At 47.7% G+C, this 1,153,433-nt stretch overlaps 3 protein-coding genes and 2 pseudogenes across 3 annotated transcripts in view; 4 read left to right on the top strand and 1 right to left on the bottom strand.

Annotated features, from left to right (window-relative positions):
* LOC138468444 (NXPE family member 1-like) overlaps window positions 1-85,686 on the top strand; it is a 515,510-nt gene extending 429,824 nt beyond the window's left edge. Inside the window, exons 6-7 of the mRNA XM_069608996.1 lie at window positions 37,734-37,952; window positions 79,244-85,686. Of these exons, the coding sequence (XP_069465097.1) occupies window positions 37,734-37,952; window positions 79,244-79,779 (755 nt within the window). The 3' untranslated portion in view covers window positions 79,780-85,686. The remainder of the gene's footprint in view (window positions 1-37,733; window positions 37,953-79,243) is intronic.
* Window positions 85,687-216,246: 130,560 nt separating this feature from the next.
* On the top strand, window positions 216,247-284,962 carry LOC138468441 (zinc finger protein 271-like). The gene is made up of 2 exons (XM_069608995.1): window positions 216,247-216,454; window positions 276,781-284,962. The coding sequence occupies exon 2, from the start codon at window positions 276,916-276,918 to the stop codon at window positions 278,356-278,358; it is 1,443 nt and encodes a 480-aa protein (XP_069465096.1). The 5' UTR covers window positions 216,247-216,454; window positions 276,781-276,915; the 3' UTR covers window positions 278,359-284,962.
* Window positions 284,963-296,869: 11,907 nt separating this feature from the next.
* LOC138467410 (zinc finger protein 79-like) lies at window positions 296,870-330,665 on the top strand (annotated as a pseudogene).
* A 14,575-nt stretch (window positions 330,666-345,240) lies between these two features.
* Window positions 345,241-974,256, bottom strand: LOC138468443 (zinc finger protein 271-like; annotated as a pseudogene).
* LOC138468440 (zinc finger protein 271-like) lies at window positions 509,001-623,202 on the top strand. Its single transcript, XM_069608994.1, has 3 exons — window positions 509,001-509,162; window positions 593,279-593,418; window positions 612,363-623,202. Exon 3 carries the CDS (start codon window positions 612,398-612,400, stop codon window positions 613,964-613,966), a length of 1,569 nt encoding a protein of 522 aa, XP_069465095.1. The 5' UTR covers window positions 509,001-509,162; window positions 593,279-593,418; window positions 612,363-612,397; the 3' UTR covers window positions 613,967-623,202.
* Window positions 974,257-1,153,433: the final 179,177 nt, after the last annotated feature.

The following is a 1,153,433-nucleotide window of genomic DNA, read 5'->3' as shown; positions in this document are numbered from 1 at the left end:
GGTCCATCCATGTCTGCACGGTTTACATAGCTCCCATGAGTACCAGTGACCTACCCATGGTTACATAGCTCCTATGAGTACCAGTGACCCACCCATGGTTACATAGCTCCCATGAGCACCAGTGACCCACCCATGGTTACATAGCTCCCATGAGTACCAGTGACCCACCCATGGTTACATAGCTCCCATGAGTACCAGTGACCCACCCATGGTTACATAGCTCCTATGAGTACCAGTGACCCACCCATGGTTACATAGCTCCTATGAGTACCAGTGGCCCATCCATGTCTGCACGGGTTACATAGTTCCCATGAGTACCAGTGGTCCATCCATGTCTTTACGGGTAACAGAGACTCTGTGAGTGCCTAGGATTTTCCCACTGCACGGAAGGCATGGTATTGAACACTAAGACCAAGTGACCACAGTTCAAGGGTTGATTGATTGTCGATTGATTGTTTTTTTGTATAGCGCCTAAACACAATGGGCCTCATTACGACCCAGGCGTTGGACCATGGTGCTAAGAGCACCATGGTTCATGCCGGTAACTTACCGACTCCGCCATGGCGGAATGGGGAATTACCGCCCCATTCCAAGGTTGGCGGGGCGGTAATTCCCCATGCCGCCATGGCCCTTCCCCATTCCCATTTTTGCCCCATAGGGCTCAATGGGAATGGGGAAGGCCCTAATTACGGCACCGTAAATTACGGTGCCATAATTAGCTCCTAGGTCCCTTTGCGGGTTGGTTTTTTAACGCCTGCTAAAAGCAGGCGTTACAGTGCAACCCGCAAAGGGACCTCGTAATCAGGCGTTAAGGGTTTAACGGCGCCGACACCTTTTATGGCGCCGTTAACCCCTTAACGCCTGGGTTGTAATGAGGCCCAATGTGTTTCAAAGCACTTCAAGGAGGGACAGAAAATGGGAGAACATGGGAGAATACAGTTACATTCTTGCAGGTCCTTGAAACAAATCAGAATGTGAGAATAACTATCAATCATAACAGATAGTACAAGTGCATGGAACAGTAAGGGAGAGGAGGGGAAGCAGAAAAAGGAGACAATACTAGCAGTAACATTACTATGCCTGACGGCAATTGTTGCAGTGCAAGAGTAAAAAGAGGAGGGGGAGGAGGGGAGTTGAGGGGAGAAGGGAAGAGGAGAGGAACAAAACAAGTGACTATCTTAAAGGTGTTTGTTGCACTTCGATGAAGTTTGAAAAAACGCCAGTCTAATTCTAAATCTAAAGATGGGAGCAAGCTACAACCATCAAATAATAATAACGCAGTCCTAGTCGAGTCTGTCAAAATAAAAGGGCCTATACTAATAAACCTTTGCCAATCCTTACTTCTAAATACAAATAGTGTTGGAAACAATGTTATGCAAAAAGAAAAGAGCTCAAGAAATGAAAGGTTAGGATGTTCAAGCAATTGACCTCCCTTCCCCACGTTTTCAGCACGGGACAAGGCGGCTCACTCGAGCTTAGCCCAGTCTCTGGCTTATCTAGCATATCTATCTAGGATGCAGTTCAGATCACAGTATCAGAGCCTTCATTGTCAAAGGGCCTCATTACACGGATAGCGGTAAGGGTTTACCAGTACCGGTATTTTACCGGTACCGGTAAATCCTTACCGCCTTACTACGAGGTCCCTTTGCGGGTTGGGGAATTTAACGCCTGCCTTTTGCAGGCGTTAAAAATCCAACCCGCAAAGGGACCAGGGAGCTAATTACGGTACCGCAATTTGCAGTACCGTAATTAGCGCCTTCCCCATTCCCATAGAGCCCTATGGGGCAAAAATGGGAATGGGGAAGGGCAATGGTGGAAGGGGGAATTACCGCCCCGCCAACCTTGGAATAGGGCGGTAATTCCCCTTTCCACCAAGGCGATGCTAGAATTTTACCGGCATGAACCATGGCGCTAATAGCGCCATGGTTCACCGCCATCCGTGTAATGAGGCCCAAAGTCTCTTTGCCATTCAAAGCCTCTTACTTCAGAGGGCCTGATGCAACAAACAAACATTCAAAAGGTCCTTTCTCCTCTGGATTCTCATGTACAGCCTCTTGGGTGATTCTCAACTCACGCCAGACCCACCTCCGCCGGGCTCCTACCCACTTTAACATAAAGCTTTTACTTGATCTCCCTCTGTTGGGCTCAAACCAAATCCATGTATTTTTGAAAACATTTATCTACTTCATTGAAATCGAAGACTTTTGACTGTGAGCAGGATTTGACTAGACCTGTCGCAGGATCACTTCGATTCACATCTATTCGTTCTCTCTCAATTGATCTTCCTCTGCCGGCTCAGACCAACTTTATCTACTTTTCTCACTTTTTAGCTGGCTACCTTACAGAGACCTTCAATTGAGCACCCACATGGTGCTGGACCTCTCTGCCAAAGGTATTGTACTTTGCTTTAAAGTTCAATCACTCATCAGCAGTTTAACTTCATTTGTGTCTCTTACCACATGCATTTTAACAATGTCCGTTCCAGTGCTCGCCATACAATGTTGCTGCTTGCAACTTTGGCTTCAACCAAGACCAGTCTTGTATCGGTGTACCCAACTCACCGTACCACAGTGACTGGAGATTCTCCCCATCTTCATTACTGATGTGGGAGGGCCCCAGGTACCTCGACACACAATGCAGGATTCTTCAGCCTGGTCTTACGTTTTCTCTCGGGGTCTCATAAAAATAATGGTTCCTTGTCGAAAAGGTCAAAGGAACTTTCCTCCTTGTGACCCCCTCCTGTTTCGCCGTATTTCTCCTCTTGTTAAACTGCCATCTTGGAACTGCTGTTTTCTCATGTGCTTTGCCTCACTCAGAGTGTGTTCTCATGCGGCGCCCTTTATCCATGTGGGGAAGTGTAATGGAAGTCAGGCGTCTGTGATGATCAGTAATTGACTGACCACGCCTGACCATTGTATTGGGACAAGTCAGGTACACGGCTCGGTTGTTAGTCTGTTTCCCTTAGAGCAGGCTGTCAGTGAGAAAGTGTTTGTGCTGTAAAAGGGCGGGGGGCAGAGTTCCCAAATCTCCTACCAGGTAGGATGGGGCAAAGGTGCCACAAGGAAGGGGACACACTCCCACTCCTCGAAGACCCAGGTGATCCTCCCGCCCTTGTCTACCCCAGGATCCGGATCCAAAAGGGATGGCCATGTCCTGGTCACCTGGATGACAGATCTCCAGGGACTAGCGGGTGAGACACCTTCTGGTTTCTCACATGCCCTTCCCCTATGCGATGTAGCTGCATCTGTTTCACAGGGAAACCGAGAAAGGAAATCGATGTTCCTCTGGTCTTTACCTTTTCGGTGCTCCACAGTGAAACAGTAGGGTTGCAGGTCTAGGAACCATCGCATGACTCGAGGGTTGGAATCTTTTCATTGGCTTAGCCATACTAATGGAGAATGATGCGTGATGTGTGTGAACTTCCCTCCTAGGAGATAGTATCTCAGATGGGTGATGGCCCATTTGATGGCAAGGGCCTCTAATTCCAACATGGAGTAGTTTTTTCACATGGGTAGAGTTTTTGATTAGTAAATAGGATAGGGTGTTCTAATCCATCAATTACTTGTGACAAAACTCCTCCTAACCCTGTAAGATAGGTGTCAGTTTGTAACACAAACTCTTTTGAAAAATGTACTTCCTTTAGGATTCGGTTCTGGCACAGGATATGTTTTAAGCTGTTCTAATATACATTGTCTTCGTCAGTCCAATGAATCTTCTGGTGTTCGACGTTCTTTAATTTGTCTGTCAGCCGAACTGTTCTGTCTGAGGAATTAGGGATAAACCTACGGTAATATTCGATTAACCCTAACAATGCTCTGAGGTCTCTCTTGGTTATAGGAGTGGGGGTATCCAGGACAGCTTTCACTTTTTCTTCTTGGGGCTGGACACTGCCATTCCCTACAAAGAAGTTGAAGTATTTCATGGCTGATTGAGCCAGCTTACATTTGGATGGATTGGCAGTTAAGTCGGCCTCTCTGAGGGCTCTCATGATAGTAAAGAGATGGAAAAGATGGTCTTCTCAAGTTTTATTATGAATGACTAGGTTGTCAAGATAAGCCCCACAGAAATCGGAGTAGGGCTGTAATATCCTGTCCATAAGCCGTTGGAAAGTAGTGGGGCACTGTGTAAACCAAAAGGTAAGACTTGGAACTGGAATAGTCCTAGGGGCATCATCAAGTCCAGTCCTTGTATTTTGACCTGCCAGCACCCCTTGGTTAAGTCTAGGGTTGATAGAAAGGTGGCATTTCTGAGTTTATCAATAAATTCATCAATGCGTGGCATGGGATCGACATCAAAGTTGGAGCTGGCATTGACCTGTCAGAAGTCGATGCAAAACCCACCAGGAGCGATCAGGTTTTGTGACCAATACAATATGGGAGGACCATGGGCTTGAAGAGGGTTCAATAATATTGCCCATAGCATTTTCTTCACTTCCTCAACCACTGTCTGTCTACGGACTTTAAATGGACCACTTTTCCTTTGGGGATATTATATAATGATAAGTACCTTGCACGCACCCTTGCACTCCCTTGCATTCTCCCTGGTTTCCAACAGAATACATCAGGGAATATTGTAACTAAATCTTTTAAGTCTTGTTTTTGTTGACTAGATAGCTCTTGGGGAATTAATTCAAAGTTATATGTTTCTTCTGGTACCAAACAAGATAGTATTGTGGCAGCACAAGGATTTTCCTTCCACTCTTTTAAGAGATTTAGGTGGTAGAGATGGTTCTTTTGTTTCCTGTTAGGTTGGACTATTTTATAGGTACAGGTTCCTGTTCGCGCTAATACTTCATATGGCCCACGCCACTTTGAAATGAGTTTACTTTCAGAGGTAGGCAAGAGGACTAATACCTTTTGTCCTATTGAAAAATATCTTAAGTTTACCCTTTTGTCATACGGAGGACTTTTGTTGTGCTTGGACTTTTTCCATGTGAGTATAGACTACATTTCAAACAAGTTTCAAAGGCTCTCGCAATCGGGTAGCTGTTTGTGAGAGGGGAATAGGTGCCACTTCTTTATCTTCCCAGGTCTCCCGGAGCATGTCTAGGAAAACTCTTGGCTATCTATCATAAAGTAGTTCGAAAGAATGAATCCAGTGGACGCTCCAGGTGTCTTTCTTACTGAAAACAGGACCATGCGAATCATGCAGTACCAGTGCTTCCCGTTCTTGGCTACCCACTTTCTTAGGATCATCTTAAGTGTTTTGTTAAATCTTTCTACCAAACCGTCCGTTTAGGGTGGTAAACTGAGTTTCTTAAGGTGGTAATATGGAGCAATTCCTTGACTTCACCCATGAGTCTGCTCATAAAATTGGATCCCTGATCCATTAGAATTTCCTTAGGAAAACCAACCCTTGAAAAATATGGCAATAGATGTTTTAAAATCTGGCGGGTTGTGTTGTTCGGTGTCCGGTCAAATGGTCGACAGACAAATCGTCGACAGGACAATTGGTCGACACAATTTGGTCGACAGGTCAAATGGTCGAATTTTTTTTTTATTTATATATATATATTTTTTAGGTTTTCGTTTAGGGAAAGAAAGGGGTTTTAGGCAAAAAAAGGGGGTTGGGGGCGGACCCCCCAAAAAAAACTGAACTGTCAACCTTTTGGTGTCGACCAATTGTCCTGTTGACCATTTATTTTCGACCAAATGACCTAGAACTGTGTTGTTCCGCATTGGGAAATGCCTCTGGGTATCGGGTAGCATAATCAATGATTACAAGGACATATTTGTTACCCAGTTTAGAAGTTTCCAACGGTCCAATGATATCCATCCCAATCCGTGAGAAAGGGACTTATATTATTGCCAAAGGGAGTCTGCAGTGAGTTTGGTCTGCTGTGGAGGCGAGTCGCTGTGATGCCAGGAGTCTATCTTCACTTTTTACTGAACTTGATCCGGTCCCACCCCCTTAAAACCACTACTCCCACGCTAAGGTCCAACTACGAGGGCGGCTGAATAATCCTGGTGAGCCTCTGATTCTGCTGTGCAAAGAACATGGAGATGGGCTCCCGCCTCCATACAAGGGGTAAGCTCCATCTGCTAAGCGACTCGCCGCTCCCAAAGAGACCGGGGCCAGCACCAGCAAGAGCCGGTGAAAAAAGGAACATGGAGGTAAGGGGTGCGGAACCTAATCACTTCTTGGAAACAGTGACTGTGTGCTTCCAGTCGGTTGCAGAATGCAGGGCTGAGCGGGAGTAGGGTTCCACAGAGGGAGTGGATGAGGAAAAGGCTATGGAGCAAGTGTAAGGAAGTCTGGAGGAAACCTGTGTTACGGCGGTATGTGAGGATGTGCTGCAACAGCCCAAGGCTAAGAGGTGGACTCAGAAAACAGAGAAGTGCACTGATGAACCCTTGCAAGGGCTTAATCTGAGTACAGACAGCACCAGGGGTTCGAGCGATGTCACCGGTCCACTAATTGACTCACGGGAAAAACATGTCTTGACCTTGGAATTTTGCAAAACCACTGAAGGGGGAGGTCCCTCTGAAGTGGATGCCAGAGCTGTAAGGGACAGGTCGGAAGAACCTTCAAAAGGCGTCAAGTGTACAAGTGAGAGGCTGCGGCCATATTGCCAAACGTCCCAGCTGAAGAGAAAGCGGCCAGCTCTCTCGGAGGGTGATAATGATCTATTGAGAATTTTTTTTTTCTTTTACCAAAAACCTTTAGGAAGCATGGAGGAGTCTGACTGCTACAAAATAACTGACTGTGTTCTTTTGGAGTCAACAGTGTTTGTGGAACGTGAAGTCCAGCAGTGTCCGGTGAAAGGCTGGGGTCTGGGAAAAAAACGGTACAAAATAAAGAGTACGCGCTGCCTTCTAACTTTGATTTTAGTAGCATTCCCACTGTCTAGGATGACCAAAGACATGGAGCATCTCAACCCGTTGCAACATGAAAGGAGACACAGGGAGGTAATTAAGGACAGAACGCTAGTTATGAGGAAGAGTCTTCCTTCTGTGTTCTCAAGAGAGAGGGGGGGGTGTGAAGGTGAAAAGGGTAAGACTGATGCCCCTAAAACAAGGGACGGGAATGCACAGGAACAGCTGTTCTCCTGACCAATTTCCAGCGCACCTGAAGCAGCAACTGTAACTACGGAGGGCAGTTGGCCCAGTGAGATCTGGTCCACAGGGAGGGTTCTTGCCAAGGTGGGGGGAAGTAGAACTGAGGAGTGCCCCCAAACTCAGGGACCACCGGAGAGCCCAATTGAGCCTACTACAGTGGGGCAAGCACTCCTACTGTGGCTGGCTGCAACAGCAAAAAGGGAGGAGGAATTTCATCCAACCCAAACCCAACCAAAGGGGAGGAGAGGGAGATGGAGGCCTTGATGTGGGCACAATGTCAGCATTAATTATGACTCTGGATCCATTCCTAAACATATATGAGGTTCTTAATGATAACTTAAAAGACCATTCAACTATGCTGGCATGATGCACTCAAAGCTGATCTTCCTAGAAGTGTTTCTGACCGCTGATCAAGGCTCTTACGAGAGAAGTTTGGAAGCAAGTGCCAATTCTTTGAAGACTATTTTGGAATCTCTTATCCAGGACTGCCATAAAATAAAACCCCTAAGGTTGGAGGTAGAAGAAGTGAGAAGGGCTACCCCGCATCCAGTGGATTTGGGTGTTGAGAAGGGTGTAGGGATGGCTGAAGTCTTGGTGGGGGATGATACAAGTGTTGTGGAGGGTCCCAATGGAGTGGCAGAATCACTGGGCAGAAGTAATCAGAAATTGATTAAGGGGCACTAGTGGGGTTACAGCAGCAATGTAGACCGATGGAAGCTCTAAATTTGAACTGTGATGAGCCCAGTCCGGAAACAGCTGGAAGGGTACCCCCAGTTGGGGGTGCAGTGGAAGGAGAGGCAATAAATACACCTGAGGGGGAAAAGGACGATGTGCCACCTTGAGATGATCCAATATTTGAAAGGAAAAAGATGAAAAAGCAGATGACGAGGCGTCATCAGTTCCCAACTGCTAAGAAATCAAAAAATGAACCCCCTTGGAAAAAAACAAGATCTAACGCCTTGAGGAAATTGTTGTGGAACTGATCCCTGTCAACCTTCCCATAGAAAAGTTTTAGTGGGTCGACCTTTAGTGGGGAGGTCGTGTCTAAGGGCGGCTCAAAGGGAGGGAAATGTAGAGAGTTGGTGCTTATTGAACAGGGGGGGGGGGAAATCTCTGAAGCAGAAGATTCCACGACGACCTCTGTTAAGCTGCTAATGAGTATTTTGCATACTTCTTGGAAGGAACAAGTCCCAGGCGAAGATTCACCCGACCTAGGAGAGTCAAGCCTGAGCGGAAGGATCGGGGCTCAGCTAACTTAAGGGTGGGTGCAGGTTTGGAGGGGGGCATTTCGGTGTAGGCAATGAGCTGTCCAAGCCCAGGAACTCAGCCGTCCAAGGCATTCCCAAACAGGGCCACCAAGAGAGGCTGAGGCCCCATGGTGGAGTGTCTCTGGTGAGTGCCAAGTGCCCTGCTTGCCGTTGGGGGGAATTGAGCGCTTCATGACATTGGAGCAAAAATGTAATGCCCTTATAAAGATTACAGTTAGAGCGCAAAATCGGAACCAAAAAGAAGCTGGATACAAAGATCCAGATGTCCACCAACGTGTAACAGCGGACACACGTGGAGTGGTGGAAGGGTGCTCAATCCGGGTCTCCCACAATACATATGAAAACAAGTCTCACTTTGACCTTCGATGCGTACATGAACACAAACCCACCTTTGATCAAGCACAGGGGCTGAATAATGGCAGAGATGGGGTGAAGCCCTTGTCTGACAGACTGAGTGGTGACAATAGAGGTATGTTTAAGGATACGAAGGATCTCAAACACAGCATCCATTTGCAAAGGCTGTTTAGCTAGGCGGACGGCCTCTTTCTGAACAGATACAACATACAGCGACTCTTTCATTGTATACCGAGACTGAGGTGTAGGTAAAGTGCACATATGCTTATCATCTAGTCATGTGACGGGAATGATGAGGCTGAAGGGCTCCTCTCAGTGGGGTTCCATCTAACAAACATGGACACACCGAGGAACGTAAATGTTAAAGAGGGAGTGGAGGGACAAGGGTTCCTGGAGAAGGCTTGGGGTGGGTCTGCATAAAGACACAATTGGTCAGTGCAGGGGGCCAGGACAGAGGGGGGGGCTGAGGGTAAAGATAAGATCAACATGGAAGGGAGATTTGGCGTGATTAGCCACCCAACGTCTCAGACAGTGAGCAAGGTTCTGTTGCAGCCCCTCACTATAACATTGGGAGGACGACAGCATAAGCAGAGGAAAGTGACCTGTGGAGTTGAAACACATTTGGGTTCTGATTAAAAGAACTTGTGGGAATGGTTATCCGAGGCATTGATGTTTAAAAAAAGGGAGGACTAGCATAAAAGGCAATCAGGGAGGGGCAGGCCACCTTAATCTCATGGAACAACCATGGTTTCAAACACCTCTTTGGTCTAGGAGTTCCCCAGTCAAGCCCCCCAAATGTGATCTACTTGCAGGAAACCTGGTTATGTGATCCTCCAATAATGGACGGATAGTCAGTCATACTTAATCTGGCCATAAAGGTGATAAAGGGGAGGCCATCCTCTGGTCCTTTGACGCCGGTGTAGATGGGCAGCAACATGGAGGTTGTGGGGATTGAATACCCTGATACATATATACAGATGGTGTTGAATGAAGCTGCTTGTGATCATGTAAGGGAACAGTACACACTATGTAATGTTTATTGGAATCCAGGAGATAAGGGGCATATGCTCTTTTTAGATACCTTTGTTGACACTCTCAACAACTCCTTGGAAGCTTGCCCTGCTCGGCCATTATAGTGTGGGGGGTAACTTCCATCTTTCTGATTTCCAATGCGGATTGAACATGAGGAAAGATGTTTGGAAGGGACGTGGTTGAGGGTTCAAGGAGATGGATGTGGGCTCAAGAAATGTGGGAGAGAATCTGCACAAACTAAATGTCCAGGTTGAGGGGAGCATCCTGGGACAACCCACATGGAAAGGGGGCAAAAAGTGGAGCACCATTGATTATGTGTTTGTAAGTGGGAAGTTGTTGGAGAACGTTAAAAGGTTCGAAGTTAGAGAGACATCAAGAAGCGACCAAAACATATTATATATGTGCTGGTCACTTACTTAGCTCCTCCCAAAAAAATATTTTTTCCCAGAAATGGAAGTAGCACAGGGAAGCAACAGACTGCAAATGTCATTCAGGGAGATTAAGCTCTTACACGAGAGATTGTGGGGTCAAGGTAGCGGCCTGTAAGGAGTGATCTCTTTGGAAGACATTAACTACCCTAGACTTCTGCAGGACTTCTCATGTGCGGTGGGATGTTCCAGAAAGATGGTATTCACCCTGAAACATGTATAGAACTTGGACGTCACAAGGGAAACAAGGCTCCTTAGAGCCAACATAAGACACATTCAGCTAGATCAGGGCTCTTTGATGGGGAGAGGTTGATAAAATGCCAACAGAAGTACCATAACTGGTTCAGAGCTTATAAATGGAGGTTGGAACGATCTGATGCAGAATCCATGTTACTACAGGTTTGAAATAAGAATATAGCAGAGGTCTGGAAACTGATAAATTCAGTGGGGTCGGATTCCAGAGCGATCCAAGTAAATGCAGTATCTGAGCAAGGATGGGTGAAACTTTACACTAATCTCTTTGACAATCCTGTGGAGTGGAGTGAGGTCATGATTCCATCTAAAGGAAGACCAGAGGCCTTGGAGTGTAAGAAGGATGATATCTATGCTTTGATAATCAGTGTGAGTAACTCTAGAGCACCGGGGCCGGACGGCCTAACTAACGTTATGCTGAAAGCTGAGCCTAGGGCATGGGCTGATTTTCTATGGATCCTCTTCACCAAGATCGAGAAGTTGGGAAAGGTCTGGATTCCGGGAAAACATCAATAATAGTCCCGATTTTCAAAAAGGGAATCCGGGACAACCCGGGCAATTACTGGCCTATTTCTCTGTTACATGTTATTGGGTAAATCTACACACTCCTGTTGCTAAAGAGACTGAGGAAGTGGATCTCCGACTCAGCAAGTTTTGACTTACACCAGTCAGGCTTTGGGAAGCAGGCGTGGACTACTTTAAATGAATTTTTCCTCAACATCCTGAAGACGAGATTGCTCAAGACCAAAACAAATATATACTTGCCGTTCGTGGTCCTTGAACAGGCCTTTGACTTGGTTGATAGACAGCTGCTGTGTGATAAATCTGAGGTGGGAGTTTGCACAGGGGCTGTTACAAGCAAATCAGTTTCTTTACTCTGAGACAAGCTTGAGAGTAAAGGTGGATGTGAGGGGGAGTTTATCGGAGTCTATAGAAACAACACATGATATGATATGATATGATATGATATGGCATTTGTAACGCGCCTATACACAGGTGTTTCAAGGCGCGACGAGGCAGGGAGGGGAGGAACAAGGGGAGACAGACAACGATCCTACTAGGCCAGGTGTCATTCAGATCGCGCAAGTGCAGGGGTGGGGGAGGGGGAAAAGTGCAAGGGGAAGGGGAGGGGGGGAAATGCAGTACAAGAGAGGTGGCGTAAAGTAATAAATAAATAGGGCCAGCTGGTGGCAAGTGCAAGGTAAGTGCAGAGCAAGTGCTGGAAAAGGGGGGGGGCTGTAGGGATACAGAGACAGTCCCGCAGTGCAGAGGGGTTCCAGGGCATCAGTGCAAGTGGAGAGTGGCTGGGCCCAGGACCGAGGCCGTTAAGAGTGGTCCAGTTGCAGAATCAGTGCAGTTTCAGTGAAGAATATTAGCTGTTCAGCAGGGGAGAGGGAGAGAGAAAGCAGAAGCAAAGAGGAAGGTTTTGAGGTGCTTCCGGAACCGGAGATGGTTCTCCTCAAGTTTCAGGGAGGCCGGAAGGCTGTTCCAGAGGGAGGCCCCTGCCGCGGAGAGAGATCTACCCCCAGCTCGTTGCTTAGAGAAGCGGCTGACCTTGAGGGAGTTGGAGCCGGATGAGCGAAGGGCTCGGGAAGGAAGATATTTGGGAAGAGAGAGTTGAAGGTATTTAGGACCCAGGCCCCATGGCCTTAAGCAGGGGTGCACTTTGGCGCTGGAACTCTTTAACCTCTTTATCTGTGATCTAGGAGAAGCCCTGAAGAAGGTCAGATCATTTCAGCCAAAGCTCAATGGGTGGTCTGTGGGACACTTGCTTTATGCAGATGTCTTGGTCTTAATTGACCAAACACCCATTGGACTTCAGCGACTTAAACGTGCTGCAGGAGTATGTAAAGAAGAATAGGTTCAGGATCACTGCCCTGGAACTTGCAGTAGGAAGAAGGGGTCCCAGACCCATTTGGATATTAAATGAGGGACGAATAATGGTGCCAGCCACCTTCGTGTATTTGGGCATGTTGGTGAACACTAGTTTTAATGATAGCCCCCGGATAGACCAACTAAAGGCGATGGTCATACACCTGGCTTCACAAGCGTGGATCCTATTAAAGAGATTTGGGTGGTTTTCAATGATCCCAGTGAGCAAGTCCTATAAGGCCAAGGTGATGGCCATAGTAACTTAGTGAGCAGAGGTCTTTCTTGCAACAGATTGCGTACGGTGGGTTGTATTAGAGGGTTTGTACTGGAGGAGTGCTTCGTACATCCCTAGGAGTATGCCGATGCCTTCAATAAGGTATGAGTTGGGTCTCACGTCTTTACATCCAGTGACGGTGTGGAAGCCTCTGTCCTTGTACAGGAAATGCATGTGGAGCCCCCAGTAAGAGGGATCAGAGTTCTGAAAGAGGCCGTAGACGCTAAAAGTGAACGTACTGGGAATGTCTGCAAGTCTGCACGTATTCAAATGTTGATGGAATTGGGTATGACAGAATGTGAATTGGTAAGCAACCCAGAGGCAATCAAGAGTATAAGACATACAGCAACTTCAAAGTGGAATGTTGGCACAGGAACACTATTCTGAGATATGTGTGATTGTTCCTGTGCAGCTTTATCCGAGCGAAGTTCTTGAGGTTTAGATTAAACTTATACCCTACATAGGAAATCCTGAGGATCAGGAAACAATGGCAGGGACCAGACATGAATTGTAGATTCTGCAACAGGCTTGAAGTCGAGGAGTCATTATACCATTTAACCCTGAGTTATCAGGGGCTCACGGAGAAGAGAACCTTGCACCTGGGCGAAAGTTTTAACAGAATGAGTACGCCTTCGCTAGACCAATGGTGGAATAGGCTCATTGGAGGAGAGAGTGTGAGTCTTACCATTGCACTGAATAATTTCTTGGAAGACATCTTCCAAGGATTGGATAACGAGGCTGAGAAACCTTCCAAAAAACTTTAGGTTGAGAGAGAAATAAGATCTTACTCCTCGTAGAAAGGAACCAACTTAAATGACGGGATTTTAACAAGTGTGACGTGTGGGTATTGTGGAATTTGATAGCTGAGGAGTGCAATTCTTTTTATTAGGGTGGGAAATAGGATTATTATGTGCTTTTGCAATCGTTAGGAGGGGAGTGGTTTTTATCATATGAGGGATATGTGATTGTATACATTTGTGTTTTTGTAATTGGTTGTCATGCCTGCTGGACATATCTCTGGACCAGGAACGACCTCTCCATACAAAATGAGTTACGCCCATAGAACCACTAGACCATTCTACTCAAAATGGAGGTTGTTCGATGCATTGCCCGGAAAACGACATCTGCATTTTTCACGTCATTAAAATTCACGTGACTTGGTTCCGTCACGTGTATCACGGCAGTGCGTACATAAGCAGCGTAGAAACTCGGATCGCTGCTTCTGATTAAGTCAATTTTGGCGTTTTTTAGCTGAACTCCGGACCTGCGTTCTCGCACTCCCTTCAGCAACTTCTTTGGCCTTTTTGAGCGTGTTTTCCTCCACACACTAATTCCTGAGCTGCGTGTATCCTGTTCGCATGCCAGATATCCATGCGGACGCTGTCTGCAAGCACGGCTGTCCTGAGCTGCGTGTATCCTGTTCGCGTGCCAAATATCCACGCGGACGCTGTCTGCAAGCGCGGCTGTCCTGAGCTGTGGGTATCCTGTTCGCGTGCCAAATCTCCACGCGGACGCTGTCTGCAAGCGCAGCTGTCCTGAGCTGCGTGAATCCTGTTTGCGTGCCAAATCTCCACGCGGACGCTGTTTGCAAGCGCGGCTGTTCTGAGCTGCGTGTATCCTGTTCGTGTGCTAAATCTCTACACGCGGACGCTGTTTTCAAGCGCGGCTATCCTGGGCTGCGTGTATCCAGTTTGCGTGCTAAATCTCCATGCGGAAACGCTGTCTCCAAGCACGGCTGGCCTGGCTGCGTGTATGCTATCGCATGCAATCCTGCACGTGGTTTTCTGAACTACTTTGAACCTTGGGTACCTGTGACAGTTAACAGGTGAAATTCTAATTTTTGTTCTTCGTGGGAAAGGAAGTATTTCATGAACTATTGGAAGGTGATTGTGCACAGTAATTTGGACGCTATCCTGTGGTGCACCAACCCGGTATCTAGCGAGAGCCTCGTTCCGTTCGGGATAAGTCTCCCTTACTAATCTACCCTTCCTTTGTCGTTTGTTCAGTTCCTGGTTTTCTTCAAGAAACTTTTGTGGATTACTTCAGTTTTGCCATAAGGTCAGTGTTTTGAATTAATGCTAATACTGTGCTATCATAGTGAGTTGCGTTTGGGACAGTTTCTTATGAAACTTTATCTATCCTAGGCTGACTTCCAATACAATACCCACGCCCTTTCCAGTGATCCATCTCTCTGCCTGTTTCTTTCAGTCAGAGAGTTGTATCATTTGGAAGGTCTAAATTGACCTACCTGCAATCAAGTCATGTGAAAATAGGATCCGGAAGTGTCCTACCAGAGTCCTACCAAATTGTATCCTTTTTTGGTTACCGTATCCTTTTCAATTGATACATTGGCGATTTATGACAGAATCAGAAGCCATGGAGGGTACGGATCCTTTAACTGTTTTGACTCAGTTAATCACTGACTTGAGAAATGAAATGATTACGGCGCAGGACATGCTACGGCATCGAATGGATGCTATGCAAGATGCCATGCATGCCACTCCTCAGGGAGCACGGGTTCCAGTAGCCACTGCATCTGGATCTGGGACTACGACACCATCATTATCACAGGAAACTCTTAAAGTGGTTATGCCCACACAGTTTCCCTTGGCTCCCCCGGAAAGGTTCACAGGTGATCCTAAAACCTATAGAACTTTTGTTAATCAGTGCCAACTTCATTTCCTTTGCCGGTCTAATTCATTTCCCGATCTAACTACTAAAGCAGCATTCATGCTTTCCCATTTGGGGGGTACAGCTGCTGCTTGGGCAAATCCTTTATTGGAATCAAATAGCCCCTTGTTGTACGATTGCAATGATCTTCTGGCTGCTATGAACAAAGTCTTTGATATGCGCTACGCTACTTAAGCCACAGATCTGGAATTGCTGAATCTACAACAAGGCACTCAACCTCTGTTGGCTTACATCGCACGATTCAACCAATTAACAGCCGGAACCCAATGGCCGGAAGACAAGAAGACGGCTGTTTTCTACAAGGGTCTTTCAGAAGAACTCAAAGATGCCTTGTCCACGGTCCCAGTGGTTCCTACAGGTTTTTCAGAATTTCTTGATTTAATTTTACAAATTGATCCCCGAAGAAATGCCCGCAAAGGAGAGAGAAAACCTTTCCTTCATGCACCGGTTCGTTCTGATACACCGGCAGCTTCTTCGAATGATCCTGAACCAATGCAAATTGGTGCGGTGAGAGGCCGGTTGTCTAGAGCAGAAAGAGAGAACCGAAGAAAAAATAACTTATGTATGTATTGCGGTTCATCTGAGCATTTACTGGCGGCATGTCCTAAAAAACCAAATAAGCCTTCGGGAAACGCCAAAACTCGACAGTAGCAGGAGTCCCTGTGTCGAGTGTTACATCGGACTCCATTACATTTCCAGCGCATGCACCGATAGCTGTTGAGATGACTTTACGTTTCGATGATCAAAACTTGGTTTCCAAGGCTATGGTTGACTCTGGAGCCACTAATAATTACATCGATATCACATATGCCAAGAAATGTTCTATACCCCTTATAGACAAGAACAAACCTGAAACTGTTAATACTGTGGATGGATCGGTCTTGATTTCCGGTATGGTAACTCAGGAGACTGTACCTATTCAGATGACTTTATCAAATGGTCATTCGGAGGAAATAGTCTTCGATGTCATTGCGGCTCCTCAATACAAAATATTACTTGGACTTACTTGGTTGACTCTTCATAATCCTGCCATTGACTGGGTTACGGGATTGATCCAATATCCTTCCGTTTTTTGCAATGAACATTGCTTTACCAGTCAGGTGGTGTCAAATAAATCACATATGTTGGCCTCTATGGAGGGAATTTCCACTATTAGTGTGGTACATCAGAGCGGTACACTTATACCAAGTGAATATGCAGATTTTGCTGATGTGTTTGACAAAGGTCAGGCAGAACAGCTGCCTCCACATAGGCAATATGATTGTCCAATTGAACTAATTCCTGGAGCTAAAATCCCTACTGGTCGAGTTTATTCTTTAACTCCCAAAGAAGATGTTGTCTTGAAAGAATACATCGATAAAGCTCTTGATATGGGATTTATACGGCCATCTCAATCGCCGGCTGCCTCTCCTTTATTCTTTGTTCCAAAGAAGGAAGGAGATCTAAGGCCTTGCATTGATTACAGGGCTATTAACGACATCACCAAAAAGAATCAGTACCCTTTACCACTGATTAATGTTCTGTTAGATCAATTAGGAACTTCCAAGTATTTCTCTAAATTGGACTTGCGCGGTGCTTACAATCTGGTTCGCATTCGCGAAGGAGACGAATGGAAGACCGCTTTTAAGATGCGGTACGGCCTTTATGAATATTTAGTGATGCCGTTTAGTCTTTGTAACGCTCCCGCCACATTTCAGTTCTTCATGAACGATATCTTCAGAGATATGATGGACCAATTTGTGGTGATTTACTTGGATGACATTTTGATATATTCATCGTCTTTTCCAGAACATGTTAAACATGTGTTAGCTGTCTTACAAAGACTGAGAGAGAACAAACTTTTTGTTAAAGCTGAGAAATGTGTCTTTCATACACAAGAAGTGGAATTTCTGGGTTACGACATTACCAATCAAGGTGTTCGAATGAGTCGTTCCAAAGTGCAGGCCATATTGAATTGGCCTGTTCCACACAATATCAAGTAATTACAGTCATTCCTAGGCTTTGCAAATTTTTATCGCAGATTTATTTGTTCTTTCTCCAAAACAGTGGCCCCATTGACAGCTTTAACTAGTTCCAAAGTTCCATTCTGTTGGAACCAGAATGCCCAAGCTTCTTTTGAGAGGTTAATCGAAGCATTTACCACTGCACCTGTACTTCAACATCCTGATCCAGATTGTCAGTTTATCGTTGAAGCAGACGCTTCCAGTGTCGCTACAGCAGCTGTACTTTCGCAAGTTTGTGCAGAAACCAAGGAGGAGCATCCAGTTGCTTTCTTCTCACGTAAACTTACCCCATATGAACAAAACTATACTGTCACTGAGCGTGAATTACTTGCAATCAAGGATGCTTTCCAAGAATGGCGACATCATCTTCTTGGGGCCAAACATCAGGTGCTGGTGTATTCGGATCATAGAAATCATCAGGCATTCAAAACTATGAAATGTCTTACAGCTAGACAGGCCAGATGGCATGTCTTTTTTGCTCAATACGATTTTCGAATTACCTATCGCCCTGCCAGACAACATGTCAAGTCGGATGCTTTGTCTCGCATCGGTGAAGAGGTGAAAGAAGAACCATCGGTGCAAAATAAGTTGTTGGCAGATCACGTGATATGTAGTTGTTCTGCACAACCTTCCCTAAAAAACGAGTTACAGGAGTGGGTGAAACTAAATCCACAATTGATTCAGGAAATGAATATTGATATATACAATGGTTTGCCTTTCAAACAAGGAGTACTCTATCTACCAACTGGTACCACTCAGAACAAGGCCCTCAGTTGGGGTCATGATTCCTTGATTGCCGCCCATCCTGGACAGAAGAAGACTCTAGAGTTGCTGAAAAGATGGTGTTGGTGGCCGTCTATAACGCAAGATGTTATAAATTATGTTTCAACATGTTCTGTATGCATTCAATGCAAGAACACTCCTGGCAAACCAGTGGGTTTACTCCAGTCCCTACCTGTTCCTAAAAAAACCATGGGACATGATATCAATGGATTTTGTGGTAGAACTTCCAAGAAATAAAGGCTACGATACCATATGGGTGGTGGTGGACTACTTTACAAAATTGACGCTTTTTATCCCCTGTATTGGTTTACCAACAGCTGCTGGTCTGGCTGATCTATTCATCCGGCATATATTCCGGTTTTTTGGTCTACCTTCAGTGATCATCACTGACAGGGGCTCACAATTTGCGTCACGTTTTTAGAAAGCACTAAATTCGACATTACTGATCGATGACAGGTTGTCTAGTGCTTATCACCCTCAAACGGATGGACAGACTGAGAGAGTCAATAGCACTATGGAACAATATCTGCGATGTTTGTGCCTGCAGTTTCAGTCAGATTGGCTCAATGTTCTGCCGGCAGCGGGGTTCGCCTATAAAAATTCCTACCATAGTGCCATAGGTACTTTGCCTTTCTGTGCTTTGTATGGGCAACACCCACGATCCATTCCTTTGGATTCCAGTTTGTCTTTGGATACTCCTGCAGCAGGACGTAATATTAGAGATCTAAAGAGTCTACAGACGAAAGTTAAGCAGCAATTGGAGCAAGCTAAAAAACGAGATAAGACCTATGCCGATGCTCATAGAATTCCTGCACATGTCTACAAAGCAGGTATGAAGGTATGGCTGTCCACAAAAAACTTGAGGATACCCGGTAAAAAGAAATTGTTGCCTAAATACATCGGGCCATATGAAGTGCTCCACGTTATAAATCCGGCTGCTGTCCGTTTGGCATTGCCACAACGGTGGCGAGTGCATCCTGTATTCCACGTGTCACTCATCAAACCATGCTCGGATGCTACTAGATTGCCTATACGGCCTGTTGCTATTTCTGTGAAAGGGTCAGACGAATATGAAGTACAAGACATACTGGACATGAGGCTACGGTCTGGGAAACCGTATTATCTAGTGGATTGGAAAGGTTATGGTCCAGAGGATAGATCCTGGGAACCTCTGTCTAACATTCATGCTCCTGCTTTATTAAGACGATTCCACTCGAAAAGGGGAGAGGCTGCTCCTTTGGGGGGTGGCACTGTCATGCCTGCTGGACATATCTCTGGACCAGGAACGACCTCTCCATACAAAATGAGTTACGCCCATACAACCACTAGACCATTCTACTCAAAATGGAGGTTGTTCGATGCATTGCCCGGAAAAAGACATCTGCATTTTTCACGTCGTTAAAATTCACGTGACTTAGTTCCGTCACATGTATCACGGCAGTGCGTACATAAGCAGAGTAGAAACTCCGATCGCTGCTTCTGATTAAGTCAATTTTGGCGTTTTGTAGCTGAACTCCGGACCTGCGTTCTCGCATTCCCTTCAGCAACTTCTTTGGCCTTTTTGAGCGTGTTTTCCTCCACATGCTAATTCCTGAGCTGCGTGTATCCTCTTCGCGTGCCAAATATCCACGCGGACGCTGTCTGCAAGCGCGGCTGTCCTGAGCTGCGTGTATCCTGTTTGCGTGCCAAATCTCCACGCGGACGCTGTCTTCAAGCGCGGCTGTCCTGAGCTGCGTGAATCCTGTTCGCGTGCCAAATATCCACGTGGACGCTGTCTGCAAGCGCGGCTGTCCTGAGCTGCGTGAATCCTGTTCGTGTGCCAAATCTCTACACGCGGACGCTGTCTGCAAGCGCGGCTGTCCTGAGCTGCGTGTATCCTGTTCGTGTGCCAAATCTCCACGCGGATGCTGTCTGCAAGCGCGGCTGTCCTGAGCTGCGTGAATCCTGTTTGCGTGCCAAATCTCCACGCGGACGCTGTCTGCAAGCGCGGCTGTCCTGAGCTGCGTGTATCCTGTTCGTGTGCTAAATCTCTACATGCGGATGCTGTTTTCAAGCACAGCTATCCTGGGCTGCGTGTATCCAGTTCGCGTGCTAAATCTCCACGCGGAAACGCTGTCTCCAAGCGCGGCTGGCCTGGCTGCGTGTATGCTATCGCGTGCAATCCTGCACGTGGTTTTCTGAACTACTTTGAACCCTGGGTACCTATGACAGTTAACAGGTGAAATTCTAATTTTTGTTCTTCGTGGGAAATTAAGTACTCATGAACTATTGGAAGGTGATTGTGCACAGTACTTTGGACGCTATCCTGTGGTGCACCACCCCGGTATCTAGCGAGAGCCTCGTGCTGTTCGGGATAAGTCTCCCTTACTAATCTACCCTTCCTTTGTCGTTTGTTCAACTCCTGGTTTTCTTCAAGAAACTTTTGTGGATTACTTCAGTTTTGCCATAAGGTCAGTGTCTGAATTAATACTAAAACTGTGTTATCTTAGTAATTCGATTGGGACAGTTTCTTATGATACTTTATCTATCCTAGGCATACTTCCTACACAAGTCCCACGCCTTTCCAGTGATCCATCTCTCAGCCTGTTTTATCAGTCAGAGAGTTGTATCATTTGGAAGGTCTAAATTGACCTGCCTACAATCAAGTCGTGTGAAAAAGGATCCGGAAGAGTCCTACCAAATTGTATCCTTTTTTGGTTACCGTATCCTTTTCAATTGATACATTGGTGATTTATGACAGTGGTGAAAGGTTTATATGTAAGCCAACACACTACTAAAATAAAACTATGGCTGTTAAAAAAAAACATAATTCTTAAAGGGTTCAGAGGGGCAGGCAAGGGAATACGCATGCTGATTTTCTGACATATTTCACACGTCTGGATGAAGTTCTTTATAGCAGCAGCGATACCTGGCCAAAAAAACTTCCCGCTGATGTGCGCCTGGGTCTTAGACTGTCCTAAGTGTCCTCCTGTCAAATGAGAATGTGCACTCTCTAGCACGATCTTCCAGTGAGTTTTGGGGATTACTGACTGAGTATTACTTAGGCCTTCTCTGGAGGATTCCTTTATTTACTGTAACCCTTGCATTAGGAAGAAAAAAATGACCTCCCTTTTCTAATCCTTCCCCTTCAGGAATTACCTGCAAGAAAGCCTCTGCTCCCCCCTGGTCGGGAAGAATGATAGGTTCTTCTTCCCCTTTTGCCTCAGTGGGAGATGGTTCATCAGCTTCCCCAAAGCCTAGGCCACCTCTATCAGTCTCATATGGTTCACTCTCTTTATGTCTCCACGGAAGTCACAATCTATGACACCCACTAGGACATCCAGACCGAACTTACATACACATGCCATAAGGGTATCCCATGGGTCTGTTCACCAAACCAAAATAGAGAGCTGCACCACCAGGAGTCCCACATGAACTCCTGCACGAAAAACACGACAGAACACACGATAAAAAGCAGTAAAGGACAAGGATATGGAGACCCTGTCCCTCCGATGCATTTCCAGCATCACAGTCAGTTACTGCCAATTTTACCACTTACTGCCTAACTGGTAATGAGGCTGTTTGTCTTAGCTGACTTCCCGATGATTCTCGAACAAATATTTTTCTACTCCATGTTAAATCAAACAGTATTTATGAGCTTTTATTGAGGTGGGGGCTCTTTGATTACGGGGTATGACTTATATAAATGGTTTCTCGCTGTCAAACAGAAATGACAGGAGGTAAAAGGGGGCCGTTCAGTAAAGGTTGGAAATCGAGCGGGAAAGGTCTGAATATAGAAATGTATATTTGAAGGAGGTTGAAGGGGAATCAGACTCTAGGAGTGAGGATTTGCTCTGGTTACCGGGATGTTTAGCCCAGGATCAAACAACCTAAACAACTTAAAAAATTCTTCACAATGCCTTATCCTAGAAGATTTCAACCTCAAATATAGTGACCCACTAGACCCTAATGCCGCACAAATTAATAACTAACTTGAGGAACTAGGATTTACCCAAAAGATCACAGAACCCACGCATATTAAAGGAAGGACCATCGATTGGATCGCTGAACACAACTGCCCAACCTCCACTACTTCCATAATGCCTCAGCCTTGGTCCGACCACTTCCTGATCTCCTTCATCATAGAAGCCACACCCCCCATGATTACTAGCAATATAGCTCCTGCCGCGCCTACTAGAAACAAATGAAATATTACTCCTGAAAACCTTATCCCCCTCATCCTCCCTACACTAAACTCTATCTCAGACCAGACCGACCCAGCCACCATGGTAGAAATGTACAACGAAGTGATGCTCGCATCTCTAGACGTTATTGCCCCATTAAAGGTCAGAAAGAGTAAACCCTGCCAACACTTAAACACCTGGTTTACGCCTCATTTGAAAGCCATCAGACAAGAGAAACGTCTAAGCGAAAAAATCTGGAGATCAGACCCCTCAGACATCAACAAAAACAATCTGAATATACTAGCCACCCTATACAAAAAAGAAATTATTTTAGCTAAACAAACCTCCTACAATTCCCGAATCTCACAAACCAAATCCAATACCAAAGAATTATTTGCCATCCTTAAAGAGGTAGAATCTCCCATCCAAGCTCCTGACTCCTGTCTGAAGGATAAAAATTGGTACACAAGTATACAAAATGCCTTGGCCATCAAGATAACAACAATCCAGGTAAAGATTAACAATAAAAAAGACACCATTACTGCCGCTAAGACTGACATCAATGGTACTTCCTCTAAGACTGCCACGAACCTCTTACCACCACCGCAATCCACTTTAACTCCACCCACACCAACTACCCCCAGCTTCCACTTTTGCAAAGTTTCTACTAAAGAAGTTGAGAAAGTTATCCTCACCATCAAACCGTCCAACTGTCATGGCGACTCATGTCCAGCCCAAATTATAAAAGACACTGCCCGTGAACTCTCCCCCTTCATCACTAAACGTGTAAACGCTTCATTCACATCAGGCACCATTCCTAGTAACCTGAAACATTCCTGGGTCCTCCCTCTCCTTAAAAAACAAACCCTCGACCCCTCCATCCCTACCAATTACTGCCCCATAACCACAGTGCCATTCCTAGTTAAAATCCTGGATAAAGTAGCATACCTACAAATTCAGCACCATCTGGAGCAAAATCACCTCCTAGGAGTTCGCCAATCTGGCTTCAGACCTCAGCATGGTACTGTGGCTGCACTCTTGGACCCCAAGGCACAAATAGACACATTGAGAGACAAAGGCAAGACGGCACTCCTGCTACTCCTTGACCTCTCAACCGCGTTCGATTTGGTAGACCACTCTATACTTTGCAACCACCTGGTCTCCGCGGCCTGCCTCTCCCAGGAGGCAGTCGCCTGGATCCCGTCCTTCCTTGATAACAGGACAATGCGAGTCTTCTCGCCCCTAGCAGCTGCGGACCCTGCACCTATATCATGTGATGAACCCCAAGGCTCCTGCGTTTCGCCCACTCTGTACAACATCTTCACAAAGCCCCTTTTCGATGATCTAGACGGCCTGGCTATCACCATCACAAATTACGCCGATGATACACAGATCCTCATCCCGTTAAAGGGATATTATGACAAGGATTTGGCCTTTGTGAACAGAGTTTACCTCATCATCCAGGCATGGATGGCCTCTCACGGTCTATGCCTGAATGATGACAAAACAGAACTCCTCATTCTAGGCACCCCATCCAACATTAAAAAACTAGGTCCTAAGTACGCCTCCCCCTTAATTGACAACAACAACATTACTGTGGCCAAGGTAGTTAAAACACTTGGCTTCTACTTAGACTCTACGCTCACCTTTAGTAAACAAGGAAATGCTATGGCCTCAGCCACATCATATACTTGCAAGCTAATCAGAGCAGCCAAGCCCTTCCTTTCACCTAATAACTGCATCACTTTAGCGCGAGCCTTAATCTTATCCAAACTGGATGACTGTAACGCTTTATATATAGCTAGTAACAAATACATCACATCCAAAATTCAGACCCTGCAAAACAATGCCCTGAGAGCCGCCTTAAGAATCCCTAAAAATGCCCATATATCTGACCTTAGGAGATCTGTCAACTGGCTTTCCACAAAAGATAAAATCCTCCGTAAAACTGCATCCTTGACACATAAATGCCTTAACCACGCAGCCCCACAATACCTCACAGACTAATTTACTAGACAAACAGCTTCTCGCCCGCTAAGAAAAGCCAACTCAAACCTCCTACTAGTACCTAGATTCAAGCTCACTAAGTCCGGTAGGAGTAGTTTCCCTGTTAAAGCAGCACAATATTGGAACTCCCTCCCCCCTGCCTTAAGGGAAGATCTCCCCTTCCCACAATTCAGATCTAGGCTCATTCACTGGCTAAAGGAACATGACGTCTGACCCTACCTCACCTGCTTCCTTCTTAGTACCTATTGTACATTTGAGACCTCATTGCTTTTGCTATATTTATGTGCTTCACATTTATTCATGCTACTTACTGTATATATCTATTCGCCCTGCCTGTTGTTTCATGCATACAGCATTGTAACCCTAGCTGTAAGTATTTGTGTCCATTGTGTAACCTAAGCTTAACAACCCTCTTTATGCTTTCGCGCCCGAATACCTCTGGGTCTGGTGCACAATATAAATAATAAAACAAAAAAACAAACAAACAAGAAATGGTTTCAGATTCCAGTGATAGGATTTGCTGGTGAAGATTATGACTTGGAATACCGGGTGCCATCAACATCTTTTTAGTCTCGGGCCCGATTTATTTGTTTTGAGGGAATTCCACGTCATCATTATTCAAGAGTTATGGGTTAAAAAAAAAAACATTACTCAGTGGTTATAAAATTCATTTCAAGGCATCTGAACAAGGTTCTTCGGGAAGGCCTTCTGGGGAATTACTACCTGCAATCAGAAATGACCTAGGTTGGGTCAGTTCTTTGATGTAGCCACCCTGGTGACCTGGCTGTGTTTCTGTCTCAAGGTTCCTCTTCCCTGGAGAGTGGGATGGAATTATTAATAATAAATATCTATTGGAATCACCTCTCTAGTCAGGGTAAGAACTCAGTAGGAGTAGTCAAAGAACTTTTACAGGAATGGCTGAGTAGAAGGAAAGGGTCACATGTAATTCTGCGGGAGATTAAAATTGTTATTGTGGGGATGGCTATGCTAAAAGGTATAGAAGTAGTAAACATTATACGGGTTTGGTGGTTGGTAGTGACCGTGATTGGATGTCTTTGTTTGACGAATGGGACTTTCACTGTCTCAACGTGTTATTTGCTGAAGGATCTCCATTAAAGAAAACATGGCATTCTAGTAGTGTAACATGGGTTCTGGATTATATCCTCCTCTCTAGTTCCTTGTTAAGTGTATGGTGGTGCTTTAAGATTCATGAGACAGTTGAACCCATAGACCTGGGTCCTTTAAGACGAGGTAGCAATACTTAGAGATGGATGGCAATGCAGAATTTACTCATACATCAATAATCAAACGCACTCGAGAAGTTGGCAAAACTTAGTGCTGTTTTATTCGCAATTATCTAAAACAGGGAGTTACAACAGACATCAATGGAGCACGTTCTCGATGAATTCCATTACAAAAAAACTTTTATAGTGAAAATGTGTAATCTTTGACATCACACTAAGTGGCAAACTACAAAAACCTACTTTGGGATATGATAGGCTTACCGGGAACATCTAAGAATACGTTCAATACTGATGGGGGTTGTGATTGGGTCTCTAACATCAGGTGGACAACTCAGCCCTCCTCTAGTGCAAGTCATCTTCATTATCACAAAATACACAACTATTCATTGGTTACACAAACTATAGGGCTCTCTGTTACGTGGCCCTCTGCAATTGGTTGGCACGCTTGTACTCTTCTGGAATATTCCACACGCCAGCAGCACGCAGGCTGCTACCTCAGGTTCTGGGAGGGTCAGCCTGGTCATGCCTCTGCACCCAATTAGCCCAACATGTATCATCACTCTTGCAGTCTGCCATTCAATTAAGTCTTTGAACGTGGCCTTGCAGAGGCTCTCTGTGCCTGAGAATAAAAGGGAGTGTGGCATGGTCTTATCTTCTGGTTACGGTGTAGCTCGACCCAAAGTCTATTTTCATCTGACCATGTGACTTGAGACCACATTTTCAAGCTCTTGGCTGCATATAATACTATTAAATGATGAAGTCTTGACTCCTTCCGTGTTCTTTCATGCCACCTCAAACAGAAGTTTGTTTCTTTCTCACGTTCATTTAACTACTTGACAGACAACCCAGCTCACGGTGGCCTTGACACTTGGTGCTGGGCCAGCCAGCCTTTCTTGAATTCTCCTTCACCATTAGCTATTTTACAACTGCGCCCTTTCCATTTACGGGGTTCAAGCCTTGCTAAAGTGCATCGTGGAACATCCAGGTTCTATACATTCATATGTATATACATTGGCACATCGCCGCAATCTATTCACTATGTAGCCAGCCTCAAGATCACTTTGTCTACTTGCGTTGCAACATCTGTACAAGTATAGAATGACTTTGCATTTTCTTCAGCGTTTCTTTGCACAAGCATCTTCATCTCGAGGCCGAAATGTTGCTTATCCTTAACACCTGGGCCTCATTAGGACCCTGGCGGTATGGGTTTAACGGCGCCATTAAAGGTGCCGGTGCCATTAAACCTGTACTGCCCTATTGTGAGGTTCCCTCGTGGGACCCGCTCTGGACATCTGGTCTTTGCGAGTCCCGCAGGGGGCCCGGGAGGTAAAAACGGGCCTGTTATTAAGGGGCCCGTTGTTAGCACCCTCCCCATTCCCATTGGGCCCTATGGGGGCTCGAATGGGAATGGGGATGGTCCGAATCCGGGTTCCCTGATGGAGACATACCGGGCCCTCCAAGGTCGGAATGGCCCGGTATTTCCCCATTCAGGGAACCCGGACCCGAATTTGGAGGCAGCCATGCCCTTTTTAAGGGCATGGCTGCCTCCAAACTCCTAATGAGGCCCCTGCTCTTTACTTTACTTTATTGATGTATATTGTGCACCACCGACCCGGAGGCTGAAGGGCGCCGGACACACACATATAACAGAAGGAGGAAAACGTCCGCCAGGCCCGAGGAGGCCACACAAAGCCGATATCAGCATATATAGACCAATGCATAGATGGAAATGTACATTCTAACTGAACAGGAATGTCTTTAGTTTCTTTCTAAAGACGTGTAGAAATGTCCTCTCTGAGAGTCAAGGGAATTGTGTTCAATGCAGCCGAAACTGCAGCGGAAAAAGCTCCCTTCGTGACCTGCGACATTCTACAGGCAGGAGTTTTTAGTTGTACGGAGTTGTTTGATCTCAAGTTATGTATATTGGCTTTTAATGCCAATACTTCCTTCAAGTAAACTGGGGCTGTGCTTCTCAAACACTTGTGAGTAATCAGTATAAGGCGAAAGGAGAGTCTTTCTTTTATGGGTAACCATTGAAGACTTCTCCTGGCCTCTGAGATATGGCCCCTTTATTGAGATCCATGATAACTCTCACTGTTTTGTTTTGCACCCCCTGAAGCAGGCTAATCTCCGCTTTCGGTAGACCAACTAGTAGGCTACTACAATAATCTATCCTGGAGCCCATCATGGTCCTGCCTAGTGTTTCACGGTTCTCTCTGGATATGAATGGGCGTGCATGTGCCATTAGCTAAATGTAATATGAGGCTGAAGAAACCAGGCTACTCACCTGTGCCTTCATATTCAGATTGTGGTCAACATAAACCACAAGCATCCTGATTTTATCATTATTTTGATCATACATCCATCAATTTGAATCTGGGAATATTCCAGCTCCATCTGGCGAGTTTTTGCTTCTGAGCCCACCAGCATCAACTCAGTTTTGCTGGTGTTCAGCGCGAGACCATTGTTACACTTCCAGCTTTGGATCAGGCTGTATAACCTATTTCTGTTAATCTCATCCTTCATAAGGGTGCCAGACATGGGAACGACACATTGTGTGTCAGCATAGTTTGTGAATTCAATGTTATTGCTTTCCAAGAAATCAAGAAAGGAACCAGTAAATATGTTATAAGAAATCGGAGACAAATAGGCCAAGCGAAAGCTCAGTTGATTGTGCATCTGCCATATCGCTGCTTACCCTGCATTGTTGTTCACTGAGGAAAGATCTGACCCAGCCTGCTGCTGACACTGAACACCCTGCCACCTCCTCCAACCTGGTGATCAATAGAGCATTGTCCACCAGGTCGAAGGCGGCGCACAGGTCGAGCAGCATGAGCATAACCATCTGTCCATTGTCCATATGTCAGAGCATCCTGGACTTAAGGTCTAACAGCGCTGTCTCTGTTCCATGGCTCTCCCCGGACCCAGACTGCCATCTGTTCAAAATGTCATAGGATCTGAGATGTACCAAAACTTGTGAGGAAGCCACTCGATCCAGGACCTTGAGTAAAAATGGAGAGTTGGAAATAGGGCCGTAATTCAATGGATCCAGCGGACAGAGACCGTTTATTTGCAACAGGGGGTAATCCAGGTGTTCTTGATACCTTTTGGGACACAACCATCCCTATAGGAGGCGTTGACAAATTTACATAGTGGGCCTCATTATGAGGTCGGTGGTAAGGGGTTAACGGCGCCAGTAAGGATATATCTAGAATATCTTTATAGATAACAGCAACCCCAGCAATCTTCAGATCTTATAGAATTTCTATGTTCTTTCGTCTTGTATATCTTTTCAGGGTGTGTCAGTGCTGCTTCGCATGGCATCACCAGTCTTCTTTCTTGCTCATCTCATTTTCACACTTTTTCCGGAACTCTGCCAAGAAGACCATAATTTCTTTGTGAATGCATATAGGGTTTTCTCAATGGACACCTTGTTTCAAGAATTATTTGTGGTACAGGCATCATCACTGGTACTGCACGTGTCCCAATTTCCAGTTCCCAACATATAGGCAACATGGAGGCAGAGCTTCTGGTAGGGGCTTTTGGCTCTTCCTCTACACTCCCCCCTCTGGGTGATTCATCGACCACTCTCTAATCAATCTTCACATCAAGACATCCTCGTCTGAAGAAATGCTTACTTGGAGTCCTTTCGGGTCATTACGACCTTGGAGGGGCATGGTTACCCCCTTACCGGGTACCGGGTCCGGGTTCCTTGAATGAGGGATTACCGGGCCATTCCAACCTTGGAGGACCCGGTAATTCCTCATTCAAGGAACCCGGACCCGGTACATCCCCATTCCCATTCGAGCTCAATGGGAATAGGGAGGGAGCTAAAAACGGGCCCGTTAAAAACGGGCCCGTTTTTAGCTCCCCGGTCTGCTGGTGGGACTCGCTAAGGGCACCTGGTTTTACCAGGCACCCTTTTTGGGTCTCGCGAACAGACTCGTAATGGGGCGCTAGGCGTTTGACGGCTCCGGCACCATTACTGGCGCCTTTAACCGCTTACCACCAAGGTCATAATGAGTCCCCATATCTTTATGACTCCTTTCAGGCATCCAGCTGATTTCACATGCTCATCAACACTCTTGGTCATAAGACTACATTGTCCATTGGGGAGGCACTAAATCCATCTTCCCACATACTTCTTGTGATTCTTCGGATACAGGAACTTTGTTCCCACAGGTGCATGGATGCTGGCCTTTATGCAGTCTCTGATTTCTTTGTCTGTCAGCTCTTTGGGTTCAAATTCTGATTCGACATCCATCACAATCTTCATTCCCACTGCTTTCTTCGCAGTCTTCTTGCACTGTGTGATTATTATCCTAATCAAACAGAACCCAAACACGAACTTCACCAACTGTTACGCTCACCTGGTTCCCACAGGGGCGTCGATCGGACCCGGACAGCTGCGGTCTACACCAACGTGATGGGTAGTAAAGAGATGACAGTCTGGACTGGCCCGCCTAATCTTGTCTGCTGGATTCGTAGAAGTATTCTCCTGCAAGTGGAGAAAGGGATTTAGCCACCCGTGGACTTTAGTGATGGCCCCCCAACAGTTCTCTTTCTCCCCACTAATCACCTCCGATATTCCCTTTTGGTAACCTCACCTTATGTTTTTAAATGATGAGCTCTCCATCCTGCATGGGATGCAGGGGTGCGTAGATACCAGTTACTTCACTGGGTTGAAGGTACTGGAGGAGGTCCAGAGGAATATTGACTCCAGTGTCTATAAAGTTAAAAGAGTTCAATATGTCCGATGTTCACTCTTGTTCCATTCCCTCGTTAGGTTGCAGCTGGGTCCAAAAGAATATTGCCTGGAGGCAGCTGATGGCATTCAGGTAAGAGTCTGTATTACCAAACACTCTCCGGTAAAAGTTGCATGAGTTTAACTTGCTGTTTTCTCTCCCTTTATAGGTAGGGCATAGGAAGATGCGGAGAATTAAAGGATAATACCTCCGGTGGTAAAGCAGGTAAGCCTATGATGGCAAAGAGATTGTCCTTGTTGGTTTTCTTGGCTCACCTTGTTGTTCCTTTTTTTTTCCCCCCAGGTGCTGGGTTTCGACGAAGAAAATGATGGAGGCAGCGCCGAGTTGAAAGATGCCGTGGACTGGTGAGTATAACGCGGCGCTGCTGCTGGCGAAGCGACACGTGCTGAAATAATGTCCTTCCTGGCTCGGAGATGTGCTGGGTCCGGAATCAGGTAAGGAATCAAATAATGTCTGTGATCTAATCTCTTCTCCTTTCTTTGCCTTTTGCCTAGGAGCTCTGGATTCGAGGCGGGAGTGGTAGAAGACTGGATGCTGACTTACAGAAACGGTGAGCGTCACGCTGCTGGATGCAGAATAACGCAAAGCATGGGCTGCTGTTCGGGTGTGGTTTAAATAGCCTGCAAAGTAGTCCCAGGTAAGAAGTTCCCCAGAACCACACCCGATTGAAAAATAGTCCCTGTAATAAAATAGTCCCATCCAGGCCTCACGTTGGCTTGGACTCATTTGCAGCATGGTCTGCATAAGATAAGTAAAGTCTATGAGCCTGGCGCCTATGGCGCTAGGACTGATTTCTATGATGAGCCTGGCGCCTAAGGCGCCAGGACTGAATCCAAACAGCCCCCAGCCGGGGCTGTTGGGGTTTTAATGAGTATCTGGATGCCTTCTCCCGGGGCTGATGGACTCAATCCCGATGCCCGGGGGTAGACATCATGACACCAACAGGGCTCCAAGGAACTTGAAAATGTTTGTCATCCATTGTGGAAGCCATGAGAAGATTGATGTGAACCAGCTGTCATCAGTAATGTCCTCCACTTCGTCTTCCATCTTGACATGTAGGTTTGTCAGCATCGATATGGCCTCAGTCAAGATCCCATTCTCGTCATCGTAAGAAGGTATGAATGTGCAACATGATTCTCCAATTTTGGCACAAACACCGCCATCCATAGTTGTAATCATATCCAAGACATATTTGTTCTGTAGAGTCATCAGTCCTATGGCTCTCAGCTCCTCCTTCATAGCATAAAATGCCTTCATGGTGGTGTTGATCGTCTGCAGAAGCTTCCATCTGGTTATCTGTAACCATTTGGTATTCACCATTGTCTGGATCCCAGGCATAAAGATAATAATAAACAGTGAAGAAGTCTTGCTGAACAATCTGTGTTCATATGGAATAGCATCAAAGACTTCTATCGATTTGGCTGAGAAATTATTTTCTCTCTTCATTCGATTTAGGAGTTCAGCAGGAGTTCTCTTTTTCCTCAGGTGAACATCTGCTTTAGGAAACTCGCCAATGTTTAGATCACTCTTTGGAATCACCAATGCTGGAACATGAACAATCACGATGGAACATAGTCCTCCCTGGTCTCCGGACAGCTTCATGAATGCTCTGGATCCACAGACACAGAAGTGATCCATTATTACCACTGTCCCGTCTTTCATTATTGGTACTTCAAAGATTCGTCCGCACTGCTGATTCTCTGTGACTTTCCTTGTGCTATTATTTCTGAAACATAGTGCTGTACTAGCCAGAGGCACTATCTGTAGTGGACCTCCTTTGTCTTCGACCCACTTTAGAAGCTTTGCAAGCCTCGGCCAGCAAGGTTTGCATCCTTTTTCCACTTGTTCAATAACTGGCTTGTGATGTCCAGTTACTGCCATAGCTCTTCATACGACTATGCCTTCTTCCCAGCCGTCCGGAGAAATTACTGTTCCCCAAATTCACATCTGGCCAGTTTCCTTGCAACTTCGAACTTCTTCATCAGTCTTCCCTTGACAGGTGAGCTTCCTGTTTATTTCCCATCTGATTCCACTTGCGCGTTCTCAATGTCACTGGGCCTAGTAAGATCGCTGTTTTGTTCTCCCCTGTTCCCCTCCCTTGCCTTGTCGCGCTCTGAAACACTTGTGTACGAGCGCGATAGAAATAAAATATCAATATCAATCAATCAATTCCAGCTCCCGTCATGCCACGGTGTTCATTTCTTATAACCTGATCTCTAGTGTGCGCTCTTTTTCTTGTCTTCAAATCTTGGACCTAATCATCTTCTTCTGGGGCTGACCATTCTGTTACCCATACCAAGGATGCTGTTCGTCCCTGGAACTGACCTCATGTATGGCAGAGTGCAAGGTGAGTCGGGCAATGAGCTGTGTGAACATCTATTTAAATAACTATGAATATCTTAGACTTTCCCACACATAAGGCAGGAGTGCGCACACATAGCAATCCTCCTTAGAAGTACCTTTTCCCACTTCTTTCATGTGCTGATACCACATGTTGTTCCCCAAATGTGCTGTACTGTCTAAATAATCATTTAATTCATAATCCTCCTCCCTTGCACTTTCTTAGGGCTCTTTCTTGACAGATGATCTCGTATAAGAAACTCATGAAATACATCAGTATACATTCTCCCTACTGGGGGAATCACAGGGTCATTTGTCAAAGAAATCGGTGCCTTGATATGAGCTACTGGAGTAGGAACAATTACATAAGGCCTTGTCCTTCTTATAGTGTCCAGTGCTGCAAAAGTAACTGGAGTGTGAAGGATTAACGCAACTCCTTCCCTTTGGGACCATTAAACAGTGTGGATCAATAGAAACAGAAAACCGATAATGGATTATGAACAGGCATAGATTATGCACCGATACATTAGGCTCCACCATCGATGTCGCTCCACACGTTGTTGACTCGGCTCACTTTCTGCAACTGCAATGTGCTCAATATACCACATGATTGCCTGTAATTACATTTAAGAAAGGTGTGTGGTAGGTTTGGGATGTATCTGTGGTAGAGTGATGGTGAAGGGGATTGCATGTCTGGAATGTGTTTGATCTGTCTGGATGGGGGTTGTTTGGTAGGTTGGTGATTTATCTGTGGTAGAGTGAATGTGAAGGGGGTTGCATGTCTGGAATGTGTTTGATTTGTCTGGATGGGGGGTTGTATGGTAGGTTTGGGATTTATCTGTGGTAGAGTGAGTATGAAGGGGATTGCATGTCTGGATTGTGTTTGATTTGTCTGGATGGGGGGTTGTGTGGTAGTGGTAGGTTGAGGGATTGTGTGTGGTAGAGTGAGTGTGAAGGAGATTGCATGTCTAGAATGTGTTTGATTTGTCTGGATGGGGGTTGTGTGGTAGGTTGGGGATGTCTGTGGTAGAGTGAGTGTGAAGGGGATTGCATGTCTGGAATGTGTTTGATTTGTCTGGAAGGGGGTTGTGTGGTAGGTTGGGGATTTATCTGTGGTAGGGTGAGTGTGAAGGGGATTGCATATCTGGAATGCGTGATTTGCCTGGATGGGGGGGTTATGTGGTAGGTTGGGGATTTACCTGTGGTAGAGTGAGTGTGAAGGGGTTGCATGTCTGAAATGTTTGATTTGTCTGGATGGGGGTGGTGTGGTAGGTTGGGGGATATGTCTGTGGTAGAGTGAGTGTGAAGGGGATTGCATGTCTGGAATGTTTGATTTGTCTGGATGGGGGGTTGTCTGGTAGGTTGGGGGATATGTCTGTGGTAGAGTGAGTGTGAAGGGGATTGCATGTCTGGAATGTGTTTCATTTGTCTGGATGGGGGTAGTGTGGTAGGTTGGGGATTTGTCTGTGGTAGGGTGAGTGTGAAGGGGATTGCATGTCTGGAATGTGTTTGATATTTCAGGATGGGGGTTGTGCGGTAGGTTGGGGGATGTGTCTGTGGTAGAGTGAGTGTGAAGGTGATTGCATGTCTGGAATGTGTTTGGTTTCTCTGGATGGGGGTTGTGTGGTAGGTTGGGGGATTTGTCTGTAGTAGAGTGAGTGTGAAGGGGAGTGCATGTCTAGAATGTGTTTGATTTGTCTGGATGGGGGTTGTGTAGTACGTTGGGGATTTGTCTGTGATAGAGCGAGTGTCAAGGGGATTGCATATCTGGAATGTGTGTGATTTGTCTGCATGTGAGTTGTGTGGTAGTTTGAGGGAGTGTGTGTGGTAGAGTGAGTGTGTAAGGGGATGCATGTCTGTAATGTGTTTGATGTGTCTGGATGGGGGTTATCTGGTAGGTTGGAGATTTGTTTGTGGTAGAGTGAGTGTGAAGGGGATTGCATGTCTGGAATGTGTTTGATTTGTCTGGATGGGGCTTGTCTGGTAGGTTGGGTATTTGTCTGTGGTAGAGTGTGAAGGGGGATGCATGTCTGGAATGTGTTTGATTTGTCTGGATGGGGCTTGTATGGTAGGTTGGGGATTTGTCTGTGGTAGAGTGAGTGTGAAGGGGATTGCATGTCTGGAATGTGTTTGATTTGTCTATGTTAGGGATAATTCTCAAAATGTGCTAAATTATCTTACCTTTTGATACCCCCAGCAACTTTGCTGGGTTTCTAGGATTTGATTTTTCTACCTGGGAAGAGTGTGAGCCTTTTTTTTCCCCACTCTTCCATGTATTTTGATGTGTGTTTTACTTGTGTGTTCTTTGGCTATGGAGTTTTAAAACAACTCCAGTGGCATCATCCTTTTCTGTGTGTCACACAGCACCTTCAGTGCAGTGGCACAGGGATGTCTTACAGACTTCCCAAGGTTTAAATACCTTCTCTGGGGCTGACTACTGTCTCTCAGAGCATGTAGAGTTAAATTGACTTTACTAGTCTCTATAAATGTATTGACCCGGCACACACTATCTTACTATACAGTGCTGGAGTGGTTGCCTAGCTTCCCCTGAATCAAAACACTCATGTAACAGTCAAATGTTACCCTTTCCTACTTTAAATGGCTGGTGGCAGTGGTTTAGATCAACTATCGTATTTTTTCCCGATCGCTAACAACAGTAGCTAAAAATCGAGCCAGCCATGTTTTCCAATATGGCACCCAAGACCTATCTGTAAAAACAGACTCTGGTCGACTTTTTTTGCCATTTCTTTTAGGAAAAGTCCTTCTTGTGTTTGTCTCTGCATGCCAAACCAGGTTTGGTCCCTTTGTTCGTTGGCCTTTGGCGGGCTTCAGCACTGAAGCCCTCCTCTGGCGCCTGAGTGTCTGGGGTGGACAGGATGTGAGGGAGGTGCCCGAAACTCCCTGTGCTTAGTCTCCTAGAAGACCTGAATGCACTGTGGCGTGATTGGTCGGCTGGCTGTCCGACAAGGACAGCCACCATGCTGTGTGAGTGACAGCCAAGCTGGAATGAATGGGGGAAAACTGTTTAAAAGCAGGTCTCTGGGACTTGGAAAGCAGAGTCGACCACTGGAACAAAAGAACCGAAGACGAGCTGAAGGAAGAGGACTCCTGGATGACTGGTGAAGCCCTGCTGCAGGTCTGAATTGCCTGAAACTCGACAGAAGCCCTTCAACGTTAACTTCTTCCCTTGAGTTTGGTGGGAACAACCAACTCGTAAGCCACCTGAACACCATCACCATCTGGTCGAATTTTCCTCAGAGTGCTGTTGAAAACCGGATAGACAGAGGGAAGGAAACCAGCTTGTGAACTTTAAGGCACTCACACCTTAAACCGATGTTTAGCCAAGCTTGTGGCCTCTTCCCTGGGCAGTGCAGGAACCTCCCAACGTCGTCCTTCTTGTCCCCACGACTGAAGCTCATGAACAGCGAGATCTACGCGAACTGCCAGGAACAACTTCCTCAGCTACAGCTTTCTTCATTTTAAAGGTACTGTGCAAATGCGGTCCGGAAATCTTTTCGGCCATTGAGAAAGTGCGTGAAACGTTGCTCAGCAGCAAAGGCTTGTCCTTCCCTAAACATTCGTCAAACCTTTCGTCTAGCCAAATTCTTTTAAACTCTGTGGCAAAGACTTAACCGTTATCTACCAGAACTGTGCTATCCAATGCAAAGACTCTGAACCATTGACTTTGTCTCAAGCCTATGAGAAGAATTGCTGGTTGTAGTTACCCTTTGCCCTGCCTGTGAATGTATTTGGGCTCTCTATTCTTATAACCTTATCTTTTTACCCCTTTAATAAGTATCTGAAGTGCCATTTTGCTCCCACTTCAGGGGAACTGAACTTGTTCATTTACTTACCGGTTGTGTTTTTGTGGTTTATTAGTGTGTGATAATTGAACTGCTTATGCTAGTGTAATGTTTTCTAACTGAATGATTAAATAAATGTACATTCTTTTACCAAGAAACCTTGAGTACGTGTTTATTTGAATCACTGTATTAGTTGGTCCTTTGTGTAACTTGTTCTACTGCTCACTTAAACTCTTGAGATAAGTCTGGCTGCTCAGCCATCGCTACCACTTTACTGTGTAGTACAGGCTTGTACCAAAGGTATAATTGTGCTTCTTGTAGTCCTAATTGCGTGTAGTGTTTCCAAAGGGTACTGCATGTGATTCTGCCTAACAGTCTGGATGGAGGATTATCTGGTAGGTTGGGGATTGTCTGTGGTAGAGTGAGTGTGTAAGGGGATTGCATGTCTGGAATGTGTTTGATTTGTCTGGATGGGGGTAGTGTGGTAGGTTGGGGGATTGTGTGTGGTAGAGTGAGTGTGAAGGGGATTGCATGTCTGGAATGTTTTTGATTTGTCTGGATGGGGGTTGTGTGGTAGGTTGGGGGATTTGTCTGTAGTAGAGCGAGTGTGAAGGGGATTGCATGTCTGGAATGTGTTTAATTTGTCTGGATGGGGGTGTGTGGTAGGTTGGGGATTTGTCTATGGTAGGGTGAGTGTGAAGGGGATTGCATGTCTGGAATGTGTTTGATTTGTCTGGATGGGGGTAGTGTGGTAGGTTGGGGGATTGTGTGTGGTAGAGTGAGTGTGAAGGGGATTGCATGTCTGGAATGTTTTTGATTTGTCTGGATGGGGGTTGTGTGGTAGGTTGGGGGATTTGTCTGTAGTAGAGCGAGTGTGAAGGGGATTGCATGTCTGGAATGTGTTTTATTTGTCTGGATGGGGTTGTGTGGTAGGTTGGGGGATTGTGTGTGGTAGAGTGAGTGTGAAGGGGAATGCATGTCTGGAATGTGTTTATTTGTCTGGATTGGGGGTTGTGTGGTAGGTTGTGGGATTGTGTGTGGTAGAGTGAGTGTAAAGGGGATTGCATGTCTGGAATGTGTTTATTTGTCTGGATTGGGGGTTGTGTGGTAGGTTGTGGGATTGTGTGTGGTAGAGTGAGTGTAAAGGGGATTGCATGTCTGGAATGTGTTTATTTGTCTGTATTGGGGGTTGTGTGGTAGGTTGTGGGATTGTGTATGGTAGAGCGAGTGTAAAGGGGATTGCATGTCTGGAATGTGTTTATTTGTCTGGATTGGGGGTTGTGTGGTAGGTTGTGGGATTGTGTGTGGTAGAGTGTAAAGGGGATAGCAGTGTGGTTTAATCAAGACACTCAGATTTGATTCTTCATAACTTTTCCTTTACGCTTGACTTTGCAGATGAGACTGCCCCTGTGAAGGAGAAGTGTAAGACAGGAATGGAGGTTCAATTTCCTGGAGGTTACTTTCTGCAGAACGTCTGGCACCCCATCTCCTGCAGCATGACCAGATACACCGCAGAGGCTGAGATCAATGGCTGCCTTAAGGGGAAGTCCCTGAACCTCATGGGAGACTCCACCCTTCTCCAGTGGATGAGATACTTCACCAGCACCCTCCCAAGTAGGTCAGCCGTATGTCACATGCTCATGTGTGCTGGAGCGGTGGGTGGCCCACCCTCACGCACAATGCTAGTAGCACAGGCCATCCAGTTAATGTGGATATGTAGCTCCCACGTCTGCCATTTCCATGACTTTGCCAATGCCAAAGGTATTTTCTGTAGCGCACCGCTGTCATTGGTACGACTTTGCAGCATATGTGCAGCTCCTGCAAAGCTCTGGTGTCAGTCTAACAGCAGTGGGTGTCGGAGTCAATCGTGCCTTTGTGTTGTGACTAAGTCAAGGATGTGTCAGAGGGGTACTCCGAACTCACAATGCAAATTTGTCACTGTAGCTAGTGTGTGTGGCTCAATGTTGTTAGTCATACAACTGTAATTTCAAAATAAGTGACTTTGGAAGATAGAAATATTACATAAGATATTTATTGGGAGTTATGCCTTTTTTGCCCAATGTGGCTAAATGTTGCTAAGGTAGGCTGTAAAGTGAGTAGTGCATGCAGTGCAATGTGGCTAGATGTTGCTAAGGTAGGCTGTAAGGTGAGTAGCGTGTGCAGTCCAATGTGGCTAGAAGTTGCTAAGGTAGGGTGTACAGTCAGTAGTGCGTGCAGTCCAACGTGGCTAGATGTTTCTAAACTAGGCTGTAAAGCGAGTAGTGTGTGCAGTCCAATGTGGCTAAATGTTGCTAAGGTAGGCTGTAAAGTGGGTAGTATATGCAGTCCAATGTAGCTAGATGTTGCTAAGGTAGGCTGTAAAGTGAGTAGTGCGTGCAGTGAAATGTGGCTAAATGTTGCTAACGTAGGCTGTAAAGTGGGTCGTACATGCAGTCCAATGTGGCTAGATGTTGCTAAGGTAGGCTGTAAAGTGAGTAGTGCGTGCAGTTCAATGTGGCTTGATGTTGCTAAGGTAGGCTGTAAAGTGAATAGTGCATGCAATCCAATGTGGTTAGATGTTGCTAAGGTAGGGTGTACAGTCAGTGGGGCGTGCAGTCCAACGTGGCTAGATGTTGCTAAGGTAGGCTGTAAAGCGAGTAATGTGTGCAGTCCAATGTGGCTATATGTTGCTAAAATAGGCTGTAAAGTGAGTAGTGCCTGCAGTGCAATGTGGCTAGATGTTGCTAAGGTAGGCTGTAAGGTGAGTAGCGCGTGCAGTGCAATGTGGCTAGATGTTGCTATGGTAGGCTGTAAAGCGATTAATGCGTGCAGTCCAATGTGGCTAAATGTTGCTAATGTAGCCTGTAAAGTGGGTAGTACATGCAGTCCAATGTAGCTAGATGTTGCTAAGGTAGGCTGTAAAGTGAGTAGTACGTGCAGTGGCAATGTGGCTAGATGTTGCTAAGGTAGGCTGTAAAGTGAGTAGTACGTGCAGTGGCAATGTGGCTAGATGTTGCTAAGGTAGGTTGAAAAGCGAGTAGTGCATGCAGTCCAATGTGGCTAGATGTTGCTAAGGTAGGCTGTAAAGCGATTAACGCGTGCAGTCCAATGTGGTTAAATGTTGCTAAGGTAGGCTGTAAAGCGATTAGTGCGTGCAGTCCAATGTGGCTAGCTGTTGCTAAGGTAGGCTGTAAAGTGAGTAGTACGTGCAGTGGCAATGTGGCTAGATGTTGCTAAGGTAGGTTGAAAAGCGAGTAGTGCATGCAGTCCAATGTGGCTAGATGTTGCTAAGGTAGGCTGTAAAGCGATTAACGCGTGCAGTCCAATGTGGTTAAATGTTGCTAAGGTAGGCTGTAAAGCGATTAGTGCGTGCAGTCCAATGTGGCTAGCTGTTGCTAAGGTAGGCTGTAAAGCGAGTTTTGCGTACAGTCCAATGTGGCTAGATGTTGCTAAGGTAGGCTGTAAAGCGAGTTTTTCGTACAGTCCAATGTGGCTAAATGTTGCTAAGGTAGGCTGTAAAGCGATTAGTGCGTGCAGTCCAATGTGGCTAGATGTTGCTAAGGTAGGCTGTAAAGCGAGTAGTGCGTGCAGTCCAATGTGGCTAGATGTTGCTAAGGTAGGCTGTAAAGCGAGTAGTGCGTGCAGTCCAATGTGGCTAGATGTTGCTAAGGTAGGCTGTAAAGCGATTAACGCGTGCAGTCCAATGTGGCTAGATGTTGCTAAGGTAGGCTGTAAAGCGATTAACGCGTGCAGTCCAATGTGGCTATATGTTGCTAAGGTAGGCTGTAAAGCGATTAATGCGTGGAGTCCAATGTGGCTAGATGTTGCTAAGGTAGGCTGTAAAGCGATTAACGCGTGCAGTCCAATGTGGCTATATGTTGCTAAGGTAGGCTGCAAAGCGAGTAGTGCGTGCAGTCCAATGTGGCTATATGTTGCTAAGGTAGGCTGTAAAGCGATTAATGCGTGGAGTCCAATGTGGCTAGATGTTGCTAAGGTAGGCTGTTAAGCGAGTAGTGAGTGCAGTCCAATGTGGCTAGCTGTTGCTAAGGTAGGCTGTAAAGCGAGTAGCGCTTGCAGTGGCTTGCACAGTGCAGGACTGGATTCTGGCATTAGGTTTTTCATGGGTGATACCATTCCATAAGAGTCCAGCCTGAGTGCTAGGATTCAGATTTGGGTTTTCCTCACTTTAGGTTTATCTGCAGGTTGTGGAGGGACGAGTGATACTAGGGTGATGCTAGAGATGTCCCATCACTTGACACTTCCGACTGCTTTTTGGTTGAGGCCTGCCTGTTGTCCAATGTGGCCCCTGCACTGAGTTAATTAGCAATGACCTAATCTAACATACTGGACAGCTTTAAGAGATTGCTGTAAACGAGTCCAGCGAGGGGTGCATCACAGACCAGCGCAAGTAATCCTGCAAATCTCTGAGATGATTCAGAGGTGTTTATTTGAATGATCAGAGCCTGAGAGGCCATCCCTCTCCTTCTCTTCTAAAGAGCGCCGATCCTGCCTCTCCCATGGGTCCCTACACCCAGGATTGGTCTATACAACAGGTTCAAACCCTACTGTCTAAGTCCACACTTGTACTAGATGTGAAGACCTGAATGCCTAACCTTATCTAAATGCGCCTTATCTGTCTAAGCTCCCTCAGAGGCTTCGTCAGAGACTTCCTCAGAGACTTTCTCAGAGACTTTCTCAGAGACTTCCTCAGAGACTTTCTCAGAGACTTTCTCAGAGACTTCCTCAGAGACTTTCTCAGAGACTTCCTCAGAGACTTCCCCAGAGACTTCCTCAGAGACTTTCTCAGAGACTTCCTCAGAGACTTCCTCAGAGACTTTCTCGACAAACCCACCTTTCACTCACACAAACACTTGCATTAATTCTCTGTACTTTCTCTCCTAAACACGCCTGCTGCTCTTTCATGCGCACTCACAGCGCAGTATCACCTACACTTACTAACTAATGCTTCAGCTGCTGTCAACATCACCTCCACATTCCACTCCATCGTTGGTCCTTCTGCTGGTCCCTTGGTCTTCCACCTCCACCTTCTCTGACTTCACCTGAACAACCATCAACTTCCTGTATTGTAGGTTCTCTTTTGACCCCTCCCTGTGCTCTGATTGGTCCTCTGACCCTGGCCAATATGGCTGTGTCATCCCCGCCCATGAGGGAGCAGAATTACAAAATGCTTTAAAATGTGATTTAAGTCCCACCATTTTCTCTGCTTGGGGCTCCTGTGCTGCGGGAATAGTGGCCTGCGCTGCACAGCGTAATGTCCATGTTAGGGAACCAAGGACTGATGCTCTGTGAGGTAAGTACGGTCTATGTGAGCGGCTGACGCTCTGTTCTAAGTCCCTTGAGGTCCAGGAGCCCCCCTCTGAACACCTCCTCAGGAGTCCTGGGGCAGCATGTGGAGCGCAGTTTCGGAGACTGCCACGTAGGTGCTCCAGCTCCTGTCTCTGTTCTTCCCCTTCCTGCCCCACTGATGGCACAGTGCTTGGGTACATTGGCTTCTGTGTAAAATGGGTCTCTCTCTCTGGAGGGTTTATTTCCCCGCAGGAGCATTCACAAGTCTCTATGTTGGGTGCTGATGGTTCTCCTCCACATACGTGTTCACCCTCCTGATGTGTTAGGTTTCTGAAGGGAGAAGTGAAAACTCTGCCAGTATTTGGGTCATAGCCCTGCAGTGATGCAATTTGATACTGCACTTTGTCACAGATGGCTCAAGAAAAGCAGTCTGAGAGAGTTCAAGGTCTTTAATTGACAGTCCAATGGGCCCTACGTCCATCCCTCTCTCGCTCATCTAGAACGCACCAATCCTCCACAACCTCCATGCCTAGTTAAAGTAAATAAGGACTGGTGCACCACCATCCAGGTTGCCCTAACATCTAAGATAAACACACTCCAAAATAAAATAGAATCACACAGAAAACTCCTAGCACCCACCACTGAACCAGTCGCACGACCATTGGCACACAACGCACCCAACCTTCCTGAATTTCAGTTTAAACCATTGAACACTGAATCTATACTCAAAACAATAGCCGCTCTCAAACCCTCAAATTGTAAAGGAGACAGCCTACCGGCCAAACTAGTCAAGGACTGTGCCCCCATACTAGCACCCATCATGACCAATTTCGTCAACGCCTCCTTCAAAATAAACACCGTCCCATCCAATATCAAAGAAGCCTGGGTCACCCCACTTCTCAAAAAACCATCATTAGACCCGACCATCCCCACCAACTACAGACCCATAACCACAGTACCCTTCCTCCTCAAAATAATAGACACAATCCCATACACACAAGTCCAATCCCACCTTGAAAATAACCAGCTACTAGGAGAAAAACAATCAGGCTTCTGCCCCAGACATAGCACAGAGACCGCACTACTGGACCTAAAAAACCAGATGGATAATATTAGGGACTCAGGGAAATTATGTATCTTACTCCTTCTAGACCTATATGCGGCTTTCGATCTAGTAGACCATAACAAACTCTGTTTTACGCTTGCAAACAATTTCCACTTTTCAAAAGAGGCCATCGCCTGGATAGGATACAGTCATGCCTTGCGGACCGCAAATCGAGAATAGCAGATCCCATCCCAGTCCCACTAGGAGTCCCCCAAGGCTCGTGTCTTTCCCCAACACTTTACAACACACACACAAAACTACTTTGCGCAGCACTTGATGCCATGGGAGTAATATATATCAGCTTCGCGGATGACTCGCAGAAACTTATCCCAATCTCAGGCAAGCTCGAACAAGACATCATCACCATCAATAAAATCTACTCCATCATCCAGAACTGGATGGCAACCAACAGCCTCTGACACAATGGAGAAAAGACTGAGGCCCTCGTAGTAGGCTCTCCAGACCGTCTAAGCAAACTACACCCGCGATACTTAGCCATAGTCATCGACGGCACACCAATCAATAATCCCAAACAAGTTAAAACATTAGGCGTCTATCTTGACTCTAGCCTCACCATGAGCAAACACGTAAGTGCTCTCTCATCATCTACAGCATACACAGCTAAGTTCATAGCCCTAAGCAGACCATTCCTCACACCCCAAAATTGCATTACCTTGGCCAGAGCACTAATTCTGGCTAAAATCGACTATTGCAATATACGCCTATTAGGAACCTAAAAAAAAACCTGAACAAAATACAACTAATTCAGAACAAAGCCCTCCGAGCAGCACTAGGCATAAAAAAGAGAGACCACATCACTCATCATCGAAGAGAAGCACATTGGCTACCCATACAAGCCAGGATCCTACAGAAAACCCTTACCACAGTACAGAAATGCTTAGCAGGCACAGCTCCAAGCTACCTTAACCAATGCTTAACCCAAAAAATCCCTCTGAGAACACTCAGAACGAACACAGACACACTCCTATGCTTCCCCCGCTTCAAAAATGCAAGAACAGGTAAATCCAACTTCCCAGTAGCAGCCCCCAGAATCTGGAACTCACTCCCCTCCGCCATCACCAACGAGCGATACCTCCAAAGATTTAAGAAAATTCTCAAAACCTGGCTATTTAATCAATTCTAACTAGCCCCACAACTTCCAGCACACACACCAACCCTTGAAAGTATATACAAACAGTAAGAGGTACTTTGTGGAAATGTAATTCCCTGTATGCTTGTGTAACTCAAGTACTGTAACATTGCTGTATGCTCAAAAAAACTCTATGATGTAACAATTAAGCATTAAGCATAGTTTGTAACTTACGCTGTGATACCCAAGGGTTTGGGCGTACAACCAAATGCTACAAATAAAATTAATATAATAAATAAAATAAATAAATAACCAAGGCACCCCCCACTGTGATGCTGGAAATGCGTCAGAGGGACAGGGCCTCCGTATCCTTGTCCTTTATTGCTTTTTATCATGTGTTCTGTCGTGTTTTCCACGCAGGAGTTCCTGTGGGACTCCTGCCGGTGCAGCTCTCTCTCTTTTGGTTTGGTGAACAGACCCATGGGATACCCTTATGGCACCCATGAGTAGGGGTGCAACCCTGTGCCCCTAGTGTATGTTTTTGGGCACCTGTGTGTGACCCACAGAGCAGGGTACGGGCTGGTGGCATCTCCGTGCTGAATTGATGGGTGTCCTGAGCGTCCTCCATATTGGGATGCCCAGGCCCTGTCAGTGGAATCGGTAGGTTCCTGATGGAGACAAGATGGCCCCCATGGCTTCTTGTCTTCCATCTCCTGTTACCTTGATCTTCCCGAAGTCCCGGGGGGCCCTGACTCTGTCCCTTTCCCCTGACTGGCTGTTGGGAGGAAGTTCCGTATATGGTAGTGTGGGAAAGTGCTGACCAGACTGGCTGGAGCCTTCTCAACGGCCGTATGTTGTGGGTACACCCGTGGGTGGGACCTGGGTGAATGGAGTGTGTGACGAATCCGCATTCTGTGTTGTGACTGTCTAGTATCTGGTGCTTGACACAATGGTTGAGAAAGCCCTGCTCGAAACCGGTATGAATGCAGTTTGAAGTGTTGAATGGCTCGGTACTTGTCCCAATACACATAACTTGTTGTGAGTGTCTGGAGAGAAGTGAATGGCCTGAATGCACCGTGTACCTGATTGGCTGCCTGCCTGCCTGAATGCCCGTAGTCGTGATTGGATGCTTGAGTGTGACCCGGCGGAATGAATGGGAGATCAACAGTATATCTGGGGACCTCTCACTGCTAGGAATTGTGTTCAGAAGCTGAAGTCCACTACGACGAGTAACTGGAGTAACTGAAGCTTGACCCAGAAGACCTGCTGGATGAATAGAATTACTGTTGCTCTCCTTTGCAATCTGAAAGCTGCTGTGCCTTCAAGGACTGACCCAGAGAGGACCTGGTAAGGCGCCCTCTTCCCGAGCTACAAGGGACCATCGTGCACAGCTGATCTTTGCCTAAGCTCCCTGGTAGACAGACCTTCGAAAGGCTGCTGACCCGATACGGGGATCGCTGCGGAATTCCAAGGAGAAGCGTCCGGACTGTTGTCCACCACCGTCGCCGACCGCCATCGCCGACTGGAGCCGCCGTGCTCCCGTTGCCTAAGAACTTCGTTGATCCAATCACGCTCTCGTCCGCATCGTCGCTGCTGTATCCTACTGGAGAAGGCCTGACCGTAGACGCGCCGAGGAGCATCCACCGGTGGGTTTCCCGCCACCCAAAGACCACAGAGATGCTGACGACTCGACGCCCTTGCTGGGCCACAGTTCTTCAATTCTTTGAGGTCCAGAACTATCGACATCGAGGTGCCCCGCATGCCTCTTCCTTGCAGGACGTTTGCGCTTCCCGCCAATGAGCACCGCTAGGAACGGCGCGGCCACTTCACCGTCGTAGCTCGACCTGTTCTCCGTCGGACGTTCGATGACCCGTGACTCCTGCCTTAAAGGGAGGGCACTCAAGAAGGGTTGTTGATTCTCCCGACAAAGAACGCTACAATACCAGGTACTTTGGGGTTGCAGAACTATTGGAAAGTCTAGGATAAACAATATATGGACTGGGCTTGTATCTTTATTCTACAGGTTGCCCAGGTGGGGGGATCTCCACACAGAACTGTGTTTAACGGTAGCGACCAGTATTCTGCCAATTGCTCAACCTCTTGCTTTCCTTCCTCTTTCTATTGTTGGTTTCCTGTATTTTGATCTGTGTGTCATTCTGACTGTATGCACTTTAACGAGATCTAATAACGTGTGTGGTACCACTTTAGAACTGTATATATTTATCATTGCCGATTTTCCGAGTACAAAGTGAGTTATCGTGATACTGTGCATAACTTTGAATATTGATTATATAAAGACTGTGTTTTAACCGATCCAGTGTGCGAACATTCCTTTGTGGGTGCGTGGGGACTACACTGTACTTAAGAACCAGCCTGCATCACCTCCCGGGAAGCTAGGCCTTGATTGCTCGATCACGATACCAATAATAGAGAATCTAGGCAGGGGTCCTCTGTCCCTCTCCTCTACCATATAAAGAGCGGAAGTACAGACCACTCCCCTTGCTCGCTGCGCCACAGGGAACCAGGCTGCACCTCACTGAGGAGGTCCAACAAGGCCGAAACATGTCTGGGGTTGCTTGGTTTTCTGTGCAGAGGGGTCCTGGCCTAGCAGTTCGGGCTGGGCTGCTACCTTCGGTGGCAGCAGCTGCTGACTGATTTGCACATGGCTGGTCCCCTTTTGCAATGGCGCAGACGGGCTAAAAAACAGTGGTGTGGAAGGTTGCCCAGAACAATTGCCAGTGGTTTAGATTCATTCGAAACCTTCCACCCATCACTTTTGTGGTCAGTTTGTTTCTCCTTGTGAGAGAGGGTATGCCCAGACCTGGGTCCCTTGCTCGCTGCGCCACAGGGAACCAGGCTGCACCTCACTGAGGAGGTCCAACAAGGCCGAAACATGTCTGGGGTTGCTTGGTTTTCTGTGCAGAGGGGACCTGGCCTAGCAGTTCGGGCTGGGCTGCTACCTTCGGTGGCAGCAGCTGCTGACTGATTTGCACATGGCTGGTTCCCTTTTGCAATGGCGCAGACGGGCTAAAAAACGGTGGTGTGGAAGGTTGCCCAGAGCAATTGCCAGTGGTTTAGATTCATTCGAAACCTTCCACCCATCACTTTTGTGGTCACCCCCCTCTAGCCGTCTTTACACCTACTCCCTGGATTAGTGTGTACTGCACATTTAACCCTACTCTCTAAATCCCTATTAATTCTAAGTGTGATGACCTAAAGGCCGAACACCTTCTCTATCTCGATGTCCTCAGGGACTTCTTCATATCTATCCCTGCTCCATCCAAGGGTTAGTCAGCTGATACGGGTCTTGCATTTAGCCTTACAGGCACTCTGTCTGATGATGCCGTCTCCTTTCTATCGTGCCCTTGCACTCCTCCCCCTCTCACGGCTGAGCTTCATTGGCTCCCCGTGAGAAGCCGTATTCAATGTAAGGTTCATTGTATTGATCATCGGGCCACCTTTCTTTCTGGCCCCACCTTTCAGCAAGCTAAGCTAAGGCGTTATGCCCCTCACAGGTCCTGCAATCTGCTTCTCAAAACATGTGGAAGTCCCGCACTTTCGCAAAGCATGGGCTGGAGGGCGATCTTTTTCTGTTTTGGCCCTATCTCTGTTGGAACTCTCTTCCTGGTCATTTGGGAGGGATTTCTGACCATCTTCAGGTCTGAAACGTTTTTAAAATGTTTCCGTTCTGTCTGTTCCACAATTGTAGTGATTGTAGTGATAGTAGGGATTGCAGGGATTGTAGGGATTGTAGGGATTGCAGGGATTGTAGGGTTTGTAGGGATAGTAGGGATTGTAGGGATTGTAGGGATTGCAGGGAGTGTAGGGATTGTAGGGATTGTTGGGATTGTAGGGATTTGCTTGTTGGCGTTCAGCATTCAGTTGCCTTGGGGCCTTGGTTTGCATTTAACAAATAAAGTCACATAGATACGCACTACTTGACTTCCTCCTCCCAATACTCTCCTCCTGCTGACCCCGTCCTCTTTCACTCCTTCTATCTTCTCTGTCCCTCTGATGGTCCTAGTTCCTTCTAAGCCTTGCCTTCGCCCTTTGAAAACACTGGTTCCTCCCGATACTACTGCACCCTTCCTCCTCTGCACCTCTACTACTCCTTTCTGGTCTCTACTGTTCCCTCCTCCACACACTTACTATCACTCCACCCACCTCTCTACTCAACCACACACTTCACATACACTCCCTCCTCGCCACATGTGTTATCTTCTCATGCACAAGCACAAGGCGGTACTACTTTGTAGAGGAGCAGCTGCAAGCCTCTGCAGGAAATCTACCCCCCTACCTCCTATATGTTGGAATTCTGAGCCTGTGCCATGTTTGATACCAGTAGTTGTGCCAATACAGCAGCGTAGATTCGAAAGAAGATACCCATTGAGACAACCTTATCGAATGTATCCCGGAGGAGATGACAATCTGAGGGTGGAACTCCCTGAAGGAATATGAAAAAGAGCATAAAGAGAAGCTAGTGATGTCACAAGAGATATGTGTGACGTCCCGACATGGTGGCTATAGAGAATGCATGGATCCTGCAGAAAGTAATGACGAAGATAAGAACCGAGCAAACTTTCATATGCGAGAAAAGGATTGTAGGTGTGCGAAGGGCTGCAAGAGAATCAAAACTCATTTTCCGGCATCCACATACATCACGTAGTTCAGAACCCAAACATCTTGTCAGCATCGTGGGTAATAATATTGTGTGTCTATGGGCACTGTAAAGCAAACAAACCATTTCCTCCTGTGCTGTACCACTCACAGCCATCTTCCTAGGGCAGCGTGTGCGTATGATTGTCTAGCATGCCATTAACTACTCAGACTTAGCGTGCTACCATCCATGGCCATTTTACATTTCTGTAGCTACCATTCCGATAAGCAATCATATTCACATTCTTGTGCTGAACAGGTTTTGGCACTGGCGCACGGCCCAGCCATCTCGTTGCCTTTCACTATCACCAAATCTACTGTACAGCCAAAGGCCCATTTGATAAGTGAGATATTTGATGAGATTATGCAATCACACTGCGCCAACCATTGTGGTTTTCATGCACAATTGTGCATCTTTTGGCAAGATTGTGAAGGCATGCGTCCCCAACCAGCACGATCCTCCCTACAATGAGAGACAATAAAGGACTCTCCCAAATCGGGAATAAAGCCAGGACAGAGTGCGGGTGAGCTTAAATGGGATTTTATCAAGTAGAATAGGGCATGCAAAGAACTCTGCAAAACTCCGAGAGCGCTCTGTCTGACAATAGCAAAGACAGGCGTATATATTTACAAAAAACGTCATAAGAACCTACACACTATAGGGGGCACAAATTCAATGGGATTGGGTGGCGACGACTAACTATAGGTGCTGCTGCGATGTGGTTGGCTTTGGCTGGAAGATGTCACTGGTCAGCCTCGCGGGTTGGGCTGGGCCTGGCAGGTTGGCTGGGTTCATCCGGGCGGTGTTGTTGTGCCATCGTGGCCGATGTCAGAGATGAATGTCCTTTCCTGACTTATTTGCCCTGGGCCATGCACACCGCAGTCATTCAGTCATTACAATGTTATCTTCTTTAGTAAATCTTCCAATAGGTTATTCTACAGGTTAATGCAACACAGGAGGAATGTACCTTGTGAGGGGTCTGGAGGTAATACGTCAGGACATGGTTACCAGTGTCCTGTTGACCGGGGCTATAGGTCGAGGGGCTAAGCTTCAGGGCCTGGGACGGGCGGTACAGGTCTTTCTGCCTTGTTAGAAGTTGTTATGGATGTTCCGCTGTGTGTTGTCAAAGTGTTGGGTGTCCTGATTGCACATGGCCATAAGTCTAAGATGGTCCGGTGGGCTATGGGGTTTACGAGGGGGCGCCGTTAGAAGTGTGTGTTCAGGCAGAGGTTTACTGCTGTGCTGTAAATAGTGCAGGTGGCGGCCCGTGGCCTTGGGTGCTGCAGAGGGGGCTACAAATCTTTGAAGCGGCTCCAGTCTGGTTGGGGGAGGTGGAGCAGCGCAGCGCAGGCCTCTGCTCTCATGTCTTGGCAGCCTTCGCAGGGTGGGAGGGGGAACGGCCTTGCATGCAGTTCACAAAGGTATCTCCCTCGTGTGTTGCCGATTTTAGGTAAAAACATCACAAACATTTGAACACTCTATAATACTTATTCAAATCATTTTGAAACATGCATTTAAACTTTGCTAGATGTGTTTCGATTATACCCAGTCTGAGCACCTTATTCATACACTATGTCCTACAACTACAGTAATTAGTTATATGCATATACATTTGCAGTGAGTGAGGTAGTTCTAGGGTTGGTGGAGTACATAGAAAGTATCCCGCCACTGTACGTGGCGGAGATGGCACATGAGGAGCCTAGACATATACGTGTGACGAGTGCATTCTCGCACACTCTTCACATGTGTCATGGGTATGGTTACATTCGTTTTCTTGTGTACTCTAGCAGCATCAGTTTAGTTGTGGTGTGGGACCGCGTGGCGGGGGGACTTTCAGTGGTACTTATGAAGAATAATCCCCCGTAAATGCTTTCAACATTTGTACACCCCTGCAGGGGTGTGGGTCCTTCAAGGCTGGTGTCATGTACGATAATTACACAATTTCACAGATTTCTTTAGTAAGAGTGGTTGTATGGAGAGGATACATGTGTTAAAAGTGGTTTCGTACATTCATATGTGGGTACCTGTCTGCTTTCAGCAGATGACCATTCTACAGATTTTCCCATCGCCCAGGCCTTGCTGACCGGGTCATCGTGGAGGCAGCGGTACACTGCGGAAGGTGGACTGTTACAATGTTAATGTATTACGCTAGATCATGCCCGTCTTGTTCGTGGGAACGTGCTTGCAGCGGATCTACCATGGTGCTGCGGAGACAGGGGGGACTGAAACTATCTGAAGGTGGGGGCCGTGCTGCAGCGCGCTGAGCTCACACCATCTTTAGCAGACAGAAAATGGTTTTCTGAGGCCTAGCTAAATTTAATACGTGCGGGCAATGTCTTCAGCAGGTGAGCCATCCACCACCTGGGCCCTGGTGGTAGGAGGGAACGCCCGATGAGCCATGGCCCTCACCCGGGGTGGAGATGTAGGCAAGGGGGGGGGTCTTTTGGACCACTCCTCCCCTACATTTCCCCCCTTTCGTTACTTAAGTAACGAATACTTTAACTCCTCCAACCTTCTACACTCCGCTTCGTCCATCACTGCCTCGTCCCATGCAGGTGTGCCTTTTATGGGCATCCATGCTCTGCACACCCCCCGTAAGCTTTCCCCTCTTCTAGCATATTCATCTGGGGTACAAGTCAGGTAGATACATCCGCCATCTCCCGCCAAGTCTACCCACACCTCCTGGTACCATTCTAATACACGGGGCTCTCTAATGGTGGTGTGCCATGCTTTATCTATGATATCTTTGTCGTGATAGATAGGCACTAGCTGATATCTTGGTGTGTCATCTGTTCCTGTTTGAACCTGTACCTCCTGCATGTTTTGTATTGTCCCACGGGTGTTGCCCATTGTCACCATCATCATTGCACCATTTGGTACTGCGTTAGCACAAACTCGAAGACCCACCTGGCACAGGCAAAAAATTAAAAGGAGGAACACCACAGCTGGCATCAAAAACTTCACAGTTGTTCCAAGCCATGAGGGGACCCAGGAGAAGATGTTATCGAACCATGTACTGTCTTCTGCTCCACCTTCCATTCTCATTTTTTCTCCTAGGTTGTGGACTGCCTCGATCACATGGGACAGGGAGCCATTTTCTGCGTCTTCGGAAGGTACGAAAGTGCAGCAGGCACTTCCGATTTTTCGGCAAACACCTCCATCCATTGCTGTCAACAGGTCCAGGACATACCTGTTTTGCATAGTCATCAGTCGTAAAGCCCTTAGTTCCACTTTGATTACGTTAAACCCTTCTTCAGTGTCGTTCGCCAGCTGAATCAGTTCCCAGCGTGTTATCTGGAGCCATTTTGCATTTGCTCTTGCTTGGACACTTGAGACCAGTGAGGCAAAGAATGTTTCTGCTGAGCTGTATAATCGATATTTATCTGGGATCTGGGCCAATAGTTCTGTTGATTCCTTTGATATGTAGTTTGATGCACGTCTGTTACGGGTGAGCACTTCTCCCTTGTTTCCGGAAGATAGGACGTACATTTGTGACTCCGCAGTTGGCTGGGCTGCACTCTGTTGCCGGCGTTCTGGTATCTTGTTGTTCCCGTCAATGTGGCTTTCTGGTATTACCATTAGGGCTGAGTGTAGAGTGGCCATTGAGCAGCTGCCACTCCACGACGGGGGGAGGTGTAGGTATGCCTGGTTGCCGCATACCCAGTACGTGTCCATAAGGGCCGCTGTCCCTTTTCTCAGATCTGGGATGGTGAGGGTCTTGTTACAGTTCTTGTTCGTTCCCATGGAGGTCTTCCCCTCCCCTTTAAAACACAGTTCATAGTCTATTTCGCTCTGTAGTTTGAAAGGTTTTTCAATGGCGGTTACCCAGGTTAGTTTTGAAATGTGTTCTTTCCATACTGGTGTGCATGTTTCTTCTATCCATCGCAATTTCTCTGGTGCCACACCTCTCAGTGCTTCCGCTTTGCACATTACTTCTTCATCCTTCCACTTGTTATCAGAAAAAAGTGTCCCTTGTATTACGAAAAATGGTTCTTTCAAGCATACTACCCCTGCCGTTTTTGGGTAGCATGTTTTCTCGTTCTGCAGCATTTGAAAAGTAACTTCGTGTGCCTGGAAGGTGTTCTTAATCCTGCATAACGTGAGATGAAGGAGACATTGGGCATCTATAATTGGCAACTCTTTGGGTAACAATACTTTGGGAATACCTGAAGCGTGAGGGATGAGGGAGCAGACATAACAGCTCTCGTTTGTTGTTTGTTTAGCTGTGGCACTCATATCTGCATACCACTTATTTGTTTGGTGGGGGTGTCGTGGGTCTTCCATCTTATCTAGACCTAACCCATAGTACTCATCATACTTCCTCCTCCCTGTTTCCCTCTTTCGTCTGTTGTTATTGTTCCTCATGTACTTTCCAACTTCCTGGGCGAAGGATAAAATAGACCCCCCTTTCTCATTCCCGCCCCCCGTGGCCCATTCATCGTATAAAATCTTGTGTACTGCTATCATTTTTTCCTTTTCGTCCCTGAGTTTATCTTGCAGGTTGTTTTTTAAGACGGGGGCAGGTTGACTGGTGGGGGTATCATACAACCACGATATTGCAGACGGATTTCGGTCATTTAAGCTGCGAGCATTATACCTATACATCACTGGTGGAGACACTGTGTTGTTTTGCATTCCACCCTGTGGCTCTTTCTTTTCTGATATGACAGCATTGGATGGTGTGGTGTGATAACCCCATACAAGTTTAGTTCCATCCCATACCAAAAAATCACCTTCTCTCGTATTGACACTTGTAGTTACATTGGTCCCAGTGGTGCTGTTGACCCCAGTGCTGTTAATCCCTCCCCCCTCGTTCATCTCGATATTTAATAATTCTCTCATTCTGCTAGTTCTATCGGTTGCAGGCTGCCTGTTAGATGCCATGGTAGTTCCTTTTGAGATACAAAAGTGCATTAAGTGCATGCATGTAAACATTTGTTGGCACCATTAGGGCCGTTATATGTTGACGGGAAATGGAAGTGGGTAGGGTTGTAGGGAGGGGAATTCACAGACAAGGGTGTTAATACGTTATAACTTGATCATTTCATCAATCACATAATATGATAAAACACAACAAAAAAAAACAATATAAACAAGAGAATGCAACAATACTTCATCAGTCACTTTCCCATTCGTGTTCATTGCTGAAGCACACACACAAGTCGATGTTCAGACATTTTGTTCAGTTAAATTGGTTGCTGTTGTCTGTGCCTCCTCATCTGCCTCCTCTTGCACATTATTATAAGCTCTTCGCACATCTGTCAAGTGTATCCAGTACCGCAAGCCCTTCACTTTTACAGCTGTGGGCGTGCAGAACACTACCTCGTATGGGCCGTGGAACCGTGGTGCATTCCATCGACGCACAAAACTCCTGACATATATTAGTTCGCCTGGCATTAGCTGTAGCTGCTGCTCAGGTTCTGTGACAGACCCTGTTATGTTTCCCTCCTCTCTAGTGAAGGGTGGGGAGAGCTGCCGTGATATTACGCGCGCTGCCCTTGTTAGTTTTTTCAAATAGTCCGTGAATTCCTCTCCTAATATCGCAGCGCTTCTGTGTGCATCTGAGTGTTCGCGCAGCGGGGAGTGTGCTGTGTGCATTCGTCTCCCAGTCACGATTTCGTGCGGGGACAAATGGTGATCTTTACTTGGCTGATTTCTCAATTCAAATAGCGCAAGGGGCAGACAGTAGATCCAGTTCTTTTTCAATGAAAAGCAGAGTTTTGATAGCCTGCCTTTTAGTAGTCCGTTCATCTTTTCCACTACGCCATTACTTTGAGGATGATAAATTGAACACAATTTGTGTTTTATTCCCAATAATGCAGTTACTTCCTTGAAAAGTTCATTTACAAAATGAGTGCCATTGTCTGAGCGAATCACGTCACAAATTCCCCAGCGCGGGAATATTTCCCTCACTAGGAACTTGGCGGCGCTTTTGGCATCAGGCCGTGCACATGGTCCAGCTTCCACCCACCTTGAGAATGGGCACACAACCACGATCATGTACCGTGCGCCATTACACCTTTCCCCCATGTCTGCGTAGTCTATATGCAGTTCTCTGAATGGGCCAGTGGGTTTAGGAATTGTTCCCCGGAGTGTACGTAGTGTCATTCCTGAATTGTAGATCTGAAATGTTGTGCATACCATTGCTAATCGAGATACATGCTCCTGGAGACAGGGCACGAACCAATCTTCCTGTATTTCTGCTGCAATGTGCTGTTTGGTATTATGTGCGGGGAAGTGTAGTTGTTGAAACGCAATTTATAGTAACTGGATGGGCATCACCACTTTCCCTGAGTTATTTTGCCGCCACAGCAAGTCTGTTCCCGACCTGCTGCACCCTCGTTTAGTCCACATCAATTTTTCGTCTGCGCTAGCTCCTTCCTGCAATTCTAGTATTTGTGATATGGGCATCATGTTGTACCCTTCTGGGGGCTCTTCGTTTATCTTATGCTGAAGCATGTACTCACCTGCGTCATATTTCTGAAAATAGGAAGCCTCCTTGGCGGCAGCGTCCGCTGCCGCGTTCCCCAGAGACACAACGTCCGTGTTGGATGTATGTGCTTGGCATTTTACTATTGCTACTGCAGTAGGGTTTTGTAGGGCCTCAATTAACTCTTTCAACAATTCCGCATGCTGTACTGGTGTTCCGTCTGCCCGTCGAAATCCCCTACGCCCACATCTTGCTAGACCTCCATGTACTGTTGTCGTCATGTACGCTGAGTCTGTGTATATTGTCACTGCACAACCCTTTGCTGCATGTAGTGCTTCTATGAGCGCAATCAGTTCTGCTGCTTGTGCAGAGTAATGTGATGGGAGGCGGTATTGTACTAGTGTTTCATACTCACCGTCTTCTAACCTCACTACTGCCATGCCAACGTGTTTTTCTCCCGTGTCCACGTCAATTGATGCAGACCCGTCCACGAAGTACACTTCCCCCTCGCTCAGAGCGTTCTCACACACCACTGTGTCCTCCCCTCTTTCTCCTGTGTAGGTTGCGCAATCGTGGTCCTGCATGTCCTCCAGTGTGCACGCTTCTGTAATGAATGTGGCGGGGTTCACTGTCTTACATCTCACTACATGGATATTGGCGCTAGACAATATAATCTCGTAGGCTGTCGCCCGCTGTGTTGTCAGTGTTCTCTTTGACCTCTCAAGTATTGCAAATAATGAATGTTCCACAAACAATGTCACAGGGCAACCCATTACTATTGTGGCACTTTTCTCAATCGCGAACGCGGCTGCAGCGAGTGATTGCTCGCACGCGAAATGTCCTTGCATCACGGCATCCAAAGTACCACTATAGTAAGCCAATGGCTTGTGTCCTAGGGACGTCTTTTGTGTCAGTACAGCTGTCATGAGTGTTCCTTTGCAGTGTGAAAATAGGTAAAATTCGCGTCCATAATCAGGGTTTGCTAGCACTGGAGCGCTTGAAATTAGCTCTTTTAATGATTTGAATGATGTGCTCATTTCTTCTGACCATTCTATTTTCTTATTCTCCTGTTGTGCTTCCTTCAGTGCTTGTAGGAGGGGCCTCGTGTATGCTGCGTAATCTAATATCCATGCTCGGCAATAGTTGCACATCCCCAAGAATTTCTGCATGTCTTTCACTGTTGCGGGTTCTCCTACTGATCTTATTGCTTCTACTCTATCGGGAATTATTCTTTTTCCATCTTTTGATATGAGCTGTCCCAGGTATAAGACCTCTGTCAGGCAGTACTGTAACTTCTCCTTGTCTACCTTGTACCCCTTGTTGGCCAGTAGAGTTAGGAGCGTTGTTGAATCCTTTCTGCATGTTACCTCGTCTTGTGCACACACTAATAAATCGTCTACGTACTGAATAATCGTACTCTCAACTGATAGGTTTCCCAAGTCTTCATGCAATATGTGGTTGAATATGCTCGGGCTCTCACAGTATCCCTGTGGTAGTCTGCAGTGTTCGTATCTTTTACCCCCCAGTGTGAATGCTATGAGGTATCTACTCTCTTCAGCCAGGGGTATTGAAAAAAATGCGTTTTTCAAGTCTACTACTGTGAAATGTGATGCCACTTTCGGGATGCTGCATAGTATTGATACAGGGTTCGGGACTAGAGGGAACTCCTTCTGAACTACATTATTGAGGGGGCGTAAGTCCTGTATCATCCTCCAAGACCCTCCTTTTGCTTTTTTGATTGGATAAATACATGTGTTACATGGGGAGTTTGAAGGCACTATTATCCCTTGTGCTAGTAGTGCATTTATTGTTTCTTTTATCCCTTCTTCAGCTTCACGGGACAATGGGTACTGTTTAACTCAGGGTAAGATTGCTCCTTGCTTTAGTTTTATTACCACAGGTTGTACTCCGTGCAACAGCCCTACATCATGGGGGCCTGTTGTCCATAAATTGTTTGGTACGAGCCTCATGTCGTCATCAAAAAATGACGGCGGTGCTCCTACCACTGCCATCAATTGGACGGGGGTTTCCCTGGCTTGAATCAAAATGTCACAGGGCATTGCTATTTCCATTACTATCTCACCATCCCCTTCTGTGTCTGAAAAGAGATCCTCATCTGTTAACTCTCGTAGGGCGATGTTGGCGTTTGTACACAGCACTGTGCGCCACTCACATCCTTCCCTGTCCACTCCAATCACAGCGATCCTTTTCGCTGATACCTGTACAGCGTGCAAGTCCAATGAGTCCAATGATACCACTGATCCTAGTGCTGCGTTGGGACACACTATGGGGTGGAAGAGGAATTCCGCTGGGATCCTCCAGTCCATTCTTCTTAGCTCTGGGATTATGAGGGCCAAAGTCTTTAGCCCTTCAATAAACATTTCCTCATTTTGTGGCAGCCCTCGTATTTCCTGTGTGGTTGTGTAGGCTTGCACTACCAACATCGCACGCAAGGGGCATATCCCGGGTGTAGAGCACACTATTCCCCTCTCGGTAAATGATATAGTCATGTTAAGTTTACTCAGGAGATCCCTCCCTAACAAATTTATTGGGGAATGTTCGTAATACAGTAAGGGTGCCTTCACAGTTTTACCCCCCACTGTTACATCCAAAGCTTCGGTGTAAGGAACTTCAATTACAGCCCCAGAGAACCCATGTGTCTCTAACTTCCGGTTAGATAACGGGAACCGGCCCTCTCTGATACATGATTTCTCCGCTCCCGAATCAACCATGAATATGAACTGCTTGTCTCCTATCTGCGCCCCTACCAATGGTTCCTCTGCTGCATTGTAGGTGGTAGATAGAACTGGACATGCAAGTGTTCTCTGTGGGCTGTCCTATGCGGGGTGTCTCATCGCCCCCCCCTCATTAAAGACACTTCCTGACACCACTGACATGCCGTTGTAAGGTGCTGGTGCAGGGGCCCCGTTTGCTGTTGTCGCGAAAGGGTTACCTGGCGTGTATTGCATACTGTCATTGTTTTGTGGGTGGTTCTGTGTTCTATACTGGGGTCCCTGTTGCTGGCCGGCATTACCTTGGCTTGGGTTTCTTAGTTGCTGTTGTCCCATTGGGAGACCATATGGGCTTCCCGGATGGGGATGGCCATATTGTTCTACCTCTTGGAACCCGTTGTTGGGTCTGCTCCTGCACTCTCTAGAGTAATGCCCCCATCTCCCGCAGTTCCAGCAACTTCCTTGCGCTCCTCTAGGACCTTGCCATCCATTTCCTCCCATTCCCCCGTACCCTGATCCACCTCCTCTTCGGCCCCTGTACCCACCTCGTCCCCCTCGAGGGGTCCACTCTTGCCACTGCGGACCTCCGCCTTGCTCCTGCTCGTTCCACTGCCGCTGTCCTATTCCCGCCCAATTAGTTGCCACCCTTCCTTGTAGTGCTATCAGCCCCTCCTCCTCATCATCTCCCTCCCTGTTGTGTGGGAGCGCGGCTACTGCCGCTGCAACCTTCACCAACTTTGTCTGTACCAACTTCGCCTCGTCTGCCAATCTTTTCTGCGCCACCTCCTTCTCCCTCTCCTTGATTCGTTTACAATGGTGTACTATTATGCTCTGAATCTCTGGCCATCCCTTTGCTTCAATACCTGCTATCTTGTCGAGCGCCTTCTGCACTTCCTTTGGGAGCCCTCTTTTTATAATGAAGTAAAATAAAGATGTCGATTGATACCAGGGCGTGCCCGTTTCAGCTCTCCACATCTCTTGGACCCGAAAAATGTAATCCATAGCCTCCTCCCCGTCATTCATTGTACACTGCATCACTGACTGTAAGTCCGGTGTATCTGGGAATGTTTCGCGTAAAGCATCCCACACCCTGGCACGCACTGTGTTAAAGGAGGCCCCATCATGGCGGTCACAGTCTAGTGTTACTCCCGGGAAACCGGCCTTAACCCATACTCTTTCAGCCTGATCGCCCACTGCTGATATGAGCAAACTCTTCACATCCCCTATAGCTAGTGGTACCCCAGCAGTATGTTTCTCAAAGGCGTATATCCACTTACTTGCCCCTCCTGATAACGGGGGCAATAGCTTTAATAAATTGGCTTTATCCATCTGTGCCCATGGGATATAGTTAGGCCTCCCTCCTCCCCTGTGTATCAACGGGAGCTGTAGCCTTCCTTTTGCCGTTGCATCCGGACCCGTTTTGGCTGCTGAGGTTCCCAGTGATGCCATTTTCCCCACTCTGTTCCTTAATCGCCCCGTCCACTCATCATCCAGTGTTCTCATTGAACACGTACCATCCCCCCCTTCGCTTCCCCCTCCCATTGCCATGCTCAACCTGTCGCTTTCTTCTAACTCGTCCCTTATGTCACATAGCAATTCCTCTCTGTCCCCCATAGGCCTTTCTTCATTGTCAGTATCTCCCTCTCGTGTCCCTATTTCAATTATTCGTGTCGGTTCTTCTTCAATTCTGAAGAGTATCTCGCCTTTTTTCCACCCCTCTTCAGGCTTTCTAATCTCACCTGGCGCTCTAGACGTGCGCCCTGATCTAGCCGTATTAAGTGCTGTTTGTCCACACATTTCTTTTATCCTCGAGAGCTCATCTTTTGCTATTGAGAGTCTTGACTGTAAATCATCTGTGAGTTTCTCTATGTCCACCCTTTGTGTACTCGTCTGGCCTCGCTCTCTCGTACTTTCATATGGTGGGGGTGCCGTGGGCCGGTGGGGTGTAGTAGTTGTCGGGGGAGGCACATATGTGGGGTCACTGTATCCTTCTGCGGGCACAGGCTTGTTTAATATCGGGTACAAACTTATTACCTCTACTGGTGGCGCTACACTTGACAATTCTTTGACATCTTTCTGTATCATTAGTGGATTGTCTGTGGTGGACGGGAGATCAGGATTTAATGCTGGTGTTTTAGGCGGCGGTATCTCTTCAAATAACCTCCAGAGATCCAATATTTCCCTCCTATTTTGCAAATGCTTCCCCTTGTATTTTAAACAAATGCATATGGCCACCATATCCAGAACACTTTTATCAAATGACCCTCCCTCGGGCCATATCTGGGGTAACCCCTCTCCCTTCAACTCGGTTATCCATTGGTCGTGATATTTCTTAATCCGCTCCGCGTACCCTGGGAGATTCTTACAAATATGTGATAGGGGTGTTTCGGCCCCCATCTCTGTGCCCTCCTAGTGCTTGTGTGTCCCTGTGTGTCTGCAACTACAATGTAAATGTATTATCAGTATTATTTTTCGTTTTCTACTTCACATTCAATATTGGGCTCCTTTGGGCTCTCCTCCCCTGCCTGCACAATACAAAGCTGGCTGTACACAGTTTCTACTCTATTCTCTTTGGGGGGCACATACAAGAGCAACCCATCATTTATTTTGACAATATCAACTCGGAAATCAAAAAGGTACCCACTCACTTCACTGTATCAACGTTGTCTTCAAAAAGGTTTTATCCGGTCACACTTACCATGACCATTTAACTACTATACATGTATAACCGTTTTACACATTCACAACATCAAATTGTCTTTTGACACATACGAGGTGCACACACCTCTTGGTACCACTCAATTCACCATTCAAGCTGCCCTCCCTTTCCTCCCTAGCCGGCTGTCCCTGTCCGTCTTATTTGAATATATGGATGCGCATATATATATATATGTTAGCCTGCTCTCCCCCCTTCTAGTAGGACTCTTTTTCTCTTACTTTCCCCCTAAGTTTGTGCTAATCTCACTTTTTATTCTCCCCCTACCCCTAAAGAAAAGAAAAAAAGAAGTAATAGCGGTCACTAATATATTCTCAGTGCCCCCTTTTGCTGAACACTTTTATCTTATATTCCACTTCCTCATATATTCCCAGTACTAGTCAATATAGCACTATGCGGCGCCGCCTTCCACCCCCTTTCGGAGCTAGGTTCCCGTCACTTTTATCTCTTATTCACCTCTTAATCCTAATGGCCATATGCAAAGAAAAAGCAAGGAAATTTTAAGATGATCCTTAGTAGATCTACGTACCCCCTCTTCGTTACCTGTCCTACACTTCTTCCCCCACTCCCTTTACAATCGCTCGCACTCAATACTCACGTGCCCGTCTTGAACCGATAGTCTCCGAAACTGGGTCCGTCCAGGCAGTGTCGCCGTCAGCTCAACAGTCAGCCCCGGCTCCGGCGAGCGGTACTCAAAGGGGATTTTTCAACCGGGATCCCGTACCCTTTCTCTATTGAGTGCGCACTTCTTAGTGTACCGGTCGCCGTTGGCGGGCAGCCTCCCGGAGCCGGCTCACCGTGCGTATCCCTTTTCGACCGGAGATTCTCGTGCCAAAAGGGGACGGTAATGTTAGGTCGGGAAAGAATAATAATAATAATCACGCTTTCGGGGTCACCACTGAAGGCATGCGTCCCCAACCAGCACGATCCTCCCCACAATGAGAGACAATAAAGGACTCTCCCAAATCGGGAATAAAGCCAGGACAGAGCGCGGGTGAGCTTAAATGGGAGTTTATCAAGTAGAATAGGGCATGCAAAGAACTCTGCAAAACTCCGAGAGCACTCTGTCTGACAATAGCAAAGACAGGCGTATATATTTACAAAAAACGTCATAAGAACCAACACACTATAGGGGGCACAAATTCAATGGGATTGGGTGGCGACGACTAACTATAGGTGCTGCTGCGATGTGGTTGGCTTTGGCTGGAAGACGTTACTGGTCAGCCTCGTGGGTTGGGCTGGGCCTGGCAGGTTGGCTGGGTTCATCCGGGCGGTGTTGTTGTGCCATCGTGGCCGGTGTCAGAGATGAATGTCCTTTCCTGACTTATTTGCCCTGGGCCATGCACACTGCAGTCATTCAGTCATTACAATGTTATCTTCTTTAGTAAATCTTCCAATAGGTTATTCTACAGGTTAATGCAACACAGGAGGAATGCACCTTGTGAGGGGTCTGGAGGTAATACGTCAGGACATGGTTACCAGGGTCCTGTTGACCGGGGCCATAGGTCGAGGTGCTAAGCTTCAGGGCCTGGGACGGGCAGTACAGGTCTTTCTGTCTTGTTAGAAGTTGTTATGGATGTTCCGCTGTGTGTTGTCAAAGTGTTGGGTGTCCTGATTGCACAGGGCCATAAGTCTGAGATGGTCCGGTGGGTTGCGAGGTTTACGAGGGGGCGCGTGTGTTCAGGCAGAGGTTTACTGCTGTGCTGTAAATAATGCAGGTGGCGGGTGGCGGCCTTTGGTGCTGCAGAGGGGGCTACAAATCTTTGAAGCGGCTCCAGTCTGGTTGGGGGAGGTGGAGTAGCGCAGCGCGGGCCTCTGCTCTCATGTCTTGGCAGCCTTCGCAGGGTGGGAGGGGGAGCGGCCTTGCATGCATTTCACAAAGGTATCTCCCTCGTGTGTTGCCGATTTAGGTAAAGACATCACAAACATTTGAACACTCTATAATACTTATTCAAATCATTTTGAAACATGCATTTAAACTTTGCTAGATGTGTTTCGATTATACCCAGTCTGAGCACCTTATTCATACACTATGTCTTACAACTACAGTAATTAGTTATATGCATACACATTTGCAGTGAGTGAGGTAGTTCTAGGGTTGGTGGAGTACATAGAAAGTATCCCGCCACTGTACGTGGCGGAGATGGCACATGAGGAGCCTAGACATATACGTGTGACGAGTGCATTCTCGCACACTCTTCACATGTGTCATGGGTATGGTTACATTCATTTTCTTGTGTACTCTAGCAGCATCAGTTTAGTTGTGGTGCGGGACCGCGTGGCGGGGGGACTTTCAGTGGTACTTATGAAGAATAATCCCCCGTAAATGCTTTCAACATTTGTACACCCCTGCAGGGGTGTGGGTCCTTCAAGGCTGGTGTCATGTACGATAATTACACAATTTCACAGATTTCTTTAGTAAGAGTGGTTGTATGGAGAGGATACATGTGTTAAAAGTGGTTTCGTACATTCATATGTGGGTACCTGTCTGCTTTCAGCAGATGACCATTCTACAGATTTTCCCATCGCCCAGGCCTTGCTGACCGGGTCATCGTGGAGGCAGCGGTACACTGCGGAAGGTGGACTGTTACAATGTTAATGTATTACGCTAGATCATGCCCGTCTTGTTCGTGGGAACGTGCTTGCAGCGGATCTACCATGGTGCTGCGGAGACAGGGGGGACTGAAACTATCTGAAGGTGGGGGCCGTGCTGCAGCGCGCTGAGCTCACACCATCTTTAGCAGACAGAAAATGGTTTTCTGAGGCCTAGCTAAATTTAATACGTGCGGGCAATGTCTTCAGCAGGTGAGCCATCCACCACCTGGGCCCTGGTGGTAGGAGGGAACGCCCGATGAGCCATGGCCCTCACCCGGGGTGGAGATGTAGGCAAGGGGGGGGTCTTTTGGACCACTCCTCCCCTACATTTCCCCCCTTTCGTTACTTAAGTAACGAATACTTTAACTCCTCCAACCTTCTACACTCCGCTTCGTCCATCACTGCCTCGTCCCATGCAGGTGTGCCTTTTATGGGCATCCATGCTCTGCACACCCCCCATAAGCTTTCCCCTCTTCTGGCATATTCATCTGGGGTACAAGTCAGGTAGATACATCCGCCATCTCCCGCCAAGTCTACCCACACCTCCTGGTACCATTCTAATACACGGGGCTCTCTAATGGTGGTGTGCCATGCTTTATCTATGATATCTTTGTCGTGATAGATAGGCACTAGCTGATATCTTGGTGTGTCATCTGTTCCTGTTTGAACCTGTACCTCCTGCATGTTTTGTATTGTCCCACGGGTGTTGCCCATTGTCACCATCATCATTGCACCATTTGGTACTGCGTTAGCACAAACTCGAAGACCCACCTGGCACAGGCAAAAAATTAAAAGGAGGAACACCACAGCTGGCATCAAAAACTTCACAGTTGTTCCAAGCCATGAGGGGACCCAGGAGAAGATGTTATCGAACCATGTACTGTCTTCTGCTCCACCTTCCATTCTCATTTTTTCTCCTAGGTTGTGGACTGCCTCGATCACATGGGACAGGGAGCCATTTTCTGCGTCTTCGGAAGGTACGAAAGTGCAGCAGGCACTTCCGATTTTTCGGCAAACACCTCCATCCATTGCTGTCAACAGGTCCAGGACATACCTGTTTTGCATAGTCATCAGTCGTAAAGCCCTTAGTTCCACTTTGATTACGTTAAACCCTTCTTCAGTGTCGTTCGCCAGCTGAATCAGTTCCCAGCGTGTTATCTGGAGCCATTTTGCATTTGCTCTTGCTTGGACACTTGAGACCAGTGAGGCAAAGAATGTTTCTGCTGAGCTGTATAATCGATATTTATCTGGGATCTGGGCCAATAGTTCTGTTGATTCCTTTGATATGTAGTTTGATGCACGTCTGTTACGGGTGAGCACTTCTCCCTTGTTTCCGGAAGATAGGACGTACATTTGTGACTCCGCAGTTGGCTGGGCTGCACTCTGTTGCCGGCGTTCTGGTATCTTGTTGTTCCCGTCAATGTGGCTTTCTGGTATTACCATTAGGGCTGAGTGTAGAGTGGCCATTGAGCAGCTGCCACTCCACGACGGGGGGAGGTGTAGGTATGCCTGGTTTCCGCATACCCAGTACGTGTCCATAAGGGCCGCTGTCCCTTTTCTCAGATCTGGGATGGTGAGGGTCTTGTTACAGTTCTTGTTCATTCCCATGGAGGTCTTCCCCTCCCCTTTAAAACACAGTTCATAGTCTATTTCGCACTGTAGTTTGAAAGGTTTTTCAATGGCGGTTACCCAGGTTAGTTTTGAAATGTGTTCTTTCCATACTGGTGTGCATGTTTCTTCTATCCATCGCAATTTCTCTGGTGCCACACCTCTCAGTGCTTCCGCTTTGCACATTACTTCTTCATCCTTCCACTTGTTATCAGAAAAAAGTGTCCCTTGTATTACGAAAAATGGTTCTTTCAAGCATACTACCCCTGCCGTTTTTGGGTAGCATGTTTTCTCGTTCTGCAGCATTTGAAAAGTAACTTCGTGTGCCTGGAAGGTGTTCTTAATCCTGCATAACGTGAGATGAAGGAGACATTGGGCATCTATAATTGGCAACTCTTTGGGTAACAATACTTTGGGTGTACCTGAAGCGTGAGGGATGAGGGAGCAGACATAACAGCTCTCGTTTGTTGTTTGTTTAGCTGTGGCACTCATATCTGCATACCACTTATTTGTTTGGTGGGGGTGTCGTGGGTCTTCCATCTTATCTAGACCTAACCCATAGTACTCATCATACTTCCTCCTCCCTGTTTCCCTCTTTCGTCTGTTGTTATTGTTCCTCATGTACTTTCCAACTTCCTGGGCGAAGGATAAAATAGACCCCCCTTTCTCATTCCCGCCCCCCGTGGCCCATTCATCGTATAAAATCTTGTGTACTGCTATCATTTTTTCCTTTTCGTCCCTGAGTTTATCTTGCAGGTTGTTTTTTAAGACGGGGGCAGGTTGACTGGTGGGGGTATCATACAACCACGATATTGCAGACGGATTTCGGTCATTTAAGCTGCGAGCATTATACCTATACATCACTGGTGGAGACACTGTGTTGTTTTGCATTCCACCCTGTGGCTCTTTCTTTTCTGATATGACAGCATTGGATGGTGTGGTGTGATAACCCCATACAAGTTTAGTTCCATCCCATACCAAAAAATCACCTTCTCTCGTATTGACACTTGTAGTTACATTGGTCCCAGTGGTGCTGTTGACCCGAGTGCTGTTAATCCCTCCCCCCTCGTTCATCTCGATAGAGATGAACGCGACAAACCAATATGTAACCAGGCCAAACATTAGCATAAAAAACATCGTAATGCACACAGATAATCCGCACTCATACGAATATCTACATCTCTCATTTAATAATTCTCTCATTCTGCTAATTCTATCCGTTGCAGGCTGCCTGTTAGATGCCATGGTAGTTCCTTTTGAGATACAAAAGTGCATTAAGTGCATGCATGTAAACATTTTGTTGGCACCATTAGGGCCGTTATATGTTGACGGGAAATGGAAGTGTGTAGGGTTGTAGAGAGGGGAATTCACAGACAAGGGTGTTAATACGTTATAACTTGATCATTTCATCAATCACATAATATGATAAAACACAACAAAAAAAAACAATATAAACAAGAGAATGCAACAATACATCATCAGTCACTTTCCCATTCGTGTTCATTGCTGAAGCACACACACAAGTCGATGTTCAGACATTTTGTTCAGTTAAATTGGTTGCTGTTGTCTGTGCCTCCTCATCTGCCTCCTCTTGCACATTATTATAAGCTCTTCGCACATCTGTCAAGTGTATCCAGTACCGCAAGCCCTTCACTTTTACAGCTGTGGGCGTGCAGAACACTACCTCGTATGGGCCGTGGAACCGTGGTGCATTCCATCGACGCACAAAACTCCTGACATATATTAGTTCGCCTGGCATTAGCTGTAGCTGCTGCTCAGGTTCTGTGACAGACCCTGTTATGTTTCCCTCCTCTCTAGTGAAGGGTGGGGAGAGCTGCCGTGATATTACGCGCGCTGCCCTTGTTAGTTTTTTCAAATAGTCCGTGAATTCCTCTCCTAATATCGCAGCGCTTCTGTGTGCATCTGAGTGTTCGCGCAGCGGGGAGTGTGCTGTGTGCATTCGTCTCCCAGTCACGATTTCGTGCGGGGACAAATGGTGATCTTTACTTGGCTGATTTCTCAATTCAAATAGCGCAAGGGGCAGACAGTAGATCCAGTTCTTTTTCAATGAAAAGCAGAGTTTTGATAGCCTGCCTTTTAGTAGTCCGTTCATCTTTTCCACTACGCCATTACTTTGAGGATGATAAATCGAACACAATTTGTGTTTTATTCCCAATAATGCAGTTATTCCTTGAAAAGTTCATTTACAAAATGAGTGCCATTGTCTGAGCGAATCACGTCACAAATTCCCCAGCGCGGGAATATTTCCCTCACTAGGAACTTGGCGGCGCTTTTGGCATCAGGCCGTGCACATGGTCCAGCTTCCACCCACCTTGAGAATGGGCACACAACCACGATCATGTACCGTGCGCCATTACACCTTTCCCCCATGTCTGCGTAGTCTATATGCAGTTCTCTGAATGGGCCAGTGGGTTTAGGAATTGTTCCCCGGAGTGTACGTAGTGTCATTCCTGAATTGTAGATCTGAAATGTTGTGCATACCATTGCTAATCGAGATACATGCTCCTGGAGACAGGGCACGAACCAATCTTCCTGTATTTCTGCTGCAATGTGCTGTTTGGTATTATGTGCGGGGAAGTGTAGTTGTTGAAACGCAATTTATAGTAACTGGATGGGCATCACCACTTTCCCTGAGTTATTTTGCCGCCACAGCAAGTCTGTTCCCGACCTGCTGCACCCTCGTTTAGTCCACATCAATTTTTCGTCTGCGCTAGCTCCTTCCTGCAATTCTAGTATTTGTGATATGGGCATCATGTTGTACCCTTCTGGGGGCTCTTCGTTTATCTTATGCTGAAGCATGTACTCACCTGCGTCATATTTCTGAAAATAGGAAGCCTCCTTGGCGGCAGCGTCCGCTGCCGCGTTCCCCAGAGACACAACGTCCGTGTTGGATGTATGTGCTTGGCATTTTACTATTGCTACTGCAGTAGGGTTTTGTAGGGCCTCAATTAACTCTTTCAACAATTCCGCATGCTGTACTGGTGTTCCGTCTGCCCGTCGAAATCCCCTACGCCCACATCTTGCTAGACCTCCATGTACTGTTGTCGTCATGTACGCTGAGTCTGTGTATATTGTCACTGCACAACCCTTTGCTGCATGTAGTGCTTCTATGAGCGCAATCAGTTCTGCTGCTTGTGCAGAGTAATGTGATGGGAGGCGGTATTGTACTAGTGTTTCATACTCACCGTCTTCTAACCTCACTACTGCCATGCCAACGTGTTTTTCTCCCGTGTCCACGTCAATTGATGCAGACCCGTCCACGAAGTACACTTCCCCCTCGCTCAGAGCGTTCTCACACACCACTGTGTCCTCCCCTCTTTCTCCTGTGTAGGTTGCGCAATCGTGGTCCTGCATGTCCTCCAGTGTGCACGCTTCTGTAATGAATGTGGCGGGGTTCACTGTCTTACATCTCACTACATGGATATTGGCGCTAGACAATATAATCTCGTAGGCTGTCGCCCGCTGTGTTGTCAGTGTTCTCTTTGACCTCTCAAGTATTGCAAATAATGAATGTTCCACAAACAATGTCACAGGGCAACCCATTACTATTGTGGCACTTTTCTCAATCGCGAACGCGGCTGCAGCGAGTGATTGCTCGCACGCGAAATGTCCTTGCATCACGGCATCCAAAGTACCACTATAGTAAGCCAATGGCTTGTGTCCTAGGGACGTCTTTTGTGTCAGTACAGCTGTCATGAGTGTTCCTTTGCAGTGTGAAAATAGGTAAAATTCGCGTCCATAATCAGGGTTTGCTAGCACTGGAGCGCTTGAAATTAGCTCTTTTAATGATTTGAATGATGTGCTCATTTCTTCTGACCATTCTATTTTCTTATTCTCCTGTTGTGCTTCCTTCAGTGCTTGTAGGAGGGGCCTCGTGTATGCTGCGTAATCTAATATCCATGCTCGGCAATAGTTGCACATCCCCAAGAATTTCTGCATGTCTTTCACTGTTGCGGGTTCTCCTACTGATCTTATTGCTTCTACTCTATCGGGAATTATTCTTTTTCCATCTTTTGATATGAGCTGTCCCAGGTATAAGACCTCTGTCAGGCAGTACTGTAACTTCTCCTTGTCTACCTTGTACCCCTTGTTGGCCAGTAGAGTTAGGAGCGTTGTTGAATCCTTTCTGCATGTTACCTCGTCTTGTGCACACACTAATAAATCGTCTACGTACTGAATAATCGTACTCTCAACTGATAGGTTTCCCAAGTCTTCATGCAATATGTGGTTGAATATGCTCGGGCTCTCACAGTATCCCTGTGGTAGTCTGCAGTGTTCGTATCTTTTACCCCCCAGTGTGAATGCTGTGAGGTATCTACTCTCTTCAGCCAGGGGTATTGAAAAAAATGCGTTTTTCAAGTCTACTACTGTGAAATGTGATGCCACTTTCGGGATGCTGCATAGTATTGATACAGGGTTCGGGACTAGAGGGAACTCCTTCTGAACTACATTATTGAGGGGGCGTAAGTCCTGTATCATCCTCCAAGACCCTCCTTTTGCTTTTTTGATTGGATTAATACATGTGTTACATGGGGAGTTTGAAGGCACTATTATCCCTTGTGCTAGTAGTGCATTTATTGTTTCTTTTATCCCTTCTTCAGCTTCACGGGACAATGGGTACTGTTTAACTCAGGGTAAGATTGCTCCTTGCTTTAGTTTTATTACCACAGGTTGTACTCCGTGCAACAGCCCTACATCATGGGGGCCTGTTGTCCATAAATTGTTTGGTACGAGCCTCATGTCGTCATCAAAAAATGACGGCGGTGCTCCTACCACTGCCATCAATTGGACGGGGGTTTCCCTGGCTTGAATCAAAATGTCACAGGGCATTGCTATTTCCATTACTATCTCACCATCCCCTTCTGTGTCTGAAAAGAGATCCTCATCTGTTAACTCTCGTAGGGCGATGTTGGCGTTTGTACACAGCACTGTGCGCCACTCACATCCTTCCCTGTCCACTCCAATCACAGCGATCCTTTTCGCTGATACCTGTACAGCGTGCAAGTCCAATGAGTCCAATGATACCACTGATCCTAGTGCTGCGTTGGGACACACTATGGGGCGGAAGAGGAATTCCGCTGGGATCCTCCAGTCCATTCTTCTTAGCTCTGGGATTATGAGGGCCAAAGTCTTTAGCCCTTCAATAAACATTTCCTCATTTTGTGGCAGCCCTCGTATTTCCTGTGTGGTTGTGTAGGCTTGCACTACCAACATCGCACGCAAGGGGCATATCCCGGGTGTAGAGCACACTATTCCCCTCTCGGTAAATGATATAGTCATGTTAAGTTTACTCAGGAGATCCCTCCCTAACAAATTTATTGGGGAATGTTCGTAATACAGTAAGGGTGCCTTCACAGTTTTACCCCCCACTGTTACATCCAAAGCTTCGGTGTAAGGAACTTCAATTACAGCCCCAGAGAACCCATGTGTCTCTAACTTCCGGTTAGATAACGGGAACCGGCCCTCTCTGATACATGATTTCTCCGCTCCCGAATCAACCATGAATATGAACTGCTTGTCTCCTATCTGCGCCCCTACCAATGGTTCCTCTGCTGCATTGTAGGTGGTAGATAGAACTGGACATGCAAGTGTTCTCTGTGGGCTGTCCTATGCGGGGTGTCTCATCGCCCCCCCCTCATTAAAGACACTTCCTGACACCACTGACATGCCGTTGTAAGGTGCTGGTGCAGGGGCCCCGTTTGCTGTTGTCGCGAAAGGGTTACCTGGCGTGTATTGCATACTGTCATTGTTTTGTGGGTGGTTCTGTGTTCTATACTGGGGTCCCTGTTGCTGGCCGGCATTACCTTGGCTTGGGTTTCTTAGTTGCTGTTGTCCCATTGGGAGACCATATGGGCTTCCCGGATGGGGATGGCCATATTGTTCTACCTCTTGGAACCCGTTGTTGGGTCTGCTCCTGCACTCTCTAGAGTAATGCCCCCATCTCCCGCAGTTCCAGCAACTTCCTTGCGCTCCTCTAGGACCTTGCCATCCATTTCCTCCCATTCCCCCGTACCCTGATCCACCTCCTCTTCGGCCCCTGTACCCACCTCGTCCCCCTCGAGGGGTCCACTCTTGCCACTGCGGACCTCCGCCTTGCTCCTGCTCGTTCCACTGCCGCTGTCCTATTCCCGCCCAATTAGTTGCCACCCTTCCTTGTAGTGCTATCAGCCCCTCCTCCTCATCATCTCCCTCCCTGTTGTGTGGGAGCGCGGCTACTGCCGCTGCAACCTTCACCAACTTTGTCTGTACCAACTTCGCCTCGTCTGCCAATCTTTTCTGCGCCACCTCCTTCTCCCTCTCCTTGATTCGTTTACAATGGTGTACTATTATGCTCTGAATCTCTGGCCATCCCTTTGCTTCAATACCTGCTATCTTGTCGAGCGCCTTCTGCACTTCCTTTGGGAGCCCTCTTTTTATAATGAAGTAAAATAAAGATGTCGATTGATACCAGGGCGTGCCCGTTTCAGCTCTCCACATCTCTTGGACCCGAAAAATGTAATCCATAGCCTCCTCCCCGTCATTCATTGTACACTGCATCACTGACTGTAAGTCCGGTGTATCTGGGAATGTTTCGCGTAAAGCATCCCACACCCTGGCACGCACTGTGTTAAAGGAGGCCCCATCATGGCGGTCACAGTCTAGTGTTACTCCCGGGAAACCGGCCTTAACCCATACTCTTTCAGCCTGATCGCCCACTGCTGATATGAGCAAACTCTTCACATCCCCTATAGCTAGTGGTACCCCAGCAGTATGTTTCTCAAAGGCGTATATCCACTTACTTGCCCCTCCTGATAACGGGGGCAATAGCTTTAATAAATTGGCTTTATCCATCTGTGCCCATGGGATATAGTTAGGCCTCCCTCCTCCCCTGTGTATCAACGGGAGCTGTAGCCTTCCTTTTGCCGTTGCATCCGGACCCGTTTTGGCTGCTGAGGTTCCCAGTGATGCCATTTTCCCCACTCTGTTCCTTAATCGCCCCGTCCACTCATCATCCAGTGTTCTCATTGAACACGTACCATCCCCCCCTTCGCTTCCCCCTCCCATTGCCATGCTCAACCTGTCGCTTTCTTCTAACTCGTCCCTTATGTCACATAGCAATTCCTCTCTGTCCCCCATAGGCCTTTCTTCATTGTCAGTATCTCCCTCTCGTGTCCCTATTTCAATTATTCGTGTCGGTTCTTCTTCAATTCTGAAGAGTATCTCGCCTTTTTTCCACCCCTCTTCAGGCTTTCTAATCTCACCTGGCGCTCTAGACGTGCGCCCTGATCTAGCCGTATTAAGTGCTGTTTGTCCACACATTTCTTTTATCCTCGAGAGCTCATCTTTTGCTATTGAGAGTCTTGACTGCAAATCATCTGTGAGTTTCTCTATGTCCACCCTTTGTGTACTCGTCTGGCCTCGCTCTCTCGTACCTTCATATGGTGGGGGTGCCGTGGGCCGGTGGGGTGTAGTAGTTGTCGGGGGAGGCACATATGTGGGGTCACTGTATCCTTCTGCGGGCACAGGCTTGTTTAATATCGGGTACAAACTTATTACCTCTACTGGTGGCGCTACACTTGACAATTCTTTGACATCTTTCTGTATCATTAGTGGATTGTCTGTGGTGGACGGGAGATCAGGATTTAATGCTGGTGTTTTAGGCGGCGGTATCTCTTCAAATAACCTCCAGAGATCCAATGTTTCCCTCCTATTTTGCAAATGCTTCCCCTTGTATTTTAAACAAATGCATATGGCCACCATATCCAGAACACTTTTATCAAATGACCCTCCCTCGGGCCATATCTGGGGTAACCCCTCTCCCTTCAGCTCTGTTATCCATTGGTCGTGATATTTCTTAATCCGCTCCGCGTACCCTGGGAGATTCTTACAAATATGTGATAGGGGTGTTTCAGCCCCCATCTCTGCGCCCTCCTAGTGCTTGTGTGTCTCTGTGTGTCTGCAACTACAATGTAAATGTATTATCAATATTATTTTTCGTTTTCTACTTCACATTCAATATTGGGCTCCTTTGGGCTCTCCCCCCCTGCCTGCACAATACAAAGCTGGCTGTACACAGTTTCTACACTATTCTCTTTGGGGGGCACATACAAGAGCAACCCATCATTTATTTTGACAATATCAACTCGGAAATCAAAAAGGTACCCACTCACTTCACTGTATCAACGTTGTCTTCAAAAAGTTCTATCCGGTCACACTTACCATGACCATTTAACTACTATACATGTATAACCGTTTTACACATTCACAACATCAAATTGTCTTTTGACACATACGAGGTGCACACACCTCTTGGTACCACTTAATTCACCATTCAAGCTGCCCTCCCTTTCCTCCCTAGCCGGCTGTCCCTGTCCGTCTTATTTGAATATATGGATGCGCATATATATATATTAGCCTGCTCTCCCCCCTTCTAGTAGGACTCTTTTTCTCTTACTTTCCCCCTAAGTTTGTGCTAATCTCACTTTTTATTCTCCCCCTACCCCTAAAGAAAAGAAAAAAAGAAGTAATAGCGGTCACTAATATATTCTCAGTGCCCCCTTTTGTTGAACACTTTTATCTTATATTCCACTTCCTCATATATTCCCAGTACTAGTCAATATAGGACTATGCGGCGCCGCCTTCCACCCCCTTTCGGAGCTAGGTTCCCGTCACTTTTATCTCTTATTCACCTCTTAATCCTAATGGCCATATGCAAAGAAAAAGCAAGGAAATTTTAAGATGATCCTTAGTAGATCTACGTACCCCCTCTTCGTTACCTGTCCTACACTTCTTCCCCCACTCCCTTTACAATCGCTCGCACTCAATACTCACGTGCCCGTCTTGAACCGATAGTCTCCGAAACTGGGTCCGTCCAGGCAGTGTCGCCGTCAGCTCAACAGTCAGCCCCGGCTCCGGCGAGCGGTACTCAAAGGGGATTTTTCAACCGGGATCCCGTACCCTTTCTCTATTGAGTGCGCACTTCTTAGTGTACCGGTCGCCGTTGGCGGGCAGCCTCCCGGAGCCGGCTCACCGTGCGTATCCCTTTTCGACCGGAGATTCTCGTGCCAAAAGGGGACAGTAATGTTAGGTCGGGAAAGAATAATAATAATAATCACGCTTTCGGGGTCACCACTGAAGGCATGCGTCCCCAACCAGCACGATCCTCCCCACAATGAGAGACAATAAAGGACTCTCCCAAATCGGGAATAAAGCCAGGACAGAGTGCGGGTGAGCTTAAATGGGAGTTTATCAAGTAGAATAGGGCATGCAAAGAACTCTGCAAAACTCCGAGAGCGCTCTGTCTGACAATAGCAAAGACAGGCGTATATATTTACAAAAAACGTCATAAGAACCAACACACTATAGGGGGCACAAATTCAATGGGATTGGGTGGCGACGACTAACTATAGGTGCTGCTGCGATGTGGTTGGCTTTGGCTGGAAGACGTCACTGGTCAGCCTCGTGGGTTGGGCTGGGCCTGGCAGGTTGGCTGGGTTCATCCGGGCGGTGTTGTTGTGCCATCGTGGCCGGTGTCAGAGATGAATGTCCTTTCCTGACTTATTTGCCCTGGGCCATGCACACCGCAGTCATTCAGTCATTACAATGTTATCTTCTTTAGTAAATCTTCCAATAGGTTATTCTACAGGTTAATGCAACACAGGAGGAATGCACCTTGTGAGGGGTCTGGAGGTAATACGTCAGGACATGGTTACCAGGGTCCTGTTGACCGGGGCCATAGGTCGAGGTGCTAAGCTTCAGGGCCTGGGACGGGCGGTACAGGTCTTTCTGTCTTGTTAGAAGTTGTTATGGATGTTCCGCTGTGTGTTGTCAAAGTGTTGGGTGTCCTGATTGCACAGGGCCATAAGTCTGAGATGGTCCGGTGGGTTGCGAGGTTTACGAGGGGGTGCGTGTGTTCAGGCAGAGGTTTACTGCTGTGCTGTAAATAATGCAGGTGGCGGGTGGCGGCCTTTGGTGCTGCAGAGGGGGCTACAAATCTTTGAAGCGGCTCCAGTCTGGTTGCGGGAGGTGGAGTAGCGCAGCGCGGGCCTCTGCTCTCATGTCTTGGCAGCCTTCGCAGGGTGGGAGGGGGAGCGGCCTTGCATGCATTTCACAAAGGTATCTCCCTCGTGTGTTGCCGATTTAGGTAAAGACATCACAAACATTTGAACACTCTATAATACTTATTCAAATCATTTTGAAACATGCATTTAAACTTTGCTAGATGTGTTTCGATTATACCCAGTCTGAGCACCTTATTCATACACTATGTCTTACAACTACAGTAATTAGTTATATGCATACACATTTGCAGTGAGTGAGGTAGTTCTAGGGTTGGTGGAGTACATAGAAAGTATCCCGCCACTGTACGTGGCGGAGATGGCACATGAGGAGCCTAGACATATACGTGTGACGAGTGCATTCTCGCACACTCTTCACATGTGTCATGGGTATGGTTACATTCATTTTCTTGTGTACTCTAGCAGCATCAGTTTAGTTGTGGTGCGGGACCGCGTGGCGGGGGGACTTTCAGTGGTACTTATGAAGAATAATCCCCCGTAAATGCTTTCAACATTTGTACACCCCTGCAGGGGTGTGGGTCCTTCAAGGCTGGTGTCATGTACGATAATTACACAATTTCACAGATTTCTTTAGTAAGAGTGGTTGTATGGAGAGGATACATGTGTTAAAAGTGGTTTCGTACATTCATATGTGGGTACCTGTCTGCTTTCAGCAGATGACCATTCTACAGATTTTCCCATCGCCCAGGCCTTGCTGACCGGGTCATCGTGGAGGCAGCGGTACACTGCGGAAGGTGGACTGTTACAATGTTAATGTATTACGCTAGATCATGCCCGTCTTGTTCGTGGGAACGTGCTTGCAGCGGATCTACCATGGTGCTGCGGAGACAGGGGGGACTGAAACTATCTGAAGGTGGGGGCCGTGCTGCAGCGCGCTGAGCTCACACCATCTTTAGCAGACAGAAAATGGTTTTCTGAGGCCTAGCTAAATTTAATAGGTGCGGGCAATGTCTTCAGCAGGTGAGCCATCCACCACCTGGGCCCTGGTGGTAGGAGGGAACGCCCGATGAGCCATGGCCCTCACCCGGGGTGGAGATGTAGGCAGGGGGGGGGTCTTTTGGACCACTCCTCCCCTACATTTGTTACGCTCATCTCAAATATCTTACTTGAACTGTGCCTTGTAAGGCAATACACCCACACTATACAATCACCTGCGGCCTACAACAAACCTATATTACACTTGTGCAAGCGCTGGGGATCCCTGTCTTCTTTGCCCCCTCTCTTCCCATTTGATAAGTATATATTTTTGCAAGGTTGCTGTATCTATTGCTAGCTGCACACACAGAAAAATCAACATTAACTTCACCAGCAGGCGCATCCTATTCCAGCCCAAAGGTAGATGCCCAGTGTTATATCTTCTGCCCTGTTATTTGTACCCCCTCTGAGTACTCCCCATGACTAACCGACTACTCTAAAATCTCCACCTTGCACCACACTCATACACCCCGCGGGTGTCCACCAGCGGCCTAGACAACACCAAATAAACACTACTGAGCTCTTTGAGTTTATAAGAGTTGAGCCCACAAAGATGTTAGTGTTGTGCCATAGCACACATATCACCACCTGGAATAACAGCGCACTAAATGTGTTTCCAATGTTTTGTTTTTACCACAATCTTGTACAAATCAAATGACTTGTGGTCAATGTGGCTTAATAATACACATTTACTAGTAGTCCCTTAGTAAATTTGGTTTAAAAAAAATAGCATCAACTTTGTGTTTTAACACACAGTACATTTTGTACATGGTTGAACCTATTGACGCTCCAGCCTGTAGTGGTGATAAGCCTATCACAGGTCACATTTATTCCTTAGAGTTTTTTCACTAAATTGGCTCTCCAATTAAATATTTACACACTTTAAATATTCTACAGTAATTATATGTTTATGCTCATCAACCAGGGTTGTCGGCTCCTTGGCCCTGCTCAAAGCCTGGAAAGCCAAAAACTCTCCACACCACAACTCATGGTTCACCGCTGATCTCTGGGCCACCGGAGCAAACAAAAGGGCAACCAAAGCTGCTTGGCACAAAGACCCCACCACAGCAAATAAAGCCCACTTTGACAACATCTGCCAATTCTACAATCGATTCATGTCACCGAAGCTGCCTCCTACAACAAAAGAATCACCAACATGTCCTCTAGCTCACGCAAACTGTTCACTATCCTCTGAGAGTTAGAGACCCCCATCGCCCCCTTCCACAGTCCAGAAAGACATCTTCTGGGTCAGTGATATCCAAGATACCGTTACAGGTAAAATTACACAACTGCAAGCCAAAATAAAAGCTAATCAATCTTGCACATGAGTCGCCTGCCTCCCGTCCTCCAGCTCAGAGCACCAAAGGACATCCCCCTCTTCCACTTGCAACCCATCGGTACATCTGACCCCTCCACCATAATCAAGTGTCTCAAACCATCACGCTATAAAGACGAAATCTGTCTAGCATCCATTGTAAAGGAATGCGTAGAACCCTTGCTCCCACTCATCTCCGACTCTGTCCCATCTTCCCTCAAAGAATCTTGGATCTCCCAATTAATCAAAAAGCCCACCCTTGACTCAGCAATCCCGACCAACCAATGGCCCATTACCACTGTCCCTTTCCTTTTGAGAATTATTGACAGAGTTGCCTACCTCCAAATCCAGGACTTCCTCAAATACCATTATATTCTGAGCCCTCGGCAATTGGGATTCCATCTAAAACACGGGACAGAATCAACTGGATGATGCCAATGACCTTGGACACCTGCCCCTCCTCTTGCTTCTTGATCTCTTGGCGGCCATCGACCTCGTGAACCATCAGACACTCTGCCATCACCTCGCATCGCCAGCCCACTTGTTTCATAGACACTGCCATATGGATTGCATCCTTCCTGTCCAATAGAACTTTGCAAGTCTTTCCTGGAGATGCTGTTGCCAATCCTATGACTATTTCCTGTGGAGTACCCCAAGGCTCTTGTGTCTCAACTACCCTATACAATGTTTACACCAAAACCTCTGTTCGACCATTTTGACTTGTTAGGCATCTCATATACTAACTAAACCAACAACACTCAAATGCTCATCCCCCTCTCCAGCGATCACCAAAGGGATACTCGCGTTTTGAACACCATCTACAAAGCTACCCAATCCTGGATGGCCTCACACTGCCTCTGTCTCAATGTCAAGAAAACTCATCATTGGCGCCCCATCCCGCCTGGCCAAATTGGACCATGCATACAATGGCCTCATCATTGACAGTCGCGAACTCCCTTCCGCCACATCAGTAAAAACACTGGGTGTTTATCTGGACTCATCACTGAACATGGCACAACAGATAAACCATATTGTCTCCTCATCAGGCAACATCACGAAGCTCATCAATACTAGTAAATCATTTCTTTTTTCCAAGAACCGGCTTGCACAAGCCCTCATCGGCTCCAAATTAGACTATTGTAATGCACTACTTTGCAGAACTTCAGAAAAAAAACTTGAATAAGCTACAAATAAAACAGAATAACGCCTGGTGGGCTGCACTGGACACAAGCAAGATGATTACATCTCGTACGCCAGAAAGTCTGCCCACTGGCTCCCGGTCAAAGACAGAATTATTCTCAAGATCCTTTCCATCGCCCACCGCTGCCTTCCGAATGATGCCCTCTCATACCTTTCCCAAAATCTTAAGAGACACAACTCAGCGAGGGCCCAAAAGATCGGCCTACAGGCAGTGTTTCATCACACCTAGATTCAAATATTAAAAAACAAGCGGATGTAGCTTCCCAGTGTGCGCTGCAACCCTCTGAAACAACTCCGACCCCCATAAACGGCCCTACCACCTGTTTAGGAAGAAACCTGAAACCTATCTCTTCAACTAACCATGTCAATTGGTCACTGCTCCGTCAACCCACTTTACTTTGTCTCGGAAGGATAGCTCAGCGGCAACGTCTTCACCTTGGAAGCAAGACGACACGGAGCAACACAGGTGCAATCCCCGGGTCCGTGCTTAGAAATCTCTGGGTATTAAGCACATTATAAATAACCTATTGTATTATATCATATCATACAACCATACTGTAGCACTACATCTAGCCCCTAGATGCCCATGGTATGGGTATAAGCGCTTGTATAAATGATTAAATAAATAAATACTTAGCTGTTCACAGAGATATGCTACTCTTCAACCTGGGACCTGCAGAGTGCATAAAACCTCCCTTTTACCACCTCAAACTATCGTGAATCCCTCCAAGTTCCCAGAAATTCCCTTAATGTTTGAGATCTGCATGGTGATACATAGAGGCTTGGGGGAGGGGGTTGAAGGCTTCTACGCCAATTGATTGTGTTTCACAGCTGTTTGTGTGGTCTGTGAAGTTCTTTTTGGAATGTTCAAGCATGCATGATCATGGCAAGATAGGGCCAGTGATGCACTACCTGGCCATAATGTGGCATCAGCTGGCAAATGATGTCACTACCAGGGCATATGATGGGAGTGCAGGTAAATGCCTTTCAACGCTGTTAGAAACCTATAACTGTTGGCTTTGCCAGTGCTTGTTAAGTTTAAAGCCAGTATCTCATCAGGTGGATTTTGGTGCCATGAACTCTACGTCTCTAATCTTGTCTCTATTTCTCTTTCCAGCTTTGAAGGATCTAGACCTTTATACCTCGGGATGGTACAAGTCACAACTGAAGGTGGACGTAGACAGGAATATCCAAATCCGGTTCCAGAGACATGGGGATCCATTTGTTAGCGCTGACTTCCACTCAATCCTGGAGAATCCAACCATCCCGGAACAGATTGACCGTATTGGGGGCCATCAGAACATGGTGATCATCTTCACCGCCGGCACACACTTCAAAGGTTTCCCTCTGCACATCTATATCCGCCGCGTGATCAATATCCGCAAAGCTATACAACGCCTGCTCTTGAGGAGCCCAGCGACTAAAGTCATTCTAAAAACTGAAAACACTGTCTGGCAGGAGGGTATAGTTGAGACGATCAGTGACTTGCACGGCTACTTTCAGTATTTGGTCATGAACTCACTAATGAAGGGCCTGAACATTGGCACCATCGATGCCTGGGACATGACCACCGCCGCTGCTACAAACAATGCGCACCCACCGCCAGTCATCATCGAAAATGAGATTAGTCTCATGCTAACCTACCTCTGTTGAAACTCTGATGCATTTATTCTTAGTCTAGTTATCAGGTTTTGTCAATTCTGCCAGAACAAATGTATTGCCTGCCAGCACACCACATTCAGAGGGATCGATACATTGCTTTCATGGGATAGGGAGGTTTTTCCAAAGCACAATTGGTTGAGGGAGAATTTGGTGAATATATGTATGTGGGAGGGTGGGTTTGGGTAATAATAAAGGTGCGGGTTGGGAAGGTGGTACAGGGGGGTTTACCACTTCTACATTTGTGTTGAAATGTGGCAGCCAAAAAATGAAGTTGGGCTCAATCTCCCTCGACCAATTGTTTTTGAGAAAATTACATGGAACCATATTCATGATATAGTGCTTTGTTTCCTGTTCACTGTGACATGTTTTTTAGTGACACTTCACCTTGCCATGTACACCTGCATGATGGATCAACAACTTCTGGGTCCCCCTGTCCTCCTAATTGACAAATCCTTCGATATTTGTACTCTCGCTACAGCAATGGCCATGTTACGCAAGAAATTGAAGTCTGTGAGTATGCATGACACCACGTGTGCAAAGTCCCATCCTGTGTATGGAAGCACATATTGGCTTCCATTTACTCGTCCCTTCTAGCTTATAAGGAGGTCATACATTTCCTGCAGAATGTGTATTTCTTCAGACGCCATGTTCTTCCAAATATTTCTGGGGCTCTTCATTGGGAGAATTCTTTGCCCATAAGTCTATCGATTCTATTGCAGGTCTATTTTTAGATGTTTGTCTCAATAGCCATTCTTTAAAATATGCCAATAGTGGCCAGTTAATTTCCTGATGCAGACTCCACAATCTGCGTCCCCTTTGTTATGACCCCAGCATCAATAGCCTTTTGGAACTCCCATTTAGTTTGACCGCTTAAAGTACAGTCTTCACCATTATGTGGAGGTCTTCAACGACAATGGTCCATTAGTCTTCAAGTTAAGTGATGCAGAAAGTGCGTAGCATTCTTTAGTCAAACCCACCAAGACCCTGTGGCCTGTTTTACCAGGATACGCTGCAACATCTGGCCTTGTTCCTGTGTTATCTCTCGCTCCTGTGTGTCTCAAGCATTATCTAGAACAAGATAAGATACCCAGGGGTCTTAGAATCCTAATTTTGCCTGATTTTGAAAACCCATTGGATAGTGACTTAGCTACCCAATGGTAAGAAAATCTTGCAGCAAGTTCAAATACCATGATTATGTTACTAGTTGAACATGCAGAAGGTGAACACGAAGGCATCATTGTTCAAATTGATGCTTTGAAACAAGAGATTGATGTGTTAGACTCCCCTCATGCAATGAAGGTTAAGAACTACAAAACTATGTATTCAAATCTTCGCCAGCATCAGCATGAGTTTAAATTGAGTAAATATTGCAAAAATCCTAGGAGATGACCGTGATTATAAAGATGACAGGGTGTATACCTTCCAATCTAAATATGATGACGTATCTAGATCCCGAGCTAGCAGTGTGGTATCATCGCCGGCCAGTTCAGATATTGAGAGTGAGCCAGATATCCAATCAACTAGTACCGGTTAACCCAGCTCACTTGTGTTAAGTGGAACTGAAAACGAGATTGTGACTTCGGACCATACACCTTCTTTTTTTTAGAACAAATACATCATTACAAGAAAGGCAATCGAAGAACATCTACAAAACAAGTAAGGTTCCAAGACCCCGTAGTCAGCAGTTTTATAACACCAATCACAAATGTAGGGGCTTTATAGGTGGGAAAGCAAGGAGTAGGAAAAGGTCTTCTAATGGCCCATCCAGTTACACGGGCATCACAGTTGAAACAGCTGAACCAGAGCAGACCACCAATTTAGTTCATAATCTATCCACTTACCAGCTTTCACCACAATAAATTATGGTACTCAATAAAGGTCTTTCATTTGCACCTTCATAATTTAATAATTTGTCATGGATTTCCCCCTTTCTCACCTGAGTTCGATCCTTGCAGGAATTCTTGGAAGGAGCCTTCTTGCGTATGGATCGGGTTTTGTACAAGCCTGCGCGAGCCTCTTCTGGTTCCAGCGTGCATTCAGCGTTCAACATCTAGGGGTACTCGGAGTCTCCGGGAAGTCCAGGAAACCAGGGAGTTGTACTTGGAGGTGGTACACGATATCCGGGAATCAAGGCAGAGTAAGGAGGGAGGAAGGGAAGAGGGGGAAATTGAGAGCTGGGAACCAGGAAACAAGAGATTAGTTACAGCGAACTACGGAGCACACGTGTAGCCACTGCAAGAGGTAGCGTTGAGACGCGTGGGGCCGCGGGGGCGTGGTCTCTTTGTAGAATGAGCTACATCTGACATGGAGGCTGGTGGAGAGCGTACCACGTTAGACGGCCATGTTGGAAGTACCAAGGAGTGCAAGTCCCGTTGTGACAGAGACCAGGAAGTCCAAAAGGGACGCGTTCTATGGATCATGACATAATTATGTGGACATTCAAATTGACCTGTTCATATTTGTCCGCAAATTAAAATTGAAAAAGTACTTTTCCTCTCAATGTGAAACAGTTTGTACCATTGCATACACAGTGTCCCCCTTCCAGTATATCTTTGCAAACAGCGCTATGCACCTAGGTTCTAGCGTCATTGGAAGATAGAGCAGGCCTCCCGAATGTACTGTTCCCGAAGTGCTAAATAAACTTAACATTGACCAATAAAATATGGTTATTAAAGAACTTATGAACAAATCTAAGTTTACTCCAATGTTCTCGGGTGAGAATGTACTTGACACATTACATCCATGCACTTGCCGACAAAAGAATGTCTAAAATCTCTTATAATTTATCACTGTCGGAATCCAAGGCTCTGAACAATCTGTCAGAAAACGACTCCCTTGTTATTAAGGAGGCTGACAAGGGTGGGGATGTTGTGATCCTTGACAAGTCTGATTATATACGTATGGCAATGAATCACCTTAATACGCTGGGCTGTTACAGTGTTTTATCATCTTCCCTATAAGTAATATTGTATTATCAGCCAGCCAATTGATTCTGAAGTGACATCATAAGGGACTATTATCAGATGCAGTTGCAGAGAGAAAATTTCCTGTGGTCCCATGCCCGACTGTTCCAACTATTTACTTCCTGCCTAAAATTCATAATGATTATGACTGAATTCCAGAGGGCAGGCCCATAACGACTGGCAAAGGTTGGGTCACTGAACCTCTATCATTATATATCAATTAATGTTTGATTGCAGAAGTTGAATCACTGCCTATATATATATACGGGACACAATGCATGTTCTCAAAATGTTCAATGAATTACAGATACCTGATAATTATTGTATTGTTAAACTTGAAATCAAGGTCCTATATACTTCCATACACCATTATCTGGCAGTAGAAAGTGTGAACTATATATTAAGAGACAAGTTGGCATCCTTTTATCAACATCTTGAGATGGTGAAGGAATTTCTTGTATTCTCGCGAGCCAATAATGTGTACTTATTTAATGGATCTTATTATCTTCAAAAAGTTGGTATTGCCATGGGAGAAAGCTATGCACCGGCACTGGCTAATATATTTATGCACACATTTGAGTAGGAATTTGCATTGATTAATCCTATTTTTCCCCCTCATATCCGCCTATGGAGGCGCTATATTGATGATGTTAGCTAAGGACAGAAACAGAGTTGGTTCAATTTGTTACGTATCTAAATTATGTATCTAAATTCCAACAATTGGGGTATCGTCTTCACTCACACGATAAGTACATCTAGTATGAACTTTTTAGATCTCCGAATTACAATTACCCCTACAGGTTTAATGACACAAACTTTCCGGAAACCCACTTCGGTGAATTCATTACTGCATTTTACCAGTTGTCATAAAAAACAGTGATCAAGAACATACCCAAAGGCGAGTTGAAAAGAGCACAATGTAATTGCAGTAGGGAATGTGACTTTCCGGCTGAATGCAGCAACATCAGGCATAGATTTCAGGCCAGTGGCTATCCAGTCGCACATTAGATAAAGCACAACGAGAAGTTCATCTACTTGAGAGCAATGTTTGTCTTACCCCCAAATCTAAAGTGCTAGTAATTGGTCCCAGATCAATCAGGTCCATTACCAGGTCTAATGCAGATTGTCTGTTTATATTTCACAAACCACTGGCATCTTCTCCGATTGGTCAAGGATTTATCAGATCACCTCGATACTACACCTCACATCACATACAGCAAAGCACCTACATTGAGGAATCTCGTGTGCCCGTCATTTATGAGAGAGACACTGCAGACTGCAACCTGGTTACCGCATTTGTGTAAGGGGGGCTTCCACCAATGTGGAGGCTGCACCAGGTGCCCACATGCTTCAGATCATAAATAGAGACGTTTATCAATTGTAATTCCAAACGTGTTCTCTGCTGCATTGTTTGCATGTGTGGTTCCCACTGCATGGGCAGCCCAACACGTGCTTTATTAGTTAGAATTCGGGAGCATATGAGCACGATTTCTAGCCAAGAGCCAAATACCCCCTGGCCACCCATTGGCAAAGATATCACCAGAGGGATGACATTAAAGAATTGTGGTTTGTTGGAATGGCACAAGCACCCGTACCACCTCAGGTTGGCAACCGTGAACTCAGGTCGAGTCAATTAGAGTCTCGACTTATCTGTAAATGCAGAACAGTATGTTCTGGTCTTAACACAGACCACGAGTTTTCCGTGTTCTTATGAACAACAATCATATATACAAATATATCTAAATAAGAGTAACTAAGAATTGCAATTGCTTGTCTATACTATGGGTTTATTTTCAATGGTATACCCTATTGAACAACTATTCAAGTTGTATATGTTACCTCATTATATTGAAGTGTGACTATTCTGAACACTGATGTTACTTATATATGTGCTTTGTACATATACAAAGGACACATCCGAGCCAAGGTGATGTTAATTGTAGCATTTTAGCATTGTCATAATTGGGAAATATAGGGCTGCATATACAAATATGTACACCTTGTTTGGATTTCAAAAGGTAACAAATTGCTGTTTTGGAATTAGCCCTATGCAAGATGGCGGCCGCAGCCTGACAGGTCAAATGCTCTGCATTTACGTTCGGGTGATTCTAGGAGTTTATGATCGACAGTACACCAGTGCGTTTTCCCCGAATAATGCATACACGGCAAGGCAGGTAGGTCTTTAGCTGGAGACTTTTATACAAGTCAAACCTCATAGAATCAGTAAAATGCAGGACACTCACATTATTTGCTTTTACCTTAGTAATTTGCCTTACTTTATACAAGCAGGGGCAGCACGGAAGTCAGCCCAGGTAGGTGGACATGAGCATTGTTCATGACGCGCCTGCATCAGATATTCCTAGAATAGCTTTGGACTTACACTATTTGGAATCGATTAATCACTTTAATACTTACAGACCATACACTGCATGAACAAGCATGCTGTTTTAAGCACTCTTCTCTGGTTTCACTTCCATGGTGTCTATTAATAGGGTAAAATGTCCTAGATAATTGTTTTCTCTGCTCAAGGATTTAGGGTCATTCACACCATTTAGCTCCGCCCAGCGACGTAAACTTCAATGTCGAATGGAATTTAGGGTTTGTAGTAATTCATGTATTTTTATTTATGTGGCAGTTGTTGCTTTTTCCTTTGTTCTTTTCCCTATGATGACATTTTGGTGAGTCTGGTGATCCTTTTGGTATCAACTGATGACTGGTAACATTGTTTCATTTTGTCCTAACAATGTTTTAATTTGATCATTGTATTCTCTACTCTCTGCCCCGATCTTGTGTTTGTTAATGAATTTATCCACAATCATTGTGTACATTAATTTGTTTGTGATAATGTATCATAATTACAATAGCCCAGAAGAAGGCTGTTTGGTCAAAACATGTGTTGGCTATAACCGCATTAAACATGGAACATGCAAATTGAGATTGAATTCAGTATATGTGCAGTGTGGTTGTGAAAACAGTGTTTTCATTTATCCTGTGTAGAGTGCCATCTATAAGTGGGATTTTAAGTCCCTTTAGCATTTTAGTGTTTGTAGATCAGTCCAGGGAGGACTGTATGGGTTTTAGGCAGAATCCTGGGCAGTGCCCTTAGGGACCACTACACAATGCCCTATTTGCCAAATTTCGCATCTAGGTTGCAGCATATTTGTGCCTTGCAAATTGCCCAATATCAGTAAGCTCAGGCTAAGTTGCCCACTATCTTAACAGAATGCAGGCACTGCTAACTTTAACTATGTTCCCATTCTGCATTATACCATCTGCCACCCCCTGCACTAAAGGTCACTACATTAAGCTTGGCGAAGGGTTAGGTAGACTGAAATGTCCTCGCCACCACCCTATCCCCCGCCCTACACCATTCCTTCCCACACTACCCCCTTTCCCATCATGACTGAACTACATCCAGCCTCCACTATGTGCACTACACACGATAAGTTGCCCCCCGTGCCTATAGCCTCAACCGCCTCCCCTCCCGACATCTCTAAGCACAACGAGACTAACCAGCAGACTGCCGTCCAGCAGGCATACAGCAGTAGAATATACCCATAAACTCATACATTTAGTTCACACCAGTTGCACTGATAATAATCGTAGGCGCATTAAGAAAAGGTGTACAGCCCCACGGAACAACCTAGGGGACATTAGCCCCAGTCCACCAACAAAGGACCCACAAATACAGCCCACTAAGGGAGCATTACTGAATGTCAGGTCACTGGTAGCACACGCAACTGAGATTGCCGACACTATTGTGAACAACAATCTTGACTTCCTTGTAATAACAGAAACTTGGCTGCATGAGGCAGCAGGCCCTTCTATTGCCCTAGCTGTCCCAGATAACTATTCCATTCTCCGTGCAGACAGACCCATGGCTCGCGGAGGAGGAATAGCCATAATATTTAAAGCCACTCTCAATATAAGACTAGCCACCTCTACGCCACTGGCGTCATGTGAACTCCTCTCAGTGAAGTTCCAAACCTCACCCAACAGCACTATCACACTACACATCATTTACAGGCCTCCAGGACCCCCTGGGTCCTTTGAAGAAGATATCACAGCCCTAGCAGCCGACACCACCAAACCCACGGCGCAAAATATTATTTTAGGAGATTTCAACCTCGGTTATAAGGACGCCAGCGAGTCACACGCCATCTCTCTAGCCTCTGCACTACTAAAACAAGGCTATACTCAAATTAGCACCAAACCCACCCACGAAAAAGGAAGGATACTTGATTGGGTTGCGGTTTTCAACTGCACCATCACCCTACTTGATCCAACACCACTAGTATGGTCTGACCACCACCTTATCAGCTTTGAATTGCTTATCAACAACTTGGAAAAGAAAAAGCCCATTATTGCTCCCCCCTGCCTCACAAGGAATACATGTAACATCACAGCAGATGCTCTAGTTCCTTTGGTAGCCCCTATGCTCAATGCCATACCAGACTCCAACGATCCTAACACTCTAATCAACATTTACAACGAGACCAGGACTAAAGCCATTGATGCTATGGCCCAGCTAAAACTACGAAAAAGCAAACCTAAAGCCCATCTTAACTCGTGGTTCACTCCAGAGCTAAAAACACTCCGTACTGAAAAAAGAAAATGGGAATCTCGCTGGAAATCATCCCCTAAACCTGAAAACAAAACTAACCTTGCCATTATCACTGCCACCTACAAAAATAAGATAATCCAGGCCAAAAAAGAAACCTATAATGACAGAATAGCCCAAGCCAGCTCCAGTACCAAAGAATTATTCAACATTCTAAGAGAACTAGAGAACCCCAACCCACCGCCAGATACATGCACCAAGGACAAAGCCTGGTGTACCAGCATTCAAAATGCCCTCTCCAATAAAATCAAAGGACTGCAGACCAAAATAGCTGACAAAAGATCCCAACTAACAGTCATTACACCAGCTCCTACCCCTACCCCTCACATTAACTCAGGTTTCAACTTAAAAAAAGTCACCATTCCTGAAGTCCACAAAATCATGGCGTCTCTTAAACCATCTAACTGCAAGGGTGACAGTTGCCCAGCCCAGATTATAAAAGATGCTGCCAGAGACCTTGCCCCATTCATCACTAAACTTGTAAACTCCCCCTTCTCTAACAACTCTGTCCCTAGTAACCTCAAACAGTCTTGGGTTCTACCACTATTAAAAAAAACAGAACCTTGACCCGGCTATACCCACTAACTACAGACCAATTACGACAGTCCCCTTTCTACTGAAAATTCTGGACAGAATAGCCTACTTGCAAATACAAGACTATCTTGAAGCTCACAAATTACTCGGTACCCGGCAATCTGGCTTCAGACCCCAGCATGGAACTGAAACCGCACTTGTCGACCTCAAAAGCCAGATCAATGAATTAAAAGACAAAGTAAAGATGGCCATCCTACTTCTACTCGACCTCTCTGCGGCCTTTGATCTGGTGGATCACTCCATACTTTGTAACCACCTATCCTCAGCGGCCCATTTTTCCAGTTCTGCAGTTGCCTGGATCCAATCTTTCCTCGCTAACAGAACTATGCCGTGTTCTCACCCTCAGCAGCTGCTGACCCCATCCCTATCACCTGCGGAGTCCCTCAAGGATACTGCGTCTCGCCCACTTTGTACAACATTTTTACAAAGCCACTTTTCGACAAACTGGACCGTCTGGGTGTCACCTACACAAATTATGTGGACGACACCCAGATACTCCTACCCCTTTCAGGAACCTATGATATAGACGTTGCGCGGATTAACGAAGTCTACATCATCATTCAGGCATGGATGGCCACACATAGCCTCTGCCTGAATGATGATAAGACAGAATTACTCCTAGTCGGATCATCTAATAACCTTCTCAAACTAAGTCCTCACTACACAAATATCCTCATCGATGGAAACATTATACCCATTGCCAAACATGTAAAAACCTTAGGTTTCTACCTCGATGCCCAGTCTAACCTAATTAAGCAGATTAACATGACCTCGTCGGCCACAGCCTACACAGGCAAGTTGATCAGAGCCTTTAGACCTTTACTATCCCCCACCAGTTGCCTTACTCTGGCGAGAGCGCTCATACAATCTAAATTGGATTATTGCAACAGCCTTTATCTAGGAGCAAACAAAACCATCTTAAATAAACTCTAGATCATGCAAAATAACGTGCTCAGAGCAGCGTTGAACATTCCCAAAAGAGAGCACATCTCAGAAACCAGAAAGCACTACAGGTGGCTCTCTATACATGACAAAATTGACCTAAAAACTATCTGCCCCACTCACAAAGCGCTTAACTACCAAGCCCCCCCCCCCCCATCTAACAGATATATTTTCATGGAAGGTATCCAACAGACTCACTAGATCATCCAACATCCCATGTCTGGCGGTGCCCAGATACAATCTAAAAGGAGCCGGAGGCTCCAGCTTCCCGGTATTAGCCGCCCAGCTCTGGAACACTCTCCCTCAGAATATTCAGACTATACAAACCTTCAACAAATTCAGAAGCCATGTCATCACATGGATACTCAACAAAACATAAAATGACAGCGCTTGATACCACCGACCGTTAAGAGGTCGGTATAACTAGTATGTGCTCTCCATCCTGTATTACTGCTATGTCCTATGCATAATATGTATAATGTTTAATATGTATATATGTACCATTGTAATTTTCCTGAATGCGCAAACTGTACTCTTATACATGACTGTATATGCTATGTCTTGTAACCATTACTATCCTCTAGCGCCCACTTACCTCCGGGTCAGGTGGGCAATATAAATAAAATAAACGAACAAACAAACAAGATCAAGACCACAAGTGGTAGTCCAATTGGTACAAGCCCGTACTACACAGTTAGAGTGGTAGCAGTAGCGGAGCAGCCAGACTTATCTCAAGAGCAAATGAGCAGTAGCAGAGATTACACAAAGGACAGCAATTACTGTGACTCAAGCAAACACTGACTCAAGGTATCTGGTTAAAAAATATAAGTACATTTATTTTTAAACCATCTGTTCACAAAACACTTCACTTCTATTAAATTGAAATCACACTTCAAATACACTACACACAACCAATTCCCCTTGTGCAGTTCAATTCAAGGTAAGTACATTGGATTTGACGGACCGGTGTTGTGAAACAAAGACGTTACCGTGGGTTAATACGCGATCACTTTTTGACAGTAATGACAGTTCGGTCTTACGAAAGAAAAGCGTACCCGCGGGAAGAAATGTTACCGAAGTCAAACACACTTAGCACATGAATTAACACAAGAAAATAGGGGATAAAAATCATAGGCAATACTTTTGTCAAGGCCGATAGAATCAGAGGATACTTTCTAAAACGTAGATAACAGTCAATAGGCCTGCGCCAGTGTCAAATGGGACAGGGGTCCTGTTGTCGAGGATATGATATGATCTGATCGTTTATTTATATAGCGCCTATGCACAATGTGTTTCAAAGCGCTTCAAGGCAAGGGAGGGAACAAGGGAAAATACAACCACACTCTTACAGGCCATGAACAGTAAGGATGTGAAATTAACTATCGTACTCGGCCTGACAACATTTCAGATAGTGCAAGAGCTAAGACATAGATAAGGAAGGGAGGATCACAAGGTTAGAACAGTTCACGATTCGAGATTGCCAGGAGAACTTAGATTTTGTCGAAAGGGAGGCAAAAGTTATAAGAGGGAAGGAAGATAAGGAGAAGCCTTTGGTGAGGAGAAAAGGGTTCACCCCAATTCCTCGAAGTCAGACATTGTACCTTATTAGTTTGAAGAAAAGCTGGTGCCACGGCAGTTGTTCCTGGTAGTTCCTGCAGACTCACGGTTACTGAAGCTTCAGTTGTGGGGACATGAAGGAGGACATCTGGAGCGATCTGCACTACCCAGGGATGAGGCCAGCAGCAGCAAAGCAACCGTGTATAAAAGGTACGCTCCTTTAAAACAGGAGAGGCTCTTTAGATGGCTATCCGGACCACTACAGCTGTGTGCAGCGATTTCGACCAAGAAGTGGATCCTCTTGCTGTAGAAGGTTAGCTGGTTGATCCCACCAGGCTCAAGGGAAGAAGACTCTGGAATGGATCTTCTCTTGTTTTTGAAGGGTAGATAACTCAGGACTGCAGCAGGGCTTCACCGGGACTCGGGAGTTGCAGCAGCCGTCTTTTTCGCCGCTTCTCTTCGGTTCCTTGCAGTTCCAGGCCAGCCCGGACAACCACCTCAGCCAATCAATACAAAGTGCTACTGGGGTCTCCAAGGATACCCTGTGCAGGGGGTGACTAAACCCCTCCCTCACATTTAGCCCACCTAGACACCCAGACGCCAAAGGAGGGCTTCTGGACAGAAGCCTGCCAAAGGTCGGCGAACAAAGAAGGCAAACCTGGTTTGCCACGCAAAGTAAAACACAAGAAGGATTTTAACAAAAAGAAATGGTGATAAAACCAGACCGGAGCCAAATTAAAAAGTATTTGGTCAAGCGGGTTTAAGTTCGAGGCTAATACAATAGCCTAAAACAGTACCACGTTTATATACTATAATCGCGGTAGAAAAGATAGGGTAGGTACCACTGCCACCAGCCTAGTCTTAGTGTTAAGGGAGCGAAACAAAGCTCCAAGAGGGGCAGACAGAAAGACTCCACACTCCATGTAAGATGGGGTGTACTGGGTCTGCAGTTTAAATGACTACATAAAGTAAATGGCAACTTTACCTGTTTCTGGGGGACAGTAGTCAGCCCCAGAAAAGTGGAGTCAGTGGGAAGTCTTAAAGACAACCCTGTGTCACTGCATTGAAGGTGCTGTGTAACACACAAAAGAAGTGGGGCTCATGGAGTGGTGTGGCTCCAGAGACCAAGATCACACAAAAAGTTGAAATACACATGGCAAAACACATGTAAGAGTGGAAAAAAGGTTCACACTCTTGCCAGGTGGCAGAAAATAAACCCCAGAAATCCAGCAAAGCTGCTGAAGGACTCACTGGGTAAGGGAAATTAGCCATAAATGAGAATTCTCCCTAACAACTGGCTTCAGTTGCCAACCGTCGTCTGTTGATGTATGGAAGGGTGCTACACTTGCAAGGTCTCAAGCTCTAACTGTGCGTCCCTCCCGAGGCCCACCAGGGTCCTTCCTCACTTCCTGCACCTGCAGGTGTGGATGCAGCCAATAGACCTAAGGTTACAGATCCGAGGACGGAAGGATATGTTTCATCAGCGCTAGATGTTGAAGTGAATGCAGGAGGGCCAAGCCTAGGAAGAAACCAGTCAGGTTCTTCTGAGGCGTGGTCTCCTCCTAGGTGAAAGGCTCATTCCTAAATATAGGACCATGTGAAAGGATCTCCCAAGAGGACAAGGCAAGCCTCAGCCAGGTTTTCCAAGTCACCAAGCACAATGACTTCCATTCTGGCTCCTTTGAAAGGAAGGCTCACTGAGGGTTTTGAGGAGAGGGCCCCTGGCTTGCTCAGGCCAATTATGTGGAGGAAAACTTTGGCAGTGCTACAGATCTGTAGACCCTAAACAGTTCCAGAGCAGACACGCCTTGCTCAAGACATGATCGATGATGGTCCAGTGGCAGTGCCCACTCCACTCTGGTGTCTTTGCTGAATCCAGTGGCAGTGCCCACTCCACTCTGGGGTCTTTGCTGAATCCAGTGGCGGTGCCCAGTCCTCTCTGGGGTCTTTGCTGAATCCAGTGGCAGTGCCCACTCCTCTCTGGGGTCTTTGCTGAATCCAGTGGCAGTGCCCACTCCTCTCTGGGGTCTTTGCTAAATCCAGTGGCAGTGCCCACTCCACTCCGGGGTCTTTGCTGAATTCAGTGGCAGTGCCCACTCCTCTATGGGGTCTTTGCTGGAAACATGCTTGTCTGCCTACTGGCATGGGTGGTACCCCCTATCATGGGAGTTAGAGGCCTTATCAGAGCCTACATGGCTTCCGTTACACCATCATAGAAAGAAACTCCAGTTTGTTAATTGGCCACTCCAGGGAGTTCCTCCTTCCTTCTGGCCCCTGGGGGCTCCAACGTACAGCTGGCACATATGGGTGCTCAAACCCTTTGGCCCCTGGGCTTAATGGGCTATCCCTCCAGAGAACATTTGAAGGGACCTTGGTGAGGAGCACTAATCATATGAACTACTTGCTGTCCTTGATTATTGAAGGGAGGTTGACGTCTCGAGAATTCATGAGGTCAATCTTTTCTGCTATGGATCCTTCTGCTTCCCTAACTCATTCCGAGGAGCTTCAGATGCTGCTGTCTCTATGGCAACATGAGACACGGACAGGACACAGATCCAGATACCTGCTAAGAGGAGTAGGATGGGGCAGTCCTATCCATGTATAAGGAATTCACTCCATCACGGACAGCAAGATGGTAAGGATGGGCCTGAAGCTGGAGGACTCAGTGGTCTCCAAGGCAGTGGGCCCCTTGTTTTATGCTCTAAGGCTGAGCCAACTACCATCCCTACTCACTTGCACCTAGGGTTGCTGCTGAGATGTGAGAAAGGCAACCTCTTGAACAGACACAATCAGCTCATGGTCTCGTCACATGAGATCCAGAGTGTCACATTCCAACTATAGTCTTTTGTGATAGCTGAGAACCTCCAGATGGAGAAGAACCTGGTGGTCCCACTACTGTGCCTTTAGGAAAGGACATTAAGCATAGCTACGCCATCTGTAAAGTGATGGACCTGACCTCCTGGCTCTACTAATGGCAGCAGCTGCATGTGGCTTTACATGTGCCTTTCCGCGGAGCAGCAGAAGGCTACAGCTCATGTTAATGAGGAGAAAGGGATCTCTGACCCCTAACCTGAGCAAGAGGCAGAAATCCATGCCTGAATCCTTTGCCACTCCCAGGCATGCCCTCCTTCCTCCACTCCCATCATTGAGCGGGTAACGCCAGAGCTGCTGCACAAGACCCACGATTCGCAAGATTTTAGCGGTGCCCCCTGCATTGAAGAGGGGTCAGGACACTTACTTCTTAGTCTTTCCGGTTAAGAAGAAAACAAGAGGGCGACTCACCATCTTCAACCTCCCGCATTTTAACCAGTGTAGCCCAGACAAGCTCTTCCAACAGGAACATTGCAGCAGATCTTCAGATCCCTTTAGCAGAATCGCAGGATGTGCACGGTAGATACCCCTGGATATCACTGTATGGCCCGGAACCTTCACTGGATGTGCACAGTAGATACCCCTGGATATCCCTGTGTGGCCCGGGCACCATCACTCGATGTGCACAGTAGATATGCCTGGATATCCCTGTGTGGCCCGGGCACCATCACTGGATGTGCACGGTAGATACCCCTGGATATCCCTGTGTGGCCCAGGCACCATCACTGGATGTGCACGGTAGATATCCCTGGATATCCCTGTGTGGCCCGGGCACCATCACTGGATGTGCACGGTAGATACCCCTGGAGATCCCTGTGTGGCCCGGGCACCATCACTGGATGTGCACAGTAGATATCCCTGGCGATCCCTGTGTGGCCCGGGCACCATCACTGGATGTGCTCGGTAGATACCCCTGGATATCCCTGTGTGGTCCAGGCACGATCACTGGATGTACACGGTAGATACCCCTGGATATCCCTGTGTGGCCCAGTCACCATCACTGGATGTGCATGGTAGATATCCCTGGATATCCCTGTGTGGCCCGGGCACCATCACTGAATGTGCATGGTAGATATCCCTGGACATCCCTGTGTGGCCCGGACACCATCACTGGGTGTGCACGGTAGATATCCCTGGATATCCCTGTGTGGCCCGGGCACCATCATTGGATGTGCGCGGTAGATATCCCTGGATATCCCTGAGTGGCCCAGGCACCATCACTGGATGTGCAGAGTAGATATCCCTGGATATCCCTGTGTAGCCCAGGCACCGTCACTGGATGTGCTCGGTAGATACCCCTGGATATCCCTGTGTGGCCCAGGCACCATCACTGGATGTGCACGGTAGATATCCCTGGATATCCCTGTGTGACCCAGGCAACATCACTGGATGTGCACGGTAGATATCCCTGGTGATCCCAGTCTGGCCCGGGTACCATCACTGGATGTGCACGGTAGATATCCCTGGACATCCCTGTGTGGCCCGGGCACCATCACTGAATGTGCCTGGTAGATATCCCTGGACATCCCTGTGTGGCCCAGACACCATCACTGGATGTGCACGGTAGATATCACTGGATATCCCTGTGTGGCCCAGGCACCATCGCTGGATGTGCACGGTAGATATGCCTGGATATCTCTGTGTGGCCCATGCACCATCACTGGATGTGCACGGTAGATATCCCTGGACATCCCTGTGTGGCCCAGACACCATCACTGGATGTGCACGGTATATATCCCTGGATATCCCTTTGTGGCCCAGGCACCATCACTGGATGTGCACGGTAGATATCCCTGGTTATCCCTGTGTGGCCCATGCACCATCACTGGATGTGCAGGGTAGATATGCCTGGATATCCCTGTGTGGCCCAGGCACCATCACTGGATGTGCACGGTAGATATCCCTGGATATCCCTGTGTGGCCCAGGCACCATCACTGGATGTGCAGAGTAGATATCCCGGGATATCCCTGTGTGGCCCAGGCACCATCACTGGATGTGCACAGTAGATATCCCTAGATATCCCTGGATATCCCTGTGTGGCCCATGCACCATCACTGGATGTGCACAGTAGATATGCCTGGATATCCCTGTGTTGCCCGGGCACCATCACTGGATGTGCACGGTAGATATCCCTGGATATCCCTGTGTGGCCCAGGTACCATCACTGGATGTGCACAGCAGATATCCCTAGATATCCCTGGATATCCCTGTGTGGCCCAGGCACCATCACTGGATGTGCACGGTAGATATCCCTGGATATTCCAGTGTGGCCCAGGCACCATCACTGAATGTGCACGGTAGATATCCCTGGTTATCCCAGTGTGGCCCGGGTACCATCATTGGATGTGCATGGTAGATATCCCTGGATATCCCTGTGTGGCCCAGGCACCATCCCTGTGTGGCTCAGGCACCATCACGGATGTGCACGGTAGATATCCCTGGATATCCCAGTGTGGCCCGGGTACCATCATTGGATGTGCATGGTAGGTATCCCTGGATATCCCTGTGTGGCCCAGGCACCATCCCTGTGTGGCTCAGGCACCATCACGGATGTGCACGGTAGATATCCCTGGATATCCCAGTGTGGCCCAGGCACCATCACTGGATGTGCACAGTAGATATCCCTATGTGGCCCAGGCACCATCACTGTATGTGCTCGGTAGATATCCATGGATATCCCTGTGTGGCCCAGGCACCATCACTGAATGTGCTCGGTAGATATCCCTGGATATTCCTGTGCGGACCAGGCACCATCACTGGATGTGCACTGTAGATAACCCTGAATATTCCTGTGTGGACCAGGCACCATTACTGGATGTACACAGTAGAAATCACTGGATATCCCTGTGTGGCCCAGGCACCATCACTGGATGTGTACAGTATATATCCCTGTGTGGCCCAGGCACCATCACTGGATGTGCTCGGTAGATATCCCTGAATATCCCAGTGTGGCCCAGGCACCATCACTGGATGTGCACGGTAGATATCCCTGGATATCCCTGTGTGGCCCAGGCACCATCACTGGATGCGCACGGTAGATATCCCTGGATATCCCTATGTGGCCCAGGCACCATCACTGGATGTGCACGGTAGATATCCCTGGATATCACTGTGTGGCCCAGGCACCATCACTGGATGTGCACGGTAGATATCCCTGGATATTCCTGTGTGGTCCAGGCACCATCACTGGATGTGCACGGTAGATATCCCTGGTTATCCCAGTGTGGCCCGGGTACCGTTACTGGATGTGCATGGTAGATATCCCTGGATATCCCTGTGTGGCCCAGGCACCATCCCTGTGTGGTTCAGGCACCATCGCGGATGTGCACGGTAGATATCCCTGGATATCCCAGTGTGGCCCACGCACCATCACTGGATGTGCACAGTAGATATCCCTATGTGGCCCAGGCACCATCACTGTATGTGCTCAGTAGATATCCATGGATATACCTGTGTGGACCAGGCACCATCACTGGATGTGCACAGTAGATATCACTGGATATCCCTGTGTGGCCCAGGCACCATCACTGGATGTGTACAGTAGATATCCCTGTGTGGCCCAGGCTTCATCACTGGATGTGCTCGGTAGATATCCCTGGATATCCCTGTGTGGCCCAGGCACCGTCACTGGATGTGCACAGTAGATAGCCCCGGATATCCCCGTGTGGCCCAGGCACCGTCACTGGATGTGCACGGCAGATATCCCTGGATATCCCTGTGTGGCCCAGGCACCATCACTGGATGTGCACGGTAGATATCCTGGATATCCCTGTGTGGCTCAGGCACCATCACTGGATGTGCACGGTAGATATCCCTGGATATCCCCGTGTGGCCCAGGCACCATCACTGGATGTGCTCGCTAGATATCCCTGGATATCCTGTGTGGCCCAGGCACCATCACTGGATGTGCTCGCTAGAAATCCCTGGATATCCCTGTGTGGCCCAGGCACCATCACTGGATGTGCTTGGTAGATATCCCTGGATATCCCTGTGTGGCCCACGCACCATCACTGGATATGTACGGTAGATATCTTGGATATCCCTGTGTGGCCCAGGCACCATCACTGGATGTGCGCGGTACACATCCGTGGATATCCCTGTGTGGCCCAGGCACCATCACTGGATGTGCTCGGTAGATATCTTGGATATCCCTGTGTGGCCCAGGCACCATCACTGGATGTGCTCGCTAGATATCCCTGGATATCCCTGTGTGGCCCAGGCACCATCACTGGATGTGCTCGGTAGATATCCCTGGATATCCCTGTGTGGCCCACGCACCATCACTGGATATGTATGGTAGATATCTTGGATATCCCTGTGTGGCCCAGGCACCATCACTGGATGTGCGCGGTACACATCCGTGGATATCCCTGTGTGGCCCAGGCACCATCACTGGATGTGCGTGGTAAACATCCGTGGATATCCCTGTGTGGCCCAGGCACCATCACTGGATGTGCACATTAGATATCCCTGGATATCTCTGTGTGGACCAGGCACCATCACTGTATGTGCTTGGTAGATATCCCGGATATCCCTGTGAGGCCCAGGCGCCATCACTGGATGTGCACGGTAGATATCCCTGGATATCCCTGAGTGGCCCGGGCACCATCACTGGATGTGCACGGTAGATATCCCTGGATATCCCCGTGTGGCCCAGGCACCATCACTGGATGTGCATGGTAGATATCCCTGGATATTCCTGTTTGGCCTGGGCACCATCACTGGATGTGCACGGTAGATATCCCTGGATATCCCTGTGTGGCCCATGCACCATTACTGGATGTGCTCGGTAGATATCCCTGGATATCCCTGTGTGGCCCAGGCACCATCACCGGATGTGCACTTTAGATATCCCTGGATATCCCTGTGTGGCCCAGTAGCCATCACCGGATGTGCACGGTAGATATCCCTGGATATCCCTGTGAGGCCCAGGCACCATCACTGGATGTGCACAGTAGATATCCCTGGATATCTCTGGGTGGCCCAGGCACCATCACTGGATGTGTACGGTTGATATCCCTGGATATCCCTGTGTGGCCCAGGCACCATCACTGGATGTGCACGGTAGATATCCCTGGATATCCCTGTGTGGCCCAGGCACCATCACTGGATGTGCACGGTAGATATCCCTGGATATCCCTGTGAGGCCCAGGCACCATCACTGGATGTGCTCGGTAGATATCCCTGGATATCCCTGTGAGGCCCAGGCACCATCACTGGATGTGCTCGGTAGATATCCCTGGATATCCCTGTGTGGCCCAGGCACCATCACTGGATGTGCACGGTAGATATCCCTGGATATCCCTGTGTGGCCCAAGCACCTGTGAGGCCCAGGCACCATCACTGGATGTGCTCGGTAGATATCCCTGGATAGCCCTGTGTGGCTCAGGCACCATCACTGTATGTGCACGGTAGATATCCCTGGATATCCCTGTGTGGCTCAAGCACCAATCCTTCCTACGGTTGCTGGAGGGTAATGACACATAGCCCCCAGGTTCTCACCACAATAATCTGTATGCAGAGAATATGCTCCATCGGTGTGGCTGAACATGCTGAAGGCCAGAGCCTTTCCCCTGGAGGGACACCTCATGGCTCTCAGGAAGACTTTCCCCCACTTTGTGGGGAGGATATAACTGTAGCCCTATGGCCATTAATGGGTATGGGTCTGAGGATCCTCAGTCACAACAGGTCTCTTTAATTAATCATGTGCTACAGAGGATCTGGTGGGGCACAGTGGAATCCCACCTGATGGTTGGGGTTCTATGTCCCACATCTGAGCCTAAGACCTCTAGCTGCACACATGTTTCTGGGTTCACTTGGAGGGTGCCACTGGCCCTTTCACATCTCTGTGCACCAGATCAAGGTGCTCTTTGTGGCGTTATAGGCGTTCCCTCCATCCTTCTCGGGCAAGAGTGTGTTGGTCTAAACAGACAGCATGACGGTGAATTGCATGTGATCGAGCAGTGTGAACTAGTTCTCTTCTAATGTGTCCTGCCTCTGGAGTGCTGGCTTTGGACTGTGCCTTGCCACTAATCGCTCTGTGACACTCATCTACTGGGGCTGGACAATTTCAGGTCACACTTGCGGAGGTGAGTTGCACTATCACCACACGAATAGGAGTTGCATGTAAACGTGGCAAATTACATCTTTTCAATATGCAGTCAACCTCCAATCAACATCTTATAATCGTGGATAGCTCTAAACACAGTCAATCAGTGTTCTAAATGGCCCAGAGCCATCTTTCATTGGGAGATGCCTTTCTGTTTATTTGGTTGGGGATATTTGCCTGTGTGTCTCCTCCCACTTTCATTCGCAGTGACCTGTTTTCACCTCAGTCTTCAACTATTGAGACTGCCATTGTGTCCACCTCGGTCTTCAACAATTGAGATGCCATTGTGTCCACCTCGGTCCTCAACCATTGAGACTGCCATTTTGTCCACCTCTGTCCTCAACCATTGAGACTGCCATTGTGTCCACTTCGGTCCTCAGCCATTGAGACTGCCATTGTGTCCACCTCGGTCCTAAACCATTGAAACTGCCATTGTGTCCACCTCTGTCCTCAACCATTGAGACTGCCCTGTGTCCACCTTGGTCCTCAACCATTGTGGCCACGAGTGTGTCCACCTCAGTCCTCAACCATTGAGAATTCCATTGTATCCACCTCTGTATCCACAACAATTGAGACTGTCATTGTATCAACCACGGTCCTCACCAATTGAGACTGCCATTGTGTCCACCTCAGTCCTCAACCATTGAGACTGCCATTGTGTCCACCTCGGTCCTCAATCATTGAGGCTGCCGTTGTGTCCATCTTGGTCGTCAACTATTGAGACTGCCATTGTGTCCACCTTGGTCGTCAACCATTGAGACTGCCATTGTGTCCATAACGGTCCTCACCCATTGAGACTGGCATTGTGTCCATCCCGGTCTTCAACCATTGAGACTGCCATTGTGTCCACCTCAGTCCTCAACCATTGAGACTGCCATTGTGTACACCTCAGTCCTCAATCATTGAGGCTGCCGTCATTTCTACCTCGGTCCTCAACCATTGAGACTGTCATTGTGTCCACCTCGGTCCTCAACCGTTGAGACTGCCATTGTGGTGCCTGAAATAGTATTTTGGTATATGGTTCTGTAATGAGATAGACAGACCTCTGAAAGTCAACCATAAAGAAGACCTGGGATTCCGCCCCAGTCTCTGGAGAAACAGTGGAGTCAGAACAATGATTGGTCTTCACATCTGATCTGGCAGATACAGGCTTGTTGAGTCCCGTGGGTCCAACTTCACAGATGTTGGTGCTCAGAGAAACTTTGAGAGGTTATGTCTTTGCAAAGTCTGATCATCAAGCAACACTTTGAGGGTTGCTGAGGGTGCACACTATGGTGAGGAGCCCTCATCCATCCAGGACTCAGGCTTTCTAGTATGTGGCCAAACGTGACCTGAAGCTAATCACCTGAAGTGTTTATTGTTGCCATGGTGGCGGTGAGTCATGTGAAACAGCTCTAAGTCTTGTTGCCAAGGGAGGTTTACACAGTGCCACACAAGGACAATGGGCCTCATTACAAGTAGGGTGGTCCGGATATAAGGGTGGCGGTAGCAACGTATTGGCACCCATTCCGGACCGCCATACTACAACAATGCCGATAGGGGCACGGAACACCCATGAGGCCTCACCTGCTAGGTTTTCAGGCCCTTACTGGCATGGTTGTCACTGAAGCACCGGCGCTGTTAGCAATGGAGCCGGTGCTTCAGTGACTCCATTCCTGTGGAGTCCTATTGTACTCCACAGGAATGGGGATTTACTGTTCCGCCAACGCTTATGATATCACGGTAGCACCAGTATAAAAGGTGGCAGAAACAGTGTGACAGAGTTGCCGCCACCTCGTAATGAGGCCCAATGTCTTTCTGTGTACCCATCCTTCCTTTTGGGTGGCACATCTCACTGGCTTGTTTGTTAAAATGCCACTTTATTTAAACCAGGTTTGTTTCTTTACACATCTTTCTCCCTTTGTTCTAAACCTGGTCTCAGAGATGCCCAAATGATGCCTTGACCTCCACTTCCCCTCCTCCCTTTCCTTCACATTTCACTTTCATGTCCTCTTTCTCTTGCTTGTTAACCTGCATGTTGTCTCCTTTTGTTCCCCACTGCCATTTTTCTTTCTTTTTGAAAGGGGTCCTTTCTGCATCCTTTCTCTCTGTCCCCTTCTTGTCTTGTGGCCCAGTCTAGAGGCAGGTACACCATCCCCTAACCCTATGTTTTAACAGCACTATATAACCTTTAGAGCATAACTTGTTATCTTACCACTGTAATTCCTCAGCACTCAGACAAACCCTCCCCAGATGGTGTACCCCAGCCCCCCAACTCCTCACACTTTACAGGGGTCTTTTCCAACCCCTCCATCTCATCCATAATCTTCAATAGGAACATTTCTGCTACAAGGAAAAAGAGATGAACACATTCTGCCTAAAATACCCCCGCCCCCAGAAAAATATCACCAGTTTAACCACACTGACATTCAGCCTTTTACATAATCTAGAGCCCACTCTGTTCAGCTTCTTCTTTGCTCTGAGTACCCCCCCGGCATCTTTGCCCCTTGCAGACTCTAGTAGGCAATGAATGTGTGCGTCTCCTTCCTCGCCCTCTACTTCCTACTCGAGGCCCGGAGGTCCCTTTAATCCTGTGTCCGCCATCCATATTTACCCCCCTTTGCTAAAAACCCTAAACAACAGCTGTCTCAATCCCGTAGACCAAAAACCCCCCCGCAACTCTTCCATGTCAGAGATGAAGCACCCTAACTGTCTCCCATAGACCCTCTTTTCCACCTGGTTCCTCGACCACTCAGCATTTGATTGGCTGCAAATACAACCCTCATTCCTTTCCTTCCTTCCAGAAGCACCACTGAAATAAATAAACAAATGCCAAATTCAACACCGTAAACAGCCTTGCTTGTTATACGAATGAGGGGCTGTATCCCTGGCACCGCTCCGACTTCCCAGCCTCAGAAGTAGAGCTGTCTCATGACTGCCAACATGTGGCTACTGTGCACGTTGGCATTCGCCCCATGACACCTTCTGAGACATGTGCCCACGGAAACCCTCATGGCCTCCACTGGGCAAATATCCCCTTACCCTGTGTTCCTATTATTGACCTACTGTTGCTCCCTCTTTGGTCTGTCTTTTCACTCTAAGGGACACCAAACCTCCTCCGATCTCACATCTCACCACTTAACCCCTGCAGTGCTTTTGTGACCACTGTGATGCTGGAAATGCATTGGAGGGACAGGGCCTCCGTATCCTAGTCCTTTACTGCTTTTTATCATGTGTTCTGTCGTGTTTTCCACACAGGAGTTCATGTGGGACTCCTGACGGTGCAGCTCTCTCTCTTTTGGTTTGGTGAACAGACCCGTGGGATACCCTTATGGCACCCATGGGTAGGGGTACAACCCTGTGCCCCTAGTGTATGTTTTTGGGTACCTGTGTGTGACCCACAGAGCAGGGTATGGGCTGGTGGCAGATCCGTGCTGAAATGACTGGTGCTCTGAGCGTCGTCCATTTTGGGATGCCCAGGCCCTATCATTGGAATTGGTAGATACCTGATGGAGACAAAATGCCCCCCATGGCCTCTTGCCTTCCATCGCCTGTTACCTTGATCTTCCCGAAGTCCCGGGAAGCCCTGCCTCTGTCCCTTCCCTCTGACTGGCTGTTGGGTGGAAGTTCTGTATATGGTAGTGTGGGGAAGTGCCGACCAGACTGGCTGGAGCCTTTTCAACGACCGTATGTTGTGGGTACGCCTGTAGGTGGGACCTGGGTGAATGGAGTGTGTGACGAATATACATTCTATGTTGTGAGTGTCTAGTATCTGGTGTTTGACACAATGGTTGAGAGAGCCCTGCCCGAATCAGGTATGAATGCAACTTGGAGTGTTGAATGGCTTGGTACTTGTCCCAATACACATAACTTGTTGTGAGTGTCTGGAGAGAAATGAATGGCCTGAATTCACCATGTGCCTGATTGGCTGCCTGCGTGCATGAATGCATTAGTCATGATTGGATGCTTGAGTGTGACCCGGCGGAATGAATGGGAGATCAACAGTATATCTGGGGACCTCTCACTGCTAGGAATCGTGTTCGGAAGCTGAAGTCCACTACGACGAGTAACTGGAGTAACTGAAGCTTAACCTTGAGCCCTGCTGGACGAGAATAATTGCTGTTGCTATCCTTTGCAATCTGAAAGCTGCTGTGCCTCAAGATTTGACCCAGAGAGGACCTGGTAAGGCGCCCTCTTCCCGAGCTATGAGGGACCATCGTGCACAGCTGATCTTTGCCTACGCTCCCTGGTAGACAGACCTTCGACAGGCTGCCAACCCGATACGGGGATTGCTGTGGAACTCCAAGGAGAAGCGCCCGGACTGTTGTCCATCACTGTCGCCGACCGCCGTCGCCGCTGTATCCTGCCGGAGAAGGCCTGACTGTCGACACACCGAGAACCATCCACCGGTGGGTTTCCCGCCACCCAAAGACCACAGAGACGCTGATGACTCGACGCCCTTGCTGGGCCACAGTTCTTCAACTCTTTGCGGTCCAGAACTATTGACATCGAGGTGCCCCGCACGCCTCTTCCTTGCAGGATGTTTACGCTTCCCCGTCAACGAGCACCGCTAGGAACGACGTAGCCACTTCACCATCGTAGCTCGACCTGTTCTCTGTCGGACGTTCAACGACCCATGACTCCTGCCTTAAAGGGAGTACATTCAAGAAGGGTTGTCGATTCCCCCAACGAGGAATGCTACAAACCCAGGTGTTTGGGGTTGCGGAACTATTGGAAAAGCTAGTGGGAACAATATATGGACTGGGCTTGTATCTTTCTTCTACAGGTTGCCCAGGTGCGGGGACCTCCACACAGAACTGTGTTTAACGGTAATTACCAGTATTCTGCCAATTGTTCAACCATCTTGCTTTCCTTCCTCTCTACTGCTGGTTTCCCCTTTATTTTGATCTGTGTGTCATTCTGACCGTATGCACTTTTATAAGATCTAATAACGTTAGTGGTACCACTTTAGAATTGTACATATTTACCATTATTGATTTTCGGAGTACAAAGTGAGTTATCGTGATCGTGTATATGACTTTGAATATTAATTATATAAAGACTATGTTTTAACCGATACAGTGTGTGGACATTCCTTCGTAGGTGCTCGGGGACTACACTATGCTTAAGAACCAGCTCGCATCACCTCCTGAGAAGCTAGGCCTTGATTGCTCGATCACATCTACCAATACTAGAGAATCTTGGCAGGGGTCTCTGTGTCTCTCCTCTACCATATAGAGAGCGGAAGAACAGACCCCCCCTTTGGTCTTTACACCGCCGTGCTCCCGTTGCCTAAGAACTTAATTGATCCAAGGACGCTCTCATCCGCATCGTCGCTGAAGTATCCTGCCGGAGAAGGCCAGACCGGCGACGCGCTGAGGAGCATCCACCGGTGGGTTTCGCGCCACCCAAAGACCACAGGGACGCCGACGACTCGACGCCCTTGCTGGGCCACAGTTCTTCAACTCTTTGTGGTCCAGAACTATCGACACCGAGGTGCCCCGCACGCCTCTTCCTAGCAGGACATTTACGCTTCCCTGTCAACGAGCACCACTAGGAACGAAGCTGCCACTTCACCGTCGTAGCTCGACCTGTTCTCCGTCGGACGTTCGACGACCCGTGACTCCTGCCTGAAAGGGAGGACACTCAAGAAGGGCTGTCGATTCCCCGACGCGCAACGCTACAACGCCAAGGTACTTTGGGGTTGCAGAACTATTGGAAAGTCTAGGGTGAACAATATATGGACTGGGCTTGTATCTATTTCCACAGGTTTCCCAGGTGGGGGGATCTCCACACAGAGCTGTGTTTAACGGTAGTTACCAGTATTCTGCCTATTGCTCAACCATCTTGCTTTCCTTCCTCTCTCTACTGCTGGTTTCCTCTTTATTTTGATCTGTGTGTCATTCTAACCGTATGCACTTTAATGAGATCTAATAACGTTAGTGGTACCACTTTAGAATTGTATATATTTACCATTGTTGATTTCTGCGTACAAAGTGGGTTAACGTGATAGTGTACACCACTTTGAATATTAATTATATAAGGACTGTGTTTGGATCGATACAGTGTGTGGACATTCCTTTGTGGGTGCTTGGGAACTACACTGTACTTAAGAACCAGCTCGCCTCACCTCTTGAAGAGAAGCTATGCCTTGATTGCTCAAGTACATCTACCAATACTAGAGAATCTTGGCAGAGGCCTCTGTGTCTCTCCTCTATCATATAGAGAGTGGAAGTACAGACCCCCCCCTGCGGTCTTTACAACCACCAAATTTGAAAAACAGAAATACTCCAAAAATACATCCAAATATTGGCCATCCTTTCATTCTTGCCCTCAACTATTCTCTTCAGCATTTCCCCAGCTGAGGGCTTGCAACCCCAATGCCACTCTCCATAGAACACCTTGTATTTGTCTCTATCCTTTCAGTGATTTTGGGACGTTACAAAACTGTTGAAATATCTTCAGAATTTGGGATGCAGTAGACCTATATAATACCACATTAAATTCCCCAGTTCCCTGGCTATCATGGTTCTCCTGATCTCCCACTTCACAAACATCCTTGTTCAAAAACATCTCTAACAGTACACACAGAGGATGAAGGGATACGGCAGGGAAAGGGATTGCAGCTTTTAACATCCTTGCTCTCCAGGTCTTTGAGGATTCCCCTGAATATGAGTTTGTTTCTGCAGGACCTGTTTTCCCCATCTTCCAGTTCATCATCCAGGGAACATTGCTGCTCCTGCAGGCCTTGCACTTCTCCATTCACTTCTTCCTAATGACTTGCATATCTAGCAATAGCTGTCGTCCCCACTTTCATCTCTTTCAGAGCTATTGACAGATCACTTTATCCACTGAAGGCAGGCTAAGTTCACTTCCAGATCACTTCTGTCAAAGAGGGTGGGCTGAGTTCCCTTCTAGATCACTTTAGCCACTGAAGGCGGGCCAAGTTCTCTTCCAGATCACTTTAGCCACTGAAGGCAGGCTGAGTTCACTTCCAGATCACTTTAGTCACAGAGGGTGGGCTGAGTTCCCTTCCAGATCACTTTAACCAGTGGAGGCTGGCTGAGTTCCCTTCCAGATCACTTTAGCGACTGAATGCGGGCCAAGTTCACTTCTAGATCACTTTATCCTCTGAAGGCAGGCTTAGTTCCCTTCCAGATCACATTAGCCACTGAAGGCAGGCTCAGTTCACTTCCAGATCACTTTAGTCACAGAGGGTGGGCTGAGTTCACTTCCAGATCACTTTAGTCACTGAAGGCAGGATGAGTTCACTTCCAGATCGCTTTAGTCACAGAGGGTGTGCTGAGTTCCCTTCCAGATCACTTTAGCCACTGAAGGCGGGCCAAGTTCACTTCCAGATCACTTTAGCCACTGAAGGCAGGCTGAGTTCACTTCCAGATCACTTTAGTCACAGAGGGTGCACTGAGTTCAATTCCAGATCACTTTAGCCACTGGAGGAGGGCTGAGTTCCCTTCTAGATCCTTTTAGCCGCTGAAGGCAGGCTGAGTTCACTTCCAGATCACTCATGTTGGCAGGCTGAGTTCACCTCCAGATCACTTTAGTCAGAGAGGGTTGCCTGAGTTCCCTTACAGATCACTTTAGCCACTGAAGGCGGGCTGAGTTCCCTTGTAGATCACTTCAGCCACTGAAGGTGGGCTGAGTTCCCTTCCAGATCATTTTTGCCACGGGAGACGGGTTGAGTTCACTTCCATTTCACTTTATCCACTGAAGGAGGACAGAGTTCAACTCCAGATCATTTTAGCCACATAGGGTGGGCTGAGTTCCCTTCCAGATCACTTTAGCCACTGGAGGCGGGCTGAGTTCCCTTCCAGATCACTTTAGCCACTGGAGGAGGGCTGAGTTCCCTTCTAGATCCTTTTAGCCACTGAAGGCGCGCTGAGTTCCCTTCCAGATCATTTTATCCACTGAAGGCAGGCTGAGTTCACTTCCAGATCACTTTAGTCAGAGAGGGTGGGCTGAGTTCCCTTACAGATCACTTTAGCCACTGAAGGCGGGCTGAGTTCCCTTGTAGATCACTTTAGCCACTGAAGGTGGGCTGAGTTCCCTTCCAGATCATTTTTGCCACGGAAGACGGGTTGAGTTCACTTCCATTTCACTTTATCCACTGAAGGAGGACTGAGTTCACCTCCAGATCATTTTAGCCACTTAGGGTGGGCTGAGTTCCCTTCCAGATCATTTTAGCCACTGAGGGCAGGCTGGGTTCACTTCCAGGTCACTTTCCCCACTGAAAGCAGGCTGAGTTCACTTCCAGATCACTTTCACCATGGAAGGCATGCAGAGTTCCGTTCCAGGTCACTTTAGCCACTGAAGGCAGGTTTAGTTCCCTTCCAGATCTCTTTAGCCATTGAAGGCGGGCTGAGTTCATGTCCAGATCAATTTAGCCACTGAAAGCAGGCTGGGTTCACTTCCAGATCACTTTCCCCACTGAAAGCAGGCTGAGTTCACTTCCAGATCACTTTATCCTATGAAGGCATGCTGAGTTCCCTTCCAGATCACTTTAGCCACTGAAGGTGGGCTGAGTTCACTTCCAGATCACTTAAGCCACTGAGGGCAGGCTGGGTTCACTTCCAGATCACTTTATCCACTGAAGGCAGGCTGAGTTCACTTCCAGATCACTTTATCCTATGAAGGCATGCTGAGTTCCCTTCCAGATCACTTTAGCCACTGAAGGCGGGCTGAGTTCACTTCCAGATCACTTAAGCCACTGAGGGCAGGCTGCGTTCACTTCCAGATCACTTTCTCCACTGAAAGCAGGCTGAGTGCACTTCCAGATCACTTTCACCACTGCAGGCATGCAGAGTTCCCTTTCAGGTCACTTTAGCACTGACGGGAGGCTGAGTTCACTTCTAGGTCACTTTAGCCACTGTTGGCAGACTGCGTTCCCTTCAAGACCACTTTAGTCACTGAAGGCAGGCTGAGTTAACTTCCAGATCACTTTAGCCACTGAAGGCAGGCTGAGTTCAATTCCAGATCACTTTTGCCACTGAAGGCGGTTAAGTTCACTTCCAGATCACTTTATCCACTGAAGGCAGGCTGAGTTCCCTTCTAGATCACTTTAGCCACTGAAGGCAGGTTTAGTTCCCTTCCAGATCTCTTTAGCCACTGAAGGCAGGCTGAGTTCACTTCCAGATCACTTTAGCCACTGGGGGCAGGCGGAGTTCACTTCTAGATCACATTAGCCACTGAAGGTAGGCTGAGTTCCCTTCCTGATCACTTTATCCTCTGAAGGCAGGCTGAGTTCCCTTCCGGATCACTTTAGCCATTGAAGGCGGACTGAGTTCATGTCCAGATTAATTTAGTCACTGAAAGCAGGCTGAGTTCACTTCCAGATCAATTAAGCCACTGAGGGAAGGCTGGGTTCACTTCCAGATCACTTTTACCACTGAAAGCAGGCTGAGTTCACTTCCAGATCACTTTCACCATGGAAGGCATGCAGAGTTCCGTTCCAGGTCACTTTAGCCACTGAAGGCAGGTTGAGTTCCCTTCCAGATCACTTCAGCCACTGAAGGCAGGTTTAGTTCCCTTCCAGATCTCTTTAGCCATTGAAGGCGGGCTGAGTTCATGTCCAGATCAATTTAGCCACTGAAAGCAGGCTGAGTTCACTTCCAGATCAATTAATCCACTGAGGGCAGGCTGGGTTCACTTCCAGATCACTTTCCCCACTGAAAGCAGGCTGAGTTCACTTCCAGATCACTTTAACCACTGAAGGTGGGCTGAGTTCACTTCCAGATCACTTTAGCCACTGAAGGCAGGCTGAGTTCCCTTCTAGATCTCTTTAGCCACTGAAGGCAGGCTGAGTTCACTTCCAGATCACTTTAGCCACTGGGGGCAGGCTGAGTTCCCTTCTAGATCACTTTAGCCACTGAAGGCAGGTTTAGTTCCCTTCCAGATCTCTTTAGCCACTGAAGGCAGGCTGAGTTCACTTCCAGATCACTTTAGCCACTGGGGGCAGGCGGAGTTCACTTCTAGATCACATTAGCCACTGAAGGCAGGCTGAGTTCCCTTCCTGATCACTTTATCCTCTGAAGGCAGGCTGAGTTCCCTTCCGGATCACTTTAGCCATTGAAGGTGGACTGAGTTCATGTCCAGATTAATTTAGTCACTGAAAGCAGGCTGAGTTCACTTCCAGATCAATTAAGCCACTGAGGGCAGGCTGGGTACACTTCCAGGTCACTTTCCCCACTGAAAGCAGGCTGAGTTCATTTCCAGATCACTTTCACCATGGAAGGCATGCAGAGTTCGGTTCCAGATCACTTTAGCCACTGAAGGCAGGCTGAGTTTCCTTCCAGATCACTTCAGCCACTGAAGGCAGGTTTAGTTCCCTTCCAGATCTCTTTAGCCATTGAAGGCGGGCTGAGTTCATGTCCAGATCAATTTAGCCACTGAAAGCAGGCTGAATTCACTTCCAGATCAATGAATCCACTGAGGGCAGGCTGGGTTCACTTCCAGATCACTTTCCCCACTGAAAGCAGGCTGAGTTCACTTCCAGATCACATTATCCACTGAAGGTGGGCTGAGTTCACTTCCAGATCACTTTAGCCACTGAAGGCAGGCTGAGTTCCCTTCTAGATCTCTTTAGCCACTGAAGGCAGGATGAGTTCACTTCCAGATCACTTTAGCCACTGGGGGCAGGCTGAGTTCACTTCTAGATCACTTTAGCCACTGAAGGCAGGCTGAGTTCAATTCTAGATCACTTTTGCCACTGAAGGCGGGTTGAGTTCACTTCCAGATCACTTTATCCACTGAAGGCAGGCTGAGTTCACTTCCAGATCACTTTAGCCACTGGGGGCAGGCTGAGTTCACTTCTAGATCACATTAGCCACTGAAGGCAGGCTGAGTTCCCTTCCTGATCACTTTATCCACTGAAGGCAGGTTGAGTTCACTTCCAGATCACTTAATCCTCTGAAGGCAGGCTGAGTTCCCTTCCGGATCACTTTAGCCATTGAAGGCGGACTGAGTTCATGTCCAGATTAATTTAGTCACTGAAAGCAGGCTGAGTTCACTTCCAGATCAATTAAGCCACTGAGGGCAGGCTGGGTTCACTTCCAGATCACTTTCCCCACTGAAAGCAGGCTGAGTTCACTTCCAGATCACTTTCACCATGGAAGGCATGCAGAGTTCCGTTCCAGGTCACTTTAGCCACTGAAGGCAGGTTGAGTTCCCTTCCAGATCACTTCAGCCACTGAAGGCAGGTTTAGTTCCCTTCCAGATCTCTTTAGCCATTGAAGGCGGGCTGAGTTCATGTCCAGATCAATTTAGCCACTGAAAGCAGGCTGAGTTCACTTCCAGATCAATTAATCCACTGAGGGCAGGCTGGGTTCACTTCCAGATCACTTTCCCCACTGAAAGCAGGCTGAGTTCACTTCCAGATCACTTTAACCACTGAAGGTGGGCTGAGTTCACTTCCAGATCACTTTAGCCACTGAAGGCAGGCTGAGTTCCCTTCTAGATCTCTTTAGCCACTGAAGGCAGGCTGAGTTCACTTCCAGATCACTTTAGCCACTGGGGGCAGGCTGAGTTCCCTTCTAGATCACTTTAGCCACTGAAGGCAGGTTTAGTTCCCTTCCAGATCTCTTTAGCCACTGAAGGCAGGCTGAGTTCACTTCCAGATCACTTTAGCCACTGGGGGCAGGCGGAGTTCACTTCTAGATCACATTAGCCACTGAAGGCAGGCTGAGTTCCCTACTTGATCACTTTATCCTCTGAAGGCAGGCTGAGTTCCCTTCCAGATCACTTTAGCCATTGAAGGCGGACTGAGTTCATGTCCAGATTAATTTAGTCACTGAAAGCAGGCTGAGTTCACTTCCAGATCAATTAAGCCACTGAGGGCAGGCTGGGTTCACTTCCAGATCACTTTCCCCACTGAAAGCAGGCTGAGTTCACTTCCAGATCACTTTAACCACTGAAGGTGGGCTGAGTTCACTTCCAGATCACTTTAGCCACTGAAGGCAGGCTGAGTTCCCTTCTAGATCTCTTTAGCCACTGAAGGCAGGCTGAGTTCACTTCCAGATCACTTTAGCCACTGGGGGCAGGCTGAGTTCACTTCTAGATCACTTTAGCCACTGAAGGCAGGTTTAGTTCCCTTCCAGATCTCTTTAGCCACTGAAGGCAGGCTGAGTTCACTTCCAGATCACTTTAGCCACTGGGGGCAGGCGGAGTTCACTTCTAGATCACATTAGCCACTGAAGGCAGGCTGAGTTCCCTTCCTGATCACTTTATCCTCTGAAGGCAGGCTGAGTTCCCTTCCGGATCACTTTAGCCATTGAAGGTAGACTGAGTTCATGTCCAGATTAATTTAGTCACTGAAAGCAGGCTGAGTTCACTTCCAGATCAATTAAGCCACTGAGGGCAGGCTGGGTTCACTTCCAGATCACTTTCCCCACTGAAAGCAGGCTGAGTTCACTTCCAGATCACTTTCACCATGGAAGGCATGCAGAGTTCCGTTCCAGGTCACTTTAGCCACTGAAGGCAGGCTGAGTTCCCTTCCAGATCACTTCAGCCACTGAAGGCAGGTTTAGTTCCCTTCCAGATCTCTTTAGCCATTGAAGGCGGACTGAGTTCACTTCCAGATCAATTAATCCACTGAGGGCAGGCTGGGTTCACTTCCAGATCACTTTCCCCACTGAAAGCAGGCTGAGTTCACTTCCAGATCACTTTAACCACTGAAGGTGGGCTGAGTTCACTTCCAGATCACTTTAGCCACTGAAGGCAGGCTGAGTTCCCTTCTAGATCTCTTTAGCCACTGAAGGCAGGCTGAGTTCACTTCCAGATCACTTTAGCCACTGGGGGCAGGCTGAGTTCACTTCTAGATCACATTAGCCACTGAAGGCAGGCTGAGTTCCCTTCCTGATCACTTTATCCACTGAAGGCAGGCTGAGTTCACTTCCAGATCACTTTCTCCTCTGAAGACAGGCTGAGTTCCCTTCCAGATCACTTTAGCCATTGAAGGCAGGCTGAGTTCATGTCCAGATCAATTTAGCCACTGAAGGCAGGCTGAGGTCACTTCCAGATCACGTAACCCACTGAAAGCAGGCTGAGTTCACTTCCAGATCACTTTCACCATGGAAGGCATGCAGAGTTGCGTTTCAGGTCACTTTAGCCACTGAAGGCAGGCTGAGTTCCTTTCCAGATCACTTCGGCCACTGAAGGCAGGCTGCGTTCCTTTCCAGATCACTTTAGCCACTGAAGACAGGCAGAGTTCCAGGCTGAGTTCCCTTCCAGACTGAAGGCAGCCTGAGTTCGCTTCCAGATCACTTTAGCCACTGAAGGCGGGCAGTGTTCACTTGCAGATCACTTTATGCAGAGAAGGCCGACTGAGTTCACTTCCAGATCACTTTAGCCAGTGAGGGCAGACTGAGTTCCCTTCCAGATCACATTAGCCACTGATGGCAGGCTGAGCCCCTTTCCAGATCACCGTAGCCACTGAAGGCAGGCTGAGTTCACTTCCAGATCACTTTATCCACTGAAGGCAGGCTGAGTTCCCTTCCAGATCACTTTAGCCACTGAAGGCAGGCTGAGTTAACTTGCAGATCAATTTATACTCTGAAGGCAGGCTGAGTTTCCTTTAGGATCACATTAGCCACTGAAGCCAGGCTCAGCTCCCTTCCAGATCACTTTAGCCACTGAAGTCGGGCTGAGTTCACTTCCAGATCCAGTTAGCCACTGAGGGCAGGCTGAGTTCACTTCCAGATCAATTTATCCTCTGAAGGCAGGCTGAGTTCCCTTCCAGATCACTTTAGCCAGTGAGGGCAGACTGAGTTCCCTTCCAGACCACATTAGCCACTGATGGCAGGCTGAGTCCCTTTCCAGATCACAGTAGCCACTGAAGGTGGGCTGAGTTCACTTCCAGATCACTTTATCCACTGAAGGCAGGCTGAGTTCCCTTCCAGATCACTTTAGCCACTGAAGGCAGGCTGAGTTCACTTCCAGATCAATTAATCCTCTGAAGGCAGGCTGAGTTCCCTTCCAGATCACATTAGCCACTGATGCAAGGCTCAGCTCCCTTCCAGATCACTTTAGCCACTGAAGGCGGGCTGAGTTCACTTCCAGATCCAGTTAGCCACTGAGGGCAGGCTGAGTTCACTTCCAGATCAATTTATCCTCTGAAGGCAGGCTGAGTTCCATTCCAGATCACATTAGCCACTGAAGCCAGGCTCAGCTCCCTTCCAGATCAATTTATCTTCTGAAGGCAGGCTGAGTTCCCATCCAGATCACATTAGCCACTGAAGCCAGGCTCAGCTCCCTTCCAGATCACTTAAGCCACAGAAGACGGGCTGAGTTCACTTCCAGATCATTTAATCCACTGAAGGCAGGCTGGGTTCACTTACAGATCACTTTCTCCACTGAAAGCAGGCTGAGTTCACATCCAGATCACTTTCACCACTGAAGGCATGCAGAGTTCCCTTTCAGGTCACTTTAGCCACTGAAGGGAGGCTGAGTTCACTTCTAGGTCTCTTTAGCCACTGTTGGAAGACTGCGTTCCCTTAAAGATCACTTTAGCCACTGAAGGCAGGCTGAGCTCACTTCCAGATCACTTTAGCCACTGAAGGCAAGATGTGTTCACTTCCAAATCTCTTTAGCCACTGAAGGCAGGCTGAGTTCAATTCCAGATCACTTTTGCCACTGAAGGCAGGTTGAGTTCACTTCCAGATCACTTTATCCACAGAAGGAAGGCTGAGTTCCCTTCTAGATCACTTTAGCCACTGAAGGCAGGTTTAGTTCCCTTCCAGATCTCTTTAGCCACTGAAGGCAGGCTAGGTTCACTTCCAGATCATCTTAGCCACTGGGGGCAGGCTGAGTTCACTTCTAGATCACATTAGCCACTGAAGGCAGGCTGAGTTCACTTCCAGATCACTTTATCCTCTGAAGGCAGGCTGAGTTCCCTTCCAGATCACCTTAGCCACTGAAGGCGGGCTGAGTTCACTTCCAGATCACTTAAGCCACTGAGGGCAGGCTGGGTTAACTTACAGATCACTTTCTCCACTGAAAGCAGGCTGAGTTCACTTCCAGATCACTTTCACCACTGAAGGCATGCAGAGTTCCCTTTCAGGTCACTTTAGCCACTGAAGGGAGGCTGAGTTCACTTCTAGGTCACTTTAGCCACTGTTGGCAGACTGCATTCCCTTCAAGATCACTGTAGCTACTGAAGGCAGGCTGAGTTCACTTCCAGATCACTTTAGCCACTGAAGGCAAGATGTGTTCACTTCCAAATCACTTTAGCCACTGAAGGCAGGCTGAGTTCAATTCCAGATCACTTTAGCCACTGAAGGCAGGCTGAGTTCACTTCCAGATCACTTTAGCCACTGGGGGCATGCTGAGATCACTTCTAGATCACATTAGCCACTGAAGGCAGTCTGAGTTCCCTTCCATATCACTTTATCCACTGAAGGCAGGCTGAGTTCACTTCCAGATCACTTTCACCACTGCAGGCATGCAGAGTTCCCTTTCAGGTCACTTTAGCACTGACGGGAGGCTGAGTTCACTTCTAGGTCACTTTAGCCACTGTTGGCAGACTGCGTTCCCTTCAAGACCACTTTAGTCACTGAAGGCAGGCTGAGTTAACTTCCAGATCACTTTAGCCACTGAAGGCAGGCTGAGTTCAATTCCAGATCACTTTTGCCACTGAAGGCGGTTAAGTTCACTTCCAGATCACTTTATCCACTGAAGGCAGGCTGAGTTCCCTTCTAGATCACTTTAGCCACTGAAGGCAGGTTTAGTTCCCTTCCAGATCTCTTTAGCCACTGAAGGCAGGCTGAGTTCACTTCCAGATCACTTTAGCCACTGGGGGCAGGCGGAGTTCACTTCTAGATCACATTAGCCACTGAAGGTAGGCTGAGTTCCCTTCCTGATCACTTTATCCTCTGAAGGCAGGCTGAGTTCCCTTCCGGATCACTTTAGCCATTGAAGGCGGACTGAGTTCATGTCCAGATTAATTTAGTCACTGAAAGCAGGCTGAGTTCACTTCCAGATCAATTAAGCCACTGAGGGAAGGCTGGGTTCACTTCCAGATCACTTTTACCACTGAAAGCAGGCTGAGTTCACTTCCAGATCACTTTCACCATGGAAGGCATGCAGAGTTCCGTTCCAGGTCACTTTAGCCACTGAAGGCAGGTTGAGTTCCCTTCCAGATCACTTCAGCCACTGAAGGCAGGTTTAGTTCCCTTCCAGATCTCTTTAGCCATTGAAGGCGGGCTGAGTTCATGTCCAGATCAATTTAGCCACTGAAAGCAGGCTGAGTTCACTTCCAGATCAATTAATCCACTGAGGGCAGGCTGGGTTCACTTCCAGATCACTTTCCCCACTGAAAGCAGGCTGAGTTCACTTCCAGATCACTTTAACCACTGAAGGTGGGCTGAGTTCACTTCCAGATCACTTTAGCCACTGAAGGCAGGCTGAGTTCCCTTCTAGATCTCTTTAGCCACTGAAGGCAGGCTGAGTTCACTTCCAGATCACTTTAGCCACTGGGGGCAGGCTGAGTTCCCTTCTAGATCACTTTAGCCACTGAAGGCAGGTTTAGTTCCCTTCCAGATCTCTTTAGCCACTGAAGGCAGGCTGAGTTCACTTCCAGATCACTTTAGCCACTGGGGGCAGGCGGAGTTCACGTCTAGATCACATTAGCCACTGAAGGCAGGCTGAGTTCCCTTCCTGATCACTTTATCCTCTGAAGGCAGGCTGAGTTCCCTTCCGGATCACTTTAGCCATTGAAGGTGGACTGAGTTCATGTCCAGATTAATTTAGTCACTGAAAGCAGGCTGAGTTCACTTCCAGATCAATTAAGCCACTGAGGGCAGGCTGGGTACACTTCCAGGTCACTTTCCCCACTGAAAGCAGGCTGAGTTCATTTCCAGATCACTTTCACCATGGAAGGCATGCAGAGTTCGGTTCCAGATCACTTTAGCCACTGAAGGCAGGCTGAGTTTCCTTCCAGATCACTTCAGCCACTGAAGGCAGGTTTAGTTCCCTTCCAGATCTCTTTAGCCATTGAAGGCGGGCTGAGTTCATGTCCAGATCAATTTAGCCACTGAAAGCAGGCTGAATTCACTTCCAGATCACTTTAGCCACTGGGGGCAGGCTGAGTTCCCTTCTAGATCACTTTAGCCACTGAAGGCAGGTTTAGTTCCCTTCCAGATCTCTTTAGCCACTGAAGGCAGGCTGAGTTCACTTCCAGATCACTTTAGCCACTGGGGGCAGGCGGAGTTCACTTCTAGATCACATTAGCCACTGAAGGCAGGCTGAGTTCCCTACTTGATCACTTTATCCTCTGAAGGCAGGCTGAGTTCCCTTCCAGATTACTTTAGCCATTGAAGGCGGACTGAGTTCATGTCCAGATTAATTTAGTCACTGAAAGCAGGCTGAGTTCACTTCCAGATCAATTAAGCCACTGAGGGCAGGCTGGGTTCACTTCCAGATCACTTTCCCCACTGAAAGCAGGCTGAGTTCACTTCCAGATCACTTTAACCACTGAAGGTGGGCTGAGTTCACTTCCAGATCACTTTAGCCACTGAAGGCAGGCTGAGTTCCCTTCTAGATCTCTTTAGCCACTGAAGGCAGGCTGAGTTCACTTCCAGATCACTTTAGCCACTGGGGGCAGGCTGAGTTCACTTCTAGATCACTTTAGCCACTGAAGGCAGGTTTAGTTCCCTTCCAGATCTCTTTAGCCACTGAAGGCAGGCTGAGTTCACTTCCAGATCACTTTAGCCACTGGGGGCAGGCGGAGTTCACTTCTAGATCACATTAGCCACTGAAGGCAGGCTGAGTTCCCTTCCTGATCACTTTATCCTCTGAAGGCAGGCTGAGTTCCCTTCCGGATCACTTTAGCCATTGAAGGTAGACTGAGTTCATGTCCAGATTAATTTAGTCACTGAAAGCAGGCTGAGTTCACTTCCAGATCAATTAAGCCACTGAGGGCAGGCTGGGTTCACTTCCAGATCACTTTCCCCACTGAAAGCAGGCTGAGTTCACTTCCAGATCACTTTCACCATGGAAGGCATGCAGAGTTCCGTTCCAGGTCACTTTAGCCACTGAAGGCAGGCTGAGTTCCCTTCCAGATCACTTCAGCCACTGAAGGCAGGTTTAGTTCCCTTCCAGATCTCTTTAGCCATTGAAGGCGGACTGAGTTCACTTCCAGATCAATTAATCCACTGAGGGCAGGCTGGGTTCACTTCCAGATCACTTTCCCCACTGAAAGCAGGCTGAGTTCACTTCCAGATCACTTTAACCACTGAAGGTGGGCTGAGTTCACTTCCAGATCACTTTAGCCACTGAAGGCAGGCTGAGTTCCCTTCTAGATCTCTTTAGCCACTGAAGGCAGGCTGAGTTCACTTCCAGATCACTTTAGCCACTGGGGGCAGGCTGAGTTCACTTCTAGATCACATTAGCCACTGAAGGCAGGCTGAGTTCCCTTCCTGATCACTTTATCCACTGAAGGCAGGCTGAGTTCACTTCCAGATCACTTTCTCCTCTGAAGACAGGCTGAGTTCCCTTCCAGATCACTTTAGCCATTGAAGGCAGGCTGAGTTCATGTCCAGATCAATTTAGCCACTGAAGGCAGGCTGAGGTCACTTCCAGATCACGTAACCCACTGAAAGCAGGCTGAGTTCACTTCCAGATCACTTTCACCATGGAAGGCATGCAGAGTTGCGTTTCAGGTCACTTTAGCCACTGAAGGCAGGCTGAGTTCCTTTCCAGATCACTTCGGCCACTGAAGGCAGGCTGCGTTCCTTTCCAGATCACTTTAGCCACTGAAGACAGGCAGAGTTCCAGGCTGAGTTCCCTTCCAGACTGAAGGCAGCCTGAGTTCGCTTCCAGATCACTTTAGCCACTGAAGGCGGGCAGTGTTCACTTGCAGATCACTTTATGCAGAGAAGGCCGACTGAGTTCACTTCCAGATCACTTTAGCCAGTGAGGGCAGACTGAGTTCCCTTCCAGATCACATTAGCCACTGATGGCAGGCTGAGCCCCTTTCCAGATCACCGTAGCCACTGAAGGCAGGCTGAGTTCACTTCCAGATCACTTTATCCACTGAAGGCAGGCTGAGTTCCCTTCCAGATCACTTTAGCCACTGAAGGCAGGCTGAGTTAACTTGCAGATCAATTTATACTCTGAAGGCAGGCTGAGTTTCCTTTAGGATCACATTAGCCACTGAAGCCAGGCTCAGCTCCCTTCCAGATCACTTTAGCCACTGAAGTCGGGCTGAGTTCACTTCCAGATCCAGTTAGCCACTGAGGGCAGGCTGAGTTCACTTCCAGATCAATTTATCCTCTGAAGGCAGGCTGAGTTCCCTTCCAGATCACTTTAGCCAGTGAGGGCAGACTGAGTTCCCTTCCAGACCACATTAGCCACTGATGGCAGGCTGAGTCCCTTTCCAGATCACAGTAGCCACTGAAGGTGGGCTGAGTTCACTTCCAGATCACTTTATCCACTGAAGGCAGGCTGAGTTCCCTTCCAGATCACTTTAGCCACTGAAGGCAGGCTGAGTTCACTTCCAGATCAATTTATCCTCTGAAGGCAGGCTGAGTTCCCTTCCAGATCACATTAGCCACTGATGCAAGGCTCAGCTCCCTTCCAGATCACTTTAGCCACTGAAGGCGGGCTGAGTTCACTTCCAGATCCAGTTAGCCACTGAGGGCAGGCTGAGTTCACTTCCAGATCAATTTATCCTCTGAAGGCAGGCTGAGTTCCATTCCAGATCACATTAGCCACTGAAGCCAGGCTCAGCTCCCTTCCAGATCAATTTATCTTCTGAAGGCAGGCTGAGTTCCCATCCAGATCACATTAGCCACTGAAGCCAGGCTCAGCTCCCTTCCAGATCACTTAAGCCACAGAAGACGGGCTGAGTTCACTTCCAGATCATTTAATCCACTGAAGGCAGGCTGGGTTCACTTACAGATCACTTTCTCCACTGAAAGCAGGCTGAGTTCACATCCAGATCACTTTCACCACTGAAGGCATGCAGAGTTCCCTTTCAGGTCACTTTAGCCACTGAAGGGAGGCTGAGTTCACTTCTAGGTCTCTTTAGCCACTGTTGGAAGACTGCGTTCCCTTAAAGATCACTTTAGCCACTGAAGGCAGGCTGAGCTCACTTCCAGATCACTTTAGCCACTGAAGGCAAGATGTGTTCACTTCCAAATCTCTTTAGCCACTGAAGGCAGGCTGAGTTCAATTCCAGATCACTTTTGCCACTGAAGGCAGGTTGAGTTCACTTCCAGATCACTTTATCCACAGAAGGAAGGCTGAGTTCCCTTCTAGATCACTTTAGCCACTGAAGGCAGGTTTAGTTCCCTTCCAGATCTCTTTAGCCACTGAAGGCAGGCTAGGTTCACTTCCAGATCATCTTAGCCACTGGGGGCAGGCTGAGTTCACTTCTAGATCACATTAGCCACTGAAGGCAGGCTGAGTTCACTTCCAGATCACTTTATCCTCTGAAGGCAGGCTGAGTTCCCTTCCAGATCACCTTAGCCACTGAAGGCGGGCTGAGTTCACTTCCAGATCACTTAAGCCACTGAGGGCAGGCTGGGTTAACTTACAGATCACTTTCTCCACTGAAAGCAGGCTGAGTTCACTTCCAGATCACTTTCACCACTGAAGGCATGCAGAGTTCCCTTTCAGGTCACTTTAGCCACTGAAGGGAGGCTGAGTTCACTTCTAGGTCACTTTAGCCACTGTTGGCAGACTGCATTCCCTTCAAGATCACTGTAGCTACTGAAGGCAGGCTGAGTTCACTTCCAGATCACTTTAGCCACTGAAGGCAAGATGTGTTCACTTCCAAATCACTTTAGCCACTGAAGGCAGGCTGAGTTCAATTCCAGATCACTTTAGCCACTGAAGGCAGGCTGAGTTCACTTCCAGATCACTTTAGCCACTGGGGGCATGCTGAGATCACTTCTAGATCACATTAGCCACTGAAGGCAGTCTGAGTTCCCTTCCATATCACTTTATCCACTGAAGGCAGGCTGAGTTCACTTCCAGATCACTTTCACCACTGCAGGCATGCAGAGTTCCCTTTCAGGTCACTTTAGCACTGACGGGAGGCTGAGTTCACTTCTAGGTCACTTTAGCCACTGTTGGCAGACTGCGTTCCCTTCAAGACCACTTTAGTCACTGAAGGCAGGCTGAGTTAACTTCCAGATCACTTTAGCCACTGAAGGCAGGCTGAGTTCAATTCCAGATCACTTTTGCCACTGAAGGCGGTTAAGTTCACTTCCAGATCACTTTATCCACTGAAGGCAGGCTGAGTTCCCTTCTAGATCACTTTAGCCACTGAAGGCAGGTTTAGTTCCCTTCCAGATCTCTTTAGCCACTGAAGGCAGGCTGAGTTCACTTCCAGATCACTTTAGCCACTGGGGGCAGGCGGAGTTCACTTCTAGATCACATTAGCCACTGAAGGTAGGCTGAGTTCCCTTCCTGATCACTTTATCCTCTGAAGGCAGGCTGAGTTCCCTTCCGGATCACTTTAGCCATTGAAGGCGGACTGAGTTCATGTCCAGATTAATTTAGTCACTGAAAGCAGGCTGAGTTCACTTCCAGATCAATTAAGCCACTGAGGGAAGGCTGGGTTCACTTCCAGATCACTTTTACCACTGAAAGCAGGCTGAGTTCACTTCCAGATCACTTTCACCATGGAAGGCATGCAGAGTTCCGTTCCAGGTCACTTTAGCCACTGAAGGCAGGTTGAGTTCCCTTCCAGATCACTTCAGCCACTGAAGGCAGGTTTAGTTCCCTTCCAGATCTCTTTAGCCATTGAAGGCGGGCTGAGTTCATGTCCAGATCAATTTAGCCACTGAAAGCAGGCTGAGTTCACTTCCAGATCAATTAATCCACTGAGGGCAGGCTGGGTTCACTTCCAGATCACTTTCCCCACTGAAAGCAGGCTGAGTTCACTTCCAGATCACTTTAACCACTGAAGGTGGGCTGAGTTCACTTCCAGATCACTTTAGCCACTGAAGGCAGGCTGAGTTCCCTTCTAGATCTCTTTAGCCACTGAAGGCAGGCTGAGTTCACTTCCAGATCACTTTAGCCACTGGGGGCAGGCTGAGTTCCCTTCTAGATCACTTTAGCCACTGAAGGCAGGTTTAGTTCCCTTCCAGATCTCTTTAGCCACTGAAGGCAGGCTGAGTTCACTTCCAGATCACTTTAGCCACTGGGGGCAGGCGGAGTTCACGTCTAGATCACATTAGCCACTGAAGGCAGGCTGAGTTCCCTTCCTGATCACTTTATCCTCTGAAGGCAGGCTGAGTTCCCTTCCGGATCACTTTAGCCATTGAAGGTGGACTGAGTTCATGTCCAGATTAATTTAGTCACTGAAAGCAGGCTGAGTTCACTTCCAGATCAATTAAGCCACTGAGGGCAGGCTGGGTACACTTCCAGGTCACTTTCCCCACTGAAAGCAGGCTGAGTTCATTTCCAGATCACTTTCACCATGGAAGGCATGCAGAGTTCGGTTCCAGATCACTTTAGCCACTGAAGGCAGGCTGAGTTTCCTTCCAGATCACTTCAGCCACTGAAGGCAGGTTTAGTTCCCTTCCAGATCTCTTTAGCCATTGAAGGCGGGCTGAGTTCATGTCCAGATCAATTTAGCCACTGAAAGCAGGCTGAATTCACTTCCAGATCAATGAATCAACTGAGGGCAGGCTGGGTTCACTTCCAGATCACTTTCCCCACTGAAAGCAGGCTGAGTTCACTTCCAGATCACTTTAACCACTGAAGGTGGGCTGAGTTCACTTCCAGATCACTTTAGCCACTGAAGGCAGGCTGAGTTCCCTTCTAGATCTCTTTAGCCACTGAAGGCAGGATGAGTTCACTTCCAGATCACTTTAGCCACTGGGGGCAGGCTGAGTTCACTTCTAGATCACTTTAGCCACTGAAGGCAGGCTGAGTTCAATTCTAGATCACTTTTGCCACTGAAGGCGGGTTGAGTTCACTTCCAGATCACTTTATCCACTGAAGGCAGGCTGAGTTCACTTCCAGATCACTTTAGCCACTGGGGGCAGGCTGAGTTCACTTCTAGATCACATTAGCCACTGAAGGCAGGCTGAGTTCCCTTCCTGATCACTTTATCCACTGAAGGCAGGTTGAGTTCACTTCCAGATCACTTAATCCTCTGAAGGCAGGCTGAGTTCCCTTCCGGATCACTTTAGCCATTGAAGGCGGACTGAGTTCATGTCCAGATTAATTTAGTCACTGAAAGCAGGCTGAGTTCACTTCCAGATCAATTAAGCCACTGAGGGCAGGCTGGGTTCACTTCCAGATCACTTTCCCCACTGAAAGCAGGCTGAGTTCACTTCCAGATCACTTTCACCATGGAAGGCATGCAGAGTTCCGTTCCAGGTCACTTTAGCCACTGAAGGCAGGTTGAGTTCCCTTCCAGATCACTTCAGCCACTGAAGGCAGGTTTAGTTCCCTTCCAGATCTCTTTAGCCATTGAAGGCGGGCTGAGTTCATGTCCAGATCAATTTAGCCACTGAAAGCAGGCTGAGTTCACTTCCAGATCAATTAATCCACTGAGGGCAGGCTGGGTTCACTTCCAGATCACTTTCCCCACTGAAAGCAGGCTGAGTTCACTTCCAGATCACTTTAACCACTGAAGGTGGGCTGAGTTCACTTCCAGATCACTTTAGCCACTGAAGGCAGGCTGAGTTCCCTTCTAGATCTCTTTAGCCACTGAAGGCAGGCTGAGTTCACTTCCAGATCACTTTAGTCACTGGGGGCAGGCTGAGTTCCCTTCTAGATCACTTTAGCCACTGAAGGCAGGTTTAGTTCCCTTCCAGATCTCTTTAGCCACTGAAGGCAGGCTGAGTTCACTTCCAGATCACTTTAGCCACTGGGGGCAGGCGGAGTTCACTTCTAGATCACATTAGCCACTGAAGGCAGGCTGAGTTCCCTACTTGATCACTTTATCCTCTGAAGGCAGGCTGAGTTCCCTTCCAGATCACTTTAGCCATTGAAGGCGGACTGAGTTCATGTCCAGATTAATTTAGTCACTGAAAGCAGGCTGAGTTCACTTCCAGATCAATTAAGCCACTGAGGGCAGGCTGGGTTCACTTCCAGATCACTTTCCCCACTGAAAGCAGGCTGAGTTCACTTCCAGATCACTTTAACCACTGAAGGTGGGCTGAGTTCACTTCCAGATCACTTTAGCCACTGAAGGCAGGCTGAGTTCCCTTCTAGATCTCTTTAGCCACTGAAGGCAGGCTGAGTTCACTTCCAGATCACTTTAGCCACTGGGGGCAGGCTGAGTTCACTTCTAGATCACTTTAGCCACTGAAGGCAGGTTTAGTTCCCTTCCAGATCTCTTTAGCCACTGAAGGCAGGCTGAGTTCACTTCCAGATCACTTTAGCCACTGGGGGCAGGCGGAGTTCACTTCTAGATCACATTAGCCACTGAAGGCAGGCTGAGTTCCCTTCCTGATCACTTTATCCTCTGAAGGCAGGCTGAGTTCCCTTCCGGATCACTTTAGCCATTGAAGGTAGACTGAGTTCATGTCCAGATTAATTTAGTCACTGAAAGCAGGCTGAGTTCACTTCCAGATCAATTAAGCCACTGAGGGCAGGCTGGGTTCACTTCCAGATCACTTTCCCCACTGAAAGCAGGCTGAGTTCACTTCCAGATCACTTTCACCATGGAAGGCATGCAGAGTTCCGTTCCAGGTCACTTTAGCCACTGAAGGCAGGCTGAGTTCCCTTCCAGATCACTTCAGCCACTGAAGGCAGGTTTAGTTCCCTTCCAGATCTCTTTAGCCATTGAAGGCGGACTGAGTTCACTTCCAGATCAATTAATCCACTGAGGGCAGGCTGGGTTCACTTCCAGATCACTTTCCCCACTGAAAGCAGGCTGAGTTCACTTCCAGATCACTTTAACCACTGAAGGTGGGCTGAGTTCACTTCCAGATCACTTTAGCCACTGAAGGCAGGCTGAGTTCCCTTCTAGATCTCTTTAGCCACTGAAGGCAGGCTGAGTTCACTTCCAGATCACTTTAGCCACTGGGGGCAGGCTGAGTTCACTTCTAGATCACATTAGCCAATGAAGGCAGGCTGAGTTCCCTTCCTGATCACTTTATCCACTGAAGGCAGGCTGAGTTCACTTCCAGATCACTTTCTCCTCTGAAGACAGGCTGAGTTCCCTTCCAGATCACTTTAGCCATTGAAGGCAGGCTGAGGTCACTTCCAGATCACGTAACCCACTGAAAGCAGGCTGAGTTCACTTCCAGATCACTTTCACCATGGAAGGCATGCAGAGTTGCGTTTCAGGTCACTTTAGCCACTGAAGGCAGGCTGAGTTCCTTTCCAGATCACTTCGGCCACTGAAGGCAGGCTGCGTTCCTTTCCAGATCACTTTAGCCACTGAAGACAGGCAGAGTTCCAGGCTGAGTTCCCTTCCAGACTGAAGGCAGCCTGAGTTCGCTTCCAGATCACTTTAGCCACTGAAGGCGGGCAGTGTTCACTTGCAGATCACTTTATGCAGAGAAGGCCGACTGAGTTCACTTCCAGATCACTTTAGCCAGTGAGGGCAGACTGAGTTCCCTTCCAGATCACATTAGCCACTGATGGCAGGCTGAGCCCCTTTCCAGATCACCGTAGCCACTGAAGGCAGGCTGAGTTCACTTCCAGATCACTTTATCCACTGAAGGCAGGCTGAGTTCCCTTCCAGATCACTTTAGCCACTGAAGGCAGGCTGAGTTAACTTGCAGATCAATTTATACTCTGAAGGCAGGCTGAGTTTCCTTTAGGATCACATTAGCCACTGAAGCCAGGCTCAGCTCCCTTCCAGATCACTTTAGCCACTGAAGTCGGGCTGAGTTCACTTCCAGATCCAGTTAGCCACTGAGGGCAGGCTGAGTTCACTTCCAGATCAATTTATCCTCTGAAGGCAGGCTGAGTTCCCTTCCAGATCACTTTAGCCAGTGAGGGCAGACTGAGTTCCCTTCCAGACCACATTAGCCACTGATGGCAGGCTGAGTCCCTTTCCAGATCACAGTAGCCACTGAAGGTGGGCTGAGTTCACTTCCAGATCACTTTATCCACTGAAGGCAGGCTGAGTTCCCTTCCAGATCACTTTAGCCACTGAAGGCAGGCTGAGTTCACTTCCAGATCAATTTATCCTCTGAAGGCAGGCTGAGTTCCCTTCCAGATCACATTAGCCACTGAAGCAAGGCTCAGCTCCCTTCCAGATCACTTTAGCCACTGAAGGCGGGCTGAGTTCACTTCCAGATCCAGTTAGCCACTGAGGGCAGGCTGAGTTCACTTCCAGATCAATTTATCCTCTGAAGGCAGGCTGAGTTCCATTCCAGATCACATTAGCCACTGAAGCCAGGCTCAGCTCCCTTCCAGATCAATTTATCTTCTGAAGGCAGGCTGAGTTCCCATCCAGATCACATTAGCCACTGAAGCCAGGCTCAGCTCCCTTCCAGATCACTTAAGCCACAGAAGACGGGCTGAGTTCACTTCCAGATCATTTAATCCACTGAAGGCAGGCTGGGTTCACTTACAGATCACTTTCTCCACTGAAAGCAGGCTGAGTTCACATCCAGATCACTTTCACCACTGAAGGCATGCAGAGTTCCCTTTCAGGTCACTTTAGCCACTGAAGGGAGGCTGAGTTCACTTCTAGGTCTCTTTAGCCACTGTTGGAAGACTGCGTTCCCTTAAAGATCACTTTAGCCACTGAAGGCAGGCTGAGCTCACTTCCAGATCACTTTAGCCACTGAAGGCAAGATGTGTTCACTTCCAAATCTCTTTAGCCACTGAAGGCAGGCTGAGTTCAATTCCAGATCACTTTTGCCACTGAAGGCAGGTTGAGTTCACTTCCAGATCACTTTATCCACAGAAGGAAGGCTGAGTTCCCTTCTAGATCACTTTAGCCACTGAAGGCAGGTTTAGTTCCCTTCCAGATCTCTTTAGCCACTGAAGGCAGGCTAGGTTCACTTCCAGATCATCTTAGCCACTGGGGGCAGGCTGAGTTCACTTCTAGATCACATTAGCCACTGAAGGCAGGCTGAGTTCACTTCCAGATCACTTTATCCTCTGAAGGCAGGCTGAGTTCCCTTCCAGATCACCTTAGCCACTGAAGGCGGGCTGAGTTCACTTCCAGATCACTTAAGCCACTGAGGGCAGGCTGGGTTAACTTACAGATCACTTTCTCCACTGAAAGCAGGCTGAGTTCACTTCCAGATCACTTTCACCACTGAAGGCATGCAGAGTTCCCTTTCAGGTCACTTTAGCCACTGAAGGGAGGCTGAGTTCACTTCTAGGTCACTTTAGCCACTGTTGGCAGACTGCATTCCCTTCAAGATCACTGTAGCTACTGAAGGCAGGCTGAGTTCACTTCCAGATCACTTTAGCCACTGAAGGCAAGATGTGTTCACTTCCAAATCACTTTAGCCACTGAAGGCAGGCTGAGTTCAATTCCAGATCACTTTAGCCACTGAAGGCAGGCTGAGTTCACTTCCAGATCACTTTAGCCACTGGGGGCATGCTGAGATCACTTCTAGATCACATTAGCCACTGAAGGCAGTCTGAGTTCCCTTCCATATCACTTTATCCACTGAAGGCAGGCTGAGTTCACTTCCAGATCACTTTCACCACTGCAGGCATGCAGAGTTCCCTTTGAGGTCACTTTAGCCACTGAAGGGAGGCTGAGTTCACTTCTAGGTCACTTTAGCCACTGTTGGCAGACTGTGTTCCCTTCAAGATCACTGTAGCCACTGAAGGCAGGCTGAGTTCACTTCCAGATCACTTTAGCCACTGGGGGCAGGCTGAGTTCCCTTCTAGATCACTTTAGCCACTGAAGGCAGGTTTAGTTCCCTTCCAGATCTCTTTAGCCACTGAAGGCAGGCTGAGTTCACTTCCAGATCACTTTAGCCACTGGGGGCATGAGGAGATCACTTCTAGATCACATTAGCCACTGAAGGCAGTCTGAGTTCCCTTCCATATCACTTTCTCCACTGAAGGCAGGCTAAGATCACTTCCAGATCACTTTATCCTATGAAGGCAGGCTGAGTTCCTTTTCAGATAACTTTAGCCACTGAGGGCAGGCTGGGTGCACTTCCAGATCACTTTCTCCACTGAAAGCAGGCTGAGTTCACTTCCAGATCACTTTCACCACTGCAGGCATGCAGAGTTCCCTTTGAGGTCACTTTAGCCACTGAAGGGAGGCTGAGTTCACTTCTAGGTCACTTTAGCCACTGTTGGCAGACTGCGTTCCCTTCAAGACCACTTTAGCCACTGAAGGCAGGCTGAGTTAACTTCCAGATCACTTTAGCCACTGAAGGCAAGATGTGTTCACTTTCAAATCACTTTAGCCACTGAAGGCAGGCTGAGTTCAATTCTAGATCACTTTTGCCACTGAAGGCGGGTTGAGTTCACTTCCAGATCACTTTATCCACTGAAGGCAGGCTGAGTTCACTTCCAGATCACTTTAGCCACTGGGGGCAGGCTGAGTTCACTTCTAGATCACATTAGCCACTGAAGGCAGGCTGAGTTCCCTTCCTGATCACTTTATCCACTGAAGGCAGGCTGAGTTCACTTCCAGATCACTTTATCCTCTGAAGGCAGGCTGAGTTCCCTTCCAGATCACTTTAGCCATTGAAGGCGGGCTGAGTTCATGTCCAGATCAATTTAGCCACTGAAAGTAGGCTGAGTTCACTTCCAGATCAATTAAGCCACTGAGGGCAGGCTGGGTTCACTTCCAGATCACTTTCCCCACTGAAAGCAGGCTGGGTTCACTTCCAGATCACTTTCACCATGGAAGGCATGCAGAGTTCTGTTCCAGGTCACTTTAGCCACTGAAGGCAGGCTGAGTTCCCTTCCAGATCACTTCAGCCACTGAAGGCAGGCTGAGTTCCTTTCCAGCTCACTTTAGCCACTGAAGGCAGGATGAGTTCACTTCCAGATTGCTTAAGCCACTGAAGGCGGGTTGAGTTCCCTTCCAGATCACATTAGCCATTGAAGCCAGGCTGAGTTCCCTTCCAGATCACTTTATCCTCTGAAGGCAGGCTGAGTTCCATTCCAGATCACATTAGCCACTGAAGCCGGGCTCAGCTCCCTTCCAGATCACTTTAGCCACTGAAGGCGGGCTGAGTTCACTTCCAGATCACTTAATCCACTGAGGGCAGGCTGGGTTCATTTACAGATCACTTTCTCCACTGAAAGCAGGCTGAGTTCACATCCAGATCACTTTCACCACTGAAGGCATGCAGAGTTCCCTTTCAGGTCACTTTAGCCACTGAAGGGAGGCTGAGTTCACTTCTAGGTCACTTTAGCCACTGTTGGCAGACTGCGTTCCCTTAAAGATCACTTTAGGCACTGAAGGCAGGCTGAGTTCACTTCCAGATCACTTTAGCCACTGAAGGCAAGATATGTTCACTTCCAAATCAGTTTAGCCATTGAAGGCAGGCTGAGTTCAATTCCAGATCACTTTTGCCACTGAAGGCAGGTTGAGTTCACTTCCAGATCTCTTTAGCCACTAAAGGCAGGTTTAGTTCCCTTCCAGATCTCTTTAGCCACTGAAGTCAGGCTAAGTTCCCTTCCAGATCACCTTAGCCACTGAAGGCGGGCTGAGTTCACTTCCAGATCACTTTAGCCACTGAGGGCAGGCTGAGTTCACTTCCAGATCACTTTGACTGACCGGCAAGACCTCATGATGCGAACTGCTTCTGCATCAAACGCAAGCTTTTTTCATTCCCAGCCAATGACTTATTCTTATTTCTAAGGGGCGCTCCATCACATAGCCCAGACAGGCAGGCGTTGGTGGTATAGTGGTGAGCATAGCTGCTTTCCAAGCAGTTGACCCGGGTTCGATTACAGATCAAATCTTTAAATTGTTCAAAATGCATTTTTTGGAAATCAGACTCATGCTGAAAGCAAAGCTGACACACTTTTCGCGAAAATCAAAACCCCATCCAGGAAAGGTTCTTGCATCCTAGTTTCTGCAACTGTCTATCAGTGAGGGGATTGAAGCGAGCAGGGTTCCTGGCCCCTGCCCGACAAAGCCAAGCCCTGATGAAGGCCTGACAAATGCCTATTCGCCTTGCCCTGACGGGCAAAGTGTCATGATCTCTGCTTCCAAAAGGTCAGGGTTTTCCCAACTCCCTTGGAAGCAGATCCATAACCCAGGTTCCCAGTGCCAACCAGTCCCAATTGGGACCTTTTGGACCCAGTCCTGGCATCAGTGGCACCAGGCTCATAAATATGCCCAGTCCCAGCGCTGAAAGCGCCAGGCTCATAATGCTTGGGTGGACTTACCTGCAGCAGACCATGCTGCTTACTTGCCTGCCAGTTGAGCCTCTGATCCTCTTCGGTTTGGAACTACTTTTCCTGTTGGGTGGGGCAGGAGCCACTCCCTAGGTTCAGAACACTGGAACTCTTCTGGAAAGCAGGAACTCTTTTCTTACCTAGGCATGGCTGTGGAAGGAGACACCTAAGCACTACAGGAGGCTATTTAAACCACACCCGATGGATGAATCTTGCTTTGTGTTATTCTGCATTCTCTGCAGCAGAACGCTCATCGTGTCTTCTGCATCTGATCCTGGGCCTAAGGGAAAAGGCTTACCATCCTGAATCCAGTCTTCAGCAACACCTATAAAGACAAGAAAGAACAGGTTAGCATTACGGTCTTCAGTGACAGCTCTTCACTTACCTGGTCCATCGGCTGTCACCAACGCCTCGCGCTGCATTCCGACATCTGAAAGACAAAGGCTTACCTACTTTTCGTGCGCTCCGGAGGTCTTCACACTGCATTCCGGCATCTGAAAGACAAAGGCTTACCAACTCTTCACACGCTCCGGAGGCCTTCGGCGCTGCATCCCGCATCTGAAAGACTAAACAAGGTGCGTTTAAAGACATTGGGGAACGTTAATACTCACGTGCCATTACTCCTTTCCACATCTAACCCAGTGGGTATTCCCGCACTTTGCAGCCGCTCCGAACTTGTACCTGCAAAATAAAACGACAGTTAGAGCGCATCGTGAAGCAGGCAACAAGCGCTTACTTACGTGCTTCCAGGCGCTTCTATTCATCACACGGGCTCCATCTTCAACTCACTTCAGCCCGTCATCCACCATCGCCGGAACCCTGCAAAATAAGAGACATCATTACTAAAGACTTTAAAGACATTAGAATTACTCCAAACTTACCGTTCGTGCAGTAAACGACGGACAGCAGTCCTCTGAAGTCAAGAGGCCTGCTCCCCTTATCCAGTGAAGAAACTGGTTACAGCACCCTGCCCCGAGGCAGATGGAGAGCACGGCGTTCACTTACCTAAGGTGAGAGCGTTAACCTTTGGGGTTCTACAGGAGAAGAGAAAGGGAAGAAGAGAGAGACATTCAATAACCCAGTTCATTAATCCCATATTTTCTATCTGCAGACATCTTACCCTTCGAGTCAGACATACAGTGCACAGAGGTCCAGCCCAAAGAGCCAGCCGTGTGTTACACATCACCTTTGAAGATACGGTATACGCCCAGTCAAGACCGGCGCCTCTACGGGAATCAGGTGAGCGTTACAGAACACAAAGCCTACCACAAAAGTCCCGTCCAGGCGCTATGGAAACCTCGGATACCGACCAACTAGCCCAGTTACTTGGGGAACTAAGGGCAGAAGTGCATGCAGCCCGTCAGGAAACGAACGCTCTAAGAAGGGAACTGATTATTTCCAAGGAGCGAACAGATGATCTCGCTAGACAATTGCTACAGTCACAAGCCGGACAGACCCCGTTACCCGCATCTGGGGGAAATCTTCCTTCTACATCCTCTATGAATCCAGTGCAGATCAACCTACCTGGGAATGTACCTCTGGCTCCGCCCGAACGATTTTATGGTGACCCAAAGAGGTTTTCAGTATTTATCAATCAGTGCCGGTTGCATTTCTTATGCCGGCCAGCAGCCTTTCCAACTGATCAAGCTAAAGTAGCTTTCATGCTCTCGTACCTTAGTGGCAATGCGGCAGACTGGTCGATCCCTCTAGTAAATCAAGATGATCCGGTCCTCCATGATTTTCAAGCTTTTCAGCTCAGTATGGAAAAACTGTTCGCAAGACATTCCCAGGGGCAGGCCTTGGACAATGAGCTTCTTTCGTTGCGACAAGGTAATCAAGACCTTTTGGCTTATATTGCGTCTTTCAACAGACTGATAGTGGAAACTCAATGGCCTGAGGACAAAAGGATTACGCTGTTTTATAGAGGTCTACGTGGAGAGCTCAAAGATGTGTTAGCCCAAGTAGTGAATCCCCCACAAGATTGTTCGGACTATATAGACTTAGTCGTTCAAATAGATCGCAGACTGCAGAACAGGAAGGCCGATCGTTCCAAGTTTGAGGCTCGAGTATTTTCCAAACCGCCAACTCCTTCCAAAGGAGTAGACTCCGGGGAACCCATGCAAATAGGGGGTCTGAAAGGTCCTCTAACACAAAAGGAGCGGGAAAGGAGAAAACAGTTGCAATTATGCCTCTATTGCGGAAACTCAGGGCACTTTCTTCGAGACTGTCCGGTGAAACCTGCCAAGAAGGCAGTCGGAGCTGCAGTTACCAAAGTTACAAACTCTGAGCAGGGAAACGACCTCGCCCGACAAGAATAGAGGTCCTCTTGCCGAGCGTGAAAACCAGTTCTGTGACCTCGCATTTCGTGCTACCTATGGTCCTCATTAGCCCTGATAATCCGGATCGATTACATGCAATTGAAGCTTATGTCGACAGCGGTGCCATCGGCAATTATGTGGATCATGAAATGGTTTTGAGGATGAATCTAACTCTTTGTCCCAAGGCTGTAAAGGACGTCATTACTACGGTGGATGGTACGGAGATAGCCTCCGGGCCAGTAACGCATACCACTCAAGAAGTGACGCTAGTAAGTCAAGATGGACACCATGAGAAGATCGTGTTCGATGTGATCAAGGCCCCTCAGTTTCAGATTATTCTAGGAATACCTTGGTTAGAGAAACACAATCCTCTGATCGATTGGCGAGCAAGAACGGTCCAGTTTCCAGAATGTGTCTCTACTTGTCACCCTCCACCTGGTGTTGCACTGGCAGCAATTTCTTCAGAGACTCCCCAGTTACCTCCCGAATACCTAGAATACCAAGATGTTTTCCGGAAGGATCAGGCTAACTCTCTACCTCCTCATAGGTCTTATGACTGCCAGATAGACCTGATACCTGAATCTACTCCTCCTTGTAGTAGAATTTATGCCCTCACCGAGCCTGAGAACCTTCACCTTCGACAATACCTGGATCAATACCTGGCAAATGGGTTTATTCGTCCTTCCAAGTCCCCTGCTTCTTCAGCTTTGTTCTTCGTTCCAAAAAAGGAAGGAGACCTTAGAACTTGTATAGATTATCGCTCCCTGAACCAGATCACCGTTAAGAATAGATATCCGTTACCTTTGATCCCTGAACTCCTGGACCAAGTCAGAAAAGCATGCATATATACAAAGCTGGATCTTAGAGGAGCTTACCACTTGGTACGAGTAAAAAAGGGCGATGAATGGAAGACGGCCTTCCGCACCAAGTATGGGCTATTTGAATATCAGGTCATGCCCTTCGGACTTTGCAATGCCCCGGCCGCCTTTCAATATTTTATGAACAATGTCCTCAGAGAGCTCATAGATGTGTGTGTTGTTGTTTACATTGACGACATCCTCATTTATTCTTCATCGGAATCTGAACATCGGAAACACGTGAAAATGGTCCTCGAAAGATTGCGTCAACACAAACTTTTCGCTAAGTTGGAAAAATGTGTTTTCAACGTGACTGAAGTTGAATTCTTGGGATTCATATTATCACCTGGCGGAGTGCGTATGGATTCAAAGAAAGTCTATGCAGTTCTCAAATGGCCATCACCATCCTCCGTAAAAGGTGTGCAAAGCATGTTAGGCTTCGCTAACTTTTACCGCAGGTTTATCCCCGAATTCTCTCGAATGGTCCAGCCCATCACTGCCTTGTTAAAGAAAAACAAACGTTTTGAATGGTCTACCGAGGCGGAACAAGCTTTCCAGGATTTGAAGACTAAATTTATCTCTGCACCAATCTTAAAACACCCTCGCCCCGAACTCCCCTACATCGTGGAAACTGATGCTTCAAGCCTTGCCATGGGGGCAGTTCTATCACAAAAGGACCCGGTAACCAATCAGTTGCATCCCGTGGCATTTTGGTCCCGCAAATTCTCGCCTCCTGAAATCAATTACACGATTACTGACAAGGAACTTCTGGCTATCAAGTCTGCCTTTAAGGCTTGGCGGCATTATCTGCTGGGGGCCCGACACACCGTTACTGTGATTACGGATCACCGAAACCTGCAATATTTGAAAACCGCAAAAGCCCAATCCTCTAGACAACTCCGTTGGGCATTATTCTTTGCCGAGTTTGACTTCATAATTACCTATAGACCTGGTACAAAAAAGGTAAAGCTGATGCCCTTTCTCGGATGGGAGTGGAAGAACACTTGATCAACCCTAAACCTGTACCAATCATTCCCGAACAAAGAATTCTGGGTGTAATCGCCACACAATCCATAGAGGAAGTTAAGGATAAAGCCAGGCAACTTGTAACTCCAGCAGACATACAGAATTGGCATCTGCAGGGAAAGGACTTTGCAGTAAAGGACAACTTATTGTATTTCCAAGAACGATTATACCTACCCAGCACAGATTTACAGAAAAAAGTAATCTCTTGTTATCACGATTCTTTAATGGAAGGACATCCCGGTATAGCCAAGACCTCAGAAAAGATCAAGCGCTACTTCTGGTGGCCGTCTTGGAAAAAAGATATCAGAGACTTTATAATGTCCTGTGGAGTATGCGCCCAAAACAAGAGTCAAAAGGAAAGACCAGCAGGCCTCTTACGCCCTATTGACATCCCACCTCGCCCTTGGCATATGCTTTCTATGGACTTCATCACCGATCTACCTCCATGCTCCGGATACAATACGATTCTAGTAATCGTGGACTTATTCTCCAAGATGGCGCATTTCATTCCGCTCAAAGGCTTGCCAACAGCAGCAACTCTGGCCCGAGAATTTCTCGAAAACATCGTCCGACTGCACGGTTTTCCTTCGGTTCTAATTTCGGATCGAGGTAGTCAATTTATTTCTCATTTTTGGCAAAGTTGCTGTCGGTCGGCTCAAATTGATGTGAGACTATCGACCAGTCACCACCCTCAAACCGACGGACAAACCGAGAGGACCAATCAAACTCTGGAACAGTATTTACGCTGCATGCTTCAACAAACCGAAAAAACTTGGAAAGACATCCTTTGGATAGCCGAATATGCCTACATTAACTCTGTCCATTCGGGAACTGGGAAAACCCCGTTTTTTCTTTTGTACGGCAGTCACCCTCGAACCTCGGAGTTGGATCCCCTCCAAGATCTTGAAACACCAGCAGTAGACTACCTGCATTCTACAATCACCCAAGCCTTTAAGGAAGCTGTTTCTCACCTTCAAAGGGCTAAAGAACAATACAAGAAAGGAGCAGATCAACATCGGAAGGAAGCCCCTCAATATCAAGTAGGGGATCAAGTCTGGTTATCCACCAAATATCTACCTCTAAAAGGGCCACGCACATTCAACCCAAGATACCTTGGTCCCTATTCCATCACTACCATAGTAAACCCAGTAGCGGTCAAGTTGGACTTGCCCCCGCACATGAAGATACATCCGGTCTTCCACGTCTCTCTATTAAAACCCGTGCAACCTCAAACCCGACTAACTAAATCTCCAAAATCTATCCTAGTTGATGGAGAACTCGAGTTTGAAGTCAAAAGCATTCTGGACTCCAAGATCTCCAAATCTAAACTATTTTACCTAATTGACTGGAAAGGCTACGGCCCCCAAGAGAGATCCTGGGAACCTGCTGAATATGTCCATGCTCCTCGCCTAATCAAAAGATTTCACCGAACATTTCCTGACAAGCCAAAACCCCCGGAGAAGCCCGGTTTGGGAGGGGCCTTGAGGGGGGGTACTGTCATGATCTCTGCTTCCAAAAGGTCAGGGTTTTCCAAACTCCCTTGGAAGCAGATCCATAACCCAGGTTCCGAGTGCCAACCAGTCCCAATTGGGACCTTTTGGACCGAGTCCTGGCGCCAGTGGCACCAGGCTCATAAATATACCCAGTCCCAGCGCTGGAAGCGCCGGGCTCATAATGCTTGGGTGGACTTACCTGCAGCAGACCATGCTGCTTACTTGCCTGCCAGTTGAGCCTCTGATCCTCTTCTGTTTGGAACTACTTTTCCTGTTGGGTGGGGCAGGAGCCACTCCCTAGGTTCAGAACACTGGAACTCTTCTGGAAAGCAGGAACTCTTTTCTTACCTAGGCGTGGCTGTGGAAGGAGACACCTAAGCACTACAGGAGGCTATTTAAACCACACCCGATGGATGAATCTTGCTTTGTGTTATTCTGCATCCTCTGCAGCAGAACGCTCATCGTGTCTTCTGCATCTGATCCTGGGCATAAGGGAAAAGGCTTACCATCCTGAATCCAGTCTTCAGCAACACCTATAAAGACAAGAAAGAACAGGTTAGCATTACGGTCTTCAGTGACAGCTCTTCACTTACCTGGTCCATCGGCTGTCACCAACGCCTCGCGCTGCATTCCGACATCTGAAAGACAAAGGCTTACCTACTCTTCGTGCGCTCCGGAGGTCTTCACACTGCATTCCGGCATCTGAAAGACAAAGGCTTACCTACTCTTCGTGCGCTCCGGAGGTCTTCACACTGCATTCCGGCATCTGAAAGACAAAGGCTTACCAACTCTTCGCACGCTCCGGAGGCCTTCGGCGCTGCATCCCGCATATGAAAGACTAACCAAGGTGCGTTTAAAGACATTGGGGAACTTTAATACTCACGTGCCATTACTCCTTTCCACATCTAACCCAGTGGGTATTCCGGCACTCTGCAGCCGCTCTGAACTTGTACCTGCAAAATAAAACGACAGTTAGAGCGCATCGTGAAGCAGGCAACAAGCGCTTACTTACGTGCTTCCAGGCGCTTCTATTCATCACACGGGCTCCATATTCAACTCACTTCAGCCCGTCATCCACCATCGCCGGAACCCTGCAAAATAAGAGACATCATTACTAAAGACTTTAAAGACATTAGAATTACTCAAAACTTACCGTTCGTGCAGTAAACGACGGACAGCAGTCCTCTGAAGTCAAGAGGCCTGCTCCCCTTATCCAGTGAAGAAACTGGTTACAGCACCCTGCCCCGAGGCAGATGGAGAGCACGGCGTTCACTTACCTAAGGTGAGAGCGTTAACCTTTGGGGTTCTACAGGAGAAGAGAAAGGGAAGAAGAGAGAGACATTCAATAACCCAGTTCATTAATCCCATATTTTCTATCTGCAGACATCTTACCCTTCGAGTCAGACATACAGTGCACAGAGGTCCAGCCCAAAGAGCCAGCCGTGTGTTACACATCACCTTTGAAAATACGGTATACGCCCAGTCAAGACCGGCGCCTCTACGGGAATCAGGTGAGCGTTACACAAAGGTCCCAGCAGGCCACCGAGCACAGCACCTCAGCCTATTAGAGTGAGGTTTCAGGATCTCTCTCATCCTGTAAACCAACATACTGAGGAAGGTGAAACGTGCGGCTGCGCTCCTCACATGCTGAAGCAGCAGCAGCCCTTTCTCTGAAGCAAAGTTCCTTCATTCCTCGCTCCCATAACCCTTAGCAGGGGATTTATGCTAATTGAGTTGAGTTTCCAAACTGGCCCTTCTTTTGTATGGGCTGGAGTCGGCCTCCAGCTTTCACAAACGCATGCAGCCACACGCACCCATGCATGCAAGGACGACACGCCGGAGACGTGTGATGGCTCCGGTCTCCGGCGCGAACTACCGGGCACCGCCTTTATTCAACTAATGCGCATGCGCGAGCTCCGTGGCTGCTCGCACATGCGTACTCCGTGTACGCAGTACACAACATCCCTCCTTTTCCCCCGAAACAAACAATTAACACTTCCCTGCAGAAACAATAACAATTAACAACGGACTGCAGAAGTACAACCTGGTTCATTCTTCGGATTTGCAAACGACTCATTTCCCCACCTATGGTGCAGGGTCCATGATGAAGTCTCTGAACCTCTGGGGAAGTCGTCGTCCGGCCCTGCTCGGGTACCGGGGTGCCCCGTCACTATGGGCCTCCGATGTCTCGTGATCTGCAGTTGGGGTGGCTTCTTCCACCCTTGTCACTTCCCCCCGTTCCGGGACTTGTTCTGCTGTTGCCTCGTCGCTCGCGGCCTTGATACGCTTGAAGAACGGCACGTTTCTGGTGACAGTTCCTCTGGCATTGGCTGCGGTGACCATTGTACCTTTCACATGTGTTACTCCCAGTGGTTGGGTCTCATACGTTGTCGACACCTTTCCTTCTGTTCTTCTATTTCGTACCAACACGGTATCCCCAACCGCGATCGGTTTTTCTGGCAGCCTCCTCCGCGCTGTTTCATTCTCGTTTCTCCATGACCTTTCTAGTTGTACTTGGTCATTGTCGATCACTCCTGGTTGTCTCCCCTCTGACTCCGGTATGAGTCCCCTTGGGATCCTCTTGAAAAGTGCCTCCGCAGGAGCTATTCCAGTTGATCGATGCGGTGTTGTGCGATACTCCCGGAGAAATTCAACCAAATTTCGTCGGAGGTCTTCCCCATCATTTTCAGATATGCGAAACACCTTGTTTAGTGTCCGCATGAAGCGCTCTACTTCTCCATTGGCTCTGGGCCAAAGTGGGGTGACCTTTCGGTGTTTTATGCCCCTCTCTTGGCAGTATCGAGCAAACGACTGTCCTTGGAAAGGTGACCCATTGTCCGAACAAAACTCGAGGGGAAACCCATGGGTAGCAAATATCTTGTCCAAGGCCAGGGTGGTGTGGTCGGTGGCCTGGGACTCGACCAGTTCCACCTCTGGATATCGGGACCATTGGTCAGTCACTGCTAGGAAGTGTAGTCCTCTTCCGGTCGAGCCAAAATCGGCATGTACTGTCCCCCAGGGTGAATCGCTCATTGCCATGGACTGAATCGGGGGTCCCTTCTCCGCCGGGCTCGTTGCTTGGCACGGGATGCAGGCCCTTACATACTCTTCCACTCTCTTTTCCAAATCGTGGAACCACACTTTGAGTCTGCGACGTGCCTTCATTCTGGTCATACCTTGGTGTCCGTAGTGTGCCAACTGAAGGACCTTTGGCACGAGTGACCTGGGGATCACAATCCGGTGCCCTCTCAGCAGGAGACCATCGGCAGTCACTGACAGTTCCTGTCGTGCACCCCAGAGCAATTGCAGGTCCCTTTGCGTTTCTGCGTTTCTTCGGGCATTATTCAGGAGGAGTTCCCGCCATGCTCCTGTGGCTACCGCATCCTTCACTCTCAGAAACGCCTCATCCGAGTTCGATTCGTTTGCAATTTCCTGTCTTGTCAGGGCAATGGGAAGCGCCGACTCGACAACCATGTGAATGGTGTCCACACACTTTGCAACCTCCTTAGTGTCTCCGGGTCTTCCTGCACCGGGGTGGCGAGATAAATAGTCTGCAGGGTTGTGCGTTCCTGGGCGGTACACCAGTTTCACCCCGTACTCCATGAGGGATAGCATCCACCTCTCTATCCGAGGTGGCGGTTTGGACAAAGCGCCAGCCAGAATGGGCAGTAGGGGCTTGTGGTCCGTCACCACAACAACTGGTTTCCCCAGAATATATAATCTAAAATGTTTACAGCCCCATAGTATTGCGAGGGCCTCGCGTTCAATTTGGGAATATCTTCTCTCTGTGTCTGTAAGAGCCTTGCTGGCGTATGCAACGGGTCGCATGGATCCCTGTTGATCCGCCTGCACGAGAACCGCCCCAAGTCCCACTGGACTGGCATCCACTATGATTTCGGACTCCCGGGCTGGGTTGAAATACGCCATGGTGTCTTGTTCGGACAGGGCATCCTTGATGGCCGTGAACGCTCTCTGTTCTTTGCCAGTCCACGTCCATGCCACTTCGTTCCTCATGAGTGCTCTTAGGGGTTCGGAGAGAGATGCTAAGTCTCGAATAAACCGCCCACAGTAGTTCACCATCCCTAAGAAACTGCGGACTTCTGCCGGGGACGTGGGAGGTGACGCTTCTCGAATGTCTCTCATCTTCTCAGGGTCAGGGGATATGCCTCCCGCATGGAAGACAAATCCAAAAAATTTCAGGCTGTCCTTCAGGAATTCACACTTTTCTTGGTGCAGCGTCAGGCCAAGGTTGTGGAGCCTTTGAAAAGTGTTTTCCAGACGCTTGATGTGCTCAGCCTCAGATTTGGCAAAGACTAGGATATCGTCTGACATGTTTATTACTCCTTTTAGTCCGGACAGAGCCCCCCTGATGGCATTTTGGAAGACTTCTGCCGCCGAGGAAATTCCAAAACTGAGCCTTTTATATTGGTACAGTCCTTCGTGAGTAGTAAAGGTCGTAATATATCTAGACTCTGGGTGGAGCTCCAACTGGTGGTAACCCGCTCTCAGGTCTAGTTTCGAAAAGAATTTCGCACCCTGAAGTTCACCAATGATGTCTTCCAGAGTGGGAGTGAGATGACGTTCTCTTTTTATGGCCAGATTTGGAAGTCTCATGTCTAAGCAAATGCGTACAGCCCCAGGCTGTTTGGGCTTTGGGGCCACTACAATAGGAGAGACCCAGGGGGTGGGCCCTTCCACCTTTTCCATGATATCTCGTTCCACTAGGTCTTGCAGCTCCTTTTCCACCTGAGCCCTCAGATGAAACGGTATACGACGATGTTTCAGCGCCGTTGGTCTGACTGACTCGTCAATGTGGAGCCTTATTGGCTCAGCCTTCAATTTCCCTATGCCCCTGAAGAGCTTCTCAAAGCGTGTCAGCAGGCTGTCCAGATCTGTGTGATACACAGCAAAAGTGAAATGAACCAGGTCGAGTGCTTCAGATGCCGCGCAGCTCAAAAGAGAGTGCGGACTGACATTGGTTACAAAAAACCTCGCTTTGATGCTGTTTTGGCCATGGGTCACTGGGGCTACAAATACCCCTTGGATGGGTAGCGGGGTATCTTCACCAAAAGCGTATATCTGGGCTTTGGAGGGCGACGGGGTTGGTGGGCCTGCCAGTGCGTTGTAATGTCTGTCCGCCAGTACACAGACTGAAGCTTCCGTGTCAATGAGGACTGGGGTGGGAATCTCACCAATGTCCACAGTACATATGGGCCTTCGTCTGGTGCCGGGGCCATTTGCGATGCTGGAAATGAAGAAAACTTCTTCCTCCTCTTCTTCAGCAATGTTTAGGTCGTGCATGTCCTGTTCAAGGGAGGATATGCCCCTTGCCGTGCGAGCACCACCTCTACCGGCCCTCTCCGGTCCTCTGTTTGCTGCTAAGGGCATGGCGGCCCTATACATCCTTGCGTAATGGCCCGGTATCCCACACCTGCCGCATGTTCGTGATTTTGCTGAGCATTCGCCCCTGTGTGGGAGGTCATATCCACAGTAGGAGCACGACTGAGGGGTACCTGAAGTCGTGGGTCCTTCTCCCTTTTTCGGTGTCCATCTGGCCTTCCCAGGTGTGAACCGTCCGACTGCTAGGGCCTCCTCCTCATTCTTGGAATGAGTGGCCGCGTCCATTTTCGATCCTCTTGCCTCCGCCAGCTCATACGCTCTTCCCATGTCCAGGATTTGCCGGAGGGTCAGCCCTGGTTCCCTCAGGACTTGCCTCCTCAGTTTTCCTGAGCAACAACCTTGCTGACCATTTCCTCTTCGTTGACCCACCTGCAGGAGCTCGCTAGGTGTCTCAACCGGGCACAAAACTGGTCCAGTGACTCTTCGCTTTGTTGTCTTTCTGCCCCCATGACAAACCTGTCGAAGTCAACATTGGCTAATGGTAGGAAGTGATCCCGAAGTGCTTGCTTGACCGCGTCATACGTTGCCACTGGAATGTCAAGGGAGTCATATATTTTCTGGACTTCAGTGCCTGCAGAGTACATCATGATGGCGATCTTTGCTTCGTCTTCAGTCTCTCCCTAGGCTCTGAACATCATTTCCAGTCTTTTGACCCATGTGAGCCATTTCGGGCCAAGCTTTGATGGGGTCCCCGTAGTATCAAATTCGGGCATGGGAGCCAAAGTGGTGCACACTCTGCGTGGTATTGGGGCAACGGCGCCCTCATCATCGGTTTCTTCACCCATCACGATAGGTACTCACTGTATTGTCTTGGCGGGTTGACGGATGATCCGACTCCCAACTGTGGCAGACTTTACCTGGTGGCTCTTCTGCCACCTTTGTGTCACAGCCCTGAATCAGCTGGGCTGTGAAGTGTCCAAAAATTTCTGCAGATGGCGCACGAGCACCCGGAACGGGCCGCAACCACTGCGTGTGTCGTCGTGAGTGAGCACTCAAAATGGCCGCCGGCTGTTCGAGCGGGTCCGCGACTGCGGAGTTGTGCTTCGTTTCGCCGGTGTCGTCGGAAACGGGAAGAACAGCTCCGATCCCGCCTCGTCGCCAATTTTGTATGGGCTGGAGTCGGCCTCCAGCTTTCACACACGCATGCAGCCACATGCACCCATGCATGCAAGGACGACACGCCGGAGACATGTGATGGCTCCGGTCTCCGGCGCGAACTGCCGGGCACCGCCTTTATTCAACTAATGCGCATGCGCGAGCTCCGTGGCTGCTCGCGCATGCGTACTCCGTGTACGCAGTACACAACACCTTCCTTCCTTCCTTCCTTCCTTCCTTCCTTCCTTCCTTCCTTCCTTCCTTCCTTCCTTCCTTCCTTCCTTCCTTCCTTCCTTCCTTCCTTCCTTCCTTCCTTCCTTCCTTCCTTCCTTCCTTCCTTCCTTCCTTCCTTCCTTCCTTCCTTCCTTCCTTCCTTCCTTCCTTCCTTCCTTCCTTCCTTCCTTCCTTCCTTCCTTCCTTCCTTCCTTCCTTCCTTCCTTCCTTCCTTCCTTCCTTCCCATATCTGCCAGCTCGAGAAGGCTTGTTTTGTTGCACCTGGGAAGTAAAGTATCTATTTGCGAGAGAGAGAGAGAATGAGAGAGAGAGACAGAGAGAGAAGGGGAAGGGGTATTGGGAGTTGGGGTGTGAGCTAGAGAAATGAGACCTGTCTGCAAAAGGCCATGGGATGGGAGTGCGTGGTTGCAGGTTGTTTGGCTTTGTAAGGCCTACTGCCCGCTTCACTTGAAACTGGGACTAGGGTTGTCGGTTTGTAGGCTGTAAAAGCCCAGAAAAGCTCTTGTTCTCCAACGAGCAGAGTGGCGCAGCGGAAGCGTGCTGGGCCCATAACCCAGAGGTCGATGGATCGAAACCATCTTATGCTAAGTTTTTTCAAATTATGTTTTTGTGTCATGGCATTAGGGCACAAAGAGCTGCAAGTGCCTGGATGCAATGTCATTCCTTGAACTTGCTGCCTCGTTCCACTCTTGCGCTAAATAGGAGAGGGTCCCAGCCAGCCAACAAAATGTACTGTTCAATCAAACCAAACTTAAAACCAAGCTCCTTTTTTAAGGGGTCCCGCGGAAATGTTGAGCTGACCGGCAAGACCTCATGATGCGAACTGCTTCTGCGTCAAACACAAGCTTTTTTCATTCCCAGCCAATGACTTATTCTTATTTCTAAGGGGCGCTCCATCACATAGCCCAAACAGGCAGGCGTTGGTGATATAGTGGTGAGTATAGCTGCCTTCCAAGCAGTTGACCCGGGTTCGGTTCCTGGCCAACGCTGATCCAATCTTTAAATTGTTCAAAATGCATTTTTTGGAAATCAGAGGGTAGGCCTGTGTCAGGGCTAGGTCGGGGGAGGGGCGAGGGGCCCTGCTCGCTTCAATCTTCATTCCCCCACCCCTCATAGGGATGCAGGAACCTTTCCTGGATGGGGTTTAGAGTTTAGCGAAAATGTGTCAACTTTGCTTTCAGCATGAGTCTGATTTCCAAAATATGCGTTTTGAACAATATCCAGCTTGAAACTGGGAGCAGAAATGTTAAAGGTTCGCTCTGCGGAAGGCAGCTATGCTCACCACTATACCACCAACGCCTGCCTGTGCAATGGAGTGCCCCTTAGAAATAAGAATATGTAGTTGGCAGGGAATTAAAAAAGCTTCCATGCAATGCAGAAGCGGTTTGCATCATAATGTCTTGCCCGTCAGCCCAACATTTCCCCGGGGCCCCTAAAAAAAAGGGGGCCCGGTTTTTCTTTTGATTTGATCCAACAGTACATTTTGTTGGCTGGGCTGGGTCCGACTGCTATTTGGCACAAGAGTGGGAGGAGGCAGCAAGTTCAAGGAATGACATTGCATCCAGGAACTTGCCGCTCTTTGTGCCCTAGCGCCAAGAAACAAAAACATGATTGCAAAAATCTTAGCAGAGGATGGTTTCCATCCATCGACCTCTGGGTTATGGGCCCAGCATGATGGTCCAAATGTGCAACATGATTCTCCGATTTTTGCACAAACACCTCCATCCACTGCAGTGATCATTTCAAGCACATATCTATTTTGAAGGGTCATCAGTCTGATTGCTCTCAGCTCTTCTTTGATCGCGTTGAATCCTTTTATAGTGGTATTGATGGTCTGCAATAACTCCTATCTGGTTATCTGCAACCATTTGGCATTCACTTCAACTTGGATGTGGGGCAAGAGTAGTGTTGTGAATACTGCGGAGGTGAGGCTGAACAGCCTGTGTTCGTACAAGATTGCATGGAATGCCTCTTCTGATTTGGGAGTTTACCAGTTCCACAGATCTCCTTCTTCTTAGATGAGCATCTGCTTTCGGGAAACTGTCCAACTTCAGGTCATTCTTAGGGATCACTAGTGCGGCAATGTGGATGTTCACTAGTGTGCATATGCCTCACCACTTTTTCGGCAGCCTTATGTATGCCTTGGATCCACACGCCCAGTAATGGTCCATGATAACTGCGGTTCCTTGTGTCATTCCTGGAGCTTCAAAGATTCAACCGCAGTTTTGATTCTCTCCCATCTTCCTTGTGCCATTGTTTCTGAAACATATTTTCGGGCTCTCCAGTGGCACTATCTGCAGGGGTCCCCCTCTATCTTCAACCCATGTTAGTAGCTTTACTAGCTTTGGCCACAGAGGTTTGCATAACCTCTGCAAATTCTCTATTTCTTCTTCGCAGGCTCCAAGGACCATCCATGCTCGGCAGATTACTACTCCATCCTCCCATCCATCTGGGGAGACCACTGACCCCCAAATCTGCATTTGGCCTCTGTTCTTCCATATTTGAGCCTCTTCTGCAGTCTTCCCTTGAACTTTCAGTCTCAGGTTAACTTCCCATCGTATCGCTGATCCTTTGATGCCAGGGTTCTCATACCTGATCACATGATTTCTGGTGTGCGCTCGGTTTCTTGTTTTAATGTCCTGGACGTAGCCATCTTCATCTGGGTAATCCTTTTCGTTGGCCCATATCAACGAGGCGTCCTTTCCCATAAATTGTCCTCTGGTGTTACACATTGCTACATGTGACATACAGTGTGCTGTAGGGACATCAATTTCTACAGCCACGAAGATCTTGGATTTTCCCATGCTGTATGGTAGGAGAGCACAGACAAAGCATTCTCCTTCCGACTGCCTTCGTCCTACTTCCTTCATGTGCTGGTACCATATGTCGTTTCCGAGATGGGCTGTGCTGTCCAGGTAATCATTGAGTTAATTGTTATCTTTGTGAGGGCTTCTCTTGATTCTCAGCGTTCTTCTGTAGTTTGCTAAGACTATGTCTCCAAATGCGTCTGTGCTGCTTTTCCTCTCTGGGTGTCTCGGTGGAGCAGGCTGCCTCGACTGCATCGCTGTGGTAGGAGAAGGTTTTGTGTTTCTCTTCCTCTCCTCTTGTTGTTTTTCATTGCGGTTCTCTGGCCGCCATTGGCTCACCATCTCCTCAACGTGAGGCTGAGTCATAGATCTGGTGTTTGTTTGCAATGCTCAAGCTGGCATGTTTGCCGTTATAGTCTATGCAGTTCTATGTTCCAGCTCTCCGTGCAGTTTCTTTTCTCTGACTATGAAAGGGAACAAATAGTCTATCAGCATTTGTGTTTTCTCTGTGAATTCCTTTGTGGCTACTTCTGTCCTTTTGAGGGAGTTTGTTATGCCATCTCTCTCTAGTGTTTCACTTGGCTCCTCTTGGGTAATTCCACTGTTTTCTGGAACTGATTGTTCGGCAGGCAGTCTCCTCTTCTCTGCTGCCTTTGTTGGAGGCCCTGTAGCCATTGACTCTTGCCCTTGTCTGTGTGCATCCTGTGTGTGGGTGCATGCAGTGGTCAGTGCAGCATTTTCATTCATTCCGTGCTGACCCTGTCTCCAGTTTTTCTCTTCATTTGTTACCTCAAATGTGTCTAAATTATTGCTTATTCCATTTAAATTTAGTTTGTTATTTTTATCATAAGGTTTTCTTGGGACTGGAATGACTATATAGGGGCTGGGTGCTTTCGTAGGCCCCAGATGTTCAATATCTGGTGGGTGCACTGAGATTGCGACACTTCGTGCACCAATAAAGAAAGCAGTTCTGATTGTTAATGACAGAAAAAACAATAATAATAACTATACATATACACATAATCGTTCGGAATGACAATTTGCAGCATTTTCTTCCAGGGAAGTGGGGGTGCCCTTCTGTTGGGGGTAAAACCAAGTTACTGTTCTGGGCCCCCATTTCGAATGAGTTCATAGTCAGTTATTTATTCCTTCTGTTGCTCTGGTCTCGTAGTTCGAGAGTTCCTTACTATTAAAGTGACAAGTGCTTCTCCAAATGTCCCCCGTCATGTGCGTGATGACGGTAGTCTCTGGGAACTCAGTAAAGTTCCTGTGCTAGACTATGGAAAAGGGTTAGGCTAGCAACTCTGGTACATCACATTCATTATGCATCTCTATAATAGGTGAGGTCTCAGTGCACGCCTCGAATTTGTCTTGGTCCTGAGGACATGCTGGAACTTGCTCAATGCGAAAGAATCAAAAGATGGAACTGCTAAAAATGTTGTAAAAATAAAAACAAAAATAAAAATAAAAGTGAACATATGAAAAAATAGGGAAAAATGAAGAAAAAGGAAAATAAGATGGCGAAGTTCTTGTGTCCGCTCCTTTCGCTCGGTCTCTCGGCGACAAGTTGAAGAACAGTGTCTCTCTCCTCGATCGGCTCCACGGCAAACATTTTATTGGGATCCCCTCTTCACAAGGCTCTCCTCAGTAGTTGATGAACATTATTACTTCTCAGTTGTGCTATGATGGCTCTCAGGAGCTTGTTTAATTGTGTGTTCTTTACTGGGTCTCTGAGAAATGCGGGTACATCAACATTGTTTGGTCTACCCACTAGTTCTGGAAAGTTCTCGATGAGGTGAAAGAAGACATGGTATGCATATCTGCTGTCTTCTGGTGACAACGACATTCGCTCTGATTTTCTGGTCTCTAGATCACAGGCCTTTCTTGTGACGTGAACAGTCTTTACACTTTCCTGCTGCGTGGATTGCAACCACGTAATTCAGTTTGTACCACACTCAGTTTAGGAATTCGTTGTTTCTTGGATCTCTGATAAAGGATAAGGTATCTGTGGTTCTCCCGACGAGTCCTGGGCATTCCTCTATGATGCGAAAGAAAAGCGTGTATGTCAGCTCATCAATGATCACTTGTGGTGGAAGCATCTGTACCCTTATCACCATACTCGGGCAGTGCAATGAAGGCTTCCGTGATGACAGTCAGTAGTTGCCATATTATTTTCTTGTTGGCCGGATCTTGAATAAAGTCTGTGATACTGGTAACTCTCGCCACAAGTGATGGCTATGTCTCTAATACTAGCCGGAAACAGGAAAGCACATCCTCTGTGATGTTTCTACTGGAGGATACCATAACTTCTGTGAACAAAGTCTCAAGACTGATTGCTTCAGGATACTGTGTTACACTCTCAGGCAATGGTTTGGATTTGCTTCTCTTTACCCTGCAACTGGGATGTACAGAGTGTCCGCTATGTCCTTATTTCCCTTTGTTTGGGGAACCTGTCCAGTTTTATGCCACACCTTGCATCCGGGTTCTTTGTCTTGGTTTTCTGCTCATGCGTCCTTCTGCCTCGCCATGGATCTTGTCTGCACATGCTGAGGTTCTTCCCCATTATCGGTGGTTTCTTTGCAGTTGGATGCAGCAAGAGGGCTCTCTCCTATATATGGTTTAATGTCATTTAGGAAGATCCATGCCCTTCTGCCCTGGAGCTTGACGGCAGAGTGGGTGCAGTCCTCCACGATGAAAGGGCCATTAAATCTTGGCTCGTCCCACCTTTTCCTGGTAAAGTTCTTCACAAGCATGCTGTCACCAGGGAAGACGAGGGGCGCAAGTACACCTTGCTCAGTGTCTGCTTCAGCACTTCCTGCTGTGTTTTGTGCTGCACTGTCCCCTTTTCGCCATCGCTGCAGCTGGCCTGTAATGATAGAGGCGCTGGATGTCATACAGTTAAGGTACTTTTGCATCTCTGTTCACAGAACCTCTCTAGTCAGCTGGGCATCACAACTAGCTCTATCTCTCGGGGTAAGAGGGGTCCTCATCCTTCTGCCTGTATCTATCTCGTACTGCTTGCGATGATGGTCGGAGCCAGGTTGGTTCCGAAGTGCATACAATGCCAATGGTAGATAGTGCAGCCATCCCTTCTTTAATGTGAGCTTCAACTTGACTATTCTCTCCTTAAGCCAGCCGTTGATCCGTTCACATATCCCATTCTCCTCAGGATGATACGCCGACGAGACCTTGTGCTTTATACCAAGCAACAAGATAATCTGTTCGAAAACTTTATTTACAAAGTGGGCCCCATTATCTGATCTCATTACCTCGCACACCCCCCATCTAGGGAACACTTCCCTCACCAGGAACTTCGCAGCACAGGTAGCATCGGGGTGTGTACAGGGTCCTGCTTCTATCCATCTAGAGAATGGACACACCACCACAATTAAATACCTGTACCCGTTGCACACTCGAATCATGTCGACGTAGTCGATATGCAAGTGCTGGAATGGTCCATTCGGTCTGGGAATGATTCCTCTCACTACTTTTAATGTGCGCCCAGAGGTGAACTGTTGGCAGATAATGCAGTTCACCATGAAAAATGCAACATGCTCTGCTAAATTCGGTGTGAACCAGTCTTCTGCGAGCCTTGCAGCAAGATTTTCTTTTGTCATATGGATGGGGTAGTGTAGTTGTTCTAATGCGACCTTTAGAATGGCGACAGGCATTACTGGTTTACCAGTGCTGTCTTGCCTCCAGAACCCGTCAGAGGGGTTTAAAGAACAACCTCGATGCTTCCACAGATTTTTCTCCTCCTGAGGTGCCTCCCCCTGGAGCTCCATTAGCTGAGTCTGCCCCATATTGCTATAGGCTTCTGGTGTGGCTCGTGCTACCATCATCCTCTCATGGGTAGGTGCCACCTCCACATCCATGATTGTTTCAGTTTTGGATGCCATGCGCTTGGCTTCCATTTCTGCTTCATGATTACCACGTGACACGAAATCCGTCCCCTTGGTATGTGCGGCGCATTTCACGACCGCTATGCCCACCGGGACTGTAGTGCTTTTATCAGCCTGTCCAATAAGGCTGCATGTTGCACTGGCGTGCCGTCTGCTCGGAGGTAGCCCCTCCTTTTCCAAAGCGCTAGACCTGCATGTACTGTGGACGTCACATAGGCTGAGTCACTGTACACAGTTACTTCGTGGTCTGCATGATTCTCAATAACGAGTATCAGTGCCAGCAGTTCTGCAGTTTGCGCAGAATAGTGAGAGGGTATTCACGCACTGATGAGTACTCAAACTCTCCATTCGCTAGGTGTTTTACCACGGGCACGCCTGTATACCTTTGTCCATCTTCCTTGTCGATTCTCGATGAACCATCAATAAAGACGATCTCTCCCCTTGCCAGGGTGTTTTCCTTTAACCTGGGGATCTTGTTAGGGAGAATTCTCATTCTATGGCTAATTTCCCTTACCTATAGAGTCCCCAGCAGCTTTGCTGGATTTGAAGGCTTTGTTTCTTTTTACAAGCTAAGAGTGAGACTCTTTTTCCCACTCTTAGGCATTTCTTCTATGTGTGTTCTAGGCTATTTTTGTGGCCGCAAATATTTACCAATGGGATTTTCCCATTGTTCGAGGCTACCACTTTTTCTGACACCCTCTAACATACTGCCGGTGCATTTTAATATTAACTTGGCTCTGATAGGTTTTATTTGCCAGAACTTTAATATAACTTCTTTCTCGTGTCTTTCTCTACGATCCTACCCCAGGTCGGGGATCCTTTGTTCGTCCGTTGTCGGGTTTCTGCCCAGAAGCCCTCCTTCCGTCGCCACTGAGTCTGGGTTGGGTCCATTGTGTGGGAGGGGGAGTAGGACCCCTGGACAGAGTTGCCGCAGCAACTCAGGTCGCACTCTAACCTGATAGGCTGGAGGGTCTCCCGCCAAGAAGACCTCTCCACTGTGTGAGTGGCAGCTAGGCTGCATGAATGGGTCTCTTTCTGCATAAAAGCAGGGTCCTGAGGACTGGAAGAGCAAGACGTCACCACTGGAACTACGGAACCGAAGGGGAGAGAAGCCACAGACATCTTCAGCATCTATACCACCGGTGAAGCTCTGCCGGATCGTCTCACCACTTTTCTTCCACACAACGAGAGGAGATCTTTATCGAAAGAGCCTTCTTCCCTTGAGCTGGTGGGAACAACCAGTTCACCCATCGCTTCCCCAGACCTGCCTTGGTCGAATCGACAGTGCCCAGCACTCGGAGACCGGATAGCCAGGCAGCTATCGACATGGGCCGCTATTAAAAGGAGTGTACCTTTTAAACTTCGTTTGGCAGCACCGTGGCTGGTTTCATCCCTGGGTAGTGCAGTGACTCGAATCTTCCTCCACGACGAGAGCCTCTCTTCCTCTGCTGGACCCCTCGAACTGCAGGAACTACCAGGAACAACCGCCACCGCAGGAGCCACTTCTTCACTTTTAAGGTACATTGTTCCGCCAGGCCTCCCTTTCACTGTGGTAGCCCTAAAGGTGTTTTAAATTCATTATCTACTTGTTGGATTGGCCGCCCTCTCTCTTAACATTATCTTTCACCTCGCATCTACCTTTTCAATATTCGTTTACCAAAGACTTGACTGCAGCTACAAGAGCATTTTTGCTCCTAAGCTCTTGGTCCTGTACCACTGACTCTGGCTCAGGCCTATTGACTCTGGCTGATTTGTTAGATCTGCTCTCACTAGATTGATTTTCAATAAGAAATGTGATGATGCACCTGAATCTTCTAAACCCCTCTTCCTGCCTACTGTTTTCACTTGTGGAGTGCCATTTTGCTCAGTTTTCATTCACTTATCTTTCTGCTAAAGTGTCACTGTGCATTACTTGTCCAAAACTTCAGGGAAGTGTTGCTAGTGGGTGTCTGAAGATATTTCGGTTTAACTTGTGCTTTCCCTCCCTTTCGTTAAATTGATAGAGTGCCATTTGTAGTTGGTTTTCACTGTGCCGTTTTGCTCAGTTTTCACTCTACCGCAAACTTGTCTACAATTAAATAGGGAGATGTAATTTTCCTTGACTGAACTGAACTTACTTTATCAACTGTGATTAATGTGTTGAACTAGATGTGTAGAAAATAAATATATTCTCTTTTTGATACAAAGCTTTGGTCAGTGTTTCCTTGTTCCATAGTACTGTGATACCTATTGTGTAAACCCTGAATACTGCTCATCTCCCTCTTGAGATAAGTCTGACTGCTCAGCCACAGCTACCAACTAAATCTTTGTGGTGCAGACTGATACCAAAGGGGATTTATTGCTCTCACCTGTAGTCCTAATCTGGTGTAGTGCTCCCTAAAGTAACTGCACTGGATTCTGCCTAACAGATCTCATCATAGAATTCCTCATAGTTTGCACAGTCGTGTATAGGTTCTCCCCCTGTGACTGGCTCAGCATTGAATGTAGCAGGGTTCACAGTTTTACATCAAACTAGTTTGATCAATGGAATAGAGATAATCACCTCATAGGCGGGTGCTCTCTGAGACGTCAGTGTGCCCTTTGGCTTCTCTAATATGGCGAACAGCGAATGTTTAACATACAATGTCATGGAGCACCCCATCACGATGGATGACGCCTTTCTGATAGCAAATGCGGCAGCAGGTAGATTTTGTTCGCATGGGAAGTGGCCCTTCATAACCGGGTCCAGACTCCCACTGTAATATGCTAGGGCTTGTACCCCAGCGAGGTTCGCTGCGCGAGAACTGCCGTCAATAAAATTACCATCAGAGTGTGAGAACAGGTAGAATTCCTCTGCATAATTAGGAATCCCGAGAACTGGGGCCTTACAAATTGCCCCCTTAAGTTCTGCAAACCCTTTCTCCATTGCCTCTGTCCATTCAATTTCTCCTTTTGTTGCCTGGGCTTTCTTCAAAGCCTGAAGCAAGGGCTTGGTATACAAGCTGTAGTCAAAGGCCCATGCTCTGACATAATTGCACAGGCCTAAGAAGCTCTGCATTTGTTTTATCGTGCACGGCTTGGCCGTGTTCATGATGGGTTCAGCACTTTCTGGGGTTACCTTTTTCCCCTCATGAGAGATTAGTTGCCCTATGTAAAACAACTCCGGTTGACAGTACTGCAATTTTTCCTTGTCAACTTTGTATCCCTTCTCAGCCAGTGTAGTCAATAGCGGGACAGAGTCGCACCTGCATTGCTTTTCAGTGGTGCTGCAGATCAGATGTGATCTACATACTGCAAATCAACACTGTCCACCGCAATATTGCTTAGGTCCATTTGCAGGACTCTGTTGAAAATAGACAGGAATTTGCAATACCCCTGTGGCAACCTCGTACTTTTCAGGCGCATTTGTCTGAAAGTGAATGACGTCAGGTCTTGAGAGTCATGGTGCAACGGGATAGAGAAAAACACGTTTTTCAAATCGATCACCGTGAAATATTTTGCCTCAGTGGGTATGTGACACAGTATTGTGGATGGATTAGGGACTAGAGGGAACTCGGCTTCAACTATATCATTTAATGCTCGTAAATCTTGGATTAAACGCCAAGACCCTCCCTTTGATTTTTTGACAGGGTAAATCACTGTGTTGCAGGGTGATTCTGACGTTACTACAATGCCCTGCTTCATCATGGCGGAAATTGTCTTTGCGATCCCTTCATCCGCTTCTCTGGACATGGGATATTGTCGTGCTCGTGGCAAAATTGCTCCTGGTTTCAGTTTAATTTTCACTTCACCTGCCCCCTTCAGGAGACCTACATCATAGGGCCCTGTAGTCCATACTGTGGCAGGCACTTGGGCCATGTCGTCATCAAAGTATTCTGGACGTACCAGCGCCAACATTATTCTCTGTGGCACCTCCCGTGTGATCATTTTGACCCAAAATGTGAGACTTACTTCCACTCTTGTCTCCTCTAGGTCAGCGTGCTCTTCGAACAGAACGTCATCGGTAACGTCAGTCACTCGATACCCTTCTTCGTTGGCAATAATCGCACACCATTGTCTGCCTTCGTCATCATATCCTTTGACCAATACCACTTTCCCTCGCACTGCGGCAGATTGTATCACTAAAGGAAATACTTGTCCCTCCTCTTCGTGCATGGGTGTTCTTGGTCTGAACAGAAACTCATCAGGGGTTCTCATAGTTTTGTCTGCGAGGCCTGGCAGTCCTGCCATAAGCACCCACACGCCATACGCAAAGACTTCTTAATGGCTATACGTCCTGAGTATGCTCTGATCATTTCACACATGTTAGAATAATGCATTCCTGGAGTGGAGCACGCTATACCATTCTCGGTAAACGAGATGGTCATGTTCAATTTAGTCATCAGGTCTCGACCCAGAATATTTACTGGGGTCTGACGTGAATATAATACGGGTACATTCATTTTGCGTTCTCCCACTGAGTCTGGGAGTGCGTGTGTAAAGGGAACTCTACTATGAGCTCCAGTGAAACTCTTAGTTTCTATAGTCTTGCCGGACAAGGAACATTTTCCCTCTCGTATGCACGAGCGCGTTGCACCCGTGTTAACTAAGAAGGAATATTCTTAACCCCCTATGGTGACATTCACCCTTGGTTCCCTGTTAGGGTCTGGTGTCACTGATAGGATAGAGCACATCAGAATCCCCCGTGAGCTGTCCTATTTCATATATAAGTTTGGCCCACTGTATACTTGTTGATTTCCCTCAGCCCCAGGATTGACTCCCCCTCCGGAGCTAGCGCCCTGTGACAATTGCGGTGGTGCCTGCTGGGATTGTCCCTGTGGCAAGTTCCCCATGTTCGGTGGTTGAACCACTTGCTGTGCACCTTGCTGCACGCCTGACGCCTGCGGCTGCACTGTGTAATTTTGTGCACCGTCCTGTTGTGGGACGGCAGGCTGATTCACCATGTCTGCCCCCATCCTTTGACTGTTTTGCCACATGCCTTGGCTTTTGCACATACGCACCACGTGTCCTGTCATTACACACAGCCAGCATACTGGCGGTGGTCGGGCCATCTGTCCATTTGGCATAGCTGGACTGCCCATCTGAGCATTCTGAAAGTCATTTTGACTATTGTGAAAGCCTCCCTGATTACCTCGAAAGCCTCCTTGATTATTCTGCCATCCTCTCCCTCCAAAACCCCTTCCTCTTGGGTAAAATCCTGCGTTACCCTGATTATTCTGCGATGGGTTGGTCGCTTGTTGTGCGCTTGGTTCGGCTGGGCTGGTGAGCATGGCTCCCTCGAGAGCATACTTCGAGAGCTTCTTTTGCACCAGCTTTGCCTCCTCGCCCTTACGAGTTGCCTCCTTTTTCCGATTCTTTTCTTGCAACAATCTACAGTAATGTGGAATTGTCAACTGTATTTCGGCCCATGGTTTTGCTTCTACTCCTACCAATTTTTCGAGCTGCTTCTGCACCGGTTCAGGAAACCCCTGGCATAATATGTGGTAGAATACAGGGATAGATTTCGTCCAAAAATCATGCGTTTTGAGCACCCACGTGTCTTGAAAATTCTGGATATAAATCAACAGATCCTCTGACTCTTTCATTTTTCGAGTCATTATAGCTCCCATATCAGAAGTGTCTGGATGTAGCGTTCGCAGCGCTTTCCACACTGCTGCTCTACAGTAATTAAATGGTGCTCCGTCGTGGGAGGTGTTAGTTAGGGTTACCCTAGGATAGCCTGCCCGTTTCCATACATCATCTGCTCTTTCACCAAGTATGGCAATTAGGAGGCCCTTTATGTCCCCTATAGCTAAGGTGACACCCTCCATAATTTTCTCTAACTCTAACGGTCTACCTGGCAATGCCCTTAATCTGTCTGCATAGGCAGGTGCTGACGCCCCCTCCTGACCGTGGGGTGTTTCTTCATGTCGGCTGGACTGTCCAGCGGATATCGGTGCCCTACTTGTGGTCCCGCTAGCGTCTGACCATTGTACCTCTCGGTCCCCTGGGAGCCGTTTTTCGCACCGTCTCCCTTCTTCATGTGCCACATCCTCGGTTTCCCCACCGGAGTCAGATCCTGAATACTCACAGTTTACACAACTTCTTGCATCTTCTTCTTTCTGCCCAATCTCCAGCCTGTCTAGGGACAGTCCCCTGCTCCCACTACTTCGAGTGACATCCTCAGTGTCATATAGCTTAGTGCTCTCTAAGCGCTCATCTTCTCTTCCCCCATCGGATGTCTTCTCTAGCCCCATCTCATCGTATATTTTATCGATTGTTTCCCCGATGCTTCTGGTGTCGAAGTCATCTTTAATATTTGTCCTGCTTGTACCTCGTACCGCATCGCTTGCAGGAAAGAATTCTTCTATGTCTTCCCATTCTACTGTAGGATTGGGTTTAATCACTTCCCTCTCCAAATATTCAAGATCCTGTGCCCTCTGTCTGTGCTTACGTTCTACTTCTTCGTCTCTTTCCTTTCGCTTCTTCGCTTCTTCTCTAGCCTTATCTACTTCCCTCATCCGTTCATTTCTATGTTCTTTTGCCCTTCTACTTTCCTCGTCTTCCCGCTTTTTTACTTTCCTTTCGTGCACTCACCTTTCTTCCTCTAACTTTAGCATTTTCTGCCTGTACTTTTTATAGGCTGCGTATTGTGTGCGACTGAGCTGTATTCCTTGCTCTTCGCGATATAGTTGTTCTCGCCTTAGCCTATCTTTCTTTCTTGTCCTTTCATCCCTTTCTTCCATCCCTTCCTCTCTCTCTCTCCTTTGTGTCTCATCAGACCTCTCCCTTGGCCTCACACCATCACTTCCTTTTCCATCCAACTTCAGTAATATTTGACCTCCCATCCATTTGTCTTTCGTGAATGCTATCTCATCACCTCTACCTTCATTTCCTTTACGTTTATTTCCCTCTTTCTCCTTATCTGGAGGTGCACACCTCCGTGCCCAATCTTTCCCTTTATCTTCGCATCTCTCTTTGTCCGTTGAGACCGCGGAGGCGATATTGTTTTCCTGTTCTTTTCCCTTATTATCGTCACTACTGTACTGTACGTAGGTGACTCATATTGCTATACCCCGTGGCTGCCTTAAGTTCTCTTAGTGGGTAAAGACCCTCTGACTTGCTTCAATGACTGGCTCAGGCAGGGCTCTCACCCCCCTCCGTACATACATTTAGTATCCAGTCTGTGGGTGGTTCTTCCACCTTTGTTTCTTCAAACATTTTCCATAATTCTAGAACAGCAAGACGTTTCTCTAACTTCTTGCCCGTATATGTGGCATGTAAGAAGGTAGTCATATGCTGTAAAACAGCCTTAGAGAGTGACTCATTCTGGGGCCATGGCATAAACATCTTGTTGGCGGTACCCTTAACCCATTCCATGCTGTATTTCTTTAGTTTTGGTGCATGCTTGGGTACCTGCTTGCACAAATGCGCAAGCGGGTAACTTCCTCCATTTTTAATTTCGTCACTAACAGTATTTATACAGTTCTTTAACCTTTCAATGGTATGAGCGAGCACCACATACGCAAGCTCCAATCCAACCTTTTCCCGCCAAAATGTATACCAACAATTTACTCAAAACCCATCAATTCAATGGCGATTCCCTCTTAGTTACAGAATCGCGTAAAGCCAAAATGCATTTCAACCAATCATTAATACAATTATTTTACATTTGACATACAACAAAACACGTATGACAGACACTTGACAGACTAGACGAACACCAGCTGGACACACGTATACCTGCCTTCTAATCAATACCCCGTCATGGGGTGTAAACAAACCCCTTTGATGCCGTCTTTAATCGTCACTGTATCCTAATCGTCCCCCCACTGTGGGCTATGGGTTCACTTTTCTTCTGACCACTTTTTAAAGCGCAGGAATAAGGTGAATCCTTACGTTTTGTCTCAGGTGCCCCCCTGGTAATCCTTATGTTTTGTCTCAGGTGCCCCCCTGGTAATCCTTACGTTTTGTCTCAGATGCCCCCCTGGTAATCCTTACATTTTTATCTCGGGTGTCCCCCGATATCCACTCTTTATTTCTTATGCTCAAGTCATTAACTCCCTATATATATATACAGCCTTCTCTACTTCTAACTACTTTATTTTTTCTCCGCCGCCCCTCGTTACCTTTCCCCTACTTGCTTTAATGCCTACAAGACATTTGCCAAAGTAATGAGTTTATTGTTTCACTCACCGATTACATCATTTCCTCTCTGGAACTTCGGGATCACCACCCCTTCCTCTTCCTGCTTTTAAGGTTTTTATCCGATCCACTGCCCGTGGGAATGAGAAGGGTTATGCTTGGAAAGGCGGGTTCCTTCAGACCCACTGCAGATAATTTGGAATTTGACTCTATCATTGTCCACAGGGAGCTTCTCAGTCTACTCAGCCGGAATGGCGGAAGGACTCGTGATCTTGCCGAAGGCCTAGAGTTACTACGTGCCGTCGGTCTAAAGGTGTCTTAGTATTAATAATCAATAATTAATGGCCGAAACCATCCTCTGCTACCAAGTGTTTCGGAGGAGAGGAATTCACTTATGGGCCCATAGGTCAGCGCTCATCCTCTAGAACTTGTAAGACAAGATAGCTGCACCATGTGAGGATAGGGGGTACAGGATTCACTTATTCCGACACGATTCAATAATGAGGACTCAGTAAGTTGGCAAAGGGAAGTCAGTTTAATGCCAAGTACATCAAACAGAGAAACCAATGGAAATCAGCGGCATTGCGATCACCTGTCTTGCTCTGACTTCCTCGAACTTCAGTGGAACAGTCATTGTTATAGGCTAAACTCGTCATCACTGAGGTCTAATTCTATGAAAAATCATCATGCAATATAATTGGTTAGGAAAAGTAACTTAAGTATAGGTGTTGTATCTGTTTATGATAATAGGGCATGCAGATCGGATAACTCTTATCGGGTGGGCGTCTACGCCCATCCATCTACATCACACGTGATAGACGTCACTACAACTACGACGTCATATTGGTTACAGTATCTATAGGACTCCAGATAACTTGGTCCATTGTGATTGGGCAGGTTACACCCCTAGACATACATTTCCACTTTTAATTAGCAGCATGCAGAATGGGCATCCCTGTGGCTGGTGTCCAAAGTTTCACCCTGCCTACCTTCCATCAATCAGTGTTTTAGGGCGATGCGTCAATTAGTTGGCTAAGGATGGCCTCGAAACTGTAGTCTCTTATCGGGAAAGTTATGGCATCCTCGGGTCCTGGATGACATCAGGCGATGGTACTTCTTCGCGCCTGGCTGGTCACGTGTTAGTTCACCATGAATCTGCTTCAGTTTCCAGCTTTTAGTAGATTTAATTCTGTTTCAGCCTTGCCACCTGCATGGGCCCCCCTTATCTTGACCTTCATGAGGCAGGCTGGTATGCTCTGAAGTTTGAGTCTTGTTAGCTGATGCTCTCCTCCCCTTCTCTGGTTGACCTCGATTTCCTAGGCATGAGCCTCTCATTGTTGAGTTTCGATTCCGCTCCTTCTCTTGCCTTTGGCTGTGTTTCGAAACTTGGCTTGTCAGGCCTCTGGCTGCTTGGGTACATTTCTGCTTTTACAAAATGGAGTCGCACATGTATAATGTTCCTTATTGAGGTAGATATATGGTTGGCACTTGCCACTCTATCTTCTACTAAGCATTGTAAGCAGTATCGATTTCTTAGCATCTTGCGTTTCAAGCCTATTTACACAAGTTTAACAGGTCGGTTGCTTCCGTCTTGTCTCGCAGCACTGTTTCCTTACGTTATACATTGTCTCTTCTCTGTGTCCATCACATTTATTTTCGTAGTTGCTCGCACTGGCGTGCTTGTCTTCGATAGTCGCTTTTGTTCATTCACGAGTCGGTTCAGGCCCTTGTGTCATTTCCACAGGCCTTCCATTAAGGCTTTTGGGGTCTCTTCGTTGACTGTGTGTAGGTACTCCTCATTTCGTATCAGTGGCTGGTATGGCTGTCTGATAGGGTACAGTGCTGCCCAGGGTTGTCTGGTTATGGGTGCTTCAACCGGTATGGATCATTTGATGTAAACTGGACAGAGTCCCAATGCAGCTCTTTGTAGGTTAATTTGCTCTTCATACGTGACATACCTTGGCGAGTATGCTCCTGATACCTCGAAATGAGGGGAAGAGGTGCAGGCCTTGCCTGGGACCTCCCCTACAACAGCAAAGGCTCAATCATCCCGTCAACTGCAGTGGGCTATTTTCTTCGCTGAATATGACTATGTGATCACCCACCGGCCAGGAGTCCGAAGCGGAAAGGCTGACGCCTTGTCCCGCATGGGTGTTGATGAAAAGGTATACATATCTCCAGATCCAGTAGCCATTATTCCAGAAGACAAACTCCTGGGTCTTACAACAACATGGACACAGGGTGAACTCCAAAACAAGATCCAACTCATAATGGATCCCACCTACTCACAAGAATTGTGTACTGAAGTAGAACATTACACCATTAAAGACCAGTTACCATATTTCAGGAACCGTCTATACTTGCCAAGTAAAGATTTACAAGAGCAGGTTATTTCGGGTTATCACGACTCCCTGATTGAAGGTCATCCTGGAATTGCCAAAACTCTAGCTAAAATAAAACAAAACTATTGGTGGCCCACATGGCGTAAAGACATCATACAATTTATCCAATCTTGCGGTGTGTGTGCACAAAACAAGTCCCAAAAGCAGGAACCAGCTGGTCTTCTGCAACCATTGGAAATGCCTCCGCACCATGGCACACACTGTCCCTTGATTTCATTACAGATCTACCTCCCAGTCAAGGATTCAACACCATCTGTGATAAATGCGATCCATATGATGGCGCAATGCGGGGAACCAGCAGCGCAGTGTCAGGTTCCTTCCCACAACATGGAGGATTTTCGTATTGCAGGCGGCGGGCTAGTGTTCCAGGGAGTCGCTGATGTGCCCGTGGCCCCGCCTTCCGATGCCTGCAACGCATATCGGGATACGCGGACTGCAGTCCAGTGCATTGCTACTCTCTATCGAGACCAGCCATGCTTCATGAGTTTGTTTTCCTATTTACTAATCCCTATAGTACCCTTTCTTTCCTAGGTTAGGGAATCTCTTTTTCTCAACATCAATCTTTTGTCTTAATCCGTTTATTAGTGCTATGGTGGGAAATCGCCGCGCCGATTTACTTACACTTTCACAGCGTCGCAGAGACATCTCCCTTAACAACAAACGCACGGCTATTGGGTACGTCCCTTTTGTATTCCTGTGACCCTGCTCTCACAAGTCGGGGCGGTAGGAAGATTGGGGTTTCCATTCTGATCATTATTCCCTCTACACTTTCATGCCAAAGCTCCAATACGACCTCAAGGGATTTCGCCCGCTTTGCTTCTTGTTCCCACGAACGTCCAGAACAGATCTCTTCACCCCTTCCTTCTCAAAGGGTAAAGGTTTCTCAAATCAGTTTCTTTGGGATCTTCGCTCAAGATACCTTGTACCATTTGCCTCTTAAAACTCTCTGCTCCTCATTACAGTCCTTTGGCAGCCTTTTTCTAGCACCCTTCTTCTGAGATTGGGGTCCACAGCCTCCGTCGTTTGGAGAGTTTTGATTGATACATCGGGATAGGCCACACCTCCCAGTTCAACCTCCCTCTTTGTTCATTCCCTGTTATGTTAGTGCCTTTTTCAGGTTATCCTAATTTATCTCTGATATTGCCCTTAAATCCAAATTAGTACATACTGACCGGGTGAACTACCTTTGCGACCTTGAGAGAAGAAACATTCAGCCCAGATCAGGGGAGCTGTTGACAGGACACCTCAAACTCTAGCAGCTCTTCTCAGCACAGGTTTTTTCCCCCTATGGGGGGTTTTCCCTAGAGATCCCACCGCTGGCTGAATCTTTCAGTTCCGGTCTGTGGAGAGATTTCAAGGTATTTCCCCACTCTCGTCCTATTCTGAGGAGAGTTAATCAAGAGAAGAATCCAGGTAGGTGTATCCTATTTATTGCTTGAGCCATGTCAAGACGATTGTATTACTGGTCATTACAACATCTTAGTAGTTGTAGACTTGTTCTCTAAAATGGCACACTTTATTCCTTTTAAGAGCCTTCCAAATGCATCCAATTTAGCAAAAGTATTCCTGGAGAAAATCGTATGGCTATATGGCTTTCCATCGGTCTTGATCTCAGATCGAGGTAGTCAGTTTGTATCCAACTTCTGGAGGAAATGCTGTTCAATGGCCCAAATTGACATTCGACTATCCACAAGTCACCATCCTCAAACAGATGGCCAAACAGAAAAAAAAACCAAACCCTTGAGCAATACTTAAGTTGCATACTACATCAAGTGGAAAGAAATTGGAAGGACTTGCTATGGATAACTGAATATGCCTTTAATAATTCATTACACACCAGCACTGGACAAACCCCTTTCTACAATATATATGGTAGACATCCACGTACTTCAGAATTGGATCTCCCACCCCCTTTGGAAATGCCAGCGGTTAAATCCCTACAAACGACTATTTCCCAGGCCTTCAAAGAAGCAGCAGAACATTTACTCCAAGCCAAGAACAAACAAAAGAAATTTGCTGACCAATATCGTAGTAAAGCCCCCGACTATCAAATTGGAGACAAGGTCTGGTTAGCATCAAAATATGTGCCCATAAAAGGGACTCAGACCTTTCTTTCCCTATGTCTGGGACCTTATTCTATTGAATCCATAATAAATCCAGTGGTAGTTAAATTAGCACTACCACCCACTAGGCAGATTCATCCTGTGTTTCACGTATCATTCCTGAAACCGGTACAACCCGGTACTCGGGTTACAACACCACCAAAACCAGTATTAGTTGACGGAGAACCAGAGTTTGAGGTAAAGGATTTCCTAACCCAAAATACACCAGATCCAAACTATACTACTTAGTTGATTGGAAGGGATACGGGCCTCAAGGCAGATCATGGGAACCTAGTGAATACATCCATGCACCTCGCTTAATTAAAAAGTTCCATCAGAATTATCCAGCCAAACCAGGACGAGGCAGAAAAGCCACCGTGAGAGGGGTCTTGGGGGGAAGTGCTGTCATCACCCTTGCCCCTGGCCCTCACTGGCAAGTAAGCCTTCCAGTTAGGGCCAGGTCAAAGGCATTAAAACCTCATCCAAGACTCTCTTGGAGTCAGTCCTGGCGTCTTTGGCACCAGGCTCATAACCATCTTGAAGACCAACATTAGAATGGGACTATTTACTTGGGACTATTTAACTTGGGGAGGTTCAGCCAACATGGAGGCACGCACATAGCTCAGTTACAAGGAACTGAGCGATGCGGTCTAGTCTTTTGGGTGTGGCAGGCCTGGGACTACTTTACCTGGACTACTTTGGGTGTGGCAGGCCTGGGACTCTTTTACCTGGACTACTTTACCTGAGACTATTTAAACCACACCCAAACAGCAGAACATGCTTTGCGTTATTCTGCTCTGGGCAGCCTAACGCTCACTGTGTCCAGTTCTTTGATGCCAGCTTACCTGAAACCAAGGACCTGCAGAGAGAGAAAGAACACTACGAAACTTACCTGGAACAGTATCCTGTCTTCAATCCATCGCCGACTTCATTTCCATTCACCTGAAGGTACGAACTCCATCATCCGGCACTGCCTGCATCCTGGAATACAATAACCTGGAAAGAGGAGAAAGAAAGACAGCATTAGTAAGCGTTTACTCAAGTTTCCCCCCGAATGAAGAATGCCACACAATTCTTACCTGGATAGTCATCTCCTGGTCAGTATCATTGCTGTAATATTATGGCGCTCGGTGAGGAACATTGCAACCTACAAGGAGAGAAAAGACACAGGTTAGCAATATAAAAGGCGAAACAGCGCCGCACATCGCGCATTACTCATCGGAAAGCATTGCGCACACCACGCTTTTGCCTACCGGCCCATGCTCATTTTCAAACTGCATGACAACACCAAAATACCTTTACATACCTCAAAGGAAAGATGCAAAACAGTATTATTAGAAATAGGAGGAACATAAGAACTGCATATAAAGACTGTAAAGCAGCAAACCTACAGAGTTGCAGCAGGCCTGGATTCCCACAGGGAGCTTTCACCAGTGAAGTAACTTGGTCGCTGCTCGCCCCCCACATGTACGCCCCCTGCCACGAGGAACAGGATGGAGAATCCACCTTTTACAATATTAAGGTGAGGAGAGGGCCCAAGGAGGAGGAAGGAGTTGAGGCCAAGGGAGGTGGGAAAACATAGACAATCTGGTATTGAATCCAGCTCTCCTATATCACAGACCCATCTTTAACCAGAGGCCTTACCAAGGGACCGGGAGAGGGTTCGAGGGTGCAAATCATCCAACCAGGGCTGGGTGGCGTCGCCGTGGATACCAGGTGAGCGTAACACAGTCCCTTTGATCTTCTTTATGGCCATCCAGTCAGAGGCCCCTTGGCCCTGATTAAGTAGGGGTTGGAGAGTGCTCCGTCCCCAAGCCAGTCAGAGTGACTGACTATGTGATAGGTCTCCGGAAGAGAATGTCACACATGATGGCAGAAGCTAGTGATAACTTAAAAGCAGGTCAGGCTCTGGTCAAACATTGGCATGACCAGAAGGCCAGCATGGTTGAGTTTACTCAAGATCAGCTTGTATTAGTTATGGTGCCAACAAGCCAGAGGGCCGTGCAAGACAAATGGATAGGACCCTTCAAGGTTGTCGGCAAACTTGGAGAGGTGAAGTATTTGGTGGACTTAGGTAGACCTAAGGAGGCTCCCAGAGTCTTTCACACCAACCGTTTGAAGGCTTATGTCTCTAGACCAGAAGTGGGAGCTTTTCTTCTAGCTTCAACTCAAGAGGAGGAGGAGAGTGAACCTCTACCTGACCTCCTCAGAAGCCAACCTTTGGATGAGAAATAGAAGGAGTCAATCTCTCTTCTCAACTGACATCTGAACAACAGGAGGGGTGCAAAGTTCTATTAAATGATATGATATGATATGATATGGTATTTGTAACGCGCCTATACACAGGTGTTTCAAGGCGCGACGAGGCAGGGAGGGGAGGAACAAGGGGAGACAGACAACGATCCTACTAGGCCAGGTGTCATTCAGATCGCGCAAGTGCAGGGGTGGGGGAGGGGGAAAAAGTGCAAGGGGAAGGGGAGGGGGGGAAGTGCAGTACAAGGTAAGTGGCGTAAAGTAATAAATAAATAGGGCCAGCTGGTGGCAAGTGCAAGGTAAGTGCAGAACAAGTGCTGGGGAAGGGGGGGGCTGTAGGGATACAGAGACAGTCCCGCAGTGCAGAGGGGTTCCAGGGCATCAGTGCAAGTGGAGAGTGGCTGGGCCCAGGGCCGAGGCCGTTTAGAGAGGTCCAGTTGCAGGATCAGTGCAGTTCCAGTGAAGAATATTAGCTGTTCAGCAGGGGAGAGGGAGAGAGAAAGCAGAAGCAAAGAGGAAGGTTTTGAGGTGCTTCCGGAACCGGAGATGGTTCTCCTCGAGTTTCAGGGAGGCAGGAAGGCTGTTCCAGAGGGAGGCCCCTGCCGCGGAGAGAGATCTACCCCCAGCTCGTTGCTTCGAGAAGCGGCTGACCCTGAGGGAGTTGGAGGCGGATGAGCGAAGGGCTCGGGAAGGAAGATATTTGGGAAGAGAGAGTTGAAGGTATTTAGGACCCAGGCCCCAGAAGGCCTTGTGGACAATGCAGAGGGTTTTGAACTTTATCCTCGCAGCCACTGGGAGCCAGTGTAGAGATTTCAGTCCTGGAGAGATACGATCCCTGGGCTTGAGGCCACGGACAAGTCTCGCAGTTCTGTTCTGGATGAGTTGCAGAGGGCGGAGAGTGGAGGCAGGCAGATTAAGATAGAGGCTGTTACAGTAATCCAGCTTCGAGAGAAGCAGGGCTCGGGAGACAGTGAGCTTCTAGGGGAAGGAAAGGAAGGGAAGAATACCTCTGAGGAGGTGCAGCTGGTAGTGTGACCTCTTGGCGACATCAGAAATATGAGGAGAGAAGGAGAGTGTGGAGTCGAAGATGACCCCAAGGTTTTTTGCCTTGCAGGTAGGAGCAGGGAGGGGGCCAAGGGAGGCAGGCCAGAGAGCTGCAGGGAAGGAGGGAGTGGGAGTACCGATGAGTAGAATCTCAGTCTTACTGGCATTAAGGAAGAGGTCATTGGCGGTACACCATTGTTGGATAGCAGACAGACAGTCAGAGATGAGGGAAGGAGAGGGGGAGGCTGAGGGTAGCCTGAAAATGAGCTGGGTATCGTCCGCATAGCACTGGAAATTAGGGCAGAGAGCGGCGATGCGGTGGGCAAGGGGTGCCAGATACTGGTTGAACAGCCAGGGAGAGAGATTAGATCCCTGGGGGACACCACAGGTGGAGAAAAAGATGTCGGAGAGGAAGGACCCCAGTTGGACCTGGGAGGGTCGATTTGAAAGGAAAGAGGTCAGCCACGCCAGAGCCTGACCAGTGATACCCAGGTTTTCCCGGAGACGGTTGAGCAGGATGGCATGGTTGACAGTGTCAAAGGCAGAGGAGAGATCGAGCAGAATGAGAACACACGGAGTGTTGGAGTCGAGGTTCAAGAGCAGGTCTTCACGGATGTTCAGGAGAGCAGTTTCCGTGCTTCTGGCAGCTCTGAAGCCAGATTGATGGTCATGAAGACTACCAACAGATTCAGCATGGAGGTTAAGCTGGGAGATGGCCAGTTTCTCCAGGAGCTTGCCCAGGAATGGAGTGATGGAGATAGGGCGATAGTTAGCCGGGCAGGAGGGGTCGGAAGAGGGTTTCTTGAGAAGAGGGTGCACAAGGGAGTGCTTGAGGGGGGAAGGGAAGACTCCAGAGGCGAAGGAGTGGTTGCAAAAGTCAGTCAGGGCAGAAGCCAGGGAGTCGATGTGGTCCTTGATAGTTTTGGAGGAACAGGGGTGAACCTGTTTAGACGAGACTTTCATTGATCGGACTAGTCTGGAAACCTTGTCAGCAGAGAAAGGTGGAAAGGCAGAGAAAGAGGGAGGCGGGGTGACTGCAGAAGGGCCAGAGGAAGAGCCGGGAAGGGAGGGAGGGAGGTGAAAGGAGGAGAGCGAGGACAGGATGTCCTGAGTTTTTGAGATGAAGTGAGAGGCCAGTGTAGTGCAGAGGGCCTGGGAGGGGACAGGAGAGGTAGAGACTGCAACAGGGTTGGCCAGCTCCTTGCAGATTTTAAAGAGTTCGGCGGAGTTGTTTGATGCCGCAGAGATGCGGGCTTGGATAAGGGCTCTCTTCTTGGTGAGAACGGAGAGCCGGTACTGCCTTTGGAGCAGGCGGCAGGCCAGTTTGTCAGAGGATGAACATGATGCACGCCATTTCCTCTCGGCAACCCTGCACTTGCGTTTTAGGGTGACGAGATCCGTTTGCCTCCCTGTTTTCACTTTCACCAGGCCTGACCCCTTGGGGCCAGCATGATATTCCCACTGGTGACTGTCTACCTGTCAAAAGCAGAGGTTACAGAATGTCGGAACATGTGAAATCCCACATCAAAGGAGAGGTCAACAAGATGCTTGATCTCGGGGTTATAGAGCCCTCTACAAGTCCATGGTCTAGTCCAGTTGTTCTAGTACCAAAGGCAGGATCCAAGGAACTGAGATTCTGTGTGGACTACAGAGCTCTAAATGCAGTCACAAAGACTGATGTCCATCCTTTGCCTAGGAGAGATGAACTGGTGGATAGACTTGGTTCAGCCAAGTACCTCAGTACATTTGCCCTGACGTCAGGATATTGGCAAATAGCCCTGACAGACCATGCCAAGGAGAAAACTGCATTCTCCACCCCAGCAGGACTCTACCAGTTTAAGGTTATGCCTTTTGGACTAAAGAATGCACCTGCTACATTCCAAAGGATGGTCAATCAAGTTCTGAATGGGATGGAGGACATCTGCATGGCATACTTGGATGACATTGCAGTGTTCAGGCCAACATGGAAAGAATATATTGATTACTTGGGATATGTTTTGCAGGGTCTTGTTTAGCCCGATCTGACCATAAAGGCGAGCAAATGTCAAATTGGTCAGAGCAAAGTTGTCTACCTTGGTCATGAGGTAGGAGGAGGTGAAATAAGGCCATTGCCTAGCAAAGTACATGCTGTACAAAACTGGGCCGCCCCTAAACTCAAACCCAAGTGAGAGCTTTCCTAGTCTCACTGGGTACTACAGGAATTTCCTAGAGAACTATCGGACCATAGCTTCTCCCTTGAATGTGATCTCCTCTCCAAAATTCCCTAAAAAGGTTAGATGGAATGAGGAGTGCACTCAAGACTTTGAAAACCTGAAGAAAGCCCTTTGTCGAGCTCCAGTCCTAAGAGCTCCTGATTATCACCAACCCTTCATTGCGCAGACAGATGCCTCCAATACAGGTATAGGTTCAGTCCTTAGTCAACTGGATGAGAAAGGTAGGGAGCACCCCATTTGCTTCATCGGTAGGAAACTGAAGGAACCAGAAATAAGGTGGGCAACCATAGAGCATGAATGCTTTGCCATTGTGTGGCCTTTGAAGAAGTTTAGACCATACTTGTATGGATCTACTTTTGTGATTCAAACTGACAACCAACCCTTGAGCTGGTTAATGCAAATGAAAGGGGAGAACCCAGAACTTCTGAGTTGGTCAATCTGCCTGCAAGGGTTTGATTTCACCATTGAGCAGAGAGCAGGATGTCACCACCAAAATGCTGATGGTCTCTTTAGGATGTTTTTAACCGACTAGAGGTAGAGATTCATCCAGGAGTGGATTAAATCCTGCTGTCCCTTAGTCTGGGGGGAGTGGTGAGTGTTAGGGAGAATTCTCCATAATGGCTAATTTCCCATACCCAATGAGTAGCTCAGCAGCTTTGCTGGATTTCTGGGATTTATTTTCTTCACTTGGTAAGAGTGTGAGTCTTTTTCCCACTCTTACATGTGTTTTGCTGTGTATGTTTAACATTCTTTGTGTTCATAGACTGTGGAGCCTCACCTACTCCATAGGCATCATCTTTTTACTGTGTGTTACACAGCACCTTCAGTGCAGAGACACGGGGTTGTCTTTTTGGCTTCCCAACTCCGACTCCATTTTCTGAGACGGACTGCTGTCTCCCAGAACATGTATAGTTGCCATTGACTTTATTAGTCTTTTTAAAACTCACAGAGCCAGTACAAACTACCTTAAATAGAGTTCTGGAAAGGGTTAATACTTATCCCTTTTTGTCTATTTCTCTTGGAGCATTGTTTCGCTCCCTTTTCATTAAGACTTGGCTGGGGGCAGTGGTAATGACCCTATTTATCCCACTGCGGTTATCTTAAATAACCCTATATTGTTTTAGGCTATCCTGGTAGCCTCAAACTAAAACCCACTGGATCATATACGTTTTTACATGGTTCCGTTTGGGTTTATTGGCCATTTCATTTTGTAAAAGTCTTTCTCGTGTTTTTCTCTGCGCGCCAAACAAAGTTTGGTTCCTTTGTTCACCGTCCTTTTGCAGGCTTCTACAAAGAAGCCCTCATGAGGCACTTGTATGTCTGGGGGTACAGGATGTGAGGGAGGGGTTTAAGACTCCCTGCACAGGGGGCCTCATTACGACTCAGGCGGTAAGGGGTTTACGGCGGCATAAACAGCGCCGACCCTTACCGCCTGATTCCGAGGTCCCTTAGCGCCATGGAGGTTTTAACACCAGGTGTTAAAATCCATGGCGCTAAGGGACCTTGATGTTAATTACGCCACCGTAATTTACGGTGGCGTAATTAACGCCTTCCCCACTCCCATTATGCCCTATGGTGCAAAAATGGGAATGGGGAAGGGTAAATGGGGATTGGGGACTTACCGCCCCACCAACCTCGGAATGGGGCGGTAAGTCCGCCAACCACCATGGCGTAAACATAGTTTACGCCATGGTGGTAAAGGTACGACCCAGGCGGTAACTTACCGCCTGGGTCGTAATGAGGCCCAGGGTCTCCTTAGAGACCCATGTCACACTCTGATATAATTGGCTGTGGTGACTGTCCAGGCGGGACAGCCACCCTGCTGTGTAATTGACAGCCAGGCTGTGTGAATGGGGGAAAACTGCATAAAAAGCAGGTCTCTGGGTCTGGAAAGGCAGAGTCACCACTGGAACGAAAGAACCGAAGAGGAGCTGGCAGATAAGGACCCCTACAAAGACTGAACCACCCGGTGAAGCACTGCTGCAGGTCCGAATCTTCATACTGCAACGACAGGGAAGATCCTCCAGGAATATTCTCCCCTTGAGCTGGTGGGAACAACCAGTTCACCAAACTGCTCGTCAGGTCTCCCATCTCTGGTTGAATTTACTGTACAGAGCTACAGTGAACCGGAGGAACAGACCGTGCTTGCGTTTTAAGGAGCACACCTTTTATTCGTTGCTTTGCTCTGCTGCTGGTTTCTTCCCTGGGCAGTGCTGGACCCTCCAGTCTTCCTACTTCGTGTCAGTCAGACAGTCACTTCAGGAACCATGAGAACTGCAGGACCTGCCAGGAACGTGCTCCTCAGCTACAGCCTTCTTCTCCATTTAAGGTACTGTTCAAATCTGGTTGCCCGTTTCGTTCAACTGCGGTGAAAGTGCGTGAAACCTTTTGCCAATCTGAGGGCTTGTCCTTTACCATTCTTTAAACCAACTTTTCTGTCAACCAACTTCGTCTTGAACTCTTGGCAAAGACTTAACCGCAAACTACCCTGAACTGTCTGATCCTGAGCTAAAGACACTGACCCCTTGACTTTGGGCCAGGCCCTGTTTGAATCTGATTTCCTCACTGTAGTTCCTTTTTCTAGATTACCCTGCTTACTTACTTGTTGGTGTTATTCAATTCTTGCCTAACTTTGTCTGTCCCTCACTTTTAAATTGCTGGAGTGACATTTTGCTCGCACTTCATTTTGAGCCTAACTTGTCCAGAATCTATTGGGAGTGCTGTGGTGTATTAGGAATGTGATTTTTCAACTGCTTTACTTTAGTGAAATGTTTTAAAAATGATTGTGTAAATAAATGTATATTCTTTTACTCATAAACCTTGAGTCAGTGTTTGTTTGAATCATAGTAATTACTGTCCTTTGTGTAACTATTGATTCTGCTCACTTACTCTTGAGATAAGTCTGGCTGCTCCGCTACTGCTACCACTATGACTGTGTAGTACAGGCTTGTACCAAAGGTTAATTTGTACTGTCACTTGTAGTCTTAATTGTGTGATGTGTTCCCAAAGGGTACTGCATATAATTCTGCCTAACAATTATTTATGAGTACCTAGTAGAACCTGCTATGCAGTGACTCCTGCGCTGGAGAGGTAAGGGTACAGAGACATGTAGGGGGTTATTTATGAGTCGCCAGTGGGACCTGCTGTGGCTCCTGTGCTGGAGAGGTAAGGGTACAGAGACATGTAGGGGGTTATTTATGAGTCCTCAGTGGGACCTGCTATGCTGTGGCTCCTGTGCTGGAAAGGTAAGGGTACAGCTACTGGTAAGGGGTTATTTATGAGTACCCAGTGGGGCCTGGCATGTAGTGGCTCCTGTGCTGGAGAGGTAAGGTACAGAGACTTGTAGTGGCTTATTTATGAGTCCCCAGTGGGACCTGCTATGCAGTGGCTCCTGTGCTGGAGAGGTAAGGGTACAGAGACGTGTAGGGGGTTATTTATGGGTACCCAGTGGGACCTGCTATGCAGTGGCTCCTGTGCTGGAGAGGTAAGGGTACAGAGACTTGTAGGGGGTTATTTATGTTTCCCCAGTGGCACCTGCTATGCAGTGGTTCATCGGTTGGAGATGTAAGGGTCAGACACGTGTAGGGGGTTATTTATGAGTCCCCAGTGGGACCTGCTATGGCTCCTCTGCTGGAGACGTAAGGGTATAGAGACTTCTAGGGGGTTATTTATGAGTCCCGAGTGGGACCTGCTATGCAGTGGCTCCTTTGCTGGAGAGGTAAGGGTACAGAGACTTCTAGGGGGTTATTTATGAGTCCCCAGTGGGACCTCCTATGCAGTGGCTCCTGTGCTGGAGAGGTAAGGGAACAGAGACTTGTGGGTGGGGGCTATTTATGAGTCACCAGTGGGACTTGCTGGCAGTGGGTCCTGTGCTGGAGAGGTAAGGGAACAGAGACTTGTAGGGGGTTATTTATGAGTCCCCAGTGGGATGTGCTATGCAGTGGCTCCTGTGCTGGAGAGCTAAGGGTACAGAGACTTGTAGGGGGTTATTTATGAGTCCCCAGTGGCACCTGCTATGGCTCCTGTGCTGGAGAGGTAAGGGAACAGAGACTTGTAGGGGGTTATTTATGAGTCCTCAGTGGGATGTGCTATGCAGTGGCTCCTGTGCTGGAGAGGTAAGGGTACAGAGACTTGTAGGGGGTTATTTATGAGTCCCCAGTGGCACCTGCTATGGCTCCTGTGCTGGAGAGGTAAGGGAACAGAGACTTGTAGGGGGTTGCTTATGAGTCCCCAGTGGGACATGCTATGCTGTGGCTCCAGTGCTGGAGAGGTAAGGGAACAGAGACGTGTAGGGGGTTGCTTATGAGTCCCCAGTGGGACATGCTATGCTGTGGCTCCAGTGCTGGAGAGGTAAGGGAACAGAGACTTGTAGGGGGTTATTTATGAGTCCCCAGTGGGACCTGCTATGCAGTGTTACCTGTGCTGGAGGGGTAAGGGAACTTGTAGGGGGTTATTTATGAGTCCCCAGTGGGACCTGCTATGCAGTATCATGATCCCAGTCAGTGAGCATAGTCCTCCTTCAGGCATTCAGGCTAGGCAGGGAACATTGAATCAATCAGCAGTCAAAGGTAGGTGTTAGCCTGGCACATATGGCATTTACACCATTCAAAGCATCCACTTCCATAGACACCCGTGATGTTCAACAGTAATTTCATACACTTAACATGGCCACCGCAAAACCCATTTACAAGTAGCAGCACTGTTCTATTCATATTTGTAGAGGGAGCTACTTAAGCCCCGCCTCTGCTGGAACACGTGCTTCGCGTCTGCTCCGCTGAGAGCGGGTAATGCTCCCAGCGATTCCCCTCACAGAACCTGTCAAAGAAAGGAGATATTAGAGACATTAGTTTTGCGAATAGTTACAGAGGACCATAGTTCACAGAAAAGACTTCCCTGACAGAAGTTATCTCTGATGCTGTTATCTTCAGTTTAGAACATTTATTCGCTCGCAGTCGCAGCATCTTCCGTCAGCAGTTTTTCACTCGCAGCCACAGCATCCTCAGTCAGAAGTTTCTTCCGCAGCCACCACATCTTCCGAAGGTTTTTTCCACAGCTTTCCGAAGACCTGCAGGCAACACAAGATGTATTTAAGTTAAAAAACAAACTTAACAGCTTAACAGAGAAGACGTTTTATAAGCCTTTACGTACCTGAAGGTTCTTCAAGTTTTCACCTCACAGTTGTTACCGCGCTTCACCTTGAAGGCTGCAGTTACTCCGTATTGACGAACCTACGTTTGTTTAAACGTTTTCTCATCCTGAGTAACTCCGCAGCCATCGGCAGCCCTAATTCATTCCCAAATTCCTAGAACCTGCGAAAAAGGGAAAGAAGACAAAAGTAATTAGTAAGAGAGATCACTCCAACATAGGAATCAATTCAAGCTCTTAAAGATTAGAATATCTTCACCTGTTTACTTACCCAAAGACTCATTCTCCAAAGAATAGACATTTCAAGGCAAAGAAGCTATAGAGTTCATCAGCAACCCGAGTTACCATTGTTTCTCCATCTCAATGCGCCCCTGTAGAAAAGCAGGATGGAGAGCTCTATAATAAAAAAAACACAGGTGAGAAGGGAATACCGCCCTAGAGTTAGAAGGGGGTGATTTAAGGCAATGCACACCTCATGCAGTATTATCTCAGTAAATAGATGTTATAGCATTTCTATTGTTGTCATTTGTTTGTGCAAAGGGAAAAAGAATCCTAAAGGCTCCAAGGTATCAGGTCCACAGGCTGGGAAGGTATTATGCTCCCGAGGAGTCCAGGTAAGCGTTACAGAATGGGAAGCCGTACTTAAAATTCTTCACCTGAGTGTAATGGAAAACACAGAAATAGACAATTCATCCCAGATTTTGGGAGAGTTAAGTGCAGAAGTCCATGCAGCTAAGTCAGAAACCAATTCTCTCAGGAGAAAGTTGGTGGTTAACAGAGAACGTACTGATGAATTGGGTCACCAATTATTACAGTCCCAAGCAGGACAAGCACCACTTCCAGGTGTTGTCCCAAAGGTTCAAGTTTCTGTTCCCATTCCTCCTCTACGGGTGTTTTTTACCATGGAACACTAGCCCCCCCAGAAAGGTTTATGGGGGATCCAAAGCATTTTGCAGTCTTCATGAGCCAATGTAATTTACACTTCCTGTGTAGACCCAGGGTCTTTCCTTCAGATCAGGCTAAGGTGGAGTTTGTGTTATCATATTTGGGTGGACATGCTGCTGACTGGTCCATTCCCTTAGTCGATCCATTATTAAGCAACTTCCCTGGTTTTCGGCAGGAGTTAGAGAAACTCTTTGCCCATCATGCTCAGGGACAGACCTTAGATAATGAGCTGCTCTCTTTATTCCAAGGTAACCAAGAATTGTTAGCTTACATAGCTTCCTTTAATCGACTAGTAGCAGAGACTAATTGGCCTGAGGAGAAGAGAACAACACTCTTTTATCGAGGATTAAGAGAAGAACTCAAGGACATATTAGTTTAGTTTAGTTTATTTGGTTGTATTGCGCTCCTGGCCCAAAGGCATATGGGTGCATTTCTTCAGTGTACATGGTTACAGAAAACAAACAGTGCCATGTGGCAAAGCCTTCATATGTACAGGATGATGTTTACAGCCATACAGGAAAAACTGACATACAATACAACCTTGGTGATGACAAGGTTACACGAGAATACTAGAATAAATTCAAAACGTAGGCGTGCAGACAATGCACAAATGTACCATAGTATACAGATGTTATGCAGTGAATTTACAAGGTGATACATGTTAGGCGCATGTACAAGCACGGTCCTGTGCAAAGAGCTAGATTTTGGCTTTACTATTGAATGAATGATAAGACGGTTCAGCTCTGAGTGGGTTGGGAAGTGTGTTGCATAATTTAGCCGCGAGGACTGGGAAGCTAGACCCACCTGCTTTTTGCAGCTTAAATCTGGGCGAGGATAAGGTGTGGGCCTGGGCTGATCTCAGAGGGCGGGATGAGGAGTAGGGGATGAAGCGGTTAGCAAGGTAAGCAGAGTCCAGATTGGACTGGCACTTATGGGTGAGCACAAGGGTTTTGAGGGATATTCTGTGAGCAACAGGGAGCCATGGTGAGCTGCGCCAGGTGTCAGAGATGTGAAGTGTCCTGGGAATGTTAAGAGCAGCGCTGATGGAATTGTTCTGCGTTACCTGTAGCTTGTTAATGTTCCTTTGGCTAGTCCCAAGATAGAGGGCATTACAGTAGTCGATTTTAGCCATAATGTTCTGGCCAAGATGATGCAGTTGGCAGCAGTGAGGAAGGGTCTGCATCCAGTGATGAGTTTACATGTATAGACTGACACTGAGACTACAGCGTTAGTTTTGTCTTGTGAGGGATAAGGTAGAATCTAGATAGATACCTAAAGTTTTTGTATCATTGGATACCTTGATTATTTGGCCATCAATGACAAATGATTTGAAGGCGGGGTCCAATTTATTGAGTCTGTGGTGGAGCCTTGGATGAGTAACTCTGTTTTTTCATCATTTAAGCAGAGCCCGTGATGCGCCATCCACGCCTGGATAACTAAGTAAACATCATTAAGCGCTTTCGAGTCGGTTGCGTAGTCACCAGTGATAGGTATGAGTATCTGGGTGTCATCAGTGTAATTCGTATAATTGACACCCAGACAGTCAAGAATATCAAAGAGTGGCTTTGTGAAGACATTATACAGTGTGGGCGAGACACAGGACCCTGCGGGACCCCACACAGGACTGGAGAGGCTTCGTCAGATGCAGATGGGGAAAAGACCTGAATAGTTCTGTTTGCCAGAAATGATCTCATCCAAGAGGTGGCTTCATCAGAAAAGTGGGCAGCAGTTTTAAGGTGGTATCAGAGAATTTGGTGGTTGACCAAATCAAATGCTACCGATAGGTCTAGCAAAAGTAGAAGGGCCATCTTACCCTTGTCATCTAGGTCTTCGATTTGTGATTTTAAGTCAATGAGGGCAGTTTCTGTTCCGTGCCTCAGTCGGAATCCAGATTGTCGGAGGACAAGGAGTTTATTGGATTCCTAATATTCCTGAATTTGTAAATATGCAGCGCGGTCCAGGATTTTCAGTAAGAATGGTGCAGTGGTAATAGGTCTGTAATTGGATGGATTGCTTGGATCTAAAGTATGTTTTTTTTTACCCACGCATCCTTGAGGTTATCAGGGACTGTGCCGGATTTGAAAGCGGTATTAATAAAGGCGGTGATGAAGGTGGCAAGGTTATGGGCAGCTTCCTTGATGATGGGGGCAGGGCAGGAATCACCTTGACAAATCGACAGTTTAAGTTTTGCAAGTAGTGAACCCTCCTACAGGTTGTGCCAAATTCATTGACCTAACTATACAACTGGATCACCGGTGGCAGGACCGAAGCACTGATCGGGCCAGGTCAGAGACAAGATCACTCTATGTTGATTCAAAAGATAGTGGAACTCGTCAAGTGACAGAAAGTCACTCTGAGCCAATGCAGTTAGGAAGTGTTCGGGGTCCAATTTCTAAAGAAGAAAGAGACAAAAGAAGACAGCAAATGTATGCCTCTATTGTGTCTCAGCCGGTCATTGCCTTTGCAATTGTCTAGTGAAACTTCTGTGGAAACCAGTGGGAGCCATAGGCAATATAATAAAACATGAACTGACAGAAAACTCCAACGCCCGACAAGTGTAGAGGTTGACTTCTCGAGCCAGAAGAAGGAAATTCAGATCTCTCATTTTGTTGTTCCTGCTATCTTAAGTAGTGACCTTCAACCTTCCAAAATATATGCTCTGGAAGCATATGTGGACAGTGGTGTGATTGGAAACTACATGGATTACGAACTATGCCAAGATATCCAAGAAGAAGTGCCTTCCCTGAAAAAGCCCAAATTGCCCCCAGCTAAAAGGTGCCCTAATCAATGCTAGATCGCTGGTGGCTCACGCCACAGACATAGAAGATATCATCCCTACAGGTGACTTAGACTTCCTAGCTGTATCAGAGACCTGGGTACATGAAGCAGCAGGACCCATCCTCGCGCTGTCTGTACCTGCCAACTTCACCATTGTGAGAGCTGAGAGTCTCTTTGAAGGGAGGTGGCACCTCCATTATCGCCAAAGCCAGTCTAGGGCTCAGAGCAACTACCTCGCCCACCTTCAAGTCTTGTGAATTACTCACAGTGAAGCTCACCACTTCCAAAACTAGCATACTCACCAGCCACCTTATATACAGACCCCAAGGCCATAGTGGCACATCCAAAGAAGACATCACGACACTACTGTCAGACAACACCAAGCCCTCGTCCCAAATCCTGTTGCTACGGGACTTCAATCTGGGTTTTCACGACCCCCTTGATACTCAAGCCTTTGCACTATCCAACATCCTAACCAAAGTGGGCCTGACCCAAAGAGGCAACCAACCAACCCACGTGAAAGGTCGCACTCACGACAGGGTAGCAGACCTCAATTCAGAGACCGTCGTATCATCTATCCTACCATTAACTTGGACAGATCACTTTCTCATTTCCTTCACCACCCAAACCAAACGTGCAGAAAATAAAACCACTCAGATAGCTCCGCCCCTTCCCACGAGAAGTAAACAAATATAACCACTGACAATCTCTTGCCTCTCTTACTACCCTACTACTTTTAACACTGCTTCTGAAGCAGCGGACCCAACCAAACTAGTTGAACTGTACAACGCATCTATGACCTCGACGTTAGACACCATTGCACACCTCAAACTTCGCAAAAGTAAATCTAAAGCCCATCTCAACACTTGGTTCACCCCCAACTAAAAACCATGCATGCAGAAAAAAGAAAACTCGAAATCTTTTGGAGGAATCTTCCTTCTAAAGAAAATAAACTCCTCAACTTAACTGAATCAGCTATTAAAAAAAAGGCTGAAATCCTCAGAACCAAAAGAGTAAACTTACAACGACCGAATAAGCAAAGCCAGTTCTAGCACCAGGGAACTTTTCACGATCTTAAGGGAACTAGAATCACCCATAACCCCTCAAGACCCCTGCACCAAGTATAAAATCTGGTGCACAGACATTCAAAATGCTCTGTCCAACAAAATAGACACCCTCCAAAAAACGATTGCAGCTAAAAGGCTCAATGTGCCCAAACTGGACTCAATCCCAGAACCGGTCAAACCCCAACTGAAATGCATTCCGGAATTCAAATGTACACAAGTTACCACCGTAGAGGTGGAAGAAGTCATCACAGCTCTCAAGCCCTCCAGATGCCAAGGCAAAATCTGCAAATAATTAAAGACGCTGCCAGAGACCTTGCCCCATTCATAACTAAATTAATAAATGCGTCATTTCGCACCTGCAATGTCCCAACTAACCTGAAGGGCACTTGGGTCCTACCCCTGTTAAAGAAAGCCTTGCTAGACCCAACCATCCACACCAACTGCAGGCCTATCACCACACACCCGTTCCTCCTCAAAACTCCAGACAAAGCAGCCTACTTACAGATCCAGCACTACCTGGAATCTAATAAGCTCCTAGGACTTAGACAATCGGGTTTCAGACCACTCCATGGTACTGAAACTGCTCTCATAGACCTCAAGATGCAAATTGAGTTACTCAAGGACAAAAGACAATGCGCCTTACTTCTCCTACGTGACTTGTCGGCCGCCTTCGACTTGGTGGACCACACCATCATTTGCAAGCACCTATCCTCTGCGGCCAACTTCTCACACAAAGCCACTGTCTGGATCCAATAATTTCTTAACAACAGGTCGATGAGGGTCTACTCTCAGTCAGCTGCCGCCAACCCCACACCAATCACATGTGGAGTCCCGCAAGGATCCTTTGTGACCCCCATCATGTACGATATATTCACTAAACCGCTTTTCGACAAACTGAACCGTCTGGGGATCATCTACACCAACAATGCTGATGATACCCAGATACTTCTCCCCCTATCAAGCGACTACGACCGAGATCTAGCCCTCCTAAACAACACCTACCAAGTCATTCAAGCATGGATGGCAGTCCACGGTCTATGCCTAAATGTCGAAAAGACAGACATCCTTATCCTAGGTGCCCCAGCCCAACTCAATAAACTTGACACACAATACTTCACATTCTCTATTGACGGCATCACCATCAAAGTGGCCAAAGAAACCAAAACTTTAGGTTTCTACTTGGACTCAACACTGAACATGAGAAAACAAGTCAATGCCACCTCATCCACCACCATGTATACTTGCAAGCTCACACATGCCTGCAAACCCTACTTATCATCCAAGAGTAGGACCACCCTCGCAAGAGCCCTTATCATGTCAAAACTTGACTATTGCAATGCCCTCCACGCAGGAACCAGCAAACAAATCACTAACAAGTTACAAATCCTCCAAACAACACATTGAGATTCGCTCTAAGCATCCCTAAGAGAGAACACATCTCTGAGGCCAGAAGAGAAACCAAATGGCATCCCATCAAAGACAGGATTCCCCTCGAACTAGTGTCAATCACCCGAAAATGTCTTAACAATGCTGCCCCACTGTACCTCCAGGAAAGAATCAGTAAAGAATCCTCATCTCGCCCTACCAGATCGGCCCAATCTCACTGCATAACGATGCCCCAATTTAACCTGAAAAGAGCAGGAGTGAACAGCTTCTCAGTCCAAGCTCAGTCCAAGCTGCCATCTACTGGAATGCACTACCCCTACACCTGCGAAAAGACCAAACCTTCCCTAGTTTTAGGAGAAACACAAAATCCTGGCTAGTCTCTAATGACATCTGATTGCTCTCTGCATGCTTTGTATGTACAATCCATAGATTTCTTGATACCTTGTACTACTCGTATTATCTATATATTGTATTTACTATGTGTACCTTCATTGCAACTCACTGGGCCTCATTATGACCCTGGCGCTCTCGTAATGAAGGGTGCCGGTACGGGACCGGCACCCTTCATTACGGGAGCGCCTATTACGAGGTTCCCTTTGCAGGACCTGCAACAGACGTCTGGTAAAACCAGATGCCCTTTCCAGGTCCCGCGAGGGAAGAGGGAGCTAATAACGGGCCATTTGTAATGTGCCCGTTATTACCTCCCTCCCCATTCCCATTGAGCCCTATGGGGGCTCAAATGGGAATGCTGAATGGTTCCTTCAAGGAGGAATTAGCGGGTCCTCCAATTGTTGGAATGACCCGGTAATTCCACATTAAAGGAACCCGGTATTGGAGCCCAGTATGGAGGCAGCCATGGCGTTAATAGCACCATGGCTACCCCCATACTCGTAATGAGGCCCACTATGTAACTAAAGAAACTGTATGTTCTTGTTGCGCCCAGATACCCTTGGGTAAGGTGCACATTACAAATAAAATAAACAAACAAACAAACTAGCAGGCAAGATGGGGATTGGCATACACCCAAAGGCTGTGGTGGTACTCAACTGATTTCGGCACCAGTGATGAAGTATACTGAAGTTTGCAAATTGCTTTGCCAGGAGGGACATCGAGAAAAGTTCTTGTTTGACCTAATCAGTGCTCCACAGTTTAAAGTAATCTTGAGTATTCCATGGCTAGAGAAACATAATCCACAGATTGATTGGTGGGCCAGAACCTTAGTATTTACTGAGGAATGCAAACACTCCTGCTATGTTCAAGGCAGAACCTTTGGAAAAGTTTCAGCGATTTCAAGAGAAGAACACACCTTAGGATTAATAGGAAGTCCTCCACCAGAGTATCAAGATTTTCAGGAAGTTTTTGAAGAAGAACAGGCCAACGTGTTGCATCCACACCGGCCGTATGATTGTCAAATTGATTTAACCCCTCGTTCCAAAACCCTATGTAGTAAAATTTATGCTATAACCGAACAAGAAAATATTCATTTGAAGACATATTTGGATAATTACCTAGCCAATGGTTTTATTCGCCCTTCTAAGTCCCCTATGGCGTCTCCTCTGTTCTTCGTGCCCAAGAAGGAAGGGGACCTTCGTACTTTCGTAGACTATCGTGCCTTAAACCAGATCACAGTTAAGAACAGGTACCCCCTTCCACTCATTTCAGTGTTAATGGACCAAGTTATGGATGCCAAAGTTTTTTACCAAACTGGACCTTCGAGGAGCTTACCACTTAGTGAGAATCAAAGAAGGGGATTAATGGAAAACTGCCTTCCGTACAAAATACAGCTTATACAAGTATCAAGTTATGCCTTTCGGCTTATACAATGCTCCATTAGCTTTTCAGAACTTTATGAATGATGTTTTACGTGAATTGCTAGATGTCTGTTCTGTAGTGTACCTCAATGACATTCTAATTTATTCAAGCTCGCCCCAAGAGCATATAACTCATGTTAGGGCAGTACTTTTGAAACTACGGCAACACAAGTTATATGTCAAGCTGTATAAATGCTCATTTCATGCGACCTCAGTGGACATTTTGGGATTCATCATGTCACCAATGGGAATTCAAATGGACAATCGAAAAGTTGAAGCAGTTTTGAATTGACCTTCCCCTACGTCAGTGAAAGGAGTCCAAAGTTTTCTAGGATTCGCCAATTTTTATAGATGGTTTGTTGAAGGATTTTCCCAACTAGTCCATCCAATAACTTTGTTATTGAGAAAGCACACAGCATTCTCCTGGACCAAGGAACCGGAAGAGGCTTTCCAGACCAGAGCTACCGTTTGTAGTAGAAACTGATGCGTCCAGTGCTGAAATGGAAGCTGCGTTATCTCAAAAAGATACAGAAAGCGGACAACTGGTCAAAGAAGTTTTCAACAGCAGAATAAAATTACAGTATCACAGATAAGGAATTACTAGCAATAAAGCAACTCAATGTGATGCAAAGGCTCAATTATCCCGACAACTCAGCCCACCATTATTTTTTGTGGAATACGATTTTGTTATAACTTACCGCCCAGGAGTATGTAATGGTAAAGCGGATGCCTTATCACGTACTGGAGAAAGAGAAGAGGTCCAAAATACTTCGGATCCAGTAAGCATAATTCCAGAAGAGAAGGTGCTGGGCGTAACTGGATCTTCAGAAGAAGACCTAAAGTCACAGTGTCTACTGAGCATGACCACTTCAGAGTTAGAGGCCTGGAAGTCAAAAGGACCAAAGTGTTAAATTCTAGAAGGTTTACCTTATTTCCAGGGTCGTCTTTACCTACCAAATCAGGTTCTACAACGGAAGGTCATGGCAGATTACCATGGAACAACACTAGACGGCCACCCTGGAATTCCTAAGACAACAGTCAAGATCAAAAGACATTTTTGGTGGCCAACATGGTGCAAGGATATTATAGATTTCATCCAAACTTGTGGTATTTGTCCTCAAAACAAAAGCTCAAAGCAGAGACCAGCAGGACTTCTTCAACCGTTACCTGTTCCACCAGCACCATGGCATACCATTTCTATGGACTTTATTACTGAGTTATACCCTTGTTCATGTTATAATACAATCCTTGTAGTAGTGGACTTGTTTTCCAAAATGGCTCATTCCATTGCATTCAAAGGACTTCCCTCGTCATCTTTTTTTAGCAAAGGTGTTCTTAGAACAAATTGTACGTCTTCATGGATTTCCATCAACAGTGATCTCTGATAGAGGGAGTCAATTTGTCTCCCAATTCTGGAGGAAATGTTGTGAGTTGGCTAAAGTTGAAGTATGCTTATCTGCTAGGCACCACCCACAAACTGACGTTCAAACTGATAGAACCAATCAAACCCTAGAACAATACCTTCAATGTCTTCTCCACCTAATAGATTGTTCTTGGGTGGATGTCCTCTCGGTATCAGAGTATGCTTACAATATCTCTGAACACACCTCCACAGGTTATACCCTTTTTTGTATCCTTAACGGTTCACAAGGGCGCTAGAGAGCCGACCAAGATGGCCGCTCTTATGTGAGCGGCGCAAGAGCACCCAAAGTTAATCCTGGATAATTGCATCTCCCAGTGTGTAATCAACCCTGAAACAACAAGTGTAACATACTGAAACCACGAAGCAAACAACATCTTCATGAGGAGGCACCAAGCACTTTTGAATTGGCGGCAGCCACTCCGGAGACAGAGGAGTCATCCCACCTTCACGGCCCCACGTCACTCTGCTGCTCGAAAGGTGCAAAAGGACACCAGAAGGCGACCGACCCACGCAGAGAACATGGCAAACCTGGCGTGGGTCGTCTTGAGCCCACACCATCCGACTACAAGCGACATCAGCACCAAAACCTGATCCCACTGAAGGCCTGGGGGACTGTCATGGGCGCAGAAACAACCGAGACTCACCACACAATCAGATGAACCGGCAAGGTCCCTAGGCAGATCACCAGGGAATGAATGTCTATCAGACCCCCAATGGCATCGGTGCTACGCACAGTCGGGGCTCGACAGCAGAGAGGCGGTGAACTCCTGAAGAAGGACCCTGTGGCGGCGACACAGCGAGAGCGGCAGTGAGGCTCCGGCCACCACTGCAGAAGAGGGAGAGGGCGTGTAGCCAACCTGCGGCACCTACATCCAATAACAGGTGAGAGTGCTGGCTGCCTAGTCCCTGTGTCATCTCTCTCCCCTCTTCCCGGACGGTGGCACAAAGATCTCCTAGGCCATCAAGATCACCAGCAGAAGTCCCCCGTAGACACTCGCTGCGCCTACAAGCCCCAGCACTTAGCAGACTGCTGGAACCGAGAAGCAGCAGCCCCCCCCCAGGTCTACTCTCCTCGGGCCCTCGCAAGACATTGCCCCGCCGGGACATGCCTGAACACAACCAGCACGTGGTCTCCCCCGGCTGAGTAAAATCAACAGCCCTGCCATGACACCGGAACAAAAATTCACTATCCCAACCAACCCTGCGTAAATCTGACGGGTCCACTGATCCTGCGCAAGCTGATGGGCCAGAACACTCTGAGGCCCCAGGTACAAAAGCAGCGTGGCTAACCACCTCACTGTTCCAAGATATTTGCCGCATACTGGACATTAGAGTAGACACCAGAGAGGTTCTACTTTAAACTAACGTTTCCAGTAAGGACTTGGAAAGCGCTCAGCTCCCCCCTCGATGTGACGGCCTGGCAAAAACCAATACTCCCTTACAATCATTGCTGCTGCAGAAACCGCACTCATAACATCCAAATTCGGAGGAAACCCAGACTCGTAAGCCCTCAGGCCCAGTCCCGAGCGCACCCCACATACGCGCAGCACTAAAACTCACAAATAACCCTGCTACACGCCCACCAGACTACCCACAGACCGGAGAGCAACAAAACTAAACAGCCGCAGATCCTGGCTTCAAACACCATCACTGAGCAACTCTACCTGCCGCCAACCATCCGTCTTGCAAAGTAAAGGTTGCTCCATAACTGCAATATAGAAAGAACGCAAGCCTCCCCCCCCATCGCTGACTCACCCGATCACAGCAGTATCACTCACTCGGAGGAGACCAGCACTCAGCTCCTCCTTCAACATCACTGAAACCCCCAGCGGATGCCCAAGGGCTCGCCCGAGGCGCAACCTCCAGTCCTCAACAGAGAGCCACCTAAAAGAAGCCTGCAAACCACCCTGCCACCATGGGCTACCCTGGAACATCTAAGCACTATTAGCGGAGGAAGGTGCCCCCCACTTGACCCCAATGAGAAACAGATCGCCAGAACCTGGGCTCACTCATACACCAGCCCCTCACTGCCCTAAAATACTTGCTATAAGTAACTCAGAGTCACAGCAAAATCATTCCGCAAAACAGATCCTGGACGCTAACCGACCATAGTGGAAGCAGCCCATCAGCTGACCCTGCCACAGTTCACCACAGATAACAGAGAGATCCTGCCGAAACACGACTGGCCTACAACCTCCCCGAAATGCTGCGCAGAACAGGTAACACGATATAAACTCCACGACACTCGAACATTCATCTCCAGCGAGCTCCCCCCTTGCCAATCTCTGCGCTCGATCCTTCTGGAAGGAAACCCCCACAAACCCTTCCTTACACTTGGGGGCCCCGACACACCGCTGGCACAGAAAACACACTAATCAACCCCTGCAACGGACCACGGCCATCTTCAAGTAGAGACACAGGCTTCAGACAAAGGCCAGTCAATCACCCTGCCACTCGCCTTTGTCTAGGACTGTAAACCCCTCCCAGCCAGCCCTAGCCTCTCCCTGACGCAATCCAAGTTTGCTTACAACCACAGCACAACGGGGAAAACTGACAAGTCCCAAAGGAAACTGAACTTCGAACCCGGCATAGCGAGCAGTACCCCAAAACCAAACGACCAAATGGAGTCCCAGAACACAGAATAAGAGCAAGATGACAAAAAACCCACATCTATAGACATCCGAGAGATCCTACTCGACCTAAAGGCCGGAATAGGAAACTTAGACAGCAAACTGGACACGCTATTGTCCAAAGTTGACCTTCTACAACATCGCCTCGACAAACATGGGGACAAACATGGGGACAGGCTCGACACAATCGAACAAAGGGTCTCTGACCTTGACGACAGCTCAACAACACTGCCAGAGTAACAGCATTGGAAAACCAAATGAAGGTCGAGACAGCCAAAAATGAAAATCTGGAAGGACGTTCACGCCGCAACAACCTCAGGCTGGTCGGAGTAAGAGAAAGACAGATTCCAGAGAAAATGTAAGAATTCATTGAGAAGGTATGAAAGGACCTATTTAGACCCACAGCCCTATCACAGACTGCCAACCGGCCGACCTATCCCAGGTGCGCCCCCACGTCCGTTCATCGCGAAACTCCTCAACTTCAAAGATAGGAATACAATCCTACGATTGGCAAGAGAAATGGGAAACCTCCAATTCGATGATGACAGCATTCAACTTTTCCCTGACTTCTCCCCCGCAGTACAAACACTAAGGAGATCCTTCACAGGAGCCAAACGCCGGCTGCAGGACAATCAAATGCCATGCTCCATGCTCAACCCAGCAAAATTGCAGATCCAACATGATGAGAAAACTCAATTTTTTAACTCATCCAAAGAGGCAAACTCCTTCCTGGATGGGATAGGCTGCAGACAAGCCGAAAACATCCAAAGGCCACCAAGTGGACAAAGTGGCAGGAGAAACGGCCCTGAGGCGAAGAGCTGTACACACAACACCGACCTACTGATAACGAGATTTCACACCGGAACCCAGAGATGTAACTCAAACCAAAAGGGAGCCGACACTCTTGGACGGGCACTTGCACCCCTAGCACAGCTTCCAAAATGACTTTGTTTAAGGGGGAGGGATCGGTCACAGGCAAGTTGGGGGTTTCCCGTGCGAAGAGGGGAAGTTATACTCAGTTCTTGGAATGCACAGGCTGTAGATCCACCACCTGTCGCCCGACTCCATTATCACCCAACCAGCTCGAGCCACACCAATTCAACCACCTATCACTACACGGCAGATGGCAGAGAATGACCACAAGAATAACCGCACCCACCAAAGACACTGGTCTTAGCTAGCTATGTGGAACATCAGGGGGAGCAACCGACCGTCTAAAACATGCAGAATATCTCAATACCTCCGAAGACATAAGATAGACGTAGCCCTAATTCAGGAAACACACCTCCTCCCCAGCTCTGTAAACAGCTGGGCTCGAGACTGGGGCTGTCAGAGGTACTTCCCTTCATACTCCTCGTTTGCTAGAGAGGTCGCCATACTGATAAACAAAAGAACGAGATTCATGCTAATATCCTCGGAAAAAGACTCGGAAGGCAGAGCGCTGCTCGTACGAGGAATCATAGAAGGAAAAGAGGACGTCCTAGTAAACTCCTACGGGGCGAACACCGATAGTGGCAACAACTTTGATTGGGTGATGACACACCTAGAAAACGCGGGGTCAGCCACGATCATCTGGGGAGGCGACCTAAACACCCCATTGATCCCTCATAAAGATAAATCCCAGGGTATAACGACCCCGCCCTCCAAAGCAAGCCTTCAAATCCAAGAAATCTGCAATTCCTATAATCTTATCGACGTCTGGAGATACAGACACTGGGAGGCACGTGAATACTCCTTCCATTCATGGGTCCACAACACGGACTCGCGTCTAGACTACCTGATGGTATCCGCACGGAGCCAGCTCCAAAGGGGACAATGTCAAATTCTACCAAGGACCCTCTCAGACCACTCCACTGTCACCCTCGAATGCATCCTATCAGACAGCAAGAAGGACAGACCACAATGGAGATTCAAACCTGGATCCCTCCAGGAACAATTTTTCACAGATGAGCTGCGCAAAAATATAACCTCCTTTCTTGCGCTAAACCAATCATCAGTTATATCAGCTGTAACCCACTGGGAGACGCTGAAATGCTACTTCAGGGGAGTATGCCTGGCAAAAGAAAATGGAATACTAAAGCTAATCAGAAGAGAACAAGCCTACAGTGAAACCAAGCTGAAAGAGTGGGAGGTAGAATACACCCAGTCGAAAGACCAAAGATCCCTTGCTGCCCTCGAAGTAGAACTCGATAACTTCAGTTCAATAGCGGAAAGAGAACTAAAGTGTCTATCGCGAGGCCACAAAATCCATCAATACGGTGAAAGCCAGAAGTCTGGAGCCCTCCTGGCACAATTAATAACAGCAGAGAAGAAACCCACAATACTGGAAAGAATTCAAAATAGACAAGGAGACCTAGTACATACAGAGGAAGAAATTGTCAAAACATTCTGTATCTTCTATCAAGAACTCTACAGCACCAAATTTACTGCAGACCCAGCCGATCTACACCAATATCTCGAGAACATTGAACTATACTGGACCAGCGCAGAGCTCAGAGAACCACTGAATGTCCCTATTACCCTCGAAGAAATCTTCACATCGATCAAAAATCTCCCCTACACCAAAGCTCCTGGGCCCGATGGTCTGACAGGCGAATTCTATAAAGCTCATGCCCATCTTCTAGCCCCGCTCTGTTGCAGGTGTATGAAGAAGCGTTACAAACCGGAACACTACCACCAACCCTTCGTCAGACAAACATAATCCTGCTGCATAAGCCAGGTAAACCACAGGAAGACTGTGCCTCCTACAGGCCAATATCCTTAACAAATCTAGACAACAAAATACTCGCCAGAATCCTCACCACCAGACTACTCCCCTTGATGCCTGGGCTAGCACTGGCCAATCAGGTGGGGTTTATACCTGGTTGCAACACTTCATTCGGCATTAGAAGCATGTTTGGAGCCATTGAAGCGCTCAATCCCGACATTTAGACAATAGCAGCCCCACTAGACGCTGAAAATGCATTCGATTCGGTGGATTGGCCCTTTCTCTTCGAAATACTGCGGCGCATGGGACTAGGCAACTACTTTCTCAAACTAATTGCCCTTCTATATCAAGACCCAAACTCCATCATCGTCCTGGGAAACACCAGATTCTTAGAAATAAAACTACTGAGAGGGACCAGACAAGGTTGCTCGCTGTCAGCAGTGCTGTTTGCGCTAGTGATGGAACCCCTAGCATCGGACCTTAGAGCACGACACCTAAACAGAGGTCTTGCCATCGGACCCCACAAGATGATAATCTCCCTCTATGCAGACTACACAACCCTGCAGAGAACCTAAACACAAGCATGCGAGAGGTCATTCAATTTAGCAACTTCTCTGGACTAAAGATCAGCCACTCCAAATCGATCATATTTCCCCTAACCACAATGACAACAGAATTTGCAGACGACTTTGGATTTAGTTGGCAACAGTCGAAAGTCAGGTACCTCAGTATCTTCCTATGTAGATCTCATCAAGACATTATGCGAGATAACTACAGGACAACAGTGGAAGCACTACAAGGTAAAATAAACAGATGGAAACTCCTCCCATTCAACCTCTGGGGCCGTGTCTCTCTGGTCAAGATGCTCATTCTCCCAAAATTACTATACATTTTTGAAAACATACCCATACTACTATCACAACAGTTTCTCTGCCGAATCCTAAGTCTGATACTTGACTTACTATGGCTAGGTAAGGTAGCGAGAGTGGCATGCTCCACACTCATCCAGCCCGTGACAAAAGGCGGCCTGGCACTCCCAGATCTGGAACGCTACTACTGGGCTGCCCAAGCCCAGTTCCTTGGGCACTGGTACGCCACAGACTTCATCAGACCCCATGTCCAAATCGAGCGAGCATTGGCAACCCCATACCTCCTTCGGAAGAAAATTCTAGGAAAACTCAGTATTTGCCCACACCTCACTAAACGTAGTCCATAACATATACATAGTCTGGAAACAAATTGCACAAAAAAGTGGCATCCAGACCAGGTTCTTACCTCTAATCCCAGCAAGATTCATAACCGGAATTCCCTTAACTACAGAGAGAACATATCTAAGATGGGCAGACAAGTTGCAAATAAAAACACTAGGAGACCTCTTCACCGACGAGACATTACTCACTCCACAGCAAGCCAGAGATAAAGGCGGTGACAACGCCCTGGACCTGTTCATATACTTCCGACAACGCCACGCACTTCAAACCAACTTCACCATATTCCCTCAACAGCCACCCAAGTGGCAGCTTCTTCGCGGAGTGATACAATCACAAGGCAGTGGTAGACTAGTCTCAGAGATATACAAATTGCTCCTGAACGACACAGCACCTACATCATCAGCAGCCAAAAGAAGTTGGGAGAAAGCCCTGAAAACCACAATAGCAGACGAGGACTACATCCTGCACCAAACACAAAAGGTATCACTCAACACACGCTTTAAACAAATACACTTCAATTACGTACATAAAGTGTACTATACACCGGCAAAACACCACGTGCAACGAGTGACGAAACCAGCAACATGTGAACGCTGCAGAGCCTCAGATGCCGACTTTCTACACCTAGCGTGGGCATGTCCAAGCATAGCTCAATTCTGGAACTCAGTACTGGAAATAATTGCAGCAATAATGAGAACTCAACTAGACTACGACCCCACCCTGGCACTTCTGGGGTTAACCCGACACTTACTGTCCTTTGGGTGCAGACTGGCAGGGTTACTGCTGGTCCTAGCGGGAAGGAGGGTGTCAATGACATGGGGACATAGTGCCCCCCTAATCTGCAATGCTGGCTAAAAGACGTGACCTACAGTCAAGATATTGAAACATGCTTCATAAAAGTGCTACCAGTCCACGCCCGGCCCCCTGACATTGGGGGCCCCTACATCGCATACTTGATGTCCATCGCGGACCCAACTTCATTGCAGAACTCATCCCCTGGTCCAGTCTCCTGAGGACACAGACATTATGCTAACGCCATCTTCTAAACATAAACTGAATGCACTACTTATGGACTTGGTTATTGTCGGGTTTTGGGGGAGGGAGCCTAGTTGGTAAGGCGGGATGGATCTTTAGTTGCAGCCTGTGCAACGTTGTTGTGTTAGTGTTATGCAAAAAAATTAAAGTTTAAAAAAAAAAAAGAAATACTTAACGGTTCACATCATCGGACCTCTACTTTCGATCCAACAGAATCCTTAGAGATGCCAGCAGTACAGAATCATCATGAGAACACTACCCAGGTACAGGAAGAGGTCCTTAGACATTTAACTATAGCAAAGGAAAGTCAAAGGAAATTTGCAGATAAACTTCGAAGAAAATCTCCAGATTATAAAGTGGGAGACAAGGTATGGTTGTCTTCTAAACACATTGCACCTAAGGGCCCACGTAAATTCCAGCCTAGGTTTCTGGGCCCATTCTCTGTGGAGCCTATTGTCAACCTTGTAGCAGTAAGGATAAACCTACCATTTCACACGCGAATTCATCCTGTATTCCATGTTTCCGTGTTAAAACCAATGAACCCGGGGACCAGACTACAACCATCCCCCAAACCCATGATTATAGAAGGTGAACCAGAATTCTCAGTGAAAGAAATCTTAGATTCCAAGATTGTCAAAAGGAAATTGTTCTACTTAGTGGATTGGAAAGGGTTTGGTCCACAGGACAGAACTTGGGAACCTAGTTCCAATATTCATGCCCCCTAAAATTGCTGCAGAGGTTTAATCAGAATCACCCCACTAAGACAGGGCTGTAGCGTCCATCCTTGGGAGGGGTTTTGGGGGGGAAAACTGTCATGATCCGAGTCAGTGAGCATAGTCCTCCTTCAGGCATTCAGGCTAGGCAGGGAACATTGAATCAATCAGCAGTCAAAGGTGGGTGTTAGCCTGGCACACATGGCATTTAAACCATTCACAGCATCCACTTCCATAGACTCCCGTGATGTTCAACAGTAATTTCATACACTTAACATGGCCGCCGCAAAACCCATTTACAAGTAGCAGCACTGTTCTATTCATATTTGCAGAGGGAGCTACTTAAACCCCGCCTCCGCTGGAACGCGTGCTTCGTGTCTGCTCCGCTGACAGCGGGTAATGCTACCGGCGTTTCCCCTCACAGAACCTGGCAAAGAAAGGAGATAATAGAGACATTAGTTTTATGAAAAGTTACAGAGGACCATAGTTTACAGAAAAGACTTACCTGACAGAAGTTATCTCTGATGCTGTTATTTTCAGTTTAGAAAATGTATTTGCTTGCAGTCGCAGCATCTTCTGTCAGCAGTTTTTCGCTCACAGCCACAGCATCTTCAGTCAGAAGTTTCTTCCGCAGCCACTGCATCTTCCGAAGGTTTTTTCCTCAGCTTTCCGAAGACCTGCAGACGACACAAGAGGTATTTAAGATAAAAAATTAACTTAACAGTTTAACAGAGAAGATGTTTTATAAGCCTTTCCGTACCTGAGGGTTCTTTGAGTTTTCACCTCACAGTTGTTACCGCGCTTCACCTTGAGGGCTGCAGTTACTCCGAATTGGCAAACCTACGTTTGTTTAAATGTTTTCTCATCCTGAGTAACTCTGCAGCCATCCGCAGCCCTAATTCTTTCTTGAATTCCTAGAACCTGCGAAAAGGAGAAAGAAGACAAAAGTAATTAGTAAGAGAGATCGCTCCAACGTAGGAATCAATTCAGGACCTTATGGATCACAGTATTTTACCTGTTTACTTACCCAAAGACTCATTCTACAAAGAATAGAAATTTCAAGGCAAAGAAGCTGTAGAGTTCATCAGCAACCCGAGTTACCATTGTTTCTCCATCTCAACGCGCCCCTGTAGAAAAGCGGGATGGAGAGCTCCATAATAATAAAACACAGGTGAGAAGGGAATTCAGCATTGGAGTTAGAATGGAGTGATGTAAGGGAATACACATCTCATGTAGTATTATCTCAGTGAATAGATGTTATAGCATTTCTATTGTTGTCATTTGTTTGTTCAAACAGAAAAAGAATCCTAAAGGCTTCAAGGTATCAAGTCCACAGGCTGGGAAGGTGTTACGCTCCTGAGGAGTCCAGGTAAGTGTTACATGCAGTGGTTCATGCGTTGGAGAGGTAAGGGTCAGACACGTGTAGGGTGTTATTTATGAGTCCCCAGTGGGACCTGCAATGCAGTGGCTCCTGTGCTGGAGAGGTAAGGGTACAGAACTTTGTAGGGGGTTAATTATGAGTCCCCAGTGGGGCCTGGCATGCAGTGACCCCTGTGCTGGAGAGGTAAGGGTACAGAGACTTTTGGGGGGTTTTTTATGAGTCCCCAGTGGGAGCTGCTTTGCTGTGGCTTCTGTGCTGGAGGGGTATGGGTACAGACACATGTAGGGGGTTATTTATGAGTCCCCAGTGTGACCTGCTATGTAGTGGCTCCTGTGCTGGAGAGGTAAGGGTACAGAGACTTGTAGGGGGTTATTTATGATTCCCGAGTGGGGCCTGGCATGCAGTGGTTGCTGTGTTGGAGAGGTAAAGGTACAGAGACTTGTAGGGGGTTATTTATGGGTGCCCAGGGAGACCTGCTATTATGTGGCTTCTGTGCTAGAGAGGTAAGGGTACAGTGACTTGTAGGGGGTTATTTATGGGTGCCCAGAGGGACCTGCTATTATGTTTCTTCTGTGCTGGAGAGGCAGGGGCGGATTGGCCAGTCGGCTGATTGGCCCGTGGCCGAAACACTTTGGCCTGGGAATGGCTGGGCCAGTTTCATATGCCACCTCTGGGGCCGGTTTTATTTTATTAGTGATGTTGCCTGCCATGCTCACCGTCGCCGCACAGTGGCACACAGATGTATTCATGTGTGCACACTGCACATTCATCAAAGAAAGTAAACACTTAGTTACTAAGTGTTTACTTTGCTTTTATGAATGAATGCAACATAATTGAGGCCATTCTGGAATTGTCACCTGCGTGGCGCCAGCCAGGAGGCATACAGTCCTGGCCTGCCCCTGCTCCGGCCCCCTCAAGAACAAGAACAAATGGTGGGGTGGGGGTGGGTAAGTTGTGTGAGCTGAGGCTGAGCTTGTGAGCCTCGAGTCCTGTCCATTTTTGCTTTTGCAGGTCTGCAAGCTGCCAAGGGTGGGGGGAGGGGCTGGCCCAGCAGGGGCTGCATGTTAGGCAGAATTATATGCAGTGCCCTTTGGGAACACTACACACAATTAGGACTACAAGTGACAGTACAAATTCCCCTTTGGTACAAGCCTGTACTACACAGTAAAGTGGTAGCGATGGCTGAGCAGCCAGACTTATCTCAAGAGTAAGTGAGCAGTACCAAATAGTTACACAAAGGACAGAAATTACTATGATTCAAACAGACACTGACTCAAGGTTTCTAAGTAAAAGAATATACATTTATTTACTTTTCAGTTGTATAACATTTCACTAAAGTAAAGCAGTTAAAACAATCACACTCTTAATACACCACTCCCAATAGTTGACAGACAAGTTAAGCTCACAAAATGAAGTGGGAGCAAAATGGCACTCTGTTAATTAAAAAGGGAGGGAAAGACAAAGTTAGACAGAAAGATGGAGTACCAACAGGTAAGTAATCAGGGCAATCTAGAAAGAGGAACTACAGTGATGGGATCAAGTAAAATAGGCTTAGGGCCAAAGTCAATAGGACAAATGTCTGTTGCTCAAGATCACACAGTTCAGGGTAGTTCGCGGTTAGGTCTTTGCCAAGAGTTCAGAACGAAGTTGATAGGCAGAAAAGGTAGCTTAAAGAGAAGAGAAGGACAATCCATCGGTTTGGCGAACGGTTTCACATCCTTCCACCGCGGCTGGACGAAACGAACAACCGGATGTTGAACAGTACCTTAAATGGAGAAGAAGCTGTAGCTGCAGCAGACGTTCCTGGTAGTTCCAGCAGGCTCACAGTTCCTGAAGCGACTGTCGAAATGACACAAAGTAGGAAGACTGGAGGGTCCTGCACTGCCCAGGGAAGAAACCAGCAGTGGAGCAAAGCAACGAATAAAAGGTGCGCTCCTTAAAACCCAATCAGGGTCCAACCTTCCTGGTTATGCGGCCCACTGTAGCTCTGTACAGTGAATTCGACCAGAAGAGGGGGTCCTGGCTTGGAGTTTGGGTGCACTGGTTGGTCCCACCAGCTCAAGGGAAGAATATTCTTGGAAGATCCTCTCTGTCGTTGGAGTCTGAAGATTCAGACCTGCAGCCGGGCTTCACCGGATGGTTCAGTCGTTGTAGGGGTCCTCTTCTGTCAGCTCCTCTTCGGTTCTCTTGTTCCAGTGGCGACTCTGCTCTTCCAGACCCAGAGACCTGCTTTTTATGCAGTTTTCCCCCATTTACACAGCCTGGCTGTCAATCACACAGCAGGGTTGCTGTCCTGGCGGGGACAGTCACCCAGCCAATCAAACAGGAGTGCAACTTGGCTTACCAAGGGAACCCATGGCAAGGATCCTAAAACCCCTCCCTCACGTCCTGCCTACCCAGACTTTCAGACACCTAAAGGAGGGCTTCTGTGCAGAAGCCGGCAAAAAGACGGTGTACAAAGGAACCAAACCTGGTTTGGTGCACAGAGAAAACATGAGAAAGACTTTACCAAAAAGAAATGGCGACTAAACCCAGCCCGAGCAATATTAAAATCAACATGGTCAAGCAGGTTTAAGTTCGAGGCTACCAAGATAGCCTAAAACAATACCATGGTTATTTAAGACAACTGCAGTAGAAAGAATATGGTAGTTACCACTGCCACTGTCTTAATGGACAGGGAGCAAAACAATGCTCCAAGAGAAACAGACAAAAAGGGATAAGTATTAACCCTTTCCAGTACTCCATGTAAGATGGTTTGTACTGGGTCTGTGGTTTTTAAAAGGGACTAGTAAAGTTAATGGCAACTTTACATGTTCTGGGGAACAGTAGTCACCCCCAGAAATTGGGGTCTGAGTTGGGAAGTCTAAAAGACAACCCTGTGTCACTGCACTGAGGGTGCTGTGTAACACACAGTAAAAAGATGATGCCTGTGGAGTAAGTGAGGCTCCACAGTCTATGAACACAAGAAAATGTACAACACATACAGCAAAACACATGTAAGAGTGAGAAATAAAAGCTCACTCTTACCAGGTGAAAAAAATAAATCCTAGAAATCCAGAAAAGCTGCTGAGTGACTCACTAGGTAAGGGAAATTAGCCATTCTGGAGAATTCTCCCTAACACTGCATGCTTCCTGACTCATGACTTGAGCTCTGTCGGCTCGGGGCAGGTCCAGGGAGGCTGTGTAGCTGTGTTGCTATGTAGCAACAGGCTGAGGCAGCCAATCATGTGCGCAATGTGGATGTCCCATGAGCATAATGGGCTGGGTCACGGTGCGGCCACTATACCCCAGAAGATGCTGACTGAGAGCAGATTTGGACTCCAAGGAAGGAAGTGGTGACTACGATGGAGGGACTGCCGGAACACTGTGAGCAGGTTTCAGCTCAGCGCTAGGCAATATCAGTAAGGTTGGGTACTAAAAATGTAATATGAGGTACACCAAGCCTGTCTTTTGTTGGTGCACCTGCTGGCTTGCTAAACTCCATTAAATCGTGCCTTGAAACACTTGTGCATAAGTGCGTTATAAATGCCATATCATAAATGCTGGCCTTTCTTTATGTGCGGCCGTGGTTAGCTAACGGTGTAATTGGCAGGGCTTCTGTTAATGTACGGATTCAGGACGGTTCATTGAGTGTGAGATCATGCCTCAGTGCATCGCCATGGTAGGGTTTGCTGAGGGACCAGGTGGGCAGTGCTGGAAAAAGATAGCTCAGCGGGTTGAGCGCTTGCGGTTTCAAAATGTAACTCACTCCTACCTTTCTTTTATGGCATCCCAAAGGTACCGAAGCCCAACTTCTGGTAATGCATGCACTCATGTGTAGAGCCAAGAGGCGGCTGCGACACTAGACATTTACATTAGCTGCCGCTGCAACAGTGCATTGGATGATACAATTGCCCGGGCATTTCCTCTTGTTCCAACATGAATTGCAAGGGTCAAACCTCATGGCAGCGGCCCCTAAGTGAGATGAATATCCCTTACGCCTGGGTGGCTGCAGCAATGGACTGCCATAGTCCAGTGCTTGCAAATACACAAAGTGGAAGTAATGGGGCCTTCAACGTTCGTTTTGCACAATAAATTACTGTTTCGCTAGTGGTTAAGCACGGACCGGTTGGAGCACCTTGTGCTCTTTCCATAGAGGGTGCGTGATGTTCTGAATTTGCCCTTGGGTGCGGCCGATGGAGTGGCTACAGTTCCTCTTGCTGACCGGTACACACACTGCAGTGTGTGTAAGAGGGCTTTTGTGCCCTTGTTGGCTGGATAAAGCAGGTAGAGGTTGCGAGGAATGTATCCTTTGTTCTGTTTGCACGAGGACATCTCATCCAAAGATGACCGGATAAGACAATGGGGGTAATTTACGAGTTTGGTGGTAAGAGGTTAACCGCGAAGGTAAAGGTGCCGGAGCCGCCAACCCCTTAACGCCCCATTATGAGTCTGCTCGCGGGAACTCGCTAAGGACGCCTGGTTTTACCCGTCGCCCTTAGCAGGTCCTGCGAGCAGACCAGGGTGCTAACAACGGGTCCGTTATTAACGGCCTGTTGTTAGCACCCTCCCCAATCCCATTGAGCCCTATGGGGGCTCAAATTGTAATGGGGATGGGTTCCTTGAATGAGGAATTACCGGGCCCTCCAAGGTTGGAATGCCCGGTAATTCCTTATTCAAGGAACCCGGACCTGGTACCCAGTAAGGGGGTAGCCGGCATGGTTACCTCCATACTCGGAATGATCCCCAATGTTATTGCAAATGTGTGTTCTCTTTTGAGGGACCACAACGCAATCTGAAAATATGTTTCTGAGAGGAAAACGTGTTTCTTGATTATGTATCGAGGAAAGGGAAAGTAAATATACGGGATACATGCAAAAGCATGCACTCTTGTCCTTATCCTAGGTCGGTTCCTATTGTTATTATGTTACTGGCTATGAGGGGCGTTTATATTGGACAATGTTACAGCCTATATACATTTGTCAGCGGAGAGGGGGCTCCATACGTGGGCGGCCCTCATTTTGTTGGGTTTCTTGTGGTGCTGACTACCCTTCTTAGCCGTACGCACACTTCGGCGCCGCTGTCTTTTTCCATTGTCACAGCCTTGTTGGTGCTTGCTCTGTCAGATTCCGGTAGTGCTTTTCTTTACTGCTTGCTGTGTCGTGGTCTGTGGATGGCGTAGCGCTCCCACGCACGTTGTAGGTATAGTTGCACTCGAGAGAGTGCGCGAAGGGTAAATTATCTGGACATACAGACTTTCTGGGGTACTGGGTGCTTAGGCATAGCTGGGCATTATAACACGCATTAGACTGTCTGTCAGGGCATGTTTGCGCTATTTGTGCTAAAATTGGTTTAGTAACGAACAGGTGTAGTAACAGATCACAATTTTAATTTGTGGCGCTTTGGTGCAAGGAAAATGGTGGCGAGTGACATAACCTCTATGGCTTTTTCAGCTGTCAAAGAAGCAGGTCCCGCAGTTGTTTATAAACATAGCGAGTGTGGATTAATTTTGCATGAGGAGAAGCGTATTTTACTTTTGGCAGGGCCTTAAGTGCCAGGCTATTATGCAAGTCTATGCAAAAAGGAGGAGCATACTCGTCCTTGGCACTTTGATAGGAGCAAGAATTACTGACGTGCCAATTGGAGACCATGCTGTTGGGTGCAATTCAGAAGGGGCATGGGAGTTATGAAAGGGCATTATTTTATGAGTTTCTGGGGAGTGGGGGAGTATGTTTTGAATGGGGCGCGCAAAGGATTGGATTTGCTGTTTGTGTGGACAGTTTATGTTTTAGAAATGAGAGAAGCAGTAGATGCTGGGAAGCATACAGGTTTCACGGTTGTGGGTTATAACGAAAGAGTGCAGCCGGGCAATAAACACGTTTATGGCACAGTGGGTTTGGTTAGTTAGTCATCAAAGGTTCATTGTAAAGTTGGCAAAGGGGTCAGGGATCTGCAGGTTCGAATCCCAGCAAGGCCATCTCAGCCTTTCATCCTTCTTAGGTTGATAAATTAGTACCACACAGGTTGGGTGATATTGTGTGCATGTTTGTTCTATAAAAAAGAGCTTAAGCGTAAGTGCTATAGAGTAACATTATCATTTGGCCTTGGACGTCTGCTTGCATTCACATTAATTTGAGAATATGGAATAATGATACATATGGTGATCCATTTTTGTTTGAAATGTATATCACATGAGTGAAATCATAACCATATTTTTTGTAGTGTACTGAGAAACAATGCTATTTTATGCCAATTCCTGTCTTCTCAAGGGGTGAAAGGTCATGTTTCATCGCTACCGGGGATGTTACTTTCGGGTGGGGTCGAATGACATCACTTCCAGTGATGTCATCAGAGGTCAAGGGTCATGAGGCGAGGGGTGGGCCACTTTTTTGAGGCGAGGGGTGGACCACTTTTCTTTGGGTGTCCGTGCCTATTTCTTGTCCCAATCCGACCCTGTGGAGAGGTAATGGTACAGAGACATGTAGGGGGTTATCTATGAGTACCCAGTGGTACCTGCTATGCAGTGGCTCCTGTGCTGGAGAGGTAAGGGTACATAGACTTGTAGGGGGTTATTTATGAGTCCCCAGTGGGATGTGCTATGCAGTGGCTCCTGTGCTGGAGAGCTAATGGTACAGAGACATGTAGGGGGTTATCTATGAGTACCCAGTGGGACCTGTTAGGGAGAATTCTCTCTTTAGGCTGAATTTCCTAACCTAGTGAGTCCCCCAGCAGCTTTTCTGGATTTCTGGAGTTTGTTTTTTTCCTCCTGCCAAGAGTGAGACTCTTTTTCTCCCACTCTTGGACATGATTTATGGTATTCCTTTGACTGCTAATCTGTTTTATGGGCTATGGGGTCCTTTACTCCATAGGGTCTCATGTGTTTTTCCTATGTGTGTTACACAGTAACTTCTGTGCAGTAACACAGGGGTGTCATAGTAACACCCCACCATAGACTCCATACCCTGGGACTGACTACTGTCTCCAAAGGCATGTAAAGTCACCATTGGCTTTACTAGTCCCAAATTATTAACAGAAACCAGTAAAAACCATCATATTGTGGACATACTGGTCGGGGCAATTCGATTGCACCGGGGTCTGTTAGTCGAGGGGGCACGTCTCCGTCCCCCCTGATCGAGTTTTGGCTGGTGGCAGTGGAAACTACTTTTTATATTCGGCCGCAAATATTTTCCTATGGGATTTTCCCATTGTTCGAGGCTACCAACTTTAATTATTTAATTCTCATAGCCTCGAACATACCGCCGGTTTATTTAATTAATATTAATTCTCCGGTTGGTATTTTTTGCCAAGACTCGATTCTAAAATGGCGTTTGTGTTCTCTTCTGTGACTCCAACCCAAGTCGAGCACTTTGTTCCACTTTTTGGCAGGCTTCTCCACAGAAGCCTCCAAAAGTGGTGCCACTCTGTCTGGGTACCACAGGTGGTGTGGGAGGGGGTTTAGGCACCCTGGACTGAGTTACCTTGGTAACTCAAGTCGCACTCTTGTGTGATTGGCCCAAGTGGTTTGCCGGCCGGCTCACCACTTAGCATGTTTGATTGACAGCTAGGCTGAGTGAATGGGGGTATGCTGCATAAAAGCAGGGCTTTGGGGACTGGAACTTCAGAAGTCGCCACAGGACCTGAGAATCCAATGAGGGAGAAGCTGAGTCGACCTACCACAATGACACCACCAGTGGAGCCCTGCAGAACCGACTCACCACTTCCTGACGACAGAGAAGATCTCCCGGCTGGAGAGGCTTCTTCCCCTGACTGGCGGGCACAACCAGTTTTCCTTTCTTTCTTCGCACCCCAGCCCGGTTTGTGGTCGAACTGCCCGTGCCAAGCACCCCGGCAGCCAGATAGCCACTCACCACTGAACCGCGAATCACCGGACCGCTCCTTGTACCTGAGAAACTCTGCGGCTGGTTTCTTCCCTGGCAGTGCAACAGACTCCTGTCTTCCTCCACGACGAGATCCTCTCTTCCCCCGGACAAAGCACCAACTTGCATCCGCTGCCAGGAACAACTGCCCCCGCTGGAGCCTTCTCACCACTTTAAGGTACCGTGTCCGCCAGGCCTCCCTTTCTAAAGATTGCAACAAGGTAATAATAACTCCTTAACCTTCTGGACTGGGCTGGCCGCCTTGACCATCTAACTGGTCCCTTTCTTTGGTCCAACTCCTTTTTGAACCTTTACAAGACTTGTGCACTGCAACCGTGTGACCTTGGACACATTTCGTTTGGATCCTCTGAAAGTGGAGCCGACCTGTTGAACTCTAACTTCACGGTTTTAATCTGCCTTTATGATGGTTTCTAATGTGCATTTCGCCTTCTGACCTATTTCCAACATGGCCGCCACTTCTGCACCAGGAAATCGTCCACACCACAGTCTAGTTGAAACTGATTCCAAGATGGCCGCCGCAGCAGTTACCATCGCTAGCGTACAGTTCAGGCTAGTTGTTAATTCCCAGGAAGCCTCTCAACCTTCCACCATCACTTCCTGTTCACTCTCTTATAATCCAGCGACAACAGAAGGAAGATGTGTTGCTACTCTCTCAGGAGCCGGCACACGCTTCGTAAATTCGCCTCGCTAGGATTACGAAGACTTTTTCGCTCAACCATTCTTGTCTACTTTACTCACCTTCTTGGTCTACATTCCTCCCTTTTATTTCAGAAAGCATTACGGAACCTTTCATTTTCATTTCCGGGATCGATTCTACTTCTAAGCACGCTTAGACCCGGAACCTCCTCCATACCTCCCTCTAGTGAGTTTCTAGGTACTAATCTATTTTCCATCTCACCTCTTCGATCGCCCCCAGCGATCGGACTTCTGTTTCTAACTCCTCATCCTTCCTTTGTAGCAATACCTTGTTGGGAACCTCCAGATTCTCCTCATCCACTCAGGCTGGCTCAAAAAGACTTGGAAGTGAAAGGGTAGGCTTTTCTCCTAGTTCATCCTACTCTTATAGGACTAGATACATCCACCCTAATTCTTACGGGTCTTTTCTTTCCCTCATCATAGTGCCATCTTACTTTTGCAATACAACGGAGATTCCTTACCTCTCCGCACTATTCATGTTTAACACATGGTAAGCTCTTAGAACCTTCTATAGAAACCTCTCCTTTCCTTACTTTCAGGAATAACTGTGTTCATTTTACCCACTATATTTATCTCAGTTTCAAAGGCCACTCGTCTTAACAGCCAGAAGAATATCCAGACCAGCTTTCTCACCGGGTCTCCGCAGGAAGACAACGCCCACCAGCAGCTCTTCCAGGGTTTTATTCCCCACGAGGGTTTCCCTCAGAGTTTTACGAAGGACAAGCTCTTGCAGGTCCTTTGAGGAGTTCTCAGGGGGATTTCTCTTACTCTTCGAAGGTTCACGCCGAATTTGAAGAAACACCAGGGTTTCTTCAGACACCGGTTCATCCTATATAAACCCAGGTAGGTGGTCTTTTGTTTCTTCTCAGTGTATTTCGGAACAAATTTGTTGTATATACAAAACAGTTAACAGTTAGCAACGCCCGAGTGTTATATTTTGTTCCTAGTACTCTGGGTAGAAACATAGGAATCACAAGTCATGGATCAGCAACAGCAACACAAATTCAACAGCTGATTGCTGCTGTTCAATCCATAACTACTGAAGTACAGCAGTTAAAGCATGAGAATGCCTCCTTAACACAGCTCCAACAGCAAACGGCCCAACAGGCTACAGCCCCTCATATCCCACACTGCTCAGACGTTCCTCCAGGACCCTTACCAGGAGGACAGTTTGATGGTTAACCGCATAAGGTTAAGGAGTTCTTGGACTCCTGCTCTGTGCAATTTGCCTTTAAAGCAGCTTATTTTCATACCGATAGAGATCGTGTGGAATATATGGTCTCATAAATGACTGGACCAGCAAGGGCTTGGGCCACACCATTAATCACAAACAATAACCATATTTTAGACTCTCATACAGCATTTTGCAATAGCATCCGTACCATGTTTGACCGCCAAGAAATTTGTGTGGCTTCACAAGAACACCTCCTAGATCTAAAACAAGGAAGTTTAGACATTTTGGCTTACATAACCAAATTCAAACAGATGGCAAGCGAAACCACTTGGTCAGATGACGCTCAGGTCACACTCTTCAGAAGAGGTTTATCTGAAGACCTCAAAGACGAGGTGTCTCGGGTCCCACGCCCCTCTACACTAACTGAATTCATCGCTTTGGTAATGCAAATAGATTACCGTATGAAGGAAAGAGTAATAGAGAGAAAAAAGTGAAGGAATACACGAACTACGTTCTCTCCTTCTTCTTCTCGTCCACAGTCCAATGATGAACCGATGCAATTGGGTACAACAGCTTGAGGCCCCTTGACTCCCGAAGAGAGAAACCGGAGGAGGACCTTGGGTCTTTGTATGTACTGTGGTTCAAATAACCACACGGTACAAGATTGCCCAATTACACCACCTCGGCGTTCGGGAAACGCCAGCTCCCAGCCGTAAGGGGAACCATGGTACGGGAACCAACACCTAAACAGGGTTCCTCACAAACCTCATACTCCTCCTTCTGTACTAGTCAGACCAATTCTTATATGGTGGTACTCATGGTCTCTTTCTCCTTCGGAGATCGTCTGCTACAGAACATACCGGCACTAGTGGACAGTGGAGCGGCCGGAAATTTCATTGATGATCAATGGGCCATTTCACACGGTATTCCCAGGTCCACTAAGGTAGAACCTATTCCAGTGGAAAGTGTGGATGGTAGCCCTTTGATTTCCGGACCCATCAAGGATCAAACTAATCCAATCTTGATGAACATCTCTGGCCATCAAGAGATTCTCACGTTGGATATCATTCGGGCAGCCCATCACCCAGTAATTCTAGGATTACCGTGGTTAAGGAAACACAACCCGTTCATTAACTGGACAGCTGGATCTTTCTTTCTGAGGTCTAAATACTGCATCACCCATTGTGTCAAAGATCAGCAAAAGGTGATGGGTGACTCTGCTCCAGTCCCCTTGAATCACCAGTGGGTAACCTCCCTTAACCATATATCTGGGCTTCCAGAACTTTATCATAAATTCCAGGAAGTTTTCTCTGTCTTGGAATACACTCAACTTCCCCCTTACCGTAGGGATGACTGCTCTATAGAGCTGGTTCCTGACCAGCCATTACCATTTGGGCAAATGTATATCTTGTCTGATAACGAAAAGGAGGTCCTACGTGAGTATCTTAGAACCCATCTTAAGAATGGACTGATCACCGAATCCACTTCACCTGCAGCTGCCTCTTTGTGTTTTTGTTTCTAAGAGAAACTCTACGGAACTCCGCCCGTGCATAGATTTCTGGGGGCTGAACAAAATCACAGTTCCAGACAAATACCCTATGCCATTAATACCTGACATCCTTGAAGCGGTCAAAGGGGCCAACATTTATACCAAATTGGATCTCAAGGGAGCTTATCATCTTATTCCAATAAAACCGGGTGACGAATGGAAGACAGCATTTAGAACTCCGTTTGGACATTTTCAATACAGAGTGATGCTTTTTGGATTGTCCAACGCCCCGGCTATTTTCCAGAGGTTTATGGATCACATCTTTGCAGATCTGCTACTTCATAATATGGTAGTCTATTTAGATGATATCTTGATATTCTCTTTCAATATCCAAGAACATCAGAAACATGTTGAAGAGGTGTTACGGCGGCTCCAACAAAACCATTTGTATTGTAAGATAGAGAAATGCTCCTTCCATCAAACTCAGGTTACCTACCTAGGATATGTTCTTTCGGCCGAAGGAATAGCAATGGACCCTGGAAAGGTGTCCGCAGTCCAAAACTGGTCCACTCCCTCTTCCGGCAAGGACATTCAACGCTTTGTTGGATTCGCTAATTTCTATCGAAGGTTTATTCCCGAATTCTCAAGACTTACCCAACCTTTGACGAATCTACTTAAAAAGGGAAAAATGTTTTTATGGTCCCCGACCACAGACCAAGCACTCAACAAACTCAAGGAGTTGTTTACCTGAGCTCCTATCCTGTTAAGACCGGATCAATCCTGCAGGTTTATTGTTGAAACCGATGTCTCACAGTACGCCCTAGGAGCAGTCCTAATTCAACTAGACAATTCTAATCAAGAACGCCCTGTAGCGTATTTATCAAAGACACTTGCTCCTGCCGAACTAAACTATACTGTTCTAGAAAAAGAACTCTTAGCCATCAAGCAAGCCTTTGAGGAGTGGCGTCATTTACTCTTAGGGGCCAAACATCCTGTTGAAGTCAGGACAGATCATCACAACCTCCGGATTCTGCAGTACGCACAAACCTGTAATAGCCGCCAGGCTTGCTGGGCTCATTTCTTCTCTCCATACAGGATCGCTTTCTCATTTATTCCCGGAAAGGATCATTTGAAAGCGGATGCTCTTTCACGGAAGGAACACCTTCCCAACAAACTTTTCAGGACAGAACCCATCTTTCCCCTGATGGCTTCAGGTTTACAAACCACATCGGATTTTCTGTCACGACTTAAGGTCCAATCAAGGTACATTACCAAGGACCAACTGTCACTTACCGATAAAATGGCTTTAATCAAGGAAGACAATTGTTATTTTCATGGAAATAAGGTATTAATTCCCACTCGACCACTCCAGAAAGAAGTCTTGGACATGTGTCACTCTTCACAGATAGCTGGACACCGTGGATTCCTGTCAACTCTGGAATTGATCTCACGTTTTTTCTGGTGGCCTACAGTCCGGAAGGATGCCAAGGAATATGTTAGATCCTGCCCTGTCTGCCTACAAACCAAGGTTCCTCGAAAAGCACCTCTTGGGGAATTGGTAAAGATGCCATTACCCTCTCGCCCTTGGCAGATAATATCAACGGATTTTATCGTTGATCTTCCACCTTCAGGGGGTTGTTCCACCATAATGGTAACTATCGATACCCTTACCAAGATGGCTCACTTCACTCCACTGGTAGGAGTACCATCGGCAGCACGAATGGCCCGCATCTTTATCAGTAACATCTTCACCTTACATGGTTTACCCGAGACTATCATCTCTGACAGGGGTTCACAGTATACCTCACGATATTGGAAGCTTGTCTGTTCACACCTCGGTATTTCTCGGGCTCTCAGTTCAGGCTATCACCCTCAATCTAATGGCCAGACTGAGAGACTCAATCAAACATTTGAAGGATATCTCCGGAGCTATGTTTCTGCAGCCCAAGATAACTGGAAGGAACTCCTGCCCATGGCTAAATTCACATACAATAACTCATACCATTCTGCCATTAACACAACTCCCTTTCATTGTACATATGGATTCAATCCCACTTCTTTCCCGATAATGAAGAAATCCGAAACCAGATTTCCAGATGTGGACTCTCTAATTCTCCAGATACTTCACGGACATAGTTCAGCCTTGACCGCATTACAAAATTCACAAGTCAAAAGAAAATATTTTGCAGATCGACACAGAACCCCAGCACCAGTGATCAAGAAAGGGGACTGGGTATGGCTATCTTCTAGATTTCTCCCTCGCCATTTAGTACCATCTAAGCTTTCTCCTCGATTCTTTGGACCTTTTCAGGTTATTTCGACGATTGGTACCGCAGCTTTTAAACTCCGACTCCCGACCTCCTGGTCCCGGATTCATCCTGTTTTTCACATATCACAATTGAAACCAGACAATCGAAGTATTTTTCACCCTGTGGTCTTGGTTCGTCCTCCCCCAGAGATGTGTGAAACCGGAAAAGAATACGAAGTCAAAGAAATTTGTGACTCTCGATACCATCGGGGTCGGTTACAGTATATTGTGGACTGGAATGGGTATTCTCCTGCCGACCGCACATGGGAACCTGAAACTGAGATTCATGATCCTCGTCTTGTTAAGAAATTTCACCTCAAACACCTGTCTAAACTGGGAGGAAGCAGGTCTAAAAAGGGGCATACTGTGATGGTTTCTAATGTGCATTTCGCCTTCTGATCTATTTCCAACATGGCGCAAATTTCTGCACCAGGAAATCGTCCACACCACAGTCTAGTTGAAACTGATTCCAAGATGGCCACCGCAGCGGTTACCATCGCTAGCGTACAGTTCAGGCTAGTTGTTAATTCCCAGGAAGCCTCTCAACCTTCCACCATCACTTCCTGTTCACTCTCTTATAATCCAGCGACAACAGAAGGAAGATGCGTTGCTACTCTCTCAGGAGCCGGCACACGCTTCGTAAGTTCGCCTCGCTAGGATTATGAAGACTTTTTCTCTCAACCATTCTTGTCTACTTTACTCACCTTCTTGTTCTCCATTCCTCCCTTTTATTTCAGAAGGCATTACGGAACCTTTCATTTTCATTTCCGGGATCGATTCTACTTCTAAGCACGCTTAGACCGGGAACCTCCTCCATACCTCCCTCTAGCGAGTCTCTAGGTACTAATCTATTTTCCATCTCACCTCTTCGATCGCCCCCGTCGATCGGACTTCTGTTTCTAACTCCTCATCCTTCCTTTGTAGCAATACCTTGTTGGGAACCTCCAGATTCTCCTCATCCACTCAGGCTGGCTCAAAAAAACTTGGAAGTGAAAGGGTAGGCTTTTCTCCTAGTTCATCCTACTCCTATAGGACTAGATACATCCACCCTAAATCTTACGGGTCTTTTCTTTCCCTCATCATAGTGCCATCTTACTTTTGCAATACGACCGAGATTCCTTACCTCTCCACACTCTTCATGTTTAACACATGGTAAGCTCTTAGAACCTTCTATAGAAACCTCTCCTTTCCTTACTTTCAGGAATAACTGTGTTCATTTTACCCACTATATTTAGCTCAGTTTCAAAGGCCACTCGTCTTAACAGCGAGAAGAATATCCAGACCAGCTTTCTCACCGGGCATCCGCAGGAAGACAACGCCCACCAGCAGCTCTTCCAGGGTTTTATTCCCCACAAGGGTTTCCCTCAGAGTTTCAAGAAGGGGGATTTCTCTTACTCTTCGAAGGTTCACGCCGAATTCAAAGAAACACCAGGGTTTCTTCAGACACCGGTTCATCCTATATAACCCCAGGTAGGTGGTCTTTTGTTTCTTCCCAGTGTATTTCGGAACACATTTGTTGTCTATACAAAACAGTTAACAGCCTTCCTCTCTTGTTATGTTCTGGAAAAGGTGTTGGGTTCTGTTTCAATTTGTTCTCTACTCTTCTCTCCCTTTTTAAAACGAATTATTAGAGTGCCATCTACGTTAAGCGCTCACCGCTGTCTGGAAATAAGTGGGGTTTACTTAAGACTTGTCTAATATTCTTTTAAGGGAGTGTATATCTTTTAGTGACCGTGTTTCTGAATTGCTTACTATTAGTGCCTGTGTGTTTTCCTAGATGTGGTTTTAAATAAATAATTATATCTCTTTTACGCCAGGCCCTGGTCAGTGTTTACTTGTTCTATTGTGTGCTCTTGACCTATTGTGAATACTCTGTATACTGCCTAACTCTTCTTGAGGGAAGTCTGACTGCTCAGCCACAGCTACCAAGTGAATCTGTGTGGTACAGACTGCTACCAAGTGGGTTTACTGCCAAACACCTGCAGTCCTAAATCTTTTGCAGTGGTCCCAGGGGGAACTGCACAGGTTTCTGCCTAACACTGGTGTACAGCCGTGGGATTTGTATTGAGTATACATTTTAGAGTGCTTGTTGAAAACTTTAGGACAACTAACCACAGAGCTTAGCACTAAAAAAAGTTGATTTTCTAACTATGTCTGCTATGGAGAGTTATACCCTAGAATCATTGTCAGCCAAAACTGCTGATTGCTTAAAAGTATTGTGTAGACATAAGAATCTCTCTGAGAAGGGCAAGAAAATGGAACTTATAGAAAGATTGTTAGAAAACCAAAGTCTGGCTGGTACAAAGAAATCTACCCCCCTCCCCGCCAGCAAATGTAGAAAACAGTGATGGTATTGATCTGAATCAAAGTATTGAGAATGAGTCAGAAGAGGAAAGTGAACCTAATGAAGTTAGCCACTCTGAGCCTCTGTCTGCCTTACCTACTGTACCTACAGGGCCCATATCAGATCCTACATGTAACCCTGCTTATTTTGAACTTGAAAAAATGAAGCTTGAATTAGAGTACAAACGTTTTTTAGCTCAATCTGAAAGAAACCAAGAGCTAGAGTTCAGAAGAATGAATGCCCAATGCCCAGGCTGAGCAGAAGCAAGCTGAGTTGAGACTCAGAGAAATAGAGCTTAATCATGAACTAGAAATGAGAAAGTTGTCTGTGGAAAATGCTTCTCTCTCCTCTGGTTCCTCTATGAGTTCCAGTCCCAAAAGAGCCCGGATGCCAAAGGAATTAGTGGGTATGTATGAACCTAAGTTGGATGTGTTGGATTGGTTAAAAATGTTCGAGTATAATCATGGGCTCCAGGACATCACAGGGAATGAGTTACGTCCAGGGTTGTTCTCTAGGCTTCCCCCTGTTGCAACTGATGTGGTAATGGAGTTGGGGGAGGTGGCTAAGAAGGATTATGAATGTGTGAAGCTAGCTTTGATAGCTAGATTTGGGAAGACCCCTTCCCAGTACCTTAAAAGGCTTAGGACCCTCAAAAAGCATGATGGTACCCCTTGGGCTACCTGGGTGAGTGAACGTTTGAAAAACTTAGAGGGATGGATTAAGGGTTACAGAGTTAACACTTATGAAGGAATGAAGAATCTTGTAATGTTGGAGTCAATTTATGATGCCTGCTCTCCTGAGCTCAGACAGCACTTGGCTGATTCAAAGGAATTAGATTCCAGGAAGTTAGCTAAGGCTACTGACTTGTGGGTTGCCAACAGGGCCACTCACAAGGATTCTGGGGCTACTCAGAAAAAGGATGAGGGGAAACAGCCTTAAAAGGACTCCAAAGAGAATTCTAATAATTCCAATTCCAAAGAGGGCCCCAAACAGAACCAAAAGGGTAAGCCACCAGGGAAACCAAATCAGGCTAGTGTACCTCCTGGTGCCAAACCAGAAGGAGGCCAGAACAAGCCACCATTCCAGAAAGCATTTGGTAAATGCTTTGTTTGTGGCTCTACTGACCATGTGAAAGGAGATCCCAGATGTAAGGGTAAACCTTCAGGGGTCCAACTTGTCTCCTTAGCCTTCGCTCCAGAGGAGGAAGTCCAAATGGCAAGTGGAAACTTTCTATTACTGGCTGATGAACCCATTGGAGTCTCAGCTAGTGTTTCTTTAGTGTCTCTGGGTCTGTGGGAACAACAGAACTTAGATGTCTATAATTCTATCCCAGATAATACTAAAGAGTATTATAAGGACAGTGTCCAGGTGAATGGTCAGCTGACTCCTGCCATTAGGGACACTGGGGCCAGCATAACTGTGGTGGACAAATCGTTTTTTCAGGCTGAGGATGTTGCTAAGGCACCCAAACACCTCGCCAAGTTAGCTGGAGGGCCTGTGCAGATGCTTCCCCAATTACCAGTTCTCATCCAGTGTAATGACATGACTGTACAGATACCTGTCAGCATACAAAGTGAGGTGCCAGGAAGGGTTCTGCTGGGTAATGACTTGAAAACTCTTGGAGTAGTGTTACATAGCCCCAGACCTCCTAGTAAAAGGTTACAGCTCACCAGACCTGCAAGGGAGAGAACCATGAGAGGTACTCCCAAGGAGAGGATGAAGAAAGAGATCACTCCTGCTCCACTAGAGATGTCAGCTGCTGTCTCTAAGAAACCAGAAGCAAAGGGGAAACCAAGGACTTCCCCTAAGTTGTCCAAAGTTACACCGTAAACTCCCCCTCCAGCTGAGGCTGAGAGGGAGGTACAACCCTGTGTGGTTGAACTAGACTCTGAAGAAGAGCTAGTGGAAGGCCAGTAACTCATTGGAGATCTGGATCCTGTTGACCATCCTGAGCTGCAGTCTTTACTGGCAGAAGGTGGACCCAACAGGGCAGACTTCAGTAAGGGACATAGAGAATGTCCAACTCTGGAAGGTCTTCGCCACCAGGCAGAGGCTCAGGCTGAAGGGCAAGAGCCTGGGAAATATAGGTTACACTGGGAAGATGGCCTCTTCTACAGTGAACCAACCGAGTCTGCACCTGGGGACAACAAACGACTTGTAGTACCCCAAGAGAACAGACCACAGTTCTTGCAGTTAGCCCATGAAATTCCTTTGGCTGGTCACTTGAGTTTCAAGAAGACTAAGGAAAGGCTCTCACTCTACTTCTATTGGCCAAAAATTGCGGCCAAAGTAGATAAATACTGCAGGAGCTGCCATACCTGCCAGACTTCTGGTAAGGTTGGCTCCAAGAATGTGGCACCTTTAGTGCCCCTCCCAGTTGCGGGAGTCCCATTTGAGAGAGTAGGGATTGGCATTGTTGGTCCCCTTGATCCTCCAATTTCCTCAGGCAACAGGTTTATACTTGTTGTAGTAGACCTTGCTACTGGGTACCCTGAGGCAATTCCTATGAGGACTGTTACAGCTCTGGTTGTGGCTAAGGCCCTCCTTGGTATTTTTACCAGGGTTGGGTTTCCTAAGGAAGTAATCTCTGACAGGGGGTCAAACATTATGTCCCACTACATGAAAGCCATGTGGACAACCTGCGGAGTTACTTACAAGTTCTCAACCGCATACCACCCTCAAACAAATGGACTGGTTGAAAGGTTCAACAGAACCATGAAGAGCATGATAGGTGCTTTAGAAGATCCCCTTAAAAGAAAGTGGGGCCTTCTACTGCCATGCCTTTTCTTTGCTTATAGAGATGTCCCTCAGGAGGGAGTAGGTTATTCTCCCTTTGAATTTCTTCATGGTCATCCAGTCAGAGGTCTATTGGCCCTGATCAAGGAGGGGTTGGAGAGTGCTCCTTCCCCAAGCCAGTCAGAGTGACTGACTATGTGATAGGTCTCCGACAGAGAATGTCACAAATGATGACAGAAGCAAGTGATAACTTGAAAGCTGGACAAGCATTGGTCAAGCACTGGCATGACCAAAAGGCTAACATGGTTGAGTTATTCAAGATCAGCTAGTTCTCGTTATGATTCCCACAAGGCAGAGGGCCTTGCAAGATAAATGGATGGGACCCTTCAAAGTTGTGGGTAAACCTGGAGAGGTCAACTATCTGGTGGACTTGGGCAACCCCAAGGAGGCTCCAACAGTCTTCCACACCAACAGACTAAAAGCGTATGTCTCCTGACCTGATGTAGGAGCTTTGCTTCTAGCATCATCAGAGGAAGAAGAAGAGAGTGAAGCTCTTCCTGATCTCCTCAGAGGCTTACCTTTAGACGAAAAGATTGAAGGAGTAAATCTCTCTTCGAATCTGACACCTGAGCAACAGGAAGAGTGCAAATCTATGTTGAATCAGTGTGCCTCCCTGTTCTCACTTTCACCAGGCTTGACCCCTTGGGGACAGCATGACATACTCACTGGTGACTGTCTGCCAGTCAAAAGCAGAGGATATCGAATGTCAGAAAATGTAAGAGCCCACATCAAAGGTGAGGTCAACAAGATGCTTGATCTCGGGGTAATATAGCCCTCCACTAGTCCATGGTCTAGCCCAGTTGTGTTAGTACCAAAGGCAGGATCTAAAGAACTTAGATTCTGTGTGGATTACAGAGCTCTTAATGCAGTCACTAAGACTGATGCCCACCCTTTGCCAAGGACAGATGAGTTGGTGGATAGACTTGGTGCAGCCAAGTTCCTCAGCACATTTGACTTGACGTCAGGCTATTGGCAAATAGCCCTGATAGACCATGCCAAGGAGAAAACTGCATTTTCTACCCCAGTTGGCTTATACCGGTTTAAGGTTATGCCTTTTGGATTGAAAAAGGCATCTGCTACGTTTCAAAGGATGGTAAACCAGGTTCTGAATGGGATGGAGGACTTCTGCATGGCATACTTGGATGACATAGCAGTGTTCAGCAATTCCTGGGAGGAACATGTGGACCACCTGAGATATGTTTTGCAGGCTCTTGGAAAAGCCAATCTGACAATCAAGGCAAGTAAATGCCAGATTGGACAGAGTAAAGTGGTCTACCTTGGACATGAGGTAGGAGGTGGAGAAATAAGGCCTTTGCGCAGTAAGATTGAAGCTGTGCAAAATTGGACAACACCTACTACTCAGACCCAGGTGAGAGCCTTCTTAGGTCTCACTGGGTATTACAGGAATTTCATTGAGAACTATGGGTCCACAGCCTCTCCACTGAATGTCATCTCCTCTCCAAAATTCCCTAAAAAGGTTAGGTGGAATGAGGAATGCAATCAGGCCTTTGAAACCCTGAAAAAGCCTCTTTGCCAAGCCCCAGTACTCAGAGCTCCTGACTATCACCAAACTTTCATTGTGCAAACAGATGCTTCAAATGTAGGAATAGGTGCAGTCCTCAATCAACTGGATGGGAAAGGTAGGGAGCACCCCATTTGCTTCATCAGCAGAAAGCTGAAGGATCCTGAGACAAGGTGGGCAACAATCGAAAGAGAATGTTTTGCTATTGTGTGGGCACTGAGGAAGTTTATACCATACTTGTATGGATCTACTTTTGTCATTCAGACTGACCACCAACCCTTGAGATGGTTAATGCAAATGAAAGGGGAAAATCCAAAACTATAGAGATGGTCAATCTGCCTTCAAGGGTGTGATTTCACCATTGAGCACAGGTCAGGGCGTCACCATCAAAATGCTGATGGACTCTCTAGGATGTATGTCATCGACTAGAGGTATGATATGATATGATATGGTATTTGTAACGCGCCTATACACAAGTGTTTCAAGGCGCGACGAGGCAGGGAGGGGGGTACAAGGGGAGACAGAAAACGATCCTACTAGGCCAGGTGTCATTCAGATCGCGCAAGTGCAGGGGTAGGGGAGGGGAAAAGTGCAAGGGGAAGGGGAGGGGGGAAGTGCAGTACAAGGTAAGAGGCGTACGTAATAAATAAATAAATAGGGCCAGCTGGTGGCAAGTGTGAGGTAAGTGCAGAACAAGTGCTGGGGGAGGGGGGGCTGTAGGGATACAGAGACAGACCCGCAGTGCAAAGGGGTTCCAGGGCATCAGTGCAAGTGGAGAGTGGCAGGGCCCAGGACCGAGGCCGTTTAGAGTGGTCCAATTGCAGGATCAGTGCAGCTTCAGTGAAAATTAATTAGCCGCTCAGCAGGGGAGAGGGAGAGGGAAAGCAGAAGCAAAGAGGAAGGTTTTGAGGTGCTTCCGGAACCGGAGATGGTTCTCCTCACGTTTCAGGGAGGCAGGAAGGCTGTTCCAGAGGGAGGCCCCTGCCGCGGAGAGAGATCTACCCCCAGCTCGTTGCTTCGAGAAGCGGCTGACCCTGAGGGAGTTGGAGACGGATGAGCGAAGGGCTCGGGGAGGAACATATTTGGGAAGAGAGAGTTGAAGGTATTTAGGACCAAGGCCCCAGAAGGCCTTGTGGACAATGCAGAGGGTTTTGAACTTTATCCTCGCAGCCACTGGGAGCCAGTGTAGAGATTTCAGTCCTGGAGAGATACGGTCCCTGGGCTTGAGGCCAAGGACAAGTCTCGCAGTTCTGTTCTGGATGAGTTGCAGAGGGCGGAGAGTGGAGGCAGGCAGATTAAGATAGAGGCTGTTACAGTAGTCCAGCTTCGAGAGAACCAGGGCTCGGGAGACAGTGAGCTTCTGGGGGAAGGAGAGGAAGGGAAGAATACCTCTGAGGAGGTGCAGCTGGTAGTGTGACCTCTTGGCGACGTCAGAAATATGAGGAGAGAAGGAGAGTGTGGAGTCGAAGATGACCCCAAGGTTTTTTGCCTTGCAGGTAGGAGCAGGGAGGGGGCCAAGGGAGGCAGGCCAGAGAGCTACAGGGAAGGAGGGAGTGGGAGTACCGATGAGTAGAATCTCAGTCTTACTGGCATTAAGGCAGAGGTCATTGGCGGCACACCATTCTTGGATAGCAGACAGACAGTCAGAGATGAGGGAAGGAGAGGGGGAGGCTGAGGGTAGCCTGAGGTATGAGGTTCATCCAGGAGTGGATTAAATCCTCCTGTCCCTTAGTCTGGGGGGGCGGAGTGTTAGGGACAATTCTATCTTTAGGCTGAATTTCCTAACCTAGTGAGTCCCCCAGCAGCTTTGCTGGATTTCTGGAGTTGTTTTTTTCCTCCTGCCAAGAGTGAGACTCTTTTTCTCCCACTCTTGGACATGATTCATGGTGTACCTTTGATTGGTAACGTGTTTTATGGGCTATGGGGTCCTTTACTCCATAGGGTCTCATGTGTTTTTCCTATGCATGTTACACAGCACCCTCCGTGCAGTATCACAGGGGTGTCATAGTGACACCCCACCATAGACTCCATACCCTGGGACTGACTACTGTCTCCCAAGGCATGTAAAGTCACCATTGGCTTTACTAGTCCCAAATTATTAACAGAAACCAGTACAAACCATCATATTGTGAACGTACTGGTTGGGGCAATTCGATTGCCCCGGGGTCTGTTAGTCGAGGGGGCACGTCTCCGTCCCCCCTGATCGAGTTTTGGCTGGAGGCAGTGGAAACTACTTTTTATATTCGACCGCAAATATTTTCCTATGGGATTTTCCCATTGTTCGAGGCTGCCAACTTTAATTATTTAATTCTCATAGCCTCGAACATACCGCTGGTTTATTTAATTAATATTAATTCTCTGGTTGGTATTTTTTGCCAAGACTCGATTCTAAAATGGCGTTTGTGTTCTCATCTGTGACTCCAACCCAAGTCGAGCCCTTTGTTCCACTTTTTGGCGGGCTTCTCCACAGAAGCCTCCAAAAGTGGTGCCACTCTGTCTGGGTACCACAGGGGGTGTGGGAGGGGGTTTAGGCACCCTGGACTGAGTTATGTTGGTAACTCAAGTCGCACTCTTGTGTGATTGGCCCAAGTGGTGAGCCGGCCGGCTCACCACTTAGCATGTTTGATTGACAGCTAGGCTGAGTGAATGGGGGTATGCTGCATAAAAGCAGGGCTTTGGGGACTGGAACTTCAGAAGTCGCCACAGGACCTGAGAATCCGATGAGGGAGAAGCTGAGCCGACCTACCACGACGACACCACCGATGGAGCCCTGCAGAACCGACTCACCACTTCCCGACGACAGAGAAGATCTCCCGGCTGGAGAGGCTTCTTCCCCTGACTGGTGGGCACAACCAGTTTTCCTTTCTTTCTTTGCACCCCAGCCCGGTTTGTGGTCGAACTGCCCGTGCCAAGCACCCCGGCAGCCGGATAGCCACTCACCACTGAACCACGATTCACCGGTCCGCTCCTTGTACCTGAGAAACTCTGCGGCTGGTTTCTTCCCTGGCAGTGCAACAGACTCCTGTCTTCCTCCACGACGAGATCCTCTCTTCCCCCGGACGAAGCACCAACTTGCATCCGCTGCCAGGAACAACTGCCCCCGCTGGAGCGTTCTCACCACTTTAAGGTACCGTGTCCGCCAGGCCTCCCTTTCTAAAGATTGTAACAAGGTAATAATAACTCCTTAACCTTCTGGACTGGGCTGGCCGCCTTGACCCTCTAACTGGTCCCTTTCTTTGGTCCAACGCCTTTTTGAACCTTTACAAGACTTGTGCACTGCAACCGTGTGACTTTGGACACATTTCGTTTGGATCCTCTGAAAGTGGATCCGACCTCTTGAACTCTCACTTCACAGTTTTACTCTGCCATCCTCTTTTGTTATGTTCTGGAAAAAGTGTTGGGATCTGTTTCAATGTGTTCCCTACTCTTCTCTCCCTTTTTAAAATGGATTATTAGAGTGCCATCTACATTAAGCGCTCACCGCTGTCTGAAAATAAGTGGGGCTTTACTTAAGACTTGTCTAATATTCTTCTAAGGGAGTGTATATCTTTTAGTGACCGTGTTTTTGAATTGCTTACTATTAGTGTCTGTGTGTTTTCCTAGATGTGGTTTTAAATAAATAATTATAACTCTTTTACACCAAGCCCTGGTCAGTGTTTACTTGTTCTATTGTGTGCTCTTGACCTATTGTGTATACTCTGTATACTGCCTAACTCTTCTTGAGGGAAGGCTGACTGCTCAGCCACAGCTACCAAGTGAATCTGTGTGGTACAGACTGCTACCAAGTGGGTTTACTGCCAAACACCTGTAGTCCTAAATCTTTTGCAGTGGTCCCAGAGGGAACTACACAGGTTTCTGCCTAACAGGACCTGCTATACAGTGGCTCCTGTGCTGGAGAGGTAAGGGTACAGAGACTTGTAGGGGGTTGTTTATGAGTCCCCAGTGGGGCCTGCTATGCAGTGGCTCCTGTGCTGGAGAGGTAAGGGTACAGAGACTTGTAGGGGGTTATTTATGAGGCTTCAGTGGGATGTGCTATGCAGTGGCTCCTGTGCTGGAGAGGTAAGGGTACAGAGACTTGTAGGGGGTTATTTATGGGTCCCCAGTGGGGCCTGCTATGCTGTGGCTCCTGTGCTGGAGAGGTAAGGGTACAGAGACTTGTATGGGGTTTGGGGTTGGGGGGTGACAGTGCTGCCCCCCTGGACAGGATGAAGCATGATCGTGATGCCTGAAATGAGGGCAATAGAACCGGTATTATGTGGCAAGCAAGAGGCTGGAGGACACCTCTATTTAGAGAGCGGTGGACTAGGAAACTAGAGTTCTATTCCCACCCTGGGTCACCTCAGCCCTTCATCCTTCCGAACCCGATAAAATGAGTACCAGTGTCCCTGGGTAGTACTAATTGTGCCTACATGAGTGCTTAGAAGTCTACACCAAGACATGAAGCGCTCTATAAATTGAAGGCCATACTTGGTAGGCATGTTGCCATACCACTCAACCTTTTAATTCCCCGGGGAGGGTGAAAAGGGAGAATCTTGGTTTGGACGTGTGACAGCCCAGTGACATGAGCGGCAGGTAAGTGGCTCAGTGGGTGAATTCATTCACTCCAGGGTGGGTGACAGCTGGGAGGGGCTCCCTGGGCGAGTGCAGCCTCTCAGCCCTGAGTGGGAACTGGGAATAAGTCCATAGTCAGAAGGCGAGCACAGCTTTGGGTTCGGAAGAGTTAATGGGAGGCGGGCACTGCCGCCCTCGTGGGTAAGGAGGGACATGATGTGGATGGGGGCTGGGGCTGGGGGGCAATTTAAAGGTCTCTGAATTGTGAAGGTGATTCCCCATTTCCCCATCAAGGCTGAGATGCTGCCGGGAGATGGGAGCCCCGCTCAGAGGTTATCCTCCATTCCTACTCTCCGAATTCCTTTGGGGCTCTCGGTTACTCCCCATTTCCGCCCCTCCTCAGCTGCCTCTCCTTCTCGGAGCCCCTTCCTTTGTGCTTTCAGGAGAGGCCATGGCAGGAACTATTCCGCATTCCTGGGGTGTCTGTCTCCTTTACAGTCTCGGCTGATCAGGACCCCGTTCAGGTAGGACCCCCCCCCCCCCTCGAAATCAGAGCGCCCCAGCCAATGAGATCAGAGGGACTGTAGGTGAACTTAACGCCCAGGGACGTGTATGTTGCAGTCGGTGCAGGAAGTTGATAAACACTAGTGCTGCTGTGGCTGCATCTAAAAGGGGGGAGGGTCCAGGGCTGGGGTGTGGAAGGGGGGCATGACGGGGGTTTGCGATCCTTAGGTGCTTGTGTTGCATGAAAGCTTCACTAGACAATGCCTGAATAACACAAAATGCCACTCCTTTCATCTATCTTTGGCGGCCCAACTATGCATGCAAATCAAATAACGTCTCTTTACAGGACACCTAGGAGCTTGTTGTGCTCCGGGGGTAATGTTAATGACCGGTGTAAGAGCCCTGCACTCCGGGGGTAATGTTAATGACCGGTGTAAGAGCTCTGCACTCCGGGGGTAATGTTAATGACCGGTGTAAGAGCTCTGCACTCCGGGGGTAATGTTAATGACCGGTGTAAAAGCCCTGCTTAAGGCTTTCACACCTTCTCTGGTGGGGGGGTAACATTTATGACCGGTGTAAAAGCACTGCATATGGCTTTCACACCTTCTCTGGGGGTAACGTTAATGACTGATGTAAAAGCCCTGCACTCCGGGGGTAACGTTAATGACCGGTGTAAAAGCCCTGTGTAAGGCTTTCACACCTTCTCTGGGGGTAACGTTAATGACTGATGTAAAAGCCCTGCACTCCGGGGGTAACGTTAATGACCGGTGTAAAAGCCCTGTGTAAGGCTTTCACACCTTCTCTGGGGGTAACGTTAATGACTGGGGTAAAAGCCCTGCACTCCGGGGGTAACGTTAATGACCGGTGTAAAAGCCCTGCACTCCGGGGGTAATGTTAATGACTGGTGTAAAATCCCTGCACTCCGGGGGTAATGTTAATGACCGGTGTAAAAGCCCTGCACTCCAGGGGTAATGTTAATGACCGGTGTAAAAGCCCTGCACTCTGTGGGTAATGTTAATGACTGGTGTTAAAGCCCTGCACTCCGGTGGTAATGTTAATGACCGGTGTAAACGCCCTGTGCTCCGGGGGTAATGTTAATGACCGGTGTAAAAGCCCTGTACTCTGGGGGTAACGTTAATGACAGGTGTAAAAGCCCTGTGTACGGCTTTTATACCTTCTCTGGGGGTAACGTTAATGACTGGTGTAAAAGCCCTGCATAAGGATTTTGCTCCATTTCTGGGGGTAACGTAAATGACCGGTGTAAAAGTCCTGCGTAAGTCTTTTGCACCTTCTCCAGGGGTAACGTTAATGTCTGGTGTGAAAGCCCTACGTAAGGATTTTGCTCCTTCTCTGGGGGTAACATTAATGACCGGTGTAAAAGCCCTGTGTAAGGCTTTTATACCTTCTCTGTGGGTGACGTTAATGACCGGTGTAAAAGCCCTGTGTAAGGCTTTTGCACCTTTTCTGGGGGTAACGTTAATGACCAGTGTAAAAGCCGTGCGTAAGGCTTATGCTCCTTCCCCGTGGTAACGTTAATGACCGGTGTAAAAGCCCTGCGTAAGGCTTTCACACCTTCTCTGGGGGTGACGTTAATGATGAGTGTAAAAGCCCTGCGTAAGGCTTTTGCTCCTTCTCTGGGGGTAACTTTAATGACCAGTGTGAAAGCTCTGCGTAAGGCTTCCACACCTTCTCTGGGGGTGATGTTAATGACCAGTGTAAAAGCCCTGCGTAAGGCTTTTGCTCCTTCTCTGGGGGTAATGTTAATGACCGGTGTAAAAGCCCTGCTTAAGGCTTTCACACCTTCTCTGGTGGGGGGGTAACGTTTATGACCGGTGTAAAAGCACTGCGTATGGCTTTCACACCTTCTCTGGGGGTAACGTTAATGACTGATGTAAAAGCCCTGCACTCCGGGGGTAACGTTAATGACCGGTGTAAAAGCCCTGTGTAAGGCTTTCACACCTTCTCTGGGGGTAACGTTAATGACTGGGGTAAAAGCCCTGCACTCCGGGGGTAACGTTAATGACCGGTGTAAAAGCCCTGCACTCCGGGGGTAATGTTAATGACTGGTGTAAAATCCCTGCACTCCGGGGGTAATGTTAATGACCGGTGTAAAAGCCCTGCACTCCAGGGGTAATGTTAATGACCGGTGTAAAAGCCCTGCACTCTGTGGGTAATGTTAATGACTGGTGTTAAAGCCCTGCACTCCGGTGGTAATGTTAATGACCGGTGTAAACGCCCTGTGCTCCGGGGGTAATGTTAATGACCGGTGTAAAAGCCCTGTACTCTGGGGGTAACGTTAATGACAGGTGTAAAAGCCCTGTGTACGGCTTTTATACCTTCTCTGGGGGTAACGTTAATGACTGGTGTAAAAGCCCTGCATAAGGATTTTGCTCCATTTCTGGGGGTAACGTAAATGACCGGTGTAAAAGTCCTGCGTAAGTCTTTTGCACCTTCTCCAGGGGTAACGTTAATGTCTGGTGTGAAAGCCCTACGTAAGGATTTTGCTCCTTCTCTGGGGGTAACATTAATGACCGGTGTAAAAGCCCTGTGTAAGGCTTTTATACCTTCTCTGTGGGTGACGTTAATGACCGGTGTAAAAGCCCTGTGTAAGGCTTTTGCACCTTTTCTGGGGGTAACGTTAATGACCAGTGTAAAAGCCGTGCGTAAGGCTTATGCTCCTTCCCCGTGGTAACGTTAATGACCGGTGTAAAAGCCCTGCGTAAGGCTTTCACACCTTCTCTGGGGGTGACGTTAATGATGAGTGTAAAAGCCCTGCGTAAGGCTTTTGCTCCTTCTCTGGGGGTAACTTTAATGACCAGTGTGAAAGCTCTGCGTAAGGCTTTCACACCTTCTCTGGGGGTGATGTTAATGACCAGTGTAAAAGCCCTGCGTAAGGCTTTTGCTCCTTCTCTGGGGGTAATGTTAATGACCGGTGTAAAAGCCCTGCTTAAGGCTTTCACACCTTCTCTGGTGGGGGGGTAACGTTTATGACCGGTGTAAAAGCACTGCGTATGGCTTTCACACCTTCTCTGGGGGTAACGTTAATGACTGATGTAAAAGCCCTGCACTCCGGGGGTAACGTTAATGACCGGTGTAAAAGCCCTGTGTAAGGCTTTCACACCTTCTCTGGGGGTAACGTTAATGACTGGGGTAAAAGCCCTGCACTCCGGGGGTAACGTTAATGACCGGTGTAAAAGCCCTGCACTCCGGGGGTAATGTTAATGACTGGTGTAAAATCCCTGCACTCCGGGGGTAATGTTAATGACCGGTGTAAAAGCCCTGCACTCCAGGGGTAATGTTAATGACCGGTGTAAAAGCCCTGCACTCTGTGGGTAATGTTAATGACTGGTGTTAAAGCCCTGCACTCCGGTGGTAATGTTAATGACCGGTATAAACGCCCTGTGCTCCGGGGGTAATGTTAATGACCGGTGTAAAAGCCCTGTACTCTGGGGGTAACGTTAATGACAGGTGTAAAAGCCCTGCACTCCGGGTGTAACGTTAATGACCGTTGTAAAAGCCCTGCGTAAGGCTTTCACACCTTCTCTGGGGGTGACGTTAATGACGAGTGTAAAAGCCCTGCGTAAGGCTTTTGCTCCTTCTCTGGGGGTAACTTTAATGACCGGTGTGAAAGTCCTGCGTAAGTCTTTTGCACCTTCTCCAGGGGTAACGTTAATGTCTGGTGTGAAAGCCCTACGTAAGGATTTTGCTCCTTCTCTGGGGGTAACATTAATGACCGGTGTAAAAGCCCTGTGTAAGGCTTTTATACCTTCTCTGGGGGTGACGTTAATGACCGGTGTAAAAGCCCTGTGTAAGGCTTTTGCACCTTTTCTGGGGGTAATGGTAATGACCAGTGTAAAAGCCCTGCGTAAGGCTTATGCTCCTTCCCCGTGGTAACGTTAATGACCGGTGTAAAAGCCCTGCGTAAGGCTTTCACACCTTCTCTGGGGGTGACGTTAATGACCAGTGTAAAAGCCCTGCGTAAGGCTTTTGCTCCTTCTCTGGGGGTAACTTTAATGACCGGTGTAAAAGCTCTGCGTAAGGCTTTCACACCTTCTCTGGGGGTGATGTTAATGACCGGTGTAAAAGCCCTGCGTAAGGCTTTCACACCTTCTCTGGGGGTGATGTTAATGACCGGTGTAAAAGCCCTGCGTAAGGCTTTCACACCTTCTCTGGGGGTGACATTAATGATCGGTTTAAAAACCACATATAGGTTAAATAGAAAGGCAGCCAACATGCATCCTTATCTCAGTCCTAGGCAGGTGGACCTCTATATCAGCCAAATACAGGTGAAATAGACAGGGGGGCAACACACATCCTTGCCTCAGTCCTAGATGGGTGGACCCCTATATCAGCCACATACAGGTTAGATAGAAAGGGGGCCAACACATCCTTGCCTCAGTCCTAGGCGGGTGGACCCCTATATCAGCCACATACAGGTGAAATAGACAGGGGGCCAACACACATCCTTGCCCCAGTCCTAGATGGGTGGACCCCTATATCAGCCACATACAGGTTAAATAGAAAGGGGGCCAACACATCCTTGCCTCAGTCCTAGGCGGGTGGACCCCTATATCAGCCACATACAGGTGAAATAGACAGGGGGCCAGCACACATCCTTGCCTCAGTCCTAGGCGGCTGGACTCCTATATCAGCCACATACGGGTTACATAGACAGGAGGCCAGCACACATCCTTGCCTCAGTCCTAGGCGGGTGGACCCCTATATCAGCCACATACAGGTTAAATAGACAGGGGGCCAGCACACATCCTTGCCTCAGTCCTAGGCAGTTGGAGCCATATATCAGCCACATACAGGTGAAATAGACAGGGGGCCAACACACATCCTTGCCTGAGTCCTAGGCGGGTGGACCCCTATATCAGCCACATACAGGTGAAATAGACAGGGGGCCAACACACATCCTTTCCTCAGTCCTAAGCGGGTGGACCCCTATATCAGACACATACAGGTTAAATAGAGAGGGGGCCAGCACACATCCTTGCCTCAGTCCTAAGCAGGTGGATCCCAATATCAGCCACATACAGGTTAAATAGACAGGGGGCCAACATACATCCATGCCTAAGCCCTAGGCAGGTGGACCCTTAAATCAGTTACATAGACAGGGGGCCCGCACACATCCTTTCCTCAGTCCTAGGCCGGGTGGACCCCGATATCAGCCACATACAGGTGAAATAGACAGGGGGCCAGCACACATCCTTGCCTGAGTCCTAGGCTGGTGGACCCCTATTTCAGCCACATACAGGTTAAATAGACAGGGGGCCAACACACATCCTTGCCTCAGTCCTAGGTGGGTGGACCCCTATATCAGCCACATACATGTTAAATGGACAGGGGCCAGCACACATCCTTGCCTCAGTCCTAAGCGGGCGGACCTCTATATCAGCCACATACATGTTAAATGGACAGGGGCCAGCACACATCCTTGCCTCAGTCCTAAGCGGGTGGACCCCTATATCAGCCACATACAGGTTAAATAGACAGGGGGACAACACATATCCTTGCCTCAGTCCTAGGCAGATGGACCCTGATATCAGCCACATGCATGTTAAATAGACAGGGGGCCAGCACACATCCTTGCCTCAGTCCTAGGCAGGTGGACCCCTATATCAGCCACATACAGGTTAAATAGACAGGGGGCCAACACACATCCTTGCCTGAGTCCTAGCAGGTGGACCCCTATATCAGCCACATACAGGTTAAATAGACAGGGGGCCAGCACACATCCTTGCCTCAGTCCTAGGCAGGTGGAGCCATATATCAGCCACATACTGGTTAAATAGACAGGGGACCAGCACACATCCTTGCCTGAGTCCTCGGCAGGTGGACTCCTATGTCAGCCACATACAGGTGAAATAGACAGGGGCCCAGCACACATCCTTGCCTCAGACCTAGGCGGATGGACCCCTATATCAACCGCATACAGGTGAAATAGACAGGAGGACAACACTCATCCTTGCCTCAGTCCTAGGCAGGTGGACCCCTATATCAGCCACATACAGGTTAAATAGACAGGGGGCCAGCACTCATCCTTGCCTCAGTCCTGGGCAGGTTACCCCTATATCAGCCACATACAGGTTAAATAGACAGGGGGCCAGCACACATCCTTGCCTCAGTCCTAGGCAGGTGGGCCCCTATATCAGCTACATACAGGTTAAATAGACAGGGGGCCAGCACACATCCTTGCCTCAGTCCTAGGCAGGTGGACCCTTATATCAGCCAAATACATGTTAAATAGATAGGGGCCCAGCACACATCCTTGCCTCAGTCCTAGGCAGGTGGACCCCTATATCAGCCGCATACAGGTTAAATAGACAGGGGGCCAGCACACATCCTTGCCTCAGTCCTAGGCAGGTGGACCCCTATATCAGCCACATACAGGTTAAATAGACAGAGGGCCAGCACACATCCTTGCCTGAGTCCTAGGCAGGTGGACCCCTATATCAGCCACATACAGGTGAAATAGACAGGGGGCCAGCACACATCCTTGCCAGAGTCCTAGGGGGGTGGACCCCTATATCAGCCACATACAGGTTAAATAGAGAGGGGGCCAACACACATCCTTGCCTCAGTCATAGGCGGGTGGACCCCTATATCAGCCACATACAGGTTAAATAGGAAGGGGGACAGCACGCATCCTTGCCTCGGTCCTAGGCAGGTGGACTCCTATATCAGCCACATACAGGAAAAAAAGCATGGGGCCACCACACATCCTTGCCTGACTCCTAGGCTGGTGGACCCCTATATCAGCCACATACAGGTTAAATAGACAGGGGCCCAGCACACATCCTTGCCTGAGTCCTAGGCAGGTGAACCCCTATGTCAGCCACATACAGGTGAAATAGATCGGGGCCCAGCACACATCCTTGCCTCAGACCTAGGTGGATGGACCCCTATATTAGCCACATACAGGTTAAATAGACAGGGGGCCAGCACACATCCTTGCCTGAGTCCTAGGCAGGTGGACCCCTATATCAGCCCCATACAGGTTAAATAGACAAGGGGCCAACACACATCCTTGCCTGAGTCCTAGGAAGGTGGACCCCTATATCAGCCACATACAGGTTAAATAGACAGGGGGCCAACACACATCCTTGCCTGAGTCCTAGCAGGTGGACTCCTATATCAGCCACATACAGGTTAAATAGACAGGGGGCCAGCACACATCCTTGCCTGAGTCCTAGGCAGGTGGACCCCTAAATCAGCCACATACAGGTGAAATAGACAGAGGGCCAGCACACATCCTTGCCCGAGTCCTAGGGGGGTGGACCCCCATATCAGCCACATACAGGTTAAATAGAGAGGGGGCCAACACACATCCTTGCCTCAGTCCTAGGCAGGTGGACCCCTATATCAGCCACATACAGGTGAAATAGAAAGGGAGCTAACACACATCCTTGCCTCGGTCCTAGGCAGGTGGACTCCTATATCAGCCACATAGAGGTGAAAAAGACAGGTGGCCAACACACATCCTTGCCTGAGTCCTAGGCTGGTGGACCCCTATATCAGCCACACACAGGTGAAATAGACAGGGGCCCAGCACACATCCTTGCCTCAGACCTAGGTGGATGGACCCCTATATCAATCGCATACAGGTGAAATAGACAGAGGGCCAACACACATCCTTGCCCGAGTCCTAGGCAGATGGACCCCTATATCAGCCACATACAGGTTAAATAGACAGGGGCCAGCACACATCCTTGCCTCAGCCCTAGACAGGTGGACCCCTATATCAGCTACATATGGGTGAAATAGACAGGGGGCCAACACACATCCTTGCCTCAGTCCTAGGCAGGTGGACCCTTATATCAGCCACATACAGGTTAAATAGAGAGGGAGCCAACACTCATCCTTGCCTCAGCCCTAGACAGGTGGACCCCTATGTCAGCCACATACAGGTGAAATAAACAGGGGGCCAACACACATCCTTGCCTCAGTCCTAGGCGGGTGGACCCCTATATCAGCCACACACAGGTTAAATAGACAGGGGGCCAACACACATCCTTGCCTCAGTCCTAGGCGGGTGGACCCCTATATCAGCCACATACAGGTTAAATAGACAGTGGGCCAGCACACATCCTTGCCTGAGTCCTAGGCTGGTGGACCCCTATATCAGCCACATACAGGTTAAATAGACAGGGGGCCAGCACACATCCTTGCCTGAGTCCTAGGCTGGTGGACCCCTATATCAGCCCATACAGGTTAAATAGACAGGGGGCCAGCACTCATCCTTGCCTCAGTCCTAGGCAGATGGAATCTTATATCAGCCACAAACAGGTTAAATAGACAGGGGTCAACACACATCCTTGCCTGAGTCCTAGGCTGGTGGACCCCTATATCAGCCACATACAGGTTAAATAGACAGGGGGCCAGCACACATCCTTGCCTGAGTCCTAGGCGGGTGGAACCGTATATCAGCCACACACAGGTTAAATAGAGAGAGGGCCAACACACATCCTTGCCTCAGTCCTAAACGGATGGACCCATATATTAGCCACATACAGGTGAAATAGACAGGGTGCCAGCACTCATCCTTGCCTCAGTCCTAGGCTGGTGGACCCCTATATCAGCCACATACAGTTTAAGTAGACAGGGCGCCAGCACACATCCTTGCCTCGGTCCTAGGCAGGTGGACCCCTATATCAGCCAGATACGGGTTATATAGACAGGGGGCTAGCACACATTCCTGCCTCGGTCCTAGGCAGGTGGACTCCTATATCAGCCGCATACAGGTGAAATAGACAGGGGGCCAACACACATCCTTGCCTCGTTCCTAGGCGGGTGGACCCCTATATCAGCCACATACAGGTGAAATAGACAGGGGGCCAGCACACTTCCTTGCCTGAGTCCTAGGCTGGTGGACCCCTATATCAGCCACATACCGGTTAAATAGACAGGGGGCCAGCACACATCCTTGCCTGAGTCCTAGGCTGGTGGACCCCTATATCAGCCACATACAGGTTAAATAGACAGGGGGCCAACACACATCCTTGCCTCAGTCCTAGGCAGGTGGACCCCTATATCAGCCACATACAGGTGAAATAGATGGGTGGCCAGCACACATCCTTGCCTGAGTCCTAGGCTGATGGACCCCTATATCAGCCACATACAGGTTAAATAGAGAGTGGGCCAACACACATCCTTGCCTGAGTGCTAGGCTGGTGGACCCCTATATCAGCCACATACAGGTTAAATAGACAGTGGGCCAACACACATCCTTGCCTGAGACCTAGGCAGGTGGACCCCTATATCAGCCACATACAGGTTAAATAGACAGGGGGCCAGCACACATCCTTGCCTCAGCCCTAGACAGGTGGACCCCTATATCAGCCACATATGGGTGAAATAGACAGGGGGCCAACACACATCCTTGCCTCAGCCCTAGACAGGTGGACCCCTATGTCAGCCACATACAGGTGAAATAGACAGGGGGCCAACACACATCCTTGCCTCAGTCCTAGGTGCGTGGACCCTTATATCAGCCACATACAGGTTAAATAGACAGGGAGCCAACACTCATCCTTGCCTCAGCCCTAGACAGGTGGACTCCTATGTCAGCCACATACAGGTGAAATAGACAGAGGGCCAACACACATCCTTGCCCGAGTCCTAGGCAGATGGACCCCTATATCAGCCACATACAGGTTAAATAGACAGGGGCCAGCACACATCCTTGCCTCAGCCCTAGACAGGTGGACCCCTATATCAGCTACATATGGGTGAAATAGACAGGGGGCCAACACACATCCTTGCCTCAGTCCTAGGCAGGTGGACCCTTATATCAGCCACATACAGGTTAAATAGAGAGGGAGCCAACACTCATCCTTGCCTCAGCCCTAGACAGGTGGACCCCTATGTCAGCCACATACAGGTGAAATAAACAGGGGGCCAACACACATCCTTGCCTCAGTCCTAGGCGGGTGGACCCCTATATCAGCCACATACAGGTTAAATAGACAGGGGGCCAACACACATCCTTGCCTCAGTCCTAGGCGGGTGGACCCCTATATCAGCCACATACAGGTTAAATAGACAGTGGGCCAGCACACATCCTTGCCTGAGTCCTAGGCTGGTGGACCCCTATATCAGCCACATACAGGTTAAATAGACAGGGGGCCAGCACACATCCTTGCCTGAGTCCTAGGCTGGTGGACCCCTATATCAGCCACATACAGGTTAAATAGACAGGGGGCCAGCACTCATCCTTGCCTCAGTCCTAGGCAGATGGACCCCTATATCAGCCACAAACAGGTTAAATAGACAGGGGTCAACACACATCCTTGCCTGAGTCCTAGGCGGGTGGAACCGTATATCAGCCACACACGGGTTAAATAGAGAGAGGGCCAACACACATCCTTGCCTCAGTCCTAAACGGATGGACCCCTATATTAGCCACATACAGGTGAAATAGACAGGGTGCCAGCACTCATCCTTGCCTCAGTCCTAGGCTGGTGGACCCCTATATCAGCCACATACAGTTTAAGTAGACAGGGCGCCAGCACACATCCTTGCCTCGGTCCTAGGCAGGTGGACCCCTATATCAGCCAGATACGGGTTATATAGACAGGGAGCTAGCACACATCCTTGCCTCGGTCCTAGGCAGGTGGACTCCTATATCAGCCGCATACAGGTGAAATAGACAGGGGGCCAACACACATCCTTGCCTCGTTCCTAGGCGGGTGGACCCCTATATCAGCCACATACAGGTGAAATAGACAGGGGGCCAGCACACTTCCTTGCCTGAGTCCTAGGCTGGTGGACCCCTATATCAGCCACATACCGGTTAAATAGACAGGGGGCCAGCACACATCCTTGCCTGAGTCCTAGGCTGGTGGACCCCTATATCAGCCACATACAGGTTAAATAGACAGGGGGCCAACACACATCCTTGCCTCAGTCCTAGGCAGGTGGACCCCTATATCAGCCACATACAGGTGAAATAGATGGGTGGCCAGCACACATCCTTGCCTGAGTCCTAGGCTGATGGACCCCTATATCAGCCACATACAGGTTAAATAGAGAGTGGGCCAACACACATCCTTGCCTGAGTGCTAGGCTGGTGGACCCCTATATCAGCCACATACAGGTTAAATAGACAGTGGGCCAACACACATCCTTGCCTGAGACCTAGGCAGGTGGACCCCTATATCAGCCACATACAGGTTAAATAGACAGGGGGCCAGCACACATCCTTGCCTCAGCCCTAGACAGGTGGACCCCTATATCAGCCACATATGGGTGAAATAGACAGGGGGCCAACACACATCCTTGCCTCAGCCCTAGACAGGTGGACCCCTATGTCAGCCACATACAGGTGAAATAGACAGGGGGCCAACACACATCCTTGCCTCAGTCCTAGGTGCGTGGACCCTTATATCAGCCACATACAGGTTAAATAGACAGGGAGCCAACACTCATCCTTACCTCAGCCCTAGACAGGTGGACTCCTATGTCAGCCACATACAGGTGAAATAGACAGAGGGCCAACACACATCCTTGCCCGAGTCCTAGGCAGATGGACCCCTATATCAGCCACATACAGGTTAAATAGACAGGGGCCAGCACACATCCTTGCCTCAGCCCTAGACAGGTGGACCCCTATATCAGCTACATATGGGTGAAATAGACAGGGGGCCAACACACATCCTTGCCTCAGTCCTAGGCAGGTGGACCCTTATATCAGCCACATACAGGTTAAATAGAGAGGGAGCCAACACTCATCCTTGCCTCAGCCCTAGACAGGTGGACCCCTATGTCAGCCACATACAGGTGAAATAAACAGGGGGCCAACACACATCCTTGCCTCAGTCAAAGGCGGGTGGACCCCTATATCAGCCACATACAGGTTAAATAGACAGGGGGCCAACACACATCCTTGCCTCAGTCCTAGGCGGGTGGACCCCTATATCAGCCACATACAGGTTAAATAGACAGTGGGCCAGCACACATCCTTGCCTGAGTCCTAGGCTGGTGGACCCCTATATCAGCCACATACAGGTTAAATAGACAGGGGGCCAGCACACATCCTTGCCTGAGTCCTAGGCTGGTGGACCCCTATATCAGCCACATACAGGTTAAATAGACAGGGGGCCAGCACTCATCCTTGCCTCAGTCCTAGGCAGATGGACCCCTATATCAGCCACAAACAGGTTAAATAGACAGGGGTCAACACACATCCTTGCCTGAGTCCTAGGCGGGTGGAACCGTATATCAGCCACACACGGGTTAAATAGAGAGAGGGCCAACACACATCCTTGCCTCAGTCCTAAACGGATGGACCCCTATATTAGCCACATACAGGTGAAATAGACAGGGTGCCAGCACTCATCCTTGCCTCAGTCCTAGGCTGGTGGACCCCTATATCAGCCACATACAGTTTAAGTAGACAGGGCGCCAGCACACATCCTTGCCTCGGTCCTAGGCAGGTGGACCCCTATATCAGCCAGATACGGGTTATATAGACAGGGAGCTAGCACACATCCTTGCCTCGGTCCTAGGCAGGTGGACTCCTATATCAGCCGCATACAGGTGAAATAGACAGGGGGCCAACACACATCCTTGCCTCGTTCCTAGGCGGGTGGACCCCTATATCAGCCACATACAGGTGAAATAGACAGGGGGCCAGCACACTTCCTTGCCTGAGTCCTAGGCTGGTGGACCCCTATATCAGCCACATACCGGTTAAATAGACAGGGGGCCAGCACACATCCTTGCCTGAGTCCTAGGCTGGTGGACCCCTATATCAGCCACATACAGGTTAAATAGACAGGGGGCCAACACACATCCTTGCCTCAGTCCTAGGCAGGTGGACCCCTATATCAGCCACATACAGGTGAAATAGATGGGTGGCCAGCACACATCCTTGCCTGAGTCCTAGGCTGATGGACCCCTATATCAGCCACATACAGGTTAAATAGAGAGTGGGCCAACACACATCCTTGCCCGAGTCCTAGGCAGGTGGACCCCTATATCAGCCACATACAGGTGAAATAGATGGGTGGCCAGCACACATCCTTGCCTGAGTGCTAGGCTGGTGGACCCCTATATCAGCCACATACAGGTTAAATAGACAGTGGGCCAACACACATCCTTGCCTGAGACCTAGGCAGGTGGACCCCTATATCAGCCACATACAGGTTAAATAGACAGGGGGCCAGCACACATCCTTGCCTCAGCCCTAGACAGGTGGACCCCTATATCAGCCACATATGGGTGAAATAGACAGGGGGCCAACACACATCCTTGCCTCAGCCCTAGACAGGTGGACCCCTATGTCAGCCACATACAGGTGAAATAGACAGGGGGCCAACACACATCCTTGCCTCAGTCCTAGGTGCGTGGACCCTTATATCAGCCACATACAGGTTAAATAGACAGGGAGCCAACACTCATCCTTGCCTCAGCATTAGGCAGGTGGACTCCTATGTCAGCCACATACAGGTGAAATAGACAGGGGGCCAACACACATCCTTGCCTCAGTCCTAGGCGGGTGGACCCCTATATCAGACACATACAGGGTAAATAGACAGGGGGCCAGCACACATCCTTGCCTGAGTCCTAGGCTGGTGGACCCCTATATCAGCCACATACAGGTTAAATAGACAGGGGGCCAGCACACATCCTTGCCTGAGTCCTAGGCTGGTGGACCCCTATATCAGCCACATACAGGTTAAATAGACAGGGGGCCAGCACTCATCCTTGCCTCAGTCATAGGCAGATGGACCCCTATATCAGCCACAAACAGGTTAAATAGACAGGGTTCAACACACATCCTTGCCTGAGTCCTAGGCTGGTGGACCCCTATATCAGCCACATACAGGTAAAATAGACAGGGGGCCAGCACACATCCTTGCCTGAGTCCTAGGCGGGTGGAACCCTATATCAGCCACACACAGGTTAAATAGAGAGAGGGCCAGCACTCATCCTTGCCTCAGTCCTAGGCTGGTGGACCCCTATATCAGCCACATACAGGTTAAATAGACAGGGCGCCAGCACACATCCTTGCCTCGGTCCTAGGCAGGTGGACCCCTATATCAGCCACATACGGGTTATATAGACAGGGGGCCAGCACACATCCTTGCCTCGGTCCTAGGCAGGTGGACTCCTATATCAGCCGCATACAGGTGAAATAGACAGGGGGCCAACACAAATCCTTGCCTCGTTCCTAGGCGGGTGGACCCCTATATCAGCCACATACAGGTGAAATAGACAGGGGGCCAGCACACTTCCTTGCCTGAGTCCGAGGCTGGTGGACCCCTATATCAGCCACATACCGGTTAAATAGACAGGGGGCCAGCACACATCCTTGCCTGAGTCCTAGGCTGGTGGACCCCTATATCAGCCACATACGGGTTATATAGACAGGGGGCCAGCACACATCCTTGCCTCGGTCCTAGGCAGGTGGACTCCTATATCAGCCGCATACAGGTGAAATAGACAGGGGGCCAACACACATCCTTGCCTCGTTCCTAGGCGGGTGGACCCCTATATCAGCCACATACAGGTGAAATAGACAGGGGGCCAGCACACTTCCTTGCCTGAGTCCTAGGCTGGTGGACCCCTATATCAGCCACATACCGGTTAAATAGACAGGGGGCCAGCACACATCCTTGCCTGAGTCCTAGGCTGGTGGACCCCTATATCAGCCACATACAGGTGAAATAGACAGGGGCCCAGCACACATCCTTGCCTCAGTCCTAGGCGGATGGACCCCTATATCAGCCACATACAGGTTAAATATACAGGGGGCCAACACACATCCTTGCCTCAGTCCTAGGCAGGTGGACCCCTATATCAGCCACATACAGGTGAAATAGATGGGTGGCCAGCACACATCCTTGCCTGAGTCCTAGGCTGGTGGACCCCTATATCAGCCACATACAGGTTAAATAGAGAGTGGGCCAACACACATCCTTGCCCGAGTCCTAGGCAGGTGGACCCCTATATCAGCCACATACAGGTTAAATAGACAGGGGCCAGCACACATCCTTGCCTCAGCCCTAGACAGGTGGACTCCTATATCAGCTGCATACAGGTGAAATAGACAGGGGGCCAACACACATCCTTGCCTCGTTCCTAGGTGGGTGGACCCCTATATCAGCCACATACAGGTTAAATAGACAGGGGGCCAGCACACTTCCTTGCCTGAGTCCTTGGCAGATGGACCCCTATATCAGCCAAATACAGGTTAAATAGACAGGGGGCCAACACACGTCCTTGCCTCAGTCCTAGGCAGGTGGACCCCTATATCAGCCACATACAGGTGAAATAGATGGGTGGCCAGCACACATCCTTGCCTGAGTCCTAGGCTGGTGGACCCCTATATCAGCCACATACAGGTTAAATAGACAGTGGGCCAACACACATCCTTGCCTGAGACCTAGGCAGGTGGACCCCTATATCAGCCACATACAGGTTAAATAGACAGGGGTCAACACACATCCTTGCCTGAGTCCTAGGCTGGTGGACCCCTATATCAGCCACATACAGGTTAAATAGACAGGGGGCCAGCACACATCCTTGCCTGAGTCCTAGGCGGGTGGAACCGTATGTCAGCCACATACAGGTGAAATAGACAGGGGGCCAACACACATCCTTGCCTCAGTCCTAGGCGGGTGGACCCTTATATCAGCCACATACAGGTTAAATAGAGAGGGAGCCAACACTCATCCTTGCCTCAGCCCTAGACAGGTGGACTCCTATGTCAGCCACATACAGGTGAAATAGACAGGGGGCCAACACACATCCTTGCCTCATTCCTAGGCGGGTGGACCCCTATATCAGCCACATACAGGTTAAATAGACAGGGGGCCAGCACACATCCTTGCCTGAGTCCTAGGCTGGAGGACCCCTATATCAGCCACATACAGGTTAAATAGACAGGGGGCCAGCACTCATCCTTGCCTCAGTCCTAGGCAGATGGACCCCTATATCAGCCACAAACAGGTTAAATAGACAGGGGTCAACACACATCCTTGCCTGAGTCCTAGGCTGGTGGACCCCTATATCAGCCACATACAGGTGAAATAGATGGGTGACCAGCACACATCCTTGCCTGAGTCCTAGGCTGGTGGACCCCTATATCAGCCACATACAGGTTAAATAGAGAGTGGGCCAACACACATCCTTGCCCGAGTCCTAGGCAGGTGGACCCCTATATCAGCCACATACAGGTTAAATAGACAGGGGCCAGCACACTTCCTTGCCTCAGCCCTAGACAGGTGGACTCCTATATCAGCTGCATACAGGTGAAATAGACAGGGGGCCAACACACATCCTTGCCTCGTTCCTAGGTGGGTGGACCCCTATATCAGCCACATACAGGTTAAATAGACAGGGGGCCACCACACTTCCTTGCCTGAGTCCTAGGCAGATGGACCCCTATATCAGCCAAATACAGGTTAAATAGATAGGGGGCCAACACACGTCCTTGCCTCAGTCCTAGGCAGGTGGACCCCTATATCAGCCACATACAGGTGAAATAGATGGGTGGCCAGCACACATCCTTGCCTGAGTCCTAGGCTGGTGGACCCCTATATCAGCCACATACAGGTTAAATAGACAGTGGGCCAACACACATCCTTGCCTCAGCCCTAGACAGGTGGACCCCTATATCAGCCACATATGGGTGAAATAGACAGGGGGCCAACACACATCCTTGCCTCAGCCCTAGACAGGTGGACCCCTATATCAGCCACATACAGGTGAAATAGACAGGGGGCCAACACACATCCTTGCCTCAGTCCTAGGGGGGTGGACCCCTATATCAGCCACATACAGGTTAAATAGACAGGGGGCCAGCACACATCCTTGCCTCAGCCCTAGACAGGTGGACCCCTATGTCAGCCACATACAGGTGAAATAGACAGGGGGCCAACACCCATCCATGCCTCAGTCCTAGGCGGGTGGACCCCTATATCAGCCACATACAGGATAAATAGACAGGGGGCCAGCACACATCCTTGCCTGAGTCCTAGGCTGGTGGACCCCTATATCAGCCACATACGGGTTATATAGACAGGGGGCCAGCACACATCCTTGCCTCGGTCCTAGGCAGGTGGACTCCTATATCAGCCGCATACAGGTGAAATAGACAGGGGGCCAACACACATCCTTGCCTCGTTCCTAGGCGGGTGGACCCCTATATCAGCCACATACAGGTGAAATAGACAGGGGGCCAGCACACTTCCTTGCCTGAGTCCTAGGCTGGTGGACCCCTATATCAGCCACATACCGGTTAAATAGACAGGGGGCCAGCACACATCCTTGCCTGAGTCCTAGGCTGGTGGACCCCTATATCAGCCACATACAGGTGAAATAGACAGGGGCCCAGCACACATCCTTGCCTCAGTCCTAGGCGGATGGACCCCTATATCAGCCACATACAGGTTAAATATACAGGGGGCCAACACACATCCTTGCCTCAGTCCTAGGCAGGTGGACCCCTATATCAGCCACATACAGGTGAAATAGATGGGTGGCCAGCACACATCCTTGCCTGAGTCCTAGGCTGGTGGACCCCTATATCAGCCACATACAGGTTAAATAGAGAGTGGGCCAACACACATCCTTGCCCGAGTCCTAGGCAGGTGGACCCCTATATCAGCCACATACAGGTTAAATAGACAGGGGCCAGCACACATCCTTGCCTCAGCCCTAGACAGGTGGACTCCTATATCAGCTGCATACAGGTGAAATAGACAGGGGGCCAACACACATCCTTGCCTCGTTCCTAGGTGGGTGGACCCCTATATCAGCCACATACAGGTTAAATAGACAGGGGGCCAGCACACTTCCTTGCCTGAGTCCTTGGCAGATGGACCCCTATATCAGCCAAATACAGGTTAAATAGACAGGGGGCCAACACACGTCCTTGCCTCAGTCCTAGGCAGGTGGACCCCTATATCAGCCACATACAGGTGAAATAGATGGGTGGCCAGCACACATCCTTGCCTGAGTCCTAGGCTGGTGGACCCCTATATCAGCCACATACAGGTTAAATAGACAGTGGGCCAACACACATCATTGCCTGAGACCTAGGCAGGTGGACCCCTATATCAGCCACATACAGGTTAAATAGACAGGGGTCAACACACATCCTTGCCTGAGTCCTAGGCTGGTGGACCCCTATATCAGCCACATACAGGTTAAATAGACAGGGGGCCAGCACACATCCTTGCCTGAGTCCTAGGCGGGTGGAACCGTATGTCAGCCACATACAGGTGAAATAGACAGGGGGCCAACACACATCCTTGCCTGAGACCTAGGCAGGTGGACCCCTATATCAGCCACATACAGGTTAAATAGACAGTGGGCCAACACACATCCTTGCCTGAGACCTAGGCAGGTGGACCCCTATATCAGCCACATAGAGGTTAAATAGACAGGGGTCAACACACATCCTTGCCTGAGTCCTAGGCTGGTGGACCCCTATATCAGCCACATACAGGTTAAATAGACAGGGGGCCAGCACACATCCTTGCCTGAGTCCTAGGCGGGTGGAACCGTATGTCAGCCACATACAGGTGAAATAGACAGGGGGCCAACACACATCCTTGCCTCAGTCCTAGGCGGGTGGACCCTTATATCAGCCACATACAGGTTAAATAGAGAGGGAGCCAACACTCATCCTTGCCTCAGCCCTAGACAGGTGGACTCCTATGTCAGCCACATACAGGTGAAATAGACAGGGGGCCAACACACATCCTTGCCTCATTCCTAGGCGGGTGGACCCCTATATCAGCCACATACAGGTTAAATAGACAGGGGGCCAGCACACATCCTTGCCTGAGTCCTAGGCTGGAGGACCCCTATATCAGCCACATACAGGTTAAATAGACAGGGGGCCAGCACTCATCCTTGCCTCAGTCCTAGGCAGATGGACCCCTATATCAGCCACAAACAGGTTAAATAGACAGGGGTCAACACACATCCTTGCCTGAGTCCTAGGCTGGTGGACCCCTATATCAGCCACATACAGGTTAAATAGACAGGGGGCCAGCACACATCCTTGCCTGAGTCCTAGGCGGGTGGAACCCTATATCAGCCACATACAGGTGAAATAGATGGGTGACCAGCACACATCCTTGCCTGAGTCCTAGGCTGGTGGACCCCTATATCAGCCACATACAGGTTAAATAGAGAGTGGGCCAACACACATCCTTGCCCGAGTCCTAGGCAGGTGGACCCCTATATCAGCCACATACAGGTTAAATAGACAGGGGCCAGCACACTTCCTTGCCTCAGCCCTAGACAGGTGGACTCCTATATCAGCTGCATACAGGTGAAATAGACAGGGGGCCAACACACATCCTTGCCTCGTTCCTAGGTGGGTGGACCCCTATATCAGCCACATACAGGTTAAATAGACAGGGGGCCAGCACACTTCCTTGCCTGAGTCCTAGGCAGATGGACCCCTATATAAGCCAAATACAGGTTAAATAGACAGGGGGCCAACACACGTCCTTGCCTCAGTCCTAGGCAGGTGGACCCCTATATCAGCCACATACAGGTGAAATAGATGGGTGGCCAGCACACATCCTTGCCTGAGTCCTAGGCTGGTGGACCCCTATATCAGCCACATACAGGTTAAATAGACAGTGGGCCAACACACATCCTTGCCTGAGACCTAGGCAGGTGGACCCCTATATCAGCCACATACAGGTTAAATAGACAGGGGTCAGCACACATCCTTGCCTCAGCCCTAGACAGGTGGACTCCGATATCAGCTGCATACAGGTGAAATAGACAGGGGGCCAACACACATCCTTGCCTCGTTCCTAGGCGGGTGGACCCCTATATCAGCCACATACAGGTTAAATAGACAGGGGGCCAGCACACTTCCTTGCCTGAGTCCTAGGCAGATGGACCCCTATATCAGCCAAATACAGGTTAAATAGATAGGGGGCCAACACACGTCCTTGCCTCAGTCCTAGGCAGGTGGACCCCTATATCAGCCACATACAGGTGAAATAGATGGGTGGCCAGCACACATCCTTGCCTGAGTCCTAGGCTGGTGGACCCCTATATCAGCCACATACAGGTTAAATAGACAGTGGGCCAACACACATACTTGCCTGAGACCTAGGCAGGTGGACCCCTATATCAGCCACATACAGGTTAAATAGACAGGGGGCCAGCACACATCCTTGCCTCAGCCCTAGACAGGTGGACCCCTATATCAGCCACATATGGGTGAAATAGACAGGGGGCCAACACACATCCTTGCCTCAGCCCTAGACAGGTGGACCCCTATATCAGCCACATACAGGTGAAATAGACAGGGGGCCAACACACATCCTTGCCTCAGTCCTAGGGGGGTGGACCCCTATATCAGCCACATACAGGTTAAATAGACAGGGGGCCAGCACACATCCTTGCCTCAGCCCTAGGCAGGTGGACCCCTATGTCAGCCACATACAGGTGAAATAGACAGGGGGCCAACACCCATCCATGCCTCAGTCCTAGGCGGGTGGACCCCTATATCAGCCACATACAGGATAAATAGACAGGGGGCCAGCACACATCCTTGCCTGAGTCCTAGGCTGGTGGACCCCTATATCAGCCACATACGGGTTATATAGACAGGGGGCCAGCACACATCCTTGCCTCGGTCCTAGGCAGGTGGACTCCTATATCAGCCGCATACAGGTGAAATAGACATGGGGCCAACACACATCCTTGCCTCGTTCCTAGGCGGGTGGACCCCTATATCAGCCACATACAGGTGAAATAGACAGGGGGCCAGCACACTTCCTTGCCTGAGTCCTAGGCTGGTGGACCCCTATATCAGCCACATACCGGTTAAATAGACAGGGGGCCAGCACACATCCTTGCCTGAGTCCTAGGCTGGTGGACCCCTATATCAGCCACATACAGGTGAAATAGACAGGGGCCCAGCACACATCCTTGCCTCAGTCCTAGGCGGATGGACCCCTATATCAGCCACATACAGGTTAAATATACAGGGGGCCAACACACATCCTTGCCTCAGTCCTAGGCAGGTGGACCCCTATATCAGCCACATACAGGTGAAATAGATGGGTGGCCAGCACACATCCTTGCCTGAGTCCTAGGCTGGTGGACCCCTATATCAGCCACATACAGGTTAAATAGAGAGTGGGCCAACACACATCCTTGCCCGAGTCCTAGGCAGGTGGACCCCTATATCAGCCACATACAGGTTAAATAGACAGGGGCCAGCACACATCCTTGCCTCAGCCCTAGACAGGTGGACTCCTATATCAGCTGCATACAGGTGAAATAGACAGGGGGCCAACACACATCCTTGCCTCGTTCCTAGGTGGGTGGACCCCTATATCAGCCACATACAGGTTAAATAGACAGGGGGCCAGCACACTTCCTTGCCTGAGTCCTTGGCAGATGGACCCCTATATCAGCCAAATACAGGTTAAATAGACAGGGGGCCAACACACGTCCTTGCCTCAGTCCTAGGCAGGTGGACCCCTATATCAGCCACATACAGGTGAAATAGATGGGTGGCCAGCACACATCCTTGCCTGAGTCCTAGGCTGGTGGACCCCTATATCAGCCACATACAGGTTAAATAGACAGTGGGCCAACACACATCCTTGCCTGAGACCTAGGCAGGTGGACCCCTATATCAGCCACATACAGGTTAAATAGACAGGGGTCAACACACATCCTTGCCTGAGTCCTAGGCTGGTGTACCCCTATATCAGCCACATACAGGTTAAATAGACAGGGGGCCAGCACACATCCTTGCCTGAGTCCTAGGCGGGTGGAACCGTATGTCAGCCACATACAGGTGAAATAGACAGGGGGCCAACACACATCCTTGCCTCAGTCCTAGGCGGGTGGACCCTTATATCAGCCACATACAGGTTAAATAGAGAGGGAGCCAACACTCATCCTTGCCTCAGCCCTAGACAGGTGGACTCCTATGTCAGCCACATACAGGTGAAATAGACAGGGGGCCAACACACATCCTTGCCTCATTCCTAGGCGGGTGGACCCCTATATCAGCCACATACAGGTTAAATAGACAGGGGGCCAGCACACATCCTTGCCTGAGTCCTAGGCTGGAGGACCCCTATATCAGCCACATACAGGTTAAATAGACAGGGGGCCAGCACTCATCCTTGCCTCAGTCCTAGGCAGATGGACCCCTATATCAGCCACAAACAGGTTAAATAGACAGGGGTCAACACACATCCTTGCCTGAGTCCTAGGCTGGTGGACCCCTATATCAGCCACATACAGGTTAAATAGACAGGGGGCCAGCACACATCCTTGCCTGAGTCCTAGGCGGGTGGAACCCTATATCAGCCACATACAGGTGAAATAGATGGGTGACCAGCACACATCCTTGCCTGAGTCCTAGGCTGGTGGACCCCTATATCAGCCACATACAGGTTAAATAGAGAGTGGGCCAACACACATCCTTGCCCGAGTCCTAGGCAGGTGGACCCCTATATCAGCCACATACAGGTTAAATAGACAGGGGCCAGCACACATCCTTGCCTCAGCCCTAGACAGGTGGACTCCTATATCAGCTGCATACAGGTGAAATAGACAGGGGGCCAACACACATCCTTGCCTCGTTCCTAGGTGGGTGGACCCCTATATCAGCCACATACAGGTTAAATAGACAGGGGGCCAGCACACTTCCTTGCCTGAGTCCTAGGCAGATGGACCCCTATATCAGCCAAATACAGGTTAAATAGACAGGGGGCCAACACACGTCCTTGCCTCAGTCCTAGGCAGGTGGACCCCTATATCAGCCACATACAGGTGAAATAGATGGGTGGCCAGCACACATCCTTGCCTGAGTCCTAGGCTGGTGGACCCCTATATCAGCCACATACAGGTTAAATAGACAGTGGGCCAACACACATCCTTGCCTGAGACCTAGGCAGGTGGACCCCTATATCAGCCACATACAGGTTAAATAGACAGGGGCCAGCACACATCCTTGCCTCAGCCCTAGACAGGTGGACTCCGATATCAGCTGCATACAGGTGAAATAGACAGGGGGCCAACACACATCCTTGCCTCGTTCCTAGGCGGGTGGACCCCTATATCAGCCACATACAGGTTAAATAGACAGGGGGCCAGCACACTTCCTTGCCTGAGTCCTAGGCAGATGGACCCCTATATCAGCCAAATACAGGTTAAATAGATAGGGGGCCAACACACGTCCTTGCCTCAGTCCTAGGCAGGTGGACCCCTATATCAGCCACATACAGGTGAAATAGATGGGTGGCCAGCACACATCCTTGCCTGAGTCCTAGGCTGGTGGACCCCTATATCAGCCACATACAGGTTAAATAGACAGTGGGCCAACACACATCCTTGCCTGAGACCTAGGCAGGTGGACCCCTATATCAGCCACATACAGGTTAAATAGACAGGGGGCCAGCACACATCCTTGCCTCAGCCCTAGACAGGTGGACCCCTATATCAGCCACATATGGGTGAAATAGACAGGGGGCCAACACACATCCTTGCCTCAGCCCTAGACAGGTGGACCCCTATATCAGCCACATACAGGTGAAATAGACAGGGGGCCAACACACATCCTTGCCTCAGTCCTAGGGGGGTGGACCCCTATATCAGCCACATACAGGTTAAATAGACAGGGGGCCAGCACACATCCTTGCCTCAGCCCTAGACAGGTGGACCCCTATGTCAGCCACATACAGGTGAAATAGACAGGGGGCCAACACCCATCCATGCCTCAGTCCTAGGCGGGTGGACCCCTATATCAGCCACATACAGGTTAAATAGACAGGGGGCCAGCACACATCCTTGCCTCAGCCCTAGACAGGTGGACTCCTATATCAGCCGCATACAGGTGAAATAGACAGGGGGCCAACACATATCCTTGCCTCGTTCCTAGGTGGGTGGACCCCTATATCAGCCACATACAGGTTAAATAGACAGGGGCCAGCACACATCCTTGCCTCAGCCCTAGACAGGTGGACTCCTATATCAGCTGCATACAGGTGAAATAGACAGGGGGCCAACACACATCCTTGCCTCGTTCCTAGGTGGGTGGACCCCTATATCAGCCACATACAGGTTAAATAGACAGGGGGCCAGCACACTTCCTTGCCTGAGTCCTAGGCAGATGGACCCCTATATCAGCCAAATACAGGTTAAATAGACAGGGGGCCAACACACGTCCTTGCCTCAGTCCTAGGCAGGTGGACCCCTATATCAGCCACATACAGGTGAAATAGATGGGTGGCCAGCACACATCCTTGCCTGAGTCCTAGGCTGGTGGACCCCTATATCAGCCACATACAGGTTAAATAGACAGTGGGCCAACACACATCCTTGCCTGAGACCTAGGCAGGTGGACCCCTATATCAGCCACATACAGGTTAAATAGACAGGGGCCAGCACACATCCTTGCCTCAGCCCTAGACAGGTGGACTCCGATATCAGCTGCATACAGGTGAAATAGACAGGGGGCCAACACACATCCTTGCCTCGTTCCTAGGCGGGTGGACCCCTATATCAGCCACATACAGGTTAAATAGATAGGGGGCCAGCACACTTCCTTGCCTGAGTCCTAGGCAGATGGACCCCTATATCAGCCAAATACAGGTTAAATAGATAGGGGGCCAACACACGTCCTTGCCTCAGTCCTAGGCAGGTGGACCCCTATATCAGCCACATACAGGTGAAATAGATGGGTGGCCAGCACAAATCCTTGCCTGAGTCCTAGGCTGGTGGACCCCTATATCAGCCACATACAGGTTAAATAGACAGTGGGCCAACACACATCCTTGCCTGAGACCTAGGCAGGTGGACCCCTATATCAGCCACATACAGGTTAAATAGACAGGGGGCCAGCACACATCCTTGCCTCAGCCCTAGACAGGTGGACCCCTATATCAGCCACATATGGGTGAAATAGACAGGGGGCCAACACACATCCTTGCCTCAGCCCTAGACAGGTGGACCCCTATATCAGCCACATACAGGTGAAATAGACAGGGGGCCAACACACATCCTTGCCTCAGTCCTAGGGGGGTGGACCCCTATATCAGCCACATACAGGTTAAATAGACAGGGGGCCAGCACACATCCTTGCCTCAGCCCTAGACAGGTGGACCCCTATGTCAGCCACATACAGGTGAAATAGACAGGGGGCCAACACCCATCCATGCCTCAGTCCTAGGCGGGTGGACCCCTATATCAGCCACATACAGGTTAAATAGACAGGGGGCCAGCACACATCCTTGCCTCAGCCCTAGACAGGTGGACTCCTATATCAGCCGCATACAGGTGAAATAGACAGGGGGCCAACACATATCCTTGCCTCGTTCCTAGGTGGGTGGACCCCTATATCAGCCACATACAGGTTAAATAGACAGGGGGCCAGCACACTTCCTTGCCTGAGTCCTAGGTGGATGGACCCCTATATCTGCCACATACAGGTTAAATAGACAGGGGGCCAACACACATCCTTGCCTCAGTCTTAGGCAGGTGGACCCCTATATCCGCCACATACAGGTGAAATAGATGGGTGGCCAGCACACATCTTTGCCTGAGTCCTAGGCTGGTGGACCCCTATATCAGCCAAATAAAGGTTAAATAGACAGTGGGCCAACACACATCCTTGCCCGATTCCTAGGCAGGTGGACCCCTATATCAGCCACATACAGGTTAAATAGACAGGGGGCCAGCACACATCCTTGCCTCAGCCCTAGACAGGTGGACCCCTATATCAGCCACATACGGGTGAAATAGACAGGGGGCCAACACACATCCTTGCCTCAGTCCTAGTCGGGTGGACCCCTATATCAGCCACATACAGGTTAAATAGACAGGGGGCCAGCACGCATCCTTGCCTCAGCCCTAGACAGGTGGACTCCTATACCAGCCACATACAGGTGAAATAGACAGGGGGCCAACACACATCCTTGCCTCATTCCTAGGTGGGTGGACCCCTATATCAGCCACATACAGGTTAAATAGAGAAGGGTCCAACACACATCCTTGCCTCAGTCCTAGGCGGGTGGACCCCTATAACAGCCACATACAGTTTAAATAGACAGGGGGACAGCACAGATCCTAGCCTGAATCCTAGGCAGGTGGACCCCTATATCAGCCACATACAGGTTAAATAGACAGGGGGCCAGCACACATCCTTGCCTCAGTCCTAGACGGGTGGACCCCTATATCAGCCACATACAGGTGAAATAGACAGGGGGCCAGCCCACATCCTTGCCTGAGTCCTAGCGGGAGGACTCCTATATCAGCCACATATAGGTGAAATAGACAGGTTAATTCAGGAAGCCAGCACACATCCTTGCGTGAGTCCTAGGCAGGTGGACCCCTATATCAGCCACATACAGGTGAAATAGACAGGGGGTCAACACACATCCTTGCCTCAGTCCTGGGCAGGTTTCGATGTTATCAGATAAGTCCCTCGCGGTCTAATCTAACTTGTATACTGGAGTTCTGATCGATAAGCCCTGTTCAGTTCCCCGTAGATCTAGCAGGCTTCTATCTGCCATGTCATAGGCCATCGATAGATCTGCAACGTAGCATGTAGGAGTTGTGATATGATGAGTCATTTATAACGCGCCTGTACACAAGTGTTTCTAGGCACGATTGCATTCTTTTGCCAGGCAGATCTTTGTATGAATGACAATATCAGCCCGTTGCGATCAGTCGCGATTCCACTTCTGAAGCCTGTGGGATTTATTTTTAGGAGGTACTTTTGGTTAATCCAGGCTTCCAGATCTTTTAGAATTAGCATAGCGAAAACCTTGCTCTCGGCTTTCAAAAGCTCTATCAGGCAGTAACGAAACTGCTCTATCCGACTGCCTTCCTTATGGATTGGGATGATCCAGGCATTTACCCCTTAGGACAGAGAACAGTAAAACCATCGCTGGGTCCCTTTTGAACAGTTTATTGTCAAACTGATTCAATCCCCCAGCTCTCTGATCGCTCGTCTTCCTAATAGCTCTTTCTATACCATCCACCATGGACTGTCCTGGATTAGTACCACCAACGTCATATTACTTTCCGCATAGCCCCACAGTTGAGCGAAATCATTCGCCAGGCCTCCCCCAGTATTGGCACAGCTTGCATATTTTCTTGATTCAGCTGTAAGCTATTATCCATTGCCCAAAAATGTTGGTTCCTTAGTTTTGCATGAACATAGATAACATTATTTCTCGATCTTGTTGAAATAGCTGGTGTCGGTGGTTAATCAAAAAACAGAAAGGATATGTCCAGAGAAAGGTATGTTTAGAAATAATGTATCAACATTTATTTAAGGTGAAAACTGGTGAGCAAATGACAAATAATTAATTATCGACTGATCACTTTAATATAGCAAAACAGCAGCAACAATATGCCAAAATTCAGCTAAAACATCATCACTCATACTAGCCATTCATGGTGCATTCATTCACACGCAACTCATCATACCGTGACATACAACCAAAATGCTAAAAGATACAAGAAACAGGCTAAAAACCTATGTGGAAAAGTAATTCATAGCTAGTCCCCATAATAACACACATATAGAAGTAATTCACAGACAATCTTTTGTCTGGGTGGATCAGAGGAACAAGTGCAAAGATTGCATCCCTGTCGAGTTTTTGTCAGTGGTTAATCAGCCAATTGTTATATCTGTCTTGCATTCCTGGCCAGTTCTGCTCAGGCCTCTTTAATTTTACTTATTTTTTAAATATGCTGAGTCAGCCACTGACCGATCCAGTCTATGACTATGGGCCTCATTACAAGTCCGGCGGTAACCCTGCTTGTGCTTTCAGCGGGTTGCTGCCAGACTCGTAACATTTTACTGCCGCCTGACTTCCCAGTTTACCGGGACATTAAAAGGCAGGCGGCCGGGGAAGTCAGGTGCCGGTAAAATGTTAGTCCCCATGGGAGTGGGGACTCGGAAGCACCAGCACTGTTACTAACGTGACAACTCTTTTGAAGACAAAAGAGGTTTGAAGAAGATTTGAAGACAGTCACGCCAACTCCCAAAACTCACTGATCGAACAACTCAATATCATGAAATTATGACAACTAGTCAAAGGGGCAACACACTCAGCAGGACACACCTTGACGCAATTTTCGCCAAAAATAAACTCATCACCATGGCACCGCCGATACAAATACTGTGGAGTGACCATCTCATTATCCCATTCATGACCACTCTGCCTACTCAAGTCCACTGTCAAGACAATCAGACTTTTTTACTGGATTGACCACGGTATCTGCTATGTCCTCCTTACTGCTAGAATTACTGCGCCACCCCCAGAGTCCCTTCGTCCTCCTCACCTGATGAGGGAGAGTAGTTCAGCTTCTTTCTTTGCGGGTGTCGCGCTGGAGACTTCTTCTTTGTGAGCAGATATGATCTGCCTCGAAAGGAAGCCACTGTGACTCAATATAGAGACATTGACAATGATTCCTCTCTGCGACAGCCAGATATGTTTCAGGGGAAAAAGCCACTAGGGCATGAAAAAAAACCATGATGCACCGAAGAGGACTGTCGATAGGCTGATCCGATGAGAGGTAACTTGCCGTTACTGAAGCAGAAATCTCCGGAGGAGCACTCCAAAGACGGGAGTGAGGATGCAAAACACAACTGCCATGAACGAGCAGAATGTAGAAGAAGGAGGAGAGGCAGGGAACCAGGAAGAAAGAGGCAAGGTAAAACCGGGGTGGACTGGTAGCAAGGAAGGAATTTAGGATGCAGGGAAAAGGGAAATGAATGCTGACTGAGACCGCAGAAGGATTCACAGAAAGGAGCGCGTGCAACACGGGAAAGCACAGTTGCAACGCGCTGAGCCGCCGAGTAACGAATGGTGAAATACTCGACGGGCGCCATGTTGGAAAAAGACTAGACTGCGGGATAGCGTTTCGAGGAAAAGTGGTAGAACAGTCTAATGGCGTCGAAGTTTCTACCTGCGCCAGACTCGCCAGCTGCCAGCAGTTGTGACAGTATGCCCCCTTCGAAGACCCCTTCCTCCCGGTTTACGTGGATGAAGTCTGTGAAACTGGAGTAGAAGTCGGGGGGCATGGACCTGAGTCTCTGGTTCCCAAGTATCATCTGAGGAGGGATAGCCTTTCCAGTGTATGAGATACTCAAGGCGCCCTCAATGGTATCGAGAGTCACGGATTTGTGAGACTTCGTATTCATCCAAGGCAGAAGTGGGCTGGATCATTAACTTGGGTGAAATTTGCTTCCTAGTATCATGTACAAAAGAGCGTAAGAGAGAGGAATGAAATACCGGATGGATCCGTCTGAGGGTCTTTGGCAACTTTAATCGGTAGGCAACTGGATTGACTCTGGACTCTATTTCGAATGGTTCGATGTACCTAGGAGATAGTTTGGAAGGGCGAACCCAACGGCGCAAAAACCTTGTGGACAGCATAACCTTTGTGCCTGTTCCCCAAGTAGGCACTTGACTCCGATGTTTATCGGATTGCTTCTTATACCGTCTGCTGGCCTCCTGTAGGCTTTGTTTAGCCGTGTCATGAGCTTCCTTAAGCTGTTTGAGTGTAGTCTCCAAAGACGGGATGTTGGTCTCTTTCCAGATGGTAGGTATGATGGATCGAGGATGGAAACCATATGTACAATAAAAGGGGCTGAGACCCGTAGCGGAATATACCACATTATTGTACGCAAACTCAGCGGTAGGAAGCAGTGCTACCCAGTTGTCTTGTTGTTGATTGACAAAGCATCTCAGATACTGTTCCAATGTTCCCTTGAGCCTTTCGGTATGGCCGTTTGTTTGGGGATGAAATACTGATGAAAGGGCTCTCTCCATGCCCAAAAGTTTACACAAGGCCTCCCAGAATCGGGAGGTGTATTGGGTACCTCGATCTAACACAATCTTATGGGGCAAGCCGTGTAGCCTAAAAATATCTTTGAGAAAGACTTCCTCCATGATGGAGGCTGCCGGTAACTTGGACAGCGGAGAGAAATTAGCCAGTTTGGAATAAGAGTCCATAGTGACCGTAATGCATGTACAACCCTGGGAACTAGGCAGTTCAACGATGAAGTCGGTAGAGATGGACTTCCAGGGACCCAAAGGGATTGGATCTTGGTGTAATAATCCCAATGGTCTTTGGGTGGAATGCTTGTTCTGCTGACACACTAAACACGATTGTACGTAGGTCTGTGTATCAGTCTTCATGTTTGGCCAATCGAAAGAACATTTAAGCAATTCCAGCGTTCCTCAAATCCATCGATGTCCGGCGGTTTTAGAGTCATGACACCATCGAAGAACCTGTTGGTGGAGTCTTTGTGTGGCAAGAAGAGTCTTCCTTGGACAAAGCATAGACCATCTTTACAGCTGACTGGTAGTCTACTATTATCCAGTGTTGACCCATTCAGAGAGGCTTCTCTCACTTCCTGCATAAATGAGGACACCAAGGTGATAATTCGGGTGTGTGGGAACATCATCTCCTTCCTGTAGGTCGAGTTAGTGTCATCTCGGCGGGCAATGCATCCACAATCTGGTTCTGGGTACCAGGTATGTAGGTTATGGAAAAATTGAATTGAGCAAAGAAGTGAGCCCATCTGGCTTGTCTGGTGTTGTAACATTCTTGTTGTTTGAGGATTTGTAGATTCTTATGGTCTGTACGTATTTGGAAGGGATGAAGACTCCCTTGGAGTAGATGTCTCCACTCAAGGCAAGCCCGTTTCATGGCAAGGAGTTCCCGTTCAATGACAGAATAGTTCCGTTGACTTGGGGTCAAAGTCTTTGAATAGTAAGCCACAGGATGTTCCCGGCCTTGGTCAGATTGAAGGAGAACGGCACCTACAGCCGCTGCTGAAGCATCGGTCTCCAGGATAAAGGGTCTTAGTTGATTTGGCTGCTTAAGAATGGGTGGTGAACAGAAACTCTGTTTCAAGCTGAGAAAGCTGTTCTCAGCTTCTATTGACCAAATAAAGGGCCTGGAAGATTTCTTTAAAAAGGAAGTAATGGGAAGAGTAAGTTAAGAGAACTCTGGAATAAACTTCCTATAGACATTGGCAAGTCCCAAAAAATCTTGGATTTCTTTGATTGACGTGGGTGACGGCCAGTCTAGTATTGCTTCGACCTTTTTGGGATCCATGGTGATTCCTTGCTCAGATAGAATAAATCCCAGATAGGACACAGAGGACTGGGCAAAGGTACATTTCTCTGGCTTTACCAAAAGGTGGTGTTGTTGTAATCTGTGTAAAACCTCTTTAACTTGGCGGATATGGTCTTCCTGAGTGCGGGAATACACTAGGATATCAGCCAAGTAGATCACTGTGTTTTGTCCCAATAGATCCGAAAACAAACGGTCTATGAACCTTTGGAAGATTGAGGGTGCATTAACCAGGCCAAACAGCATCACCTGATAATCATACAGGCCTTATAGTGTGCGGAAAGCTGTCTTCCATTTGTCCCCCACTCTGATCCGAAGTAGATGGTAGGCATTCCGTAAATCGAGCTTGGTGAATACTACTGAGCCTTGGGCAGCTTCCAAAATTTCGGAGATGATGGGTATTGGGTAGCGGTCCTTGATGGTCACTTTGTTAAGTCCCCTGTAGTCGATGCACGCCCTCAACTTCTTGCTGTCTCGCTTGGGGATAAAAAACAACGAGGCTCCTGCAGGTGATTTAGAAGAGCGGATCAGTCCATTGGCTAGATTGTCATTGAGGTAACACCTGAGTACAGCCTTTTCTGACAAAGAGAGGGGATACATCCGTCCGAAAGAAACCAAGGCCTGAGGGACCAGGTCAATACTACAGTCCTCAGGTCTATGCGGAGGAAGTGCAATGGGTAACTATTCCTGAAATACTTCCAAGTATTCAGAAAAACAACGAATGGAACTCTTCTCCGTAGCGCTTACCGTCTTAACAGTTTCATGTAATGATTCCGGTAAACACTCCCTTTGACAGTACTTGGAGTGAAAGCTCATTAGGTTGTTAGACCAATCCACCGTGGGATTGTGCTTCCGAAGCCAACCGATTCCCAAGATGACAGGGAAATGATCAGCACGGATTATGTCAAACAGTATCTGCTCCTTGTGTTGCTGTATAGAGACTTGTACCATCCCCGTGGTGTGGGTTATGAGTCCAGAACATAAGGGAGTACCGTCCACCCCTTCAACTTTCTGATCTTCTTTCTTGGCAATTCTGAGTAGACCCACCTTATCTGCCCACAGGGTGTCCAGAAAGCTACCTGCGGCTCTGCAATCCAATAACGCCTGAGAGTCGACCTCCTTATCTCTGAAACAAAGTTTGATTCCTATCAGTCGCAGATCTTCGGATGTTTTTGCAGAGGTTACCGAGAGTGTGGTGTAGGAACAAGGGAGAGTCCCTCGGTAGTCTGTCCCACCAACTACCGAGGGTATTTGTTTCCCGACCTTCTGGGAGGCACATCTGGGCAATCCCTCAATAGATGATTTGCCGAACCGCAATACAAACAGAGATTCTCATCTTGTCTCCTTTTCTTCTCTTCTGGGGTCAAAGGAGGTCTGGTGGTACCGATTTGCATGGGTTCATCTCGGGCATTCCGGGTAACAGGTGAGGAGGCAGGAGTGTGAGTGTCCGGGAATGAGGTAGAGCTACGACTCTTCTTCCTTTCGTTCTTCCATTTGGTTAAACGGAAATCAATCTGTAGAACCGCCGTTAAAAGATCCGAGAAGGAGTCAGGACGAGAAATCCTGGCAAGTTCGTCTTTAAGCTCTTCGAGCAATCCTCTGCGGAAAATCGTGTATTGGGCTTGTTCTTGCCAACCAGCCTCAGTAGCCAATTTCTTGAAGGTGGATATGTAGGAGAGTAGGTCGGAGTTCCCTTGGCGAACATCCAGTAAGTCCTCACTGGCGATGTGGGCACTATTCGTCCGAAGAAAGGTCTGTTTCAGGAGGTCTTTAAGAGCAACGTAATCTTGTAGGACTGGATCGGACTGGGATACTAAAGGGATTGCCCATGCCAAGGCGTTCCCGGTTAAATGCGTTATCATAAAACCCACCTTAGCATGGTCCGTGGAAAAGGCATTTTGTCTGAATGTGAAATGTATATTGCAGGCTTCTAGAAATTCCTTTACCTTCCTTTCGGATCCATCAAACTTCCCTGACACCAGGGGTAAAGGAGGTAGATCCATAGACTGTTGTTCTCTAGTGGATACTCTCTGCTGGAGAGCCGCGTTATCGGTCTTGAGTGTCTGGACCTCAACCTGGAGGTTCTGGACCGCTGCCACCAGCTCTTGTAATTGCTGTGGCGTGGCCATGTCTTCACTCTGGCGTTGCAATCTGTCAAGACTATCAGACTTTTTTACTGGATTTACCACGGAATCTGCTATGTCCTCCTCACTGCTAGAATTACTGCGCACCCCAAGAGTCCTTTCTTCCTTCTCACCTGATGAGGTAGAATAGTTCAGCTTCTTTCTTCGGGGGTGTCGTGCTGGAGTCTTCTTCTTTGTGAGCAGATACGGTCTGCCTCGAAAGGAAGCCACTGTGACTCTATATAGAGAAATTCACAATGACTCCTCTCCACGACAGCCAGATATGTTTCAGGGGAAAAAGCCACTAGGGCATAAAAAAAACCCACGATGCACCGAAGAGGACTGTCGATGGGCTGATCCGATGAGAGGTAACTTGCCGTTACTGAAGCAGAAATCTCCGGAGGAGCACTCCAAAGACAGGAGTGAGGATGCAAAACACAACTGCCACAAACAAGCAGAACGTAGAAGAAGGAGGAGAGGCAGGGAACCAGGAAGAAAGAGGCAAGGTAAAATGGGTAGGCTGGTAACAAGGAAGGAATTTAGGATGCGGCGGAAAGGGAAATGAAGGCGGACTAAGACCGCAGAAGGATTCACAGAAAGGAGCGCACGCAACATGGGAAAGCACAGTTGCAACCCGCTGAGCCGCCGAGTAACGAATGGTGAAATACTCGACGGGCGGCCATGTTGGAAAAAGACTAGACCGCGGGATAGCGTTTCGAGGAAACGTGGCGGAACAGTCTAATGGCGTCGGAGTTTCCACCTCCGCCAGACTCGCCAGCTGCCAACAGTTGTGACATTCACATCAAACCTCCCAAACTCACAACCACCACAAAAAGAAACTGGAAACACGTCAAAGAAAGCAACCTATTTGAACAACTGGAGTTAACCAAACCCTCAACTACAGAGCTAGAGCTGGCGAACCTAGACGAGAAAGCGGAACTGCTACACAAATCGAGAAGATCGCCCCAGAAAAACAATTCACACCATCAAAAAAAAGAGCAATGGCAAAATGGTTCACTCCACTATTAAGCACCATGAAAAAGGAAAACAAAAAGATGCAACTGGAATGGAGGAAAGAATACAACCTAGAAAAAAAACCAATGTACCAGAGACAAATCCACGCATACAAGAAGGAAATTCAAAAGGAAAAGAGAAGGCATTATGATGACAGAATCACCAATGCCACCATTACTCAAAAAGAAATGTTTAACATAATCAAAGACATGAGAAACCCACCAGGCTGTGACAACACCTCAAGCCCCTCAGAGAAACTATGTAACGACCTGGCAGGCCACTTAAAAACTAAAAACAAAAAAAACAATGACATTCAGCAAACCATACAGAACATACCTATCGACCACAACACACCACCGAGCGATCTTATCTTAGAACTTCAACGCAAACTCAAAAACTTTCCGGAAATATCAGCAGAAGAATTCGTAATGCTGATAAAACACAGCAAGAAAGCTGGATCACCCATGGATCCCTGTCCCCGGACATCTACATCTCAATCCTTGCTCAAGGAACGCCAGCAGAATACTATAGAAACCTTTTGAACCAATCACTAGCAACAGGAAATGTACCGAGGATCTTCAAATCAGCTTATATCAAACCTCTTCTGAAAAACACAAGTGGCAACTAAGAAGACTGCTCCAAATACAGGCCGATCTCCAACATACCCTATCAAGGCAAAACTCCTGGAAATGTTTGTGTATAAATTAACACAAGAACACGTAGTGCTCCAAATACAGGCCGATCTCCAACATACCCTATCAAGGCAAAACTCCTGGAAATGTTTGTGTATAAATTAACACAAGAACACGTAGAAAAACATCACCTGCTAGACCAAGCTCAAGTCGGTTTCACACCAGCAAGAGGAACGGAAACAGCACTACTATCCATCTGGGATGACCTAAAAACTAACGCAAACTCAAACATAACCTCATCCCTTATCCTACTCGACCTCTCCGCAGCCTTCGACACAGTTAGTCATGACACCCTAACCAAAAGACTAGAAGACATAGGCATAACTGACACAGCATTACTCTGGACTAAATCATTCCTAGCGGATAGAACAGAAACCATTTGGATCAGATCCTTCAAATCCACTCCAAGAGTTAACGACTGCGGAGTGCCGCAAGGATCCTCACTATCACCACTGTACTTCAACATCTACCAGACACCGGTTATCAGCATCTTCAAAAAATACAACATCACCTACTACAACTACGCAGACGATACTCAAATCATCTACAAAATCACAAATTGCTCACTATCGTTGCCCTCATCATGTCAAAAGTGGACTATGCGAACAGCATCTACCTCGGAATACCAGAATACCTCCTGAAGTAACTACAACGCATCCAAGATACAGCTGCAAGACTGCTCCTCAAACTATCAAGAAGAGAACACATCACTCCTGCCCTAAAAACTCTACACTGGCTCCCAATAAAACATTGCATCACCTTCAAAACAATGTGCATAACGCACAGGGCAATCAGCGGACAAGGAGCAGAATTCCTACAAAAGAAAATGACAATCTACAAGCCTACTAGATCCCTCAGGTCATGCAACAAAATCCGTCTGGAACCAAAACCATACCTCAAGAAAACATTTGGAGGCTCTTCCTTCTACCATCTAGCAGCAAAAACCTGGAACAACATCCCAAAAGAAATAAGAAATACCAAAGATCACCTAAAATTTAGGAAACTACTAAAAACTTGGCTATTCAACAACACAGACTCAAACTGCAAACGGAAACAGAAAAAAAACAAAAAAACAAAAAAAAGGGTGACTAGACTAAACCAGACACGGACAGCTCCCAGAACCCACTGGGAAGCTCCCACGGCACCCGGATGACTCTCACCAGCTAGAGTGTAACACAGGCGACACCCACGGAGACGAAATCAACAAACCCTTAGTTCCCACCATGATGTCAGGATATGTAGTTATAGGCAGGTGCAAAGGCTGTATGAGTGGGAAGGGAAGATAGGTAGCGCTGCGAGGCAGGCGGGAGGCAGGCGGGAGGAGGAGGGGGCTAGATGTAAAAGGGACCTTGAAGGATGGATGGACTCATATCATGACAGATGCATAGAGGTGCTACCGAAACCCATCTGGGGAGAAAACAGAAACCCACCGCCTCAAGTCGGGACAGAAATGCCAACTAATAAACTGCACTAACAATTTCCCCCTCTGCATACATCTCTCAAACTCCAAACCAAACACAACCACAAACCTACAGCACAGCAAAACGCACAAACTTCACTACATGGCAACAACAAAACAAAAACACACATAGGGCCTCATTACGACCTTGGCGGTATGGGGTAAACAGCGCCGTAAAAGGTGCCGGCGCCGTTTACCTCGTACCACCTCATTACGAGGTCCCCTCGCGGGACCCAGGAAGCAACGCCTGCTCAAACCAGGCATGCTTACCGGGTCCCGCGAGGGGGAGAGGGAGAAAACAACGGGCCAACTCGTAATGGCCCGTTGTTTGCTCCCTCTCCCATTCCAATTCAGCCCTAGGGGGGCTGAAATGGGAATGGGGAAAGACTGGGTCCGGGTCCTTGGTGGGAGGAATTACCGGACCTTCCGAACTCGGAATGGCCCGGTAATTCCTCATTCTGAGGACCCGGACCTGGACGCGATTTCGGCGGCAGCCATGCCGCCAATAGCGGCATGGCTACCGCCGAGGTCGTAATGAGGCCCATAGAATTGCACCACAGTACATGACGACTACCGGCCGCAAAACACCCTAGGCCCAGCCAACGGACCCACCGGGCTGAGGCTGCCAACAGCACATCACTGCTCTCTTGCACTTTTCCAGCTCCTTCACACTAACCAACCCTCCCTTACAATGTCCTTTAACATTAACACTAACATTAATATTAACTCTGCCAGCCGGTTCAGACCTGTCGGGTGCAGCTGCCCCGGCAGGCATACTTGTAGTTTGCCAATTCTGAAACCCGGGTGCTGGTGAGTTTACTGGCACCCTTGTTTCTGGACCGGCAAACTCGCAATGAGGCCCAATGTTTCCTAAATGGTTCAGAGAAGCGACATTGTGGCCATTTCCCACAGAGCATATCTAGCAAGGAAACCACATTCCCACCTTTTGCTCCATGTTGGTATGGATCATTACTCGCCTAAATTCATTATTAATCAGTCCAATATTATGGTTATCCCATTTGACCCTATTACCAGCTATTCAACGCCTGTTGGTACATTGCTTTTTTTGGTTTTGGGATTCTAGCAAGCAACATATTGTGATTGCTTAGATCCATTGCCTCAATTTCAAAAGAGATGCATTTGTCTATAAACTGCGTGACACACAAATAAAGTCAATGGTTGAGCTGCATTGGCCATCTGCGCCATATTGGGGTGCTTACATATTCATCCTGGAAGTATTCATTCAACACATAAAGACCTCAATCCTCTGAAAATTGTTGCCAGAATTCCCCCCTGAGCGCTCTCTCATCATAATATTGACTCGCTGCACACACACATAATTGGTATCCACGGCTACCATGTCCAGCAATCCTGGAAATCCTGAAAGCCACCCCTCCAGGATTTCTGCAAGACTGAACAGGAGGGTGAAGAGACCACAATGCGCCATCTGCCAATACATGTTGATGATCACGATACTTTCTGCCACGACCCCTGTTCTTCGTTGGCCAATTGCCAAGATGCCCCTATTAGAGTCCAATTGTTCTATGAAGGCAAACCCTGCGTCATTTCTAGCAGCAGTGATAAGGCCCTCTGGTTAACCCTTGACGGCTGGCTGCAGCCAGATCTGCACCCCGTTCATGACTGGAGTTGAAGTCAGCCAAACCTCCTGTAGGAGAGCAATGGAGCACTTGAATATGCTCTGCAGAGGAGATCATTACTCCTTGGGTGCTTGGGAGCACTTGGATATGCTCTGCAGAGGAGATCATTTCTCCTTGGGTGCTTGGGAGCACTTGAATAGGCTCTGCAGAGGATATCATTACTCCTTGGGCACTTGTGGCCTCTTGAATGCTAGGATAAGCAGCTGAGTGAGAGCAATGGAGCGCTTGAATATGCTCTGCAGAGGAGAACATTACTGCTTGGGCACTTGGGAGCGCTTGAATAGGCCCTGAGAGGAGATCATCACTCCTTGGGCGCTTGGGAGTGTTTGAATAGGCCCTGCAGAGATCATTACTCCTTGGGCACTTGGGAGCGCTTGAATAGGCTCTGCAGAGGAGATCATTACTCCTTGGGCACTTGGGAGGGCTTGTATAGGCTCTGCAGAGGAGATCATTACTCCTTGGACACTTGGGAGCGCTTGAATATGCTCTGCAGAAGAGATCATTACTGCTTGGGCACTTGGGAGCGCTTGAATAGGCCCTGCAGAGGAGATCATCACTCCTTGGGCGCTTGGGAGCGCTTCTATAGGCTCTGCAGAAGAGATCATTACTCCTTGGGCACTTGTGGCCTCTTGAATGCTAGGATAAGCAGCTGAGTGAGAGCAATGGAGCGCTTGAATATGCTCTGCAGAGGAGATCATTACTGCTCTGGCACTTGGGAGCGCTTGAATAGGCCCTGCAGAGGAGATCATCACTCCTTTTGCGCTTGGGAGCGCTTGAATAGGCCCTGCAGAGGATATCATTACTCCTTGGGTGCTTGGGAGCACTTGAATATGCTCTGCAGAGGAGATCATTACTCCTTGGGCGCTTGTGGCCTCTTGAATTCCAAGATGAGCAACTGAGAGATCCCATGGGTCTAAAGGGGCTGCCTTAAGTCTCTCAGTTGTGTCATTGATTGTTACAACGAGGGCGCAGACCACCGTCACTCATTGCCCCTATCAGGTTGGCATCACTCATAGTTTCTTTCAGCCTTTTATTGCTCTCCTTAATGCTGCTGCTTAACCAGCAGCCTTCCTTGACCCCTTGGGTGATTGCTCTCTGACCCCCCTCACCTGCCTTGCCCCTCACTTTATAGGGAGCAAGGTCATAAACCAATTGCCTGAGACTGCCTGTTCCATCCAATAAAGCATTATATACCAGGCATGATGGGATGGTCAATACCACTCCGGCAACACGATTACTATCTATACAATCGCCCTGGTCAAAGCCTTTAGATGAGATAAGGCGCAGGATAGGTATCTCGTTTAGTAGCTCTAAAACCTTGGCTCTGTTCAACACACCTGGGCCACCGACTTCAAACAGATATTCTAACATCATCCTGGTACCACGTTGATCTCTGGATGAACCTTCATTAGGCCACGCGTTTTCCATCGCACACATTCCCCCCATGCAGCCCTTGTTATTTCTATAAGAACTTTCTATGTGGGCCATTCCCTGATCTTGCCCATCAGTGGAAAAGATTTCCTGTTGCTAGTCTTCAAGAGTATATCTGTCCCTTGCTGCATGTGCCATCGCCACTAAACATTGCATTCCTTTCCCTTTGCCCCTGTAGCTTTTTATGAGACAGCTGGAGAGCGACAAGCGTTGCCTGAGGCATGCAGCAGAGGAGGGTGGCCCTGCCCGATAGGAAGCAATATAGCGAAGAACGATGCTAACATTATGGGTGGAGAGTCCAGGAAACCTGTGGATTGCTGGCCCTAGCTGCACGGCACGTGGAAATCCCAGAGGCCTCGGGACTGCAAAAGTGAGAGATAGCAAAGCCAAGCCAGGAACAGCAGGGACACATTGAGCAAAAGCGACATCTGGATGCAGCCCAACCCGCAGCAGAGACTCCTCCAAGAGGGTCAGAAACCAGCCGACTGACACCAGGTATGGGGCACAGAGTCACATTGGCCGGAGAGACCCAGCCTCTGTAGGGACACCGCCACTGGAAGAGAGGTACGCAAGCTCATGTCAAAAGTGAGCAGAGGGTGGTGAGGCCAGGGCATTGCCATCCAGGGCTATGAGAAGACACGTCCATCCTCTTGGTTGCTGAAAGGATCACATTCAAATCCCTCTGCATCATCCTGAAGGCTGTCTGGGGCCAGGGACCACACTATCTACAACTTGCTCTCACGAAATACTCTCCCTCCAGATCTTGTCGAACTTCCAGCTCCAACTCTCTGCTTGTCAAGTGCCTCTCTAAGCAGCGAGCAGGCAGCCAATATGTTTCCTCAGCTGGCTCACTCCTCTGGAACAGCTTCGCCTTCCTTTCCGTCTTGAGCCGGATCTCCTCAAATTGCACAAGCTCCTGGAGACTTTCCTCTTCTCCTACTCTAACCCCTCCCCCTCCCATGCTAACCTCCAGTCGGTACAATTGGTGGCCTGGACCCTCATGTGTCCTTCTGGGCCCTGACCTTTTGTCCAATCGCCAGTAGCCTACACCCTTGCCCTGTACTTGCTTTGGGCACCCACTGGCCTGTGTTGTCTCACAGGCCTGTACTATATTGTACTGGCAGGTGACCACTCTCCGACCAAGTGGTCACTGTCTGGCACTTACCAGCTCGTGCACGTTCCAAATGTTCACAAGGCCTAGTAGGAACTTACCCCCCTCCCCTGTCCCGTCCCTCTAACTGCACGTGCACGTTCTGAATGTTCACAAGGCCAAGTAGAAACGTACCCCCCTCCACTGTCCCGTCCCTCTATCTGCACGTGCACGTTCTGAATGTTCACAAGGCCAAGTAGGAACTTACCCCCCTCCACTGTCCCATCCCTCTATCTGCACGTGCATGTTCTGAATCTTCATAAGGCCTAGTAGGAACTTACCCCCTCCACTGTCCCGTCCCTCTCTCTGCACGTGCACGTTCCAAATGTTCACAAGGCCAAGTAGGACCGGCCCGGCCTTTTACTCATCATTGGTGTTTTATTCCATTGTCTTGTTTTGTTCCATTGTTCCCTCCCCTCAATGTATTGATGTATAATCGCCTTACAAATGCACAATAAATAAATAAATAAATGAAGGGGTGAAGAAACTGAAAATACTAAAACTGTACAAGCCAAAAGCCCATGCCAGGCTGCAAAACCACATATACATGAAGCAGTGGAGAAAGCAAGAATAGAAAAGCTGGTCACACCGCAAGGCCATGCTGGGCTATGAGACCAAATACCCAACTAAGAGGTGAGGAAGCAGAAAGGAAGAAGGCAGAGGTATCTATAAACCCACGCTGCGCTGAGTATCTAAATACTCCAGAAAGAGGTGTGAGAAACTATATCCATGCAGGGTATAACCAGACTGCATTCCATGGCAGGATGGAAGTAAGAGTACCCCAGAAAGGGCTGAGCGAAGAAACTACCACAACAGGGCTGGACTGGCCCGTAGGCCACCCAGGGATGAGAAACTGGTTACCCTGTAAGGGGGCCAGGGAAAGGACACAGCAAGCAAGGCTTGCCAAGCCGGTAACCTCCATGTGGTGAGAGATTCAGAAAGAATAGCCCCTGAACCTCCCTGCCACTGTGAGTAGCAGCCCATCCAGGCCGGGAGGAGATTGCCGAGCAGAAGGAACAAAGAAAAGAATATTGGAACTATTTGCATCCGACAAGGACCACCACATGAATTAGGTGGGAAATTCTGAGGTAAATCCTCCCAAAAAAAGCTATGAGAATTACTGTTACCGCCATTAGGTCCGGCAAAATTTCCCGCCTGATTACAACTGGTGGGGGCATTGTAATTCCCCATTTATTTTGGGTCCATTGGACTCAAATGGACCCATTGGGGCTTTTTTTGTGGAATTACCGCCACAGTAATTCCACCAATTGTGCCGATTGTTTGGTGTTGAGTGCCCAAATTTACCACCAGGATTTTGCTGGAGGTAAATCCTCCACTCAAAACTCATAATTTGGCCTAGTGGTAAAATTGGCAGTAACTCAGTTACTGCCAATTTGACCACTTACCGCCTAACTCATAATGAGGCTGATTTTGTTGTTTTTGTGAACTTTGATGTTTAATTAAGAATTGAAAGATATCCGAAGCACTCGTAGCGTGAGGCCAGAAAACCAACCACCACGAAATAGCAGAAAAGGGAAGTTACCCAACCCTAAACTGAAGCTCAGGATTTCCTTTTCCTTCTTTCTTTGTATAGTGATTTGGGAAATGTTAAGTTAGAATAGATTAGGATCGAGGACAGTATTTATTTGTGAGATGTCCTAACAAGCACCCGTTTGTTATTTTCTAGCATAGGGACCCTTTTGTAGGAAGAGGGTTAGAGAAGGTTTTTGTTGATTTACTTTCTTAAATGCACTCAATTGGTGAACCATGTCTTGGGGTCTGACTTGCCACCTATCCCAATCATGAAGGTAAACAGGCCGTAAAGAGATTAGTACCCGGCGAGAGTCAAGCAGAATGCAACACGCATTCTGATTGGCTCTAGCGGGTCGATACCCGGCTGAGAATCGTTCGATTCCCACCCGGGATTCCTGCCGCCTTGTCCTTGGCAGGGGCCATGGCAGCCCCTCAGCCAGTGAGGAGGCTCGAAGCGGAGCCATCCCCTCTCCGAGCCTCCCCACGGCTGAGAGGCTGCCTTTGCCCCCCGCTGGGGACTCGGGTAAGGCTTTTTTTAATAGGTTATTTCCCTTTCCTCCCTCCACCATCCGCCCTGCCCTCCCCACCCCACTTACCTGCTTGCTCCTTCATCCCCAGTGGGGGACAATGGCAGCCTCCAGCCATGTGGAGACTCGGAGCGGTGCCATCCCCGCTCCGTGCCTCCAAATGGTGGAGGCTTCCATCGTCCCCCGCCGAGGACGCAGGTACGTTTAAAAAAAAAAATGTTTCCCTCCCACCCTCCCAACCCCACTTACCTTCTGCTCCTTTTTTTTCAGGAACGGACGCGCTACAAACACTTCTTTTCCCAGCCCGTCCGCTCTCGATGGCTGCCATGGAAAGGGAAAACGGACTCTGTTTTCCCTTTCCCGGCAGCCATTTTCTTGGTCGTTTCTTTTTTGTTTTTTCTCCCGAAACGCCACAATGTTTCGGCCCAGAAAATAATGCTTTTAGTGCCCCTGTCACGCAGATATTGCGGGCTGGTTACTAATAGCTATATGCCCCTCGTGGCGGGGGCATTACCGACTCAGGTAATGCCCCGTGGCCTTCGTTAACTATAGGCCCCGGGGCATTACCTGAGTCGGTAATGCCCCCGCCGCTCGGGGCATATTGCTTAAATACATCCTTTGCCGTTTTTGTAAATGTGGGTACAGGAAGGCTGTACTTTCAAGAGGGGTGGGAATGTAACTCAGTAGCAACCCAAAGAGCAAAGTATCACAGCTCAAAATAAAAGGACTGTCCAATCTAGGTTCTACATACAAGTATTATGCGGTAGTGGCCGTCTAGTCATGGTTAAGTTGCTAAGAGCCATTTCCCAGGTTCTTGCCGTGGATAGGACTCTGGTTGGCCAAGAGGGCCACGTGATGTCCGCAGACATACAACGTGATCGCTGATTGGCTGGTCGGAAGCGTGATGTGTGTCATATTTTCTGAAACACCCGCCATGTTGTATCCTCGGTGGCGAACAGGACTGGAAAACTTGTTTTGGGTATCTGGTGTTGGGATCAGGGGCTGGAAAGGTGCAGGAGTGAAAAATGGTTCATATGATGTATTTGTTCAGATGGAAGAAAACTGTTGTGGTGGCCGCGGACACCGCAGACACCACGGACACCTCAGCAGTTTGCGGGTAGGTCCTGAGGCGAGTAGGTTATGTGGTGACTGCGGTACGGTAGGGGAGTGGAATGTAGATGAAATAAGGATGTTTGTATAGGCTGTGTTATGCTTTGGTGGTTGTGGCAAGCTGCTGGACTGTTGGGTGCATGGCCAGAGGCCAATTACCCAAAAGTCTGGCTACTGTCGTGAAGTAGTGTAACAGTATATGTACAGGAGTGGACAGGGCTTCAGGCGACTGGCTTATGTGTGTGGGTTGTGGCCATTGTACAGATTGTTGGGTGCATGGCTGTATTATGGTGTTGTGATTGTGGCCAGCTACTAGACCCTTCGATTCATGGCCAGAGGCCAGTGTGTAGAGAGCACGTAGCCTGTTGTATTCTATGGTGCAAGGATTGTCAGCTTTGACTTTGCTTGCATCAAAATTGAGTAGAAATAGTCCTGTGAGTGTACGTGGGCATGACAGTGCTACGTAACTCATGCCTTCTTTAAAGACTGTGCTGCCAATGTCAATCAATGCTTGAGCTAGGGTTAGACCTTGCGATTTATGAATAGTGAGGGCGTATGCTAGAGACAGAGAAAACTGTTCTTTGCGTACAAACATTGAAAAGAAGGGATTGTGCTGTTGAGCGTCCTATCCTTTTAACTTCTGAAAGTTTGTCAAAGTGGATGTTGACAAACTGAATGTTGTTGTCACGTGGGTATGTCTGGAAGCTAACAACTGCACCAAATGCGATTTTCTAACCCTTGCTCCACGTCAAGGTTACGCTTGAGCATTACTCTACAGTTTTGAACACAATGCTAAGATTTTCTCCAAACCAGCTGTATTGGAGATAGAATTTTCTAAGCTTTTGTATCGTGCTGTGGCTTGTTGACACAATGGCACTGTCATACGGTGCACGTCCAGTTTGTCTGTGGAGTAAATTTGCACTATTGGTTGCATTTCTTTTTTCAACATTGTTTCATTGACTTGTGCACAGCTTGCTAGGGTTGACATTAATGACATACATTTTAAATGTTTGTGTGCTAATTGCTCCATGACATCAGTAGCCGATGTGTTATGCCCGTATAGTTCATGGATGCGTCTGCTACTTAAGATAGACTGTGCTTCTTTAGATAGTACACCAATCCGAATACTTTTTCAAAATGTTAGCATAGGTGTGGTCTGCAGACTGACGCATGTTTCGTGTACTTCTCTGCATTTGGAAATGTTGCCAGAGGTTTACATTTCGTATGCTGCCGTGTGTTATGGCACAGGTTGTTTCCTAAGTTTTTAAAAAAAGGTTCACCTTTCACTGGTGTTAATTGAAGAAGATCTCCAAAAACAATAACGTGTTTTCCTCTGAAGAGTTCTTCGTAGTCCGTTTTAAAGACCTCTTGCAATCTGAGGTGAATCTAAGCCAACATTAGGTTGGAGACCATGCTCAACTCATCTATTAGGAGCATTTTCATTTGTTTCAAAACTCTGTGTAGCTCCATAGCAGCTTCTGCAGAAGGTGTGTAGTAGTCCAATTTATTTTGGTTTTCTACTGGAAGGAGTAGTAATCGGTGTAAAATGACACCACCTATATTGTAGCCAGCTAAACCTGGGGGTGGGGGCAGATACAACAGCTGAAAGCCTTGTTGTTTGTCAATTGTTGTAAAAACTTGATGATGATTTTTATTAAGAATATTTTGCCTGAACCAACCTGACCACTTACATGCAGGAGTACAGGTTTATAGTTTTGACAGGTACAAGTTTTAGTTTTGCGCATACCCCATGTTTACTTTAGGAAAATGTTATGCTGCTCATTATTGAGTTGTGATTGGAGTACAGCAAAGTTTTCTTCAGGTTGCTCATACTGACACATAGGGCCTCATCACAAGTTGGGCGGTACCCCCGGCGCTATTAGCGCTGGGGCTATTAGCGCTACCGCCAAACCCCCCTCCGGCACTTATAGAGCGGGATCACAGGTTTGGTGGAACGGTTGGTTCCCATTCCCCATTGGCCCATTCGGGAATTCCTCATTCCCCATTGGGCCCAATGGGGAATTTTCACGCTATTACCGCCAGCGGGTTTCCAGCCGGTGGTAATAGCGCCAAAAATCAGCAAATTTGCAGCAAATTTGCCCCAGCTCAGAGCTGGGGGGAAATCAGCCAAGGCCATGATCTGGCAGACCATTAAATGCGGCGGTAATAGCACTACCGCTACCTTTAAGGGTTACCACCAAACTCGTGATGAGGCCCATAGTGTTTTCTACTTCAGTCATGGCTAATTCTGCCTCATTTACTATGAGTGGGTCTCCAAGTGGAGATTCACTGCTCTCGCTCTCAGAAGTGTCTACATTTAGTTGTGCTTGAAGTTCTTCTTCTTGTTGGCGTTTATTGTCCAACATGTTTTTGTACTGTGTAGAGTTTATATGTGTTATAGTGCTTTCTCTTGCTGTGAAAGCATCTTCGTAGGAGGCATGCATGTCCAATAAATCTTCTTCTTTTCTCCATGGTTTATAAAGTTGCAGTAGAGCCATGTAGTTCAGTTCTTTGTGTTGAGGAGTTTTTAATGATTGCGTCATATGATTAATGAGGCTGTGTTTGGTAAGTGTAACCAGGCTGCACTCACAATTTTTTCGACTATGTATTTACCTTTTTTTCATCTGGTTTTATATTATTTCTGTATGAGAAGTTTTCGGCTATGTGGTATAGACACATAGCTTCCAAAGTAGTACTTCTGTTTGGGTAGTATGCATCCAATACATTGGGCCTCATTACGAGCATGGCGGGAGCCGTGCCTGTATTGCAGGCACGGCTACTGCTATGCTCGCTACCGACACCGCCTCCCGTCATCAGGCAATGCCCGGCCCATTACGAGATGAATGGGCCGGTAATTGCCCATTCGCGGGTGGCAGTATTGCCGGGCTCCTGATACCGTTGATAACGGTGCCGGCGCAATTACGAGTTCTGCTCACGGGTGCCACACAGCCCGCCAGGTAAGACCTGGCGGCTGTCAGGAACCTGCGAGCAGAACTCGTAATGCGGCGGGACGGTATAAACGGTGCCGGTGCCTTACTGGCACCGTTCATACCGTTACCGCCAGGGTCCTAATGAGGCCTATTGTTTTTCAAAATGTCCTGGCTGTTGGGATCATTTTTGGCTATTGTTTCTATGTCTTGGTACGATTTGAGAACTCATTCTGGATGCAGCAGGGCCAATGCTTAGCCAGACTTTGTTTTCAGATTTCCCATACAAGGCTGTGCCAGTTAAACGGTGTGCGGCTTCGTAGCTGCCACATTCTCTATGAGAGAGCATTTTTGTGCCAAAGCTGTATCATTTTTGTGACAGTGTTTTCTCAGAGGATATGTCATCCCATAGGTCTTTGAGCTCTGTTTTCTCAGCTTTGGTTAAGTATGCTGTGACATATCGTGCAACTGTAGTGGAATTGTCTGCAATGTACTGCACATCTATGTTTGCATTCCACAGGAGGGCAATGATTGCATTGTAATCATTCTTTTAATGCAGTATGTGTTCTTAGGCGATTTGCCTTTCACACTGTGTCTAACAGAAGACATGAAGTTGTTCACTTGTCCTTTTGCTGAAACTGGTCTGGGGAAACCAAAGCGGCATTTCGTGTAGTATTTTCCTTTGTTTTTATATTTGCGCTAACAGTACTTGCCACTCTTGTGTCTTGGAAACTGCAAAATGTGTGCATGTAGCTCACTGTGTACTTTCTGAAGGGATTTCGCAAGTGACTTATTTGTGAATGAACTGCAAAACAGTGGTATCAGTGTCTGGACCAAATTTAGGAGCATCTTTAATCCACAAAAGCATGTGGTTGTGTCGTGCTCCACAGGATTAATATTCCTTTCTCCAAAAGTAGTGTTCCGCTTCCCCAAGGGGAGGAATAGTTTTATTACAGAAGACGTGCAGCATGGCAATAAAGCGATGATGGAAGTACCTTGGCACATTTACAGGGTCAAGAGAGCAGAGTTCCCCATGGTGTTTTCATGTCTATCCCTGCTTTGTTTTCGTTTGCTAGGCGTAGGAAATCGTGCAAGTCTTCCCACGCATACCCTGCACAACTTAAAGTGACAAAACATGTGGGTGGGCCAAGATTGCGCAGCGTAAACCGTACTTCTGCGCGAATTCGGAACCAGTATTCTTTGGTACCACTCATGTTTGCCAAGAGATTTGTGATACTTGACTGTAAAACCTCATCTTTCTCTTGCACCTTTTGAAGTAGCTGTGTAGCAGACATGTTTTGAAAATGGGAACATGTTTTCAATGGCTACGCAACTCCATAACAAAGCATTGCTTGTTCACATTCAAAGAAGAGGTGGAATATGTATTCAACGTTTTGTCTGAATCTGGGGTCTTAGAATACATTTGTAAAGAGCGATATTCTGATGCTGTTATCTGTGTGGGTCTATCATCGTACCTTCCTCCTTTCCCAGTAGGAGAGAGTAGAGGAAAGGCTTGTGCTTCTACACTTTTTTCCCATATGCTGATTGGAGGTCCTCTGGCTTGCCACATTTGATATATTTCTAGTGCATCGTGTGTAGGGAGTCTTTGGAGTACAGTGGGTGAATTGTATAGTGATCTAAAATATTGGAGGCTGCAGTAGGATCAAGAAGTTGAAATTGGCCAGTTGATGAGGAACCATGAATCATTTCTGCGGTTTCTGTCAGGTTTTCTTCAATGTTTATCTCTTTGTAGTATTCATTGTTCTCTTTAAGATAATGCAGAGCTTCCCTAACTTTGTTTAAGTCTACTAGTTCTTGCCACCTTTCATTGGTACATCATTCACTGGGATAATCAAAGATTGATCCATTGGCCGTTGCACTCCTAGAGTGTTTACATTTTCTTTGAGATCTAATGGCAAATAAACTACTTTGCCACAAATGCCTCTCAGTAATTCAGAAGGAGGCAGCTTGGCTGTTTTCAGTTGAAGGCGTATTATTGCTTGAAACGGGTGCACTGTTTGGATTATAATCCTCTCATACAAATATAGCTGTTGGAGTTGTTTTGGAAGTAGGAATAGTTCCAGGTTATTACTGATAGACGGTGAAGGCATTTGGTTATTGTCAAGTTTTCCAGTGGATCATATGCACAGTATCGAGGGGATAGTAATGTTGTATTTGCTTTCTGCTATAAGGTAGTGAGCTAATTGGAACCATTGGGATTTCTCATTGTCTACTATTTTGAACATTATATCTATAGCTTTGGTGCTCTTTGTATAAAAATTTCTGCAACAACAGACACATACTTGGTTTGGTATTTCAACAGATGTGCGTTTAAACTTGGCTAGTTATTTTTTGTATGTGTGTAACAGAAGGTTGGTATCTGCAAGGTTGTCGCTACTCTCTTCTACAGTAACTGGATTTTGTAAGTTCTGTTCTCTTCCAAAATATTTGATTTGCATGGGGTCTATTTCTTTCAGAAGTTCTTTGGCTGTACCGTGTAGGAGAATGTCATTTAAATGCTTCATTGCTCAAGCAGGACTTTTTGCATTGTACAGTTTATGAACGAGATTTCGTACAGTAGAATGGTGTGTGGCTAACATTTTGATGTGGTGGAAGGGGCTTTTGCAAGCAGGTCTGCAAACGCAGGCTAATGAATGTCCTCGTAGTCCTGTTTATGTGCGCTCTGGACAGGAGTCCATGGTTTGTAATATTTTAATTTTTAATTTGTCTTTGGCTTTTAAATATTGATTGAGGAACTGCCACAAAGATTTGTATTATTATTTTCGTACGTTACACATTGAGGTGCACAGCCATTTGTAGATGGGATGGATTGGTTCAGTGGAAGGGAGAGTTGATTTTAAGTTTGTTGGGGATATTCTTGCAAGCAGTGTTTCTTCTTCCATAATAGTATTGTCTACTTTTCATACCCTCGGCCACTGCTATGTGCGGCCATTGGGTTTGTTTGCTCTTGTTTGTATGCCTCTTCGTTGAAATATGGCTCTTCTCTTCCTCCCACTCTCCACTTTCTCGCCCTTTCCCTGCTTCTCTCTGTCCCTCTGATGTTCTTCCATCTACTGCTACTCTTTCTCATTCTTTACTGATCTCCACTCTACTCTCCCCTGTCCTCTCTTGTACTCTCCAGCCTGCTACTCTTCCCTCTCCACTCTACTATCCCCACTACTCCATCCTCTTCATGCTCTTGACTCCAATGCACACTAAACGTCACCCCTCCTTCCACAGTGACCCTCCTTCCACTATCTCAATGACCTTTCTCACTCTGCCTCACTTACTGGCTTACACTCCTACTTAGTTCAACTCATTCACTCCCCCGCCATACACAGACTCTCCCACACAATAGCCCCTTTCTCTCACCAGCCAATACCTCATCTTGTACACACCTCTCCATTATCTTCCCTCATGCTCCGTTGCATGATCCTTCCTACGCCTGATCTCTTGGTTCACCTTCTCGTCTCTTGACCTCACTTGAACAAACCACACTGCCCCGTTTCCTTTGGCCCTCGCTATTCTCCTCCTCCCAATGGTCCTGGCACACACATGGCACCCCAGGCCAATCGCTACATTAATTCCACATGGTGCCTCTTGAGCTCTGTCCTTTTCTCCAGCACCTGTCTTATTGTACTTATTTATTTTTATTTATTTATTTATTCTTGTTTTTAATCATTTATGATTTTTACAAGATTGTTTATACAAAAGCATTTTACACATTGATTCAGGATACACTATTTTACACAGAATTAGATAAAAAAAAGATTTTTTCAATTTCTTCATGTTAACGAATAAATTCATCAAGTGCCCATTCATGGTATTTAGTTAATCGTCTGCTATCATAGGTAAGCAAAGATGATTCACAAAATTTGCAGAGGCAATGAGTAAACTCATATTAGTTGAGTTTAGTAAACAAGACCATCTGAAACTAGGATGGAGATTAGCAACAGTAGATACATGTTACTTCTTATTGAACTTAGTGCAGAACATTCAACAATTAAATGTTCTAAGGTTTCATTTTGTAACATATTGTTACAAAATCTGCAAAAGTTATCTGAAACAACAATTTGCCTTCGTTGTGCTAAGATATCTCGTGTAGGCCACAAATTAAAGCGCAATCTCATAATCGCTGTACGGATATGTGGTGAGGGCGATTTAATCAAATAATTCGCAACTGTTCCCATTTTTTTGTCTGGGAATATATGGCTGTTAAAGTTTTTATAACCTAAACAAAGATCGCGATTTAGTAGCCAGTCTTGAAGAAAGATCTTTTTCTTAGCTCGTTCAGGATTTTGAATTAAAGTCTCAACATCTACATCTGCTTTAGCCAGAATTCGATAAACATAGGTGGTCCATTTTACAACAAAACAGTGATTAGATGAGAACAGATAGTCAGACAAGATGGCTTACACAGTATCAGCAGCTATATTTACCAAGCATTTTCTAAATAGAGCACAAAGTTGCCATTGGTATCTGGCATTGAGTGACGTGAGACCCAATTCATATCTAATGCATGAGATCGGGGTTGATTGAGGTAAATGCAATAGGCTTTTCCAGTGTTTAGCTTCCAGTCTGTCTAGATGTTTCACATCAGTGATATCTCGAGCTTCAAGTCCGTAGAGAAGGGTTGGAGTTACTTTTTGTAACTAATAATATAATGGAGGTCTTGATGGAGAATTTAGCGTATTTAGGAAGAATTACTTTTGATTGGGAAATTGCAACCATCAGTTTGTTTTGCTGTGACTGCAGATGTTCTATAGTCATTAGATTTGATTCAAACTGAGTTCCCAAATATTTATAGTTGGTTACAATATCTAAAGCAATGTCTTTGACCATCCATACAAACTTTGATCTTAATGAGCGCTTTGGGGTATCAACTAATATCTGAGATTTTTTGATGTTCATAGAAAGCTCATTCTCTTCAAAATAATTTGAGAGGGCAGATATTAATTTCTGGAGGCCTATAGGTGTTTTGGATATTAGGACTAAATCGTCTGCGTACCACAGCGCTTGTATCATTGTGCCATTCATTTTGGGTGAGTCTGTTAAGATGGAGGAAAAAACTTCTTGGACATCATAAATAAAGAAATTAAATAGTGCCGAAGCCAAAATACAGCCCTGTTTCAGTCCTCTAGATGTTTCTATTATTGTCAATAACAGACCGATAGTAGATAGTGGTACCCAGATGGACGTGCCTGAGTGTAAGGCACATATTATGTCCAATATATCATGTGGACAATTAGCTCTGGTTAGTTTTTGGAACAATTTCACGCGGGAGACAGAATCGAATGCAGCATTTAGATCGACCAAGGCGAAAAATAGGGAGGTTTTGGAGTGCTGTGCTTGGGCTTTTAAAGAATTGAGGATCATGAGATTGATTGATGTCCCCAGCCCACGAACAAATCCAGTTTGATTAAGGTCCCGGCATTTGGTTTCTTGTGTCCAGTTGTTAAATGCTGATAAGACCAATCGAGTGAAAATGTTTCCCGGAGCGTCCAATAACGCTATCGGACGATAATTCGATGATATACTTCGGTCTCCTTTTTTAAATATCGGGACTTGATGGAAGTACGCCATGAGTTTGGGATTCTCCGGGTTTGCAATATCTGATGGAATATATTATTCAAAATGTTTGCCCAGTGCCATGGATGCTCTTGAGGATGATGGTTTAGTAATAAGTGTCTCAATGATAACCTCCGAGCAATCTAAATTCCAGGACGATGAGCCCTGACCTTTGTGTACATATGCTTGAAAGGATTTATCCATATATAGGTTGGAGAAATGCAATACCCATTGATTCTCTACGTTACTCCATTTAATTGTGCTGTTTGGTTATTTAAATTCCATGTTGTATTAAGTAAATACCAGATTTGAGCAGAGTTCTTGTTCATTATGGCAGCCAGGAAGGTTTCCCCATCTTTTTGAAACAGCTGTTCTTTATAAGAGCGCACCCAGTTTTTGTAGCAAGATTTTAACGTTTTGCAGGCAGCAATCATTTTGGACCAAGGAAGTCGTCTTGCAGATCTTAATTCTCTACGATAAGGTTTATTTTTTGAGACAGTAAATGATCATACGTATGGGCCAGAACACGACCAGAAGGGATAAAAAAGGTTCTGTAGGCAGACAACAGATCTACGTATGATATTGCAGTCTGTGAATCATTCTGTTGTAGCAAATTGTTATTTAGATCTAGTAGTTTTGATGGGTACCACTTGAAGCGTGATTTGGCATTATTAACTATCAGCTTTTGCGAAATCCATTGAGAATTGGTATCTGCTTCTGCTTTATCTCTCGACCAAGTTAGTAGAAGCATATGATGGTCACTGCTAATTTGTTTCACTATCTTGAATTCTTTTGATGACATGAATTTCTTATTTGACAGATATAGGTAATCATTGGTACTTACTGAGGAACCTCTTTGCCACGTAGTTTGCGGAGGGATATCTCCGGGAGAGATCCGTTGCCCATTCGCATGCCAAATTGCTTCATGAAGTTACTCCATTTATTGAATTCTTGTTTTTTCTTCACAGCGTCACGTTTAAAAGCATCTAGATTAAGATCTCCAGTTAATACTACATCTGTTATTTCTTTCGTTTTAGCACTGAGTTCAAACATCTTAGATAGGGCTTTATAGAAACAATCATCTGTAATTGCCACTGGATTTCTGTAGACGTTTAATAATGCTAGCGTTTCTTGGTCATACGATATTATTACCATTTGTATAAACTTGTTTGGATTATCCAAAGCGTGAAGTGTCATTTTGGATCCCAGTTTGACGGCAACCATAAATCCTGCCATCGGCGGTCCCTTTTGGGCTGTTATGGCTGGATTAATCACAATATCATGATTGTCCCATACTGGGATCGTGGATAACCAGGTTTCTTGTAACAGTATAATATCCGTATCATCTAATATTGGATTGGGATTTGTGAGTAAATGGAATAACCTCTCGAATTCCAGCTTATTAATTTTATAGGCTTTAATTTTCTCTCCATATCCTCTTGGAGCAGTGATGGTTATAAATGAGAGGAAGGAGGATATTCAAACCCACAGACAGGCAAGTTACAATTAGAACACTGGCAAACAGCGTTTAAGGGATGAGAAGTTACTGTCTTTTCATTGTTGGTATCTACATTTTTTCTTTCCGGATCTTGTGCTAGCAAAAATCCCATCGAGAAAAGTTTTAGTCGGACTTGCCACAGTGAGTTCATGACGAGCCCTGATTTCATCCATAATCGAACAATTCCTAAGTTTGCGTCACAAATAAATTCGACTTGGTCGATGTCAAATGACGCTAAGTCGCCTAGCTCCGGCACATCACTGAAGATGTTAAGTACGCTGGCGCGTGACAAATCATATTGTGGGTGTGGGGCAGCACGACATTTTAGAATTAAAGTATGATAACTCTCAAATTTCTTTTTACGTTGTTGCTCCATTTTTTGTGACTTCATTACAGGGTCTACAAAGTTAGATGAGTTCTTGTGACTCAAATCACTTGTCACTCTTTTTGTTTTTTGGGATTGATTGTTATTGTTCTGTAATTCCAGTTGCTCAGCGAAGGTGACTCTCGGCTGATTTTTCTGTCGAGATATTTAGAGTTTTTACTGACGGCTCCATGCGAGTTGCCAAATATGTTTCAATTATCAGTTTGATCTTATCATCTTGTGCATCGCAAGGGCCGGCTGCATTAGAGGTTGTTATTAGATCCAGCGTTTCTGATGTCTTTGCAGGTGTTTGTACTCTACTTTCAGGTCGATTCAAGCAATGGATTCCTGCATCATATACATTTTGGTGTTCTTGATGTAAAATAGGTTGTGCATTTAAATTCTGCGTGCATGATTTGAGTGCCAGATCTTTTATCTCAGATGTCCGATGAAGGATGTAAGAATCAACTGCAAATTTTAATTGATCAACTTGAGATGTATCAATTGTTGACTGACTTGGTAGTCGTTTTGCTGCAGTCTGCAGAATTGTTTTAGATCTTAAATAATCATCATGAGCGGGTGGGCCCTTCCTTTGACCCTGTGCAGATAAGGAAACATTGTCCAGAGATGATACCAGTTGACTCAATAGAGGCTGATGTATTGATGGAATATGATGATTTGGGACTAAGGCTCTGCTCATAACCACTTGACCTGTGATTTGGTGATCCATAGGTTTCAGAGGCACAGTTAGATCAACCATTTGTGATCGTTCAGTACGATTAGTTGGTTTATTATTCTGTTTCGATGATTGGAACGGTTTGGTCATGAGATGTCTAGCTCGTCCTTTGTTTCTTGAGTTATTATTAAACAGATCAGATTGACTTTTATTACTTTGTTGCGTTATGGTTTTCGCGGATTCATCAACACTTATCCATGAGGAATTTTGCTGAATTTTTTCTTGGTCCGCCTCCTAAATGGGACAGATTACATGCTCAAATGCTGGAAGACTTGTATGTAGTGAAGCTGGTATAGTCAAGATTTCCACACTTTGTGATAAATCATTTGTGATTTCTTCATGTTGACAACCTTTCTCTATATTGGTCGAGTAAGATTGCCTCCATGCCGATATTTGATCTATTTTAATTGATTGTGAATTGGTTTTGGATTGAAGAGATTCATATAGTTTGAATAAACTTTGAATCGTTTGGTTTACTGCTGCAAGAGTGACTTCCAAAAGTCCGGCCTTGGTACTGGCCCTTTCTTTTTCTCTGGATGATTCTCGCTGTCGAGGTGTTGGTAATATATATGAGACAGCTTCAGAAATCGTTGAATCCATAGAGCAACGTCGGTGGTAGTCAATCAGCGACCTACTAGATGGTAAATTCTCTTTTCTAGCCGTTATTTGAGTCTACAAGAAAAACCTCTTCATTGTTATCCTGATTGTCATGTTCTTGGATTTCTAGGATTTGATCTAATTGTACTTTTGAAGTCTTATTTTATTGATTGGGTCATGGTATTATCAGATATTAGTAATTTATGTGAATTTTCTGGCTCAGAGTTTACAGGATCATTTTGATTTATTGTCGATGTAACATTCAGAGTTGACAGACTTGTGCCAATATGTTTTTCTCTGCATCGCGCTGAAGGACTTTCTGGAGACTCTGGTTCTGCAAGTTGAGTCAATGATTCGTCCTGCACAAGTTGCGCTGATTGGACAGGCAGTTCAATAAAGGGACCATTATTTACATTATTGACGTCTATTTGTTGAGATGAGGGTGCATTCAATAATGGGAAAGTATTTTTCACAACAGGGCAGAAATCTCTAATATCTTTACTAGCAAGCTGAGTTTTAGCTCGCGTTTTAACACACGGTGTTAATGTAATTGATGTTGAAGATGAGGATTACATTTTTTTTGAGATTGCTTTTTAGTCTTGATGAGATGCCATCTGATGGAGTATTGGCATTCAGCACTGCTGAAGGCAAATTGGTTTTACACGTTTGAGGAATTGAGCTCATGCTTAATTTGCAATAATAGTTACTGATAACCCCAGATTATGTTAAAATGGGCATCTAGACGTGTTTGGTTGAAATGAAAGTGTGGGAATATTGTGAAGGAGTTTAAGACTTACATTAAAAAAGGTATAGCTGATTACCTGTTCGTGTACAGTAATGGATCAGTCCTACATGTGGTGCGCAGGTTGGGCGGGTATCCAAGAGGGATCAAAGAGGAGATTTCCTCCGCAGTCTCCCCCAGCGCCAAACAGCTGCGAAACAGTCGGCGCCCTTCACCCCTATCGGGCTTAACGCCGCAAGGGTGGCTCGAGCGTGATGATATGCTCTGGTGAAGTCACGTGATTGGTCACGTGCAGCCAATCAGTCCCGCCTCCTCCAGGAAGCAGGGCGGTGAAAATGAAATATGCTTTTCCAGCAAGAGCAGCGTTCGCAGTGCTGTGCAAAAGCTAAAAGCGTCCAAAGGCTAAAACACTCCTTCACTTTGTACCCAAACACACCGCTCAGGCGGCTCGAGCATGATGATATGCTCTGGTGAAGTCACGTGCTTGGTCACGTGCAGCCAATCAGTCCCGCTTCCTCCAGGAAGCAGGGCGGTGAAAACGAAATATGCTTTTCCAGCAAGAGCAGCGCTCGCAGTGCTGTGCAAAAGCTAAAAGCAGGTAAGCGTCCAAAGGCTAAAACACTCCTTCACTTTGTATCCAAACACACCGCTCGGGCGGCTCGAGCGTGATGATATGCTCTGGTGAAGTCACGTGATTGGTCACGTGCAGCCAATCAGTCCCGCCTCCTCCACGAAGCAGGGCAGTGAAAACGAAATATGCTTTTCCCAGCAAGAGCAGCGCTCACAGTGCTGTGCAAAAGCTAAAAGCAGGTAAGCGTCCAAACACCTGTCTACGTGAGTTCCGGAATGGTGCCCCTCATCAAATGGTCAATATCACATTTGATCTGCGCATGTTCTGGAGCATCGTGGTTGCCGGCCTGAAGCGATCACTGCTCCACAGCCCTCCTGTTCACCAGCAGCATGGACTTCTGGCCTCTGTAGTCCTGGAAAGAGGAAACTCCATCACCCGGCTTCTGAAGAACTGGGTCTGGCAAACACTCTGGTAGTAATCCTGCCCCAGGCTGAGAGGTAGTCCACATCCCGCTGTGACAGGGTCTGCTCCATGGCCCTGTCATTGTGTGTGTGTGTGTGTGTGTGTCTGTGTTTGTGTATTTGTTCCCTGCGTGCAACATGCTAAACTATATAGTAAGTAGTTTAGATATTTTAGTCATGCAGCTTCTCTCAGCTGATAGGGTGTACACATCCTGTTTACTTAAAATATGTAACAATCCCGATGGCTAAGGAAAGGGAGGAGGGCACCACTAGATAGTAAGAAATGTCTATACCTCTTATTAGAAGAGAATCTATAAAAATACTTTAGCCTGGAGCAGCCAGTCCATAAAGGATCCCTTAGCACCGGGATCTATTCAAACCAATATTCTCCAAAAAACAAAGTGGATCCACTTCGTTAGGAAAGGCGCTTCTCAGTTAGCCCCAATAAATGGTTGCTGTTTGTTGGATAAATGCTCATAGTAACAAAAACTTCTTAATTAAATGAATGTAAGACAGAAAATGTTTAATGCACATTTCTGAATTGTTGGATGAAAATCTTCTTAACAGATAACACATAGAGCATCCATCGAAAATTGTCCATAATACTGTGGTGTTAGTGCCAATGCATTTCGGTGAAAACCTTCATCAGGGCAGTATTACAGCTCAACATGATATATTGTATATTTATTCTATTAACAACAAATTTAACAATGTTATCGACAAAGGTTGCAAAATTCATTCAAATGTAACGAATGAAAAACACGTACCCATTCGTGAAAGCACATCCGTGTGGAAAATTGGAAACAAAAGGAAAGGCAATTCAATTAGTATTCTACGGTACTAAAGGGTGTGTAAGTAATTCAACAAGCTTACAGATACTCCATACCTTAATTGAGTCTCTGAACGCCTGGTTAACCTCGTCGCTTGTTAGCAAAACGTGGAAATCTGGAATGAATTATAGTTTTAGAACCAGGGGTAATCCCCTCATTAATTTAGACTAAGCTATAAATCCTAGAAATCCTAGGGAGTGTCAAAACTTACCTGACGGTTTGTAAGACGATTCAACCGCAAGTGCAGCGTCCAGCGCGCTTGCGGTGTGAATAATTGTGTATTTAAGGGTAACCATGGAGACGTAGCGAGGCGTCGTGGTCACGAGGAAGCAATCCCGATGGCTGCCATCCCCTTCCGTATCTGAGGTTCATGGTTGTGTGACACTACTACACATGTCAAACAGTCGCTCACAGTACCTGGACTTTATTTCATGCTCCAGAACACTTATGCTTTGGTTGCTGCGGTCTTTCTGCGTTGGCTCAGATTCTGTTGGGCCATCGCTGTTGTTTATGTTTGATTACAGATTTTATGTTTTCCTCTCTGTGTTTTTAATTATATTCTAATGATAATTTATGAATCCTTTGTACACTGTGTTAATCAATTGAACATTGTCAATTAGTGTAAAAGGTACTAAATGTATCCAAATGCACTTAATACAAAATACATTAAAAAAAAAGTTGTTATGAATGTGTAGTTGTTTAATTGTGTTGTGACTGATTAACTTGACTTTCTTGACTGTACTGAGTTCGTCACTAATGGGGCTAGGAAGAATGGGCAGGCCCCCCCTGCCAACACAAATGTACTTACCCTACCAGGACTCCACACAAGGAGTAAAAAGAAGAAAAGACAGTGGAAAAGGGACAGTTGGAAAAGAAAGGGAAAAGAAGAGACGGGTTGGGGGAGAGAAATTAAGAAGCACAAAGAGTGGTGTGTGTCACCTGGGGCCTCAAGGGGCCTTTAGAAGGCATCTGGGAATATGCTGGCCAAGCTGGCGAGCAGCACAACCTGGCATGCAGCAGGCCATGAAGGAAGCAAGTCCAGGGTTGTGTGGTGTGTGGCGCCATGGGTGATGAGTGATGGTGGCCTGTGGAACAGTCCACCTATACCATGGCCCGCCGGGGCAGGCGGTGAGGATTAATGTCCTCAGCGGGCATGAGAATGCAGAGGGAGCTGCTCGCACCACGGACGTTAGTGCGGTGAGAGACTTATCTGGAACCCAGCCGCGCGTCCGATATGTTCTGCTGCTCAGCACTGCAGTGTGCAGTTCGTTATAGGCTGCACCCAGGCTTGTGACATTGGGCGGATCAAAATGGAGAGCTTGTCATGCTCGGGAATACACTGCCATGGAGGAAACAAGGATTCTCATGACACTGAAACATGTATATAGCACCGCCATGGAGAAAGGTTGGGCTTCCTTAACCCTGAGTATCAAACACAGCACCGCCACATAGGAAATGTCGGCTTTCATAGCCCTAATTCTCAACACCAGCACTGACAGGAGGAAAGTAGGGCTGGTGCTTTCAGTTATGCCCTGCTACGGAGGCAGTTTGGTTTACCCGTGGTAGGCACCAGTAGAAGATCGGGGGGTTTGCAAAAAAGGAGTTAAAGAAGGACCAGACTGTGCACTAGTGGAGGACAGCCAATAAGGTACTGTAATTTGACTTTTCTAAATAGATGTTGACAGAGGTAGGCAGCTATATACTAATGATTAAGAGCAGACTGCAGCTGCCATTATTAAAGAAATACAAAGAACAGCAGAGAGGTTGTGGAAAAAGATGAAAGGTATGCCATGGAGGGGGAATCTCGGTGATGGTGACGTTGAGAACCTGTGCAAGGCTCATGTGGGGTCAGGTTTGGTTTTGATGGGTATCTCTTATCCTCAGGAAGAAAGAAGATGAACAATGAGGGCAAACCATGACAGGAAGTGTGTGAGTATAAACGACCGCAAGGGTTAAACCTCTGCTGTACTGTACCTTATTTCATAGCAGGAACCCCGGTTTGTGAACCATCGCTTTTGTTAATATCTTCAGTTGCAGAACTAGTCAGCGCTTCACTTCACCAGCTGGCCAGGATGGTGGGATGATTGCTGTATCTTGAGGGGCTAAATGCATAAAGTGTTATCCAGTATTTTACTGGGCAAGGCAGTCACATATTCACACAGCTCTACTCTGATTCCATTATTGTATAATCTGTACAGTAGCAGAAAATAATATCTGAAACCTTTGCTTTCTTCAACAGAGGGCAGAGCCAGCACTGAAAGCAGGAGTCTGGAAATGAGCATGAGAAGATGAGAAAGACACGGGCAGCGGCATTCCACTGAACCTACCCAGCAATCTACTTCCTACACCCTGCAATCCTTTAAGGACCCATGCAATGGAGGAAACATTTCCCTGCAGAGTTTGTGGAACGGGCTTCACTAACAGGCCCAAACTATGTGCACGCTTAAGTTCCCACACAGGTGAGAGACCATACAAGTGTACAGAGTGTGAGAAAAGTTTCAGGGTTTCCTCAACTTTAATAAACCACCAGAGAGTCCATACTGGGGTGAAGCCCTACAAGTGCAGAGAGTGCAAGAAAACCTACAGTCAGTCTTCAAATCTGATAAGCAATGAGAGTACCCACACCGGGGTGAAGCCCTTCAAATGCACAGAGTGCAAGAAAAGCTTCAGTCGATTTTCATCTCTGAGACGGCATCTCAGTATTCATACTGGGGAGAAGCCCTATAGATGTACAGAGTGCAAGAAAAGTTTCAGTCTCTCCTCTGCTCTGACAATCCATCAAAGGACCCATACTGGGGAGAAGCCCCATAAGTGCACAGAGTGCGAGAAAAGTTTCATTTGCTCTTCACATCTGATAAGTCATCAGAGGACACATACTGGGGTGAAGCCCTACAAGTGCAGAGAGTGCAATAAAACCTTCAGTCATTCCTCAAATCTAATAAGTCATGAGAGGGTCCACACTGCGGAGAAGCCCTTCAAATGCACAGAGTGCAAGAAAAGCTTCAGTCAACGTTCATCTTTGAGAAAGCATTTCAGCATTCATACTGGGGTAAAGCCCTATAACTGCACAGAGTGCAAGAAAACCTTCAGTCTCTCCTCGGCTCTGACAGTCCATCAAAGGACCCACACTGGGGAGAAGCCCTATAAGTGCACAGACTGCAAAAAAGGTTTCACTTGCTCCTCACATCTGATAAGTCATCAGAGGATCCATACTGGAGAGAAGCCTTTTGAGTGCACAGAGTGCAAGGCACACTTCAGCCATTCCTCAGATCTGGTAAGGCATCAAAGGATCCATACTGGAGAGAAGCCCTACAAGTGCACAGAATGTAAGAAAAGCTACAAGCAATTCTCACATTTGGTAACCCATCAGAGGATCCATACTGGGGTGAAGCCCTTCAAGTGCAGAGAGTGCGAGAAAACCTTCAGTCAGTCTACAAATCTGATAAGTCATGAGAGGGTGCACACTGGGGCGAAGCCCTTCAAATGCACAGAGTGCAAGAAAAGCTTCTGTCAATTTTCATCTCTGACATGGCATCTCAGAATTCATACTGGGGAGAAGCCCTACAAGTGCACAGAGTGCAGGAAAAGCTTTAGTCAATCCTCAACTCTGACAATCCATGAAAGGATCCATACTGGGGAGAAACCCTATAAGTGCACAGAGTGCAAGAAAGGTTTCATTTGCTCCTCAAATCTAATAAGCCATCAAAGAATCCATACAGGAGGGAAGCCTTTTGAGTGTACAGTGTGCAAAACAAACTTCAGTCGTTTCTCAGACCTGTTAAAGCATCAGAGGGTCCATACTGGCGAGAAGCCCTAAAAGTGCACAGAGTGAAAGAAAAGCTTCAGTGACCCCTCAAATCTGAAGGCACATCAGAATATTAATTTATCTAACAACTCAGGAGGACATCATAGTATGTAGGGGTTTGGTTTGGTTTGTTTTTTGTAAGGTGCCTAACCCAGAGGCATCTGGGCACTATGCATAGAAGTTGAGCGGGAGGGTGTTCCATTTTTTTGCAGCAAAAACGGGGAAACTAACCCCGCCTGCTCTTTGTTGCTTGAAGCGTGGGATGGTAGCGCAGTGCATCTGTGCTGTTCTAGAGGGCCGTGTTGTGGTGTGGCGGGTAATATTGATGGACAAGTAGATTGGCGCCTGGTTAGAAAAGCACTTGTTTTAAGGGAGATCTTTGTTTGATGTTGAGCTCATTTATTGAATGTCTGATGTCTGAGATGTGTTGTCTCGTAGGGATGTTCAAGGCTGCTCTAATGGCGTTGTTCTGCAGGACTGGCATTTTATTAAGGTTTTTTTGAGATGTGCCAAGATAAAGCGCATTACAATAGTCGAGCTTAGAGAGGACTACTACTCTTGCTATTGTGATGCAATTGGTTGTAGTCAGGTAAGGACGACAAGCAGCTATAAGCTTGCATGTGTAAGCTGAGGATGAAGCCATGGCGTTAGTTTGTCTCGTTAAAGTTAGTGCAGAATCGATGTAGATTCCCAGCGTTTTAACGACATTGGAGACTTTGATTATATTGCCGTCAATATTAAAGGAGGTGAATAACCCGTCCAGTTTCTTCAGATTGGCTGGAGAACCTAGGATGAGCAGCTCTGTTTTATCGTCATAAAGACAGAGCCCATGTTTCACCATCCGGGCTTGGATAGTGAGGTAAACGTCATTGTGAGTCCTACTATCCACAGTGTAGTCATCAGGGATGGGCATGAGTATCTGGGTGTCATCCGCATAATTAGTATAGGTGACACCCAGATAATCGAGTCCATCAAAGAGTGGCTTGGTGAAGACATTGTAGAGAGTAGGAGACACATAAGACCCCTGGGGGACCCCACAAATGACTGGAGTAGGTGTAGCAGAGGCTGAGGGCGCAAAGACCCTCATGAATCTGTTATTAAGGAATGACTCAATCTCGGCGTTTGCATGGTCTGAAAAGTTTGCAGCAGATGAGAGGTGTATGCATAGAATTTTATGGTTTTCCAAATCAAGTGCTGCTGATAAGTCAAGTAAGAGAAGCAAGGCAAGTTTCCCCTTGCCTTTCAGTGTCTGGATTTGTGTCTTACGGTCGATCAATGCTGTTTCAGTCCCATGTCTGTGTCTGATATGATATGATATGATATGGTATTTGTAACGCGCCTATACACAGGTGTTTCTGAAACCCGATTGTCTAAGGCCTAGCAAGTTATTATATTCAAGTTAATGTTTTATCTGCAAATAAGCTACTCGGTCCAGTATTTGTAGCAGAAAAGGTACCGTTGTAATAGGTCTATAGTTAGATGGATTGTTAGGGTCTAAGGATGTTTTTTTTAGAAGCGGGAGTCCCCATGCATCTTTCAAATTGTTGGGTACTATGCTGGATTTGAATGATGCATTAATGACAGATGTGATGAAGGGGGCCAGTTCCTTCACGGCCTCCTTGATGAGAGGAGCGGGACACGTGTCTCCTTGGCAATTAGATGGTTTAAGTTTCAGGATGACAGTCTCCACCTCTTTCCTGCTAGGAGGAGATGAGTGCTGAGTGGACTCAATATTAGTGATAAGAGGTTTTTTTGTTTCGATTTTATCTTGGAGTGCATTCTGTATATCCGTGCACCACAGCGTATCTTTGGTACAGGTGTCAGGAGGTGGTGCAGGTAATTCTAACTCTTTCAGAATATTAAAAGGTTCCTTAGGGCTAGACTTGGCTTTGGTTATGCAGTCATTGTAGTTATATTTTTTTGTTTGTAGTTAACGGAAGCTGCAGTGGGATTGTCTTTGTTTGCTGGGAATGGGATGCACTCCCATAATGCCTCAGATATTGTTTTCCGTTTCATGAGTGCTTTAAGCTGTGGTGCGTACCAGGTGCTGATGTGTGCGGAAGGTCTAGATTTGCGACGTTTAAGTGGCACTATTGTGTTGATAGCTTTGGTGATAGTACTATTGTACAGGTGAACTAAAGCTGTGAGATCTGAGAGAGTTCTGGTGGGGTTAATAATTGATTGGAGTAATGCTATTAGTTTCTCAATGGTCAGATTACGTATATTTCTAGTTGGTATGGCTGGTGCATGGTCTTGTGGCTTAGGTGGCGAAGAGTCTTTGATAGTGAACAGGATAAGATGGTGGTCGGTCCAGGCACAGATATCGATGTTGTAGTTTGTCGGCTAACCTATCTAAGGTTCTACCTTTATTGTGAGTTGGTTCAGTTATGTGGTGAAACCAAGTTCAGTGATTGTGTCCTTGAGGGCACAGGCTTTCATGTCTTTGGTGTCTTGAAGCCTAAATTGAAGTCTCCCAAGATGATGACTTGTGAGTTATTTTTGGTGTTATTGGATAGCAGGTGTGATATATCGTTTTCGAAGGAGGTGATTATTCCTGGTGGCCGGTATGTGAGGTGAATTGTGACAGTGGATGTAGTTGATATGGGTAATTTGATAGATAATAGTTCTGCTGACGGCATAGGTGGATTGTGGATATTTCTTAGACCTAGTGATGTTTTATAAATCAAGGCACTGCCTCCTCCTTTAGAGGGGTTTTCTGCTATGTCATCTCTGTCAGTTCGGATGATGGAATAGTTGTCTGGGATTGCAAGGGAAAGGGCTGGTCCAGAGGCTTTGTGAAGCCATGTCTCAGTGATGGCAACAAAATCGAGGTTGTGTAGTATTATAAAGTCGGCGCTATCTAGTGCGTGTGCCGGAAGGGATCTCGCATTGATGAGACCAGCTTTTATTGGAGGTACCATTTTGTCTTGTTTACTCTTGAGTAACCTTTGGCTGTGCTCAAATGCAGGTGGTGTAGTGGCTAGTTTGGCATGGGTGTGGGTTGCTCTAGTGTTGTCTTTTGTGATGGGGCAATGTGCCGTGGTGGGAGTCGGGGAGCTAAGTCTGTGATGTGTGGACCACGGTAAGGTGGGCGATGGTGTAGGTAAGGCTAGTTGAGGTGGCAGTGGTGTAGGTGTGGCTCGTTGAGTTGGCAGTGGTGTAGGTGTGGCTCATTGAGGTGGGCGATGGTGTAGGTAAGGCTAGTTGAGGTGGCAGTGGTGTAGGTGTGGCTTGTTGAGGTGGCAGTGGTGTAGGTGTGGCTCGTTGAGGTGGGCGATGGTGTAGGTAAGGCTAGTTGAGGTGGCAGTGGTGTAGGTGTGGCTCGTTGAGTTGGCAGTGGTGTAGGTGTGGCTCATTGAGGTGGGCGATGGTGTAGGTAAGGCTAGTTGAGGTGGCAGTGGTGTAGGTGTGGCTTGTTGAGGTGGCAGTGGTGTAGGTGTGGCTCGTTGAGGTGGGCGATGGTGTAGGTAAGGCTAGTTGAGGTGGCAGTGGTGTAGGTGTGGCTCATTGAGGTGGCAGTGGTGTAGGTGTGGGTCGTTGAGACTGCTGATCATTAGAATTTCTGAAAGCAGTGATGGCGTAAGGTGGTAAAGAAATGTTGTTGGCCAATACTTTAGCCATATGTTGGGCTTTCGGTTCGGTATGTAAACTTTGATGTACTGACCTATATGGGGGGATAGGTGCAATGTGTAGACATGATGGAAGAAATCTTGTTGGCTGTATAATGGCAGATGGTGGGAGGCTGGATGCTATAGATAGGCAGATGTGGGATCCTCTGAGGTTGGCATGGGGGTCCATCATATGTGACAGCTGAAAGAAAGCTGTAGTAAGTGCCAGTATAGGCAAATTCAAACCGATTGTGCAAATAGAGAAGAACGGTATGACTTGGAGAAATAGATGCATGTCTTGGACGATACCAACTACAAAAACTTGGATCCCACTGAATTGGTCGATCTCTATAATACAACCCTGAAGTACGCCATGGACACTATCGCCCCTGTTAAACTAAAAAAAGCCAAAGCTGCCGCCTGCCTCAATAATAGGTTGACTCCAGAACTTAAAATATTGAGAAACCTAAAAAGAGCAGCAGAATCCAACTGGCGTAAAGCTCCTTCCACACACAACAAGGCTTTGTTCTCCACTGCAGCAGCGACCTACAAATCTGCCATCCACACCACCAAAAAGGAAAAATCTATAACACCAGAATACTCAACGCCAAATCCAGGACTACAGAGCTATTCAGCATCCTAAGGGAAATGGAATCCCCAGCTCTGCCCTCATCGGACTGTACAAAAGATGCCGCCTGGTGCTCCAAAATTCAACAAGCCCTAGCGGACAAAATAGCCTCTCTCCAAACTAAAATAGAAGCCAAAAGAAATAGCCTTGCAAACAGCTCACCAGATAAAGCCCCTCCCAAGCCTCAACTCCCTCAGTGACCGCCATGTTCATTCTCCACCGTCACACCCGGGGAAGTGGAAGACATCATGAAAGGCCTTAAGGTGACACATGTCTGGCTCCTTTTATCAAGGATTGTGCCAAGGAATTATCTCCTTTCATTGCCACAATCATAATCGCCTCTTTTAAGACCAATCTCGTTCCCAAAAATGGGACATGCCTCTTCTAAAAAAGGCCAATCTAGACCCGAACACACCAACAAACTATAGGCTAATCACTACTGTCCCCTTCCTCTTAAAAATTCTGGATAGAGTTGCCTACCTACAAATCCAGAAACACCTGTAGGACAACAACCTATTTGGATGACGACAATCAGGTTTTCAGCGTAAGCATGCCACTGTGACCGCCCTCTGAAAATACAGATGGATGAGACGAGAGATAAAGGAAAATTGGCCATGCTCCTCTTGCTAGACCTCAACGCTGCATTTGACCTGGTTCTCCACCAGATCCTCACTGAACACTTAACCTCTGCAGCAGCCCTTTCCACTAACACTTCCTCTTGAATTAAATCATCCTTATCTAAACGCAAAACTAGAGTCTTCTTGCCCTCTGCATCTGCAAATCCAATCCCCGTCCTCTGCGGGATACCCTAAGGATCTTGTACAAATTCTTTACAAAGCTCCTATTCGACCGCCTTGACAACATGGGAGTCATCTACACAAATTACGCAGATGTCACCCAGGTTCTCATTGCGTTGTCAGGACACTACGCCAATGATACCAAACTAATTAACAACATCTATCTGGAAATACAGGCATGGATGGCGACACATAGCCTCTGCCTTAACGATGAGAAAAGCTCCTGATCGTAGGCATCCAAGCCTGTCGCAACAAACTTGACCCACAGTACACGTCTTTCATCATTGATGGAAATATAATGAAAGTGGCAAAAGAAATAAAAACGCTAGACGTCTACCTCGACTCCACCTTATCACTAAAAAACAAGTGAGTGCCATCACCTCAACAGCCAACACTAGCAAGCTCATCAATGCCTGTAAGTCTTATTTATCCCCGCCAACTGCACAACATTAGCTAGAGCCCTAGCTCTCTCCAAACTAGATTACTGCAACACGCTCTTCTCAGGAACTTCCAAACTGAATCTCAACAGACTACAAGTTTTACAAAATAACGCCTTAAGATCCACACTAAACATCCCCAGATCCAGCCACATCTCCAGCCACAGACAAAAAATCTAACTGGCCCCCAGTGCATGACAGAATCTCACTCTGCACCCTGGCAATCACCCACAAATGTATCTCCAATGCCGCAACGTTCTTCCTTACACCAAGCCACCGACCCACCAGATCATCCCAGACTCACCTCCTCACAGTTCCTAGATTCACGCTCAAAACTGCAGGCAGAGCCAGCTTCCCTGTACAAGCTGCTAACCTCTGGAACTCCCGACCACCCACCATTAGACTAGAACCATCCTTCAATGCCTTCAAAACCAGCGTCAAACTCTGGCTTACTGACAAGCCCATTAACTGATGAGTCCGCGCGATCCTGATCCTGCATCCCAGCCCCACTGTTTGGTTAGAATTCCGCTGTTTCTCATCATATTTGTACATATGTTGAAGACCAGACCAATATGTAACCCAGTTCCACCCATTTGCCATTGCTATGTATATCCTATTATGTAATTATGACTTTTGTCTGTAACATGTTACGTTTTCCAGCGCCCAGTTACCTCAGTGTTAGGTGCGCCATACAAATAATAAACAAATACAAAAATATGCGATATGATGACAGCAGTGACTAATATTGTTACTTGTGTGCATTGGTTTTCTGATGTTGCTCAAGTGGGGACATGATGTGGATGGGTTCTTTAAATCCAATGGGTGGGGGGGTTCAAGATTTCAATGTACTCCTTACCTTGAGCATAACATTATATCACAATAAAACGCAAAACAGGTGCAGAACTTGAGCGTCCATTTCATAACTAGGACACCTTTCTTCAAGCTGAAATGTTTCTTTGGTCTGTTCTGTGTGAGTGTAAATAAAGGTGAAATATACAAAGAATCTCAACATATCCTCTGTTGTGAGAGCCCTGCACTCTGGTCGAGTTTCCTCCTCTTCTCTTTTGCTTATTTCTCGGAATATTCTTCAGTAGGGGTATAGGAACACATGTAATACACTGGGCCTCATTACCACCCTGGCCGTACGGAGTGAACGGCACCGTAAAAGGAGCCGGCGCCGTTCACTCCGTACCGCTGCATTACGAGTTCCCCTTGCGGGACACGGTAAGCACGCCTGGGAAAACCAGGCGTGCTTACCGGGTCCCGCGAGGGGCAGAGGGAGCAAACAACGGGCCATCTCGTAATGGCCCGTTGTTTGCTCCCTCTCCCATTCCCATTCAGCCCTATGGGGGCTGAAATGGGAATGGGGCAGGACCGTGCCCGGATCCTTGGAGCGAGGAATTACCGGGCCTTCCAAACTTGGAATGGCCCGGTAAGTCCTCATTCTGAGGACCCGGACCCCGACTTGATTTCGGCGGCAGCCATGCCGCCAATAGCGGCATGGTTACCACCGAACTCGTAATGAGGGCCATTGTTTCCTTCTTAGTACATATACACATTTAATCAACAATTCATCCAATTCACATCACAAAGAAAACATCTATGAGCGATGTGATGTGGGCAATAATTTGTGCATCTGTACGAACACAAGCGACACAACAATATGTATTAAGAAGTGATGGGAATTCATTCTTTGTGAAGTGAACTGGACACATTTTCTAACAAATGTGTTAATGTCCTATGCAGGAAACATTTTTTTTTTCTTTATACATATCTTTCTTAATGCAAGGAGAAGTCATAAAGGAAGAGAATAATACACCATAGGAAAGCAGGGGGTACAGCAACAATGGGTCTGTTGCGATTGTTTGTAGATTTCATGTTGTGAGTGTTTCAGCAACAAAACCTGAATTCCTTCTGGCACAGAGCAGTCTCCATTTTGATTTAGTGCATCTCAAGGTGGACCCGGTGGGAAGGGAGAGAAGTGTGTTTAGACTCTTGTGTTTTCCTGCATTTCTGGAAAGGTGACACACAGCTGTTCTCCAGGGAGAGGCCTGAGTACCATTGGAGGGAACCCAGAGTTAGTTCCTGTCCTTTCTTCTCTAGCACCCACTTGTGGATTGGTGATACGTCCTCTTTTATTGGAACCTTTGCGACTAGTTTTTGGCAGTGATTGGCCAAGAGCGTCTGGTCGCCAGTCACGTGCATTCTACCAGAGGCTAATACCATGGCTACCATTCTGGGGAGCGTGGACAAGTACTGTACCCTGAGAGCCACGCAAGACATAGAATGAGGAACAACCAGACCTAGACAGCAGAGGTGGGGGTGGAGGGTGCAGCTACACTCAATAGTAGGAATTTAAATGGAACAAATATCCAAGCTCCAATACTGCCCTGCAAACAACATTATAATAGGGCATGTGACACCAAGGCTGAAAACCTCAAAGAGCAGCAAACATTGCAATCTCTCCCCATGGCAACACAGACTAGAATGATCACGTGGGGTATCAAAGCATAGCTGCAAGGAATGACCGCAAGACTCTGGATATAAAACAAGGAAACTTCCATTAATTTACAAAGACTTGACATCCATTGCATGCAACAAAAAAACATGAAAACCTTTCAAGATGCTGAACCCAAAATACATACAGAAAAACAACAAAGGGCAGTGGAACTATGTTGGGAAGCATTCATCAAGCCTTATAGGAAATGTAATTGCTGGATTAAATGGAATAAGATACTTCCTAAACAAATGAAAAAGTAAAGGAACAGCAACAAATAACGAAAGCAATTATAGACTAGATGGCAATGGCTATGGAGCAGAAACCTCACTGCGATTCTGTGCTGAGCTGTGCTTACACTCTTAGTTTTGCTGCATGAGGAACAACCTTGAACATCAACAGCAAGTTGGCTACGAACAGGAGGAACCTACTGCTCCTGCCCACTGTCCTGCACCCTGGGGCAGGAGTGGGCAGGAGATTCTGTGCTCTTCACCTGAACACGCATGTTAACCGCTCACATGCTCGCGAAGAAATGAGTGGGTTCATACCCAATGCATAGTATTGCAACCAGCCCTGGCTCGTGGGCACATCAAGCACACTGTAGGACCGTCTCTGAGCCCCTGCCAGTTTCTGAGGCTCTGTAAATGGATTTCCATTTTAAAACTCTGCCAGTTTCTGATGTCTGCTTATTAAGTTCTCAATTTAAAACCGTGCTAGTTTTTAAACCTATGCATTTTAGTTAAATGCTTTGATACTTATTTGGCGATTGAGAAAGATTGCAACCCGCACCTTTATTCCGAATAAAGATGTTTTTAGAAAAAATTGTAAAAGAGAACAATAGAATGTCAGAAACAACATTTGAAAGATTGTTTTAATAGCAAACAGTGTTTAAATGTTTTACTTCATACAAAGTAGTGTAGCACAAGCATTTTTATATGCCAGGATTAAGGATTGACAAACTATGCTATAATGTGTTATTCTTGCTAGTCTTCAATTCGGTTCTGTAGGCCAACTGAAAACATATCTAGTTTACAGAACACTGTAACATAAGCCTGTCAAGTGTCACAGGGAGTAGAGCGCTCACTTTGACATCCATGCAGAGCCTGCTGACACAGGTTGGAATCCCGACAGGGCCAAACTCAGCCTTTCATCCTTCCGAGGTCGATAAATGAGCACCACACATTGTGGGTAATAAAAAGCAGCGCTTAGATACCTGAGGGTTCGTAGTGCTATATAAATGTGAAATTATTATTATTATTACTCCTCACAATAAAGTAGCTCTACTGGGGAAGCTTGTACTTGAACTAAATACAGTGTTCTCCAGGTGGAGTGGGGAAGCCAAGTACTTAGTTTACAATAGTTGTCAAACAACTGTACGGGCTTTCTTGAAAAAGTGCAATAGACAGATGTAAAACTACCCACACACTAGGGATGTAAAGGTATAACGGTATACCGTTAAAGATATCGTGGACAACTTAATTGAACAATAATAAGCGGCACGTTGTTTATACCGTTAAGTGTGCTTTTCAATCTGATTTGGAAAGGCTGCAGTAAGCAATTGCTGCACAGTCTTGGTCTTGCACTGTTGGATGTGCCGTCTGCCAAGGGGGCCTTGTTTGCCAGACAAGAGCATAGGGAAATTGAGGCCACATTAGTAAATGCAGCTTTGCTGCTGTGACCGCTCTTTCTCTGTGATCAGTAGAGTCGGGTAAAAGATCAGCCGACTTTTGTGCAAATTGTGTTGAAAGCTGCCCAGTGTCTGAACCTTTGTGTTCCCCATGCAAAGCTGATAACGATGAGCTGACCGACTGGCTCTAAAAGCATACCAGAGACTCCTGTTCATAGACTCGCTAGACCTGGATTTAATGGGCAAACTAGAACAAAGTTATTTTGTTTTAGGCATTATTTATTTGAAAGGCAGCATACAGATTTTAAAAGTGTTCACATAGTCATGCTGCTCCGTGCTACAGGTCAGATCTTTTATGGTGGTTGTTCCAATTCTCAATTAGCAAGACCACAGGGACATCACAAGGGTGAGCTGAGGGCCTGAACTGAAAGTGAGAATTTTATTTTTTCCTTTTGTTCGTATGTAAACAAATGTAATAAAACATTCAGTGACTTGCAAAACAGTGAAGCCGGGAGCTGCAGGGAGGAGGCAGTCCTTGCAATGCTAGTAAAGTAGTGGAGTGAAGCTGAGTGTTACCAGTGTTCCTTGGATTGTGGATTGTGCCTCCTATCCACCTCTTTGTGCCCGGAAGGTCCATTTACCCATTAAATACTCAGCCCCGGAGTGGAGCGACGCGGAGTCAAGCTGAGTGTTACCAGTGTTTCCAGCGTAGCCAGTGTGGCTGTGGGGGCACACGACCCTCCCTTTATAAGAACTACGTCCTTAATGGATAGGTTGGAGCCCGGACCCTCAGGACTCCTAATGACTGATGTCGTTGTGCACTCTCACACCAGTGGTGAAGACGGAGAAGCGCATCCGCTCACTCGACGGCAGCAACGTTTCCTGGCCGCTGGAGGAATCGAGCCTGTTGAGCTTATTACAACATCCCTGGTAAGTGGCTGCAGGTCTCGTAAAAAAACTTGTACTTCAATTTCATCCTTCAGTTCTGAAAACTTTTTTGATTGCCAGGAAATTAATTCACCTACATTTGATGTCACTTTGACACCGGTAACAGGACTTGCACCCTGTTTCCCTTATGGTACGATTCTAGAAGAAGTGAATGTAAAGAACAGAAGTCACGCTGTGTCCGAGGTGCATCTGGAGGTTCATCCGGCGGCATCCTCGGAAATTGATTCATCTGTCATTGTGTGTGGTACAAACCCAAACAGCCATCAAATGGCTGCCACGGCAGACTCCCACCAGTATGGAGCTGTAGAGCTGCTGTCGACTGGATCCTTATTAGCCTCAGCGGGCTGCATGTTGGAACAGGACAATGGCCTTCATTCTGACTCAGACGTTAAGGGGTTTATGGCGCCGTAAACGGCGCCGACCCTTAACGCCTGATTACAAGTTTCCCTTTGCGGGATGGCTTTTAACGGCTGCTTTTTTGCTGCCGTTAAAATCAATGCCGCAAAGGGACCTTGGCGATAATTACGGCACCGTAATTTACGGTGCCGTAATTATCGCCTTTCACCATTCCCATTATGCCCTATGGGGCGAAAATGGGAATGGGGAAGGGTAAAATGGGAAATGGGGATTTACCGCCCCAACCACCATGGCGTAAACGTAATTGTTCCATTGTCAGCGTCGTTGGCAGAGTTAAATGTGCAGCATGGTTGTCCAATTTTTGCGCAAACTCCTCCTTCCATTGCCGTGAGGAGGTTTAAGACATATCTGTTCTGAGGTGCTACCATTCTTCCCGCCCTCAGTTCTTCTTTGATGGCGTTGAACCCTCTTACTGTCGAGTTAATAGTCATCATTAGCTCCCATCTGGTTATTTGGAGCCATTTTGCATTTGCGTATGCCTACAGTCCTGAGTGTATTATTGATGAGAAAAACATTGCCGCTCTGCTAAATAGTCTGTGTTCTGGTGGGATTGAAGTGAGGGCTGTTTCCGATCTTCCCCATAGGTAGTTACCTGTCAGTGGCTCTCCCTGTCTCTTCGCTCTTGACAAGATGTTCCCAGTGTTTTTCTCTGTATCTTCTTCAAACTTCAGAGATCTCTTCTTCCTCTTGTTCCCTTCGTCCATCTTGGGGAAGTTGCCTATGTTGATATGTTTCTGAGGTACAACTAATGACGGCACATTAACGTGTACCATAGTGCATATGCCATTTCATGACGGAAATAGCATGTGATATGCTTTATTGCCGCAGGCCCAATGGTGATCCATTAGTACAGCCGTTCCCACACCCCCCTCAGAAAGCAGCACAATACTTTTACAGTTCTTATTATCTCCGAAATTAACATCACCTACTTGTTGGTAGCACAGTGCAGGAGCCATTAACGGTAGTATAGTTATTGGGTCTTCGTCCTTCTCCAGCCATGTTAACATTGGAACATATTTCACCCACATCAACCAACATTTGTGGTTTGTTTCATTTATCGAATTTATATTCTCTTTCATCACTACGTTACTTCGTACTGCTCCTTCTGTCCAACCTTCATTTGTGTATATTCTCTCATATATTATAATTAGAGCTCTTTCCCAGCATCCTAGTTCACCAAACAACTTCGCTTGCATACCAATCACACGGTAGGTAATTCAACGTTACCTTCTTCGTTTCTCCTTTGTCTGGCCCTTCCGTTATGTATCTGTACGCTTGAGTGTGTTGGCGATAACTGTTGTACATGGTAAGTGTTTTGATGAAGTTGTTTTCATATGGATATGTGTCTCTTGTTTTCCATTGTAATGATACCACAGTCCCTTTATATCGTCCCTTTGTTTGGAACAGGGCAATATATATATCAGGCCTTCTACTTCCTTTGCTGGTACTTCAGTAGCTACAAACGTTCTTGATGTACTCATGGTGTACGGGATCAACGAGCACACACTAGCAGTTGTCCTTAGTTGTCTGCTTACCAATTTTGGTCATGTGCTGATACCACATATTATTTGTGACGTGTGCTGAATCTGTGATGTATGTGTCAATTCCCTCATTATCCCCATATGTACTACATTTTACTCTATTGTCATTACTTCTTTTAGCACTTGTACCACCTGATACCATCCCTGTTGCAGCAGTGGGAGGGAGTTTGTTAGATTTGGGTGCAGCCATAATCCAAAAAGCATAGCGTGCTTGCCAGACAGAGGTAGCAATTACACCAGTGATTACCAATAGTCCTACCAACATTAATACAATACCTAAAATCACTGGCATTTCCCCCTTACCTGTGCTGCGGTCCTGCAGCTTTATTCTTTGTGATGTTAAAGATGCTCGCCTGAAAATCACTAGAAAAATGCGTTACGTTGTTAGTTATGAAGCACTCCCTAGTATGTTGTTGTTCAATGCCCAGGCGAAAGCTGTCCCCGCGTCAAACTTTACTTGTGGAGTTGGGGAAATTATTCAAATGAACGTGTTGTTATACACACATATCCTTCTTCTTTTCTGATACTATGGTACAGGGCTTCAGGGGTATTATTATCTGTGGGTGGTACTTTCCCTTGGGCAGAACACGACATTAGTAGTGTCTTTTCTATACAATACAATACAGACGCAGTACCTGCATGTGTGAGAAAAAGAAAAAGAACATGCATGTGTTTATACATGTGTGTGCATTATTCAATTTTGTTAAACAATGTCCATCATTGGGTAATGGCTTGGAGGGGGCTGGGCTGGGCGGGGCGGGATGGGGTTTGTTGTTTGTTCTGAGATCTTGTAACCATGGGGTGAGTTGAGGGGGATTGTCCAAAGTCTATGGCTGTACCTGTGGCTGGGGAGGGGCCATGGGTAGTGGCATAATTGTCTTTTGTTATTGTTGTTGTGTCTTCGTCTGGCGTTTATGCTGTTGGTGCTGTATTTGCGTTGGCCCTGTCGACAACGCAAGGGTGGGTCTGAACTTTGTAGGACTTGATGTCATGTAGTTGGTTCCAAACGCTCTTGCCGTGTAATTTGACGGCTCTGGGAGCTACCGCTTCAACTAAGTGGGGCCCCGTGAATCTGGGGCTGTTCAATTTCCTGTTGAAATTGCGGAGGAGAACTTGGTCTCCTTCCGCAACAGTCCACTGTTTATGGCGCTCTTCTTCTTCTCTTGTTTCCTCTGGTTGGGTGATCTTCGACCCGCCCTGCGTGCGCTCGAGCTGTTGAGATATAAAAGCAACACTAGTAATCAAGGAAGACACATATTCATACATTTCATTACCAAAAACGTTTGCAGTGCTATCGTTGTCAATAACTGCCCTTGATGCTGGTGTTAGTGGAAGGCGCATTTGACATCCAGTCACCAACTTGTGGGGAGTGAGGTGGTGATCCGACCCTGGCCTATTCCTCGGCTCAAATAGAGCCAGGGGGAGACAGTACAACGAGTTGTCTGTTGTATTTTAGCTATTTCTGCCTTTAGGAGGCCATTCAGGCGTTCACACATGCCATTAGCCTGTGGATGGTACGCACATGCAAACTTGTGCTTTATGCCAAGTAGCGTGGTAATGTGCTCAAACATCTCATTCGCGAAGTGTGGGCCATTGTCTGACCGCAAAACTTCACAAACTCCCCACCTGGGGAAAACCGCTCTCACTAAAGATTTAGCTGCTCTGAAAGCATCTGCATGAGAGCAGGGCCCAGCCTCAATCCACTTTGAGAATGGGCATACCACTACAATCATGTATCTGTTCCCTTGCCATACATTGATCATGTCAACGTAGTCTATGTGAAGGTGCAGGAATGGTCATTCTGGTCAGGGTATAGCACCTTTTATCACTTGCAGCATGTGACCGGCCATAAATTGTTGTTCCCAAACTGGGGAACTCCCGTCCCCTGCACACTATCTATGATCTGTATGTACAGAAAAATAGTTTAGCATGTGGTGTACTCTAATAAGGCAGTGTATGAATGACACTGTCATATAGAGTCACCAGATGATTTTCATACGTTTAAATACATTTATATAATCTTAGTATGATGTGAGTCGATTAGACCAACAAATCATAAAATAATATAAATGAATCACAGTAACAAGGTTTTTAACACACAGACTTGACTTTAATCCATAGTGTGATGACCCAACGTGTTTTGAGATTTCTCTCTTCATCAGGGGTGCATAAAATGAAAATGTTCATAGTTTCTATAAAACAAAATAATTAGAGAAAACATATTTAGAAAAATGTAATAAGTGCATATTAATTAGTGCATATTAAGAAAACATATTTGCATACATATTTACATATTGTTAATTAATATGCACTTATTACATCTTTCTAAATATGTTTTCTCTAATTATTTTGTTTTATAGAAACTATGAAAATGTTCATAACTCTCCCTTTTACCATCCTTCCCACTTTTCGCCGAACAGTCTTCCTCCTCGCGACAAAATTCATCAAGGAGATTTCCTACCCACCGTGCTCTACCCTTTTGTCCCTGCACTCACCATCCTCCTTTCCCATTACTTTGCCGCCTATTTACGCTCTTTTCCTTTTTAGTTCTTCTATTACTTCACTACTTACCTTCGCTAATATCTTCCCATCTTCTTCCTTCCTTTCCCGTTTTTCCCTTTCTCTCTTTAGTAAACTTTATATTACTTTACCTTCTTCATATTTCCTGGCACTTTCAGATAGTATTTTCCTTTTCCACAGTTCCATTTCATTTTTCTTCTCTTCCTCTCTTCTCTTCATATCTCTTTGCGTGGCGCGGGATACCCTCTTAGTTATTGCCTTTATCCTCTCTGCTTCCCTTCTCTTCTCTTCCATATGCTCCTTCATCCTCGCTTGCTCATCCCTATTTTCCTTTCTCTCCTTCCTTCTTCCTCGTGTCTCTTGCTCGAACTGTCTGATCAATGAACTTCGTGCATCCCTAAACTCAGCCAACCTTTCCTCCAACATTTCTTCCTCTTCCCGTGACAGCTGATCTCCCTCCGTGTTCCTCACCTCGTCCTCTGTTTGTGTGTTACCCATGTCTTCCTTAGTCATCCTTCTTACTACATGTTCCTCCTCTTCTGTTAATGTCCCTGGCAGCTTTAAGAGCACCTGTGCTGCTACCCATTCCTCTGGTCTTATGTTTGTTATTTGGTCCTCCCCTTTCTTACCTCCATCCGAACCTGCCCGTGCGGAGGTTGAGCATACCGTGCTCGTCACTTCCTCCCCCCTCTTGTAGCTTCCTGTAGCGGCATACGATGGAGGGATGTACGTGGGGTTTGAGTACACTTCAGCGGCTGTCAGTTGCTGTCTTGCTATTTCTCTTAATTTTGTTACTGGGTACAACCCACCCTCTTCCTTCCACACTACCTTAGCTAGAGGCATATCTTCCGTTACTTCCTTCTTCACCTCTACTTCAGATGCTGTATTTGATCCCTCTTCCTCCGTCTTGCTCTCTTCTACACATGGTGTAGTGCTGTTTGCCGTGCCCCTTCCCCTTTCTTCCTCTTCCTTCTCCTTTCTCTCTTTTATTTCTTTGCTCCCTTTCTCTTCTGCTGGTCCCTCCATTGTGAACATCCCCGCTGCTCCCGGTCTTGTCCCCTGGATCATTCTCCATAAATTGAACATCTCTATGTGACGAGCTAATTTCTTCCCCTTGTACTTGTTGTGTATGTGCGTCAACAGTGAGTGTTGGGTGTATGGATCGAAACTGCCGTTAGACGGCCATGGTGTCGTTATTTTATTATCTGTTCCTTGTGTCCACTCTACACTGTATTTGATAACGTTCTCCTTATATGGCGAGAGTGTTATACACATATGTTGGAGGGGTATAGTTAAAGCATTTCCCCACACCCCGGACCCCGATCCATACGATGTTGCCATATTGTACTTTACTTTTCACCAATATTAACCTTCTTTACATGGCCCCGTAAACTGGGGACTTCCGATCGTCCGCTGAAAAGTAATACAATTGCAAATTCACACTTCTTTTCCTCTATTAGTTTTCACCCCTTATTTTACGTCTATGGGCCCCTATGGCCGTGGTGCATGAAGCACCCTGCGGCTGCGTGCCCTGTGTGACGTACTTGTACAGCCACCCCACTTCCTTTCTCTTCAAATCTCTCCCTCCCCTTTCCGTCCACCTTGCTCAGCATGACCGGCGTTCTCCGTGCGTGGTCACCTCCCCCCTCCCTTATCGAGTGTTGTCGGCGCTTCCCAGGCTCTTTCTCTCCACTTCGTCTATGCTGCCCCTCTCCCGCTACTATCCCTCGGCCACCCCTTGATGAACACTAGGCGGTCGTGGTGTCCTATAAAAGCCCTACGGGTGACGTTACCAACTCTTCTTACTATTAGCGGTAAGAACCTCTAATGACATAAAAGAGAATGCTATATATTCTAACTCTTTGTCCCCACAACCCCACAGCTGTCCTCTCACTACGACCGGAGCAAGGAATACCACAATAAACTCTTATAATGGGACTGTGCATGCTGTGTCACCTCGCGTGTGATACGCCCCTTGCCAGGGGAGCTTAACCAGCCAATTATCTTCCACACTCGGTAACAATCTAGCTACCTCCTATGGGGAAACTTCATCTACCTAACGAGCGTCAATACTCAATTGGTAAGGATCCTCTTCCACTCATTGATCTAAAATGCCAATTCGTAGGAAAACCACACCTCTCCCCTACAGGTGCCTGCGATCTGAATAACTCAATGCCTTCTGGCCATCACACGTGGTGCCTTTCGGCTCCACCCAATTCTCTCCGTGACGCGGTGAAAGACGGTTCACGTACCTGTCCAGCCACCGCTCACTTATCTGTCGTCACTGAGTTATCAAATCTTTTCCAACACACTGTAAACACCTCCCGCCACCCTATTCACAATTCCAACCCCCTGCACAACATTGCATTGCCGGTTGGGTGTGTCATGCTCACCAAGTTCTCCCGCTGTGTGGGGCTGCTTGACTGCGTGCACCCATCTAAAGCGGCTCGCCACCTGCCCTCGTCTGGACCACGTCTGGACACTTGCCAAACGCGGACGGGATACTTCTCAAACCGGCTCCCGAGGGCCAATATCCGGATTGCGCTATCCGGTCTTCTCACAGTTCTGCGATGGTCCTGTAGTCCTCAAAAGGGGGCAACGGCAGAGGGGGCCGCGCTGCCAGGCCGCCTCGCAGCAAGAGGCCCTGGAATAATGCTTTCGGGGAAGCAGACCTCAAACAGATCTCAGCAGTGCCTCCAACTTGTTGGGGTGGTTATCCAAGGGGCCGGAAGAGCCGTCTGCGGACCTCCGGGCTGGGAGGCCCAACTCCTCCCGTGTTCCCAGAGAGAGAGTATGACACACGCACACAAGGAGCAAGGCACTTCAGCTGTTTATTAGAGTAACGGCAGGGATACGCTTAGTCTGTATGCATCCGGGCAAGCTCTCGTCTCCCGTGGGGCTCGCAGGACCTTTTTACAGCAGTATGACACACTACACGCGTCACCTGGGAAAAGCATCACAAAACCTATTGCCATCTCGGATTGGTTCCCCGAGTGGTAGGGTTAGTATAGTTATGATATAGGGAAGAATGTTAGTGGAAGGGAACAGGTCAGGTGGCATACTTGGGCTGTCCCTAACAGTTGCTACATTGGAATTGTTACAAGGGGACCCTTTGTGATTGGCTAAGTGTAATGCATCAGCAATGAGCCCCCCTTTGCTCTGATTGGTCCTTCCGTGAGCCTCCAAGCCTGGGACCACCGCTGTTCCCAGCTCGCGGTGTACCTGACATTAGCAACAATGCGCAACTATGTGTTAGTGCGAACAATGGACAGGTCTGCTTATGGCTGGTGAGCAGGTCTTTCCCATCCGCTGCTGGCATCCATCTTGCTGCTCTGTTGTTGCAACCTGTGTCCCAGACGTGGGACCTTGGCGGTTCTCTGTCTCGTGGGCTTGGTCACGTGTGTGCAGACCGTGGCTGGAGCAGAATTATGAGCATTAGATTTCATATTCCGTGTCTGGGGGCCTGGCATCTGCACGTGTAACCTAGGCATTGGCCTTGCAGCATGAAGATGTTTTGGATGAGAAGGTTGGAGGTAGAGCGGCGCCAGGACCCAGAAAGCCTTGTGGACAATGCAAAGTGTCCTGAAGTTGATCCTTGCAGCGACGGGGAGCCAGTGAAGAGATTTCAGAGCTAGAAAGATAAGATCCCTGGGCTTGAGGCCAAGCACAAGTCTTGCAGTCCTGTTCTGGTTAAGTTGTAAAGGTCGAAGTGTAGAGGCAGGAAGATTTAGAAAGAGGCTGTTGCAATAGTCCATCCTACAGAGGACCAGAGCTCTGGATACAGTGAGTTTGTGGGGGAAAGTGAAGGTACAGCTGATAGTTTGACTTCTTAGAGACGTCAGAGATGTGAGAGAAGGAGAGGGTGGAGTCGAAGATGACATCAATGTTCTTAACCTCACAGGAAAGAGCAGAGGAGGATCTCAGTCTTACTGGCATTGAGGCAGAGATCATTGGTGGCACACCATTCCTGAATTGCGACCAGACAGTTTGGTATGAAAGAAGAGGCACAGGTGGCTGAGGGGAGTCTGAAAGAGAGCTGAGTGTCATCCACATTGCATTGGAAATTGGACCAAAAGTAGCGATGCGGTGGGCAAGAGGTGCCAGGTAGTTGTTGAAGACCCAGGGAAAGAGGTTAGACCCCTGGGGAACACCGCAAGTAGAGAGAGAGATAGAAGAGAGGAAAGACCCCAGTTGGACCTGAGAGTGCCGGTCGGTGAGAAAGGAGGTCAACCAGGCCAGGGCCTGATCAGCAATAGCAAGGTTGCCCTGGAGACGATTGAGCAGGATGGCATGTTTGACTGTGTCACAAGCAGAGGATAGATCAAGGAGAATGAGACAGAAGGGAGATTAGAGTCAAGAGTGGAAAGAAAGTCTTCACGGTTGTCCAGATGAGCAGTTTCCGTGCTTCTGGCAGCTCTGAAGCCAGACTGGTGGTCATGGAGGCAACCAACAGATTCAGTATGTAGATTGATTGATTGATATTTTATTTCTATCCCGCTCGTACACAAGCGTTCAGAGCGTGACAAGGCAATGGAGGGGAACAGGGGAGAACAAAACAGCGATCTTACTAGGCCCAGTGACATTGAGAACGCGCAAGTGCATGGGAGACAGGGGAGGGGAAAGGTGCATGGAAGGGGGGAGAAGTGGAAAGTGCGAAGCAGAGGAGAAACAGATAAATAAAAATAAATAAATTATAAAGGCAACAAACAGTGGCAATGCAGCCAGCAATTTGCAAGTGCTAGGTTTAAGGAAGCAGACAGGGTAGGTCTGATAAGTGCAGGAAGAAAAAAAGAAAAAAAGTGAGGGGTGGCTGTATGGGTACAGATACAGACCCCAGTGAAAGGGGTGGCCCGGAGGCAGTGCGGGAGGGTGGCAGGATGAGCAGGTACCTGGGCCCAAAGGAGAGAGGGTGGCCAGGTGCACAGAGCCAAGAGAGAACAGATCAGCAGGGGAGAGGGGGAGCGAATGCAGAAGAAAAGAGGAAGGTCTTGAGGTGCTTCCGGAACCGGAGATGGTTCTCCTCAAGTTTTAGTGTGGCAGGGAGGCTGTTCCAGAGGGAGGCCCCAGCCGAAGACAGAGATCTACCCCCAGATCATTTCTTAGAAAAACGACTGACCCTGAGGGAGTTGGAGGTAGAGGAGAGAAGAGCTCGAGAAGGGGAGGTATTTGCAGAGGGATAGCTGAAGGTATTTTGGACCCAGGCCCCAGAAAGCCTATAGAGTATGTAGAGTATGTGTTGGCATCAGTGGAGACTTGGAGTAATTGTGCGCACTAACCGGCTGCAGCGGTCTAGTGTACACCTAAGTGTACACCTAAGATGGCCACCGCATGTTTATAGGTGATTACTTCCGGATATGCTTTGTGCTGTATCCGTCTAAGGATCCTCGCTGCTTGTGTGCCTCATTCGTACTAGCGTTTTTTGTGCTCTCCCATTTTTTCCTTGCCTACTATTTTGTCCGCTTCTCTTCCAGTTTGCTTTATTTCTTTATTCCTTTTCAGCCTTACTTTCTGTCCTTATAGCTATTCTTTCCTTTATTTCGGTGTGCCTTTCAGCCTTCATTTCCCTGTGAAGTAACGACTCTTCGTTACTTCTGGGTTTAATCGCTAACCGTTTCTGTCCATTCTATGGACATCCTCTGGGCATTCTAGTTCTGGTAGCAGTTCCTTTCTATATCCTTTGATTATCACATTTATCTAGGTGTTTTCACCATTTATATCTTCTCCGTTAAATATTTTTACCTGGGTATTTTCTTGCTCTGATCTCTTCGGTTTCGGCATCCTCTTCCGGAAACCACACTGCTCGCACCTTTCGCTTGTTGGTTCTGATTTTCTGATCTTCATTTTTTTCTTGTAGCATCTTTTCATACTTACTTTCCTTTCCTAGTCTACATATATTCTTTCTGCTTTTACTTTCTGTGTTATTTTGGACGCCGTCCTGTTGCTGCAAGAACAATTGGAAGTTACCTGGACGACTGTGTTCAATCCTGAAAAAATACCGGAGACCATGTTCTTGCCACTGGGTGTCAAGGGTGATCCTTGAAAGATCTACACAGCAGGGAAAGAGAGACTTTCCTTTTCTCCTGGTTCCTGAAAATTTCAACTACCAAGGACATCACCTCGACGGTCCACACTGAACTGTCACCTCATCAGGGTTTTTTCTGCCACATCAGCTTTTTCCCTGGACATTTTTTGGGAGCTTGCTCCTTGAGGTTCCCCCTGATCCTGTATATTTATAGGTCAGGGTGGCCTACGAGGGAGCTCGCCCTTATTTGCACGAGAAAAAGGAGAAAAAGAAGAAGGAAAATAAAGGAACCCAAAAGAAAAAGGTACTGGACATCATAAAGGAAGACTCAGGTGAGGAGGTGGAATGGGGTGGTATCACGGATTCTGACAGTATGCTGGGAGATGGCTAATGTTTCCAAGAGTTTCCCCAGGAAAGGAATGATGGAGATTGGGCAATAGTTAGCCAGAGAGAAAGGATCGGCCGAGGGCTTCTTTAGAAGGGGATGCACAAGATAGTGCTTAAGGGGGAGGGGAAAGTTGCAGTAGCAACGGAGTGATTGCAGGAATTAGCCAAGGCTGGAGCAAGGGTGTCGATGTGGTCCTTGATAGTTTTGGATGATCAGGGGAGAACCTGCTTTGATGAGACTTTCATAGATCAGACCTGTCTAGAAACATCAGGGGTGAAAAAGGGAAAGGAGGAGAAGGACGAGGAGAGACGGCCTCAGACAGGCCAGGAGTAGTAGAGGAGGAGGAAGAGCAGGTAGAGGAAGAGAGGGTGGACAGGATGTCCTGAGTTTTAGTAGTAAAATGAGAGGCCAAGGACGTGCAGAGGGTCTGGGAGGGAACAGGAGAGGTAGAGAATGCAGCAGGATTGACCAGCTCCTTGCAGATTTTGAAAAGTTCAGCTGAGTTGTTAGATGCGCAGAGATGCAGGCTTGTATGTAGGCTTTCTTCTTAGAGAGGACATAGAGTCTGTACTGCTTTTGAAGCAGGCGGCAGGCCAGTTTGTCAGGGGGTGCCCCGAGGCCCTTCACTTCCTCTCCATCACCCTACACTTGCGTTTAAGTGCGGCAGGGTCGGAATCATACCAACAGTTGCACTTGGATCGGGTTTCAAGTTGATCTTCATGACAGGGGCAAAGACATCCAGAGTGTTCGATTTAGAGAGATGAAGGTTAGAGAGGGCAGTGTCAGGGTGTGAGTCAGCCAAAGGTGCAGGAGGAGGAGAGCAAGTAGCAACGAAAGCCTCAACTGACACACGCCTCATGGGTCGGATGACTGAGAATGTTGGTGGCAGTGCTGGTTATGACCAAGACGTGGGAGAACCTAGGGGTAAACAGAAATTCCACATTGCTTACTGCCGAGCCTCGAGAGGGGGAGTTGAGAGATACAATGAAACAATTGTGGGCATCTTGAAGAGGGTATCTGCTGAATGGTGTCATACAGGTTGGAGGCATATGCACATTTGAATCTGCGGAACGCTTTTTTGTGTGACACCTTGATTGGGGGAGGGGAGACTCCCCGAGTTGAGAGTGACTGTCCAATAAAATGTGACAAAACACAATAAAAATATTTTAAATCTACTTTGTGGTAATTTACTTCATGGAAATGACTTCTAGTTTTACTTCAATTTTTATTTATGGGGGGGTCCCCCCTCAGCCCGACTTCTACCTTTAATACCACCCTTAACCCAAACCCCTCCCCACCACCTTTCATCCCTTAACCCCCAAATATATAAATAACTAGCAAACGTACCCATTCTCCAGATGGGTTGTGTAGACAGACATGATAACAAACGTGTTCATTGTTGAAAAGGAATGATCCTGTCGGTGGCGGTTCCACCTTACCCTGGTGTGGGGCAGTTTGTTGTGTTGCATTGCGGTGCAAATATCTCTGAAATCGTGCATCATAGGACCTTGAAATGTGGTTGTCGAGGTTGTTCCTCTTGTCGGGACCAACATTTTCTCTTCCCTTCCCAGTGAGCATGGTTTACGGCTTTGTTGGCAGACACCATCTCGCAAAAGTCCTCTGTAAAAGTAATTTCCCCTAATGCAGCAAACATTTTGAAACTGCTAAAATGCTACCTGCCTTCACCTTCACCTCCCAGGTCCATTCGCTTCTCATGCATTTTGTGTTTCCCGTCCCGGTGCACATGGTTTACGGCTTCGTCAGTAGGCCAGAAACCTAAAAACAAATTTGTCATTTTGCTGAAATCCAGTGGTCCAAATGTCATTTAGCCAGTAATGTCTGGATGGTCCGAACAGGTATCTATGCAAAATGTGGTGCAAATCGGTGAAACAGTGTGGAATTGCCTAATGAACAGTACTTCACTAAAGCACAAACCCACAAACAAATATTGGCTTTGGCTGAAACCCTGGGAAAAGGGTGGGGTGTTAAATGCCATGTAGTCGGTAATGTCCAGAGGGTCCTAATAGTTATCTATGTAGAATTTGGTGCAGATTGGTGAAACAGCGTGGAATTGTATAAGGAACAACGCTTCGTGCCACAAACCCACACACAACTTTTGACTTTTATATATATATATAGATTTTGAAGTAATTTGAAGATATTTCCGTGAAGTAAATGATGAGCGTTATGCTATGCAGGTTAGAAATAAGGTGCTAAATCCCACCCACTTTTTTCACATGGGTGCACCGTGGACTACAACAATGGCACCGAGGGTGTTTGCATGTTCCAGTTTGTGTTTGGGGGTGTATTTCTAAATGCCCCAAAAGTAAGTCCTTGATTTATGGGGGGTTAATTTTCCTAATAACAGTCCCTGGCGTTCTAGGGCTTTTATCTGCAACGCGGGTTAGCCGCTGTGAATGGTAGTTTGGGCGCGATGTTGCTGCCATGCACGTAGTGGTGGAAACTGAGACTTCTCTCTCTCCGCTCCTCTGCTGGAAGTACATTTTTGTGGAGGGGGAGATAGCTCAAGGGCAACACATGTGTCTTGGAAGCAAGACGACGCAGTGCAACACAGGTTTGAATCCCACTCTCATGCTTAGAAGCCCTCGCTGGTATTAAGCGTGTTATAAATTAACAAAAAAATGAACAATACAAAAATCAAGTAGTGGTCTGTACTGAAACATGCTGGCACCAAATGGTGGGACAAGAACATGGGCCCCCTCAACTTGCCACCGCCCCTATCAGAGAAAGGGGTGGCTCTGGATCTGTCCCTGTTAGGACGTGAGAGGGGTGCCTCTCCGATCTTGGCAAGGCTAGGGTACTGGCCTTGCTATACCGGCCATGTCCCAAGTTCATTTTTATTTTAAAGTGCACACTTACAGTTCACATGCATGTTCGTTCTCCTGATGAGCAAGCACAGCCCATGCACTAATTCAATGCCAGGCTGAGGCACATCCAGTGCGCAGCCACCATCTTCATGACCTCGCAAAAGAGATTGTGTTATGAACAGAGCATTTATCTGTGAAAGGATTTTCCTAACTGAAAGACCCTAAACTGCACCAGTTACCCAGTAAATCTCTGTCCACTTCACATCATTACAGAATAAAACTTCCTTTTAAAGATGTGTTTACATACATGATGTTCAATACCTTGACATGCAGAAAAGGTGTATGTTCTGTTGCTTATGATATGGCATTTATAATGCGCCTAGACACAAGTGTTTCAAGGGGCGACGAGGCAAGGGAGAGGGAACAGAGGGAAGACAGAGACAACAATCCTACTAGGCCAGGTGACATTGAGATTGCACAAGTGAAGGTGAGGGGGAAAAGTGCAGGGGTGGTCGGGAGGGGGCAGTGCAGGACATAGGGTAACAGTAAAAATATATAATAAAAACAAATATATAATAAAGACAATGAATAATAAATAAAAGTGTGGCCAGCTGGTGGCAAGTGCAGGGGGTAAGTGCAGACATCAGATGTCCAGTGCTAGTAGGGGTGGTAGGGATACATAAATAGTTCCTAAGTGCATGGGTTGCCAGGGGGTAGTGCAGGTGTACAACTGGTGCAGAGGAGACCTGGGCCCGAGACCAGAGGGTAGCCAGGTGACCAGTGCAGTTTCAGTCAGGAGTTCTGCGGGAGGGAGAGGAGGAGAGAAAGCAGTGGCCCTCTTCCTGCTCCTACCTGCAAGGCAAAAAACCTTGGGGTCATCTTCGACTCCACACTCTCCTTCTCTCCTCACATATCCGACGTCTCTAAGAAGCCACACTACCAGCTACACCTCCTCAGGGGTATCCTTCCTTTCCTCTCCTTCCCCCAGAAGCTCACTGTCTCCAGAGCCCTGGTTCTCTCGAAGCTGGACTACTGTAACAGCCTCTATCTAAATCTGCCGCCTCTACTCTCCGCCCTTTGCAACTCATCCAGAACAGGACTGCGAGACTTGTCCTTGGCCTCAAGCCCAGGGACCGTATCTCTCCAGGACTGAAATCACTGCACTGGCTCCCAGTGACTGCGAGGATCAAGTTCAAAACCCTCTGCATTTTCCATAAGGCCGTCTGGGGCCTTGGGCCTAAATACCTTCAACTCTCTCTTCCTAAAAATCTTCCTTCTCGCTCATCCGCCTCCAACTCCCTCAGGGTCAGCTGCTTCTCCAAACAACGAGTTGGGGGAAGATCTCTCTCCGCTGCAGGGGCCTCCCTCTGGAACAGCCTTCCTGCCTCCCTGAAACTTGAGGAGAACCATCTCCGGTCCGGAAGCACCTCAAAACCTTCCTCTTTGCCTCCGCTTTCTCTCCCCCTCTCCCCTGCTAATACTACTGAAACTGCACTGAATCTGCAACTGGGCCACTCACCGTTCTCGGTCCTTGGCCCAGCCACTCTCCCCTGCACTGCCTCCATGGCAACCCCTGCACTGCGGGACTGTGTCTGTATCCCTACAGCCCCCCTTCCCAGCACTTGTCTGCACTTACATCGCACTTGCCACCAGCTGGCCCTTGTTATTTATCCTGTTTGCTGTATGCTAATAACATTGTACTGCACTTTCCCCTCTCACTTTCCCCCTTGCACTTTTCCCTTTCCCTCTCCCCTTTGCACTTGCGCGATCTGAATGACACCTGGCCTAGTAGGATCGTTGTCTGTCTCCCCTTGTCCCCCCCTGCCTCGTCGCGCCTTGAAACACTTGTGTATCGGCGCGTTACAAATGCCATATCATATCATATCATATAATGTCAAAGAGGAAGGTCTTGAGGTGCTTCCGGCCCCAGAGATGGTTCTCCTCAAGTTCCAGGTAGCAGGGAGGCTGTTCCAGAGGGAGGCCCCAGCAGAAGAGAGAGATCTACCATCAACTTGTTGCTTGGAGTAGTGACTGACCCTGAGGGAGTTGAAGGCGGATGAGCAAATAGCTCGGGAAGGAAGATACTTAGGAAAAGAGAGTTGAAGGTATTGAGGTCCCCAGGCCCCAGAAGGCCTTGTGGACAATGCAGAGGGGGAAATCACATGATGTATAGAAACGAGGTAGACGTTTATGGCACAAAATTGTCATACCTGACTTTATGACACAGCTTCTTTTAGTGAGTATCTTAAAGAGATGATTGTACGGTGGTGTTAAATGGGGGATGTTTCAGGCTTACATTATTTTGCATTCTGGGACTTGTAGTGGAAAAGTGGAAAATAACCTAGACCTGGATTATTGTTGCACTCGCCCTCCCTCAGTCTCATATCACTATATTGGACAGAAAACGGGCCCGTTATTAGCTCCCTCCCCATTCCCATTGAGCCCTATGGGGGCTCCAATGGGAATGTGGATGGGTATTTTGAATTAGGAATTACAGGGTCCTCCAAGGTTGGAATGGCCCGGTAATTCCTCATTCAAGGAACCCGGACCCGGACCAAGGCCCTCATTCCGAGGTTGGTGCTAGTCATGGCGCTAATAGCACCATGACTACAACCAAACTCGTAATGAGGCCCCATGTCTTTTTCCAATCAGTGTAGAATTGGATTGCATTGACACATCATGTAAGCATGGGATTTTAGGGATTTCAAAGTGAACTTCTGTCAGAAGCAGGACACAGAAATAGGAAGTGTTCGACTTGCGTTTTTTGTTGCTGGCGGTTCACCAGCGGACAATGGCCCAGATGTGGGCAGGACCAGAGGAGGGTAGAAGAGAGGAGAGTGACTCATCTGGGAGCCAAGGACCAAAGGAGCAGTGGACCAGAGGAGTCTTTCAGACCGGACTAGGACTACCTGCTGCCTATTTCATGAGGAACACCCTACTTTACTCCTGAGCATTGCTTTTACCTTAGAGTGACTGAAACTAGGTGATTACTGACGACTACAAGTGTATTGAGTGTAAGGTCCGTTTATGGCTTTACCAAAGTATTAGTGTTATATATTAATACAAATATTTACGGTAACAACATAAATCACTATCTAAGTGTCACCTGTCGCAGGTGCATTGACGTCCTGTACTATGCATGCAGGACATTGGGCCTCATTCCGAGTAGGGTGGTAAGGGATACCGGGCACCGTTAAGGAGACCGGTGCCGGTAATCCCTTACCGCCCTACTACGAGGTCCCTTAACGGGTCCCTCCTTTAATGCCTGGTCTGACCAGGCGTTATGGACGGGAGCAGTTAAGGAACTTCAGAGCTAATAACGGTACCGCAATTTGCGGTAGGTACCGTTATAAGCTCCTTCCCCTTTTCCATTGAGCCCTATGGGGGCTCAAATGGGAATGGGGAATGGCTTTTTCAGGGGGGACTTACCGGTCCCGCAAAGGTCGGACTACACCGGTAAGTCCCCATTGAACCAAGTCGGAGTTGGTACCGGTATGGGAGGTAGTCATGGCGCAAATAGCGCCATGACTACCACCATACTCAGAATGAGGCCCATTGTCATTTCTTAGCTGCTGACACTGTTTAGAGCCATACTCAGTTCTAATATAATGGCAATCTTGAGCTTACCTTTTGGGGACGGGAAGCCATTATACTGGCACCCGGCAATGGGGACGGACCGGCTCCGCCAGGGAGGAATGCCCCTGTACATCCCCATTACCGGGTGCAGGTCACGAGTTTGGCGGCAGCCGTGCCCGTTTTACCGGCACGGCTACCGCCAAACTCGTAATGTGGCCCATTGTCTAGTCAAGCTCACATGCAACAAAAGCACATAAGGATTGCAACCCCCCTTCATGCCCCCCTTCCCATACATGGCAACAATTCCAAAGCACCTGGGAGGGAGATTTCGTCAAAGAAATCTGGAGGCAAACATTTTTCTATAGGAATGCATTGAGGCAGGAATTACTATTGGCAGGAGAACGTGAAAAATAGCAACATTTCTCACTTAAAAATCGGGAGTCTCCCTCCTAAAGCGGGAGGGTTAGCATGTATGCCTTCCACACCCCAGCCCTGTAACCTCAGCAGCCCTGGAACCTCAGCAGCCCTGGAACCTCAGCACTGGTGCAGTGAGCGGAGGCTTAGTAGATGTACAGTCCCTCTGATCTCATTGGCTGGAGCGCTCTGGTTTCGGGTGGTGGGAGGGGGTCGACCTGAGGGGGGTCCTGACCAGCAGAGTCTGTAAAGGAGACAGACACCCCAGAAATGCGGAATAGTTCCTGCCAAGGGCTCCCCTGAAGGCACAAAGGAAGGGGCTCCAGGAAGCAGAAACAGCTGTGGAGGGGCGGAAATGGGGAGTAACCAGGAGCCCCAAATGAGAAGTGAAATAATGAGGAATAACCGGGGGCACCGCTCCTTGCTCCCAGCAGAATCTTGGACTGGATGGGGAAATGGGGAATTACCTTCACAATTTAGAGACCTTTAAATCTGACTATGGAATTATTCCCAATTTCCCACTCAGGCCTGACAGCCTGCCCCAGGGAGCCCTTCTCAGCTGTCACCCACCCTGGAGTGAATGAATTTACCCACTGAGCCACTTACCTGCCGCTCATGTCACTGGGCTGTCACCCGTCCAAAACAAGATTCTCCCTTTTTTCACCCGCCCCGGGGAATTAAAAGGTTGAGCGGTATGGCAACATGCCTACCAAGTTTGGCCTTCAATTTATAGAGCGCTTCATGTCTTGGTGTAGACGTCTAAGCACTTCAGGCAGGCACAATTAGTACTACCCAAGGACACTGGTACTCATTTTATCGGGCTCGGAAGGATGAAGGGCTGAGGTGACCCAGGGTGGGATTTGAACTCTAGTTTCCTAGTCCACCGCTCTCTCAATGGAGCTGTCCTCCAGCCTCTTGCTTGCCACATAATACCGGTTCTATTGCACTCATTTCAGGCATCAGGACCATGTTTCATCCTGTCCAGGGGGGCAGCACTGTCACCCCCTAACCCCAAACCCCATACAAGTCTCTGTACCCTTGCCTCTCCAGCACAGGAGCCACAGCATAGCAGGCCCCACTGGGGACCCATAAATAACCCCCTACCAGTAGCTGTACCCTTACCTCTCCAGCACAGGAGCCACTGCATAGCACATCCCACTGGGGACTCATAAATAACCTCCTACAAGTCTCTGTACCCTTACCTCTCCAGCACAGGAGCCACAGCATAGCAGGCCCCACTGGGGACCCATAAATAACCCCCTACCAGTAGCTGTACCCTTACCTCTCCAGCACAGGAGCCACTGCATAGCACATCCCACTGAGGACTCATAAATAACCTCCTACACGTCTCTGTACCCTTACCTCTCCAGCACAGGAGCCACTGCATAGCAGGCCCCACTGGGGACTCCTATATAACCCCCTACCAGTAGCTGTACCCTTACCTCTCCAGCACAGGAGCCAGTGTATAGCAGGTCCCACTAGGTACTCATAAATAACCTCCTACAAGTCTCTGTACCCTTACCTCTCCATCACAGGACCCACTGCCAGCAAGTCCCACTGGTGACTCATAAATAACCTCCTACAAGTCTCTGTACCCTTACCTCTCCAGCACAGGAGCCACAGCATAGCAGGCCCCACTGGGGACCCATAAATAACCCCCTACCAGTAGCTGTACCCTTACCTCTCCAGCACAGGAGCCACTGCATAGCACATCCCACTGAGGACTCATAAATAACCTCCTACAAGTCTCTGTACCCTTACCTCTCCAGCACAGGAGCCACAGCATAGCAAGCCCCACTGGGGACCCATAAATAAACCCCTACCAGTAGCTGTACCCTTACCTCTCCAGCACAGGAGCCACTGCATAGCACATCCCACTGAGGACTCATAAATAACCTCCTACAAGTCTCTGTACCCTTACCTCTCCAGCACAGGAGCCACAGCATAGCAGGCCCCACTGGGGACTCCTATATAACCCCCTACCAGTAGCTGTACCCTTACCTCTCCAGCACAGGAGCCAGTGTATAGCAGGTCCCACTAGGTACTCATAAATAACCTCCTACAAGTCTCTGTACCCTTACCTCTCCATCACAGGACCCACTGCCAGCAAGTCCCACTGGTGACTCATAAATAACCTCCTACAAGTCTCTGTACCCTTACCTCTCCAGCGCAGGAGCCACAGCATAGCAGGCCCCACTGGGGACCCATAAATAACCCCCTACCAGTAGCTGTACCCTTACCTCTCCAGCACAGGAGCCACTGCATAGCACATCCCACTGGGGACTCATAAATAACCTCCTACAAGTCTCTGTACCCTTACCTCTCCAGCACAGGAGCCACAGCATAGCAGGCCCCACTGGGGACCCATAAATAACCCCCTACCAGTAGCTGTACCCTTACCTCTCCAGCACAGGAGCCACTGCATAGCACATCCCACTGAGGACTCATAAATAACCTCCTACACGTCTCTGTACCCTTACCTCTCCAGCACAGGAGCCACTGCATAGCAGGCCCCACTGGGGACTCCTATATAACCCCCTACCAGTAGCTGTACCCTTACCTCTCCAGCACAGGAGGCAGTGCATAGCAGGTCCCACTAGGTACTCATAAATAACCCCCTACAAGTCTCTGTACCCTTACCTCTCCATCACAGGACCCACTGCCAGCAAGTCCCACTGGTGACTCATAAATAACCTCCTACAAGTCTCTGTACCCTTACCTCTCCAGCACAGGAGCCACTGCATAGCAGGCCCCACTGGGGACTCCTATATAACCCCCTACCAGTAGCTGTACCCTTACCTCTCCAGCACAGGAGCCAGTGTATAGCAGGTCCCACTAGGTACTCATAAATAACCTCCTACAAGTCTCTGTACCCTTACCTCTCCAGCACAGCAGCCACTGCATAGCAGGCCCCACTGGGGACCCATAAATAACCCCCTACCAGTAGCTGTACCCTTACCTCTCCAGCACAGGAGCCACTGCATAGCAGGCCCCACTGGGGACTCCTATATAACCCCCTACCAGTAGCTGTACCCTTACCTCTCCAGCACAGGAGCCAGTGTATAGCAGGTCCCACTAGGTACTCATAAATAACCTCCTACAAGTCTCTGTACCCTTACCTCTCCAGCACAGGAGCCACTGCATAGCAGGCCCCACTGGGGACTCCTATATAACCCCCTACCAGTAGCTGTACCCTTACCTCTCCAGCACAGGAGCCAGTGTATAGCAGGTCCCACTAGGTACTCATAAATAACCTCCTACAAGTCTCTGTACCCTTACCTCTCCAGCACAGCAGCCACTGCATAGCACATCCCACTGAGGACTCATAAATAACCTCCTACACGTCTCTGTTCCCTTACCTCTCCAGCACAGGAGCCACTGCATAGCAGGCCCCACTGGGGACTCCTATATAACCCCCTACCAGTAGCTGTACCCTTACCTCTCCAGCACAGGAGCCAGTGTATAGCAGGTCCCACTAGGTACTCATAAATAACCTCCTACAAGTCTCTGTACCCTTACCTCTCCATCACAGGACCCACTGCCAGCAGGTCCCACTGGTGACTCATAAATAACCCCCTACAAGTCTCTGTACCCTTACCTCTCCAGCACAGCAGCCACTGCATAGCAGTTCCCATTGGGGACTCATACATAATTATCACTCTTGTTTTGGCAGAACTATCGAAGGGATGGCCATTTAGACGTGACAGGCTGCAAAGTGGGAATTGTTATTTTGAAAGCAAACACAATGCAGGAACTAGATACCCAAATGCAAGACAAAGTACAGATCACAAAAGAAGTTTTGTACTGTTTTCCTTTTTTTCATGTGTTTTTTATTTGACACACAAACAAGATGTGGCCTTTCTTCAAAGGTCATTAGAAAGTGCTTATCATAGATGCACACCATACTCAATGGTCTTTTCACAATATTCATCATTTTAACTCCAATCTTAGATTTAGTATTGAGGCAACAAGACTGGGATTTGAAAAGTTTGTAGATAGGTACTGTGCATTTGCATCGAAACATTTCTTTAGGAAAATACAATTAGGAAGGCCGGGGTCCATGTGATCTGGGCATCGCTAAGAGAAAGAACCAGCTGGATGCTGTCCTCCGGCTCTGTACCTCGTGAAGACCAAAGAGAACATAAAGCGCTAGCCAGATCTAATCATAACTGTGGCTATGTGCTTACAAGTAAAATGAAAATTCAACTAACTGGCGTTTTATAAATATATTGCTTAGGACAAGTGACTTCAGGTTTCTACGACGCGCTTTTAGATCGGCTAAATCGGACTCGGCGATATGTGGCATTACTGAGACTTCCTGGGCCACTCATTTTGCAAAGGCATTTTGGGCAAGAGCTGATCTTCAAACTTGTTTGTCTGGCGTTACCAAGACGACACAATGGTTTGCCATTATGTGAAGGAGTATAATATTACTGCCATAATATTGAAGTCTAAATCATCAAGGGCCATTGGGCCAGATGGTCTTTGTAACGCAGTACTTGAGAATGATCCTCAATATCGGGCGGAATTGTTAAGAATGTTTTTCCTGCGCATGTGAGACACTAGCTGCTTTCCTACCACATGGCTGGAGTCCATTCTAGTTCCATTCAATGAGAAAGGGTCACGTTCGGACCGAAATAACTATAGATTACTGGCGATGTTAGACAGCAGCTGCTCTCTTCCCGGTCCAACACTAATTCCATTCTAAATATTACACAGATACCCTTCGCAATCCTGGATCCAATCTTTATATGTGTTTTGTGGATTATAGCTCTGCTTTTGGCCCTGTTGACTGTGAAAGATTGTGGAATAAGTTGAGTGACTGGGGTCTCTATACTTCTGCTTTGTATTTCATTACGTTGCTGCATAGTGGCACAGTAGTAAAGGTGAGTGGGTGACTGGGGTCTCTATACTTCTGCTTTGTATTTCATTAAGTTGCTGCATAGTGACACAGTAGTAATGGTGAGTGGGTGACTGGGGTCTCTATACTTCTGCTTTGTATTTCATTAAGTTGCTGCATAGTGACACAGTAGTAAGGGTGAGTGGGTGACTGGGGTCTCTATACTTCTGCTTTGTATTTCATTAAGTTGCTGCATAGTGACACAGTAGTAAAGGTGAGTGGGTGACTGGGGTCTCTATACTTCTGCTTTATATTTCATTAAGTTGCTGCATAGTGACACAGTAGTAATGGTGAGTGGGTGACTGGGGTCTCTATACTTCTGCTTTGTATTTCATTAAGTTGCTGCATAGTGGCACAGTAGTAAGGGTGAGTGGGTGACTGGGGTCTCTATACTTCTGCTTTGTATTTCATGAAGTTGCTGCATAGTGACACAATAGCAAGGGTGAGTGAGGTCTCTATACTTCTGCTTTGTATTTCATTAAGTTGCTGCATAGTGACACAGTAGTAAAGGTGAGTGGGTGACTGGGGTCTCTATACTTCTGCTTTGTATTTCATTAAGTTGCTGCATAGTGACACAGTAGTAATGGTGAGTGGGTGACTGGGGTCTCTATACTTCTGCTTTGTATTTCATTAAGTTGCTGCATAGTGACACAGTAGTAAAGGTGAGTGGGTGACTGGGGTCTCTATACTTCTGCTTTGTATTTCATTAAGTTGCTGCATAGTGACACAGTAGCAAGGGTGAGAGGGTGACTGAGGTCTCTATACTTCTGCTTTGTATTTCATTAAGTTGCTGCATAGTGACACAGTAGTAAGGGTGAGTGGGTGACTGGGGTCTCTATACTTCTGCTTTGTATTTCATTAAGTTGCTGCATAGTGACACAGTAGTAAAGGTGAGTGGGTGACTGGGGTCTCTATACTTCTGCTTTATATTTCATTAAGTTGCTGCATAGTGACACAGTAGTAATGGTGAGTGGGTGACTGGGGTCTCTATACTTCTGCTTTGTATTTCATTAAGATGCTGCATAGTGACACAGTAGTAAGGGTGAGTGGGTGACTGGGGTCTCTATACTTCTGCTTTGTATTTCATTAAGTTGCTGCATAGTGACACAGTAGTAAGGGTGAGTGGGTGACTGGGGTCTGGATACTTCTGCTTTGTATTTCATTAAGTTGCTGCATAGTGACACGGCAGTAAGGGTGAGTGGGTGACTGGGGTCTCTATACTTCTGCTTTGTATTTCATTAAGTTGCTGCATAGTGGCACAGTAGTAAAGGTGAGTGGGTGACTGGGGTCTCTATACTTCTGCTTTGTATTTCATTAAGTTGCTGCATAGTGACACAGTAGTAAGGGTGAGTGGGTGACTGGGGTCTGGATACTTCTGCTTTGTATTTCATGAAGTTGCTGCATAGTGGCACAGTAGTAAAGGTGAGTGGGTGACTGGGGTCTCTATACTTCTGCTTTGTATTTCATTAAGTTGCTGCATAGTGACACAGTAGCAAGGGTGAGAGGGTGACTGAGGTCTCTATACTTCTGCTTTGTATTTCATTAAGTTGCTGCATAGTGGCACAGTAGTAAAGGTGAGTGGGTGACTGGGGTCTCTATACTTCTGCTTTGTATTTCATTAAGTTGCTGCATAGTGACACAGTAGTAAGGGTGAGTGGGTGACTGGGGTCTGGATACTTCTGCTTTGTATTTCATTAAGTTGCTGCATAGTGGCACAGTAGTAAAGGTGAGTGGGCGACTGGGGTCTCTATACTTCTGCTTTGTATTTCATTAAGTTGCTGCATAGTGACACAGTAGCAAGGGTGAGAGGGTGACTGAGGTCTCTATACTTCTGCTTTGTATTTCATTACGTTGCTGCATAGTGGCACAGTAGTAAAGGTGAGTGGGTGACTGGGGTCTCTATACTTCTGCTTTATATTTCATTAAGTTGCTGCATAGTGACACAGTAGTAATGGTGAGTGGGTGACTGGGGTCTCTATACTTCTGCTTTGTATTTCATTAAGTTGCTGCATAGTGGCACAGTAGTAAAGGTGAGTGGGTGACTGGGGTCTGGATACTTCTGCTTTGTATTTCATGAAGTTGCTGCATAGTGGCACAGTATTAAAGGTTAGTGGGTGACTGGGGTCTCTATACTTCTGCTTTGTATTTCATTAAGTTGCTGCATAGTGACTCAGTAGTAAGGATGAGTGGGTGACTGGGGTCTGGATACTTCTGCTTTGTATTTCATTAAGTTGCTGCATAGTGGCACAGTAATAAAGGTGAGTGGGTGACTGGGGTCTGGATACTTCTGCTTTGTATTTCATGAAGTTGCTGCATAGTGGCACAGTATTAAAGGTGAGTGGGTGACTGGGGTCTCTATACTTCTGCTTTGTATTTCATTAAGTTGCTGCATAGTGACACAGTAGTAAGGGTGAGTGGGTGACTGGGGTCTCTATACTTCTGCTTTGTATTTCATTAAGTTGCTGCATAGTGACACAGTAGGAAGGGTGAGTGGGTGACTGGGGTCTCTATACTTCTGCTTTGTATTTCATTAAGTTGCTGCATAGTGACACAGTAGTAAGGTTGAGTGGGTGACTGGGGTCTCTATACTTCTGCTTTGTATTTCATTAAGTTGCTGCATAGTGACACAGTAGTAAGGGTGAGTGGGTGACTGGGGTCTCTATACTTCTGCTTTGTATTTAATTAAGTTGCTGCATAGTGACACAGTAGTAAGGTTGAGTGGGTGACTGGGGTCTCTATACTTCTGCTTTGTATTTCATTAAGTTGCTGCATAGTGGCACAGTAGTAAAGGTGAGTGGGTGACTGAGGTCTCTATACTTCTGCTTTGTATATCACTAAGTCGCTGCATAGTGGCACAGTAGTAAAGTTGAGTGGGTGACTGGGGCCTCTATACTTCTGCTTTGTATTTCATTAAGTCGCTGCATAGTGACACAGTAGTAAAGGTGAGTGAGTGACTGGGGTCTAGATCAAAATCTATGACGTTTTTTGCCCGACCTGTTAATGAAATCAAATTGAGGACTTACCAGCTCATAGAGAAGTTGCGTGGATGGTTCTCCCATTTTCCTGTAATATTATTTGGTGATTTAGAGTAAACTTTTCTGGCTATTGGAGTATATCTAGTCAGGGTTTAGGGTGAATCAGATCTCTTGAAAACCATTTCCTAGCTAATTCTCTCCTGATTAGTACTGAACCCTATGTAGGCGAGGGTGTGTGTGTGTGTGTGCTCTTTACGTTACAGCCTTTAGTGTACCTGCGGGCCAAAAAGTGTTCAGTAATCACGGACATGTTACCCTTTGGTATGGCAGCAGGGAAAACCCGCAGAGATGAGTGAATTTCACGGTGGGACAATTCAATGATAGAACCAGGGAAATCCCCCATTGTCCTATGTTTAGAAAACATTATCCATTATAAAAATATAAACCCCAAAGCCGCCAACCCAAAGTAAATCCTTTTCCTTCTTGGCACTGTATTTATTCTTCCTATTGCTAACATATTGATTTTGTGTCAGGCATGAGTGGTTTACGGAACAGCATTAAAAACTGCTCCAACTGCAACTACTTGTACCAAAAAGAATACGTTTTTCTTTTTTTACATTTGTCTTTTTGCATTTGAAGTTTTTTAACTATACCATTAAGTCAATGCTTATTTGTTAACTTACGAATACGCAGGCAGGATTTTCCAGCTGTAGCAAGGTAGTGTTTTGAAACTTGTCTCTGCACATATTTAGCTGATCCTCCAGGAATCTAAGGCGGCTGCAGAATTGGTCTTTCATGGCGGTCACTCGTTGATCGCCTTGAATGAAAGAGTGACTAGTGGAAGTGTTATAATGCACATTTTGAGCCATGAGCTTGCTGCTCGGTCACAGGTCATCGCTTTGAAAATCGGCCTCGACCTGCATTATTTTGGAACACATGGCATGGGCATCATGACCCCTCGCTGTGACAAAGTTTTTTTGACAACTCTTTCTCCATTAAAGGGAGAAAAGTAACTCATGTGCGGTCTGAAAACCCATGTCGTGTTTCTTTTGTCAAAATGTCATAGCCAACACAGACACACCGAAAGGTTGCATAGTGCTCTAATCACTATAGCTTGTTTACCATCTGCCTGGTGTATTATAAAGGTCTTATTTCAGAGTCACAACTGACCATGTAATCCTAAAGGGACAGCGTTCAGTGGGCGCTGTTGATTTCTTTCTTGATTCTTGCAATACATGTTCATTTACCTTCTTAAAGATAGTGGCACATTAAAAAAAAATCTTGAAAATGACAAAGCTAAAATACATATTGGCACAAATATGGCCTAGACCACCACCTCACCACAGCCCCATCATTGCCGTGTTCCCCAGGTCTGAGTGCATTAGGACCCTTGTGATGCGAGTTCAGAGGGAGGAATGCTTTCATGGGTGGTGTCACAAATTGAGAATAGACCTAAGAAATATTTCACCCCCATTGCTCTGGATACTTCAAATTGAATGTAGAATATGTCCTGCCTGAGTCCAGTGCCATATGCAGAAGGCAGGTGAAGGATCAAGCGAAGCAACAACTCTAGTGCCAATGTGCAAATCTACACAGAGGACAGTGGGGGGGGGGGGGGGCAGTTTATTTACTAGCAGAAAGCACTGATAGGCCCAGTGTTCACAAAGTCTACAGCAGGGTCGGACTGGGGCGTAAAATTGTCTCTGGCACCAACTTAAAGTGGCCCACATTTGGAAATGGGAATTCATTCCTTTGGAATACTGTTTGAATAGTACACAGGGGGAGATTTTTGATAAAATGTAATGCAAATTGTACATTTAAAAGAATATGTATTCAGCAACAATGATCAGAGCTATTAGCCGCATAGTGAAGTCACTCATCAAACTGGCCCACTTTGGCCAAAAAAGTGCCCCACTTTGACCAAAAAAACTGGCCCACACAAGCATTTCGCGTTTTTGGTTCGGCCATGGGCCTATTACCCTAAAGGCCAGTCCACGCCTGGTCTACAGAGCTAACGTTGTTTGTGGACATGCATCATAGGGCATCCAGTTCATTCCCCCCTTTGAATTCTGGGATGTGTAGTTCCCCATCTTTCAAATTGCTGTGAAAATTACAAATCCCAGAATTCTAGGCTAAAACAGAACTGGATGGCTATCCGATCCAGGACCATGAGAAACTTAAGCTTCTTGAATGTAAACCTTGGGGAGAGTAATTCAAGATGCATGACTTCACTGGCTGTCCTTTATTTTTGAACAATTTGCACAGCCAGGGCAAGAGCTGTTCCAATGTGCGTTTGCTCAGTGCAGTAGGACCTTAATTTACTGAACTAATGGAACATGATGCCAGGCCAGGTTGAATGGATACATTTCTGCTCCTGCTGGCTGAGTGGTTGCTAAGCAAAGTGCTCCCGGCTTCTTTTTTTTATTTTATTTTTTTAAAATGTTATTACATTTAGTTTGTACAAACTTTTTGAAAAAAGGATTTCCATCTCACATTTACATAGTGTCAGAAAAGAAGAGTAGAAACAGAATACATCTCAATCATGTTGGCTTATGCAACAGTTTTGATGTCCTTTGTTGCTAGCCTTCCAGCTCCACTTTTCCAGTCCATATTATAGTTTGAGGATTCTGTTTCTTTCCATGTGTGGGTCATTCGGTTTTCTTTATTCACCCCTATTCAGTCTCTGCTTCCATGACACATATAAGCCTTTTTTCACTGCTGTGTTACCCAAGTTGATTCAGATTTTCATCACGATCTTCAGGTTTTGTAGAAAATTAGTCAACCGAAAAATGTCCTTTTCTCGCGGGTTGAAACATTTTCGCCACAACTCATCTCCGCACAAGGTAGAGTATTGTTTTACTTAATTTCCTAAATGCACAGATCTCATGTCTTTCAGGCTTTCGCAGTACAATACAAGATGTTTGAGCATCTCCTGCTGTTTGTTGCAGAAGCGACAACTTAGTAGTCCTGACACCTTCCGAGTTCTTATGGCATGGCTTACCCTTGTGTTAAATCGGTTAATTCTGAATTTCATATACATCACTCAATGTCTAGCACTCAGTGATTTCGTCAGATATTTTAACATTATGTTCCAATCTTTGGCTTCTATTGCGGCATCTTTCATTAGTTTATGCCGATTTCGTTCGTCAACTGTCAAGCACCAATCCAGCTCCCATAACTTTTGCTTGACGAAGTTCGAATTGGTTTCCAGGGTTTTTTGATCAGTGTCTAGCTCCACTAGCTTGTTTTCGCATCCGGTTGCCCATTTACACAGAACTGTTTCCGGCATTTTTTTGGCATTGTGGGGATGCGTGGATGTGGCTGTAGCTTTCTGCAAGGTCTCGGGGTCAGATGTGTAGTGGTAGTGGAGGATTGCAATGGATTGTGTTTTTAAAGATGGGCGCCGTGCTCTTTCCCATTCCGCCGCGATGACGCTACTTCCGGTTCCGCTTACTGGCGGTCACTGCTAATTACGGTGACCGCTAATTACGGTGACCGCTAATTACGGTCAGTGCTAGGATCGGTGGCCGGGATGGCGGTAGTGCACCTTACGCGGCATGCGATGCCGGTAGGTGCCGTTTGTTGGGCATTTCCACGCATCCACACAATGCCAAAAGTTGTCAAAAAAGCCTGAGATTGGCAACGGCAGGACCGCTTCAGCAGGGAGGAACTAACAATGTTGGCTGAAACGCTACAGGAAAAGGGGGTCATCGTCTTCTCCGCAGAAATGACAAGACCAGCCATAGCCCGCAAAAAGGCCATATGGGAACTCGTAGCACAACGGGTCAGCGCTGTAAGAACCACCGCACGCACCTCAAAACAGTTCCGCAAAAGGTGGGATGACCTCCGGCTCCGAGTAAGGAGCATACTGTCGGCCAACCGCAACATGGCCATGGCAACTGGCGGAGGAACAGACTCCCCAATTAAGATGCAGCCATGGGAGGAGATATGTGCCTCGACGATCGGCATGGAGAGCATTGAGGGGGTAGGTGGAATGGAGAGAGGAGCCCCGACATCAGGAGACACAGGTAGGTGCCTCTGATTTAGCCATGCGAAACCCCCTGATTTCCACTTAAATGTGCATCACAATGTTGCCCTATAGGGTTAACGCAACACATCAGCAGAAGACCTACACCCTGCACACATGCAGCATGCACACTCCACAGCAGGCACCCACATTCCTGCATGTTCAACCCACCCAAAAGGGAGACAACCTGTAAGTCACAGCCTACAAACTGCACCATCTATCCATCAAATTCATGGCAGTCATCACAATGCCTGCTCAATGTCTGCTGACCCATCAATAACACTTTCCCTCCTCTGCTCCACCACAGGCTCCCAATCGGACACCGGCAGGGACGAGAGTGGCACCACACCTGCCAAGAAGGCCAGGCCAGAGGCAAGAGCCCACCAACCCTCCACCTCTGCTGGACCCAAAGACCAACCACAGCAGCCAAAATTGCCTGTCGCAAAACAGCCCAGGGCAGCAATGATCCCGGAGGCAAGCAGCATGGCACCCCCCACAGGAGACACACAACAACGGCTGCCCACTGAGGGGAATGTGTCTGCGGGGAGCAGTACAATTGGGGAGACTGCTGCCATCGCAGCCTGCTCTGACAGCGATGTGGGGAATGAGGAGGATGACACAGAAGGTCCCCCCACTGCCCACCTTCATTCCCCCCACCTGTCCCTAAGTAGCCTGCACGGAGACGGCACACAGGGGCTATCCCCTGAAGAGTCATGGCCAGCCACTCCCAGCCCAGTGGGAGGAGGGGAGGAGGAGAGTAGCCCAATTACCCCGGCAATTGCAACATCCAATGCCCCAGATTTCCAACAGTCGCTGGACCAAATAATGACGGGGCAACAACAACTGTCCTCACTACTCACGCAGCATGTGGCTGATTGTGGAGGTGCCAGTGCACACATGCAAAGATGTGCTGAGACTGTCAAGGCAGCCATCCAATCCGCAAGCAAAGACATATGTGCGGAACTAGCCGCGGTGCGGAATGTGCTCGGTGAGCTTGTACAGACAATAAGGGACACGCGGCATACCGAGCAGCCCAGTACCTCCTCCACTGCAAGTTCTGCCACAACCAGCCCCGTCCGCAGGTCAGCCAGGAACCTGTGGAATACAGGCAGGGGGCCCGAGGGGCCGGGAGAGGGGGCTGCCAATAGTGGCCGCCCAGTGGACAAATGGAACATTACCCACTTCATCACGGGCACCGTCACACCTTTGCAGGGAATTCAGGGGGGAGGGGGGATTGGGTGTGTTGGGGAGTTCAGGGGGGGGGATTGGGTGTGTTGGGGAGTTCAGGGGGAGGGGGGAGGGGGATTGGGTGTGTTGGAGTTCAGGGGGGAGGGGGGAGGGGGATTGGGTGTGTTGTGGAGTTCAGATGGGAGGGGGAGGGGGGATTTGGTGTGTTGGGGAGTTCAGGGGAGAGGCGGGAGTGGGGATTGGGTGTGTCAAACCTATTCACATTCATAATACACTTTTTTCTTTTGCACAAATCAAATGTGTGGACATTGCTCATTTCGTATGTGTGCTTTATTGGTGTACAGTCCACAGTATGCATGTCCCAGACACACACAGTGCCCCAAGTGCCGTCTCCATGTTACACACACCAGCCGTGTGTGCTAGAAGCATTGGTCAATGATATTTTGACGCATTTCACGCCCCTCCTGTGCATCGCGGCCTCCATGAGGTGCTGCCCCATCCACACCCTCCTCATCCTCATCGTCAGGTGGTTGCAGTTCAGCGTCAGGGGGCAGGGCCACATTTCGTCTGACGCACATATTGTGTAGCATGACATATGCCATGACGATCTTTGCCACCTTCTAATGGCGGAACAGGAGTGCCCCACCAGACCTGCTGAGGCAGCGAAACCGTGCCTTCAATAGGCCAATTGCCTGCTCAATCACCACACGGGTACGTGCATGTGCACGGTTGAAGTCCTCCTCGTGCTGGTTCTGTGGGTTCCGGACTGCTGTAAGTAGCCACCTCTTCAGGGGATAGCCTGCATCACCTGTATGTGGGCGAGAATGTATGTGTCAGTCATGACATCAAACTCAAAACTTGACGTGCCACCATGGCTTGCATCTAACTGTTACTTCGGACCACTTTGACATGCACTAATTGATTCACACTATGCGACAGGAATATGCTCATGGCTCTTATGGACTGTTGTGCATGCCATCAACCAATGTATGCAGGGGGGTCATGTGCCTCCTTCGTGCGCAGTTATGGGGGACAGGCCTTTCGGTTGATGGTGTTTGGTGACGTGCATGTAGGTGCATTTTGTTGAAGTCATTGTGGTCTGAATTGGTTCAATGCACTTGCAGATGGTTGTGTTATGGTTGGGACACACCTTCATTCACATGGTAGGGCTGCATACATCAGGCCTTAGGTTTACTGGTGTCAGCTGAGGTTTGTGATGCATTAGGGTATGATCTGGCTCCGTTGTCTTTGCTACTCACAGCCAGGTGGAGTATGCATTGGTACGTCGTTCGCCTACCCACTTCGCAATTCCATGGTCATGACATTAGACTCACCGAGTAGCCCGGATCTTGGGCCTGCATGTCGCTCCATGTGGCATGCTATTGTGCAATTCCTCTGGACCCTTGAATCATGGGTTGCTACGGGGAATCGGGTACAACAATGTGTGAAGATCCTGTTGGAGTCACAGACCATTTTCACGTTGATTGAGTGAAATAGTTTACGGTTGTGGTACGGTGCCTCCATGGCATGTGGGACCACCAATTCCACATGGGTGCAGTCGATGGCACCAATGCAACCAGGTATGCTGGCTAGCGCATGGAAACCCACTTTGCTGTTTGCAATCTCCTGGGCAGTCCGTGGTAATGAGATGTGGTCGTCTGTGTGCTTGAGGAGGGCATCGAGCACTTCGATCAGTGTACGAGAGAATAATGGTTGTGAAATGCCACGCAAGTGCCCCACTGTGTGCTGGTAGGTGCCTGTGGCCAGGAAGTGGAGTACAGACACTACCTTCAGTAGGGGTGGGATGGCAGTTGGTGTTTCTATCATGCTGATGATGTCGTTGTGTGTCATGTCTACGATGGCGGTGATGGTGTCCCGGTCCAAACGGTACAGGGTGTGGATCTGCTCAGCGGTGAGGTTGAATGGACTGGCTCTGATGCGTGGGATTGTGGGCTGCCTGCGTGGTGCCACTGGCTGTGCTGGTGGGGCTTGCTGGCCCTGCCTTGCCCTCCTTCTCCTGCGTCTCCTCTGTGCAGCCTTTTGTTGTTGTTGTTGTTGTAGCACTTGCATTGCTATCAGGTCCTCCAGCCCCATCATTGCTAGTCCTATTGGTATCATTGTGGAGTGTGACTGGGTGTGGGAAGGGGTGGGGTGTGCTCTTTTTGTACTTCCTGAGTCTGTATTGCCTCCACCTGTGCTGATTCTGTGCACATGTGGCAGCTGGATTCACTGCACCTGGCCATTTACGGTTGGTTCGCGATGGCGTAATTAGCACCATGGCGGTAAGGTACTTAACGGGCTTAGTGATGGCGTTAGGTGCATAGCCACTTGGGTCGTGATCCGCGCAGCTTTGCGCCATGCCGGTATTTACGGCGTGGCGGGTCACGTGCGCGCGAACTTGTTGCAGTTAGCGGCAGCGTTAACTACGATGCCGCTAATGGCATCGTAGTTAACGGTCACGGGTCATGATCGGACCCAGCGGAAAACGATGCCGGTAATCATTTACCGCCATCGTTTTTCTCTTACCGCCAGGGTCGTAATGAGGGCCACTATGTAGCAACCAGGGGGCCCTGTCATGGCTACTGCCTGATTCCATGCTAGTTCTTTCCATTTCTGATGTGTGTTTCCTTCTCCTTCTGCATTGTGCATTCACGGCATTAGCTACTTCCATGTCAAAGTTGTGTATAGTGTAAGTATTGGGTTCTGATCTGCCCTGCAGCTCGTTAGAACAAATCCTTCGCTCCCTCTCTTTCTCTGTTCCAGCTTGCATGCTGCGCCTGCAAACCCTTTTACCTGCCACCACACATAGGCCGATGAATGCCTGGCCCTCAGGGTTTCCAGGGTCCACCACCACACAGAGGCCGATGAATGCCTGGCCCTCAGGGTTTCCAGGGTCCACCACCACACAGAGGCTGATGATACGATGGATGTCCTGTGAGATCTTCCATTTACAACCCTGAGGTTAGCATCACGCTGCATGCATTCGTCCCTGGCCCTCTGGGTTTCCAGGGACCCAGCCTAATATAAGTGAATGTGTTACAGTCAAAAGCAAGTATACATCACTCATTTCTACTCCTGTAACATTTAAAACTCATAAGGCTTTACTTATGTTATATTTAAATTTGACATTGTTATACTGTGCTTTTGCAACCCCCGGCACAAATGGGGCCATTTCGAATGAGGGGTGGGGGGTATATTTAGGCATAGGTAAAGGATAGCTTAGGATGGGTTGAGCAAGAACAATAATTGCACAGAAGCAATGAGGGGGGGGGCTTTGACTGTTGTTATGAATGTGTAGTTGTTTAACTGTGTTGTGACTGACTTACTTGACTTTCTTGACTGTACTGCGTTCGGCACTAAGGGAACTAGGAAGAATGGGCAGGCCCCCCTGCCAACACAAATGTACTTACCCTCCCAGGAAGAAGAAGAAAAGACAGTGGAAGAGGGACAGTTGGAAGAGAAAGGGAAAAGAAGAGACGGGTGGGGGGGGGGAGAGAAAGTAAGAAGCACAAAGAGTGGTGTGTGTCACCTGGGGCCTCAAGGGGCCTTTAGAAGGCATCTGGGAATATGCTGGCCAAGCTGGCAAGCAGCACAACCTGGCACGCAGCAGGCCATGAAGGAAGCAAGTCCAGGGTTGTGTGGTGTGTGGCGCCATGGGTGATGAGTGACGGTGGCCTGTGGAACAGTCCACCTATACCATGGCCCGCCGGGGCAGGCGGTGAGTATTAATGCCCTCAGCGGGCATGAGAATGCAGAGGGAGCTGCTCGCACCACGGAGGGGGCCAGCTGGTGACTGTGGCGAGAGACTTACCTGGAACTAAACCACGTGTACTATGTGTTCTGCTGCTCAGCACTCGAGTGTGCAGTTAGTCATCGCCTGCACACAGGTATGTGTCACTGGGCGGACCAAAATTGAGGGCTCGTCATGCTCGGTAAAACACCGACATGGAGGAAACAAGGATTCTCATGACACTGAAACATGTATATAGCACCACCATGGAGAAAGGTTGGGCTTCCTTATCCCTGAGTACCAAACTCAGCACCATCACAGAAGAAATATATCCACTAGCACCGACACAGAGGAAATATATCCACTAGCACCGCCACAGAGGAAATATATCCACTAGCACCACCACAGAAGACATATACCCACTACCACCGCCACCAAAGACAAATATCCCCTAGCACCGCCACAGAGGAAATATATCCACTAGCACCGCCACAGTGGAAATATATCCACTAGCACCGACACAGAGGAAATATATCCACTAGCACCGCCACAGAGGAAATATATCCATTAGCACCGCCACAGAAGACAAATGTCCCCTAGCACCGCCACAGAGGAAATATATCCCCTAGCACCGCCACAGAGGAAATATATATCCACTAGCACCGCCACAGAGATAATATATCCACTGGCATCGCCACAGAGGGAATATATCCACTAGCACCACCACAGAGGAAATATATCCACTAGCACACGCCACAGAGGAAATATAACCCACGTCACAGAGGAAATGTATCCCCTAGCACCGCCACAGAGATAATATATCCACTAGCACCGCCATAGAGGAAATATATCCACTAGCACCGCCACAGAGGAAATATATCCACTAGCACCGCCACAGAGGACATATATCCACTAGCACCTCCACAGAGGAAATATATCCCCTAGCACCGCCACAGAGGAAATATATCCACTAGCACCGCCAAAGAGGAAACATATCCACTAGCACCGCCACAGAGGAAACATATCCACTAGCACTGTCACAGAGGAAATATATCCACTAGCACCTCCACAGAGGAAATATATCCACTAGCACCGCCACAGAGGAAATATATCCACTAGCACTGCCACAGAGGAAATATATCCACTAGCACTGCCAAAGAGGAAACATATCCACTAGCACCGCCACAGAGGAAATATATCCACTAGCACCGCCATAGAGGAAATATATCCACTAGCATTGCCAAAGAGGAAACATATCCACTAGCACCGCCAAAGAGGAAACATATCCACTAGCACCGCCACAGAGGAAATATATCCACTAGCACCGCCACAGAGGAAATATATCCACTAGTACCGCCATAGAGGAAATATATCCACTAACACTGCCACAGAGCTAATATATCCACTAGCACCGCCACAGATGAAATATATTCACTAGCACCGCCACAGGGGAAAAATATCCACTAGCACCGCCAAAGAAGAAATATATCCACTAGCACCGCCAGAGAAGAAATATATCCACTAGCATAGCCACAGAGGAAATATATCCACTATCACTGCCACAGAGGAAATATATTCACTAGCACCGCCAAAGAGGAAATATATCCACTAGCACCGCCATAGAAGAAATACATCCACTAGCACCGCCACAGAGGAAAGTTATCCACTAGCACCATCACAGAAGAAATATATTCACTAGCACTGCCACAGAGGAAATATATTCACTAGCACCGCCACAGAGGAAATATATCCACAAGCACCGACACAGAGGAAATATATCCATTAGCACCGCCACAGAGGAAATATATCCACTAGCATTGCCAAAGAGGAAACATATCCACTAGCACCGCCACAGAGCTAATATATCCACTAGCACCTCCACAGAGGAAATATATCCACTAACACCGCCACAGAGGAAATATCTCCACTAGCACCGCCACAGAGGAAATATATCCACTAGCACCGCCAAAGAGGAAACATATCCACTAGCACCGCCACAGAGGAAATATATCCACTAGCACCGCCAAAGAGGAAACATATCCACTAGCACCGCCACAGAGGAAATATATCCACTAGCACCGCCATAGAAGAAATACATCCACAAGCACCGCCACAGAGGAAATATATTCACTAGCACCGCCACAGAGGAAATATATCCACTAGCACCGCCAAAGAGGAAACATATCCACTAGCACCGCCACAGAGGAAATATACCCACTAGCACCGCCATAGAAGAAATACATCCACAAGCACCGCCACAGAGGAAATATATTCACTAGCACCGCCACAGAGGAAACATATCCACTAGCACCGCCAAAGAGGAAACATATCCACTAGCACCGCCACAGAGGAAATATATCCACTAGCACCGCCATAGAAGAAATACATCCACAAGCACTGCCACAGAGGAAATATATTCACTACCACCGCCACAGTGGAAACATATCCACTAGCACCGCCAAAGAGGAAACATATCCACTAGCACCGCCACAGAGGAAATATATCCACTAGCACCGCCATAGAAGAAATACATCCACAAGCACCGCCACAGAGGAAATATATTCACTAGCACCGCCACAGAGGAAACATATCCACTAGCACCGCCAAAGAGGAAACATATCCACTAGCACCGCCACAGAGGAAATATATCCACTAGCACCGCCACAGAGGAAATCTTGACTTTCATAGCCCTAATTTTCAACACCAGCACTAGCAGGAGGAAACTAGGGCTGGCGCTTTCAGTTATACCCTGTCACAGAGGCAGTTTGATTTACCCGTGGTAGGCACCAGCGGAAGATCGGGGGGTTTGCAAAACACGAGTTAAAGAAGAACCAGACTGTGCACTAGTGGAGGACAGCCAATAAGGTACTGTAATTTGACTTTTCTAAATAGATGTTGCCAGAGGTAGGCAGCTATATACTAATGATTAAGAGCAGACTGCAGCTGCCATTATTAAAGAAATACAAAGAACAGCAGAGAGGTTGTGGAAAAAGATGAAAGGTGTGGCATGGAGGGGGAATCTCGGTGATGGCGAGGTTGGGAACCTGCACAAGGCTAATGTGGGGTCAGGTTTGGTTTTGATGGGTATCTCTTATCCTCAGGAAGAAAGAAGGTGAACAATGAGGGCAAACCATGACAGGAAGTGTGTGAGTATAAACGACCGCAAGGGTTACACCTCTGCTGTACTGTACCTTATTTCATAGCAGGAACCCCGGTTTGTGGCCCATCTCCTTTGTTAATCTCTTCAGTTGCAGAACTGCTCAGCGCTTCACTTCTCCAGCTGGCCTGGGATGCTGGGTGATTGCTGTGTGGCGTGTGGTCCATTGCTGGCCCATGATAAGATTAATGTGTGTGCTGACACGGGCCAGGAAAACAGTGGCTACACTCTGGTTTCAAGCTCATGTTTTTCATGCCTACCTTTTGTTAACATTTTTTAGCAAAAGGATTTTGCCAAATAGCAAGCATTGTAAATCATAAATACTACTCATCATATGTACAGAAAGGAAACCCATCACAACATTAAATTACACGTAAATGTGTCCCAAGCTTACTGCTTCAATCGCTCTTACCCAGAATAAAGAGAAGCAATTGGACGTTAGCAGGGAGGACTGAGTGCACTTCTGGGCAATACAGTATAAACATGAACATGTGATTAATGAGCACAAGAGCCTCAATTGCCGCACAATTCCTTGAAATCATTCCATTTTCATTCAAGCCATTTTAAGTTATTTTGAAATTCTCCAAAGTTCTAAATTTATTTTGAGGGGCAAATGCATAAAGTGTTATCCAGTATTTTACTGGGCAAGGCAGTCACACATTCACACAGCTCTACTCTGATTCCATTATCGTATAATCTGTACAGTAGCAGAAAATAATATCTGAAACCTCTGCTTTCTTCAACAGAGGGCAGAGCCAGCACTGAAAGCAGGAGTCTGGAAATGAGCATGAGAAGATGAGAAAGACACGGGCAGCGGCATTCCACTGAACCTACCCAGCAATCTACTTCCTACACCCTGCACTCCTTTGAGGACCCATACAATGGAGGAAACATTTCCCTGCAGAGTTTGTGGAACGGGCTTCACTGACAGGCCCAAACTATTTGAACACTTAAGATCCCACACAGGTGAGAGACCATACAAGTGTACAGAGTGTGAGAAAGGTTTCAGGGTTTCCTCAACTTTAATAAGCCACCAGAGAGTCCATACTGGGGGGAAGCCCCTCCAGATGCACAGAGTGCAATAAAAGCTTCAGTCACTCCACAGCGTTGGCCAACCATCAGAGGATCCACACTGGAGAGAAGCCCTACAAGTGCACAACGTGCAAGAAAAGCTTCAGCGACCCCTGAACACTGATAAATCATCAGAGGATCCATACTGGAGTGAAGCCCTGCAAGTGCCATGAGTGCAAGAAAACCTTCCGTCAGTCCTCAACACTGATGAGTCATCAAAGGGTCCACACTGGGGGAAAGCCCTTTAAATTCTCAGAGTGCAAGAAAAGCTTCTATCAATGTTCATCTCTGAGACGACATCTCAGAATTCATATCCTGGAAAAGCCGTTCAAGTCCACAGAGTGCAAGACAAGCTTCAGCAACTCCTCAGTTCTCATAACCCTTCAGAGGATCCATACTGGAGTGAAGCCCTATAGGTGCACAGAGTGCAAGAAAAGCTTCAGCAACTCCTCAGCTCTCATAACCCATCAGAGGACCCATACTGGGAGGAAGCCCCATGAGTGCACAGAGTGCAAGAAAAGCTTCAGCAACTCCTCGGCTCTCATAACCCATCAGAGGATCTATACAGGAGTGAAGCCTTTTGAATGTACCGTGTGCAAGAAAAACTTCAGTCACTCCGGAGATCTGAGAAGGCATCAATTTGTCCATACTGGTGTGAAGCCCTACATGTGCACAGAGTGCAAGAAAAGCTTCAGTGACCGCTCGAATCTGAACGCACATCAGAAGATTCATTTTTCTAATAACACAGGAGGACACCCTTGTATGTAGGGGTCATTGAGGGCCATCATTTTCTGATGCAGATCAAGTGGGGACATGATGTGGATGGGTTCTTTGAATCCAATGGAGGGCGGGGGTTCAAGACTTCAAATGTACTCCTTACCTTGAGCATAACATTATATCACAAAAAAAAGAGAAAGTAGGAGCACAACTTGAGCATCCATTTCATAACTAGGAAACCTTTATTGAAGCTCAAATACTTTAGTCTGTTCTTTGTGAGTGTAAATGTGTAAATAAAGGTGAAATATACAAAGAATCCCAACATATCCTCTGTTGTGATACCTCCTGCACTTTGGTCGAGTTTGTCCTCTTTTCTTCTGATTATTTCTCCTGTTATTATATGTATTAAGAAGTTATGGGAAATAATTATTTGTGGTGTGAACTGGACACATTTTCTATGAAATGTGTTAATGTGCTGTGCAGGAATCAACATATTTTGTTTGTTATACCAATTTTGCTGAATACAAATCTTTCCTAATGCAAGGAAAAGTCAAAAGAGAAGAGTATAATATTCCACCGGAGTGCAGGAGGTATAACAACATTTTATTGTGTGAGTGTTTCACCGACAAAACCTCAATTCCTTCTAGCACAGAATTGTCCATTTTGATTTAGGGAATCTCGAATTGAAAGGGCACCTGATGCCCCAAATGTATAAGGTGGACCTGGTAGGAAGGAAGAGAAGTGTATTTCACAGCTCATCTTCAGGCTCCCTCGGTCTCTTCTACCTCCCTCATCTCTGACTGTCTGCTATCCAGGAGTGGTGTGCCGCCAATGACCTCTGCCTTAATGTCAGTAAGACTGAGATTCTCCTCCTCAGCACACCCACTACCTCCTTTCCTGTAGCTCTCTGGCCGGCCTCTCTTGGCCCCCTTCCTGCTCCCACCTGCAAGGCAAAAAATCTCGGGGTAATCTTCGACTCTACACTCTCCTTCTCTCCTCACATCTCTGACATCTCTAAAAAGTCACACTACCAGCTACACCTCTTCAGAGGTATTCTTCCTTTCCACTCCTTCCCCCAGAAGGTCACTGTCTCTAGAGCTCTGGTTCTCTCCAGGCTGGACTACTGCAACAGCCTCTTTCTAAATCTACCTGCTTCTACTCTCTGCCTTCTGCAACTTATCCAGAACAGGACTGCGAGACTTGTCCTTGGCCTCAAGCCCAGGGATCGTATCTCTCCAGGACTGAAATCTCTGCACTGGCTCCCAGTGTGTAAGACCATATATGGAATAAAGGCACAATAATCATATACTAATGTCACGCCAATTGTGAGTTTCGTTTTCCCAAACAAGTCTGGTTTACTTCAAAGTATCTCAGTCGGCCGACTGGGTCTCAACACCTCACGACGTGCGTTCACAGACACTGTGAGAGGAGAGAGAGAGAGCATCAATAAAGTAGTAATATATATACATAACACATCATCATTGTACAGCATTATTCGGTCCTCCCATATACATGACATATGCATGACATCTAAGCTAGGGTTCAGTAATTGACACATCATGTACGTACTTCATTCAGTCTAAACATTCAGTATTTCTAGCCAAGACTGTAGAGACAGTTTACTGTTTTGGGGAACATGGGGCAATGGCACGGTGAAGGATATCATGTTCCAGTGCAGAGACATTCTTTGCTTTCCAACTAACGTTATCTATTCGCTACATTCATAGGCTAAGGGTCAGACAGTTCTGAAGTAGAGAAAATACCGTCTTTCATGGAGGAGCACATTTAGTCGCATATAATTCTTATTTAACTGCCTTCTACAACAGCTTTGCAAGACAGGCTGGCACCTGGTTTGCTGATTAGTCGATGCTTATTTACAGCTTCAAGGCTTTATATAATAAGGAAAACAATGTATTTCTGCAGGGTTTCACATTCCTGCCTACGTTAGCATTAAAAGTTCAAGCTGCGGTCTTGCACCGCGTGTAGACATGAAGCACAGAATATATATTTGCGAAAGCGTTTAGAATACAAAATGGCGGTCAATTACAAAATGAATTGCCAATGGTCACATTCAGGTGTCATGGTTTGCAATGTTTATCACATGATGCGATTCGCTTCCGGCCAACATTCTATTCGTGTTACACGATTGCATTACAGTTTTACAAACCCTCCTTTTAGCCTTAAGACAATAGCATCATCCGAACATTGCGTCATCTTTGGACTAAGTGTCACTGTCCGAACTAGCGAAATCACTATTGTAATCATTATCATATATATTTACTGCCATAAACTCTTTGATTATTTCATTCTCATGTTCGTGGTCACCATTTATCATTTTCTGTTTGGGCTTCGGTATCTTTGTACTAATTATTTGTACACATTTATTTGTGATTGTGGAGCAGATGACTGGCAGACATTGTACGCAACAACAGCAGAGTATGAGAATACTGAATATCATAGTTAAGATTGAGAACAATTTCCATCCCCAGGATCGTAACAGTTCCCAGAACCATGTACTCAAATTTTAATTTCAGCCACCTGTGGGGACATGGATTTCAGAACGTAGAACGTGTAATCTTTTAATTGCTTCAAATATTGTAGGGGAGGAGTCACTTACAAAAACACAACACGCTGATCCCACTAATTTGCATACACCTCCACGGTCAGCCAAAATAACGTCAAGAACCATTCTATTTTGAAGTGCAACTAATCTGATTGCTTTTTGTTCTAGTGTCATGTTATATAGTATATCAGTGGTTTCATTAATCGTTTTCTCTAACACCCTGGATGTTAATAATCTTCTAATATTCCATGAATGTATTGCTTGTGGTGAAACATTTACAAAACAGCATCATCTCGTTGAGGGCGAGATTTTGATATTTTTGCTAATTCAGAGGTAGCAGCGAGAAATACACCAGGTAAAAGTACCCCTAGATAACAGGTACCTTCTCAGATTCTGGGCAACCAAGGATAGGCTTGATCCCCACATACAAAATAGACAGGACCTCCTATATATAATGTTTTTTCTTCATGCTCAAGTACGGCAGTATTCATACATCTGGTAAATGTACCCATGGGATGTGAACCCTTTTTTCCGCATACAGAATGGGACAGAATGTGGGCTATGGTTAATAGTGTAAGAAGGAGGCATGGCATCCTTATTACCTACAGGAGCCATTTTAAATCAGCGATTGGTAAGGTCTAGAGAGTCTATCAATTTGACTGGTCGATGCAGTGTTCATTTTGCTTCTATTTGAAAACATGGAACAACCCAAGGGTGTCAATACCAATCGTTCAAATTCATTTATGTTAGTTCCATCAAAGTTCCCAGTGATACTGTCATTCCATCTCCCAAAAAAATAGTGCTCTTAGTGATGCATAACAGGCGGTACTCAGGGGCAAAGGATGTATATACCAACCCATTCCTCTTTCTCCATTCTGGGGCAAATGTAAGCACACCCAGCAATTGGTACGGTTCAAAATTGCATTTGTCATATTCATAATTAATAAAAGAGTATTGTTATCATAACCTTTCCTGTGTTTAACATCTCGTGCAGGAAGAGTGTAAGAAAGCACATGAGCCGGGGTCACAGTGGGAGTATTAATAGTGGGCAATAGAGTATTCATTGGATGCATAACTTCTAGATTCCTCTAGATACCAGGGCACTGGAATTAGTATAAATAAAATGCAGATGGGTATGATGGTCAGCATTAGTTTAGTCGTAATAGACTTTCTCGGAGCAGACTCAATGTTAATAGTTTCATTAATATTTTCATCAGCGCAAGAGGCAGCTGGAGCAAATATAGGCATGGCCTTATAAAATGTTTCTCAGCGTCCGCTGAGAGAAACCTCACTATTGAGCTTCTAACCAGTAGTTCGAAATTTAAATTCGAAACTCATCGACAGCACACGTTGAGTCAGAAAAATGTTCAGGATGGAAGCAAGTTCAATTCGGCCTCTTCAGATGACAGCAAGCTTAGTGTTTATCTCAGCAGCTCCATAATGCAGGAGCAAGTATCAGCATCAGTATTTCATTGTGTCGGTAGCATTGCCCCTAGCTTGTTCACACTATGGGTTACAAGGCCCTTTACTTTCAGGAATAGCACCGGGAAACCGCGTGTCAGAGCTTTCATCCAATACAGCTCATACGCTCCCTTTCCCTAGGCCTCCATTTCGAGCCCCATCTGTGGGCCAGAAATAAAGGCTGTTGCAATTACTTCTGAATTTGTGGACGTAGATTGTACCTCAAAGCTCCAGGGACGGTGTGATCGTTGAACAAAGCACTTATGTTGTTTGCAGAGGATGACAATTGGTGATGCGGAAAATGGTGATGATGAGGCAGCAGGCAAACGAGGTTGAGGTAACACTGATGTTTCAGATTTTCTTGCAATCTCACCAGGTGTAAAGACTGGAGGGGGGTGTCTGTACCTCTGCTCTCTATATGGTAGAGGAGAGGCACAGAGGACCCCAGCCAAGATTCTCTATTACGGTAGCAATGGACGAGCAATCAAGGCCTAGCTTCTCAAGAGGTGATGCAGGCTGGTTCTTAAGGACAGTGTAGTCCCCAGGCCCCCACAAAGAATGTCCACACACTGTATTAGTTAAAACATAATAATTAAATTCAAGATTATATACAATCACAATAACTCACTTTGTGCTTAGTTAATCTATAATGGCGAATATATACAGTTCTAAGTGGTACCACAATTATTATTAGATTCCTTTAAAGTGCAGCAATTGTACTCTGGTTAAATGTCACACAAATCAATTAATAGAGGTAACCAACAATAGACATAGGAGGAAAGCAGTTGGTAAGAACAATTGGCAGAATACTGGCTCCTACCACTAGACACAGTTCTGGGTGGAGATCCCCCCACCTGGGCAACCTATAAATGAAGATATCATACAAGCCCAGTCCATATATTGTTCACAAGAGTCTTATTTCCTTCTAAAATAGTTCTACCACCCCAATGTACCTGGAATAGCAGAGTTGGTCGTAGGGTCGTTGATGGATGCTTCTTGAGCGGCTCCCTTTAAGGCAGGAGCCATGGATCATCGAGATCCCACTAGGAAAAGGCTTGAACGACGACGGTGAGTTGGCAGGTTCGTTCCTAGCGGTGCTCGTCGACGACAGAGCGTTGGCGTCCTGCAAGGAAAAGGCGTGCGGGGCACCTCAGTGACGATAGTTCAGGACCGCAAAGAGTTTGAAGAACTATGGCCTAGCAAGGGCATCGTGTCGTCGGCGTCTCTGTGGTCTTTGGGTGGCGGGAAACCCACCAGCGGATGATCCTCGGCACGTCGGTGGCCTCGACTTTCTCCAGCGGGACAAAACTGTCAACGCTGCAGGCAAGGGCGTCCTTGGGTCAAATGTTACTTAGGCAAAGGGAGCACAGCGGCTCCGGTCGGCGACGGCGGTAGTCGACGGTGATGGACAACAGTGTCCGGGCGCTTCTTGTGATTCTGCAGCGGTCCGCGTCTCCGGTCGGCAGCCTGTCATAGGGCTGCCTACAAGGGAGCTTTGGCAAAGATCAGCAGGTGCACGATGGTTCCTTGTAGCTTAGGAAGAGGGCGCCTAACCAGGTCCTCTCTGGGTCAGTCCTTGGAGACACAGCAGCTTTCAGATTGATGAAGTAGAGCAGCAGCAAGACTTCTCTTCCAGCAGGGCTTCAAGGTTAAGCTTCAGTTTCAACTCCAGTTTCTCTTCAGCTTCTGAACACACATTCTAGCAGTGAGAGGGACCCAGATATACTAGTTGATCTCCCATTCCTTCTGCTGGGTCACATTCAGGCAACCAATCTGTCAGAAGGGCATTCATGCAGGCAGGCAGCCAATCAGGTGCATAGTGCATTCAGGCCATTTACATCTCTCCAGACCCTCACAAGTTATGTGTATTGGGACAACTACCCAGCCATTAAAGACTCCACACTACATTCATAGCAGTTTCGGGCAGGGCTGTCTCAGTCATTGTGTCAAACACCAGAAACAAGACATCCACAACAAGAAGTGCATATTCGTCACACACTCCATTCACCCAGGTCCCACCCACAGGGTGTACCCACAACATGCAGTCACTGGGAAGGCTCCAGCCAGTCTGGCCTGGACTTCACAACAACACCATATATGGAACTTCCACCCAACAGCCAGTCAGGGGGGAGGGGCAGAGTCAGGGCTTCCCAAGACTTTGGGAAAACAAGGTAACAGGCAATAGAAAGCAAGAGGCCACAGGGGCCATCTTGTTTCCTATCAGGAATCAACTGATTCCAATGCCAGGGCCTGGGTATCCCAAAATGGAGGATACTCAGAGCACCTGTCAAATTCAGCATGGAGCTGCCACCGACCCATACCCTGCTCTGTGGGCCACACACAGGTGCCCAAAAACATACACTAGGGGCAGAGGGTTGTACCCCCACCCATGGGTGCCATAAGGGTATCCCATGGGATTGTGCACCAAACCAAAAGAGAGAGCTGCACTGGCAGGAGTCCTACATGAACTCCTGCAAGCAAAACATGACAGAACACATGTTAAAAAGCAGTAAAGGATAAAGATACGCAGGCTCTGTCCTTCCAATGCCTTTCCAGCATCACACCAGGCCCTTCCTAGGGCTCAGGAAGTAGTTTCGGCTGAATTTCGGCATTGTCTTTGCGATCAATTAAAGTTTGTTCACTTTTGGAATCAGAATCATTGGTCCTTTTCCATGTGGCAAAGGAAACGGGATTCTCCTTGGGCCTCATTACGACCCTGGCGTTAATGGTTTAAAGGCACCGTAAAAGGTGTCGGCGCCGTTATTAACGCCTCATTACGAGTTCCCTTTGCGGGACCCAACCTTAACGCCTGCTTTTAGCAGGCGCAAAAGTAGGGTGCCGCAAAGGGACCTTGGTGCTAAGTACGGTGCCGCAATTTGCTGCACCGTACTTAGCCTCTTCCCCATTCCCATTGAGCCATATGGGGCAAAAATGGGAATGGGGAAGGGCCCATGATGAATGGGGAATTACCGCCCCGCCAACCTTGGAATGGGGCGGTAATTCCGCCATTCACCATGGCGGACCCCGGCATGGACCATGGTGCTAATAGCACCATGGTTTAGCGCCGGGTTCGTAATGAGGCCCCTTGTGTGTGTGGCATGTATCCAATGTTTTCTGTTATCCACTCGAACAGCAGTCTGCATGGCCAGGAGCACCTGGTACGGTCCCTTCCACCGAGGTGCAAGCAAAGACTTTCTTTCAAAGTTCTTTATCAGGACCGAGTCCCCAGGTTGCAGACGATGCCCTGGGCCTGTGTATCTGACAGGAAGAGCCTCATGCACCTGCTGAAGAATCAAACGTTTTGAGTCAACTGTTCACAATATTCAGTAAGTAAAGGGTACTCTATATCTTTTTTTTTTTTATGTGGCACATTCTATACTTTGGCTGGTCTTCCCATTATTATTTCATAGTGGTGAGACCAGTTTTTTTTGCACAAGCATACACATTGACAACAGGGCTAGCGGTAAAGCATCTGGCCATTTCAAATTACTTTTGAGGCATACTTTTGCAAGCTTATTTTTCAAAATACTGTTTTGTCGTTCCACAAGACCGCCACTCATTGGATGTCTGGCTGAATGGAATCATTTATTAATCTGGAGGCCTGCACAGATCTTTAGTATCACAGCAGCTATAAAATGTGGACTGTTATCTGACCATATAACATGTGGCAGCCCAAACCTCGGAAAGTATTCCTTTAACAAGGACTTTGCTGTTGACATGGCTGAACAGTCTTTAAAGAGATAGGTCTCTACCCAATTGCTGAATGCACAGACCACTACAAGGACATACTTAAAATGTTGGCATCTCTCCATTTCTATAAAGTTCAAATGGATTGCTTCAAAGGGCATTGAGGGAGGAACAAAGCTCCCTTTCGGCGTCGCTGTCCCCTTCCCAATGTTATGTTGTAAACAATTCATGCAGTTTTGGACCAGTCTTTCGGCAGTTTTTGTAATGTTATCATTGTACCACACAGAACCAAGGTGCTGACAAATCTTCTTTGCATAAATATGTGTTGGACTGTGGGCCATAGTAACCATTGCCATCACATAGCATTTGGCAACATCCATCTACTGTTTTCTTTGTCCATCCAACAACCCCCGGGATCTAATTCTGCTGAACCCTCGGACCATTGTTTTATTTCATCAGGAGCAGCCTCTGCATGTACCTCTTTTACAGTTCAAATTCCATCCTCTGCCATGCAGGACACCCTCACCATTGTTTTGACATACATTTTGGTGTGTAAATCAGTGGCAGTTTGTTTTGCGATTCTGTCTGCAATGTGTTTCCTTTTCCTACGTTACACGTTACTTTCTTATAGGCATTACATTTCAATATTGCTAATTGCTTCGGAAGCGGAAGTGCTGACAAAGGTTTCACTATCAAAGTGCCATGTTGGATCTTGGTTCCATGGGACGTCAGAAAACTCCTTTCAGCCCATAGTCGGCCACAGTTGTGGACTACTCAAAATGCATACTGACTGTCAGTATATATGTTTACTCTTAAGGTTTTCAGAAATTTCACATGCTTTGGTTAAGGCTATTATTTCTGCGGCTTGTGCTGAGTTATGTGGGATTTATTTGCTCTCTACAATACTTTTCAGTGTAGTAATGGTATACGCAGCAGTTGATGTGCCATTTGGTAATTTAAAACAAGAGCCATCACAAAACAATTCTCCATCTGGCATTTTCGGGGGTGTATAGGTTAAATCAACTCTTCCTTGTCTCATGCTCAGTTATAATTAAGCAATCATGTGATAATTTCTCCTCGCTCTTTGCTTCACTTGGAGGAGGCAATAATTCAGCCAGATTCAAAGAGCAGCATCTCTTTATTTGGATATGCGGTGCAAATAGGATCAGTTCATACCTTGTTATTCGGGCGGATGTGAGATGTTGCGTCTGCGTTCTATTTAAAAGAACGTCTACTGAATGGGGTACCATCACGGTCAAAGAGTGACCTAAAACCATCCCCTCGGTTTGTTTTACTGATGTGGCAGCAGCAGCAACAGCTTGCAAGCAACGTGGCAAAGCACATGCAACAGGATCCACCGTGGAAGAGAAATAACTACATGGTCTATTTTTGCCCCTGTGCTCTTGAGTCAAAACAGCCAAAGCACATCCATCACTCTCATATACAAACAACATAAAACACTTCTCATAATTTGGCGAGCCCAAAACCAGAGCTGAACATAACGCAGCTCTGAGCAGGTCAAAAGCAGTTTAACATTCCATGTTCCATGGCAAAGGCATGGTAACATCCTTCTTCGTCAGTGCCACTATAGGTTTTACAATAACAGGAAAGTTAGGAATCCACTGTCTACAATATGAAGCCATGCCAATTGAAGCCCTGGCTTTGTTTTGCGTATTTGGAATAGGCATACCAAAGATGCTTTTTATGCGTTCTAGTGTCAATCTTCTTCCCTCCTTCGATAGGAGGCAGCCCAAATAAGCCACCTCCGGTCGCCAATACTGGAATTTCTTTAAAGATGATTTGTGTCCATCTTCTGCTAAATCCTTTAACAACAAGACAGTGCCCTCCTTGCAAATTTCCTCTGAATCTGCAGCTATAGGCAGGTCGTAAATGTATTGAAATAAAATGCATCCTGGTGGTAATTCAAGCATGTCAAGCTGTTCATTCAATGCTCTACTGTAAATACTTGGGCTTTCAGTGTAACCTTGCGGAATACATGTGAATGTGAATGAGCGTCCTTCTAACGTGAAAGCAAACATATATCTACTATCTGGATGAACTGGGATACTAAAAAATGCATTTTTCAAATCTATTACGCTAAAATGTGATTCTGAGGCTGGAATCATAGTCAAAATTGTGGTGACATCAGGGACTAGCGGGAATTGTGGAGCAACAATTTTGTTGATTGCGCGTAAGTCAATTATAAAACGTTAAGGGATTTCATGACCTCCTTTCTTGTAAACTGGAAGAATCGGGCTATTACATATACTTCCAGAAATGTCTTCAATAACATTTCTAGAAATTAAGTCTGACACAATGCATTTCAGGGCTTGCTCACCCTCAGTTGAAATTTTGTATTGCGGAATGCATGGCAATGGAACTCCTTCTTTCAAAACAATTTTAATTGGTTCCACTTTTAAAATACCTACATCATTATCATTCACTGCCCATATACCAGCTGGTACTTTCCTTAATTCAGTCAGTAATGGTAAAGACATGAATTGCGATACGGGAGTTTGTTGTGGCGAAATCGTCAAGTACACTCCATCAGGTGAACAATAAATTACTGCATTCAATTTCTTTAACAGATTCAATCCCAACAAATTCTCGCCGTAATTTGTCATCAAAAGAAATGGACAAGATTCGGTGAATGGACCTAATGTGATTGGCACTGGCTGTGAAACTGGACTAATTACTGGTGTACCTGAGAACCCTACTGCAACATTGTTATGCCCTGACAGTGATATATTTGGAACCCGTTGATGGTCGATCGAACATTTCTGTGCACATGTGTCCACTAGAAAAGTATGTTCCCTATTCCCAACTTTTATTTCTAAGTAGGGCCCTTTCTGATTAACGGGAATAGCCACTGGTTCCAGACCCTGCTTCGGGCTGTCCTAGGGGAACATTACATCATCAGATGTAAAGTCTCCTGAGTAATACGCATTGGAGGGATTATCAAAAACATTTGCACCATTCATGGTGTTCTGTTGGTGATTCTGATTAACTTGATTATCCTTAATTTGTGACTGAAACTGAATTCTGTTCTGACTCCCTATTCCTGGACGACCTCTAAACGGTCTTCTCGAAATAGTCCCATTTATATCTGTAATTGCAGGCACTGTGCTCGCCAATGGCCTTCCTGTCTGCAATAGGCACACTGATGTACCTATCGGACCACGATGTATGTTGGACGATAATGCAAATTGGACTCTAGAATGTGTGTTCCCTCCACCTCTATTTCCTTTGGCTACCTGCTATAGTAACACTCTTGATTTCAGGTCTCGTTTATTCCTTTCTACCTTGTCCTTTTCTGAATTCACTCGGTTTTCATAATATTGGGCCATGTGTAATACTTCAGATTATGACTTTGCTTGCTATGCACTTTCAGATGTCATTATCAATGTCTGAATTTCAGGTAACAATCCTCACACAAATTTGTCAACAAATAATCTCTTCCCAGGTTCTGTACTCAGATCTTGACCACTGAAATCTGCAAATACTTCTTCAAATTGGTTAAAGAATTCTGTCGCCCCTTCCGATTTACTTTGTAAACAAGCAGTCAATTTGTCCCAAACTATTCTTTTCTCAGGTACCTTCAATTTCAATACTAACCGTGAGGGCAAAGTTAAAATTATTTGCAAAGGTTTTTCTCCAGCCTTTGTTTCACTATCAACTCTAATCAAAGTTTCCCATGTATCGCCTAGCATCAACTCATCGTCCATGCTTCTAATTTGTTTCCATATATCAGCAGGAAGAATCACAGGGAACAATAAATCAATATCACTCAATGTAAAAACAGATGAATTGAAAACAGATTCAATTTCCTTATAAAAACCAGCAGAATTTTTCCTAATATCAGGGACCAACTGTTTTATAGTGTTCACTTCTTGCCTAGAAAAGGGGACATGTACAAACTGTGCAATATAATGGGCTTCTATCGTACGCGCTGGAATTTGCCCTACGGCAGGAATTTCTACTTTCGGCACAAACGTTGGAGGCACCTCTCTCATGGGTAATTGCAAAGTAGGGGACTCTGGATCTGAACGTCTATTAAGCAACAAAGCCAACTCAAGGGAAAAAGCAGCAGTTCCCGTCTCAGACGAGAATGCTCTTTAATAAATTGTCATCAAATCAGATGGACAACAAGCCTTCTTTCTCATGCACTCATCCTGTAAATATTCCGCCATAACCTTTAACACCTTTCTCTGCATTTCTGGCGTATATTGACTAAACTAAACGTATCATGTACTTCAATCAGGGAAATGGTAACATCCGTAATCCATCTAAGCGCATCTCTCGTACAAATACGCATCTCTTCACTATCAGGTTTTAATGGAGGGAGAAATTGTTTCTGGACTTATGACATATGCGGTTCACGCTTACTCATTATATCTTTATGCAATTGGTCAAGTTCTCATTTAAACACAAATATTTGCCATATATGTTCTCGTATTTTCACCTCTTGAATGGGAAAGGACAATCAAATCGCACAATACTTGCGGTATTATGGTATCAGTTAAGTCACTCGATACATTAACAAGATAATCTCCCATATATTCTAACAATACCTATTGTTTGCCAAAGCCTCTATAATCAGATATTGAACTTTGCAAGGCCACTTCATTGCCATCATCAATGTACGTCTCGGCCCACTGTTTCAGTTCGTCTTTCAGTTCCTTACCAACCGTATTACGAGTCTGTCTAGTACTTCCTCTTTCAGCCCCCACTGATGCAGAACTGCTAGGTAAAGAGTATAACTCATGCTCTGTGGGAGGTGGAGGAAATTATGTCATTGGCGCAGATGGGACGGTTACTACAGGTGCAGATGCAAGCGTAGGAGTACCTAAAGGAGGAGATACATAGGGAGGTGGTGCAATTGGGTCAGTACTTGGATGATAATTTCTTCGCTTGTTCAGTATCTTATTTATCAATTTGTCTGATGTATGCGAATCTTGCGAAGGGTATATTTTCTGTATGTCTAATTGGAAGGCCCTATCCATGTTTCTAATGGCTTCTGTCTGCTTCTGTTGATCATGCACTAACGCTTTCTCTGAATTTGACATGCTTATGTGCGTGTTTCTCACTACTAACAGAATCTAACGCTGTGTGCCTGGCCATCTTTCGTAGCAATACTGATTCTAAATTTTCTATGTGCGCTAACTCGAAGCTCCCATTGTTCGGCCATTGAAGTTCTGATACACGTCTGGTCTGCCTATGCCAAATCGCATTAAACACAATTGCCCCAATACCATACTTAATGTACATTTCATACGCCGGTGACCCCTCGGATGGCGCGGCCTGGCCAGTTTCCAAAGATTGTCTACCGCAGTGGAAAAATCCCACTAGGCAGGAATTCCCAGGCATGGTTAACTCTTACCTCTTTTACCTGGGCGTTTGTACTTGCAAGTGTAACACTCCAATATCAGGACATTTAAGAATTGGGGCACAACTCATCTGATCAATCAATTCGTCACTCAGGACACAATTCGCTCATATACAGGCGCAACCAAGAATCATCATGACCAACGTGTCTGGCACAATTTGCCTCACTTCCAGGACCTTCGCCTTGATGCTCTCTGGGCGCTGCTCGTCGACCAGGGATTGGCTGTGTACAGATCTGCGGAGGAGTCCCTAACCACTTCTGCAGGGGCCCCCCGAACACCTTCGATCCTGGTCCGACAGCTTCATACTCGACTTGTCTTTGCCTTCAACGTTGCGATGGGGCATCACATGGAGGGTCCCTATTCGGGTGCCATTTTTTTAAGACCATATATGGAATAAAGGCACAGTAACATATACTAATGACACGCCAGTCACGAGGTTCGTTTTCCCAAACAAGTCTGGTTTATTTCAAATAATCTCAGTCAGCCGACCGGGTCTCAACACCTCACGACGTGTGTTCACAGATACTGTGAGAGGAGAGAGAGAGAGAGAGCATCAATAAAGTAGTAATATATATACATAACACATCATCATTGTACAGCATTATTCGGTCCGCCCATATACATGACATATGCATGACATCTAAGCTAGGTTTCAGTAATTGACACGTCATGTACGTACTTCATTCAGTCTAAACATTCAGTATTTCTAGCCAAGACTGTAGAGACAGCTTACTGTGTTGGGGAACATGGGGCACTGGCACGGGATGGATATCATGTTCCAGCGTGGAGACATTCTTTGCTTTCCAACTAATGTTATCTATTTGCAACATTCGTAGGCTAAGGGTCAGACAGTTCTGAAGTAGAGAAAATACCGTTTTTCATGGAGGAACACATTTAGTTGCATATAACTCTTATTTAACTGCCTTCTACAACAGCGTTTGCAAGACAGGCTGGCACCTGGTTTGCTGATTAGTCGATGCTTATGTACAGCTTCAAGGCTTTATAGAATGTTAATGTTAATGTTAAAGGATATTTGTACCGTGCACTATCACCACCGGAGTGGTCCCCTGGTGCTCTGGCGGCTCTGAAAGAGGGAGGGAGGGGTGAGTGAGTGGGAATAAGCTGGAAAAGTGCAAGAGAGCAGTGATGTGCTGATGGCAGCCTCAGCCCGGTGGGTCAGTCGGCTGGGCTTGGGGTGTTTTACAGTCGGTAGTCATTGTGTGCTGTTGTGCAAGTCTATGTGGGTTTGTTTTGTTGTTGCAGTGTAGTGAAGTTAGTGCGGATTGCTGCGTTTCAGGCTTGTGGTTGTTTTGGTTAGAGTTTGAGAAGTGTATGCAGAGGGATGAAAATGTAAGTGGATTGGTTGGTTGGCATTGCTGTCCTTGCAGTTATGTCTATGTCTGATGTTTGCTATCATTCACTATTCCATCGTTGCTAATTTTCAATATTCTGTCTAGATGTGAGGCAGGCTAGTGATCATGATTCCAATCAAGTGTTGCACTTACCATCATTCACAGTTTCATCCGAGTGTGGCACATGCTAACAATCACATTTCTATCTAGATGCGACGCAGGCTAAAGTTAAGATTCCATCTAAGTGTGGCGCATGCTAACATTCACATTTCTATCTAGATGCGACGCAGGCTAAAGTTAAGATTCCATCTAAGTGTGGCGCATGCTAACATTCACATTTCTATCTAGATGCAACGCAGGCTAAAGTTAAGAATTCCATCTAAGTGTGGCGCATGCTAACATTCACATTTCTATCTAGATGCGACGCAGGCTAAAGTTAAGAATTCCATCTAAGTGTGGTGCATTCTAACATTCACATTTCTATCTAGATGCGACACAAGCTAAAGTTAAGAATTCCATCTAAGTGTGGTGCATTCTAACATTCACATTTCTATCTAGATGCGACACAAGCTAAAGTTTAGAATTCCATCTAAGTGTGGTGCATTCTAACATTCACATTTCTATCTAGATGCGACACAAGCTAAAGTTAAGAATTCCATCTAAGTGTGGTGCATTCTAACATTCACATTTCTATCTAGATGCGACACAAGCTAAAGTTTAGAATTCCATCTAAGTGTGGTGCATTCTAACATTCACATTTCTATCTAGATGCGACACAAGCTAAAGTTAAGAATTCCATCTAAGTGTGGTGCATTCTAACATTCACATTTCTATCTAGATGCGACACAAGCTAAAGTTAAGAATTCCATCTAAGTGTGGTGCATTCTAACATTCACATTTCTATCTAGATGCGACACAAGCTAAAGTTTAGAATTCCATCTAAGTGTGGTGCATTCTAACATTCACATTTCTATCTAGATGCGACACAAGCTAAAGTTAAGAATTCCATCTAAGTGTGGTGCATTCTAACATTCACATTTCTATCTAGATGCGACACAAGCTAAAGTTAAGAATTCCATCTAAGTGTGGTGCATTCTAACATTCACATTTCTATCTAGATGCGACACAAGCTAAAGTTAAGTATTCCTTTTAAATGTGGTGCATTCTAACATTCACATTTCTATCTAGATGCGACACAAGCTAAAGTTAAGAATTCCATCTAAGTGTGGTGCATTCTAACATTCACATTTCTATCTAGATGCGACACAAGCTAAAGTTTAGAATTCCATCTAAGTGTGGTGCATTCTAACATTCACATTTCTATCTAGATGCGACACAAGCTAAAATTACGAATTCCATCTAAGTATGGTGCATTCTAACATTCACATTTCTATCTAGATGCGACACAAGCTAAAGTTAAGAATTCCATCTAAGTGTGGTGCATTCTAACATTCACATTTCTATCTAGATGCGACACAAGCTAAAGTTAAGAATTCCATCTAAGTGTGGTGCATTCTAACATTCACATTTCTATCTAGATGCGACACAAGCTAAAGTTAAGAATTCCATCTAAGTGTGGTGCATTCTAACATTCACATTTCTATCTAGATTCGACACAAGCTAAAGTTAAGAATTCCATCTAAGTGTGGTGCATTCTAACATTCACATTTCTATCTAGATGCGACACAAGCTAAAGTTAAGAATTCCATCTAAGTGTGGTGCATTCTAACATTCACATTTCTATCTAGATGCGACACAAGCTAAAGTTAAGAATTCCATCTAAGTGTGGTGCATTCTAACATTCACATTTCTATCTAGATGCGACACAAGCTAAAGTTAAGTATTCCTTTTAAGTGTGGCACATGCTAATATTCATAATCCCGTCTAGATGTGACGCAAGTATACGTTAAGAATTCCATCCAGGTGTGCCACATGTTAACATAGTTACACTTGTCTAAAGATGACGCAGGCTAATCTTAACATTTCTATATAAGGGTGGCACTAGTTAACATTGGCTAGTGTGTTAGTGCGTAATGCAATGCAACATTTACAGTCAGGCCAAGAATGGAATTAGGCTTCTGGTCACAAATCTCTCTATGAATGCATGGCGTATTTCTATGGCATTCTACATTATGGAGAGGTGAGGTAGAGTGGCGAGGGCTTTCTGGAGTAGAGCAATTGCTCTACACCCCACCCATGCCACACTTACAGTTTTGTTGGTGTCTGTTGGCTGCTGGCTCCCTTTGCTTAAGGAAAGGATAAGGAAAACAATGTATTTCTGCAGAGTTTCACATTCCTGCCTACGTTAGCATTCAAAGTTCAAGCTGCGGCCTTACACCGCATTTAGACATGAAGCACAGAATATATATCTGCAAAAGCGTTTAGAGTACAAAATGGCGGACAATTACAAAATGGATTCCCAATGGTAACATTCAGGTTTCATGGTTTGCAATGTTTATTACATGATGCGATTTGCTTCTGACCAACATTCTATTCGTGCTACACGATTGCATTACAGTTTTACAAGTGGCTGCGAGGATTAAGTTCAAAACCCTCTGCATCGTCCACAAGGCCTCTGTGGCCTGGGGCCTCAATACCTTCAACTCTCTCTTCCTAAATACCTTCCTTCTTCAGCTCTTTGCTCATCTGCCTCCAATTCCCTCAGGGTCAGTCACTTCTCCAAGCAACAAGTTGGTGGTAGATCTCTTTCTTTGGCTGGGGCCTCCCTCTAGAACAGCCTCCCTGCCTCCTGAAACTTGAGGAGAATCATCTTCGGTTCCGGAAGCACCTCAAAACCTTTCTCTCTTGCGTCCGCTTTTTCTCCTCCTCTCCCTTGCTGATTTCCTGTCTGACACTGAAACTGCACTGGTTACCTGGCCACCCTCTGATCTCGGGCCCAGATCCACTCCCCACCAGTCGCACTCCTGCACTGCCTCCCTGGCAACCCCTGCACTTTGTGACTGTTTTCTGTATCCCTACGGTCCCACTTCCAGGACTTGACACCGGACGTCTGCACTTACCCTTTCACTTGCAACCTGCTGGCCGTACTTTTACTTATTGTTATTTATTGTCTTATCCCATGGACTGCACTGTCCTTTCCCCTTCCCGCACACTTCTCCTCCTTCCCCTGCCCATGCACTTGCACGATCTGAATGACACTTGGCCTAGTAGGATCGTTGTCTGTCTTCCCTCTGTTCCCCCTACCTTGCTTCGTCGCGCTTCGAAACACTTGTGTATAGGCGCGTTATAAATGCCATATCATATCATATCATACCATTTAAATTCTTGTACTTTCCCATATTTCTTGATAGGTGACACACAGCTGTTCTCCAGGGAGAGGCATCATTGGAGGGATCCAGAGTTAGCCCTGTCCTTTCTTCTCCAACACACAATTGTGGATTGGTGATAAGTACTCTTTTGTTGTAACCTGACAGATGAGTTCTTGTCAGTGATTAGCCAAGAGCATCTGATCGCCAGTCACTTCCACTCTACAATTGGCTAATACCATGGCTACCATTCTGGGGATCGTGGACAAGTATTGTACCCTGAGAGCCACGCAAGAAATGGAATGAGGAACATGCAATCAGTGGAACAACCACACCTAGACAGCACAGGTAGTCGGGCAGCTACACTCATTATTAGGAATTTAAATGGAACAAATATCCAAGCTCCAATACTGCCCTGCAAACAACATTATAATAGGGCATGTGACACCAAGGCTGAAAACTTCAAAGAGCAGCAAACATTGCAATCTCTCCCCATGGCAACACAGACTAGAATGATCACTTGGGGTATCAAAGCATCGCTGCAAGGAATGGCCGCAAGACTCTGGATATAAAACAAGGAAACTTCCATTAATTTACAAAGACTTGAAATTCGTTGCATGCAACAAAAAAACATGATAACCTTTCAAGATGCTGAACCCAAAATACATACAGAAAAACAACAAAGGGACAATGGAACTATTTTGGGACACATTTGTCAAGCTACCTGACTGCATAATAGGACATGTAACTGCTGGAATAAATGAAATAAAATACACCCTAAACAAATGAAAAAGTAAAGGAACAGCAGCAAATAACAAAAGAAATTATAGAATAGATAACAATAGTTATGGACCAGCAACCTCACTCCGATTCTGTGCCACATTGTGCTTACACTATTAATATTGCTGCATGAGGCCCAACACTGGACATCCACAGCTTGGCAAAGAACAGGAGAACCGCTTCTACTCTCAGGAACCTTCTGATTGTAAATTCCCTTGTTTACAGATCTTACTCCTGGGGGACATGAATTTAGGCTTCAATGACCCCACTGACATGACAGCCTGTGCCTAGGTTTCAAACATTGTGTCGCTACCCCCAAAGACACCAGAGGCAGAACTCTTGACTGGATAGCTTACCTAAACAATCAAATCGCCATCACAGCCAATGTCCCATGCCCGTGGTCTGACCACCATACCATCAGTCTCACCTTCCCCCAGCAGAAACAGCAGACCCTCAGCACAGCCTTGCCCAATTTCTGACACGCCGCACCTGGAGAATTTCCAAAGAATCCATGACCCCCCTCCTCACTCTTCTCCACCCAGAATCTCTTAACTCCATGGGCCCATATGGACTAGTGGACTTATACACCAGTAACCTCACCAAAGCATTAGACCTGGTAGCTCTGCTGATACTGCAAAAAACAAAACCAGTGGGTCATTTCAACACCTGGTTTCCCAAAGACCTCCAGGCCTCGCGCAGCAAAAAAAGACAGACAGAAGCCATCTAGAAAAAAATGCCTTCAGCAGCATCCAAAATTGCGTTCAACAAGATAGCCACCCAGTACAAGCTAATGCCTACAACACTAGAATAGATAAGGCCAGCTCCAACTCCCAAGAACTATTTAAAATGCTAATGGAACTTGAATCACCCCTCCCCCGCCACCATCTCCAAAGACGGGAATTGGTGCTGCAAGATCCAGGACGCTATACGTTGAAAATCTGTACCATCCAGCAGAAAATTGAAATGAAAACAAGCCCCGACAAAAGCGCTCTCTCACCTCGTTCCCCCCACGAAACCATCCAAACCACCTCCCTTCCGCTTCAGAGAAATCACGGAACTAGAAATGGCCATCTTCATAAAAAACTTAAAATCCTCCAGGTGTAAAGGGGACATCTAGCCAGCCAACGTTATTAAAGACTGCGCAGAATCCTTGATACACCTCATCACTAAACTGATCAACGACTCCTTCACATGTAACCTAGTACTACTAAGCCTCAAATAATCCTGGATCCTCCCTCTGCTAAAAAAAACTTCACTCGAACCGTCTATCCCCATTAACTACCGCTCTATCACCATAGTGCCATTCTTATTAAAAATTCTAGACAGAGCAGCGTACACCCAAATGCAATCTTGCCTAGAAAAAAACAAATCTTGGGGAATGCGCCAATCAGGCTCCAGGCCAGGCCACGGCAAGGAAAGAGCACTCCTTGAACTGAAGACATGGTCAAAGATGAGGGAAATCCAGTGCTCCTCCTCCTACTAGACCTCGGGAGGATAGCTCAGGGGCAACGTGCTATCCTTGGAAGCAAAACAACATCGAGCAGCACAGGTTCAATCTCCGGGTCCGCGCTTGGAAACCTCTGGGTATTAAGCGTGTTATAAATAACCAATCAATCAATCATACCTTTCAGCTGCCTTCGATTTGGTCAATCATAAAACCTTATCCCATCACCTCACAGACGGAGCACATTTCTCGCCAGAGGCAACATCATGGGTAGCATCCTCCTTAGAGGGTAGATCCACAACTCTTCTCCGGCCTGGGCAGTGCTCCTCCCATACCCACCCCCTGTGGAGTGCCACAAGGCTCCTGTATATCCCCTGCCCTTTACAACATATTATCCAAACCCCTCTTCAGCCTCCTAAACAGCATCAGCATATCCTACATGAACTATGCCGATGACCCTCAAATTCTCCTACCACTGACAGGTAGCTAAGAGGAAGACTCCTGCACCGTTAACAGTGCCTACTCAACATCCAATCTTGGATGGCAGAAAATGTAATATTCACAAACACGGGGGGTTCTGGGAGTCTCTCCACTACCAACCTATATCCCGGGTTAGAGTTTCAACCAGAGTCTTTAGCTCACAATCTTTTCACAGAAAAGAAATGTCCACTACGTATCAGTCTTTGTCTTGTCCAAGGGCAGTCCAGCACCGAAATACCTCTGAATTCTTTTCTGAACAAGAGTACCAACAGCAAACCCAGACATGTGTTTCGGCCTGGATGGGCCTCGTCAGTGAGGTGTAGCTGTGCCTCTCTATGCATAGTGAGCAAGGGTTCGACATCTGGATTAGCTTCATAACTTAGGGTGAAAATCCAAAGCTACTTAATATGCACAAACAAGGGGGGGTTCAGGAAGTTTCTCTGCTACCAGCCTACATCCCGGGTTAGAGTCTCAACCAGAGTCTTTAGCTCACCATCCTTTCACAGAAGAGAAATGTCCACTACATATCAGTCTTTGTCCTGCCCAAGGGCAGTCCAGCACCGAAATGCCTCGCAGGTCTCTTCTGAACAAGAGTACCAACAGTAACCCCAGACACGTGTTAGAGGTAAGGATTGGCAAAGAGTTTATTAATATAGACCCTTTTTATTTTGACAAGACACCACTAGGACTGTGTTATTATTATTTGATGGTCGTAGCTTGCTCCCATCTTTAGATTTAGGATTAGATAGGTGTTTTTCAAACCCAATTGAAGTTCAATAAACACCCTTGAACTGTGTTCACTTGTGTCTGTCTTACTGTTGATACCATGCCTTCCTTACAGATGGTGCAGTTCTATCAGGCTTGCACACTCTGGCTTGCTGGCACAATTCAACAGTACAGGCTTGGCTCCAAGCTTTTGACATTTTAATCAATCCTTTAGGGGTCATCCGCCTTACCACAAATACACTGTTTTGCTCCTGGCTTTCACTTTGACACTATTCAACACAGGATTCCCTCTGCCAGGCTCAAGACTGTGGTGTCTTTCACATTCAACTTTTCACTTTATCACAGTTCAGCACAACACTCCCTCGACCAGGGTTGAGCCTGTCTTTCTCTTTGTGAGGTTTCCTTTGGCCACGTTCTGTCATTCACAATTAACTGTATCTGTCGAAGACTTTCGAAACTGCAAGGATTTTACACAGACCTTTATATAACCACTTTGACCTCATTTTAAATAATTTGACAATCAAGAATTTTCACAACACCAATGATCCTTGGTACTTGTAGTTTTGCTTTTGCCCTCTTGACACCTTTTCAAAGTTAATATGCAACACCAATACTTCTTGGTACTTGTAGTTCTACTTTTGCCCTCTTGGCATCTTTCAAAGTTCACACAAATCCCCAATACCTCTTGGTACTTGTAGTTTTACTTTTGCCCTCTTGGCATCTTTCAAAGTTCACGTTCTCTTTACTTTTGCCCTCTTGGAGGTTGTCAAAGTTCATATAGATAGCTTTTTTCTCAATCAACTTTTGTCTGGGATCGCAGTTACTTTCTTGCCTTTTTTTCCTGCTTTCCTTAACACAGAGCCTTTTGAGTGTGTGATTCCGCTTCACAGGAGCACTCTGATAATTTTTAGACTTTTTGCATCATTCAGTCATTGTTCTCGTCATTACGAGTTTAATAAGCAACCTTCAATTCTTGTTACATGCTTTCTTTTGCTCTTAACACAAACTAGGAAGTCGTAGTCTTCAGCTCAGATTAACTCGGCTATCTTGATAGCATGAGCCACTAGAGATCAAGAGATCTAGCATTTATTTAAGTGCCCCTGAGGTCTGGGACATTGTTACTGGACAGAGGGTTTGGTCATTCACATTTGCTTATTTCTTTGTCAGGTGTCGAGGTGGGGAGTTTGTACTGTGGTTGTTTTTTCAAGGTAAGACCGTTGGTCTTTAGCGTTGATGAGGTAATAGGGGCATTGCTTATTTTCTTGGCAATAAGTTTGGCAGGTGGGTAGACTTTCCTGGTGTATAAGTTAATTGATGTTCTGACAGGAGGTTCATGGAGTCTGGAAAATCTAGCGTGGAGTCTAATGTATCTTACTGAGGTATGTATGTTGGTTTTAGACACACCCTGGGTGCAGTTATGATTAGTAGACGGTCATTGGTCCAGGTTGAAGGAGTAGTCACGGACGGTTTGGGATATAGCACCTACTGTAGTCCAGATGGGATCTCTGATAGGAGTACAATGCTGAGAGTTAGAGTTCAGCTGGGCTAGCGGGGAGGTAAATAACATACTCACAGTGGTTGTCATGATGCGTGCTATGGTAAGGTATGTTGTGATTATGTTAATGTGTCCTGTAGCGCTGGTCAATTGTCCTGAAGCCAGTAGGGCACACAATAGGTACAGAAGTAGGGAGGCGGTGGCATACATAGTGCACTTAAAAATACTTCTGTATGATATTTCTGGGGTGTGGGTTTTTTGTGCCACCCAACAGTATCACGTCAATTAATTGGCTGGTTAGGTCAAGGTTATTGTAATTCAGGATTCTGTTTGAATTAGGCTCATGGCAAAAGTCGCTGGTTAGGCCTAGATTTCATCAGTTACTCACTGTTGGTACTAGGAGTGACGCAATCTATGCACAGGGTTCCAAGTGCTTCATTATTAATAATAGGCAGTTAGAGGGCCCTAAATTCCACGCAAATTGCAAATTACGCTCTGTCAACCTTAGAGCTAGTGCAACGTTTCTCATGCAGCCTTAGCATCACTAAGGGGGGGGTCTAGATTTGGATGTTAGACGTGTGTCAGTAGGTGTCTGTCAGCCATAAAATGTGTACATTTGTGTCCATATTGTGTCCTTCCTCTTTGCTTCTGCTTTCCCTCTTCCCTCTCCCCTGCTGAACTGCTAATTAATTTTCACTGAAACTGCACTGATCCTGCAACTGGACCACTCTAAACGGCCTCGGTCCTGGGCCCTGCCACTCTCCACTTGCACTGATGCCCTGGAACCCCTTTGCACTGCGGGACTGTCTCTGTATCCCTACAGCCACCCCCTCCCCCAGCACTTGTTCTGCACTTACCTCACACTTGCCACCAGCTGGTCCTATTTATTTATTTATTACGTACGCCACTTACCTTGTACTGCACTTTTCCCCCTCCCCTTCCCCCTGCACTTTTTCCCACTCCCCTACCCCTGCACTTGCGCGATCTGAATGACACCTGGCCTAGTAGGATCGTTGTATGTCTCCCCTTGTCCCCCCCTCCCTGCCTCGTCGCGCCTTGAAACACTTGTGTATAGGCGCGTTACAAATACCATATCATATCATATCATATCATATAATGCACACATACAAAGGCATGCAATTCTAGGTGTGCAGATATACAAAGGCATAAAGTGGCAGACAGGCAGTGAGAACACAATATTACACATGTATAGGTCAAGTATACAGTGTTAGATTGTGGCATAGATGGCAATGAAGCTAACAGGTTGTGTGAGCCGAGGCAAGTAGGCAGATGGCACTGTACGGATCGCAGCAAAGTGCGTTCTGGGACCAGTAACAGGAGTTTTAGTAATGACTATGCAGGAACGGTCACGGCTAGGCCAAAGAACTAGTTAAGCAAGATATGCAAGAGCCAATTCAGTTGTACATGGTAGTCTTAGTTAAGTGTTAAGTAGTTTCGATGACTATAGCCAAATGTTTTGAGAGTAAACATGAGGGGGTAGTGCTGCTAGAATGCATGCTGCAATTAGGAGGCAGGGCCGTTGGAAGTGAGGCAGCAAGGACAACAAGTCATAAGAGCGATAGGTGAGGCAGCCATTAATGAGAGTTATAGTAAGATAGTGGCAGCTGGATGCAGGGTCAATAGGAGCACCGTTTAGGAATAGCAATAGGGGATGCATTCATAATAACAGACACAAAGCAAAATGTTAGAACAATGTAGCGCCGGATAGGTACCGCAGCGTTATAGATAAACGGCTTACTAGTACAAGCAGAAGCAGTAATATATAAAATGCAATAGTCTCGGAGGTATACGGCCAAGTGTTTACAGATATTATGTTATAGGTATTTACAAGTGTGAACGGGAGGCTTGCGGCTGTGGTACAGAGAGAAGGAACCCATCTGTAAAATCATGAGTGACAGGTTGTGAATTGAGAGGAAGCGTGGGGCTGTGATTCACACATTTTCCAATGAGTGTCAGGTAGGATTGAGGCTTCTACCTATTATGGATCCTCTGATGGATTCTCAGATCTGAGGATTGACTGAAGCTCTTCTTGCATTCTGAGCACTTTTAGGGCTTTACCCCAGTGTGGATCTGCTGATGACTGTTAAGAGCTGAGGAGTCACTGAAGCTTTTATTACACTCTGTGTACTTGTAGGGCTTTGCTACTTCTAATGCAGATTACGCACTTGTAGGGCTTCCCACCAGTATGGATCCTCTGATGGTTGTGAAAAGTTGAGGAGTGCCTGACGCTTTTATTGCACTCTGTGCACTTTTTGGGCTTCGCCCCAGTATGGATCCTCTGATGGGTTTTCAGATCTGAGGATTGGCTGAAGCATTTCTTGCACTCTGCGCATTTGTAGGGCTTCTCACCAGTATGGGTCCTCTGATGCTTGCTCAGAGTTGAGAATTGACTGAAGCTTTTCTTGCACTCTGTGCACACATAGGGCTTCTCTCCAGTATGGATCCTTTGATGGATTCTCAGATCTGAGGAATGACTGAAGCTTTTCTTGCATTCTGTGCACACATAGGGCTTCTCGCCAGTATGGATCCTCTGGTGACTGTTAAGAGCTGAGGAGTTGCAGAAGCTTTTATTGCACTCTGTGCATGTGTAGGGCTTCACCCCAGTATGGAGCCTCTGATGGACTACCAGAGCTGAGGATTGACTGAAGCTTTTCTTGCACTCTGTGCACTTGTAGGGTTTGTCTCCAGTATGGATCCTCTGATGGGTTATCAGATGTGAAGATTGACTGAAGCTTTTCTTGCACTCTCTGCACTTGTAGGGCTTCTCACCAGTATGGACTCTCTGATGGCATCTCAAACCTGTGGAGTTACTGAAACTTCTAATGCACACTGGGCACTTGTAAGGCTTCACACCAGTATGGATCCTCTGATGGCTGTTAAGAGCTGAGGAGTTGATGAAGCTTTTATTGCACTCTGTGCACTCATATGGCTTCTCCCCAGTATGGAGCCTCTGATGCTTGCTCAGAGTTGAGAAATGACTGAAGCTTTTAGTGCACTCTGTGCACTGAAATGGCTTCTCCCCCGTATGGACTCTCTGATGGGTTATCAGAGTTGATAAATGACTGAAGCTTTTCTTGCACTCTGTGCACTCATAGGGCTTCACCCCAGTATGGGTCCTCTGATGGCGTTTCAGACCTGAGGGGTCACTGAAACTTCTAATACACTCAGAGCACTTGTGGGGCTTCTCGCCCGTATGGATTCTCTGGTGGGTTATCAGGTTTGAGGACTGACTGAATCTTTTCTTGCACTCTGTGCACTTGTAGGGCTTCCCCTCAGTATGGATTCTCTGGTGGGTTATCAGGTTTGAGGATTGGCTGAAGCTTTTCTTGCGTTCTGTGCACATGTATTGCCCATCTTCTGTATGGCTCCTTTGATGCATGTGTAGGTTTGAGATGTTAGTGAAGCTTTTCTCACACTTTGTACATTTGCAGGAGTTCTGACCTGCATGGGATCTCTTGTGCATGATTAGGCCGGACCTGTAAGGGAAGCATATCCCACAGACTGTGCATTTAGATGCTGTCTCCTTTGAATGGATCCTCACAGGCGTGCCGGGCATCTGGCCCTGCTGAAGGCAGGTCAATTTGTTGTCTGGTTCAGTGGGAGGATGTCGTCCATTTGGTATTGCTCTTATTCCCCTGTAAATTCCACCTTCTCATGTCCATTACAGACTTCAGTCCCTGTTAAAAGAAATCAAAGGTGTTAGATGGCATTTAATGTCATGATATGATATGGCATTTATAACGCGCCTATACACATGTGTTTCAATGCGCAACGAGGCAAGGGAGGGGGAACAGAGGGAAGACAGAGACAGCGATCTTACTAGGCCAGGCGTCATTCAGATCACGCAGGGGAAGGGGGAAGGGGAAAAGTGCAAGAGGCAAGGGGGAGCGACAGTGCCATATATGGGATCCACAGAAAAAAAAGAAAAACAAAACTATAGAAAACTGGGCCTGATGTAAGCTGTAAGCGTGTTTCCCAATTCCCTGCTAACACCCTGTGTGAAAGTTAGGAGAGGGGTTTTCTGATCCACCACTAGTGCCTGGTCCAGAAGTACAGAGCACGAGTAAAACTGCCGGACCTCCCTCTAGGTAGATCAAATTCTTACAGCTAACATGACGATGCAGTATGGCTTTTCTCTATCGAGGGGGGGCACTACCATTATAAGGCCTAATTATGCACAAAGAATTACAAGTAAAGGATTTTTCACTGTGGTACATTCTGAGCATATTATACACTCTATTTCATCATCGTCATTGTTTATTTTGGAAATAATTAAGCAATAAAAAACACTTCAATTAAAATTCAAAACAGCATGATACATGATTAGAATAATCAGCAAGAATGAATCGACACTAATAAAACGCAAGGTGCATAATATCGCGATAGTCATGAAGCGATCACTGGAATATACGAATCAAATATATTTGCTTTGCAGCTTCAAGTCTGAGCTGAGATAAACAGGGAGGGGGCAGGGCTCCAAGGAGTGGGGTGGGGGGGCTAGCCATCTATATGTAAGGAAAAGCTAGACTGCATAGTGTTCTCCTGTATGAATGAGTAAGCAAGGCATAAGCCATGGAATATATTGAGGTTTTGTGGGAGCTGTTAGTTGTTTAAGATATTCAGGGTCATCACGAGTTTGGCGGTCACCCTTAAATGCGGCAGTAACACTATTACCACCGCATTAATCACAGGTTTCGACCCAATGGGGAATGGGGAATTCCTGAATGAGCCCAATGGGGGATGGGGAATACCTGTTCCACCAAACCCGTGATCCGGCGTTAATAGTGCCGGACATGTTGGCGGTAGCGCTATTAGCGCGAGCGGTTTCCCGTCAGGAATACTGCCGGGATACTGCCCAACTCATGATGAGTCACATTCTCTGTTAGAGTCACTTTTGCATTCCTCATATTCTCAATCACAGAATTAAAGGTTCATGCACTAATGTTGCCTCCAAGAATGGCCAGGAAATTGCTCCATGGACTGAATAAATCAGACCTGAAATCAAGGGGGGAGGAGCCGTAATGACGGCGCTCAGTGACCAATGCGACAGGGAAGACAATATGGAAATAGACAACAATACAGGGTTAGTGTAGTGGGGCTTAGCAGTGACTGCCAATGGTTTCTACTGCTTGATACTGTACTTCTTACCACAAGGAAAGGCTCACAACCTGGGCCTTATTAAATAGTAATAGAACCGGTTTCCTTGTTAATAATGCAATTTCCACATATGAAAAATGAAATGCGAGCCATACTCTTTTCTTATATAATATATTGCAGTGTGTTAGTAGTTGGTGATTTACCATCCTGACATATTAGTCTAATTTTCCACCAACTGTTATGGCCGTTGGGCTTTCTCAAGGCGGTGAACATCTGGTAAGTCTTCCACCCGCCGTTAGATGCATGTGGCGTATCAGTCCTAGAGAGTGCGGCAACGCAAAGCGACTGACAACGGAACAGGGAACGGAACCCCAAATATATAGGGAACATTGGCACACAAATGGACCAGAGAACTGCATTGAACTTACAGTAAATACTCAGATGGAAGCAAGAAGGACACGGAAACGCGAAACATACAACACGTATCTAACAGACGAGTAGAAGACTTAACCTGTGTTCATTGCCTTGAGTGGGCGTAAGAGCTGGTGTCACATTAGACTAATATGTGTTAGGGAGAATTGTCTTAAAAGGCTTATTTCCCTTACCTATAGAGTCCCCCAGCAGCTTTGCTGGATTTCCAGGGTTTATTGTTTACTCCTGCTAAGAGTGAGACTCTTTTTCCCACTCTGAGGCATATGTATGATGTGTATTTCAGGCTATTTCTGTGCTTATGGGCTATGGAGTTTTTCTCACTCCCTAGGTATCATCTTTTTACATGTGTGTGACACAGCACCCTCAGGGAAGTAACACAGGGGTGTCCCATTGACTCACAAACATAGACTCCATACCCTGGGACTGACTAGTGTCTACCAAGGCCATACAAAGTTATCATTGACTGTGCTAGTCAATAGTTATGAACAAAACCAGTACAAACCATCTTACTATGGAGGTACTGGGAAGGGTTAATAGTTTTTCCCTAGTGTTCATTTTCGAGAGGGAACTGTCCTGTCCCTCTCTCCAAAGTTTCTGGCTGGTGGCAGTGGTTACTACCATAAATATTTGACCGCAAATATTTTCCTATGGGATTTTCCCATTGCTCGAGGCTACCACTTTTTATGACAGCCTCTAACATACTGCCGGATTATTTTATTATTAAGTTTACCCCGGTGTTTTTTTTGCCAGATCTTTTATAATATTTCTTTCTCGGGTCTTTCGCTGTAATCCAAACCGAGGTAGGGACCTTTTGTTCGACTTTTGGTGGGCTTCTGGACAGAAGCCCTCCTTTAGGCGCCAGTGAGTCTGGGGTAGACAGGATGTGTGGGAGGGGGAATAGGCACCCTGGACAGGGTTGCCTAAGCAACCCAAGTCGTACTTTGCCCTGATAGGCTGGGGGTACTCCCGCCAGGAGAGCCACCCCCACTGTGTGAGTGACAGCTAGGCTGTATGAATGGGGGGTTTTCTGCATAAAAGCAGGGACCTGCGGACTCGAAGACAGACATCGCCACTGGATCTAAGAAATCTGAAGAGAAGAGAAGCCAAAGACATCTGCAACGACTGAACCACCGGTGAAGCCCTGCTGCAGATCCTCACCACTTTTCTCCAACAACCAGAGAAGATCTTCACCTGCAAGAGCCTTCTTCCCTTGAGCTGGTGGGGCCAACCAGTTCGCCAATCACCTTCCTGGACCTGCCTTGGTCAAATCGCCAGTGGCAAGCACTAGGAGACTGGATAGCCAGGCACCCGTCCACCACGACCGCGATTTAAAAGAGCGTACCTTTTATTCCATTTTGCCATCACCGCGGCTGGTTTCATCCCTGGGCAGTGCATTAACTCAAACCTTCCTCCACGACGAGAGCCTCTCTTCCTCTGCTGAATCCCCTGAACTGCAGGAACTGCCTGGAACCACTGCCACCGCTGGAGCCTCTTCCACTTTTAAGGTACTTTGTTCCCCCAGGCCTCCCGTTTCATTGGGTACTGCTAAAGGTGTTTTAAATCCTTTACTTACCTTCTGCGCTGGCCGTCCCAATCATCTAACAATGTCTTTTTACCCGCTGCACCCTCCTTTTCAACCATTAAACATAGACTTAATTGCAGCTACTAGAACCGTTTGATCCTGGGCACATTGCCTTGTACCATTGCCTCTGGCACAGGCCTATTGACTCTGGCTATTTCAGTTACAACTGCCTTCTCTAGATTGCTTTTCATAATGAAATGTGTTGGTGCACCTAAAACTCTTATAACCACCTTTCGTTCCCCTTTATACATTGTTGAAGTGCCATTTTGCTGGGTTTTCACCTAATTATTGCTTTTGATAAAGTACTACCTTGCCTAACTTGTTCACAATCCAATTGGGAAGCGTTGCTGGTGTGTTTAGGAGTCTAACCCTGTATAACGTGACCTTTCCCTAACTCTGAGGAAATTGTTAGAGTGCCATTTTTGCTTGGTTTACACTGTGCCATTTTGCTCAGTTTTCACTCTTGTTCAAACTTGTCTACACTTTAAATAGGGAGATGTGTACACTTTTCTTGACTGTTTTAACTTGCTTTAATGATAGTGATTTGTGTGAAAAACTAAGAGTGTGTAAAATAAATATATATTCTTTTTGATATAAAGCTTTGGTCAGTGTTTCATTGTCCCATAGTACTGTGGTCCTTTTGTGTAAACCCTGAATACTGCTCATCTCCCTCTTGAGATAAGCCTTACTGCTCAGCCACAGCTACCAACTAAATCTTTGTGGTACAGACTGATATCAAAGGGGATTTATTGCATATACCTGTAGTCTTAATCTTCTGTAGTGCTCCCTAAGGAAACCGCATAAGATTCTGCCTAACAATATGTCAGGATGACAAGTCACCAAACTACTAACACACTGCAATATGTGATGTAAATGAGCAGTACGTCTCGCAAGGCCATTACATGGCCATAGTATTGTCCATGTAGTTATGGTTAAGTTGCTGTTTCCATAGAAAGAGCACTTTATGTGCGGCTTATAACTTGGCTCCCCCTGGACGAATCCTTACGAAGTATATGGGCCACTCTGAATTATTTTCCAAAGTTTGGAATGGATTCGTCCAGGGGCGGCAAAGTTATAGGGGGGGTTCCAAAACATCTCTTTTTCCCATAGACTGAATGGGGCAAAAACTTTGCGCACGGCTACAGGCCAAACCACTGGACGGATTCTAACCAATTTTGCGGCAGGGGCTTGTTCCCCAAAGCGTGCTTTTGTAAATTTTGTGCGAAATCGTCCAGTAGTTCCCTTTTAAAAGGATCAGAAAGTAGCACTCTAAGAATTAGTGATATTTATGTCCGCTCCGCGGTCGCACTTCCCTGTTCGCTCAGTGGAGAAGATTTCTATTGACTAATCTATGGCATGCTGCACGTCAAGATGCTGCGCTTTCACCGATTGGTTCTGCCGCAGCATCAAGGGTGTAGCATTCTTTTGATACGGCCGCCATGGTCATTTCGTTTTTGTGTTGTACGCGGAAATCTCTGCAAACAAACCCTTATGGAACACTGTGTCGAAAGGTAAGCATTACTTATATGTGGCAGTAGGAAGTGAAACAGGGCCTGATCATGACTTGGCCATTACCGCCAGCGGTATTGCCACTGGCGGTAATAGCCCTACCGCCAAACTCCCCGGCACTAATAGCGACGGATCACGAGTTCGGCAGTAAAGTAATTCCCCATTCCCCATTGAGCCCATTCGGGAATGCCCCATTCCCCATTGGGCTCAATGGGGAATTTTTGCGTTCTTACCGCCGGCGGAATTCCCGCCGGCGGTAATAGCACGAATTTTCAGCAGATTTCCCCCCAGCTCAGAGCTGGGGCGAAATCCGCCGAAGCCCTGATTCGGCGGACCCTTAAATACGGCGGTATTAGCGCTACCGTCGGATTTAAGGGTTACCACCGACTTGTGTGATGGCATCTTTTATGTCCGGGGTGGTAGTGGTAGCAGTGGAGAGTGCTGTTGGGAAAAATGGATGCTTAGCCTACCATACCTGCCGAATTTCAGGGGTTTTTAGATTTTACTTGTAATCATAACGTCCTTTTTTACAAACATTTTGTACAGAATGGCATAGGTTTTTAATAGGGCAACTTAACCATAATGTCCCTTTAACAAAGTTTTCTTTGTAGTGAATATATATATATATATATATATATATATATATATATATATATATATATATATATATAATATGTACCTTACATGTTTCATATGTGGGAGTTGCGCCTTCAATAAGGAAAAGTGTTCTATAACAATAAAGGATTATACTTCAGCTGTTCCTTCCTGATCTGAGATCGGACACTAACATGAAAAGGAAAAAGACAATGGAGATATGGCCGGCCTTGACATCCCTGGGAGAAATGCTTGGGCTGGTGCCTTGGCAAACACAAAGTGAGAGGTGGGGTATGTTGGGTATTTTGTATAGATTTGGGGCCTAGCGGTATTTTCTTACCGCCAAAATGAAAATAATTCAGTAATAATCACTCTTTGCATTCAGATTAGATTTGGTATATAGTACTATAGTATACATACATTATTTCAGCACACTGATACATGTAGTGGTATACATTGTGTTGGTATGCGTTATTGGTGGTTTTATGGGTGAGCATAACTCCTTTGTTTTATATATGTGACCACAATATCCATAACCCATTATTTTTGTTTAGTTTGTTCGTGTGATCACTAGAGAGACCTCAGGCTTGCATTTCAGAAACACCACATTTCCAATTGGAGTGCCACCATGGGTTGTTCTCACTTGACTTATCTACGACAGCAAGCTATATGTGGTATTTATCACCAACTTATTTACGTTTGGTGAGCTCCGTCCAGGGCCTCTCTTTCTGCCGACTCATAGACCTTCGGCAGCAGGCTATTTCATCTTGTTATTATTATGTTCCATTCAGAAAACACACACACACTCAATGGATTCATGCACACAGCTACTGCCATGTCTTATCTTTTAGCAACTTTTAAAAATGACAATTGCACTGTGCAAAGATCTTCCCATATTACCAGTGTTATGTTATAATGATAGATGCACAAAGGACAAGATAAAAATGAAACACACTTCCCGCCTGCTTTCAGATAATTTTTTTGTATCATAAACTTGCATTTCAACACGAGCTTACTCTTTTTTTACAGAAATAAATGGAAATTGCACAGTAACAACATTATCTGTAACAAAATGAGAAGAGAGCGGCGAGAACATATTCAATTTGCAACATTAAACATGTTGATAAAACACTGGAATTCCCTCTTCTACTCTGACTGAATAGTTTCGCACACATACACACTGCCCCCGCACTCTGCAATATAATTACCAAGCCTGTCCAGCATGTGAAATTATTCGGCTGGTCGCCTTCTGGAAGTGGCTCAATGCTCCCTCTTAAAGCACCTCAGCAAGGACGAGCATCTGCTGTCACTCAAACCGGGGCTTATTGACTGGAATTCCCAGTCTCTCCAGCAGTGCACTGGCATCTGCTTTTTCAATCAGGAAATTCCCCAGCCACCAGCCAGGTCTTTCTCCGAGCTGTGTAAAAATGTCTTCTAACTCTTTTCTTCCCCGAGATTCTACAGGAAAAATCTTGTTACTTCCCTTAATGTGACGTGCATCCAATAAAAATCCATCATGTCCTATCCTCCTACTTTCAACAATGGCTTGGCTTATACAGTTGCAACTGTAACAAAACTGATTTCCTGCTTATTCGAGTCTTTGCTTCCTGCAAATACTGTGGACAGAGCACAGATAGAAGCAAAGAGAAAAAAATCTGGATGCACGTTTAAAATGACTTTCAGAGCCTGTCTTTTCCATCTCATTTTGCACTGGAGAACACATTATATTATTAATGAGTTAGAATCGTTAGTATTGTTAATGAGGTTAGTTCATTAATTCTCAAATGTGTCTCCTGCAACAGAGGAATTTCAGGTGAAAAAAAAAATATGCTTTTAACTGTGAAAAAAAATTATTTGCATTTTAGATGTAGAAATAATTTTTGACTGAATAGCCTGTTTTCATTTACATGTCCATGCCACACTGGCAACACATGCCTTGCTGTACCACATTATAGCAATGCACCAAACCCATGCAGTGGTGCTGCATGAAAAAAATGCAAAATAATCTTACAGGTAGGAGGTATTCCTTCCCCGCTGTAGGATTAACCCCTTTATAGCTTGTAAAGGTGCACAGAGAGATAGCGAGAGAGAAAGAGAGAGAGAGAGAGAGAGAGAGAGAGAGAGAGAGAGAGAGAGAGAAAGAGAGAGAGAGAGAGAGAGAGAGCAGTGACCTATTCTTGGACCTTGTGCGTCACAGCAGTGGAGGGGTTTGTGTCAACAGCCAATTTATAAATGATAAACAATAGTATACAAAGTTGAAACTGCTGTCCCTTTAAAATCAAGCCGGGAGTCTCCCGTGTAGATAGTAGATAACTCTGCTGTGGATTACTCACCAGAACTTCCATCTAGACCTGTGTCAGTCGGGGAAACTCTACTATGGATGCTTTACCAGAGCTCTCCTCTATAACCATGTCAGCTGTGGAACTCTGCTATGAATTATTCACCAAAGCTTCCAGCTAGACTTGTGTATCAGGGAAACTCTGCTATGGATGCTTTACCAGAGCTCTCCTCTATAACCATGTCAGCTGTGGAACTCTGCTATGGATTACTCACCAGAGCTTCCATCTAGGCCTGTGTCAGTCGGGGAAACTGTACTATGGATGCTTTACCAGAGCTCTCCTCTAGAGCCACATCTGGCAGGGTCTCCACTATGGATGTTTTACCAGTGCTCCCATCTAGACTCATGGCAGCATGGGGTCTCTGCTATGAATGTTTTACCAGAGCTCTCCTCTTGAACCGTGTCAGATGTGGAACTCTGCTATGGATTAATCACCAGAGCTTTAATCTAGACCTGTGTCAGTCAGGGAAACTCTACTATGGATGCTTTACCAGAGCTCTCCTCTAGAACAATGTCAGCTGTGGAACTCTGCTAAGGATTACTCACCAGAGCTCTCCTCTAGACCCATGTCAGCTGTGGAACTCTGCTAGAGTTCCATCTAGACCTGAGCTTCCATCTAGACCTGTGTCAGTCGGGGAAACTACTATGGATGCTTTACCAGAGCTCTCCTCTAGAACGATGTCAGCTGTGGAACTCTGCTATGGATTACTCACCAGAGCTTCCATCTAGACCTTTGTCAGGTGGGGAAACTCTACTATGGATGCTTTACCAGAGCTCTCCTCTAGAGCCACATCTGGCAGGGTCTCCATTCTGGATGTTTAGCCAGTGCTCCCTTCTAGACCCATGGCAGCATGGGGTCTCTGCTATGAATGTTTTACCAGAGCTCTCCTCTTGAACCATGTCAGATGTGGAACTCTGCTATGGATTACTCACCAGAGCTTCTATCTAGACCTGTGTCAGTCAGGGAAACTCTACTATTGATGCTTTAGCAGAGCTCTCCTCTATAACCATGTCAGCTGTGGAACTCTGCTATGGATTACACACCAGAGCTTCCATCTAGACCTGTGTCAGTTGGGGAAACTCTGCTATGGATGCTTTACCAGAGCTCTCCTCTAGAGCCACATCTGGCAGGGTCTCCACTATGGAGTTTTTACCAGTGCTCCATTCTAGACCCATGGCAGCATGGGGTCTCTGCTATGAATGTTTTACCAGAGCTCTCCTCTTGAACCATGTCAGATGTGGAACTCTGCTATGGATTAAACACCAGAGCTTCAATCTGGACCTGTGTCAATCAGGGAATCTCTACTATGGATGCTTTACCAGAGCTCTCCTCTAGAACCATGTCAGCTGTGGAACTCTGCTATGGATTACTCACCAGAGCTTCCATCTAGACCGGTGTCAGTCGGGGAAACTCTACTATGGATGCGTTACCAGAGCTCTCCTCTAGAACCATATCAGCTGTGGAACTCTGATATGGATGACTCACCAGAGCTTCCATCTAGACCTGTGTCAGTCGGGGAAACTCTACTATGGATACGTTACCAGAGCTCTCCTCTAGACCCATGTCAGCTGTGGAACTCTGCTATGGATTACTCAACAGAGCTTCCATCTAGACATGTGTCAGTTGGGGAATCTCTACTATGGATGCTTTAGCAGAGCTCTCCTCTATAACCATGTCAGCTGTGGAACTCTGCTATGGATTACTCTCCAGAGCTTCCATCTAGACCTGTGTCAGTTGGGGAAACTCTGCTATGGATGCTTTACCAGAGTTCTCCTCTAGAGCCACATCTGGCAGGGTCTCCACTCTGGATGTTTTACCAGTGCTCCCTTCTAGACCCATGACAGCATGGGGTCTCTGCTATGAATGTTTTACCGGAGTTCTCCTCTTGAACCATGTCAGATGTGGAACTCTGCTATGGATTACCCACCAGAGCTTCCATCAAGACCTGTGTCAGTCAGGGAAACTCTACTATGGATGCTTTACCAGAGCTCTCCTCTAGAACCATGTCAGCTGTGGAACTCTGCTGTGAATTACTCACCAGAGCTTCCATCCAGACCTGTGTCAGTTGGGGAAACTCTACTATGGATGCGTTACCAGAGCTCTCCTCTAGAACCATATCAGCTGCGGAACTCCGATATGGATTACTCACCAGAGCTTCCATCTAGACCTGTGTCAGTCGGGAAACTCTACTATGGATGCGTTACCAGAGCTCTCCTCTAGACCCATGTCAGCTGTGGAACTCTGCTAAGGATTACTTACTAGAGCTTCCATCTAGACCTGTGTCAGTTGGGGAAACTCTACTATGGATTCTTTACCAGAGCTCTCCTCTATACCCATGTCAGCTGTGGCACTCTGCTATGGATTATTCACCAAAGCTTCCAGCTAGACCTGTGTCAGTCGGGGAAACTCTACTATGGATGCTTTACCAGAGCTCTCCTCTAGAGCCACATCTGGCAGGGGTCTCCACTCTGGATTTTTTACCAGTGCTCCCTTCTAGACCCATGCCAGCTGTGGAACACTGCTATGGATTACTCACCAGAGCTGTCCTCTAGAACCATGTCAGCTGTGGAACTCTGCTATCGATTACTCACCAGAGCTCTCCTCTAGAAAACTTTGAGATTTGGAACCCTGCTATGGAGTATTCACCAGAGCTTCCATCAAGACATGTGTCAGTCGGGGAAACTCTACTGTAGATGCTTTACCAGAGCTCTCCTCTAGAGCCACATCTGGCAAGGGTCTCCACTTTGGCTGTTTTGCCAGTGCTCCCTTCTAGACCCATGGCAGCATGGGGTCTCTGCTATGGATCTTTTATCAGACCTTTACTGTAGACCCATTTTTGCATTAGTCTCTGATATAGATGTTTTACAAGAGATCTCTTTGAGACCCACGTCAGACAGGGGGTCTCCACTCTGGATGTATTACCGAAGCTCCTTTCCAGACCCATGTCAATCAGGGGTCTCTGCTACAAAACATTTACCAAGCCACTCCTGATGAACCATGTCAACAAGGGGTCTCTGCTATGGATGCTTTACCAGAGCTATCCTCTAGAACCATGTCAGTAAGGGGAACTCTACTATGGATGCTTGACCAGAGCTCTACTCTAGAACCATGTCAATAAGGGGAACTCTACTATGGATGCTTTACCAGAGCTCTCCTCTAGAACCATGTCAGTAAGGGGAACTCTACTATGGATGCTTGACCAGAGCTCTACTCTAGAACCATGTCAATAAGGGGAACTCTACTATGGATGCTTTACCAGAGCTCTCCTCTAGAACCATGTCAGTAAGGGGAACTCTACTATGGATGCTTGACCAGAGCTCTACTCTAGAACCATGTCAATAAGGGGAACTCTACTATGGATGCTTTACCAGAGCTCTCCTCTAGAACCATGTCAGTAAAGGGAAACTTTACTATGGATGCTTTACCAGAGCTCTCCTCTAGAACCATGTCAGTAAAGGGAAACTCTACTATGGATGCTTTACCAGAGCTCTCCTCTAGAACCATGTCAGTAAGGGGAACTCTACTATGGATGCTTTACCAGAGCTCTCCTCTAGAACCATGTCAGTAAGGGGAACTCTACTATGGATGCTTTACCAGAGCTCTCCTCTAGAACCATGTCAGTAAGGGGAACTCTACTATGGATGCTTTACCAGAGCTCTCCTCTAGAACCATGTCAGTAAGGGGAACTCTACTATGGATGCTTTACCAGAGCTCTCCTCTAGAACCATGTCAGTAAAGGGAAACTTTACTATGGATGCTTTACCAGCGCTCTCCTCTAGAACCATGTCAGCTGTGGAACTCTACTATGGATGTTTTACTAGAGCTTCACTCTAGAGCTATGCATCATGCGACCCTAGAGGTGCTTCTCCGGACGCGGGTCTCTTTGGGATAGGTGGTGCCTGTCACTGCTCTGGTTGGCAGGGCTAAGTTCTACGTTAGATGCTTCCGAATCTCTAATTTCCTTTTCCTTTTTGGACCCTTACTGACTTGCTCCAGTCTGTCCCTTTCCTTCCTGGTCCCTTCCTGACTTGCTCCAGTCTGTTGCTCACCTTCCTGGACTGTTCCTGACTTGCTCTCATCTGTCTCTTACCTTCCCGGATGCTTCCTGACTTGCTCCAGTCTGTACCTTACCTTCCTGGGCCCTTCCTGACTTGCTCCAGTCTGTACCTTACCTTCCTGGCCCATCCTGACTTGTGGACCCTTCCTGACTTGCTCCAGTCTGTCCCTTCCCTTCCAGGACCCTTCCTGACTTGTGGACCCTTACCGAAGTGTTCCAGTCCATCCCCTACCTTCCTGGGCCCTTGCTGACTTGCTCCAGTCTGTCTGTTACCTTCCTGGACCCTTTCTGACTTGTGGACCCTTCTTGACTTGCTCCAGTCTGTCCCTTTCCTTCCTGGTCCCTTCCTGACTTGCTCCAGTCTGTTGCTCACCTTCCTGGACCGTTCCTGACTTGCTCTCATCTGTCCCTTACCTTCCCGGACGCTTCCTGACTTGCTCCAGTCTGTACCTTACCTTCCTGAGCCCTTCTTGACTTGCTCCAGTCTGTACCTTACCTTCTTGGCCCATCCTGACTTGTGGACCCTTCCTGACTTGCTCCATTCTGTCCCTTCCCTTCCAGGACCCTTCCTGACTTGTGGACCCTTACCGACTTGCTCCAGTCCATCCCCTACCTTCCTGGGCCCTTGCTGACTTGCTCCAGTCTGTCCGTTACCTTCCTGGACCCTTTCTGACTTGTGGACCCTTCCTGACTTGCTCCGGTCTGTCCCTTTCCTTCCTGGTCCCTTCCTCACTTGCTCCAGTCTGTTGCTCACCTTCCTGGACCATTCCTGACTTGCTCTCATGTGTCCCTTACCTTCCCAGACGCTTCCTGACTTGCTCCAGTCTGTACCTTACCTTCCTGGACCCTTTCTGACTCGTGGACCCTTCCTGACTTGCTCCAGTCTGTCCCTTTCCTTCCTGGTCCCTTCCTGGCTTGCTCCAGTCTGTTGCTCACCTTCTTGGACCGTTTCTGACTTGCTATCATCTGTCCCTTACCTTCCCGGACGCTTCCTGACTTGCTCCAGTCTGTACCTTACCTTCCTGGACCCTTTCTGACTTGTTGACCCTTCCTGACTTGCTCCGGTCTGTCCCTTTCCTTCCTGGTCCCTTCCTGACTTGCTCTCATATGTCCCTTACCTTCCCGGACGCTTCCTGACTTGCTCCAGTCTGTACCTTACCTTCCTGGACCCTTTCTGACTTGTGGACCCTTCCTGACTTGCTCCAGTCTGTCCCTTTCCTTCCTGGTCCCTTCCTGACTTGCTCCAGTCTGTTGCTCACCTTCCCGGACGCTTCCTGACTTGCTCCAGTCTGTACCTTACCTTCCTGGACCCTTTCTGACTTGTGGACCCTTCCTGACTTGCTCCAGTCTGCCCCTTTCCTTCCTGGTCCCTTCATGACTTGCTCCAGTCTGTTGGTCACCTTCCTGGACTGTTCCTGACTTGCTCTCATCTGTCCCTTTCCTTCCTGGACCCTGCCTGACTTGCTCCAGTCTGTCCCTTTCATTCCTGGTCCCTTCCTGACTTGCTCCAGTCTGTTGCTCACCTTCCCGGACGCTTCCTGACTTGCTCCAGTCTGTCCCTTTCATTCCTGGTCCCTTCCTGACTTGCTCCAGTCTGTTGCTCACCTTCCCGGACGCTTCCTGACTTGCTCCAGTCTGTACCTTTCCTTCCTGGAACCCTTCCTGACTTGCTCCAGTCTGCTGCTCACCTCCTCCTGTCTCTCTTGCTTGCTCACCTCGCTCTATCATCTTCCAGTGTTGGTATCCAGTCAACAGTTCTTCATCCTCCATTATGTTATGGATCCAGAGCAGCACCCTATCCAGTTCCTGGAACGCTTTATCCCAGAGATTGTTCTTTCTTCCTGGTGACATTGTTGCTTCCAGAAGAGAGAGACCCTATTTTACTAAATATCAGCGCCAAGTGGAACAGGCATGTCCAATCACTGCCAGATTGTGGCACCAGAAGAAAATGGCTGAGCTGGCACAGATGCAGCAATTCACCATGGCTGCACCAGGCCTTCACCAGTGAGGTGCAAAACATGAATGCCGAAGCCACTGCCTCGTGGCAGACCCCACCCACCTTGATCCACTATGGGCCATTGGCCAGTTTATATTCTGGCAAATACAACAGGTGCCCCGGAAAAGTCCACGGGTTTTCAGACACTTTCCCAGTACAATACTCAATCATTTTCAAGCGACAAAGCCAAGGTTGGTTACATTATAACCGATTTGGCTGGCAGTGCATTGTCAGGGGCACCCTCCTTAGTGACTTCCAATAGCCCCATGTTATCTAATTATGCCAGTGTCATAGCCAGTCTAGAGGGTAAGTTCAGAAGACCAGAGCCTGCTTTGTCTACCCAAGAATCCTTGCTAGATTACAAGATTACAGCCAAGGGGACCAGGACCTATTGCCCTATGTGACCAAATTTAAACAGGTCACCACTGAAACTATGTGGCTGGAATAAGCCCAGCCCATGCTGGTCCCCCATGGTTTAAGCGAGGAACTTAAGGGCGAGCTTCCCGTGTTCAACTGCCCACTACTTTAACCAAACTCATCACAATTTAAAAAAAGGAGAAACGTAGAAACAGAAAGAGACTATTACCTGAAGCTCCCCAAAGGATGCCCCCTCCTGCTCTGTACCGATGCCGATCGGGCCAGCTTAGGTTCTATTAACCAGAAAAAGAACGAAGACGCCGCCATGCACAGGGTCTGAACATGTCAATCCATTGGTTTCCAAGTGAACCTGCCAGTTAAAAAATATTATTATTAAGACTCTGAAGTGCTATCGACAATTCAATCCAGCTCATTTTATGGATACATTGGGCTTTATTCCGAGTCGGGCAGTCTGGTAAAAAAAGTGCTGGTATCTGAGGATACCGGCACTTTACTGGACAGCTCGACTAGGGAAGTGCTTGTGGGGCACCAGGGTTACCTCCAGCTAAATGCTGGAGGTATGCCTGGTGCTCTACCGGCCCACAAGGTCCTTGTTATCACCACCAATGTCGGCAAAAGCACCCAAGGAGTCCTATGGAACTCCGTGAATGGGTATTAACTCCGCTGCTCCACTGGCACCCAGTGCCGGAAAAGGTAAGTACCAGATGCCGGTACCCTGGCAGCCCTACCGCCAGGATACTGGCATACTCAGAATAAGCCCCACTGTCTTATTCAGCACAAAGAGGCCAAACCATGCTGTCCGTGACTGAACCCCAGAGTGTTTTTTTTTTTTTGGATGGTGAATGCTGAATTCTTTTTAATTCTTGGACGTATATTAATAATACCTTCATCCATTTCACAAAGGATTTCGTTGATAGTGAAAAGCTAGCTGGGGAAATCTAATTTCCCTCCTAGTTTGTCCACCTTTCATGCCCGATCAGAGTTTCTCTTGAACAAGCGTTAGGATTGTAGGAAACTCAACTCTTCATATGTGTTGTTCCATTGTATCTCAGACACCTTTCCTGTTCTGAGATGGTTGCACACAGGGAGAAGATGACAGATTCACCTGCCTTGCCTCCAAGTATTGCTGGGCTCAGTGGTAGCTGGCTATTCTGACATGTAGTTATGTGTCTAACCATGTCTGGGCCATGCTTAAAGCAACATTTTGAGCCATAGCCCAAGCCACAATGCAAAAGAGTTCAAATCTAGTAAAATGCACGCCGTGAGATTTGCTTTTGCAAAGTTAAAGTACAGTACATTGGAGGTGTTTTCAATAGCTTGTGCTGAGCGCCTGCGGTCTAGAGTCTGGCACACTACAGTCCTCTTCTTTAAACAAAAGCCATTCACTGCTATTTTGGAGTTTTCTAGGACAAGAACCAATGTTCTAGCAAATATAAAACAAGAGTTAGTAAGACATTGCGCAGGGGAACAACACATCTCTGCCCAAGCTGTAGTTTCTATCCACTGACGGATTTGTTCGAAAGATTCCTAGTCCTGGATGACGAGGGCATCCTTGGCTAATATGGAGGAGGTCTCCCCGTACTCTATGAGCAGACAACTTCAATGAATGTAGGGGTGGAACAGTGATCGCCCAAAGAGAATACATAAAACAAGCGTCAGGCCCTGTACTTTGCTGGTTGGGTCGGCGGGGCTGGCAGGGGGCAGACGTCTGGAAGATTAGAGAGCATAGGGGCTTTCCAGAACGGAGGGGCCACTCATTTTCCAGAGCTGGATTTGAAAGCCACGAAGCTTGATTCTGGCTGTTTTGAAGCATGTTGAGTCCCTAAAGGGCTCTGCCCATTGACCTTTGAGCAGAACTTACAGAACAACTTTGCATTTCTCCCCCACGGCAAATATGCGCTCCGCCTTATTCTGGATTGGCTATATGCTGGCACCATTAATCACAACGGGCATTTCATTATTTTCTGAAGCATTTTATCCTATTGTGATGCTTTTTGATGTGGGGGACTTGATCCTAGATCCCCAAAACACACGATGCTGGTTTTTGGCGGGTTCACTTCCTTCAACCCGTTCATTGATATGTATTCTGCATGTTTTGACAGTAACATTTGCAGACCCAATTGGGTCTCGTCAAACAACAGAATATCATCACCGTAACTCAACCAGTCTCATCTCTCATCATCTCTCTCCAGTGAGATAAAAGAAGCAGGGCCTGAAAGCCTCCTAGGTGCGATATGTAGATGTTGAATAGACAGGGGGCTAGTACGCCCCCCTGCCGTAAGTCTCCTGTAGAAAGGATAGGCCGTTACATTACCCTGCGCATTTAGCCTCACTTGGATTGCTGTATCTCTGTGGATGTGGACTAAAATGTCCAGTAGATGTTGCTGTCCACTAAGTCAAAAGCCAGGCTGAGGTCCACAGGTGCTACATGGAGAGGGTTAGAGGGGGTTGGAATCTTGCTGTCCCACTTGCTTTATGGAAGGGTTTTTAACCAAGCAATTGACATCCGTGTCGATCCCCCTTCTGAACTTTGTCTGGAATTTCGCCAGAATATTAGACAACTCTATCCACCACTCTATTTCCTGCAATAAACATACGGAGAAGGTCTTACTCTCGACGTCCAATAATGCAGTTGGGTGATATCTTGATGGATTTGATCCGTCCCCTTTCTATGAATTGGAGCTATGCTACTAAAGCTCCATGACACTGGGAGTTTTCTTTTTTTTTTAAGATGTTTTCAAACAGCAGAAACCCCAAATCTATGGATCTATTTTAAGAATCACATTAGAGGGTCCATTAGGGATCTGGAGCTTGTGACTTAGATGCAATGCAAACGTCTTATGGTCTCTTGGCATTTTTTCGTTGCCATCGCATGGTCTAATTTGCCAAAGTGTTCTGACTATTCATCTCCTGGAAGGGGATTGTAAGTGCTCCCCCTCGACCACCTCCCTTACCATTTAGCACAGTCCAGAATGTTCTAGCGTTATTTGCCTTTGGTGCATTCACCATTTGCTCTCCGCCTGCATGTTCAAATCTCGGGGTGGCTGTGCTTGTACCGCATGGGATCCAAATGTGTACAAGGGGTTTCTTGTCTTGCTGTGTGTGTTACACTGAGCTGTTGCTCGTCGGTGCCGTCTGATTCGGACGGTCTGTCGTGTGGGGGATGTTCCTTGCCGACGGTTCAGAGGGAATACTTGCAGCTCTGTAAAGCTCATGTTGCATTTGAGGTTTACCCGAGGCATTGTTAGTACTGCCTGAAGATGTGTTTGTGTTTGGGGTCAAAATAAGGTCAGATGGGGCTCTGTCTGTATTTATTCCTTCATAGCCTGCCACCATGAAAGAGTCTGATGGGTTAGATAACTCTATGACTCCTTGATCTTTGAACAGTAAAGTATTCGCTTGCACAGATGGCACACTAGTCGCAGAAGGTGTTCTATTTGTACTGCCTCGAGAGGAGTTGTTTAAGTCGGGCGGGCAGAAGTTCCTTATGTCGGGGTACAGGATTGTGTTGCACATTTCATGGTATCTTTAAGAGGAGGCACTGCCGACTTTAAAATGTATGGTCCTGATGCCATTTGATGGATTGAGTTTAGCTTTGCTTTGAAGGATTCCAAGTAAAACCTGCAGTACTCTAGGTGTATAGCTATATAGAGTATGTTTATCTTCACTTGTACTGCAGTGGGGATCAGCGAGGATGATGAAGTCGCGGCTCGCTGACGCTGCACAGCTAAACAGCACTTCACCAATGCACTTCCACGATCGGATCGGAAATGCCCAATAGAGATCCCAGAGCCTATACAAGCACTCCATACTAACACATCCATAAGAGTACAGCTAAACCGCTCAGGTCTTCTATCTTCAGAATTCCAAACATGTCGAGGGGTTAAGCAGGGTTGTCCGCTTGCTCCCACCCTGTTTAACTTCTACCTGGGTGATTTTCTGCATTCTGAGAAGGAAATTAGATATTTTCTTCCAACAATAGGAGGCGCCAAAGTCACGTGCCTACTTCATGCAGACGACCTGATCCTGTTGGACCAGACACCAGCTGGTGTCCAGCGACAGCTAGACAATCTGGTGAAATACATCAAGGATAAGACTAAAGTTATGTCCTTCCAATAAGCAACAAGGAAAGCTGAAAAGCTACAATGGTACTTAGAAGGCTCACAGATAGAACGAGTGAAGCAATTCAAGTATCTTGGTGTGATATTGAAGAACAGCACAGTAGAATCTCCGATGTAAGCTGTACTTTTTGAGAAGATCAAAAAACTGGCAACCCAAACAATGGCTATCGACAAAGAATTTGGCTGATTCTTCATAACACTGATCCTGAACTTTTAGAAGGCAAAGTTTAGCCCGTCTTTGACATATGGAGTCGAGGCAATGCCAGCCATTCCAGAGAAAATTTGGCCAAGTCTAGAAGGTGATTTCTGGCAACGAGTTCTGGGTCTTCCAGCATCAACGCCAATGGCATCCCTTCGTCATGAATTGAGCTTGTTTTCACTTCAAGCAACAGTCGACTGGAACAGCTTGATGCTATATAGGAAGATACTCTTACCAACTAGACCAGAAATCTTCAACATAATTAACAAGGAGCTTATGAGCGGAAATAACAAACTACTGACAAACTTCTCTAATAAAAACAAGGGAAACCTAGAACAGATCAGCTGTAGTGAAGAGGACCCCAGATTAAATCCAACAAAAGTCAGGAAAAAACTGGAAGAATGGGACTGGATACGTACCATCGACATTGCATCTGCAAATAAACTGACAACTAGCTTACCGATGAACTCAAAAAGGCTAAATCAGCTCCCAGAGTACATGAATAAATGTCAAAGCAGAGTGCATAGAACCACTTGTTTGAGGGTGCGCCTGAATTTACTTCCGACAAACAAAATGATGGCAATCAGAGGGAAATCAACATTAAATAAATGTCGTTACTGCAGGAAAATTGGTCAGGTGGAAACATTGAGACACTTACTGTTATCTTGCTTGGGTCTCAACGAAAAGAGAAACACTTATTTGGGTCATCATTTCTGCGAACTTCAAATTTAGGATGGAGGCGATTGGTGGACCCGCTTAATGAGTGGAGATAAGTCATAACTGGTGATCTCAGTGGCATAATTTCTCCAAAACATCTCCCTTGGGCAGAAAGAAGAGAACCAAAACTAAAACACGTAACAAAGGAAAGGAGTACATGAGAAAGTGGACGATGGAGAAGACGAGAGCAAATAGACCCTCCTGAAAGATCAGAGAAGACACTCTTTTGTCGTTTTCTTTAGTAGTCAAAAATAAAACAATACTTTCCTTGAAAGGGACTGACAGGAAAATCATCACATGCTGGAGACTGAAGACCAATTTTCCAGATATGTCTAAAGAAGAGCCTGTTAGGTGAATCATACTCACGGGTGTTAGGAAAGATTTCCCGTAGGTGCAATTTTCCCTCCATTTGTGAACCCACTAAACCTTTTGGTTTTGTTTGGCTTACCTAACCTGACTTTTTCCAGTGAAGCACAGCCTTCAGCTACGGTCCTCTGGGCTTTTGCTAATTTGTTCTGGGGAAACTGACACGTCCTTCAGGCTATCAGTATTAGGAAGCTATGTTTCACTTAGTCTTCGACTGGGTTGCCATTTCTTGGTAACTTTGTATCAATGTGCCAAGTACTTTATAGTACCACGCATAGGGGCCCTTTTGTTCTATGGCCCTAGCCACCCTTTAAGGATTGTTTGGGTGTTTGTATAAGTGTGCCTAGGATGAACTGGTGGCAGCAGTTTACTTTTAAAGTATTTATGGACCATACTGAGTTTATCGCGTTAGGCCTAAGACTGTGACCAGTGCCGAAACTGGCCGTGCCTCAAAGTCTTTTTTTCTGTCCTTTGGTCATTTTGTCCCAATGTATTCCCCCAGGTCGAGAAACCCAAGTATTCTTATTTGGTCATGCAGCCTCCTGCGAAAACCGCATCTTTCGTGGGCTCCTGCAAGTCATGTGTGCTAGTGCCCAGGAATAGGGTTGGGACTGTCTGGTCCCAATCCACACTACGGGTGCCAGTATGTCTGGTAGTCATGAATGAGAGGAACCACTGTGGGCCATGAATGGTGTGCATACAAGAGTGCAGATCTTCCATTGGCTATCTGAGATTTGAGCGCGAACCGAATCTTGCATAAGAGAAGGGGCTCTGCATCCATTCCAGGTCGATCTACTGAGGTTCACACCGAACATCATAAGGAGCCACGTATCCTTAAGAAGAAAGCAGACTTGAGGAGCTGCCAGTGACATGCTTGAAAGGTTTGGCACCCTGACCCTGCTGTTGTCCCGGCGGACCCCTGTTTTCGCATTGTAATAAATAGGGCTGCAAGGTTCGCTTCACCCCTCTGGAGTAGTGGAAACAACTACTCTCAGCATCTCCTAATTACCCTGAAAAAGAGCCCCTTAGGAAAATGTTCCTGTGCCATCCAGTGAACTGTCCAGCTCAAACACAGGGTATCGCACAGGAGCTCTGCCTTCCTGAGTTGAGACTCGAGGCTTTGGGAATCGTTTTTTGTGGTCCTGGGCCCTCTCCTGCCAAAACTCATTGTTCTAGCTCCTCTGGGTCACGATGTATGTGAGTGCACCACGCCACGAGCATTTGCGGTCTTTGTGTCACCCCGTTGCGGTGACCGTTGCTGAAAGTGCCTGCAGATCTGCCCCACGGTGTCCTGAGAGGTGCTGCCCCATAACTATCCTTCTCCTTTCTTCGAGAGCTGAGTAAAGGCTACTGACCTGTCACAGACGATCGTCCCATCCCACAACCGCTAAGAGCCAGAGCGTCCTGTACCTGCAGGGTTAACACCTAGACTGCCAAAGTTTGGTCCGGTCTGTGTCAAGGGACGGTGAGTACTTTCATCACTTACGGGTGGCCCCTTGGCACACCCATCCCTTTTTACGCACGAGAATCCCTTAAAGATACTCTCCTTAGCTGGGCTAGCCCACTCTCCCCAACTTTTCCTGAACTCTGTAAGTCACTCTATCCACAGGCATAGAATAGGAACGTATTCGTCATCACCTCAAACCCTTCCTGAGCTGCTACAGCCCCACTTTTCGTTTTGCGCACAACTTTGCTTTGTTAACGCACTGCAGTACTTTGAGCGCTAGGCCTCTCACTTCGTAGGGCTGGACGACATAAGTTAGGGATTGATTATGAAGAACTACCAAATCCCATATCTGTGTGGACCTCACCCGTTTCTGTTGCAGGTTGTGGTTATTTTCACCCTTTCATCAGCATTAGGCTAAACACATTATTGTATATATGTTACATAGTGAATACGCATGTGTGGTTATTGTTTTCTTGATAGCTGTGGTTTAATCGTGTTTTGTTATAAAGGCCTATAATAAATGTATTTTTGATATACACTTGGCTAAGAGTAATCTGTGGAGTTTTTCTGTGTGTGCTCATTGTGGGCTTCCAATCACTCTCACCCCTTCTGAGGGCCTCATTACACAGACGGCGGTAAGGGTTTACCGGTACCGGTAAGGGCACCGGTACCGGTAAACCCTTACCACCTTACTACAAGGTCCCTTTGCGGGTTGGTACTTTAACGCCTGCTGTTTAGCAGGCATTAAAAACCAACCCGCAAAGGGACCTTGGTGCTAATTACGGTACCGCAATTTGCGGCACCGTAATTAGCGCCTTCCCCAATCCCATAGAGCCCTATGGGGCAAAAATGGGAATGGGGAAGGGCAATGGGGGAAGGGGGAATTACCGCCCCGCCAACCTTGGAATAGGGCGGTAATTCCTCTTTCCACCAAGGCGGTGCCGGTATTTTACCGGCATGGATCAAGGTGCTAATAGCACCTTGGTCCTCTGCCTACCGTGTAATGAGGCCCTGAGACTTGGTCTTGACCACCTACCAAGCTACCGTAGATTGGTCTGGTTTCTCCAGAATATTCCCCTGTTCCACTAAACTAGGGTGGCCCCCTGAAACTCTTCCCGCCAGGTCAGAGTTTTGAAATCCATCTTAACAATGGTCATTGAAGGCCCATATCCCAGATATTTCTAAGAATGAGATGGTCATGAGAAATGTTGCCTGATGGGGACTGAAGTCCACATTTCCAGATACTTCTAAAAAACATCATCTACAAGATCTTGGTTTTAGATATGATGTAAAAACCATCAAAAAATCCATCAGATGTGAGAGAACACGCCTTCCCCAGTACAAAGAAAACACTGTGGGATTACAGGAGAAACAAAGCCTCGAATCGAAAGAACCAAGCTTTCAAAGACACCCCTTTAGACGCCAATACGACTACGCAGAAAGTATATCTGAACAAGCTTCAATTGACTATGAATAACAATTAAATCAGAAAGATCGTAATACTCTATCCCTCTGCACTTAGAATACCAGAGGATCGGGCCACAAGCTCCATTTGGAGCATGCTAAACTTCAAAAATATCAAATCATTTGCTTACAAGAAACCTGGCTCTCTTTACATCTGATATGCGAAGGCTCGATGTATTTATCAACCCGGCAATAAAAAGATCCAGGTGAAGAGCAGCTGCAAGCCTCCTTACCTTAATTAAAGAAAATGGCAACTATGTAGTATTGAAATCAACTAACCCGAATTCCTGGTCTCAGTTCACCATGATCCAATATGATACCCAAGCTAACCATGGCCACAAAACTACTGGTACTTGTTAACATCTATTGGAACTCTATTCCAACATGAATCTTAACATTTATTGACACAATTGTATTAGCCATTGATGAACTGAGACTTAAGCATGCAAAAATTGAATTTGTTGTATGTGGTGATCTTAATGTCCATTTGTATGCTAACAATAGGCGATCGTTGGAAACCCAAGAAAAAACTTCTAAAGCCTGACTCTGGGCAAAAGAAATGTCTAAACGAGGCCTATTCTTGATTAATGAGGCTACACTTTTCAACCTTCCCCCTAAAACAACATGGAAAGGCCATATGTCTGTAGCTATCTTAGAGTATATATACTACATCGGAAGGTATATGAAAAGAAATAACAAACTTCACAAATAACCCTACGGGATCTAGCGATCATAATATACTATCCATCACATGGATTGAGAAGGTCTGCCTCAATGAGAGAATCGATTTACTAGAACTCATGCTCAACAGACTGAAAATATCAATCAGTCAATTGACTGAATATATCAGGAGCTCAATTACCCGCTCTTGCGGATAAATTTAAACATTCTCTATGACAACCAATGGACACCTCTGGATTACACAGAGATCCTAAAACCATTCATATATATAATCAAGAATCACCAAATCAGAAACAAATGCACACCCAAGAATGTAACTCTGCACTTTTCCGAGAATAAAAATTACTGAACAAAGAACTGTGCCAATTAAAAAAACTATTATCTATTAATATGATCGTCACAATTAAAAAGAGGAAACAACAATATTTGAACTGGATAAAATCAACAAGAAGCATCCTGGCTCAAAATGATGCAGAAGACATGCTCAAAGCCCGCAGGAACTCTAATACTAGAAATCTATGGTCTTTGCTGAATTATCAAACTTCAACACTGATTGCACTCCTTCAGAATGTATCAGAAACTACCTGGATCACCCATTTCACTGACATTCATCAGAAATCTGAGGAACAAGTGGAATCTAAGGGTCTAATGAACTGGACACTGAATTGGGACTACTCTGATATATTATATCAGATCAAAAAACTGAATCCATCTCGAGCTCCGGGCCCTGATGGGCTATGCAATGCCCAACTAAAAGATCATGTAGCCACCAGGGCCGAGATAAGCCTGGAAATCTTGAAAACAATAGAGAAACACAAGACGATCCCGGTATCGTGGAATAAGGCCATCATGATACCAATATACAAACGTGGAGACAGACATCTGCCAATGAATTACCGCCCAAGAGCACTTTTAGACCCGTTAGGCAAAGTGTATGCCTCTTTGATTCTACACGATTTGGTAAAATGGTCAAATGATGTGGGGCGATTAGACCCCAGACAGACGGGCTTTGTAAAAAATACTGGGACCAGTATCAATTCTTCTCATATTACATCTCCTCAAGCTTGAAGCCGCTAAAGTGCAAACATCAATTATTGCGGTTTTCTTCGACTTGGAGCTTGCTTTCGATGCCATAAATAGAGGTAAACTCTGGCAAAAACTGAAACCGTGGAATTGCCCTGAGAATATCCTACAACCAATCATAGCTCTCTACACAAATCCGTCAATCAAAGTAAGATTAACTCACAATGGTCACCTAACACCTGCTATTAGAACAACAAATGGTTCGAAACAAGGATGTCCGTTAGCGGATGCTTTTCAATCTCTACACTTCGGACCTACTGGAACACCAAGCAATGCTTCTAGGGAATCGACCTATTCTCAACCAAACAAAAGTTGCACATATCTTATTTGCTGATGACCTGGTGTGCCTTGACCAAACAATAATTGGCTTGCAAAGATCAATTGACCACCTGATGATCTATATAAAAAAAAAATGATCTAAGAATAAACATTAAAAAAACAAAAACCATGAGCCTTACCCAGAAGGTAAGGAATCCCGCCCAGTCATTATTCCTTGACGGATCCAAACTGGAAACTGTAAAAACATCCAAATATTTAGGGATGAAGCAATCTGAAATGGAAATTCCATGGCTGGAAAACATAAAGGAGACAGCATGCTGCTTGGCGTGCCAAGGAAATATAATTCACAACAAATATGGGGCTTACTCTCTTCAACCTGTTGTCGCGTTCTATATGCAGAAAATAACGGCATTTCTAACCTACGGAGCAGAGACGATGCTTAATGCCCCTAATGATATCTCAACCATGCTAGAGGGACCATTATGGAGAAAGATTCTCGCTCTACCTGCTGCTTTTCCTGCTCTGCAAATTCGCTATGAACTAGTATTGTTATCAATGGAAGCAATGAAAAATTGAAAGACGTTGACATTATACAGAAAGCTCCATGTGAAAGATAAGATCCCTCCAATAGACATACTCCGAACTTGTCCCCAAGCAATCAAAGCAACAGCCCTCGAACGCTGGAAAGTGCTTTGTAACAACTTGCTAGAAAATGTGAACCTTCAACTAGAAATGCTAATAAATGGACCACAAAAATCTAAAATTAAGCTTCAAAGAAATGACTGGTTGAGAACAATTGAAATAAACTCTAAGTACAAACTGTCACTGACTCATACAATTGATCTCAGATCTTACCATCAATTGCCACCATATCTGCAGCAATTTCCGGACCGCAAGATCAGAGACAAATTTCTGAGGTTGCGGCTCAACCTTTTGCCAACACGACAACGCTTAGGAATGATCAAACAAATACCAGAGGAATTATCATTCTGCCAATTCTGTGAAGACCCCATGAGAATGGAAACAATATACCATCTGATAATGGAGCGCACGGCATTGCAGGATCACAGAAAATTGTTCAGTGAAAGGTGGATACCTCCAACTTTCATCAGAAAGATGGGCGCTAATCTTGAGTGGAAAGGACACGAAATTAACAATTATGATCATACGATTTTGCGAATCACTTAACATAGATCTATAAAATCAACATGACAAGACGCAAGCCTTCAAAAAAGGAACTCGTTAGCTATCTATATGAGCAATGGACTTATGTTTAGTATTTAGACCTGCTTTTTTCTCCTTTTTATTCTTTTTCTTCCTCTCCTTTTTTGTCTTTTCCGAAAGTTCTAAAGAAATCTGTTCTCTGAGTGAAAAAGTTTGTTAACAAACTAAAACCTTCAATACATTTTTTTTTTTTTAAAGATATAAACTGTCAGGGTACTGGAGTTCACTTTCCCAGTACATCCATGAAAACAAATATCAGGGAAATCATCACCTGGCAGTGAATGAAGTCTGGGTTCCCAGATACATCCAGTAAGCAGACTGTCAGCAGAATCAACAACACCTGCTGCGGATCAAACTCAAAGCTCCCAGAAACTTACAGGAAACAGACTGTCAGGAAAACCATTAACTGCTGGGGATTCAGGTCCCAGTTCCGAGCTACGTCTAAGAAAGAGACAGCTAGGAGAGCCATCACATCCAGAGAAGTGAGCCCCCATTCCCAGGTGCTTTCCGGAAAGAGACTGATAAAAGCTTCATCATCTGTTGAGGAGTGAAGTCCACGATCCCAGACACTTTCAGGAAAAACATCATCTGAAGACTCATCACCTTCTGGGGAAGAGATTATCAGATTAATGGTCTGCTGCTGCTGCTGCGCAATGAAAACCCATGTCTCCACATACAACATGATTGTCAACAGACCCCACTTGCCACAGTCTAATTCCTCTGTGACAGGTTTAAAAGCAAGTAATAGTTTCAGCCCTAGAGTCAATCAGAATGCACTACTGGGGCTGTGGCATGTTTAGCAGCAAAGAGAGTGATATACCCCATGCATGGATCCAGAGAGAATTGGAACTATGTACTTAATGTAATATGAACATTCTAGTCCTGAGAAACTGACATGCTAATTATTGGCAAGCAAACGTTGTGTGGGTCTACTTCCAGACACTCTATGAGCCAATTTGTATTACTATTGTGTATACTATTAACATTATATGTTCCATTTGCTGGGTTTGGTCTGAAACAAAAAGCATTTACACTTGCAATATAATGCCTCTTTATACTAATATAATAGGGCGAAGTGGATTGAAGTGATCCTTTGTGGTCGACTACGTACTTTTTCCATGTCTCTCTATCATTTCCACAGTACAGGCGGAGCTACTGTTGAGTGAACATTTTGTAAACAGCATATAATCCACAGTATAGCGCGGAGCGCGTGCGGGCGAAGTGGATTTAAGTGGTCCTTTGTGGTCACTTTTGGGAAGGAGTGTGGGGCTGCCCACCCGTGACCCAACACTGTGCGGGGCTCGAGAGCAGTAAACAGTAAACAGGGAAGTGACTGTCCTGAGGATCCCTGGTATGGTAAGCCCGCTTATTTACTAACTTTCCTCTCAGTGTGCACACAGTGTTGTGGGAGACTGTGGGGAGTAAAATCCCCTTTGATCCTGCAAATGCCATAGTGCACAATCCTGAGTGGGGGCTTCGTTTGGGCCAGTTATCACCAACGTTATCTTGTTGGGTAGACAAGCCCCTATTGAGAGTTTACCGCCGGAACATTGTGCTTGAGCCCATTCCTGATAACACTCTTTGAGTAACATGCCACCCAAAGCGCGCAGCGCCAAAATGACTTATAACTTGAGAAAAGGCAAGACAACCAAACAGAATGTGAATGCCAGCAAAGTGAACAAAGGGGATACTCTGAAATCACCTCTCAATGTTAGAGGTACTATACCAGCTTTATTGAAAAAAACCTTACCCACACGTCCCGTTGAGCCTATTGAGGAGATAATCCCTGCAACGCATAATGGGAGTCATCCTCTGGACATGACAAATTTTGATGACATAGACAATAACTCGCTAGTAGATCTCTGTTTGTCCATACAGAGATCAATGGCACCCCCCCACAGTACTGCCATCCTGGGGAATAGCAAGATGGGGACTCCCCAGAAAGCAGCTATTATTACCACCGAGGCACAGGTGCTTCAGCCGGCAAATAGCCCCTCCATTGCCCCCAGTATGGGTCGCCTGTCTGAATCCCCTAACCTGCGGATTGACACTGAGGATGTGGGGGACCAGAATGCAGATCATACTAATGATTTATCTCAGTTGAACTCTGCTGCAATTGTAGATCTACAGGAGTGCTTATTCTCTCTACAATTTGCCCTAAAAATTCTTCTGAAATTGTGTTAGAGAATACACGTGAATACAATATTGCAGCTGAATTTACCAAACCCAGGTTTGGTATATGAAACAGAGCCAGAAGAAGGGAAGGAACAGGAAGCCCCGGTGGCCCCAGCGAGCATTGAGGTGGTCGAACCTCCCACTGAAGAACAAAGGACTCATCTGACTAAGAAACAGCATAGAATGGCAAAGAGAGATGTACGGGTGAGAGCAGGATTTCGGATATGGAAAGTACTGGGGCAGCAAGAGAGGAAAACAGAGAAGAAAACAGGATCTGTATTGTGAAGAACCTTAACCAGAAAACTAGTGGCAAGTGGCTGCCGCGTGGGGCAATGCTTGCCAAATTACACTCAATACCCCAATTGAGAGTCATTCGGTCTGAGGACTTCTCCTTTGTGGAGCCCTTGCATACTACTAACCCTAATGTGACTGCACTTCATTGCAAGGTTTTGGCTTCTGCGCCGTTGATACGAAAACATAGAAGCAATTTAGTGCAGGTGGGACTAGGTGTGGATGTTAAACCTAAAGATGAAGACCTGTTGATCAATGACAAATCCAAGCCTTTAAAGTTCAATAACAAGTCTCAGCCCCCATTCATTCCTGGGAAACAAGTACAAATGAGCGATACACAGAACACTCTCAAGTGTTTAGCAGAGGCCCTGCCCCTGGTTTTGAATAAACCCTGAATTTGCTCATTATTGTCTTGGAATACCAGGGGTTTTAAACATTTTATCGCTTATTATGAATTATTCTTTTTTTATGTTACAAGAAACTTGGCTACTTACCCCCATTGTAATGGATGGTTATAAGTTATACCATACTCCTGTAAAAAAAAGGCCAGGTTGGAAGACCGTTGGGAGGACTAATGATTGGGGTAGAAAAGTCAATAGTATCTAGAGAAATACCAACCGAATTTGAGGACAATATTAACACGGTGGAGGTGGTCATACCAACCAATGATAATTGGGTCAAATTGTTGTTAGTTAATCTCTATAATCCTCATGATGCGTCGGCTAGAGAACGAATCCAAGATTGCTTACATGGTTTGTTGAGTGGCTGGAAGAGCGAATGGAATAGTCATTTTATTATCCTTGCGGGTGATTTCAATTGTCTAATCAAAGGGGAAGGTGGTGCTACTAACAAGTCCCTATATTTGCTCCCGCTTATGCATCATAATCAGAGCGATGAGGAGGGGGAGTACTGGTCATGTTTTTTGAATAGCTGGGACCTAGAATGCATCAATGGGTGAACAATGAGTGATCGCCCGGGGAGCTATACCTGGCGGGCTGGTGGTGCACGCCGCAATCTTGATTATGTCTTTACTAGTGCCGAGGTGGTATCTTTGGCTAAAGATATGAAGACCTTAGATAATGTCTGGAGTGACCATAATGGTCTTAGTCTAATCCTTAACAGCATTATTGACTTACCCCGGACAACTCCGACGGGCAACTTGCTTGTCAACCATACTGCCACACGATTAGTGTGGTCTGAAAAGAACATCACAAGAGCCTGCCAGGATAGTGTTGAGTGGGATATTTGGTATCATAATTTGTTTATCACCTTGTCACTTGAGGACATGGAAGGTTGGATATACACCTTTACTGGTAAATATGCTACTAAAAAGTCTCTACTCATCATCAGAGACCAGGGTTCGATCTCGACTTATGACAAATCAATAAGAGATGCTAAACACACACTTAGAGGTGAAATATGCAAAATCAAAACCACCACTAAATGCCTCATTGTAGCACCTAGCAAGATAACAGAATTAAAAAATTGAAATAGGTTCTGGTCTAAACATTGGAAAAGATCCAAAAAAAACGGCATGCTGGCAAAAGACTGTTAAAGTTATCTGCTCTAGAAATACTCGCAATATCTGGGTGCTTTTGAGGGAGGTGAGGGGGAGTAGGGTAACCCCGCAAATAAACCCCATAGATGCTGAGGAGTGGGTAGGTTTTCTAGAGAGGCAAAATGGGAATACGGTTGAAAGTGCTGAAGCATCTTTCATAGTAAAGCAATCTCCTCCTCCATTCCCTGTACGTCTGGAAGAACTTGTACATAAAATATCTAAACTCAAAGCCTCGCCTGTCCCGGGACCTAACGTCCTCTCTAATTTGGTTATGAAAAATAACCCTGTCTTTTGGGCGAATCTACTGAAAATTCTCATTAAAAAGGTACTTAGAGAGAGGAAAATTCCCAAGATTTGGCAGAAAGCAATTTTAGTGCCAGTCTTTAAAAAAGGGAATAGATCTGATCCGTGAAATTATTGTCTACTATCGATGTTGGACTGTTCGGGCAAGCTATTCGCCTCTTTACTTTTAAAGAGATTATAGATCAGGGTGGACGATACCGGTGCTTTGGACCATTTCTAAAGTGGTTTCAGGGCTGGATATTCAACCTCACACAACCTGTTCATTATGAACAGTCTTAGAGACAAAAGGCCTCATTACAATCGGGCGGTTCGGAATTAACAGTGGCGGTAAACCCGGTAAACAATTCCGGACCGCCCGATCCCGCGTCCTGCAGGCGGGAGGTCTGACCTGGCGGGTTGAACACCTCCCGCCTGCAGGCGGACGTGGAAACACCAGCACCATCACGAGATGGTGCCGGTGTTTCCACTTCTCCATTCCCATTGAGTCCAATGGGACTCAATGGGAATGGGGATTAACACCATTCCGCCTCCGGGATTCCCAGGACACCAGGGTCGTAATGCCCTGGTATTTCCGTGAGTGATGGAGGCGGAATGGTAATACGAGTCCGGCGGTAACCAGGCGGTTTTTACCACCGCGGTTACTGCCGGACTCGTAATGAGGCCCAAAGTTTTGTCACCTAATAATTCTCCATTGTATGCACTGCATATTGACTTTAAGGCGGCCTTCGACACAACAGGGAGAAACTGTGGAGGAAGCTGAATGGAATGGGGTGCCCTGAGGGGCTTCTCCATTAACTACAGCTCCTACAATGCAATACCTCAGTGCAGTTGAGGCTGAACGGAAGTGGAACTATCACCAGAGCGATAAAACAACTTAGGGGGGTGAAGCAGGGATGTGTTACTGCACCTGTACTGTATAATCTGTTTGTGTCTGACATTCCTGAATACATTTGTGAGGTGCATAATTGCCCCCCCAAACTTGATACCCAGCATTGTTTAGTAATGGCCTACGGGGATGATGCAGTCATTTTCGACCATGCATTTAGCGGAGAATGTCGATCGGCAGAGAAGCTCTGGGAATATGCAGAATTAAATGAACTGGCAATAAACCATGTACTGAAACAGAATTGATTCTCTACAGTCATGGCAAGGTTAGCTGCCCCAGAATGAACATCAGAGGTTTGGAAATCCAATACACTCACTCTTATAAATATCTGGGAGGGGAATATGATTCCAATAGAAATTTTTACTCGTGTGCTCAAAATCGTAAAATAAAAGCGGCCCAAATAACTGCTATGATTTGCCAGTTCTCCCGCAACCAGAGTGGATATTCTATCTGGGCTGCCCGTCAATTATACATCCAATGTCTGGTACCAATGCTGATATATGGGTTAGAAGCCCTGGTCGATACCAATCTAGATTGGCTCCAGACAATAGAGAGCAAGTTCTGACAAAATCTTTTGGGTCTCCCGCAAAGCATACCAATGGCAATTCTGAGATTGGTACTGGGCCTGTTCTCCCAGAAATCTTTAGTTCTAAAGAAAAGAGCGGAAATCTATATTACAATACATTTGAACACTGCCAATCCATTACTGGTTACTGTGAAAGAGGATATGAGCGGGAACAAACAGACCAAGTTCCTGACAGAAATGACCTCTCTATTTGAGATGATAAGATGGTTCCTAATTGGGATGACAACTTTGAACATTTGAAATACCAACTGGGGGAGTGGTTAAAGTTATGGGACTGGCAAAATAATTTTGAACATCTAGAAAGCCTAAAACGTTATGGATTTATATCACACCTACTATATACTTATAAAAGGGCCCAAGGGTACTTAAATTTGTGCCCATCGGATAATTTAAGTCGCTTTATACTGCTTCTGCACATTAATCACCTGCCAGTGTTAGCAGTGATTGGCCCTGAACGAGCTATACCTAAAACAGAGCGCTTTTGCCAGATTTGTAATAATGAGGCTTCACCCGAAACAGCTAGACATGTTCTTATGTTGTGTCCCCGGTGGAGTCTATCCGATATTACGCATTACAGCAGTTATGTCCATAATCTGGAGCACATTAAGGAAGAAGAGTCGTGGTATATGTGCACAAATACTTTGAATGCAAGTCTCCACCTGGCCTTATATATAGAGTGTGGAATATGGCAGGAAAAGATTGAAGTACAGCAACCTCTTCTCTTAACAAGGGACCGCCTTGGATTGCTGTTTATTCATTTCTGCTGTCAGGGTGGAGGTTAGCTTTCTACCCTTAGGCAAACGACCTAATACCTACCTTGAATTCAGAATTCATAGGATTGCTGGATATTCATTTCTATTCCCTTTCTTTTTTTACCTATTTATATATGTGTTTATTTGAAGGTAGTGATTCTTATTCACACCAGACTAAGAAATATGTCCTATTATATTATATGAGTTTATTTGTAATTTAAGATGATGAATTTGATGATTAAGAAATGTTTAATTGTTTAATTGTTCAATTGCTTAAATTTGTTGAATTATGTGTACAGTTTTTGTGTATAAAACTGTATCACATTAAATTAAATTTAAAAAAATATATATATAATAGAAGCACATTTTTATTTAGCACACATGCATATTGATTCTCTTGTAAGGTTTGGATAAGGGTGTTCAAAGTAATTCACTAAAACAAGAATACATTCCCAACAATAAACATAATTCTAGCCTCCAACTCTCCTATTCACTTAAAGGAATCTGGTGCCTGTTCCCAATCAACAAGGTACATAGCCACCTAAAACAGCATAGTAGAACCAACGCTATACTCACAGTTGTGCTTTCAGGGTAGGTGATCCAGTTATCATGTGGTATTAGTTCAGTCACTGTAAACTCATTAAATGGAAAGGGGTCAAACATGGCTACTGAGTGCAAGTTTCTAAAAGCAGTTCAAAGTAAAGGATTAAGATACAGGTAGCCACTAGCAATGCACAGGTTACGCTCCTCTCTCCTTCCAATCAATGCACGCAGTTCTAGAAGTATGTGGAGAAGCATAGGTTTTGAAATGGGCTGTGCAAACCTGTTGAACAGATCTGCTCAGTGATGCAAAAAAAGTGAACCAGATAAATGTCCACAGCCAATCCCATAACACAGCATTGGCCCTATTAGCTCCAAGGTCTATGCAACATGTGAAAAATGGTTTCAAAAGCCCAATTAATTTAGTGTAAAGATATCTGATGAATTATACAACCCCAGGTGTGATATAATGTGGGCCAAACACTGTGCACCCAAAGGTATTGAAGATTTCGTCCTACATTACAAACATTTTCTCAGAAACATACAGGCAGAGGTCAAGGGACTAAATCATCCAAACAAAAGACTGGCGACCTGATTCAGAGCTCGCAGGTTTCTCCATGCCAAGCGTGAGTGGGCGACCTATTGCTGCTCGAGACCCTTATCTTCTTTGCCTTACGAAACCTCCAGCATGAAAGCAACTGTCAGAGCACATACCTAGAGCAGTAGATACTAATACCAAATAATTCCCAGAGGCAGCAGAGAGCAGGCGCCCAACGCCCGAGCAGGGCACTACAGAGCCCAGAGGCAGCAGAGAGCAGGCACCAAACGCTCAAACGGGGAACTACAGAGCCCAGAGGCAGCAGAGAGAGGCACCCAGCACCAACCAGAGAACTACAGAGTCCAGAGGCAGCAGAGAGCAGGCGCCCAGCACCCAAGCAGAGAACTACAGAGCCCAGAGGCAGCAGAGAGCAGGCGCCCAACGCCCGAGCAGGGCACTACAGAGCCCAGAGGCAGCAGAGAGCAGGCACCCAGCACCCAAGCAGGGAACTACAGAGCCCAGAGGCAGCAGAGAGCAGGCACCCAGCACCCAACAAGAGAACTACAGAGCCCAGAGACAGCAGAGAGCAGGCACCCAGCACCCAAGCAGGGAACTACAGAGCCCAGAGGCAGCAGAGAGCAGGCACCCAGCACCCAAGCAGGGAACTACAGAGCCCAGAGGCAGCAGAGAGAGGCACCCAGCACCAACCAGAGAACTACAGAGCCCAGAGGCAGCAGAGAGCAGGCACCCAACGCTCAAACAGGGAACTACAGAGCCCAGAGGCAGCAGAGAGAGGCACCAAACGCTCAAGCAGGGAACTACAGAGCCCAGAGGCAGCAGAGAGCAGGCGCCAAACGCTCAAACAGGGAACTACAGAGCCCAGAGGCAGCAGAGAGCAGGCACCAAACGCTCAAACAGGGAACTACAGAGCCCAGAGGCAGCAGGGAGCAGGCACCAAACGCTCAAACAGGGACCTACAGAGCCCAGAGGCAGCAATGAGCAGGCACCCAGCACCCAAGCAGAGAACTACAGAGCCCAGAGACAGCAGAGAGCAGGCGCCCAACGCCCGAGCAGGGCACTACAGAGCCCAGAGGCAGCAGAGAGCAGGCACCCAGCACCCAAGCAGGGAACTACAGAGCCCAGAGGCAGCAGAGAGCAGGCACCCAGCACCCAACAAGAGAACTACAGAGCCCAGAGACAGCAGAGAGCAGGCACCCAGCACCCAAGCAGGGAACTACAGAGCCCAGAGGCAGCAGAGAGCAGGCACCCTGCACCCAAGCAGAGAACTACAGAGCCCAGAGGCAGCAGAGAGCAGGCACCCAGCACCCAAGCAGGGAACTACAGAGCCCAGAGGCAGCAGAGAGCAGGCACCCTGCACCCAAGCAGAGAACTACAGAGCCCAGAGGCAGCAGAGAGCAGGCACCCAGCACCCAAGCAGGGAACTACAGAGCCCAGAGGCAGCAGAGAGCAGGCACCCAGCACCCAAGCAGAGAACTACAGAGCCCAGAGGCAGCAGAGAGCAGGCGCCCAACGCCCGAGCAGGGCACTACAGAGCCCAGAGGCAGCAGAGAGCAGGCACCCAGCACCCAACAAGAGAACTACAGAGCCCAGAGACAGCAGAGAGCAGGCACCCAGCACCCAAGCAGGGAACTACAGAGCCCAGAGGCAGCAGAGAGAGGCACCCAGCACCAACCAGAGAACTACAGAGCCCAGAGGCAGCAGAGAGCAGGCACCCAACGCTCAAACAGGGAACTACAGAGCCCAGAGGCAGCAGAGAGAGGCAACAAACGCTCAAGCAGGGAACTACAGAGCCCAGAGGCAGCAGAGAGCAGGCGCCAAACGCTCAAACAGGGAACTACAGAGCCCAGAGGCAGCAGAGAGCAGGCACCAAACGCTCAAACAGGGAACTACAGAGCCCAGAGGCAGCAGGGAGCAGGCACCAAACGCTCAAACAGGGACCTACAGAGCCCAGAGGCAGCAATGAGCAGGCACCCAGCACCCAAGCAGAGAACTACAGAGCCCAGAGACAGCAGCGAGCAGGCACCCAGCGCCCAAGCAGGGAACTACAGAGCCCAGAGGCAGCAGAGAGAGGCACCCAGCACCAACCAGAGAACTACAGAGCCCAGAAGCAGCAGAGAGCAGGCACCCAACACTCAAGCAGGGAACTACAGAGCCCAGAGGCAGCAGAGAGCAGGCACCCAACGCCCAAACAGGGAACTACAGAGCCCAGAGGCAGCAGAGAGCAGGCGCCCAACAGCCCGAGCAGAGAACTACAGAGCCCAGAGGCAGCAGAGAGCAGGCACCCAACGCCCGAGCAGGGCACTACAGAGCCCAGAGGCAGCAGAGAGCAGGCACCCAACGCCCGAGCAGGGCACTGCAGAGCCCAGAGACAGCAGCAAGCAGGCACCCAGCACCAACCAGGGAACAACAGAGCCCAGAGGCAGCAGCGAGCAGGCACCCAGCACCCAACCAGAGAACTACAGAGCCCAGAGGCAGCAGAGAGAGGCACCCAGCACCCAAGCAGAGAACTACAGAGCTCAGAGGCAGCAGAGAGAGGCACCCAGCACCAACCAGAGAACTACAGAGCCCAGAGGCAGCAGAGAGCAGGCACCAAACGCTCAAACAGGGAACTACAGAGCCCAGAGGCAGCAGAGAGCAGGCACCCAACGGCCGAGCAGGGCACTACAGAGCCCAGAGGCAGCAGAGAGCAGGCACCCTGCACCCAAGCAGAGAACTACAGAGCCCAGAGGCAGCAGAGAGCAGGCACCCTGCACCCAAGCAGAGAACTACAGAGCCCAGAGGCAGCAGAGAGTAGGCACCCAGCACCCAAGCAGAGAACTACAGAGCCCAGAGGCAGCAGAGAGAGGCACCCAGCACCAACCAGAGAACTACAGAGCCCAGAGGCAGCAGCGAGCAGGCACCCAGCGCCCAAGCAGGGAACTACAGAGCCCAGAGGCAGCAGAGAGAGGAACCCAGCACCAACCAGAGAACTACAGAGCCTAGAGGCAGCAAAGAGCAGGCACCCAGCACCCAAGCAGAGAACTACAGAGCCCAGAGACAGCAGCGAGCAGGCACCCAGCGCCCAAGCAGAGAACTACAGAGCCCAGAGGCAGCAGAGAGCAGGCACCAAACGCTCAAACAGGGAACTACAGAGCCCAGAGGCAGCAAAGAGCAGGCACCCAGCGCTCAAGCAGGGAACTACAGAGCCCAGAGGCAGCAGAGAGAGGCACCCAGCACCAACCAGAGAACTACAGAGCCCAGAGACAGCAGCGAGCAGGCACCCAGCGCCCAAGCAGGGAACTACAGAGCCCAGAGGCAGCAGAGAGAGGCACCCAGCACCAACCAGAGAACTACAGAGCCCAGAGGCAGCAGAGAGCAGGCACCAAACGCCCGAGCAGGGCACTACAGAGCCCAGAGGCAGCAGAGAGCAGGCACCCTGCACCCAAGCAGAGAACTACAGAGCCCAGAGGCAGCAGAGAGCAGGCACCAAACGCTCAAACAGGGAACTACAGAGCCCAGAGGCAGCAGAGAGCAGGCACCCAGCACCCAAGCAGAGAACTACAGAGCCCAGAGACAGCAGAGAGAGGCACCCAGCACCAACCAGGGAACTACAGAGCCCAGAGGCAGCAGAGAGCAGGCACCAAACGCTCAAACAGGCAACTACAGAGCCCAGAGGCAGCAGAGAGCAGGCGCCCAACGCCCGAGCAGGGCACTACAGAGCCCAGAGGCAGCAGAGAGCAGGCACCCTGCACCCAAGCAGAGAACTACAGAGCCCAGAGGCAGCAGAGAGCAGGCACACAGCGCCAAAGCAGGGAACTACGGAGCCCAGAGACAGCAGCGAGCAGGTCCCCTGCGCCAAAGCAGGGAACTACAGAGCCCAGAGACAGCAGCGAGCAGGCCCCCTGCGCCCAACCAGGGAACTATAGAGCCCAGAGGCAGCAGAGAGCAGGCACCCAATGCCGAGCAGGGCACTACAGAGCCCAGAGGCAGCAGAGAGCAGGCACCCAGAGCCCAACCAGGGAACTATAGAGCCCAGAGGCAGCAGAGAGCAGGCACCCAACGCCCGAGCAGGGCACTACAGAGCCCAGAGGCAGCAGAGAGCAGGCACCAAACGCCCGAGCAGGGCACTGCAGAGCCCAGAGGCAGCAGAGAGCAGGCACCCAGCACCCAAGCAGAGAACTACAGAGCCCAGAGGCAGCAGAGAGCAGGCACGCAGCGCCAAAGCAGGGAACTACGGAGCCCATAGACAGGAGAGAGCAGGCACCCAACACTAAAGCACGGAACTGCAGAGCCAAGACACAGCAGAGAGCAGGCACCCAGCGCCCAAACAGGGAACTGCAGAGCCCAGAGGCAGCAGAGAGCTGGCACCCGGCGCCAACCAGGGAACTACAGAGCCCAGAGGCAGCAGAGAGCTGGCACCCAGCGCCCAAACAGGGAACTACAGAGCACCCAGCACCCAAGCAGGGAACTAAGAGCCCAGAGGAAGCAGAGAGCAGGCACTACAGAGCAAATACACATTTAAGGCGATACTCATCAAATAATAGAGCACTTGGTATGCCAACATGCCCTATTCCAATGGTGGGGGGATGGCTGGTACAGTCTGTTTCTTTGCATTCTGGGACTGCTGGTCCTGTATTTATAACAAGACAAGTAGAACTACAAGTCCCATAATGCAAACACACTAACACAACGATTGGACAATCACCTCTGGAACACAATGAGACATGTTAGCTTGTGCGCACATTTTCAGTACAAGTCCCACAGAATGAATGTCAAGGTTCTCGTTTACAGATTGAGGATAAACACGGTGAGGGCTAGTAATTCATGTTTCCCTGCCTAACAGGTCTAAAATGCAATTTCTCCTCATGGATAAGATCCAAAATATAAAATTATAAGGCACTGTAACCATAAAGGATTTTAAGTACCAGGCTCTGCTCAACATTCAAGAGAGGGTTCAGCTCTACAGTCAGCAACTGGTCTCACAATAGATGCTTTATCAGAGCTCTCCACATGACCCCGGCCAGGTGATGGGAACCCATCCACACTTGATTCTTCTTGCATTCTGGGGTGTGAAGTAATGGGAAATGCAAACAACAGGTCCCAGAATGGATATAAAATAGAACCAGGCCAGGCAGGCACGTGCACCTCACTTGAGTCTAGCAGAGAGCTCTTTGGCTACGGATTAAGGACACTCCACATTAGACATGTTTGGGTGCACGTAGGTGGTACAGGCAGCTTTGTTAGTGATGTGACCATGTTGGATGAAGGGCTTCAGTGGAGACAGACAAAGTAAGGGTCAGAGGCCGGTGAGAGGAAAGGAAAAAATCTTAGTGTAAAGACTGGAGGGGGTTATCTGTACTCCTGCTCTCTATAGGGTAGAGGAGAGGCACAGAGGACCCCAGCCAAGATTCTCTATTGTTGGTAGCAATGGACGGGCAATCAAGGCCTAGCTTCTCGGGAGGTGATGCAGGCTGGTTCTTAAGTACAGTGTAGTACCCAAGCACCTACAAAGGAATGTCCACACACTGTATTAGTGAAAACACAGTCTTCATATAATTAAGGTTCAAGGTTATATACACAATCGCAATAACTCACTTTGTGCTCAGTTAATCTACAATGGCAAATATATACACAGTTCTACGTGGTACCACAATTACTATGTTAATGTTAAAGGATATTTGTACCGTGCACTATCACCATCGGAGTGGTCCCCTGGCGCTCTATCACTATCATATTTCATTATTCATTAAAGTGCACACAAATCGATTAATAAAGGGAACCAACAATAGACAAAGGAGGAAAGCAGGTTGGTTGAAATAATAGGCAGAATACTGGGCCCCTACGACTAGGCACAGTTCTGTATGAGGATCCCCTCACCGGGGCAACCTGTAAATAAAGATATACTACAAGCCCAGTCCATATATTGTTCACAAGAGTCTTATTTCCTTCTAAATAGTTTCTACCAACCCAATGTACCTGGAATAGTAGATTTCTTCAATGGGGCGTCGATGGATCCTTCTTGAGTGGCCCACTTTAAAGGCAGGAGCCACGGATTGTCAATAGTCGTCGAAGAAGGTGAACTTGGTGCGAGAGTCTTCGATTAAAAGTTTGGTGGCATTGAGGCAGCGGCTTCGGGCCAGGCGGTTCTCATCAACGATCTGTTGGGGACATCCTGCGATGTTGAGCCGTACGGGGCACTATGGCATTGATAGTTGCGGACCGCAAAGAGTCTATGAAGAACTTTGGCCCAGCAAGAGCGTCCAGCTTCTCTGCGGTCTTCGGGTGGTGGGAAACCCACTGGTGGATTCTCCTCGGCACATCGGCGGATTCGACTTTCCTCCGGCGGGACAAATCGGTCGACGGTGCAGACAAGGGAGTCTTTGGAATTAAATGTTCTTAGGCAAAGGTGGAGCATTGAGGCTCCGGTCGTCGGCAGCATGGCGTCAAGCGGACCTGCTTCTGGGCAACACGACTCGACAGGCTTCGAGCGGTTACAGCGTTACCTCCGAACTGTGGTCAACGGAAATGGACTTCGACGGCGTCGATGTTTGGGTGCTTCACTTTGAGGTTGCTCGTCGGTGGTCCCCGCCTCCGGTTGCCAGTTTTTCGAGAGCTGCCTTCCAGGGCGCTTCAGCGAAGGTTAGCGGTCTGCACGATGTTCCCTCGTAGCTCAGGGAGAGGTCTCCTAAGCGGTGCTCTCTCAGATCAGTCCTCGACAAACTCGACAGCTTTTGGATTGGGTCCAAGCAAATGCAGCAGCAGTTCTTTTTTTCCAGCTGGGCTTCAAGGATAAGCATCAAGTATCGACTTCAGCTTCTGAACAAATTCTAGCAGTGATAGGCCCCCAGATATACTAGTTGGTCTCCCATTCATTCTGCTCTGTCACACTCAGGCAACCAATCACTCAGAAGGGCATTCAGGCAGTCAGGCAGCCAATCAGGCACACAGTGCATTCAGGCCATTCTCCTCACTCTCAGACACTCACAACAAGGGATGTGTAATGGGACAAGTACCCGCCATTCAGCACTACGCACTGCATTCATACCAGTTTCGGGCAGGGCTGTCTCAGTCTTTGTCTCTCATACCAGAAACCAGACAACCACAACAAGAAGTGCATATTGGTCACACACTTCGTTCACCCAGGTCCCACCCACAGGGTGTACCCACAACATACAGTCACTGGGAAGGCTCCAGGCAGTCTGGCTTGGCCTTCACAACAACACCATATATGGAACTTCCACCCAACAGCCAGTCAGGGGAAGGCACAGAGTCAGGGCTTCCCAGGACTTTGGGAAAACAAGGTAACAAGCAATAGAAAGCAAGAGGCCACAGGGGCCATCTTGTCTCCTATCAGGAATCAACTGATTCCAATGGCAGGGCCTGGGGATCCCAAAATGGAGGATACTCAGAGCACCTGTCAAATTCAGCATGGAGCTGCCACCAGCCCATACCCTGCTCTGTGGGCCACCCACAGGTGGCCAAAAACATATCCTAGGGGCTCAGGGTTGCACCCCCAGCCATGGGTGCCATAAGGGTATCCCATGGGTCTGTACACCAAACCAAAAACTACACTCCCAGGAGTCCCACATGGACTCCTGGGCAGAAAACAATACAGAATACATATGAAAAAGGACTACAGGACAAGGACAGGGAGGCCCTGTCCCTCCAATGCATTTCCAGCATCCCAGTTAGCTTGAAGGCAGATGAGAGGTAGGTTAAGAGGGTATATCAGAGGTGAGGAAGTAGGTGTTTAGTTTAGTTTTGAACAAATTATTGTGGACTGTTTCTCTGATGTCCGAGGGAAGAAAATTCCATTCAAGTGGAGCAAGACGAGAGGCAGAGCAGAAGGGGCAGGAAGCACAGTGAGGCAAGGTGCTCCAAGGGTAGTCGAAGAGGCAGAGAACAGATTACGAGAAGGCTTGTAGAGTTGGACACAGGAGGATAGATACATTGGTGCCTTAGTTATCAAGAGCTAGGCTTGTGCCACAGTGTGGTTACTTTTAAAGGCCAGCAGGACATTATGTGGGCTGGTCTGCTCTCCAAATCTCTATTTTGGGCGTTTACAAATATTTTCAATTCAATTCAATTTTTGTATTGTGTTACATAGTTTCAACAAGTAAAACTTTACACACATCCATAGAAAAAACATGTAAAAGTCGATAAAATTTCAAGAATATAAAACAGACTAACTAACTAACAGGCCAATTAAAATGCTATTTACAAAGTTCATCGTATTTAGAACTAATTAATTAGACGGGCCATGAGCAAGTTCCACCATAACAAATCCCATTTGAGTAATGGCCGGTTTTTAAAATATAGCTCAAGTTTCTCTCCACGGAGGTGAAGGAGGGCTGGACATTCAACTATTTATTTAGACATCGAACAAGAGCGGCACATGTGCGCTTCCTGGCACCCCAAACCTACAATTTTGTTGGTTGGCAGTAAATGTAATATTACCCGTACCCAGACGCCCCTCAATTTTTTGGACGGATGTCTTGGTATGAATTTCTGCAGAGCGTTGTAGGGCTTTATGTCAAAGGTAAAGTGTGCAAATATTTTATAAGACTCAAGACAGTGGGCCTCATTATTACCCAGGCGGTAGAAGGTTAACGGCGCCGGTAGAGCTGCCAGCGCCGGTAACCCTTTACCGCCTCATTACGAGGTCTGCTCGCGGGACCCGCTAAGGACGTCTGGTAAAACCAGGCGTCCTTAGCGGGTCCCGCTAGCAGTCCAGGATGCTAACAACGGGCCTGTCATTAACGGGCCCATTGTTAGCATCATTCCCATCGCCATTGAGCCCAATGGGGGCTCAAATGGGAATGAGGATGTACCGGGTCCGGGTCCCGGGAAAGGGAAAGGGAATTACTTGGCCCCGGCAAGGTCGGAATGTCCCGGTATTTCCCCATTCCAGGAACACAGACCCGGTACCCGGTATGGGGGTAGCCATGCCGCTGAAAGCGGCATGGCTACCTCCATACTCGTAATGAGGCCCAGTGTCTATTCACTGTCCAGTCCATTTCCAACAATCTTTTCTTTACCTTGCTGTGCATGAGCTCCAGGTCCCCAAGCAACAAACCATTATCCTCCTAAACATTTGAAACACTATTCATCCAGGCATTCAGGGTGCGACAGTCGCCTTGCTTAAAATTTACATTCAGTTGCTCAAAAAGAGTAAATGAAGGAGGCGACAAAATGCTTCTCAGTAGTAAAACCTTACGCCAAAAAACCTTTACCTCTAGAGATACGAGGCCCAGGATATGTCGCACCAGTGGAAATAGAGTACCCATAGGGAGTGACAGAACTCGCTTCCAGATAGAAGACTCAACTTGAGGCCAGGTCAATCCCTCATCCCATACTTCCGCCCCATAGATCAATTTAGGGACCAAAATTTGCTCGTACATTTTCACAGCCAGGAGTATGGAAAAGTGCCCAAACTTACTGTTCAGGGCCTGAAGTTGGGTAGCTGCCGACATCGCTACATGCTTGAGAGCCTGGTTTGCGCAGTCCAGGGACCTTTTAGCTTTGAGCAAGACCCCAAGATATGTAAATGTACTCACCCCCTCCAATCTCTTTCCGTTGACAGACCAACAGAAATGAGCCCTACCAGAGATAGTCTTACGTCGATTCACGACGAGAATCTTTGATTTAGGCATGGTAATGTCCAAACCAAGATCCCCGAAGTAATCACCTGCTGCTTTGAGTGATCTGTGGAGGCCCATCGCTGTGTAATCCATCAACAGGAGATCATACGCATACAAGAAGTAGTGTATCTTCAGACAACCCAATCTAGGGGGGTTGACAGCAATGCCAGCTAATGCCACCCGAATACCAAGAATGTAGACATTAAATAGAAAAAGACTAAAATGCAACCCTGGTAAAGACCATCTTCTGCATTGATCCAGCCAGAGTACGAGCCCTTTGGGCCAGCCTAAGTTTCAATTTGACATCTGGATGCAAATGCTGCAAAATGCTGACCAGTGGCTCTGGACAGCCGCACGCCCTTAGCATCTTCCATAACCTGGCAAATATAAGCTGCTTTTCTTCTGGACTGCCTGTTTAGATCGCAGCGTTATCAGTAAGCAGTGGAAAGAGCGACCTGCACCCTCCCGAGTCCTCAGCCCAGCAGAATGAGCATGAAAATATTTGATAAGAAGCGTCCAACAAGGAGATAGGACGATAATTCAAAGGATCCAAACTATCTCCCGTTTTGAAGATTATGACCACTATGGCATCCTTTTACGTATGCAGAAAGTGGTGGGGCTCTAAGAAATTCTGAAACAATAAAAACAGGACCTCCAACCACAATTGGTACCTGATTTTAGAGTAACTTTCCAGAGGCTGTCTGGACCTGGGGCGTTACAGGATTGTGCTCTTTTGATACTTGCAAGAATCCCCTCTCTATCAATATCCATAGTTTTTTAGGAGAGGGGGTCCTTAGGTGGGTGAAGCACCACCAGCCATTGTACCCGCCACCGCCCTGGGCTGGGCGACATACACATTTCTGAAATAAGTTTTCCCAAAGGCAACCTGCAATTGGCTGCAGTTGCCGGGAGGTTTGAACAGGATCCCCCCTCATCAGCTTCCAGAAGTGCCGCGCCGGATCTCTAGACCCACGTGAAAAGAACATGACTCTGCATCGTTTTGGAGCAGTACGTGCCTTTAGACTTTCAACCAATTATGGTAGACTTGCTTTTGTTTGTTTATTATCATACGAGTACAGCTAGCAAGTTTACTAGCCTTTTGGATATCACGTCTTAGTTTTTTCTCCTTCAGGCTAAGACCACCATCAAATTTGTGAGTACAATACGAGGCTGTTGCATACCCCGGCGCGCACATTGAAGGTACCATTGAAGCACTGCTTTACCGCTTCGCTGAAGTGACGAACGGCGAGCGGGCCCACTTGTGCTTCTGTGTAAGTCTTTGACCCCCAAGGTCAGTTGTATGTTTGTTGGCGTTGTTTACATCGCACAGGCCTTTTACCTGCCCTGGAAGTAGACTTTCTGATGGACTTTATTCAGCCCCTTCTTTTCTATTCTTGATTGTCCATTGTCTATTGCCCAAAGGCCCTTGAGACTCTGCTTACTTGTTTGTGATTTTACCCGCTTTTACGTTACTGAGATAATGCAACTTGTTTTTGCCGGATACTTATGTGGTGTTACACACTTGAATCTCATATGCCATCGAACTGTGCAATCATGCAAAGGCCTGCAAGTCCTAAATCTGCAGACCTGAAACGAGTGACCCGTCACGCCCACAGGAGGGAAAGTAGCATCAGTGGCCATCCGAGATGTGTGCCAACTCCAAATCAATTTGCGACAATTAACCGCCACATCTGCCACCAAACCTGTAGTTAACAACGTGGATGTGCGTGGAGACTGGCCTGGGAGTGACTCTTCTTACACATAAGAGCGCATGGATTCTGCTCAATGGGAGCGCCCGTTCCAAGGCCCGCCCAGCCCTGCATGGGTCTCCAGTGGCATTAATCAAGCTGGCAGACAGCCTATGACTCCCACAGCAGCCTCGCGGCCCATAGCGACAGCACTGGCTCAGATGACCAGGACAATACTATGCCAACAGTTAACCATCGCCCCTGGCACCACAGAAGTCCAGGCCCCGAATTACCACTTCTATACATGCAAGTCCACATGCCTCTCATCATTTACTAGACCTGTCACAGTCTCACAGCACAACACACAATCCTGCAATCTCTGATTCATACACAAATCCTACTCCACGGCGAGCAACTGTGATCCTTGAAGAACCTAAGCATTCCAATGACATGATAGAAACCACTTCCACTGCCATCAACATGACTATCATCACATCACACAGGATATTTGAGAAACCAACAGGCTATTAAAATGGACACAATCATGAACTGGATTCATTTGGGAATGCATTCTAAAGCAGAGAGCACCCTTACAACGGTCAGGAGACTGTAACACCCGTGAGCAATCTTTCCGTGATAGTGCTCTACCTGCGTTTGCAAAAATCATAGGTCCGCTGGAAATTCCTTGTGATAAAGTCACAGCTGGTAGCAACGTGCCACAGCTACACAATGATGATGGTAGGACTTCTCAAATACCGCAGCACTATGATATTTTTAATAATCAAGTAACTGCAAAAAGTAGTTATATATATATATATATATATATATATTTTTTTTTTTTTTTAAACCAGCCACTATACAACAAAAGAAAACGAAAAATACGAAATATGATGCCTTGAATAAAGGTTCTGGAGGAAAGCGATTTCTACATGCCGTATCTTCTGCTCAACAGCATGTCATTAACACCACTCAAGCCATAGCGAAGAAATACAAACCAATAGTAAAAAGAAAAGTGAGTCTACCTTAATCATGAAGTCATCCGTCTCCGACCATCCGCCCTTGAATGACCTAGTCATAGAATGAGACAAGCAATCTTTAACCAAAGCTAGTCATAAACCATCTACAATGACTGGTCAGCCGAACCCTAGATCTGATGACGCTCCTTCCCCATAAGAGGTCCTTTCTATAGAACAAGGACGGTTAGAAATAAGAAAAGCCGTTGTTTTGTATCTTTCTGGTCAATCAAGCCATGCTATCAAAACAAGACTTAAGGACTGCTCACCAGCTTTCTTGCCCAATCCCCCCTTTGTTAGTCACAACCATGAACCTTCTTGTGAAAAGAGTTCCACTGCAGGCCCTACTGCTAATTTTTGCCCGTACACTGGAAGGGCATTGCACAGTGTTAAGACTCAAGCTGACGATAGTTTAGAAAGGGCAAATTCAAAAAAATCAGCAATTAATCAAAAACAGACCAATGTAAAGATGTCTAAAACTCATGAACTTCACCATTCTCTTATAATGAAATATCAAAACTACGATCTGAACAGGATGAGTGTTCTAAACATATTTCAAGAAATCCCTGATTTCAAAGATGTCACATCTGTTGACAACTCACAAGTCGAGTTCTTGGAGGAAACCGACTTGTCCATAGTTAGACTATGGATCCCCTCATGGGTGGCACTAAACACTTGGGGCCTCATTAGGACCCTGGCGGAGAGGGTATTACGCCAGCGTAGTGCATGGCGTACCTCTCCGCCATACTACGAGTTCCCGTAGCGCCATGGAGGTTTTCTCCGCCTGGTTTTACCAGCCGGAGAAAACCATGGCGCTACGGGACCTCGTTGTTAATTACGCCACCGTATTTTACGGTGGCGTAATTAACTCCTTCCCCACTCCCATTATACCCTATGGGGCAAAAATGGGAATGGGGAAGGGCAGAATGGGGATTGGGGATTTACCGCTCCGCCGAGGTCGGAATGGGGCGGTAAATCCGCCAACCCCCATGGCGCTATCGGCGGCTTTCCGCCATGCTTCGCGGTGCATTTAGCACCGCGAAATCCGCCTGGGTCGTAATGAGGCCCTTGGTTTCATTGTTGCTCAAGATCCATTGTTAAATGATGGGAAAAACTCAGCTGAAGTGGAAATGATTTTGTGTTCCACATGTCATATGAGCAGAGATCCTTGTGTGCCATCTTAATCTCAACTTCATCCATTGCAAAGATAACAACTAGACACAAATTAAACAATAAAACTGACTATTGGCAGCTGGAATACCCGCGGCCATTCCCATTTACAAACGTCTAATGTCAATGGAATAGAGAAGTTTGATATCTTGGCAATGCAGGAAATTTGGCTGACTGTCAATCCGGTTTGGAACAATCATGACCTCCTCTTGCTGCCAGCTAAGCCCTGAACAAAAGGCCGACCCAGTTTGGGATTATTGATACCAGTAAAAACTAGCGCAGGATTTACATTGCAACCATGGGCCCCTTCAGTATTTTCTGGCAGCTTGTGAAAATCACAGGTCATGCTAGAGTAATTGCCTTGCTAAATGTCCACAGGAGCCCACCTGGAACCCGGATGTCCGGTTCTATAAAGAGATTTGTTCACTCTTCAATCTCATCAGCTATGATCCATCAATCACCAACATAATTGTTGCCGGCGATTTAAATTTGCCTTGCTTACCGGAAGACAGCCAGTCCACGAATTTGCAATCACCACTTGGACTAGCTTAATGGCTGAGCGTGAGCTTTACATGGTCAATGGATCTCGGCCTGGAGATATTCCAGCACATCGGTCCAGAAGCTCAACCACCAGCATTATTGATTATATGTATATGGACATATAAGACTTGTACGCAAATGCTGAATCATTCAATGCCATCGCACAGCCTCACCGCGATCACTGTATGCTCTCCTTGCATTGGAATTGTTTAACAGATTTTTCAACCAGTAATAACGACAGGTATATAACCACAATGCTGATCAATAATGCAAAAAACCGGTTCCATTGGGAATTTGTACCAACTAAATGAATTAATCCTGCAAAATAAGATGCAACATATGTGACTGCATTGATGCTTGTTGGAAGTGCAGTCATGCCTGCAAATACATGCCATCTAAGAAATAAACCTAAATATGATCCTGAAATAAAAAACAAGAAAATTGTCTCACGAAAACTACAAAGACTTGTAATAAACCTTCTTTTTGCTGAAAGAATTGTGGCTCTGAAACGTGCTAAATGCCATTATAGAAATTGGATTCGACAAAGACAAGCAAAAATACATCAACAGGATGGCGAACTGATGCTACATGCTATCGCAAATAAGAATTGTCAGGGAGAATTCTCTGTAAGGCTAATTTCCCAAACCTAGTGAGTCCCCCAGCAGCTTTGCTGGATTTTTGGGGTTTAATTTTTTTCTCTCCTGTTACGAGTGAGATTCTTTTGCTCCCACTCTTAAACATGATTTGAGGTGTTCCTTTAACTTTCCATGTGTTTAATGGGCTATGGGGTCTTTTAATCCATAGGGTCTCATGTGTTTTTTTGATGTGGGTTACACAGCACCCTCCGTTCCGTAACCCAGGGGTGTCATAGCGACCCCCCAACATAGACTCCATATCCTGGGACTGTCTCCCAGGGCATGTAAAGTCACCATTGGCTTTGCTAGTCCCAAATTATGAACAGAAACCAGTACAAACCATCATATTGTGGACGTACTGGTCGGGGCAATTCGATGGCCCTGTGGTCTGTTGTTCGAGGGGGCACGTCTCCATCCCCCCTGATTGAGTTTTGGCTGGTGGCAGTGGAAACTACTTTTTATATTCGACCGCGAATATATCTCTATGGGATTTTCCCATTATTCGAGGCTACCAACTTTAATTATTTAATTCTTATAGCCTCGAACATACCGCCGGTTTATTTATTTAATATTAATTCGCCGGTTGGTATGTTTTGCCAGAACTCGATTCTAAAATGGCGTTTGTGTTCTCTTCTGTGACTCCAACCCAAGTCGAGCCCTATGTTCCACTTTTTGGCGGGCTTCTCCACAGAAGCCTCCAAAAGTGGTGCCACTCTGTCTGGGTACCACAGGGGGTGCGTGAGGGGGTTTAGGCACCCTGGACTGAGTTACCTTGGTAACTCAAGTCGCACTCTTGTGTGATTGGCCCAAGTGGTGAGCCGGCCAGCTCACCACTTTGCCTGTTTGATTGACAGCTAGGCTGAGTGAATAGGGGTGTGCTGCATAAAAGCAGGGCTTTGGGGACTGGAACTTCAGAAGTCGCCACAGGACCTAAGAATCCGAGGAGGCAGAAGCTGAGCGGGTCTGCAACGACAACACCACTTTTCCCAATGACAGAGGAGGTCTCCAGCCCGGAGAGTCTTCTTCCTTCGACTGGTCATGATAAGCAGTCTACCTTCTTTTCGCCTTCCTGGAGCATCTCGTGGCCGCCTTGCCTGTGCCAAGCACCCCGGCAACCGGGATACCACGTTTTTACCACTACCGCGAACCGAAAGGGTAGTACCTTTGTACCGGAGAACTCTGCGGCTGGTTTCTTTCCTGGCAGTGCAACGACCTTTATCTTTCCTCTACGACGAGATCTTCTTTTCCTCTGGACGACGCTGTGACTTGCACCCGCTGCCAGGAACAACTGCCCCCGCTGGAGGATCCTCTCCATTTAAGGTACCGTGTTCCGCCTGGCTTCCCTTGCAACCGATTGAACGGGGTGTATTAAATCCTCGTCTCTTGAACCTGGGTTAGCCTGGGACACCTTAGCTAACTTTCCTGCACTGAACTACACCTTTTTAGAACTACCTCCACAAACTTGGAAGACTCTGTAACTGTCTGATCTTGGGCATCTTCCGCCCGGCTCCCTGGAAAGTGGGCCTGGCCCCTAAACTTCCTTGCTCACCAGTAGACTGTGCCTTCCTAACTTGCTGTGGTTCTTTAGAAAGTGTTTAGTGTGCATGCTTCCATAATTCTGCTTTTCCCTCCCTTTTTATTTAACTTGTTGCAGTGCCATCGAACGTTAAGCGCTCACCTCTGTCTGGGAATAAGTGGTGTTAACAAAGACTTGTCCAACAAGTAATCAGGGATGTACATATGATAATAGTGATTGGCCCTCATTAGGACCTTGGCGGAGGACCATGGTGCAATTTGCACCATGGTCCATGGCGCAAAGCTGCCAACTCCGCCAAGGTGGTTGGCGGACTTACCGCCCCATGCCGACCTTGGCGGGGCGGTAAGTCCCCAATCCCCATTTTACCCTTCCCCATTCCCATTCTTGCCCCATAGGGTATAATGGGAGTGGGGAAGGCGTTCATTACGCCACTGTAAATTACGGTGGCGTAATTAACATCAAGATCCCGTACCGCCATGGATTTCTCCGCCTGCAAAAAGCAGGCGTAAAAATCATCCATGGCGCTACGGGAACTCGTAGTCTGGCGGAGAGGTACGCCATGCACTACGCCGGCGTAAAACCCTCTCCGCCAGGGTCCTAATGAGGGCCATTGTGTTTTGAACTTATCTTACCAATTTAGTGCTAGTGTGTTTTATAAGTGTGTGTTAAATAAAAAATGATATACTTTTACACCCAAGCTCTGGTCAGTGTTTGCTTGTGCTACTGTATTTCTGTACCTATTTCGTATGCTCTGTCTACTGCCTAACTCTTCTTGAGGGAAGTCTGACTGCTCAGCCACAGCTACCAAGTGAATCTGTGTGGTACAGACTGCTACCAAGTGGGTTTACTGCCAAACACCTGTAGTCTTAAATCTTTTGCAGTGGTCCCAGAGGGAACTGCACAGGTTTCTGCCTAACAAGAATTCTGCCCAAACCTGGCACCTACTTAATCAGGCGACTCAAGTACCGCAAACTGACAGCCAAGTTAATGGCGTTAGTGAAATGCGATGGGGAAAACACTTCCAAAAGCTATATGCAGATCCACTGTTTCACGACGTACAGTGTAAGAATTCTTTCTTGCAACCCTGGTCACTAAAGAGGTCAGAAAATGACATTGAACAATGTATTAATCACTCCAGCCACTCGAGAGCCCTGGTCCTGATGGACTGAGCAATTATATGTTCAAACTCCATCCACAAATCTGGTCTAAAATGTTAAACAACATTTACATCAAAGTCATTAGGACTCGAACATTCCCAATTTTTAATGTAAACAATCGATCGTAGTACCGATCTATAAAAAGGGAGATCGTTCCCGACCAACAAACTACAGACCTATAGCTTTGCTTGACATGCCAGGAAAAATCTGTGCGCGTCTAGTACTGCGAGATTTTAATGAATGGACAGCTGGTCAGTCATTCAGAGATCCAAACCAGACAGGATTTGTTGCGGGCTTGGGAACAGCTCTACATGTGACCATACTGTATGTTTAAAAGCCCAAGCCGCTGCAATAAAAGAGCCAATTTACTTCACATTCATAGACCTGCATGCAGCAATTGATTCCGTTTCAAGGAGACTGCTATTCAAAAAGCTACGTAGAAATACCTGTCCTCCAACTTTAATTCAAATTCTTGAAGAACCCCATTCACAAACAACCATACAAATACAACTAACTACAGAAGGAGTATTGTCTGCCCCCGTGACTACAAGAGGCCTCTAGCAAGGGTGCATACTTGCCTCGGCAATTTTCAATTATTGTATCCATGATATTAAACATGCCTTTAGTAATATCATTACAGATGCACCCAAAGTTGGTGCTAATATAATATTAGCCTTAATATCTGCGGACAACTTTGTCTTAATATCCAAGACTCCCTCAGGATTGCATCGACAAGAATTAATTGCGCATCAATTTATCAAAAACAAAGACTATGCATGGAATAAACCAACCTGGACCATGCATAATACTAAGATAGAAGTAATTATGCATAACACCCATCTTGGTATGATTATTGAAAAGGCCCTGCAGTATAAATCACACCTGGCCATGCTCGAATTAAAGCTAGCCACATCAATATCTCAATCCAAAATCACCTTGAACCAATATGGAAAGTTTTCAATAAAATCAGCTGTCACATATAATGCACAAAAAACGTTCGCTGTACAATTGTATGGGCTTGAAACGTGTGAAACATTGGGCGAAGCATTCTTTAGGACGATTGAGGGGAAATATTGGAGAAGCATCTTAAATCTGCCATCATGCATCCCCAGTCTGTGGATTCAATATGAATTGGGACTAATGCATCAGCGGCGTCTTTGTACATTTTTTACGAAATACATATTAGCCACATAATCCTCTACAATTCTGAAAGTATTATCTACCTATATGCTTTATTCTGAATATCAATTTCCAGAAAACCAAAGAGAATTAGTATATAACATCTTAGCAACTGCCGACATTTCCATCGAAACTCTCCTTTCAGATCCCAACGGAACGAAAACCAAATTATGGGGGTCATTACAAGGTAGGAGGTAACCATGCCGCTATTAGTGGCATGGCTACCCCCTTACCGTGTACCGGATCTGGGTTCCTTGAATGAGGAATTACCGGGCCCTCCGACATTCCGACCTTGGAGGGCCCGGTAATTCCTCATTCAAGGAACCCATCCCCTATCCCATTCAAGCCCCCATAGTGCTCAATGGGAATGGGGAGAGTGCTAACAACGGGCTCGTTAATAACGAGCCCATTGTTAGCACCCAGGTCTGCTTGCGGGACCCGGAAAGGGCACCTGGTAAAACCAGGCGTCCTTAGCGGGTCCTGCGAGGAGACTCGCAATGAGGCGGTAAGAGGTTTACCAGCGCCGTTCACCCCTTCCCACCTACCTTGTAATGACCCCCTATATGTATTCGATTGGATAAACACACATAGAACATGTCAGCAGTACGAAGATTTCAGAGAGAATCCTTTGGTAGATGAAAAACTCCACGCTGTGGAACCATATTCCATAAAATATGCCTCTCCATTTTATAGGTCCTTGATCTTACAATTTCGGTTCAATTTGTGGCCAACTAGAGACATTATGGCGAGGCACTCAATCATATCGCAAGCAGTAAATGCATGCCAATTTTGCAATAACCAATATCAAAAAGAAACATTGAAACACATAACAATTCAATGTACAGCCTTAACATCAACAAGAATCAAATAATCTTCTCAACACCAGGAGGCAGATGATGTCTGGCAATTATTGCTTTGCACAACAAGTACAAGTATTCGAATTGAGACTATACATCTTTTAACTGCTTTATTAGAAGACACTTCATAAAACATGTTGTTTTAAAGGATAATGACATAGGAAATCGAGTAGAAGAAATAACTACAAGATCCTCAAAATAATTTAATTAACACAAAGCAATACTAACTTTTGTTCTATTACACTTAACAAGTGTTATTAACATTTTGGATTGTTAATTCCATTGGCCCTCATTACGACCCTGGCGGAGAGGGGTTTACACCAGCGTAATGCATGGCGTACCTCTCCGCCAGATTAGGACTTCCCGTAGCGCCATGGTGATTTTTACGCCCGGATTTTCCGGGCGGAAAAATCCATGGCGCTACAGGTCCCCTCGTTAATTACGCCACCGTATTCTACGGTGGCGTAATTAACGCCTTCCCCACTCCCATTAAACCCTATGGGGCAAAAATGGGAATGGGGAAGGGTAAATGGGGATTGGGGACTTACCGCCCCGCCAAGGTCGGAATGGGGCGGTAAGTCCGCCAACCCCCATGGCGGAGTTGGCAGCTCTGCGCCATGGGCCATGGTGCAAATTGCACCATGGACCTCCGCCAGGGTCGTAATGAGGGCCATTGTCTTGGATTACATTCGAAAATGAATTTATTTGAAAGTTTTATATAATAAGTATTGGTTTTGTGATTGTATGAGATTTGTGCCATGAATTGTACCTATTTTAAAGATTATTATTTGTGTGTACGAAATTGAACTAAGCTTGACTTCAAATAAGTTTTTTTAACTTAAAATATGTAAGTGATTTTGTAAGAGAACTTATTGAAAAGTTGATTACTCAGCTGTATCAATAAAAAAAAAATATCCTCTTATTCTCGTCAGTGGAATTATCCCACTAAGTAGGAGCAAAATGGCCAGGAGCCACCTGAGAAAAGGCTCCTTCCAATAGATCCTGGGACACCCAAGCATTAAAGCGGATCCTCAGCTTTGGCCACCAGATAAGGGCGTGATCCCCAGGTCTAACTTCGATTGACTCTGATGCCTGTAACCTAGGCGCACCACCCAGAAAAAATAGCAACTGTGAGTGTTCACTGCATGAACTGTTAACAATCACTAAAGAGTCAAAAGTTAAGAACAAGTTGCTAGTAGATAATATGTAATCCAGCGTGGAGCTATAGGTGAGATTTGACCATGTATAGTCAGCTGGGGTGTCATCCTCGATGTTACTGTTAAGGAGCTTCAGATCACATAAACCAAAGAGGGAGGGAAAAAGCAACCCTCTCTCTCTGGCTAGTATCAAGAATTGACTAGTGGCAGCCCGCCCATACCATTGGTCACCTAGGCATTCAGAATTGAAATCTCCCGTGATGACAAGGCCTGTGATATTAGGTACACTGTGGGATTCGATAATCTTAGTGATGATCAACCCAAACTCCACCAAGGATGTCGCAACAGGATTGCGATAGACGTTCAGCATTATTAAGGACCTCCAGGCAGAATCGTACGAGTCCCACCAAGTAATGTTGATACCCAAAATGTCAGGATGAGCCAAAGATACATTTTCAACATTTGAGCTAGGAGAGATCTGCCAGGCGGTAATATGGCCCCAAAAGGGCCTTCCTCTAGGACCCTTTCTTGCGGGTTCGTACAAGATGAAAAAGCCATCAACAAGAGGGGTATTCAGCATAAAGGGGTCCTGTAGGCAAATCAGGTCTGCAGCTTTCCAAATAAGATCAGTGCAACAGAGGGGGTTAAACCCATGAGTATTCCAGGAGAGGAACCTAATGGGGTAACTTCAATGTGAACCCCTTGATGTATGGTCTTGCTTATGCAGGGAATTTATAATGTGTGACCAATCATAGCCCACAGTACGCTTCTCAGAATGAAGAGGACCTCTACCTTTTTTGTTTGGCGAATCCAAATTTACATTGATAATAAAAGGTTCACAAGGATTACAGGCAGGCCCAGCACCTCTGCTCACCTCACAGATGTTTCATTAGGAGTAACACCCGCCCAGTCCTCAGATAGTGAATAACCTAAATTGAGCAGAGTTGACAATTCAGTCACAACCAGATTTTTGATTAGCAAGGAATAAAATCCCACCTTTACCATGTCGGCCCGCCTTGAATCAAGAAAACAAAATTCTAGCAATGTCCTTTGATGTTACTAATTATAAGGTGGGAATTTCTTTAAAGTGCTAAAATGTACTGGCGATTTAGGGGACAGAGCTCCTTGACCTCAAAGGTAAGTTTCAGGCCCAAATAGAAAAGATCACCCTCTACATGCACCCCCTAGAATAGCGTTGGGCAGAAACCTGTGCAGGTCCCTTAGGGACCACTGCAAAAGGCTTAAGACTACAGGTGTTGGCAGTAAACCCAATTGGTAGCAGTCTGCACCACCCAGATTTACATGGTAGCTGTGGCTGAGCAGCCAGACTTCCCTCAAGAAGAGTTAGGCAGTATATAGAGTATACACAATAGGTCAAGAGAACACAATAGGACAAGTAAACACTGACCAGGGCTTGGTGCAAAAGAGATATAATTATTTATTTAAAACCACATCTAGAAGAACACAGAGGCACTAATAGTAAGCAATTCAAAAACACGGTCACTAAAAGATATACACTCCCTTAAAAGAATATTAGACAAGTCTTAAGTAAAGCCCCACTTATTTTCAGACAGCGGTGAGCGCTTAACGTAGATGGCACTCTAATAATTTGTTTTTTAAAAAGGGAGAGAAAAGCAGAGAATAAATTGAAACAGATCCCAACACTTTTTCACGAACACAACAAGAGAGGAAGGCAAAGTAACACCGTGAGTTTAGAGTCAGTAGGCCGGATCCACTTTAAGGGGATCAAAACGAAATGTGTCCAAGGTCACACGGTTGCAGTGCACAAAAGTCTTGTAACGGTTCAAAAAGGAGTTGGACCAAAGAAATGGACCAGTTAGAGGGTCAAGACGGCCAGCCCAGTCCAGAAGGTTAAGGGGTTATTATTACCTTGTAGCAATCTTTAGAAAGGGAGGCCTGGCGGACACGGTACCTTAAAGTGGTGAGAACACTCCAGCGGGGGCAGTTGTTCCTGGCAGCGGATGCAAGTCAGTGCTTCGTCCGGGGGAAGAGAGGATCTCGTCGGGGAGGAAGACAGGAGTCCATTGCACTGCCAGCCGCGGAGTTTCTCAGGTACAAGGAGCGGTCCGTGGATTCGCGGTTCAGGTGTTGGCAGTAAACCCAATTGGTAGCAGTCTGCACCACCCAGATTTACCTGGTAGCTGTGGCTGAGCAGCCAGACTTCCCTCAAGAAGAGTTAGACAGTATATAGAGTATACAAGATAGGTACCAAAATACAGTAGGACAAGCAAACACTGACCAGAGCGTTGGTATCAAGTATATAATTATTTATTTAAAGACACACTTAGAAACACTCTAGCACTATTATTGTAAGCAAGTTCAAAAACACAGTTACTATTAATATATATACATCCCTTAGTCCTTATTAGACAAGTCTTAGTTAACACCACTTATTTCCAGACAGAGGTGAGCGCTTAACTAAAGATGGCACTCCAATAAGTTTTAGAAAATTAGGAACAGCACACAACACAATACTTTAGAAGCACTCAGCAAGACAGGAAAGTCAAAGTCTACTTGTGAGCAGAAAGTTCAGAGGCCAGGCTCCCTCTTTGAGAGAATAGAACACCAATGCGCCCAAGATCACACAGTTTAAAAGGCTTGGAAAGTCTTGCAGAGAGTTTAAAAAGGAATCAGTTCAGCTCAGAAAAGTTCAGTTAGCCAGCCTAGGGCCAACCCAAGTGGTAAGTTGAGGATTTACGAGACACCCCACACAGACCGTTGCGAGGGAGGCCAGGAGGACACAGTACCTTGAAAGTGGAGAGAATCCTCCAGTGGGGGCGGTTGTTCCTGGCAGTGGATGCAAGTCGCGGCGTCGTCCAGAGGAAGAGACAATCTCAACATGGAGGAAAGCTGAAGGTCGTTGCACTCCAGGGAAGAAACCAGCCGCGGAGTTCTCCGGTTAAAAGGTACTACCCTTTTATTTGCAGTGGTGGAAAAACGTGGTGTTCCGGTTGCCGGGGTGCTTGGCACAGGCAAGACGCCCACAAGATGATCCAGGAAGGCGAAAAGGCGGGCAAACTGGTTATCCCCACCAGTCAAAGGAAGAAGACTTTGCGGGATGAAGATCTCCTCTGTCGTTGGAAGAAGTGGTGAGTCGGTTCAGCAGGGCTCCACCGGTGGTGTCATCATTGCAGTTCGGCTCAGCTTCTCCCTCTTCGGATTCTTTAGTCCTGTGGCGACGTCTGAAGTCCCAGTCCCCAAAGCCCTGCTTTTATGCAGAAACCCCCCATTCATAAGTCCTAGCTGTCACTCAAACATGCTAAGTGGTGAGCCGGGCGGCTCACCACTGGGCCAATCACACAACAGTGCGACTTGAGTTGCCGAGGCAACTCAGTCCAGGGTGCCTAAACCCCCTCCCACACCCCCTGTGGTACCCAGACAGAGTGGCACCACTTTTGGAGGCTTCTGTGGAGAAGCCCGCCAAAAAGTGGAACAAAGGGCTCAACTTGGGTTGGAGTCACAGAAGCGAACACAAATGCCATTTTGGAACCGAGTTAAGGCAAAAAATACCAGAGAATTAATACCGGAGAATGAATATTAAATAAATAAACTGGCGGTATGTTTGAGGCTATGTTAAAAAGTATTAGCCTCGAACAATGGGAAAATCCCATAGGAATATATTCACGGTTGAATATAAAAAGTAGTATCCACTGCCACCAGCCAAAACTCGCTCAGGGGGGACTGGACAGTACCCCCTCAAACAACAGACCCAGGGGCAATCGAATTGCCCCTACCAGCACACCCAAAATATGATGGTTTGTACTGGTTCGGTTCACAATTTAGGACTAATAAAGCCAATGGTGACTTTGCATGCCCTGGGAGACAGTAGTCAGTCCCAGGGTATGGAGTCTATGTTTGGGGGTCACTATGACACCCCTGTGTTACTGCACTGAGGGTGCTGTGTAACACACATCACAAAAACACATGAAGCCCTATGGAGTAGAAGACCCCATAGCCCATAAAACACATACTAAGTCAAAGGATATCTCAAATCATGTCCAAGAGTGGGAGAAAAGAGTCTCACTCTTAGCAGGAGAAAAAAATAAACCCCAAAAATCCAGCAAAGTTGCTGGGGGACTCACTAGGTTTGGGAAATTAGCCTTTTCAGAGAATTCTCCCTAACAAATAGATCATCCCCTACATGCAGCCCCTAGTATAGATCATCCCCTACATGCACCTCCTAGAATAGATCATCCCCTACATGCACCCCCTAGAATAGATCATCCCCTACATGCACCTCCTAGAATAGATCATCCCCTACATGCACCCCCTAGAATAGATCATCCCCTACATGCACCCCCTAGAATAGATCATCCCCTACATGCACCCCCTAGAATAGATCATCCCCTACATGCACCCCATAGAATAGATCATCCCCTACATGCACCCCCTAGAATAGATCATCCCCTACATGCACCCAATAGAATAGATCATCCCCTACATGCACCTCCCAGAATAGATCATCCCCTACATGCACCCCCTAGAATAGATCATCCCCTACATGCACCCCTTAGAATAGATCATCCCCTACATGCACCCAATAGAATAGATCATCCCCTACAAGCACCCAATAGAATAGATCATCCCCTCCATGCACCTCCCAGAATAGATCATCCCCTTCATGCACCACCTAGAATAGATCATCCCCTACATGCACCCAATAGAATAGATCATCCCCTCCATGCACCCCCTATAATAGATCATCCCCTACATGCACCCCCTAGAATAGATCATCCCCTACATGCACCCAATAGAATAGATCATCCCCTACATGCACCTCCTAGAATAGATCATCCCCTACATGCACCCCCTAGAATAGATCATCCCCTACATGCACCTCCTAGAATAGATCATCCCCTACATGCACCCCCTAGAATAGTTCATCCCCTACATGCACCCCCTGCCCAGTCTATTCACCCATTCACCGGAAACCCTGGCAGCCTCCTTCAGCTGTAGTTTAAATTGGGAAGTCCTAGTCTGACCTACAGGACCTCTGGGAATATTAATCGGAGAGCCAGCGGGACACAAGGGCATGAAAGTAATCCTCCTCCATTCTTCCATAGTAGTGAAATTCTCAAATTCCAGAGCTGCCACCTGTTGCCCTGTGGTAGATGGAATAAAGTTTGGTGCTGACGGCTGCACGGCCACTGGGAGCTTAGGGGGCTTTAACGTGGAAGGGATACAAACCAGCCTCTCCTGTACTCTAGGTGTTACAAGGGAGGGAACATGTCTTAACAAGTCAGCACGATCCTGAGCATCCTCCGCAAACCCTGCTGAGTAAATAGAGACCAAAGGAAGGTCCAAGGAGTCAGCAGAGTTTATGTTTCAAATAAGCCATAATTAGTGCATTGGTCTTACTGGGAAAGTGTATGGGGGTGGAAACTTCCCATTCGGGTCCAGGGTGTCATTACCCTTAACATTCTTGCACTTACCAAAAGCCTTCAAATTGCCTGAGAAGGAAGAGGATGTTTCTTTAACTCTGGACATACCTAATGTATGACAATCCTCAGTAAAACCTCTGTCTGGTCTTTAATTGAGCGCAAACATTTCAAGGATATTTTTTTTCCGGATAAGAAGTGTCTTTGATTTTTTCACATCTTTTTTTCCTTTTAACACCTTGTGAAGGGAGTAAATCCCCCACTGGAGCCAGGGGAACACTAACGACCCGCTCTGCCAACTTCATGGCCATTATCAAAGACTCTACAACAGGCAGAGCAGTGGGGGAACTTGTGCCGTGTTGGGACTGTGAGTCTAGAAAATTACCCTGCCAGAGCATAGATGGTATATTATGTTGGCCGAAAACCAATCGCATTATATACCCTACATCGCCAGATACAGAAGCGTCAGTATAACCATAGAGCGTCCATTTTAGGCCCGCAAGATCCGCCATTTGCTTTCTCTTGCCTTTCTGTTCAAACGTTTTGCAAAATGTATTTAATTTCGTTCTGCTCTCACACAAGGCAAGGTCACGAGTTACATGTTAAAGAGACCGGCCCAGACCGAAATGCCAAGGAGCACAAAAATACATTGTTTTCCTCCCACACAAGTCCTTGACGGCGAGCAGAAAGGCATTTAATCACCAATCCAGGTGCCGGCCGGTCTCGTTGAAGCTGTAGAAACTGTAGAAACAGGTAGTAAAGACATGAATTATACTCTCTTTACGGCCCCCCTTTTCGGGCCCTCTTAGATCAGGCTGACCCCAAGCTCACAAATAGAAACTAGAAGATAGCATGCTTTGGAATGTGTCTCTCCTACGAACACAGTCTGCTCACTAAACAAGTCCATTATGTTCTCTGTAACAAAGAATCCTGTCTGCTTATTGCAAATTGCAACTGTTGCTAAATCAAGTAATATAGATTAACAAAGAAACTGTAATTAAAACGTACAATACTTTACTATTCCACAATCATTAGTGTCCCAAGTAAGAAAAGAACAGACACATAGGTCTCTCACCTGAGGGTTGAACGAAGGATGGCGGCTGGTAATGGTAATTGAATAATCAGTTTGGAAGCTGAGGCTTCGGACCGTCTTCCAGATGAATTTAGGAATCCCCCTGTGAAACCCCAGGAGACCCGGCTAAAAGGCTTGATCGCCGGGAGGATCTCAGGGAAACCCTCACGGGGACTAAAACCCTGGGGAGTTTCTAGATTGTGTAGGCTCCTTGAGATGTCCCAGTGATGGAGATTATGCTATCCAGGGAGTCTGTGTTGATCAGATGTGGATTTAAAGGGTCTGGTCCTGACCTGCGATGTCGAAATGACTAATAAGAAAGAGGAAACCAGAGTGATAAATTCAGGATCTAGTTGATGAGAGAAATGGTAGTTCGAGACCTGGAATCTTACCACAGGGTAGGATGGTAGTGAGATGTTGGCTAGAGTAAGGCGGAAATCCTGGTGCAGACAGGAGTACTGAATAAAGGAAGGTAGGTAGAGAGATTCAATCACTGACAGTCTATGATATGGACGGAAACAAAGCTAATCCGAAAGGACTGTTAAGAGAAAATGTCTACCTGACAACAACCGGATCCGGCTCTAAAGAAGGCAATCTCAGATGATCTTGTTGTGCAAATAAAGGCTGTATCAGACCTATTGTGTTAAGGCAGAACAGAAGATTATAGTTAAGCCACTAAAGAAAGAACACTCCCTTTCAATGAAACAAGGATGATACGAGGATGAAAGGCTGCTTACCAGAACAGAATCTAGGAAAACACAATAGCTGCCTGCAGCTTCTGCCAGACACAGTTATCGGATGGAACCGTAGCATTCTAAACAAATGAGACAAAGTAAAGTTGTAAAATCCAAACAAGGAAACGAAGAATGAACAAGAGGTAAGTCAAAGCAGTGGGAGACAGAATTCCTTAAAACAGACTTACGATGCGTTTGCAGGCTCTTTGGAGAGTAGCAACGCGTCTTCTTCCGGGATCTGCGCGCTGATAAGCAGAGGGAGAAGTGATCCGGGAATGTAGTGATGCATCCTGGGAGTCAACCACTAGACTGCTGCAGACACTGCAGCGGTCTGGAAGAACCGCCATGTTGGAATCCGGCGTTACTTTGTGAATTACGAGGAGAGTAGTTACAGAAACGTCTCATAAGGTGTCATATTCGTCATAATTGTCAATCACCGAAGCCCAGCTCAAGAAAGATACATTATGGGTGGTTGTGATGTGTCACAAACTGATTATAAGATTTTCATTTTGTATATATGATACTGTTGTAGAATGCTCGTGTCTCTTGCGTCTCACGAGGTCTGGGTGACACACGATGCGAGACGTGAGATCCAGTCGGCCGACTGAGACTATGGGCCTCATTACGGCTTTGGCGGTAGCCATGCCGCTATTGGCGGCATGGCTGCCTCCAAAACCGGGTCTGGGTTCCCTGAATGGGGAATTACCGGGCCATTCCGAGTTTGGAGGGCCCGGTAATTCCTCCCTCAGGGAACCCGGGCCCGGACCTTCTCCATTCCCATTCAAGCCCCCAAAGGGCTCAATCTGAATGGGTGCAGGGAGCTAATAACGGGCCTATTACGACCGGCCCGTTGTTAGCTCCCTGGTCCCCTCGCGGGTTTTACCAGGCGTCCTTACCGGGTCCCGCGAGGGGACCTCGTAATCTTGCAGAATGGGTTTAATGGGTCCGCCTCCATTAGCAGAGCCCGTTAACCCATTCCGCAAAGGTTGTAATGAGGCCCTATTTGCTTTGCAATAAACCCTAGATTTTGGGAATCGAACCTCGTGTCTGTCGTATCAATTTGTGTATGGTGATTGTGCCTTGTTTCCATACGCGAGGGTCTTCAGGGCCTAGCAAAAAATGGCGCTCGAATAGGGACTCTCCCCCTTTTGCTCTATCGTGTACGTTAAATTTGAAGAAGGCAAAAAGGAATTGAGGACGAGGCCGTTGAGTCGGGATCGAGAGGTGTTCGGGGCACCCCTGTAAAAGCATGGAGGCGAGGGTCCCGAAACGAGGCATATTGAGCCAGATACGCAGTCACAACGATCCTTGGTTGCGCCTGTATACGGACGAATTGCGTCTTGAGAGACGAGCTGATTGATCTGGTGAGTCGTGCCCCGATTCTTAACAGCCCTGATATTGGTTAAGAGTTGCTCTTTTGCAAGATCAAACGCCCAGGGTAAGGTACGAATGCGATCAATATGCCGGGGAAATTGTCTTCCTGTCTAGTGGGATTTTTCCACTGCGGTAGATAATGGCCCTCATTACAACCCCGGCGCTAAACCATGGCGCTATTAGCACCATGGTTGGTGCCGGTGTTGTAACGAGTCCGCCATGGTGGAATGGGGAAATATCGCCCCATTCCAAGGTTGGCGAGGTGGTATTTCCCCATTTCACCATGGCCCTTCCCCATTCCCATTTTCGCCCCATAGGGCTCAATGGGACTGGGGAAGGCGCTAAGTATGGTACTGCAAATTGCGTTACCGTAATTAGCACAGAGGTCCCTTTGCGGCACCCCACTTTAACGGCTGGTAAAACCAGCCGTTAAGGTTGGGTCCCGCAAAGGGACCTCGTAATCAGGCGTTAAGGGTTTAACGGCGCAACACCTTTTATTGCGCCGTTAAAGCCTTAACGCCAGGGTCGTAATGACCCACAATCTTTGAAAACTGGCCAGGCTGCACCACCCGTAGGGTCGCCAGCTTTCGAGATGTATGTGAAGTATGGAATAGGGGCAATAATGTTTAATGAAATTTGGCATAGGCAAACCAGACATGTAGAGGATTTGCAATGGCCGAAGGATGGTATTTTTGAGATACCCCGAATAGAGCATTTGGAATCAGTAATGATGTGCAAGAAAGCGCGCCCTGCGACATTTGACGTCATTAGAGACTGGTGGAAGGAAGCTAACCTCTGTTTAAGAAGTGGAGAGAAAGTCTAATGCAGACAAAGCGCTAGAAGAAGAAGAAAAACAATGGGATGAGGATATAAGGAGGGGGGATAGGTGTATCCAGTTAGGCATACAAAAAATATATCCACAACAAGAGTTACATGCATCAGATGAATCAATCAATAAGATTTTGAATGAAAAAAGACCAGCACGCCCTCAAAGCAAGATTGACACAACTGCACCAGCGCCCATTGCTCCACCACAGTTGCCACCCCCCGTTCTTATTGTCCCAACTGCACCAGCCCTTCCTGCGCCAGCCCTCCCTGCACACGTGACAGCATTTCCCCCACCACTGACAGAGCAGGAATTAGAAGCTGCCGGAGAAGGCAGTTCTACACAGGTGGGGCCTACACAGATAGGAAGCACTACAGTAACCCGTAGCGCAGTTAGCAGGGAGAGGAAGAGAGAGCTGAAAGAACAGGCAAAGATGTTCATTGAAAGCAATGACGAGGGATCGACAACGAGTTCAATGTATGACTACAAGAAGCTCGGTGAAAAACAGGTACTGTTAGAATGCATGGGAGAGTATCTAATGGATAGGTAGAGGCAACTAATTGGTATGACACCGCCACAGAAGTTGCGGGATCTGAATGCTTTTTCACGTATGACGGAAAGTGATGCAGAGATAAAAGAGCACGTTGACAGGCTATTTGAGTTTAAAGGTGAACTTGATGAATTATATTCAGAGATGTTTTCTGTTCCTGGGTTTCCGTACAAGGAGGTAAAAAGAGGGAGAGAAGAGGTGGCACCATATGTCGTGCAGCGATTTTTTCCGCCGTCAAAACCTGTCAGTGAAGAAATGAAAATATGTACACGAGAGGCGCTTAGATGGATTACGGATGCTAGCATTCCCACAATGGAGGTGCATGATACGTTTGATCAGTATATGGTAGAGATGCAAAGAAAGGTATTGCAGGTAGTGGTTGAATATTTGCAAGATAAATGTGTTGAGAGAAATGATTGCTGTCCCCCTGAGAGAAAAAGAAGGAAGAGTGAGTGTGATATTTCCCATGAGAGAGGTCCCTCCCACTTTTGTGCCGAAAGTAGAAATTCCTGGCGTTAATGGACAACCAGCGTAGGTGACAGAAGCACATTATACAGCACAGTACGTACATGTCCCTTTCTCTAGACAAGAGGTGAATAATATAAAACAGACAATCCCTGATTTGAGAAAGAACCCGGGGGGATTCTATAAAGAAATTGAGTCCTATTTGAAATCGCCCATTTTTACAATGAGCAATATTGACCTATTATTCCCTGTAATTCTCCCAGCAGACATATGGAAGCAAATTAGGAATGTAGATGATCATGAAACTTTGGGTGATACCTGGGAACATTTGATAAAAGAGGACACGGACAGAAAGGCTGGCGAGAAGCCATCGCCCACTCTGTTAGTATTACCGGCACAAATAGTACAGAAATTAAAGATTATAGTACCTGAGAGGAGAATTATCCGGGACAAATTAACTGCATGAGTGCAAGGCAAAGGTGAAATGGCTACTGATTATTTTAATAGGTTTGAAGAAGTGTTTGCAGATTTTAGTGGTCAAGGAAAAGACTGTGGGCCTCATTACACAGTAGGCGGTAAACCATGGTGCTATTAGCACCATGGTTGCTGCCGGTACCATACCGGTACCACCATGGAGGAAAAGGGAATTACCACCCCAATCCAAGGTTGGCGGGGCGGTAATTCCCCCTTTCTCCATGGCCCTTCCCCATTCCCATTTTTGCCCCATAGGGCATAATGGGAATGGGGAAGGAGCTAAGTACGGTACCGCAAATTGCGGTTCCGTAATTAGCACCAAGGTCCCTTTGTGGGTCCCAACTTTAACGGCTGGTCTACACCAGCCGTTAAGGTCGGGTCCCGCAAAGGGACCTCGTAGTAAGGCGGTAAGGGTTAATGGTCACCGGTACCCTTACCGGTGACCGTTAACCCTTACCGCCTTCCGTGTAATGAGGCCCTATTTGTTGACAAATATGTGAGAGGGTTGCTACCGAAAATTAAAAATGTAATAATGACGTCTGAAAGTGCGTGGCAAGCAAAATCGCAAAGTGAAGTATTACACATGGCACAATATTATGAGAATAGAGTCAATGCAGAGAAAGAGAAAGAGGTAAGGGATAGAGAGAATCTAAAAATGAGAGTATTAATGCAACAGGTAGCAAATAATAATAGGGGCAGAGGAAATGCACAAACAAGAGGGAATTATTCCAATGTGCACGCAGGTCCAATTGGACTGAATCAATGCGCATATTGTAAAGAGGACGGTCACTGGCAAGCACAGGGCCCACATTTGCAGAAAAGACATGAGAATGCCCCAAGAATACAGAACAGAGGTCACCTGGGAGCACAAGCGCAAAATAGAAATACCAATATGCCACATAATCAGAATAACCAAGGAAATAATAATCAAAATCAGAACCAAAATCAACATCAGCAAAATGATGCAGGAGAAGGGAATGTTTTTGATACTCAGTCCAATACATACTATTCTGGTGACTTCACATCGGATGATGTATTATTCCATTAGGACAGTCCAACACAAGGGTTGGAACCCATGTCTATTCCCGTTGATCAGAAAGGACCTTATGTAGAAATGAAAACTGGGAATAAGGAGCACACTTTTCTAGTGGACACAGGTGCACAGAAGTGCTCAATAGACCATTACTTGGTTCCAGAGATACCACTGTCAGGGCAAAAGAACGTTTCAGTGGGGTTCGCAAGCACCCCAGTAATTAGTCCAGTGTCAGAGTCAGTACCCATAACACTAGGCCCATTCACGGAGACTTACCCGTTCCTATTGGAACAAAATTGTGGCGAGAATTTATTGGGCTTAAATTTGTTGAAAAAATTAAGTTTGGTTATTCATTGTTCTCCTGATGGAGTATTTTTGATAATTTCACTACAAAGAATGCCAGTGTCCCAATTTTTGTCCAAACCCCTGCCAACTGCGTTAAGTAACGTACCAACTTGCATATGGGCAATGAATGATAGTGATGTTGGTTGTTTGAAAATAGAGCCAGTGAAAATTATTTTGAAAGAGGGAGTCACATTGCCACGTATCCTACAGTATAACATTTCGGTGGACGGTGAGAAAGCATTGAAATGCATTGTTTCAGATTTGGTTAAACGAGACGTGATTGAAGAAATTACTTGTAGCACCTGTCATAGTCATATTGTTCCAGTTTATAAGAAAGGAGGTAATGAAATACTGTATAGTTTCATAATTGATTTGCGCGCGTTGAATAAAGTGGTTGATCCACAATTCCCATTGGTCCCAGATGTAACTACTATTTTGACAATGATTCCGGCATCTGCTTCACATTTCAGTGTCGTTGATCTTAAGAATGCGTTTTTTAGCATCCCAGTACATCCCGATAGCAGATATCTTTTTGCTTTCACATTAGGAGGATGTTCTTTCACATTCACACGAAGTCCACAAGGTTACACTGAAAGCCCAAGTATTTATAGCAGAACACTAAAAGAAAAGCTAGACATGTTAGAACTGCCAACGGGTTGTGTACTATTGCAGTACATTGATGACCTGTTGATTGCTGCTGACTCAGAAGACATTTGTAAAAAGGGTACAGCTATGTTATTGACACATTTGGCGGTGCATGGTGATAAAGCTTCATTAAAAAAAATTCCAGTATTTTTGAAAGGAGGTGGCCTATTTGTGCTACCTACTTTCGAAAGAAGGAAGAAGACTGACACCGGAAAGGATAGTGAGCATCTCTGGTATGCCTATTCCAAAGACACAGAAAGGAGTCAGAGCCATAATAGGCATGGCTTCATATTGCAGGCAGTGGATAGCGAATTTTGCTATGATTGTGAAACCAATGGTGGCATTGACAAAGAAGGATGTTGCTTTGCCGTTACCATGGAATGAGGAATGTCAGAATACATTTGATCTGCTCAAAGTTGCGTTGTGCTCAGCTCCAGTTTCGGGCACACCAAATTATGAAAAGGATTTTAAGTTATTTGTGCATGAAAATGATGGCTGCGCGCTGGCTGTTTTGACTCAGGAACAAGGAGGAAGAAATAGAGCATGCGATTATTTTTCTTCCGCGCTGGATCCTGTTGCATGCGCTTTGCCGTGCTGTTTGTGAGCTGTTGCTGTGGCTGCTGCGTCAGTAAAACAAACCGAGGGAAGGGTTTTGGGTCACACCTTAACTTTAATGGTGCCTCATACAGTAGACGCTCTTTTAAATAGAACGCAGATGCAACATCTTACATCAGCTAGACTGACTACATATGAAATTGTCCTCTTTGCACCAGATATTCAAATTCGGAGATGTTGCGCTTTAAATCCTGCGGAGTTAATGCCCCCTCCCAATGAAAGTACGTGTGAGAAAGAAATACCACCCCATGATTGTACAATTGTTACTGAAAAAGAAACGAATGGAAGAATTGACTTGACAGACACCCCACAAAAAGAGCCCGATGGAGAACTGTTTTGTGACGGTTCCTGCTTTAAATTGCTTTAAATTGCCTGATAGCACATCAACTGCTGCATATGCCATCACGACACTAAAGAATATTGTAGAGAGTAAAAGAATTCCATACAACTCAGCACAGGCTGCAGAGTTAATAGCATTGACAAGAGCATGTGAAATTTCTGAAAATTTGAATGTAAATATATACACTGACAGTCAGTACGCATTTGGGGTAGTACACAATTTTGGTCGACTCTGGGCTGAGAGGGGTTTTCTAACATCACATGGAACTAAGATTCAACATGGCCCTTTGATATCACGATTGTTGTCTGCACTCACGTGTCCAAAGCGACTAGCAATAATGAAATGCGAGGTGCATAAGAAAGTAATATGTAACGTTGGAAAAGGAAACGCATTTTCAGGCGAAACAAACAGCCACTGATTTGCATAAGAAAATGTTAATTGAGAGATCAGAAGAAGTGCCCTGCATGATGGAAAATGGGATTGCCACAGTCAAAGAGATGCAGGCGGAAGCAACTGCAGATGAAATAAAAGAATGGGCTGAGGGTTCAGGAGAGTTAGATATAGAAGGTTGCTGGGTGGACAAAGAAAGTAGAAAATGGATACTGCACAACTCCTATGTAACAGCGATGGTCACAATGGCCCACAGTCCCACATACATATGTGCTAAGAAAATGATTCAGCATTTGACCACAGTATGGCAGAACACACACATTAGAAAGACTGCTGAAAGATTGGTTCAGAATTGTGTGACTTGTTTGCAACACAATATTGGAAAAGGAACAACTACTCCAACAGGTAGTTTTGCCCCCCCCCTCTATGCCCCTTGAAGACATCCATTTTGATTTCATAGAAATGGAAAGATGTCAGAACCTCAAATACATCTTGGTGGTAGTGTGTGCATTCAGTAAATGGGTGGAAGCATACCCGCATTAGGACTGCACAGCAATAAGCACAGCAAAAGTGATGCCAAAAGAATATTTCTCTAGATTCGGCCTGCCACGAGTCATTTGTTGCTGCCGTGATATTGCAGATTTGTGCAGGCCTTCAGATTGATAAACAATTCCATTCTGCAAGGCACCCGATGAGTGCCGGTCTTGTTGAGCGCCAGAATGACATCTTAAAAAAACAAATAAGCAAGATATGCTCAGGGAGTCAATTAAAGTGGTCGGATGCACTGCCCTTAGCTTTGTTGTGCATGCGCACGTCTGTGCAGGCAAGGACTGGACTCTCCCCATATGAGATTGTGATGGGGAGACCTGCGAATGTTTGGTGCGCCCTGCAGCCTAGGCGCCTGAGTGAGGGAGAATACCCTTTGCTTAGTACCTATTGTGACATGTTAACGCAGAAACTTCATTTGATTCATCAGCAGGTGCAGGAGGCTCTTCCTGTCAGATACACAGGCCTGGGGCTTTGTCTGCAGCCAGGGGAGTGGGTCCTGGTGAACATTTTTGAAAGAAAGTCTTCGCTCTCACGCAGGTGGAAGGGCCCCTATCAGGTCCTCCTGGCAACCCAGACAGCAATCCGTGTGGATGGTCGAAGGCGTGGATCCACGCCACCCACACAAAAAGAATTCCATTATCATTGAAAGAACTGACCGACCCAGACGATAAAGAAGAAAAAGTTGCCCTTGACTCGAAAGACACCATCGCCAGTTCTCTGCCACAAGTTCTGCCTGAGCTTGAGGAAAAGCCTGAAAAACCTGAAAAGATTGCTAAAAAGGAGAAAGGGCTGAATGTGCCCCAAAGTTGCCCAGCTGAAGCTGCATCATCGCAGGCTGACATAAAGCCTGCTTCATCACTCCTTGCATCGCCGGCCGACTCTGGAAATACATCTGAAAGTGCATCTGCACTGTTCATTGATTACACTGTACCAGGAGCAGTAAGGTACAATCTACGATCTCAAAATTCAAAGTGATCTGTTATCTGATCTACGTGCTTTGTTTTTGCCTCTTTTTCCCATCACGGATGAAGTGGGAATCGGAGGCCTAGGGAAGTGGAGCGTGGGGGCTACACCAATCGGCATCAATTTGGGAGCTCTGAAGCATGGCTTCCCGGAGGTATCTTTGAAAGAAAAAAAAAATCCTTTGGAAGACCTATGTTGATCACCCCTCGCGAACAAGTGGGGCTCATACGGTGAAGACACAATTGATGCCAGCTCCGAAATCTTTCCGAGGCACGATAATATTGCCACATGTTTAACAATTTGGGCTAATGAGAACTGGCGTAAACGCTTTGCTGAACTCTTCGAAGGCTTTCCTGTTTGAACGCTGCTGTAGAAATTATTGATGGTGAACATTGTTGAAGAAGAAGAATTGCACACCATGCCCCCTCTCGCTGCTGTTCCCTCCTGCACCAATGCTGATGATGTGATAGATATAGAGACTATAAAAACATCTAGAAAGAGTTGTCGTAAGAAATGTATGTTTATATTCACAACATTCCTGTGTATTGTGAGTATACTTGTGCCAGTATCAGTAGTCCCAGTATTGTGGTATTTGCAGAACGTGCATCCAATAAGTTATTTTTTGCCTACTACTAATGCCTATGTCACAGACAGTCCAGTCCATGTACTCTCTTATACCCTCTCTCCAATAGAAGAGAGACACAGGGGAGGTTATGGAAATAATAAGTTGCTTTTAATTATGAATATGACTCAATCCATCCTGAACAGGACAAACTGCTGGGTCTGCACCCCTTTACCTCAACATGACAGGAAAGTAATGGGTTGGTATGTACAGCCATTACCTCTTAATTCAGCATGTTATGCATCACTGAGTACACTATTTTATGGGAAGTGGAATAAGAGTGATACGGGTCAGTTAGATCAAACAAATATAGATGAATTCGAAAGACTGGTAATGGAACCTGTAGGTTGCTCCATATTCAACAGAGCAAGAGTGATACAACCGGTGGTGAAAAGGCTAGTAGACAGACTTTATGTGCCTTATAAGTCATCTGTAATTACGTTCCACATGAACCCAGTAGGGAACAAGGATGTAATGCCCCCCTCTTATACAATGAATTACAATCCGCGCACTGTCCCATTTTGCCTACGAAAGAAAGGTTCATACTCAGTATGCATCGATGCATGAATATTTCAGTACTTGAGAGAGAAGAAGAGCCAATATATGTAGGTGATCCTGTCTATTTCATATGTGGGGAAAAAGCTTATCCCTGGTTGCCCAGAAATTGGGGAGGTACTTGTTACTTAGGGATCCTTTTCCCAGGTGTATTCCTTTCCAAAACGTCAGACATATCAAAATTATCTAGATCCAGACCCCGGCAGGATGATGAAGTAGGATTTATTGCGGGAGACATAGCAAAATCATTTATACCATTTTGGGGCCAAGCAATAAACTCCTAAGACAATTGTCCAGAATTTTAGAAAAAACAATAAATGGAACGACCGACATATTGTACAATATGACCCTAGAAGAGAAGGCAAATAGATTAATGACACTTCAGAATAGAATGGCTCTTGATAAAGTTTTGGCCAACCGTGGAGGTGTTTGCAAAATTGTGGGGTCAGCGTGCTGCGTATTTGTAAGTGACTCCTCCCTTACGATTTTTGAGACAATAAAGAAATTGCGCATTCTGAGTTCTGACCTTCACCCCTCGACAGGTGGTTGGGAACTGAATATAAGTTCCTGGTTTTGGGAGTTACTGCACTCATGTGGATGGAAACTGATTGCAATTTTAGTAGCGATACTCAGGATCTTCATGACATGTTTTTGTTGCATACACTGCCTGCCAATTATTTGTTCTGAAATAACTGATGACTGCGTACACATGGTAACAGAGAAAAAAAACAATTTGAAAAGAAATGCAAATAATGAAACAGAAACAATGAAATAATTTATGTCAATTAATATTGAGGATGACGATTACAGTAGTATGCATAGTTCAGAATTAGATACATGGTTAGAGGAAGATGCGATGTATGGATAATGCTCTTGGCTTACGGCCAAAAGGAGAGTTTGTGAGTCTAGAAAATTACCCTGCCAGAGCATAGATGGTATATTATGTTGGCTGAAAACCAATCGCATTATATACCCTACATCGCCAGATACAGAAGCGTCAGTATAACCATAGAGCGTCCATTTTAGGCCTGCAAGATCTGCCATTTGCTTTCTCTTGCCTTTCTGTTCAAACGCTTTGCAAAATGTATTTCATTTCGTTCTGCTCTCACACAAGGCAATGTCACGAGTTACATGTTAAAGAGACCGGCCCAGACCGAAATGCCAAGCAGCACAGAAATACATTGTTTTCCTCCCTCACAAGTCCTTGACGGCGAGCCAAAGGCATTTAATCACCAAGCCAGGTGCCGCCCGGTCTCGTTGAAGCTGTAGAAACTGTAGAAACAGGCTGTTAAAGACATGAATTATACTCTCTTTACGGCCCCCCTTTTTGGGCCCTCTTAGATCAGACTGACCCCGAGCTCACAAATAGAAACTAGAAGATAGCATGCTTTGGAATGTGTCTCTCCTACGAACACAGTCTGTTCACTAAACAAGTGCATTATGTTCTCTGTAACAAAGAATCCTGTCTGCTTATTGAAAATTGCAACTGTTGCTAAATCAAGTAATATAGATTAACAAAGAAACGTCTCATAAGGTGTCATATTCGTCATAATTGTCAATCACCGAAGCCCAGCTCATGAAAGATACATTATGGGCGGTTTTGATGTGTCACAAACTGATTGAAAGATTTTCTTGTTGTATATATGATACTGTTGTAGAATGCTCGTGTCTCTTGCATCTAACGAGGTCTGGGTGACACACGTTACGAGACATGAGATCCAGTCGGCCCACTGAGACTATTTGCTTTGCAATAAACCCTAGATTTTGGGAATCAAACCTTGTGTCTGTCGTATCAGTTTGTGTGTGTGGTGATTGTGCCTTGTTTCCATGCGCGAGGGTCTTTAGGGCCTAACAGGACAATTGCCCTGCCCCCACTTGGGTCCATGGTGGGATTTTGTCAGATGAAGCACCCAAGACTGCCCCCAGCCTACAATCAGTGGGTTGTTCAATAAAAGATATTTGACAAACAATAGGCACAGAATGATCAGACCCACCTCCCCCATTTGTCACAAATTACTTGAGACATTCCTAAGGCTGTTATAAAGCCATTGATGTAGTTACCTTTCTTGCATAGTCAAGAATCCTCTAGAGGACAGGAAAGGAAAATTCATCTGCTACAGGCACTTCCTAAGTAGCAGAAGGGGCATGGGAGGGAGACAAAACAGAATTCTGGTCTGCTAGATGGTAAGTGGGTGGGGGGGAGACAGAATAGAATTCTGGTATGCTAGATGGTAAGTGGGTGGTAGGGAGACAGAACAGAATTCTGGTCTGCTAGATGGTAAGTGGGTGGGAGGAAGACAAACCAGAATTCTGGTCTGCTAGATGGTAAGTGGGTGGGAGGGAGACAGAATAGAATTCTGGTCTGCTAAATGGTGAGTGGGTGGGAAGGAGACAGTACAGAATTCTGGTCTGCTAGATGGTAAGTGGGTGGGAGCGAGACAGACAGAATTCTGGTATGCTAGATGGTGAGTGGATGGGAGGGAGACGGAACAGAATTCTGGTCTGCTAGATGGTGAGTGGGTGGGAAGGAGACAGAACAGAATTATGGTCTGCTAGATGGTGAGCTGGTGGGAGGGAGACAGAACAGAATTCTGGTCTGCTAGATGGTGTGTGGGTGGGAAGGAGAAAGAACAGAATTCTGGTCTGCTAGATGGTGAGTGGGAGGGAAGGAGACAGAACAGAATTCTGGTCTGCTAGATGGTGAGTGGGTGGGAGCGAGACAGAACAGAATTCTGGTATGCTAGATAGTGAGTGGATGGGAGGGAGACAGAACAGAATTCTGGTCTGCTAGATGGTGAGTGGGAGGGAAGGAGACAGAACAGCATTCTGGTCTGCTAGATGGTGAGTGGGTGGTAGGGAGACAGAACATAATTCTGGTCTGCTAGATGGTAAGTGGGTGGGAGGGAGACAAACCAGAATTCTGGTCTGCTAAATGGTGAGTGGGTGGGAAGGAGACAGTACAGAATTCTGGTCTGCTAGATGGTAAGTGGGTGGGAGCGAGACAGACAGAATTCTGGTATGCTAGATGGTGAGTGGATGGGAGGGAGACAGAACAGAATTCTGGTCTGCTAGATGGTGAGTGGGTGGGAAGGATACAGAACAGAATTCTGGTCTGCTAGATGGTGAGTGGGAGGGAAGGAGACAGAACAGCATTCTGGTCTGCTAGATGGTGAGTGGGTGGGAGCGAGACAGAACAGAATTCTGGTATGCTAGATAGTGAGTGGATGGGAGGGAGACAGAACAGAATTCTGGTATGCTAGATGGTGAGCTGGTGGGAGGGAGACAGAACAAAATTCTGCTCTGCTAAATGATGAGTGGGTGGGAGCGAGACAGAACAGAAATCTGGTCTGCTAGATGGTGAGAGGATGGGAGGGAGACAGAACAGGATTCTGGTATGCTAGATGGTGAGTGGATGGGAGGGAGACAGAACAGAATTCTGGTCTGCTAGATGGTGAGTGGGTGGGAAGGAGACAGAACAGAATTCTGGTCTGCTAGATGGTGAGTGGGTGGGAGTGAGACAGAACAGAATTCTGGTCTGCTAGATGGTGAGTGGATGGGAGGGAGACAGAACAGAATTCTGGTCTGCTAGATGGTGAGTGGATGGGAGGGAGACAGAACAGAATTCTGGTCTGCTAGATGGTGAGCTGGTGGGAGGGAGACAGAACAAAATTCTGCTCTGCTAAATGATGAGTGGGTGGGAGCGAGACAGAACAGAAATCTGGTCTGCTAGATGGTGAGTGGATGGGAGGGAGACAGAACAGAATTCTGGTATGCTAAATGGTGAGTGGGTGGGAAGGAGACAGAACAGAATTCTGGTCTGCTAGATGGTGAGTGGGTGGGAGTGAGACGGAACAGAATTCTGGTCTGCTAGATGGTGAGTGGGTGGGAGCGAGACAGAACAGAATTCTGGTATGCTAGATGGTGAGTGGATGGGAGGGAGACAGAACAGAATTCTGGTCTGCTAGATGGTGAGCTGGTGGGAGGGAGACAGAACAAAATTCTGCTCTGCTAAATGATGAGTGTGGGGAGCGAGACAGAACAGAATTCTGGTCTGCTAGATGGTGAGCTGGTGGGAGGGAGACAGAACAAAATTCTGCTCTGCTAAATGATGAGTGGGTGGGAGCGAGACAGAACAGAAATCTGGTCTGCTAGATGGTGAGTGGATGGGAGGGAGACAGAACAGAATTCTGGTATGCTAAATGGTGAGTGGGTGGGAAGGAGACAGAACAGAATTCTGGTCTGCTAGATGGTGAGTGGGTGGGAGTGAGACGGAACAGAATTCTGGTCTGCTAGATGGTGAGTGGGTGGGAGCGAGACAGAACAGAATTCTGGTATGCTAGATGGTGAGTGGATGGGAGGGAGACAGAACAGAATTCTGGTCTGCTAGATGGTGAGCTGGTGGGAGGGAGACAGAACAAAATTCTGCTCTGCTAAATGATGAGTGGGGGGAGCGAGACAGAACAGAAATCTGGTCTGCTAGATGGTGAGTGGATGGGAGGGAGACAGAACAGAATTCTGGTATGCTAGATGGTGAGTGGATGGGAGGGAGACAGAACAGAAATCTGGTCTGCTAGATGGTGAGTGGATGGGAGGGAGACAGAACAGAAATCTGGTCTGCTAGATGGTGAGTGGATGGGAGGGAGACAGAACAGAATTCTGGTATGCTAGATGGTGAGTGGATGGGAGGGAGACAGAACAGAATTCTGGTCTGCTAGATGGTGAGATGGTGCTAGTTGGTGAGTGAGTAAATCATATGCTGTAGAGGAGAAACAATGTGGAGAAATAGGGCCGGGCTGATCAAAGAACCTTTGCGCCTCTGCTTGATTTGGAGAGACCTGAGAGTCCGAGTCAAAATCAATAGGGTCTTTCGTCACCCTGGGAAACAGACAGTAACTTTGGGTTCCTTGTAGGTTCGTACAGTTGAACTTCCTCCAGCAATTGCCCTGAGCAGCTGGGGCTGCCATGATGGAATTGGGGGCAAGAACCCAAAGTAAGGCATACCTGCTTCGCCAGTTCGGAGGAAATAGTGGGTGCCAAAATTGAAATGGTGGATACAAAGTTAGAATCTGCACAGTCCAACAAGTCTTCTGGGTCCGTATGGCTGTGGGAACATGTTATGGTATGATATGATATGATATTTTATTTATATTGCGCCCATACACAAGTGTTTCAGGGCACGAGGGGGCAGGGGAGGAAGAAAACAACGATCCTACTAGTCCCAGTGACATTGAGAACGCGCAAGTGCAGGGGAGAGGGGGAGGGGGAGGTGGAAAGTGCAGGAATAAGGCTCAGACAAATGGTGTCTGATAAGTACTGGAAAGGGACTATAGGGTAGCAGATACAGACCCAAGTGCAAGGGTTGCTGGAGGCAGTGCAGGTGTGCAGCTGGGTGGGCAGGGATCTCGGCCTGAAATCAGAGGGTTGCCAGGTGCCCAGTGCCGAAGAACTGAAATAAATCAGCAAGGGAGAGGGAGAGAGAAGGCAGAAGCAAAGAGGAAGGTCTAGAGGTGCTTCTGGAACCCAAGATGGCTCTCCTCAAGTTTCAGAGAGGCAGTGAGGCTGTTCCAGTGGGAGGCCCCAGCCACAGAGAGAGATCTACCCCCAACTAATTGCTTGGAGAAGCAACTGATCCTGAGGGAGTTGGAGGTGGAGGAGCGAAGAGCTCATGTAGGAAGGTATTTCCGAAGGGAGAGTTGAAGGTACTGCAGTCCCAGGGGCCAGAAGGCCTTGTGGACAATGCAGAGGGTTTTTAACTTAATCCTCGCAGCCACTGGGAGCCAATTAAGAGATTTCAGTCCTGGAGACATACGATCCCTGGGCTTGGGGCCAAGGACAAATCTCGCAGTCCGGTTCTGGATGAGTTACAGAGGGCAGAGAGCAGAGAGCAGAAGTAGGCAGATTTAGGAAGAGGCTGTTGCAGTAGTCCAGCCTAGAGAGAACCGGAGCTCTAGAGACAGTGGGCCTCATTCCGAGTATGGCGGTAAGGGATAGCGGCCACCGCTAACGAGAGCGGTGGCGGTAATCCCTTACCGCCATACTCCGAGTTCCCTTTGCGCCATGGAGGTTTTAACACCTGCTTTTAGCAGGTGTTAAAAACCATGGCGCTAAGGGACCTTGATGTTAATTACGCCACCGTAATTTACGGTGGCGTAATTAACGCCTTCCCCACTCCCATTATGCCCTATGGGGCAAAAATGGGAATGGGGAAGGGTAAATGGGGATTGGGGAATTACCGCCCCGCCACCCTTGGAATGGGGCGGTAATTCCGCCATCCACCAAGGCGCTGCCGGTCCGGGTACGGCGTCAACCAAGGCGTTAATAGCGCCATTGGTTAGCGCCGTACTCGGAATGAGGCCCAGTGAGCTTCTGGGGGAAGGTGAGGAAAGAAAGAATACCTCTGAGGAGGTGAAGTTGGTAGTTTGACTTCTTAAATACATCAGATATGTGTGTAGAAAAAGAAATAGTTAAGTGGAAAATGACCCAGAGGTTCTTAGCCTCACAGGTGGGTGCAGGGAGAGGGCCAATGGAGTCCGGACAGAGAGTAACAGGAAAGGAAGGTGCAGGAGTGCCGATGAGAAGGATCTTTGACTTAATGGCATTAATGCAGAGGTCGTTGGTGGCACACCACTCCTGGATTACAGAAAGACTGTCAGAGATGAGAGAGGGGGAAGAGGTGGCAGAGGGGACCCTGATGCCTAGCTGAATCTCAGCTTCATATCACTGAAGATTGGAGCAGAGAGCAGCAATGAAGTGGGCGAGGTGTTGTTTGAAAAGCCAGGGAGAGAGGTTAGACCCTTGGGGAACACCACAAGTGGAGAGTGAAATAGAGGACAGGAAGGACCCAAGTTGGACCTGGGAGGGTCGGTTGGAGAGGAAGGAGGTCAGCCACACCAGAGCCTAATCAGTGATACCTAGATTTTCACAGAGGCGGTTGCGCAGGTTGGCATGGTTGACCGTATCAAAGGCAGAAGAGAGATTGAGTAGGATGAGGACAGAGGGGAGATTAGAATCTAGGGGCCTCATTACACGGTAGGCGGAGGACCAAGGTGCTATTAGCACCTTGGTCCATGCCGGTAAAATACCGGCACCGCCTTGGTGGAAAGGGGAATTACCGCCCTATTCCAAGGTTGGCAGGGCGGTAATTCCCCCTTCCCCCCAATGCCCTTCCCCATTCCCATTTTTGCCACATAGGGCTCTATGGGAATGGGGAAGGCGCTAATTACGTTGCCGCAAATTGCGGTACCGCAAAGGGACCTCGTAGTAAGGCAGTAAGGGTTAACGGTCACCGGTACCATTACCGGTGACCGTTAACCCTTACCCCCTTTTGTGTAATGAGGCCCTAGGTTGGAGAGCAGGTCTTCACGGATGTTCAGGATAGCAGTTTCTGTGCTTCTGGCAGCTCTGAAGCCAGACTGACGGTGAAGGAGACAGCCAACAGAATCAGTGTGAAGATTAAGCTGGGAGATGGCCAGCTTTTCCAGGAGTTTGCCTGGGAAAGGCAGGAGGTGTCGGCAGTGGGTTTCTTTGGAAGAGGGTGCACAAGAGAGTGCTTCAGAGGGGAGGGGAAGGCTCCAAAGGAGGAGTGGTTGCAGAAATCGGCCAGGGCAGGAGCAAGGGTGTCACTATGGTCCTTGATGGTTTTGGATGAACAGAGAAGAACCTGTTTTGAAGAGACTTTCATAGATCAGACTTGTCTGGAAATCTTGTCAGGGGAGCACAGAGCAAAGGAAAAGAGTGAGGGAGTAGAGGTGTCTGCAGGGGGGCCAGAGGTAGTGGAGGGAGAGGAGAGTAGAGGAGGAGAGGAGGGGAGGGTGAACAGGATGTCCTTGTTTTTTTTAGATGAAATGAGAAAACAGGGCCGTGCAGAGGACCTGGGAGGGCACAGGAGAAGTAAAGACTGCAGATGGATTGGCCAAATCCTTGCAGATTTTAAAGAGTTTGGCTGAGTTGTTAGATGCCAAAGAGACTCAGGCTTGGATGTGGGCTCTCTTCTTAGTGCGGACAAGGAGCTGGTATTGCTTTTGGAGCAGGCGGCAAGCCAGTTTATCAGAGGATACACAAGATGCCCGCCATTTCCTCTCAACCACCCTACACTTGCGTTTAAGGGTGACGAGGTCAGAGTCGTACCAAGAGATGCGTTTGCCTTTGCGCTTCAGGTAGATCCTCATGACATGGGCAAGAACATCAGAGAGTGTCAGAGATAGCAGAGTGGAGCTTGGAAAGGGCAGTGTCAGAATGAGAGTCAGCCAGAGGTGGATTGGGGGAGGGGGGTGAAAGTGGCAGTGAAAGCCTCAACTGACACACGCTTCATGGACTGGATGACCGAGAAGGTAGTGATGGAGAAGGCTTATATTGCGTGGGAGAGAGGGAGAGATGAGAGGAAAGGAGACAGTGATTGCTCCAGGAGAAAGGAGTGGTGAGGGGGATAGAGAGGGGGAGGTCAGAGGAGATGAGAACATCAAGATATGCCCTGCAGAGTCGGTTGGGCCAGAGGGGAGAATAGAAAGAGAAAGAGTCACAGAGGTCGTGAAAGAGTACAGAAGAGGGGCAGGAAGCATCCACGTGGATGTAGAGGTCACCAAGGAGGAGAAGTTGCGTGGTCGAGGCCAGGAGGGAGGTGGAGAGGTCAGCCCAATCAGACAAGAAAGAGTTAGTCTGACCAGGTGGCCGATAGATAGTAGCAATGGTGAGAGAGTGACCAGGAGAGAGAGAGAGAGAGCCTACAGACAAGGCATTGAAAGGAGGAATTGGCCTGCATAGGGATCACAGAGGCATGAATCCAGTCCAGGCTGATCAAGGCTACATGCCCACCCAAGCGGTTGGGTCTGGGCGCTCAGAGGATCTTGTAGCCATCAGGGAAGAGAGTATCAAAGCTCGTGACAGAGCATGCCGTGAACCATGTCTCGGTGAGACCGAGGACATCAAGGTCGAGTTCTTCCAGGAGGCGGCAGATGTCAGAGGAATGTTTGATAGCTGAGCGAGAGTCAAGAGTGGCAAGATAGAGAAGGTTGACTTCCAGGGAGGGGTACAAATCAGAGGTATGCCCTGCGGAGGTATAGAAGGAGCCCGAAGGAGGGCAGAGGAGGAAGGAGGGGAGGGCACGGTAGCCAAGGAGGAGGCACATGAGAGAGGCAAGGAAGGGAGATGTCAGGAATTGGAGGCTGTGGAAGCGCTGGAAGCTTTGATCACGCTCCAGTCCTCACCCAAGATGGCCGTCGGCCCGCGCTGGAGCTTTGATCACGCTCCAGTCCTCACCCAAGATGGCCGCCGGCCCTTTATAGGCAGGCTCCTCCCACAAGCCGACGCGTTGTATCTGTTTACCAACGCTCGGTTCGTGTGGAGATACTCTCGTGTAATTCATCCGTTCCGGCTGCCTGCTTTCGCCCATTCTTTCCTTACTGTGCCTCTCTGCCCTTCTTGTGATTATCCTTCACTTCGCCTACTTTCGCTTTCTACCTTCCTGAATTCAACGCACTGCCCGCGGTACGTGACTTGCCTTGTGCCGTGCCGGGCTTACTTTCTCACTACCTCCTCTTTCGGTTGGGATTTCCTTTGGGCACTACTGGTCTTTTCATTTTTCCTTTCACTTTCAGGAACCGGGGGTATTTTTGCAACCGGCGCCGTCACTCTGTTTTAGCGAGCGGAGCCTTGCTCGTGCTACGACCTTAAGGAGCCTTTTTCTTACTGGTGAGTGGTTCTTTCGCGGTACTTCTTTTTCTTCTCTTCCTGCAGTCCGCCTCCGTGGTCTGTTCTGTACTTTCATTCTAAGCTACTTACCTTATACTTACCTTTCTTTTCGGTACTTTCTCTCTGTTATTCTGTGTAGTCTTTTCTGTCTGGCTCCAGAATCCCTCTCCTGTTCTAATGTTCCACCTCTCCTGTATACACTGAGCAGTAGTATCATATCTATCAGCGGTGGAGTTTGTTTCAAGTCTAACGGACTTCCTTGCCTGCTACGAACAGAACTACCATCACTGGAAGAGAGGAGATCTAATCGCCGCCCAAACAGAACCCCATTGGAACAGGGTTTTTTATGCCTTAGTGCTTTTTCCCTGAATCTAGGACTGGCCCCCTGGGGATCCCCGCGGTCAGGGAATATCTCTGCCAAGGTGGCCTCCGGAGGGGACAGACCCTATCTGTACGACAAAAAGGCTCGAACACCAAAAGACAAGACTCCCACAAGGAAGAGGGATCAGAAGAGATCAGAGGCCACTCCGGAAGACACAGGTGAGCAGTTGGGGGAGGAAGCCTCGGTACCTGACAGATCAGTACCTGACAGAATACAACGCCCAAAATCCTTCATGGCATCACTTGAGCAGTATCAGGAGTTGGTGGCTGCTCTACAGAACCTTACGATGGAGGTGCAGGCCCTGCGAACAGAGAACGTAGCCCTCCGACAGCAGGTGGTGTTACATCGAGATGATCGCGGGGATCTGCCTACGATGCCCCTTTCCTTTGGCAAATACGATGGACATCCAGGAGGCCTGAAGGAATTCCTTGACGCTTGCAGAGTGTATTTCGCCTTCCGACCTCACGCTTATGAGACAGCCAGACCAAAGGTTGGGTTCATTATAGCCAATCTTACCGGAAACGCTCTCTCATGGGCTACACCCTTTGTTACCCGAAACGATCCTCTTCTGAGTGATTATGACCGTTTTACGGAAGTTTTCAGTGAAAGGTTTGACAGGCCAGAAGTATTCTATTCCTCCTTGGAAGCCATCCTAGACATCCAACAAGGAAATACAGACGTTCAAACCTATCTAACTCGCTTCCAGAGGCTAGCAACCAAGGCGGATTGGCCTGACTCCGCCCAGCAAACCATCTACAGAAGAGGTCTCCAGGACGAAATCAAAGATGAACTAGCCAGAGTAGCTCGTCCTGCATCTTTTCAAGAGCTCGTGACATTGTCCCTTCGGATCGAATTCCGTCTTCAAGAAAGAAGATCAGAGAGAAGAAGAAACCGATGCTTCTCACAACCAACCCCAACTCCTCCACCTAGAGCCAACCCTGCTATGGATGAGCCTATGCAGATTGGGGCTGCCCGGGGTCCTCTGACGCTGAAAGAAAGAAGAAGAAGAAGAGAGGCAGGACTGTGCATGTACTGTGGTTCCTCGACACATTTATTGAGAGACTGCACTGAAGTCCCTCCTCGTCGGCAGGGAAACTTCCACCCCCGATCTACAGCAAGGGAAGTCTCGGGGGAAGTAACAAGCACCCTTGCAGCTACACAAGGGCAGTGAACACCCCGGAAGACAACAGTTTAATGGTGTTCAGAGTGGACCTATGGTTAACCGAAGAAGCTCCCACAGAGGTGTTCGCTATGTTGGATTGCGGAGCAGCGGGAAATTTCATCGACTCCAAGTGGGCTACAGAGCACTTGGTACCCGCCAAGACCAAGGGCACCCCTATTCCAGTAGAAGGGGTTGATGGTAGACCCTTGTCATCCGGACCCATAACTTTGGAAACAGTTCCATTGAGGGTGAGGTTAGGTCAACATGAGGAGTTTCTGGTGTTTGATCAGATCCGAGCTGCTCATTTCCCCTTGGTATTAGGGATTCCATGGTTAAGGAGACATAACCCTCACATTGATTGGACGGCTAATAAGGTCTTTTTCAAATCCGAGTTCTGTGAACATCACTGTATGACCTTGTGTAACGCTCCTCACACCATAGACCGCAGGAGAAGTATCCAGAAGCCAGTCACAGTGGCCTCAGTTCCCTTACATTACCAGGATTTCTCAGAGGTATTCATGGACATAATCCCAAAACAACTACCACCCCATAGGACCGAGGATTGCTGTATCGATCTGATACCGGAAGCAGTGGTACCGTTCGGAAGAATGTACCCTTTGTCACTACCAGAAAGGAAAGTATTAAGAGAGTATCTAGATGCAAATCTGCAGAACGGGCTCATTCAAGAGTCCAAGTCTTCATGTGGTGCCTCCCTATTCTTCATCCCAAAGAAGGACTCGACAGAGCTTCGCCCTTGTATTGACTACAGGGGTCTCAACAAGGTCACGATCCGGGATAGATATCCCATGCCCTTGATCCGGGACGTCTTGGAGGCGGTACAAGGGGCGGAGTACTTCACAAAGCTTGACCTGAGAGGTGCCTATCATCTCTTGAGAATTAGACAAGGAGATGAGTGGAAGACGGCTTTCCGCACCCCATTCGGGCTCTATGAATATCGAGTAATGCCCTTTGGCCTAGTAAATGCACCAGCAGTCTTCCAGAGGTACATGGACAAGATCTTTGCTGACATGCTGTTTGTGTCGGTAGTAGTATACCTGGACGACATCCTGATTTACTCCAAGTCCTTGTCTGAGCACAGATCATTGGTCCGACTGGTTTTACAACGTTTGCAGTCCCATTATCCGCTAGTAAAGCCAGAGAAGTGTTCTTTCGAATCCACGAGGGTGTCCTACTTGGGGTTCGTATTATCAAAGGAAGGTGTTGAAATGGATGCAAATAAGGTAAAGGCCATAAGAAACTGGAAGGATCCTACCAATATCAAAGAACTGCAAGGGTTTCTAGGATTGGCAAATTTTTATAGGAGGTTTATTCCCAATTTTTCCAAAAGGGTACTCCCTCTGACTTCCCTGTTGAAGAAGGGCGTTAGATTCGCTTTTGACGGAGAACCTCGAATAGCTTTCAACTTTTTAAAGGAATGTTTTTCCACAGCACCCATCCTGGTCCAACCAGATCAGACTAAGCCCTTTATTCTAGAAACAGATGCTTCTACGGGGGCAGTAGGGGCAGTATTACTTCAAGAGGCAGAAGACAGCTATGAACATCCGATCGCATACTATTCCAAGACTTTAACCAGTAGTGAGCGAAACTACTCGGTTATAGAAAAGGAACTTTTGGCCATAAAGTTGGCCTGCCAAGAGTGGAGACATCTCTTGCAAGGAGCCACACATCCTTTTACTATCAGAACTGACCACCGCAACCTAAGGGTCTTACAACAATTGGAATGTTCTAACGCCAGACACGCCAGATGGGCGTACTTTTTTCTACAATACGACTTCATGATAACTTACATACCTGGCACAGAAAACAAGAAGGCCGACGCCTTATCTAGAAGCCTAGGAGATCCATCCGGATCCTATATAGGACACAAACTCGTATTGCCACATCTCACTGTCTTGGCTTCTACAGTTTCCTTTCTTCAGGATTTAATCCCTCAATATCAGATGTGTTCTGAATTTCCACTATCTACAAAACAGGAAAAGGACGGATTGTTTTATCATGAAGGAGCCCTCTATATCCCCACAAGGAACCTGCAAGAAAAGATACTTTCCTGGTGTCATGACACCCCCCTGACAGGACATTCTGGTATTAGGAAGACCTTTGAATTGGTCCGGAGAGGGTTTTGGTGGCCTACCCTACGAAGGGACGTAGGTCAGTATGTCTCTACTTGTTCAATATGTGCTTCCAACAAACACCAAACAGGAAAACCTCTGGGGTTATTACACCAACAACTCTTACCGGATCGTCCATGGGAACACTTATCCACTGACTTTATTGTGGATCTGCCTCCGTCATACGGAATGACCACGATCATGGTAACGGTCGATTCCTTTAGCAAACTGGCACATTTCTCCGCCTTTAAGCAAGTGCCTTCGGCCTCAGAAATGGCTGCGGTCTTTCTCCAAGACATAGTCCGCCTACATGGCTTACCTAAAACCATAGTTTCGGACAGAGGACCACAATTTACCTCGAAGTTTTGGTCTTCCCTCTGCCAGGTTCTCGGAATACATAAGGCACTTTCCTCAGGATATCATCCTCAAAGCAACGGCCAAACGGAGAGACTCAATGCCAACCTGGAGCAATATCTCAGGTGCTTCTGCAGTCCACAGCAGGAAGAGTGGTATCGCTTCCTCCCACAAGCGGAATTTGCCTACAACAACTCTTTTCACACCTCGATCCAGATGAGTCCCTTCTATTGTACCTATGGCTATCACCCTCAACACCTGCCCGGGCTCAGTCCGCCCTCAACCAAGATTCCGACTCTGGATACAATTCTACAGGACTTGCAAGAAGCTCACAAGCTAGCCAAGGAGGCACACCAAGCAAGTCAGCTTTCGCAAAAGAGATGGGCCGACAAGGGTCGGAGAATCCATCCCAACTGGAAGGTGGGACAATTAGTCTGGTTATCCACCAGGTTCCTACCCAAGTGGGTTCATAGGGGGAAGTTCTCCTCTCGTTTCCTTGGGCCATTTTCCATCATACAACAAATCAATCCAGTTGCTTATAAACTCAGGATGCCAGAATACCTCAAGAGGGTACATCCTGTATTTCATGTCTCCCTTCTCAAAGAATATAAGGAGGATCCTTTCAAGAGACCTGTGAACCGTACACGAGCCCGAGTGAAACCAACACCTGAAGAATACGAGGTGTCTCATCTGGTGGATTCTAGTTACCGCAAAGGGCGGTTATACTATCTGGTGCATTGGAAGAACTATCCCGTAGCAGAGAGGACGTGGGAACCTGTGGGTCATATACACGCCCCACGTCTGGTGCAGAAGTTCCATCTACTCCATCCGGGCAAACCCGGGGGTGCCCCGAGAAAGAGGGGGTATACTGTCAGGAATTGGAGGCTGTGGAAGCGCTGGAAGCTTTGATCACGCTCCAGTCCTCACCCAAGATGGCCGTCGGCCCGCGCTGGAGCTTTGATCACGCTCCAGTCCTCACCCAAGATGGCCGCCGGCCCTTTATAGGCAGGCTCCTCCCACAAGCCGACGCGTTGTATCTGTTTACCAACGCTCGGTTCGTGTGGAGATACTCTCGTGTAATTCATCCGTTCCGGCTGCCTGCTTTCGCCCATTCTTTCCTTACTGTGCCTCTCTGCCCTTCTTGTGATTATCCTTCACTTCGCCTACTTTCGCTTTCTACCTTCCTGAATTCAACGCACTGCCCGCGGTACGTGACTTGCCTTGTGCCGTGCCGGGCTTACTTTCTCACTACCTCCTCTTTCGGTTGGGATTTCCTTTGGGCACTACTGGTCTTTTCATTTTTCCTTTCACTTTCAGGAACCGGGGGTATTTTTGCAACCGGCGCCGTCACTCTGTTTTAGCGAGCGGAGCCTTGCTCGTGCTACGACCTTAAGGAGCCTTTTTCTTACTGGTGAGTGGTTCTTTCGCGGTACTTCTTTTTCTTCTCTTCCTGCAGTCCGCCTCCGTGGTCTGTTCTGTACTTTCATTCTAAGCTACTTACCTTATACTTACCTTTCTTTTCGGTACTTTCTCTCTGTTATTCTGTGTAGTCTTTTCTGTCTGGCTCCAGAATCCCTCTCCTGTTCTAATGTTCCACCTCTCCTGTATACACTGAGCAGTAGTATCATATCTATCAGCGGTGGAGTTTGTTTCAAGTCTAACGGACTTCCTTGCCTGCTACGAACAGAACTACCATCACTGGAAGAGAGGAGATCTAATCGCCGCCCAAACAGAACCCCATTGGAACAGGGTTTTTTATGCCTTAGTGCTTTTTCCCTGAATCTAGGACTGGCCCCCTGGGGATCCCCGCGGTCAGGGAATATCTCTGCCAAGGTGGCCTCCGGAGGGGACAGACCCTATCTGTACGACAAAAAGGCTCGAACACCAAAAGACAAGACTCCCACAAGGAAGAGGGATCAGAAGAGATCAGAGGCCACTCCGGAAGACACAGGTGAGCAGTTGGGGGAGGAAGCCTCGGTACCTGACAGATCAGTACCTGACAGGAGAGACGGGACAGCAGGAGAAGAAAGGAAATTGATGAGGCGCGGGACGCGTCTGTCAAAGAGGAGAAGATTGGCCTGAGAGCCTTGGACCATGACGTTGCCATTCAAGTAGACATCAATGATTACCTTAGAGGAGTGGAAGGTGTCCAGGAGGCCCTCACACCAGTTGCCACCATTAATGGGTGAGGAAGAGAAGAGCGGGAGCACAGAGATCATACGAAGAGTCCATAGGTCTGGCGAAGGAACGACAAAGAGGATGTTGGTGAGGGTCTATCTGGAGGAAGCACTGGTATAGGTGTCAGCGATAGGGGGACCAGGGTTAGAGGTACAGATATCCTTTTTGAAGTACTTCCTACCAGAATTAGTGAGAAGGGCAGGATCGTCAATGGAGAAACAGTTGGAAGAAATAGAGAAATTGAGAGCGCCATAGGTGTTGTGGAAGAGGAGGGAGAAGAGAGAGGGTAGCAGAGGGGGGTGGAGGGGAGCTACGAGGGTGAGAGACAGGAAAAGCAGGATGGGGTAGCCCAGGGTAGTCATGGGCGCAGGCAAAGTCAAAGTATCAGCAGATGGTGCAAAGCAGCTAAGTTCAAAATATCACTAGATGTGCAAAACAGCTAAGTTCAAAATATCAACAGGTGGTGCAAAGCAGCTAAGTTCAAAATATCACTAGATGTGCAAAACAGCTAAGTTCAAAATATCAACAGGTGGTGCAAAGCAGCTAAGTTCAAAATATCACTAGATGTGCAAAACAGCTAAGTTCAAAATATCAACAGGTGGTGCAAAACAGCTAAGTTCAAAATATCAGCAGATGGTGCAAAGCAGCTAAGTTCAAAATATTAGCAGGAGGTGCAAAACAGTTAAGATCAACATTTTTGCAGGAGGTGCAAAACACAGACCAGTCACAGGCAATAAGAATGGGAGCCAGGTGAGATGGAGTGAGGGTGGAAAAGTCAGGGGTGTAGGAGAATGTCGAGATAGGGGTGACTAACCTATGGTTGAAGAAGTGAGAGTGTCATGATAGTTCAAGGTCCAATAAAGAGTGTGAGAGTGCCATCCTCAAGGCGCTTGTGAGGGGTCCAGGGAGACCTCATGCCACAAACCAGCAGCGGACAGAGAGCAGACAGGGGCCTTAGGAAGTGGGCCCTTGGTGAGGGGGCCAGCTAAAGCCTGTCAATCCCTGATAGGATAATTTTTAGATGGTATTACCCAATAGTTGAGCTCTCGAGCAGGCACTCAGGCAGGGTTACATAGATGTTAAAATGGTGGCAGCAATCTTTGAATTGCTGCAAGACAGCAATGGAGAACCCCCAAAAATGCAGGAACAAACAGCTTCAGGGCCCCCATGAGGTATTTGGGCAAAGGAGCACTGCGTGCAGTGCAGCGAGCATGCAATACGTACAAAGAGGTGTCTGAGAATTAAATTGTGCAGTTCTGCGATTAGTTTCTTTTTTTGCTTTTTTCTCACACGAGAAAAGGCTGTTCCGCTAGATCACCAAGATCAATCCTACCTCTGCATCAAAGGTGTAGCCAGCAGCACAGCCTCCAGGTGCGCGCTCGCGCTGCTGAGGGAGCCGGTGATCAGACCCTCCGATGTTGTGGGAGGACCAGCAGAGAGAGTGGGGCCCAGGAAGTGGGTCTTTGGTGAGGGGGCCGGCTAAAGCCTTCAGGTACCTGATAGGATACTTCGTAGATGATATTACCCAATAACTGAGCACTCAGGCACTCAAGGAGGGTTACCGAGTTGTTAAAAAGGTGGCAGCCATTTTGAATTGCCAAGAATGGAGAACCCCCAGCAATGCAGGAACAAACAGCCTCAGGGGCCCCACAAGGTATTTGGGCAAAGGAGCACAGCGTGCAGTGTGGCGAGCCTGCAATAGGTACCAAGAGGTGTCTAAAAATTAAATTGTGCAGTTCTGCAATTCGTTTCTTATTTTTTTCACACGAGAAAAGGATGTTCCGGTAGATCGCCAAGATCAGATCCCATGTCAGCCTCGAATGTGTCCGGAATTCCGGGCGGAAGCAACTGTTGCCAAAGGAGAAAGGAGGGACTGGACCACCCAAGGCCTTACCTTTTGAATCAGTTAGGAGCGAGGCCTTGACATGAGAGGTTGTACCCTGCTTCTCTGAACCGGGCGTAAAAGGCAGAGCGCCAGAGTTAGCTGGCATCATTAAGGCAGCACTGGTATCTGCTTCTGACACCCCCAGGGGGTCTGCTTGCACACGCATCCGTTTTCCACTGCATAACTGGCACAGCACCTTCTTGTGAAGTGGGGGATCAGTAGTGCAGTCTTAGTTGTGTTTGTGACAAGTGACCCTCACGCTGCTGTCAGCCACACCCAATTAGGCCCGCCGCCCACGGTAACAGGAAAAACACTGCGAACTGCAGGCCTTACTGTTTCCGGCATCGACTCTCGGGAATTCTTCCTGGAAGAACACAGTCCAAGACTATCCAAAAGCAGTCAGCAATCAGGTCACAGACCCAGTTGCATCGAGCACAGAACACAACACACTCTATACACTCCGCACCGCACCGCTCAGGTACGTTGTGTTTGTAGAGTAGAGTCCGCCACCTACAATTGTCACAGTCTACAGATATTGCCATGAGGACGATATCGGTACAGTAAAAGATGCCCTCAGATAAAAAGGTGAAAAATGACCACTCTCAAGGGACATGTGTGAAATGTGAAACCATCCCGGTGGCATCGAGTGTAATCCCATCCCAGCACTCCATATGACCCGGGCAGAGAAGGTACGCGCAGGGCACGCGGCTTGAGGTATGGGAGCAGTTAGTAATGGGCAGTGCATGCTCCCGCCATCGTTCCCTTTCAAAATTGTTCCAATCACCAGCAGCAAAAAGGAGTCAATTTGCTGCCAGCACACTGGTGTGTGATGTGTGATGCAGCGCCGGAAGCAGTGCAGAGAACACTAGAGGGACGCTGTAGGCCATGACCTTCTTTTCTCAGGGTGGTGTGTGACCATCCCAAGTGTGTTGCCCCTTTATGGCACTGTGTCCTTCCCTATAATAAAAGGAGCCTTTGCAAACACGTGCACCAGAACGGCTGCAGACTCCCAAAGAGGAACGACGGATTCCATGTCTCATTCATGTAGGCCTGCAGGCCATGATGCCGTGGGACCCTAGTAGTGCCAGCACAGAAGCAGAGGTCTGCATGGTCGTGGGCATGGTTCACCCTGCCCCCACTCCAGATGGTGCTGGTCCTATAGCACCCTGGTGCCTACTGGATGTCCATAGCTGGTCCCAACCCCAAGAGGCACGGAGCCTCTCAGGTGCTGACGCCCATAGCACCCTAGGGGCCTGCTGGATGTTCATAGCAGGCCCCCACCACACTCAGGACATGGGGGACGTTTCACAAGTGTCTAAAAATAGCCCCTGAGTATTCCATGCACTGCATTATACTCTCACCGAGTGATTATGGAATGCACCCCTGCAAGTGTCCATCAGATCTCCCTGGGTGGGGCTCACACGTCTCAGTGGATCCTTCCTGGGGGGGTGGGGGGGGTCCTGCTCTCTCCTGGCAGCAGAGGCCGGGGATGAAGGAGCAGCAAAAGAGGAGCAGGAGGAAGAGGGCAGAAGTGGGGAATAACTGCAGCTACAGGGGAGAATAAAGGGAATAACACGACATCCACAAAATGGGGACTGACCTTCCCCCACGCTCTTCACAGCTCCATTCCCCTGACACCAGTCACTGAACAGATCCCTGCTGTCTCCATCAGTCCAATGTCCATAGGCTTAGCTACCCGAGCAGGCCCCCCATCAGCCATGCCCAGCACTTGCCCTCACTGCAGAGATGGGAATGGGGAATAACTCAGACAGACATATAGCTCCTTTCACACCCCTTCCGTTTCTTGGCCAATATAGTTAATAAAATGCGAGCCACTTTATTGACATGACAAATATTCAATACACAGTGTTGTGTTCCCTGATGAACAAGACTGAAAGGAGGCGCTGGAATGAATTCAGCCCCATGGGGCTCAATGGGAATGGGGATGACGTTAGCACTGGCACCATGCAGAATGCTGCCGGTGCTAATGTCAGTGTCTGTGCATACCATAGCTCTCAACTCACTCGCTTTTGGCGGGTGTCACCCGCCTTGCAAAGGGCTGCCTCACCCGCCAAGCCTCCTGCACGCCCATTCATTTCAATGGGCATCTCACCCGCCAAAAACAAAATCGGGTGATTTCACCCGCCTTTGCAAGACAAATGGTTGAGAGCTATGGCATACATGCCAACATCGTGACGTACCTGGGAGGGAGATTTCCCCAAGAAAATCGGGAGACATGCATTTTCCCATAGGAATGCATTGGGGCTGCGGTTATTTTAGGCGGGAGAGTGTGAAAAATAGCTATATTTTTCACTGAAAAATCGGGACTCTCCCGCCTAAATCAGCATGTACCCGCCCACAGAACTCGTAGTTTGCCGATCCGGTAGTAACGCTGCTGGGAGCTTACCGGGACCATTACTACCGGACAGCAAACTTGTCATGAGGCCCTATGGGAGTGGGGACACTGAAGCAACGGAACTGTTAGTAACGGTGCTGGTGCTTCTGTGGAGGCTTTGCCTACCGTGACCACTGTCCCCTGTAGGGTTAGACCTGTAGGGCACAGCACCTCCAGCAATTAATGCCGTAGTTTGCCGGTTCCGGAAAAAAGGGTGCCAGTGAGCTTACCAGCACCCTTATTTCCGCTCAGGCAAACTCAGCACGAGGCTCAATGTCAAGGATTGCCGTTGATTAAATGAATTCCCTCTCTGGGTACCGAGACCATTGGTATACCATGACCATAAAGTGTGACTCTCGATCGGTCATAGCGCCTAACCGTTTGTGTCACCAGGGTGGGTGAAAACACCAGATTGGGCCTCATTACACGGCAGGTGGTAAGGGATTACCGGCACCGGTAAGAGCACCGATGCCGGTAATCCCTTACCAACCTATTCCGAAGTCCCTTAGCGGGCCCCTTCCTTAACACCTGGTCTGACCAGGTGTTAAGGACGGGACCTGTTAAGGGACTCCACAGCTAATAACGGTACCACAAATTGCGGTACCGTTATTAGCTCCATCCCCATTCCCATTGAGCCCTACGGGGCTCGAATGGGAATGGGGAATGGTTCCCGGAATGGGGACTTACCGGGTCCTCCAAGGTTGGAATGACCCTGTAAGTCCCTATTTCGGGAACCCGGACCTGGAATGCGGTAAGGGCGTAGCCATGGTGCTAATAGCACCATGGCTACCTCCTACCGCGTAATGAGGCCCACTGTCTTTGTGGCAGGTCAGAGCCCATATAAGTGAATGGGCTTATGGGGGACTTGGCAGGTGATTCAGCTGCTTGCAAGGCGGGTGACACTTGCCAAAAGCGGGTGAGTTGAGACCTATGATGGGTTAAATCAAAGTCCATGGGCCTCATTATAAGTTGTGCGGAATGGGTTTAACGGCGCTGGTAATGATGCCGGCACCGTTAAACCCATTCCGCACAATTATTAGGTCCCCTTGCGGGACCCGCTCAGGACGTCTGGTTTTTCCACACGTTCATAGCAGGTCCTGCGAGGGGATCAGGGAGCTAACAACGGGCCCATTCATAATGGGCGCATTGTTAGCTCCCTCCCCATTCCCATTGAGCCCTATGAGGGCTCGAATGGGAATGGCGAAGGACCGGCCCCGGGTTCCCTGAAGGAGGAAATACCGGGCCCTCCATACTCGGAATGGCCCGGTATTTCCCCATTCAGGGAACCCGGACACAATTTTGGAGGCAGCCATGCCCTTATTAAGGGCATGGCTGCCTCCAAAGTCGTAATGAAGTCCCATGTGTACATACTCCCAGGCCTGTGGCATACATTGAATCCAGGGGTCTTTATGTCTCGGGGAGGCCACCTGGCACCATACACATGCTTTTGTAAAGTCATCAACCCTTTCTTCGATGGCAGGGAACCGCACCTTTAAGCGTAAATGATTTTTTGTCTTTGGCGGACCTTGATGGCCCTGGTGGGCTAGCTCAATCACTATTTATATCAAGGTGGTGGGAACCACCATTCGTGAGCCTCTCAGGAGGAGGCCTTCCTCCGTAAAGGTGAGTTTGTGTTTCACTTTTCTTAGTTGTTCTAAGATTGTTCTTGCGTCCCTTGTCCTCTTCTCGAGATTAGCCAGGGCGGTCTTCTACTGCCCTCTCACCATGGCATCCTTCCGGGGTCGGACTGTCACTGGTGGATGCTGCTCTCAGTGCGTCAATTTCCATCGAGTTGGGTATTACACTAGCGGTGACAAACCTCACAAATTCTTCAGTCTCTGCGACCTCACTTCCTTCGTCATCAGCCCCTACTGCGTGGTGTCTCAATAAGTAGGCAGCAGCGTTCTTTGCACCAGGTCAGTATGTCATCTTCATCCCATATTCTTGCAGTGCTAACAGCCATTTTTCTATGCATGGCAGTGGTTTTGCTGAGCCACTGGGCATAATCGGAAGCAAAGGTTTGTGGTTGGTTACTACTCAGACCGGTTTTCCATAGATATATTGGTGGTAGTGGCAACACCCCCATAGCACTGCCAAGGCCTCCCTCTCTATCTGAGAATATTGCTGTTCGGTCGAGGACAGCATTCGACTCGCATATGCAACAGGTCTAGTGTCTCCATTTAGATCTACTTGTGTGAGCACTGCCCCTAGCCCAAAGGCTCTAATGGTATCCACTGCCACAGTGTGGATTTTTTCACGAGGCTTCTCAGGGGCTATGAGAAGTTGCTAGGTTTTTTATAAAGCGGCCACATTATGTAACCATACCTAGAAAGCTTCTTACCTCGCATACCGTCTCCGGGTGCTTCGCTTCATGAACGTCTTGGAAAATAATTCAAAGAATTCAATGTATCTCTTGAAAGACTCACATTGTCTCGGCGGAGAGTTAATTCCAGTAACCATATTCTTTCTAGCACTGCTCTGAGGCATTCCAGTTGATCACCTTCTTATTTTGAGAGAAATAAAAATATCATCACTAATGTTTAACACTCCTTGTAGTGCTGCCAGGGCTTGTTAGGCAGAATCCAGTGCTGTTCCCTCAGGGAGCACTACACCAGATTAGGACTACAGGTGAGAGCAATAAATCCCCTTTGGTATCAGTCTGTACCACAAAGATTTAGTTGGTAGCTGTGGCTGAGCAGTCAGACTTATCTCAAGAGGGGGATGAGCAATATTCAGGGTTTACACAATAGGTATCACAGTACTATGGAACAAGGAAACACTGACCAAAGTTTTGTATTTAAAAAGTAGTTTTATATATTTATTTTACACACTTCTAATAAAACACATGTATCACAGTCATTAAGCAAGTTAAAATTAAGTCAAAGAAAAATATGCACTATCCCTAGTTAAATTGTAGACCAAGTGAATCAGAGTGAAAACTGAGCAAAACGGCACAGTGGCACAAAGGATACTCTAGCAATTTCTCACAAGGGAGGGAAAGCACAAGTTATATAGAAATATCTTCCTAAACACCCAAGCAACACTTCCCCTAAGTTTGTGAACCAGTTTAAGCAAGACAGTGCCTCAATATAGGAAATGCTTAAATGAAAACTGAGCAAAATGGCATTTCACAAGGTTTAAAAGTGGGGAGGAAAGGGTGGTTATAAGAAGTAGGTGCACCGACACAGTTCTAGTTGAGAAGCAATCTAGAGAAGGCAGTTTTAACAAATTTAGCCAGAGTCAGTAGGCCTGTGCCAGAGTCAGCCCAGGAGAAAAATGTTCTTGTAGCTGCAGTCAAGTCTTTGATTAACTATTTTGAAAAGGTGGATGCAGAAGGTGAAAGACAATGTTAAGAGAGAGGGGCGGCCAACCCAACAGATAGGTAAAGAATTTAAAACACCTTTAGCTCTACCGTGAAGAAAGGGCGGCCTGGCGGAACAATGTACCTTTAAAATAAAGAAGTGGCTCCTGCGGTGGCGGTTGTTCCTCGTAGTTCCTGCAGTTCGGGGGATCCAGCAGAGGAAGAGAGGCTCTCGTCGTGGAGGAAGGTTCGAGTTACTGCACTACCCAGGGATGAAACCAGCCGCGGTGCTGCCCAACAAATAAAAGGTACGCTCCTTTAAATCGCGGTCCGGGTGGACTGGTGCCTGGCTATACGGCCTCCGAGTACTGGGTACTGGCAATTCGACCAAGGAAGGTCCAGGAAGGTGATTGGCAAACTGGTTGGCCCCACCAGCTCAAGGGAAGAAGGCTCTTGCAGATGAAGATCTTCTCTCATTGTGTGGAGAAAAGTGGTGAGACGTTGCAGCAGGTAGTTCAGTCGTTGCAGTCCTCAGGACCCTGCTTTTATGCAAAAAGAGTCCCATTCATACAGCCTAGCTGTCACTCGCACAGTGGAGAGGTCTTCTTGTCGGGAGACCCTCCAGCCTATCAGGATAGAGTGTGACATGGGTTGCTGAGGCAACCCTGTCCAGGGATCCTACTCCCCCTCCCACACAATGGACCCACCCCAGACTCAGTGGCACCGAAAGGAGGGCTTCTAGGCAGAAGCCCACCAAATGTACGAACAAAGGATCCCCGACCTGGGTTAGGAGTTTAGAGAAAGACACGAGAAAGAATTTATATTAAGGTTCTGGCAAATAAAACCTACCAGAGTAAAGTTAATATAAAAACAATGGGAAAATCCAATAGGGAAATATTTGCGGTCGAATATTTACATATCCTAGGTGGTCAACATGTTCTTTCCAAGTAGGGCTGAACACTGCAATGTCATCCAAGTATGCCATGCAGAAGTCCTCCATCCCATTCAGAACCTGATTAACCATCCTTTGGAATGTAGCAGGTGCATTCTTTAATCCAAAAGGCATAACCTTAAACTGGTATAAGCCAACTGGTGTGGAGAATGCAGTTTTCTCCTTGGCATGGTCAGTCAGGGCTATTTGCCAATAGCCTGACGTGAGATCAAATGTGCTGAGGAACTTGGCTGAACCAATTCTATCCACCAGCTCATCTGTCACTGGCAAAGGATGGGCATCAGTCTTAGTGACTGCATTTAGAGCTCTATAGTCCATGCAGAATCTCAACTCCTTGGATCCTGCCTTTGGTACTAACACAACTGGGCTAGACCATGGACTAGTAGAGGGCTTTATTACCCCGAGATCAAGCATTTTTTGACCTCTCCTTTGATGTGGGTTCTTACATTTTCTGACATCCTGTAGCCCCTGATTTTGACAGGTAAACAGTCACCAATATGAATATCATGTTGGCGCCAAGGGGCAAGCCTGGTGCTTGAGAAAACAGAGGGGCAAATTGATCTAACAAAACTTTACACTCCTCCTGTTGCTCAGGTGTCAGATTAGAAGAGAGATAAACTCCTTCTATTTTCTCATCTAAAGGTTTTCCTCTGAGGAGGTCAGGTAGAGGTTCACTCTCCTCCTCCTTTTGAGCTGAAGCTAGAAGCAAAGCTCCCGATTCTGGTCCTGAGACATAAGCTTTTAGACAGTTGGTGTGAAACTCTAGGAGCCTCCTTAGGATTGCCTAAGTCCACCAGATAGTTCACCTCTCCAAGTTTTCCCACAACCTTGAAGGGTCTCATCCATTTGTCTTGCAAGGCCCTCTGCCTTGTTGGGACCATAATAAGAACTAGCTGGTCTTGAGCGAACTCAACCATGTTGGCCTTCTGGTCATGCCAATGCTTGACCACAGCCTGACCTGCTTTCAAGTTATCACTTGCCTCAGCCATCATGTGTGACATTCTCCTCCGGAGTCCTATCACATAGTCAGTGGGGGTCATTACGACCTGGGCGCAAAGGGATACTGGGCACTGGTAATGACACCGGTGCCGGTAATCCCTTTGCGCCATATTCCGAGGTCCCTTTGCGGGTCCCTCCCTTAATGCCTGGTTTTACCAGGCGTTATGGACGGGACCCGCAAAGGGATACAGGGGTCAATAACAGTACCGCAATTTGCAGTACCGTTATTGATGCCTTCCCCCTTCCCATTGAGCCCTATGGGAATGGGGAATGGCTTTTCAAATGGGGACTTACCAGTCCCGCAAAGGTCGGAATAGACCGGTAAGTCCCCATACCACCAAGTTGGTGGCGGTACCGGTATTGGTGCTAGTCATGGCGCTAATGGCGCCATGACTAGCACCAACCTTGGAATGAGGGCCAGTGACTCTGACTGGCATGGGGGAAGGAGCACTCTCCAACCCCTCCTTGATCAGGACCAATGCACCTATGACCGGATGGCCATAGAGAAGTTCAAAGGGACTGTAACCCAAGCCCTCCTGAGGGACTTCTCTATATGCAAAGAGAAGGCATGCCAGTAGAAGATCCCACTTTTTTAAGGGGGTCCTCTAAAGCACCTATCATGCTCTTCATGGTTCTGTTAAACCTTTCTACCAACCCATTTGTCTGAGGGTGGTAGGCAGTTGAGAACCTGTAGGTAACTCCACAGTTTTTCCACATGGCCTTCATGTAGTGGGACATACAATGTGACCACCTGTCGGATATTACCTCCTTAGGAAACCCAACCCTGGTAAAAATACCAAGGAGGGCCTTAGCCACAGCCTGAGCTGTAACAGTCCTCATAGGAATTGCTTCAGGGTACCTAGTAGCATGGTCTACTACAACAAGTATAAACCTGTTGCCTGAAGAAGTTGGAGGATCAAGGGGACTAACAATGTTGATTCCTACCCTCTCAAATGGTACTCCCACCACAGGGAGAGGCACTAAAGGTGCCATGTTCTTGGAGCCACTTTTACCAGAAGTTTGGCAAGTGTGGCAACTCTTGCAATACTTGTCTACCTCAGCCCCCATTTTAGGCCAATAAAAGTAGAGAGAGAGTGCCAGCTCCAGACCTCCCATGCTCTCCCAATTTCCACTCCTCCTCACCTGACTCTTCAGATCATGACTTCCTCCTTTGTTCTTCCTTCATCTGTGGTTTTTTACGTGAGTAGAGGTAAGGCCGTCCCCGGATGGAAGCCACCCTAACACCCTAACTGGACAGGGATACAGGGGACTCCCCCCCGGAGTGGCTCCTGCGGTGGTGGTTGTTCCTGGTAGTTCCTGCAGTTCGGGAGATCCAGCAGAGGAAGAGAGGCTCTCGTCATGGAGGAAGGTTCGAGTTACTGCACTACCCATGGATGAAACCAGCCGCGGTGCTGCCCAACGAATAAACTGTACGCTCCTTTAAATCGCGGTCCGGGTGGACTGGTGCCTGGCTATCCGGCCTCCGAGTACTGGGTACTGGCGATTCGACCAAGGCAGGTCCAGGAAGACGATTGGCAAACTGGTTGGCCCCACCAGCTCAAGGGAAGAAGGCTTTTGCAGATGAAGATCTTCTCTCGTCGTGTGGAGAAAAGTGGTGCGACGCTGCAGCAGGGCTTCACCGGTGGTTCAGTAGTTGCAGATGTCTTTGGCTTCTCTCCTCTTCAGCTTCTTAGTTCCACTGGTGATGTCTTGCTCTTCCAGTCGTCAGGACCCTGCTTTTATGCAAAAAGAGCCCCATTCATATAGGTACTGGCGATTTGACCAAGGAAGGTCCAGGAAGGTGATTGGCAAACTGGTTGGCCCCACCAGCTCAAGGGAAGAAGGCTCTTGCAGATGAAGATCTTCTCTAGTTGTGTGGAGAAAAGTGGTGAGACTTTGCAGCAGGTGGTTCAGTCGTTGCAGTCCTCAGGACCCTGCTTTTATGCAAAAAGAGTCCCATTCATACAGCCTAGCTGTCACTCACACAGTGGAGTGGTCATCCTTGGAGGGAGACCCTCCAGTCTATCAGGATAGAGTGCAACATGGGTTGCGGAGGCAACCCTGTCCAGGGGTCCTACTCCCCCTCCCACACAATGGACCCATCCCAGACTCGGTGGCGCCGAAAGGAGGGCTTCTTGGCAGAAGCCCGCCAAATGGATGAAAAAAGGATCCCCGACCTGGGTTAGGAGTTTAGAGAAAGACACGAGAAAGAATTTATATTAAAGTTCTGGCAAATAAAACCTACCGGAGTAAAGTTAATATAAAAATAAAATGGCGGTATGTTAGAGGCTGTCAGAAAATGTGGTAGCCTCGAACAATGGGAAAATCCCATAGGGAATTATTTGCGGTCGAATATTTACGGTAGTAACCACTGCTACCAGCCAGAAACTTTAGAGAGAGGGACTGTACGGTACCCTCTCGAAAATGAACATAGGGGAAAAAATATTAACACCTTCCAGTACCTCCATAGTAAAATGGGTTGTACTGGTTAAGTTCATAAAAATTGACTAGTAAAGTCAATTGGGACTTTACATGCCTTGGGAGACAGTAGTCAGTCCCAGGGTATGGAGTTTATGTTTGGGCGTCGCTACGCCTCCCCTGTGACACTACACGGAGGGTGCTGTGTAACACATGTGAATAAAGATGGTTCCTATGGGGTTGAGAAAATTCCATAGACATTAAACACAAAAATAGCCTAGAATACACATAGCAAAAAATGTCTAAGAGTGGAAAAAGAGTCTCACTCTTAGCAGGAGAAAAGAAACAAACCCTTCAAATACAGCAAAGCTGCTGGGGGACTATATAGGTAAGGGAAATTAGCCATAGAATGAGAATTCTCCCTAACAGGGCCCCCCCAAATGGTGTTCTGAAAAACTTCGGCCACTGACGAGACCCCAAAAGTTGAGTTTTTCATAACGGTATAGACCGATATGGGTTGTGAATGTTGTTATGTACCTTGATTCTCGATGTAAAACTATCTGCTGATAACAGGCTTTTAAGTCCAATTTAGAGAAGAAAGTGGCGCCCTCTGGAGTCAGCCACGATCTCTTCAATCGTTGGCGTTATATGGTGCTCCCTTTTGATGGCCTTGTTCGGGATCCTCATATCCATACATATCCGTGGGTTTTTGGACTATCACTATCGGGGACACCCATGGGGTGGATCTCTCTACTGGCTCAATGATGTCAAGGTCAATGAGATGTTGGATCTCCTTTTCCACACGTTCGCGCAGATGGAAAGGTACTCTTCTGTGCTTTAGCACTACTGGCTGAATGGTTTCATCTATGTAGAGTCGTATCGGTCTGCCAATCATGCGTCCAATGCCTGTGAAGACATCACTGAAATGTTCTACTAGTGCCTCCATGTCTTCCAAGAACACTCCACGTGCAAATTGGACTAGTTTGAGGACTTCCACCACCGCACACCCCAACAGGGTTTGTTCGGTAACCTTAGATATGAAAAATTGTGCTTTCATTGTTAATTCGTTTTGTTGCACTGTTTTCAAAAACACTCCTTACAGAGGTGACACAGACTGACTCCCGAATGTAAGGATTCCCACTCTAGTGTCTTCAATTGGTTGGGGGGCATGCAACTTTTGATAATGTGCATCCGGAAGTGCCCAGCAAGTGCTGTTGGGCTGTACTCGCTGTGTCTGTGCCCGTGGACACTTTCCTTGCCTAGAACTGTTACACGCCGCAACACGCTGCAACGCTGTTTTGGGGAGTTCTTTGGAGGCTCCCATCCGCAAGAGGAAGTTCTAGTGCCTCTAATTCAAGGTGAAACTGCACCTAGGAATTCATTATCCAGAATTCACTGCGTGTGTGTTTGCCATGCCCCCTGCCTCCTGCCGCCCGACGCCCAGCATAAAGTCTCTGGTGCACGCGCATCGGTGCATGCATCCGGAAGTGCACTGCAAGTGCTGTTGGGCTGTACTCGCTGTGCTCGCTGTGTCTGTGCCTGTGGACACTTTCCTTGCCTGGAACTGTTTCACGCGGCAACACGCTGCAAAGTTGTGTTGGGGAGTTCTTTGGAGGCTCCCATGCGCAAGAGGAAGTTCTAGTGCCTCTAATTCAAGGTGAAACTGCACCTAGGACGTCATTATCCACAGTAAATATTAGCAACTTTACATTGGGCCTCATTACGACCCTGGCGGTAAGGGGTTAACGCCAGCGTTAGCTGCGGCGACCCCTTACCGCCAACTACGAGGTCCCTTAGCGCCATGGCGCTTTTAACACCTGCTTTTAGCAGGTGTTAAAATCCATGGCGCTAAGGGACCATGGAGTTAATTACGCCACCGTAATTTACGGTGGCGTAATTAACGCCTTCCCCACTCCCATTATGCCCTATGGGGCAAAAATGGGAATGGGGAAGGGTAAATGGGGATTGGGGACTTACCGCCCCGCCGACCTCGGAATGGGGCGGTAAGTCCGCCAACCACCATGGCGTAAACGTAGTTTACGCCATGGTGGTAAAGTCACGGCCCAGGCGGTAACTTACCGCCTGGGTCGTAATGAGGCCCATTGACTTTTCTTGCTGACTTACCTTGCTGACAGCTTTTGCTGTGCTGTGTCTCGAGTGCCGAGATTCTTTGTAGCTCTTTTAAGCTTCAAGTATTGGACACGTAACTCATGTCAATTAATTCTCTCTTTTTTGCAGATTCACTGCGTTTGTGTTTGCCACGCCCCCTGCCTCCCGCAGCGCGACGCCCAGCATAAAGTCCCCGGTGCACAAGCATCCGTGTGCGCATCCTGAAGTGCCCTGCAAGTGCTGTTGGGCTATTCGGCGTGGTTGCGGGATAGCGGCCGGGCGCTGGATAAGGTAGACAGTTCTAACTTGGCTCATTGACAAAGGGGGTCCTTACGACCCTGGGGGTAGGGGATTAACGGGGCCGGTAGAGCAGCCGGCCCCCTTAACCCACTACCATCTCATTACGAGGTCTCCTAGCTGGACCCGCTAAGGACGCCTGGTTTTACCAGGCGTCCTTAGCGGGTCCCACGAGCAGACCAGCATGCTAACAACGGGCCTGTCATTAACGGGCCCATTGTTAGCATGCTCCCCATTCCCATTGAGCCCTATGGGGGCTTGAATGGGAATGGGGATGTACAGAGTCTGGGTTCCTGGAATGGGGAAATACCGGGCCCTCCAAGGTCGGAATGGCCCGGTATATCCCCATTCCAGAAACCTGGACCCGGTACCTGGAATGGGGGTAGCCATGCCACAAACAGCAGCATGGCTACCTCCAGGGTCGTAATGACCCCCTAAGTCTCTTGATTTACTTATGCAGTGTGTGTCCTAGTGTTAATATCTTGGGCAGTTTTAGAATGCCTTCTGCCTGTTAACAATCTGCCATGCATTGTTGAACCTGGATAGCAACATTTATGCATACGTTATGAGGAAAAATTAGCATGAGATCTACACTTATAAAGGGACTGTGCCGCTGACAAGGGGGGAATCCAAGCCAGTGGTCAGGCCCTACGACAATATTGTGTCTGCTCGTCTGGTTTTCATGCCTGTTAAAGGAACTATGAGTAGGGCCTGTATGCTACCTCTTCCCCTCTCACCCCTGTCTCCCTCGGAAACTGTTTAGTTAAATTTGAATGATTGTGGGGGTGTAGCTGATTAATCAATCCTGTTAATAGATTCAGGGGAAGTAATTAAGAGCCTGGAAGTTATGTGGCAACCTCAAGAAACTTCTGTCTTGCTCACGATGGGGATGCACATAGTCCCGAAAGTCATTGGGCCTCATTACACGGATGGCGGTAGGGATTTACCGGTACCGGTAAAATACCGGTACCGGTAAATCCCTACCGCCTTACTACGAGGTCCCTTTTTGCAGGCGTTAAAATCCAACCCGCTAAGGGACCTCGGAGCTAATTACGGCACCGCAAAATTGCGGTGCCGTAATTAGCGCCTTCCCCATTCCCATAGAGCCCTATGGGGCAGAAATGGGAATGGGGAAGGGCAATGGCAGAAGGGGGATTTACCGCCCCTCCATCCTTGGAATGGGGCAGTAAATCCCCTTTCCGCCAAGGCGATGCCGGCATGAGCCATGGTGCTAATAGCGCCATGGCTCACCGCCTACCGGGTAATGAGGCCAATTGACAGTTTCCTTTTGGCATTATCTCAGTATCCACTGGGGAAGGAGGCTGAATGGGAGCTGTCCTCGGCCCAACCATCAGGTAGGGAGGTCATGGGGGGGGCCGGCACAAGAGGATTCTTTCAATGGGCTAGTACTAAATGAACTTACACTGCACACCATTCTCCTAAAGAAGCTGTTTGCTGCGGTGGAAAGGCAACATTGTTTAAATATGAGTTGTGGGGAGGGCAATATGAACCTCCTGGATCCTGTAGAGGCCATGTTGGAGCCCATGGGGGCACTAGGGCGGGGCAACGACAGATTTTCTTAAACAGATGTTTGAGAAAGTCGCCAGGAATAATTGGCGTTGGCTGCTGAGAGGTGAAGCAGGAACCTCGGAATATGAAACTATGGAAGATGTAGAGGGAGAGGATGTGATATTGTGCAGAGGGACTGGGGAGTCAGTGGCCCCTGACTCTCTGAGTGAGAATTTAAAAAACAAGGGCATCAAGAGTTCTCTTAGACAGCCAGCCAACACCACTGTGGGTGTAATACTGCCTGATTTAACTTTGCAGGGGAGTCTTTTACATGTTTTCCCAAAAAAATCAAAAGGGAAGGAACCGTCTATGGCTGTCCCAGTACTAAACGTGATGTCACCCCTGGAAACAAATGTGTGCGCTCAAATGATAATAGGGGGACCTCAAGGTAACCCGTTGAGTACATCTGTAGTGAAGGGGGTGGACTTGATGGGGGCCTCTGGTCAGACTTTAACAAATGCATTTGGTTCAGGACAACCTGTTCAAAGTGGTGTACACCCACAACTCACTCCTAATTGGAATGGCCGCTCAGCGTTTGGTGAGAGTCTTCAGGTAAATGGTCCAGGACGTAAAAGATTCTTGTACGCCCATTCAAATGGGGGTGACATGGAAACACAAGTATGTGCCAACTCCACTAAGGGTGAGGGAAACAAGGATGAGGGTGCCGTTGCAAACACAATGGATGGTGGCCCGATGATGGAACAGGTCATAAAAAGGGTAATACAGTTAATGTTGGATGAGCATGAGAGTACATCAACAACTAAAGTGGACAAGGCCCCAAAAGAAGGTACGGTATTAAGGCCGGCACAAAATCCAGTTGTGAACGAACAATGTATAATCCAGAAAGTAAACATGGTCGATCCAACTAGGGACCTACTGGTTAATAGTATACAGTGTGATGCTGGTATGAAAGATCGAACAGCTGCGCAAGCTATGGGCGATTGCTTGGGGATGGACGCACGGGATTGTAGTCCTCTAACAGTGTACCCGACGACTGGCCACTATGGTGCACGGCCTGAGGTGTTTAATTTTCTGCCTTTTCACTGTACTGAATCCCCTAGCATACTGCTGCACTTTTTAATCAAAAATGGAGGGCCTTCGTCCCTTAATAGACCAACAGTTCTGGCACTGTTTGGGGAAATCCCCAGCCTATTTCTCATTACCAGGGGGGACATAAAGCTGGTTGATTTTGTGCACCCCACCAGATACGATTATGTGAGGGTTGTGTTCTACTCACCCACAATTGCTGAGGCAGTCTTGAAGGAAATTAGTACATTTCACAAGCTGGGCTACGATTTGGAGAATGTGGCAATGGATAGGGTGCCCCCCCGCACAGGAGGGTGGGTGGCCCAAAGTGGATGAGTCCATGTCCCTTAATGCTAATGAAACTAGCAGTAGCTTTGGTGATCCTAATCTCAGATGGTTGGCATTAACATTGCGAGACTCCATCTTGCAATTACAGGACTTGAAGCCCAATAGTTAATAGTCTGAAAAACCTGTCTCTTGTAAGCTGGAACTCAAGGGGAAATTGGTCCCTGAGGAACTCTCTTGAAATCTGTACTATACTTAAAGAGTGTTCTATCATATGCTTGCAGGAGACTTGGTTTACAGCTGAGTTAATACTGGATGGTTTTATTGTGCACTCTACCCTCGCTAAACAGGGCCCTGTGGGCCACCCTGCAGGAGGTTTACTCACTGCAGTTGCAACAATCATGGGACCCAAAATTATAAAACTGTTTAGGATCCTTGACTGGTGCCTCCTACTGCTAGTGCGGATTGAATGCACTTTGTTCATTGGACAATGTAATCTCTTGATTGGAAACATCTATTGGAGCCTGAAAATGATTATTGAAAAAGAGCTCATAAAGTTGGGGGACCTTATGCTGAAATGCCAAGAACTTTCTGCAAACATGGTGATAATAATTGTTGGTGATTTCAATGTTGAAATGTCTAGTGACACTTCCTGTTCCAAGGGTGATAGAATGGGGTTAGTTGCTTGCAGTCAGGGTAAGAAAGATCTGCATGGCCACCATTGGAGGCTCTTTCTAGATATGTGGGGTTTTATCAATGCGCGGGGACTGCTGCGAAGAAATGAGGTATATATAACTTGGTTCAGAGGGGACCAACCAGTGCTATTGATGACATATTGATGACATATTTGTTCCTGATTTACTCATGGGCCTGGCAAAGGAATTTAAGCTATTGAAGGTGGATTGTAGTGATTATAAGATATTACATCTGAATTGTGAGGGGAGCTGGGGTAAGGCTGTTGTTCATAGCTGCCAAGCAAACCTAGAAACAAATATGGCAAAAACAAGGATTGTCTGGCATAAGGGTAATGTGGAGAAGACTAATGCGTTTTTTTTCTATCTGACTTTAACACCTCCAGTCATGGCAAAAAACATCTACCGTATACCAAAGATATCTTCACACATTATGATGGGAATGTAGTCTCACACTCTGCAATGGCATCTAAGCCAGGTTTGGTTGGGTACAAACATGCTCATCGTTATGATTTAGTTATCAGAACATATAAAAACAAGAGATCCAGGGAATTACGGCTGTTAGCGAAAACTGAACTCTCATTGGAAGCGAAATTATAATGAAAGAAAAAGATCAGTAATCGCTGGAAAAATAAGATCAAGGAACAAAGAGCAATAATGTATCAGACAGATCGTTCTGGGAGGATAGCTCAGCAGCAACGTGCGCGCTTTAGAAGCAAGACGACACAAAGCAATGCAGGTTCGATCCCCGGGTCCGCGCTTAGAAACCTGTGTTTAAGCGTGTTATAAATACGCAACTAAGATTAAAACAATTACGCAACTAAAAAACACAAGATAATACTTTCAGATAGAAAAAGAAGGTCAGGCGCGCACTCTGGTTCCAAGTCATTTAATCCTGATGTAAGTAATAACAGGGTTGAATCCCAACACAGTTCACAAAATAATAACAGGGCTGAATCCCAGATGCAAATAGTCCCAACAATGTTCAAAAATTACCAGGGTTAAATCCCAACTGCTACAGTTCCAAAGCACAATAGTTAGTTCTACTCCTCCAAGTACTTTCAAGTCTCAAACTCTCATCAGGGAGGCTGTGTTAGCTGTGTTCCTTTTCAGGTGTTGCTAATTACTTTTTTCAATTTCAGTCTCAAAGGATTCTGGTTATTGTAGTGATGGCACAAGTGTTTCATTCAGTAGACCAGGAACCAACTCCCCTCCAAACACACATCTTACCCACAATTGGGGGAGGGGGGAAAACCATGAATATGGCTCTCCAAAGTGGGGGCATAATAGCCCCGGTGCTGCTGCCTCTGGAGCCCGGGTCTCCTGTAACATCAAGTAGAAAAAGAAGGTCAGGCGCGCACTCTGGTTCCAAGTCATTTAATCCTGATTTAAGTAATAACAGGGTTGAATCCCAACACAGTTCAAAAAATAATAACAGGGCTGAATCCCAGATGCAAATAGTCCCAACAATGTTCAAAAATTACCAGGGTTAAATCCCAACTGCTACAGTTCCAAAGCACAATAGTTAATTAAGTACACTAGAATATCATCTATGTATACTACGACACAGACGTCAATGAGTTCACGAAGAACATCGTTCATAAAATACTGGAAGGCTGCTGGTGCATTGCACAACCCGAAGGGCATCACCTGATATTCAATTAATCCGTACTTGATGCGAAAGGCAGTCTTCCATTCGTCGCCTTTCTTGACACGTACCAGATGATATACCCCTCGGAGATCTAACTTAGTGTAGATACAAGCATCCTTTACTTGGTCTAGTAATTTGGGGATCAGAGGCAATGGGTATCGTTTTTTACCGTAATCTGATTTAATGCGCTGTTATCTATGCACGTTCTAAGGTCACCTTCCTTTTTTGGCACGAAGAATAAAGCTGAGGATGCAGGAGACTTGGAATAAAGCCATTAGCAAGGTATTGGTCCAAGTATTGCCGTAGGTGACGATTTTCAGGTTCCGTGAGGGCGTAGAGTCTACTGCATGGGGGTTGTAGGAGGTCGATTTGACAATCGTATGATCTGTGAGGAGGTAATGTATTGGCCTGTTCTTTTTGAAAAACATCCTGAAATTCTTGGTATTCCTGAGGTAACTGCACGATTGGGTTAACAACTGTAGCCAGGTCTTTGTTCAAAGTTTTCTCTGGGTAACAGGTGTGTGCACAATCCGGGAAGGTTATTCTCTTCTCTCGACAATCTATACAAAGATTATGTGTTTCCAACCGTGGCATCCCCATTATTATCTGGAACTGTGGGGCTTTGATTAGATCAAACACAATAGTCTCTCGATGCCCATCTTGACTCAAGAGTGTCATCTCTGTAGTGGAATGAGTTACAGGCCCCGAGGCAATCTCAGTTCCATCAACTGTGGTGATGACATCCAAAGTGGTCTTTTTGCAAAGAGGTAGATTCATCCTTGACACCAATTCGTGGTCCATATAGTTTCCTACGGCCCCGCTAGCTATGTATGCCCTTACTGCGTGCATACGTGATGGCTGCCTGGGATCATCCGTGCGCTCCTTTGAGACAATCGGTTCTCTCCTGAGGGCATTAGTCTCTTGGCGAGCGGCATGTACTTCCGCCCTAAATTCCCTCAATAATTGGGCCAGCTGGTCGGTTTCCGAGGTTTCCATAACACACGGGTGGGTATTTGTAGAGAGGCTTCGCGTTCTGTTACGCTCACCTGGACCCCACAGGGGTGTCGATCGGACCCGGACAGCTGCGGTCTCCTTCAACATGATGCGTAGTGCAGAAATGACTGTCTGGACTGGCCCGCCTAGTCTTGTCTGCTGGACCCAAAGAAGTATTTTCCTGCAAGTGGAGAAAGGGATTAACCACCTGTGGGTTTTAGTGATGGCCTCCCAACTGTTCTTGCTCTCCCCCACTAATCAACCCGGCTAACCACTTAGTAACCTCACCTTATTTTCGTAAAAGATGAGCTCTCCATCCTGCGTGTCTTGCAGGGGCGTGTAGTTACCAGTTACTTCACTGGTTTGAAGGTGTTGGGAGAGTTCCAGTAAGTATTGACTCTGAAGTCCCTGGCGGGATTGGTAAGTATCAAGTTCAAAGAGTTCAATGTGCCCGATGTTCACTCTTGTCCCCTTCCTTCTTTAAGTTGCAACTGAGTTTGTGAGAAGAAGGTCTCGTAGCTGCTGCTGGAGTTCAGGTAAGAGTCTGTGTTACCCAACGCTGTCCGGTAACTACTGCATGCGTTAACGTGTTGGTTTTCTCCCTCTTTACAGATGCGGCATATGAAAATGTGGAGAGTTATGGAATAATACCGCCAGTGGTAAGTCTATGGTGGTAAGATGTTGTATTTGTTGATTCCCTTGGGTCACCTTGTTTTTTCTTGTGTCCCCTAGGTGCCGGATTACGGCGAAGAAATGATGGAGACAGTGCCGGATCGAAAGATGCTGTGAGAACTGGTGAGTATGGCGCCGTGCTGGAGCTGGCGAAGTGATGCATGCAGGACTGATGTACTTTCCAGGTCCGGAGATGAGATGGTTCCGGAATTAGGTGAGGAATTTGAAATAAGTTTGTTTTATAACCTTGTCCTTTTCTTATTCTTTATTCTAGGAGCTCCGGATTCGAGGCGGGCGTGGCAGAAGACTGGATGCTGGTTGCAGGCACGCGGGCGTGGCAGAAGACTGGATGCTGGCTGCAGGCACGGTGAGCGTCACGCTGCTGGATGCAGAGTAACGCGAAGCATGTGCTGCTGTTCGGGTGTGGTTTAAATAGCCTCCAAAGTAGTTCCAGGTAAGAAGTTCCCTAGAGCCACGCCCGAGTAAAAAATAGTCCCTGTAACAAAATAGTCCCATCCAGGCTTCATGTAGGCTTGGACTCTTTTGCAGCATGGTCTGCATGAGGTAAGTAATATCTGTGAGCCTGGCGCCTATGGCGCCAGGGCTGATTTCAATGATGAGCCTGGCGCCTAAGGCGTCAGGACTGAACCCAGACAGCCCCTAGCCGGGGCTGCTGAGGTTTAAACAAATGTCTGGATGCATGCTCCCGGAGCTGAGGGCCTTGGTCCTGATGCCCGGGGGTAGGCATCATGACATCCCCCACTTCAGAGACAGGAAGGATTTGCAATGGATCCAGCTGGACAATGGCAACCTGACCCCCGCAATGCTTTCAGAGTGGCTATGGGACCCCAGATCACAACTCACACGAAGACTACGCAACCATACAATACTGGGGACTATATGGAACGTATGGAATGAGGGAAAAGGGACGGTGGTAGTGACTCATGGTCATCCCCCCTGAGCCATCTCTGAGCCCCAGGGATCAGAGAAGAAATCCCGGAGCACTCTAGATATCAAACCTGGTTTGATGCAGGACTCGAAAGGGTTGGACAACTATGGAGAGACGACAAGTTCATACCAATCACAGACTTGGTAGACGCCCTCCAACTGCACCCAATCCTGATTTTCCTCTACCTGTGCTTGAAGGGCGTCCTATCCAAACAGAAATGGAAAACCAAGATACGAAGAGAACTCACCCCTTTTGAGAGAATCCTCGACACGACCTCCACGAACAAAAGCCTGATTGCGCATATGTACAGTGCCCTGATCAGCAAAGACCAACACCCGAACCACCACCTCAAAGAGAAATGGGAAAAAGATTTCAACAGAGAATTTGACCAACAGGCATGGGCCACAATTTGCAAAACACCATCCCGAATATCGATCGCCGCGCAATACAAACTGCATGCTATGAAATTACTTAACAGATGGCAGTATGACCCTCACAGACTATCGAAAATTTACCAGACCACCAGCCCAAAATGTTGGAGACATTGTGGAATGGAAACTAACTACTGGCACATGTGGTGGGACTGCCCCAAAGTCTGCATATACTGGAACAAAGTGCTTGGATGGATCAAAGAAATAGACGGCATTAAGAGGGAACCATCCTGACTTTATTTGGCCTAGAAGATGAAGAAGATGAATTAACCAGGATAAAGGGACTGGCATCCCCACTCTTATTGGCAGCGAGGGCCGGCCTAGTCATCAAATGGAAATCTCCATGCCTTCCAGTTAAAAAAGAATGGACCACCATTGCAACAAACATATACACGATGGAGAAAATCACGGTGGCCCTCAATGGAAAGGCAGCCCGTCACAAAGAAACCTGGTGTGACTTCGCCAACATATATATGCCAAGCCAAAGACAAAAAACATTTGAAGACCCAGAATTCCCGTAAAGAATACACGACAATGAGAACCAGACTCCTTCCAGCAACTCAGAGGCGACTAAGCCTGTCGCACGGAACAAACACATGCAAACCAACTGAGATAAACATCCAAGCTTGCACCAAGCACAGACAAAGTTCTTGCCAACAAAATGGAAAAATCTGCCAGACCGTCTCGGGGAGGGAGGAGGAGAAGGGACTAGAATTACTTTAACGCAAAAGGGAAAGAGAAGTTAATTCCGTTAATAGCATTGTTCATGTTTAATCTCAATAATATACCGATGTACCAATGTGAATACAACCTGAATGTACTCGCGCATTTTACCCTTGTGTTTCAAAACCAATAAAATAAAAAAAATAAAAAGAATGAATTATGCGGTGCCTTCATTATACATTGCATAATGGACTGTAAATCTGGCGTGTCTGGGAGCTTTCGCCCCAGCGCATCTCAAACCTTCACTCCGATCTTGTTAAATGATGCTCATCGTGAGCGTCATTGCTCAGTGTTACTCCCAGGTACCCTACCTTCACCCACACATTGGCAGCCAGATCCCAAATTACAGCCACCAATAGGCTTTTTATGTCTCCTATTGCTAAGAGTACTCTGCGGTGTGCTTCACAAAAGCATATATCCATGTCCCTATTCCTCCTTGAGCACCGGAAGCGCCTTTATTAGGTTGTTCTTGTCCACCTGTGCCCACAGTACACATGTTTGTCTCCCTGCCCCCTTGCGTATTAGGGGCATTTGTATTTTCAGTCTGTTCCTTCTGCCCTTGTTTACTTTACACTAAGGAACTCTTTTTAATCTTAAAAGAGCTGGAAGCCCCCATTCCACTAACAGACAATTGCCTGAAGGTCAAACTGTGGTGTTCGAATAATCAGGATGCCTTATCCAACAAAATCACCCTTCTCCAGAATAAGATTGCTGAGAAAAAAACACACCTACCTAATTCAGACATCCCTGCCAGTAGCCCGGTGTACACTAAACCTTCTCAACGATTCAGTTTCTCAAGAGTCTCAATCCTTGAGGTTGAAAAAATCATCCTTTCACTAAAACCCTCAAACTGTCAGAGAGACAAGTGCCCAGCCCAAATTATCAAAGATGCCATAAGAAACATCTCACCTTTCATAACCAAGTTAATTAATGCCTCTTTTGTATCGGGTACCATCCCCAGCAATTTAAAAGAGTCTTGGATCTTTCCTCTCCTCAAAAAACAATTGTTAGATCCATCCAACCCTACTAACTATAGGCCCATCACAACACTACCATTCTTACTTAAAATATTAGACTGGATGGCCTATCTCCAGATACAGGACTACCTAGAGTCCAATCAGCTCCTGGGACTCCACCAATCTGGTTTCAGGCCCCAGCACGGCACTGAAACGGCGCTAATCTATTTCAAAACCCAGATCGACGAGCTCAAAGACAAGGGGAACACAGCCTTGCTACACCTCCTTGATCTCTAGCTGCCTTCGATCTGGTGGACCACAAAGTACTTTGAAACCACATCAACTCAGCCGCCCACTTCGCACAGGATGCTATTGTTTGGATCCAATCTTTCTTGAGTAATAGAACCATGAGAGTCTTCTCGCCATTTGCGTCTCACCTACATTGTACAACAAATTTACTAAGCCCCTATTTGATAATCTGGACCTTCTGGGTGTCACCTACACTAATTATGCAGATAATACCCAGATCCTCATACCGCTTACCGGGTATTATGACAAGGATGTGGCCTTAGTAAATAAAATCTACGTCAGCATCCAAGCATGGATGGCTGCCCACGGTCTATGCTTGAATGATGACAAAACCAAGCTCCTCATTCTGGGGACTACAGTTAACCTTATCAAACTCGGCCCTAAATATACTTCTATTAACATCGATGGTAACCTTATTAAGGTTGCTAAAGAGGTTAAAACTCTAGGTTTTTACCTTGACTCCACCCTCACTTTTGCTAAACAGGTCAATGCCTCAGCCTCGGCCTCTGCATATATCTGCAAGCTAATCAGAACTGGTAGACCCTTTCTATACAGAGATAACTGCACCATACTGGCCAAAACCCTATTTTTGTCCGAGTTGGACTATTGTAACTCCCTTTACTTAGGTGCCAGCAAGCACATCATTAACAAGATCCAAATCCTCCAGAATAATGCTTTGAGATCGGCACAGTGCATCACTAGAAGGGAACATATTTCAGAAGTAAGTAGACAGAGCAAATGGGGTTCATAGACATAATTTCGAATACAAAATATTCGAAAGTCAAAAAGTCGAAAAAAAACGTGGAAAAAAAAAATGTCGAATTTTTTTTAATGACGTTTTTTTTCGAAATGGGGGGGTTCCCCCCCCAACCCCCCTTTTTTTTATTTTTACCTATATTTTTCACAGAAACTAGAGCCCAAAAAAAAATATCGAAAAAAAAAACAATTCGACATTTTTTTTTTCGACATTTTTGATTCGACTTTTTTGACTTTCGAAATTATGTTTTCGAAATTATGACTGGACACCAGCGATAGAATCTGGCTTAAAACTGTGTTGTTGATCCATAAATGCCTCAACAATGCAGCCCCCCGCTACCTACTGGATAGAATGAACAGAAAAACGACTAGCCGACCTGCCAGGTCTTCCAATTCAGATTGCCTAGTCATACCCAGGATTCTTCCTTTTGCCTACATCATAGCATCACTTTATAGACTTTACTGTACATAGCCAAACAGCCACTGTACATTATGTAACTACGTACCTTTTGCTCTCCTGTATGTATATATCCGACTTCGGTTCCCTAAGAGCATGTCACATGGGAACTGCTGCATACCCTCTCTCCCTGCAACCTGTGTAACCTGTGTAACCTTAAGCTGATAGTATTCTTGTATCCTCCTGTCTTCTGCGCCCTGATACCCCTGGGCCTGGTGCACATTATCAATTAATAAACATACAGACAAACAAAACACTTCCCTTTTTCCTTGCTTCTGCCATCCGTCCAAACCTCTCCCTCAACCTGCCGTCCCATAAACTCTCTACCCTCAGGTTGGGTTGGGGCGCCTGTTTAGCCTCTCCACCTTCACCGTCCTCAACCTCATTGAACTCGCTACACTCGTCTTCATCTCCCCCATGGGACCCAACATTTGCATAACCCAAGCTATCCATGTTGCCGTCACACTGTACATGTATGCCTTTGATGGGCGCACTGTCTAGTGAAGTCAAAAGTCTCCTGACTTCCACTCATCCGTCGCCAGTAGCCCCAGCGTGTCGGCCTTTATTACGTCACACACCGCTTGTAGTCTGGCTAGTTCTGTTTGTGTCGAGGCCAGCACTATTTGTAGGTCTCCTGAGCTCACATCAGCGTGTGCTGTGATCCCTGGAGGGGGAACATATGGGTAGGCGGTGCTGTAGCTGTTGTCGGTACAGTAGCTAACAGCACCATGGTTTACCGCCTACCGTGTAATGAGGCCCTATATGTTGTAGGAACCTGCACTGTCCGGAGTTGGGGGAATATATGGCTGCAAGTGAGATTGTGGTGCCCTGTATCTTGCCAACCAGCACTAGTGCTCTGCCGCTTACATCTGCCCAAGTTTTCTGGACTTCAAATTGTATCCCTTTGCTGATCAGGATGCCGACGCCTGCTTTCCTGAGTGGGCTTGAGCCCCAGTGTTCAGTGCCTGTCTTGGCGTTTAAGACCCTTCTTTCTTCCCCTTTAATGTATCTAGTTTCTTGTAGGAAGAGTATGTCGAGCTTTGCCCTTTTAAATTCTCTGGTCACAAGTGACCTTTTGGTGGGGGAATTGTGTCCCTTGACATTCAGTGTCCCAATTTTGATTGTGGTAGGCCTGTCGCTTACAGTGTTGTGGCTATCTGCCATTGGTGTGTTATCTTGGTTTGTCTGCCGGGTCCCATCTTTTATCATCGGATGACGACGAGGTTGGAGTTTTCTGTTGAGTATGCCTGACCGTCTTAAGCTTTGGTGTCTTTATTCCCCCCCTCCCCTCAGGGGTTTACAACACAGTATCCCCTACCCTCTGTCCTCTTTATTCATCTTTCCCCCTGTCGTCGGGGGCTTGCATCTTTGCTTGGTGGCGTCCAATTCGGACTGGGTGGAAACTGTCATTCCAATGTCGGACCACTGATGGGAACCGTTACTGCACGGTCCTAATCACACATACAACCATTTTAACGTTTTGAGCCCATGACCGCCCCCCCTTCTACCCCCCAATACTTTTAACTCAGCAATAACTTTCAAGAAAGAAAATATGTTGATACATGCAGTTTTCGAGGTTCATCGTCAGCTGGCTGTTCCGCCCCTGTTGCCTCTTGGGTGCGGGCCTTGGGATGATTTTTTCATTTGTCGCTATCTGGAGTGTTGTTGCCCCGTCTGTACTTTCTTGAGCCTTTCACTCTTTTTCTCCTAGGTCTCTGGAGTTCCCATTGCATTCTATTCTGTTCAGGTCCTTCACAATCTCCTTCCTTTGGCCCTGTTCCGAGAAGTTCTGCGATGCAGTCATGGATTTCCTCTTCCAATCGTAACTGTATCCTTCTGATTCCGTGCTCGAAGGTGAGGGAGAAGGGGCATCCCCACCTGTATCGGGTGCCCTGATCTTTGAGCCATTTCGTCAGAGGGCTATATAGGCGTCTCAGTGCTAGGGTGAGCAAGGATAAGTCCTGGAAGATGGTTATCTGGGCTCCTCCAAGGGTAAGGGGGCCTCCAGATCTGGCTTTCTCTAGTATCCTGGCTCTGTCCTGGGATCGGTGGAATCTGGCGAGGACTGATCTTCGCCCGCCCGGTGGGCCTCGGCTCTGTGTATTCTCTCTGTTTTAGGCTCGTCGATATCCTCGTCCGCCGTCAAGATTTTGATGATGTTGTAAATGTTTTTTTTGAGGTCTTCTTCTGTTTCACCTTCGTGTTCTGGAATGCCAAAAAAAACGTAGGTTGTTTCTCCTCTCATGATTTTCTAAATCGTCCATTTTTAGTCGGAATTCCTTCTCTCTCTTCTCAATTTCTCATATTCTGAGGTCCATTTGGGCTTCTATCTATGGAGGCTTGATTGTTCTCGACCCCTTCTAGTCTTTCTTCAATGTTGTCCATTCTCTGTGTTATCTTGTCTATTCTGCCACCCAAATTGGCTCCCATACTTTTTATCTCATTGAGCAGGGCTGCGATGTCACCTTTGGTGGCAGCTGCACCTATCTCTGAGGTCTCCATTATCTCTGTGGCCCTGATATCAGGGGTCGATATGAGTGTGGTGTAGGCGTATCTGGCCAATTTCACCTTGATGTTCATGGGGTGGTTACTGCGGCACACGCCCCTGAGTCGGGGGCCCAACCCTCTGCACTACAGTGTGCAAGGGTGGCTTCAGAGTGATTCCAGATCTTGGGCGATGTCCAGAGTCACAGTGTTACTAGGCGGCAGGAGAAGGATGTGTAGGTCTCGTTGGTTTTCCATGAGCACTGTTTGGTCCCTTAGTAGCGGGGGGCTGGTTCTGCAGCCTTCTAGGTCCTAACTCACCAGTAGTGCAGGTAGTGCAAATAGTCTTTAACCCCTTCTACATCCAACACACTCCTAACTAAGAAGCAGTCCGATCCCTAAGAAGAGGGGAGCCTAATGCTCAAAAGTACAGGCAATGCAAGCGCACGGGGTCTCTTCAGGGGTCTCTAGCAGCTTAGGAAGGTGGGTGAGGCGATGAAGAATAGGTTCCCGCTATTCGAGGAGGGTTTCTACTTAAGGGCAGAGTTGATTCCAAGAGTTGGGAATAGTTCACTTGTTCGCACTAGCAGTGGAAAGGAGAGGGGCCCCCAGGGGCCACTTGTGTGTAAAAATGGATGGAGGCTCTAAAGGCCACCGGCTAGGGTTGCGATTACTACCCCCGACATCCGGTGCACTCTGGACCAAACTTTGGCAGTTGAGTCTACTTCTGTTGCAGGTTCAAGTGCGGCAAATTGGCAGCTCTGTGGCTTTCAGTGACAAAGATACAGCGATGATTCCCAAACGGGACAGTGGCGATTTCTCCGCTCCTGCTGGAGGGATCAGGCCAGTTTCACTGCAGCAGGCTTCAGGGGCAAGAGAGGCACAAATGCAGCGCACCTGCAAAGGTCATCACCACAGCTGGACGACACAGTAACCGTGTATGCTCCGATTCGGGCACACTCGTCTCACTTCAGACCTGGGAAGGCCAAGTGTACGAAATTCAGTATGAGTGTGCTGTGAACCCAGAGCTAGCGATATACCAAGTTTCGAGGGCCTCCTCAAAACAGCGGCAGAGACAGAGCAAAGGTCCTGCGTAAGCTGGTCAGCCCACTTGTTGGCCCAGGGACACTTCCGAGAAAGCTTACTTGCAGGATTTGATGAAGGTGCGGAGAATAGTTGTTCCCACTATTCCAATGGGTCGAAGCGTCTTCGCAGACCTTCTAGGACAACCAGATTCAGAGGGGTCCAACGGGACGACAGCGGGCTCAGGGTGCCAAACCTTCCAGCGGGTCACCAGCGGTTCCTCAACTCAGCTTCTTAGCTTCAGGATACTTGGATCCTATCCTTCGTTCCGTGAGAACTCCGGAGATCGACATGGTATGGGTGTTTGGGGGCTTCTCTTATCCAGAATCTCCTTCATCCCAAACTGAAGAGGACCCAATGGGAGATCTGCTTACATACAGCCCTACCGTACGTGGACCAATCATGGACCACAGTGGTCCCAGGCATTCACAGCACTCCAGACTCTCTGGCACCTAGGATGTGTATTTGGGACAGACACCCCAGCCAACATCCTGGAGGCACACACACAAGGCATGGAGAAGTCTGCGAAAGCTTGCCGTTTCATGGGAAAATGCATGCCCGAATAAGGACTGCCCCAGGTCGGCTCGATCTGGGGAAGGCAAAGGGGCAAGATGGCCAAAGGACAGGACAAAGAAACTCCTGGCATGGCCATTTTGCAGCCAGGCCACCTATTTGTGCCAAACGCGGTAATTGTGGTTTACCTGGCAGGAAAGGGTTAAAATAACATGAAAAGATAAGATGCCACCAGCCCTGTCCATGACACATCTGCACATCTCCTAATAAATCGTTCGAGAGTATCTAGGGCCTTTGGAAATGACTAAGAGACCAAGTGTACTGTACCGGAAGGTACATTGTACACTTGTTACATGTTGTAGAAAAGTTGAAACATTGGAAAAGGACTAAGGGCAACAAAGTCTTCCAGTACTGACTGTCTTAAGGTTATGCCAGTTTCCCCATAACAAGTGAGTGAAAGCCAAGAGGAGTGCAATAGAAGGCTGTGCTCCCCTGGCAAAGTCAGGCTAAGGTGTATAAACAGCAGCAAAAAAGTTAGGGGGCACACAACTGGAGGGAAAATTCCACATACATGGAAATCTTTCCTAACAATGCCAAATGGTACAGTAGGCACCTTTCAAGGCACTACAGTGGTGGGGGAAATCTTTTCTCATTCTCGGGAACAAACACCTACACTGACTAGGACAGCCCACAGAGAACTCTTGTATGTCCAGTCCTCTTGATGACCATAAACCAGGAAGAGGAACCCCTGGTGGGGGCTGAGATAGGAAACAAACAGTTCATCTTTATGGTAGATTCAGGTGCTGAGAAATCATGTATCAGTGAAGGTGACTTCACGCTATCTAACAAATCTCTTGACATGCAGGAATTCTATGGGGCTGTTTTAACGGTTCCATATACAAAGGATTTAGATGTGAAAGTGGGAGGAAGGGTAGTATGTGTCCCCTATTTTATTCTGAGAGCTCTCCTGTCAACTTGCTCTGCAGGGACCTGCTTAGTAAGTTGAACATGACAATCCCATTCAAATACAACAGCATTGTGTGCTCCACGCCAGGCATGTGCTCAATCAGGGCAATGCTCGTAGTATATGCCATGGCATGTGACGTGAAGGTGCGAGGAATCCCCGTAGACCCAAAGATGTTCATCTATGGCATAACATTGCTTGCGCAGGCAGTGCCGCAAATTACCAACAATGTGTGATGACAGGGTGGAACAGTGGTATGATGAGAGTGAGCAATAATGGATAGGCCATCATTATCTGTGACAGAATACAGCAGAAGTAAAATGAGAAATAGCAATATTGGATAGGACATTATTATCTGAGACAGGGTAGAGCAGAGGTAGGATTAGAGCTAGCAATAGAGGAAGGATGCGAGTGAGCAATAATGGATAGGCCGTCATTATCTGAGACAGGGTAGCGGAGAGGTAGTGTTAGGGAGAATTGTCTACTAAGTCTAATTTCCCTTACCTATAGAGTCCCCCAGCAGCTTTGCTGGATTTGAAGGGTTTATTTTTTTGCTGTTAAGAGTGAGACTCTTTTTTCCCACTCTTAAACAGATTACTAGTGTGTGTTTTAGGCTATCTTGTGTGCTTATGGTCTATGGTTTTTTTTTCACCCTCTTAGGAATCATCTGTTAGGCGGAAACCTGTGAAGTTCCCTCTGGGACCACTGCAAAAGATTTAGGACTACAGGTGTTTGACAGTAAACCCACTTGGTAGCAGTCTGTACCACACAGATTCACTTGGTAGCTGTGGCTGAGCAGTCAGACTTCCCTCACGAAGAGTTAAGCAGTATGTGGAGTATACAATATAGGGCAATTCTTCACAGTAAGACAAGCAAACACGCAACGAGGCTCAGTGTAAAGATATTAAGGTATTTATTTATAACAAAACATCTATCGGAAACACTATGGCACTATCACGGCAAACAAGTCAAATACAATTACTCTATGAAGAAGAAACGATCAATCCCCCTAACAATATTTCGACAAGTCTAGGTTCTACCGGCACCACTTATTTGCAGACAGAGGTGTATGCCTCAACCTAGATGGCACTCTAATATCCGTTCGGACGGGAGAGAAAAGTAAGCAGGTTACGAAATCAACACAGTTCAATACTTCACGGGAAAAATGCAAGGCAAGAGGACAAGAACCACAATAGATCATAAAGTTCAGAGGCCAGGCCCACTCGGAGAGAGGCAAGGCGATAGGTCCCAAAAAGTCTCTTTGTGGAAATGTGTTCGAGTCTATGTAGCAAATTGTTATCGGCAGATTGAACCAGTTCAGAACAATACGTGAGAAAGCTTGGAGGCGACCCAACGAAAAGGAGAGGATTAAGACACCTCACTCGAACCGATCGAAAGGGAAGCCAGGCGGACACGGTACCTTGTTTGTGGAGATACAGCTCCGGCGGGGGCAGTTGTTCCTGGTGGTGGATGCACGTCGGGTCTTTGCCAAGAGTAGAGATGATCTCGTCGTCGAAGAAAAGTGAAGTCCGGTGCACCAACAGGGAAGAGACCAGCCGCGGAGTGCTCCGTCACAAGGCACCACCTTTTGGTCGCGGTACAGGGGTAGTGGCTATCCGGTTGCCGAGGTGCTCTGCACGGGCAAGTCGACCACTGCGTCCTGAGGCGAAGAAAAAGCAAAAGGGACTGGTTGTTCCCACCAGTCAGGGGAAGAGACTCTCCGGCAGGGAGATCTCCTCTGTCGTCGGGAAGTGGTGAGTCGGTTCAGCAGGGCTCCACCGGAGGTGTCGTCGTTGCAGGTCGGCTCAGCTTTACCCTCGTCGGATTCTTAGGTCCTGTGGCGACTTCTGAAGATCCAGTCCCAAAAGCCCTGCTTTTATGCAGAAAACCCCCATTCATTCAGCCTAGCTGTCAATCAACACCTGCTAAGTGGTGAGCGGGGAGGCTCACCACTTGGGCCAATCACACCAGAGTGCGACCGGAGTTGGCAAGGCAACTCGGTCCAGGGTGCCTAGACCCCCTCCCACGCCCCTGTGGTAACCCAGACAGAATGGCACCACTTTGGAGGGTCTCTGTACAGAGCCCGCCAAAAGTGGAACAAAGGGCTCGACCTTTGGTTTAGGAGTCACAGAGACGAACACAGACGCCATTTTAAAAACCGAGTTCTGGCAGAAATTACCATCCGATAGACTTATTTAAGATAGGTAGACCGGTGGTATGTTAGAGATTAACTAGAAACAGTATCAATCTCTAACAATGGGAGGAATCCCATAGGGTTATATTCGGGGTCGAATATAACAAGTAGTTTCCACTGCCACCAGCCAAAACTCGACGAGGGGGGACGGGACAGTGCCCCCTCGAGTAACAGGTCTAGGAGTAATCGAATTACCCCTACTAGTACGTCCACAATAAGATGGTTTGTACTAGTTCTGTTAGTAAATTTAGGTCTAGTAAAGCCAATGGTGACTTTACATGCCCGGGGAGACAGTAGTCAGTCCCCGGGTATGGAGCCTATGGTGGAGGGCCGCTAGGACGCCCCAGTGTTACGGCACGTAGGGTGCAGTGTAACACACATAGAAAAACATATGAGACCCTATGGAGTAAAAGACCCCATAGCCCATAGAACACATTGGGCCTCATTACGACCCTGGCGGTAAGGGGTTTACGCCAGCGTTAGCTGCGCCGACCCCTTACCGCCAATTACGAGGTCCCTTAGCGCCATGGCGCTTTTAACACCTGCTTTTAGCAGGTGTTAAAATCCATGGCGCTAAGGGACCATGGAGTTAATTACGCCACCGTAATTTACGGTGGCGTAATTAACGCCTTCCCCACTCCCATTATGCCCTATGGGGCAAAAATGGGAATGGGGAAGGGTAAATGGGGATTGGGGACTTACCGCCCCGCCGACCTCGGAATGGGGCGGTAAGTCCGCCAACCACCATGGCGTAAACGTAGTTTACGCCATGGTGGTAAAGTCACGGCCCAGGCGGTAACTTACCGCCTGGGTCGTAATGAGGCCTATTGACATTTCAAAGGAATTACACACATACATGTCCAAGAGTGGGAGAAAAAAAAGTCTCACTCTTGGCAGGATGGAAAAAACAAACTCCAGAAATCCAGCAAAGCTGCTGGGGGACTCACTAGGTTAGGAAATTCAGCCTAAACAGAGAATTCTCCCTAACACTCGCGCCCCCCAGACTAAGGGACAGGAGGATTTAATCCACTCCTGGATGAATCTCATACCTCTAGTCGATGACATACATCCTAGAGAGACCATCAGCATTTTGGTGGTGACACCCTGACCTGTGCTCAATGGTGAAATCAAACCCTTGCAGGCAGATCGACCATCTCAATAGCTTTGGGTTTTCCCCTTTCATTTGCATTAACCATCTCAAGGGTTGGTGGTCAGTCTGAATGACAAAAGTAGAACCATACAAGTACGGCCTAAACTTCTTCAGAGCCCACACGATAGCAAAGCACTCTCTTTCGATTGTTGCCCACCTTGTTTCAGGATCCTTCAGCTTGCGGCTGATGAAGCAAACGGAGTGCTCCCTACCTTTCCCATCCAGTTGACTGAGTACGGCACCTATTCCTACATTTGAAGCATCTGTCTGCACAATGAAGTGTTGGCGGTAATCAGAAGCTCTGAGTACTGGGGCTTGGCAAAGAGCCTTTTTCAGGTTTTCAAAAGCCTGATTGCACTCCTCGTTCCATCTAACTTTTTTAGGAAATTTGAGCGAGGAGATGACATTCAGTGGAGAAGCTATGGTCCCATAGTTCTCTATGAAGTTCCTGTAGTACCCAGTGAGGCCTAGGAAGGCTCTCACTTGGGTTTGAGTAGTAGGTGTTGTCCAATTTTGCACAGCTTCAATCTTACTGGGCAAAGGCCTTATTTCTCCACCTCCTACCTCATGTCCAAGATAGACTACCTTACTCTGCCCAATTTGGCATTTACTCGCCTTTATGGTCAGATTGGCTCGTCCAAGAGCCTGCAAAACATCTCTCAGGTGGGTTACATGTTCTTCCCAGGAATTGCTGAACACTGCGATGTCATCCAAGTATGCCATGCAGAAGTCCTCCATCCCATTCAGAACCTGGTTTACCATCCGTTGGAACGTAGCAGGTGCATTCTTCAATCCGAAAGGGATTATCTTAAACTGGTATAAGCCAACGGGGGTAGAAAATGCAGTTTTCTCCTTGGCATGGTCTGTCAGGGCTATTTGCCAATAGCCTGACGTCAAGTCAAATGTGCTGAGGAACTTGGCGGCGCCAAGTTTATCCACCAACTCATCTGTTCTTGGCAAAGGGTGGGCATCTGTCTTGGTGACTGCATTGAGAGCTCTATAATCCATGCAGAATCTAAGTTCTTGAGATCCGGCCTTTGGTACTAACACAACTGGGCTAGACCATGGACTAGTAGAGGGCTCTATTACCCCGAGATCGAGCATCTTGCTGACCTCGCCTTTGATGTGGGTTTGTACGTTCTCTGACATTCTGTATCCTCTGCTTTTCACCGGCAGACAGTCACCAGTGACTATGTCGTGCTGGCCCCAAGGGGTCAAGCCTGGTGAAAGCGAGAACAGAGAGGCAAACTGATTCAACATAGAATTGCACTCTTCTTGTTGCTCGGGTGTCAGATTGGAGGAGAGATTTACTCCTTCAATTTTTTCATCTAAAGGTAAGCCTCTGAGGAGATCCGGAAGAGCTTCACTCTCTTCTTCTTCCTCGGATGATGCTATAAGCAACGCTCCTACATCGGGTCTTGAGACATACGCTTTGAGTCGGTTGGTGTGGAAGACTGTCGGAGCCTCCTTGGGATTGCCCAAGTCTGCCAGATAGTTGACCTCTCCGAGTTTACCCACGACTCTGAAGGGTCCCATCCACTTGTCTTGCAAGGCCCTCTGCCTTGTTGGGATCATAACGAGAACGAGCTGGTCTTGAGCGAACTCAACCATGTTAGCCTTTTGATCGTGCCATTGCTTGACCAATGCTTGTCCAGCTTTCAAGTTATCGCTTGCTTCCGTCATCATGTGCGACATTCTCCTCCAGAGACCTATCACATAGTCAGTCCCTCTGACTGGCTTGGGGGAAGGAGCACTCTCCAACCCCTCCTTAATCAGGGCCAATGGACCTCTGACGGGATGACCATAGAGAAGCTCGAAGGGAGAGTAACCTACTCCCTCCTGAGGGACTTCTCTATAAGCAAAGAGAAGGCATGGCAGTAGAAGGTCCCACTTATGCTTAAGGGGTTCTTCTAAAGCACCTATCATGCTCTTCATGGTTCGGTTGAACCGTTCTACCAACCAATTGGTTTGTGGGTGGTAAGCTGTTGAGAACTTGTAAGTAACTCCACAGGTTTTCCACATGGCTTTCATGTAGTGGCACATAAAGTTTGACCCCCTGTCAGAGATAACTTCCTTAGGAAATCCGACCCTAGTAAAAATACCAAGGAGGGCCTTAGCCACAGCCGGAGCTGTAACAGTCCTCATAGGAATTGCCTCAGGATACCTAGTAGCATGGTCTACTACAACAAGTATAAACCTGTTGCCTGAGGAGGTTGGAGGATCAAGGGGACCAACAATGTCAATCCCTACTCTCTCAAATGGGACTCCCACAACTGGGAGAGGCACTAAAGGTGCCACATTCTTGGAGCCAACCTTACCAGAGGTCTGGCAGGTGTGGCAGCTCCTGCAGTGTTTTTCCACTGCGGCCCCCATCTTCGGCCAATAGAAGTAGAGCGAGAGCCTTTCCTTAGTCTTCTTGAAACTCAAGTTACCAGCCAAAGGAATCTCGTGGGCTAACTGCAAGAACTGTGGTCTGTTCTCTTGGGGTACTACAAGTCGTTTGTAGTCTCCAGGTGCAGACTCGGTCGGTTCACTGTAGAAGAGGCCATCTTCCCAGTGTAACCTATATTTCCCAGGCTCTTGCCCTTCAGCCTGAGCTTCTGCCTGGTGGCGAAGACCTTCCAGAGTTGGACATTCCCTCTGTCCCTTACTGAAGTCTGCCCTGCTGGGTCCACCTTCTGGCAGTAAAGACTGCAGCTCAGGATGGTCCACAGGGTCAAGATCCCCAATGAGTTCCTGGCCTCCTACTAGATCTGAATCTTCAGGCTCTAGTTCAACCACACAGGGTTGTATCTCACTCTCAGCCTCAGCTGGAGGAGGAATCACAGGTGTGAATTTTGACAACTTAGGAGATTTCCTGGTTGGCATCATTGGAGTGCTTTCTGCTGGTTTCTTTTTGGAAGTCTTGGGTTTCCCCTTTGCTTCTGGATGCTTTGAAATAGCAGTTAGTAACTCCATTGGAGTAGGAGTGATTTCTTTTTCTATCATCTCCTCAGGAGAGCCCCTCAAGGTCCTCTCCCTTGCAGGTCTGGTAAGCTCCTGTAATCTGTTACTAGGAGGTCTGGGAGTACTTGACAATACTCCCAGGTCTTTCAGATCATTGCCCAACAGCACCCTTCCTGGTACTTCAGATTGTACACTCACAGGTATCCTAACAGTCATTTCATTGCACTGGATGAGAGCTGGTAATTGGGGAAGCATCTGCACAGGCCCTCCAGCTAACTTGTTGAGGCGTTTGGGTGCCTTAGCAACATCCTCCACCTTGAAAAAAGACTGTGTAGCCGTGTCTGGGGCATCAGCCTGTACTGGGCGAGCACCCTTCCTCTTCCGCTTGGAAGGTGGTGGGGATCCTGAGTGTCCTACACCGCTCTGGACACTAGGGGCAGGAGCCCCAGTGGACTGTGGACTAGGAGTGTGGGAATGAACACTCACCATGGGACTTGGCGCAGGCATTAGCTGAAGTGTGATGTAGTCAGGGGGAACGTCAGCAGGATGGACTGGGACCGACACTGTCCTGGCTGGGAGACTCAGAGCTGAGGTGGATGGAGCCGCAGCTGCCCCTGCAGCCTCCCCACCCTGCCTACTCGGGGCAGCAGATGACATAGCTGCCCCTGATCCACGTGGCCTGGTGACACCAACGTGCACCGCCACACATGGCCTAGACCTGCTGACCTGGAAGTCAGCCATGCAGTCACCCTGTGTCAGGTCTGGTGCCACAATGGGCTGGTCCAACAAGGGCTGAGCAGGGATGGTGTCAGCCACGTTACCCTCAACCAGGGGGGGGGTCATGGGTGTCCCTGACTGGTCACCCACACATGGGGGGCTAGGGGCACTCTACAAGTCCCGGCCACGTCCCCTACCGTATCCACCACGGCCACCTCTTGTGGCTCGGCCACCTTTGCCACCCTTACCGCGTGCTCGCCTCCCAACCATGGTACTGATGTTGTTGTGCATATGGGAGTTGCAGTAAACTAGTGTTCTGGGCAATTGGGGGTCAAAGGGGTTGGGTACTAGATGGAATTCGTACCCTAGTGCTCTAGCAAGGCTGTATGTGACCCCTGGGGGAAGATGACGGGTCACGCAACGCACAGGCACCCCAAAAAAGGGAGATAATATGCACGCAACCCTTCCTAGACCATGTGCGTGGTAAAATAAACCTGCACTACGCTGTGGCACCCAGAAACACAAAAATGAACATATGCGTGTCACACGTAGGCTAGACTGACCTCTGAAGGGGTAGGCAACACACGGGGCAAGCACAGATGTTAAATACGTGCGCGACTCACCGTCTGCCAGGAAAAATCACGTGAAAAATATGCGCGTGTGCGCTTTGGCAACACCCCCGCCAAAAGAAGAATTGTACGCTGTCTGAGGAGACAGGACAACAGGAGAAGTGAATGCTGTTTGAGGAAACAGGCCCAGGAAAAAAACAAAAAGAGAAAAAGCTGTCAGACGTAACAGGGAGTACGAACTTGGAACGCTGTGAAGTAAATCGCGCGTGAACCGACAAGAAGTACAGATTTCACCCACTCGCTCTCCATGAAAAGCACGTACAAGGAAATGGCGTTCTACACGTACCTTTTAAACAAGCCCACACGTCCAGCGTCACTTCCGCGTGTATGCGCTAAGGCCCCATCCTCCAATTACACGAGCTGACACTCTGACGTGCAGTCATTGGACGTGTAACATGCACCCGTGTACAGGGAAACGCCTGCGCACACGTAACAGACGCGCATACGCGCTGGTGGCCTTTGGGCCAATGAATTTGCGTACGTGTGCTGACACGCTCACGCGCTAAGGCCCTTTCCTCGAATTACATGCAGACGTGCTTGATTTTCACGTGCCAAATCACTCTGTATCAAGCTGGCCACGCGTAAGCACACGGAAGACCATGCTCCTGCCCAGAAGGCCGAATTACTGCCCCCCAGAGCCCCGAGCACGCTCCCACCTGCCATCTGCTGCTGCCTGATTGCCTACTGCCCACGTGCCCTGCCATTTGCTGCCTGCACATCAGCCAGGGGTGCTGTTGCTCTGACCACCCCTGCTGGAACCGAAGACTCCGGACTGGGATTCCATCGCTCCACAGACCAGCCCCAGGTCCCAGTTGCCCACCCACTCCTGCCTCTGGGGTTGTCATGTCGGGCACTACAACCTCTGGCACCACTGGCAACCCCCGGCCAGAGAGGCAGAGGGGAACCAGCTTCACTGCTACCGAAGTTGGTGTCCTGGTGGAGCAAGTCCTGGGGTAGTATGATACCCTCTTCGGAAGTTTGCGCACCGACAAGGAAGGACAGACTCGGATCTGGACGGACATCGTGACTGCCATCAACGCGGAGGGGGTGGCAGTCCGACTATTCCATCATGTCAAGAAGTGCTGGGAGGACTTCAGATCCAGGACCCTCAACAAGGCCTGGCGCCTCTTGAAGGCAGCGGATGCTAAGGGGCGCCGGGGCCACTTGTCGGACGATCAGATGAGGGTCCTGGAACGCATATCCCCAGCGCTCCACATCCAGGTCCTTGAGAGGCAAACCCGTCTAGAGTCGAGCGGTAAGTGTACATGCATCATCATTGTAAGCTGTGCGTGTGGTGATGTGCAGTAGTGTGAGGTTGCACATGTGTTTTTATGGGGCCAAGTATGGGGTGGGGTGTACAGGGCCATGAGGCTAACACATGAGAGGGCTCTCATGTGTGAGACATGGATGGTGCTTGTGTGTGTAGGCTTGCATGCCAAATGCAGTTGTGTGGGCACACATGTTTGGATGAATGTGTATGTAAGTAGGCATGTTCATGATGTCACACATGGATGTTGGTTTCAGCTGCATGTATCAGCACTGTGTACATGTGCATGTGTGTGTATTTGACAAGGGTGCAACAGTGATGCAGCATAGATGCATGTGACAGCGGGATGTGGAAGCCTGATTGGCAGATGTGACATGGATGCCATTCTGAACACTGCGACAGTTGGCAAAGGTGTACACATGCATGCAAGTGTGGTGGTGTGTGTGCTTGTGTAGGGCACTCCCTGTGTTGCATGTGATGTCTGGGTCACCTTTGCCTGCTCATGCAGTTGTATGTGTATGGATGGTGCTGGCTGTTGTGATATGGCTGTGGTATGGCTCATGTGTGCGAGTTGAAATGACATGTGTGTTGGGGATTGTGATGACATGTCTGAGGTTTGCCAATGCCACTCATGTGCAACTGTCATGTGTGTATGTGTCCATTGTACAGTGCCCTGATGCCTGTGTTTTATTTCTCCCTGTCTGCAGCGTCAACTGATGAAGAGGGCGGAGAAGGTGCTGTGGAGCACAGCGGCGGGGATCCCACCGCCAGCCGGAGACGCAAGGCCCGGCTCCCCTCCCATGTTGTCATCTCGTCAGGAGTGAGGAGTCCGGTGCCGCGTCCCAGGCCTCAGCTGCTGGGGGGAGGTCCAAGAGGCGGAAGTCGGAGTTGGACTCCTCGGCAGCAGAAGGGGCAGCTGAGACCCCACAGGGCCCAACGGGGGAAGATGGCACGGAGTCATCCAGGTTGGTGGGGTGTTTGGTGGAGGAGGAGGCCATGCAAGTGACAGAGACGGGGTCTGGAGGTGGGGATTCCACTGGTGCTAGTGGTGCAGTGCAGGACCAGGGACAGGAGGCAGCACAGGCCGCCACGGAGGTACCTGTGTGCAATCCTGTCCCTGATCCTGTCACTGCATCATCTTGCACCAGCAGGGATGCCTACGTCCAGACCCGTTTTCAGGCAGGGGATGAGCTTACGACAACTGGCCTTCCTCTGCCTGCGGACGTGGCTATCCAGGTACAGGTTGAGCCAGTCCTGACTGGTGTAGCGTTGCATCAACGGGCCATGCGAGGTGAACTGCAGTATTTTCATGAGGAGACTGCACGTCATATTGAATGGCTCGTTGACCGCGTCGGCCTACGTGCCATCTTTCCACCCATTTGTCACCTGGGTGCTCTGTGGAGCTGCCTCTGACGGTGCGGCCAGGCTGGTGGAGGACACATCCCTGCCACAGTCGGGAGTCGGACGTCCAGCAGGGATGGCCACATCAACGACTGCACCCCGGCCGGTGGAGGATGTGCAGGCAGCAGGAGCCAGGACACGGGCACAGGCACAGCAGCAGCAGCAACGAAGTTGGAGCCATGATGGCTCGGGGCCTTCGACATCAGAGGGGCAGGCATCGGCCGGAGGGCAGTAGGACCCAGGACGGGAAGTGTCTTCCGTGTGGAAGCGGTTGGGCCACGCCATAGATGTGGAGCGGCAGCGGGCGGAAGAGGCACGGCTCACGATGAGGCGGGCCGAGTGCCCCGAGGCAATCCGAAGGGAGTTGGAGGAGAACATGTCATCGGCCCTGCGGACCCTCGGGGCCATGGAGGAGGACCGCCTCCGGGACATTGAGCAGGAGTTCGATGATGCCCTGGCCCGGAACATCCCGAAGTGAGCCGTCGGACTAGCCCGCTGCCCTTGTAAATAGTTATGTAGTTAGTGTTAGGTTTCCTTTGGTTTTTCTGGTTTTTTTTGGACCTTTTGGACAATGGACCACATTTTTGTATATATTTTTTAAATTAGGTAGTATTAGTAGATAGGTTTAATTTCTTCTGTTGGGATCATGGACCCTGGGGCGGTTAAGCTGTATATAGTTGATTGTTGGATTTTATTTTTTTATTTTGAATTTACCCATGGAGCAATGGTTTTCGGTTTTGATTTTCCTTTGGATTTACTTTTGTGAACTGTGACTTTGGACACCTTTCCTTTGGATTATGATTTGTGGTTTTACATTATTTTACGGACATGCTGCTTTTTGTTTTTAATTCCCATTGCCGTTTGTTTATTTTTGATTCCATTTATGTTGCTTTTAATACATTTTCTTCATCAAACTTCAATGTGTAGTAGCATCTCATTGGTTTCATGCATGTCATGATATGTGTTTTGACATTCACTGACACCCATTGTGTGTATGTGAGGGACATGTGTATATTTACATACTTGCCATTGGGGTTGTATCATGTAATTGGCATTTCTAAGTGGGTGGATGCAATACTTGGGTGGGTGTTTGGCATGTTGAGGCAGCCAATAAGGGCCAAGGATCTAGATTCTGATGACGTGGTGGCTGGGGGACATGAATGGGGTCCTGGTGGAGGGTGCCCTGCACTGCGGAGGGTGGGGGTGCTTGGAGACATGAGTGGGGGCCCAGTGGAGGGTGCCCCTGCACTGCTGGGGGGTGGGGGTGCTGTGAGACAGGAGTGGGGGCCTGGTGGAGGGTGCCCCTGGATGCAGGGTATGGGGGTGCTGGGAGACATGAGTGGGGGCATGGTGGAGGGTGCCCTGCACTGCGGGGGGTGGGGGTGCTGGGAGACATGAGTTGGGGCATGGTGGAGGGTGCCCCACAGTGCTGGGGATGGGGGTGCTGGGAGACAGGAGTGGGGGCCTGGTGGAGGGTGCCCTGCACTGCGGGGGGGTGGGGGTGCTGGGAGACATGAGTGGGGGCCTGGCGGAGGGTGCCCTGCACTGCGGGGGGTGGGGATGCTGGGAGACATGAGTGGGGGTATGGTGGAGGGTGCCCCATAGTGCTGGGGGGTGGGGGTGCAGGGAGACAGGAGTGGGGGCCTGGTGGAGGGTGCCCTGCAGTGCTGGGGGGTGGGGGTGCTGGGAGACATGAGTAGGGGCATGGTGGAGGGTGCCCCACAGTGCTGGGGGGTGGGGGTGCAGGGAGACAGGAGTGGGGGCCTGGTGGAGGGTGCCCTGCAGTGCTGGGGGGTGGGGGTGCTGGGCGACATGAGTGGGGGCCTGGTGGAGGGTGCCCCTGCACTGCTGGGGGGTGGGGGTGCAGGGAGACATGAGTGGGGGCCTGGTGGAGGGTGCCCTACAGTGCTGGGGGGTGGGGGTGCAGGGAGACAGGAGTGGGGGCCTGGTGGAGGGTGCCCCACAGTGCTGGGGGGTGTGGGTTCTGGGAGACATGAGTGGGGGCATGGTGGAGGGTGCCCTGCACTGCGGGGGGGTGGGGGTGCTGGGAGACAGGAGTGGGGGCCTGGTAGAGGGTGCCCCGCACTGCGGGGGGTTGGGGGTGCTGGGAGACATGAGTGGGGGCAAGGTGGAGGGTGCTCTGCACTGCAGGGGGGTGGGGGTGCTGGGAGACATGAGTGGGGGCATGGTGGAGGGTGCCCCACAGTGCTGGGGGGTGGGGGTGCAGGGAGACAGGAGTGGGGGCCTGGTGGAAGGTGCCCTGCAGTGCTGGTGGTTGGGGTGCTGGGAGACATGAGTGGGGGCCTGGTGGAGGGTGCTCCTGCACTGCTGGGGGCTGGGGGTGCAGGGAGACATGAGTGGGGGCCTGGTGGAGGGTGCCCTACAGTGCTGGGGGGTGGGGGTGCAGGTAGACAGGAGTGGGGGCCTGGTGGAGGGTGCCACACAGTGCTGGGGGGTGGGGGTGCTGGGAGACATGAGTGGGGGCATGGTGGAGGTTGCCCTGCACTGCAGGGGGTGGGGGTGCTGGGAGACAAGAGTGGGGGCCTGGTGGAGGGTGCCCCTGGATGAAGGGGGGTGGGGGGTACAGGGAGACAGGAGTGGGGGTCTGGTGGAGGGTGCCCCTGGATGCTAGGGGGGCAAGGGGGACATGAGTTGGACATGAGTGGGGGCCTGGTGGAGGGTGCCCCACAGTGCTGGGGGGTGGGGGTGCAGGGAGACAGGAGTGGGGGTCTGGTGGAGGGTGCCCCTGGATGCAGGGGGGTGGGGGTGCAGGGAGACATGAGTGGGGGCATGGTGGAGGGTGCCCTGCACTGCGGGGCAGTGGGGGTGCTGGGAGACATGAGTGGGGGCCTGGTGGAGTGTGCTCTACAGTGATGGGGGGTGGGGGTGCTGGGAGGCATGAGTGGGGGCCTGGTGGAGGGTGCCCCTGGATGCAGGGAGGTGGGGGTGCAGGGAGACAGGAGTGGGGGCCTGGTGGAGGGTGCCCTTCAGTGCTGGGGGGTGGGGGTGCTGGGAGACATGAGTGGGGGCCTGGTGGAGGGTGCCCCTGGATGCTGGGGGGTGGGGGTGCAGAGGGACATGAGTTGGACATGAGTGGGGGCCTGCTGGCAGGTGCCCCACAGTGCTGGGGGGTGAGGGTGCTGGGATACATGCGTTGTTGATCAGTAGTGCAAGGTGACATGTGGCTGGGATGGGGGCATGCCCATGGTGGATGGGCTGCCTGTGGGACATGTGCAGGGGTGCAGGGTAGTCCCCTGTGGTGTGGGCTGCCTGAAGGGGCCGTGGAGGGTGTAGAGGGAACACCTGGGAGGACCCACACGGCCAATTCACGTGTAGTACTCCCCGTGCACCCCTGAAATACACGTACCTTGCTGGATTTGCATGTGATATTTCCCGCGCACCCCTGGAATACACGTACCCAGGACGATCGCGTGTGGAACTCCCGCACATCCCTGAAAGACACGTACCCTTCTGAATTTGCGTGTGAAACTTCATGCGCACCCCTGAAATACACGTGCCCTGATGGAATCGTGTGTGACACTTCCTGCGCACCCCTGAAATACACGTACCCTGCTGAATTTGCGTGTGATACTTCCCGCGCACCCCTGGAATACACGTACCCAGGACAAACGCGTGTGGAAATTCCAGCGCACACCTGAAATACACGTACCCTGCTGGATTTGCGTGTGAAACTTCCCGCGCATCCCTGGAACACACGTACCCAGGACAATCGCGTGTGGAACTTCCCGAGCACCCCTGAAATACACGTGCCCTGATGGAATCGCGTGTGTTACTTCACGCGCACCCCTGATATACACGTACCCAGGACAATCGCGTTTGAAACTTCCTGCGAACCCCTGAAATACACGTTCCCCGCTTGGCGTTTGCTGTTTGGCAACCCTGTGAACTGGTCCAGGGTTAGCGCAGACATTTGCGATGAATTGGGGATTTTGATGGCTTTTCCTTGCACGAGGGCGTTCTTGGGGGCGTAACTGGCGCTGCTGCAGGGTCGCTGCGCCACTCTGCGCCATGGATGGTTTTGGAGGCTAAAATCCATGAATACGCTGTGTGATGAAATGGATTTTATCGCACGCGGCTGACGAAGTGTATCGCACGGGGACACTGTGCGCCAGCTGCGTGCGCCACTTTTGTGCGAAATTCTATGAATTACCCTGCTAATGTGTAAACCCTGAATACTGCTCATCTCCTTCTTGAAATAAGTCTGACTGCTTAGCCACAGCTGCCAACTAAATCGTTGTGGTACAGACTGATACCAAACAGGAATTATTGCATATACCTGTAGTCTTAATCTTCTATAGTGCTCCCTAAGGGAACTGCACAGGATTCTGCCTAACAGGTAGTGTAAAAAAAATATACTATCGATATAAAATAAGATCACGAGGCACGGGAATAGATAGATAAATGAAACACAGTTTATTATGCATGGCAGGGGAAGTGAGCGTGGGAGCGTTCGAGGTAAGCCAGCTAAGTCAGCTGCTCACTAACAAGCCAAGCCCGCCTCCTACTGAAAATAAATCCACTCTTTATACACAGTGGCAGTGACGTACATTTCATGCGTAGTAACATTTCAGAGAAACATCACACATTGCTTACGTACCTATTTCGAAGATATTCTGAGAAGGCAAGACATATTGTGGGAGCATTGTGTCTTTAGTACAAGACCTTCCAATTCTGAATGTTCTATCTCCCAAACACCAAACGAATACATTTGCATTCATGCTATCTCTCTTTTCTCGCAGCCAAGGCTGTTTTCTGTACTGAGTATAGCTGAGAGTCTGCCAAAAGACACTCTCTTACAATAACATCTCTACACTGTTCAGCTGTGTTACAGAATTTAGCATTGGCACATGAACACATTTAGCTCTTAGAAACTACAATTTGCGCTATACAAAATAACAAGTACAATACATTGGCCCTCATCACGAGTTTGGCAGTAACCCTTAAATGCAGTTGTAACGCTATTACGGCCTCATTTAAGGGTCCGCCAAATCACAGGCTTGGCAAATTTTCCTCCAGCTCTGAGCTTGTGGCAAATCCGCTGCGATTTTGCCGATTTCTGGCGCTATTACATCGGGCTGTAATAATGCGGCAGTAATAGCACCAAACATTCCCCATTGGGCCCAATGGGGAATGGGGACTTACTGTTCCGCCAAACCCGTGATCCGGTGCTTATAGCGCTGGTGGGTTTGGCGGTAGGGCTAGCGCCCGACTCGTGATGAGGCCCTTTATATCTTTCTGCATGGCTCTCAGAAAATCTTGATCCACGATAGCTCAGAACAAACCATACTGCTAAACACATTTTACATTCATGAATAAATGGATTAGCTTATGCAAACCAAGAAAATGCAGATTCACAATAGAGGAAAGAGTAGTAGGAGTGCATAGAGGGGATAGCAGTAGTGGTGTGGAGAAGGGAGGGTAGTAGGAGTGCATAGCAGGGAGTGTAGTAGGAGTGTATAGAGAGGTGAGTAGGAACAGAGTGCAGAGAGGAGAGGAGAGTGGTAGGAGTGCATACAGGGGAGAGTAGTAGTAGTGTGGAGAAGAGAGAGTAGTAGGAGTGCATAGAGGGGAGAGTAGTACTGGTGTGGGGAAGGGATAGTAGCAGGAGTGCATAGATGGGACAGTAGTAGTGGGGTAGAGAGGGGGAGTAGTAGGAGTGTGTAGAGGGAACACTAGTAGGAGTGCATAGAGTGGGCAGTAGTAGTGGTGGGGAGAAGAGTGAGTAGTAGGATTGCATAGAGGGGAGAGTAGTAGTGGTGTGGAGAGGGGAAAGTAGTAGGAGTGTATAGCGAGGAGAGTAGGAGCAATGTGTAGAGGGAAGAGTAGTAGGAGTGCATAGAGGGAAGAGTAGGAGCAGTGTGTTGAGGGGAGAGTAGAAGGAGTGCATAGATGGGAGAGTAGTAGGAGCACATAGAGCAGATAGTAGTAGTGGTGTGGAGAAGGGAGAGTAGTAGGAGTGCATGGAGGGAGAGTAGTAGTGGTGCTGAGAGGGGAAAGTGGTAGGAATGTGCGGAGGGGAGAGTAGTAGTGGTGTGGAGAAGGGAACATAGTAGGGGTGCATACAGGGGAGGGTAGTAATGATATGGAGAGGGAAAGTAGTAGCGGTGTATAGCGAGGAGAGTAGGAGCACTATGTAGAGGGGAGAGTAGTAGGAGTGCATAGAGGAAAGAGTAGGAGCACTGTGTTGGTGGGAGAGTAGAAGGAGTGCATAGATGGGAGAGTAGTAGGAGTGCATAGAGCAGATAGTAGTAGTGGTGTGGAGAAGGGTGAGTAGTAGGATTGCATAGAGGGGAGAGTAGTAGTGGTGTGGAGAGGGCAAAGTAGTAGGAATGTGCCGAGGGGATGGGAGTAGTGGTATAGAAAGGGAAAGTAGTAGGAGTGCATAGAGGGAAGAGTATGAGCAGTGTGTAGAGGGGAGAGTAGAAGGAGTGCATAGATTAGATAGTAGTAGTGGTGTGGAGAAGGGAGAGTAGTAGGAGTGCATAGAGGGGATAGTAGTAGTGGTGTGGAGAGGGCAAAGTAGTAGGAATGTGCGGAGTGGAGGGTAGTAGTGGTGTGGAGACAGGAGAGTAGCAGGAGTGCATAGAGGGGAGAGTAGTAGTGGTGTGGAGAGGGAAAGTAGTATTTGTGTGTAGAGGGGAGGGTAGTAGTGGTGTGGAGAAGGGAGAGTAGTAGGAGTGCAAAGAGGGGAGAGTAGTAGTGGTGAAGAGATGGGAGAGTAGTAGGAGTGCACAGAGGGGAGAGTAGTAGGAGTGCAAAGGGGGCTAGTAGTAGTGGTATGGAGAAGGGAGGGTATTAGGTTTGCATATAGGGAGAGTAGGAGCAGTGCATAGAGGGGAGAGTAGTAGGTTTGCATAGAGGGGAGAGTAGTGGTAGTGTGGAGAGGGTAAAGTAGTAGGAGTCAGTAGAAGGGAGGGTAATTGTGGTGTGGAGAAGGGAGAGTAGTCAGAGTGAACAGAGGTGAGAGTAGTAGTGGTGTGGAGAGGGGAAGTAGTAGGAGTGTGTAGAGAGGAGAGTGGGAGCGGTGTGTAGAGGGGAGAGCAGTAGGAGTGCATAGAGGGGAGAGTAGTAGGGGTGCACAGAGGGGATAGTAGTAGTGGTACGGAGAAGGGAGAGTAGTAGGAGTGCATGGAGGGGAGAGTAGTATAGTAGTGTAGAGAGGTGAAAGTAGTAAGTGTGTGTAGAAGGGAGGATAGTTGTGATGTGGAGAAGGGAGAAGAGTAGGAGTGCATAAAAGGGATATTAGTGGTGTCAAGAAGGGAGAGAAATAGGAGTGCATAGAGGGGAGAGTAGTAGTGGTGTAGAGATGGGGAAGTAGTAGGAGTGTGTAGAGGGTAGGGTAGTAGTGGTGTGGAGACAGGAGAGTAGTAGGAGTGTATAGAGGGAAAAGTAGTAGTAGTGCATAGAGGGGAGAGTAGTAGGAGTGTGTAGAGGGGAGAGTAGTAGTGGTGTGGAGATGGGGAAGTAGTAGGAGTGTGTAGAGGGGAGAGTAGTAGGAGTGCATAGAGGCAAGAGTAGTAGGAGTGCATAGAGGGGATAGTAGTATAGTAGTGTGGAGAGGGGAAAGTAGGATGATTGCATAGAGTGGAGAGTAGTAGCAGTGTGTAGAGGGGAGAGTAGAAGGAGTGCATAGATGGGAGAGAAGCAGGAGCACATAGAGCGGATAGTAGTAGTGGTATGGAGAAGGGATAGAAGTAGGAGTGCATAGAGGGCAGAGTAATAGTGGTGTGGAGAGGGGACAGTAGTAGGAATGTGTAGAGAGGAGGGTAGTAGTGGTGTGGAGAGGGGATAGTAGTAGGAGTGTATAGAGGGGAGGGTAGTAGTGGTGTTGAGAGGAGAGAGTAGTAGCAGTGTGTAGAGGGGAGGGTGGTAGTGGTGTAGAGAGGGGAAATTAGTAGAAGTGTGTAGAAGGAAGGATAGTAGTGGTGTAGAGAGGGGAAATTAGTAGAAGTGTGTAGATGGAAGGATAGTTGTGATGTGGAGAGGGGAGGGTAGTAGGAGTGTGTAGAGGGGAGTAGTAGGATTGCATAGAGGGGTGAATAGTAGTGGTGTGGAAAGGTGAGAGTAGTAGGAGTGTGTAGAGGGGAGGGTAGTAATGGTGTGGAGAAGGGAGAGTAGTAGGAGTGCATAGAGGTGAGAGTAATAGGAGTGTGTAGATGGGAGAACAGTAGTTGTGTGGAGAAGGGAGAGCAGTAGGAGTGTGTAGAGGGGAACAAGTAGTGGTGTGGGGAATGGAGAGTAGTAGCAGTGTGTAGAGGGGAGGGTAGTAGTGGTGTGGAGAGGGGAGAGTAGTAGAAGTGTGTAGAGGGCAGAATAGTAGTTGTGTGGAGAAGGCAGCGCAGTAGGAGTGCATAGAGGGGAGAGTTGTAGTGGTGGAGAAGGGTGAGTAGTAGGAGTGTGTAGAGGGGAGGGTAGTAGTGGTGTATAGAGGGGAGGGTAGTAGGAGTGCATAGGGGGAGAGTAGTAGGAGTGCACAGAGGGGATAGTAATAGTGGCATGGAGAAGGGAGAGTAGTAGGAATACATAGAGGGGGGAGTAGTAGGAGTGCATTGAGGGGAGAGTAGTATAGTAGTGTGGAGAGGGGAATGCAGTAAGAGTGTGTAGAAGGGAGGATAGTTGTGATGTGGAGAAGGGAGAGTAGTAGGAGTGCACAGAGGGGAGAGTAGTAGTGGTGTGTAGAGAGGAGGGTTGGAGCAGTGTGTAGAGGAGAGAGTAATAGGAGTGCATAGAGGGATAGTAGTAGTGTGGAGAAGGGAGGGTTGGATGATTGCATAAAGTGGAGTGTAGGAGCAGTGTGTAGAGGGGAGGGTAGTGGTAGTGTGAAGAGGGGAAAGTAGTAGGATTGTGTAGAAGGGAGGGTAGTAGTTGTGTGGAGAAGGCAGCGCAGTAGGAGTGCAAAGAGGGGAGAGTCGTAGTGGTGTGGAGAAGGGTGAGTAGTAGGAGTGTGTAGAGGGGAAAGTAGTAGTGGTGTGTAGAGGGGAGGGTAGTAGGAGTGCATAGAGAGAGTAGTAGGAGTGCACAGAGGGGATAGTAATAGTGGCATGGAGAAGGGAGAGTAGTAGGATTGCATAGAGGGGAGAGTGGTAGGAGTGCACAGAGGGGAGAGTAGTAGTGGTGTGTAGAGAGGAGGGTTGGAGCAGTGTGTAGAGGAGAGAGTAGTAGGAGTGCATAGAGGTATAGTAGTAGTGTGGAGAAGGGAGGGTTGGATGATTGCATAGAGTGGAGAGTAGGAGCAGTGTGTCGAGGGGAGGGTAGTAGTAGTTTGAAGAGGGGAAAGTAGTAGGATTGTGTAGAAGGGATGGTAGTAGTGCTGTGGAGAAGGGAGAGTAGTAGGAGTGCACAGAGGGGAGAGTAGTAGTGGTGTGGAGAGTGGAGAATAGTAGGAGTGTGTATAGGGGAGAATAGTAGTGGTGTGGAGACGGAAGAGTAGTAGGAGTGTGTAGAGGGGAGAATATTAGTGGTGTGGAGAAGGGTGACTAGTAGGAGTGTGTAGAAAGGTGTATTAGTGGTGTGTAGAGGGGATAATACTAGTGGTGTGGGGAAGGGAGAGTAGTAGCACTGTGTAGAGGTGAGGGTACTAATGGTGTGGAGAGGGGAGAGTAGTAGGAGTGCATAGAGGGAAGGGTAGTAGTGGTGTGGAGAAGAGAGAGTAGTAGGAGTGTGTAGAGGGGATAATAGTATTGGTGTGGGGAGGGGAGAGTTGTAGGAGTATGTAGAGGGGAGCATAGTAGTGGTGTGGAGAGGGAAGAGTTGTAGGAATGTGTAGGGGGGAGAATAGTAGTGGTGTGGAGAGGGGAGAGTTGTAGGGGTGTATAGAGGGGAGAGTAGAAGGAGTGTGTAGATGGGTGAACAGTATTTGTGTGGAGAAGGGAGAGTAGTAGTGGCATGAAGAAGGGAGAGTAGTAGTGGTGTGGAGAAGGGAGAGTAGTAGTGGTGTGGAGAAGGGAGAGTAGAAGGAGTGTGTAGATGGGTGAACAGTATTTGTGTGGAGAAGGGAGAGTAGTAGTGGTGTGGAGAAGGGAGAGTAGTAGTGGCATGGAGAAGGGAGAATAGTAGTGGTGTGGAGAAGGGAGAGTAGTAGTGGTGTGGAGAAGGGAGAGTAGAAGGAGTGTGTAGATGGGAGAATAGTATTTGTGTGGAGAAGGGAGAGTAGTAGGAGTGTGTAGGGGGTAATAGTAGTTGAGTGGAGAAGGGAGGGCAGTGGTGGTGTGGAGAAGGGAGAGTAGTAGTGGCATGGAGAAGGGAGAGTAGGAGTGGTGTGGAGAAGGGAGGGCAGTAGGAGTGTGTAGAAGGGAGAGTAGTAGTGGTGTGGAGAAGGGAGAGTAGTAGTGGCGTGGAGAAGGGAAAGTAGTAGTGGTGTGGAGAAGGGAGAATAGTAGTGGCTTGGAGAAGGGAGAGTAGTAGTAGTGTGGAGAAGGGAGAGTAGTAGCGGTGTGGAGATGGGAGAGTAGTAGTGGTGTGGAGAAGGGAAAGTAGTAGTGGTGTGGAGATGGGAGAGTAGTAGTGGCTTGGAAAAGGGAGAGTAGTAGTGGTGTGGAGAAGGGAGGGCAGTAGGATTGTGTAGAAAGGAGAGTAGTAGTGGCATGGAGAAGGGAGAGTAGTAGTGGCGTGGAGAAGGGAGAATAGTAGTGGTGTGGAGAAGGGAGAGTAGTAGTGCTGTGGAGAAGGGAGGGCAGTAGGAGTGTGCATAAGGGAGAGTAGTAGTGGCATGAAGAAGGGAGAGTAGTAGTGGTGTGGAGAAGGGAGAGTACTAGTGCCATTCAGAAGGGAGAGTAGTAGTGGTGTGGAGAAGGGAGAGTAGTAGTGACGTGGAGAAGGAAGAATAGTAGTGGTGTGGAGAAGGGAAAGTAGTGGTGTGGAGAAGGGAGAGTAGAAGGAGTGTGTAGGGGGGAATAGTAGCAGTGTGTAGAAGGGAGCGCAGTAGTGGTTTGGAGCAGGGAGAGTAGTAGTGGCGTGGAGAAGGGAGAGTAGTAGTGGCGTGGAGAAGGGAGGGCAGTAGGAGTGTGTAGAAGGGAGAGTAGTAGTGGTGTGGAGAAGTGATAGCATTAGTGGCATGGATAAGGGAGAGTAGTAGTTGCTTGGAGAAGGTAGAGTAGTAGTGGTGTGGAGAAGGGTGGGCAGTAGGAGTGTGTAGAAGGGAGAGTAGTAGTGGTGTGGAGAAGGGAGAGTAGTAGTGGCTTGGAGAAGGGAGAGTAGTAGTAGTAGTGTGGAGAAGGGAGAGTAGTAGTGGTGTGGAGAAGGGAGAGTAGTAGTGGCGTGGAGAAGGAAGAATAGTAGTGGTGTGGAGAAGGGAGAGTAGTAGTGGTGTGGAGAAGGGAGAGTAGAAGCAGTGTATAGATAGGAGAATAGTATTTGTGCGGAGAAGGGAGAGTAGTAGGAGTGTGTAGGGGGTAATAGTAGTTGAGTGGAGAAGGGAGGGCAGTAGTGGTGTGGAGAAGGGAGAGTAGTAGTGGCATGGAGAAGGGAGAGCAGTAGTGGTGTTGAGAAGGGAGGGCAGTAGGAGTGTGTAGAAGGGAGAGTAGTAGTGGTGTGGAGAAGGGAGAGTAGTAGTGGTGTGGAGAGGGGAAAGTAGTAGTGGCGTGGAGAAGGGAGAGTAGTAGTGGCTTGGAAAAGGGAGAGTAGTAGTGGTGTGGAGAAGGGTGGGCAGTAGGAGTGTGTAGAAGGGAGAGTAGTAGTGGTGTGGAGAAGGGAGAGTAGTAGTGGTGTGGAGAAGGGAGAGTAGTAGTGGTGTGGAGAAGGGAGGGCAGTAGGAGTGTGTAGAAGGGAGAGTAGTAGTGGTGTGGAGAAGGGAGAGTAGTAGTGGTGTGGAGAAGGGAGGGCAGTAGGAGTGTGTAGAAGCAAGAGTAGTAGTGGTGTGGAGAAGGAAGATTAGTAGTGGTGTGGAGAAGGGAAAGTAGTAGTGGCATGGAGAAGGAAGAGTAGTAGTTGCTTGGAGAAGGTAGAGTAGTAGTGGTGTGGAGAAGGGTGGGCAGTAGGAGTGTGTAGAAGGGAGAGCAGTAGTGGTGTGGAGAAGGGAGAGTAGTAGTGGTGTGGAGAAGGGAACGTAGTAGTGGCATGGAGAAGGGAGAGTGGTAGTTGCTTGGAGAAGGGCGAGTAGTAGTGGTGTGGAGAAGGGAGGGCAGTAGGAGTGTGTAGAAGGGAGAGTAGTAGTGGTGTGGAGGAGGGAGAGTTGTAGTGGTGTGGAGATGGGAAAGTAGTAGTGGCATGGAGAAGGGAGAGTAGTAGTGATGTGGAGAAGGGAGGGCAGTAGGAGTGTGTTGAAGGGAGAGTAGTAGTGGCTTGGAGAAGGGAAAGTAGCAGTGGTGTGGAGAAGGGAGAGTAGTATTGGCTTGGAGAAGGGAGAGTAGTAGTGGTGTGGAGAAGGGAGAGTAGTAGTGTTGTGGAGAAGGGAGAGTAGTAGTGGTGTGGAGAAGGGAGGGCAGTAGGAGTGTGTAGAAGGGAGAGTAATAGTGCCATAGAGAAGGGAGAGTAGTAGTGGTGTGGTGAAGGGAGAGTACTAGTGGTGTGGAGAAGGGAGGGCAGTAGGAGTGTGTAGAAGGGAGAGTAGTAGTGGTGTGGAGAAGGGAGAGTAGTAGTGGTGTGGAGAAGGGAGGGCAGTAGGAGTGTGTAGAAGGGAGAGTAGTAGTGGTGTGGAGAAGGGAGAGTAGTAGTGGTGTGGAGAAGGGAGAGTACTAGTGGTGTGGAGAAGGGAGGGAAGTAGGAGTGTGTAAAAAGGAGAGTAGTAGTGTCATGGAGAAGGGAGAGTAGTAGTGGTGTGGAGAAGGGAGAGTAGTAGTGGCATGGGGAAGGGAGAGTAGTGGGAGTGTGTAAATGGGAGAATAGTAGTTGTGTGGAGAAGGGAGAGTAGTAGGAGTGTGTAGAGGGGATAATAGTAGTTGAGTGGAGAAGGGAGGGCAGTAGGAATGTGTAGAAGGAAGAGCAGTATTGGTGTGGAGATGCGAGAGTAGTAGTGGCTTGGAGAAGGATGAGTAGTAGTGGTGTTGAGAAGGGACAGTAGTAGTGGCGTGGAGAAGGGAGATTAGTAGTGGTGTGGAGAAGGGAGAGTAGTAGTGCTGTGGCGAAGGGAGAATAGTAGTGGTGTGGAGAAGGGAGAGTAGTAGTGGTGTGGAGAAGGGAGGGCAGTAGGAGTGTGTAGAAGGGAGAGTAGTAGTGGCATGGAGAAGGGAGAGTAGTAGTGGTGTGGAGAAGGGAGAGTACTAGTGCCATTGAGAAGGGAGAGTAGTAGTGGTGTGGAGAAGAGAGAGTAGTAGTGTTGTGGAGAAGGGAGAATAGTAGTGGTATGGAGAAGGGAGAGTAGTAGTGGTGTGGAGAAGAGAGAGTAGTAGTGTTGTGGAGAAGGGAGAATAGTAGTGGTATGGAGAAGGGAGAGTAGAAGTGGTGTGGAGAAGGTAGAGTAGAAGGAGTGTGTAGATGGGAGAATAGTGTTTGTGTGGAGAAGGGAGAGTAGTAGGAGTGTGTAGGGGGATAATAGAAGCAGTGTGTAGAAGGGAGAGCAGCAGTGGTGTGGAAAAGGGAGAGTAGTAGAGGTGTGGAGAAGGGAGAGTAGTAGTGGCGTGGAGAAGGGAGGGCAGTAGGAGTGTGTAGAAGGGAGAGTAGTATTGGTGTGGAGAAGGGAGAGTAGTAGTGGTGTGGAGAAGGGAAAGTAGTAGTGGCATGGAGAAAGTAGAGTAGTAGTTGCTTGGAGAAGGTAGAGTAGTAGTGGTGTGGAGAAGGGTGGGCAGTAGGAGTGAGTAGAAGGGAGAGTAGTAGTGGTGTGGAGAAGGGAGAGTAGTAGTGGTGTGGAGATGGGAAAGCAGTAGTGGCATGAAGAAGGGAGAGTAGTAGTGGTGTGGAGAAGGGAGGGCAGTAGGAGTGTGTTGAAGGGAGAGTAGTAGTGGCTTGGAGAAGGGAAAGTAGTAGTGGTCTGGAGAAGGGAGAGTAGTAGTGCTTGGAGAAGGGAGAGTAGTAGTGGTGTGGAGAAGGGAGAGTAGTAGTGGTGTGGAGAAGGGAGGGCAGTAGGAGTGTGTAGAAGGGAGAGTAATAGTGCCATGGAGAAGGGAGAGTAGTAGTGGTGTGGAGAAGGGGGAGTAGTAGTGGTGTGGAGAAGGGAGGGCAGTAGGAGTGTGTAGAAGGGAGAGTAGTAGTGTCATGGAGAAGGGAGAGTAGTAGTGTTGTGTAGAAGGGAGAGTAGTAGTGGCATGGAGAAGGGAGAATAGTAGTGGCATTGAGAAGGGAGAGTAGTAGGAGTGTGTAAATGGGAGAATAGTAGTTGCGTGGAGAAGGGAGAGTAGTAGGAGTGTGTAGAGGGGATACTAGTAGTTGAGTGGAGAAGGGAGGGCAGTAGGAATGTGTAGAAGGGAGAGCAGTATTGGTGTGGAGAAGGGAGAGTAGTAGTGGCTTGGAGAAGGATGAGTAGTAGTGGTGTTAAGAAGGGAGAGTAGTAGTGGCGTGGAGAAGGAAGATTAGTAGTGGTGTCGAGAAGGGAGAGTATTAGTGGTGTGGAGAAGGGAGAGTAGTAGGAGTGTGTAGATGGTAGAATAGTTATTGTGTGGAGAAGGGGGAGTAGTAGGAGTGTGTAGAGAGGATAATAGTAGTTGAGTGGAGAAGGGAGGGCAGTAGGAGTGTGTAGAAGCGAGAGTAGTAGTGGCTTGGAGAAGGGAAAGTAGTAGTGGTGTGGAGAAGGGAGAGTAGTAGTGCTTGGAGAAGGGAGAGTAGTAGTGGTGTGGAGAAGGGAGAGTAGTAGTGGTGTGGAGAAGGGAGGGCAGTAGGAGTGTGTAGAAGGGAGAGTAATAGTGCCATGGAGAAGGGAGAGTAGTAGTGGTGTGGAGAAGGGGGAGTAGTAGTGGTGTGGAGAAGGGAGGGCAGTAGGAGTGTGTAGAAGGGAGAGTAGTAGTGTCATGGAGAAGGGAGAGTAGTAGTGGTGTGGAGAAGGGAGAGTAGTAGTGGCATGGAGAAGGGAGAATAGTAGTGGCATTGAGAAGGGAGAGTAGTAGGAGTGTGTAAATGGGAGAATAGTAGTGGCGTGGAGAAGGGAGAGTAGTAGGAGTGTGTAGAGGGGATAATAGTAGTTGAGTGGAGAAGGGAGGGCAGTAGGAATGTGTAGAAGGGAGAGCAGTATTGGTGTGGAGAAGGGAGAGTAGTAGTGGCTTGGAGAAGGATGAGTAGTAGTGGTGTTAAGAAGGGAGAGTAGTAGTGGCGTGGAGAAGGAAGATTAGTAGTGGTGTCGAGAAGGGAGAGTAGTAGTGGTGTGGAGAAGGGAGAGTAGTAGGAGTGTGTAGATGGGAGAATAGTTATTGTGTGGAGAAGGGGGAGTAGTAGGAGTGTGTAGAGAGGATAATAGTAGTTGAGTGGAGAAGGGAGGGCAGTAGGAGTGTGTAGAAGGGAGAGCAGTAGTGGTGTCTAGAGGGGGAGGAGTAGTAGTAGTAATACACACATTAGGCCTCATTCCGAGATTGGTGGTAGTCATGGCACTATTTACGCCATGACTGCCACCAATAACGGGTCCGGCACTGGTGTAGTTCAATGGGGACTTACTGGTGTAGTCCGACCCTGGCGGGACTGGTAAGTCCCCATTGAAAATGCCATTCCCCATTCCCATTTGAGCCCCCACAGATCTCAATGGGGAGGGCGCAAATAATGGGCTCGCGAAAGGCAAGCCCGTTATTTGCGCCCTGGTCCCTTAGCGGGACCCGTAAGGGACGTGTGGTCTGATCACACGTCCATTATGGGTGTCGTTAGGGGACATCAGAATCGGGCGGTAGGGGATTACCGGCACCGGTCTCCTTACCGGTGCCAGGTATTCCCTACCGCCCACTCAGAATGACCCCCATTGTGTTCTCCACACATAACAAAGGCTACACTCTAGACTTAGTTCAAGGGGATAGGAGTTTGGTGTCGGGATGGTGGTCCCCTGCGCATACGTTCATTTTGAGGTAAGGGTCTTGCCTGCAGCCTGGCACATGGTTTGTCTGGGAACCAAACTCCAGGGTTCCCGAGAGGTTTGGTACTAGGTGGGGTGACAAAACCTTGTTTGGTGTGGGCGCTGAGTTGAGGCTTGTGCAGCTCATCTGAGTCTGGTTGTGTGCGTCCGATCCGTTTGGTTCACAAGCCTCAACTCACCACCCTATTTAGGGTGATCTGCCTTCGATTCCACTAGGAGCCCGCCCAACAACCTCCTTTGCCTTGATAAAGAGTACGGTCGAAACGCGCGTCAGCTTTTTTTGTTTCACCACATTCGGCACCAGATGCCACAATTGTCATGCTGTGTCAGATAATTAAAACACCATGTACAACACTCATTCAAGACTGAATTGTTGATAATTTTCAACAAGTATTAAGAGTTTCAAATATTGGTCCATCAATAACTGCCAGCGCCCACACCAAACAAGGTTTTGTCACCCCACCTAACACCCTAGACTTAGGGCCTTATCACGAGTTGGACGGTAACGCCGGCGCTATTACCGCCGGTGCTATTAGCCCTACCGCCAAACCCCCCAGCGCTATTAGCGCCGGATCACGGGTTTGGTGGAGCGGTTAGTGCCCATTCCCCATTGGGCCCATTCAGGGAATTCCTCATTCCCCATTGGGCCCAATGGGGAAAATTCACGCTATTACAATGATCTGGCGGACCCTTAAATGCGGCGGTAATAGCACTAGCGCCACATTTAAGGGTTACTGCCAGACTTGTGATGAGGCAGTCTTCACATCAAGCCTCCTCATCAGCAGCCCAGACCCTTCCCCACTGATATTTAACTGGAAGCTGTAAGACCAGCAGTGGCTTTGTTTAAGTACAGATGTTTGCTTCTATACTGCACTGTTACATGCATCTCCTTCAGGTATACTTTTTAACTATGTTGTTTTGCCTGGCATTCTAAATATCCCAATGGGATTCTCAGCAGCTAGCACAATAGCCCACTGAGCTATCTGGACTGCTAGCATGGAGCATGTTATCAGTGCCTGTGCTTTTTTATGAACCAGTACCCATGTCTTAATGTGATGTGTGCTTACTGAACAGCAGCTTTTCTGCTGCCAGTGCAATAAAGCCAAGGGCTGCAGTGGGATGCCTAGTACCAAGGAGTACAGGCACGCACTCTGCCAGGCTAGCAGAGAGGACCAAACACCATTCAGCATGGTTTGCTTTTGTTTGAAAATGTATGCAACCAGCTAAGTTTACAGTATAACAGCAAGGGCCTAGGAACAGTGCCTGCAGGAATATCACGTGAACTGCTGTTTTCCCGTCATGGTCATGTACTGTGCTGTGTCCTGCAAAGAAACAACTATCCTGTGCTGCTGCACGTGTGCACTGAAAGGAGAAGTAGTTCCGTGCTGACCAACGGACTGTGATGTGACCCTCACCATTGTCATGGTCCAGTAGAACTCTGGGTGATGAGAGTACCAACGCAGGGGGTGCGAGAAGGAACATTGCATGGTTTCCTCCATATCCTTGAGGCATCCAGGCGGGTGCGTAGCTCCATGTCGGCGCCAGAAATGCCAACCCCGGGCCATGTGTGCAAGGTGTATGGAGGCGATAGGTTTCACATATCCACCAAAGTGAGCCCGGGCTGCGAGGCTGACTGAAAGACCATAGCGATAGGGCCTCATCACGAGTTTGGTGATAACCCTTAAATGCTGCGGTAGCACTATTATCGCTGCATTTAAGGGTCCGCCAAATCACGGCTTCGGCTGATTTCCCCCCAGCTCTTAGCTGGGGGGAAATCCGCTGAAATTTCACACTCATACCGCCAGCGCAAAATCCGTCGGCGGGAAGAGCGTGAAATTTCCCCATTGAACCCAATGGGGAATGGGGCTTTCCCAAATGGGCTCAATGGGGATTTCCAGTTCCTCTAAACCCGTGATCCAGCACTAATAGCGCCTGTGGGTTTGGTGGTAGGGCAGATAACGCCAGCGCTATTATCGCCGGCGTTACCGCCCAACTCGCGATGAGGCCCATAGTCTGAACTCCCTGACTGGTGGCTCCTCCAGTAACGCCAACATAGCAAACGGGAGATTTGACCATTCCTGTTTGCCAGCTCACTTTCTCATGGACAAAGAACACGTGCTCTGCCCAGCCTACTCAGGCCTCCTCAGATAACCAATCTAAGCCACCAACATCCCAATGCAGCCCCTGCACTGCTGGAACCAGCTTAGTGGTTTAGCGTTTGATGGGGGCGTGTTCCCAGTCCTTTTGGCATCCTGAATCTTTCCAAGGCAGAACCAACAGTAGTTGGGAAGGAGAAAGGCGATACTGGACTGGAACATGCCTTGATGCAATGGCACCTGATGATGCGGCTCAGTGGAGGTGTTGGTGCGACCTCCAACGCTAGCAGGGTGCCACCAACAGCCTCTGTCTTCAGGGAGAGGAAAGGAGTGCAACCTTTGCTATAGACAGCTTCCTGCCCATGCTCCTGCAGTGGGAAAGGAGTGAACAGGAAGTGGCCTCAATGCGCAGCCATGTGTGTCACCCGTGCCCGCACATCAAGTGGCCCCAGTGACACCCTGCCACTGGTGTGCGCCATCTACTGCTGGCAGTACAATGCCAACTATGCCTGCCTGGGGGGAAGTGGAATAAAGGCGGGGTCCTACCACCGGCGACTTCCTGACCTCAGTGTCGCAGTACCACTGGTGAGCGCCCTCTGCTAATGGCAGCGTCCTGCCAACACTCCTGCCTGGGGGGAAGTGGAATAAAAGTGGGGTCCTACCACCGGCGACATCCTGACCTCAGTGTTGCAGTACCACTGGTGTGCGCCATCTACTGCTGGCAGTACAATGCCAACTATGCCTGACTGGGGGGAAGTGGAATAAAGGCGTGGTCCTACCATCAGCGACATCCTGACCTCAGTGTTGCAGTACCACTGGTGAGCGCCCTCTGCTAATGGCAGCGTCCTGCCCACACTCCTGCCTGACTGGGGGGAGCGGAATAAAGGCGTGGTCCTACCACCGGTGACATCCTGACCTCAGTGTCGCAGTACCACTGGTGAGCGCCCTCTGCTAATGGCAGCGTCCTGCCCACACTCCTGCCTGGGCGGGGAGTGGAATAAAGGCGTGGTCCTACCACCGGCGACATCCTGACCTCAGTGTTGCAGTACCACTGGTGAGCGCCCTCTGCTAATGGCAGCGTCCTGCCCACACTCCTGCCTGGGGGGGGAGTGGAATAAAGGCGTGGTCCTACCACCGGCGACATCCTGACCTCAGTGTCGCAGTACCACTGGTGAGCGCCCTCTGCTAATGGCAGCGTCCTGCCCACACTCCTGCCTGGGGGGGAGTGGAATAAAGGCGTGGTCCTACCACCGGCGACATCCTGACCTCAGTGTCGGAGTACCACTGATGAGCGCCCTCTGCTAATGGCAGCGTCCTGCCCACACTCCTGCCTGGGGGGTTGGGGGGGAGCGGAATAAAGGCGTGGTCCTACCACCAGCGACATCCTGAGCTCAGTGTCACAGTACCACTGGTAAGCGCACTCTGCTAATGGCAGCGTCCTGCCCACACTCCTGCCAGGGGGGTATGGGGGGGAGCGGAATAAAGGCGTGGTCCGACCACCAGCGACATCCTGACCTCAGTGTCGCAGTACCACTGGTGAGCGCCCTCTGCTAATGGCAGCGTCCTGCCCACACTCCTGCCTGGGGGGGAGTGGAATAAAGGCGTGGTCCTACCACCGGCGACATCCTGACCTCAGTGTCATAGTACCACTGGTGAGCGCCCTCTGCTAATGGCAGCGTCCTGCCCACACTCCTGCCTGGGGGGTTGGGGGGGAGCGGAATAAAGGCGTGGTCCTACCATCAGCGACATCCTGAGCTCAGTGTCACAGTACCACTGGTAAGCGCACTCTGCTAATGGCAGCGTCCTGCCCACACTCCTGCCTGGGGGGGAGCGGAATAAAGGCGTGGTCCTACCACCGGCGACATCCTGACCTCAGTGTCGCAGTACGACTGGTGAGCGCCCTCTGCTAATGGCAGCGTCCTGCCCATACTCCTGCCTGGGAGGGAGCGGAATAAAGGCGTGGTCCTACCACCGGCGACATCCTGACCTCAGTGTCGCAGTACCACTGGTGAGCGCCCTCTGCTAATGGCAGCGTCCTGCCCACACTCCTGCCTGGGGGGTGTGGGGGGGAGCGGAATAAAGGCGTGGTCCTACCACCAGCGACATCCTGACCTCAGTGTCACAGTACCACTGGTAAGCGCACTCTGCTAATGGCAGCATCCTGCCCACACTCCTGCCTGGGGGGGAGCGGAATAAAGGCGTGGCCCTACCACCGGCGACAAGCTGACCTCAGTGTCGCAGTACGACTGGTGAGCGCCCTCTGCTAATGGCAGCATCCTGCCCATACTCCTGCCTGGGAGGGAGCTGAATAAAGGCGTGGTCCTACCACCGGTGACATCCTGACCTCAGTGTTGCAGTACCACTGGTGAGCGCCCTCTGCTAATGGCAGCGTCCTGCCCACACTCCTGCCTGGGGGGGAGTGGAATAAAGGCGTGGTCCTACCACCAGCGACTTCCTGACCTCAGTGTTGCAGTACCACTGGTGAGCGCCCTCTGCTAATGGCAGCGTCCTGCCCACACTCCTGCCTGGGGGGGAGTGGAATAAAGGCGTGGTCCTACCACCGGCGACATCCTGACCTCAGTGTCGGAGTACCACTGATGAGCGCCCTCTGCTAATGGCAGCGTCCTGCCCACACTCCTGCCTGGGGGGTTGGGGGGAGCGGAATAAAGGCGTGGTCCTACCACCAGCGACATCCTGAGCTCAGTGTCACAGTACCACTGGTAAGCGCACTCTGCTAATGGCAGCGTCCTGCCCACACTCCTGCCAGGGGGGTATGGGGGGGAGCGGAATAAAGGCGTGGTCCGACCACCAGCGACATCCTGACCTCAGTGTCGCAGTACCACTGGTGAGCGCCCTCTGCTAATGGCAGCGTCCTGCCCACACTCCTGCCTGGGGGGGAGTGGAAAAAAGGCGTGGTCCTACCACCGGCGACATCCTGACCTCAGTGTCGTAGTACCACTGGTGAGCGCCCTCTGCTAATGGCAGCGTCCTGCCCACACTCCTGCCTGGGGGGTTGGGGGGGAGCGGAATAAAGGCGTGGTCCTACCATCAGCGACATCCTGAGCTCAGTATCACAGTACCACTGGTAAGCGCACTCTGCTAATGGCAGCGTCCTGCCCACACTCCTGCCTGGGGGGGAGCGGAATAAAGGCGTGGTCCTACCACCGGCGACATCCTGACCTCAGTGTCGCAGTACGACTGGTGAGCGCCCTCTGCTAATGGCAGCGTCCTGCCCATACTCCTGCCTGGGAGGGAGCGGAATAAAGGCGTGGTCCTACCACCAGCGACATCCTGACCTCAGTGTCGCAGTACCACTGGTGAGCGCCCTCTGCTAATGGCAGCGTCCTGCCCACACTCCTGCCTGGGGGGTGTGGGGGGGAGCGGAATAAAGGCGTGGTCCTACCACCAGCGACATCCTGACCTCAGTGTCCCAGTACCACTGGTAAGCGCACTCTGCTAATGGCAGCATCCTGCCCACACTCCTGCCTGGGGGGGAGCGGAATAAAGGCGTGGCCCTACCACCGGCGACAAGCTGACCTCAGTGTCGCAGTACGACTGGTGAGCGCCCTCTGCTAATGGCAGCGTCCTGCCCATACTCCTGCCTGGGAGGGAGCTGAATAAAGGCGTGGTCCTACCACCGGTGACATCCTGACCTCAGTGTTGCAGTACCACTGGTGAGCGCCCTCTGCTAATGGCAGCGTCCTGCCCACACTCCTGCCTGGGGGGGAGTGGAATAAAGGCGTGGTCCTACCACCAGCGACTTCCTGACCTCAGTGTTGCAGTACCACTGGTGAGCACACTCTGCTAATGCCAGCGTCCTGCCCACACTCCTGCCTGGGGGGGAGCGGAATAAAGGCGTGGTCCTACCACCGGCGACATCCTGACCTCAGTGTCGCAGTACGACTGGTGAGCGCCCTCTGCTAATGGCAGCGTCCTGCCCATACTCCTGCCTGGGAGGGAGCGGAATAAAGGCGTGGTCCTACCACCGGCGACATCCTGACCTCAGTGTCGCAGTACCACTGGTGAGCGCCCTCTGCTAATGGCAGCGTCCTGCCCACACTCCTGCCTGGGGGGTGTGGGGGGGAGCGGAATAAAGGCGTGGTCCTACCACCAGCGACATCCTGACCTCAGTGTCACAGTACCACTGGTAAGCGCACTCTGCTAATGGCAGCATCCTGCCCACACTCCTGCCTGGGGGGGAGCGGAATAAAGGCGTGGCCCTACCACCGGCGACAAGCTGACCTCAGTGTCGCAGTACGACTGGTGAGCGCCCTCTGCTAATGGCAGCGTCCTGCCCATACTCCTGCCTGGGAGGGAGCTGAATAAAGGCGTGGTCCTACCACCGGTGACATCCTGACCTCAGTGTTGCAGTACCACTGGTGAGCGCCCTCTGCTAATGGCAGCGTCCTGCCCACACTCCTGCCTGGGGGGGAGTGGAATAAAGGCGTGGTCCTACCACCAGCGACATCCTGACCTCAGTGTCGCAGTACCACTGGTGAGCGCCCTCTGCTAATGGCAGCGTCCTGCCCACACTCCTGCCTGGGGGGAGTGGGGGGGAGCGGAATAAAGGCGTGGTCCTACCACCAGCGACATCCTGACCTCAGTTTCACAGTACCACTGGTAAGCGCACTCTGCTAATGGCAGCATCCTGCCCACACTCCTGCCTGGGGGGGAGCGGAATAAAGGCGTGGCCCTACCACCGGCGACATCCTGACCTCAGTGTCGCAGTACGACTGGTGAGCGCCCTCTGCTAATGGCAGCGTCCTGCCCATACTCCTGCCTGGGAGGGAGCGGAATAAAGGCGTGGTCCTACCACCGGCGACATCCTGACCTCAGTGTCGCAGTACCACTGGTGAGCGCCCTCTGCTAATGGCAGCGTCCTGCCCACACTCCTGCCTGGGGGGTTGGGGGGGAGCGGAATAAAGGCGTGGTCCTACCACCAGCGACATCCTGACCTCAGTGTCGCAGTACCACTGGTAAGCGCACTCTGCTAATGGCAGCGTCCTGCCCACACTCCTGCCTGGGGGGAAGTGGAATAAAGGCGTGGTCCTACCACCAGCGACATCCTGACCTCAGTGTCGCAGTACCACTGGTAAGCGCACTCTGCTAATGGCAGCGTCCTGCCCACACTCCTGCCTGGGGGGAGCGGAATAAAGGCGTGGTCCTACCACCGGTGACATCCTGACCTCAGTGTCGCAGTACCACTGGTGAGCGCCCTTTGCTAATGGCAGCATCCTGCCCACACTCCTGCCTGGGGGGGAGTGGAATAAAGGCGTGGTCCTACCACCGGCGACTTCCTGACCTCAGTGTTGCAGTACCACTGGTGAGCACACTCTGCTAATGGCAGCGTCCTGCCCACACTCATGTCTGGGGAAGAGAACATTGTGAATGGTCTCATCACCCTGCCTCCGGTATGCACCCTGCCGGGCCTGCCATCCATGGACCAGGCCGATGTGGCCCTGGGTACGATTCCTGCCAACCCTGAGCTGGCACATTACCTGACCTATCATCCAGCCTGGAGGAAGGGAAGAGGGGACTGGCCAGGGCTGGAGTGGCCTATCAGCAGCAGTGACTCCTGTCGGTGGGGGGGATGACAAAAAGTGGCCCAGACACCCTGTCACATCCTTTCATCTGTGTCCGGCCATCGCAGACCTCAAGCTCACCACCCAGAGGAAGAGCTAGGAGCAAGAGAGGGTTGCAGCTCCCCCCGAGTGCTTGTGCACCCTCCTCTGCCCCTGTAACATGTTCACACTCCTGATTGTAAGAAAGAAGGAGTGAGTGATATCCTGTAACCCCAGGCCCTGTCAACATCATGCGGTGCAGCCTAAATGCCCAGGTAACCGTGTCTCGCTGACTGCCCAACATCAAGGGACTGAATGACCCTGACCATGGCTCAGCTTGAATGCTCTGCTACCCACGCCTTGCTGCCTACACCACCATCAAGGGACTAAGCCAATTGGTCTCTGGAGCCTCCAGGTGCGGATTTACCGCCCTTTGAACTGTAACATCAACAGGCCTAGGCCCTCATTACAACTCAGGCGTTAAGGGTTTAACGGCGCCGTCGGCGCCGTTAAACCCTTAACGCCTGATTACAAGTGTCCCTTTGCGGGTTGGTGTTTAACGCCTGCTTTTAGCAGGCGTTAAAAATCCAACCCGCAAAGGGACTTTGGAGCTAATTACGGCACCGTAATTTACGGTGCCGTAATTAGCGCCTTTCCGATTCCCATTATGCCCTATGGGGGCAAAAATGGGAATGGGGAAGGGCAAATGGTGAATGGGGAATCACCGCCCCACTCACCTTGGAATGGGGCGGTAATTCCGCCATCCACCATGGCGGAATCGTAACCTTAGCGGCATGGACCATGGTGCTAATAGCACCATGGTCCTCCGCCAAGGTTGTAATGAGGGCCCTAGACCCGTGGAAATGACTATCCTGAACGGACACTGATGGAATGTGAACTGGTCTCCTGCGGTCTTGCAGTTGCTTAAAGAGGACTCAGTAAACATGTGTGTTGATGCTCTGAACCTGCATATTAGCTACATGCTTTAAGTGGTTTCAGTAAAGAAATAGGTGTGCACTATATGGTGCCAGCAGCTAACAGTGGCGTCATTCAGCGGTTACAGTTCCACACCCCAGGTTAATAAAGGGTTTTGAACTGCCAACGTTTCACCCGCGGGTTATGTGTACAGTGTGTTAACATGTGTCTATGACCATGTGAGCTCCATGTGTGTGGCCTTGGCATATCCTATTTGTTGTTGATCCTACACTTTAGAAGTAGCCCAAGTAATGTGGTTCTGTAACGGGGGAGGGGATTGTCTATTATTTAGTAACATTTGTTTGTTTCTTATTTAAAAAGAGGAGTGTGGTGTTTGTCCCTCCCAAGTGTGTTACCCCTTTAAGGGGAGCACCTGCGGGCACGTGCATCAGAACAACTGCAGACTCCCGAAGAGGAACGACTGAATACGTCTCTCATTTAGACCTGCAGGCACACTCTGTGTGAGCACGGGCCTGCAGGCCATGACATAGCTCTCAACTCACCCGCTTTTGGCGGGTGTCCCCCGCCGTGAAAGCAGATGAATCACCCGCCAAGTCCCTCATACGCCCATTCAATTCTATGGGCCCCTCACCCGCCAAAAAGGAAATCGGGTGTTTTCACCCGCCTTGATGGGAGCTATGCCATGATGTCGTGGGAAGGACGGTGGCAGAGGTCTGCAGGGTCGTGGGCGTGGTTCGCCCTGCCCCCACTCCAGAGTGCTGACGTCCATAGCACCATGAAGTCCTACTGAATGTCCATAGCAGGCCCCCACCACACTCAGGACATGGGGGACGTTTCATAAGTGTCTAAAAATAGCCCCTGAGTATTCCATGCACTGCATTATACTCTCACCGAGTGATTATGGAATGCACACCTGCAAGTGTCCATCAGATCTCCCTGGGTGGGGCTCACACGTCTCAGTGGATCCTTCCTGGGGGGGGGGGGTCCTGCTCTCTCCTGGCAGCAGAGGCCGGGGATGAAGGAGCAGCAAAAGAGGAGCCGGAGGAAGGGGGCAGAAATGGGGAATAACTGCAGCTACAGGGGAGAATAAAGGGAATAACACGACATCCACAAAATGGGGACTGACCTTCCCCCACGCTCTTCACAGCTCCATTCCCCTGACACCAGTCACTGAACAGATCCCTGCTGTCTCCATCAGTCCAATGTCCATAGGCTTAGCTACCCGAGCAGGCCCCCCATCAGCCATGCCCAGCACTTGCCCTCACTGCAGAGATGGGAATGGGGAATAACTCAGACAGACATATAGCTCCTTTCACACCCCTTCCGTTTCTTGGCTAATATAGTTAATAAAATGCAAGCCACTTTATTGACATGACAAATATTCAATATCTGTGTTCGCTGAATGATATGTTTCTCCGTGGAGTAAAAGCTGGAAGTGCGACTTACTCCCCATTCCTACACAGCTGTGGGTTTCTCATCCTATGAACTCCCGGCCAGGGGTTATTCCCCATCTACAAACCTTTGTGGGTGTGTGCATTTGTATTTCCCACTCTATAAACCCCCCCCCCCACATAGAGTTACTCCCCATTTCTTCACATCCATGGGTTTCTCATTCTATGAACCCTGGCCAGGGGTTACTCCCCATTTCGGGTCCCCATCATTTCCCCCATTTCTGCAGCTGCTTCATCTCCGGCCTCTGCTGCTGGAAGGGGGGACCCGGGAGTGTCTGGAGGGGATCCTGCTCAGATGGGACCCACTGAGATGTGAGAGCTCAACTGGGGTGATCAAAGGATCCTCTCTGTGGGGTTTTCCTGAAAGAGTGAGGTAAGGAAAAGTGATGCTGTGTTTTATGAAAATCCACCTAAGCAGGGCCCTATGGCTAGTATGAGTGAGCCATTACCAGCCTCGCTCTCCTGTGTTTGGGGTGTTTGTTTCACCTTCAACCCATGGCTGCAGGGAGTGGGGGAGTTTTACCTTTACTCCGGAACTGCTGGGAGTGGGGGAGTTTCACTTTTACTCCGGGTCTGCTGGGAGTGGGGGAGTTTCAGTTTTAACCCTGACTGCTGGGAGTGGGGGAGTTTCACCTTTACCCCATGGCTGCTGGGAGTGGGGGAGTTTCACCTTTACCCCTTGTCTGCTGGGAGTGGGGGAGTTTCACTTTTACCCCATGTCTGCTGGGAGAGGGGGAGTTTCACCTTTAACCCTTGACTGTAGGGAGTGGGGGACTTTCTTTTATTGTGTGCTTTATTTAAGTGAATACAGTTGAATGGCAACGTTTTACACTAACATTATAATACAATACAATCATTTAAGTCAAGTATAAAAAAACAACATTGGTATATCAAAAAGAATACATCATTCATACAATTAGTTTCTGTTTAAATTTTGAATAAAATACAGGTCAGACCCATAACATCTAATTGAATCAATAAGAAAAGGAAGAAGAAGAAGAAACAGATGTAATACAGAGTCCAACATGCAAGAAGATCCCTCACTGTAAACTCAGCAGCCAGTAACAGGAATACAATGCAAATATCTTTAGCTTCCGAGGGCATAGCAAGGGCCCTGAGCCAGACCTGAGGGGCAGCCGATTCTCCTGCAAAGAGCAGACTCCAGAACCCCGACTCCTGCAATCAAGTTTGCTCCATAAAACAGGAACCTCTTGTTCGCAGCAACAAGTTAGAGACATATCCTTGCAATGAGCAAGTACAGCGCTCTCCAGATCTCTAAAGCAAGTGCTACGAGTATATCGTTCTGCATGAGCCCTGGCAGAATACAACCAAGATGCTTATCTGCCACCACCAAACATTATACTAACCCATAGGGGGTCATTATGAGGTAGGAGGTAACCATGCCGCTATTAGCGGCATGGCTACCCCCTTACCGGGGTACCCAAGTCCGGGTTCCTTGAATGAGGAATTACCGGGCCATTCCGACCTTGGGGGGGCCGGTAATTCCTCATTCAAGAAACCTGGACCCAATACATCGCCATTCCCATTTGAACCCCCATAGGGCTCAATGGGAATGGGGAGCATACTAACAATGGGCCTGTCAATAACGGGCCCCTTGTTAGCATGCTGGGCTGCTTGCGGAACCCGCTAAGGCCGCCTGGTAAAACCAGGCATCCTTAGCGGGTCCCGCGAGCAGAACTTGTAATGAGGCGGTAAGGGGTTGACGGCTCCGGCACCTTTACCGGCGCCGTTAACCCCTTACCACCAGGGTTGGAATGACCCCCAGTTTGCAGACTGCTGATATCCAAATAGACAAAGGTGATTAAAGGCCCAATTCCAGTCTTAAAAACTCAACTGGGATGGAACCCGGCCAACCCAATAGCAACAGCAAAATGTTAGCCTCCGATTTAAGAAGCCAGCTAATAGCCCTCTTAGGAAAAACCTCTATGGCATGGACAATCCCTGGAACAATTGCTGTCTTATAAGCAAGAGGTTTTGGCTCCAGCGAGCAAACTTCCTGAGAGCCAACCATTTGGTCCACACTTTGGGCTTCATGGTATCATACAAGTATGAAAATGCATCTAATGCGTTCACCTGCATACTCGGGTGCCTATACATGATACGATATGACATTTATAACGCTCCTATACACAAGTGTTTTAAGGCACCTATGTATATATATATATATATTTATATGTCTGGGCCAATGTACTTGTTGCCAGTTGAACATGTCCCCCCATATACTCTATGTGTATAATACGCTCAAAGAACGTTACAGACCCGTAGGCGTTCTATCTAGTATGACAATGGGCCTCATTACACGGTAGGCAGAGAACCATGGCGCTATTAGCGCCATGGTTCATGCCGGTAAAATACTGGCACCGCCTTGGCGGAAAGGGGAATTACCGCCCCATTCCAAGGTTGGCGGGGCGGTAATTCCCCCTTCCACCATTGCCCTTCCCCATTCCCATTTTTGTCCCATAGGGGCAAAAAGCAGGCATTGAATTCCCCAACCCGCAAAGGGACCTCGTAGTAAGGTGGTAAGGATTTACCGGTACCGGTAAAATACTGGTACCGGTAAACCCTTACCGCCTACCGTGTAATGAGGCCCTAAGTCATCTGCACAAGTGAAGCTATTCACTGCGTCATGACCATAATGTGGGGGCGGGGGGGTGGTTATGCGCTGTCATCAGGGCCGTGTCCAGGTCAGGCATAAATACATTACATAATAATGGCGCCAGTACACACCCTTGCTTCGAACCAACATTTGTCGCAATAGGATGAGATAAGCTGCGATCCTGCGATAGCCGAACTTGCACCAATGTTTTATGGTGCAACTGTTTGGTAACATAAAGGAGAGATGGATCCATACCCCATTTAATCCGCGTGTCCCACTGTTTGAAGTGAATGCCAGTGTCAAAGTCGGAGATAAAATCAACAAAAGCAGACATAGGGCCTCATTACGACCCAGGCGGTAAGTTACCGCCTGGGCCGTGACTTTACCACCATGGCGTAAACTACGTTTACGCCATGGTGGTTGGCGGACTTACCGCCCCATTCCGACCTAGGCGGGGCGGTAAGTCCCCAATCCCCATTTACCCTTCCCCATTCCCATTTTTGCCCCATAGGGCATAATGGGAGTGGGGAAGGCGTTAATTACGCCACCGTAAATTACGGTGGCGTAATTAACTCCATGGTCCCTTAGCGCCATGGATTTTAACACCTGCTAAAAGCAGGTGTTAAAAGCACCATGGCGCTAGGGGACCTCGTAATTGGCGGTAAGGGGTCGGCGCAGCTAACGCTGGCGTTAACCCCTTACCGCCAGGGTCGTAATGAGGCCCATATACTGATGTGCCAGGGTACCTATAGACATCTGAGATTAAGTTTGTAAGGACCCATAACGGATGCTTACTATCAAGTGCCTTTCGAAAGCCAAAATTATGCTTGCTTAGAAGATGTTTGTACTCAGACCATGATACAAGCATGTCAAGCATGTCAAGCAGGATGCTGTAACCATTTTTGAACTGCAATCTAACGTTGCTAATAGTTTGTAGCAACATGGGTCCGCCCTTAGGCCCTGTTTATACACTGAGATCCAACAACACAATGTTGCATAATCCATCAGGGCCAATGGCCCGAGAGGGTTTAGCATTCTTAATGACCTGCTCCAAATTAGAATTCTTCAGAGGATGCCCCATGGCAGTGCCCTCCAGGGAAGTAACCGTGGGGCCAGACATCATTTCTGGACTTACCCAACAACTCTTCTTTATGTGGGATGCCCATTTCTAATCGGCAGCAGGGCTTGTCTCCAAGGTCGTTGGCCGCCTCTAATAAAGCGGACCAAAAGCCAAAACGCTTTGGAATCATGTGTACGAATGAACCTATTCATGGTCTTCCATTTTGCAGTGGTAATCCTTCATCCACCGCTTATAGGCAGTGGTAATCCTTCATCCACCGCTTATAGGCAGTGGTAATCCTTCATCTACCGCTTATAGGCAGTGGTAATCATCCACCGCTTATAGGCAGTGGTAATCGTTCATCCACAGCTTATAGGCAGTGATAATCCTTCATCCACCGCTTATAGGCAGTGGTAATCCTTCATCTACCGCTTATAGGCAGTGGTAATCCTTCATCCACCGCTTATAGGCAGTGGTAATCCTTCATCTACCGCTTATAGGCAGTGGTAATCCTTCATCCACCGCTTATAGGCAGTGATAATCCTTCATCCAATGCTTATAGGCAGTGGTAATCCTTCATCCACCGCTTATAGGCAGTGGTAATCCTTCATCCAATGCTTATAGGCAGTGGTAATCCTTCATCCACCGCTTATAGGCAGTGGTAATCCTTCATCCACCGCTTATAGGCAGTGGTAATCCTTCATCTACCGCTTATAGGCAGTGGTAATCATCCACCGCTTATAGGCAGTGGTAATCGTTCATCCACAGCTTATAGGCAGTGATAATCCTTCATCCACCGCTTATAGGCAGTGGTAATCCTTCATCTACCGCTTATAGGCAGTGGTAATCCTTCATCCACCGCTTATAGGCAGTGGTAATCCTTCATCTACCGCTTATAGGCAGTGGTAATCCTTCATCCACCGCTTATAGGCAGTGATAATCCTTCATCCAATGCTTATAGGCAGTGGTAATCCTTCATCCACCGCTTATAGGCAGTGGTAATCCTTCATCCAATGCTTATAGGCAGTGGTAATCCTTCATCCACCGCTTATAGGCAGTGGTAATCCTTCATCCACCGCTTATAGGCAGTGGTAATCCTTCATCTACCGCTTATAGGCAGTGGTAATCCTTCATCCACTGCTTATAGGCAGTGGTAATCCTTCATCCACCGCTTATAGGCAGTGGTAATCCTTCATCCACCGCTTATAGGCAGTGTTAATCCTTCATCCACCGCTTATAGGCAGTGGTAATCCTTCATCCAATGCTTATAGGCAGTGTTAATCCTTCATCCACCGCTTATAGGCAGTGGTAATCCTTCATCCAATGCTTATAGGCAGTGGTAATCCTTCATCCACCGCTTATAGGCAGTGGTAATCCTTCATCCACCGCTTATAGGCAGTGGTAATCCTTCATCTACCGCTTATAGGCAGTGGTAATCCTTCATCCACCGCTTATAGGCAGTGGTAATCCTTCATCCACCGCTTATAGGCAGTGGTAATCCTTCATCCACCGCTTATAGGCAGTGGTAATCCTTCATCCACCGCTTATAGGCAGTTTTAATCGTAAGCAACTTACTCTGGATTTCCAAGGCAGACGGCAGTCTGCATCTTTGTAACCTACGAACCTCAGTGTTGACCATATGTTTCTTTTCTGCAATACCAGCAACGTAAGGAAGCCAGCGCTTGATTCCATTGACTTTAGCGCTCACATGTCCCTTATGTTCCATGATTGTTTCCTAAGGATCTCTTCACATTGGGCCTCATCACAAGTTGGGCGGTAACGCCGGCACTAATAGCGCTGGCGTTATCTGCCCTACCGCCAAACCCATCGGTGCTATTAGCGCCGGATCACGGCTTTGGCGGAATGGGAAATCCCCATTCCCCATTGGGCTCAATGGGGAAATTTTGCGCTCTTACTGCCGGTGGATTTCCCGCCGGCGGTATGAGCGCGAAATTTCAGCAGATTTCCCCACAGCTCAGAGCTGGGGGGAAATCAGCCGAAGCCGTGATTTGGCAGACCCTTAAATGCGGCGGTAATAGCGCTACCGCCGCATTTAAGGGTTACCGCCAAACTCGTGATGAGCCCCCATAGCACCCATGATTCTTAATGACCGCATTCATATTGTGTACATTTAGGGATGACCAGCTGAGCCGGTACATTGTAGATTTACTGTTGGAGTGTATTTCACTTTTGTACCATGTTTCATCTTAGGCACTTGGAGAGCCATTCTTAGTGTAACACGATCACTCATGGCGACCGCTTTGGTTTGTAGATCAGGCATTAAAGCACACATCGCCATGTTCACAAAACTATGGCCAATCACGGAACAGGAACTACCATTAGAGCAAGTACAATGAATTCCTGATGTGTTTGCGGCTCGGGCACGAGGCCATGCCCTGAACCGGTACGAACCAGCCCACCCGTTTCACAAAATGGTGGGGCGTGAGAGCAGTCCGTGTTCAAATCCCCAGCCGGAATAATCCCAGCTTTTTTTATGCTGATCTAACCACGAGTAGAGGGAGTCCAAGACAACCTCCTTAAATTCTCCCGTGTACTTTCCCCCAGGTGGATCATGCAGGGTTGCACCAGAGTATCCCCAGAGCAGTGAAGGGAAGCCAAGCAATGCCGCTGCAAGGACATGATCCCGATCCCTGGGGCCTGGGTGCTGGCTGAGAATAGACTCCATCTTTGCCCTGTACACAGGCCATCCTGTGGGCGACCCCTGAGCACAGGTGGCGATAGACCAAACAATGTGGAATAGCCATCCATGTCAAAAGGGGGCGTAATAGATCACACATAAAAAGTTCATGGCCACCCAAGGGATTATCAAAAAGGAACGAAGGCCACACAAATTCCAGGAAAACACTGAGAACAAGACAGTCTGCTGTACTTTAGGCCATTCCCAGCATTCATGTGCCTTAGCCAGTTACCCTGGATCCTGGTGGATTTTAAAAGATCTTCCTGCCCATAAGAAGATCCCATACAGGTGCCCTGTTTTTTAACATATTGGCTGGCTTAGAAGCCGTCTCCTGGGGAGGATAATTTGTAGCCCAGAACTAAGTAAGAGTGGCCATATTTGGTTTTTCCCCAGCAGGGCACACACTACCCGTGTAGAAAGGCCCAGCTGAATTTTCCACCACAGCTGATTGTCCCTGCAACTGTCCGACGTTACTTTTTGAAATCAGAGCTTGTGATACGGGACAACTGTAATTTATTAGCCGCCCCTGTTCGACTAGGACCCGGGGTCTAGAACGTTGAGGGCATTGTGGTTAGTGGGGACCATAGGACCCTCCAGCACATGTCCATACATGCCAACATTCAGACGCACCTAAGAGGGAGTTTTGAGAGAAAATCGGGAGACATAGGGCCTCATCACGACCCAGGCGGTAAGTTACCGCCTGGGTCGTGACTTTACCACCATGGCGTAAACTACGTTTACGCCATGGTGGTTGGCGGATTTACCGCCCCATTCCGAGTTTGGCGGGTCGGTAAGTCCCCAATCCCCATTTACCCTTCCCCATTCCCATTTTTGCCCCATAGGGCATAATGGGAGTGGGGAAGGCGTTAATTACGCCACCGTAAATTACGGTGGCGTAATTAACTCCATGGTCCCTTAGCGCCATGGATTTTAACACCTGCTAAAAGCAGGTGTTAAATCCGCCATGGCGCTAAGGGACCTCGTACTCAGGCGGTAAGGGTCGGCGCTGTTTACGGCGCCGTAAACCCCTTACCGCCTGAGTTGTAATGAGGCCCATAGTTTTTCCAATAGGAATGTATTGGCGCAGGAATTATCTTAGGAGGGAGAACGTGAGAAAAAGCAACATTTCTCACTGAAAAGTCGGGAGTCTCCCGCCTAAATCGGGAGGGTTGGCATGTATGCATGCCATAGAATATCCTTACTAAACGGGTTTATGTAAGTGATGGAGATTCAGTTGTCTACTGGTATTTCCAATACCACTTCTCTACGAGTTCTGCTCGCTGGTGCCGCTCCGCACGCCTGGTCAGACCAGGCGTGCAGAGCGGCACCCGAAAGCAAAACTCGTGATTGCACCGGCACCGTTATAAACAGTGCCGGTACAAAACTGCTCCCCCTTCTATTCTGTCCTATGGGGCAGAATGGGGATCGGGAGCCCGTCCACACCGGCAGTCGCGAATGGGCAATTACCAGCCCATTCATTTTGTACTGGGCCGGTAATGGCCCGTTCGCGGGAGCAGGTGCCGGTAGCGAGTTTGGTGGTAGCCTTGCCCTTAATAAGGGCACGGCTACCGCCAAACTCTTAATGAGGCCCAATGTGTTTACCATCTTCACGAGCCTAAAAGCAAGAAACCATGGGCTGTCTTATACAGTTCCTGCTATTCCCAGTAGCTAGATTTGATTCAAACCCTTTACGCCCTGGTACCAGTTGCGGGCGCTGGGGTCTACTGACCTTATCAGGCGCATCCTACAGAGATTCCTCGATGGGAATAGCCTCAGAGACCTGCTCCATAGGACTTGTTGTAACATGTACAATGTCACCGGCCTCTGTCTGAGTTACTAAATCAACTTCTTGAAAACTATCTGGGGCAGAAGTTACATCTTGGTCCAACAATGCCGCCTCGCGATCCATAAGCGGTTGCTTTTCCCCTCTGTTTTCGTTCCCATGACCCAGAACTTGTTTAACAGTATTCATGCAATTTGAACATGGTGCGATGACAATATCTACTACTAAACCCAATATACGGTTCGTTTCACGTTGTTCACTGTCATTTTTGTACATAATAAAAAAAGACCATCAAGTTTATTGGCACGACAGTTCAATTCCGAAATTCGAGGTCCAGCCCTGTGGAGAGAGGTTTGCTGGGAATCTACACCATGCACTGGAACGTGCAGCTCATGGTCTCCTTCTCCCGATGAAATACCCAATCCTGTTACCAATTCTCCCAAGTCCGGGGGCGCAGATACGTGCTCCCCTAACGTTCTCCGGGTGATTATTTCCCACAGGTAGTGAATTACGTTTCAGACCCAGACACATATTCAGCAGGGAACCATTATTGCCAATCGTGATCGAGCTGTGGGAGACATGACCCATAGCAGCAGAATTGGAGGGGTTACTAGGGTCGGGTGATGTCAATAGGGGCAGAGACTCAGTACCACTGGTGCCCAGTCCCGACCCGTTTCCATCTGTGGCCCAAGTCAACAAATCCTGTAACCGGCTGCTGGGCAGTCACTCTATTAGGCTTGGAGTCTTTCTTCCCTTTTTTAGTGCATGGGGCAGAGAAAGACCAGTTTTGTCAACAGCTGGACTTTGGTGCGTTTGCCAGCACTTACCCCGACACTACGTAGCGTAGGGCACTTCTTGTAGATTTACGCTTCTTCATTTTGCTAAAACTGGAGTGATATGTTTAAATTAATAATGGATAGATTTGTATGATATGAAATGGCATTTATATCCCTCCTATTGTGTCAAGGCGTGAAGATTGCCCACGCAGGGAGTGTAGTTATGGCATATACAGAGTCACTAAGACCTTTACTTTATGGAGCCGTTGCGGACTGCCCTTGGTTTGAAGGGTGGATACCAAAAACCCACCCAACAGTAGAAGTATCAAACCAACTGTGATTTAACAAGAATCGATTCACAGGCGCCCAACTTTAGGGCATTTGCTTAGCCCTTATTAACAGTCATAGCTTTGCAAAGGTAGGACCCCAGGGTTCTCCCATTTCAATGACCCCACAGAGTGAATCACGGGAAACCATACTCCGCCGCACCCCTGCGCCGCGCTATTGAGCTAAAGGCAGTCTTTGTAGGAAGGAGTAGGTGCCTCCACCTCCACACGACTCAGAATCTCTGCAACACTCTTCATGGCAAACCTCACTCCACCGCACCCCTAGGGACTTTCACCGTGACCCATGACTGCTGGGAGTGGGGGACTTTCACCTTTACCCCAGGACTGCTGGTGTGGGGGAGTTCCACCTTTACCCCAGGACTGCTGGGAGTGGGGGAGTTTCACCTTTACCCCAGGACTGCTGGTGTGGGGTGTTTCACCTTTACCCCATGACTGCTGGGAGTGGGGGACTTTCACCTTTACCCCATGACTGCTGGAGTGGGGTGTTTCACCTTTACCCCATGACTGCTGGGAGTGGGGGACTTTCACCTTTACCCCAGGACTGCTGGAGTGGGGTGTTTCACCTTTACCCCATGACTGCTGGAAGTGGGGGAGTTTCACCTTTACCCCATGACTACTGGGGGTGGGGGAGTTCCACCTTTACCCCAGGACTGCTGGGAGTGGGGGAGTTTCACCTTTACCCCATGACTGCTGGAAGTGAGGGAGTTTCATCTTCAACCCATGACTGCTGGGAGTGGGGGAGTTTCACCTTTACCTCATGACTGCTGGAGTAGGGGCGGTTCACCTTTACTCCATGACTGCTAGGAGTGAGGGAGTTTTATCTTCAACCCATGACTGCTGGGAGTGGGGGAGTTTCACCTTTACCCCAGGACTGCTGGAGTGGGGTGTTTCCCCTTTACCCCATGACTGCTGGAAGTGGGGGAGTTTCACCTTACCCCATGACTACTGGGAGTGGGGGAGTTCCACCTTTACCCCAGGACTGCTGGGAGTGGGGGAGTTTCACCTTTACCCCATGACTGCTGGAAGTGGGGGAGTTTCATCTTTACTCCATGACTGCTGGGAGTGAGGGAGTTTTATCTTCAACCCATGACTGCTGGGAGTGGGGGAGTTTCACCTTTACCCCATGACTGTTGGGAGTGGGGGAGTTTCACCTTTACCCCATGACTCCTGGGAGTGGGGGACTTTCACCATGACCTATGACTGCTCAGAGTTGGGGTGTTTCACCTTCAACCCATGAGTACTGGGAGTGGGGGACTTTCACCTTGACCCCATGACTGCTGGGAGTGGGGGAGTTGCACCTTTACTCCATGACTGCTGGGAGTGGGGGAGTTTCACCTTTACTCCATGACTGCTGGGAGTGGGGGAGTTCCATCTTTCTATGCAGAGAGAACTCTGCCCTTTACCTGTATAAAGGGTTGTGCTAGTATTGCGCTTGTTAGAGTAATGCTAAGCTGCCAACTCCGCCATGGTGGTTGGCGGACTTACCGCCCCATTCCGACCTTGGCGGGGCGGTAAGTCCCCAATCCCCATTTACCCTTCCCCATTCCCATTTTTGCCCCATAGGGCATAATGGGAGTGGGGAAGGCGTTAATTACGCCACCGTAAATTACGGTGGCGTAATTAACAACAAGGTCCCTTAGCGCCATGGATTTTAACGCCTGCTAAAAGCAGGCGTTAAAATCACCATGGCGCTAAGGGAACTCGTACTCAGGCGGTAAGGGTCGGCAAGGTTTACGCCGGCGTAAACCCCTTACCGCCTGGGTCCTAATGAGGCCCCTTGTATACAGTGAGTGCACTGCATATTTATTCAGAGGGTAAGGCTGAGGCAGATGGCACAGGGGCACACCTTGGGCCTCATTACGACCCAGGCGCTAATGGTGTAACGGCGCCGTAAAGAGCGTCGGCGCCGTTAAACCATTAGCGCCTGATTACAAGGTCCCTTAGCGGGTTGGAGGCTTTAACGGCTGCTTTTTGCAGGTATTAAAATCCAACCCGCTAAGGGACCTTGGAGCTAATTACGGCAACCGTAATTTACAGTGCCGTAATTAGCGCCTTCCCCATCCCCATTATGCCCTATGGGGCAAAATGGGAATGGGGAACGGCAAATGGTGAATGGGGAATTACCGCCCCGCCAACCTTGTGATGGGGGCGGTAATTCCGCCATCCACCATGCCGGAGACCGGCATGGACCATGGTGCTAATAGCACCATGGTCCAGCGCCTGGGTCGTAATGAGGCCCCTTGTGTGCAATGAGTGCATTGCATATTTATTCAGAGGGCAAGGCTGAGGCAGATGGCACGGGGGCACATCCTGTGTGCAGTGAGTGCATTGCATATTTATTTAGAGGGCAGGGCTGTGGGAGATGGCACAGGGGCACACCCTGTGTGCAGTGAGTGCATTGCATATTTATTTAGAGGGCAAGGCTGAGGCAGATGGCATGGGGGCAAACCCTGGCAAACCCTGTGTGCAGTGAGTGCATTGCATATTTATTCAGAGGGCAAGGCTGAGGCAGATGGCACAGGGGGCACACTGTTAGGCAGAATTATATGCAGTACCCTTTGGGAACACCACACACAATTAGGACTACAAGTGACAGTACAATTTCTGGTACAAGCCTGTACTCCGCAGTTATAGTGGTAGCGATGGCTGAGCAACCAGACTTATCTGAAGAGTAAGTGATCAGTATCAAAAAGTTACACAAAGGACAGCAATGACTATGATTCAGGCAAACACTGACTCAAGGTTTTCAAGTAAAAGAATATACATGTATTTCACTCTTCAGTTGTATAACAGAACACTATTATAAGCTGTCTAAAAAAATCACAATCTTAATACACCACACCACTTCCCTTAAATTCCAGACAAGTTAAGCTCACAAAATGAAGTGGGAGCAAAATGGCACTCCAGCAATTTAAAAGGGAGGGAAAAACAAAGTTATTAGGAAGTAGGTCAAACCAACATGTAAGTACTCAGGGCAATTGAACAAGAGGAACTACAGAGATAGAATCAGGTAGAAAAGGCTTAGGGCCAAAGTCAATGGGTCAAAAGTCCTTTGCTCAAGATCGCACAGTTCAGGGTAGTTTTCGGTAAAGTTCATGGCATGGTTTCCGGACGAGGTTGGTTGATACAAAAGTTAGTTCAAAGAGAAGAGAAGGACAAGCCCTCGGATTGGAGAAAGATTTCAAACACTTTCACCATGGTTGAACGAAACGGACAACCGGATTTGCACAGTACCTTAAAATGGAGAAGGAGCTGAGGCGGACGTTCCTGGCAGGTCCTGGAGGCTCACGGTTCCTGAAGCGACTGTCGGACTGACAAGAAGTAGGAAGACTGGAGAGTCCTGCACTACCCAGGGAAGAAACCAGCAGCAGAGCAAAGCAACAAATAAAAAGTGCGCTTCTTAAAACCCAAGCAGGGTCCAACCTTCCTGGCTATCCGGCCCACTGTAGCTCTGTACAGTGAATTCAACCAGAGGAGGGGTCCTGCCTAGTAGTTTGGGCAAACTGGTTGGTCCCACCAGCTCAAGGGAAGAAGTTTCCTGGAGGATCTTCTCTGTCGTCGGATTCTGGAGATTCGGCCTGCAGCACGGCTTCACCGGGCGGTTCAGTCATTGTAGGGGTCCTCTTGTGTCAGTTCCTTGTTGGTTCCTTTGTTCCAGTGGCGACTCTGCCTTTCCAGTCCCAGAGTCCAGCTTCTTATGCAGTTTTCCCCTTTTCATACATCCTCGCTGTCAATCACACAGCAGGGTGGCGGTACTGGCGGGGACAGTCCCCTCAGCTAATCAAACAGGAGTGCGATTTGGGTTACCAAGGGAAACCATGGCAGGGGTCCTAAGATCCCTCCCTCACATCCTGCCTACCTAGACTTTCAGGCGCCTTAAGGAGGGCTTCTATGCAGAAGCCCGCGAAAAGACAGCGAACAAAGGAATCATCCACGGTTTGGCACGCAGAGAAAAACACGAGAAAGACTTTAACAAAAAGAAATGGCGAATAAACCCAGCCGGAGCCAAAATAAAATGTATTTGGTCAAGCGAGTTTATGTTTGAGGCTAATATAATAGCCTAAAACAATACCACATTTATGTAAGATAATCGTGGTAGAAAAGTTAGGGTAGATACCACTGCCACCAGCCAAGTCTTAATGTAAAGGGAGTGAAACACTGCCCCAAGAGGCACAGACAAAAAGGGATAAGAGTTAACCCTTTCCAATACTCCATGTAAGATGGGGTGTACTGCGTCTGTGGTTGAAAGTGACTAAGGTAAAGTTATTGGCAACTTTACCCTTTTCTGAGGGACAGTAGTCAGCCCCAGAAATGGAGTCGGTGGGAAGTCTCAAGACAACCCTGTGTCACTGCACTGAAGGTACTGTGTAACACACATAAAAATATGAGGCCAAGGAGTAGGTGAGGCTCCAGTGCTCAAGATCACACAAAACGTGAAAACACACACAGCAAAATACATGTAAGAGTGGGAAAAAAGGCTCACACTCTTACCAGGTGAATAAAATACATCCTAGACATCCAGCAAAGCTGCTGAGGGACTCATTAGGTAAGGGAAATCAGCCATTTACGAGAATTCTCCCTAACACACACCTTGTATACAGTGAGTGAATTGCATATTTATTCAGAGGGCAGGGCTGAGGGGGATGGCACGGGGGGCACACCTTGTATGCAATGAGTGCATTGCATATTTATTTAGAGGGCAAGGCTGAGGCAGATGGCACGGGGGCACACCTTGTATGCAATGAGTGCATTGCATATTTATTTAGAGGGCAAGGCTGAGGCAGATGGCACAGGGGGCACACCTTGTCTGCAGTGAGTGCATTGCATATTTATTTAGAGGGCAAGGCCGAGGCAGATGGCACAGGGGGCACACCTTGTGTGCAGTGAGTGCATTGCATATTTATTCAGAGGGCAGGGCTGAGGGGGATGGCACGGGGGGCACACCTTGTGTGCAATGAGTGCATTGCATATTTATTCAGAGGGCAAGGCTGAGGCAGATGGCACGGGGGCACACCTTGTGTGCAATGAGTGCATTGCATATTTATTCAGAGGGCAAGGCTGAGGCAGATGGCACAGGGGGCACACCTTGTGTGCAGTGAGTGCATTGCATATTTATTTAGAGGGCAAGGCTGAGGCAGATGGCACAGGGGGCACACCTTGTGTGCAGTGAGTGCATTGCATATTTATTCAGAGGGCAGGGGTGAGGGAGATGGCACAGGGGGCACACCTTGTATGCAATGAGTGCATTGCATATTTATTTAGAGGGCAAGGCTGAGGCAGATGGCACAGGGGGCACATCTTGTGTGCAGTGAGTGCATTGCATATTTATTCAGAGGGCAGGGGTGAGGGAGATGGCACAGGGGGCACACCTTGTGTGCAGTGAGTGCATTGCATGTTTATTTAGAGCGCAAGGCTGAGGCAGATGGCACAGGGGCACACCTGTGTGCAGTGAGTGCATTGCATATTTATTCAGAGGGCAAGGCTGAGGCAGATGGCACGGGTGCACACCGTGTATACAGTGAGTGCATTTCATATTTATTCACAGGGCAGGGGTGAGGGAGATGGCACAGGGGGCACACTTGTATGCAATGAGTGCATTGCATATTTATTCAGAGGTCAAGGCTGAGTCAGATGGCACAGGGGGCACACCCTGTAGGAAATTAGTGCATTGCATATTTATTCAGAGGGCAAAGCTGAGGCAGATGGCACAGGGGGCACACCTTGTGTGCAGTGGGTGTATTTCATAGTTATTCAGAGGGCAGTGCTGAGGCAGATGGCACAGGGGGCACACCTTGTGTGCAGTGAATGCATTGCATATTTATTCAGAGGGCAAGGCTGAGGCAGATGGCACAGGGGGCACACCTTGTGTGCAGAGAGTGCATTGCATATCTATTTATAGGGCAAGGCTGAGGCAGATGGCACGGGGCACACCCTGTGAGCAGTGAGTGCATTGCATATTTATTTATAGGGCAAGGCTGAGGCAGATGGCACGGGGGCACGCCCTGTGAGCAGTGAGTGCATTGCACATTTAATTAGGGGGCAAGGCTGAGGCAGATGGCACAGGGGGCATACCTTGTGTGCAGTGAGTGCATTGCATATTTATTTATAGGGCAAGGCTGAGGCAGATGGCACGGGGGAACACCCTGTGAGCAGTGAATGCATTGCATTTTTATTCAGAGGGCAAGGCTGAGTCAGATGGCACGGGGGTACACCCTATGTGCAGTGAGTGTATTGCATATTTATTCAGAGGGCAGGAGTGAGTCAGATGGCACGGGGGAACACCCTGTGTGCAGGGAGTGCATTGCATATTTATTTAGAGGTCAAGGCTGAGGCAGATAGCACAGGGGGCACACCTTGTGTGCAGTGAGTGCATTGCATATTTAATTAGAGGCCAAGGCTGAGGCAGATGGCACAGGGGGCATACCTTGTGTGCAGTGAGTGCATTGCATATCTATTTATAGGGCAAGGCTGAGGCAGATGGCACGGGGGCACACCCTGTGAGCAGTGAGTGCATTGCATATTTATTTATAGGGCAAGGCTGAGGCAGATGGCACGGGGGCACACCCTGTGAGCAGTGAGTGCATTGCATATTTAATTAGGGGGCAAGGCTGAGGCAGATGGCACAGGGGGCATACCATGTGTGCAGTGAGTGCATTGCATATTTATTTATAGGGCAAGGCTGAGGCAGATGGCACGGGGGCACACCCTGTGAGCAGTGAATGCATTGCATATTTATTCAGAGGGCAAGGCTGAGTCAGATGGCACGGGGGAACACCCTATGTGCAGTGAGTGCATTGCATATTTATTCAGAGGGCAGGAGTGAGTCAGATGGCACGGGGGAACACCCTGTGTGCAGTGAGTGCATTGCATATTTATTCAGAGGGCAAGGCTGAGGCAGATGGCACGGGGGGCACACCCTGTGTGCAGTGAGTGCATTGCATATTTATTCAGAGGGCAAGGCTGAGGCAGGTGGCACAGGGGGCACACCTTGTATGCAATGAGTGCATTGCATATTTATTTAGAGGTCAAGGCTGAGGCAGATAGCACAGGGGGCACACCTTGTATGCAGTGAGTGCATTGCATATTTATTCTGAGGGCAAGGCTGAGGCAGATGGCACGGGGGCACACCTTGTATGCAGTGAGTGCATTGCATATTTATTCAGAGGGCAAGGCTGAGGCACATGGCACAGGGGGCACACCTTGTCTGCAGTGAGTGCATTGCATATTTATTTAGAGGGCAAGGCCGAGGCAGATGGCACAGGGGGCACACCTTGTGTGCAGTGAGTGCATTGCATATTTATTCAGAGGGCAGGGGTGAGGGAGATGGCACAGGGGGCACACCTTGTGTGCAATGAGTGCATTGCATATTTATTCAGAGGGCAAGGCTGAGGCAGATGGCACGGGGGCACACCTTGTGTGCAATGAGTGCATTGCATATTTATTCAGAGGGCAAGGCTGAGGCAGATGGCACAGGGGGCACACCTTGTGTGCAGTGAGTGCATTGCATATTTATTTAGAGGGCAAGGCTGAGGCAGATGGCACAGGGGGCACACCTTGTGTGCAGTGAGTGCATTGCATATTTATTCAGAGGGCAGGGGTGAGGGATATGGCACAGGGGGCACACCTTGTATGCAATGAGTGCATTGCATATTTATTTAGAGGGCAAGGCTGAGGCAGATGGCACAGGGGGCACATCTTGTGTGCAGTGAGTGCATTGCATATTTATTCAGAGGGCAGGGGTGAGGGAGATGGCACAGGGGGCACACCTTGTGTGCAGTGAGTGCATTGCATGTTTATTTAGAGCGCAAGGCTGAGGCAGATGGCACAGGGGCACACCTGTGTGCAGTGAGTGCATTGCATATTTATTCAGAGGGCAAGGCTGAGGCAGATGGCACGGGTGCACACCGTGTATACAGTGAGTGCATTTCATATTTATTCACAGGGCAGGGGTGAGGGAGATGGCACAGGGGGCACACTTGTATGCAATGAGTGCATTGCATATTTATTCAGAGGTCAAGGCTGAGTCAGATGGCACAGGGGGCACACCCTGTAGGAAATTAGTGCATTGCATATTTATTCAGAGGGCAAAGCTGAGGCAGATGGCACAGGGGGCACACCTTGTGTGCAGTGGGTGTATTTCATAGTTATTCAGAGGGCAGTGCTGAGGCAGATGGCACAGGGGGCACACCTTGTGTGCAGTGAATGCATTGCATATTTATTCAGAGGGCAAGGCTGAGGCAGATGGCACAGGGGGCACACCTTGTGTGCAGAGAGTGCATTGCATATCTATTTATAGGGCAAGGCTGAGGCAGATGGCACGGGGCACACCCTGTGAGCAGTGAGTGCATTGCATATTTATTTATAGGGCAAGGCTGAGGCAGATGGCACGGGGGCACGCCCTGTGAGCAGTGAGTGCATTGCACATTTAATTAGGGGGCAAGGCTGAGGCAGATGGCACAGGGGGCATACCTTGTGTGCAGTGAGTGCATTGCATATTTATTTATAGGGCAAGGCTGAGGCAGATGGCACGGGGGAACACCCTGTGAGCAGTGAATGCATTGCATATTTATTCAGAGGGCAAGGCTGAGTCAGATGGCACGGGGGTACACCCTATGTGCAGTGAGTGTATTGCATATTTATTCAGAGGGCAGGAGTGAGTCAGATGGCACGGGGGAACACCCTGTGTGCAGGGAGTGCATTGCATATTTATTTAGAGGTCAAGGCTGAGGCAGATAGCACAGGGGGCACACCTTGTGTGCAGTGAGTGCATTGCATATTTAATTAGAGGCCAAGGCTGAGGCAGATGGCACAGGGGGTATACCTTGTGTGCAGTGAGTGCATTGCATATCTATTTATAGGGCAAGGCTGAGGCAGATGGCACGGGGGCACACCCTGTGAGCAGTGAGTGCATTGCATATTTATTTATAGGGCAAGGCTGAGGCAGATGGCACGGGGGCACACCCTGTGAGCAGTGAGTGCATTGCATATTTAATTAGGGGGCAAGGCTGAGGCAGATGGCACAGGGGGCATACCATGTGTGCAGTGAGTGCATTGCATATTTATTTATAGGGCAAGGCTGAGGCAGATGGCACGGGGGCACACCCTGTGAGCAGTGAATGCATTGCATATTTATTCAGAGGGCAAGGCTGAGTCAGATGGCACGGGGGAACACCCTATGTGCAGTGAGTGCATTGCATATTTATTCAGAGGGCAGGAGTGAGTCAGATGGCACGGGGGAACACCCTGTGTGCAGTGAGTGCATTGCATATTTATTCAGAGGGCAAGGCTGAGGCAGATGGCACGGGGGGCACACCCTGTGTGCAGTGAGTGCATTGCATATTTATTCAGAGGGCAAGGCTGAGGCAGGTGGCACAGGGGGCACACCTTGTATGCAATGAGTGCATTGCATATTTATTTAGAGGTCAAGGCTGAGGCAGATAGCACAGGGGGCACACCTTGTATGCAGTGAGTGCATTGCATATTTATTCTGAGGGCAAGGCTGAGGCAGATGGCACGGGGGCACACCTTGTATGCAGTGAGTGCATTGCATATTTATTCAGAGGGCAAGTCTGAGGCACATGGCACGGGGGCACACCCTGTGTGCAGTGAGTGCATTGCATATTTATTTAGAGGTCAAGGCTGAGGCAGATGGCACAGGGGGCACACCTTGTATACCGTGAGTGCATTGCATATTTATTCAGATGGCAAGGCTGAGGCAGATGGCACGGGGGCACACCTTGTATACCGTGAGCGCATTGCATATTTATTCAGATGGCAAGGCTGAGGCAGATGGCACGGGGGCACACCCTGTGTGCAGTGAGTGCATTGCATATTTATTCAGAGGGCAAGAGTGAGTCAGATGGCACGGGGGAACACCCTGTGTGCAGTGAGTGCATTGCATATTTATTCAGATGGCAAGGCTGAGGCAGATGGCACGGGGGCACACCCTGTGTGCAGTGAGTGCATTGCATATTTTTTCAGAGGGCAAGAGTGAGTCAGATGGCACGGGGGAACACCCTGTGTGCAGTGAGTGCATTGCATATTTATTCAGAGGGCAAGGCTGAGGCAGATGGCACAGGGGGCACACCCTGTGTGCAGTGAGTGCATTGCATATTTATTCAGAGGGCAAGGCTGAGGCAGATGGCACGGGGGCACACCTTGTATGCAGTGAGTGCATCTCATATTTATTTAGAGGGCAAGGCTGAGGCAGATGGCACGGGGAGCACACCTTGTATACCGTAAGCGTATTACATATTTATTCAGATGGCAAGGCTGAGGCAGATGGCACGGGTGCACACCCTGTGTGCATTGAGTGCATTGCATATTTATTTAGAGGGCAAGGCTGAGGCAGATGGCACAGGGGGCACACCTTGTATGCAGTGAGTGAATTGCATAAATATTCAGAAGGCAAGGCTGAGGCAGATGGCACGGGGGCACACCTTGTATACAGTGATTGCATTGCATATTTATTTAGAGGGGAGGGCTGAGGCAGATGGCACAGGGGGCACACCTTGTATACAGTGATTGTATTGCATATTTATTTAGACGGGAGGGCTGAGGCAGGTGGCACAGGGGGCACACCTTGTGTGCAGTGGGTGTATTTCATATTTATTCAGAGGGCAAGGCTGAGGCAGATGGCACGGTGGGCACACCTTGTGTGCAGTGGGTGTATTTCATATTTATTCAGAGGGCAAGGCTGAGTCAGATGGCACGGGGGAACACCCTGTGTGCAGTGAGTGCATTGCATATTTATTCAGAGGGCAATGCTGAGGCAGATGGCACAGGGGGCACACCCTGTGTGCAGTGAGTGCATTGCATATTTATTCAGAGGGCAAGTCTGAGTCAGATGGCACGGGGGCACACCTTGTGTGCAGTGAGTGCATTGCATATTCATTCAGAGGGCAAGGCCGAGTCAGATGGCACAGGCCGACACACATGTTATACAGAAGTTGCACAGAAAACAACCCACCGCTACCCCCCTTGTTTGATAGCCCCTCCCTCTCTACGTTTGCCATTTTATACAGTTCTAGAGTCTGATTACTGGTAAGTACCTCTGTGTATTTCCCTCTGCAGTAACAATGGTGTAAATAAACACCAATATGAACTGAAATTCTGCAGAAAATGTCCTCTTCTGTTAAGTATTATCCGGGACTAGAGTTCAAGAGCCTATGACAATTACATGTAATATGGCAGGTATTGCGGGTCATTACGTTTATTATATGCACGTCGAGTCTCATGCATTGAAAACATAAGAGTTTATTACAAATGCATATTGGCATGAAAAACATGTAAAGGGGACCCCACAAGGGCCGGGGTGGGGGTGCAGATCCGAGGAGGCAGGTAAAGGGGACCCCACAAGGGCCGGGGTGGGGGTGCAGTTCCGAGGAGGCATGTAGAGGGGGCCCCACAAAGGCCGGGGTGGGGGTGCAGATCCGAGGAGGCAGGTAAAGGGGACCCCACAAGGGCCGAGGTTGGGGTGCAGTTCCGGGGAGGCATGTAAAGGGGACCCCACAAGGGCCGAGGTTGGGGTGCAGTTCCGGGGAGGCATGTAAAGGGGACCCCACAAGGGCCGAGGTTGGGGTGCAGTTCCGGGGAGGCATGTAAAGGGGACCCCCCAAGGGCCGGGGTGGGGGTGCAGTTCCGAGGAGGCATGTAGAGGGGACCCCACAAGGGCCGGGATGGGGGAGTGTTAGGGAGAATTCTCATTCTATGCCTAATTTCCCTTACCTATATAGTCCCCCAGCAGCTTTGCTGGATTTCAAGGGTTTGTTTATTTTTCCTGCTAAGAGTGAGACTCTTTTTCCCGCTCTCAGGCACTTTTTGCTATTTGTGTTCTAGGCTATTTTTGTGTTTAATGTCTATGGGCCTCATTAGGACCCAGGCGGTAAGGGGTTTACGCCGGCGTAAACCTTGCCGACCCTTACCGCCTGAGTACGAGTTCCCTTAGCGCCATGGTGATTTTAACGCCTGCTTTTAGCAGGCGTTAAAATCCATGGCGCTAAGGGACCTTGTTGTTAATTACGCCACCGTTCCCCACTCCCATTATGCCCTATGGGGCAAGAAATGGGAATGGGGAAGGGTAAATGGGGATTGGGGAATTACCGCCCCGCCAACCTCGGAATGGGGCGGTAAGTCCGGAGTTGGCAGCTTAGCGCCATGGACCATGGTGCTAATAGCGCCATGGTCCTCCGCCAAGGTCCTAATGAGGGCCTATGTGATTTTCTCACCCCCATAGATACCATCTTTATTCACATGTGTTACACAGCACCCTCCGTGCAGTGACACAGGGGTGTCGTAGCGACCCCCAAACATAGACTCCATACCCTGGGACTGACTACTGTCTCCCAAGGCATGTAAAGTCCCAATTGACTTTACTAGTCAATTCTTATGAACTAAACCAGTACAAACCATCTTACTATGGAGGTACTGAAAGGGTGAATAGTTTTTCCCTTATGTTCATTTTCGAGAGGGTACCGTATAGTCCCTCTCAAAAGTTTCTGGCTGGTGGCAGTGGTTATTACCGTATATATTCGACCGCAAATATTTCCCTATGGGATTTTCCCATTGTTCGAGGCTAACACTTTTTCTGACAGCCTCTAACATACCACTGGTGTATTTTAATATTAACTTTACTCCGGTAGGTTTTTATTGCCAGAACTTTAATATAACTTCTTTCTCGTGTCTTTCTCTAAACTCCTAACACAGGTCGGGGATCCGTCGTTCGTCCTTTTGGCAGGCTTCTGCCGAGAAGCCCTCCTTTCGGCGCCACTGAGTCTGGGGTGGGTCCATTGTGTGGGAGGGGGAGTAGGACCCCTGGCCAGGGTTGCCTCAGCAACCCATGTCGCACTCTATCCTGATAGGCTGGAGTGTCTCCTGCCAAGATGATCACTCCACTGTGTGAGTGACAGCTAGGCTGTATGAATGGGGATCTTTTTGCATAAAAGCAGGGCCCTGAGGCCTGGAAGAGTAAGACGTTGCCACTGGAACTAAGAAGCCGAAGAGGAGAGAAGCCAAAGACATCTGCAATGACTGAACCACCGGTGAAGCCCTGCTGCAGCGTCTCACCACTTTTCTCCACACGACGAGAGAAGATCTTCACCTGCAAGAGCCTCTTCCCTTGAGCTGGTGGGGCCAACCAGTTTGCCAATGTCCTTCCCGGACCTGCCTTGGTCAAATCTCCCGTACCCTGTACTCGGAGGCCAGATAGCCAGGCACCAGTCCACCCGGACCGCGATTTAAAGGAGCGTACCTTTTATTCGTCGGGCAGCACTGCGGCTGGTTTCATCCCTGGGTAGTGCAGTAACTCGAATCTTCCTCCACGACGAGAGTCTCTCCTCCTCTGCCAGATCACCCGAACTGCAGGAACTACCAGGAACAACCGCCACCGCAAGAGCCACTTCTCCATTTAAAGGTACATTGTTCCGCCAGGCCGCCCTTTCTTCGCGGTAGCACTAAAGGTGTTTTAAATCCTTTACCTACCTGTTGGGTTGGCCGCCCCTCTCTCTTAAAATTGTCTTTTCAACTTCTGCATCCACCTTTTCAAAATCGCTAACCAAAGACTTGACTGCAGCTAAGAGAACATTTTTGCTCCTGGGCCCTTGCCTTGTACCAACTGACTTTGGCACAGGCCTACTGACTCTGGTCACATTTGTTAGACCTGCCTTCTTTAGATTGATTTTCATCTAGAACTGTGTGGTGAACGTAATTCTTACAACTACCCTTTCCTTCCCCTCTTTGAACCTTGTGAAATTCCATTTTGCTCAGTTTTCATTTAAGTATTGCCTATACTGATGCACTTTCTTGCTTAAACTGGCCCACAGGTTTATGGGAAGTGCTGCTAGGGTGTGGAGGAAACTATTTCTGATTAACTTGTGTTTTCCCTCCCTTGTAAGGAATTGTTAGAGGATCCCTTGTGTGTTGTTTTACTGTGCCATTTTGCTCAGTTTTCACTCTGGTTCACTTGGTCTACAATTTAACTTGGGAGTGTGTATATTTTTCCTATGACTTTATTTAACTTGCTTAATGACTATGATACATGTGTTTTACTAGAAGTGTATAAAATAAATATATAACTTCTTTTTAAATACAAAGCTTTGGTCAGTGTTTCCTTGTGCCATAGTACTGTAGGCCTATTGTGTAAACCCTGAATACTTCTCATCTCCCTCTTGAGATAAGTCTGACTGCTCAGCCACAGCTACCAACTAAATCTTTGTGGTACAGACTGATACCAAAGGGAACTGGACAGGATTCTGCCTAACACTGGTATACAGCGGTGAGGATAAAAGTATTGGATTTACATTTTAGAGTTCTGCTAGTACCTTGGTGCAAATAACCACAAGGCTAACTATCACAACAAATTTATTTTAAACAAAAAAGTCAAACATATGGAAAGTTACAGCCAGGAGACCCTCCTAACTAATACTGCTGATTATTTAAGAGATCTGTGTAGACAGAAAGGTCTTCCTGTCAAAGGCAATAAATTAGAAATGATTGATAGACTGTTAGAGAAACAAAGTCTGGATAGTGGTGCTGTAGTGCCCACTACTCCAGCAAATGTAGCAAATCTTGAGGAAAATAATGTTGAAGATGTTATTGTTGAAACAGATGAGGAAGAGGAGGATATCAATGTCACCCTCCTCTGGCCATCTACCTGCTCAAAGGCCTCAATCTATGGCTACTGGACCCTTACCAGGTCCCACATTAAGTCCTGAATATATCTCACTAGAAAAAATGAGACTTGAACTAGAATTCAAAAGAATTAGTGCCCAAACTGAACAGAGACATCAATAACTAAGGCTCAAAGAAATGGAGCTCAACCATGAGCTTGAGATGAAGAAATTGTCTTTGGAAAATGCTTCTCCCCCTGAATCCTCTAGATCCTCCAGTCCGAAAAGACCCCGGATGCCTAAAGAAATTGTGGGTATGTATGAACCAAAGTTGGATGTATCAGATTGGGTTGCTATGCTTGAATACAATCATGGGCTCCAGGATATCACAGGGAATCAGATGATCCCCTGGTTATTCTCTAGGCTCCCCCCTGTTGCATCTGATGTGGTAATGGAGTGTGGGGAGGTGGATAGGATGGATTATGAATGTGTAAAGCTAGCTTTGATAGCTAGATTTGGGAAGACTCCTTCCCAGTACCTTAAGAGGTTTAGGACCCTCAAAAAGCATGATAGTACCCCATCAGCTACTTGGGTGAATGAGTGTTTGAAGAACTTAGAGGGATGGATTAAGGGTTATAGAGTTAACACTTATGAAGGAATGAGAAATCTTGTAATGATGGAGTCTATCTATGATGCCTGCTCTCCTGAGCTCAGACAGCACTTGGCTGATTCTAAAGAACTGGATCCTAAGAAACTAGCTAAGGCTTCTGACTTGTGGGTTGTCAACAGGGCTACTCACAAGGATTCAGGGGTAAGTCAGAAAAAGGATGAGGTAAAGCAGACAAAGAAAGACAACAAAGAGAATTCAAGTAATTCCAATTCCAAAGAGGGCCCCAAACAAAATTCTAAGGGTAAGCCACAAGGGAAACCTAACAGGCTAGCTGTGAGTGTACAATCTGAAGTACCAGGAAGGGTGCTGTTGGGCAATGATCTGAAAGACCTGGGAGTAGTGTCAAGTACCCTCAGACCTCCTAGTAAGAGATTACAGGAGCTTACCAGACCTGCAAGGGAGAGGAACTTGAGGGGCTCTCCTGAGGAGATGATAGAAAACAAAATCACTCCTACTCCACTGGAGTTACTAACTGCTATTTCAAAGCAACCAGAATCAAAGGAGTAACCCAAGACTTCAAAGATGAAACCAGCAGAAAGCACTCCAGTGCTGCCAACCAGAAGATCTCCTAGGTTGTCAAAAATTACATCTGTGATTCCTCCTCCAGCTGATGCTGAGAGTGAGGTACAACCTTGTGTGGTTGAACTAGAGCCTGAGGACACAGACCTAGTAGGAGGCCAATAACTCATTGGAGATCTTGATCCTGTGGACCATCCTGAGCTTCAGTCTTTACTGGCAGAAGGTGGACCCCAAAGGGCAGACTTCAGTAAGGGACAAAGAGAATGCCCAACTCTGGAAGGTCTTCGCCACCAGGCAGCTTCTCAGCTTGAAGGGCAAGAACCTGGGAAGTAGAGGTTACACTGGGAAGATGGCCTCTTCTATAGTGCACCAACAGAGTCAACCCCTGGGGACTCAAACGACTTGTAGTGACCCAAGCAAACCGACTCCAATTCTTGCAACTAGCCCATGAGATACCTTAGGCTGATCACTTGAGTTTCAAGAAGACCAAGGAAAGGCTCTCTCTCTACTTTTATTGGCCTAAAATGGGGGCTGAGGAAGATAAGTATTGCAAGAGTTGCCACACTTGCCAAACCTCTGGTAAAAGTGGCTCCAAGAATGTGGCACCTCTAGTGCTTCTCCCTGTGGTGGGAAAACCATTTGAGAGGGTAGGAATCAACATTGTTGGTCCCCTTGATCCTCCAACTTCTTCAGGCAACAGGTTTATCCTTGTTGTAATAGACCATGCTACTAGGTTCCCTGAAGCAATTCCTATGAGGACTGTTACAGCTCCAGCTGTGGCTAAGGCCCTCCTTGGTATCTTTACCAGGGTTGGGTTTCCTAAGGAGGTAATATCGGAGAGGGGGGCAGAATTTATGTCCCAATACATGAAGGCCATGTGGAAAAACTGTGGAGTTACCTACAAGTTCTCAACAGCATACCACCCTCAGACAAATGGGTTGGTAGAATGGTTTAATAGAACCATGAAGAGCATGATAGGAGCTTTAGAGGACCCCCTTAAGAAAAAGTGGGATTTTCTACTGCCATGCCTTCTCTTTGCATATAGAGAAGTCCCTCAGGAAGGACTGGGTTACAATCCCTTTGAACTTCTCTATGGCCATCCGGTCAGAGGTCCATTGGCCCTGATCAAGGAGGGGTTGGAGAGTGCTCCTGCCCCCACGCCAGTCAGAGTCACTGACTATGTGATAGGACTCCGAGGATAATGTCACACATGATGGCTGAGGCAAGTGATAACTTGAAAGCAGGTCAGGCCCTGGTCAAGCATTGGCATGACCAGAAGGCCAACATGGTTGAATTCGCTCAAGACCAGCTAGTTCTTGTTATGGTCCCAACAAGGCAGAGAGCCTTACAGGACAAATGGATGGGACCCTTCAAGGTTGTGGAAAACTTGGAGAGGTGATCTTTCTGGTGGACTTAGGCAATCCTAAGGAGGCTCCTAGAGCCTTTCACATCAACCGTCTAAAAGCTTATGTCTCGAGACCAGAACTGGGAGCTCTGCTTCTAGCTTCAGCTCAATAGGAGGAGGAGAGTGAACCTCGACCTGACCTCCTCAGAGGCAAACCTTTAGATGAGACAATAGAAGGAGTTAATCTCTCTTCTAATCTGACACCTGAGCAACAGTAGGAGTGCAAAGTTTTGTTGAATCTATTTGCCTCCCTGTTTTCTCAAGCACCAGGCTTGACCCCTTGGGGCCAGCATGATATCCAAACTGGTGACTGTTTAACTGTCAAAAGCAGGGGCTACAGGATGTAAGAACCCACATCAAAGGAGAGGTCAATAAGATGCTTGATCTCGGGATAATAGAGCCCTCTACTAGTCCATGGTCTAGCCCAGTTGTGTTAGTACCAAAGGCAGGATCCAAGGAGTTGAGATTCTGTGTGGACTATAGAGCTCTAAATGCAGTCACTAAGACTGATGCCCATCCTTTGCCAAGGAAAGATGAGCTGGTGGACAAACTTGGCTCAGCCTAGTTCCTCAGCACATTTGATCTCACGTCAGGCTATTGGCAAATAGCCCTGACTGACCATGCCAAGGAGAAAACTGCATTCTCCACCCCAGTTGGCTTATACCAGTTTAAGGTTATGCCTTTTGGATTAAAGAATGCACCTGCTATATTCCAAAGGATGGTTAATCAGGTTCTGAATGGGATAGAGGACTTCTGCATGGCATACTTGGATGACATTGCAGTGTCCTACTCAGTCGAGTATTTACAGTAGTAACCACTGCCACCAGCCAGAAACTTTTGAGAGAGGGACTGTACGGTACCCTCTCGAAAATGAACATAAGGGAAACACTATTAACCCTTTCCAGTACCTCCATAGTAAGATGGTTTGTACTGGTTTAGTTCATAAGAATTGACTAGTAAAGTCAATTGGGACTTTACATGCCATGGGAGACAGTAGCCAGTCCCAGGGTATGGAGTCTATGTTTGGGGGTCGCTACGACACCCCTATGTCACTGCACGGAGGGTGCTGTGTAACACATGTGAATAAAGATGGTTCGTATGGGGTTGAGAAAATCCCATGAGCATTAAACTCAAAATATAGCCTAGAGCACACATAGCAAAAAATGCCTAAGAATGGGAAAAAGAGTCCCACTCTTATCAGGTAAAAAGAAACAAACCCTTCAAATCCAGCAAAGCTGATGGGGGACTCTATAGGTAAGGGAAATTAGCCATAAAATGAGAATTCTCCCTAACACTCGCCCCCCCCCACCTCCCGCAGACAGGAGGATGTAATCCACTCCTGGATGGGTCTCTTACCTCTAGTCGGTTATAAACATCCTAGAGAGACCATCAGCATTTTGGTGGTGACATCCTGACCTGTGTTCAATAGTAAAATTAAAGGTTTTCCTTTGCAAGCTATATGACCTACAAACCCTTTGAGAAACATCTTTCTTTTTAAATCTATAGGGGATCTGGTTGACCAGTCCCTCAGAAGTTGGTGCAACTCCTGAACTTGTGTTAGGCTTTTTCAAGGGGTCCTTATAAAAGATTCCCTTAGATCTAGAAGGGCCTCCAGGGTTCCTCACCACCTTTCTGTTGGGAGCAGGTTGGGTCTTAGGCCTCTTGCTTAGAGGGGCTGGGGTTAGGAAATGTACCTGCTTCCCCTTCCTCTTAGATCTAACCTTACCTACTTTAGGAGTTTCCCTCCTAATACTAAGATTTGGGTTGGAGTCTTCTGTAGAAGGTCCAACAGTCTGAAGGTTTTTGACCTTAGACTTTTCTTTTCTGGCTTTCCACCAGCACTGAGAATGACCAGTTCTCTTAGGCCTAGAGAGGGGCCAAGTGGGTCTATCCACCTCTTCCTCAGAAGCAGGGAGAGTAAGAGACTCTAAAACTAGGGGAACAATGATGGAGCTTGGTTGGGGCTCCCATTTCCCTAACATACTAGCCCCAACTTTGCCTGGGTTAGCGGTCAACTTACTAACACCAGGGCTTGTAGTGGGGTTCTCTGTTGAGGTTCCCACAGGCTTAGAGTGGTCCCTTAAGGTGGCATCTCTAGCCAATTTGGTTAGGTTCTGCTTCTCCACACTGGGAGGCCTGGGGGTACTGGATTCTACTCATAGAGTTTTAAGATCTTTACCCAACAGGACTCTCCCAGGCACCTCAGTCTGAACACTGACAGGAATCCTCACTATCATGTTATTACATTGAATGAGGGCTGGTAGAATAGGAACCAATTGGACAGGACCTTCAGAAAATGTAGTGGGACCTTTGGGTGACTTGGCAACATCCCAAGGCTTGAAAAAGCTTTCGTCCACTACTGTTCTGCTGGCCCCAGTGTCTCTCCTGGCAGGAGTATCCTGGCCATTGACAAGAACACTGTCCATGTAATATACTTTAGAGTTTTCTGGAAGGGAGTCATACGCACCCATATTCTGTTTGCTAACAGGACCCATGGACTATAAGGATACAGTCTTTGAAGACTCAAGTGTTCTTCAGCAAAAAATTCAAAGTGTGCACTAGCCATTTGTACTTCCTCCTCAGGAGTGAAGGCTAAGGAGACTGTGCTGATCCCAGCAGGTTTACCCTTGCACCTGGGATCACCCTTTATATGGCCAGTTGCCCCACAGACATAGCATGTTCCAAATGCTCTCTAGAATGGGGGCTTTTGCTGACCTCTCTCTGGTGGAACACCACAGGACTCACTAGCCTTATTTGGTTTCCCTTGGGGCTTACCCTGGTTATTTTGTGGTTTCTGGCCCTCTTTGGTATGGGAGGTATTAGAATTCTCTTGGTTCTCTTTTGGTGGCTGCCTTCCCTCATCCTTTTTCTGAGTGATCCCTGAATCCTTGTAAGTAGCCCTGTTGGCAAACCACACGTCAGCAGCCTTGCCTAATCTTCTAGGATCCATTTCCTTAGAATCAGCCAAGTGCTGTCTGAGCTCAGGAGAGCAGGCATCATAGATAGACTTCATCATAACAAGATTTCTCATTCCTTCATAAGTGTAAACGCTATAACCCTTAATCCATCTCTCTAACTTCTTCAAACACTCATTCACCCAAGTAGCCCAAGGGGTACTATCATGCTTTTTGAGGGTCCTAAACATCTTAAGGTACTGGGAAGGGGTCTTCCCAAATCTAGCTATCAAAGCTAGTTTTACACATTCATAATCCATCCTATCCACCTCCCCCAACTCCATTACCACATCAGATGCAACAGAGGGGAGTCTAGAGAATAACCAGGGCATCAACTAATTTCCTGCGATATCCTGGAGCCCATGATTATATTCAAACATAGGAAGCCAATCTAATACATCCAATTTAGGTTCATAAATACCCACCATCTCTTTAGGCATCTGGGGTCTTTTTGGACTGGAAGATCTAGAGGATTCGGGGAGAGAAGCATTTTCCAAAGACAATTTCTTCATCTCAAGCTCATGGTTGAGCTCCATTTCTTTGAGTCTTAGTTCTTGATGTCTCTGTTCAGTTTGGGCACTAATTCTTTTGAATCCTCTAGATCTTCCAGTCCAAAAAGACCCCAGATGCCTAAAGAGATGGTGGGTATTTATGAACCTAAATTGGATGTATTAGATTGGCTTCCTATGTTTGAATATAATCATGGGACCTCTCACCACTGGAAATTGTTCAGAAGCTGTGTCTACACTTGAAGAATAACTGGAACTGCTGATCCTCGACGCCCAGCTGGAACAAGAAGAGTTGCTGTTGCATTTGCTTCGACCTTATCTGAAAGCTACTGAATTCGACAAAGACTGATCCGAGAGAGGACCTGGTAAGGCGCCCTCTTCCCGTGCTCTGAGGACCATCGAGCACCGCTAATCTTTGCAGAAGCTCCTTGGAAGTCAGACCCTCGAAAGGCTGCTGACCGGAGACGGGACCGCCGAGGAGAACGAAGTGAAGCACCCAGACATCGCCACCGTCGAAGTCCATTGCCGTCGCCCAGAGTTCGGAGTATCGCCGTAACCACTGGATGCCCGTCGAAGCTGTGTTGCCCCAGAAGAGGGGACCGCTTGATGCCGTGCCGCCGACGACCGGAGCCGCCTGCTCATTTGCCTAAGTATTGAATCCAAGGACTGCCTTGCCCACACTGTCGACCGCTTTTTTCCAACAGAGAAAGTCAAGGACGACGACACGCCGAGGAGAATCTGCCAGTGGGTTTCCCGCCACCTGACGACCACAAAGACTTCGACGACTCTACGCCCTTGTCGGGCCACAGTTCTTCCGAAACTCTTTGCGGTCCAGAACTATCAAACGCTGAGGTGTCCCGCACACCTCATCCTCGCAGGATGTCGTAGACAAGCACCACGTGGCTCGACGCTGTGGTCTGGGCACCCTCGAACTTCTCAACGACGCCGTTGACGCCAAGTTCATCTTCTTTGACGCCTCTCGACGATCCGTAACTCCTGGTTTAAAGGGAGTCACTCAAGAAGGATCCATCGACGCTTCTTCGAAGAACTCTGCTCTACCAGTTACATTGGGGGGGTAAAAACATTATAGGAGAGAATAAGATAATTGATCAATATATGGACTGGGCTTGTGCTATATCTTTATTTCACAGGTTGCCCAGGTGGGCGGATCTCCACACAGAACTGTGTCTAGGTAGTTGGGCCAGTAATCTGCCTATTGTTTCAACCATCTTGCTTTCCTTCCTCTCTCTACTGTTGATTTCCTCTTTATTGATCTGTGTGACATTGTGACAGTATAGTTGATGCACTTTAATGAGATCTAATAATATTTGTGGTACCACTGGAGAACTGTATATATTTACCGTTGTTGATTTTCTGAATACAAAGTGAGTTATTGTGATAGTGTACATAATATCGAATATTAGTTATATAAAGACTGTGTTTTCAGTAATACAGTGTGTGGACATTCCTTTTTGGGTGCTTAGGGACTACACTGTACTTAAGAACCAGCCTGCATCACTTCCTGAGAAGCTAGGCCTTGATTGCTCGACCACGTACCAATAATAGAGAATCTTGGCTGTGGTCCTCTGTGCCTCTCCTCTACCATATAGAGAGCAGAAGTACAGACCCCGCCTCCAGTCTTTACACTGGTGGCAGCGGTGGGATGCTTATGGTTTTCAGAATCAGTGTATAACCTTGCCACTTACAAAATATCTGCACTTTATTAAATTGAGGTTTAGTTGTGTACAAAATAACTGCATTACAAGCAATGGAGTCTATTGCAAATGGTAAATTGACAGGATGAGTTTAGAGGCGCTCCATAGTGCTTGTGAAGCCAGGGAGTTAGATGGACTACACTGTACTTAAGAACCAGCCTGCATCACCTCCTGAGAAGCTAGGCCTTGATTGCTCGTCCATTGCTACCTTATAGAGAACCTTGGCTGGGGTCTTCTGTGCCTCTCCAACACCATATAGAGAGCGGAAGTACAGACACCCCCTACCAGTCTTTACACTGGTGGCAGCGGTGAGATGCTTATGGTTTTAAGACTCAGTGTATAACCGTGCCACTTACAAAATATCTGAACTTTATTAGATTAAGGTTTGGGTGTGTACAAAATAACTGCATTACAAGCAATGGAGTCTATTGCAAATGGTAAATTGACTCGGATGAGCTTAGAGGCTCTCCAGAGTGCTTGTGAAACCAGGGAGTTAGACTTTGTAGATAAGTCTAGGGCCGAGCTGATAGCTGCCCTGGTGGACTACCAGATTGATGGTGAAACTCTCGATGAGCGGGGGGATGCAACCAATGAGGACTCTGCCCCTGGGGTTTCTGCTGAATCTGTTTCTGGGAATGCCGCCATCCCTGCTGCCTCTGTTCCAAACCCCAGCACTGCTCTTCAGGGGGAAGCCCTGAAGATTGAACTTTTAAAATTGGAGCTACAACGGGAACTTTTAGCCTTTCAATACAAAAAGTTGGCAACAGAAGCTGAGTTGAAGAAATAGGAGTTGGCACAGCAAGTGATACCCAAAGATAGGGACACTGAGCACCAAAGAATCCAGCTAGAGAAAGCTAGAGTGGAGACTTCAGCTAAACCAGTTGAGAGTGGCAGGTCCCCAGCCACCACGTTTATGAAAGATTTTGTTGGTGTGTTTGTGGAGGGGTCTGATATCCTCCAATGGATTGAAGCGTTTGAAATGGCTTATGTAATTCATAATGTTGACAAAAGAGATTGGGCTAAGTGTTTGTTAAGCAGAGTGCCTCAAACTGGGTATGACTGTATTCTGAAGCTGAGTGTGGAAGAAAGGGGTCAGTATTAGTGTATGAAGTCTGCTTTGATTGCCAAGTTTAGCAAGACGCCTACCCAATACCTTAAAAGGTTGAGGGAATTTAAGAAAAGAGAGAATCTGTCTTGGGTTGACTGGGTGAGTGCTGCGCACATGAACATGATGGGGTGGATTGATGGTTACATGGTGAAAACGTTTGTTGAATTGTCCCACCTATTGTTTTTTGAGCATTTTTCTGAAGCCTGTTCGCCAGAGCTGAGTCATTATGTTGCTGACCAGAACATTTTGGATCCATTTAAGCTGGCTAGGTTGGCTGACAAGTTTGTCTCCCACCGGGTGTCTCCTAAGGACTCCAGTGGGAAGGACAAGGACAAATAATAGGGGGCCTCTCCGAAAGCTTCCTCTCCTAAGACCCAAAAACCTAGTGGGGATAAGTCATCTGTGGGTGGGAATAAGAGTAGTGGTCCACCTGCTGCAAAGCAGGCTCCCAGTGGTTCCAGTACCGTACCCTGCACTCCCGGCACTTGTTGGGATTGTGGGGCTCTGGATCACAAGAGGGGTGACTCCAAGTGTAAAGGTAAGGCACTTGGAGTACAGGCTGTCATCCTGACCTACCCTTACCCCGTGTCTGAGGTGGAGGTCACTGTCCTCCCCTCCTCTACCGGGATCACATTTGGTGCTCCGGTAGAGATTTCCTTAGTGTCCCTTGGGGCCTGGGACCAGTATGCGGAAGTACTGCCGACTATCCCACAGAACACCCGTAGGTTTTTGAGAAGTGTCCTCTTGAATGGCCAGCCTTCTACTGGCTTGAGAGACACTGGGACAAGCATGACAGTGGTGGACAGGACCCTGCTCAAGCCAGAGGACTATGTAGGTGCTCCTCTGAGAACCACCAGCTTAGCTGGTGGGCCTCCCAAATTATCACCTGTAGCCTTAGTCACACTCATAATTGGAGACAAGACAGCAAAGCTTCCTGTCCTGGTTCAGGACAATGTCCCTGCTAACATTCTGTTAGGTAATGATCTAGTAGAGTTGGGGTTGATCTCGGATGGTCTTCCCATGACTGCTGCTGCAGTCACTAGGTCACATGTGATGCAGGGTCTGGCTGTGAGTCAGGTACCCGAGCCAAAGGCGAGGCCTAAGGCAAGACGAAGGAAGAACAAGAAGGCAACCTCTGTGCAGGGGGCTCCTTCTCTTCCTGCTGTTCCTACAGCACCTATTGGGATCCATGCTCCGGACAGGCTGGATCCAGTGGTAAACCCTGTCTCAACTCCTGTGGGAGAAGAGCCAGTAGACTCTCCTGTGGGAGAGGTTCTCAACCTGGAGGATCATCCTGACCTTCAATGCTTGTTAGCTGAAGGGGGACCCTCCCGGGCAGACCTCTGTAAGGGACAGAGTGCCACTCCCCCGAGGGTCTGAGGAAACAGGCCCTGTCCCAGGCACAAGGAGAAGTGCCTAGGACCTTCTGGATATATTGGGAAGGTGAGCTCCTTGTTAGTGAGCCCACTAAGCCTGAACCTGGTGCCCTCAAGAGGTTGGTGGTACCCCAGGTTTACAGGCCCTTCCTGCTGCAGTTGGCACATGAGGTGCCCTTGGCTGGTCGTCTTGGTACCAAGAAGACTAAGCAGAGGCTCTCTGCCCATTTCTACTGGCCTCGGATGGGAGTAGAAGTGGAGTCCCACTGCAGGACCTGCCCAACTTGTCAGTTGTCTGGCAAGACTGGAGGCAGTGGCATTGCCCCACTGCAGCCATTGCCTGTGGTTGGCACACCATTTGAGAGGGTGGGCATCGACATTGTCGGTCCCCTTGACCCTCCCACTTCAGGTGGACATCGGTTCATCCTGGTCTTGTTTGATCATGCCACCAGGTACCCTGAGGCTATACCCCTTCGGACTGTAACTGCCAAGGTGGTTGCCACGGCTCTCCTGGGCATTTTTACCCGTGTTGGATTCCCCAAGGAGGTTGTCTCTGACAGAGGATCCAATTTCATGTCTAGTTACATGAAAACCATGTGGAAAGCGTGCGGGGTAACCTACAAGTTCTCCAACTCTTACCATCCCCGGACCAATGGTCTGGTTGAGAGATTTAATAAAACTATCAAGGGCATGGTAGGTGCTTTGGAAGAGCACCTAAGGAGGAAATGTGATTTCCTCCTGCCATGCCTGCTGTTTGCTTACAGAGAGGTACCTCAAGAGAGTGTTGGTTTCAGCCCCTTTGAGTTACTCTTTGGACATCCTGTGAGGGGGCCCCTAGCCTTGATCAGAGAAGGTTGGGAGGCCACCCCTCCCGGTCCCGTCAAGCAAGTGGGGGACTATGTGTTAGGCCTCAGACAGAGGATGACACAGATGATGGGTAAGGCAACAGCGAATCTCAAGGCCAGCCAGGAATTGAATAAGTACTGGCATGACCTTAAAGCATCGCAAGTGGATTGGACTCTGGGACAGGAGGTCCTCGTGATGGAGCCTACCAAGTCTCGGGCTTTGGCAGATAAATGGACTAGACCCTTCCGCATTATCTCCAAGATGGGAAAAGTCAATTATCTGGTTGACATGGGAATCCCAGGGGTAGTCCCTCAGGTATTCCATGTTAACAGGCCCAAGCCTTTCCACAGGGGAGCAGAAGTCTCATGTCTCTTGCTAGTTTCAGAGCAAGAAGAGGATGAGAGTGAGCCCCTTCCTGATTTGCTGCATAGCAACCCTCAGGATGGCTCAGTGGAGGGAGTACATCTCCCTCCAAATCTGACAACAGAGCAGCAGAGGGACTGCAGGGCTTTGCTCCAGCAGCATGCCTCTCTATTTTCCCTGACACCAGGCCTTCCACAGTGGTGTAGGCACAAAATTGACACTGGTGACAGTGTGCCTGTCAAAGCAGGTGCTACTGTATGTCAGATACAGTAAAGAACCATATCCAGGCTGAGGTCGCCAAGATGTTGGATCTGGGTGTTATTGAACCCTCAACCAGTCCCTGGTCCTGTCCAGTGGTCCTTGTCCCCAAGGCAAGTTCCCAGGCAGGTACCAAGGATTGGAGGTTCTGTGTGGACTACAGAGGAGTCAATGCCATCACCAAAACTGACGTGCACCCACTGCCCAGGGCTGATGAGCTTGTGGACACCATAGGTGCTGCCAAATTTTTGAGCACCTTTGACCTTACCTCAGGCTATTGGCAAATAGCTCTGACTGGCCATGCCAAGGAAAAGATGGCGTAATCAAGACCTGAGGGACTCTACCAGTTTAGGGTCATGCCTTTTGGGTTCCAGAATGCCCCTGCCACCTTCCAGAGATTGGTCAACCATGCGCTCAGTGGGCTGGAAGCCTTTTGTGTGGCTAACTTAGACGACATTGTCGTCTACAGTTCCACCTGGGAAGAGCATTTGATACATCTGGATAAGGTGTTGCAGGCCTTAAAAAAGGGCTAACCTCACTATCAAGGCCACCAAGTGCCAGATAGCTCAGGGGAAATTCACATATCTTGGTCATGAGGTAGGAGGGGGTCAAATCCAACCTCTCCCCAGTAAGGTACAGGATGTACATGACTGGGAGACTCCCACTACTCAAACCCAGGTGAGAGCCTTTTTGGGCCTCACTGGGTATTATCGCAATTTCATGGCGGACTATGGAACCATAGCTGCACCACTGACAGCTCAGACTTCACCCAAACAACCTAGGAAGGTTAATTGGACTGAAGACTCTCAGAGGGCCTTTGATGGCTTGAAAGAAAGTCTGTGTAGGGCACCTGTGTTATGTGAGCCTGACTACAGCCGACCTTTTATCGTCCAGACGGATGCCTGCGACACCGGAATTGGAGCTGTATTGTCCCAGTTAGATGACAAAGGGAGGGAACATCCAATCATCTTCATCAGTAGACAACTCAAGGGTAGAGAACTTAGGTGGGCTACTGTTGAAAAGGAATGTTTCAGTATAGTTTGGAGCCTTGGCGTTTTAGGCCCTACCTTACGGGGTCTACCTTCAAGGTCCAAACAGATCATAAGTCCCTGAAGTGGCTTATGTAGATGAAGGGTGAGTACCCGAAACTGCTCAGGTGGTCCAATAGCCTGCAAGGGCTAGACTTCACCATAGAGCACAGACCAGGGAAGAGTCACGATAATGCAGATGGCCTTTCCAGACGGTATGTTGACCGTCTGGATGAGGGTGTCTATCTCGTGGGAGATTAGGCACCCTAACCTCAGTCTGGGGGGGGGGCGACTGTGATGATGAAAATGCATTGGAGGGACAGGGCCTCCCTGTCCTTGTCCTGTAGTCCTTTTTCATTTGTGTTCTGTATTGTTTTCTGCCCAGGAGTCCATGTGGGATTCCTGGCAGTGCAACTCTTCCTGTTTTTGGTTTGGTGTACAGACCCATGGGATACCCTTATGGCACCCATGGGTGGGGGTACAACCCTGTGCCCCTAGTGTATGTTTTTGGGCACCTGTGGGTGGCCCACAGAGCAGGGTATGGACTGGTGGCAGCTCCATGCTGAATTTAACAGGTGCTCTGAGTATTCTCCATTTTGGGATACCCAGGCCCTGCCATTGTAATCAGTTGATTTGTGATAGAAAACAAGATGGCCCCTGTGGCCTCTTGCTTTCTATTGCCTGTTACCTTGTTTTCCCAAAGTCCTGGGAAGCCCTGACTCTGTCCCTTCCCCCTGACTGGCTGTTGGGTGAAAGTTCCATATATGGTGTTGTTGTGAAGTCCAGGCCAGACTGGCTGGAGCCTTCCCAGTGACTGTATGTTGTGGGTATACCCTGTGGGTGGGACCTGGGTGAATGGAGTGTGTGACCAATATGCACTTCTTGTTGTGGCTTTCTGGTTTCTGGTATGAGAGACAAAGACTGAGACAGCCCTGCCCAAAACTGGCCTGAATGCAGTGTGTAGTGTTAAATGGCTGGGTACTTGTCCCAACACACATTCCTTGTTGTGAGTATCTGAAAGGGAGGAGTATGGCCTGAATGTACTGTGTGCCTGATTGGCTGACTGACTGCATGAATGCCCTTCTGTATGATTGGCTGCTGAGTGTGACCCAGCAGAGTGGATGAGAGACAGGATAGTATATCTGGAGACCTCTCACCACAAGAAATTGTTCAGAAGCTGTGTCTACACTTGAAGAGTAACTGGAACTGCTGATCCTCGACGCCCAGCTGGAAGAAGAAAACTTGCTGTTGCATTTGCTTTGACCTGATCTGAAAGCTGCCAAATTCGTCGAAGACTGATCCGAGAGAGGACCTGGTAAGGCACCCTCTTCCCGTGCTCCGAGGGACCATCGAGCACTGCTAACCTTCGTCGAAGCTCCCTGGAAGTCAGACCCTCGAAAGGCTGCCGACCGGAGACGGGACCGCCGAGGAGAACAAAGTGAAGCACCCGGACATCGACGCCATGGAAGTCCATTGCCGTCGCCCAGGGTTCGAAGTATCGCCGTAACCACTGGAGGCCCGTCGAAGCTGTGTTGCCCCAGAAGAGGGGACCGCTTGACGCCGTGCCGCCGACAACCGGAGCCGCCCACTCCTTTGCCTAAGTATGATATGATATGATATGATATGATATGGCATTTGTAACGCACCTATACACAAGTGTTTCAAGGCGCGACGAGGCGGGGGGGCAAGGGGAGACAGACAACGATCCTACTAGGCCAGATGTCATTGAGATTGCGCAAGTGCATGGTAGAGGGGAAGGGAAAAGTGCAGGGGAAAGGGAGAAGGGAAAGTGCAGTACAGGGTTAGTAGAATACAACATAAATAATAAGGAAAGTGCAGTACAGGGTTAGTAGAATACATGATAAATAATAAGGGCCAGCTGATGGCAAGTGCAAACAAGTGCTGGGAGGAGGGGCTGTAGGGATACGGAGACAGTCCCGCAGTGCAGGGGTTGCCAGGGAGGCAGTGCAGGGTAGAGTGGCTGGGCCAAGGACCGAGATCGGTGAGTGCCCAATTGCAGATTCAGTGCAGTTTCAGTAATTTTAGCAGGGGAGAGGTGGAGAGAAAATGGAGGCAAAGAGAAAGGTTTTGAGGTGCTTCCGGAACCGGAGATGGTTCTCCTCAAGTTTCAGGGAGGCAGGAAGGCTGTTCCAGAGGGATGCCCCTGCTGCGGAGAGAGATCTACCCCCAACTCGTTGCTTGGAGAAGCGGCTGACCCTGAGGGAGCTTGAGGCCAAGGACAAGTCTCGCAGTCCTGTTCTGGATGAGTTGCAAAGTCCGGAGAGTAGATGCAGGCAGATTTAGATAGAGGCTGTTACAGCAGTCCAGCTTCGAGAGAACCAGGGCTCTAGAGACACTGAGCTTCTGGGGGAAGGAGAGGAAAGGAAGGATACCTCTGAGGAGGTGTAGCTGGTAGTGTGACTTCTTAGAGACTTCAGATATGTGAGGAGAGAAAGAGAGTGTGGAGTTGAAGATGACCCCGAGTTTTTTTTTACTTGCAGGTAGGAGCAGGAAGAGGGCCAAGAGAGGCCGGTCAGAGAGCTGCAGGGAAGGAGGGAATGGGTGTGCCGATGAGGAGAATCTCAGTCTTACTGGCATTACGGCAGTGGTCGTTGGCGGCACACCATTCATGGATAGCAGAAAGACAATCCGAGATGAGGGAAGGGGAAGGGGAAGAGGAGGCCGAGGGTAGCCTGAAAATGAGCTGGGTATCATCCACATAGCACTGAAAGTTGGGGCAGAGAGCGGCGATGCGGTGGGCAAGAAGTGCCAGATACTGGTTGAACAGCCAGGGAGAGAGGTTAGATCCCTGGGGGACACCACAGGTAGAGAAAAAAGTTGTCAGAGAGGAAGGACCCCAGTTGGACCTGGGAGGGTCGATTGGAGAGGAAAGAGGTCAGCCACACCAGAGCCTGACCAGTAATACCCAGGTTATCACAGAGACGGTTGAGCAGGATGGTGTGGTTGACAGTTTCAAAGGTAGAAGAGAGATCGAGCAAAATGAGAACACATGGGGTGTTAGAGGCAAGGTTAGAAAGCAGTTTCCTCACGGATGTTCAGGAGAGCAGTTTCCGTGCTTCTGGCAGCTCTGAAGCCAGACTGATGGTCATGAAGACTACCAACAGATTCAGCATGGAGATTAAGCTGGGAGATGGCCAGTTTCTCCAGGAGCTTGCCCAGGAAGGGAAAGATAGAGATTGGGCGATAGTTTGCCGGGCAGGAGGGGTCAGAAGAGGGTTTCTTAAGAAGGGGGTGCACAAGGGAGTGCTTGAGGGGGGATGGGAAGACTCCAGAGGCGAAGGAGTGATTGCAGAAGTCAGCCAGGGCAGGAGCCAAGGAGTCGATGTGGTCCTTGATAGTTTTGGAGGAACAGGGGTGGACCTATTTAGATGAGACTTTCATAGATTGGACTTGTCTCGAAACCTCGTCAGCAGAAAAAAGGGGAAAGGCAGAGAAGGAGGGAGGAGGGGTGGCTACAGAAGGGCCTGAGGAAGAGCAGGGGATAGAGGGGGGGCAGTGATAGGAGGAGAGTGAGGACAGGATCTCCTGATTTTTGGAGATGAAGTGAGAGGCCAGTGGTGTGCAGAGAGCCTTGGAGGGGACAGGAGAGGTAGAGACTGCAGCAGGGTTGGCCAGCTCCTTGTAGATTTTGAAGAGTCAAATTGTTAGATGCCGCAGAGATGCGGGCTTGGATAAGGGCTCTCTTCTTGGTGAGAACAGAGAACCGGTATTGCCTTTGGAGCAGGCGGTAGGCCAGTTTATCAGAGGATGAACATGAAGCACGCCATTTCCTCTCTGCCACCCTGCACTATATGCAAGTATTGAATCGAAGGACTCCCTTGCCCGCGCCGTTGAACGCTTTTTCCTGCCGGAGACAGTCGAGGACGCCGACACGCCAAGGAGAATCCACCGGTGGGTTTCCCACCTCCTGAAGACCACAAAGACTTCGACGACTCAACGCCCTTGTCGGGACACAGTTCTTCCGAAACTCTTTGCGGTCCAGAACTATCAAACGCCGAGGTGCCCCGCACACCTCATCCTCGCAGGACGTCGCCGACGAGCACCGCCTGGATTGACGCTGTGGTCTCGGCACCCTCGAACTTCTCATCAACGCCGTCGACACCAAGTTCATCTTCTTCGACGCCTCTCGACGATCTGTGACTCCTGCTTTAAAGGGAGTCACTCAAGAACTATCCATCAACGCTTCTTCGAAGGACTCTGCTCTTCCAGGTACATTCGGGTGTAAAAACATTATAGGAGAGAATAAGACTATTGATCAATATATGGACTGGGCTTGTGCTATATCTTTATTTTACAGGCTGCCCAGGTGGGGGGATCTCCACTGTGTTTAGGTAGTTGGGCCAGTAATCTGCCTATTGTTTCAACCATCTTGCTTTCCTTCCTCTCTCTACTGTTGGTTTCCTCTTTATTGATCTGTGTGACATTTTGACAGTATAGCTGATGCACTTTAATGAGATCTAATAATATTTGTGGTACCACTGTAGAACTGTATATATTTACCATAGTTAATTTTTTTAGTACAAAGTGAGTTATTGTGATAGTGTACATAATCTTGAATATTAGTTATATAAAGACTGTGTTTTCAGTAATACAGTGTGTGGACATTCCTTTGTGGGGGGTTGGGGACTACACTGTACTTAAGAACCAGCCTGCATCACCTCCTGAGAAGCTAGGCCTTGATTGCTCGACCACGTACCAATCATAGAGAATTTTGGCTGGGGTCCTCTGTGCCTCTCCTCTAGCAAATAGAGAGCAGAAGTACAGACCTCCCCCTCCAGTCTTTACAGTCATCTTGGCGGGAAACCCTCTAGCCTATCAGGATAGAGTGTGACATGGGCTGCTGAGGCAACCCTGTCCAGGGGTCCTACTCCCCCTCCCACACAATGGACCCACCCCAGACTCAGTGGCGCCCAAAGGAGGGCTTCTCGGCAGAAGCCCGCCAAACGGTTGAACAAAGGATCCCGACCTGGGTTAGGAGTTTAGAGAAAGACACGAGAAAGACGTTATATTAAAGTTCTGGCAATAAAAACCAACTGGAGTAAAGTTAATATTAAAATACACCGGCGCGCAAAAGAGACCGGCGCCCCCCGCTGAAAAGAACTGAACGCGGCATCAGAGCACGAACCATATCAACCCGGAACTGGGAAGGTTACTGACGCCCTAATGAGCCAAATTGACTCAGAATCAAAATACCACAACTCATCACACTGATCCTGCCCCTGACGCCTTATGTTGAATACTTGGGAGAAGAGCGGGTTCCCATACTGAAGATTGCCATAACTTCCCTATTAAAAGGCACCAAGTATACATTGCCCCAGAACGAAGGCAGAAGGAGGTGCACCGTAGAAGATTACATGCCAGCACGGCCTAAGGCCTCTCCGGACCTCCCACAGACACCTCTGAACGTCACACCCAGCCCCAACCTTGCGGTCACACGATCCCCATTACCTCAGGTGCCTGAGGCCTGTGATCATCAACGCTGCCGCAAACCAATTTATGGCGACATCTGAATGAACTGTGAACGGGACCCGGACCCCATGGGCCCTCTCCCCCCACAGCAGACATCCTCAGGTATAACCCTCAGAGGACAGGCCTCCTGGCTCTGCAGACTGTCCATTGAATATCCCATCAGCTTCACACCGAACCGCATATCGAGCTAAATATCTGAGCCTGCCCTGTGCCTACCGATCTACGCAATCCCAAAGAGGGTAAGGCCCCCGATCCAGGGGTGTGTGACTCCTCTGACCCTGGACTCACTCTATGAACGTACAACACAAGCTAGCCAGATTCACGTACGCCCCATCCTCCCCGTTCCTCGAAAGCACAACCACCATGTCAACAGAAACCACGTAAGCGGAAGCATCTGCTACCAAAGGGGACATCGCCGCATTATTAAGCGAGATAAAAAACATGGGGGCCAACCTTGGTGGAAAAATTGACAAAATAACACAGAGAATGGACAGCTTTGAGGAGAGGCTGGAGGGTGTCGAGAACAATCAGGCCTAGATTGATACCCTTGAGACCCAAATGGAGATGAGAATACAAAATATTGAAAAAAGGGAGGGGGAGATATGTCTCAAAATGGACGATTTAGAAAACAGAGAAAGAAGGAATAACCTATGCTTTTTTGGAATTCCAGAGCGCAAGGGTGAAACCAAAGAAGACCTCAAAAGCGCGATCCCCGATGTCATCAAAATCTTAACAGCAGATGAAGACATTGACGAACCCAAAACGGAACGAATACACAGAGCGGGTGGACCACCGGGCGGTCCGCGCTCGGTCCTGGCCAAATTCCACCGATACCAGGACAGGACTTGGATCCTTGAAAAGGCCAGGTTCGGAGGCCCACTCACAATGCGAGGTGCCCAAATTACGATATTTCCGGACTTATCCTCGCTCACACTGGCGCTAAGACGCCTCTGCGGCCCCCTGACAAATGGCTCAAAGAACAGGGCACACAATACAGATGGGGATACCCCTTCTCGCTCACCTTTGAACACGGAAGCAGGAAAATCATCCTTCGATCAGAGGAGGAGATCAAGGAATGCATTGCTGACCTCCGTGGAACCGGCCAAAGAGACAGCGAAAGTGGTCAAAACGAGCGAGTTGGAATACAATGGGTGCTCCAGGGCCCTAGGCGAAAAAGAGTGAAAGGATCGAGAAAATACAGACGCCCCAACAACACACCTGATAGCGGAAAATGAGGACATGTTTTATGTTATGTTATGTTATGTTACTTTGCATTTATATAGCGCCTTATGTACCATTGGTATAGTCTCAAGGCGCTGGTAGGTTGAACGCCCTCGGGAACCGAAGTTCAAGTCAGTAGAGAGAGTATAAAGGCGTCAAAGATGCGTGTGCGCACCGTATATGTGTGCTGCAGGTGTAGCATTCATGTGGAGGCAGCTTCTTAGCATTAGGTGTGGTGGTTGAGGGTTGAGGAGTATGTGTTCGTTCTGGCCGGATTATCCAGATCGATTGAGGCTGCGTTAGGCCTGAGGAGAACGCCGGCTGGAGGGTGTAACCAGCAGTGTTTAGTTAGAGTGATGTGTAGTATGAGGAAGATGTTGGTATGAGAACAGCTATACCGAATGGTGTCACAGTATCGCTGTGTTCTAGTTGGGTGATGGTGTAAAAGAAGAGAGTAAGCGTGGTGATGTGATATGATGCGTATGAGATCGGATTATATCTACATACTTCCTAATTCGTCGCTCATGCGTTCGTTCGATCATGCATTCAACTGCACTAAGGAATCACCGGCTCTACTAGCTGGTACTTCGTCTGGTCTGCGCACACATACTTCTGATCTATACACAGGTGCCTGCTCTACATACACACACACATGTCTGCTCTACACACACACGCGTGCATGTCTGTTCCACGTCAGCTCTATACACAAACACATATACGCGCGTCCGCTCTACACACACATACGTCTGTTCTTACGAACTAACACATCGAAACCAACGACTGAAATACTGGAAACGGACCCCCCATAGGGTCTGAGATCCAGGAAGACAATCGACATGGGAGTGGCCGGCCGCGAAGCGCCCCCTGAAGTAAGAGGGGACACGAACTTCCGTAGAAAAGGCCGGAGAATGCACGTAATGTTACACTTTTATATGTTTATTATCGTTATTGTTGAAATATATGATGTTGGGGGCAGGGGGGATTGGGAAGGGGGCTCACCCTTATGTTGAGATGTTATACTTGATCGGGACCGTGAGGCAACGGTCCCCACTGATGGTCTGACAATGGACTGAACACTTCCAACAAGTCTGAGCCAGACACCGTGGAAGGCTGTTAAAGCAGCACCCTCAGTTCCTGGGTTCACTCGAACACCATCAACTCTGGAGGGGAAGTGAGGGGGAGGGAAGGGGGAAAAGAAACTTGGAAAAGGTACTAGCATCATCTGGACTACCCCGACACACCAAAGAGAATGTGAGACTGGGAAATCAAATATTTGTCTGGCCGCTGAGATTGAGCAACTTCCCAAAAACAACCAACGATGCCATCATCTGACAAGCCTAAAGCCAGGGACCCCCTCAGAGTTGGGACCATCAATGTGAAGGGCTTGAACTCACCAACTAAGAGGTCACTGGTGCATAGAGAATTTCGCAGATCCGATATAGACATCCTTCTCCTCCAGGAGCCGAAGTTCGCAAAGGGAGAGGAGCGGAGTATCCTGGGGAGGAGGGGGGCCTAGAGTTTTGGGGCTCTGGTCCACTCAAGAAAGGGGGTGTCGGAGTCTTACTCAAGAAGGGAATTAGATTTGAAGTAGAAAAGACATGGGGCCTCATTACGAGTCCGGCGGTAACCGAGGCGGTAAAACCGCCTGGTTACAGCCGGACTCGTATTACCATTCCGCCTCTGTGACTCCCAGAAATACCAGGGCATTACGACCCTGGTGTCCCGGGAATTCCGGAGGTGGAATTCGGTAAATCCCCATTTTCATTGAGTCCCATAGGACTCAATGGGAATGGGGAAGTGGAAACACCAGCACCATCTTGTGATTTCCACGTCCAAGAGCAGGCGGGAGGTGTTAAACCCGCCAGGTCTGACCTGTCGGGAACATCACCTCCCCCCTGCAGGACTTGGGATCGGGCGGTCCGGAATTAACAGTGGTGGCGGGTTTACCGCCACTGTTAATTCCAGACCGCCTGACCTGTAATGAGCCCATGGTCTGATGTGAGTGGCCGAGCCCTCCAGATAACAGGGAAAATTGCGAAAGTCCAGGTCTCAATTGCCACAGTATATTCGCCCAACAGCGGACAGGCCGCATTCCTTGAGAAAACGACCCCTAAAATAATGCTAGAAGCCACAGGGCATATCATCCTGGGAGGTGACTTTAACCAATGGGCAGACCCGTCCAGAGACTGGAAACCAGGTAAACCTGAAACGAGAAACCAATATAGAGGAGATCGTACCGACCTGTCTGACATTATGGAACTATATGAACTAAAAGATGTGTGGAGAATTCTGCACCCCAACGAAGGCGGATTCACCTTCTATTCAAACCCTCACAACACATTCACATGTATAGACTATATATTCCTTATGGCCGATCTCACAGGCACCGCACGTTATTCTGAAATCATCCCGATAATGTGGTCGGATCATGACATGGTACTAGTAGATATCAACTGGGCAGACTTACCTGTTACCTGTTACAGGGGGGCCTGGTGGTGCAACGAGACCCTCTGGAAAGATGTGGTTTTGAAAACCGAAATGGAGACTGAGATTGATGAATACTTTAAAACAAACAACAATGGGGAAGTCTCCAAACAAACGATCTGGGAGGCTGGGAAGGCTACATGGAGAGGCATTCTAATACGTGAGTAGTCCTCTAAGAAGAGGGAGCGAAAGATCGTAAAACGTAGACTGTGGGCTCAAATACATCAGCTAGAAGGGGAGGTAAGGAAAAGCTTTGAGGTGATAAAATAAGAGCAGCCCAACGAAAAAGGGAGGAACTACGGCTACTGGAACACAATCAAGTTGTACACAAATTGCAATTTCTCAAACAGAAATTTTACGAAAAGGGACACAAGGCTGATGCACTATTAGCAGCCAGACCTAGGGAGCAAAGGGCGGAACGCAAGGTGAAGGAAATAATAGAGAACCTCACCCCCGCAGCTCACCCCCCCACCCTTTCCCGGAGAGCTTCGCCAGCTTCTACAAAAACTTATATACCTCTGAAATAACTTCCGATCAATCAGACACAATCTCCTACTCATCTTCAATTACCATGCCTACAATAGCGCACACAGAAGCTGAGCTCCTTGATACTCCAATTGCCGAACAAGAAATCCAAGATGCAATCAAAAGGCTAACGCTGGGGAAATCTCCAGGCGAAGACGGTTACACTGCCGGCTTCTATAAAACCTTTAATAGGCAACTAACACCTTTCCTTACAGAACTATTCAATGAGATAATAGAAACGGGGGTCGCACCGGATTCTTTCAAAAGAGCGCTGATAACAGTGATCTCCAAAGAAGGGAGAGATCCCAAGCACTGCGGATCGTACCGCCCCATTTCCCTCCTTAATCTCAATGCCAAAATCTACACCAGGGTATTGGCTGCAAGATTGGAAACCCTAATGCCCCACTTGATTCACCCCGACCAAGTTGGGTTTATTCTCGGGAGACAGGGGCCGATACCATGCGCAAAACACTACACCTCATCCATGCAGCTCACAACCTCCCTGGCGACCCTGCCCTCCTGTCAATCGACGCAGAGAAAGCCTTTGATAGGGTGGAGTGGGCGTTTCTGGGAACGGTCCTACAGAAAGTTGGAATAGGCCCGAGGATTTGAGATGGGATACGAGCAATATACACTTCCCTCAAGGCGTCGATATTTGTAAACAAAGAATACTCCAGATGGTTCGAACTGAAATGAGGGACCAGGCAGGGATGCCCCCTCTCCGGGATCCTATTTGCACTCTCCCTGGAACCCCTAGCACAAAAAATGAGAGCCGACCCCAACATAGAGGGAATGCGACTAGGGGCGACGGAATACAAAGTAGCACTTTATGCAGACGACATTCTTTTACACATAACCAACCCAATAGAATCCACCCCCCATGCACTTAACCTAATAGGCCTCAAATTGGAACACACCACATTGCAATACCTGGGCATACAGATCACTAAAACCCTGAATGACCTCTATGAAGCCAACTTCCCCCCAATTCTCCGGCGATTTGCAGCTGATCTAAAAAAATGGAACAAACTCATGATTTCCTGGCTAGGGTGAATTAATGCTGTCAAAATGGTATGCCTCCCCCGATTGCTGTATCCCTTCCAAATGTTGCCAGTTGAGATACCGAAGGGGTTCTTCATTGAGGCCAAAAAGATTATGATGCAATTCATCTGGCAGGGGAAGAAACCGAGAATTCCATATAATACATTAGCACTCCCCAAAGATAAGGGAGAAGTAGGGCTCCTGGACTTGAGAACCTACTACAAGGCTGCCCAGTTGAGTGTCCTAATTCCACACCTTAGAGACCATAAGAACCGCCAATGGGTACAAATGGACAATCACTATCTGTCCCCTGCTACGGTTTTGGAATGGCTAAGGACCCCACATAAAAGGGTACAAAGGAAAATCAAAGGCCATCCCATATTGAGCACTATATGGAGCATATGGCAAACTGGCAAAGAAATGCGCAAAATCACTACCTGGCCATCTCCGCTCAGTCACTTATGGTCACCTGGCATAAACACTCATATTCCCAATGTGGGGAGGTTCCAATCATGGTATGAGGCGGGCCTAGAAAGGGTGGGGCAGTTACAGAGAAATGATTTGTTCATCACGCTACCGGATCTGACTGAGGCCTTGGGTATAGGCACCCTATCCACATTCCAGTTTATCCAATTAAAAGGTATGCTAACGAAACCCGAATGGAGAGACAAACTTAAGAGAGACCTTATCCCATTTGAGAAACTCTTGGACTCTAAATCCGAAATGAAAGTCCTCATATCCGCAATGTACCAGGAGTTGATAGCGGCTGGAGAGGGATCTACGGACCCCCTGAGAGCCAGATGGGAAAGAGACTTTGAAGAAGAGATACTCCCTGACCAATGGGAAATAATGTGTAGAGCTGCGTCCAAAACCTCCTATCCAGTCAATATAAACTCCACGCTATCAAACTCTTACACAGGTGGTGTTACGATCCCCTCAGACCCTCGAAAATGTCTCAAACAATGAGCCCGAGATGCTGGAAAAAATGTGGCGAAATAGCTAATTATTGGCATATGTGGTGTGGTTGCCCGCGCGTCCAAGTGTTCTGGGACGAGGTCCTGGGATAGATCAAAGAAGTAGACGAGATTCAAAGGGATGCTGACCCCTACCTCATACCATTCGGCTTAGAAAGAGATGAAGACGATTGGCTCAGGGTGAAAGGCTTAGCCCCCCACCTATTGTTGGCTGCGCGAGCCCTATTGGTGATCAAATGGAAATCCCCAACGGTCCCACGAAAGAGCAACTTGGCCTCTAACATTTATTCGATGGAAACAATCACCGCCTCCCTACATGATAAAGCGGCCAAATGTAAGATGGGTTGTACTGGGTTAGTTCATAGGAATTGACTAGTAAAGTCAATGGGGACTTTACATGCCCTGGGAGACAGTAGTCAGACCCAGGGTATGGAGTCTATGTTTGGGGGTCGCTACGACACCCCCGTATCACTGCACGGAGGGTGCTGTGTAACACATGTGAATAAAGATGGTTCCTATGGGGTTGGGAAAATCCCATAAGCATTAAACACAAAAAATAGCCTAGAACACACATAGCAAAAATGCCTACGAGTGGAAAAAAGAGTCTCACTCTTAGCAGGTAAAAAGAAACAAACCCTTCAAATCCAGCAAAGCTGCTGGGGGACTCTATAGGTAAGGGAAATTACCCATAAAATGAGAATCCCACCAAGATGACCACTCCACTGTGTGAGTGACAGCTAGGCTGTATGAATGGGGATCTTTTTGCATAAAAGCAGGGCCCTGAGGCCTGGAAGAGCAAGACGTCGCCACTGGAAATAAGAAGCCGAAGAGGAGAGAAGCCAAAGACATCTGCAACTACTGAACCACCGATGAATCCCTACTGCAGCGTCTCACCACTTTTCTCCACACGACGAGAGAAGATCTTCACCTGCAAGAGCCAACTTCCCTTGTGCTGGTGGGGCCAACCAGTTTGCCAATGGTCTTCCCGGACCTGCCTTGGTCAAATCTCCCGTACCCTGTGCTCGGAGGCTGGATAGCCAGGCACCAGTCCACCCGGACTGCGATTTAAAGGCGCGTACCTTTTATTCGTCAGGCAGCCCCGCGGCTGGTTTCATCCCTGGGTAGTGCAGTAACTCGAATCTTCCTCCACGACGAGAGCCTCTCCTCCTCTGCCAGATCACCCGAACTGCAGGAACTACCAGGAACAACCGCCACCGCAGGAGCCACTTCTCCATTTAAAGGTACATTGTTCCGCCAGGCCGCCCTTTCTTCGCGGTAGCACTAAAGGTGTTTTAAATCCTTTACCTACCTGTTGGGTTGGCCGCCCCTCTCTCTTAACATTGTCTTTTCAACTTATGCATCCACCTTTTTAAAATCGCTAACCAAAGACTTGACTGCAGCTAAGAGAACATTTTTGCTCCTGGGCCCTTGCCTTGTACCAACTGACTTTGGCACAGGCCTACTGACTCTGGTCACATTTGTTAGACCTGCCTTCTTTAGATTGATTTTCATCTAGAACTGTGTGGTGAACGTAATTCTTACAACTACCCTTTCCTTCCCCTCTTTGAACCTTGTGAAATTCCATTTTGCTCAGTTTTCATTTAAGTATTGCCTATACTGATGCACTGTCTTGCTTAAATTGGTCCACAAACATTTGGGAAGTGTTGCTAGGGTGTGTAAGACACTATTTCTGATTAACTTGTGTTTCTCCTCCCTTGTAAGGAATTGTTAGAGGTTCCCTTGTGTGTAGTTTTTACCTTGCCATTTTGCTCAGTTTTCACTCTGGTTCACTTGGTCTACAATTTAACTTGGGAGTGTGTATATTTTTCCTATGACTCTATTTAACTTATTTAATGACTGTGATACATGTGTTTTACTAGAAGTGTATACAATATATATATATAACTACTTTTTAAATACAAAGCTTTGGTCAGTGTTTCCTTGCGCCATAGTACTGTAGGCCTATTGTGTAAACCCTGAATACTGCTCATCTCCCTCTTGAGATAAGTCTGACTGCTCAGCCCCAGCTACCAACTAAATGTTTGTGGTACAGACTGATACCAAAGGAGATTTATTGCTCTTACCTGTAGTCCTAATCCTGGGTAGTGCTCCCTAAGGGAACTGCCCAGGATTCTGCCTAACAGGGTGGAGTTCCGAGGAGGCATGTAAAGGGGATCCCACAAGGGCCGGGGTTGGAGTGGAGTTCCGAGGAGGCATGTAAAGGGGGCCCCACAAGGGCCGGGGTGGGGGTGCAGTTCCGAGGAGGCATGTAGAGGGGGCCCCACAAGGGCCGGGGTGGGGGTGCAGTTCAAGGAGGCATGTAAAGGGGACCCCACAAGGGCCGGGGTGGGGGTGCAGGTCCGAGTAGGCATGCAAAGGGGACCCCACAAGGGCCGGGGTGGGGGTGCAGGTCCGAGTAGGCATGCAAAGGGGACCCCACAAGGGCCAGGGTTGGGGTGCAGTTCCGGGGAGGCATGTAAAGGGGACCCCACAAGGGCCGAGGTTGGGGTGCAGTTCCGGGGAGGCATGTAAAGGGGACCCCAGAAGGGCCGAGGTTGGGGTGCAGTTCCGGGGAGGCATGTAAAGGGGACCCCACAAGGGCCGAGGTTGGGGTGCAGTTCCGGGGAGGCATGTAAAGGGGACCCCAGAAGGGCTGGGCTGGGGGTGCAGTACTGAGGAGGCATGTAGAGGGGACCCCAGAAGGGCTGGGCTGGGGGTGCAGTACTGAGGAGGCATGTAGAGGGGACCCCAGAAGGGCTGGGCTGGGGGTGCAGTACTGAGGAGGCATGTAGAGGGGACCCCACAATCCATTGGGGCACAGTATAAACTACATGCTACCACACTGCTTCACAGGTGGCAATATGATCCCTATAGATTGTCCAAAATGTTTCAGACGCGAAGCCCATTGTGCTGGTGTCAGTGTGGGGAAAGAGCCGATTTTTGGCATATGTGATGGGTTTGTCCCCAGGTCCAGACGTATTGGAAAGAGGTACACGGTTGGATCAAGCAGCTAGAGGGATTACATGTGAGGCCACTCCCCTCCTGATATTGTTTGGCCTTGAAAAAGCGAAGGAGAGATGAACAAGGTAAGGGGAATAGTGGTCCCTTTGCTCCTTGCCGCTAGAGCCTGCCTGGTAATAAAGTGGGAAGTGATCCAGACCCCTAGACAGAGAGAATGGATAGGTGTTGCAACCGACATCTACACAATGAAGCCAATCACTGCTGCTCTCCACGGGAGAGCAGCCCTAAATGAGCTGATGTGGAACGACTTTGTAAATGAATATTTTCCCACTGCCTCACAAAATGCTGTGTAATGGAAATGTTGGTTGAAACTGTGGTAAATGTTTTAACATATGCTTAACCCACTGTGTGCACCTGGGTAACTTGAGAGCAGGGACTCGCTGTCCCATTACCACCAGATCCGGACGTTGGACTGTTAACACTGACGGTCTACATTATGCAATAATTATACGCTATAAAAACGAATGTTGAATTCTGTGACGAAACTCTGCTGGAAGGAGGTGTGGGGGTTGCCGGGAGAAGGGTGAGGAAAAAGACTTGGATATGTAGGTTCAATGTTTGAGCTCTAAAGTTGCGGGGGGACAAGGAGGATATTACTAATGTAAAGATGTTTTAATTTGTTCCAACTGTAATTGTAACTCACTTACCTTGTTTGATAAAACTCAATAAAATCAGAATTTGAAAAATAAAAAAAACGGTAAACGAGCAAACCTAGCACTGAGGAAGGCCTCAAACAAACATGGAGGAATTTCATCAGGGAGGACATCACACAATGAGGTCTCTTATGATAACTTGGAAGAGGTCACAGGATGCACCCAGGACAAGGGGGTCCAGGCTTTAAATACAGTGACAGAGAAATTAAGCAAAGGGCAAAAGAAAGGGCCAAAACAGCAAGGATTCTTGCAAGTTAGGGATTGTGATAAACAAAAAATGTGAAAGGGGAAAATGGATGACTTGTTCACCGAAACAGTTGATAAAGGAAAATTGGGGACTTGCCCTCCATTAAATTGTAGAGATAGATATAATGGAAGATGATCCAGTACTTCAAACTAGAGAAGATACAGGAAATAAGGGGTGCCGCTAACCCCTTACCGCCGCACTCGGAATGAGGCCCTAAGTATTGCAAATGGGACGTTTGTAAAAACAAATGAAGGAGCCTCGGGAGTACTACCATTTTCAGCAACGTTGCCCGCCCCATCATAAATAATGGCAATCAGGCCCAAAAGGATATAGACTTTTCATACCCGTGCAGTGCCTTAACTGTGTTATGTGTGTGTTCCAATTGGGGGTCGTGATAAATGTTCACTCCGAGATAACAAAACGTGTCTAATGCCCACTGTATTGCCAGCACCGGCAGCCTGTGCTCTTGTTTCCCTACATATTCCTCCAATGGAAAAGACTCAACTTTAACGGGTTAATCGTTATGCCCGATAAGGCAGCGTAACATACTGCAAGCAAGTCCCTGGGTGTTGCAGGTAAAGTAACATATCGTCCGCATATAAGGATATTAAATGTTGTCCCCCTGGCGTCTCTATCCCTGCCTCCCCATAATAGTCTCGCAGGTAGATTGGGAGTGGTTGTAGCACCAGTATAAACAGCATCAGAGACCATGGACATCCTTGCCTTGTACCTTTCTTTAATTGCCACTGTTCTGAAATTATCGCCCCCGTTTTCACCCTAGCCACTGGTTCACTATATAGTAGCTTCACCCATTTAATATATGTTGGTTTGATACCAAACTTTTCCAACAACGTCAGCAGCCATGGCCATCTGACCGAATCAAACGCCTTGACTGCGTCTTGTGATGCCACCACAAGCAGCTGTGTATCCCTTTGGGTGAAGTCTATCACATAATGTAATCTGCACAAATTACTAGTGATGTGCCTATGGGGGGACATATCCCGTCTGTTCTGAATTTACAAGCCTGGCTATAATCGGCCTGAGTGCCATTACCGCTGTAAGTATCTTGCCATCTTGATTAAGCAACGATAGGGGTCTGTACGAGCCACAGACGGTATCTGCTTTATTCGGTTTCAGGAGGGGGACTATTAACAATTCTCTTAAAGATCCGTGCAATCTGCCCACTTCCAACGATTCATTGAGCATTTCTAGCACTGGTGTTAGAATATCAGTCTTATATTCTTTATAAAATTCACTAGGGAGCCCATCTGCCCCTGGGACTTTGCCCGTCGGCAACTCCTTAATCACATATTCCAATTCCTCTACTGTAATGGGAACCCCCAATCTCTCTCGTTAACTTGGGCCGTCTGATCTCTGACAGTGCTTCCTTTATTTCTGCCTCTTCACATCCGGAGGATTCATCATATAATCTTTTATAATATTCATAGATGTATCTGTTTACTCCTTCCTGTGACTCATGAAACTCTCCATCACTTCCCACCACTGCTCTAATCGGTTCTCGCTTATTCTCACTTTTATAGAGCCAGGCTAACAATCGTCCCGGCTTGTCTCCTTCCACATGCTGTCTTTCAACATTTCTCCTGTAACTCAGGTTACCTAACCTATCCCAGTGTTTCTGACTTTCTTGCTGTAATCGGGTCACTTCCTGTGCCTCTTCTAGGGACCTGTCCACCAGTATGTGCTATATTTTCTAACTTATCCTTCACACCTCACAATTTCTGTAAAATAACATCCTGCATCCCTTTGGACTGTGAGATTGCCACTCCTCTCACCATTACGTTGAATGCCTCCCACAGCGTACATGCTAACCGGACACTGCCTGTGTTATGTGGAAAATATTCTTTCACTTCCTTCCTTAAATGTTCCCGAAACCCAGTATCCCTGAGTGCCTCAACCTTGAACCGCCATTTAGGAATCCTGGCTCTTGGGGGGAGAGCTTGCCACGTGACCAACAGAGGAGCATGAACTGACAAGACTCTCACTCTATATTCTGCGCACATAAACTGCCATAACAATTCACCACCCACCATCACATAGTCTAGCCTTGTGTAAAGGTTTGTAGAGGCATTATAATAAGAGTACCTCCGTTCCTGTCCGTGCATTGTTCTCCATACTTCTTCCAATTTGAAGGTGTGTAATAGTGTATTCAAGGCCTTCGCTGCCGGGGTTGGGTGCACAAACCTCTCATCTGACCTATCCAATAATGGATTCAGTGTACAGTTGAAGTCTCCACCCCATATGAACACCCCATCCCTGTACTGGCTTATCTTGGCGTACAAGGATCGGAAATATGCTGCTGTGTCATGATTCGGAGAGTATGTGTTAACTACGCATATTTCTTTATTTTTGACTATTTCCCACAATATAATCATTCTGCCGTCTCTGTCCGATAGGTCTGCAACACTTTGAACTGGAATGTCAGCGCCACTCAAATCAACATCGCTCTGGCGTAGGCTGAATAAGTAGAACCAAAGGTCACCCCTCACCATTTTCGTGCCAAGGTCTCCTGTCTGTCTTTGGTCAGGTGTGTCTCCTGCAGTAAGGCTATATCTATCTTTTGACGTTTCAAATATGTCCTTTTTATATAACTATTCAACCCTCTGACATTCCACGCCATTAACTTAAGGTCACCCATTCTCTTTGATCTCGCTTGTTGCTTCTCTCCCGATCACGCCTCCAGCTCTTCTTAGCAGTGTATGACTATGGACCCACTTCCCCAAAACGACCCAAAACTTCCCTCCCCCGCTATCCCCCAACCATCCACAACATTTGCACAGCTGCTAACCCAAAGCTCAGGCATACCCACATCTCACTCAGGTGCTGACTCTACTGTCGGTACTCGGAGTGCAGCGGGTGGACACTAGACTACTAATACCCAAAACACAAAACTAATCAACTGGGGGTCATAGCGCACTCCTGGTGTTGTCTGTATCATATGACTTCAGTGCTCCTGCCTGTTGTGAATCACCTATTACTATGCTACATTTTGGCTTCAAAATAAATTATGAGTATGCTCATTACATAACAGTCTCTAAACCTTTCAATGTACATTTGCAGGCGACGTAGGTTAAATTATCACTTCCCCTTTTTGTGGGATCATCTGCTTCTGATGAGAGGTCCTGCGCGTCCATCCATGCAATCACATCTTCCGGGGTATCAAAAAAGACAGCACGGTCCTTATGGATGACCTTCAACTTTGCCGGGTAACACAGCACATATTTAAGATTGGCAACACGTAACCTCCTCTTCATCGCCACATAGTTCAGTCTCTGCTTCTGCACCAAAAAGTGCAATCCGGGTAAGCCATGATGGTTGCCGATGCTCTACTGATCGTTCCTCCTTCCGAAAATATTCCAGCATCCTCTCCCTGTTCTTATAATTCAGTATTTTGGCAATCACAGGACGAGATTGGGCTCCAGGTGGTGGTTTCTTCATCAGAGCCATATGCGCTCTCTCAACTGTGAATCCATGGGTAAATGACCCCGCGCCTATCTCCTGCAGCAAAATGTTTTCAATGAAATTGTTCGGGTCAGAGCCTTCCTCGCCCTCCGGGAGCCCAACAATGCGTAAGTTGTTTCTGTGTGCTCTCCCTTCCACCTCTTCTGCCCTATTCTCCAAATTTTGAACTTGTTGCCGCAGCTTGGAAACTTCCTGAGTATTGGTGGTGCAATTGTCAGTATTTGTTTCCACGTCTTTTTCAAGCACCCCAGTACGCTCTGCCAATGCTCTAATATCTTGTCTCAGGAGATTAACGTCAATACTGACAGCGTCAATTTTAAATTCCAAGGATGTCTTCAGCTCTGCAATTGCATCCAGGATCTGCTGGTCCCTTCGTCTAGAGTCCTCTGTATTTTCTTCTTCTTGTCCCGGTGTTTTTCCAGCCTCTGCTGTCTGTACTGATTTTGCAAAACTATCCATAGAGGATTACTTCCCTCTAACTTTATTTGGCTTGGCCACCGTTTTGCTCTCCAGTGCTGCCGTCCTTCCGTATGTTATGGGTGTAGCGGTGCACTACTAGTCTTTTGTAGCGAGGCTTCACCATGCGCCTCGGCTGCCCTCTGTAACTTTTCTGTGAGCCCCTTAGTTCTCAGGCCGCGTTAAGTTCTGAGGTGTCCTCTTCACTGTCAGGTCCTCTCAAGGGCTTCTCAGTGCGGGTGCTATCTGCTTGCCCCAGCTTCCTGGCATTCACCTCTCCCCATCACCACTGCATCGCTCACTTGGCTCTTCTCCTCCGGTGGTAATACACTTGGGTGCACTGATTTCCCCTACTCCAGTTTCACCAAACATTTTACAAATTATACGTTAGTACAATGGTATTTCAGCGTGTGCCACCAATAGCGTCCAGCGCAGAGCACTAAACCTCTCTTCCCTGTGGCCTTCCAATGTCAGATATACATCTGTTCGGGCTGCCTTATTATCAGGAGGGCAAAGGTTCTGTCACAGTCCAACTTACCACCGCAGTTACTCCGCCTATGGGCTTCCGTGCCATTTACATGTGTTAGTGTGCTACCCAAACTTGTATACCACCAATCCTCCTTTAAGTCCTCCTCCTCTTCAGGGAGAGCGTAGCCTCTGCTTTTGTGCTCTCAGCAGCCGTGTGTCCATTCCTTTTATTATTTGTAAGCCAAAATTTGCAGCTCTTTGGGGTGAGGAATAATCTCCTTGTTATGTGGGCTGCTCATGCAATAGACTGCCTCTGAGTGCTTGCCTTTACTTCTTCTTCATCCGTTCCTGTTCATCGGCCTGGTCGTACTGTGGCAGCACCTCGGCTCCTGCGAGCTCCATGCATTGCACAACGCTCTTCCCCGATTCTGTCTCCTCCGCGAGAATTTCTTTCCTACGAGCCATCCACGGCTGTACAATAACGCACGGGCTTCTTTCACTGCGTGCAACTCATCATCCCAAGCATCCTGGCCGCATCAATGAGATTGACATCCATGTTGTTTGATTTGGCTGCTGTGTCCTATCACCTCCGTACATCTCTTTGTCCCTGGCACAGCACCATCTTGACTCTGCCATCTGCAACACTTTCTTTACAGGCTCGTTACACATGAGCCACTGTGTCTTCTCCCCACGATCTCCACTGCTCACATGCCGTGAACCTTCATACACATGCACTTCCAAAGGTAGAGCGTATGCTCAGTTTTAAGCACAGTCTTGTGTTCATATCATTACGGATCCGCAAGAGCTCTTCCAGCAGCACGTCTTATTACATGGCCTCTTAGCCCCCCCCCCGCCCCCACTCTCGCTCTGTCTTTGCCGCTATAATTAAGGAGCAAATAAAATTCAATATATTAGGATACAACATTGTATCGTTCAGTGCAGGTTTTCCGACTCAGCAGCAAAGTCATCAGGCAAGTGGGGACAAGTGTGGGGGAACCACAGCTAACAGATGGGAGCTTTCTAGCACCTAACGATCTGAATTTAGTAGCCCCCCCAGAGGTGCCTAGCTGGAGATGAATTGCACTATCACTAAGGGAATTACAAAGTCTAAAGCCAGTTCTTTAGCCAAACGAAAACACTCTCTATTCTTTCGTGGAATTCCAGAGGGCATATACCTTTAATCCATTCTAAAGAATTGAGTGAAAGTCTGATAAAATATACATGTATCTGTATTTAAAAAAACTTAGAGGGTTAACCCTCTCACCCTTGATGGCTATGAGATATGTAGTGAACCAACAAAGAGGTCTTTAATCGGACGTCCATCAGGAGGGCTTTTGATTGCTATAAAAAATGACGTTGGAATGAAAATAAATAAACAGATCCATAACTCACAAGATGTCCTAGCTATTTTAATGGAATTTCAAAGCAGAGGTGTTGCCATCAACAGAATTTACAGATCAGCTTTGATGTTATCAATGACTTAATAACAGAAGATGTGACGGCAATTTCCTGGTGTACAGATTGCCATGCTGGGAGATCTTAATTCTACAATACTGCTGGATCCACATAATGCAAGGGATCTTGGAATCCTATCGATAACAACTGAGGGTACGAAGCACAGTTATATAGGGGGGGGCCTGCTGGGAGTGGTCACAAGTATCTGCAGGGCCATCTCTGGAGCACATTATTCTCGAACTGGGGGCTAAACTCAGCATTTGGACTATTGCCTCAACCTCATGACTTTTGCACTTGGTCAAACGGGGCTCAGACCTCAACAATAGGCTACATATTTATCTCTCTTCATTTATGGGAACTATCATCTTACTTTGAAATTTCTAAGTCGCCATTCAGTGACCACCGAATGCTAACATTAGAGTGGAACTTTGAAATAGAAAAAGCACCTACAAGGAATTACTCCCCAAATTTAAGTACAAATTCGTCAGTTTAATAGTGCCTGACTACCTCCAATCTCGGAATGAGGCCCAAAGACTATTCCAGCAACTTGTAATTTTTCTTATATTATCCCCATTTTCAAACAAGAAAGGATCCCCAGAACTATCGTCCCATTGCCATCTGGACACTGACTCAAAGATTTTTGTGGGCCTGGTGCTGCAGAAGTTAGAGGAGTGGTTGTCTAATAAAGAAATCTTGTCAAGACAGCAATCTGGTTTCCATAGAGATGTTGGGAAAGAAGTGGGAGGAATGCTAGTTACACTCTTGCAGGAGAAAGCATGGAAACAGGTGGCCACCTCTGTGTATATAGTGGCTATGGACTTGTCTATGGCGTTTGATCTCGCAGACCGATCCACACTAAAAACGAGAGAGACTGGGGATCCCCTGTGAAATTGTGTCTATTCTCATACAGCTCCATGAAAAATCGTACATCCTTGTCTGCTTCAACACGGAAGGTCAACTTTCTAGCCCCATACCAATTTTTAATGGGCTGAAACAGGGTTGTATTTTTGCACCTGCCCTTTTCAACCACTATGTTTAAGATGCAGGGGAATGTCTGGACATTGCCTTATATTACCCCCTAACAGTAGAAGGTACAAAAATAACATGGTGCGCGTGTGAAGATGACTTCTTATTAGTAGACCGGATTCCAGTATCTGATAGTAACTTTCCTTGAATATTTGAACCGTAGTGGCCTTAAAAACAACTTGAAAAAAAACATCATTATGAGGCTGAGCAATCGCAAAACACCTATCGTATACACATGGTTTATCAAACACAAAAGGTTGGCTCAGCAGTGTACAATGAGATATGTGGGTTTCCCAATATTCTGTAAACATTTAAAAATCCATTACAGACAGTTCTTGACTGAGAGGGTTTGAGGCCTAATTGCAATGTTGTGGAAAATTGACAATAAGTATGGGAAATTTTCCCTGGTCCCTCTTTTACGGTTGTATAACCTAGAAGTGGTCCCCAAAATTATTTATGGTTTAGAGCTATTTCCTGATTGGTTCAAAGTGGACATAAAAAAAACGGAATCCCTAATTTGGAAGAGGGTTATTCATTGTTTACCGAAGCTGGACCCTATCGTTGAAATTAGGTATGAATTGGGCTTACAGTCTCTGATATCATTATTGGAATGGCGTCAAATGTCTTTATTTAGAAAGTTGATATTAAATAGCAATTTGACCCTTTACGATGTACTTGGTTCTAACCTTAGAGAAGGCATCTCGAAATCCACTGTTCTTTTATCACTACAGTCTTCATGTCAGTCTAAAATGGCCAATCTGGGACTAAATAGAGATACTTACAAGTATATTAAACATCTTCAGCGATGTAGACACTCTAGAAGATTTCACATCAGGTGATATTGAGCAAGTAGAATTTCTTGTGACAAGAATGTATCTATAGTACGGCTTTGGATTAAGCCTGGGTTGGTCCGAAACACTCTGTGGCAAGCAAAACTGGAACTATTTAAAATGGGCTTCTTACTAGCACAAGATCCTGAACGTGAGGACCGAGAGAATAAAACCAAAAATACATTAGATGAATAATTGCATAATCAGAGTTTGAATCATAAAGCATGTCAATGTTCCTTTTGTGTTCCAAGATCATGTCTTGAAAAAATTGAGCTTAGACAAGCATAACCACTAAAATATGGGAATGCAAATATTGTATCCCTAGTCAGTTGGAATACGCGAGGTAATTCACACTTGCAATGGGGGCTAACTGAATGCATTAATGATTATGACATTCTGACGTTGCAAAAAACGTGGATGAAAATTTTACCAACTTGGGATGACCATGAGCTCATCTTATCGCCGGCAATCCCCGCATTAAAGGGGAGACCAACAGCAGGATTGATGGTAGCTGTAAAGATTAGTAGAGGCCTGAGAATTCATCCTTGGGCATCGCTGAGTAATTTCACAGAGTTTGTTTGAATATCAAATAGCAATCACTCCTTGGCTTTAATAAATTTGTATCGCAATCCAGCAGCGATCTCTGATACAATATTCTATAAAGACCTAGCAAGCTTCTTTGAGATCATAGCAAAGACAAATGATATCACAGCCATAATATTGGTTGGAGATTTAAATTTCAAATGCATAGAACTCACTGAACAAAAGAGAACATGTGAAGTACAAAAATTGAACAATTTTATAAGAGACAAAAACTTACGGATGGCCAATGGTTCATTACCTGGTGACATACATCTGCAACCAACATGGCAGAGAGGTGCCTCGAAGAGCATCATCGATTATATGTATATGAGTGAAGAGATATTCATGAAAGCTACTAAATTTAAAATTGTCCAGCAATTAGCTAGTGATCATCATCTACTCACCTTATATTGGCCGTGGGCGGAGAATATCACATTAAATAACCAACAGTGGATGCATCAAAGGCTCATTATACACAATGAAAAAAGCCGATTCATGTGGAAACCGAATAGCCTTAACTCATTAAATGAAGCACTCAACGTTCAACACTCATGGCAAGAATTCGAATCATATGTAGGAACATTATCCTCTTTCGACCATGTGCATATTATCGATGACTCTCCACGAAACAAAAAAAATATGCATACTTTTGATGCTCTTTTGCAACAGACAGGAACCATTTATAGAAGAGATCTAAAATCCATTAATATATTGTCCAGTCGCGAAAGAGATCAAATGTGTAAGTCTATCAAATGCAAATACCGCAATTGGACACGTGGACACAAAGCCAAACATTTTCAAAAAGATAGTGAAAAATTTATGTTGGCTTTACGTAACAAAAATGCAGCACAAATATGGACATTACTAAATGAAGCTTCGAGCCAGACACAAATAGATACACAATTAAATGGTGTTGCTGAAGACCAATGGCTCACACATTTCTCACAGCTATATGCCGATGAGAATTTTGATCGATATAACTATCAGATGCAAACCAAGACTGCCTGGAAATTGGAATGCTCTGAGGAAATAGTGGAAGAACTAATACATAAGTCCTCTTCCTCTCAGGCAGCAGTACCTGATGGTTTAACTAATTCTATGCTTAAGCAACATTCTAAGCAGTGGACCACTGTCCTCAACAACATCTTTCATTACATCTTACAAGTACAAAGATTGCCTGTCTCATGGTGTTCATCCTTGATTGTCCCTATTTTTAAAAAGGGTGACCATGAAAATCCAATAAATTATCGGCCAATAGCACTACTTGATGGGCCGGGAAATATCTTCTTGTGGCTAGTCTTGAGAGACTTCAGTCTATGGACCAACACAGTCAAACAGCGTGATCCCAACCAAACTGGCTTTGTAGCTGGGTTGGGCACAGCAGTACATTTACTAACTTTAAATGCTCTTAAAGCTCAAGCCCATTCTACTAAGACCCCTCTCTATTTTGCATTTATTGATTTACACGCTGCGTTCAACTCTGTTTCAAGACTAATACTAATGAAGAAACTAATAAATGCCAAATGCCCGACATCTATATGTGACATAATATTTGCACTACATTCTGCGACATCAGTGAAGATAAGACTCTCTCTCATGGGATTGTTGTCAAGCGCTGTCCGAACAGCAAGAGGGCAGAAGCAGGGATGTATCCTAGCTTCAGCCCTCTTTCATTTCTTTATTTGTGATGTTGGAGAAGCTTTTGTCAACATCTGTGTAGATTCACCAAGAATGAATGGTGTCGCAATTAAAGTGCTCTGGTATGTAGGCGATCTAGTGTTAATTTCTAGAACTCTGATGGGATTGCAAAAATGATTAACAGCACTCAGTGCCTATTTTCATAACAATGAATTAACCATCAACTTAAAAAAATCACAAACAGTAATGTATGCACCAAAGGTAACTCAAAGAAACAGAATGGAATGGAAAATCAAGACTGCAAATTTGGACATTGTTCCAAATTATGTGTATTTGGGAATAGTGTTTGATGGTTCACCAGCTATGGAATCACAATTGGAAATAATTAAAAATAAGGTGACATCAGCCATATCTCAGACAAGGCTCAATATATAATTCTCAATTAATGCAGCCATTATGTTTTGGCAACAAAAAACTACTCCAATAATACTATATGGTCTAGAAACAAAGGAAATATTTCCACTCTTTTCTTTGAGAAGTTGGAGGCCGAATTCTGGAGGTAAATCTTAAATCTCCCTTAGTGTACCCCTGGACCATGGATGTGGTATGAACTGAGACTCACTTGCCTAGTAGCTAAATACCATTGGCATTTATGTGCATTAATCCGGAGATGTCTACTGCACACGAAAGACGATACAGTCCTTGCCACCCTATCAAAATATATGTTAACTTATAAGCTTTTGTTTGTGCAAAGATGGTCCAAATATTTATTTGAAATTCTGGTTAAGGTTTCAAATCCAGATAGAGCCAAGCTCAAAATATATCTGCAGGACTGGATTAAAACAGGAACATCCTGTCTCAAATACAAACATTTTGACAACATTTGTTTTGGTGAAAAAAGAATTGGAGATGTTGAACCATACCTGTGCAAGGCTCCATCGCCACAGATTAGATCTGATATGTTGCGACTCCGGATTAATCTGTGGTTAACTCGAGATGTTTTGGCTCAGCGCGAACAGATAAAATCTGGAGATAATTTTTGTTAGTTCTGTTTAAATGTGTCGATCAAAGAAATCCTGGAACATTTAATCATGCAGTGAACAGAACTCATGGTTTTGAGAACAAAACATTATCGTCATCTGATTCAACAAATTGGAAATATGTCTGAACAAAGGTGGGCCTTCATCATGTCAGTTCCAAACATGAGTATTTGCATCGTCACAACAAACTTTCTTAATGCTTTAAATTTGACAGAGGTGAAGCAAACTATGAATTCTGAAATTAGTTGTTGTGTGTGACCTGAATGGAAATCAATGGTAACATAACATGATAACAAGATTAGAAATCATCAAATCTTAGTGGAATCTTCCTGTGATTTTCATCAACTTTTTGATTTTAAAATAACATTTTACTCTTTGTAAAGGTTTATTTAAACCAAACGCAAATAAAAGAAATGAAATGATATATGGCGTGGCAAGGACGGGGGCTGTTGAGATCACTTCCTTTAAGTCATTGAAACTCTCAACCATAGCTGTGGTACATTCTATTTTACTGTTCACCTCTTGTGCTTACTTGAGACCCTGTAAGAGTGGCCTTGTGTATGCTGCGTAGTCAAGAATCCATGCCCTGCAAACATTGCACAATCCTAAAAATGTCTGCATGTCTTTCACTGTGAGTGGCCGGGAGTGGCATGTACTGTGGCAGCCCTGTCAGGGATGATCCTTTTTCCATCTGCAGAGATAAGCTGCCCTAGGTAGAGTACTTCCAGTTGCCAGTATTGGAGCTTTGCTTTATCTACCTTGAAGAGTCTCTGAGGCAACTTTGCTCACTGTCACTGCATACCAGTAAATCAATGTATTGAATTATCATGCTGGGTACTTGGATGTTACCTAAGTCTTCGTGTAGGATCGTATTGATTATGCTGGGGCTTTTGCAATAAGTACCCTTGGAGCAAACAAGTGTATTCATAGCGTCTTCCGCCCAGGGTAAATGCTGTGAGTTACTGTGAGTCTGGGTGCAGGGGAACCAAGAAGAAGGCGTTCTTCAAATCTACAACAGTGAAATTGGTCACTTCTTTGGGGATGCTGCACAAAATGGATGCTGGTTGGGGACAAGTGGAAACTCTTTTTACACTACGTCATTAAGGGGGTGGAGATCCTGGATCATCTTCCAACTGCCCCTGTTACTTTTTCAATGGGGTATATCGCTGTGCTGCATGGTGAGGTAGCCATGGCCATCTGACCGAATCAAACGCCTTGACTGCGTCTTGTGATGCCACCACAAGCAGCTGTGTATCCCTTTGGGTGAAGTCTATCACATAATGTAATCTGCACAAATTACTAGTGATGTGCCTATGGGGGGACATATCCCGTCTGTTCTGAATTTACAAGCCTGGCTATAATCGGCCTGAGTGCCATTACCGCTGTAAGTATCTTGCCATCTTGATTAAGCAACGATAGGGGTCTGTACGAGCCACAGACGGTATCTGCTTTATTCGGTTTCAGGAGGGGGACTATTAACAATTCTCTTAAAGATCCGTGCAATCTGCCCACTTCCAACGATTCATTGAGCATTTCTAGCACTGGTGTTAGAATATCAGTCTTATATTCTTTATAAAATTCACTAGGGAGCCCATCTGCCCCTGGGACTTTGCCCGTCGGCAACTCCTTAATCACATATTCCAATTCCTCTACTGTAATGGGAACCCCCAATCTCTCTCGTTAACTTGGGCCGTCTGATCTCTGACAGTGCTTCCTTTATTTCTGCCTCTTCACATCCGGAGGATTCATCATATAATCTTTTATAATATTCATAGATGTATCTGTTTACTCCTTCCTGTGACTCATGAAACTCTCCATCACTTCCCACCACTGCTCTAATCGGTTCTCGCTTATTCTCACTTTTATAGAGCCAGGCTAACAATCGTCCCGGCTTGTCTCCTTCCACATGCTGTCTTTCAACATTTCTCCTGTAACTCAGGTTACCTAACCTATCCCAGTGTTTCTGACTTTCTTGCTGTAATCGGGTCACTTCCTGTGCCTCTTCTAGGGACCTGTCCACCAGTATGTGCTATATTTTCTAACTTATCCTTCACACCTCACAATTTCTGTAAAATAACATCCTGCATCCCTTTGGACTGTGAGATTGCCACTCCTCTCACCATTACGTTGAATGCCTCCCACAGCGTACATGCTAACCGGACACTGCCTGTGTTATGTGGAAAATATTCTTTCACTTCCTTCCTTAAATGTTCCCGAAACCCAGTATCCCTGAGTGCCTCAACCTTGAACCGCCATTTAGGAATCCTGGCTCTTGGGGGGAGAGCTTGCCACGTGACCAACAGAGGAGCATGAACTGACAAGACTCTCACTCTATATTCTGCGCACATAAACTGCCATAACAATTCACCACCCACCATCACATAGTCTAGCCTTGTGTAAAGGTTTGTAGAGGCATTATAATAAGAGTACCTCCGTTCCTGTCCGTGCATTGTTCTCCATACTTCTTCCAATTTGAAGGTGTGTAATAGTGTATTCAAGGCCTTCGCTGCCGGGGTTGGGTGCACAAACCTCTCATCTGACCTATCCAATAATGGATTCAGTGTACAGTTGAAGTCTCCACCCCATATGAACACCCCATCCCTGTACTGGCTTATCTTGGCGTACAAGGATCGGAAATATGCTGCTGTGTCATGATTCGGAGAGTATGTGTTAACTACGCATATTTCTTTATTTTTGACTATTTCCCACAATATAATCATTCTGCCGTCTCTGTCCGATAGGTCTGCAACACTTTGAACTGGAATGTCAGCGCCACTCAAATCAACATCGCTCTGGCGTAGGCTGAATAAGTAGAACCAAAGGTCACCCCTCACCATTTTCGTGCCAAGGTCTCCTGTCTGTCTTTGGTCAGGTGTGTCTCCTGCAGTAAGGCTATATCTATCTTTTGACGTTTCAAATATGTCCTTTTTATATAACTATTCAACCCTCTGACATTCCACGCCATTAACTTAAGGTCACCCATTCTCTTTGATCTCGCTTGTTGCTTCTCTCCCGATCACGCCTCCAGCTCTTCTTAGCAGTGTATGACTATGGACCCACTTCCCCAAAACGACCCAAAACTTCCCTCCCCCGCTATCCCCCAACCATCCACAACATTTGCACAGCTGCTAACCCAAAGCTCAGGCATACCCACATCTCACTCAGGTGCTGACTCTACTGTCGGTACTCGGAGTGCAGCGGGTGGACACTAGACTACTAATACCCAAAACACAAAACTAATCAACTGGGGGTCATAGCGCACTCCTGGTGTTGTCTGTATCATATGACTTCAGTGCTCCTGCCTGTTGTGAATCACCTATTACTATGCTACATTTTGGCTTCAAAATAAATTATGAGTATGCTCATTACATAACAGTCTCTAAACCTTTCAATGTACATTTGCAGGCGACGTAGGTTAAATTATCACTTCCCCTTTTTGTGGGATCATCTGCTTCTGATGAGAGGTCCTGCGCGTCCATCCATGCAATCACATCTTCCGGGGTATCAAAAAAGACAGCACGGTCCTTATGGATGACCTTCAACTTTGCCGGGTAACACAGCACATATTTAAGATTGGCAACACGTAACCTCCTCTTCATCGCCACATAGTTCAGTCTCTGCTTCTGCACCAAAAAGTGCAATCCGGGTAAGCCATGATGGTTGCCGATGCTCTACTGATCGTTCCTCCTTCCGAAAATATTCCAGCATCCTCTCCCTGTTCTTATAATTCAGTATTTTGGCAATCACAGGACGAGATTGGGCTCCAGGTGGTGGTTTCTTCATCAGAGCCATATGCGCTCTCTCAACTGTGAATCCATGGGTAAATGACCCCGCGCCTATCTCCTGCAGCAAAATGTTTTCAATGAAATTGTTCGGGTCAGAGCCTTCCTCGCCCTCCGGGAGCCCAACAATGCGTAAGTTGTTTCTGTGTGCTCTCCCTTCCACCTCTTCTGCCCTATTCTCCAAATTTTGAACTTGTTGCCGCAGCTTGGAAACTTCCTGAGTATTGGTGGTGCAATTGTCAGTATTTGTTTCCACGTCTTTTTCAAGCACCCCAGTACGCTCTGCCAATGCTCTAATATCTTGTCTCAGGAGATTAACGTCAATACTGACAGCGTCAATTTTAAATTCCAAGGATGTCTTCAGCTCTGCAATTGCATCCAGGATCTGCTGGTCCCTTCGTCTAGAGTCCTCTGTATTTTCTTCTTCTTGTCCCGGTGTTTTTCCAGCCTCTGCTGTCTGTACTGATTTTGCAAAACTATCCATAGAGGATTACTTCCCTCTAACTTTATTTGGCTTGGCCACCGTTTTGCTCTCCAGTGCTGCCGTCCTTCCGTATGTTATGGGTGTAGCGGTGCACTACTAGTCTTTTGTAGCGAGGCTTCACCATGCGCCTCGGCTGCCCTCTGTAACTTTTCTGTGAGCCCCTTAGTTCTCAGGCCGCGTTAAGTTCTGAGGTGTCCTCTTCACTGTCAGGTCCTCTCAAGGGCTTCTCAGTGCGGGTGCTATCTGCTTGCCCCAGCTTCCTGGCATTCACCTCTCCCCATCACCACTGCATCGCTCACTTGGCTCTTCTCCTCCGGTGGTAATACACTTGGGTGCACTGATTTCCCCTACTCCAGTTTCACCAAACATTTTACAAATTATACGTTAGTACAATGGTATTTCAGCGTGTGCCACCAATAGCGTCCAGCGCAGAGCACTAAACCTCTCTTCCCTGTGGCCTTCCAATGTCAGATATACATCTGTTCGGGCTGCCTTATTATCAGGAGGGCAAAGGTTCTGTCACAGTCCAACTTACCACCGCAGTTACTCCGCCTATGGGCTTCCGTGCCATTTACATGTGTTAGTGTGCTACCCAAACTTGTATACCACCAATCCTCCTTTAAGTCCTCCTCCTCTTCAGGGAGAGCGTAGCCTCTGCTTTTGTGCTCTCAGCAGCCGTGTGTCCATTCCTTTTATTATTTGTAAGCCAAAATTTGCAGCTCTTTGGGGTGAGGAATAATCTCCTTGTTATGTGGGCTGCTCATGCAATAGACTGCCTCTGAGTGCTTGCCTTTACTTCTTCTTCATCCGTTCCTGTTCATCGGCCTGGTCGTACTGTGGCAGCACCTCGGCTCCTGCGAGCTCCATGCATTGCACAACGCTCTTCCCCGATTCTGTCTCCTCCGCGAGAATTTCTTTCCTACGAGCCATCCACGGCTGTACAATAACGCACGGGCTTCTTTCACTGCGTGCAACTCATCATCCCAAGCATCCTGGCCGCATCAATGAGATTGACATCCATGTTGTTTGATTTGGCTGCTGTGTCCTATCACCTCCGTACATCTCTTTGTCCCTGGCACAGCACCATCTTGACTCTGCCATCTGCAACACTTTCTTTACAGGCTCGTTACACATGAGCCACTGTGTCTTCTCCCCACGATCTCCACTGCTCACATGCCGTGAACCTTCATACACATGCACTTCCAAAGGTAGAGCGTATGCTCAGTTTTAAGCACAGTCTTGTGTTCATATCATTACGGATCCGCAAGAGCTCTTCCAGCAGCACGTCTTATTACATGGCCTCTTAGCCCCCCCCCCGCCCCCACTCTCGCTCTGTCTTTGCCGCTATAATTAAGGAGCAAATAAAATTCAATATATTAGGATACAACATTGTATCGTTCAGTGCAGGTTTTCCGACTCAGCAGCAAAGTCATCAGGCAAGTGGGGACAAGTGTGGGGGAACCACAGCTAACAGATGGGAGCTTTCTAGCACCTAACGATCTGAATTTAGTAGCCCCCCCAGAGGTGCCTAGCTGGAGATGAATTGCACTATCACTAAGGGAATTACAAAGTCTAAAGCCAGTTCTTTAGCCAAACGAAAACACTCTCTATTCTTTCGTGGAATTCCAGAGGGCATATACCTTTAATCCATTCTAAAGAATTGAGTGAAAGTCTGATAAAATATACATGTATCTGTATTTAAAAAAACTTAGAGGGTTAACCCTCTCACCCTTGATGGCTATGAGATATGTAGTGAACCAACAAAGAGGTCTTTAATCGGACGTCCATCAGGAGGGCTTTTGATTGCTATAAAAAATGACGTTGGAATGAAAATAAATAAACAGATCCATAACTCACAAGATGTCCTAGCTATTTTAATGGAATTTCAAAGCAGAGGTGTTGCCATCAACAGAATTTACAGATCAGCTTTGATGTTATCAATGACTTAATAACAGAAGATGTGACGGCAATTTCCTGGTGTACAGATTGCCATGCTGGGAGATCTTAATTCTACAATACTGCTGGATCCACATAATGCAAGGGATCTTGGAATCCTATCGATAACAACTGAGGGTACGAAGCACAGTTATATAGGGGGGGGCCTGCTGGGAGTGGTCACAAGTATCTGCAGGGCCATCTCTGGAGCACATTATTCTCGAACTGGGGGCTAAACTCAGCATTTGGACTATTGCCTCAACCTCATGACTTTTGCACTTGGTCAAACGGGGCTCAGACCTCAACAATAGGCTACATATTTATCTCTCTTCATTTATGGGAACTATCATCTTACTTTGAAATTTCTAAGTCGCCATTCAGTGACCACCGAATGCTAACATTAGAGTGGAACTTTGAAATAGAAAAAGCACCTACAAGGAATTACTCCCCAAATTTAAGTACAAATTCGTCAGTTTAATAGTGCCTGACTACCTCCAATCTCGGAATGAGGCCCAAAGACTATTCCAGCAACTTGTAATTTTTCTTATATTATCCCCATTTTCAAACAAGAAAGGATCCCCAGAACTATCGTCCCATTGCCATCTGGACACTGACTCAAAGATTTTTGTGGGCCTGGTGCTGCAGAAGTTAGAGGAGTGGTTGTCTAATAAAGAAATCTTGTCAAGACAGCAATCTGGTTTCCATAGAGATGTTGGGAAAGAAGTGGGAGGAATGCTAGTTACACTCTTGCAGGAGAAAGCATGGAAACAGGTGGCCACCTCTGTGTATATAGTGGCTATGGACTTGTCTATGGCGTTTGATCTCGCAGACCGATCCACACTAAAAACGAGAGAGACTGGGGATCCCCTGTGAAATTGTGTCTATTCTCATACAGCTCCATGAAAAATCGTACATCCTTGTCTGCTTCAACACGGAAGGTCAACTTTCTAGCCCCATACCAATTTTTAATGGGCTGAAACAGGGTTGTATTTTTGCACCTGCCCTTTTCAACCACTATGTTTAAGATGCAGGGGAATGTCTGGACATTGCCTTATATTACCCCCTAACAGTAGAAGGTACAAAAATAACATGGTGCGCGTGTGAAGATGACTTCTTATTAGTAGACCGGATTCCAGTATCTGATAGTAACTTTCCTTGAATATTTGAACCGTAGTGGCCTTAAAAACAACTTGAAAAAAAACATCATTATGAGGCTGAGCAATCGCAAAACACCTATCGTATACACATGGTTTATCAAACACAAAAGGTTGGCTCAGCAGTGTACAATGAGATATGTGGGTTTCCCAATATTCTGTAAACATTTAAAAATCCATTACAGACAGTTCTTGACTGAGAGGGTTTGAGGCCTAATTGCAATGTTGTGGAAAATTGACAATAAGTATGGGAAATTTTCCCTGGTCCCTCTTTTACGGTTGTATAACCTAGAAGTGGTCCCCAAAATTATTTATGGTTTAGAGCTATTTCCTGATTGGTTCAAAGTGGACATAAAAAAAACGGAATCCCTAATTTGGAAGAGGGTTATTCATTGTTTACCGAAGCTGGACCCTATCGTTGAAATTAGGTATGAATTGGGCTTACAGTCTCTGATATCATTATTGGAATGGCGTCAAATGTCTTTATTTAGAAAGTTGATATTAAATAGCAATTTGACCCTTTACGATGTACTTGGTTCTAACCTTAGAGAAGGCATCTCGAAATCCACTGTTCTTTTATCACTACAGTCTTCATGTCAGTCTAAAATGGCCAATCTGGGACTAAATAGAGATACTTACAAGTATATTAAACATCTTCAGCGATGTAGACACTCTAGAAGATTTCACATCAGGTGATATTGAGCAAGTAGAATTTCTTGTGACAAGAATGTATCTATAGTACGGCTTTGGATTAAGCCTGGGTTGGTCCGAAACACTCTGTGGCAAGCAAAACTGGAACTATTTAAAATGGGCTTCTTACTAGCACAAGATCCTGAACGTGAGGACCGAGAGAATAAAACCAAAAATACATTAGATGAATAATTGCATAATCAGAGTTTGAATCATAAAGCATGTCAATGTTCCTTTTGTGTTCCAAGATCATGTCTTGAAAAAATTGAGCTTAGACAAGCATAACCACTAAAATATGGGAATGCAAATATTGTATCCCTAGTCAGTTGGAATACGCGAGGTAATTCACACTTGCAATGGGGGCTAACTGAATGCATTAATGATTATGACATTCTGACGTTGCAAAAAACGTGGATGAAAATTTTACCAACTTGGGATGACCATGAGCTCATCTTATCGCCGGCAATCCCCGCATTAAAGGGGAGACCAACAGCAGGATTGATGGTAGCTGTAAAGATTAGTAGAGGCCTGAGAATTCATCCTTGGGCATCGCTGAGTAATTTCACAGAGTTTGTTTGAATATCAAATAGCAATCACTCCTTGGCTTTAATAAATTTGTATCGCAATCCAGCAGCGATCTCTGATACAATATTCTATAAAGACCTAGCAAGCTTCTTTGAGATCATAGCAAAGACAAATGATATCACAGCCATAATATTGGTTGGAGATTTAAATTTCAAATGCATAGAACTCACTGAACAAAAGAGAACATGTGAAGTACAAAAATTGAACAATTTTATAAGAGACAAAAACTTACGGATGGCCAATGGTTCATTACCTGGTGACATACATCTGCAACCAACATGGCAGAGAGGTGCCTCGAAGAGCATCATCGATTATATGTATATGAGTGAAGAGATATTCATGAAAGCTACTAAATTTAAAATTGTCCAGCAATTAGCTAGTGATCATCATCTACTCACCTTATATTGGCCGTGGGCGGAGAATATCACATTAAATAACCAACAGTGGATGCATCAAAGGCTCATTATACACAATGAAAAAAGCCGATTCATGTGGAAACCGAATAGCCTTAACTCATTAAATGAAGCACTCAACGTTCAACACTCATGGCAAGAATTCGAATCATATGTAGGAACATTATCCTCTTTCGACCATGTGCATATTATCGATGACTCTCCACGAAACAAAAAAAATATGCATACTTTTGATGCTCTTTTGCAACAGACAGGAACCATTTATAGAAGAGATCTAAAATCCATTAATATATTGTCCAGTCGCGAAAGAGATCAAATGTGTAAGTCTATCAAATGCAAATACCGCAATTGGACACGTGGACACAAAGCCAAACATTTTCAAAAAGATAGTGAAAAATTTATGTTGGCTTTACGTAACAAAAATGCAGCACAAATATGGACATTACTAAATGAAGCTTCGAGCCAGACACAAATAGATACACAATTAAATGGTGTTGCTGAAGACCAATGGCTCACACATTTCTCACAGCTATATGCCGATGAGAATTTTGATCGATATAACTATCAGATGCAAACCAAGACTGCCTGGAAATTGGAATGCTCTGAGGAAATAGTGGAAGAACTAATACATAAGTCCTCTTCCTCTCAGGCAGCAGTACCTGATGGTTTAACTAATTCTATGCTTAAGCAACATTCTAAGCAGTGGACCACTGTCCTCAACAACATCTTTCATTACATCTTACAAGTACAAAGATTGCCTGTCTCATGGTGTTCATCCTTGATTGTCCCTATTTTTAAAAAGGGTGACCATGAAAATCCAATAAATTATCGGCCAATAGCACTACTTGATGGGCCGGGAAATATCTTCTTGTGGCTAGTCTTGAGAGACTTCAGTCTATGGACCAACACAGTCAAACAGCGTGATCCCAACCAAACTGGCTTTGTAGCTGGGTTGGGCACAGCAGTACATTTACTAACTTTAAATGCTCTTAAAGCTCAAGCCCATTCTACTAAGACCCCTCTCTATTTTGCATTTATTGATTTACACGCTGCGTTCAACTCTGTTTCAAGACTAATACTAATGAAGAAACTAATAAATGCCAAATGCCCGACATCTATATGTGACATAATATTTGCACTACATTCTGCGACATCAGTGAAGATAAGACTCTCTCTCATGGGATTGTTGTCAAGCGCTGTCCGAACAGCAAGAGGGCAGAAGCAGGGATGTATCCTAGCTTCAGCCCTCTTTCATTTCTTTATTTGTGATGTTGGAGAAGCTTTTGTCAACATCTGTGTAGATTCACCAAGAATGAATGGTGTCGCAATTAAAGTGCTCTGGTATGTAGGCGATCTAGTGTTAATTTCTAGAACTCTGATGGGATTGCAAAAATGATTAACAGCACTCAGTGCCTATTTTCATAACAATGAATTAACCATCAACTTAAAAAAATCACAAACAGTAATGTATGCACCAAAGGTAACTCAAAGAAACAGAATGGAATGGAAAATCAAGACTGCAAATTTGGACATTGTTCCAAATTATGTGTATTTGGGAATAGTGTTTGATGGTTCACCAGCTATGGAATCACAATTGGAAATAATTAAAAATAAGGTGACATCAGCCATATCTCAGACAAGGCTCAATATATAATTCTCAATTAATGCAGCCATTATGTTTTGGCAACAAAAAACTACTCCAATAATACTATATGGTCTAGAAACAAAGGAAATATTTCCACTCTTTTCTTTGAGAAGTTGGAGGCCGAATTCTGGAGGTAAATCTTAAATCTCCCTTAGTGTACCCCTGGACCATGGATGTGGTATGAACTGAGACTCACTTGCCTAGTAGCTAAATACCATTGGCATTTATGTGCATTAATCCGGAGATGTCTACTGCACACGAAAGACGATACAGTCCTTGCCACCCTATCAAAATATATGTTAACTTATAAGCTTTTGTTTGTGCAAAGATGGTCCAAATATTTATTTGAAATTCTGGTTAAGGTTTCAAATCCAGATAGAGCCAAGCTCAAAATATATCTGCAGGACTGGATTAAAACAGGAACATCCTGTCTCAAATACAAACATTTTGACAACATTTGTTTTGGTGAAAAAAGAATTGGAGATGTTGAACCATACCTGTGCAAGGCTCCATCGCCACAGATTAGATCTGATATGTTGCGACTCCGGATTAATCTGTGGTTAACTCGAGATGTTTTGGCTCAGCGCGAACAGATAAAATCTGGAGATAATTTTTGTTAGTTCTGTTTAAATGTGTCGATCAAAGAAATCCTGGAACATTTAATCATGCAGTGAACAGAACTCATGGTTTTGAGAACAAAACATTATCGTCATCTGATTCAACAAATTGGAAATATGTCTGAACAAAGGTGGGCCTTCATCATGTCAGTTCCAAACATGAGTATTTGCATCGTCACAACAAACTTTCTTAATGCTTTAAATTTGACAGAGGTGAAGCAAACTATGAATTCTGAAATTAGTTGTTGTGTGTGACCTGAATGGAAATCAATGGTAACATAACATGATAACAAGATTAGAAATCATCAAATCTTAGTGGAATCTTCCTGTGATTTTCATCAACTTTTTGATTTTAAAATAACATTTTACTCTTTGTAAAGGTTTATTTAAACCAAACGCAAATAAAAGAAATGAAATGATATATGGCGTGGCAAGGACGGGGGCTGTTGAGATCACTTCCTTTAAGTCATTGAAACTCTCAACCATAGCTGTGGTACATTCTATTTTACTGTTCACCTCTTGTGCTTACTTGAGACCCTGTAAGAGTGGCCTTGTGTATGCTGCGTAGTCAAGAATCCATGCCCTGCAAACATTGCACAATCCTAAAAATGTCTGCATGTCTTTCACTGTGAGTGGCCGGGAGTGGCATGTACTGTGGCAGCCCTGTCAGGGATGATCCTTTTTCCATCTGCAGAGATAAGCTGCCCTAGGTAGAGTACTTCCAGTTGCCAGTATTGGAGCTTTGCTTTATCTACCTTGAAGAGTCTCTGAGGCAACTTTGCTCACTGTCACTGCATACCAGTAAATCAATGTATTGAATTATCATGCTGGGTACTTGGATGTTACCTAAGTCTTCGTGTAGGATCGTATTGATTATGCTGGGGCTTTTGCAATAAGTACCCTTGGAGCAAACAAGTGTATTCATAGCGTCTTCCGCCCAGGGTAAATGCTGTGAGTTACTGTGAGTCTGGGTGCAGGGGAACCAAGAAGAAGGCGTTCTTCAAATCTACAACAGTGAAATTGGTCACTTCTTTGGGGATGCTGCACAAAATGGATGCTGGTTGGGGACAAGTGGAAACTCTTTTTACACTACGTCATTAAGGGGGTGGAGATCCTGGATCATCTTCCAACTGCCCCTGTTACTTTTTCAATGGGGTATATCGCTGTGCTGCATGGTGAGGTAGAGGGTACTATGATCCCTTGGTATAACAAGGCCTGTCTTGTTTCCCTGATCCCCTGCTCTGCTTCCCTAGACAATGGTTAGTACTCCCCCTACCTTACAGGGGTCACTTCTTTTAACATCCCTAGATCATGTGGGTTGGCTGTCCATAAGTGTGTGGGAACAGGTTGTAAGTCTGCCTAGCTGAATGGGGGTGGTGTAACAATAGCCATAGGAGGACCTTGAACTCTTCGTTATTCCACCATTATTTCACATTGGAATTCTGATCCCAAGGAGGATCTCCCTGTCATTGTTGTCATCTTCTGTTAATTCTTTTAGGGGTACAGCGGGATTGATGCAAATAACTGTGCGCCACTGATATCCATGGGGTTCGGTGCCTAAAACCACAATTCTTTTTGCTGACACTAGTAGGCCCTCTAGGTCCAGGGAGAGCATTGTTTCTGCAACTAACTCTGGGGACACCAAAGGCCTAAGGATGAAATCAGTGGGTACTGTCCAGCAGGTACTGGTAATCTGTGGGACTGCTCATGCTAGCACTGTAATGCTATAGATGAACATGCCAGGGTTTACTGGAATGCCTCTTACCAAAAATGCCTTTGACTCAAAAACCCCCCATATCTCTGCCTCTTACCACTACATCACGTGCCATGGCGTGTATCATGAGCCTTGCCCTAAATTAACACATGCCAGGTGTGGCGCAGACGATAGCACGGTCGGTGTAGGACATAGTTTGTTTGTTTGTTTGTTTATTCACTTATTACGCACTCCAGACCTGGAGGTAATAGAGCGCGACAGTATGAGAATGCAAGGCTGACATAGTTATACAATATACAGAGATATACAAATATAATAAAGGCTTCTATAGTTACAAAGTACAAATCGATATACGAATATGGCAGCTATATTGTTACAGTAATATATAATGTCCAAATATACAAATTACAGAGTACTTCACTCCGTGGAGCAATTGGACTCTCAGGTACAGTAGTTTACATATGAGTTTCAACAATATACAATGTTCACATATACAAATTACCGAATGTTACATTCCGTAGAATACTTGGACTCGCAGGTAGAGTAGATTCCACATAAGTTTCAAGTGGTAACATAAAGTAAGTGGGGCTAATGGGTAAGAGGGAATAAGTGACTCCACACAGCCAGAAGCGGTAGGAGGCTATAGGCCAGACGGGATGATGTGTTTTATGACATTTTTCCTAAAGAGTAGGTAGGGTTGGTCAGTTCGCAAGTCTTGTGGAAGTGAGTTCCAGGATTTTGAAGGGAAGCTATTAGCCCCAATGGTGTTAAGCCTAAATCTAGGTATAGCCAGGCAATTGATATTACCAGTTCTGGTTAGTCTGGGAGAGATTCTCCTCTGAAATGTATCTGTAAGGTAGCTGGGGGCAGTGTTGTTGAGAGCTTTATGAGTCAGGGACGATGGGCCTCATTACACGATAGGCAGAGAACCATGGCGCTATTAGCGCCATGGTTCATGCTGGTAAAATACCGGCACCGCCTTGGTGGAAAGGGGAATTACCGCCCCATTCCAAGGTTGGCGGGGCGGTAGTTCCCCCTTCCACCATTGCCCTTCCCCATTCCCATTTTTGCCCCATAGGGCATAATGGGAATGGGGAAGGTGCTAATCACGGCACCGCAAATTGCGGTACCGTAATTAGCTCCCTGGGTCCCTTTGCGGGTTGGTTTTTAACGCCTGCAAAAAGCAGGCGTTAAATTCCCCAACCCGCAAAGGGACCTCGTAGTAAGACGGTAAGGTTTTACCGGTACCAGTAAAATACCAGTACCGGTAAACCCTTACCGCCTACCATTTAATGAGGCCCAATGGGCCTCATTCCGAGTACGGCGATAACCAATGGCGCTATTAACGCCTTGGTTGACGCAGTACCCAGACCGGCAGCGCCTTGGTGGATGGCGGAATTACCGCCCCATTCCAAGGTTGGTGGAGCGGTAATTCCCCATTCACCAAGGCTCTTCCCCATTCCCAAATGAGCCCCCATAGGGCTCAATGGGAATGGGGAAGATGCAAATAACGGTGACCGTTCATTACGGTCACCGTTATTGGCTTGGGGCCCCTTTGCGCCCTCGACTTTAACACCTGCTCAAAGCAGGCGTTAAGGGCGAGGGCGCAAAGGGAACTCGGAGTATGGCGGTAAGGGATCACCGCCACCGGTCTCGTTACCGGTGGCCGCTATCCCTTACCGCCATACTCGGAATGAGGCCCAATGTCTTTAGCAGTATTTTATTGCCCGTAGACAGCCATTTATGTTGGCGTCTAAGGGAGGAAATATGAGTTATTTTATTTATGCCTAGGGCTGCTCTTAAGGCGTTATTTAAAATATCTGGAGCTTCCGGATAGTAGTTTTATTGGCCCCGCTGTATAGGGCAGTACAATAGTCAATTCTAGAGAGTATTAAGGCTCTGGCCAGGATCAATCAGCTATCATCAGAGAGGAATTACGGCAGGACTGGTAATGCTGTACTTCCTGCTACTGGTGTTGTTGGTGACAGTGGCCGGGAATCTGTGGGGGTAGCTGTGTGTAAGCCTGGTGAATCTCACATGGTATCGAAGTCATTCTGGGAGGTAGCCCTTGGCAGTTCCCTTGGAGTGGACCATAGTACTGCTGATTATAGTTGTCACCCCCTCCCTGCCTACTCCAGCACTCTCTTGAAAAGTGCCCCCATTTCCTGCATGTCCAGCACTGTCCTGGACCCCCTCCTCTTGGCCCTGGGTGCCACTGGGGCCCAGAGTACTGTGGGTTCCCACCCCACTGTCCTTGTCCTCCTTTAGCCCACACTTACGCTAGTCTCACATTCACTGCATTACGGGTGTACCATTCCTCTTCCGTTGGTGCTGGCGTTGGACCTGTTGCCACCACAGACACTTTAACTAGTTTATTTTAGACAAGTTTTGCTTCCTGTGCCTGTCGTCTTTCAATCGTTTCCTTCTCATGCTCCTTTATTCTTCTACAATGGTGAACTATGATGCTTTGAATCTCAGGCCATCCTTTGGCTTCTACCCCCACATTTTGTCAAGTGCTTACTGTACTTCTTTAGGTAGGCCCTTGTTTACTATAACATAGAAATGTGATGTTGATTGGTCGCAGGTGTTGCCCGTTTCTGCCCTCCCCATCTCTTGGAGCCTGAGAATGTACTGAGGTAGTCTTCATCATCCGCCATTGTCCACTGCATGATCAATTGTTTGATTGTAAGTCTGCAGTATTGGGTCGAACGTTTGCCGCACCGCATCTCGTACCCTCGCTCTAATCTTGTTCAAATATGCGCCATCATGGGCATCGTTGCTCAACGTTACTCCTGCTTTGACCCACACATTTTCTGCTTGATCCCCACATGCGGCCACCGGCAAAAATTTAATATCCCCTATTGCTAAGGGTACCCCCACAGTGTTCTTTTTGAACGCATAGATCTTCTTCCCAGCCCCTGCCGTGAGTTGTGGGAGTGCCTTGAGGAGGTTATTTTTGTCCATTTGTGCCCAGGTTCCATAGTGAGGCCTTCCTGCCCCTTGTGGATCAGTGGCATTTCCATTTTCATCTTTCCTTTTCCACCTTTAGTCACATTTCCCTTTTTCCTCGCTAAGGCTATCCTGCCAAATCTTTCCATCAGTCTCCAATCCCACATACTTTCAAATCTTGGGGTGGGCTGGGGTGCTTGTCCTGCGTCCTCTTCCCCATCATCCTCAGGCTCGTCAAAATCACTCCATTATTCTTCATCTCCTCTTCGGGACCCCACATTCTATGTTTCTCCGTCACGCGCTACCTGAACGGTTCTTATGGGTGCGCTGTCTATTCTAAATAAGAACTCGCCCATTTGTTTCCTGCAGGCTGTACTGGTGACTCTATGGGCGGCACCGGTGTGTCTACCTCGATCGTATTGCATGCGGCCCTCAGTCGGGCTAGTTCTGTCCGTGTGGACGCAATTGCTGTTAGGCAGAATTATATGCAGTACCCTTTGGGAGCACCACACACAATTAAGACTACAAGTGACAGTACAAATTCACCTTTGGTACAAGCCTGTACTACACAGTAAAGTGGTAGCGATGGCTGAGCAGCCAGACTTATCTCAAGAACAAGTGAGCAGTACCAATAGTTACACAAAGGACAGCAATTATTATGATTCAAACAAACACTGATTCAAGGTTTCTGAGTAAAAGAATATACATTTATTTACACATCAGTTGTATAACATTTCACTAAAGTAAAGCAGTTGAAAAATCACACTCTTAATACACCACACCACTCCCAATAAGTTCCAGACAAGTTAAGCTCACAAAGGAAGTGGGAGCAAAATGGCACTCCAGCAATTTAAAAGGGAGGGAAAGACAAAGTTAGGTAAAAATTGAGCAGCACCAACAGGTAAGTAAGAAGGGCAATCTAGAAAGAGGAACTACAGTGATGGAATCAAATCAAAAAGGCTTAGGGCCAAAGTCAATAGGACAAAAGTCTTTTGCTCAAGATCACACAGTTCAGGGTAGTTCGCGGTTAAGTCTTTGCCAAGAGTTCCAGACGAAGTTGGTCAGCAGAAAAGTTAGTTTAAAGAGTAGGGAAGGACAAGCATTCGGATTGGTGAAAGGTTTCACACACCTGCACCACGACTGGATGAAACGAACAACCGGATTTGCACAGTACCTTTAAATGGAGAAGAAGCTGTAGCTGAGGCAGACGTTCCTGGCAGGTCCTGAAGGCTCACGGTTCCTGAGCGACTGTCGGACTGACATGAAGTAGGAAGACTGGAGGGTCCTGCACTGCCCAGGGAAGAAACCAGCAGCAGAGCAAAGCAACAAATAAAAGGTGCACTCCTTAAAACCCAAGCAGGGTCAGACATTCCTGTCTATCCGGTTCATTGTAGCTCTGTACAGCAAATTCGACCAGAGGAGGGAGTCCTGGCTTGCAGTTTGGGCGAACTGGTTTTCCCACCAGCTCAGGGGAAGAAGATTCCTGGTAGATCTCCTCTGTCTTTGGAGTCTGAAGATTCGGACCTGCAGCAGGGCTTCACTGGGCGGTTCAGTCGTTGTATTGGTCCTCTTCTGTCAGCTTCTTGCTGGTTCTTTTTATGCAGTTTACCCCCATTGACACAGCCTGGCTGTCAATCACACAGCAGGGTGGCTGTCCTGGCGGGACAATCACCTAGCCAATCAAACAGGAGTGCGACTTGGGTTACCAAGGAAACCAATGGCAGGGGTCCTAAAACATCCCTCACATCCTGCCTAACCAGACTTTTAGGTGCCTAAGGAGGGCTTCTGTGTAGAAGCCTGCGAAAAGACGGTGAACAAAGGAACTAAAGCTGGTTTGGCGCGCAGAGTAAAACACGAGAAAGACATTTTCAAAAAGAAATGGCGAATAAACCCAGTCGGATCAGTATAACATATATGGTCTAGCGGGTTTAAGTTTGAGGCTACCAAGATAGCCTAAAACAATACCAAGGTTATTTAAGATAACCGCGGTAGGAAAAATAGGGTAGTTACCACTGCCACCAGCCAAGTCTTGATGAAAAGGGAGTGAAACAAAGCTCCAAGAGAAACCGACAAAACAGGATAAATATTAACCCTTTCCAGTACTCTATGTAAGATCATTTGTACTGGGTATGTGATTTTTAAAGAGACTAATAAAGTCAATGGCAACTTTACATGTTCTAGGAGACAGTAGTCAGTCCCAGAAAATGGAGTCTGAGTTGGGAAGTCTAAAAGACAACCCTGTGTCACTGCACTGAAGGTGCTGTGTGACACACAGTAAAAAGATGATGCCTGTGGAGTGGGTGAGGCTCCACAGTCTATGAACACAAACATGTTAAACACACATAGCATAACACATGTAAGAGCGGGGAAAAAAGGCTCACACTCTTACCAGATGAAAAAAATAAATCCTTGAAATCCAACAAAGCTGCTGAGGAGGTGGGGCTGTGCCCGGTGTTGCCACCATCGTACCCGCTAATACATATGCTGGGTTGGTATGCCCTTCCACTGGGTGAGTTGCTATGGGATGTATCCCTTTTTTCCCGTCTACGTTCTTCTTGTTTTCCCCTTTGTCTGTCTCCTTGCTACTAGCTGTGTCACCCTTTCCCCCATAGGATCCTCGGTATCCTCGAACATTCTCCAGAGGTTCAATACTTCCCTTCTATTCTGCAATGGTCTCCCCTTGTATTTTGCTGTCAGGTATGTGGGCATATGTTCCAACACGCTTCTGTAAAAAGAGCCCTGATCTGGCCAGGATTGGGGCATCCCTCCCTCTCGTCTCAGTCACCCGTTGGTTATGATATTTCTTAATCTTTTCACTGTACAGGAGCAGGGCCTTGCATATGTGGTCTAGAGGCATTTCTACCCCCATTGTTGTGACACTCGTCTGTCGTGTCTTTGGGGCTGCACCTCAGCTACTGCGCCACAGTTAAACAATAACTTGTTCCGCCTAATTGATATACAGTTCAGTTTCGTCTTTAATATATCTTAGTACCGTCAACAAGTTCATAAGCCAGAAATCATCAATTCCATTCGCCCAACTGCTATTCCCCAATAGACCTTCTTGCACATGCACCTCCTGCTTCCGTGATACGTCCACACACACACCACATACACACCACTCTTGGGCCTCCTCCTTACACGTTCAAATACACCAACAAAAAAACTAAAATAACAAGCTAAAACAACAGCTACTGTTCCTGAGCTCTCTACTTATACAGAGCTCCTATATTTATCATTTTATCCTTGTATTTTTCCCACACTGGTCGAGAAAGTGAATGTGGCACCAACCACCCCCGCCCACCCCCTCTCACTCAGGGGGGTGGCTCCTACTAATCCGTTTTCCTTTTCCTTAATATCCTTAAAAAATAAAAAAAAAGCCAAAAAATCAAAGCACTCCACAAATACTCCACACTCTTAATTTCACACGCTGTGTGTTCACACTATTCACACTGCGCCATACATTCACCCCTACTTGTTATTCCTTGCAGGCCTTACTCACATGCACATGTTCTCCTGAAGACCTCAGTTCATGGGGTTCCACAACTGGCCTGTACTTCTCCTAGGGGCTGCCCACCGCTCCAAAGAGCAGGCAGGATTCAGCAAAGACGGCTCCCACAAGCCACTCAGGTTACGCGTTTTGGGACTTGTCACTGTAGGTGGGCACGGCCCTTCCGGAGAGGCTGCCTGGACACCTACGCAGGTACGAGGTTGATGGGATCATATTGGCAGGGTTACCAAATGAAGGCAACTCCCTGTTTACGCTCACTTCAGAATGAATACAACCATCTAGGGAAAAAGGCCAAGAGATAGCTTGCAAGGATAACAAGGTTTAATTGTACAGATGACAAAATACCAGGAAAGGACTCTGCTGCTCATGAATGTTCTGGCCCAAACTAGAACAAGCAGAGACTTAAACGCCACTAACGCATCATCAGTATACAGTAAACATTAGTGTCTCTGATTGGTGAGGCCATATACATGGGCCTGCTCCATAGGGGATGCAAGGCTACAATTGGTTAGCTTCTCCGCTGTTTGTCAGTCCCCACGTGGGTCAGCTGGGCTCATCTCTCCGCAGAGTGAAGGTCAGGTCTCTCATAAGTTACATTATCAAAAACTGCTATAATACACTAAGCCTTCTACTACATCACTGTGGCAGGCCCCTGGGAGTCTCAGGGACGGCTGCCTGGGGGGCGGGATGAAGAAATATAGTCATAGTGACCCACACATTCTGGGCTTTACTGATACCGCTCCTCTCGCACCCAAGGCTTCCACCCTCATTTTGATCTATAATGAATCCTCCCTGTACCTCGTGTTACAAAGGATGTATTTATGCGACGAGGTGAAGCAGTCTCTTATGCTTACGTCCTTTATAGCCAGTTGGTTTACGATTATGGCTTGTTCACTATCTTAGAATGCTGTGGTGTGGGGATCAGGTCAGTGGTGTGAGGCATGGCTCTGGGTGGGCTGGGTGGGGGTTAGAGGCTTGCTGGTAGCTTAGCTGTGATGAATTGCCACTGCGAGGAGCCTGGGGTTGTCTCAGAGCCTTGCAGGGTGCCTTCCTCCCAGTGATACTGAGTAATTGCAACAATGGAGGGACAAGAGGCCGTTTCCATGAGAACTGGTTATGTGGGCTCATCCGGTCTAAATGATCGGGGCCTAGTCAGGTCCTTCCCTGGAGCAAAGAGTTGTGCTGCAGGGCTCTGTCAGACTGCCTCCGCCATAATTACAAAATGGCATTTCTTTCTATGCACATGCTAGGGTTATGCATCTATCATTCTCGCTATATTATATCCGTGCCAAGTTTCATAGCACAGTCCTCTCCTCCCTTGTACACTACATGATTTCGTATGTGATTTGCCTCACCTTAAAGCACCCAGGGACTTGGGATAGACTAATTTCCATCCCAACATAGCCTAGGAAAGCGGTATGTCACTGTTGAGGTTTCTGGGTCTCTTTCCCATTTGTATAGTCCAGGGAAGCAGTGCATCACCTCTGCAGTTTCTGTGTCTAACCCCCATTTCTATAGGCCAGGGTTGTGGTCCATATCTGTTGAGGTTTCTGGTCCCATTCCCATTTCTTTAGATCCGAGATGTGGTGCATCACTGTTGAGCTTTTTTATCATATTTCCATTTCTATAGGCCATGGAAGCCGTGCATCGCTTTTGTGGTTTCTGAGTCTCATTTCCATTTCTATAGGCCATGGAAACCGTGCATCGCTTTTGTGGTTTCTAAGTCTCGTTTCCATTTCAATAGGCCATGGAAGCTGTGCATCGCTGTTGTGGTTTCTGAGTCGCCATGGAAGCCGTGCATTGCTGTTGTGGTTTCTGAGTCGCCATGGAAGCCGTGCATTGCTGTTGTGGTTTCTGAGTCTCATTTCCATTTCTATAGCCCAGGTAAGTAGTGCATCACTGTCGATGTTTTTGGTCTCGTTGTGCTTTTCTATAAACTATGTCCTTTTTCCGTATTATGTATAATGAAATGTAAAGTGTGAATTTGTATTTTCTTTATTGTGAATTTGTAAAGCGCTTATACATCAAGAAATTGTGTTTCAAAGCGCCCAAAGGGCAACGGGAGGGAACATGGCAACAAAAGACAAATAGAATAAAACTGATGAAGAAGAAAGAGGCGGTCCTGCTAGGCCTTGTGAGCATTGGGAACGTGCAAGTGCAGAGAGAGAGAAGGGACAAGGGAAGCAGGGTAAGTGCTAGGAGTTCCACAGAGGGAAGTGCCAGGAGCCAGTTGGGAAGCAACAGTTAAGTGCCTGGCAACGATCACTTGGTAAAGAATGATCACCTGCCAGTATAATAAGTGCAGGCCTGTGAGACAACACAGGCCAGTGGGTGCCCAGAGGCAAGGGCTGGAGAGGGGCGGAAGGCTGAGGCGATTGGGCAAAAGGCCAGGACCCAGAAGGACACATATGGACCAAGGCCACCAATCTCAGCCACTGTGGGAAGTATTTGGTGAGAGCAAGTTGAAGATAGCATGTTCCCCAGCCCCAGACAGCCTTATCGATGATGCAGAGGGATTTTAATGTAATCCTTGCAGCAACTGTGAGCCAGTGGAGAGATTTTAGGGCTGGAGAGATACAGTCCATGGGCTTGAGGCCAGGGATATGTCTTGCAGCCCTATCCTGGATATGCTGGAGGGGGCGGAGAGAGGAATGGGGTAGATTAAGGAAGAGGCTATTGCAGTACTCCAGAGCTCTAGAGACGTTGAGCTTCTGGGGGAAAGTGAGGAAAGGGAGGATACCTCTGAGGAGGTGGAGTTGAAAATGGCCTTGGCAAGGTCCAGGATATGAGCGAGGAAAGAGAGAGAGGAGTTGAAGATAACTCCAAGGTTTCTGGCTTCAGATGAAGGTGAAGGGGGAGATCCCATAGAGGGTGGCCAAAGTGAAGGGAGCAAAGAGGGAGAAGGAGTCCCAATAGAAAGGATCACAGTCTTGCTGGCTTTGAGGAGAGATCTTTAGAGGCGCACTAGCACTGGATAGCAGATAGACAGTCACAAATGGTAGAGGAAGTAGCGAGAGGATCAGAGGGAGGTTTAAAGTAGAGTTGGTTGTCATTTGCATGACACTGGAAACATGGTGAGAAAGTGGAGATAAGGTGAGCGAGCAGAGGGAGATAGACGTTAAAGAGCCAGGATGAAAGGTTGGAGCCCTGGGGATCACACATGTGGAGATAGAGGTGGGAGAGGAGAAAGAGCCCAGAATAACCTGGGAGGGGTGGTCAGTGAGGAAGGAGGTCAGCCTTCCCAGTGCCTGCTTTGAGATACAAGGGTATCATGGAGCCGTTTTATGAGGATGGCGTGGTTGACCCTATCAAATTCAGAAGAGAGATAACGTAGAATGAGAACAGCAGGAGAGTTAGAGTCAAGAGCTGCAAACAGTTCTTCATGGGTGTTCAGAAGAGCAGTTTCTGTGCCTCTGGATGCTCGGAATCCAGATTGATGGTCGTGGAGGCAGCCAACAAGCTCAGTTTGCTGGGTCAGTTAGGGGAAGACCAGCTTCTCCAGGAGTTTCGCAAGGGAGGGAGTTGTAGAGATGGGGCGGTAGTTAGCCAAACACGAGGGATCGCAGAAGGTTTTTTCAGGAGAGGGCGAACAAGAGAGTGCTTGAGGGAAGAGGAGGAAAGACCCAGTAGCAAGAGAGTGATTGCAGAAATCAGCAAATACAGGGGCAAGGGAGCCGATGTTCTCCTTAATAGTGCTGGAAGAACAGGGGGAGACCTGTTAGGAGGGGACCTTCATAGAGCAGACAACCCTAGTGACCTTATCCGATGTGATAGGAGAGAAGGAGACAAAGGCTGAGGGAGGAAGTGAGGTCAGGGGTGGTATGGGGTTGGCAGGAGGGGAGGGAGAAGGGGAGGAAGAAAGAGTGCTCAGGATTCTGCAGTGATGTGGGTGGCCAATGCAGTGCAGAGGGCCTGAGAGGGAAGAGGTGAGGTGGAGACTGCAGAAGTATTGGCTAGATTTTAAAGAGTTCAGCCGTGGTGTTGAATGCTCCAGAGACGCGAGCTTGGATGTGGGCCCTCTTCTTGGAAAAAATGGAGAGACGATAATGCCTTTGGAGACTGTGACAGGCCAGTTTGTCGGAAGATGAGCTTGAGGCCTGCCACTTCAATTGTGCAGCTCTGCATTTGCGCTTTAGGGCTGCTAGATCATAGTCGTACCAAGTGTTACACTTGGCTGCATATTTCAGGTGGATCCTCATGACTGGGACATGAATGTTGAGAGTGTTAGAGATGGTGAGATGGAGGTTGCTGAGAGTGGTGAGTGGGTCAGGGAGCAAACAATCTGTGTGGATACAGGCATCAAGAGTATGTCCAGCTGAGTGGGTAGGACCAGAGGGGAGAATGGAGAGGGAGAGAGAGGTGTAGAGGTCACAGAAGAGAGTGGATGCTGTGATTGAGGAGTCATGGTGGATGTTAAAGTCGCCCAGTGGAAGGAGTTAAGAGGAAGATGTCAGGAGAGAGGATCTGAAATCAGCCCATTCTGAGAGGAACAGGGTGAGAGAGCCAGGTGGCCTATAGATAGTGTCAATGGTCAGGGAGGAAGTAGGAGAGATGACCAGCTTGCAGACCAGGCTCTCGAAGGAGAAGTATGGCTGGGTGGGTACGAGGGAAGAAGGGACCCACTCAGGGAAGATCAGGGCAAGCCCACCACCAGCACGGTTGGGGCGAGGCTTAGAGATGATCTTGTACCTATCAGGGAGAACAGAGTCAAAAGCAGTGACTGAGCTGGCATTGAATCTCTGTAAGAGTGAGGATATCAAGGTCAAGGTCTTCGAAGCGGAGGCAGATGTCAGCAGATTGTTTGATGCAGAGTGAGCATTGAGTGTGGCTAGATGAAGCAGGTCTCTGCCTTTAAAGGTTTTCCAAGGAGGGGTACAGGGGCATGGTACACCAGTTGGAGGATGACGATTAGGGACCAAGAGAGACAGAGAAAGAGTAACAGGCACAGGAAGGAAGTTGATGAGGGATGGAAAGCACCAGTCAAAGAGGAGTTGGTTGAGTTGAGGACCCTGAGCCATGACAGAGCCACTGCGATAGACATTAATGATACACCTGGATAATGAGAAGCCCGCCAAGTGTGCTTCCCATCTAGTGCCACCATTAATCGATGAGGATAAGAAAGGAGACAGAGTAGAGTTAAGATGAGGAGTCCAGAGTTCTGGAGAGGGCAGAGAAAAGAGGATATCAATGACAATCTCTCTGGAAGTTGTTATGACGTTGGTGTCTGCAATGGGTAGACCAGGGTTAGTGGTCAGGAGGACTTTTTTTAACGTTTCCCTTCCAGACCTTGTGAGAGAAGGGGGATAGTTGATAGTTAAGCATTTAGAGTAGGTAGGGGAGATGCTGCGTGCCATAGTAGTGGCCGAGAGATAAGGAAGGAGGATAGAAGGAGAGAGTACACGGCACAAGCACAACTCACCAGGCAGCCTAGCAGTCAAAAAGGAGAGCAGGTAGAGGCAGTAGAAACACTTGGGTGCAGAATTGGAAATATTTTTGTGATTACTGTTTTAACTTTTTGCGTAGTGTTTAAAAGGTTCAAATGAAACCAAGAACATTTTAATATATAAAAATAAAACATATTTTAAAAAGTTAACTTGAAATCTCTAGAACCTTTGCCACTTAATCCGACAAGAGAATTTAATCAAATACTTTGTGAGAATCCAGAGGCTTTTTCCATTATTAACATTGTTTTAAAGTGATTATACTTCCTACATTGGGCTCTTGTTCTGCACCAGTCAGATAGATTAATAACTAGAAAATCTTCACTAGTACTTTCAGTCGGCATTAGTTCCGTACAATAACTCTTTCAATCCTAAAAGATACGTTTAATGAATAACAGTGAGTCTCGCGGTGGGCCCAGGATGTTTCTATACAAGGAACTGATCTTCCAGATGAGACAGCAACAGGTATCTGAATTGACACTCCCCAAGAGAGCCTGAGAACCTATTTCTAGTAAATAAGCTCACATCTTGACCACAAAACATAATATATTCCCGCCGAAGTCTCTGCACTATAGGTTAAATTGGGGCAACCTTTGCATAATAGAATTATAACAGAGGTACCATGGAGTAGCACCCATACCTTCTATGTAATCGTTTTGCTTGAATGGCTCGTGTCTCTGCCTTACTGTCAAATCTTTCATGTATACTCTTTTTACTAAGACTCATCTGGAAGTCTCAACCCAGATAGATTATCCTGTCCACAATGTCCAATTTGTCTCCATTTAATTGCCATGCAAAGGACAAATTCTTCCTTTTCATTTTTGAGAAGTCTAAGATCTAAGACATGTTGATTTCCAAATTACTATGATGAATATAAATCACTTAACTGTCTCTGTAATCCAGTCGTCCATGTGACCGGATCTTCTGCATATGCTAGCCACCAATCCAGACGTGTACCCAGCACTGTTTGACATGATCTGGTATCGCAGAATGCAAAGCCAAGAACAGACATGTACATATTAAACAAAAAAGGTGCTAAAATGCACCCCTGTCTTACGCCCCGTGCAGCCTCTATTAAGGTAGACATGTGTCCCTCCACATTTAAATGAATCTGAAGATACTTGTTTATCAAGAGGACATGGCACCATGAGGAGGTGGCATCATCAGGAGCAAGTGGTTATCAAGAGGAAGTGGTACCACGAGGAGGTGGCATCACCAGGAGCAAGTGTTTATGAGAAGGAAGTGGCACCATGAGGAGGTGGCATCATCAGGAGGAAGGGTCTATCAAGAGGAAGTGGCACCATGAGGAGGTGGCATCATCAGGAGCAAGTGTTTATCATGAGGAAGTGGTACCATGAGGAGGTGGCATCATCAGGAGCAAGTGGTTATCAAGAGGAAGTGGTACCACGAGGAGGTGGCATCACCAGGAGCAAGTGTTTATGAGAAGGAAGTGGTACCATGAGGAGGTGGCATCACCGGGAGCCAGTGTTTATGAGAAAGAAGTGGCACCATGAGGAGGTGGCATCATCAGGAGGAAGGGTTTATCAAGAGGAAGTGGCACCATGAGGAGGTGGCATCATCAGGAGCAAGTGTTTATCACGAGGAAGTGGTACCATGAGGAGGTGGCATCATCAGGAGGAAGGGTTTATCAAGAGGAAGTGGCACCATGAGGAGGTGGCATCATCAGGAGCAAGTGTTTATCACGAGGAAGTGGTGCCATGAGGAGGTGGCATCATCAGTAGCAAGTGCCTATCAAGAGGAAGTGGTGCCATGAGGAGGTGGCATCATCAGGAGCAAGTGCCTATCAAGAGGAAGTGGCACCATGGGGAGGTGGCATCATCTGGAGCAAGTGTTTATCAAGAGGACATGGTGCCATGGGGAGGTGGCATCATCAGGAGCAGTGCCTATCAAGAGGGTGTGGTACCATGAGGAGGTGGCATCACCAGGAGCAAGTGTTTATCAGGAGGGAGTGTTGCCATGAGGAGGTGGCATCATCAGGAGCAAGTGTTTATCAAGAGGAAGTGGTACACTAGGAGGTGGCATCATCAAGAACAAGTGTTTATCAAGAGGACGTGGTACCATGAGGAGGTGGCATCATCAGGAGCAAGTGCCTATCAAGAGGAAGTGGTACACTAGGAGGTGGCATCATCAAGAACAAGTGTTTATCAAGAGGACGTGGTACCATGAGGAGGTGGCATCATCAGGAGCAAGTGGTTATCAAGAGGAAGTGGTACCACGAGGAGGTGGCATCACCAGGAGCAAGTGTTTATCACAAGGAAGTGGTACCACGAGGAAGTGGCATCATCAAGAGCAAGTATTTATCAAGAGGACATGGTGCCATGGGGAGGTGGCATCATCAGGAGCAGTGCCTATCAAGAGGACGTGGTACCATGAGGAGGTGGCATCACCAGGAGCAAGTGTTTATCAGGAGGGAGTGGTGCCATGAGGAGGTGGCATCATCAGGAGCAAGTGTTTATCAGGAGGGAGTGGTGCCATGAGGAGGTGGCATCATCAGGAGCAAGTATTTATCAAGAGGACATGGTGCCATGGGGAGGTGGCATCATCAGGAGCAGTGCCTATCAAGAGGACATGGTGCCATGGGGAGGTGGCATCATCAAGAGCAAGTATTTATCAAGAGGAGGTGGCATCATCAGGAGCAAGTCTTTATCAGGAGGAAGTGGTACCATGAGGAGGTGGCATCACCAGGAGCAAGTGTCTATCAAGAGGAAGTGGTACCAGGAGGAGGTGGCATCATCAGGAGCAATTGTCTATCAAGAGGAAGTGGTACCAGGAGGAGGCGGTATCATCAGGAGCAAGTGTCTATCAAGAGGAAGTGGTACTATGAGGAAGCGGTATCATCAGGACTGTTTATCAGAAGGAAGTGGTACCATGAGGAGGTGGCATCATTGGGAACGTGTGTTTATCAGGAGTAAGTGGTACCATAATAAGGAGGTTGTCAGGAGGAGATGACAACATCAAGAGGGGTGATTTTCGGCAGGAGATGATAACATCAGCATGAGTTATTGCTTAGGCGGAGGTGGTAACATTTGAAGGAAGTTGTTGTGAGGACGGGGAGACAGGGCATCCCCCAGCCACTTAGGTCAGGAGGAAAGAAGAAAGCCCTGTCTGGTCCAAAGCAGGTTGTAGAGTGGGGTGGATTAGATTTAAACAAGGTCACAAAATGGAAGTTTAACAGAACAAAACAAATGTGGCTTTTCTACAGGACTGTGGTCTTGAGCCCTCCGCTTTCTCCCTTTAACTCTTCCTTCCTTATAGGAAACGACACTCAGTGTTTTATTGATATTGATATTCATATTGATATTTTATTTCTATCGCGCTCGTACACAAGTGTTTCAGAGCGCGACAAGGCAAGGGAGGGGACAGGGGAGAACAAAACAATGATCTTACTAGGTCCAGTGACATTGAGTACGCGCAAGTGCATGGGAGAGGAGGAGGGGAAAGTGCATGGAAGGTGGAATAGTGGAAAGTGTGGAGCAAAGGAGAAACAGATAAATAATAATAAATAAATAAATAATAAAGGCAACAAACAGTGGTAGTGCAGCCAGCAAGTGACAAGTGCTGGGTTTAAGGCAGCAGACAGGGTAGGTCTGATAAGTCCAGGAAGAAAAGGGGGGGACTGTATCGGTACAGATAAAGACCCCAGTGCAAGGGGTGGCCCAGAGGCAGTGCAGCATGGTGGCAGGGTGAGCAGGTACCTGGGCCCAGAGAACAGTGGGTGGCCAGGTGCACGGTGCCAAGAGAGAACAGATCAGCAGGGGAGAGGGGGAGCGAAGGCAGAAGTAAAGAGGAAGGTCTTGAGGTGCTTCCGGAACCCGAGATGGTTCTCCTCAACTTTTAGAGTGGCAGGGAGGCTGTTCCAGGGGGAGGCCCCAGCCGAAGACAGAGAACTAACCCCAGCTAATTTCTTTAAAAAACTACTGACCCTGAGGGAGTTAGGACCCTGAGGAGAGGTAGAGGAGCGAAGACCTCGAGAGAGGAGGTATTTGCAGAGGGATAGGTGAAGGTAATTTGGACCCAGGCCCCAGATAGCCTTGTGGACAATGCAGAGGGTTTTGAATTTAATCCTTTAATCCACTGGGAGCCAATGGAGAGATTTCAGAGTTGGAGAGATACGATCCCAGGGCTTGAGGCCAAGGACAAGTCTCGCAGTCCTGTTCTGGATTAGTTGCATAGGACGGAGAGTAGAGGCAGGTAGATTTAGAAAGAGGCTGTTACAATAGTCCAACCTAGAGAGAACCAGAGCTTGGGAGACCATGCGCTTCTGGGGGAAGGAGAGGAAAGGCAGAGTACCTCTGAGGAGGTGCAGTAGGAAGTTTGACTTTTTAGAGACATCAGAGATGTGGGCGGAGAAGGAAAGTTTGGATTCAAAGATGACCCTGAGGTTCTTAGCCTCGCAGTTGGGGGTAGGGAGTGGGTCAAGGGAGGTGGGCCAGAGAGTGAGGGGAAAGGATGGTTAAGGTGTGCCGATGAGGAGGATCTCGGTCTTGCTGGCATTCAAAGATCATTGGCGGCACACCAATCTTGAATGGCAGTTAGGCAATCAAAGATGAGAGAGGGAGATGAGGTGGCGGAGGGCAGCCTTAAAATGAGTTGAGTGTCATCAGCGTAGCACTGGAAATTTCTGCAGAAAATTGGAGTGCAGTGGGCAAGAGTTGCCAGGTATTGGTTGAAAAGCCAGGGTGAGAGGTTAGACCCCTGGGGAACACCAAAGCTAGAGAGGAAGATAGATGATAGGAGGGATCCAAGTTGGACCTGGGAGGGTCAATCAGATAGGAAAGAGGTCAGCCAGGCCAGAATCAGATCAGTGATACCCAGGTTTTCACGGAGACGGTTTAGCAGGGTGGTATGGTTGACCGTGTCGAAAGCAGAAGAGAGATCAGAAGGATGAGGACAGAGGGAATGTTAGAGGCAAGGTTGGAGAGCAGATCTTCACGGATGTTCAGGAGAGCAGTTTCCGTGCTTCTGACAGCTTCGAAGCCAGACTGGTGGTCATGGAGACAGCCAACAGAATTGGAATGAAGGTTAAGCTGAGAGATGACCAGCTTTTCCAGGTGTTTGCCCAGAAAGGGAGTAATGGAAATTGGGCGGTTAGCCAGACAAGAAGGATCAGCTGTGGGTTTCTTGAAAAGATGATGCACAAGGGAGTGCTTCAGAGGGGAGATGAAGGATTCTGAGGCAAAGGAGAGGTTCCAGAAGTGAGCAAGGGCCGGAGCGAGGGTGTCAATGTGGTCCTTGATGGTTTTAGAGGAACAGGGATGAACCTGTTTTGACGAGGCTTTCATAGATCAGACTTGTCTAGTGACCTCATCAGGGGAGAAAAGAGGATAGGACGAGAAGGAGGGTAGGGGGTGGCTGAAGGAGGGTCAGCAAGCACAGACAGAGAGCGGAGAGGAGGTGGAGGGGTGAAGAGGGTGGACAGGCTGTCCTGGGTTTTTGAGATAAAGTGAGAGGTAAAGGCATTGCAAAGAGCCTGGGAGGCAACAGGAGGGGTAGAGACTGCAGCCGGGTTGGCCAGCTCTGCGCAGATTTTAAAGACTTCGGCCAAGTTGTTAGATGCTGCAGAGACACAAGCTTGAATGTGGGCTCTGTTCTTTTTGAGGACAGAAAGTCGGTATTGCCTTTGGAGCAGGCAACAGGCCAGTTTGTCAGAGGATGAACAAGAAGCCCTCCATTTCCTCTCAGCCGCACTGCACTTATGTTTAAGTGTAGCTAGGTCGGAGTCATACCAGGAATTGCACTTGGCTTTGGACTTCAAACAGATCCTCATTACAAAGGCAAGAGCATCATGATTATCAGAAATTGAAGAGTAGAGCAGAGACCGGGCTTTGTCAGGATGTGAGACAGCCAGAGGCGGAGGGGGGAGAGAAGGTGGAGGCAAAAGCCTCAACTGACACATGCTTCATGGGCCGGATGTCGAGAAGGTAGGTGGCAGTGTTGGGGTAGGCTTGGTTTTGGGGAAGAGAGGAAGAGATGAGAGGATAGGAGGGAATGATCGCTCCAGGAGAGAGGAGTAGTCAGAGGGATTGAGAGGGGGTGGTCAGAGGTGATCAAGACATCGAGTGTGTGAACTGCAGAGTGAGCCGGGCCAGAGGAGAGGATGGACAGGGAGAGGGAGTCTCGGAGGTCATGGAAGAGTACAGAGGAGGGGCAAGGAGTATCTAAATGGATATTGAGGTCACCAAGGAGGAGGAGTTGAGTGGTAGAGGCCAGGAGAGAGGAGGAGAGGTCCGCCCACTCAGAGAGAAATTAGGTGATTTGACCAAGAGGCCGGTAGATGGTAGCCACAGTAAGAGAATGGGTAGGAGAGAGAATGAGCCTACAGACAAGGCATTCAAAAGAGGAGTAGGTCTGAGTGGGAATGATAGAGGCAGGAGTCCACTCAGGAAAGATCAGGGCCCCCCCCACCATTCCGGGAAGATCTGGGTGCTGAGAGGATCTAGTAGCCATCAGGGAGGAGAGTGTCAAAGCGCGTGACAGAGCTGGCCATGAACCATGTCTCAGTAAGACCAAGGACATCAAGGTCTAATTCTTCAAGGAGGTGGCAGATGTCAGAGGACTGTTTGACAGCAGAGCAAGAGTTGAGAGTGGCAATATGAAGAAGGTTGCTAGCCTTAAAGACCTTCTGGGGAGGGGTACAGATCAGAGGTATGCCCTGCGGAGGAGAAAGAGCCCTAGGAGGGGAAAAGGAGGAGGAGAGAGAGGGCAAGGTAGCCAAGGGGGAGAGGAGAGGGCAGGAAGAGATGAGAGGAAATTGTTGAGGGGAGGGAAGTGCCTAACAAAGAGGAGGAGATTGGCCTGAGGGTCTTGGACCATGACACTGCCATTAAGGTAGATAATAATGATGACTTTAGAGGAGTGAAAGAAAGCCTTGAGAACTTCCCAGTGAGTGCCACCATTAATGGGAGAGGAGCACAGAGATCATATGAAGAGTTCATAGATCTGGAGAAGGAACGACAAAGAAGATGTTGGTGAGGGTCTGTCTGGAGAAAGTATTGGAGCAGGTGTCGGTGATAGGAAGACCAGGGTTATAGTCCAAAATATACTTTTTGTACTTCTTCCTACCAGACTTAGTGAGAAGGGAAGGATAGTCAATGGAGAAGCAGTTGGAAAAGATAGGAGAAACATAAAATACCATGGGGCTGTGTAAAGTAGTGAGCCAGAGACAAGGAGGTAAGTTACTCAATAATATTTATTTCTTACAGCTCACCAGAGGTTAAATGATTGTGCACCCGGACTTCTCTTTATCCAATTAATTTCAATTAGCGTTCATCGCAACAAAACCAAAATAAAGGGTCTTCCCGGTTGCTCAAAAGACAAAACTCAAGGATGCAGTTCAAAATACGGAGAACACAGGAATGGCAGCCCTTCTTGATCAAAGCAGCAATATTCATCCCCGAGCGTTTACTCAACACTTCCGAATGGTTCAGAGCCTTTTCTGTTCAAGCTCTACGGCCGGTGCTCGGAGCCAGCCGTTCCACACTGTCCTTGGCTGGACTTCAGTGAATAACCAAACTTCCCTTTTTCCACCGTTCGGACTCAGGCGCCTTCATCTGCTATGCAGTCGGATTTGACCACAGGTCCGGTATGGTACACTCCGGTGAGTTTTCCTTTTTCCTCTAATACGTCCACCGATATGGGGTACTGTCCTCGTACCATTCCGAGTCCACTCTTTCAGCCTCCTTCCACTCCTGCAAAATGAGAGAGAAGTTGAGCTGTTTTCTGATGCTTTTAACCCCGGTGAGTCTCCTCCCCAGTAATTAGAGTTAGGCGTTCCCAGCCCTGGGCTCCTTACACCTGAGGCTAATTCATCTCTTCCCAGCTTCAACTTCACGGAGTTAGCTTTGCATTTAACCGCCGCCTGCCCGGAGCGCCCATTATATGGAAACGTGGTTTTTCGTCTTCCTTGCTTGATTTCTATTCCCATTTTCTGGCTTTTGTTTTGATTATGTATCTGTTGGGGCATTCTTGGATATGTCATTTGTGTCTTTTCTCTTGTGTCTTTTATATTTTTACTGTCCGGTGTGATAGTTGATTGGTGGTGCATTCTGGGACTTGTCGTCTGGGTTTTTACTTGTTCCTGCGTGTCTCTTAAACTCGTCATTATATGGTCTGGTGTGATCATAGGCTCATCCCCCTCCCTCTTGTTTTGTTCTGGATTCGCCACTATTGGTTCCTCATTACATACTCCCCCCAAAGACTCATGCCGTTCGGGCATGTCAATGGCTCTGGATAGATAGTCTCCCACCAATTGATATCTTCCAGGTTTGTGAACTGTTATGAAGTGGTATGGTTGTAAAGTCATAAACCACCGTAGGACTCTATGGTTGGAATCTTTCTGTGTTGCCAACCACTTCAGTGGAGCATGATCAGTAAAGGGGGTGAACCACCTTCCCAGTAGGTAATACCTTAGTGTCTCTACTGCCCACTTGATTGCTAGGCATTCCTTTTCCAGAGTAGAGTACGGGATCTCATGTGGAAGTAGTTTCCTGCTGATGAAAGCTATAGGACATAGGTCTTGTTCGGTACCTTGTGAGAGCACTGCTCCCAATCCACATCCTGAGGCATCTGTTTGTAAATAGAACTCTTTGGAAAAATTAGGACAATGTAGAACGGGTTTGGAGGAAATAATTTATATTAACGTTTGAAAAGCTTGTTTTGCCTCAATAGAGATTTGTAGAGGACCGTTTGTTTTCAGAGCGTCCGTCAGGGGGGCTGCTATGGTTGAGAAATGAGGCAGGAACCTCCTGTAGTATCCCACGAACCCTAGAAAGGCTTGAATTTCTTTTCTTGTTTCCGGTATTCTCAACTTTTGGATGGCTTGAATTTTGTCTATCAATGGGATTACGATACCACCTCCAACCTCATACCCCAGATATTTTGTGGTTTGGGCAGCCAGTTTTGATTTTTTTGGGTTAATATGTAAACCGGCCTCTTTTAACGCCTGTATTACTTGGGTTAAATGTAATAAATGTTCATTCCACGTTTTACTGAAAATGATAATGTCGTCTAGATATGCAGCCGCATATCGTTCATGGGGTCTCAGTATTTTATCCATTAGTGCGTGGAAAGTAGCTGGAGCCCCATGTAGCCCAAAGGGCAAAACCGTGAATTGGAACAGACCCTGGGGTGTGGCAAACGCTGTTTTCTCCTGGTCAGCCGGTTCGAGGGGAATCTGCCAATAACCTTTTGTCAAGTCTAGGGTACTCAGGTATGTGGCTGAACCCAGTCTTTCTATGAGCTCATCAATTCTGGGTATTGGATACGCTGCATACCTCGAAATGGCATACAACTGCCTAAAGTCCATACAGAACCTGGTGGATCCATCTGGTTTTGGCACCAAGACGACTGGAGAACACCAGGTGCTCTTTCAGGGTACAATGGTTCCTAGAGCCAGCATCTCTTCTATTTCTTTGGTGATCTTTCCTCGTTTTGCCTCCGGAATTCTGTACGGTCTAAGGCGTACCGTTTTCCCTTCCTGCGTTTGAATGGCATGGGTTGCCAAATGTGTTCGCCCTGGTATACCTGAAAAGGTTTCTGCCACTGGGTTCAATTTATCAAACAATTCTGTTCTTTGGTTCTCATTCAATTGTTCCCCCAATTTCACATCCTGTATGCTACTATTTTGGTTTGGAACCAATTGTTCTGGGACGGACATATCTGTTAAGGATGAACACAGCATACTTTGGGTTCCTTCTTTCCACAGATTGAGTAGGTTGATGTGGTAATTTTGATATTTGTTTTTCCGTTCGGGTTGTTCCACCTCATAGTTTACTGGTCCCAGAATTTTGGTTACCTGATATGGCCCGTGCCATTGGGCCAGCATTTTGTTAGTGTGGGTAGGCAGTAGTACCAGCACCTTGTCACCTATCTTTAAGGACCTGGGTCTGCTTCCTTGGTCGTAATACTTTTCTTGCCTTTCTTGGGCTCTACCCAGGTTTTCTTGAGCGTAGTCCCTCAGTTTCCCCAATTGATCCTTCAAGTCGTGAACATAGTCCGTGAGGGATGTTTCTTCTTGTTGTTCCCAATTGTCCTTCAATAATCCCAGCACCGACTTGGGTTGTCTTCCGAATAATAGCTCAAAAGGGGACTACCCTGTGGACGATTGGGGTGTATCCCTTAGCACCATTAACACCCATGGTAAAACCTGTTCCCACCCCAGACCGTTAGGGCTGGTGGCTCTCCCTATCATCTGTTTAATGGTCTTATTATATCTTTCCACCAAACCATCTGTCTGTGGGTTGTACACTGAGGTTTTTAGGTGATGTATACCCAGGGTTTTGCACACTTCCTTCATTAAAACTGACATGAAATTGCTCCCTTGGTCTGTCACGATCTCAAGGGGTATTCCCACCCTAGCAAAGAAGGGTAATAGTACATCGCACACCTGTTTAGCTGAGGTTCCTCTTAAGGGGATCGCCTCAGGGTATCTAGTGGCGTAATCCACTATTACTAGGAGGAACTTAAATCCTCGACTAGAGGGTTCTAATGGCCCTACTATGTCCATTCCTATCCTCTGAAATGGCTCCTTGATCAGGGGCATTCGTTGCATGGGTACTCGGGCTGGTGTGTGGTTGCTCGTTTTCTGACATATGACACACTCCTGGCAATATTTAGCTATATCTGCGTATATCCCAGGCCAGTAGAAGTTCTGCAACACCCGCTTCCCTGTCATGTTTTCTGCTAAGTGACCTCCAGTGGAATGATCATGTGCTAGTTGAATCAGCGTTTTCCTATAGGACTGGGGAACCAAGTGGTTCGTTATTTGTTCCTCGTGTCACCCTATTATATAATCCTTGTTTCTCCTTAAAGTATGGAGTGGTAGCTGGGTTTTCCTCTTTCTTTAATGCTTGTTCCCGGGCTCATTTTAGGGTTTCGTCTAGACCTGATTCAGTTCGGAAGGATGGCAGATGATCCCCCACTCGCCAGTCTATGAGGGCAATATCCTCTTCTTTTTCCCCACTCTGTTTATTCTTCCTTTTCTGGGTTTTTGTGAGTTTTCCCCTTATGTCCCTTCCTCTTATCTCTGTTTGTGAAAAAGGGGCTTCCTTTACCCATTGATCAAACTCAGGAATGTCTGTTCCTATTAGGACGGCAGCGGGTAAGGTAGGGATAATGGCCACTTTAACCGGTAGTTCCTTCCCCTGTAACCCTAATACCACTTCTTTTGTTGGGTAACCTTTAATATGCCCATGTACACATTTAATTTCAATAGATCCCACCTGTCCTGGATCAGGTTCTCTCACATGTGGTTGTTTGGCCGTCTGTCGACTTCCGCTATCCATCATAGCTTGTTGTGGATGTCCATCCACTGTTACCTCTATCACATATGGCAGCTTCTTCCAATTTCCATGCGGTTGGAAGTTCCCTATTTCCATGGGTTCGGTTTTGTTTCTCTTGGCACAAAACTGGGCAATGTGCCCCCATTCTCCACACTCAAAGCATTGGGGCGCCTGTCCTTTCATTAGGTTGGAGCCATTATTAGTTTTCAGTTCAGGTCTTGTTCTCGGCTCCGGGGGTGCCTCCTCGGTTGTTACCGCGCAAGGAAGGTATATCATGGTGTTGTCTTGCTGGTATCGTTGTAACACTGCGAGGGATTCCAGCTTTTTGGTAGGCCGTGGCTACATCAATATCTTCCAACATGGTCAAGTGGTGATGTTGCTTAACCCACCTCTGGATGGGCCCTGGTAAGGCTTCAATAAACTGCTCAAGCATTATCTTCTCTTTTATTTGCCTCGTTGTGGCTGTATTGTGGCTGTATTGGTCTGTAACCATTTCTCTGTTAGGTCTTGTACTCGATAAAACAGCTGCCTTGGGCTTTCGCCGGTTTTTAGTCTGGTTTCTCGGAATTGGAGCCTATATGATTCATCGTCCATTCCTAGCCTCTCCAGTACGGACTTCTTGATGTCGGCATATGGGGTGTCCCCATTAGGATTGGCCACCTGATAGGCTCCTTGCATCACTCCCATAAGAAGGGGCGCCAGAAAGAAAGACCATCGGTCCTGGGGCCATTGTGCTGCTCGAGCTATTCTTTCAAAATTTACAAAGAAGAAACTGTGATCGTCTCCCGCCTGGTATTTTTGAAGCACAGTCGGCGGAATGGTTGAATGTGACCTCTGTGCCGCTACCGATTCCTCAAGGATCCTCAGGGCTTCCCTGCCCTGCTCTTGGGCTGCAGTTTGTACCTGTAGAGCCTGTTGCAGGGCTTGTCGGTCTGCTTGGGCCTGATGACCTTGCACTTGCACTAGTTGTTGTAACTGTTGTTGCCCCTCAGCCAATGCCTTTATGACTGCCTCCATGGTAGATGTGCCTCTGAGAATCCCACTGCTGCCACCACTGTAAATTAGTGAGACAGAGACAAGGAGGTAAGTTACTCAATAATATTTATTTTTTACAGCTCACCAGAGGTTAAATGATTGTGCACCCGGACTTCTCTTTATCCAATTAATTTCAATTAGCGTTCATCGCAACAAAACCAAAATAAAGGGTCTTCCCGGTTGCTCAAAAGACAAAACTCAAGGATTGCATTATTGCTTGTTCACAAAGGAATGCAGTTCAAAATACAGAGAACACAGGAATGGCAGCCTTTCTTGATCAAAGCAGCAATATTCATCCCCGAGCGTTTACTCAACACTTCCGAATGGTTCAGAGCCTTTTCTGTTCAAGCTCTATGGCCGGTGCTCGGAGCCAGCCGTTCCACACTGTCCTTGGCTGGACTTCAGTGAATAACCAAACTTCCCTTTTTCCACCGTTGGGACTCAGGCGTCTTCATCTGCTATGCAGTCGGATTTGACCACAGGTCCGGTACGGTACACTCTTGTGAGTTTTCCTTTTTCCTCTAATACGCCCACCGATATGGGGTACTGTCCTCGTACCATTCCGAGTCCACTCTGTCAGCCTCCTTCGACTCCTGCAAAACGAGAGAGAAGTTGAGCTGTTTTCTGATGCTTTTAACCCCGGTGAGTCTCCTCCCCAGTAATTAGAGTTAGGCGTTCCCAGCCCTGGGCTCCTTACACCTGAGGCTAATTCATCTCTTCCCAGCTTCAACTTCATGGAGTTAGCTTTGGATTTAACCCCCGCCTGCCCGGAGCCCCCATTATATGGAAAAGTGGTTTTTCGTCTTCCTTGTCTGATTTCTATTCCTGTTTTCTGGCTTTTGTTTTGATTATGTATCCGTTGGGGCATTCTGGGATATGGCATTTGTGTCTTTTCTCTTGTGTCTTTTATATTTGTACTGTCCGGTGTGATAGTTGATTGGTGGTGCATTCTGGGACTTGTAGTCTGGGTTTTTACTTGTTCCGCGTGTCTCTTAAATTTGGAATTATATGGTCTGGTGTGATCATAGGCTCATCCCCCTCCCTCTTGTTTTGTTCCGGATTGGTCGCTATTAGTTCCTCATTACAGGGTGGAAGCGAGGAGAGGATGGAGAAGGTGGGGGGCTAAGGCAAAAAGTGGGGACAAAAGATAGTGGTGAGGTCTCTGGGCTGGCAAGTTACAGAGACACAACAGTGTCTCTGCAACGAGCTGGGGGTAGATCTCTCTCCGCGGCAGGGGCCTCCCTCTGGAACAGCCTTCCTGCCTCCCTGAAACTTGAGGAGAACCATCTCCGGTTCTGGAAGCACCTCAAAACCTTCCTCTTTGCCTCTGCCTTCTCTGTCCCTCTCCCCTGCTAAATTCTACACTGAAATTGCACTGAATCTGCAACTGGGCCACTCTCACCGACCTCGGTCCTGGGCCCAGCCACTCTCCACTTGCACTGGCTCCCTGGCATCGCATCCCCTGCACTGCGGGACTGTCTCTGTATCCCTACAGCCCCCCTTCCCAGCACTTGCCTGCACCTACCTTGCACTTGCCACCAGCTGGCCCTATTCATTTATTTATTTTTATTCTACTTACTTGTACTGCACTTCCCCCTCCCCTTCCCCTTGCACTTTTCCCTTCCCCTACCCCTGCACTTGCGCGGTCTGAGTGATACCTGGCCTAGTAGGATCGTTGTCTGTCTTCCCCTTGTTCCCCCCCGCCTCGTCACGCCTTGAAACACTTGTATATAGGCACGTTACAAATGCCATATCATATAATATCATATCAAACAAGCAAAATACAGAGAATTTAGCAAGGGGCAGCAAGATTTGACTTTCTAGCTAAAACAAAAACAGCAAGATTTGACTTTCTATCAAAAAGCAAAAACAGCAAGGTGTGACTTTCTACCAAAAAACAAAAACAGCAAGATGTGACTTTCCAATCAGGGATTCAAATGTTAGCAAAGGGTTTTAAGAAGCACTTCACATCAGGATGACAACATGGGAGTAACAAGCAGAAATAACAGTGATAGTTAAAGGTGGTAGGAGTGGGTCCAGAAGGAGGGAACTAACCCATAGTTCTGGAGGTGACATCGTCAAGGCAGTCCGGATTTCTTAGAGGAGTGAGGTGGCAGCATCATTGTGGTTGAGTAGCAGGGAGGACTCCAATTAGAGTTCCATAAGCAGACAGAGAGCAGACAGGGGCCTTAGAAGTGGGTCTTTCTAGAGGGCCAGCTAAAGCCTGCCGGTCCCTGGTTGGATGGAAGAAAGCACTCAGCAACAATAGGAGTGCTGTACAGTGAAACGCAGTTCAGCCAGGCTGCCTACACAACAAAGAAAACCATGGTGGCCATCTTGGAAGTGCCAAAAGTCAGTGAAATAAGCAGGCAATAATGGGAAAACACGTGCTTTCAAAATAGCAAGGCGGCTTCAGGTCTTAAAAAAGCTCCAAAAACGGCAGCACGATGAAAATGCCCAATGAAACAGTGCTTTTCCCACAATTTCAAGCATATTTCGTTTTTTCTTCTATTTTTTCCAATTTTCAATTTTTCAGGTTCAATAATTCCCCTGGAGGTGCAGTAATGCACAGAAAGTGCACATACCTAATGGAGTGGTCAGCAGCCAGGCACAAACTCCACATGTGCAGGAAACAACAGATGTCCGGGAGGGTGGAAACAGGAACTCACTCTCAGTGAAAAGCTGATGGGCTTTTAAGTGTCCCACACCTCTTTCTGCAATTGACATATGACATTCAAAACCTGTTGGCTTTGCCACTGCTTGTTTTGTAACTACTATGACATATACCCAGTAATTACATACACTTAGGTGGAATCGTTTATATTCTATTAATAATTTCTATTTGTATAGAGTGTGCTTAAATCTCAAGCTGATAACATTAACGACAACTCCTGTAAAAATTCATCCTTTTATACATAGGATATTTTCAAGTAATTTTGACTGTCTCTGACATCCTATCATCAAATGTGTTAGTGTGGGGTTGGGGCAATCTGTTCTTTCTATTTGTACAATGACATTACATATTATCTGAAATCTGTCCCTCTTCCAACAGAGACTAGAGGTATTTCCCAAACCAAGAATAATCACATGAAGATGAGACGAGGGGTTATACAGAGGACTAAGAGACACTCTACAGAAGATGGGCAGTACCATTCCACGGAACCTGTATATAATGTACCATCCTCCTCGAGGAGTCCAATGCACGGCACGCCTATGAAGAGCAAAACAAAGGAGAAGGCTGCTGCCAGCAGAGTCTGTGTCATGTGCTTACCGCACAGATCCAGTGTAATCTCACACATGACATCCCATGCATGTGAGAAACTGTTCAAGTCTACTGAGTTTGAAAAACGCTTCAGTCAGCTCACAAGACTCTATGAGAATCATAGAACCCATACTGGGGGGAAGCCCTACACATGCACAGAGTGCATGAAAATCTTCCACCATTCCTCAGCTCTGATAATCCATCAGAGGATCCATACTGGCGAGAAGCCCTACAACTGCATCGAGTGCAAGAAAAGCTTCAGTCAATCCTCAAGTCTGAGCAATCATCAGAGGATCCATACTGGCGAGAAGCCCTTCAAGTGCACTGAGTGCAAGAAAAGCTTCCATCATTCCTCAGCTCTGAGAATCCATCAGAGGATCCATACTGGCGAGAAGCCCTACAAGTGTACAGAGTGCAAAAAAAGCTTCAGTCAATCCTCAAATCTGGGCAATCATCAGAGGATCCATACTGGTGTGAAACCCTTCAAGTGCACAGAGTGCAAGAAAAGCTTCCATAATTCCTCAGCTCTGTTAATCCATCAGAGGATCCATACTGGCGAGAAGCCCTACAAGTGCACAGAGTGCAAGAAAAGCTTCAGTCAATCCTCAAGTTTGAGCAATCATCAGATGATCCATACTGGGGTGAAGCCCTACAAATGCACAGAGTGCAAGAAATGTTTCAGTCTCTCCTCAAGTCTGAGCAAGCATCAATGGATCCATACTGGAGAAAAGCTGTATGTGTGCACAGAGTGCAAGAAAAGCTTCCGTCACTCCTCAGCTCTGATAAGCCATCAGATGATCCATACTGGAGAGAAACTCTACAAGTGCAAAGTGTGCAAGAAAAGCTTCCGTCAATCTTCAACTCTGATAACCCATCAGAGGATCCATAGAGGGGGGAAGCCCTGCAACTGCACAAGAGAAAAGCTGTATGAGTGCACAGAGTGCAAGAAAAGCTTTAATTACTTTTCAGTACTGAAAAGCCATCAGAGGATACATACAGGTGAGAAGCCCTATGAGTGCACAGAGTGCAAAAAAAGATTCCGCCACACCTCAGCACTCATAAGCCATCAGAGGGTCCATACTGGGTTGAGGCCCTATGACTGCACAGAGTGTAAGAAAAGCTTCAAGCAGTTCTCAACTCTCATACGCCATCAGAGGATCCATACTGGGGAGAAGCCCTACAGGTGCACTGAGTGCAACACAAGCTTCAGTCGACACACCAATTTGAAAACCCATCAGAGGACCCATACTGGTGAGAAGCCCTACAAGTGCACAGAGTGTAAAAAAAGCTTCTGCCGCTCCTCGGGTTTGAAACGACATCAGAAGGTACACACTAGAGGAAGTAATACAAGTGCACAGACTGCAGAAAAAGCTTCAGTCACCACACAAATCTGAGCAGGCATCAGAGGAACCATTTTTGTAAAAACACTGGAGGACCACCAAGCCTTTAGTAGTTGTACAGTGTGGTATGGTGTAGATGTATTCTTATCAAATCATAACATTATGTGGAGATTGCACACGTCCTGCTGTAGGCGAGGGAAACCCAAAAGCTGAATCGATAACAAATATTCCAAGAGTCAAAATGACCACTGCACCAATTTGCAAAAGAAAACACAGTTTATTACATACAGAATTCTCAGACAGTGCAAAAACACCTAACTGGCACAGAGCTCCTCAAAGTCTTATAGTGGAAAACTGCACATTGCCATAATCAGATTTATAACGTCATTCCACTACCATCATTGGCTACCACCTACATACCATTCTAATAACCCCCTACAGTCCTTTGACCAATTAGCCACTCTCCTATACACATGGGGCACTACTTCGTCACTATGTCATTCGGTTGCATGATTGGTTATTATGAAAAAGGTTACAATACTAACTCATGATTGTCACGTGATGAGCATCCCTCTGATCAAACATGTATGAAGTTGACAGGCGAGACCAAACCTGCTTCAATGAGACAATAGGTCATCTCTATACTCCAGATTTTGTGGTGCACCCAATCTGTATCCACGACCTGGGCTTGAATGACTGGATTTTACCTTGTGGTGCTCCTCCTGTCCCAAAGCACAAAACATTCCCACCCTTTGATCCATCCCTCCACATCCCATCTGCCCACCTGTCATCACCCGCTGCATCCATAAGCTCTCCAGCAACCTTCTCCGGCCATGGCTCGGAAACTCACCCGCCTCTCCCAATGTGCTCGATGGCAACAGCTTTGTCAACCACTACAACTAAACCCTCAACTTAGCCATTGACAAACTCACCCCATCAAACAATGCGCCCCTAATGAGCCACATGCACTAACTCCTGGTTCACCACAGAGTTCCACAACCTGGCGCCTATGCCCACCAGCATCAAACAAATCCTGCTTCACAACACTCTATAGAACCTACAAATAAGCCATCCAAACGGTCAAATCATCCGCTTACAATACTCTGATTGCCAATTCCAAGTATAACTCCAGCAAGTTATTTTCTATCCTACGGGAACTGAAATCCCCAGTCTCACCCCCGTCCATGGTCAGCACGAACATTACCTTTTGCAACAACGTCTGGAATGCTCTCCTGGATAAAACTGCCTTACTACAGAGCATAATCCAACTCACTACCATCAACACTGCCTCCCAGACCCTCACCATCCCGACACTGCACATGCAGTCCATTACTCTATTCAACTTCCACCCATTCTTGGTGCTATCAGTCGCTGACCTCCTAAAGGGTCTTAAACCCCCCAGATCTAAAGCAGACATGTGCCCTGCACCCCTCATCAAGGAGTCCCCAGACCTCCTACTGCTGCAAACCATGGACATCTGTAATGCCTCTTTTGCCTACTGCTACGTCAACACCATATGCAAAACCATCCAAGCCTGGGTGGCTACCCACCGCTTATGCCTCAATGATGAGACATCTGTACTCCTCTTGTTGGCAACCCATCACACCTTGCCAAACTCAGTCCAGACTACCAGCTGTTCACCATTGACAACCACCCCATCCACATCTTGGCTGTCAAGACGCTCAGCTTACATCTAGATTCCACTTTCAACTGTTCTCGCTACATCTGCGCCATTGCCTCATCTGCTGCATACACGACTAAGCTACTGCAACGTCCTCCTTGGAGGCATCTCGGATTGAAACCTGAACAAGTTGAAAACATATCAGAATAATGCCCTGGCAGCTGCTCTGGGCCTAAGCGAACATGACATCATCACTGCAGCAAGGAGAAGGGCACACTGACTCCCAGTCAGAGAATGTATCAAGATTAAAATCCTCACCATTACCCACCGCTGCCTCAAAAACATTGCCCCTGACTGCCCGGCCCAGGCACTCTCCAAACCAGTCACTTCCATGCCCACACGTACTGCTTATGACAACCACCTATGCATTCCTAGGTTCAAGCGTACCAAAGCTGGTGGCGCCAGTTTCCCTGTCTCTTCCGCCACGCTCTGGAACTGCCTTCCCCCACCTTAAGATCTGAGCCTGCCTACACCTTATTCTGAAAGAGACTGAAAACCCACCTGTATTATTAGCATTCCTATGCCTGCTAACTGTTCTAATTGCCCAAGGTGTAACCAGCACCTAGACCGAGTTAAGTACCCTCTAAATATGTACAAATCAAATTAATTCCAAACTCAGCTCCCCCTTGCTGCCTTTGAAGTCCAGGTTCCTTTACAAAAACATGACCAGGGCTCAGAGGTTTGAATTTCAGTGGATTTATGTATTTGATCTATGTCTCTTCATGGCGTTCAAATGGAGTGGCCATCTATAAGAAGGGCAGCAAACAGCTAAATGCTCCACAACATTACTCGCACTGCAAGACCTTGTGCCATTATTTGTACACCTTTATCCTTCAAAGGACGCATCCCATCTTACTATCCCAAGAACTGAAATTCCATTCACCCCATGTGCATGGCTTGCAGCTGGGTCCAATTAAAACATATCTAAATTCTGGAGGTCAATCTAACCTTGAGTGTACAATGGGGAATAAACAGAAGTTTGTCTTTAGAAATATACTGCACTGAACGGCTGCTTGACAACAAGGCCTTCGTTTCACCTGAGAAACAGTTATCTCACATTCTACATGGCGCTGCTTTTGGAATGATAATCCATTACTATTAAACTTGTCATTCTGGCTCCATTGTATCTCACGCTTATTCTGACTCGTAATTTACAGCATCATAACCATATCTGCCGTTACTAATTACACATTCCTTAAACACTACCCTATCTATAACCTCTGAAACCTCAACATGTTATATGTTTTGCTCATTCTGTGTTACTGTGTATTGCATCTAATCTGTGTCTGAACTGACTACAATGGTGGCGCATGCTGTCTGGCACACCACCCTGCCCTTGTGCACCTCTGCATGACAGTTAATAGAGTTTTATAAACCAAAAGCCACTTATACTGGCAGAGGTGAACTACTTGCATCCCAACAATCCACCCTTTAGTTAATTCACCATTAACTAACCCTGCGACTTCCCTTTTTCATCCGCATCATCTTTAGGCGCCCGTGCCTCACACAAATGTCGACGACTTCCACCACATCACTGAGCATACTCTTCCAGGGTGCAAGTCAGGTAACAACACACCCCATCCCCTGCCAAATTCACACAGTGTTCAATGTAATGCTTCAGATCCAGTGGTGGGGAAGTCAAGGTACCCGGAGGATCTAAAGCTTGATCTGCTCTTGACATTCTTGGTTCCAAAACCCCATTCCCTTCCCATTTATCAGTGTGGATATATTTGTGCTTTGTGAAAGAGGAGCCTTACCCGTGGTAACGGTCACCATCATCGATGCACTTTTTGGCAGCGTCTTCGTACAGCGTCACAGGATCAGTTGACAGGAAGAAAAAACCACAAGCAAAAACACCACAATGGGCACCAATATCTTCACCGCAAAATCCAGCCACGATGGGGCCCACAAAAAGAGTGAATTGAACCAGTCATCAGCATTCACTCCAGTTCCTTTTAGCGATTCCTAGATTGTGGAGGGCCCCGATCACCTGGGTCAAGGACCTGTTGTCTGCATCATTGGGTGGAGTAAATGTGCAGTAAGATTCCATTTTCATGCACACACCCCCTACCATCATTGTAGGAAGACCCAGAACATAGCTGTTCTGGAGGGCCATGAGGTGAATTGCTTGCAGTTCTGTTTTAATTGAATTCAGACCGTGCTCTGTTTGATGGGAGCATCTTCCATCTAGTAATTTTGAGCCATTTGGCTTAATGCCTGACAACAGAAGAGAGGCAAAAAAGGTTGCAGTCTAAGTGAATAGCCAAAATTCATCTCGCATTGCCTTCAGCTTGTCAGATGGCTCTTTGCACCGGTAGTTGGACCTTTTCTGGCATTGCAGCATGCTGTATCGATATACACGTCGGGCAGGCGGGAGATTAGATGTTGATGGGGCTAGAACATTTACAACTGCCAGGTGAGAATCAGGAAATACCAACACTGCTGAATGCAGAGTAGTGAGTGAGCAGATGCCCCTCCAAGATGGCAGATGAACAAGGTTGTATTGCGGGCAATATTTGTACAAATGTGTACCGTGCCATTTCATCAAAAACAAAAAGCATATGTGACAAGTCTCTGTATTTTTTATGGCTTTTCACTCCTATCGATCAATGTTAGTTTAGGTACATAATCACCCCATATTCTTTCACAGTTCTGATTTACCCATTCTACTACATCTTCTGGAAACCCCAATAAGCACCCTGTTGCACCTGCCTATTGTTTGCCAACAGAGGTCATTCAATCTTCAGCAATAGTCTTACCTTGCATTGTGGTTGTTCTTCATTTTTTGCACACTCTTCCCCATCATGGTGCATTATCATTACTCAAACTGTGTGCTCTTGGAACAGACTTTTAACTCGATGCAGGGCTAAGTGTACCAGACACTGGGCTACTCGAGGTGGCATTTCCTGGGGTATAAACAACTTGGGTTATCAATGAGGTATCAAAGAGCAAACATAGCAGCTCTCGTTTGACCTCTCCCATCCCACCATGTGCATATGGTTGTACCATGTATTGTCTGACTCAAGATGGTGCAGATCTGCAACAGTATCCAATATCACTCCTTTATATAGGTTATATTCCATCTCAACCTCGGCTCTCTTTTAATTTGTGTTATGAACTTTTTGTCAATTTCACTAAATTCTGTATTATTAACATACCCTCCTCTTAGATGCCCCCACCATATACAACATTCAGTACTGCAAACTATTAGTAAACCAAAAAAGGACCAACAAACATAGGATAACAAATATATATTTCACATTGCCTGTGATGCTGAAGCAGATATTGAACCTGCAGAGGGAGAGAAAAAACAAAACATTATACACTACTCCCTAAATCCTTTATTGTATGTGGGACTGATGGCATGGCCACTAACGTTGGACAAGATAGTGCATAAATAAATAATTTCCACAAGGCTGCATGCTGTGAAGCCATGCCATCATATATCCTGAACCTTCCATTGTGACAGTCCTGAATATAGAGTCCTTGTGACTTATGCATAATCAGAATAAATCATTACCAAACAGCCTTGGGAAGCTTCCAATCCTTCTATTAGTGCGATCAATTCTTCCGCTGGGCAGAATAATGCATGGGTAAACTTTTCAAAATCAAAACATTAGGCTCACCATCCACCAAATGCACCACTGCGACCCTTGTGTTCCTTTGTCCTATCTACATGATCAATAGTAGAGGACCCATCAAAAAAAAAGAATCGTCCCTCCTCGAGTGCATCCTCCTTTAATAATATCTGCTTTTATTCAGACCCATCGTAGGTAACACAAACATGCACCTCATCTTCCACCTGAATCGGAATAGCACTACATGAGACTGGATTTACAGCACAACATCACACAATGTGGATGGACGGGCTGGACAAAATTACTTCATATGAGATGCCCTCTGTATAGTCTATGTGGACCTTTCCAAAAGGCCAAATACTGTGTGCTCAATGTATAAGATTACAGAGCACCCCATGGCAATTGTTGATTATTTTTTTAATGGAAAAGGCTGCTGCGGCCAGTGCCTGCTCACAAGGGAATTGACCCTGCATCACTGAATATAAAATGCCACTGTAATATTGCAATGGGTTGTGCCCTATCGATATCTGTTGAGTCAACAGAGCTGTCATAACCTGACCATTAGAATGAGAAAACAAATAAAATGTGTTCTCATTATCTGGAGTCGCTAATACAGGGCATTACTTATTGCATCTTTTACTTATTGAAGACACGTAAACATATCTCCCATCCATTTGAGTGTTCCTTTCCATGCACTCTTAACCCAAGGGTATCTAGGCACATGTTTACAGTTACAAATTAAAGTTCCAATACAATTACATACAGAGTGCATGCAGATTATAATACAATTGCGAGTTACATACAAGGATAGGGGAGTAGATACATTGAGGACGATACAGTTATAGTTCAGAACATCATCAAGCAATTGCAGTGCATGGGCATGTAGAATTCACTCCAGATGTCAATAATTTGGTACTAGAATCATTCTTGTTCTTGTAAATAATTGGAATTATCAAAGATCCATGCTCTGCAATAATTGTACAAGCCCAGAAATGTCTGCATCTCCATAACTGTAACTTGCTGGGGTCTATTCTGCACTGCTAATGCTGTTTCTGGGGTTACCATTTTATCAGCTGATGACACAATCTGCCCCAAATATACCATTTCCTTCTGACAAAATTGCAATGTTCCTTATCCACCTTGTACCCTTTGTCAGCCAGCAAAGTCAACAAGATCACGATGTCTGCTTGACACAATTCTTCTCTGGTGCTATACACCAAAAGACCATGTACAAACTGAATAATAGTGCTCAGTACATGTATATTTCACAAATCCATGTGCACTAATATGTTGAAAATACCAGGGCACTCACAGTACCCCTGTGGAGGTGAGTGTGTTGGAATCCTTTTCCCTGATAAGTAAACACAGTGAGGTTTTAGTCATTTGGATACAAAGGAATGGAGAAAAATCAATCACTGTAAAATGTGTTGTGTCAGTAGGCATATTACAGATAATTGTGGTTGGTTTAGCGATCACAGGACACATAGCTTCCACTATGTTAATAAAAGGCTGCCAATCCTGTATCATCCTCCAACATGCCCCCTTGGCCTTCTTAACAGGGTATATAGCCTTGTTACATGGGGATTCTGAGGGCACTATAATGCCTTGCTGCCATAGGGCTCATTGGTGTTGTCATGCATTCCTTCATCTGATTCTCTTGACAATAGGTAATGGCACACTGTGGGCAACAATGCTCCCTGGTTCCATGTGTTCCTCACCGCTCCAGTACTTTTGAAAAGACACACATCATATGGGTTCTATTTCCACAAGGCATTTGGGACTTTTGCCAAATTCCCATGAAAATAAATGGCCATCACTTTTGTCAATAAAATGGGGCTGGTTACATTCCTATGTTGGATCATGAGTCACATGGACACATACTTCTAAAATCAACTCCCATAATGACCCATGTCTTCAAACAATTGCCCATCTGATTCTCCTCTCAACGGCTGTGCTGGGTCAATGCACAAAATTGGCCGCCACTCACCTCGTCCTTCATCAGAGCAGATCAAGACTACTTTCGACTCTGCAACAAGCACACCTTCTATGTCTAGGGTCATAATGGTGCCCAGGACATGGTCTTGTTATTCAGCTGGTCTAAAAACAAATTCTGAGTGCAGTCTCCATGCCTTCCATGGCACCCAACTCAATAATGTCTTCATCTCGTACATGAACAAATCTGGATGCACTGGAACCCCCCTAGTTGCCCCGTCACTGAACAATGCTTGCATCACTGCCAAGTCCATAATATAAGAAATACCTGGTTTGGAGCACACTACTCCTTCTACTGTAAAGTAATTTCCATGTTCAGTTTGCTCAATAAGCCTCTTCCTAATAAATTCACAGGTGCTTCAGATGAAAATAATAAAGGTGCCAATACCTCCTGATTACCTACCTTCATAGGTAAGTCTTCTGTAAACAGAACCGAGTTTATTGCCCCAGAAAACCATTGCACGTCAATTACTTTACCTGACAGTGGGAAACAACCTTCCTTTATGCATTAATTAGTTGCACCTGTGTCGGCCATAAAAAATGAATAACTTATTTCCTATCTCCACACCTACCAGGGGTTCCTGCCATTCTTATCCCATACCTGTTGTTTTGACTGCTGTGGCTGCTGCTGTGCGTGTACTGGTACATTATTGGCCACTGGGGATGTAACCTGCAGGGGCCCTTGGGGTGGTATTGGCCCTTGATATTTATTTATTTAATCATTTTTTAAACGTGCCTAATAGTATACCTGAGTTCGGTTTCTAATCCGGGATTCAAACCTCTGTTGTTCTGCGTGGTCTTGCTTCCAAGACCAGCGCATTTCTTCTGTGCTACCCTGTGCTATCCTCCGATATTGATAGTGGGGCTGTTGAGATACTTGTATCTGGCCTGCTCCATAAGGTGTACCATCCCATAATGCTGTTGGGGTATTGTCGGAGAAATCTGTCCACTACAACACGTATGCGGATCATACATGCTCGCTGGCCTACTCCTGCATGCATACAAACAATGTCCCAACCTTCCACATAGCCAACGCATCCATACATTAGCAAATCTGGGTACCATGCCTGCAAAATGACCTTCTTTGCCTCCCAGTCCCCCCTGCATTCGTCTCCCTGTCTTGAGTATCCACCTCCTTGGAACCGTCTATTGTTGGGATACCATGGGTACCACTCTGTCCATTCTGGTACCATCCTGCACTCCACTGGTATCACATTCTGCTCCACCTGACCACTTGTTGGGCCGTAATTACGCCCCCTTTATACTCATCCTCGTCAGCTTCTTCTGCACTAACTTTGCTTCAGCCTTCTGTGTGTTATCCTCTGTTCCCCTCTCTTTTTCCCTCCACCTTGTACAATCATGTATTTTAATTGCTTGGGTTTCTGTTCATCCCTTTGTTTCGATACCCACCACTTTTTCCAAATCCTTATCTACTTGTTTTGGTAGCCCATTCTTCAATATATGGAATAGAAGGCACTTCAATAACTCCACAAATTTTAGGTGAAAACATCCCGTTCTCAAGGAGAGTAAAAGATCTTGGTTGCATCTGGCAAGAAAATTTGCCCAGTGAAGCTCAAGTAGGGACAAAAGTAAAAGCAGTGTACTACTCCCTGCACCTGCTCAGGAACGTACTCCCTTTTTTAACTCCCCAAGATCAACCAGTGGTGGTGGGAGCTTTGGTAAACCCCCATCTCGACTATTGTAACAGTCTCATGACAGGGATCCCTATGAAACAAATGTCAAGACTACAGAAGGCCCAGAATGCGGCAGTGAGGTTAACTGCCCACGTGGGCAAAAGAGACCACATTTCCACATCCCGGAAGGCATTCCACTGGCTGATGGTGGAGGAACGCATTAAAGGTCAAGGTGGCGTGTCTGGTATATAAATGTTATCACAAACTCGCACCCCGATACCTGAACACGAGAATCCACAAGTATTACCCTACCAGAGACCTCCGCGTCCCTCAGACAAAACACAACTCTAAAGGAGACAGGAGGCTCTCCGTGTTCGGCCCCAAGTTATGGAATCAGCTGCCTATTGGCATACGTTCATGCACCACACTGGCAACGGTCAGAAAAGAATTGAAAACATTCCTATTCAAATGAACTTAGGTAACTAGGGTGACCACAAGCCTCCACAGCTAAATATATAACATTTAGTGAACATCTGCGCCTAAGTAATGACTCAAAATCAAAAATCAAAATCAAATATATGGCAACAAATTGCAATGTTCTGGTCCCATGACTCTCCTGTTTCCGTCCTCCACATTTCCTGAATTTTAGTTATGCATTGTGTAGGAACTTTAAATTCTTTCATCGTGCGTGCTATAATCAAATGTATGGCTGGGGTATCTGGGTATGCTGCCCTCAAAGCAGCCCACACCCTTGCTTGACACTCATTAAAATGCGCTCTATCATGGTTATCATCTCCCATGTTTACTTCAGGATACTCTGCCCGCTTCCAAATTTCAACTCGTCATGTCCCCTGCTGCTACAGTGTCAGGTTTAGCGGTTAGGGCACACAGGGATGCTTTGGGCGAGGAAGATTCTAATTGGCCAGAGCGGGAGTAAAAAACTACATTTCCCAGCAGGACTAGGAGGTTCTGTAGTTCTGGTGCACGCGCGAGTACAGCTGCATGTAATGATCACTGGCCTATTTAGATGCCGCCCGTCCACGCTAGCTGCAGATTATTGAGCATCGGCAGAGGCGGATATGGCGGTGTTGGAAGAGAAGCAGACGAAGAAGCTGAGGTGCCGGATTAATGGTGTTATGAGAATCAACCTGGGCCGCGGTGGTGACAGGACGCTTCCCTGTGATTTTCACCTTTCATCTTCTGGTCCGGGTAGTCCCGTGGGGCTACCAGACACTAAGCTATGTAGCACATGTGTATTAACTAAGCTAAGTAGCATGCTTGTCAATACTCGTAAAGGGATGATAGGGTATTGAACCCCTCTACCAAACCACAGAAGCCGAATAGATCGACCCTCCCACCGTGGCTGGCACGGGCGTCTGAATATTAATATCACAGAGAACCAGGTGGCAGCCAATGGGGGGAAGACGGAGTTAGGGAAAGGGTGTGGACTGACAAAGGGAAGGTGGGGAAGAAAAAACATCCATATCTCCATGGCTAACGCAGATACCTATTACTGAAAAGTCTATACTCCTAATCCTGACCTCCACTCTAGTTACTGACTCTTCATACTCCACTCCTATCTAACTACATGCATAAACCGCATACTAGAAAATAAGGTGTACATAACATAAAACATGATTGGTCAACATACAGAGATAACAATAACATGGACCCACATTCTGGACATGACACTAGCAGCGAGCTGGATGACACAGACAAGGAAGCTGCTTCCATAATGAAGAAACATGACACATGGACATTGGGCTTGCAACATGAAACATCATTTTCGAATGTGAAAAGACTCTGAACCCCTACTGATCCACAAAGAATGTAGACTGTTGGTACTAAAATTACAAAGAGACACGTCCTGAGTGTCCTGGGTTGCCATGTTATAACCAGCACCCCTTATTCTGATACCAGACTTCCTGGCGAGTACTTACTTCATTCTCCGTAACCAAGATTGTCCTAAGCGTACTGCTGTAATCGTTGCATACTCCTTAACTCCAGCCCTTTAACCAATGACTGGGCATACAGTTTGTTAGGCAGGATCCTGTGCAGTTCCCTTAGGGAGCAATACAGAAGATTAAGACTACAGGTATGAGCAATAAATCCCCTTTGGTATCAGCCTGCAACACAAAGATTTAGTTGGTAGCTGTGGCTAAGCAGTCAGACTTATCTCAAGAGGGAGATGAGCAGTATTCAGGGATTACACATTAGGGCGATAATATTATGGCACAAGGAAACACTGACCAAAGCTTTGTATTAACAAGAATATATATATTTGTTTTGCACACTTTCTAGGTTAACACATTAATCACAGTGATAAAAGCAAGTTAAATTCAGTCAAGTGTACACAATTCCCCAGTTAAATTGTAGACAAGTTTGAGCAAGAGTGAAAACTGAGCAAAACGGCTCAGTGAAAACCAAACACAAATGGCGCTCTAGCAATTTCTCACAAGGGAGGGAAAGCACAAGTTATACAGGAATATATTCTTAAACACCCTAGCAACACTTCCCATAAGGTTGTGAACAAATTTAGGCAAGGCAGTACTTTAGCATGTATAATACTCAAAAAATGGAAACCGAGCAAAATGGCACTTCACAAGTGTAAAAGGTGGGAAGGAAAAGGTGGTTATAAGAAGTAGGTACACCAACACAGTTCTAGGTGAGAAGCAATCTAGAGAGGGCAGTTTTAACCAATTCAGCCAGAGTCAATAGGCATGTGCCAGAGTCAGTAGCACAGGGCAAAGGGCCCAGGAGTAAAATGTTCTTGTAGCTGCAGTCAATTCTTTGGTTAACGATTCGAAGAGGTGGATGCAAAAGGTGATAGACAATGTTAAGAGGTAGGGGTGGCCAACCCAACAGGGAGTTAAAGGATTTAAAACACCTTTAGCACTACCACGCGGAAAGGAAGGCCTGGCAGAACAAAGTACCTTGAAATGTAGAAGAGGCTCCTGCGGTGGCGGTTATTCCTGGCAGCTCCTGCAGTTCAGGGGATCCAGCAGACGAAGAGAGGCTCTCGTCATGGAGGAAGGTTCGAGTTATTGCACTGCCCAGGGATGAAACCAGCCGCGGTGCTGCCCGACGAATAAAAGGTACGCTCCTTTAAATCGCAGTCCGGGTGGACGGGTGCCTGGCTATCCGGTCTCTGAGTACAGGGTACTGGCGATTTGACCAAGGCAGGTCCAGGAAGGCGATTGGCAAACTGGTTGGCCCCACCAGCTCAAGGGAAGGAGGCTCTTGCAGATGAAGATCTTCTCTCGTCGTGTGGAGAAAAGTGGTGAGACGCTGCAGCAGGGCTTCACCAGTGGTTCAGTCATTGCAGATGTCTTTGGCTTCTCTCCTCTTCGGCTTCTTGGTTCCAGTGGCGACGGCTTGCTCTTCCAGTCCTCAGGACCCTGCTTTTATGCAAAAAGATCCCCATTCATACAGCCTAGCTGTCACTCAAACAGTGGAGTGGTCATCCTGGCAGGAGACCCTCCAGCCTATCAGGGCAGAGTGCGACATGGGTTGCTGAGGCAACCCTGTCCAGGGGTCCTACTCCCCCTCCCACACAATGGATCCACCCCAGACCCAGTGGTGGCGAAAGGAGGGCTTCTTGGCAGAAGCCCGCCAAAAGGATGAACAAAGGATCACTGACATGGGTTAGGAGTTTGGAGAAACATACGAGAAAGAATTTATATCAAAGTTCTGGTAAATAAAACCTACCGGAGTAAAGTTAATATAAAAATAAACCGGCGGTATGTTAGAGGCTGTTAGTAAATGTCGTAGCCTCGAACAATGGGAAAATCCCATAGGGAAATATTTGCGGTCGAATATTTTCGGTAGTAACCACTGCCACCATCCAGAACCTTTTGAGAGAGGGGCTGTACGGTACTCTCTCGAAAATGAATTTAGGGGAAAAACTATTAACCCTTGCCAGTACCTCCATAGTAAGTGGGGTTGTACTGGTTTTGTTCATAAGGATTGACTAGTAAAGTCAATGGGGACTTTACATGCCCTGGGAGACAGTAGTCAGTCCCAGGGTATGGAGTCTATGTTTGGGGGTCGCTATGACACACCCGTGTCACTGCACGGAGTTTGCTGTGTAACACATGTGAATAAAGATGGTTCCTATGGGGGTGAGAAAAGCCACATAGACATTAAACACAAAAAAATAGCCTAGAACACACATAGCACAAATGCCTAAGATTGGGAAAAAGAGTCACACTCTTAGCAGGAGAAAAAAAAAAAACTCAAATCCATCAAAGCTGCTGGGGGACTCTATAGGTAAGGGAAATTAGCCATAGAATGAGAATTCTCCCTAACACAGTTCATAGTACTTAACTTGGAAGATTAGGTATTGCCCAAGGCAAGGTTTACCCAACAGAAAACTTAAAGCGCACTGCGCCTAATAAAGAAAACAAAATGCTGAAACACTTATCTTTGTGTCCGGGTGACTCGGAAGATCACCCAGACTTCGTGGAATGATGCTGTGGATTCGGCATGGCCTTGCTACTCACCGCTGCAGCTCGGGCAGGCAGTAGAGACAGAGCTCTGCGCGCAGACCTTCAGGGTTTCTCTCTCTGCTCATCGCTGTGGCCGGAGATGACTGTCTGCATGCCTGCGATCCTCCCCGCATGCTCCAACTGCAAAACGCTGTGACCGCCCTTGCTGCACAATCGATATTTATCAGCACCAGTGCACGGGCGGCCAACAGTTTAATGGTTTCTAAATTACGTGCAGCTGGATCGTGGCGCGAGTCCTGAAACTACACATGCCCCACAGCTTGCTGGGGATTGTAGTTTCCAGTTCATTTCTTTTTATACAGCCGCCGAGGCTTGCCCCAAATCTTATTCCTGACAATGCGTGTATGAACTAAGCCAAGTAGCATGCATGCATGATTTGGGAAATACCTGTGGATTGGAGACAACGGGGTCTTGTTAAACTTGCTGCCTGAGGGGATCATTCCTGGGTGGTTTGGACTCGATGTTAAAATGAGCAGAATTTGGGTTGAGGGGTGGAGCAAAGGGTCTGCTGCAGAAAGCGGAGGTCTCGCATGAGTTAAGGCTGTGTGCACTCATTAAACATGCATCGTTTTGACGGGGCACAGTCAAGTGCCAACTAGGCTAAAAGCTACTGAGTTGTTCATGTATGTGTTATTTTCTGCTTTGCTTTGCCCAAAGGGCCATGAGTTTGTACATTCATATGGGGAACATCCCTTTGTGTATTCCATACTGCTTGCTCACTGTTATCAGTGTCTTCAGTGCATCACCATGTTTTCATGCTATGTGTCCAGTGTTTCATCATCATGTTTAGAGGATGGGAAGTGAATGAGTTCTGCATGAGGTGGTATTAGGTTCAGGAGGCAAGTCAGGTCAGGGTAGGCTGAGAACAGGTTTATTGGTACATGTGTTTTTCCCTATACTCCCCCATAGCTATCCAATCACGTTAACCCTTCACCTCTTTCCAGTTTACCTTACTTTCCACTCCCTATCCACCATCTCTCCCTAATCCCTGTTCTCCCGATTGGCTGCCACGTGGTTCCCTTTGGGTTTTGAAATCAGGCGCCCGTGCCAACCTCGGAGGGAGGGTCAATATATTCAGCTTCTCTGGTTTGGGGGAGAGTGTCAATACTGTCGTCCTATCTGATTTTGACATACAGTGACACCAGCTGTGTGTTTATGGAGAGCATATATCCACTTGCCAGCCCCAGCTGTGAGGGATGACGCTCCCTTCATGAAATTATTCCTAACCATATGAGGCCATGGAATGTATTGCACGCTGCCAGGACCCTTATGTAACAATGGGAACTGTGTGCCCACCAGCTTAACAACCAATCTCTCCGTCCTCTGACTGTTAGTGGTACTCACGAACAGGATAGAAGAGTGGAAGGTCAGTCTTCGCAATGATAGACGAAACCCCAGACAATGAGATTTGGTCTCCTATAATAACGGTGACCTTTCCCTCAAAGCAGCACTCTGCCTGTTTAAATAATCAAAGGCCGAGCTGCAGTTCAAATGAAAGAGCAAGTAATTACCACCAGGTATGTGTCAGGGTGTAGAAACTATAAGGGACAGTTTTACTATCAATTATAGCGGGAGAAAACATCTAATATGCATATAAGGAAGGCGGCACTAACCGGATAATGTGGAGGCTTAGCAGCAATTCCAGGAGATTGAAGGATGTTCAGAAGGTACATTCCAAGGAAAGAACTGGATGTTAAAGAGGGAATGAGGATTAGTTTGGTTAGTAGGAAGCTAAGCCAGTCAGCAAGAGGACGCAGCTAATGATAATTCCCTGTGCACAAATACTGCATAGCATCCAAAGTCCTGTGCATGATTCTAATACCCAGATGAGAACTCCATTGTACCCAAGTTCCACAGTGGACTTTATCAAGGAAGCAAATCAACCAATAAACAAAAGGAAATTCAAGCTTAATCCGGGGCCGGTGCAAAAGGTTGTTACCGTATGAGCAGAGAGCTGAAGTACAAAATTGAAATCCAAAGTGGTGGTCAAAGGCCAAATCAGGATCGCAGGTGAAGTCAGTGATAATGCAAGGATGTAGACAAAACACTGTGGCAGTAGCTTTGATCAGAAGCGCCAGCGTCCAAAGGACACAGCACTTTATGGGAAACAAGGAAGTCTTGCAATCTATTTCTGTAGCGCCTCGCGTTGGGTAACCAAGGCGGCCTGAGGCTTACCCGATGCAAATGCAACAATAGCAGTACATCGCGTTTGTTCATGGTGTTTGTATAGGTGCCATGGCAACCGCCAACATCGCAGAATCGAAAAGGAAGAACTAAGCTGTTTACGTAGACCATGTTTTCTATGGATCATGACAATGACTCCTCCACAGTCCTCCACCCTTCTTCTTCTGCTACCCCTGTGCCTTGTTCTGATCTGATCATATCATAATGTAAACCCCCTGCCATTTGCCTTCCCGCGTGCAGCCCTCCACCTCTAGGGTCCTCTTCATCCATCTCAACATGCATGTTCCTTATTGCTGTACTGTCTATATGAAACAAAATATCTCCTGCCCTCCACTCATCCATTCCCACTGGCGACTTCCTCCGCTCCCTTTTTTCTATTCACAATCATGCAAGCTCTGGCTCTGCCTGCTGGAGCACAACATCCAATTCCCTGCGTGCCCTATTTTCCATCTCCATTTGAAGCGGGGTACAATCGGCCACTTCTTATGAAGGTTTCGGAACATTTTTAATTTAGTATGGGTGGTCAGTGTGCGTGTTACTCAGGGCACATACTCAGGATTAGGGTAAGTTGCATCTGCTTGCATAGGATAACACCCTTGTGGAGGGGTTGGGCTGTTGGGTTTAAAGGGGCTGTTGCTGTCTCACAAGGTACCAAAATAGAGTCCCCCCGGAGTTGTGTAAGGAACTAGGGTTGTCATGTCAATGCTACCCATCACCTGTGGAGTTCCACAGGCTTCCACCCTCTCCCCGGTGACTTTCAATTTATACATGAAGCCGCTGGGAGCCCTCCTACCCACACACAACATCCACATCCACCAATACACTGGTGATACATCGCTATATCATCCATGTCATCCATAGGCTCAAAACCTGCCCCTCGCTGATCCAGTCTTGGATGTCCAGTGCATTCTTGAAGCTCAACCCTTCCAAGACCAAATTCCTACTCCTCACCAACAACACTGAAGACCCAGACATACAGAGCTGGCTATCAACCATAAACTCTGGGGGATTCACACCTGAGCTCATCTGCTGCGCCAAGTGTCTCTGGTTCCACATCGACAAACACATCTCCTTCAAAACACATAGCTAAGAAATGTCAGACATCTTGGTATCAGCTCTCCCTCCTGCGAATAGTCAAGCCCTTCATCCCTTCGGACAGCTTTAGATCCACCGTTCAAGGATATTACGCAAATTGATTGTTTACAATTGTTCGAATTAACAATTGACCGAATTTAAAGATTTAAAGGGTCACAATTGACCTTTTCACAATTGACCGCATATATTATATATATATATATATATATATATATATATATATATATATATATATATGTATTCAGTGAAAAAACTTTGTTAAAGGGACGTTATGGTTCAAAGTAAAACTGAAAAACCCCTGAAATTCGGCAGTTATGGTAAGATAAGTGTTATGTCTTACCTATCCTGGTTCATTAGCTGTTTCCTAAGTATATGTGAGCCTGTGCCTGGAATGCTTGTATTATAGTGTTCCATCTAGAATGTTTTGGTGTGAGTGCCAAGGTTCTCCGTGTTCAGTTGGAAAATTATTAACTTATTACCTGTGACTTATGTACCACAAACACACTAAAGTCTCTTAACCCAACCTGGTCTCCTGGCTCATCATTGCAAACCCTCAACCTGCGTTGTAACACTGGCGACGAGGATATTGGTGATTGAGGTGTACTTGGGGCTGAAAAGCAGCAAGAAAGGACAGAAAAGAAGCAAACCTGTGCCAGAAGGAATATGGTGCACAGGAAGTTGCCCACCAAAAAGGAGTGAGGAACCAGAAGCATCCACTGCCCCCCCCCCCGCACCCCGGACCCAAGGTGAGTGCACCCCATGTCCTGCATGACTGATTAGTGAGGGACATTTATAGTGATTTTGGGGGGCAGCGCTGCTCACTTTCATTTGTTCTGCATCTGCCACAGCAATGGCTTCTTAATATATCAAGGCATAGGCGCATTTTTAGTTTGGTGCTTCACAAGAAGTCAATGGCGTGTTATTGACAGAGCAAGGGGTCGGGGGAACAAAAGAGAGACTCTGCTTATCAGCAGTGCAAGTGGCTCCAGCGATAATGCGCATAGAAGTAGCCGGGCATTTGACAGCACGCCCACGTTCATAAGACTTTTACAAGCTGCGTTTGAACATGCTGTAAAAAGGAGCGGCTGCAAGTCATATTAACACTGAGTAGGAGTTAAAGGCGCAGCTGGATTGACTGTTCATTACCTTCGGCATTACTGGAACGTTACATGTACTGCAATGACTGGAGGATGCATTTCAAGGCTATCAAAATGAAAGTGGCAGGCATTTATTTTCTATCAGCATTTCCATTTTGTCTGATCGGATCTTCAGGAAAGTGTTTCTGCCTTTCAATTTTCTTGAAAGTGTAATGTGCGAACTAAATGTTTTACCTTATGTACATTGCAATTTTTTTTTGTGACATTGCCATTTTATTGAGCTGATATTTAAGAGTTGAAAGCAACATGCAATGTACCCATGCAACGTTTCTTTATATTGTAAATGCAAAGGCCATCACATGCTAAAATGTTGTTTGGAAAATGAAAATGAAGGCAATGCATCACTTTGGGAATGTGATATATGAAAACATGGGTCACATTTTGCAGGCATTGTGGTGTAGTTTTTATGGTTTGTTATATGGCATTCTATAACATGCTTCTAGGAAAGGAGTTTCCTTTTTTTGTGCCAATAGCGTTGGCAGGAGTGTTGATTTACAGTGGCCATGTGCTGTGGGTCTCTTTATTGGTGTGAATATAGTTATTGGTGTGTGCCAAACTGTAAGCATGAGTGTTACCCAAGGGTGGGCTATTGAATTATTTTTTGGAGCCATATGGTGGCTATGTGCCAATAAGCAGTGTTTTATTATGGTGCCAATGTGTTTTGTTTGGCAAGTGTTTTAGTAACTGCATTGGACCTAAAGTTATGGTGCCAATGTTGGTTATTGGCAAGTTTTAATTGGAAATGGCTATGGCACCAATGTTTTTAGCAGGTTTTAAGTGGTAATGGAATGGAATTAATGCAACCAAAAGAAATGGCAGGTAATAAAATGTATAGTGTAGTTTGCAGTAACTAACCCACAGCTACATATCAACAGAGACTCTGCAGGCATAACATTTTGAACTTTTATTGCGGCGCACCTAATTTTTCGGATTATCAACATTTGTTATGCTGAATTCGTCTTGTTGTTTTTGTGTGGATATTGTGAGTGCCATAGAACTACTGCATTTCTTTGATATGTTCACTTTGACAATGTTTTTATTAACCTAACAATTTCTCCGCAGGTAGATGTCAAAACTGAACTTTGCTAGCATGATTTTTGGGACTCGCTATGGTGGTGTAACTTAAAACGTTTTATATTCCCACATTTTTCAAGCTGAATTCTTTCATTAGTTTATTTAACAAACTGTGTAGGTTATTAATAAGTCAGCTGTGTGATTGTGGTTGCGTGAACGTCTGTTTGCCAGTATGAGAGCATGGTTTGCTCATTGTCTAGTAATAGGTTAGTTCCTTGACCTTTAAGCATGCCTATGTTTAATATGCTTAGTAGTGGCTGGCATTCTCTTGTTCAGGTAGTGAACTTACATAGGTTAAAATGTTAATGTGCTCAGTGGTGAGCATTGGTGTTTCAATGTTAGTAGCTAGGTTACAGACCTAGTTTTATGTTGGCACATTTTTGTGTCAATGTGTTAGTTAATGATTGATCAGTTGGTTGGGTATCAACATTGGTGCTATTTGTCACCGTTAATGTGGTTGGTGCTCAGCAGGATGTTATGTGGAGGCAATTTGTGTCTCTAAATGATATGCATTAGGCAGATAGAGGGTATTAACCCTGTAGTTTCTTTCAAGAGACTTTTGATGTTGGAGAATGTTGTAACAGGGTTAATGATATGATGTAGGTGGTCAGGGTTGTTTATTCGATTGTGGGCTGGTTCCCTGTAGCTGAGTTCCATAAATGGCCATTATGGTTCTGGCAAGTGCCTTGTAGTGGATTAGCTATTTTTAGCTATATCATGGAATTGGAAGGGAATAGCATATGACTATTAGTGGTTTGCTGGATGGGATATGGAAGGATAGTTTTTTTTTAGATATATTGTCCATTTATGACTTTTCCTTCTGTTTCCTTCCTTCATTGTATTGTCATGTAAGGGGGGAGATGTGTTATGTCTTACCTATCCTGGTTCATTAGCTGTTTCCTAAGTATATGTGAGCCTGTGCCTGGAATGCTTGTATTATAGTGTTCCATCTAGAATGTTTTGGTGTGAGTGCCAAGGTTCTCCCTGTTCAGTTGGAAAATGAGCTGAACAGAGGGGGGACCGGTGGATGCTTCCCTCCCTTATGTACTTATCCTGCCTGTAACTTATTACCTGTGACTTATGTACCACGAACCCACTAAAGTCTCTTAACCCAACCTGGTCTCCTGGCTCATCATTGCAACCCCTCAACCTGCGTTGTAACAATAAGCAACCATAACTCGCGCCGCCACCGTGCACTGCTAACACTAAGACCCAGGATATCAAAGATGACATCACAAATGTCATTGATGGCATCACTGATGACATCACGTGGCTGGCTCTCCCTTTTTCTTCCTTTCCTGACATATCTAGGCCACATGATTTTCTTCAGTAACAGTCAGGAACTAAAAATTGTAAATTACAATATTCGTAGACTTATCCTTCAAGTATGTTCTTAGAATAATTCCCTTATGGTCCAGTCATATCATATGAAACATATACATAGGAGAAGTCACAACCTTGAAAGACAGCAATCCTTTTTGTGCATTAAAATTATCAGTAGATTTATCAGCACTTTCTGATACTTTTGATGTTTTTTTATTACTGTATTTTCCCTGTATATGCTCATATTATTATATGTTGTACTCACACTATTTTCCTTAGGGTCCAGACACATCATGTGATATATATAGATAGGGTAAGTAACAGCTTTGAAACAGAGCAATCATTTCTCTCCATAAAGGTAATCAGTTAGGTTATGAACGCTTTCTGCTACTATTGGTGTTTCTTTTTCCTACTTCAATTCCCTTGTATATATTCATATTTGTATGTAGTGTTGTCTCTTTGTGATTTGTGTATAATATTATGTAGTAAGTGAGTTTTATTACCTACTTATCACAAGTTTCACTGTACGCAAAACTCTAATATGAAAACAGTTATCATTTCAATATTCAACATGGCAAGCTTATGAATATTGCACCTCCATCATGTATGCTGCACACAATGCCTATGTTTCTACATGAGTACCTTAGTATACTGGATTGAAGTTAATAATAGAATGCTATTTATATCAATGCATAGCTTAATGCACTGATTAGCACTTGATATTTATTCCAATAATCTTTGACACTTTTTTTATTAACATTACACTAAGAATCCCTTGTACAGACTTTTCATGAAAGGTAAATGCACATGTGATATCATCAGTGATGTCATCAATGACATTTGTGATGTCATCTTTGATGTCCTGGGTGTTAGTGTTAGCAGTGCACGGTGGCGGCGCGAGTTATGGTTGCTTATCTTACCATAACTGCCGAATTTCAGGGGGTTTTCGGTTTTACTTTGAACCATAACGTCCCTTTAACAAAGTTTTTTCACTGAATTTCATAGGTTTTTAGTAGCACAACTTAACCATAACGTCCCTTTAACAAAGTTTTTTTTACTGAATTTCATAGCTTTTTAGTAGCGCAACTTAACCATAACTTCCCGATAAAAAAGTTTTTTCACTGAATTTCATAGGTTTTTAGTAGCACAACTTAACCATAATATCCCTGACTTCATATACATGTAACATAGAACATACTAACCCCCTCGTAGTGATTTTCATGTCCGCAGACTACCACCATGTCCGCGGACATATCGAAAATCTGAGCATGGTAAATGTAAATTTAAATATTGTGCCCCATTTCCCCTTTGAAGTTGGCTCTGAAAAGAGCAGTTTTTTTTTTTACATATGCTTGACAGACACCTGTTATATTGTATTTTTTTTCTTCTTTTCTTTTCTTACTTTACTCCTAAAATCTTTACATAACCTTCTCCAAAGCAACCCCTACATTCCAAAATAGAAAGGCATTTCCCGTAAAAGATAAAGAAATGCCATCTTCTTTAAAATTAACAGCATTACTGGCATCAATATTCTCATTGTTACAGAAGAACATACCAGCTCTATGCATGAAGGCACACATGCCTCGGTTGATGACACACCTAGCAATGTTTTGCTGAGGACAGAAAACTGATCTATTGTCCCATATTGCCCTAGGTAGTAATCCAGAAAAAATTACTTTCGCATTTGGAAGGATCTTCATTACGGCTTGAACCAAGCGTTCCAAATCAGCCAACAAAGTAGGGGCACTGACGTTGCCCAAATGGAAAGCACCATAGTGCAAAACTACCACATGCGGACTGTTCATCGTGGCCATATCCTCACAAACTTGTACAATTCCCTGTACATTGGAATCAGGCACAGTGCTCCACACCACCTCCACTCCTTTCACATCAAAGTTCTTTGCAACATGCCTGCATTCAGCGTACTGCTGTAAACCATGCACAAACATATCTCCGAGCACCAACACCCTGACTTTCTCCACTTCTGGCATCTTCACCACACACAGTCTCTTTCAACACAAATCCACAACCTCGACATCTGATTGGCTGATCCGTACAGTCTTCCTTCCATATTGGATTGCCTGGAAAAACCCGGATGTAGCACGCCTGTCCACGAACAGCCGCAGTGTCCGTGGACGGCGTCCACTTTACTCTCTGTGCCATTCCCTCATTGCATACAGCTAAGCAATCACACAATACGAATAACGTCCTCAGAACACCCCCATTTTGTGAATTTTCGAACATTTCAGGACAATTATCATTTCATTATTCAACATATTAACATTACAAATATTATACTTTCATCTTGTACTCTGCACACAATGCTATGTTTCTCCATTAGTAGCTCAGTATACTAGATAGAATCCCATAATACAATGCTATTTATATCAATGCATCGTTCAAAGCACTAATAACGGTATGATATTTATTGCAATATCCTTGACACTTTTTTCGCAACATTATAATAAAAATCCCTAGTACACAAATTCCATGAAAAGTACATACACATGTGATGTCATCAGTGATTTCATCAATGACATTTGCGATGTCATCTTTGATGTCCTGGGTGTTAGTCTTAGCAGTGCACGGTGGTGGCGTGTGTTATTTTTCATAGCTTACCATAACTTGCGATTTTCAGGGGTCTTTCGGCTGTACTTAAAACCATAACATCCTTTAAACAAACTTTTTTTAATATCACGCATAAAATATACAAACATGGCGTGCAAAAACCAACTTCTACAGATGGCTTTACACAGAATGTTGCAAAGTAAGAATTTATGTTCGTTCACAGTGAAGGTCAGCTGCTTCCATTTTTTTCTCGGGCCCCAGAGAGGCTCACGAAGCGGACTATAAGGTTGTATTGTGTTTTGACCTTGACAGACAGAGATTGTGATGAAAGACTTCTCTTGAAGGAGTGTTGCTAAAATGTAAGAGAAGATAAGGATGAAATTTATGAAACGAAACCACTTTTATATATTATATCACTATGCCAAAGATCGTTGGCACACGCGGAGTCGTATTTTGGGACTGCACCACTCGTAGAAAATGCAAATTGCAATTGTACTGTAAGTAACCCTTTAGATTATTTTATACCAAATATAATTACAATAGCGTAGCTTTAAAGACCGCTCAAGTTGAACTTGTTCGTTGAAAGTGGCATAATATTTTCTACCGCACACTATCACCGCCGAATTGATCCCCTGTTGTTTAGAGGGCTCTGAAAAAAGCAGACGACACAGGGTGGGTTAATAGAAATAATTTAACCGGTCTATAGGCGGTCAAGCGCTCGACTCGCTGTGCCACTTCACTGTAGACTGTCAAATGGCACAGCGAGTACAGCGCTCGCTTTGACATCCGTGCACAGCTTGCTAACGCAAGTTTGAATCCCGGCAAGGCCAAACTCAGCCTTTCATCCTTCCGTGGTCGATAAATGAGCACCACACACCGTGGCTAATAATAAACACCGCTTAGATACCTCACGGTTCTTAGCGCTATATGAATGGGAAAATATTATTATTTTATTATTAACATACTCCATTGTGCTATCTTCGATAGCAAATAGTTTCACGCCCTAATAAATAAAATGATGATTTTTAATGAAGATCGGCTGGTGAGACTAATTTATGTTTTTTAAAACAGGTATGTGGCCCCATTTTGCCTATGTCACGATTTACAGACTCCAGCGGATGGGGTCTTCAACTGCCAGGTGCAGGTCCAAATATGCAACTTCATGACCCTCACCATTTTATGGGACAATCGCCAAGGACCAATATGCCCTTACGCAGTACTAGCGGCTAAAAACAACATACCAACCAATAGGGTGGTCTAATGGCTCGTTTTTAGAGCAACCTTCCGATTATCAGAACGACCATTTACTGCTTATATCATAAACCAACAGCCTATCTACCGCAAAGGAACAACGCGTGGCTCTAAATAAACTTTTGCTGATCGACAGCAGAGACAATAGCAAATCGCTGAATATTCACTAAACATTTCATGTGAAATAAATGTACTTTACCAAATGTACAATCCTGCTGTTTACTTTTAAACCACAGTTTCATATTCCGAATTGTGGCGCACTGAGTTGTAAGCTGATCTAACACCATCTGTACCGCAAAAGAACATCGCGTGCCTCAACATGAACTTTTGCAGATCGACAACAAAGACAAATGCAAATTGCTGAATATTCTCTAAACATTTGATGTCAAATAAATGTACTTTACAAAATTTACAATCTTGCTGTTTGCTTTTAAATCACTGTTTCATATTCCGAATTGTGGCGCGCTGTTTTGTGACATAATATGTGTTGTCTTCGTGTTCTGTGTAAAGTCACTTAGGACTGGAGAGGACTGGGCGCGTTTGATGACGCACCCTGTAACGTCACAGAGAGAGGCGGGGAATATGAATGCTTTGATAATATCAGGCTTAGGGGCGGGAAATATGATTTAGTGTCGCAAAAGCCAGGTCAATAGCGCCAGTCATAGGATTATCACATAATGTCGGCGCACACCAGCCGGATTTATCGTTTCTTTAGTGGACAAAAAGTCGGTTGACGCCCATAGGAAATTGTACTATTAGAAGACAAAAGGAGTGGTGTTAAAACACTTTCACCCTCACAACCAACAATACAAACAACGTTCTCAGAACACCCCCATTTTGTGTAATTGCAACCATTTCGGGACACTGCGAGTGTTCTTAGAACACATTCAACTAGACATATTACAATACGGACAGCGTCCTGAGGACACCCCCAGTTTGTGTATTTACGAACAATTAAGTACACCGCGAGTGTTCATCGCTCATTTTTAACTTCCTTGCGAACAAAAATGACACATACTCCGTCCTCTAAACACCCCACCATTTAGTTTATTTACAAAATGTCAGAACAGCTGTGTTCTCTGCGGACAAATCGAACGCAACAAAAACGTCTAGCACATAAAAAACAAAACATTGAACCTATCTCCTGCCGCCCCCACCCTCCCCAAACATTCTTACACACCAACACAGGGCACTAAATACAATTTTTTTTCCACGTTTCATCGCGCTGTATGCGGTCGACGGTGAATACAAGATGGAGGGCGCCACAGAAAATCTGACGCGCTCCACGCCCCTCGCTGTCCAATCAGCGAACACCTCACATGTCCGCGGACATGACGCAAGGCCATGGGCCAATCGGGGTGCTGTCCGCGGAACGAACAGGGAAGTCCGTCCGCGAAGCGAACACAGATATCACTAATTTTTTTGCCTTACATTTTGGTCATTTTTTAAAACACTACTGGACGGATTTACACCAAATTTGCAAAAGCACGCTTTTGGGAACAGGCCGCCGCTCCTGCCGCAAATTTGGTGTAAATCTGTCCAGCGGTTCGGGCTGTAGCCGTGCGCAAAGTTTTTTCCCATTCAGTCTATGGGAAAAAAAACATTTTGGGACCCCTCTATAACTTTCCCCCCCTGGACGAATCCTCACCAAACTTTGCAAAAGAATTCAGAGTGGGCCATATACTTTTTTTGCAAAGTTTGGTGAGGATTCCTCCAGGGGGAGCGAAGTTATAAGCCACCCAAAAAGTGCTCTTCCTATGGCAACACCAACTTAACCATAACTACATGGCCACTACCGAACTACCGTGGCCATGTAATATATATATATTTCTGAGGCTTGTGGAATCTGCTTAGATCACATGCTGTGCATAGGCCGACATCTAGTGGAAGCTGCGGAGTATTACAGTTTGTTTTTCGAAATCGAAAAAGGGCGTCGACACAGGGCGTGCCAGTAATACTATCCCTAGTGTGACGTCCACTGTACCCATGATCCCTCACGCGTCTAGGATCCCCAGATTGTTTTTTTCCGCCATTCTGGTCGGAAGCACTTCATCAGAGTTCCCTGGCTTTGCCATATTTACACTTTAAAATAATTCTAATTTGCCCCATTTTCTCACCCCTACGTCGACCAGCATCTCGACGCCGAACCGGGGAGGAGATCAACGTCGAGACCCGACGGATTGGGCCTTGAGGCTTCCGCCTCGGCTCGGGCCTGGGCCGCTGGCCTCGGCCCTACAGTAGGGAGAGTGGGGGGTGGTACACTTCCACACTCGGTTAGAAAGACCTTCTTACCTACACACACTTGCCCGCTGCCCACAGGCGCGTATGGAGGGTACGCCCTTTCAGTTTTGCCCCAAGTGTAATAAAAAATACCCTTGGGTAGATAAGCACGCTACGTGCAACCTTTGCCTGCCCAGAGACCACACCGAGGCGGGTTGCAGGGCCTGTAGCAGGTTTAAGACAAAAACTCTTAAGGACCGCTCCACCAAGCGTTGGGCCCACCACGCCAAGCTAGCAGCTATGGAGGCGGAGGGTACCTTCAGCGACGGCAGCGACGCCGGACTTTCGGACGGCGAGGGCACCAAGGCGTCGAAAGACAGCCTAACGTACGTCCCCGGCCTCGGAAGGTCGTCCGTCCCGGCGACTATGGGGAAGTCCCCCGGCGACAAGAGCGTTACACATACACACGCTAAACACAAAAAACCCACCCGAGATTCGACGTCGTCGAAACCTCGGAAAGAGGCACAAAAGGAGCGGTCCGAAAGGACGTCCTCTGGGCGGTCCCGGTCGAGGTCGCCGCACGACGTCAGGCAAGCCTCCACACTTGCACATAGTGCCTCGCCCATTAACATCACGGAAGATCACTCGTCCGGAGACGAACACGGCTTCCATCCCCAGCCTGCACCCCAGGGAAAGGGTACATCACTTGGGAGTGAGGAGGGCCCAGTTTCGAAGCCTAGTTCGAAACACAGGGATTCCACCTCCGATCCTCGACGCCAGGCGTCGAAAGATACGGGCAAGGGTAAACACACTTCCACCCACGGGGAAGGGGGTAAGCAACAAAGGAAACAACCCTTGCAATCCCCCACAACAATAGAACTGACTTCCCCGTCCAGGTCTTCTCAGGGACAGTCCATAGAGAGTTCCAGCAGGGTCACCCCAAGCTCAAAACTCTGGTCATGCGAGGACATTGACAGAGTAATGTCAAGGATGTCCTCCTTAGCAAATTTCTTCGAAAGACACCCTGACCAACTACTAGCTTTAAACCCTCAGGAATCTTCTCCCTCAGGTTCAAGGGACCCTATCCCTTCAAATAAAAGGCCCCGGGTCGAGACACCAGTAAAGGCTTCAGAACCCTTCGAGGTCCAACCCTATTCTTGCCTTTTCCCTACAGGCCAAGGACACTCTTCCCTTATAGAGGGCCAGGATTTTGAAACACCAGAAGATCTCGCAGTGTCAGATTATTACGGGGAGGACGAAGACGAGGATGAGCCAGAAAATAGCCCGGATATTTTCAGAATGGACTCACCAGTCGAAAGGGAAGCCCCAGTGTCTGATTCCCCAATAGATAATCAGCCCCTCCTAAATGAACTGCTCTCTCGGGCAGCTAACCACTTCCACATAGACACACAAGGTGTCCAAGAAGAGAGGGACTTCGCGGAGGAACTCATTGGGGAAAGGAAGACAGTAGCCCAGACCATTCCCATCCTGAAATCTATTCAACGCAGAATAGCACCATCCCTGGTCAACCCAAACTTGACAAGACCTGTAAACCCGAGAGTAGAGAAGCTGTTTAAAGCAGCCCAGTCGGACCCTCTATATATTAGAGGCCAACTTAAGCCAGACTCTCTAGTCGTAACTAACACCCGCAAAAGAGCTGGAACCCCATTATCTTCCTCGGAGGCCCCCCCCGACAAAGAAAGTAAGAAACTCTATGGTTTTGGTAGAAAAGTAGCTTCCACGGCAGCCTACCAAACCAGAATCGCGAATTCCACCACACTGTTGGCCAGCTACAACTGCCATCAGTGGGAAGAAGTGGCAGCACTAATAGATTCCGCTCCCGAACCCCTTAAGAGCCAGCTATCTCGCATTTGTGCAGAGGGAAGAAACGTCTCAGGCTGCATTTTAAAAGCAACTTTCGACGCCGCAGACAATGCGGGTAGAATTATAGCAGAGGGGACTGTCATCAAAAGACATGCTTGGTTGAGGCAGTCGGGATTCAGAGCAGAAACACAAGCTGCACTCTTAGACAAACCAGTGGAAAGTGATCTCCTGTTTGGAAAGGCAGTCGAGGACGCACTAAAAAACGCTAAGGAGGAATTCGACACCCTCAAATCCCTTGGCCAGTTAACTACAAAACCACCTAACCAAAGAGGGAACGGCAATTTTCGTCGCCCCCGCGGCCAAAATTCCAATAGAGGAAATAGCTATTCCCACACCCAGGGTACACAGTGGAACACCAACTCACAACAGTCTACCCAGGGGTATGGTAGGGCTAGTAGAAGAGGACGTGGTAGAGGCAGAGGCAGCCCCAGTAAAGGAGGCGGCACGCCTCCACCAAAGCAGTGACGCTCATTTCAGGGTCCCTTCCCATGCAACCCCAGTAGGGGGACGAATATCCAGCTTCACCCAGGCATGGGAAGGGATAACATCCGACAGATGGGTGCTGTCGACAGTATCCAAGGGGTACTGTATAGAACTACTGCAACGTCCCCGAAACCACCCTCCAAGACAAAAAGTCCACTCTTTAGAACATCAAAAGATCCTCCTCGAGGAAGTCTACAATCTGCTCCTAAAGGACGCGATAGAACTCGTCCCAGGACACCAGGTAAACAAGGGTATCTATTCAACTTACTTCCTTGTGCCAAAGAAAGATTTAACAATGCGCCCAGTATTGGACTTACGGCCTGCCAACAAGTATGTCAAGCCCCAAAAATTCCGTATGACCACGCTACAAGAGGTAATCCCACTCCTAAAAAAGGGGGATTACATGGCAACCTTAGATATGAAAGATGCCTATTTTCATATTTCTATGCTCCCGGCGCACAGAAAATACTTGCGCTTCAAGGTGGACAGTCGCCACTACCAATTCAAGGTACTGCCCTTCGGGATAGCTTCAGCACCAAGGGTATTCACCAAGGTACTGGCGGTGGCAGCTGCACACCTACGCAGGGAGGCAATCCCAGTGTACCCTTATCTAGACGACTGGCTCATAACGGGGGAAACCCCAGGAATCTGCAGATCAAACATTCAGAGGACTATCGACCTCCTCCACGAATTAGGCTTCTCTATCAACGAGAAGAAGTCAAGTCTGGTGCCAAGCACCTCAAAACAGTTTCTAGGAGCTATCCTAGATACTCAGAGAGAATTGACCTTCCCCTCGGAAGAAAGAATTCGGAATATACTTCTGCAAATTCCGCATTATCAGTCAGGTCAACAGATAACAGTACGCAAAGCTATGCGGTTACTGGGCATGATGGCGTCATGCATTTACCTGGTCCCCCACGCGCGTCTGCGCATGCGTCCCATGCAGGAATGGTTGGCGAAACAGTGGTCTCAGGCAAGTGGTCAGTGGGACGATCTAGTGGTCGTTTCGCCAACACTCGTACAGAGCTTACACTGGTGGACAAGAGAGAATATCGCAAAGGGGAAACCCTTTTACGATCCCGAAGTACAGGCAGTGGTTACTACAGATGCATGCCTGACTGGGTGGGGAGCTCACCATCTCCACCACACAGCTCAGGGTCTCTGGTCTCACTCAGTAGCCAAGAACCACATCAATCTGCTAGAGCTTCTGGCAGTATTCCGTGCGCTGCAGGCGTTCGAGCCCCATCTACTGAACTTGTCGGTGCAGATCAGGACGGACAGCACGACAGCCATGTTCTATCTGAACAAGCAAGGAGGGACTCGTTCGCCAAATCTGTCCAAGCTTGCCCAGAAAATATGGATATGGGCACTCAGACGGAACATCTTCCTGTCATCGCAACATGATCCAGGGGAGCTCAATTCCCTAGTGGATGCTCTAAGCAGAGACCCCCTCCCAGAAGAACACGAATGGGTCCTTCACAGAGACGTAGTAGAAGATCTCTTCTCTCAGTGGGGTTTCCCCACTATAGACCTATTCGCCACAAGCGAAAACAAACAATGCCCAGGATTTGCATCCAGGTTCCCCCAAACAGACTCCCAGGGGAATGCCCTGTGGATGAACTGGTCAGGGATGTTTGCGTACGCTTTTCCACCAACTCCTCTCATCAGGAAGGTGGTGTACAAAATGAACAAGGAATCAATGACGCTCATCCTAGTTGCTCCCATGTGGGCGAGACAACCATGGTTTCCACACCTACGCAGGATGGCGGTGTGCGAGCCCATCAGACTCCCAGCCTGGTACAACCTTCTGTCCCAGCAACAAGGTCAAACACTGCATCAGGAACCCAACTCTATGAACCTAGCAGCATGGCTCCTGAAGTCATAGAGTTTGGACATCTCAAATTACCACAGAGGTGTATGGACATTCTAAAAGAGTCCAGGAAACCAAATACAAGACACTGTTACTTTGACAAGTGGAAAAGATTTGTTATCTGGTGCCAGAATAAACAAATCAACCCGGTTGATTGCACTCCTTCCAACGTTGTAACATACATGCTCCACCTGCTGGATGCAGGGTTGGTTTTTAACTCTCTCAAAGTACACCTGGCAGCCCTCTCGGCTTACACCACATCCCATAACAAGGTCTCGTGGTGGAAAGTACCAGTGGTTAAAGCCTTCATGGAAGGAGTAAAGAGACTTCACCCTCCTATTTCGAACCCACCGCCAGGATGGGACCTCAACGTGGTGCTAGCTAAGCTCATGGGGCCCCCCTTCGAACCCATGCATAAAAGTAGTCTCAAACACCTGACTTATAAAACGGCCTTCTTAGTAGCCATTACCTCCATAAGAAGGGTCAGTGAAATTCAGGCTCTGTCAGTGCAAGATCCTTTCTTTACTATCCACAAGGACAAACTGGTTTTACGCACACACCCTAGGTTCTCACCAAAATTCATATCCAAGTTCCATGTAAACCAGTCCATCGAGCTTCCGGCTTTCTTCCAAAACCCACAAAGCTCGGCTGAGGTGAAACTACACACCCTAGATGTGCGTAGGGCGGTCTTATACTATGTAAATAAAACCAGACCGCTAAGGAAAACAGATCAACTGTTTGTCTCCGTAGCTACAGGCAGAGAGGGGGATCGCGTCTCTAAGGGCGCTATCTCTAAGTGGATTATCAACTGTATACAGCTGTGTTACTCTCTTTCTAAAAAGACTCTGCCGTTTACACCAAGGGCCCACTCTACTAGAGGCATTGGGGCCACTCTGGCTTTCATTGCAAATGTTCCCCTCGACACCATTTGCAAAGCAGCTACTTGGAGCTCTATTCACACTTTTACTCAGCATTACTGCATTGACACTCATTCCAAGACAGATACACAAGTGGGACAAGCGGTTCTAAGACACCTGTTTGCTCATGACCCTTCTCACATCCCACCTCCTGCTTCTGGTACTGCTCGCTAATCTATGCACAGCATGTGATCTAAGCAGATTCCACAAGCCTCAGAAGGGATACATTACTCACCGTAATCGTATTTCTGATGCTTGTATCTGCTTAGATTCACATGCGACCCACCCTTCCTCCCCTCCGAGAGAAGGCGCATGGTTGCTTGTAGTCTTACCTTTCTGTCTATCTGCTTGGACTATCTGTACTCACGCTACTCCTCATGCTACCTCATGTCAGGAAAAACACAATCTGGGGATCCTAGACGCGTGAGGGATCATGGGTACAGTGGACGTCACACTAGGGATAGTATTACTGGCACGCCCTGTGTCGACGCCCTTTTTCGATTTCGAAAAACAAACTGTAATACTCCGCAGCTTCCACTAGATGTCGGCCTATGCACAGCATGTGAATCTAAGCAGATACAAGCATCAGAAATACGATTACGGTGAGTAATGTATCCCATATATCGCTTTGGTTATGGGTTTTGGATGGGTTTGGGTTGGGTGGGGGGTTGCGGGGGATTTCCCCCCGCATATATGTTACAATTGACCTTCACAATTCGGTCAATTGTGAAAAGGTCAATTCTCATTCGAACAGTTGTAATACGAACAATTCGTATACAACCCGCTCAAGCACTGGCTCTATACCACCTGTATGGTCCTCCCTTGTGTGACCTGAGAAGTGTCCTACATTTGGCCACACGCGTCGTCAGGGGTCTATGCAGATACGACCACATCACCTGGCCCATTTCAACCTTCACTGGCTCCCACTGCATGCACAAATCACCTTCAAATCTTGCTGCATCATCTATAAGGCAGTCGCCCACAAGTCACCCAGCTACCTTGCAGAGAAACTCAGCTCTCCGGTGGACAGCACACCACCAGAAACCAGGACACGTGAAGAATTGAAATCCGCTGATGCAAAAAGGAAAGGCTTCTCTGCTTACGCCCCAAGACTATGGAACCTCCTCCCTGTCAGCATCAGACTCACCCCCACGCTCCTGAAAGTCAGAAAAGAACTCAAGACCCACCTGTTCAAGGAATCTCTGCCTCAACACCTAGGCCATCACATCGCCCCTCACACCACCTGTCTCGCTAGACACCACCCACCCCACTCCTCCCTGCCACCTGGTACAACTGTGCCTCATCTTTGTGCACCTCTGTATCCCACCCCCAGCTGCATGTCTGTTCTGTTGTTACCTCTGAAAAGCGCTCCTTTATGCATCTGTACTGTTGTATCTCTGTAAATTGCTCCGTTGCTTCTCGACGCAAGGCTTGCACTCAATAAATGGCATAATAATAATGACTCACAATATTTATGTTTTACTGCGTGCTTAGACTTTTTGCCCTGACACTGTCTGCATCTGTCTGGCCTAGTAACAGAATGTTGCAGATGTATTTTCTTCCAAGTGGTGATGAGGAGAAATTAAATTCAGACTCCAGTATAAGTGAGGCTAGTTTGGTAGATATTTAATAACAAAATCTGAGCGAAGGAAATGTACAGCAACAGGACACTCAAGACAATCCCGATCATGCGTGCACTCCTCTTTTATGGGATTGTCAGTACATAGTTAGCAATGAGCATTGTAAAACAATTCACAACTTCATCATGCAGGTTTTTCATACCTCCCAATGAATATGACAGCCCCCTTATATTGATGAATGAATGAATGAATGAATGAATGAATGAATGAATGAATGAATGAGCTTGTTTCCAGATATGTACAGAAAGGGTCCATGCAAGAAAAGATAAACATATAAACACACTTTTAACCAAAGATAGAGTTGTAAAAGAGCGAGAATCGTAACATAAATAGATACATTGTGCTTTTACAGCGTGCTGAGCAGCAGACACCGCCCTCTAAGCGCGTTATCAAATCCATGCTACTCAGAAATCCTCTCAGTGCCACATTAAACTTATTAAATTACAATCTCAACTTTTAAAAGTGCATATACCAAAAAAGAAATAAAATGCAATAATTGAAACTGTGAGCGGGGTGCAGGAATATCATGTCTATTCATGCAATACTTATTCATTAATGTACCTCAATTGGCTCTCTCTGGCAGAAGGGGCTCTCACTGGCAGAAGGGGCTTTCATGGGACTGCGGCACTTGGAATACTAATAAAGGCTGCATCACTTTCCTTTCTTCCTCCCCTCTATGCATTCATTGCTTAAGATTTTTCGTTTTTCTAAATCCTGTTTGATCTTTTGTGTTTATTTTAACATTTGTATATCGCATTTTTGTAATCAGTTTTTTGGTTCATTGTTGGAATTTGTCTAAACAATTGTTTATCATTTTTGTTTTGTTGCTCCAATTAGTAAAAAAAAAAAAAAAATCCTATCAGTAATGTCTTTTTCAACTCAATATGTTAATAATATTGGTTGTGCAAAATGCTTTATTAAATTTGCTTTAACAAGAAGGACTGTTTTCAGTATCTATAGAAGCTCAAAATAATTGTGATATCCACTTTTGGATACACACAAGTCAAAATTAATTAAACTCACTATATATTTTTGCTGCAGCAGAGTGGATATTGTTAGTATAATAATATATATTGTTTGAATATCCCAATCCACATAATGCTTTAAGGGACTCTCCCTACCTCCTTTCTTTTGTATGAACAGGCTTTCTCTGGCAGAACAAGCTCCCTGTAGCTGAACAGGTATTCTCTGGCAGAACAGGCTCCCTCTAGCAGAACAAGCTCCCTCTAGTTGAACAGGCTCTCTCTAGCAGAACAAGCTCCCTCTAGTTGAACAGGCTATCTCTAACAGAACATGCTTTCTTTGGCAGAACGGGCGCTCTCTGGTAGAACAAGCTCCCTGTAACTGAACAGGCTCACTCTGGCAGAACAGGCTCTCTCTGGCAGAACAAGCTCTCGCTAACTAAACAGGCGCTCTCTGGCTGAACAGGATCTCTCTGGCAGAACAAGCTCCCTGTAACTGAACAGGCTTTATCTGGTAGAACAGGCTTTCTCTAGCAGAAAAGTTTCTCTAGCAAAACAGGCTCTCTCTGGCATAGCCTTCTTTAGAAATGTTGATAAGGCCCTGAACACCTCTGGGTCCCTCGCCAATAACGGGCATAAAAATGCCAGATGATAGTGTCTCGGATCGTGCTTTCTAAAAATCAGATATAATGAAGCTCTTCTCAGAGACCATAAGGGCGACCCCCTGTGCCTCTCCATACAATTGCCAAAAAAAGAGAATATGAACCAGGCTTTCAGGGATTTTGGGGCAAAAGGGAGACACCAACAATACTGTTCTATTGGCACAGCCAGGCATCTTAGAACAACTTACATTTAAGTCCAAGGAGTTGAGTCGTATCAGAAAAAATGTGTCTTTCAGGAAGATGCTTCTGGTCAGCTGATACTGGCAAGTTCAAAGGTCTCTTTAGTTCTAGATCTTTCCCCTCTTTGATGATGATGGTTTGGGTATTTTTAATATGAAATTGAAAAGCAGCCGGGAACGTGTGAGCAGACAGAGGAGGCCCAGCACAATCTGATGTAGTACTTGTGAAACAGAGAGAATTAGAATGCCTCAAACCGGCCTCTTGTGAAACAGCAAAGTTCTCCGGGCAAGTTCTTCGATGATTAGGAGCAGGTGCTACCAGATCCCCAGAAGATGTGGACTTATTCTCTTCTGCTGCCTCTAGCCGCTCTTCCCAAGATACATGTATCGTGTGGTGGGTCAGAGAGAGGGTGCGCACAACTATCTAACTGGCCCTACCGCTAATGAAAAACAAAAACCTAGCTCAGAAAAGCGTTTCTTGTTCTCTTGCCTGGTTCATGCTGGTTTATACATGACCCCCCTCCCAACCAAAGCTCTGGAAATTGTCCTCTTGAATTCTCAGACATTTGCCTTCCCGCACATTTCAAACAAACCAAAACATTACTTGAATTTCAACAGACACACACATGGTTCACTTTGATTTCTCAGGGCTTTCCCAGAGCTTTCTCGGGGCTTTCTCAGGGCTTTCACAAGCTTTCTCCGAGCTTTCATAGGGCTTTCTCAGGGCTTTCCCAGAGCTTTCTCATGGCTTTCTCAGGGCTTTCACAGGGCTTTCTCAGGGCTTTCAAAGGGCTTTATCAAGACGTTCTCTGTGCTTTCCCAGAGCTTTCTCAGGGCTTTCACAGGGCTTTCTCAGTGCTTTCACAGGGCTTTCCCAGAGCTTTCTCAGGGCTTTCACAGGTCTTTCTCAGGGCTTTCCCAGGGCTTTCTCAAGACGTTCTCAGGGCTTTCCCAGAGCTTTCTCAGGGCTTTCACGGGGCTTTCTCAGTGCTTTCACAGGGCTTTCCCAGAGCTTTCTCAGGGCTTTCACAGGGTTTCTCAGGGCTTTCTCAAGATGTTCTCCGGGCTTTCCCAGAGCTTTCTCAGGACTTTCACAAGGCTTTCTCAGTGCTTTCAGAGGGCTTTCCCAGGGCTTTCTCAGGGATTTCACACGGTTTTCTGAAGACGTTCTCAGGGCTTTCCCAGAACTTTCTCAGGACTTTCACAGGGCTTTCTCAGTGTTTGCACAGGGCTTTCCCAGAGCTTTCTCTGGGCTTTCACAGGTCTTTCTCAGGGCTTTCACAGGGCTTTCTCAAGACGTTCTCAGGGCTTTCCCAGAGCTTTCTCATGGCTTTCGTTGGGATTTCTCAGCGCTTTCTCTGGGCTTTCACAGGACTTTCTCTGGGCTTTCTCTGGGCTTTCACTTGGCTTTCTCAGGGCTTTCTCAGGGCTTTTTCAGGGCTTTCTCTGGGCTTTCTTTGGGCTTTTTCAGGGCTTTCTCAGGGCTTTCTCAGAGCTTTCTGAGGGCTTTCACAGGGCTTTCTCAGTGCTTTCACAGGGCTTCCCCAGAGCTTTCTCAGGGCTTTCACAGGGTTTTCTCAGGGCTTTCACAGGGCTTTCTCAAGACGTTCTCCGGGCTTTCCCAGAGCTTTCTCAGGGCTTTCATTGGGATTTCTCAGGGCTTTCTCTGGGCTTTCACAGGTCTTTCTCTGGGCTTTCTCTGGGCTTTCACTTGGCTTTCTCTGGGCTTTCTCAGGGCTTTTTAGGGATTTCTATGGGCTTTCTCTGGGCTTTTTCAGGGCTTTCTCAGGGCTCTCTGAGAACTTTTTCTGGGCTTTCCCAGAGCTTTCTCAGGGCTTTCATTGGGATTTCTCAGGGTTTTCTCTGGGCTTTCACAGGGCTTTCTCTGGGCTTTCTCTGGGCTTTCACTTGGCTTTCTCAGGGCTTTCTCAGGGCTTTTTCAGGGCTTTCTCTGGGCTTTCTCTGGGGTTTTTCAGAGCTTTCTCAGGGCTTTCTCTGGGCTTTCACTGGGTTTTCTCAAGGCTTTCTCAGGACTTTTTCAGGGCTTTCTCTGGGCTTTCTCAGGGCTTTTTCAGGGCTTTCTCAGGGCTTTCTCAGAGCTTTCTGAGGGCTTTCACAGGGCTTTCTCAGTGCTTTCACAGGGCTTCCCCAGAGCTTTCTCAGGGCTTTCACAGGGTTTTCTCAGGGCTTTCACAGGGCTTTCTCAAGACGTTCTCCGGGCTTTCCCAGAGCTTTCTCAGGGCTTTCGTTGGGCTTTCACAGGACTTTCTCTGGGCTTTCTCTGGGCTTTCACTTGGCTTTCTCAGGGCTTTCTCATGGCTTTTTCAGGGCTTTCTCTGGGCTTTCTTTGGGCTTTTTCAGGGCTTTCTCAGGGCTTTCTCAGAGCTTTCTGAGGGCTTTCACAGGGCTTTCTCAGTGCTTTCACAGGGCTTCCCCAGAGCTTTCTCAGGGCTTTCACAGGGTTTTCTCAGGGCTTTCACAGGGCTTTCTCAAGACGTTCTCCGGGCTTTCCCAGAGCTTTCTCGGGGCTTTCGTTGGGATTTCTCAGGGCTTTCTCTGGGCTTTCACAGGTCTTTCTCTGGGCTTTCTCTGGGCTTTCACTTGGCTTTCTCTGGGCTTTCTCAGGGCTTTTTAGGGATTTCTATGGGCTTTCTCTGGGCTTTTTCAGGGCTTTCTCAGGGCTCTCTGAGAACTTTCTCTGGGCTTTCCCAGAGCTTTCTCAGGGCTTTCATTGGGATTTCTCAGGGTTTTCTCTGGGCTTTCACAGGGCTTTCTCTGGGCTTTCTGTTACGAAGTTCGTTGGTCGTGTAGAGTATGAACAACCCCTCTGTCCCCAAGAAACACCCTGACCGATTTGGTTATATGGTCAGTGTGAATATTAAGGCCACAGGTGGAAGTCCGGAAAGCCAGGATGCGGGAACAGCCGGAAGAACCCCTTGAGCGCTGCAAAGCAAGATACAGAGGTTAAGCAATGAAACAGGGCCCGAATACCTTCATGTACATAAACCCCAAAGCTACCAGAATACCTGTGAGTACTTGGGTCAAGGCGTGGGTCTCCTAGCTTAGGCTGGAAACGTGCTGTAGGGTAGAACAGGCAACCACCTATTTGCAGGACCGAGGTCCTAGCCAAATGAAGATCTTAGGCAAGAGGAGTCCGTGGAGCAGGCGTGAGTCGGTAACAGGCAAATCCAAAAGTACTTGAAGGGTTAAGCAAGAGGAGTCCGTGGAGCAGGCGTGAGTCGGTAACAGGCAAATCCAAAAGTACTTGAAGGGTTAAGCAAGAGGAGTCCGTGGAGCAGGCGTGAGTCGGTAACAGGCAAATCCAAAAGTAGTTGAAGGGTTAAGCAAGAGGAGTCCGTGGAGCAAGCCGAGGTCAGAATCAGAGCTGGTCTTTGAACGAAGAGAGAAGTCACGTGATCCGAAACTAAACAGCTGTGAAGCAACACCTTCGGTTCACCGACTCCTTTTATCCTCGGAAGGGATGCACGTATAGTCACGTGTGACGTGACCTGAAAGCGTTGCAATGCTGCTAGGCAACCGAAGTCACGTGATCCGTGAAGCGCCGGGAAGCGCCGGTCTCCGCAAAGGACGTAAGTTCCTGAAGTGACGGAGCTTCCAGTTGATCTGCCACCGCCGTGAGGGGCGATAAACACCCGCTCCCCCATATATGCCATGCCGTGCCCTGATGTGTGCGACGTGAGTGGGGGGCACGGTGCACGAGTGTTGGGGAGTGCGGGAATGGGTAGGCAAGGAGGGGCGAGTGGGGAGGTGTGTCCGTGGTCTAGGAAGCGGCGTGACAGAATCCCCCCTCAAAGGCCCACGACCCCGTGGGCTAGCAGGACTGTCCCTGTGAAAGCGGGAAACCAAAAGCGGGGCATGGACATCCCGGGCGGGAACCCAAGAGCGATCTTCGGGACCATAGCCCAGCCAATCCACCAGGTATTGAAGCCGACCCCGATGGAAACGGGACCCAAGGATGGCACTGACCTCATAAACATCCTGTGAATCCACCGAGACAGGAGCGGGCGGGACCAGGACACGGGTAGGAGCCAGGTAAGGTTTCAAGAGAGAAGTATGGAAGACAGGGTGAATCCTCCAAGAAAGGGGAACCGAAAGCTTGAGGGCCACAGGATTCAAAACCCTGGAGATCCTATAAGGGCCCACAAAACGAGGCAACAACTTGCGACAGCCAGGGATCCGCAAATGCCTGGTCGAAAGCCACACCCTATCGCCCACCCGATACTCCGGGGCTGCGGCCCGTTTGCGGTCCGCTTTAGTCTTCATAACTGTCTGGGCCTCATGGAGATGGACCAAGGTCTGGGCATGGACACCGGCCAGATCCCGAACACAGGCATTAGCAGCGGGAGTAGTGGAGGGGAAATCAGGAAGCGGGAGGGCACGTGGGTGCTGCCCGTATAAAGCATAAAAGGGGGAAAAACCTGTGGTCGAATGACGGGAGTTATTATACGCAAATTCAGCAATATACAACAGTTTGGCCCATGAGTCCTGATACTGGAGGGACAAACACTGCAAGTACTGCTCCAAAGCCTGGTTAACCCGCTCGGTCTGCCCGTCACTCTCGGGGTAATAAGCTGAAGAAAAGCGAGCATCGATCCCCAGGAGTCTGGTGAGCGCGCGCCAGAAACAGGACGTGAATTGAGAACCACGGTCTGATATGATGACCTGTGGTAAACCAAAGAGGCAGAAGACAGATCTGAAGAATAAGCGAGCCAGAGTTGGAGCAGAGGGTATACCAGTACAGGGGATAAAGCGGGCCATTTTGGTGTATGAATCGACAATAACCCATATGGTGTCGTAGCCCTGTTTGCGGGGTAGGTCAGTGATGAGATCCATCGAGACGGTGTGCCAAGGTCTGGGAGGTACGGGAAGAGGTAAGAGCAGCCCTAAAGGCCGTCCTTTGCGTGTTTTGCATTGGGCACATATGGAACAAGTGTTAACATAATGTTCGACATCTTTTCTCATGGAAGGCCACCAGCACCAGCGTTGCAACAGGTCCAGGGCACGCTGTTGCCCGGGATGGCCGTTTACAGCAGCATCGTGTGACCATGCTAACGCCTGGTTGCGGACGTCACACGTGGGAAGGAACAGTTTGTCGTGGATGAAAGGCAACCCCTCGTGAAGATCAATGTCCCATTCGTTGAGAGCCTGAGGATTCTGGGAAACCCAACGCCGGATGTCGATAAGCATGGTGGGGGATGGGGTACAAGTACAGATGACATGGCCCTTTCCTAGCAGTGTGTCGGGGTACACGGACAAGGACTCCCCTCCGGGAGAACGGGACAAGGCATCAGCTTTGCCATGACTGCGACCTGGTCTGTGTTTGACCACAAAATCAAACGCGGCAAAAAATAAATGCCAACGCACCTGTCTGCTGTTAGCACATTTTAACGAGGCCAGGTCCTGTAGGTTTTTGTGGTCTGTATACACCACTGTTTGATGTTTCGCACCCATGAGGTGATGACGCCACGTTTGTAAAGCATCCTTGATGGCCAACAATTCTTTTTCGGTTACTGTATAGTGCGCTTCAGCCACCGAAAACTTTCGTGAGTGAAAGGCCACTGGATGTAGACAACCCGTGGTTGGGCAAGGTTGAGACAATACTGCGCCTAGAGCAAACGAGGAGGCATCAGCCTCCAGAATGTAGGGGAGTTCTGGATCAGGATGCTGTAAAACAGGGGCGGACACGAACCTGGCCTTGAGTTCCTCAAAAGCCTTCTGATGGACGGAGGTCCAAGTGAACGGGACAAGGGGGCTGGTCAGGGCGGTCAGTGGAGCAACAATAGAAGAGAAGCCGGCGATGAATCGCCGATAGAAATTTGCGAAGCCGAGAAAAGATTGGAGTTGTTTCAGAGTAACAGGAGTCGGCCATTCGGTGACAGCATGGACCTTAGATAGATTCATGGACAGGTCCCCAGGGGATATGCGAAAACCCAGAAACTCCACTTCCTTGGAATGAAACAGACATTTTTCAGGCTTGGCAAACAAGGCATTGGTCTTCAGGCGAGAGAGCACCTCCCTAACATGCCCGACGTGTTCCTCCAGGGAGGACGAATAGATCAGAATATCGTCCAGATATACCACCACGAATGTGTCCAGGATGTCTGAGAACACTTCGTTGACAAAACGTTGGAACGTGGCAGGGGCATCACCGTGTATTCATATAACCCCTGTCGGGAGCAAAACGCTGTCTTCCACTCATCCCCAAGCCGCATACGAATCAGATTGTACGCCCCCCTCAGGTCCAGCTTGGTAAAAACAGATGCTTTAGTCAACCTGTCTAGTAGCGTGGATATGAGCGGAAGAGGGTACCTGTTCTTAATGGTAATGGCATTTAACCGTCTGTAGTCCACACATGGACGGAGATCGCCCTCCTTTTTCGGCACAAAGAAAATCGGACTAGCAGCTGGAGAACAAGAAGGACGTATATGACCCAACTCCAGAGCTTTTTGTATGTAATCTTTAAGGGCTTGTTCCTCTGACCGTGACAATGAATAAACCCTACCCTTGGGTACAGGAGCGTCTGGGACCAGGTCAATCGGACAATCGTACGGTCTATGAGGGGGGAGACCCTCAGCAGTGGCCTTATCGAACACCGTGTGGAAATCGTGATAGGCCGCAGGGATGTTGACTGTGACAGCCCCCACAGTGTGTGAAGGCACCGGGTCTGAAGCACTATCGTTGACATGGGTGGCAGCCATGGCACCAAGAATCATGGCAGGAGTGGACAAGGAATCAGTGTCGAGGAGACAGAAATGTTGACATACCTCCGACTCAAACGTGACCTGTCCGTTGCCCCAGTTGATCAATGGGTTATGTTGTCGTAACCATGGTATTCCCAGTATTATGCCGAACAGTGGTGTATTGATCAAATCAAATGCCAGGGTTTCTCTATGGATGTTTTGGATCACCACTTCCATAGGAGCGGTTTGGAACTTAATCGGACCGGAGGATAACGAAGTACCGTCAACAGCATGTACTGGTTCCGGATGTTCTTTCCTAACCAAGGGCAGATTGAGGCGACGGGCCAGGGAAATATCGATGAAACAACCAGTGGCCCCGGAATCGATCACAATATGGACTGTGTGTTTGATCTCTCCAGCGGGTTTTAACAGAGCCTGGACCTCTATCGGTCTAATAGGGCCAAAGGCAGGTTCGGAGGGGGTCGAAGACAGGCTCGCCGGTGCCCCCTGTATCATGGGCGAGCCTTCGGAAAACCCGGTGTTTTGTTCTTGGGACGTCGGGGGCATTCCCTTACAAAGTGTCCGTTTAACCCACAATAGAAACAGGCATTGTCGTTTCTCCGGCGTTCTCGTTGTAATGGGGTTATCGGGCTACGGATACCTCCTATTTGCATGGGTTCAACAGGGGTGGTGGATACGGAAGGTCCGGAGTGTATAGAGAAGGATGTTTCGGCCCTTCTCTCGGATCTCCTTGCGTCTATTTGTAAAGCAAGATCCACCAAATCCGAGAACCCTGAAGGAAGAGCAGGAACTACTGAGAGGGCATCTTTCATGGAGTTGCATAGACCACGATAGAACACGATTGCCTTTTTCTCCTCAGGCCAGGAGGTCTCAGCAGCGAGTTGGTTGTACTTGGTGATATATTCTATCAGTGTCTGTTTGCCTTGTGTTAGATCCAAGAGTTCGAGATCTCTAGAATGGGCTTTATGTCGTGTATCAAAGACTTTGGCCATTTCTGATACAAGAAGGTCGAAGTCATAGAGAGCAGGATGGTCATTCTCTAACATCGGGTTGGCCCAAGTGGCCGCTACCCCGGACAAATGGGATAGAAGAAACGCAGCCTTAGTACAAGAGTCGGGGAACGCTAGGGGTCTGCACAAATAATGTAATCTACATTGATTAATGAAAGTGCGATACTTCCGGGGATCCCCTTGATAACGTTCGGGGGCAGCAAGGGGAACAGGCGTAGGTAACAGTATAGGAGTGGGTGCAGGGGCCATGGCTGGGGCTGGCTGGTCTGAGGGGACTGTGTCACTGAATTCTGCATCCGTGGGTAACGGAAAACGTGTGCTTTGTAGGGCATCCAGACGGTGGTGTATTGCTGTCATGTCAGCCCTAAGAGCCGCTACTGCTTGTAACAAGGCGGTCACTGGATCCCCGGCGGCGGGATTCATACTCTGGACGTCCAAAAATAGGCTTCACAGTCTGTTACGAAGTTCGTTGGTCGTGTAGAGTATGAACAACCCCTCTGTCCCCAAGAAACACCCTGACCGATTTGGTTATATGGTCAGTGTGAATATTAAGGCCACAGGTGGAAGTCCGGAAAGCCAGGACGCGGGAACAGCCGGAAGAACCCCTTGAGCGCTGCAAAGCAAGATACAGAGGTTAAGCAATGAAACAGGGCCCGAATACCTTCATGTACATAAACCCCAAAGCTACCAGAATACCTGTGAGTACTTGGGTCAAGGCGTGGGTCTCCTAGCTTAGGCTGGAAACGTGCTGTAGGGTAGAACAGGCAACCACCTATTTGCAGGACCGAGGTCCTAGCCAAATGAAGATCTTAGGCAAGAGGAGTCCGTGGAGCAGGCGTGAGTCGGTAACAGGCAAATCCAAAAGTACTTGAAGGGTTAAGCAAGAGGAGTCCGTGGAGCAGGCGTGAGTCGGTAACAGGCAAATCCAAAAGTACTTGAAGGGTTAAGCAAGAGGAGTCCGTGGAGCAGGCGTGAGTCGGTAACAGGCAAATCCAAAAGTAGTTGAAGGGTTAAGCAAGAGGAGTCCGTGGAGCAAGCCGAGGTCAGAATCAGAGCTGGTCTTTGAACGAAGAGAGAAGTCACGTGATCTGAAACTAAACAGCTGTGAAGCAACACCTTCGGTTCACCGACTCCTTTTATCCTCGGAAGGGACGCACGTATAGTCACGTGTGACGTGACCTGAAAGCGTTGCAATGCTGCTAGGCAACCGAAGTCACGTGATCCGTGAAGCGCCGGGAAGCGCCGGTCTCCGCAAAGGACGTAAGTTCCTGAAGTGAAGGAGCTTCCAGTTGATCTGCCACCGCCGTGAGGGGCGATAAACACCCGCTCCCCCATATATGCCATGCCGTGCCCTGATGTGTGCGACGTGAGTGGGGGGCACGGTGCACGAGTGTTGGGGAGTGCGGGAATGGGTAGGCAAGGAGGGGCGAGTGGGGAGGTGTGTCCGTGGTCTAGGAAGCGGCGTGACACTTTCTCTGGGCTTTCACTTGGCTTTCTCAGGGCTTTCTCAGGGCTTTTTCCGGGCTTTCTCTGGGCTTTCTCTGGGGTTTTTCAGAGCTTTCTCAGGGCTTTCTCTGGGCTTTCACTGGGTTTTCTCAAGGCTTTCTCAGGACTTTTTCAGGGCTTTCTCTGGGCTTTCTCAGGGCTTTCTCTAGGCTTTTTCAGGGCTTTCTCAGGGCTTTCTCAGTGCTTGTTCAGGGCTTTCTCAGTGCTTTCTCTGGGCTTTTCAGGGCTTTTTCAGGGCTTTCTCAAGACATTCTCAGGGCTTTCCCAGAGCTTTCTGAGGACTTTCACAGGGCTTTCTCAGGGCTTTCACAGGGCTTTCTCAAGACGTTCTCAGGGCTTTCCCAGAACTTTCTCAGGACTTTCACAGGGCTTTCACAGTGTTTTCACAGGGCTTTCCCAGAGCTTTCTCGGGGCTTTCACAGGTCTTTCTCAGGGCTTTCACAGGGCTTTCTCAAGACGTTCTCAGGGCTTTCCCAGAGCTTTCTCAGGGCTTTCGTTGGGATTTCTCAGTGCTTTCTCTGGGCTTTCACAGGGATTTCTCCTGGCTTTCTCTGGGCTTTCACTTGGCTTTCTCAGGGTTTTCTCATGGCTTTTTCAGGGCTTTCTCTGGGCTTTCTTTGGGCTTTTTCAGGGCTTTCTCAGGGCTTTCTCAGAGCTTTCTGAGGGCTTTCACAGGGCTTTCTCAGTGCTTTCACAGGGCTTCCCCAGAGCTTTCTCAGGGCTTTCACAGGGTTTTCTCAGGGCTTTCACAGGGCTTTCTCAAGACGTTCTCAGGGCTTTCCCAGAGCTTTCTCAGGGCTTTCGTTGGGATTTCTCAGGGCTTTCTCTGGGCTTTCACAGGTCTTTCTCTGGGCTTTCTCTGGGCTTTCACTTGGCTTTCTCAGGGCTTTCTCAGGGCATTTTAGGGCTTTCTCTGGGCTTTCTCTAGGCTTTTTCAGGGCTTTCTCAGGGCTCTCTGAGAACTTTCTCTGGGCTTTCCCAGAGCTTTCTCAGGGCTTTCATTGGGATTTCTCAGGGTTTTCTCTGGGCTTTCACATGGCTTTCTCTGGGCTTTCTCTGGGCTTTCACTTGGCTTTCTCAGGGCTTTCTCAGGGCTTTTTCAGGGCTTTCTCTGGGCTTTCTCTGGGGTTTTTCAGAGCTTTCTCAGGGCTTTCTCTGGGCTTTCACTGGGTTTTCTCAAGGCTTTCTCAGGACTTTTTCAGGGCTTTCTCTGGGCTTTCTCAGGGCTTTCTCTAGGCTTTTTCAGGGCTTTCTCAGGGCTTTCTCAGTGCTTGTTCAGGGCTTTCTCAGGGCTTTCTCTGGGCTTTCACTTGGCTTTCTCAGGGCTTTCTCAGGGCTTTTTCAGGGCTTTCTCTGGGCTTTCTCTGGGGTTTTCAGAGCTTTCTCAGGGCTTTCTCTGGGCTTTCACTGGGTTTTCTCAAGGCTTTCTCAGGACTTTTTCAGGGCTTTCTCAGGGCTTTCTCTAGGCTTTTTCAGGGCTTTCTCAGGGCTTTCTCAGGGCTTTTTCAGGGCTTTCTCAAGACATTCTCAGGGCTTTCCCAGAGCTTTCTGAGGACTTTCACAGGGCTTTCTCAGGGCTTTCACAGGGCTTTCTCAAGACGTTCTCAGGGCTTTCCCAGAACTTTCTCAGGACTTTCACAGGGCTTTCTCAGTGTTTTCACAGGGCTTTCCCAGAGCTTTCTCGAGGCTTTCACAGGTCTTTCTCAGGGCTTTCACAGGGCTTTCTCAAGACGTTCTCAGGGCTTTCCCAGAGCTTTCTCAAGGCTTTCATTGGGATTTCTCAGTGCTTTCTCTGGGCTTTCACAGGGCTTTCTCCTGGCTTTCTCTGGGCTTTCACTTGGCTTTCTCAGGGTTTTCTCATGGCTTTTTCAGGGCTTTCTCTGGGCTTTCTCTGGGCTTTTTCAGGGCTTTCTCAGGGCTTTCTCAGAGCTTTCTGAGGGCTTTCACAGGGCTTTCTCAGTGCTTTCACAGGGCTTTCCCAGAGCTTTCTCAGGGCTTTCACAGGGTTTTCTCAGGGCTTTCACAGGGCTTTCTGAAGACGTTCTCAGGGCTTTCACAGAGCTTTCTCAGGGCTTTGGTTGGGATTTCTCAGGGCTTTCTAGGGGCTTTCACAGGTCTTTCTCTGGGCTTTCTCTGGGCTTTCACTTGGCTTTCTCAGAGCTTTCTCAGGGCTTTTTTAGGGCTTTCTCTGGGCTTTCTCTGGGCTTTTTCAGGGCTTTCTCAGGGCTTTCTCAGAGCTTTCTGCGGGCTTTCACAGGGCTTTCTCAGTGCTTTCACAGGGCTTTCCCAGAACTTTCTCAGGGCTTTCACAGGGTTTTCTCGGGGCTTTCACAGGGCTTTCTGAAGACGTTCTCAGGGCTTTCCCAGAGCTTTCTCAGGGCTTTCATTGGGATTGCTCAGGGTTTTCTCTGGGCTTTCACAGGGCTTTCTCTGGGCTTTCTCTGGGCTTTCACTTGGCTTTCTCGGGGCTTTCTCAGGGCTTTTCCAGGGCTTTCCCTGGGCTTTCTCTGGGCTTTCTCTGGGGTTTTTCAGAGCTTTCTCAGGGCTTTCTCAGTGCTTTTTCAGGGCTTTCTCAGGGCTTTCTCTTGGCTTTCACTGGGTTTTCTCAAGGCTTTCTCAGGACTTTTTATGGGCTTTCTCTGGGCTTTCACAGGGCTTTCTCTAGGCTTTTTCAGGGCTTTCTCAGGGCTTTCTCAGTGCTTGTTCAAGGCTTTCTCAGGGCTTTCTCTGGGATTTTTCAGGGATTTTTCAGGGCTTTCTCAGGGCTTTTTCTGGGATTTCTCTCGGATTTCTCTCGGATTTCTCTTGGTTTTCTCAGGTTGTAGCCTTCTCAGGCATTCCCAACAAACCAAAACGTTCTGGGGTCTTTAACAAAAGGAAAGGGTGCCCTCCTGTGCCTCTCTATTAATTCTGGGTTAACTGAGCTTTTCAGAGCTTTCTCAGGGCTTTCACAGGGCTTTCTCAGGGCTTTCACAGGGCTTTCCCAGAGCTTTCTCAGGGCTTTCACCGGGCTTTCTCAGGGCTTTCACAGGGCTTTCTCAAGACGTTCTCAGGGCTTTCCCAGAGCTTTCCCAGGGCTTTCGTTGGGATTTCTCAGGGCTCTCTGAGAGCTTTCTCAGGGCTTTCCCAGAGCTTTTTCAGGACTTTCATTGGTATTTCTCAGGGCTTTCTCTGGACTTTCACAGGGCTTTCTCTTGGCTTTTTCAGGGCTTTCTCTTGGCTTTCTCAGTGCTCTTTCAGGACTTTCTCAGGGCTTTCTCTGGGCTTTTTCAGGGCTTTCTGGGGGCTTTCTCAGTGCTTTTTTAGGGCTTTCTCTGGGCTTTCTCCGGGCTTTCTCAGGGCTTTTACAGGGCTTTCTCAGGGCTTTCTCTGGGATTTCTCTGGGCTTTCTCAGGGTTTTCTCAGGTTGTACCCTTCTCAGGCATTTCCAAAAAACAAAAACGTTCTGGGGTCTTTAACAAAAGGAAAGGGTGCCCGCCTGTGCCTCTCTATTAGTTCCGGGATAACTGAGCTTTCCAGAGCTTTCTCAGGGCTTTCTCAGGGCTTTCACAGGGCTTTCCCAGAGCTTTCAGCGCGCTTTCTCAGGGCTTTCACAGGGCTTTCTCAAGACGTTCTCAGGGCTTTCCTAGAGCTTGCTCAGGGCTTTCATTGGGATTTCTCAGGGCTCTCTGAGAGCTTTCTCAGGGCTTTCCCAGAGCTCTCTCAGGACTTTCATTGGTATTTCTCAGGGCTTTCTCTGGGCTTTCACAAGGCTTTCTCTGGGCTTTCTCTGAGCTTTCACTTGGCTTTCTCAGGCTTTCTCATGGCTTTTTCAGGGCTTTCTCTGGGCTTTCTCTGGGCTTTTTCAGGGCTTTCTCTGGGCTTTCTCAGTGCTCTTTCAGGGCTTTCTCAGGGCTTTCTCTGGGCTTTCTCTGGGCTTTCTGGGGGCTTTCTCAGTGCTTTTTCAGGGCTTTCTCTGGGCTTTCTCAGGGCTGTTACAGGGCTTTCTCAGGGCTTTCTCTGCGATTTCTCTGGGATTTCTCTGGGCTTTCTCTGGGCTTTCTCAGGGTTTTCTCAGGTTGTAGCCTTCTCAGGCATTTCCAACAAACAAAAACGTTCTGGAGTCTTTAAGAAAAGGAAAGGGTGCCCCCCTGTGCCTCTCTATTAGTTCTGGGATAACTGAGCTTTCCAGAGCTTTCTCAGGGCTTTCACGGGGCTTTCTCAGGGCTTTCACAGGGCTTTCCCAGAGCTTTCTCAGGGCTTTCTCAGGGCTTTCATAGGGGTTTCTCAAGACGTTCTGAGGGCTTTCCCAGAGCTTTCTCAGGGCTTTCATTGGGATTTCTCAGGGCTCGCTGAGAGCTTTCTCAGGGCTTTCTCCGAGCTTTCTCAGGGCTTTCATTGGGATTTCTCAGGGCTTTCTCTGGGCTTTCACAGGGCTTTCTCTGGGCTTTCACTTGGCTTTTTCAGGGCTTTCTCAGGGCTTTCTCAGTGCTTTTTCAGGGCTTTCTCAGGGCTGTCTCTCGGCTTTCACTGGGCTTTCTCAGGGCTTTCTCAGGACTTTTTCGGGGCTTTCTCAGGACTTTCTCTGGGCTTTTTCTGGGCTTTTTCGGGGCTTTCTCAGGGCTTTCTCTGGGATTTCTCTGGGCTTTCTCAGGTTGTAGCCTTCTCAGGCATTTCCAACAAACCAAAATGTTCTGGGGTCTTAACAATAGGAAAGTGTGCACCCCTGTGCCTCTCTATTAGTTCCTGGGTTAACTGAAAAAGTGTGTTCCTTACATGCACAACTTGGTTATGTAAATTGTACAGTTGTTCTAGGACTATCGTTAGCTTATACCTCCGTGGCGGTTAAGTTCCCTGCAGACTCTGATTCATAAACATTTGTGTAGCCCTCCACCATCTGGAAGTGGCCTTTGTGAGTCAGCCGGACTGGGCCTTTGCCTCTCGTCTTGGTGTATCCTTCTTGGGAACGCTGACTAAAATTCCAACCCACTGGGGTCTTTCTATGTCTTTCAAACTTCTGGAACCCCCAACAAACCCGGGGTATTTATTTTTGGTTTGCCCACTTTGGGTTGTTTCCTTATTTCCTGGTTTCTAGTAGCCCCCTTCTGGGTATTGGATTCCTGTTCCCTTCTCTGGGTCTTATTCTCAGTTATTTTATATGCATGCCGGGCCTGTTGGATATCTGCTCTGCATTCACGATTTGGCTCTCTCTCAAAACGCTGTAGAGCTCAGCCACCCTCCTCCGTCTCCTTGCTGAGAAGCATTTACCTACTGTTCCGCTGTCTACCTTCTAGTGGGGAGATAATCACTCCTTCTGCGGTGACAGATTGCTTCTCATGATGTCAGTTTCCTTCTTTTTCCTGCGGATGCCACGGTTCGGCACACCGGTTTTATGCATCGGTCGCGGGTGGTCTCTCTTCTCCAGAGATCTGGAGCTTGGAGCTTCCTGCACTCCTGGGCTATGCAACTTTCTGTGGGCTCTATGCCTAACATGTACATGCCTTGGTCCTGTCTCCAGGTTGCTTTGGCTATGCACTGCAGCAGTGGCATCTGTTCTGTGCGGCTTCCTTCCAGCTGGTGTGCTCACAGCAGTTGACTCGTTCCACATCAGCTCCTCCTCTCTTTCAGGTAATGATCTTGCCCCTTATATATATCTCCCACCAACAAGAGAGACAATTCCATTGCTCTGTGATTTCAGGTTCAAGGGGCAGCCATGCCACGCATATTTAATTATCCCCTTTCTGCAACAATGATGCATGATTCAAGTGGTAAGGGAGGTGTTACAGAAGTGTTCACTTGGGAATTCTTGTCCAATAAAGGGGAGTCACCCCCAGTGAGTTCCTGCTCGCCCAAACCCCTAGGGAATGTTTTGCATCGCAGGCTCACCTCCTTATTCTCAAAGGTGATGGCTCTGCCTTCGGGAGAAAGGATACATTCCCTTGATCCATCACAATCAGTTCAGCTTTTCTGCACTTTAGCATCACTTTATACTGTTTCCCGAGAGTAGGAATAACACCAAATGTACAGCCATTCCTGTACCAGGCTTGCAAAAGTTCTTTCTTTGCTTCCATTTTTTATTCAGCCATCCATGCAGCATGAGAACTGTTTCTAGGACAGTTTGTGGTGGAAAAAGCTTCTTTAAAATGTTTGTCAAGAAGTCGTAGTTGTCAGTCATTTCCTGTGTGCTGGACGTCTCTGCTTGGCAGATCTGTGATAGATTTATATTGCCTGCTATAGGGCGCTCCACCTCGTGTCCCTGTTAGAACTGATATAATATTGTTTCGTCCTCATTGTATATGTTGGCCTAGGACCAGTCGCTTTGCGAGGAAATCTGTATTGCAAGGTCATGACCTTAAGTGAATCAAGCCTCCATTTTAGGTTTAAGCCGCCATTTTAGTTTATCATGCAAAGTCACCCTGTGGCCTAAAATGGCTGACCTGTGTTCCCCTGTTCTTGCTTTAACCTTTGCAACTTCTGTAGGAGAGTTAATGTCCAACCTGCCTGCAGGCTACATGTTAGGGTCATGTAGACCTTGTCCTTTATTGACCTCGGGATCAGGGGATTACTTGAATCAGCGATGTTAACCTACAAGTATACAAGAACAATAACGCTATATAAACACGACATGCGAAACATCTGTTTGATCTGTATTAAAGCAATAAGTAAAGAGTATAAAGTTAAACCTAGAGAAAAATAGTGTTTGTTAGTAAATGTATTAAAAAGTAAACCGCAACCACGAGATATGTAAATTAGGAACGAACCTGGCGCGACCCTAGCCCAGTACATGATTAACTCATAAGAGGCTGGACATTGTTATAACGAAACTGTATAAATACGCTGATTTCCAGCTAGCAATTCCTGTTCACTGCTCACATTGAACCCTGCTGGTGGTCTCTGTGATGTTTTGACGGCCAAAAAGCTATTTGTGTACTTTGTTTTGTTAACTTACAGAATTGCAATACAGAATATGGGCATCTTTACAAGCCTGTGTCAGTGTATTTCTCTTTGCTTGGTGTAAAAGCCTTAATATTGTATTTTCTGATTCCACAGATGGCGCCCGAATACGGACCATCAAGATCGACTTCGTCTCGTTGAAGGTTGGCTCGGCTATCGGACCGGGATCAGACGGTGCCAACAGAAACGGCCACTCTGGACGAGAAGTGAATTCCTCGACAGAACTGTATGATCCGATCCCTGAACGGTGAGCTTTAGCCCGAGACGACGTCTTGACGAGGGTCCATATATCGAGGTGGGTAAATTTGCCGAAATCACCAGACACGTGGGTCCTTAGAATTGTTCTTAGTAACCCAATCGGGCCTCCCAGTCCTTTGGTCAGGTGAATCGTGACCCGATTCTTAATTTAACCCTGACAATTTGTATTTGGCGCATTGTACTCGCGAGCACAATTATTTGACAAGTTAACACCAGAACTTTGATATGCCTGGGAAATTGTCTGCCTGCTTTAGGGCATAATTTCGCAGCGACAGACAATCTTTGGAAGATAGCTGTCCCGCACCACAGGAGGGGTCGCCGGCATGTGCTATGTACTGTAAGAAAGGCTTTGGTAGTATAGCATTTAATGACATTTGGCACGGACAGACCAGGCATAACTCTAATCTTCGGTGGCCAACCAATGGTAGCTTTGAAATCCCTCGTATAGAATATCTAGAGTCTGTATTGGTAAAGAAAAAGGCTAGACCTGCAGCATTTGACACATTGCACAGTTGGAAAACAGAAGCTTTGCAGCAACAAAAGAGTAGAGAGAAACATATGCGTCGACATATGACAAATGTCAAAAAGGCACGGTTATACAATCAAAATAAACAATTGGGGTTAGTTAGGAACACGGACAGAGCGTTTCAATTAGGCATTTAAAAAATGTACCCTTCAAAACATTTCCATACGTCAGATGAATTGTTTAATAAACTTTTGCATGAACGAAGGCCTGATGCCTCCGCGCCACCCCGTACGTCCCTCCTCCTGACGCATTGCCCCTTCCCATTGTTATTCCTTCTCCTATAGTTCCTCCGGTCCTCCCTGTTGTTCTTCCTGTTGTTCTTCCAGCCGTCACTCCCTTGCCTGCCCCTTTGCCTCCACCTGTTGATATCCAGAATGTGCCTACTCTTCCTCTTCCAAGTGATTCCGCATCGCTTGTAGAAGACCAGGGAGCGGGATCAAGGGTTATGACTCGTAATACTGTGTCCCCAGATAAAAAGAATGAATTGATTGCTTGGGCTAAACATTGTATGGAGAAGGGTGAACAAGCTGATGTTTTTTCCACACTCGAAAATTTAAAAGGTATTCTTGAGAAAAATGTCTTTATTGAAGGATTAGGGATTCTTTTGAGTATAATGTGGAATAGATTAAACGATGTAGATCTCCCACAAGGGTTACGGGATTTAAATGCCTTAGCATTGTCCAGAGATACTGCGGAGAAGGTATATGAGCATGTTGAGAGGATTTTTGTGTATAGGAAGGAGTTGGAAGAGTTACGGAATGAAGAAGCAGATGCTAATAGTTTAGACGCTATGTTCTTACAGAAACGGTTTTCTCCTCGCCGTGAATTAAAAGGTGAGGATGCACGAATTTGTACAAAGGATGTGATAAGATGGATTTCAGATATGCCGATAACTCCAGATGAAGTATATGACACATATAGTCAGTATACGTTAGAAATGCAAAAGAAAGTGATACAGGTTATGGTAGAATACCTGTAGAATGAGTGTGTAAAAAGAAAGATTTGTTGTCCCGCAGAATTGTTGAGTGTTTATAAGAGAACCTTTTCGATTGATACTTCTTCGACTGCCTTAGCGCTTGATTTGGCTCTGTTGCTTAGTAAGCGTTCGGAGCTACCTACTTCTCAGTTGCCTATGAGAGAGGTCCCTCCGACATTTGTTCCAAAAGTTGAGATTGCGGCCGATGCTGCATGAGGAATACTTGTGGGGGAAATTCCTGCACATTACGTATCGCAGTTTGTTCACGTCCCGTTTTCAAGACAGGAAGTGAACACCATAAAGCAATCTATTCCCGATATAAGAAAGAATCTGACGGGGTTCTATAAAGAAATAGAGTCAGTCTTACAATCATCGGTATTCACCTTAAGTGATATTGATTTATTATTTCCCGTACTCCTGCCAGTTGATTTGTGGAAACTGATTAGGACTGTAGATGATGTACCTGGGTTAGGAGATACATGGGATAACATGGTTAGGCTCGACAGAGAAAGACCAGCTGGCGAGCGACCGCGTCAAGTGATATTAACTTTGCCCAATAGGATTGTTGTAAAATTAAAAACTATAGTTCCTGAAAAAAGAATCATTTGGGACAAGCTTACGGCCTGTGTCCAAGGAAAGTCAGAAGGTGCTACTGATTTCTTCAATCGGTTTGAGCAGGTATTTTCAGATTTCATTGGACAAGACTTAGGCACAGAATCAGGGAAAAGGCTGTTTGTCGGCAAATTTGTACGTGGATTACTGCCTGACATCCAGTTACAGATTATGTCTTCCGAAAGCGCTTGGCAGGCGAAGTCTCAATCAGAAGTACTGCACATGGCTCAGTACTATGGAAATCGTTTGAATAATGAAAAGGAAAAATTTGAGAAAAAAAAAGGGTGACCTGAAAACAAAAGTTTTATTACAACAGATTGTTAGAAACCCTAGAGGGGGTAATCAATTTAGAGGTCAGTACATTCCACAGGGAAGTACGCCCCTGGCTCCGCTAACCATTAATCAGTGTGCCTATTGTCGACAGGAAGGTCACTGGCGCGCACAATGTCCGACCTTGCAGCAAAGGTCATTTGGGAACATGGGTAGACGATCCAGAGGTCACCCAGGTGCAGGTGGCCCTGTCAGAGGTCAGTTTGCACCAGAATCACAGCAACCTCCTTCACAGGATAAGCAAGTTTCGAATGTGGATAATAGAAACATTTTTGATCACCCTTCTGCCGCATACCTTTCTGAAGAGCTTCCTTTTGACGATATTCTGTTTTGCTAGGATTGCCCGAAGCAGGATTTGGAACCAACGCCTATTCCCGTTCATCAGAAAGGCCCCTACGTTGAGATGACGGTGGGAAATAGGAAGCATCTATTTTTAGTAGAGACGGGAGCACAGAAATGTTCCATTGACCATTCACAGGTTCCAAATATTCCCCTGTCAGGGCAGTCCAATGTTTCCGTAGGGTTTTCAGGCACACCTGTAGTTTGTCCGGTCTCTTTGCCGGTACCGATAACACTGGGTCCCTTCACGGAGCAGTGTCCATTTCTACTTACCACAAACTGTGGGGAGAATTTGCTGGGGTTAAATTTGTTGAAGGAATTGCATGCAGTAATACATTGTTCTCCGGACAGGGTTCGGTTAACAATTTCACCTCAGCAATCACTCGCCTCTCAGTTTTTGACTCGACCTTTACCACCAGAATTCAGTAATATTCGGAATGCTTATGCCCAATTGATGATAATGATGTGGGCATTCTTCAAATTGAACCTGTTAGAATTATTCTGAAACATGGAGTTAAATTGCCTCGGATCCCACAATATAAGATCTCAGTTGAAGGCGAACAGGCTTTGAAATGTATAGTCTCTGATTTTGTACATCGTGGAGTAATTGAGGAAATTACGGGTAGTTTGTGTAACAGCCAGATTTTGCCAGTATACAAGAAAGGTGATAATGCGATTCCCTTTCGGTTTATGTTGTCATCTAGCAAAACATGGGCACAAAGCTGCACTCAATTGTTTTCAGGAGGTCGCCTATTTAGGCTATCTCCTGTCAAAGGAGGGAAGACGGTTGACACCTGAACGAATAAAAACTATTTCTGGCATGTCTGTCCCAAATACGCAGAAGGAAGTTAGAGCCCGGATAGATATGGCTTCTTACTGTAGATTGTGGATCCCTAACTTTTCATTAACGATTAAACCAATGCTGGCTTTGACAAAGAAGGGCATTTCTTTGCCATTGCCATGGACTTTGGAACACCAGACAGCATTTGACTTGCTCAAAACCGCGCTGTGTTCAGCGCCGGTTTTAGGACCTCCAAATTATAAAAAAGGCCTTTGTGTTGTATGTGCATGAATGTGATGGATGTGCTTTGGCTGTGTTAACGCAGGAACATGGAGGGAAGAATAGGCCGTGCGGCTATTTCTCATCCACCCTTGATCCTGTTGCATGCGCTTTGTTGAGATGTTTGAGAGCTGTCGCTGCTGCGTCTGTAAAACAGAGTGAGGGAATGGTCCTGGGTCATGCGTTAACCCTAATGGTACCTCACTCTGTAGATATTTTATTGAATAGAACTCAAACGCAACACCTCACTTCTGCACGATTGACAAGATATGAATTGATCTTGTTTGCTCCCCACATTCAAATTCAGAGGTGTTGTGTATTAAATCCGGCTGAACTTTTACCTGTCCCGCAAGATACTGTTGATGGTGATGAAACATCACACGATTGCCTTTATACGACAGAACAAGAGACTAAGGGTAGAATCAATTTGAAAGACACGCCTTTGAATAACCCACAAGGAGAGCTATTTTGTGATGGTTCTTGTTTTAAACTTCCAAATAGTACATCCACTGCTGCTTATGCCGTCACTACTTTAAGCACCATTGTGAAACCAAAAGAATTATGCATAATTCCGCACAGGCCACAGAAATTATAGCATTAACTCGAGCTTGTGAAATTTCTGAAGGGCTTACAGTAAATATATATACCGACAGTCAGTATGCTTTTGGGTGGTTCACAACTTTGGTAGACTTTGGAAAGAATGAGGTTTCTTGACCTCACATGGCACGAAAATACAGCATGGCACTTTAATAGTGCAATTACTTTCAGCGCTCGCACACCCTGTTCAGTTAGCTATTATAAAATGTGCAGCACATCAAAAGGTTACAGATGATATAGGAAAAGGGAATGCTTTCGCTGATCAGATAGCTAAGCAAACTGCCACTGATTTTAGTTCAGAAATGTATGCTGTAAGAGAAACTGTAAATATTTGCACTTTTGGTGAAAGTATCGATTCTGTAAAAGACATTCAAGCAGATGCTACTATAGAGGAAACCAAGAAATGGGCCGAGGGTGCAGGAAGATCGGATGATGATGGGTGTTGGGTGGACAATGTTGAAGGAAAATGGTTACTCCCTGACGCCTACATTACAATGATGGTCATTATGGCTCATGGTCCGACACATATCCGTGTGCGTAAATTGACTAAAATGTTACACAGTGTATGGGCCAATGATAACATTTTCAAAATTCCGGAGCGCTTTGTCCAAGGGTGCATGGTCTGCTTGCAGCACAATGTAGGAAAAGGTACCTCGACTCCTAGAGGAAGTTTCGCTCCACCTTCTGTTCCGTTTGATGTTATCCACTTTGATTTTATTGAAATGGAACGTTGCAACAATCTTAAATATGTGTTGGGGGCCACCAGGGGGCACGCAGGCAATGGCTGCCTGATCGTACTGTTCCCACTGAAGCCGGGCAGACTAAGGGGATTGAGCCCCCCCGTACCCCCACAGGCAGAAACAGCACGACGGCGTCGTGTGGTGAAACCCCCGGGCACCTAGGAAAGCTCGGGAGATCACTTATAACAAAGCCCAGATCTCAATCTACCAGGATCTCTCCGCCTACACTCTGGCCAAACACAGGATGTGTCGCCCCCTAACGCTTCTGCTTAAGGAAAGGGGGGTCCGCTACCATTGGGGCTATCCCTTCTCCCTGACCTTCGAGTATATGGGCCAGCGATCAACCCTGATCACGGAAGATGACATACGAGGAGCCATCCAGGATTACGTAGTGGACCAAATCCCCGGAGGGGCCCGGCGGGACCGGAGAGGGATACTCCGGGGGGCCAAGGCCTGTCGAGAGACAGGAGAAGGAAAACGGGCGCGAGGAAATACAGGAAAATGAATACTCCGTCGCCAGTTAAGGAGGGAGAGCGGAACGACTCTGAGGACTGAGGACTGGGGAAACCCGCCGAGTCTTGCAATGTGAAGTGAAAAGACAGTGGATTTACCATTAACAGCGTCCCTACAAACAGCAAGTATGGAGGAGTCATGAGGGGGATGACGCTGCAGGGAAGGAGGGGGGTCTCATAAGAACGAACAATACATGGAGCGCCTGGTCGAATCGGGCAGGCTGGTGGTTCGGCCAAAAGCCAGAGATGACAGAACTATTTGGCTGGATGCCGGGGAGGAGGGAGGGCGGACACAAGACTGTTGGGGTTGTTCAGTTAGGGGTTGGGACTGGGGGGCAGTTGGGGAAATGTTTTAGGCCCACCAGGGGGGGGCACAACACGATACTAAGGGAGCATGCGAGGAGGGGTGAGGTGACGAGGTGGTCTGCTAATAAAGAATACTTAGATAATGGCTGAAAGTCTGCCGCCCCTGGGAGTGGGCTCCCTAAACGTCTGGGGTCTGAACACTCCCACAAAGAGGTCCCTGGTTTGCAGGGAATTTAGAAGGGCTAACCTTGACCTCCTTTTTGTGCAAGAGACTCACTGGGCCCGGGGGAAATAGCCCAAATTGCGGGGAGGAGGAATTGGGGAGGTTTTCTGTGCATCCCATAAGGGCAAGAAAAGAGGAGTGGCCATGTTAATATCAAGGAATGTGGGTTTCGAGAAAGAGGCCATATTGAAAGATCCAGAAGGCCGTTACCTGTTGGTTCGGGGTTTCCTGCAGGGTGCTCCACTTACTTTAGCCGTAGTATATGGGCCGAATGAAGGTCAAACTCAATTCTGGGAAGAGGTGAGGAATAAACTTAAGCTCTTTGTCCAGGGCCTGATGGTGGTAGGGGGGGATTTCAATATGGTTCTGGACCCGTCCAGAGATAGGAAACGCGTGGGCCCCCAGATTTCCAGGGTGGCAGACGAGACCATGGCGAGAAACTTCCAGAGTCAAATCAAAACTAGGCCTGATGGACACGATCCCACCCCCTGGGTCGGGCGCCCCCTCCTTCACGTACTACTCAGCCATCCATACTTCTTTTTCCAGAATAGACTACATCTTAGTGGATGAGACCCTACACCCATTTGTCACTGGCCATTGGGTGGACCCTGTCCCCTGGTCGGACCATGATCTGGTTTCATTCACCGTAGCAAGGGGGTGGTTCAACGACCGCAGGGGTAGATGGAAATGCAACGACTCCTTGTTCAAGGACGAGGTCCACGCGCAGGAGGTGCTAGATGCCATAACGGAATTCTTCGAGCTCAATGACAATGGGGAGGTTGGCCGCACACTGTATGGGATGCTTTAAAGGCAACCCCAAAGGGGAGTTCTCATTAAGAAGGGAGCTCAGAATAAAAGAGTAAGGGAAGCCCAAGAAAAGTCCCTGAGGGAAAAAATATCCCACCTCCAGCCGGGGGGCCTCCCAACGGAGCCCTTAGACCGCGAACAAGTAATCGCCCTGGAGGACTACAGGCTCCAGCTGAAGGACCTCCTCCTCCACAAAACAGAAAGGAGTCTCCAACTGGTTAAGCAGAAATACTACAAAAAGGGGGACAGGGCAGATAGGATCCTAGCCTGGAAACTTAGGGAGGTGCAGAGAAGTAGAATGGTGAAAGCCGTGAAGAACGATGAGGGGTCAATAGGGCATGAAGCGTCCCACATATCCGCTGTGTACCTACCCTCCACATACCCTCCCCATGAGGGTCCGCTGATACTATGAAAAAGTATTCTCAATCGGTAGATACTGGGGGCGAGGCCGAGATAGAAAGGTTTTTGAACTCCATACAAGTCCTGGCCCTGACTACGGAGATGGCTGACAGGTTGGAGGGTCCAGTGCAGGAAGATGAGGTTGAACAAGTGATTAGTGGGATGAGGGCGGGCACTTCCCCGGGCGAGGATGGCTTCTCAGTATACTTCTACAAAAGATTCCGCTCGACCCTGGCCCCGCATTTAGCAAAGGTTTTCAACGCAGTCCTGGAGGGAGGAACTCTTCCGGACTCCATGATGGAAGCCATAATCGTAGTATTACCCAAGGTAGGCAAGGACCCCATGGAGTGCTCCTCCTAGTGCCCAATATCCCTGTTAAATATCGATGTTAAGATCCTAGCCAAGGTAATTGGGAGGCGGATGGAGGAGATACTGTCGAAACTGGTGCATGGAGACTAGGTAGGATTCATAAGAGGCAGGCAGGGCTCGGATAACATCCGCAAAACCATAGATCTGCTCCACTATGCCCAGGGGTCAGATCTCGACACGAGTGTCCTCTCACTGGACTCGGAAAAGGCATTCGACAGGGTCGAGTGGAGATACATGCAACTCCTCCTCCAGAAAATGGGCTTTGGGGAACACATCAGGGAATGGGTGGCAGCACTGTATAGAGCCCCGCGGGCAAGAGTCCAAGTGAATGGCAGGCTGTCGGAATCATTCTCCCTCTCCCTGGGAACAAGACAGGGATGCCCGCTATCTCCCCTGATATATGTCCTAATAATGGAGCCCCTGGCCATCACAGTTAGAGCACACCCGGACATCAAGGGGATTAAGAGAGGAGAAGTAGAATTCAAACTGTCCCTGTTTGCGGATGATATTCTGGCCTATCTGGTGGATCCCGGCTCCTCGCTCCCCCCTCTCCTGTCCCTGATGACCGCTTTCGGGCGCTTCTCAGGATTAAAGATCAATACTTCCAAATCAGTTCTACTCCCCATGAGGGTCCGTGACCCGGGTTTAGACCCCTTGGACAGACTCAATGGTATAACAGTGGGGAAGGTCTCTATCCGATACCTGGGCGTCTTCCTTACCAGGGACTATCCAATCTTGCCCCTGCCAATTATGATCCCGTTTTGGTGGGAATCACCGCTGACCTCAGGAGATAGGGTTCGATGGTTCTGTCCTGGTACGGCCACATGACGGCGGTAAAACATCAAAAAAATGAACATATTACCACGCTTACTGTATCTCTTCCCTGTTCTCCCCACTGTTGTCCCAGACCACACCTTCAGGATTTTGCAGACTGCGGTGAGAGTCCTGACCTTACCGAGGAAGGAGGGAGGGTTTGGGTTACCAGACTTCCAATTGTATTTCCGTGTAGCCCAATTGCGCGTCCTACTGGTCTTACTTGGAAGACATGGATGCTCACCCCAGAAAGTTCGGGACCTCCTGTGGGCCCCACGTAGGTTAATCCCGAGTAGACTTAAATCCCACCCTACACTGGCGGTCCTCTGGGCAGTCTGGAAAGAGGGCCCCCAGACTGCATACCTAACATCATGGCCGTCCCCGATGTCCTCACTCTGGGGCCACCCCCTCAGATTGGGGAGCAGGGGGTTTCATAAAGCTCAGACTTGGTCCGACATGGGAATGGAATGGGCGGGCCAACTAATCAAGGAAGGGGAATTCCTATCATATGAGGAGTTAAGGGACGCTCTTGGTCAGGGGTCTCTCTCCATATTTGAATATCTCCGTCTGAAAGGTATCCTCTGTGATCAGTCATGGGTTCAGAACTTAAAAAGGCAGCTGACCCCTTTTGAGAAATTTCTTGATTCAGCGACCTCAAGGAAGGGGGCAGTATCCGGGATATACAAGATTCTTAACACCATTAATATGGCAGAGAGGAGGGGGTTCCGTACATTCTGGAACGATCTGGCAGGGGAGGTGATCTCAGAGGATGTCTGGTCGAGGATATTTAAAATAGCATTCCATGGAATCTTGTTCAGTTTTACAGGGGTGGCACAGAGACCCGGTGAGGTTATCAAAAATGTTTTCAGGAGTGTCCCCCGAATGCCCAAGGGGCTGTGGTCAGGCTGGATCAAGGGGCCATATGTGGTGGCTTTGCCCAAAGGTACAGGCGTACTGGGAGAGGGTAAGGGGTTGGATCACGGAAGTCTCGGAGGAACTGCTCCCCCAGAACCCCCTGACGGTGCTGCTGGGTCTCCCCCAGATGACACGGACACATATAGATACCCAACAATGTGGGAAACAATGCTAAGGGCGGGGAGGGTGGCCTTGGCCCAGAAATGGAAGAGCCCGGAGACCCCCTCAAAGGAGGACTGGCTGAAAAAGCTGAAGCAGATGTTCTTGATGGACAAATTGACGGCAACGGTAAAAAATGACTCCTGCTCATTCCAAGCGAACTGGTATGGGGTGCAGGAGTCCTGGGGATGGGATGTACACTGAAGCCCGGTGGGGGGTGGGGAGTTGTGGGAAGCTGCAAGGAGCTCGGGGGAGGGCGGATGCCCATGGCCTGGGGAACGGTGATCGAATTACAGTCAAGGAACACTTCAGCGTCCACAGTCACTTCCAAGCTCCGGTTACAAATGTGCACTCAAGGTGTCTCCCAGTTACTTTGCACGAGTTGAAATGAGCTTTTGTTTTCTCCCCTCTCTTTTCCTTTTTTTTTTTTTGGGGGGGAGGGAAGGAAGGGTTGGGGTTGCAGGACGTACCAAATGTTTATATTTTTTGATCATGCTTTGAGCCTGTTTGTTATACTAAGAAAATGTTAATAAAACCAAAGTTTAAAAAAAGAATATATGTGTTGGTAGTCATTTGTGCCTTTAGTAAGTGGGTTGAGGTCTTCCCTGTTAGAGATGCAACAGCCATAACCACGGCAAAAACTCTGTTGAAAGAGTTTTTCCCTAGGTTCGGGCTGCCGAGAGTCATCTGGTCGGATAATGGGCCACACTTTATCGATGCTGTAATCCTACAAATATGCAAAGGATTACAGAATGGTTCCATTCGTCCAGACATGCCCAAAGTGCCAGATTAGTGGAAAGGCATAACAGCATTATAAAGAACAAGCTCGCTAAGACGTGTGCTGGCACCAAGTTAAAATGGCCGGACGCCTTACTGATCGTGTTGCTGTCGATGAGAACAACCCCTCAAACTAAGACTGGGCTCTCTCCCTTTGAGGTGGTAATGGGAAGGCCTGCTAATATTTGGGGCATGCCAAAAAGTCGCTCGTTGCGGGTTGTAGAGAATATGCTTCTTTCAGATTACTGTAACCAGTTGACTCAAAATCTGTTTTCAATTTATCACCAGGTGCGAGAGGCATTACCTGTACGTTATGAGGGTCCTGGTCACAGTCTACGACCGGGGACTGGATCCTCACGAAAGTTTTTGAGAGGTCATCTTGCCTTGCACCTCGATGGAGAGGTCCCTACCAGGTCCTGCTAGCCACTCAGACTGCTGTGCGGGTAGCGGGGTGTAAGAACTGGATTCACGCGACGCACACCAAACGGATCCCGCAGCCTGTGCCATACGATACAGAAGACACAGAATCCCTTTCCACTGCTGTAACCAACGTGCCCGAAACAGCAACAACCGACAAGAGAGTATCGGAGACCGTTCCAGAATTTGCAAGGCCAGACAAAACGGCCTTCTTGTCTCCGCACTCTCCAACAGTGGTACTTCCGGATCAATCATTTTCTGATCCCATTTCCGTTCACTCGCCACCTCCAGTGGGAAGTGACGACATTTTGTTATCCGATCCTTCGATACCAGAAATTTCGAAATATAATTTACGTCCAAGAAAATAGACGCACGGCACGGTTTGACTGTACGATTGAGGAAATCATTTGAGGGCTTGCCTTTTGACCCGACTGTACGAAAGGGTTCTGTTGGCTAAGGGTTGTGGAAAAGACATTAAGAAGACGCACGACTGGAGTCACCAGCAAACGAACAATTGGTGTTTTTTCGATTGAAGACTACGATGCCTGCACCCGCTACCGCTCGTACTGAACTTTTAGAAAAAAATGTGAATAGCAGAGACAATGATCAAGCATGTAATGGGACCCGAAAGTGTATTGTTGCCTTTTTGTAATAATAACTGGGTTTTTAGTAACTATTGGTTTTGGGTTATGGTATCTGGAGGAAGCATATCCGCTAGAGGACTTTTTACCTGTTGAAAATGTATCTGTTTTCCCCACTCCTTCTGTGCAATTGCATACCTTATCGCCTAGAGATTCTTCGCATAGACGGAACTATCAGAATAATACTCTTTTGTTAATAATGAATGCCACTCATGCAATTTTAAATAGGACGAATTGCTGCATCTGCTCACATCTACCGCAACATGGGGATAAGGGGCTAGGTTGGTATATTCATCCTTTACCGTTGACAACTGCTTGTTATGCTTCTCTTAGAGCACTATTCTTTGGCAGATGGAATGACAGCATCTCAGGGAACTTTGATGGTACAAATTTGAATAGTTTTGAAAAACGTGTTTTGATGCTCCTGGGATGCTCGCTTTTTGCAAATAGGAGTAAGCCAAACGTTGCTTCTGTTAGGCCCTCTGATAGATTGTCTCATCCTTTTCAGTCTTTGATCTCTTTCAAAATGGCTCCTATAGGCAATAAAGATGCCACGCCTCCATCTTATTCTGTTAACCATAGCCCTGATTCAGTATCCTTCTGCATACAGAGGAATGGAAAACGGTCAATGGGTAATTTTAGAAAATGCGCCAACGTTGCGAATTTGACTAGTGAGAACAGACCTCTGTACGTAGGCGGACCTGTCTATTTTGTTTGCGGTAATGTGGCATTTCCATGGTTGCCCAGGAATTGGCAAGGAACCTGTTATTTAGGGATTCTACTACCTGGGGTTTTTATTGCCAGTACTGCAGAAATTTCGAAGACTTGTCCACGACGAGGTGTGAAAGGGGATATTCCAGCGCAAACTCTAGGAGACATTATGAAATCCTTTTTGCCATTTTTTGGGCAAATTAGGAATTCAGAAGATATCAGGGGACTAGCGAGAGTATTGGAGAGAACCATCAACCGGACCACTGACATACTCTATAATATGATGTTAGAACAGAAAGCGATAAGATTAGTAGCTCTTCAGAACCGGATGGCATTAGATGTCATTCTGGCTGAGCGTGGAGGAGTATGTAAAGTAGTGGGGTCCGCTTGCTGCGTTTACGTACCAGACTCCTCTCCAACAATCTTTAGGGGTATCCAAAATCTACATGTTCTTAGTTCAGAAGTGCATGTTCCTGAGGGGAACTGGGACCTTAGTGCATGGTTTTGGGACCTCCTACGGTCGTGGGGATGGAAGTTGTTTTCGGCCCTGCTGATTATCGTGGGTAGTTTTCTGTTCCTTTGTTGTTGTAAACAGTCTCTCCCTGGTATATGTTCAGTTTTATGGGGGTGTTGCGTGCAAGCAACAAGTGTATTAGGGCATACAATATATGTCCCAGATAAGGTTTCCAAGGAGTATGTGTTGAAAGAAACTCTAGTGTCTGATTTAATGGCAATAGATATGTCTGACAATGATTCAAGGTGTATAGACGTTGAAATGTGGAGTTAGTCGCAAAGTGATTAAAGGTAGTTTAGCGCTTGGCATAGGCCAAAAGGAGGGTTTTTTAGAACTGATATAATATTGTTTCGTCCTCATTGTATATGTTGGCCTATGCCCAGTCGCTTTGCGAGGAAATCCGTATTGCAAGGTTGTGTAGGAGAGTTAATGTCCAACCTGCCTGCAGGCTACATGTTAGGGTCATGTAGCCCTTGTCCTTTGTTGACCTCGGGATCAGGGGATTACTTGAATCAGCGATGTTAACCTACAAGTATACAAGAACAATAACGCTATATAAACACGACATGCGAAACATCTATTTAATCTGTATTAAAGCAATGTGTAAAGAGTGTAAAGTTAAACCTAGAGAATAATAGTGTTTGTTAGTAAATGTATTAAAAAGTAAACCGCATGCACGAGATATTTAAATTAGGAATGGAACTGGCGCGACCTTAGCCCACTACATGATTAACTCATAAGAGGCTGGACATCGTTATAACGAAACTATAAATACGCTGATGTCCAGCTAGCAATTCCTGTTCACTGCTCACATTGAACCCTGCTGGTGGTCTCTGTGATGTATTGATGGACAAATAGCTATTTGTGTACTTTGTTTTGTTAACTGTACAGAATTGCAATAAAGATTCTGGGAATCTTTACAAGCCCGTGTCGGTGTATTTCTCTTTGCTTGGTGTAAAAGCCGTAATATTGTATTTTCTGATTCCACATCCCGACGTGTCCCTCTTCCAGTGAAGTGCATGATGGGGGATCCTTCATTTAGAATCAAAGGTGCTGGGTCTGACCTGGCAGGCGGAATGGCACTGGCGCGCTGATCTCGATGGATGCACCAGCACCATTCATGAATGGTGCCGGTGCATCCGGCCTCCTCATTCCCATTGAGTCCAATAGGACTCAAATGGGAATGGGGAGTAATATTTTACAGCACCAGGGAATGGGCAATTTCCGGGTCCGCCAGGACTGTAATGCACCAGTAATTGCCCATTCCCAGGCATCGGAAAATTAATTACTCTGGCGGAACGGCTACCGCCAGGGTCATAATGACCCCCAGTATCTTTTTGAAGTTACTCTGCACTCATAAAGAAATTATTTCTGTTATGGTTCAGTCCTTAAAGGACATCATTTATTTATGATGTCAACATGACCTCAAAAAAAACAATTTCTTTTTGAAGTAATAGGGCTCACCTACCCCCATGATGGGTGCGTGTGTGAGTGTATGGTGAAAGGGTGCACACTTAAATGTACGTGTGACTGGCTAGGTGTGTGTGCCTATATGGTGAAAGGATGCACACTTAAATGTACGGGTGGCTGCCTGGGTGTGCCTGCATGGTGAAAGAGTGCACACTTACATATATGGATGGCGGGGTGTGCATGTGTGTATATGGTGAATGACGTGTGTGCTTGTGTTCAGGGGTGCAGCAAAACCTACATTTCGGGGGAGGCTAACCCTTCAAATGTTGGCAGAAGCGCTAACATCACTGTCGGTGGGGGAGGGGCAAACTTATTTGTGTGGGGCATACAATTTCTTTACGCATTTTAATGAGACTATTCTAGTGCAGATTCAATGTTTCAAGCAGTTAACTCTCTCTTTTAAGGTTTAAAGCTCCCACTTACGGACTGCTGCGATAATTGAGTGGTCTCCTTTTCCCTCTCTACCCTTACAATCACTCCCCTGGCATGCAAGTACTGAACCCACATCACAATTTGAATTGGCTAAAAAATGTGGTAATTGAATGCAGGTACTAACAGTGAAATGCTTTCTGTTAGTAATTGCTGGGCTCTTGTTAACAACGAAACCCAGGTGCCGTTTAACATCTTTGTCCTGTTCTGTCCGGCAACTGCTCTGAAGGTCAGCCAGGTCAAGTCAACATAGCCCAACATTTCGGGGGGGAGTGGGGAGGAGTGCTGAATCCCGGTCAACTCAATGTTGTTGCACCACTACTTGTGTTTAATGCCTTGATTACTTATTGGTAATGTTCATTACTCCTAGCCCTATTCTTCCTCGTCCCAGTACTTGTGTATGAGGCACTCTGCCTCATATACAAGTACTGGGATGAGGTACAGGTACATGGAGGTAATGCCTCACTTAGCTACTTGTAATCTTCATTTCTCCTAGTCCCACTCTTCCTCATCCCAGTACTTACCTATGATTGAAGGAGCCTCATATGTAAACTCTTGGACAAGGAAGAGGGACGTGGAGGTAATTCTGAGCAAATTAGCTGATTTTTGGAGGTTGGGGTAGGGGTGGGAGGGTGAGGGGATGTTTGTGGGGGGTTAGGATTGTGTGACAAATCATGATGGTTGTCCATGTCCAGTCTAAGCAGGCATGATATGTGGTATTAGTGGCTAGAGAGGCATTTTGGTGCAGCCAGTCTAGTCATTCCTCAGTTTGGTATGACTTTTTTTAAAACTGGGTATTTCTGATAAAGCAGTCCTGCTAAGTGAATTACCTGGCTAGACTGGCATTTGGGTGCTGCCAGACTAGTTGTTTCTTACTGAAGCATTGTATATTTTCCTGGGCATCTGCGATAGAATTATATGATATAAGTCATTTATAACGCGCCTGTACACAAGTGTTACTAGGCGCGACAAGACACGGGAGGGAAGATAGAGGGAGGACAAGACAAACAATCTTACTAGGCCTTGTGTCATTCAGATCATGCAGGTGTGAGAACGAGAAGTGTAAGGGGAAAGGGAGGGGGAAAGTGCAAGGGAGAGGGGAGGGAAAAACAAGGCAGCAATTCTCTGAGTAAGTGCAGCTAGGGCAGTGCAGCTCTGGGTAGTGCAAGGAGAACAAGGGACTGTAGGGTTACAGTTACAGCTCCTAAGTGCGTGGTAGGCCCAGAGGCAGTGCAAAGGTGACTGATCAAGAAAGAGTCTGGACATAGTGAGACTCTGAGGGTAGCCCAGCAACCAGTCGGTACAGCAGACAGGTAGGTCAGGTAGGCCAGGAGGGGAGAGAGAAAGCAGAGGAGAAGAGCAAAGTTTTGAGCTGCTTCCAGACCTTCATGTTGTCCGGCTCAAGTTTGAGAGTGGCAGGGTGGCCTTTCCAGAGAGAGGCACCTGCATAGGAGAAAGATCTGCTGTTATGACCCTAGGCAGGGTCAGCAGGGTAAAAGGATACGCTGGAGGCCAGGAGTACTTCATGTTACTTTAATCAGGTGCCATCAGGAGATTCTTTAGTAGTTACAGGATCAGAGTGTAGCCCACTGGCTCCCACCACCCAGGCTACATAATCTCAACTGTCCCTGGGTAGAACACTCACCACACAGCATTCCACCCAATCCTACCCAAACACTCCATTCATGACATCACTACTCAGGCACTCATCATACATACTCCAACAGGACAGAGAGTCACCCTTAACATCTGCCCCTCCCCCCACCACACTCTCTGCCTTGGGAAGTGTCTAACCCTTAGAGAGTTGGAGGTAACTGAGCAAAGGACTTGAGAAGGAAGGTATTTTGGAAGAGGGCGATAGATGTAGTGTGGGCTGGGCCAAGAAAGCCTTCTGGACAATGCAAAGGATCTTGAACTTGATCCTTGCAGCAAATGGGAGCCAGTGGAGAAATTTCAGGGCTGGAGAGATATGATCCCTGGGCTTGAGGCCAAGGATAAGTCTTGCAGTCCTGTTCTGGATTAGTTGCAGAGGACAGAGAGTAGAGGAAGGCAGGTTGAGAAAGAGGCTGTTGCAGTAGTCCAGCCTAGAGAGAACCAGGGCTCTGGAGACAGTGAGCTTATGGGGGAAAGTGAGAAAGGGAGGAGTCCCTGTGAGGAGGAGCAGCTGGTAGTGGGACGTCTTGGCGATGTCCGAGATGTGAGGAGAGAAAGAGAGAGTGCAGTCAAAGATGCCAACCAGGTTTTTTGCCTTGCAGGAAGGCAAAGGAAGAGGGCCCAAGGTGGGCAGAGAGAGTGCGAGAAAGGAAGCAGGGGCAGGGGTCCCAATGAGAAGAAGGCTTTAAAGGAGAGATCGGTGGATGCGCACCAATCCTGAATCACGGATAGACAGTCAGGAATGAGAGGGAGAGGAGAGGAGCCTGAGGGGAGCCTGAAGGAAAGCTGAGTGTCATCTGCATAAGAGGAGAAAGTAGAGATTAGGTGGGCTAAAAGGGCCAAGAAAAACCGGGGTGAGAGGATGGAGCCCTGGGGAACACCAAAGGTATAGCGAGATGTGGCGGCGAGCAAGGGACCAAGTTGCACCTGGGAGGGGCAGTCCAAGAGGAAGGAGGTCAGCCACTCAAGGTCCTGATATGTGATGCCCAGGTTCTCATGGAGTCGATTAATCAGGATGGCGTGGTTGACCGTGTCGAAAGCAGAGGAAATATCAAGGATGATGAGGACAGAAGGAATGCCTGAATCAAGGTTAGAGAGGAGATCTTCACAGGTGTTCATGAGAACAGTTTCCATGCATCTGGCAGCTCTGAAGCCAGACTGATGGTCATGGAGACAACCAACAGATTCAGCGTATAGAGTAAGCTGGAAGATGGCCAGTTTATTCCAACACTTTGCCAAGGAAACGGGTGATGGATATTGGGCGATAGTTTGCCAGGCAGGCAGGAAAGGCAGACGGCTTCTTGAGGAGTGGGTGCACAAGGGAGTGATTAAGGGGAGAGGGGAACATTCTAGTGTTGAAAGAGTGATTACAGAAATCGGCCAAGGCTGGAGCGAGGGTGTCAAATATGGTCCTTCCTGGTTTTAGAGGAGCAGGGGAGCACCTGTTTGGACAAAACTTTCATAGATCGGACTTGTCTAGAAACCTCATTAGGTATTGTCAGAGAGAAAGAGGAAAAAGGAGGAGGAGTAGAGCTGGCCAATGGGAGGCCAAGAGAGGAAGAGGGAGAGGAAGAGGAGATGGGGGACTGGATGTCCTGAGTTTTAGCGGAGAAGTGAGAGAACAGAGCCATACAGAGGGCATGGGAGGGAAAAGGAGAGGTAAAGATTGCAACCGGATTGATCATTTAATTACAGATTTTAAAAGGTTTTGCCATTTTGGTAGAGGCCACAGAGACACAGGCTTGAATGTGTGTTCTCTTCTTGATGAGTGTTATTGCTTTGACTGGCATTTTGGTGCAACCAGTCTAGGTATGTCTAAATGTGGCCTGCATGCTTTACTGTAATGTTATTACGTGTCTACACTGGTCTACATTGTGCAGCCAGTTGGACATGTTTTCATTGTGGCATGGCATTTTTGATAGCAAAGCATTAATGTTCATGTGCACTGTTGGTGACTTGCATGTCTTGGATTGATGTTACACTACAAAACCATTGCAAACACTCTGGCTTTTTAGCCAATTTTTCTCATAAAGCGTGCTGTATATTGCCACCACCGGCATTGTTCGCACCACAAGCCGTAGGCACTTCACAACACTGCAACAACACATAAGCCGGAGCAACAGCACACGCGGACTGACACCGATCCAATACCTGCACCAAAGCTCAGTATCTAGTGTATACCGAGCTGAAGCTGCCAACAGAACACCACTCCTCTCACTATCCTACTCCCTCTTCACCTTACTAACCCATCCCGCCTTATCATTTACAGATCCGCCAGAGCGCCTGGGGACCAATTCCGTTGGTGACGGCGCGCGGTACAAATACCTTTAACATTTAACATTTAACATTTAATATTAAAACACATATGTATATCTTTCTCCTAGTCCAGTGTGTGGCATACCCCTTCAACAGCACATCTGTTCGTATTGTGCAAGCGTGATAATCTAGGCTGGCCCAGAGTGTGGCGCAAACCATGATTTGTTGCTGAGTTGGGGGGGGCCCTCAGCATGGCTCGCAGTGGGGCCCCCACATTTTGTGTTACGCCATTGGCTGCTCTGTCCATTCTGGGGGCATAATCCTCATCTTGATTATTGTGTTTAGGTCACCCCCCCTCAACCCGCTGGAATAAATGGAATAGTGTTATCAGACTCTTCTAGGAAGCGCCCAGGTGCAGGTGCATCATCTCGACTGGTCAGAAATCTCGCCTTTGCATCTCTCCATGGGGATGTTGCCACTGGATTTTACTTTCAGCTATTCCGAGGTTTGTCAGGCGAGTGTGACAGCGACAACGCAACTCTTAGCGAGATTTGGTGGAGCAGTGACTCTCCCAGGGGACAGCCCAGACTCTCCAATGGAAGCTGTAGCAGAGCAGTCATTCCTAACTTTAGGAGGGAGGTAGAATGTAGTCGGCACAATTAATCCCAAGGACACTACAAAAGAATCACCTCACTGGTATACTGAGAATATAGACACTTTGTTTCCAAGGCCACATAAACTAGTTATGATAGGAAGAATACGTAGTCATGCTACACGGAACACATAGCAGAGCTCTCTCCTTCATCTAACATGTACCTAGCGGCAGGCACCATACATACACGCTTTCAGATATATGTTAGGAAAAAGGGGCCTAAACAATATTACTCACAATAAGGATTATAATTGTTCAACCAGAATTTAGCACAGGTTTCCTGTTACATTCTAAATGAAGTAGTCTTCATAACCCAGGTGCTGTACAGGCTGGGCATAAGGGCGCAGAATGCCCAACGCAGCCAGGAGGGCTCCCACAATCCAGAATATATCCAGGACACGCCCTAGGCTCAGAAAGTCATATTAAACATCAAGGAGGGAGGCAGCAGCAACACACAGTCACATAATGAATACCCTAGGCAGGTGAAATCCCCAATGAATCAGGGGAAACACTAAAAAACCCAGGATTGGTGAGGAACCCGGGAACCTGAAGTAGAACCTTAAAATATGCCAGCTAAGTGCCTTGTTGTGTCACTAGGCATTACAGTGCTGAGAACAGTGCCCCAAAGGACATTATAGGAAACACCGGGTAAGTCTCAGTTTCTTTCCACAGGTTCCCATAAGAATGCAATCAGCCCCAGGGGACACCGGTAGAGGCCCAGAAAAGAGATCCAGTGGAGGGTTCGACACCCAGCAGCACCAGGATCAGAAGGACAAAGCAGGCTTCAGCCCCCAATGTTATCCAAAGGGAAAATGCAGTAGAAGGGGGACCATGAGGACCCCTGAGAGGGGGTATAAAGAATAACACTGTAGCCCAGGGTCCAGAGGTAAGTACACAGTGTTTGATTCCAGAACATGTATAACAGCTTCATTTTAAAGGGTGAGATGATGGATCCAGGAACCCATTGATTACCACCCTGAGCCAACAATGACCCCAACAGCACAAAAGAAGAACAATCGCCCTCGAGTGGAGTGTGACCCACCATGCAGAAGTGGAATACATGACGGATATGGCTCCATAAGGACAGAGGATTCTACACACAATAAACCACAGCGCCACAGAACCTGAGCAGGAAAACATGGCCCGCTCCCCAGCAAAAACAGCCCCTGCAGCTGGAGAATGGTGCTGGAGACCAGAGACAGCCATTTCAAGCAGATTTGGTGAGTTGGGAACTCCCATCCCTTTACCAGGTGGTGGCAGCATCCAAAATCAGGGAGGTACGCCCTGGCGAGAAATGCAGTAAAATGAAGTAAAATTCCCTGGAAAAAGGCTCCAGAATGACAGGCCAAAAACAGGATAAGGAAGACTTGGGAGGGGCACCAGAAGCCAAAGATCCAAACCAGAGCTATTCCCAGGCCACTGCATCCAGCCATGTTAGGCACAATCCCGTGAGGTGCCCTTAGGGACCACTACACACAATTAAGACTACAAGTGGTAATATAAGTTCACCTTTGGTACAAGCCTGTACTACACTGGTAGCAGTAGCGGAGCAGCCAGGCTTATCTCACACATAGCTATTTAGTGTCAAAAACAGAACATGTACACATACAAAAATACCACAAAGACATGAGTGTAAACAACATAAACCATACATGGTGGCCAGCCAATCAGGGTGGCCTCACAAACCGCCAAATATTGAGCCCCAGCCCCACAGAAGGTTTAGTGGCCTTGTCTGAGTCAATAACTGGGCTAAACCAGTCCAAACCACCATGGAGGCTGCCATCTTGGGCTCACATATCTGCCCTTCCAGATACCGTACTCAATGCAGTATTTCCAGCCCATGTTGGCATATACCTTCCTCGGCTCTCCTACACCGCTATGCATGCACGGCTCATATGGACTGGTACACCCCCTGAACCTTTTAATTAGGGTGGTTACTCACAAACGGCTGTGTCCCCTGTCTGGGCCATCTCGATGACAGACACCTCCTCCAAAGCACATCCGGTGTGCTGCAACCTGCACTCCTTGCCCATGGCCACTGAGCACAGCCCTCTGAAGGTAAGGCCAACTAGGCCCCCCTTTCATTTATTGGAGCATCGACTCATTGGGCCTCATTCCGAGTATGGCGGTAAGGGATAGCGGCCACCGGTAACGAGACCGGTGGCGGTATTCCCTTACCGCCATACTCCGAGTTCCCTCTGCGCCCTCGCCCTTAACGCCTGCTTTGAGCAGGTGTTAAAGTCGAGGGCGCAAAGGGGCCTCCAAGCCAATAACGGTGACCGTAATGAACGGTCACCGTTATTTGCATCTTCCCCATTCCCATTGAGCCCTATGGGGGCTCATTTGGGAATGGGGAAGAGCCTTGGTGAATGGGGAATTACCGCCCCGCCAACCTTGGAATGGGGCGGTAATTCCGCCATCCTCCAAGGCGCTGCCGGTCCGGGTACGGCGTCAACCAAGGCGTTAATAGCGCCATTGGTTAGCGCCGTACTCGGAATGAGGTCCATTGTTAACATGGCCACTGCTGCCCCAGCCACAGTGCAGGAGACCGTGGCCTCCTGGGTCCTGCCTCTGCAACCAGCACATTGCTGCGCTGTCCGCGTTAGGGATGATGTTGCAGGGAGATGGCAGGTACAGACACCCCGAAAAATGGGGGCAGAGGGCAGCAGCAGGTTTCAAACTGTATTATAATGGTAATTCCAGTTTAAGGAACCGACTGAACTGCCACCCAAAGAAAACTGAGTGCAAATTCAGTCACCTACTCAGTCGCTCACACACTGCACCCCAGCTGAGGGTGCTATGATCCTCAAAAACAGGTTCAAATATTGTCCTGAAAAAAAAGTTCCACTGTTTTCTGAGTGAATGGTTGTTTAAAGTAAATATAGGCTCATAAGTGTGGTTAAACGGATACGTTATTTTATTATTCTTACACAGAAGGGAAGGCCAGCGGTAGCCTGAATATATCCAGAGCTCCTTCATCAGGGCCGAGCCCTCTGTGTAAACACAAGGCATCAAACCATCATGTGACGACTCCATATAATGGCACAATTGATGTCCAATCGATAATAATACATATACATACATAGCACAGCTCAAATGTGCAGCCAAATGTAACCAAGGAAACAGAAACACAATGATGTAGTCATGGAACCACATATATCAACATGTGCCCGATGCCCATAAGATCCTATCGCAACCTCAGTCTCGTGACCAGCAGGGCACACGCATTTATAGAAATACTGGGCCTCCTTAGGACCCTGGCGGTATGGGTTTAACGGCGCCGGTAGAGCTGCCTGGCACTGTTAAACCCATACCGCCCTATTACGACGTCCCCTTGCGGGACATGCGTTGGGCATCTGGTTTTACCAGACGTCCTTAGCGGGTCCCATGAGGGGCCAGCATGCTAACAACGGGCCGGGCCCGTCATTAACGGGCCCGTTGTTAGTATGCTCCCCATTCCCATTGAGCCCTATGGGGGCTCAAATGGGAATGGCGATGGTCCGGGTTCCCTGAATGGGGAAATACCGGGCCCTCCAAGGTCGGAATGGCCCGGTATTTCCCCATTCCGGGAACCCAGACACCGAGTTTGGAGGCAGCCATGCCCTTATTAAGGGCATGGATACTTCCAAACTCCTAATGAGGCACACTGTATGTTTCCGTGTTTCAACATTCTGCAAATCCAGCATGTATACAAGGTGGCAAGAACCGCCAAGAGGTCCTTTCAACAAAATGCCTAAAAGAACTGTGCCTGTGAAACGCACTTCCTTGCACAGTCCGTGCTGGTGGGCCGAGCTAGGCAGACCGACAGTCACACTCAGATGGCCTCCCCAGGGGCACTTCTAAAGCGTTCTGTGGAAAGATACGGGCTCTATTGAGTCACTGTTGATGAATGATCCTAGCTGCTGTATCACCTAAATCTTAAATGAAGGCGCTCACCTCGTCCCAGTGGAGAGGCAACATGCGCAGAGGCGCCATCACCTTGTTTGAGTGGTTGCCATGGCGACTGTTTAGACACCCAGGCTTGGCACCCCGAAGGATGTGACGTGCAGCGTGCCACCGGTACAAACATCCTAAACACAAAAGAACTTGAATGCCCCTAATTCGTTCTCGAATCCAGTGGGGATGTGCATTATGTGAAGCATAAGGTTTAGTGAGATTCAGCTGCTGACCCAAGCAGACTCCACGGAAGGGCCCAGCCCTTGGAATTCAGTGCAGTAGCGTCCATGGCAACGCTGTCAGTGTCATGGCAACTGCAATTGAGATGGACAGCCCTGGGTCTAATCCTAAAGTTGCACAGAACTCGTTCTGCTGTTCTGCTGATGTGAAACCGGCAAGGCTACCTCCAACCTTGTAATGAGGCCCAGTGTCTATAATGTAGATTCCATGATGTAACAACATTCCAACAACAGGATTCTTGCTCACTTGGTCACTGTTCAGTATTAAGAGTAACACCTGTGTACCTATAGTGCAGCAAGGCTGGGTGAAGGATCGACTGTCCATTCCCTCTGTAATATTGAAGTGAGACAGATAATGCTTAAGCAAAGTACATGAATTCACATTAATGTGTTCAAACCAAGGGCTATAAAGCTAGTAAATTATCATCATGCATATTTCAGAGAAATGACCTTTACTGTGGTTGTGTACGATGAAGACAACTGATATGACTGTTATAAGGCACCAAAATGTGACTTTAACAGTGAAATATATACACTGTACATCTGAGTGGAGAAACCTCGTGTGTATATGTTAAGGGTAATAACCCCTTTAGGAGAGAACAGGAGAAGCAAGCAGTGATCGCTACAATGCAATCTATTAGCTGCGCAATTTATGTTGATAAATCATATGTAACACTTGCCTAGAAGCTTCTCCTGACGGCCTCTCCCTTCCCAAGGTCACTATCTGTTTACAGTGAGCGTAGGTGTGTTAATACACTTGTGGGACTAGCAAGGTAAGGTATAGGTATAGATATAAGTCTCTTGTGAATTTTATTAATTAGCCGCTATTCCCACTATTGTGATTTCAATATAGCGGTCCACTCCCAACACCAATTCAATTTACTGCAGAAATATAGATGTCCATAAAATTCATCTAATATGGACCACTTGTGCGCAGTTAACATTTGAGCACTGCGAGCGCTGTGACAAGAAAAGAAAGCGCTCGCTTTTCCACATTCTTCCGTCGGTTCACTTCTGCAAATCCATGGCGAGGGATTTGCAGAAGTGTCCCTCGAATCCACACGGGAACACACAGCAACACACTCATCCACACTCGCTTCGCTCTCAGTAGCCAGCAAAGACAGAATGCTGTGCAGGCATGTGACCACAGCAGCACACTCATCCGCACTCGCTTCGCTCTCAGTAGCAAGCAAAGACAGAATGCTGTGCAGGCATGTGTCCATGGCAGCACACTCATCCGCACTCGCTTCGCTCTCAGTAGCCAGCAAAGACAGAATGCTGTGCAGGCATGTGTCCACGGCAGCACACTCATCCGCACTCGCTTCGGTCTCAGTAGCCAGCAAAGACAGAATGCTGTGCAGGCATGTGTTCACGGCAGCACACTCGTCCGCACTCGCTTCGCTCTCAGTAGCAAGCAAAGACAGAATGCTGTGCAGGCATGTGTCCATGGCAGCACACTCATCCGCACTCGCTTCGCTCTCAGCAGCCAGCAAAGACAGAATGCTGTGCAGGCATGTGTCCATGGCAGCACACTCATCCGCACTCGCTTCGCTCTCAGTAGCCAGCAAAGACAGAATGCTGTGCAGGCATGTGTCCACGGCAGCACACTCATCCGCACTCGCTTCGGTCTCAGTAGCCAGCAAAGACAGAATGCTGTGCAGGCATGTGTTCACGGCAGCACACTCGTCCGCACTCGCTTCGCTCTCAGTAGCAAGCAAAGACAGAATGCTGTGCAGGCATGTGTCCATGGCAGCACACTCATCCGCACTCGCTTCGCTCTCAGCAGCCAGCAAAGACAGAATGCTGTGCAGGCATGTGTCCATGGCAGCACACTCATCCGCACTCGCTTCGCTCTCAGTAGCCAGCAAAGACAGAATGCTGTGCAGGCATGTGTCCACGGCAGCACACTCATCCGCACTCGCTTCGGTCTCAGTAGCCAGCAAAGACAGAATGCTGTGCAGGCATGTGTTCACGGCAGCACACTCGTCCGCACTCGCTTCGCTCTCAGTAGCAAGCAAAGACAGAATGCTGTGCAGGCATGTGTCCATGGCAGCACACTCATCCGCACTCGCTTCGCTCTCAGCAGCCAGCAAAGACAGAATGCTGTGCAGGCATGTGTCCATGGCAGCACACTCATCCGCACTCGCTTCGCTCTCAGCAGCCAGCAAAGACAGAATGCTGTGCAGGCATGTGTCCATGGCAGCACACTCGTCCGCACTCACTTCGCTCTCAGCAGCCAGCAAAGACAGAATGCTGTGCAGGCATGTGTCCATGGCAGCACACTCGTCCGCACTCACTTCACTCTCAGTAGCCAGCAAAGACAGAATGCTGTGCAGGCATGTGTCCACGGCAGCACACTCATCCGCACTCGCTTCGGTCTCAGTAGCCAGCAAAGACAGAATGCTGTGCAGGCATGTGTTCACGGCAGCACACTCGTCCGCACTCGCTTCACTCTCAGCAGCCAGCAAAGACAGAATGCTGTGCAGGCATGTGTCCATGGCAGCACACTCGTCCGCACTCGCTTCGCTCTCAGTAGCAAGCAAAGACAGAATGCTGTGCAGGCATGTGTCCATGGCAGCACACTCATCCGCACTCGCTTCGCTCTCAGTAGCCAGCAAAGACAGAATGCTGTGCAGGCATGTGTCCACGGCAGCACACTCATCCGCACTCGCTTCGGTCTCAGTAGCCAGCAAAGACAGAATGCTGTGCAGGCATGTGTTCACGGCAGCACACTCGTCCGCACTCGCTTCACTCTCAGCAGCCAGCAAAGACAGAATGCTGTGCAGGCATGTGTCCATGGCAGCACACTCGTCCGCACTCGCTTCGCTCTCAGTAGCAAGCAAAGACAGAATGCTGTGCAGGCATGTGTCCATGGCAGCACACTCATCCGCACTCGCTTCGCTCTCAGTAGCCAGCAAAGACAGAATGCTGTGCAGGCATGTGTCCACGGCAGCACACTCATCCGCACTCGCTTCGGTCTCAGTAGCCAGCAAAGACAGAATGCTGTGCAGGCATGTGTTCACGGCAGCACACTTGTCCGCACTCGCTTCACTCTCAGTAGCCAGCAAAGACAGAATGCTGTGCAGGCATGTGTCCACAGCAGCACACGTATTCGTACTCAGTTCACTCTCAGTATGTCAAAATACACAACCAAATAGGGAAGAGTGGTCGACACTCTCCCCCGAACCACGGAAGCCGAATGAAGTCGACCCTCCCACCGTGGTTGGCACAGGTGCCTGGTATAGTGAACAGGACACCATGTGGCAGCCAGTGGGGGGAAGAGGGTTAGGAAGAGGTTGTGGACAGGGTGGGGGATATAGGGAAACCGGAAAGAGGTTGAAGGAAACCCTAGTGTGGCTAGGTCGAGGGAAGCAACAGGAAAAAACCCTACACTACTAACCCTGCATAGTTTCTGAACATGACATACTTGTAATTTCCTTGAGAACACCACAGCACATCTTAATACATGTACCACAGTGCACATTGACATTGTACATCTGAGTGGAGAAACCTCGTGTGTATATGTTAAGGGTAATAACCCCTTTAGGAGAGAACAGGAGAAGCAAGCAGTGATCGCTACAATGCAATTTATTAGCTGCGCAATTTATGTTGATAAATAATATGTAACACTTGCCTAGAAGCTTCTCCTGACGGCCTCTCCCTTCCCAAGGTCACTAGCTGTTTACAGTGAACGAACGTGGGTGTGTTAATACACTTGTGGGACTAGCAAGGTAAGGTATAGGTATAGATATAAGTCTCTTGTGAATTATATTAATTAGCCGCTATTCCCACTATTGTGATTTCAATATAGCGGTCCACTCCCAACACCAATTCAATTTACTGCAGAAATATAGATGTCCATAAAATTCATCTAATATGGACCACTTGTGCGCAGTTAACATTTGAGCACTGCGAGCGCTGTGACAAGAAAAGAAAGCGCTCGCTTTTCCACATTCTTCCGTCGGTTCACTTCTGCAAATCCATGGCGAGGGATTTGCAGAAGTGTCCCTTGAATCCACACGGGAACACACAGCAACACACTCATCCACACTCGCTTCGCTCTCGCTCGATCAGAGAAGGATTCTAAAGATTAAGATCCGCTTCTCAGTAGCCAGCAAAAACAGCAGGCATGTGTCCACGGCAGTACACTCGTCCGCACTCGCTTCGCTCTCAGTAGCAAGCAAAGACAGAATGCTGTGCAGGCATGTGTCCATGGCAGCACACTCATCCGCACTCGCTTCGCTCTCAGTAGCCAGCAAAGACAGAATGCTGTGCAGGCATGTGTCCACGGCAGCACTCTCATCCGCACTCGCTTCGGTCTCAGTAGCCAGCAAAGACAGAATGCTGTGCAGGCATGTGTTCACGGCAGCACACTCGTCCGCACTCGCTTCGCTCTCAGTAGCAAGCAAAGACAGAATGCTGTGCAGGCATGTGTCCATGGCAGCACACTCATCCGCACTCGCTTCGCTCTCAGCAGCCAGCAAAGACAGAATGCTGTGCAGGCATGTGTCCATGGCAGCACACTCATCCGCACTCGCTTCACTCTCAGCAGCCAGCAAAGACAGAATGCTGTGCAGGCATGTGTCCATGGCAGCACACTCGTCCGCACTCACTTCACTCTCAGTAGCCAGCAAAGACAGAATGCTGTGCAGGCATGTGTCCACGGCAGCACACTCATCCGCACTCGCTTCACTCTCAGTAGCCAGCAAAGACAGAATGCTGTGCAGGCATGTGTCCACAGCAGCACACGTATTCGTACTCAGTTCACTCTCAGTATGTCAAGATACACAACCAAATAGGGAAGAGTGGTCGACACTCTCCCCGAACCACGGAAGCCGAATGAAGTCGACCCTCCCACCGTGGTTGGCACAGGTGCCTGGTATAGTGAACAGGACACCATGTGGCAGCCAGTGGGGGGAAGAGGGTTAGGAAGAGGTTGTGGACAGGGTGGGGGATATAGGGAAACCGGAAAGAGGTTGAAGGAAACCCTAGTGTGGCTAGGTCGAGGGAAGCAACAGGAAAAAACCCTACACTACTAACCCTGCATAGTTTCTGAACATGACATACTTGTAATTTCCTTGAGAACACCACAGCACATCTTAATACATGTACCACAGTGCACATTGACATAAAACACTACATAAAGCAAGCAGGATGGAACATACACTGGAGAAACTTACTCTCCTCATGAAGGACATAACACATGGCCCAACTTGGGCTAGCACATAGCAATAGTCATCAGCAAGACATGAAAACACATGTACACAGTAGTACTGACTTTGAGTACTTGGTTCCATATACCAGAAATAATTTGTACGGTCATTATTTTATCAGAAAATATATGCCTGTTGACTGAGGATTGGTGTCTGAATGTCCTGGAGAAGGCCTTGCATACCAGGGTGTAGTCTCTAACAATGTTCCTATACAATGCAGCTATAATTCAGACTCAGTACTGGACCAGTGGAGTACATGGCCGCCCCCTCCGCACCCCAACCTTTCAATAACCAAATGTTCATGGTACAGAGAACTCAAAAACGTGGAGGAAAACTCATGAGGCACTTATCTGAAGTCTGGGAGGCTCGGAAGCCGTCCCAGACGCTGGATGAAACAGCACTTCACAGCGGCAGCCTTGCTTGCAACTCGAACCGCCTGGTAACCGCCCGCCGCCGTCTCCGTGGAAATTCACTCCGTCATGGAGCTACGCACACACCCAAAATAAGCCACACCTGCCGTATGCAGTGAGACCTTAATAAACCATTCCTAATCAAACTCAGCTGGCCACACGTGCGCACGGCAGAGAAATACCAGTTTCCACAAGTTCTCATGGGATTTGTAGTATTTACCCTATTTGTTCAGTTTCTGGCGTCTGTTCAGTCCCGAACAACCCCTAATCCTGACATTACCTCCTCTCTCAGGGCCCTTCCCAAGTCGTGGTTTACCTGGATAACGCCGATGAAATTGTTCAATTAACCTTGGGGCATGTATCGCCTCCACTGGTTCCGAAGAACAATCCTCAGGCCCATAGCCCTTCCACTGAATCAGGTACCATAGTCATTTACTTCTTCTCTTGACATCCAAAATCTTGTTTACTTCATACTCCGTCTGCCCATCCTTTACAATCGCCAGAGGTCTTTTGGTGGTCATTCCCGGAGCTGCGGGTTTAAGTAAAGACACATGGAACACCGGGTGGATGGGTAATGATTTAGGTAAACGCAATTTCATAGCAGTGGTAGATACACACTTAATAATTTCGTATGGCCCAATGAAACGAGGTAAAAATTTCCTTGATCCAATCAAAGCTAAGTTTCGTGTGGATAACCACACTCTATCCCCCACTTTAAATTTGGGACCTTCTTGTCTGTGTTTATCTGACTGAAACTTGTATTGTCTTTTTGCTCTTTCCAAATTTTCCCGTGCCTTCTGCCTGACCTTCAGAAGCAACTGTTTACGCTCTTGTAATACTGGCATATGTGTTACTTCAGGCAAGTGTTCTGGTATCATATTTTGTACTTGACCATATAAGCATTCATGGGGTGCCATTTCCAACGATGTATGGTACGTATTATTATAAGTGAACTCCGCCAACCACAAAGCCTGTACCCAGGATTCTCTGCCATCTCCCAAGTACCCTCTTAGATATTGCTCCAATATCTGGTTCACTCGTTCTGTCTGACCATCTGTTTGGGGGTGATAGCTCGTGGAAAGCGCACACTTGATTCTCAGCATCTGGCAGCAGGCACGCCAAAACCTGGAGGTAAATTGCGAGCCTCTATCTGAAACAATGCTCTTTGGTAATCCATGCAATCGTACCACATGCTGCAGAAATAATTCTGCCAATCTCCCAGCTCCCGGTTTAGGGACAAGGAACAAAGTGAGCTTGTTTGGAAAAGAAGTCTACCACTACCCAAATGGTGTCGAATTCATTATAAGGGGGTAAGTCTGTAATGAAATCCATAGAAATGTTGGTCCATGGTTGTGCAGGAGTTGGTAACGGTTGTAACAACCCTCTTTTCTTCATATGTTCCGCCTTATTACGTGCACAATTCTCACACAACCCCAAATACCTTTCCATGTCTTGTTTAAAGGTCGGCCACCAGAAGTATTTTTCTAACATAGCTTGCATTTTTCTCAACTTAGCATGTCCTGCTAATGGAGACTTGTGGCACCAATCTAATGCTTTATTCTGTAAGTCCTTAGTAGGTAAATACAGCCTACCCTTATGATAGGGTAACCCACCACAAACGGTTCGTGCCACATGACTCTCTTTCCACTCTTGCATCTTCCTGAAAGGCAACGCCTTCTTGACTTCCTCAATGACCTGTTTTGTGATCGCACCACTTATTCTTTCAGGTGAAATGATGATCTTAGTTTCCCCTACAATATTATCCAAATTCTGTTGTCAAGATAAAGCATCTGCCTTTCCATTCTTACTGCCTGGTCTGAAAGTAACTACAAAATCAAACTCATTGAAGTACTGAGACCATCGCAACTGTCTAGGACTAAGGGAATGGGCTGTTTTAAAATACTGTAGATTCTTGTGATCTGTAACTACAACAACTTGATGCTTAGCCCCCAGTAAATAATGTCTCCACTCCAAAAATGCTAACCGGATAGCTAACAACTCTTTATCAGTGGTGGAGTAATTTTGTTTGCATTCTGACAACTTCTTAGAAAAAAATGCCACAGGGTGCAATATACCCTTCTCATCCTTCTGAGATAGAATCGCTCCTACAGCCACCTTACTAGCATCCCTTTCCACCTGAAATGCTCTATCTGTATTGGGATGTCTTAATACGGGAGCCGTGGTAAAAGCTGTTTTTAAGTGCTGAAAAGCTCCCTCTGCCTCCTCAGTCAATTTAAACTGCACTGCTTTTTTCAATAGTTGTGTAATAGGAGTGACAATATTGGAGAAATTGCTAATAAAGCGCCTATAAAAATTGGCAAACCCTAAAAAGGATTGTATGTGTTTTATGCACTGTGGTGAGGGCCAATCAGCAACCGCCTGAACTTTTTTAGGATCCATTACTATTCCGGTGTTGATCAGTATGAACCCCAAAAACTCCACTTGTCGCACATGAGAAGCACATTTCTCAATTTTCACACACAATTGGTATTCCTGTAACCTCTTCAAAACTGCCCTTACATGAGTTATATGCTGCTCTGGCGATTCTGAATAAATTAAAATGTCATCAATGTACACAATAAAAAAAATATCAATAAACTCATGCAATACCTCTTGCATGAAAAACTGAAAAGCTGCGGGAGCATTACATAACCCAAACGGCATCACAAGGTATTCAAATAGTCCAAACTTAGTTGTGAATGCCGTCTTCCATTCATCACCCTCTTTTACTCGTATTAGGTGATAAGCTCCCCTCAAATCCAATTTGGTATACATTTTTGCATTTTTTACCTGATCTAACAACACAGAAATTAGAGGCAAGAGAAATCTGTTCTTAATGGTTACTTTGTTTAACGCCCGATAATCAATACAAGTACGTAAAGTACCTTCCTTTTTGGGAACAAAAAATAACGGGGAAGACACAGGCGAAGTAGAATGTCTAATGAATCCCTTAGCCAACATCTTGTCTAGATATTCTCGTAGATGCTCATTTTCCTTTTCTGTGAGAGCATAAATCCTACTGCAGGGTAATTTTGCTCCTTCCTCCAGATCAATAACACAGTCATATGTCCTATGAGGGGGTAACTGTTCCGGTATTCTTTTGTCGAACACCTTCTCAAACTTCCGGTAAGGTGCAGGAACCCCTCCCCCCACAGTTCCCACTACATGAGTTCCTATATCCTTCTCAATTAACAATGCTGCAGGACCCGCTTCCGATAGTATATGTTCCTGACATCTTGATCCATCAAAATCCACTGTCTGTTGTTCCCAATCAATTTGGGGATTGTGTAATCTCAACCATGGTATTCCCAAAATCAATCCAAACTGGGGTGCAGCTATTAAGTCAAAAGTAATTTCCTCCTGATGACCCGCCACACAGATCATTTCCAGTGTCTCTGTCTGTTTCCGTATGGGCCCCGATATTAGCGGAGAGCCATCTACTGACTGGACTCCTTCAGTTTGTTTCTTGTCCACCAATGGTAAACCTAACTGCTTGGCCAATGAAATGTCTACAAAATTACCTGTAGCCCCCGAATCTACCATAGCCATGACTTCTTTTTTAGTTAGGCCAAAACAAAGTGTCACCAAAATATATAAGTGGGAAGTTATAGCCCCCACCGTATTGGCAATCCAATTGGGAAATCTCACATCAAAAGGGCCTGACACCTGTGTTCCCCCTATGGCCGGCCCACCTCTTTTCCCGCCTCCTTGGGATTCTTCTCACCACTCTTTTGAGGAGTATTGGGGAAAATGCGTATAAAATGCCCAGCCTGTCCACAATACAAACATAACTTGTTGGCCTTATGCAATTCTCTCTCTCCCGCTGACAAAGGACCTCTTACACTCCCAATTTGCATTGGTTACACCTCACTTTTCCTTCTTCCTCTACTCCTGTCCAAGCGCACAAAAGGTGCTGCTTCTGGTCCCTTCTTATCACCCTTTCGCTCATTCATACGATGGTCTAATCTTAATGCTAAATCTATCATGGCCGTACATGTTCTGGGTTGCGGTTCCACTTGAGCAATTGCGTCTTTAAGTTCCTCACGCAGTCCCTGATAGAATAATGTTAGGGAGAATTCTCTGTTTAGGCTGAATTTCCTAACCTAGTGAGTCCCCCAGCAGCTTTGCTGGATTTCTGGAGTTTGTTTTTTTTCTCCTGCCAAGAATGAGACTCTTTTTTTCCCACTCTTGGACATGATTTGTGGTGTTCCTTTGACTGTTAATGTGTTATATGGGATATGGGGTCCTTTACTCCATAGGGTCTCCTGTGTTTTTACTATTTGTGTTACACAGCACCCTCCGTGCAGTGACACAGGGGTGTCATAGTGACACCCCACCATAGACTCCATACCCTGGGACTGACTACTGTCTCCTAGGGCATGTAAAGTCACCATTGGCTTTACTAGTCCCAAATTATGAACAGAAACCAGTACAAACCATCATATTGTGGATGTACTGGTCGGGGCAATTCGATTGCCCTGGGGTCTGTTAGTCGAGGGGGCACGTCTGCGTCCCCCCTGATCGAGTTTTGGCTGGTGGCAGTGGATACTACTTTTTATATTCAACCGCAAATAAATCTCTATGGGATTTCCCATTGTTCGAGGCTACCAACTTTAATTATTTAATTCTCATAGCCTCGAATATGAATTCACTGGTTCGTAGTTTTTGCCAGGACTCGATTCTAAAATGGCATTTGTGTTCTCTTCTGTGACTCCAACCCAAGTCGAACCCTTTGTTACACTTTTTGGCGGGCTTCTCCACAGAAGCCTCCAAAAATGGTGCCACTCTGTCTGGGTACCACAGAGGGTGTGGGAGGGGCTTTAGGCACCCCGGACTGAGTTACCTTGGTAACTCAAGTCGCACTCTTGTGTGATTGGCCCAAGTGGTGAGCCGGCCGGCTCACCACTTAGCATGTTTGATTGACAGCCAGGCTGAGTGAATGGGGGTGTGCTGCATAAAAGCAGGGCTTTTGGGACTGGAACTTCAGAAGTCGCCACAGGACCTGAGAATCCGATGAGGGAGAAGCTGAGCCGACCTGCTACGACGACACCACCGGCGGAGCCCTGCGGAACCGACTCACCACTTCCCGACGACAGAGAAGATCTCCCGGCTGGAGAGTCTTCTTCCCCCGACTGGTGGGCACAACCAGTCTACCTTCTTTTTCTCGCATCCCAGGACGTCTTGTGGTCGAATTGCCCGTGCCAGCAACCGGATAGCCACTTACCACTGGACCGCAAATAAAAGGACCGCTCCTTTTAACCGAGAACTCCGCGGCTGGTTTCTTCCCTGGCAGTGCAACGGAATCCTGTCTTCCTCCCCAACGAGATCCTCTCTTCCCCCGGACGAAGCACCGACTTGCATCCGCTGCTAGGAACAACTGCCCCCGCTGGAGTATTCTCACCACTTTAAGGTACTGTGTCCACCAGGCCTCCCTTTCTAAAGATTGCTACAAGGTCATAATAATCCCTTAACCTTCTGGACTGGGCTGGCCGCCTTGACCATCTAACTGGTCCCTTTCTTTTGGTCCAACTCTTTCTGAACCTTTTCGGGACTTTTTGTGCACTTTTCAACCATGTGACCTTGGACACATTTCGTTCTGATCCTCTTAAAATGGATCCGACTTTCTGAACTCTAACTTCATGGTTTGACTCTGCCTTCCTCTCTTGCTGTGTTCTTTTGAAAGTGTTGGGATCTGTTTCAATTTATGCTCTGCCTTTCTCTCCCTTTTAAACCGAATTATTATAGTGCCACCTGCGTTAAGCGCTCACCGCTGTCTGAAAATAAGTGGGGCTTTACTTTAGACTTGTCTAATATTCTTTTAAGGGAGTGTATATCTTTTAGTGACCGTTTTTTTGAACTGCTTAATATTAGTGCCTGTGTGTTTTATTAGATGTGGTTTTAAATAAATAAGTATATCTCTTTTACACCAAGCTCTGGTCAGTGTTTGCTTGTTCTACTGTGTTCTTTTGATCTATTGTGAATACTCTGTATACTGCCTAACTCTTCTTGAGGGAAGTCTGACTGCTCCGCCACAGCTACCAAGTGAATCTGTGTGGTACAGACTGCTACCAAGTGGGTTTACTGCCAAACACCTGTAGTCTTAAACCTTTTGCAGTGGTCCCAGAGGGAAATGCACAGGTTTCTGCCTAACACTGGTGTACAGCGGTGGGATTTGTATTGAGTATACACTTTAGAGTGCTTTTTGAATACTTTAGGACAACTAACCACAAAGCTTAGCACTAAAAAGCTGATTTTCTAACTATGTCTGCTATGGAGAGTTATACCCTGGAATCATTGTCTGCCAAAACTGCTGATTGCTTAAAAGTATTGTGTAGACATAAGAATCTCTCTGAGAAGGGCAAGAAAATGGAACTTATAGGAGGATTGTTAGAAACCCAAAGTCTGGGTGCTACAGAGGAATCTAACCCCCCAGCAAATGTAGAAAACAGTGATGGTATTGATCTGAATCAAAGCCTTGATAATGAGTCAGAAGAGGAAAGTGAACCTAATGAAGTTAGCCACTCTGAGCCTCTGTCTGCCTTACCTACGGTACCTACTGGGCCCATACCAGGTCCTCCATGTAACCCTGCTTATTTTGAACTTGCAAAAATGAAGCTTGAATTAGAGTACAAACGTTTTATTTCTCAATCTGAAAGAAACCAAGAGCGAGAGTTCAGAAGAATGAATGCCCAGGCTGAGCAGAAGCAAGCTGAGTTAAGACTCAGAGAAATAGAGCTTAATCATGAACTAGAAATGAAGAAGTTGTCTGTGGAAAATGCTTCTCTCTCCTCTGGTTCCTCTAGGAATTCCAGTCCCAAAAGACCCCGGATGCCTAAGGAATTAGTGGGTATGTATGAACCTAAGTTGGATGTGTTGGATTGGTTAAAAATGTTTGAGTATAATCATGGGCTCCAGGACATCACAGGGAATGAGTTACTTCCCTGGTTGTTCTCTAGGCTTCCCTCTGTTGCAACTGATGTGGTAATGGAGTTGGGGGAGGTGGATAAGAAGGATTATGAATGTGTAAAACTAGCTTTGATAGCTAGATTTGGGAAGACCCCTTCCCAGTACCTTAAGAGGATTAGGACCCTCAAAAAGAATGATGATACCCCTTGGGCTACCTGGGTGAGTGAGTGTTTGAAAAACCTAGAGGGATGGATTAAGGGTTACAAGGTGAACACTTAAGAGGGAATGAGAAATCTTGTAATGTTGGAGTCAATTTATGATGCCTGCTCTCCTGAGCTCAGGCAGCACTTGGCTGATTCAAAGGAATTAGATCCTAGAGGACTAGCTAAGGCTGCTGACTTGTGGGTTGCCAACGGGGCTACTCACAAGGATTCAGGGGTCACTCAGAAAAAGGATGAGGGAAAGCAGCCACCAAAAGGGAACCAAGAGATTTCTAATACCTCCCAACTCAAAAAGGGCCCCAAACAACAAAATAACCAGGGTAAGCCCCAGGGTAAACCATAACAGGCTAGTGTACCTTCTGGTCAAAAACCAGAAGGAGGTCAGACCAAGCCACCCTTCCAGAGAGCATTTGGAACATGCTATCTTTGTGGGGCAACTGACCACATCAAAGGAGATCCCAGATGTAAGGGTAAACCTACAGGAATCAGCACAGTCTCCTTAGCCTTCGCTCCTGAGGAGGAAGTCCAAATGGCTAGTGCTCACTTTGAAGTCTTTGCTGAAGAACCTTTGTGTCTTCAAGCAAGTGTAACAGTAGAGTCCATGGGTCTGGTTAGTGATCAGAATAGGAGTGTTTATAACTCCATACCAGAAAACTCTAAAGTTTATTTCATGGACAGTGTTCTTTTCAATGGTCAGGATACCCCTGCCAGGGGAGACTCTGGGGCCAGCAGAACAGTAGTGGATGAAAGCTTTTTCAGGCCTGAAGATGTTTCTAAGGCACCCAAAGGTCCCACTAAGATGTCTGGAGGCCCGGTCCAAATAATTCCAATTCTACCAGCCCTCATTCAGTGTAATGACATGTCAGTGTTGATTCCTGTCAGTGTCCAGACTGAGGTGCCTGGGAGAGTCCTGTTGGGGAATGATCTAAGAACTCTAGGAGTAGTATCCAGTACCCCCAGGCCTCCCAGTATGTAGACCCAGAACCAAACCAAATTGGCTAGAGAGGCCACCTTAAGGAACCACCCTCAGCCTGTGGGAACCTCTACTGAGAACCCCACTACAAGCCCTGTTGTTGGTAAATTGACCTCTGACCCAGGCAAATTTCAGGCTAAAATGTTAGGGAAATGGGAGCCCCAACCAAGCTCCATCATTGTTCCCCCAGTTACAGAGTCTGTGACTCCCCCTGCTTCTGAGGAAGAGGTGGACCGACCTACTGGAACCCTAACTAGGCCTAAGAGAACTGGTAATTATCAGTGCTGGTGGGAAACCAGAAAAGAAAAGTCTAAGGCCAAAAACCTTCAGACTGTTGGACCTTCCACAGAAGACTCCAACCCAATTCCTAGTCTTAAGGGGGAAACTCCTTAAATAGGTAAAGGTAGATCTAAGAGGAAGGAGAAGCATGCACCTTGCTTGTCTCCATCCCCTCCAACCAAGAGGCCTAAAACCCAACCTTCTCCCAACAGAGAGGTGGTGAGGACCTCTGGAGGCCCCTCTAGATCTAAGGGAATCTTTTATAAGGACCCCTTGAAAAAGCCTAACACAGGTTCAGAAGTTGTAACAACTTCTGAGGGACTGGTCAACCAGATCCCCTATAACTTTAAAAAGACTGATTTTCCTCAAAGGGTTTGTAGGTCTTATAGCTTACAAAGGAAAACCTTTGATTTGACCATAGAACATAGGTCAAGGTGTCACCACTAAAATGCTGATGGTCTCTCTAGGATGTATTTCATCGACTAGAGGTATGAGATTCATCCAGGAGTGTTTTTAATCCTCCTGTCCCTTAGTCTGGGGGGGGGGGTGAGTGTTAGGGAGAATTCTCTGTTTAGGCTGAATTTCCCAACCTAGTGTGTCCCCCAGCAGCTTTGCTGGAGTTCTGGATTTTGTTTTTTTTTTCTCCTGCCAAGAGTGAGACTCTTTTTCTCCCACTCTTGGACATGATTTGTGGTGTTCCTTTGACTGTTAATGTGTTTTATGGGCTATGTGGTCCTTTACTCCATAGGGTCTCATGTGTTTTTATTATGTGTGTTACACAGCACCCTCCGTGCAGTGACACAGGGGTGTCATAGTGACACCCCAGTATAGACTCCATACCCTGGGACTGACTACTGTCTCCCAGGGCATGTAAAGTCACCATTTGTTTTACTATTCCCAAATTATGAACAGAAACCAGTACAAACCATCATATTGTGGACGTACTGGTCGGGTCAATTCGATTGCCCCGGGGTCTGTTAGACGAGGGGGCATGTCTCCGCCCCCCCCGATCGAGTTTTGGCTGGTGGCAGTGGATACTACTTTTTATATTCAACCGCAAATATATCTCTATGGGATTTTCCCATTGTTCGAGGCTACCAACTTTAATTATTTAATTCTCATAGCCTCGAACATACCGCCAGTTTATTTATTTAATATTAATTCGCCGGTTTGTATTTTTTGCCAGGACTCGATTCTAAAATGGTGTTTGTGTTCTCTTCTGTGACTCCAACCCAAGTCGAGCCCTTTGTTCCACTTTTTGGCGGGCTTCTCCACAGAAGCCTCCAAAAGTGGTGCCTCTCTGTCTGGGTACCACAGGGGGTGTGGGAGGGGGTTTAGGCACCCTGGACGGAGTTACCTTGGTAACTCAAGTCACACTCTTGTGTGATTGGCCCAAGTGGTGAGCCGGCCGGCTCACCACTTAGCATGTTTGATTGACAGCTAGGCTGAGTGAATGGGGGTGTGCTGCATAAAAGCAGGGCTTTTGGGACTGGAACTTCAGATCAGAAGTGCCACAGGACCTGAGAATCCGACGAGGGAGAAGCTGAGCCGACCTGCTATGATGACACCACCGGTGGAGCCCTGCGGAACCGACTCACCACTTCCCGACGACAGAGAAGATCTCCCGGCTGGAGAATCTTCTTCCCCTGACTGGTGGGCACAACCAGTCTACCTTCTTTTTTTCGCATACCAGGACGTCTTGTGGTTGAATTGTCCGTGCCAAGCACCCCGGCAACCGGATAGCCACTTACCACTGGACCGCGAATAAAAGGACCGCTCCTTTTAACCGAGAACTCTGTGGCTGGTTTCTTCCCTGGCAGTGCAACGGACTCCTGTCTTCCTCCCCGACGAGATCCTCTCTTCCCCCTGACGAAGCACCGACTTGCATCCGCTGCTAGGAACAACTGCCCCCGCTGGAGTATTCTCGCCACTTTAAGGTACCGTGTCTGCCAGGCCTCCCTTTCTAAAGATTGCTACAAGTTAATAATAATCCCTTAACCTTCTGGACTGGGCTGGCCGCCTTGACCATCTAACTGGTCCCTTTCTTTTGGTCCAACTCTTTCTGAACCTTTTCGAGATTTTTTGTCCACTTTTCAACCGTGTGACCTTCGTTCTGATCCTCTTAAAGTGGATCCGGCTTTCTGAACTCTAACTTCACGGTTTGACTCTGCCTTCCTCTCTCGCTGTGTTCTTTTGAAAGTGTTGGGATCTGTTTCAATTTATGCTCTGCCTTTCTCTCCCTTTGAAACCGAATTCTTAGAGTGCCATCTGCGTTAAGCGCTCACCACTGTCTGAAAATAAATGGGGCTTTACTTAAGCGTTGTCTAATATTCTTTTAAGGGAGTGTATATCTTTTAGTGACCGTGTTTTTGAACTGCTTAATATTAGTGCCTGTCTGTTTTATTAGATGTGGTTTTAAATAAATAAGTATATCTCTTTTACACCAAGCTCTGGTCAGTGTTTGCTTGTTCTACTGTCTTTTTTTGACCTATTGTGAATACTCTGTATACTGCCTAACTCTTCTTGAGGGAAGTCTGACTGCGCAGCCACAGCTACCAAGTGAATCTGTGTGGTACAGACTGCTACCAAGTGGGTTTACTGCCAAACACCTGTAGTCTTAAATCTTTTGCAGTGGTGCCAGAGGGAACTGCACAGGTTTCTGCCTAACAAATAACACTGTCTGTTTAGCCAGCGGCCATTCCGTCTCTATTATTAATCTATTTAATTGGGTTACATATGTTACCAAAGCCCTTGTTCCTTGTTTTAGACCCAGCAATTGCTTATCCTGTGCTAAAGACACTTCTCGCCGATCAAATAGCCTCCCAAACTCTGCTAAAAACCCATCCCAGTTATATAACAGCGGCTCATCTTTCTGCACCAATGGCATTGCCCATGCCGCTGCGTCTCCTGTCAAGTATGAAATTACAAAAGCTGTCCTAGCTTGAATTGTCTCAAATGCAGCAGGTTTGCATAAAAAATGTAACCTGCATTGTGTAATAAACATCATGTATTTTCGAGGATCCCCTGAAAACCTTTCTGGCGCAGCCAGTGGTACATTGCTAGGGGTTTATACTATGACTGTAGGGTTTTGACTAGAAGAGGCACCCATAGTGCTAGGGCTAGCCCCTTCTAACTGCATTCTCTGCGCTACCAAACTTTGTACTTGTTGTTTTAGATTATCAGATTCTTGTCTGGCCTGAGATAATTCCATCTGAATATCCTGCAATGCCTTTAGCACATCGGCCAAAGGCGGAGGAGTCGCTTTCTTTTGGCTTGGGTGGTTGTATGTATCCCAATTTGGGGGTGGCTTATTATGTCAAGATACACAACCAAATAGGGAAGAGCGGTCGTCACTCTCCCCCGAACCACGGAAGCCGAATGAAGTCGACCCTCCCACCGTGGTTGGCACAGGTGCCTGGTATAGTGAACAGGACACCACCTGGCAGCCAATTGGGGGAAGAAGGTTAGGAAGAGGTTGTGGACAGGGTGGGGGATATAGGGAAACCGGGAAGAGGTTGAAGGAAACCCTAGTGTGGCTAGGTCGAGGGAAGCAACAGGAAAAAACCCTACACTACTAACCCTGCATAGTTTCTGAACGTGACATACTTGTAACTTCCTTGAGAACTAACACAGCACATCTTAATACATGTACCACAATGCACATTGACATAAAACACTACATAAAGCAAGCAGGATGGAACATACACTGGAGAAACTTACTCTCCTCATGAAGGACATAACACATGTCCCAACTTGGGCTAGCACATAGCAATAGTGATCAGCAAGACATGAAAACACATGTACACAGTAGTACTGACTTCGAGTACTTGGTTCCATATACCAGACATAATTTGTACGGTCATTCTTTTATCAGAAAATATATGCCTGTTGACTGAGGATTGGTGTCTGAATGTCCTGGAGAAGGCCTTGCATACCAGGGTGCAGTCTCTAACAATGTTCGTATACAATGCAGCTATAATTCAGACTCAGTACTGGACCAGTGGAGTACATGGCCGCCCCCTCCACACCCCAACCTTTCAGTAACCAAATGTTTGTGGTACAGAGAACTCAAAAACGTGGAGGAAAACTCATGAGGCACTTATCTGAAGTCTGGGAGGCTCGGAAGCCGTCCCAGACGCTGGATGAAAAAGCACTTCACAGCGGCAGCCTTGCTTGCAACTCGAACCGCCTGGTAACCGCCCGCCGCCGTCTCCGTGGAAATTCACTCCGACATGGAGCTCTGCACACACCCAAAATAAGCCACACTTCCCGTACGCAGTGTGGCCTTAATAAACCGTTCCTAATCAAACTCAGCTGGCCACACGCGCGCACAGCGGAGAACTACCAGTTTCCACAAGTTCTCATGGGATTTGTAGTATTTGCCCTATTTGTTCAGTTTCTGGCGTCTCTTCAGTCCCGAACAACCCCTAATCCTGACGCAGTAGCCAGCAAAGAGAGATTGCTGTGCAGGCATGTGTCCACAGAAGCACACTTGTCTGCACTCTCTTCGCTCTCAGTAGCCAGTAAAGACAGAATGCTGTGCAGGCATGTGACCACGGCAGCACACTCGTCCACACTTACTCCGCTCTCAGTAGCCAGCAAAGACAGAATGCTGTGCAGGTTTGTGACCACGGAAGCACACTCGTCCACACTCCCCTTCTTTGAGACAGATATGTTGGCAACTATGTGTGGTCTAACAAAGGTAACGCCTGATCATACCGGATCTAACGGATATCTTACACATGACATATATTTGTGTATATTTCTGGCTTGAGGTCAGGCTGATTACGGGTTGGTAGCCCAACTAAATAGTGGCGTATAACAGATGTTCTTTTGTGATCCAGAATGAATGCTGGGATCCAGAAATATCAAGCAGGACACTTGAAGAACAATCCAAACAACTTTGCTGATGGTTTCCACAAAACAGCCCAAAAGAAAACACTACTGGACAGAAGGTTATCTGATAGACATGGCTACACAGGTTCTGATTTAAAGTCTGTAATCTATCTCGCCAACGTCTTTGTTTTTTCACTCAGTTTGGCCTGTGCATCACCGAGAGGGCATCGTTATGAAATTGTCTTTCTTCCTCTTCTAAGTCTTTCAGAATTTTTTCACTGGCCCTTTGTGCTGTAGTAATCGGAAGGTCTAGTGGGTGCCTACTTCCCGCATTTGGTGGCTATTTGGCTAAACATGTTTTGTGCACCCGAACATCGAGACACAATAAGGCTCATGTTTCACTATCAGGCCTGGCAGCATAATATAGGCTTTAAGATACTCTCGAAGAAAATGCCCATACAGCTCTGTTCTAAAACCTTTCTTTTTTAGATTCAGAAGGTCAGTCCCTGATGTAAATTGGACTCTGATTGATGACTGCGCGTCAGGTTGAACGCAGAGGACCCTCTCTTGACTTCTGTTGCTTGTTCTTCCGAGAATCTCAGGGTATTAGCCTCTGTCCTGTTATCACATCTCACACTCAGATATCAGAAAGATGTGTGCATATCAACACCTTGGTAAAATGAGCTACAAAGCTGGCCCTGTGGACCAAACCAGAGACGCGGTGAGTGCCCGTCATCAAGTATCTAAAGCCTAAGTACCTCAATGTCCTCGTGCCCCTTATAAGGGACGTCCCCAAACTATCAGGAGGACAGGACAAGAAAAAGGGGGGAAAAACACAACATATGAATACACTAACTGCTTTCATTTACACTGTTCATTCCTTAGAAGCCTCCTTAGAAGCCGGGAAAACCAATCAAGGCACTATACACTAATATCGATTTGTATGTAATCACCAAACAGATTGCTTAAAACCATTCAATGAAAACCTGGGTTTTGGAAACTCTAAATGATTAATACATGGCCCTCGAAACATCAAATACTCAGACAAAACATGAATACAAGTTAAGATGTCCACTGGTTTAAAACAGTACATTGATATTCAGTGCAAAACATTTAAATAACATGCTTTAACATGACAAAGGTATTCATGGAATTATTTCCGTGCAAATAATTCCATGAATCAGCCCCAAAGTGCTGGTGCTCCAACATGACACTCAATTCCACATATACACTAAAACACATGATCGACATAGACATAGTCAGCAGGGACGTCATTTCACCAAAATGCCAGGGGTAGCGGAAGTGACATCGCAGTGCCACACCCCCAAGAGTGACATCACATGAAGTGATGTCATTTGACCACGCCCCCCACAGGAAGTGACATCACAGGAAGTGGCCCCGTAAAGCATTATCCCTAGTACACTAAGAAAAAAATGGTTACGATATCAGTGTATTGTGACATTTCATACAAGAATGGATCATCATATGTAGCAGTGTCAAGGTCCATGTTGCCACGTGAAGTGTATCAACCCCAATCCCCTTTTTATGTGGATCTGGTGTGTTATTTCACTGCAGCTTCTGGCTAACTTGTCAAGAAGATATTGATAAAACTCCAGCTGTGCTGCAGCTTCTGGCTAACTTGTCAAGAAGATGCTGATAAAACTCCAGCTGTGCGGCAGTTTCTGGCTGACTTGTCAAGAAGATGCTGATAAAACTCCAGCTGTGCAGCAGCTTCTGGCTGACTTGTCAAGAAGATGCTGATGGGGGCTACTCAGATTCTAAGAGACTTACGGTTGACAGATGCTTGTGGCTGCGCTACTAGTGGAGCCTGTCTGGTTTTACAGGAAAATGCCGATTGAATGTCTCGCTGTTGCTTAGACTGAAAATCTGTAGGATGCCGGCAGTGTGGCAGATGCTGCCATTTTGAAGACACTCATGATGTGTCTGACGTAATGGTCCATTGTTGCTTAGCTCACTGGTAAAAAATAGGATGTTGACAAAACTGAACAGCATACCATGCAGTGTTTGGAAGGTAAGACAAACTGGTTGTAGTGCATGAGCAATGTATCATGGCCGACTTCATGAGGAGAAGAGGCTGGTAGTGTAGGACAGGAGCAGATGGTTTTGAAGACTGTATGTGGTGCTGATTAGGTCTGCGTGACTTGAAAAGAAAGAGTAACTGGAAAATTGAGCTTTAACCCAACAGTGTCAAAGAATATGATGGTTCATCTTTTCAGAGGATACCTCCTGTGTCGCATGTCAGCAAATCGGTCAATGGCATCACTCAAATTTACCTCGTCAACCTCCATAGGTTCACATCTCATTACCAACAAATCACGGAGTCTCTTATCTCCACATTTATTTCGCAAATAGTTTTTAACTCTTTTCAAACGGGAGAAGAACCTCTCATTTGTTGCAGTTGTAATCGGCAATGCAAGAACTAGATCCAACAGGTTTAGGACCTCAGGAAAGCCTCTTGGAGATTCATGGAACTAGTACCTGACAGAGTGAATACCTGCTAAAGTCTTGTCAGATAAATAGCTCCTTGCAATGTCAAGGCCTGAATGCAAACCAGCATAATTTACTTGGGGCCCTAGGTAGTGCTTAGCAAGAAAATCTGCAGATGAGTCCTTCAAGAAATGTTTAGCCCTTGGATTGAACATGCCGGCAGCCTTGATAAGCCCCGTATTATCTATAAAACGAGCATCCAACTCTCTTACAAACCTATCCAAGGTGGAGAAAAACACCTCTTGCTTTATCCGTTCAGTCTGTGGCATTCGATCCTCAGAGTGCCATAATCTCCAGGCCTCTTCCCTACAGTAGTACCAACAAGGTATTCTTTGAGTTTGCTGCTCAGTTGGTGCTGCCTTTCTGGTAAAGCTCTTTGGTTGTGGTCTTCAACTGTTTCAATACCACATTTTTCTGCCAATTCCATTGCGTCATTGACGATTTTCACCCAATGGCATTCTTGTTGAAGGTTGATGAGGGCAGTTCTTGTCACTTGAATTAGGTGACTCGCATCTGGAAAATCAAGATTCTTTCTCTGAAGTTCATCTGATAACACACTAATCATTTTCATAATTGCTTCCATACTTAACAAAGTTAGCAAAAACTCAAAGCACTGCATATTTCGGAGAAGTCCTCTGGCTTCTTAACAAGCCTGCGTGTCACGTTGTTGCGATGATTCTATTACACTGAGAACAACTACAATGGTTTCAAATCGAGCCTGTATTTTTTTAACACACGCGTACCAATAAAACCATCTAGTACCACAAAGTCTTTCTAATTCTTATACTGCCAGACCGCTTTCTGTTTGAGCTTTTACAAAGAGTTTGTGTCGAGGAGAACTTTGTGAAAGGAACACATACACAGCCTGCAAAGTTGAGAACAAATCTTTCACTGTTTGTATATTAGTGATAGTTTGCACTAATGCAAAGTTTAGACAATGTGCATGACAGTGGGCCTCATTCCAAGTAGGACGTTTAGGGATACCGGGCACCGGTAAGGAGACTGGTGCCGGTAATCCCTTACCACCCTACTACAAGGTCCCTTAGCAGGTTCTCCAGTAATGCCTGGTCTGACCAGGAGTTATGGACGGGACCCGCAAATGGTTCAGGGCGCAAATAACAGGCTTGGCATGCGTGAGCCCATTATTTGTGCCCCCCCGTTCCCATTGAGCCCTATGGGGGCTCAAATGGGAATGGGGAATGGTATTTTCAATGGGGACTTACCGGTCTCGCAAAGGTCGGACTACATCGGTAAGTCCCCATTGAACTAGACCGGTGCCGGACCCATTATTGGTGGCAGTCATGGCGCAAATAGTGCCATGCCTACCACCAAACTCGGAATGAGGCCCAGTGAATGTAAACTGCCTGTGGAGCAATTTCTTTTATTTCTGCTTGCACTCCATTGAAACAGCCACTCATAACTGATGCCCCAGCATTGCGCCACACAGTTATTCCAGTCAAGGCCAGCATTGCGTACAGATTTGTCAATGGATGCAGCTAAACTGGAGGCATCCAACTTCTCCATGTGGTAACATCCCATGGCTTTTTCCTGAATGTTCCCATCTTTATCTACAAACCGGATCACAAACCTCTTCTGTTCTTTATGTGAAATGTCTTTGGTTTCATCAACCAACACTGGAAAGTGCTTTGTCACTTTCCTAACGATATTCTGACGTATAAGATTTGGCACAACTGAGATCATGTAATTTTGATACTCAGGAGATGTGTAGTGCCCATATCTTCTAGCCATTTTTACTATAAGAAGTTCATTATTATCAGACAGCAAACGCAATATTGCTATGAAGTTTCCCTTATTGTGGGAGTATTGCGATTCTTCTGTGGCTCGGAAAGCAAGTGCTTGACGACCCAAAAGACATTCAACCTTTAGTAACTGCAGCACATGTTGACGATTCACTTCAATCTCGTGGTCCCCAACCTTTTCTAGCATGGAAACAATGAAGTGTTTAGGGCCTGTAGTCTGTTGTACACGCTTAAAGTCTGCCCAAGCTACAACCGAAGACTTATGCTTATCAGAATCTGAGTGCATCCTTAAAGTGTGACTTGTCTTTTCCCATTTAGCGAAGCCAATGTCAACAAATGGAACATTGCCACATGCACACCCCCCTCCTCCAGAAGTAGAACCAAAATGTCTGCATGCAAAGCAGTATACTTTATCTTTCAGAACTGAATACTCCACCCAAGGATATGATTTGTAGTCTCCGTTAAACGTACAAGAACCAGTTACAGGGTATGTGGGAAGTTTTGGCTGTACAGGGTCACTGTATGGATTTGGTGACAGATCAGTCACCACACTGTCCTCTAAATTGGGAGCTGGAGATCTTCCTGGAATGCCCTGCTCAGCTTGACGCATCTGCATAGTGTCATCGCTCTGCAATCAAGAGCTCCCTGTGCTCTCCCTGACGAGAAAATGTTGGGAGAGCAAGCAACAGTGGGGGGATCATCAAACATGCCAACACGGGAAGAACAATCCTCAATATCAGGATTGAAAGAACATTCAGCGCTATCCAGGAAAGTTGAAGTGTTGCTTAGGTCATCAGCATCACGCGAAATCATCACAACAATGTCTGCACGTGAACAAGAGCCTTCAGTGGCCACCACAAATGAAGGAGATGCTATGTCAGCCAAGGAAGGAGGAGCTGTAGACAAAGTGTCAGCATGTGAAGATAACGAACCAATGTCAGCACATGTAGATGCACTGTCTGCACCTGAAGAAGCAGCTTCGCTGGCAGCAAGAGTTGATGTGCTGTCCCATGGTTGGACAACATGTCCAGCTGTGTTTGAACTGCCACTTGAGGTATCATCAGACCTCTTGCACTTGCTTGGATCAGAGCCTGGAGTAGGAGAAAAAATATCAAGGATTGACCTCTGTTTTGGATCCTTGGGTTTTCCTGTAGGTGTAGACATGTTTGTTCTTTTAGTACTGCTAAATCAGAAGCTATTATTCAAGCAAATGATGGATTCCTCAGTGTCCTCCCGACTTCTTTTGTTCTTCACTCTTCTTTGGGGGACCAGTTCCGCTGCATACCAAAGAGGAGACAAATCTGAAATGTATTGCGTTGGCTTACAACTTTATCACTGTACTCCCTGAAAATAAGCGAGTACTCCCCAAAAAGAAAAACAGATCACAAATACAACAAAAAATAGGAAACAAACATTGTGGACCCTGAGCCCCTGCTTTCACGCACACAGCTCCATGGATGTTTGGAGAGGTAGCGCACGTGTTTCCAAAGGAAGAAAGGAAGAAAGTACTATTATTACTGCTCGATCGGTAGACATGCACGTGATCTTCTAATGTGTATGAGTAACTAGGTGCAACACAATTATTAGAATTATCTTTCCCTTTTTCAGTTAAAGCATTTTTACTTGGTTACAAAATACTGCCGTGAGGAACTAGATTTACATTTTTACTCCTTTTTAGGCCAGTCCTATCTGTCAGGGTTATAGTTTAGATTTGAGAGATTAACAGTTGCAATCTGTTCAAACTCTGCCCCTAAAAAGAAGGAACCCCCTATGTCCCGAAAAAGAACTGAAGTGAAGCATGCATTCAGTGTCATACAGTTTGAAGTTCATTTTGTGGTATTCTCTGATTCAATGGAAGGGAGACAGCAATCTTTAGTGTTGGAACAATTAGCACATGGCTGCAATGCATAAATAGATATGGACTAACAGATCAGATCATTAACGTATGCTGTCCATTTTCAATATGTTGCTTCACGTTCATTTACCTCTCACAGTGGTCACAGATAAGACTGGATGTCAGCTGCTCAATGGTGGTACTGTTTGCTGGCGTTGAGAACACAGAAAGGAAGGTGCAGGTCTGAAAATAAAAACAAAATATCAGACTGGAAGAATCATTTGTGCAATACAACACCATATTAAGTTTTAATAGAATAGCGTTCTGGGGTGCATGCATCATACAACGACAAACTGGACCACAGAGGCTTTGCACAGGACAGACCTAGAGACTGACTTCAGACCCGGCAACGATTCATCATTAACGTTCTGTGACTCGAGGGACGCATGTTATGCGCCATTGCCCTAGGATCTCTAGGCACTACAAGTACCCCTAGTCCCAGGGCAGACATGTGGCACACTGGAAAGATCAGTGCGAGTATGCTTTCTCTGTCTGTGTTGTATGTCCTTTCAGAGCCATGGGAAATGTATGCTCTGAGTGCTCACAGCCCAATATATTTCACAAATGATAAACTATCCCACGACATTCCGCCAGTGTAGGGTTTTGAATTCTGGGGTTTGTCGTTTCCATTTTAGCTCTGGCTTTTAGGTGGTCCTATACGTGCTCATCATTAGGCTAAACTCTAAAGCTAGGAGAGCGATGGGATGTGGAGGCTTGTTCCTATGGCCTTCTTTATCACACACCTTCCCTCTGCTTGCCTCACGTTGGGCGGTTCATGTGGCGTTTGTAGTCTGTACTTGTAGTTTGTAATACGTGAATTGATTGCGGGGTCTGTGCGATTGTCGGTAAAGGGGGGCTGTAACGAGTCTTATGGTGGCATTGTGCGTGCGCACACTGTACTCCCCCTACACACCTGTTCAGGAGTGTTACAGCTATTAGTTGGAAAGGTGACATGGGGGCAGCTTTTTGGGAGTACTAATACAGGGAGGTAGGTTTGTGGGCAGCAATCAAGGGTTGCATAAGAGGGAAGCCGGATGTAGATGAAACAGCAGGCACTGCTAATGAGAGCAGGTGGTAGGGAGCGACATCTTGCAAGGCATGAATGCCAACAGGAGAGTGTTATCATCAGGTAAGGCCCGCCACATCTAAGCCAATCGGGAGTTAGGAATGCTCATATCCAGATAGTAAAATCTTACTTACTGTAGCTCGCAGTAACTTTAAATGAAAATTCGCCTTTGCTCTTTGCCGTGCACTGTACACAGCATTTATATGGCAAGAGTTGTTTAAACTAAAAGTATACATTGGAAAATATCATTCATAATGCATGGAATTTGCATATTTATGACCTAATTTGATTTCAATGGAAACAGGCACAGATCAGGAAAAACAAGTGGAGGAAAGGTATCCCTGTCTTTTTGTGTCAGGATCTGAGCGCATCAAAGAGCTGGGAGTGCTTCCCCACTTTGTGACCAGAGGCGTAGCCAGGATTGTCTAGCAAATGGAGCTTGAAGCTAATGTAGTTGGACCCACTGCACTGACAAAAATATCTGTAAATGCCCACACAGCGCTGCTGAGTGGGCATTTACAGATTTTGGCTGGGCCTTGCCCATCAGGCCCTACCCTGCCTGCGCCTCTGTTTATGAGGGCAATGGACAAGCGTCTCCAGCAGTATCCAATTTTTAAATGGATTTCTGCCTGTATTTTATAAAGCAGCTGGGATCTATAGGAATGCATTGTACTTTTGGCCACCATGCACACCCCCTGGCCACTGGCATTACCGCCAGGGTCGAATAAAATGGACTTGGGCAACAACATCAAAGTGGGGCACAATTGCAAAAGGCCATTCATTCCTTTGGTGACAGATTGAGTAGTACGGGGTGGGTGAAGGTGTTGGGAGATTTGGTAAAAATGTTTTGCAAATTAAAGAATATGTTTCCAGAAATACTGGTCAAAACTACTAGCTGCACGGGGAAAGGAACTCATCAAATTGGCCCACTTTGGCCAACAAAAATAGGGCCACTCTAGCATGGTGGTGCCTGTACACATTGCCTTGTTGCCCGATACAACAGTCGAAGGCCGATTACAGCTCATTGCCAGGGTGGAGTAGTAAAAGACACAGGAATCTGGCAACTGTACACATTTCCATCCTCAAATACCACCCTGGCCAGGAAATGACCAATGTGGCAGTCCGAGGACGTGTTCTGCTCCGGTCGAGTTAAAAACCCCAATAAGGAGTCAGACAGTCTCCATTGATACTTGCTCTCCTCTACATAGTAAAGCCAGCATTTTCACACATAGTAGTACAATTATGGGACCTTAACATGCATGGTTAACATTAGCATGTGCTTTCAAACATGGCCTGCCTGCTAACAGAATCCCAGCATACAGTACAGGAAGACATGGCTGTTAGGGAGAATTCTCATTCGATTGCTAATTTCCCTTACCTACTGAGTCCCCCAGCAGCTTTGCTGGATTTCTGGAGTTTATTTTTTTCACTTCGTAAAAGTGTGAGCTTACCCCAACTCTTACCCATGTTTTGCCATGTGTCTTTCATCTTCAGTAGTCCCATTCTTTTGTGTGTTACACAGCACCTTCAGTGCAGTGACACAGGGTTGTCTTTTAGACTTCCCACCGACTCCATTTCTGTTGCTGACTACTGTCCCCCAGAAAAGGGTAAAGTTGCCATTAACTTTGCATAGTCATTTAACCACAGATCTGGTACACCTCATCTTACATGGAGTATTGGAAAGGGTTACTTTTTAGCCCTTTTTATCTGTACCTCCTAGAGCCTTGTTTTGCTCTTTTAACATTTAGGCTTGCTTGGTGGCAGTGGTATCTACCCTAACTTTTCTACCGTGTTTATACTATATAAACATGGTACTGTTTTAGGCTATTATATTAGCCTCGAACATAAACCCGCTTGACCAAATACTCTTTGTTTTGGCTCTGGTTGGGTTTATTCTCCATTTCTTTTTGTTAAAGTCCTTCTTGTGTTTTACTTTCCGCAGCAAACCAGGTTTGCATTCTTTGTTCACTGTCTTTTGGCGGGATTCTGACAAGAAGCCCTCCTCTAAGCGCCTTGGTGTCTAAGTGGGCTGAATGTGAGGGAGGGGTGTAGTCACCCCCTGCATAGGGTATCCTAGGAAACCCAAGTCGCACTTTGCCATGATTGGCTGAGGTGGTTGTCCGGGCTGGACAACCCCCCTGCTGCGTGATTGACAGCCAGGCTGTGTGAATGGGGGATTTTCGCATAAAAGGCAGGACTCTTGGGCTGGAAGTCAGAGTCGGCACTGGAACTACAAGGAACCGAAGAGAAGCAGAGAAGAAGGCGGTTGCTGCAACTACCCCATCCCGGTGAAGCCCTGCTGCAGTCCTGAGCTATCTACCCTTCGACGACCAGAGAAGATCCAGCCTGGAGTCTTCGTCCCTTGAGCCTGGTGGGGATAACCAGCTCATCTTCCACAGCCAGAGGATCCTCTTAGTCGAAATCGCTGCACCCTGCTGTAGTGGTCCGGATAGCCATCTGAAGAGCCTCTCCTGTTTTTAAGGAGCGCACCATTTATTCTCCGTCACTGCTGCTGGCTTCATCCCTGTGTGGTGCAGACCCCTCCAGACGTCCTCCTTCTTGCCGAAGCTCAAGGAACCGTGGGTCTGCAGAAAACTACCAGGAACAACTGCCGTGGCACCAGCTTCTTCCTTGAATAAGGTACTGTGTTCTGCTTTGAGGTGCTAGGGTGAATCCCTTTTCTCCTCCTCCAAGGCTTGCCCTTGTCTTCCCTCCTTCTTATAACTTTTGCTTCCTCTGTTGACAATATCTAAGTACTCCTGGCAGTGGTCGAAGTGTACGAAAAGAAGTAGTGGAGCTATGTTCCCTACTGGTCTGCACCGCTCCCTGCAAACCCCTTCTTCATAACCCCCAAATGCATTTGCCTGCAATTTAAGGGAATGTCCAGTGCACTGCACTGAAAGTGCAAGTTTCATCTGCTTCTTACACTTTTATTTTAAAACAAAACCGCTCCGGAACGGTTTCTTTTTAAAATAAAAGTATAGGAACGGTAAAACTTCATTAAAAGAAGTAGAGGAGCAGCGCTCCCGACCGCTCCCACCCACTTCGACCACTGACTCCTGGCAACATTGAATCTTGAACTGTCCGACTGTGTGATCCTCGACAACAGGAACCCGGTTCCACTTGACACTGGCTCCGACCTATTAACTCTTGTATTTCTGTCAACGAGTGTTCTTTGATTTTGTCTGCCCTGACAAAAGTATTGCCTATGATTTTTGCCCCCAACTCTCTCGGGTTACCTCAGGTGCTAAGTGTGTTTTTGCCCTGGTAACATTTATTTCCGTGGATACGTGTATCTTTAGTAAGACCGAACTGTCATTACTGTAAAAAAGTTATTGCATATGTATTCCCGGTAACGTCTTTTGTTTCACAGCACTGGTCTGTTAAAACATAGGGTACTTACCTTGAGTTATACTGTACCAAGTAAAGTGTTTGGTTGTAGTGTATTTTACGTGTGGTTTTGAATTAATAGAAGTGTTGTGTTTTATAACAGATGGTTTAAAAATAAATGGATTTATATTTTTTTACCTGAAACCTTGAGTCAGTGTTTGCTTGAGTCACAGTAATTGTGGTCCCTTTGTGTAATCTCTGCTATTGCTCATTGTTGTATAAATGACAAGTTATGCAGTGTATCTGACAAGAGTAAAAGACTATGGCTGGGTGAGGTAGGCTATTCTGGAATGAACCTGTGAGGTAAACCCATTTTGGAATGCAGAGTTCCTTACCTTGTTATTGCTCAAGCTTTGACAGTTAAGCCTTGGTTGTTGGATGTGTTGGGGGTCTTTGTCAGATGTTCTTCACATGAATCAATAAAGCTCACAGTAAACATAACTGGCGTATTTACTTTCATTACAATGGCGACGAGGATGGGATGGAGGTTCCAATGAAGTGAGCCTTGCTTCCCTGGATGTTTCTACGACAACTAAACCCCAACATCAGCAGGTCGGGAGAAGATGACATTTACTTCCAGCGCCACGCCGAAGGAGGAAACCGACGTCCTGGCAGTGATTGTGCTGATTTAGCTGTGTGCCCTGCTGTTTCAGGCTTTCCGCAGGGGACCGTATCAGAGACATTGGAGAAAACGTTTTATCTGGTCCTAACGCGGCGTTGTTTCGAGCACGGGAGCGCAGTACCTTTCGTGCCGTCCTACGACAGAAGCGCCTGGGGGTACCTATTTGGAGGAGTGCTCCATTGCCCGAGGATCGGAGCCCTTCCTCCTTTTGGCCGTCTGATCAGTGCAGCGCATGACGCGGTGCGCGCCTACCACGTGGTAAAGTCACGTGCACCTAAGTCAGACAAGCACTGCGGAAGCAGCAGCGATTCCGCGCTGTGTGTATGGACACCGCTGCTCATCAGCTTTTCTGGATGGTGATTGAAAGCAGGTGAACGTGATAATCCACCCAGGGCCCAATTGGGAAGGCGGTCGTCGGAGCTTGTTTCTGCTGAGTTCTGCAGGTGAGCTCCTGTACGGGTGAAGGTAGTTCACCTCCAATCTCTCTGTATACTGCAAGGTTTTATGGATTTGCGTGGATTTCCATAGAATACACAGGAAGTGGTGAACTTGTTTGTTTGTTATTCTGCTGGGAAAGCATTCCAGTAGTGACTGTGTACAGGAGAGGAAGTATCTGACACTTACTGACATGTACTGCATCGTCTTTTTGGAGTGAAGTTCTATTTATGGCACTTTCCGGAGTTCCTGGTCCACAAGTATTTATGCCCACCCGGGGTCCACCCAGGATTAGGTGGGCCCCCTGGAAAAAGGGTTTCTTGCACTATGTCAAAGCCACCTGTGGGAACGGGATGTCTGTGGAACATAAAGTGGCAATGTTGATGCATTTCCTTGGCTATGAGGGTCAGAGGATATATGACACCCTCCCACACATTGCTGAACTAGACTTGGAAGGGGGATCTAATGCCTTTGATGAAGCCTTGGCTAAATTAGACAAACATTTTGAATCCAAAACAAGTACAGTGCTGGAATGGTACCATTTTGGCATGAGGTTCCAGCACGAAGGAGAATCTGAAGAGGATTACATTACAGCTCTAAGGCATTTGTCTCTAAGTTGTAAATGTGATGGTGGACTAGATGACCATATAATGGATCAGTTTATGCTGCACTGTTCAAATGATAAAATTCGCGAAGAGATTTGGTTGAAATATGATCCCAATTTAGAGGAGGTTATAAGTATTGCAAAAAGGATTGAGCACACTTTACAGTGTGTAGCCAAATTGTCAGTTAAGGAGAGTAAGCCTTCTCAAATCACTGAGGTCTTAAGGGTGGGTGATAAAAAAGGGGCTAATCCAAAGGAAAAGAAGAAACAGAAAGTCAGGCCTAGCAAACGTTATGAGACTAATCAAAGAAAAGGCGGGGTGGTGAGCAAGGAAATAGACGTATCCAGAAGGATAGCACACAAGTTAATACAAAAAGAGATGATAGGTTGTGCTTTTGATGTGGTAGTGCACATCACTTGTCCACATCTCCCATATGTCCTGGAAGGCGAATAAATTGTAGTATTTGTAAGAAATGGGGCCTTTTCGAAAATTGTTGTAAGAATTATCGGATTGGTGGTGGAAAAGGGACCCTTCTAATTGAAGAGTATGATGGTGCGTCATCAGAGGAGGGTGATTTGTCAGAGAATTAAATTGTTACTGTGCACATGGTACAGTGCACCGGGTCTGATGAATGCGAACAACCTTCTGCCTGGATAGAAGTGAATGGACATCAAGTAAAAATGCTAGCAGACTCATGTTGAAAGATCACATTGATGTCCAGAGTGGTATTTGAGAATGTGATAGGTGGTTCTATGAAACATTTGTTTCCCTCCAACAAAGTCCCTGGTGGGTACAATGGAGACAAAATAGATATTGTGGGTTGTTGTAATGCTGAGCTCAAGTTTAAAGACATATGGAAAAATGTATGTTACTAAAAAAGTGCGCTTGGATGGAGGGAGCAGAGGGGGTTATGCATTAAGTTGGATCCCAATAGTGAGGACCAAGTACTCAATGGGGGTAATTCATAGAATTCAGCGCACAAGTGGCACACGCGGCTGGCGCACAGTGTGGCGTGCGGATTCCTGCGCCAGCCGCGTGCACCAAAACCCATATCTGCGCACTGCGTATTCATGGATTCCAGCTACCAAAACCATTTGTGGCGCACAGTGGTGCAGCGACCCTGCAGCAGCGCCAGTTACACCCCCAAGAACGCCTCTCGCGCAGGGAAAAGCCATCAAAATCCCCAATCCAGCGCAAAGGTCTGCGCTAACCCTGTACCAGCATGGCAAGCGGGCTATGCGTATCACTGGGGTGCGCGGGAAGTACCTCACGTCATTTCAGCTGGGTACGTGCATTTCAGGGGTGCGTGGGAAGTTTCACACGCGATTCCATCAGGGTACGTGTATTTCAGGGGTGCGCGGGAAGTTCCACACGCGATTTCAGCAGGGTACGTGTATTTCAGGGGTGCGCAGGAAGTTCCACACGCGATTTCAGCAGGGTACGTGTATTTCGGGGTGCGTGGGAAGTTTCACATGCGATATCAGCAGGGTACGTGTATTCCAGGGGTGCGCGGGAAGTTCCACACGCGAATGTCCTGGCTATGTGTATTTCGGGGTGCGCGGGAAGTTTCACACGCGATATCAGCAGGGTACGTGTATTCCAGGGGTGCGCGGGAAGTTCCACACACGAATGTCCAGGCTACGTGTATTTCGGGGTGCGCGGGAAGTTTCACACGCGATATCAGCAGGGTACGTGTATTCCAGGGGTGCGCGGGAAGTTCCACATGCAAATGTCCTGGCTATGTGTATTTCGGGGTGCGCGGGAAGTTTCACACGCAATATCAGCAGGGTACGTTTATTCCAGGGGTGCGTGGGAAGTTCCACACACGAATGTCCTGGCTACGTGTATTTCGGGGTGCGCGGGAAGTTCCACACGCAAATCTTCTGGCTACGTGCATTTCGGGGTGCGCGGGAAGTTACACATGCAAATCTCCTGGCTACGTGTATCTTGGGGTGCGTGGGAAGTTTCACACGCGAAGTCAGCAGGGTACATGTATATCAGGGGTGCGCGGGAAGTTACACACTCGATTCTCCTGGCTACGTGTATCTTGGGGTGCGTGGGAAGTTTCACATGCGAAGTCAGCAGGGTACGTGCATATCAGGGGTACGCGGAAAGTATCACATGCGATTCCATCAGGGTACGTGTATTACAGGGGTGCGCGGGGAGCACCACACGTGAATTGCACGTGTGGGTCCTCCCAGGTGTTCCCTCTACACCCTCCATGGCCCCTGCAGGTGGCTCAAACCACAGGGGCCTACCCTGCACATGTCCTGCAGGCACCCCATCCACCATGGCCATGCCCCCCTGAAAACCCACATGTCAACTTGCACTACTGCCCACCAACGCATGTCCCCCTGCACCCCCAGCCACCAGGGGCACCCTCCACCAGGCCCCCACCCATGTCGACCACCACCCCCACCCCCCAGCAGTGCAGGGGCAGCCTCCACCAGGCCCCCACCCATGTCAAACTCATGTCCCCAACACCCCCACCCCCCAGCACTGTGGGGGGGTCCCTATGGTCAGCCTCCAAATGCAAAACACCCACCCGAGTATTGCATCCACCCACTCAGAAATGGCAATTACATGACAGAACACCAATTGCAAGTTTCGAAACAAACACATGTCCCTCACATACACCCAATGGGTGTCAGTGAATCTCAAAACCCATATCATGATATGCATGAAACCAATGAGATGATACTACACATTGAAGTTCGATAAAAAAATATGTATTAAAGGAAACATAAATAGATTCAAAAATAAAGAAACAGAAATGGGAATGTACAAAAATGAAAACAAGCATGTCCGTGAAAAAAAGCAAAACCAAAAATCATAATCCAAAGTAATGGTGTCCAAAGTCACTGTTCACAAAAGAAAATCCAATGGGAAATAATAATTGAAAGCCATTGCGCCATGGGTAAATTGTGAAAGAAAAATAAAATCCAACAGTGAACTATGTACAGACGAACAAGCCAGGGTCCATTATCCCAACAAAAGAAATGAAACCTATCTAACAACACTAACTAATGAAATAAACTATATACAAAAATGTGGCCAATGTCCAAAAGGTCCAAAATAAATAAAAAAACAAAGGAAACCTAACACTAACTACATAACTATGTACAAGGGCAGCGGGCTAGTCTGACGGCTCACTTTTGGATGTCCCGGGCCAGGGCATCATCGAACTCCTGCTCAATGTCCCGGAGGCGGTCCACCTCCATGGCCCCGAGGGTCAGCAGGGCCGTCGACGTGTCCACCTCCAACCCCATGTGGATTGCCTCGAGGCACTCAGCCCGCCTCAGGCCCCTCCGCATGGAGTTCTCCGCCCTGACCATTGTGAGCCGTGCCTCTTCCGCCTGCTGCCGCTCCGCATCTATGGCGTGGCCCAACCGCTGCCACACGGAAGACACTCTCTGTCCTGGGTCCTCCTGCCCTCCGGCCGATGCCTGCCCCTCCGATGTTGAAGGCCCCGAGCCTTCATGGCTCCCACCACATTGCTGCTGCTGCTGTGCCTCTGCCCGTGCACTGCCTCCTGCTGCCTGCACATCCTTCGCTGGCTGGGGTGCAGTCGTTGATGTGGCCACCCCTGCTGGACGTCCGACTCCTGCAGGGATGCCTCCTCCACCAGCCTGGCCGCACCGTCAGAGGCAGCTCCACAGGGCACCCAGGTGACTGATGGGTGGGAAGATGGCACGGAGGACGACTGGCGCGTAGGGGGTTCAGTTGAGGAGGGGGTCGTAGCAAGCCCCATCAAACGGAGGAATCCGGCCTGGGTGACCTGTCCCAGGAGGCTGACGTAGTCAACGAGCCATTCGAGATGACGTGCAGTCTCCTCATGAAAAGACTGCAGGTCACCTCGCATGGCCCGTTGACGCAACGCCACACCAGTCAGGACAGGCTCAACCCGGACCCGGATAGCCACGTCCGCAGGCAGAGGAAGGCCAGTTGTCGTTTGCTCATCCCCTGCCTGAAAACGGGTCTGGACGTAGGCATCCCTGCTAGTGCAAGATGATGCAGGGACAGGATCAGGGACAGGATTGCACACAGGCACCTCCGCTGCGGCCTGTGCTGCCTCCTGTCCCTGGTCCTGCACTGCACCACTAGCACCAGTGGGATCCCCACCTCCAGACCCTGTCTCTGTTGCTCGCACGGCCTCCTCCTCCACCAAACCCCCCACCAACCTTGATGACTCCGTGCCATCTTCCCCTGTTGGGCCCTGTGGGGTCCCAGCTGCCCCTTCTGCTGCCGAGGAGTCCAACTCCAACCTCCGCCTCTTGGACCTCCCCCCGGCAGCTGCGGCCTGGGACGCGGCACTGGACTCCTCACTCCCCGAGATGACAACATGGGAGGGGAGCCGGGCCTTGCGTCTCCGGCTGGCGGTGGGATCCCCGCCGCTATGCTCCACAGCACCTTCTCCGCCCTCTTCATCAGTTGACACTGCAGACAGGGAGAAATAAAACACAGGCATCAGGGCACTGTACAATGGACACATACACACATGACAGTTGTACATGAGTGGCATTGGCAAACCTCAGACATGCCATCACAATCCCCAACACACATGTCATTTCAACTCGCACACATGAGCCATACCACAGCCATATCGCAACAGCCAGCACCATCCATACACATACAACAGCATGAGCAGGCAAAGCTGAGCCAGACATCACATGCAACACAGGAAGTGCACCACACATGCACACACACCACCACACTTGCATGCATGTGTACACCGCTGCCAAGTATCGCAGTGTTCAGATGGGCATCCATGTCACATCTGCCAATCAGGCTTCCACATCCCGCTGTCACATGCATCCATGTTGCATCACTATTGCACCCTTGTCAAATACACACAAATGCCCATGTACACAGTGCTGATACATGCAGCTGAAAACAACATACATGCGTGACATCACGGATATGTCTACTTACATACACATTCATCCAAACATGTGTGCCCACACAACTGCATTTGGCATGCAAGCCTACACACACAAGCACCATCCATGTCTCACACATTACAGCCCTCGCATGTGTTAGCCCCACGGCCCTGTACACCCCCACCCATACTCGACCCCATACAAACAGATGTGCAACCTGCACACTACTGAAACATCACCACACGCACAGCTCACAATCAGGATGCATGTACACTTACTGCTTGACTCCAGACGGGTCTGCCTCTCAAGGACCTGGACGTGGAGCACTGGGGATATGCGTTCCAGGACCCTCATCTGATCTTCCGACAAGTGGCCCCGGCGCCCCTTGGCATCCGCTGCCTTCAAGAGGTGCCGGGCCTTGTTCAGGGTCCTGGACCTGAAGTCCTCCCAGCGCTTCTTGACATGTTGGAAGTCGCGGACTGCCACCCCCTCCGTGTTGATGGCAGTCACGATGTCAGTCCAGATCCGAGTCCGTCCTTCCTTGTCGGCGCGGGAACTTCCTGAAGCTGGAGCCCCTCTGCCTCTCCGGCCGGGGGTTGTCAGTGGTGCCAGATGTTGCAGTGCCCGACATGACAACCCCAGAGGCAGGAGTGGGTGGGCAACTGGGTCCTGGGGCTGCGCTGTGGAGCGATGGAATCCCAGTCGGGAGTCTTCGGTTCCAGCAGGGGTGGTCACAGCAACAGCACCCCTGGCTGATGTGCAGGCAGCAAATGGCAGGGCACGTGGGCAGCAGGCAGTCAGGCAGCAGCAGATGGCAGGTGGGGGCATGCTCGGGGCTCTGGGGGGCAGTAGTTCGGCCTTCGGGGCAGGAGCGTGGTCTTCCGTGTGCTTACGCGTGGCCAGCTTGATACGGAGTGATTTGGCACGTGAAAATTCGGCACGTCAGTGTGTAATTCGAGGAAAGGCCCTTAGCGCGTGAGCACGTCTGCACGCATATGCAATTTCATTGGACAGAAGGCCCCTCAAGCGCAAGCGCCCCTGTGACGTGACGTGCACAGGCATGCATGGGCATTTCAGCACGCGTGAAAAACTGCACGTCCGCGTGTAATATGAGGAAAGGGCCCATGCGCGTAAGTGACGTGACGCACGCGTGCGTTTCCCTCAGCACGGGTTCAAGGTGAGCGGGCCCAGCAGTTCGCTGTACGTGCCTTTCGTGGAAACCGACGTGTGTTGCTGCTTCCTGTTGTTTCGCGCGCCATCACAACTTCACAGCTATCAAGGACGTATCTCTTCTTTTGGCGGGGGTATTGGCTACGTGTGTTTTTCTGCATCGCGCTAGTCAGACGGTGAGTCGCACACACTCTTTTTCCCACTGCGGGTGCCCCTGTGTATCGCACCCATTTTCGATGTCATAGTAGCCTGCGTGTCCCACGCGTACGCGTTATTCATGTTACTGGATGCCACCGCATACTGCGGGAGGTTGAATCCACGCACGTAGGCTGCAGGGTTGCCTGCACGGTTTTACTGCAGTTTTGGGGTGCCTGAGCATTGCGTGACCCGTCACCACATCACCGGGGTCACATACAGCCTTGCAGGTGCAGGGGGGCTGTTAACATCTTGCTTCCCACCCCCTTCACCCCAATTTCCCAGGTCAATTGTGGTGTACACCTCCCATTGGCACCACTCCATCTGTGCCGGCACTACTACATCTGTGCCATGGTTGGGAGGCCACCAAAGGTGAGGGGCGCCTCAGCTGGGTGTCCTCCTCGTGGCGGGTGTGGTCGGGGACGTGGCCGTGGTGACCAGGGAGTAGGGGGACTCCAGGGTGTCCAGGGCGGCCAGAGAGGCAGAAGAGGAAGGGGTGCGCCACTTGAGCACAATGTTGTGCCATGTGTCGGTGCAGTCATGCCACCACCCCCTGTGGTTCCGGGGGATGCAGCTCCTGCATCTGGCACTGGCGCCCGTGTGACCCGGCAGTCCGTTCCATCGACTGCCATGGGCCCAAAGGTAGTGGTAGCTACAGGTGCAGCTCTGGACACCGCCACCTGGGCTCGGGGTCTGCCAGCGCAGGCTGCGTTGGCACTTGAAGAGCTCTTGGTAGATCTCCAACAGGCCAGGGGGGAAACCATAGGGGCAGGCCGGGTCCCTGGGGCAGTCATGTCATCTGCTGCCCCGAACAGCCAGGTGTTGGCAAGTGCAGGGGCAGATGCACCCAACAGCACCCCGGTTGTGAGTCTGCCAACCAGGACCGTTGCGGTCAATGACCCTGCCACAGCTGATGTTACTGCGCAGGGTCCATTAGTGGGCACCCAGCTGCCACTGACACAAGTCAGGCCTTTGGTCATCCCTCCACCTGCCACTCCCTTGGCTCAATCCACTGAACCCACTGGCCATACTGGTCAGGGCGGCATTAGCCAGCCAGGGTCTGCGCCACAGTCCAAGAGGAGGAAGGTTGCACCTGCAGCACAGGCTGGGACCCCACACACGGCCACGACCTCCTGCACGTCGAGGAAGAAGCCTTTCTGTAAGCAGGAACTGGACTTCCTCATGGACTACGTGCGGGGCCGCAGCCGTGACATGCTAGTGGGTGCCAATAGTCAGGCTACGGCTGCCCAACGTGACATCCACTGGAAGCATGTTGCGGAACATTTCAGTTCATTCGGCCATGAGGTGTGCACGGCGCAAGAGTGCAAAAAGCGTTGGAATGACATCAAACGCAGCACTAAGGCTAAGCGTGCCTCTAATTACAACTTGACTCTGGTGACTGGCGGTGGGCCTGCACCAGAGGATGAAGAGCTCACTCCGCATGAGGCTCTCGTTGCGGAGTTCATACCACCTGAATTGGTCGAAGGAGTGGGAGAGATGCTGGACTTTGATGCGCAGTCCAGTGAGTGTTGATGAGTGTTTGTTGAGGACGTGTGTGTTTCACTTGTGGGATGTGTTGTGCATGATTGCCGCTACATGTGACGTGTACATGATTCTGATGTGTAAGTAATGCAATGCTTCCGTCATGCATGTCTCCTCTGCCTGCATGCGGGGACTCCATGTAGGCATGCTCCCTTGCCCCTCCTCCGCCACTCTGTACCCCAGTTCCACCTTTGCACTGCTGTTCTTCAATCTTGCCAATGTGTACTTTCTTGTTCATGCGTGCTGTGTAGATGCTAACTTTTAGCGTAGAATCTGCCAAACATGTGCCGTGTGGTACAGCCTTAGTACTTGATGCAGGGTATCTCACTTGTACTGTGCATAGGTCAGATGTCCCGCAGGGACATGAGTGCCCATTCATGCTCCATGTGCATTGCACGCATGCCCCTATGTGTCCTTGACTGGATGATCACTGTAATACAAGTCCTTGGTTACATACATTGCCTGCCATCTCATCAGCCTTCCCATGCCAACTATAGCTCAGTCCTGCGTTGCACACATGTTTAGGGTCTGACAATCTGTGTGGCTGACAGGCCTCAGCCTGTTAAATGGCCAATGACTCTGTCCAACTGTTGTTGTGTCTTCTTCACACATGGGCGGAATCCAGAGTTTTCATCATGTGTCCTGCTTACTGTCCCAGCATCATTTGCAGTGTTGTCACTTGAATCACATTAAGCTGTTGATGCCAGTCAACACTGTCTGTCAATACACAGGTGTATGGTCAGCCTTTTGATACCATGCTAGGAATCCTTGCTTTGGTACTGGGGTGGAGGGGTGCTTGGCTTCTAGATATGGTACACATTGAATGCACATTGCACGTGATGCCTGAATTTGACATTGCACTGCCTTCACATTTCCTGGCACACACCATGGAGTCCTTGTACATGTAGGTAGTGAGTGGCGTACACATTTTCTGCACTGCATAGACCCACTTCCATGGGAACTGCCACCTTTCAACAGGTCTGATCACAGAAGCTATTCAAAGTTGACCCAGCACGCATGCCAGGTTATATGTTGTGTGTCACATGTCTGCCTGATGCGTCTGCTGTTGGTGTGTGTGTGTGTTGTGTGCTTCTGACATGTGTAGTGACCTTTTTTCTCTCTATTTTTCAGGTGATGACGCAATGGAGGCAGAGGATGGTGTTGTCATGCCAGACAGAGGGTTGTTACCACTACATCAACCCAGCACTAGTGCTACAGTCCATCTTGTCTCTGGCTGCCTATGAGTCCAGCCTTGATGACGACTCTGACGTCCATGTTGAGTTGGATGAGCATCAAGTCCATGTGTCAGGGGTGAGTGATTCTGATGTGGACACTCCTCTGTCTGTGACACCTGCACTGAGGGATCAGACAGTATTGGTTCCTCCGCCCGTGGTCGATTGGGACGCAGGGTTACCCTCCACACCAGTCACTTATGTGCCTGGGACATCACGTCGACGGGGGCATGTAGTCGTGCAGCCGCGGGCGGTGCCAACACAGCGAGGACCCCCGGTCCTTGGGTCCCGTAGGGGTCAAGCCCGGCAACGCGGTCGCTGCGCGCAACCGCAGTATACTGAGTGGGAGCAAGACATGACTGCCAATTCAGAATGGCAGGGGGCAGCAATGGAGAACATCGCTGAGAGCATGGAGCGTGTGGCCCGATCTGTGCTCCCCCCTGCTAGGCAGGTGCTTCCCCAGCAGCAGGTAGCACGGTCCATGGCCGCTCGCTCAGGCTGGGCATGACGGCCTCAGACAGGGCACGCCAGGCTGAAATGTCATCTCTGCGTCAAGCAATTACTGCTCACACAGAGGCGCACATGGATGCCCTGAGGGAGGAGTATGCTTCCCTCAGATCCACTCCGGGTGTCCTTATGATGTCCCAGAGGCAGCAGGCAGAGGAGAGGTTTGCACAGCTTGAGCGTACCTTCTCGGCTGAGCTACAGGCTTGCCGGGAGGTACAGCGGTTGTCCAGCCAGGCCTTGCAGGAGGAACTCCGTGTTACACGTGCTACCTTGCAAGAGGAAGCACGTGTATCACGTGAGGTTCTGCATGCAGGCCTACGTCACATCGCCACACAGAACCAGGCTCACCCGTCCAGCAGACTTGCTGCCGACGAGGGGCAAGCTGCGGCTAGGCGTGGCCAGGCTACTGTGCCACGTCCTCCTTTACAGGATGAGCCAGACTCGGACGACCATCTATCTCCCACATAGGTCTGGCTGTGCAGGCGTTGAGCCCATGGAGGTTTTTTTTTTGGCTCAGCATCATCGCATGTGGATGTTGAGCAGCACCCTGTACCTCGACCCTCCTGGGTGCCTCCCCTCCCCCTCGGGTCGGATGTGGCCATTTGTATTTTTCTTTTAGTTTAGTTAGTTAAGTTTCTGTTTGATAGTTTAATTAGGTAATGTAGGTTTTCCATAGTTAGTGTAATTAGTTAATAGTTGATTTAGTTTAAAATTTCTTGTCTATTGTGCTTTCATGTGACGGTGCGGTGCTTTGTGGCTTTTGAAGGCATCCACTAGCTGTTCCAGCTGGGCCCTTCAGGCTTGTCTTGTGTATGTGTTTGCTGCTTGGGGTCCTTGACTCACATATGCCGCTCCTGCCTCCCTTATCCATGGGCTCGCAAGGATGGTTCGGTGTCACAAACTTTTACACAAGGGCTTTTGACTGTCATATCTGTGGCATGTCTGGTGCTGTGTGACTTGTGTTTACACCCCTAGTGGGGATGATTTTGCAGACCTACATCCTAGAACTTCTGACGTATTCCAAGGAACTCCAGGCAAGGTGAGCAGCACAGGGGGGCCACCACACAGCAAAGCTTGCAACAGGCGAGTTGCACATGCAGGCTTAGTCACAGCACTGAGGGTGAGCTTGGACGAATATTGGTGTTGAGGCACACAATGCAGCTCAGATATGTTGGTGGACTGATGGCTGTTGATTGTAAGGTTGTCTGGGACACGTGCAGGGGCAGTGGCACATACCCTCCGGTACACCAAGGTCCATTGAGGCACTTGTATCAACCATGTAGCCTTCCGAGACATGGAAAGGGGAAGCTCACAGGGACATATAGCAAGGGACATACTCGGGTGCAGTGCATATCATTTCCATGTACTTTATGATAAATGCACTGCCAACTTTGTTTCGGTCATGGTGGTACGCAACTTGCTCTGAAGTCATGGCTTGCTATATGGGTCTGTCTGCTTACCCAGGGAACATTGCATGTTGTGTGAATTGTGACACATTGGTGTTCCATTTGCCACGCACCCACCGGCAGCTGACTTACTGCATTGACTGTGTATGACCCGTCACAGGGGTAATGTTATATATGGGTACGAAGCATCGAGCACAGATTGTCTGTTTGTAGAGTAGTTTGTTGCTATGGGGCATGTTTGGTGTTGTGTTTTTGTGTAATTGGCAGGCACAGGTTGTTGACTGTGGCTCTCTTTGCAGCATTGCAGTGCTCCTGTAACCGGACCTGAGAGTGCGCAGGCAGGAGGCCAACACTCAAAACCAGAGCTAAGTGTCTTGTTGTTTTTCTTTCAAACTGCTCTGCATAGGCTTGCTGGGGGGTGCACTAATGCATGGATGTATGTGTGATTCAATTTGGTATGTTTTTTTCCCCATAATCACCCGGAATCCTATGCAATTTTAAACCCTGTACCCTCTACCCGGTGTTCCTGCTTCCCGTACCTATCCAAGCAACTTTCCCTAACCCTCTTTCCCCGCTGGGGTTGCGGATGCCTGTGTAAGCCCCGAACTTGCAGGCACCAAAACCCTAGAGGGGGTGGTTGGTTCGTACCACTCCTAAGCCTGGACTACAGAAGGCCATGACAATGATGTCCAAGTTTGTTCGGATTGTGTATGTGTTCATGCAGGTAGTACATTTTCGTGCATTCCCTACTTTCATGTGTCATTCCACCTCCCCTCTCCTGCCACTCATTCCAGTTATCCAGTGTGCCAACACCTGTCCAAACTGCATATCCCTGACCCTCCTTCCCCACCAGGGTCTCAGGGGCCTGTGTGAGTTTGACCTTGCAGGCACCCGGGACACGGTGGGGGTGGTTGTTTGGTGACACTCCCGTGCCTGTACACGGGACCTGTGTCAGTACACATCCGTTCATGGTGCATCATCCTATGTTATGTACCACACATGGTTCACATCCTGTTGTGACGTTGTTTTACTGTGCTACCTTGGTTGTTGCATCATTGTGGTAGTACTTGGCCTTTGTGAGGTACTGCTACGTCAAGTCATCTACTGGAGGGTGTACTGGTTCATTTTTATGGCTTGGATTTTGTGATTTTGGAAATGAGTGTGGATTCTGAGGGTGCAGGCACCATTTTACACACAAGGTGGGAGATGGTGACGAAGGGTAAAGGTGATCCTGTGGCCAGGTGGAATTGAGGGTTGAAGGCTCCATGACCCAGGTGCAGTTGTTCAGTGGGTCATGGTCATTTGTGAGGGGGGGGGTTGTTGTTGATAGTTGCCCTGCCCTGCAGTGTGATGGGAACTCTGACATTGTAATGGTGGTATCCTATGTACATGTTGTGTTCTGCTGATCCATGCCTGTTCATGTGTTGTGTTTACCTTTCAGGTGCGAGGGGATAGTTGTGGTTTGACATGCTGGGGTGTACACATGGTGAATGTTCACATGTGATGTGTAGAGAACACTGATGGTCACTTGAGTGCACATGCATATGTGGAGTGCATGTACTTGCAGAACCACACACTTGCACTCTGATGCACTACATGTACTCCCACCCTTGCATATACACGTGTACACTGTTTGCCTTCTGGTGGCCACTGTGTCCCTGCAGCACATGTTCTACGACCAATTATGGATCCTGTACATGCCTAATTTTCTTTTTGATGTGGTCTGGCACTTAGATGTGATGCTCAGGGTGTGCATCACACACAATGGCTGTTCACTGTGCTGTGCGCTGAGCAGTGTGTTGCAGGAGTAGGACACAGCACACAGAAGCTGCAGTGTTGATTTTGCAAGGCACAATGTGCATGTATACAAGCATTCATTGTTATGTTATGTCTACAACTCTTGTAATGCATTTTGAAATGACTTATTTTGGGTGGGAGGTTGTTGGTCTGTCATTTCATCTGATTCCAGGTCAGGCATCATTGTCTGATGCCACTGTAGATTTTGGACATGGCAATGTGTACCTTATCGTTACTGTGTTGGTGTATGGGTATTGCTTGCCATGTCATGTTCTGGTTTAGGAGGGTTTGAGTGACATGACAGTGATGGCCATGGCCTGTTTTGCAGGTGTGTGTGATGCACACCTTGCATGTCAGGGTCATCCGCTTCTCAGAGCAACTAGCTGGGGGTAGATCTCTCTCCGTGGCAGGGCCCTCCCTCTGGAACAGCCTTCCTGTCTCACTTGAACTTGAGGGGAACCATCTCCAGTTCTGGAAGCATCTCAAAACCTTCCTCTTTGCTTCTGCTTTCTCTCTGCCTCTCCCTTGCGGAATTCTTCACTGGAACTGCACTGGAACTGCAACTCGGCCACTCTCACCGACCTCGGTCCCTGGCCCTGCCACTCTCCACTTGCACTGCCTCCCTGGCAACCCCTGCACTGCGGGACTGTCTCTCTATCCCTACAGCCCCCCCTTCCCAGCACTTGTCTGCACTTACCTTTGCAGTTGCCACCAGCCAACCTATGTATTTGTTTTTTGGTCTACTTCCCCTGTACTGCACTCCCTCCCCTCCCCTTCCCCTTGCACTTTTCCCTTGCCCCTACCCCTGCACTTGCACAATCTAAATTACACCTGGCCTAGTAGTACCATTGTCTGTCTTCCCTTGTGCCCCCCTCCCTGCATCATCGCACCTTGAAATACTTGTGTATAGGCCATATCAGGTCATATGTCATATGTGTGCCTTTTGGTCACACAGGATAGCTTGTGTTTAAGTAGCTAGGGATGCAGACGATGTGGCACTTCCATGGCAACTGTCTCAGGGTGGTAGGGTTGTGACAGTTGACTGTCTCTTTGTCATCATCGATTGTCACCTGGTATGTGCCAGGCCTGTGTGCACTCCGCAGGGGTGGGAGTTTAGGTGAAAAATGTGGCCACAAGCTGGGTCCAAGCTTCCTCGCCACGTGCCCTGTCCCCTCCCATGGGCAGCGCCTGTGCCTGTGGTTGGGGATGTGGGGGCACCACCATGTCCACCGGGACGCCCTGCCGTGTTGCAACATTGTGCAGGACACATGCCGCCACAATGATCCTGCACACTACTGGTGGTGCATAGAGTAGTTGCCCGCCAGAGTGGTCAAGGGAGCGGAAACGGTACTTGAGCTCTCCGAATGTGCGCTCCACTATGGCCCTGGTTGCAATATGGGCGGCGTTGTATCTTACCTGGGGTGGTGTGGTGGGTTTCCGGATTGGCGTCATCATGTGGTTGCTCAGAGGGTAGGCACTGTCCCCTGGGGAGGTGATAATAGTTGAGATTATTAGGGTTTGGGTATTTGTCTGTGTGTGACTTGCATGCATGTGCAAGGGCATTTGTACTGACCTAGGAGCCATGTGCCGCCATGCTGCCCAGCTTCCAGGGCCCGGCTCAGGGCGGACATTCTGTATATGAAACTGTCATGGGTGGAGCCATGGTAGTTTGCATAGACAGAGGTGATGATTCCCTTTGCATCGCATACCACCTGTACGTTTATGGAATGCCAGTGCTTACGGTTTCGGTAGATGTGCTCAGTGGCCCTAGGTGGACATAGGGCCACATGGGTGCAATCTATGGCACCAAGCACTTTGGGGAAGTGTGCCACCCTGAAAAAATCCAGGACAACGGCTTGCCTTTCTGTGGGTGTTCTGGGCATGTATATGTGCCTGCGGACTGAGGGGCGCACCGTCATGATTGTCAGTACCTGGTGTAGGCAGCGTGACTGTGTGGCCTGTGAGACCCCCCCCACTATGGCAGTAGTCCGCTGAAATGACCCAGTGGCCAAGTTATGCATTTGTGTGGTGGACGCGTTGACGCCTGTGCGCGTCTTTTGTCGTGCGCGGGTTTCCCGTATTCGGATCCATGAATATGGGTTGTTCGCGTGCGTGTGGGCGTTCCGTATAGTTCCATGCAGTACTTTCTCAGTTACACCTTCTTTTTCACGCATTGTTCCCCATTCCGCGTGTTACCCCCACTGTTCCACCCACTTTGGTTGTATGCGCCGCGCTATGTGCGCTTTTGCTGTGCGTGTAGCGCACGCCGTGTATGCCTGCGTGTGCCATGGCTGGATTGGGCGCACGGACAGCGGGAAACACGCGCAGCGTCTTCCTTGAATCGCACGAATGCGCGTGCGCTGCGTTTCTCACGCTTGCGCTCCCTTGCGCCTGCTTGCGCATGGATTTTCGGCGCACGTTTGTTCCATGAATCGGCCCCTGAATGTTTGAGCTCTGCTGAGCACTCTCTGTGCACCAGTAAGCACAGACAATGCCGTGCCTTACTTCCTCTTTTCCAAACTTCCGCTCATGACAATGAATGTCTCAGCTGTGCTGCGCACTGTATGTGCACCAGCAAGCACAGGCAATGACCTGCCCTACTTCCTCTTTTCCACATTTCTGCTTGTGACAATGAATGTCTGAACTCTGCTGAGCACTCTCTGTGCACCAGCAATCATAAAAAATCATGCCCTGCCCTATTTCCTCTTTTCCACGCTTCTGCTCGTGACAATGAATGTCTGAGCTCTTCTGCGCACTCTCTGTGCACCAGCAAGCAGAGACAATGCCCTGCCCTACTTCCTCTTTTCCACGCTTCCGCTCATGAAAATGAATGTCTGAGCTCGGCTGCACACTCTGCACAAGCAAGCACAGACAATGCCCTGTCCTACTTTCTGTTTCACACACTTTGGCTCATGACAATGAATGTCTGAGCTCTGCTGAACACTCTCTGTGCACCAGCAAGCACAGACAATGCCCTGCCCTACTTCCTCTTTTCCACGCTTCTGCTCGTGACAATGAATGTCTGAGCTGTGCTGCACACTCTATGTGCACCAGCAAGCACAGACAATGCCCTGCCCTACTTCCTGTTTTCCACTCTTTCGCTCGTGGCAATGGATGTCTGACCTCTGCTGCGCAATCTCTGTGCACCAGCAAGCACAAGCAATGCTCTTCCCTACTTCCTCTTTTCCAGGCTTCTGCTCGTGACAATGAATGTCTGAGCTCAGCTGCACACTCTATGCACCAGCAAGAACAGAAAAGCATGCCCTGCCCTTCCTCTTTCCAAGCTTCTGCTTGTGAAAATGAATGTCTGAGCTTTGCTGCGCACTCTCTGTGCACCAGCATGCATAGACAATGCCCTGCCCTATTTTCTCTTTTCCACTCTTCCGCTCGTGACAATGAATATCTGAGCTCTGCTGCGCACTCTCTGTTTACCAGCAAGCACAGACAATGCCCTGCGCTACTTCCTATTTTCCACACTTCCGCTCATGACAATGAATCTACGATCCCTGCGGAGCATTCTCTGTGCACCAGCAAGCACAAGCAATGCCCTGCCCTACTTCCTCTTTTCCACTCTTCCGCTTGTGACAATTAATGTCTGAGCTGTGCTGCGCACTGTATGTGCACCAACAAGCACAGACAATGCCCTGCCCTACTTCCTCTATTCCACGCTTCTGCTCATGACAATTAATGACTGGCCTCTGGTGCGCTTTCTCTGAGCAACAGCAAGCACAGGCAATGCTCTTCCGTACTTCCTCTTTTCCACACTTCCGCTCGTGACAATTAATGTTTGAGCTCAGCTGCACACTCTGTGCACCAGCAAGCACAGAAAATCATGCCCTGCCCTACTTCCTCTAATCCACGCTTCTGCTTGTGACAATGAATGTCTGAGCTCTGCTGTGCACTCTCTGTGCACCAGCAAGCACAGACAATGCCCTGCCCTATTTTCTCTTTGACACTCTTCCGCTCGTGACAATGGATGTCTGAGCTCTGCTGCGCACTCTCTGTTTACCAGCAAGCACAGGCAATGCCCTGCCTTCTTCCTCTTTTCCATGCTTCCGCTTGTGACAATGAATGCCTGAGCTCTGCTGAGCACTCTAGTGCACCAGCAAGCACAGAAAATCATGCCCTGCCCTACTTCCTCTTTTCCACACTTCCGCTTGTGACAATGAAATCTGAGCTGTGCTGCGCACTCTCTGTGCACCAGCAAGCACAGAAAATCATGCCCTGCCCTACTTCCTCTTTTCCACGATTCCGTTTGTGACAATGAATGTCTGAGCTCTGCTGCACACTCTCTGTGCACCAGCAATCACAGACAATGCCCTGCCCTACTTCCTCTTTTCCACACTTCCGCCCGTGGCAATGAATGTCTGAGCTGTGCTGCGCACTGTATGTGCACCAACAAGCACAGACAATGCCCTGCCCTACTTTCTCTTTCCCACACTTTCGCTCATGGCAACGCATGTGTGAGCTCTGCTGCGCAATCTCTGTACACGAGCAAGCACAGACAATGCTCTGCCCCACTTTCTCTTTTCCACGTTTCTACTCATGACAAGGAATGTCTGAGCTGTGCTGCTCACTCTCTGTGCACCAGCAAGCACAGAAAATCATGCCCTGCCCTACTTCCTCTTTTCCACGCTTCTGCTCGTGACAATGAATGTCTGAGCTCTGCTGTGCACTCTCTGTGCACCAGCAAGCCCAGACAATGCCCTGCCCTACTTCCTCTTTTCCACTCTTCCGTTTGTGACAATTAATGTCTGAGCTGTGCTGCGCACTGTATGTGCACCAACAAGCACAGACAATGCCCAGCCCTACTTCCTCTTTTCCACACTTCCGCAAATGGCAACGCATGTGTGAGCTCTGCTGCACACTCTCTGTGCACGAGCAAGCGCAGACAATGCTCTGCCCTACTTTCTCTTTTCCGCGCTTCCGCTCATGACAATGCATGTCTGAGCTGTGCTGCGCGCTGTATGTGCACCAGCAAGCACAGACAATGCCCTGCCCTACTTCCTCTATTCCACGCTTCTGCTCATGACAATTAATGTCTGAGCTGTGCTGTGCACTGTATGTGCACCAACAAGAACAGACAATGCCCTGCCGTACTTCCTCTTTTCGACACTTCGCTCATGACAATGAATGTCTGAGCTCCGCTGAATACTCTCTGTGCATCATCAAGCACAGACAATGCTATGTCCTACTTCCTCTTTTCCACGGTTCCGCTCATGACAATGAATGTCTGAGCTCAGCTGCACACTCTGCACCAGCAAGCACAGACAATGGCCTGCCCTACTTCCTGTTTTCCACACTTTCGCTCGTGACAATGAATGTCTGAGCTCTGCTGCACACTCTCTGTGCACTAGCAAGCACAGGCAATGTCCTACCCTACTTCCTCTTTTCCACACTTCCAGTTATGACAATGAATGTCTGAGCTCTGCTGAACATTCTCTGTGCACCAGCAAGCACAGACAATGCCCGGCCCTGCTTCCTCTTTTCCACGCTTCTGCTCATGACAATGAATGTCTGAGCTCTGTTGTGCACTCTCTGTGCACCAGCAAGCACAGACAATGCCCTGCTCTATTTCCTCTTTTCCACACTTTCGCTTGTGACAATGAATGTCTGAGCGCTGCTGAACACTCTCTATGCACCAGCAAGCAGAGACAATGCCCTGCCCTACTTCCTCTTTTCCACACTTCCGCTCATGACAATGAAGGTCTGAGCTTGGCTGCACACTCTGCACAAGGAAGCACAGGCAATGCCCTGTCCTACTTCCTGTCTCACACACTTTCGCTCGTGACAATGAATGTCTGGGCTCTGCTGTGCACTCTGCACCAGCAAGCACAGACAGTGCCGTGCCCTACTTCCTCTTTTCCACACTTCCGCTTGTGACAATGAAATCTGAGCTGTGCTGCACACTCTCTGTGCACCAGCAAGCACAGAAAATCATGCCCTGCCCTAATTCCTCTTTTCCACGATTCCGTTCATGACAATGAATGTCTGAGGTCTGCTGCAAACTCTCTGTGAACCAGCAATCATAGACAATGCACTGCCCTACTTCCTCTTTTCCACACTTCCGCTCCTGGCAATGTACGTCTGAGCTGTGCTGCGCACCGTATGTGCACCAACAAGCACAGACAATGCCCTGCCCTACTTCCTCTTTTCCACACTTCCGCTCATGGCAACGCATGTGTGAGCTCTGCTGCGCACTCTCTGTACACGAGCAAGCACAGACAATGCTCTGCCCCACTTTCTCTTTTCCACGTTTCTACTCATGACAAGGAATGTCTGAGCTGTGCTGCGCACTGTATGGGCATCAGCAAGCACAGCCAATGCCCTGCTCTACTTCCTCTTTTCCACACTTCCGCTCATGACAATGAATGTCTGAGCTCAGCGGAGCATTCTCTGTGCACCAGCAATCACAGACAATGCACTGCCCTACTTCCTCTTTTCCACACTTCCGCTCGTGGCAATGTACGTCTGAGCTGTGCTGCGCACCGTATGTGCACCAACAAGCCCAGACAATGCCCTGCCCTACTTCCTCTTTTCCACTCTTCCGCTTGTGACAATTAATGTCTGAGCTGTGCTGCGCACTGTATGTGCACCAACAAGCACAGACAATGCCCAGCCCTACTTCCTCTTTTCCAAACTTCCGCAAATGGCAACGCATGTGTGAGCTCTGCTGCACACTCTCTGTGCACGAGCAAGCGCAGACAATGCTCTGCCCTACTTTCTCTTTTCCACGCTTCCGCTCATGACAATGCATGTCTGAGTTGTGCTGCGCACTGTATGTGCACCAGCAAGCACAGACAATGCCCTGCCCTACTTCCTCTATTCCACGCTTCTGCTCATGACAATTAATGTCTGAGCTGTGCTGTGCACTGTATGTGCACCAACAAGAACAGACAATGCCCAGCACTACTTCCTCTTTTCCATACTTCCGCTCATGACAAAGCATGTGTGAGCTCTGCTGCTCACTCTTTGTGCACGAGCAAGCGCAGACAATGCTCTGCCCTACTTCATCTTTTCCACACTTCCGCTCATGACAATGAATGTCTGAGCTCTGCTGAACACTGCACCAGCAAGCACAGACAATGCCCTGTCCTACTTCCTGTTTCACACACTTTCGCTCGTGACAATGAATGTCTGAGCTCTGCTGTGCACTCTGCACCAGCAAGTACAGACAGTGCCCTGCCCTACTTCCTCTTTTCCACACTTCCGCTTGTGACAATGAAATCTGAGCTGTGCTGCGCACTCTCTGTGCACCAGCAAGCACAGAAAATCATGCCCTGCCCTACTTCCTCTTTTCCACGATTCCGTTCGTGACAATGAATGTCTGAGCTCTGCTGCACACTCTCTGTGCACCAGCAATCACAGACAATGCCCTGCCCTACTTCCTCTTTTCCACACTTCCGCCCGTGGCAATGTATGTCTGAGCTGTGCTGCGCACTGTATGTGCACCAACAAGCACAGACAATGCCCTGCCCTACTTTCTCTTTTCCACACTTTCGCTCATGACAATGAATGTCTGAGCTCTGCGGAGCATTCTCTGTGCACCAGCAAGCACAGGTAATGCCCTGCCCTACTTCCTCTTTTCCACACTTCCGCTCATGACAGTGAATGTCTGAGCTCTGCTGAGCACTCGATGTGCACCAGCAAGCACAGAAAATCATGCCCTGCCCTTCTTCCTCTTTTCAACACTTCCGCTCATGGCAACGCATGTGTGAGCTCTGCTGCGCACTCTGTGTACACGAGCAAGCACAGACAATGCTCTGCCCCACTTTCTCTTTTCCACGTTTCCACACATGACAAGGAATGTCTGAGCTCTGCTGCGCACTCTGCATCAGCAAGCACAGACAATGCCCTGCCCTACTTCCTCTTTTCCACGCGTCTGCCCATGACATTGAATGTCTGAGCTCTGCTGCACACTCTCTGTGCACTAGCAAGCACAGGCAATGCCCTGCCCTACTTCCGCTTTTCCACACTTCCGCTCATGACAATGATTGTCTGAGCCCTGCTGAACACTCTCTGTGCACCAGCAAGCACAGACAATGCCCTGCCCTACTACCTCTTTTCCACGCTTCCGCTCATGACGATGAAAGTCTGATCTCAGATGCACATTCTGCACCAGCAAGCACAGGCAATGCCCTGCCCTACTTCCTCTTTTCGACACTTCGCTCATGACAATAAATGTCTGAGCTCCGCTGAATACTCTCTGTGCATCATCAAGCACAGACAATGCTATGTCCTACTTCCTCTTTTCCACGGTTCCGCTCATGACAATGAATGTCTGAGCTCAGCTGCACACTCTGCACTAGCAAGCACAGACAATGCCCTGCCCTACTTCCTGTTTTCCCCACTTTTGCTCGTGAAAATGAATGTCTGAGCTCTGCTGCACACTCTCTCTGCACTAGCAAGCACAGGCAATGTCCTGCCCTACTTCCTCTTTTCCACACTTCCAGTTATGACAATGAATGTCTGAGCTCTGCTGAACATTCTCTGTGCACCAGCAAGCACAGACAATGCCCTGCCCTGCTTCCTCTTTTCCACACTTCCGCTTGTGGCAAAGCATGTGTGAGCTTTGCTATGCACTCCCTGTGCACCAGCAAGCACAGACAATGCCCTGCCCTACTTAATCTTTTCCACGCCTCTGCTCATGACAATGAATGTCTGAGCTCAGCTGCACACTTTGCACCATCAAGCACGGACAATGCCCTGCCCTACTTCCTGTTTGACACACTTTCGCTTGTGACAATGAATGTCTGAGCTCTGCGGAACACTCTCTGTGCACCAGCAAGCACGGACAATGCCCTGCACTACTTCCTCTTTTCCACGCTTCTGCTTGTGACAATGAATGTCTGAGCTCTGCTGCACACTCTCTGTGCACTAGCAAGCACAGGCAATGTCCTACCCTACTTCCTCTTTTCCATACTTCCAGTTATGACAATGAATATCTGAGCTCTGCTAAACATTCTCTGTGCACCAGCAAGCACAGACAATGCCCTGCCCTGCTTCCTCGTTTCCACACTTCCGCTCGTGGCAACGCATGTGTGAGCTTTGCTATGCACTCCCTGTGCACCAGCAAGCACAGACAATGCCCTGCCCTACTTAATCTTTTCCACGCCTCCGCTCATGACAATGAATGTCTGAGCCCTGCTGCACACTTTGCACCAGCAAGGACAGACAATGCCCTGTCCTACTTCCTGTTTCACACACTTTCGCTCGTGACAATGAATGTCTGAGATCTGCTGAACACTCTCTGCGCACCAGCAAGCACAGACTATGCCCTGCCCTACTTACTCTTTTCCAAGCTTCTGCTTGTGACAATGAATGTCTGAGCTGTGCTGCACACTCTATGTGCACCAGCAAGCACAGAATATGCCCTGCCCTACTTCCTCTTTTCCACGCTTCTGCTCGTGACAATGAATGTCTGAGCTCAGCTGCACACTCTGTGCACCAGCAAAAACAGAAAATCAGGCCCTGCCCTACTTCCTCTTTCCACGCTTCTGCTTGTGACAATGAATGTCTGAGCTCTCCTGCTCACTCTCTGTGCACGAGCATGCAAAGACAATGCCCTGCCCTATTTTCTCTTTTCCACTCTTCTGCTCGTGACAATGAATATCTGAGCTCTACTACGCACTCTCTGTTTACAAGCAAGCACAGAAATGCCGTGCCCTACTTCCTCTTTTCCACACTTCCGCTTGTGACAATGAATGTCTGAGCTCTGCTGAGCACTCTCTGTGCACCAGCAAGCACAGAAAATCATGCCCTGCCATACTTCCTCTTTTCCACACTTCTGCTCGTGACAATTAATGTCTGAGCTGTGCTGCGCACTGTATGTGCACCAACAAGCACAGACAATGCCCAGCCCTACTTCCTCTTTTCCATACTTCCGCAAATTGCAATGCATGTGTGAGCTCTGCTGCACACTCTCTGTGCACGAGCAAGCGCAGACAATGCTCTGCCCTACTTTCTCTTTTCCACGCTTCCGCTCATGACAATGCATGTCTGAGCTGTGCTGCGCACTGTATGTGCACCAGCAAGCACAGACAATGCCCTGCCCTACTTCCTCTATTCCACGCTTCTGCTCATGACAATTAATGTCTGAGCTGTGCTGTGCACTGTATGTGCACCAACAAGAACATACAATGCCCAGCACTACTTCCTCTTTTCCACACTTCCGCTCATGACAAAGCATGTGTGTGCTCTGCTGCTCACTCTTTGTGCACGAGCAAGCGCAGACAATGCTCTGCCCTACTTCATCTTTTCCACACTTCCGCTCATGACAATGAATGTCTGAGCTCTGCTGAACACTCTGCACCAGCAAGCACAGGCCATGCCCTGCCCTACTTCCTGTTTACCACACTTTCGCTTGTGACAATGAATGTCTGAGCTCAGCTGCACACTCTGCACCAGCAAGCACAGACAATGCCTGCACTACTTGCAGTTTTCCACACTTTCGCTCGTGACAATGAAAGTCTGAGCTCTACTGAGCACTCTCTGTGCACCAGCAAGCACAGACAATACCCTGCTCTATTTCCTCTTTTCCACGCTTCTGCTCATGACAATGAATGTCTGAGCTCTGCTGTGCACTCTCTGTGCACCAGCAAGCACAGACAATGCCCTGCCCTATTTCCTCTTTTCCACACTTTCGCTTGTGACAATGAATGTCTGAGCGCTGCTGAACACTCTCTATGCACCAGCAAGCAGAGACAATGCCCTGCCCTACTTCCTCTTTTCCACACTTCCGCTCATGACAATGAAGGTCTGATCTCGGCTGCACACTCTGCACAAGCAAGCACAGGCAATGCCCTGTCCTACTTCCTGTCTCACACACTTTCGCTCGTGACAATGAATGTCTGGGCTCTGCTGTGCACTCTGCACCAGCAAGCACAGACAGTGCCCTCCACTACTTCCTCTTTTCCACACTTCCGCTTGTGACAATGAAATCTGAGCTGTGCTGCGCACTCTCTGTGCACCAGCAAGCACAGAAAATCAAGCCCTGCCCTACTTCCTCTTTTCCACGATTCCGTTCATGACAATGAATGTCTGAGCTCTGCTGCACACTCTCTGTGCACCAGCAATCACAGACAATGCACTGCCCTACTTCCTCTTTTCCACACTTCCGCTCGTGGCAATGTACGTCTCAGCTGTGCTGCGCACTGTATGTGCACCAACAAGAACAGACAATGCAAAGCACTACTTCCTCTTTTCCACACTTCCGCTCATGACAAAGCATGTGTGAGCTCTGCTGCTCACTCTTTGTGCACGAGCAAGTGCAGACAATGCTCTGCCCTACTTCATCTTTTCCACACTTCCGCTCATGACAATGAATGTCTGAGCTCTGCTGAACACTCTGCACCAGCAAGCACAGGCCATGCCCTGCCCTACTTCCTGTTTACCACACTTTCGCTCGTGACAATGAATGTCTGAGCTCAGCTGCAAACTCTGCACCAGCAAGCACATACAATGCCCTGCACTACTTGCACTTTTCCTAACTTTCGCTCATGACAATGAAAGTCTGAGCTCTACTGAGCACTCTCTGTGCACCAGCAAGCACAGACGATACCCTGCTCTATTTCCTCTTTTCCACGCTTCTGCTCATGACAATGAATGTCTGAGCTCTGCTGTGCACTCTCTGTGCACCAGCAAGCACAGACAATACCCTGCCCTATTTCCTCTTTTCCACACTTTCGCTTGTGACAATGAATGTCTGAGCGCTGCTGAACACGCTCTATGCACCAGCAAGCAGAGACAATGCCCTGCCCTACTTCCTCTTTTCCACACTTCCGCTCATGACAATGAAGGTCTGATCTCGGCTGCACACTCTGCACAAGCAAGCACAGGCAATGCCCTGTCCTACTTCCTGTCTCACACACTTTCGCTCGTGACAATGAATGTCTGGGCTCTGCTGTGCACTCTGCACCAGCAAGCACAGACAGTGCCCTCCACTACTTCCTCTTTTCCACACTTCCGCTTGTGACAATGAAATCTGAGCTGTGCTGCGCACTCTCTGTGCACCAGCAAGCACAGAAAATCAAGCCCTGCCCTACTTCCTCTTTTCCACGATTCCGTTCATGACAATGAATGTCTGAGCTCTGCTGCACACTCTCTGTGCACCAGCAATCACAGACAATGCACTGCCCTACTTCCTCTTTTCCACACTTCCGCTCGTGGCAATGTACGTCTCAGCTGTGCTGCGCACTGTATGTGCACCAACAAGAACAGACAATGCAAAGCACTACTTCCTCTTTTCCACACTTCCGCTCATGACAAAGCATGTGTGAGCTCTGCTGCTCACTCTTTGTGCACGAGCAAGTGCAGACAATGCTCTGCCCTACTTCATCTTTTCCACACTTCCGCTCATGACAATGAATGTCTGAGCTCTGCTGAACACTCTGCACCAGCAAGCACAGGCCATGCCCTGCCCTACTTCCTGTTTACCACACTTTCGCTCGTGACAATAAATGTCTGAGCTCAGCTGCAAACTCTGCACCAGCAAGCACATACAATGCCCTGCACTACTTGCACTTTTCCTAACTTTCGCTCATGACAATGAAAGTCTGAGCTCTACTGAGCACTCTCTGTGCACCAGCAAGCACAGACGATACCCTGCTCTATTTCCTCTTTTCCACGCTTCTGCTCATGACAATGAATGTCTGAGCTCTGCTGTGCACTCTCTGTGCACCAGCAAGCACAGACAATACCCTGCCCTATTTCCTCTTTTCCACACTTTCGCTTGTGACAATGAATGTCTGAGCGCTGCTGAACACGCTCTATGCACCAGCAAGCAGAGACAATGCCCTGCCCTACTTCCTCTTTTCCACACTTCCGCTCATGACAATGAAGGTCTGAGCTCGGCTGCACACTCTGCACAAGCAAGCTCAGGCAATGCCCTGTCCTACTTCCTGTCTCACACACTTTCGCTCGTGACAATGAATGTCTGGACTCTGCTGTGCACTCTGCACCAGCAAGCACAGACAGTGCCCTGCCCTACTTCCTCTTTTCCACACTTCCGCTTGTGACAATGAAATCTGAGCTGTGCTGCGCACTCTCTGTGCACCAGCAAGCACAGAAAATCATGCCCTGCCCTACTTCCTCTTTTCCACAATTCCGTTCATGACAATGAATGTCTGAGCTCTGCTGCACACTCTCTGTGCACCAGCAATCACAGACAATGCACTGCCCTACTTCCTCTTTTCCACACTTCCGCTCGTGGCAATGTATGTCTGAGCTGTGCTGCGCACTGTATGTGCACCAACAAACACAGACAATGCCCTGCCCTACTTCCTCTTTTCCACACTTCGGCTCATGGCAACGCATGTGTGAGCTCTGCTGCGCACTCTCTGTACACGAGCAAGCACAGACAATGCTCTGCCCCACTTTCTCTTTTCCACGTTTCTACTCATGACAAGGAATGTCTGAGCTGTGCTGCACACTGTATGGGCATCAGCAAACACAGCCAATGCCCTGGCCTCCTTCCTCTTTTCCACACTTCCGCTCATGACAATGAATGTCTGAGCTCTGCGGAGCATTCTCTGTGCACCAGCAAGCACAGGTAATGCCCTGCCCTACTTCCTCTTTTCCACACTTTCGCTCATGACAGTGAATGTCTGAGCTCTGCTGAGAACTCTATGTGCACCAGCAAGCACAGAAAATCATGCCCTGCCCTACTTCCTCTTTTCCACGCTTCTGCTCGTGACAATGAATGTCTGAGCTCTGCTGTGCACTCTCTGTGCACCAGCAAGCCCAGACAATGCCCTGCCCTACTTCCTCTTTTCCACTCTTCCGCTTGTGACAATTAATGTCTGATCTGTGCTGCGCACTGTATGTGCACCAACAAGCACAGACAATGCCCAGCCCTACTTCCTCTTTTCCACACTTCCGCAAATGGCAACGCATGTGTGAGCTCTGCTGCACACTCTCTGTGCACGAGCAAGCGCAGACAATGCTCTGCCCTACTTTCTCTTTTCCACGCTTCCGCTCATGACAATGCATGTCTGAGCTGTGCTGCGCACTGTATGTGCACCAGCAAGCACAGACAATGCCCTGCCCTACCTCCTCTATTCCACGCTTCTGCTCATGACAATTAATGTCTGAGCTGTGCTGTGCACTGTATGTGCACCAACAAGAACAGACAATGCCCAGCACTACTTCCTCTTTTCCACACTTCCGCTCATGACAAAGCATGTGTGAGCTCTGCTGCTCACTCTTTGTGCACGAGCAAGCGCAGACAATGCTCTGCCCTAATTCATCTTTTCCACACTTCCGCTCATGACAATGAATGTCTGAGCTCTGCTGAACACTCTGCACCAGCAAGCACAGACAATGCCCTGCCCTACTTCCTGTTTACCACACTTTCGCTCGTGACAATGAATGTCTGAGCTCAGCTGCACACTCTGCACCAGCAAGCACAGACAATGCCCTGCCCTACTTGCAGTTTTCCACACTTTCGCTTGTGACAATGAATGTCTGAGCTCTACTGAGCACTCTCTGTGCACCAGCAAGCACAGACAATGCCCTACCCTATTTTCTCTTTTCCACACTTTCGCTTTTGACAATGAATGTCTGAGCGCTGCTGAACACTCTCTATGCACCAGCAAGCAGAGACAATGCCCTGCCCTACTTCACCTTTTCCACGCTTCCGCTCATGACAATGAATGTCTGAGCTCGGCTGCACACTCTGCACAAGCAAGCACAGGCAATGCCCTGTCCTACTTCATGTTTCACACACTTTCGCTCGTGACAATGAATGTCTGAGATCTGCTGTGCACTCTGCACCAGCAAGTACAGACAGTGCCCTGCCCTACTTCCTCTTTTCCACACTTCCGCTTGTGACAATGAAATCTGAGCTGTGCTGCGCACTCTCTGTGCACCAGCAAGCACAGAAAATCATGCCCTGCCCTACTTCCTCTTTTCCACGATTCCGTTCGTGACAATGAATGTCTGAGCTCTGCTGCACACTCTCTGTGCACCAGCAATCACAGACAATGCCCTGCCCTACTTCCTCTTTTCCACACTTCCACCCATGGCAATATATGTCTGTGCTCCAGCAAGCACAGACAATGCCCTGCCCTATTTCCTCTTTTCCACACTTTCGCTTGTGACAATGAATGTCTGAGCGCTGCTGAACACTCTCTATGCACCAGCAAGCAGAGACAATGCCCTGCCCTACTTCCTGTTTACCACACTTTCGCTCGTGACAATGAATGTCTGAGCTCAGCTGCACACTCTGCACCAGCAAGCACAGACAATGCCCTGCCCTACTTGCAGTTTTCCACACTTTCGCTTGTGACAATGAATGTCTGAGCTCTACTGAGCACTCTCTGTGCACCAGCAAGCACAGACAATGCCCTGCCCTATTTCCTCTTTTCCACACTTTCGCTTGTGACAATGAATGTCTGAGCGCTGCTGAACACTCTCTATGCACCAGCAAGCAGAGACAATGCCCTGCCCTACTTCCTCTTTTCCACGCTTCCGCTCATGACAATGAGTGTCTGAGCTCGGCTGCACACTCTGCACAAGCAAGCACAGGCAATGCCCTGTCCTACTTCCTGTTTCACACACTTTCGCTCGTGACAATGAATGTCTGAGATCTGCTGTGCACTCTGCACCAGCAAGTACAGACAGTGCCCTGCCCTACTTCCTCTTTTCCACACTTCCGCTTGTGACAATGAAATCTGAGCTGTGCTGCGCACTCTCTGTGCACCAGCAAGCACAGAAAATCATGCCCTGCCCTACTTCCTCTTTTCCACGATTCCGTTTGTGACAATGAATGTCTGAGCTCTGCTGCACACTCTCTGTGCACCAGCAATCACAGACAATGCCCTGCCCTACTTCCTCTTTTCCACACTTCCACCCATGGCAATGTATGTCTGAGCTGTGCTGCGCACTGTATGTGCACCAACAAGCACAGACAATGCCCTGCACTACTTTCTCTTTTCCACACTTTCGCTCATGGCAACGCATGTGTGAGCTCTGCTGTGCAATCTCTGTACACAAGCAAGCACAGACAATGCTCTGCCCCACTTTCTCTTTTCCACGTTTCTACTCATGACAAGGAATGTCTGAGCTGTGCTGTGCACTGTATGGGCATCAGCAAGCACAGCCAATGCCCTGCCCACTTCCTCTTTTCCACACTTCCGCTCATGACAATGAATGACTGAGCTCTGCGGAGCATTCTCTGTGCACCAGCAAGCACAGGTAATGCCCTGCCCTACTTCCTCTTTTCCACACTTCCGCTCATGACAGTGAATGTCTGAGCTCTGCTGAGCACTCGATGTGCACCTGCAAGCACAGAAAATCATGCCCTGCCCTTCTTCCTCTTTTCAACACTTCCGCTCATGGCAACGCATGTGTGAGCTCTGCTGCGCACTCTCTGTACACGAGCAAGCACAGACAATGCTCTGCCCCACTTTCTCTTTTCCACGTTTCCACTCATGACAAGGAATGTCTGAGCTCTGCTGCGCACTCTGCACCAGCAAGCACAGACAATGCCCTGCCCTTCTTCCTCTTTTCCACGCATCTGTTCATGACATTGAATGTCTGAGCTCTGCTGCACACTCTCTGTGCACTAGCAAGCACAGGCAATGCCCTGCCCTACTTCCTCTTTTCCACTCTTCCGCTCATGACAATGAAGGTCTGATCTCGGCTGCACACTCTGCACAAGCAAGCAGAGACAATGCCCTGCCCTACCTCCTGTTTTCCACACTTTTGCTCATGACAATGAATGTCTGAGCTGTGCTGAACACTCTCTTTGCACCAGCAAGCACTGACAATGCCCTCACCTACTTCCTCTTTTCCACACTTCTGCTCATGAAAATGAATGTCTGAGCTCTGTTGAGCACTCTCTGTGCACCAGCAAGCACAGAAAATCGTGCCCTGCCCTACTTCCTCTTTTCCATGCTCCTGCTCATGACAATGAATGTCTGAGCTCTGCGGCACACTATCTGTGCACCAGCAAGCACAGACAATACCCTGCCCCATTTTCTCTTTTCCACTCTTTCGCTCATGACAATGAATGTCTGAGCTCTGCTGCGCACTCTCTGTTTACCAGCAATCACAGACAATGCCCTGCCCTACTTAATCTTTTCCACACTTACGCTCATGACAATGAATGTCTGAGCTCTGCTGAGCAATCTCTGTGCACCAGCAAGCACAGGCAATGCCTTGCACTACTTCCTATTTTCCACACTTCCACTTGTGACAATGAATGTCTGAGCTCTGCTGCACACTCTCTGTTTACCAGCAAGCACAGACATTTCCCTGCCCTACTTCCTGTTTTCCAAACTTCTGCTCGTGACAATGAATGTCTGAGCCCTGCGGAGCATTCTCTGTGCACCAGCAAGCACAGGCAATGCCCTGCCCTACTTCCTCTTTTCCACACTTCCGCTCATGACAATTAATGTCTGAGCTCTGCTGAGCACTCTCTGTGCACCAGCAATCACAGACAATTCCCTGCCCTACTTCCTCTTTTCCACTCTTCCGCTCGAGACAATTAATGTCTGAGCTGTGCTGCGCACTGTATGTGCACCAACAAGCACAGACAATGCCCAGCCCTACTTCCTCTTTTCCACACTTCCGCTCATAGCAACGCATGTGTGAGCTCTGCTGCGAACTCTCTGTGCACGAGCAAGCACAGACAATGCTCTGCCCTACTTTCTCTTTTCCACGCTTCCGCTCGTGACAATGAATGTCTGAGCTGTGCTGCGCACTATATGTGCACCAGCAAGGACAGACAATGCCCTGCCCTACTTCATCCTTTCCACGCTTCTGCTCGTGACAATTAATGTCTGAGCTGTGCTGCGTACTGTATGTGCAGCAACAAGCACAGACAATGACCAGCCCTACTTCCTGTTTTCCACACTTCCGTTCCTGGCAACGCATGTGTGAGCTCTGCTGCTCACTCTCTGTGCACGAGCAAGCGCAGACAACGCTCTGCCCTACTTGCTCTTTTCCACACTTCCGCTCATGACAATGAATGTCTGAGCTCTGCTGAACACTCTCTGTGCACCAGCAAGTACAGACAATGCCCTTCCCTACTTCCTCTTTTCCACACTTCCGCTCGTGACAATGAATGCCTGAGCTCTGCTAAGCACTCTCTGTGCACCAGCAAGCACAGAACATCATGCCCTGTCCTATTTCCCCTTTTGCACGCTTCTGCTTGTGACAATGAATGTCTGAGCCCTTCTGTGCACTCTCTGTGCACTAGCAAGCACAGGCAATGCCTGCCCTACTTCCTCTTTTCCACACTTCCGCTCATGACAATGAATGTCTGAGCTGTGCTGAACACTCTCTGTGCACCAGCAAGCACTGACAATGCCCTCCCCTACTTCCTCTTTTCCACACTTCTGCTCGTGAAAATGAATGTCTGAGCTCTGCGGCACACTATCTGTGCACTAGCAAGCACAGACAATGCCCTGCCCTACTTCCTCTTTTCCACACTTCCGCTCGTGACAATGAATGCCTGAGCTCTGCTGAGCACTCTCTGTGTACCAGCAAGCACAGACAATGCCCTGCTCTATTTCCCCTTTTCCACGCTTCTGCTCGTAACAATGAATGTCTGAGCTCTTCTGCGCACTCTCTGTGCACTAGCAAGCACAGACAATTCCCTGCCCTACTTCCTCTTTTCCACACTTCCGCTCATGACAATGAATGTCTGAGCTGTGCTGAACACTCTCTGTGCACCAGCAAGCACTGACAATGCCCTCCCCTACTTCCTCTTTTCCACACTTCCGCTCGTGACAATGAATTTCTGAGCCTTGCGGAGCATTCTCTATGCACCAGCAAGCACAGACAATGCCCTGCCCTACTTCCTCTTTTCCACACTTCCGCTCGTGACAATGAATGCCTGAGCTCTGCTGAGCACTCTCTGTGTACCAGCAAGCACAGACAATGCCCTGCTCTATTTCCCCTTTTCCACGCTTCTGCTCGTAACAATGAATGTCTGAGCTCTTCTGCGCACTCTCTGTGCACTAGCAAGCACAGACAATTCCCTGCCCTACTTCCTGTTTTCCACACTTCCGTTCGTGACAATGAATGTCTGAGACTTGCGGAGCATTCTCTGTGCACCAGCAAGCACAGGCAATGCCCTGCCCTACTTCCTCTTTTCCACACTTCCGCTCATGACAATGAATGTCTGAGCTCCGCTGAACACTCTCTGTGCACCAGCAAGCACAGACAATGCTATGAACTACTTCCTCTTTTCCATGCTTCTGCTCATGACAATTAATGTCTGAGCTGTGCTGAACACTCTCTGTGCACCAGCAAGCACTGACAATGCCCTCCCCTACTTCCTCTTTTCCACACTTCTGCTCGTGAAAATGAATGTCTGAGCTCTGCTGAGCACTCTCTGTGCACCAGCAAGCACAGAAAATCATGCCCTGCCCTACTTCCTCTTTTCCACGCTCCTGCTCATGACAACGAATATCTGAGCTCTGCTACACAATATCTGTGCACCAGCAAGCACAGACAATGCCCTGCCCCATTTTCTCTTTTCCACTCTTTCGCTCATGACAATGAATGTCTGAGCTCAGCTGCGCACTCTCTGTTTACCAGCAATCACAGACAATGCCCTGCCCTACTTAATCTTTTCCACACTTACGCTCATGACAATGAATGTCTGAGCTCTGCTGAGCACTCTCTGTGCACCAGCAAGCACAGGCAATGCCTTGCACTACTTCCTATTTTCCACACTTCCACTTTTGACAATGAATGTCTGAGCTCTGCTGCGCAATCTCTGTTTACCAGCAAGAACAAACAATTCCCTGCCCTACTTCCTGTTTTCCAAACTTCCGCTCGTGACAATGAATGTCTGAGCCCTGCAGAGCATTCTCTGTGCACCAGCAAGCACAGGCAATGCCCTGCCCTACTTCCTCTTTTCCACACTTCCGCTCATGACAATGAATGTCTGAGCTCTGCTGCTCACTCTCTGTGCTCCAGCAAGCACAGGCAAAGCCCTGCCCTACTTCCTCTTTTCCACACTTCCACTCGTGACAATGAATGTCTGAGCTCTGCTGAACACTCTCTGTGCACCAGCAAGCACAGACAATGCCGTGCCCTTCTTCCTCTTTTCCACACTTCCGCTCGTGACAATGAATATCTCAGCTGTGCTGCGCACTATATGTGCACCAGCAAGGACAGACAATGCCCTGCACTACTTCCTCTTTTCCACACTTCCGCTCATGACAATGAATGTCTGAGCTCTGCTGAGCACTCTCTGTGCACCAGCAAGCACAGGCAATGCCCTGCCCTACTTCCTCTTTTCCACACTTCCACTCGTGACAATGAATGTCTGAGCTCTGCTGAACACTCTCTGTGCACCAGCAAGCACAGACAATGCCGTGCCCTTCTTCCTCTTTTCCACACTTCCGCTTGTGACAATGAATATCTCAGCTGTGCTGCGCACTATATGTGCACCAGCAAGGACAGAAAATGCACTGCACTACTTCCTCTTTTCCACACTTCCGCTCGTGGCAACGCATGTGTGAGCTCTGCTGCACACTCTCTGTGCACCAGAAAGCACAGACAATGCCCTGCCCTACTTAAACTTTTCCACACTTCTGCTCGTGAAAATGAATGTCTGAGCTCTGCTGAGCACTCTCTGTGCACCAGCAAGCACAGAAAATCATGCCCTGCCCTACTTCCTCTTTTCCACGCTCCTGCTCATGACAACGAATGTCTGAGCTCTGCTACACAATATCTGTGCACCAGCAAGCACAGACAATGCCCTGCCCCATTTTCTCTTTTCCACTCTTTCGCTCATGACAATGAATGTCTGAGCTCAGCTGCGCACTCTCTGTTTACCAGCAATCACAGACAATGCCTTGCCCTACTTAATCTTTTCCACACTTGCGCTCATGACAATGAATGTCTGAGCTCTGCTGAGCACTCTCTGTGCACAAGCAAGCACAGGCAATGCCTTGCACTACTTCCTATTTTCCACACTTCCACTTTTGACAATGAATGTCTGAGCTCTGCTGCGCAATCTCTGTTTACCAGCAAGCACAGACAATTCCCTGCCCTACTTCCTGTTTTCCAAACTTCCGCTCGTGACAATGAATATCTCAGCTGTGCTGCGCACTATATGCGCACCAGCAAGGACAGACAATGCCCTGCATTACTTCCTCTTTTCCACACTTCCGCTCATGACAATGAATGTCTGAGCTCTGCTGAGCACTCTCTGTGCACCAGCAAGCACAGGCAATGCCCTGCCCTACTTCCTCTTTTCCACACTTCCACTCGTGACAATGAATGTCTGAGCTCTGCTGAACACTCTCTGTGCACCAGCGAGCACAGACAATGCCGTGCCCTTCTTCCTCTTTTCCACACTTCCGTTCGTGACAATGAATATCTCAGCTGTGCTGCGCACTATATGTGCACCAGCAAGGACAGAAAATGCCCTGCACTACTTCCTCTTTTCCACACTTCCGCTCGTGGCAACGCATGTGTGAGCTCTGCTGCGCACTCTCTGTGCACCAGAAAGCACAGACAATGCCCTGCCCTACTTAAACTTTTCCACACTTCTGCTCATGACAATGAATGTCTGAGCTCTGCTGAGCGCTCTCTGTGCACCAGCAAGCACAGGCAATGCCCTGCCCTACTTCCTCTTTTCCACGGTTCCGCTCATGACAATGAATGTCTGAGCTCAGCTGCACACTCTGCACCATCAAGCACAGACAATGCCTGCCCTACTTCCTGTTTTCCACACTTTCACTCATGACAATGAATGTCTGAGCTCTGTTGAGCACTCTCTGTGCACCATCAAGCACAGACAATGCCCTGACCCACTTCCTCTTTTCCACACTTCCGCTCGTGACAATGAATGTCTGAGCTCTGCTGAGCACTCCCTGTGCACCAGCAAGCACAGACAATGCCCTGCTCTATTTCCTCTATTCCACGCTTCCGTTCATGACAATAAATGTCTGAGCTCTGCTGCACACTCTGCACCAGCAAGCACAGACAATGCCCTGCCCTACTTCCTGTTTTCCACACTTTCGCTTGTGACAATGAATGTCTGAGCTCTGCTGATCACTCTCTGTGCACCAGCAAGCACAAACAATGCCCTGCCCAACTACACCTTTTCTACTCTTCCGCTCGTGACAATGAATGTCTGAGCCCTGCGGAGCATTCTCTGTGCACCAGCAAGCACAGGCAATGCCCTGCCCTACTTCCTCTTTTCCACACTTCTGCTTGTGACAATGAATGTCTGAGCTCTGCTGAACACTCTCTGTGCACCATCAAGCACAGAAAATCATGCCCTGCTCTACTTCCTCTTTTCCACGATTCTGCTCATGACAATGAATATCTGAGCTCTGCTGCACACTCTCTGTGCACCAACAAGCACAGACAATGCCCAGCCCTACTTCCTCTTTTCCACACTTCCGCTCATGGCAACGCATGTGTGAGCTCTGCTGCGAACTCTCTGTGCACGAGCAAGTGCAGACAATGCTCTGCCCTACTTTCTCTTTTCCACGCTTCCGCTCATGACAATGAATGTCTGAGCTGTGCTGCGCACTGTATGTGCACCAGCAAGCACAGACAATGCCCTGCCCTACTTCCTCTTTTCCACACTTCTGCTCGTGACAATTAATGTCTGAGCTGTGCTGCGTACTGTATGTGCACCAACAAGCACAGACAATGCCCAGACCTACTTCCTCTTTTCCACACTTCTGCTCATGGCAACGCATGTGTGAGCTCTGCTGTGAACTCTCTGTGCACGAGCAAGCACAGACAATGCTCTGCCCTACTTTCTCTTTTCCACGCTTCCGCTCGTGACAATGAATGTCTGAGCTGTGCTGCGCACTGTATGTGCCCCAGCAAGCACAGACAATGCACTGCCCTACTTCCTCTTTTCCATGCTTCTGCTCTTGACAATTAATGTCTGAGCTGTGCTGCGTACTGTATGTGCACCAACAAGCACAGACAATGCCCAGCCCTACTTCCGCTTTTCTACACTTCCGCTCATGGCAACGCATGTGTGAGCTCTGCTGCTCACTCTCTGTGCACGAGCAAGCGCAGACAACGCTCTGCCCTACTTCCTCTTTTCCACACTTCGCTCATGACAATGATTGTCTGAGCTCTGCTGAACACTCTCTGTGCACCAGCAAGCACAGACAATGCCCTGCCCTACTTCCTCTTTTCCACACTTCCGCTCGTGACAATGAATGCCTGAGCTCTGCTGAGCACTCTCTGTGCACCAGCAAGCACAGAACATCATGCCCTGCCCTATTTCCTCTTTTCCACGTTTCTGCTCGTGACAATGAATGTCTGAGCTCTTCTGCACACTCTCTGTGCACTAGCAAGCACAGGCAATGCCTGCACTACTTCCTCTTTTCCACACTTCCGCTCATGACAATGAATTTCTGAGCTCTGCTGAAAACTCTCTGTGCACCTGCAAGCACAGACAATGCCCTGCCCTACTTCCTCTTTTCCACGCTTCCGCTTGTGACAATGAATGTCTGAGCTGTGCTGCACACTCTATGAGCACCAGAAAGAACAGACAATGCCCTGTCCTACTTCCTGTTTTCCACTCATTCGCTCATGGCAATGGATGTCTGACCTCTGCTGCGCACTCTCTATGCACCAGCAAGCACAGGTAATGCTTTTCCCTACTTCCTCTTTTCTACTCTTCCGCTCGTGACAATGAATGTCTGAGCTCTGCTGCGCACTCTCTGTTTACCAGCAAGCACAGACAATTCCCTGCCCCACTTCCTATTTTCCACACTTCCGCTCATGACAATGAATGTCTGAGCCCTGCGGAGCATTCTCTGTGCACCAGCAAGCACAGACAATTCCCTGCCCCACTTCCTATTTTCCACACTTCCGCTCGTGACAATGAATGTCTGAGCCCTGCGGAGCATTCTCTGTGCACCAGCAAGCACAGACAATGCCCTGCCCTATTTTCTCTTTGACACTCTTCCGCTCGTGAAAATGAATGTCTGAGCTCTGCTGTGCACTCTCTGTTTACCAGCAAGCACAGACAATGCCCTGTCCTACTTCCTATTTTCCACACTTCCGCTCGTGACAATGAATGTCTGAGCCCTGCGGAGCAGTCTCTGTGCACCAGCAAGCACAGACAATGCCCTGCCCTACTTCCTCTTTTCCATGCTTCCGCTTGTGACAATGAATGTCTGAGCTCTGCTGCGCACTCTCTGTTTACCAGCAAGCACAGACAATGCCCCACCCTACTTCCTATTTTCCACACTTCCGCTCGTGACAATGAATGTCTGAGCCCTGCGGAGCATTCTCTGTGCACCAGCAAGCACAGGCAATGCCCTGCCCTACTTCGTCTTTTCCACACTTCCGCTTGTGACAATGAATGTCTGAACTCTGCTGAACACTCTCTGTGCACCAGCAAGCACAGAAAATCATGCCCTACTCTACTTCCTCTTTTCCACGATTCTGCTCATGACAATGAATATCTGAGCTCTGCTGCGCACTCTCTGTGCACCAGCAAGCACAAACAATGCCCTGCCCAACTACACCTTTTCTACTCTTCCGCTCGTGACAATGAATGTCTGAGCCCTGCGGAGCATTCTCTGTGCACCAGCAAGCACAGGCAATGCCCTGCCCTACTTCCTCTTTTCCACACTTCTGCTTGTGACAATGAATGTCTGAGCTCTGCTGAACACTCTCTGTGCACCATCAAGCACAGAAAATCATGCCCTGCTCTACTTCCTCTTTTCCACGATTCTGCTCATGACAATGAATATCTGAGCTCTGCTGCACACTCTCTGTGCACCAACAAGCACAGACAATGCCCAGCCCTACTTCCTCTTTTCCACACTTCCGCTCATGGCAACGCATGTGTGAGCTCTGCTGCGAACTCTCTGTGCACGAGCAAGTGCAGACAATGCTCTGCCCTACTTTCTCTTTTCCACGCTTCCGCTCATGACAATGAATGTCTGAGCTGTGCTGCGCACTGTATGTGCACCAGCAAGCACAGACAATGCCCTGCCCTACTTCCTCTTTTCCACACTTCTGCTCGTGACAATTAATGTCTGAGCTGTGCTGCGTACTGTATGTGCACCAACAAGCACAGACAATGCCCAGACCTACTTCCTCTTTTCCACACTTCTGCTCATGGCAACGCATGTGTGAGCTCTGCTGTGAACTCTCTGTGCACGAGCAAGCACAGACAATGCTCTGCCCTACTTTCTCTTTTCCACGCTTCCGCTCGTGACAATGAATGTCTGAGCTGTGCTGCGCACTGTATGTGCCCCAGCAAGCACAGACAATGCACTGCCCTACTTCCTCTTTTCCATGCTTCTGCTCTTGACAATTAATGTCTGAGCTGTGCTGCGTACTGTATGTGCACCAACAAGCACAGACAATGCCCAGCCCTACTTCCGCTTTTCTACACTTCCGCTCATGGCAACGCATGTGTGAGCTCTGCTGCTCACTCTCTGTGCACGAGCAAGCGCAGACAACGCTCTGCCCTACTTCCTCTTTTCCACACTTCGCTCATGACAATGATTGTCTGAGCTCTGCTGAACACTCTCTGTGCACCAGCAAGCACAGACAATGCCCTGCCCTACTTCCTCTTTTCCACACTTCCGCTCGTGACAATGAATGCCTGAGCTCTGCTGAGCACTCTCTGTGCACCAGCAAGCACAGAACATCATGCCCTGCCCTATTTCCTCTTTTCCACGTTTCTGCTCGTGACAATGAATGTCTGAGCTCTTCTGCACACTCTCTGTGCACTAGCAAGCACAGGCAATGCCTGCACTACTTCCTCTTTTCCACACTTCCGCTCATGACAATGAATTTCTGAGCTCTGCTGAAAACTCTCTGTGCACCTGCAAGCACAGACAATGCCCTGCCCTACTTCCTCTTTTCCACGCTTCCGCTTGTGACAATGAATGTCTGAGCTGTGCTGCACACTCTATGAGCACCAGAAAGAACAGACAATGCCCTGTCCTACTTCCTGTTTTCCACTCATTCGCTCATGGCAATGGATGTCTGACCTCTGCTGCGCACTCTCTATGCACCAGCAAGCACAGGTAATGCTTTTCCCTACTTCCTCTTTTCTACTCTTCCGCTCGTGACAATGAATGTCTGAGCTCTGCTGCGCACTCTCTGTTTACCAGCAAGCACAGACAATTCCCTGCCCCACTTCCTATTTTCCACACTTCCGCTCATGACAATGAATGTCTGAGCCCTGCGGAGCATTCTCTGTGCACCAGCAAGCACAGACAATTCCCTGCCCCACTTCCTATTTTCCACACTTCCGCTCGTGACAATGAATGTCTGAGCCCTGCGGAGCATTCTCTGTGCACCAGCAAGCACAGACAATGCCCTGCCCTATTTTCTCTTTGACACTCTTCCGCTCGTGAAAATGAATGTCTGAGCTCTGCTGTGCACTCTCTGTTTACCAGCAAGCACAGACAATGCCCTGTCCTACTTCCTATTTTCCACACTTCCGCTCGTGACAATGAATGTCTGAGCCCTGCGGAGCATTCTCTGTGCACCAGCAAGCACAGACAATGCCCTGCCCTACTTCCTCTTTTCCATGCTTCCGCTTGTGACAATGAATGTCTGAGCTCTGCTGCGCACTCTCTGTTTACCAGCAAGCACAGACAATGCCCCACCCTACTTCCTATTTTCCACACTTCCGCTCGTGACAATGAATGTCTGAGCCCTGCGGAGCATTCTCTGTGCACCAGCAAGCACAGGCAATGCCCTGCCCTACTTCGTCTTTTCCACACTTCCGCTTGTGACAATGAATGTCTGAACTCTGCTGAACACTCTCTGTGCACCAGCAAGCACAGAAAATCATGCCCTACTCTACTTCCTCTTTTCCACGATTCTGCTCATGACAATGAATATCTGAGCTCTGCTGCGCACTCTCTGTGCACCAGAAATCACAGACAATGCTCTGCCCTACTTAATCTTTTCAACTCTTCCGTTCGGGACAATTACTATCTGAGCTGTGCTGCACTGTATGTGCACCAACAAGCACAGACAATGCCCAGCCCTACTTCCTCTTTTCCACACTTCCGCTCATGGCAACGCATATGTGAGCTCTGCTGCGAACTCTCTGTGCACGAGCAAGCGCAGACAATGCTCTGCCCTTCTTTCTCTTTTCCACGCTTCCGCTCGTAACAATGAATGTCTGAGGTGTGCTGCGCACTGTATGTGCAGCAGCAAGCACAGACAATGCCCTGCCCTACTTCCTCTTTTCCACGCTTCTGCTTGTGACAATTAATGTCTGAGCTGTGCTGCCTACTGTATGTGCACCAACAAGCACAGACAATGCCCAGCCCTACTTCCTCTTTTCCACACTTCCGCTCATGGCAACGCATGTGTGAGCTCTGCTGTGAACTCTCTATGCACGAGCAAGCGCAGACAATGCTCTGCCCTACTTTCTCTTTTTCATGCTTCTGCTCGTGACAATGAATGTCTGAGCTGTGCTGCGCACTGTATGTGCACCAGCAAGCACAGACAATGCCCTGCCCTACTTCCTCTTTTCCACACTTCTGCTTGTGACAATTAATGTCTGAGCTGTGCTGCGTACTGTATGTGCACCAACAAGCACAGACAATGCCCAGCCCTACTTCCTCTTTTCTACACTTCCGCTCATGGCAACGCATGTGTGAGCTCTGCTGTGAACTGTATGTGCACCAACAAGCACAGGCAATGCCCAGCCCTACTTCCTCTTTTCTACACTTCCGCTCATGGCAACGCATGTGTGAGCTCTGCTGCTCACTCTCTGTGCACGAGCAAGCGCAGACAACGCTCTGCCCTACTTCCTCTTTTCCACACTTCGCTCATGACAATGATTGTCTGAGCTCTGCTGAACACTCTCTGTGCACCAGCAAGCACAGACAATGCCCTGCCCTACTTCCTCTTTTCCACACTTCCGCTCATGACAATGAATGCCTGAGCTCTGCTGAGCACTCTCTGTGCACCAGCAAGCACAGGCAATGCTCTGCCCTACTTCCTCTTTTCCACACTTCCACTTGTGACAATGAATGTCTGTGCTCTGCTGAACACACTCTGTGCACCAGCAAGCACAGACAATGCCGTGCCCTACTTCCTCTTTTCCACGCTTCCGCTTGTGACAGTGAATATCTCAGCTGTGCTGCGCACAATATGTGCACCAGCAAGCACAGACAATGCCCTGCCCTACTTCCTCTTTTCCAAACTTCTGCTTGTGGCAACGCATGTGTGAGCTCTGCTAAGCACTCCTCTCTGTGCACCAACAAGCACAGACAAAGATCTGCCCTACTTTCTCTTTTCCACGCTTCCGCTTGTGACAATGATTGTCTGAGCCGTGCTGCACATTGTATGTGCACCAACAAGCATAGACAATGCCCTTCCCTTCATCCTCTTTTCCACACTTCCGCTCTTGGCAACGCATGTGTGAGCTCTGCTGCGCACTCTCTGTGCACCAGCAAGCACTGAAAATGCCATGCCCTACATCCTCTTTGCCACACTTCCGCTCGTGACAATGAATATCTCAGCTGTGCTGCACACTATATGTGCACCAGCAAGGACAGACAATGCCCTGCCCTACTTCCCTTTTCCACACTTCCGCTCGTGGCAACGCATGTGTGAGCTCTGCTGCGCACTCTCTATTCACCAGCAAGCACAGCCAATGCCCTGCCCTACTTAATCTTTTCCACGCCTCCGCTCATGACAATGAATGTCTGAGCTCAGCTGCACACTCTGCACCAGCAAGCACATACAATGCCCTGCCCTACTTACTGTTTTCCACACTTTCGCTTGTGACAATGAATGTCTGAGCTCTGCTGATCACTCTCTGTGCACCAGCAAGCACAGACAATGCCCTGCCCTACTTCACCTTTTCCATTCTTTCGCTCGTGACAATGAATGTCTAAGCTCTGCTGCGCACTCTCTGTGCCCCAGCAAGCACAGGCAATGCCTGCCCTACTTCCTCTTTTCCACACTTCCGCTCGTGACAATGAATGTCTAAGCTCTGCTGAGCACTCTCTGTGCACCAGCAAGCACAGGCAATGCTCTGCCCTACTTCCTCTTTTCCACACTTCCACTTGTGACAATGAATGTCTGTGCTCTGCTGAACACACTCTGTGCACCAGCAAGCACAGACAATGCCGTGCCCTACTTCCTCTTTTCCACGCTTCCGCTTGTGACAGTGAATATCTCAGCTGTGCTGCGCACAATATGTGCACCAGCAAGCACAGACAATGCCCTGCCCTACTTCCTCTTTTCCAAACTTCTGCTTGTGGCAACGCATGTGTGAGCTCTGCTAAGCACTCCTCTCTGTGCACCAACAAGCACAGACAAAGATCTGCCCTACTTTCTCTTTTCCACGCTTCCGCTTGTGACAATGATTGTCTGAGCCGTGCTGCACATTGTATGTGCACCAACAAGCATAGACAATGCCCTTCCCTTCATCCTCTTTTCCACACTTCCGCTCTTGGCAACGCATGTGTGAGCTCTGCTGCGCACTCTCTGTGCACCAGCAAGCACTGAAAATGCCATGCCCTACATCCTCTTTGCCACACTTCCGCTCGTGACAATGAATATCTCAGCTGTGCTGCACACTATATGTGCACCAGCAAGGACAGACAATGCCCTGCCCTACTTCCCTTTTCCACACTTCCGCTCGTGGCAACGCATGTGTGAGCTCTGCTGCGCACTCTCTATTCACCAGCAAGCACAGCCAATGCCCTGCCCTACTTAATCTTTTCCACGCCTCCGCTCATGACAATGAATGTCTGAGCTCAGCTGCACACTCTGCACCAGCAAGCACATACAATGCCCTGCCCTACTTACTGTTTTCCACACTTTCGCTTGTGACAATGAATGTCTGAGCTCTGCTGATCACTCTCTGTGCACCAGCAAGCACAGACAATGCCCTGCCCTACTTCACCTTTTCCATTCTTTCGCTCGTGACAATGAATGTCTAAGCTCTGCTGCGCACTCTCTGTGCACCAGCAAGCACAGACAATGCCCTGCCCTATTTTCTCTTTGACACTCTTCCGCTCGTGAAAATGAATGTCTGAGCTCTGCTGTGCACTCTCTGTTTACCAGCAAGCACAGACAATGCCCTGCCCTACTTCCTATTTTCCACACTTCCGCTCGTTACAATGAATGTCTGAGCCCTGCGGAGCATTCTCTGTGCACCAGCAAGCACAGACAATGCTCTGCCCTACTTCCTCTTTTCCATGCTTCCGCTTGTGACAATGAATGTCTGAGCTCTGCTGCACACTCTCTGTTTACCAGCAAGCACAGACAATGCCCTGCCCTACTTCCTATTTTCCACACTTCCGCTCGTGACAGTGAATGTCTGAGCCCTGCGGAGCATTCTCTGTGCACCAGCAAGCACAGGCAATGCCCTGCCCTACTTCCTCTTTTCCACACTTCCGCTTGTGACAATGAATGTCTGAGCTCTGCTGAACACTCTCTGTGCACCAGCAAGCACAGAAAATCATGCCCTACTCTAATTCCTCTTTTCCACGATTCTGCTCATGACAATGAATAACTGAGCTCTGCTGTGCACTCTCTGTGCACCAGCAATCACAGACAATGCTCTGCCCTACTTTCTCTTTTCCACTCTTCCGCTCGGGACAATTACTGTCTGAGCTGTGCTGCACTGTATGTGCACCAACAAGCACAGACAATGCCCAGCCCTACTTCCTCTTTTCCACACTTCCGCTCATGGCAACACATATGTGAGCTCTGCTGCGAACTCTCTGTGCACGAGCAAGCGCAGACAATGCTCTGCCCTTCTTTCTCTTTTCCACGCTTCCGCTCGTGACAATGAATGTCTGAGCTGTGCTGCGCACTGTATGTGCACCAGCAAGCACAGACAATGCCCTGCCCTACTTCCTCTTTTCCACGCTTCTGCTTGTGACAATTAATGTCTGAGCTGTGCTGCGTACTGTATGTGCACCAACAAGCACAGACAATGCCCAGCCCTACTTCCTCTTTTCCACACTTCCGCTCATGGCAACGCATGTGTGAGCTCTGCTGTGAACTCTCTGTGCACGAGCAAGCGCAGACAATGCTCTACCCTACTTCCTCTTTTCCACACTTCGCTCATGACAATGAATGTCTGAACTCTGCTGAACACTCTCTGTGCACCAGCAAGCACAGACAATGCCCTGCTCTATTTCCTCTATTCCACGCTTCCGATCATGACAATAAATGTCTGAGCTCAGCTGCACACTCTGCACCAGCAAGCACAGACAATGCCCTGCCCTACTTCCTGTTTTCCACACTTTTGCTTGTGACAATGAATGTCTGAGCTCTGCTGACCACTCTCTGTGCACCAGCAAGCACAGACAATGTCCTGCCCTATTTTCTCTTTGAGACTCATCCGCTCGTGACAATGAATGTCTGAGCTCTCCTGCTCACTCTCTGTGCACCAGCAAGCACAGACAATGCCCTGCCCTATTTTCTCTTTGAGACTCATCCGCTCGTGACAATAAATGTCTGAGCTCTGCTGCGCACTCTCTGTGCACCAGCAAGCACAGGCAATGCCCTACCCTACTTCCTCTTTTCCATGCTTCCGCTTGTGACAATGAATGCCTGAGCTCTGCTGAGCACTCTAGTGCACCAGCAAGCACAGAAAATCATGCCCTGCCCTACTTCCTATTTTCCACACTTCCGCTCATGACAATGAATGTCTGAGCTCTGCTGAGCACTCTCTGTGCACCAGCAAGCACAGACAATGGCCTGCCCTACTTCCTCTTTTCCACACTTCCACTCGTGACAATGAATGTCTGAGCTCTGGTGAACACTCTCTGTGCACCAGCAAGCACAGACAATGCCGTGCCCTTCTTCCTCTTTTCCACACTTCCGCTCGTGACAATGAATATCTCAGCTGTGCTGCGCACTATATGTGCACCAGCAAGGACAGACAATGCCCTGCGCTACTTCCTCTTTTCCACACTTCCGCTCATGACAATGAATGTCTGAGCTCTGCTGAGCACTCTCTGTGAACCAGTAAGCACAGGCAATGCCCTGCCCTACTTCCTCTTTTTCACACTTCCACTCGTGACAATGAATGTCTGAGCTCTGCTGAACACTCTCTGTGCACCAGCAAGCACAGACAATGCCGTGCCCTTCTTCCTCTTTTCCACACTTCCGCTCGTGACAATGAATATCTCAGCTGTGCTGTGCACTATATGTGCACCAGCAAGGACAGAAAATGCCCTGCACTACTTCCAATTTTCCACACTTCCGCTCGTGGCAACGCATGTGTGAGCTCTGCTGCGCACTCTCTGTGCACCAGAAAGCACAGGCAATGCCCTGCCCTACTTCCTCTTTTCCACGGTTCCGCTCATGACAATGAATGTCTGAGCTCAGCTGCACACTCTGCACCAGCAAGCACAGACAATGCCCGCCCTACTTCCTGTTTTCCACACTTTCGCTCATGACAATGAATGTCTGAGCTCTGTTGAGCACTGTCTGTGCACCATCAAGCACAGACAATGCCCTGACCCACTTCCTCTTTTCAACACTTCCGCTCGTGACAATGAATGTCTGAGCTCTGCTGAACACTCTCTGTGCACCAGCAAGCACAGACAATGCCCGCCCTACTTCCTGTTTTCCACACTTTCGCTCATGACAATGAATGTCTGAGCTCTGTTGAGCACTGTCTGTGCACCATCAAGCACAGACAATGCCCTGACCCACTTCCTCTTTTCAACACTTCCGCTCGTGACAATAAATGTCTGAGCTCTGCTGCACACTCTGCACCAGCAAGCACAGACAATGCCCTGCCTTACTTCCTGTTTTCCACACTTTCGCTTGTGACAATGAATGTCTGAGCTCTGCTGATCACTCTCTGTGCACCAGCAAGCACAGACAATGCCCTGCCCTACTACACCTTTTCTACTCTTTCGCTCTTGACAATGAATGTCTGAGCTCTGCTGCGCACTCTCTGTGCACCAGCAAACACAGACAATGCACTGCCATATTTTCTCTTTGACACTCTTCCGCTCGTGACAATGAATGTCTGAGCTCTGCTGCGCACTCTCTGGTCACCAGCAAGCACAGACAATGCCCTGCCCTACTTCCTATTTTCACACTTCCGCTCGTGACAATGAATGTGTGAGCCCTGTGGAGCATTCCCTGTGCACCAGCAAGCACAGGCAATGCCCTGCCCTACTTCCTCTTTTCCACACTTCTGCTTGTGACAATGAATGTCTGAGCTCTGCTGAACACTCTCTGTGCACCATCAAGCACAGAAAATCATGCCCTGCTCTACTTCCTCTTTTCCACGATTCTGCTCATGACAATGAATATCTGAGCTCTGCTGCACACTCTCTGTGCACCAGCAATCACAGACAATGCCCTGCCCTACTTCCTCTTTTCCACTCTTCCGCTCGAGACAATTAATGTCTGAGCTGTGCTGCACTGTATGTGCACCAACAAGCACAGACAATGCCCAGCCCTACTTCCTCTTTTCCACACTTCCGCTCATGGCAACGCATGTGTGAGCTCTGCTGCGAACTCTCTGTGCACGAGCAAGTGCAGACAATGCTCTGCCCTACTTTCTCTTTTCCACGCTTCCGCTCATGACAATGAATGTCTGAGCTGTGCTGCGCACTGTATGTGCACCAGCAAGCACAGACAATGCCCTGCCCTACTTCCTCTTTTCCACTCTTCCGCTCGAGACAATTAATGTCTGAGCTGTGCTGCACTGTATGTGCACCAACAAGCACAGACAATGCCCAGCCCTACTTCCTCTTTTCCACACTTCCGCTCATGGCAACGCATGTGTGAGCTCTGCTGCGAACTCTCTGTGCACGAGCAAGTGCAGACAATGCTCTGCCCTACTTTCTCTTTTCCACGCTTCCGCTCATGACAATGAATGTCTGAGCTGTGCTGCGCACTGTATGTGCACCAGCAAGCACAGACAATGCCCTGCCCTACTTCCTCTTTTCCACACTTCTGCTCGTGACAATTAATGTCTGAGCTGTGCTGCGTACTGTATGTGCATCAACAAGCACAGACAATGCCCAGACCTACTTCCTCGTTTCCACACTTCTGCTCATTGCAACGCATGTGTGAGCTCTGCTGTGAACTCTCTGTGCACGAGCAAGCACAGAGAATGCTCTGCCCTACTTTCTCTTTTCCACGCTTCCGCTCGTGACAATGAATGTCTGAGCTGTGCTGCGCACTGTATGTGCCCCAGCAAGCACAGACAATGCACTGCCCTACTTCCTCTTTTCCATGCTTCTGCTCTTGTCAATTAATGTCTGAGCTGTGCTGCGTACTGTATGTGCACCAACAAGCACAGACAATGCCCAGACCTACTTCCTCGTTTCCACACTTCTGCTCATGGCAACGCATGTGTGAGCTCTGCTGTGAACTCTCTGTGCACGAGCAAGCACAGAGAATGCTCTGCCCTACTTTCTCTTTTCCACGCTTCCGCTCGTGACAATGAATGTCTGAGCTGTGCTGCGCACTGTATGTGCCCCAGCAAGCACAGACAATGCACTGCCCTACTTCCTCTTTTCCATGCTTCTGCTCTTGACAATTAATGTCTGAGCTGTGCTGCGTACTGTATGTGCACCAACAAGCACAGACAATGCCCAGCCCTACTTCCGCTTTTCTAAACTTCCGCTCATGGCAACGCATGTGTGAGCTCTGCTGCTCACTCTCTGTGCACGAGCAAGCGCAGAAAACGCTCTGCCCTACTTCCTCTTTTCCACACTTCACTCATGACAATGATTGTCTGAGCTCTGCTGAACACTCTCTGTGCACCAGCAAGCACAGACAATGCCCTGCCCTACTTCCTCTTTTACACACTTCCGCTCGTGACAATGAATGCCTGAGCTCTGCTGAGCACTCTCTGTGCACCAGCAAGCACAGAACATCATGCCCTGCCCTATTTCCTCTTTTCCACGTTTCTGCTCGTGACAATGAATGTCTGAGCTCTTCTGCGCACTCTCTGTGCACTAGCAAGCACAGGCAATGCCTGCCCTACTTCCTCTTTTCCACACTTCCGCTCATGACAATGAATGTCTGAGCTCTGCTGAACACTCTCTGTGCACCTGCAAGCACAGACAATGTCCTGCCCTACTTCCTCTTTTCCACGCTTCCGCTTGTGACAATGAATGTCTGAGCTGTGCTGCACACTCTATGTGCACCAGAAAGCACAGACAATGCCCTGTCCTACTTCCTGTTTTCCACTCATTCGCTCATGGCAATGGATGTCTGACCTCTGCTGCGCACTCTCTATGCACCAGCATGCACAGGTAATGCTTTTCCCTACTTCCTCTTTTCTACTCTTCCGCTCGTGACAATGAATGTCTGAGCTCTGCTGCGCACTCTCTGTTTACCAGCAAGCACAGACAATTCCCTGCCCCACTTCCTATTTTCCACACTTCCGCTCGTGACAATGAATGTCTGAGCCCTGCGGAGCATTCTCTGTGCACCAGCAAGCACAGGCAATGCCCTGCCCTACTTCCTCTTTTCCACACTTCCGCTCATGACAATGAATGCCTGAGCTCTGCTGAACACTCTCTGTGCACCAGCAAGCACAGACAATTCCCTGCCCCACTTCCTATTTTCCACACTTCCGCTCGTGACAATGAATGTCTGAGACCTGCGGAGCATTCTCTGTGCACCAGCAAGCACAGGCAATGCCCTGCTCTATTTCCTCTATTCCACACTTCCGATCATGACAATAAATGTCTGAGCTCAGCTGCACACTCTGCACCAGCAGGCACAGACAATGCCCTGCCCTACTTCCTGTTTTCCACACTTTCGCTTGTGACAATGAATGTCTGAGCTCTGCTGATCACTCTCTGTGCACCAGCAAACACAGACAATGCCCTGCCCTACTTCACCTTTTCCATTCTTTCGCTCGTGACAATGAATGTCTAAGCTCTGCTGCGCACTCTCTGTGCACCAGCAAGCACAGACAATGCCCTGCCCTATTTTCTCTTTGACACTCTTCCGCTCGTGAAAATGAATGTCTGAGCTCTGCTGTGCACTCTCTGTTTACCAGCAAGTACAGACAATGCCCTGTCCTACTTCCTATTTTCCACACTTCCGCTCGTGACAATGAATGTCTGAGCCCTGCGGAGCATTCTCTGTGCACCAGCAAGCACAGACAATGCCCTGCCCTACTTCCTCTTTTCCATGCTTCCGCTTGTGACAATGAATGTCTGAGCTCTGCTGCACACTCTCTGTTTACCAGCAAGCACAGACAATGCCCCGCCTACTTCCTATTTTCCACACTTCCGCTCGTGACAATGAATGTCTGAGCCCTGCGGAGCATTCTCTGTTCACCAGCAAGCACAGGCAATGCTCTGCCCTACTTTCTCTTTTCCACTCTTCCGCTCGGGACAATTACTGTCTGAGCTGTGCTGCACTGTATGTGCACCAACAAGCCCAGACAATGCCCAGCCCTACTTCCTCTTTTCCACACTTCCGCTCATGGCAACACATATGTGAGCTCTGCTGCGAACTCTCTGTGCACGAGCAAGCGCAGACAATGCTCTGCCCTTCTTTCTCTTTTCCACACTTCCGCTCGTGACAATGAATGTCTGAGCTGTGCTGCGCACTGTATGTGCACCAGCAAGCACAGACAATGCCCTGCCCTACTTCCTCTTTTCCACGCTTCTGCTTGTGACAATTAATGTCTGAGCTGTGCTGCGTACTGTATGTGCACCAACAAGCACAGACAATGCCCAGCCCTACTTCCTCTTTTCCACACTTCCGCTCATGGCAACGCATGTGTGAGCTCTGCTGTGAACTCTCTGTGCACGAGCAAGCGCAGACAATGCTCTACCCTACTTCCTCTTTTCCACACTTCGCTCATGACAATGAATGTCTGAGCTCTGCTGAACACTCTCTGTGCACCAGCAAGCACAGACAATGCCCTGCTCTATTTCCTCTATTCCACGCTTCCGATCATGACAATAAATGTCTGAGCTCAGCTGCACACTCTGCACCAGCAAGCACAGACAATGCCCTGCCCTACTTCCTGTTTTCCACACTTTTGCTTGTGACAATGAATGTCTGAGCTCTGCTGACCACTCTCTGTGCACCAGCAAGCACAGACAATGCCCTGCCCTACTTCACCTTTTCCATTCTTTCACTCGTGACAATGAATGTCTGAGCTCTCCTGCTCACTCTCTGTGCACCAGCAAGCACAGACAATGCCCTGCCCTATTTTCTCTTTGAGACTCATCCGCTCGTGACAATAAATGTCTGAGCTCTGCTGCGCACTCTCTGTGCACCAGCAAGCACAGGCAATGCCCTACCCTACTTCCTCTTTTCCATGCTTCCGCTTGTGACAATGAATGCCTGAGCTCTGCTGAGCACTCTAGTGCACCAGCAAGCACAGAAAATCATGCCCTGCCGTACTTCCTATTTTCCACACTTCCGCTCATGACAATGAATGTCTGAGCTCTGCTGAGCACTCTCTGTGCACCAGCAAGCACAGGCAATGCCCTGCCCTACTTCCTCTTTTCCACACTTCCACTCGTGACAATGAATGTCTGAGCTCTGCTGAACACTCTCTGTGCACCAGCAAGCACAGACAATGCCGTGCCCTTCTTCCTCTTTTCCACACTTCCGCTCGTGACAATGAATATCTCAGCTGTGCTGCGCACTATATGTGCACCAGCAAGGACAGACAATGCCCTGCGCTACTTCCTCTTTTCCACACTTCCGCTCATGACAATGAATGTCTGAGCTCTGCTGAGCACTCTCTGTGAACCAGTAAGCACAGGCAATGCCCTGCCCTACTTCCTCTTTTCCACACTTCCACTCGTGACAATGAATGTCTGAGCTCTGCTGAACACTCTCTGTGCACCAGCAAGCACAGACAATGCCGTGCCCTTCTTCCTCTTTTCCACACTTCCGCTCGTGACAATGAATATCTCAGCTGTGCTGTGCACTATATGTGCACCAGCAAGGACAGAAAATGCCCTGCACTACTTCCTCTTTTCCACACTTCCACTCGTGGCAACGCATGTGTGAGCTCTGCTGCGCACTCTCTGTGCACCAGAAAGCACAGACAATGCCCGCCCTACTTCCTGTTTTCCACACTTTCGCTCATGACAATGAATGTCTGAGCTCTGTTGAGCACTGTCTGTGCACCATCAAGCACAGACAATGCCCTGACCCACTTCCTCTTTTCAACACTTCCGCTCGTGACAATGAATGTCTGAGCTCTGCTGAACACTCTCTGTGCACCAGCAAGCACAGACAATGCCCTGCTCTATTTCCTCTATTCCACGCTTCCGTTCATGACAATAAATGTCTGAGCTCTGCTGCACACTCTGCACCAGCAAGCACAGACAATGCCCTGCCCTACTTCCTGTTTTCCACACTTTCGCTTGTGACAATGAATGTCTGAGCTCTGCTGATCACTCTCTGTGCACCAGCAAGCACAGACAATGCCCTGCCCTACTACACCTTTTCTACTCTTTCGCTCTTGACAATGAATGTCTGAGCTCTGCTGCGCACTCTCTGTGCACCAGCAAACACAGACAATGCACTGCCATATTTTCTCTTTGACACTCTTCCGCTCGTGACAATGAATGTCTGAGCTCTGCTGCGCACTCTCTGGTCACCAGCAAGCACAGACAATGCCCTTCCCTACTTCCTATTTTCACACTTCCGCTCGTGACAATGAATGTCTGAGCCCTGTGGAGCATTCTCTGTGCACCAGCAAGCACAGGCAATGCCCTGCCCTACTTCCTCTTTTCCACACTTCTGCTTGTGACAATGAATGTCTGAGCTCTGCTGAACACTCTCTGTGCACCATCAAGCACAGAAAATCATGCCCTGCTCTACTTCCTCTTTTCCACGATTCTGCTCATGACAATGAATATCTGAGCTCTGCTGCACACTCTCTGTGCACCAGCAATCACAGACAATGCCCTGCCCTACTTCCTCTTTTCCACTCTTCCGCTCGAGACAATTAATGTCTGAGCTGTGCTGCACTGTATGTGCACCAACAAGCACAGACAATGCCCAGCCCTACTTCCTCTTTTCCACACTTCCGCTCATGGCAACGCATGTGTGAGCTCTGCTGCGAACTCTCTGTGCACGAGCAAGTGCAGACAATGCTCTGCCCTACTTTCTCTTTTCCACGCTTCCGCTCATGACAATGAATGTCTGAGCTGTGCTGCGCACTGTATGTGCACCAGCAAGCACAGACAATGCCCTGCCCTACTTCCTCTTTTCCACTCTTCCGCTCGAGACAATTAATGTCTGAGCTGTGCTGCACTGTATGTGCACCAACAAGCACAGACAATGCCCAGCCCTACTTCCTCTTTTCCACACTTCCGCTCATGGCAACGCATGTGTGAGCTCTGCTGCGAACTCTCTGTGCACGAGCAAGTGCAGACAATGCTCTGCCCTACTTTCTCTTTTCCACGCTTCCGCTCATGACAATGAATGTCTGAGCTGTGCTGCGCACTGTATGTGCACCAGCAAGCACAGACAATGCCCTGCCCTACTTCCTCTTTTCCACACTTCTGCTCGTGACAATTAATGTCTGAGCTGTGCTGCGTACTGTATGTGCATCAACAAGCACAGACAATGCCCAGACCTACTTCCTCGTTTCCACACTTCTGCTCATTGCAACGCATGTGTGAGCTCTGCTGTGAACTCTCTGTGCACGAGCAAGCACAGAGAATGCTCTGCCCTACTTTCTCTTTTCCACGCTTCCGCTCGTGACAATGAATGTCTGAGCTGTGCTGCGCACTGTATGTGCCCCAGCAAGCACAGACAATGCACTGCCCTACTTCCTCTTTTCCATGCTTCTGCTCTTGTCAATTAATGTCTGAGCTGTGCTGCGTACTGTATGTGCACCAACAAGCACAGACAATGCCCAGACCTACTTCCTCGTTTCCACACTTCTGCTCATGGCAACGCATGTGTGAGCTCTGCTGTGAACTCTCTGTGCACGAGCAAGCACAGAGAATGCTCTGCCCTACTTTCTCTTTTCCACGCTTCCGCTCGTGACAATGAATGTCTGAGCTGTGCTGCGCACTGTATGTGCCCCAGCAAGCACAGACAATGCACTGCCCTACTTCCTCTTTTCCATGCTTCTGCTCTTGACAATTAATGTCTGAGCTGTGCTGCGTACTGTATGTGCACCAACAAGCACAGACAATGCCCAGCCCTACTTCCGCTTTTCTACACTTCCGCTCATGGCAACGCATGTGTGAGCTCTGCTGCTCACTCTCTGTGCACGAGCAAGCGCAGACAACGCTCTGCCCTACTTCCTCTTTTCCACACTTCGCTCATGACAATGATTGTCTGAGCTCTGCTGAACACTCTCTGTGCACCAGCAAGCACAGACAATTCCCTGCCCTACTTCCTCTTTTACACACTTCCGCTCGTGACAATGAATGCCTGAGCTCTGCTGAGCACTCTCTGTGCACCAGCAAGCACAGAACATCATGCCCTGCCCTATTTCCTCTTTTCCACGTTTCTGCTCGTGACAATGAATGTCTGAGCTCTTCTGCGCACTCTCTGTGCACTAGCAAGCACAGGCAATGCCTGCCCTACTTCCTCTTTTCCACACTTCCGCTCATGACAATGAATTTCTGAGCTCTGCTGAACACTCTCTGTGCACCTGCAAGCACAGACAATGTCCTGCCCTACTTCCTCTTTTCCACGCTTCCGCTTGTGACAATGAATGTCTGAGCTGTGCTGCACACTCTATGTGCACCAGAAAGCACAGACAATGCCCTGTCCTACTTCCTGTTTTCCACTCATTCGCTCATGGCAATGGATGTCTGACCTCTGCTGCGCACTCTCTATGCACCAGCAAGCACAGGTAATGCTTTTCCCTACTTCCTCTTTTCTACTCTTCCGCTCGTGACAATGAATGTCTGAGCTCTGCTGCGCACTCTCTGTTTACCAGCAAGCACAGACAATTCCCTGCCCCACTTCCTATTTTCCACACTTCCGCTCGTGACAATGAATGTCTGAGCCCTGCGGAGCATTCTCTGTGCACCAGCAAGCACAGGCAATGCCCTGCCCTACTTCCTCTTTTCCACACTTCCGCTCATGACAATGAATGCCTGAGCTCTGCTGAACACTCTCTGTGCACCAGCAAGCACAGACAATTCCCTGCCCCACTTCCTATTTTCCACACTTCCGCTCGTGACAATGAATGTCTGAGACCTGCGGAGCATTCTCTGTGCACCAGCAAGCACAGGCAATGCCCTGCTCTATTTCCTCTATTCCACACTTCCGATCATGACAATAAATGTCTGAGCTCAGCTGCACACTCTGCACCAGCAGGCACAGACAATGCCCTGCCCTACTTCCTGTTTTCCACACTTTCGCTTGTGACAATGAATGTCTGAGCTCTGCTGATCACTCTCTGTGCACCAGCAAACACAGACAATGCCCTGCCCTACTTCACCTTTTCCATTCTTTCGCTCGTGACAATGAATGTCTAAGCTCTGCTGCGCACTCTCTGTGCACCAGCAAGCACAGACAATGCCCTGCCCTATTTTCTCTTTGACACTCTTCCGCTCGTGAAAATGAATGTCTGAGCTCTGCTGTGCACTCTCTGTTTACCAGCAAGTACAGACAATGCCCTGTCCTTCTTCCTATTTTCCACACTTCCGCTCGTGACAATGAATGTCTGAGCCCTGCGGAGCATTCTCTGTGCACCAGCAAGCACAGACAATGCCCTGCCCTACTTCCTCTTTTCCATGCTTCCGCTTGTGACAATGAATGTCTGAGCTCTGCTGCACACTCTCTGTTTACCAGCAAGTACAGACAATGCCCCGCCTACTTCCTATTTTCCACACTTCCGCTCGTGACAATGAATGTCTGAGCCCTGCGGAGCATTCTCTGTGCACCAGCAAGCACAGGCAATGCCCTGCCCTACTTCGTCTTTTCCACACTTCCGCTTGTGACAATGAATGTCTGAGCTCTGCTGAACACTCTCTGTGCACCAGCAAGCACAGAAAATCATGCCCTACTCTACTTCCTCTTTTCCACGATTCTGCTCATGACAATGAATATCTGAGCTCTGCTGCACACTCTCTGTGCACCAGCAATCACAGACAATGCTCTGCCCTATTTAATCTTTTCAACTCTTCCGCTCGGGACAATTACTGTCTGAGCTGTGCTGCACTGTATGTGCACCAACAAGCACAGAAAATGCCCAGCCCTACTTCCTCTTTTCCACACTTCCGCTCATGGCAACACATAGGTGAGCTCTGCTGCGAACTCTCTGTGCACGAGCAAGCGCAGACAATGCTCTGCCCTTCTTTCTCTTTTCCACGCTTCCGCTCGTGACAATGAATGTCTGAGCTGTGCTGCGCACTGTATGTGCACCAGCAAGCACAGACAATGCCCTGCCCTACTTCCTCTTTTCCACGCTTCTGCTTGTGACGATTAATGTCTGAGCTGTGCTGCGTACTGTATGTGCACCAACAAGCACAGACAATGCCCAGCCCTACTTCCTCTTTTCCACACTTCCGCTCATGGCAACGCATGTGTGAGCTCTGCTGTGAACTCTCTGTGCACGAGCAAGCGCAGACAATGCTCTGCCCTACTTTCTCTTTTTCATGCTTCTGCTCGTGACAATGAATGTCTGAGCTGTGCTGCGCACTGTATGTGCACCAGCAAGCACAGACAATGCCCTGCCCTACTTCCTCTTTTCCACGCTTCTGCTCGTGACAATTAATGTCTGAGCTGTGCTGAGTACTGTATGTGCACCAACAAGCACAGACAATGCCCAGCCCTACTTCCTCTTTTCTACACTTCCGCTCATGGCAACGCATGTGTGAGCTCTGCTGCTCACTCTCTGTGCACGGGCAAGCGCATACAAGGCTCTGCCCTACTTCCTCTTTTCCACACTTCGCTCATGACAATGAATGTCTGAATTCTGCTGAACACTCTCTGTGCACCAGCAAGCACAGACAATGCCCTGCTCTATTTCCTCTATTCCATGCTTCCGATCATGACAATAAATGTCTGAGCTCAGCTGCACACTCTGCACCAGCAAGCACAGACAATGCCCTGCCCTACTTCCTTTTTTCCACACTTTCGCTTGTGACAATGAATGTCTGAGCTCTGCTGACCACTCTCTGTGCACCAGCAAGCACAGACAATGCCCTGCCCTACTTCACCTTTTTCATTCTTTCACTCGTGACAATGAATGTCTGAGCTCTGCTGCGCACTCTCTGTGCACCAGCAAGCACAGACAATGCCCTGCCCTATTTTCTCTTTGAGACTCTTCCACTCTTGACACTGAATGTCTGAGCTCTGCTGCGCACTCTCTGTGCACCAGCAAGCACAGGCAATGCCCTACCCTACTTCCTCTTTTCCATGCTTCCGCTTGTGACAATGAATGCCTGAGCTCTGCTGAGCACTCTAGTGCACCAGCAAGCACAGAAAATCATGCCCTGCCCTACTTCCTATTTTCCACACTTCCGCTTGTGACAATGAATGTCTGAGCTCTGCTGCGCTCTCTCTGTGCACCAGCAAGCACAGACAATGCCCTGCCCTATTTTCTCTTTTCCACTCTTCCGCTCGTGACAATGAATGTCTGAGCCCTGCGGAGCATTCTCTGTGCACCAGCAAGCACAGGCAATGCCCTGCCCTACTTCCACTTTTCCACACTTCCACTTGTGATAATGAATGTCTGAGCTCTGCTGAACACTCTCTGTGCACCAGCGAGCACAGACAATGCCCTGCCCTACTTCCACTTTTCCACCCTTCCGCTTGTGACAATGAATGTCTGAGCTCTGCTGAACACTCTCTGTGCACCAGCAAGCAGAGAAAATCATGCCCTGCTCTACTTCCTCTTTTCCACACTTCCGCTCATGGCAACGCATGTGTGAGCTCTGCTGCGAACTCTCTGTGCACGAGCAAGTGCAGACAATGCCCTGCCCTACTTCACCTTTTCCATTCTTTCGCTCGTGACAATGAATGTCTAAGCTCTGCTGCGCACTCTCTGTGCACCAGCAAGCACAGACAATGCCCTGCCCTATTTTCTCTTTGACACTCTTCCGCTCGTGAAAATGAATGTCTGAGCTCTGCTGTGCACTCTCTGTTTACCAGCAAGTACAGACAATGCCCTGTCCTACTTCCTATTTTCCACACTTCCGCTCGTGACAATGAATGTCTGAGCCCTGCGGAGCATTCTCTGTGCACCAGCAAGCACAGACAATGCCCTGCCCTACTTACTCTTTTCCATGCTTCCGCTTGTGACAATGAATGTCTGAGCTCTGCTGAACACTCTCTGTGCACCAGCAAGCACAGAAAATCATGCCCTACTCTACTTCCTCTTTTCCACGATTCTGCTCATGACAATGAATATCTGAGCTCTGCTGCACACTCTCTGTGCACCAGCAATCACAGACAATGCTCTGCCCTATTTAATCTTTTCAACTCTTCCGCTCGGGACAATTACTGTCTGAGCTGTGCTGCACTGTATGTGCACCAACAAGCACAGAAAATGCCCAGCCCTACTTCCTCTTTTCCACACTTCCGCTCATGGCAACACATAGGTGAGCTCTGCTGCGAACTCTCTGTGCACGAGCAAGCGCAGACAATGCTCTGCCCTACTTTCTCTTTTTCATGCTTCTGCTCGTGACAATGAATGTCTGAGCTGTGCTGCGCACTGTATGTGCACCAGCAAGCACAGACAATGCCCTGCCCTACTTCCTCTTTTCCACGCTTCTGCTCGTGACAATTAATGTCTGAGCTGTGCTGAGTACTGTATGTGCACCAACAAGCACAGACAATGCCCAGCCCTACTTCCTCTTTTCTACACTTCCGCTCATGGCAACGCATGTGTGAGCTCTGCTGCTCACTCTCTGTGCACGAGCAAGCGCATACAACGCTCTGCCCTACTTCCTCTTTTCCACACTTCGCTCATGACAATGAATGTCTGAATTCTGCTGAACACTCTCTGTGCACCAGCAAGCACAGACAATGCCCTGCTCTATTTCCTCTATTCCATGCTTCCGATCATGACAATAAATGTCTGAGCTCAGCTGCACACTCTGCACCAGCAAGCACAGACAATGCCCTGCCCTACTTCCTTTTTTCCGCACTTTTGCTTGTGACAATGAATGTCTGAGCTCTGCTGACCACTCTCTGTGCACCAGCAAGCACAGACAATGCCCTGCCCTACTTCACCTTTTTCATTCTTTCACTCGTGACAATGAATGTCTGAGCTCTGCTGCGCACTCTCTGTGCACCAGCAAGCACAGACAATGCCCTGCCCTATTTTCTCTTTGAGACTCTTCCACTCTTGACACTGAATGTCTGAGCTCTGCTGACCACTCTCTGTGCACCAGCAAGCACAGACAATGCCCTGCCCTACTTCACCTTTTTCATTCTTTCACTCGTGACAATGAATGTCTGAGCTCTGCTGCGCACTCTCTGTGCACCAGCAAGCACAGACAATGCCCTGCCCTATTTTCTCTTTGAGACTCTTCCACTCTTGACACTGAATGCCTGAGCTCTGCTGAGCACTCTAGTGCACCAGCAAGCACAGAAAATCATGCCCTGCCCTACTTCCTATTTTCCACACTTCCGCTTGTGACAATGAATGTCTGAGCTCTGCTGCGCTCTCTCTGTGCACCAGCAAGCACAGACAATGCCCTGCCCTATTTTCTCTTTTCCACTCTTCCGCTCGTGACAATGAATGTCTGAGCTCTGCTGCGCACTCTCTGTGCACCAGCAAGCACAGGCAATGCACTGCCCTACTTCCTCTTTTCCACCCTTCCGCTTGTGACAATGAATGTCTGAGCTCTGCTGAACACTCTCTGTGCACCAGCAAGCACAGAAAATCATGCCCTGCTCTACTTCCTCTTTTCCACACTTCCGCTCATGGCAACGCATGTGTGAGCTCTGCTGCGAACTCTTCTGTGCACGAGCAAGTGCAGACAATGCTCTGCCCTACTTTCTCTTTTCCACGCTTCCGCTCCTGACAATGAATGTCTGAGTTATGCTGCGCACTGTTTGTGCACCAGCAAGCACAGACAATGCCCTGCCCTACTTCCTCTTTTCCACGCTTCTGCTCATCACAATTAATGTCTGAGCTGTGCTGCGTACTGTATGTGCACCAACAAGCACAGACAATGCCCAGCCCTACTTCCTCTTTTATACACTTCCGCTCATGGCAACGCATGTGTGAGCTCTGCTGTGAACTGTATGTGCACCAACAAGCACAGGCAATGCCCAGCCCTACTTCCTCTTTTCTACACTTCCGCTCATGGCAACGCATGTGTGAGCTCTGCTGCTCACTCTCTGTGCACGAGCAAGCGCAGACAACGCTCTGCCCTACTTCCTCTTTTCCACACTTCGCTCATGACAATGATTGTCTGAGCTCTGCTGAACACTCTCTGTGCACCAGCAAGCACAGACAATGCCCTGCCCTACTTCCTCTTTTCCACACTTCCGCTCATGACAATGAATGCCTGAGCTCTGCTGAGCACTCTCTGTGCACCAGCAAGCACAAAACATCATGCCCTGCCTACTTCCACTTTTCCACACTTCAGCTCGTGGCAACACATATGTGAGCTCTGCTGCGCACTCTCTGTGCCCCAGCAAGCACTGAAAATGCTGTGCCCTACATCCTCTTTGCCACTCTTCCGCTCGTGACAATGAATATCTCAGCTGTGCTGCACACTATATGTGCACCAGCAAGGACAGACAATGCCCTGCCCTACTTCCCTTTTCCACACTTCCGCTCGTGGCAACGCATGTGTGAGCTCTGCTGCGCACTCTCTGTGCACCAGCAAGCACAGACAATTCACTGCCCCACTTCCTATTTTCCACACTTCCGCTCGTGACAATGAATGTCTGAGCCCTGCGGAGCATTCTCTGTGCACCAGCAAGCACAGGCAATGCCCTGCCCTACTTCCTCTTTTCCACACTTCCGCTCATGACAATGAATGCCTGAGCTCTGCTGAACACTCTCTGTGCACCAGCAAGCACAGACAATTCCCTGCCCCACTTCCTATTTTCCACACTTCCGCTCGTGACAATGAATGTCTGAGCCCTGCGGAGCATTCTCTGTGCACCAGCAAGCACAGGCAATGCCCTGCTCTATTTCCTCTATTCCACACTTCCGATCATGACAATAAATGTCTGAGCTCAGCTGCACACTCTGCACCAGCAGGCACAGACAATGCCCTGCCCTACTTCCTGTTTTCCACACTTTCGCTTGTGACAATGAGTGTCTGAGCTCTGCTGATCACTCTCTGTGCACCAGCAAACACAGACAATGCCCTGCCCTACTTCACCTTTTCCATTCTTTCGCTCGTGACAATGAATGTCTAAGCTCTGCTGCGCACTCTCTGTGCACCAGCAAGCACAGACAATGCCCTGCCCTATTTTCTCTTTGACACTCTTCCGCTCGTGAAAATGAATGTCTGAGCTCTGCTGTGCACTCTATGTTTACCAGCAAGTACAGACAATGCCCTGTCCTACTTCCTATTTTCCACACTTCCGCTCGTGACAATGAATGTCTGAGCCCTGCGGAGCATTCTCTGTGCACCAGCAAGCACAGACAATGCCCTGCCCTACTTCCTCTTTTCCATGCTTCCGCTTGTGACAATGAATGTCTGAGCTCTGCTGCACACTCTCTGTTTACCAGCAAGCACAGACAATGCCCCGCCTACTTCCTATTTTCCACACTTCCGCTCGTGACAATGAATGTCTGAGCCCTGCGGAGCATTCTCTGTGCACCAGCAAGCACAGGCAATGCCCTGCCCTACTTCGTCTTTTCCACACTTCCGCTTGTGACAATGAATGTCTGAGCTCTGCTGAACACTCTCTGTGCACCAGCAAGCACAGAAAATCATGCCCTACTCTACTTCCTCTTTTCCACGATTCTGCTCATGACAATGAATATCTGAGCTCTGCTGCACACTCTCTGTGCACCAGCAATCACAGACAATGCTATGCCCTATTTAATCTTTTCAACTCTTCCGCTCGGGACAATTACTGTCTGAGCTGTGCTGCACTGTATGTGCACCAACAAGCACAGAAAATGCCCAGCCCTACTTCCTCTTTTCCACACTTCCGCTCATGGCAACACATAGGTGAGCTCTGCTGCGAACTCTCTGTGCACGAGCAAGCGCAGACAATGCTCTGCCCTTCTTTCTCTTTTCCACGCTTTCGCTCGTGACAATGAATGTCTGAGCTGTGCTGCGCACTGTATGTGCACCAGCAAGCACAGACAATGCCCTGCCCTACTTCCTCTTTTCCACGCTTCTGCTCGTGACAATTAATGTCTGAGCTGTGCTGCGTACTGTATGTGCACCAACAAGCACAGACAATGCCCAGCCCTACTTCCTCTTTTCTACACTTCCGCTCATGGCAACGCATGTGTGAGCTCTGCTGCTCACTCTCTGTGCACGAGCAAGCGCATACAACGCTCTGCCCTACTTCCTCTTTTCCACACTTCGCTCATGACAATGAATGTCTGAATTCTGCTGAACACTCTCTGTGCACCAGCAAGCACAGACAATGCCCTGCTCTATTTCCTCTATTCCATGCTTCCGATCATGACAATAAATGTCTGAGCTCAGCTGCACACTCTGCACCAGCAAGCACAGACAATGCCCTGCCCTACTTCCTTTTTTCCACACTTTCGCTTGTGACAATGAATGTCTGAGCTCTGCTGACCACTCTCTGTGCACCAGCAAGCACAGACAATGCCCTGCCCTACTTCACCTTTTTCATTCTTTCACTCGTGACAATGAATGTCTGAGCTCTGCTGCGCACTCTCTGTGCACCAGCAAGCACAGACAATGCCCTGCCCTATTTTCTCTTTGAGACTCTTCCACTCTTGACACTGAATGTCTGAGCTCTGCTGCGCACTCTCTGTGCACCAGCAAGCACAGGCAATGCCCTACCCTACTTCCTCTTTTCCATGCTTCCGCTTGTGACAATGAATGCCTGAGCTCTGATGAGCACTCTAGTGCACCAGCAAGCACAGAAAATCATGCCCTGCCCTACTTCCTATTTTCCACACTTCCGCTTGTGACAATGAATGTCTGAGCTCTGCTGCGCTCTCTCTGTGCACCAGCAAGCACAGACAATGTCCTGCCCTATTTTCTCTTTTCCACTCTTCCGCTCGTGACAATGAATGTCTGAGCTCTGCTGCGCACTCTCTGTTTACCAGCAAGCACAGACAATGCCCTGCCCTACTTCCTATTTTCCACACTTCAGCTCATGACAATGAATGTCTGAGCCCTGCGGAGCATTCTCTGTGCACCAGCAAGCACAGGCAATGCCCTGCCCTACTTCCACTTTTCCACACTTCCACTTGTGATAATGAATGTCTGAGCTCTGCTGAACACTCTCTGTGCACGAGCAAGCGCAGACAATGCTCTGCCCTACTTTCTCTTTTCCACGCTTCCGCTCCTGACAATGAATGTCTGAGTTATGCTGCGCACTGTTTGTGCACCAGCAAGCACAGACAATGCCCTGCCCTACTTCCTCTTTTCCACGCTTCTGCTCATGACAATTAATGTCTGAGCTGTGCTGCGTACTGTATGTGCACCAACAAGCACAGACAATGCCCAGCCCTACTTCCTCTTTTCTACACTTCCGCTCATGGCAACGCATGTGTGAGCTCTGCTGTGAACTGTATGTGCACCAACAAGCACAGGCAATGCCCAGCCCTACTTACTCTTTTCTACACTTCCGCTCATGGCAACGCATGTGTGAGCTCTGCTGCTCACTCTCTGTGCACGAGCAAGCGCAGACAACGCTCTGCCCTACTTCCTCTTTTCCACACTTCGCTCATGACAATGATTGTCTGAGCTCTGCTGAACACTCTCTGTGCACCAGCAAGCACAGACAATGCCCTGCCCTACTTCCTCTTTTCCACACTTCCGCTCATGACAATGAATGCCTGAGCTCTGCTGAGCACTCTCTGTGCACCAGCAAGCACAAAACATCATGCCCTGCCTACTTCCACTTTTCCACACTTCAGCTCGTGGCAACGCATATGTGAGCTCTGCTGCGCACTCTCTGTGCCCCAGCAAGCACAGGCAATGCCTGCCCTACTTCCTCTTTTCCACACTTCCGCTCATGACAATGAATGTCTGAGCTCTGCTGAACACTCTCTGTGCACCAGCAAGCACAGACAATGCCCTGCCCTACTTCCTCTTTTCCACGCTTCCGCTTGTGACAATGAATGTCTGAGCTGTGCTGCACACTCTATGTGCACCAGAAAGCACAGACAATGCCCTGTCCTACTTCCTGTTTTCCACTCATTCGCTCATGGCAATGGATGTCTGACCTCTGCTGCACACTCTCTATGCACCAGCAAGCACAGGTAATGCTTTTCCCTACTTCCTCTTTTCTACTCTTCCGCTCGTGACAATGAATATCTCAGCCGTGCTGCACATTGTATGTGCACCAACAAGCATAGACAATGCCCTGCCCTTCATCCTCTTTTCCACACTTCCGCTCTTGGCAATGCATGTGTGAGCTCTGCTGCGCACTCTCTGTGCACCAGCAAGCACTGAAAATGCCGTGCCCTACATCCTCTTTGCCACTCTTCCGCTCGTGACAATGAATATCTCAGCTGTGCTGCACACTATATGTGCACCAGCAAGGACAGACAATGCCCTGCCCTACTTCCCTTTTCCACACTTCCGCTCGTGGCAACGCATGTGTGAGCTCTGCTGCGCACTCTCTGTGCACCAGCAAGCACAGACAATGCTCTGCCCTACTTCCTATTTTCCACACTTTCGCTTGTGACAATGAATGTCTGAGCTCTGCTGATCACTCTCTGTGCACCAGCAAGCACAGACAATGCCCTGCCCTACTTTACCTTTTCCATTCTTTCGCTCATGACAATGAATGTCTAAGCTCTGCTGCGCACTCTCTGTGCACCAGCAAGCACAGACAATGCCCTGCCCTATTTTCTCTTTGACACTCTTCTGCTCGTGAAAATGAATGTCTGAGCTCTGCTGTGCACTCTCTGTTTACCAGCAGGCACAGACAATGCCCTGCCCTACTTCCTATTTTCCACACTTCCGCTCGTGACAATGAATGTCTGAGCCCTGCGGAGCATTCTCTGTGCACCAGCAAGCACAGACAATGCCCTGCCCTACTTCCTCTTTTCCACACTTCCGCTCATGGCAACACATATGTGAGCTCTGCTGCGAACTCTCTGTGCACGAGTAAGCACAGACAATGCTCTGCCCTTCTTTCTCTTTTCCACCATTCCGCTCGTGACAATGAATGTCTGAGCTCTGCTGCGCACTCTCTGTTTACCAGCAAGCACAGACAATGCCCTGCCCTACTTCCTATTTTCCACACTTCCGCTCGTGACAGTGAATGTCTGAGCCCTGCGGAGCATTCTCTGTGCACCAGCAAGCACAGGCAATGCCCTGCCCTACTTCCTCTTTTCCACACTTCTGCTTGTGACAATGAATGTCTGAGCTCTGCTGAACACTCTCTGTGCACCAGCAAGCACAGAAATCCATGCCCTACTCTACTTCCTCTTTTCCACGATTCTGCTCATGACAATGAATATCTGAGCTCTGCTGCGCACTCTCTGTGCACCAGCAATCACAGACAATGCTCTGCCCTACTTTCTCTTTTCCACTCTTCCGCTCGGGACAATTACTGTCTGAGCTGTGCTGCACTGTATGTGCACCAACAAGCACAGACAATGCCCAGCCCTACTTCCTCTTTTGAACACTTCCGCTCATGGCAACACATATGTGAGCTCTGCTGCGAACTCTCTGTGCACGAGTAAGCGCAGACAATGCTCTGCCCTTCTTTCTCTTTTCCACGCTTCCGCTCGTGACAATGAATGTCTGAGCTGTGCTGCGCACTGTATGTGCACCAGCAAGCACAGACAATGCCCTGCCCTACTTCCTCTTTTCCACGCTTCTGCTTGTGACAATTAATGTCTGAGCTGTGCTGCGTACTGTATGTGCACCAACAAGCACAGACAATGCCCAGCCCTACTTCCTCTTTTCCACACTTCCGCTCATGGCAACGCATGTGTGAGCTCTGCTGTGAACTCTCTGTGCACGAGCAAGCGCAGACAATGCCCTGCTCTATTTCCTCTATTCCATGCTTCCGATCATGACAATAAATGTCTGAGCTCAGCTGCACACTCTGCACCAGCAAGCACAGACAATGCCCTGCCCTACTTCCTGTTTTCCACACTTTCACTTGTGACAATGAATGTCTGAGCTCTGCTGACCACTCTCTGTGCACCAGCAAGCACAGACAATGCCCTGCCCTACTTCACCTTTTCCATTCTTTCACTCGTGACAATGAATGTCTGAGCTCTGCTGCGCACTCTCTGTGCACCAGCAAGCACAGACAATGCCCTGCCCTATTTTCTCTTTGAGACTCTTCCGCTCGTGACAATGAATGTCTGAGCTCTGCTGCGCACTTTCTGTGCACCAGCAAGCACAGGCAATGCCCTACCCTACTTCCTCTTTTCCACACTTCCGCTCGAGGCAAAGCATGTGTGAGCTCTGCTGCACACTCTCTGTGCACCTGCAAGCACAGACAATGCTCTGCCCTACTTCCTCTTTTCCACTCTTCCGCTCGTGACAATGAATGTCTGAGCTCTGCTGAACACTCTCTGTGCACCAGCAAGCACAGACAATGCCGTGCCCTACTTCCTCTTTTCCACACTTCCGCTCGTGACAATGAATATCTCAGCTGTGCTGCGCACTATATGTGCACCAGCAAGGACAGGCAATGCCCTGCCCTACTGCCTCTTTTCCACACTTCCACTCGTGACAGTGAATGTCTGAGCTCTGCTGAACACTCTCTGTGCACCAGCAAGCACAGACAATGCCATGCTCACTTCCTCTTTTCCACACTTCCGCTCGTGACAATGAATATCTCAGCTGTGCTGCGCACTATATATGCACCAGCAAGCACAGACAATGCTCTGCCCTACTTTCTCTTTTCCACGCTTCTGCTCATGAAAATGAATGTCTGAGCCGTACTGCACACTGTATGTGCACCAGCAAGCACAGACAATGCCCTACCCTACTTCCTCTTTTCCACACTTCCGCTCGTGGCAACGCATGTGTGAGCTCTGCTGCGCACTCTATGTGCACCAGCAAGCACAGACTATGCTCTGCCCTACTTCCTCTTTTCCACACTTCCGCTCGTGACAATGAATGCGCACTGCTTCCCTTTTTCACAGCCTTGCGACTGTGACTGTTTCAAGGAACTTCCTTCACACTGCTTTCACACGTTGGCGATGTCTAAGTGTTTATTGGGCATTTTATTAATAAGGGCATCTGTTCAGTCCATTTTGATTGCTGCTCTCACATGGTCTAAGCTTGAGGACATGAAGTGCAGGTGTCTCTAGATTGCTTTTGATATTCTGTATTCAGCGCGCCGGCGCTGTCTAGTTGTGGGTTTTGTGAGGCGCCCGTTCTGCCGGCCGCATGGACATTTGTGTTTTCTCATTCTTGGCTCACTCGTGTCTGTGTGCATTTTGAGGTTTTGGTCCATGTGGCTTGCCTTCGCCACCTCACCAGGTCGCCTTTGTGGTATGATATGACATTTATAACGCGCCTATACGCAAGTGTTTCAAGGCGCGGTACGCCTATTCTACTTCACTGCCTTATTGGGATTCCGATATTCCCTCGGATTTCCATATTGTGCTATGCATTAAGTGAGCATCCATTTGCTTTCATGTGGATTGCCTTGTTACTGCTGATGTCTTCCATCCGCCTTATCTTGCTACTTTACTATCCAGTCACGGGGGATTGCACCAAATTCAACAAAAATATATACATTTCTAAATTCTGTGATTTGCAACCCCTTCCCTATGTTATCAGTTCAACAACTAGAGCCTTGCAGTGTACATATTTGTTACTCTTTTTTCCCGCTCAAGAGGCGATGCTGAGGAGAATCTCAGGCCAGGAAGTAGTTAAGTGCTTCCTGTCTTGGCCTGGGGGATGTCAGCGGCTCCTCTGGTCCCATCTTGTGTATTACCTTCACTTTACATTCGCAAAAACACTATCACTCCTTGCTTGCTACCTTTGACCCCTAGGTCACCCTCTCTTGTCTGTCTGTCACGCTATCACCAACAGAAAACACCAATTATCGTTAGGTTGTGTGCACCCCACTCTACTTGGCCTGTACAAGCATGAAAGCTCATCTACCCTTTATGCCACCCTGCTCTTTTACTCCTAGACTATGGTACAGGCGTTAGTTCCTTGGCGACAGGGCTGCCCATGCCTGCGGTAGGCATCAATGCCTTTTTTATGTATTCTACGTATGGTGCATTTACATGCAAATATCTAAATGATTGGCCTTTCTTTACACGGTTTCAAAACACATTTCAATGGCCTCTTGATGGGGCCTTTGAAATGGATCCAGTGACTTCTTTATGAGAGGGCAAAAGGGGAACTTGCACAGGGCCTCCATCTTTGAGGGGGCCCCAGAAGGCTGCCTGATCTAAAGACGTAAGATTCCTTTGTTCACCAGATTTAAACAGCACGCATCAGGATATTGTATTGCATGGTGCTGAGGCTCAAAACCTATTGCCTGTCTGTTTTGATAAATACATTCTGCCTCGATCAATTCATCATGTAATGCATTCTGTGTTCACTGTGGTATATATAGTTTGTGTGTTCCATGCAGCACAACTCCTGTAGCATTCTTTCCTTCCTGTGGGAATTATGTTGATCATGTGCAATAGCCACATTTGAAATGCATAGCGGTAAATTGAGTGCCACAATGGTTCAGAAGTTAGCTCAGTGTGTTAAACACTCATTGCAGTGATATGTGTTTCAATGTAAGATTCGAATAGCACATTCCTGTAAGGCTGACTGAGCCTTTCCTATGTCTGAAGTTTATAAACCTGCCTGCACATGTACTTGGTTTTACAGCACAACAGGTGCTATAATCAGCAATATACCTGCACCAGATAGGGGTTGCTATAAAAACGAACATGTCATCCTTATGGTGAAGGTCTAGAACTTTGTTTGTTCAGATGGGGTGTTGTAAAACCTAGGCAATCGCCTCCAATGATGAGCATCAACTGTTAGTCCAATAGATGAATAAGTATCAGAATTTGGAATCAAAGCATTTATGCTTGTATCCTGGCTTTGCCAGCAGACAATGCAGTGATCCTGGTCAAATCATCTTATATCTCGTACATGATTGTACTGTCTTCTGTGAAGTTTGCCTCCTCGCATGATGGTGGCATCGTTTAGCCCATTACTTGATCTATCTTCTTATGGAGGCATCTAATTTAATCTTGTATTGCCTATCCTCTTGAAATTGCCAGTCCCTAAACCTTTCAAAATTGTCAGCCCTTCAGAGTGATTTCCTTCTCAGGGTATGATATTCAAAGCAGCCTCACTCGTGGTTTCACTGGCTATAGTGTTGCTTCCACTATAATAGTGTGCATTGATATATTGCACACCACAGGCACTTTATTCTTTTGATCTCTATGACAACACTATTTGAAATCCATGTCCCACTTACATTCTCAGTAGTTCTGCATAGTGACACCTTCCTGGTAGCTTCTAATCTGCATCCACTATCCATGCTATGGTACGTGTAGCTTTCTCCTTCCTTCCAATTGGTCTCCTCTATCCATGCTTGAGCACGTTTGCATTCTGTGAGGCAGCAAATGTGAGTTCTATGTCTATTCTGGGTTACATGGACCTTTTACATACAGTCCTGCATTAATACTACAGGCTGCTTACCTTCCTGGATTTTATTGATAAAAAGTCTCCTGTATCCAGACTAGAACAGAAGTAACCTCTTCGTAGACTGATAATGTTGGCCTTCAAATGGTACTTGTTTATCAGTCTGATAACAGCAAGAATTAAGAGAGTAAGGGAACTTAATGGGAGTAAACATCATTATTTTTAATGCTGTGAGGCAGCATATCAACGTATGGGTTGTGATTGCGGCAGGTGGGCACGGGGCAGATATTCTTGATCACTTCATTCCTTTGGTTTTGTGGAGGGGGGCCCCAAAAGATGTCCGTGCCCAGGGCATCAAAAGTGCTTAAGATGGCCCTAAATGGATCACCTTGTTGCCTTGCACGGGACTTTGGAACAGCGAAAGTCTAAGGTCTTACAATCCCACTGGGCGGCATACATCGCATGGTACCAAGAACAAGAAAGGACCAAGCGATTGAGGGAAAGTCAGACTAGATCTCTCAGGAATACCCAGGCTGAACTAGAAAAGGAGCTAGAACATTATAAGCAGTCTTCCAAGGCCTTCCGGCCCTCCAAACAGTGAACCCACTCAAAGTACAGGCCTCTATTCCAGTTTACCGGCAGACACTGATAAGCAATCACCACTAGAGTTCCCTACCACCCCAGCGGTAGATCTTCTAGAAGAACTGCCACCTTACAGACCACCTCTGGAGGTTCCCATGCCTCTTACACCACTGCCCTCCGTACCTACGCACCCCCAGCCTGCAGTTGCCACCCCACCCTTGCCCACTTTTCCAGCCACCCCATATCCCTCCATGACCTCACCCTCACGCACCATGCCTCAGGGTGCCACACCTGCCCCTCTCACTCCACCCCACACCCTACACATTATTCCCCACACTTTATACGGTCTGCCATCCGACAACCCCCGCTGGCCTCTTCCACCCACATTGCTGCAGCCAACCTCCAACACTGCCACAGCTTAGAGCCCCAATTTATGCCAGCATTCCTAAAAAAGTATTGTGCCTCGGCAGACCCGGGCTCCCCCACTGCCAACGCCTATATGCGCACTGTAAAGCTGAAACAGGTATCTCTACCCCCTTTATGGTAGGGTAAAGGCACAGAACACCATAGCCAAGACTCTCAATATGGTAACGATGGATGAACAGACAGGCTTAAGATTTCAGGAGGTGATGCAGGATGGTTCTTAAGTACAGTGAATCCCCAAATCCCCCACAAAGGAATGTCCACACACTATGGTATGTGATAACACAGCACTTTTACTACCATCAAGAATCCAGTAAGTCAGGATCAAATAAATATATACATATAAATAGCTCACTTTGTACTCACTAATGGCAAATATATACACTCCAGGTGGTACCACACTAGACTTAGATTCAGTGATAAATGCACAACTGCAGACAGTTTTTAATAACATATGAATTTTTAAGTGAGGTGTAACTTCATAGACGAGGGAAAGAAAGGCAGGCTAGTTGTGATGATAGACAGAATACTGTCTTTAGAATAGGCAACAATTCTGAGTGGAGATCCCCCCCCCAACCTGGGAAAGCTGTAATGGAAAGTTTGGGAGTAACTTATCTTGTCTTTTACAGCTCAGTCCACGAAGGCTTGATAATGTTCTGCTTTCTTTTCAAAGGTTCAACCACCCAAAGTACCTGAGATGCCACAGGAGAACAGGATCCAAGATGACCTGGGATCCCTGGATGACTCCTAAGGCTAGAAGGTGCTCTTCCTCACCACAGTCCTTTGGGTGCCTAGGCAGGTGAAGTGGCAACATTTATCAGTTTCACTCAATGCTTCTTTTCAAGGATGGACCCCCTTTGGAAGAAGGTGTCCTGGGATGTCGAGGACCCACAAAGAAATGGAATTAAAGTCTCTGATGTGCAGCAGCTTCAGTCTTCGCGGTTCTCTCCGACTGTCAATTATTTCTCTGGCTGCTAAAGTCCTGGGAAAGCGAAACCTGCTGTGGGTGCTTGAAAAACTTAACATATGAGACTAAGACCCCGGGCGCCTCCGATGACTTCTGGCAGAGATGGGTGCAGAGGTCAGGTTTGGTGTCGGATTTCAGGATTTGGTGGTTTTCCAGCTTTCGGTTCTTCTGTGCTGCAGCCACAACACAGACCTCTGGAAGGCTTCTGGCAACCTGTACTTGACTACTGGAGTGGGCCACTGACCCTTATTGAGTCTGGACCCCTGGGACAACTCTGTTGCATTCTGGTGGCAGGACCCCACCCACCAATGGACATTCCACTGCACCTAGCGACCCTGGACCTCCTCCATTGTGGAAAAGTGGTCAGATCAGAAGGCAAAGATGTCCCTGGGATCCGGTGGAACTTTGGCAGTTCCGAGTGTCAAGCAGTACTATGCTAGGGTACCTCCTCTTCTGGGCGTTGCAATGTACTCTGGCTTCCAGTGTTCACGAATGCTCCTCCGGACACTTGGGTGACACCACTGTACCTCTCCAACTCAAGATGCCCAGGCACTACTCTTTAGGACTCCAAAACACCCCTTCTCCGGATGGCATGCACACAGGACTGGCTTCCAGGGCACTTCTGGTGAGAGCAGCAGTTCCATGATAGTCCCTCGTAGCTCGGGGAGAGGTCTCCTACCCATGTCCTCTTAGATCAGTCCTTGAAAAACACAGCAGCCTTTTGATTTCAGTGAAGAACAGCAGCAGCAGACTTCTTCCTCCAGCTGGGCTTCAGGGAACATCTTCAGTTTTGACTCGCAGCTTCTGAACCAGCTTCAAACTTATGCTTCTGAACAAATTGGTGAGTGCAGGGACCCTAGTTATACACATTCATTCCACACTCACTCAGGAGGAATCAGCTTCAATCATCCAATCACACACAAAGACATTAATGCAGGCAGTTAACCAATTAGGCTCACAGGCTTCACCCACCCCAAACACCCATAGCAGAGAATGTGGATTGGACTATGCACCAAACCTTTCAGAACACTACACTGCATTCATACCAGTTTCAGTCAGGGCTGGCCCAAGCATTGTCGCACATACCAGATACCAGACACCCACAAAACAGAATGTGAGTTGGCTCCCAACTCCATTCACACCGGTCCCACCCCAATGTTGTACCCATAACACAGTCATTGGGAAGGCTGCAGCCAGTCTGGCATGGACTTCCCCACACAATCATATATGGTTCTTCCACCTAACAGCCATTCAAGTGGAAGGGACAGAGTCAGGGATTCCCAGGACTTTGGAAAACAAGGTAAAAGGCAATAGAAACCAAGAGGCTTGAGGGGCCGTCTTGCCTTTTGTCAGGAATCCATTGATTTCTGTGGCAGGGCCTGGGTGTCCCAAAATGGAGGACACTCAGATCCACTGTCTAATCAGCATGTAGCTTCCACCAGCCCATACCCTGCTCTCTGGGAAACACACAGGTTCCCAAAAACACACAAGGTGTACAAGGTTGTTATCCCACCCAAGGGTGAAATAGGGGTATCCCATGGCTGTAATTCACCAAAATGAAACATGACGACCTGCACTGCCAGAGGTCCAGACTGGCTCTCATAACAGAAAACAAACACAAAACACATGCAGAGAAGTGGTAGGACAAGGACTGGGAGGCCCTGTCCCTCCATAAGCCATTTCCAGTATCACACACACCCTCACTAAGCAAGACATGCAACTGTCTCATTTATAGCATTATGAGTCTCCCTCGCTTCACACTGTCGATGCCTCTTCACCCACCACCCGGACACAGCCCTCATTCCCATGAGTACATACCCACGCTTTCAACACACCACCCATGCAAGTTCACACTCCATGCTGCTACTAGAAATCCTCTCTGTGGCACAATGACGCAGAATCATACCACTCCTAAAAACCTCTCTATGGCACAATGAGACAGAATCATGCAACTCCTAACAATCCTCTCTGTGGCACAATGAAGCAGAATCATGCCGGCCCTAACAATCCTCTCTGTGGCACAATGAAGCAGAATCATGCCGCTCCTAACAATCCTCTCTGTGGCACAATGTTTCAGAATCATGCCGGCCCTAACAATCCTGTCTGTGGCACAATGTTGCAGAATCATGCTGCTCCTAACAATCCTCTCTGTGGCACAATGTTTCAGAATCATGCCGGCCCTAACAATCCTGTCTGTGGCACAATGAAGCAGAATCATGCAACTCCTAACAATCCTCTCTGTGGCACAATGAAGCAGAATCATGCTGCTCCTAACAATCCTCTCTGTGGCACAATGAAGCAGAATTATGCTGCTCCTAACAATCCTCTCTGTGGCACAATGAAGCAGAATTATGCTGCTCCTAACAATCCTCTCTGTGGCACAATGTTTCAGAATCATGCCGGCCCTAACAATCCTCTCTGTGGCACAATGTTGCAGAATCATGCAACTCCTAACAATCCTCTCTGTGGCACAATGAAGCATAATCATGCTGCTCCTAACAATCCTCTCTGTGGCACAATGTTGCAGAATTATGCCGGCCCTAACAATCCTCTCTGTGGCACAATGTTACAGAATCATGCAACTCCTAACAATCCTCTCTGTGGCACAATGAAGCAGAATCATGCTGCTCCTAACAATCCTCTCTGTGGCACAATGTTGCAGAATCATGCTGCTCCTAACAATCCTCTCTGTGGCACAATGAAGCAGAATCATGCTGCTCCTAACAATCCTCTCTGTGGCACAATGTTGCAGAATTATGCCGGCCCTAACAATCCTCTCTGTGGCACAATGTTACAGAATCATGCAACTCCTAACAATCCTGTCTATGACACAATGAAGCAGAATCATGCCGCTCCTAACAATCCTCTCTGTGGCACAATGTTGCAGAATTATACTGGCCCCAACAATCCTCTCTGTGGCACAATGTTGCAGAATTATGCTGGCCCTAACAATCCTCTCTGTGGCACAATGTTACAGAATCATGCAACTCCTAACAATCCTGTCTGTGACACAATGAAGCAGAATCATGCCGCTCCTAACAATCCTCTCTGTGGCACAATGTTGCAGAATTATGCTGGCCCTAACAATCCTCTCTGTGACACAATGTTGCAGAATTATGCTGGCCCTAACAATCCTCTCTGTGGCACAATGAAGCAGAATCATGCTGCTCCTAACAATCCTCTCTGTGGCACAATGTTGCAGAATTATGCCGACCCTAACAATCCTCTCTGTGGCACAATGTTGCAGAATCATGCCGCTCCTAACAATCCTCTCTGTGGCACAATGAAGCAGAATCATGCTGCTCCTAACAATCCTCTCTGTGGCACAATGTTGCAGAATTATGCCGGCCCTAACAATCCTCTCTGTGGCACAATGTTACAGAATCATGCAACTCCTAACAATCCTGTCTGTGACACAATGAAGCAGAATTATGCAACTCCTAACAATCTTCTCTGTGGCACAATGAAGCAGAATCATGCTGCTCCTAACAATCCTCTCTGTGGCACAATGTTGCAGAATCATGCCGCTCCTAACAATCCTCTCTGTGGCACAATGAAGCAGAATCATGCTGCTCCTAACAATCCTCTCTGTGGCACAATGTTGCAGAATTATGCCGGCCCTAACAATCCTCTCTGTGGCACAATGTTACAGAATCATGCAACTCCTAACAATCCTCTCTGTGGCACAATGAAGCAGAATCATGCCGCTCCTAACAATCCTCTCTGTGGCACAATGTTGAAGAATTATGCCGGCCCTAACAATCCTCTCTGTGGCACAATGTTGAAGAATTATGCCGGCCCTAACAATCCTCTCTGTGGCACAATGTTGCAGAATCATGCCGCTCCTAACAATCCTCTCTGTGTCACAATGTTGCAGAATTATGCTGGCCCTAACAATCCTCTCTGTGGCACAATGTTGCAGAATCATGCTGCTCTTAACAATCCTCTCTGTGGCACAATGTTGCAGAATCATGCAACTCCTAACAATCCTCTCTGTGGCACAATGTTGCAGAATCATGCTGCTCTTAACAATCCTCTGTGGCACAATGTTGCAGAATCATGATGCTCCTAACAATCCTCTCTGTGGCACAATGTTGCAGAATCATGCCCCTCCTAACAATCCTCTCTGTGATATGATAGTTTATTTATATTACACCTATACACAATGTTTTTCAAAGCACCTCATAGCAAGGGAGGGAACAAGGGGGAATACAATGGGCCTCATTACAACTCTGGAGGTAGGCGTGCCGGTAAAACTGGCATGGCTGCCGCCCGAGTTGCATTTTTTCCGGCAACTGCGAATGGGCAAGAACCGGGTCATGCCGAGTTCGGCGGACCCGGTAATTGCCCATTTGCGGTTGCCGGAAAGAAGGGACTGCCCATCCCCATTCCGCCCCGTAGGGCAGAATGGGGATGTCGGATGCACCGGCGCATTGAGTCAAGCACATAGTATGGCGGTCCGGGAACTACGGTACCGGCATGCTTACCGGTACCGTAGTTCCCGGACAGCCATGCTTGTAATGAGGCCCAATGACATTCTTTCAGGCCATGAACAGTAAGGATGTGAAATTAACTATCGTACCTGGCCTGACGACATTTCAGATAGTACAAGAGCTAAGCTATAGATAAGGAAGGGAGGGGGAGAGTGGGAAGGAAATGGAAACAGACAGGCGACTACCATACTAGGCCTGAAAACATTTCTGGTAGAGCCGGAGAAAAACAAAAGGTGAGGGAGAAGGGTTCAGAAATGGAGGGGAGGAACAAACACGCGACTATTGTACTAGGCCTGATGACATTTCAGATAGTGCTGGGGGTGCACACAGTAAGGGGAAGGGGGAGGAGACAGACAAGGTTGCGATCATACTAGGTCCAGGGACAATTCTGATAGAGTAAGTGCATAGAAGAAAGTAAGGGGAGGAGGGGAGGAGGGGAGGAGTCTGGAAAAGAGAGGAAGGAGAGGAGGAGAGAACAGAGAGTAAGCAGTCAAAAAGAGTGGAGAGGCAAGAGGGGAGAGCAAATACAATAGCAGAAGTCAGTAGTAACACATCATGTTGCAGCCAGGATACAGGATGAAAATGGGAACAGCATGATTCAGGGTCACCATGAGTACAAGATGCAAAGGAAGTCCAGCATGAGAGTTGAGAAAGGGTGATGCACCGTGAATCAATGAAGTCCATGAAAGTCAAAACCAGCATTGGCCGGAAGACAGTGATGGTGAAACCAGAATATATCGGGACAGACTCCTGCAGAAGTAGGCTGGATGGGGGTAAGGTGAGCAGGGTAGAAGAATCAAGCAAAACAGCAAACACCTGTGTGCGAGAAGATTGGGGGGCAGAAGGGAACATCATGAGGGGACCAGAGGGGGTGGGGATGGCCTGTGGGGACAGAGGGAGTAACACATGTTGGAGCATGCTTACCTGCTGTCTGAGCAGAGGGTTGGGCCCTGGGTCCTCCTGGTCCAAACAGGTCCAAACAAGAATTGCCCTTTTCTTTGTCTACCCTTCGCTTCGGACGCCCTGGTGAGAGATGCCCTTGATGTAAAAGTCAAGAGCAGGGAGGAATAGGCAGGGCTAAGAAGGTGTGTGGTGCTTAGGCCAGGTGACCTAGATCCACTTTCACCTGTTCCCCATCTACCAACAGAGAGCAGAATACTCTGCAAGGACAAGTTCAAAGACAATCTTCATGGCAGAAGGCATGGGTGATGAGAGACGTTGGGCTAATTGAGTTGGGAGGTAAAGTAATGTCCACCTCCTGGCACCTGGGTATGAGCTTACGTGCTGCTAAGTGAACCAAATGTTCCAGACATGGCACGAGCATGCCAATCAATTGTAGCGGGCCATATAACAAAGGGCCTTATAGTTTAAGACCCAATGATACTTAATAGTGTTGAAGATAACTTGCAGTAGAGGTAGGCATACTTTGTCCACCTTACAGTAGACACCCAATCACAATCACACCCAATATAGAAAGTATACTTAGATGTTCCCCTTGAGTGTATCACAATGCCTCGTAGGTGTTTCTTATTTGCCATGTATTATGACTTCACGTATGAAACATTTTTAGTATAAATATGTGATTTTTTAATAAATTGTACTGAGAGCACAAGCGAACCTCTGTTGATGTCCCTTGTAACTTCCTGTTTTAGACAATTGATATTAAAACAGAAAACTTTGCCATATTACTGAGTTGGTTTGATTATTTGGTCTCAGAGTTATTCTGCATCCCATCCATGGCATGCAGGTTATCCAAAGGGCTCTAACCTCAGGCGCCTCTATCACTCCTCACACCCCCACAAGCTACACAGGTACAACATCTCCTTCGCTCCTTACCCGCTGCCCTCTGAGCAGCACATGCTAATGATGTGGGCCACATTCTCTCTGCCAAACCAGTTTGCATCACCTTCAATCCTGAGGTTCCTCTGCCATGAGTACCCCAGTATAGGATCTCCCCATATGCAGAGCAAGGTATCAAGACTGTCATCTCTCTCATTGGCCAAGGCATTCTCTGATACACCACTAGCAATACTCCGATAGTCCCGGTTTGCAAGACAGGTACAGACACTTTGTTTTTTTGTGCATGATTTGCGCACCCTTAATAAGGCTGTCATCCCTCACATCTGATTGTGCCTGACCACCTTACCATTGTCGCATATATCCCACCCAATGCTCAATTTTTCACATGTATTGACCTTGCATCATCCTTTTTCTCTGTTCCTATACACCAAAACTCTCAATATCTCTTTGCATTCATGTACGGGTGAAGTCATCTCGCCTACAGATTCCGTCTCATGGGCTTTGTGGACATTTCTTCTTCCAAATCTTTCAAGAGGACCTCCAAGATTTCACCTTCCCAGGAGGCTCTACTTTGACCCATTATGTTGATGGCCTGCTCCTTGCATCACCCTTCTTCGCGAACTCACTCTCAGAATCCAGAGTACTCCTCACTGCGTTAATAGCCAAAGTTCACAAAGCCAACAAAGCAAAACTGCAACTGTTTCTCCCCATAGTCCGTTTTCTAGGTCACAACATCTCCCATGGTGCTAGGTGCCTCGCCCCCTCCCGTTTCTCATGCATCTTACAATGCCCCATTCCCGCCACTAAAAGACAGCTCTACTCATTTTTTGGGGTGAGCAATTACTGCCGCCTGTGGATCCTTGATTATGCCTCGACTGTAGCACCTATGCAAAAGGTGCTCTTGGACTCCTAACACGACAAACTCACACTGTCTCCAGAAGATACTAAAGCCTTCTCCAAAATCAAAACAACCCCATCCATTGCCCGCGCCCTTGCTGATTACTCTAAATTGTTCACCCTGTTCTACAATGAGAAAGAGGAGTATATTTTAGGCGTACTTGCACGGAAGCACATGGACCTCCAACATCCAGTAGCTTATTTCAGCTCCTAGCAAGACCCCATAGCTTCAGCCTTCCCAAAATGTTTCTGTGCGGTAGCAGCTGCAGCCCTTCTCCTTATTAAAGCAGACAACATTGCCCTAGCACACCATATAAATGTAGCAGTATCACACTCTGTATTTGTTCTCCTCAGATGGAAGACCCAACACCTCTCGGCTACCTGTCTCACTAAGTATGAACAACTGTTCCTCTCTACCAACAACACCACTCTCGTTAGATGTGCTGCAGTTGACCCTGCCTCCTTCTACCCACTCCTGACGATGGTCACCCGCATGATGTAATGTCATTCCCACTAGCTAACCTCAAAGATATCACCCTCCTCAATGCAGACTTAGTTCTCTTTGTGGATGGCTCATGTTTTAGGGACTCCTTAGGGGTTCTTAAGGCAGGCTTTGCTGTGTGTACCTCCTTTTAAGTGTTAGAAGCCTTCCAGCTCCCATCAGTACGATCAGCACAAGTTGCTGACCTCATTGCCCTCACACAGCTTGCACGATTGTCACACAATGCAGAGCCACTATATACACTGATTCCCTTTATGCTGTTGTTATAGCACATGGCTATGGGACCCTCATGAAACTGAGAGGTTACCTGACCACCAAAAGTACTCCCATTCTGAATGCACCTTATGCTGAAGCACTCCTTAACTCCATTTTGTAGCCTATTGAGCATTGTGAATTGTAAACACCGCACTCAGATTTCTGACACCACTATGCAGGGTAACGCACTGGCTGACAGTCATGCAAAAAATGCAGATTTGAATGGTCTTCTGGCTGCTGATTTTGTGTCGCTATTTCTCCTCTCATTTGAGGACACCCTACCATCTATTTCTGTCCCGGTTGGACCTCCAAGAAGTGGCCCCCGAGGCAGAGAAACAAAGCTGGGAAAGTAAAGTATGTATTTGTTGCTCCGATTACCTATTGTGTGATAATATAAGCAGGTTAGTAGCCCCAATGTCACTGTTACCTTAAGTAGCATGTGTTGTTCACTGTGTAACACTATTACCTGTCCTGAGGTACAACCTGTGGGGTGCTGCTAACATCTCATCTGCCCCCAGCAGGTGAACCTGACGCAAAGAAGCACATTACTGCTACACCTGTCTCCTGCAGGAAACCCATTGCTCACAAAACTTTGTCATCAAGCAGCCACAATAATGCTGCACACCTGGAGTATAGGTACATAAGACCTCCCGCCTAAGGGGTTCAGGGGCCATCCGAGTGAGCCTAGCACCTAAACTGCTGAAGTAATTTCTTCATTCTTCATATGCCATCAACACCAAACCCACATGAAGTACCAGGGTCTACTTCTCGTTGGTGTTTAAACTTGCTCATCATCTTCTGTGTTATTCACCTGTGGGTACAGTTTGGCACACCCATGTGTGTTTCATAATAGCAAACCGTCAGACCATCACAGCTGTACAGTGGCCTTATTTCTTCCAGCTCTTCACCAGCATCATTTTCATTCCCGCTGGCATCCTGAACTTCATCCTTATACTCTATCCAGTCTACTAGGTCCTGTGACTGTTGGAACTCTCTGGAACATTTGGGCACAAGGCCCCAATCTACGTAGGGCTGGACGGCACAAGTTAGGAATGTATACAGGTATTTCATTATAACTACCTGCTGCTGTTTGACTCAGAACGTCAAATATTGGTTTTCTATGACATTTCGATGATTACTTCTCACTTTTATCGCTCACAGGCTACCCAAGCAAATGTTCTGTGGAGAAGATATTCCCCCGAATCGTGGGCCTGATTTATTTCTGCTGTCAGTGTAACTAATCTTATTTATTTATTTATTTATAGGTTTATATTGCGCCGAAGGTCACAGGCATCAGGGTGCACCCATGAAGACAAGAAGACATAAAACGATTAGGACGGGTTGGGTTGTGTTGGGTGGATCAGTGACTTCACTCAAAAAGTTGCATTTTCAGTGTTTTTCTAAATGTTGTGTAGTTCAATTTGTGCTGTAGTTTGTATTGGTAGGCTATTCCATTTTTGGGCTGCTTTCACAGGAAAGGCCGGGCCTGGGCCATTGGACCATTTATAGATCAGGCATGTGATCCGCCCATGTGCCTGTAATCTTAATGATCGTGTAGATCCATATTGTGTGATCCTTTGATCCTTTCTTTAAGATAGTCTGGGGCATGCCTGAAAAGGCATCTATGTACTAATGTCATGCTTTTAAAGTGTTTCTATCCCCGACAATTAGCCATTGGAGGGCTATTCTGTCAGCAGTGATGTGCACTCTCCTCGTTTGACAGCATTGTTTTGAATGATCTGGCATTTGGCTAAACAATTCAGGAGTGCATTGGTGTAGTCTAGCTGAGATAATATTGTGAATCTGACAATACATTCATAATTCAACTCACTCACTCAGGGAGGGTAAGATGGATTTAAGGAGGTGTAGTTAGTACAGTCAGTTTTTATTTAAATACGTGACCTGCACTTCAGCACCAATGGAGGCTTCTAAGAATACTCCCAGGGTTTTCAATTTCCCAATCACAGGGATAGAGGAGTCTTTGATGGTAAAAGACTTAAACTCTGCTGCTAAGCTGTGCTCAAGCTTGGAGAGAGCCAAAGATCGTCATCAATCATGTTGTATATGACTGCTCCCATGGTGCTACCATGGTACTGTCACTGGTGTGACTACCGCTTAATTCCAACACCAACTGGGTGCCATCTGCATAGTTTGTGAAAAAAGCTTTGATGTTATCGAACGCTATCCAGAGACACCTCAGGTGAATAAGAGTGGAGATAGACTAGCACTCAGCGGTACGCTGCAGTTAATGGGCGTTTCGCTTTAGAATTCTTCCTGCCAATGGATCTTAGATTTCCTGACTGATAAGATAGAAACTACCCATCTAGTAGCTTCTGAGGAGCAGTTGGCTACATTTTCCAAAACCCACAGGAGCTGTTGATGATCTAGAAGGTGATGATCTAGAAGGTTGAATGCTGCGCTCAGTTATATTGTCTCCTGCGCTGCTCCATTTATCTTGAGTTATTGGACCCTGCTCGTTTTCTTCCTCCTTTCTACTCTCCATGCGGATATCTCCATGAGATCGTTAGAGACAGAAGCAGAAGTACAGAGAAAATATCCAGGCAAATATACTTAGTGTAAAATTGTAGCTGAACAAGTCTTATAGGATTGTGTATTATTGACATTTGAAGCACACTGCACTTTGCTTTGAACTGTGGCAAGTTATCTGAAGAAGAGCCAATCATAAGAACCAGGATAAACATTGGGGCCATCATTTTTCTGGAAGTTGGAAGGGGATCTGTTCCCCCTTGGAACTAAGGAGTTGCTACCCGTGGATTCATGGTTGTTTAACCTTTGATGAACTTATGTTTTGCCTTTGAACTTTCAAGAACTTGATCAAAACCTTCCTTTACTTTTGTTGAACATTTCTGGAGTGACTTTAAAGCCTCGGGAAGGGGCCTCACCCGGGACAGGAGAAGGCCATTCAGATACGTTAATATTATTTATGATATTGTGATGCATCTCATGTGTGTCTCTGTTTGCTCAACTTGTGTTGCTTTTTGATGTGGCCTCCCACAGCTATGTGGTTGGCTTTCCATGTTGTGCTCCATTGGTGTCGTCACCTTTGCCTACTAGCCATCACATACCCGTTATTGCCTCCCTGTTTTGTCTTCCTAATCCCTGCTCACCCCACTGTCTCTGAACTCCTGCCTTGTTGTGTTGAACTTTTCACCTGCGTCACTGTCCTCTCTCCATATTCCATCCCAGCATTGACCCCCTCCTCCACCAACCCACCCCCCTGCATTTCATACTTAGCACTTGCACGTTCCGAATTGCTGCAAGGCCTAGCAGGATTGTTTTTGTTTTGCTTGTCCACCTACCTTGTTCCTCCATGACCCATGCTCCCCTCCTTCTCGTCTCCAAACGCCCCTGCATTTCATGTTTAGCACTTTCACGTTCCGAATGTCTCAAGACCTAGTAGGATTGTTTAATTTTTTCCCGGGACATCCCCCTCCCTTGTCTTGATGCACTTTGAAGCAACATGTGGCTGTATAGGTGCATTACAAATAACCAATAAATAAAGAAAACATATAATTTTCTTTTTCTATTGATTGTTTAGTGTGAGGGCCAGTTTTCCCGTGCTAGAGAAGAGCACCTTAGTGTTTAGACGAGGCAGGGAATTCCTCTATAGAGCCGGGCAAGGAGGGAATTTTCTCACTATATTTTCCTAATAAAATAGCACATTTTGAGAAATCTAGAAACAGTTGTCCACATCACATTACTGACCCCTCACAGAATGCTGTTACTCGTTCATGTATAGTGTAATTATTTTAATTATGATAAATAATAAAGAAACCTTGCTACCAATATTGTTACTAAACATAACACATTTAGGGCCTCATCACGAGTTTGGCGGTAATCCGGCGCAATTACCAAAGAGCAGAAAAAGCGTTGCTGCTGGGTTGTGCGGCAGAATTAGTGCCATATCACGACCTGGCGAGAACACGGCCCCTGTAACTGGGATAAGTGCTACCGATGTGAAAGCAATGATAATAGTGCATCACTGCTGGAAAGGGTAGCATCACAGCGGCCATTTAAAAAAAACACAATCCATTGAATATCTCTACTTCCTGCAGCCATCCAGACCGGAAAGAAGCAAAAATGTCCCAGGAGAGGACAAGAGGCAAGGATGTGCCGACATTCGCCCGCGGAAATATGCATTTAGTGAGGGGGAGCTGGTGGTCTTGACAGGTGAGGTAATAGCCCACTGTGAGGAACTGTATGGCAGTTGCCAAAGGAAGATCACTAGGCAGCGCAGGGCAGCCATCTGGAGCACCATCTGTCAGAAGGTGACAGCAGTCTCAAGCGTAGCCCGTGATGGTGAGCACTGCTGCAATCAGTGAAAGGACCTGCGGCTCAGGGTGCAGGGAATGCTGTCCCAACGCCGCTAGGAGTCCCTGGCAACAGGAGAAGGCACTGTTGAGCCACTGGTCCTCACTGCCTCGGAGGAGAAATGCAGCACAGTGCTGGACCTCGTTGGGATAGAGGGAGTCGGCAGTGCGGAGGCGGGTGCCAGGAGGCAAGAGGTGAGTGAACCCACGCAAAACAACAGCATGCACAAATGACAGGCCAACATATGGAGCCCCAGTGGACAGTGACAGAAGTCAGCAGAGCCAGAAGCTGGGCACGCTGACAGGGCATAGTGACAAGGTGGCACATCAGCTACACTCCACAGCAGCCATGGGGCAGGACACCAAGGGCACCCTTAAGAGCCAAAGCAGCAGGAAGGGCAGTCAACTGACCCAAAGAAAAGCCATGCGCACCACACACCTACTGGTACACCCTCTGCAGTGGTATTGAGGTGCACAAGCGACCACAACACCATGCCTCAGTCACACCATCATGTTGCGGGCCCAGTACTCCTGCCCCACATTGGCATGGCAGACAAGTCACAGGGAAGTACACGTCCCACACACCAATATGACCCCATTCTGCCATGGACTAAGCCACCACCCCCATCCCCTCCATGTGAGTGCCACCCGGGAAGGGGATGTGGGGCCATGAAAGACAACAAACAGGCATGTCAGAGGTAAGCTGCCCCAGCATGGACACACAGGCCTACCCACACACAGGCCAAAGACCAGCAGGCTATGGGTCACATACCCATGGGTGCAAGCAAACCCATGATGCTGGGGCCATATGCATCCTCCCCTGACCAACCATGCCCATGTGTCGATTCACACTCTGTTCCATAGGTATTGTCCCTTGCATGCCAACACACATGGGGAACAATAACCTGACATTTCCTATGTCCCATATTGGCACTCACGCATCTAGAGAGGCATCAGTGGAGGAGGAGGACGTTGCAAGGCCATCAGGGAGAATCACTTCCAGGCCCGCAAGATCTACCACTACCGCCACCACAACCCGCAAAGGTCCATACAGACCACACCAGGGTGGATATCCAGGCACGTAACACTGCACCATAGCAGGGCCAAGGCAATGCACACACCACAGGCCACCAGGAGCAGTGCAGGGCACACTGCACCCAACCACACAGGCACATACACTAAAGACACACCTGTTGGCAGAGTGACGGAGGATCCACAGGGTGAAATCTGTTAGGGAGATTTCTCACCCAAGTCCTAGAATCCCTCTACCTTAGAGCCCTCCAGCTCTTTTGCTATATTTTGGGGCTTTGAACTTTTCATTTTCAATGTGTTTTACTTTTGTGTTCTTTGGTTATGGAGTTTGTTAAGCAACTCCATGGCATCATCTTTTTCTGTGTGTCACACAGCACCTTTAGTGCAGTGGCACAGGGAAGTCTTTCAGACTTCCCAAGGTTTAAATACCTTCTCTGGGACTGACTACTGTCTCCCAGAGCATGTAAAGTTAAATTGACTTTACTAGTCTCTTTAAAGTCACTGACCCTGCATACACTATCTTCCTATAGAGTGCTGGAGGGGTTGCTTAGCTTCCCCTGAGGCAAAACACTCATGTAACAGCCAAATTTGACCTTTTCCTACTTTAAATGGCTGGTGGCAATTGTTTAGATCAACTACCGTGATTTTTTCCGACCGCTAATAATGGTAGCTAAAAATCGGCTCAGCCATGTTTTTCAATATGGAGCCCAAGACCTATCTGTAAAAACAGACTCTGGTCATCTTTTTTCGCCATTTCTTTTAGAAAGGTCCTTCTTGTGTTTGTCTCTGCACGCCAAACCAGGTTTGGTACCTTTGTTCATGCCCTTTGGCGGGCTTCAGTGCTGAAGCCCTCCCCTGGCGCCAGGGTGTCTGGGGTGGACAGGATGTGAGGGAGGTGCCCGAAACTCCCTGTGCTTAGTCTCCTAGGAGACCTGAATGCACTCTGGCGTGATTGGCCGGCTGGCTGTCCGGCAAGGACAGCCACCCTGCTGGGTGAGTGACAGCCAGGCTGAATGAATGGGAAGAAAACTGTTTAAAAGCAGGTCTCGGGGACTTGGAAAGCAGAGTCGACCACTGGAACGAAAGAACCGAAGAAGAGAGGAAGGTAGAAGACTGCTGCAACTCCTGGACGGCCGGTGAAGCCCTGCTGCAGGTCCAAATTGCCTGAAACTCCGACGACAGAGAAGCCCTTCAAGGTTAACTTCTTCCCTTGACTTTGGTGGGAACAGCCAACTCGCAAGCCACCTGGTCGAATTCTCTTCAGAGTGCCGTTGAAAACCGGATAGCCAGAGGGAAGAAAACCAGTGGGACTTTAAGGCACTCACACCTTAAAACCGACGTTTAGCCAAGCGTGTGGCTTCTTCCCTGGGCAGTGCAGGAACCTCCCGAGGTCCTCATTCTTGTCCCCATGACTGACACTCAGGAACAGTGAGATCTGCAGGAACTGCCAGGAACAACTGCCTCAGCTACAGCTTTCTTCATTTTAAAGGTACTGTGCAAATGCGGTCCGGAAATCTTTTCGGCCATCGAGAAAGTGCATGAAACTTTCCTTAACTACAAAGGCTTGTCCTTCCCTTAACATTCATCAAACTTTTTGCCTAGCCAAATCCTTTAAAAATCTGTGGCAAAGATGTAACCATTATATACCAGAACTGTGTTATCCTAACAAGTGACTCTGAACCATTGACTTTGGCCCAGGCCTATTGAGAAGAATTGATCGTTGTATTTAACTGAAACTCTTTCCCCTGCCTATGAATGTATGTGGGCTGTCTATTCTTATAACCTTGTCTTTTCCTCCCTTTTCTAAGTATCTGAAGTGCCATTTTGCTCATTCTTCATTTTGGAGCTAAACTTGTTCAGTTACTTACCAGATGGATTTTTGTGGTGTATTAGTGTGTGATATTAAGTTGCTTGTGCTAGTGTAATGTTTTGCACATGACTGAGTAAATAAATGTATATTCTTTTACTAAGAAACCTTGAGTAAGTGTTTGCTTGAATCACTGTATTGGTTGGTCCTTTGTGTAACTTGTTCTACTGCTCACTTAAACTCTGAAGATAAGTCAGGCTCCTCAGCCATTGCTACCACTTTACTGTGTAGTACAGGCTTGTACCAAAGGGGAAATTGTACTTACACTTGTAGTTCTAATTGCCTGTAGTGTTCCCCAAGGGTACTGTAGGTGATTCTGCCTAACAACCCCAGCCTGGTGTCAGCACCTGTTAAAAGGCCACCCTCCTCAGGGGGCACTCCATGCTGCCAGCACCAACTATCCCCAGTGGGCTCTCCATGCTGACAGCGTGCACGGACACCACAGCTGGACCATGATACCCCCTCATATGGCTCCCCTGCACAAAGCCCTGAGCCAGTGCAGAGCCCCTCACCTACACAGCAGACCCAAAATTACAGCATGTTGTTGCAAAGGCTTGAGGACATAGAGCACAGACAGCGGGGGATGGAGGAGATTGGCTTCAGGTATTCAGCACACCTGCAGGACATTAGGGACTGCATGCAGGGGCATACCCACAGGATTGTGCATGAAATGGTGCAGAACTGGGTCATGACAACTGCCAACAAATCTGCAGTAACACTCTATGTCCACCAGGTCAGGGAAATGACTGAAGGCATCTCTGCGCTGGCAGAGGCCATCCGGCAGAGCACTGAGGAGCAACGCCAGCAAATACCTAGGGACAGACTACGTTCCATCCAGTTCAACCACACTCACAGAGGGGTCAGAGCAGGGCACACCGCAGCAACAGTCATATTCTGCACTCAAAATCACCAGGGGCTGGCAGTGGAGGGGGAAGAGGCCATGGTTGTGAAGGACTCTGGGACAGTGATTTCCATGAGTGGCCATGCTGGGAAGTTGGTGGTGGGAGGAGAGATAGTGTGCTGGGAAGTTGGTGGTGGGTGGGTGGAGCGAGGGCGGATAGTGTGCTAGTAAGTTGGTGATGGGTGGAGGGAGGGGGAAGTGTGCTGGGAATTTTGTGGTGGGTAGAGTGAGGGGGTATTGTATTGGGAAGTTGGTGGTGGGTCGGGGGAGGGGGTATTGTGTTGGGAAGTTGGTGGTGGGTGGAGGGAGGGGGAAGTGTGCTGGGAGGTTGGTGGTGGGTGGAGGGAGGGGGTATTGTGTTGGGAAGTTGGTGGTGGGTGGAGGGAGGGGGTATTGTGTTGGGAAGTTGGTGGTGGGAGGAGAGATAGTGTGCTGGGAAGTTGGTGGTGGGTGGAGCGAGGGCGGATAGTGTGCTAGTAAGTTGGTGATGGGTGGAGGGAGGGGGAAGTGTGCTGGGAATTTTGTGGTGGGTAGAGGGAGGGGGGATTGTGTGCTGGGAAGTTGGTGATGGGTGGAGGGAGGGGGATAGCTGTTGCACTTCACATCATAAAAATAGCAAATTTTTAGACTGCATCGAAGGAAGGACGTTAATGATTGTGTCATTGCAGATTTAATTCACAGTAGTGACTGTCATACAGTGGTGCATGGTTTGTCAAATGGTTAGGAATCAATTAAATGGTCAATGAGTACCTGGCGAGCCAGTCTCCTATCCCTCACATCATCTCTGAAGTTGCCTGCTGTGACACCTGCTTCAGGCACAGGCTCATCATCTTCTGGGGGTGGCATGTCCAAGTCAGAGCGTAGAGGTACATTCCTCTGTATACAGATGTTGTGTAGCATAGCGCACATGAGCACTATCTTCCCTACTATGATTTAGACAGAGGAAACATACCGTCAGGAGTTCAAAGGCAAAGTTGCGCTCAATAGACTTAAACAGGTCCTGTTGCATGCTTGATTGTATGCCAAGTTGTGCAGTGTTCGTGGATTACGCAGAGGGGTCATCAGGCAGGCCATCTGTGGGTATCCAGAGTCACCTGCATGGCGAGATGCACTGGCATTAGTCACTGTGTAATTAGTGGGGTAGGACTTAGATATTATCTCAGGGCTAGCATATGGGCGTTCATCACTTGGCATGTGCCTATACGATGTCTGTGCATGCTGTGTCACTGGTATCGTGCATCATTGTGGCTTTACATGCACCCTGTTACCTTGCAGCAGATGTTTCCTGAAGTGTCTCCTAGTTGCATGTGCTCCTGTAGGTCTTGTGTCTGTATATTGCTATCCTGCAGGTGGCTGCAGTGGTACAGCATTGTGGGGTAGGGTTCATGGTTGTGGCAGTTGTGTGATGCACTGTTTCCATTTGTTTGGGATAGCTTTGGATCATGCATGATGCATTGTGGTACTTGTAGTCATGTATGTGGTTAGGATTGCTGCTGTAAGTGTTTATTAGTAAGTTCATCCCGGTGTGTCTGACATGTGCATGCTCCATGGGCTGAGGCTGGCCGGGTACTACATATGTATTTACTTGTCATGCCATGCAATACCATTACCCCTGCCGCAAGGTTTAGTCAGGGGCTTCACAGTCCATGCATGCTGTCAGATTTGCTCACCCACTATCCACATCCGTTGTCCTCGGTGCCTCTCCATGTATCCTGGCAGGGTGCAGGACCATGGAGTCGTGGGTGGAACTTGGTAGCGGGCACAGCTGTGGGTGTTAATGTGGTTGGGGGGTCGCAGGTCACCTGCACATTGAAGAAGAGGTGGTGCTTGTGGTTGCTGTATACTCTTCGGGGACCTGGGGGGCCACCAACGCAACATGGGAGCCTTCTAGGGCTGCTATTATATTGGGCAGTTGGGCTTCATGGCATTGACCTGGGCTGTGGTGGTGAGCAGTGCGATGTGGTGTTCCACGAGCCACAGGAGGGCATCCATAGCCGGTCCGATAGCACAGCGAGTAGAGCGCTCGCCTTGATATCCGTGCAGAGCTTGCTGATGCAGGTTCGAATCCCGGCAGGGCAAAACTCATCCTTTCATCCTTCAGAGGTCGATAAATGAGCACCACACACCGTGGGTAATAATAAGCAGCGCTCAGATACCTGAGTGTTCGTAGCGCTATATGAATGCCAAATTATTATTATTATTATCTAGCACCTGGTTCAGTACTGCACAAAATGTAGGCTGATCCATGCTGTGCATCATGGCCACGGAGTGCTGGAAGGTGCCAGTACTGAGGAATTGCAGTACTGACACTAGCTTGAGCAGTGTGGGCACAGCTGTGCGGATGTTCATCCTGCTCCCAATGTCCATCTGTGAGCAGCTCTGTAATGGTCTCCCTGTTCAGGCGGTACAGAGTCATCATCTCGGTGTCTTTGAGGGTCTAGGGTAAGGGCCTGACCCTGGGGATGGGGATGGGTGCACACCTTGCTTGGGCTATTCTCCCCCCCACACCCCTGCCCTCAACTCCCTGTGCCCTGGCCTGGTTGTCTTGCATCTCTGCATCCAGGCACAACATGAGCAGCTGCATGTCCCAGGTCAACATGGCTATAGGCAGCGTGGTGTTGGAAATAGTGTTTGGGGAAGGGGAGTGCCTTATGTAGACCCCTTGAGTGAATTGGGTTCACATGTGCCTTCAATACGGGCACCTGTGTTCATTTACCTCCAGTTGGAGGCTGGAGATATATTTTGGCAGTTTTAGCGCTGGTTTTCGGCACTTATAGTGCAGTAAAGGACTTGGGATATGGTTGTGATTGCGCTTTGTGTTGCTGGTGCTAATGGAAATGGTGCCGGCTGTAATAGGGCTGGTTGGTTTTGTGGTCGGCAGTATTTGTGCCGGCTCGGCAGAGCAATATTTGCGGTGCTATTTCCGTTTCCACCACTTTTAAGGGGTAGCGCCCAACTCATGATGAGGCGCTAATATGCAAATGGTTATTAATGAATATGTAGATATCGTAGTCATTGCCTCTATGTTTACTCAAAAAGACAGAAGCATAATATCAATTTCTAAAGTACAACCCATGAGAGGCTCCCTCCTCCCTGCCGCCTCAGCTAAGAACCTTGGAGTCATCTTTCCAGTGGCAGCTGCATTCCTTCTCCTCTTCCCATGGGAGGCCCCCTACTCCCTGCCGCCTCAGCTAAGAACCCTGGAGTCATCTTTCCAGTGGCAGCTGCATTCATTCTACTCTTCCCATGGGAGGCCACCCTCCTCCCTACCGCCTCAGCTAAGAACCTTGGAGTCATCGTTCCAGTGGCAGCTGCATTCCTTCTCCTCTTCCCATGGGAGGCCCCCTACTCCCTGCCACCTCAGCTAAGAACCTTGGAGTCATCGTTCCAGTGGCAGCTGCATTCCTTCTTCTCTTCCCATGGAAGGCCACCTACTCCCTGCCGCCTCAGCTAAGAACCTTGTAGTCATCGTTCCAGTGGCAGTTACATTCCTTCTCCTCTTCCCATGGAAGGCCCCCTACTCCCTGCCACCTCAGCTATGAACCTTGGAGTCATCGTTCCAGTGGCAGCTGCATTCCTTCTCCTCTTCCCATGGGAGGCCCCCTACTCCCTGCCGCCTCAGCTAAGAACCTTGGAGTCATCGTTCCAGTGGCAGCTGCATTCCTTCTTCTCTTCCCATGGGAGGCCCCCTACTCCCTGCCGCCTCAGCTAAGAACCTTGGAGTCATCTGTCCAGAGGCAGCTGCATTCCTTCTCCTCTTCCCATGGGAGGCCCCCTACTCCCTGCCGCCTCAGCTAAGAACCTTGGAGTCATCGTTCCAGTGGCAGCTGCATTCCTTCTCCTCTTCCCATGGGAGGCCCCCTACTCCCTGCCGCCTCAGCTAAGAACCTTGGAGTCATCGTTCCAGTGGCAGCTGCATTCCTTCTTCTCTTCCCATGGGAGGCCCCCTACTCCCTGCCGCCTCAGCTAAGAACCTTGGAGTCATCTGTCCAGAGGCAGCTGCATTCCTTCTCCTCTTCCCATGGGAGGCCCCCTACTCCCTGCCGCCTCAGCTAAGAACCTTGGAGTCATCGTTCCAGTGGCAGCTGCATTCCTTCTCCTCTTCCCATGGGAGGCCCCCTACTCCCTGCCGCCTCAGCTAAGAACCTTGGAGTCATCGTTCCAGTGGCAGTTACATTCCTTCTACTCTTCCCTATAACTGGTTGCATCCCATGGGAGGCTCCCTTGTTAGGCAGAATCACCTGCAGTACCCTTGGGTAACACTACAGGCAATTAGGACTACAAGTGTAAGCACAATTTCACCTTTGGTACAAGCCTGTACTACACAGTAAAGTGGTAGCGATGGCTGAGCAGCCAGACTTATATCAAGAGTAAAGTGAGCAGTAGAAAAAGTTTCACAAAGGACCAACCAATGCAGTGATTCAAGTAAACACTTACTCACGGTTTCTTGGTAACAGAATATGCATTTATTAACTCAGTCAGTTAGAAAACATTACACTAGCATAAGCAGCTCAATATCACACACTAATACACCACAAAAATCCAACCGGTAAGTAAATGAACAAGTTTAGCTCAAAAATGAACTGGTAGCAAAATGGCACTTCAGATACTTAATTAGCAAGCCCCGCCCACCCGGTGCCTTCCTGCCTGCCGCTCTTTTTCACCACTTAGCAAGCCACGCCCACCTGGTGCCTTCCTGCTTGCTGCTCTTTTTCCCTACTTAAGGAGCCCTCCAGCCTCTTTTCCTTTGCAGATGGGGAGCAGGTGCAAGTGCATCTAGGTCACCTGGCTTAAGAACCACCCACCTTCTTAGCCTTGCCTCTTCCTTCCTGCTCTTAACTCTTAGATCAAGGGCGTCTCTTGCCCAGGCGTCCTAAGTGAAGGGCAGTCAAATAAAAGGACATTTCCTGTTCAGATCAGGAGGATCCAGGGCCCGACCCCCTGCTCAGACAGCTGGTAAGCATGCACCAACATGTGGTACTCCCTCTGTCCCCACAGGCCATCCACACCCCCCTCTCTCCCTGTGATGTTCCCTTCTGCCCCCCAATCTTCTCGCACACAGGTGTTGCCTGCTTTGCTTGATTCTTCTACCCTGCTCCCCTCAACCCCCTCCAGCCTACTTCTGCAGGAGTCTGACCTGATACATTCTGGTTTCACCATCACAGTCTTGTGGCCAATGCTGGATTTAACTTTTATGGACTTCATTCATTCACGGTGCGTCATTCTTTCTCAACTCTCATGCTGAACTTCCTTTGCATCTTGTACTCATGGTGGCCCTGAATCATGCTGTTCCCATCTTCATCTTGTATCCTGGCTTGCAACATTATGTGTTACTACTGACTTCTGCAATTGTATTCACTCTCCCCTTGCTTCTCCACTCTTTTGACTGCTAACTCTGTTCTCTCCTCCTTTCCCTTCTCCCTTTTCCTATCTCCTCCCCTTACCTTCTTCTATGCACTTACTATATCACAATTGTCCCTGAACCTAGTATGATAGCAACCTCGTCTGTCTCCTCCCCACTCCCCCTCCAGCACTATCTGAAATGTCGTCAGGCCTAGTATGATAGTCGCCTGTTTTGTTCCTCCCTCCCTTTCTGCACCCCTCTCCCTCACCTTCTGTTTTTCTCCGGCTCTACCAGAAATGTCGTCAGGCCTAGTACCGTAGTCTCCTGTCTGTTTCCATTTCCTTCCCACTCTCCTCCTCACTTCCTTATCTATGTCTTAGCTCTTGCACTATCTGAGATGTCGTCAGGCCGAGTACGATAGTTAATTTCACATCCTTACTGTTCATGGCCTGTAAGAAGGTCATTGTATTTTCCCTTGTTCCCTCCCTTGCCTTGAAACGCTTTGAAACACATTGTGTATAGGCGCTATATAAATAACCTATCATATCACATCATATCATATGTGACATCCCAGTCCCTGAGGCGCCAATGCACGAACCCCGTACACACAGGCATCAAAGCATGTGTCACTATCATCAGATGTCCCTGCATAGATGCACTGTCAGTTGTACCACACATCAACTCGGACATCATGCATGTCACTCACAGGCCCACAATATAGCATGTCCACATCGGTCATGTACAAGCACTTGCTCCATGCTCACACACTGCATGTGCACAACAACAATAAGCCATGAATGCACAACCCACCAATCCTCACGCAAATGCAGCATACAATGTCTGACACCACAAATGGCTTGCATTGGCATGGGTCAGCAATCATCTGTGTCTCACAACACACACAAGCCACACACAGGATGTGGCATCTGCAAACATGTATGCATGGGCGTAGGACCTGGGGGGTATAGGGGGAACAAATCCCCCACAATTTTAAGTGGGGGGATACAGTGGCATTTATCCCCCCCAGTTTCCCCAGTTTGTGTGTCTCTCTGCTGCACCAGTTTGTGTCTGCACTGTGTCCCTGTGCAGTGATGCGTGCAAACTTCAGACTCTGAAGTTTGCACGCAGTTCAGACACTGGTGTAACAGGGGCTCCCACAGCCCCCGCAGTGCGGGGGCACCCGCTAGCACATGTCCTGGGAGATGCCCCCCTGGAGAAAAAAATGAAATATATATATATTTTTAAATGTTAGTCCAGGGGCTCTCCCCACTCCATGACATGGAGGACCCCAGGCTGGAGGCCTCCATGTCATAGGGTGGGGGAGCCCTATGACTTCAAAAAGAAATAGTTTATTTTGGAAGGCACTTTGCCTTCATAAAGAAATTATTTCCATTATGGATCGGTCCTTAATGGAAATAATTTCTTTATGATGTCAAAGAGACTTCAAAAAGAAATTTCTTTTCGAAATAATAGGGGCCCTTCAACACCATAACATGTATGTGTCTGAGTGTATTATAAAAGGGTGTAGGTGGCTGCCTGCGTGAGTGTATGGTGCACACAAATGTATGGGTGGCTGGGTGTGCGTGTGTGCATGGACGGTGAAAGAGTGCACACTTAAATGTATAGGTGGCTGCCTGTGCCGGTCTATGGTGAAAGGGTGCTCACTTAAATGAATAGGTAGCTGCCTGTGTCGGTCTCTGGTGAAAGGGTGCTCACTTAAATGTATGGATGGCTGCCTGTGCCGGTCTATGGTGAAAGGGTGCTCACTTAAATGTATGGATGGCTGGGTTTGGGTGTGTGTATATGGTGAATGGTGTGTGTGTGTCATGATGCCTCCCCCCGGGCATCCGGATCAAGTCCATCAGCCCCGGGAGCAGGCATCTAGATACTCATTAAAACCTCAACAGCCCCGGCTGGGGGCTGTTTGGATTCAGTCCTGGCAGCATAGGCGCCAGGCTCATAGACTTTACTTACATTATGCAGACCATGCTGCAATTGAGTCCAAGCCAACGTGAGGCCTGGATGGGACTATTTTATTACAGGCACTATTTTTTACTTGGGTGTGGTTCTTACCTGGGACTACTTTGCAGGCTATTTAAACCACGCCCGAACAGCAGCTCATGCTTCGTGTTATCCTGCATCCAGCAGCGTAACGCTCACCGAGTCTGCAAGTCAGCATCAAGTCTTCTGCCACGCCCGCCTCAAATCCGGAGCTCCTAGACAAAAGGAAAAGAAAGGAGAAGAGGTTAGATCACGGACATTATTTGATTCCTTACCTGATTCCGAACCCACCACATCTCTGTGCCTGGAAAGGACATTATTTCAGCACGCGTCGCTTCGCCAGCAGCAGCGCCGCGTTATACTCACCAGTCCACCGCATCTTTCAACTCGGCGCTGCCTCCATCATTTTCTTCGTCGAAACCCAGCACCTGGGGGGGAAAACAAAAGGAATAACAAGGTGAACCGAGAAAACCGACAAAGACAATCTCTTTGCCACCATAGGCTTACCTGCTTTACCACCGGAGGTATTATCCTTTAATTCGCCGCATCTTCCTATGCCGTACCTATAAAGGGAGAGAAAACAGCAAGTTAAACTCATGCAACTTTTACTGGACAGTGTTTGGTAATGCAGACTCTTACCTGAACGCCATCAGCTGCCTCCAGGCAATATTCTTTTGGACCCAGCTGCAACCTAACGAGGGAATGGAACAAGAGTGACCATCGGACATATTGAACTCTTTGAACTTTATAGACACTGGAGTCAATATTCCTCCGGACCTCCTCCAGTACCTTCAACCCAGTGAAGTAACTGGTATCTACGCGCCCCTGCATGCCATGCAGGATGGAGAGCTCATCATTTAAAAACATAAGGTGAGGTTACCAAAAGGGAATATCGGAGGTGCTTAGTGGGGAGAACAAGAACAGTTGGGGGAGGGGCCATCACTAAAGTCCACGGGTGGCTAAATCCCTTTCTCCACTTGCAGGGGAATACTTCTACGAATCCAGCAGACAAGATTAGGCGGGCCAGTCCAGACTGTCATCTCTTCACTACCCATCACGTTGGTGGAGACCGCAGCTGTCCGGGTCCGATCGACGCCCCTGTGGGAACCAGGTGAGCGTAACAGTGTGTGCTTGTGTTCAGGGGTGCAACAAAACCTACATTTCCGGGGGTGGTAATGGTTCAAATGTTGGGAGAGGCGCTAACTTCACGGGCGGTGGGGGAGGGGCAAACTTATTTGTGTGAGGGCATCTAACTTCTTTACGCATTTTAATGAGACTATTCTAGTGCAGATCCAATGTTACACGCAGTTAACTCTCTCCTTTAAGTCTGAAAGCACCAATTTATGGTCTGCTGTGAGAATGAGCGGCCTCTTGTCCCCTTTCTACCCTTCCAATCACTCCCCTGACATGCAAGTACTAAACCCACATCACGATTTCAATTGCCTAAAGAATGTGGCATTTGAATGCAGGTACTAACAGTGAAATGCTTTACGTTAGTATTTGCTGGGCCCTTGTGAACAGCGAAACCCAGGTGCCGTTTAACATCTGTGTCCTGTTCTGTTCGGCAACTGCTCTGAAGGTCAGCGAGGTTGAGTGATCATAGCCCAAAATTTCGGGGGGGTGGAGGGGGTGGGGTGTGCTGAAGCCCAGACAACTCAATGGTGGTACGCCACTACTTGTGTTTAATGCCTTGATTACTTATTGGTAATTGTCATTACTCCTAGCCCTATTGTTCCTTGTTCCTGTACTTGTGTATGAGGCAGTACTTTTGTATGAGGCAATCTGCCTCATACACAAGTACTGTGATGAAGTAGAGGTACATGGAGGTAATGCCTGATTTAGCTACCGGTAATCTTCATTACTCCTAGTCCCACTCTTCCTCATCCCAATACTTATCTATGAGGCAAGGAGCCTCATACATAAGCTCTGGGACAAGGAAGAGGGGTGTCAAGGTAATTCTGGGCCAATGAGCTGATTTTGGAGGATGGGGTAGGAGGTGGGTGAGGGAGGGGGATGTGTGGGGGTCGGGGTTGTGTGATAAATCATAATGGTTGTCCATGTTCAGGCCAAGCAGGCATGATATGTGCTATTAGTGCCTAGAGAGACATTTGGTGCAGCCAGTCTGGTCATTCCTCAGTTTGGTATGATGTTTTGTAACTGCACATTTCTGATAAAGCAGACCTGCTAAGTGTAATTACCTGGCTAGACTGGCATTTGGAAGGTGAAGGAAGAGGGCCCAAGGCGGGCAGCCAGAGTGAGAGGGAAAACAGGGGCAGGGGTTCCAATGAGAATGATCTCTGTCTTACTGACATTAAGGCAGAGATTGTTGGAGGCGCACCAATCCTGAATCGCGGATAGACAGTCAGGAATGAGTGAAAGAGGAGAGGAGCCTGAAGGAAAGCTGAAAGTCAACCGCATAACACCGGAAGTTAGAGGAGGAGGTACAGATCAGGTGGGCCAATGGGGCCAAGTAGAGGTTGAAAAACCAGAGTGAGAGGATAGAGCCCTGGGGAACGCCACAGGTAGAGAGAGAGGTGGCAGATAGAAAGGGACCAAGTTGGACCTGGAGGGGCAGTCCATGAGGAAGGAGGTCGGCCACTCCAGGGCCTGATCCATGATGCCAGGTTCTCACATAGTTGATTGATCAGGATGGCGTGGTTGACTGTGTCGAAAGTAGAGGAAAGATCAAGACGGATTAGGACAGAAGGAATGCTGGAGTCAAGGTTAGAGAGCAGATCTTCACGGGTGTTTAGGAGAGCGGTTCCCGTGCCTCCGGCAGCTCTAAAGCCAGACTGATGGTCATGGAGACAACCAACAGATTCAGTGTGCAGAGTAAGCTGGGAGATGGCCAGCTTTTCCAAGAGTTTTCTCAGGAAAGGGGTGATGGAGATTGGGCAATAGTTTGCCGGGCAGGTTGGATTGGCAGAAGGCTTCCTGAGGAGTGGGTGCATAAGGGAGTGCTTAACAGGAGAGGGGAACGTTCCAGTGGCAAAAGAGTGATTTCAGAAATCGGCCAAGGCTGGAGGGAGGGTGTCAATATGGTCCTTGATGGTTCTAGAGGAGCAAGGGAGCACCTGTTTGGACGACACATTCATAGATCGGACTGGTCTAGAAACCTTGTCAGGTGTTGTCAGAGAGAAAGAGGAGAAAGGTGGAGGAGAGGTAGAGATGGCCAAAGGGAGGCAGAGAGAGGAATAGGAGATAGAGGACAGCATGTCCTGAGTTTTAGCAGAGACGTGAGAGGTCAGAACCATACATAGGGCCTGGGAGGGAACAGGAGGGGTGAAGACCGCAACAGGATTGACCAGTTCCTTGCAGATTTTAAAGAGTTTGTCCGTGTTGTTAGAGGCAGCAGAGACCCAGGCTTCAATGTGTGCTCTCTTCTTGATGAGTGTTATTGCTTCGACTGGCATTTTGGTGCAACCAATAAAGATTTGTCTAAATGCGTCCTGGCATGCTTTACTGTAAAGTTATTAGGTGTCTTCACTGGTCTACATTGTGCAGCCAGTGGGACATGTTTTCTATGTGGCATGGAATTTTTAATCGCAAAGCATTCATGTTCTTGTGCACTGTGGGTGACTTGCATGTATTGGATTGGCATTACCATACAAACCAATTGCAAACACTCTGGCTTTTTAGCCAATTTTTCTCAGAAAGTCTGCTGTATATTGCATTAAAACACATATTTATATATTTCTCCTAGTGCAGTGTGCGGCATACCCCTTTAGCAGCACGTTTGTGCGTATTGTGCAAACGTGATAATCTAGGCTGGACCAGAGTGTGGCACGACCCGTGATTTGTTGCCGAGATGGGGGGGGCCTCAGCATGGCTCGCAGGGGGGTCCCCCCATTTTGTGTTACGCCACTGAGTTCAAACAGTCAGCAGCAGCGCCGCGGCCCAGGTATTGGTAATGGTAAACAAACAAGATTCTTAACTCTGCTGCCTGCTGCGCAGCTCGCTCATACGTTCCCCCTCCCCCCGCGCCTGCCGCCTGTGCATTTGGAGCATCACATGCCCAGGCCGGCATACTGCACGTGCCCCTGCAAGTGCACAGCCTCAGCTTCAGAAGCCACTAGCCAGGCAGCGACGCGTGCTCCTGACTACTGACAGCATGAGAGAAGTGTTACTCCGCCGACTCGACCTCCTGGAGACTGAAGTCCTGAGGAGAGACCTCACACTTACTCAGCCTACTAAGTAAGGTAAGTCAAGTCAAGTTGGCCCCAGGCAGGTGTGTTTTAGTGCAGGGTTGCTACAGCGATGCAACTCTGCCTGTTTAGTCAATGTTTAGAATTCAGGAAAAGCCAGCAAGCCCCTTAATTCGTCCCACTTATTAATTAATTTGCATGCCATAAATTGTAACATTTCCCTGGCTTTCCTGTCTGGCACCTTTAAAGTTGCATAAACGGTTGATGGCGCTGAGCGGACGGTGAGGGGGGGGTTTGTGCGGCACGGTTTCTCACCACACAAACCTGCACTATTCGTTCACACGCCGTGGGTCTAAGCAAAAGATTGTGCACAGCTGCGGAAGTGCCCCCCCTCCACCCCCATTTTCTGCCTGATACCCTGGGAGGTGCAGTGCAGGCGGTGCCGGCCTAGGGTGTTGGGGAAGGAGGATTTAATTAGAGGGAACGAATGAGCGACCGTCATATTTAACATGCTGCGCGTGTTAACTATATAAATATGATATTTATACAGTTAACACGTGAGGCGTGTTGAATTTGAAGGAGCTGCTAGCGCTTCCTCAGTGTGGTCCCGCCCCATGCAGCCTTGCATGCCCCCCGTGGGCAGGCGGTATTCTTGCCAACATTCTGTGACCAAAAAGTCTAAGATGTAGGATTTTTCATGTTTCAAAAATAATACTTAGCATAACAATGACATCACAGGAAGTTGCAAACCATACATTGTTGGCACCACTGGAACATTCTAAAATGCACAACCCATCAAACAGAACAACATGGAGAGATGTTGAAATCTTTACAATGTATAATTTTGAATGGTAAGTTAACACTAAATTTGTTTACCCACCTTCACAGAAGGTAATCACACAGAGATTGTAGGCAACGTCTGCCACTCCTCTGTAGCATCAGCCCGGGTAGTACATATTTATTAATGCAGTGAAAGTGGAACACTGAACAACATAGATATTGATACCTCAGTCTGATAGGCAGATGCTGTCTGATGGTGCTACACTCTGCCACTTGCCTTCACTGGTGGTTCACCTAAGGGTTGTTCCGGCAAGAGTGCAGGGCAGAGTCACGCAGCTGTCAGGTCAGTGGATTGATCTGAGCCCATCACTCAAATGTATCACTTATCCACCCACCGCACAGACAGATTAATTGCCTTAGAGTCACATAAATTACCTGCCACTGCAAAAAGCAGTATGATCTGTCATCGAAATCTGTAGGCAGTAGGCCTGCTTAAAAAGCAGTAGCCCGCCTACTGCCTAAATCACTAGGGTTGGGAAGTTTGAGGCAGTACACAGGCCCAAAACCGCTGTCAGTCTGGGGCCATGCCGGCCTCCAAAGAACAAACCTATGCTATCTTTGTCATGCCCTTAAGGCACTGTTCAGAAAAACAAACATGTTTTTGCGCAGGACCTGCCCCTACACGACCCCACAAGCATTGCACTGCCTGGCAATCAGCTGCATCTTGCTAGCTGCATGTTCCTGACTGTCTCTGGTTGTAGCATTACTGCGCTTCTTGCTAGGAATGTTTTGAGTTTTGAATTTGAATCGAAACTTATATATCTTTACAAGGGGGCAGTGTCTTTGCCCCCAGACGCACAGCCACCACTGTTACATCTTTCCATGGAGACATGGGCATACAAGCTTCTTCACAACACCACCCCAACCCTCCCCCCCCAGCACCGCCCCCAGGGAAGAACATCTTTCTTCCCAATCCAACAATGTCAACCTAACAATGTGCACCCAACATGTATTAACCCCTACACACTCAAAAATAAACACTAGCAAATATTGTAATTTTAGGCTGAGGTCCCAAAAATAGGCTTCACACACGTTAAACCAGAACATTGCACTCAAACTGTGGGTCTACAAGGGTATCACCTCATCACTGCACGTCCCAAAATGCCGAATTTCCACAGCCCCATTTCACTGCATATATATATATATGGGGGGTGGGTGGGTAAAGTTAATAATAAATGTGAGCGGTTATGGGGGGAAGGCTGCACAGGGTCTCCTCCGCATATATATGCAGTGAAATGGGGTAAAATAAAAACGTCTGCATTTTGGTGAAGCACAGTAACAAATGCGTAGTGATCACATAGAGTTAAGGAGGTAAAGAGACATTTCTGCTTGAATGCACCACTTTGTTGATAACCTTTAGGGTACCTACCTTCATGCAATGTGTCTAATACATCAAATATATTTCAAAAAATATTCTTGAACCACACATTTGTGTTCCAACAAATGTCACGGTCCTACATTTAGTCTTTTTGGGACACATTTTAAGTAACTCAAAAGTTATCAATAAAGCGGTGCGTTCAGCCTGGAATTTCCACTTACATCCATGGATAACGCAACCAATGTCATACAATAAAGGAAATGGTGTGCAGTATGAGTGTTCCACTTGTGTCTAGCAACAATCAGTAGTACTACAGAGCTAATACTAACAAGGGAGACAGTGACCGTGACCTGGCCAGTATGAGCAGCAACCACCCGTGCCTTTTCTCTCATGAGTGGGGTATTATTTCATCCTCTGTGGTCAGATAAGGGTCGGCATTGATGGGCAACAGTTACCCTTCTACACCAACTTCTGCTTGGTGAGTCGCTTGGTGACTCAAATTAGATTAAAGATCACGTCTGTTGTTCATACATTTCCATTAAGTCAATTACTTTTGCAACAGTGCAGCCCTTCTCAGCTTCTTGCCCACTATGCAGGTGCATTGAATCACGAAAGGCCTAATCACGGGTATTGCTTGCAGAGGCCATTTGGATGACTCTTATTCTGCTGACGCTTCATATTGGTGCTTTCCTGTCCTGTGTCGTGTTGCTATGCCTCAATTCTTTCAGCAATAGCAATCCAGTGAACCCTAACCCTCTTTCCTGGGCAGGTTGCGGACGGTTCCCTGTTTATAATTAAAGTGCAGGTGCCAAGACCTTATGGGGAAGCAGGAGTTTGTGCTACCTGTGCGCAAGACCCACAGGAGATCCTGATAGCAGGGCACTCATCATCTCGCCCATAGAATAAGGCAACACATTCCTCTCGGCTCCTCTCTACCCCCTTTAAAATGACTTTATGAGGCAGCTTGCGTAGTCATACGCTCTTCTCAATACAATCACACTCACAGTGCCACCACACTGGTCTTTTTTCACAGACTTTCACTCCCAACTCACCTTCTCTAGACAATGTTCTACATCATAATTTAGGCCCTCCCCATCAAGAAGACATCGCCAGTAGCCTAACAATCTAACTGCGCCATGAGGCTACCATTCCACTGAAAGCAATGCCCAAGTCAGGCTGGAAATCTCTAGGTGCAAGAAAGAGAAGACACGCAAAGCCCGTCTCAACTGTATGACCAAGGACTTAGCGTGCTCTCCCCAGTTCCGTCAGACAGTGGGACTGCAAAGTGAAAAAAAGGTAGAAAGGGTGCAGAGGACAGAAAAACAGAGGAGCAAGGGAGGGGAGAGATGGGAACAAGAACGGAGTGCAGATGAAAGATGGGGCGGTTTGCAGCCCAGGGTGACCAGTGTGTGCAGAGGAGAGAGGGGTGCAAGAAAGACCAGAACACACGACAAGCCAGGAATGGTGGGTGGACACCCAATCTTTTTGGGACGAGCTATGCTCAGGCCATGAAAGCCTTTTGACCTGGGAAGTGGTAACATTTTTACGTGAACTGAGCCTTCTGAAGTGAGATGCCAAATTGAAAGATTTTGTACTCTGAACTGCTTTTCGTTTTCTTAATTTTCTTCTGTTTTCTTTTCTTCTTTTCTCTTGTTTTATACAGTGAAGATATATGTGATTTAATACGTACTGCTATTTTTTAATTTTGTGAAAAGTCGAGTTCTTTGACTAAAACACAATAAATAAATTAAAAAAACAAATTCCCAAGGTGTCCCCTGTTCCCCCAGATTTTATGGGTCTCCTACGCCCCTGGGCAGGTGGACAGGGGAAAATGTTGTGCGTGTGTTATTTCTAAGGTAGGGGGCAGTGTTTCTCATGCTCCTTGATTACAGCAATGGTGTTGTCTCTTGGGGAGGAGGGATGGCATTAGCTAATTCCATTTTAAGATAAATAGCAGTTTTGCTAAAAGTATGTACTGTGTACTCGATTGTTAATGGATGAGTAGCAATAGGTGTTGGAGCTGTGCAAGGGAAATTTTGAAGTTGAAAGTTCCTAGATCAGTAGAAAATGCAGTTCTGAACTGACCGCGAAGCACGGATCTTATCGTGAAGTGCAGACGGGTTCTCGGACACGTCATCATGCTGCGCGCCAGCATATGGTCATTTGGCACTGTCCGGAAGGTCCGCAATGAAGTCAGATATTCGTAGATGTTATGATTAAGTTGCAGTAATAAAAACCTATGGAATTCAATGAAAAAACTTTGTTAAGGGGACGTTATGGTTAAGTTGCACTAATAAAACCCAATGAAATTTACTGAAAAAAACCTTGTTAAAGGGACGTTATGGTTAAATTGGACTCATAAAAACCTATGAAATTCAATGAAAAAACATTGTTAAGGGTACGTTATGGTTAAGTTGCACTCATAAAAACCTATGAAATTCAATGAAAAAACTTTGTTAAGGGGACATTATGGTTAAGTTGCACTAATAAAAACCTATGAAATTCAGTGAAAAAACGTTGTTATATGGACGTTATGGTTCCAAGTAAAACCGAAAACCCCCTGAAATTCGCCAGTTATGGTAAACTAAGCAACCATAACTCACGCCACCACCGTGCACTGCTAAGACTAACACCCTGGACATCAAAGATGACATTACAAATGTCATTGATGACATCACTGATGACATCACATGTCTGGCTCACGCTTTTTTCCTTTACTGATATATCTAGGCCAGTAACAGTCAGGAACTAAAAATTCAAAAAGTACTATATTTGTAGACTTATACTTCAAGTATGCTCTTACAATAATTCACTTAGGGTCCACTCACAGTATATGAAACATATACAAAGGGGAAAACAAAGACTTGGAAGACAGCAATGCTTTCCATGTATGAAGATGATCAGTAAGGTTATCAACACTGTCTTATAGTTCTGTTGTTTTTTTATTACTGTACTTTCCCTGGATATGCTCATATTTGTACACATTGTACTTACACTACTTTCCTTAGGGTCTAGTCGCCATATGTGATAGTTCTACATAGGGAAGTAGTAGTTTTGTAGCAGAGCAATCATTTCTGTGCATGAAGATAATGAGTTAGGTTATGAAGATTGTCGGGTAATACTGCTGGTTTTTTGTTTACTTCACTTTCCCTGTATATGCTCATATTTGTATGTGCTGTTCTCTGTTTGTGGTTTGTGTGCAGTAATGCAATAATGTAGTAAGTGGGTTTTATTAGATACTTATTAAATGTTTCACAGTATGCAAAACTCTAATAAGAAAGCATTTATAATTGTAGTATTTAACATGGCAAGATTATTAATATTGCATCTCCATCATGTCTGCTGAACACCATGCCTATGTTACTACATGTGTACCTTTGTATATTGGAAAAAAACTTCATAATACAATGCTATTTGGATTAATGCATTGCTTAATGCACTACCTATCTCATGATATTTATTCCAATGATGCCTGACACTTTTTTATTAACATTACAATAAGAATCCCTTGTACAGATCTTCTCTCCCCCATAGGAACCATCTTTATTCACATGTGTTACACAGCACCCTCAGTGCAGTGACACAGGGGTGTCGTAGCGACCCCCAAACATAGACTCCATACCCTGGGACAGACTACTGTCTCCCATGTCATGTAAAGTCCCCATTGACTTTACTAGTCAATTCTTATGAACTTAACCAGTACAACCCATCTTACTATGGAGGTACTGGAAAGGGTTAATAGTTTTTCCCTTAGGTTCATTTTCGAGGGGGTACTGTAAAGTCCCTCTCTCTAAAGTTTCTGGCTGGTGGCAGTGGTTACTACCATAAATATTCGACCGCAAATATTTTCCTATGGGATTTTCCCATTGTTCGAGGCTACCATTTTTCTGACAGCCTCTAACATACTGCCGGTTTATTTTATTATTAACTTTACTCCGGTAGGTTTTATTTGCCAGAACTTTAATATAAATACTTTTTCGTGTCTTACTCTAAACTCCTAACCCAGGTCGGGGATCCTTTGTTCGTCCTTTTGGTGGGCTTCTGCCAAGAAGCCCACCTTTCGGTGCCACTGAGTCTGAGGTGGGTCCCATGTCGCACTCTATCCTGATAGGCTGGAGGGTCTCCCGCCGAGATGACCACTCCACTGTGTGAGTGACAGCTAGGCTGTATGAATGGGGTTCTTTTTGCATAAAAGCAGGGTCCTGAGGACTGGAAGAGCAAGACATCGCCACTGGAACTACGGAACCGAAGGGGAGAGAAGCCAGGGACATCTTCAGCACCTGCACCACCGGTGAAGCCCTGCTGCAGCGTCTCACCACTTTTCTTCCACACGACAAGAGGAGGCCTTCTTCGCAAGAGCCTTCTTCCCTTGAGCTGGTGGGACCACCCAGTTCACCAAACGCTTCCTCAGACCTGCCTTGGTCGAATCGCCAGTGCCCAGCACTTGGAGGCCGGATAGCCAGGCAGCCATCCACCAGGACCGCGATTTAAAGGAGCGTACCTTTTTTTTCGTTTGGCAGCACCGCGGCTGGTTTCATCCCTGGGTAGTGCAGTAACTCGAACCTTCCTCCACGACGAGAGCCTCTCTTCCTCTGCTGGATCCCCCGAACTGCAGGAACTACCAGGAACAACCGCCAACGCAGTAGCCACTTCTTCATTTAAAGGTACTTTGTTCCGCCAGGCATCCCTATCTGCGTGGTAGCCCTAAGAGTGTTTTAAATCCGTTATCTACTTGTTGGGTTGGCCGCCCTTTCATCTAACATTGTATTTCGCCTCGCATCTACCTTTTCAATATTCGTTAACCAAAGACTTGACTGCAGCTACAAGAACAGTTTTGCTCCTAAACTCCTGTACCACTGACTCTGGCTCAGGCCTATTGACTCTGGCTGATTTGTTAGATCTGCTCTCACTAGATTGATTCTCAATGAGAAATGTATTGATGCTCCTGAATCTTCTAAACACCTCTTCCTTCCTACTGTTTTAACTTGTGGAGTGCCATTTTACTCAGTTTTCATTCACTTATCTTTCTGCTAAAGTGTTACTGTGCATTACCTGTTCACAAAACTTCAGGGAAGTGTTGCTAGGGGGTGACTGAAGATATTTCGGTTTAACTTGTGCTTTCCCTCCCTTTCGTTGAATTGCTAGAGTGCCATTTGTAGTTGGTTTTCACTGTGCCGTTTTTCTCAGTTTTCACTCTACCGCAAACTTGTCTACAATTGAATAGGGAGTTGTTTATACTTTCCTTGACTAAACTTAACTTGCTTTATCAACTGTGATTTATGTGTGGAACTAGATGTGTATAAAATAAATCTATATATTCTCTTTTTGATACAAAGCTTTGGTCAGCGTTTCCTTGTGCCATAGTACTGTGAAACCTATTGTGTAAACCCTGAATACTGCTCATCTCCCTCTTGAGATAAGTCTGACTGCTTAGCCACAGCTACCAACTAAATCTTTGTGGTACAGACTGATACCAAAGGGGATTTATTGCTCATCCCTGTAGTCTTAATCTTCTGTATTGCTCCCGAAGGGAACTGCATAGTATTCTGCCTAACTATATATATATATATATATTCAGTGAAAAAACTTTGTTAAAGGGACGTTATGGTTCAAAGTAAAACCGAAAAACCCCTGAAATTCGGCAGTTATGGTAACATAAGCAACCATAACTCGCGCCACCGTGCACTGCTAACACTAACACCCAGGACATCAAAGATGACATCACAAATGTCATTGATGACATCACTGATGACATCACATGTGCATTTACATTTCATAAAAACTCTGTACAAGGGATTCTTATAATGCTGACCAAAAACTGTCAAGGATCATTGGGATAAATATCATGAGCTAATTAGTGCATTAAGCAATGCGTTGATATAAATAGCATTCTATTATGAAGTTCTATCCAGTATACTAAGCTGCAGAAACATAGGCAGTGTGTGCAGCATACATGATGAAGGTGCCATATTCATAATCTTGCCATGTTGAATACTGAAATGATAACTGCTTTCTTATTAGAGTTTTGCGTACTGTGAAACATGTAATAAGTAGAAAATGAAAGCCCACTTAATACATAATTATTACAGATAAAACACAAAGAGACAACAACACATACAAATATGAGTATATACAGGGACAGTGAAGTAAACAAAAAAGCAGAAGTAGTAGCAGAAAGAGTTCATAACCTAATTGATTGTCTTTATGCAGAGAAACTATTGCTCTGTTTCAAAGCTGCTACTTACCATATATATGTGTATCACATGATGTGACTGCGCCCTAAGGAAAGGAGAGTGAGTACAATGTATACAAATATGAGCATATACAGGGAAGGTAGAGTAATAAAAATAAAACTATGAGAAAGTGCTGATAACCCTAATGATTATCTTCATGCACAGAAAGGATTGCTCTCTTTGAAGCCTGTGTCTTCCGCTATGTATATGTTTCATATGATGTGACTTGACCCTAAATCTACAAATATAGTACCTTTTCAATTTTTACTTCCTGACTGTTACTGAAGAAAACTATGTGGCTTAGTTATGTCAGTAAAGTATAAAAAGGGAGAGCCAGCCATGTGATGTCATCAGTGATGTCATCAATGACATTTGTGATGTCATCTTTGATGTCCTGGGTGTTAGTGTTAGCAGTGCACAGTGGCGCGAGTTATGGTTGCTTATGTTACCATAACTGCCGAATTTCAGGGGTTTTTCGGTTTTACTTTGAACCATAACGTCCCTTTAACAAAGTTTTTTTACTGAATTTCATAGGTTTTTAGTAGCGCAACTTAACCATAACGACCCTTTAACAAAGTTTTTTCACTGATTTCATAGGTTTTTAGTAGCACAACTTAACCATAATATCCCTGACTTCATATACATGTTACATAGAACATACTAACCCCCTCGTAGTGATTTTCATGCCCGCGGACTACCGCCATGTCCGCAGACATATCGAAAATCTGAGCGTGGTGAATGTAAATTTAAATAGTGTGCCCCATTTCCCCTTTGAAGTTGGATCTGAAAAGAGCCGTTTTTTTTTTTTTTACAGATGCTTGACAGACACCCGTTATTTTGTATTTATTTTCTTGTTTTTTTTCTTACTTTACTCCTAAAATATTCACATAACATTCTCCAAAGCAACCCTTACATTCCAAAATACAAAGGCATTTCCCGTAAAAGATAAAGAAATGCCATCTTCTTTAAAATTAACAGCATTACTGGCATCAATATTCTCATTGTTACAGAAGAACATACCAGCTCTAAGCATGAAGGCACACATGGCTCGGTTGATGACACACCTAGCAATGTTTTGCTGAGGACAAAAAACTGAACTATTGTCCCATATTGCCCTAGGCAGTAATCCAGAAAAAATTACTTTCGCATTTGGAAGGATCTTCATTACGGCTTGAACCAAGTGTTCCAAATCAGCCAACAAAGTAGGGGCACTGACATTGCCCAAATGGAAAGCATCATAGTGCAAAACTACCACATGCGGACTGTTCATCGTGGCCATATCCTCACAAACTTGTACAATTCCCTGTACATTGCAATCAGGCACAGTGCTCCACATCACCTCCACTCCTTTCACATCAAAGTTCTTTGCAACATGCCTGCATTCAGCGTACTGTTGTAAACCATGTACAAACATATCTCCGAGCACCAACACCCTGACCTTCTCCACTTCTGCCATCTTCACTACACACAGTCTCTTTCAACACAAATCCACAACCTCGACATCTGATTGGCTGATCCGTACGGTCTTCTTTCCATGTTGGATTTCCTGGAAAAACCCGGATGTAGCACACCCTGTCCACGAACAGCCGCGGTGTCCGCGGACGGCGTCCACTTTACTCTCTGTGCCATTCCCTCATTGCATACAGCTAAGCAATCACACAATACGAATAACGTCCTCAGAACACCCCCATTTTGTGAATTTCAGAACATTTCAGGACAATTATCATTTCATTATTCAACATATTAACATTACAAATATTATACTTTCATCTTGTACTCTGCACACAATGCTATGTTTCTCCATTAGTAGCTCAGTATACTAGATAGAATCCCATAATACAATGCTATTTATATCAATGCATCGTTCAAAGCACTAATAACGGTATGATATTTATTGCAATATCCTTGACACTTTTTTCGCAACATTTTAATAAAAATCCCTAGTACACAAATTCCATGAAAAGTACATGCACATGTGATGTCATCAGTGATTTCATCAATGACATTTGCGATGTCATCTTTGATGTCCTGGGTGTTAGTCTTAGCAGTGCACGGTGGTGGCGCGAGTTGTTTTTCATAGCTTACCATAACTTGTGATTTTCAGGGTTCTTTCAGCTGTACTTAGAACCATAACGTCCCTTAAACAAACTTTTTTTAATATCACGCAAACAATATACAAACATGGCATGCAAAAACCAACTTCTCACAGATGGCTTTACACAGAATGTTGCAAAGTAAGAATTTATGCTCGTTCACAGTGAAGGTCAGCTGCTTCCATTTTTTTCTCGGGCCCCGGAGAGGCTCACAAAGCAGACTATAAGGTTGTATTGTGTTTTGACCTTGACAGACAGAGATTGTAATGAAAGACTTCTCTTGAAGGAGTGTTGCTAAAACGTAAGAGAAGATAAGGATGAAATTTCTGAAACAAAAATCACTTTTATATATTATATCACTATGTGAAAGATCGTTCGCACAGGCGGAGTCGTATTTTGGGACTGCACTACTCGTAGACAATGGAAATTGCAATTGTACTGTAAGTAACCCTTTAGATTATTTTATACCAAATATAATTACAATAGCGTAGCATTAAATACCACTCAAGTTGAACTTGTTCGTTGAATGTGGCATAATGTTTTCTACTGCGCACTATCACCGCCGAATTGATCCCCTGTCGTTTAGAGGGCTCTGAAAAAGGCAGACGACACAGGGTGGGTTAATAGAAATAATTTAACCGGTCTATAGGCGGTCAAATGCTCTACTCGCTGTGCCACTTCACTGTAGCCTGTCAAGTGGCACAGCGAGTACAACGCTTGCTTTGACATCCGTGCACAGCTTGCTAACACAAGTTCGAATCCTGGCAAGGCCAAACTCAGCCTTTCATCCTTCCGTGGTCGATAAATGAGCACCACACACTGTGGTTAATAATAAGCACCGCTTAGATACCTCACGGTTCTTAGCGCTATATGAATGGCAAAATATTATTATTTTATCATTAACATACTCCGTTGCACTATCTTTGATAGCAAATAGTTTCACGCCCTAATAAATAAAATGATGATTTTTAATGAAGATCGGCTGGTGAGACCAATTTATGTTTTTTAAAACAGGTACGTGGCCCCCTTTTGCCTATGTCACGATTTACAGACTCTAGCGGATGGGGTCTTCAACTGCCAGGTGCAGTTACAAATATGCAACTTCATGACCCTCACCATTTTATGGGACAATCGCCAAGGACCAACATGCCCTTACGCAGTACTAGCGGCTACAAACAACATGCCAACCAATAGGGTGGTCTAATGGCTCGTTGTTGGAGCAACCTTCCGATTATCAGAGCGACCATTTACTGCTTTTATCATAAACCAACAGCCTATCTACCGCAAAGGAACAACGCGTGGCTCTAAATAAACTTTTGCTGATCGACAGCAGAGACAATAGCAAATCGCTGAATATTCACTAAACATTTCATGTGAAATAAATGTACTTTACCAAATGTAGAATCCTGCTGTTTACTTTTAAACCACAGTTTCATATTCCGAATTGTGGCGCACTGAGTTGTAAGCTGATCTAACACCCTCTGTACCGCAAAGGAACATCGCGTGCCTCAACATGAACTTTTGCGGATCGACAACAAAGACAAATGCAAATTGCTGAATATTCTCTAAACATTTGATGTCAAATAAATGTACTTTACAAAATTTACAATCTTGCTGTTTGCTTTGAAATCACTGTCTCATATTCCGAATCGTGGCACGCTGTGTTGTGACATAATATGTGTTGTCTTCCGGGTTCTGTGTAAAGTCACTTAGCACTGGAGAGGACTGGGCGCGTTTGATGACGCACCCTGTAACGTCACAGAGAGAGGCGGGGAATATGAATGCTTTGATAATATCAGGCTTAGGGGCGGGAGATATGATTTAGTGTCGCAAAAGCAAGTCAGCCAGGTCAATAGCGCCAGTCATAGGATTATCACATAATGTCGGCGCACACCAGCCGGATTTATCGTTTCTTTAGTGGACAAAAAGTCGGTTGACGCCCATAGGAAATTGTACTATTAGCGGACAAAAGGAGTGGTCTTAAAACACTTTCACCCTGACAACGAACAATACAAACAACGTTCTCAGAACACCCCCATTTTGTGTAATTGCAACCATTTCGGGACACCGCAAGTGTTCTTAGAACACATTCAACTAGACAGATTACAATACGGACAGCGTTCTGAGGACACCTCCAGTTTGTGTATTTACGAACAATTAAGTACACCGCGAGTGTTCATAGCTCATTTTTACCTTCCTTGCGAACATAAATTACACATACTCCGTCCTCTAAACACCCCACCATTTAGTTTATTTACAAAATATCCGAACAGCCGTGTTCTCCGCGGACAAATCGAACGCAACAAAAATGTCTAGCACATAAAAAAACAAAACATTGAACCTATCTCATACTCCCCCACCCTCCCCAAACACTCTTACACACCAACACACGGCACTAAATAAAAAATGTGTCCACGTTTCACCGCGCTGTACGCGGTCGACGGCGAATACAAGATGGCGGGCGCCACAGAAAATCTGACATGCTCCACGCCCCTCGCTGTCCAATCAGCGAACACGTTGCATGTCCGCGGACATGACGCAAGGCCATGGGCCAATCGGGGTGCTGTCCGCGGAGCGAACAGGGAAGTCCGTCTGCAAAGCGAACACAGATATCACTAATTTTTTTGCCTTACGTTTTGGTCATTTTATAAAAAAACTACTGGACGGATTTACACCAAATTTGCAAAAGCACGCTTTTGGGACCAAGCCCCCGCTCCTGCCACAAATTTGGTGTAAATCCATCCAGCGGTTTGGCCTGTGGCTGTGCGCAAAGTTTTTTCCCATTATGTCTATGGGAAAAAAAAAGTTTTGGGACCCCCCCTATAACTTTGCCTCCCCTGGACGAATCCTCACCAAACTTTGCAAAAGAATTCAGAGTGGGCCATATACTTTGCAAAGTTTGGTGAGGATTCGTCCAGAGGGAGCGAAGTTATAAGCCACCCAAAAAATGCTCTTCCTATGGAAACACCAACTTAACCATAACTACATGGACGCTGCCGCGTCCTTGTAACATATATGCATATATATATATATATATATATATATATATATATATATATATATATATATATATATATATATATATATATATATATATATAATTTTTTTCTTTTTTAAAAACCCACCTCCTGCTGCTATACATGATCCAGCCAATTAATTCTCTCTAACTAACTCACCACTCCCCTGTAGAACAGTCACTTTGCTGCTTTAGAACTGCATAGGTGATATAGAAAACCCACATGTGTTGTAAGATCAAATGATGTTTAATAGTCTAAATAGCAATGGTGCCAAAAACAAGGCTGACAACACGGGTCTGTGTGTCTTTGATATGATATGATAGTTTATTTATATCGCGTCTATACACAATGTGTTTCAAAGAGCTTTCTTTTATGTTTAGCATATGAGGTTAATTTCTGGGTCAGCATGATTCACCCAATCAGAGGTTGATTGCCGGCCTCCATTCCCTACCAGGAATCACAGTCTCTTTTGCTCCAGTTTTGTTCTCCCTCGAGTAATAAAGTTTCAGAGTTCTAGGCACTGTCAGGGTTCTAATTCTAGGTGCATTTAAGGTCTTCGGCAGCTCCTTTATGCATCAGACTTCTACGGTGGCCATCAGGATCTACAGGTTTGCAGCGTCTCTGCACAGTATCTCTATAGGTCCTGTTCCAACTAGGCACAATCACATGGTCGTGTTGGGAAACTCTCCACTATTGTACACCCCCACTTTTTGATGAGAATGGAGTTCTCTTCTTTTTGTTGTAGGCTCCACATTGGCCGAAGTGCTGTGACACCAAACACACCCACTTCCTTTCAAGCTCTGCATTCTGGCTCGTGTCATATGAGAAGGTCAGCTGATATAAACCAGGTCAGCCATTTTGGATTGCCTACCCTCCTGCACAGTGTGGCAGTTGCCCAGCTCTCATTCATGAAGCTCCAGGTTTCTTCCCTCTTTATATGGTTCTTCCTGATGAGGTCTTTCTTGGCCTGGTACAGGTTATAGAAAGTTTTTGTGGTCGCGTACGAGCTGCTGCAGCAGTTTACTCTTTGATCAGCACTGACCCCTGAGCCTGCCTCAGTCTTTTTCCTGGGCCCCCTAATACTCTCATCCAATAGATAAATGTGCAGCTAGTCCCCACACTGAGACTTCCGCTTTTCTTCCATTTTCCCAGGACGGCCTCATTCATCATTCCATTGCCTAGTCTTTAGTAGCACAAGATGTGCTTTTCTTGACAAGGTGTCCATTGCCATGATGTGTTTGGATTCTGTGCGTGTGTGTACTTTCATCATTTACCTTGTGACCCAGGGTATGGTGCACAGGCAGGCTGCAGGAAGACAGGTGTGGACTCCATGTGTGTATGTAGCCTATCAACATCTATCCCAGGGTACAGTGTACAGGCTGCAGGAAGACAGGGGTGGACTCCATGTGTGTATGTAGCCTATCAACATCTATCCCAGGGTACAGTATACAGGCTGCAGGTAGATAGGGGTAGATTCTATATGGATGTGTAGCCTGTCAACATCTATCGCACGGTATAGTGTACAGGTAGACAGGTGTTGTTTCTACATGTGTATGTAACCTGTAAACATCTATCCATTGTCTCCGGAGGATAGCTCAGGGGCAACAAAATGCTTGCCTTGGAAACAAGACGACAGGGAGCAACACATATTTGATCCCTGAGTCCGCACTTAGAAACCTCTGTGTATTAAGCACATTATAAATGACAAATTACATTTACATTTACATCCCAGGGTACAGTGTACAGGCTGCAGGTAGACAGGGGTGGATTCTATATATGTGTATGTAGCCTGTCAGCATCTATCCAAGGCTAGAGTGTACAGGCTGCAGGTAAACAAGGGCAGATTCTATATGTGTATGTAGCCTGCCCACATCTATCCCAGGCTAGCCTGTAAACATCTATCGCAAGGTACAGTGTACAGGCTGCAGGTAGATAGGGGTGGATTATATATGTGTATGTCACATGTCAACATCTATCCAAGGGGACAGTGTACAGGCTGCAGGTAAACTGGGGTGTATTCTATATGTGTATGTAGCCTGTCAACATCTATCCCAGGATACTGTATACAGGATGCAGATACACTTGGTGGATTATATACATGTATGTAGCCTGTGAATAACTATCAAGGGGTACAGAGTACAGGCTTCAGGTAGACAGGGGTGGATTCTATATGTGTACGTAGCCTGTCAACATCTATCGCAGTGTACAGGCTGCGAGCAGACAGGGGTGGATTGTATACATGTATGTAGCCTGTTAACATCTTTCCCAGGGAAATGTGTACAGGCTGCAGGTAGACAGGGGTTGATTAGATTCTATATGTGAAAGTAGCCTGTCAACATGTATCCCAGGCTAGAGTGTAAAGGATATAGGTAGACATGGTGGATCCTATACAGGTATGTAGCCTGTCAACCCTATCCTAGGGTACAGTGTACAAACTGCAGGTAGACAGGTGTGTATTCTATGTGTGTGTGTATCCTGTCAACATCTATCTCAGGGTACAGTTTTCAGGCTCCAGGTAGACTGGGGTGGATTCTATTCATGTATGTAACCTGTAAACATCTATCTGAGTGCCTAGTGTACAGGCTACAGGTAGATAGGGGTGGATTCTGTATGAGTATGTAGTGTAAGGGAGGACGGGTCCTTTTGCCCCCCTGCACACTCCGCACAAAATAAGTCTATTTGCTCATCCCATTGTGGGCAGGCGCCTCCCCTTTGTCTTTCCCTGGTGACAGTGGAAGGAAGTCATGGGACGATACACTAAGACTCTTTTTTGTGTCACATCGGACTCCATCTTAGTACCAGGCCACATAATGATCTCTAAAAAGCCTTCTCTCCCCTCGTTCAACACGCCGCACAGCCAGCCCTGACACCCCCACCTCCTGCTCCTCTGTCTGTGCCGTACTAGTTCCTTTCTCACAGAAGCTTAGACATGAATTGTTGCAAATAAGAAATTGTATTCCTTCTCTTCCTCTGAGCTCACTGCCTGGTGTTTGAACGGGGTGAAGCCTGGCTCGCAAAACTCATCCATCTACACAAACATGCTCCTGTTCTTTCGAACCCCACCGTCAGAAACTATTGCTTGTGTAACCTCCACCCCACTGGGTCTCTTTCATGTAGCAGTCGGTGGGACCACCCCAGATGGCCCCCATATAACTAATCCAGTGGGATCATATATTCTCCATGTACTAACACCGATCAATCCTCATGTTTGAAATAAGAGGCACCAGGCGAATAAATCCTAAGATTGAAATCCCCTGATAAGGCACCTGGGAGAAAACACCACCGCATCCCTGTCTCCACAAGGCCTAGGTTAAGAATGTCTATGTCTACCTACAATTTATAGGCAACCCTCCAGTGTGGTATATGTTTTATGTCGCACATTATTTTTTGTATGCGAATGGTCGCTGTGTAGTTTAGATTAGTTAGGAAAATCGCCTTGTGTAGACCCAGCCTGGCCTTCACCCCTCCCAGATGAGCCCAGCAGACCCACACGCCACGAGAAGCAACAGCTCTGCACCAGCCAATCAAGCTGCACTGTCACAGCATAGACTATACTGTATCATCTAAATGATCCAATGAGTTGGCACTGTATATCACCTATAGTATTTGCCAATGATGACGCAATTTGCTTTTATAATGTGTTGTTTCTGTATTGTTGGCAGAGCGCTCTCAGAGCAGCAGAGTCCTCTGCATCCATCATTTACTTATAAAGAAACCTTTATTTTACTTGGAATCATTCTCCTGGTCCCATTCCCTGCAGGGGTGGTTCATTTATTCTGACTGTATTCTGAGCTTGGAGTTGTATTTTGGGGAATGACTACCTTCAGTAGCCTGTCAACAACTATCCCAGGGTACAGTGTACAGGCTGCAGGTAAACAGGTATGTATTCTATATGGGTATTTAGCCTGTCAACAATGATCCCAGGGTACAGTGTACAGGCTGCGGGTAGACAGGTATGCATTCTATATGGGTATTTAGCCTATCAACAACTATCCCAGGGTACAGTGTACAGGCAACAGGTAGACTTGCATGGATTATATATGGGTATTTAGCCTGTCAACAACTATCCCAGGGTACAGTGTACAGGCTGCGGGTAGACAGGGGTGGATTCTATATGTGTATTTAGCCTGTCAACATCTATCCCAGGGTGCAGTGTACAGGCTACAGTTGGATAGGGGTGGCATCTACATGTGCATGTAGCCTGTCAACATCTACTTTGGGGTACAGTGTACAGGATGCAGGTAGACAGGTATGGATTCTATATGGGTATTTAGCCTGTCAACAACTATCCCAGGGTACAGTGTACAGTCTGCAGGTAGACAGGTATGTATTCTATATGGGTATTTAGCCTGTCAACAATGATCCCAGGGTACAGTGTACAGGCTGCAGGTAGACAGGTATGCATTCTATATGGGTATTTAGCCTATCAACAACTATCCCAGGGTACAGTGTACAGGCAACAGGTAGACTTGCATGGATAATATATGGGTATTTAGCCTGTCAACAACTATCCCAGGGTACAGTGTACAGGCTGCGGGTAGACAGGGGTGGATTCTATATGTGTATTTAGCCTGTCAACATCTATCCCAGGGTGCAGTGTACAGGCTACAGTTGGATAGGGGTGGCATCTACATGTGCATGTAGCCTGTCAACATCTATTTTGGGGTACAGTGTACAGGATGCAGGTATGGATTCTATATGGGTATTTAACCTGTCAACATCTATCCCAGGGTGCAGTGTACAGGCTGCAGGTATACAGGGGTGGATTCTATATGTGTATGTAGCCTGCCAACATCTATCCCAGGGTACAGTGTACAGGCTGCAGGTAGACAAGCATGGATTCTATATGTGTATGTAGCATGTCAACATCTATCCCAGGGTAGTGTACAGGCTGCAGGTAGACATGTATGGATTCTATATGTGTATGTAGCCTATCAACATCTATCCCAGGGTACAGTGTACAGGCTTCAGGTAGACATGTATGGATTCTATATATGTATGTAGCCTGTCAACATCTATCCCAGGGTACAGTGTTCAGGCTGACGGTAGACAGGTATGTATTCTATATGGGTATTTAGCCTGTCAACAACTATCCCAGGGTACAGTGTACAGGCTACAGGTAGACATGTATGGATTCTATGTGGGTATTTATCCTGTCAACATCTATCCCAGGGTACAGTGTACAGGCTACAGGCAGACCTGTATGGATTATAAATGGGTATTTAGCCTGTCAACATCTATCCCAGGGTACAGTGTACAGGCTGCAGGTAGACAGGTATGGATTCTATATGGGTATTTAGCCTGTCAACATCTATCCCAGGCTACAGTGTACAGGCTGCAGGTAGACAGGGGTGGATTCTATATGTGTATGTAGCCTGTCAACATCTATTCCAGGGTACAATGTACAGGCTGCAGGTAGACAGGTATGATTCTATATGGGTATTTAGCCTGTCAACAACTATCCCAGGGTACAGTGTACAGCCTGCAGGTAGACAGGTATGTATTCTATATGGGTATTTAGCCTGTCAACATCTATCCCAGGGTACAGTGTACAGGCTACAGTTGGATAGGGGTGGCATCTACATGTGCATGTAGCCTGTCAACATCTACTCTGGGGTACAGTGTACAGGATGCAGGTAGACAGGTATGATTCTATATGGGTATTTAGCCTGTCAACATCTACCCAGGGTACAGTGTACAGGCTACAGGCAGACCTGTATGGATTATAAATGGGTATTTAGCCTGTCAACATCTATCCCAGGGTACAGTGTACAGGCTGCAGGTAGACAGGTATGGATTCTATATGGGTATTTAGCCTGTCAACATCTATCCCAGGCTACAGTGTACAGGCTGCAGGTAGACAGGGGTGGATTCTATATGTGTATGTAGCCTGTCAACATCTATTCCAGGGTACAGTGTACAGGCTGCAGGTAGACAGGTATGATTCTATATGGGTATTTAGCCTGTCAACATCTATCCCAGGGTGCAGTGTACAGGCTGCAGGTATACAGGGATGGATTCTATATGTGTATGTAACCTGTCAACATCTATCCCAGGGTGCAGTGTACAGGCTACAGTTGGTTAGGGGTGGCATCTACATGTGCATGTAGCCTGTCAACATCTACTCTGGGGTACAATGTACAGGTTGCAGGTAGACAGGTATGGATTCTAGATGTGTATGTAGCATGTCAACATCTATCCGAGGGTAGTGTACAGGCTGCAGGTAGACATGTACAGATTCTATATGTGTATGTAGCCTATCAACAACTATCCCAGGGTACAGTGTACAGGCTACAGGTAGACATGTATGGATTCTATATGTGTATGTAGCCTGTCAACATCTATCCCAGGGTACAGTGTTCAGGCTGACGGTAGACAGGTATGTATTCTATATGGGTATTTAGCCTGTCAACAACTATCCCAGGGTACAGTGTACAGGCTACAGGTAGACATGATTGGATTCTATGTGGGTATTTAGCCTGTCAACATCTATCCCAGGGTACAGTGTACAGGCTACAGGCAGACCTGTATGGATTATAAATGGGTATTTAGCCTGTCAACATCTATCCCAGGGTACAGTGTACAGGCTGCAGGTAGACAGGTATGGATTCTATATGGGTATTTAGCCTGTCAACATCTATCCCAGGCTACAGTGTACAGGCTGCAGTTAGACAGGGGTGGATTATATATGTGTATGTAGCCTGTAAACACCTAGCCCAAGGTACAGTGTACAGGCTGCATGTAGCAAGTGTTTATTCTATATGTGTATGTAGCCTTTCAACATCTATCCCAGGGTACAGTGTACAGGCTGCAGGTAGACAGTTGTTTAGTCTATATATGTATGCAGCCTGTACAATTGTTTCCCATGCTAGAGTTTAAATGATGTAGGTAGACAGTGGTGGATTCTGTATGGCTATGTAGCCTGTCAACATCTACTCTAGGGTACAAGGCACATGCTGCAGATAGACAGGGCCTGTACACCTCTATCTCAGGCTAGAGTGTACAGGCTGCAGGTGGACAGGGGTGGATTCTATATGTGTATGTAGCTTGTCAACATCTAGGGGTGGATTTGATTCTATATGTGTATGTAGCTTGTCAACATCTAGCACAGGGTACAGTGTACAGGCAGCCAGTATATTTCAGTGGATTCAATATGTATATGTATTCTGTCAACGTCTACTCCAGTGAACAAGGTACAGGCTACAGGTAGACACGGGTAGATCCCATATGTGGATGTAACCTGTCAACATCTATCACTGGGTACAGTGTACATGCTGCAGGTATACAGTGATATATTAATTTCTATATGTGTGTGTAGCCTGACAACATCTATCCCATGGTACAGGTTGCTGGTAGATAGTTGTGGATTATATATGGGTATGTAAACTGTCAAATACAATTCCAGTGTACAGAGTGCAGGTAGACGGGGTTGGATTCTATACGAATATTTAGCCTGTCAACATCTATCCCAGGGTACAGTATCCAGGCTGTAGGTAGACAGGGGTGGATTCTATAGATGTATATAGCCTGTAAACTTGTATCCCAGCCTAGAGTGTAAAGTACGTAGGTAGACAGGTGTGGATTCTATATGGGTATGTATCCTGTCAACATCTGTCCCAGGCTAGAATGTACAGGCTGCAGGTAGACAGGGGTGGAATCTATACGTGTATGTAGCCTGTCAACATGTTTCCCAGGATAGAGTGTACAGGCTGCAGGTAGATGGGGATTGATACTATACATGAATGTAACCTGTCAACATCTAACCCAGTGTATAGTGTATAGGGTACAGGTAGAACGGTGTGGATTCTATACATGTATTTAGCCTGTCAACTTGCATCCCAGGCTAGAGTATAATGGATGTCTGTAAACCAGTTTATTTATTTATTTAATTAATTTGTAAAGTGCGCTAGCAGCCCTGAAGCATCGAGGCGCTGTTGCAAAATGGTGTCTTAGTTACATAACGATTCATTGCTCGAGGTTACATGAGCGTTAAAAGAGTGTAATGGAGAAATTGTTACATACGGGTTACTTGTAAACTTTAGCAAGCTAACTGGTTCCAATTATTTGTTAACTTAACCCCTTAAGTGCCAAGGACGAGGTATCTCATCCTTGGAATTCCCTCCCTGTTGCCAAGGACGAGATACCCCATCCTTTTTGGCACTTCGATTTGTGTGATCCCTGCAAAGCAGGGAACACGCACAATTGTAATCCAACCCCCGGGCTATGTGAGGGGGAGTTCCCTCCTCACTGCCCGGGGGTTGGATTACCTGCAGGTTTACGTAGGCGTGCGTAAAGCACGCCGACATGAAACTGAAAGTATTTTCACAACAGCAGAGATTTTCGGCTGCCGCGGTGAAAAGAGAAGGGGAGTTCCCCTCTCCCTCTCCCTCGATCTCCGGCTGTATTTCAAGCCGGAGATCAAGGCTGATGTCGTTGGAAAGGGGAGATTCTCCCCTTTCCAACAACACCTTTTGTGAAGGCATTGCTGGTCGCGGATCGGGCGGAGAGTGCTCGATCCGGGGCAAGCAATGCCACTGGACCACCAGGGATCATTTTATGACGTGGAGGGGAGAGGGGGCTGCTTACTGTGTAAGCAGCCCTCTCCCTCCGGGCCCCCAAAGCATGGGGTCACATGTATTGAGAACCCTAGGGGCAGATGGGTGATCATCTGCTCCCAGGGAAGGGGCACAATATGCACAAATAAACAAAAAAACAAAACAAAAAGGATATTTGGGTGGGGGGCCACTAGCCACCAGGTTTTTCTTTCCTCGTGAAAGGGGGGTTGGCCCTCTCCCCCCCACCATAAGTGGATGGGGGCACCTCTTGTAGCCCTCCCTGGGGGCAGATATCTGCCCCTATCTGTCCCCAGGGAGGGCTACATGAGATGCCCCCATCTACTTGGGGTGGGGGGAGAGGTCCACCAGAAATATTGGTATAGGCCCCCCAAAGCATGGGGCAGCCAGTATTGCCCCCCCCCCCCGGGCACAGATGACTGCCCCCAGGGGGCAACAAAAAAAGGAAAAGGAACAAAAAAAAAGAAAGGGTGTTTTGGGTGGGGGGCACACTAGACACCTAGACCACCAGGGTTTATTTTACAATGAAAGGGGGGTGGCCCTCACCCCCACCCCAAGTGGATGGGGGGACCTCATGTAGCCTGCCGGCAGATTTCTGCCCCTAGGAAGGGGCATCGGCCTCCAGGGAGGGCTACATGAGATGCCCTCCATCCATTTGGGGTGGGGGGGAGAGGGCCAACATAAAGGACCCCAAAGCATGGGGCTGGAGGTTTGGGCCCCCCTGGAGGCATATGGGTGCCAACCGGCCCCTAGTAAAGGGGCAAATTAAGAAAATACATAAAAAGATGTGGGTGGGGTGAGGGGGTCCCAGGGGTGCCCACTAGACCACAAGAATATTTAGTACCTTGAAAGGGGAGGTGGCCTTCTCCTCCCCCCCACCCTAAGAGGATGGGGGCACCTCATGTAGCCCTCCCTGGGGGCAGATTTCTGGCGCTAGGAATGGGCATCTGCACTGAGGGAGGGCTACATGAGATGCCCCCATCCATTTGGGGTGGGAGGTGGTGAGGGCCACCACAAAATGTGGGACAGGCCCCCCGATGGATGGGCAGTAGGTTTAGGGAACCCTGGTGGCAGATGGGCACACTAATGTGCCCATCTGCCCCAAGGGAAGTTGGGTAGAAATAAAATACAATTCAACATATTTTGGGCACAGTTGAGGGGGGGCTGAGGGGCACCCTAAACCACCAGGGATAATGGTAAAGGAAAGGGGTGTGGCCCTCTCCCCCAACCCAAAATGGAGGGGGGCATCTCATGCAGCCCGCCTGGGGCAGATATCTTCTCCTAGGAAGGGGCAACTGACCCCAACGAGGGCTGCATGAGAGCCCCCCCGTGATCCATTTGGGGTGGGGGGCAGAGGGCCACCATAAAACATGGGACAGGCCCCCCAATGGATGGGGCATTAGGTTTTGGGCACCCTGGGGCAGATGGGCACACTTTTGTGCCCATCTGCCCCAAGGGAATTTGGGTAAACAAAAAAGAACAATTCTAAATGTTTGGGCACAATTGAGCGGGGAGGGATGAGGGGCACCATAAACCATCAAGGATAATGAAAAAGGAAAGGGGGTAGATCTCTCACCCCCACCCAAGATTGAGAGGGGACATCTCATGCAGCCCCCCCTGGGGGCAGACATCAGATATCTGCTTCTAGGAAGGGGCATTTGACCCCAGCGAGGGCTGCATAAGATGCCCCCCTATCCATTTGGGGTGGGCGGAGAGGGCCACCACAAAACGTGGGACAGGCCCCCCAATGGATGGGGCAGTAGGTTTTGGGCACCCTGGGGGCAGATAGGCACACTAATGTGTCCATCTGCCCCAAGGGAAGTTGGGTAAACAAAAAGAATTTCCAAATGTTTGGGCGCAGTTGAGGGGGGCTGAGGGGCACCCTAAACCACCAGGGATAATGGTAAAGGAAAGTGGGGTGTCCCGCCTCCCCCACCCAAAATGGAGGGGAGGCCTTCTCATGCAGCCCCCCGTGGGGACAGATATATGCTCCTAGGAAGGGGTATCTGACCCCAGCGAGGGCTACATGAGAGGCCCACCATCCATTTGGGGTGGGGGAGAGGGCCAATATATATATATGGCAGGCCCCCCAATATATGGGGCAGTAGGTTTTTTCGCCATTTCTTTTAGGAAAGGTCCTTCTTGTGTGGAGCTCTGCGCACCAAACCAGGTTTGGTCCCTTTGTTCGTTGGCCTTTGGCGTGCTACAGTGCTGAAGCCCTCCTCTGGCGCCTGAGTGTCTGGCATGGACAGGATGTGAGGGAGGTGCCCGAAACCCCCTGTGTTTAGTCTCTTAGGAGACCTGAATGCACTCTGGTGTGATTGTCCGGCAAGGACAGCCACCCTGCTGTGTGAATGACAGCCAGGCTGGAATGAATGGGGGAAAACTGTTTAAAAGCAGGCTTCTGGGACTTGCAAAGCAGAGTCGACCACTGAAACAAAAGAAACTAAGATGAGCTGAAGGAAGTGGACTGCTGCAACTCCTGGCCCACCGGTGAAGCCCTGCTGCAGGTCTGAATTGCCTGAAACTCCATCGACAGAGAAGCCCTTCAAGGTTAACTTCTTCCCTTGAGTTTGGTGGGAACAACCAACTCGTAAACTGCCTGGACGCCGTCCCCATCCTGGTCGAATTTTCTGCAGAGTGCTGTGGAAAACCGGATAGCCAGTGGGAAGGATGCCTTTTTTGTGGTCTTTAAGGCACTCACACGTTAAACTGACGTTTTGCCAAGCTTGTGGCATCTTCACGGGGCAGTGCAGGAACCTCCCGACGTCCTCCTTCTTGTCCCCACGACTGAAGCTAAGGAAAAGCAAGATCTGCAGGAACTGCCAAGAACAACTGCTTCAGCTATAGCTCTTCTTCACTTTAAAGGTACTGTGCAAATGCGGTCAGGAAATCTTTTCGGCCACAGTGAAAGTTTGTGAAACTTTCCCGTCTTTGAAGGCTTGTCCTTCCCTAAACCAACATCTAACTTTTCATCTGACCAAATTCTTCTAAGATCCGTGGCAAAGACTTAACCGTTTACTACCAGAACTGTGCAATCCTATACAAGACTCTGAACCATTGACTTTGGCCCAGGCTTATTGAATTGAATTGCTGGTTGTAATGAACTGAAACCCTTTGCCCTACCTCTGAAAGTATTGTAGCCTTTATTTATTTTAATCTTGTCTTTTTAGCCCTTTTAAAATTAACTGAAGTGCCATTTTGCTCCAACTTCAGTGGGGCTGAACTTGTTCAGCAATTTATTGGTTGTGTATTTGTAGTATTTTAGTATATGATATTGAGCTGCTCTTGCTAGTGTAATGTTTTCCAAATGATTGTGTAAATAAATGTAAATTCTTTAACCAAGAAACCTTGAGTAACTGGTTATATGAATCACTGTGATTGTTGGTCCCTTGTGTAACCCCTTGTACTGCTCACTTACTCTTGAGATAAGTCTGGCTGCTCAGCCATAGCTACCACAATACTGTGCAGTACAGGCTTGTACCAAAGGTGAAATTGTACTGACACTTGTAGTCTTAATTGCATGCAGTGGTCCCAAAGGGTACTGCATGCAATTCTGCCTAACATGCACCTACTGTTAGGGAGAATTCTCCACAATGGCTAATTTCCCTGACCTACTGATTTACTGAGTCCCTCAGCAGCTTTGCTGGATTTCTAGGATTTATTTTTTTCACCTGGTAAGAGTTTGAGCCTTTTTTCCCACTCTTACATGTGTTTTGCTGTGTGTGTTTAACATTTTTGTGTTCAAAGACTGTGGAGTCTCACCTACTCCATAGGCATCATCTTTTTACTGTGTGTCACACAGCAGCTTCAGTGCAGTGGCACAGGGTTGTCTCTTTTAGACTTCCCAACTCCCACTTCATTTTCTGGGGCTGACTACTGTCTCCCAGAAACATGTAAAGTTGCCATTGACTTTATTAGTCTTTTTAAACTCACAGACCCAGTACAAACTATCTTACATAAAGTTCTGGAAAGGGTTAATAGTTATCCCTTTTTGTCTGTTTCTCATGGAACGTTGTTTCGTTCCCTTTTCATTAAGATTTGGCTGGTAGCAGCAGTAACTACTCTATTTTTCCTACCGCGGTTATTGTAAATAGCCTTGGTATTGTTTTAGGCTATCTTAGTAGCCTTGAACTTAGACCCGCTGGACCATATACATTTTTATACGGTTCTGGCTGGGTTTATTCGCTATTTCTTTTTGTAAAAGTCTTTCTCGTGTTTTACTCTGCGCACCAAACCAGGTTTGATTCCTTTGTTCGCCGACCTTTGTCGGACTTCTGCTCAGAAGCCCTTCTTAGGCGCCTGAATGTCTGAGGGGGACAGGAAATGAGGGAGGGGTTTGAGACTCCCTGCACAGGGGCTCTTTGGAGACCCATGTCGCACTCTGGTATGATTAGCTGTGGTTACTCCCCGGCCGGACAGCCACGCTGCTTTGTGATTGACAGCCAGGCTGTGTGAATGGGGGAAAACTGCATTAAAAGCAGGTCTCTGGTACTGTAAAGACGAAGTCGCCACTGGATCGAGAGAACTGAAGAGAGGCTGACAGAAAAGGACCTCTACCACGACTGAACCTCCCGGTGAAGCCCTGCTGCGGGTCCGAATCTCCAAACTTCGACGACAGGGAAGATCTGCAAGGAATCTTCTCCCCTTGAGCTGGTCGGAACAACCAGTTCGCCAAACTGCAAGCCAGGCCTCCCTCCTCTGGTCGAATTTGCTGTATAGAGCTACAGTGAACCGGATAGCCAGGAGGAACGGACCCTGCTTGGGTTTTAAGGAGCGCACATTTTATTTGTCACTTTGCTCCGCTGCTGGTTTCTTCTCTGGGCAGTGCAGGACCCTCCAGTCTTCCTCCTTCTTGTCAGTCCAACTGTCGCTCCAGGAACCATGAGCCTGAAGGACCTGCCAGGAACGTCTGCCTCAGGTACAGCATTCTTCTGCTATAAAGGTACTGTGCTAACCCAGTTATTAATTTCGTCCGACTGCGTTGAAAGTGTGTGAAATCTTTCGCCAGTCCGAGGGCTTGTCCTTCTCTATTCTTTAAAGTAACTTTTCGTCCGACCAAATTCGTTCTGAACTCTTGGCAAAGACTTAACTGTAAACTTCCCTGAACTGTGTGATCCTCTGCAAAGACTTTGGTCCATTGATTTTGGCCCTGGCCTCTTGATTTGATTTCCTCACTGTAGTTCCTTTTTCTATATTGCCCTGCTTACTTACTTGTTGGTGCTGCTCAAATTTTGTCTAACTTTGTCTTTCCCTCCCTTTTTATTTCTTTTGCTCACACTTCATTGTGAACCTAACTTGTCCAGAATCTATTGGGTGCAGTGTAGTGTATTAGAATCATGATTTTTTGATAATAGTTAAATGTTTAATAACTGATGTGTAAATACATGCATATTCTTTTTACTCAGAAACCTTGAGTCAGTGTTTGTTTGAATCATAGTAATTGCTGTCCTTTGTGTAACTATTGATACTGCTCACTTACTCTTGAGATAAGTCTGGCTGCTCAGCCATCGCTACCACTTTACTGTGTAGTACAGTCTTGTACCAAAGGTGAATTTGTACTGTCACTTGTAGTCCTAATTGTGTGTGGTGTTCCCAAAGGGTACTACATATAATTCTGTCTAACACCTACACATGTGAGGTAACATTTTCGACGGGACACCTGTGGGAACGCGGGAGGGTAGTCCAGGTGGTGTTGGCGGCGTGTTTTGGTGGGTGAGCAGAGGGAAATGTGTGAAAATTGTTTTTTTCCCCTCAAATTTGGACTTTGCCGGGAGTTCTGGGTAATAAATTCTGGGCCGGGTGTCCTCTTTTGGGAAATGCATGGTGTTCCCTGTTTTCCTTGCTGGTTTCGACACCCTAGGCCCAAACCTGTAGGTTGCCCACATGGACAAAATGTGCTGTGCCGAAAGGCTTGTGGTTACCAGTGGGTTAGCCCTTTACTTTTGCGCCCAGGTAGGTGCACCCACGCATGTGAGGTACCGTTTTTGTTGGGACACCTGTGGGAACGCAGGAAGGCATGACATCTGTTGTTGGCAACGTGTTTCGGTGGGTGGACAGAGGGAAATGTCTCTGAAATTTGCTGGAAATAAACACAATTCTCAGACATTTCTCCCCCCGAAACACGCCACCAACAACACATGGCCTACCTTCCCGCGTCCACACTCGTGGCCCAATGAAAACTGTACCTCACATGTGTGGGTGCACCTACCTGGGCGCGAAGGGGGAAGCCTAACACACTGCTAACACCAAGTCTTTTTTTTTTCTTTTTTTCTGAAGTGCACACCATACAGATATGGGCCTAAGGTGTCCAAGCCACCAAGGAAAACTGGGAACGCCATACATTTGTGAGAAGAAGACACCCGTGGGAATCCACGGATGTCTGACTTGCACAAATCAGGCCAGAATGTATTACCCAGAACCCCCAGCAAATTCCAAATTTGGTGGGAAAAAAACATAATTTCCGCACATTTCACTCTGCTCACCCACTGAAGTATGCCACCAACAAGACATGGCCTACCGCCCGCGTTCCCACAGGTGTCCCGACAAAAACTGCACCTGACATGTGTGGGTGCACCAACCTTGGCGCAAAGGGTAAATCCTAAAACACAGCTAACCCCAAGTCTTTTCAGACAGCTGAAATTCAGGAATTTTGCTGACGCGCACACCATAGAGATATGGGCCTAGGGTGTCCAAGGCACCAAGGAAAACTGGGAACACAATGCATTCCTGAAAAGAGGACACAAGTGGGAATCCACAGAAGTCTGTCTTGAGCAAATCAGCTCAGAATGTATTACCCACAATCTCCAACAAAGTTTGATAGTTGGTGGGGAAAAAACACAATGTTCACTTTGTCTGGGGTTCTGGGTAATACATTCTGGTGCGATTCGCGCAAGGCAGACCTCTGTGGATTCCCACTGGTGTCCTCTTTTGGGAAATGCATAGGGTTCCCTGTTTTCCTTGCTGGCTTCGACACCCTAGGCCCAAATATATAGGTTTCCCACATGAACAAAATGTTCTGTGCCGAAAGGCTTGGGGTTACCAGTGGGTTAGGCCTTTCCTTTTGTGCCCAGGTAGGTGAATCCACATATGTGAGGTACCGTTTATGTCGGGACACCTGTGGGAACGTGGGAAGGTAGGCAATGTGTTGTTGGCGGCGTGTTTCGGTGGGTGAGCTGAGTGAAATGGGCGGAAATTGTGTTTTTTTGCCACATTTCAAAGTTTGCTGGAGGTGCTGGGTAATAAATTCTGTGCCGATTTGCGAAAGTCAGACCTCTATGGATTCACACATCAGTCCTCTTTTCGGAAATGCATGGGGTTCCCTGTTTTCCTTGATGGCTTTGACAGCCTAGGCCCAAATCTGTAGGTTGTGCGCATGAGCAGAATTCCTGAAAATGTGCTGTGGAAAAAGACTTGGGCTTACCCGTGTTTTAGCCTTTTCCCTTTGTGCCCAAGTAGGAGCACCCACACATGTGAGGTACCGTTTTCTTCGGGACACCTGTGGGAATGCGGGAAGGTAGGCCAAGTGTTGTTGGTGGTGTGTTTTGGTTGGTGAGCTGAGTGAAATGTGCGGAAATTGTGGTTCTTTCGCCACATTTCAGACTTTGCTGGGGGTTCTGGGTAATAAATGCACGGCCGATTTGCACAAGTCAGACCTCAGTGGATTCCCACGGGTGTCCTCTTTTCAGAAATTCATGGGATTCCCAGTTTTCCTTGGTGGTTGCGCTTGAGCAAAATTCCTGAAATTCTTCTGTGCAAAAAGACTTGGGGTTAGCCATGTTTTATGCTTTCCCCTTTGCGCCCAGGTAGGTGCGCCCACACATGTGAGGTACCTTTTTTGTCGGGACACCTGTGGGGACATGGGAAGTTATGACATTTGTTTTGTTTGTGTGGTTTTCATAACGTTTCGACCTATTTGCTGCTGCCCTTTTTCAAACAACCCTTTCATTTCCCAAATGTGCCCTACATTTATTCGCTGCTTTAGGCACCATACACTTTTGTAACCTGTACAAGTCACCTACCCTTGAAAAGGTCTGCCTGTGCTTGTTCAAAAAATGTATGCTCGCCGTTCCTCACCACATTTGTTTTCCTGATTTACACATGCTAGGTACATCTGTTCAGGCCGTAAGCATTGCTTGTTTGTTGCTTGTTTTGTGAAACTTTACAAAAAATGTGTGATTTCCTAACTGCACGGGTCAGGGGAATGTAGCGGAGCATGGTTTTTCTCAAAATTCATAGAAGCCATTGCCGTACCAGGACAATCATGTCCACCACACACCTTTTTGTCGGTCATATCCCCGCTTTTTCCCCAAACTATGGAATTTTTCCCTACCTATTTGTTGTCTGACCTGCACAACTCACCCCTTCCTAAACTTGCAACTTTGTCTACTTTTCAGAAATGTATGCCTTTCTGTCCTCCAATTCAGCTTTCCTACCCTTTTCTTTCATTCCGTCCACATATGTCCTATTGGAAAAAAAGATCAAAATCACCTACCTCTCACAAAACGGTTGATAACCACATCAAAATAATTTGTTTTCGTTTCCACTCAACCTGTTCTTGAAAGCTAGGAAATTGGGGAATTCAGCACAGCAAACCATTTGTTCCTTGCTCTTACAAGCAGAAAACCACAGACTTCTTTGTACATCATTTTATTGGCCTTTTTTTGAAAAAACCCAACATTTTCTCCCTTTTTGTTTTTTCTCTCTCACCTACCTACAGCAAACTAGGATTCCTGGGTGCTGTTCCGACCGCCTACATGTAATGAAAAAAACGTCCAATTTGGCCAAGATATCTCATGTAACAATAAAGTTACAAGGCATTGAATGGCGACATACCGAAATCACCAAAAAAGGCCTTGGCACTGGGGGGCGGGGGGAACCCATGGCAGTTAAGGGGTTAATTTACAATGCATGGTGAGTTAAGCAGTAAGGGCAATGTTAAATGAAAAGCTTAGTTTTTATGGCTTTCCCGAAGGCCATGTGGAAATCTATGGCCCTGAGATGTGCAGGGAAGAAGTTGCAGTCCATGGCTGCCATGACCAGGAAACTAGAGCCTCCCCCGCGAGTCCTTAAGTTCCTGGGAATGGTGATGCGGTTTGTGTAGGCGTTCCTGGTAGGCTTGTCTGTGACCGGTTTTGAGATGCTTTGTGACAAGTACCGGGGAGCGGTGTCATGGATGCACTTATGTGTGAGTGCGAGCATTTTAAAGATGATACGCTCTTTGATCGGTAGCCAATGCACCTGTTTTCTGATACCAGAGATGTGTTCCTTCTTAGAAATCCCAGTGGCAGCCCAGAGGGTGATGTTCTGGACAGTCTGTAACTTACAAATATTTCTGGAGGAAGTGCCTAATAGGAGGGCATTGCAATAATTGAGTCGAGACCCAATTATTGCTCTCGCTATAGTGAGGTAGTTTAGATTCTATACGGTTATGTAGCCCGTCAACATCTATCCCAGGGTACAGTGTACATGCTGCAGGTACATAGGGGTGGATTAATTTCTATATGTGCGTGTAGCCTGTTGACATCTATCCCAGTGTACAGTGAAAAGGCTGCAGATTCACAGGTTTCTATTCTATATGTGTATGTAGCCTGTCAACATCTATCCTAGAGTACAGTGTACAGGCTGCAGGTAGACAGGTGTTTATTCTATATGCGTATATAGCCTGTCAACATCTATCCCAGGGTACAGTGTAGAGGCTGCAGGTAGATAGGGGTAGATTCTATATGGATGTGAAGCCTGTCAACATCTATCGCAAGGTATGGTGTACAGGCAGGCTGCAGGTAGACAGGTGTTGGCCCTCATTCCAACCCAGGCGTTAAGGGTTTAACCCTTAACGCCTGATTTCCACCTTAACGCCTGCTTTTAGCAGGCGTTAAGCACCAAGGCGCTAAGCGTCCTTGGCGCTAATTACGGCACCGTAATTTACGGTGCCGTAATTAGCACCTTCCCCACTCCCATTATGCCCTATGGGGCAAAAATGGGAATGGGGAAGGGTAAATGGGGATTGGGGATTTACCGCCCCACTCACCTTGGAATGGGGCGGTAAATGCGCCATCCACAATGGTGTAAACAGAGTTTACAGCATGGTGGTAAAGTAGGGAACTTACCACCTGGGTTGGAATGAGGGCCGTTCATTCTACATGTGTATGTAGCCTGTAAAAATCCATCCATTGGGGGTCATTACGAGGTTAGTGGTAGCCATGGCGCTATTAGCACCATGACTACCCCCATACCGCATACTGGGTCCGGGTTCCCTGAATGGGGAAATACCGGGCCATTCCAACCTTGGAGGGCCCGGTATATCCCCATTCAGGGAACCCATCACCATTCTCATTTGAGCCCCCATAGGGCTCAATGGGAATGGGGACCATGCTAACAACGGGCCCATTAATAACGGGCCCGTTGTTAGCATGGTGGTCCTTTAGCGGGTCCCGCTAAGGGCGCCTGGTATTACCAGGCGCCCTTAGCGGGACCCACTAAAGGACCTTGTAATGCGGCGGTAAGGGGTTGACGGCTCAGGCAGCTTTACCGGCGCCGTGAACTCCTTACCGCTGCACTCGTAATGACCCCCATTGTCTTGGGAGGATAGCTCTGGGGAAACAAAATGCTCACCTTGGAAGCAAGACGACAAGGAGCAACACAGATTTGATCCCTGAGTGCGCACTTAGAAACCTCTGGGTATTAAGCACGTTATAAATGACCAATTACATTTACATTTACATCTCAGGGTACAGTGTACAGGCTGCAGGTAGACAGTGGTGGATTTTATATGTATGTAGCCTGTCAACATCTATCCCAGGCTAGAGTGTACAGGCTGCAGGTAGACAGGGTGGATTCTATATGTGTATGTAGTCTGCCCACATCTATCCCAGGCTAGCCTGTAAACATCTATCGCAAGGTACAGTGTACAGGCTGCAGGTAGATAGGGGTGGATTATGTATGTGCATGTAGCCTGTCAACTTGTATCCCAGGCTGGAGTGTACAGGATGGTGGTGGGTAGCCTGTCAACATCTATCCCAGGGTACAGTATACAGGCTGAAGGTAGACAGTCGTTGATTGAATTCTATATGTGTTTGTAGCCTGTCAACATTTATCCCATTTATTCTATACATGTATGTAGCCTGTGAACAACTATCAAGGGGTACAGAGTACAGGCTTCAGGTAGAAAGGGGTGGATTATATATGTGTACGTAGCCTGTCAACATCTATCGCAGTGTACAGGCTGCGAGTAGACAGGGGTGGATTGTATACATGTATGTAGATTGTCAACAGCTATCCTAAGGTACAGTGTACAGGCTGCAGGTTGACAGGTGTTTATTCTATATGTGTATGTAGCCTGTCTACATCTATCCCAGGGTAGAGTGTACAGGCTGTAAGTAGACAGGCATAGATTTGATACGGGCCTCATTACGACTTTGGAGCTAGCCATGGTGCTACTAGCACCATGGCTGCCTCCAAAATCGTGTCGGGTCCGGGTTCCCTGAATGAGGATATACCGGACCATTCCGACTTTGGAGGGGCCGGTATTTCCTCCTTCAGGGAACCTGAGCCCAGTCCTTCCCTATTCCCATTCGAGCCCCAATCGGGCTCAATGGGAATGGGGCGGAAGCTAACAACGGGCCCGTTGTTAGCTCCCTGGTCCCCTCGCGGGACCCGCTATGGATGTCTGGAAAAAACAGACGTCCAGAATGGGTCACACGAGGGAATCTCGTAATAGTACAGAGTGGAGTTTAACGGCACCATTATTGGTGCCGTTAAACCCATTCCGCACTAGTTGTAATGAGGCCCATTGTGTGTATGTAGCATGCCAACATCTATCCCATGGTACAGTGAAAAGGCTGGCGTTGACAGGTGTGTATTCTATATGTGTTTGTAGCCTGTCAGCATCTATCCCAGAGTACAGTGTACAGGCTGAAGGTAGACAGGGGTGGATTCTATACATGTATGTAGCCTGTCAACATCTTTCCCAGGCTAGAGTGTACAGGCTGCAGGTAGATAGGAGTGGATTCTATAAGTGTATATTGCCTGTAAACATCTATCCTAGGCTGGAGTGTACAGGCTGTAGCTAGACAGCAGTGGACTTTATACATGTATGTAGCCTGTCAACATCTATCACAGGGTACAGTATACAGGCTGCAGGTAGACAGGGGTGGATTCTATATGTGTATGTAGCCTGTAAACATCTATCCCTGGGTACAGTGTACAGGAAGCAGGTAGTCGTGGTAGATTCTAAATGTGTTTGTAGCCTGTCAACATCTATCCCAGGGTACAGTGTTAAGGCTGCAGGTAGGCAGGGTGGATTGTATACATGTATGTAGCCAGTCAACATCTATCCCAGGTTACAGTGTACAGGTTGCAGTTTGACAGGTGTTTATTCTATATGTGTATGTAGCCTGTAAACATGTATCACAGGCTGGAGTTTAAACAATGTAGGTAGACATGGGTGGATTCTACACTTGTATTTAGCCTGTCAATATCTATCCTAGGCTAGAGTGTATAGGATGTAGGTAGACAGGTGTGGATTCTATGAGTGGGTGTAGCCTTTCAACATCTATCTCAGGGTACAGTGTACAGGCTGCAGTTTGACAGGTGTTTATTCTATATGTATATTTAGCCTGTCAATGTGTATCCCAGGCTAGAGTGTAAAGGACGTAGGTAGACAGGTGTGGATTCTATGAGTGGGTGGATTCGATTCTATGGGGGTCATTCCGAGTTGGGCGGTCTGGGATACCGGGCACCAGTAAGGAGACCGGTGCCGGTAATCCCCTACTGCCCGATTCCAAGGTCCCCTAACGGGAACCGCAAGAGACATGTGGTCGGACAACACGTCCCTTATGGGTCCCGTTAGGGGACCAGGGCGCAAATAATGGGCTTTCCATTCGCAAGCCCGTTATTTGCACCCTCCCCATTCCCATTGAGCCCTATGGGGGCTCAAATGGGAATGGGGAATGGTTTGTTCAATGGGGATTTACCGGTCCCTCCAGGGTCAGAATGGACCGGTAAGTCCCCATTGAACAACATCGGACTCGGTACCGGTATGGGAGGCAGCCATGGAGCTAATTGCTCCATGGCTACCGCCATTCTCGGAATGACCCCCTATACGTGAATGTAGCCTGTCAACATCTATCCCAGGCTGGAGTGTACAGGCTGCAGGTAGAGAGGGGTGGATTCTATATGTGTATGTAGTCTGTCAACATCTATCCCAGGGTACAGTGTACAGGCTGTGGGTAGTTAGGAGTGGATTCTATACATGTATTTAGCCTGTCAACGTGAATCCCAAGCTAGAGTGTAAAGGATGTAATTAGACATGTATGGATTCTATGCATGTATGTAGCCTGTCAACATCTATCCCAGGGTACCTGGAACAGGCTCCAGGTAAGTGGGTAGGGTGTAGTAGAGAGTGAGAGGGTGGGATAATGGACTGTGATGTTTGGGAGGTTTGGGGGGGGTAACAGGGAAGGGCCCCCCTATTGCATCCCCATAAGCATGATGGTGGCTGAGAGAATGTGGGCGGTACACTGTGTGCTATCACCCATGCTTCCAGTCATCTGATTGGATGAGTGCCCTTTACTGGATGCAAATTTTAGATCAGTCACATATAAAGTGCAAATGGCTGTCTAATGTCTTCTCAGTGCTATCCACTGACAATACAGCCACACTGTCTCTCCAGATAAAAACCATGGGAAGAATGTGGCCATCAAATATCTCTTAAAAGGCTAGATGTTTCTCCCAGATTTCTAAACTAATGGATCACCTGATGCTTTCTCAAAAGGTGAAGATTAGCTGAAGATTTTCTTGCACTCAGAGCACTTGTGGGGCTTCTCCCCAGTATGGGCTCTGTGAGGGATGGGCTCATAGTGAAGATAACACTATGCACTTATAGGACTTCTTCTCAGTATGTACCCTCTGATGTTTTATCAAATTTGGGTATTGACTGAAGCATTTATTTCACTCATTGCACATGTAGGGCTTCACCCAGTATGGACCCTCTGATGGCATTTCAGAGCGTAAGAATGACTGAAGTTTTTCTTGCACTCTGTGCACTTGTAGGGCTTCTCCCCAGTATGGACCCTCTGATGGCTTGTCAGGTGTGAGGGTTGATTGAAACTTTTCTTGCACTCTGTGCACTTGTAGGGTTTTTCCCCAGTATGAATCCTCTCATGGTATATTAGTTGAAAGGAACGACAGAATCTTTTATTGCACTCTGTGCATTTATAGGGCTTCTCGCCCGTGTGTGTCCTCTGATGAATTATCAGAACTGAGGATTGACTGAAGCTTTTCTTGCACTCTGGGCACTTGAAGGGCTTCACCCCAGTATGGATGCGCTGATGGATTGTCAAAACTGAGGCTTTATTGAAGGTTTTCTGGCACTCTGTGCACTTAAAGGGCTTTTCCCCAGTATGGATCATGCAATGTTTTTTCAGAGCAGAGTTTTCAATGAAGCTTTTCTTGCACTCTGGACAGGTGTAGGGCTTCACCCCAGTATGGATCCACTGATGGCGTCTCAGACATGGTAAGTTATGGAAACTTCTAATGCACACTGTACACTTGTAGGGCTTTTCGCCAGTATGAACCCTTTCATGACATTTTAGAGTAAAGGAACGAGTGAAGCTTTTCTTGCACTCTGTGCACTTATAGGGCTTCTCCCCAGTATGGGTCCTCTGATGGACTATCAGGGCTGAGGATAGACTGAAGCTTTCCTGGCACTCTGTGCACTTGTAGGGCTTTTCCCCAGTATGAATCCTTTCATGGCATTTTAGATTAGAGGAACGACTGAAGCTTTTCTCGCACTCTGTGCACTTATGGGGCTTCTCCCCAGTGTGGATCCTCTGATGGATTAATAGAGACGAGGAGTTACTGAAGCTTTTCTTGCATTCTGTACACTTGTAGGGCTTTACCCCAGTATGAATCCTCTGATGGATTAATAGAGATGAGGAGTGACTGAAGCTTTTCTTGCACTCTGTGCACTTGTAGGGCTTGCCCTCAGTATGGGTCCTTTGATGGCTTCTCAGAGCCGATGACTGACTGAAGCTTTTCTTGCACTCTGTGCACTTATAGGGTTTCATCCCAGTGTGGATCCTCTGATGGATTAATAGAGATGAGGAGTGACTGAAGCTTTTCTTGCACTCTGTGCACTTGTAGGGCTTTTCCCCAGTATGGATCCTCTGATGGCTTCTCAGAGCCGAGGACTGACTGAAGCTTTTCTTGCACTCTGTGCACTTATAGGGCTTCATCCCAGTATGGATCCTCTGATGGATTATCAGAGCTGAGGAGTGACTGAACCTTTCCTGGCACTCTGTGCACTTGTAGGGCTTTTCCCCGGTATGAATCCTTTCATGGCATTTTAGATTAAAGGAACAACTAAAGCTTTTCTGGCACTCTGTACACGTGTAGGGCATTACCCCAGTATGGATCCTTTCATGGGATTTTAGATTAAAGGAACGACTAAAGCTTTTCTTGCACTCTGTACACTTGTAGGGCATCACCCCAGTATGGATACGCTGATGGTTTGATAGAGATGAGGAGTGACTAAAGCTTTTTTTGCACTCTGTGCACTTGTAGGGCTTTACCCCAGTATGGATCCTCTGATGGCTTGTCAGTTGTGAGGATTTACTGAATCTTCTAGTGCATTCTCCTGACAGACCTGAATGTGATTTAATGTGTAATATTAGATTTGCCCTGCAAGTGAAGCACATCCCACAAGTGCTGCAGATAAAGAAGGCCTTCTCCTTTGTATGGATCCTCATAGATGTGCCAGGCATTTGGCTCCCCTGAGAAGATGTTGATATCTGTACAGGTTCACTGGAATGATGCCGCCCAGCTTCTGTAGTGTGTCCTTTATTCCTCTTTATGTCCCATCTTTGTGTCTTCATTTGCTGACTCACCAGGTCTGTAGTTCCACACTGTTGAAGTAAACAGAGGTTTTAGATGTTATGTTATGCCATCGCACAGTCTGTATGTCCCCATACCACACTAACACATTTTGTGAAACTGCATGCATCTGTTTTTCTCTCTGCCTCAAACAAATGCAGGACGTCATAGCAATTGTTGTTATTAGGTTACCTACTCATGCATTGCATTTCCAACATGTAAAATCCAACCACCAGCTTCCTCTCGTCACTCCACTCCCTACTATCACTTTCCTTTTATATTGTTTCTATGGGTAGGACAGATTTGAAATGCAAATGCGTGATACTTTTCACCCTTTGAAATAAACTGATAGTATTTTTTCTTAGCTTTGACAAATGTGCAATTCAATGGTAAGGTGTATTTTCTTTCTATAGATGCAATTATTAGTATTCACAATTTGGAAATCTTAATTTTAACAAAGTCATGTTGGGTAAAACAATGACATAGACTCAGCAGCCCAATTCTCCTCAAACGCTATACATTGGATCAGGTCTTTCTTATCCAACCGATCTATGAGCGCCTTCTCAGAATCTGCAGCAGCCCCACCAGTCCCGGTAACATGCGTGGTACCACAAGGCTCTTGTGTTTCACCCACTCTCTACAACACATTTACCAAACTTTTATTTGACAAACTTGACAATATGGGTATCTCGTATACCAATTATGCGGACGATACCCAGATTCTAATACCTATTATGGGATGCTATGACACAGACTCGAAAAACCTACACAAAATATACCTCTTCATCCAGGCCTGGATGGCTCGCAATGAACTATGCCTTAATGATGATAAGACAGAGCTTATCATTGAAAACAAAACAAAACTTAATAACTTCACTCAGCAGTACAAGTCATTCATCATTGATGGCAATACTATCCACGTAGCCAGTGAGATAAAAACCCTCAGAGTCTACATTGACTCTGCTTCCATGCTAAATAGCCAAGTCAATGCAGTAGCCTCCTCGGCTACGTACAGGCCAAACTAATAAGAGCGAGTCGCCCTTTCCTCTCCCCTGAAAATACCATCACATTGGCTAGAGCATTAATACTATCAAGGATCGATTACTGCAACTCTCTCTTCGCCGGAACCAGCCCTAGAAACATAAAAAAGTTACCAACAGTGCAAAACAACGCCATAAGAGCTGCTCTAAACATCCCTGGACACAACCACTTCTCCGCTACTATATTCATTGGCATCCTGTCCAGGACAGGAACACATTCAAAATTCTAACCATGACACATAAATGTATGGCTGAGAAGGTGCCTAAATATCTCAGCAACCATATTAGCAAAGCCAATTCCAACAGACCAACGCAGACCGCATACACCAATCAATTCAGCATACCTAGATCCAAGAGACTAAAAGCAGGAGGCTCCACCTTCCAAGTAATGGCTCCTAAACTATAGAACGCTCTTCCGCACCAACTCAGAAATGACCAATCATATTTGTCATTTAGAAAAAACTTAAACTCCAGCAATAATCTACTGTCATTTCATCAGGAGGAGATTTTGTGCTGACAATGTCAAATGTCAAATGTAAATATTGTAATTTCTTGGGCAGCCCTATCATTGTGATTCTCTGAACATGTTTCAATTGTGATGTTTTATTGTAATATCTGTAACAATGTATGCTTTTTGAGATTTAAGATTAAGATTTGTCAAAATGTAACCACTCTTCGTAAGACTACAATTGAGCGCATAGATACCTCTGGGCTTTGTGCGCTGTACAAATGTAAAAAGTAAATAAATCAAAGAAATACATTAAGGAAAGCCATGACTTTGAAACCTGAGCCGAGTTAAAGCCTGTACTTGCTGGGTAACTGATATTGAAATTAAACAGAAAGCAATGCCAAACCCAATAGGGTTTCGTTGTCACATGCAAAATGCTGCCTATGTTGAAGTCACATGCCTTAACCTGGATAATGGAACTGGGGAGACATTGGGGGGCAGGTGCCACGAGAAACTCTGATGCGGACCCCAGAAGTGGTGCACAGTTGATCTCCCGATTCCCCAAGTCGAGAACCTTGAGGACTCGGGTTATCTAATAGCCATACCAACTATTCCCAAGAATATGGGGTAGTCCACTCCGGGGCCCCAGGGGGAATCCTCATAGATGGTGAACCATGAGGATCCAGAACCTCGAGGACACTGGATATCTAATAATGACAAGCCATACCAACTATTCCCAAGAATATGGGGTAGTCCACTCCGGGGCCCCAGGGGGAATCCTCATAGATGCAGAAGCATGAGGATCCAGAACCTCGAGGACACTGGATATCTGATAATGACAAGCCATACGGACTATTCCAAAGAATATGGGGTAGTCCACTCTGGGGCCCCAGGGGAAATCCTCATAGATGCAGAACCATGAGGATCCAGAACCTCGAGAATGCTGGATATTGAATAATTGTATTTATTTATTTGCATTTGTTAAGCGCACTTGCAGCCCGTGGGCATTGAGGCGCTGTTACAAGAATATGTAAGAAATTTTGATTAAGGTAAACAGATGTCTATTAGTTACAGAGGGCGGAGATAGTGTGTGTTACAGAGGAAAGTGAGGTAACGATCAGAAGCAAATAGACAGTAGTTAGGTCTACAGCTTACATGATGAGCGTAGGCCTCTAGATAAAGAGTTTGGTTTTGATGGCTTTCCGGAAGGCATGGTGCGAGTCTATCATTCTTAAGTGAAAGGGAAGAGCATTCCAGTGGGTGCCTGCCTAATATTGACAAGCCATACCAACTATTCCCAAGAATATGGGGTAGTCCACTCCGGGGCCCCAAGAATAAAGCCCTTAAACATGTTTTGGAGAGTTGCATGTTCCCCATACAACACAGACCCCAGGGTTTCAAGAAAAGAAACATTTATATTTCAGAAAGAATAAATGTAGAGTTAATTGTATGCTGCTTTGCCATGTGACTCCCGCCATGCGAGGACATGGTTTGAACAGCAGCAGAAATCCCCTGTTGTCATGTATGCACTTGCCAGTGATACATGTGAAGCAGAGACTGCTAAGCCTTAAGCACTCCTGGGATGGATGCACTTATTGATCTGGAAATGAGCCCAAAAGTGCACAACGTTGGGTGCCCACAACATGGAGACATGCCACCTGGATCACAAATGGTGTCTGTGTTTAATGAAACCTATGTACCCACTTCGGAGGCTGATAACACATGAAGGAGTTGCAGTCCCTCAGTCTGAGGGACAATCCAAGAGACAGCTCACAGCCTGCAAGCAGCTGACATTCTTTAATCAAGGCTGTCATGTGGATGGATACATGGGGGCCGAGTGAATGGAGTTTGCTAGTCAGGAGTTGTGGTGAAGAGAAAAGGGTAGAGCATGGAAAAGGAAGCAGAAGTGAAGGAGATGAGCAAAAGAGAGGAGGGGAGACCATCCGAGAGAGAAGAAGGTATCAAAGAGAAGATGACTCAGCAAAAGAGAGGAGGGGAGACCATGCGAGAGAGCAGAATGCTACCATGCCTGTACCTCTGTAACTAAGCTCATGCAAGTAACAGCGCCTCAATGCCCTTGGGCTGCTGCGCGCTATATACATAAATAAATAAATAAATAAGATGCCTTCCTTTCTGCTTGCCTTCTTCAGGCGTTTGGTTCCTTTGCTTATCTTTGTGCCTTTGATTTTGAGTAGCCCTGCCTTCCATTCCAGCAGTGGTTCTTATTCCTTCCAACCACTCCTGCAGGCATTCCTCCAGTCTCTTCTGACCTCTTGGTCTACTGCCTTCTGGATCCACCAGATTACACTCTTCAGTTGTGCCTTCTGGAAATTCCTATGTATTTTTTCCATGACAGGCCATTTCTCCTCAAGGAGAGATGTACTTCTACAGACACGTCAACAGGCTCCTCGGTCCCATCACCAGTGGAAGATTCAGGTGAGGGGGAGGAAGGGAGCCTAGAAGTTGACAGTTTGCAACGTCCGGACATCGCAATGGCAACTGCTGAACAGGTGCAAGAGCTCATTGCATCAGTATAGAGCCTACCGTGAAAGTACAAACCCTTACGACTGAAAATACCATGCTGAAGCAACTGGTCACTGCCAGAGAGGTCCACGCAATGGGAAATATGATGGTTTACCCAAAAGACTGAAGGAATTCATTGATGCGTGTGTCATATATTGCACGTTCAGGTCTGCCACTTATGCATCTGATCATTCCTGGGTGGGCTTCAAGATTTCCAACATGACTGGTATGCTTTGGCCTAGGCAACTCCTTTGGTAACCACAGCCAATCCTGTCCTACAAGATGATGGAGCGTTTCTTTCTCTGTTACGCCAGGCCAACGAGAGACCAGGGATCACTTACACTGCCTGTGAAACCTTGCTAGACATTTGCCAGGGTCAAACGGATCTGCAAACCTATGTCTTTACCTTCAAACACACAGCTGGGCAGAATCAGCACAGTTCACCATATTTAGACGTGGACTATGTGAGGTTATCAATGATGAACTTGCCAGGATTAGTAGGCCATCTACTCTGTCGGATCTGATCTCACTAGGCCTTCAGGCTGACTACAGATGGAAGTGAAAGAAGGAGATTTAGGGGCACTTCAGGCTCCGTCCCACACTACACCCGATACCACTCATGGAGAAGACCCCATGCAGATAGGGTCCACCAGAGAGCCATTCTCCACTGCCAAAAGGAATAGGAGGTGAGAAAAGGGGCTTTGTGTGTCCTGAGGTTCCAGCACCCATATGCAACTGTTCAGAGGTTCCCCCAGGTGGTCAGCAAATGGCAAACCCTGGCCTTAGAAGGGACCAGGTGCCAGGGTCAGGATCAATGTTCCCTTTAATCTATGCGCATGTGCGCTTGCCCAGCTTCCTTCTAGGTGCTGCCCAGAAGATTTTTAGCAGTGCTCACAGACAATTCTCACCTATTCACACAAGCCACAGCAATTACATGAAATGTTCTTTCTCTTAAAATAAGCAACACGTTTTGATATTCTGCTAATTTGCATTAGACTACTGTTAGGCAGAATCCGGTGCAGTTCCCTTAGGGAGCACTACAGAAGATTAGGACTACAGGTATGAGCAAGAAAAATCCCCTTTGGTATCAGTCTGTACCACAAAGATTTAGTTGGTAGCTGTGGCCGAGCAGTCAGACTTATCTCAAGAGGGAGATGAGCAGTATTCAGGGTTTACACAATAGGTATCACAGTACTATGGCACAAGGAAACACTGACCAAAGCTTTGTATCAAAAAGAGAATATATATTTATTTTATACACATCTAAGTCAACACATGAATCACAATTGATAACGCAAGTTAAGTTTAGTCAAGGAAAGTATATACAATTCCCTAGTCAATTGTAGACAAGTTTGCGGTAGAGTGAAAACTGAGCAAACGGCCCAGTGAAAACCACACTCTAGCAATTTAGTGAAATGGAGGGAACGCACAAGTTAAACCGAAATATCTTCAGACACCCCCTAGCAACACTTCCTGAAGTTTTGTGAACAAGTAATGCACAGCAACACTTTAGCAGAAAGATAAGTGAAGGAAATCTGAGCAAAATGGCACTCCACAAGTTAAAACAGTAGGAAGGAAGAGGGGTTTAGAAGATTTAGGTGCATCAACACATTTCTCATTGAGAATCAATCTAGTGAGAGCAGATCTAAGAAATCAGACAGAGTCAATAGGCCTGAGCCAGAGTCAGTGGTACAGGAGTTTAGGAGCAAAACTGTTCTTGTAGCTGCAGTCAAGTCTTTGGTTAACGAATATTGAAAAGGTGGATGCAAGGCGAAAGACAATGTTAGACGAAAGAGCAGCCAACCCAACAAGTAGAAAAAGGATTTAAAACACCTTTAGGGCTACCATGCAGAAAGGGAGGCCTAGCGGAACAAAGTACCTTTAAATGAAGAAGTGGCTCCTGCGGTGGTGTTTGTTCCTGGTAGTTCCTGCAGTTCGGGGGATCCAGCAGAGGAAGAGAGGCTCTCGTCGTGGAGGAAGGTTCGAGTTACTGCACTACCCAGGGATGAAACCAGCCGCGGTGCTGCCAAACGAAAAAAAAGGTATGCTCCTTTAAATTGCGGTCTGGGTGGATGGCTGCCTGGCTATCCGGCCTCCAAGTGCTGGGCACTGGCGATTTGACCAAGGCATGTCCGAGGAAGCGATTGGTGAACTGGTTGGTCCCACCAGCTCAAGGGAAGAAGGCTCTTGCGAAGAAGATCTCCTCTCGTCGTGTGGAAGAAAAGTGGTGAGACGCTGCAGCAGGGTTCACCGGTGGTGCAGGTGCTGAAGATGTCCATGGCTTCTCTCCCCTTCAGTTCTGTAGTTCCAGTGGCGACGTCTTGCTCTTCCAGTCCTCAGGACCCTGCTTTTATGCAAAAATAACCCCATTCATACAGCCTAGCTGTCACTCACACAGTGGAGTGGTCATCTTGGCGGGAGACCCTCCAGCCTATCAGGATATAGTGCGACATGGGTTGTGAAGGCAACCCTGTCCAGGGAGCCAACTCCCCCTCCCACACAATGGACCCACCCCAGACTCAGTGGCGCCGAAAGGAGGGCTTCTTGGCAGAAGCCTGCCAAAAGGACGAACAAAGGATCCCAGACCTGGGTTAGGAGTTTAGAGTAAGACACGAGAAAGAATTTATATTAAAGTTCTGGCAAATAAAACCTACCGGAGAAAGTTAATAATAAAATAGACCAGCGGTATGTTGGAGGCTGTCAGAAAAAGTGGTAGCCTCGAATGATGGGAAAATCCCATAGGAAAATATTCATGGTCAAATATTTATGGTAGTAACCACTGCCACCAGCCAGAAACTTTAGAGAGAGGGACTTTACGGTACCCCCTCGAAAATGAACCTAAGGGAAAAACTATTAACCCTTTCCAGTACCTCCATAGTAAGATGGGTTGTACTGGTTAAGTTCGTAAGAATTGACTAGTAAAGCCAATTGGGACTTTACATGCCATGGGAGACAGTAGTCAGTCCCAGGGTATGGAGTCTATGTTTGGGGGTCGCTACGACACCCCTGTGTCACTGCACTGAGGGTGCTGTGTAACACATGTGAATAAAGATGGTTCCTATGGGGGAGAGAAAAGATCCCATAGGCATTAAACATAAAAATAGCCTAGAATACACATAGCAAAAATGCCTAAGAGTGGGAAAAAGAGTCTCACTCTTAGCAGGTAAAAAGAAACAAACCCTTCAAATCCAGCAAAGCTGCTGGGGGGACTCTATAGGTAAAGTAAATTAGCCATAGAATGAGAATTGTCTCTAACAACTACTATGCACCTAAAATTCCTAACCGCAAAATACCACACAACAGGTTAAAAAACGAAATGAAAAACTGGCTCCATGAACAGAAGAATCTAACCAAGATATGCCTGCACACATTAACCAAAAATGTTTCCTCCCCACCAATGACTCTATCACACTTTTACCTTATGACTCTAACTTCTGCCCCAGAGCACATTAAGATACTACCGGACAACCTCGACTCTTCCTGCCTTGGCTCTGCGAAAGGTTAACAGACATGTACCTACATCCATGTTTGTTGTAATATACGTTCACATGCCAGAATTTCTGTTACTCATTGTGCCTTACTAAAAGCGTCACCCACACGATACAATCAAACTGCCAGCTAAAATATCAGATACTGACTGTAAGTAAGCAGGCTACCTGGATTTGTAACCTTATCCCAGATTTCCTCTTGTTTTAACATATGTCACGCAAGTGCTTTGAAGCAGCCCCTTGTAAGTTAACGCATTATAAAACTCAAATATACATTTTCCCTCTAAAGATTTAGAAAAGACAAATATGATACTCACAGGGTAATTCATAGAATTTCGCAGAAAAGTGTCGCAAGCGGCTGGCGCAGAGTGTCCGCGTGCGATTGTCTGCGCCAGGCACGTGCGCTAAAACCGATTTCCGCGCACAGCGTATTCATGGATTTTAGGCTCCCAAACCAGCCGTGGCGCAGAGTATCGCAGCGACCCTGCAGCAGCGCCAGTAACGCCCCCAAGAACGCCCTCGCGCAAGGAAAAGCCATCAAAATCGCTAAATCATCGCAAAGGGCTGCGCTAACCTTGGACCAGTTTACAGGGCTGCCAAACAAGGAACGCAAAGCGGGTAACGTGCATATCAGGGGTACGCGTGAAGTCATACACGCGATTAGCCACGGTGCCAGGGTACGTGTTTCAGGGGTGCGCGGGAAGTACAACACGCGATAGTCCAGGGAACGTGTATTACAGGGGTACGCGGGAAGTTCAACACGCGATTGTCCAGGGAACGTGTATTACAGGGGTACGCGGGAAGTTCAACACGCGATTGTCCAGGGAACGTGTATTACAGGGGTACGCGGGAAGTCTTACATGCGATTAGCCAGGGCACGTGTAATACAGGGGTACATGGGAATCATCACACGCGATTTGGCAGGGTATGTGAATTACAGGGGTGCGTGGGAATTATCACACGCCATTTTGCTGGGTACGTGTATTACAGGGGTGCGTGGGAATTATCACACGCGATTAGGCTGGGTGGGTCCTCACAGGTGTTCCCTGTACACCCTCCACGGCCCCTGCAGGCAGCCCACAAAACAGGGGACTACCCTGCACACCTGCTCATGTCCCCCTGCACCCCCACCCCCCAGCCACCAGGGGCACCCACCACCAGGCCCCCACCCATGTCTCCTACCACCCCCACCCCCCAGCAGTGCAGGGGGAGCCTCCACCAGGCCCCCACTCATGTCTCCCACCACCCCCATCCCCCAGCAGTGCAGGGGCATCCTCCACCAGGCCCCCACCCATGTCTCCCACCACCCCCACCCCCCAGCAGTGCAGGGGCAGCCTCCACCAGGCCCCCACTCATGTCTCCCACCACCCCCACCCCCCAGCCACCAGGGGCAGCCTCCACCAGGCCCCCACTCATGCCCGACTCATGTTTCCCACCACCCCCAGCACTGTGGGGCACCTGCCAGCAGGCCCCAACCCATGTCACCCACCACCCCCACCCCCCAGAAGTGCAGGGGCATCCTCCACCAGGCCCACACTCATGTCCCCTATCACCCCCACCCCCCCGCCACCAGGGGCACCACCCACCAGGCCCCCACTCATGTCTCCCAGCGTGCTACGTGTATTTCAGGGGTGCGCGGGAAGTTCCACTCGCGAATAGGCTGGGCGCGTGTATTTCAGGGGTGCGCGGGAAGTTCCACACGCGAATAGCCTGGGCGCATGCATTTCAGGGGTGCGCGGGAAGTTTTACACGCGATTTCAGCAGGGTACGTGTATTTCAGGGGTGCGCGGGAATTCTCACACGCGATTTGGCTTGGTACGTGTATTACAGGGGTGCGTGGGAAGTTACACACGCGATTAGGCTGGGTGGGTCCTCACAGGTGTTCCCTGTACACCCTCCACGGCCCCTGCAGGCAGCCCACAAAACAGGGGACTACCCTGCACACCTGCTCATGTCCCCCTGCACCCCCACCCCCCAGCCACCAGGGGCACCCACCACCAGGCCCCCACCCATGTCTCCTACCACCCCCACCCCCCAGCAGTGCAGGGGCAGCCTCCACCAGGCCCCCAATCATGTCTCCCACCACCCCCACCCCCCAGCAGTGCAGGGGCATCCTCCACCAGGCCCCCACCCATGTCTCCCACCACCCCCACCCCCCAGCAGTGCAGGGGCAGCCTCCACCAGGCCCCCACTCATGTCTCCCACCACCCCCACCCCCCAGCCACCAGGGGCAGCCTCCACCAGGCCCCCACTCATGCCCGACTCATGTTTCCCACCACCCCCACCCCCCAGCACTGTGGGGGACCTGCCAGCAGGCCCCAACCCATGTCACCCACCACCCCCACCCCCCAGCAGTGCAGGGGCATCCTCCACCAGGCCCACACTCATGTCCCCTATCACCCCCACCCCCCCCGCCACCAGGGGCACCCCCACCAGGCCCCCACTCATGTCTCCCAGCGTGCTACGTGTATTTCAGGGGTGCGCGGGAAGTTCCACTTGCGAATAGGCTGGGCGCGTGTATTTCAGGGGTGCGCGGGAAGTTCCACACGCGAATAGCCTGGGCGCATGCATTTCAGGGGTGCGTGGGAAGTTTTACACGCGATTTCAGCAGGGTACGTGTATTTCAGGGGTGCGCGGGAATTCTAACACGCGATTTGGCTTGGTACGTGTATTACAGGGGTGCGTGGGAAGTTACACACGCGATTAGGCTGGGTGGGTCCTCACAGGTGTTCCCTGTACACCCTCCACGGCCCCTGCAGGCAGCCCACAAAACAGGGGACTACCCTGCACACCTGCTCATGTCCCCCTGCACCCCCACCCCCCAGCCACCAGGGGCACCCACCACCAGGCCCCCACCCATGTCTCCTACCACCCCCACCCCCCAGCAGTGCAGGGGCAGCCTCCACCAGGCGCCCACCCATGTCTCCCACCACCCCCACCCCCCAGCAGTGCAGGGGCAGCCTCCACCAGGCCCCCACTCATGTCTCCCACCACCCCCACCCCCCAGCCACCAGGGGCAGCCTCCACCAGGCCCCCACTCATGCCCGACTCATGTTTCCCACCACCCCCACCCCCCAGCACTGTGGGGCACCTGCCAGCAGGCCCCAACCCATGTCACCCACCACCCCCACCCCCCAGCAGTGCAGGGGCATCCTCCACCAGGCCCACACTCATGTCCCCTATCACCCCCACCCCCCCCGCCACCAGGGGCACCCCCCACCAGGCCCCCACTCATGCCCGACTCATGTCACCCACCACCCCCACCCCCCAGCAGTGCAGGGGCAGCAGGCAGTCAGGCAGCAGCAGGTGGGAGCGTGCTCGGGCTCTGGGGGGCAGTAGTTCGGCCTTCCGGCCAGGAGCGTGGTATTCCGTGTGCGTACGCGTGGCCAGCTTGGTACGGAGTGATTTGGGACGTGAAAATCCTGCACGTCAGTGTGAAAACTGAGGAAAGGCCCTCAGCGCGTAAGCGCGTCTGTGACGTGACCCGCACAGGTGTTTCCCACACAGCACGTGATGACAGAGCACACGTGGAAAGACTGCACGTTAGAGTGTAATCGCGTGTGATTGGTGGAAATGGCCCTACACGCAGAAGTGACAAAGCGTGTGATTGGTGGAAATGGCCCTACACGCAGAAGTGACAAAGCGTGTAATTGGTGGAAATGCCCCTACACGCAGAAGTGACAAAGCATGTAAGACAAAGCGTGTAATTGGTGGAAATGGCCCTACACGCAGAAGTGACAAAGCATGTAATTGGTGGAAATGGCCCTAGCGCGTACACGCCGCGTAAGTGACGCTGGACGTGTGGGCCTGTATAAAAGGTACGTGTAGAACACGTTTTCCTTGTACATGCTTTTCGTGGAGAGCGAGTGGGTGAATTCTGTACTTCTTGTCGTTTCACACGCGATTTACTTCACGGCGTTTCAAGTTCGTATTCCCTGTTACCTCTGACAGCTTTTTCTCTTTTTTCTCTTTTACTGGTTTACCTGGGCCTGTTCCCTCAAACAGTGTTCCCTTCTACTGTTGTCCTGTCTCCTCGGACAGCGTACAAATCTTCTTTTGGCGGGGGTGTTGCCAACCAAACGTGCTCCTTTTACACGCTCGTTTACCAGGCAGACAGTGAGTCACGCACGTATCTAACATCTGTGCTTGCCCCGTGTGTAGCCTACCCCTTCAGAGGTCATTCTAGGCTGCGTGTGACACGCATACGTTCATTCTTGTGTTACTGGGTGCCACAGCGTAGTGCAGGTTTTTCTTTCTGCACACGTGGTCTAGGAGGGGTTGCGTGCACGTCATCTCCCTTTTTTGGGCCTCCTGTGCGTTGCGTGACCCGTCATCTTTCCCCAGGGGTTACATTCAGCCTTGCTAGAGCACTAGGGTACAATTACCATCTGGTACCCAACCCCTTTGACCCCCAATTGCCCAGGACAATAGTCTACATCCACTCCCATACGCACATTAACATCAGTGCCATGGCTGGGAGGCGAGGATTCCGTAAGGGTGGCAAAGGTGGAAGAGCCACAAGTGGTGGCCGTGGTGGATCCGGTAGGGGACGTGGTCGTAACTTGCAGGGTGAGCCTGTCCCCCCATGTGTGGAGGACCAGTCAAGGGCACCCATAATCCCCCCCCCCATCTCCTCCTCCCGTTGAGGCTGATGTGGCTGACACCATCCATGCTCAGCCCTTGTTGGACCAGCCCATTGTGGCACCAGACCTGGCTGACTCCATGGCTGACTTCCAGGTCAGCAGGGCTACGACACGTGCGCTGGTTCACGTTGATGCCATCATGCCACGTGGATCTGGGGCAGCAAGGTCATCTGCTGCACCAAGGAGGCAGGGCGGAGAGGCTGCAGGGGCAGCTGCGGCTCCATCCACCCCTGCCCTCACACACCCAGCCCGGACAGTGTCGGTCCTAGTCCATGCTGCTGATATACCCCCTGACACCATCACACTAGAGCCAATGCCTGCACCAACTCCCATGCTGAGTGTGCAATCCCACACTCCTGATACAGAGTCCACCAGGGCTCCTGCCCCTAGTGTCCAGAGCGGCGCAGGACACTCAGGATCACCACCACCTTCCAAGCGGAAGAGGAAGAGTGCACGTCCGGCACAGGCTGATGCCCCAGACACGGCTACACAGTCCGGCCCGTCCAGGAAGCCCAGCTTCACGGATGACGAACTGAATGCACTTGTCGAGTATGTGTCCGGACATGACAACGAGATGGTCATTGTTGCAGGATCCAAGACCACACCTGCACAACGCCAGGCACACTGGCAGACCGTTGCGGACATCGTAAGTGCCCTTGGAATCGTGAGGCGCACAGCCAATGATTGCTATAAGCGCTGGAATGACCTAAAGCGCAGGGCAAAGAGTAAGCTGGCCTCAAGTCATGCCGCAACTCTAGTGACTGGAGGTGGGTCTCCAGTAGTAGACATGGAACTCACTCCACATGAGTCAGTCGCTGGGACCTACGTCACGGAGGAACAGATCCAAGGCGTGGGAGATCTGGCTGATTACGAGGCATTGTCCGGTGAGTGCACATGCATGTGTGTGTCATCCATGTGCATGGTGTGTGTGTGAGGGCTTCTGTTTGTGTGCCAGGTGAGAGTGTGTGCGCCTGAGTCGTATGGGTCAGCCATGTGCTTCATGCAATACTTCCTGCGCAGCTGCATTTGGCCATAGCAGTATCCCTTCTGCCAACAGTAGACATCTAGCCCAACTGCACGCCAGTTGCCCTTGAAGTGTCACCTTGCCACAACATAGTTGCTTATTTTTCACTGTTCATTCAGTCAGATTGTTTGCATTCCCCCACTTTTACTAGCCATGTCGCTGTCCACTAGTCACATGTCTGACATGGCTATGGTAAAGTGGAGTGACTTTGTTACCTGGATATCATTTGTACACACATGTCCCTGTGCAATTGGACCATTTCAGACTGGCAGCTCCAGGTGAAAAATCTGACTTGTTAGAATTAGAAAATCAATTACATGCGGGAACTGGACTGAATGAATAGGTGCTGCCCTCCTCTCCATCTTCACTCAATAGCAATGGTACATGCCATCTGTGTGATGGCATGTGTGTTTCACCTGGCAATCACAGGCCAATGTGTGATGCCACTGCCAGGCAGCATGCAGAAAATGTGTTCATCTTCCATCTTGGTGTCATCAGTGTGTGCCATTTGCCTGCACTTCATACGCAGTGAGGGTGCATGCATGGGAGGGTTTTAGTCATGTGGGACATGTGTCAATCAAGTACTGGTTCTCTTGCTTCTCAGCCCTCATTGTGTGCCATGGTGCTAATGCCTGTTTCCATTTCTTTGTTTTCATGTCTTTGCAGGGGAAGTAGCACCTGATACTGCTGGGGTTGTGGAGATGGTGCAGACCCAGGAGGGGTCCGAGGGCCGACCAACCACCAGTGAGGGACGTGGTGTGGTGGTGGGGGAGAACCCACAAGTGCTGCAGGTCGTGCTCTCAAGGGGTGTCTCTGGCTGCACCTCCCCCGAGCTGTACTCAGGTGTTGATTCGGATGAGACCTACGTGCCGTCGCAGGTGAGTGTTCCAGGGAGGGATTCTGTTCTGTCTCACCCACCTGCACCAGGGTCAGAACCCTCCATGGGGATGTCAGTGTTGGCAGCTACGCCTTCGGTGGTTACGGATGCAGGGTCACACTCTGCGACATCTGATCCTGTTCCTGGGCCAGCAGATCATAGGGGGAATGCAGTCCTGCAGCCTCAGGCAGTGCCGGCACAGCAAGGCGCAGTTCGCCTTGCCCCAGACAGGTGTGGTGCCCGCCGACGTGGTGGCCGTACGCCACCCGGCAATACCGCATGGGAGCAATCCATTTACGGTATGGCAACCCAACAGGCTGCATCATCCGAGATGATGGCTCAGGCCATGGATAGGGTGGCCACTTCCATTGTCCCCCCAGAAAGGCTGATGGAGCGACTAGAGCAGGCAACCGACTCCATCTGCCAGTCACACAGGGAGGACATGTTGGGGTCCAACAGGGACAGGCGGGCGGCACTGGCGACTCTGCAGGAGGCCATCTCCATTGAGTCCCAGGGCCACAGGGAAGCCCTGAGGCAGGAGCTCCTTCACCTCAGGACGACTCTTGTTGAGCTTGAGGCTTCAACACACCAAAGGACAGAACAGCAGCTGGAGCGTCTCACCCGTACGCTCTCAGCTGAGATGCAGGCAACGAGGGCGGAGGTCCGGGCATCCCGTGAGTTGTTGCATGGGGACCTCCGCACACTCATCCTCCAGAACCAGACCTACCACACCCGCACGCTTGCAGCCATGGAGGAGCAGACTAGGGCCTTGCGTGGGCTGCCTCCCATAGTGCAACCACCTCCGGATGCAGCTGCACAGGGTGATAATAGCGACAGCAGTGATACTCCCACAACAGGGTAGCCGTGTGGGCCATGAGCCCATGGAGGTGTTTTATTTTCCCAGGATCCACGCAGGTGGGTTCTGGTGTGCATCCTGTCCTCGGACCTCCTGGGTGGCCTCCCCAACCCCCCCGGGCCCATCAATGGCCATTTTTGATTGTTTCGTATTTTTATTTTTATTGTTATTTCTTTTATTCCCTATTTTTTTGGGACGATTTGTTGGCTTCCGTGATGCTTGGGTTTGAGTCACACACACCCCTCCTGCTTCCCGTTTCCATGGGCTTGCAAAGGGTGTGCCCAAGTGACAGTGAATTACCCCCCCGTGCCCTTTCCCCTCCCATGCGCAGCGGCTGTGCATGTGGTTGGGGATGTGGGGCCAACACCATGTCCACGGCCAGGCCCCGGCGTGTTGCAACGTTGTGCAGGACACATGCTGCCACTATGATCCTGCACACTACTGGGGGAGCGTATAACAGCTGGCCGCCAGAACGGTCAAGGGAGCGAAAGCGTGACTTTAGCACTCCGAATGTGCGCTCCACTATGCCCCGGGTCGTAATGTGGGCTGTGTTATATCTTACCTCGGGTGGCGTGGTGGGGTTCCGAATTGGCGTCATCATGTGGGGGCTGAGAGGGTAGGCACTGTCCCCTGTGGAGGTGGTGATTGGTATCATTGGTGGGGTTGTGACCTTGCTCAGTATCCAACATGCATGCATGTGCAGTGGCATACATACTCACCAAGCAGCCATGTATCGCCATGCCGCCCAGCTTCTAGGTCCCGGCTTAGGGTGGACATTCGGTAAATGAAGCTGTCGTGGGTGGAGCCGGGATAGTTGGCATATACTGAGGTGATGATTCCCTTGGCATTACATGCTACCTGCATGTTGATGGAATGCCAGTGCTTGCGGTTCCTATAGATGTGCTCAGATGCCCTGGGGGGACGTAGAGCCACATGGGTGCAGTCGATGGCACCTAGCACTTTGGGGAATCGTGCCACACCGTAAAAATCCAGGGCGGCAGCATGCCTTTCTGCAGGTGTTCTGGGCAGGTATATGTGCCTGCGGACTGATGGCCGTGCAGTCATGATGTTCAAGACCTGGTGCAGGCAGCGTGAATGGGTGGCCTGTGACACCCCACCCACTATGGCACTTGTCCGCTGAAATGATCCAGTGGCTAAGAAGTGCAGTACATTGAGGACCTTCTCCAGGGGGCTGAGTGCTTGGGAGCACAGGGTGGGTGATGTGAGGTCATCCTCCCACTCACTCACCAGGTCCAGTATAATGTGTGGTGGAAACCTGTACCTCCCATACACCTGGTCATCAGGCATCCCGAAAAGGCTGGTTCTGGGTGTGAATATTCTGGCCCTGACTATCCTCCTCCTCCTCCTTTGGTAGCCCACTGCCACTGCTGCTAGGAACGGTATGTTCATCCTGGCGTCTGAGCTTGTTATTGTTAAAGTGCGCAAATGTATGCTTTGCGCGTGTTCTAGGCGAGCGTGTGACCCGCGCACCCCTGGAATCCAGTTCACAGGCCAATAGCGTGTGGAAATTCACACGCACCACGGGATACAGCGTGTGACCCGCGCACCCCTGGAATCCAGTTCCCAGTCCAATAGCGTGTGGAAATTCACACGCACCACGGGATACAGCGTGTGACCCGCGCACCCCTGGAATCCAGTTCCCAGTCCAATAGCGTGTGGAAATTCACACGCACCACGGGATACAGCGTGTGACCCGCGCACCCCTGGAATCCAGTTCCCAGTCCAATAGCGTGTGGAAATTCACACGCACCACGGGATACAGGTTCGCTGACATACTTGCGTGTGTAAGTGCCCGCGCACCCATTAAATACACGTACATAGGCCAATCGCGTGTACGCGCACTTTTGTCCAATTACACGCAATGACACTCTGACGTGCAGTATTTCCACGTGTGCCCCGTCATCACGTGCTGAGTGGGGAACACCCGTGCGGGTCACGTCACAGACGCGCTTACGCGCTGAGGGACTCTGGTCCAATAGAATCGCGTATGCGTGCTGACGCGCTTACGCGCTAAGGGCCTTTCCTTGGATTTCACGCTGACGTGCAGGATTTTCACGTGCCAAATCACTCCGTATCAAGCTGGCCACGCGAAAACACACGGAAGACCACGCTTCTGCCCAGAAGGCCGAGTTACTGCCCCCCCAGTGCCCCGAGCAGCCTCCCACGTGCCATCTGCTGCTGCCTGCCTGCCTGCCTGCCTGCTGCCACCGTGCCCTGCCATTTGGTGCCTGCACATCAGCCATCTGCAGGGGTCCAGTTGCTGTGTCCACCCCTGCTGGAACTGAAGACTCCCGACTGGGATTACATCGCTCCACAGCCCAGCCCCAGGACCCAGTTGCCCGACCACACCTGCCTCTGGGGTTGCCATGTCGGGCACTTCCACATCTGGCACCAGTGGCAACCCCAGGCCAGAGGGGCAGAGGGGCACCAGCTTCACTGTCACCGAAGTTGGTGTCCTGGTGGAGCATGTCCTGGGGCAGTATGATGCCCTCTTTGGATCGTCCCGCGCCAGCAAGGAAGGACGGCAGAGGATCTGGGCCGACTGTGTGGTTGCCATCAACGCGGAGGGGGTGGCAACCCGCGACGTCCTGAAGATCAAGAAGCGCTGGGAGGACTTGAGGTCCAGGACCCTTGTGAAGGCCCGGCGCCTCGTGGAGGGGGGCCGGGGCCGCATGAGTTCCATCCAGAAGAGGGTCCTGGAACGCGTACGCCCAGCGCTCCACGCCCAGATCCTTGAGAGGGAGACCCGTCTGGAGTTGAGCGGTAAGTGTCCAAGCATTACTGTGTGAGACAGGGCATGTTGCGGTGTGCTGGTTCTATGATACTTGCCTGTATGTGTGCCATAGGCCATGTATGCATGTATGTGTGCAGGGACATCATGGTAATGCATGTGCGACCAGTGATGTGTGATCCACATGGTTGTTGCATGTTATTGAAATGCCGCATGGGGAGCCCTATGCAGATTTTGAACATGAGAGCATGCCAGTCTCTGTACCTGGACATGGGTGGGGGTGAGGGATGGGTGCTGATGCCAGGTACATATATGGTAGCCATGTCTGTGTGCCTGACCTGCGTGTCTGTGACTTGTGCATGCCATGGATGCATGACACATGTGTGTGACAATGCACAGATTCAGTGATGCAGCCAAATTACCCTTGTATCCGCTGTGTTTGGTGTGTTTGGGGCCAGATGGATGTGACTGAGGTGAAGTGTGTGCATGTGATAGGCATGAGCCATGATGCATGTGAGTTACATATCATTGAATGTTTCAAGAGTCCATTGGACATGCATGGAAATGTCCATGGCATGCACCATGCCTGTTACTGTGTGTGTTTTGCCTGGACTGACCCATGTGTTGTGGAGGGACATGATGGAAGTGGACTTTGACAGTGGTGCTCATCTGCTATTGCTTCCTGTCTAGGGGACCATTGTACAGTGCCCTGATGCTTGTGTTCTTTGTCTCCCTCTACGCAGCGGCTAGTGAAGAAGAGGGCGGAGACGGCGCTGTGGAGCAAGGCGGCGGGGATGCCCCCACGGCTGCAGCGGAAGGGGTGGGTGAGCCCCCACAGGGGCCTGCTACGGTGGGAGACGGTGAGGAGCCATCCAGGTTGGTGGTTTGCACAGAGGAGGAGGAGGCCGCCACTGGGGCACACATGGGGCCTGGTGGGGGCATCCCTGCTGGTCAAGTGGTGCAGTCCAGGGCCAGGGGCAGGAGGCAGCACAGGTCACCGTGGAGGGGCCTGTGCATGTCGCTGTCCCTGACCCTGTGAGTGCACCTCCATGCACCAGCAGGGATGCCCCGTCCCAGGCCCGTCCGCAGGTAGAGGGGATGTCCATGTCACCTGACTCCCCTCCACCTGCGGACGTGGGAACCCCTGGCCGTGCGGAGAAGGTCCTGATTGGGGTCGCGATGCGCACGGCTGTGATTCGTGATGCCGTGCGTGCTTCCCGGGAGGAGCATGCACGTCATCACGAAGTGCACCGTGCCGACGTGGCCCAATTGGGATCGGCCATGTTCGGGGGTTTCCTGCATGTGTTGGCCAATGTGGCGGCCCTCTCCTCCTCTGTGCAGGCTATCCACCAGTCGTTCTCCTTGCCGTCTTCCAGCCCAGATGCCACCAGGGCCCCCTGTGGACCTGCCCCGACCAATGCAGCCAGCTCGGAGGGGATCCCATCCCTGCCACAGTTGGGAGTCGGAGGTCCAGCAGGGGTGGACAACACTGCAACTGGACCCCAGCAGATGGAAGATGTGACAGCATCATCATGCAGGGCACGTGCACGACGGCGTCGGTGGTTTCCATCAGCCTGGATGCCGTTGTGCTGGCAGAGGCAGTGGCGTCGGAGGCAGCAGCGGGCTCGACGTGGGAGGCATCATGGCTCGGGGCCATCAAGATCAGAGGGGCAGGCATCGGCCGGAGGGCAGGGCAACCCTGGGATGGTGGTGACTTCCGTGTGGGAGCAGTTGGTCCAGCGGATAGGTGCGGAGCGGCAGCGGGCGGTAGAGGAGCGGCTCACCATGGTCAGGGCGGAGTTCTCCATGCGTCGGGCGTTGAGGCGGGCTGAGTGCCTCGAGGAAGCTCGCAGGGAGTTTGAGCTGGACATGGGGTTATCCCTGCGAGACCTCGGGGCCAGGACAGAGTCCCGCCTCCAGGACATCGACATGGAGTTCGATGATGCCCTGCCCAGCAACATCACCGAGTGAGCCGCAGGACTTGCCCGCTGCCTTTGTATATAGTTATTTAGTTAGTTAGTGTTAGGTTTCCTTTATTAATTTTTGTTTTTTTGGACCGCTCGGACAATGGCCACTTTTTTGTATATATTATTTTCATTAGGTAGTAGTAGGTTTCATTTATGGTGTTGGGCTCATGGACCCTGGAAATTTCGTGTATATAGTTTGCTTTTTGAAGAAACATTTTTTTTATTAATTATTGTGTTCACCATGAGGAAATGGTTTTTCATTATTTTACTTCCACATGATTTTGCTTTGGACAACATTTGTTTTTGGATTACTTTGTTTTTTTTATTTTTGCATTTGTTCTCGGACATGGACCATTTATTTTGTTATCCCCATTGTTGTATGTTTGATTTTTTTCCTTTTTTTTCATCTTTAATACATGTTCTTTTTAACTTTCACTTGTGGTATTTTCTCATTGGTTTCATACATGTCATGATATGGGTTTTGACATTGACTTGCACCCATTGTGTATGTGTGTGTGACGGACATGTGTTCATTTACAGACTTGCCATTGGGGTTGTATCATGTAATTGCATTCACTATGTGGGTGGATGCAATCCTTGCCTGGGTGTTTGTGCTGGGTACGCTGCCCATTACTCCCATGATTGAGTATCGTCAGGACCTGGGGGCAGGGGGACATGTGTGGGTGCCTGGTGGAGGCTGCCCCTGCACTGCTGGGGTGTGGGGGTGGTGGGAGACATGAGTGGGGGCCTGGTGGAGGGTGCCCCTGCACTGCTGGGGTGTGGGGGTGGTGGGAGACATGAGTGGGGGCCTGGTGGAGGGTGCCCCTGGTGGCTGGGGTGTGGGGGTGGTGGGAGACATGAGTGGGGGCCTGGTGGAGGGTGCCCCTGCACTGCTGGGGTGTGGGGGTGGTGGGAGACATGAGTGGGGGCCTGGTGGAGGGTGCTCCTGGTGGCTGGGGTGTGGGGGTGGTGGGAGACATGAGTGGGGGCCTGGTGGAGGGTGCCCCTGGTGGCTGGGGGGTGGGGGTGGTGGGTGTCATGAGTGGGGGCCTGGTGGAGACTGCCCCTGCACTGCTGGGGTGTGGGGGTGGTTGGAGACATGAGTGGGGGCCTGGTGGAGGGTGACCCTGCACTGCTGGGGTTTGGGGGTGGTGGGAGACATGAGTGGGGGCCTGGTGGAGGGTGCCCCTGGTGGCTGGGGGGTGGGGGTGGTGGGAGACATGAGTGGGGGCCTGGTGGAAGGCGCCCCTGGTGGCTGGGGTGTGGGGGTGGTGGGAGACATGAGTGGGGGCCTGGTGGAGGGTGCCCCTGGTGGCTGGGGGGTGGGGGTGGTGGGAGACATGAGTGGGGGCCTGGTGGAGGGTGTCCCTGCACTGCTGGGGTGTGGGGGTGGTGGGAGACATGAGTGGGGGCCTGGTGGAGGGTGCCCCTGGTGGCTGGGGGGTGGGGGTGGTGGGAGACATGAGTGGGGGCCTGGTGGAGGGTGCGAGTGGGGGCCTGGTGGAGGGTGCCCCTGGTGGCTGGGGGGTGGGGGTGGTGGGTGACATGAGTGGGGGCCTGGTGGAGGCTGCCCCTGCACTGCTGGGGTGTGGGGGTGGTGGGAGACATGAATGGGGGCCTGGTGGAGGGTGACCCTGCACTGCTGGGGTTTGGGGGTGGTGGGAGACATGAGTGGGGGCCTGGTGGAGGGTGCCCCTGGTGGCTGGAGGGTGGGGGTGGTGGGAGACATGAGTGGGGGCCTGGTGGAGGGTGCCCCTGGTGGCTGGGGTGTGGGGGTGGTGGGAGACATGAGTGGGGGCCTGGTGGAGGGTGCCCCTGGTGGCTGGGGGGTGGGGGTGGTGGGAGACATGAGTGGGGGCCTGGTGGAGGGTGCCCCTGCACTGCTGGGGTGTGGGGGTGGTGGGAGACATGAGTGGGGGCCTGGTGGAGGGTGCCCCTGGTGGCTGGGGGGTGGGGGTGGTGGGAGACATGAGTGGGGGCCTGGTGGAGGGTGCCCCTGGTGGCTGGGGTGTGGGGGTGGTGGGAGACATGAGTGGGGGCCTGGTGGAGGGTGCCCCTGGTGGCTGGGGGGTGGGGGTGGTGGGTGACATGAGTGGGGGCCTGGTGGAGGCTGCCCCTGCACTGCTGGGGTGTGGGGGTGGTGGGAGACATGAGTGGGGGCCCGGTGGAGGGTGACCCTGCACTGCTGGGGTTTGGGGGTGGTGGGAGACATGAGTGGGGGCCTGGTGGAGGGTGCCCCTGCACTGCTGGGGGTGGGGGTGGTGGGAGACATGAGTGGGGGCCTGGTGGAGGGTGACCCTGCACTGCTGGGGTTTGGGGGTGGTGGGAGACGTGAGTGGGGGCCTGGTGGAGGGTGCCCCTGCACTGCTGGGGGGTGGGGGTGGTGGGAGACATGAGTGGGGGCCTGGTGGAGGGTGCCCCTGCACTGCTGGGGTTTGGGGGTGGTGGGAGACATGAGTGGGGGCCTGGTGGAGGGTGCCCCTGCACTGCTGGGGGGTGGGGGTGGTGGGTGACATGAGTGGGGGCCTGGTGGAGGGTGCCCCTGCACTGCTGGGGGGTGGGGGTGGTGGGTGACATGAGTGGGGGCCTGGTGGAGGGTGCCCCTGCACTGCTGGGGTTTGGGGGTGGTGGGAGACATGAGTGGGGGCCTGGTGGAGGGTGCCCCTGTTGGCTGGGGGGTGGGGGTGGTGGGAGACATGAGTGGGGGCCTGGTGGAGGGTGCCCCTGCACTGCTGGGGGGTGGGGGTGGTGGGAGACATGAGTGGGGGCCTGGTGGAGGGTGACCCTGCACTGCTGGGGTTTGGGGGTGGTGGGAGACATGAGTGGGGGCCTGGTGGAGGGTGACCCTGCACTGCTGGGGTTTGGGGGTGGTGGGAGACATGAGTGGGGGCCTGGTGGAGGGTGCCCCTGGTGGCTGGGGGGTGGGGGTGGTGGGAGACATGAGTGGGGGCATGGTGGAGGGTGCCCCTGGTGGCTGGGGGGTGGGGGTGGTGGGAGACATGGGTGGGGGCCTGCTGGCAGGTGCCCCACAGTGCTGGGGGGTGGGGGTGGTGGGGGACATGAGTTGGACATGGGTGGGGGCCTGCTGGCAGGTGCCCCACAGTGCTGGGGGGTGGGGGTGCAAGGGGACATGAGTTGGTGTTCATTAGTTCAAGGAGACATGTGCCTTTGCTGGGGGGCATGCCCATGTTGGGTGGGCTGCCTGCGGGACATGACCAGGGATGCAGGGTAGTCCCCTGTGGTGTGGGCTGCCTGCAGGGGCCGTGGAGGGTGTACAGGGTACACCTGGGAGGACCAACACTGTCAAATCACATGTGGGACTCCCCGGCACCCCTGAAATACACGTACCGTGCATAAATCGCGTGTAAAACTTCCCGCGCACCCCTGAAATACACGCGCCCAGGCTATTCGCGTGTGGAACTTCACGCGCACCCCTGAAATACACGCGCCCAGGCTATTCGCGTGTGGAACTTCCCGCGCACCCCTGAAATACACGCGCCCAGGCTATTCGCGTGTGGAACTCCCCGCGCACCCCTGAAATACACGCGTCCAGGCTATTCGCGTGTGGAACTTCCCGCGCACCCCTGAAATACACGCGCCCAGGCTATTCGCGTGTGGAACTCCCCGCGCACCCCTGAAATACACGCGCCCAGGCTATTCGCGTGTGGAACTTCCCGCGCACCCCTGAAATACACGCGCCCAGGCTATTCGCGTGTGGAACTTTCCGCGCACCCCTTAAATACACGCGCCCAGGCTATTCGCGTGTGGAACTTCCCGCGCACCCCTGGAATACACGTAGCCTGCTCCCCCAGGCCCGATCGCGTGAGGAACTTCACGCGAACCCCTGTAATACACGTAGCCCGCTACCCCAGGCCTGATCGCGTGAGGAACTTCACGCGAACCCCTGTAATACATGTAGCCCGCTCCCCCAGGCCCGATCGCGTGTGAAACTTCACGCGAACCCCTGAAATACATGTAGCACGCTCCCCCAGGCCCGATCGCGTGAGGAACTTCACGCGAACCCCTGTAATACACGTAGCCCGCTCCCCCAGACCCGATCGCGTGTGAAACTTCACGCGAACCCCTGAAATACACGTAGCACGCTCCCCCAGGCCCGATCGCGTGAGAAACTTCACGCGAACCCCTGAAATACACGTAGCCCGCTCCCCCAGGCCCGATCGCGTGAATAACTTCACACGAACCCCTGTGATGCACGTACCCTGCTGAAATCGCGTGTTAGACTTCCCGCGCACCCCGGTATACACGCACACGTATTTTTTGTCAGCGGGTGTCCGTGTTTGTGGGTACCCCTTTGCACGTCATTTTTCCTGGAGGGCCACAGTATGGGACATTCATCATGGCAGTATATAGGTGCTATTTGTTGGCGCACCTTTTGGCGCACATTTCTTACAGCCGCAGAGACGCTACCGCCTGCTTTCTTGTGGCGGTCGTGTTTGTGCCTGTGCGCTGGTTTGAGCGTACGCTTTTTTCCCCTATTCTATTCCATGAATACGTGTTGTAGGCGAGCGTGTGGGCGTTCCGCGCACTTGTGCCCTGTACTTCCCCCGTGACGCCCACGTTTTGGCAAGTTGTTCCCCATTCCGAGTGTTACGCCTGTGTTCCGCCTACTTTTGTTGCGTGCGCCGCGCTATGTGCGAATTTCGCTGTGGCCTGTGCGATTTTCGCTGTGACCTGGCGCACGCTGTTAGATGGCCTGTGCGCCAACGTGCGCCGCGCACTATTTTATCGCACATCCGCTGGTTTTCTCGCGCACGGCCTTCCATGAATCGACGTGCGCTGCTTTTCGTGCGATTTTCGCACTTGCACTGCGATTTTCGCTATTCCACTGCGATTCGCACGTTTTTGCCCACTTGCGCCGCGCTAATTATTCCATGAATCGGCCTGTCAGTGTCTCCTATTTAAGCATTACTAACATTACCCTATAAGTGGAGAGCAACACTGCAACATCATTTACTTAGCTTACAAGGGATAATGGGTATGGACTATTCCTGGGATTAACCGTCCATAGTATCAGGGCACCGGATATTCAGGCAGGAGAATGCTTTTCACACAATCTGCATCATTTCCTTGTGTTCAGAGTTCCTTTAGGCATAGACCTTCACACATTATATGGTAACTCGCTTCTATACAAAAGCAGTTTCACTGAGCACTTGTGTAATCCTCCACAATGATAGAAGGGTGGTCATAACATTCTTAAAATGCACATCATATGTTGAGGCATTTAAATATGCCTTGCTTGCAAAGCATTGTGGGTCTGCAAATATCCCAGTGAGGGTTTACTGCTACAACCCCTCACTTTTTACAGTGCTCTACCAACTAGTATTGGAGGCAAGCACAGGGGCCGGGGAAGGGTATGGGTGAAAGCATCACTCCTTGCCGGTGATGAACAAAGCAGCACATTTCAAAAACAAGTTGGCCGTTTCGGCAGAACACTGAAGGAAATGTGTTGCATGTTTTCTACGTATTACAATTTTTATTTTACATAAATAAACATGAACATGAATAATTCAATAAACACATAGCCAATCAATTCAATGTAAATAATCAACATATCACGACCAATTTAAAAATACACATCAATGTACTAAAAATAGAACCGGTTGAAGAAGAAGAAAAAGAGGAAAGAAAAAAGAGAAAAAAAAAAAAAAAAAAGGGGAAAGAGAAAGGAAAAAAGAGAGCAAATGCAGGAAATAAGGACTAAGAATACTAATTGCATGAACCATACAACAAATGCAATAATAAAACAATCAATGCACATCCTATAGATGTCATACAGCACAACAGTGTACAAGGATATGTATATATTGTCCCAGATCAAAGTTCTGCTTTATTCATAGGCATCAAGAAAGCAGCCCCAAATGTTCCAAAACTTGTCAATGTCATCAGTGAGTTTGTAAATAGCTCTTTCATATGTTGAAATTGTAAGAAGCTCCTCCACCCAATCATCAATGTTGAAAGAATTACTCGATTTCCAGGACCTCAAAATGAATTTTTTAGCAATCATACATGCACGTAGCAGCCAAACTTTCTTTCCAAAGTCAATTTCCTCCAGAAGAGAATCATTGCCTAAAATCAATAATGAGGCATTCATGGGGATTGCAATGTTTAAGACCAAACTTAATCTCTCACACACCTTTTCCCAGAACTGCATCATTTTAGGTTGCATGTTTTCTAAAGGATAGGAAATTCTAGTACCCGACAACAGCACCTTCTTTTTTCTTTCTATGCTCAGCTGCTGAGTTCTTTTCAATATAACCATGTGCTCTGTATCGACTATCATCTCCCTCCATCTTATAAAATTCATAACAAAGAATTACAGAAGAGGGATCCATAGTAACAGAAGAAGTCACTCAATCAGTTGCAATTAACTTAAAAAGCATATGTGTGATTTTCTTCAACATGGCTCCATAACAAGCCTCAGTAAGGCTCTTGTTTAATTTTATCTAAACTGTGGTGCGTCAGGGTGGGCAAAACTATACACTTTATTATGTGCACTGTCATTTCACTACCTAGGTCAGATTTTACTCCCTACTTGGAGTCAAATGATTTTTCAGGGAGTAAAACAAGTAATTAGCTTTGCCAGTAGGGATACCGTCTGCTTATTAAAAGATGTTATTTCCCCATAAAATTTCTTTTGAGAAAGGGCATTAATATTATTAGAGTTGCTTCCTTCCTATGCCACTGCTCTACTGGTCACTAATTTGAAAAAATATCAGTGGAGCTTTGTGGGATGAAGCAATGATATGTTAATTTTTCTTGTTTTTGTTAGGCATATTTTTCTTTTTTAGGGAGTAAAAATGCATGATGCATATGTCTCTTAGCTCTAAGGCTGGTGTTATCACTACCCAAAGGAGAACGTAATGTGGACAGTAAGCAGAGGCACAGGAATTTTGGATCACCATATTCTAAGGTGCAGTTTGTTTGTTTGTTTATTTATTTGTATGGTGCACCCAACCCAAAGGTATCTGGGCGCCTTTAACAAAGAAGTTACAAGTATACTTTCAGCTTAGTTACAGTGGAGGACAATATACAGGATGTACAGAAATATACAACAATATACAATACGTACTATGATTTATACAAGGTGAGAGATTATCCATAAAATACAGTGAATTATACAGTGGTTGCAAATATACAACAGACACAGTGAATAGTACAGGATAAATGAGCAAATGTATACACATAGTACAGGTGCAGAATAGAGAGATGACGAGGTAATGAGACAGTTATCCTGATGCTATTATCACCCTTATACTCATCATAAGAAACATGTTCTTCTGACCCTTGAATTACTTCATTAAAGTTGCACTTGAACTCCTTTCAGCATGTTTTGGACACATTGCTTTTAATTGCCATTAATCCATTGGCAAATGTATTCTGTCTGAGTTTCTTGACAGCTACATCAGTTATGACAAGAGATATGTGTGTGTTGTAATACAAATGAGTGATTTTTCCAGTGGCATAAAACATACAGGGCCTCATTACAACTTGGGACGGTGTCCCGGTGTAAATCCGGCAGAATACCGCCCAAATAAATTACTGTTACCGTCACTTGACATATGCCCGGCCCAACTTATAAAAGACGCTGCCAGAGAACTATCCCATTTATTACCAAATTGATCAACGCCTCTTTTGCCACAGGTACCATCCCTGCCAACCTCAAACAGTCTTGGGTGCTACCGCTCCTTAAGAAACCATCATTAGACCCACTCATCCCCACCAATTACCAACCCATCACCACGGTGCCATTCCTACTCAAAATTCTAGGCAAAGCTGCCCACATTCAAATTCAAAAACACCTCAAACTCCTTGCTAATAAACAATCTGGCTTCCGCCCGTTACATGGAATAGAAACAGCCCTTATTGATTTAAAGACCCAAATTGACGAGCTGAGGGACAAAGGGAAGTCAGTACTTCTGCTCCTACTTGATCTTTCAGCTGTGTTTGATCTGGTCAACCACAATGTCCTCTGCCGACACCTTAACTCTGCTGCCCACTTCTCCCCGGAAGCTATCAAATGGATTAGGTCCTTCCTTAGTGAAAGAACAATGAGAGTCTTCTCTCCCTCGGCAGCTGCTGACCCTGTGCCCATTCTCTGCGGGGTCCCTCAAGGATCCTGCGTCTCACCAACTCTCTATAATATCTTCACCAAACCATTGTTCGATGATCTGGACAATATGGGTGTCACCTACATGAACTACGCAGATGACACCCAGATTCTCCTCCCGCTTTCTGGGGATCACAGCAAGGACACGGGGTTGGTAAACAAAGTATATCTTATCATCCAAGCTTGGATGGCCACTCACGGCCTCTGCTTGAACGATGATAAGACAGAGCTGATAATTCTGGGCTCACAAGCCAACATCAAAAAACTAGGGCAAGAATTCTCCTCCTTCAACATTGATGGGAACATCATTAAAGTCTCCAATGAGGTAAAAACCCTTGGCTTCTACTTGGACTCCACACTGTCCTTTGATAAACAGATCAAATCACTGACCTCCTCCACGGCTTACACATGTAAGCTTCTAAGAGCGGGAAAGCCATTCCTCTCTGACGAGAGCTGCTTGATCCTGGCCAGAGCCTTAATACTCTCCAGAATCGACTATTGCAATGCTCTCTACAGTGGTGCTACCAAAACAACTATCCACAAGCTCCAGACCCTCCAAAACAATGCCTTAAGTGCAGCCCTTGGCATAAATAGATTAACTGACATCTCCCCTCTGAGACGCCACCATAAATGGTTATCAACAGCTAACAAAATACAGCTGAAATTGTTATCTTTGACCCACAAAGCTCTCAACCACGTGGCACCCACGTATCTGATAGCTAAACTCCAGAGAAGAATCACTCATAGACCCACTAGAACTGGCAATGCTAATTGTCTGACTATACCCAAATACAAGCTTACCACCATTGGTGGTAATAGCTTCCTGGTAAAGGCAGCTAAATGTTGGAATTCACTGCCTCACAACCTGAGAGCTGCCCAACCCTACTCACATTTCAGATTTTTTTTTATAAAACATATCATCACTACAGACCCATACCCTTGACCCACTATGATTTGCCTGCCACTAGGGCCTAACTTAGAGCCTAGTGATTCACTGAGTCATTACATGCTTGTGTGTACCATAGCATACTGGCGCTATTCAAGCATCAGTAAAGGGATTGCCCTCTGTATTAACTTATTCCACTGTTGTATATTGGTTTCACTCTGACAGCTCTGTATCCATGCAACTTCTGTATTTAAGCAATTGTATCTTTGTAACTATGTAAGCCTTGCATCTTCATTCTGCTGCGCCCTCTTACCCTCGGGTCTGGTGCGCATAACAAATAAATAAACAAACAAACAAACTTGGTCCCGAGCAATTTCCACCGGATTACAACTGGTGGTGGCAATTGTAAAGACTGGAGGGGGGGTCTGTACATCTGCTATCTATATGGTAGAGGAGCGGCACAGAGGACCCCAGCCAAGATTCTCTATTACGGTAGCAATGGACGAGCAATCAAGGCCTAGCTTCTCAGGAGGTGATGCAGGCTGGTTCTTAAGTACAGTGTGGTCCCCAAGCCCCCACAAAGGAATGTCTACACACTGTATTGGTTAGAACACAGTCTTTATATAATTAATATTTAAGGTTATATACACTATCACAATAACTCACTTTGTGCTCAGGAAAATCAACAATGGAAAATACATACAGTTCTAAAGTGGTACCACAAATATTATTAGATCTCATTAAAAACCATCAACAGTAATGTAAAAATGTCACACAGATCAAATAGAAGGAAACCAACAATAGAGAGAGGAAGAAAAGCAAGATGGTCGAAGCAATAGGCAGATTACTGAGTCAGCTACCTAACCACAGTTCTGTGTGGAGATCCCCCCACCTGGGTTACCTGTAAAATAAAGATATCTAGCACAAACCCAGTCCATATATTGATCACTAGTCTTATTCTCTCCTATAATGTTTTTACCCCCCATATGTACCTGGTGGAGCAGAGTTCTTCGAAGAAGCGTCGATGGATCCTTCTTGAGTGACTCCCTTTAAAGCAGGAGTCACGGATCGTCGAGAGGCGTCGAAGAAGGTGAACTCGCCGTCAACGGCGTCTATGGGAAGTTTGGGGGTGCGCAGGCCACGGTGTCGATCCAGTCGGTGCTCGTCAACAACGTCCTGCGAGGATGAGGTATGCAGGACACCTCGGCGGTTGAGTGTTCAGGACCGCAAAGAGTTTTGGAAGCACGGTGCCCAACAAGGGTGTCAAGTCGTCGAAGTCTTTGTGGTCTCTGGGTGGCAGGAAACCCACCGGCGGATTCTCCTCGGCACGTTGGTCGTCCTCGACTTTCTACGGCAGGAATAAAGTGGTCGATGGTGCGGACAAGGCAGTCCTTCGATTCAAATGTTCTTAGGCAAAGGAACGTGCGGATCCGGTCGTCGGCGGCACAGCGTCAAGTGGTCCCCACGTCTGGGCAACACAACTTCGACGGGCCTCCAGCGGTTACACAAACCTGCGAACCCTGGTCGACGGCAATGGACTTCGACGGCGGCGATGTCCGGGATCTTCACTTCGTTCTCCTTAGCAGTCCCAGTCTCCGGTCAGCAGCCTTTTCGAGGGTATGACTTCCAGGGCGCTTCGGCGAAGGTTAGCGGTGCTCGATGGTCCCTCGGAGCTCGGGAAGAGGGTGCATAACCAGGTCTTCTCTTGGATCAGTCTCGACGGCTTTTGGCTTTCGGATTTCAGCGAAGGGAGACAGCAGTCAACCTTCTTCTTCAGGCACGGCTTTGAGGTTAAGCATCAGTTTCAAATTCAGCTTCTGAACAATTTCCAGTAGTGAGAGGTCCCCAGATATACTATTCTGCCTCTCATCCACAATGCTGGCACACACTCAGCAGCCAATCATACAGAAGGGCATTCATGCAGTCAGTCAGCCAATCAGACACACAGTGCATTCAGGCCACACTCCTCCCTCTCAGACACTCACAACAAGGAATGTGGATTGGGACAAGTACCCAGCCATTCAGCACTACACACTGCATTCAGGTCAGTTTCGGGCAGGGCTGTCTCAGTCTTTGTATCTCATGCCAGAAACCCAACAACCACAACAAGAAGTGCATATTGGTCACACACTCCATTCACCCAGGTCTCACCCACAGGGTGTACCCACAACATACAGTCACTGGAAAGGCTCCAGGCAGTCTGCCTTGGCCTTCACATATATGGAACTTCCACCCAGCAGCTAGTCAGGGGGAAGGGACAGGGGCAGGGCTTCCCAGAACTTTGGGAAAAACAAGGTAACAGGCAATAGAAAGCAAGAGGCCACAGGGGCCATCTTGTTTCCTATCAGGAATCAACTGATTCCAATGGCAGGGCCTGGGTATCCCAAAATGGAGGATAATCAGAGCACCTGTCAAATTCAGCATAGAGCTGCCACCAGCCTATACCCTGCTCTGTGAGCCACCCACAGGTACCCAAAAACATACACTAGGGGCACAGGGTCGTACCCCCACCCATGGGTGCCATAAGGGTATCCCATGGGTCTGTACACCAAACCAAAAACAGGAAGAGCTGCACTGCCAGGAATCCCAACTGGACTCCTGGGCATAAAACAATATAGAACACCAATGAAAAAGGACTACAGGACAAGGACAGGGAGGCCCTGTCCCTCCAATGCATTTTCAGCATCACAGCGATGTAATTTCCCATTCATATGTGGCTTTTTTGGCAGAATTACCGCAGCCGGAAAATATGATGATTTCAGCTTTGAGTTGTAGAATTTACCTCCAGGATTTTGCTAAAGGCAAATCCTCCACTCTATGCCCGAAATCGTAATTTGGCGTGGTGGTAAAGTTGGCAGTAATGAAGTTACCTCCAACTTTACCACTTACCACCACACACGTAATTAGGCCGACATTTTTCTCTGCGCAGAAGTACGTTTGCAAGGTACTGTGGCAGATAGCGAAGTCTTGGACTGGTTGAATCGTTTTCTGTATAATGACATATGACATATTTTATTTTTGCCTATGTGTTTTTGAAAAAGTTGTGTAAGATTTTAAAAGAATAGCAGTGGCTGGGAAGAGCACATTCCTTTCCAAACTCTCTTCTGCGATGGTAGCTCACAAAGTGGCTTACCTCATTAGTCAGTTGTGCACATGGAAAATAATGTGCGCACAACAGCCAACCGGTTCTGCACATAGAGAAAAAAAATTAGAGGGAACATGTGGAGTCTACCATCTTCTGCATGTTAAGGCCAGTGACGAGTGGAAGACCGCTTTCCGAAAGCCTTACGGCCATTTTGAATACTGGGTGATGCCATTCGGCCTTGGTAAGGCTCCAGCCGTCTTCCAATGCTTCATCGACCGACTCTTCTCTGATCTACTCTTTCATTCAGTCAAAGTTTATCTTGATGATATTCTGGTCTTCTCCACTTCCGAACAAACACATCAGGCTCAACTCACTGAGGTTCTTCCACACCTGAGGAGACATAGCCTATTAGTCAAACCAGAGAAGTGCATCTTCCAGGACACAACTGTACCTTATATAGGATACATCCAATCCTATCAAGGTATCTGCATGGATCCGTGTAAGACTACCTACCACGTTACTCAAATGGCCTACTCCTTCCTCAGTAAAGGGCATCCAAAGGTTCTTGGGTCTCGCCAACTTTTATTGTAAATTCATCCATGGTTTCTTGAAAATCATCCTCCCTATCACTAACCTTCTCAAGAAGAATGTGCCTATGACTGGTGGGCCCGTGCCAGTAGCAGGCCTTTGCATCCCTCCCTCCCCGCACCCGTTCCTGGTTCCCCAGCCCGCCTCCCGACCCGCCCTCCCTCCCTCCCATTGGTGCATCCGAGTTTCGTGTCGAGTCTACCGACTCGCGAGGCCCCCACCGGCTCCTTTCTAACCCCTCGGAGCGCGGTGAGTGTGCCCCCAGCAGCACCCTCCTGGTGTTTTTTTCCCCCCAGCCCTATGACTGGTGGGCCCGTGCCCAGTAGCAGGCCTTTGCATCCCTCCCTCCCCGCACCCGTTCCTGGTTCCCCAGCCCGCCTCCCGACCCGCCCTCCCTCCCTCCCATTGGTGCATCCGAGCTTCGTGTCGAGTCTACCGACTCGCGAGGCCCCCACCGGCTCCTTTCTAACCCCTCGGAGCGCGGTGAGTGTGTCCCCAGCAGCACCCTCCTGGTGTTTTTTTCCCCCCAGCCCTATGACTGGTGGGCCCGTGCCCAGTAGCAGGCCTTTGCATCCCTCCCTCCCCGCACCCGTTCCTGGTTCCCCAGCCCGCCTCCCGACCCGCCCTCCCTCCCTCCCATTGGTGCATCCGAGTTTCGTGTCGAGTCTACCGACTCGCGAGGCCCCCACCGGCTCCTTTCTAACCCCTCGGAGAGCGGTGAGTGTGCCCCCAGCAGCACCCTCCTGGTGTTTTTTTCCCCCCAGCCCTATGACTGGTGGGCCCGTGCCCAGTAGCAGGCCTTTGCATCCCTCCCTCCCCGCACCCGTTCCTGGTTCCCCAGCCCGCCTCCCGACCCGCCCTCCCTCCCTCCCATTGGTGCATCCGAGTTTCGTGTCGAGTCTACCGACTCGCGAGCCCCCACCGGCTCCTTTCTAACCCCTCGGAGCGCGGTGAGTGTGCCCCCAGCAGCACCCTCCTGGTGTTTTTTTCCCCCCAGCCCTATGACTGGTGGGCCCGTGCCCAGTAGCAGGCCTTTGCATCCCTCCCTCCCCGCACCCGTTCCTGGTTCCCCAGCCCGCCTCCCGACCCGCCCTCCCTCCCTCCCATTGGTGCATCCGAGTTTCGTGTCGAGTCTACCGACTCGCGAGGCCCCCACCGGCTCCTTTCTAACCCCTCGGAGCGCGGTGAGTGTGCCCCCAGCAGCACCCTCCTGGTGTTTTTTTCCCCCCAGCCCTATGACTGGTGGGCCCGTGCCCAGTAGCAGGCCTTTGCATCCCTCCCTCCCCGCACCCGTTCCTGGTTCCCCAGCCCGCCCTCCCTCCCTCCCTCCCATTGGTGCACCCACTCTTCATCACCGGTCCTCCCAGGGCAGCCCTCTGCCTGGCAGTCCCCAGCGGCTAAGGGCCCCGAGGCCAAGGGCGACTCCAACAGAGGCGACTCCAGGAAGTGTCTGCAGGTGTCAGCAGGAGAAGCCAAGGAAGCCAGCAGCCAACAGACACCAACAAAAACCGTGAGTGTGGCATGGGTGGGGAATAGAGCAATCACTCTACTCCAGAAAACCCCTGCCACTCTATCTTACCTATCAATAACATAGAGTGCTATAATACTTGCATGTCCACTCTTTATAGAACTGTGAATGTTAGCATGTCCACTCTTAGACAGAAGCGCCAAATCTAGACAGAAATGTGACTGTTAGCATGTGCCACACTTAGATGGAATTTCAGAAATGTGACTGTTAGCATTTGCCACACCTAGATGGAATTCTCAAGCTAGGTTTGCGCAAAATCTAGGCAGTAATATGATTGTTGGCATGTGCCACACTTAGACGGAATTCTCAAACTTAGCCCGCGTTGCATCTAGATAGAAATATGATTGTTAGCAAATACCACACCTAGATGGAATTTCAGAAATGTGATTGTTAGCATATGTGACTCTGAGCATGCACCTCACTTAGAATTATAAACCTGGCCTGCGCGGCATCTAGATAGAAATGTGACTGTTAGCAAGTACCGGACCTAGATGGAATCCCACAATTGCAAGGACAGCAATGCCAACTAACCAACCAGCTAACAATTCCATCCATCTGCATACACCTCTAAAACTATAACCAAACACAACCACAAGCCTTAAACGCTGCAATCCGCACAAACTTCACAACAATGCAACAACAAAACAAACCACACATAGACTTGCACAACAGCACACGACGACTACGGACCATAAAACACCCCAAGCCCAGCCGACTGAACCACCGGGCTGAGGCTGCCAACAGCACATCACTGCTCTCTTGCACTTTTCCAGCTTATTCCTACTAACCCACCCCCTCTCCTCCCCTTTTCAGAGCCGCCAGAGCGCCAGGGGACCACTTCGGTGGTGATAGTGCGCGGTACAAATGACCTTTAACATTAACATTAACATTAACATTAACATTAACATTCAGGTGGAGTAAGGAGACAGAAGAAGCCTTCCAGCTACACAAGGACAGCTTTTGTACAGCTCCCTGCCATCTTGTTACAACCTAATCACTCCCCGTCATCATCTTAGCTGATGCTTCAGCAGCTGCCGTGGGAGCAGTACTCAAGCAAGAGGTGAAGTGTTCTGAACATCCCATAGCATCCCAATCTAAGACCTTGAATTCCAGTGAATGCAACTACTCTGTTATTGAGCGGGAATTGCTGGTAATAAATCTTGCTTGTGAGGAGTGGTGTCATCCTCTTCAAGGGGCCCGTCATTCTTTTTAGGTGTGGCCTGACAAGAAACAAATCTGCATTCTTCAACAAATGGAGTGACGCAATGCTAGAAAAGCCTGCTGGTCTCACTACTTTGCTCAATTAGACTTCTCCATCACTTTCATTCCTGGGAGCCTAAATACCATGGCCAATGGCCAACCTTGATGTTTTCAGAAGGAAGACGCACCTTTACCACCCCTTGAGACATTTTTTCCCAGGAATACTTTTGTATTTGCTGCTTCTTCTTTTCTACAAGAGGTCAAAGAAGCATCAGCTACCATGAACTGCCCTTCCTATCAGATGTTTCCTCTTACGGAGAAGCAAGGTCCATGGTTTTATCAAGACCGACTTCTCACAACTCCTTCACTTCAGCAAGGGGTCATGGCATGGTGCCACGATAAAAAGGCGGCTGGTCACAAGGGTTATGCCACTACATTTGCAGGCATTTCTGGTGGTCTTCTATCTGCAAAGATGTCAGGAAGTACGTTGGTACTTGTCCCCTATGTGCTCAGTCCAAATATGGTACCGGGAAACCAATAGGATATTTGGAACAGGGTCCTACTCACTCTACCTTGGAGTCGAATGTCCACAGGTCTCAGTGGGCCCATGTCAGCTGTGAGTAGCTCATGCTAGTGGAAGACTACAGGGCGGCATGTCTCAGAGGCTCCATGCCGGCTGTGAGTAGCTCATGCTAGTGGAAGACTACAGGGCGGGATGTCTCAGTGGCTCCATATCAGCTGTGAGTAGCTCATGATAGTGGAAGACTACAGGGCGGGATGTCTTGGTGGCTCAGTGTCAGCTGTGAGTAGCGCATGCTAGTGGAAGGCTACAGGGCGGGATGTCTCAGTGGCTCCATGTCAGCTGTGAGTAGCGCATGCTAGTGGAAGGCTACAGGGCGGGATGTCTCGGTGGCTCCATGTCAGCTGTGAGTAGCGCATGCTAGTGGAAGGCTACAGGGCGGGATGTCTCGGTGGCTCCATGTCAGCTGTGAGTAGCGCATGCTAGTGGAAGACTACAGGGCGGGATGTCTCGGTGGCTCGATGTCAGCTGTGAGTAGCGAATGCTAGTGGAAGACTACAGGGCGGGATGTCTCGGTGGCTCCATGTCAGCTGTGAGTAGCGCATGCTAGTGGAAGACTACAGGGCGGGATGTCTTGGTGGCTCCATGTTGGCTGTGAGTAGCTCATGCTAGTGGAAGGCTACAGGGCGGGATGTCTCAGGATGTCTCAGTGGCTCCATGTTAGTGGAACTTCCAACTGACATCGATGAAGCGGGGCCTACTCTATCATGTTGTGAGACAGTGGACTGAATTTATATTAAAAATACAATGGGCCTCATTATGAGTCCGGCGGTAACCGCAGCAGTAAAACCACCTGGTTACCGCCGGACTCGTATTACCATTCCGCCTCTGTGATTCCTGGAATTACCGGGGCATTACAACCCCGGTTTTCCGGGAATCACGGAGGCGGAATGGTGTTAATCCCCATTCCCATTGAGTCCTATAGGACTCAATGGGAATGGGGATCATGGAAACACCGGCAGCCTCTCGTGATGCTGCCGGTGTTTCCTCGTCCGGCTGCAGGCGGGCGGTGTTAAACCCGCCAGGTCAGACCTGGCGGGAACATCACCTCCCGCCTGCAGTAGTTGTGATCACCCGGCATGGAAACAACGGTGGCGGCGGGTTTACCGCCACCGTTGTTTCCATACCGGGCGATTTGTAATGAGGCCCAATGTTTTTAAAAATGTAAGGTTATTACTAAAAAGAAATAAAGTGAACAAAGCAGGAAAAGTCAATATTGAGGTTGATTAAAAAAAAACTTTATTAAATATAAAACAAAGTCCAACTAAATACAAATGACACCTGCGCTGATGATACAGCACTACTTTAAAAGGCACCTTTAATTACAGTGTTGATGTACACTACCACAGTGAGAGCAGCATTTATACTCATTGCTTTTATTTCTAGCTGGAAATGCTCATCCTGACAAGCAATTCAACAGAGATAAAGCACATGCAAAATGATGGCCTTGACCAGGTATGGAACTGCAAATGCACTGCTCCTCTCATCAAGGCAACATCTGGTCCAATGCCATGCACCGAGCACCTAGGAGCGAAAAACACTGCTCCCCTCATCAAGGCGACATCTGGACCAATGTCATGTACCCAGAAACTAGACAAGAAAACACTGCTCCCCTCATCAAGGCGACATCTGGACCAATGCCATGCACCGAGCACCTAGGAGCGAAAAACACTGCTCCCCTCATCTAGGCGACATCTGGACCAATGTCATGTACCCAGAAACTAGACAAGAAAACACTGCTTCCCTCATCAAGGCGACATCTGGACCAATGTCATGTACCCAGAAACTAGACAAGAAAACATTGCCCCCCTCATCAAGCGACATCTGGTCCAATGCCATGCACCGAGCACCTAGGAGCAAAAAACACTGCTCCCCTCATCAAGGCGACATCTGGACCAATGTCATGTACCCAGAAACTAGACAAGAAAACACTGCTCCCCTCATCAATGCGACATCTGGACCAATGTCATGTACCCAGAAACTAGACAAGAAAACATTGCCCCCCTCAATTTCTGAATCACAATTCCATTTTCCTGGGTTCTTTCACAAATGTAAAAAAAACATTTTGCAAATGCCAAAGAGCGTTAACTCACAAGATGTGTAGTCTAGCACATTATGACATTGTTTGACAGGATGCAGACACCTACATATTTGTGAACTATATTTTTTAAATAATCTGTTAATTAGGAATAACATTGCTGCATTGAATCCTATTCCCTTCACTTCAGTGCAATTAAACGTCGCTGTTGACGTGAAGGGACATGATCAATCCACCTCTCCTCAAAGACAGTCCAGTTTTCATCCTGTCACTGTTGAGAATATTTGAGCATTGATGAGAAATGTCGCTGTAGCAGCTAAAAGCATGGCCGAGGAAATTGCTCCGTTTTTCACCTCCTTTGTTAATAAATCATTGGAACAAGGAGTAGTGCCTTTAATGCTTAAACACACTACACTGACCCCTCTTATGAAAAAGTCCAACTTGGATCCCCTGGTTCTCCAGAATTATCATCCCATCGCTGGTATTCCCTGGCCAGGGAAAATATTAGAGAAGGTGGTGACTCAACAGCTACAGCTGTTTGTTGAAGAGGAATCACTTCTGGATCACTTGCAGTCTGGATTCCGTCCAAAATTTGGTACGGGGACGGCGTTGTTAATAGTCTATGATCAGCTGTTGAAGGTGGCTGATCAAGGCAAGCTCTCACTTTTAGTGATTCTTGACCTGTCAGCCGCCTTTTATACGGTTAAAAATGAGATTCTTCTGGAAAGACTGAGGACGATTGGAAGAGTTTCAGAGCAGGACATTCGGTGGTTTAGGTCATTTTTGGAGAAGCGTCGACAATGTGTTAGACTGTGTGCCTTAACATGAGCCCCAGTTTGGTGGATTGTGGGGTTCCACAGGGGTCTTCCTCCCTCCACTCCTTTTTAACTTGCATCTCCGATTGGTCATGTAAACTCTGAGATGTCATGGAATCAGCTTCCAGTCCTATGCCTACAATACTCAGATTTTCATTACAATTGACAAGGTTAGGGAAACCTTTGTCAAGATTAATGAATGTCTTCAGGAGATTAGTCAGTGGATGTCTTCTAATGAACTGCAATTGAATGCCACCAAAACAGAGTTTATTCTGTTTGGCCCTGAATATCTTACGGCTACTATAAAAATAATCTACAACTCCCTATGCTATTGGGAGTTGAACTTACATTTTCCACCAGAGTTAAAAACCTTGGCTGCATCTGGAAGAACAACTTGGGTAGTGAAAGCCAGGTTGGAGCCAAGGTGAAGGCTATTTTTTACTCCCTGAGGCTTCTACAGCAAACTCTTCCTTACATTCCGAACGAAGATCATGCACAGGTCGTGGGAGCACTTACAAATGCCCACTTGGACTATTGTAATAGTCAACTGGTGGGCATTCCAAAAAAACAACTTAGGAGACTGCAAAGAGCGCAGAATGCAGCGGTTAGGTTGATCTACGATTAAATAAAACCTCTCATGTCTCTCCTTCTCGCCGGCTTCTTCACTGGTTATTAGTTGAAGACCGGATAACATTTTAAATAGCTTGTCTGGTCTTTAAATGTCTGGATAACATGGCACCGGATTACCTTAAGGATAAGCTTAGGTATTACCAACCGTCCAGATGTCTACATTCAAGTGACCAAGCACTGTTAATTATCACCTCATCCACATTTGTGTCTAGAGGGGATAGAAGATTCTCGATGTATGGTCCTAGACTATAGAACAGCCAAGCCAGGGAAATTAGAAACTTAGATTCCCTGCTTAAGTTCCAAAAAGCTCTAAAAACGTTCTTGTTTAAATAAAATTCTAGTCATTAGGGACTGGTTATAGCCTCATTTTTGTTCAGAATGTGTCTATGAATACAACTCTTGCAATCTGCTCTAGTAAAAAATCGTCTAAGCCATTATACGGTTTGGTCATCAAAATCATAAGAATAATTCTAAACTTGCATGTAGTTAGTGGCTATAAACACCATTCCAAGTATTTGCCAATGGTCGACAAGTCGTTCTTCCTTCTTTATTTGGCAAAGCTTTGTGGGAGGCAAGAAAGAAAGCTGCAGACGATCATATATAGCTCAGCAAATGGCGCAAAATGTGTCAGGTGACATTATACATGTTAATGACAAATAGTGCACCTTATTAAGGACAATTAATGGTCGTTTCAAGAGTGATATCTCGGGGAAATATGCATTTATGAGTTTGTCAGGGAGATCAACAATAGACTATATATGTATCCCACGAAGCTCCTGCAAATGTATTAAGGAGTTTAATGTCAGAACTGATTTACTCACCGACCACTGTGCGGTACCCTTAGGATTGGGGGGATTATGACCCCTGCAGCAGGATTTGTAGCCCCATTTACCAACATGGTAGTCTCTGGGAATAAAAGAAGAATTAGCTGGGACACCAACCCCTTCACTGCCAGGCTATTATGCAAGTCTATGCAAAAATGACAAGCACACAAGAGACAGTCACAGGCAATTACAGTGGGGCTTTGTCTGTTTTATTGGCTGAGGACACTGACCCGGAATTGGCTCTGCAGTGTCACCATCAGCATATGTTGAGCAGTGCAAGGACCATGGGGGTAGGAGAACGGCTAGGTGGTTCAACAAGGAATGCAAGGAAACCAAAGACACCTCGTGTTAGGGAGAATTCTCATAAATGGCTGATTTCAGCTTACCTACTGAGTCCCTCAGCAGCTTTGCTGGATTTCTAGGATTTATTTTTTTCACCTGGTAAGAGTGTGAGCCTTTTTTTCCACTCTTACATGTGTTTTGCTATGTGTATTTCTACTTTCTGTGTGATCTTGGGCACTGGACCCTCACCTACTCCAGAGCCCCATATTTTTCATGTGTTACACAGCACTTTCAGTGCAGTGACACAGGGTTGTCTTTTAGACTTCCCACCGACTCCATTTTCTGGGGCTGACTACAGTCCCCCAGAAAGGGGTAAAGTTGCCATTAACTTTACCTTAGTCACTTTAAACCACAGACCCAGTACACCCCATCTTACATGGATTATTAGAAAGGGTTAACTCTTATCCCTTTTTGTCTGTACCTCTTTGAGCCTTGTTTCACTCCCTTTACATTAAGACTTGGCTGGTGGCAGTGGTATCTACCCTAACTTTTCTACCGCAATTATCTTATATAAACGTGGTAATGTTTTAGGCTATTACATTAGCCTCAAACATAAACCTGCTTGACCAAATACATTTTATTTTGGCTCCGTCCGAGGTTATTCGCTATTTCTTTTTGTTAAAATCTTTCTCATGTTTTACTATGCACGCAAAACCAGGTTTGGGTCCTTTGTTCATCGCTTTTTCGCCGGCTTCCACACGGCTTCCTTTAGGCATCTGAGTGTCTGGGTAGGCAGGATGTGAGTTGGGGGTTTTAGGACCCCTGCCATGGGTTCCCTTGGTAACCCAAGTCGCACTCCTATCTGATTGGCTAGGGGGACTGGCCTTGCCAGGCCAGCCACCCTGCTATGTGATTGACAGCCAGGCTGTATGAACGGGGGAAAACTGCATAAAAAGCAGGTCTCTGGGACTGGAAGAGCAGAGTCGCCACTGGAATGAAAGAACCAACGAGGAACTGGAAGAAGAGGACCCCTACAAGGACTGAACTGCCCGGTGAAGCCCTGCTGCAGGTCCGAATCTCCAGAATCCTACGACAGAGAAGATCCTCCAGGAAACTTCTTCCCTTGAGCTGGTGGGACCAACCAGTTCACTCAAACTGCAAGCCATGACCCCTCCTCTGGTCTAATTCGCTGTACAGAGCTACAACTCTTTACCCCCTCTGTCACCCCTTCCAACATTTCCAAACTAGATCATGAATATGCCTCTTTTATCATCGATGGCAATAACATTGCAGTCTCAAAAGAGGTAAAAACCCTAGGTTTTTACCTGGACGCTACGATGTCTTTTAATAAACAACTGAAATCCCTGGCCTCCACTACAGCCTACACATGTAAGCTGATCAGAGCTGGCAAGGCCTTCCTATCTAACGACAGCTGCATCATATTGTCCAGAGCATTAATTCTTTCCAGATTAGACTACTGTAATGCTCTCTACAGTGGTGCTAACAAATCCAGTATCCAAATATTACAAATTTTACAAAACAACACTCTCAGAGCCGCTCTAGGAATCAACAAAAGAGTGCACATGACTGAAATTAGACGCCAATACAAATAAATGTCTACCCGAAATAAAATACAACTGAAAATCACCTCACTGACACACAAAGCATTACACAATGCTGCCCCCAGCTACCTCATCAACAAACTGTCTAGAAGAATCTCCAGCAGGCCCACCAGAGCTGCCAACACAAATTGCCTGCTGGTACCAAGATTCAAATCCTCCAAAATTGGAGGCAACAACGTCCCCGTGAAGGCTGCCAAACTCTGGAACTCATTGCCACACGAGTTGAGAGCTGATCAACCTTACCCACTTTTCAGAAAGAACCTTATCACCTACCTTAACCTGACGAAGACTAGTCACAATTCTATCCACTGCACCTTAGTACACTTTACCCTCTAGACTGTAAACTATGTTTATGACTGTATATTTCGATGTAAATATCCTTCCATTTAAATATACCTCCCGCATATTCCGTGCCCCTCCTCCCAACATTGCAAACTTTGTATACCACTGTACACCATGATGTAAATAACTTTTCTTGTATCTATTTCTGGCACATGCTGAGCCTTACCTACTTTGTATTGTACATGTCAATTTATACTGTTTCCCACTATGTAACCGTGTAAGCCTAGCATAACATTTGCAGCGCCCTGCTGCTTCCGGGCCTGGTGCACATTATAAATTCAATAAACAAACAAACAAACAAACAGTGGCCCGGATAACCAGGAAGGTCGGATCCTGCTTGGGTTTTAAGGAGTGCACCTTTTATTCGTTGCTTGGCGCTGATGCTGGTTTCTTATCTGGGTAGTGCAGGACCCTCCAGTCTTCCTACTTCTGATCAGTCCGACAGTCGCTTCAGGAACCGTGAGCCTGCAGGAACTACCAGAAACGTCTGCCTCAGCTACAGCCCCCTATCCGTTTTGAGGTACTGTGCAAATCAGGTTGTTCGTTTCGTTCAGCCATGGTGAAAGTGTTTGAAATCTTTTTCCAATCTGAGGGCTTGTCCTTCTCTTCTCTTTGAATGAACTTTTTTACCACCAACCTCATCCGCAAACTGTGCCACGAACTTTACCGCAAACTACCCTGAACTGTATTATCTTGAGCAAAAGACTTTTGAACCATTGACTTTGGGCCTAAGCCTTTTCTATCTGATTTTATCATTGTAGTCTCTCTTGTTCACTTGCACTGAGTACTTACCTGTTGGTGTGGATCCATTTCTGTTAACTTTTGTCTTTCCCTCCCTTTTAAATTGCTGGAGTGCCATTTTGCTCTCACTTCATTTTGTGACCTTAACTTGTCTGGAATTTAAGGGAAGTGGTGGGGTGTATTAAGAGTGTGATTTTTAGACTGCTTATAATAGTGTAATGTTATACAACTGAAGAGTGAAATAAATGTATATTCTTATACTTGAAAACCTTGAGTCAGTGTTTGCCTGAATCATAGTAATTGCTGTCCTTTGTGTAATTATTTGATGCTGCTCACTTACTCTTGTAGCTACTGCTACCACTTTAACTTTGTAGTACGGGCTTGTACCAAAGGTGAATTTGTACTGTCACTTGTAGTCTTAATTGTGTTGTGTTCCCAAAGGGTACTGCATATAATTCTGCCTAACACCTTGATGAAAGTGTTACAACCGTCCCCCCTAGGTAAGCAACAGATTAAACAACACGTGCTGATCCAAAAGAGCAATCACAAACAGGAAGTTAGAGCTTGGCCATGAAGCTTGGGAAAAGCTATTAATAGCTGCTTTGCTCCCTAATTTGAGAAGAGGCTTCTGGGAAAAGGTGAATCAGAGCCCGAATCATTGTTCTCAGAGCAACATATTAAAGGCCAATGTCTAAGACGGCTCACGGGTACACCCTTTTACTGCCTTATTTGCAACACAAAAGGATCCAGCAAATTGAGAGAATATAGTGCGGGCCTGTGGGGAATCAGTAAATGGATGAGCTCAGTAGTGTATGGTCTGAATATAATAGTTTTAGAGGCCATAGGAGCACAGATATGGGGAGAGAGTCCTGGGCCGGATTTGATCCCCTCAGACTTATATCGATCCTCTGATACATTCTGGTCCCTGGTACTCACGACCATTTTTAATGTCATATTGGAACAGCGATACCCGGTCTCATGGAAGCTAGCCTTTCTAGTATCCATTCATAAGAAGGGTCCCAGAGATGCCCCAATAGCATTGAGGCAAATCTCCCGGCTAGACTCTCAGCAGATAAAATTTGGCACAGTGGTGCTGTCGCGCCTGCTGAAGTGAGTGTAAGGGGGCCATATTCCAGCTGGGTTTTCGAGAGGCCTTTGGGAACAAACAAGCCCTGAGTTTGTATTTAATTAAAGCAAATTCCACATGCCTAAAAAGAGAGCCAATATGCATGGCTTTCATGGATCGGAGCACTGCCTTTGACGAGGTCAACACAATTAAATTATAGCATCATCTCAGATCCATGAATTGCCAACCGCATCTGGGTAATATCCTTTCAAGCGTACACACATCTAACATGGCATCTGTGCATTTGGGCATTCATGGGCATTGCACTCCTTGATTTTCTCGTGGAGTGCAGAGTATGTCAGTGGTGTTTTCGTTATACACACATGGTCCCACACAGGCCCTATTAAAGACCAATCCTGCATTGTGGTCCATGTCATATCCCAGTTCTAGAATATGTTAATGTTAATAGTATTTGTACCGCACATAGTCACCACTGGAGTGGTCCCCAGGCGCTCTGGCGGATCCAAGAAGGGAAGAGGGTATTAAGGTTAGTATGAGTGAGCGGGAGAAAGGCAAGAGAGCGGTGATGTGCTGTTGGCAGCATCAGTTCGGTTTTCACTGTTCGCTGAGCTTGGGTGTGCTTTTCAGTTGGGAGCCGTCATGTGCTGTGTAGTATATTTTGGTGTTGCAGTGTGGTGAAGTGTGTGCGGTTTGTTGTGCATCAGAGGTATGATTCTGTTCAGGGTTAGAGTTTGAGATGTGTATGCAGAGAGGTGAGATTGTTTAGTGGGTTGATTACTGGCATTGCTGTGACGCATGCTAATCTTCACAATCCTCTCTAGATGCGACACAAGCTAATTTTAAAAATCCTGTCTAAATATGATGCAGCTAGTATTACAGTTGTCTAGATACGACACAATGCTAATCGTCATAATCCTGTTTAGATGTGATGCAATGCAATGCTAGTATTACAGTTGTCTAGATACGACACAATGCTAATCGTCATAATCCTGTTTAGATGTGATGCAGCTAGTATTACAGTTGTCTAGATACGACACAATGCTAATCGTCATAATCCTGTTTAGATGTGATGCAATGCAATGCTAGTATTACAGTTGTCTAGATACGACACAATGCTAATCGTCATAATCCTGTTTAGATGTGATGCAATGCAATGCTAGTATTACAGTTGTCTAGATACGACACAATGCTAATCGTCATAATCCTGTTTAGATGTGATGCAATGCAATGCTAGTATTACAGTTGTCTAGATACGACACAATGCTAATCGTCATAATCCTGTTTAGATGTGATGCAATGCAATGCTAGTATTACAGTTGTCTAGATACGACACAATGCTAATCGTCATAATCCTGTTTAGATGTGATGCAATGCAATGCTAGTATTACAGTTGTCTAGATACGACACAATGCTAATCGTCATAATCCTGTTTAGATGTGATGCAATGCAATGCTAGTATTACAGTTGTCTAGATACGACACAATGCTAATCGTCATAATCCTGTTTAGATGTGATGCAATGCAATGCTAGTATTACAGTTGTCTAGATACGACACAATGCTAATCGTCATAATCCTGTTTAGATGTGATGCAATGCAATGCTAGTATTACAGTTGTCTAGATACGACACAATGCTAATCGTCATAATCCTGTTTAGATGTGATGCAATGCAATGCTAGTATTACAGTTGTCTAGATACGACACAATGCTAATCGTCATAATCCTGTTTAGATGTGATGCAATGCTAGTCTACACAATTCTGTTTATGTTCTCACATGCGGAGGACACGCTTTTATTGGCAATTATTACACATGCTCTGCAACAACTCTTGGATGCATATGTTGATTTTATTAAATCGGATGGACCTACAGGTTAATGTTTTAAATCTGCAGTATTGGGGGGCGTGGCCAATGACCACGTCATGAAGACGTGAGCTTTCGGTGCTCCTGTGGCCGCCAACCGTATCCTGAAATATCCTGCCAGAAATACAACTGCCCTTGCGAAGAAAAAGGTGTTTTTGAGCGTCGGAATATAACTGCTCTCACGTCTGAGGGTTGATGTGTGAAACCGACTGCTAATTCCAAAAGAAATCGGCCGACCAAGAATGGAGTGATGGCGGCTGATGAGAATCCAACATGGCCACCGGGAGCTGCTGAGCGCGAACCCGGCAACTCTGCATATCCTGGTGCCCGCGGACTGTCTCCTCTTCCTCCTTGCACGGACCAACACATTGCCGGAGTGCAACAGTGACCAGAGGAGAGGATCGACTACGGGAGGAGATTTGAGCTGAGGTCCCTGCTCCCTGCCCTCCCCAACCCCCCCGAGTGGACACGGGCACTCCGTGTAGCGTTGAGCGCCTGCCGGCTTGCTGCCCTACAAGTGAACATTGGGAGATGACGTCTGTGAGACCCGGTAAGGAGAGGTGGGGGCAGGCCCTGAACTCTGTCCCCCCTGCCGGGAAACACTGTGCGGGGGGAATCTCCCGATCCTATCTCTGCGCGAGCGGGCCCCCATCCCATGCAGGACAACACAAAGCAGGACCTACCGTGCGGCGGCGGGTAGCGCGGAGGACTTCCCCACCCTGAGAGACTGCCAGCTGTGCACTGACCGACCCAGATTGTGCATGGAGACCTGCTTGGTACTCCAGTGCGAGCTCTGTGGAATTGCTGAATAACCGCACCCCGCACGATGCGCAGACCCCCAGCAACAGTTCCTCCCAACCAGTAATCACCTGAGAACGGCAACCTAACAAACTTTCATGGTCCCTGAAACTGTACTGCTGCCAGAATCTTCGCTCCTGCGCGGACGGAGGCAGTGAGCGCTGAGTGGCTGGGAACAACGGCAGTGACCTACCAAACTAAAATAACTACTGCCACCTACTACCCGAGGGGCCAAACAAGCAACATCCTAATAACCATGCAAGGAAAAGACTGATGCACAGGTGCGAGGGCGCTGCAGTGTCCGCAACTGAACCACACAAGAAAACCAAGGGAACCGGCAGTTCCGTAATATAAGCACAGACAGGGCACTCATATACCCCCTAAAATTGCGACACCTGCACAAAACCGTCCATATGCACATCCACTGATCAGAGCTGTAGCAAGAAGTACACATTTTTCCTGTCAGTGGATAACAGTGAATAACAAAAGCATAGCTCTCCAAACAGAGAGGTGGAGTGCATGCCACAGCAAGCATAGGTATAGACAACAACCTGCAAATCGTAGCAGCCCCTGGCACAGCTGAACTAAGAGGTTACTCACCTGGTGGATCACCCCCGGCCCAGCAACCCCATCTGCCCTCTCACCCGTCACTGCCTTCTGCCTCGTTACGGGGGACGAACCTCTACCAACACCACACCGGATACCCGGAAATGGGGAAGGATAAACCCAGGAAAACCTCTACGCAAAGCAGAATTGAGCAGTACGCTACAACACCATCAACTCGCTCCCCGGAGTGGCTGCCAATATCTGAGTCAGACTGCATGGAGGAAGATATCTCCCTCAGAGATATAATGAGTGCCATTGCCAGCTCCAGAACTTCAATGGAGAAGAAGATGGACAGTATTGGTGCGGACGTGTCCCTGCTAAGGCACAACCTGCAAAAGTTGACCTCACGCACTGGGGAGGTGGAGGCACAGATCTCAGAAACCGAAGACAATCTACGAGGGATAAATCGCAATATGTCCGCATGATGGCACGCATTAAACTCCTGGAAGCGAGAGTGGATGATAGTGAAGGCAGATCCAGGCGAAACAACATTTGCATACTCGGCCTTCCCGAGAAGGCAGAGGAGGACTGTATGGAACTATTCCTCGAGGAATGGCTTGTGAACACATACGACGCACAATCCTTCTCTAAATTATTTTCCATTGAACAGGCCCATCGCATTCCAACCGGCAAAATCACCCTGGGGCACCGCCGTGCACAGTCATCGGGAGATTCTTAAATTATAGGGATAGGGACACGGTGCTGCAGCTGCCCAGATCAAAAGGGACAGTCACGTATAACGGATCAAAAATCGCCTTCTTCCCAGAATTCACCAGAGAAGTGCAAAAGGCACGCCAGTCATTCGATCCACTCAAGAAACGCCTGCACTCAATGGGTGTTAAATATGGGCTAATCTTTCCTGCCCAGCTTAATATTTACCATAAGGGCACATAGGTGCATTTCACAGACCCCAAGGAGGCGTGGAACTGGGCCGAGAGGCATATAGATGGCGACTGAAGCTCTGAAGGGAGGAGGAGAGAAGACCGCAATAGACCACACCCTGAGCGCCCACCAGACATGGAGCCGCAGCAGCACCAACAAATGGAGAATCCGCACCCAGGAAATGCATAAAGAGCTGCAACGACTACCGAAGAGGACCAAAACACTGCATAAATAACACAACGGAGCCCACGATCCACAATGTATACTAAAATATAAGACATACTAAGGCTGGCGGCCAACCTAGCAGCCGCTCCCCAGTCAAGGTAACAAACCCAAGGCACCGTAAAGGGGTGCTACACCGCCCGGCCCTAGCTTCACACGGACTGCAGATCCCGGCTACAGCTGAGCGGGCGCATGTGGGATAAAGTTTAGGAAAGTTTAACTGCTTCAAAGTTCATGTTGGGTCGACTGATGCTTCAGTTGGGGGTGGAGTATGGGGAGTGGGCAGTTGGGGATAATGCTCTTATTCGGAGTTTAGATGTTAAAAACCGCACCAATGCCGCCACGTGCATAGTAATATTTCTCTTGAGAATGAGTCCAGTAAAACAAAGGAGCAAGCGAGTCTCGACAAATAATATACCTAGGTATGATCAAGATTGAACCCTGCCCAGATTGTTGAATCATGAAACATCTTTAAAAATGCAACATACCAACCTCACATATACACAGATTACATGGCACAAATCACCAACGTAATTAAAAACAGAACCATCCGAGTGATGACATGGAACGTAAACGGGCTCGGAAATAGCATTAAAAGGCATCTAGTCCTACAAGCGCTGAACCGTCACTCCCCGGATGTAGCCTTCCTAACGGAGACACACCTGGCGGGCACGAGGTGTACATTGTTTAGACGTACAAACTACCGGCAAGCCTTCCACGCTGGATTCACCATGGGATCACGTGGGGTATTAATCCTAGTACACAAAAGACTTCCCTATAGCCCCAATACGGTCACCCAGGACCAAGGAGGCAGGTTTGTTCACACGACAGGAACCCTCTGGGAACGCACTACATCTATGATCACTGTATATGCACCACCTAATCTACTAACCCCCCTGTCAAATGACATTACGCCCCTAATTGCTAAGAACCCTGAAGACCTCACGTTGATTGGAGGAGACTTCAATGAAGTCATGAACATAGACCTGGATAGGACGCATGTACGATCCAGGAACCCAGACATACGCACTAAACTGGCCACATTCACTAATGCACTGGGGTTGCAAGATGTATGGAGATCACTACATCCCAACACAAGAGAATACTCGTATCACTCTGGTGCACACGCCTCACTGTCCAGGCTAGACTATTTCTTCCTACCGCTAAGTAACATACATAAAGCATGTGAAGCTCAACTACTCCCCAGAGGTAGTTCGGACCATTCCCCACTTACGATAACGATTACAACCGACAGAACAATCCCCCCATCCAGCTGGAGATTGTATGGTTACTACCTAGGATTTCCAGAACTGGTGGAGCACATACAGAAGGCCACAGAAACATACCTTGAAATAAACACAGACTCTGTGGACAGCCCAACAACACTATGGGAGGCGCTAAAGACAGTACTAAGGGGTGAAATCATAGCCCACAAGAAAAAACATCTCGAAGCGTTACATGCAGCTGAAGCAAAGGTACGCAACGCAGAGGTTAATCACCTATCCTATGACTAACCCGAGACACAACGCGCGCTACAACTAGCACAAAAACAACTACAACACATAGGGCCTCATTACACGGTAGGCGGAGAACCATGGCGCTATTAGCGCCATGGTTCATGCCGATAAAATAGCGGCACTTTCTTGGTGGAAAGGGGAATTACCGCCCCATTCCAAGGTTGGCGGGGCGGTAATTCCCCCTTCCACCATTGCCCTTCCCCATTCCCATTTTTGCCCCATAGGGCATAATGGGAATGGGAAAGGCGCTAATTACGGCACCGCAATTTTGCGGTGCCGTAATTAGCTCCGAGGTCCCTTAGCGGGTTGGTTTTTAACGCCTGCAAAAAGCAGGCGTTAAAACACCAACCCGCTAAGGGACCTCGTAGTAAGGCGGTAATGGTTAACGGCCACCGTTACCATTAACGGTGGCCGTTAACCATTACCGCCTTCCGTGTAATGAGGCCCTACTGCACACAGCATTAGAAAAACTACCTAGGCTACAAAAAACCCTGCCCTTACTGTCCATAGATTTTGAAAAGGCGTTTGATTCTGTGCATTGGGAAGCAATTTGGGAAATTATGCGACAAATGGGTAGAGGCCCACACGGTTCCATGTAATAATGTCACCACAAAAATCTCGCCATGCCAAAATATCGCCGAAAAAAGGCCGTTTTTTGTGGCGACATTATTGCATGGAACTTGCGGGGGACACCCCTGAAACCCCCAAACGTTTTTTTTGTTCTTTTTTTTTGTAAATTTTTTTTTTGCCTCTGTCCCCATATATATGGTCACCCAAATAATATCGCCACGACATTTCCCGGCAATATTATTTACCGCGACCATATATATGGGGAAAGTTTTACCTAATACCGGCCCACACTTCATGAGCTGGGTCAAGCTACTATACCACCTCCCGGTAGCAGTAACAAAAGTGAACGGGTACACTTCAAAACCCTTCCAGCTGGGTAAGGGCACGAGACAAGGCTGTCCCCTATCAGCTTTGATCTTCGCGTTAGCAATCAAACCTTTAGCGATCCTGTTAAGATCCACACAAACATGGAGTGGCTTCAGGTGGGCGGACGGCTGGGAGGACAAGGTGTCCTTATATGCAGATGACCTGTTAATATACCTGGCAAACCCACGTGTTTCCTGCCCTGTGGTGTCCCGTCTACTAGAGGGATACGGCAGGATCAGCGGACTTTGTGTCAACTGGTCAAAATCCATACTATTTCCAGTGAAGCAGATAAATAATGCAATACCAGACGAATGCCCTTACCGAGTTGAAAGGGGACAATTCAGATATCTAGGCATACTGATTACGCATAAGCTGACAGACTATGTGGGGAAAAACTTACACCCGATAACGACCAGGTTCAAAGAGGATGTCCGCCATTCGATGTCCTTACCACTCACGCTACTGGGACGCGCTGCACTCTTCAAAATGATGGCTCTCCCCCGCTTTCTCTACATATTACAAAATGCACCGCTACCCAATTGCGCCCAGCGAGTTTCATAGGATAGACCAAACGCTTAGGAAGTTGTTATGGAAAGGGGTTCACCCACGACTAGCACTTACTACCCTACAAAGATCCATATGGGAGGGTGGAATTGGACTCCCCCGGCTGCAAACCTACTACTGGGCCAGTCAAATGGCAATAGTAAATGATAAACTGCATGGGGACATCACACTACCGCACAACAAAATACAGGATCCCGACACACAAGAAAGGCCCGTCACAAACCTCCTTTACCGGAAAAAAGATTGATCTTCTACCCCATCTATGATGACCTACATAACCCTAGTCTGGACAGACACACATAAATACTTAGGTTGGGACAAAAAACTAACCTTAGCACAACCACTGTGGAACAACAGACACCTCCCGGAAGTGAACAAACTCCCTAAATGGCAATCATGGGCCCAACTAGGCATTACGAAAATTGGAGATGTGATAAAAGAAAACGAAATAATATCATTCGCGGATCTGGTTGCCACCTTCGCACTCCCTCCTAACGAGCAATACCACTATATGCAATTCAAACATGCGCTACAGGCTCACCTCCCGGAATTGATTGATATGCCTGATTACTCCCCAGTGGAACGCAACGTATTCCCAAAATTGCTTAAACAGAAAGTCACGTCCACTATGTACAGCGCCATAAACTCCTTTGCCACAAAAGACCTGTCGGTCTGAAAGCCAAATTGGAGAGGGAGATAGGTGACATACTTCCAGAAGAATGGGTAACCACATTAATGTACCCCAGAGAATCGACTATTTCCTCCAGGCTTAGATTAATTCAACCGAAGATATTACATAGAATTTACTATCCAAGAGTGGCATTGTTCAACTGGGGGAAGACCACTTACCCACACTTTCTGAGATGTAAGAGGGAGGAAGGCTCCTAATATCATATACTGTGGGAATGTGCCATCATTCAACAATACTGGCAGCAATGCTGCGACGAACTGTCAAGGGTAATGGGAAAGAGAATACACGTAAATCCAAAACAACTACTGCTGGGAATAGAAGAATATATTGGCCCTCATTACAACCCAGGCGTTAAGGGGTTAACGGCGCCGTAAAAGGTGGCGGCGCCGTTAAACCCTTAACGCCTGATTACGAGGTCCCTTTGCGGGTGGCACTTTAACACCTGCTTTTAGCAGTCGTTAAAAAACCAACCCGCAAAGGGACCTTGGTGCTAAGTACAGTGCCGCAATTTGCGGCACCGTACTTAGCGCCTTCCCCATTCCCATTGAGCCCTATGGGGCAAAAATGGGAATGGGTAAGGGCCATGGTGGCATGGGGAATTACCGCCCCACCAACCTCGGAGTGGGGCGGTAATTCCCCATTCCGCCATGGCAGAGTCGGTAAGTTACCGGCATGGACCATGGTGCTATTAGCGCCATGGTCCAACGCCTGGGTCGTAATGAGGGCCATTGAACTAACAAGGTACGAAAAGGAATTCTTATCCACCTCCACTGCAATACTCAAAAGGAATATAGTGCAACTATGGGGCTCCGAAAGGCCACCGAGCTATGAACAATGGATCACGGATGTGGACATCTGCATCGCAATGGAAAAAAGGGTTTACACTGCTAGAGGGTGTCCTGAGAAACCCCAGAAAATATGGCAAAACTGGGAAGATGCGCATTAAAAGTAATCTATAATGACAAATCGAAGTGTCACCCAAGGACTCGCAAGTGTACCAGGTTGTGTGATATGACAGGAACAAAGTGTCGGGGCATGGTTAGAGGCTCATTAGCATAAGACCATGCAGGGAACTATTGGTGGGCGGGAAAGGGAAGTTTTGTTTACCCCGTTATATGGGGCTGCATGTTTTATGTTACCAAAAGACAATAAAATGTTTTATTAAAAAAAAAAATCTGCAGTACTAATAGCTATTCTTAATGGGGAGGCAGGCAGGTATGGTGGCCGTGGCTTCACCTCAGTGACGTCATCCCCTATAAAGAAGAGACCCCCCTGCCACAACCCACTGAATCTGAAGAAAGCAGAGATGGAAAATTGAAAGTGAACACAAGAACCAACTGGTGAAGAAACAAAATTGCCATAAAGTGAAATATAGGCAAGAATACTGTGTGACAAGGCCAAAGACTGGCAAAGGCATTGTGACACATTGTGGCAAAGCCAAGAGGCTTACAAGGGGAACCTAGTGCTCCTGGTTGCACGACCTACAGTGGGTTGACTGTGCAGTCCGATAACAGCGGCTAGACCAGGGAGCCCCAACTGTGAGAAGATAAGAAGGGTGTTCAGTGTGAATCCTGATATAGATACAAATACAGAATAACCTATGTGGGCAGGAGAGCCTAGTGCTCCTGGTTACGTGACCTTAGTGGGTGGACAGTGCAGTCCGACAACTGCGCCTAGACCAGGCAGCCCCAACTGTGAGAACCCAAGGAGGTTGCTGAAGCAAACCAAGGGAAAGCAATCTGATGAACTGGTAAGAAAACCAAAGCAGTATAAAGTTGATCTGGAACTAATCCTAAACTTTGAGAGATTGAGAACAAGTACAAGGTGCCTGTTTGAACTTGCAGATGGGAACTCCAAGGTGTTGTGATACTGCCTTGAACTTGGGGATGGGAACCCTGAGGTTTTTGTGGAACTGTTGGAAATCCTGAGACTGCTGGAACTTTCTTGAACATGGGGAAGGGTAGCTGAAGATTTCTCCAGGAGCTGGAAGGAGCTCAGAACATTATTTTGAATACTATTTATTTCCTTATTGACATCCTTGCACATTGTTTAGCTTTGGTTGTGAGGGCAAGGATAGGTTTTTTCCAGACAGACTTTTAAGTTTAACTTTCTGACTCAGACTTTCCTTAGTTTATTTAGGTAGGGAAATCCCACCTTAGGATAGGGCAAGTAAGGCCTTGAATCATCCTGACATTTGAGTTAATAAAACCTTTTTGTTTGAATCTTCAGTCTGTTGCCTGTGTCTTGATTCACAATGCCTTAACAACAGGCCGTGTTCTTTTTGTTTATATACAGCAAGAGAGGAGACGTAGTGTACACTTTTTCCAAACCACACCTGCATAAGACTAAGAGTAGCACTTTAACGAAAAAGGAACATTCTTACACAAAATGTGTCCTTTCACAATTATATTTTTTATGGCTTTATCTTATTTAGTGAATACATACCCTGCTACAAAATTGAGAAATATAACCTCTGCTGTTCTAGTAAACCTCAAAAGGTATTTTATTTTTTAAAGGATTTTTCTTGCTGCATTGACCCATATTTTTTGTGAACACTGACATTTTGAAGAAATAGAAAGACTTTTGGGAGGGGATAAGAAAAATGGGGCTTTTCAATTTATTTTGTTAGATATTGACTTTTGGCTCGTAGGTGTAACTATAATCCGCATCACCATAACAAATTAAATGATTACCCAAGAATTTCCGGAAGTCACTATGCAAATAAAAAGGCTTAAGCGCAGTGCGAGGAATGACTTTGAGCACATTAACTCGTATATGACCAATTCTGCTCAAGTCACAAATACTTTGCGGTTCCAGCACATGACCCAAGTGCAGAGAGAGATGTCAGATAAGAGCTGTTATGTGTGCTCTCTTATCCCCTATGCCATGAGCGCATCCAGCGTGTATCAACCTATGGCCCAAAATCACAAAGTGGGGACCAGCACACCTACTACCCCTGAAAAATGCCACCCTATGCTTCCTAAATAATGGTAAAATAAATGTTGGAAATAAATACCGCGTGCAAATGTGTTTTTGATTTACCAGGCATTAAGACAGGAACAGCAGTGCTAATGGATCACTATTGGGCTTGAGGTTCAAAAGCATTTATGCAACTGCCCTCAAATTGGGGAGGCCTATGTTCCATAGTACAATTAATTACACCCGCCCTGGTAATACCCTAGAGTGATATACAAATTGATGATTTTCCCCAAATGAACACACACCTTAGAAAGAAAAGGTCCCTTCCATGCAACACAGAAATCAACAAAGGCTTATGATGACATCCCCGATGAGCCCAAAATATTCAGCAAGACAGAATTGATTGTCACATCCATCCTTTTGCCTGGGCTGCAGACAATTGTGGATGCAAAATGGCAGCAGAAAGCAAGGTCGGAGTTGTTGCAAACAATTAACGAGAATGTGAAAGGCTTCAATGCCATAAGGAGGAGCTAAGGGACATCCGAATTATGGCTCTCCAGAACGGGTATGTCCTTGATTTAATTACTGCCATGGAGGGTTGCATGTGTGCAAAAATTGGGCCTTACTGCTGCACATACAGATCCGCCCACGATGGGGAAAATGGGACCCTCACAGAGGCCTTAGCCGCTTTAACTGAATTACACGCAAAAATTGAGGAAATGGAAGAACCTGAAAAAGATGCAAGGATTATCTGTTCTCCTGGATTTCCTCCTGGCCAAGCAAAAACAAAGAGGTGATGGCTGGAAGGTTTAGAATGAATCTTAACCACTGGCATTGCTCTGGGCAACCCACCAGACCACTGTTCTTCACCTGCCAAGCCATTACAGAAGGGGAAAGACCATATGCAAATTAGGCTTGGCCCCACCCCAAAAGAGGCAGTCCAGCCCAAACTGCTAGGCCACATCTCTTCTGCACGAGACCACAAGCATCCCCAAACATATTTCGCCCTTGTTGGGGCTCATCAGTGAGGAGTAGCTTGGGTCTCTAGGCCCAGCAGGCACAGGACCCACGTCTGGGCATACCCGTCCCACTCGGGGTGACAAAGCAAAAACAAAGAGGTGATGGCTGGAAGGTTTAGAATGAATCTTAACCACTGGCATTGCTCTGGGCAAGGTCAGGAAATTAACCTGTTCTTTAACATAAAAGTGGTGGGGCTCAATGAGAATATCGTATGGCACATACTGGCTATGAACAACTAAATATATATGATTTTCGATTCATATATCCATTTATCATATACTGTCTCTACCCCTTCTCGCCTTAACTATATTGACCAAGGAAATCGCATCACGAATGCGAGATAACTAAGCCCCTCCCTCACCTTCTGCCATCCACGGGACGACAGCGCTGTATTACTTACCTGCAGCGGCCATACGGGGCAATAGTGCCGCCGCTGCACACAGAGCATTGGTGGGCCTAGTCGCTATGACAACCATACCCACTGGTGGCTATTTGCAGTCGTGCTCACCCAAGTATACCTGCCCTGTGCCTGACTTCCGGGTGGGCGGTACTGGAGACAACACGCGCCGCGGACGCGACGCAGTCCCCGGATACCACGTGACCCGCGACGGGCTAACAAATAGTCCGCCACAACCCCGGCAACGTGTTTTCAGGAGGGAGAGAACACCTCCAGAGCAGAGCCGACTTTGCAGCAAGGTAAGAACAACTAAAAGCACTCCGTGTGCACCTTAACAATGAGTGCAGTCAAGTTAGCAGCCTGAGGTGTCCCAGACACATATTAACTAAGAAAGCACTTTGAAGTGCCTCTGAGACATGGCCCTCTTCCTCCGAATGAACGGCTGAACTGAAATACCCTGTGCATTGTTTGTTGGTTTTGCCCCAGGAATTCTACAATACAGTGGATCCTTGGAGTGAACAATCGATCAGCACCCAGAAAAACAAGCACAACACTCGAACTGGCCCAGATCCAGGTCAGTAGCTAAACACTGAACCTGGTTTACATCACCTTGCCATGCTGCACAATATATCATATCTATGCAGGGGCTAGAGAGACTGTGTCACAGATTATAGAACAACTTCACAGCCAACATGGCCCAGTCAGTGTTTTAGGGTGTAACAACGGGCTTTAACTCATTCTCTCAAACTGAAATCTACACTATTGCTAAAAGAGATACTTCATATCGCGCTCGACGTAGTGCGTTCAAAAGTAGGCTTGGTAATAACAAATGACCAACCCTAAAAGCCATTCATTGGCGATGAATAACTTTTGGAGACATGTGTGGTGACTATGTTCCTGTTTTTCCACACAGGTCACAGGTCACGATCAGCTCTGCCACAAAAAAGAGGTGGTAAAGTATTAATCACTTTCCTCGTACCAGAACTCACACTTGGGGTTCAATAGTAATTATTTACCCCTAGAGGTGTCTAACACAGAAAAAGACTGTCCTGAAGAAAGCGACCGCAATAAATATGAGCCGCTGAAACCGGTAGACGGTAATCGCTACAGAAGATAGATACCACAGTTCACTTCTCTATTTTTGAGCGATTATTTACCGTTCTCCACTTGTTGGATTGACAGTAAATTCCTGTAAAAGACAAATTGGAGAATGTTGTAAGTGTTGTCTTTTGTGTTGTTGGTTTAGACACAAGCTCAGAGTGATGTCCACCTGTCCTTGTGATATTCCTTGTTTTTAAAACTACAGTGGATGAGGGGCGATTCATAGTCCGTGGGCAAATAAAATTGTTTAAAACCCATTGGATGTTGACACTCCCCATCATTCAACACTGGTTTTAAACTTGGGACTTGTCTCTCCCCATGCACACACATAGGGGGAGAGAGGGGCGATAGGGCACTTTTGTGCAAGGCTGAATGGTTAATTACATTTAGAAGTATTTAGTTTTTCTTCTTTTTCTATCCCCCTGTTTGCAGCGCTACACAGGGACAGTGGAGTTCACCAGGAAGGGATAATTAGAATTCAAATCTTTCCCTTTTCTGTCCTCCTACACAGCCTTGCTTCTGTGGGAGTTAAAACCTACAGTAGTTCCGATCTTCAGGAACATTAAATTGTGCCCTGAACCCTGGTGATTTTATGTTAAAGAACAGGTTAATTTCCTGACCTTGGAAAACATACCAGACCATTGTTATTCATCAAAATTGTTACCCAGTTGGCAATTGTCCATCCTTTTTGTGTTACTCATTGCTTTACCAAGGGCATGCCCTGTCACGATTACCCTTTGCCCCCACACAATACCTATTGCTCTGGGCAACCCTCCAGACCACCGTTCTTCACCTGCCAAGCCATTACAGAAGGGGAAAGACCATATGCAAATCAGGCTTGGCCCCACCCCAAAAGAGGCAGTCCAGCCCGAACTACTAGGCCACGAGACCACAAACATCCCCAAACATGTTTAGCCCTTGTTGGGGCTCATCACTGAGGAGTAGCTTGGGTCTCTAGGTCCAGCAGGCACGGGACCCACGTCTGGGCATACTCGTCCCACTCAGGGTGACAAAGCAAAAACAAAGAGGTGATGGCTGGAAGGTTTAGAATGAATCTTAACCACTGGCATTGCTCTGGGCAACCCTCCTGACCACCGTTCTTCACCTGCCAAGCCATTACAGAAGGGGAGAGACCATATGCAAATCAGGCTTGGCCCCACCCCAAAAGAGGCAGTCCAGCCCGAACTGCTAGGCCACATCCCTTTTGCACGAGACCACAAGCATCCCCAAACATGTTTCGCCCTTGTTGGGGCTCATCAGTGAGGAGTAGCTTGGGTCTCTAGGCCCAGCAGGCATGGGGCCCACTGTCATGCGCCGCCTCCAGTGGACATTATGGTCCAGGGTGTGGCTTGGGGGCCGCCATTGCAGAGTTCCGCCACATTTTCGAACGTTGCTGTAACAGTCTAGTGTTTCTTTCTCTGCTAGCCGGGACGCTTATCAGCCACGCCCCCCCGGCACACAGTGCGTTGCAACCCGCTTGGTCTGCTCCCTGACTGCTTTCTTTCGGTTGCGGTTACGCTAGTTTTCTTCCTTTTTCCTATCTCTCCTCTGCCGCCCTTGGGGCCGCTCCTTGCCTTCCCATTTTCCGGGACCTCTTATTTTTTCCTTTCCTCTTTTCTCTGGCTCCTTTCCGGTTCTTTCTCCGCTCTGTTGTCTCTCGCTGGCCGTCCTTATCGGCTACCTCACGGTTCCTTCGGAGCCCGCCTTCCACCCGGAATCCTTACGACGGACCTCCGCTGTTGCTGTTTCACACGGAATCCTTACGACGGACCTCCGCTGTTGCTGTTCCACCTCTGGGGTTTTTTGTGCCGGACGGTTTTTTCCCCAGTTTGTCCCTCCCGGAAGAGGGGCCGCAGGTAGTGCTATTCACAGCAGTACACTGTGGCTTCCTTTTGTGAGAAAGACACTTTCTCAGAAAAAAAAGAAAGAAGGAGAAGGATTATTGCGCTATAAGACCTCAAATATCATCCATTCAAGACCAATCTTCAGGTGAGGAGGAGGAAAGGGGAGAAAGGTTAAGGGTGGAGGTTGAACATTCTCAGAGGGCTGACAGTTTGCAACGCCCAGTGGTCAGGATGGCGACCCCTGAACAATTGCAAGAGATGGTGGCCGCTGTTCAAAACCTCTCAGCAGAGGTTCGAAATTTATCCATGGAAGTGCAAACCTTAAGGACTGAAAATAACATGTTAAAACAACTGGTTTCTAATCGTGAACCAAAATCAGTGGACTTGCCTCCCATGGCACTCCCCTCAGGGAAATATGACGGAGCTTCAAAGAAGCTCAAAGAATTCTTGGAAGCTTGTAGTATCCATTTTGCCTTTAGACCTCATACATTTCCCACCGGTCACGCCGGGGTGGGATTCATGATTTCCAACATGTCAGGTATTGCCCTGGCCTGGGCCACTCCATTTGTGTTGGGAACAGACCCTATACTGCAAGACTACGAGGCTTTTGTAGGTCGACTAAAACAAGAGTTCGAGAGGCCTGAAATTTCATTTTCTGCAGGCGAAGATCTGTTAGACATACGTCAAGGCCAGACTGATGTGCACACCTTTCTTACCACGTTCAAACGCTTAGCCACAGAAGCTGGTTGGCAGGAGCAGACCCAATATATCATCTTCAGAAGAGGATTGCGAGAAGATAGTAAAGATGAGTTAGCCCGATCTCCCAGGCCGGCATCCTTTTCAGAACTGACAACTGCAGCTTTACAAATAGAACATCGGCTCTACGAACGCCGAATAGAAAGGCGACAGAATAGAAATACTACCTTTCCCGCCCATACTCCTCCTCCTCCAGTTGCACCATCGGCACGATCAGAAGAACCTATGCAGATCGGAACTACACATTCATCCTTAACTCCAGAGGAAAGAAGGCGAAGAAGAGACTTGGGGTTATGCACTTATTGTGGATCAGACCAACATCAAATTAAGAATTGTTCCGAGATTCCTTCACGACGAGCGGGAAACGAGAACCCTCGGTCCTAGGAGGGACGGGAATCTGAGGGGAAGTAACCAGTCCCTATGTGTCGTTATCAGTGGGTCCAGTGAATCCACAGGAAGATTCGAGACTAATGGTACTCAAGGTGCATTTGTTTATAGACCACCGCAAGATCGAAGCATTGGCCCTACTGGATTGTGGGGCCACAGGCAACTTTGTGGACACCATCTGGGCCGATTCCGTTGGCTTACGTCGCATGGACCGCAAGGAAGATCAGAGGGTCGAGGGGGTGGATGGTACGCACCTCAGTTCAGGCCTTATCACACAGACTACTGAGTTTCTTCAAATGTTCATACAACAACATTCAGAAACCATTCAGTTCAATATCATCCGTGCGGCCCATTTTCCACTCATTTTGGGCATTACCTGGCTGCGAAAACACAATCCGCAGATTAATTGGTCCACCAACAATATTACCTTTGAATCGCAGTTTTGTCCACAGGCCTGCTTAAAGGATCTACGGTTTATGGAAGCCAAGGCCCATACCGTTCCTCAAGCCAGTACCGTGGGTGTCCACTCTCTTCCCATGGACTCCTCGGCTTTCGAAGATATCTTTGCAGAAAAGAACCCAATGGAACTACCTCTGCACAGGCCAGAGGATTGCGACATTGATCTCCTAACCAATGCCCTAGTTCCGTTTGGTCGAATGTTTTCTCTATCACAAACAGAAAAAAGAGCCCTCAGGACTTATTTGGACGACAACTTGCAGAATGGTCTAATTCGTCCCTCTAAGTCCCCTGCAGGTGCTCCCTTGTTTTTCATACCAAAGAGAGATTCTTCTGAACTCAGACCATGTATTGATTATCGTGGGTTGAACAAAGTCACAATACGGGATCGCTATCCCATGCACCTTATCTCTGACATAATAGAGGCTGTACAAGGAGCAACTATTTTTTCCAAATTAGACCTACGCAGTGCTTATCACCTTTTGCACATACAATCAGGAGACGAATGGAAGACGGCATTCCGTACTCCATTCGGGCTATTTGAGTACCATGTTATGCCTTTTGGACTGGTCAACGCACCGGCAGTGTTTCAGAGATTCATTGACCGAGTCTTCTCAGATCTTATGTTTGTCTCGGTTATAGTCTATCTGGATGACATACTTGTATTCTCCAGGGATTCCGAACAGCATCAGAAACATCTCACTGAAGTCTTGACACGTCTGAAAACACATAAGCTTCTGGTAAAAAAGGAGAAATATCTGTTCGGGTTCAGCACCGTGCCCAATCTGGGGTATGTACTCTCATCTCAGGGGGTTCTTATGGATCAAAGAAAGGTGGACGCCATTCTAAACTGGCACTCCCCCAGATCAGTCAAAGAAGTATAGAAGTTCCTGGGAGTGGCCAACTTCTATAAGCGTTTCATTCCTTCATTTTCTGAAGTGGTGTTACCCATTACTCAGTTGCTAAATAAATCCTTGTTACCATTCTCATGGAATGACCAAGCTGAAAGTAATTCCAAACACCTGAAAGAACTGTTTTGTCAAGCTCCCATTCTGCGACACCCGGACCAGACGAAACCCTTTATTCTAAAAACTGACGCCTCGGTTGCAGTAGTGGGAACAGTCCTACTCCAGGAACATAACGGAAATGAACATCCCATAGCCTATCTCTCACGCACCAACACTTCCAGTCAACAGAATTATTCGGTCATTGAGAGGGAACTCTTAGCCATGAAACGTGCGTGTGAGGAATGGCGACACTTGCTGCAGGGAAGTAACTGTCCGTTCACCATTCGAACAGATCACAAGAACTTACAAGTCCTTCAGTCTATGGACTGTGTCAATTCTCGCCAAGCTCGATGGGCTCATTTCTTTTCCCAGTATGATTTCCACATTACGTATATCCCTGGAAGTCAGAATCTCCTTGCTGATGCACTATCTCGGAAGGGTGGATTAGAAGCATCCAATTTACCACCGACAGAAAGACTGTTTCCCAGAAATCGGGTGTTCCTCCATGTGACCAGTTTTCTCCAGCAGGTTAAAGAAGCTACGATTCGGGCTACCCCTCAGGAGAAGGTAGCTTTAATTGACAGAGAAGGGCTTTTGTTTCAGGACCATCGATTGTTTATTCCCCTAGGACCTCTTCAACGACAAGTCATTCAATGGTGTCATGATCACCCAACGGCCGGACATAGAGGTCAGACTGGCACATTAGATCTCGTAAAAAGGTATTTCTACTGGCCCAGAATGAGATCCGGAATCAGACAGTATGTCCAAGCTTGAAGGATCTGTAACAGCTGCAAGAATCGCACTACCAAACCTTTGGGTTTACTTGAACAGAGTGTGATACCCTTGCATCCGTGGAGTCACATCTCCACTGATTTTGTGGTGGATCTACCAGTTTCAAGTGCATGTACCTGCATCATGGTAACAGTGGATTATATGTCTAAGATGGCTCATTTCTCTCCTCTTCCCGGATTGCCTACGGCATCAGAAATGGCAGAGGTGTTCTCAAGGATATTTTCCGTCTGCATGGTCTTCCCGACAAGATTACGTCAGATAGAGGCAGCCAATATGTATCAAAATTTTGGACGGCCTTATGTCATCGGTTGGGCATTGAACGGGCATTATCATCAGGTTTCCACCCCCAGACCAACGGGAAGACTGAGCGATTGAATGGCACTCTTGAACAATACCTACGCTGCTACGTAAACCAAGAACAGGACAATTGGGTCTCTCTTCTTCCCACGGCTGACGTTTCCTACAACAACACCCGTCATGCCGCTCCTGGACTCCCTCCGTTCTACTGTACTTATGGGTTTCATCCTCGCACGATATTCCCTGTTCCATCCATTGAATCCAACCTACCCGCTGTAGAAGGTGTGTTGTCTAAGATTCAGGAGGCTCACAAGACCGCCCAGTCCAGTCTTTTAGACAGTCAAGTGGCAAATAAGGCTCAAGCGGATCGTCACCGTCAAACGGTGCCGGAGTGGAAGGTGGGCACCCGGGTGTGGCTTTCTACGTAATATCTTTCCCGGTGGACTCGTCCCTCCAAACTTTCCCCCCGTATCATCGGACCCTATCCTATCATGGCCAAAATCAACCCAGTGGCTTTTCGACCGAAATTGCCTCCCTGTTTACACAGGGTTCATCCTGTCTTCCATTCATCTCTTCTCAGGGAAGCTCCAGAGGGATCCTCTACCCGTTCGGTTCCACTCAAACCACCGCCCCGGGAAGAAGCAGAGTTTGAGGTAACCCAAATATGTGATTTTCGATACAGACGAGGTCGCTTGGAATACTTGATACACTGGAAGGGATACTCGAGGGTGGAAGATTCATGGGAACCCTCTACCTTTGTTCATGCTCCTAGGTTGTTGCGGAAGTTTCACAGGGCTCACCCTGGAAAGCCGGGGGTTACAACATTGGAAGGGGCCATACTGTCATGCGCCGCCTCCCGTGGACATTATGGTCCAGGGTGCGGCTTGGGGGCCGCCATTGCAGAGTTCCGCCACGTTTTTGAACGTCGCTGTAACAGTCTAGTGTTTCTTTCTCTGCTAGCCGGGACGCTTATCAGCCATGCCCCCGGCACACAGTGCGTTGCAACCCGCTTGTTCAGCTCCCCGACTGCTTTCTTTTGGTTGCGGTTACGCTAGTTTTCTTCCTTTTTCCTCTCTCTCCTCTGCCACCCTTCGGCCGCTCCTTGCCTTCCTGTTTTCCGGGACCTCTTATTTTTTCCTTTCCTCTTTTCTCTGGCTCCTTTCCGGTTCTTTCTCCGCTTTGTTGTCTCTCGCTGGCCGTCCTTATCGGCTACCTCACAGTTCCTTCGGAGCCCGCCTTCCACCCGGAATCCTTACGACGGACCTCCGCTGTTGCTGTTTCACACGGAATCCTTATGACGGACCTCCGCTGTTGCTGTTCCACCTCTGGGGTTTTTTGTGCCGGACGGCTTTTTCCCCAGTTTGTCCCTCCCGGAAGAGGGGCCGCAGGTAGTGCTATTCACAGCAGTACACTGTGGCTTCCTTTCGTGTGAAAGACACTTTCTCAGAAAAAAAAGAAAGAAGAAAGAAGGAGGATTATTGCGCTAGAAGACCTCAAATATCATCCATTCAAGACCAATCTTCAAGTGAGGAGGAGGAAAGGGGAGAAAGGTTAAGGGTGGAGGTTGAACATTCTCAGAGGGCTGACACCCACGTCTGGGCATACCCGTCCCACTCGGGGTGACAAAGCAAAAACAAAGAAGTGATGGCTGGAAGGTTTAGAATGAATCTTAACCGCTGGCATTGCTCTGGGCAACCCTCCAGACCACTGTTCTTCACCTGACAAGCCATTACAGAAGGGGAAAGACCATAATCAAATCAGGCTTGGCCCCACACCAAAAGAGTCAGTCCAGCCCGAACTGCTAGGCCACATCCCTTCTGCACGAGACCACAAGCATCCCCAAACATGTTTCACCCTTGTTGGGGCTCATCAGTGAGGAGTAGCTTGGGTCTCTAGGCCCAGCAGGCACGGGACCCACGTCTGGGCATACCCGTCCTACTCGGGGTGACAAAGCAAAAACAAAGAGGTGATGGCTGGAAGGTTTAGAATGAATCTTAACCACTGGCATTGCTCTGGGCAACCCTCCAGACCACCGTTCTTCACCTGCCAAGCCATTACAGAAGAGGAAAGACCATATGCAAATCAGGCTTGGCCCCACCCCAAAAGAGGCAGTCCAGCCAGAACTGCTAGGCCACATCCCTTCTGCACGAGACCACAAGCATCCCCAAACATGTTTCGCCCTTGTTGGGGCTCATCAGTGAGGAGTAGCTTGGGCCTCTAGGCCCAGCAGGCCCGGGACCCACGTCTGGGCATACCCGTCCCACTCGGGGTGACAAAGCAAAAACAAAGAGGTGATGGCTGGAAGGTTTAAAATGAAACTTAACCACTGGCATTGCTCTGGGCAACCCTCCAGACCACTGTTCTTCACCTGCCAAGCCATTACAGAAGGTGAAAGACCATATGCAAATCAGGCTTGGCCCCACCCCAAAAGAGGCAGTCCAGCCCGAACTGCTAGGCCACATCCATTCTGCACGAGACCACAAGCATCCCCAAACATGTTTCGCCCTTGTTGGGGCTCATCAGTGAGGAGTAGCTTGGGCCTCTAGGCCCAGCAGGCCCGGGACCCACGTCTGGGCATACCCGTCCCACTCGGGGTGACAAAGCAAAAACAAAGAGGTGATGGCTGGAAGGTTTAGAATGAATCTTAACTACTGGCATTGCTCTGGGCAACCCTCCAGACCACCGTTCTTCACCTGCCAAGCCATTACAGAAGGGGAAAGACCATTTGCAAATCAGGTTTGGCCCCACCCCAAAAGAGGCAGTCCAGCCCGAACTGATAAGCCACATCCCTTCTGCACGAGACCACAAGCATCCCCAAACATGTTTCGCCCTTGTTGGGGCTCATCAGTGAGGAGTAGCTTGGGTCTCTAGGCCCAGCAGGCACGGGACCCACGTCTGGGCATACCCGTCCCACTCGGGGTGACAAAGCAAAAACAAAGAGGTGATGGCTGGAAGGTTTAGAATGAATCTTAACCACAGGCATTGCTCTGGGCAACCCTCCAGACCGCCGTTCTTCACCTGCCAAGCCATTACAGAAGGGGAAAGACCATATGCAAATCAGGCTTGGCCCCACCCCAAAAGAGGCAGTCCAGCCCGAACTGCTAGGCCACACCCTTTCTGCACGAGACCACAAGCATCCCCAAACATGTTTCGCCCTTGTTGGGGCAGCTGCTGACTGATTTGCACATGGCTGGTCCCCTTTTGCAATGGCGCAGACGGGCTAAAAAATGGTGGTGTGGAAGGTTGGCCCAGAGCAATTGCCAGTCATTTAGATTCATTCGAAACCTTCCACACATCACTTTTGTGGTCAGTACCCTCCTGGCCATGCAATGCATTTAAGATACTAATTGCTATAGCAGTATTCCTACTACTGGCCTTCTGTGTTCTAAGAATAGCAACACATGGGTGTAAAAAGACTGCCAAATGAGCAGTTGGAATGGAAATAGTAGACTTTAATGATCCTGCACGTGAGTATACTCAAACAGATGACCCACGTTGTGCCCAAGTGAGGGAAAGCCCTATTACACCTCCAGGATCAAAATATACGTATCCCCCAGACCCACACAATCACATTGGATGATGGGTATTTTGCAAACCAGATGGGGAGTGCTGCTATATGACCTGGAGTATGTATGAACACATAAGAGGTGCTGGCAACCTGAGGGGCGTGACCAAGATATAAACTCCCAAAATACTTTATTGAAGGGAGGGCAATAGAAGGGGCATGGTTGAGGATTCGACCAGAGGAGGGGAACGATGACAGGCAGATGAAGGCCTCATTCATAGCTATAGCCTGTCCCCCACCCCAATATTACGCAGGGGAGAAACGTTACTCACTAAGGCGACCTTAACAGCCTCATCCCAGATAGGTAAAAGAGGAAATGGACCTAATGTAATCAAAGATATGATATATGTCATGTCATTTATAACGTTCCTGTATACAAGTGTTTCTAGGCAAGACAAGGGAGGGAAGACAGAGGGATGACAAGACAAACAATCTTACTAGGCCTTGTGTCATTCAGATCGTGCAAATGCGATGACAATATGCAAGGGTAAGGGAGGTGGGGAAGTGACAGGGAGAGGGAAGGGGGAAATACAATCAGGGCATCTTTGCTCTGAGTAAGTGCAGCCAGGGCAGTGCGGCTATGGGACATTGGTGAGCAAACTCACTGTTAACTGATACATGTGCATGCACTAGACACGAAGCAAATATGCACTCACCATGAAGAAACTGAGACACGAGGTTAAATATACATTTATATACAAAGAATATTGCTTGCAACCATACCATATAGACACGAATCACATAGCATAAGCAATGTATAAGCTGAAAAGCAACACAAACAATATATGTATATTGCTCACTAACATAGAAACGCGACAGTAATGGGTAGCCATCTTTTTCAAAATGGAAGCCGCAGCACGCATTGAAATGAATGAAAGGCCTTGAAGCTTCATGGAAAATTCAACTGCTGAATTTACTGAGACACAGACTCATGCAGGGCACAGACAATAGCAGCCAAGGTTACTGAGAAATTAGGGAAGGTTTGGATGACTCAGAAGAGAAAATGATATAATAATTCCCATGACACAAGACATATTTATCCAAGATTAATTAATGAGCCTTTGAAGGACAGGTGCAGAAAAATTCGAAGCTAAAACAATCATAGGGAACGGATCGATAAGTCTCTAGTGAATGTTGCTAAAGGGGCAGCCTGCCCCAACCCCCTAGGCACTTTTGAGTGAGGCGAGATGCATTTGAAGCACTATGATAGGCCAGGGGGCAGGGGGCTGATGAGCGGATACACCCCCAATACAAAAAGGACCCCACTCCAATATAATCTAATATAATCAATCCACATAGTATAGGGTAGGGCACGAGCAGCATTGCTAGGGAAGGCCTGTGCAGTAATTGCGACATTGTATGCACTAGGCCCAAATTGCATTACGAGGGAAATCTCCAGCCATGCCCGAGCTCCCATGAGGACAGACCACATCCCCAAACCACCACAATGCCTATTCATTGTTCTAACAGTGTTGCAAAGATGTTTGAAAGGAACGTGCTCTATAAGGCCGTGATCAGAGACCGGCGCCTGGTGTGCATGTTATCTCACAATGGCCAAAGCATGACCCGGCCCATCCCGAGGGCGACCACGAGTTATAGCCCATATAACTGACTAAAACTCAAGATCCCTGATTTCCATGGGGCCTTTGACCACCAACCCCAAATTAACAAGTCCTGAAATGTTCAAAGAGGACAGTCAGGACACATTGTGACAATCGTGTGATTTGTAGTGCCAGGTGCTGGGAGGGATACATTATAGTTCAAAATGAGGGTGAGAACTTGGAGCCGGTTGTCGGGGAAGGGAGTGGGTGAAATGTGTGTGTGAAGGATAGAGTGCTCCAGAACCTCCTCTTTGCCAGTTGTAAGGCCTGCCAGGTGCACTGTATAAGCCATAGAATAATGTATGTGAGGAATTTGTTCTTTGACTTACAACGTGATAAGAAGATGATCACTGCAGCATACACGTGATGGAAGACGGATGGACGACGGATGGACTGGGCAGGAACCAATGACGTGACATCTCTTATGGAGCAGGCGGATCATGTATAGGTGAACACCAACCAGCTACGCAGTATTTTACTATATGTATTGCATCATGTATGACAATGTTTTCCTTTATAAGATTCTGCTTGTACTACTTTTCGACAGAATGTTCTTAGCAGCAGAGTTCTTTGCTGTTGCTCTCATCTTGTGTGAGATTAAAATATGTTATCCTTACAAGATCGACCTGGGCCTTTCTCCCCTACCGGGTTGTATTCTCTCTGGTGTGAGCAGGAACTTGCCTCATGGATAAGAAGGTAATAACACTTGCATCCATATTAGCTAAAATCTCAGTAAATGCAGGGTGAAATAACTCAAAACCTGGTCCTCTCACACGTGACCCGTAATTCAAGAACACTGTCTATTCATTAGACCTGGACACAGATAGGCACCTGCCTCGACACCCCACATATTCTCAGACATGCAGCGCCGTGCAAAGCCAACTACAAAGAGGTCACTCTGGCTCATGGCCTAGGAATAAGGGCTATTATCTATTTTTATTGAAAGGAAAACATCCCTTTTGACTCATGTGTTGGTGACCTGTCAATTGCCCAAGGTTCGTCAGTAAGATGCCAACCAATGAAAATTCCCAATGCTAGGCTGCCCACTACTTATCGTGCCAACAAATGGCTATTTTAAGAGATGGAATGTATTCACGATTATCACTTTGGAGTGTCAATCTGGAAAAGTTAATACCCTTCATTTGAATGACAGACGTAACTTGATGGCCGTAGGCCAACCGTCTTATGCACCGAATTATAGAAATATAGACTGTTATGCTTGATCAACTGTTCGGCCATTTTAAACGTAGCAGAATCGCCATTTTGCCTGTTAGCCATTGCTCATTGCTTTCTGTCTAAAACTGCTTTGCAGCTTGCATTTCTTGCGTTTCTGCTTACTCTGCTCAATTGTTAACATTGTTGTCTGAATATGAAAAGGGCAAGGTCGCGGGACTAAGGAGTTCGTTGAAAACTCCTCATGAGTAGCCTAGAAAGGAATGCCCACGCTCCCTCTCTGTAGCCTTGAGGGAGAGCTGCAGGGCATTTAATCACTTCACAGCTGCCAGCCAGTCTCGTACGATGGTAGAATATGTTAGAATAAAACAGCTAAAGGCTTGAATTATGCTCTTCCTACGGCCCCCCTTCACAAAACCCTTTAGAACGTGTCGGCTCCCAGGACACGAATAGTACCTCATATATAGCAAAGCATGGAATGTGGCTCTTCCCCCGTGTGCAGCTTGCTTCCAAGAACAGAACCACCGTGTTCTGTTCAACAACTAAAAGATGCCTCCGCACTTTCCAAATTGCACGTTGTTACTAGAATAGACATCGAAAGTGTCATAATTGTCATACCCGTCGGAAATGTCCATTGTCATCCCGAGTTCAAAGAAACTTAATAAAGGAGGGTGTTAAACATGACATAGCTGATTGTATGATATGCATTTTGTATATATGTAACTGATGTACGTAATTCGCTCTCTTGCGTCCCTCGAGGTCTAGGAAACTCACGTCGCGGGGCGTGAGACCAGAATTGGCCAATTGGGACTATTTTTGCTTGCAATAAACCCTAGCATTGGGAATTTGAACCTCGTGTCTGGCGCATATTTTCGTGTATGGTTATTGCCTTGTTTCCATAGCACGAGGGACTCCTAGGGGCCCCTTTCAAGATGGCGCCCGAATAGGGACCCTCCCCCACTTGCCCCAACGTATACGTTGTAACGGAGTAAAGGCGGAAGAACGGCGAGGACGGGACGGTCGAGCCGGGATCAAGAGGTGTACGGGGCGCCCTGTAGAAGTGAGGAGAGATTCCTTCTGCAGATCTGCACACATCTGATCCCTGATCGACGTACCGGGCCAGAGGGCAAAGGAGGCGAGGGTCCCGAGACGAGGCAGAAGCCAGAGAAGCACAGACACGACGTTGGGAGAGGTTGCGTTAGGACAGGCGACTTGTTTTATCAGGTGAGTCATTCCCCGATTCAAATAAAAACCTGATTTTTGGTAGAGTGTTGATTTTGCAAATTCAAACGTCCAGGTAAAGGTTAGCTAACCAAAGGGGAAGGTTAAAGAAACATGCCTGGAGTACTGGCAACTTTAGCGGGGCTTTTCAGCTGCGGTAGACAGTCCTTGGAATATGGCCAAAGTGCACCGCCTGGGGGAACGCTGGCTTATGACATGTATGCAAAATATGGTGTGGGTGCGATAATATTTTGTGAAATTTGGCATAGGCAAACTAGAAAGCAACCCGACTATCAGTGGCCGATTAATGGTAGCTTTGAGATTGCGAGGATAGATAACCTAGAAAGGGTGCTGATTAGGAAAAAAGCGCGACCCGCAGCTTTTGAGACTGTCAAAGATTGGAGGAGGGAAGCAATGCTCCGACTTAGGAGTAGAGAGAAGCATGCGCGTAGGCACAAAACGAAGCTTGAGGTAGCAGAAGAAAAGGTGGAGGAGGAGTGGACGGCAAGTCTAAGACGGGAAGGGAGACGTGACAAAATGAACTTAGAAGGAATATACCTGCAGCGGGAACTACACATAGCAGACGAATTAATGGAACATTTGTTAACTAACACGGGTCGAGGCCCAAAACCAGAATCAAAACCAAACACGTCAGTAGTGACTGCGCAAGCCCAACCAGTAGCTCTCGTACCCCCTCCCGTAGCCCAAGCACTTCCCCTCACGCAAGCATTAACCCAAGCCCCACCCACAGCTCGATTCCTCCCACAAGCGCAAACCGCGGACACACAATTTCCCAGTACCCAGGAAGGCCCTTAACAGATGCCACCTGTGTCACTTGTCCCATCCACACCTCCCGCTCTAGAGAGAGATTCAGCACCATCCGCCCCTCCCAAAGTCGAAATTGAGACCGGGGAGGCGAGAGGCGGGGCTGAAGGAACAGGATTTGGACAGGTAACTCGAAGCACGATCAGCAAAGAAAAAAAGATTGAATTACGGCAAGAGGCAGAAATGTACATAGAAGGAAACGATGGGACGGCAGCATTGGCCTCATTGTATGGGTACCGAAGAAGCGACGAGAGACAGGTAGTGTTGGAATGCATGGGGGAAATTTTGGTGGGAGAATGGAAAAAGATACTTGGGAATTTACCGCCACAGCGATTGTTAGATTTGAATAAGTTAGCACGTAGTGAGCAAAAAGATGAGGATGTAAGAAAACATGTGCACAAACTCATTGAAGTGAAAAATGAAATGGAAGACAGATATGCTGAGATATTCCCTACACCTGAATATAGTGGTTAGTGTAATAAGACAGGTAGGAAGGAGGCGTCGAGGTTGTATATGCAAAAATCATGGCCGAGAGTTTTTTCAGGTGGTACAAAGCATTTGCCGGTACCGGGACAAATAGGTGATAAACAAAGATTGCAGGTATGGGTGGGGGAAACAATGCGATGGATGTCGAACAAAAGAACGTCAGTGAAGGAAGGAAGTGAGATATGTAATGGGTACCCATTGGAGATGAGAAAAGAAGCGATGCGAACGATAGTAGGAGTGTTACTGCAGCAGGTCATTGGATACAATAGAGGTAGAGGAAATGCACAAGGCAGGGGAAATTTGAATAATATTCACGGGGTGTCATTGGGAGTAAATCAATGTGCGTACTGTAAGGAGGAAGGACACTGGCGAGCGCAATGCCCGCACCTACAGAATAAAGCGGGTTTGGTCAGAGAAGGCCTCATAGAGGACATCAGGGGTCAAACGGCCCAAGCAGAAATAGCATGCAGCAGCAGCAGGGATATACCAATGGAGGTACTCAAAACCAATCCTATGGTCAAAACCAAGCGCAACAGAACTAGGCATTGAACCAAAGTGTTTTGAACCAAAGTCAGGGCGGGCAGGGCCAACAGAGAAATGATCAGAGTAGAGGACACCGAGGGGGAAATGGGAATATTTTTGATACACAGCCAAACACGTGTTATAGCAGCAGCGGTGACTACACATCGGACGATGTGTTATTTTCGCGATAGGACAGCCCACGACAGGGGTCGGAACCAGTGTCTATTCCCGTGAATCAGAGAGGACCCTACGTAGAAATGAGAGTCGGGAATAAGGAGCACCGTTTCCTTGTAGATACAGGGGCACAGAAGTGCTCGATAGACCACCACTTGGTTCCGGAGATCCCACTGTCGGGGCAAAAGAATGTTTCTGTAGGATTCGCAGGTACACCAGTAATTAACCCCATGTCCGAAGCTGTCCCAATTACAATAGGACCATTTACGGAACAGTGTCCATTTCTTTTGACAGAAAATTGTGGAGAGAACTTGCTAGGATTAAATTTGTTGAGAAAATTGGGGGCAGTCATACATTGTACGGCAGATGGGGTGTTCCTCACAATGTGGCCTCACGATGCACCGGTGACGGAATTTATGTCAAAAGCGTTACCAGAAGAGCTAAGTAGAGTACCAACCTGTCTGTGGGCAATGCATGATAACGATGTAGGATGCTTGAAAATAGAGCCAGCAAAAATAACTTTGAAAGAAGGTGTCACACTACCACGAATTCCCCAGTATAAAATTTCTGTTGAAGGTGAGAAGGGATTAAAGAGTATTGTTACTGACCTGGTGAGATTGGAGGTGGTTGAGGAAATTGCAGGAAGCACGTGTAACAGCCCGATTCTTCCAGTTTACAAGAAAGGAGGCAATGAAGTACCCTATCGCTTCATAATTGATCTGCGCGCATTAAACAAAGTGGTAGACCCACAATTCCCTTTGGTCCCAGATGTCAAAACGATACTGACAATGATACCGGCCACTGCAGAATACTTTAGTGTAGTTGATCTGAAGAACGCGTTCTTTAGTGTCCCAGTGGATAAAAGCAGTAGATATCTGTTCGCGTTCACTCTAGGAGGTCGATCATTCACATTCACATGCATTCCACAAGGATATACAGAAAGCCCGAGCATTTACAGCAGAGCGCTAAAAGAGCAGCTAGACATGCTAGAATTACCCGAAGGTTGCGTACTCTTGCAGTACATAGATGACTTGTTATTAGCTGCTGACATGAAAGAGATCTGCAAAGAAAGTACTATATTACTATTGACACACTCAGCGACCCATGGTCACAAAGCAAGTTTGAAGAAATTCCAGTATAATCAGAAGGAGGTGTCTTATTTGGGTTACCTACTTTCGAAAGAAGGGAGAAGATTAACGCCAGAACGCATATCAAGTATTTCTAGTATGCCTATTCCAAAAACTCAAAAAGGAGTGAGAGCTGTAATAGGCATGGCCTCTTATTGTCGGCAGTGGATCAGTAATTTTGCGTTGATTGTGAAGCCGATGATAAAGTTGACTAAAAAGGATGCAGTGATGCCTTTGCAGTGGGATGAGGAATGTCAGAAAGCGTTTGAGCAATTGAAAGCTGCATTGTGTGGTGCGCCAGTTTTAGGCACTCCTAACTATAAAAAGATCTTCAGACTGTTTGTGAGCGAGAGTGAAGGATGTGCATTGGCGGTTTTGACACATGAACAAGGTGGAAGAAATAGGCCGTGCGGCTATTATTCTTCCGCGCTGGACCCTGTAGCGCGCGCACTACCACGATGTTTGCGATCCGTCGCTGCGGCTGCTGCGTCAGTGAAACAAACAGAAGGAATGGTATTGGGACATACTGTAATTCTGATGGTGCCACATGCCATAGACGTTCTATTAAATAGGACACAGACGCAACACCTCACCTCAGCTAGACTGACAAGATATGAGCTCATCTTGTTTGCACCCCACATCCAAATTATGAGGTGTAGCGCATTGAATCCTGCAGAATTAATGCCATTGCCCATAGCAGAAATTGGTGACAACGAATCACCACCCCATGATTGTTTAATGATCACTGAAGAAGAAACAAAGGGAAGAGTTGACTTGAGCGACATCCCACAGAAAGAGCCAGATGGAGAGTTGTTTTGTGACGGCTCTTATTTTAAATTACCTGATGGCACATCAACGGCCGCATATGCAATTACTACCCTAGAGAGTGTTGTAGAAAGCAGAAGAATCCCCTACAATTCGGCACAAGCCACAGAAATAATAGCACTGACCCGAGCCTGTGAACTCTCTGAGAATCTGAACGTGAATATTTATACTGACAGCCAGTACGCCTTTGGCGTGGTTCATAACTTTGGCCGACTCTGGGCTGAGAGGGGTTTCTTGACATCACATGGGGCCAGGATTCAGCATGGCTCTTTGATTGTGCGATTGTTATCTGCACTCACGTTTCCAAAGCGCCTAGCTATAGTGAAGTGCGAGGCGCATAAAAAGGTAACATGTAGAGTGGGAGAGGGAAACGCATTTGCAGACAGGATTGCGAAGCAAACAGCCACAGATTTGGGAAATAAAATGATGACAGTACAGACTGAGGAAGTACCTTGTATGATAGAGAATGGAGTTGCCACAGTCAAAGAAATGCAGGCTGAGGCCACGACCAAAGAGATTCAGGGGTGGGCTCAGGGCTCTGCTGAGTTAGATTTGGAGGGATGTTGGATGGACAAAGAGACCAAGAACTGGATGTTGCCAAATTGTTACGTAACCACAATGGTTACAATGGCGCATAGCCCTACCCACATTTGCGCGAAGAAGATGGTACAGCATTTATCCACAGTATGGAAAAATGAGCACATAAAAAAGAATGCAGAAAGGCTAGTGCAGAATTGTATTACGTGCCTGCAACACAATGTAGGGAAGGGAACCGTGACTCCAGTAGGTAGTTTTGGCCTACCCTCTATGCCATTTGAGGTGATCCATTTTGATTTCATAGAAATGGAAAGGTGCCAGAACTACAAATATGTGTTAGTGGTGATTTGTGCATTCAGCAAGTGGGTGGAGGCATATCCTTTAAAAGACTGTACTGCCATGTCAACGGCAAAGGTAATGTTGAAGGAATATTTCTCCCGGTTTGGGTTGCCCCGTGTCCTGTGGTCAGACAACAGCCCACACTTTGTGGGCGCAGTAGTGCTACAGATCTGTGCACTACTGCGCAGATAGAGAAGAGATTCCACAGTTCCAGGCATCCCAGTTCTGCCGGGCTTGTGGAGAGACATAACGGAATCTTAAAGTCAAAGATAGCTAAAATCTGCGCTGGGAGCAAGTTGAGTTGGGTAGATGCATTACCCCTAGCGCTATTGCGCATGCACACGTCTGTGCAGGCAAAAACTGGGCTCTCCCCCTATGAAATTATAATGGGGAGACCGGCAAATGCATGGTGCGCACCGCAGCCCAAAAGATTATGTGAGGTCGAGCATCCTATGTTAAGCACGTACTGGGGCCTTTTAATGCAGAAGTTGCGTTTGATTCATCAGCAGGTGCAGGAGGCGTTACCAGTGCGATATACCAGACCGGGGCACTCGCTGGAGCCTGGAAGTTGGGTCTTAATAAAGAACTTTGAGCGGAAGACAGCATTAGCACCCAGGTGGCGCGGCCCCTACCAAGTACTTTTGGCAACGCAAACGGCCATCCGAGTAGACGGACGGAAGACATGGATCCATGCGACACATGCCAAAAGATTCCCAGGACTGCTGACAACTTCCGACGACCAGAGAAAGGAAACGGTCTTGGAAACGAAAGAAACCGTTGCCAGTCCATTGCCACAGCATCAGCCTGAGCGAGAAGTGAAAGTTGAAACAAAGCACAAGCGAGAAGTGAAACTCGAAACAGAGCCTGAGGAGGCTGCCAGTAAGGGGAGAGGGCAAAAAGTGCCCCAACGTTGCCCAGCAGAAACAACATCACTGCAGAGCGACACAAACCCTGCATTGCAAACACGAGCAGAAACAACGCGTGTACCCCTTTGGCGCCCACCAGTTTCTACAAATGCACCAAACTACATCATTGCCACGGCGATCATCGCTACCCATCATTGTGCCACAGTCTGACAGTGTGCCTGATACTGGAAGTGCAATGGCACTATTCACGGATCATACAATACCAGGAGTGAACCGGTATAATTTGCGGCCTCGACAGGCAAAGTGATCCACAGATCTTTGGTGCTTTTCCTTTGCCTTTGGTTCCACTCACGGACGGAGTAGGAGCCAGGGGCGTAGAGGAGAGAAGTGTGAGAGTTGTGCAAGTCGGACAATTCAAGACTCACGGCTCCTCGGTGCGCTTATAAAAGTACATGTGTCAGGAGCCAGAGCAGGACAAGCTGGAAGCACATAAGTACTAAGGCTGATAGAGTACATGTGTCCTAAGCCAGAGCGGGACAAGCTGGATGCACATAGTACTCTATCAATAAAGAACTGCTCAGAAATCGTCTGGGCAGTGGGAGAAAGAACAACTAATCTTGCTCGGAGTGGATAGGTGATCTAGGCTGTGAAAGGGCTGGCAGAATTGAACTGTGACATTTTTCGTTGAACTTTTCTGGCATCAAGAACGAGAGACATTTGCGACGAACTTTGCCAGCAAGAAGAATGACGATGAAGAACAAATCAAGACTGGTTTCAGCCTCCTCCTGCACCCCTGCTGAAAAGATGATAGATTTAGAGACTGTAAATTTAGGGAAAAAGCATGGTAAAAGGAATAAGGTACTGATTTGGACATTGGTCCTGTGTTTCTTAAGTATGGTAGTACCAACAATAACAGCTATTACACTATGGTTCCTGGAGTACGTGCACCCATTAGAAACACTTTTGCCAAAAGCAGCTACTGAAAGCCCGGGTCATGTAATCACTGCTACTTTGCCCCCAATGGAAGAAAGACATAGAGAAGGTTACGGCAACAATACATTGTTGCTCATCATGAACATGACCCATGCGGTTTTAAAGAAAAAAGATTGTTGGGTTTGTGCCCATTTACCACAGCACGGTGGGAAAGGGATAGGCTGGTATGTACAACCGTTACCATTGGTTTATTCATGTGAAGTATCATTGAGTTCAATGTTCTTTGGGAAATGTAACAAGAGTAATATGGGTCAGCTAGATGAGACCAATATGAATGAATTTGAGGAAGTGATCATGAGACCTGTGGGTTGTTCCATATTCCATAAAGCTCGCGTGTTTTCACCAGATCCCAAAAGGAAGAATACACGAAAAATAACAAGACTAGATAGATTACATAGGCAGAATAGACCGACCCCGCCAGCAGAAAGAACATCAGTAATGACATTTCGGATGAGGGATGAATGGAATAAAGATGCTGTGCCCCCTGTCTATACAGTGGATCACAGCCCCGAAACTGCTCCCCTATGTTTACAGAAAAAGGGTTCCTATAAAGTAGGAACGTTTAGTAACTGCCTGAACTGAACACAGTGGTTTTGAAGCACGAAATAGAACCTGTGTACGTAGGGGACCCTGTTTACTTTATATGTGGAAAAAAAGCATATCCATGGTTACCTAGGAACTGGGGAGGTACATGCTACCTAGGTCTACTATTTCCAGGAGTGTTCCTCTTGGAGACAGCAGAAGTAGCCAGATGAACAAAAGGTAGAACTCAAAGGAGTAGCGAGGATGGAATGATAGCAATAGATATAGCCAAATCATTTGTACCATTCTTGTCCCAAATAGAAAATTCCTATAATATAAGAAAACTGTCTAGGATATTAAAAAATACAATAGATTCAACAACGGATATCTTGTTGAATATGATGTTAGAAGAAAAAGGAATAAGCTTAATGGCACTCCAAAACAGGATGGCTCTCGATATAATATTAGTTGATCGTGGGGGAGTTTGCAAACTCGTAAAAACTGCATGCTGTGTGTATATAGATGATTACTCCCCTACAATATTTAAAGCAATCCGGAAATTACATGTCCTAACTTCCACACTCTCTACTGAAGAAGGGGGTTGGGGGATAGGATCCTGGTTTTGGGGATTATTGCGGTCTTGGGGATGGAAGTTAATTTCGATACTAATGATGGTACTTGGTATATTCATAACATGTTGCTGTTGCATACAATGCTTACCAATAATATGCACTGAAATAACTGATGGATGTACTAAGGGATGTGTGCACATGGTGTCGAGAGGAAAACAAACGCATGGCCAAAATAACAGAGACACTGAGGAAACAAAAACAGTAAAACAATTCATGGCTATAGACATTAATGATGAAGATGATGCTGATAATAGCATGAAAGGTTCAGACATAGATACCCCAGACTTATCCTCATCGGAGGAGGATACAATGAATGAATAAGACGTTTGGCATATGGCCAAAAGGAGGGTTTGTCAATCTGGAAAAGTGAATACCCTTCATTTGAATGACAGACGTAACTTGATGGCCGTAGGCCAACCGTCTTATGCAGCGAATTATAGAAATATAGACTGTTATGCTTGACCAACTGTTCGGCCATTTTAAATGTAGCAGAATCGCCATTTTGCCTGTTAACCATTGCTCATTACTTTCTGTCTAAAACTGCTTTGCAGCTTGCAATTCTTGCGGTTTCTGCTTACTCTGCTCAACTGTTAACATTGTTGTCTGAATATGAAAAGGGCAAGGATGCGGGACTGAGGAGTTCGTTGAAAACTCCTCATGAGTAGCCTAAAAAGGAATGCCCACGCTCCCTCTCTGTAGCCTTGGGAGGAAGCTGGAGGGCATTTAATCACTTCACAGCTGCCAGCCAGTCTCGTACGATGGTAGAATATGTTAGAATAAAACAGCTAAAGGATTGAATTATGCTCTTCCTATCGCCCTCCTTCGCAAAACCCTTTAGAGCCTGTCGGCTCCCAGGACACGAATAGCACCTGATAGATAGCAAGGCATGGAATGTGGCTCTTCCCCCGTGTGCAGCTTGCTTCCAAGAACAGAACCACTGTGTTCTGTTCAACAACTAAAAGATGCCTCTGCACTTTCCAAATTGCACGTTGTTACTAGAATAGACATCAAAAGTGTCATAATTGTCATCCTGAGTTCAAGGAAACTTAATAAAGGAGGGTGTTAAACATGACTTTGCTGATTGTATGATATGCATTATGTATATATGTAATTCGCTCTCTTGCGTCCCTCGAGGTCTAGGAAACTCACGTCGCCGGGCGTGAGATCAGAATTGGCCAATTGATACTATCGTTTGTTTGCAATAAACCCTAGCATTGGGAATTTGAACCTCGTGTCTGGCGCATCCTTTCGTGTATGGTCATTGCCTTGTTTCCATAGCACGAGGGACCCCTAGGGGCCCCTTTCAAGATGGGGTCTCTTGTGGAGCCATCACATATGCATCCCTCGACCCCGTAGTAACCAGGATCGTCGTATGACATCAGTCATGAACTATTTTTGATTCATAAATCATTGTTTTGCGTGAGAACCTCTGCGAGCTCCAAGGTTGTATCGATTGTATGCTGTCCCAGCTGTTTGTGGATTGTCAATAAAGCGGGGTTTGTCTTTCACTTTGACCATTTCCGTTATCGAGTCTGGGATTTCCCAGTCTCCTATGTCTGCTTAAACTGGGTGTTTTCTCTGACCACTTTAACCCCAGCAAGGTGGGGGGTCAGCACTGGCATATTATCTTGAGACTGGCTACATGAAGCCATCTGGGCATAGCCAGCATGGCAGGGAGGAGCCAGAGATGGCATGCATTCTTGAGAGAGACTTCATGAGACTTTTTGGGCACACCCAGCATGGCAGGGAGGAGCCAGAGCTGGCATACATTCTTGAGAGAGACTTCATGAGACTCTGGGCACAGCCAGCATGGCAGGGAGGAGCCAGAGCTGGCATACATTCTTGAGAGAGACTTCATGAGACTCTGGGCACAAGCAGCTTGAAGATGTGCTGTGAAATGGCCCATTTGCTGTTAGGGACCTGGCACTGTTGGAGCTTCCAGGCACTTGCCTCCTGGATGGCTGTGCGTTTGTGGACCTTACTCCATTATACTGACACATGTGTCACAAGATCTACTACTCCACCGAGAGAATAGCTCATCATATCACCCCCTAAGGAATGTTCTTAGCCAATGGAGGGCAGACATTGACTCCCCACTACATCACCAGTGCAGCTGAAGGCAGGAATAGGCATTGCCCATCCTCAGTGAGTGTGAGACTGTCCGACCTTGCACCTGAGAAAACTATACTTGGTTGCCTAATGCATTAAAAAAGACAGGATGCCAGTGCAAAGCAGTAGACCTAAATGACGGCTTCATGGCACTATAGTCCATCAGACAAGTAACAAAATATGTGGGTGTTTTGGTCAGAGCGCTACTCTCCTCAAGTGAGACCTTCAGAAGAGTGGCTGTGGGGTCTCTTACACAACATTCTAAGAGAAGAAGTCGATACATATTATGTAATGGAAGAATAGATGAGCTTTGCAACCGTATTAGATGTAAGCCTGTAAAATCAAGTGCCTGGCACACAGGCTCTAGGCTATGGCAGCTACTTCCAGCCTTAGCGGGGCCCCTTTTACACTGTTGCAAGCTGCCAGTAGACCAGAGGGCAGGGAACTTTGTGGTTACAGCTCTTCGGCTACCTGGAGCTGTGTGGGGCTATCTGGTCATCCAAACATTCACACTTATTAAAACAGCTATCACAAACAATGGGCACTGTTATATTCCATATCTTCACCCCTCACTCCATTCAAGAGTAGTAAAGAGCGGCCCCTTTGAAATCTGCTCCAAATAACAAAGAGAACTACAAAAAGTATTTGCACGGTCCTGGCAGGCATTGGGGAGAACATTCCAGAATATGCTTACATGGCATAAATGACGCTAGTCAGTGGCTAGTGATAATGGACTGTTGGCGAGTAAGAAATGGTGTTTAATGTGAATGTGTACAACCGAGTAGCTTTTCATGGCTTGCAACTTGACATAGTTACCCCTGAACTAAGCAGGATCCTGCTGCATCATTGCTTTGGGGGTGATTTGGTATTTGAAGCCCTCAGGACCTTGATACCATGTGTCCATGTGACGCTCCGGACCTGCATTTCAGGGGCTGGTGGCATATGGCCCTTTGAGCCTAATGGTGTTTTGCGTGCCTGGTCATCTAGACCACCCACCCCATTACACAAATCCCTTCCACCCCTCTAAACATACTCCAAAAATCCACCACCTGGGTCCTACCTGGGGTGGGACAGCGACATCACCCACCCGTATAAAAACACAAACCCCTACCCAGCTCTCTGCCTCACCTCTCATGGCACTACCCAATACCCTACATGTCGCCCTGCAACCCCATTGCACTAATCCCCTACCAGGAGGCCTGCCTCAACACCAATAGTAATACCCTGCCTGACACCTGCCACACGACTGCACATATCACTTGCCTGGTGACCTGCCTTCCCACCCAAATCGTGCCTGAATCCACCACCTGGCACCGAGGTCTCCCCACCCTACCACACTCCACAAACCCCCTGCAGTGAATCCTACCTTCCCATTCACCCCACTACACAAGTCCCCTACCATCTCTCTGCCTCACTCTCCAATACTTAGCTTGGTGCCCTACCACCACATTGCATTAATTCCCTACCAGGAGGCCTGCCACACCCCCATGGCAATACCCTGCCTGACACCTGCCACACTACTGCACAAATCACGTCTCCACACTCTACCCCACTACAGAAACACTGTACATAAAATCCTATCTTCTCACCCATCTAACTACACAAATCCCCTACCTGGCACCCTGCCTCCCAGCCCACACCCCAATACAAATCCCCTACCTGGCACCCTACCTCCCCACCCACACCACAAGAGAAATCCCCTACCAGGCACTCTGCCTCCCCGCCTACACCACTATACAAACCCCCCTATCGGGCACACTGCCTCCCCGCCTACACCACCATGCAAATCCCCTACCTGGCACTCTGCCTCCCCGCCCACACCCCAATACAAATCCCTTACCTGGCACCCTGCCTACCAACACACACCCCAATGCAAATCCTCTACCAGATGCCCTGTCTCCCCACCCACACAATACAAATCTTCTACCTGGCACCCTACCTCCCCACCTAGACCACCATACAAATGCCCTGCATGGCACTGTGCCTCCCCGCCAACACCACAATGCAAATCCTTTACCTGGCACCCTGCCTCCCCACCTAGACCACCATACAAATCCCCTACCTGGCACCATGCCTCCCCGTCCACACCACAATGCAAATCCTTTACCTGGCACTCTGCCTACCGGCCTACACCACAATACATATCCCCTATCTGGCACTGTGCCATCCCCACACACACCCTAATGCAAATCCTCTACCAGACGCCCTGGCTTTTGACCACACCACAATAGAAATCTGCTACTTGGCACCCTGCCTCCCCACCCACAGCACAATACAAATCCCCTACCTGGCACCATGCCTCCACACCGGCGCCACAATACAAATGCCCTACCTGGCACCCTGCCTCCCCCCACACCACAATACAAATGCCCTACCTGGCACCCTGCCTCCCAACACACACCCCAATGCAAATCCTCTACCAGATGCCCTGTCTTCTGACCACACCTACTAGGCACTCTACTTCCCGCCTACACCACAATGCAAATCCTCTACATGGCGCTCTGCCTCCCCTCCCACACCACAATGCAAATACCCTACCTGACGCTGTGCCTACCCACCAGAGCTGGTGCTAGACATGGGCAGTTTGTTCGGTCGCACAGGCCCCTGTGGTTTGGGAGCAGGATCTTCCCCCTGACCACTTATCTTGTAACAAAGATCTTCTGGCTCCTGCTGACGAGGAGGACCTGCAGAAAACCCCCTCCTCCCCCAAGGGGGCCCGGCATATAACCCCCCCCCCAAGGGCATGCATACAACCTCCCTCCAAGAAGGCCCTGCAGGCAACTCCTCTCCCCCCCCAAGGACCCACAGACACCTCCCCCACCCAAGGAGGCCCTGCAGACACCGTCCCCCCCTAGGAGGCCATGCGGACACCCACCCCCAAGGAGGCCCAGCAGGTGACTCCTCTCTCTCTCTCTCTCTCTCTCTCTCTCTCTCTCCCTCCCTCCCTCACTCTCTCCCACCATCTGTCCCCCCAAGTGCCAGCAGACACCCTCTCCCAATGAGGTCCTGCAGACACCCACCCCCCCAAGGAGGCCCTGCAGATAACTCCTCTCCACCCCTCAAGGGCCTGCAAGCACACTCTCCCAAGGAGGTCCTGCAGCCACACTCCCCTGAAGGAGGCCCTGCAGATAACTCCTCTCCCCCCTCAAGTGCCTGCATATAACATCCCCCGCAAGGAGGCCTTGCAGATAACTCCTCCCCCTCCCCTGCCCCAAGGGCCTGCAGCCACCCTCCCCCTAAGGAGGCCCTGAAGACAAATCCTCTCCCTCCTCTCCCACCCCCAAGGCCCTGCAGACCCCCCTCCCAAAGAAGCCCTACAGCTAACCCCCCCCCCCACCAGGGGCCTGCAGACACCCTCCACCCAAGGAGGCCCTGCAGATAACTCCCACCCAAGGGCCTGTAGACACTCTCCCCCTTGGAGGCCCTGCAGATAACTCCCCCCAAGGGGCTGTAGACACTCTCCCCCTTGTAGGCCCTGCAGATAACTCCCCCCAAGGGCTTGTAAGCACTCTCCCTCCAAGGAGGCCCTGCAGATAACGCATGTCGCCCCAAGGGACTGCAAACACCCCCCACCCCCAAGGAGGCCCTGTAGAAAACTCCTTCCCCTCCCTCCCCCCACCCCCCAAGGCCGGCAGACACCCTCCTCCCAAGAAGGTTGTGCAGGTAACTCCTCTCCACCCCCCAGGGCCTGCAGACACCTTACCCCGAAAGGAGGCACGGTGGACAACTTCGCCCCCCCCCCAGGGCCTTCAGACCCCCCCCAGGAGGCCCTGCAGACAATTCCACGCCCGCCCCACCACAAGGCCTTCGTTCCAGCCGAACATTTATATGGGAATCTCTGTATTATTTATTTATTTATTAATTTATGGAACATGTGTATGGTGCCTATACAACAGAAAGTGTTTCCAGGTTCCACAAGGCAAAAATAGGTGGGGGGGGTGGGGCGGGGGAGAAAATAATAATGGTCCTACTTGGCCTTGTGATATTTAGATCATGCAAGTGCATTATCAAGAAGTGCAGGGGGACGGGGCAGGTCAGGACAAGGGATGGGATAGGGAGAAGGTGAAGGAGGGAGGAGTGCTGGAGGGAGGGGACCAAGGGGCTAGGAAAGTTGTAAAGGGTGCCCAAGAGGGCAAGTGCCAAGTGGAGGAGGGGAGGGGGCCACTAGTGGGAGGGTGGGGGAGGACCAGCCTCGGAAAGCTAGTCAGGGAATGGTACCTGAGCGCAAGTGCTGGTAGGAAGGGAAGAGAGGGGAGGACTGGACGAAGGAGGGCCTGACCCTGGATAGATTCGTAAGGGACACAGGCACCCAGTCATGGCAGCAGGCAGAGACTAGAAGGGGAGGGTGAGAGGGAAGGAGGAGGATAAAAGGAAAGTCTTGAGAAGCTTCCGGAACCTAAGGAGATCTGACTCAAGCCAGAAACGGGCAGGGACACTGTTCCAGATAGAGGGTCCTGCCGAAGAGAGATCTACCCTGCCACTCTCTGCCTGGAGAAACAGCTGATCTGCAGAGAGTTGTAGCGGGAAGGCATACAGGGAGAAAGAGTTGAATGTAGTGTGGTCACGGGCGCCAGAAAGCCTTGGGGACAATGTAAAGTGTCCTAAATTTGATCCTTGCCGCCACGGAAGCCAGTGGTGGGATTATAGGCCTGGAGAGATGTGGCCCTAGACTTGAGTCCAAGGATAAGTCTTGCAGTCCTATTCTGGATTAGTTGAAGAGGGCAAAGTGAGGAAAGAGGTAGATTAAGGAAGAGACTGTTGCACTAATCAAGCCTAGAGAGAACCAGAGCTCTGGAGACATTGAGTTTCTAGGGGAAGGTGAGCAAAGGGAGAATACCTCAGAGGAGGTGATGCTAAAACGGAGCCTTCTTGGCAAGGTCATTGATATGAGGAGAGGAGGAGAGAAGAGTCAAAGATTAAACCCATGGTGTCCAAGGAGGGCAGTCAGAGTGTAGGAGGGAAGGAGGGAGTAGGATCTCAGTCTTACTGGCTTTCAGGAAGAGATCATTAGCAGTCCTGACAATAGGGGACACCAGGATCAAGGGAATGAGTGAGAGGAGCACACCTGCTTTCAAATAGAACATATACATTATAGAGCCCCTAGCCTCTAAATCTCTAGAGTAAATAATAGCTTGAAGTTCAAACCATTAAATGCACTCGTACTGAACCTCCATTCCAGCAGTGGTACCTGGTTACCTTTCTAAAACAACATTGTTTTTGGTTACCTTTCTAAAACAACATTGTTTTAAAAGCATCAGAAAGTAACCTGTGCTTAAACGGAGTGACAAATGTCTATCACCTCTAAAGTAACTAGTGCAAAGTACAACAAAATGTTTAAACTTCATATACAAAGTGCAATGTGTTCAAATTTCATACACAAGGTTTTCATAAAACAAATTATACTTTCCATTTTAAAAAGTCTTCAATTATGCGTTTAACCAATCCTCAGATATATTAAATCTTAATACCGATTGCAAGTATTTGCAGCGTAGTCTTTTGCCTCAATGCTGAGTTGATGTGAAAAAAACACCTCAATGTAGGCGTTTATCTGGAACACAACATGTTTCGTTCCTCATCTATATTTTACTGAAAATTGAGGGAACTTCTTCAGGGGAAAAAAAACAACTACATAGATGGCCTAATTGGCCTAGCTAATGAAAGCACAAGTGCAGCACCAAGGGGCCTTACTGCCACGTGGACACTATGCATACATTCACTATTGTTATAATGGAGTTGGGTGTTTGTTGATGGTGTTGTCCAGCGTCCAACGTCGTTAAGTGAGTCGGACAGCATCTCCTAAACCACAGAGGAAAGAACACCCATTACTAAGGTAGTTCTCTCATCGTACCTCAAATACTTGCTACTAGTATTGGTAGATTAAACAGATGCTTACCACGTTTCAATGTGTGGCGGTGCACCAAAATTGGCTTCAGCAGCAAATTTTACGGTGCTGTACCCTTTAAGAACACATGCAAAACCATTTATTAATGCCCAATCCTGGGGATTCCCAGAGTGCAAGTAATCATGTCTGTCGTTTTATAAAGGAATGAATTGATTTAAAGGGGCACTTACTCATCTCCCACAATACATCACAAAGGTCTTTAGTTGATCGAAACAAGTCTCGCTTGTGGGTGATTGCCGTAACTTTAATTGTGTTACTCGATCTAGAAAGGTACGAAGGGATTGTGTGTCCAGTTGCATCCGAACGTTAATGCACACACAGGTGAATTCAATCATATGTTCTCTAGGTACTTTTAAGGCAGTTTATGTAGAGCATACAGCTCAATCTGTTGATTAAACACTACAATGCGCAGATAAATCTACCTTGTAGGTAGCAATAAGGTAATATATAGGCACATCTCAGGCTAATGGTTACATGTCCCAAAGTGTTCTACAGGAATCGACGCAAAGCCATAAGCTGCTCGTGGACAGATAGCTTAAAGAGTATGCCTGTAGCTCAGTATTACCAAATGTGCAAAGTAACCAGTAATAAAGGAACAGATATAACTGCTTGCTACATATCGCCACATCGAATATGTGTACTTACTATAATGCACGAGTACGAGTTTGGTCGTCTCATAAAATGGTACAGAGATACATTCTCTCTGTAAACTCTGTTCCCTTTAGATCACGAGGTATCACAGTGCACGTACGCGGTGCCTCGGCTAAGTTGGTATTAGCTAGCGGCCATGTTGAAGGAGAGGACGCCTCTCAATTGTAGGCAACAAAAAGGACTAAGTCTGTGCAGCACTGTAGTAAACATGTTAATGTTAGACTCACAAGGCAATTGGTGCAGTAATTCAACGAATATATTTCAATCAATCACCCAATCGACTGTAACGTGTGTCTTAAGGTATTGCATTCCATCATGCAGATCTGTCGCTATACAAGACTGGTATCTACAGTTTAAATACTGATGTACGGGATATTCATCTTGCACAGTGTTAATATTGTTGGTGTTATAATTTACACTGGAACAGGGAATTAAAGATATAGAGCAAGACAGTTTAATCCTGGTTAGTTTGCTTAGAGTAGGACTTGCCAATCAATCGCCTCGTTTACCCCAACCTCATTTCTTTTGGTCGGGTAGATCAAACGTTGTTCTTAAATGGATAACCTATGTTTATCAATCTCTTTGTTGGTCCAATTTTCATTAGGACTCCCCATCTCAAGTCCTCTTGTATGTGGTCTGCTATAATAGTGGCCTACCGTTGGTGCAGTTATTGCGTATACAGCTCTATTGCATATACAGCTCTTGTTTTCACCTATCAGTATTTTAATCTTGTGTTCAGTTTTTCATATACATATATATATATATATATATATACACACACACACACACACACACACACACACACGTGCTAGGGCAAACAATGACAATTGGTCAAAACTTTTTGTTGCCAAGGATTTTTCAGACCCAAATCCACTTCTTTGCTTCTGGATGTTTGGGCACAACTGCATTGGCCACACGGGCGATGTCCTGTCACTTTTCCAATACCCCACTGCTGGGCCAGCGTTTTCTGTGTGTCGGTGCAGTGATATATATCATTCATTGTAATTAGTTCTCCAGAACACACACCTGGGTTGGTCTAAAGGGTATTCGTCTCCATTCAATATATGCCAACTATGCTTAATGATCTTGCTGATTTCATTTGACAAAGGGTTAAATGAGCTCACACATACCTCTTCGCCCTTCTTAGAGTTAGGTCTGTATTCTAGTGGTACGTCTCTATTAGACGCACGCTCGTAGGAGTTTTTCCACACTTTCTTATGGTATCCCCTTTTCACAAGAGTATCTGTCAAAGTGTTTGCTTCGTGATTAAACTTCGTTTACATTGTACTGTTTCTCTTTAATCTGAGGAATTGACCAAATGGTAGATTTTCTCTCATATGTCTCGGATGGAATCTTGAGTATAATAATAATGAGTTTGTCTGTTGATTTACGAAATGGTTTTACTTTGACTAATATGTCCACATTGTCAACCAATATATTATTAGGTCAAGAAAATGAATGGCTTCTTTATCATGGGTGACGGTGAACTTCAAAAATGGGTTTTGAGGATTCAGCCAATTAAAAAAAAGATTCAAAGGTTGTCACATTACCATGCCATATTAGCAGAATTTCATCAATAAAGTGTTTCCATAGTTTGATGTGCTGTTTATATGGATTAGTGTCAGTCAAAGTTATGTTAGTGTTAAGCGTTTCTACATAAAGGTTTGCTAAAGTGGGGACCACTGCAGAGCCCATTGCTGGTCCATGGATTTGCTTGAATAATGCATTGTTAAATCTTTGTATATAAAGTGGAATGTATGTATTTGTGTATGTTTGTCCGGCTATGCAAATCCACACTGTTGAACCCACGTCTACCAAATTTTGCATGGGTTCCTCTTTTGTCTGGGGCAAGAACGCAGTCTATGTATGGATGCAAAAATCATATATGCAAAAGGTGTGTGTGTGTGTGTGTGTGTGTGTTCGTTGAACCCACTGCCACCAAAAACCTTTATCACACCACTCCAAATATGTGAAATGGCAAGGTTACAGTTTACTTAAGTTCATTTACGAGAAGAAGGCACAATCAATCTTTTTGGGACATTTTCTCAAATGTGCTGAAGCCATTGAGTGACTGAAAAGTGCCACACAAAAAATGAACATCACTTGGAAAAGCTCCATCTGATGCAAAATGAAAATCAATATCAAAAGCTTCTGAAACACAACAACAAACAGCAGCATGACTTGCTGACCAGAGGACAAGAGCACCTTTCTCCAGGGCAAATGAGATGCCAGAACAAACTGAAGCAAGACTTGCTGACATGAGGACAAGTGCAACATCCTCCAAAGCACATGGGACACCACTCGATCAGGACACGGGCAATGCCAGGTACTCCAGTGTAAAGACTGGAGGGGGTGTCTGTACTCCTGTTCTCTATATGGTAGAGGAGAGGCACAGAGGAACCCAGCCTAGATTCTCTATTATTGGTAACGTAGTCGAGCAATCAAGGCCTAGCTTCTCAGGAGGTGATGCAGGCTGGTTCTTAAGTACAGTGTAGTCCCCAAGCCCCCACAATGTCCACACACTGTATTAGTTAAAACACAGTCTTTATTTAATTAAGGTTCAAGGTTATATAAAAAATCACAATAACTCACTTTGTGCTCAGTTAATCTACAATGGAAAATATATACAGTTCTAAGTGGTACCACAATTATTATCAGATTTCATTAAAGTGCATCAACTGTACTCTGGTTAAATGTCACACAAATCACTTAATAAATGTAACCAACAATAGCCATAGGAGGAAAGCAGTTGGTTAGAACAATTGGCAGAATACTGGCCTCTCACGTTAGACACAGTTCTGTGTGGAGATCCCCCCACCTGGGCAACCTGTAAAGTAAAGATATATCACAAGCCCAGTCCATATATTGTTCTGTAAGTCTTATTTCCTTCTATAATGTTTCTACCACCCCAATGTACCTGGAATAGCAGAGTTCGACGTTGGGTCGTCGACGCATCCTTCTTGAGTGGGTCCTTTTAAAGCAAGAGCCACAGATCGTCGAGATCCCTCGAAGAAAGTGAACTCGGGGTCGAGGCAGCAGCTTTGGTCCCAGCGGTGCTCGTCGACGATGGAGCGTAGGCGTCCTGCAAGGAAGAGGCGTGCGGGGCACCTCGATGTCGATAGTTCAGAACCGCAAAGAGTTTGTGAAGAACTGTGGCCCAGAAAGGGCGTTGAGTCGTCTGGCGTATCTACGGTCTTTGGGTGGCGGGAAACTCACCGGCGGATGCTCCTCGGCAAGTCAACGGTCTGGCCTTCTCTGGCAGGATAAGGTGGGCGGTGGTGCGAACGAGCGCATCCGTGAATCAAAAGTCTTAGGCAAAGGAGCATGTGGCTCCGGTCATCGGCGGCATGGCGTCAAGCAGTCCCCGCTTCTGGGCAACACGGCTTTGATGGGCCTCCAGCGATTACAGCAAACTTGCGAACCCTGGTCGACGATGGTGGACGGAATATCAGGTGCTTATCTTCATTCTCCTCAGTAGTCCCAGTCTCCGGTCGGCAGCCTTTCGAGGGTCTGAGGGCGCTTCGGCGAAGGTTAGCGGTGCTCGATGGTCCCTCGGAGCACAGGAAGAGGGCACCTAACCAGGTCCTCTCTTGGATCAGTCTCAACGGCTTTCGGCTTTCGGCAAAGGGAGACAGCAGTCAACCTTCTTCTTCAGGCTCAGCTTCGAGATTAAGCGTCAGTTTCAATGTTAGTGTCAACTCCAGCTTCTGAACAAATTCGAGCATTGAGAGGCCCCCAGATATACTATTTGATCTCCCATTCATTCTGCTGGGTCACACTCAGGCAACCAATCACTCAGGAGGGCATTCAGCAGTTAGGCATACAGTGCATTCAGGCCATTCTCCTCCCTCTTAGACACTCACAACAAGTACCCAGCCATTCAACACTACACATTGCAATCATACCACTTTCAGGCAGGGCTGTCTCAGTCATTGTGTTTCATACTAGAAACCAGACATCCACAACAAGAAGTGCATATTGGTCACACACTCCATTCACCCAGGTCCCACCCACAGGGTGTACCCACAACATACAGTTACTGGGAAGGCTCCGGCCAGTCTGGTCTGGACTTCACAACAACACCATATATGGAACTTCCACCCAACAGCCAGTGAAAGGGAAGGGACAGAGTCAGGGCTTCCCAGGACTTTGGGGCAACAAGGTAAAAGGCAAAAGAAAGCAAGAGGCCACAGGGGCCATCTTGTTTCCTATCAGGAATCCCCCGATTCCAATGGCAGGGCCTGGGTATCCCAAAATGGAGGATACTCAGAGCACCTGTCAAATTCAGCATGTAGCTGCCACCAGCCCACCACCTGCTCTGCGGGCCACACACAGGTGCCCGAAAACATACACTAGGGGCACAGGGTTGCACCCCCACCCATGGGTGCCATAAGGGTATCCCATGGGTCTGTACACCAAACCAAAAACAGGAAGAGCTGCACTGCCAGGAGTCCCACATGGACTCCTGGGCAGAAAACAATACAGAACACAAATGGAAAAGGACTACAGGACAAGGACTGGGAGACCCTGTCCCTCCCCTCCAATGCATTTCCAGCATCACACCAAGCTAGTACAAAATAATTCTCAGTGAGAGACATTTCAGTACACAATAAAATTAAGGAGTTACGTGTTTGCCCATTTTGTCTTTTGTTTAAGAGTACCTCTTCTATCATATTATGGTGTCGCTGTTTGAGGTATTTTACTGTATAATAACACAATATCAAGTCCAACTAATATGTCATCATGATTAACTGGGTACCCTTCAATCATTTTAATGACCTCTGCAGGATCCTGAAGGTAGGATTGCATTCTTTTACAAAGGGGTTTGAAAAGCGATCAGCAAATGTTGCCAAGGGTTTCAAAACAGATCTGGTCCCTGATACTATGGGTCACCTGGTGGGTTCAGAAGTGTTTTGTGAATTGTGGGAAGTACGTAGAAATTCGGGACGTTAGGGTTATTACTCATAAGGTATTCTGCCTCTTGCTTGGATATCCATTGTCACTCCAAAACTTTCTCAACCTTAGTATTAATTAGCAATTGTAACTTGTTGGAAGGGTCTTCCGAGATTGGTTCATAGAAAGTATGGTTGCTAACTTAACGGTCGCATTCTGTTATGTAATCTTGTCTGTTTATCATCAACATTGCACAACCTTTGTCCACTTTTCTCAGGATTATTTTTTGGTAGACTTCAATGAGTGGATGGCCTCCCTTTCTTGTTTGGTAATATTTTGCAAGCTTTGATTAGTATTGTTGTTCTCTAATGCCATAATGTCAGCTAATCCTCATTTCTAAACACAAGTGCTTCTGCGGTATAGCTGGCTGTTGGGGCACTGAAAGTGGAAGGTCTCTGAAGTCCAGTCTGGTTCACCTCACCTTCGAGGGAATTTTAAAGTAGTGTTTCAAGTGTATATTTCTAAGGAGTTGTTTAATTATTTATTGTTCACTTTTTAGGTGCTTATCCAGGAAGCAAATGCTGTTTCAAAGCGTCAACAGGGAGGGGACAGGGGATGATAGACAATGTAATTACAACAATGTTAAAATAAAAACAGACAAAGTAAGAAGAGACAAAGGGGAGGGGAAGACGAACCTACTATGCCTTGTGAGTGTTCAGAACGTGCAAGTGCAGAACAGCAGGTGAAGTGCTATGAAGAAAGGTGTTAGGGAGAATTCTCATTCAATGGCTAATTTCCCTTACCTAGTGAGTCCCCTAGAAGCTTTGCTGGATTTCTGGAGTTTATTTTTTCCACTTGGTAAGAGTGTGAGCTTTTCCCCCACTCTTACCCATGTTTTACCATGTGTATTTCATCTGTTTTTGTGATTGTGGACTCTGGAGTACACCACTTCAGTAGCCCCCTTCTTTTGTGTGTTACACAGCCCCTTCAGTGCAGTGACACAGGGTTGTCTTTTAGACTTCCCACGACTCCATTTCTGAGGATGACTACCGTCCCCCAGAAAAGGGTAAAGTTGCCATTAACTTTACTTAGTCATTTAACCACAGATCCAGTACACCACATCTTACATGGAGTATTGGAAAGGGTTAATCCTTAGCCCTTTTTATCTGTACCTCCTAGAGCATTGTTTTGCTCTTTAACATTTAGACTTGGCTGGTGGCAGTAGTATTTACCCTAACTTTTCTACCGGGATTATACTATATAAACGTGGTATTGTTTTAGGCTATTATGTTAGCCTCGAACATAAACCCGCTTGACCAAATACTCTTTCTTTTTGCTCCGGTCGGGTTTATTCACCATTTCTTTTTGTTAAAGTCCTTCTTGTGTTTTACTTTGCGTGGCAAACCAGGTTTGCCTTCTTTTTTCACTGTCTTTTGGCGGGCTTCTGCCAAGAAGGCCTCCTCTAGGCGCCTGGTGCCTAGGTGGGCTGAATGTGAGGAAAGGGGTGTAGTCACCCCATGCACAGGGTATCCTAGGAAACCCAAATCGCACTTTGCCATGATTGGCAGAGGTGGTTGTCCGGGCTGGATAACCTCCCTGCTGCGTGATTGACAGCCAGGCTGTGTGAATGGGGGATTTTTGCATAAAAGGCAGGACTCTTGGGCTAGAAGTCAGAGTCGCCACTGGAACTACAAGGAACCGAAGAGAAGCGGAGAAGACGACTGCTGCAACTACCCCATCCCAGTGAAGCCCTGCTGCAGTCCTGAGACCCTTCGACGACCAGAGAAGATCCAGTCCGGAGTCTTCGTCCCTTGAGCCTGGTGGGGTCAACCAACTCATCTTCCACAGCCAGAGGATCCTCTTAGTCGAAATCACTGCACACTGCGGTAGTGGTCCGGATAGCCATCTGAAGAGCCTCTCCTGTTTTTAAGGAGCGTACCTTTTATTCACCGTCGCTGCTGCTGGCTTCATCCCTGTGTGGTGCAGACCCCTTCAGGTGTCCTCCTTCTTGCCGAAGCTCCAGGAACCGTGGGTCTGCAGGAAACTACCAGGAACAACTACCGTGGCACCAGCTTCTTCCTTGAATAAGGTACTGTGACCTGCTTTGAGCAACTAGGGTGAATCCCTTTTCTCTTCATCCAAGGCTTGCCCTTGTCTTCCCTCCTTCTTATAACTTTTGCTTCCTCTGTTGACAATATCCAAGTACTCCTGGCAACATTGAATCTTGAACTGTCCGACTGTGTGATCCTCGACAACAGGAACCCGGTTCCACTTGACACTGGCTCCGACCTATTGACTCTTGTATTTCTGTCAACAAGTGTTCTCTGATTCTGTCTGCCCTAACAAAAGTATTGCCTATGATTTTCGCCCCCAACTCTCTCTGGTTAACTCAGGTGCTAAGTGTGTTTTTGCCCCGGTAACATTTCTTGCCGTGGATACGCGTATCTTTAGTAAGACCGAACTGTCATTACTGTCAAAAAGTGATCGCATATGTATTCTCGGTAACGTCTTTTGTTTCACAACACCGGTCCGTTAAAACATAGGGTACCTACCTTGAGTTATACTGTACCAAGTGAATTGGTTGTGTGTAGTGTATTTAACATGTGGTTTTGAATTTATAGAAGTGTTGTGTTTATAACAGATGGTTTAAAAATAAATGTACTTATATTTTTTACATGAAACCTTGAGTCAGTGTTTGCTTGAGTCACAGTAATTGTGGTCCCTTTGTGTAATCTCTGCTACTGCTCATATACTCTTGAGATAAGCCTGGCTGCTCCGCTACTGCTACCACTTTAACATAGTAGTACAGGCTTGTACCAAAGGTAAAACCTGTATTGCCACCTGTAGTCTTAATTGGGTGTAGTGGTCCCTAAGGGCACTGCACAGGATTCTGCCTAACAAAAGGTAAGTGTAACCTCCAGTGGTGGAGGGGGATCTTAAGCAGGTGCAGAGGATAGACAGCAGCTGTGATGATAAGATCTGGGAGGTCAGGGCCCTGAGGATGCATAAGGGGTCTGCATACCAGTCAAGCTACTGTGTGATTATCAGGGGAGAGGGGGAGGGAATGAAGAGGTAAATAGGAAGGTCTTGAGTCTTTTCCGGAACTTAAGGAGATCCTGCTCAAGACGAAGAGGTAGGGGGAGGCTGTTCCAAAGAAGTGCACCCGCTGAGGAAAGTGATCAACCATCTGCTCTCTGTTTAGAAAACCGCTTCACATGCAGGGTGTTGGTGCCAGAGGAATGCAGGGGTTTAGAAGTGGAGTATTTAGTCAGGAATCATTGACGATAGAGTGGTCCACGGCCCCAGATATCCTTGTGGATTATACAGAGGGATTTGAATGTAATCCATGCTGAATCGGGGGCCAGTGAAGACTTTGTAGGGCAGGAGAGATGCAGTCCCTGGGCTTGAAGCCAAGGATACGTCTTGCTGCCGTATTCTGGATTAGTTGGAGTGGACGAAGGGAGATTAAGGAGAAGTCTATTACAATAGTGAAGCCTAGAGAGAACCAGAGCCCGGGTAGCATTGAGTCACTGGGTGAAGCTGAGGAAAGGTAGAATTCCTTTCTGAAAGTGGGACTTCCTGGCAATGTTCCGAGTATGAGGGAGGAAGGAGAGAGACAGAGAGAGAGAAGAGAGGAGAGAGAGAGGAGAGAGAAGAGAAGAGAGAGGAGAGAGAGAGGAGAGAGAAGAGAAGAGAGAGGAGAGAGAGGAGAGAGAGAAGAGAGAAAAGAGAGGGGAGAAAGGAGAGAGAAAAGAGAGAAGAGAGAGAAAAGATATGAGAGAGAGAAGAGAGGAGAGAGAGAAGAGAGGAGAGAGGAAAAGAGAGGAGAGAGAGAAGAGAGGAGTGAGGAGAGAGGAGAGAGAGAAGTCGAAGATGACTCTGAGGTTCATGGCTTCCAAAGAGGGAGCAGGGCGAGAGCCCATGCAAGAAAGACAGAGTGACGGGAAAAAGCTGGGTGCCAGGGTCCCAATAGGGAGGATCTCTGTTTTGCTGGCATTGAGGAAACAATCATTAGAAGTACACCAGCCCTGGATGGCTGAAAGGCAGTCAGGGATGAAGGAGGGTGCAATGGCATTTGTAGGAAGTTTGAAGAAGAGTGTGTGTCCTCAGCATAGCACTGGAAGCTGGATGAGTGGAAGGAAATGAGGTGTGCCAGCAGAGTAAGGTAGATGTTAAAGAGCCAAAGCGAAAGAAGGGAACCCTGGGAGACACCAAAAGTGGAGGAGAAAGTAGGGGAGGAGAAGGTGTCCTGTATGACTTCGGAAAAGCGGTTAGTTAGGAAGGAGGTCAGCCAGTCCAGTGCCCGCTCCGAGATACCAAGGGTGTCATGGAGCCTTTGTATGAGGATGGAGTGGTTCACTGTGCCAAAATGCAGAAGAGAAATCAAGGAGGATGAGGACAGCAGGGGTGTTGGAGTCAAGGGATGCGAGAAGTTCTTCACAGGTGTTCAGAAGAGCAGTTTCCGTGCCTCTGGATGCTTAGAATACAGACTGATGGTCATGAAGACCGAAAAAAAGTTCATTGTGGGAGTTAAGTTGGGGGGGGCAACGTTCCAAGCAGTTTCCCTGGGAAAGGGGTGACGGAAATGGGGAGATAGTTGGCCAGACAGGAAGGGTCTGCTGATGTATTTTTAAGGAGGGGGCGCACAAGGCAGTGCTTGAGGGAGGATGGAAAGGAACCGGTAGCAAAGGAGTGGTTACAAAGATCAGCGAGAGCAGGGGCGAGAGAGGGAATATCATCCTTGATGGTTCTGGATGATCGTGGGGTATCCTGTTTGGAAGAGACCTTCATGGAGTGGATAGCTCTGGTGATTTCATCCAGAGAGACAGAGGTGAAGGAGGAAAAGGAGGAAGGAGGAGGGTGAGTGGTCAGATGAGGCAAGGGGGGAGGGATGGATTGGAAGAGTGTGTGGCAAGGGTGTTCAGTATGTCCTGGGTTTTGTAGGTGAAGTGAGTGGCGAGTGTATTGCAAAGTACCTTGGAAGGAGTTGGGGCAGAGGATACAGTGGACAAGTTGGCAAGTTCCTTGTAGATTTTTTAAAAAGTTCAGCCGTGTTACCGCATGGGCCAGATACTTGTGCCTGAATGGGGGCCCTTTTTTTGGTACGGATAGAGAGTCTGTAATGTCTGTGGAGCAAGCAAGTTTGTCAGAGGGTGATCCTGATGTCTGCCACTTCCGTTCTGCAGCCCTGCACTTACGTTTTTGGTCTGCAAGTTTGGAGGCAGGTTTCAGACGGATCATCGTGACTGGGGCAGGATGTGAAGGGTGTTGGTAATGGAAAGATGGAGGTTGCTGAGGGCAGATTCTCAGGTAGAGTCTGGGTTGGGTGGGAAAGGGTGAAGGAAGGTGGAAGTGAAGGCAGCAGCTGACACTCGTTTCATCAGACGGATATTCGTGAACGAGGTTGGCAGGGCTTTTGGAGGAGTTGTCACAGGGCCATAGGGACCCAGGTGGGAGGAGAGAAGAGAGTGGTCAGACCAAGAAAGAGGGGGGACCAGAAGAGATAAGAGAGGGTGATCAGACTGGACGATGGCATCCAGCATGTGTCCGGCAGAGTGAGTTGAACCACAAGGAAGAAAGGAGAGGTATAAGGAGGTGCAGGGGTCAATGAAGAGGGTGGATGCTGTGCACAGGGAGTTTAAATCAATGTTAAAGTCACCCAGGAGTAACAGGTTGGAAGTGGTTGAGAGTAAGGAGGAACAGAAATGAGCCCACTCAGAGAGAAACAGAGAGGAGGCACCTGGAGGCCGGCCAATAGAAACAATGATCAGGGTGGAGGAGGGAGAGATGACTGATGTGCATACTATGCTCTCAAAGGACAAGTAGAGCTGAGTGGGTAGGATGGAAGAAGGAATCACTCTGGGAAGATTAAGGCAACTCCACCGCCAGCCCGGTGAGCTCAAGACTTGGAGGTGATCTTAAAGCCGTCAGTTAGGACCAAGTAAAAGGAAGTGACTGAGCTGGCATTGAACCAAGTCTCTGTGAGTGCAAGTATTTCAAGGTAAGTGTCTTTAAGGAGAGGGCAGATGTGAGCAAAGTGTTTGTTGGCTGAGTATGCATTGAGGGACGCTAGGTGGAGACGATCGCTGCCCTGAAAGTTTTTCTGAGGTGGAGCACAGGGCGTGGCACTTCAGTCAGAGGTGGGGGAGTAGGGGTGGGGGGAGTAGGGGTAGAGGCAGGAGAAGGAAGGAAATTGATGAGAGACACCAGAATCCGGTCAACGAGAAGGATGATAGGTTATTTATAACGCGCTTAATACCCAGAGGATTCTAAGCGCAGACCCGGGGATCGAACCTGTGTTGCTCAGTGTCGTCTTGCTTCCAAGGCGAGCACGTTGCCCCTGAGCTGTCCTCCTGAGATAGCGGGAGGATACATCAAAGGAGGTTGGCCTGAGGGCCTTGAACCAGGATTGTGCCCATGAGGAAGACATTAATGCAGCAGTGTTATGAGAAGAAGCCCACCAAGAGGACTTCCTACTTGGTGCCACCATTAATGGCAGTGGAAGAGTAAGGGGAGACAGTAGAGATGAAATGAGTCCATAGGTCTGGAGATGGGACAGAAAAACGGATGTCAGTGAAGATTTCTCCGGAGGATACACTGGCATAGGTGTCTGCAATTGGGAGGCATGGGTTTGTACCAAGGATGTATTTTCATGCTTTTTCCGTCCAGTTAGAGTAGATTGGAGAAGTGGAGAGTGCCATCTCAGAGCAAGATCAAGGAAGCGAGAGGCAGAGAGATAAGAGGGAGGGGTGCTGCTGCAGTGTAAAGTTCTGACCTTAACTCACAGGCGGCCAAGTGGATGATAGGAGTACTAAATTCAATTTTTAAGCTAACAGGCACAAAACAATGCAGGATGTGAGCACACCTAAATTCAATTTTTAAGCTAAAAGGCATGAAGTATTGCAGGATCTGAGCATACCGGAATTTGTTTTGATACAATTATTGCAGCACAGCTGTACAGAGTGGGAGCAGTGGATGTGAGAACTCAGGAAGGGAAGACAATGTAAGAGTTTTTGACCATGAAGTACAGATGAGAAGTGCCAGCTGAGATAGATCAGTGAGAATGTCAGGAGAGGCACAGGCACAGAAGTGAGGCAGACAAATGGAGCAAACAGTCAGCACTCACATAATGGCAGAAGGAGGGATCCCATAGTCCAATTGCATATGGATCGAAGTAACTAGCATCATGGCACATTCTTTGCCTGCAGTACGTTACGGGGTCCTGCAAGCCAGCAGGCCCAGACAGGCACAGACAGGGCCTTCGATGAGGGCCTTGGAGACAGGGGGCCGGCTAAAGCCTGCTTGTGCCGGGATTGGCCATAAGAGGGCAGCCCCAGCCAATGATAATACAGGAGGCAGCTGGGTGGCACACAGGATGTTGGCCTACTGCAGGCAGGATCAAGCAGCCATCTTGGAAGGGCCACAAGAGTAGTAGGCAGCCAGGTGCATTGTAAGAATTGCAGGTCTTTTTGTGATATCGGCACTTCAGGAACACATATGAATGTGTTCCATTCAGAGATTGAATTTTCTGCAATCAGTGCCCATGAAGATTGCACGTTACTTTTTAATAAACATTTTTAAATGTACATTAAATTCCCTCTCGTTAATGTGTTGTAGTACAGTCCTAGTTTTGAAACTATTGTATCTATCATAAGGGACAAAGCTGAAACCCCTTTCTATTACTGATATTTCAGAGGGTTGTAGGGGAGTAGATGGACAGATTAATTAGCAAGCTGTTCTGATCCTGGTCTCGCGTGGCTCAAAATCCCAGTTCGGTGAGTCCTGGTCCCTGCCTATAAAAGGGGCTCTAGTTCTGCTTCTCCCTCTCCCTCCCCCTTTCCCTCCCGCTTGGCCTCCCCCTTGCCCTGCCACTTTCCCTCCCCCTTTCCCTCCCTCTTTCCCTCTCCATCCCCACTTTCCATCCCCACTCTCCATCCCCACTCTCCACTTTTTCTAGAAGGTGCCTCACATATTGTTAGGGGGGGCTCTACCTCTGCTTGTAGCTCTTGTGTTGGCAGAGAACTCATTATGTGTGTTGTCGTCTTTAGTGTTATCATCACCAGACCCATCTGAGCTAAAAGATTTATTCCAGTGATCATTAGCAGCACACCATGCCTGAATAGCAGTCAAACAGTCGGGAATGAGACAGGAAGAGGAGGGAAGCTTAAAGGAGAGCTGTGTGTTGTCTGCATAACACTGGAAAAGAGGTGGCAAGATGGAGATCAAATGGGCAAGAGGGGCAAGGTACATGTTGAAAAGCCACAGCAAGAGTATAGAGCACTGATGGAAGCCGCAAGTCGAGAGTAAGGTAGAGGAGAGAAAAGGGCCCAATTGAACTTGGGAGGGCCAATTAGAAAGGAAAGAAGTTAACCAATCCAGTTCCCGGGTCCGTGATGCCCAAGGCATCACAGAACCGATTTATGAGGATGGAATGATCGACCATGTCAAAGGCAGAGGACGGATCGAGGAGAATAAGGGCGGAAGGAGAGTTGGATGTGGGGTTTTAGAGCAGGTCATCAAAGGTGTTCAGGAGAGCAGTTTCCGTTCCTCTGGCTGCTCTGAAGCCAGACTGGTGGTTGTGGCGACAACCAACAGATTCAGTGTGATGTTCGCCCAAGAAGGGGGGTGGTGGAGGTAGGGCAGTAGTTAGCCAGGCAGGAAGGATCCACAGATGGCTTTCACAAAAATGCACGTGTTCCGGCTGCTCAAGAGCCTTTTTCAAAACTGTAATTACAGTGCAGAGCCGACGCGAGTAACGTGGATAGGAAGACATGCAAGGGATTTACCCAGTACTTCTTTTTGTGAAAGATAATAGAGCAATAACATGAATATGAATATGAATTATCTGTTTTATTACCCAATTTGTTTGTTTTGAAAAAGGCTCTTGAGCAGCGGAAACACGTGTAAACCAGATGGCATCGTGACTATAAATGGAAAATTTCACAATTTGTTCACTGATTTTCTTTTTGATCAAATCACAAAAGATAAAAAAAATGCACATTTTTTCTGAAACTTGTGTATGGCGCAATCATTTTTGTGGCAAACCACTCGCTTTTTTTTTTTTTTTTAAGTCATAGTCATGCCAACTATTGCACCTGGAAGTGGGCTTCATGCAGACGTCATGGGAGGGGCAAGGATGTCAAGGGTGTTGGAGATGGAGAGGTGAAGGATAGCAAGAGCAGAGTGAGTGTGAGAGTGAATAGTAGAAGTGAGGGGGTGTAGGAGGCGACAAAAGCAGCTACTGACACTCCCTACAGTGGTCGAATGATAGAGAAGGAGGCTGGCATTGCAGGCAGAGGCTTAGCCGGGGAGCGCAGGAGCTCCAGCTGGGAGGAGAGGAGCGCATGGTCAGACCAGGACAGAAGAGTAGTGAGAGGGTTAGAGAATGAGATAGCAGCTTTGAATGGTGCATCTGAGGTGTGCCCGGCTGAATGGATTGGGCTAGAGGGAAGAATCATGAAGGAAAGAGAGTTTAAGATGATGCAGAAGAGTAGAAAGGTCACATCAGGAGAATCCAGATGGATATTGAAGTCTCCAATGAGGAGCAGCTTAGAGGAAGAGGTCAGCACAGAGGAGGCGAGGACAGCCGACTCAGAAAGGAAGAGGGAGTCAGCCCAGGGAGTCAGTAGATGGTAGCGAGAGTGAGCGAGAGGGTAGGAACGATACAGAGCTTGCAGAAAGGACATAAAAAGGACGAGTAAGATTGAGTGGGTATGATGGAAGCTTGGACCCACTCCTCCTTCAGATGGGTTTGACCTGGGTTTAGAGAGTTTCCTGTTTCCTGTAGCCCTCAGGAAGGAGAGTGTCAAAAGCAGTGACAGAGCTGGCATTGAACCACATCTCATTGAGAGCGAGTGTGTCGAGATCAAAGTCTTCAAGGATGTGACAGATGTCAGAGGAGTATTTGACAGCAGAGCAAGAAGACCTTTAACTTCTTAAATGCTAAGGAGGAGGTATCTTCTCCTTGACATTACATTTGTAGTGCCAAGGATGAGATAGCTTGTCCTTTTTGGCAGTCGATTTGTGTGATTCCTGCATTTGCAAAGCATGGGGCCAATAGCCTGGGGGCAGATGGGCAGATGGGCGATCATCTGCCCCCAGGGAAGGGGGCAAACAACATGTATTATTTTTTAAACAAGGTGTGAGTGGGGGCGGGGGCCACTAGTCCACCAGGAATGTTTGTCCTAATGAAAGGGGGGTGGGCTGCACCCCCCACCCTAAGTGTATTGAGGGGCAACTCATGTGGCCCTCCCGGGGGAGATTTCTTCACCTAGGAAGGGGTACATGAGATGCCCCCCATCCATTTGGGGTGGGGAGGAGGAAACAAGAAATATTGGCACAGGCCCCCCCAAGTCTGGGGCAGTACGTGTTGCCCTTCCCTGGGGGCAGATGGGCCAAAAAAAATAATACAGCCTTTTCCCTTTTGCGCCCAGGTAGGGGCACCCACACGTGTGAGGTAGCGTTTTCGTCGGGACATCTGTGGGAATGCGGGAAGGTGGGACATATGGTGTTGGCAGCGTGTTTTGGTGGGTGGCCAGAGTGAAATGTCTGAAAGTTGTGGGGGTTTTCACCACATTTCGGAGTTTTCTGGGGATTTTGGGTAATACATTCTGGGCCAATTTATGCAAGTCAGACCTCTGTGGATTCCCACGGGTGTCTTTGTTTCGGAAATGCATGGGGTTCCCTGTTTCCTTGTTGGCTTCGAAACCCTAGGCCTAAATCTGTAGGTTGTCCGCGTGAGCAAAATCTGCTCTGTGTAAAGACTTGGCATTAACAGTGGGTTAGCCTTTTCCCTTTGCGCCCAGGTAGGTGCACCGACACATGTGATGTACCGTTTGCGTCGGGACACCTGTGGGAATGAAGGAAAGTAGAACATTTGTTTTGCTAGCATGGTTTTCATATCATTCGACCTATTTGCTGCTGCACTTTGTCACACAACCCTTTCATTTCCCAATGTGACCTACATTTAGTCGCTGCTTTAGGCACTATACACTTTTGTAACCTGCACAAGTCACCTACCCTTCAAATGGTCTGCCTGTGCTCTTTCAATAAATGTATACTCTCCCTTCCTCACCACATTTGTTTTCATTATTTACACATGTATTTCTGTTTAGGCCATAAGCACAAAAATCCTGTGCAACATGGCTCATTTTCTGGCTTGTGGTTTTGCTTGTTTTGTGAAACATTATGAAAAACATGTGATTTCCTAACTGGAAGAGTTGGGGGAATGTAGCCGAGCATTGCTTTCCTCAAAATTCATAGAAGCCATTGCCGTACCAGGCCAACCATGTCCACCACATACCTTTTTTCTGTCATTTTCCTGATTCTTCCCTAAACTATGGACTTTTTTCCTACATAGCTGTTGCCTGACCTGCGCAAAACACCCCTTCCTAAACTTGGAATTTTGTCTACTTTTCAGAAATGCATGCCTTTCTGGCTTCCCATTCAGCTTTCCTACCGTTCTCTTCCATTCTGTCCACATGTGTCCTATTGGACAAAAGAGGTCAAAATCGCCTACCTCTCACAAAATGGCTCGTAATCATAACAAAATGTGTTTTTTTGGTTTCCACTCAAGCTGTTCTTGTAAGCCTGGAAAATGGCAAATTCAGAACAGTAAACCATGTGCTCTTGCTCTTACAAGGAAAAAAAACACAGGCTTCTTTATAGATCATTTTATTGGCATTTCTGAAGAAAAAATACATGTTCCCCCTTTTTGGTTATTTCTCTCACCCCCCTACAGCAAATTAGGATTCGTTGGTAGCGTTATGACCGCCTATATGTGTAGAAAAAAAGGGCCAAATTGGACTGAGATATCTCTTGTAACAAAAAGGTTACAAGGGATTGAATAGCGACATATCGTAATCACCAAAAAAGCCTTGGCACTAGGGGGAAAGCCCATGGCAGTTAAGGGGTTAAATGTTTCCCCCTTTCAAGGTCAACCGAGGAGAGGTAAAGAGGTGAGGTACACCCATTGGTGGGGGCAAAGAAGCCATAAGGGTGGCAGCCGGGGGAAAGGCAGCAGAAGGGGGAAGTTCATGAGAGATGGAAGATGCCCTTTAAGAAGGAGGAGGTTGTGCTGGAGCCCTGGGCCAGGATAGTGCCATTCTGGTAGACATTAATGATGCAGCTAGAAGATAGGGAGTGTGCCAAGAGCACTTCCCACATGGTACCATCGTTAATGGGTATGGAACAGAAAGGGGAGAGGATGAACAGAGGAAAGAGAGAATGTCAATATAATAGGGCCTCATTACGAGATCGACGGTAACCCGCCGGTGCGACTGGCCAGTTGCCGCCAACCTCGTAACACCATTTCTGCCACCTGATATCCTGGGGCCACTGTGATATTATGACCAGAGGCAGACCGGGATGTCAGGCGGTTGAAACAGTAAGTCCCCATTCCCGTGGAGTCCCCTGGGACTGAATGGGAATGGGGAAACGGAAGCACCAGCACCGGTAGCAATGGTGCCAGTGCTTCTGTGAAAACCATGCCTGCAGGGGCCAGTAGAATAGGCGATAAGAGTAGCAGTTAGAATAGATAGAGACCACCATGGCGGCAGGGGGGAGGAGGCAGAGGAATGGACGATCAGAAACTGAGCACAGCACAAGGAACTCACCAGCAGCCTAGCAGCCGTTCATCGAAGACAGTCAGAAGAACAGTAGGTCAGGCACAGGGGGATAGAAATTCAGAGTAACAGAAGGCAGCGCTGTATAAAGAAAGTATTTACATGTGGCTTGCAAGCAAAGATAAAACCTACAATTGGAAACAGCCAGTATGATTTAAACACATAGATTTGAGTTTCAAGTACTTCAGAATATACAACACAGCTACGTTTGACTTTCTAAATACATCCACATTTCAAACCAAGTCGATTTGACATTCAGTACATTAAGACCCACAACACCTAGACTTGCCATCAGAGACCCACATCACCTAGACTTGCCATCAGAGACCCACATCACCTAGACTTGCCATCAGAACCCCACATCACCTAGACTTGCCATCAGAGACCCACATCACCTAGACTTGCCATCAGAGACCCACATCACCTAGACTTGCCAACGGAGACCCACATCGCCTAGACTTGCCATCAGAACCCCACATCACCTAGACTTGCCATCAGAGACTCACATCACCTAGACTTGCCATCAGAGACCCACATCACCTAGACTTGCCATCAGAGACTCACATCACCTAGACTTGCCAACAGAGACTCACATCACCTAGACTTGCCATCAGAGACCCACATCACCTAGACTTGCCATCAGAGACTCACATCACCTAGACTTGCCATCAGAGACTCACATCACCTAGACTTGCCATCAGAGACCCACATCACCTAGACTTGCCATCGGAGACCCACATCGCCTAGACTTGCCATCAGAGACTCACAACACCTAGACTTGCCATTAGAGACCCACATCACCTAGACTTGCCATCAGAGACCCACATCACCTAGACTTGCCTGGTTCCACGGGGACGCCACCCAGCAGTTGCAATACAGGTGGGCAATGTTCCAAGACCGGGCAACTGGGGTAAACAGTCCCCCAGAATACCCACGGCCTCACTGGACCTCTCCTCACCTTGTTTTTAATGCAGCTGTGTTCTCCATCCTGCCTTCTTGGCAGGGGCGCGTTGTGCTTGGTGGACGTTTGCGATCGAGTTACTTCACTGACGCCGGCCCGCTTTGAGTCTTTCAGGTAGGTCTTATTGCTGTGCTATATTATAGTCCTTGCATGCCTTTTTGGTTTAGCTAATGTCTTTTCTCTTCCTTAGGTGCGCAAAGTCCAATATGTGGCATACACTGAAGTGGGTCTCGTCAGTAAGTAATGGTGTTTTTAAAGCAACTTGATGCGGTGAGTAGGTGCTAAGCGCAGTGCTATGATGCCTTGCCTCTTGCTAACCTGTTGTCTTGTCATCCCACAGGTCGCGGTGCTCACCCGGTGCATGGAATTCCTGAGGCGATGCTGGTCGAGGAGCGGTTTGCAAGGTAAGCTTTTTTACGGCAACGTTCATTAAATTGTAAACATGTCTAATGCCTTGTTTCTTCCTTTTTGCAGATCCGTTGGTTTGGGAGGAGCGCTGGTTCCAGGATGCTAATCTCAAGAGCCGTTGACAGCTAACGATAAAATTACAGGTAAGCTTCTGCTGCTGCTAACAATGTCCTTTTTCTCCTTAACAGATGCTGTTCTTCCGAGGTTCGCGGGTGCAGCTGAACACGGTGAGCGTCACGTTGCAGAATTGCAAAGTAACACGAAGCATCTAATCCGAGTCGAGTGTGGTTTAAATAGCTTCAAGAAAGTAGTCCAGGTAAAATAGTTCCTATGGTACCACACCCAAAAATACTATACCGCATAGCTTGGTTCCAAAGGCGCCAGGACTGGCCCCAAAGGTGCCAGGACTGGCCCAGAGAAGGCCTAGGCCAAGGATGCCTGGTTTTAGTGGAGACCCTTCCTGGCCCATGGGCTTGCCTCGATCAGAGATCAGGACAGATGGGAAGCCATGTAGTTTAACAGAAATACTTTGAAATAGTCCAGAAATACCTTGGCTAGAGTCGATGCGTCAAGGAGGCCTTTAAGTGGAATAAAGTGTGCCATCTTTGAGAACAGGTCTACGACTACAAGAATGGTGTTAAACCCTTGACTGGAAAGTAGGTCAGTGATGAAGTCGAGTGAAAGAGTGTGCCATGGTGCAGGAGGAATGTCCAAAGGTTTTAGGAGGCCAGATGGTTTTTGTTTTTGCGACTTGTTTTGTGTGCAGACTCCACAAGACTGAATGTATTGGATGACATCTCTATGCCAGGTAGGCCACCAGAAGTTCTGTTTTACCTTGGCTAAGGTTTTGGTAATTCCAGGGTGTTTTTTGATCAAAGAATCGTGATAACCTGAAATGATTTGTTGCTGTAAGTCCTTGGTGGGTATGTACAGACAACCCTTAAAAAAGGGTAAGTGATCGTTGATGGAATATTGTTCCTCCTGCGCTTGCCATGCAAAGAGGGCATCCGGATTCATGGTTTGTTGAATTTCTTTTCCCAGTTCCATTTGGGTTAAGGCCGTAGTGAGGCCTAAGAGTTTGTCTTCGGGTATGATGGGGACTGGGTCTGGGGCCGTATAAACTATGTCATCAGTGCCAGTACGAGAGAGTGTGTCAGCTTTTCCATTCTTGACCCCTGGTCGAAATGTAATTACATAATCATATTCGGTGAAGAAAAGAGCCCACCGCAACTGGCGTGAAGACTGGGCTTTAGCTGATTTAAGATATTGCAGATTTTGTTGGTCCGTGATAACTGTAATGGTGTGTCTGGCCCCCAGAAGGTAGTGTCGCCAAGCTTTAAAGGCAGATTTGATTTCCAAGAGTTCTTTGTCCGTAATGGCATAATTTACTTCTGGATGTGAGAACTTCTTCGACCAGAAGGCACACTGGATGTAGCTGGCCGGTGTCAGGATCTCTTTGTGAGAGGACAGCTCCCATTGCTATACTGGAAGCGTCCGTTTCCACGATATAAGGAAGATGTGGATGTCGCAGGATTGGCGCTGAGGTGAACCTTTTCTTAAGTTCCTGAAAAGCTTTTTCTGCTTCTTCGGTCCAGGCAAATTGTTTGTTATTTTTTCGTAGTAAGACGGTGATCAGGTGTACAACTTGGGAGAAGTCTGGTATGAACCGGCGATAGAAGTTCGCAAAGCACAACATACTTTGCACTCCTTTTACTGACGTTGGTGATGGCCACTTCAGAATGGCGTCAACTTTGTACAGGTCCATCCTGATGCCTCCGGGAGTAAGGATAAAGCCTAGAAACTCTACTTCGGTTACGTGAAAGAAACACTTTTCAAGCTTTGCATATAAACGATGTTCACAGAGCTTGGCGAAGATTGAACGGACGTGCTTGATATGATCCTGTTTTGAGGTTGAGTACATTAATTAACTCTCTCAAGACATCATTCATGAAGTATTGGAATGCTGCCGGAGCGTTGCATAACCCAAAGGGCATGACTTGATATTCGAATAAATCATATTTGGTACGGAAAGCAGTTTTCCATTCGTCTCCGCTTCTGACCCGGACCAGGTGGTATGCTCCCCGAAGATCCAATTTGGTGTACATTTGAGCATCTTTGACCTGGTCCAGCATTTCTGGGATAAGTGGCAAGGGATAACGGTTCTTTACAGTGATCTGGTTTAATGCGCGGTAGTCAATACAGGTCCTTAAGTCCCCTTTTTTTTCAGCACGAAGAACAAAGGACTGGCTGCAGGGGACTTCAATGGAGGATGAATCCGTTTGCACGGTATTGGTCTAAGTAAGACTTCAGATGAAGATTTTCATGTTCCGTAAGAGCATAGATTCTACCACAAGGGACTTGAGCACAATGAAAAAGGTCGATTTGACAGTCATAAGGCCTGTGCGGTGGCAGGGTGTTTGCTTGGTCCTTCTGGAATACATACTGGAAATCGCGGTATTCCTCTGGCAAGGTATTAGTTACACCCAGGGTTGATGTTGTTGCTCAAGGAGTTGCAGAGATACTGAAAGCTGGTTTCTGTTCTTGATAATAACAGGCTGGAGAGCAGTCACTGGGGAAGGTTAATTTCCTGGCCCGCCAGTCGATCAAAGGGTTGCGAGCGACTAACCATGGCATCCCTAGTATAAGCCAGAATTGATGTGCCTTGATGAGATCGAACGAAATGAGTTTCCGATGCCCATCCTGGCACAGCAAGGTTATCTCGCCTGTGCATTGGGTTACGGGTCTGGAAGCGATTTCTGTCCCATCTACCGTAGTCACCTTGTCTGTAGTCGACTTAGAACATAAGGGAAGCCCCATCTCTGCAGCCAGGTCTTGATCTATATAATTCCCGACTGCTCCACTGTCGATTTATGCCTCAACGGCATGCATTCTTGACGACCGTTGGTTATTGATTAAGATCACTGGTATTGCAAAGTGTGAGGTCAGTGGCTCTTTCCTCTCACTTGACAAACTGACCTCTACGTTTGCCGAGCTGGGTAGTTTTACGTTTTAGATTCTTTCTCTTCATCTTTTTCCGTGGCCCCTACGGTCTTCTTTGGAGGTTTCACTGGGCAGTCCTTCAGGAAATGCCCAGGTTTTCTTCAATACAGACATAACTGGTGTTGCCTTCTTTGATCTCGCTCTTGTTTTGTTAATGGAGGTCGCACCCCCCCTCAATTTGCATGGGCTCCACAGTGCTTTCTTGTGCTCGAGTTAAATTGTCTCTAGACCGAACATATACAGCCCAAGGATCCATTTTGGAACAATCTGCTTTTGGGTCATGCAACCGGTGGTCGAGTTGTAGGACCAGATTCATGAACTCAGAACAGTCTCGAGGAGGGTCAACTACGTGAGCTAGAACGTCTTTTAATTCACCTTGTAAACCCCAATGAAACAACGTGGTTCTTTTGTTTTCAGGCCACCTAGCTTCGGCAACCAATCTATTGAAAGTAGCAATGTAAGTTAACAAGTCCTGATTCCCCTGTCGGAGGGAAAGGAGTTCATTGTCCACTGCTTGCTCTCGGGTATGGCGAGCAAAATGTTTTTCCATTTCCCTCTGAAATCATCCAAAGTCATGTAATAAAGGATCATCATGGGTCACCAATGGTACAGACCAATCTGCTGCGCTACCACTCAGGTATGATAAAACAAAAGCTACCCGAGCTTGGTTGTTTGGGAATGCTCCTGGCCTGCAAAGAAAGTGAAGGCGACACTGATTCATGAAAGCTGCGTATTTCCGTGGATCACCTGTAAACCGCTCCGGCAGTGCCAAAGGAACTGTTCCTGGTAGCATGATTTGTACCGGAGTAGAGGAAGTGGATGACAGGGTAGGATTCTGCATCGTCGGGTTGCTTCCAGGCAGAGGTGTCTGTCCTGCTTGTGATTGCAAGTATTGTCTGCTAATGTCTTCTGTGCGCTCCTTAGTCACTATTAAATCTCTTCGGAGAGCGTTAGTCTCCTATCGGGCTGAATGAACCTTGATGCGCAGTTCTCCTATTAATTGGGCCAATTGGTCTAATTCCGAGGTCTCCATGGCGCCCAGCTGGATTGGTTTGGCAGGCTTTGTTATGCTCACCTGGTTCCACGGGGACGCCACCCAGCAGTTGGGACTTAGGTATCCTTCTCTGCGGTTCCCAGGTGTGACCAGCGGGAGGGTTCTACCTGGAATACAGGTGGGCAATGTTCAAGACTGGGCAACTGGGGTAAACAGTCCACAACCACCCCGTATACTCGCGGCCTCACTGGACCTCTCCTCACCTTGTTTTTCATGCAGGTGTGTTCTCAGTCCTGCCTTCTTGGCAGGGGCGTGTTGTGCTTGGTGGGCGTTTGCGATCGAGTTACTTCACTGACGCTGGCCCGCTTTGAGTCTTTCAGGTAGGTCTTATTGCTGTTCTATATTATTGTCTTTGCATGCCTTTTTGGTTTAACTAATGTCTTTTCTCTTCCTTAGGTGCGCGGAAGTCCAATATGTGGCATAGACTGAAGTGGGTCTCGCTGGTAAGTAATGGCGTTTTTAGAGCGCCTTGATGCAATGAGTAGGCGCTAAGCGCAGCGCTATGAAGCCTTGCCTCTTGCTAACCTGTTGTCTTGTCTTCCCAAAGGTCACGGTACTCACCCGCTGCATGGAATTCCTGAGGCGATGCTGGTCAAGGAGCGGCTTGCGAGGTAAGGTTTTCGGCACCGTTCATTAAATTGTAAAAATGTCTAATGCCTTGTTTCTTCCTTTTTTGCAGATCCTTCGGTTCGGAAGGAGTGCTGGTTCCAGGACGCTGATCTCAAGAGCCGTGGACAGCTAACAATGAAATTACAGGTAAGCTGCTGCTGCTAATGATGTCCTTTTTCTCCTTAACAGATGCTGTTCTTCCGAGGTTCGCGGGTGCAGCTGAACACGGTGAGCGTCACGTTGCAGAATTGCAAAGTAACGCAAAGTGTGTTATCCCAGTCGGGTGTGGTTTAAATAGCTTCAAGAAAGTAGTCCAGGTAAAATAGTTCCTATGGTACCACACCCAAAAATACTATACCGCATAGCTTGGTTCCAAGGAGCCAAGCTATGTGGATACCTCCATGTTGATTGACACTGAAATAAAGTAGTTCCCAATACAAGTCCTTTATCAAGTATGAGCCTGGCGCCAAAGGCACCAGGACTGGCTCCAAGAAGGCCTAAACCAAGGATGCCTGGTTTTAGTGTAGACCCTTCCTGGCCCATGGGCTTGCCAGGGGGTCTTCTGGATGGGGGTTGTGACACCCACATCACCTAGACTTGCCATCAGAGACTCACATCACCTAGACTTGCCATCAGATTCCCACATCACCTTGACTTGCCATCAGAGACCCACATGACCTAGACTTGCCAATCAGAAAAGTAAAAACACCTACATTTGACTTCTTAGATGCTTTCAAAGTTGAAGACATCTGAACTTCACTGTCAAAATGATGGCAAAGGAAAGAACCTCACGAGTACGATACAGCAGGACCATGGTCATCACAAGCTGTAGGCACATTGCCGAGCAGTGCCTATGTTATGATGATATGAAATGGCCTTTATAATGCGCCTATACACAAGTGGAGAGGAAACAGAGGGAAGATTGACAATGATCCTACTAGACCAGGTGAAATTGAGATCATGCAAGTGCAGGGGAGGGGGGAAGGGGAAAAGTGCAGGGGGAAGGGGGAACAGTGCAGTACGTAGGATAACAGTAAGTAAATAAAGACAATAAATAAAGACAACAAATAAAGACAACAAATAAATGTGTAGCCAGCCGGAGGCCAGTGCAAGGGTAAGTGCAGACATCAGGTGTCAAGTGCTAGTAGGGGCTGCAGGGATGCAGAAACAGTCCCCGAGTGCAAGGGTTGCCCAGGGGGCCAGTGCCTGTGTGCAACTGGCGGGGAGGGGACCTGGGCCCGAGATAGAAGGTAGCCAGGTAACCAATGCAATTACAGAGTCAGCCAGGAGATCAGCAGGGGAGAGGATGAGAGAAAGCAGAAGCAAAGAGGATGGTCTTGCCATGCTTCCGAAACCGGAGATGGTTCTCCTCAAGTTTCAGAGAGGCAAGGAGGCTGTTCCAGAGGGAGGCCCCAGCAGAAGAAAGAGAGCAACCACCAATTTGCTGCTTGGAGAAGCGACTGACCCTGAGCGAGTTGGAGGCGGATGAGCGAAGAGTTCGAGAAGGAAGAGATTTAGGACAAGAGCGTTGAAGGTATTGTGGCCCCAGGCCCCAAAAGGCCTTGTGGACAATGCAGAGGGTTTTGATCTTAATCCTCATGTTAGGGAGAATTCTCATAAATGGCTGATTTCCCTTACCTAACGAGTCCCTCAGCAGCTTTGCTGGATTTCTAGGATTTATTTTTCTCACCTGGTAAGAGTGTGAGCCTTTTTCCCACTCTTACATGTGTTTTGCTGTGCATGTTTTCACTTTTTGTGTGATCTTGAGCAATGGAGCCTCACTTACTCCATGGCCTCATATTTTCATGTGTGTTACACAGCACCTTCAGTGCAGTGACACAGGGTTGTCTTTGAGACTTCCCACCGACTCCATTTTCTGGGGTTGACTACTGTCCCTCCATAAAAGGGTAAAGTTGCCAATAACTTTACTTTAGTCACTTTAAACAACAGACCCTGTAAACCCCATCTTACATGGAGTATTGGAAAGGGTTAACTCTTATCCCTTTTTGTCTGTGCCTCTTGGAGACTTGGCTGGTGGCAGTGGTATCTACCCTAACTTTTCTACTGCGATTATCTTATATAAACGTGGTAAGGTTTAGGCTATTATATTATGCTCAAACATAAACCTGCTTGACCAAATAAATTTTATTTTGGCCCTGGCTGGGTTTATTCGCCATTTCTTTTTGTTAAAGTCTTTCTCGTGTTTTTCTCTATGCGCCAAACCGGGGATGATTCCTTTGTTCGCTGTTACAGACGCCCTCCTTATGGTGCCTGAAAGTCTAGGTAGGCAGGATGTGAGGGAGGGATCTTCGGACCCCTGCCATGGGTTCCCTTGGTAACTCAAGTCGCACTCCTGTTTGATTGGCTGAGGGGACTGTCCTTGCCAGGAAAGCCACCCTGCTGTGTGATTGACAGCCAGGCTGTATGAATGGGGGAAAACTGCATAAAAAGCAGGTCTCTGGGATTGGAAAGGCAGAGTCAGCACTGGAACGAAAGAACCAACGAGGAACTGGCAGAAGAGGACCCCTACATCGGCTCAACTGCCCGGTGAAGCCCTGCTGCAGGTCCGAATCTTCAGAATCCGATGACAGAGAAGATCCTCCAGGTAACTTCTTCCCTTGGGCTGGTGGGACCAACCAGTTCACCCAAACTGCAAACCAGAACCCCTCCTCTGGTTGAATTTGCTGTACAGAGCTACAGTGGACTGGATAGCCAGAAAGGTCAGACCCTGCTTAGGTTTTAAGGAGCACACCTTTTATTCGTTGCTTTGCTCTGCTGCTGGTTTCTTCCCTGGGTAGTGCAGGACCCTCCAGTCTTCCTACTTCTTGTCAGTCTGACAGTCGCTTCAGGAACAATGAGCCTGCAGGACCTGCCAGGAACGTCTGCCTCAGCTACAGCTCCCTCTCCGTTTTAAGGCACTGCGCAAATCCGGTTGTCTGTTTCATTCAACCGCAGTGAAGTGTTTGAAATCTTTCTCCAATCCGAGGGCTTGTCCTTCTCTTCTCTATCAAATAACTTTTGTATCAGCCAACCTCGTCCAGAAATCGTGCCATGAACTTTACCGCAAACTACCCTGAACTGCGCGATCTTGAGCAAAAGACTTGTGACCCATTGACTTTGGCCCTAAGCCTTTTCTATCTGATCTCCTCACTTAAGTTCCTCTTGTTCAACTGCCCTGAGTACTTACCTGTTGGTTTGATTTAATTTCTAATAACTTTGTCTTTTCCTCTCTTTTAAATTGCTCGAGTGCCATTTTGCTCCCACTTCATTTTGTGAGCTTAACTTGTCTGGAATTTAAGGGAAGTGGTGTGGTGTATTAAGATTGTGATTTATGACTTGCTTATAATAGTGTAATGTTATTTAACTGTCTGGCTGCTCCACTACTGCTACCACTTTACTGTGTAGTACAGTCTTGTACCAAAGGTGAATTTGTACTGTCACTTGTAGTCCTAATTGTGTGTGGTGTTCCCAAAGGGTACTGCATATAATTCTGCCTAACACCCCACCGCCACTGGGAGCCAATACAGAGATTTCAGTCCTGGAGAGTCCTGTGGACATTGTAGGCCACAGTAGTTAAAGTACAGCCTGTCTAGCATCGTGGCTGGTGGGCAATAGGGATGGTGTATTGGACTAACAATTGTTTCTCCCAGAAACATCATCCATGTTAAGTTATGTGAGGTCACGTAATGTCTGCATGGTTTTTTATGACGCAAAGTTCCAGTTAGTTACCCCAATCTTTCAAAACATTTATAATTTGTCACACTGTCTTATTAATTTCCATATGTACTTACTTGACACACAAAAAATGGTTTGCTTCTTTATGGAACTTCCCTTTAAAATTGGAACAGTATGTTTGCCTCCCCGTCACCCCTATACTATACAGACCCCCCAGCCAGCCTCCCCACCAACCCCACTACACAAACCCCCTACCTGTACCACTGCCTCCCCACACACCCCATTATACAAACCCCCCACCTGGCCTCCCCACCAACCTCACTACATGGGGCCTCTATATCCACCACACTACACAAACCCCTACCCGACCCCCTGCAGCCCCCCAAAAAAACACTACACAAACCCCCTACCTGGCCTCCTGCCTCTATCCACCCAACTACACAAACCCTCTACCTGGCCCACTGCCTCCACGCACACCCCACTATACAAACCCCCCCACCTGTCCCACTGCCTCCCCACACACCCCACTATGCAAACCCCCCACCTGGCCTCCCTACCAACCCCACTACACAAACCCCCCACCTGTCCCACTGCCTCCCCACACACCCCACTATACAAACACCCCAATTGGCCTCACCACCAACCCCACTACGCAAACCCCCTACCTGCCCCACTGCCTCCCCACACACCCCACTATACAAACAACCCACCTGGCCTCCACACCAAGCCCACTACACAAAGCCCCTACCTGTCCCACTGCCTCCCCACACACCCCACTACATGCCGCCTCTATATCCGCCACACTACACAAAACCCTACCCGGCCCCTGCCTCCCCCCCAAAAAACACTACACAAACCCCTACCTGGCCTCCTGCCTCTTCACCAACCTCACTATACAAACCCCCTACCTGTCCCCCTGCCTCCCACCCACCCCAATACACAAACCATCTACCTCGCCAACTGCCTCCACGCCCACCCCACTATGTAAACACCCCACAGGGCCTCCTGCCTCACCACGAACCCTCCTAAATAAACCCCCTACCTCCCCACCCACCCCACTATGCAAACCCCCCACCTGGCCTCCTGCTGCATCACCAACCCCACTATACAACCTCCCTACCTGTCCCCCTGCCTCCAACCCACCCCACTACACAAAACCCCTACCTGTCCCACTGCCTCCCCACACACCCCACTATACAACCCCCCCACCTGGCCTCCCCACCAACCCCACCCCATAGACCCCCTACCTGTCCTACTGCCTCCCCATCACCCCCACACTATACAGAGCGCCCAGCCTGCCTCCCACCAATCCCACTACACAAACCCCCTTCCTGGCCTCCCCACCAAGCCCACTATATAGACCCTCTACCTGGCCTCCAGCCTCTATATCCACCACACTAAACAAACCCCTATCTGGCCACCTGCCTCCCCAGAAACTCCACTACACAAACCCCCTACCTGGCCTCCTGCCTCTCTATCCACCCCACTACACAAACCCTCTACCTGGCCCACTGCCTCCACGCTCACCCCACTATACAAACCCCCCACCTGGCCTCCCCACCAACCCCACTATATAGACCCTCTATCTGGCCTCCAGCCTCTATATCCACCACACTAAACAAACCCCTATCTGGCCACCTGCCTCCCCAGAAACTCCACTACACAAACCCCCTACCTGGCCTCCTGCCTCTCTATCCACCCCACTACACAAACCCTCTACCTGGCCCACTGCCTCCACGCTCACCCCACTATACAAACACCCCACATGGCCTCCTGCCTCACCACCAACCCCACTAAAAAGAACCTACAGCCCCAACCACCCCACTATACAAACCCCCACCTGGCCCATTGCCTCCCACCCACCCCACTACACAAAGCACCTACCTGGCCCACTGCCTTCACGCCGACCCCACTATACAAACGCCCTACCTGCCCCTCCCCGGCTCCCACCCAACCCAATAAATGTCCTCCTGCCTGCCCATCCACCCGACTACATAAACCTCCATCTGGCCCCTGCCCCCCCACCAACCCCACTGTACACACCCATTACCTGTCCCCTGAAACCACACCCACCCAAAATACACAAACCCTCCACATGGCCTCATGCCTCCCACGCTCCCCACCATACAACCCCCCACTTGGCCCACAGCATCCCAACCAACCCCACTAAACAACCCCCCTACCTAGCCCCTGCCTCACCAACCACCCCACTATACAAATCCCCTACAACCTACCAACCGCCCTACACAGAAAACCCTACTTGCCCTTGCCGCGCCAGCAACTGAACTACACAAATCCCCTACTGGCATCCTGCTTACCCACCAAACCTACTATACAAACCCTACACATTGCCTCCTGCGCTCCCACCCACACACCAAATTATACAACCCCCAGCGCCTGCCTCCCCATCAACCACATTATACAAAAGCCCCATCCACCCCATTATACAAACACCCTACCTGTCCCTGCCACCCACACCACTATACAAACACCCTACCTGTCCCTCAAAAGCACACTCCCCCTACCTAACTCTGTTGCCCCACCAAAACCACTATACAAACCCCCAACATGGCCTCCTGCGCCCCCACCCACATGCTCAATTATACAACCCCCAGCACCTGCACCCCCACCCACACCCACACCACTGTACAAACACCCTGCCTATCCCTGCCACCCACACCACTATACAAACACCCTACCTGTCCCTGCCACCCACTCCCAAAGCACACTCCGCCTACCTACCTCTGCCGGCCCACCAACCCCACTACACAAAACCCCTACCTGGCCTCCTGCCTCCCCACCAAACCCACTATACAAAACCCCCACATGGCTTCCTGCGCCCCCACCCACACACTCAATTATACAACCCCCAACACCTGCACCCCCACCCAACCTACTAGACAAACACCCTACCTGTCCCTGCCACCCACCCCCCAAAGCACACTCCCCCTATCTGCCTCTGCCACCCCCCACCCTACTACACAAACACCGTACCTGCCACCCAGCCCCCCAAAGCACACTACCCCTACTTGCCTCTTCCTCCCCACTACACAAAACCCATACCTGGCCTCCTGCCTCCCCACCAAACCCATACTTGCCAACCCTGCAGATTTAGGCAGTAGGCTACTGCTTTTTAACAGTCCTACCGCCTACAGATTTGGGTGACAGATCCTACTGATTTTTACAGTGGCGGGTAATTTATGTGATTCTAGGGCAGGCTGCAGGACAGAGCATGCAACGCATTCATTAGTCTGTCTGTACAGTGGGCTGGAAGGGGATTACTTGGATTGGGCTCAGAGCAATCCACTGACCTGACAGCTGCGTGACTCTGTCCTGCACTCTGGCCGGGACAACCCTTAGGTGGACCCCCAGTGAAGGCAAGTGGCAGAGCGTACCCCCATCACACTGCATCTGCCGACAATTTGGTGTTAGCATTCAGAATCATGCATTTTTAACATTTCAACATCTTTCCATGTTGTGCTATGTGTACGTTTTGTATTTCCCCTGACGTCATTGTTATGGGAATTATTTTCAAACTTAAAAAATCCTACATCTTTTTGGTCACAGAATGTTGGCAAGTATACAAATGCACTATACAAACCCCCACCCCTCCACATGGCCTCCTGCGCCCCCACCCAAACACTCAATTATACAACCCCCAGCACCTGCACCCCCCACCCCACTATACAAACACCCTACCTGTCCCTGCCACTCCCCCCTCCCCCCCAAAGCACACTCCCCCTACCTGCATCGGCCTCCCCACCAACCCCACTACACAAAACCCGTACCTAGCCTCCAGCCTCCCAGCCACCCGCCTCCCCACCAACCCACACCAACCCCCTAGCTGGCCCCCCGCCTTGCCTGAGCGTTGGTCCTAGCACTCAACGGCATTCCCCGTGCCCCTCACTTGTCTTGGTACTCACCCTGATCGGGTACTCATTTGGGATTGGCGCAGTGTATGCTTCAGCCTGCATTGTGCCCGGATGCTCGGCTGCCTACACCTCTCTCAGTGACTCTGCTGACCCGGAGAGCTGTGCAGTGCCGGGAGAGCTGTGATGCGTGCTGTTCCTGGAAAGCTGTGCTGTGCCGGAAGAGTTGTGCTGTGCTCGGAGAGCTGTGCAGTGCCCGGAGAGCTGTGCTGCGTGCTGTTCCAGGAGAGCTGTGCTGTGCCCGGAAAGCTGTGCTGTGCCGGAAGAGCTGTGCTGTGCTCGGAGAGCTGTGCAGTGCCCGGAGAGCTGTGCAGTGCCCGGAGAGCTGTGCTGTGCTCGGAGAGCTGTGCAGTGCCTGGAGAGCTGTGCTGTTCCCGTAGAGCTGTGCTGTGCCCGGAAAGCTGTGCTGTGCCGGAAGAGCTGTTCTGTGCTCGGAGAGCTGTGCAGTGCCCGGAGAGCTGTGCTGTGCCCGGAGAGCTGTGCTGTGCCGTTGATCCACACGTGTCCTCTTGCGTTACTGAGCTCCCTCCCCCGCCCCCTTCCCCCCACCCTCTGCTGTGTTGCAAACCCCATGCCTGCTTCCCGGAATAGCCTGTGTGTGTGCGTCCTGACTGTGTATGGTGCGGCAGCGTGGGCTGCGATCCCCTAACTGGGTACAGTGGGGGTGGGGCTCACACCAGCTGGAGGGAGCAGAGGCTGGGGGTGGGGGTGGGGGGGTGTAAGCGTCTCTGCATGTCCGCTCAGTGAAGCATGTGTGTATCTCAAGCCTCGCAGCTGCTGAGGCTCTACCGTGTCTTTATATATAGCTGGTGGTTTGCAGACACGTGACTGTGAGGCGGGGGGGAGGGGGTGTTATGGCAAATGGCATGAGCCCAGTGCCCAGTGCACATGACTTGCTCAGGGGGGTCTCCATCACAGACATATCGCAAATATAAACAGTGGGGGTAGGAGCCGAATATGCCATGTGTCATGTGCCAGTGACACGTGCCACTGCATGTCACCACTGCAAGTGACACGTGTCCCTGGCAGATGTCACATGCCATGCCCCAAAAATCAGAGGTGCCATCTGTCTCTTCGTTTTTCAAATTATAATCCTCCTTTTTAAAAATAAAAATGGGAAGCTCCAATTATAATCCTTTTTTGGAGAAAATAAAACTGAAAAGCTCCACAGAGGATTCCAGCTGAAGACCTCGTGCTATCAGGCCTCGCCCCTTAACCATTACCCATTACAGCACTACTACGTCTCACAAAACGAGCTGTTCAACTTCTACCTCTAATGTGAGCTTTCACATGGTTCAATGATGTCCCTTTTATTTTAAGTCACATCTTAAAACAAACTGCGTGTGCTTTTCTGAAAGTTTGCAGGATAGAAACAATGTAAGTATTTGCATCCTGCGCTTTTCTTTCATAATACTAAATTTAAAAAACAGAATCCAAAACCTGTTACTGTGTAATGCTTTAGATGTGAATTGTATTGTGTACGTGTTTTCCAAAACAGTATGGTCGCAATATTAAAGTGTGTGTGTTTGTACATTAATTCATGCGTTTCACACTTGACTGTACTAACTGTGATAACTACAGTACAACCATATCCTACTGATAATATGTATAACTGATATATCAGAGTATATGCACGATCATGAAAACATCATTTACTAATGTTGCTAAATCTTCAGATTTAAGGCCCAATTCATAGAATCCAGCGCAGAAGCAGAGCAAGTGCTGCGTGCCGAGAAGGAGCGTGCACCACAAGTGGGCCAGCCATGGCGCAAACCAGCAATTGCCCGGTATACGTATTCATGGATTTTCCGAGGCGTCAGTAGCCGTGGCACAATGAACACCAAGCAGCGCCAGTAACGCCCCAACACGCCCCCCTGTGCACAGGAAAAAGCCAGTGAAATGCCCAATATGGCGCAAGGCCCTGTGCCATCCGTGGGCCAGCACACATCCCCCCATCGGAATTGCGTGAAAAATTAGAACGTACCCCGCTCGCACCAGCCAAATCGCGTGGGAAGGCCCGTATGCACCCCAGCGAAATCGCATACCCCGCTCGCACCAGCCAAATCCCGTGGGAAGGTCCGCGCGTACCTCATCCGCGCCCCAACCAACTCGCATACCCCGCTCGCACCAGCCAGATCGCATGGTAAGACCGATACAAGCACAACTCCCCTGAAAGCAGATGCCTCCTCACGGGACAGCCAGACCCCAGCAGTGGACCATACCCCACAGGCAGCCCACACCACATGGTCCCCCCATCACCCGTGACCACACCGCACAGGCTGCCCACACCAGATGAGACCCCCACCATCACCTGTGAACATACCCTGCAAGGAGCCCACACCACATGGCCACCCCATTACCCGTGACCACACCCTGCAGGCAGCCCACACCACATGGGACCCCCACCATCACCCGTGAACATACCCCTCAGGCAGCCCACACCACATGGCCACCCCATCACCTGTGACCACACCCCGCAGGCAGCCCACACCACATAGGACTCCCACCATCACCTGTGAACATACCCCGCAGGCAGCCCACACAACATGGGACCCCCACCATCACCCATGAACATACCGTGCATGTAGCCCACACCACATGGCCACCCCATCACCCGTGACCATACCCCGCAGGCAGCCCATACCACATGGGACCCCAACCATCACCCGTGAAAATACCCCGCAAGCAGCCCACACCACATAGCCACCCCATAACCCATGACCACACCCCGCAGGCAGCCCACACCACATGGGACCACCTCCGCATTGATGGCACACACAATGTCCCCCCAGATCTTCGTCCGTCCTTCATTGCCGACATGCGATGTGTCGTGGAAGAGGGCATCATGATGCCACAGGGATTGCTCCACCAGGATGTGTTCTTTCGCGTTGCCAGCCAGAAACACAGTGACTCTGCATGTGCGTAAACAGCGCGTAAGGGTATAATCAGAGGAAAGGCCCTAAGCGCGTAAGTTACATGACACGCTCTGGACGTTGGGTGTTGTTGTTCAGTATCGGGTTAAAGGTCTGTATAGTACAACTGTGGACTGTATGTGGGTCACCACCAGAGGACGATGAACTCACTGGACATGAGGAGATCGCTAGTGATTTCATTGCAGTGAAGCAGATCCAAGGCATGGGAGACCTGCCAATGTGTGAGGGAATGTCTGGTGAGTGGTGATGCGTGTGTGTATAGGCCATGTTTATGTTGCTTGGGTGATGTGTTATGATTGTCTGCCAGTTCAGGCTAAAATGACATGACTGCCATGTGTGACCCATTTGATGTTGGACTGATACGTTTGTTGTCATGCATACTGCATACAAACCATGTGCTGCACATAGAGGCAATCCTCATCACCACACCTGCTGCCTCCTTCCATGACACTATCTGTTCAGCCTCTCTTGGCCCTGTTCTTGCTCCAACCTGCGGTTGCGGAAAGCCTGTGTTGATCTTACACTCATCAGACACCTTATATCGTAACATGACTGACGTCTCTGTGAGGTCACCCTGCAAGCTGCTCCTCCTCAGAGGCATTCTTCCTTTCCTCTCCATCCCCCAGCAGCTCACTGTCTCCAGAGGACTGGTAATTCCTATGGTGGACTACTGCAACAGGCTTTACCAGGATTTCTGTGATTCTACACTCTTCCCTCTGCAACTCTGCCAGTCCTGGACTGTGTGGAACGTCCTTTAGGCTTGGTGCAAGGTATCTGCCTAGGACTGTGATGATGGCACAGGCTCACAGTGGCTATGAGTGTTCATTCCTGAACCCTGTGCATTTTTAGCAAGTCCCTATGGGTCCTGTGCCAGCAAGTCCTTCAACTCCATCTCCAGTATTTACTTCATTCTCATGGTCTTTGATCATCCCTTTCGTACTCCCTCAGGGTCAGGTGCTCCTCATGGCATTTAGTTTGTGGTTATCATCTGTGTTGAGCTGAGGCCTCCCTCTGGTACAGCCTCCCTGCCTCTATGTAACTGGCGGTGTAGCTTCTCCGGGTCTGGGGGCACTTCTGATGCTTCCTCATGTGTTGTGCTTTCTGTCCTCCTCTCCCCTGCTGTAGTCCCAGATGACTGAGAGAATGCACTTGCCACCTGCCCACACTGTCTGCCACGACACGGTCCTCTGAGCAGCCATTTTAACCCATGCACTGCCTGCCAGCCATCCCCCGCCCTTGGGGTTGGGGTTTACTGTATCGGCCGAACTCTTTAAAATCTGGAAGGAGCTGGCCAACCCTGCTGCAGTCTCCACCTCTCCTGTCCCCTCCCAGGCCCTCTGCACGGCACTGGCCTCTCACTTCATTTCAAAAACTCAAGACATCCTGTCCTCACTCTCCTCCTATCACCTCCCCTCCCCTATTCCCTGCTCTCCCTCTGGCCTTTCGGCAGCCACCCCCCCTCCCTCCTTCTCTGCCTTTCCCCTTTTTTCTGCTGACGAGGTTTCGAGCCAAGTCTGATCTATGAAAGTCTCGTCAAAACAGGTCCACCCCTGTTACTCCAAAACTATCAAGGACCACATCGACTCCTTGGCTCCTGCCCTGGCTGACTTCTGCAATCACTCCTTCGCCTCTGGAGTCTTCCCATCCCCCCTCAAGCACTCCCTTGTGCACCCCCTTCTTAAGAAACCCTCCTCCGACCCCTCCTGCCCAGCTAACTATCGCCCAATCTCTATCACTCCCTTGCTGGGCAAGCTCCTGGAGAAACTGGCCATCTCCCAGCTTAATCTCCATGCTGAATTTGTTGGTAGTCTTCATTGCCATCAGTCTGGCTTCAGAGCTGCCAGAAGCACCGAAACTGCTCTCCTGAACATCCGTGAGGACCTGCTCTCAAACCTTGACTCTAACACCCCTTGTGTTCTCATCTTGCTTGACCTCTCTTCTGCCTTTGACACTGTTAACCACACCATCCTGCTCAACCGTTTCCCTGATAACCTGGGTATCACTGGTCAAGCTCTGGCGTGGCTGTCCTCCTTCCTCTCCAATCGACCCTCCCAGGTCCAACTGGGTTCCTTCCTCTCTGACATCTTTTTCTCTACCTGTGGTGTCCCCCAGGGATCTAACCTCTCCCCCTGGCTGTTCAACCAGTATCTGGCACTTCTTGCTCACCTCATCGCCGCTCTCTGTCCCAACTTTCAGTGCTACGCGGATGATACCCAGCTCATTTTCAGGCTACCCTCGGCCTTCTCTTCCACTTCCCTCATCTTTGACTGTCTTTCTGCTATCCAGGAATGGTGTGCCGCCAACGACCTCTGCCTTAATGCCAGTAACACTGAGATTCTACTTATCGGCACACCCACTCCCTCCTTCCCTGCAGCTCTCTGGCCGGCCTCCCTTGGCCCTCTTCCTGCTCCTACCTGCACGGCAAAAAACCTCGGGGTCATCTTCGACTCCACACTCTCCTTCTCTCCTCACATCTCTGACGTCTCTAAAAGTCACACTACTGGCTACAGCTCCTCAGAGGTATCCTTCATTTTCTCTCCTTCCCCCAGAAGCTCACTGTCTCCAGAGCTCTGGTTCTCTCTAGGCTGGACTACTGTAACAGTCTCTATCTAAATCTTCCTGCCTCTACTCTCTGCCCTTTGCAACTCATCCAGAACAGGACTGCGAGACTTGTCCTTGGCCTCAAGCCCAGGGACTATATCTCTCCAGGACTGAAATCACTACACTGGCTCCCAGTGGCTGCGAGGATTAAGTTCAAAACCCTCTGCATTGTCTGCAAGGCCTTCTGGGACCTTGGGCCAAAATACCTGCAACTCTCTCTTCCTAAATATCTTCCTTCTCGAGCCCTTCACTCATCCACCTCCAACTACCCCAGGGTCAGCTGCTCCTCCAAGCAATGAGCTGGGGGTAGATCTCTCTCCGCAGCAGGGTCCTCCCTCTGGAACAGCCTTCCTGCCTCCTGAAACTTGAGGAGAACCATCTCCAGTTCCGGAAGCACCTCAAAACCTTCCTCTTTGCCTCCGCTTTCTCTCCCTCTCTCCCGTGCTAAAATCACTGATCCTGCATTAAATCTGCAACTGGGCCACTCACCGATCTCGGTCCTTGGCCCAGCCACTCTTCCCTGCACTGCCTCCCTGCACTACGGGACTGTCTCTGTATCCTACAGCCCCTTCTCCCGGCACTTACCTTGCACTTGCCACCAGCTGGCCCTATTATTTATCTCGTATTCTATTAACCATGTACCGCACTTTCCTTGCACTTGCCACCAGCTGGCCCTATTATTTATCTTGTATTCTACTAACCATGTACTGCACTTCCCCTCTCACCTTCCCCTGCACTTTTCCCAGTCCCCCTACCCCTGCACATGCGCGATCTGAATGACACCTGGCCTAGAAGGATCGTTGTCTATCTCCCTTTGTTCCCCCCGCCTCGTCGCGCCTTGAAACACTTGTGTATAGGCGCGTTACAAATGCCATATCATATCATATCATATCATATCACTACAACCCACTACCAACACTTTACACATGATGACGGCACTTACCCTTAGACCGCCATCAGGCCACGACATTGACATTACTGAATCTGTGTTTTTATTCATAGTTGAGGCCGTACCCATGTACTGCACTGCACCCACACACTTCTAAACCCTGTTATCTCCTTCAACATGCCTATTCACTTGCGTGATGTCAATGTGACCTAGCATTATTGAATCCGTGTGCCTGCCCTCACTGTATTACAACACCCTAGCGTTGTTACACCCTGTAACATGTGTGTTTTCTAATAGTGAATTCCATGAAATGTCATCTGACATGCATTGTACATGGGTCATGGTCAGTAGTATTCAACTTCCATCTGAGGCTGGTTGACAGTTCTGGCATGGCTATGCTACGTGCCATCTGTGTATTGGCATTAGTCATGTTTGTGGAAGGACTATACCAGTTACATGCTTGTGTGTGATGCAGGTGTTATGCACCATGCAGTACATGTGTTATTTTGCCCTTTGCCACGCATCCATGTCTGCTTTCATGCCCCCCTTCCATTTCAATGACACTGCATGCATGCCTGAGTTTGTGTCATGTGTGACATGGCAGGTTCATGTGTTGGCTGACAACATTGTAATGCCGATGGGCCTCATTACACGGACGGCGGTAACCATGGCTCTATTAGCGCCATGGTTGCCGCCGGTATTTTACAGATTCCGCCTTGGTGAATGGAGGAATTACTGCCCCATTCCAAGTTTGGCGGTAATCCCTTAGCGCCATCTGTGTACTGAGGCCCTATCTGTGTGGTCTATGCTATTAACATGTGTATTCATGTTTTTTTTGTAAATGTGTGCAGCTGATGAGGCACTGGTTGCAGTGGAGAAGGACGTGCAGGAGGAGGAGATGGTTGGGGAGGAAATGTATTCTGAGCCCCAACCAGTCACCAGTGGAGGACGTGGTGTGGTAGCCCATGAGAATCCATTGGTGCTACAGACCATCCTGGCCAGGGGTCTCTCTGAGTACACCTCTGAGGAAGCCTTAGCCTCTGGTGCTGAAATGGACATGAAACCCTCATTGCTGTCGCAGGTGAGTGATTCTACTGTGCATGCTGTTCTGTCCCAAACACCTGCATGGGGGTTGACCCCTAACAGGGCCAGTCAGTGTTGGTATGTCATCTGCGGTGTTTACGGGTGCAGGGTCACGCTCCACAGTATTGGCTCCTGTTCCTGGGGCAGCTGATCAAGGGAGGAATGCAGTCCTGCAGCCACAGGCAGCGCCAGCACAGCAAGGGCCAGGTATCCTTGGGTCCGGCAGGTGTGGGGTCCGGCAACGTGGTGGCTGTGTGCCATCCAGAAATACTGTGTAGGAGCAATCCATGTGTGCTATTGCACAGCAACAGGGGGCATCATGTGAGATGTTGGCTCAGGGTATGTATAGGGTGGCCACTTCCATTCTCCCCCCGAAAGGCAGATGGAGCTCCAGCTGCAGGCAACGCGGTCTACGTGCCGCTCACGCAGGCAGGGCATGTTGGCCACCAACAGGGACCGAGGGGCTCAACTGGGGGCTGTGCTCACAGCCATAGCTGCTGAGGCTGAGGCCCACAGGGCTGCCCTGATGGAAGAGAATACCCCTCTCAGATCTACTCTGGCTGCACTCAAGATGGCCCGCAGTAGACGGGTAGAACAGCAGATGGAGCAGGTGATGCACAACATCTCTGGTGAACTCTGTGCAACCCGTGACGTCTTGCAAGTGGAGATCTGTGTGTCCCATGAGGACTTGCATGCGGAACTATGTGCATCTCGTAAAGTGCTGCATGTGGACCTCTGGACCATCATGATGCAGAATCAAACCTTTCAGGCTCTCATGGTCGCTGCCATTTAGGATCAGACCAGGGCTATACTTGGTCAGCCTCCCTTACCACGCAGACCTTCTAATGCTACAGCAGAGGGTGACAACAGCATCGACAACTCTCCCACTCCATGCTAGCCGTGCAGGCCATTAACCCATGGAGGTTTTTTTTATTCTCAACATCCACACACACATGGGTGTTGAGGTGCACCCTGCACCTCCTCCCTCCTGGGTCTCCCCTGTTCCACCATGGGCATTTTTTATTTTATTGTTTACTTTATTTTTTGTCTATTGTGCATTCATGTGACAGTGTGTTGCTTTGCGTGGCATCCAAAGGCATCCACTGTGTGTTCCGGCTGGGCCCATAAAGGCTTGTCTCGTGTTGGTACACTCCTTGTTCATGCCTTAGGGTCCAGACACATTTGCCACTCCTGCTTCCCCTTTCCATGGGCTTGCAAGGAGGGCAGTGTGTGACAGTGACTTACACAGAGGCATTGGGCTTCCGTCATTTCTGGGGCCAGTCTATAGTCCAACCTGTGTATACACCCCTAGCGGGGATTCATGATTGTTTGTCCAGTTCATGGTTAGCATACATTTTGGTTTGTATATTGGTATATGGACATTTTTTGATGTTACATCTTCATGTATTACCTTGCCTGTCTCCATTATTGATGCCCTTCCTGCTGTATGCGTTTACCTGCCCCCTTTAGCTAGCAGAGACCCACTCAAGATAGAAGGGGTCCATGTAGTAGCTTTGTCACATTGAGGCACTTGTGCTATTGTGATTGGTCACTGTCTGATATTGTCACTGTTGGGTCCTGTGTTTATGATATGTTATGCTGGAAAATGGATATTCCTGTGTACGATTTTATTTTGATGTGTCAGAGTGAGTTATTTCTGACCTAGTTCCCATTGTCGAAGTGCACTTTGGGACAGTAGTGTTATGTGTTGCCCATTTATTTGTCACTTTTGACATTGCATGCCATGGCATGGTGTGGCAACCGGGTGATATGATGTTTGGGAGGATTTAGGTGACATACCAGAATTTAGATGTGCTGTATTCCATGGGGTCAGTGGCATAATGCATCTTCAATGTGTGCCTTTTGTTCACACAGGATTGGGTTAGTTTAAGTAGCTAGGGATGCACACAATGGCCCTCATTACAACCTTGGCGGTAAGTTTTCAACTTTATCGCCAAGGCGTAATTTACATTAACGCCATGGTGGATGGCGGAATTACCGCCCCATTACAAGGTGAGTGGGGTGGTAATTCCCCATTCACCAATGGCCCCTTCCCCATTCCCATTTTTGCCCCATAGGGCATAATGGGACTGGGGAAAGGCGCTAATTACGGCACCGTAAATTACGGTGCCGTAATTAGCACTAAGGTGGCTTAGCGCCTTGCATTTTAACGCCTGCAAAAAGCAGTCGTTAAAATGTGAATCAGGCGTTAAGGGTTAACGGCGCTGACGGCGCCGTTAAGCCCTTAACGCCTGAGTTGTAATGAGGCCCAATGTAGCACTTCCAAGGACACATTCTCAGGGTGGCAAGGTTGGGACAGTTGATTGTCCCTTTGTCATCATCGATTGTCACTCGGAATATGCCAGGCCTGTGTGTACTATGCAGGGGTGGGATTTTAGGTGAAAAATTGTGCCAGAAGCTGGGTACGGGCTGCCTTGCCACATGCCCCTTCCCCTCCCACGCGCAGCAGGCATGCATGTGGTTGGGCATGTGGGGGCACCACCATGTCCACCGGTACGAGACGCTGTGTTGCAATGTTGTACAGGACACATGCTGCCACAATGATCCTGCACACTACTGGTGGTGCATATAGTAGCTGTCCACCGGAGTGGTCAAGGGAGCGGAAGCGTAACCTTAGCACTCCCAATGTGCGCTCCACTATGGCCCTAGTTGCAATTAGAAGGAGTGTTCTTACTTTTTTGGAATCTTCACTTTCACCGACCCGACCCGGCATTGCGAGCAGGAACGAAGCTCCTGTCGGCTTGCCTGCGCTTCCTGGAAGAGGCGGGGCTACAGCGGCCACGTGACGCATCACGTGACAGAGGCCGCCCTCAAAAGAACGAGGCTACCGCCCGAGCGCTGTGCTCCGGCGATTAGAAGGAGTGTTCTTACTTTTTTGGAATCTTCACTTTCACCGACCCGACCCGGCATTGCGAGCAGGAACGAAGCTCCTGTCGGCTTGCCTGCGTTTCCTGGAAGAGGCGGGGCTACAGCGGCCACGTGACGCATCACGTGACAGAGGCCGCCCTCAAAAGAACGAGGCTACCGCCCGAGCGCTGTGCTCCGGCGATTAGAAGGAGTGTTCTTACTTTTTTGGAATCTTCACTTTCACCGACCCGGCATTGCGAGCAGGAACGAAGCTCCTGTCGGCTTGCCTGCGCTTCCTGGAAGAGGCGGGGCTACAGCGGCCACGTGACGCATCACGTGACAGAGGCTGCCCTCAAAAGAACGAGGCTACCACCCTCGCGGCGTTAAGCCCGTAGGAGACAAGCCCTCTGGCTGTTGTGCGGCTGTTAGGCGCTGGTGGTGCCGGAGGGAGACTGTGGAGACAAAAATTCCCTTCGATTCCTCAAGAAAACCCAGCATATATATCCTAGTAAAGGAGCAGAACATACAAGGTAATCGTGCTGAGTCGCAGTCAGCGGCAGGCAGCCAGCAAATAGGAAGACTCTTGACCATGGATACCCGTTCATTAACTCGTCTCAAAACAAAACAGTACTTGAGCGAAACTGGGTGCGACTCCCCTTCGAACCAGATGTCTGTTGATTCAGACTCCATTCCCCTGACAGTTGTTCTCGGGGGAAAAAATAAACTCAACAACCCGGGAGAAAATCTAGTGGAAAATGCTATTAGCATCTTGAGCTCAAACCAGGAACTTCAATTGGCCCCATCCCTCTTCCCAAATGCTCCCCTTGAACTCCACATCATTGTACCTCCATCAGCATCAGCACTCTCTCCCTCAACACCGGCCACTGACATTGCACAAAACGGATTGTGCCCTGTGGAGAGCCGCTCTTCACCTGCTGCATCCATGAATGAGGCTATCTCAGCCTCTGTCTCCCAGGAAAATGTGCGAAACGTATTGGAACAACCTCACGTCAGAGAGGCAGCAAGCTGTGAACGAATTGGTTATTCAGACGTCCAACGAGACCAGCCAAAAGCGGGTCCCCTTGAGCAAACTGTAGACTTACCAGAACCAACGCATTTGAACACACAACTTGCGCCTGTTTCAAATATTGATTGCGTAGAACACACATGCAAAACACATCTCGACGCTGCATGTAAGATACTACATCCACGCTGTACACCAGAAGAGAGTAATGAAGACGGAGAAGAGCTATTTTACTCTCCCTTTGAGGTGTCGGATGCCGAGCTCCTAAACTCGGATCCTTCACGCACCCACCAAAACCCTAAAACGCTACGATTTCATTTTCGTAACAAGGATGTAGCTCATTCTGCTGTTATTACAACTTCTGGCAGACTGGCTCAGAACAGTCATCCTCTGAGCAATCAATTGACAAACAATATACCGTCTAACTTAAGTACAGGAAACAGTGATAAACCAGCTCACAGCAACAAAAAGAATATCTCTGCAAACTCCTTACATTTTACTCCCTCTACTAGACCACTAAACACTGAAATTGATTCGTCTGGTCGGGAGGTTCGACTTACACAAAGGCTACAAGCCGATTTCGATTTAATGAAAGCAAAACTGTTAGAAAGTTTCCCTGAAGGAAAAGTCGAAATTGGGTCTAACATTCACACAAGGTTAGTTTTGGGGTCAACTACCACTGTTGAATCAGGAACAATAAACCACCAACAGAAATCCAGTCCTCGAGACAAAGAAGAACATACATTGGTCATCTCACCGAATCAGGTGAGAGGTGTCACTAGTCCACTTCGACCCCATGTGCTGAGAAATGATCGAGTTGAGAAAGTGGGAGAGACTATGCTTAGATCAAAGTTTGCGACAAACAAAGGTGGTGACAATGCACCAAAGTGCTCGACCCCCTTGCATGCCCACAAACTTGTATCCGCTGATCCAGGTCGAGAGAAACAACGTCTACCATTTCAAGCGGACGACTCCGAATTTAACGATCGCCACAAGCCAAAACTGCCTAACCCAATGGACTCAATTTCCGAAGCAAAATCTAATCTTTCGGTCTCTGCAGCAATACAAATACATAACAACGTGCTGGCAGCGACATCTCAGGCCTTAATACCCTTCATAAAGTTATACGAAAGCATGAATGAAACACTTCACAATAAAGGTGCAATCATTGGTCACCTGACAGAAAAAGTATCTCTGCTGGAATATAACTATAACCTGCAGTTGGAACAACGAACAAAAGATCAGTTGGAGATGGAAGATGGCCTCAGGAAAATAGTCCTGCTGATCGAAAAAAACTCAAATGAAGCAAAGACTCAAATGGACGACCTGTCGACATTCATGCAAAAATCTCTTCTGCACATAAGACCAACTCCATCAAAATTGTTTAATTTGGAAAATAGAATTTGTCAACACACAAACTCGAGTGACACAGCTGTACTGCCAATAACATTCCCTGGGAAAACAGTCCAGGTGAACGTGCAAGGTGTTACTTACCCTCAAGCAAAAACTGAAGTAAATGCACTAAAGCAGGTTTCAAAAGCGAAAGAAACAAGCTCCAATTCTGACATTCCCGCGAAACCTCAATCCGGCTCAGTGGAGGGCTCTCAACTACCAAATGAAAGCGAAGCACATCAAAATCTAAAAGGAAAAGTCCCTCCTAGTATCTGGGATCTTCCCCCAGCAGCTCCTAGCTGCTCAAATCTAAAGGCTGCTTTTGGTATTTTCCACGGGGGCGCAAAAAACCTCCAATCTGGAAAGACTCCTAGTTCCACACAAAATAGAAAACCAGGAGGTCCTTCAAGTAGTGATCCACACAATAAAAAGAAAGAAAAGACAAGATTTACAACGGTACCAAAACAACTTTCAATTTCAAAGAAATTCATTAGAAATTTAACAACTCCTTCAAAATCTAACATCTTTATCCGTGACAATACGTCAGGAAATCTGCCAAAGAGTCAATCTCTATTCCAGACCCCGGTCTCTAACAAGGAAAACTGCAACAAAAAAAAAAAAGAAGAAGAAAAAACAACCAACCATCCATCCCTGAAGAAAAATGTGCAAAACCATGTGACAAAGTCAATAAAACCAAATCCACACAAGCGAAGAAGGGTCGTCTCGGATCCTGGCAGCGACTCAACCATAAATGACCTTGAGGAACTTTGTAACCTGTCCACTTACTCACACGACGAAAGTGTGGACGGCGGCCACATCAACGACGCCAACTTGTCGAACATTGACAAGACCCCCCTTGAGCATTACATTCAACCACGCAATAACCCCTGGAAAATAAAAGAAAATCAAACACGTTTGCCAACAAAACTGAGTGAGAAATGCACACCAGATGTAAGAAAATCTGATAGTAAACTGATCGGAGGAAAACATCTTAACCTAAACATCAGTGAGGAAAAGCTAGTCACAGTTCTAAATCCAAAGCGTACAATCGCTCAGAATCATAAATTCAGGGACACAAGAAGAAAACTCACCTCTGCTGAGCAATGCCGTGTCATGACAGCAAAGAAAATCAAACTGACCAACGTGTTGGCTGACGACTCGGATGTAAATCTGAATCGTGGCAATGTTATGCGCCTTCTGCACTCAGTCCCTTCTCTAAGGACAATTTCATCTGACGACATCCAAATTGTCGAATATTACTCCGAAGAAAGACTCGATTGTGTATTACTACATGTCAACTCACATGCAGTTAGAAGATCTATGATGGGGGCAAGAGAAGACATATTACGGCTCGGCTTTGAAATCCTTGAACATCTGGAATCAGCCAAACAGTACAGAGATAACCTATCTGAGGAACATGAACAAAAAACCATCCTGAGTTATCGGCGTGAGCAGATTCGAAGGCACCTGAACTCAAACTTGACACCTGCCAAGAGACACAGGACCTCACAACACGACAAGAAAAAACACTAACTAGATAATGGTGAACCCGAGGCCGTTAATACCCTGATTTCATGGAATACCAGAGGATTCGGCCATTTATATAACAACTTCCCAGTAGACCTCGAAGACAACTTTATAATATGCCTGCAAGAGACCTGGATGCGACAGCTTCCCGTAAAAGACGGCTACCACATACTAATAAATCCTGCAAGCAAAAATGCGAGAGGTCGACCGTCTTCAGGATTACTGACATTGATAAAAATAGGAACAGGTTGGGAAGTGGCAGACACATCGAACCCAAATGGCCATGTACAGTCAACTCTACTCGTAAGAAAAACCAGCGAATCTAGAAAAGACCTCAGCTCACCTCAACATCTTTTGCTAGTTAATGTATATTGGAACCCTGCAAAGATCTCGGCTGGGGTCTTTATTCAGTCAATAACAACATTAATCGACCTAAATTTAAGCAATCTTTACAATCTGTGGATAATTGTGTGCGGTGACTTAAATACATCTTGGTTCAATGGAAACCACTTGGACTTCAATCATCGCTGCAATAAAGATCTCAAGGACTCTTCTAAAAGAACAAGATGGCAGGAGGCCATGGAAGCCAGAGATTGTACCATGCTAAACGGCAATGTCCCGGGCGACACTCCGCCGCAAATTACATGGACGAACATGGGACAAAAGAAAACCCTGGATTACATCTGGGTGTCAAATAACCTGATGCCGACAATCACCAATATGCAGATCACGCCAACGACGAACAGTGACCATTTTCCGTTGAAAATGCATTGGAGACCCCACTGTAAGCGTCTAAGCAGCACAGCATGCACCCACTTAGAGGTGAATGCCAGCCGCACCAGAATTCGGATGTCTTCAAAACAGATACAACACCTCACTGCCGACTTTCAATTAAGAAATGAAGCATCGACAACCTTTACTGATTATCCCGCCATTCTCCTAACTGTGGCCAGCTCCCATCCAAGAAAGAACACGTCAGTGTCCAACCATAAACACACATGGAGTGTATCCCAGAATAACGAGAAGAAGAAACTGAGGAAAGATCTGAAAGAACTAAGAGCAGAAAGCAGCGATAACAAAGTAGCAAAAATTAAACATCGAAAACAACTATATCGAAACTGGACAAAAGCTTTTGCCCTCCAGCGTGACCAAGAACGTGGCGAGGAGATGTTGTCCTTGATAAGATCTCAGAACACCAGAAACATTTGGAAAATCTTAAATATGGACCAGCCAAATCAAGCTGTAATCATGGCAAACGGCATATCCGAGGCGGCCTGGGCAGCGCATTTTAGAAACATCTTCTCATCCACTAGCACTACGTTGGTGGACGGGAAAAATGATGAAAACGTGAGCTGGGATACTGTTGAGACCGCAAAGACCATACATGGTGCCATATCAAAGTTAAAAAACTCCCTAGCAGCTGGCCCAGATGGCATATCGAACATCATGCTCAAACAACATCCTCAAGAATGGGCAAAGTTCATAGCCGATCTATTCATGACAATAGCCTCCTCCAGGACAATTCCGCCATCCTGGTTGGAGGCTATTATTGTCCCGATCTACAAAAAGGGCAATAGAGATGTACCTGCCAATTATCGCCCTATCGCGTTATTGGATACCATCGGGAAAGTCTTTGCCTCGTTTCTTCAAGAAAAGATCTCAGCTTGGGCACGCAGCTGCGGATTAAACGATGTACGTCAAACTGGCTTTACAAAGGGAGTGGGCACTGAAAACAACCTTGCTATACTTAATTTACTAAAGTTGGAAGCCTTAAAGAGCAAGGGAATATTGTTTTTTGCATTTATAGACCTGCAACAAGCTTTCGACGGAATCAACCGAGAAAAACTCTGGGAAAAACTGAGAAAATGGAACTGCCCTCCAAACATATTAAATCCCATAAAAGCCTTACATGAATCAACATCAGTCAAAATAAGGTTGAACAAAGATGGCGTTCTTTCTGAAGCTATTCCAACGAAAAAAGGAGTGAAGCAAGGCTGCCCTCTAGCAGCGGAACTCTTCAAATTATATATTTCAGATGTGTCAGACGCATTAACAAATACCCACTGCTTTACTCCCAAACTTAATGGCACTCCTGTAAGCTACCTGATTTACGCCGACGACTTTGTCCTAGTTGACAAAACGCAAATAGGGCTACAGAGGCTACTAAATGCATTGAACAGCTATATGATGGATCACGACCTAAAAATTAATGTTGATAAAACAAAAATTTTGAAATTAGGTCATTGTGAGAGTCAGAAAAACAAGAAATTCAAATGGATTCTAAACAATGTCCCGATTGAGGAAGTGACCTCAATCCGATACTTGGGTATTCCATTCTCTATGTCTATAAGAGAATGGAGCCGGGTGTCCGAACTTGAAAAAAGAATAAAAACCTTGTCCTTACAAGGTGCAAAGATACATTCACAATTTGGAAAATTCTCCCTGATTCCAGTACGAACCTTCTACCAACAAAAGGTGATACCATCCTTGACGTTCGGTGCAGAGACAGGCTGGAACATCGACTTCAGGATTTGGCCTAAATTTGAGGGCTATTTCTGGCGTCGCGTGTTAAGACTACCTAAATACCTGTCAGTATCAGTAATTCGCCATGAATTGGGACTCGAACCAATGTACGGAGCTGTCATTTGGAAATCAATGAACTTACTACGAAAGATGTCGTTGGAGAAGGTTGAGCCAGCATTTAAACTGTTCAATTCACAAAAAACCTTAAATTCAATCACCTTACAAGAAGTATGGGCCGAAAAAGTAAAATCAATCATGCAAGCTGCAGACATTAACATGGAGACGTTGATAGAACGACCCCAAAACGCAAAAAAAAAAACAGACGTCATCTCTGGATTGCCAACATGGAAAAACTCAATGAATTAAAGACTGCAATAGACTTGAGCATGATTCCGAACAAATTAGACTGCTTACCAAAATATCTGAGCACATTCCCGTCTCGCCATCACAGAGATGGCTTTCTGCGCCTAAGAACAAACCTCCACAAAACCAGACAAATGTGCTTTCTCCGACACATCGATAACATAAAAGATCCCTCATGTAGGTTCTGTGGAAATCACTCAGAATCATTAAAACATCTTCTGACTGATTGTCACTCACTGAAGGATACAAGATCTCTCCATTTACTTAAGTTCGCCCCTCAAACCGATTGTATGGAAGAACTGTGGCTGAAAATTTTAAGCGGGACCTCAGTTCACTTGACTTGTGCAGTTATAAACTTTCTGGAGCAAATTATGAAATCATGAACCAAGGAGCTGGCAAATTCCAGATGTCACCGTAATCTGCAAAAGTGAAGCGATTGAGGAAGAAAGTTGTAATAAAAGTTTGTAAGAAACTAGAAATTGCAAAAAAAAAAAAAAAAAATATGGGCTGAGTTGTATCTTACCTGGGGTGGGGTGTTGTGGTGGGGTTCCGTATTGGCGTCATCATGTAGCTGCTCAGAGGGTAGGCACTGTCCCCATGGGAGGTGAGAATGGTTGTCATTAGTTGGCTTTGTCTATTTGTATGTGTCTAACATGCATGCAACTATCACGGGTGGACCCTGGATAGGTGACTTATACAGAGGTAATGATTCCCTGGGCATCACATACAACCTGCACGTTGATCGAATGCCAGTGCTTGCGATTCTGAGAGATGTGCTCAGTGGCCCTAGGTGGACGTAGGGCCACATGGGTGCAATTAATCACACCAAGCACTTTGGGGAAGTGCACCACCCTGTACAAATCCTGGACCATGGCCTGCCTTTCTGCGGGTGTTCTGGGCATGTTTATGTGCATGCGGTAGGCAGCGTGACTGCGTAGGCTGTGAAACGAACCCAACTATGGCAGTTGTCTGCTGAAATGACCATGTGGCCAAAAAATACAGTAGATTGAGCACCTTTTCCAAGGGTCTCAGTGCTTGGGAGCACAGGGTGGGTGATGTGAGGTCATCCTCCCACTCAGTGACAAGGTCTAGGATGATGTGAGGTGGAAAACTATACCTGCCATAGACTTGCTCATCAGGCATCCCAAATAGGTACATGCATCGTATCTGTAAAAGTGCGTTTGTTTTTTGCGCAAACCTTTAGGCATTGGTTTTGGTGTGCTGGGACGTTTACGCCAGCCTTCGCGTGACAGACCTGTTTCCAGGTTTGAGCATCTTTTGCCGCACACCAGTGAGCCCTGTTCGATTCCATGAATACATGTTGTTAGCACGCAGGTGAGCGTTGCGATTATTTCACTGTGGTACTTCCCCCGTTACGCCGACATTTATGCTTGTTATTCCCGATTACACGTGTTCCACCCCCTTTTTAGGTTTGTGAGCTGGACAGTGTGTGCCTTCACTCTGCTTCTCACGCAAGGTGTTCTTGGTGTTGCAGTGACGTGTTGGATCAGCGCGGATTCGACGCAGGTCTCAGGTAAGCCACGCACAATGGGTTCCATGAATCGGTAAATGGGCGCTTGCGCGCGTTTTGCATGCCTGCGCCCCTTATACAGATATATTCCATGAATTGGCCGGTTAGTTTAAACAGCACTTAGATATAACACATTCAGGCTTGCCCATGAAAGTTTTCAGAACCTCTGCAAGGTCATATAATGTAATATAATTGTCATTTGTATAGCTCTGCCTTTTCCCATTGATGTGGCCTGAACGTGCTTTAGGTGAACGCCCCAGGGTAACCAGAGTCCAAGGTATGAGACATTTTTAAGGTGATTTTAGAATGTGTTTGTGTATTATAGTCAATACGAAGGAGGGTAGGTATTAGGTAAAGATTTGGGGTAGTACCTTTTGGGTGCACTACAACAACCTTAGCCTCCTGGTAATAGGAACCCAACCTTTGGTATAAGTCTGTACTACACAGGTTGGTAGTGTGGTTGAGTGAGCAGCCAGGCTTATCTCAAGAGGGGTCAATGTGAGCAGTAGGGTGGTTACACAAAGATTTACAGTGACAAGTGTTCAAACAAACTCTTACACTCAAGGCTTCTTGATTAAACAATTATTAATTAATTTAACAGTCATTTGAATAAGCCTTCCTCAGAAGGGAGCAATATACAGCAACACACAGATACTTCCAAAAATACACAATCTTAGTTTCTAAATCAGCAACTACCCATTGTGGATGGCACACAGTCACTTCCTACACCCTCATGTGACTTAAATAGCTAGGACACTGTGGACATGAATATATTACTGTTGGCATTCAGAATAATACTGAGATGAGTGTTAAAGAAAATGGTTAATAGAACAAACAAGAGATCACAAATATTCTTAAGCAGGTAAATACTTCTGGCTCCCCTCCCCCAAATGCAGGGTAAGTTAAACCATGCCTGGAATGATAAGTCCAACACAATGTCAGAGGGGAGAAGAGTCATTCAGGGAACCAGATTAGGCCAATGTCAATTGGGCAAAAGTCTATGTGAGTTGAAACACTTCTGGTAGGTAAGTAAGAAAAGTCTTTGCACAATGTTTTAGAAGTCTTTGAAGAAAAAGAAGAATCAATGTAGGGCCACAAGCTGTTAGACTTGTGAGTAGTAGAAGATGCAAGCAACTCTACAGCAAGAGGTATATTCTTTTAGACTTGGTACAGTACCTTTAGTTAGAAGAAAAATGCAGCAGGTGACTTCTGTTCCTGTGCAGCTCTGCAGATCCTGGTGTTCCTGGGCCTCATTCGTGGGGACAAGAGGGAGGACTTCTGGGGACTCCTGCACTGTAATAGGACGGTCACCGACAGCAACCAGCAATCTTGAAACAAGGGACACTTCGGTGTTTCAGCTTCTCGGGTCTACCGCAAATAGCACCACCTCGGTTTCTGGCTGTCGAGATGGGATTTCCTTGCATCTGGGGTCCAGCACTCCATTGAGGTGGCTCAGGCTCGGTCAGGCCTGTTTCCTGGGAGTCTGGAGGATCTTCCTGGAGCTCTTGGCCAACTTAAAAGCAATGCACACAAACTGGTGTTTCTCTCCCTGGCTCTTCAGTTCCAGCAGCAACTGCTGTGGAAATACAACCAGCTCTGAGAAAGATGTCCAGGTGGCTTACTTTGAAGATGATTGGTCCCACCAAATCAAGGGGAGTAGTCGTCCTTGCAGGGCTTGTCTAGTTGAGGCAAATTCGGAGCTTCAGCACAGCAGCAGGGCTTCACCGGGCAAACCAATGGTCCAGGAGTTGCAGCAGGATTCCCTCGTCCAGTGGTCGACTCTGCCTTCCAAGCCAAAAAGCCTCACCTTTTATGCAGGTTTCTCCCATTAATTCCAGCCTAGCTGTCAGTCACCCGTGAGGGTGGCTGTCCTTGCCGGACAGCCAGCCTGCCAATCACCTAGGAGTGCATGTTTGTCTCCTAGGAGAGTAAGCACAGGGAGTTTCGGGTACCTCCCTCACTTCATGCCCCCACCAGACACCCTGGAGCCAGAGGCGGGCTTCACTTGTGAATCCCGCTAAAGACAAAATGAACAAAGGGACCAAACCTGGTTTGGCGCACAGAGTAAATCTCAAGAAGGACTTTTCCACAGAAAAATGGTTGAAAAAAGAAGACTGGGCCCATTTTGACAAAAATTGCACCCAAGGGTGCTTTACTGCAGCTGCGAACGAGGCCCGTGGTAAAGACCCACCACAGTAGTAAAAAGGTAAACCACTGCCACCAGCCATTAACCATAGAAAGGGTAACATAAAAATGTTACATGAGAACAAAGACACAGGGGATGCTAAGTAACCTCTCCAGCACCCTATAGTAAGATAGTGTGTGCTGGGTCTAGAAAGTTACAAAGTGTAAGTAAAGTCAATTTCACTTTACTGCTCTTGGAACAGTAGTTTATCCAAGAAAAGGTATTTTAAAGCTTGGGGAAATCTGAAAAACATCCCTGTGCCACTGCACTGAAGGTGCTCTGTGTCACAATGTACAAAAGATGCCTATGGAGTTTGTCAGACTCCAAAAACCAAAAGAAACACAGAGTTTAAATCACATCATAGCTGGCAGCCTAGTCTATCAGACACATGCCTACTGTACCCTTTGATGCCTACTTGCACATATGTACATATTCTTGCTATTTCTGTATGGGGTATATTTTATTTTTATGTTGTAATCAAGCTTTGCAATCTCATGTAAATGCTTCACACTGTTACACGAGGGCATGACGGTGCATTACAAGTAATAAAACAAACAAACAAACAAACATAAAATATATGAGAGAGTGGGAAAAAGGGTCTCACTCTCTCCAGTTAAAACATGAAAAAGTCCTAGAATCCAGCAAAAGTGCTGGGGGTCTCAAGAAGGAATTAGCACATTTCTGTGAATTCTTCCTAACAGTAGGGGTAGTCAAGTCCCTACTAGCTACCAATATCGAGCTTGCATGTGGATGGGTGATGTAAGATCATCAGTACAGTGTTGAGGCGCGGCAGATTCATAATGTGTCCTTCTAGACTGAATTTTTGTCGTTAGGGATAGCTGCATTTTTATGGCAGATATGTTGGGTGATGTGTCTTAAGAATGTTGTGTGTTGGCAGATGTGCGAGAGTTGTTGGCATTGCCACAAAATGTGATTGTTAGCATGTGCCACACTCAGGATTCTTAACTTTAGCTTGCACCGCATCTAGATACAAATATGATGGTTAGCATGTGCCACACTCGTATGGAATTCTGAAGTCTAGCTTGCACCGCATCTAGATACAAATGTGATGGTTAGCATGTGCCACACTCGTATGGAATTCTGAAGTCTAGCTTGCACCGCATCTAGATACAAATGTGATTGTTAGCATGTGCCACACTCGTATGGAATTCTGAACTCTAGCTTGCACCGCATCTACATACAAATATGATGGTTAGCATGTGCCACACTCGTATGGAATTCTGAACTCTAGCTTGCACCGCATCTACATACAAATGTGATGGTTAGCATGTGCCACACTCGTATGGAATTCTGAAGTCTAGCTTGCACCGCATCTAGATACAAATGTGATTGTTAGCATGTGCCACACTCGTATGGAATTCTGAACTCTAGCTTGCACCGCATCTACATACAAATATGATGGTTAGCATGTGCCACACTCGTATGGAATTCTGAAGTCTAGCTTGCACCGCATCTAGATACAAATGTGATTGTTAGCATGTGCCACACTCGTATGGAATTCTGAACTCTAGCTTGCACCGCATCTACATACAAATATGATGGTTAGCATGTGCCACACTCGTATGGAATTCTGAAGTCTAGCTTGCACCGCATCTAGATACAAATACGATGGTTAGCATGTGCCACACTCGTATGGAATTCTGAAGTCTAGCTTGCACCGCATCTAGATACAAATACGATGGTTAGCATGTGCCACACTCGTATGGAATTCTGAAGTCTAGCTTGCACCGCATCTAGATACAAATGTGATGGTTAGCATGTGCCACACTCGTATGGAATTCTGAACTCTAGCTTGCACCGCATCTAGATACAAATACGATGGTTAGCATGTGCCACACTCGTATGGAATTCTGAACTCTAGCTTGCACCGCATCTACATACAAATACGATGGTTAGCATGTGCCACACTCGTATGGAATTCTGAACTCTAGCTTGCACCGCATCTACATACAAATATGATGGTTAGCATGTGCCACACTCGTATGGAATTCTGAACTCTAGCTTGCACCGCATCTAGATACAAATGTGATGGTTAGCATGTGCCACACTCGTATGGAATTCTGAACTCTAGCTTGCACCGCATCTAGATACAAATACGATGGTTAGCATGTGCCACACTCGTATGGAATTCTGAACTCTAGCTTGCACCGCATCTACATACAAATATGATGGTTAGCATGTGCCACACTCGTATGGAATTCTGAACTCTAGCTTGCACCGCATCTAGATACAAATATGATGGTTAGCATGTGCCACCCTCGTATGGAATTCTGAACTCTAGCTTGCACCGCATCTAGATACAAATATGATGGTTAGCATGTGCCACACTCGTATGGAATTCTGAACTCTAGCTTGCACCGCATCTAGATACAAATGTGATGGTTAGCATGTGCCACACTCGTATGGAATTCTGAACTCTAGCTTGCACCGCATCTAGATACAAATGTGATGGTTAGCATGTGCCACACTCGTATGGAATTCTGAACTCTAGCTTGCACCGCATCTAGATACAAATACGATGGTTAGCATGTGCCACACTCGTATGGAATTCTGAACTCTAGCTTGCACCGCATCTACATACAAATATGATGGTTAGCATGTGCCACACTCGTATGGAATTCTGAACTCTAGCTTGCACCGCATCTAGATACAAATGTGATGGTTAGCATGTGCCACACTCGTATGGAATTCTGAACTCTAGCTTGCACCGCATCTACATACAAATATGATGGTTAGCATGTGCCACACTCGTATGGAATTCTGAACTCTAGCTTGCACCGCATCTGGATACAAATATGATGGTTAGCATGTGCCACACTCGTATGGAATTCTGAAGTCTAGCTTGCACCGCATCTAGATACAAATATGATGGTTAGCATGTGCCACACTCGTATGGAATTCTGAACTCTAGCTTGCACCGCATCTACATACAAATATGATGGTTAGCATGTGCCACACTCGTATGGAATTCTGAACTCTAGCTTGCACCGCATCTACATACAAATATGATGGTTAGCATGTGCCACACTCGTATGGAATTCTGAACTCTAGCTTGCACCGCATCTACATACAAATATGATGGTTAGCATGTGCCACACTCGTATGGAATTCCGAACTCTAGCTTGCACCGCATCTAGATACAAATATGATGGTTAGCATGTGCCACACTCGTATGGAATTCCGAACTCTAGCTTGCACCGCATCTAGATACAAATATGATGGTTAGCATGTGCCACACTCGTATGGAATTCCGAACTCTAGCTTGCACCGCATCTACATACAAATATGATGGTTAGCATGTGCCACACTCGTATGGAATTCCGAACTCTAGCTTGCACCGCATCTAGATACACATATGATGGTTAGCATGTGCCACACTCGTATGGAATTCCGAACTCTAGCTTGCACCGCATCTAGATACAAATATGATGGTTAGCATGTGCCACACTCGTATGGAATTCCGAACTCTAGCTTGCACCGCATCTACATACAAATATGATGGTTAGCATGTGCCACACTCGTATGGAATTCTGAACTTTAGCTTGCACCGCATCTACATACAAATACGATGGTTAGCATGTGCCACACTCGTATGGAATTCCGAACTCTAGCTTGCACCGCATCTAGATACACATATGATGGTTAGCATGTGCCACACTCGTATGGAATTCCGAACTCTAGCTTGCACCGCATCTAGATACACATATGATGGTTAGCATGTGCCACACTCGTATGGAATTCCGAACTCTAGCTTGCACCGCATCTACATACAAATATGATGGTTAGCATGTGCCACACTCGTATGGAATTCCGAACTCTAGCTTGCACCGCATCTAGATACACATATGATGGTTAGCATGTGCCACACTCGTATGGAATTCCGAACTCTAGCTTGCACCGCATCTAGATACAAATATGATGGTTAGCATGTGCCACACTCGTATGGAATTCCGAACTCTAGCTTGCACCGCATCTAGATACAAATATGATGGTTAGCATGTGCCACACTCGTATGGAATTCCGAACTCTAGCTTGCACCGCATCTAGATACAAATATGATGGTTAGCATGTGCCACACTCGTATGGAATTCCGAACTCTAGCTTGCACCGCATCTAGATACAAATATGATGGTTAGCATGTGCCACACTCGTATGGAATTCCGAACTCTAGCTTGCACCGCATCTACATACAAATATGATGGTTAGCATGTGCCACACTCGTATGGAATTCCGAACTCTAGCTTGCACCGCATCTAGATACAAATATGATGGTTAGCATGTGCCACACTCGTATGGAATTCCGAACTCTAGCTTGCACCGCATCTAGATAGAAATGTGAATGCCAGCATGTACCACAAACTAGATGGAATCCCACAATTGCAAGGACAGCAATGCCAACTAAACAACCAACAATTCCATCCCTCTACATACACCTCTCAAACTATAACCAAACACAACCACAAGCCTAAAACGCAGCAATCCGCACAAATTTCACAACAATGCAACAACAAAGCAAACCACACATAGACTTGCACAACAGCACACAGCGACTACGGACCGTAAAACACCCCAAGCTCAGCCAACGGACCCACTGGGCTGAGGCTGCCAACAGCACATCAATGCTCTCTTGCACTTTTCCAGCTTATTCCCACTAACCCACCCCCTCTCCTCCCCTTTTTCAGAGCCGCCAGAGCACCAGGGGACCACTTTGGTGGTGATAGTGCGCGGTACAAATGTCCTTTAACATTAACATTGCCATTGGTTATTTTCCATGAGCATGGAATGCGATACATACCCCTGTTTTTCAGAGATTTTCTTGGTTTCATAGATGTTGAGTGCATTCTGTCCTTTTTTCTGCTGGACTTTATTTTCTCTGTCGCCCCTTACAATGTATTTGCAGGTTCATTGCTGCCCTGGCCTACCTCAGAGGGTTCCATGTGTTAATATCCCTGTAAAAATATTGCCATACAAAAATATTGCCCTATTTTTGCAGCAATATTAAGGCATGGAACCTGTGGGGGACACTCCCGCAACGTCCATGTTATTTTAAAAGGAGCGGGAGACACCGCTGCAATCCCTGCTCCCAAAAACCCCAAATATTATCCCACTAAAAATATCTGCTATAGCCGTTCCCGACGACCATATATATGGCAATATTTTGGTGGGGATAATATTACCTGATACCCCTCAGAGGTGGTTGACTAACACAATGTGAACCATGATATGATATGATAAGGCATTTATAACACGCCTATACACAAGTGTTTCAAGGTGCAAGGAGGCAGGGGAGGGGGAACAGAGGGAAGACAGAGATAATTATCCTACTAGGCCACGTGTCATTCAGATCGCGCAAGTGCAGGGGAATGGGGAAAGGGAAAAGTGCGGAGTGGGAGGGGGTGGGGACAGTGCAGTACATGGGAAAAAATAATATGAGAAGTAGGGCCAGCTGGTGACAAGTGCAAGGGTAAGTGCATCAGGTGTCAAGTTGTCTCAGGAGGATAGCTCAGGGGCAACATGCTCGCCTTGGAAACACAATGACACGGCGCAACTCAGGTAAGATCCCCTTGTCCGCGCTTAGAAACCTCTGCATATTAAGCGTGTTATAAATAACCTATCATATCGTATAATATCAAGTGCTGGTGGGGGACTGTAGGCATTCAAAAAACAGTCCCCAAGTGCGGGGGTTGCCAGGGAGCCAGTGCAGGCGTGTAACTGTTGGGGGAGGGGACCTGGACCGGAGATCAGAGGGTGACCAGGTAACCAGTACAGTTCAGCCAGGAATTTAGCAGATGAGAGGAGGAGAAAAAGCAGAAGCAAATAGGAAGGTTTTGAGATGCTTCAGGAACCGGAGATGGTTCTCCTCAAGTTTCAGGGAGGCAGCGAGGCTGTTCCAGAGGCAGGCCCCAGCCGAGGAAAGAGATCTACCACCAACTTGTTGCTTGGAGAAGCATCTGACCCTGAGGGAATTGGAGGCGGATGAGTGAAGAGCTCAAGAAGGAAGATATTTAGGAAGATAGAGTTGAAGGTTTTGAGACCCCAGGCCCCAGTAGGCCTTGTGGACAACACAGAGGGTTTTGAACTTAATATTCGCAGCCACTGGGAGCCAGTGCAGAGAGTTCAGTCCTGGAGAGATACGATCCCTGGGCTTGAGGCCAAGGATAAGTCTCGCAGTCCTGTTCTGGATGAGTTGTAGAGGGCGGAGAGTAGAAGCAGGCAGATTTAGAAAGAGGTTGTTGCCGTAGTCCATCCTAGAGAGAATCAGAGCTCTGGAGACAGTGAGCTTCTGGGGAAGGAGAGGAAAGGAAGAATACCTCTAAGGAGGTGCAGCTGGTAGTGTGACTTTTTGCCTGATCGCACTTTATTTTGGGTTGGCAATGGATTAGATTCTGTTTGAGGTATTCTGGGCCTGTTTTGTGGAGGGCATGGTGGGTGATGCACATGGCTTTTAAAGTGACTTGTCACCCCATAGGAAGCCAGGGAGGGCACAGTGGGCGGACGTTATGTGCTCTCTGGGGCCAAGGTCCAGGAGGAGCATAGCTGCAGTGTTTTGGGGAGGTGACCAAGGGGTGGTTTGGGGGAAGAGAGCCCTCTTCCTGCAGAACATGGTTTCTGTTTTTCCTGCCTTGAGTAGGAGGTGTTTGCCAGAGGTCTGTAGGTGAGTAAAAAGCTGTGTGTAAGCGATGGGTTGATGAGAAATTTCACAAGGAGGGATTTGCAGTCTGCGTTGCAGGCTTGTTCTGTAGAGTGTGACATTGATAGGTTTGGTTTGTGGAGGATGCAATCCCGCCTGCTCTGCTAGTTGTTTTATGGCCGCCATGTGTAGCCTCGGCGAATGCCTCGTGAGATGGGTCAGAAGTCATCAGAGAACCATGTTTCTGTGATGAAAGTGAGGTCGGGCCTTTCTGAGAAAATGAGGTTGTATATAATGTGTTTCTTTTTGGCGGCAGATCTTGTGTTAATGAGTATGCGTTAGAGTAAGCAGGGCCCCCGGAGATGACGGCGACAGAGGGCCTGTGGGGGTGGGGGTGGAGGTTAGGGAAGGGACTACACTGGTGGTGCCCCAGTGGGGGGGTGCAGTGTGAATAAAGGGGGAGGGTATGAAATTCGTGGAGTGTGGATGCATCCTTCTAAATATAGTGCATCACTTATGTTATAGTTTTCTTTGGTGTGTAAAGAACGATAATAGGTTTTGAGCACAGGACATTTAACTATTTGCTTTTGATTGACATTCTAACATTATCCTTTGTGTTATTTGAGGCAGGGAACCCCCTCTTAGTTTTAGGGACGGATAGGGTTTTTTGTTATTCCTTTGTTAAATACAAGTTTAGGCCACAAACTTCTACTTCCTAACACTTCTTAGGTGAAATTATAAAAATATTTTTGCACTTGTAGTCAGTTAGGATTTCTAACGCGCAGAGGAACATACATCATCGATCAGTATAATGATCCTATTAGTACTTTTCTGGTGACTACACTAAGTAATTATTTCCAAGTACCTACAGTACTCCATTGAGTGAGTGGTTTTTAAAGTCTTCCTAAAAATATGAATTGCCACTCTGTGCCTAATTACTGTGTTATCTTCATGTGATTATTTAAGGAATATTTCTTTATCGTGTTCCCTAAAATTAAGTGTGCGTTGAAGCAGTGATTGATGATAGATTGCAATTGTTTCCCCAAATATAATTTAACACCCTGAAGTTTGAAGCCTTCTTTTGAACTGATCCTGGTTTTCTTTTCTAACTACCTGCATTAACCTTGGAGTGCTGCTCCCACATGTTGATATATTCACACATATTTTAACCAAAACATGTGAGGGGTGGAACATTATGAAATATTGTTAACCACTGACATTGCTTTGTGCAACTTTCCATACCATATCTTAAGCATGTGTTCACTGTTGCAAAACGGAACCAGCCATATTTAAATCAGTTTTGGTCCTACCCTCAATGCAAGCGGTGCAGCCCCAATTGCAGACCACCCCCTCTGCACAGAAATACAATCAATCCCACACATGTTTCAGCCCAGATGTGTGTCCAGAACATGCCCTGCCTACAGACCCAAGCTATACCTTACTGATGACACAGATTGAGTCTGAAAAATGTCTGTGGTTGCTTGTTGTCAATGGATTTTAAAAATGTGTCCTGGATAGACTTCCCCTTTTTTGTGGAAAAACAGTTTATTTCTACATGCTTTTCTCCCCTTCTGTAAAGGCTTGGCAGACTGAAGAACGATGGCCTAAGTTGTTTCCTCGAGCAAAGCCAGAGGTTACGATTAATTCAAAACGTTTTAGCAATCACTGATTTGCTCCATTTATACATTCAATCCCATAATGAGCTTGAAAAGCAATCAAAACAAAACAGTCTTTTAGTTCTTAAATATAATACACCGCTGTACTAGATGTCACACATTGCATTCGGTATGATTTGAAACATGATCATATTTTAACAAAATGGTTTCTAGGGCTACACATACATCTTGCACTGGCTGAAGTGTTCTTTGTAATATTTACTCCTACTTTTATCTACCATTTGTCCACAAGGCTAAATGGCTAGAAACGTAGGCAAGTACCAATATGGTACACTTTTTTTGGGCACATAGTACAACAATTATTAAATTACAAAAACAGTTTTTATGACACCATCCATTTAGTATTCAAGATTCAACCCTTCTTCCGGTCTCTGTATAGATGCAAAGTAGTGTTGCGACTGCGTGACAAAGGAACACTAACAAAAGGAAAAAAGGTACTCTCCCTCTTTCTTAGAAAATGCTAATCCCCTCCAAGCAGGTGTTGTGGATACAGAGAACCACAGGTCCATTGTTACGCATGCCTTGCTCCTTTTTTCCTAAATCATTTATTTGTTATACAGAACAGAGGATTTCTGGAGTGCATCTGAAAGAAAGGATAGCTTTAAATAACTCATTCCAAATGTGTTGTTAAGATTATAGAGGAAGAGTCACATCGTTTTTCAAGGCTACACTGGAATTTGACACCAGGCTTAACTAATTATCCAACAGTAATAATTAAAGAAGGACTCTTATTAGAGGATAGACGCCAGTAAATATGTTGTACTATATTTACAACGTTTTGTCTTTCTTTGCATGCCAAAGGCCTAAAACACCATCAATGCCTCCATTCCATGGTTCTAGTGTGTTCCTTTTAGGCCCTATAGATGTGCTTTTGCAAAGTTAAAAGGAAATGCTGTATCGGCAATCCACATGAATTATAGTTTTAATTTTTATTTAGATTTTAATTGTTTTTTTGTTTGTTATTTAATTATATTTTAAATATTCCATGTCATTCACAGATCAACAGATACAAAAAAAAAACATGAAGTTTGGATTTTCAGACCAACATGATTTCATCTTCATCTGCAGCAAAAGCGACATCTGCACATTTTGCAAGAAGAGAGTACAATGTACTGAGCAACAACTTATTACTCAACATTGGAAATTAGCAGTGCTCTTTACCAATGGTTCAGAAGGTATAGTGTTGCAACAGATTGCATTTTCATAACATTTATTGTGGGTCTGTTATGACATCAAAATGTATTCACTCTCTCTATTTTTTTTTTAAATAAACGGACCCATCTTTATCCCTCCTCTGCTCCTTCTACTTTCCTGCCCCTGGAGACTAAGGTCTGTAGACTCCATCTTTATCCCTCCTCTGCTCGGTCTACTTTCCCACCCCCTGGACACTAAGGTCTGTAGACTCCATCTTTATCCCTCGTCTGCTCCTTCTACTTTCCCACCCCTGGAGACTAAAGTCTGTAGATTCCATCTTTATCCCTCCTCTTCTCCTTCTACTTTCCCACCCCCTGGAGACTAAGGTCTGTAGATTCCATCTTTATCCCTCCTCTTCTCCTTCTACTTTCCCACCCCCTGGAGACTAATGTCTGTAAATTCCATCTTTATCCCTCCTCTGCTCCTTCTACTTTCCCACCACCTGGACACTAAGGTCTGTAGATTCCATCTTTATCCCTCGTCTTCTCCTTCTACTTTCCCACCCCCTGGAGACTAATGTCTGTAGATTCCATCTTTATCCCTCCTCTGCTCCTTCTACTTTTCCACCCCCTGGAGACTAAGGTCTGTAGATTCCATCTTTATCCCTCCTCTGCTCCTTCTACTTTCCCACCCCTGGAGACTAAGGTCTGTAGATTCCATCTTTATCCCTCCTCTTCTCCTTCTACTTTCCCACCCCCTGGAGACTAAGGTCTGTAGATTCCATCTTTATCCCTCCTCTTCTCCTTCTACTTTCCCACCCCTGGAGACTAAGGTCTGTAGATTCCATCTTTATCCCTCCTCTGCTCCTTCTACTTTCCCACCCCTGGAGACTAAGGTCTGTAGATTCCATCTTTATCCCTCCTCTGCTCCTTCTACTTTCCCACCCCCTGGAGACTAAGGTCTGTAGATTCCATCTTTATCCCTCCTCTGCTCGGTCTACTTTCCCACCCCCTGGAGACTAAGGTCTGTAGATTCCATCTTTATCCCTCCTCTTCTCCTTCTACTTTCCCACCCCTGGAGACTAAGGTCTGTAGATTCTATCTTTATCCATCCTCTTCTCCTTCTACTTTCCCACCCCCTGGAGATTAAGGTCTGTAGATTCCATCTTTATCCCTCCTCTTCTCCTTCTACTTTCCCACCCCCTGGAGACTAAGGTCTGTAGATTCCATCTTTATCCCTCCTCTTCTCCTTCTACTTTCCCACCCCCTGGAGACTAAGGTCTGTAGATTCCACCTTTATCCCTCCTCTTCTCCTTCTACTGTCCCACCCATGGAGACTAAGGTCTGTAGATTCCATCTTTATCCCTCCTCTGCTCCTTCTACTTTCCCACCCCATGGAGACTAAGGTCTGTAGATTCCATCTGTATCCCTCCTCTGCTCCTTCTACTTTCCCACCCCCTGGAGACTAAGGTCTGTAGATTCCATCTTTATCCCTCCTCTGCTCCTTCTACTTTCCCACCCCTGGAGACTAAGGTCTGTAGATTCCATCTTTATCCCTCCTCTGCTCCTTCTACTTTCCCACCCCTGGAGACTAAGGTCTGTAGATTCCATCTTTATCCCTCCTCTGCTCCTTCTACTTTCCCACCCCTGGAGACTAAGGTCTTTAGATTCCATCTTTATCCCTCCTCTTCTCCTTCTACTTTCCCACCCCTGGAGACTAAGGTCTGTAGATTCCATCTTTATCCCTCCTCTTCTCCTTCTACTTTCTCACCCCCTGGAGACTAAGGTCTGTAGATTCCATCTTTATCCCTCCTCTTCTCCTTCTACTTTCCCACCCCTGGAGACTAAGGTCTGTAGATTCCATCTTTATCCCTCCTCTTCTCCTTCTACTTTCTCACCCCCTGGAGACTAAGGTCTGTAGATTCCATCTTTATCCCTCCTCTGCTCAATCTACTTTCCCACCCCTGGAGACTAAGGTCTGTAGATTCCATCTTTATCCCTCCTCTGCTCAATCTACTTTCCCACCCTCTGGAGACTAAGGTCTGTAGATTCCATCTTTATCCCTCCTCTTCTCCTTCTACTTTCCCACTCCCTGGAGACTAAGGTCTGTAGATTCCATCTTTATCCCTCCTCTGCTCCTTCTACTTTCCCACCCCTGGAGACTAAGGTCTGTAGATTCCATCTTTATCCCTCCTCTCCTCCTTCTACTTTCCCACCCCCTGGAGACTAAGGTCTGTAGATTCCATCTTTATCCCTCCTCTGCTCCTTCTACTTTCCCACCCTCTGGAGACTAAGGTCTGTAGATTCCATCTTTATCCCTCCTCTTCTCCTTCTACTTTCCCACCCCTGGAGACTAAGGTCTGTAGATTCCATCTTTATCCCTCCTCTTCTCCTTCTACTTTCCCACCCCCTGGAGACTAAGGTCTGTAGATTCCATCTTTATCCCTCCTCTTCTCCTTCTACTTTCCCACCCCTGGAGACTATGGTCTGTAGATTCCATCTTTATCCCTCCTCTGCTCCTTCTACTTTCCCACCCCTGGAGACTATGGTCTGTAGATTCCATCTTTATCCCTCCTCTGCTCCTTCTACTTTCCCACCCCTGGAGACTAAGGTCTTTAGATTCCATCTTTATCCCTCCTCTTCTCCTTCTACTTTCCCACCCCCTGGAGACTAAGGTCTTTAGATTCCATCTTTATCCCTCCTCTTCTCCTTCTACTTTCCCACGCCCTGGAGACTAAGGTCTGTAGATTCCATCTTTATCCCTCCTCTGCTCCTTCTACTTTCCCACCCCCTGGAGACTAAGGTCTGTAGATTCCGCGCTTGGTCACACTACGCCGTTCCCGAGGCAACCCTTACCATTGGTATCCCATTAGTAACAAAACTATATAAATATCTTAACACATCAATTTATTTTCTTCATTATTGCCGTTTGTGTATTTTTATATCACAATATGCTCTTCGCTATGTCATGAAGTCCACTAGTAAGTCTAGGGGGTATTGTGAGGGGCCACAGGTGCCAAGTGACCACTCCCACCATGGATGCTTAGCATGGAAGAGGTGTGTGGTGTATCTATTGCCCTACCCCACCACTACCCTGCACCCTAATAGATTCTCCCATTATCGGAATGACAGCAACTCTCTCAGCACCTTTGTGATACAACTGTCCAAAATGGTCATACCATACATGCATAATGGGACACCCATCTCCCAAAGAGAGTGTTTTAGGACAATTATACCTCTATGCCTGATAGTACTAAACAATAGGCCTCATTACGAGTCTGGCGGTAAACGTGCCTGAAATTCCAGCAGATTACCGCTGGACTCGTATTACCATTCCGCCTCCGTGATTCCCACAATTACTGGGGCATTATGATCCCGGTGACCCGGGAATTCCGGAGGCGGAATTCGGTAAATCCCCATTCCCATTGAGTCCCATAGGACTCAATGGGAATGGGGAAGTGGAAACACTGGCACCATCTCGTGTTGGTGCCAGTGTTTCCACGTCCGCCTGCAGGCGGGTGGTGTTAAACCCGCCAGGTCAGACCTGGTGGGAATGACATCTCCGCCTGCAGGACTCGAGATCACCCGGTATGGAAACAACGGTGGTGGCGGATTTACCACCACCGTTATTTCCAGACCGGGTGACTCGTAACGAGGCCCAATGTCTCTCTTTCCCCGGTTTTCCGAACAGCCCTTTTTTTTCTCCAAAAGGCCTGCTTTATCATGGTCTCTGGTAGATGTATGTCCGTTCAATTTTTTTCATGTCTCTCATAAACTTTTAGGTTCTCACAGACTTGAATACATCTGTTTGGCACTCTCAGCAAACCTCTTCAGGAGAATCTTCTCTCCTTTTTCTACCCTGCTCGTCAGCTGAGGCGCCTTTCAAGCGCTGATAGGGGAACCAATCTCTGCTGTGGTCTGGACTCCATTTCTATAACGGGCCCCATGGCCACCACAGCTTCTGTGTGGTTGCTGCACACAGCAAGACAGCTGCTTTACCATCTCCGTCTCATTCTCTCTCCTTTGGCCTAATTTCCATTCAGGACACCAGTCTTCTGTTATCTTGCTAGTGATCATCTCATGTCCCACGCTAACGCCGGCTGGGCGTCTAGTTTGGCTCTTCCCCTCCATCACATCATCTCGTTGGAGGATCACCTCTGCGTAAGATTCTCTCTCTCTCTCTCTCCCTCTCTCTCTCTCTCTCTCTCTCTCTCTCTCTTTCCAAGTTCCTCTTTGTGTTATGTACTGTGAAGAACTCATGGTGACAACAAGTAAGAGACACAATGATCACAGTTCAAGGGTGTTTATTGAACAATGAAAGTGGTGTGCGAATTGGAAAAATGCCTGATCTAAACCTAAATCTAAGATGGAGACAAGTGTTGACCATCAAATTAAAAATAAGGCAGTCCTAGTGGTGTTGTGTCAAAACAAAGGGGCCTATATTACGAAACCTATTGCTAAACCTCACAACTAATACCAAAAGGGGGTGTGGGATGTTCTCATGAAAAAAACCAATTGTTATCATAATGATAAGTCAGGATGCGGTGGCTTGCGTCTCCCTTTCCCACATTTTAGACACAGGATAAGATGGGAGTTTGGTGCACAGTACAGTCTCGGGCTCCTCCGGCATGAGACGATAGTTCCAATGGCTGTTCTCTGGTTCGTCGATGGCTGAGTCACATTTCCTCTGAAGGTCTCTTGCCTTCAGGGCCTGATGCATTCAAACAACACAAACAAAAGTTCCTTTAACAAATAAAAGTTATTTCCCAATATTCGCTGGGTGGTGGGCTCACCCCTGGTTCCCCCTCTTGTGGGCGGACCCTTCTCAATTATAATCCGAGGTTCAGATAGGGTGGCGACTTCACCCCTGGTTCCCCCTCTTCTGGGCTGTCCCTTTCTCAACTGTATTTCTTTGTATCTCTTAGTTTTTTCTCATTAAACTTTGGGTGATAGCTTCACTCCTTGGATCTCCCTTGTTCAGGCTCAGACTTCTCTCGAGTGCCAGCCCTTTGGTGACAGCTTCACCCTGGATCTCCCTCGTTCGGGCTCGGACCTCTCTCGACCTAAATTGCTGAGTTTAGCTTCACCCAGGATCTCCCTCGTCCGGGCTTGAACTCTTCTTAGTTGCTTAATCTTTGTCAGACAGTTCAGTGGACCTCTCTTTTTTGGGTACACTTTAACATTCTGTTTCTCGGGACCTCTAGACTTTGTCCCTCTCTTCCGGCACATCTCCTCAGTGTTCACTACGGCCTTTTCAAAACTTTGTACTGGTATAACGCTCACCTGGCTCCCACAGAGGCATCGATCGGAACTGGACAGCTGCGGTCTCCACCAATGTGACGCGTAGCGCCGAGATGACGGAATGGACTGGCCCACCTAGCTTCGTTTGCTTGGCCCGTAGGAATATTCTTCTGCAAATGGAGAAAGGGAATTAACCACCTGTGGAGTTGAGCGTAAAATCTCCCTACCCCCGCTGTTCTCCCCACAGATCACCTTCTCACCTGATGGTTTGAAAAGATGTGCTCTCCATCCTGCATTGAGCGCAGGGGTGCGTTGATAACCAGTTGCTTCACTGGCTCGAAGGAATTGGTGAGTTCCAGAACAATATTTACTCCGAAAAGTATGTAGTTCGTAAGAGTTCACATGTCTGACTTTCACTCTTGTCCGATTCCTTGCAGTTTGCAGCTTGACCCCAGCGAAGAGTTCCTTGTGGTAGCTGACGAAGTTCAGGTAAGGATTTGGCTTATCCTACACAGTTCAATAAAATAAGGCCAGAATGTAACCTGTGGCTTGCTCCCTTATTCAGGTGTGGAGAGAAAATATAAGTTCGGGGAATAATGCCCTAAAATTAGGTAAGTCTATTGTGGTGAGAAGAGTTCCCCTTGTTTGTCCTTTCATCTCACCTTGTTGTCCTTTTGTTCCCCTTAGGGGCCGGGGTACGGCGAGGATGCAATGGAGACTGTGCCAACCGTGAAGAGGAATAGTACCCCCGGCGGTAATCAGGTAAGTCTATGGGGGTAGTTACTATTGCCTCTGTTTTTTCCCTTGGCTCACCTTTGCTGTTCTTGTGTTCCCCTCAGGTGCCAGAGTGTGGCAGGAACGTGCAGAAGGATACGGTGGATCGTGAAGATGCTGTGAAGGCCGGTGAGTTCAGCGCGGTGCTGCAGCAGGCGAGGCGGCGCGCGTAAAATGCTTCTTTCTTCCAGCTCGAAGGTGCGGTGGATCCGGAATTCAGGTAAGGATCGAAGGTTTGGCTCTTATTCTAACCTCTTCATATTCTGTTCCTCCCTTTTTCTAGGAGCTGCAGACTCGAGGCGGGCGTGGCAGAAGACTGGATGCAGGCTTGCAGACATGGTGAGTGTTACGCTGCTGGATGCAGAATAACGCAAAGCGTGTGCTGCTCTTCGGGCATGGTTTAAATAACCTCCAAAGTAGTTCCAGGTAAGTATTCCTCCCCAGCCCCACCCGAGTAAAAAAATAGTCCCTAGGTAAAATAGTCCCTTCCAAGTCTCCTTTGGCTTGGAGCTCTGCAGCATGGTCTGCATCAGGTAAGCTTGCAGCATGGTCTGCATCAGGTAAGTTCTACTTTATGAACCTGGCGCCTATGGAGCCAGGACTGACTCTCCATTTGAGCCTGGCACCATAGGCGCCAGGACCGCACCCAAACAGCCCCTAGCAGGGGTTTTTGGGCTTGCTCAAAATAACTTGATGCCTGCTTCCGGGGTTGCTGGACCTGGTCTGGTTCCCTGGGGGTAGGTATCATGACAACTGGTTTCAAATGTTTGCGGGATTCACGTCCCATTCCTTTATTCACAATTCCCTACTCACTTTCCTTGCTTTTAGCCAACTTACGAATCAAAGTCTTTCGATTGTACAGGGCTTTTGCTCAACCCTCACATATGACCACTTTCTATTGGTGGCCTTCCTATGGCCTTCTGGTTTCTGTAGCTCTATTCTAGCAGGGGGTAAACAGCACTTCTCGAGTTAGCCCACACGTGGTGCTGGTTTCCCTCTTCAGCTGATCTCCCCTTAACCACCTTTTACAGTTCAATCACGCTTCAATGTAATATGCTTAAACTTGCCACTTGGCGCTTTTCACTCAACACAGCCCAGTGCTTATTGATTCTCCCCTCGACTCACCGGCTGTGTTAAACCACTTGGCTTTTGGCTTTCCTTGAGTCAGGGCCGGTACCACGGGTGCGGGAACTTCCCTCGCTCCTGCTTATCGGCATAAGCTTGCCCTGTGTACTGTTCACATCTGTTGCAGGACACTGGCACTATTGTTCGTGGGCTTAGGCTCTTGCCAATGAAAGTTCAGCGGGTCTGGGTCAAAAAGGGCAAGGTTACTTTCGGCCTCGCCACACTCTCGCTTTCTACCACTTTTCTCCTTTGTTTGAACTGCCGCCTGTTAGTTGTCTCATAGTGATGATTGCTAGGCTCGCCTTTCTCACCTTGCTCGTACTGCACTCTTCTGCTCCACCTTTTATCCATATGGGTAAAAGGAAGGGCCATCAGGTGTGTGGTTCAAGTTAATTGCCTGACTTTGCCTGACCCTCTGGTTGAGACCAGCCAGGAACAGAAGTTTAACATTACAAGTCTGTTGTCTGTCACACTGGGATGAAAGGTTCAGAGTGGAAAATGAGGGTGATAGAGTTCCTGAGTGTCCTACGGGGTATGACGGGGAAGTTTTGCAAATTGGATGAAAATAACTGGGATGTAGAACAGCACATAAGAAATTGGGGAAATGATGGTACTCTGTCCCAGTAGATTGGTATTTTCAGGAAAAAATTATCAGAAGGGAGGGATTGGCTGGGATTGGGAAATGGACAAAGGGGATTGTGGGAATTGTAGTGGGGAGCATTTGAATAGGAAACAGGAAAGCAAGGATTCTGGGAAAGATCTGAGAAAGATATACAACAAGGTGTGTAATATATTCCGCAGAGGTGGAGGGTGTGGTGGATTCTCGTAAGGTAAGTTTATCAGGTGGAAGGGAGGTTGATTTACTACAGTCCATAAAAGCCTTGGGGACCTTGTCCTCCTCGTCACTTTCTCCGGTGTAATACCACGTCTCACATGGGGCATTTCCCAGAGTACTACCCTGGGCTACCCTACCCAGGTGATCCTCCCCCACTGGTCCACCCCAGGAACTGCATCCAACAGCGATGGCCATGCCTTGGCCACCAGAATAAGGGATTCCCGGGGTCTTACTGTTAGGTTTCTCACAGTACGTCATGACAATCAAAAGGGGATTGTTGCTGCTCTTTGACTGTTTAATGCAGCATTACCTGAAGCCAAAGCGACTGAAGAAAGGTAACTATTGTAGAGTCCAAAACAGAAGTAACAACAGTCTTCCCGATTCACATGTAGGCAGACATTGTACTCTGTACAGGGAATTACTTACAGGAATGGGAGTGCGTGTCCCCAAAAGGGGAGTCACTCTCAGTGTGGTCTCAATTTTCCTGACCCCTAAAGTGGGTCTTGCGTAGTCTGCTTACATCACTAGCTTTAAAGGTGGTGGCTCCCCTCTGGAGAGAATGGACGAATAGTCCACATTCATCACAGCAGGTGCTCTCTTTGCTTTTGTCGTGTGTGTGTGTGTGTGTTTTTACATGTTGTACATGCTGTGTACAGTCACAGTGGCACACATCTGTTGTATGCCTACCTGATTGTTCCTGTTTCCATAGTCATTGTACTCACATTTTGAGCCTGCATTGAGTAGACACTTTTGGCCGTGTGCCATATATGCTCCCTTTTTTTTTCATGGGCTCGTCAGCTGCATTTGTCACATAACAAATATCACAACCCCTCTCTAAGCCAGTCATCGGCTCCATTTCAATAATTGGATGCTCTGTTTCCTCCTCTGCTGTCCAGATGGTGGCTGGTTCCCGTTTGGCCGTGTTCAGTACCTCTTGGTCCTTTTAATTCCCAGAGACCCTTTTAAGCTTCATATTTGTCGACTCTTTGTGCAGGTATATCCTGTCTCGTGTCATGGTGCCACTGCATTAACTGCTGTGCTACATTTATCAGACACAACCACATCCAGTATTGTGTATTAAAAGACTAAATCCACCTTTTATTTTTCCGAGAGTTACAGAAGGACTGTGATATGATATGATATGATAAGGCATTTGTAACGCGCCTATACACAAGTGTTTCAAGGCGCGACGAGGCAGGGGGGGGGGACAAGGGGAGACAGACAACGATCTTACTAGGCCAGGTGTCATTCAGATCGCGCAAGTGCAGGGGTAGGGGGAAGGGAAGAAGTGCAAGGGGGGAGGTGGGAAGTGCAGTACAGGGTTATAAGCATACAGCATACAGAATAAATAACAAGGGCCAGCTGGTGGCAAGTGCGAGGTAAGTGCAGACAAGTGCTGGGAAGGGGGGCTGTATGGATACAGACACAGTCCCGTAGTGCAGGGGTTGCCGTGGAGGCAGTGCAGGGGAGAGTGGCTGGGCCGAGAACGGTGAATGGCCCAGTTGCAGATTCAGTGCAGTTTCAGTAGTATTAGCAGGGGACAGGGGGAGAGAAAGCGGAGGCAAAGAGGAAGGTTTTGAGGTGCTTCCGGAACCGGAGGTGGTTCTCCTCAAGTTTCAGGGAGGTAGGAAGGCTGTTCCAGAGGGAGGCCCCTGCAGTGGAAAGAGATCTGCCCCCAACTCGTTGTTTGGAGAAGCGGCTGACCCTGAGGGAGTTGGAGGCGGATGAGCGAAGAGCTCGAGAAGGAAGATATTTAGGAAGAGAGAGTTGAAGGTATTTTGGCCCAAGGCCCCAGACGGCCTTGTGGACAATGCAGAGGGTTTTGAACTTGATCCTAGCAGTCACTGGGAGCCAGTGTAGTGATTTCAGTCCTGGAGAAATACGGTCCCTGGGCTTGAGGCCAAGGACAAGTCTTGCAGTCCTGTTCTGGATGAGTTGCAAAGGGCGGAGAGTAGAGGCGGGCAGATTAAGATAGAGGCTGTTACAGTATGATATGATATGATATGGTATTTGTAACGCGCCTATACACATGTGTTTCAAGGCGCGACGGGCAGGGAGGGGGGGACAAGGGGAGACAGACAACGATCTTACTAGGCCAGGTGTCATTCAGATCGCGCAAGGGGAAGGGGAGGGGGGAAGTGCAGTACAAGGTAAGTGGCGTAATGTAATAAATAAATAAATAGGGCCAGCTGGTGGCAAGTGTGAGGTAAGTGCAGAACAAGTGCTGGGGGAGGGGGGGGCTGTAGGGATACAGAGACAGTCCCGCAGTGCAAAGGGGTTCCAGGGCATCAGTGCAAGTGGAGAGTGGCAGGGCCCAGGGCCGAGGCCGTTTAGAGTGGTCCAGTTGCAGGATCAGTGCAGTTTCAGTGAGGAATTAAATTAGCTGTTCAGCAGGGGAGAGGGAGAGAGAAAGCAGAAGCAAAGAGGAAGGTTTTGAGGTGCTTCCGGAACCGGAGATGGTTCTCCTCAAGTTTCAGGGAGGCAGGAAGGCTGTTCCAGAGGGAGGCCCCTGCCGCGGAGAGAGATCTACCCCCAGCTCGTTGCTTCGAGAAGCGGCTAACCCTGAGGGAATTGGAGGCGGATGAGCGAAGGGCTCGGGAAGGAAGATATTTGGGAAGAGAGAGTTGAAGGTATTTAGGACCCAGGCCCCAGAAGGCCTTGTGGACAATGCAGAGGGTTTTGAACTTTATCCTCGCAGCCACTGGGAGCCAGTGTAGAGATTTCAGTCCTGGAGAGATATGGTCCCTGGGCTTGAGGCCAAGGACAAGTCTCGCAGTTCTGTTCTGGATGAGTTGCAGAGGGCGGAGAGTGGAGGCAGGCAGATTAAGATAGAGGCTGTTACAGTAGTCCAGCTTCGAGAGAACCAGGGCTCGGGAGACAGTGAGCTTCTGGGGGAAGGAGAGGAAGGGAAGAATACCTCTGAGGAGGTGCAGCTGGTAGTGTGACCTCTTGGCGACGTCAGAAATATGAGGAGAGAAGGAGAGTGTGGAGTCGAAGATGACCCCAAGGTTTTTTGCCTTGCAGGTAGGAGCAGGGAGGGGGCCAAGGGAGGCAGGCCAGAGAGCTACAGGGAAGGAGGGAGTGGGAGTACCGATGAGTAGGATCTCAGTCTTACTGGCATTAAGGCAGAGGTCATTGGCGGCACACCATTCTTGGATAGCAGACAGACAGTCAGAGATGAGGGAAGGAGAGGGGGAGGCTGAGGGTAGCCTGAAGATGAGTTGGGTATCGTCCGCATAGCACTGGAAATTAGGGCAGAGAGCGGCGATGCGGTGGGCAAGGAGTGCCAGATACTGGTTGAACAGCCAGGGAGAGAGATTAGATCCCTGGGGGACACCACAGGTGGAGAAAAAGATGTCGGAGAGGAAGGGCCCCAGTTGGACCTGGGAGGGTCGATTTGAAAGGAAAGAGGTCAACCACGCCAGAGCCTGACCAGTGATACCCAGGTTTTCCCGGAGACGGTTGAGCAGGATGGCATGGTTGACAGTGTCAAAGGCAGAGGAGAGATCGAGCAGAATGAGAGCACACGGAGTGTTGGAATCGATGTTCAAGAGCAGGTCTTCACGGATGTTCAGGAGAGCAGTTTCCGTGCTTCTGGCAGCTCTGAAGCCAGATTGATGGTCATGAAGACTACCAACAGATTCAGCATGGAGGTTAAGCTGGGAGATGGCCAGTTTCTCCAGGAGCTTGCCCAGGAAGGGAGTGATGGAGATAGGGCGATAGTTAGCCGGGCAGGAGGGGTCGGAAGAGGGTTTCTTGAGAAGAGGGTGCACAAGGGGGGAAGGGAAGACTCCAGAGGCGAAGGAGTGGTTGCAAAAGTCAGCCAGGGCAGGAGCCAGGGAGTCGATGTGGTCCTTGATAGTTTTGGAGGAACAGGGGTGAACCTGTTTAGACGAGACTTTCATAGATCGGACTTGTCTGGAAACCTCGTCAGCAGAGAAAGGTGGAAAGGCAGAGAAAGAGGGAGGAGGGGTGACCGCAGAAGGTCCAGAGGAAGGGTCGGGTAGGGAGGGAGGGAGGTGAAAGGAGGAGAGCGAGGACAGGATGTCCTGAGTTTTAGAGATGAAGTGAGAGGCCAGTGCAGTGCAGAGGGCCTGGGAGGGGACAGGAGAGGTAGAGACTGCAACAGGGTTGGCCAGCTCCTTGCAGATTTTAAAGAGTTCGGCGGAGTTGTTTGATGCCGCAGAGATGCGGGCTTGGATAAGGGCTCTCTTCTTGGTGAGAACGGAGAGCCGGTACTGCCTTTGGAGCAGGCGGCAGGCCAGTTTGTCAGAGGATGAACATGAAGCACGCCATTTCCTCTCTGCAACCCTGCACTTGCGTTTTAGGGTGGCGAGATCCAAGTCATACCAGGAGTTACATTTGGCTTTGGGCTTCAGGCGGATTCTCATGACGGGGGCAAGGATATCAAGAGTAACAGATATAGCAGAGTGGAGCAAGGAGAGGGCTGTGTCAGGGTGGGAGTCAGCCGAAGGGGCAGGGGGGGGCGAGAAGGTAGCAGCAAAAGCCTCAACTGACACACGCTTCATGGGTCGGATGACCGAGAAGGTGGGTGGTAGTGAAGAGGGTGGCTTTGCCTGTGGGGTAGGCAGGGTGAGGTGGGAGGATAGGAGAAAGTGATCACTCCAGGAGAGAGGAGTGGAGAGAGGGACGGAGAGGGGAAGGTCAGAAGAGAGCAGAGCATCAAGAGTGTGCCCAGCAGAGTGAGTAGGCCCAGATGGGAGAATAGAGAGTGAGAGAGAGTCGCAGAGGTCACGAAAGAGACCAGTGGGGGGACTGGAGGCATCAAGGTGGATGTTAAAGTCGCCAAGAAAGAGGAGTTGAGTGGTTGAGGACAGGAGTGCGGAGGAGAGGTCAGCCCACTCCAGCTTAGAGAGAACCAGGGCTCTAGAGACAGTGAGCTTCTGGGGGAAGGAGAGGAAAGGAAGGATACCTCTGAGGAGGTGTAGCTGGTAGTGTGACTTCTTAGATACGTCGGATATGTGAGGAGAGAAGGAGAGTGTGGAGTCGAAGATGACCCCAAGGTTTTTTGCCTTGCAGGAAGGAGTAGGAAGAGGGCCCAGAGAGGCCGGCCAGAGAGCAGCAGGGAAGGAGGGAGTGGGAGTGCCGATGAGTAGAATCTCAGTCTTACTGGCATTAAGGCAGAGGTCGTTGGCGGCACACCATTCCTGTGGCACCGATGAGTGTCAACAAGCCCTAAAACCATTATACCTATTCATCTTTTTTTTCAAATCACATCATTGAAAAGCAATTTTTCATTTTCATCAACTTAATTGAACTATGTCTTGCTGGGTTTCTGGTGTTTTCGTAATGCAACATGTATTATTTTAAATTCTACAGATGGATACATAATTCCTTACAATTGTCCACAATTAAAACTACACACAAAAAATGAAACCATTGACACTGGCCCATTTGCTTTATCCTAATAACCCGTTCATTCAACTTTAGAAACCATTTGCGAACAAAACATGGTACGTTTTTTAAATATATACTAAATAGCTGTATTCATCGTACTGATTGTTGTGAAGATAAATTGAAAGTTTTTATGGATAGTTCACTACTAGCAACATCGAAAAATCATTGTTGCAATCCTAGAAACCTTACAACACAATGTAGTGCATACCATTAATTTTCTCAAAGTTCGTATTTATAATTGAAAAACATAACCATGGTTTACTGTATCATAATCAGGCATTCAAAAAGAGAACTTTTTTTTTTTAATACAAAACAAATAAGAAAATAGTTTATATTGCTTCAACATTTGGTTGGATGATATTATATACATTGAACATGTATTATTTTATCATGAAAGGTACCTAGGACATGATATCTGGATTTCGAGACTCATCCCCCTACATGATGGTTGTTAAGCATAAATATACCAGATCCCTAGCCTCAGATATTTGACTATGATACCAAAACCTTGTGCAATTTGGGGCTAGGAAAATACCTCCACCTGACAAACTTCTGGCATCGACCACCCGGTACTTCACCCCTTATCTTTCCATGGGGCCTGATTTTGGGCAGAGATTTTATTAAAATGTATTCAAACCCCTAACATCATTGCAGACTGATTATAGTAAAGTGCAGTTGGCTTAGCATGTGTCAAATGGAAAACATTGTGTTTAAATAATATAGTCTAAAACAGAAAAGATCTAACTATTACAGCCTGGAATAAAAATGTATATAACATATCTAATACTTAGGTTTGTATGAGATGTGATAATTATATTATGGAGGTTTACATCACACAGCACTACCGTTTGAAGGTTCTCTTGGGGTTGTGAAAGAAAGGGCAGTGGGTCAGGTTAGTTGGGAGAAAGGGAAAATGCAATATAGCTTGGTTTGCAGATGTATGCACACTGCAAGTACCATGATATCCGCATGCTGGATTGTTTCTAGGTGTCATGTGTAGAGAGAGTAGAGGCATATAGTTATATCTTTAGAGCTACGATTTGTGCGCCCGAGCTGCTAGGATACATTGGCTAGGACATTAGATAGTGGATCAGAATATTTTAAAAGGTGAGTTCAGTGTAGGGATTGCATATAGGCATATTCCTGGTGGCGTCCCTAGGGCCAACTCAGCTTACTACAAGGTGAATTTAGAATATGCAGGAGCCAGTGGCAAAACAATTACATTGAGTACTGAAGACATGAAAGACAGCAGAGCACTAATTGATTGGAGAGCCATAGGACCAAATGGATGTGGGACCACAGGGAGGAAAACATAAGCAGGACAAAAGTGCATTGTGACACATGGGTGGAAATAACATCGACATAATCTCAACCGGTCACCAGGAAGAAGCATAGAACAAGTTAAAAATACAGCGGTAAATTAACAAGCTGAGCAATTAATACAGCCAATTATAACAAGGAACAATACAGCCTAGCAGGCATGAAAAGGGCATAACAAGCCATAAGAAAGAATTAGATGTCATAGAAATTCAGGATAAGCAGGGCAATTAATCCTCATAAGCCTCACCTTCATTAGTTTGATCTCCATCTCTCAAGCTGTTTCGCATGATCTTGACATCATGGTTCAAAAGTCAATTAATAACCTTGGGAAATGTTGCCCAAAAAGTATAGAATTTTATCATTTTTGAACGCAGTGGTTATTTGGATCTAAGAGTGGAACGAATGGCTGAATAACGCTGCTATGTTCTAGCCCGCTTTGTCGATCTAAAGCCTCCCCTTTGCACTTTTGAGGGACTTGTGCACCAACTACCACACTGTGCTGGCACTAACGACACACTCCCATCCACACCCTTGTCATTCTGCCCAACCTCCAAAGACAATTACCTGTTTTACCTTGTGAATGCATGTCACCCTCTTGCCTGTGAGTCTTTTCGTGGCGTTCTTGTGAGTGTTGCACTTCCCCTGGCAGTCTGCAGGCCATAGTCAGGTTATTTGTATGTTTACAATGCTACACAATTGATGATCAGTTATAGTAATAGTGACCGAAATATGCCTTTTTGTTTACTTTTTTGCAGAACAATCAAAATTCTTCAAAAATGTCAAGCACTGACCTGCTATGAAGCTGGACGTATGATGATCTGCGGATGCACGTTACTTTGAGGAGAAGACGAATAAAAAAAAGTAGTACAAGAAGTTACTATTTATTATTATTAGTAGCACAGTTTAATTAGACCTTTGCAGGTCGAGTGGTGGTATGTAAACCATTCACTAAGCTGTGATGCTCATGCTCTGCTGAGACGACATTAATAAATGTGATATATGTACATTCTACGTAATGTATATACGCTTTATTTGCACTATTATCGCACTATTATATTTGTTATATTGTACATTACATTGAATTGTCATAAAATGTGAGATTCATGCTCTCATGAAAACAAATATTTAAAATTGGGGTGTTAACATCCAATATATACATATGTATATATATATATATAAAATTGTTAAATACAATGCTGCTATGGTTTGTTTGCACTATTATATTATTTTTATTATTTATGTATTTAAAAAATAGATAATTTAACTTTAATTGAGTTGGTGCAGTTTGATATTCATTAATTTTTAGTAAAAGTATACAGCAAAGTGATTGTTGGAACGGCCAAGAAAACAGTGAGAAAATTAAACCAATCCACTGTAACAAGCGTTTATTGAGAGCATTTCAGTAAAAGATTAAAAAATAAAAATGTTCTGCATTTTCATTTGAGAGTCTCATTATAGATAAGAGATTAGTGAGGTCAGGGAGCAACACTCGCTGCTGGGATCTACAGGTTGCCGATTCGAATCCCAGAAAGGCCAACTTCAACGTTATACCTCTGAAACAGACAAATGAGTGACAACTTTGGTTGGGTGATTTTGTATGCAAATATGTTACATGTAAAGCGGTTATAACACACCATTATCATTAGTGTCAGTTTGAAAGCAGAGACAGGCTTATGATAAAGTGAATTGAAATTAAGACAGTGAATTAGAAAAATAAGCACACGATTAGCATCTAGATCAGCTACTATGCCATTAATTAATAACAATTACAAGGGCCACATTAATCTTAATATATGATTATTTATTTATTTATTTATTTATTTATTACATGTATATAGCGCGCAGACAGCCCTGGGGCATTGTGGCACTGTTACTTGTAAGGAAAACTTAGTTACAATGGGTACAGGTTGTATGCAAGAAAAGATGATTTAGTAGGAACAAGGAAACGTTTAAATTAGAGACGACCAGTTTAAAACAAAAGTAATTTGAAATTAAACATATGGTTATAACAAGGAAACATGCTTTTCAATTAATAATACTAGTGAGACTATGGTAAGGTGACCATGGTTATTATCAGATGGACATTTTAATAAGAAATGTACGCCTTTTATCCTGTATACCATACATAAATAGACATTTCAATTAATACAATTTGGATGATGCTTAATTAAAAGAAACATTTTTAAATATTGAAAAAGAATGAACTATGTAGTTGAAGACAACTGCATCGATACTTGGTGGTTAAAGGGAGTGTATCCTTTTCAAAGGAGTTTGGGGAATGTTGCCAGGGTTGTGGTTTTATTGTGCAGGACATTTGAAAGATAGTTTCACTCAGACAAAGGTTGTCAGACCATTTGCATGTCCGTCTCTCCCTATGAAAGGGGCGGTAGGATGTGTACCTGTGGTGTTTTCTGAGTAAGACCAATGTTGCTTGTATAAGATGGCGGTTAAGGGCAAAGATGCTGACATCCCCTCAAAAAGCCACAGTAGGCAGAACGGCTGACGAGAATGAGGGCAGTGATGGCCGTCATCTAAGACACTGCAGCAATAAGCACACTGCAAGGACAACTGACTAGAAGATTAAAAGAGACAGATAAAACATTTCCTAAAACCAAATGTAATTTTATTGTGGGACAATAATACAGGGACTTCATTTTATATACACATGGATATACACATGGATTGTTTTCATGTAGTCAGGAGGTGTTATTTCTTAATTTAAAGCCATTGCCAGTCCATGTGTGATAGATGTGTAACTAGATGGACCTCAATGCACCTTGAAATGGGGCATATCATATGTTCTCGGTATCTGTGGGAGCCTTTGATCTACAACAATGTCCTCTATCACCAGCAGCATATCAGGAGAACTCATCTACCCCAAATCCTTGTTTTGCTGTGCAGTTATGAGGTCCATTCTTATGGCTTGCAAGGGCACAGATGGCTGCACGAGCGATTCAATTGGGGGTGGAGGGCTCTGAATTTCACCAGTCTCCTGGCAGCTGGCCAGCAGGACATACACTTCCTTCTCCAGCTCAGGGAAACAGACTTCATGTTGCGTCCTTTTGGTGCCCAGTGTGTGCACTGCTGATTATTGTTTGGATTAGTGATGGGGCGAATTACTATTCGGGTACCCCCAAGTAGAACACCCTCAATGTCCATACACAGTTCAGTGCGGACCTTCAATAGGCCCTCCATGAATACCTGTGTATCTTCTATATCATGAGTAGTATAAGTGCTTAATTTGTAAAAATAATAAGTGCCAGGGCCCAAAAATTCTTGGCTCACTAATGCCGGCCCCGGCGACGCTACGTCACCAGTGGCCGGCTCAGTGCTAGATCGGCCCACCACGAGCCCATCACACTGCTGCTGCTCCATGTCACATCTTTGGCGCTGCAGTATCTGCTGGCACGGGATAGTGGGAAGGAGCACCCATATCTATCTGTGTTTATTACATAACTTCTTTATTTCATGTCTAAAATCACTGAAAGTACTGTGGGGTTAACTAGATTTTTCAGTTTGGAATTATCTTGCATTCTGGGAGTTATAGTTTAACATGTTGCTATACGTATTTACATGCTGTCATATGTGTTTATTATGCAATTTGTATTTTTTGTAAGTAGACTCTATAAGACATTATTACTCTACAGTGTAGTCCTTCAAATACAACTATTTGAGCCAATCTTTGTGATCCTGGTCAGACCCCTTCTCCCCTCGGCATCCCCCCCACCATCCTGGCTATCTCTCTGACTAGCCCATCTCCAGCCCTGCCAGCTCTCCAGTCTGCTCACCTCTTTCTATGGACATGACCCCTGAACCTGTTTAATCCTTCCGGCAGTCAACACACTTGCAGGCTCGAGAAGTTGAATATTAAGTGTCTGTTTTTTAAAGTGTGCTTTTTTAAAATCTAAACACTCAGTGTTGAATATAAATTAGCAACTGGAAGATCGGTCACAATACACATTAAGCGAGAGGCCAGGCATTAAAGGGGCTGGCAGTGCATGGCCAGCTGTTATAAGGAATCAAATGTCCCTTGCCTTACATAAAAGGAATATTGCAAGCCACATTTAGGAAATATCAGGTTACATGTATCTGTGACCAAACAAGATGTATCCACATTATGCCAAGGAACCACTGAGCAGTTCCCATGTATGCCCTTGTGATGAAGTGTGCAAACAATGACATCTAAAGCTACCAGCCTGTATGTACTCTCGGCTTTAGTACACATTGTTTTGAAAAAAGTTCACAACAGACAAGCACCATAATAGTAAATGATGAACATAGAAAGTGTTAGTTATTAACCATAGCTCTCAGCCATTTGGGTCGCGAAGGCGGGTGAAAACACCCGTTTTTAGTTTTGGCGGGTGAGACGCCCATTGAAATGAATGGGCGTGCTGGAGGCTTGGCGGGTGAGTCAGCTGTTTACAAGGCGGGTGACACCCGCCAAAAGCGTGAGAGTTGAGAGTTATGTATTAACAGTTATTAGTGATGGCCAATGATTCCATGTATCTGTATTCATCTAAACATTTTTCGAGGTGTCACATTAAATATTCTGAAACATGCTCTACATGAAAGTTGCACAAAAAGTAAAATGTTCAAAACACATACAAGATGCACACACAAACCCGTTGCTCACAAACGTTGTCAGACAGTTAAAGAGCGCCATAAACTGAGAAAGGCTCATCTGTACTTACCATCAAAAGCCGTGGGAGAAATAAAGCTCTCCTTTGGATGCTGGGCTTATTTTACGAACTTGAAAGCGAAGTGTTCCTTCTCCAGGTGGCAGTGGCAGGAAGCTTTTGGGTGGGCTGGTGAAAGGATTGTAACACGAACCTTCAGGCTGCGGGCAAAACTTTTTTTTTCCAGATAAGCTGTTCTTTTAAGGAGTAATTACCATTCTGTGATGCGGATCAGGGCTCGGCGTTCAGCTGATAGGAGCTCTAAGGGGGTTTCCTGTTTACAAAGCCAGACACCAACAGTGAGGTGCTGTCTGTGCGTTCGTGCCCTCGGCTGCTTCCCTTTTACGAGGCGAGAAAAGTAAACAGGCCCCTCAGTGCCTTTAATGTTCACTGATGCTCGGGTGAAAGTGCCCTCTGAAGATGTGAGCACGCTGCTGTGTGGCTATGATAAATGTCTCTGAGCCAGAATATCCCTTCTGAAGAGAACTGCCGAGAGCAGGGCGCGCATTCCATTCCATCAGGCTTAATGCCTGGTGCTGCTGCAGCTCGGCACTCGTCTTTACTGCTGTTCACTGATTCTATGACAAGACAGGAGGCTCATATTATGCATTACAATCTTTACTCTGAAACCACAGCAGCAAAGAAAATACTTTTACAAACAAACAAGTTTCCACAACAGAACTAGATAGAGTTCAATGTCAATGTATGGGGAACTCCCCAAACCATCATGGAGGACAGGTCATGCCCTGCAGGGGACCAATGAGCAGGGACCCTCTTCTATATATGTCCATTACTCTAACCCCAACCCCTCTTTCTTTGCTGCTGCAATCCACAGCTAAGTCACTCCTCCTAGTTCTTTTCTTAGTGTGGAATTATGGAGTTTAGAGTGCTATTTATTTATGTCATTAATGTTATATTGATGAGTTTGGGGTTTTATTACACTGTACTGTGGAAATGGTCATGTATTTTTCATGTTCCGTTGGTAACTGGCTGAGTGCCGTGTTCGTGTGCGAACGCTGACCTGCAGGTCACATTCATGCTTTGTAATGCTCCGCTGGGAGCCTTCTGCTTCTGCAGTGTTTGTTTATATTTCTTCAGCCCTGAGAGGCCTTCTAATCAGGCTGCGGCTATGTGTGAAATTCTTCCCTCCAGGCAGTGTTATTTTTAGCAGCTGCCCCAGCCCCAGAGCCAGCGCACGTTTCCCACAGGTGGTTTGGGAACGCTTGAAATTCTTTTCACTTGAGAGGAAGTTTTGTTTTTGTTTTTCTACAAGTTCATTATGTAAGCGGCAGTAGGAACCTGCGCGCATTTTTTTCCATGACTGTAAAGGCTGCAGCTTCTTTTACTCATTAACTTCCCGCACGTCGCGTGTGTGTGTTTTTATGTTTACATGCGCATTGTCATTAGTTGCATACAGGCTAGGCCTGTCCTGGGGATCCGGCTGGGGGGGGCAGTTTGCTAAGCCCTCCTTTGATGGGTGTAACTTCCATGAGCATTCCTGAAAAGGGCAGCTGTGTCCTCTTTTTAGAGTGAAACGCTTGTATTTCTACATTTAATTTATATAGATCTATGGTGGTGAGGGATGTTTCAGCCCACAAGAGGCATAGCTCAAGGAGAGGTTTGCAGGTTTACCAGGCCGAGGGGCCTCGGTTCGCTGCCCGCCTTTGGCGGTATACACATGTGGATGCGAATGTGTATTTATTTATAGGTATTCACATTAATGTTTATATTTATTCATATAATATATATATATTTAAAATTGATATTTTATTTTGTGTTTAAATTGATATTTTCAGTATATATTAACACCAGTTCGCCTACTGAAGGGTGCTTTGCCTTCTTGGTAAGTGCTATACCCTGTTTAGCTTCAGGTTCTGCCTGAATTCTATGGGGAGGTTAACCCCTCGTATACTGCTGGTTTCCACACCCTGCGGGGGTGACCAGTTTCAGGTACTCTGGTGGTGCTCTGGAATGGTACCGTCACCTGCTCGGTGGCAGGATTGGCTTGTGTTTCTGCGAGGTGATCCCTCGTATACTGATGGTTCCACACCCTGCTAGGGTGAGCAGTTGAGGTACACTTCATCAGTGTATTCCTCACTTAAAGTTGGCAACTTTGTCGGTGTGCTGCATATGGCGTTGGTGATTACCTTAACGGTTTGTGTGCCATAACCTGTTTGGTTTCAGGTTTCTACCTCAGTTCTAATGCAAGGTTACCCCTCGTGTACTGCTGGTTATCACGCCCTGCTCGGGCAAACAGTTGAAGGCACAATTGCTCAGGGTATTCCTCCCTTATGGTTAGCAGTCTGTTTAGATGCTGCATATGGCAGATGTCATTATTTCGGTAAGCACACCGTAGCCTTCTTGGTTTCAGGCTTTGCCTGGATTCTGCGGCGAGGGACCCCCTCGTGTACTGCTGGTTGCCACACCCTGCTAGGGTGAGCAGTTAAGGTGCACTTGCCCAGTGCTCTCTTTTGCTAAACATTATGTTTAAGTGATGAATGGAACACATTGGCGTGTTCAGAATTGTCAGTGGCCCGGATAGCTCGGTAAGTAGCAGCTTATAGAAGGGCCGGGGGTTTGGACCCCTGTGAGGGCGTAACCCCTCTTCTTTGGATATTTTATATGTCTACTTTATATAATTTATTAAGTACTTTAAAGAAAGTGTGGAGGTTGTGGTAAAACAGACCCATGTGGGGGGTTGTACCTTCCTCTATAGACACTGGTGTTAACCTTCGTCTTTTAGTTAAACTTCTGTCGCCCTTTACCGTAGTTAGTTTCAGGACAACTCAGTCCTTCCTTAGGTCTTGCTTTCCCCGATATCAATTGCTCCACCCAACACCTGTGCTGATTAAGCTGATGTATTTTCTCCCATCATGAGGAAGAAACAGATGATGCGTTATGCCTCTGTTGAGGTCTGCAGGGCTGGAGGCTCTCTATAGTGGGGATGGGGTTTCCCTTACTATTTGTCCCATTGGACATTCTTTTTACTATTGAACTGTTGGTGGAGACAGGGTCAGCTCGAGGGTAACTGTTCAGTTTTGTTGCATGGCAAATTGAGCAACCGTGTTCTACTTGGAGAAAGTGTTTGGGAAACACTTGATGATATTAGATATACGAGTTGCCAAACAATAACTTTAGGGGGCTTGCCCCATGGTTTTTCCTCCCAAATCTTGGCCTGTGGTTCAACTAACCGTCTAACAGTGTGTTGCACTTTCTCCTCTGCTCGAGGAGTTCAGGCAGGCGTCTGTACCCTCAAGAGCGTTGCTTAATCTCTTTTGTTGTGTATATATATATAGACATATACATTTTCTACAGTGCACCGATTAGGGTGCTGGTTTTTTCTCATCCGTGCTGACCCTACTGATACAGGTTCCTAATTTTGGAGAGGTCTAAATAAGTATTTTATCCTGCTGAGATCGATAAGTGAACACTTCACGTCACACACCGTTCGTAATAGTGATATGCACCACTCATATACCTGAGGGTTCGTAGTACTGTATAAGTACTGTTTGTGGGGGGCGTGGCTTGGAAGCCATGTGAAAAGACGTGCCTGTACGGGAGCTCCCGCTGATCCGTACATAATCCGACTGATACCGCGCAAGGACCGCTGTGATTTGGCAGAAAGTGGGAAGACTGTGAACATGAAGTCCGGCTGCACGCGAGGACACATTTTTACACGGGTTCGTGGTGCGCACGTGTACTTAAGAGCTGAATGAAGCACTGGTGGCGAGATCACGACTGATGACAAAATGGCCGCCGCCGCTTGACGAGGGGACAAAGGAGCGGTGGATTGGGTCCACAGCATACAGCGGAACAAAGGGGGCAGCGCGACCTAGCCCATCTGGGGGGAGCGCCGTACAACAGCGGTGCCCGAGGCTGTGGGGCGAGCTGGGACTCTCAACTGAGTCGTGGTGTATGGGCACGGTGCCTCCCTGGCCTCGACCGGAGCGCTGCCAGAAGGACGCTCCTGACTGGAGATATGTCGAACAAACCTCTGAGGGCGAAGAATAAGCAGCCTACGCTCGACGAATACGCCAAGACGTCGCCCGGCCTGGAAGGTGCCAGGAGCAGGGATAAAGCTCAGACCAAAGAGATGGCCGCCGGGGGTGCGAACCAGGAGGTCCTCGCTGCGATCGCGGACCTGAAGGCAACGTGGGAGACCAAGCTCCAACTTGCTGTGGTCGAATTGAAAACTGCTTTGGAACTACAGGTCGGGGCGGTGCAGGAAGACGTGAACCTCCTGAGGCAGGATGTACGAGCCCTTGCTGAGCGCACGGAAACTCTGGAAAAGGAGATGGGCCCTACTGTGGTGGACTGCACTGCATATAAGAGCGATATCCATGCCCTGGTGCAGCGGGTGGGTAACTTGGAAAGTAGGGCCGAAGAGGCGGAAGGACGCGCTCGGAGAAATAACGTTCGCATAGTGGGCCTGCCGGAGGGGGCTGAAGGCCAGAACCCCACGGAGTTTATTGAGAACTTGCTGCTGCAGGAGATCACTGGGGGAGCCCTGTCGCAGGGGTTTGCGGTGGAGAGGGCGCATAGGGCCTTGAACAGAAGACCACCGCTGGGGAACCCACCTAGGCCTGTGATCGCCAAGATCCTTAACTATCGGGATCGGGAAAGGATCCTTGAGCACTTTCGTAAGGGGGGCACCATACAGCGAGGAGAGGCGACCATTACTGCTTACCCCGACTACACCCTGCAAGTGCAGCGTAGTCGCATGAACTTTGGGGGGGTCAAGAGGCGATTGCGGGCAGCGGGGTACAAGTATGTGTTGCTCTACCCGGCCAGATTGAAGATATTCTTTAAGACTAAGACACTCTTTTTTGACATTCCGGAGGAGGCCATGGAATGGCTCGATGCACAAAATTGTCCTCAAGAGCCAGATGAGCGGATGGCGGATGGAACGGGAAGAGATAAGTGACGCTGCGGGCCCGGTTGGGCGATGAATATTGGGACTGGAATATAGTTGGTGGGACTTTGTTTTGGTAGTGTATGCGTTAGGACTTCGAAACATGGTCCATGTGTGCGGATACGGAATTGTGGGAGGGGAGCCTCCGGGGTCTGTTCTTTGTACCCCAGTTTGAGTTTAGGTTAGTCACGGTGTGTGGGGTGACACCCTGTCGGGTTCTCTACTTGGGTTCCAGAGAGAACCGAACACAGGGATGCCTGAGACCCAGGGATGGAGCTGGGCAGTTGGTTGGGTTAGGGGGGTGGGGAGGGTCAGTTTTTATATGAGCCTGGGAGAGAAACTGGGGATGGGGGCCCTTGCGGTAGGGGGGAGGCGAGTGGACCTGGGAAAGGGATGGGAGCTACTGATGCATCATGGGGGACCTTAGGATACTAACGTGGAACGCTAGAGGGCTTAACAGATACCTTAAGCGTAACAAGGTCATGTTGTACCTAAAAAGACAAAAGATAGATATCGCCTTGTTACAGGAGACACATCTGACACGGGATAAACTGGAACTGGTGGGGAGAAAGTGGAGAGGGACTGTAGTTGGATCTACATATGCTGCCTATGCAAGAGGTGTGCTGATTTGGGTTGCACCACATGTCCCGTTTAAGCTACTTGGGGAGGTTGTGGAGTCTGATGGGAGGCTGGTCATGGTAAGGGGGCTTGTGGAAAATAAAGTAGTGTGCGTCATAAATACCTATGCCCCCAACCGTGACACGGCGACATACTTTAGGACACTGACCACTAGACTGGGTGAGGGGATGGGGGGTCCTGTGATTTGGGGAGGGGACTTTAATTGTGTACTAGACCCCAAGGAGGACAGGTCAGATGACAGGGTGGACAGGCCCAGCCCGGCGGCTAGGGTACTGCAGGCGCTGCTGGTAGACCTAGGCCTGGCAGATGTGTGGAGGACGAGACACCCTGGCGTGAGGCAATATTCGCATTACTCGGCCCCGCACGAGTTACACACAAGGCTGGATTACTTTTTCGCCACTCCGGACGTTGTCACGGAGTGTGACCAGATAGACTACAGGGCGAGAGTCCTTTCGGACCACTCGCCCCTGGTCATGCGTTGGCAGCTTTGTCCTCCACGTGCGTGAATTCCAACATGGCGCCTTAGGGCGGAAGCGCTCAGGGATCCAGTCTTCAGAGAGGAAGTGAGGGAGGAGATAGTTGCTTACTTTGAAGCGAACACAGGCAGCGTCAAGTCGGCTGGTACTTTGTGGGAGGCCTTTAAGGTTGTAATGAGGGGGGTTGCCATTGTTAAATCCAAAGGATTAATGGGAGGAGTCCTGGCAGATCTGCGGAGGGCCGAGATTGAGTTGGAGAGAGAGCTGGGGGAGGGGGAGACGGACATGCAGGAGGTCATTAATTTGCAACAGAGGTGCGCAGAACATTGGGACAGGCTTTGTAATCTGAATTACAGGAAGTATATTGAGAGGTTGCATGCCGGGGGAGATAAGACGGGCAGGCTTCTTGCTTGGCTGTATAAGAGCGAGACCCCAAGATCCCCAATCCGATCAGTTATTACTGAAAAGGGAGTGGAGCAGGACACCCAGGAAGGGGTGAATGGAGCATTCGCAGAATATTATCAAACATTATATGAGGATCGAGAGGGGGGAAGCCGGGAAGAGATAGAGGTAGTACTTGAAGACATAGGCCTGCCCAAGATAAGTGACGAAGAGCGAGAGGAGATGGATGCTCGGATCACTCTGGAGGAGCTGCAGGAGATTGTGCGGCAGCTACCCACTTGTAAGGCCCCAGGTGCAGATGGGTTCCCCAGTGAATTTTATAAAGCGTATGGAGAGGAGGTGCTCCCGCCCATGCTGGAGATGTTTAATGAAGAGTTCGAGGTGGGGCGGCTGCCGGAATCACTCAGGGAGGCGATTATAGTACCGCTCCCCAAACCCAATAAACCGGGGCATGATTGTAGCTCCTACCGGCCCCTGTCGATGCTGAACCAGGACAGCAAGATCCTGACAGCGGTCCTGGCGGCCAGAATGCAGAGGGTAATAGGCAAGCTGATCCATCCTGACCAGACGGGCTATGTCCCGAACAGTAATATTACTCACAATCACAGGCGCCTTCACAGGGTGGTGGAATGGGGGGGCAGTGAGGACAGCGAAATGGCAATAGTGGCGCTGGACACGGTTAAAGCGTTCGACTCCGTCCGATGGCCATGGCTGCTGGCGGCTTTGGGGCAGTTCGGACTGGGACCATGCTACATGAGGTGGGCCGAGTTATTATATAGTGCGCCTCTGGCTAGGGTCCGTACGGGTGCAGTAGTGTCAGATAGATGGCAGTTAGGCAGAGGTACCAGGCAGGGATGTCCTTGGTCCCCAATGTTGTACATACTGGCCCTCGAACCCTTAGCAGTTTACCTCCGGCAGTAGTATGATCCGGTGGGCATAGAGGTGGGAGGAGAGTGCCATCTTATATCCCTGTATGCAGACGATATGCTGTTATACCTGAAACATCCGGAAGAGAATTTGCAGTATATCTTGGAGGTATTGGAGAGGTACGCCTGGTTGTCCGGCATAGCGGTTAACCCTCAGAAATCCGTATTATTCCCGCTGGGCAGTTATGTGGGGATACCGGCGGAGAGGTTGCCGGTGCTGCGGATTCCGTGGGCAACGAGCTCCTTCCGGTACTTGGGCATTGACGTGTATCACACGACCGAGGAAGAACACAAGTATAACACCGAACTAGCTGTGGGAAAGATTGAGAGGTGCATGAGGTTCTGGGAAAGATTGCCTTTAGCTATGATGGGTCGCGGAGCTATGCTTAAAATGGTGGTGCGGCCCAGACTCCTGCATTACTTTAATAACATCCCGTACATGATACCTAGGAAGTTTTTCGCTAGGTTACATAGCGTGTGTAGGAATTTCCTGTGGCACGGCACGCGCAACAGGGTCGCATTATGGAAATTGCAGAACTCTTACGAGAAAGGTGGCGTGAAGCTGCCGAACTTTGAGGCCTATTATATTGCGGCGCAACTGCAATATGTGGCCAGTTGGCTTTCAGATGAAGAGACCCCCGAACATAGGCTGCTAGGGAAAGACTGTTCCCCCTTCTATCTGCGGGAGGTGATTTGGGTGACTGGCTCATGGATGAGAGAGCATCCTAAGATGCTAGCCCTTGGCAGGAATATATGGCGGCGTGCCTGTCGGATGATGGGTGACCCCTTGCCGTGTATGCCGCAGTTTCCTCTGATTGCCCTGGCAAAGGAGGACGGGCAGCTGAGAACTATTATCCGGACGTATTTGGCCGATGAACCGGATGCCACGCTGGAGACGATGTATGACGCATCAGAGGGTGGACACGAGGTCTCTAGGTTGTACGAGATGTTGATGACAAATGTTGGGAAGGTTTTGGGGCACCTAAGACTGGAGTGGGAAGCGGAGATGGGGGCCCCGATGTCAGATGGGATGTGGGAGCGCGCCCTGGGGTACCACAAAAAGGTATCGAGGAACGCCAGGTTCAAGCAGATACAGCTCTATATTACGCACAGGGCATACATGACCCCCCTTAGAATTTCCAAATTCCTAGGTAGTGGGTGCCAGGCGTGCCCCAAGTGTAACGAAGAGAATGCGGACATGATACATATGTTCTGGGCGTGCCCAGTGATTGCAACTTACTGGGGTGAAGTGGCGCGGAGGCTGGCAGGGAGGGGTATTACACTTAAGGTGGATTCGGCTTGGGCTTGTCTGCTGGGAGGGTATCCCAGGGCGCGTAAGCTTCGACATGTTGAGAAACTTAAAGATCTGGCCTATGTGCTTGTCAAACGTAGGATAGCCATGGAGTGGAAGAAATGTCACAAGCCGCGAGTGGAGGTCTGGTGGCGGGATCTCCAAAAATGGGCGGATGCCGAAACGACAGCGTGGCAAGATGGCAGTATGGCAGGGGATGGGGAAGAAATAGGCTCTCTCACGGCATGGAAGTTGTTGTTAGCTGAGCTGTTTGGTGCGGGATCAGCCTAGGCTGGACTTGAGAGCGATGAGGCCCCACCGCACGGAACGGACACTGAGGGCGGACACTCTACAGGCTCATAGGGGGGAGGGACGGGGATTGCAGTGTCTTACTTTTTGTTTGTTTGGTTTTGTTGTTTGAAGTGTTTTATTTATGTTTTGTTGTAATGTTGTTTGGTTGAGATAAAATAAAAATATATTTAAAAAAAAAAGTACTGTTTGCTATGGACAATGTGCTTCATTTTTTCTTTTTTCCCTGATTCTCTTAGTGGCCAGTCAGCCTCACACGAATACAGAGACTCAGATCTCGGGTTTGAGGGGACAGTGGTCCCAGATTTCTTTCACAACCTGTATTTACGAGGCATTGATCATTTTTCCCTGAGATCTTTCCCCCTCATTCCCATGCTCGTCATCCTTGGGGGATATTGTATCATGATATACACCACGTGGAGTATCGCCCAATGGTTTTTCTGGTTTTCTTTTTACAGGAGTTCTGACTCAGGGCCAGTGCAGACTCGCACTAAGCATTTCCCTCCCGTCAGTTACTTTCCTTTGTGCTAATTCCTGGTATTTCAACAGGTTAAGCGGAGCCTGTCCACGGTCAGGGGGTTGGTTAGAGTGTATTTATTTCTCTTAAGGGTGTTAAAAGCGGGGTTGTAATGTGGTCCTCAGGGTAGCCTTCTTCTGGGTTGCAAGGTTTTTTTCCCTTGGTTAAGTGGGGGAGGGTTCTCCTCATTTGTGAAGGCTCAATATTCCCCTTGGTGAGATAGAGGGGTCTGGGAGTGATACTAATCTCCCTTCCAAGTTATTATGACCCTCTATCACAATATGTTCCAGCGTCTCTACATTAACTATCAGAAGGTGTCTGCCAGTACGATTCCCAGAGGGCTGGGATATTTATATTCAGTTAATGACTTGATTCTCCTAGTCACCTGCATGGCAGGTGGACCTTTGGGTTTTCACAAGAGTTTGTTTTTACAATAAGATGCCAGCTCAGGGTGCTGTGAGCTTCAAGGCTGTCCAAATTGACTGAAATAGAGGTTAGACCTCTTCTGGTGTGCAGCTTCAGTTTAACTATTTAGTGATCACTTCTTTGCAGTTTAGAGTCTTGCTAAGACTTGGAATTGGATGTCACTATGATGGTGGCGATTGGATGTAATATACATTCTTTCTCCTTGCCAGGTTTGGCCTCTTAAGGATCAGGTTTGTAAATATCTGCTTCTTGTCATGGTAGCAGAGTTCTTCTTCAAGTGTTCGGAAGGTCTGACGGTCTCCGGTTGGCGGTTTGACGGGTTTAGCTTCTCAGGTGGGGCCCTCTCTTCCATTCTGCTTCGGCCTCCAGAGGACATCCCTCCTTAGTATACACATATGTCTGAAGACAATTGTGGGTTAAGTCTATGGCTTTTCAGCTCTGCTCAGGATGGGTCGTCCTGCTACAAATTTATAAAATGATTTTTACTCCCATTTTACCTTTTTGAAGATTTGTCTTTCCCTCTTGATTCCCCAGTGTAGTTATGTGACATGCCCTGATCCTAATGCAATATCTTCCTTTAATGCATGGGATGGAACCTAAAAGACTTTCCCCCTTTGGGGTACTTTTTCTTTATCTCCAGGAGAGCTCTGTGCTTATTTTCTTTGGTTTGCTTTCTAGGATCCCAAAGATGATATTAATTTAAATGTTTTAAATGTTTGATTGGACAACAGAGGCGTTTTTTACAGAGGAGTTTTTGTCCTAACCTATTAGTATAGGAAAACTTTGTTCAAGGGTGTTTTCCCCTAGTTAACCAGTTGGTTTTGGCGGCCTGTAAGGAACACTGGAATTGGCACAATTTCCTGTTTTCTTGCATTTGACGATGCCTTATAAGACAGTTTTCGGGCAAACTAGTCTTGGTCAATTCTCTTGCGGTCAGCTGATTGATTTAATGAAAGCATAAAAATGTTTTTTCCTTTCCTATTATTTTATTATATTTTATTATATTGGCTCTATTGTATGGATCATGTTGTACTAATAAGATGCAAGGGCTTTGAACTTGCATAATATGAGCCTCCTGTCTTGTCATAGAATAGCTAATCCCCCACACTAACGTGAGATGGGGGTTTAGATTCTATTAAAGACAAGGAGGCGATTATTAATCCACCCACCATATCATATGATATGACAATTGTGACACGCATGTACACAGGTGGTTCAAGAGAGAACATTCTTTGGTTTGTTGTTTTTCCCAACCACCCACCCTTCTTGTTTGTTGTTCTTACAGCCACGAGTTGAGGTTCTCATCAGGAGTGTGGCTCGCAGTTACAAGTTGTGGAGTGCGTGATTTTGGATGAGAAGTCCTATCCAGAAGAACTTCGGCATAGATTCAGGCTGCGAGAAGGTGGAGATCTCCAGTTTCGATGGATTCTTTCTCCGCGCTACGCAGTTCAACCGTTTCATTGGACTTCTGGTGCAAGACAGCTGCAGAAAGAGGGGTTGGGGTTAGAGTAATGGACATATATAGAAGAGGGTCCCTGCTCATTGGTCCCCTGCAGGGCATGACCTGTCCTCCATGATGGTTTGGGGAGTTCCCCATACATTGACATTGAACTCTATCTAGTTCTGTTGTGGAAACTTTTTTGTTTGTAAAAGTATTTTCTTTGCTGCTGTGGTTTCAGAGTAAAGATTGAAATGCATAATAATCGCCTCCTTGTCTTTAATAGAATCTAAACCCCCATCTCACGTTAGTGTGGGGGATTAGCTATTACTGTGCAAAGGCCCATTCCCGCGATATCAAGGAACACAAAGAAACACAAGGCACCGCGCTATTTCAAATGACGGTGAGGACCAGGAACAAGGCCTTAGCTATTGGAACATTCAGGGCAGTTCACTCGACCCTCCCCCACCCACGAGAGAGAAAGCGCAGCCTGAGCTGGGCTGCCTCCTGACTGGCGCCATGCAGGCCCGGCGGGTGGCTGGAACACTGACAGCAGAGCTCCATTCATCACAGAAAGTTAATACTTACGTGTTATCTTCCTTTGATGAATGCCCTGATTAAGGGCAGCTGCAGAGGGGAGTGCCAGTGCTGAAAAAACACTTCCGGTGTTGGGGACCGGCAACCACTGGCACAAATAGTATCCACCAATAAGGGTTTTCACTAACCCCTAAGCTGTTCTATGACCTTCTGCATGCCTCGATGCTGGCGGGCGGCTTCTGCAATGCTTTGCAAGGCCGATTGATTGATTGATTGATTGATTGATTGATTGATTGATTATTTATTATACTTTATACACAAGTGTTTCAAAGCACAACCATTCCTGAGATGGGAAGAGAAGACAAACGATCTTACTAGGCATGGTACATTCAGATTATGCAGCGGAACAGAAAAGGGAGTGTGTGTGGGGTTGGGGGCTATTGGGACAAGTGCGCCCAGTCCGGTCAGAACATGGGTGAAGTGCAAGAAGATACCAATCTCATGAGTCGTAACTGACGTGCAGTAGTGCTGCGGCAAGTACAAAGCCTTGGGGCAAGTGCAGGAGAATGGTGAGGAAAGCTTGGGACCTGTGAGGCTCTAAAGGTACACCAGGCAGCCAGTCATTGAAACTGAGCAGAAGCAGAGGAGAGAGAGAGCGAGAGAGCAGAGAGGGGTGGTTATCAGGGGAGGGGGAGAGAGAAGGAGGAGGCGAAGGTGAAAGTCTTGAGGAGTTTCTGGAATTTAAGGTGATACGGCTCAAGACGGAGAGAGGCGGGGAGGCTGTTCCAGAGGGAGGCACGTGCAGAGGAAAAAGATCTCCCCCAAGTCTCTGCTTGGAGAAGTGGCTCACCCGCAGAGAGTTGGAGGAAGACAAGCGAAGGGCTCAGGAAGGTGAGTATTTAGGAAGAAAGCATTGCAAATAGAGTGGGCCCAGGCCCCTGAACGCCTTGTGGACAATGCAAAGGGTCTTGAACTTAATCCGTGCAGCCATGGGGAGCAAGTGAAGGGATTTCAGCGCTGGAGAGATGTGATCTCTGGGCTTGAGGTCAAGAATAAGTCTTGTGGTTCTGTTCTGGATGAGTTGAAGAGGACGGAGGGTAGAAGAGGGCAGGTTGAGAAAGAAGCTGTTGCAGTAGTTCAGCCTAGAGAGGACCATGGCTCTGGAGATGGTGAGCCCCTGGGGGAAGGTGAGAAAGGGTAGAATACCTCTGAGAAGGTACGAGAGTGTTTCTGATCCAAAGAGAGACCTGCACAACTCCTCCACGTAGTCTTCCATCTTGCCCTGCTGTTGCTTTTCCCTCACCCCTATGATCCGAATGATGTTTCTTCTGGAATGCCCTTCAAGATCTTCATTTCGTGCACTGGCTGTTTTCATTTGGGCCTCGAGGGATGACACCCTGTTGGTCAAGGACTCTACTCCATCATCGAGATTAGAGATTCGTTGTTCTGCTTCGTCCAGACGCTCATTGTGGGTGTCCAGCCGATGTTGCACTTGATCCACTTTAGAAGAGAGGTTATCTAGTTTGCTGTCGAGATAGCTGATACCTGTTCTCAATTCTAGAAGGAGTGCCTTTATGTCTAGCGAATGAGGGTCGCTCTCTTCATGGTTGGATGTGCGTGGCGGTGAGACGAGTTCGCTGTTGTGTCGTGGCGTTTTGGCTGATGTGTTAGCTTCAAAGTTCAGTTTGCGTTGCAGCTTGTCTGTTTTCCCCATCTTGAGAATGTGTGAGTAGTGTTGTAGGTCACTCTATCGGGGAGTCTGATGAATGAACGGTGCAGGGAGGTGAGTTTTCTTTGGGGGGGACTACCCAAGTTATTGGGGTTCCCGCACCTCTAGAGGTGTATGCAGGTCCCTCTGTTACCCCGAATTGCTGATTCGTGCTCGGTTTTCCTTTCGCGGCAGGTGTCTCCAGGAGTGCCAAGGACGGGGTGGTATCTTCGGCGGGATGATGTGCTGGTGAGCTGCCGCCTTGCGTTGGGGCAGTTGTGCTATTTTGTTTGGCGCTGGTCGCAGTTTTTCACTATGTGAGTAGGCCTGGCTCCCCCCTGCATGCGCCATACCTGGGGTCACCACCTGGGACTCTGGTCGCTGCCGTTCCTCCGCTGGCTACAGCTGTGGTCTTGGGGCGCCGTCAATGGAGATGTTGGTGGGGTGTGCGGAGACACTCCGTGAGCCTGACGGAGTCGCAGGCCCTCCGTCTCCATGTCCCGCTGCAGTGTTGAAGTGTTATGCAGCAGGATTCGGCTGGAGCGTGGGAACGATCGCCTGCCTGATGTTGCTGGTACTTTCCTCTCTAGGCGCCGCATTGTTGATCGAGCTGGGGGAGGGGGGGTTCGCCGGCTCGCTCCCTCCACTCCCTCCCGGAGGCCTCCGCATCCAGGTCACGGCTGCGGCCCCTAACGCAGTCGGGGCCAGGTCTGGATCTCCACCGCATCTGCGTCGGTCGGCAGGGGGTCTTTCCGGGCTCTGCCTGCTCATGTGTCCTCCGGGGCCGCACGGCCATCACAGGTGCTCTGTTGCAGGGCCGAAGGGGCGGCCGGCGGGAGTCACCAGGCCGCCAAAGCACCCTCGCTTCCCAAGGGCCTCACACAGGGGTGGCCTCCGATGTTGTGGAGGGGGCAGGGTCGGGGCGCCACTTTAGCCCCCGGTGAACGCTGCCAGATCTGTCTGCCTTCCTCTGTCCGCAGGCCCGCCGGAGCCACCATAGCCGCACGGCCGATGCTGCTGCTCCACCGCCGGGCCTGGATGCTGCTATAAGTCAGGCTGGTAACAGGCTGTCTGGAGCCTCCGTAATCGGTCGGTGCCCAGGCTGGATTCTTCACTAGCTGCTCGACGGGAGTTGGAGGTAGTTTTTAGGAGTTAAACCACTGGGAAATACAGGATTGATCAGGATTTATAAGAAGGCCTTGCAGGAGCTCACAGACGAGCGGCCATCTTGTTCGGGTCTCTAGCACCCTCTACATCTCATAATGTTGATTCGGTACTCAATGTGCACCATCCGTCTGCCTTCCTGATTTCCGAAACCCTTGAGTGTTATGAATACGGTAAATTTGGTGATTCTGGTAGCATTTTTATAAGGTGGCTATTCCCTGTTTTGTGGTAGAGTTGCTAGAGACCCATGTTTATGAAATGCTCAGAGTAATCCAGAGTAATTCAGTTATTTCCAATTAGTTGGCGAGTGTACACTATTGTGATATAGTTGGTAAATAGCCATGTTTCTGAAATGCCTAGAAATGCCCAGAGTAATCCAGTTATTTCCGGCTGGTAGGAGGGTGTCCACTATTGTAGTAGAGTTGCTAGAGACCTGTGTTTCTGAAATGCCCAGAGTAATCCAGTTATTTCCGGCTGGTAGGAGGGTGTCCACTATTGTAGTAGAGTTGCTAGAGACCTGTGTTTCTGAAATGCCCAGAGTAATCCAGTTATTTCCGGCTGGTAGGAGGGTGTCCACTATTGTAGTAGAGTTGCTAGAGACCTGTGTTTCTGAAATGCCCAGAGTAATCCAGTTATTTCCGGCTGGTAGGAGGGTGTCCACTATTGTAGTAGAGTTGCTAGATACCTGTGTTTCTGAAATGCCCAGAGTAATCCAGTTATTTACGGCTGGTAGGAGGGTGTCCACTATTGTAGTAGAGTTGCTAGAGACCTGTGTTTCTGAAATGCCCAGAGTAATCCAGTTATTTCCGGCTGGTAGGAGGGTGTCCACTATTGTAGTAGAGTTGCTAGAGACCTGTGTTTCTGAAATGCCCAGAGTAATCCAGTTATTTACGGCTGGTAGGAGGGTATCCACTGTCGTGATAGAGTTGCTAGAGGCCCATGTTTCTGAAATGCCCAGAGTAATCCAATTATTTCCAGCATGAAGGCAGGTGTGCTGTGGGGTTTAAAGTCAGACCCAGGATCAAATGCAAATGAAGAGTACAAAATTGGCCCTACTTTGAAAGTCAAGTGACTGAGGCACCAAACTGATATTTTTACAAAAGACTGATACCATGGAGAAATATGTGCGTTCTGCAGCTTAGAACAATGAACACATAGGAAAACAAATCTGTGTTGCCAGAGTCATGTGAATATATATCGGGATGTAAAGACAAACATTGAATGATGCAAGATTTAAAAAAAAACAATGTGTGAAGAATTGTAACATTTAAAATCACTGGTTCATATTCAGAAGAATTGGCATTGGTTTCTGTTCAGAACACTCAAACAGTGACCTGCCCCATCACATGTAAAGTGCAATCCCTGCCTTCCCTCATCCTCTATCTGAAAATCTCTTTGAAGCTTCTGCAGAGCGAACTTGTGCTGTAGTAAGGCTTTTGTGAGAGCAATAGCTGCCCCCTGTGACAACAGAAGATTCAATTAATGGTTGGAACTCTTGTCTCGGGAGGATAGCTAAGGGGCAACGCACTCGACTTGGAAGCAAGACAACGCAGATCAACACAGGTTCAATCGCTGGGTCCACACTTAGAAACTTCTGGGTATTAAGTGCGTTATAAATAACCAATTACAATTGCACAAACAAAACACATGGGGCCTCATTATGGGTCCGGAGGTAACTTTAAAGACTGGAGGGGGGTGTCTGTACTCCTGCTCTCTATATGGCAGAGTCGAAGCACAGAGCACCCCAGCCAAAATTCTCTATGCAATAGAAATGGACGAGCAATCAAAGCTTAAGCTCTCAGGAGGTGATGCAGGCTGGTTCTTAAGTACAGTGTAGTCCCTAAGCACCTACAAAGGAATGTCCACACACTATGTTAGTGAAAAACACAGCTCCTTATATGAAAAAAGTTTACGTTATATACACACAATAAAACACTTTGTACACTGATAATACTATAATGGCAAATATAAACAAGTCTACAAATTCTCTTTAACTATCGATTCCTTTGAAATGCATCAACTGCTAACAGTTCAAATGGCATACAAATCAGATTGTAAGATGAATCAACACCAAACACAGAAAGAAGGCAGGGTAAATTAAGCAATGGCAGAATACTGACTCCCGTCTACTTAGAGACAGTTCTGTGTGAGGATTCCCCCTCCTGGGCAACTTGTAAATAAAGCGTATTGACAAGCCCAGTCCAAATATGCTTAATATAGTCTCACATCTTCATAAAGGTTCTACAACACCAATGTACCTGGTTTCATAGAGTTCTTCGTTGGGTTGTCGACTGGCCCTTCTTGAGTGAACTTCTTTTAAGGCAGGAGCCACAGGTCATCAAGATTCCTAGGTGAAGAAAAGGTGAACGCTGTTGTTGAGGGAGCTGCTTCAATCCACGTGGTGCTCGTTGATGAATGCTCGTGAACGTCCTGTGAAGATGAAGCATCCGGTGCACCTCAAACGACGATCGTCCGTTACCGCAAAGACTCAATGAAGAACTTTAGCCCAGCAAGGGCATTGGGTCACCAAAGTCTGGCGTCAGCGATCGGTACGGGACCCCGGCTGGCTTCCGGATCTCCATTGGCATTTGTGAGGACTTTGGGTGGCGGGAAACCCGCTGTTGGATTCTTCTTGGTCATTCGACGACCTTGACTTTCTCTAGCCGGACAAAGCGGTCGAAGATGATGAGCTAGGGGAGTCCATGATTCAAGTGTCTTAGGCAAGGAAGCGTTGCGGCTCCTGTCAACGAGATCACAGAGGTACCTCGATCAACGGTGGACTTCAATGACCGTGTACTTCACTTCGGATTCTTCAGCGATCCCCTACTCCGGTCGGCAGCCTTTCAAGGGTCTGACTTCCAGGGAGCCTTGGTGAATATTAGCTGGTGCATGATGGTCCCTCGTAGCTCGGGAAGAGGTCTCCTAGCCAGGTCCTCTGTTGGTTCAGTTCCTTGACGGTCATGCAACTTTTAGATTAGCGAAGCACAGCAGCAGCAATTCTTCTTCTTCCAGCAGGCCTCAAAGTTAAGCATCAGTTTCGACATCAGCTTCTGAACGATTTCCATCAGTGAGAGGTCCCGAGATATACTGTTGGTCTCTCATTCACTCTGCTTGGTCACACTCAGGCAACCAATAATTCAGAAGGGCATTCAGGATGGCAGGCAGCCAATCAGGTACGCAGTGCATTCAGAACATTCTTCTTCATCCAGACACTCACAACACAGAATGTATATTCGGACAAGCACCCACCCATTGAGCCCTCCACACTGCATTCATGCCAGTTTCGGGCAGGGCCGTTTCAGTCATTGGGCCTCATTACGAGCTTGGTGGTAGCCGAGCCTGTTTTACAGGCACGGCTGCTGCCAACCTCACATCCGGCACCGCAACCCGCGAATGGGCAATTACCGGCCCATTATGAGTTGAATGGGCTGGTAATTGCCCATTCGTGGGTGGCGGTGTTACCGCACTCCCCATCCCCATTCTGCCCCATAGAACAGAGTGGAGATGGGGAGCATGGATGCACTGGCACCGTTAATAACGGTGCTGGTGCATCCGTGGGTTTTGCTCGCGGGTGCCGAACAGCCTGCTAGGTCAGACCTGGCGCGCTATCTGGCCCCCGCGAGTAAAACCCGTAGTTTGGCGGTTCGGCACCGGCACCATTCACACCGTACCAAAGTTATTATGAGGCCCATTGTGCCATACACCAGAAACTAGACATCCATAACATGAAATGCGTATTCGTCACACACTCCATTCACCCAGGTCCCACCCCATGGGCGTTCCCACAACATACAGTCATTGGGAAGGCTCCAGCCAGTCTGGCCTGGATTTCCCCACAACACCATATATGAAACTTCCACCCAACAGCCAGTCAGGGGAAGGGACAGAGTCAGGGCTCTACCCAGGACTTCGGGAAAACACGGTAAGAGGCGATGTAAAGCAAGTGGCCACGGGGCCCATCTTGTCTCCCATCATGAATCCATTGATTCCAATGGCAAGGCCTGGGTATCCCAAAATGGAGGATACTCAAGGCACCTGTCAATTCATCACAGAGCTGCCATCAGCCCATATCCTGCTCTGTGGGCCACACACAGGTACCTAAAATCATACACTAGGGGTACAGGGTCGAACCCCCACCCATGGGTTCCATAAGGGTATCCCAAGGGTCTGTTCACCAAACCAAAAAGAGGAAAAACTGCACTGCCAGGAGTCCCACATGAACTCCTGTGCAGAAAACCAGATAGAACACATGATAAAAAGGAATGAAGGACAAGGATACGGAGACCCTGTCCCTCTGATGCATTTCCAGCATTACAGTAACCATGCTGGTAGAACCGGCAGGCAGCCGCCGGACTACTGGGGCCTGACTTCCCGGTGCCACCTGGCTATTCCTAGTCAAGTGGCCGGGAAGTCAGGTGCCGGCACTTTTGTTAGTTCCCATAACAACAGTGCCAGTGCTCCCGTGAGAACTCTGCGAGCGGGTGCCGTCCCACTCCCAGGTCGACCCAGGCAGGTGTGATGGCACCCGCCTGCAGAGTTCTACTGTGCCGGTCTGGAAACAACGGTGCTGGTAGTCTTACCAGCACTGTTGTTTCCATACCGGCACAGTTGTAATGTGGTGAAGCACAAGACCTAACATGGCAAGTGATGGGGTACAGAAAAGGACCCATGAGCATGGAGGTGGAGCTTGTCCTTCTGCTCTTAAAGATAAGCAACAGATGATCCATTAGCCCTGGGAGAAAATAATGTTAATGGATTAACTGCTGGCAGAACCAACAAAGGAAGCTGATGGCCAAAACACATATTTAGTTTGAATACACAAAATTAAAATGTGCAATTGAAGTCAAAATATGCATGTATGTCTAGAGGCTGGGTCTCCACCCAGTACATCGTGAGCCACTGGTAGGTCATTTTTGGGTTCCCAGCTGCTCCTCGCATCAGACACCAAAATCAGCACTCTGTGTTTATTTTGGTGTTTTAAGACCCTCCGCCTCTTCCCCTGCCCCTCCCTCTCCTCGCTGTGCAACACAAACAGTCAATAGGTATGTGTTTGGAAAGAGGAAGGGCTGCCACTGGGCTTCAAGGATTTGGGCCAATGTTCCAACAGGGGATTAACTATCAATAACAAACGTACATGGGAAATGTGTGGTTTGTTCCCATTGTCACCAAGAGTTGCAAACGATGGATGATTAGAAGGGCCACGTGAAATAATTCTGTTAGTCTCACTGTGTTTCTGTAGATTCATTTCAGTTAGCATTACTTTGCATGCTGGTAACTGTAGGCTTTCAATCCAAATGTGAAAAATAAAGGTAGAGCTGTAATTCTATTTTGCTCAGTATATGTGTGTAGACAAGAGACAATCCATGTGAGTCCCAGTTTACAAGAAAAAAAGGTACATGTTACTGTTTATGGTAAAACTGAATTATTCATTTTATTTGAAGCGTTCTCTGTTTTTAGGCAGTAGTAGCCCAATTGTATTAAATGTTAAGATTGAATTTGCTGAGGAAACTACCTCTATGCATGTCCCAATTCAGGAATTCAAATGATAATGGCAATTTTACAATGAAGTAAATGGAGGAAACTACTGCCTGCTTGCACTGATACAGCTAAACAGGAATGCAAAATGACATGTGCTATTAATGCCAGGACTTCAAAGAGTCCTGCTTCAGCCTATGTTTTATGAAACAAGAGTACGAATTAAGCAACTAGGTGAGAAAAGTGACACTGGTGTGCATGTACATATTTTTACATATATGGGATTAATATAGTCTAAAAGCTATCCAGTAATATTTTCCCAATATATATGGTCGCCATACATAATGTCACCGAAAAAAGGTTGCAGCAACATTATATATGGTGACCATATATATGGGGTAAAGGACAGCGAAATAAAATATGTTTTGGGAGTTGCGGGGGGTGTCCCTCGCATGTTTAATGTAATAACATGACAAGTTAACGGATTGGTCTCCTGACCTTGCAAAAGTCCCTGTGCATTCCACAGCCGTGTTCACACCTGTGCATTCCACAGCCATGTGCATTCCTGTGCCTACCACAGCCGTGCGCATTCCTGTGCATACCACAGCCATGTGCATTCCTGTGCATACCACAGCCGTGTGCATTCCTGTGCATTCCACTGCCGTGTGCACACCTGTGCATGCCACAGCCGTGTGCATTCCTGTGCATACCACAGCCGTGCGCACACCTGTGCATTCCACAGCTGTTTGCATTCCTGTGCATTCCACTGCCATGTGCACACATGTGCATTCCACAGCCGTGTGCATTCCTGTGCATACCACAGCCATGCGCATTCCTGTGCATACCACAGCCATGTGCATTCCTGTGCATACCACAGCTGTGTTCACACCTGTGCATTCCACAGCCATGTGCATTCCTGTGCATACCACAGCCGTGTCCATTCCTGTGCATACCAGTCATGTGCATTCCTGTGCATACCACAGCCGTGTGCATTCCTGTGCATTCCACTGCCGTGTGCACACCTGTGTATTCCACAGCCATGTGCACACCTGTGCATTCCACAGCCATGCGCATTCCTGTGCATACCATAGCCATGTGCATTCCTGTGCATTCCACTGCCATGTGCCTTCCTGTGCATTCCACAGCTGTGTTCACACCTGTGCATTCCACAGCCATGTGCATTCCTGTGCATACCACAGCCGTGTCCATTCCTGTGCATACCACAGTCGTGTGCATTCCTGTGCATACCACAGCCGTGTGCATTCCTGTGCATTCCACTGCTGTGTGCACACCTGTGCATTCCACAGCCGTGTTCAAACCTGAGCATTCCACAGCCGTGTGCATTCCTGTGCATACCACAGCCATGTGCATTCCTGTGCATTCCACTGCCATGTGCATTCCTGTGCATTCCACTGCCGTGTGCACACCTGTGCCTTCCACAGCCATGTGCATTCCTGTGCATACCACAGCCGTGTGCATACCACAGCCATTTGCATTCCTGTGCATACCACAGCTGTGTGCATTCCTGTGCATTCCACTGCCGTGTGCACACCTGTGCATTCCACAGCCGTGTGCACACCTGTGCATTCCACAGCCGTGTGCATTCCTGTGCATACCACAGCCGTGTGCATTCCTGTGCATTCCACTGCTGTGTGCACACCTGTGCATTCCAAGTCATGTGCATTCCTGTACATTCCACAGCCATGTGCACACCTGTGCATTCCACAGCAGTGTGCATTCCTGTGCATACAACAGCCACGTGCATTCCACTGCCGTGTGCAAACCTGTGCATTCCACAGACGTGTGCATTCCTGTGCATTCCACAGCCGTGCGTATTCCTGTGCATTCCACAGCCATGTGCACACCTGTGCATTCCACAGCCGTGAGCATTCTTGAACATTCCACAGTATCTATTGCTGATTCTCTCCCGGCGCTGCGCTTTTTTTTTTTTTTTTTTTTTTATTTAGTTCATTACGAACTTTTAAAAACCAAGAACTTTTTAAAATATATTTCAAACTCAGACCTTCCGCTTAGATTTAAAAATTGTAAAAGAAAAAAGAAAAAGAAAATGCGTAGAAGCAGAGGAAAGGAAGAGAAGACAAAAGAAAGTACAAAACTAAACAGAAGAGAAGCATAACGACGTTAAAACCATAACACAGAATGAGCGGTAAATAGGCTGTTTTCTTTCTAGTTGTTCTAATATCTATATGTGCTACATAACAGGTGACTGTAGCATTTGCAGTTCCAATTTCTCTAGAAATAGTGTTAAAGGAATAACAAGTTTGAAGTCTACGCCTACTGAGAACACATTCCACCAATCTTCACCATCTAAGGTCGGCCTCTTGTGGATTTCAGAACCTAAGAAGGCCGTTCTTAGACCTCTTAGATCTTCACAAAAGAGGACTAAATGTTTGAGCGTTTCTTTCTTTTTTTTACAAAATCTGCAATCCTCAACAGCGTCTTTATTTTCGCTTTGTATCTTTAGAATTGATTTAGTTTTGTACAAGTTCATCCGAAATTTAAGATAATAGGATCTTCTTTTATGGCAAGGAAATAATTGGAGGTATTTTGGCAAGGTGTTATAAGCCCTTTCTTCCGTTGCATTTTCTTTCATGCATCTGTGTGTTGCTCTTTTGTCTTGATTTTCACACCAATCTTGCTCCCACAGTTTTTTTTTAACGGCAACTGGGTTCTGTAGAAGTGTATCTTGGTCAGTTTGTAGCTTGGTAAGGATGTTCTTGCCAGATTGTTTCCACATTTGGAGAACAGATGCTTTAGATGAACCATCATCACTTCGGAGGATTCTATATTGTGGTAGATCATCTGCTCCCAAGACCTTCCTGTAGATTGACAACATGTTCCACATTATCTTTGCATTGATTGAGGTTAATCCAAGTTCGTAGCGAATACAAGCTGTTGGGGTCCCCCTCGGCAATGATAGTACCTTTCCCCAGAAGAAGTTCTCACACCAAGACCAAGTCTCAGCTGGACAACCAAACATGGCTTCTACACCAAAGATCAAGGCCGGAATGACCTTCAAGTTATAAAATGCGATGACCGGTTTCAAGGTGAATTTCCCGTACTTTTTGTTAAGTACAACTCCTTGTGCTGTTAATGAATTACATTTCCGCCGAATTTTCTTAATCATGTTTGCATCTTGTATACTGGGATTTATGGTTACACCGAGATATTGGATTTCCTTTACAAGTGTTATCGGTTGATTCTCCAATTTCCAGTTGAATTTTCTTTTGTTAGTTGCTCCAACTAGATTTTGCAATATAAGTACCTCGGATTTAGATGGATTTATCTCAAGACCATTTGCGTCAGTATACTCTTTAAGAGCTCGTAGTTTCCTCTGTAGCCCAATCGGAGTAAGGTCCATGAGCACAATGTCGTCAGCATATAAAATGTAATCAATTTTTATTCTATTCAATTTTGGTGCAAAGGATCTGGTTGTTTCGAACGCATTTCCAATATCCGAGATAAAGGCATTAAACAAGGTTGCACCAAGAGGGCAGCCCTGCTTTACACCTCGCGATGTTTTAATTTGATCAGTTAGTGATCCTTGTGCGTCGAGCCTAACTGTAATGGTAGTGTCAGTATATAGTTGTTTAATTGCCGCGAGCAGACTCCAGGGGCAACCCCATTTGCTATGTTTGGACCATAATAACTCTCGATCAATTCCGTCAAAGGCATGTGCTAGGTCCACAAAGGCCATATAAACTTTTGATTTTGTTCTGATCGCCTCCATTTTCATCAAATTGATGATCATAATATTCAACCCACAGCCAACTCCTTTAGAGAAGCCAGTTTGGCGAGGGTCGGCTAGACCTACAGCCTTTATCCACTGAGTCAATTTTACTAGTAGTTGGGTTGCAAAGATCTTTCCAACAACGTCCATGAGGACTATCGGTCTGTAATTTTTCGGATCTGTTCGCGATCCCTTCTTGAAAATGGGAACAATAATAGCTCTTTTCCACGATGTAGGAATTCTTTTTTCTTCGATGATGTTTTTAAATAAAACAAAACAGAACTCAGCCCATGCATCAGCATGTAGTTTCAGAGAATAGTTTGTGAGGCCATCAGGGCCAGGGGCCCTAGATGAACTTAGCCGTTTAATGTTATCGAGAATATCTTCTTTCTCAATTGTAATCTCCCATGCTTCCGATTGCTTTGGATCTACGTAGCGGCTATCCGTATTCTTGGTGAATAGGTTAGTAAAGTGTTCAAACCATGTCGCTTCATTCACCATATTAATCTGAATAGCTTGTTGGGGTGTGGCCAAGTTGTTTATCACATCCCAGAACATCCGTCCATTTTTGCTACCCAGTATTCGGAGCATTTCTTCGGCATCATTCTGTAGCATCGTATTCTTATGTGTTCGTAGCCAATTTTTATAAATTTTATGCAACTCTTTTTTATCGTGGAGATATTTCACATCACGGTATTTTTGCAGCCTTCTAATTTTTTGCCTCAATTCACGTTTCTTTGCCACTACTTCTTGATCATAAACATGTAGCCTCTTAAAATTATTTAATCTACCGTTACCAGGGGTTTCACTAAAGGCCTGAAGTAAGGTTAGATATTCAATTTGATCCAGGTCTGTTGTGGGATCCCTTGTTAATGTTCTTGTCATAGAGGTAATCTGATGTTCTTTTATTTTTAGTCGATTTCTGCCTGGAGTACTGGTGACGTCTTGACGCCATATTTCTTGTGCATTCTTTTTAGTGCATTGGAGTGTAATTCTTACCAGGTCATGATCACTGTTTTGCATATTAATCACCTTTAGTGATTCGGTATCAGCGATTAAATTTTCTGAGACATAGAAGTAATCGAGGATTGATTCCGAATTGGCATTTCTCCATGTCGCCTTAGGAGGTATATCATCTTTCGTGCAGCCATTTAGCATTATCATGCTTCTTACTTCCATCTCCTCTTCCCATGCTTGGATTAAACTGGCTTTTTTTTGTTTAGGTCTCATCCATGGCATAGCTGTTTGACTTAGTGATTTCGGTATTTTTAGAAGTTCCATGTTGAGATCACCGCACAGTATGATTCTAGCATTGTCTTCCTTTGACAAAATAGAATCTAACAGGTCCCCTATTGCATCAAGATACTCCCATTCATCAGAGGCTTCATGTTGCCAATATAGGTTTATTATATGCAATGATTCCTTAGTCGTAAGATTCCAATTTGTGGTAACGTTCACATGTTGAATATAAGGGGTCACATTTAGGCTCGTCAATATTCGGAGACCTAGGTTCTGTTTTACAAGTGTTAAGAGCCCTGCCATTGGTCTTCCTTTTGGCTGTCTAATTGCTGGATTCCAGGCGATTTCGTAACCTCCCACAACTGGTTCATTCAGAAGCCATGTTTCTTGCAGGCAGATGATATGTAGAGGTTTGAGGCACCCTAAACTATTGTTAAACAGGTGCGTGAAACCTCTTGTATTCCATACGCCAACCTGTAAAGACGAAGATATAATTTCTTGCTGGCGTTATTGATACTCTTTGGAATTTAAGGACTTGGCTACCCAATTCCAGCAGGTTTCATCTACCTTATGCTCAGGATTGTTGACACTCGAACTTTGTGAGTAATTTTCATTCTCAAGACAATCAAATGTGATTTTAATTTGTTTTTTAAATTGACTAAGGACCCCGTCCTCTCTGGACACATCTGATTTTTCTTCAAATTTCCTTGCATTTAAGTATTTTTCCAAGGTTTGAGAAGATTTGGTAAATCTTTGGTCCTTCAGTTCTACAGATTTTTTATTGGTTTCTGGTTTAATGATTTTATCTTCGGAATAAGATTGCTCCCTCCACGGCTCTGATATCGCAAAGCCCAGGTCATCAAGGTCCAATGAGTGTTCAACAATTACATCTCTAATTGCACGAGAATGAATGTGCAATAGCACACGGTCAGTAGTGTCTTCGTGAATAAATTCGACAGTTTTAATGTCATTAGTTGTTACAGCACGAAGTCGAGGAAGGTGATTCAAGAGTTGAAGCACGTTATATCTGTTCAGAATCAGGCCATCGTTCGATGAGAGCTTTCTCTCCAAGAGTATGCAAAAATTAGACATTATGTTCTGCTTTTTTTTCGTCAGCAGTTCTTGTTTCTTGAACGATACTCTTTTGTCATGTCTCCAGGAGTCTTGTGCCTCTTCATGACGGGTTTGATCCCGTTCCTTCGTTAATAGTATCGATTTGATACTCACTTCTTTTTCAGGGCATGATTCTCGCGTAAATGTTTTTATGTTTTGTTGTTTGTTCTTGACATCGGCCGATTTCTCATTGAAATGTAAGTTTCCTATGGCCCATCTTTCGTCTAAGGTCATACGCCTTTTTGTTATATATGTTATGTCATCGGAAGTCTGAGATTGAATTGCACATTTTTCTCTCTTTTCTGGTGACTCTTCGATTGTACATATTCTTGATGATTTTATTTTTTCAGGAAGATTGCTTTGATCTTCATTACTGATAGGCGACCCTGTCAACAGATTCTCATCACTTGCGCTTTCTTGATTAAGTATCAGGTCATCATCAGTTGATTCATAAGTTGATAAATTGGCAAGTTCTTCTATCATTCGTTTGTCCTCCTCATCGTCACATTCGATTGCCAAGACTTGTCTTTCTTCATTCTTCTCCGCTCCTCTTGATTGAGTTAGCGGAATTCTCTGCTCAGGGATCTTATCCATTGATGGTAATTTATTTGAATCAGTTTGGATTGTCACATTCAAGGATTTAATATTTCTTAGAAAATTGTTCATGTTTTTGTTGTTTGCTTTCCTTTTATTTGGCATGTTTTTTTGATTTCTTGATCTGTTTTACAGTAGTTGTTTTGATTGCGCCTTCTTTGAGTGAACTTTCTCTTCTAGTTTTATCGAAAATGGCAAATGTTTCATTTTTCTCAGTGTGTTTTTGTATTTGTTGCTGATGGCTGTTATCATCGGGTGCTGTCGTTCCCATTTGAAGCTCGAGACTTGCGACTGCACCAGACACAATCGTGTCCATCGGCTCCTCGATCGCTTCAAGATCAATAACGTTCAGTTCTGATATCGTCACTATAGAGTTTACAAGAATATTATCCAAGCTATTTGCAGCTTCGACACATGATGGCTCAGTGTTTACTGTTGCTGCTAGAATTGAATCAGTTTCGTGAGTTATTTCCGCTCTTGGATTCATTTGTGTTTTATGGTTTTGAGGGCGCTGAATGGTCTTTCTTGTTTTTACGTTACACGGAGTGACTCCATCCACGACTCGTAGCTCACAATTTTCTTCATTTGTCATTTGTTGATTTTTTAGAATCAGTATTGCCTCTCTTGCTAGTTCCGCTAAGAGGCGTTTATCATCAGCAATATTTTTTAGTTGCTCTTTTATTTGCTCAACAAAGGCCTCGTTGTTACTGGTGTTATTTACTATTTGATTTTTCATTAGTTTCTGCTCCAAATCCATATTTATTAATTTTGCGTTTACTGATCCCAGGAGCGAGATTTGATCTTTCAGACTTTCACTCAGATGCTCATAGAGTTTTATTAGTGGAGCAACTGTAATTGTTAGTGCAGAGATGATGTTAGGTCTCAGCTGATTTATCACTTGTTCGACTAAATCAAAACATTCAGTTTGTAGGTCACTTCTTACATTTGGGCTCTTTAGTCTATTTTTGTTATGAGTTGGGAATCTCCGTTTATAAGGGCCTTTTATTGGGCTTTTATACTCTGAGTCGGAAAAGGAATCATCACTTGAGTCACTTGAGTCAGATGGTGTTAAGATCGGTTTCAGGTTTCCTTGTGTTTTGTGCTGAATGACTCTACTCTGTGTGGAGCATTGTTTCCTTTGTGTGTAATCACCTGCTTTTGATCGCTTCTGTGAGCACGGAATAGGTGCTACGCTTGACGTTACTCTTCGCCTTTTATTGGGGCGATAAATATTTTGTTGCAAGCTTCGAGGGACTGCTCTTATCTCTTCTAGGTTATCACAACTTACAATGCCACTGTCTTTCTGGCATACAGAGTTTTTTGTTTTTTCGGTGTGACCATTTATTTGTTTTTCAATCCTCATGGATGGTGAAGGAGTCATTTTTGCATTTAGAGTTTTGAGGTCTTTGAGTAGCTTGTCAGCCAGGAATAGCGAATTTCGCCTTTCTTGCCGTTTTTCGCCTTCGGGGTTATGCTCTATAAGCACAGACTCCTTGGACAGATGATCTGGTTCCACTATAAGAAGATCGCGCTCAGGATTCCAGCTATTGTATGTGGGGTTTTCAGTTCGAAAGATCCTCGATAAGCTCGTTAAGCCATCATTTTCAGAGCAAGGATCAGAGACACCAATAGCTTGATTCGGGTTCACTTGACTTGGGCTATTATCTCGCAGAGATTGGTTAGCCTTTTTGCTTATCTCTAGATTAATTATTTTCTTTTCTTCATTGCTTTTCTGGATGACTCTCCAGGCTAGCACTCTGAGTGAAGGAGGGGGAGCTGTGAGTGGCTTAGACAACAGCTTGTATAGGTCATTAATGTCATTACTGGCAATCTCCCGGTCGAGGATGACAGATGGGGCGAGATGTGTGCACAAAGTCGTTTGCGCAGTGATTGCAGTATTTACGTTCCATAAATGCTCATAGTGGGTGTCATCTAGCTTGTCGTTCAGGGAGTTCATGGCCTCACCAGGGTGTTGCGTTAGGCTATCCGCACCCGCACCCTCAACTTTCCCGACAGACGACATCGTCATGCTGTTTCGTGGCTCTTCTGATGCACACGCACATCGGCACTTGCCGGGATCACCGAGTCCTCCCCAGGACTGCGCACAACAGCTAGCCGACAATAGCGATAGCACTAGAGCCGTAGCAGTGGGCGGAGCAAGCGTAGGACCAGCCGGCTCGCAAGCAACAGCCCTTACAGGGGACACGGACGAGGGTACAGTGAGAAAGGGGGGGGAAATTAGGGGTGCCTTATTAATCGCTTTAGGGGAGTGCAAGACGGACAAATGATATCCTCTGCAAGATCCAAACTGAATGTCATCATACCCCTTCGAGGAGCCAACTTTCCGTGGTGAAGTTAGATCGCTAACACATTCATGCACATTTTGAATGTTAGTGTTAATCAAGACCTCTAAAATAGGAGCTGCCCCATCCCCTCCTTCAGCATATTCACGTACCGTTTGATCGATGGAGTCTCCGGAATCTATCGCATCGTCGCGCTGATCCGTTGCTGCAGATAATATTTCGTGACTGAGTGTATGGCAGTCTGATTGAGCGGGGGCGGAATGAAGCCTCCGTAACCGTGCTCTGGAAACGTGGGTCTGGAGGTTAATGCCGGGTGTGTGTTTCGGGTCCATTACTGCAAAAGTTCAAGAGTACGGAATACACCGGACTCTCACCCAACTCTCCCGAACACTCCCAAACACTCCGCTACGCTCCGCGTGGAGGTGATGGTTTTATCACGAAGCTCCTCCTCTCAAAAGGTAGAGGTAGTAGAGTTACTGCACCACAATCCAGCAGAGGGTCAGCCACATAGAACACTCCCAAACACTGCGCTTTTATATGGGTAGCTCTCCGGACAGGTTCAGCGGTTGTGCTTCCACGACACTCTCTGCTATCCGGACAAAGTCAGTCCCATCTTTAATTTGGATTTTATTTCATCGGTTTACTTGCTCCCTGAACAAAAACCTTCTCCTGAGTCATGGAAAGGTTTTCGTAACAAAATTATTTTTTACTTAACAACTTTACACATTTCTATGACTTTACGACTTGGTTGGAACATTTACAGAAACCTGACCCCCATGCTTCTGCAGTAGCACATGTCGTCACTAAAAAAGTGGACAGGTTCTGCCAAACTGACCCATCTCCTGAGGATTCGGAGAATCAGGGGCTAGGGGCCAGGGGCACCGGATCCGATCCGCCACTTGTTTGAAGTGTTCTTTAATATCGCCTGTGCCTGTTTCTGCTTTAACTGCTACTTCTGAATTTGTCCACCTACCTTCTGCCAACACTGTCCCTCTTGCTCATGGGAGGAAAGTTAAGTCGTGTTTGGCTGGCATGCCTGGGTCTGTGGATAGTAATCTGCGGAGAATACACCTAAGAAAATCCTATATGTCTACCCCCACGGATGGCCCAACAAGAACTCTGGTCACTGATCACAGGAACGTTATCATTACTAATGTGGATGCACCCTGTGAGAGGGAACAAGGGAAGCCTTGCGCACTAAAGTACTGGCACGGCACCGCCTAGGAACAGGCCCGGGGATAGTCAGAAGTTCTGATTTTGAAGTTTCTATGCAGAATAAATATTGATGACTGGTGCACCCTGAAGAAGAGGGATTGCGTTGTGGTGGGGTGTGGAACCAGTAACCTTCTGGGGTTCTTAAGTATCTGTACATATTTGCCAATGGGACCTTCAAATTTAAGACTCGTAGAGGGAGCCCCATTATTTTGCTTTGTGCATCTGACAGCGCCCCTGCTGGGGTGTTCTTGTTGCTTGTATGTGTTTTGTTTGTTTATTGTGTTATGTTTTCCAAAGTCTTGTTTTTGTGTAGCGCTCTGAGGCATGTCGGTGTGTAACACTTTACAAGAATTTGAAACGAATAAATAAATAATGTCCCTGCAAAAAAGGCCATTTTGTGACGACATTTCTACCAGGCGACATTTTTTGCAGGGACATTATTACATGGTACCGTTTATACCTAGGTAACAGAGCACAGTACAAAAGAGGGTGGTGAATACAGGGAGAGAACTTTGAGGAGAGCCATGGGTGGGAGAACAATTAATTGGGTTCATCCCCTTCGGCTATGCACACAAACCAGAAGATCTAACGAGATATGTGGGGAACCTGTAGGCATATGTTCAAATTCTGGCAGGGGATTTTCAACCTTTCAATTCTGGTTTGAAATGGTGCTCTTTGTGAGCACTGTTTTTGATAAAGATTTGGCAAAACACCATTCAATTTACATGTAATTCTATAACACATATAATATTCCAATAGATGCCTGGTCACCAATAGTACACCGGATATGCCAGCACTGCCACTGTAAAACACATGTTGATGCCATAGCAAACAATGTCATAATTGTCATTTTTGTGATGCTGGAGACCTCAATATGTCTGAGAGAGCTGTACATGCAAGTGTAGCAGGAGACTAGGTAAAAAACCAAGTCACACAGCCGCTCTCCGCTGCATCCAACCTGGGTAGTGAGATTATAAAGTTCTTCAAAACTGTATATATTTAGTAACAAATGTGGTTATTCAAAATTAGATGAGCAGGTTTCTGAAAGAAAAGAGTCTTCGTTGTTTTACAACAATGATTTTTATAAAAAAAATCTCAAGGAACATCACTAGTGAACTCTTAGTGAGGAAGCGGCTGACACATCTATCATACAGAGCAGACTTAACATGCCAATGCATTTCGGAGAATGCAAAAAGAAAAAGTGTACCTGGTAACACACGGGTGGTCAGAGAGACAACTCCTCGCAGGCGCATGAACGCGGCAAGGGGCTGCAGTGCTTAACCGTTGCTAAGGCAACGCTGCTTATAAATAGCATGTGACCGTATCGCGCCCGAAAAGAAGCGCAATGCGGGGGCAGAACACTGCTGGTGGATAAAGCAGATAGGATCGAGCTAAAGTCATCAATTTAGAGGACATCTGGAGAATTATCCAAAACTGTGGTGGGGTCAAAAAAATAAAATCGAGCTAAACTAGGAATAAAAATAACAAATAAATGAAATACTTAGTTTAACCGTTGCTAAGGAAACGCTATACATAATTCACTCGTGACTGCATAGCGTCTGGAGAAAGGCGCGATGCGGGGGTGGAACACTGCTTGGAGAATAAGCAGATCAGAATAAACCAACGTAATCAATTAAGAGGTCAACTGATGCAATATCCACAATAATGGTGGGTAATGAAAATATAAATAACAACAAAAGTGGGTAATGAAAAAAAAAACAAACGAACAAAGCATAGAAATAACCACAAGGAAATAGCATATTGTACTCTGATCCAAAATCAGGTAATGAGATGTATAAAGATGTAAAAAGGAAGTCAATTTGAAAAAAATGGGGGGGCACCATGGTCAGTCCGGGATCGATGGCCATGATGCTCTTAAATTGCAAAACCACCCACTGAGGCAATCGTATTTGTATTTTTATATTTTTATTGATTTATAAAGCGCCTTACGCCAAAGCGCTGTACATAGAACAACATAATACATAAAACATGAACGGTAAAATTGTTGAAGCATTACAATATGAATCAATCAAACAACAAAACAGTGGAAAGAGCAATTAACTGAAGGGGAGGGAGGAAGGGTAATGGGACAGGTTAGTGGGGAGTGAAGGAAGAGGGCAGGAGGGGGAAAGGGAGGGTAGAAGAGGGGGGTAAGGGAGGGGAGGGGAGAGAGTAAGGGAAGAGACAAGAAGGGGGAAGTAGAAGGGGGAAGGGGATTCAAGGAGGAGGATGGAGAAGGAGAGATTTAAGGGAAATTTGAAAGGATGGAGGGGGCACCGTGGTCATGGGTGATGCCACCGGCAGGTGGCACCTTGGGTCCCAGACAAGCAGTCCGGGATCGATGGCCATGATGCTCTTAAATTGCAAAACCAGCCCACTGGGGGAATGAATCAAAATTAAAGGATGTTGTATGCACAGTGCTCATGATGTTGGGTGCTGGTGATGGGGTCCCTGATAACGGTTCCCGGATCAACTTGACAATATATAAGAAATCATATCTTAAGAAAACCAAATCACGGGGGACATATGTTACAAATAACGTACATAAAGCAATCAACTTGAAAACAATGAATAAATCTGACATTAAAAATAATAGAGTAGAATACGTAATGTATCAAGGAAGTAGGATATGAAATAAGTCCACATGAGTTTCAGAATCTGCAGATACCTCCCCCTGTGTCTCCTCACCTGAGGTTTCCAATGTGTGAGTCTTGATCAGTTCTCCTTCTCTTCTTCTTCCCTTCTTGTGAAGTTTAGGATCCTCTTCAATCTTCTCTGGCTTCTTTCCCTTCTTCTTTCTTTCGAAGAGAAAAGGACGCTCTCCACTTGAGGCCACCTTGACTGTGATGTATAACCGTCAGGCGGACCCAAGGGAGCTCACCCCCAAATCCAGGGAAAAAGCCTAAAAGGCACAAAATACCCTGAGGTGTCTTATGCGGGATCGGGATACAGATTGCTCCAATGTAAAGTCCTGTTTCTTGACACAAAGGTTCCGTTGGACCAAGGAAGGGTGCATATACCCAGAGATGGACTGTAAGGTAACTGTGACTAAAGATCCTGGGAAAGGAGTAGCAGTAAAACTACACTGGGAAGGTAAAGAAGAGAAAACAACAGAGAGCACACCAGAAGGCTGAGAGGACACGAGTGAGAACAGAGTGGAAGCGTAAGGAAGTAGGAGGAGGAGCCACGAGAGAAGGAGGTGAGCAGCGCGGGAAGAACCGACAAGAAAGCAGGTAGGCAAGTGAAATGGGTAAGTGAAGATGAGTAGAAATGCAGGTAAGCAGAGTGGTAGTAGGAAGGTTGAAAAGGGAGAAAAGGAGAAAAGGTCCTATAGAGAAAAGGAGAGGAGTATGCCGATGAAGCAGGGCAGAAGCTGGTGACCGAAGATAGAGAACGCCAGAGAAGGAAACGGGAGGCGCGGGGAACGCGGCTACAGAAGGCCGACAGAAAAGGAAACAAAGGCGGGAACTGAAGGTACGGTGGAGCTGGAGGCTCAAGGCGGGTCTCAGACAGAGACAAAACGGCACGAAACAACGCACAGGAAAGGTCTGAAGTGGACTGACCAAGGAGTTGCAGCGTGTCGGAAAGGGGGCGTGGCCGCCTTATATACCGGAGCTGGGCAACAGCTAGAGAGCTGCTCCCGATCCCGCGGCGGCTTAATGAAGCCACCATTTACTTCAGAGTTTCCATGGTCCAACCGTGACAGCATGATCCCTCCTCAGTGGACCTCCACCAGGTTTACCCGGGTGGAGGCGATGAAAACGCCTGAGCAGTCTTGGGCCATGGATATGACTTCTAGGTTCCCAGGTGCATTCTTCTTCTGGATAACCTTTCCAATTAACCAGATACTGGAGGGTACCATGCCTATACCGGGAGTCCACCAATCTTTCCACCTCATACTCCTCCGGTGGCGGGTTCTTATAGGTAATTGGTCGGACCTTCTTGCGGCCATAGGAGTCTGGTTTATATGCCTTCAGCAAAGAGGTATGAAAGACCGGGTGTATCCTCTTCAAGCTAGGTGGTAGTTTCAAGTGAAAGACCACAGGATTGACTTGAGATTCATTGAGGTAAGGCCCTATGTATCGGGCAGTGAATTTCCCAGCATGTGTCTATCGGGGGAGAAATTTAGTGGACAACCACACCCTTGTGCCTGGAGACCAGTCGGGATTAAGCAGCCTTTTGCTATCTGCCTGCCTCTTGTATTGAGTTCTGCTAGCTTCCAACTTTAATTTGGCCGCTCTCTGTAGGCATTGTAGATCTTCTAAATGTTTATCCACAGATGGGACAGTAGTAGTTGGTAATCCAAAGTAGGGAATGTGTCTGGGATGGTATCCATAGGTAAACAGGAAGGGGCTAACCCCAGTCGCGGAATGTCTTGAATTATTATATTATCATTATATGCAAACTCAGCGATGGATAGAAAAGAAGCCCACCTCTCTCTTGTTCTTGACTACAAAAGCAACAGAGGTACTGCTCTAGGGTGGCATTAAGTCATTCAGTAAGTTCGTTGCATTGAGGATGGTAGCCGGAGGAGAGGGCACGCTTTATAGACTATAAAATCTGTCGAAATTAATTCCCATGGTTGGGACGGTAGAGGTTCCTGTTGTAGAAGACCCAAGGGCTTGGATACAGAGTATTTATTGGAGGCACAAACTGGACAACTAGCCACATACTCTTTGGCATCCTGATGCATGGTAGGTCACCAGAACTGCCTAGACAGCAAGTGTAAAGTAGTGGCACGGCCCTTATGCCCGGCTGATGGGAGAGCATGACACCAAGACATTGCTTGTATCTGTAGGTCTTTAGTTGGTAGGTACAATCTTCCTTGGTAGAAGTAGAACGATCTTGTCCTTTCCAAGTCTGTGTGTAACAAAAATGGATCTGGTGTCCCCTTAGAGGCCTGTTCCACCTTCTGCAAGAAAGAATTAATGACGCCAATAAATCTTTTCCCTGATAGGATATAGTCTTCCTTCGGAGGAACCTTAACCTTGTCTTCTTCTAGGCTTCGGGATAATGCATCGGCCAATACATTTTATTTTCCCGGAAGGTAGGAGATCTCAAAATCATATTGAGTAAAAAAAAATATGCCCAACGGGCATGTCTAGAATTGCGGCATTCCATTTGCTGTAATACTCTTAAATTGCGATGCTCCGTTCACACCAAAAACGGATGGGCCGTTCCTTGTAACAAGTGTCTCCATTCTATGCATGCTTGGCGAAAGGCCAGAAGCTCCTTTTCTAAAACCGAATATTTTATTTCACTGCGAGTGAGTGTCCTGGAGTAGTATGCCACTGGATGGTCCTCACTGTCCTCCCCTTTCTGTATTAGTACAGCCCCTATCGCTCCCCCGGAGGCATCTGTCTCAACTATAAAAGGTAAGGACTGGTTCGGTTGGATCAAAATTGGAGCTGTGGTAAAGGATTTCTTGAGTTGCAGAAGCGCTTGATCTGCTGCTTTATCCCACTCGAATCATCTTCCTTTCTTTAACAACTGAGTAATGGGTAATGAAGTCTCAGAAAAGTTCGGGATGAATCTTCTATAGAAGTTAGCGAGGCCAAGTAATCGTTGGATGTCCTTCACGTTCCTTGGAACAGGCCACTGCAGCACAGCCTTAACCTTCTCTGAATCCATTTGGACTCCTTCCTGGGAGAGGATAAAGCCCAGGTACGAAATGGAAGATACTTCAAAGGCACACTTCTCTGGCTTCACTAACAATTGATTGTCTCTCAATCTTTGGAGCACCTCTGTGACATGTCTTTGGTGTTCAGAAGGTGTAGCGGAGAAGAGCAATATGTCGTCAAGATATACCACCACCGACGAATACAGTAGGTCTGAGAATATCTTGTCGACAAAACGTTGGAATGTTGCTGGGCCGTTGACCAGGCCAAACGGCATCACTCTATATTCAAAGTGTCCTAAAGGAGTGCGGAAGGCCGTTTTCCATTCATCTCCCTCTCGGATTCTCAACAAATGATATACCCCGCGTAAATCTAGCTTTGTGAAGATCTTGGCTCCCTCAACTGCCTCCAGGACTTCCTTTATTAAGGGCATAGGATATCTGTCTCGAATGGTCAGGCTGTTAAGCCAACGATAGTCAATACAAGGCCTCAACTCGGTAGTACCCTTCTTTGGGATGAAAAACATAGAGGCCCCTGCCGAGGAATGAGATTCCCATATCAGCCCGTTCTGCAGATTGGCTTCTAGATACTCCTTGTGTGTCCTTCTTTCTGGGAGAGACATGGTAGACATACGGCCAAAAGGAACTGAAGCTCCTGGCTTCAAGTCAATGTTGCAGTCTTCCGCCCGATGGGGAGGTAAAGATCGAGGTAGCTTGTCTTCAAAGATGTCTACATATTGTTGACAGTAAGGGGGAATCAACTGTACCACTGAAGTAGAAACAGGAAGTGGAAGACTAACTGCGGAAAAGGAGTGAGCCAGAGGAAGGCAATGCTGCGTACAATAGGAAGAATCAAAGCGGATGATATTCGCAGTCCAGTATGTCTGAGGATTGTGGCGACGTAGCCAAGGGATTCCCAAGATCACCGGAAAATGTGCCGCCCTGAAGATATCAAATGAGAGTTGTTCTTAATGTTGTAGTAGAGACATCCTGCCCATACCGGTTTCTTGGGTGATGGGTCCAGAAAACAATGATGTGCCATCAACCCCTTCTACTGGGATGGGGCATTCCTTTTGCATAAGAGGGATTCAGTGATCTTGCGCCCAATGAGTGTCTATAAAGTTACCTGCGGCTCCGCAGTCTAGCATAGCAAGGGTTTCAATCGGAGGGTCTGTTCCAAAGATCAAAATGATTGAAAAAACCATGAGGCGATGGTCATCAGGAGGGATGTCATGTGGACTCATATTGCAGGGACTCGCCTTCTCTGCCCGGATCCTATCCCTGCTTATGACCGGGGAGACGCGTTTCCCAACCGCCTTGGTGGGACTTCGGGACAGTTCCGAAGCAGGTGCTTAGAAGATCCACAGTACATGCAGAGTCCCTGGTCCTTGCGACGCTTTCGCTCTTCTGGCGTTAGGAGACCTCTGGCAGTTCCAATTTGCATAGGTTCTTCAGATTGAGTGTTTCTAGGAGGGCTCATGGCTTGCATTCCGGATGAAAGAGGGATCTTGGTTCTTCGTCTCTCCTGTCGTCTTTCTTGCAGACGATATTCTAACTGGAGGGTAAACGTGACTAGGTCCCTGAAAGAATCAGGTCGGGCTACTCTCGCTAATTCGTCCTTTAGATCTTCATGTAGCCCGAGGTGAAAGAGGGTCTGTTGGGCAGAGTCCGGCCAGGCTGCTTCGGTAGCCAATCTGCTAAATGAGGAGGCGTAAGTTTGGACATCTTGTGACCCCTGTCAGATTTCAAGTAAAGCCTCACAGGCAGAGTACTGGACTTCTGCATGTCTGAATCTGGTCTTCAGAAGCTGAATAAACTGAGGGTAATCGTTAATGACCGGAACATCTTGAGTAATCAAAGGAGTTGCCCAAGCTAAGGCATTTCCAGTCAAGTTTGTAACCACAAACCCCACCTTAGCTCGATCAGATTCATAGGCCTTGGGGCGGAAGGTGAAATACACCGTGCAAGCATCCAGGAACTCCTTCAAAGTCTTGGGATTCCCCTCATACTTGCCAAAGGAAAACACTAGGGGGGGGTAAATCTCCACGAGTCTCTTCTCTGGTGGTTTTTTGTTGTCTTCGGGTTTGGTTCTCGGTACGTAGATTCTGGACTTCGGCTTGAAGAGCTTGGATGGCGTTAACCATCTCTTGGAATTGTTCAAGTGATGCCATGGGTTTTGCGGGCGCTGCAAGATGTCAAAATCTGCAGATACCTCCCCCTGTGTCTCCTCACCTGAGGTTTCCAATGTGTGAGTCTTGATCGGTTCTCCTTCTCTTCTTCTTCCCTTCTTGTGAAGTTTAGGATCCTCTTCAATCTTCTCTGGCTTCTTTCCCTTCTTCTTTCTTTCGAAGAGAAAAGGACGCTCTCCACTTGAGGCCACCTTGACTGTGATGTATAACCGTCAGGCGGACCCACGGGAGCTCGCCCCCAAATTCAGGGAAAAAGCCTAAAAGGCACAAAAAACCCTGAGGTGTCTTATGCGGGATCGGGACACAGATTGCTCCAATGTAAAGTCCTGTTTCTTGACACAAATGTTCCGTTGGACCAAGGAAGGGTGCATATACCCAGAGATGGACTGTAAGGTAACTGTGACTAAAGATCCTGGGAGAGGAGTAGCAGTAAAACTACACTGGGAAGGTAAAGAAGAGAAAACAACAGAGAGCACACCAGAAGGCTGAGAGGACACGAGTGAGAACAGAGTGGAAGCGGAAGGAAGTAGGAGGAGGAGCCACGAGAGAAGGAGGTGAGCAGCGCGGGAAGAACCGACAAGAAAGCAGGTAGGCAAGTGAAATGGGTAAGTGAAGATGAGTAGAAATGCAGGTAAGCAGAGTGGTAGTAGGAAGGTTGAAAAGGGAGAAAAAGAGAAAAGGTCCTATACAGAAAAGGAGAGGAGTATACCGATGAAGCTGGTGACCGAAGATAGAGAACGCCAGAGAAGGAAACGGGAGGCGCGGGGAACGCGGCTACAGAAGGCTGACAGAAAAGGAAACAAAGGCGGGAACTGAAGGTAAAGTGGAGCTGGAGGCTCAAGGCGCGTCTCAGACGGAGACAAAACGGCACGAAACAACGCACAGGAAAGGTCTGAAGCAGACTGACCAAGGAGTTGCAGCGTGTCGGAAAGGGGGCGTGGCCGCCTTATATACCGGAGAAGGGCAACAGCTAGAGAGCTGCTGTGATCCCGCGGCGACTTAATGAAGCCGCCATTTACATCCCAGTTTTCACAGTCGAACCGTGACAATGAGACAGGATTCATAAAGGATCAAAACAGTAAATTGTGATAGGAAACAAATCGAATTTCAAATATAACAGTGATAGTTGATCTCCTCATTGAGACCATTAGGAGCTAGGCTACTCAGTTTATCGATCCAAAAGGTTTCTCTCGTGTTGAGTCGTAAGCACAAATCTTTGTGTGGATTGTTTTTGGATTGAACTTCAAGGATCAGAAACCTAATTTGTGTCAAGTTGTGGTTCTTTTCAACCCAGTGGCGGGCTACCGCAGAGTTGGGGTTTGCATTACGGATACAGGATCGATGTTCATTCCAACAGGTGTTTGCTGTTCTGGTGGACTGGCCCACGTTATATTTGAAATTCGATTTGTTTCCTATCACATTTACTGTTTTGATCCATTGTGCATCCTGTCTCATGTGGACTTATTTCATATCCTACTTCCTTGATCCATTATGTATTCTACTCTATTATTTTTCATGTCAGATGTATTAATTGTTTTCAAGTTGATTGCTTTATGTACGTTATTTGTAACATATGTCCCCCGTGATTTGGTTTTCTTAAGATATGATTTCTTATATATTGTCACGTTCATCCAGGAACCGTTATCTGGGACCCCATCACCAGCACCCAACATCATCAGCAATGTGCATACAGCATCCTTTAATTTTGATTCGAATTTCAGACCTATCTCTCTTCTCCCTTTCCTCTCCAAGCTTCTCGAATGCCTTGCATACTCTCAACTTTCATCCTTTGTCACTAATTCCTCTCTCCTACCACCCTTCCAATTAGGCTTTCGTCCTAAACACTCCACTGAAACCGCTCTCACCTCTATTCTGAACTCCCTTCTTACTGCCCGCCATGCTAAACAATCCTCTATCCTTATTCTCCTTGATCTCTCTGCAGCCTTTGACACTGTCGATCACCCCATCCTCCTTCACACTCTCTCCTCCTTTGGCTTTAAGGGTTCTGTACTCAACTGGTTATCCTCTTACCTCTCTTACCACTCCTTTACAGTCTCCTGGGGTGGCCAGTCCTCTCCTAACTATCCTCTTGAATATGGCGTACCCCAAGGCTCTGTGCTAGGCCCTTTCCTCTTCTCTCTATACACCTCCCTCATTGCTCCTGTTATCTCCTCGTTTGGCATTTCCCACCACTTCTATGCTGCCGACACTCAACTCTTCCTCTCCTTCTCATCTTACCTCCACCTACAACTCTCTTCCTGCCTTACTGCCATCAAGAACTGGATGTCTTCCCGATTTCTCTCTCTCAACACCGACAAGACAGAAGTCATATTTTTTCCCTCTAACTCTCTTCCCTCTCCCTCTCCTCCCCCTTTCATTCACTTTCCCCCCTCCAACCTCCCTATCTCTTCTCAGGCACGCAACCTAGGCATTCTCTTTGACTCCTCTCTCTCCTTCTCCCAACACATCTCCCTCACTTCTCGCTCCTGCCGCTTCCACCTCTACAACATTTGCAAAATCCGTCCCTCTCTCACTTTCCACACTACTAAACTCTTAATCTCCTCCCTTATCTTCTCCCGCCTCTTCTACTTCTCTTCCTTACACTTTGGACTTCCTACTTCTTACCTTGCCCCTCTTAAATCCATCTACCACTCTGCTGTTCGCACCCTCTGTCTCCGTACCTCCCGTGATGCCATCTCTTCCACTCTCTCCTACCTTGGCTGGCTTCCTTTTCACTCCCAACTTAAATTTCAATTTCTCTGTCTTGTCTTCAAATCTCTCCATGGTCTTGCCCCCCCCCCATATCTCTCCTCCCTTCTCTCCTTCTTCTCCCCCTCCCATCCCCTTCGGTCCACTGACCATTTCCTTCTCACTTCACCCCCGCCCCCCTGTGCCTCCTCCCGTTTTCGCTCCTTTCAGCTCTTAGCTCCTCTACACTGGAACTCCCTTCCTCTTGCCATCCGTTCTTCCCCCACCTTCACTTCTTTCCGCACTTCCCTTAAATCTCTCCTTCTCCATCCTCCTCCTTGAATCCCCTTCCCCCTTCTACTTCCCCCTTCTTGTCTCTTCCCTTACTCTCTCCCCTCCCCTCCCTTACCCCCCTCTTCTACCCTCCCTTTCCCCCTCCTGCCCTCTTCCTTCACTCCCCACTAACCTGTCCCATTACCCTTCCTCCCTCCCCTTCAGTTAATTGCTCTTTCCACTGTTTTGTTGTTTGATTGATTCACATTGTAATGCTTCAACAGTTTTACTGTTCATGTTTTATGTATTATGTTGTTCTATGTACAGCGCTTTGGCGTAAGTCGCTTTATAAACCAATACAAATTCAAAAATACAAATACAATTCCCCCAGTGGGGTGGTTTTGCAACTTAAGAGCATCATGGCCATCGATCCCGGACTGCTTGTCTGAGACCGCCCGTGACCATGGTGCCCCCCCATTTTTTTCAAATTGACTTCCTTTTTACATCTTTATACATCTCATTACCTGATTTTGGATCAGAGTACAATATGCTATTTCCTCGTGGTTATTTCTATGCTTTGTTTTTTTGTTTTTTTCATTACCCACTTCTATTGTTATTTATATTTTCATTACCCACCATTATTGTGGATATTGCATCAGTTGACCTCTTAATTGATTTCGTTGGTTTATTCCGATCTGCTTATTCCCCAAGCAGTGTTCCACCCCTGCATCACGCCTTTCTCCAGACGCGATGCGGTCACGAGTGAATTATGTATAGCGTTTCCTTAGCAACGGTTAAACTAAGAATTTCTTTATTTGTTATTTTTATTCCTAGTTTAGCTCGATTTTATTTTTTTGACCCCACCACAGTTTTGGATAATTCTCCAGATGTCCTCTAAATTGATGACTTTAGCTCGATCCTATCTGCTTTATCCACCAGCAGTGTTCTGCCCCCGCATTGCGCTTCTTTTCGGGCGCGATACGGTCACATGCTATTTATAAGCAGCGTTGCCTTAGCAACGGTAAAGCACTGCAGCCCCTTGCCGCGTTCACGCGCCTGCAAGGAGTTGTCTCTCTGACCACCCGTGTGTTACCAGGTACACTTTTTATCATTGCTCCCATTACCTGGCATCTGCCTCCTAATTCTGTCACTGATCCAATACTCCCTATTTGTCTCACAGAACGGCACGATCGTTCCGCCGTGTGGTGCCCCGGGCGGCCATTTTGAACGCTGTACACTATTCCTGTGTGGGTATTATTCTGCATCACCTTTTGTCTGGACTGCTCACATCACACAGGTAATAGATGTGATTTTGGTATTTTGTTTTTACCGTTGATACCACATACAACATTGCCCCTCACAACTTGGCTTTTCTCTTTCTCTTTTTTGTGTGCTACTACTCACCTTTGAAACCATCCACAAACGGTGTTTTGTATTTTATTTTATTTGTGTATTATGTCTGTTTATTTTACCCATCATGTTGATTTGCTACAAAACACACGGATGTAATTTATTCATATTCTACACCATAGACTAGCCCTGATGAAGGAGAAGATTCTCCGAAATGCATTGGCATGTTAAGTCTGCTCTGTATGATAGATGTGTCAGCCACTTCCTCACTAAGAGTTCACTAGTGATGTTCCTTGAGATTTTTTTAATAAAAATCATTGTTGTAAAACAAACGAAGACTCTTTTCTTTCAGAAACCTGCTCATCTAATTTTGAATAACCAGATTTGTTACTAAATATATACAGTTTTGAAGAACTTTATAATCTCACTACCCAGGTTGGGTACAGCGGAGAGCGACTGTGTGACTTGGTTTTTTACATAGTCTCCTGCTACACATGTTTTTCGAGTCAGGGTGTCTCCAGACTCATCACAGCCAGCTCCTGATTATTTTTTGGGAAAATCTGATTATTGCAATTTTCCATTTTCTAAATTTGAACTATTGAATCTTAACGGATTTTCCAAAGTGGTGCCTGCTTTTTTCTATTTTTGTTAGAGCTGTACATGCAAGCCAGACAAGGCCGACTGGTTATTCAGAATAATGACCTGCATGATTCATGGAGGGAGAGGCTGCAATCCTGTGAGCTGTTCTCTGTTTTACTGTGTCCTTCATGAATGCCAGACAGGTGGCAGGCCACAACACATTATGAATAAGTGAACCCTCGCTACAACCATACTTTCTTTGCTCAAAATGTTAACATAACGATTCAAATATTGTCTGGTTGGCTTGTTATATGATTTGTGCACATTTCAAGTCATTGATATAAAACAGAATGCCATTTTAGCCCTGTGAGTTACAATTTTTTGCATGTTTGCTTTTCAATCTTGCCAATTATTTTGACATAAAAACATTTTAGGGTAGTCAATAAAGTAGGCTTTGGGATACCTTTCCTTGGCTGAGTTCTGTGACCTGGAATGTGAGCAATTTGCATGCATTGTGGATATGATATACTGGCAGTGGGGTTTATTTCTGACAACGCAGAACATGGTTTATGCTGATTTTCTTTAAATAAGTATGATGCATTTCACTGAAATACTCATGAGATTGTTTTTGCACATTCATCCCAAAAGAAACAAATACATTTGATTTGTTGAAAACCGGGAAACCGGGCTGCAGATGCACTATCCAACAAAAGGCTGTAAAGATGTACCAGATCCATCCAGAGTGGGAAACCAATTATTTTCTTCCAGTATAAAACAAACATGTGTATCTTTAATCTATGGTGCCCAAGTTACAGTGGGGGAAAAAAGAGTAAGGTTGAGAGGGATTTTGCAATAATATACACAAATTATGAAAATGATGTTCTCAGAGGAACCTGTCTGCAATCCTAAAAAGTAGGTGAAGTAAAAGCTGCAAAGTTGCTAATTATTTGGTGAAAAATGAATATACTTGTACAGATGGGACAATTGTGAACGGTGCAGGTGACTGTGGCTGAGTCCGTTGAAAAAGATTTTGTCAAAACTGTGCGTAATGTGTCTGCTTTGTTAGGTGCAAAACATGTGGCAATAAGGGTATCTGCACTATCAGCCAATGGCCCTCATTACGACCCTGGCGGAAAGTGACTGACCGGAGCGCCACAGCGTAAATAGCGTTTCCGCCATTGCACGAAGGAGCAAAGTGCGGCCCATTCCGACCCATCGGGCACGAGCACCACGCCACGGCGGAAGTGCAAAGTCCGCGATGGCGGAAATGACCCCAAAACGGCCCACACCGCCGCCGTACGGCGCCCTAGGTGCAATACCGCCACCCCTCTTAGCGGTCACCGCAGTGTGCGCCTACCGGAAAGTACGGTGACCGGAAATATACGGAAACGGAAGTAAAAACATGGGCCCGGAACGGGAAACATCCCGGCGTACACCTATAAAACCACTAAAACCACACAACCACTAAAATCACTACCCTGAAACACACCCCAACCCGTCACCCACCCTAGCGAAACCAAGACAAATGGGAAAAGTAGCGAAGAAAGCGTGCGACCGCAACCGGCAGGTCCACTTCTCCCGCGAGGAACTCACCGTGCTAACCGAGACCCTCCAGGAGAATGCTGCCGTCGTCTTCTCCACGCAAATGACCAGAACGGCACTTGCAAACAAGAAGACCATATGGGCTCTGGTGGCACAGCGGGTAAGTGCGGTGGGGACCGCACCCCGCACCCCACAGCAATGCCGCAAGCGATGGGACGACCTGCGGATACGCGTCCGCAGCATACTCTCTGCCAACCGCAACATTGCCACAGCCACCGGGGGAGGTCCTGAATCACCCATCAAGTTGACCCCCTGGGAAGAAATCTGTGCCTCCACCATCGGAATGGAGAGCATAGAGGGAGTCGGAGGGATGGAGAAAGGAGTGCAGACATCCGAAGATTCAGGTAGGTGTACCAGATAAAACAATGCCAAATCCACACAGTCCATCCATGTGAAGTACCATGCGTCCACATAGTGCAACAGAAACACATGTCCAGGAGAACGGCCACACACATCGGCCTGATAGCGCACGTAAAAACCCACAATAAATACATAAATAATTAAAAACCCCTAATACACGCACTACACGTGCAGCAGGCACACCCTAACTGCAGGCTGCCAAACAACTGCACCCTCACTCCACACACAAATCAAAGCACCTCCAAGGACCCGACCCAAATCACCCTCAGGTACCACCCCAGAGCATGTGATACAATGCCATTCCAATTCCCACAGACCCATCATTAACCCTCGCCCTCCTTTACTCCACCACAGGGTCCGATCCAAACGACGAGCTACAGGACACCCCTACCAGCACACCTGCAAAGAGGGCCAAGACCAACGGCCAGAGACCCTCCACCTCAGCTGCACGCATCAAGACACGGCAGCAGCACAAATCAGGTGGCAGCACAGAGGAGGGAACATCAACAGGCACCCCAGCAGCCAGCATGCCCACAACACCACCACCACAGGTCCCCCCAATGGATGCCACAGAAGGCACTGCCTCTGGTGGCAGCAGCACCATAGGTGACACCCCATTGATGGCAGCATGCTCCGACACAGAAAACGGGGATGTCGAAGTCAGATCCATCCATGACCTGTCCCAATCCCCCTGTCTGTCCCATCCCGTACAACATGAGGATACCACGCAGGGGCACCCACAAGACAACGACTGGCCATCCCCCACAAGCCCTGTGGCAAGGCAACATGAGGACAACAGCCCCTCTGTGACACCCCCGCAAATGGGCATGGCCCAGCAGAGGCAACAGTCCCTCGACCAGTTAATCGTGCAACAGCAGCAAATGGCCACGCTCCTCAAGGACCATGCCGATGAATGTGGGGGCACTAAGGCAGACATAGAAACATCAACTGAGACACTTAGGGCAGAAATGGAGAGAGGCACAGAGACGCTAAGGGCACAAATGGAGAGTAGCACTGAGAGCCTGAGAGTCCAAATGGAGAGTAGCACCGAGAGCCTGAGAGTCCAAATGGAGAGAAGCACCGAGAGCCTGAGGGGGGAACTGCATGCGACGTCCAAAGACGTATGTGCCGAACTTGCCGCAGTGCGCCGTGTGCTCACTGAGCTCTCGCAAACCCTTAGGGACATGCATGGACGTGAGCAGGCAGACACATCATCCGTTGCAAGTTCCGTCCAGGGCAGCCCCCAACGTAGATCTGGAAGGAACCTGCGCTCCACAGGCAGGGGTGCCCCTGATACCCGCAGGGGGGCTTGCAATAGCGACAGCCCACTGACAATGAGCATCTTTGGACACTGGGGTTCGGGGGGGAGGTAGGAGGGTGGAGGGGGAGTGTTGGGCTCACTTGGGTGGCGGGTCGATAGGGTGTTCAACATGACATCACATATGCCATAAAAAGTGCACGATCAACCAATGAGATGTGTGGACATTGATTTTTGTGTACTAGGCCATCATAAGCGTACAGTCCATATTGTGCATGTCCCAGACACGCACAGTGCCACGAGTCCCGTGTCCATGTATCAGCCACCAGGCGTGAGTGCTAGAAGCATACATCAATGAGATGCTGACGAATGTCACGGGCCTCCGGTGCCTCGCAGACTCCATGAGGTGCTGCCACATCCCCACCCTCATCATGACCATCATCAGGTGCTTGCAGTTCTGCGTCAGGGGGCATGGGCACATTTCTACGTACGCACATGTTGTGGAGCATGACACATGCCATCACCATCTTTGCAACCTTCTCATGGCGGTACAGGAGTGCCCCGCCAGACCTGCTCAGGCAGCGGAAACGAGTCTTCAGTAGGCCGAATGCCTGTTCAATGACTACACGGGTACGTGAGTGGGCATGGTTGTAGTCCTCCTCATGCTGGTCCCGTGGGTTCCGGACTGGTGTGAGGAGTCATCTCTTCAGTGGATATCCAGCATCACCTGTATGTGGACGAGAAACGTATGATGTGGAATGCCATTGCTACGTACGCACCCCCCCCCCCTTCCTGCCAGGTCATTGCCAAATCACATTCCCCACATAATCATGCATGTAATGAGACTCACCGAGTAGCCAGGATCTGTTCCCTGCGTGTCGCTCCATGTAGCGTGGTATTGTAGAGTTCCTCAAGACCATAGAATCATGGGTTGATCCAGGGAATCGGGCACAACAATGTGTAATGATCCTGTTGGAGTCACACACCATTTGTACATTCAGGGAATGAAATTGTTTTCTGTTGCGGTACTGGGCCTCCATGGCATGTGGGACGACCAATTCCACATGGGTGCAGTCGATGGCACCAATGCAACCCGGTATGCCGGCAAGTGCATGGAATCCCACTTTTGTGTTGGTAATTTCCTGCTCCGAGCGTGGTAGAGAGATGTAGTCGTCTGCGTGCTGCAGGAGGGCATCGAGCACTTGCAATAGTGTCCGTGAGAACAGTGGCTGAGAAATGCCATGCAACTGTCCGACTGTGTGCTGGTAGGTGCCTGTGGCCAGGAAGTGGAGTACAGACACCACCTTCAGTAGGGGTGGGATGGCGGTTGGGCTATCTATCATGCTGACAAGGTCAGCCTGTGTCATGTCCACAATGGCGGCTATGGTGTCCCGGTCCAGACGGTAGAGGGTGTGGATCTGCTCATCAGTGAGGTTGAACGGATGTGCTCGGAGGCGTGGGATTGCGGGCTGCCTGCGTGGTGGTAGTGGCTGTGCTGGCGGCCCTTGCTGGCCCTGCCTTGGCCTCCTCCTCCTCCTGCGTCTCCTTCGTGCGGCCGGTTGCAGTTGGTGTTCGTCTTCTTCTTGGAGTTGGAGTACTTGCAGTGCTATCAGGTCCCCCAGGGCCAACATCGCGAGTCCTGCCGGTAGCATTTCGGTGTGGTTGTGGGAGGAGACTGGCTGTGCAATTTATGTGTTTTCAGGCTGTATGGCCTCCACCTGTGGTGATTAATTCCACCTGTGCAAACTGCTCTCCCCTTTGGCCGAGCACGTCCCGCGCACAACGCTGCAAATCGGGGAATGGCATCTTGCTATTGCAATCATGTATTTGTACCCGATGGCCGTGTAACATTGGTTGACATGTTCATTCTGCTGTGGTCCCATTGTTGCACATACTATCTGTGCAGTCGCGAACAGACTTGTGAAGGGTCAGTGGAACGTAGTACTCGAGTAACGGTGGGCCCTCATGCATCACTGTACCGAGTTGCAATGACGGGCGGGGCGTCCCATTTGTGGGTGAAGGCAGTTGCCATTTTCACACACAGCCGCACTAGATGGATTAATTAGTGATTTCAAACGGCCACAGATGCCTCTTCGACGTGATGTTGCAAATGTGGAATGCGAAGGGCGGCGCTTTCGGTTTCCAGCTAGCGGCGAGGAGATGCCCACAGGTCTGACTGCAAATATAACGTTCTGTTGTTCAATGTCCTTGAGACAGGGCCCATGGCGAGGAAGCAATGATTGATATGAATAGTTTGGGATGCGCAATTGCTACGTGGGCGATGAGGCCGGCCGTTCCCAAATACATGTTACTTCACAACACTGGAATTACGGGCTGGGGCACTGTGGATTTTGCAGGCTGCATAACGCACAGACTCAATGGATGTTTCTAATGTTATGTGAGTAATTATTCAGGCGTTTTGATTCCGGGATGAGGGAATGATGCATGGATGCATGGGCAGGTGATTTGATACAGAGTTTGCCATGTACAGGGCTTCTTGGGATCTATCCGCCTCCCCTACGCTATGTGATGCAGGGCTGCCATGGTGGGACCATCGTCTATCTGGCCTTGTTGAGCCCTCCCTGTCTCGACACGCCCTCAGTCACTTGTGTCCATGCACATTAACATTCCCATCTGATGGATTCTGTTTTGACAGACTCATGCACAGGTACACTCGTTTGTGATGGTGTTTGCACCTCGATATAGATGGTTAGGAGTCGCAAGTGGTTTTGGGGTGGTGATGATCCTTTGGAGTGGGCTAGCATGCATATGGCTGTGGATTTCGTGTGATCATTGAAGTGAGTTGTTGGAATGTAGTTCTGATGGCCATTCTGTTCTTTTTCTTTTCTTTTGGTTGACAGGTATCTCCTCCCCTTTTGCCACTGCCATCTGTATGCCACTCCTGCAGATGGGTTTTACTCCCGACACCTGCTGCTTCGTGTTAATCAGTGGAGCAGCATTACGATCTTATGGGACGATCGCCAATGGCCCACATGCCCTTACGCAGTACTGGTGGCTCGGAGCAACATTTCGGCCTTTCAGCTGGACTAGTGCCTCCCCATTGGGACGGCCCTGCGGTTCTGTGCGCTTCCATGTTGCCTTTTCGTACGTGAATGTGGCTCTGTGTACCATGAGGGAACAGGACGACACACAAGTAGTGGCTGGTCATTTCTTGCGGATGCAGCCCACAATGGTGATTGGTGTTTAGGAGTTCATGGCCTGATGGCTGTATGGGCTTGGTGACTTTGATGTGCATTAAATTTCTATTCTGATTTGGCCCGTGTAGCGTTTTTCTTTGCAAGTGATGTGGCATATGCCTATTTGGGGGGCGATGTATTGTGAGGAGATCTGCATTGGGTTCCAGCTTCGGAGTTTAGTTGCGTGGTACTGTACTGGGCGCGTTTGCCTACTAAGCCCGTGAGGTCAGGGATGGGGGCTGCCAATATGACAGTTTGAATGTTGTCATGCTCAGGGGCGGGGGATTGGGTTTTGTGTAACAGATGCCGGTCAGCCAGGTGGACTGGTGGAATGATGTGATTCTCGGAATATGGCTGGTCACAGGTGCCTGTGTTTGCGTGCGTTTCTTGGTGGGGGACTGTGGTCATGTCCATTGGGATGGCTTCTGTATTCGTGCCATCTGTGCCTGCAGCTCCCATTGGCCCCTCTTGTGTTTCTTTTGTTCGTTGCCATGCATGGGTGACTTGTACATTTCAATGGTTGCATTGTGGCTTCATTGCACCTACGGGGAGTTGTACTTTGTGGGCAGGGAGCGGTGTACAGGCACTCAGTGGGGCCGTTTACGGTTGATTCGCGATGCCGTACTTCTCACCATGGCGGAATGGTACATTACGCCATGCCTGATGGCGTTAGGTACATGTCCGCTAGGGTCGGAATTGGCGTACCGTTGCGCCATGGTGGTGTTTGCGGTTTCGCATGGCGCGCGCGCGCGTGCTTGGTGCAGTTAGCGTTGGCGTTCACTACGGTGTCGCTAATGGCTTCGTACTTTGCGGTGACGGGTCATAGTCGCACCGAGCGCTATTCGATGGCGGTATTGCATTTCCGCCATCGTTTTCCGATTTCCGCAAGGGTCGTAATGAGGGCCAATGTGTTTTCCTCTCATTGAATCTGCCTTTTTCAAACATAAACTTCTTGAATTCAAAATGTCGATCCCGTCTGACAGCATCTGAGTGCTGTTGCTGTTTCAAGCTATGCAGCAAATTACTGACCACTGGTGGATTGCACGCAGTGCCAGCAGTGAGAATGTCTCGATTGGTTGCCTACATTCTGATAAGCTTGGCAATGTTTGGGGTACTGCTAAGAATAACAAATAATGAAATAAAGATGTTTTTGAAGTTATTAATATTGTGGTGAATGCATATGTTATTCCTTTTTTAAATAAAGAGCAAATAAGCCCAAAACCAAAAAGAATCTTCATACAAATTCCAATGCTCATGAACATCACCACCTCAGTAGCTCCTACATATAGTCCAATAACTACAAGTAGCTTTTGCTGATGGAAAAGTTGGAATTCCTGGTCTAGAGATTGCCATATGTTTAGTTGGATGATCATGTTTTGTTCATTTTCTCAGGAACCATAAGGCACATATAAGTCATTCAAACATCCAATTGAGGCTTGCAATGAGGCCTATCCGTTGATTTAACTCTCATAAAAATGTGACCTTGAGAACTAAAGTTAGAGGCTGAAACGGATGATAACTTCCCAGAAGATGTCACAAAGCAGAGATTGGGAGCGATTACAGCTTATTTAATTAGATATCTGTATAGAAAATGTCAGGTTGATAACTGTTACAATATTTGAATAAATCACAAAAAATGCTCATTCACACCTGCAACATTGTGCAGTCATGGGGGTAATTTCATTAAGTCTGGCATAATAAGAAGATATCAAAAAAGTACATATTGATAGGTTTATTTGGAAATTAGAGAAATTTGAAACGTTAGAGTTTTTAAGTGCAAAATTGAAATGCGTAATAATGTAAATTCAAGTTGGTGGACTGATCTCTTCACAAATGTTGGCTTGGGAGCTGAATAAAAGAGGCCAGTCCTGGGTCAAGGGGATTGAAAATAGCTGTCCAATCTAGGGCAAGAGCCAATAAGCAAGCACCTGATCATTTTGATATTTTTGTGGCAGTGGCAAAATATTCATAACTTGGTGCACAAGGGTAATCAGGGAGATCTGCCTGATTTTTTTTGAGTGGGATTCGTGCAAAACTATCGTAAAAAGAACATTGCCTGGGAGACAGCAATTGGAGTTAACAAAGAACAGAGACAGAAGCTGGGATTTAGACAGGGAGAATCAAATAAAGGGATTTTTGCTGGAGTCCATTCGTGACTGAACCTGGAGAGACCTCTAACTAACTCCTGATGTTTCCCCTGAGTGTACAAAAATCTTGAGGATTTTCCTGAGCAGAAACCCAGACATATTTATGTAAGTTAACTTTCCCAATCAAACCAAGTCTTGTGGGGATCTGTGTGATGTCATTTCACCCTTTATTGATTGGGTGGGCAGAACAAATTGGATTCTTAGTAATTTTACTAAACAATAATGTAATGAATTCTCATATAGCCAAGTTACACAGGGTGATTTTGTTGAAATTCGAGAGCCATACCCACCCAACACATGAGTAAGTAAGAGAACAACTGCCTAGCACTAGGAATATGTGTGTTGGCCTCTCATTAAACATCTATTGATCTCTTCTTCACCAGCGATATTCCCCCACATGTGCCCATCGCCTTCATCATTGTCCTTGGTCATTACCACCCCTGTCCCCTGATCATTCTCCCTCCAGCACCTGCTGCTCCCCCTGCCCCCAGTCCCCCACCTCCCTCCACTCTGGGTCAACCACTGTTTGCCCTCAACTCCTGCGTTCCTGCATTCCGCACCACTCTGGTATGATATCCTCAAGTCCCACTGGGTCATCCATGTCTTACACCTCTAGAAGTAGTGGGTGAGTTAATAAATGAATGAATGAGTGAGTGAGTGAGTGAGTGAGTGAGTGAGTGAGTGAGTGAGTGAGTGAGTGAGTGAGTGAGTGAGTGAGTGAGTGAGTGAGTGAGTGGCTAGAGAAGTGTATGAGCGGAGAATAGGGGAGAAGCCGGAGTGAATGTAAAGTGAGGCACTGAGCAAATTACCCATGGTACTAGAGAACTGTATGGACTAAGTATGTAACCTGTAGAGACTCCCAACCAACCAAAAACTAACAACCACCCCCCTTAATCTGGGGTGGACCTTAACAAGTAACTTAACTGTGGTCAGCTTAAAGAACAGAGCTATCTGTGCCTCCCCCGCTTCCATTTCTGTGGTGTCCAGGCCTACATGTCCTATATACCTGCAATCAGGCAGAACCCCTTCCCCAAGGGAGTCTTCTTCCACCTTCATAGCCCAAGTTATCTCTTCGGGGTGATCAATAGTGAGTCTCCTGATGCATTTCCTATCTGCACCTCCCTCATTCCAGAGTAAAGTGCTTGCCCCACACGCGCATGAATTCTGCTTCCTTATCTTGCACCCTGTATATCATTCTTTCATGGGTCACCACCTTTATCCCCTTCCCTCCCACGTTGCTACCCCCGGGATCCTGGGCATGCTCCATAACCTCAATATGATAATGATAATGATGTGGTATTTATATAGCGCCTTAATCCAAAGCGCTTTACAGAGCACATATTTACATACAATATCACCCAACCGAAATTGGTACTCATTTATCGACCTCGGAAGGATAAAAGGCTGAGTTGGCCTTGCCGGGGTTCAAACCTGCGACCTGCAGATCACGCTCAGATCTCAGCAGCGAGCGCTCAACCCGCTGAGCTATCTTACCGGCATGGTAATATGCCTCAATATGCCTTGTTTGGCCACCAGCAGCACCATGCTAAGCCACTTCTTTTCCTGAGCAGGAAGGCCCTCTTCCCATGACATATCCCCTAATGCACATAACTCCATGGTGAGCGGTAGCCTTTTCCCCAGAGTTTCCTGCAGCAGGCCATGCATATCTGTTCAGAATACTTGTATTTTTGGGAAAGCCAGCAGATCCTGCCACCTTTCCACTACCCCATCTCTGGTCCTGTCCCCATACAAACAGTCCCCCAGTCCTGCATAACTTGTCCCCATCAGCGCCGTCCTCCCTTTCCTGCGCTCAATCACTGCGGATTCTAGACAGCTTTCTAGCTCACAACCCAGACCTTTCCGTGCTGGCGCCACACTGTGCCAAAGCTGCATATATTGCCAGTATGTACTGGGACGCAGATTACATTTGGCTACCAGTTCCTCATAGCCAAGGAGCCTATCCCCCTCAAAATTATCCTGAAGACGCCTTATTCCCTTTGTTGCCCACTCTGCCCATGATATGCCTTGCACCTCCACTCTTATGGCCCCATTATTCCAGATTGGAGCCTACTGGTGTCAGTAGCAAGCCACCTTGAGCAGGGAGTGGGCACGCTCCCATGCCCTTGCCCATTCTGTTATATATTACTGCCTTCCCCTTTGCATTACATATGCTCTGCTCCATCCTGGCCCATTTTAGCATTTCCTCCAGCTCCCCCGTTAAAGGCTGTCTCTTGAGAAATCTGCTGCAGCAAGTAATATAATTCCACATCAGGCAGATTCAGCCCTCCTGCCCTCAGCGGGGCTTGTAGTTTGTCAAGTTTGAGCCTCGGCCTCATGCTCCCCCTATCGTCTTCATGAGTATAGGCAGGAACTACAGGGGCAGCGTTACAAAAATATAACCAAGCCTTGCCACAAACATCATCTTTACAATCTGCACCCTCGCCCATATGGATAGGTTTATCGACTTCCATTTGACCATTTCTACCACAATGTTGTTCCACACCCTCTCAGTATTGTCCTTCACCAGATCCACCAGGTCTTGATTAAGAGTCAACCCCAGGTATGTCATTCCCCTCTCACTGTCCTTCACCAGATCCACCAGGCCTTAATTAAGAGTCAATCCCAGGTATGTCATTCCCCTCTCACTGTCCTTTACCAGATCCACCAGGCCTTAAATAAGAGTCAATCCCAGGTATGTCATTCCCCTCTCACTGTCCTTCACCAGATCCACCAGGCCTTGATTAAGAGTCAACCCCAGGCATGTAATTGCCCTCTCACTCTCCTTCACCAGATCCACCAGGCCTTAATTAAGAGTCAATCCCAGGTATGTCATTCCCCTCTCACTGTCCTTTACCAGATCCACCAGGCCTTAAATAAGAGTCAGTCCCAGGTATGTCATTCCCCTCTCACTGTCCTTCACCAGATCCACCAGGCCTTGATTAAGAGTCAATCCCCAGGTATGTCATTCCCCTCTCACTGTCCTTCACCAGATCCACCAGGCCTTGATTAAGAGTCAATCCCAGGTATGTCATTCCCCTCTCACTGTCCTTCACCAGATCCACCAGGCCTTAATTAAGAGTCAATCCCAGGTATGTCATTCCCCTCTCACTGTCCTTCACCAGATCCACCAGGCCTTAAATAAGAGTCAATCCCAGGTATGTCATTCCCCTCTCACTGTCCTTCACCAGATCCACCAGGCCTTAATTAAGAGTCAATCCCAGGTATGTCATTCCCCTTTCACTGTCCTTTACCAGATCCACCAGGCCTTAAATAAGAGTCAGTCCCAGGTATGTCATTCCCCTCTCACTGTCCTTCACCAGATCCACCAGGCCTTGATTAAGAGTCAATCCCCAGGTATGTCAGTGCCCTCTCACTGTCCTTCACCAGATCCACCAGGCCTTGATTAAGAGTCAACCCCAGGCATGTAATTGCCCTCTCACTCTCCTTCACCAGATCCACCAGGCCTTAATTAAGAGTCAACCCCTGGTATGCCATTCCCCTCTCACTGTCCTTCACCAGATCCACCAGGCCTTACAGGTATTTCACTCCCCTCTCTACCAAGCGAAACACTGCCCTCATGGTGTTCTTATTTAGCGGCTTTCACCGCCTGTGTCAAGGCTGCTATGGAGGCACCAGGGTTTGCCAACATAAGCATAATATCATCTGCATAAAAGAGAGCTTGCGTCTCCCCTACCGTCGTCTCTAACCCTGCTATGCCTGTGGTTTCCCCCGTGGTCTGTATCACTGCTATGCCTGTGGTTTCCCCCGTGGTCTGTATCCCTGCTATGCCTGTGGGTTCCCCTGTGGTTTGTATCCCTGCTATGCCTGTGGTTTCCCCCGTGGTCTGCATCCCTGCTACGCCTGTGGTTTCCCCCGTGGTCTGCATCCCTGCTATGCCTGTGGTTTCCCCCGTGGTCTGCATCCCTGCTACGCCTGTGGTTTCCCCCGTGGTCTGTATCTCTGCTACGCCTGTGGTTTCCCCCGTGGTCTGTATCCCTGCCATGCCTGTGGTTTCTCTGTGGTCTGTATCACTGCTATGCCTGTGGTTTCCCTTGTGGTTTGTATCCCTGCTATGCCTGTGGTTTCCCCCGTGGTCTATATCCCTGCTATTTCTGTGTTTTCCCCCATGGTCTGTATCCCTGCTATGCCTGTGGTTTCCCCCGTGGTCTATATCCCTGCTATTTCTGTGTTTTCCCCCGTGGTCTATATCCCTGCTACGCATGTGGTTTCCCCCGTGGTCTGTATCCCTGCTACACCTGTGGTTTCCCCCGTGGTCTATATCACTGCTAGGCCTCTGGTTTCCCCCGTGGTCTGTATCCCTGCTATGCCTGTGGTTTCCCCTGTGGTTTGTATCCCTGCTATGCCTGTGGTTTCCCCCGTGGTCTATATCCCTGCTATTTCTGTGTTTTCCCCCATGGTCTGTATCCCTGCTATGCCTGTGGTTTCCCCTATGGTCTATGTCCCTGCTACGCCTGTGGTTTCCCCCGTGGTCTGTATCCCTGCTACACCTGTGGTTTCCCCCGTGGTCTATATCCCTGCTACGTCTGTCTTTTCCCCCATGGTCTGTATCCCTGCTACGCCTGTGGTTTCCCCTATGGTCTATATCCCTGCTACGCCTGTGGTTTCCCCTATGGTCTATATCCCTGCTACGCCTGTGGTTTCCCCCGTGGTCTGCATCCCAGCTACGCCTGTGGTTTCCCCCGTGGTCTGCATCCCTGCTACGCCTGTGGTTTCCCCCGTGGTCTGTATCTCTGCTACGCGTGTGGTTTCCCCCGTGGTCTGTATCCCTGCCACACCTGTGGTTTCCCCCGTGGTCTGTATCCCTGCTACGCCTGTGGTTTCCCCCGTGGTCTGCATCCTTGCTACGCCTGTGGTTTTCCATGTGGTCTGTATCCCTGCTACGCCTGTGGTTTCCCCCGTGGTCTGCATCCTTGCTACGCCTGTGGTTTTCCATGTGGTCTGTATCCCTGCTACGCCTGTGGTTTCCCCCGTGGTCTGCATCCCTGCTACGCCTGTGGTTTCCTCCGTGGTCTGCATCCCTGCTACGCCTGTGGTTTCCCCCATGGTCTGCATCCCTGCTATGCCTGTGGTTTCCCCCGTGGTCTGTATCTCTGCTACGCCTGTGGTTTCCCCCGTGGTCTGTATCCCTGCTACACCTGTGTTTTCCCCCGGGGTCTGTATCCCTGCCACACCTGTGGTTTCCCCCGTGGTCTGTATCCCTGCTACGCCTGTGGTTTCCCCCGTGGTCTGCATCCTTGCTACGCCTGTGGTTTTCCATGTGGTCTGTATCCCTGCTACGCCTGTGGTTTCCCCCGTCGTCTGTATCCCTGCTACACCTGTGTTTTCCCTTATGGCTATGGACAGAGGCTCTAGTGATAACGTAAATAAAAATGCTGAGAGCGGGCAGCCTTGCCTCGTTTCACCCATGATCTTGAAGGGTTCCATGATGTGTTGAACCTTGCACTAGGTTGAGAATATAGCAGCTGGACCTTCCTGATGTATCTTTTATTTTAATTCATTTATTTAATATGTTTTTATAACGCACTTAATACCGTACCTGAGTTTGGTTTATAAACGCAGATCTGGGATCCAAACCCCTGTTGGTCTGCTTGGTCTTGCTTCCAAGACCAGCGCACTGCCCCTGTGCTATCCTCCCCTAATCCAAAGTGCTCTAGCATTCTGAACAGGTACCCCCACTCTACCCTGCCAAACGCTTTCTCTGCATAAAGTGATAGCACCACCCCTGGACAGCCTGCCCTTTCCTGCCATGATGTGAGCGGAAGCTGCCTCATCTTTTTTCTTGCCAGGCGGCCTGGGATATACCAACCTTTGTTTCATGTCCTAACTCTGTAATGACCCTTTGAAGTCGTGTTGCTAACACCTTGCCCAGTATCTTTATCAGTAATACTGTTCGAGCGGGTTTGCGCCTGTCCTGGCCAGCACTGTTATCAGCGCCCTCTTGAATTCTGAATCACTCCCTCCTTCCTCTACCTCCTCGTTATAGAGCCGTGTCAGCAATTCCACAATCTTGGTACTGCCAGCCTTATAAAACTCTGCGGAAAACTCATCCTCTCCTGGGGATTTATCTGCACTCTTTTCATTTATAGCCTCACGAACCTCCTCCACCAAAAATGGACCGCCATAGCACGCCTCTATCCTTGGTACTTAGGGTGGCGCTCATAAAACTGTCCTCTTCTTGCCGCTCTATAGGTGCTTCCGCTGTGCATAGCGCTTCATATAAATCACGGAACTCTTCGCCTATCTCACTCGGGTCTGTAGTGCACTCCCCGTGGCCTCCCTCCTAATTAGAGCAATCGTGGTCTGCTCATCCCTTCACTTCAGCTGGGCTACTAGCAGGCGCCCTGCTTTTGCCCCGCTCTAATGGGTCGCTTTCATGTGGAACAGTGCGCATTCTGCTTTGTTGATGAACAGCACATTAAGCTCAAGCTTAGATCTTCTAACTGCCAATAGATTCTCCCTGGAAGGAGTCTTGTCATAAAGGCCTGACAAACGAGCCACCTCCTTTTCCAGCCGCACTCGCCTGAGCTCCCCTTATATACTCTTTTCCTGCTGCCCACATGCTGCTTGCCCTCTGCACTGATCCCTCAATCAGGGCCACATACTCCTCCACCATGTCCTTAAGGGCTTGCTTGTTGCTAGTGTGCACCCTCCATCTCTTCGCATGCAGCCGGACTAGCGCTGTGTCCAGAAGCAGGTCTCATGATCCTGTGGCATGCCACAGTGCTTTATAGTACGGGCCACCCTGGCTGACAACACAAAATAGTCAATACGGACCTTGTACAATGCACGCACAATGGGATTGTGGACTCTCTTCCTGACGGGTCACAGAGCCCATAGTCTGTCATCAGCTGCCACAAGTGCTCCCTATCCTTTGCATGCCTGTCCCTAGGGTTTGCAGATTTGTTTAAGAAAGGATCCATCAATGAATTCCAATCCCCCCTAGTAGCACTGGGCTTCCCCGGTCTCCACTATCACCGTCCGCCGTGGGAGCATAAGTCGAGCCAATGACTATGCCTCTGTTCCTTATATGTGCTTTTATTGCTACAATCCTCCCTCCCTGATGCTCCCAAATCTCCATGCTCCTTACTTGAATCGCTTGGTGGGTAAGGTTTGCCACTCCACACTGCCCTCCCTTTTCTAGGCTGCCATGGTAAACCTTTCCCACCCACCCCCTACAGAGTTTGGCTGCTTCCAGTTTGCTACGATGCGTCTCTTACAGTGAAGCAAGGTCTGCTTTTTTGTGGCTAAATATTGGAGCACACTCTTTCTCTTAATGTAAGGCCGAAGGACATTAACGTTCAATGATAATACTCAGAGGCCTTCACCCATAGTCGTGACTCATCATGCTAGTTGTAAACCACTGGATTCCTAGAGAAACGTCATGAACCAAGCATACCCACACATTGCACTGATGACCTCACACATACAGACACCACGGGGGACAGGGGCACACCAGGAAGCAAGCGGGAAGGATTGGTCCTAACAAGGCAGATCCTAATTCCAGATCCTTACACCTCCTTCCCTTCCAACAACACAAAAGTAACGGCCCTCTGGAGACACACATAGGAAGACAACACTCACACCGCGCCAGACTGGCAAACTTGAACTAAGTATCCAAGAAGGCGCAACTAACGCACATAGGTGGGACCCTCACCACAATGCTCCCAACTAAACCAAGACAGGAAAACGGACTCTTTTTCTGCTCATCCCTGCCACAGAAGAGTCTCAAACCTGCCACCTTTGAGAACTAACTGCCCCACAGCGGGCACAACTACCACCATCACAAAAATCCAGACAACCAAAAAACACACTGCTCCTCCCGCGCACCCCTGCCACATGTGAGCCTCAAGGCTGCCACCCTTGAGAACTGACCGCCCCACAGTGGGCACGGTGGGAAGGGAGCTCAGGAATGGTGTTCCGTTGTACTCATGCTTTTGGTGCGTCCTTTTGAGCATTCATTGCTCTGCTCTGTTTGTGTTTTGGCAGAGACCTGGTATGTTGTGCAATGCCTGGTGTGCGTTTACAAGTGAGTGTGTTTTTCTTAAAGAGGTTGCCTTGTGTTTTGGCACATGAGTTTTTGAGTGAGCATATGCAGCATTGTGCTGGTGTCGTTTGAGACTTCCGCCACAGTTATTCTTTTCAGGCATGTTTTTGCATTTGTTGGTTAGTGCTGGTGGTTTAAGGCCCTAGTTTAAGTGGTACCAGTGGAAAAGGCATGACAGCTTGCTGGGTTCTGGTTAGAGGTGTTCCAGTGGAAAAGGCACTCATTTTGTTGCTTGCTGGAATCGTAGGAGTGTGCTGGGGTTGTTGCTTAATCCCAGGTTCATTGTTTGACCGTGGTAGGGTCGTACTCGTACCCAGCTGTCCAGTTTTGGAGCTTCTTTTGTGTTGCCAATGTAATGGCAAATCTATCCATCTTTTAACTGTTATCAGTGGCACTGTATGGTACTTAAACATACCTATGGTTCCTGCCCTGAGAACTTTCAGGTGTTGAGTAGTAGCACTCACCACCTCAGTTTCCGCTATTGCACCTGGGAAGTAGTTCTGCATTTGTTGGATACTTGTTTGTCTGGCCAACACACATGTACTGCTTGTAGTACTGCTTTGCTGTCCTGCAGGGTACACTGGTGATAGCGATGTTGCATGGTGAATGCCATTTTGTTTTTTTGTGGTCTGTGTTCCATTCTTGTTGGTGTGTCATATGTGTGTGCTGCATCGTGGCTGTGTGTTGTTGTGGATTGGGTATTGCTGAGCGACGGCCCTGGCATGTGTTGGCATTCAGGTAGATTGTTTAGTTACGCCCTGGTTGAATAACTTGCTTGTGTGTCAGTGCCCACTGTGGGCTGTCGTGTTTAGGGGTGGCAGCCTTAAAATATCTCGGTGGCAGCAAGGGGTACAAGGTGGGCAGTGTTTCAGGTGGTGTGGAGTGTTGGTTTGGTGTCCCTTGGTGGGCAGGTTAGTGCTTGGCGGGGGCAGCCCCAAGATTCATTGGTGGCAGTGCTGAATGCACGGTGTTAGGTGTCTGTTCTGTGGTTTCGCAATGTTGCAGTGTTGGCCCAGGCAGGTTACTGTATTGTTAGTTACACTAACTGGGTCAGTTTCCTTTCTGTGTTTGTCCATCTGGTGTGGTTAGTGTGGTTGGTTTGGGTGGTATGTGATGTGTGAAGTGTTCACGTTGGTTTGCAGGTTCCGTCCTCTGTGAATGAAGGGGGGTAGATGTGTTATGTCCTGTTCCAGTGTGTATTGGTGTCTGAAGAGAAGGAACTGTGTCATGTCCTGTCTTGGGAGTGTGCAGAGTGAGAATGATGACACATGTGGAACGTTCTGGGTAAGTTAGAATGCAGTTCTGTGTGTGAGTAGACGCCATGTAGCCAGGGTGGCGATAGGCAATTTGCCCCGTCTCTGCTCCTGTCCTTGTCCTGTCATCTGGTGCACTTCTGAAGAAACATAATAAAGGAACATATCTATGTTACCTGAGCTGATTCATCTTAACACCTAGCACCTGGTGCATGCAGGGAATGCTGAAGGAATAACCTATAAATGCCTCCTGCAAAAGTGAAGAGTGAAGGCCAATCTGCGGGCATTTCACTCTTTATTTTCACTCCACCTTCAAAATGTAGACAATGGCAGTTTTGATTTTCGTAAAATGAGCCACAGACATTTAGGGCCGGATTACGAGTTGGTTGGCAGGAGTAAAACATCCACAGGGTCATTTTATAAAAATTATAAAATGCATAGAGGGGACCAGCAATGTTAGCACTAACATACTGTCGGGTCCCCTGCATAAAGTTTTACTTGTGTAAAGGGAATAGCAACCCCAAACCCGAACGATAGAAATAATCCAAGAAACCAAAAAATCACTGCACCAAGTTGCAAGGGAAAACAAGGTATATTACATGCAAAAAGGTCTCCGACGGTCCCATGGAACCGAACTGCCACGGAGCTCGTCAGACCCCAAGAAGTTACAGGTTATATAGCGGAAAACCGCAAAATCTGCATACATAGTGTTATCCCACCACCTGTAGAACATGCCAATACTCCACTATAGTCCCTGGACAAGATTGGCCACACCTGTTCCAAACCCATTCCTGTAGACCCGTGGTCCACCACATCGTCACTAGTGAATCGAGGTACAGGATTGGTTACTAAAATATGGACACATTGATAAATCGAGACCGTCACGCGATGTGCACCCCTCCAATCCAGACATGTTCAAAGTAAACTGGCGGGGCCAACTCTGCTTTGATAAGACAATAGGCCTTTTCATTATCCCAGATGCCACGGCGCACACAAACTGCACCCCCCCGAATGTGTACTGAATTTATTGGCATCACCTCTACTCCTCCTATCTGAAATCACAGAACATTCCAAACACAGCTCCCCCTTATCGCCTTCAAAGCCTAGGAGCCCAGGAATGACGTGACCAGGGCACGACTCTCGAGTCTGGGTTTCAGGGATTTATTTTCTTCGGTAGGGCAGTAGTGCTCTAAATCTTTTCTGGGCCTATATATTTATTTATTTCATTTATAAAGCGCACAAACAACCCGGAGGCATTGAGGCACTGTTACAGGTACAAGTCAGGTAAGCGTAGCTTGTCATGCAGTTAATGTGATATAAAATGGTATTGAGAGCATAGGAACAAATCTCGAGAGCAACAGTAAGATCATGCATGTTATTGCCTGCATACAATAAGCAGTTACAGGTCTAGGGGATGGGTGAGAGGGGTTGCAGAGGGAGAGGATATGAGTTATGCAAAAAGCTAAGTTTTGAGTGTTTTGCAGAATAGCCAGTAAGATTTCTCAGCTTTAAGGGAGGGGGTAAGGTTGTTCCAAAGTTTTGCAGCAATGTATGGGAAGCTGGAACCTCCTGCTTTACATCTCTTGACTTTGGGCACAACTAGGCGGTCAGTGTAGGGGGACCTTGTAGGTCTAGAGGTAGGCACCTTGGTGATTCTATAAGTGAGGTACGGGGGAGCTGTGTTAGATAAATATTTGTGGGTGATGGAAAGGGTTTTAAATCTGATGCGCTCCTGCATGGGGGAGCCAATGTGCTTCTCTTCTGGCTTGAGAAATGTGGTCTCTTTTTGGGATGTGTAGGGCTACTCTCAATGCATTGTTTTGTACCACTTGCAGTCTTTGTATATTACTTGCTGAGGTGCCTGTGAAAAGGACAGTACAGTAGTCAATCTTAGAGCCAATAATTGCACGGGCAATTGTGAGAACATTTTCTTTGTTGAGGAAGGGTCTGGCTGTGTTCAAGACCTTGGTGGAATAGGCAGCTGAGGAGGTAATAGCACTTACTTGCTTGGACATGTTAAGAGAGGCATGACAGTAGACTCCTATGATCTTCACTGTTGATGACACGGGAATTGTGCAGTTATCAATATTGACTGCAGAGTACTGTTTGTCCAGGGACTTCAGGGCATTTGGAGAGCCTACAATTAGAATGTCCATTTTATCACTTTTGAGGCAAAGGTGGTTGGCTGCCATCCATGCCTGTATGGTTGAGTAGATATTGTTGAGGGAGGTGGAATCGGCTGTCTAGTTGCCTGATAGGGGGATCAAGATTTGAGTATCATCGGCATAGATGGTGTCGGCTATGCCGAATGAGGAAAAGATGTTGAAGAGTGGCCTGGTGAAGATATTGTAAAGAGTTGGTGCAGTGCAGGACCCTTGTGGCATGCCGCAAGTGTTTGGAGATGGTGCAGAATGTGAGGTATTATACATATATAATTATACATTAATATATTTGTTGCTCCTTCTGTGTTGCTATATTCGCGTATCTTATATGTGTTAAAACGCCCAACTCATGTTGCTCACACTGTGGTCCATGCTAATAGAGTTTTCTCAGCCTCAACCTTTTTGCTTGGCTGGAACACTGTACATGCATCCCAACACATGTCCACAGGGGGATGTGCAAAAGGAAAGCATAAAGGTGAGGAACATCGAATGCATGCATACAGCGAGGTGCATTGATGAGACAGAGGAGGCGTTTATGGCCGAGATATTATCTCTGCTCCACGCCCCTCCTCCATTTCATCACCGGGCAGAGGAAAGCCTTATACCTGGATTTATGCTTCTTTATTCTGCTCACACCGTGGAAAATGAGGCAGAATATTATCTATGCATCTAAGGCTGGTCCTTGCACTTCTATTTATTCCCCTGTGTCTGACAGTACCGCCACCTTTTCTACTTCCACTTCCTGTCCCGGTGCAGTCAGAGGAAGTGGTTTCTAGTGACCACAGTCATCCTCCTTGTTCATCCATAGACAATCCAACACCAGCCCCAAACTTGGTTCTCTATGTTCAGATGTAAGATGTTGCCCCACCCTGCGCGTCATGAGAAGGCTTCTATGTTAAGTCGATTGTGGGAGCTTTTCTTCCATGTGTTCATATTCACTCATGTGCATTATGTTTATCGCGGCTCCTGAGTTGATCCTGAATTTTGTCCTTGTGTTGTTCCACTACCATCTTGATGTGTCTATGTTTTCATCATCCTTCACATTCTATTTTACTTTCATTAACTCCCCACCTCTTTTGCATATTATGGCCACCCCACCCCCTGAGCGCCTGGGGAGGCGGCCTGTTCAATCTTTGGTCTGCTCTATAGCTGCAACCATGTCTCGGTTAAACACATAATATCTATCTTATTATCCACAATAGAGTCATGTATATCAACACTATGTTTTGGGGGTGACATTATTTTCACAACCCCAGTGTCTATAACACTGGTATCTACCAATCCCATGGTGGCATCATCTATAGTGGACGTGCAACTGGGACTAACAAGTTCTCCATCATGCTGGCCGCCATTATCCCAACTGAGGGGCACACACTGCTCCTCTTCAAAACCAACATCGACAACGTGTGCAGGTCAATTATGCACCGTGGGGAACTCAGAACAACAGATATCTTCCCCTAATACCAAGGGTTTGCTTGTCGTGAGCTGGTCCATGCTCCCTCCGCACCATTTTGCATACAACACCCAACATGTTGCTCACTTCCAAGACAACTAACCGGTTTTCAGTATAACTCTGTATTATGGTTCGCAGCGTAATCTCTGAGCAGCCAAAGGATGAAGTTACTGCTGGGTGCAGCCCCATAACTACTGGCTTCAATATTGCAGCGTGTACAGCCTGAGGATGATTTCAACTCCGCACAGCCCGGCGTGGAGGGAGACCAGCAGGTCCTCACGTGGACTTGCGCAGACTTGCTAGTCCCTGACGTGCCTGAGAGAATCCTAAGTATGTGCGCAGACTACAGTTCCAATGGGAATTGTAGTCTGGTGCACAGATCACTGTAATTAAGGTACAAGATAGGTTTTAGGACTAAGCAGCGTCTAAAATCAGGGCAAAATACTCAAATCAGCAAATATTAGGAAAAGGTGGCAAACAATTCAAATATAGAAGGTGAACAATTCGTAATAAAAAAAACAGAGCCTAGTATGAGATAAAACAACTTAAAAGCTCAGTGTAAAAGAAAAGATATGAGCGCGGGAAACACAGGGTTTAATTACTAGCAAACATGCTAGTCCCTGACGCGCCAGCGCTGACGCACCGGAGGGAATCCTAAGTATGCACGCGAACTACAATTCCAATCGGAATTGTATTTCTGTACGCAGATCATTCTGTAAATAGAAGCGCACTGTCACCAGAGCTCTGGTTCTCTCTAGGCTTGACTATTGCAACAGCTTCTTTCTAAATCTGCCTGCTTCTACTCTCCGCCCTCTGCAACTTATCCAGAACAGGACTGTGAGACTTGTCCTTGGTCTCAAGCCCAGGGATCGTATCTCTCCAGGACTGAAATCTCTGCACTGGCTACCAGTGGCTGCGAGGATTAAGTTCAAACCCCTCTGCATCGTCCACAAGGCCTTCTGGGGCCTCAATACCTTCAACACTCTCTCTTCCTAAATATCTTCCCTCTCGAGCCCTTCACTCATCCACCTCCAACTCCCTCAGGGTCAGTCGCTTCTCCAAGCAATGAGTTGGTGGTAGATTTCTCTCTTCAGCTGGGGCCTCCCTCTGGAACAGCCTCCCTGCCTCCCTGAAACTTGAGGAAAACCATCTCCGGTTCAGGAAGCACCAAAAAACCTTTCTCTTTGCTTCTGCTTTCTCTCCTCCTCTCCCCTGCCTAATTTCCTGGCTGAAACTGCACTGGTTACCTGGCCACCCTCTGATCTCGGGCCCAGGTCCCCTACCCGCAGTCGCACACCTGCACTGCCTCCTGGCAAACCCTGCACTTGGGGACTGTTTTTCTGTATCCCTACAGTCCTACTACTAGCACTTGACAACTGATGACTGCACTTACCCTTGCACTTGCCACCAGCTGGCCGCACTTTTTACTTATTGTCATTTATTCTATTATTCCATGTACTGCACTGTCCCCTACCCCTTGCCACCCGCATTTTTCCCCTTCCCCCTTCCCATGCACATGCGTGATCTTACACCTGGCCTAGTAGAATTGTTGTCTCTGTCTTCCCTCTGTTCCCCCTCCCTTGCCTCGTCGTGCCTTGAAACACTTGGGTATAGGCGCGTTATAAATGCCATATGATATCAAGATAAGTTTTAGGACTAGGCAGCGTCTACAATCAGGGAAATGTGCTTTCCCCAGCAGGTCACCACTTTCAATGGGTTTCTCCGTCCACATGAGATCCTCCCGCTGAGCACCACTGCTAAGGGGAATATAGGGTAGCGGTCTCACCTCCCTGGCCTCATGTATAGGGGCTCCCTCCATCTAAATTAGTGACAATCTCTTGGGATTTGTCACAGTACCCACTGGCCGAGTAGCCATTTGGGCATCCGGCTGATTGGTGAGTGAAGAAATTGACAGCAGAGCTGTTGATAGAAGATGGAGCTTTAAGTCGGGCGGTTCTCCTCCAGGCAGATAAGTTGCATAGAGTGTTCCACAGTTTTGTGGCTATAACTGAAAAAGAGGATCCTTGTTGCTGTTTCCCACTAGCACTAGTGCAGCATTGCTGGACCTTTGTGTTCTGCAATGATTGTAGTGTTGAACCTTACTTCTGAAGGAGGGAGTGTCCCTTCTGTGGAATGAACGATCGGCTATGCACCCTTTTTTTGACGGGTATCCAGTGGAGAGTATGTAATAATAATAATAATAATAATAAATAATAAATAATTTGGCATTTATATAGCGCTACGAACCCTCAGGTATCTGACCGCTGCTTATTATTACCCACAGTGTGTGGTGCTCATTTATCGACCTCGGAAGGATGAAACGCTGAGTTTGGCGCTGCCGGCATTCAGGCTCTGCACTGATGTCAAAGCGAGCGCTCTACTCGCTGTGCCACTTGACCGGCTAATGGTGCAGTGATATGTTTAAATCACTTCATTGTGAGAAGTATTTTTTCTGCTGCATTTCTGGAGTTTCCTCATTAGGTAATCTAGCTGTGCGAGCTAGAGACTGTTTGCATAGTCTAGTTTGGATAGTATTGGAGAAATTATGGCATGGCCCTGTCTGTGAATGTTAAGATAAGATGCAACCTAGCTTGCACAGCTGGGAGAAACAGCTTCTGATGATGGCTTTGACCTGTGGCTCTAGAGTGATTCCAAGATTTCTTACCACAGTTGACGGGTGTGGGCAGGGGTCCCATCTTATCAGGCAATGGGATTGTGTGGTTAGAACCTGTAGGATTACAGAGCACCAGCTCTGTTTTTCTAGGTTTTAGTTTAAGTCTATTTGCTGTCATCCATGCGTCCACCTGTGCAAGGCTGTTTTTAATGTCTGTGGCATTTGGTGATGGGTGGTTCACACATTTGCAGCAGTTTTGTGCGTCATCCGCTTAGTTGTAACAGGAGATATCAGATGTATTAATGATGTCCAATAGGGGTGCCATGTAGATGTTGGAAAATAGAGGTGAGAGTGTGGTTCATTGGGGTATTCCACAGGTGAGTGGGCGAAGGCAAGAATAATAGGGGCTGAAGAGTGCGGTTTTGGTTCTACCTGTGAGGAAGGAGGTGATCCAGTGTAGCGCTCATTCTATAATACCAATATCTTACAGTCTTTTTAGTAGGATCCCGTGAACGATGGTGTCAAAAGCAGCTAAGATGTCTAATAAGATGAGCGCACTCTCTGAGTTTTCATCCGCATTGTTTTTAAGTTTAAATCAGATGGAGCACAGAGCCGATTCTGTACTTTTAAAAGCTCCAAAACCATTCACTGCCTCATTCGGGGGTTGGTTTGTTTCGATGAAATCCCAGAGTTGGCGAAATACATATATTTTCCAGACGTTTCCCAATGAAAGCAGTGTTAGAGGTGGGGCGATAGCTGGCTGGGTCATATGGGTTTTGTGATGATTCACTAGATGTTGTTACTTCTCACTGAGAAGGAGCCCTTTCCCATGAGGCCAGGGAGGTGAGGCCGCTACTCGATAGTCCCATGGGGGGTGGTATAATGCGAGAGGATCGGATGAGGAGGGACTTCCCCTCTAGGGATAAGGATGACCATATAGGGTACAGCCCTTATGAGAACATCACACCCCCACATACTTTAGCATCTCCTTCCCCTGCTAACCTCTTTGTAGACAGTAGACCTGTCTACTGTTTAAGGCAGAGTACCTTAGGGTTCTTGAACATACTGAGATGAAGAAGAACAACAGGAACCTAGGTAATCCAAGTAGTAGGACGAGTTGGACCCGCGGAGCAATGAGGATGAAACCTGTGAAAGAGACAAAGGACATCCACAATGGGCCCAGACACTGCTGGCAACATTGTATACAAATCAACAATGGATACTTTTGTGGAACTGGCCTGGGAACTGTATGACAGAATGGTTTACGGTTTACACTCTTGTAACTTTCCAGTCCCATCCTAGACTTTTATGTTTTCTTGTTACCTTCTCCCGGGGAACTCTTCACCGCCTTCGACAGGGGTCGCAGGTACCCTCTTCTTAGTTCAACTTCTTTCTTTAGGAGATCTCTACGTCTCGTCTCTCTCCACTTTGAGTTATTGTGAACTACCTTGGTGTAACCGTCGGCCCCTTCGTCCCGCCATGAAAGTTTACGCCTCCTCCACGGTTCCTCGCTCTTCTCTCCCGATAGTCACGTACGCGGCTCTGCTGTAGGCTACAGTAGGCAGCCTCGGCACCGTTGTCGGACCGGACCAAACCGTCCATGGAATTTTAGCACGCCGGTTCCCAACCAACTCATGAGACACTTCTCGGGTGTCCCGCTATTTCTCTTCTCAATTGGCCCACAGAGCAATGAATATGAAACCTGTGAAAGAGACAAAGTACTTATACAATGGGCCCACTGCTGGCACTATTGTATAAAATTCAACAATGGTCTTGGGAAGCCACAGATTCTGAAGGTGTGCTGCACACCAAACGCATGAGATACAGACCTGCGTCATTGATCCCAGGGGTGAGAGCTCCAAGGATGCTGGTAGTCTGCCGTGTCTGATGATGGGAATGGCTGCAGGAGCAAACCAATGCCCAGCAGTGTCTAGAGAAGACTGCAATGCAGACAGCAGCCAGGAAAGCCATTGCATTTCTGCAGGAAAATCAAGATGCCGGAGAGGCCAAACCAAATGCCTGGCATCCTATGAACCCCCAGCAACATGCCAAAATCCCCAATAAGCTTGAGAGTGGCACGAGAGACCCAGAGGGTAAGAGGGTAGCTTACCAAAGGACGTATGCAGTTGTCCCTGGGCCTCTTAGCAACCATACTGCTTGGGTGGCATGGCAGGGGCTGAAAGCCTACAAAACTTCTCCTTCTCATTGCAGTGGTGGAACCAAGTCTGTTCACCACCAGGGAAGGGTTGAAAACTTGGGAGGCAGAGTCCCTCACAACAGTGGCAGGGATAAACCCACTGACCACCAAAGGAGAGTCAGGGACCCTAAACAAGATACAAGTCATCTTCCTTGGGGCAGTGCTTGGAAAGGAAGTGAACCAAGTGGTCCAGATCAAAGAAGAAGAAAAGCCAGGGTCACAGACCCTCCAAACAATCCGAAAATGGGTGTTACAAGTGTGAAGCTTAATGAAAAGAAGACCGGAGGAAGGGAGTCATTCCCCTGGTTGTAAAGAACTGATAACAATTTACCAGGAGAAGAGAGTCTTTTTTTATTATTTTATTTATTGTGATGTAACCAATTTAGGTTTTTTACACAAGCTTTCTTACATAAAATTAATTCATCATTCAATGCAACCATTTCAATACAATTTTCCCTTTAGGAGAAAAGAAAGGGAAGAGAAAAAAGAAAAAACATATTCACATAACAGAAATGAATCAGGATAAAAGTAAAAGAAAGAGTACTCCCTTCTTTTAACAGCAGAGTAAATTACCAAAATTCCTGTGCAATGAATCTTGTGTGTTGCAACACTCTTATAACATTCAATGTCAATTTAGTCTCATAGCCGGAAATCATTCTTTCCCAGAAAGCACTTGATGATAGGCGATCAATTGTCCTGACTGAGTTACCCAAGTAGTCAACCCTGAGGTCCCAGGTTCCCCTGCATAATCTCAATATATGCTCAATTGTCTGATCACTCGGGTCTGTACATTTGGGGCACAGAGTCCGAGCCCCTTTTGTTAGTCCCCATTTGTCCAAGACGGAGCCTGTTTTAATCAGGTTCAGACATACTCTCATGAAATTCTGCCTTCCTTTTATGTCTGGAAACTTCATTAGATACCGTGGAACGTAGCCCTGCTTTTTGCCATACTTAAAGAAAGATACAGGGATGAACGAGGCCCTCGCAGTGTCTGATGTTGTGATCCAATCTCTCATCGTGAGTGCTTTCTTGACCTTCAAAGGGTTAGTGACCAATGGGTGATTATCTTGTTCACAATAGACCAGTAACTCTTCTGCAACCTTCTTAGGTTCCCCCAAGGTTAAGGAAGAGTCTGAGTTCAGATGGTCCAAGAGGTCTTCATACAGTGTGTTTGTCATTGGCGCTGTGATGGATCTATACAAAGAAAGCAGTTTCCAATCCACTAGAGTCTTAAGGGTTATTAGGCCTAGCTCATACCTTAGTGTGGCCATCTGGAGGCTTTTGGGCAAGTCCAGTACTTGTTTCCAGATGCTGCCTTCTACTTTTTGCCCATCTATGGACCAGATAAGAGGTTTAGCCTCAATTCATAGAGTAGTACTGGAATAGTTTTTGCCGTATAGAACTTTATTATTGGCAAAATGGAGAATTTGCAGTACAGGCTCAAGATCGTCTTCATTTGAGCTATCAACTGCGTGCATTTGGCCAATAATTCTGTGTACTGCGTCCCAATTGTAGGAACTGCATGCAGAGTAAATCCAAGGTATACTACTTCCTTGACCACATAAATTAACCGACTGCCTATTGTCCAAGGGAACCTGACTCCTCAAGAGCCCTTTTCTCCAAAGACTACAACCCTCGATTTCTATGGGTTAACAATGAGATAATTTTCTTTCATGTATAGATGAAGCGCTCTCTGAAGTCTTTGCAGACCAACTGGTGTCCTGTCTAACAGGACAATGTTGTCTGCGTACATAAGCCACTTAATAGCAAGGAGGGAACCCACCTTAGTTCTTGCCAATGCTGAGGACTTAACAAACTGGCCAAAGTCTCCCAGGTAGAATTTAAAGAGAAATGGGGCCACCATACAGCCTTGTCTGACTCCCCTATTTAAGCAATAGAACCCGAGCGGCGGGGGCATTACCGACTCAGGTAATGCCCCGGGGCCAATAGGTAAGGACCCGACGAAGCAAGGGCTTACCGAAGGCCCCGGGGCATTACCAGAGTCGGTAATGCCCCCGCCGCGAGGGTTCTATTGCTATTAGTATCCCGGCCCGCAAAATTTGCGTGACCGGGGTACTAAAAGCAATTTTTTTCTGTCCCGAAACGCTGCAGCGTTTTGGGACAGAAAAAAAATGACCAAGAAAATGGCCGCCGCCATGGAAAGGGAAAACGGAGTCTGTTTTCCCTTTCCATGGCGGTCATCGGGAGCGGACGCGCTGGGAACTCAAGTGTTCCCAGCGCATCCGCTCCCGAAAAAGGATAAAAAAAAAGGTAAGTGGGGTTGGGAGGGTGGGAGGAGAGGGAAAAATAAAAAAAATAAAATAAAAGACTTACCCAAGTCCCCGGCGGGGGGCGAAGGCAGCCTCTCAGCCGTGGGGAGGCTCGGCGCGGGGATGGCCCCGCTTCCAGCCTCCTCATTGGCTGAGGGGCTGCCACGCCCCCGCCGGGGACAAAGGCCGTGGAATCCCGACGGAGGGATTCCCGGCTGGGTAGGGACCTGGCGAGAGCCAATCAGAATGCTTGTTGCATTCTGATTGTCTCTCGCCGGGGTACTAATTACAAATATATATTCTGATAGATGACCTGCCAGATTAAGTCTGACTCTGGCTGTATTATCTTCGTGAAGACTTACAAGAATATTCATCAGTGGTTTTGGCGCCCCTTTCAGCTCCAGCTTAGACCAAAGCTTATCATGGTTTACCATATTGAAAGCACTCGATAAGCCAATAAACGCTCCATAAAGTCTGCCTACATTGTTTTTATCTTTGTTATTGGTTAGTGAGGCAAGTATTATACCGTTCAAAGATGTTGAGTGGCCTCTTCTGAAGCCTGTCTGTTGTTTGGGAAGTATGTTATTTTCTTTTGCCCAGTTTTCAAGCTCTCTTAATACTAGACTGGTGAACAACTTCCTCTCCACGTCCAGTAGCGTAATTGGCCTGTAGCTAGTCGGATTTTTACGATCCCCCTTCTAGAAAATCGGGACTATAATCACCGACTTCCAAGAAGGGGCAATCAATCTATTATCTATTACTCCTCTAAACAATGTGTAGAGGATTTGCGTCCACAGGACCACATTTCCTTTGAGGACTGGATAGATGAGACCATTTGGTCCTGAAGATCTAGATGATGATTTATTATTCAGATCTAGGTTGTCTCCCCTATCAAAACTTAAGCCCCATTTTCCTCCACCACCTTTGAAGGTCAGCTCTCCTCGTGGTTTATGATATTTTTCTCCAAAGTGGTTCAGCCAACTCAACTCTGGTACATTATTCATTTGGACAATCTTTTGATCAGTTTTAAGAATATTGATAAGTGACCAAATATTACACAGTTATTACTCAAGGCATGCAGCATTTCTTCCCCATCATTCTGCCATAGCTCCTCTTTATGATGTCTGGACCAACTCCTATAATTGTTTTTGATTCTTTTTGTCACTCTGATTTATTTTGTGCTTCTTTCCTTGCTGTTCTTAGATGTCTACGTGTTTCACACTTTTTTGCCCATATTGCTTCATCAAAATTGTGTTTATGCACACACTGACGACCCTTCTGCGTGTTCTGTGGGCGATCTATTCACCATATAAAATCATGGAAGGTGAACGGATTACAATTTTTATTTAGGACTTCAGGAAGTGCCCAATCATAGAGTTTGTCCAGACCATCATTCAGACGAGCTCCGTCTCTCTGGTATTTGACTAGACGGTTTTTCTGAGCATTTACAACTCCTGGGTTGTCCCATACCTCTATTGTATTGCTGGAGTGCCAACTTATTTGAGTTTCCAGTCGCTTGTGGTCACTTGTCCCCCATCCTTTACTGAGAAATGTGTACCAATTTGCAGATAGAAGAACATAGTCCAATGTTGATTCTATGTTCCCCCTCCCCCATGTAGTGGCTGGTGGAATGTCCCCTTCTATCGCCCCATTGGGAAGCTTTAGGTCCCAGTCATCAAAAAAGCTTAACCACCTTCTGCCATTTGTTGTTATTTCCTTCATTCTTCCCTCAGCACCTTTATGATTGATTTCAATGCATTGTAAATTTAGATCCCCCGCTACAACAATAAATGCCCCTGGGTGAGTAACCCTGACTTCACTAAGAACAACCGACACTGAATCGAGGTATTCCAGCAGTTTTTCCCTGGCCAGGTTCCAATATAAGTTTATGATAATAATCTTTTTGGATGATAGGCCGCTTGAGGGAGTGACTGCTTTCACCACAAGAATTCCTTCTTGTCTGCTGGGAATGACTGTTACTTCTTTAAATAGAACCCGTCTACAGGCTATTAGTAGTCCCCTCATCGGACTACCCTTGGCTTTACTTGGTGTTGTTTGTATTATCAAATTAAAGCCCTCGTTTTCTGGTGAGTTAACTAACCAAGTTTCCTGCAGTAAAATCAAGTCACTCTCCCCAAACAGCAAAGCTCTCATCTCATTGTTTCTGAAGGAACTGGAACCTCGTGTGTTCCAGCTGGTGATTCTTATGTTTTCGCTACTAAAGAGAAGCCCGTGCTACTCCCAGCTTCTGACAAACTTTCATAATTATTTCTGGTAACATCGGCCAGGGTAGTGATTGCGTTCCCTCTTTAGGCAGGCTATCTTTTGTCATTTGCCGCTTAGTTTCTGCTTGTAGATCTTTTTGCTGAGCGCCCCCATTTTGTTCGGCACCTTTAGCTCTTGTGCCATAAGATGGTCTCATTTCATGGACTTCCAAACCCAAGCGACGCAGCTTATCTGCCACATTTAAGAACGCTTTGACCCCCATTTTGGAAACAAAACCAACTTCCACTAGACTAGTTCGACCCGATTCTGGGAATCAGACATATTCAATATCTCGAGTTGAGAATAAATACAGTTCTGGGAACGTCTTTACTAATATGAGAATCGCTCCCATGTTCAGTGATTTTCCAGACTGCCTATTTGCTTCACTTGTGAGCCATAGTCTCGGGGCAGCATTAGGGGCTGACACTTCTTGGTAATTTGCTGTTTCCAAAGTCTGGGCTTCAGGGAATTGTATTCTCGCTGATGGAATCATAGTCCCTTCTTCATCAACTTCTTTGGATTGGTCGGGCTTCTTGATCTCAGGTTTGGATGAGAAATCGTCTCCTTTGCCGTCTATGGGCCTCATCACGAGTTGGGCGGTAATGCTGGTGCTATTAGCACCAGCGCTTATAGCCCTGCCGCCAAACCCCCTGGCGCTATTAGCGCCGGATCATGGGTTTGGCGGAAGGGTTATTGCCCATTCTCCATTGGGCCCATTCGGGAATTCCTCATTCCCCATTGGGCCCAATGGGGAACATTTGCGCTATTACCGGCGGTGGATTTCCCGGCAGTGGAAAATTGGCAAATTTGCAGCGGATTTCCCCCCAGCTCAGAGATGGGGGGAAATCCGCCAAAGCCATGATCTGGCGGAACATTAAATGCGGCGGTAATAGCGCTACCGACGCATTTTAGGGTTACCGCCAGACTCGTGATGAGGTCCTATGTGTTCTGTCTGAATTTTCGGTATTTCTACCTGTCCTCCAGTCTTTTGTCTTGCCATGTTCAATATTGGTGCAATACTTAAGCCAATCTCTCTCTGTGTTGGCACTTTTAGAACAATTGTTTGCCGTGGTAGAAATATTGGTGCCAATTTGAGCAATTTCCCTGTTGTCTTTGATCTGGCTGCATCCGGTTGGTGTGTTTTTTTTCACTTTTTCTGGACACCTCTCTTCTCCGTCTTTTATATGATTGCTGTGCCCTCCTGTTCCAGCGTGTTGTGTTATCCTTCTCTTCCTGTGCTGATATCTCCATTATTTCATCTTGGTTTTCAGGTGGCAGTTCCATTATTTGGTTTGCGACCTGTGCCAAGCGACAGAATTCTTCCATCACAGACTCGGATAGAGGGTGTTGTCGACAGATGTACTAGGGTAAGGTGGAGCTTCAGCACTTTTAGTTTCCATTTCCTGATGTTTAGGTAAGTCTGTCATTGGTCTGGAACTGAGATGGGACAGGGAATCCCTGATCCCCCTGTCTTCCTTCAGCAGTAAGGCTAATAAACCTTTAATCTCCGTCAATTCTCCACTTTGTTTGGAAAATCCATCTTCCATCTTTGTCAACGTGGGCAGTACTAAACAGTTTATTACATTGCTTTGTCCCACAACGGTAAATTCAAATTGCTCAATATCTTTGGTAATTTCCATTAATTTCCATTAGGATCCCTGTGTGGGTCTGAACGTCCCTTTTCAGTAGTTCAAACACCTTTACTAGTGAGTTGGGAACAAAATCCAAGTTTGGTAAAGTTGGATCCCCACCCATTGAATATTGACTCACACCCCCTGAGGTGTTACTTGACCTGCAGACTGGTTGACTCTCTTTTCATTCTTCAGAGGCAGCCGACTCCCTTACTCCCTTCTAAATGCCTCTGTTGAATTTGGCCTGTCTCCTTGGTACAATGGATTTTGAATTAGATTTGACAGGTGGTTGGGGGTCCTTGAGATCCATAACAGACCCCGACAATTCAGGTTGTTTGTTTTCGATCATCATATTTGGCTCTTGATATTGAGGCCTAAGAGAGCTTAAAGTGAGAGCTCTCTTAGGTCATACTGTTATGTCTGCGTCTTTGAAAGAAACGATCAATAGTGCCTTTGATGTTTGTAGATGACAAAGTAAAGTCCTGTGGTATTGTAGATGGAAGGTTTTTTGTTGTCTCTCTCTGGATCTCTTCGGTTAGAATCATGTCAACGTGTAGCTCTTGATGGATTTGAACCTCCGCTAGGTTAGGACCACTTGATGAAGTAATGGGATTTGGCAGACCAATGTTGTTTGTCTCCGCTTGTGTGTATTTCTCCATATAGGAGACGTCCCATTGGGGAGCCCTTAAGTCATCGGCAAATGGTCCGCTCCTTAGATTATAGCGATTTGACATTGTCTAAATGTACAGGGTTTCTGTGCAAAATGACGTAGCGTGTACATAAAATGGACCTGATATTGCTTGCTTTGATAGGTTTGCTGTGTTGGTTTTAACTCAGTTCCAGTAACTCTTTTCCCCCTTTGTATTTATTAGCATGTACGCGTTAACCGGTGGGTAGAACGGGATCAAAGGAGTAAGATCTCCAACAGTCTCCCGTCTCCCTACCCTTGTCTCTTTTATCTTTTGAGGTGCTGTGGATAAATTAAGTCTTATCGCGAGATGCACGCCGTCTTTAAACTCTTTATACTCAGCATTTGGATCTGCAGCCGTCTGCCGTGCACTCCTTCCTGAAGTATAGGTGGTGTGTGCATTCAATTTAGTAAACAAGGGGGCTTACCATAGTTAAAAAGGTTAGCTTACCCGGATCACTGAAGTCACAGATGATATCCAAATATTGACTTTCTCCCACACCCCCAGAGCCAAACAGCAGCGAAACAGCACACAGGATTCAAAGAAAGCACCGCCCTTAACTCCGCGGCCGGCCTTCATGCTGCAAGGGCCATGAATGCTGTGTTTTAAACTTCCTGCTTTGTGGGGGACATGGCTTGAGCCTCCCAACTCCTTAAAGGCACAGAGCACACTGCTGTCCGTGCACGCTCAGGATTCACAATGTTTCAATTTCCAAAGTTCCTCAGCCTTCAGTATGTAGCAAAGTCCTCAATCTGCACCCTAATTCCACCGGGACCAGGACCAGCAGCAAAACAGCACACAGGATTCACAGAAAGCACTGCACTTAACTCTGCGGCCAGGCTTTAGAGAGTCATTCTCCTGGTAATCCGGACCGGCAGTAAGGTCCAAAAAGGCCTCGGAAGGGAGTCATTCCCATGGGTTATCGGGGACTGGATATCAGGAGAAGGGAGACATTCTCCTGGCACACCAAGAAGGTATTGTTTAGAACTTTACTATCAGGAGAAGAAGCCATTCCCCCTGACAGCATATGAGACAAGACTATTCGAAGATTTGGGAACTGTTTCAACAAACCACGGACCATACCCCAGTAGAAGAGAGTCATTCTCCTAGGGCCAGAACAGTTTTGCCTTATTGTTTCTAGTGTAAGGGACAGAAGTAAGGTTTTCTGGACACAGGATGGTGAAAACCTTTGAGTTGACAGACATCCTGACTGACACCTTGTCTTTAGCTGAGGCAGGGAAACCCCTCGTTGTAACATGAATATATAGGTTTTCTCTTGCTTTCTTAGTTAATAATAGTCTTTAGCCACACACATGCCACATTTGTGTCAATCTCCTTCTTCTGCACCATTCAAGTTGGCTATGGACCTTTTAAACAAAGGATGTAGTGACAAAGAATGACGAATGAAGAGACAGACCAAGTGGTGCCATAGTGGTTGATATAGACTTTTATTAAATGATAAACCAAACCCATCTATCCCTAACACCAAGGGGATTTTCCTACCTAAACTAAAGAAACTTGGGTGCTCGTCAGGAAGTCGGTGTGTGTCAAAACAAAAAGGCACTGTACTGGTCACAAAGGCTCCTTCTCTATCCCTGTCACTACAACAAAATATCATTAAATCCAGCTACTGTTTGTAAACCAGGAGAATGACTCCCTTCTGCTAGATGTAAAGCGTCCAATCGCCTCTCAGGTTGTTCAACATGAACATTCCACAAAGGTTCTTGGTTCTCTGTAAATCAGTAGAAGATGAACAGTCCCATAAAGTTATTGTGGGTCTAGGAGAATGACTCTCTTCTCCTAGCTGATTCCCCAATGTCTTTCACTTTTCTTAATAGGGTGTGTACCTCCCTTAGGGAGGTTTTCACAGTTTCTAGATTTTGTACAAATCTTGCTCTGACCCCACTGGGATGATGAAGCTGTCCTTGAAGTCCCTCTTGACTTTCCAGCACCAAGCTTTGTGGAACTGGCCTGGGAACGGTATCACAACATGGTTCCTCAGCCATCTCTTAAAGTGCTATATGAGCTCTAAAGGCTTCAATGCAGCCTTCTTGGGTGCCTGATTCTCCGTTTGGTTGTAATACAGCTTCCAGATTGCCAGAACAGCATGGGCTGTTGCCGGACGGGTCTGTAGATGATGAAGAAGACAGTCCATCTTTGCTGTGCAGTTTAAATAGTGGGAACGGACCCAGTATAACGTCTTTCCAATTGATAGTAGCTGCTCTTGTCTTTGTCCCGCTGAATGTAGCATTTTGAGCACTTATTCTTCTCAGTACTTTTGTCATCAGATGGGTTCGATATATTTCACATTAACACATGGCTTTGGAAGTGATCGTACAATGTCAGGCGCGTCAGCGCCGGCACGCCTATGCCGGTTTGTGCTGGGGTATATATGTTGAGTTGATCGTGGGAGAAACTAGCTCTTTTACCGCTATTACTTAATTTGCATTCCCTAGTCATATTCCTTGTGTTTTAATTCCTTATTGCTTTTACTGAATATTCTTTCACAAACTCATTTTTAAATAGAATTTTAGGTTTTTTTATGTGCTTGTTCATCTATTAAGTCTGTCGTTTTTATAGAGTGCACCTTGTGTTGCCCTATAACTCTGCTTGGCGCCTTTTTCGACTGTCTAGCAAGGAAACAACATTTTACAGCCCTCTTGTAGTTCATCTGGGCTTTTCAGACGTTGTCAGGCACGTCCGCGCTTGCGCATCGAAGACGGTTTGTGCCGGTTTGTGATAAAGGTGAGTGGCTCTAGGCATCTTGTCTGTCTCGCTCCACCTGCATAATAGTTTTTTTGGTCTCTCACAGTTAGCTTCTAAAATGCTGCCATGTTGTGAACTGATCTCAGACATACTGAGGAACCGTAGGGCCGGGATAATGGATAAATCAGCAGACTCCTTCTACATTACTAGCCAGGTGGCAGATGAGGTGTCTAACTGCATGTCTATAGTTAATGAAATAAACACATATACACTACCCTTACCACTGACTCGTTATACTGAAAATAATGTAAACATACAAGTATTATCTATTAATACAATGGACCATAACAATGATATGAACGCAGCACCGCCCCTCTCACATTTACTAAAATGTGCTCTATTAAACATACAATTGTTAGTGAAGCCTGCAGTAGAAGTGGCTGACTTCATCATACAAGCCAACGTGGACTTTATAGCTATTACTGAGACATGGCTCCATGCGGCTGCTCAGCACTCTTTACAGGTGGTAACCCCATCCGGCTTTCTGTCCCTGCACTTTGATCGTGAAGGCAACAGGGGGTGGCCCTTAGTTTTAGACAAGATCTTAAGTTTTATATATCACAGCGAGTAGAGCGCTCGCTTTGACATCCGTGCAGAACTTGCTGACGCAGGTCCGAATCCCGGCAGGGCCAAAATCAGCCTTTCATCCTTCCGAGGTCGATAAATGAACACCACACACCGTGGGTAATAATAAGCAGTGCCCAGATACCTGAGGGTTCGTAGCGCTATATAAATGCAAAATTATTATTATTTATATTATATCATATGTCCCACTTTTTGACCATTTTGAGGCTCTTTTATTGAAACTTAATATTGATTCTGTCACCACTCTGATTCTACGGTTATTAAACAGACCACCAAAGATAACATCTATGTTCAAGGAACAATTGCTTGCTTTTTTAGGCAGTGTCTCTAAACAGCAATTCACAATCTAGAGGCCACATTCTTTTTGGAAACAGTTCAAGGTTTGGATGTTGTCCATCATCTTGATTTGCCCACTCATGCAGGTGGTAATGCCTTGGATTGGGTCCCATCTAAGAATCAACAGCAGTCTCCTATATTGGTGGATGAATGTATCTGGTCTGATCATCACTACTTTTGAGATACATTTTTATTGTCTCTCTAATAGAAAACATCAGCCTATCAAATCACCTGGCCTTACCAGGAACTGTTGGAATGTGACCCATGAGGCTTTTGAGGCCTTTGTTGTCCCCCTTCTATCCTCTCTCGAAGACAATATCCCCCTTGAGGAATTCATACTCCTCTTTAGAAAGGCTATGAATCAAGCCTCTGACATATTAGTGCCTTTAAGACCTACACATCAGAAGAAGTCTGGTGTTTCTAACTCATGGTTTACATCCAAACTTATCGATGCCAGAGTGGCCAAACGCAAATCAGAACGAACTTGGCGCAAACACCCCTCTGACCTCAATCTTCTCACATATAAACAGGCAGCTAAAACGTTTAAGATCTCAATCTTTAAAGTAAAAGAAATCAATCTGAATGCCAGAGTTACATCAACTAAATGAAGACCACAGGAATTGTTTTCTATTTTACAGGAGCTAAAGGGGATTACTGCTGCTCCTTCCATGATTATTGACACTGGACTGGTGTAAGCGTATATATGATGGCATATCTGACAAAAACGTTAAAACACTAGAACAAGTAGAAATAATAAAAAGTACTGCTGACATAATACCTTTGTTTGATAGCAGACCTGTTCCGAAGACCTTGCTGTTCACTTTAAAAGACGTAGTGGAAGAAGTAGTTTTGGATGTGGTTTGTAAACTAAAACCAACTTCATGTAAGGGGGATATTTTTCACAGCCTCATTATTCAAGGATTTTCTCACGCCACTAGTACCATGAGTCACTAGATTTGTTAATCACTCCTTTCAGGAAGCCTTTTCCCAGATAACATTAAGGAGGCATGGGTTACACCATTACTAAAAAAGGAGAACTTTGATCCCACAGAGGTGGGTAATTATAGGCCTGTTACAAATGTTCCATTTGTGCTATAAATTCTGGACAGCATTGCATGTAATCAATATCAAATGTTCGTAGAGCACCAGGATATACTTGCGGTAGAACAGTCGGGCTTTCATCCAAATCATGGGGTGGAGACTGCTCTACTGGATTTGAAATCTAATATTGCTGGCATTATCGAGGAAGGGAATGTGGCATTACTTCTGCTCATAGACTTTTCTGCCGCCTTTAATTTAGTGGACCATCGCTTTTTGGCAGATAGATTAATCAAGGCTGGCAAATTTACTTCCCTTTTTGCCTCTTGGTTCAAATTCATTTCTTGGTCCTAGAACCATGAATGTGGTAAAAGGCAGTGCGCAATCATGTAGAACCTCCTTTACTTGTGGAGTCCCTCAAGGCTCCTACTTGTCGCCTTTGCTTTTTAATATTTACTCGAGATACTTATGTGATCCTCTGTCGGCTTTGGGGGTGCAGTTCGCAAACTACAGGGACGATACCCAGATTGTGTTGAAGCTTTCTGGCTCTTATGTTGATGACTCTGAGAACATTAACAAGGTCTCTTTAGCCATACAATCATGGATGGCTTTGAACTCACTGGCTCTGAACAACTCTAAAACAGAGCTACTTATGTCAGGGACACAACAAAAATTGAAAAATGTGGATCCAAGAGCTTTACAATTGTAGACCATGTTATTCAAGTCTCTGACTTTGATAAGACATTGGGCCTCATTCCGAGTATGGCGGTAAGGGATAGCGGCCACCGCTAACGAGAGCGGTGGCGGTAATCCCTTACCGCCATACTCCGAGTTCCCTTTGCGCCATGGAGGTTTTAACACCTGCTTTTAGCAGGTGTTAAAAACCATGGCGCTAAGGGACCTTGATGTTAATTACGCCACCGTAATTTACGGTGGCGTAATTAACGCCTTTCCCACTCCCATTATGCCCTATGGGGCAAGAATGGGAATGGGGAAGGGTAAATGGGGATTGGGGAATTACCGCCCCGCCAACCTTGGAATGGGGCGGTAATTCCGCCATCCACCAAGGCGCTGCCGGTCCGGGTACGACGTCAACCAAGGCGTTAATAGCGCCATTGGTTAGCGCCGTACTCGGAATGAGGCCCATTGGGAGTCTTTCTCGACTTTGGATTACTGCAATAGTCTGTTGGTAGGGGCCTGCCAGACTAACATAAGAACATTACAGGTGACTCAGAATAGTCCTATTCTGAATAGCCCTTGTCATGCTCTTATCCAATTACCGTTGTACCAGACTGCACTCGCCTGCACTCACTGGAGTCAGCCATGCACTTCACACGTCAGAAATCAGAGACTAGCATCTAGACTCCATCTTGGAACGCGCCACCAGGGCCATTACCCTAAATCCAAACTCCCACAACCAGTCAATGACCACATTCCTGCCCACATCCCAACCTCAGTTCCGGCCACGAATACCAACCTACCACTACCTCGGACTACATGCCAGATAAAGGCAAATAATAAGAAGCTCATTGGTGCCCTGATTAATGCCCGCTCTCTCTCAGCTCATGCCCTTGATATTGCAGACATGATTACTTCTGGTAACCTAGACTTCCTGGCCATCACCGAAACTTGGTTGCATAGTGCATCTGGACCTTCACTTTTCCTTGCAGTTCCAGATAACTATTCCATCAATAGACAAGACAGGGACACCAATCAATCCAGGGGCGAAGGAATAGCCGTCATCTTCAAACGTTCACTCGAATTTAGGGTGATGCCCAACATCCAGATTCCATCTGCTGAACTTCTATCCTTCAAGTTACCCATCTCCCCCAACCAAACGATTACAACGCATCTCCTATATAGGCCCCCCAGCCCCATTACCTCATTTATTGACGATATATCATCCATCCTTGCCTCTAGCAGCAATCCCAATTTGAAAATCCTTCTACTTGGTGACTTTAATTTAGGCCACCAAGATGTGAATGATCCCAAAGCCACTGACCTCCTAAACATTCTAACTGACTTTGGCCTCACCCTACATATCCAAGAGCCCACTCATATCAAATGCTACACTCTTGATTGGGTTGCTAACCTGAACTGGAAGCTCAACGTGATCTCTGTGATTCCATGCCTTTGGTCAGACCACTACAAAATAACCTTTGCAATTAACTCTAGTCTACAAATCTACAAACCCAATCTAGCCCCTGCCACTCAAACCCGTAATAAGAAGGATATCTCGACCGAGAAACTTCTTCCCATCATCCTTCCTCTACTAAATACTCATCTGACCACCAGCTCAGACCCCACAGTTTTAATGGATATTTACAACCAGGCCATGCTCAAATCCCTTAATACTATTGCACCGTTAAAATTGCATAAACAGAAACCTCGTTCTCATCTGAACTCCTGGTTCACCCCCTATCTCAGAGACTTACGTAAAGAAAAAAGAAAGGCTGAATCCCTTTGGAAAAATATACCCTCCCTGGTTAACAAAAACAGCCTAACTCTGGCCTCCTCCACTTATAAAGCCACTATTCTTGCAGCCAAAAAAGATGTCTACAACAAGCGTATCATACAGGCCCAACCAAACATGAAGGAACTCTTTAAGATCCTCAAGGCATTAGAGACCGCTGTTGCCCCTCTGGTGACTTGCTCTCCAGACGCTGCCTGGTCTACGAACATTCAAAAGGCACTTCTGGATAAAATTGCCTTACTGCAAGCAAAAATAAATGCTAAAAAGAACAAGTTATCCGATTTCTCCTTGAACACACCATTGTTTAACCTCCAAGCCCCTTCTCGCCATCTAAAACCCTTCAGCTTCTCTCGGCTGTCCATTGAGGAAGTGGAAAATATTATCAAAAAGCTTAAACCTTCAAATTGTCAAGGTGATACCTGCCCTGCACCTATCATCAAGGAAGCTGCGCATGACCTCGAGCCTTGTATCACCACTTTTATAAATGCCTCCTTCAGATCGGGCAATGTCCCAGATAACCTTATGGATGCCTGGGTTATAGGCATATTACTATGGTACCATAGCTCCTTAAAATTCTGGACCACACTGCTTACCTGCAAATTCAGGACTATCTCGAATCAAACCAATAACTGGGTCTCCATCAATCTGGTTTCCGTCCTAGACATGGCACAGAAACTGCTTTGATAGACTTAAAAACTCAAATTGAAGATCTAAAAGAGAAGGGCAAGCTGGCACTTCTCCTTCTGCTCGATCTATCAGCGGCATTCCACTTGGTCGATCATTCTCTGCCACCATCTCAAAATTGCTGCGCATTTAGCAAACAGAACTATGAGGGTCTGCTCTCCTCTAGCCTCTGCAGATCCTGCCCCTGTCCCTTGCGGAGTGCCTGAAGAATCTTGCGTTTCTCCCACATTATACAATATATTTACCAAACCACTCTTTGACATACTCGATTATCTGGGTGTCTCATACACCAAATACACTGACGACACCCAGATGCTCATCCCTATCTCTGGTGACTTTGCTCTTGACGCTAAGGCACTTAATGATGTCTACTCAATCATCCAGGCTTGGATGGCTCATCATGGTCTCTGCCTCAATGATGAGAAAACGGAGCTACTCATCCTTGGATCGCACTCCAAATTGGCCAAACTTGATCTAGCTTACAAATCATTTACCATAGATGGTAACATCATTCAAGGGTCAAACGCAGCAAAAACTCTAGGCATCTACCTCGACGCAACTCTATCACTAACCAGACAAACTAATGCCTTAACGTCTGCCTCGGCCTATACTTGCAAACTCATCACAGCCTGTAGACCCTTCCTGAACACTGAGAACTGCATCATCCTAGCTAGAACTCTAATCATGGCAAACATAGACTACTGTAACGCTCTCTACCTAGGGACCAGTCAAAAAAAAATTGACAAGCTTCAAGTTACACAAAACAACGCCATCAGGGCAGCCCTCAACATCCCCAGAAGATCTCACATTTCAGACATCAGACGCAGCCTTCACTTGCTCCTGTCATGCAGCGAATATCGCTCAAAACCTTAGCCTTAACTTACAAGGCTCAGAACAACCTGGCACCAGCATATCTGACTAGCCGTTTTTCGCAGCATGTCGCGAACAGACCGCTGAGATCAGTCTATGTCATCACACTCACTATCCCTAGGTTTAAGCTGCAGTCTGCTGGGGGATCAAGTTTTCCAGTCCTTGCAGCTAAACTCTGGAATACCACCCCTTCCACACTCAGATCAGAACCTACGTTCCTCTCCTTCAAAACCAAAACCAAACTCTGGCTTCACAAGATTGATGTGCCTACTACACTTTCATCATAGGCACCAACCTTTGAACTACATTGCACTTCTCACCCTTCTCTTCTTCTTCCCTTACACCAGCTTCAATTTCCTTTATATGCTATTGAGTAATTATGTGTGTCCTGCACCATTATTTTTTAACTTCTGTTTTTAAGCCTATTGGATTATCTTTGTTAAGACTGTTGCCCTGTAGGAACAGGGTATGCCTGCTTGTAACCACCTTCGTGTAACTACGCGCCCAGATGCCTCAGGGCAAGGTTGCGCTCTACAAATAAAATACAAATAGTGCTGTACAGGCGGTCTGTGGGTTCAGGCACCTTGCCCATGTCACTTGCTTCCAGTTCAACATAGGATCCAGTTCAAGGGGCTAGTTATGGTCTTTGAGCGCCTGCGGGATGAAGTTCCGCCTTATCTGACCTCAAGAATAAATAGGATCCCTTTTAGACATGTCTTACACTTTAACACCACTGCCAAACTTTGCCAACCATGAGTTAACCTTAAGAACATTGGTGTTGCAAGATTTAATTTCTGGGTTCCTCCTCTGTGGAACACACTTCCTTCGGATCTTATGGAGAGCGCTTCAACTACCCTGTTCAAAAAACATCTGAAGACTCTCCTTTTCGATTAAGGACTTGGTTAATGTGTCTCAGTTTCCATGTCTGTTTTTTTTGCCCCCACCCCCTTTTTTTGTGTTTTGTGTTGTCTGTTTTGTGAGCGCGTTGAGGCCTTTGGGCTGGTGGCGCTATATAAAAATAATATAGATAGATAGATAGATAGATAGATAGATAGATAGATAGATAGATAGATAGATAGATAGATAGATAGATAGATAGATACGATTTGGGAGTTATCGTCAGCCTGAGGTGAGATTTCACAGGCGTTGTGCCTCCCAATTTGCGTCCTTATCCCCAGGAGGAGGAGCGTCTAATGAAAGCCCCTGGGACAGTCCCTTCAGCCCATAGTCCCACTCCTCAGGAGGAGGAGCGTGTATTGAAAGCACCTGGGACAGTCTCTTAAGTCACCCCCACCATTATAACCCGCCCCCCCATGCACAGAGGTCCCCCCCACCCCGTCCCCAACCCCCATCATAACCCACCCCCCATGCACATAAGTCACCCCCACCCTGTGCCCAGCCCCCACCACCATAACTCGCCCCCACCCCATGCACAGGAGTCCCCCCGAACCCATCTCCAGCCCCCACCATCATAACCCGCCCGTCCCCATGCTCAGGAGTTACCCCTTCCCATCTCCAGTCCTCACCACCATGACCTGCCCCAACCCCATGCACAGGAGTCACCCCCACCCTGTCACCAGTCCCCACCACCATAATCCGCCCGAACCCATGCACTGGAGTCACCCCCACCCTGTCTCCAGCCCCCACCACCATAACCTGCCCCCCCATGCACAGGAGTCACCCCCACCCAGTCTCCAGCCCCACCATCATAACCCGCCCCCCCATGCACAGGAGTCACCCCCACCCCGTCTCCAGCCCCCACCATCATAACCCGCCCCCCATGCACAGGAGTCACCCCCACCCCGTCACCAGACCCCACCACCATAATCCGCCCCAACCCGTGCACAGGAGTCACCCCCACCCCGTCTGCAGCCCCCACCATCATAACCTGCCCCCACCCCATGCACAGGAGTCACCCCCACCCCGTCTCCAGCCCCCACCACCATAACTCGCCCCCACCCCATGCACAGGAGTCCTCCCGACCCCATCTCCAGCCCCCACCATCATAACCCGCCCGCCCCCATGCACAGGAGTCACCCCGTCCCATCTCCAGTCCTCCCCATCATAACCTGCCCCCCATGCACAGGAGTCTCCCCCACCCCGTCACCAGACCCCACCACCATAATCCGCCCCAACCCGTGCACAGGAGTCACCCCCACCCCGTCTCCAGCCCCCACCACCATAACCTGCCCCCCCATGCACAGGAGTCACCCCCACCCCGTCTCCAGCCCCACCATCATAACCCGCCCCCCCATGCACAGGAGTCACCCCCACCCCGTCTCCAGCCCCCACCATCATAACCCGCCCCCCATGCACAGGAGTCACCCCACCCCGTCACCAGACCCCACCACCATAATCCGCCCCAACCCGTGCACAGGAGTCACCCCCACCCCGTCTCCAGCCCCCACCACCATAACCCGCCCCCATGCACAGGAGTCACCCCACCCCGTCTCCAGCCCCCACCATCATAACCCGCCCCCCACCCCATGCACAGAGGTCCCCCCACCCCGTCCCCAACCCCCATGATAACCCTCCCCCATGCACATAAGTCACCCCCACCCCGTGCTCAGCCCCCGCCATCATAACCTGCCGCTCACCCCATGCGCAGGCGTCACCCCCATCCCGTCCCCATCCCCCACCATCATAACCCCCCTACCCCATGCACAGGAGTCACCCCCACCCCGTCTCCAGCATCATAACCCGCCCCCACCCCATGCACAGGAGTCCCCTCCACCCTGTCTCCAGCCCTCAGCACCATAGCCCCCTACCCCATGCACAGGAGTCACCCCCACCCCGTCTCCAGCCCCACCAGCATAACCCGCCCCAACCCCATGCACAGGAGTCACCCCCACCCCATCTGCAGCCCCCACCATCATAACCCGCCCGCCCCCATCCACAGGAGTCACCCCATCCCATCTCCAGGCCTCACCACCATGACCTGCCCCAACCCCATGCACAGGAGTCACCCACACCCCGTCACCAGACCCCACCACCATAATCCGCCCCAACCCGTGCATAGGAGTCACCCCCACCCCGTCTCCAGCCCCCACCACCATAACCTGCCCCCCCATGCACAGGAGTCACCCCAACCCCGTCTCCAGCCCCACCATCATAACCCACCCCCCCACCCCATGCATAGGAGTCACCCCCACCCCGTCTCCAGCCCCCACCACCATAACCTGCCCCCCCATGCACAGAAGTCACCCCCATCCCGTCCCCATCCCCCACCATCATAACCCCCCTACCCCATGCACAGGAGTCACCCCCACCCCGTCTCCAGCATCATAACCCGCCCCCACCCCATGCACAGGAGTCCCCCTGACCCTGTCGCCAGCTCTCACCACCATAGCCCCCCTACCCCATGCACAGGAGTCACCCCCACCCCGTCCCCATCCCCCACCATCATAACCCCCCTACCCCATGCACAGGAGTCACCCCCACCCCGTCTCCAGCATCATAACCCGCCCCCACCCCATGCACAGGCGTCCCCCTGACCCTGTCGCCAGCCCTCACCACCATAGCCCCCCTACCCCATGCACAGGAGTCACCCCTATCCCGTCTACATCCCCCACCATCATAACCTGCCCCCACCCCATGCACAGAAGTCACCCCCACGCCGTCTCCAGCCCCCACCACCATAACTCGCCCCCACCCCATGCACAGGAGTCACCCCCTCCCATCTCCAGTCCTCACCACCATACCCCCCCACCCCATCTCCAGCCCCCACCACCATGACCTGCCCCAACCCCATGCACAGGAGTCACCCCCCCGTCACCAGACCCCACCACCATAACCCGCCCCAACCCGTGCACATGAGTCACCCCAAACCCGTCTCCAGCCCCCACCACCATAACCTGCCCGCCCATGCACAGGAGTCACCCCAACCCTGTCTCCAGCCCAACCATCATAACCCGCCCCCACCCCATCCACAGGAGTCACCCCCACCCCGTCACCAGACCCCACCACCATAACCCGCCCCAACCCGTGCACAGGAGTCACCCCAACCCCGTCTCCAGCCCCCACCACCATAACCTGCCCCCCCATGCACAGGAGTCACCCCAACCCCGTCTCCAGCCCCACCATCATAACCCGCCCCCACCCCATGCACAGGAGTCACCCCCACCCCGTCACCAGACCCCACCACCATAACCCGCCCCAACCCGTGCACAGGAGTCACCCCAACCCCGTCTCCAGCCCCCACCACCATAACCTGCCCCCCCATGCACAGGAGTCACCCCAACCCCGTCTCCAGCCCCACCATCATAAGCCGCCCCACCCACCCCGTCTCCAGCCCCCACCATCATAACCCACCCCCCACCCCATGCACAGGAGTCCCCCCGACCCTGTCTCCAGCCCTCAGCACCATAGCCCCCCTACCCCATGCACAGGAGTCACCCCCACCCCGTCTCCAGCCCCACCATCATAACCCGCCCCCCATGCACAGGAGTCACCCCCACCCCGTCTCCAGCCCCCACCATCATAACCCGCCCCCCACCCCATGCACAGGAGTCCCCCCGACCCGGTCTCCAGCCCTCAGCACCATAGCCCCCCTACCCCATGCACAGGAGTCACCCCCACCCCGTCACCAGCCCCACCATCATAACCCGCCCCCCATGCACAGGAGTCAACCCCACCCCGTCTCCAGCCCCCACCATCATAACCCGCCCCCCACCCCATGCACAGGAGTCACCCCCACCCTGTCACCAGACCCCACCATCATAACCCGCCCCCACCCCCCCGTCTCCAGCCCCCACCATCATAACCCGCCCCCACCCCCCATCTCCAGCCCCCACCACCATGACCTGCCCCAACCCCATGCACAGGAGTCACCCCCATCCTGTCACCAGACCCCACCACCATAACCCGCCCCAACCTGTGCACAGGAGTCACCCCCACCCCGTCTCCAGCCCCCACCACCATAACTCACCCCCACCCCATGCACAGGAGTCACCCCCTCCCATCTCCAGTCCTCACCACCATAACCCCCCCCACCCCATGCACAGGAGTCACCCCCACCCCATCTCCAGCCCCCACCACCATGACCTGCCCCAACCCCATGCAAAGGAGTCACCCCCACCCTGTCACCAGACCCCACCACCATAACCCGCCCCAACCCGTGCACAGGAGTCACCCCCACCCTGTCTCCAGCCCCCACCACCATAACCCGCCCCCACCCACCCCGTCTCCAGCCGCCACCATCATAACCCGCCCCCCACCCCATGCACAGGAGTCACCCCGTCCCATCTCCAGTCCTCACCACCATGACCTGCCCCAACCCCATGCACAGGAGTCACCCCCACCCCGTCACCAGACCCCACCACCATAATCCGCCCCAACCCCATGCACAGGAGTCACCCCCACCCCGTCTCCAGCCCCACCATCATAACCCGCCCCACCCACCCCGTCTCCAGCCCCCACCATCATAACCCACCCCCCCACCCCACCTCCCTACTGAGGACGGTCGTGTTGAGGGTATTAATGGGGCCGAGCTGTAGCGCTACTAAAAAGACATGCGCAGTGTTGAGATACTCATCTGCAGCGCATGCGCACCCCGTGGGTGCTTGAAGGCGCGCATGCGTAGAGATGGTTATAAGGTTAGGGGTCACGCAGAAGGAGACTGGAACGAGCCTCCGCACTGAGCTTTTACAGCCAAAGTAGACTCAAGAGACCCGCCTCCATCACAAAGAACTCGGAGAGTGACTCAAGAGGCCTGAGCCATCAGTCCTTATCCTTGGAGCCGGGGAGCAGAGCCACTAAGCAGACATGCGTAGTGTTAAGACACTTCCTCAGAGCATGCGCAGAAAGGGGAACAGGGAAAGAGCATGCGCAGAAAGGGTAAACATGGAAAGAGCATGCGCACTGGGGAGATGCCATCACGCAGGGAGAAAGTGCCCCATCTCCTTCCAGCATGCTAGATGCTTCCTTGTCTATAGTGCATCTGTAATGAAGAGAATACAGATTGTGCTGCTGTCAGGAGAAACCTATCGTTAGATCGGGATGACTGTGTAGCACCTTGTTTGCCTCTCTTAGTCTTAGTCATACCTGCCTACATTTGAAAATCACAATTCCTGAGATTTAGGCCCCGCCCACAGACACACAAGACTCCACCCATTTGCACACAGCTCCGCCCACACGCCCCGCCCACCCGTCAAAAAGGTAAAGTGCCCAAGAGGGTCTGCCTGCATTGTATTCTACACATAAGCATTTCTCTTTACAACCTTGGAGTTTAGTGAAGTTTGTTCACATTTTCAATTAACATGAGGTGTTTAAAGGGCTGCAAGTCTGCAACCTCGCACACCGCTACCTCTGGCAATACAATAAAATCTCCTTTTAAAAAAACATGCACGTTAAAAACACACACACAAGAAATACTGTATTTTCACTGTTTTAAACAGTAAGCAAAATGAAGGCAGCACTGCCGCCGAAATAATGCTGCTTTCAATCTGATGACATGGATTGAAACTTTCAATCCACGTCATTCCATGGAAAGCACTATTATTACGGCGGTCGCTTGAGGGAAAGGAAGGAAAAAGTTAAAAAGTAGCGGAATTGATCCTCGCTACACAGGCAGTGAGTTGTCACGGGGGTTACCAGTCACGGCACGGCACACGGAAGGCAGGCAGTTTCCAGGTCCCGCCCACTTCTCCACCCGATTGGCTACCGGCGGCAGCCAATCAGGTGGAGAATATGACGGGACCCGGGAGGAATGTGAAAATTCCTGAGATTCGAGGAACTTTTCCGGAGACCCGGAGAAATGCTCAAAATTCCGGAGTCTCCGGAAAAATTCCGGAGGTTAGGCAGGTATGCACTTAGTCCATGGTTTACTTGGGGAAAGGAGGAGGGTGTTATCTGGGTTCAGAGCTTAGGAAAAAGAGGGGAAAGGAAAAAGTCTGTGAAAGAAGTGGCGAGGCCCTGACACCCTGCCACCAGTGTCTTCCAGCCAGCCGCTCCTACGTGGAAGGGGGAGTGTAAGGAGTAGCCTATCGTCCCCCTGCCAGTACCCTGCCTCTGTTTCCCCCCACCCCACTGTATATAGACTAGACCGATGTGGTCCCTGGTGCCCCCCAGGTGCGGCTTTGCCGGCCCCTGAGCTGCAGTGTTCAACTGTCCTGAACTGATATTGGTGAAAGTATGAACTGGTTTCCTGCATCTCCACAAGTGCACAAGATGGACTCAGTGGACATCCCCATGAAGGCTGGGTGCCTGCAAACCTGGACTTGCTTAAAATGGCCCGGTAAATGGGCTATGTGGAACTGTAAACGTCCGTATTGTGGACTTGCTTTATGTGGTGCCAGGAGCTGCCATTGGTGTATTCCGTGGTTTTAGGTTTCACTCTCCCATGTTAACAAAGCGTCTTTTGATAATGCAGTGAAACCCCCAAAAGTGCCACCAACCCTTTCACCCCCAAATATGTGTGTAACTGTCAGAGCATAAACGTATGAGAGTGTTGTTCGCACCCATAATCACAAGTGTGTATTTTTGTGATGTAGTTGGTCTTGATGTCCAGTTATGCTTGTCTTTTGTTTGTTCCTTATGGATAAGGAGGTGTGTAGTGTGTCACCCCTCCTGGGAGCATGGTATCTCCCAAGGCTCGTGCTCATGTCTTGTGGCACTGACCACATGACTAAACTAATAAAAGCGATGAGCAGCTTCCTGCTCATCAGGTTGTAACTAACTTACTCGGGAGTGCCATGTCATTCATGCTAACACCATGCTGGTGCTGCGTAGCTGGCTAAGGGCCTGCCCTGCAGGGCACTCCACCAGAACAGTGCCCCTGCTGGGCAACGCTGTCCACGATTGCTGGCACCCAAGTGAGTAGAGCCCCTGCTGGGCAACTCTACCCATGTTCACCAGCAGAGCCCCTGCTTGGCAACCATGCTGGTGGACACCGGCGCCCCTGCATGTCAACGCTGGCTCCGTCTGTCATGGTGGCCTGGGTGCCCCCAGGCCATGGGAGAGCCTGTGTGCTCACGAGCTGACCGGGTGCCCCCGGTCCAGAGATGTCTGCTGGGTGCCCCCAGCATGTCGGCTGGGTGCCCTCAGCCTTGGTCTGCCTGGCCTTCATGACCGCAGGCCAGGACATAACACTGCCGGTCTTGCTTGTTGCCGTACTGGTATGCATCCTTCTTGCTCTTTATGCCCTTGACACCTATGAACAAGTGTCGCTGACTGTAGCCTTTCTACAAGCATTTCAGTAGTCTCGCTATTGTCCTGATCACTTCCCGCCTTCTCACCTACTGTTGCCTTGGTCACTTAATAGCTGTTTTTAAAATCATCTTGATTGTCATCATTTCTAGTCACTTTGCTATTGCTTCATTCTTTGTTCAGCTGGAAACTAGAAACGTTAGTATTAATAACTCTCCTCTTGTCCATTGCGCTGGGGATAAAGTCTTTGTTTCTCCTGGCTTGCGTGTTCCACTCCCTGGTGAAACATGCAGACGAGGTTTCTGACCTTATCCTTACTCAGCGTCTTGATATTATGAGACGTGGCTCTCATGCTGCTGCCACTGCCGTACCCAGTGGCTATCAGATCTTTAGAACTGACCGGGACTCCGGTCGTGGTGGTGGTACGGCAGTCATCATCCGAGACACACTGTTCTCTCATAGATGCACTTGCTTATCTATTGATGGGTGTCAATACACATTAATACAAATTGTTATGGATCCCACCATTTGCATTCTCACTGTTTACTGACCCCCCACAGCCACGCCGCTTTTTGAAGAACAGCTTCTCATGTAACTTAGTGATTTCATCAAGACTACATCTTACGTTGTTATTTTGGGCAATTTCGATTATTGGGCCTATCACCCTGATGTTCAAGCGGCTGCTGATCTTATCCAGTTATTGGAGGCCCTCAGCCTTGAATAGCTTATAAAGACCCCCACGCACAAAGATGGTCATGTCCTGGACTGGGTTCTCTCCCTTTGCCTAGCCCTGAATAATTTTGAAATGTTGGCCAGCCCGTGGTCTGACCATAGTTTTATTACCTTTTGCTTGGACCCTCCTGGTAAACTTGCTCAACTTAATATCAATCGTCGAGTTGAAATGGCGATAAGGAATACCCGTAAACTTACTCCACCTGCCTTCTGTGAGCTCTATTCTAATACTACTGCGACCTGCATAGGCCAATATAATGAGACTATTGTCTCCATAATGAATGCACTTGCTCCTCCTTCTGTCAAACTTGTTAAAACTGAAACCCTGGTAAAATCCTGAATTTCCGACAAGATTTTAGGTCTACGAACATTGAAGAGACAAAAAGAGCAGGGGTGGCAGAAAAATGTCACTATAGACAATGTTGTCCTATATCGCAAAGCTGCCTCTGAATATCAGACTGCCATTCTGGCTGCCAAACGCGACTACTATGAAAAGAGCATTAAAACAGCCTGGTCCTCCCAAAGAGAACTCTTTACCATTCTTAAGGAGTTTGAAGGGAAGGACAACCTCTTTCCTGCCATTGTTGAGAATGATCAGTGGTGTTTGGATATCCAACAGGCTCTTATTGATGAACTCAACCACACCGTGATAAGATTACTACGTTGCGATCTAATTTTGCAATACCTACTACTATTAAACCCAATGCTGTCTATTTTATTTTCATTTTTCAAGTCCAAACCAGGCGCAAGCCTCCGTGTCCACCCTTGAGCTGCCATCCAGTACCCCTGTGAGAAGGCGCACCTGCATCGCAAGTCCAGGCTGCACTGTTAGGCAGAAACCTGTGCAGTTCCCTTAGGGAACACTGCAAAAGATTTAGGACTACAGGTGTTAGCAGTAAACCCACTTGGTAGCAGTCTGTACCACCCAGATTTACCTGGTAGCTGTGGCTGAGCAGTCAGACTTCTCTCAAGTAGAGGTAGGCAGTATGCAAAGTATGCACAATAGGCACTCAGACACACCAATACAAGCAAACACTGACCAGAGCTTTGGTATCAAAGTATATAATTATTTATTTAAAAACACACTGTTTGAAACACTCCAGCACTCTTGTTGTAAAATATTCTAAACACAGCTACTATTGTAATATATACACTCCTTTTTCCTTATCAGATAAGTCTCAGTAAAACACCACTTATTTTCATACAGAGGTGAGTGCTTAACTAGATGGCACTCCAATAAGTTTGTGAGAAAGGGAGGGAAAAGACAGAATATGGAAAGGTACACCACTCTAAGATTTAGGAACACTGTTAGCAAGGCAGAAGAGCAAAAGTCACTGGTGAGCCAAAGTCCAAAGGCTGGGCCCACTCTTAGAGAGAGCAGAGCACAAATGCGCCCAAGATCACACAGTTACACTAGGCTTAGAAAGTCTTGCAGAGAGTTCAAAAAGAGTTTAGAGAGGCTTAGGAAAGTTTAGCCAGGGTGTCCCAGGCTAAACCAGGCTCGAAAGCCGGGGGCTAAATCTACCCTGTACAGTCGGTAGCAAGGGAAGCCTGGCGGGACACGGTACCTTAAGTGGGAAGGATCCTCCAGCGGTGGCAGTTGTTCCTGGCAGTCGGTGCAAGTCACGTCGTCGTACAGGGGAAGAGAAGATCTCGACTTGGAGGAAAGATGAAGCTCGTTGCACTACCAGGGAAGAAACCAGCCGCGGAGATTTCCGGTTAAAGGTGGTACCTTTGTTCGCGGTCGTGGTAAAACGTGGTATCCCGGTTGCCAGGATGCTTGGCACAGGCAAGGCGGCCACGAGGTACGTCGGGAAAGTGAAAAGACGGTGAAACTGGTTATCCCCACCAGTCAAAGGAAGAAGACTCTCCGGCGGGAGATCTCCTCTGTCGTTGGGAAAAGTGGTGAGGCGGTCCAGCAGGGCTCCACCGGTGGTGGCGTCGTGGCAGGTCGGCTCAGCTCGTCCTCATCGGATTCTTAGGTCCTGTGGGGACTTCTGAAGTTCCAGTCCCCAAAGCCCTGCTTTTATGCAGAAAACCCCCATTCACTCAGCCTAGCTGTCACTCAAACATGCTAAGTGGTGAGCCGGCCGGCTCACCACTTGGGCCAATCAGGACGCAGTGCGACTTGAGTTGCCTAGGCAACTCAGTCCAGGGTGCCTAAATCCCCCTCCACCCCTCCTAAGTACCCCAGACAGAGTGGCACCACTTTGGAGGGCTTCTGTGGAGAAGCCCGCCAAAAAGTGGAACAAAGGGCTTGACTTGGGTTGGAGTCACAGAAGAGAACACAAACGCCATTTTAGAATCAAGTTTTGACAAAAAATACCAACCGGAGAATTAATATTAATTAAATAAACCGGCGGTATGTTCGAGGCTACCATAAATAATTAAATAAAGATAGTAGCCTAAAACAATGGGAAATCCCATAGGAACATATTTGCGGTTGAATATAAAAAGTAGTATCCACTGCCACCAGCCAAAACTCGATCAGGGGGGACGGAGAAGTGCCCCCTCGACTAACAGACCCCGGGGCAATTGAATTGCCCCAGCCAGTACGTCCACAATATGATGGTTTGTACTGGTTCTGTTCAGAATTCAAGACTAGTAGAGTCAATGGTGACTTTACATGACAGTAGTCAGTCCCAGGGTATGGAGTCTATACTGGGGAGTCACTATGACACCCCTGTGTTACTGCACTGAGGGTGCTGTGTAACACACATCACAAAAACACATGAAGCCCTATGGAGTAAAAGACCCCATAGCCATTAAACACATCTAGAGTCTCACTCTTGGCAGGAGAAAAAAATAAACCCCAAAAATCCAGCAAAGCTGCTGGGGGACTCACTAGGTTAGGAAATTCAGCCTAAACAGAGAATTCTCCCTAACACTCGCCCCCCACCCCAGTCTAAGGGACAGGAGGATTTAATCCACTCCTGGATGAACCTCATACCTCTAGTCGATGACATACATCCTAGAGAGTCCATCAGCATTTTGATGGTGACACCTTGACCTATGTTCTATGGCCCAATCAAAGGTTTTCCTTTGAAAGCTATATTACCTACAAACCCTTTGAGGAACATCAGTCTTTTTAAAGTTATAGGGGATCTGGTTGACCAGTCCCTCAGAAGTGGTTACAACTTCTGAACCTGTGTTAGGTTTTTTCAAGGGGTCCTTATAAAGGATTCCCTTAGATCTAGAGGGGCCTCCAAGGTTCCTCACCACCTCTCTTGTGGGAGCAGGTTGGGTCTTAGGCCTCTTGGTTGGAGGGGTTGGGGTTAGGCAATGTACCTGCTTCCCCTTCCTCTTAGATCTAACCTTACCTACTTTAGGAGTTTCCCCCCTAATATTAGGATTTGAGTTGGGGTCTTCAGTAGAAGGTCCAACAGTGTGAAGGGTTTTGGCCTTAGACTTTTCTTTCCTGGTTTTCCAACAGTATTGAGAATTACCAGTTATCTCAGGCCTAGGTAGGGGCCCAGTAGGTCTATCCACCTCTTCCTCAGAAGCAGGGGGAGTCACAGACTCTGAAAGTGGGGGAACAATGATGGAGCTTGGTTGGGGCTCCCATTTCACTAATGTACTAGCCTGAAATGTGCCTGGGTTAGAGGTCAACTTACTAACACCAGGGCTTGTAGTGGGGGTCTCAGTAGAGGTTCCCACAGGCTTAGAGTGGTCCCTTAAGGTGGCCCCTCTAGCCAATTTGATTAGGTTCTGTGTCTCCATACTGGGAGGCCTGGGGGTATGTGACACTACTCCTAGAGTTCTCAGGTCATTCCCCAACAGGACTTTCCCAGGCACCTCAGTCTGCACACTGACAGGGATCCTCACTGTCATGTTGTTACACTGAATGAGGGCTGGTAGAATAGGAACCATTTGGACAGGGCCTCCAGACATCTTAGTGGGACCTCTGGGTGCTTTTGCCACATCCTCAGGTTGAAAGAAGCTTTCATCCACTACTGTTCTGCTGGCCCCAGTGTCTCTCCTGGCAGGAGTATCCTGGCCATTGACAAGAACACTGTCCATATAATATACTTTAGAGTTTGCAGGTAGGTATTTATACACAACCCTATTCTGGGACTTAACCAGATCCATGGACTCTATAGACACAGTTGCTTGAAGACCCAAGGGTTCTTCAACAAAAGCTTCAAAGTGAGCACTAGCCATCTGTACTTCATCCTCAGGAGTGAAGGCTAAGGAGACTGTGCTGATCTCTGCAGGTTTACCCTTGCATCTGGGATCTCCTTTGATATGGTCAGTAGCCTTACAGATATAGCATTGTCCAAATGGTCTCTGAAAGGGTGGCTTGTTCTGACCTCCTTCTGGTTGCTGACCAGAAGGTACACTAGCCTGATTCGGTTTACCCTGGGGCTTACCCTGGTTATTTTGTTGTTTGTGGCCCTCTTTGGTATGGGAGGTATTAGAATTCTCTGGATTCACTTTAGGTGGCTGCTTTCCCTCATCCTTTTTCTGAGTGACCCCTGAATCCTTGTGAGTGGCCCTGTTGGCAAACCACAAGTCAGCAGCCTTAGCTAGTTTTCTGGAATCTAATTCCTTTGAATCAGCCAAGTGCTGTCTGAGCTCAGGAGAGCAGGCATCATAAATTGACTCCAACATAAAAAGATTCTTCATACCTTCATAAGTGTTCACCTTGTAACCCTTAATCCATCCCTCTAAGTTGTTCAACCCTTCACTCACCCAGGTAACCCAAGGGGCACCATCATGCTTTTTGAGGGTTCTAAACCTCTTAAGATACTGGGAAGGGGTCTTCCCAAATCTAGCTATCAGAGCTAGTTTCACACATTCCTACTCTTTCCTATACTCCTCCCCCAACTCCATTACCACATCAGTTGCAACAGGGGGAAGCTTAGAGAACAACCAGGTGAGTAAGTCATTTCCTGTGATGTTCTGGATTATATTCAAACAGAGACAACCAATCCAACACATCCAACTTAGGCTCATACATACCAACCAATTCTTTAGGCATCCGGGGTCTTTTAGGACTGGAACTTCTAGAGGAGCCAGAGAGAGAAGCATTTACGACAGATAATTTCTTCATTTCTGGCTCGTGCTTGAGCTCCATTTCCCTTAGCCATAGTTCTTGATTCAGTTCCTGATGTCTCTGTTCAGCCTGAGTATTCAGTCTCTTGAACTCTAGTTCAAGTTTCATTTTCTCTAATTCGAGATATTGAGGACTAAGTGTGGGACTTGGCAAAGGCCCAGTAGGTACAGCAGGTAGAGCAGACAGAGGCCTAGGGGGGACAGTCACAGCAGCCTCCTCTTCTGACTCTTCCTCAAGATTATCAACATGTTGATCAATATCAATTTCTATACTGTTATCTACATTTTCTGGCATGGTAAGTTCCTCTGAACTATCATCCAGACTTTGGTTAGCTAACAAACTTTCTATCAATTCACCCTCCTCTTCTGACTCTTCCTCAAGATTATCAACATTTTGATCAATATCAATTTCTATACTGTTATCTACATTTTCTGGCATGGTAAGTTCCTCTGAACTATCATCCAGACTTTGGTTAGCTAACAACCTTTCTATCAATTCCATTTTCTTGCCTTTAGTCAGGAGATTCTTATGCTTACATAGAACTCTTAAACAATCAGCAGTTTTTGTAGCAAGGGACTCTTGACTATAAGTTTCCATAGTTGACATGTTAGAAAGATTAATTTTTCAGTGCTAAGCTTCGTGGTTAGTTGTACTAAGGTATCCTAAAGCACTCTAAAATGTATACTCAATACAAAGCCCACCGCTGTACACCAGTGTTAGGCAGAAACCTGTGCAGTTCCCTTAGGGAACACTGCAAAAGATTTAGGACTACAGGTGTTAGCAGTAAAACCACTTGGTAGCAGTCTGTACTACCCAGATTTACCTGGTAGCTGTGGCTGAGCAGTCAGACTTCTCTCAAGAAGAGTTAGGCAGTATGCAAAGTATACACAATAGGCACTCAGACACACCAATACAAGCAAACACTGACCATAGCTTTGGTATCAAAGTATATAATTATTTATTTAAAAACACACTGTTTGAAACACTCCAGCACTCTTGTTGTAAAATATTCTAAACACAGTTACTATTGTAATATATACACTCCTTTTTCCTTATCAGATAAGTCTCAGGAAAACACCACTTATTTTCATACAGAGGTGAGCGCTTAACTAGATGGCACTCCAATACCTTTGTGAGAAAGGGAGGGAAAAAGACAGAATATGGAAAGGTACACCACTCTAAGATTTAGGAACACTGTTAGCAAGGCAGAAGAGCAAAAGTCACTGGTGAGCCAAAGTCCAAAGGCTGGGCCCACTCTTAGAGAGTGCAGAGCACAAATGCGCCCAAGATCACACAGTTACACTAGGCTTAGAAAGTCTTGCAGAGAGTTCAAAAAGAGTTTAGAGAGGCTTAGGAAAGTTTAGCCAGGGTGTCCCAGGCTAACCCAGGTTCGAAAGCCGGGAGTTAAATCCACCCCGTACAGTCGGTAGCAAGGGAAGCCTGGCGGGACACGGTACCTTAAGTGGGAAGGATCCTCCAGCGGTGGCAGTTGTTCCTGGCAGTGGGTATAAGTCACATCGTCGTCCAGGGAAAATGCTGCAGGAAAATCAAGATGCCGGAGAGGCCAAACCAAATGCCTGGCATCCCAGGAACCCCCGGCGACATGCCAAAATCCCCAATAAGGTTGAGAGTGGCACGAGAGACCCAGAGGGTAAGAGGGTGGCTTACCAAAGGACGTATGCAGTTGTCCCTGGGCCTCTTAGCAACCATACTGCTTGGGTGGCATGGCAGGGGCAGAAAGCCTACAAAACTTCTCCTTCTCATTGCAGTGGTGGAACCAAGTCTGTTCACCACCAGGGAAGGGGTGAAAACTTGGGAGGCAGAGTCCCTCACAACAGTGGCAGGGATAAACCCACTACCACCAAAGGAGAGTCAGGGACCCTAAACAAGATACAAGTCATCTTCCTTGGGGCAGTGCTTGGAAAGGAAGTGAACCAAGTGGTCCAGATCAAAGAAGAAGAAAAGCCAGGGTCACAGACCCTCCAAACAATCCGAAAATGGGTGTTACAAGTGTGAAGCTTAATGAAAAGAAGACCGGAGGAAGGGAGTCATTCCCCTGGTTGTAAATAACTGATAACAATTTACCAGGAGAAGAGAGTCTTTTTTATTATTTTATTTATTGTGATGTAACCAATTTAGGTTTTTTACACAAGCTTTCTTACATAAAATTAATTCATCATTAAATGCAACCATTTCAATACAATTTTCCCTTTAGGAGAAAAGAAAGGGAAGAGAAAAAAGAAAAAACATATTCACATAACAGAAATGAATCAGGATAAAAGTAAAAGAAAGAGTACTCCCTTCTTTTAACAGGAGAGTAAATTACCAAAATTCCTGTGCAATGAATCTTGTGTGTTGCAACACTCTTATAACATTCAATGTCAATTTAGTCTCATAGCCGGAAATCATTCTTTCCCAGAAAGCACTTGATGATAGGCGATCAATTGTCCTGACTGAGTTACCCAAGTAGTCAACCCTGAGGTCCCAGGTTCCCCTGCATAATCTCAATATATGCTCAATTGTCTGATCACTCGGGTCTGTACATTTGGGGCACAGAGTCCGAGCCCCTTTTGTTAGTCCCCATTTGTCCAAGACGGAGCCTGTTTTAATCAGGTTCAGACATGCTCCCATGAAATTCTGCCTTCCTTTTATGTCTGGAAACTTCATTAGATACCTTGCCCTATGGGGCAAAAATGGGAATGGGGAAGGGTAAATGGGGATTGGGGACTTACCGCCCCGCCAAGGTCAGAATGGGGCGGTAAGTCCGCCAACCACCATGGTGTAAACGTAGTTTACACCATGGTGGTAAAGTCACGGCCCAGGCGGTAATTTACCGCCTGGGTCGTAATGAGGCCCAATGTGTAGAGGATTTGCGTCCACAGGACCACATTTCCTTTGAGGACTGGATAGATGAGACCATTTGGTCCTGAAGATCTAGATGATGATTTATTATTCAGATCTAGGTTGTCTCCCCTATCAAAACTTAAGCCCCATTTTCCTCCACCACCTTTGAAGGTCAGCTCTCCTCGTGGTTTATGATATTTTTCTCCAGAGTGGTTCAGCCAACTCAACTCTGGTACATTATTCATTTGGACAATCTTTTGATCAGTTTTAAGAATATTGATAAGTGACCAAATATTACACAGTTATTACTCAAGGCATGCAGCATTTCTTCCCCATCATTCTGCCATAGCTCCTCTTTATGATGTCTGGACCAACTCCTATAATTGTTTTTGATTCTTTTTGTCACTGCAACAAGATCTGATTTATTTTGTGCTTCTTTCCTTGCTGTTCTTAGATGTCTACGTGTTTCACACTTTTTTGCCCATATTGCTTCATCAAAATTGTGTTTATGCACACACTGACGACCCTTCTGCGTGTTCTGTGGGCGATCTATTCACCATATAAAATCATGGAAGGTGAACGGATTACAATTTTTATTTAGGACTTCAGGAAGTGCCCAATCATAGAGTTTGTCCAGACCATCATTCAGACGAGCTCCGTCTCTCTGGTATTTGACTAGACGGTTTTTCTGAGCATTTACAACTCCTGGGTTGTCCCATACCTCTATTGTATTGCTGGAGTGCCAACTTTTTGAGTTTCCAGTCGCTTGTGGTCACTTGTCCCCCATCCTTTACTGAGAAATGTGTACCAATTTGCAGATAGAAGAACATAGTCCAATGTTGATTCTATGTTCCCCCTCCCCCATGTAGTGGCTGGTGGAATGTCCCCTTCTATCGCCCCATTGGGAAGCTTTAGGTCCCAGTCATCAAAAAAAGCTTAACCACCTTCTGCCATTTGTTGTTATTTCCTTCATTCTTCCCTCAGCACCTTTATGATTGATTTCAATGCATTGTGAATTTAGATCCCCCGCTACAACAATAAATGCCCCTGGGTGAGTAACCCTGACTTCACTAAGAACAACCGACACTGAATCGAGGTATTCCAGCAGTTTTTCCCTGGCCAGGTTCCAATATAAGTTTATGATAATAATCTTTTTGGATGATAGGCCGCTTGAGGGAGTGACTGCTTTCACCACAAGAATTCCTTCTTGTCTGCTGGGAATGACTGTTACTTCTTTAAATAGAACCCGTCTACAGGCTATTAGTAGTCCCCTCATCGGTCTACCCTTGGCTTTACTTGGTGTTGGTTGTATTATCAAATTAAAGCCCTCGTTTTCTGGTGAGTTAACTAACCAAGTTTCCTGCAGTAAAATCAAGTCACTCTCCCCAAACAGCAAAGCTCTCATCTCATTGTTTCTGAAGGAACTGGAACCTCGTGTGTTCCAGCTGGTGATTCTTATGTTTTCGCTACTAAAGAGAAGCCCGTGCTACTCCCAGCTTCTGACAAACGTTCATAATTATTTCTGGTAACATCGGCCAGGGTAGTGATTGCGTTCCCTCTTTAGGCTGGCTATCTTTTGTCATTTGCCGCTTAGTTTCTGCTTGTAGATCTTTTTGCTGAGCGCTCTCATTTTGTTCGGCACCTTTAGCTCTTGTGCCATAAGATGGTCTCATTTCATGGACTTCCAAACCCAAGCGACGCAGCTTATCTGCCACATTTAAGAACGCTTTAACCCCCATTTTGGAAACAAAACCAACTTCCACTAGACTAGTTCGACCCGATTCTGGGAATCAGACATATTTAATATCTCGAGTTGAGAATAAATACAGTTCTGGGAACGTCTTTACTAATATGAGAATCGCTCCCATGTTCAGTGATTTTCCAGACTGCCTATTTGCTTCACTTGTGAGCCATAGTCTCGGGCAGCATTAGGGGCTGACACTTCTTGGTAATTTGCTGTTTCCAAAGTCTGGGCTTCAGGGAATTGTATTCTCGCTGATGGAATCATAGTCCCTTCTTCATCAACTTCTTTGGATTGGTCGGGCTTCTTGATCTCAGGTTTGGATGAGAAATCGTCTCCTTTGCCGTCTATGGGCCTCATCACGAGTTGGGCGGTAATGCTGGTGCTATTAGCACCAGCGCTTATAGCCCTACCACCAAACCCCCTGGCGCTATTAGCGCCGGATCATGGGTTTGGCGGAAGGGTTATTGCCCATTCTCCATTGGGCCCATTCGGGAATTCCTCATTCCCCATTGGGCCCAATGGGGAACATTTGCGCTATTACCGGCGGTGGATTTCCCGGCAGTGGAAAATTGGCAAATTTGCAGCGGATTTCCCCCCAGCTCAGAGATGGGGGGAAATCCGCCAAAGCCATGATCTGGCGGAACATTAAATGCGGCGGTAATAGCGCTACCGACGCATTTTAGGGTTACCGCCAGACTCGTGATGAGGTACTATGTGTTCTGTCTGAATTTTCGGTATTTCTACCTGTCCTCCAGTCTTTTGTCTTGCCATGTTCAATATTGGTGCAATCCTTAAGCCAATCTCTCTCTGTGTTGGCACTTTTAGAACAATTGTTTGCCATGGTAGAAATATTGGTGCCAATTTGAGCAATTTCCCTGTTGTCTTTGATCTGGCTGCATCCGGTTGGTGTGTTTTTTTTCACTTTTTCTGGACACCTCTTTTCTTCCGTCTGTGTACCGGTAGTTGCTTGTCCATTTGTACCCCACCTGATCTTATTGGTGCAATCCCTTTTCTGTTTTTTTGGGTTTTTTATTTTTGTTGTCCTGCTGCGTCCTAGGCATTCTGACTTAGGGATTCAACTTCTGGGTCTGGCCCGTTCGTTTCCTCCTCAATGGAGCTTTCAGATGTTTTCCTTGGCCCATCATCCCCTTAACAAAATTGTTGACATTGTATTTCTTTGTTTTTGGCCCCTTCATATTTTGTCTTCTTGTCTTGGCTGCTCTTAGACTTAGATGTTGTTTGGTTAGGGTTTTGATTTGTGCGCCTTTCTCTTCTCCGTCTTTTATATGATTGCTGTGCCCTCCTTTTCCAGGGTGTTGTGTTATCCTTCTCTTCCTGTGCTGATATCTCCATTATTTCATCTTGGTTTTCAGGTGGCAGTTCCATTGTTTGGTTTGCGACCTGTGCCAAGCGACAGAATTCTTCCATCACAGACTCGGATAGGGGGTGTTGTCGACAGATGTACTAGGGTAAGGTGGAGCTTCAGCACTTTTAGTTTCCATTTCCTGATGTTTAGGTAAGTCTGTCATTGGTCTGGAACTGAGATGGGACAGGGAATCCCTGATCCCCCTGTCTTCCTTCAGCAGTTAGGCTAATAAACCTTTAATCTCCGTCAATTCTCCACTTTGTTTGGAAAATCCATCTTCCATCTTTGTCAACGTGGGCAGTACTAAACAGTTTATTACATTGCTTTGTCCCACAACGGTAAATTCAAATTGCTCAATATCTTTGGTAATTTCCATTAATTTCCATTAGGATCCCTGTGTGGGTCTGAACGTCCCTTTTCAGTAGTTCAAACACCTTTACTAGTGAGTTGGGAACAAAATCCAAGTTTGGTAAAGTTGGATCCCCACCCATTGAATATTGACTCAGACCCCCTGAGGTATTACTTGACCTGCAGACTGGTTGACTCTCTTTTCATTCTTCAGAGGCAGCCGACTCCCTTACTCCCTTCTAAATGCCTCTGTTGAATTTGGCCTGTCTCCTTGGTACAATGGATTTTGAATTAGATTTGACAGGTGGTTGGGGGTCCGTGAGAGATCCATAACAGGCCCCGACAATTCAGGTTGTTTGTTTTCGATCATCATATTTGGCTCTTGATATTGAGGCCTAAGAGAGCTTAAAGTGAGAGCTCTCTTAGGTCATACTGTTATGTCTGCGTCTTTGAAAGAAACGATCAATAGTGCCTTTGATGTTTGTAGATGACAAAGTAAAGTCCTGTGGTATTGTAGATGGAAGGTTTTTTGTTGTCTCTCTCTGGATCTCTTCGGTTAGAATCATGTCAACGTGTAGCTCTTGATGGATTTGAACCTCCGCTAGGTTAGGACCACTTGATGAAGTAATGGGATTTGGCAGACCAATGTTGTTTGTCTCCGCTTGTGTGTATTTCTCCATATAGGAGACGTCCCATTGGGGAGCCCTTAAGTCATCGGCAAATGGTCCGCTCCTTAGATTATAGCGATTTGACATTGTCTAAATGTACAGGGTTTCTGTGCAAAATGACGTAGCGTGTACATAAAATGGACCTGATATTGCTTGCTTTGATAGGTTTGCTGTGTTGGTTTTAACTCAGTTCCAGTAACTCTTTTCCCCCTTTGTATTTATTAGCATGTACGCGTTAACCGGTGGGTAGAACGGGATCAAAGGAGTAAGATCTCCAACAGTCTCCCGTCTCCCTACCCTTGTCTCTTTTATCTTTTGAGGTGCTGTGGATAAATTAAGTCTTATCGCGAGATGCACGCCGTCTTTAAACTCTTTATACTCAGCATTTGGATCTGCAGTCGTCTGCCGTGCACTCCTTCCTGAAGTATAGGTGGTGTGTGCATTCAATTTAGTAAACAAGGGGGCTTACCGTAGTTAAAAAGGTTAGCTTACCCGGATCACTGAAGTCACAGATGATATCCAAATATTGACTTTCTCCCACAGCCCCAGAGCCAAACAGCAGCGAAACAGCACACAGGATTCACAGAAAGCACCGCCCTTAACTCCGCGGCCGGCCTTCATGCTGCAAGGGCCATGAATGCTGCGTTTTAAACTTCCTGCTTTGTGGGGGACATGGCTTGAGCCTCCCAACTCCTTAAAGGCACAGAGCACACTGCTGTCCGTGCACGCTCAGGATTCACAATGTTTCAATTTCCAAAGTTCCTCAGCCTTCAGTATGTAGCAAAGTCCTCAATCTGCACCCTAATTCCACCGGGACCAGGACCAGCAGCAAAACAGCACACAGGATTCACAGAAAGCACTGCACTTAACTCTGCAGCCAGGCTTTAGAGAGTCATTCTCCTGGTAATCCGGACCGGCAGTAAGGTCCAAAAAGGCCTCGGAAGGGAGTCATTCCCATGGGTTATCGGGGACTGGATATCAGGAGAAGGGAGACATTCTCCTGGCACACCAAGAAGGTATTGTTTAGAACTTTACTATCAGGAGAAGAAGCCATTCCCCCTGACAGCATATGAGAAAAGACTATTCGAAGATTTGGGAACTGTTTCAACAAACCACGGACCATAACCCAGTAGAAGAGAGTCATTCTCCTAGGGCCAGAACAGTTTTGCCTTATTGTTTCTAGTGTAAGGGACAGAAGTAAGGTTTTCTGGACACAGGACGGTGAAAACCTTTGAGTTGACAGACATCCTGACTGACACCTTGTCTTTAGCTGAGGCAGGGAAACCCCTCGTTGTAACATGAATATATAGGTTTTCTCTTGCTTTCTTAGTTAATAATAGTCTTTAGCCACACACATGCCACATTTGTGTCAATCTCCTTCTTCTGCACCATTCAGGTTGGCTATGGACCTTTTAAACAAAGGATGTAGTGACAAAGAATGAAGAATGAAGAGACAGACCAAGTGGTGCCATAGTGGTTGATATAGACTTTTATTAAATGATAAACCAAACCCATCTATCCCTAACACCAAGGGGATTTGCCTACCTAAACTAAAGAAACTTGGGTGCTCATCAGGAAGGAAGTCGGTGTGTGCCAAAACAAAAAGGCACTGTACTGGTCACAAAGGCTCCTTCTCTATCCCTGTCACTACAACAAAATATCATTAAATCCAGCTACTGTTTGTAAACCAGGAGAATGACTCCCTTCTGCTAGATGTAAAGCGTCCAATCGCCTCTCAGGTTGTTCAACATGAACATTCCACAAAGGTTCTTGGTTCTCTGTAAATCAGTAGAAGATGAACAGTCCCATAAAGTTCTTGTGGGTCTAGGAGAATGACTCTCTTCTCCTAGCTGATTCCCCAATGTCTTTCACTTTTTCTTCCTTCAGTTTCTAGATTTTGTACAAATCTTGCTCTGACCCCACTGGGATGATGAAGCTGTCCTTGAAGTCCCTCTTGACTTTCCAGCACCAAGCTTTGTGGAACTGGCCTGGGAACGGTATCACAACATGGTTCCTCAGCCATCTCTTAAAGTGCTGTATGAGCTCTAAAGGCTTCAATGCAGCCTTCTTGGGTGCCTGATTCTCCGTTTGGTTGTAATACAACTTCCAGATTGCCAGAACAGCATGGGCTGTTGCCGGACGGGTCTGTAGATGATGAAGAAGACAGTCCATCTTTGCTGTGCAGTTTAAATAGTGGGAAGGGACCCAGTATAACGTCTTTCCAATTGATAGTAGCTGCTCTTGTCTTTGTCCCGCTGAATGTAGCATTTTGAGCACTTCTTCTTCTCAGTACTTTTGTCATCAGATGGATTCGATATATTTCACATTAACACATGGCTTTTGAAGTGATCGTACAATGTCAGGCGCGTCAGCGCCGGCACGCCTATAGCGGTTTGTGCTGGGGTATATATGTTGAGTTGATCGTGGGAGAAACTAGCTCTTTTACCGCTATTACTTAATTTGCATTCCCTAGTCATATTCCTGTGTTTTAATTCCTTATTGCTTTTACTGAATATTCTTTCACAAACTCATTTTTAAATAGAATTTTAGGTTTCTTTATGTGCTTGTTCATCTATTAAGTCTGCCGTGTTTATAGAGTGCACCTTGTGTTGCCCTATAACTCTGCTCGGCGCCTATTTCGACTGTCTAGCAAGGAAACAACATTTTCCAGCCCTCTTGTAGTTCATCTGGGCTTTTCAAACGTTGTCAGGCGCGTCGGCGCTTGCGCATCGAAGCCGGTTTGTGCCGGTTCGTGATAAAGGTGAGTGGCTCTAGGCATCTTGTCTGTCTCGCTCCACCTGCATAATAGTTTTTTTGGTCTCTCACAGTTAGCTTCTAAAATGCTGCCATGTTGTGAACTGATCTCAGACATACTGAGGAACCGTAGGGCCGGGATAATGGCTAAATCAGCAGACTCCTCCTACATTACTAGCCAGGTGGAGGATGAGGTGTCTAACTGCATGTCTATAGTTAATGAAATAAACACATATACACTACCCTTACCACTGACTCGTTATACTGAAAATAATGTAAACATACAAGTATTATCTATTAATACAATGGACCATAACAATGATATGAACGCAGCACCGCCCCTCTCACATTTACTAAAATGTGCTCTATTAAACACACAATTGTTAGTGAAGCCTGCAGTAGAAGTGGCTGACTTCATCATACAAGCCAACGTGGACTTTATAGCTATTACTGAGACATGGCTCCATGCGGCTGCTCAGCACTCTTTACAGGTGGTAACCCCATCCGGCTTTCTGTCCCTGCACTTTGATCGTGAAGGCAACAGGGGGTGGCCCTTAGTTTTAGACAAGATCTTAAGTTTTATATATCACAGCAAGTAGAGCGCTCGCTTTGACATCCGTGCAGAACTTGCTGACGCAGGTCTGAATCCCGGCAGGGCCAAAATCAGCCTTTCACCCTTCCGAGGTCGATAAATGAACACCACACACCGTGGTTAATAATAAGCAGCGCCAAGATACCTGAGGGTTCGTAGCGCTATATAAATGCAAAATTATTATTATTTATATTATATCATATGTCCCACTTTTTGACCATTTTGAGGCTCTTGTATTGAAACTTAATATTGATTCTGTCACCACTCTGATTCTACGGTTATTAAACAGACCACCAAAGATAACATCTATGTTCAAGGAACAATTGCTTGCTTTTTTAGGTAGTGTCTCTAAACAGCAATTCACAATCTAGAGGCCACATCCTTTTTGGAAACAGTTCAAGGTTTGGATGTTGTCCATCGTGTTGATTTGCCCACTCATGCAGGTGGTAATGCGTTGGATTGGGTCCCATCTAAGAATCAACAGCAGTCTCCTATACTGGTGGATGAATGTATCTGGTCTGATCATCACTACTTTTGAGATACATTTTTATTGTCTCTCTAATAGAAAACATCAGCCTATCAAATCACCTGGCCTTACCAGGAACTGTTTGAATGTGACCCATGAGGCTTTTGAGGCCTTTGCTGTCCCCCTTCTATCCTCTCTCGAAGACAATATCCCCCTTGAGGAATTCATACTCCTCTTTAGAAAGGCTATGAATCAAGCCTCTGACATATTAGTGCCTTTAAGACCTACACATCAGAAGAAGTCTGGTGTTTCTAACTCATGGTTTACATCCAAACTTATCGATGCCAGAGTGGCCAAACGCAAATCAGAACGAACTTGGCGCAAACACCCCTCTGACCTCAATCTTCTCACATATAAACAGGCAGCTAAAACGTTTAAGATCTCAATCTTTAAAGTAAAAGAAATCAATCTGAATGCCAGAGTTACATCAACTAAATGAAGACCACAGGAATGGTTTTCTATTTTACAGGAGCTAAAGGGGATTACTGCTGCTCCTTCCATGATTATTGACACTGGACTGGTGTCAGCGTATATATGATGGCATATCTGACAAAAACGTTAAAACACCAGCAACACACTAGAACAAGTAGAAATAATAAAAAGTACTGCTGACATAATAACTTTGTTTGATAGCAGACCTGTTCCGGAGACCTTGCTGTTCACTTTTAAAGACGTAGTGGAAGAAGAAGTTTTGGATGTGGTTTGTAAACTAAAACCAACTTCATGTAAGGGGGATATTTTTCCCAGCCTCATTATTCAAGGATTTTCTCATGGCACTAGTACCATGGGTCACTAGATTTGTTAATCACTCCTTTCAGGAAGCCTTTTCCCAGATAACATTAAGGAGGCATGGGTTACACCATTATTAAAAAAGGAGAACTTTGATCCAAAAGAGGTGGGTAAGTGTAGGCCTGTTACAAATGTTCCATTTGTGCTATAAATTCTGGACAGCATTGCATGTAATTAAATATCAAATGTTCGTAGAGCACCAGGACATACTTGCGGTAGAACAGTCGGGCTTTCATCCAAATCATGGGGTGGAGACTGCTCTACTGGATTTGAAATCTAATATTGCTGGCATTATCGAGGAAGGGAATGCGGCATTACTTCTGATCATAGACTTTTCTGGCGCCTTTAATTTAGTGGACCATTGCTTTTTGGCAGATAGATTAATCAAGGCTGGCAAATGTACTTCCTTTTAGCCTCTTGGTTCAAATCATTTCTTGGTCCTAGAACCATGAATGTGGTTAAAGGCAGTGCGCAATCATGTAGAACGTCCTTTACTTGTGGAGTCCCTCAAGGCTCCTACTTGTCGCCTTTGCTTTTTAATATTTACTCGAGATACTTATGTGATCCTCTGTCGGCTTTTGGGGTGCAGTTCGCAAACTACAGGGACGATACCCAGATTGTGTTGAAGCTTTCTGGCTCTTATGTTGATGACTCTGAGAACATTAACAAGGTCTCTTTAGCCATACAATCATGGATGGCTTTGAACTCACTGGCTCTGAACAACTCTAAAACAGAGCTACTTATGTCCAAGAGCTTTACAATTGTAGACCATGTTATTCAAGTCTCTGACTTTGATAAGACATTGGGAGTCTTTCTCGACTCTGGATTACTGCAATAGTCTGTTGGTAGGGGCCTGCCAGACTAACATAAGAACATTACAGGTGACTCAGAATAGTCCTATTCTGAATAGCCCTTGTCATGCTCTTATCCAATTACCGTTGTACCAGACTGCACTCGCCTGCACTCACTGGAGTCAGCCATGCACTTCACACGTCAGAAATCAGAGACTAGCATCTAGACTCCATCTTGGAACGCGCCACCAGGGCCATTACCCTAAATCCAAACTCCCACAACCAGTCAATGACCACATTCCTGCCCACATCCCAACCTCAGTTCCGGCCACGAATACCAACCTACCACTACCTCGGACTACATGCCAGATAAAGGCAAATAATAAGAAGCTCATTGGTGCCCTGATTAATGCCCGCTCTCTCTCAGCTCATGTCCTTGATATTGCAGACATGATTACTTCTGGTAACCTAGACTTCCTGGCCATCACCGAAACTTGGTTGCATAGTGCATCTGGACCTTCACTTTCCCTTGCAGTTCCAGATAACTATTCCATCAATAGACAAGACAGGGACACCAACCAATCCAGGGGCGAAGGAATAGCCGTCATCTTCAAACGTTCACTCAAATTTAGGGTGATGCCCAACATCCAGATTCCATCTGCTGAACTTCTATCCTTCAAGTTACCCATCTCCCCCAACCAAACGATTACAACGCATCTCCTATATAGGCCCCCCAGCCCTATTACCTCATTTATTGACGATATATCATCCATCCTTGCCTCTAGCAGCAAGCCCAATTTGCAAATCCTTCTACTTGGTGACTTTAATTTAGGCCACCAAGATGTGAATGATCCGAAAGCCACTGACCTCCTAAACATTCTAACTGACTTTGGCCTCACCCTACATATCCAAGAGCCCACTCATATCAAAGGCTACACTCTTCATTGGGTTGCTAACCTAAACTGCAAGCTCAAAGTGATCTCTGTGATTCCATGCCTTTGGTCAGACCACTACAAAATAACCTTTGCAATTAACTCCAGTCTACAAATCTACAAACCCAATCTAGCCCCTGCCACTCAAACCCGTAATAAGAAGGATATCTCGACCGAGAAACTTCTTCCCATCATCCTTCCTCTACTAAATACTCATCTGACCACCAGCTCAGACCCCACAGTTTTAATGGATATTTACAACCAGGCCATGCTCAAATCCCTTAATACTATTGCACCGTTAAAATTGCATAAACAGAAACCTCGTTCTCATCTGAACTCCTGGTTCACCCCCCATCTCAGAGACTTACGTAAAGAAAAAAGAAAGGCTGAATCCCTTTGGAAAAATATACCCTCCCTGGTTAACAAAAACAGCCTAACTCTGGCCTCCTCCGCTTATAAAGCCACTATTCTTGCAGCCAAAAAAGATGTCTACAACAAACGTATCATACAGGCCCAACCAAACATGAAGGAACTCTTTAAGATCCTCAAGGCATTAGAGACCTCTGTTGCCCCTCTGGTGACTTGCTTTCCAGACGCTGCCTGGTCTACGAACATTCAAAAGGCACTTATGGATAAAATTGCCTTACTGCAAGCAAAAATAAATGCTAAAAAGAACAACTTATCCGATTTCTCCTTGAACACACCATTGTTTAACCTCCAAGCCCCTTCTCGCCATCTAAAACCCTTCAGCTTCTCTCGGCTATCCATTGAGGAAGTGGAAAATATTATCAAAAAGCTTAAACCTTCAAATTGTCAAGGCGATACCTGCCCTGCACCTATCATCAAGGAAGCTGCGCATGACCTCGAGCCTTGTATCACCACTTTTATAAATGCCTCCTTCAGATCGGGCAATGTCCCAGATAACCTTATGGATGCCTGGGTTATAGGCATATTACTATGGTACCATACCTCCTTAAAATTCTGGACCACGCTGCTTACCTGCAAATTCAGGACTATCTCGAATCAAACCAATAACTGGGTCTCCATCAATCTGGTTTCCGTCCTAGACATGGCACAGAAACTGCTTTGATAGACTTAAAAACTCAAATTGAAGATCTTAAAGAGAAGGGCAAGCTGGCACTTCTCCTTCTGCTCGATCTATCAGCGGCATTCGACTTGGTCGATCATTCTCTGCCACCATCTCAAAATTGCTGCGCATTTAGCAAACAGAACTATGAGGGTCTGCTCTCCTCTAGCCTCTGCAGATCCTGCCCCCGCCCCTTGCGGAGTGCCTGAAGAATCTTGCGTTTCTCCCACATTATACAATATATTTACCAAACCACTCTTTGACATACTCGATTATCTGGGTGTCTCATACACCAAATACACTGACGACACCCAGATGCTCATCCCTATCTCTGGTGACTTTGCTCTTGACGCTAAGACACTTAATGATGTCTACTCAATCATCCAGGCTTGGATGGCTCATCATGGTCTCTGCCTCAATGATGAGAAAACGGAGCTACTCATCCTTGGATCGCACTCCAAATTGGCCAAACTTGATCTAGCTTACAAATCATTTACCATAGATGGTAACATCATTCAAGTGTCAAACGCAGCAAAAACTCTAGGCATCTACCTCAACGCAACTCTATCACTAACCAGACAAACTAATGCCTTAACGTCTGCCTCGGCCTATACTTGCAAACTCATCACAGCCTGTAGACCCTTCCTGAACACTGAGAACTGCATCATCCTAGCTAGAACTCTAATCATGGCAAACATAGACTACTGTAACGCTCTCTACCTAGGGACCAGTCAAAAAAAAATTGACAAGCTTCAAGTTATACAAAACAACACCATCAGGGCAGCCCTCAACATCCCCAGAAGATCTCACATTTCAGACATCAGACGCAGCCTTCACTGGCTCCCTGTCGTGCAGCGAATATCGCTCAAAACCTTAGCCTTAACTTACAAAGCTCAGAACAACCTGGCACCAGCATATCTGACTAGCCGTTTTTCGCAGCATGTCGCGAACAGACCGCTGAGATCAGTCTATGTCAACACACTCACTATCCCCAGGTTTAAGCTGCAGTCTGCTGGGGGATCAAGTTTCCCAGTCCTTGCAGCTAAACTCTGGAATACCATCCCTTCCACACTCAGATCAGAACCTACGTACCTCTCCTTCAAAACCAAAACCAAACTCTGGCTTCACAAGATTGATGTGCCTACTACACTTTCATCATAGGCACCAACCTTTGAACTACATTGCACTTCTCACCCTTCTCTTCTTCTTCCCTTACACCAGCTTCAATTTCCTTTATATGCTATTGAGTAATTATGTGTGTCCTGCACCATTATTTTTTAACTTCTGTTTTTAAGCCTATTGGATTATCTTTGTTAAGACTGTTGCCCTGTAGGAACAGGGTATGCCTGCTTGTAACCACCTTCGTGTAACTACGCGCCCAGATGCCTCAGGGCAAGGTTGCGCTCTACAAATAAAATACAAATAGTGCTGTACAGGCGGTCTGTGGGTTCAGGCACCTTGCCCATGTCACTGGCTTCCGGTTCAACATAGGATCCACTTCAAGGGGCTAGTTATGGTCTTTGAGCGCCTGCGGGATGAAGTTCCGCCTTATCTGACCTCAAGAATAAATAGGATCCCTTTTAGACATGTCTTACACTCTAACACCACTCCCAAACTTTGCCAACCATGAGTTAACCTTAAGAACATCGGTGTTGCAAGATTTAATTTCTGGGCTCCTCCTCTGTGGAACACACTTCCTTCGGATCTTATGGAGAGCGCTTCAACTACCCTGTTCAAAAAACATCTGAAGACTCTCCTTTTCGATAAAGGACTTGGTTAATGTATCTCAGTTTCCATGTCTGTTTTTTTTGCCCCCACCCCCTTTTTTTTGTGTTTTTTGTTGTCCGTTTTGTGAGCGCGTTGAGGCCTTTGGGCTGGTGGCGCTATATAAAAATAATATGGATGGATGGATGGATAGATGGATGGATGGATGGATGGATGGATGGATGGATGGATGGATGGATAGATAGATAAATAGATAGATAGAGTTTGGGAGTTATTGTCAGCCTGAGGTGAGATTTCACAGGGGTTGTGCCTCCCAATTTGCGTCCTTATCCCCAGGAGGAGGAGCGTCTAATGAAAGCCCCTGGGACAGTCAATTCAGCCCATATTCCCACTCTTCTGGAGGAGGAGCGTCTAATGAAAGCCCCTGGGACAGTCCCTTCAGTCCATAGTCCCACTCTTCAGGAGGAGGAGCGTCTAATGAAAGCCCCTGGGACAGTCCCTTCAGCCCATAGTCCCACTCTTCTGGAGGAGGAGCGTCTAATGAAAGCCCCTGGGACAGTCCCTTCAGCCCATATTCCCACTCTTCTGGAGGAGGAGCGTCTAATGAAAGCCCCTGGGACAGTCCCTTCAGCCCATATTCCCACTCTTCTGGAGGAGGAGCGTCTAATGAAAGCCCCTGGGACAGTCCCTTCAGCCCATAGTCCCACTCTTCTGGAGGAGGAGAGTGTAAGGAAAGCCCCTGGGACAGTCCCTTCAGCCCATAGTCCCACTCTTCAGGAGGAGAGTGTAAGGAAAGCCCGTGGGGCAGCCGCTTTAACCCATAGCCCACTCCTCAGGAGGAGGAGGGTGTAAGAAAAGCGCCTGGGACAGTCACTTCAGCCCATAATCCCACTCTTCAGGAGGAGGAGCGTGTATTGAAAGCACCTGGGACAGTCTCTTAAGTCACCCCCACCATTATAACCCGCCCCCCCATGCACAGAGGTCCCCCCCACCCCGTCCCCAACCCCCATCATAACCCACCCCCATGCACATAAGTCACCCCCACCCCGTGCTCAGCCCCCACCATCATAAGATGCCCCTCACCCCATGCACAGGAGTCACCCCCATCCCGTCCCCATCCCCCACCATCATAACCCCCCTACCCCATGCACAGGAGTCACCCCCACCCCGTCTCCAGCATCATAACCCGCCCCCACCCCATGCACAGGAGTCCCCCCGTCCCATCTCCAGTCCTCACCACCATAACCCCCCCACCCCATGCACAGGAGTCACCCCCACCCCATCTCCAGCCCCCACCACCATGACCTGCCCCAACCCCATGCACAGGAGTCACCCCCACCCAGTCACCAGACCCCACCACCATAACCCGCCCCAACCCGTGCACAGGAGTCACCCCCACCCTGTGTCCAGCCCCCACCACCATAACCTGCCCCCCATGCACAGGAGTCACCCCCACCCCTTCTCCAACCCCCACCATCATAACCCGTCCCCCCATGCACAGGAGTCACCCCCACCCCGTCTCCAACCCCCACCACCATAACCCGCCCCCACCCACCCCGTCTCCAGCCCCCACCATCATAATCCACCCCCCCACCCCATCTCCCTACTGAGGACGGTCGTGTTGAGGGTATTAATGGGGCCGAGCTGTAGCGCTACTAAAAAGACATGCGCAGTGTTGAGATACTCATCTGCAGCGCATGCGCACCCCGTGGGTGCTTGAAGGCGCGCATGCGTACGGATGGTTATAAGGTTAGGGGTCACGCAGAAGGAGACTGGAACGAGCCTCCGCACTGAGCTTTTACAGCCAAAGTAGACTCAAGAGACCCGCCTCCATCACAAAGAACTCGGAGAGTGACTCAAGAGGCCTGAGCCATCCGTCCTTATCATTGGAGCCGGGGAGCAGAGCCACTAAGCAGACATGCGTAGTGTTAAGACACTTCTTCAGAGCATGCGCAGAAAGGGGAACATGGAAAGAGCATGCGCACTGGGGAGATGCCATCACGCAGGGAGAAAGTGCCCCATCTCCTTCCAGCATGCTAGATGCTTCCTTGTCTATAGTGCATCTGTAATGAAGAGAATACAGATTGTGCTGCTGTCAGGAGAAACCTATCGTTAGATCGGGATGACTGTGTAGCACCTTGTTTGCCTCTCTTAGTCTTAGTCATACCTGCCTACATTTGAAAATCACAATTCCTGAGATTTAGGCCCCGCCCACAGACACACAAGACTCCACCCATTTGCACACAGCTCCGCCCACACGCCCCGCCCACCCGTCAAAAAGGTAAAGTGCCCAAGAGGGTCTGCCTGCATTGTATTCTACACATAAGCATTTCTCTTTACAACCTTGGAGTTTAGTGAAGTTTGTTCACATTTTCAATTAACATGAGGTGTTTAAAGGGCTGCAAGTCTGCAACCTCGCACACCGCTACCTCTGGCAATACAATAAAATCTCCTTTTAAAAAAACATGCACGTTAAAAACACACACACAAGAAATACTGTATTTTCACTGTTTTAAACAGTAAGCAAAATGAAGGCAGCACTGCCGCCGAAATAATGCTGCTTTCAATCTGATGACATGGATTGAAACTTTCAATCCACGTCATTCCATGGAAAGCACTATTATTACGGCGGTCGCTTGAGGGAAAGGAAGGAAAAAGTTAAAAAGTAGCGGAATTGATCCTCGCTACACAGGCAGTGAGTTGTCACGGGGGTTACCAGTCACGGCACGGCACACGGAAGGCAGGCAGTTTCCAGGTCCCGCCCACTTCTCCACCCGATTGGCTACCGGCGGCAGCCAATCAGGTGGAGAATATGACGGGACCCGGGAGGAATGTGAAAATTCCTGAGATTCGAGGAACTTTTCCGGAGACCCGGAGAAATGCTCAAAATTCCGGAGTCTCTGGAAAAATTCCGGAGGTTAGGCAGGTATGCACTTAGTCCATGGTTTACTTGGGGAAAGGAGGAGGGTGTTATCTGGGTTCAGAGCTTAGGAAAAAGAGGGGAAAGGAAAAAGCCTGTGAAAGAAGTGGCGAGGCCCTGACACCCTGCCACCAGTGTCTTCCAGCCAGCCGCTCCTACGTGGAAGGGGGAGTGTAAGGAGTAGCCTATCGTCCCCCTGCCAGTACCCTGCCTCTGTTTCCCCCCACCCCACTGTATATAGACTAGACCGATGTGGTCCCTGGTGCCCCCCAGGTGCGGCTTTGCCGGCCCCTGAGCTGCAGTGTTCAACTGTCCTGAACTGATATTGGTGAAAGTATGAACTGGTTTCCTGCATCTCCACAAGTGCACAAGATGGACTCAGTGGACATCCCCATGAAGGCTGGGTGCCTGCAAACCTGGACTTGCTTAAAATGGCCCGGTAAATGGGCTATGTGGAACTGTAAACGTCCGTATTGTGGACTTGCTTTATGTGGTGCCAGGAGCTGCCATTGGTGTATTCCGTGGTTTTAGGTTTCACTCTCCCATGTTAACAAAGCGTCTTTTGATAATGCAGTGAAACCCCCAAAAGTGCCACCAACCCTTTCACCCCCAAATATGTGTGTAACTGTCAGAGCATAAACGTATGAGAGTGTTGTTCGCACCCATAATCACAAGTGTGTATTTTTGTGATGTAGTTGGTCTTGATGTCCAGTTATGCTTGTCTTTTGTTTGTTCCTTATGGATAAGGAGGTGTGTAGTGTGTCACCCCTCCTAGGAGCATGGTATCTCCCAGGGCTCGTGCTCATGTCTTGTGGCAGTGACCACATGACTAAACTAATAAAAGCGATGAGCAGCTTCCTGCTCATCAGGTTGTAACTAACTTACTCGGGAGTGCCATGTCATTCATGCTAACACCATGCTAGTGCTGCGTAGCTGGCTAAGGGCCTGCCCTGCAGGGCACTCCACCAGAACAGTGCCCCTGCTGGGCAACGCTGTCCACGATTGCTGGCACCCAAGTGAGTAGAGCCCCTGCTGGGCAACTCTACCCATGTTCACCAGCAGAGCCCCTGCTTGGCAACCATGCTGGTGGACACCGGCGCCCCTGCATGTCAACGCTGGCTCCGTCTGTCATGGTGGCCTGGGTGCCCCCAGGCCATGGGAGAGCCTGTGTGCTCACGAGCTGACCGGGTGCCCCCGGTCCAGAGATGTCTGCTGGGTGCCCCCAGCATGTCGGCTGGGTGCCCTCAGCCTTGGTCTGCCTGGCCTTCATGACCGCAGGCCAGGACATAACACTGCCGGTCTTGCTTGTTGCCGTACTGGTATGCATCCTTCTTGCTCTTTATGCCCTTGACACCTATGAACAAGTGTCGCTGACTGTAGCCTTTCTACAAGCATTTCAGTAGTCTCGCTATTGTCCTGATCACTTCCCGCCTTCTCACCTACTGTTGCCTTGGTCACTTAATAGCTGTTTTTAAAATCATCTTGATTGTCATCATTTCTAGTCACTTTGCTATTGCTTCATTCTTTGTTCAGCTGGAAACTAGAAACGTTAGTATTAATAACTCTCCTCTTGTCCATTGCGCTGGGGATAAAGTCTTTGTTTCTCCTGGCTTGCGTGTTCCACTCCCTGGTGAAACATGCAGACGAGGTTTCTGACCTTATCCTTACTCAGCGTCTTGATATTATGAGACGTGGCTCTCTGATGTTACATATCAAGCTGCTGCCACTGCCGTACCCAGTGGCTATCAGATCTTTAGAACTGATCGGGACTCCGGTCGTGGTGGTGGTACGGCAGTCATCATCCGAGACACACTGTTCTCTCATAGATGCACTTCCTTATCTATTGATGGGTGTCAATACACATTAATACAAATTGTTATGGATCCCACCATTTGCATTCTCACTGTTTACTGACCCCCCACAGCCACGCCGCTTTTTGAAGAACAGCTTCTCATGTAACTTAGTGATTTCATCAAGACTACATCGTACGTTGTTATTTTGGGCAATTTCGATTATTGGGCCTATCACCCTGATGTTCAAGCGGCTGCTGATCTTATCCAGTTATTGGAGGCCCTCAGCCTTGAATAGCTTATAAAGACCCCCACGCACAAAGATGGTCATGTCCTGGACTGGGTTCTCTCCCTTTGCCTAGCCCTGAATAATTTTGAAATGTTGGCCAGCCCGTGGTCTGACCATAGTTTTATTACCTTTTGCTTGGACCCTCCTGGTAAACTTGCTCAACTTAATATCAATCGTCGAGTTGAAATGGCGATAAGGAATACCCGTAAACTTACTCCACCTGCCTTCTGTGAGCTCTATTCTAATACTACTGCGACCTGCATAGGCCAATATAATGAGACTATTGTCTCCATAATGAATACAATTGCTCCTCCTTCTGTCAAACGTGTTAAAACTGAAACCCTGGTAAAATCCTGAATTTCCGACAAGATTTTAGGTCTACGAACATTGAAGAGACAAAAAGAGCAGGGGTGGCAGAAAAATGTCACTATAGACAATGTTGTCCTATATCGCAAAGCTGCCTCTGAATATCAGACTGCCATTCTGGCTGCCAAACGCGACTACTATCAAAAGAGCATTAAAACAGCCTGGTCCTCCCAAAGAGAACTCTTTACCATTCTTAAGGAGTTTGAAGGGAAGGACAACCTCTTCCCTGCCATTGTTGAGAATGATCAGTGGTGTTTGGATGTCCAACAGGCTCTTATTGATGAACTCAACCACACCGTGATAAGATTACTACGTTGCGATCTAATTTTGCAATACCTATTTTATTTTCATTTTTCAAGTCCAAACCAGGCGCAAGCCTCCGTGTCCACCCTTGAGCTGCCATCCAGTACCCCTGTGAGAAGGCGCACCTGCACGGCAAGTCCAGGCTGCACTGTTAGGCAGAAACCTGTGCAGTTCCCTTAGGGAACACTGCAAAAGATTTAGGACTACAGGTGTTAGCAGTAAACCCACTTGGTAGCAGTCTGTACCACCCAGATTTACCTGGTAGCTGTAGCTGAGCAGTCAGACTTCTCTGAAGTAGAGTTAGGCAGTATGCAAAGTATGCACAATAGGCACTCAGACACACCAATACAAGCAAACACTGACCAGAGCTTTGGTATCAAAGTATATAATTATTTATTTAAAAACACACTGAAACACTCCAGCACTCTTGTTGTAAAATATTCTAAACACAGCTACTATTGTAATATATACACTCCTTTTTCCTTATCAGATAAGTCTCAGTAAAACACCACTTATTTTCATACAGAGGTGAGCGCTTAACTAGATGGCACTCCAATAAGTTTGTGAGAAAGGGAGGGAAAAGACAGAATATGGAAAGGTACACCACTCTAACATTTAGGAACACTGTTAGCAAGGCAGAAGAGCAAAAGTCACTGGTGAGCCAAAGTCCAAAGGCTGGACCCACTCTTAGAGAGAGCAGAGCACAAATGCGCCCAAGATCACACAGTTACACTAGGCTTAGAAAGTCTTGCAGAGAGTTCAAAAAGAGTTTAGAGAGGCTTAGGAAAGTTTAGCCAGGGTGTCCCAGGCCAACCCAGGCTCGAAAGCCGGGGGCTAAATCTACCCCGTACAGTCGGTAGCAAGGGAAGCCTGGCGGGACACGGTACCTTAAGTGGGAAGGATCCTCCAGCGGTGGCAGTTGTTCCTGGCAGTGGGTGCAAGTCACGTCGTCGTCCAGGGGAAGAGAAGATCTCGACTTGGAGGAAAGATGAAGCTCGTTGCACTACCAGGGAAGAAACCAGCCGCAGAGTTTTCCGGTTAAAGGTGGTACCCTTGTTTGCGGTCGTGGTAAAACGTGGTTTCCCGGTTGCCGGGGTGCTTGGCACAGGCAAGGCGGCCACGAGGTACATCGGGAAAGCGAAAAGATGGTGAAACTGGTTATCCCCACCAGTCAAAGGAAGAAGACTCTCCGGCGGGAGATCTCCTCTGTCGTTGGGAAAAGTGGTGAGGCGGTCCAGCAGGGCTCCACCGGTGGTGGCGTCGTGGCAGGTCAGCTCAGCTTCTCCCTCGTCGGATTTTTAGGTCCTGTGGCGACTTCTGAAGTTCCAGTCCCCAAAGCCCTGCTTTTATGCAGAAAACCCCCATTCACTCAGCCTAGCTGTCACTCAAACATGCTAAGTGGTGAGCCGGCCGGCTCACCACTTGGGCCAATCAGGATGCAGTGCGACTTGAGTTGCCTAGGCAGCTCAGTCCAGGGTGCCTAAATCCCCCTCCACCCCTCCTAAGTACCCCAGACAGAGTGGCACCACTTTGGAGGGCTTCTGTGGAGAAGCCCGCCAAAAAGTGGAACAAAGGGCTCGTCTTGGGTTGGAGTCACAGAAGAGAACACAAACGCCATTTTAGAATCAAGTTTTGGCAAAAAATACCAACCGGAGAATTAATATTAATTAAATAAACCGGCGGTATGTTTGAGACTACCGTAAATAATTAAATAAAGATAGTAGCCTAAAACAATGGGAAATCCCATAGGAAAATATTTGCGGTTGAATATAAAAAGTAGTATCCACTGCCACCAGCAAAAACTCGATCAGGGGGGACAGAGACGTGCCCCCTCGACTAACAGACCCCAGGGCAATTGAATTGCCCCAGCCAGTACGTCCACAATATGATGGTTTGTACTGGTTCTGTTCAGAATTCAAGACTAGTAAAGTCAATGGTGACTTTACATGCCCTGGGAGACAGTAGTCAGTCCCAGGGTATGGAGTCTATACTGGGGAGTGACTATGACACCCCTGTGTTACTGCACTGAGGGTGCTGTGTAACACACATCACAAAAACACATGAAGCCCTATGGAGTAAAAGACCCCATAGCCCATTAAACACATCTAGAGTCAAAGAAACACACTCAAATCATGCCCAAGAGTGAGGGTAAAAGAGTCTCACTCTTGGCAGGAGAAAAAAATAAACCCCAAAAATCCAGCAAAGCTGCTGGGGGACTCACTAGGTTAGGAAATTCAGCCTAAACAGAGAATTCTCCCTACCACGCACCCCAGCTAAATCCCGCCCTATGTCCCCTCCTGACTGGATACCACTCCCCAGCCCCCCTCACCTGTGACACCCCCTCAGGCAGCCCCCTCCAGACTGGCCCCTGCCCCCCCACACCCTTCCAGACTGGACACCATCCCCAGCCCTCCTCACTTGTGACACCACCCCAGGAAGCCCCCTCTAGACTGGACACCTCCCCCAGGCAGCCCCCTGCCAGTCTCCCACAACACCAGTGCAATGCATGTCTGCAGCTCACCTGAACCTCCATGCTCTGCCAGCACCATGAAGTGGAGCGCCAATATGTCCACCACAAACACTATCAACAGGAAGCACCGGAGATCCATTCAGGAATGGAGCATCTGCTGACACACCTTTCAAGACCTTAACCAGCCCACCCCGTATACATGTACCTGTGAAATTCTGCAGAGCTCCTGTTCCAGACATGCCAACATTCTGAAGAACCCAGGAGGGAGATTTTGTCACAGAAAGCGGGAGAACATAATTTCCCCATAGGCTTTCATTGGGGTCAGAATCATTTTAGGTAGGAGAAAGGGAAACATATCAGTATATTTAATCTAAAACTCGGGAGTCTCCTGCCCAAATCGTGAGGGTTGGCATGTATGCTCTTCCACTGCTTATACCCATTGTGCTATCTCTGCACCACCCTTCCCAGCCCCCGTGCTAGTCCTCTGAGCCACCTGTGTCAGTATTCAGGGATGCAGACCTTAACAGGCCATGTCAACATGCTGGAATTGAAACGGATGTTGCTGGATTTAAGATCAAGCACGAAATACCTGGTCAGGTCAGGTCATGGACACGGTCTGGCTCACTTGTGGCCACAACATACTTGATGGCAGGTTTGTAAAAACAAATCCAGATTAGTGTGGCCATTTTAAGCATAAACATGGCTGACTACCCATTTACTTCGAGCATGGAAAATCTGACAAGATCACTGCTACATGTGTACAAATGGTGACTGCCATGTAAAACGTAGCAGGCATCATGATCACATGTGCCTGTGAAATCCCAGTGGGCCCAAAAGGAAGTTGATCCTGTTCTTCAACTACTGAGTAACTATGAAGAACATGTTAGTGCGGTCCCTACCATGACATCTAAGATAAGGCTCTGTGAGAACCAGATGTATTGGGCTCTTCATCAACTGGTATCATGAATATCGTCTCAATCAAGGAGTCTAGAAGTACACAAAGCTCAACCACCGCTCCCAACACCCTCAGGAAGCTGTGGGCTAAAACGTAGGTGCACTCATTATAGGATTCCAATTTGTGTCCATGTCAGTGTGAAAGTGAAGGTGCAAATTCAGCGCTGCCAAGGGGGGGCGCACTTAGCAACTATGTAACTAATGGAGGGATGTATCTGGAAGAGGAGGGGGCACCTTTAGGGCAAGGGTCTCATTCATGGCCATGCAGTATAGTTCACACGCAGGCGCAGTTCGTGGAATACCGAACTGAAGAAAACTAGCTTTAACAACTTCATTACTAATTGCTTGTGCCTAAAAGCGATTCCAACGAGGAGGCAGAAGCCTTTAGACGTGGATGTAACATTACAGGTAAAATCAAGTGACTACGCTTTTATATTGTGAGCTGAAGAGAACAAACGCGCATTGCCCATAGTCTAAATTAAACAAGAATTGCTCAAAGCCTAAAGAATCTAACAACAAGGCCTGTGAGCAAATGAGTGTTGCTAAAGAAGGAAAAGGGGCTGCTGTAGGGTGTTCAAAGGTAAAGCTTGTTGGTGATTGACTGTAATCCAAAAGTAACAGCCAGAAGTCATGAACTCACACTGCCAAAGCAAAAACGAGTAAAGTTGCGTGGGACTTGGTCTTAGTGTGGCGGAAAGACAAGAGTGGCAAACAGGCTACCCTTCTGGAGGAGAAAGTTCAGAGGGAGAGGAGCAGTGCGTGCCTAAAAGAGTCACATAGCACTAATGTGAATCTTGTCTTTACTGAAAAGCCGTTGGAAGTTCTTAAGCTTTCAAATGTTGAAGATGTGGTGACCTTTATTTTGCCAGTAAGTCTGAAACTTGAGAAGCCTTGTTGATTGTGGAACACTGTGGGCAGATGAGTAGGTGTATGTTTTGAAGAAGTAGGCCTGGCAGGAGAGTAAAACAGATGGGAACTGAAGTAGTAGGCCTGGCATGAAAGTAACACAGTTGGAAGTTGAGAGTGCTCTGAAGATATCCTGCCAAAGAGCCAGTTGTTGTTTATGGTGCTAAGAAGAACAAAGTTGAGAAAAGCAGATATCAACAAACTGGGCCTCATTACGTCCCGGGCGTTAAGGGCACTGGTGCCGGTAATCCCTTACCGCCCTATTCCGAGGTCCCTTTGTGGTTTTACCAGGCGTTAAGGACAGGACCCGCAAAGGGACCTTGGAGCTAATAACGGTAAAGCAATTAGCGGTACCGTTATTAGCATTTTCCCCATTCCCATTGAGCCCTATGGGGGCTCAAATGAGAATGGGGAAGGGCCATGGTGAATGGGGAATTACCACCCCCCCCCGCCAACCTTGGAATGGGGCAGTAATTGCTCATTTCACCATGGCGGATTCGGTAAAGTTTTGGAGGCAACCATGGCGCAAATAGTGCCATGGTTACTGCCTGGGTCGTAATGAGACCCACTGTGTTTTGTGAATCTTACAAGTTGTGTCAAAAGTCATCCTGACCAAGAATATCATTGATGCTATTTGATGAGCTTTAAAATATCCATTTCAAGAAGAAGAAAGATCTTTTCTTTCTTGAATCATGGATTGTTTGACAAGAGACAATGGGTCTCATTATGATACTGGCTGTAGCCATGCTGGTAAAACCACCATGGTTGCCTCTGGTATCATTATTTTTCTGGCTGCTGCCTATGGCCAATTACCAGGTCATTACGGCCTTGCTGGACCCGGTAATTGCCCATTCAGGGGCAACAGAAAAAAAAATGCTGTCAGACGGGAAGGCACCCATGAGCAGAACTCGTAGTTTCATGGTCCGGTAACAACGGTACCAGTAGCTTACCGGTACTGTTGTTACCAGACCGGCAAACTTATAATGAGGCCCAATGACATTTTCAAGAACTGTGTTGAAACTTTATTTCAAACCCTGATATCCTTGTTTCTTTTTGTTGAACAATGGAACTGAATTCAGCTTAAAACTGAAGGGGAATTCACCCTGGTTATAAAAAGAGACTTTGGGCCTCATTGCAACGAGCGCAGCCGCGGAATGAACGGTGCCAGTAAGGGACCGGCACCGTTCATTCTGGGCCATCACATTACGAGGTCTGCAGCGGGTCCCACTCTGGACGCCTGGCCTGGCCAGACCAGATGTGCAGAGTGGGACCCGCTAGCAGTCCAGGATGCTAACAACGGGCCCATCATTAACGGGCCCTTTGTTAGCATCCTCCCCATTCCCATTGAGCCCTATGGGGGCTCAAATGGGAATGGGAATGGGGATGTACTGGGTCCGGGTCCCGAGAATGGGAATTACTGGGCCCGCTAAAGTCGGCATGGCCCGGTAATTCCCTACTTTTGGGACACGGACCCGGTAGCCGGTTTGGGGGGTAGTCATGCCGGTAAAAACGGTATGGCTACCTCCAAACTCCTAATGAGGCCCTTTGACTTTGTTACCAATACAAGTGGTGTTGTTGCAAATTGGCAGACATTTCCTTGTGTATATTATACTGAAGTGTGAGCGACAGATATTTCCTTTAGTTTATGTTAGGAAGGTAAATCCTAGTTAGGGAAGGGATAGTGAAGCATGTATTTAAGCAATAAGCCCCGAGCCGCGGTGGCATTATCGAGTCAGGTAATGCCCTGGGGCCCATAGTTACAGGCCCGAGTGAAGCGAGGGCTTTAACAAGGCACGGGGCATTACCTGAATCTGTAATGCTGTTAGGAAAGATTTAATTTTACATCTAATTTTCCCTCCAGTGTGAACCCCCAAACTTTTTGCTGCTGTTTAAACACCTTAGTCTGACTTTGCCAGAGAAGCACAGCCTTCAGCTGCGCTCCTCTGGGCTTTCGCTCACTTCTTATGGGGAAACAGATATGCCCTTAAAACAGTCAGTCCTGGGATACTTTGTTTCCCTTAGTCCTTTTCCAATGTTGCAACTTTTCTACAACATGTAACAAGTACACAATGTACCTTCCAGTGCAGTGCACTTGGGTCTCATAGTCAATTCCAAAGACCCTAGATACACTCGTAGGACTTTTATGGAGATGTGCAGATGTGTCATGGACAGGGCTGGTGGCAGCTTATCTTTTCATATAATTGTAACCCTTTCCTGCATTTAAACCGCGTTAACCACGTTTGGCACAAATAAGTGGCTTGGCTCCAAAATGGCCATGACACGAGGTTCGTTGTCCTGTCCTTTGGCCATCTTGCCCCTTTGCCTTCCCCAGGTCGAGCCAACCCGGGTCAGTCCTTATTTGGACATGCAGTTTCCCATGAAACACCAAGCTTTCACGGGCTTCTGCATGCCTTATGTCTGTGCCTCCAAGTTGTGGGCTGGGGTGTCTGTCCCCAATACACATCCTGGGTGCCAGAGAGTCTGGAGTGCTGTGAATGACTGGGACCACCGTGGTCCTTGATTGGTCCACTTATGGAGTGTGTGTTTGTGAGCAGATCTCCCATTGGGTCCTATCCGTTTTGGCACAAAGGGAACTTTAGATAAGAGGAGGCTGAAAACACCCATACCATGTCGATCTCTGGAGTTCTCACTGAACAAAGGATAGGATCCAAGTATCCTGAAACTAAGAAGCCGAGTCGAGGAGCCACTGGAAGGTTTGGCACCCTGAGTCCGCTGTCATCCCGTGGGACCCATCTGCATCTGGCCGCCCTAGAAGGTCTGCGAAGACGCTTCGACCCATTAGAATAGTGGGACCAACTATTCTAGGCACCTTCAACAAACCCTGCAAGTAAGCCTTTTCGGAAGTGTCCCTGGGCCAACCAGTGGGCTGCCAGTTTATGCAGGACCTTTTCTCGATCTCTGCTGCCGTTTCGAGGAGGTCCTCAAAACTTGGTATACTGCTAGCTCTGTGTCCCCGGCACACTCACACCGAATGTTCCCAGGTCTGAAGTGAGACGAGTACGCCAAGACCAGAGTAAATGCGGTTACCATGTTGCCCAGCCGCGGCAACGATCTTTGCAGGTGCGCTGCATTTGTGACCCTCTTGCCCCTGAAGCCTTCTGTAGTGAAACTGGCCTGATCCATCCATCAGGAGCAGAGAAATTGCAACTGTCCCATTTGGGAATCCTCACTGTATCTTCGCCGCTGAAAGCCGCCGAGCCATCATATTGCCGCAGTAGAACCTGCAACCGAAGTGGACTTGACTGGCGAAGTTTGGTCCGCAGTACACCTGGGGCCGGTGAGTAACCCTAACCTCCATCCATCATTACGCACGAGTGGCCGCTGGCAGTCCCTCTCCTTTCCACTGCTAGTGCGAACTAGCAAACTATTCCCGAACCTTGGAATCACCTCTCCTCGAATAGTGGGAATCTATTCTTCATCGCCTCACCCACCTTCCTGAGCTGCTAGAGACCCCTGAAGAGACCCCGTTTTTCCCCGTGTGCGCCTCCACTACACTTACTTTTGAGCATAAGGCTCCCCTCTTCTTAGTGTTTGGACTGCCTCTTAGTTAGGTGTGTGTTTGATGTTGAACGGGAATAAAGACTACCAGCACTGTCTATTTCCCTTCCCCTCTAAATTGTGAACTTAATTTGTGCTTTTGACCCTTTAGACCCCAGTGGTCTTGTATATAGCTTGTATTTATTGTGTTGTGTTGGTTTAGTAAGATTTAGTAAGATTGCTGTTATTCTTTTACTGTGTGTTGAGTTACAAAGGTCATGTAATAAATGTCTTTATATTTTTGATATATGCACCTGTCTGGGAGTAATTTGTAAGTGTCCTTGCTCTGTGTGCTCATTGTGTGCTCATTGAGGTCTTTCAGTCACCCTCACCCCTCCTGAGACTAAGGGCCTCATCACATGTCTGGCGGTAACCCTTAAATGTGGCGGTAGCGCTATTACCGCTCCATTTAAGGGTCTGCCAGATCATGGGCTTGGCGGATTTGCCCCCAGCTATGAGCTGGGGGAAATCTGCTGTGACTGTGCCAGGTTTCTGCGCTATTACCGCCGGCGCTAATACCGCCGGCAGTAATAGTGCGAAAATTCCCCATTGAGCCCAATGGGGAATGGGGAATTCCCGAATGGGCCCAATGGGGAATGGGAACTAACCGTTCTGCCAAGCCCGGCGGTAATAGTGCCGGGATTACCGCCCAACTCGTGATGAGGCCCTTAGTCTTGCCTGCCTACCATAGCTACATTGATTGTCCTGGCTTGTCCAGAGGTTACCCTGTTCCAAGAAACTAGGCTGGCCTTCTGTCAGAGTTCAGAAATCCATCTTAACAAATGCCCCCGCAGGGACAGGCTTATTGCTATTAGTACCCCGGCACGCAAGACCAGGGAACTAATAGTATTGTTTTTGTGTTCCGAAACGCTGCAGAATCCGTTTTCCCTTTCCATAGCAGCCATCAGGAGCAGACGCACTGGGGACAGAAGTGTGGGGTTGGCAGGGCAGGGAGGGGATTGTTTGGAGGGTGGAGGGGAGACGGACAAAACACTTAACTGAATCCCTTGCGGGGAGGATGGCAGCCTCCAGCCGTATGGATGCTCGGAGTGGGGACTGCCAGTTTCGAGCCTCCACATTGGCTGAGGGGCTGCCACGTCCTCCACCCCCGCCGGGAACAAAGGAAAGGAATTCCGGGCGAGGAATTCCCGGTCGGGTAAAGCCCTAGCGAGGGCAATCAGATTGTGTGTTACATTCTGATTGACCCTCGCCGAGTA

This window comes from Ambystoma mexicanum, chromosome 4q (assembly GCF_040938575.1).
Source record: "Ambystoma mexicanum isolate Mex_15411 chromosome 4q, UKY_AmexF1_1, whole genome shotgun sequence".
Classification (NCBI taxonomy): domain Eukaryota; kingdom Metazoa; phylum Chordata; class Amphibia; order Caudata; family Ambystomatidae; genus Ambystoma; species Ambystoma mexicanum.
The sequence above is the reverse complement of the archived record's forward strand: the minus strand, read 5'-3'. Positions and strand labels throughout refer to the sequence as shown.

Coding starts and splice junctions, on each gene's coding strand:
- LOC138468441 (XM_069608995.1), top strand. CDS start 276,916: ATGGAGGAAACATTTCCCTGCAGAGTTTGTGGAACGGGCTTCACTAAC.
- LOC138468440 (XM_069608994.1), top strand. CDS start 612,398: ATGAAGATGAGACGAGGGGTTATACAGAGGACTAAGAGACACTCTACA.